The sequence below is a fragment of the Elgaria multicarinata genome, chromosome 4, assembly GCF_023053635.1.
Source record: "Elgaria multicarinata webbii isolate HBS135686 ecotype San Diego chromosome 4, rElgMul1.1.pri, whole genome shotgun sequence".
NCBI lineage: Eukaryota > Metazoa > Chordata > Lepidosauria > Squamata > Anguidae > Elgaria > Elgaria multicarinata.
This window is the reverse complement of record NC_086174.1, coordinates 8,664,702-9,818,134: the sequence shown is the minus strand read 5'-3', so window position 1 is coordinate 9,818,134 and position 1,153,433 is coordinate 8,664,702. Positions and strand designations below refer to the sequence as shown.

General features: G+C 44.9%; 1 protein-coding gene and 3 long non-coding RNA genes across 4 annotated transcripts in view; 2 read left to right on the top strand and 2 right to left on the bottom strand.

The window, feature by feature from the left end:
* Positions 1–3,965, top strand: part of LOC134398274 (uncharacterized) — a 12,047-nt gene extending 8,082 nt beyond the window's left edge. Inside the window, exons 3-4 of the long non-coding RNA XR_010025408.1 lie at positions 1,817–1,946; positions 3,605–3,965. This is a non-coding gene — a long non-coding RNA (uncharacterized LOC134398274). The remainder of the gene's footprint in view (positions 1–1,816; positions 1,947–3,604) is intronic.
* A 524,426-nt stretch (positions 3,966–528,391) lies between these two features.
* Positions 528,392–530,634, bottom strand: LOC134398126 (gallinacin-9-like). The gene is made up of 2 exons (XM_063125371.1): positions 530,499–530,634; positions 528,392–528,525 (listed from the first exon to the last, which is right to left on the bottom strand). Exons 1-2 carry the CDS (start codon positions 530,554–530,556, stop codon positions 528,392–528,394), a joined length of 192 nt encoding a protein of 63 aa, XP_062981441.1. The 5' UTR covers positions 530,557–530,634.
* Positions 530,635–540,544: 9,910 nt separating this feature from the next.
* On the top strand, positions 540,545–544,720 carry LOC134397283 (uncharacterized). Its single transcript, XR_010025355.1, has 2 exons — positions 540,545–540,975; positions 544,567–544,720. It is a non-coding gene; the product is annotated as an uncharacterized LOC134397283 (long non-coding RNA).
* Positions 541,001–544,686, bottom strand: LOC134397282 (uncharacterized). The gene is made up of 3 exons (XR_010025354.1): positions 544,597–544,686; positions 542,734–542,866; positions 541,001–541,437 (listed from the first exon to the last, which is right to left on the bottom strand). It is a non-coding gene; the product is annotated as an uncharacterized LOC134397282 (long non-coding RNA).
* Positions 544,721–1,153,433: the final 608,713 nt, after the last annotated feature.

The window sequence follows — 1,153,433 nt, the reverse complement described above, 5'->3', positions numbered from 1 at the left end:
TTTTCCTGATGTCCAGCTGGAATCTGGCTTCCTTTAACTTGAGCCTGTTATTTCATGTCCTGCACTCTGGGAGAAGCGATCCTGGCCCTCCTTTGTATGACAACCTTTTAAGTATTTGAAGAGTGCTATCATTTCTCCCCTCAATCTTCTCTTCTCCAGGCTAAACATGCCCAGTTCTTTGAGTCTCTCTTCATAGGGCTTTGTTTCCTTGGTTCTATATAGTTGTTGCTTGTTTATATGTATGAATCATATATCATCTTTCAAATGAATGACCCTCAAGACAGTTTACAGCAGACAATGGAACCAATGACCTAGTGAGGTTGTTGGCCTCTCCCACACTAGAGGCCTTCAAGAGGCAGCTGGACAAGCATCTGTCAGGGATGCTTTAGGGTGGGTTCCTGCATTGAGCAGGGGGTTGGACTCGATGGCCTTGTAGGCCCCTCCAACTCTACTATTCTATGATTCTATGATAACAACAGACACCCACACCAAATCCACACAACCCTGTAGCCCTTTGTCTCCTGGTCAATGGATAGCAATGTGTGCTGGCCTTCTGCTCTCCAATTATGTGGCATCTAACAGTTAGAGCTGAGTGTTGTTGTTTTTTCTGGTGTTGAGATGGGGAATCAAGCTCCATGGAGCTGCTATTTCTTTTGCCTATGGAGCATCTGCTTTGCATGCAGAAGGTTCGATCCCCAGCTTCTCCAAGTAGAATCCTGCCTGAAACCTTGGGGGAGAGATGCCACCACTCTGCATTGACACTACTGGGCTAGATAGACCAATGGTCTTACAGCTTCCTGTGTTCTAGAAGTCAGTGGGTATGACCTCCCAGGGGTGGGAAGAGGGTAGATCTCCAGATGTTTGGGACATCAACTTCCAGAAGACTCTACCAGCAAGGCCAATTGTCAGGAATGCTGTGGGGAAAGTCCAAACCATCTGGAGATCCTGACCATCCTGACCATCCTGACACAGAGGAGGGCCAGGATCTCTTCTCGATCCTCCCAGAGTGCAGGGCACGGAATAACAGGCTCAAGTTAAAGGAAGCCAGATTCCAGCTGGACATCAGGAAAAACTTCCTGACTGTTAGAGCAGTACGACAATGGAATCAGTTACCTAGGGAGGTTGTGGGCTCTCCCACCCTAGAGGCCTTCAAGAGGCAGCTGGACAAGCATCTGTCAGGGATGCTTTAGGGTGGATTCCTGCATTGAGCAGGGGGTTGGACTCAATGGCCTTTTAGGTCCCTTCCAACTCTGCTATTCTATGATTCTATGATCATCAGATGGGGCGGAGAGAACGCGTTTGCATACCGTCGCTTTGCCTCCTGATTCTTTCCCACAATAGAGATGAACAGCATCCACTTTCTTCACATGGGGCTGAAAGAGGAAACAAGCAACGACCACGTGCACCTTTCAGTAGGCGTTTTTACCATACTGCTTCTCCTGCACACAGCAGGAAATGGTGACAAGTTTCATTGCAACCCCCAAAATAGGATTTTCTGGAACTTTTTTGTGATGGAAAAATGAGCAGAAGGAGTGGGAGATGTGCAGAAGGTGAACAGAGCCATCAAAAGGATCTGTGAAGATCTGTGAGTGGCCAGTAACGAGCATGCTATAAAATACTAGTCTGATAACACTCCTTTTCTCTGCCCACCCCTGCCTTGGCTGGTGGCAGAGGCCGAGGCCGAGGCCAGGGTGTGCTTCCTTCAGATGATATGGGATGAGCCAGATGGTGGGTAAGTGACAATTGAAGCATTGAGATGTGAATTTAGCCAGGAGGAAAACCTCAAACATTCTTATTCTGTCTTTTGCTTATGCAGGACTTACCACTGACATCCGGAGGGCCAGGACTTGTATAGAGGCAAGTGGGAAATGCAGGCTTGCAAAGTGTTCTCACGATCCATGGCAGCGCATTGGAAAATGCGGAGATAAAAGGTCTTGCTGTATAAAGTAAGTTTGAACATGCCATCGGCAAAAGATGTGGTACAATATGTTGGAAATCATTTCAGCCGAGAACGAGAGCCTTGTACTAGAGGTAAAACTTCCAATGGTTTCCAACGTATTGTACCACATTTGGGGGCTCTCAGCTTGTTCAGACTTTTCTTCATGTAGAAGTTTATATGGAGCAAAAGCTTCACCTTCAGAACTAGAACTGTTATACCGTTTTCGGGGGTTATGTTCTACGCCTGTTGAGAAGTTCCTGAAGGTCCTGGATGGCTGTTTGACGTCACCATATGCAGAAAATGTGTCTTGGCAAGGAGAAAAAGTTTGCTTCTATACTGTCTGATGCCCCTTGTAAAACTCCACCTATTGGTCACTGGAGAGAAGGTGGGATCTTACAAGGTCATGTGGGCCCTGCTGGGTCAATCCTCAGAGGGGCCACGTCCATTCCTGTGCATGTCAGGGGGCTAAAACCACATCCCATGGGTCTTCCACATGGAGGTGAGTTCCTAGAGGGGTCACATGACCCCACTGGGCCAACCTGGGGTACAGTTGGAAATATCACGATAGTTAAAGCTGCAGGAGCCCTGCCCTCTTTACCAGATACAAAAGAGGGCAGGGCTCCTGCAGCTTTAACTGTTGTGATGAAGAGGGGATTTCACCAGGAGCTGCATATGTACAAATGACACCTGCTGAAATTCCCTTTTCTGGGCTTCTGTTAAAGATACAGGAGCCCTGTCCGTTTTTTCATAGGGTCACTCTAGGTTCCAGGTAGGCCAGAATTGATCCACAGGGTTGAGCTTCAATGCCCCCAAACAACAGACTGCAGCACTAGCGTTGTCAAGTGCAGCGTCTGCTTTGCAGAGATGGTGAATGCAAGGAACTATTGTTAAGTCATCTGTCTAGGTGGCTGCAAGATTCATGGGCTGATGGGCCCAAGGGCTTATTACTGCCACTTCCAGAAGGCCATTGGAATTCTAGAAATCCCAGATTGGAACAGTGTCTGATGTGTCCCTGGCATTCTTCTATATTCACTACTTATGGAGAAAACTTGGGTTCTGATTTAACACAGTGGCTTGTATACAGGGATTCATAAAGGTAGTTCAGTTTCTATGGTGGGCTTTCCTGCCTCCTGTTACAAACGTTTGTGCCCCCCACCCTTGAGGGTCGGGGAAATCTTCAAAATGGCCTGTAATGTATTCAGGCTGGCATCTGATGCTGGTTTGGGAATCACAGACTGAAGTTCTCCTTTGGAGGGGTGGAACTGACTTCCATTTCTGCAGAGGGCTCTCTAGATGCAAGACAATGTTAGGTTTTTCATTGTTGCATTGTCAACTGCTGAGTATCTCACCATATCCAAGCACTTTTATAAGAATAAAAAGACCCCCATGGAAGGGATGATGAGGAAATGCCTGTTTGCAGTCACATTTCCATGACAAGAGAGCTTATGTGTTAGTATAATGGGAAGCCATTCAAATATACTGTATGTTGCCCTGGTAATATCAGTGTGAGGGCCACAAACCAACAAACTTCTGCCTGTGACCTCTTTGGCTTCTCCTAATATACTCCCACCCCATCCTCTGCTTTCCTGCAGTAAGCTAGAAGTGACAGCTAGATGATTCCATTGTCACAGGAATAAAATTGGCCAGACTCTCTTGTCTTTGCAGGAAACCAGCTACGTAGTCGTCTTATCGGTCTTCTGAATGGAATCTTGGGTATGGATCAAGATGCTGGAAGTTTCTCTATTGTCTGCTTAAACACCAGGCTGCTTCAACAAACTTTGGGCCTCTTAGCAAATATTAGCAGTGCTTGAAAATGTGGAAAGAAACCTTTGAGTTGTTTTTTTTCTCCAAATCTTGTTCTATCCTCTGAATAAAATAACACTGCTGTGCAACTTGTGTGTGGCTGTGTGATGTTTACGTGTGGATGTAGGCTGATGGAGAGAGCTGGGGGGATTCCACACGTCGTACTGAGGGCGCTTCCATGCACCCCCAGTGTGCCCCCAAAGTGATCGTGTAGCTTGCTTGGGAAGAGACGAGGAAGAGGCGTCCTTGCCACCGCCCCGGCGGTGGCAAGGACGCCTCTTCCTCGTCTCTTCGAACAGGCAAGCTACACGATTCATAAATCTTAACTTGGTGTTTTAAATTCGTAATTTTGCATTGCTGCTGTTTTTATCTGGTTGAGCTTTTATATTGTATTTTATATTATGGTTTTATACTGTTGTTTTATACTTTGAAAGGTTTTAATTTTTGTGAACCGCCCAGAGAGCTCTGGCTCTTGGGCGGTATAGAAATGTAATAAATAAATAAATAATAAATAAATAAATAAGCAAAACTATCAACCGTTTATTCCATTCTGATATTTTTAAAAGGACCTTAATCGAGTTAATAGTGTAGCGTGATGTATTATAATCATAACTATAGGTTTTGTGAGCACAATATATTGTGGAAAATGCAGTATATAAACATAGTATATTTGATGATGAAGATAATGATGATAATAATAATAATAATAATAATAATAATAATAATAATGTGATTCTTTAAATTTGAACCAAAGAAGATTTGTCCAGCCTGTAACACTTCTCTTCTTCTCTGCGGTAAGCTTTACAGGCCCTTGAAGGTCAAGTCTAAGTCTAGATTCCGCCAGGTATGCCAGCATTTCTGTTTAAAATCATGTATAAGAACATTAGAACATCCCTGCTGGGTCAGACCAAGATTCCATCTAGTCCAGCACTCTGTTCACACAGTAGCCAACCAGACACCCACAGAAAACCCACAAGCAGGACATAGGTACAACAGCACCCTAAAACCCATGCTCCCCAGCAACTGTTGTACATAGGCTTGCTGCTTGTAAATTTAGGCTGACTTTCAAAAGATGTGGAACAGTATATAAATATTGTAAATAAATAAATAAAGATAGCATGACTACTGAATGCAACGTGGGGTTTAATGATGAAGCGTGTAAACCATCCAGAGAGCTTCGGCTATGGGGTGATATATGATTGAAATAAAAATAAATAACTCACAGAAGGGAAAACCGTGTCTGCTTACTGTCTCTTCTGCACCCATGCGTTTGTCCTTCATTACTTCCTTTTTTCGAAAGAGGAAGTAAACTAGGGTGACCATATGAAACGGAGGACAGGGCTCCTATATCTTTAACAGTTGCATTGAAAAGGGAATTTCATCAGGTGTCATTTGTATATATGGGGAACCTGGTGAAATTTCCTCTTCATCACAACAGTTAAAGTTGCAGATGCCCTGCCTGCTTTTAAATCTTGTCACTCTAGTATAGCTCCTGCACCTTTAACTGCTGTGATGAAGAGGAAATTTACCAGGTTCTTCATATACACAAATGACAGCTGCTGAAATTCCCTTTTCTATACAACGGTTAAAGATACAGGAGCCCGGTCCTCCTTTTCATAGGGTCACCCTAAGTAAACAACTTGCATATGGCCCATTCAGTGGGCCGTTGTGATGCCGCCCGTTCTCCTGCACACAGCAGGAGGTAGCAGCAAGTTCCATCTTTAAAACTAAGGCAGGATCTACACTGCAGGGTCTTGCTATTTTATTGTTTTACTCTGTACAGCACCATGTACACTGATGGTGCTATATAAATAAATAAATAAATAATAATAATAATAATAATAATAATAATACTGCTTTAAAGCGCTTTATAACAGTTTTGACAACTGTTGGAGCCTAGGACACACTGCATATACAGTTTTCAAAATGTTTTCAAAGTGCTTTAAAGTGCTTTAAAGGCAGTAGTGTAGATCCCCCCTAACTCTTACTTGCTAGGGTTTTTTTTTTTTTGTCATGCAAAGAAGGCTAGAAGGGGCGGGAGGCGGATGATGTCACGAGAGGGACCTGCAACAATCCGTGAGTGCCCAGTATCAATAAAACACTCGTTTGAAGGAGCTCAAAGTGACCACATGATGCCCAATGCTACAGAAGATATGGCAGCAATGTAACTCGCAACTCTCATGCTTTTTAGTGCATTCATGTATATACAATATAAGGATATTAACTCTTCTCTTAATGGGAACTTCTTAATTTTCTGCTTCACCACATTATATGAGCAAAATGAAGTGAGATATTGAATAGTGCAACCCTATGAAAAGGAGGACAGGGCTCCTGTATCTTTAACAGTTGTATTGAAAAGGGAATTTCAGCAGGTGTCATTTGTATATATGGAGAACCTGATGAAATTCCCTCTTCATCACAGCAGGTAAAGCTGCAGGTGCTCTGCCCTCTTTTAAATCTGGTTACTCTAGTATAGCTGCTGCAGCTTTAACTGTTGTGATGAAGAGGGAATTTCATCAGGTTCTCCACATATACAAATGACACCTGCTGAAATTCCCTTTTCTATACAACTATTAAAGATACAGGAGCCCTGTCCTCACCCTAATATTGAAAGAGACCTGAAAACCTATGCAGAAGGTATCTCTGATGCTGATAGCCTTCCAACCTGTCACACTCACAATCAACAGCATCCCCCCTAATTTACTAATTCCCTGTCCCCCATTTTGTTGCCTCCATACCTACCGACTGGCTTTCATTGCTTCCGCCTGTCCAGACTGCTCAGGGCCACGGTGGACGTACATTTGGTCTTCTGCAAGAGTGTGGACATCCAATTAGCCATTTGTTGCATCTGCCAGCATTTTCCCCATCCCATTCTCTGCCTTCAGAAGACCTACTGAGTGTCGGATCAATCATTGTATACCCCACTCTTTCTGTACTGTACAAGGTGGGGGTCATATCCAGGTTTAGTTGCGTGCAACTAGGGATGAGCGAATGTGTGAATTGTGGGTTCTCTTCTTTTCTCTTTCCCCCCCTTCTTAAAATGTGCTTTATCCCAAATATTGAGGAAAAATTTGCATGAACACACATACCTGTTTTTTGAGTGAGCATTTCTCCTTAATAAGTGCATTTCTGTAAACTTTTTTGCTTACTATACACATTTTTGCAAGCCATTTCCTCAATATAATGTTTATATTATTTGTCCGCATATGCACTTTCTATGCACATTTCCCGTAATATACACATTTTTTGTCAGCATTAAAAAAACAAGTTGGAAAAGTCCATTGCCAAATTTGGGGACATCTGAACTTTGAAGGATAACTGTGTTTCAGTTCTTGTATTAGTTTGAAAGTGCATTTCTGTACAAATTTGTGCGAGCTATTTCCTTAATATAATGTGTTTATAATATTATTTTTCCATATATGTACTTTCTATGCCAATTTCTCCTAATATATACATTGTTGTAAACATCAAATAAATGGAGAAGTCCAAAGCTAAATTTGGGGACATGTGGACTTTCTTTCAGTTTATGTATTGGTTTGAAAGTGCAAACTTGGGTAAGTTTGCATTAAAATATGAACCAAATTTTTTCCCCTCCATCCCCCCCGCACAACATTGGCTAGTGGAGGCAGACTTCTCTGCCCCCTCTTACCCATGGCAGCCCCTCCAGGTGCCCTGCCCTCTTTTAAATCTGGTCACTCTAGTATAGCTCCTGCAGCTTTAACTGTTGTGATGAAGAGGGAATTTCACCAGGTTCTCCGTATATACAAAGGACATCTGCTGAAATTCCCTTTTCTATGCAACTGTTAAAGATACAGGAGCCCAGTCCTCCTTTTCATATGGCCACCCTAGTGACACAGGGTGACTCTTTCAGGGGCATCCATGTATGCAGTGTAACATCTACTTTGGCCTTTGGATCATGGCCATGATGAGAATTGAATGGGGACCTCTCAGACAACACTTAGGACACTTTAGCCATTGCACTACATCTCACTTTTAATGAAAGCAAATTGCCCATGGGTTGTATCTAGACTTAAAGACCATTGAAATCATCGAGATTTAAGTTACTTCTGATGAAGTTAAGTCCCCACTGATTTCAATGGGCCTATTCATCTATTCTCAACCCCACCCCATCCACTCCACTTCCTATATGGATTTGACTTACCTAGCAGCACAACAGTACATTCGCGGACCACATCTTCCAATTACTTTTAGAGGTCTTCTACAACTCATTTGACATCTGGCTTTACTTTTTTCACATTGTTTTGGATAGCTTATGTCATACAATCCTGCACAGAAAGAAAGAGGTTACCTGAATTAGTGCTTCAGAAATTCTTCTCATCCAAATTTATATACAGATAGTGGTGTTTTGAATAACCTGGTCTTGTTTCTGAAGTGGAACCAGTGATTTGTGTGTGTGTGTGTGTGTGTGTTTGCCTTTTGATTCTATTTGCAAAGCTTGTACAAATCATGTGTATCCACAGTGTGCCACCCCTTTTGGTTCCGTCACTTCATTTGTGTCCTCCCTACACTCCACTATATTAACTATTTAGTCATTGCTAAAAATCCTGCAAAAATGTAATCTTGGTGTGTTTGTACATATAACTGCACCAAGACAATTTGGATGTATTGTATTGTATTATTGCATTTATATCCTGCCTTTTTTCCTGGAAGGAACCCAAGGCAGCATACATAATCCTCCTCCTCTCCATTTTATCCTCACAACAACAACCCTGTGAGGTAGGCTGGGCTGAGAGTCTGTGACTGACCCAAAGTCACCCAGTGGGTTTCCATGGCTGAGTGGGGACTAGAACCCGGATCTCCCAACTCCCAGTCCGACACTTTAGCCACTACACCACACTGGATGTGGTGTTTTACCAATAAACACATTAATAGCATGGTGTGGACACGGAGATATAAAAGAGCCACTCTTGCTTCCTTCAACTTCCTCCTGAAAAACATATTTTTGCTCTTATGTCACTCAAGCTGTAACCAGGCCTAAGACATGCAATGCAAGTGAAAAATTGCATGCCGCTTTTCTGGTTACTCCTTCCTCCACTTCCAACCGTTTGTCTGTTGTTTCTCCACTACAAGTTTTAGATTGGGATGCATGATCCTTTCCTTTCTGTTCACACTTCATACAACTATGGCCCGTTTGTGAATATGAATGTGAGCACGAGTGCATTCCCTCACCGAAAAAGTTCACAATTGGCTGAATTTGCAATTGTATTCAATTTTTCTTTCTTTTTGCTTTTTATGACATGCACATTTCCCTCAAAATACATATTTTCATCCTTTAGCCAATGGGAGAAAAGTGTATGCAGTAATGCACACTTTCCCCATTTGAACGAGCCAAAAATCAGGTTATAGATTTATAATCATAAACTTTATTCAGTAATTCCTACATCTGTCTTGGAATATTGTGGTTTATTTATAACAGAAGAAAATGCATCATAAAAAAATTCATCAAGTTAAATGGCCTTGGAAAATAAAATAAAATAAAATAAATCACTTGGCACTGGAAAGCCATTAGTGCAGTCACTAGGCTAGCCTGCCTGGAAAAAAGAAATCCATAAGTAGGAAAAAGACAACCCATTCTCCAGTTGTCTCCCACCACACCTCAGATGGTGTTCAAAGATCACCATGTTATTCAGGGACCCAGGCTTATGCCTACAATTCCCAGCATGACTTGGGAAATTTAATTCATTTAAAAGTTAAATCACAGGCCTGGCACCAACTTACTAATTTGATTATCTCGCAGACGTATATTTTAGGAGGGGGCGGTGAGCAATGCTAGGTATATCAGCTAGTCTTTCTTTAAAAGTGTTCATTTTACATAGTTTTTTGAAAACATTTGAGGGGGGAATAAAGGCTGAGTAACAATATATAAATACCTTTTCTTAAATTCTAAAATAAAATATTTCATATTTCAAAACTGCTAAGTTTTTCTATTTTTTTTCAGAAGCAACAGCAGTCTTTGGTGGGAGGCTGGGAAAAAAACTAGATTTCCCCCCTGAATTATCCATTCCCACCCCCACCTCCACCGCACAACAGGCCTTCACATCTCTAGTCTAGGAAGATTTAAGATACAATGTTGAGGAACAACATATTCAGTTTCCAAATGAGAAGAAATTTGCTAGCAACCTCTTTTTGTCCAGTCCAGTTCAGCCATCATACACCACCTAATCTTAAAAATGTTCTATTCCACTGTCCATCATGCTTACCTGAATCAACCAGAGGTGACAAGAAAAGAACTATAAAAAGAATGGACATGATCTTCATGGTAGAAGTTGTATTTTGGAACAACTGAAAGAGAGGAGGTAAAAAAAAGTCATCAGCTCTTATTTATTACTGGTGGGAAAATTCAGTGGAAGAATGTTACCTAGGGAGGTTGTTCACTCTCCCACACTAGAGGCAGCTGGATAGCCATCTGTCAGGGATGCTTTAGGGTGGATTCTTGCATTGAGCGAGGGGTTGGACTCGATTGCCTTGTAGGCCCCTTCCAACTCTGCTATTCTATGATTCTATGATTCTATGAATGTGTGTGTTGGGGGAGGGAATGATTAGACCTGTCACAAGTATTAAGTATTTCAAATACTTAAAAGGTTGTCACACAGAGGAGGGCCAGGATCTCTTATTGATCCTCCCAGAGTGCAGGACACGGAATAACAGGCTCAAGTTAAAGGAAGCCAGATTCCAGCTGGACATCAGGAAAAACTTCCTGACTGTTAGGGCAGTACGACAATGGAATCAGTAGCCTAGGGAGGTTGTGGGCTCTCCCACACTAGAATCTTTCAAGAGGCAGCTGGACAACCATCTGTCAGGGATGCTTTAGGGTACGGTGACCAATCGTCCGGATTTGGCCGGACATGACAGGAAATTGGGGGGGGGGACACCGTCCGGCCGGAAATGACCTCCCCCCCCCTTTTGCCCGGGAAAAAAGGCTCCCCCAGTTTCTATCGGGGCCTCTCCTTGGTTGTCGTCACCATGGCGACCAAGGAGAGGCCCCAACAGAAGCCGGGGGAGCCTTAACACGCGGCGCTGGGGCCTTCTATCGATTGGAGCGTCCCCTCCATAGAGACGCCGGCGTCTCCATGGAGGAGACACTCCAATCGATAGAAGGCCCCAGTGCCGCGTGTTTCCCAAACGCGGAAACACCCGGCTTTAAGACCCGCCCACCTGGAGAGACCCGAGGTGGGCGGGTCTTAAAGCCGGGTGTTTCCGCGTTTGGGAAACACGCGGCGCTGGGGCCTTCTATCGATTGGAGCTCCAATCGATAGAAGGCCCCAGCGCCGCGTGTTTCCCAAACGCGGAAACACGCGGCTTTAAGACCCGCCCCCCTGTTCCATCCGGGTCTCTCCGATGACGTCGACGTCATCGGAGAGACCCGGATGGAACAGGGGGGCGGGTCTTAAAACCGCGTGTTTCCGCGTTTGGGAAACACGCGGCGCTGGGGCCTTCTATCGATTGGAGCGTCCCCTCCATAGAGACGCCGGCGTCTCCATGGAGGGGACACTCCAATCGATAGAAGGCCCCCAGCGCCACGTTTTTCCCAAACGCGGAAACACGCGGCTTTAAGACCCGCCCACCTCGGGTCTCTCCGATGACGTCATCGGAGAGACCTGAGGTGGGCGGGTCTTAAAGCCGGGTGTATCCGCGTTTGGGAAACACGCGGCGCTGGGGCCTTCAGTCGATTGAAGCGTCTCCTCCATGGAGACGCCGGGGAAGGGCAGGTGAGTGGGTGTCTGGGAGAGCATTTTAAAAGGAGAGGAAGGGCAGCTGGGTGTGGGTCTGTGGGAGAACATTGCACTAATCTAATTATTTTTTTAAAGGAGAGGAAGGGCAGGTGGGTGTGGGTCTGTGGGAGAGCATTGCACTAATCTAATTAATTTTTTAAAGGAGAGGAAGGGCAGGTGGGTGTGGGTCTGTGGGAGAGCATTGCACTAATCTAATTAATTTTTTAAAGGAGAGGAAGGGCAGGTGGGTGTGGGTCTGGGGGAGAGCATTGCACTAAACTAATTAATTTTTAAAGGAGAGGAAGGGCAGGTGGGTGTGGGTCTGTGGGAGAACATTGCACTAAACTAATTAATTTTTTAAAGGAGGGAAAGGGCAGATGGGTGTGGGTCTGTGGGAGAACATTGCACTAATCTAATTATTTTTTTAAAGGAGAGGAAGGGCAGGTGGGTGTGGGTCTGTGGGAGAGCACTGCACTAATCTAATTATTTTTTTAAAGGAGAGGAAGGGCAGGTGGGTGTGGGTGTGCGTCTGTGGGAGAGCATTGCACTAATCTAATTATTTTTTTAAAGGAGAGGAAGGGCAGGTGGGTGTGGGTCTGTGGGAGAACATTGCACTAAACTAATTAATTTTTTAAAGGAGGGGAAGGGCAGGTGGGTGTGGGTCTGTGGGAGAGCATTGCACTAATCTAATTAATTTTTTAAAGGAGAGGAAGGGCAGGTGGGTGTGGGTCTGTGGGAGAACATTGCACTAATCTAATTATTTTTTTAAAGGAGAGGAAGGGCAGGTGGGTGTGGGTCTGTGGGAGAGCATTGCACTAATCTAATTAATTTTTTAAAGGAGAGGAAGGGCAGGTGGGTGTGGGTCTGGGTCTGTGGGAGAGCATTGCACTAATCTAATTATTTTTTAAAGGAGAGGAAGGGCAGGTGGGTGTGGGTCTGTGGGAGAACATTGCACTAAACTAATTAATTTTTTAAAGGAGGGAAAGGGCAGGTGGGTGTGGGTCTGTGGGAGAACATTGCACTAATCTAATTAATTTTTAAAAGGAGGGGAAGGGCAGGTGGGTGTGGGTCTGTGGGAGAGCACTGCACTAATCTAATTATTTTTTTAAAGGAGAGGAAGGGCAGGTGGGTGTGGGTGTGGGTCTGTGGGAGAGCATTGCACTAATCTAATTAATTTTTTAAAGGAGAGGAAGGGCAGGTGGGTGTGGGTCTGTGGGAGAACATTGCACTAATCTAATTAATTTTTTAAAGGAGGGGAAGGGCAGGTGGGTGTGGGTCTGTGGGAGAGCATTGCACTAATCTAATTAATTTTATAAAAGGAGGGGAAGGGCAGGTGGGTGTGGGTCTGGGGGAGAGCATTGCACTAATCTAATTAATTTTTTTAAGGAGGGGAAGGGCAGGTGGGTGTGGGTCTGTGGGAGAGCATTGCACTAATCTAATTAATTTTTAAAAGGAGGGGAAGGGCAGGTGGGTGGGTGTCTGGGAGAGCATTGCACTAATCTAATTAATTTTTAAAAGGAGAGGAATGGCAGGTGGGTGGGTGTCTGTGGGAGAGCATTGAACTAATTAATGCACATGATAATAATAATGCATATAAAAATGTAATAAATAAATAAATGTGACCGAGGCCACACCCCCTTGGGGGCCGGACATGTTGAGTTGGCTCCGCCTTGGGGGTGGGCATGTTGGGGTGGCCACGCCTCCTGAGGGCGGCCATTTTGTCCTCCTTTTTGGTTTCCAAAATATGGTCACCCTACTTTAGGGTGGATTCCTGCATTGAGCAGGGGGTTGGACTCGATGGCCTTGTAGGCCCCTTCCAACTTCCTGCTATTCTATGATTCTATGATTCTAAGTAAAAGGCTACGGCAGCCTCTTTTGGCCACACCTGGGGCTCATCTACACCAAGCAGGACATTCCATTATGAAATTGGTATGAAAGCGGTATATAAAAGGCAGGAGCCACACCAGTGCTTTATAGCAGTATTGAAGTGCACTGACCACTGTTGGGCCCCATTGACACATACTATATACCACTTCCATACTGCTATATCCTACTTGGTGTGGTTCCTGCTTTTTATATACCACTTTCATAGTGGAATATCCTGCTTGGTGTAGATGAGCCCCTGCTTGAGCTGTAGTAGTTCCTTTCTGGTTCCACCCATAGTTTACATACTTGACTCAAATCCTATTCACATCTACTTAGAAACATGTCACACTGAGTTCAATGGGATTTCATCTCAGTCTTTAGATCCCAGCCTAAAAACTCTTGAGCTGCTAAGGAGGGATTGTTGTGCCTCTTCCTGTCTAACTTCATTTCCAATCCCTGTCTTTGCCTTAATTCTACAGACAGTGCAGCCTTCTTTGTGGGGCTCATCAGACGAGTGTTTTAGAAAACGCTCGTTACTGGACACTCATGGATTTTTGTGGCTCCAATTCACAACACCATCCATCTCCCATGCATCTCCTGCTTTCTTTCCATGACAAAAAAAAAGTCACCAGTAAGTCCAATTTATTTTTAAAAGCAGAACTTGCCACGATCTCTTGCTGTGTGCAGGAGAAGCAGCACGATAAAAACGCCCACTGAACGACCACGTGGTTGTTCTTTACTTTCTCTTCTCAGCTGAGAAAGAGGAATTATTGTATGACAGAAGCAGGTGCAGAGAAGAGATGATAGGGAACCGTGATTTCCCTCCCGTCTGATGAAGAAATCAAATTCTGCAGTTCAGACTGCAGATGGACAGATTTCCTCTTTCTGAATACTCCTCACATGTAAAAGGGTCTTTTTATGCAGTTGCAGTACTGCATCATGGTCACAGCCATGCTAAACTTTACCACAACATCATACCACAAAGTCTAAACCACGAATCCCACAATGGAAAATGGGGTGAAAAATTGCACTCTTTGCAAAATCTGCTAATACCTTATACTTCTTCTGGGACACAGCACATACTACAACTTCTCCTTCACGTAAGATGACAAAATGTTGTACAAATGGAGAAATGTTATTAACATGTAAACACCATGTGAATCTATGGGGTTGGGGGCAGACACACAATCCTATCAAACAATGCCTCATCAACATTTAAACTCTTATAAATGTGTCTTGTCTTTGTGAGTGGAGAAGGAAGCATAGAATAAAGACACAGAACTGAGAGCTTGGGATAAACTAGGGCCTCTTTATTTAAACATTAATGGAAATTCACTGCATGTGAAAGTGAGGGAATCAATCAGCCCTTACCTGACGCAACTTGCATGGCTTTATGATTGAGCCACTCTCCAAAGCTAGGAGTCGGGTACACCTGGCCCCTTTCTTTTCTTTCTTTTTCAGTTTAAATATTTTATTGTTTCAAAACACAAACAAACAAATAAGCAAACGCCTCAAGAACAACAATAACAACAACATACAAAATTAAAATGGACTTGCGGTTATCTCCACAGCAAAGATATGTAACAATATTTTCTCTTACTCTATAATTAAAAAAAAAAGTTCCCCTCTTTCTATTATCTTAAAGTTTTCTTCTTATTTGTTGAATCCACCGATAAACAAATCATTTTTTCTAGTTCCCGCAAAAAGACTATAAGAGGTTTCCATTCGATTATAAACCTAGATGTTGACTTTTCTCTAATTATTGACATAAGTTTTGCCATTTCCGCCAACTGTTCACCAAAACCTGGCCCCTTTCTTATGTGACACTTTGGCCATAGCTAGACCTAAAGTTTATCCCTGGATCATCCAGGGGTCAAACCTGTTCATCTAGGTGACACACAGGGGATCCAGTGCTCAGGCAGGGGCGAACCCTGGATGATCCCAGGATAAACCTTAGGTTCAGCTATGGCCTTTGAAAGTGTTAGGAGACTGCCCCGCGTCACCCCTGCACGGTGCCTCACAACTCAGAGTAGGTGAGGCAGGAGGGATCTCCAAAGGCACACCATATTTTATTTATTTATTATATCCTGACACGGGAGCCACTCAGCCCCTTTGGAGCAGGCCCTCCAGATATGCCAATCACCCAAAGGTGCCAGTGTGCTCACCATCCCTATTCTAATATAGCAAATTCCCACACATCCCGCCACCGGAAGGTGCCAAGCTGAGGGCGGACAGGAAGATTTTGTGCAAATTGTGATTTCTGCAAATATTTACACCTGTAAGTTTATGCAACTCATGACTAACAAATGATGATGATGATGATGATCTGGCAAAGTTCCTGAGAATATGCCAGATGACAGAGGCCTGTTGCAGGGATCCATTGGGACCAAGAAGGGCTGGTTTTCCCCACAACAGACTACCCAAGTTATAATGGTAGTAATCAAAGCAGCTGATTCACTATTAACCTTGGCCAGTATAGTCACCCTGTAATACTCACAGTCCTCTAAGATGCCAGATCAAAGATACTCCAGCTATTGATAAAAACAATGTTTCTTGCTTCTGCAGACAGACAATGTCATGACCATTTCTAATTCACTTATATACTTTACTACTGCAACGTGTTTTCTTGCCACTGGTTCCATTTTAACTGTTTCATTTCTTCCTGAGCATGGCCAGCCTTGACATGCTTAATGAATTTTATAACTTACCTCCTGGAAGCTTCGTAGCATGGCCCTGATTATTATTAGTTCCTAATCAAGGACTATTCATATTTCTGGAACAAGGGTGTTACCATATGTTCAGACATAAAGATCCATATCTGCCTTCCTTGAGGCGGGAGAGGCCCTGTTGAGGATGTCTTTATCTGCCAAGGCCTGCTTGATGGGCAGATGCAATGGATGCTGTTGGCTCTGACTTTGGTGGGGCTGTGGATCTGTTCTGGGTTTTAGTAAGAACCATCCAGAACTCTAAAGGAGCTATCCAGGGTGCTGAACCAAACCAGGAAAGGAATCATGGCTCCACCAAAATTGGAGCCGCCAGCCTCCACTAGGCACAGTCTTTCTCTTGTATTGCTCCAAAACTGTGAAATGAACTGTAAGAACTGTGATTGATCTTCACTCTCTTAGGTGTTAGGGTGTAAGACACATCTTTTTAATTTAGCTTTTGAAATTATGTAATTGTTTTAAGACTTTACTATATCTGTTTTAATGCTCTTATTTTTTTTAAAAAAAATTATTGTTAAAGTGTGTATTGTTTTAAATGGTTTAGGTCTGCCTTGATGGCTTTTAATGAATGAGGAATAATGCAGGAATCCACCCTAAAGCATCCCTGCATTGAGCAGGAGGTTGGATTCGATTGAGGGGAGACATGATACCACTCTTCAAAGACTTCAAAGGTTGTCACACAGAGGAGGGCCAGGATCTCTTCTTGATCCTCCCAGAGTGCAGGATACGGAATAACAGGCTCAAGTTAAAGGAAGCCAGATTCCAGCTGGACATCAGAAAAAACTTCCTGACTGTTAGAGCAGTACGACAATAGAATCAGTTGCCTGGTGGGGTTGTGGGCTCTCCCACACTAGAGGCCTTTAAGAGGCAGCTGGACAACCAGCATCTGTCAGGGATGCTTTAGGGTGGATTCCTGCATTGAGCAGGGGGTTGGACTTAATGGCCTTGTAGGCCCCTTCCAACTCTGCTATTCTATGATTCTATGATTCTATGATATGCAAAGGTGACTGTGGGGTTGTGGAAAACTGATGATGAACAACTTAGGGCCACCTACTTCTCTTTTTTTGTTTAGAGCAGCCCTTCCTCAATCTGGTCCCCTCCAAAGTTGTTGGGCTACAACTCCCATCATTCTTCAATCGCAGTGCTTTGGGCATATTCTCCATTCTGTCCTCATGGTTTATCTACTTTGGGAGAATGAGAATTTCACTTGCACTTTCTGCCTCCTTAGGGAGGACGTGGGGTTAAGGCTTGTGAGCCTTAACTCCCAAACTCCCTGCTTTTTGGTGCTTGGTTGAAAACTGTAGATCTTTGTTTTGTAAACCGTAGGTTTTTTGTTTAATGCATTTCATGGCTTTGTGTAATGGATGACCAGATATTATACAGTTGACAACCAAGCCAGCGTCAGCCACGATGTTTCACGAAGTTGACATCCAATATAAAATCAAAGTGAGTGTTATGTGTTAAACTCACTTTTCAAATTAATAAAATAACCAAAATGCTTTTATCTCCCTCATTTTAAAGATAAAGATATGAAACTTGATGCCATGGTAGCTCTTAAGTAGGGATTTAGCCATGCCAAGTTTGAAGCAGATACATCCATGGCCGTAGCTAGACCTAAGGTTTATCCCAGGATCATCCTGGGTTTGTCCCTACTTGAGCGCTGGATGCCCTGTGTGGCACTTAAATGAACAGGTTTGACCCCAGGACAATCTTGGGATAAACCTAGGTCTAGCTATAGCCCATGTCTTCATTTTTAGGATTTTTTAAAAATTCAAACACAAATCTCCTCTTTGGGGTCTAGGACCTTGAGCAGTACAAGTTAAAAAAACTGAAATTAAAGATAAAGAGATGAAACTTGGCAGCATGGTAGCTCTTAAGTAGGGTTTGAGGCATGCCACGTTGGAAGCATATCAGTTCATGCCTTGCTTTTTAGGATTTTTTAAAAAGTCAAGCTTAAATAAAATCCTGAAAATGAAGGCATGACATGATCTGTTTCCAACTTGGCATGGCACAGGCACATTTCCATCCCTAGATATTTACTCAAAGTAAGACCCATTGAATTTCCTTGGTTCTTGAAAAGCAACGTACTTGTTTTTAGATTTGCCAGTCTCAGCACTCTACAGTATGTGTGCTATGAATGCCTGCTCTGTCCCTATAGTTTCTTGCAAGACCCAGCTAGGTGAGGCCAATAAATTAAACCCGGGGTGGAGGGTGGGATTCCATCAAGTTCATCTGAGAGCAGGTGCTGTAGATCATGGACCTGCCAGGAGTGGTGAGGCCAGGTTTCTTGCAGACCCAGCCTGGCAACTTTATGGTCTGTTAGTCCCTCCATTCGGTAGCCCGTAGGAGTACCTGCCTCATAAAGCAAATGGCCACATGAGAACTGTTATTATGGTCTGCTACTTTGCTTGTCTTTAGTAGTCTTTGGTCCAGACCTCTTCAGAAGGCGTAATAGTGTTATGTGGTTGGGCTCAGTCTAAATTATCTCCAGGGATCCCTTACTCAGTTGCAAAAGGATTGAGGATTCCCCCCCAACTCTGTTACCCTTGAAGTTGTAAATAGGTGAATTGCTGTGAATTTCAGCTGCTTTCAGCTTCAGTGTCCTGGAGCAGATGCTGGTAGCCCCCCACCTCCTAGAAGCCTTTTTGTCTTCAATGGACCGACACTCGCCTCCATTGCTCTTTTACATTAACCCTTCTTCACTCTGCAGGGGTGAGTGGAACTTGGTTCTCTGAATCTGACAAAGGGGTTGCAGCAGGGCATTGATCATTAGGGGTGTGCACGGACCCCCCACTCCGCTTCACTTTCAGATCCACCATTTTTGGATCGGGCCGCTCCGCCCCGCCCCCACTCCGCCTGTGCCCACTCCGCTCTGAGCTCCGGATCCGGATCGGAGCTCCGTTCCCCCCCATAGGGGGGGTTACCGGGCCCTGCTGCCATCGCCGCCCATGCAGCGACGGCGGCAGAGCCCGGTAAGGGACCAAGGGAGAGGGGGACCTTACCTGCCTCTGTCCGTGGTCCATCGCCGTCTTCAATTGAGCCCACGGTTCCACCAGGAAGTCTGGGCCGCAAGCGGCCCAGACTTCCTGCTGGAACCATGGGCTCAATTGAAGACGCTGACGGACCGCGGATGGAGGCAGGTAAGGGAGAGGAGGGCAGGGGGGGTTTACCGGGCCCTGCCGCCATCGCCGCCCATGCGGCGACGGTGGCAGAGCCCAGTAAGGGACCAAGGTTACTTGCCTCCGTCCATGGTCCGTCGCCGGCCCAGACTTCCTGGTGGAACCGCGGGGTCAATTGAAGACGCTGACGGACCGCGGATGGAGGCAGGTAAGGGAGAGGAGGGCAGGGGGGGTTTACCAGGCCCTGCCGCCATCGCCGCCCATGCGGCGACGGTGGCAGAGCCCGGTAAGGGACCAAGGTTACTTGCCTCCGTCCATGGTCCGTCGCCGGCCCAGACTTCCTGGTGGAACCGCGGGGTCAATTGAAGATGCTGACGGACCGCGGACGGAGGCAGGTAAGGGAGAGGAGGGCGGGGGGGTTACCGGGCCCTGCCGCTGTCGCTGCATGGGCGACAGCGACAGCGGCAGGGCCCGATAAACCCCACTTACCTTTCCGGCGGAGCTCCGGATCGAGGCGAAGGATCTGCCTTCACCTCGATCCTCTCCGCCATGCTCCGCCGGCCCCCCAATCCTCTTCGCCTCCGCCTTAAGGGCAGGCGAAGCCCCCCGCTCCGCTCCTGCTTCTCCAGTCCGATTAGAAGTGGAGCACATCCCTATTGATCATTATCCGGTGGTGAGGGCTTTGGAGTGGTTTCTGTGCTGGCCCCTTCACACGGATTTGCTACCTGCTATTCCTCTTCATCCTTGGAAGAATCCGAGGAAGGCATGGCAGTATCAAATAGATTAAATTATCATAAAAACACACACACAAAAATCCAAGAATGAGTTAAATATATATAAAAACCCAAAGATCAGATAGCGTGTAAGATCAAGTTTCACATATCTTCCAAAGCTAAAGATTTATAAAAAAAGGAAAACAAGAATATATGTTAATTTCTATATCACGATTATTTCCTCGGTATTCAATAAAAAGTTTCCATTCCTCCGAAAATTTGGGGATCTGTTGTCAGCCATCTCTCAATTTGATTACTTCACTGATTTTCAATAATTGTGCAATTTGCCAAACTTTAATAAACCATTCTTTAGATGGAATTGGTTTTCTATTTTTCCAGGACTTGGCTATAATCATCTTTGCTGCTAACAAATTTGATATCATCAGTTGATGTATTTTTGGAGCTTAGATTGAAAAAGCTCTAACAACATTGTTTTAGGGTTAAATGATAAAGTATATCCCGTTATGTTAAGAACTTCCCTCTTAACTTGTTTCCAAAAATCTTGGACTTTTGGACAGATCTACTACATATGTATATAACCAGCCAAGCGCATCCCATATTTCCGACATATACAATTACCTTTTCTACATATTTTATTTAATCTATGATAGGTACCAGCAGTAAATCAATTTCGAATAATTTTCTTTTAGGTAATGAAAGCAAAGTCAAGAAAGCAGGTCATAAGAGTCCCTTCCAACTTTACAGTTCCATAAATCTAATCCTTCACAATCTACAAATGAAGGTTTTGTTCATTATTCATCTATTTTAAAACCCTTCTGTAGAGAGGAAAGTGAGTGTTGTGTTATCTAATCAAGGGAAACACAACTGAGTAACTGAGTTGGAGGATCATATAATTGTTCAGAATCACGAGTGAAAACAGCTCCCCTAGGTACACCATGGCCTTAAACCTAGATGTGGGTGTTAACAGCTGTTAAGTTAGAGAAGCACATCCAGAGACTATATAGAAAGATCAATAGTGTAGTGAGGAGGAGACATAACTGCCTTAGGATAAAAGGATGCTCAGGAATATAAGCACGGAAAGAAAACTTGAGCATGACATTTTCTTCCAGGATTTTGGTAAGTAGCTGCAGGCAACACTTACATTATAATGATCTCAGATTGTATTTATGTCTCCTGAAATCAATGGTACTAATAATTTCATTGCAAAGTTCAGTTCTGCTGAGTTCAGGAAGACTTAGGGCCTTGCTAGACCTAGCTGATAATCCAGTGGGGAGTCGGGGCGAGGCCGCGCTGCAACTAGCGCGCGCCGTCACCCCTAGGTAGATGTAAACGCACGACGGGTTAAGGGAAAGCCCCGTCGCGTGCGCCAGTTTTTTTCAGCTTTAAGGGCCATGTGCGCAGGAACACACCAATGAAAAAGGTAAGGGTTCCCCGCTTCCCCTGATTTCTCCCACGATGTCTGATGCCCCCCTGCCTGCTCGCTCACCCGACCTCCCCCCGTCCGCCATGCCCATCCCCATTCTTCTCCCCCTTCCGCCATGCCTGTCCCCGTATGCCATGCCTGTCCCCATCCCCGTTCTTCTTCCCCCATCCGCCATGTCTGTCCCCGCTCGCCCATCCTCCCCCCGTCCGCCATGCCCTGTCCCCGTTCTTCTTCCCCCCGTCCGCCATGCCGTCCCTATCCACCATGCCTGTCCCCCGTCCCCGTTCTTCTTCCCCCTCCGTCTGCCATGCCTGTCCTCGCTGGCCCGTCCTCCCCCCGTCCACCATGCCCTGTCCCTGTCCGCCATGCTTGTCCCCCGTCCCCACTCGCCATGCCTGTCCCCCATCCCCGCTTGCCATGTCCTGTCCCCGTCCGCCATGCCTGTCCCCGTTCTTCTTCCCCCCTATCTCTCCTGCTGGGTCCGCTCTTTCCCCCGGCCCCCATCTCCCCCCCCCCGTGATTCCCCCCAGCCTGATGGGCACAGCACTCCTATGGAATGCTGTGCCCAGTGCATGGCTTCTCCTGGCTACTTGCGAGTAAGCGAGCAGCCGGGAAAAGTCACGGACCCTGTTAGACCTTCTACAGCCCTGGCCTCAGCCCAGGGCTGCGGAAAAGCCGGGCCATAACCGCATCCAGTTATCCCGGGTCAAGGGAGGACTTAGCCCGGCCTGACCCCGGGATCCCCTGTGTGTCATCTGGATGCAAAGCAGGGAGACCGGGCCTCACACTGCGCTAACTCCTCGTCTAGCAACGGCCTTATAGGCTGCAGTCTAGGGACACTTACAGTACCTGGAGAGAATCTCGTTGAATTTAGTAGGTGTTCTTAGATAAACCGCTGTCTCTAAACTTCAACTGATGTCTGCAAGACAGTGGGCGTTACTAGACGAGGCTCTAGCGCGCGTTACCTTCCGCAGTCATGTCGAGGCTTCCAGATGACGTTCACGAGGATCCGCCATTATCCTGCGGTGAAGCCTCTTTCTCCCGACTTTAAAAAAGTGAGTTCTAGTGCGCCTTTTCCTGCCGTCCCGCGGTAATTCGGAGTACGTGTGGGAGGATGTGAGGTCACTGCGGTCCGCACTGGGCAGGAAAAGGCGTGCTAAGGGGGAGTGGTCAGCGGCTTCGGTCAAGCTGCGTCCGCCATTTGCACGCAGTCCGCCAGCTGGGGCAGCGCGCCGGAGCAGCTTTTTTTTTTTACTCCCCCAGTAACAGTTTGCGCAGGAACGGAGGAACGGAAAAGTGGCTAGTGTGCTGCTGGGGTGTGTGGGGGATGGGTGGGGGATGTGCGTCTGTTCTAGTGGGTTTTTTTTTATTCCCCCAGTGACAGTTTGCGCAGGACCGGAGGACCGGAAAAGTGGCTGGTGACTCCTTGCGGTGGGCAGCTACCGTGGCCGCATAATGGCAGTGCTGTACGCTGCCTGTTAGTGTGGGTACCAGGCTGGCAGAGGGCAGAGCTGTTTGTGGGCTGCTGCCATGGCTACGGCCAGATGTGGGTTGGCTCCTTGGGATGGGGCAGAGGGCACAGAGGCGGTCATCGCCGCTGACACCTCAGAGGCATGATGGGAGATGTAGGCACAGAGTGCCCATGCAGACGATTGACCTCGGGTCATATGACACCCACCACGACCCCCATCAGGAAGTGAGCACATCAATGTTGACCCTCAACAGCACCAGCAGCACTTCAGCTGGCACTGCCACTGCCGCCGCTGCCGCCGCCGCCGCCACCGCCGGGGCCGGCGGCGGCATCGCTGATGGCTGCGCAAGTTTGCGGTCTTTCGGACGTGCGCAAACCGTGCAGCGAGCGGAAAAAAAAGCCGCGGCAATCGGGCCGGTGTGGCTGCGCAACCGTGCTCGCGGCGGCAGCAGCACAACCGGTGCAAACTTCCGCCACAAATCGAAGGCAGGTGTGGAGCATGAGGCGTCACGGCTGAATGGGAAAATCCGCTTTCACCGCTCCTCAACGACGGAACACCTGGTAGGTCTAGCAAAGCCCAGTGATAATACTAATGATCTGAATTACAGGGTTCTGGTTTGCATTCCTGCAACAATGCATGTTCTTCCCTAAGTATTCCCCCTCCCCAGAAGATTATTACAGTAACCCATCAAGAGCTTTCTTTTGACTACTTTTTGACTTTCTAAGCACATCAAACTATCCCTCAGAGGAGTGTAAAGAATTCTCAGATTTAAATTCTCCTTCACCCCAAAGATTTCCTCCTTGCTCTTTAAGTATGTAATAATACAAGGATCTTTATTCTCTGCCAATTCTATTCTTTTCATTTTTACAAGTCCTTTGGACTCTTAAATCTACAGTGAAGTTATTACACACCAAACCTCCTTCGGACGTTTCTATTCCTGACCTCAGAATTACTTTGCTCAATTCCAGAGGAAACTTCACTGCCCCCCTAATAACTTGGTCCTAATCTTTCCACCTAACTTTCACCTGTTGGTTTTACACCTTACAGGCTTCAGCTCAGCGTCTATTCCGACACCTCAATTTAGTCTCGGTCAGAGATAGTATTACCTTAAACCATTCCCAGGGTTTCCCCTCTGGTGTTTGGCCCACATCCAGACAACACACTGGGGTGGAACTACCTCCTTCTTTGACTACCTTATTTTCTGTTCTTACTAAGCCACCGGAGTCCATTCATGGATCCCTGTGGTAATTCTCCCCCTCCTCTCATAAATAAATAATCTTTCTCTCTCTGACTGGCAAAACACTTCTTTCAGGGGGGCATTCTATTTCATCACTTTCACTTCCCCTTTGCCCCCCTGCCAATTATAGCCAAGCAGCATTCATAGTCTCAATCAATCAATCAATCAATTTTGGTGTTAATCCCATGGGAACTTCCTGCGAAGGATCATTATCGGGTGGTCTTTTTAAGAGGTACTGAACATAGGTGCAGGTTGTGCTTTTTATACTGTATTTTGTATTTGTGCTTTTAACCTGTTGGTTGTTTTATTATGGTTTTAATTTTTGTGAACCGCCCAGAGAGCTTCAGCTATTGGGCGGTATAAAAATGTAATAAATAAATAAATAAAAATAAATTCCTGCAATACCTTGCAACAGTACTCAAATCCCCCACTAAAGAAGAATTGGAGATACACATCCAGAAAGATTGACTTCACTCAGACTCAGGGCCTTGCTAGACCTTCCTGTAAATCCGGGCATGTGGAGGGGCCAGCCCGCACTAGAAGTAGCGTGGGCTGTCGCTCCTGTCTACACGTAACACGCAATAGGATAAAGGGAAGCCCCGTTGCGTCGGCCATTTTTTTTCACTTTAAAGGGGCCATGTGCGCAGGAGCGCACCAATGATAAAGGTAGCCTTTTTTTTTTTAAAAAAAAGGTTCCCCATTCCTCCTGCTCCCGATTACCCCCGCCATGTCCGATGCCCCCCGCCATGTCTGATGCCCTCCTGCCTGTGATCTCCGATGCCCACCATTGCCCCTGGGCCACCTGGAGCGTGCGGTCTACTCTCGCTGTCTTGACTTTCTTTCTAGTAACTCTGCTTTGGATCCATTTCAATCAGGATTCCGTCCTCTGCATTCCACCGAAACAGCCCTTACTAAGATCACCAATGATCTCCTTACTGCCAAGTCTAAAGGCCATTATTCCGTTCTTATTCTCCTTGATCTAACTGCAGCCTTTGACACGGTTGATCATGATCTTCTCTTAGATTCCCTTCATGACCTTGGATTTTGTGGCTCTGTCTATAACTGGTTTGCCTCCTATCTAGTGGGTCGCTCTTTCAGCGTGTTGACTAATGGCAGCTCGTCTTCCTCCTTTCCCCTTTCAGTAGGGGTTCTGCAAGGCTCGGTGCTTGGCCCGTTGTTGTTTTCCTTATACATGTTGCCCTTGGGCAAGCTTATTCAATCTCATGGCCTCCAATATCATCTGTACGCCGATGATACACAACTATATCTGTCATCTCCGGAACTTTCTCCTGATGTTCACGATCGTATCTCGGCATGTCTTTCAGATATCTCAGCTTGGCTGCTTCATCGTCACTTGAAACTTAACATGGCAAAGACTGAATTGCTTGTTTTTCCTCCTAAACCTTCTCCTCATCTCTCATTCTCTCTTACTGTCAATGATGTTACGCTTACTCCGGTCAAGGAAGCTCGTAGCCTTGGCTTTATATTCGACTCCTCGCTCTCCTTTATTCCTCATATTGAGGCAGTAGCTAAATCTTGACGATTTTTCCTGTATAATATTGCCAGGATTCGATCATTTTTGTCTGTCTCTTCTGCCAAGACGCTTGTTCATGCACCGGTTATTTCACGGTTGGACTACTGCAACCTTCTTCTCTCTGGCCTTCCTTCTTCTCACATCAGTCCGTTGGTTTCTGTTCACCACTCTGCCGCAAAGATCATCTTCTTGGCTCACCGCTCCAACCATGTTACTCTGCTTCTGAAATCTCTTCATTGGCTTCCAATTCACTTCAGAATCCAATATAAACTTCTCCTGTTAACCTTCAAAGCTTTTCACGGTCTAGCTCCTTCCTATCTCTCCTCTCTCATCTCACACTATTGCCCCGCTCGTGCTCTTCGCTCCTCTGATGCCATGTTTCTCGCCTGCCCAAGGGCCTCTACTTCCCTTGCTCGGCTTCGTCCATTTTCGTCTGCTGCCCCTTACGCCTGGAACGCTCTTCCAGAACATTTGAGAACTACAAGTTCAACCGCAGCTTTTAAAGCTCAACTAAAAACTTTTCTTTTTCCTAAAGCTTTTAACACTTGATGTTGTGCAGACTTCTACTGTTACTTTCTACTGTTAGTTTTACCCTACCCTGTGCCTCCTTACCCTACCCTGTACCTGTTTGCATTCTCTTCCCCTCCTTATTGTTTTACTATGATTTTATTAGATTGTAAGCCTATGCGGCAGGGTCTTGCTATTTACTGTTTTACTCTGTACAGCACCATGTACATTGATGGTGCTATATAAATAAATAATAATAATAATAAAAATACAATGTCCCCTGGACCGCGACTCCCCCCAATCTCCCCTGGCCTCCATTTCCTATCCCCCTGATCTCCCCTGGCCTCTGTTTCCTGCCCCTGATCTCCCTATGGCCTCTGTTTCCTGCCCCAATGTCCCATAGGACGTGATTCCTGCCCCCATGTCCCCATTGTAGCCCTGATGGCCGCAGCGCTCCTATGGAGCGCTGCGGCCCGTCCGCCGCTTTCCCCGGCTACTTGGGAGTAAATGGCCCATCCACCAGTTTTCCCAGCTACTTGGGAGTAAATGCGGTAGCTGAGAAAAGCGGCAGACCTGGCTACACACCTGTGGTCTAGGGCTCAGCCCAAGACCGCAGGAAAAACTGGGCCTGAAGTGGTGCCGGTTACCCCGGGCCCAGGGAGGGTTCACCCCTGCCTGAGCCCGGGATACCCTGTGTGTCATCTGGATGCACAGGGGTGAGCCCGGGGCTCGCACCAGGCTAAAGCCTCGTCTAGCAAGGCCCTCACAATCACAATGAAACTGTTATAACTTTAAAACATTTATTAAAACAATTTAAGAAAGCTAAAGTCAAACAGACACATAAACCTCCATTCAGCAAAGTAAATTAAAAGAACATACTCACAAGTCTGGCAGATTTGGAGAACAAGACAAGCATAGACAAACACAGACAATCACACCCCCAATGACAACATGGCAATATTGCTCATACTGACTCTGTGAAGAAGCTCCTCTCCACAGAGAGACCAAACCTTGCCTGAGGGAAAGGGAAGACATCTTCGTCTTGTGTATCCAAACTTAAATAACTTCTCAAAGACAAAGATCTCCCTCCTGAAACGTATTAATTTATTCTGAAATGGCTAAATGTATTGGTCCACATCATTAATTTAGATCATCCTTTCCCAAGAATGTTCTATCTTTCCTGAGGTCAAAGATGGACATTACTTCTGCTTTTCATGTGGTCAACTTGTCTACTATACTTCTCTGTTCTTATGTACATGGGGATTTTTCCAACCACAACCTTATGTGTTCTTAACCCTAGACCCTTCACCTAGTTCCCTTAAAAGGAATACATACGGTTGGTATAAGTCACAAGTTCATATGACTAATGTCTTTTGAGCAATATCAAATCATATCTCCAAATCATTTTCTCATCAGGCCTTATCCAAACTAAGGCCACAGCTAGACCTAGGCCATAGCTAGACCTAAGGTTTATCCCAGGATTGTCCTGGGGTCAAACCTGTTCATCTAAGTGCCACACAGGGCATCCAGCGTTCAGGCAGGGATGAACCCGGGATGATCCTGGGATAAACCTTAGGTCTAGCTACAACCCTAAGGTTTATCCTGGGATCATCCAGGGTTCACCCCTGCCTGAGCACTGGATCCCTTGTGTGTCACCTAGATGAACAGGTTTAACCCCTGGATGATCCAGGGATAAACCTTAGATCTAGCTATGGCCTAAATCATCTAACCCCCTGATACAGTGCTCTATGTGTGTTCGCCTACTTGCCCATTTAATATTAAAGCACTACCCTAGTACTTGTACACCCCTTCAAACCCATTCCATGTCCCCCAAAGCTTCCTCCTCTATGCTACACCAAATTTTTTTTATAACGCCAATCTTACACATAGAATCATAGAATAGTAGAGTTTGAATTGGCCTAAAAGACCATCGACTCAAACCCCCTGCTCAATGCAGGAATCCCCTAAAGCATCCCTGAAAGATTTAGTAAAATTTCAAATTAAGAAAGAATCTTACACTATTGAGGCAAAACATCAGAGAAATATTGAAGTTGATGGTGGGGAAAGAATTTTGATTATACTACAACATTGGGGGTACCTTTCTACCCACCCTTACTTGGGTGTGTACACACTGTAAACACTAATATAAGTAACTTAGAAATGCATAAAGATTTGCATGTTCAGATCTGGTATGTCACAGGAGGCAACATGTTTCCAGTGATGTCAATTGATACACATAAACCTGCAAATGCCCCAAAAGGGCCAGTGTGTGTGTGTGTAGAGTGATCCTGTCTGAAAAGTCTCTTGTCCCGGAGGATTTCCATGATGAACAGTGATGCAGCTAGGGCTGAACCTTGGGTCTGAAGCCCCGAAGTGACCAATCAGGCAATTGCAGGTGATGGGGGTAGAATCCTTTCTTTCTTTTCAGCATTTTATCGTCATGGGATGACCGGCCTGGCACGTGCATCATGGAGGGATGTCAGAGAGATCTGCAATGGAACCGAATGAGTTTGGATTTTTTTTTATGAATCCAACCTGCAGATTCCACAGTGCACTGACCTTTTCTCCTGTTGGGTGGATTCCACAAACTTGCAGACCAGTTTTTTCTAACCTTTGGGAATTTTGCACAAATTTCACCATAGAAAAATACAGAAAAAACCCCGGCAGGAAATGTGCATTTCCCCCATAGACCAAACATGAAAATGTAAATTTGGGTGGAATTTCTGCATTTGGGGTGAATTTGCTTTTATTCTCAGTGGACTTCTGTGGCATTACCCACATTTCTATTCCCTTAGGTATGTCTGGTGAGTATGTCTAGAGAGTGCGGAATGTTGGACTGAGTGGCTGTGGCTGGTGATGCTGTGGAAAGGGGGAGGAGTCTATATATGGGGGAGCTGAGTGGTCTGAGGGGTTCAATTGGTGGTTGGGTTTGGAGGGGAGATGTGTTTAGCTGTGTGATTTCTTGTCAGGAGTTGTGTGAGGAGTGAGTGAAGATAAGATCATAGGGACTAAAGATTGTTATTATTAGATTGGTTACTAACAGTATTCTTAAGAATAGGTAGGATTTGAACAGAATTTGAAGGAACTAAGAACTGTAAACAACAATAAACATTTTCTTTATTTTGCTACCATAAAACCACATGCCAGTTTGGCTGTGTCTCCTGCTCTAATGGTTCATAAATAAACACTTTATAGCTTCAGCCTGCTATTTTCACAGAAAAGCCGTTTTCCAAAACTCTTTATCTTTCCCCTCTGCTATAAGGGAAAGGTTATATTTTTTCTTTTTACCCCTTCCTCAGGTATTTAAGTGGTGGTGCTTAGCCTGAGGGAGGTGTGCGCGTCAAAGCCTTGTGTGTGAGGTGGTAGCATCACAACTTCTCTTAAGGTTTTTATGAGGCTGCTTTATGAAAATTCTTTTAGAATTTTCAAAACCCTATCAGATTGCTGCCTATTAGATGGAAGCCTCAGATGTCAGAGGCTTTCAAGATTCCTATGTCCCTGCTGCATTGCCAACAGGGCGGGAGGAGTGATGGGGGCAATTTTCACCTTTCCTCCTCCTTTTCATTCCCCCCCAGATTCTGGGCCCATCTAGTGGAAGTACAATGGTGGAGCGCAGAATTGGGCCTGGACAGACCACAGGATACAATGGTTTCTGGCTTCTCCTCACTTCTCCCATCCCCGTCCACTGGCACACCATCTGTTTCTTCTTCTGGTCCTCATCCAAGGTTGTGACACTGACCTTTTGAGAAGGAACACTTCAGAGCTTTCTGTGGTGGCTGAATGGGAATTATCACCACCAAGGTCATAATTCTGTTTACAACCTTGGAGGTGACATATCTTATGGCCCCTCAGACAATGTCTTGGGCCTATAGGATTGCACCCATAGTACGCGACTGATTTTATGTTCATATTTGGTTTTAATGCTATCCTCTGGATTGTATTAATTATTAAGTGGTATATTATTGCTGTTTTATTAATTTATGTAGGCCACTTTCAAGGGGTTCATCCTAAAGGTGGCCTATAAGCACTCTTAACAACAAATAAATACATAAATACTGAGTCAAGTCTATTGTTACCACCTCTCTTTTAGTTGCTCTGATAAAACTTTCTGCCATGAAGATCACGTCCCCTCTTTTTCTGGTTCTTCTCCTGTCATTTCTAGTCAACCCAGGTAAGCTACATTCAATTAATACAGGCTCTTATTGATTCATTTCAGATTTAATGATGATGGTCTTATAATTTTTTTTTATGACAGTTATCAATAAAGATCTATGTTTGTTTGATTGATTCTATAGTTTATCCTATTGTGGAGGTGGTAAGGAAGGGTGGTTACATGGGAGGTTAATGGTATCAAATTTAAATTAATCAGTAGGTTTGGTTATTTCACAAGAATTGTTCAAACATTGCAAATGTTTTTGGGGGGGGGGCACCAGAAGGAAATCTGTCCCTCTTGAGGTTCAGCAGGTTTTCCCAAAGCCCCTGCACATCCTCTGGATTTTTCATGGCTTTCCCCTTGTAAACAGGATAAACTCTGCCAGCTGTGGCTGCAATTGGTGTATCTTGCAGAAATTATGGCCACAATTAGCATATTTTATGGCATTGGCAGCAAAAAGTGCTGAGTTTTACATAAATTGCATCAGCTAAGCACTTTATGGCTGCAAATAACGTATTTTTATTTATTATTTATTTATTATTGCATTTATATCCCGCCTTTTTTCCTCCAAGGAACCGCATACATAATCTTCCTCTCCATTTTATCATCACAACAACAACCCTGTGAGGTAGGCTGGGCTGAGAGTCTGTGACTGGCTCAAGGTCACCCAGTGGGTTTCCATGGCTGAGTGGGGAATAGAACCCGGATCTCCTGACTCCCAGTCCAACACTTTATGCACTACGCCACACTGGCATATAGCTAAGCACTTTACAGCCCTAGTGGCATAAAATGAGCTAATTACAGCCATAATTGGCATAGCATGTCTTGCTTAAAGAAAGAAAAAGTCTGCAAAAAATATGGTAGGGAGAGCCAGACCAATTACTTCCCCAACAGAAAGAACAGCAGGTTAATTTGAAGTGCCAAAATCCAGGGAGAATTTTGTAGTGACACCTATTTCTTATGAACTCTTTCTTTCTGTAGGATCCACACACCAAGAAATTAGTTTTCGAGAACAGTGTCAGTGGGCTGAGGGCAAATGCCAGGCATACCAGTGTTTAAAGGGTTGGAAAGCAATTGGAAGATGTTCTACAGCTGTGCTTTGTTGTGCAAATAAGTAAGTTCAAAACATAGAAAAGAGTAATGATCAATGTGCTTTTGTAAGAGAGAGAGAGGGGGTTCATCTACACCAGCCTTCCTCAACCTGGGGCGCTCCAGATGTGTTGGACTGCATCTCCCAGAATGCCCCAGCTGGCTGGGGCATTCTGGGAGTTGTAGTCCAACACATCTGGAGCGCCCCAGGTTGAAGAAGGCTGATCTACACCAAGCAGAATATTCCACTATGAAAGCAGAATGAAAGCGGTACATAAAAGGCAGGAGCCACACCACTGCTTTATAGCGGTATTGAAGGGCACTGCAGGATCTACGCTACTGCTTTAAAGCGGTATTGAAGTGCACTGACAACTGTTGGAGCCCATTGACACATCTACACCAAGCAGGATATAACACTACGAAAGTGGTATGAAAGCGGTATATGGTATGTGTCAATGCCCCTCAACAGTTGTCAGTGCACTTCAATACTGCCACAAAACAGTGGTGTGGCAACTGCCTTTTATTTATTTATTTTATTTATTTATTTATTAATTACATTTTTATACCGCCCAATAGCCGAAGCTCTCTGGGTGGTTCACAAAAATTAAAACCACAGTAAAACACCCAACAGGTTAAAACACAATTACGAAATACAGTATAAAAAGCGCAACCAGGATAAAACCACACAGCAAAGTTGATATAAGATTAAAATACAGAGTTTTATATACCACTTTCATAGTGGAATATCCTCCTTGGTGTAAATGTGCCCAGAGAGAGAGTGAGAGAGAGAGACAGTGAGAGATGATGCATGATGATGATGCACAATGGCCAGAGTGTGTGGACTGTGAGTTGGGAAATGCACATCCAAATCTCACCATAGCCATGACTTGAAGGCCCAACTAGATGTTACTAGGGATGGATAAACCTGTCAGTTTTTGGTTTCTCTCCTTTTTCCATTCTTAACATCCATTTATCTAGAACTTTGAGAATTTCTCTAGCCTTAAATTCAGTTCCCCCCATGGTAACTATGCATAAATATGCATAAACATTCCTGTTCATATTTCTCCTAATACATATTTTTTTGTATATGCATTTTTGCCTAATGTACCCATTTTTGTAAGCAATTTTTCAAATATGGCGAATTCACTCCGGGTTTCAGTCAAAACCAGTTAGAACTCTAAAGGAGTGATGCAAGGTGCTTTAAAGTTCAGACTGGTTCTAACTGAAACCTGGAGTGGATTCAGCTCCCACTCATTGACATCAGAGCCACCAGCCTCCACTGAACTGAACCAAATTTATCATGCTTCCCAAACTGAAACAACTCAGATATGTACCAGCAGATCCTGATATAACTTCTGCTCACTCCTTTGTGAAAGTACATAGATGTTAGGGCTGTGCTCCTGTCCGTTCTGGATCCTCGAATCCGGAGCAGATTGGGCCAATCTGGACCCCCTAAATTTGGATCCAAATTAGGTCAGGGGAGGTCTGGATCAGTTAGAATCAGTTTGGACTGATCTGGAACTCTGGATGCCATTTTGGGTCAAACCCCATTGACTTGCATTGGAAAAGAAACACACACACACACACACACACACACACACACACACATATATATATATATATATATATATATATATATATATATATATATAGATACATACATGTAACTGGGCACTGTGATAGCTTGTAAATAGATCCTTATTTGTGCCAATTTTAAAGTAAATTGAATCATCCCCTGATTTTTGGGGATTTTAAAAATATTTCCCCCCATTTACAGAAATGCATTTATCTCCGTCATTTTTCAACACACACACATGTAATTGGGCACCATGATAGCTTCCACATAGGACCTTAGGCATGGCCACTTTGAAGGAAATGGGATCATCCCCTAATTTTTAGCTAATTTTTTTTTAAAGATTTCAGTCTATGAGGGAAAATTTGGACCTCCTGATCCGGATTGGGTGGGAAGAGGTCTTGATCGATCCAGAGCGGTTCGGACCTGATCTGGAAGGTCCAGATTGGGATCCAGAGTGGATCGGCACAGACCTAATAGATGTTGCACATGCACATTTGTCTGCTAGATGTGAAAAAAGGACGTAGCTATAAGCTATTTCATTTCCCTGGGAAGGTTTTCAGCCAGAAATGCTCCACAAACTAGAATGCTTTTATTCACCTCTGCAGCATTACTCATATCAATCATTTTGGTTTCTATGTTCTCTCTTCAGAAGATCCTGGTTTGTCCCCTCTTACAGAAAAAATAGCATTGATAAGAAGATTCACTAGAGAATGATTATGTTGCTGTGGCCACTTCTGCAGCACCATCATGACCACCAAATATGAATTGGAGAACAGATATATGAACCCAAACACTTCAGCAGTTCAACTCCTTGTTTCTTGATTACATACAGTTTTTTTCTTATCTTGAATTGCATCCATGCTGCTGAATCCCATGCATGTTTATTCATCAGTAAGTCCCAAAGTGAACAAGGTTACTCTCAAGCAAGCAGGTATAAAATTGCAGCCTTCAGCCATACCATTTCATGCCACTTCATTCATATCTTGTGCAATCAAACTGCTTATAGAGATCTAGTGTGGAGCTTTTAAAACTTTAGCATTCTACAAATACCAATTTAGCTTGTTCTCTTGCTAAGTTCCTGTATATTGCGACAATAAACTGTAGATACCATGCTGAGTAAGCTGTGTTCATTGCTCTATATTCTGTTAATTAGCACATGGTAATTTTTCCTCTTTGTGAAAGTGTTGTATGTGTTTCTTTTCTGTCTGTCAAAACTGGTAGTGACTGTGAATTTTTTGACTCAGTGACTGTGGGCTCATCTAGACCAAGATGGATATTCCACTATGAAAGTGGTATGGAAATGTTATATAAAAGGCAGGAGCCACACTACTGCTTTATAGTGGTAGTGAAGTGCAGTGACAACTGTTGGTGCCCATGACACATCTACATCAAGCAGGATATAACACTAAGAAAGTGGTATGAAAGCAGTATATAAAAAGAAGGAGCCACACTACTGGTTTATAGCAGTATTGGAGTGCACCGACAACTGTTGGGAGCCATTGACACATACCATATACTGCTTTCATACAGCAGTCATTGTGCTATAGCCTGCTTGGTATAGATGTGTCAATGGGCCCCAACAGTTGTCAGTGCACCTCAGTATCACTATAAAGCAGTACCGCTTTCATAGTGGAATATCCTGCTTGGTGTAGATGAGCCCATAAGAACCATAGCGTCATGTGACCCAATAAGTTATCACAACCCTTCTTTAATGTTTTAAACCATTAGTGTAGCTCCCACCAAGGTGTAGCTCTAGCCCTGGTCATTACTGGGTCACTACTGAAAGCAGGGATTTGAGTACATTTTAGTAATGATTGGTGCTCTTCCCATTTTCCTGTTTGGAATGGGCTTGAATGATTTGGAAAATAGGGCTCCTCTCTCCATGGATGTTGCGGTTAGCTCCTTCCAGATTTGTGACTTGGAAATTTGGGTATGGAACAAGAGTACTAAAAGAAGCTGTTAAAGTACAGCATAACATCCAACAATGTATGAGCAGAAGTATCATTAAATGCAGAATTTATCTTCCTGAGACTCTCAATTTTCATTTTTAAAAAATAAGTTTCTAATCCTTATGGCTGTTAATAAATGATGAAACGGTGTTTGTCGAATGTTTAGAAGCCAGAGAGAGCACTAGAAAAACCAGGATGCATCACACTCATTTTGCAAAGTAAGAAAACTTATGCAAGTTCACTCAGTTTGCAGAATTTTACACTTTCCAGGATGTTATTTTTATTGGCATGGAATCTAAACTACTCAGGTGCAGGATTTTATGCCATTTTAGTAGGGTACAGACTGCTCTGTACCTTTAGGGAGGTATTTGCTAAATCCTTAATGATTGGAAGCCAATGTTCCCTGGCTAGATGTAATTAGCCTTGAAGGTAAGTGATCCAGTACACATGGATCTCCCCAAGACCTTTGTCTCAACAAGTGGAATTCTTTGAAGTTCTAAGGATTAACAGAAACAGAGGAGGTCAACAGTAGCAACCTGATGATATGGAGGTGGTGGAATCTCCCCTTTTTTCTGGTGAACAAAATTGAGAGAGGCCAGGAGGTTTCAGTCCTCCTAGCCTGAACTGGAAGCCCAGTAGCATGAGAAACATGTTACAAGGTAGCTTCTGTGAGCAGTACTGACTCCATTTTGAAGTGACCCCAAACCCCACCTACAGACTGAGAGCATTCACAGAAGGCCTGGGTCAAGTAACCATTTCCTGATAGACTTCTTCAAATGCATTCCCCAGAGACAAAGGTAGGGGTAAAACTAAGCAGAATATGAATGCTGGATGGCAAGAGTTTTACCTGGTCATACACATGCTAATGTAGCCCTGTTGCTGAACTCCAGGCTGCATCAAGTACAGCCATCATCCCAAATCACCCTCTTTTGTTCCCATAGCAAGTAGATCTTTAGATAAGATCATACAAAAAAACCCTCAAGTTTGGGGGAAGAGGTAGGCTAGCTCTCTCTCTCTCTCTAGAACCAGAAACACAGGGCATACTACAGATGCCAGCTTGTGAGAGCAAGCCGCCATGAGTGAGTGCTTTGCCTGGCTGTATTCTTTTCCTCTTCACCTAAGACCAAGAGTTGCAACTCTCCCCAGTTCTGGTGTACAAGAAAGGGCTGCAGCCCAAGGAAAGGTATACTGCCTTTAAAGATTCCCTCTACTCTTTCCCCTGCTGTCTCTCTGTGTGTATGCTCTTAAGTCTCAAAAAGTCTATTTTTCAGTCTTGAAACTGCTTCTAAGCCTCTACTTGCTCAGCTAATTTCCCCCAAACTAGCTTGTGCCTTTGTATTTGTTTCAACCTCAATAAATGTGCCATTGTGGCGTTATCCCCTTCAGTGCTGTAAGTTTCTTGAGTAAGAATCACCTTACTTAGCCACAGACGCTCTGTTGCCAATGTCAAAAGATTCCTTATAAGCAGGTGTAAGTCTCATTGGAACATGTGCAAGTTTGTACATGGGTCTAATGAGAGCACATCACGTAAAGAACACCAAGGCTATATTTCAAATAGTGCATGAGGAGGTTTATTTTCTTCAGTCTGGATGGGGTATACTATACAGATCTTGTACACAGTGCCCAGATCTTATAAGATCTTGTGTAATTTCCTGGAGCCAATTGGAATCAGTGTCAGAATGGAGCAAAGCACAGTCTAAGCAGTGAGATCTGGAGCATCTGTGGGCAATGCACTCTTGAGAACTACAAGTGTAGAGCTTTTGCTGGCCCAGGAGGAAAGAGCCTACAGGGTCTGACATCCAACTGGCAGCCATAGGGAGGGACAAGTTCTATAATGATCAAGAGATTGAGACCTCAGGAATAGTGTCAGCCCATCCTGCTGGCATGGTTTACATTAGGCATGTGCTCCGCTCCTATTAGAAGCACAGAAGCAGGAGCGAATTGGCCTGCTCCGCCTTGCCCAGAGGCGGAGTAGAAGCGGACCGCGGACCCCTAGAAGCAAGGCGAAGAGAAGCGACCATTTTCGGAGCGCTTCTCTTTCCGCGGAGCGCTCCGATCGCCATCTTGAAACATTTTGCCCATAGATAACATCCACGACAATGCAAAGGTATTTATCACCTCTGCCTACAGATCCATTTGCTCGGAACTGAAAATAGCATCGAGGGTGTGACCTGCTGATTGTGTGGGTCCAGAGACCAATGTGATAGGCCCATGTTTGTCATGGGTGCCATTAACTCGTGAGCTGCACCTGATAAACTGGCTCCCGAATGGGTTGTTGAAGTCGTCCAGGACCAAAAGCCTGGGCGATTCCAATACCAGCTCCGAGACCAGTTCCATGAGCTTGGCCAGGGAGTCTGATAGGCAGCAGTGTGGTTAATTTTCAGGTTAATGTACTGTATTACAGGTTAATAGACCGTAGTGTACTTCCTCTATCTTGCACCCCATTTCTCCTTAAGGAGTAATGAACCAAGCATCTTTGCCATCCCATGCATTGCATCAGAATAATTAATGCACAGGGCTTACGTGTCAGTATATTACAGAACCCAATAAGTAGATGGCGATTCAGCCTTCTGGAAGACACAGAATCTTCACAGCACTCCACCTCAGTCTGCTTCTCTTGCTGTCTAACTTGAGATCTAGGTGAAGCTTAAAACAATGGGCTGGTTTCTCATTGCTGTCTTTTCAGGGATGATCTTGCTTTCTTCAGGTAAGGGTGTACATCAATATTGTAAACGTTTAGACATAAATGATAGAAACATAGAATGAAAATGTGGAGAAGGATTGGAGGTCATTCAGGACTGGGTTGAATAAATTTTAGTGTATGGGACGGATCCTGCCTCTAAAGTTGCTTAAAGGAGGGTTGTTTGTAAGCTTCAAAAACATTGCTTTAAAACCCACCTCCATTTCAGCTCAGCAGTAGAATCACAGAGTTGGAAAGAGTTAATCTTGGCATATGAAAAGGAGGACAGAGCTCCTGTATCTTTAACAGTTGCATAGAAAAGGGAATTTCAGCCCTGTCCTCCTTTTCATATGGTCACCCTAGTTAATAACCTAGTTCAAACTCCTGCTCAATGGAGGATGTAGCTACAGCATGTCAACATTCCCCACCCCACATTCCTTTTGAAGACTGGGATGTCATTGATAGGGAATTCATCTCTTAAAGACATATTCCATCCTTAAGCATTCCAACACAGAAGTGATCAGACGCTGTGGTCAATCGTGTGGATTCAATTTTCTACAGAATGGAAATCACAAGACATTCCTTGGATAACTGACCACACATGATGCATCTCCTAGATGGGTTTCAGGAAGCCTGGTGGGGATGATGCTTACTCTCATGGTGAATATGTGCAGCCAATGTATACACCAAGATTATCTCCACTCAGAAAATGTGTGGTCTCTTATCTTGTTAAGGAAAAAAAAATCAAGCAGAGGTATAAGCCCGACGAACCCTTTCCATGCAAGATTTATATTCTTCGTCAACAGTAAATGAGGGGGGGAAATATACATCATGATTGACATGCCTTCAAACATGTAGGGCAGTATATAAAACTGCCCTTGAGGTAGCAGAAATGACTGCATGTTCAACAGGAAGCTAGCTCTTTGTCATGCCATCTGAGAAACTAAGCCCAAGTTCTTCTGGAATGGGAGAAGTCAGTGGAGCTCACAGAAGGGAACATTGCCAACCTGTGTGTAGGAGTGTCCTGGGTGCCTGATTGAGTCCGGAAGTCCAATGGATTCCCTCGCGTCCACCCCACCCCCTGAACCCAGCTCACAGACCATTTACAACATTAATCTTGCATGAATGGGACCTTTATGGCCACCATTTACAAAACTTGGGAAATATGAATGGAGGCTCTGGAAATTGGCTCCCTACCCTTTCTTCAACCACTGATCATTTTGTGCTTTCCTGGCATTCCTATGCAGTGTTTCCTCATTCTCAAAGGCTGAAATAAATCTCCTATGGCTCAATTACTGGCAGTAACAGCTTGAAGCTAAAATGTGCTGTTATTTGGGGGGTATTTCTGGCCACACCCCTTTTGCCTCCAACCCCAGAGCTTTGGCTATGGGGCGGTATATAAATGTAATAAATAAATAAATGAATAAATCTCCCACTGGCAGGAAAAACAATTAAAACTATGTGCAATTTTATAGGGGTGCGCTCTCCACCCCAGAATTATCGGGTAACCGTGAACTAGGGATGTGATCCGCTTCTCCTCAGACCGGAGAAGCAGAAGCGGATTAGAGGGCTTCGCCTCCCCTTAAGGTGGAGGTGAAGAGGATCGGGGAAGCAGCGAAGCGTTGCAGAGCGGATCGAGGTGAAGGCGGATCCTTCGCCTCGATCTGGAGCTCCGCAAAAAAGGTAAGGGGGGGTTATTTGGCCCTGCCACTGTTGCTGCTGCCCATGCGGTGATGGCGGCAGAGCCAGGTAAGGGGGAGGGGGGTCTTACCTGCATTCGTCCACGGTCCCGCGGCTGCTTCAACTGAGCCTGAGGACTCAAACAGGAAGACTAGGCCGCAACCTGGGTCCGCAGACAGACGCAGGTAAGGGAGAGGAGGGACGGGGGTTTACCTGGCTCTGCAGCTGCCGCCGCCCGTGCGGCGATGGCGGCAGAGCCAGGTAAGGGGGCAAGGGGGAGGGGGGTCTTACCTGCATCCGTCTGCGGTCCCACGGGTGCTTCAACTGAGCCCGGGCTCAGTTGAAGCAGCCACGGGTCCGCGGACAGACGCAGGTAAGGGGGAGGAGGGAGGGGGTGGCGGCGGCGGCAGAGCTAGGTAAGGGGGAGGGTTCACTACCTTCACTATAGCCCGCGGCTCAACCAGGAAGTGTAGGCCGTAATCAGGGCCTACAGTTCCTGGTTTTGCCGCGGGCTCTAGTGAAGCTGGGATGGGCCGGGATGGACACAGGTAAGGGGGAGGAGGGAGCAGAGTGGACCCTAGGCAGATCGAGTCAGGGCGGAGCGGGCACGAAGAGGATCAGGGGGTCCGTGCATATCCCTACTGAGAACATCCACAGAGCATTCGATCTCCTGAGTGGAGATTCACAACTTCTAAACCCATCAGCTAATAACAGAGTGGAGACATGCCCAATCAGACCTTCTAACTCTTCCGAAATTATCCTACCATTTTGTGTGTGTGTGTGTGTGTGTGTGGTGTGTCTAATTGAAAACCTCCCAATCAGGAACATGGGGGTGATAGGGTGGGGTAGTTTTGATAATTGATATTGACATCTGTGGCTAACCAATTAGGAATTACCACAGCGTTCTCCTTCCCTGTTCTGTTCTCCTCCAATCACAGTGTTTGGGGGAGGGAATTTATTTATTTATTTATTGCATTTCTATACCGCCCAATAGCCGGAGCTCTCTGGCTGGTTCACAAAAATTAAAAACATTAAAGTATAAAACAACAGTATAAAACCATAATATAAAATACAATATAAAAGCTCAACCAGATAAAAACAGCAGCAATGCAAAATTACAAATTTAAAACACCAAGTTAAAATTTATTTATAGACTGTTAAAATGCTGGGAGAATAAAAAGGTCTTCACCTGGCATCTAAAGGCATATAATGTAGGTGCCAAGCGAACCTCCTTAGGGAGCTCATTCCACAGCTGGGGTGCCACAGCAGAGAAGGCCCTCCTCCTGGTAGCCACCTGCCTCACTTCCTTTGGCAGGGGCTCGGAGAGAAGGATCCCTGAGGATGACCTTAGGGTCCGGGCAGGTACATATGGGAGGAGGTGTTCCTTCAGACAGCTTGGTGCCAAGCCGTTTAGGGCTTTAAATGTCAATACAAGCAGTTTGAATCGGGCCCGGACCTGGACTGGCAGCCAATGAAGCTGGAAAAGGACTGGCGTGATGTGGTCTCGTCAGCTAGTACCTGTTAGTAACTGTGCTGCCCTGTTTTGTACCAGTTGAAGTTTCCGGACCTTTTTCAAAGGCAGCCCCACGTATAACGCATTGCAGTAATCCAAGCGAGAGGTTATCAGAGCATGGATCACAGTAGCTAGGCTATCTCTGTCCAGATAAGGGCGCAGCTGGTATGTCAGCCTAAGCTTATAAAAGGTGCTCTTTGCCACTGAGTTCACCAATAAATAAAAAAATGCCAATTAGTGAGATTAGGGGGCATTTATTTGCAAAGTGAGATTTAGAGAAGGATCTGCTTGGACTCATAGAAGTCAGCCACAGTGTGAAAGTGCTGCTAGGCTGAGTGAGTAAGCTTCTACACCTGAGTCAGGAAGGATGCTTTTCAGTCAGACTATTACTCCTATTGGCTGGCTGGGCTCCCAGTGCAGGAGTGGGGGTCCTCGTTCTCCTCCTCCTCCTCCTCCTCCTCCTCCTCCACCAAGCCACATTTAGAGCTGTTGTTGCCTTAACTCGACTCACTCCAATGCCCAACTGACAGTGGGGGAGGGGTGCCTTCTTGTCCTTGTCCTGCAAGCCTCCTGTCCTCTCTGAGGATGGGCAAGCTGTGTGCGGCTGTTGTGGCATTTTATTAATATACTTACTTAATTATGGCCATGGCTAGACCAGGCCTATATCCCGGGATCGTCCTGCGATCATCCCTGTGCATCCAAATGACACAAGGGGATCCCAGGAGCAGGCAGGGATGACTCGTCCATTTGCCTGGGATAATCCTTAGGTCTAGCAAAAGCCTATAATTGCACTAAGCATTTCCTGTTGCTTCGTTTCCTCTCCCTCACCATACAGGTCAAGGTACAAGAAGTGTCTGGGAAGTTCAGACTTTAAAAAATCCCTATAAATCACTGCATGCAGGGATCTGCTCCACAGTTTTTGTGATCCGCCCAGAGCGTTTCGGCTATTGGGCGGTATAAAAATGTAATAAGTAAATAAAAATAAATAAATAAATTGGCAGGCCTAAATCCCTCCTTAAACGCTGTCACAGTGCCAATTTTCATGCGTTTATCTTTAAAAGTGAGGGAGCTGCGAGCATTTCTGTTAATTCCCATTGATGAGAATGTAATTTGACGGTTCAGACCGAGGGACTTGCTCTGGAAATCAAGGTGGAAAAACACCTCTACAGTGCTCCAGCTTGAATTTTGAGGTGGAGAAGACATTCTTTGCACACCCTTACAATTTTAGTCAAATTTAGTCCTCAAAGGTTTTGATAAAAAGCCATGTTTTATCTTGGGGCTGAAATGAAGCCAGTGTTTCTGGCAGTCGGGCCTCCAAGGGACGGCATTTCACATACACAATGGTATTTATTCTCAGTTTTTTTTTAACATATACTAAGTAATAACGCGCAAGTACAAACATTGAAATATCTCCATATATTATGAATTAGCAGTAGAAATTTTGAAACACTGAGACTAAATATAGTTGCATATGTATATTGAGTTGTGGTTGTGGTTGATATGCCAACGAAACACATTTCTAGAAAGGGATAGCCTTGCCACTGTAGGCCATGTATTAGTAACCTCAGATTGAGATTACAGCAATGCACTTTATATGGGACTACGTTTGTGTTTGGTCTGGAAGCTGCAGCTGATGCAGAACGCAGAGGCCAGGATGCATACATAGTAAACCAGCTTGAAGCAACTGTGCTTAGTGTGCATAATCTACAGCAGTGCATGCACTGGTAACTTCCCAACTAGACTACTGCAATGCACTCTATGTGGGGCTGCCCTTGAGGATGACTCAGAAGTTACCGCTAGTGCAAAACACAACAGCTAGACTGTTGAATGGAACATCACAAAGAGACCATATAACACCAATCTTAAAGGAATTGTACTGGCTGCCTATATGCTTCCGGTCAGAATTCAAGGCATTGGCAATGGCATTTAAAGCCCTAAATAGCTTGGGACCGTGATACTTTTATTTTATTTATTTATTTATTTATTACACTTATATACCGCCCCCATAGCCAGAGCTCTCTGGGCGGTTCACAGAAATTCTAAAATTGAGATAAAAACAAGTATACAAAATTTTTAATTTTAAAACACAGAACATTAAAAACCGTTAAAAAAATAAACATGTGGGTGATTAAGATGTGCTGCCATATGCCTGGGCAAAGAGGAAATTCTTAACCTGGCGCTGGAAAGATAGCAGCATTGGTGCCAGGCGAGCCACGTCAGGGAGATCATTCCAAAGTCTGGGGGCCACCACCGAAAAGGCCCTATCCCTCATTACCACACTCCGAGCCTCTCTTGGAGTAGGCACCCGGAGGAGGACCTTAGATGTTGAACGTAGTGACTGGGTATATTCACATTGGGAGAGGCGTTCCATCAGGTATTGTGGTCCCAAGCCGTGTATCTTTATAAAGATACTTGAAGGAGCGCTTCTACCTATTTATGCCTGCCTGACATTTGAGATCTGCTGGAGGAGTCCTCCTCTGCGTCCCACCAATGCGAGACTTACATTATGGTGGAACAAAAATTAACTTGGGAGGAACTCTCAACAAGGTAAATAAAACAAACAAAAAAGGACCATGAAACATAAATGGTCAAACTGTATTCTTTATATACATAATGCTGGATATTCATGCAGTTACTTCCAGATGCTCTTATGAGGCATATAAATGGTACACCCTATGGTTTACCCAATTCAATATATTGCATATAAAATACACAATACAGAAAACAGCATTGATTCTGGTTAATTCTATATAAATGGGCATGTTATTCACCCAATTGTTACAGAAAAAAAACAGGTAAGTCACTGGAGATAATACTCAATAGATAACATAAGACGAGCACTTCGGAATGTGTTAGTCATTTCAATGCACAAGAACAAACAATGCCAAAAAGCACACAACTGCGTACAAAGTAAATTGTTTTTAAAAGTTATTTATAAGACAAATACATCAACTAGAATTTGTTAAACACTCACCGCCGTGTACGAAGTGTATTCTAAAATACACTTGGAAACTCGATGCTTTCTGAAGATAATTATGTTACCCTGTATGTTGTTCAATTTAAGTCTTGTTTAGTGGTTTTACAAAAAATGAAACTGTTTTTCTGATGAAGTCTAGTTTGACGAAACAGGATCAACACCGGATGCCTGTTAGACTTATGAAAAACAACTTGATTATTTATCTGTTTCATAAAGAGTTCACCTACTAAATTTGTGTAAAATTCAGACTTGTGATATAACCAGTTAGTTGACTTATTTGTCTTATAAATAAGTTTTATTTATATGCCTGATAAGAGCATCTAGTAGTAACTGCATGAATATCCAGCATTACTTATATTTAGCATCATGTATATATAAACGATTAAAACAGTTTGACAAATTATGTTTCATGATCCTTGTTTGTTTGTTGTATATACATTATGGTGGGACATGGGAGAGGGCCTTCTCTGTTGTGGCACCCTGGTTGTGGAATGTCCTCCCCTTGGAGGCCTGACTGGCACAGACACCAGCTTTGTTTCAGCACCAAGATAAAAGGTGGCTTTTTATCAAAGCCTTCAAGGGCTAACTTTGCCTAAAGTTAGTTTGATTGTTTTCATTGCTTTTTAAATATTCTACTGGTTTTAGCTTGATTAATGGTTTAGCTGTGTACATTGTTTACTGTTTTATACTGTTGAATTGATGTTATCTGAATGCCACCTAGATTTCAATGATGTGGGTGGGATATAAATGTTTCAATAAATAAATAAATAAATAAATGAATAAATGAGCTTTTAAATAAATAAATGAGCTTTTAAAGCTCAACTAAAAACTTTTCTTTTTCCTAAAGCTTTTAAAACTTGATGTTGTGCAGACTTTATACTGTTAGTTTTACCCTACCCTGTGCCTGCTTACCCTACCCTGTGCCTGTTTGCATTCTCTTCCCCTCCTTATTGTTTTACTATGATTTTATTAGATTGTAAGCCTATGAGCATGAGTCTTGCTATTTACTGTTTTACTCTGTACAGCACCATGTACATTGATGGTGCTATATAAATAAATAAATAATAATAATAATAATAATAATAATAATAATAATAATAATAATGAATGAGCTAGTGTGGCTAAAGTGTTGGACTTGGAGTCGGGACATCCAGGTTCTAGTTTCCACTCAGCCATGGAAACGCACAGGGTGACTTTGGGCCAGTCACAGACTCTCAGCCCAACCCACCTCACAGGGTTGTTGTTGTAAGGATAAAGTGGAGAAGAGGAGGATTATGTAGGGTGACCATATTTTGGAAACCAAAAAGGAGGACAACATGGTCACCACCAAGGGGGCGTGTCCAGTACCAAGGGGGCGTGCCCACCTGAACATAGCCTTGGTCATGTCTGATTTTACAGCACACATTTAAGACAAATCTGTTCTACATAACATCTTAATGTTAAAATCACTGAAATAAAGAACAAGTGAGAGATTCAATGTATCTGAAATTAACTTCACTCACTCCTACTTTTGTAGGTTTTGCTGTACTTTGAAGCTTTTGCTATGCTTTGTGTGATACAGTCTCCCCTTCCCTCAAATATTTATTTATTTATTACACTTATATACCGCCCCCATAGCCAGAGCTCTCTGGGCGGTTCACAGAAATTCTAAAATTGAGATAAAAACAAGTATACAAAATTTTAAATTTTAAAACACAGAACATTAAAAACTGTTAAAAAAATAAACATGTGGGTGATTAAGATGTGCTGCCATATGCCTGGGCAAAGAGGAAATTCTTAACCTGGCGCTGGAAAGATAGCAGCGTTGGTGCCAGGCGAGCCACGTCAGAAAGATCATTCCAAAGTCTGGGGGCCACCACCGAAAAAGCCCTGTCCCTCATTGCCACACTCCCAGCCTTTCTCGGAGCCTTTCTCGGAGTAGGCACCCGGAGGAGTGAGAAAGAATTAATAATAATATAATAAATCAAAACAAGGGAAGTATCACAGTGGATGAAGTGGATGAGATTAAGTCCCATTAAGTATTGAAAGGCCTAACTCTTTTTTTGCTTTCACAGGAATCCCAACAAACTTAAAAAGTCCAGTCACCAGGAAGCACTGTTCTGCATTGGGTGGTGAATGCCAGATTACAGAGTGTCATGAAGGATATCAGTTCATTGCAATGTGTCGAGTGAACGGTTTCAAGTGCTGTGGAATGTAAGTCAAAAAGATGGTGATAAGGAGAACAATAGTGTGGCCCAAATTCGAATTCTATGTATAGAATCACAGAATAGTAGTGTAGGAAAGAGCCTATAAGGCCATTGAGTCCAGGAATCCTTCTCAGTCTAGGAATCCATATCTGAAAGACGGCTGTCCAGCTGCATATTGGAGGCCTCTAGTGTGGGAGAGCCCACGGCCTCCCTAGGTCATTGGGTCCATTGTCGTACTGCTCTAACAGTCAGGAAGTTTTTCCTGATGTCCAGCCGGAATCTGGCTTCCTGTCACTTGAGCCCATTATTCCACGTCCTGCGCTCTGGGAGGACCGAGAAGAGATCATGGCCCTACTCTGTGTGACAACCTTTCAAGTACTTGAAGAGTGCTATCACATCTCTGTTCAGCCTTCTTTTCTCAAGGCAAAACATGCCCAGTTCTTTGAAGAGGAGCAAATGTCAGTATAAAAATTGCAATTTTGGAGAGGGGTGATTCAGTGACAGGATGGGCAAAATGTGTCAAAATAGCATGGGAGTCCACTGATGTCATCCAGTCTTCTGAGGGTCCAGCGGTGGGCCATTTCCACCACCACCCATCAAGGTTTAGTTCTGCACCCGTACAGTAGGTGCACAGAAGCATACTTGATTAAGCCTAATGTGTTTCTGATTAAGGTCTTCAAAGATACTATGCAACTTAAGTATGGAACAAAACATTGTGCAAATAACAGTGGTAAGTTTATCTGTAGCATATGTAGTATTTATTTATTTATTCAGTCCCTACTCAGCCATGAAAGCTCACTTGGTGACTTTGGGCCAGTCATAGACTCTCAGCCCAACCTACCTCATGGTCTTGTGAGGATAAAAAATGGAGAGGAGGAGAATCATATAAGCTACCTTGGTTCTTTGTAGGTTGAAAAAGTGGCATACAAATGCAATAATACATTCAACAATGCTTGTGCACTTCCCAGTTGATTGTGCTCCCTGCAATTTCTGAACTTGTGTCTCTTTACTTTCAGGAGGTCTCCAAAATACTTGGGAATATCTACAACGATTTGAGTTGCATATAAGCATCCGAAGAAGATGTTGATTCATGCTATCTGGAGAGGATGTACATGGAAAGCATACCTTTGGGCAGAGTGGGTTACATAATATAGGAATGACAACTAGCATTGCTGATTATGTTAGATTCATTTCATTAAAGGCAAGCAATACATGTTATTGGTGTTTATTGCTTTATGTAATCACATACACACACACATCTTACGCCTTCGTTTAAGAGGGAAGTCTTTAAGCAAGGACTTAACCATCATATTGGAATCTAGGAAGCTTCAAAATGCTTAACTTTTGCTCTGTCATACCTAGTTTTATATAGAGAGAATGTCCCAAATCTGGCAGATATCTAGACTTCTATATCAGTGTCTAGCTATCCGTAAGTCTACACAAGTGAACACCAGTCATCACATTCAGGTGGCTATCAGTATTCACTACATCTATGGTTATTTGGATAACCTGTCAGTTTAGCGTGCACTGCCAATGTTCATATGAATGCTGACATCCACTGTAGTATGTTAAAGGGGTGAAAGGGACTATGTGCAATTGATCATAAAGGAAAAGGCCATAAAGGCTCACTATACTGGCTTAACTAACGTCAATGATTACTTGCATTGTATTGATGAAACAAAATTTGTTTTGGAGCCGAGAAGATATAGAAAAAATGTTTCAAGTCAAATGTGGTTTGTAACCCAGAATTGCTAGTGTACAAGGCCGTGCTAAGAATGATCTAAAAAGGAAATAGATGGGAAGTGACGATGGGCATTGTCTTATGAAGAAACACACAGACAGGAGTAGATTTTTTCTCTCTGTAGGATACAAACTAAGACATCTGGGGAATATTCTTTCGACACGAGTGCAACCCTCTTTTAATTATTTAATTTTTATTTAAAGTGATACAAAAATAAGGAATGATACAGACCATCCCCTAACAATTAATATCAAACAAACAATTTTGTGAGTATGTATAATATACAAAAAGGAAAAAAAAATAGAAGTTGATAGATACAACTTCTAGGGGAAGGAAGCTTAATCAAGTAGAGAGAGAAAATATATATATAAAGGAAGAAAGGAGACAAAAAAGAAAAAGAGAAAAACAAACAAAGAAAGAGAACCCCAAATCTTAAATGTGCTGTATTCCTTCATTTGTTGTTACAATGTCCATATATTCAGAGCTGAAGCAGACATACAATGCTGTACATTTGGATGTAATGCGTATTGAACGAATCTCCCCCCTATGTCATCGAATGATGTTGATTCTGATTTCCCTTGAATTTGAAGCAAGTCATAAGTTATTTTTTCTGATATTGCCACAGACCATATATTTCGATACCCTGCAGAGAAATTCAAATTGTCCATTTTTTTCCACTGCTGTGTGATTGTTTGACAAGCAGCTGTCAATAGGAATACTATTAAGTCTTTACATTTCAGTCCAATATTAAGTCCTTTATATATTGATAATAAAAATAATTCTGTGGACGTCATATATCTTGACTTCAGCAAAGCTTTTGACAAAGTGTCCCATGGTATTCTGATTAACAAACTAGCTAAAAGTGGGTTAGATGGAACAACTATTAGGTGGATTCACAGTTGGCTACAGAATCGGACTCAAAGAGTACTTATCAAAGGAACCTTCTCAAACTGGGGAGAGGCAACGAGTGGGGTACTGCAGGGCTCAGTCCTGGGCACAGTGCTCTTCAACATTTTTATTAATGATTTGGACAAGGAGGTGCAGGGAACGCATATCAAATTTGCAGATGACACAAAATTGGGTGGGATAGCTAATACCCTGGAAGACAGAAACAAACTTCAAAGTGATCTTGATAGGCTGGAGTGCTGGGCTGAAAACAACAGAATGAAATTTAATAGGATAAATGCCAAGTTCTACATTTAGGAAACAGAAACCAAAAGCACAGTTACAAGATGGGGGATACTTGGCTCAGCAATACTACAAATGAGAAGGATCTTGGAATTGTTGTAGATCGCAAGCTGAATATGAGCCAACAGTGCGATATGGCTGCAAGAAAGGCCAATGCTATTTTGGGCTGCATTAATAGAAGTATAGCTTCCAAATCACATGAGGTACTGGTTCCTCTCTATTCGGCCCTGGTTAGGCCTCATCTAGAGTATTGCATCCAGTTCTGGGCTCCACAATTCAAGAAGGACGCAGACAAGCTGGAGTGTGTTCAGAGGAGTTTATTGGATGAGTTTCAGTTATTGAGGCCCAAGGATGTGGACAAGGTGCTTGGCCAAGTCCGGTCGACCACCTGTGTGCTTGAGCCTTGCCCCTCATGGCTCATTACATCAAATAAGGAGGGGATCGCCGGCTGGGTCCAGGAGGTTGTAAATGCCTCCTTGAGAGAGGGAGTGGTGCCGGCCTCTTTAAAAGAGGTGGTAATTAGACCACTCCTGAAGAAGCCTAACCTGGACCCGGAGGATGTTAACAACTACAGGCCGGTGGCTAATATCCCTTTCCTGGGCAAGGTGCTTGAGCGGGTGGTTGCAGGACAACTCCAGGCACTCTTGAATGAAACGGATTATCTAGATCCATTTCAATCGGGTTTCAGGCCTGTTTTTGGAACGGAAACTGCCTTGGTCGCCCTGTGGGATGACCTCTGTCGGGAGAGAGACAGGGGGAGTGTGACCCTATTGGTTCTCCTGGACCTCTCAGCAGCCTTCGATACCATCGACCATGGTATCCTTCTGGATAGGTTGTCTGAGCTGGGAGTTGGAGGTACTGCGCTGCAGTGGTTCCGCTCCTACTTGGATGGCCGATTCCAGAAGGTGGTGCTGGGGGATTATTGCTCTGTGCCATGGCTCCTAAGCCATGGGGTTCCGCAGGGCTCTATCTTATCCCTTATGCTGTTTAACATATACATGAAGCCGCTGGGGGAGGTTATCCGGAGATGTGGACTGAGGTGTCATCGATATGTGGATGATACCCAGCTCTACCTTTCCTTTCCATCAAATCCAGGTGAGGCAGTGACTGTTCTGAACCAGTGCCTGGGCACGGTAATGGACTGGATGAGGGCTAACAAACTGAGACTCAATCCAGACAAGACGGAGATACTGTTAGCGGGTGGTTCTTCTGTCCGGCGAGGTGATGTTTGCCCTGTCCTGGACGGGGTTGCACTCTCCCTAAAGGATTGGGTCCGTAGTTTGGGGGTGCTCTTGGATCCAGAACTGTCACTTGAGGCACAGGTGAACTCAGTGGCAAAGAGCACCTTTTATCAGCTTGGGTTGATATACCAACTACGCCCTTATCTGGACAGAGATAGCCTAGCTACAGTTATCCATGCTCCGATAACCTCTCGTTTGGATTACTGCAATGCGTTATACGTGGGGCTGCCTTTGAAAACGGTCCGGAAGCTTCAGCTGGTACAAAACAGGGTAGCCCGTTTACTAACGGGGACTGGCCGGCGAGATCATATTACACCAGTCTTTTACAAATTCATTGGCTGCCAGTCCAGGTATGGGCCCGATTCAAAGTGCTGGTATTGACATTTAAAGCCCTAAACGGTTTGGGGCCAGGTTATTTGAAGGAACGCCTCCTCCCATATGTAGCTGCCTGGACCTTAAGATCATCTTCAGTGGCCCTTCTCCATGAGGCAGGTGGCTACTAGAAGGAGGGCTTTCTCAGCTGTGGCACCCCGGTTGTGGAATGAGCTCCCCAGAGAGGTCCGCCTGGCGCCTACACTGTACTCCTTTTGTCGCCAGCTGAAGACCTTTTTATTTTCCCAGTATTTTAACACTTAATTTTAACTTAAATTTAAATTTTACTGTTTTAACACTGTATTTTAATTTTATATCAATTTTGCTGCGTGGTTTTAATCTGGTTGTGCTTTTTATATTGTATTGTGTATTTGTGCTTTTAACCTGTTGATTGTCTTACTATGATTTTAATTTTTGTGAACCGCCCAGAGAGCTTCAGCTATTGGGCGGTATAGAAATGTAATAAATAAATAAATAAATAAATAAATAAATACCAGGATGATCAGGGGTCTGGAAACAAAGCCCTATGAAGAGAGACTGAAAGAACTGGGCATGTTTAGCCTGGAGAAGAGAAGATTGAGGGGAGACTTGAGAGCACTCTTCAAATATTTAAAAGGTTGTCACACAGAGGAGGGCCAGGATCTCTTCTCGATCCTCCCAGAGTGCAGGACACGGAATAATGGGCTCAAGTTAAAGGAAGCCAGATTCCAGCTAAACATCAGGAAAAACTTCCTGACTGTTAGAGCAGTACGACAATGGAATCAGTTACCTAGGGAGGTTGTGGGCTCTCCCCCACTAGAGGCCTTCAAGAAGCAGCTGGACAACCATCTGTCAGGGATGCTTTAGGGTGGATTCCTGCATTGAGCAGGGGGTTGGACTCGATGGCCTTGTAGGCCCCTTCCAACTCTGCTATTCTATGATTCTATGATTCTATGATCATATACAATTGAAAGGCAGCTATGGAAGCGAGAAGCAAGCTGAAGCTGAAGAGGCCTCAAAGTCTCCGCCAGATATCTCAACTCTTCAGTAGACTGCAGCCTTTCACCATAACAACAACTCCTTCTGGGAGTAATGTCCAGTCAGTGAGTGATCCAGAACAGAGAGTGAATGCTGTGTTCACCTCGCTTCCCCTGGGCCTGAGACCAAATGAGGACACCCATTCCTAGAGCTTCAGGGGAGGAAGCATTCACAGCCAATGCCCCTCCATTCATCCAGTTCAAGGGAACATCTCCATCCTCCTCCTTCGTCTCTTCCATGTGGCACAACGAAAGGTGCTTGGACTTGCCATTTGGAGAGCCTGCAGTGGGAGACAGAGTGAAGAGGTCAAGGGACTCTTGGAAGGGCTACCTCACATTAAACTCTAAGCCCTCACCCTTATTCAAAGGGGGGTTTAGCCCCGCATCTGTCAGAAGCCCCACCCCATCCACGGACGTCCCAGATCGAGGCATCACCTGATGGGGGTCATGTGACTCCTCTATCAATTTGTCCATTAAGCCCCTGCCATATACGTGGGACAGTGGAACCAGGGGTTAGGGATGTTCGTCGCCGAGAAATCCGGCCCTTTTCAGCTTGTTGGATTTCTGCGGCACGCCTTTTGCGACCCGAGTCGTGCGGGCTTACAGATTTTTGGGGTTTTTTGACTTAATTTGTGTAAATAGGGATTTGCATACATTTTGCCTGTAAATTATGCAGATTTGTATAATTTGCATCCAAATTTGGGCAACATTCCCCCTCCCCAGAATTCCACCAGTTGGCCTGACTCATTGTATATTGAGTGTGGGCAGTTGGAAGAAGACACAATGGAGTCCGTGGGGCTGAGCCGACAAAAGCTTGTGAAGTTCCACCCCCAACATGGATTCCCTGACGTCCCTAACTGGGGTTCAGGCTTAGGGGTCGACATAGCAGCCAGGGGACAAAACACTGTCAGGCACACACATGCATTACACAGTCCAGAAGCAGAGCCACAGAGGAGTCCAAGGGTCACTGGAACAGAGCATCTATCACAGGGCAAAGTCTGGGAGGCAAGGTAGCAGACGTGGGGTCATTTCCAACCCCATCCCAAGAATTCCCAATTTCAAAAGTCCTGGGCTGGACGGAGGGTTTACTTGATGCGATCGTATGACCCCTCTATGAACTCCTCATGCTATGGTGGCTGAACAGGATGCAGTGGCAGGATGAGTTTGTAGACAGGTCCCATGATCCCTTCCTCCAGGGTAGGTCTTCTGGGCATGAGGTGGGAAATGGCCCCTACTGGGTCGCTTCCATTCCCCCACATGTACAGCAGGGGTCTCCACCCGCATCCTATTGGTCCATGGAATTATGATGACTTCATCTTGGAGTCATATGATCCCCATCCAGTGATCCAGTGATTTTTTCAAGCACGTTTTTTTATAAAAAATATGCATGCTGTCGAACGTATTTTTAGGGTCCATCACTTGCGTTGTAAACTCAGAAATGAACAGATTTTGACCACAGCTAGCATTAGAGGTCATGTTTGGTCTAAGAAAGTGCAAACTGTGTAAATCCTGATCAAGACTAACTTAAAGTATTTGATCAAAGTGCTGGTTTTGACCTATAAAGCCTTGCACGGCTTGGGACCACAATACCTGACAGAACGCCTCTCCCAATGTGAATATACCCGGTCACTACATTCAACATCTAAGATCCTCCTCCGGGTGCCTACTCCGAGAGAGGCTTGGAGTGTGGCAACGAGGGACAGGGCCTTTTCGGTGGTGTCCCCCAGACTATCTTTCTGGTGCAAGGTTAAGACTTTCCTCTTTGCCCAGGCATATAGCAGCACATCTTAATTACCCACACGTTTAGTTTTTAACAGCTTTTAATGCTTTATGTGTGTATGTTCTGTGTTTTAGAATTTTAAATTTTGTATACTCATTTTTTCTTAATTTTTTAGAATTTCTGTAAACCGCCCAGACAGCCCTGGCTATGGGGGCGGTATATAAGTGTAATAAATAAATAAATAAATAAATAAATAAATAAATAAATAAATAAATTGGATTTCTTATACATCCCTGCTTTCAATGCAGTGAATCATGAATATATTTACAAGTTAATGTTCTGTATTACAGGTTAATGTACTGTAGTGTACTTCTTTTTCTTGCACACCACGTCTTCTGAAGGAATAATGAAACTAGCATCTTCGCCATGATACATTGCAACATGATAATGAATGCACAAAGCTTACGTGTCAATCTACTGCCATGCTATATAAATTCAGCCTTTTGGAAGGCACAGCTCCTTCACATCATCCAGCCTGAGTCTTTTTCTCTTGCTTTCTAACTTGAGATCTCAGTCGAATTTCTACAATGCAGATGGGCTGGCTTTTCATTGCTGTTCTTTCAGGGATGGTCTTGCTTTGTTCAGGTAAGGGTATACGTCAAAACTGCAAATGTTCAGACATAAATGATCGCACTATAGAATGAAAATGTGGGGAAGGGTAGGAGGCCATTTAGAACTGAGATGGACAACAGTATGTAAAGCAACATTCATGTAAAATATTGATCAAGGAGTGGATTCACAGGAGAACGTCCCACCGAATGGTCGATGCAGTGTGCAAACATAAATAAATATAATAATAATACTGTAGGTTTAATTCTATTTTAACTTTTGTAATTTATATTTATAAATTAAAAATATAAATTACAAAAGCTTGATTGATAACTGGCAAATAGAGGGAGAAAACATGGAGGCAGTGACAGACTTTGTATTTCTGGGCGCAAAGATTACTGCAGACGCTGACTGCAGCCAGGAAATCAGAAGACGTTTACTTCTTGGGAGGAGAGCAATGACAAATCTTGATAAAATAGTTAAGAGCAGAGACACCACACTGACAACAAAGGTCCGCACAGTTAAAGCAATGGTATTCCCCGTAGTAACCTATGGCTGCGAGAGCTGGACCATAAGGAAAGCTGAGCGAAGGAAGATAAGATGCTTTTGAACTGTGGTGTTGGAGGAAAATCCTGAGAGTGCCTTGGACTGCAAGAAGATCAAACCAGTCCATACTCCAGGAAATAAAGCCAGACTGCTCACTTGAGGGAATGGTATTAAAGGCAAAACTGAAGTACTTTGGCCACATAATGAGAAGACAGGATACCCTGGAGAAGAGGCTGATGCTAGGGAAAGTGGAAGGCAAAAGGAAGAGGGGCCGACCAAGGGCAAGATGGATGGATGATATTCTGGAGGTGACAGACTTGACCTTGGGAGAGCTAGGGGTGGCAATGGCCGACAGAAAGCTCTGGCATGGGCTGGTCCATGAAGTCACAAAGAGTCGGAAACGACTGAATGAATAAACAACAACAACAACAATTTATATTTATATGTTTTATTTGTACATGTTTTAATCTTGAGTTCCAGTACTGGGGAAAAGGTGGGAAATATTATTATTATTATTATTATTATTATTATTCATCCCGTTTAATGGCACACCTGAAAAGATGCCATGTTGTTGTTGTTCTTCAAACATAGTTTTACACACCTCCATTTCAGCTCAGCTATAGAAGTGCAGAGCTCTGTACAGCACCATGTACACTGATGGTGCTATATAAATAAATAATAATAATAATAATAGTTGAACGTCTTACTCACGGGAGAACGGGCACCACAAGATGCAGTTACAGCATGTCAACATGTCAACAATTCCTGCATTGAGCAGGGGGTTGGACTCAGTGGCCTTTTAGGCCCCTTCCAACTCTACTATTCTATGATTCTATGATCCCACCTTCCTCTTGTGGACTGTAATGGCTTTGATGTGGTATTCTTCATTTAGAGATATTTTTTAAGCTTAGGAATTCCAAGACAGAAGTGCTCAGATTCTGTTGTCAATCATGTTGGTTCTAATCTCGACAGAGAGGAAGTCCCAGGACATTCCCTCACCTAATTAACCAGACATGATGTGTCCCCCAGAGGACCTAATGGGATGATGCTTACTCCCATGGTGAATATGTAAGACCAATGTATACATCAAGATCATCTTCACTCAGAAAGTTTCTGGTCTGTTACTGTGGTATGGAAAAAGCAAGAGAAGACACAACCTTTCTCTTTCCACACAATATTAAAGTTCCTTGTCAATGGTAAAAACAAATCAAAAGTATGCATAATGGTTGATATGTCTTCAGATATGTATGGCAGTACCCAACCCTTTCCTGGTGGTGACAGGAATAACTGCAAGTGCAATAGGATGCTAGCTCTTCATCATGTCATCTAGAAAACTATCCCTAGCCCTTTGGGAAAGGGGTAAGTAAACTAGCTGTTGTGGAATGGGACCAGTCAGTAGGGATGTATGAATTGTGGAAAATCCATGTTTTGTGGATTGTCAGGCACCTCTCATTCCCAAATGTGCACATGTGTGTATTTGCGCAAATACAAATTCTAAAAAAAATGCACGTGTGCTAATGTGCAAATCCCCCCAATGTGTAAATTCTCCCAAAATACACAATTTCATACTTTAGCTTATGGGGGAAATTGACATTTTTGGCTGTTTTTTTTGGGGGGGTTACTTTTCAGTGATGATATTTGCACAAAATTCATGAAGGTTAGAAAAAGGTTTGGCACATTGTCAGAAAACATCCAACAGAAGGAAAGCTAGTCCAATACGGAATATGCAGGTCAGATTAAGAACAATCTGAGCTCATTTGGTCCCTTTGCAGATTTCTCTGTCAGCCCTAATAGGCAGTGGAGCTCATAGAAGCCAAGTATGCTGACTTGTCCCATTCCAGAAACACTGGTTTGAGCTAGCTTCTGGATTCGGCTAAGAAGTTCTAGCTTCTTTTTGCACTGGCACTTATTCCCACTGGTTCTTTCTGTAGGGCTGTTTACATTTGCTCCAGAAGCTAGAGTAGCAGGAATATGCACATCTTACATCAGACTGAAGCAACTAGACTGACTGCCGATTAGGTCCTGAGCCATGTCCAAGATTTTTTGCAAGTATGTAAATGCCACACAGAAAGGGAATCTCCATATCTTTGCCATAGACATAGATCATCAAAACAAGGAATGCATCACAGATGAAGACAGTTAAGTCTCATGAATTGTTTCATTGTCTAAATTGTTTTGCTTGCACAGGAAACTCAAGGGTCACTAAAGTTTACAACAATGCAGAGTGTCAAGCCAAGAATGCTACATGCAGATTTTATTCATGTCTCCAAAAGAATGTGCACATTGGATCATGTAGAGGGTTCCAATTGAACTGCTGTGCAAAGTAAGTTGAAAAGAAAGGTGATATAAGAAGAAGAATATTGATTCTTGGGTTCTCTGCTCCAATTTTTGGGGAGGCTCCCTTGCTCCACCCCATCAGATTACCCGTTGGAGAACTGTTCCATTTTCGGAGACCACTCTATTATACCACTCTATTCAAGATGAAACTTGGCATTATGAGAGCTCTTAAGAAGGGCTTTAGCCATGCCAAGTTTGAAACAGATCTGTTCATGCCTTGAGATTTAGGACTTCTTTAAAAAAAGTTTGAGGTTTCAAAATTATTATTTTTAAAAAAACCCTCAGAAGGACCACCACCACCAGTAGTAGCGGCAGAATCAGTAGCATCAAAAAGGATGTGCCTAATTTTGGGTGTGTGTGGGGTAACTAGAAGAAACACCTCTTTCTCTCCCAACACGGCCAGAGCCAGCAGCAGCAGCACCCATTGCATGCCTCATGATGGAATAATAAACTTTTATTAATCAAGAAAAAATGTGAGCTGCTTGTGCACAAGTTTTGAAAAAATGTGTGCTGCAACACACAAACTAAACAGGCTGTAAAAAACACAACACAGAACTCACAAGGGATTATTATTATTATTATTATTATTATTATTATTATTATTACATTTCAATATATATATTTAGTGGTTGGTAGTAGACTAAACACTCTCCCTCTCTCTCTCTCTCTCTAATGGGGGAGCATGGGGTGGTATTACAAGAAGCAAATAAAAGCAGACAGACTTACAGAGAGAAAAGCAACCCAGCCAAAAAAAGGAAAGAAAAGGAAGCAGAAGCACTTTCTCCCAAGTTCCTTTTCCACACTTTATATCTTCAAATAGTGACAGCAATGCTATTTTTGGTGTTTGTTCTATTTTCATTCCCACTATTTCTTCAATTTCTGAGAACACCATCTTCCATAATCTTTGTACATATTTGCATTGCCACCACATATGTAAATACGTTCCTTTTTCCCCACAACCTCTCCAACAATTTGCTGAATGTTGATCACTTATCTTATTCAATCTAACCGGGGTTAGGTACCACCTCCATAGAATTTTAAAATAATTCTCCTTTATTCTTACTGATAAACTTCTCAACACTCTTTGTTTCCATAGTCCCTCCCAGCTCTGTCGCCCTATTTGTATCTTCAAATCTGATTCCCAAACCATTTTCTCTGTATTCTCTCTAAACTCCTTCTCTAACAATATTTTATATATTTCACTCATTAATCCTTTTGAAACTATACTACCTCCTTTCCCTTCCTCCTTACTTACTACTAATTCTTCAAACCTCGTCATCTTTCTGCACATTCTATTATCTTTAATCCACTTTTTATTCCATTGCTCTAATTGACCATATTCTAGCCAAGATAGCTTCTTCTCCTTTAACAAGTTTTCCATATCCTCTCTTGTTTTAATATCTCTTACCCAATCCTTTAATCTTATTTTATTTTTCTCTTTTAATATTTTACATAATCTACCCTTTAGATCCTCTGGGAAATTCTTTAACATTATTATCGGTGCTAAGGGAGAGTTGCTCGGAAGCAGCTTCCCTTTAAATTTACTCCAAATTTCCCATTGAGTCCTCAGGAGTGGATTATCTATACTTCCAACCCACTTTCTTCCTCCGTCTTTAAAAAAACATTCTCCAAATTCATCTCTACCTTATTTATGGTTTTTTCTTCCATCCAATATAAATCTCCTACTCCCATAATTGCTTCTACAACATGTCTTAATCTATTTGCTACGTAGTATAATTTTATGTTTGGGAGACCCATTCCCCCCTTTTTTTGGCTTAGGTACCAATTATTTTTATTCACTCTTGCTCTCTTTTCTCCATTACAATATTTATTAATAATATTTTGCCAACTTTTTATCTCGGTTTCTGATATTTTTATAGGTAACATTCTAAATACAAAATTAATTTTAGCTAATATCTTCATTTTTATTAAGGATATTCTTCCGAACCAAGATAAATTTAATCTTTTATATTTCTCCAATTTCTCTAATACCTCTTTCTTTAACCTCGTTAAATTTTCCTTTTCAAGATTCTCTAAATTTTTTGTAATTTTAATTCCCAAATATTTAATCTCATTCTTAACTTTCAATTCCATTCCCTTAAATTCCCAATCCTTTTCTTCCTTCTTGGTATAGTTAAACAACATCATCTCTGATTTAGACCAATTTATTTTTAACCCTGTAATTTCCTCAAATTCCCTCAACTGATATTTAATTCTTTCTAATTTTCTTAATGGATTCTTAATGGTCAATAAAGTGTCATCCGCAAACATGTTTAACTTTATTTCCCTTACCTCTCCAATTCCTTCTAACTCTTCATCCTCCCTTAGTGCCTTCGCCAAAACTTCCATAACCATTACAAACAGGACCGGCGAGAGCGGACATCCTTGTCTTGTTCCTCTGGCTAGTCGTATCTTTTCAGTAAGTCCGTCATTTACCACCACTACCGCCGTATTTTGGGAATATAGCTGTTCTATTACATTTTTAAATTTATTTCCAAATCCCAATTTATCTATAATACTCTTTAGTGCCTGCCAGCTCACACAATCAAAAGCTTTAAAAATATCTAATGCCATAATACCTGCCTTAATATTTGCTTTTTTTATTACATTTATTACATTTAAAACTCTACCCACTAAATTATGCATATGCCTTCCTACCACAAACCCACATTGATCTGCTCCTATATATTCTGCCAAAAATTTATTTAGCCGTTTGGCCATAATAGATGTAAAAATTTTAGCATCCTGATTTATTAAAGAAATAGGTCTATAAGAATCGGGATTAGTCAAATCTTTATCTGGTTTTGGGATCAGAATTATCACTGAATGTTCCCATGATTCAGGTATCTTCTCTCCTGATAATATCCTATTATAAAGTTCCATTAATTTTGGAACTAAACAGTCTTTGAAGACCTTATAATATTCTGGACCCAAACCATCTGCTCCCGGTGATTTACCAACTTTTAACTTATCAATAACCTCTTCAACTTCTCTTTGAGTTATTACTGACTCCATTAACTCCTTATATTCTAATTTTATTCCCTTCTTTATAAACCTTCCAATATACTCCTCCACCTTTTCTTGTTGAATTTCTTTACCCTTATACAATTCCTGATAAAATTCCTGAAAAATTTTTATTTTAGCTTTCATTGCATGACAATAATTCCCTCGGCTATCTTTCAACGTTTCTATCCCATTCCTCCCTTTTTCTTTTTGTGTGAGCTTGGCAAGCAACCTCGAGTTCTTATCACTGTTTTCAAAATATTCCCTTTTCATATACATTAAATTCTTTTGAATCTCTTCTATATTTAAATTTTCTAATTGTTTCTTCTTAGCTTGTATTTCCACTAATTTATATTTATCTTTAACTCGCCAATATCTTTCCTCCAAGTTTTTAATTTCTATCTCTAACTTTTCCTGTTCTGCACGTTGTTGTCTTTTTAAACTACATGTTTCTCTAATACAGATTCCTCTTGCTACAGCCTTCATGGTGTCCCAAATGACTGACCCAGCTGTTCCTCCTTTTTCATTAATTTCCCATGACTCCGACAGTTCCTTCCGAATTTTATCTACTATTTTATTATATTTCAATATCTTTGTATTCAGCTTCCATCTATATGCCTCTTTATAATCTTTCTTAACTGTAAATTCTAGACTTAACAAGGCATGATCAGTTACTTTTATTACCCCCATTTCCATTTTACAAATCCTCGTTGCAAAATCTTTTGAAACAAATATATAATCTATCCTGGAGTATGTATGATGAACTGGGGAAAAGTATGAAAATCCAGGCCTATTCCCGTTAAGTAAACGCCACGAATCTAAATAATCATTTTCTTTTACTAATTTATTCAATATAGTCATATTGTTCCTCTTTTCAGCATTAGTGGGATTTGACCTGTCCCGTTTATTATCCATAACCATATTAAAATCCCCAGCTAATATAGCATACCCCTCCTTAAATTCTTCAATTTCTTTAAACAACTTTATAAAAAACTCTCTTTGCCTCTCATTTGGGGCATAAACATTAATCAAAGTATAGACCTTTCCCTCAATTTTACCTTTTAACATAAGATATCTGCCCTTATCATCCTTTTTTACTTCTTCTAATATAAACCCACTTTTTTTTGAAATCAAAGTGGCCACTCCATTTTTTTTCGATGTCCCTAATGACTTTTCATAATAGGCTAACCACTTTAATTTTATCATATTCGAATTCTCGGAGCCTTGGTGTGTCTCTTGGACCATTATAATATCTGATCCCTCTTTATTAAGCATTTGTTCTATTCTCTTCCTTTTCACGACTGCCCCCAAACCTTTAACATTGAGTGTTGATACCTTTATCTTTTTATCCATAATCACCCTTTTGAAATCTCTTCCGATCCCTAGTGCTCAGCAATTCAAACTTGCTTACATAAAAAAACAAACTCCATACATAAAACCCCCACCCTCCTACCCCAATCCCTCCTCTCCTACCTTCCCCCCCTCCCCACTCTAATCCCCCCCCATATCCCCGTGAGTCTAGTACTCCAGCCATCTACTTTAAAGGGGGGGGGAGGCAGTGCTGCGCCTGGCCGGCAGGTTTCTATATTAGCATTTCTATTTGCAATTATCTCCAAACATAATTAACAATTCTCTTACTCTCCAGATGTCCCAGCCTCATTCCCTCCCCCACCCACTCCAGCCCCATTTGCTTCCCCATCCAGACCCAGCCTCTTCAGCAATTCTTTACCTTGATCCAATGAGGTTACTCTGTGTTCCCTCCTCCCATATGTAAATCTTAAGAAAACCGGGTAACCCCATGCATATGGAATTTTGTTCTGCATTAACATTCCAGTTATTGGTTTAATACTCCGTCTCCAATTTAATGTATGTTGAGAAAGATCATTATAAATTTGCACTGCTTTGCCTTTATATTGTAACTGGGTCAAAGATCTCAATTCTTTCATGATTTGCTCTTTTTTATAATAGTTACCAAATTTCACCAAAATATCTCTAGTCCCTTTGTAGTTTTGCCCCCCCACGCGGTGGACTCGGTCCAGATCCGATCCATCTATTGGCATGTCAGGCATCAGCTCTTTGAACCAGTTCAGAATGATTTCTCTAAGATCTTCTCCTTGTATCTGCTTCAGCTGCTTTATTCGAATCGAAGATCTACGAGATTGGTCTTCCAAGGCAGTCAGACGTAATTCCCATTCCTTAAATTGAATATTTGTTGATTTTTCAAAAGCCTCTTGCTTCTTCTGGTCCAATTCCGCTTTTGCCTCTATCTCTTTGATCTTATCCGAGTTTTCTGCGGTCTTATCCGAAAGAACACGCATTTGTTGTCTAAATTCATTCATTTGCTGATCCATTTTTTTAAAAATGATGATATTATTCTCTACAATAACTGCCTTAATTTCTGCTAGGGAGGGAAAGTTGCTGTCCATTGCTTTTCCCCCTTCAGCCATATTCTTTTCTTTATTTGGTACTGTATCCAAAGAAACTGGGTCTATAACTTCGTCTTCCTGGTCTGTTCCAGGGGCTGTATCTTCCAGGTGGGAGAGGTGGATTAAATTATGATTTGAAGGTTTCTTTTTTTGTATATTCAACTTTTCCCACTTCTTAATCTTTTTTTTAATGTTGGACATAGGACCCCTCTGAGTAGGGCATAAATCTTAGAGCCCCCACTTCCTTAGCAACTTTTACTGGCTTCTCTTCTATGTGCCAAACACACCACCTTCTTCCCGAGGGGGAGGAAATATATTCAGTTCACAACAGCATTCACTAGAGGGGATCAGATCCAATCATTCACAGTTTCTCAAAATCCCACATCTCCCTCACAGAATGCTGTTTCTTCCCCTTCACCCCCCCCTTCTCGGCACACCGCAAACAGCTTCCACTTTCCACTTTACAAAGATTACAGCAAACAACTTCAAAGCCAGTATTTCAATCTTTCCAACTTAAGATAAAGGATGAGAAGTGAGGATCGCTGTAAATCAGATCAACGTCTAACAAGCATAAGTTCTTTCTTTTCAAACTGCGACATCAATCATGTTACTTTCGGTTTTGCCTCTGCAGTTTATAAAGACATTCCGTCAAGCTCACCTCCTCCCATTGGCTCTTCTCAACACTTTCCAGCTCCGATAGCTTTTATAATCATTTCCTGTCGTTTGCTCAAAGATTTATGCCCATTAAAAAATAGATAATTGCTTTTTCCGGCAAAGCCGCTCAGAGCCTCAGAAGAAACCTGCCACCGCCATGGCTGCCAAGCTCCGCCCCCTCTTGTCCTTCTTTCTGAACACGCCATGACGAACCAGCCAAGGAATGAGTTCCAGGACAAGAAGAAATGGGTTATATGATTTGCAATCCCTCCCACTAAGCAACATGATTGGATAGGGGACACGGAGGAGACTGTGGCTATTGGTTAGCCGCAGATGTCAATCTCAAAACTTCCCCTCCCTCACCCCTCAGTGCCTTCCTAATATGGAAGAGTTCAGTTAGTTGTCCATCAACATGAAACGAGCCCTCACATCACCTAAAAAAAACCTTTGGACACCTACAGATCCATTCGGGGCACTGACCAATCTTCTAAACACATCGTGGGTTTCCAACGGTTTTAAAACTGCCCCCTAACTGCACCGTGACTTCAGAGGTCTGTTGGAGGTCTATCAGACCCCTGAATTTTCAGTGCAGAGTGCACACTCCTAGTACAGATGCCCATACAAAAACTACAGTTCGGAAAAGGGGAGGGGTCCAGTCACAGGAGGGGCAAAATGTGCCAAAATGTTGTGGGTGTCCTTCTTGCAGGGGGCAGCAGTGGCAGTGATTTCTTAAAACTTTAGTGGGGTGCAATTGTGTAGCTCCTCTCAGCAGTGCTTTGTCAGGGATGACATGTCTCCCCTCAATAATTCTTCATGGTCTGAACTTGACCATAGAGTCATATTTTTGAGAAGGAGCTTAGAGGTCATCTAGTGCAACTTACTTCCCAATTCGCTGCTCTTTCCTGCTCCACCACCAGATGCAGGCACATAATCCCAGCGTAATGGTAGGGCCGGCCCTGAAAGTGACATTGACCTTATTCCCCCCCCCCCCCAATATTCATGACAGCATAAATTGAAGAAATAAACATCCTCACCATTAGTTAGTAATTACTATCAGTGCCAATAGAATAGAAAATAAAAGATGACCCAGTAAAATATTCCAAAATAGAAAAGTGGAAGAAGAAAAAGTTCACTTTTCAATTTGAAGTAAGTGTTCATGGGGCCTTCTAAAATCGATCTTTTCCAGTTCACCTGTGTACTAGGCTTCCAGTCTGGTCTAGCGATCTGTGAGCTTTCCTGGCTTGCTGGCATGCATTTCACTTTCTGTATTTTCTGTATCTCCAGAGATTCAGAAGGACGTTGTAAAGCTATAAATGGCAGATGCACCGAATCTGCCTGTACCACACTTGACAATAACCATGAACAGTGTGCACCAGGACTGAACTGCTGCCAACGGTGAGCTCGAAACATGACTAATTAAAATCCGTAATGAAAAGTCTCATGAAGATTCATTCAGAACTTAAGTAGGGGCTTATAAATATTAAGCTGTCAATACACACAAGACTTTCATAGGAAGGGAATGGGAAGGGAAGGGAATGAGTTCAGCTGTAAATTATACCTTCCATAACCCATATGGTGGAAATTATGCTGACTTTGTCCCAGGCATTTATTATTTGATTGTGTATTTACTTGTGTATTTATTTCAATGTAAATTGTGGAAGCAACTGAGGCAGGTTACAAAAAAAAAACAGGACACAAAAGCTGTAAAAGTTTACACCTGTAATGCCGAGTGAATTTAAGGAGAGAAATTCTGCAAAGGGGGCGATGGGTACTGGGCAATCGCTGACAGATCTGGGGAAGCGCTGGGGGCTCTCATGGCAAGCAGGGTTAGTAGCTTGCTGAGCAGGGTCTGGGACGCCGGGTGCAGGGGAATCCAATAGATTCAGGCCTTAGCTAGACCAGGCTATATCATAGAATCATAGAATCATAGAATAGCAGAGTTGGAAGGGGCCTACAAGGCCATCGAGTCCAACCCCCTGCTCAATGCAGGAATCCTCCCTAAAGCATCCCTGACAGATGGTTGTCCAGCTGCCTCTTGAAGGCCTCTAGTGTGGGAGAGCCCACAACCTCCCTAGGTAACTGGTTCCATTGTCGCACTGCTCTAACAGTCAGGAAGTTTTTCCTGATGTCCAGCTGGAATCTGGCTTCCTGTAACTTGAGTCCATTATTCCGTGTCCTGCACTCTGGGAAGATCGAGAAGAGATCGTGGCCCTCCTCTGTGTGACAACCTTTTAAGTATTTGAAGAGTGCTTTCATGGCTCCCCTCAATCTTCTCTTCTCCAGGCTAAACATGCCCAGTTCTTTCAGTCTCTCTTCATAGGGCTTTGTTTCCAGACCCCTGATCATCCTGGTTGCCCTCCTCTGAACACGCTCCAGCTTGTCTGCATCCTTCTTGAATTGTGGAGCCCAGAACTGGACGCAATACTCTAGATGAGGCCTAACCTCACGTGATTTGGAACCTATACTTCTATTAACGCAGCCCCAAATAGCATTTGCCTTTCTTGCAGCCATATTGCACTGTTGGCTCATATTCAGCTTGCGATCTACAACAATTCCAAGGCCCTTCTCATTCATAGTATTGCTGAGCCAAGTATCCCCCTGGGATCATCCCTGTATATCCACATGATGCACAGGGGATCCCGGGATCAGGGAGGGCTCATCCCTCCCTTGCCCCGGGATATAGCCCTCCCCTTTGGGCCCACTTTTTCCATGGTCTCAGGCCATTTCTGTGGCTTGACCCCGCTCCGTGCAGGGCGTAGCACTCCTCAGGAGCATTGCACCCATCAGGGTTAGGGTGGGGGGAGCAGGGAAACCGAATTAAATAAAAAAAAACCCTTACCTTCAGCTCACGAGCATTCGTGCACTGCCGGTCCTTTAAGAAAATAAAAAATGGCGGCCGCGACACCTCTCTTCCTGAGGTCGTTGCACCTTAGGTGTAAGTGGAGGAGGGATCTCTTGTTGATTACAATACGAGATCTTCACTCCTCTATCCCGGCCTTTCAGGTAGGTCTAGCTAAGGCCTCAGTCAGCCACATGTGATGCCCCTCGCAATGGTCATAGTAATTCAGAAAATATTACAAAACCCAACAATCAATAGACAAATTGTTCAGATATTGACATTGATAGTGCCATAGCATTGTAATACATCATGTAGGCACATACATGTAGCATTAGTACTCACTAATTAATACCTCTAACATATACAGATATAATGTTCACCTCATATCATGTCATATACCTCATTAATCCTAAAAGAATGTAAAACTTTCAAATAGCCTGGTAGATCATGCAGGAAGAACATCAGCACCAGGAAAGGTCAAACAAATGGTCAGGACCATTCAGGCCTGGTGCTGGTTGAAGACTGCCCCCCCTTCTGTCTCTTTGCAGCATGCTGGCTGCCCTAATAAGGAATGAAATAAAGAATTTGTGCCAAGAGCTGTTCCACATCTGCAAGCATATATCTCCTGATATTTCTATATTTCATTAGTATACGCTTGTTGAATGAATGTTTGAATGGGGAAAGGCTGCTGTTGGCAAGGCCTGAGTGATCTGGTGGAGCTGAGTGTTTGTCTGCCCTGCCACCCTTGCAGGTACTAAAGGCTCCTGGGTAGGATGACCATATTTTTGAAACCAAAAAGGAGGACAACATGGTCGCCCCCAAGGGGGCGTGTCCAGTACCAAAGCTTTTCACGGTCTAGCTCCTTCCTATCTCTCCTCTCTCATCTCACACTATTGCCCCGCTCGTGCTCTTCGCTCCTCTGATGCCATGTTTCTCGCCTGCCCAAGGGCCTCTACTTCCCTTGCTCGGCTTCGTCCATTTTCGTCTGCTGCCCCTTACGCCTGGAACGCTCTTCCAGAACATTTGAGAACTACAAGTTCAACCACAGCTTTTAAAGCTCAACTAAAAACTTTTCTTTTTCCTAAAGCTTTTAAAACTTGATGTTGTGCAGACTTCTACTGTTACTTTCTACTGTTAGTTTTTCCCTACCCTGTGCCTGCTTACCCTTCCCTGTACCTGTTGGCATTCTCTTCCCCTCCTTATTGTTTTACTATGATTTTATTAGATTGTAAGCCTATGCGGCAGAGTCTTGCTATTTACTGTTTTACTCTGTACAGCACCATGTACATTGATGGTGCTATATAAATAAATAATAATAATAATAATAATAAGGGGGCGTGCCCACCCGAACATAGCCTTGGTCACATGTCTGATTTTACAGCACACATTTAAGACAAATCTGTTCTACATAACATCTTAATGTTAAAATCACTGAAATAAAGAACAAGTGAGAGATTCAATGTATCTGAAATTAACTTCACTCACTCCTACTTTTGTAGGTTTTGCTGTACTTTGAAGCTTTTGCTATACTCTCTGTGTTACATTCTCCCTTTCCCTCAAATATCTTTTCTGACTGTATCTTCACTCATTGGAAGCTGCTGTTGTTGTTAACAGGGTTTGCTACTGGCCCCAGATCTGTTTCAAATTTGGTATGGCTAAAGCTCTACCTAAAAGCTATCATGGTGCCAACTTTCAGCTCTTTAACTTTAAAAATGACAATTTTAAAAATAATAATTTTAAAACCTCAATTTTTAAAAAATTCCTAAAAAATCAATGGGTGAACGGATCTGTTTCAAATTTGGTGTGGCTAAAGCTCTACCTAAATCCTATCATGGTACAAAGTTTCATCTCTTTAACTTTAAAAATGACAATTTTAAAAATAATAATTTTAAAACCTCAATTTTTAAAAAAATTCCTAAAAAATCAATGGATGAACGGATCTATTTCAAATTTGGTGTGGCTAAAGCTCTACCTAAATCCTTTCATGGTGCAAAGTTTCATCTCTTTATCTTTAAAAATGATGATTTTAAAATTAATAATTTTAAAACCTCAATTTTTAAAAAAATCCCTAAAAAATCAATGGATGAACAGATCTGTTTCAAATTTGGTATGACTAAAGCCCTTCCTAAGAGCTACCACTGTGCCAAGTTTCATGTCTTGATCTTAAAAAATGACAGAGTTATAAGCATTTTTGTTAATTCCCATTAGAGCTGCTCTTCGAAAAAAAAATCCGGATTTCCCCTCCCCCTCCTGGATTTGCCGTAGGAAACCTGGACAAATCCGGGCAAATCCGGTCATATGGTCACCCTACTCCTGGGTGCTGGGCTGCTGGGGAAAGGCTGCTGTTGGCAAGGCCTGATTGATCTGGTGGAGCTGAGTGTTTGTCTGCCCCGCCCCCTTGCAGGTACTAAAGGCTCCTGGGTGTTGGAGGCGCGAGCCTACGATGCGAGCCGAAGGGCGAGAGCCAAAGGGCTCTCGGCCTGAGGCTCTCCGCCGTGGGCGTGAAGCCGATCAAGCGGAACTGTTACTTTGGAGGAAGAACCCCAGCCTGGGACCGGTCTTTGGCACTTTCTGGTTCAGGACATGATCTTCTACAGTGTTTGGTTATTATTCAGCGCTGTGTCTGCTTTTATATATCCTACTTGTTTGATTTTTTCTGTGCCTGCCTTCTTGTTCTTGTTTTGTGACCACTTGCTACTGGTCGTGGCTGGGATTGCTCTGGTTAATGCTGTTCTTCTCTTGTTTTATTTCTCTGGCTTCTTGCTATTTCTCTCTCATTTTCTTCTCTCAATTCTTTTCTCCTCATATCCGTTCCTTATGGCTCGTTCCCATTTCGTTTCTCCTAACTTAGTTCCTATTCGGTGTCTCCCCTCTTCTCAGTTGCCTTTTTCGTGTTCCTTATGGAACTGTCGATCTGTTGCTTCTAAGGCCCCTGTCATTCACGACTTGTTTATCTCTAGGTCTCTCCACCTCCTTGCTCTTACTGAAACCTGGCTTCCTGCCCATGATACTGCCATCTCTGCTGCCCTCTCTCTTGGAGGACTCTCTTTCTCTCACACTAGTCGCCCAGAGGGTCGTGGTGGTGGTGTGGGTCTTTTATTATCTAGTTTGTGCCAGTTTCAGCCTCTTTCCATTCCACCATCACATTGTTTTTCCTCCTTTGAGATACATGTGGTGAGGCTTTTCGCTCCATTGCGGCTGCGGATTGCAGTTCTGTACCACCCCCCAGGCTCACCCTCAAAATTTATCTCTGATTTTGATTCCTGGCTGTCCTTTTTCCTCTCTGATAACTGTCCTACTCTTATCTTGGGTGATTTCAATATTCATGTGGATGACCCTCAAGACGCTGCAGCTCTACGATTTCACTCAGTATCTTCCTCTTATGATCTTAAGCTTTGGTCTGGTGCACCCACACATTCCCTTGGACACTGTTTGGATCTTGTTCTCACTCGGAATTGCTCTGTCTTGGACTTTTCTACTGCTGACTTTCCTTTGTCAGATCATCATCTAGTTTCTTTCATGATTACTCATAATCCTCCTCGTTCATATCCTGTTTCTCGCTCTTGTCGTGATTTGCAATCTATCAATTATGAGGCTTTTTCTCAGTCTCTATCCTCCTCTCTTCCTTCTGTCTTTTCTGCTGTCTCCTTGGACTCAGCTGTCTCCTTCTTTAATTCCTCCTTATCCTCAACTCTTGATAATCTTGCTCCATCTACAACTCGGATAGTTCGTCCTTCTCAACCCCAACCGTGCCTCACCTCTTTCATCCGCTACCTTCGTTCTTGTTCCTGGGCAGCTGAACGCCTTTGGCGTAGGACCAGGGACTGGGCAGACTTTGTCCATTACAAATTTGTTCTCTCCTCTTTCTCTTCTGCTATTTCCTTGGCTAAACAGCAGTATTACTCACTGCTGATCCAGTCAAATGCTACGCATCCTCAGCGGCTCTTTGCGTCCTTCAATTGCGTGTTGGAGGATGAAGCAGTAAATAACACACAGACACAGAGCTTGGATACAACTTGGACCTCTTTATTTATAATTAACCAGAGAAATCAACCCTCCCCGGATCTTCATGTGACTGTGCGGGAATTAATCATAACTCAGGCCATACTGCCTGTCCATATGGGCAAGCCACACTCCAAGCGAGCAGCCGGTTCACCCGGCTCCTTGCTTATCAGTCACTTATGTAAGTGTGGGGATACCGCCCTGTTCCACCCCCGCTCGCTGCCATAACGACAGCGAGTAGATGAAACAGGAGGGTCTTCAAAGGCATACCATAGCCTGACACGTAAGCCGCGGAGCCCCGCAGAGCAGGCCGTCTGGATATGCCAATCACCCAAACAGGTGCCAGTGTGCTTACCATCCTAGCTAAACTATGCAATTCCCGCACATCCCCGACAATGAAGTGAACCAATTTATTTATTTATTTATTTATTACATTTCTATACTGCCCAATAGACGAAGCTCTCTGGGCGGTTCACAAAAATTTAAATCATAGTAAGACAACCAACAGGTTAAAAGCACAAATACACAATACAATATAAAAAGCACAACCAGAATAAAAACCACGCAGCAAAATTGATATAAAATTAAAATACAGAGTTAAAACAGTAAAATTTAAATTTAAGTTAAAATTAAGTGTTAAAATACTGGGAGAATAAAAAGGTCTTCAGCTGGCGATGAAAGGCGTACAGTGTAGGCACCAGGCGGACCTCTCTGGGGGTCTCAGCTTAGGTTCACTTCCCCCACTCCGGGAAATAGTCCCGCAAACCCACATGAAGATCCTGCAGGAAATCTCATTTCCAACATCGGAGATATGCACTCCATCGGCCCTGTATAACTCGTGCCTGTCAACCATTATAGCAGGATGAGGGATGACCCATCCCTGCATGTCTTGCAAATATATCCTTATTTCCCTGCTAACTTTTTTGACTGCCCTATTTAAGCCCTGGGCGGCGTTTCCTTCGCGCCACTGGCGTCTCGGTAACATGTTGGACCACACAATACTTGTATCAGGCCAACGTCTCCATATTACCTCAAAGTCTGCTTGGGCCTGTAAAATCAGGGCCTTCCCTTTTAGAAGCCCAAGATAGTTGCCCCCCAGGTGTATAACCAGAACCTGCGGCGGGCAAAAAACAACCTTATCAAAAAACAGTAAACGAAGAAGGCCTCCCCATCTGAGCCCACGCCACCCAATCCATTGGACCGTGGCTCCAGGGTGTAATGCCAGTTGTGGGCCAACAGCTGCTTCAGAAGCTCTGCGACAAGCCCAGAACACCATGCCGTGCCCACAAATCACCACTCTTATGGGGTCTGGCCTCCTCCATGGATCTGTTAAAACAACAACCAACTGTTAACATCTGGTTATCTGAACTGTCTACCTATGCACGTACGTTCTAAATGCCTTGGATCGCCATCTGCCAATGGCTTTAACCTTGTCCTCGCCCATGCCGGCATGTGCGGCTGTGGAAGCTCTCCTTTATTCCTCATATTGAGGCAGTAGCTAAATCCTGTCGTTTTTTCCTGTATAGTATTGCCTGGATTCGATCATTTTTGTCTGTCTCTTCTGCCAAGACTCTTGTTCATGCATTGGTTATTTCTCGGTTGGACTACTGCAACCTTCTTCTCACTGGCCTTCCTTCTTCTCACATCAGTTCGTTGGTTTCTGTTCACCACTCTGCTGCTAAGATCATCTTCTTGGCTCGCCGCTCTGACCATCTTACTCCACTTCTGAAATCTCTTCATTGGCTTCCAGTTCACCTCAGAATCCAATATAAACTTCTCCTGTTAACCTACAACGCTTTTCATGGTCTAGCTCCTTCCTATCTTTCCTCTCTCATCTCACACTATTGCTCCGCTCATGCTCTTTGCTCTTCTGATGCCATGTTTCTTACCCGCCCAAGGGTCTCTACTTTCCTTGCTCGGCTTCGTCCATTTTCTTCTGCTGACCCTTACACCTGGAACGCTCTTCCAGAACATTTGCGAACTACAAGTTCAATCAAAGCTTTTAAAGCTCAGCTAAATCATTTTCTTTTTTCTAAAGCTTTTAAAACTTGATTTTGATCTGACTTTTATACTGTTAGTTTTACTCTACCCTGTGCCTGTATGGTGCATTCTCTTCCCCTTCTTATTGTTTTATTATGATTTTATTAGAATGTAAGCCTATGCGGCTGGGTTTTGCTATTTTATTGTTTTACTCTGTACAGCACCATGTACACTGATGGTGCTATATAAATAATAATAATAATAATAATAATAATAATAATAATAATAATAACTGACTCGAAGGTGATGTGAAGTGATGGGAATTATATCTACGAGGGTCAGTTCAGATGTATGAATCATCATTTGACATTACAGTCATCAATTGATGAGCCTCCATTTGTTAGCCTAGCATTTGTTAGGAACAAGCTGTCTCTACCAGTCTAGTAACTATATACATTTCGGTTTCATGGATTGCTGGCATGCATGTTACTTCCTGTATTTTTCATTTCTCCAGAGATTACAGGAAAGTGTGTAACTCCCAAGGGAACAAATGCTTCATACGGAAATGTCCTCGAAATTATTTAAAAGTCGGAGCATGTGACGAGAAGCTGGTATGCTGCAAAAAGTGAGCCCCAAATCTGACCAGTTCATATGCATAACACATGAGCATGCATACATATCTTAAGCAAATGTACAACAATTGCATATAGCAAGAGTTGGTATAGTAAGGAAATGATAGGGAAATGAACCTAAGAACCTAAGAAATGCCATATTGGATCAGACCGAGGGTCTATCTAGTCCAGCATTCTGTTCGCACAGTGGCCGACCAGCTGTTGGCCAGGGACCAACAAAGCGAGAGACACTGCATCAACACTGTCAACATTTAAGTTCCCCTGCAACTGGTGCATTTAGGCTAACTGCCTCAGATACTGGAAGTAGTACATAGCCATCAGGTCTAGTAGCCATTGACAGCCTTCTTCCCCAGGAATGTATCCAAACCCCTTTTAAAGTCATCCTAATTGATGGCTGTCACTACATCTTATGATAGCGAATTCCATATTTTAAAGATGTGATGTGTAAAGAAGTACTCCCTTTTACTTGTCCTGAATCTCCCACCAATCAGCTTCATGGGATGACCCTGGATTCTAGTATTATGGGACAAGGAGAAGGAGTTCAGGTGAAAATGGTAAATTCCATAGGTTAGTATGCTAGAGAGTATACATTAGGTTGGGGGATTCCTCATTTTCACAAATCTATGACCAAAAACTAAGGTGGTTGTAAAGTGTCATTTCTCTAATTTGTGACCATAGATCTATGGAAAAGAGAGAGTGCCCATCTTACCTTTAAATCAAAGCTCTAAGGGAGGGAGGATACATTGCAAAGATAAGTCTCAGTGGTGGCTATGGGTTTGGGGAGAGAAGGGAGGGAGGGAGGGAGGGAGGGAGGGAGGGAGGGTGGTGAGCAGAAAGTCCAAAGGACACCACGTCCATCTTACGTTGCAACCACATGGGATCCTCCCAGAAACCCGCTAAGGCTGACCCACTTCCAAAGCACCCCGTTCCCCGAAGCACCCCAATTCAAACTGGGGCAGTTTTGGAGGCTCCGACGTGGCCTCCGAGGCGAGTTGGGGGAGCTGCGCACAGACCAAATTTCTACACTGCCATTGTGGAAGCAATTTAATTTCTTGGCTTGCTGGTGGGATTTCACTGCCTGTGTTTTCTGTTTCTCTAGAGATGGACTAGGGTATTGTAAATTAAAAAAGGGGGTATGCAGAAAGACCTGTTCCACACCTTATGCCCATGATACCATTGGACTGTGCATGACTGGACGCCCATGCTGCAAAGAGTGAGTCGCAAAGCCTGACGAGTTCGCATGCATGGTGGAAAAAATATCAAGCAGATGCTGAGCTATCTTAAGTAGGGGACTATAGATGATACGTGGTGAATAGCAACGAAGAGTGCACAGAGCAAACCTAGATAAAGGAACGTAATGTTAGGGGAAGGGAATGAGAGCTGTACACTGTATGTTCCTTAAGGTAGTATGGTTCAGTGCTGCCAGACAGTTACCACTCATTGTCGTTACATGGGATGCTTTTACAACGACAGCCCTCCAGACAGTTGCCACCGCCAATGCTGGAGCTATCAACCTGCTAAATGTATTTTCAAGATTGTCCATAAGCTCTTAATGACTCATCACCTAGTAAGGAAACAATAGCGAAACTGGTAGTGATGGACAATCCGACCCCATGTGAGTTCGTTATTCCATCAGAAAGTAAAATTTTCATCCATGCAATCTTGGAGGAGAGATCTCCTTTCATTTGAGGTTTCCTTTTATGGATGAGTGTTCGCGCATGTGCAAATTGTGACTAAGGAACTGTAGTTTGGAATCTCAAATTTAACATTTTACACGCACACACAAACAAACACATACACACACTGACAACCATATGTTTACATTGTAGCTAGAACTGTTTTCTTTTCTTCCTTTTTATTTTTCTACTTTTTATTTTTAAATATTGTTCAAAATTTCCACAGACAAAAAATATTTAAAAGTACCTGGATGAGATTTCTACTTAGAGATATGTGAATTTTGGACATATGCCATGCCCAAACTGTGTTTTAGAGGCTATAATTTGGCATCACTGAACACACACACACACACACACACACATTTTATATGAATGTATTGTAATTTATATATTTAAAGTTACATAGCTACAATTTTTCTTCTCTTTTTCCTTTTCAATTTAGTTTTGTTTTGTATCGTTGAACAATAGCAATGAAAAAATTAACTGGATTTGGGAAAGGGATCAAGGTTTAAAAGTATCCCAGATTAAGAACTGTGTGGGAGAGTGGCTACTAGGGCCTCATAAACCTCTTTTTACAAGGAAAGTGCCAGAAAAATCTCTGTTTTTTTTTTAAAAAAACCCCCACACACCATCCTTTTTAAATTTGTTGAGGAAAAAATGCCTTTGAAAAATAAATTCTTTCCTTATGCTGGAGGAGGACAAAAAGCATACAAAAGTGTCTTGCCTTTCACTGTACAATCATCTCTCTGGCAGCCTGTAGCCACCTCAGCTTCCCACACTTCAATGGAAGCCCAGGGGAAAGACATCATGAGGTAATTTCTCCCTCAGGAGGCTTTTCACGACAGGAAATATAGGCAGCCTGAGAGGCTGCAGAGCAACGAAGAGATGTGAAATAGAAAGGAAACACATTGAAATGCAGCAGACGGACACATAGTTTCAAAATCCCAACAAATATAAATCCCCGTTAAAACGGCAAACAACAAAGACAAGTTCTTTTCATGGGAGAAGAAATTTTCAGATTTTGTACCACCACTACCTCCACCTCATCCCAGGGGTGAGACACAACACTGTCCCCCTCACACTGCATTGTGGGTGGATGCAGAATGCGGGTGGCATGCCAACACAGTTAGTAGTAACAGCCCCGCAAGAACAAAAACCCTTAGAAAAAAATATATTTACAGAGCTGTGGTACAAAACCTGCCAAGGGTGAGTCCCAAACTTTGGGAGAAGTTTTCCTCATGCTAGATTAATATGACAAAAGAGTCCTCCCAGAGCCTGTGCCTACAAACAGGATGAAGAATGTTGAAAGGCCATTTATGCTCAGCTCTGGTTTTTACTGCCTGCTCGGTTAGAGGAGCCCTTCTCACAGCTCTTCCAGGAGCTTCTCTTTCCACTAGCCAGAGAGTTTTCTCTTCTTCACTTGCTCAGCATGAGCCAGGCTCACACATTTCCATTCTCATGTTTCCCATTTCAGCTAGGAAAACATAGGAAATCAGTTGGCTAGCAACTCTTTCCTGAGATCCATCTTCGAACGCAACAGCAGCAGAAGAAGCAAGAGCAACAACAATGAAGTCCATAGTGGTGTCACTGGAGACTCAACCATCAAAGACAATGGTGTGAAATAAATACAGGAAACACAAACCCAGTTAGCAATCCCTTGCCTTATAGTTATTGTTTCCTCTTTTATTTTATTTTATTTATTTATTTATTTATTTATTTATATGAGTTATTTGATTTGCACCACACCTTTCCATCATCACCTGGCCAGCATCCTATCATGGATCTGAAGGCACAGTTATTGAAGGGAATCGAGAAATTTGACTTCTTTCTCTTGTCTGGGACATGCATTTATTCAGTCAATGTGAGGGCAATTGAAGTCACCCATTATTAATATTACACTTCCTCCTTTGGAGACCTCCCTGATTTATTTTTTTATTTGAAGATGACCCTGAGCATCGGGATCTTGGGGACGATGGCATGTTTCAAGTACTAAAGAAGTTTTGTAGCCCCGTATTGTCACCCACATTGCTTCTGAGGAACAGTCTGCCTTTATAGTGCTCTATTGGTCCATGGAATTATGCTGACTTCATCTAGGAGTCATATGATCCCCATCCAATGATCCCTCCTTCCGGGGCAGGACTCTGGAAGTGGGACTTCCAGGGATGGGACGGGACTTCCAGCAGGGGCAGAGTTAACCACATCTCCCATTAAAATAAGGTGCAAGGCTTCCAGTTTGATGTGACATAGCCTTTTTCACTCCTCTGGCACATGTTTTGCCAAGGACTTGTATGGGGTTAAGACCACTCTCTGACCCATTGCAGGCTCAATGAGCCACAGAGGTGGTGTCCTGATGCGGCACCTTATGGGCACTGTAGACCTGCACCAGTACCCGAGACCCAGCGGAGGGTGGCACCACTGGCATGCAGACTCCCATCTTGCCCTGAGAGGAGAAGAATCAGAATCAGCTTCTCCAAGACAAAGAATTGTTTGTCTGTTTTTTGTTTTTGATTGCACAATTTTATTGATTTCATTGCTTTAAAAGCATCATGTAGACTGCTTTGTGAGGTCAGTCTATAAAGCAATGTATAAAAACCTTTAATAAATCAATATGCAGTTTCTCATTGTGTGAATGGATTCATGGCTTTTTTGGCCCTCTGATTGAGAGTTTCTGGAGTTTCTGGTGCCAAGATGGGCAAGGGTCAAACTTACATGTGATGGGACGGACTGATTCAAGTGTCTTGTCCACATCATCAGACTGCAACAACTGGAACTGATCCCAGGAAGCATGACCAGATTTTATTCATTTACAATATTTATATACCGCTCCCCACTGAAAATTTTGGAGCTGTGTACAAGATAAAATAAAATAAAAACAGAATAAAACGCTTTAAATATTATTATTATTATTATTATTTATTTATATAGCACCATCAATGTACATGGTGCTGTACAGATTACACAGTAAATAGCAAGACCCTGCCGCATAGGCTTACATTCTAATAAAATCATAGTAAAGCAATAAGGAGGGGAAGAGAATGCAAACAGGCACAGGGAAGTGTAAACAGGCACCGGGTGGGGTGAAGCTAACAGTATAGAGTCAGAACAAACTCAATATTTAAAAGCTATAGGGAAAAGAAAAGTTTTTAGCTGAGTTTTAAAAGCTGTGATTGAGTTAGTAGTTCTCAAGTGTTCTGGAAGAGCATTCCAGGCGTAAGGGGCAGCAGAAGAAAAAGGACGAAGCCGAGTAAGGGAAGTGGAGGTCCTTGGGCAGGCGAGAAGCATGGCATCAGAGGAGCGGAGAGCACGAGCGGGGCAATAGTGTGAGATGAGAGAGGAGAGATAGGCAGGAGCTAGACTGTGAAAAGCTTTGAAGGTCAACAGGAGAAGTTTATATTGGATTCTGGAGTGAATTGGAAGCCAATGAAGAGATTTCAGAAGTGGAGTGACATGGTCAGAGCGGCGGGCCAAGAAGATGATCTTAGCGGCAGAGTGGTGGACAGAGACCAGCGGACTGATGTGAGATGAAGGAAGGCCAGAGAGAAGAAGGTTGCAATAGTCCAACCAAGAGATAACCAGTGCATGAACGAGAAGCTTGGCAGAGGAGACAGACAAAAATGGTCGAATCCTGGCAATATTATACAGGAAGAAACGACAGGATTTAGCTACTGCCTCGATATGAGGAATAAAGGAGAGCGAGGAATCAAATATAAAGCCAAGACTACGAGCTTCCTTGACCGGAGTAAGCGTGACATCGTTGACAGTAAGAGAGAATGAGAGGTGAGGAGAAGGTTTAGGAGGAAAAACAAGCAGTTCAGTTTTTGCCATATTAAGTTTCAAACGACAATGAAGCAGCCAGGCTGAGATATCTGAAAGACATGCCGAGATACGATCGTGAACATCAGGAGAAAGTTCCGGAGATGAGAGATATAATTGTGTATCATCGGCATACAGGTGATATTGGAGGCCATGAGATTGAATAAGCTTACCCAAGGGCAGCATGTATAAAGAAAACAACAACGGGCCAAGCACTGAGCCTTGCAGAAGCCCTACTGAAAGGGGAAAAGAGGAGGACGAGCTGCCATTAGCCGACACGCTGAAAGAGCGACCCTCTAGATAGGAGGCGAACCAGTTATAGACAGAGCCACAGAGTCCAAGGTCATGGAGGGAATCTAAGAGAAGATTGTGATCAACCGTGTCAAAGGCTGTAGTTAGATCAAGGAGAATAAGAACTGAATAATGGCCTTTAGACTTGGCAGTAAGAAGATCATTGGTGATCTTGGTAAGGGCTGTTTCAGTGGAATGCAAAGGACGGAATCCAGATTGAAAGGGATCCAGAGCAGAGTTATTAGAGAGAAAGTCAAGACAACGAGAGTAGACCACATGTTCCAGGATCTTTGAGACAAGGAGCAACAGAGAGACAGTTCGGTAGTTAGACAGAGATAGTCGATCAAGAGTGGGTTTTTTGAGAATGGGAGAGACTGTAGCATGTTTAAAAGCAGAAGGAAATGAACCAGAGGACAGAGAAGAATTAATGATGTGAAGCAAGGACAGGAGGATAGCGGGGATGAGATTAATAAAGACGCGAGAGGGAATCGGATCACGGGAACAAGTGGAAGGCTTCGACAAGCGCAGTATTTTAGACAGTTCATCAGCTGAGACCGAAGGGAACGCCGAGAGAGTTGCAGGAGGAACTGACAGGTGAGGAACAGGAGCTGGAAGCGGAGCAGAGCTGGCCAGATCGGAGCGAATAGTTTGGATTTTAGCATTGAAGAAAGAGGCAAAGTCATTGGCAGACAGAGAGGCGGGGAGAGATGGTGGATTAGGCTTCAGAAGAGAATTGAAGGACGCGAAGAGCCGCTGAGGGTGCCTAGCATTTGACTGGATCAACGTTGAGTAGTGCTGCTGTTTGGCCAGTGAAATTGCAGAAGAGAAAGAGGAGAGTACAAATTTGTAATGGACAAAGTCCGCCCAGTCCTTGGTCTTACGCCACAGGCATTCAGCTGCCCGGGAACAAGAGCGAAGGTAGCGGAGGAAAGAGGTGAGCCACGGCTGGGGTTGAGAGGGGCGAACTATCCGAGTAGATTTTAAAAGATGAAAAATGTACAGTAAACTGTGGCTAGTCATTAAAGGAAGGAACACTGGACACCTCCCCAGGCTCTGCAATAATTGTGGCATCAAGTTCTGAGAAAATACAAGCAACTTTCTCATCGAAGAGCCTTGTGAATTTATTACAGCAGATGACCGAGGGTTCATTTTTGCACATGTTGTCATTCCCTATCTAATGACAGCAATATAGAGTTTAATATTACAATTACTCCTCTTTTTTTAACATTAAAAAATCCATATTTTCATTCGCATTGCCCCAAATGTACTCATCAACTATTCACAGCTTTGCAATGTATGCATTTGTTTCCCATTGATTAAATCATGTTTGTCTGCATTGTTTCAGAAATACAATTTTTTCAAGCACGTTTTTTTTAAAAAATATATGCATGCTGTCGAATGTATTTTTAGGGTCCATCACTTGCATTGTAAGCTCAGAAATGAACAGATTTTGACTACAGCTAGCATTAGAGGTCATGTTCGGTCTAAGAAGGTGCAAACTGTATAAATACTGATCAAAGACTAACTTAAAGTCTTTGATCAAGGTGCTGGTTTTGACCTATAAAGCCTTACACGGCTTGGGACCACAATACCTGATGGAACACCTCTCCCGACGTGAATATACCCGGTCACTATGTTCAACATCTAAGGTCCTCCTCCGGGTGCCTACTCTGAGAGAGGCTTTGACTGCGGCAACGAGGGACAGGGCCTTTTCGGTGGTGGCCCCCAGACTATGGAACGATCCCCCTGACGAGGCACGCCTGGCGCCAACGCTGCTATCTTTCTGGCGCCAGGTTAAGACTTTCCTCTTTGCCCAGGCATATAGCAGCACATCTTCATTACCCACATGTTTAGTTTTTAACAGCTTTTAATGCTTTATGTGTGTATGTTCTGTGTTTCAGAATTTTAAATTTTGTATACTCATTTTTATCTTAATTTTTTAGAATTTCTGTAAACCGCCCAGAGAGCCCTGGCTATGGGGGCGGTATATAAGTGTAATAAATAAATAAATAAACAAATGAATAAAATGGATTTCTTATACATCCCTGCTTTCAATGCAGTGAATCATGAATATATTTACAAGTTAATGTTCTGTATTACAGGTTAATGTACTGTAGTGTACTTCTTTTTCTTGCACACCACGTCTTCTGAAGGAATAATGAACCTAGCATCTTTGCCATCATACATTGCAACATGATAATGAATGCACAAAGCTTACGTGTCAATCTACTGCCATGCTATATAAATTCAGCCTTTTGGAAGGCACAGCTCGTTCACATCATCCAGCCTCAGTCTTTTTCTCTTGCTTTCTAACTTGAGATCTCAGTCGAATTTCTACAATGCAGATGGGCTGGCTTTTCATTGCTGTTCTTTCAGGGATGGTCTTGCTTTGTTCAGGTAAGGGTATATGTCAAAACTGCAAATGTTCAGACATAAATGATCGCACTATAGAATGAAAATGTGGGGAAGGGTTGGAGGCCATTTAGAACTGAGATGGACAACAGTATGTAAAGCAACATTCATGTAAAATATTGATCAAGGAGTGGATTTACAGGAGAACGTCCCACCGAATGGTCGATGCAGTGTGCAAACATAAATAAATATAATAATATATAATATTTATATGTTTTACTTGTAGATGTTTTAATCTTGAGTTCTAGTACTGGGAAAAACATGGGAAATATTATTATTATTATTATTATTATTATTATTATTATTATTGTTCATCCCGTTTAATGGCACACCTGAAAAGATGCCATGTTGTTGTTGTTCTTCAAACATAGTTTTACACACCTCCATTTCAGCTCAGCTATAGAAGTGCAGAGCTGGAAGGAGTTGATCATCTAGTTGAACGTCTTACTCATGGGAGAATGGACACCACAAGATGCAGTTACAGCATGTCAGCATGTCAACAGTTCCTGCATTGAGCAGGGGGTTGGACTCAATGGCCTTTTAGGCCCCTTCCAACTCTACTATTCTATGATTCTATGATTCTATGATCCCACCTTCCTCTTGTGGACTGTAATGGCTTTGATGTGGTATTCTTCATTTAGAGATATTTTTTAAGCTTAGGAATTCCAAGACAGAAGTGCTCAGATTCTGTTGTCAATCATGTTGGTTCTAATCTCGACAGAGAGGAAGTCCCAAGACATTCCCTCACCTAATTAACCAGACATGATGTGTCCCCCAGAGGACCTAATGGGATGATGCTTACTCCCATGGTGAATATGTAAGACCAATGTATACATCAAGATCATCTCCACTCAGAAAGTTTCTGGTCTGTTACTGTGGTATGGAAAAAGCAAGAGAAGACACAGCCCTTCTCTTTCCACACAATATTAAAGTTCCTTGTCGATGGTAAAAACAAATCAAAAGTATGCATAATGGTTGATATGTCTTCAGATATGTATGGCAGTACCCAACCCTTTCCTGGTGGTGACAGGAATAACTGCAAGTGCAATAGGATGCTAGCTCTTCATCATGTCATCTAGAAAACTATCCCGAGCCCTTTGGGAAAGGGGTAAGTAAACTAGCTGTTGTGGAATGGGACCAGTCAGTAGGGATGTATGAACTGTGGAAAATCCATGTTTTGTGGATTGTCAGGCACCTCTCATTCCCAAATGTGCACATGTGTGTATTTGCGCAAATACAAATTCTAAAAAAAATGCACGTGTGCTAATGTGCAAATCCCCCCAATGTGTAAATTCTCCCAAAATACACAATTTCACACTTTAGCTTATGGGGGAAATTGACATTTTTGGCTGTTTTTTTTTGGGGGGGGGTTACTTTTCAATGATGATGTTTGCACAAAATTCATGAAGGTTAGAAAAAGGTTTGGCACATTGTCAGAAAACATCCAACAGAAGGAAAGCTAGTCCAATACGGAATTTGCAGGTCAGATTAAGAACAATCTGAGCTCATTTGGTCCCTTTGCAGATTTCTCTGTCAGCCCTAATAGGCAGTGGAGCTCATAGAAGCCAAGTATGCTGACTTGTCCCATTCCAGAAACACTGGTTTGAGCTAGCTTCTGGATTGGGCTAAGAAGTTCTAGCTTCTTTTTGCACTGGCACTTATTCCCACTGGTTCTTTCTGTAGGGCTGCTTACGTTTGCTCCAGAAGCTAGAGTAGCAGGAATATGCACATCTTACATCAGACTGAAGCAACTGGACTGACTGCCGATTAGGTCCTGAGCCATGTCCAAGATTTTTTGCAAGTATGTAAATGCCACACAGAAAGGGAATCTCCATATCTTTGCCATAGACATAGATCATCAAAACAAGGAATGCATCACAGATGAAGACAGTTAAGTCTCACGAATTGTTTCATTGTCTAAATTGTTTTGCTTCCACAGGAAACTCAAGGGTCACTAAAGTTTACACCAATGCAGAGTGTCAAGCCAAGAATGCTACATGCAGATTTTATTCATGTCTCCAAAAGAATGTGCACATTGGACCATGTAGAGGGTTCCAATTGAATTGCTGTGCAAAGTAAGTTGAAAAGAAAGGTGATATAAGAAGAAGACTATTGATTCTTGGGTTCTCTGCTCCAATTTTTGGGGAGGCTCCCTTGCTCCACCCTATCAGATTACCTGTTGGAGAACTGCTCCATTTTCGGAGAACCACTCTATTATACCCTATGGAAATTAACCAAAATTCTTACTGCAACATCATTTTAAAAGATAAAGAGATGAAATTTGGCATTGTGAGAGCTCTTAAGAAGGGCTTTAGCCATGCGAAGTTTGGAATAACTTGGCATGGCTAAAGATGGAATAATAAACCTTTATTAATCAAGAAAAAATGTGTGCTGCTTGTGCACAAGTTTTGAAAAAATGTGTGCTGCAACACACACAAACTAAACAGGCTGTAATAAACACAACACAGAACTCACAAGGGATTATTATTATTATTATTGTATTTCAATATATATTTTTAGTGGGGGGTAGTAGACTAAACACACACACACAAACACACACACACACAATATAACTGCAGGCACTGGGGGATGAAATATAAGATAAAGGATTGGAATGGAAAGATAAAGAGATTTATTGTATTTTTTTATACAGTTTTTGGTGGTGGGCGAGTAGACTGGGTAACAGTAACACCCACCCATACCAACAAAGCAGGAGTGAGGGGTGGGGTACTTTGAAGCAACTTGGATTTCAACAAGAACAAACACTGACAGAGGGCTCATCTACACCAAGCAGATATTCCACTAGGAAAGTGGTATGAAAGTGGCATATAAAAGGCAGGAGCCACACTACTGCTTTATAGCCTGAATAGCTCAGCACCCAAGCAACCTAGGCTCTGTCTACACCAAACAGTTATCCCAGGGTTGGCTCAAGATTGTCTCCATGCATCCAGGGGCTCATCTACACCAAACAGGATATTCCACTATGAAAGTAGTATGAAAGCAGTATATAAGAGGCAGGAGCCACACCACTGCTTTAGAAGTGCATTGACAACTGTTGGGGCCCATGGACACAGACCAGATACCGCTTTCATACCACTTTCATAGTGTTATATCCTGCTTGGTGTAGACGTGTCCCGGGCCCCAACAGTTGTCAGTGCACTTCAATACCGCTATAAAGCAGTAGTGTAGATCCTGCAGGGCATTCAATACCACTATAAAGCAGTTGTGTGGCTCCTGCCTTTTATATACCACTTTCATACTGCTTTCATAGTGGAATATCCTGCTTGGTGTAGACAGACTGGGATTAAAACAAAAGGTTGGAAAGATAAAGGGTTTTGTCTTAATTTATTTTAAAATTTCTCAGTGGGGGTAATAGGGTAGAACAAGAACACTCACACTCACACTCTAATGCGGAGCATGGGGTGGTATTACAAGAAGCAAATAAAAGCAGACAGACTTACAGAGAGAAAAGCAACCCAGTCAAAAAAAAAGGAAAGAAAAGGAAGCAGAAGCACTTTCTCCCAAGGCAGGACCTAGAAATCCAGACACAGAGCAAGCACAGCTAAAGAAACTGACCTCTCTCTCTCTTTCTTTTTCCCCCTCTCTCTTGTCCTTCTTTCTGAACACGCCATGATGAACCAGCCAAGGAATGAGTTCCAGGACAAGAAGAAATGTGTTATATGATTTGCAATCCCTCCCACTAAGCAACATGATTGGATAGGGGACACGGGGGAGACTGTGGCTATTGGTTAGCCGCAGATGTCAATCTCAAAACTTCCCCTCCCTCACCCCTCAGTGCCTTCCTAATATGGAAGAGTTCAGTTAGTTGTCCATCAACATGAAATGAGCCCTCACATCACCTAAAAAAAACCTTTGGACACCTACAGATCCATTCGGGGCACTGACCAATCTTCTAAACACATCGTGGGTTTCCAACGGTTTTAAAACTGCCCCCTAACTGCACCGTGACTTCAGAGGTCTGTTGGAGGTCTATCAGACCCCTGAATTTTCAGTGCAGAGTGCACACTCCTAGTACAGATGCCCATACAAAAACTACAGTTCGGAAAAGGGGAGGGGTCCAGTCACAGGAGGGGCAAAATGTGCCAAAATGTTGTGGGTGTCCTTCTTGCAGGGGGCAGCAGTGGCAGTGATTTCTTAAAACTTTAGTGGGGTGCAATTGTGTAGCCCCTCTCAGCAGTGTTTTGTCAGGGATGACATGTCTCCCCTCAATAATTCTTCATGGTCTGAACTTGACCATAGAGTCATATTTTTGAGAAGGAGCTTAGAGGTCATCTAGTGCAACCTACTTCCCAATTCGCTGCTCTTTCCTGCTCCACCATCAGATGCAGGTGCATAATCCCAGCGTAATGGTAGGGCCGGCCCTGAAAGGGACATTGACCTTATTCCCCCCCCCCCCCAATATTCATGACAGCATAAATTGAAGAAATAAACATCCTCACCATTAGTTAGTAATTACTATTAGTGCCAATAGAATAGAAAATAAAAGATGACCCAGTAAAATATTCCAAAATAGAAAAATGGAAGAAGAAAAAGAAGTTCACTTGCCATCTTGGCCCTGTGGGGAAGAAGAAGGACCGAGGGGACAGGAGCAGGCAGAAGTAACATCGGGGCCTGCTCCTGCTGGACTCTTCCCCCCCACCCCACAGGGCAAACTGCCGTCTTGGCCCTGTGGGGAAGAAGAAAGACCGAGGGGACAGGAGCAGGCAGAAGTAACATCGGGGCCTGCTCCTGCTGGACTCTCTCTCTCTCTCTCTTTCTCTCTCCTCCCTCCCTCCCTCCCTCCCTCCTTGACTCCTTTTCCTTGTGTGTCATGTCTTTATTAGATTGTAAGCCTGAGGGCAGGGACTGTCTTTTTTGCTAAGTGTAAGCCGCTCCGAGAGCCTTTTTTGGCTGAGGAGCAGGGTATAAGTATGATAAATAAATATAAATAAATAAATAAGTTAGTGTTCATGGGGCCTTCTAAAATCTAGCTTTTCCAGTTCACCTGTGTACTAGGCTTCCAGTCTGGTCTAGCGATCTGTGAGCTTTCCTGGCTTGCTGGCATGCATTTCACTTTCTGTATTTTCTGTATCTCCAGAGATTCTGAAGGACGTTGTAAAGCTATAGATGGCAGATGCACCGAATCTGCCTGTACCACACTTGATAATAACAAAGGACAGTGTGCACCAGGACTGAACTGCTGCCAACGGTGAGCTCGAAACGTGACTAATTAAAATCCGTAATGAAAAGTCTCATGAAGATTCATTCAGAACTTAAGTAGGGGCTTATAAATATTAAGTTGTCAATACACACAAGACTTTCATAGGAAGGGAACGAGAAGGGAAGGGACTGAATTGAGCTGTAAATTATACCTTCCATAACCCATATGCTGGAAATTATACTGACTTTGTTCCAGGCATTTATTATTTGATTGTGTATTTACTTGTGTATTTATTTCAATGTAACAATTGTGGAAGCAACTGAGGCAGGTTACAAAAAAAACAGGACACAAAAGCTGTAAAAGTTTACACCTGTAATGCCGAGTGAATTTAAGGAGAGAAATTCTGCAAAGGGGTGGATGGGTACTGGGCAATCGCTGACAGATCTGGGGAAGCGCTGCGGGCTCTCATGGCAAGCAGGGTTAGTAGCTTGCTGAGCAGGGTCTGGGACGCCGGGTGCAGGGGAATCCAATAGATTCAGGCCTTAGCTAGACCAGGCTATATCATAGAATCATAGAATCATAGAATAGCAGAGTTGGAAGGCGCCTACAAGGCCATCGAGTCCAACCCTCTGCTTAATGCAGGAATCCACCCTAAAGCATCCCTGACAGATGGTTGTCCAGCTGCCTCTTGAAGGCCTCTAGTGTGGGAGAGCCCACAACATCCCTAGGTAACTGGTTCCATTGTCGTACTGCTCTAACAGTCAGGAAGTTTTTCCTGATGTCCAGCTGGAATCTGGCTTCCTGTAACTTGAGCCTGTTATTCCGTGTCCTGCACTCTGGGAGGATCGAGAAGAGATCCTGTCCCTCCTCTGTGTGACAACCTTTTAAGTATTTGAAGAGTGCTCTCATGTCTCCCCTCAATCTTCTCTTCTCCAGGCTAAACCTGCCCAGTTCTTTCAGTCTCTCTTCATAGGACTTTGTTTCCAGACCCCTGATCATCCTGGTTGCCCTCCTCTGAACACGCTCCAGCTTGTCTGCGTCCTTCTTGAATTGTGGAGCCCAGAACTGGACGCAATACTCTAGATGAGGCCTAACCTCACGTGATTTGGAAGCTATACTTCTATTAATGCAGCCCAAAATAGCATTTGCCTTTCTTGCAGCCATATTGCACTGTTGGCTCATATTCAGCTTGCGATCTACAACAATTCCAAGATCCTTCTCGTTCGTAGTATTGCTGAGCCAAGTATCCCCCACCTTGAACCCCGGGATCATCCCTGTATAGCCACATGACGCACAGGGGATCCCGGGATCAGGGAGGGCTATCCCTCCCTTGCCCCGGGATATAGCCCTCCCCTTTGGGCCCACTTTTTCCATGGTCTCAGGCCATTTCTGTGGCTTGACACCGCTCCGTGCAGGGCGTAGCACTCCTCAGGAGCACTGCGCCCATCAGGGTTAGGGTGGGTGGAGCGGGGAAACCAAATTAAATTAAAAAAAAAACCCTTATCTTCAGCGCACGAGCATTCGTGCACTGCTGTTCCTTTAAGAAAATAAAAAATGGCGGCCACGACGCCTCTCTTCTTGAGGTCGTCATGCCTTAGGTGTAAGTGGAGGAGGGATCTCCCATTAATTACAATACAAGATCTTCACTCCTCTGTCCCGGACTTTCAGGTAGGTCTAGCTAAGGCCTCAGTCAGCCACATGTGATGCCCCTCGCAATGGTTATAGTAATTCAGAAAATATTACAAAACCCAACAATCAATAGACAAATTGTTCAGATTTTGACATTGATAGTGCCATAGCATTTTAATACATCATGTAGGCACATACATGTAGTATTAGTACTCACTAATTAATTAGGGTGACCATGTGAAAAGGAGAACAGGGCTCCTGTATCTTTAAACAGTTGTATTGAAAATGGAATTTCAGCAGGTGTCATTTGTATATATGGAGAACCTGGTGAAATTTCCTCTTCATCACAACAGTTAAAGCTGCAGGTGCCCTGCCCTCTTTTAAATCTGGTCACTCTAGTATAGCTCTTGCAGCTTTAACTGTGGTGATAAAGACGGAATTTCACCATGTTCTCCATATATACAAATAACACCTGCTGAAATTCCCTTGTCTATGCAACTGTTAAAGATACAGGAACCCTGTCCTCCTTTTCATATGGTCACCGTAAATTAATACCTTTAACATATACAGATATAATGTTCAACTCGTATCATGTCATATACCTCATTAATCCTAAAAGAATGTAAAACTTTCAAATAGCCTGATAGATCATGCAGGAAGAACATCAGCACCAGGAAAGGTCAAACAAATGGTCAGGACCATTCAGGCCTGGTACTGGTTGATGACTGCCCACCCTTCTTTCTCTTTGCAGCATGTTGGCTGCCCTAATAAGGAATGAAATAAAGAATTTGTGCCAAGAGCTGTTCCACATCTGCAAGCATATATCTCCTGATATTTCTATATTTCATTAGTGTACGCTTGTTGAATGAATGTTTGAACTGACTCGAAAGTGATGTGAAGTGATGGGAATTATATCTACAAGGGTCAGTTCAGATGTATGAATCATCATTTGACATTACAGTCATCAATTGATGAGCCTCCATTTGTTAGCCTAGCAGAGGAATTTGGAAAGGAACAAGCTGTCTCTACCAGTCTAGTAACTATATACACTTCGGTTTCATGGATTGCTGGCATGCATGTTACTTCCTGTATTTTTCATTTCTCCAGAGATTACAAGAAAGTGTGTAACTCCCAAGGGAACAAATGCTTCGTACGGAAATGTCCTCGAAATTATTTAAAAGTCGGAGCATGTGACGAGAAGCTGGTATGCTGCAAAAAGTGAGCCCCAAATTTGACCAGTTCATATGCATAACACATGCGCATGCATACATATCTTAAGCAAATGTACAACAATTGCATATAGCAAGAGTTGGTATAGTAAGGAAATGATAGGGAAATGAACCTAAGAACCTAAGAAATGCCATATTGGATCAGACCGAGGGTCCATCTAGTCCAGCATTCTGTTCGCACAGTGGCCGACCAGCTGTTGACCAGGGACCAACAAAGCGAGAGACACTGCATCAACACCGTCAACATTTAAGTTCCCCTGCAACTGGTGCATTTAGGCTAACTGCCTCAGATACTGGAGGTAGTACATAGCCATCAGGTCTAGTAGCCATTGACAGCCTTCTTCCCCAGGAATGTATCCAAACCCCTTTTAAAGTCATCCTAATTGATGGCTGTCACTACATCTTATGATAGCGAATTCCATATTTTAAAGATGTGATGTGTAAAGAAGTACTCCCTTTTACTTGTCCTGAATCTCCCACCAATCAGCTTCATGGGATGACCCTGGATTCTAGTATTATGGGACAAGGAGAAGGAGTTCAGGTGAAAATGGTAAATTCCATAGGTTAGTATGCTGGAAATTATACATTAGGTTGGGGGATTCCTCATTTTCACAAATTTATGACCACAAACTAAGGTGGTTGTAAAGTGTCGTTTCTCTAATTTGTGACCATAGATCTATGGAAAAGAGAGAGTGCCCATCTTACCTTTAAATCAAAGCTCTAAGGGAGGGAGGATACATAGCAAAGATAAGTCCCGCTGGTGGCTATGGGTTTGGGGAGGGAGGAAGGGAGGGTGGTGAGCAGAAAGTCCAAAGGACACCACGTCCATCTTACATTGCAACCACATGGGATCCAGCCAGAAACCTGCAAAGGCCGACCCACTTCCATAGCACCCCGATCCCCGAAGCACCCCAATTCAAACTGGGGCAGTTTTGGAATCTCCGACGTGGCCTCCGAGGCAAGTTGGGGGAACTGTGCACAGACCAAATTTCTACACTGCCATTGTGGAAGCAATTTAATTTCTTGGCTTGCTGGTGGGATTTCACTGCCTGTGTTTTCTGTTTCTCTAGAGATGGACTAGGGTATTGTAAATTAAAAAAGGGGGTATGCAGAAAGACCTGTTCCTCACCTTATGGCTATGATACCATTGGACTGTGCATGACTGGACGCCCATGCTGCAAAGAGTGAGTCGCAAAGCCTGACGAGTTCGTATGCATGGTGGAAAAAATGTCAAGGAGATGCTGAGCTATCTTAAGTAGGGGACTATAGATGATACGTGGTGAATAGCAACAAAGAGTGCACAGAGCAAACCTAGATAAAGGAACGTAATGTTAGGGGAAGAGAATGAGAGCTGTACACTATATGTTCCTTAAGGTAGTATGGTTCAGTGCTGCCAGACAGTTACCACTCATTACCTTTACATGGGATGCTTTTACGACGACGGCCCTCCAGACAGTTGCCACCGCCAATGCTGGAGCTATCAACCTGCCAAATGTATTTTCAAGATTGTCCATAAGCTCTTAATGACTCATCACCTAGTAAGGAAACAATAGTGAAACTGGTAGTGATGGACAATCTGACCCCACGTGAGTTTGTTATTCCATCAGAAAGTAAAATTTTCATCCATGCAATGTTGGAGGAGAGATCTCCTTTCATTTGAGGTTTCCTTTTATGGATGAGTGTTCGCATGTGCAAACTGTGACTAAGGAACTGTAGTTTGGAATCTCAAATCTAACATTTCACACACACACAAACACACACACACACTGACAACAATATGTTTACATTGTAGCTAGAACTGTTTTCTTTTCCTCCTTTTTATTTTTCTACTTTTTATTTTTAAATATTGTTGAAAATTTCCACAACAAAAAATATTTAAAAGTACCTGGATGAGATTTCTTCTTTGAGATATGTGAATTTTGGACATATGCCATGTCCAAACTGTGTCTTAGAAGCTGTAATTTGGCATGACTGAACACACACACACACACACACACACACACACACACACACACACACACACATTTTATATGAATGTATTGTAATTTATATATTTAAAGTTACATAGCTACAATTTTTCTTTTCCTCTTTTTCCTTTTCAATTTAGTTTTGTTTTGTATCGTTGAACAACTGCAATGAAAAAATTAACTGGATTTGGGAAAGGGATTAAGGTTTAAAAGTATCCCAGATTAAGAACTGTGTGGGAGAGTGGCTATTAGGGCCTCATAAACCTCTTTTTACAAGGAAAGTGCCAGAAAAATCTGTTTTTTTTAAAAAAAAACACACACCATCCTTTTTAAATTTGTTGTGGAAAAAATGCTTTTGAAAAGAAATTCTAGAGTGAAGAATTGTTTGAAGAAATTCTCAGGGCATGGGCTTGGGTTTCTTGTGCTTTTCTTATGCTGGAGGAGGACAAAAAACATACAAAAGTGTCTTGCCTTTCATTGTACAATCATCTCTCTGGCAGCCTGTAGCCACCTCAGCTTCCCACACTTCAATTTTTAAATTTGTTGAGGAAAAAATGCTTTTGAAAAATAAATTCTTTCCTTATGCTGGAGGAGGACAAAAAGCATACAAAAGTGTCTTGCCTTTCACTGTACAATCATCTCTTTGGCAGCCTGTAGCCACCTCAGCTTCCCACACTTCAATGGAAGCACAGGGGAAAGACATCATGAGGTAATTTCTTCCTCAGGGGGCTTTTCATGACAGGAAATGTAGGCAGCCTGAGAGGACACATAGTTTCAAAATCCCAACAAATATAAATCTCCGTTAAAATGGCAAAGAACAAATACAAGTTCTTTTCATGGGAGAAGAAATTTTCAGATTTTGTACCACCACTACCTCCACCTCATCCCAGGGGTGAGACACAACACTGTCCCCCTCACACTGCATTGTGGGTGGATGCAGAATGCGGGTGGCATGACAACACAGTTAGTAGTAACAGCCCCGCAAAAACAAAAACCCTTAGAAAAAATATATTTACAGAGCTATGCTACATCCCCTGCCAAGGGTGAGTCCCAAACTTTTGGAGACGTTTCCCTCACACTAGATTAATATGGCAAAGGAGTCCTCCCAGATCCTGTGCCTACAAACAGCATGAAGAATTTCAAAAGGCCATTTATGCTCAGCTCTGGTTTTCACTGCCTGCTCGGTTAGAGGAGCCCTTCTCACAGCTCTTCCAGGAGCTTCTCTTTCCACTAGCTGGAGAGTTTTCTCTTCCTCACCTGCTCAGCATGAGCCAGGCTCACACATTTCCATTCTCATGTTTCCCATTTCAGCTAGGAAAACATAGGAAATCAGTTGGCTAACAACTTTCTCCTGAGATCCATCTTCGAAAGCAGCAGCAGCAGAAGAAGCAAGAGCAACAACAATGAAGTCCATAGTGGTGTCACTGGAGACTCCACCATCAAAGATAATGGTGTGAAATAAATACAAGAAACACAAACCCAATTAGCAATCCCTTGCCTTATAGTTATTGTTTCCTCTTTTTTTTATTTATTTATTTATATGAGTTATTTGATTTGCACCACACCTTTCCATCATCACCTGGCCAGCATCCTATCATGGATCTGAAGGCACAGTTATTGAAGGGAATCGAGAAATTTGACTTCTTTCTCCTGTCTGGAACATGCATTTATTCAGTCGATGTGAGGGCAATTGAACTCACCCATTATTAATATTACACTTCCTCCTTTGGAGACCTCCCTGATTTATTTTTTTATTTGAAGATGACCCTGAGCATCGGGATCTGGAGGACGATGGCATGTTTCAAGTACTAAAGAAGTTTTGTAGCCCCGTATTGTCACCCACATTGCTTCTGAGGAATAGTCTGCCTTTATAGTGTTTCTAGTCTCCTCGGTACCATGTCCTCTCTGAGGTAGAGAAAAACACCTCCTCTGATATGCTCTTCCCTGTCCTTCCTATAGTGTTTATATCCCAAGATGACCGTACTCACTGGTTCTCTCCATCCCACCAGGTTTTCATAATGCCTGTTATAATTGCTATCAGGCCCAGCATGTTCTATCATGTTCTCCAGTGCTAATTTGTGTTCAGCATCTTTCCCCCTCTTCCACTACATTGTGAATGAACCTACTTCCCATAGTTCACCCCACCCCACAGAGAGGTTATTATTATTATTTATTACATTTGTATACTGCCCCATAGCCAAAGCTCTCTGGGTGGTTCACATAAGATAAAAACACTTAAAAACAATATACAAAGATTAAAAACCACAAAAACAAGCAAAATACACATACATTTTAAACCACTATAACAACTTTAAAAACAACGAGCCAAAAAACAGACCCATGGTCATTACATATTGCTAAATGCTTGGGAGAAGAGAAAAGTCTTGACCTAGCGTGGAAAAGATGACAATGTCGGCACCAGGCGGGCCTCGTCAGGGAGATTGTTCCACAGTTGGGGGACCACCACAGAGAAGGCTCTCTCTCTGTTGTCACCCTCCAAGCTTCCCTCGGAGTAGGCACCCAGAGGAAGACCTTAGATGTTGAACGTAGTGTTCAGGTAGGTTCATGTCGGGAGAGGTGTTCCATCAGTTATTGTGGTCCCAAGCCGTATAAGGCTTTGTAGGTTAAAACCAGCACCTTGAATTGAGCTCGGAAACATACAGGCAGCCCAAACCCTTACAAAAGGGTTGCTAAGGAATGAAGCTACTATCTATGCGGATGGTGGTGGTTGCTGGTTGGTTACTCGTAACGAGGAATTGTAGCTTCAATGGCGTAATACATTCAGTTGCATAGACTTAGGGATGGTGCAAGTGCCTGACTGGGTCCGGGAGTCCAGATCCCACTCAATTATTATTATTATTATTTATTTATATAGCACCATCAATGAGCCACTTCTCTCACACGGCAAACTGTGCAAGCCCCCAGCCCTTACCGGACCTGTTCGCAAGGGTCTGGCAGCTGCCCACCCTTTCAGAGAGTTGGGGTTTGTGTAAAAATCGCAAGCTGTGTTATTCCGTCAATTAATTGTTCCACAAGAGGTAGATGTAAAGCAGCCATTTATGTAACATTACGGTATTGTTGTGTGAATGGCTGCTTTATGGCCAACATTTCATTTACAGAAAAACATGACTCGCTGTTTTTATGCAAATGACAACTCGTGGACGGGATGGATGGTGGCAGGAGCCCACGGACAGGCCTGGTGGTGGTGAGCGGAAGCAGATATTCAGAAATCACTCACTTTCCCCTTTCACACCAATTGTGCCTGCCATTAGAGCAGGGGGTGGTGGGGGTGGGGAATGCCTCTCCCGACGTGAATATACCCGGTCACTACGTTCAACATCTAAGGTCCTCCTCCGGGTGCCTACTCCGAGAGAGGCTCGGAGTGTGGCAACGAGGGATAGGGCCTTTTCGGTGGTAGCCCCCAGACTGTGGAATGATCTCCCTGATGAGGCTCGTCTGGCACCAACGCTGCTATCTTTCCGGCGCCAGGTTAAGACTTTCCTCTTTGCCCAGGCATATGGCGGCACATCCTAATTACCCACATGTTTAGTTTTTAATCGGTTTTTAATGTTTTATGTGTGTATGTTCTGTGTTTTAGAGTTTTAAATCTTGTATACTTGTTTTTACCTCAATTTTTAGAATTTCTGTAAACCGCCCAGAGAGCCCTGGCTATGGGAGCGGTATATAAGTGTAATAAATAAATAAATAAATAAAATAAAGGGCAGGCGGCTGCCAAGGTCTCACAGAGGAGGAGGTGAGCCCTGTTGGATCCTGGATTGGATTCAGTTTTACTTTTACCACTGTTTTTTCAAGTACCTGGAGACCTGAAGAAAAGGAGAAGCCAGCAGAAAATATATTCTCTAAATGCCAAGGTCTCAGCTGGACAATTATTGAATTATTGGATGGAAGTGTTTTGCAATTAATCAATTAGTGATTTCATCATTGTACAGATCTACCCTATATAAGTGGCTGTGTTTTGTATGTTTTTATTACCCCATCTTGATGCTTCTTCTTCTGTATGCTGCTGTATATTGATCATCTGTGAGTATATGTACATGCTGCTATAACTAAATTATTCAAGTGCCAGTAAAAGATTTGTTTTAACCTACAAAGAATCCTTTGCCTCTTTGAGTCTTTGCTGCGTCCTATACTGAGAGCCGCTGCTAATTCTGCTTAGCTCTGGATCAGAGTGTGATTTTCCAACAAACCCAGCCTAGCTCATGGGGGTGGGCCTGGGCAATGGCAGGGTGAACATCTGTGGGGCAACAGCTGGGCCATTTCACCCCTCCCTATGACACCCACAAATAAATAAACTGCACAGCCACCACCCTTTCAAGCACTTTGCCAAAAAATGAAGGTTTTAATGAGTTGTTAGTATAAGCCTACAGGTTGAGGAGGGCTTTGTCAGGGGTGAAGATATGCTTTCAAGGCAGTGGGCATCACTCCATCATGGATTCACCTGGCTGACTTTCCCCATGCTGCTGGGTTGCTTAAATAAAGCAGAGGCTCATCTACACAAAGTAGGTATTCCACTATGAAAGGGGTATGAAAGTAGTATATAAAAGGCAGGAGCCACACTACTGCTTTATAGTGGTATTGAAGTGCACTGACCACTGTTGGGACCCATTGAGACATACTATATACTGCTTTCATACCACTTTCATAGTGTTATATCCTGCTTGGTGTAGACATGTCATGTGCCCCAGTGCACTTCATTACCACTATAAAGCAGTGGTAGATCCTGCAGAGCACTTCAGTACCACTATAAAGCAGTAGTGTGGCTCCTGCCTTTTATATACCGCATTCATACCACTTTCATAGTGGAATATCCTGCTTGGTGTAGATGAGCCCTTAGGATGGGCAACAGTGTTGTGGCCCAAATAACTACATGTGACTTTTCCACGTCCTTTAGCTTCAAAATCTGGAACTGGTCCCATTTTATTTTATTTATTTATTTATTTATTTATTTATTACATTTTTATACCGCCCAATAGCCGAAGCTCTCTGGGCGGTTCACAAAAATTAAAACCATAATAAAACAACCAACAGGTTAAAAACACAAATTTCAAAATACAGTATAAAAAGCACAACCAGGATAAAACCATGCAGCAAAATTGATATAAGATTAAAATACAGAGTTAGAACAGTAAAATTTAAAATTAAGTTAAAATTAAGTGTTAAAATACTGAGAGAATAATAAGAGCAGACGGTGCATTGGACAACTCTCCAGATGCAATGGTAATTACCTCAGTTGGCATGAAGCCAAGTGGTATTATCCTTGATGTGCATTGCAAAATCATTCTGCCAGGCCCCTGAAGGTTCAAAGACAGGGTTTGCCAGGGTCAGAACTACACTAAGCAGGATATAACACTTTGAAAACGTTTTGAAGACTGTATGGGGAGCATGTCCTGGGCCTCAACAGTTGTCACTACTGTTATAAACCATTTTAAAGCAGTAGTGTAGATCCTGCCCAGGTTAGATGGCAACAAACTCTGGACCACTGATGCAAAGTACATCCCCTCCATCCAGGGAAACATGCCAATTCCATCTGCTCTCATCTAAAATTAACAATATAACCACATAAATATTGCCACTTCTCTCATGGTCATCATAGCCCATTGTTGCAGAATCAGGAACTCTTCTTAGCTTATTATACAGTATAAGTCTTCACAAAATAAGGCAGCAGGGCCTGGAGCAATATTGGTAAGTTGCAAGACCAGTACAAAAGAGAGGGGGAAACCACCACTGAACCGATGAAAAAAAATGAGAGCCAAGCTCTGATAGTATGGAATAATGAAGGATTTATTTCCAAAATGTGTAGAGCAGATCAAAGAAATAATTGAAGGTTAAAGAAAAAGATCGTTTCATACCACCAGAGCTTGGCTCTCATTTTTTTCATCGATAAGTTACAAGATCACCATGAATGCTTGTGGGTGATTCTGGTAAATACCTGAAGGACCAGGAGGGAGGCTCACTGAATGTGGTAAGTACACTGAGGACTAGGCTAAATTAGGGTGACCCTATGAAAAGGAGGACAGGGCTCCTGTATCTTTAACAGTTGCATAGAAAAGGGAATTTCTGCAGGTGGCATTTGTATATATGGAGAACCTGGTGAAATTCCCTCTTCATCACAACAATTAAAGGTGCAGGAGCTATATTAGAGTAACCAGATTTAAAAGAGGGCAGGGCACCTGCAGCTTTAACTGTTGTGATGAAGAGGGAATTTCACCAGGTTCCCCATATATACAAACGACACCTGCTGAAATTTCCTTTTCAATACAGCTGTTAAAGATACAGGAGCCCTGTCCTCCTTTTTATATTATTCTTATTCTTATTCTTATTATTATTATTATTATTATTATTATTATTATTATTATTTTTATTATTATATTTATTTATTTATTTATATAGCACCATCAATGTACATGGTGCTGTACAGATTACACAGTAAATAGCAAGACCCTGCCGCATAGGCTTACAATCTAATAAAGTTGTAGTAAACAATAAGGAGGGAAAGAGAATGCAAACAGGCACAGGGAAGTGTAAACAGGCATCGGGTAGGGTGAGGCTAACAGTATGGGTGGTATGGTAAGTACCTGCAGAATTAAAGCAATTGCCTACATTGTGGAGTAAGTGGCTGGTGAGGAATCATAGGATCAGGATAGAAGCAGATTGCTGGTGCTAAACATCAAAAAGGTGGCAGAGCAGTTTTTAAACTGAACACTATGGGAAAGCAGATAGGAGCTGGGTAGTATGCTGTTTGAATTGAATCATCCTTTGGGGATGACAATTAAAATGATTCTGATTGCCCAAATATAGAATGGGAGGGAAGAGACCATAAGCATATGGTGAAACATAATGGCCAATCCAAAAGGCCTTAATGTCATAGCAGAAGATGCACTTCTGGGGAGGAACAGCATATCTAGGTGTTTCTATGCAAATATTAGAAGCCCCTAAACCAAAATGGGAACGTTGGAGTACCTGGTTTTAAAGGAGAACCTAGATATAATGGGCATTATAAAAATCTGGTGGAATGGAGAGAACCAGTGAATATAGTCATCTCTGGATATAAATGGTTCAAGACGGACAGGGAAGGGGATATTGAAGGAGGTGTTGTTCTGTACCTCAGAGAGGACATGGTACCGAGCAGACTAGAAACACTATAAAGGCAGACTGTTCCTCAGAAGCAATGTGGGTGACAATACGGGGCTACAAAACTTCTTTAGTACTTGAAACATGCCATCGTCCTCCAGATCCAGATCTTCAAATGGAAAATGAAATCAGTGAGGTCTCCAAAGATGGAAGTGTAATAATAATAACAATAATAATAGTAATAATAATGGGTGACTTCAATTCTCTCACATTGACTGAATAAATGCATGTTCCAGACAAGAGAAAGAAGTCAAATTTCTTGATTCAAGGAATGACTGTGCCTGTTATTCATGGAATTGAGGGGATTTGACCTGGATTCCTGGAGGGGATTTGACCTGGATTTAATCCTAAATGGTTTCTTCAGGACCCAGTATAAGATGTAAATATTGAACCAGCTGGAAACAGTGAACACAGTTCTAACAGATTTAATATATATTTGAATGGAAGCAGATGGAAATGACACCTTCCTCTGGATGGAGGGGATGCACTTTTCAATGGTGGTCAGAAGAGTCGGGGGTCTTTAGAGGTGATGTCTTCAAATCTACTGACTGGAGGGACCAAGAGATCAACCTCTCTGGGGCTGAAGGGGATGCTGGTCTACCACCTAGCCTCCAAGAATAACTGTGCCTTAAGATCCATGATAGGAGGCTGGTCCTATCATGGAAAAGTGTGTTACAAATCAAACAAATAAATAAGACAAAAGTGGAAAAAATAACTATAAGGTAAGCGATTGTGTTTCCTGTATTTATTTCACACCGTTATCTTTGATGGTTGAGTCTCCAGTGACACCACTATGGACTTCATTGTTGTTGCTCTTGCTTCTTCTGCTGCTGTTGCGTTCGAAGATGGATCTCAGGAGAGAGTTGCTAGCCAACTGATTTCCTATGTTTTCCTAGCTGAAATGGGAAACATGAGGATGGAAATGTGTGAGCCTGGCTCATGCTGAGCAGGTGAGGAAGAGAAAACTCTCCAGCTAGTGGAAAGAGAAGCTCCTGGAAGAGCTGTGAGAAGGGCTCCTCTAACCGAGCAGGCAGTGAAAACCAGAGCTGAGCATAAATGGCCTTTTGAAATTCTTCATGCTGTTTGTAGGCACAGGATCTGGGAGGACTCCTTTGCCATATTAATCTAGTGTGAGGGAAACGTTTCCAAAAGTTTGGGACTCACCCTTGGCAGGGGATGTAGCATAGCTCTGTAAATATATTTTTTCTAAGGGTTTTTGTTTTTGCGGGGCTGTTACTACTAATTGTTGGCATGCCACCCGCATTCTGCATCCACCCACAATGCAGTGTGAGGGGGACAGTGTTGTGTCTCACCCCTGGGAAGAGGTGGAGGTAGTGGTGGTCCGAAATCTGTTTTCCAAATGGCTGAAAATGGCTTCTCCCATCAAAAGAGCTTGTCTTTGTTCTTTGCCATTTTAATGGGGATTTATATTTCTCATGTTTTTGAAATTAAGATTTATATTTGTCATGTCTTTGAAATTACTTGTCCAAGTCTGCTGCATTTGAATGTGTTTTCTTTCTATTTCACATCTCTTTGTTGCTCTGCAGCCTCTCAGGCTGCCTACATTTCCTGTCGTGAAAAGCCTCCTGAGAGAGAAATTACCTCATGATGTCTTCCCCTGGGCTTCCATTGAAGTGTGGGAAGCTGAGGTGGCTACAGGCTTGGAGAGAGATGATTGTACAATGAAAGGCAAGCCCACGCCCTGAGAATTTCTCCAAACAATTCTTCACTCTAGAATTTCTTTCCAAAAGCATTGTTTTCCACAACAAATTGAAAAGGGGTGGTTGAAAACAACAACAACACGTTGGAGATTTTTCTGGGACTTTCCTTGTCAAAAGAAGTTTATGAGACCCTGGCATCCACTCTCCCACACTGCTCTTAATCTGGGATACTTTTAAACCTTAAACCCTTTATCCCTTTCCCAAACCCAGTTAATTTTTTCACTGATATTTTTCAATGATACAAAACAAAACTAAATTGAAAAGGAAAAAGAGGAAAAGAAAAATTGTGGCTATGTAACTTTAAATATATAAATTTAAATACATTCATATAAAGTGTGTGTGTGTGTGTGTGTGCGCATTGAGTCATTCCAAACTACAGCTTCTAAGACACAGTTTGGTATTGTACATGTCAAAAGCTCTAAGGGTTTTTGTTTTTCGGGGCCTGTTACAACTAACGGTGTTGACATGCCACCCGCATTCTGCATCCACCACAATGCAGTGTAAGACACAGTTTGGTATTGTACATGTCCCAAATTAACATATCTCAAAGGAGAAATCTCATCCAAGGATTTTTAAATATTTTTTGTCTGTGGAAATTTCCAACAATATAAAAAAATAAGCTAAAAAGGAGGAAAAGAAAACAGTTCTAGCTGCACAAATGTAAACATTTCAATACGTGTGTATATAATGTTAAATTTGAGATTCCAAACTACAGTTCCTAAGTCACAGTTTGCACATGCACGAACACTCATCCATAAAAGGAAACCTCAAATGAAAAGAGATCTCTCCTCCAAGATTGAATGGATGAAAATTTTACTCTGATGGAATAACGAACTCACATGGGGTCAGATTGTCCATCACTACCAGTTTCGCTATTGTTTCCTTACTAGGTGATGAGTCGTTAAGAGCTTATGGACAGTCTTGAAAATACATTTGGCAGGTTGATAGCTCCAGCATTGGCGGTGGCAACTGTCTGGAGGGCCGTCGTTGTAAAAGCATCCCATGTAATGGCAATGAGTGGTAACTGGCTGGCAGCACTGAACCATACTACCTTAAGGAACGTAGAGTGTACAGCTCTCATTCCCTTCCCCTAACATTACGTTCCTTTATCTAGGCTTGCTCTGTGCACTCTTTGTCGCTATTGGCAACATATAATCTATAGTCCCCTACTTAAGATATCTCAGCGTCTCCTTGACATTTTTTCCACCATGCATACGAACTCGTCAAGCTTTGTGACTCACTTTTTGCAGCATGGGCGTCCAGTCATGCACAGTCCAATGGTATCATAGCCATAAAGTGAGGAACAGGTCTTTCTGCATACCCCTTTTTTTAATTTACAATACGCTTGTCCATCTCTAGGGAAACAGAAAACACAGGAAGTGAAATCCCACCAGGAAGCCAAGAAATTTATTTATTTATTTATTAAGTACATTTTTATACCACTCATTAGCCAAAGCTCTAGCAGTATAGAAATTTGGTCTGTGCACAGCCCCCCAACTCGCCTTGGAGGCCACATCGGAGCCTCCAAAACTGCCCCAACTTGAGTTGGGATGTTTTGGGGCCCAGGGTGTTTTGGAAGTATATCAGCCTTTGCGCGTTCATGCACAGGGAATTTGCAGTTGTGGTGCAAGGCCTACCAGGAGTCCATTGGCTAATTAAAACAGATCACTTGTTAAGATCAGCAGGGGTTGCCATTGGAAGATACTCTCACTTACAGAGCCCTGCTCATCAGACACTGGAGGGGGGAGGAGTTTTCTTGTGTGTTACTGCCAAACTTTTGAACACACTCCCTCTGGAATCAGACTCAGGGTGCATCTACACAGAGTCGTCGGGGCGCCCTGAAGGTGCTTCAGGGCGCCCCGAAACTCCTAGTGTAGATACCTGTCCAGAAGAGGCGGAGGTGGCGACGGCGAAAAGTTCCCAGGGCTCGGCGGCTTCGCTGGTGAGTCCTTGCCACCATCGCCCAACTCCCTGCCAGCCTCCTGTTGCCGGTGAAAGAGCTACCCGGGTTGGAGAGCTCGGCAGAAGAGCCCGCCTTCTTCCATGACAACTATGGGGCTGTCTCAGTTTGTCACTGGCCCAATGGATGAAGCCTTGATTTTGTTTTTACTCCAAGTTAGAATCACAGAATCATAGAATCATAGAATAGTAGAGTTGGAAGGGGCCTATAAGGCCATCGAGTCCAACCCCCTGCTTAGTGAAGGAATCCACCCTAAAGCATACCTGACAGAGGGTTGTCCAACTGCCTCTTGAATGCTTCTGGTTTGGGAGAGCCCACAACCTCCCTAGGTAACTGGTTCCATTGTCTTATTGATTGTTTTATTGCATTTCTATACCACCCAATAGCCGAAGCTCTCTGGGCAGTGTACAACTGCTCTAACAGTTAGGAAGGTTTTCCTGCTGTCTAGCCGGAATCTGGCTTCCTGTCACTTGAGACCATTATTCTGTTTCTTGTACTCTGGGATGATCGAGAAGAGATCCTGGCCCTCCTCTGTGTGACAACCTTTCAAGTTTTTGAAGAGTGCTATCATGTCTCCCCTCAATCTTCTCTTTTCCAGGCTAAACATGCCCACTTGTTTCAGTCTCTCTTCATAGGGCTTTGTTTCCAGACCCCTGATGTGAGATGGGTAGTCTGAAGATATGTGTGTATGTGTGTTTCCATAGGGTGACCATATGAAAAGGAGGACAGGGCTCCTGTATCTTTAACAGTTGTATTGAAAAGGGAATTTCAGCATCTGTCATTTGTATATATGGGGAGTCTGGGGAAATTTCCTCTTCATCACAACAGTTAAAGCTGCAAGTGCCTCACCCTCTTTTAAATCTGGTCACTCTAGTATAGCTCCTGCAGCTTTAACTGTTGTGATGAAGAGGAAATTACACCAGGTGCAACATGCATGCAAATGACACCTGCTGAAATTCCCTTTTCTATGGAACTGTTAAAGATAAAGGAGCCCTGTCCTCCTTTTCATATGGTCACCCTAGTTTCCAAGTAACCCAATTGACATGGCCAGACCATTTCTTGGTGAGATTTGAACTCACAGAATTACTCCCCTCTTGCAAGGGTGAAGGACCCATTCAGATATTCTGCCTGGGGGACTGATGGAATCCAACGGATTCCTGAATGCTCTTGGAGTTTTCCAGTGGAGAGAGCTGGTGATCCAACTGAGGCCCTAACCTCACTGTGGAGCAATGAGATGTGGAAGGCCATTGACTTGATTTCACCTCTCCAGCCCTTTACAGCCCACTCTGCTCCTCGGTATACTAGGGAGCTGCCGTCAATGAAGCAGGCTGGACATTGGCTAGAGCACAAATGGCATAAGACTTGAAGTGAAGATGACAGAGCACATTCTAGAGTGGATAAGCATGTTTATAGCATAGCAGTGCAGGCAGCAAAGAAGGCTTATTTTGCTGCCTCCATTGCGTCCTTGAGTAGCTGATCCATGGAACTCTTCCAGGTGGTCTGGAGGCTGTTAACACCTTCCCCAGCAATGGGGCCCTGGCCCTGTCAAGAAGCCACTGCGACCCTTTTGCATCGCACTTTGATGACAAAATCGCTTGTCTCTGCAGTGAACTTGACACTGTTGTTAGTGCAGCTCCAGTTGAAATGTCTGATGCCACCATCTGCCTGATTTTGTGGGATGAGTTGCAGTTATTGTGGCCTGAAGACATGGACAAGGTGCTTGCAGCAATGCAACCAACCACTTGCCGTTTCGATCTCTGTCCCTCCTGGCTAATAAAACCAAGCCCAGGGGCCTTTCCACACGTCGTACTGAGGCCGCTTCTATGCGACCCCAGTGCGACCCCAAACCGATCGTGTAGCTTGCCTTTGGAAGAGCCGAGGAAGAGGCATCCTTGTCGCCACCGCCACCCACCGACCTCCTCGCCGGCCGGTGAGGAGAGCTCGGCGGAAGAAGGCGGGGTGGAGAGCGGGTGGAGAGCATGGTAATGGACTGGATGAGGGCTAACAAACTGAGACTCAATCCAGACAAGACGGAGGTACTGTTAGCGGGTGGTTCATCTGTCCGGCAAGGTGATGTTTGCCCTGTCCTTGACAGGGTTGCACTCTCCCTAAAGGATCGGGTCCATAGTTTGGGGGTACTTTTGGATCCAGAACTGTCACTTGAGGCACAGGTGAACTCAACGGCAAAGAGCACCTTTTATCAGCTTAGTCTGATATACCAACTATGCCCTTATCTGGACAGAGATAGCCTAGCTACAGTTATCCATGCATTGAGAACCGTTTGTTTGGATTACTGCAATGCGTTATACGTGGGGCTGCCTTTGAAAACAGCCCAGAAACTTCAGCTGGTACAAAACAGGGTAGCCCGTTTACTAACAGGGACTGGCTGGCGAGACCACATCACGCCAGTCCTTTTACAGCTTCAGTGGCTGCCAGTCCAGGTCCGGGCCCCATTCAAAGTGCTGGTAGTAACATACAAAGCCCTAAATGGCTTGGGGCCAGGTTATTTGAAGGAACACTTCCTCCCATATCTAACTGCCTGGACATTAAGATCATCCACAGAGGTCCTTCTCCGTGAGCCCCTGCCAAAGGAAGTGAGGCAGGTGGCTACTAGGAGGAGGACTTTCTCTGTTGTGGCACCCTGGCCATGGAACGAGCTCCCCAGAGAGGTCCGCCTGGTGCCTACACTGTATTCTTTTCGTCGCCAGCTGAAGACCTTTTTATTTTCTCAGTATTTTAACACCTAATTTAACTTAAATTTAAATGTTGCTGTTTTAATTCTGTATTTTAATCCTGTATCAATTTCTGCTGTGTGGCTGTCCTGGTTGTGCTTTTGATATTGTATTTTGTATTTGTGTTTTTAGACTGTTGGTTGTTTTATTATGCTTGTTATGGTTTTAATTTTTGTGAACCGCCCAGAGAGCTTCAGCTATTGGGCGGTATAAAAATGTAACAAACAAACAAACAAACAAACAAATAAATAATTTTCCTATTATTTGATTAGTAAAGCACATTCAGGCTTTGTTCGGATGTGACTTTAAACCATGATGGGTTAATGAGCTACTCACAGTAGCTTATATTGAAAATTAGCTACTGTTATCTTCCATACAATCAGACAAGTAAGGTACTGCAATATATATATATATATATTATTGGTCTCATTCCCTGGCCTCCTACCCTACTGTAGTACTCCGGCCCAACCAGAGGAGTCGTTTCACCTCTGAAGCACTGGAGATTTTCAGGATCAGGACTAAACTTCATACCCAGCTTCCCCCAGTCAGGTGACACCTGATCCACCATCAAAACCCTGCCCTGAAACTTGCCAAGGAGGGAAAAATCCCAAGTGTCTCCAACAGGGGAATAGCTAGAAAACCTTGGAGGTTTGCAGGATCAGGAACAAACTTCCCAGACAACTTTCCCTAGTCAGGAGGCGCCCAATCCACCATCAAGCCCGTGCACATTCATTTCAGAGGATTGAGAATCCCAAGTGCTTCAAAAAGGGGAGATGCCTAGAAAACCTTAAGCGTTTGTAGCATCAGAACCAAACTCCACACTCTGCTATCGTGGGTTAATTAACCCATCATAGGTTATCATATTGTCTGAACCCAGGCCACAGCTAGAACTAAGATTTATCCTGGGATCATCCAGGGTTCACCCCTGCCTGAACATTGGATCCTCTGTGTGTCACCTAGATGAACAGGTTTGACCCCTGGATGATCCAGAGATAAACCTTAGGTCTAGCTATGGCCCCAGTCTCTGTATATAGACTTACATAATTGTGTTTGTATAAATCATTTAATTTATCTGTCAGTTTTATTCCAAGCTTGGTTTATCATTCAGCAATTATCATAGACTCATAGAATAGGTAGAGCTGGAAGGGGCCTAGAAGTTAATGCAGGAATCCACATTAAAGCATACCTGACAGATGGCTGTCCAGCTGCATCTTAGATGGCTCTAGTGTGGGAGAACCCAATTTCCTCCATAGGGAATTGGTTCCATTGTCGCACTGCTGTAACAGTCAAGACCTTTCTTTTCCTGATGTCCAGCTGGAATCTGGCTTCCTGTAACTTGAGCCCATTATCCTGCACTCTCTTACCTGATTCCTTTTTAATTATGTTATATTTATTACATAATTTCTGTTCTCCCTTTATTTATTTTATAACCCACTAACAGTTCAAATCCTTGCATTAACTGTTCAATTCCATGTAACGATTGCATAGGTTTTGTGATTGTTAAGGCTATATCTTATGCACGGAGTTCTGTTTTTTTCTGTATAATTTCCTATTTTTGTTCTTCAATTTTTTTATATATTTTCTCTAAAGTTTCTAAAGTGAACAGAAAAAGCAATGCAGATAATGACCATCCCTGCCTAGTCCCTTAGTTAATTCAAATACTGGTGATAACATCCCATCTGTATGGACACTTGTTTTAGCAGTCAAATATTTTATTTATTTATTTATTTATTTATTTATTAATTACATTTTTATACTGCCCAATAGCTGAAGCCTGTACCCATTTATTGGGTACAATTTTATTAGAACTTCAAATAAAAATGCCCCTTCCATGTTTTCCAGCTTTTCCAGCTTTTAAAATTATCAATAAAGGTTCTTCTTTTAGTCCAGATGCAAACTGTATTCTCTGTAGGATTGTCCTCATATTATCCCTCGTTATTATTTTTCATTTTACGATGTCTTTATTTTTTTCTGTTTTCTTAAAATTTTTGGAACCTGTGTTAGTTGTTTCTACAGCGGTGTTACAGAAATGCGATAAATAAATGAATAAGTAAATAAGGAAGTAAATGGAATAACGGGCTCAAGTTAAATTAACCCAGATTCCAGCTGGACATCAGGAAAAACTTCCTGACTGTTAGAGCAGTACGACAATGGAATCAGTTACCTAGGGAGGTTGTGGGTTCTCCTACACTAGAGGAATTTAAGAGGCGGCTGGACAACCATCTGTCAGGGATGTTTTAGGGTGGATTCCTGCATTGAGCAGGGGGTTGGACTCAATGGCCTTGTAGTAGGGATGTGCTCCGCTTCTAATCAGACCGGAGAAGCAGGAGCGGAGCGGGGGGCTTCGCCTGCCCTTAAGGCGGAGGCGAAGAGGATTGGGGGGCCGGCGGAGCGTGGCGAAGAGGATCGAGGTGAAGGCGGATCCTTTGCCTCGATCCGGAGCTCCGCCGGAAAGGTAAGTGGGGTTTACCGGGCCCTGCCACTGTCGCTGTCGCCCATGCGGCGACAGCGGCAGGGCCCGGTAACCCCCTTGCCCTCCTCTCCCTTACCTGCCTCCGTCCGCGGTCCGTCAGCGGCCCAGACTTTCTGGTTGAAGCGCGGGCTCAATTGAAGACGGCGACGGACCACGGACAGAGGCAGGTAAGGCCCCCCTCTCCCTTGGTCCCTTACCGGGCTCTGCTGCCGTCGCCCGGTAAACCCCCCGCCCTCCTCTCCCGGCCTTACCTGGCGCCACTCCCCTCCACTGCGGAGCTCCGATTCGGAGCCGGAGCTCTGCAGCGAAGAGGAGCGGAGTATAGGCGGCGCGGAGTGGGCCGATCCGAAATTTTCAGATCGGCCCACGGGGCGGAGCGGGGCGTCCGTGCACACCCCTACCTTGTAGGCCCCTTCCAACTCTGCTATTCTATGATTTTATGATTTTATGATTCTATGATTCTATGACCCAACTTAACAGGAATAACTCAGCATAATTTCCATCATACTGACCTATAGAATTTGCCATTTTCACCTGAACTCATTTCATTTCCCTATCATTTCCTTCCTGTACTAATTCTTGCTATAAGCAATTGTTGTGCGTATACTTAAAATATGTATGCTTGTACATGATACTTTTCGTTATACATATGAACTGGTCAGGTTTGGGACTCACTTTCTGCAGCAAACTTGTCCACCTTCGCACTCACCAACTTTTATATAATTTGGACGACATTTTTTAAAGAAGCATCTGTTCTTTTGAGATTCACACACTTTTCCGCGATCTCTGGAGAAATGAAAAATACAGCAAGTGAAATGCATGCCAGCAATCTAAGAAACTGAAGACTGTTTATTTACTAAACCTGTAGAGACAGCTTGCTCTTCTCCAAATTCCTCAGCTAGGCTAACAAATGCACACTTTTCACTTGATGACTATAATGCCAAATGATGATTTATACATCTGAACTGACCCTTGCAGATATAATTCCCTTCAGTTCACATCACAACCAAGTCAGTTCACACAGTCATCTAGCAAGTGTACACTAGTGAAGTACAGAAAAATCAAGAGATATACAAGCAGATGTGTAACAACAGTTGGCACAAATTTTGTTTTTCATTCTTTACCAGGGCAGCCAGGGGAAGGGGGAGCATTCAGCAACTGGTACCAGCCGTGATGGGTTCTAACCATTTGCTTGACCTTTCCTGGGGCGGATGTCATTCCTGCTTGATCTACTAGGCAATTTGAAGGTTTTAAACTCTGTTAGGATTAAGGGCCGGATCTACACTACTGCTTTAAAATGCTTTAAAGTGCTTTATAACAGATCTACACTACTGCTTTAAAGTGCTTTAAAGTGCTTTATAACAGTTTTGACAACTTTATATGGAGTGTGTCCTGGGCCCCAACAGTTGTCAAATAAAGTGCTTTAAAGCATTTTAAAGCAGTAGTGTAGATCCTGCCTAACTAATATACCCAGCATTGCTGAGGCCCCCTGAGATATGTTTGCGAGGTAATCATCTTAAAGGAGTAGACTGGTGCTTGGCCTGTTAGTTAACTTTTAATCGAATTACATTTGTTTCTTTTTTTCACCTCTCCCACCCTCACAACAACCCTGCAAGGTAGATTGATGTTAGGACTGTGAGGTAACTTTAAAACAAGTTAAATTAGTTTCCTCTCTCTCTCTCTCTCTCTCTCTCTCTCTCTCTCTCTCTCTCTCCTTTATCACACCAGGGTTATACTGTGCAATCACTGTGAATTGCATGCAAAGGACTCAGAAGTTTTCCACCTTATAATCTGCTTTTATTGTGAAGTACTCCCATGCACCCTGCTTCAAAGGGAAAAGAAGTGCAATATTTAGGCACTACTTTTCGAGGGTATCATCCGAGCAGCTACTGGGGCACAGGAACAGGATTTTAAGGAAATGCTTACATCTGCATAAGCTTTAAAGTTAAAGACATCAAAATTGGCACAGTAATAGATGTTAAGGAGAGCTTTAAGCATACCAAATTTGAATTGAATTGGGTCATCCGTTGATTTTTTAATGATTTTTTTACATTTCCCCCCTTAAACTCACTTCCTGGTATGCAAAGGATCGCTGCCGCCTGGTAGCAAAAACAACAACGGCGAAAGCTTAGCGCTACGGGGATAATCTGAGGGAAGCAGGTACGTGGGATGAATCTCTCTCTCTCTCTCTCTCTCTCTCTGTGGACGTCATATATCTTGACTTCAGCAAAGCTTTTGACAAAGTACCACATGACATTCTGATTAACAAACTAGCTAAAAGTGGGCTAGATGGAACAACTATTAGGTGGATTCACAGTTGGCTACAGAATCGGACTCAAAGAGGACTTATCAATGGAACCTTCTCAAACTGGGGAGAGGCAACGAGTGGGGTGCCGCAGGGCTCAGTCCTGGGCCCAGTGCTCTTCAACATTTTTACTAATGATTTGGATGAGGAAGTGCAGGGAACGCTGATCAAATTTGCAGATGACACAAAATTGGGTGGGATAGCTAATACCCTGGAAGACAGAAACAAACTTCAAAGTGATCTTGATAGGCTGGAGTGCTGGGCTGAAAACAACAGAATGAAATTTAATAGGGATAAATGCCAAGTTCTACATTTAGGGAATAGAAACCAAATGCACAGTTACAAGATGGGGGACACTTGGCTCAGCAATACTACAAACGAGAAAGATCTTGGAATTGTTGTAGATCGCAAGCTGAATATGAGCCAACAGTGCGATATGGCTGCAAGAAAAGCAAATGCTATTTTGGGCTGCATTAATAGAAGTATAGCTTCCAAATCACATGAGGTACTGGTTCCTGTCTATTTGGCCCTGGTTAGGCCTCATCTTGAGTATTGTGTCCAGTTCTGGGCTCCACAATTCAAGAAGGATGCAGACAAGCTGGAGCGTGTTCAGAAGAGGGCAACCAGGATGATCAGAGGTCTAGAAACAAAGCCCTATGAAGAGAGACTGAAAGAACTGGGCATGTTTAGCCTGGAGAAGAGAAGATTGAAGGGAGACATGATAGCACTAAATACTTAAAAGGTTGTCACACAGAGGAGGGCCAGCATCTCTTCTCGATCCTCCCAGAATGCAGGACACGGAATAACGGGCTCAAGTTAAAGGAAGCCAGATTCCGGCTGGACATCAGGAAAAACTTCCTGACTGTTAGAGCAGTGCGACAGTGGAATCAGTTACCTAGGGAGGTTGTGGGCTCTCCCACACTAGAGGCATTCAAGAGGCAGCTGGACAACCATCTGTCAGGGATGCTTTAGGGTGGATTCCTACATTGAGCAGGGGGTTGGACTCGATGGCCTTGTAGGCCCCTTCCAACTCTGCTATTCTATGATTCTATGATTCTCTCTCTCTCTCTCTCTCTCTCTCTCTCTCTCTCTCTCTCTCTCTCTCTTTCTCTCTCTCCCAGTGCATGGCCAGGTCTGCCTTGAAGCTGCCACCATGATTTTTCTTGTCCCCACAGAAAATGAAAACTACAATATTTCTAACACATCTGAAAGTGGGTAAACATTTCCGGACATGCATCACACAAACATACTTTCTGCTTTATAAGTAGAGATGAAGTGCATGCCATGATATGAGGTTTACATTACATCTGTATATGCTAGGTGTGCTAATTAATGAGTGCTAATACTACGTGTATGTGCCTACATGATACAGGCACTATGAATGTCAAAATCCAAACATTTTGTCTATTAATTCTTGGGTTTTTTAATTTTTTGGGAAGTACTGTGACCGTCACGAGGGGTGTCATGTGTGGCTGACTGGGCCTGGCAGACTGCACCCAGCATCTTAAACCCTGCTCAGCAACTGCTAGGGTTGCCATATTCTGAATCCACAAAACCGGGACAATTTTTTGGGGTGTGTGTGAAGGATTTTTTTTAAAAAACTGAGCAATATATAAAGGTCTAGGGAAAGCCCAATTTTTCAATTAAAACATCAACAACTGTAAAACCAGACATCTTAAATTCACTGCAATTTACTTCCAAGTAACAGATTTGAGGCTTGCAACTCAAATCCAAGGAGGTGGATTTTTGAAGGGCAATTTTGGGGGAGTGACTTTCCTTTCCTTTCTCCCCTCTCTCCTTTTCTCTCCTTCACCCCCTTGTCCTCCACTCGCTCCCTCCCTCCTGTCCCCCACAAAACTCTTTTTCTTCCCCCACAAATAATCCAGCAGCTCCGCCTCGCGCTTACCCTAAAGGTCTGACCACAACCAGGAAAGATCACCAAACTCCTTTGCATTGCATAGGACTCAGGTAGCCTGTGGAGAGCATGTGCGCCTTTCCTCACTGTTCTTCTTCTTCTACGCAGCTATAAGGTGAGTCTTGGTGAGTGACTCAGGCCAGATCTACACGTTGTTGCGAAGGCGCCTTTTTTAAAGACGTACCTAAAAGAAGCGCCTCTTTTTTTACTGTGTGTACTGTGAGCTAGGCAGCGCCGCCTGCAGAGGAATCTCTACCCCATTCAAAGGCGCTGCTCGGGCCGCTTCCCCCTCACGTGTTCTTCCATTCGAATAATCCCCCTCCCATCCGGCGGCTCTTCTGGCGCGTCCCGGTGGCGGCGGCTCCTCCTGCAAAACACTTTTCTCCCTCGGTGTGTTTGTATTTGCATTTATGTGCGCGTGGCGGACGAGTTCAGCTCCTGCCTCTCGCTCTCCCCCATGGTGTCATCTCCCCGGGACTCTCTTCGGTGTGTGCTCGCACACGCGCACGCAAATGCAAATACAAACACACCGAGGGAGAAAAGTGTTTTGCAGGAGGAGCCGCCGCCGCCGGGACGCGCCAGAAGAGCCGCTGGGTGGGAGGGGGGATTATTCGAATGGAAGAACACGCGAGGGGGAAGCGGCCCGAGCAGCGCCTTTGAATGGGGTAGAGATTCTTCCGCAGGCGGCGCTGCCTAGCTCACAGTACACACAGTAAAGAAAGAGGCGCTTCTTTTAGGTACATCTTTAAAAAAGGCGCCTTTGCAACGACGTGTAGATCTGGCCTCAGTTGATGCATCTTTTTCTCTGCTGCTGCCGCTCCACTGAGCACCATTTTGGAGGTAAGAATTTCTCCGGCCAGCTGGACCAGGAATCCAGGATTCTTGCCCTTTTCAGAATCTCCTGGAAATCAGGACATTCCTGGTTTTCCAGGACGTACGGCCACCCTAGCAACTGCTGACCCCGCTTGCCGTGAGAGCCCCCAGCTCTTCCTGGACCTGTCGGCAATTGCTTATTATCTGTCCATCCTTATGCATAAAAATAGTGAGTTGTGTTTTTCCATACATGAACTTTTACACAAGTTGCAGCAGTAAAGTAGCCTTTTACTCAACATTACAGGCGTAAACCTTGGCAACCTTTGTGTTCTGAATTTTTTGTAACCTTCCTCGCTTGTTTCCGTAGTGGTGACATAGAAATGCAGTAAACACACGAACAAATAATAAATAACTCAAACCAGTGGGACGAAGTCAGCATATTTCCCCTCATATAAAGTTATGGAAGCTATAGTTTACAGCTGAACTCATTCCCTTCCCTTCCTTGCTATGAACGTCTTGTGCCTATGACAACTTAATATTTATAGGCACCTGCTTAAAATTTGAATGCATCTCCATGAAATTTTTCATTATGGATGTTAATTAGTCAAGTTTTGAGACTCACCTTTGGCAGCATGTCAGTTTCTCTGAACACTTTCCATGGTTATTATCAAGATTGGTACAGGCAGATTCGGTGCATTTTCCTCTTTTAGTTTGACAACGTGATTCTGGATTTCTGGAGAAACAGAAAATACAGAAAGTGAAATGCATCCCAGCGAGCCAGGAAAGCTCACAGGTCCCTAGACCAGACCGGAAGCCCAGTACACAGGCGAACTGGAAAAGATAGATTTTGAAAGGCCCCATGAACGCTAACTTACTTCAAATTAAAAAGTGAACTTCTTTTTCTTCTTCCAGATTTCTATTTTGGAGTATGTCGGTTGATCATCTTTTATTTTCTATACTATTGACACTGATAGTAATTACTAATTAATGGTGAGGATGATTTTTTCCCTTCAATTTATGCTGTCATGAATATTAGGGGGGAAATGGGGTCAATGTCCCTTTCAGGGCCGGCCCTACCATTTCGCTGGGATTATGTGCCTGCATCTGGTGGTGGAGCAGGAAAGAGCAGCGAATTGTGCTACTCTTCCTGCTGCACTCTGCCTGAAGGGCCCACCTGTACTTCTTACTGTGGGCTGCTGTGGGCTTGAGTCACATCTCACCCAACTACTTGCCCACCCACCCACGCTACCCTATTGAACAGCCAGTCCCTTGCTTGCTCATGGAGCCAGGGATCCGCTTCCTCCAGCCTACCTGGTCACTCCTGCCTTGTGTCACAGCCATCCACGGGGCTCCTGTAAGTTATCCTGAGAGGCTGGCCCTGGGCAACCTTTTGTGGGAGTTTGCAGAAGCTCTTGTGATAGTTGGGACAAAGGGCTGGAGCAGTGGCCATGAAGGCAGGAAAATGTGACCAAGCTGGCCAAGCAAATGAGGGAGTCATCCACCAATCCTTTCATCCTCGCTACTTCCTCAGATCTGATATCAAAGATGACAGTGGGGATTGCACCAGGAGAGACCTCTATAGACTGGGACTTGCAGGCCAAGTCCTGCCCCATGGAGGAACCAAGGGAGGCTATGCCACCTGGACATAGAGGTTAGGCAAAAGTGACCTATGGGATTCTTTTCTCTCTATTGGAATGTGTCATCCCTCCTCATAGAATTATAGAATAGTAGAGTTGGAAGGGGCCTATAAGGCCATCGAGTCCAACCCCGTGCTGAATGCAGGAATCCACCCTAAAGGATACCTGTTAGATGGTTGTCCAGCTGCCTCTTGAAGGCCTCTAGTGTGGGAGAGCCCACAATCTCCCTAGGTAACTGGTTCCATTGCCGCACTGCTCTAACAGTCAGGAAGTTTTTCCTGATGTCCAGCCTGGCTTCCTGTAACTACAGCCCATTATTTCATGTCCTGCACTCTGGGATGATCGAGCTGCCCTTGGAAAGATGCTCTATTATGAAGATTAGGGAGTAGTTAACACAGGGTGACCTCTAAGCTCCTTCTCAAAAATATGACTTTACGATCAAGTTTAGAAGATGAAGAATTATTTAAGAGGCATTGAGGAAAGGCATGTATTCCATGGCAAAGCACTGCTGAGAGGAGCTGTGCAGTTGCAACACAACAATGTTTTCCATGCTCACTGCCACCCCCTGCAAGAAGGGAAGGAAAGGAACCTCTCGTGCAAGCACTGAGTCATTACTGACTCTTGGAGGGACGCCAGCTTTCGCTGACGTTTTCTTGGCAGGCCTTATAGTGGGGTGGTTTGCTGTTGCCTTCCCTGGCCGTTATTACCTTTCCCCCAGCTAGCTGCGTACTCATTTTACCGACCTCGGGAGGATGGGAGGCTGAGTTGACCCGAGCCGGCTGCCTGAAACCAGCTTCTGCTGGGATCAAACTCAGGCCGTGGGGAGAGTTTCGGGGGCAGAAACTGCTGCTTTACCGCTCTGCGCCACACGAGGCTCTCTGCAAGAAGGACTCCCATAACATCTCTGCACAGTTTGCCCCTCCCATCACTGAACCGCTCCCCTGTTTTTGTATGGGCATCTGCATGTTTTCAAAGACACTGCAGTTGAAGTCAGATTTGGGCCACACAGTATTGTTCTTCTTATATCACCTTCTTTTGGGGACTTACATTGCACAGCACTTCCACCCCCTTGGGTAACATTCGCCAAGGTACACATGCTTCTGGAAACATCCAATAAATCTGCATGTAGCATTCATGGCTATACACTGCTCATTGGTGTAGGCTCCTTGGGTTCTTGGGACTCCTGTGCAAGCAGAAAGAGTTCAACATTGAATTCAACACTTCATATGTTTTTAGCAATATTTTATCCTTCACAATATGCTCCTTGTTATGATGATCTATGTGGAGGGCAAAGATTCAGAGCTTCCCCCTGTGTGTTGCATTTATATACCAGCAAAGAAAGAAAAGAAACCCTTGAACATGGCTCAGTAGCTAATAAGCCACCAATCTAGTTACTTCACTTTGTAGCAAGAAGTGCAGATCCTGGCCTGCAGCTTCAAGAGAAAACATAAAGAAGGTGCATTGCACTAATCTAATGCCAACTTTAAAATCTCTTCACTGGCTGCCAATTAGTTTCCGGGCAAAGTATAAAGTGTTAGTTAGTAGCTTCAAAGCCCTACATGGTGTGGGTCCAGATTACCTGTGGGATCGCTTTCTCCTGTACAATCCACCCTGCACATTCAGGTCCTCTGGGAAGAATTTACTCCAGTCAACAGAAACAAGGCTGACAACTATTACCCAGAGGACCTTTTCTTCTGCTGCTCCCAGATTGTGGAATGGCCTGCCGGGAGAGATTCATCAACTTAACAGTCTTCCGGAATTTAAGAAAGCCATAAAGACTGATCTCTTCTGGCAGGCCTACCCAGTTGGATTTTAAGATGCCTTTTAATAACGTATTAGTTTTATATGTTTTAATCAATTACATGTATTTAATGGTGTTTGTATTTGTGTTGTGCCCCATCTTGATCCAGAGGGAGAGGCGGGGAACAAATAAATATATGATGATGATGATGATGATGATGATGGTCACCAGCTACCCATGTCCAGAAATGTGCTTTGTTGGTATACCAACCAAAGCTGGTAATAGATGGTCTTCACCAAAGAAGGCACTTGGATTTCTAACAATTATGAGTCTAGGGGTATCCCCAAACCATCTACATGTTCTTTGTGGGGGACTGCAGCCTCATCTAGAAAATAAAGTAGTGATGTGTGAGATTTCCATTGTGGGGAGTGATAACTTTTTTTTCTGGGTCGGCCCTGTGAATTTTGTTCCTTTCCCCACTGCTGGTGTTAACTTTATCTTTAAGCAGTCAATCCAGTACTCAGATACTGAGTTTTCTTTCATGGTGGCAATTTGCCCAAATTACCATTTGCACAAATTTCCATTCGCACAAATGCTTGAACCCAGAAAAAATGTGTGAATTATTTCTGGAGTTGGAAAAACTGCTCAATGGCATGGCAATGTTGTGGAATCCCATTGGGGGAATAAACAGAATGGAACACCCAGGAATGCACATCTCTAAAAACAACGAAACACCCCAATTCCTGCAGTTGGGAATTGGCCATTCAGAAAGTCTCTATCTTGTCATAATCCAGTATCCGTTCGGTGGTGCTCATTCAATCCATTACTACAACTAGGCATGTTCAGAACGTGCATGGCTCCTGCTGATTCTGATGATATACACAAATAGAGCTAAACCCTCACTCCAGATCTCCTAATGACCAGCCCCAGTGGCTTCATATAGAATAGAATGATTGGATTACTCAAAAGACTATATCAAAGCTTCATACGAATGATAAAGTTGGTACCTGTAGCATTGGGATCAAGTTGGTACCTGTAGCATCCTTTAGCAAAGCTGCCTGCATACTGAGTCACACTCATCCAATGCTACTTTCTGGAACAATAATTGCAAGAAGGAGTATAACTACTGTGCAATTGTGCCCTTATTTTCAAGATGGTTCAGAAAAATATCATGTTCTGTAGTTTCAAAATCCACTGTGATCAAGCCAGATCAACAGAGGTTCACTCCCTCTGGCATCTTGGCATCTTCCCATAGAAGGGCATGCATCAGGGCAACCAAAGCCAATTCTCTCCCCAAACTGGGCCTGAATCCAGAGTGAAACGGGTCCAGATAATCTGTATCTTCCAAGAATGTCTGCAACTGCACAGCCATAGCCCTCTCAAGCACCTTGCCAAAAAGTGGGTGTTAGTGGCCACACAGTAGTTTGTATAAGCCTACAGATTCAGAAAGCCTTTGTCAGGAGTGGACAACCACCATCTCCTTCAAGGTAGTGCAAACTACTCCATCATGGATTCACCAGGCTAATCTCTCCCACTCCAGCCTTGGCTTATATAAACCAGAATGGACAAGGGTGTTAGAGGCCAAACAGCTACATGGGTCTTTTCCACAGCCTCCAGCCACAAAAAGTGGAAGTAGCATTCCAGCATTCCCATTTTCTGCTTTTCCATTCTCAAAGCTTGAAATGCATCCTTTATGGCTTAGGTACTGGCAGTAAGATCTTTAAGCTAAAATAAGCAGGTATTTGGGGGTATTTCTGGGCCCACCACTTTTGCCTTCAACCCCGTCTTCCACAGGTATGCAGCCCAATGGAAAGATGTGGCATAAAAGAAAATATACACAGTAGGGATGTGCTCCGCTCCGATTAGGAGCGTAGAAGCAGTAGCGGATTGGCCTGCTCCGCCTTACCCAGAGGCGGAGTAGGAGCGGACCGCGGACCCCCTAGAAGCAAGGCGAAGAGAAGCGGCCATTTTTCGGAGCTCCGAGTTCAGGCGGAGCGCTCCGGTCGCCATCTTGAAAACATTTCGCCATAGGATTGCATTGCGGCAAATAATCGCGCATAACTACGTTGTTTTTGAAGCTATCATTCTGAAAATTCTTGTGCACAGAGAGTCGTGGATGGGGGTCATTTTGAGACCACTCTCACCTCTCTGCATCGTACGGGTCACGGGCTATATTTTTGTGAAAATCGGGTCAACCGCGCGGCTCAAACTGCGTTTTCGGCTTTTCGCCCATAGGATTGCATTGAGGGAAAGAATCGGGGATAACTGGGGGGGGGGTTTAAGCTATCATTCTGAAAATTCTTGTGCACAGAGAGTCGTGGATGGGGGTCATTTTGAGACCACTCTCAACTTTCTGCATCGTACGGGTCGCGGGCTATATTCTTGTGAAAATCGGGTCAACCGCGCGGCTCAAACTGCATTTTCGGCTTTTCGCCCATAGGATTGCATTGAGGGAAAGAATCGGGGATAACTGGGGGGGGGTTAAGCTATCATTCTGAAAATTCTTGTGCACAGAGAGTCGTGGATGGGGGTCATTTTGAGACCACTCTCAACTTTCTGCATCGTACGGGTCGCGGGCTATATTTTTGTGAAAATCGGGTCAACCGCGCGGCTCAAACTGCGTTTTCGGCTTTTCGCCCATAGGATTGCATTGAGGGAAAGAATTGGGGATAACTGGGGGGGGTTTAAGCTATCATTCTGAAAATTCTTGTGCACAGAGAGTCGTGGATGGGGGTCATTTTGAGACCACTCTCAACTTTCTGCATCGTACGGGTCGCGGGCTAGAAGTTTTTAAAAAATCGGCGGGAAAAATACCTTTTTCAAAGGGCTGAGGGGCAGAGTCAGCTCCCGGTCATGATGATCCCAAAGTTGGAGGAGGGCATAGGCAAAACAGGTAACTTGGGATTCTGGGAAACTTCTCTTTCTTCATCTGAACGGGCTTTTCCCCGTGTTTTTTAACACACCTCGCAGGGATGTTGTGTGTGGGGTGCCCGATTTTCAAAAATTCGCCAAAAATCAGGGGATGATGGGATTGCTTTGAAACTTGGCATGCGTGTGTATATCCCCATGAGGTGTCATGGTGCCAAACATGAGGTTTCTAACTTGAACAGAAAAAAAGTTGTATAATTTTTTAGCTTTCAATGCAAGCCTATGGGGGGGGGGGAAACGGAGCTCCGGATCCGGATCCGGAGCTCCGGGCGGAGCGGAGCGGAAGTGGGCGGAGCGGGGGCGGGGCGGAGCGGCCCGATCCGAAAAATGGCGGATCTGCAAGTGAAGCGGAGCGGGGGGTCCGTGCACACCCCTAATACACAGCACCCTCGGCTGCCTTGCAGTGATTAGGTAAACTGAAAAATGCAACAAGGAACACAAATCTGTTGTGGAAAGAAAAGGCTTGCCCCTTCTTTTAATGTTTCCCACAGCACAGTAATAGACCATATGCTTTCTGAATGCAGATGATCTTGATGTATACATTGGCTTCACATATTCAACACTGGGAGTACACATCATCCCAACAGGCTTCCTAAAGCTATCAGAACAAGTCCTGTCAGACTAATTTGATCTCATTTTTGGATCGGGTAACCTCCCTTGTAGACTGTGGGAATGCTGTGGATGTCATATATCTTGACTTCAGCAAAGCTTGTGACAAAGTACCACATGACATTCTGATTAACAAACTAGCTAAAAGTGGGCTAGATGGAACAACTATTAGGTGGATTCACAGTTGGCTACAGAATCGGACTCAAAGAGGACTTATCAATGGAACCTTCTAAAACTGGGGAGAGGCAACGAGTGGGGTACCGCAGGGATCAGTCCTGGGCCCAGTGCTCTTCAACATTTTTATTAATGATTTGGACGAGGAGGTGCAGGCAACGCTTATCAAATTTGCAGATGACACCAAATTGGGAGGGATAGCTAATACCCTGGAAGACAGAAACAAACTTCAAAGTGATCTTGATAGGCTGGAGTGCTGGGCTGAAAACAACAGAATGAAATTTCATAGGGATAAATGCCAAGTTCTACATCTAGGAAATAGAAACCAAATGCACAGTTACAAGATGGGGGATACTTGGCTCAGCAATACTACAAACAAGAAGGATTTTGGAATTGTTGTAGATCGCAAGCTGAATATGAGCCAACAGTGCGATATGGCTGCAAGAAAAGCAAATGCTATTTTGGGCTGCATTAATACAAGTATAGCTTCCAAATCACGCGAGGTACTGGTTCCTCTCTATTCGGCCCTGGTTAGGCCTCATCTAGAGTATTGCATCCAGTTCTGGGCTCCACAATTCAAGAAGGATGCAGACAAGCTGGAGCGTGTTCAGAGGAGGGCAACCAGGATGATCAGGGGTCTGGAAACAAAGCCCTATGAAGAGAGACTGAAAGAACTGGGCATGTTTAGCCTGGAGAAGAGAAGATGGAGGGGAGACATGATAGCACTCTTCAAATACTTAAAAGGTTGTCACTCAGAGGAGGGCCAGGATCTCTTCTTGATCTTCCCAGAGTGCAGGACATGGAATAACAGGCTCAAATTAAAGGAAGCCACATTCCAGCTGGACATCAGGAAAACCTTCATGACTTTTAGAACAGTATGACAATGGAATCAGTTGCCTGGTGAGGTTGTGGGCTATCCCACACTCGAGGCCTTCAAGAGGCAGCTGGACAACCATCTGTCAGGGATGCTTTAGGGTGGATTCCTGCATTGAGCAGGGGGTTGGACTCGATGGCCTTGTAGGCCCCTTCCAACTCTGCTATTCTATGATTCTATCTGGGAGAAATATCATGTATGGTAAATTATCCAAGGGAATGTCCTGTAACACGCCCTCTATAGAAATGAAACCAATATAGGGCATACGGCAATAAAATTGCTCTCAACATTGAAGCCAGAGTCTGATCACATCTGGATTGAAATGTATAGGAATGAAATATATATTTAAATGAATAATTTGACATCAAAGCCACTCCAGTCCACATGAGGAAAGTGGGGAGGGGATTGTGAACCTGGTGACCTGCTGTGATTGCAATCCTCCATTAAGCAGGAGGCTGAACTAGATAATGGACTCTTTCTAGCTCTGTGATTCTACAGCTGAGCTGAGGTGTGCTTTTTAAATTATGTTTGAAGATCAACAACAATCATACTTTGGCATCTTTTCAGGTGTGCCATTAGAATGGATTAAAATGTTTGCACTCTGTGCAGACCATTGGGATGGATGTTCTCCTGTGAATCCACTACTTGATCAATATTTTGCCTGGATGTTGCTTAACATGCTGTTGTTCATCAGTTCTAAATGGCCTCTTACCCTTCCCCAGTGCTATCAATTATGTCTGAAGTTTTGCAATTTTGAAGTATACGCTTACCTGAAAAAAGCAAGACTATCCCTGAAAGGACAGCAATGAAAAGCCAACCCATCTGCATTGTTGAAAGTTGTCCAGAATCTTGAGTTGGACAGCAAGAGAAAAAGACTGACTCAGTGAGCTCTGAAGGTTCTGTGCCTCCAGAAGACTGAATGGCCACTTATTTATAGGGCTCTGCAATATACTGACACGTAAGCCTCTGTGCATGATTGATTCTCATGTATCGGTCCATTACACTTTGAGAAGACACAGTGTGCAAAAGAGAGGATATTCACTACGGTATATGAACCTGTAATAGAGGCCAGCACTGAGCTTCATACTGATATGTGTCAGTAGGCCTTATGAGCGTTGGCAAACCTTCACTCAGATCTCTAACCCATCCTCCAGGGAGAGAGCATATCTGAAGATTGAGGGGAGACATGATAGCAGTCTTCAAATACTTAATAGGTTGTCACACAGAGGAGGGCCAGGATCTCTTCTCGATCCTCCCAGAGTGCAGGACATGGAATAACGGGCTCAAGTTAAAGGAAGCCAGATTCCGGCTGGACATCAGGAAAAACTTCCTGACTGTTAGAGCAGTGCGACAATGGAATCAGCTACCTAGGGAGGTTGTGGGCTCTCCCACACTAGAGGCATTCAAGAGGCAGCTGGACAACCATCTGTCAGGGATGCTTTAGGGTGGATTCCTGCATTGAGCAGGGGGTTGGACTCGATGGCCTTGTAGGCCCCTTCCAACTCTGCTATTCTATGATTCTATGATTCTAAGTCCATGGGTCTTCATGTTTTAATCCTATGCAGCAGGGAGTCACCCACAACAATGATTCTTCTCTTCTTGTTGTTGTAGCTAGACACAACACTGTCTTCTTGCACCCACATTCTGGAGGATGAAAAACAGGAGCCAGCTAGCCTACACAGTAGATGCTGCCCCCACCCTAAATACCAAACCCCTAAGAAAGCAAGGAAGAAGTTGGGCTACAACCACGGCCAATAGTGACTCCTACCTATGAGAAAGTGTTATAGAACCATGTACACTGATGGTGCTATATAAATAAATAAATAATAATAATAATAGAATTTATCCTCAGCTTGAAATATTTCTCCCAATTCCTATGCCCACAAATAGAGTGGAGAATTTTGAGAGACCATTTCCCCAGAGTGCTAATATTTCTTGCTTGCCTGGGAGTATGAACATAGGTAAATTGAAACCACTCAGCAAAGGAGATCGTTACCTTGTCGTGGTGCTGGAGTTTGAGCACCTCAAGGATGCCATGAGCTAAATTGTGAAGGGACACCCAAGACGGGAAGGTCATGGCAGAGAGGTCTGACTAAATACGATGGTAATGGCAACCCACCCTAGTATTCTTGCCATGAAAACAAAATGGATCAGTACAAGCGACAGAACGGCCGACAGAAAGCTCTGGCGTGGGCTGGTCCATGAAGTCACGAAGAGTCGGAAGCGACTGAACGAATAAACAACAACAAATTGAAACCAATAAATCCTTAGATGGTGTCACCTATGTTACAAGCCCCCAAGCATCAAGCTGATGATAGCCCATTAACCATTTATTTATTTATTTATTTATTTAAGCATTTTTATGCCGCCATTCAGCCAAAAAAGGCTCTCATGGCAGCTTACAAAAGTATTTCTTGACAGTCCCTGCCCACAGGCTTACAATCTAAAAGACATGACACAAAAGGAAAGGGGATTGGGAGGGAGGAGGAGGAGGGGGGAAAGGCAAGCAAATTCAGGCACTACAATCTTAGTTGCAAAGTTCAGCAGTTAAAGTTGGCAGTTGGCAGCAGGAGGGAAGGGGCTCTCAGCTGGAGCTGGACCCAGGCATGATGGAGAGGTGCCTGGCTGCTGCTTCCTCCCTCATTGGTGGCCTCTGCAGAGACAGTTGGTAGCAGGAGGGAGGGGGCTCTCAGCTGGAGCTGGACCCAGGCATGATGGAGAGGTGTCTGGCTGCTGCTTCCTCCCTCATTGGTGGCTTCTGCAGAGACAGTTGGTAGCAGGAGGGAGGGGGCTCTCAGCTGGACCCAGGCACGATGGAGAGGTGCCTGGCTGCTGCTTCCTCCCTCACTGGTGGCCACTGCATTGTGGCCTTCGGCATACTTGACATCTCCAACCCTACTGGAAGTTGGAAGGGGAACCATAGTTTATTGGTAAACCACCTGCTTTAAAGGCAGAACTTCCATATTCGATTTACAGTTGTTCAGTCATGTCCAGTGAGAGGAGACATTGCTGGACTAGAAGAGTGAATAGTTTTGCCTGGTTTGATCCTTTACATTGATGGTGCTATGTAAATAAATAATAATAAATAATAATAATAGTTTTGATCCTTTGTGGTCAATTGTTCTCATCTCTTCGCATTCCTTACCCATGCAGACCTTATACTAGGATGACTGCAAATCATATTAATGGAGGAACTGCAAAGAGTGCTAGACAAAGAGATGAACAGCAAGAAATAAACCTGTGCCAGAGGCTGCAATGTATGGCATAGCATCCTAAATGGCCTCAAAGACTTGACATGGACTCTTTCTACACCTTAGGATCATCCCAGGCAAATGGAGGGATCGTCCCTGCCTACTCCTGGGATCCCCTGTGAGCATGTCTACACCAATAAGTGTAGAGGGCTGGAGAAAGGGTGAATGAGGCAGGTTAGTGTAACTCACATAAGGGAACTCCACCAATATGTGTCCTTCCAGTAAAAAGTGCTATTCCATTGTTGAGGAGGTGAACAATGGAATCAACAGGTCCTACTGCTTGCGTAAAGGAACTGGTGGGGTGGGAAGGAATTGGCAAAGGCATGAGCACCCTGTTGGATACTGAGCAGCAGATCCCAGGTTCAACCCCCAGCTTCTGTAGGTGGGGCTGGGGAAGAACCCTTCCTGAAACCCTGGAGAGCCTCTGACAGTCAGTGTGAACAATTCTGGGCTAAATGGACCAAATCAGTATACAGCAGCTTCCTATGTTCCTTACAGAACTTCTCATTTTATGGAAGTATTTAATGATCTTCTCTTTGCATGGTTGACTTTATGTGCCCAAAGAACAACAAAGGAACTTAAAAGGGGAAAGAGAGACATGCATGTCATTCCTTCGGCAACTTTCTTCTGAGTTTCCTAGGCAGTCTCCCATCCCAACATAGACCTGGCACAACCCTCCTTGGTCAGGAAGTTGTTACATCATCTCCTTGAGAAAAGACCATGTCCCACGCAGAATGTGTCCCTTGTTGTCACAGGAATTATTCAGCTGAAATCAAAAGAGAAGTAAGCGAATCTTATCTTAAGGGAAGGATTGGCAAACAGGCTTGGCTTCTTCACTTAGGAAAGGTTCATATGACAACTTTCTTTTGAGATGCTCTTCAGGCTTCTCCAGCAGTCTCCCAGCCAGATCTTGACCTGGCCCAGATCTAGCTGGTTGAAGGAAGTTTGCTGCTTCTGCCCTGTTAAATAAAAACACTTCTATTTTCATGGAAGTAAATCAATTAATCAATCTTTATTTACAGTCAACAGACCCTTAATGCAGCATGTGAAGTACCCATAAAGAATGCATGAAAAAGATCTTCCCAGATATTAGCCAGGATATGACATTCCAAAATTCCAGTGCTATCGCTTAAAGCTCCTGCCAGAAAGATTTGCAATTTTTAGTGAAAGATGCCAATATCAGCAGCTGCCATGACTCACTTTTGCTGCTGTTGTTGATGCTCCTTGTAATTTTTCTTTAACTGATAAATGAGCAGGGTAGTTGGAGCTTATTCTCCTCTTGATAGGAGCAATATACAGAGTGAGGGCTCATCTACACCAAGCAGGATATTCCACTATGAAAGCGGTATATAAAAGGCAGGAGGCACAGTCCTGCTTTATAGCGGTATTGAAGTACACTGCAGGATCTACACTACTGCTTTATAGGCCACAGCTAGACCTAAGGTTTATCCTGGGATCATCCAGGGTTCGCCCCTGCCTGAGCACTGGATCCCCTGTGTGTCACCTAGATGAACAGGTTTGACCCCTGGATGATCCAGGGATAAACCTTAGGTCTAGCTGTGGCCATAGTGGTACTGAAGTGCACTGACAACTGTTGGAGCCCATTACACATGCCGTATATCACTTTCATACCATTTTCATAATGCTATATCCTGCTTGGTGTAGGCCTTAGCTAGACCTAAGGTTTATCCCAGGCAAATGGAGGGGTCATCCATTTGTGTCATTTAGATGAACATTTAGATTTTTTGTGAACCGCCCAGTGTGCTTTGGTTATTGGGTGATATTAAAATGTAATAAATAAATAAATAAATAAATAAATGCACAGGGATGACCCCAGGACAATCCCAGGATATAGGCCTGGTCTAGCCATGGCCATAGATGTGTGATGGGCCCCAACAGTTGTCAATGCACTTCACTACCACTTTAAAGCAGTAGTGTAGATCCTGCAGTGCACTTCAGTAGTGCTATAAAGCAGTAGTGTGTCTCCTGCCTTTTATATACCGTTTTCATACCCATTTTCACAGTGGAATTTCCTGCTTGGTGTAGATGAGCCCTGAGTTTTCCTCCTGAGATTAGCACACTCCCGATCAAACCACTCATTAGTGTGAACACTTTGGGTTTTTTGTGGTGCTGGCACTGTTTTAGAAGGAGGATACACCTTCTAAAACGTCATGAATCACCTCCTCATAAGCTGCCATACCTTTCGATGGGGAAATGTCTACAGTAACCTGGTTAATGGTGTTTATAAAGCTAGAGGAAAAAGCAAGCCAGTTAAAGGGCTTTGCAGTTTCATTAGATCTTTTTATTAGGGGTGTGCACGGACCCCCCGCTCGGCTTCACTTCCAGATCTGTGATTTGCGGATTGGGCCGCTCCGCCCCGCCCCTGCTCCGCCTGTGTCCGCTCCGCTCCGTTGCGGAGCAACGGATCCGGATCGGAGTTCCGTTCCCCCCCCATAGGCTTGCATTAAGCTAAAAAAGTATACAACTTTTTTTCTGTTAAAGTTAGAAACCTCAAGTTTGGCACCATGACACCTCATGGATGTATACACATGCACACCAAGACTCAAGGCAGTCCCATCATCCCCTGATTTTTGGGTAATGTATGAAAATCGGGCACCCCATTCACACCCCTTTCGATAGCTCCGTCAATTTGCACGTTAAAAACCTCAAACTCGCCACCATGATAGCTTACCCAGGGATACACACGCATGTCCAGACTCAAGGCAGTCCCATCATCCCCTGATTTTTGGGGAATGTATGAAAATCGGGCACCCCATTCACACCCCTTTCGATAGCTCTGTCAATTTGCAAGTTAAAAACCCCAAACTCACCACCATGATAGCTTATCCAGGGATACACACGCACGCCCAGACTCAAGGCAGTCCCATCATCCCCTGATTTTTGGAGAATGTATGAAAATCGGGCACCCCATTCACACCCCTTTCGATAGCTCCGTCAATTTGCATGTTAAAAACCTCAAACTCGCCACCATGATAGCTTATCCAGGGATACACAGGCACGCCCAGACTCAAGGCAGTCCCATCATCCCCTGATTTTTGGGGAATTTATGAAAATCAGGCACCCCATTCACACCCCTTTCGATAGCTCCGTCAATTTGCACTTTAGAAACCTCAAACTCGGCACCATGATAGCTTATCCAGGGATACACATGCACGCCAAGGTACAAGCCGACGGCGACGGCGGCAGAGCCCGGTAAGGGACCAAGGGGGAGGGGGGCCTTACCTGCATCCGTCCGCGGTCCGTCGGCTTCTTCAATTGAGCCCGCGGTTCAACCAGGAAGCCTGGGCCGCAGCGGCCCAGACTTCCTGGTTGAACCGCGGGCTCAATTGAAGAAGCCGACGGACTGCGGACGGATGCAGGTAAGGGAGAGGAGGGCGGGGGGGGGGTGTTACCGGGCCCTGCCGCTGTCGCCGCATGGGCAACAGCGACAGCAGGAGGGGCCGGTAAACCCCACTTACCTTTCCGGCGGAGCTCCGGATCGTGGCGAAGGATCCGCCTTCACCTCGATCCTCTTCGCCATGCTCCGCCGGCACCCCAACCCTCTTCGCCTCCGCCTTAAGGGCAGACGAAGCCCCCTGCTCCGCTTCTAATTCGCCGGTCCGATTGGAAGTGGAGCACATCCCTACTTTTTATCTTTTTGGAGCTTGCAGTTGGCCTCTGGGAAACATCAGTTGTTATTATGTGTGCATTATAAATAATCAGATTTCAGTATTGTGATGTCCCTGGCATTAATAAGCTTTCTGAACTTAGAATCATATTGGAGAGCAGCTCTGGTTTACACATGGATGCATTTGCACAAACTTTCCATTGAAGGAATGGTTGCTCAGTAGGCGCTGCTAGCTCAACAGTGCGGGATCTTTTTGATAACCGGATTTTCAGAGGAAAGGATTCACTCTTGTGACTGAGATTGGATGCTTTTCTCTCCTCTTCTGACCTTATTTGCTGAAAATTCTGGTTTTCTTCAAACAAACCATTTGCTTGCTCAATAGCAAATGACGGACAGTACTGTATGTATGAAAACATGTATATTTTGCACACATGCATGTGTGTATGAGTGTGTGTGTGTGTGTGTGTGTGTGTGAAAATGGCCTTTCTGTGCATGCTTCATAGATTAGGGTTCTGGGAAAAATCAGTTGCATTAAGTGTGCTTTAAAAATAATCTAGTGTGGGAGAGGCCGCAACCTTCCTAGGTAATTGCTTCCATTGTCGTACTGCTCTAACAGTCAGGAAGTTTTTGCTGATGTCTAGCCGGAATCTGGCTTCCTGTAACTTGAGCCCATTGTTCCGTGTCCTGCACTCTGGGATGATCGAGAAGATATCCTGGCCCTCCTCTGTATGACCTATTACAGACGGATCATTCACAGGCAGGCTTACGTGTCAGTATATTCCTGAGCTATATAAGTAGTTGGCCATTCAGCCTTTTTGAAGACACGTAACCTTCTGCCTCCATCTTCTCTGGTTGTCCAACTTGAGATCCAGGGCAAACTTCAATGCAGATGGGCTGGGTTTTCATTGCTGTCCTTTCAGGGATGGTCTTGCTTTCTTCAGGTAAGGTCATACATCAAAATTGAAAATGTTATTTGTTTTATCTATTTAAAACATTGAGACATATTGCCACAGTGGTTTTTATTATGTGTTTATTGTTGTACACCTTGCGATGGCTCTTATCCTGAAAAGTTGGTAAGAAATATTTAAAATAAATAAATAAAATAAATGATAGAATAAACATATAGAGAAAGGGTTAGACGTTGTTCAGAACAATGATGCCTGATCTGTAGTCTATGGGATGGACTACCACATGCGTACAAACACAATGCAAGATTTTCTAAAAATACATAAAAATAAATGCTACTTTAGAAACCCTCTTTTGCGTTTGCTGAAGTGCAGTATCCTTCGGAGACAGCATTTTGGCCTGACAGACACTTCCTAGAAGGGTCTTTTGTTCATGCCATGATGATCCATAACATTATTCCATCCTTAAATGCTGTCTTTGAAGACCACTACATTGCTACAAGCAGAAAGGAGCTTTTTAAAAGATGTTGCTACTTTAGAAAACCTCTTTTCTTATTTGCTGAAGTGTGGGAGTCTTCAGAGACAGAGTTTTAGCCTGGCAGGTACTTCCTGGAGTGGGTTTGTGTTCGTGTCAGATTTTGAGCTTTTTCTCCCCCTTTTACATAAGAACCAGTGCATATTTCCAAATAAATTTTTCCAAATGTATGCACCAATTGTGCACATCTTTGAAATGCATGCACTCTTCTTTCACTGATTAAAGTGCATTAAGGAAGAAGTTTCAAATATACACTGTCAGAGAAATTACACAGACTGGTGTCTTTTTGGTCTGTATTCAGAAACTGAACATTTAGGAGAACCCAGACGATTCTAAACTGGTGACAGTTAAAAAGAGATATTTAGGGATAGGTATTATCTTAAATCATCATGCTCATTGCGCAGGCCTGAGTAAATCACAACAAAGGCCTTAGCTAGACCTAAGGTTTATCCTGGGATCGTCCCAGGGTCATCCCTGTTTATGTAAATGACACACAGGATATCCCGGGAGCAAGCAGGGACGACCCCGGGATAAACCTTAGGTCTAGCTAAAGCCTAAGGCTCATAATCTAAAGGTAAACTGCCATGTAAGCACGTTGCCTGTAGGGAACTATCTAATCCACTAGATGGAGACTGCGTACAACAAAGGAACATTGGTTCAGTGATTTCAAATAGGGCTGTGCATAAAGAAATGAATTTAATTTGTTTAAAGGTTAACTCACAGGCCAAGCAAGGGCCTGCTACTTTAAGATGATTGCCTATAGCACGGCGAGTGGTGCCTTGTAAATAACAACCATCTGGGCAACCATCTGTCAGGGATGCTTTAGGGTGGATTCCTGCATTGAGCAGGGGGTTGGACTCGATGGCCTTGTAGGCCCCTTCCAACTCTGCTGTTCTATGATTCTATGATTCTAACTTACGGATCCACGGGAGTTGGGGCAGTCAGTGATTTACGAGGCACCACTTGCCGTGCTATAGGGAGCGACAACTTTATACGTTTCCTGAATTTGGGATCAACTGAGTCAGCCCACATATATTTTCTTTTTCCAAAAACGTACCTGAACTGGAGTTTTTAACGAGCTATATGCCATCGGGACACTGAGGAAGATCACAAGTCGAAACGCGTTTGGCCTTGACTCAGAGATATTGTGGAGCAGGTTTATTATTGTATCATTGTTGTCTGTATGCTTATTATTTGTGTGTGTATGCCTCTAAAGCAGCCTTTCTCAACCTGGGGCGCTCCAGATGTGTTGGACTACAACTCCCAGAATGCCCCAGCCAGCTGGCTGGGGCATTCTGGGAGATGCAGTCCAACACATCTGGAGTGCCCCAGGTTGAGAACCACTGCTCTAAAGAGTGTTCCACATTTTATTCTTTTATATATGAAGGCCCAAAGGGGAGGGCTATATCCTGGAGCAAGGCGCGGATGATCCCTCCCTGATCTGGACACACAGGGATGATCCCGGGGTTTGCCCTGGGATATAGCCTGGTCTACCTAAGGCTTCAGTCAAACACACAAATTACACAGACCATAGGTGTTCTGGAAAGATGTATATTTTGTGTGTGTGTGTGTGTGTGTGTGTGTGTGTGTGTGTGAATGAAATAATGGCCTTTCTGTCCATGCTTCGTAGATTAAAAAAATAATCTAGTATGGGAGAGCTCACAACCCTCAATCATCCCTGAACTCTGGGATGATCGAGAAGATATCCTGGCCCTCCTCTGTATGACCTATTGCAGAAGGATCATTCACAGGCAGGCTTACGTGTCAGTATATTCCTGAGCTATATAAATAGTTGGCCATTCAGCCTTTTGGAAGACATGTAACCTTCTGCCTCCATCTTCTTCTCGGGTTGTCCAGCTTGAGATCCCGGGCAACCTTCAACAATGCAGATGGGCTGGGGTTTCATTGCTGTCCTTTCAGGGATGGTCTTGCTTTCTTCAGGTAAGGTCATACATCAAAATTGAAAAATGTTATTTATTTTATCTATTTAAAACATTGAGACATATTGGCATAGTGTTTTTTATTGTGTGTTTATCGTTGTTTGCCTTGCTACGGCTCTTATCCTGAAAAGTGGGCAAGAAATACTTAAAATTGATAAATAAAATAAATGATAGAATAAACATATAGAGAAAGGGTTAGACGTTATTCAGAACAATGATGTCTGATGGGATGATGGGTCTATGGGATGGACCACTACATGTGTACAAGTACAATGCAAGATTTTCTGAAAATACATTAAAAATAAATGCTAATTATTATTATTATTATTATTATTATTATTATTATTATTATTATTATTATTTATATAGCACCATCAATGTACATGGTGCTGTACAGAGTAGAACAGTAAATAGCAAGACCCTGCCACATAGGCTTACATTCTAATAAAATCATAATAAAACAATAAGGAAGGGAAGAGAATGCAAACAGGCACAGGGTAGGGTAAACAGGCACTAGGTAGGGTAAAACTAACAGTATAAAGTCAGAACAAAATCAAGTTTTAAAAGCTTTAGGAAAAAGAAAAGTTTTTAGCTGAGCTTTAAAAGCTGCGGTTGAACTTGTAGTTCTCAAATGTTCTGGAAGAGCGTTCCAGGCATAAGGGGCAGCAGAAGAAAATGGACGAAGCCGAGCAAGGGAAGTAGAGACTCTTGGGCAGGTAAGAAACATGGCATCAGAGGAGCGAAGAGCACGAGTGGGGCAATTGTGTGAGATGAGAGAGGAGAGATAGGAAGGAGCTAGACAGTGAAAAGCTTTGTAGGTCAACAGGAGAAGTTTATATTGGATTCTGAAGTGAATTGGAAGCCAATGAAGAGATTTCAGAAGTGGAGTTACATGGTCAGAGCGGCGAGCCAAGAAGATGATCTTAGCAGCAGAGTGGTGAACAGAAACCAACGGACTGATGTGAGAGGAAGGAAGGCCAGTGAGAAGAAGGTTGCAGTAGTCCAACCGAGAAATAACCAGCGCATGAACAAGAGTCTTGGCAGAAGAGACAGACAAAAATGATCGAATCCTGGCAATATTATACAGGAAAAAACGACAGGATTTAGCTACTGCCTCAATATGAGGAATAAAGGAGAGCGATGAATCAAATATAAAGCTACTTTAGAAACCCTCTTTTGTGTTTGCTGAAGTGCAGTATCCTTCGGAGACAGCATTTTGGCCTGACAGACACTTTCTAGAGGGGTCTTGTGTTCATGCCATGATGATCCATAACATCATTCCATCCTTAAATGCTGTCTTTGAAGACCACTACATTGCTACAAGCACAAAGGAGCTTTTTAAAAGATGTTGCTACTTTAGAAAACCTCTTTTCTTATTTGCTGAAGTGTGGGAGTCTTCAGAGACAGAGTTTTAGCCTGGCAGGTACTTCCTGGAGTGGGTTTGTGTTCGTGTCAGATTTTGAGCTTTTTCTCCCCTTTTTACATAAGAACCAGTGCATATTTCCGAATATATTTCCCCAAATGTATGCACCAATTGTGCACATCTTTGAATTATTATTATTATTATTATTATTATTATTATTATTATTATTTATTTATTTATTTATATAGCACCATCAATGTACATGGTGCTGTACAGAGTAAAACAGTAAATAGCAAGACCCTGCCGCATAGGCTTACATTCTAATAAAATCATAATAAAACAATAAGGAGGGGAAGAGAATGCAAACAGGCACAGGGTAGGGTAAACACAGGCACTGGGTAGGGTAAAACTAACAGTATAAAGTCAGAACAAAATCAAGTTTTAAAAGCTTTAAATGCATGCACTCTTCTCTCACTGATTAAAGTGTATTTAGGAAGAAGTTTCAAATATACACTGTCAGAGAAATTACACAGGCCGATGTCTTTTTGGTCTGTATTCAGAAACTGAACATTCAGGAGGAGAACCAAGACGATTCTAAACTGGTGACAGATAAAATGAGCTATTTAGGGGTAGGTATCAGCTTACATCATCATGCTCATTGTGCAGGCCTGAGTAAATCACAACAAAGGCCTTAGCTATCCCGGGATCGTCCCGGGGTCATCCCTGTTCATGTAAATGACACACAGGGGATCTCGGGAGCAGCCAGGGATGACCCCGGGATAAACCTTAAGTCTAGCTAAGGCCTAATGCTCATATTCTAAAGGTAAACTGCCACATAAGCATGTTGCCTGTAGGGAACAATCTAATCCATTAGATGGAGACTGTGTACTAGGGGTGTGCACGGACCCCCCACTCCGCTTCACTTTAAGATCCGCCATTTTCGGATCGGCCTGCTCCGCCCTGCCCCCACTCCGCCTGTGCCCACTCCGCTCCGCTCGGAGCTCCGGATCCGGATCGGAGCTCCGGTCCCCCCCATAGGGGGGGTTACTGGGCCCTGCCACCATCGCCGCCCATGCGGCGACGGCGGCAGAGCCCGGTAAGGAGGAGGGGGGCCTTACCTGCCTCCGTCTGTGGTCCGTCGCTGTCTTCAATTGAGCCCGTGGTTCCACCAGGAAGTGCGGCCCAGACTTCCTGCTGGAACCACGGGCTCAATTGGAGACGCTGACGGACCGCGGACGGAGGCAGGTAAGGGAGAGGAGGGCGGGGGGAGTTACCGGGCCCTGCCGCCGTCGCCGCCCATGCGGCGATGGCAGCAGAGCCCGGTAAGGGACCAAGGGGGAGGGGGGCCTTACCTGCCTCCGTCCGCGGTCCGTCACCGTCTTCAATTGAGCCTGTGGTTCCACCAGGAAGTCTGGGCCGTGTGGCCCAGACTTCCTGCTGGAACCACGGGCTCAATTGGAGACGCTGACGGACCGCGGACGGAGGCAGGTAAGGGAGAGGAGGGCGGGGGGCGTTACCGGGCCCTGCTGCTGTCGCCGCATGGGCGACAGCGACAGCGGCAGGGCCCGGTAAACCCCACTTACCTTTCCGGCGGAGCTCCGGATCGAGGCGAAGGATCCGCCTTCACCTCGATCCTCTTCACCACGCTCCGCCGGCCCCCCAATCCTCTTCGCCTCCACCTTAAGGGCAGGCGAAGCCCCCCGCTCCGCTACTGCTTCTCCGGTCCGATTAGAAGCGGAGCACATCCCTACTGTGTACAACAAAGGAACATTGGTTCAGTGATTTCAACAGGTAACAAAGAAGTTAAGGAGCTAAACCACAAAACAAATTAAATTTGTTTTTTTCTCTCTCTCACCCCTGAGACATGGGAGTGTTGGGGGTGCCACCATGATTTTACTTGTCCCCGCATAAAACAAAAACTACAACTCCCAGCATGCCTTTCACCATGTTGAAGACTTACCCAACGGGAGTCCTGCCACTGAGGATCATGGGATGTAAAGTCTGGCTGAGCCATTTCATGCTGCACTGCGCAATTGGTGACAGACTTATAGTTAACTCGGCCGTTACTGTTGTCAACAGCCCCAGAGCTGCGCCCTCCTAGAATTATAGAATCAGAGTTGGAAGGGACCTACAAGGCCGTAGAGTCCAACCCCCTGCTCAATGCAGGAATCCACACTAAAGCATCCCTGACAGATGGTTGTCCAGCTGCCTCTTGAAGGCCTCTAGTGTGGGAGAGCCCACAACTTCCCTAGGTAACTGATTCCATTGTCATACTGCTCTAACAGTCAGGAAGTTTTTCCTGATGTCCAGCTGGAATCTTGCTTCCTTTCACTTGAGCCCGTTATTCTGTGTCCTGCACTCTGGGATGATGGAGAAGAGATCCTGGCCCTCCTCTGTGTGACAACCTTGCAAGTATTTGAAGAGTACTATCATGTCTCCCCTCCATCTTCTCTTCTCCAGGCTGAACATGCCTAGTTGTTTCAGTCTCATTTCATAGGGCTTTGTTTCCAGACCCCTGATCATCCTGGTTGCCCTCCTCTGAACACGCTCCAGCTTGTCTGCGTCCTTCTTGAATTGTGGAGCCCAGAACTGGACGCAATACTCTAGATGAGGCCTAACCAGGGCCGAATAGAGAGGAACCAGTACCTCATGTGATTTGGATGCTGTACTTCTATTAATGCAGCCCAAAATAGCATTTGCCTTTCTTGCAGCCATATTACACTGTTGGCTCATGTTCAGCTTGTGATCTACAACAATTCCAAGATCCTTCTCGTTTGTAGTATTGCTGAGCCAAGTATCCCCCATCTTGTAACTGTGCCTTTGGTTTCTATTTCCTAGATGTAGAACTTGGCATTTATCCCTATTAAATTTCATTCTGTTGTTTTCAGCCCAGCACTCCAGCCTATCAAGATCACTTTGAAGTTTGTTTCTGTCTTCCAGGGTATTAGCTATCCCTCCCAATTTTGTGTCATCTGTAAATTTGATAACTGTTCCCTGCACCTCCTCGTCCAAATCATTAATAAAAATGTTGAAGAGCACTGGGCCCAGGACTGAGCCCTGCGGTACCCCACTCGTTGCCTCTCCCCAGTTTGAGAAGGTTCCATTGATAAGTACTCTTTGATAAGTCCTCCCCTACTGCACCTGATCGTGCCTAGCAACATGTGATCAAGGATGGAGCGCCACTTCCAGATGATGGCTGCCAAAGCTCAATAAGCCTTTCCTTGCACCTAAGGCATGCTGGGAGTTGTTGGTGTATGCATAGGTCATAAAATCATAGAATAGTAGAGTTGGAAGGGGCCTACAAGTCCATTGAGTTCAACCCCCCGCTCAATGCAGGAATCCATCCTAAAGCACCCCTAACGGATGGCTGTCTAGCTGCCTCTTGAAGGGTGGTCCACAACCTCCCTAGGTAACTGGTTCAATTGTCATACTGCTCTAACTGTCAGGAAGTTCTTCCTGATGTCCAGCCGGAATCTGGCTTCCTGCAACTTGAGCCCATTATTCCGTGTCCTGCACTCTGAGATGATCGAGAAGAGATCCTGGCCCTCCTCTGTTCTCCGAATAACATGTTAATCTTTGAACACCATCTGAGGTGTGGTAGGAGACAACTGGAGAGTAGGCCTTCTTACTTGTGGCAGCCTACTTCTGGATGTCTTTTTCCCAGGCAGGCTTGCCTAGTGACTATTAATGGCTTTTAAGTGCCAAGTGACTTTTTAAAATTATTATTTTCCAAGGCTTTCTAACTCGATGTGATTTTTTATGCTGCGTTTCCCCTCCTCCTGTTATAACGAAACCACAACATTCCAAGACAGATGCAGGAATTACTGAATAAAGTTTAGGATTTTTTATGTAAAAGCCTGACTATACCCTTGAAACGAAGCCATTGAAATGGAATATTTATCAGGCTTTGGCAGCCATCAGCTGGAAATGGCTCACCATCGTGGGCCTGAAGGAAGAGTGCTTGTAGAGAGAAAAGAAACTAATTTAATTTGTTTTAAAGTTACTTTACAGGCCTAGGACCAGCATACCTTGCAGGGTTGTCATGAGGGTAAGAGAGAGAGAGAAAAGAAATGAATTTAATTTGCTTAAAGGTTAACTCACAGGCTAAGCAATAACCTGCTACTTTAAGATGATTGCCTCGCAGACATGTATCTTGGGGGCCTGAGCAACGCCGGGTAGAAACTAGAAATTTGGCACAATGATAGGTCTGGCTGTACAATGTACCAGAAAAATCTAAAAACATGAAATTTTGGATTTAAAATATTTTTAAAGAATTTAATAAAATCTGAGGTTTATGCCTACAACTCCCAGCATGCCTTGGGTGGAACTCCTAAGAGTTTTGCCTTGCCACCAAACGATGACTCATGGTCATGACCAGTACAAATTGCTATCATAGAATCATAGAATAGCAGAGTTGGAAGGAGCCTACAAGGCCATCTAGTCCAACCCCCTGCTCAATGCAGGAATCCACCCTAAAGCATCCCTGACAGATGGTTGTCCATCTGCCTCTTGAATGCCTCTAGTGTGGGAGAGCCCTTAAATAATGATTAAATTATGATTCCTTAAATAAAATTTCTTCAGCAGAAGATATTGAAAATTGCTTTATCCTCTATGTGGCTCCATAGCAGTGGCATAATGGTAGCAGCACCATAACGTGGTGGGTCGACCATTTAACTAAAATAATAAAAATTAAGAAGTGCCATGGTGGGTCTTCAGACCACAGGTATGTCAGATAAAAGGCTGAAGTTACCAGTGGCCTTGACTTTCCTGGCTTTCTACCAAAACCTGTTAAAAGTAGATATTATACAGTAAATTATGCCAATAAAGTATTCTGTCTGCTTTCCTTTTTTTCATAATAATAACTTCAGAGCACATGCATACAACATTCATCTCTCCCTGATCCTGGTATCCCTTGTGCGTCATGTGGACGCACAGGGACGATCCAGGGGATCACCCCGGGATTTCGCCCCATCTATCTAAGGCCTGAGTCTGCCCTTGCTAGCCCTTCTCAAGACTGTGGCACGTGACCCCAAATGTTGTCTCGGGCTGGCATATAAATCCACCACACAGGAGCAAGGTCTTGTAAATCAATCTGAGCTATTTGGATGATCTATGGTTGGTCGCCCAGGGAGGAGATGCAGTTAGATTACAATTACAACATTTTATTAATGCATCTCTTCGTAGCTTGGGGGTTCTCCTAGAACCATCTTTGTCACTTGAGGCTCAGGTGGCCTCGGTGGCACGGAGTGCTTTCTACCAACTTCGGTTGGTGGCCCAGCTACGCCCCTATCTGGACAGGGATAACCTAGCTTCAGTTGTCCATACTCTGGTAACTTCCAAATTAGATTACTGCAATGCCCTCTAGATGGGGCTGCCTTTGAAGACGGTCCGGAAGCTGCAGCTTGTGCAAAATGCGGCGGCCAGATTGATAGCTGGAACAGGGAGGTTTGAGCATGTAACACCGATTCTGGCCCGCTTGCATTGGCTGCCTATATGTTTCCGAGCCCAATTCAAGGTGCTGGTCTTAACCTATAAAGCCCTACATGGCTTGGGACCACAATACCTGATGGAACGCCTCTCCCGACATGAACCTACCCGTACACTGCGCTCAACATCTAAGGTCCTCCTCCGAGTGCCTACTCCGAGGGAAGCTCGGAGGATGGCAACAAGGGAGAGGGCCTTTTCAGTGGTGGCCCCCCGACTGTGGAATGATCTCCCCGATGAGGCTCGCCTGGCGCCAACATTATTATCTTTTCGGCGCCAGGTCAAGACTTTTCTCTTCTCCCAGGCATTTTTAACAGCATTTTAACAGCATTTAACAACGTTAAGTTTGTTTTTAATGGACCCCACAATTGTTGTTTTTAAATGGATACTGTTGTTTTTATACTGTTTTTATGTGTGTGTGTGTGTGTGTGTGTGTGGTTTTAAATTGTATACTTTTAATGTTTACTATTTTTAAATGTTGTAAACCGCCCAGAGAGCTTCGGCTGTGGGGCAGTATATAAATGTAAATAAATAAATAAATAAATAAATAAATCTCTCAGGGAGGGGAGTTTTCCATAATGTTTAAAAGAAGCGGTAGTATGGTCGCTTCTAAAAAAGCCCTCCCTGGACCCCCTGGATCTTAATAACTATAGACCAATATCAAATCTTCCATATTTGGATGAGGTGATTGAGAGGGCAGTTGCCCACCAACTCCAAGCAGTGTTGGATGACACAGATTTTCTACACCCATTTCAAACTGGCTTCAGAGAAGGGTATGCAGTTGAGACTGCTATGGTCACCTTAGTGGATGATCTAAGCCTGAGTATTGATAGAGGGAGTGTGTCCCTGGTTGTACTTTTGGACTTCTCAGCGGCTTTCGATTCCATCGACCATGGTATCCTTCTGGATTGCTTGAGGGGATTGGGAATTGGGGGCACTGTCCTTTGGTGGTTCTGGTCCTACATCTCAGGCAGGTTCCAGATGGTGATGCTTGGGGATAGCTGCTCCTCAAAGAAGGAGCAGCTGTGTGGTATACTACAAGGTGCCACCCTATACCCAGTGTTATTTAATATTTATATATTAAATATTTATATAAGCTATAAAGACTGATCTTTTCCGGCAGGCCTATCCAGTGGAATTTTAGGGTGCTTTTACTATGCTTTTAGGATGTTTTTAGGATGTTTTAACAATGTATACTATGTTTTTAATCAGTATTTTATCTATTTTATACTTACAGTTGATCCCCACCTCGATCCAGACAGTAAGGCGGGTAAGAAATAAAATTATGATTTTGATAATCCATGATGATGGATTATCAAAGCAAGGGGGGAAATCACAGTGAATAAAACACAGATGAATGTAGTTGAGTCTCATTTGGGTGTTTCATTGTCCCACATTTTTTGCTTGCGCAGGAGTCTCAGGAAGCCCAGTACGCCCAATGACCTTTGAGAGGTCCAGATGGTGATGCTTGGGGATAGCTGCTCCTCAAAGAAGGAGCAGCTGTGTTTTATACCACAAGGTGCCACCCTATACCCAGTGCTATTTAATATTTACATGAAACTGCTGGGAGAGATCATCTGGAGGCATAGGGGAGGGTGCTATCAGTATGCTGTTGACACCCAAATATATTTCTCTATGCCTTCAACAAGAGCATTAGCTAAGGATAGTGTGTCTTCCCTGAGTGAATGCTTGGAGGCAGTAATGGGCTGGATGAGGAAAAACAAACGGAAGCTGAATCCAGACAAGATGGAGGTGCTCATGGTCAAAGGCCACAACCTGGGTTTGGAGGTGTGTCAACCAGTTCTGGATGGGGTTACACTCCCTCTGAAAACTGTGTTTGCAGATTGGGGGTGTTTCTGGATCAGTCGCTCCAAATTACATTCCAGATAGATGCGATGGCCGGGAGAGCCTACTATCAGCTTCGGCTGATATGCCAACTGTGCCCCTTCCTAGAGTTAGAAGACCTAAAGATGGTAGTGCACACGCTGGAAATTTCAAGGCTCGACTTCTGCAATGTACTTTATATAGTCTGGAAACTTCAATTAGTTCAAAATGTGGCAGCCAGGTTGGTCATTGGCACACCTATGGGTGATCACATTACACCAGTCTTAAAATCTCTTCACTGGCTGCCAATTAGTTTCCGATCGAAGTATAAAGTCTTGGTTATCACCTTTAAACCCTACATGGTTTGGGTCCAGGCTACCTGCTGGATTACATTCTCCTGTATAACCCACCCTGCACATTCAGGTCCTCTGGGAAGAATTTCCTTCAGCCAGCCAGAATTAGGCTGACAGGTATTACCCAGAGGACTTTCTCTTCTGCCGCTCCCAGACTGTGGAATGGCCTGCCGGAGGAGATTTGTCAACTTGACAGTCTTTTAGCATTTAAGAAAGCTATAAAGACTGATCTTTTCCGGCAGGCCTATCCAGTGGAATTTTAGGGTGCTTTTACTATGCTTTTAGGATGTTTTTAGGATGTTTTAACAATGTATACTATGTTTTTAATCAGTATTTTATCTATTTTATACTTACAGTTGATCCCCACCTCGATCCAGACAGAAAGGCGGGTAAGAAATAAAATTATGATTTTGATAATCCATGATGATGGATTATCAAAGCAAGGGGGGAAATCACAGTGAATAAAACACAGATGAATGTAGTTGAGTCTCATTTGGGTGTTTCATTGTCCCACATTTTTTGCTTGCACAGGAGTCTCAGGAAGCCCAGTACGCCCAATGACCTTTGAGAGGTCCAGATGGTGATGCTTGGGGATAGCTGCTCCTCAAAGAAGGAGCAGCTGTGTGGTATACCACAAGGTGCCACCCTATACCCAGTGCTATTTAATATTTACATGAAACTGCTGGGAGAGATCATCTGGAGGCATAGGGGAGGGTGCTATCAGTATGCTGTTGACACCCAAATATATTTCTCTATGCCTTCAACAAGAGCATTAGCTAAGGATAGTGTGTCTTCCCTGAGTGAATGCTTGGAGGCAGTAATGGGCTGGATGAGGAAAAACAAACGGAAGCTGAATCCAGACAAGATGGAGGTGCTCATGGTCAAAGGCCACAACCTGGGTTTGGAGGTGTGTCAACCAGTTCTGGATGGGGTTACACTCCCTCTGAAAACTGTGTTTGCAGATTGGGGGTGTTTCTGGATCAGTCGCTCCAAATTACATTCCAGATAGATGCGATGGCCGGGAGAGCCTACTATCAGCTTCGGCTGATATGCCAGCTGTGCCCCTTCCTAGAGTTAGAAGACCTAAAGATGGTAGTGCACACGCTGGAAATTTCAAGGCTCGACTTCTGCAATGTACTTTATATAGTCTGGAAACTTCAATTAGTTCAAAATGTGGCAGCCAGGTTGGTCATTGGCACACCTATGGGTGATCACATTACACCAGTCTTAAAATCTCTTCACTGGCTGCCAATTAGTTTCCGATCGAAGTATAAAGTCTTGGTTATCACCTTTAAACCCTACATGGTTTGGGTCCAGGCTACCTGCTGGATTACATTCACCTGTATAACCCACCCTGCACATTCAGGTCCTCTGGGAAGAATTTCCTTCAGCCAGCCAGAATTAGGCTGACAGGTATTACCCAGAGGACTTTCTCTTCTGCCGCTCCCAGACTGTGGAATGGCCTGCTGGAGGACATTTGTCAACTTGACAGTCTTTTAGCATTTAAGAAAGCTATAAAGACTGATCTTTTCCGGCAGGCCTATCCAGTGGAATTTTAGGGTGCTTTTACTATGCTTTTAAGATGTTTTTAGGATGTTTTAACAATGTATACTATGTTTTTAATCAGTATTTTATCTATTTTATACTTACAGTTGATCCCCACCTCGATCCAGACAGAAAGGCGGGTAAGAAATAAAATTAAGATTTTGATAATCCATGATGATGGATTATCAAAGCAAGGGGGGAAATCACAGTGAATAAAACACAGATGAATGTAGTTGAGTCTCATTTGGGTGTTTCATTGTCCCACATTTTTTGCTTGCACAGGAGTCTCAGGAAGCCCAGTACGCCCAATGACCTTTGAGAGGTCCAGATGGTGATGCTTGGGGATAGCTGCTCCTCAAAGAAGGAGCAGCTGTGTTTTATACCACAAGGTGCCACCCTATACCCAGTGCTATTTAATATTTACATGAAACTGCTGGGAGAGATCATCTGGAGGCATAGGGGAGGGTGTTATCAGTATGCTGTTGACACCCAAATATATTTCTCTATGCCTTCAACAAGAGCATTAGCTAAGGATAGTGTGTCTTCCCTGAGTGAATGCTTGGAGGCAGTAATGGGCTGGATGAGGAAAAACAAACGGAAGCTGAATCCAGACAAGATGGAGGTGCTCATGGTCAAAGGCCACAACCTGGGTTTGGAGGTGTGTCAACCAGTTCTGGATGGGGTTACACTCCCTCTGAAAACTGTGTTTGCAGATTGGGGGTGTTTCTGGATCAGTCGCTCCAAATTACATTCCAGATAGATGCGATGGCCGGGAGAGCCTACTATCAGCTTCGGCTGATATGCCAGCTGTGCCCCTTCCTAGAGTTAGAAGACCTAAAGATGGTAGTGCACACGCTGGAAATTTCAAGGCTCGACTTCTGCAATGTACTTTATATAGTCTGGAAACTTCAATTAATTCAAAATGTGGCAGCCAGGTTGGTCATTGGCACACCTATGGGTGATCACATTACACCAGTCTTAAAATCTCTTCACTGGCTGCCAATTAGTTTCCGATCAAAGTATAAAGTGTTGGTTATCACCTTTAAACCCTACATGGTTTGGGTCCAGGCTACCTGCTGGATTACATTCTCCTGTATAACCCACCCTGCACATTCAGGTCCTCTGGGAAGAATTTCCTTCAGCCAGCCAGAATTAGGCTGACAGGTATTACCCAGAGGACTTTCTCTTCTGCCGCTCCCAGACTGTGGAATGGCCTGCCGGAGGAGATTCGTCAACTTGACAGTCTTTTAGCATTTAAGAAAGCTATAAAGACTGATCTTTCCCCGCAGGCCTATCCAGTGGAATTTTAGGGTGCTTTTACTATGCTTTTAGGATGTTTTTAGGATGTTTTAACAATGTATACTATGTTTTTAATCAGTATTTTATCTATTTTATACTTACAGTTGTTCCCCACCTCGATCCAGACAGAAAGGCGGGTAAGGAATGAAATTATGATTTTGATAATCCATGATGATGGATTATCAAAGCAAGGGGGGAAATCACAGTGAATAAAACACAGATGAATGTAGTTGAGTCTCATTTGGGTGTTTCATTGTCCCACATTTTTTGCTTGCACAGGAGTCTCAGGAAGCCCAATACGCCCAATGACCTTTGAGAGGTCCAGATGGTGATGCTTGGGGATAGCTGCTCCTCAAAGAAGGAGCAGCTGTGTGGTATACCACAAGGTGCCACCCTATACCCAGTGCTATTTAATATTTACATGAAACTGCTGGGAGAGATCATCTGGAGGCATGGGGGAGGGTGCTATCAGTATGCTGTTGACACCCAAATATATTTCTCTATGCCTTCAACAAGAGCATTAGCTAAGGATAGTGTGTCTTCCCTGAGTGAATGCTTGGAGGCAGTAATGGGCTGGATGAGGAAAAACAAATGGAAGCTGAATCCAGACAAGATGGAGGTGCTCATGGTCAAAGGCCACAACCTGGGTTTGGAGGTGTGTCAACCAGTTCTGGATGGGGTTACACTCCCTCTGAAAACTGTGTTTGCAGATTGGGGGTGTTTCTGGATCAGTCGCTCCAAATTACATTCCAGATAGATGCGATGGCTGGGAGTGCCTACTATCAGCTTCGGCTGATATGCCAGCTGTGCCCCTTCCTAGAGTTAGAAGACCTAAAGATGGTAGTGCACACGCTGGAAATTTCAAGGCTCGACTTCTGCAATGTACTTTATATAGTCTGGAAACTTCAATTAGTTCAAAATGTGGCAGCCAGGTTGGTCATTGGCACACCTATGGGTGACCACATTACACCAGTCTTAAAATCTCTTCACTGGCTGCCAATTAGTTTCTGGACAAAGTATAAAGTGTATAAATTTATACACTTATACACAAAGTATAAATTTTAGGGTGCTTTTACTATGCTTTTAGGATGTTTTTAGGATGTTTTAACAATGTATACTATGTTTTTAATCAGTATTTTATCTATTTTATACTTACAGTTGTTCCCCACCTCGATCCAGACAGAAAGGCGGGTAAGAAATAAAATTATGATTTTGATAATCCATGATGATGGATTATCAAAGCAAGGGGGGAAATCACAGTGAATAAAACACAGATGAATGTAGTTGAGTCTCATTTGGGTGTTTCATTGTCCCACATTTTTTGCTTGCACAGGAGTCTCAGGAAGCCCAGTACGCCCAATGACCTTTGAGAGGTGCCGCTCATTGCGTGGAGCTTGTAAACCTTTGGGATGTGTAGTGGGAAAACACATTGGACGATGTCGAGCATACAATTTTCAGTGCTGTGCAATGTAAGTCCCCAAAGAGAGTGAAATATAGAGAGAAGAACTGTGGCCGAAATTCACATTCTATTTAGAGGTGCAGTACCTTTGAAGGCAAGCAGATGCCATCCGTGAAAGGGGTTTTTCCCCTGATGGGAGGGATGAAATGTGCCCCCCCAAATTATTCGAGTCCTTTTTGCATGGGGAAGCATACAAAAAGGACCTTTTCTCTAAAAATTAACGGGATGCCAATATAGAACTCATCTCAGCAATCTTCTGCAAGGGTTGACATCTCCCCTCAATGCCCCTTAAATAATTCTACATGTTCAAAACTTGGTCATTGAGTCATAGAGTTGAAAAGGTCAATTTAGAGATCATCTGGTGCAAGATTCCAAGGGCAGTTGAAGGAGGGACGACACCTCCTGGTAGGTGAGGGTGAAGAAGATGCCTGTAGATCAGGATGCTGAACTTGGGCCCATGGAAGTTCTGCATCTGGGTTGGAGCTTTTACATCATGAGATCCCCGCTGGAGCAAACCCTGCAGTCATCTCTGACCAATAAAGGTGGGGTGGAGGTGGTGGCAGGGAATTCGGTCACCACAAGGAGGAGTGACTTTATTCCTTCATATGCCTCCTGCTGCCCCCAATCAGAGGGGCTGTAGCTCCATGGCAGAGCACATAATTTTCATGCAGTGGTATTTATTTATTTATTTATTTGGGGTATTTTTATCCCGCACCTCAGCCAAAAGGCTCTCGGAGTGGCTTACAATGTATCAATAAAGAAGACAGTCCCTACCCTCAGGCTTACATTCTAAAAAAAGACGTGACACACAAGGAAAAGTGGATGGGGAGGGAAGAGGGAGAAAATAAAAAGAAATTAAGGAGACTGTTTAGGCTGGTGGGAAGGCCCTGCTCTGTCCTCTCATCTCCCAATGGAGGGGCAAACCAACAGCTCCTTCTTCCCCACAAGGTGAAGATGTTAGCCCTGGGGTGGGGGCAACTGAAGCAGGCCCCGATGGTGCCTGCCTGCTCCAGTCTCCCTCGCATCTTCTTCCCCACAGGGTGAAGATGTCAGTTAGCCCTGTGTGTGTGGGGGGGTGTCCAATTGAAGCAGGCCCGATGGTGCCTGCCTGCTCCAATCTCCCTCGCATCTTCTTCCCCACAGGGTGAAGATGGCAGTTAGCCCTGTGGGGGTGTGTGTGTCCAACTGAAGCAGGCCCGATGGTGCCTGCCTGCTCCAGTCTCCCTCGCATCTTCTTCCCCACAGGGTGAAGATGGCAGTTAGCCCTGTGGGGGTGTGTGTGTCCAACTGAAGCAGGCCCGATGGTGCCTGCCTGCTCCAGTCTCCCTCGCATCTTCTTCCCCACAGGGTGAAGATGGCAGTTAGCCCTGTGGGGGTGTGTGTGTCCAACTGAAGCAGGCCCGATGGTGCCTGCCTGCTCCAGTCTCCCTCGCATCTTCTTCCCCACAGGGTGAAGATGTCAGTTAGCCCTGGGGGGGGGGGGGTTCCAACTGAAGCAGGCTCCGATGGTGCCTGCCTGCTCCAGTCTCCCTCGCATCTTCTTCCCCACAGGGTGAAGATGTCAGTTAGCCCTGTGGGGCAGGGGGTCCAACTGAAGCAGGCCCCGATGGTGCCTGCCTGCTCCAGTCTCCCTCGCATCTTCTTCCCCACAGGGTGAAGATGTCAGTTAGCCCTGGGGGGGGGGGGGTTCCAACTGAAGCAGGCTCCGATGGTGCCTGCCTGCTCCAGTCTCCCTCGCATCTTCTTCCCCACAGGGTGAAGATGTCAGTTAGCCCTGTGGGGCAGGGGGTCCAACTGAAGCAGGCCCCGATGGTGCCTGCCTGCTCCAGTCTCCCTCGCATCTTCTTCCCCACAGGGTGAAGATGTCAGTTAGCCCTGTGGGGGGGGGGGTTTTCCAACTGAAGCAGGCCCCGATGGTGCCTGCCTGCTCCAGTCTCCCTCGCATCTTCTTCCCCACAGGGTGAAGATGTCAGTTAGCCCTGTGGGGCAGGGGGTCCAACTGAAGCAGGCCCCGATGGTGCCTGCCTGCTCCAGTCTCCCTCGCATCTTCTTCCCCACAGGGTGAAGATGTCAGTTAGCCCTGTGGGGCAGGGGGTCCAACTGAAGCAGGCCCCGATGGTGCCTGCCTGCTCCAGTCTCCCTCGCATCTTCTTCCCCACAGGGTGAAGATGTCAGTTAGCCCTGTGGGGCAGGGGGTCCAACTGAAGCAGGCCCCGATGGTGCCTGCCTGCTCCAGTCTCCCTCGCATCTTCTTCCCCACAGGGTGAAGATGTCAGTTAGCCCTGCGGGGGGGGGGGGGTGTCCAACTGAAGCAGGCCCCGATGGTGCCTGCCTGCTCCAGTCTCCCTCGCATCTTCTTCCCCACAGGGTGAAGATGTCAGTTAGCCCTGCGGGGGGGGGGGTGTCCAACTGAAGCAGGCCCCGATGGTGCCTGCCTGCTCCAGTCTCCCTCGCATCTTCTTCCCCACAGGGTGAAGATGTCAGTTAGCCCTGTGGGGCAGGGGGTCCAACTGAAGCAGGCCCCGATGGTGCCTGCCTGCTCCAGTCTCCCTCGCATCTTCTTCCCCACAGGGTGAAGATGTCAGTTAGCCCTGTGGGGGGGGGGGGGTTCCAACTGAAGCAGGCCCCGATGGTGCCTGCCTGCTCCAGTCTCCCTCGCATCTTCTTCCCCACAGGGTGAAGATGTCAGTTAGCCCTGCGGGGGGGGGGGTTTCCAACTGAAGCAGGCCCCGATGGTGCCTGCCTGCTCCAGTCTCCCTCGCATCTTCTTCCCCACAGGGTGAAGATGTCAGTTAGCCCTGTGGGGGGGGGGGGTTCCAACTGAAGCAGGCCCCGATGGTGCCTGCCTGCTCCAGTCTCCCTCGCATCTTCTTCCCCACAGGGTGAAGATGTCAGTTAGCCCTGCGGGGGGGGGGGGGTGTCCAACTGAAGCAGGCCCCGATGGTGCCTGCCTGCTCCAGTCTCCCTCGCATCTTCTTCCCCACAGGGTGAAGATGTCAGTTAGCCCTGTGGGGCAGGGGGTCCAACTGAAGCAGGCCCCGATGGTGCCTGCCTGCTCCAGTCTCCCTCGCATCTTCTTCCCCACAGGGTGAAGATGTCAGTTAGCCCTGTGGGGGGGGGGGGGTTCCAACTGAAGCAGGCCCCGATGGTGCCTGCCTGCTCCAGTCTCCCTCGCATCTTCTTCCCCACAGGGTGAAGATGTCAGTTAGCCCTGCGGGGGGGGGGGTTTCCAACTGAAGCAGGCCCCGATGGTGCCTGCCTGCTCCAGTCTCCCTCGCATCTTCTTCCCCACAGGGTGAAGATGTCAGTTAGCCCTGCGGGGGGGGGGGGGGGTTTCCAACTGAAGCAGGCCCCGATGGTGCCTGCCTGCTCCAGTCTCCCTCGCATCTTCTTCCCCACAGGGTGAAGATGTCAGTTAGCCCTGTGGGGGTGTGTGTGTCCAACTGAAGCAGGCCCGATGGTGCCTGCCTGCTCCAGTCTCCCTCGCATCTTCTTCCCCACAGGGTGAAGATGTCAGTTAGCCCTGTGGGGCAGGGGGTCCAACTGAAGCAGGCCCCGATGGTGCCTGCCTGCTCCAGTCTCCCTCGCATCTTCTTCCCCACAGGGTGAAGATGTCAGTTAGCCCTGCGGGGGGGGGGGGTGTCCAACTGAAGCAGGCCCCGATGGTGCCTGCCTGCTCCAGTCTCCCTCGCATCTTCTTCCCCACAGGGTGAAGATGTCAGTTAGCCCTGTGGGGCAGGGGGTCCAACTGAAGCAGGCCCCGATGGTGCCTGCCTGCTCCAGTCTCCCTCGCATCTTCTTCCCCACAGGGTGAAGATGTCAGTTAGCCCTGCGGGGGGGGGGTGTCCAACTGAAGCAGGCCCCGATGGTGCCTGCCTGCTCCAGTCTCCCTCGCATCTTCTTCCCCACAGGGTGAAGATGTCAGTTAGCCCTGCGGGGGGGGGGGGTGTCCAACTGAAGCAGGCCCCGATGGTGCCTGCCTGCTCCAGTCTCCCTCGCATCTTCTTCCCCACAGGGTGAAGATGTCAGTTAGCCCTGTGGGGCAGGGGGTCCAACTGAAGCAGGCCCCGATGGTGCCTGCCTGCTCCAGTCTCCCTCGCATCTTCTTCCCCACAGGGTGAAGATGTCAGTTAGCCCTGCGGGGGGGGGGGGTGTCCAACTGAAGCAGGCCCCGATGGTGCCTGCCTGCTCCAGTCTCCCTCGCATCTTCTTCCCCACAGGGTGAAGATGGCAGTTAGCCCTGTGGGGGTGTGTGTGTCCAACTGAAGCAGGCCCGATGGTGCCTGCCTGCTCCAGTCTCCCTCGCATCTTCTTCCCCACAGGGTGAAGATGTCAGTTAGCCCTGTGGGGGGGGGGGGTTTCCAACTGAAGCAGGCCCCGATGGTGCCTGCCTGCTCCAGTCTCCCTCGCATCTTCTTCCCCACAGGGTGAAGATGTCAGTTAGCCCTGCGGGGGGGGGGGGGGGTTTCCAACTGAAGCAGGCCCCGATGGTGCCTGCCTGCTCCAGTCTCCCTCACATCTTCTTCCCCACAGGGTGAAGATGTCAGTTAGCCCTGCGGGGGGGGGGGGGTTTCCAACTGAAGCAGGCCCCGATGGTGCCTGCCTGCTCCAGTCTCCCTCGCATCTTCTTCCCCACAGGGTGAAGATGTCAGTTAGCCCTGTGGGGGTGGGGGTGTCCAACTGAAGCAGGCCCCGATGGTGCCTGCCTGCTCCAGTCTCCCTCGCATCTTCTTCCCCACAGGGTGAAGATGTCAGTTAGCCCTGCGGGGGGGGGTGGGTGTCCAACTGAAGCAGGCCCCGATGGTGCCTGCCTGCTCCAGTCTCCCTCGCATCTTCTTCCCCACAGGGTGAAGATGTCAGTTAGCCCTGCGGGGGGGGGGGGTGTCCAACTGAAGCAGGCCCCGATGGTGCCTGCCTGCTCCAGTCTCCCTCGCATCTTCTTCCCCACAGGGTGAAGATGTCAGTTAGCCCTGTGGGGCAGGGGGTCCAACTGAAGCAGGCCCCGATGGTGCCTGCCTGCTCCAGTCTCCCTCGCATCTTCTTCCCCACAGGGTGAAGATGTCAGTTAGCCCTGCGGGGGGGGGGGGGTGTCCAACTGAAGCAGGCCCCGATGGTGCCTGCCTGCTCCAGTCTCCCTCGCATCTTCTTCCCTAAGATAAGTGGTAGACAAAGAGATGAGCAGAAAGAGATAATCCTGTGCCAGAGGCTGTAATAATAATAATAATAATAATAATAATAATAATAATAATGTATTTATTTCTTACCTGCCTCTCCGTTTGGATTGAATGAATGGTATAGCATCCAAAATGGCCTCAAAAACTTGAAACGGCTTAGGGTGCAGTTCAGGGAGGAGTTACTACAGCTGTGCATTAGAAGGTGACACACAATGTCCTACGATTGCTCTATGCTAGCGGTGGGAGAAGGAAGCTCCTACAGCTTTGAGATTCTTACATAGGCGATGAGTGAGAAATTGGTTCCATTCCCAGTTCAGTACAAAGTTGCCAAATGTACACTTGCCAAACCTACGCACAAATGGGGATGCAGTTAGATCTCAAAATTTATACATTTCTGATGCAGTTTATCAATAAAAATGTGTATATTTTGAAGGGGGGTATATTTTGAAGGGGGTATATTTTGAAGGGGGTATATTTTGAAAATACATATGGATTTTCATATGGATTAAACAAAAGTGACCCAATATGGAGACAAGGTGGAAAAAACTTAAAACAGGACAAATCAGAAATCAAGCTTGACATATTTGCCCTCTTCTACAATACAGTGTTCAGAGGAGAGCAACCAGGATTGTCAGGGGTCTGGAAACAAAGCCCTATGAAGAGAGACTGAAAGAACTGGGCATTTTTAGCCTGGAGAAGAGGAGATTGAGGGGAGACATGATAGCACTCTTCAAATACTTAAAAGGTTGTCACCCAGAGGAGGGCCAGGATCTCTTCTCGATCCTCCCAGAGTGCAGGACACGGAACAATGGGCTCAAGTTACAGGAAGCCAGATTCCAGCTGGACATCAGGAAAACTACCTGACTGTTAGAGCAGTATGACAATGGAACCAGTTACCAAGGGAGGTTGTGGGCTCTCCAACCCAAAAGTATTCAAGAGGCAGCTGGACAACCATCTCTCAGGTATTCTTTAGGGTGGATTTCTGCATCAAGCGGGGCGATGGACTCGATGGCCTTGTGGGCCCCTTCCAACTCTACTATTCTATGATTTCCCAGCTTCTCCAGGCTGAGATTTACACCGAACAGGATATAACGCTATGAAACCTGTTTAAAAATGGTATATGGAATGTGTCCTGGGACCCAACAGTTGTCAGTTCACTTCAATGCTGTTATATAGCAGTAGAATAGATTGTGCCCGGAAGCCTGAGGACCTCCTCAGCATCAGCTAGACTCACACATTTCAGTCCTCATGTTTTCCATTTCAGATCTAGGAAGCCTTAGAACTAACAACTGTCACCTGACATCCTTGTTTGAACACAGCAGCAGCGACAGCATAGCACCAATGAAATCCATAGTTGCGTCTTCGAAGAATCAACCACCAACGATAATGGTGTGCAATAAATACAGGAAGCACAAGCACATTTGGCATTTTTTTGTCTTCTTGCAGTGTTGTTTCCACTTTTTTCTTATTTGTTTGTTTGTTTCTTTATTTATGTGCCCTCTGCCTATCTACCATCGCCTGGTCACCATCCTATCAAGTCTTAACCTTTTTGTTAAGAGTTTACCAAACTTTGCAAATTTCTTCCCATTTTAGATGTAAAGGTTTCTAAAAATGTGAATGTAGGAGAATGTGAAACTGAATGAAACTCACTTCCTCTGTGGAAGTCAGGAGTTGGAGGATATGATACATTACGTTTTACACTGTAAACTTTATAAAAGCTCTAGAGATAAATATCTAAAGAGATACTTAGTAGCAGTAGCCAACCTTAATGATATGGATGAAATTATATTTCTACTTACAAACACATCAAAAACCATTTTATTGAATATAGCGAGGTTTACAGCTAAAGTAGAACCACAATAGGGGACAGTGACCCAGCTCAGGATGGGCTGCTATAACTTTTATCCTGATGTATTAATGGAACTGTAATTAATATATCTTATTGTGACTAAACTACAATAATATTCTGTTATATATTGTACTGTAAGATGTCCTTTGTTGATGCTGTGGTGTATGATATAGGCTAAAACCTATTTTGGTTGCATAATAAAGATGTATGTATGTACGAAACTCACTCTGTTCTATTTGTTTTAGCCCTGGACTGTAACTATTTATTTATTCATTTATTAAAACATTTGTATCCCACCCTATATCACAAGGATCTCAGGGGGGTGGTACAGATAAAATCATACAAACAATGTAAAACAATAAATATACACAGCTAAAAACAAATTAAAACATCAACAAGCTAAAAAAAAGGAATTTAAAAACAGTAAAACCAATTAAAGCTATTAAAACTATGTACAAGCTTGATGAATTTAGCCATCAAAGGTTTCATTAAAAAGCCATTTCTTAACTTGGGGCTAAAATGAAGCCAGTGCCAGTCAGGCCTCCAAGGGGAGGGCATTCCACAGTTGGGGTGCCACCACAGAGAAGGCTCTCTCCCTATCGCTGGCTTCTGAGCCTCCATTACTCTGCAGCCTCCCAAGCTGTTTGCATTTGCTGATCTGAAAAGTATCAAGGTAGGAGTTACCTCTTGACATCTCTCCCTGAGCTGTAATTGAAGCCTTTGAAACTGGGGAGAGTGGGAGACCATTGTAGAGATAAGTAAGTAATGAAAGGTAGGGCACTTATGCAACACCTTGGTCACCTCATATCTAAGGAAAGATACATTTTCTTCTCCTTTGGGTATATATATATATATATATATATATATATATATATATATGTATATATGTATTTGTATATACACATACATATATATTATATTTCCTTTTGTATGAAAATGGAAACAACTGTGGAAGAATTTTCAGCGCAGTACTCATTTAAGTAGAAAGCAACATGATTGACCTCAGAAACCAGGGCTGGTCCTCCCCTGCAACAGGGAGCAAAGTGGGTCAAGTCGCAAATTGTGCCTCTAACTGCCCACCCCTAGCTCCAAAAGGCTTTCGATAAAGTCCTTCACCAAAGATTCCTGAATAAACTTAGTTCTCATGGAATAAGAGGAGAGGTCCTCTTATGAATCAGTAACTGGTTAGAGAACAGAAAGCAGAGAGTAGGAATAAATGGTCAATTCTCCCGATGGAGGGAAGTAAATAGTGGGGTCCCACAGAGATCGGTCTTGGGACCAATTCTTTTCAACTTGTTCATTAATGATATGGAATTAGGAGTGAGCAGTGAAGTGGCCACATTTGCTGACGACACCAAATTATTTAAGGTTATTAAAACACAAAGGGATTGTGAAGACCTCCAACGGGATCTCTCCATGCTGGGAGAGTGGGCATCCAAATGGTGGATGCAGTTCAATGTAAGCAACTCTAAGGTGATGCACGTTGGGACAACCCCCCCCCCAAAAAAACACACACACACACAAAAACTTCAAGTATAACCTGATGGGATCTGAGCTGGCATTGACTGAACAAGAACAGATCTTGGGATTGTGGTGGACAGCTGCTGTAAAGAAGGCAAACTCCATGTTAGGCATTATAAAAAAAAGGAGTTGAGAATAAATCTGCCAGTATCATACAAATCTATACAAATCTATGGTGCCACCACACTTAGAATACTGTGTACAAATCTGGTACCACACCTAAAAAAGGACATTATAGAGCTGGAAAAAGTGCAGAAAAGGCAACTAAAATGATTAATGGTCCAGAGCATCTCTCCTATGAGGGAAGGTTACATCAGCTGGGATTGTTTAGCTTGGGAAAAAGGAGGCGAAGGGGAGACATGATAGAAGTGTACAAAATTATGCATGGTGTGGAAACATTTTTCTTCCTCTCTCGAAATAGTAGAACCCAGGGTCATCCCATGAAGTTGATTGGTGGGAGATTCATGATGGCTGTGTGTTACCTCCAGTATCTGAGGCAGTAAGCCTGTGTGCACCAGCTGCTGGGGAACATGGGTGGGAGGGTGCTGTTGCACCATGTCCTGCTTTGTTGGTCCCTGATCGACAGCTGGTTGGCCCCTGTGTGAACAGAGGGCTGGACAAGATGGACCTTCGGTCTGATCCAGCATCAGGGCTCTTCTTGTGTGGGGAAAGTTCTCCCCATGTGGATGTAAACGTAGGCACCACAGTGAACTTTAAACCTCTACTTGAAACGTAACTAATAAATAAATAAATAAATAAATGATGTGATGCTAAGAAACGTATGCCAGCCTGACCTCGGATACAATTCTTAATCCAGAGCATAGATAAGGGAGAGTCATCTTTGCTTTGAATTGGGTTTCAGGTTATACAAGCAACTTCACGAATTGGGTTTCGGGTTTATTTATTTATTTATTTATTACATTTTTATACCGCCCAATAGCTGAAGCTCTCTGGGTGGTTCACAAAAATTAAAACCATAATAAAACAACCAACAGGTTAAAAGCACAAATACAAAATACAGTATAAAAAGCACAACCAGGATAAAACCACGCAGCAAAATTGATATAAGATTAAAATACAGAGTTAGAACAGTAACATTTAAATTTAAGTTAAAATTAAGTGTTAAAATACTGAGAGAATAAGAAGGTCTTCAGCTGGCGATGAAAGGAGTACAGTATAGGCACCAGGCGGACCGCTCTGGGGAGCTCATTCCACAACCAGGGTGCCACAGTGGAGAAGGCCCTCCTCCTGGTAGCCACCTGCCTCACTTCCTTTGGCAGGGGCTCACGGAGAAGGGCTCCTGTAGATGATCTTATTTATTTTATTTATTTATTTATTTATTACATTTTTATACCGCCCAATAGCCGAAGCTCTCTGGGCGGTTCACAAAAATTAAAACCACAGTAAAACAGGTCCGTGCAGGTACATATGGGTTATACAAGCAGCTGAGGAGCGAGGGAGAGGGTTATGTTGGAACACATTGCTCTGTCTCCCAAAACGTGGCTAGTGGGAATTGTATAATCCAATGAAGACTACCTGTATATTTAGGTGAATAAAGTACCATGGTAGAGTAAGCCAAGTTGGAGGTGAAGTTTGCAACTAGGAGGCAAGCACCCTCCTAAGGCAAGTAAGAATTTTTATTGGGTTATACAACCAATGGAGAGGCAAGAGAAAAGGTCTCTTTGGCATGCCTTATACCTGCCACTGGGCAGGCATGATCTGGGGAGTTCCATTTCCTGAGACTTGGTTGGCTGGAATTCTATAATCTAAATAGTAGTTAAGTAAGGATTTTTGTTTTCAAAGGGTGTGTGTGTGTAACTCTGCAATCTTTGCAACATTTTGAAAGTAAAACTGTAGCCCCGGGGAGTGAGAGACTATCTGATTACGCTTCCTGATTCCTCCTTATAAGGTCCAAGCTGTCCCAGCCTGATCAAGTGGATAGCTTAGGGGTTATTTAAATCTCTTTTTGACAGTAGGTGGACAAGTGCAGGAGGGGGAAGAACAGGACACACCATGTTTCGAAAGAAAGCAAAAACAAACAAACAAATAAAAGCCAGGGCATATCGTCCTGCTGCGGGCACTTGAGTAGGTTCTGAAGTATTCTGAGTGGGAGGCTGTATGCCTGGATGTGCCAAGTCAAGGAGCAGCCTCATAGGAGGGGGTGCTGGTGAAGATTGGATCGAACCTCCGCAGAAGACCTCCAGGGAGAGATCCACTTTTTGGTTGGGCCTTTCCAAGCTTTGTGAGAAATATAAATGTGACAAAGAAGAGCCGGGAGGCTGTCTTCGAATTAAATTGGGGTGTCTGCCTGCCATGGAATAAAATTGAACCAAATTTGAAATTAAAGAAGACGTAGTCACCAGGCAATTGCAAATTATACAGCAACTCAAAGCTCATCCCGGGGATTGTCCCAGGATCATTCCTGTGCATCCAAATGACACACAGGGGATCCTGAGAACAGGGAGGGATGATCCCTCTGTTTCCCTGGGATATCAGCATACACATTTTTTTCCGTGTTTTTCCCTGTGGTCCTGGGACGATCCCGCGAGAACCACGGGTTGTGTGGCCACCCATCCCAGCTTCTTCCCTCTTCCCCATGAGTAGCGGAGGTCATCAGATCAAAGGAGCTGAGCTGGTGGGAGTTCAGGGTAATCAGAGGTTGTGGGGAGCGGGGTCAGTTTATTTTTTTTAAAAACACAACCCTACTTTTTCGCTGGAGCGCAGGTGTGCTCCCTCTCCTGTCTTTTTTTTTTTTAAAAAAAATAGCAGGCAAGATGTTCTTCTTCCTCCCAGGACATTGTGCGCTGTGTGTGAACCCAGGGGGAGGATCTTGCGATCAGCATGTTGCAAGATTCTCCCCCCTCCCTCCCCGGTCTAGACATGCCCAAGGCAGCACTTCATTTGTGCTGTTCTGAAAAATAAACATCTGAGAGAAGGTTTTGAGCTGCAGCAGCCCCTTGACTGGGCTTGCAGTGTTGTTAACGAAAGGAGGACAAAAGTTGTACTCTTATATGCTGCCCAGAAATCCCGGGATTTTACTGAGCCACACTCCATAAGCCAAGGAGAAAGAGAAATGAGGCCAAGTTGGTCATTGACAACTTCTGGTGAATATGGCCACAGCTAGACCTAAGGTTTATCCCGGGATCATCCAGGGTTCGCCCCTGCCTGAGCACTGGATCCCCTGGATCCCCTGTGTGTCACCTAAGTTATTAATTGTTATTATTTAATTATTTATTGCATTTCTATACCGCCCAATAGCTGAAGCTCTCTGGGCAGTTCACAAAAATTGATGCTAAATACTTTACCTAAAATGATATTTAAATACCACAATATATTCCTCTAATTTTTCCAAGTTGACTGTAAACTAATAAGTATAGATGTTGTTTGTTGTTTATTCATTCAGTCACTTCCGACTCTTCGTGACTTCATGGACCAGCCCACGGCAGAGCTTTCTGTCGGCCGTCGCCACTCCTAGCTCCCCCAAGGTCAAGTCTGTCACCTCCAAAATATCATCCATCCATCTTGCCCTTGGTCGGCCCCTCTTTCTTTTGCCTTCCACTTTCCCTAGCATCAGCCTCTTCTCCAGGGTATCCTGTCTTCTCATTATGTGGCCAAAGTACTTCAGTTTTGCCTTTAATACCATTAATACCATAAGTATAGATAGGAACTTGGAAATCAGTAGAGTCCTTAATGTAATTAAAGCTGTAGTCTAATGTTCCCACATTTTATGTTCAGTACTTATTACTCTAAGCCTGATGCTCAACTCTTGAAAGATTTGCTCATAAAGAATGAAGATCCTGTTTAACATCTGCATGTTTGTGAATTGTTAAGATGAACAGGTTTGAACCCTGGATGATCCAGGGATGAACCTCAGGTCTAGCTATGGCCAAAGTCTCTCTGCCGGGAGCTGTTAATGCATTGAAATCCCTGAAGCAATCACCCTCTTCTCTGCCCTGTTCCTCCACTGTTGCTGGATGCTGCAAAGCTTGAAGGAGCAGATGAAAACAAGGTTTGAACGAGGAGGAACATTTAGTGCTGTGCTTCACTCTGTTTGGCTGGGCAGTCATTTACAACAAGACCCTCTCCCTTCCTCTCCCTCAGTTTGCACACAAACCTTCAGTTCGAATTGGCTCTTCTTTGGGAAATATGAATCTATGCTTAGCATGTTGCCAAGAGGGGGCTAAAGAACATGCCGACCTGTTCTTGCATTCCTTGAGTGGGCCATCCATGTACTGTTGGTAGGTGGGGTGTGTGTATTTATCTACGGGACATAAAATTTGAGCTGAAATGTTTCTACGGCGTTAGGCAGCTGATCAGGCTAGTCACAAACGACTGGGTTGTCCGGTGAGGTAGACACCATTCATTCTTTCAAAAGCTGGACTCCCCTGTGCAGTTGATTCCATTTTTTATGACTTTTTTTCTCGAGTAATTCTAGGTCCCAGTTTTCCAGTTTTCAGAGGCTTTGCCATAGGAAAAACAACAATCCTGTGTATATAGTTTTGGATGAATTTGGGAGGATAGGTTGGGCTTCTGTGTGTAAGCTTCTACGTTGTGTTGGGTGTGTGTTGCACCAAGGGTTCCTGTTGTGTTCCAAAGGCTGCTTTTCTATGTGGCTCAGAGAATATCATGTGACATATGATGATGATAATGATGATGATGGCTGTGCGGATTCTCCTCTCCCACTTATAATCTTAAACTGTCTTGAATCTCTGTGCAATGGGAGTTGTTGCTGGAACAGGAGAATGTAGGTACCAAGAAGTACTTTTGTGTAGCTATGAGATCCCCTCCCCACATACACACCTTTATTTGTTTTCTGCTTCAGCATTACTTTTCTCTAGTATGGGTTGCTAACTTTAGGGGCTTCACATGCACTACAATGAGGTGCTGAGGTTCTCGATCCTCCCAGAGTGCAGGACACGGAATAATGGGCTCAAGTTAAAGGAAGCCAGATTCCAGCTGGACATCAGGAAAAACTTCCTGACTGTTAGAGCAGTACGACAATGGAACCAGTTACCTAGGGAGGTTGTGGGCCACCCTTCAAGAGGCAGCTAGACAGTTCTGGGCTCCACAATTCAAGAAGGACGCAGACAAGCTGGAGCATGTTCAGAGGAGGGCAACCAGGATGATCAGGGGTCTGGAAACTAGGTATGTGCTCCGCTCCGATTAGGAGCGTAGAAGCAGTAGCGGATTGGCCTGCTCCGCCTTACCCAGAGGCGGAGTAGGAGCGGACCGCGGACCCCCTAGAAGCAAGGCGAAGAGAAGCGCCCAATTTTCGGAGCTCCGAGTTCAGGCGGAGCGCTCCGGTCGCCATCTTGAAAACATTTCGCCATAGGATTGCATTGCGGCAAATAATCGAGCATAACTATGTTGTTTTTGAAGCTATCATTCTGAAAATTCTTGTGCACAGAGAGTCGTGGATGGGGGTCATTTTGAGACCACTCTCACCTCTCTGCGTTGTCTGGGTCGCGGGCTATATTTTTGTGAAAATCGGGTCAACCGCGCGGCTCAAACTGCGTTTTCGGCTTTTCGCCCATAGGATTGCATTGAGGGAAAGAATCGGGGATAACTGGGGGGGGGGGGTTAAGCTATCATTCTGAAAATTCTTGTGCACAGAGAGTCGTGGATGGGGGTCATTTTGAGACCACTCTCAACTTTCTGCATCGTACGGGTCGCGGGCTAGAAGTTTTTAAAAAATCGGCGGGAAAAATACCTTTTTCAAAGGGCTGAGGGGCAGAGTCAGCTCCCGGTCATGATGATCCCAAAGTTGGAGGAGGGCATAGGCAAAACAGGTAACTTGGGATTCTGGGAAACTTCTCTTTCTTCATCTGAACGGGCTTTTCCCCGTGTTTTTTAAAACAGTAGCCCCACCAAATGCACAAACACAACCTGAAATCATATACTAAGCCAAGAATAAGAGATAGAAACACAGCACTGCTCCCCACCCTAACCTTGGTGAACAACTGAATCGATGTGGTGCAAGGGGATGAGCTCCCCTAGGGCATCTCATCGTGGACGTGCCCCCACTCTCTCCTGCACTGGAAGGCCATTAGAGCCTTCCAAAGAGAGTAAAACGGTGGAGCAATGCCTATCATGAGTTGAAGTGAATGGTCACTTTTCAGTGGTAGAGCAATGCCTGTTATGAGTTGAAGTGAGCGTTTTACTTCTTCTCAGAGCTGTTGGTGGCTGTCAGTGTCTTGAACTGGCAGCTACTTCCCCCTCCCCCGGGCACGTCCCCCTATTGCTGGTAAAAGACAGATATAGCCTTTTAAAAAAAATTCTTCTTGCTGTTTATTGAGCAACACTGCTTCTTTTAATTCCACCCCTCCTTTGTTTATTGATTGATTTATTCCATTTTATATGCATTACTGGCTTATCCTTGGCTCACTTCCTTATGCCCCCAGAAATGCCAGCTGCATGCCTGCCTGCGTTCCCTCCCTCCTCCCCTGCCCACCTCGCAGGGATGTTGTGTGTGGGGTGCCCGATTTTCAAAAATTCGCCAAAAATCAGGGGATGATGGGATTGCTTTGAAACTTGGCATGCGTGTGTATATCCCCATGAGGTGTCATGGTGCCAAACATGAGGTTTCTAACTTGAACAGAAAAAAAGTTGTATAATTTTTTAGCTTTCAATGCAAGCCTATGGGGGGGGGGAAAACGGAGCTCCGGATCCGGATCCGGAGCTCCGGGCGGAGCGGAGCGGAAGTGGGCGGAGCGGGGGTGGGGCGGAGCGGCCCGATCCGGAAAATGGCGGAACTGCAAGTGAAGCGGAGCGGGGGGTCCGTGCACACCCCTACTGGAAACAAAGCCCTATGAAGAGAGACTGAAAGAACTGGGCATGTTTAGCCTGGAGAAGAGAAGATGGAGGGGAGACATGATAGCACTCTTCAAATACTTAAAAGGTTGTCACACAGAGGAGGGCCAGGATCTCTTCTCGATCTTCCCAGAGTGCAGGACACGGAATAATGGGCTCAAGTTAAAGGAAGCCAGATTCCAGCTGGACATCAGGAAAAACTTCCTGACTGTTAGAGCAGTATGACAATGGAATCAGTTGCCTGGTCAGGTTGTGGCCTCTCCCACACTAGAGGCCTTCAAGAGGCAGCTGGACACCCATCTGTCAGGGATGCTTTAGGGTGGATTCCTGCGTTGAGCAGGGGGTTGGACTCGATGGCCTTGTAGGCCCCTTCCAACTCAGTTATTCTATGATTCTATGATTCATGGCAACATTCTGTTCATTTCAGAATGGCCAGCAGGAACTACTCTGAAGATTGTAGTAGAGCTCTGACTATTCTGATTGAAATCCAGAGTGGATTCACTGCCCCACTGACATAGGTGCCACCAACCCCTACTGGAAACAGTCAGTTTGAAACTGAAGAAAAGCACGAGAAGGAAATTTAGCAGAAGATTTCCACTGAGGGAAGCTGCATAGATTTCTCTGCCTAAAGCGTCTTTGCATTTCTTTCTTACTCTGGATCATCTGGTAATCAAATGTTGTAGAACTGAAGTTAAATTTAGGAGGAAAATTTAAAATGATTTGCTTTGCTCAGTTTTAAAGTGAAATTTTGAATTACAAAATTTTGATCCAACTCTACATGTGGGCAACAAAGGGGGATTTATGACTAATCCTGAGACAGATGGAAATAATTGTACCTTTATATAGAAAATTAAATGCTTAGTTTCATTAAACTTCAATGATATTAATGGAATAGATAAGACAAGAATGGAATACTTTTGTTCCATTGATGGAAACCAATGGATCTTAAAATTTGGAGCAATTTCCATTTTTTTTCTTATCGTTTCCCCTGAAATTCACATTTTAAAAGCAACAAAACTGAGAACCTACAAAACTGAAAAAAATCTTGTTTTCTGCCAAATGTGGAAGGTTTATGGAAATCTCATGTAGTGCAGTTTAAAATATTTTGATAAAGCTTCATTATCTAGGATAAGAGCACTAATGTTTTCTTATTTTAAACGTTAATTGGAAAAAAGAAGTTAATAATTCATATGACATTGGGGGCCTTGCTAGACCAGGCGTTAGCGTGGTGTGAGGCCCGGTTTCCCTCCTGTGCATCCATATGACGCACAGGGGAATCCGGGGTCAGGCCACGCTTAAACCTGCCTTAAGCCGGCATATTCGCTTATGGCCCGGCTTTTCCGCAGGGTCCGTGGCTTTTTGCGGCTTCTCGCTTACCCGTGAGTAGCCGGGAAAAGCCACGGACTGGGCACAGCGCTCATATGAGCGCTGTGCCCATTGGGCCAGGGGGGGATCCCGGGGGGGAGAGATGGGTGGGGGGAAGGCCGGACCCGCCAGGAGAGAGGGGGGAGAAGGCCGGGCATCGGGGATGGGGGCGAGGGAAGAATAGCGGCCATCGGGGGTGAGGGATGGAAAGCCGGGGACAGGACATCGGGGCTGGCACGGGGGGGGGGGGAAGCCGGGGACTGGACATCAGGGCTGGCGCAGGGTGTGTGTGTATGAACCCAGGGACAGGACATCGGGGATGGTGCGGGGGGGAAGCTGGGGACAGGACATTGGGGATGGGGTGAGGACAGGCGAGCGAGGGGGGAGGGGGTCATCGGGCATTGGGGGGGAATCAGGGGCGGGGTTTTTTTTATTGTTTTTTTAAAAAGCACCTACCTTCTCCGGCAGCTCCCTGGCACACATGGTCCCTTTAAGCAAAAAAAAAAAAAAAGGCCGATGCTACGGGGCTTCCCATTGCCCCGTCGCGCATCTGGAAGCCGGCGACGACGTGCGCTAATTCTAGCGTGCCGTCGCCCCTCCTCCCTGCCGGCTTATCCGGCACATCTAGCAAGGCCCTGGGGCTCATATATTTGCAATCTGATAACCTAACATTTTGTCATTATTTTAGATTCCTCTTCTGATTCACTTAGATCTGAGGCCCAAGCCCATTTGGAAATATGAAGCCTCTGCATTTTCTCTCAGCCATCCTGTTCTTTCTGTTGCTGCTGGATTCCTCAAGTAAGTTATATATACAATTTGTGTACCCAGAGGACCTTTTCTTCTGCCACCCCCAGACTGAAGAATGGCCTGCTGGAAGAGAAGATGGAAGGGAGACATGATAGCACTCTTCAAATACTTCAAAGGTTGTCACACAGAGGAGGGCCAGGATCTCTTCTCGATCCTCCCAGAGTGCAGGACACGGAATAACGGGCTCAAGTTAAAGGAAGCCAGATTCCAGCTGGACATCAGGAAAAACTTCCTGACTGTTAGAGCAGTACAACAATGGAATCAGTTCCCTAGGGAGGTTGGGGGCTCTCCCACACTAGAGTCATTCAAGAGGCAGCTGGACAACCATCTGTCAGGGATGCTTTAGGGTGGATTCCTGCATTGAGCAGGGGGTTGGACTTGATGACCTTGTAGGCCCCTTCCAACTCTGCTATTTTATGATTCTATTACCTCAACACTCTCTCTGAGTTTAAGACAGCCATAAAGACTTGTCTCTTCCGGCAGGCTTACCCAGATGAATTTTAAACCTAAGCATTTTAATACGTTGTGATTGTTATTTTAATATTGTATTGATTTTATATGCTCTTTTGACTAGTTGTTGTATTATATTGTATTTAGTGTTGTTTCCCGCCTTGATCCAGAGGGAGAGGCGGATAATAATAATAATAATAATAATAATAATAATAATAATAATAATATATTCTGAAATTTACTCACAGTTGCTTTCTTTTAAAGTGCGTAATAGAAAACACAGTAAAAAAAAGCAGTTCACATTATTAAAATCTACTTGTCCATATCTTTCCCACCATGGGGAGACAAGAGAACCTGTTTCCTTAAAGGAGACTTGACCATCACACAGCCAAGAAAGATGTAGAAGTTCCTCTCTGGACATGAAGCAAAAACAGCAGAAAGTTCATTTCAATTCAGGTGGCGTGTGTTATACTTGCTTATAGGCTTCTTTAGATAAAGGGTAATAATGTGTACTTACCAGCACTTTTCTTCCTGCTTCTCTTGCACAATTGTAATGAGCTGAATTACATGGGAGGATGTGGGAGGATGTGGTATGTAAGTAAAACTTCCCCTTTTCTCAGTGCTTATAGTATTGAATGGGACAACACTCTGTAGTGGGTGTTTTGTAGCACAACTCTAGCTGCACACATTAAAAAAATCCTGAGATTCTTCTGAAAAATCAGGATATCCAAGGTTTTTTTTTTTTTTTTTTTTTAAAAAAAGAATGGAATAACTAGGGGAAGGAGCAGTAGACATGCAAGAGGTTCATGATGTAATCAAAATGACACACAATCTTCTGTGATTGGCCAGTCACGAGCATGCTATAAATTTCTCACTGAAGCCCTATATCTCCAGTTCCAGTTCCCCTGTTGTGCCATTAACTTCTTTTCCTTTTGACAGGAGTCATTGGAATGATTTTAAACCAGAAAGAATGTCACCGAGCCGGAGGGTTTTGCATGGATTGGAAGTGCAGTTTCCCTTTTCCTAAAACCGTTGGGAATTGCGTTCAGTGGAGCCGTTGCTGCAAAACGTGATTGCTCAAGGCAGAAGTTTAAAAATGCAACACTTAATACAAATTGGCATTTCTATGTCTGTCTGTAGAAAAGCCATATAAAAGATGCTGCATTGTTTATTTATTTATTTATTTATTTATGACAATATTTCTACCTCTCCTTTCAGCCCTGAAAACAGCTCTTGCTGCTCATGTCTAGAGCCTGGGTCATGGGTTTGTGGGGTGGTTGTGACATCCCTGGACAGGTCAGTGATAATTGAAATGTCCAGTTCTGGAAAGTTTGGTCCATGTTTTGCTAGTCTCGTTAAGAGGGCAAGCGTACCCACACTCCACCCCACCCCTGAGTTAAGAAAGCGGGCGTGGAAAGATGCCAGCCCAAGGGCATGGGTGAGAACCCCCCCTGGAACTTGGAGGCCATGGGGAACACATGATGGAGGGAGAGATCAAGCCTGAGATCCAAGGTGCACAGGCAGCAAAAAGACTTATGGTTGGGGAATAGAGAAAAGGTCCTTTTCTCTCTTTCTCTCCTGATGGTTGAGTGAAGCTGAATAGCAGGAGATTCAGGACAGCTGAAAGGAAGTTTTTGTTGGCTACAGCATATGAAACAGGGGTCTGGAAACAAAGCCCTATGAAGAGAGACTGAAAGAACTGGGCATGTTTAGCCTGGAGCAGAGAAGATTGAGGGGAGACATGAGAGCACTCTTCAAATACTTAAAAGGTTGTCACACAGAGGAGGGCCAGGATCTCTTCTCAATCCTCCCAGAGTGCAGGACATGGAATAATGGGTTCAAGTTAAAGGAAGCCAGATTCCAGCTGGACATCAGGAAAAACTTCCTGACTATTAGAGCAGTATGACAATGGAATCAGTTGCCTGGTGAAGTTGTGGGCTCTCCCACACTAGAGGCCTTCAAGAGGCAGCTGGACAACCATCTGTCAGGGATGCTTTAGGGTGGATTCCTGCATTGAGCAGGGGGTTGGACTCGATGGCCTTGTAGGCCCCTTCCAACTCTGCTATTCTATGATTCTATGATTCTATGAATGGAATGTTAGGTCTTGGGTCTCTTTCAGTATGGTGGTCACTCCTTCCTCCTCCTCCTCCTCCTCCTCCTCCTCCTCCTCCTCCTCCTCCTCCTCCTCCTCCTCCTCCTTGTCTTCTTCTGAACTTCTAGATGGCTGAGTGCAGTGGCCATAACATTTGCCTGTCTAGGAATGTTGTAGGAATCTATGATGGATTGAAATGACCTGGAATCTATGAGTCTGGCTCATGCATTTTGCAGCAGACCTGCTTTATAAAAGTCGCGTGGCTTCCACAGACTTGCCGACTATTTATATATTTATAACTTTGAGGAATTTTACTGAATGATATTCATAAAAAAATTCAAAGGTTGCTGGAAAATAAGGCGATACTATTTAAAACCACCACCACAATTAACCACAACATTTTATACACCTCTGATGTCTCTTCAGTCTCTACTGTGTACCAGATTATCAACACATGGGGTGGGGGGGAATTGCATTTCTTTACTGTCGCTTTCCCCTCATTACTTCCTCATTCTCAGGGGAGAGGAAAAAGGAAGAAAACAACATGCTCGTGGCCCATTTGAAAAACCATCACATGGTGGAAAGTCGTGTTTGCTTACAGTCACGTCTTCACCCTCGCATTTGTCCCTGATTACTTCTTGTTCTACTCAGAGTGGAAAGAGGAAGTAAACAAAGATGACATGGTCCATTCAGGGAGCATTTTAATCATGTTGCTTTTCCTGCACAAAGCTGGTGGTTGTGGCACATTCTGGTTGTTGTTTTTAAAAGTCAGATTAAAAGGGCCCTATTTTCTGATGGAAAAATGAGCAGAAGGAGTGGGAGGTGGACAACATCATCTAAAGGATGACCACACATCTGTAATTGGGCAGTAGCGAATGGGCGATCAAACACCCGTCTTGATTTTCTGCTGAACTATGAAAAATGGGCAAAATGTTATGCTCCAGCAATTTTTTTTGTAAATTTTGACAGACTTTCTTGGGTCTTTTTTTGGAAGTGGGAAAAACAACAACAGTTACTCCCATATCTGTTGACGTGTATGTGATGGAATGGCAGAAGCCCGATAATCCATGAGACAGGCAGAACAGATTAAGTGAAAGCTGTACAGCCCTTCTTTTGTTCAATAACATCTGGTACTACAAAGAACTCTGAGCTTCCCATGCTACGTTTCCTCCTCATGGTGACATCATGCAACAGCTTTGACGGCCAGAGTAAGGAAAGAAAATGTCTTTTGCCTATGGGGTAAAGTAAGTGAAAAAAACAGAATCCACAGAGCTAGTGAATTCCAGAGGACTCTGGGGGATTTTCCTGCTGTTATGACTGGTCCTCTTATCTCAAACCTGGGCCCTTTCTACACCTAAGGATCATCCCAGGAAAATGGAGGGTTCATCCCTGCCTGCTCCTGGGATCCCCTGTGTGGCATTTGGATGCACAGGGATGCATCCAAATGGCTCAATGGTAATGAGCGCTGGTTTTTAAATTTCTGATGATTCTCCTACACTGAACCATCCAACACAACATGCAAAGGCCAGATTCTTAAGAGACATGTACAATCTCCCTTTTCAGGAGGTCTGTGCTCCACTCCGATTCGGATCACAAATCCGGAGCGGAGGGAACTGATCTGCCAAAGGCGGATCCAAATTGGGTCGGGAGAGCTGTGGATCGAGGCGAAGCGGTTTGCCTCCATCCGGAGCTCCTAACGCAGGTAAGTGGGGGGGGGAGGGGCCTCACCTGGGGCTGCCGCAGTCCGTGCAGTGACAGCAACAGAGCCAGGTAAGGGGGCAAAGGGAAGGGGGCTTACCTGTGTTCGTCATGGTCAAGGGTGATAACACTCAACCACAAAAATTCACTTAGAAATGTAAAATAGATGCAATATATTAGAGATATAAGTGATATATACAACACATATACAGTTTTAAATCAATCTACAGAACAACTTCTCCTAGCTGGTACATATTCTTAAATCCCTTTAAACAAATCCAACAGTGCAAAACCTCCACAATAACAATTAATAAAGAAAAACAGAAACAGAAAAAATGTCCAATGTCACCAGCACTGAAGTTCACAGTAGCATTTTACGTTTTTACAAAACTGCCTAAGAGCAAAATTTTTAAATAAATAGTTCAGGAGTGTATCACTCTACACATGCACAAAGACAGGCATCTAGATGACATTCATAAGATGTCTATCAAACATTCATAATGAAGCATCTAATAAATAGGGCATCTATTAAACATCCATGATAAGGCATCTAATAAATTCATAATAAGGCGTCTAATAAAACAGTTGTCCAGTACACATCCTGTTTCGAAATATCTTTGTCAGTTGGACGCAACTTGTTCATAAGGGGAGCCGTGGCTGTACATTTAGGGTGGAACCCTCCAACATTGTCACCATATCATTTTCACGTTTCAGACCGCCAGATAATGCTCTCAACTATGACAATGTGTTTTTCTAGGGTGGGGAAATTGTGGTACTTTTTCTCCACCTTGAATAAAACCGCCCTTCCATCCCCATGTACTGCCATCCTCATGCTGTGTCAGAATGTCCCTTCTTGGGGGTCATGTGCATTGAAGAGGGGTCTTGCTGATGAAAGAGGAGGGGATTTCTCCAGTCTGTAGAACTGCTCAACCGGGAAGGAGGAGTGAGTGAGAGAGCGAGCATGAAGACCCCAAGCAGAAGGGAGCATCATCGCTAAAATGCTAGACAACAAAACGAGAGTGGGGGAAGGTGCCCATGCCCATCACAATGTTCATCAACCATAAGAACCAATGAACTGGAGGGGGAAGGAGAAGGGGACAGGGAGGGTGGGCACAATAGTGGAAGAGCAAACAAGTGAAAAGAGTTTTTGCTGATACAATGGTGATACCAGGAAGGCATGTGAAAGGGGCCAGTGCTTGATGAGCTAATGAAATGGAGGTGGAAACCGCGGATCATACCTGGGGGAAAAAAGTAAGTGTGATGGACTCTGAAGTGGAAACTTCTAGTGGGCTAAGGAGACACTAGGTGAGGCCCTCCTGCCCAGTCCCTCTGCCCTTAAAGAGCATCACAGATCTGGCAGGTTGAGGTAATGGCCATAGCTAGACCTAAGGTTTATCCCAGGATCATCCCGGGTTTGTCCCTGCCCTGTGTGGCACGTAGATGAACAGGTTTGACCCCAGGACAATCCTGGGATAAACCTTAGTTCTAGCTTCGGCCAGTGACATTCCTTCCTTCTCTCTCTGTCTTTCTGTCTTCTTTTTTTTTTTTTAATAATTTTTTTATTGCTTTTCCACATAATTAAACATACACCATTACAATAAAGAAACAACAACAACCACAACATACTACATACATGTTGAATAAATGTTGAATAGATATATATTGATTAGATATTAACTATAACATAACATATCATAACATAATCATAATCATTCTTAACATATAAGTGCACCCACCACCCCGGGATCTATTCCTGCTTCCAAAACCTCATACTGTCTTCTGCTGGTGGTTTATCCCAGGATCATCCCGGGTTTGTCCCTGCCCTGTGTGGCACGTAGATGAACAGGTTTGACCCCAGGACAATCCTGGGATAAACCTTAGGTCTAGCTTCGGCCAGTGACATTCCTTTCTTCTCTCTCTGTTTTTCTGTCTTCAATGCAGCAGATTCTTTCCACCCCACTGACAAATGTTGGTAGTGCGTGGCAGAATTCATCTCAACACATGTTAAAAAAAAAGAAACTTTTTTTTTAAAAAAAAATGTAATTTAAAAGAAATGACATTCCACACGTACAATTCAAGAGGAACAGGAAACCATCAATGGTTGAAATGAGTAGGTTTTAACATGTTGTTACAAAAAGAGTACTCACAGGAAGTTGGCACTCCGCTTCTCAAATTCATTTAGGGCTTGTTCAGACGACACCCGAAGCCATAGCTAGGCCGCTAACCCTTTTGCAGCAAGTTTAAACTGTGGTTATGAAGCCTCCATTGTTAGAAATGGTTCACACAACACACTAAGCTGAAAATGCTTAGCTGAAAATGCTTAGCATGTCATCTGAACAGGGCCTTTAATTGAGAGAGCCCCCCCCCCTTTTTACTATTTAAACTGCTTGTTCCCCCTCAAACACTGACCAAACATCCTCACAGTTTCAGGCTATGTGAAAGGTATATGCTTTACCTGTAAATTTGAGAGAGATTGGGAAAGTGTTCCAATTTTATAAAGGTTAGAATTAGGGGTGTGCATGGACCTCCCGCTCTGCCCCGCGGGCCAATCCAAAAATTTCGGATCGGCCCGCTCCGCTCCGCGCCGCTCCGCCCATAGTCCGCTCCTCTTCGCAGCGGAGCTCCAGCTCCGAATCGGAGCTCAGCAGTGGAGGGGAGTGGTGCCAGGTAAGGCCCCCCTCCCTCCTCTCCCTTACCTGCAGAGACCAAGGGGGAGGGGGGCCTTACCTGCGTCCGTCCGCGGTCCCTCGGCTTCTTCAATTGAGCCCGTGGCTCAACCAGGAAGTCTGGGCTGTGCAGCCTAGACTTCCTGGTTGAGCCACGGGCTCAATTGAAGAAGCCGAGGGACCGCGTACGGACGCAGGTAAGGGAGAGGAGGGAGGGGGGTTTACCGGGCCCTGCCATTGTCACCGCATGGGCGACAGCGACAGCAGCAGGGCCCGGTAAACCCCACTTACCTTTCTCTCCCACACTAGAGGCATTCAAGAGGCAGCTGGACAACCATCTGTCAAGTATGCTTTAGGGTGGATTCCTGCATTGTGCAGTGGGTTGGACTCAATGGCCTTATAGGCCCCTTCCAACTCTACTATTCTATGATTCTATGCTCCATTTGCCTGATCTGCACAAATCAGGGATTTCAATGTTTTGTGGGGTGGGTGGGGAGGAGGCATAGATGGAGAATATGGCTTGCCTCTCCTGAAGTTTAATTTAGCATAGAGCACTCACCACCCTGCTTAGGTTCATTCCAGAGTAGTTCCCAGTGTGACTAGGCACATGAGCGTAATCCAGATAAGCCTCTGAACCGTAACGACCACCATCACAGCCCTCTTCTGAGGTGCAGAATGTACTGAGCTGAAAGACCTGCTTCCTCCTCCGCTGAAAGCACAAACTCTTCTCAAGTCATCATTTGAGTCAAGAACTTCTGCCTACAACCATGTAACATTTGGCTACAGGTCCTATAAAACAGGCAAAGCCTTCAGATAGCATTCTTGCTTGGGATCCATTCCTTGAAAAGTTCCTTGTCAAGCTCTAGTCCGTCACGCTTACCTGTAAAGCTATAAGCCATGAAGACCGTTTATCTTTCTGTTGCTGTTATTTTATGGATGCTCTTGCCAGTTCCAGGTACAATGTATTTGTAAATGAAAGGGAACAATGAAGGGGTGGTACTGCAGAAATATTTAGCTAATATCCGTTATGGGGTAATGGATGGGAAATGCTTCTTTGGGCCATAATAGGCAAAGCAATTTAGAGGTTAAGTATAAAAGAAAGTTGGAACACTCTTTCTTAAGACCATGTTTGGAAGGGTCACCAAGGGCCCCCCATGATTGCTTCAGAGGCTGCATTTGGCTGGTGTAGGGTGACCATATGAAAAGGAGGACAGGGCTCCTGTATCTTTAACAGGAATGTAGAAAAGGGAATTGCAGCAGGTGTCAATTGAAGTGAGTGAAATTCCCTCTTCATCACAACAGTTAAAGCTATACTAGCTATAGTAGAGTGGCCAGATACAAAAGACGGCAGGGCTTCTGCAGCTTTAACTGTTGTGATGAAGAGAGAATTTCACCCTCTTTAATTGACACCTGCTGAAATTCCCTTTTCTATATTCCTGTTAAAGACACAGGAGCCCTGTCCTCCTTTTCATATGGTCACCATAGGCTGGTGGGTTATCAGCTTGTCATCTATGCAGTCAGAAAACGGGAGCCCGGGAAGAAGAAGTAACAAAGGAGAACTATAGGCAATATAGAAACAGCTAAAACATATAAAGCTGCATTGGTTCCCCCCCCCCCCCAATTAATACTTTTATTTATTTTCCACAAAAAACAGACACATAAGGAAGGTACAAAAAAGAAACCAAAAAGAAACACTACAAACTATACAAACTACTACACCACACATACATCTAGTAAAATAAACACAGTACATAAGGCTATATTTCATTTAAAGTGATCGTTGTTTGAAGAAGTATTATGTACTAATGTTGAACATCTTATTGGTAAAGCATATAAACTGTTATTACAGCTGGAGGGGGAGAAAGAACAAATGAAGGGTCAGATGGGAAAACAATGTGGGGCATAAGATTCCAATTGAATTATGGAAAAATATGTGGACAAAAGGTTTAAAGTACACATTAAGTACCAGACTAAAGGAATTTTTTTATAAGATGATGTATAGATGGTATATGTCTCCATCAAAGTTAGCGAAATGTATAGTGGTTGTTCAGGGGACTGTTGGAAATGCGAAGAACAAGAAGGAAACTTTTATCATATGTGGTGGTCTTGCAAAAGCATACTGGGTTAAAATACATGTATTAATGCAGTTTTTTAAAAAGATAAACATAGAAATGAAACCAAAATTGTTTTTGCTTGGAATTGGGGATGATCAATTTAAAGAAAAAAGATTGTTGTTTCAACATATGATGACAGCGGCAAGACTACTATATGTGCAATATTGGAAAAAACCACAAGTACCAACAATGGAAGAATGACTCCTCAAGGTGATGGAATTGGCGGAGATGGCGAAATTAACAGTGCTAGTACATGAAAGAACAATAGCCTCATATGTATTGGACTGGAAACATTTTATTGAGTATATACAAGAACAGCAAAAGGATGATTTATTTGTTTGTGGGGTTTATATATCACCTGTACCTTTGCCTTTGATATATATACATTAGCTTGTTGTTATGAAATTCGTACCAGGCAATATAGAAACAACGGATGTTTGCCATCTGACATGAAGATAAAGCTGCATTGTTAACTGAATGTCAAACGTGGTTGACCAACTTGGAACAACTGGCAGAAATCAATGTACATTGATTAATGTACATCAATGTACATTGATGGTGCTATATAAATAAATAAATAATAATAATAATAATAATAATAATAATAATAATAAATCCAATGGAAAATGTTAAAATCTCAGTTTATGTGATCCTGCTTTTGTCAGTCAACGTAGGGTCTTTTTCTGTCAACAGGTTTCGCTGACTACGTGACAAATCCCGAGCAATGTAGAAGTGCTCGAGGATTCTGTAGAGCACATCTATGCAAAGAAAACTTCCACACCCTTGGAGACTGTTCTGCTGGAAACCCTTGCTGTAAGAGGTAATAAAGCTGAGCATGCCACAAAAGCAGGTATTTTAAAGTTTCAAACGACATTCTGGCCCAGGGGACTTGAGAGTTCCTCAGTAAGGTGATTAGTAATGGTGGCAAATTCCTCAAAAGACAGCTGGCCTAGCGCTATTGGCTTTCCTTGGAAAGCTGAATTCTGCAATGTGCGTAAAATTTTGCATAGCATAATTGTGCATAATTCCTCTTTTCTTTCTTTCTTTTTTTCTTTTCTTTTTTGCATTATTTATTTATTTATTTATTTGCTGCATTTTTATACCGCCCAATAGCCGAAGCTCTCTGCGAGGTTCCCCCAAATTAAAACCGTTCAAAGTATAAAGCAAACCGTATAAACGCATGATATAAAATACAATATAAAAGAACAACCAGGATAAAGCCATCAGCAGTGCAGAAATACAGAATTAAAATACAAATTTAAAACAGCCAAGTTAAAATTAAATTTATAGACTGCTAAAATGCTGAGAGAATAAAAAGGTCTTCACCTGGCGTCTGAAAGAATATAGTGTAGGTGCTAGGTGAACCTCCTTAGGGAGCGCATTCCACAGTTGGGGTGCCACAGCAGAGAAGGCCCCCCTCCTGGTAGCCACCTGCCTTATCACCTGCCTCACTTTACATGGTTTTGGTATTCATAAGGATACCAATGGACTGGTATCAATGGACGGAAGGCCCACCTTCAAACACTGGCCATACTATTGAGCTAATTCTTCTGTTTTTATGTGAAGGGGAAAAAATTAACCAGCTATTTTCCAACTTACAGCTCTCACGGTTAGTAGGAATGCTCCCAAAGTTTGGAACTAGGAAGTTCAGTGTACAAACGTGGTTCATTTGGAACTAGACAATTATGATCTCTGAGGGTAGAAATTGTAAGAGGCTGGGGCAGAAGAGGCCACCAGGCCTTATGATATTCCTGATAACATTGGGAGTATGACAAGTTGTAGCACTTAGAATAAGCCTGAGTTAAATTTTATTAATTTGGGTTAATCTGAAACAATCTCTTAGCCACATTAAGGTTGGCCTAGACAAACTCACTGATCGCTAGGGATGGTGAATCTGTCCATTTCACTTTTGCATGCATTCATTTTTAATAACAAATCAATCAATCTCCAGTTCTTTCTTTCCTTAATGCAAGTTTTAAATTTATTTTCATTTATTTATCACATTTTTATACCGCCCAATAGCCGAAGCTCTCTGGGCAGTTTGCAAAAATTCTTATCAAACATGAACGGAAACTAAATTCTCACACCTCTGCACCAGCCAAATTCAATAGGTACAGCTAGGGAGAGGAACAGTATGGAGAAGACCATGTCGTAATGGTGTAGTGACTAAAGGGTTGGAATGGGAGTCGGGAGATCTGGGTTCTAGTCCCCCACTGGGCCATGGAAATGCACTGGGTGACTTTGGGCCAGTCACAGACTCTCAGCCCAACTCACATCACAGGGTTGTTGTTGTGAGAATAAAATGGAGAGGAGGAGGATTATGTATGGTGCCTTAGGTTCCTTGGAGAAAAAAAGGTGGGATATAAATTTATTTATTTATTAAATTTATATACCGCCCCATAGCTGAAGCTCTCTGGGCGGTCCACAAAAGTCAAAACAGTGAACATTAAAAAGTATACAAATTTAAAACCATCAAAAACATAAAAACAACAGTATAAAAACAACGGTATCCATTTAAAAAAAATAGTTCTGGTGTCCGGTAAAAAACAAACCTAGCATTGTTAAATGCTGTTAAATGCCTGGGAGAAGAGAAAGGTCTTGCCCTGGTGCTGAAAAGATAACTATGTTGGTGCCAGGCGAGCCTCATCGGGGAGATCATTCCATAATTGGGGGGCCACCACTGAAAAGGCCCTCTCCCTTGTTGCTGTCCTCCGAGCTTCCCTTGGAGTAGGCACCCAGAGGAGGACCTTAGATGTTGAGTGCAGTGTACGGGTAGGTTCATGTCAAGAGAGGCGTTCTGTCAGGTATTGTGGTCCCAGGCTGTGTATAAATGTAACAATAAATAAATAAATAAATAAATGCTAGTTGTTAAAGGTGAGGAGCTTAAGGGTTCCTGGTCAACATCAGGTTGGCCACTGTGCAAAGAGAATGCTGGACTGGATGCACTGTTTGTCTGATCCAGCACGGCTCTCTTTTTTTTCAGTCCTAAATTTTTATCAGTACTGATTATGCTTAATCAGTTCCCAGTATGTTGCAACATTTACCAATAGGGTAATTTATGGCCTACTCTTGGAGTGCGGGATGATGACAAATGTTCTTTATGTAGGGAAATCATGTATCTCTGAACAGTTTTCTTTTTTTCCAGCAAATTCTGGCGCTTATAGAAAATGAGAACTTGTAAGAAGTCACCCCTTTCTTTGCCAATAATCCTTTTCTCAAGCATGATCTCACACGCTTGACTTCTGAAATACCTTGGCATGCCAGAGGAGTGAGGCTGCAGAATCTTTTCGTATTCCTGTGAGAAATGAATATATTATGAATAAACACATCGTGGGGTTCTGTAAGTTGTTGTTGTGTGTATGTAAAAAGTGGTAATTAAGTCAATTATCCACGTAGAAAATTATTTTCCTCTTCAAAAGTTGAAGATCTGTGAGTAATTGGGGGTACAATGAAGAGTCCTAAACACCCCAGTATTCTCCAAACAGTCATGGTGACAGGGGAATGCTGGCCGTTGTAGGGCTTTTTGCTGTCTAAGGGCCTTGCTAGACCTGCCGGATAATCCGGCCGGGAGTCGGGGCGACGGCGCGCTGCAACTAGCACGCACCGTTGCCCTTTTCCACACGTAACACGCGACGGGGCAAGGGAAAGCCCCGTCGCGTCCACCATTTTCTTTCAACCTTAAAGGCCCATGTGCGCAGGAGCACACCACCGGAAAAGGTAAGTTTAAAAATAAATAAATATAGGGTCCCCTGCTCCCCCTGCCCCTGATTTCCCCCCCACAATACCTGATGCCCCCCCTGCCCGCTCACTCACCCATCCTCCCCCCTTCCCCAATGCCCTGACCTCTGTCCTTCTTTCCCCCCATCCCCTGTCCGCCATGCCCGATGCCCTGTCCCCCATCCTTCTTTCCCCCTATCCCCACTTGCCAGGCCTGTGCCCGCTGTTCTCCCCCTGCCCCCCGCCACCGCTTGCCAGGCCCGTGCCCGTTCTTCTCCCCCCTCTCTCCTGCCAGGTGGGTCTTTCCCTGGCCCCCATCTCCCCCCCCATGATTCCCTCCCCCCCGGCCCGATGGGCACAGTAGTCCTATGGAGCGCTGTGCCCAGTCCGTGGCTTCTACCGGCTACTCGCGGGAGACAAACTGAGACAAAATTCTAACCCATCTGCACCAACCAAATTCAAAAGGTACAGCTATTTCCCAGACAGAGAAGACAATGGGTTCATCTACACCTAAGGGTGTAGCAGGAGGGAAGGTGAAGATTGTGGGCTTACCTGTTTCCATGATCCTCCCCCAGCATCAATATGCCCGTGCAACTTCCTGGAAGGGAAGAGGGACATCATTCATTCATTTCATTTATTGCATTTTTATACCGCCCAATAGCCGAAGCTCTCTTTTTAACAAAAATTAAAATTTAACAAAAATTAAAAACTACAACAATATTTAACAATATACAAATCAACAATATCACAATAATATTCAAAATATACTAAATACACATGTACAGCAAAACAAACCAGGTAAGGAAAAAAAAAGCCTTCAGCTCCAGCCTTGCTTTAAAGTCTCCAGGTTGGGGGGGGGAGGGGAGCAGGTGGAATAGGTACTACATACAATATATATATATATATATATATATATATATATATATATATATTTAAGAAGAGCCACATGCCAAACTTCGTGCCCACCTCCCCGCCATCCCAAAGAAGGTGAAAAAGCTGCCCACCCTGTACACAGAGTCACCCATGTAGCTCCGTGCCCATTTGAGGACCCAGGAGGCCATGCCACACCAGCTGCGATCCTTGCCATTGTCCTGGGACCGTGGAAAAACCAGGACATCTCCAGTTTCAGTTATCTCAGGGAAAGTCTCTGGTCATCCCAGTTGACCCCGGGATCCCCTGTGCTAGGGTGACCAACTGTCAGGATTTCCCCGGATTTGTCCTGTTTTTTGTTCTTTCCATGGTGTATGGGGGGATTTTCTATAATTTTCAATAATGTCCTGGAATGACACACCTTCCCCTTTAAGGCTGCCATTAGCATGGCAGGAGGGAATGACATGCTTTCTTGAGGCACGTCATTCCCCCACCCCAAGCTCCAATTGAGGTCTTAAAGGGGAAAGTGGGTCATTCGTGGACATTATAGAAAAGGCCCCAATTGGAGTGGATGGTGGTGGTGCAGAATGAAATCCTTTCCCCTCCTCCACTCCAATCGGGTTCTTTAAGGTGGCGGTGGAATAACGTACTTTTTGCAGGACTCAGAAAGCTGCTTCCCCACACACACTAGGTGTCCTCTTTTTTGGTTTCCCAAATATGGTCACCCTACCCTGTGCATCATTTGGGCCATGGCTAGACCAGGCCTATATCTCGGGATTGTCCTGGGATCATCCCCGTGTATCCAAATGATACACAGGGGATCCCGGGAGAAGGCAGGGATGACCCCTCCATTTGCCTGGGATAATCCTTAGGTCTAGCTAAGGACATAGACACACAGGGATGAGCTAGAGATGACCCCGGGGTATATTAATGGTGTAGACATGCCCAATGTTGTACCTCTTTGCCATAGAGATTTTAAAGAAAAGAAGCCTGTCAGTCTGAAGAGTTGACAACCATCATGTAGTACCACAAGCAAAGTTGAATGCACAGATAATAAACTGAGTTTGACAAGCTAAGCACTATAAGCCCTGAATCAGTTTTTTTAAAGTTCTCATATATAGAGAGCTGAATGCAAGTGGCTTCTCTACATTTCTCACCCAATTTGTGCTAGAGAAATTGGGTGGGGGAAACCAAATTTCGCCAAATTTCTACAGGAGTAGGAGAAATTCTCCAACAATTCCTCACAAGCAGGCATCACCTTTGGCCTGGGTTGTAGAACAGCCTGTTCCTTTTTTGCCTAAGGCTTTTGTTTGTTTGTTTTTGTTTTGTTTATTTTGTGGCAAGTGGCAAGAGCATCACCTGTGTTGTCAGCCTGGCCCCCATTTTGCACCCTCGACAATGCCCCATAAACCTAGCACCGCTCCAGAGCATTGAGGGGAGGGAACTCAGCTGCCACCACCACACACAGACAAAATGTTGAAGAAAATGTGGAGAAAAGTCTGAAAAGTGTCCTTTTTATTTCTAGGGGGTTGAGCAGAAACGATAGACTGGGACATTCAAAAAGTGACTTCTTCTTTTTTTTGCCAAGGAACAGAGTTTGTTTGGCATTCAACAGTAGAGCCTGTTAATTAAATATTTCAGTATATCTTCAAAATCTTATTATGAAGGAAAAGGACAAATCAACCACTCTTTTAATGGCTGGTGAAGTGCTCATGGATGATGATGTACTAACTTGTAGGTACTCATCAACTCAGTTCATTTTAGTTGGCTTGGCTCTGGACCATAATGGGAAATTAGAAACAAATATATATATATATATATATATATATATATATATATATATATTTGTTGTTTATTCGCTCAGTCGCTTCCGACTCTTTGTGACTTCATGGACCAGCCCACGCCAGAGCTTTCTGTCGGCCGTCGCCACCCCTAGCTCCCCCAAGGTCAAGTCTGTCACCTCCAGAATATCATCCATCCATCTTGCCCTTGGTCGGCCCCTCTTCCTTTTGCCTTCCACTTTCCCTAGCATCAGCCTCTTCTCCAGGGTATCCTGTCTTCTCATATATATATAGATAGCATCAGAAACCTTAAAATCAATATAGCCATATTTCCAACTCAGCGAACCCTAAATATATTCTTAGGTTAATGCACTGTACAGTACTTTGTGTGTCTTGCATACCATGTCTTCTTGAGAAGGCATGCACCAAGAGTTTATGCCATCACACTCCTTCCATCGGAAACATTAGTACACAGGGATCCATGTCAACTGGAGTTCAACTCTGTAAATAAGTAGGCATTCAGCCTTTCAGATGATACAGAACCTGGTTAGCATTTTGTCTTGATCTTGTTGGTCAACTGGTATAATCCCACCAAGCTTTAATCATGCAGAGTGGCCTCCTTTGCCTTGCTGTGACTTCATGGGTGCTCTTGACTTCTCCAGGTAAGGCATATATCAAAATGCAAAAGATTCAGACATAATTTCTAGAATTTTAGAATTAGGTCAGTAAAACAAAGCTTGTAGGCAGAGTTTGAGGACGTCGAAAATCAGGACGGCCAATTCATAGTCCACAGGTGGAACAGTGGCATATTTATCTGGCTCATCAAAGCTCTACATAATATTAATTGAGGAGTAAATAGGAACATATGAATCTGCCTTTTACTAAGCATTATACTAGCCTGGTATTGTCAACACTGACTGGCAGCTGCTGTCAGTCTGACCTGGAGATGCTGGGTATTGAACATGGAACCTTCTGCATGCAAGACAGGTGCTCCACCACTGAGCTATGGCAGTGGTAGTAATAAAAGTTTCTAATGCCACTGAGGTCGATCATTACTTAGTTAATTATATCATAGAATAGCAGAGTTGGAAGGAGCCTACAAGGCCATCGAGTCTTGTGACTCTACTAGTGGTCATGTCTCGGACAAATACAAATATGGTGCAATTTCCACCCAAAAAAGTTTCTCTGCTTTTGAATATTTACAGTATTTATTTGGCTATTTATTTAAACACATTCTGTGTATGAACAGGCAGATTTTGGCATTTTAGTGGCAAGGAAACACAGATCTCAACTGCTGAAATGGCTGGGGGGGGGGAGGTTAAATCTCCCCCTAATCCTTATTGAGCCAGATTGGGATCACTGAGGCTGGCTGAGGCTAAAGCCTCTTCCCTTATTTATTTATTTATTTATTTATTTATTTATTTATTTATTTATTTATTTATTACATTTTTATACTGCCCAATAGCCGAAGCTCTCTGGGCAGTTCCCTTCTCCATCAACCCTGATTAGATTGCTGTCCCGATGGTGCTAATAATGGTGCTGGATTGCCGGCACAGTAGTCTTTCCCTTAGAGGCCAACTGATCACCTGGGCTGCAGGGAAAAGTGGATCCGTCTCACTGAGACACAGCCGGGCACACAGGGAGTGGTGGGTGGCTGCATGCAGCCTGTGAGCTGTAGCTTACCCCTGTTTTAAAGTATGAGAAAGAAAGAAAGAAAGAAAGAAAGAAAGAAAGAAAGAAAGAAAGAAAGAAAGAAAGAAGATATCCTCAATGTAATATAACCCAACCTATCCTCAATCTATCCTCAATGTAATATTCATCCAAGGCCATTTCTACACCTGCCTTTTCCCCCGGGATCATCCAGGGGTCATCCCTGTGCATGCAAATGACACACAGGGGATCCCGGGAGCATGCAGGGATGATCCCTCCATTTTCCTGGGATAATCCTTAGGTGTAGAAAGGGCCCAAGCCTGCCATTCATAGGTTCTTTGCATGCAGCCCTTTACTGACAGCCTGCTCTGACTGTGAACTTGGTCTATGGATGTTTCAGCTATACTTTTGGCAGGTATGAGATAGGAGGGAATGCTCAGTCCCCCTTCTTTTCCTGATGCATCCATAAGCTGACCAACACAGATAAGCTTCACAAGAGTTAACCCGGGCCCGATTCAAAGTGCTGGTATTAACATTTAAAGCCCTAAACGGTTTGGGGCCAGGTTATCTGAAGGAACGCCTCCTCCCATATGTACCTGCCCGGACCCTAAGGTCATCCTCAGGGGTTCTTCTCCATGAGCCCCTGCCAAAGGAAGTGAGGCAGGTGGCTACCAGGAGGAGGGCCTTCTCTGCTGTGGCACCCCGGCTGTGGAATGAGCTCCCTAAGGAGGTTCGCTTGGCACCTACATTATATGCCTTTAGATGCCAGGTGAAGACCTTTTTATTCTCCCAGCATTTTAACAGTCTATAAATAAATTTTAACTTGGTGTTTTAAATTTGTAATTTTGCATTGCTGCTGTTTTTATCTGGTTGAGCTTTTATATTGTATTTTATATTATGGTTTTATACTGTTGTTTTATACTTTGAATGTTTTTAATTTTTGTGAACCGCCCAGAGAGCTCCGGCTATTGGGCGGTATAGAAATGTAATAAATAAATAAATAAATAAATAAATAAATAAACATTTGGTCAGAATGGAACAATTGAGTTAATTAAAATCTTCTGTGTTTGGGGTTAGAATGTTATATAATTTCTTATTCCACTGACGAAGACCCTTGGGGCCAAAACATGTATGGGACAGGTGGATACTCAATATTTGTGGACTACTTAGTTTTTTATTCTAATTACATGTTATTTATTTATATTTATATTTATTGATTACATTTATATACTGCCCCATAGCCAAAGCTCTCTGGGTGGTTTACAAAAGTTAAAAACAGTGAACATTAAAAAGTATACAAAATTTAAAACCATTAAAAACATAAAAATAACCGTATAAAAAACCCAATATCCATTTAAAAACAACAGTTCTGGGGTCCATTAAAAAACAAACAAACTTAGTGTTGTTAAATGCTGTTAAATGCCTGGGAGAAGAGAAAAGTCTTGACATGGCACCGAAAAGAAAACAACGTTGGTGCCATAACACATGTTATGTGTTAAAGTATTAATTTTTAAAATTATCTAGTGTCTATTATCACTTTGTATGGATTAGTTATTTCACTTCAGTATGCATAGCTCCATTTGAACTTTGTGCTATACTAATTTTGGTAAACCCATTTTGTTTTCTGTATTGACTTTGGTTTAAGATACCACCCTTTATAATATTGATATAATCCAACCACACCATTGAAATTCTCAGAAATTGACCCCATGCAATCTAAGTATTTGGTCCATTTTCCTTTTGCCCCAAGATGTGTGTGTGTGTTAAATGACATACCCTTTTAGAAAACAGGCTTTCCAATCTGGAAGAAGAGGTTTTTAAAAATAGTGTCAGGCTAGTGTTAGACGAGGATTTAGCCCAGTGCGAGGCCCGGGCTCCCTGCTGTGCATGCAGATGACGCACAGGGGATCCCAGGGTCAGGCCGGGCTAAATCCTCCCTTGACCTGAGATAACTGGATCCACTTGGGCCCGGTTTTTCCGCAGCCCCGGGATGAGCCCGGGGCTGCGTAAGGTCTAGCTACTTCCGTGGCTTTTCCTGGCCGAGTGCTGTGCCCATTGGGCCAGGGAGTTAAAATCACTGGGGGGGGGGAGATGGGGGCCACGGGGGGAAAAGAGCGGACCCAGCAGGAGAGATGGGGGGAAGAGCGGAGTCAGGGTGGGGAGATCACAGACGGGAGGCACGGAGGGGGCATCGGACATGGCGGGCGGGTGATCAGGCGGGCATGGCGAGCAGGCTGGCGAGCAGGCAGGGGGGGCATCAGACATGGTGGACGGGGGGGAGAAGAACCGGGCCAGGGCAAAGAGATCGGGGACGGGTGAGTAAGCGGGGGCCAGGGCAAGGAGATTGGGGACAGCTGAGCGAGTGGGGGCGGACATGGTGAGAGGGGGAGGACAGGCGAGCGAGCGGGGGGTGGACATGGCGAGCAGGAGGAGGATGGGCGAGCGAGCAGGCAGGGGGGGCATCAGACATTGTGGGGGGGAAATCGGGGGCAGGGGTAGTGGGGAACCCTTTATTTTTTTAAAAAAAGCCTTACCTTTCCATTGGAGCGCTCCTGTGCACATGGCCCCTTTAATTAAAAAAAAAAAAAATTGGCTGACGTGACGGGGCTTTCTAGCTACAGCGCGGCCTCACCCCGACTCCCCACCGGATTATCAGGTAGGTCTAGAAAGGCCCTTAGATGCACAAGAATGAAGGGATGGATTTAGTTTAATAAACAATTTTCTATTTCTAGGTTATGAATGTACCCTGCGTATATTTACTGAAAGGGAGTGCCTAACTCAAGAAATATGGGCATCCTGTTCTGACGAGGAATGCGAAATAAACCACCAAGGATATTCAATAATAGGGCTCTGTGAAAGAGGAGGAAATTGCTGTGCAAAGTGGTACAAGATCTCTCTATTCTTTGAATGAAACTTTTCATGTTATTATTGTGATTTATTTTTATTGTTTAAAACATTTCCCGGCCACCTTTCAGAGCAGAAGCCCCCACAAAGCGGTTTACAACAATAAAATACATTAAAAAAGGTTAAAATATTAAATGCAGTGAAAATATTATTGCAATAAAATAGCAATTAAAAGTCCTCGGGGGTCACATATATTTAAATACAATAAACAAAGGTAGGGTGACCCTATGAAAAGGAGGTCATGGCTCCTGTAACTTTAACAGTTGCATAGAAAAGGGAATTTCAGGAGGTGTCATTTGTATATATGGAGAACCTGATGAAATTCCCTCTTCATCACAGCAGTTAAAGCTGCAGGAGCTATACTAGAGTGACCAGATTTAAAAGAGGGCAGGGCACCTGCAGCTTTAACTATTGTGTTGAAGAGGGAATTTCACCAGGTTCTCCATATATACAAATGACACCTGCAGAAATTTACTTTTCAATACAACTGTTAAAGATACAGGAGCCCTGTCCTCCTTTTCATGTGGTCACCCTAAACAAAGGGCTTTCCCGTGCTCTCTAAGCTCTAAAATGCTGGGAAATTATGGTTGTCGAGGGCCATTCCCTTAAAAGGTGTGTTATTTAGGCAACACACATATGGTATGGTATCTTACCTTGTGGTTAGTTCCAGCTTCATGACTACCTTGGAGCTGGATGGGAGTCAAGGGCAGAGTGCTAGACCTAAGTCCCAGATTTCTCTGTTTTACCATGCAACTGAAGCTACCATTCCACATTACAAGTACACAACTGGCAACCAATAGCAACTACATAGAATGACAGAGTTGGAAGAGACTTTGGAAGACTCTCCTGGGAGAATAAGGAGACCAATTCATTCAGTTTCTCCGGGACGAGGAGACATTTTCCAGCAACTTCTCAGTAGGATTCTCCATCAGCTTTCATTTTTCCTAAGATGGTCTGGTTTGTTGGTTTGTTTCTGCTGCAAGTGCCAACATGAAACAGTGTTGGCAACCTGGCCACCATTTTGCATTCTCCACAATGTCCCAGACTTAACATTGTTCTAAGGCATTGCGGGGGGAATTGACAACCACCACAACAAATAAGGGTTATAAGCGAACACTTATATTTTTTTTTCAAAATTAGGGATGGGCGAACTCACCCCTGCTGCTCAACACCTCGGGTGGCTTTAAAGAGTCTCATTTACACAAATTACAGGCATGAAAGGTCTGTTTAGCCAAGAAAACATGGCTTAGCCAGACAAGCATAGTGGTTACCAGTCTCCAGTCTAGGGGGTGGATGGATCAGGTGACAAAACGTGGCGCTTCAAGCCCCCACTGGATGCCCATGACACCCCTATTTGAAGAGTCTAAGGCCTTTGCTAGACCAGGCTATATCCTGGGCTGATACCCGGGATCTCCCCTGTGTGTCCAGATGATGCACAGGGGATCCTTGGCTCAGGGAGGCCTCAACTCTCCCTGGCCCTGGGATATAGCCTACCCTTTGGGCCTGGTATTTTCCATGGTCTCGGGCTGAGCCCAAGACCGCGGAGTGTGTGGCCTGTTTTCGTGGCTTGACCCTGGCTATGCCCGATTACTCACACGTAGCCGGGAGCTGCGCCCATCGGGGGAAGTGTGGGGGGAGCGGGGAAAATGAGATTTTTTTTTAAAAAAAACAACTTACCAGTATTCATGCTCATCCAGCCCTTTAAGAACAACAACAACAACAACAACAAAATGGCAGGCACGACGGCTGTCTTAGTGAACTTGTCACACTAGCGTGACAGCCCGCGATAGTTGCATTGTGGGCTCTCCCCTCCTCCGTCATGATTTTAAGGTAGGTCTAGCAAAGGCCTACTTTTCTAGGAAAGACCATGTGAGAAAAAGAAAAAAAAGACCTCAGTTATTTAGTAAGTCTACTGAACTATTAAAGCTCACCCTCCTTTTAATATAGAAGAAGCTATTTGTTGCACAAATATAATCATTCCATGAATATATGCGTGTCTTTGGATCAGACTACAATCTTAACTGGAATGTAATGAAACCAGCATATAGTGATAAGAGGCACATTATATGTTTGTTTATTTATTTATTTATTTTTATTTATTTACAATATTTATATACTGCTCCTCATTCAAAATTTTGGAATGGTGTACAAGATATTCCTGCTTCATGATGAGTAATGATTAATGGTGCTATTCTCCATGAATTCATGAAAACACTTCTAAAAAGTAATGGAATGATTATCGATAGATCCTGTTCTAAAGAATTAGCTAAATTAATTACACATTATGTAGGAAATATGTTCCTTGTTTTGATCAAGACAAAAATATATTTTTAAAAATTGTTATCCTTTTTTTGCAGAACGTAACATTGAGATTGGAGCAACAGTTATTCCTTTATTTCAGCAACAATTATACCCACAAGTACAGCATTAATCTGCAGTCTCTTCTTCTTCTTCTTCTTCTTCTTCTTCTTCTTCTTCTTCTTCTTCTTCTTCTTCTTCTTCTTCTTTTCTTTGCTTCCAGAAAATGTTGCAAGACAGCCATAAAAAGCAAGATGATTAAAATGCATCTTTGAATAAATAAAATGTATTTCTGGCTTTCAAAAGATACCAGAATTGGCACTGATTTCACTCTTTTGCTTTCATGGGTTGACAGGACACCTTCAGAACATATTCTATCTCCACACAACTGAATGGTTGCTTTTGCCAATGTCATAATGGGTGATTTCATAATCATGGGGTAATGCCTGTGTTAAAACACACACACACACACACATCAGATATTCCACAAATTATCACGCATGGGTGTGTTGCTTAAAACGGAATATACATCCTCAGAACCCCCTAGACCCTTGGGCAACATTTCATAGAGATTGTTTCTAAGCACACCCAGGGACAAAACCTTATTATCTTTGAGCACCTTACACTGCTTGTTGGAGAACAAAACGCTGTATCCTGCATTGTCTAAACAAGACACGCTCGACAAGTTATGCTCTAAAGTTGGCACACAAAGTACTTTGTTTACAATCTCACCCAAGTACGGAACGAAAACAGGTCCTTCTCCAGGCACAGCTGACACCTTGCCATCAGCCAAAGTATTATTATTATTATTATTATTATTTATTTATATAGCACCATCAATGTACATGGTGCTGTACAGAGTAAAACAGTAAATAGCAAGGCCCTGCCGCATATAGGCACAGTCATGGCTGGTAGAATGTAAACTTGTAAACAGCCCCCATGTGTTCACAATATGCTGACTGGAACCACTGTCCATCAGCCATTTGCTCTTTGGGTCATTCTCAGCAGCCTTGACCACGGAGACCTTAGGTCTTGCAGTTTTTTTCTTGCTTGTTTCAGCTTTCCTCTCCGTCTGGTTTGGGCAATTTCTCCGCAGATGCCCGGTGGAACCACAACGAAAACAGCATCTTATTGTGAACACTTTGTCCTAGTCTTCGCAAGCTGCCTGTTTGGTGGGAGTATCTCTCGGTTTGGCAGTCTGCCTCTCAAACCTTTTTTGCTCTTCTTTCAGCAGCTGTCCAGTAAGATAGCGTAGCGTCAGCTCATTCTCATGAATAGCTTCCAACCTCATGACAAGGCTATTCCATGAATCATCCAGTGAGCTGAGAACAACATATACTTTATGGGACTCAGTAAAGGTCATGCCATGCTCCTCCAGGTCTGCAAACAGTTGCCTCATCATGTTGAGGTGTTCAGACACTCTGGAACCCGGCTGCAGTTGCACCCTGTACAGCCTCCGCGTTAGCATGACCTTGCAAGCTGCTGTGTCTCTCACATAAATCTCTCTGAAAGTCTTCCAGCATTCTTTTGCTGACACCAGCCCTCTAACATGAACAAGCTGATTGTCTTCCAAACACAAAATAATGCTAGCCAGAGCTTTCCCTGTGCTTCTCTGTTCCTCTTCATCTGGCTGGGCTGGAGGATTACTGACAACCTTCCATAAATCCTCCCTCTGATACTGCTCCATCTTAACACTCCATGCCAGATAGTTGCTCTCATTCAAGCAGCTCAGGGGCAAGCCACCCATTGCCATATTAGTTGCCATCTCAAATTTATTTATTTATTTATTTATTTATTACACTTATATACCGCTCCCATAGCCAGGGCTCTCTGGGCGGTTTACAGAAATTCTAAAATTGAGGTAAAAACAAGTATACAAAATTTAAAACTCTAAAACACAGAACATACACACATAAAGCATTAAAAACCGATTAAAAACTAAACATGTGGGTAATTAGGATGTGCCGCCATATGCCTGGGCAAAGAGGAAAGTCTTAACCTGGCGCCAGAAAGATAGTAGCGTTGGTGCCAGGCGAGCCTCATCCGGGAGATCATTCCACAGTCTGGGGGCCACCACCGAAAAGGCCCTGTCCCTCGTTGCCACACTCCGAGCCTCTCTCGGAGTAGGCACCCGGAGGAGGACCTTAGATGTTGAATGTAGTGACCGGGTATATTCACGTCGGGAGAGGCGTTCCGTCAGGTATTGTGGTCCCAAGCCGTGTAAGCCTTTATAGGTCAAAACCAGCACCTTCAATTGGGCTCGGAAACATACAGGCAGCCAGTGCAAGCGGACCAGAGCAGGTGTTATATGGTCAAACCTTCTGGTTCCCGAAATCAATCTGGCCGCTGCATTTTGCACGAGCTGCAGCTTCCGAACTGTCTTCAAAGGCAGCCCTATGTAGAGCGCATTGCAGTAATCTAACTTGGAGGTTACCAGAGCATGGACAACTGAAGCCAGGTTATCCCTGTCTAGATAGGGGCGTAGCTGGGCCACCAACCGGAGTTTGTAGAAGGCACTCCGTGCCACCGAGGTCACCTGAGCCTCAAGTGACAATGATGGGTCTAAAAGAACCCCCAAGCTACGAACCTGCTCCTTCAGGGTGAGTGCATTCCCATCCAGAACAGGTAGAACACCCCCCATCCTGTCAGCAGAATCACCTTCTAACAGCATCTCAGTCTTGTCTGGATTGAGTCTCAGTTTATTAGCCCTCATCCAGTCCATTGTCGCAGCCAGGCACCCATTCTACACATCCACAGCCTCTCCTGCACACAGATGTCTTGCTTGCCTTTTCTTAGCCCCTCCTTGGCATGCAGCAACGACACTCACCAGACTGCAGATTGAGAAGCCACTTCTTCACTTCCAGGATTCCAACAACACTCTGCCGCAACACAGGAACACCTCTGGGCTAGCTGGGCCCATAACCTGTTAGGAGTCTAATGTATTGCACTCCCTCAGAGCATGAACAGACTGGAAGCACACATCAGCAGAGACAGAGGTCACTGGCAGCAGGCGGATGTTCACAAAGCGAAGGAATACTCAGACACAGGCCATTGCTAGACGAGGGTTTAGCCCAAGCTGAAACCCGGGCTCACCCCTGTGCATCCAGATGATGCACAGGGGATACTGGGATCAGCCCGAGCTAAACCCTCCATTGGCCCAGGATAACCGGCACCGGTTGTGGCCTGGTATTTTCCCAGGCTGAGCCCAGGGCTGTGGAAGGTCTAGACGGTTCTGTGGCTTTTCCCGGCTATGCGGCTTACTCACGAGTAGCCAGGAGAAGCCTAGCACTGTGCTCATCAGGCTGCGGGGGAAATTGGGTGGGAGGGAGATAGGGGCCGGGGGGGGGAAAGAGAGGACCCGGCGGGAGAGATTGGGGGAAGAGCGGAGCCAGGGGACTTCAGGGGGAATCGTGGCCCAGGGGTGATGGGGGGGGGAATCAGACGTGGTGGGGGTGGGTGGGGGATCGGACATGGCGTGCATGCATGCAAGGGATCGGACATGGTGTGCAGGCAGGCGGGCGGGGGGGATCGGACATGGAGGGCTGGCCAGAGATCGAGGGGGGAAATCAGGGGCAGGGAGAGCGGGGAACCCCCCCTTTTTTTAAAGAGAGCTACCTTTATCGTTGGTGTGCTCCCGAGCAACGCTGGGCATATCTATCTTTCTTTCTTTCTTTCTTTCTTTCTTTCTTTCTTTCTTTCTTTCTTTCTTTCTTTCTTTCTTTCTTCAATAAGGCTTTCTCTCATTGGTCCACACTCCACAAAGCCAGGAAACTGAAAGCAAAGTCTAATGCCTAATCTGGTGTGTCCCATGATCAGTCATGATGGTGTGCAATGTCACAAATTGTGCTTGCTTACAACTTACCCCACTCTTTTCAGCATGCGAGGGAGGCTGCCAACCTCTGACCGGGCCTTCTGAAAGCTTGTCTGGGTCCACATTCATGCTTAGGAAGCCCAACTGGGTCTCAAGGGTGGATGCGCTGGGGGGGGGGCACAAGACACCCAGATTCACTAGGGGCATTCACTGTAGGGATGTGATTATTGCATCACTACTAGGCACCAGTTTCTGGACAGGGCCTGAGACGGAGGCCTGGAACACTTGCAAAGGCCCAACCCCATCAGGGACTACAGAAGAATACTATGGGGAGACGGTAGCCACAATTCCGAGAGATCCAGTAGAACTCATAAGGCCATGCTTCCCATATACTTCCTAGTCTAGGTTAGGTTATCCACCAAGATGATCCAAGATTCTAAATTCAATATCCCAGGAAAAAATCTGACTGGAATGGAACCAGATAACCAGTTTCATCCAGATACATCTAAGGTAGGGTGACCATATGAAAAGGAGGACAGGGCTCCTGTATCTTTAGCAGTTGTATTGAAAAGGAAATTTCAGCAGGTGTCATTTGTATATATGGGGAACCTGTTGAAATTTCCTCTTCATCACAACAGTTAAAGCTGCAGGTGCCCTGCCCTCTTTTAAATCTGGTCACTCTAGTATAGCTCCTGCACCTTTAACTGTTGTGATGAAGAGGGAATTTCACCAGGTTCTCCATATATACAAGTGACACCTGCTGAAATTCCCTTTTCTATGCAACTGTTAAAGATACAGGAGTCCTGTCCTTCTTTTCATAGGGTCACCCTATCTAAGGGCTCATTAAAACAAAAAAATATACCCACTTTTTCCCACCAATTCCCAAGAACTAGCCTTGTCAACTCCCAGAAGCACACATTACTCCTTACCATTCCTTGCATTAAATTAGGAGTGGTGTCAGGAACTGCAGCAGCAGTGACTGGAGGAAAGAAGAAACTGGTGAAAAGTGATGGGTGTAAATGGACTTTTTCTTCCCTTCTCTGTTCTCTTTTTCTTCCCTTCTCTGATGTGCTGTGTAGAAGCACAAAATAACACAAGGAACTATGGCAGGTAGATAGTTCTCCAGAGAGTACCCTTAGTACTTGATTGCTTCCAAGCAGCCCATAAATCAGGGAACTGATCAGGCTCCATGTCATCTACCCATATCACCTCCATGTTCAAGAGGACATCAAGGATTCTGACCAGGCTAACTGCCATGTAAATTCGGAAACTCTTTAATGGTTTGAGAAATCTGTACATTTTGGAATTTGGAATGCATTGCACGGAACATTCAATGGGGTGCATGTGTACAATTTGAAAAAAAGGCATGCAAAAGTGCACATCTTTTATAATAAACAAACAATAATCTATACCATTTCCCCCCTTTGGAACTGGTGCAAAACGAACTTTTAGGTAGGACAAAAGAAGAGGGTGGAACTGGACTTAATATATCCACCACTCCCTACAGGAAACCAGGATATCCATTAGCTAATGGTGCAGGCTAATGAATATCAAGAAATTTCAACAAGATGGAGGCTTTGTTAGGCTTTCAAAAGTGGGGTCTCATTAGTAGGGATGTGCTCTGCTTCTCCTCGAACCAGAGAAGCAGGAGCGGAGTGGGGGGCTTCGCCTGCTCTTAAGGCGGAGGCGAAGAGGATTGGGCGGCCGGCGGAGCGTGGCGAAGAGGATCGAGGTGAAGGCGGATCCTTCGCCTCGATCCGGAGCTCCGCCGGAAAGGTAAGTGGGGTTTACCGGGCCCTGCCGCTGTCGCTGTCACCCATGCGGCGACAGCGGCAGGGCCCTGTAAACCCCCCTTCCCTCCCTTACCTGCATCCGTCCGTGGTCCCTTGGCTTCTTCAATTGAGCCCGCGGTTCAACCAGGAAGTCTAGGCTGCACTTGCGGCCCAGACTTCCTGGTTGAACCGCGGGCTCAATTGAAGAAGCCGAGCGACCGCAGACGGAGGCAGGTAAGGCCCCCCTCCCCCTTGGTCCCTTACTGGGCTCTGCTGCCCCGGTAACCTCCCCGCCCTCCTCTCCTGGCCTTATCTGGCGCCACTCCCCTCCACTGCGGAGCTCCGCGGCAAAGAGGAGCGGAGTATGGCCCTACTCATTAGTAATATTGCAATATAATTTTTAAAAAACCAAACAAGCAAGCAAGCAAATAAACAAACAGCCTCTACATGGAGGACAGAATGGTCCAAAGCACCACATTCCTATCATTGTAAAGAACCCACAATACTAACTTGGATGTAGTCTTCAGTTCAGTTCTTTTTATTTGTTTTTGATGCACCCTTCGTTTCAGTCCATTTACAAACAGTGTAATAAAAGATTAAATCAAAAACATTAGAATATCTTCAGTTTTATGTACCATACCTTATTTCTTCTTTCTGGTAGGCCATGACTTTTTGAAGCCTGCTGAGACTAGAGTTTTCGCCGTGATACACATTGCATGAAGAATGTAACAGTGTGAGCATAGCAAAGCTACCTATAAATAGTTGAGCCTTCAGGTTTTTGACACAAGGAATTGGCAGGACTTTTCTTGTCTCCCTCTCTTGCAGTCTGCTGTGAGGTCTGTCGCCAGCTTCAGCCATGCAGTCTGCTTGTCTTGCCATGGTTGGTCTTTCATTGATGCTCTTGGCCTCTCCAGGTAAGCCAGCTTTCAAAATGAAAATGTTCAGACATAAGAATTACATCACTAAAAATGGCTTTGTGGTCACATTCAGGATGCAAAACAATCTTTTTTTTTTAAAGTCTCCTTCTGGTCATATAAAATACTGAAATCCTCCTCCTCCTCCTCCTCCTCCTCCTCCTCCGCCGCCTCCTCCTCCTCTTCCTTAACTCAAAAGTTTATAATTACAAGGTATGCTATATGGATTTGTACCACGTGATGTATGGAGGCAGATTCAAAGGATTTGAAAGGCAGAGTAAATGAGAGCAGAGTGTATAGCCCAGTTCATCTGCAGAAGAGAAATGAAATGGAAGCAGAGCGATCATCCCAGTGCCATGAGCAACCTTGGTGTCCTTAGGCAGTTCATTCCCTTTCAGTGGCAGCCATCATCATCATCATCATCATCAACATCTTCCTCATTCCTTTTCTCACTCGTGGCATTTTTTCTAGATGGACATGATAGGCTTTGCCAAGCCATGCTGTCTTTTAATCATTCAGGAATTTCCTGACTATTGAGCATGTTTTTAAGTATGACTGCTTTCTGGAGGCTGGTGTGGATATATTTTGCTCCGCACATGCACAAAAATGTCATTTCCCCCACCCGATGCAGACTGCGCATGCTTCAAAGCTTTCAATCAATTCCAAACTTAATAGTGAATGTCTAAAACACCAATCCAGGCCCACATCATTGTGAATGGATGGGTTTTGGCCCACAAGACAACCAATTATGAAATTCAGTTGTATCACTGGTAAACATTTATGCTCCTGTGGCCACATGACCATGGAAACACTGGCGCATATGTGGAATAGAAGCTGACTTGTGCTGCAGGACTCCTCCCCCCACTTTCTTCCCCCCTGCACTTCCGAAATGCCCTATACCCCTGCACCCTAACCCAGAAACCCCATGTCCTGTAGAAATGTGGTGCAGAGGACAATAGTATTGAGTACTGTGCCATTTTTTTAATGTAGGGAAGGTTGTCCATTCCAGCCCTAAAAAATATAAATAATGATGTAGCGAAAAGAATGTCATGGAAGTTTAGAATTTTCTTGTTTGTCATATGAATTTCTCCAGTATGTATTGCCCCGGTATATTACATCAGAATACAGGAATGTCTTAGTTAAAGCAACTTTCTCTGTATAGGATATGCCTGCATGCATGAAGTTATAGACACTCCGGAGCAATGCAAATCGGCTGGGGGTGAATGCTATCGTGGAGATGTGTGCAATTCTATCCTACCCTCCTTTGGAGTTTGTGGTCCAGGAATCCTATGCTGTCGTCCGTAAGGTTTCTTAATTTTTCAAATCCATGAAATCCAAATGGAACCTGTGTTCAGTTTTCCATTCTTCTCTCTCTCTCTCTCTCTCTCTCTCTGTGTGTGTGTGTGTGTGTGTGTGAGAGAGAGAGAGAGAGAGCACATTCCTCAACCTGCAGTGGGAAGGATTTTGGTGCCCTATCTTTCTGATATTTATCTTCCAATTAAAAATATTTATCTTCCAATTTATCTTTTCATGAATCACCTGCTTCTGATGAACAGGGCAACTGATTATTTGATTATTATTTTTTTTTAAAAAAAGTGCATTATTTTTAATTTTAAAAAGTGGCAGAAAAATCTCAGCAAAGACATCTCACTTTTCCTCTCACATGGAAAAGAATGTACCCTGCTGTAATATGAGCAAGCACCATTTAATTACAGGGGTGTATGTGCTTCTTTACACTGTTTTATTCATATGCAATTTTATCTCAATTGAATTGAATTGAATTGAATACTCTATGGAGAAAGCAATCTTATGGCTCCTAGACAGCATGGGGGTGGAGGTGGGAATGGGAATAGGATTTTTCAGATTCTTGGATCCAAGGTCAGAGACAGCCTTCTGACCTTAGATCCAGGAGTCCGAGCTACCCAGCTTCAACCTTGTTCCTGCTTCTGCCCCCTTATAACTGTGCTGCCTGCCTCTCTAAGGTCACAAACTTGACCTCAGAGAAGAGGGAGAGGGCTAGTTCTGTGGGTTGGGAGTGAAAGGGATTGGGGAGGCGGGCATATGAAGAAGGTTCTGGCCTCCCCAGCTTCCTCCCTCCCTCCTCTGCAGAGCCCCAGCTAGACAAGTGAAATGCCTGTCTAGCTAAAATGCAGAGTGGGAGGTGTGCAGTGGTCAAGAACACCTCAATTCTCCTCTGGGGCTATATCTTCATGGTGCTGACTTGGTACCACATTCCCCTCAAATCCCACACTTTTGCTCCCCTGGGTTTGTGTCCATTTATCCCCCACAATAAGGAGCGAGTGAGGGTTTAAATGGATCATGGGAAGGGGGAAGCTGCCACCGCTGCTGCCCCTCCCTGGCTTTTTCCAGGGAGCCAGGGGAAGGAATCATAGAATAGTAGTGTTGGAAGGGGCCTATGAGGCCATCGAGTGCAACCTCCTGCTCAATGCAGGAATCCACCTCAAGGCATCCTGGACAGATGGCTGTCCAGCTGCATTTTGGATGCCACTAGTGTGGGAGAGCCCACGACTTCCCTAGGTCATTGCTTCCATTGTTGTACTGTGAACTAGGGATGTGCTCCGCTTCTCCTCGAACTGGAGAAGCAGGAGCGGAGTGGGGGGCTTTGCCTGCCCTTAAGGCGGAGGCGAAGAGGATTGGGGGGCCAGCGGAGTGTGGCGAAGAGGATTGAGGTGAAGGCAGATCCTTCGCCTCGATCCGGAGCTCCGCCGGAAAGGTAAGTGGGGTTTGCCGGGCCCTGCCGCTGTCGCTGTCGCCCATGCGGCGACAGCAGCAGGGCCCGGTAAACCCCCCTCCTCTCCCTTACCTGTGTCTGTCCGCGGTCGCTCGGCTTCTTCAATTGAGCCTGCGGTTCAACCAGGAAGTCTAGGCTGCACTTGCGGCCCAGACTTCCTGCTGGAACCACGGGCTCAATTGAAGACGGCGACGGACCCACGGACGGAGGCAGGTAAGGCCCCCCCTCCCCGTTGGTCCCTTACCGGACTCTGCCGCTGTCGCCGCACGGGTGGCGACGGCGGCAGAGCCCAGTAACCCCCCTGCCCTCCTCTCCCGGCCTTACCTGGCGCCACTCCCCTCCACTGCGGAGCTCCGATTCGGAGCCGGAGCTCCGGGGCGAAGAGGAGCGGAGTATGGGCGGAGCGGCGCGGAGTGGGCCGATCCGAAATTTTTGGATCGGCCCGCGGGGCGGAGTGGGGGGTCCGTGCACAACCCTACTGTGAACCATTGCCACCTTCCCTGCAGAATTCTGAGTAAAGGTGTGGGGAGAGGTTGAAGCATCCTGGCCATCTTTCGGCTGGTGGGAGGAAGGAAGCCAGGCAAACTCGGGTCACTAGTGCTGCACCATTGAATGTTCCACCACTGCCCAGCTCTTGCTCCAAGCTTGATTTGGTAATGGCGGGAGAAGGAGAGGGTCTCCCAGTGTGTCCACACGCTCTGTGCTGCCTCGTCAGCCATTAAGCAACTGCAGGAACCAAGGGTCAGCCCAGGTGGCATACGCACTGCTCCCCCTAGCATTTGCTGGCAGGGAGACTCTTCTCCCCATGGAGGCAATGCAGGAGTATTCTGTCCTGGGCAGATGGCAACCAATCAGGGCTGTGCGCTGTCCTCACCGCATTCCAGACAAAACATTCAGGGATGATCTTCAACTTTTTTTGTTTCAAAACTTTGGGGGAAAGCCTCAGGATCCCTGTGCAGTGGCTTCTGCATCATATAGAGCTTTATCACACCAGCGTTATGCTATGCAATCACTGCGAACTGCATGCAAAGGACTCAGAAGTTTTCCACGTTATAATCTGCTTTGATTGTGAAGGACTCCCAGGCATCCTGCCTTAATTGTGCCATAAAGCAAAAAGATTTGCCGTATTTAGCCCCTACATTTTGAGCGTATCTTCCGAGCCGCCGCTGGGGTGCAGGAGCAGGGTTTTAAAGAAATGCTTACATCTGCGTAAGCTTTAAAGATAAAGACACCAAAATTGGCACAGTAATAGATATTAGGGAGAACTTTAAGCATACCAAATTTGAATTGAATCGGGTAATCTGTTGATTTTTAATAATTTTTTACATTTCCCCTCTTAAACTCACTTCCTGGTATGCAAAGGATCGCTGTCGCCCAGAAGCAAAAACCACCACCACTGCGAAAGCTTAGTTCTATGGGGATAATCCGAGGGAAGCAGGTACATAGGATGAAGCTAAATATCAACCCCATGCCCCCGCGCACTCACTCGGGGGCTTTAATCATATATAGACATCCTCCCTCCCCCCATGGAATGTGTATTAGCCTTCAAATTCAGGAGCTGATGGGCATCCTGATAGGATTGCGCTCTAAGATTTCTTTAATCAAGTGACAGCTCAAAATTAAATACCATCACATATTTACACTTCCCTGAGTAAGGAGCACTGAAGACATGGTGTTTTTTGTTGTATATTTTCTTTCTGTACAAATATGCAAGAAAAGCTTAAGTAGCAGTCTAGAAATCCTCTTGGAAGAGAGCAGAGCCACAACTGCCCCACACAATGTCATCAATAGGTCCTTATCCCAACTCACATCTGTGCCTCTCCCTTTCTCTCCACCTCTCTGCTTGGTTACTCTCAACTTCTCCAACCCCACAAGGCTGGTTATTGGTGTGTGTGTGTGTATGTGGGAAATATTCAGTTCACATATCAAGGTAAATTTACGGAATTCGTTCTCCCTGCAATTGAACATGAACTGGAACAAAGTTAAATGTCAAAATCCATGCTTTCCCAATGCTTATGATGTAGCTCATACACACACACACACACACACTATATCCAGAGAGGTCCGCTTGGCGCCTACACTGTACTCCTTTCATCGCCAGCTGAAGACCTTTTTATTCTCTCAGTATTTTAACACTTAATTTTAACTTGAATTTAAATTTTACTGTTCTAACCCTGTATTTTAACCTTATATCAATTTTTGCTGCATGGTTTTATCCTGGTTGTGCTTTTTATACTGTATTTTGTATTTGTGTTTTTAAACTGTTGGTTGTTTTATTTTTATTTTTTTATTTTTTTATTTAAAATATTTATATCCCACCCTATATCACTAAGATCTGGGGGCGGCGTACAGATAAAAACAGACAGCATAAAACAATAAATATACACAGTTAAAAACAAATTAAACCATGATCCAAGTTAAAACAATATATAATTTAGAAACAATAGATGCAGTTAAAACAGTTAAAACAATGTGCCAGTGAGTTTAACCATCAAAGGCTTTGTTAAAAAGCCATGTTTTTACTTGGCGTCAAAATGAAATCAATGTTGGTGTCAGTTGGGCCTCCAAGGGGAGGGCATTCCACAGCCGGGGTGCCACCACAGAGAAAGCCCTCTCCCTTGTCCCATCATAACATATATGTTGCATTGGTGGGATGCGGAGAAGGGCTCCTCCAACAGATCTAAGGTCTCGGGCAGGCATATATAAGGAGAGGCGCTCTCTCACGTGTCGAGGTCCCAAGCCGTTTAGGGCTTTAAACATCATTGGGCGGTATAAAAATGTAATAAATAAATAAATAAAACACACAAAAATGGGTATTTGGGGGAAATACATATCATTCAAATAGAAGAATAGCTTCTAGAAATGTGTGCATTTGAAGAAGTATGCCGAAATATATAGAAAAAGTATACAGTATGGAAAACCTTTACAAATTTTCATGTGGATGAAAAAACCAGGAATTCTCAATCAAATGCAGAAATGGAGTGGAATGTAGCAGAAAAATGAGAACTTGAATCAAATCACACTTGACAAATTCACTAATCCCTACACAAGGACCATCTCATCCAAAACATTACATTTGCTGTGCATCACCTGTCATTACCTTCCACTGATGGATTTTTACAGAAAATGTTGTACAAGTACTGGATGTATTGTATCTTTTTCCTGCTTATTATGTGCTATGTGTTAATATAAACCCTCAGCTCACGAAATGAACCTGTTATCCTTCCGCAGGTATAAAGTAGAAGAGCCAGAACAACACGTCATCAATATAAGACCATGAAACGTTGCCAGAATATGCGTGTGGATGAGATGCAACTCAATGGCATTCTTTTCCATTTTCTATGATAGAGAGATAATTTGGCACTCCACAATTGTTCCCTACCTGTAAACCAACTGAAAAGGTACAAAATAAACAAATCAAGCAATCATATGAACTATTTTATTGTGTAAACACAGCAACTACGTGGTGTAATAACCACAATTAACAATAACCACCAATACATCAGGTAAAAAAAAGCAAAATATATGGACAACCAAGTAATCAAGAATGCATTCATTATATGTATCATGCTCTAATAAACATATGTAACATAAGGAAAGGAAAGGAACCTCTCATGCAAGCACTGAGTCATTACTGACTCTTGGAGGGACACCAGCTTTCGCTGACGTTTTCTTGGCAGGCCTTATAGCAGGGTGTTTTGCCGTTGCCTTCCCCGGCCGTTATTACCTTTCCCCCAGCTAGCTGGGTACTCATTTTACCGACCTCGGGAGGATGGAAGGCTGAGTCGACCCGAGCCGGCTGCCTGAAACCAGCTTCCGCTGGGATCAAACTCAGGCCGTGGGGAGAGTTTCAGCTGCAGAAACTGCTGCTTTACCGCTCTGCGCCACATGAGGCTCTGCGCCACTGTATTGATCTGATCTGCCACCTCATCGCAAGCAGAGCAGACCCACCTTCTACAATGCTGGCTGCTCTGGTTCTGCACCGATCAGCCAGCAGCTGGGGATCTTTGGAGTGAAAATTGCGCAAGATCTTGGCTACTGTAAACCGCCCAGAGAGCCCTGGCTATGGGAGCGGTGTATAAGTGCAATAAATAAGTAAATAAATAAATACTGGCTGGGAAGTCTGGCCGGAACTCTCGCGAGACTTCTCAGAAGAAGATGGCCACCGCTGGACTGGGAAAAAGACAAGGCCAGGGTGGCACTGGTGTGGGCCCAGTAGCTCCAGTACGTTGGGGCCTAGCTCCGGTTCCTCCAGCCCTCGTGGTTTCCCTGGAGGTTTCCGGAGTTTGCTGGTGCATATGGTCAGGCTAGACCAAGGCTATTTCTGTGCCAAAACCAGGCCTGAAACCTGACTGAAATGGATCCAGATAATCGGTCTCTTTCAAGAGTGTCTGGGTCTGGCTTGCAACCACCTGCTCAAGAACCTTGCCCAGGAATTGAACATTTGCCACTAGCCTGTAGTTATTAAGATTTTCTGGGTCCAGGGAAGACTTCTTCAGGAGTAGTCTCACTACTGCCTCTTTCAGATAGTCCAGGACCACTCCCCCTCACAGAGAAGCATTAATCACTTCCTTGGCCTAGCTGGCTGTTCCATCCCTGTTAGCTTTTATTAGCCAAGATGGGTAAGGATCCAATACAGAGGTGGTTGCACGAACTTGTCCAAGCACCTTGTCAACATCCTCGAGCTGTACCAACTGAAACTCATCCAAGAAAACTGGACAAGGCTGTGCTCTGGATACCTCATTAGATTCACCTTCTATAACATTGGAGTCTAAGTCCTGGTGGATGCCAAAGATTTTATACTGGAAGTGCAAAACAAATTTATAAAAGCGGGCCTCAGATGGTTCTACTATGTCCTTGGGGCTGGCATGTAATAGCCCCCGGACAACTTTGAAAAATTCCACTGGGCGGCAGATTGAGGATTTGATAGTGGCAGCAAAAATTGCTGCCCTCACTGCCCCTGAATATGCCTTTGTATAGGCACTTACCAGTGTTTGGTTGCATCCACTAGGAGTTCGTCTTCATGAGCCCTCAAGCTGTCTCCTATTTTGTTTCATCGCACTCAGTTCTGGGGTATACCATGGAGCCTAATAATAATAATAAATTTATTTATTTATTACCCACCTCTCCCTCTGGATCGAGGTGGGGAACAACACTAAATAAAATATAATACATAAAATTGGTTAAAAGAGCATATAAAACCAATACAATGTTAAAATAACAATCACAACATCTTTAAATACTTAGGTTTATGAGCTCTACTCAGGAAAGGGCACTCAGGAGCATTCCATAGATCAACCAGGGTTTTGACAGGAGCACTAACCCTATCATCTGGAAAATTACTCAGAGCCCTTTGGAAACCATCTGGATCCATTACTTTCTGGGGGGCGGAGCATCTTAAAAGGTCCACCACCCTTGCAGGGGGAAAAACCTGCTGTAGGTCTCAACCTCTGCAAGGAGTGTTCTGACCATGACAAAGGGACTGATGTAAGGTCCGCCACTTTCAGATCACAGTGTCCATGTCCAGTTGTGAAAACCAAGTCAAGGGTATGCCCTTCTACATGCATTGGACAATGGCATATTGAGACAGTCCCATGGTTGTCACAGAGACCATGAAATCCTGAGCTGCCCCAAATAAGGTGCCCTTAGCATGAATGTTGACATCCCCCAGAACCAACAGTCTGGGGGATCTCAGCAGTGCAGCTGAGACCACCTCCGTCAGCTCACCTAGGGAGTCTGTTGAGCAGTGGGGTGGGCAGTAAACCAACAGAATCCTTAATCTGTCCCACTGAGCCAACACAAGGTGCAAACACTCCATACCAATAGTCAAATGGACAGCTCTCCCAGGACAACTCAGCCAGCAGGCTTATGTATCCCTTTCCAGGGAGGGGGACAGGTGGATGATGTCAGCAGCAGCTGAATACTTGGGGGCCTTGTACTACAGGGCATGGCAGTCTGAAAGCAGAAGTCCAACAGGGGGAGGGCAGTGGTGGTAATAGTGTAGCAGCAGCATGCAGGCAGAACCAACAGGCGCTCTCCCTCTTCCCTGGGTGGTAGTGGTGTTCCCCTCCTCCTGCAGGCACTGTCTCTTAAAAGAGAGAGAGAGAGGGAGATAGAAATACCCAGCCTTCTCCATCCATCTCCAACAGCTTTTCTTGTCAACCTCCAGAAGTACACCCTGTCCCTTATCTAGGGTGACCATATGAAAAGGAGGACAGGGCTCCTGTATCGTTAAAAGGGAATTTCAGCAGGTGTCCCTTGTATGCTTGTTGCACCTGGTGAAATTTCTTCTTCATCACAACAGTTAAAGCTGTAGGAGCTATACTGCAGCTATACTGTGACCAGATTTAAAAGAGGACAGGGCACCTGCAGCTTTAACTGTTGTGATGAAGAGGAAATTTCCCCAGGTTCTCCATATATACAAATGACACCTGCTGAAATTCCCTTTTCAATACAACTCTTAAAGATACAGGAGGCCTGTCCTCCTTTTAATGTGGTCACCCTACCTTATCAATCCTTTCCTTGCAGGACCAGCAGTGGTGGTGAATGCTGAAAAGAAGGAGAAGAGGGCCTTTTTCCTTCCCTTCTTTGTTACCCTGATGCGCTGGGTCACAGCACAAAAGAGCATGAGTGGTGAATGGAAGTATATAGTACACCAGAGAGGGATTCAAAAATCCTTACACTTTCCAGCTTGATTGCTTCAAACTACCTCATTAACCGGAGAGGTGACCATGCCCTAGTTAGTGGCTGGGTGTACCTAGGAGCAATCATCTCAACAACCCAGGTGTCCTCCATGTTCTAGAGACCAAGAAGGATTTCAACATGCCTGCCAGCTGTGGTCAACAGGGAACTCCTTGGAGGCTATCAGGAAACTGGGGCTATGAGAGGAATTTGCTCTGTCAGATCATTTTTGCAGGTTTCTCCAGTCTACACCATCCAGAAATAGGTGTCAACCTGGATGTGATTTTGGTTCAGAAATCTGTGCATTTAGAATCTTTTTTTACTTGGAGAACAAAATTGTCCAAAGTAATTCATCCCTATGGCTGCTGAAGAACCCACCGTACTAACTTGAATGTTCTCTTCAGTTCACTTCATTTTATTTGTTTTCCGAGTACTTTTCAGGTTTGTTTTTTTAAAGCTATGGACTATAAGAGCTTAAATTAGGAAACATAATGCAAATGGTTTAATAAATATCTTAAATCAATAAATAAAACATGTTCACAGTAAACTCTGAATATCTTCAGTTTCATGTACCATATCTCAGTTCTTTCACCATATCTTCTTGAATCATAATAAACCTGGAGCTTCTGTGATGGAACACATTGCATCAGAAACTTTAATGTACCCATGGAAATATATCAAAACTAGCTACTTATAAATAGATGGGAATCCAGCTTTTTGGATGACAGAGGAAATTGTTAGCACTTTGCTTCAGTCTCCTTCTCTTGCTGTCTGGCTTGAGGTCTTCACCCAACTTAAACTATGCAGACTGCTGGCCTTGCCATGGTTGTTCTTTCATTGATGCTCTTGAATTTTCCAGGTAAGTTATCTATCAAAATCATAGAATCATAGAATCATAGAATAGCAGAGTTGGAAGGGGCCTACAAGGCCATTGAGTCCAACCCACTGCTCAATGCAGGAATCCACCCTAAAGCATCCCTGGCACTCCTCTGTGTGACAACCTTTCAAGTATTTGAAGAGTGCTATCATGTCTCCCCTCAATCTTCTCTTTTCCAGACTAAACATGCCCAGTTCTTTCAGGCCACAGCTAGACCTAAGGTTTATCCTGGGATCATTTTTGTCTGTCTCTTCTGCCAAGACTCTTGTTCATGCATTGGTTATTTCTCGGTTGGGTACTGCAACCTTCTTCTCACTGGCCTTCCTTCTTCTCACATCAGTCTGTTGGTTTCTGTTCACCACTCTGCTGCTAAGATCATCTTCTTGGCTCGCCACTCTGACCATGTAACTCCACTTCTGAAATCTCTTCATTGGCTTCCAATTCACTTCAGAATCCAATATAAACTTCTCCTGTTGACCTACAAAGCTTTTCACTGTCTAGCTCCTTCCTCTCTCTCCTCTCTCATCTCACACTATTGCCCCGCTCGTACTCTTCACTCCTCTGATGCCATGTTTCTCGCCTGCCCAAGGGTCTCTACTTCCCTTGCTCGGCTTCGTCCATTTTCTTCTGCTGCCCCTTATGCCTGGAACGCTCTTCCAGAACATTTGAGAACTACAAGTTCAACCGCAGCTTTTAAAGCTCACCTAAAAACTTTTCTTTTTCCTAAAGCTTTTAAAACTTGATTTTGTTCTGACTTTATACTGTTAGTTTTACCCTACCCAGTGCCTGCTTACCCTACCCTGTGCCTGTTTGCATTCTCTTCCCCTCCTTATTGTTTTATTATGATTTTATTAGAATGTAAGCCTATGTGGCAGGGTCTTGCTATTTACTGTTTTACTCTGTACAGCACCATGTACATTGATGGTGCTATATAAATAATAATAATAATAATAATAATAATAATAATAATAATAATAATAATAATAATCCAGGGTTCATCTCTGCCTGAGCACTGAATACCCTGTGTGTCACCTAGATGAACATATTTGACCCCTGGATGATCCAGGGATAAACCTTAGGTCTAGCTATGGCCTCTGTCTCTTTTCATAGGGCTTCATGAGACTTTAGTGAAAGAGCTATAGAATTATATCCCTGAAAAAGGGGGTTGTGGTCATGCATATTAAGGATGGTCATGAACTAAATTGATCAAGAGGCTGGAGTATCTCCCCCAATGAATGAAGGTTACAACAGCTAGAATTACTTATCTTGGGGGGAAATGGAGGTTGACGGGGGACATGATAGATGTGTTCAGAATCATGCATGGCGTGGAGAATGTGGATAGGGAGACATTTTTCTCCCTCTCTTATATTATTAGAATATGGGGTCATCTCATGCAGTTGATTGGTAAGAGATTCAGGTCAGATAAAAAGGAAGGACTTCTTCACACAGCAATTAGTGAAACTATGGAACCCCCTTTTAAAGCCATCCAAATCGGTGGCCATCACTACATCCTGGAGGAGAAGTCTCCCAATGGCTAGTAGTCCTAATTGATATGTGCTTCTTTAAGTATCTGAGGCAGTAAGCCTATATATATAGCATTTGCTGGGGAACATGGGCTGGAGGATGCTGTTGCAGCTGCTAGTTCCTGGACAACAGCTGTTTGGCCACTGTATGAACAGAGTGCTGGAACAGATGAATCCTTTGTCTGATCCACCATGGCTCTTCTTATAGAATCATAGAATCATAGAATAGCAGAGTTGGAAGGGGCCTACAAGGCCATCGAGTCCAACCCCCTGCTCAATGTTCATAACGAATCCCATTCAACCTCAATTTTTTTTAAAAAAATCTCCTTTTGGTTTTCAAAATATGAATCAAGGATAGGTAAAAAATTCATAGAATAGCAGAGTTGGAAGGGGCCTATAAGGCCATCGAGTCCAGTTCTGGGCTCCACAATTCAAGAAGGACGCAGACAAGCTGGCCTGTGTTCAGAGGAGGACAACCAGGATGATCAGAGATCTAGAAACAAAGCCCTATGAAGAGAGACTGAAAGAGCTGGGCATGTTTAGCCTGGAGAAGAGAAGATTGAGGGGAGACATGATAGCCGTCTTCAAATACTTAAAAGGTTGTCACACAGAGGAGGGCCAGGATATCTTCTCGATCCTCCCAGAGTGCAGGACACGGAATAACCGGCTCAAGTTAAAGGAAGCCAGATTCCGGCTGGACATCAGGAAAAACTTCCTGACTGTTAGAGCAGTGCGACGGTGGAATCAGCTACCTAGGGAGGTTGTGGGCTCTCCCACACTATAGGCCTTCAAGAGGCAGCTGGACAACCATCTGTCAGGGATGCTTTAGGGTGGATTCCTGCATTGAGCAGGGGGTTGGACTCGATGGCCTTGTAGGTCCCTTCCAACTCTGCTATTCTATGATTCTATGATTCTATGAGTCCTTATAGAGAATAACAGTATCAGCAACGTTTGTAGTTCTCTTGTTTGGTGTATGAATTCACACCCCATGAACTAAGGGTTCTGTGTTGTTGTTTTTGCAACAAACTCACAGAGCTCCGACTCCAGAAATTATTAAACAATTGTGTCTCTCTAGGACTAGATAGTGATCGGACTATAAGAATCGATTCTGCGGATCTGTGTAAAAAAATCCAGGGATTTTGTACTACTAATCGTGAATGCAACACAGTCTATCCTATACAAGGAACATGCGGTGCAGGAACCTTATGTTGCTTGCCGTAAGTCTCCCCCACACCAGATCAATACTATATAAATGGATGATGTATTTAATTTTAATATGTATTTAATATGATGTATTTAATTTTAATATGTCCATATCCTGTGTTATATTTTGGGGGCATGCTCCCTGACATGACTCCTGGACCAGGGATGGGAATGATATATCTCTATCTCTATCTCTCTATCTATCTATCTAATGTAAAGTAATTAATTTTTTACTGGGTTGCTAATTTCTTAGTATTTATATCCCACATGTCATCTAGAGTGTTCAAGGAGTCACGTCTCCTTCCCTCTGACTCCGTTTTTAATTTCCTTTTAATACAAATGAGGAAAAAGAAAACATCACATATCATTTCGTCAAAGGAATACCATGATTAATCATATTGATTCATTTTTATTATTATTATTATTTATTTATATAGCACCATCAGTGTACATGGTGCTGTACAGAGTAAAACAGTAAATAGCAAGACCCTGCCGCATAGGCTTACATATAAAATGCCATATTTTCAATACAAGAACAAACAAAACTTAAGAGTGGCAGGCAACACCTTAGAAGAAGTATTCCCCTTCTAATGCCTCACATAGGGCTTGTCCAGAAGACACCCTAAACCCTGCTGGTTAAGGCTACTGGTTAAGCAGCAGGGTTGAAGGTGTCTTGTGCGATGCGTTTTGCTAAACCCTGTTCACTCGCTAACCACAGTCAGTCCATCTGCTCTAACCGTGGCATAAAGTGTCGTGTGCTGCAGCGCTGCTTCTGGCTAGTGCTAACCCCAGAGAAGCATAGTTTCACTAATCACAGAGCCTGAAGTGTCGTCTGAACAGGCCCATTGAAAGTAATGGGATGTGCTGCAATATGAGCAAACAAGGCATAAGTACACAGGAGGTGTATGAATGGATTTCTCCACTGAGATTTCTGTCATCAGGTAGCAATCAAAATTAAACACCAGCTCATATTCCCCTCTACCCCAAGCAGTTGCAAGCACTGGAGACATGGCTTTTGAATAAAGAAAGAAAAAAAAGAAAGAAAACATATTTTACTCCCCCCCCTTTTATCTTTTCCTTTCTTTTCTTATAAATATACAAACAGAGCATAAGCAGAGCTATAGGGACACTCTTACAAGGAAACAGTCACCCCACAAAATCCTCATAGATCAAACCTATATGCCCCATGATGCATCTTCAGCAAACTCAAGCCTCTCTCTTCAAGAGCAATACGAACGAGAAATATGCAGGAAGTGTGGTTTTGTCAGGCTATACGTTACGCATATGCAAGTTATTTCAAAGACATTTAATTGATTACTTTATTGAGCTCACTTTAAGCAGGGGACAGGCAAATATAAAATGCCAGCTCATCTTTTGCACTATCCCAAACAGATGGAAGCACTGGAGACATGGAATTTTTTAGATTATTTTCTTTTCCCCTACTTAATCTTGTGTTTAGCCTCATGTTGCGCAGAGCGGTAAAACAGTAGTTTCTGCAGCTGAAACTCTCCCCACAACCTTAGTTTGATCCCAGCAGAAGCTGGTTTCAGGCAGCTGGCTTGGGTCGACTCAGCCTTCCATCCTCCCGAGGTTGGTAAAATGAGTACCCAGTTAACTGGGGGAAAGGTAATAATGGCTGGGGAAGGCAACGGCAAACCACCCCGCTATAAGGCCTGCCAAGAAAACGTCAGCAAAAGCTGGCATCCCTCCAAGAGTCAGTAATGACTCAGTGCTTGCACGAGAGGTTGCACGAGATTTTATTAGAACGTAAGCCTATGCAGCAGGGTCTTGCTATTTATTGTTTTACTCTGTACAGCACCATGTACATCAATGGTGCTATATAAATAATAATAACAATAATAATTATAATAATAATGATGATTCAGTGCTTGCACGAGTGGTTCCTTTCCTTTCTTTCCAATCTTGTGTTTGGTTGTTGTTTTTACAAATATACAAGCAGAGCATGTGTCGAGAAAAGGGACACCCTTCAAAGGCAAGAGCCCTCGCCCCATAACATTCTCATAGATTGAACCTTTGCCCCACGATGCATCTTCATCAAACATCTCTCTCTCTCCCTGGTTGTTTGGCCATATCGGGGTAATTGCTTACCCAAAAATATAGCAGAGTGCGAAATAGCAGCAGCGTAGAGTCTGGAAATGGTTTCAGCTTGAATTTAGGAACAAAAAGAAGCACTCACGGTCTTTGGTCAGTAAGAAGCTTTACTGACACTAAATAAATTACTTACAGAATAAATGGTCATATATACAGTCCTTTCACAGTACAGCAACAACGTAGCAGTATAACATCAGCAGTAAGATAATGTCAGCAGTAAGTTCCAGCAGTAAGTTCCAGCAGTAAGTTGCAGCAGTAAGTAGCCATACAACATGGACTTCTTAAATACACTTTTCTCCTTGGCCCAATTAACCAATAGTCTCTTCATCTTGTACATCTCGTACCGCACGTAGGCCAGGGAAGAATCTGCTTCATACTGGACTTCTCCTGGCAGAGACAATCTGGCCAAGGACATCTTTTTAACTCTTTAGAGTCCTTTTCCTTCTGTGGTTAAAAACCTAACCACAACACCCTTTCATTTTTAACTACAGAAAAAATACAATTTACATTTCATTACATTTCACCTGTAAGAAATCAACTTTACATGTTTACAACAATCCCAACATTGTGTACATTTCTCTGTGTGTTACATTTCCCAGAGACTTATTTATATGTAAGTTTTTCTTTTCTTCTTCTTCCAAGCACTGTTGAAAAACTTTGTGCTTTGGGGCGTTGAACTACTTTGCAATCTTCCAACTTGCAAACTTTCAGCAATTTTAAAACTTTCTGCTTCTGGCTTTTTAGGTAATTTCCTTTGGAAACTTTTCTACCTCTACACCAAGGTAACACCTAAATTTCTCCAGAGACTTCAGTTTCAACCCTTCCTGCAGCTTTGGGCTGAGTTTTCTTGAATGTGGTCTTGGGAACTCCCTGCCACCAGTAGACGAACCACTAGCTCCACAATCATGTACTCTTTTGCTTGCCCCTTTGCATACAGACACGTGTGTTTGAAAACACCCCCTTTCAGTTTTCGCTGCCTGAAAACACTTTTCTTTTTCTTGTTCAGACAATTTCAACACATCACTGTAACATTCAGGTTCAGACTTCACACAACATACACTGAATTCATCTGAATACTTTAAAGGTGGAATTCCTTTGTTTTTTCTTTGTGAACGACGAGGTACACTGGAAATTTCTTCCTCCCTTTCATTTCCCTCCTCCCTTCCACTTTTGGGAGTGGAAACACTCTTCTCAGAGATGTGAGGGCTTTGAGAAGTTAACCCCTGAGTTACTGTTTTCTCCTGGTTGTTCACAGTTTCTAACAGAACTTGGGAACCTTGAATCCTGTCCCAACCTGCCTCCTGAAAAGTAGCAGACCTAGAAACAACCACCTTCCCATGACTTAGGGAAAAACGCCAAGATTTGGATTGCATGCCAGAATAACCCACAAAACGTAATTTCACAGACTTGGTTTCACCTTTAGATCTTTTGGACTTTGGGATATGCACGTATGCCCAAGACCCCCATGTTCTCAAGTGAGACAAATCTGGCTTTGAACCAAAAAGTAAACAGTAAGGCGAACTGCCTGTAACCCTGCTCCAGGTTCTATTACACAAATAGTTTGCGGTTAAAAATGCTTCTCCCCACAAATCTTGCTCAGCGTTTGCATCAGCCATTAGAGAATCTTTCTTCATTTGAAGTACTCCAATTCTTCTCTCAATTGACCCATTTTGAAAAGGAGTTTGGGGATCTATTAACCTGTGTGTGATTCCTGTTTTCCTAAACCACTCACAGAACCTTCCAGAAACAAACTCACCCCCACGGTCCGACTGCACAGAAATAATGGGCTTGTTAAAGAACTTTTCCGCCCAAGTTTTCCAATCCCTAAAAGTTTCAAAAGCTTCTGATTTTCGCTTTAGTAAATAACACCAACTAAAGCGTGTGTAATCATCCAGAATTACAAGCACGTAACTGGATCCCCCTTGTGTAGGCGTGAATGGCCCTACCAAGTCAATAAACACCAGTTCAAAAGGCTTTTGTGACACCCTGTCACTTTTCCTGCAGATGTTCTGCACCCGGGATTTGGTCTGATGACAGATTGAACAATCCAAGAAATTTTTACAGTTTCGCAAGCTTAACCCTGTACACACTTGAGGCATGTGACTTAACACTTTAAAACTTGCATGACCTAAACGCCTGTGCAACTCATGAACACAATTTTTATGGTCTGGCACGTTACCAGTTTGTGCCACCCTTTCTTTACCTGCACCCATGTAAAACAGTCCATTTTTAACATGTCCCAGTGCCACATTTTGTCCATCCTTAATCACTTGGCACTCATCCTTCTGAAACGTAACAACGTATCCTTCAGACGTTAGAGTACTAACAGAAAGGAGACAAAAATCTAAATCTGGAACATACAGAACCTGTTCACACTCCTTTTGCAGACATGGAACGTAGCAACAGCCAATTCCTTCCACCCTCGACGTTCGTCCATCTGCAAGCGTGATTGACTTCACCTTGCTTGGTTCCAACTTCCGAAACGCCTCTGGATTATTAGAAATTGTTCTGGACGACGCAGAATCAATCAGCCAAACCTCTTGGGCCTCGTTACACCTCACTGTGGCTGAAACAAATGCATTCGAGCATTCCTTCTCCTCTCCAGCCTGTGTAACTCCCTTCTTCCTCTTTTTACAGAAGCGTTTGGTATGACCCGGCTGTTTGCAAAAATAACACTTTCTTACTGCAACTGCGGTTCTCTCCACACTGTTGCCTTGGAAACACTTATCTCTCTGCATTCTTTCTCCGCTGCCAAGGGCTGACTGCTTAACCCTTTCCTGGCGGTTTTCCTCCTTCCTGGAAAGACGCCGTTTCTCTTCTTGGAGCAAACGACCCGTCAAATAATGAAGAGTGAGTTCATCAGTCTTCATACTTTCCAGACTGGTTGTCAGAATGTCCCAGCTTTGAGGCAACGACCCCAAAATCAGGTAGCACTTATGCTCTTCCGTAAAAACGATTCCGACCTCCTGCAACTGGACAAATAGAGATCTCACCTGTTGGAGATGATTTGTCAAACTTCCAGCCTCCTCCAACTTTAACCGATACAGCTCTCTGGTGAGGCTCAGCCGTGTGCTTGCCGACGCACGCACATAAATCTGTCTCAGCGCATTCCAGCTGTCTCTTGCCGTCTCATCTCTGTTGATATGGACAATTTGCGAGTCCTCCATACTCAAGACAATGTTTGCTTTGGCCCTTTCATTCTGCTCTTCCCACACTTGTGCTTCTTGAGCAGTCTGACCAACCGGCCTCGGGACACTCACGACGTTCCAACATCTGTCCCGCTTCAAAAACATTTCCATCTTGAATGACCACGTTAAGTAATTTCTCTCATTCAGCCGTTCCACCGGAATACTGGATGCCATCTGAACCTGGGCCATCCTCACCGGCTGGGCTGGAGCGCGACTCACACTGGATACAGACCCGTCTGAGCTCGATGAACTGCCTGAGCTCGACTCCGTCTTTCCCTCCAGCGTTCCTTTGCTCTCAAGCTTTCCAGCAACCAAAAATTATGCCTTCCAGACTTTCTCTGGGCGCATAACCTATCGGGGTAATTGCTTACCCAAAAATATAGCAGAGTGCGAAATAGCAGCAGCGTAGAGTCTGGAAATGGTTTCAGCTTGAATTTAGGAACAAAAAGAAGCACTCACGGTCTTTGGTCAGTAAGAAGCTTTACTGACACTAAATAAATTACTTACAGAATAAATGGTCATATATACAGTCCTTTCACAGTACAGCAACAACGTAGCAGTATAACATCAGCAGTAAGATAATGTCAGCAGTAAGTTCCAGCAGTAAGTTCCAGCAGTAAGTTGCAGCAGTAAGTAGCCATACAACATGGACTTCTTAAATACACTTTTCTCCTTGGCCCAATTAACCAATAGTCTCTTCATCTTGTACATCTCGTACCGCACGTAGGCCAGGGAAGAATCTGCTTCATACTGGACTTCTCCTGGCAGAGACAATCTGGCCAAGGACATCTTTTTAACTCTTTAGAGTCCTTTTCCTTCTGTGGTTAAAAACCTAACCACAACACCAACTGCTTGAGCTTATTTCCTTCCAAATATTCAAGAGAGATTTCCACAGGATTATTTATTTATTTATTTATTTATTTATTTATTTATTTATTTATTTATTTCATTTGTATCCCACCCTCTGTTATTAGGATCTCAGGGTGCTGTGCATCTCTCATTCACTCACATTCATGGAACATTAGCTTCACAAAGCAACAACCAGCCACCTCACTTTCTGGGCATTTCTAGGCTTGGACCCATGGAGAAGGTTCCTCTGGTCCCTCGGCTTAATTGCCATGCTAAAGGTGATCTTTGAGGGAAAATTTAATCCTTAAATGCCTATCGGTGTGCCTGGACTGAGGTGTCTTATTTATTTATTTTTCATTTTACACCCAGCATTTCTTTTTAATACCAGTTTATTCTCACCCTAACCCCAAATTAGGAGTTATGTCTTCTGTACTGATACCTAAAAAGTCAGGGTTACAAAACCAAATGTATTACATTTTGACAGAAATCCTGGCAAGTAAAGTATGGGAATTGGAGAGACCCTTCCTCCGGTTCAGCGACAATGATCATCTCAGCATCTAGACTGATCCATTCTTATTTCACCTGAAGAAAATGTTACCATGAGATGGAGATCCTTCTTCAGTGACTGAGCAGCCTTAAAACAAACTTATTGCCTGAATAAACACACTACATGTTACTGAAAAATGTGTCTGGGTTATTATATGGTGAACTTTCCCAGTTGAATGTGTAATGTCCTCGAAAAGTAACAAATGCATCCAAGTTATCTCAGACACGTTCTCCTTTCATACCATTCCTCAATCTAGATTTCCGAGCTTTTGCAATTCTGCAATATTGAAGTGCCCCCTATCAACTCCCACTCTATAAATCCAAATGGAAGCCACGACTGACACATGAACAGACAACCGTGGTGACATTGGAGCACAGTGAAAAGTCACGGTGAAAGAAGACTTTGAATATGTCCAGCTTCTCAGGGAATGGTATGACATGGCTACAAATTAGCAGGTGTGCCATTTAAGCAAAAGAGTGCCACCGCCCAGCCATGAGGGAATATATACAGTGTACAGATAAGCCCCAGATCCTTTCCCAGATATCACACTTGCTATCCAGATCATTCATGTTTTGCTCAATTTTTATCCCCACACAAAATGCATTTCAGGAAGTCCGTTAGGAATTGAATTGCTTGATCGAGTCTTACATGATTACTCTCAACTCCATTCCTGTACCTTTCTCTCATGCTTGCTGAAGCTGGAGATGAAGGCCTTAGCTAGACCAGGATATTTCCCAGTGCGAACCCTGGGTTCATCCCTGTGCAGCTTTTCACGGTCTAGCTCCTGTCTATCTCTCCTCTCTCATCTCACACTATTGCCCCGCTCGTGCTCTCCGCTCCTCTGATGCCATGCTTCTTGCCTGCCCAAGGACCTCCACTTCCCTTACTCGGCTTCGTCCTTTTTCTTCTGCTGCCCCTTACGCCTGGAACGCTCTTCCAGAACACTTGAGAACTACCAACTCAATCACAGCTTTTAAAACTCAGCTAAAAACTTTTCTTTTCCCTATAGCTTTTAAATGTTGAGTTTGTTCTGACTCTATACTGTTAGCCTCACCCTACCCAGTGCCTGTTTACACTTCCCTGTGCCTGTTTGCATTCTCTTTCCCTCCTTATTGTTACTACAACTTTATTAGATTGTAAGCCTATGCGGCAGGGTCTTGCTATTTACTGTGTAATCTGTACAGCACCATGTATATTGATGGTGCTATATAAATAAATAAATAAATAAATAAATAATAATAATAATAACAGGGGATCTCGGGATCAGGGAGGGATCATCCCTCCCTTGCCCCGGGATAGAGCCCTCCACTTTGGGACTGGTTTTTCCATGGTGTCAGGCTGAGCCAGAGACCACGGAATGTGTGGCCCGTTTCCAAGGGTTGACCTGACTCTGCATGATTACTTGCACAGATCTGGGAACTGCGCCCATCGGGGTTAGGGTGGGGGAGCAAGAAATGAAATTATTTTCTAAAAAAAGCACCTACGTTTAGCGTTCATGTGCTCCTCTCCCTTTAAAATTTAAAAAATGGTGGGCGCAACACCTCTCTTCCTGAGGTCGTCGCCCCTTACGTGTAAACAGAGGTGAGATCTCGTGTTAATCCCAATGCGAGATCTTCCCTCCTCTGCCTTGGAACAAAAGGTAGGTCTAGGTAAGGCCGAAGACACCTGGCTTAGTGGTTGTATCTCAAAGTGGAGTCAGTACCGTTCACTCAGAAGACAGCTATTTTGTAACAAGAGGTACTGGCTGTTTGAATAGGTGCCTCCTCAAGGGCTGTCAGGAAATGGGGACACGTGAGAAATCAACTCTGTTAGACCATTTTTGGAGGTTTCTCCAATCCACACCATTCAGAAATGGCTGTAGATCCAGATGTATTTCCTGTTCAGAAATTTGTACTTTTCAGGTCTTGGAATACATTCCACAGAACAATCCATGGGTCATTCTGTTTCCTTTGAAAAATGCCTGCAAAAATATGCAGATCTTTAAAACACACTAAGAAAAAATCATACAGTTGTTTCCCATTTTTTAAAAAAACCTTCTATGGGGAACTGGCACCAAATGGTGTGTTGAGGGTTTTAATGGAATTGTTTTATATGTTACTGTAAAGCACCTCGATGCCAGAAATGGTGAGGCGGCGCTATAAAAATGCTTTAAATAAATAAATAAAATAAACAAAAGAAGAGCTCTGTGGAACAGGACTAGGCAGATCCACCAATGCCTAGCAGAAACCATCCACGTCCATTAGCCAAGGATGCAGGCCAACTGAATCTAGAAATTTCACCAACCTAGAGGTTTGTGAGGATTTAAAACATTGTGTCTCTTTACTAAAGTCTCTCTCTCTCTCTCTCTCTCTCTCACTCTGGGCATTACTAGACGAGGCTGTAGCGCGCGTTACCTTCCGCAGTCGTGTCGAGGCTTCCAGATGACGTTCACCACGATCCGTCGTTATCCTGCGGTGAAGCCTCTTTCTCCCGACTTTAAAAAAGTGAGTTCTAGTGCGTCTTTTCCTGCCAGCCCGCGCTAATTCAGAGTACGTGTGGGAGGATGTGAGGTCACTGCGGTCCGCACTGGGCAGGAAAAGGCATGCTAAGGGGAGTGGCCAGCGGCTTCGGTCAAGCTGCCTCCGCCATTTGCGCCCAGTCCGCCAGCTGGGGCAGCGCAGCGGAGCGGCTTTTTTTTTTATTCCCCCAGTGACAGTTTGCGCAGGAACGGAGGACCGGAAAAGTGGCTGGTGTGCTGCTGGGGGTGTGTTGGGGATGGGTGGGGGATGTGCACCTGGTTTTCCTATTTCAACCTTTGCGTGGGTCACTTTTCGGAAAGGCGGGCATCCCACAGTCATGGGAAGTTGGTGAGTCCTTGTGGTGGGCAGCCACCGCGGCCGCATAATGGCGGCGCTGTACAGTGCGCCGAAGATGTAAAGGCTAGCGGGGACTGAGGGGGACGGTCCAGGCATGAAGGGCTGTGTGCCTGTTGGTGTGGGTACGTGGCTGGAAGAGGGCACAGCTGTTTCTGGGCTGCTGCCATGCCTACGGCCAGATGCGGGTTGGCTCCGTGGGATGGGGGAGAAGGCACAGAGGCGGTCATCGCCGCTGACACTTCAGAGGCATGATGGGAGATGTAGGCACAGAGTGCCCATGCAGACGACTGACCTCGGGTCATATGACACCCGCCACGACCCCCATTAGGAAGTGACCGCATCGATGTTGACCCTCAGCACCAGCGCTCGCTGGCCGCGCCCCCTGTGAGCCATCCACCAATGGCAACTGGCTCCCCTCCGTCCCCTCCCCACTTCAGCTGGCACTGGCACTGCCAGTGCCACTGCCGCCGCCGCCGCTGCCGCCGCTGCCGCCGCTGCTGCCATTACTGCGGCGGCAGCGCTGATGGCTGAGCAAGCGATTGGCGCTGTTTGCGGTCCTCCGGACTTGCGCAAACTGTGTGGCGAGCGAAAAAAAGCCGCTGAAATCAGAACGGTGTGGCTGCGCAACCGTGCTCGTGCCGGCATCAGCACAACCGGCGCAAACTTCTTCCACAAATCGAAGGACAGTGTGGATGATGAGGCGTCACGGCTGAACAGCAAAATCCGCTTTCACCGCTCCTCAACGACGGAACACCCGGTAGGCCTAGCAAAGCCCTCTCTCTCTCTCTCTCTCTCTCTCTCTCTCTCTCTCTCTCTCTCTCTCTCTCTCTCCCCCTCCGTTCCCCTCTCTCTCCCTCTCCCTCTCTCCCTCTCTCTCTCTCTCTCACACACACACACTCAGGAGAAAACAGTCCAAAGCAATTTGGTGAAGATCCCATTGAACTCACTTTTATGTAGACTTCAGTTCAAGTCACTTTATTAGTTGTAGATGTTCTTTTCAGTTCAGTTCATTTGTTTCAGGCATGAACTGCAGCAACAGCCGAAATTTGGAAGCAAAATACGAACAGTTTAATAAATATCTTCAATCAATAAAAAATATGCTTCAAATACTATGAACTCTGAATATCTTTGGTGTTGTGTATCATACCTTACATCTCCTTCCTGGTACACCATGTCTTGTTGAAGCATGATGAACCAAGATTTTCTGCCATAACACACATTGCATCAGGAACTTTTATACACATGAGCAAGTATATCAAAACTACATATAAATAGATGGGAATTCAACTTTTTGGATGACTCAAGAAATTGGTATCACTTTGAAGAAAAGTCTCCCTCTCTTGCTGTCTGACATGAGAGGTCTTTATCCGTCTTCAACCATGCAGACTTCTGGCCTTGCCTTTGTTGTTCTTTCATTAATGCTCTTGGCTTCTCCAGGTAAGCCAGCTTTCAAAATTAAAGCATCCAGACATAAGAGAAAGAGCTACAGATTTATAACTCCCGAAAGGAGAATCACCATCTAGTAGCCTACGTGTCACATGCAGCCTTCGAAGCAACTTTTAAAATATCTCCTTCTGGTCCTGCAGTGCCATTTTAATTTGAATCATTTTAGCTGAAAAATACCATGGATAGAAGTTGAAGATTGGACAGGAATTGCTAATGGCTCAATTACCAGGTCAAAGAAAAATGGTGAGAGGGGACAAAACTGTGTTGCACCTTGTTTAAAAGTCAACATGCCAGTGGAATGTTGATTTATGGATACTGTGATTAGTGGTATTAAGTATGTAATACTTAATACCACTAACCACAGCACCACATGGTGCTGTACATTACTATGTACAACACTAGGTACATTGATGGTGCTATATAAATTATTATAATTATTATTATTATTATTATTATTATTATTATTATTATTATTATTATTATTAATAATAATAATAATATAGTGTTGTTGTTTATTCGTTCAGTCACTTCCGACTCTTCGTGACTTCATGGACCAGCCCACGCCAGAGATTTCTGTCAGCCATCACCACCCCTAGCTCCCCCAAGGTCAAGTCTGTCACCTCCAGAATATCATCCCTCCATCTTGCCCTTGGTCGGCCCCTCTTCCTTTTGCCTTCCACTTTCCCTAGCATCAGCCTCTTCTGCAGGGTATCCTGTCTTCTCATTATGTGGCCAAAGTACTTCAGTTTTGCCTTTAATACCATTCCCTCAAGTGAGCGGTCTGGCTTTATTTCCTGGAGTATGGGCTGGTTTGATCTTCTTGCAGTCTGAGGCCCTCTCAGAATTTTCCTCCAACACCACAGTTCAAAAGCATCTATCTTCCTTCGCTCAGCTTTCCTTATGGTCCATCTCTCGCAGCCATAGGTTACTACGGGGAATACCATTGCTTTAACTATGTGGACCTTTGTTGTCAGTGTGGTGTCTCTGCTCTTAACTATTTTATCAAGATTTGTCATGACAAGTAATAGTGGTGCAATTAATAAATTGTGTCTCAGAGTCAAACATTTCCATTTCTTTCTTCCCCCCCCCCAATTAATACTTTTTTTCATTTTCCACAAAAAAAACCAGACACATAAGGGAAGGTACAAAACAAACAAACAAGCAAACAAGCAAACAAACAAAAAACGCTACAAACTATACAAACTCCTTTCCATTTCAAGGAGCAAATAATCTTGTTAAAGACTATGGCAGGTTCGGAAAACAGAAGCATTGCTGGCATCCAGCAAATCTAGGCATTATTCATAACGCTTTTGGGTTTTGTATGTGACGTTGTCTGTCCTTAATAAATCCAGTTTGGTCAAAACGAGCAGTATCAAGGAAGCTACTAGAGAAAAGACTGCTTCCTTCAGAAAATTAAAGTCTTGACTAGGGATGGATCGATTCATCCACATCCGGATCCATCGGACGCTCACTAAGCTGCAGCCACGTCCACCCCAGCTCATGGTGCCATGCAAGTGTCTTTGCAGCTCAGTGAGTACCTTGTAAAGATATGAGCCCAGACACCCTTGTGGATGCACAATGGAGGCTCCAGAAATTAAATATTTGTTAACTTGCATAAATGGCAGTCATAAAGGTCAGCCCTTGTGTGGCAGGCTACCAGGAAAGCCAGGCACGAGACTGACTGGTAATCCATTGGACTTCCCGCTCCCCCCCACGAATCCAGAGCTGCATCCCACGGGACTTACCTTTGCTATTTGTCCCTTCCTCCTTCATTAGTCTCAAGATTTAGAAGTAAGATTGGGGCTCTATAGTTTTCATAGATCTATGGTCACAAACTATAGTGGCCTTAAAGGACCATTTCTGTACTTTGCAGCTGCGGAACTATGAAAACCATAGAACCCCCATCTTACTTTTGAATTGCGGCTTTAATGGAGGTGACAAATGGCAAAGATAAGTCCTGCAGGTGGTGGCTCTGGGTTCAGGGTAGAGCAGGGGGAGGGAGTGCAAGTGAAGAGTCCAATGGATTCCTGGGAGGCTTTGTGCCTGGCTTTCATGAGTGCCTGCCATGTGACTGTTCAGAAGGCACAGAAGCCCTCTAGGGCTGACATGGTTCAATGGGGGGGGATTCTCTCTTCAGATTCAGTTCCGAAGTAAGGTGCCCCAGCCCCAAAACACCCTGAGTCAAATTGAGGCCATTTTGGAGACTCCGAAATGGCCTCCAAGGGAAGTCCAGAGGGCTACGCACAGCCCTACTGAAAAGGCCCTACGGGACGGATAAACTCATGATGTCTTTCCATGGGAGAAGTTGGGGAACCCAAGGAAGCTGCAGGTCAACAGAGAGATGGCTGTACAATGAAAGACAGGACACTAACACACACTCCCCAGCCATCTCATAAGTAAGGTAAGCACAAGAACCCTGAACTAATCCCATGAGAATTTGGTCTCCTTTGAATTTCTTTTTGAAAGCAATTTCTTTTCTATTAAATTAAATGAGAATGGTTGAAATTTTCATGGGACAATTTTACAGCACACCACTAAGGGCCTTGCTAGACCTACCTTAAAATCCTGCCGTGTGGAGGGGCCAGCCCGCGCTAGAAGTAGAGCGGGCTGTTGCTCCTATCCACACAATGCGATGGGGTAAAGGAAAGCTCCGTTGTGTGAGCCGTTTTATTTGGAATCTTAAAGGGAACATGTGTGCAGGAGCGCACCAATGTTAAAGGTAGGGGTTTTTTTTTTTAAAAAAGGGTTCCCCGCTCCCCCTGCCCCCAATTCCCCCCTGGCTGTGATAACCCTGCCTGCCCACCCATGATGTCCGATTCCCCCATCCCCCTGGCCCCGTTTCACCCCCATCTCCCCACCCCGCCCTGATGGCTGCAGTGTTCCTGTGGAGTGCTACGTGCCATCTGCTGCTTTTTCTGGCTACTCACGAGTAAATGCAGTAGCCAAGAAAAACGGCGGAACAGGCTACATGCCTGCAGTCTTGGGCGAGACCACGGGAAGTACCAGGCCACAACCGTGCTGGTTTTCCTGGGCAAAGGGAGGGTTGACCCTGGGCTGACCCCAGAATCCCCTGTGCATCATCTGGATCCCAGGCTAAACCCTCATCTAGCAAAGCACTATGTGCAACTGCGTTAACAGCAGTTTGTTCTTGTGCTCCATTTCTCTATGCAGGAGAGGAAAATCACTAAGGGCTCAACTACAGAAGCCAGTAGAAGAGTGCAATGATAATGGAAAAAGTTAACAAACTTTCTTTCCAGTGTACTCTGGAAGAATAGAGAAATTATGACAGAATCAATGCTACTAAATGCACAAGAATGAATGGATGGATTCAATTGAATTGAATAACCCACTTTTTATTTCCAGGGAAAGGTCAGCTAAAATATATAACTGATGAAGAGCAGTGTCAAGCATTTCGATATGCAGCTTTTCATAGAATCATAGAATAGCAGAGTTGGAAGGGGCCTACAAGGCCATCAAGTCCAACCCCCTGCTCAATGCAGGAATCCACCCTAAAGCATCCCTGACAGAGGGTTATCCAGCTGCCTCTTGAATGCCTCTAGTGTGGGAGAGCCCACAACCTCCCTAGGTAACTGGTTCCATTGTCGCACTGCTCTAACAGTCAGGAAGTTTTTCCTGATGTCCAGCTGGAATCTGGCTTCCTTTAACTTGAGCCCGTTATTCCGTGTCCTGCACTCTGGGAGGATGGAGAAGAGATCCTGGCCCTCCTCTGTGTGACAACCTTTTAAGTATTTGAATAGTGCTATCATGTCTCCCCTCAATCTTCTCTTCTCCAGGCTAAACGTGCCCAGTTGCTTCAGTCTCTCTTCATAGGGCTTTGTTTCCAGACCCCTGATCATCCTGGTTGCCCTCCTCTAAAGATTGTTTTGGGGTTCTGTTTTGTTTTTTAAAAATTGAGTGATTAGCTGCTTCATGATCAAATGTATATTCTCTTTTATTTGCACTATTTGTAATTGTGGGAGGGCAACATCTTAGAAGAGTTATCCCCCTTTTACTCTCACGTGGCAAAGTATGGTACTTTCTAATAGTTCAAAACAGGAGGCCATTACATTAGTAATATGAACATAAACTGTGCAACTAGATGAATGAATTAGCTGAACATTCAATTCTTTATTGTCACAACACTCACAATATAAGTATGACCATAGAATGTATAGAATTTTTAATATATGAAAAATCAAAGCTGCTTTTTTGCTGTAAATATAATGCACAGGTGATATATAATTATAAAGCAATATGTTTACTGAGAAACTGCACAAAGTGAGACATATTATTATAAAGCACATATTTGCTATTAAAATACTATATGGAGTGAAATGACTACTCTGGATTGTATTCACGTTTCATTACTTCATCAGTCACTCTGTACCAGGAAACTTTAGTTCATGTGCGGTGCTTCATATCTTACTCGCTTTCCTCTTCCTGAGCATTGTAGATAAAGCTACAAGCACAAAAGTGATAATTAATGAACAGCTACTCAGTCCTTCAAAACTTACTGAAAGGTTGCTTAACTCTTTTAATTAGGTATTCTGAAACACGGCACCTTCCTACATTAGGACTTTTAAATTTATTAGAGCCAAACTTCAGTAATGTTCTGCAGGATCTCACCTACAGGCAAAATTAAAAGGTGAGACAATTATAAAATTAACCTTTCTTTTTAATGCATTATATATCAAATAGGAAAAAGGAAAGGAACCTCTCGTGCAAGCATTGAGTCATTACTGACTCTTGGAGGGACGCCAGCTTTCGCTGATGTTTTCTTGGCAGGCCTCATAGCGGGGTGGTTTGCCGTTGCCTTCCCCGGCCGTTATTACCTTTCCCCCAGCTAACTGGGTACTCATTTTACCGACCTCGGGAGGATGGAAGGCTGAGTTGACCCGAGCTAGCTGCCTGAAACCAGCTTCTGCTGGGATTGAACTCAGGCCGTGGGGAGAGTTTCAGCTGCAGAAACTGCTGCTTTACCACTCTGCACCACACAAGGCTTATATGTAACATAAACAGAGTCTATATTTAACAATTGGTAGAATTCAACATGGCCCTTGTATGGGCAGTTCAGGGCCGCTACTGCCAATGCACATAATTTTTGTGAACTGCCCAGAGAGCTCCGGCTGTTGGGCGGTATAGAAATGTAATTAATAAATAATAATAAATAAACATGGGTGTCCTGGGTTGCAGTGTTGCATGTTCAGCACCTACCACTGGAAGCTGCAATATAGCACATGTGTTAGATAAAAACTCCAGATCGAATTTTCATTTCTTTTCTTCTTCAGAATAACAAAGTAATTAACTTTACTTTCTTTATCTGTTTTGGATGGCAGTGTAGCTTGATCCTCCCAATTATCGTGCTCTATTTTACAATAAAACATAAAAGAAATACAGTAATACTAGGGCTGTGCACTCCCTACCTGAACCGCTTTGAAACTGGATCTAGAGCAAGATCCGGAGGTCCAGATTGATATGTGGCCCCTATTTTGCCACCCTTACCCACTTACTTGTCTCCACAGTGGACGGCGGAGGCAGGTAAGTGGGGAAGGGGGGACAAAATGGGGGCTGAATAAGCCCCCTCCCCTTTTACCTGGCTCTGCCATCCGCCACCGCATGGACTGCGGCAGCAGTGGAGCCAGGTAAACACCCCTCCCCCACCCCCACTTATCTGGCTCTGTCATGGTCTGGGTGGCAGCTTCAACTGCAGTCAAGGCTTCAGGCGGAAACAGGCCATGGCTGTCCAACTCCCACTGCCACTGTCCTCCTTTCATCGCCTCCTGGCCTTGAACTGCTGCCACTGTACTGATCTGATCTGCCACCTCATTGCAAGCAGAGCAGACCCACCTTCTACAATGCTGACTGCTCTGGTTCTGTGCCGATCAGCCAGCAGCTGGGGATCTTTGGCGTGAAAATTGCGCAAGATCTTGGCTACTGTAAACCGCCCAGAGAGCCCTGGCTATGGGAGCGATATAAAAGTGCAATAAATAAATAAATAAATAAATACTGGCTGGGAAGTCTCGCCAGAACTCTCGCGAGACTTCTCAGAAGAAGATGGCCACCGCCGGACTGGGAAAAAGACAAGGCCAGGGTGGCACTGGTGTGGGCCAGTAGCTCCAGTACATTGGGGCCTAGCTCCGGTTCCTCCAGCCCTCGTGGTTTCTCTGGAGGTTTCTGGAGTTTGCCGGTGCATATGGTCAGGCTAGACCAAGGCTATTTCTGTGCCAAAACCAGGCCTGAAACCTGACTGAAATGGATCCAGATAATCGGTCTCTTCCAAGAGTGTCTGGAGCTGGCTTGCAACCACCTGCTCAAGAACCTTGCCCAGGAATTGAACATTTGCCACTAGCCTGTAGTTATTAAGATTTTCTGGGTCCAGGGAAGACTTCTTCAGGAGTAGTCTCACTACTGCCTCTTTCAGATAGTCCAGGACCACTCCCCCTCACAGAGAAGCATTAATCACTTCCTTGGCCTAGCTGGCTGTTCCATCCCTGCTAGCTTTTATTAGCCAAGATAGGTAAGGATCCAATACAGAGGTGGTTGCACGAACTTGTCCAAGCACCTTGTCAACGCCCTCGAGCTGTACCAACTGAAACTCATCCAAGAAAACTGGACAAGGCTGCGCTCTGGATACCTCACTAGACTCACCTTCTATAACATTGGAGTCTAAGGGCTTTGCTAGACCTGCTGGCTTCTGCCTGCAGGGAGGCGGGGCCAAGGCATGCTAACGTTAGCGCGCCTCGCCCAGGGTTCCAGACGTCGGACGCTGCAGGGACGTTGGCTCCCTGCAGCGGCCGCCAGTTTTTTTTTTCTGTTTAAAGGGGCCGGGTGCGGCCCGAAGACGGCGGACAAGGTAGGTGGGTTTTTTTATTGGGGGGGGGGAAGGATGGCAGGGTGGGTGGCAAGGGGGGAGGGCGGGTGAAATCATGCCGCGCGCTGCTGCCGCCCGAGCAAGCAGGCGAGTGGCGCTTGCCCGGGCAATGCCTGCTTGCTCGGGTGGCGGCAGCGCACGGCACGATCTTACCCGCCCTCCCCCCTTGCCACCCACCCTGCCATCCTTCCCCCTCCCCTCTCTTCCCCACCCCCTGGGCCAATGGGCACAGCGCTCGTATGAGCGCTGTGCCAGGTCCGCGGCTTTTCGCGGCTACTCGCGAGAAAGCGAGTAGCCGCAAAAAGCCGCGGAAGTCACTAGACTTCCCCCAGCCCCGGCCTGAGGCCAGAGCTGGGGAAAAGGCACGCCATAAGCGAATTCGCTTATGGCGCGTTAGACCAGGCCTCAGCGCGGCCTGCCGCCGGATTCCCCTGTGCATCATGTGGACACACAGCAGGGAAACCGGCCCACAAAGCGCGCTAAGGCCTCGTCTAGTAACGCCCTAAGTCCTGGTGGATGCCAAACATTTTATACTGGAAGTGCATAGCAAATTTATTACAGCAGGCCTCAGATGGTTCTACTATGTCCTTGGGGTTGGCATGTAATAGCCCCCGGACAACTTTGAAAAATTCCACTGGGCGGCAGATTGAGGATTTGATAGTGGTAGCAAAGTATTGTTTTTTTGCTGCCCTCACTACCCCTGAATATGCCTTTGTATAGACACTTACCAGTGTTTGGTTGCATCCACTAGGAGTTCGTCTTCATGTGCCCTCAAGCTATCTCCTATTTTGTTTCATCGCACTTAGTTCTGGGGTATACCATGGAGCCTAATAATAATAATAATAATAAATTTATTTATTACCCGCCTCTCCCTCTGGATCGAGGTGGGGAACAACACTAAATAAAATATAATACATAAAATTAGTTAAAAGAGCATATAAAACCAATACACTATTAAAGTAACAATCACAACATCTTTACATTCTTAGGTTTATGAGCTCTACTCAGGAGAGGGCACTCAGGAGCATTCCATAGATTAACCAGGGTTTTGACAGGAGCACTAACCCTATCATCTGGAAAATTACCCAGAGCCCTTTGGAAACCATCTGGATCCATTACTTTCTGGGGGGCGGAGCATCTTAAAAGGTCCACCACCCTTGCAGAGGGGAAAACCTGCTGTAGGTCTCAACCTCTGCAAGGAGTGTTCTGACCGTGACAAAGGGACTGATGTAAGGTCCGCCACTTTCAGATCACAGTGTCCATGTCCAGTTGTGAAAACCAAGTCAAGAGTATGCCCTTCTACATGCATTGGGCAATGGCACATTGAGACAGTCCCATGGTTGTCACAGAGACCATGAAATCCTGAGCTGCCCCAAATAAGGTGCCCTCAGCATGAATGTTGACACCCCCCAGAACCAACATTCTGGGGGATCTCAGCAGTGCAGCCGAGACCACCTCCGTCAGCTCACCTAGAGAGTCTGTTGAGCAGTGGGGTGGGTGGTAAACCAACAGAATCCTTAATCTGTCCCACTGACCCAACACAAGGTGCAAACACTCCATACCAATAGTCAAATGGACAGCTCTCCCAGGACAACTCGTATCCCTTTCCAGGGAGGGGACAGGTGGATGATGCAGCTGAGTACTTGGAGGCTTTGTCCTACAGGGCGTGGCAGTCTGAAAGCAGAAGTCCAACAGGGGAGGGCAGTGGTGGTAATAGTGTAGCAGCAGCAGGCAGGAAACCAACAGGCCGCTCTCCCTCTTCCGTGGGTGGCAGTGGTGTTCCCCTCCTCCTGCAGGCACTGTCTCTTTAAAGAGAGAGAGAGAGAGAGAGAGAGAGAGAGAGAGAGAGAGAGAGAGAGAGAGAGAAATACCCAGCATTCTCCATCCATCTCCAACAGCTTTTCTTGTCAACCCCCAGAAGTACACCCTGTCCCTTATCAATCCTTTCCTTGCAGGACCAGCAGTGGTTGTGAATGCTGAAAAGAAGGAGAAGGGGGGCTTCATTTTATTTGTTTTCTGAGTATTTTTCAGGTTTGTTTTTTTTAAAGCTATGGACTATAAGAGCTTAAATTAGGAAACATAATGCAAATGGTTTAAAAATATCTTAAATCAATAAATAAAACATGTTCACAGTAAACTCTGAATATCTTCAGTTTTATGTACCGTATCTAACTTCTTTCACCATATCTTCTTGAATCATAATGAACCTGGAGCTTCTGTGATGGAACACTTTGCATCAGAAACCTTAATGTACCCATGGAAGTATATCAAAACTAGCTACTTATAAATAGATGGGAATCCAGCTTTTTGGATGACAGAGGAAATTGTTAGCACTTTGCTTCAGTCTCCTTCTCTTGCTGTCTGGCTTGAGGTCTTCACCCAACTTAAACTATGCAGACTGCTGGCCTTGCCATGGTTGTTCTTTCATTGATGCTCTTGACTTTGCCAGGTAAGTTATCTATCAAAATCATAGAATCATAGAATAGCAGATTTGGAAGGGGCCTACAAGGCCATTGAGTCCAACCCCCTGCTCAATGCAGGAATCCACCCTAAAGCATCCCTGACAGATGGTTGTCCAACTGCCTCTTGAATGCCTCTAGTGTGGGAGAGCCCACAACCTCACCAGGCAACTAATTCCATTGTCGTACTGCTCTAGCAGTCAGGAAGTTTTTCCTGATGTCCAGCTGGAATCTGGCTTCCTTTAACTTGAGCCCGTTATTCCATGTCCTGCACTCTGAGAGGATCGAGAAGAGATCCTGGCCCTCCTCTGTGTGACAACCTTTCAAGTATTCATTGGCGTGCGGACAACAGGTTCAAAGGGTTCAGTTGAACACCCTAATCCACTGCCATGTTGCAGTAGCAGGGCTCGTGCTAGCTGTAGGAAAGAGCGACAAATTCATCTGCTCCCCACCCTGCTCCTCCTCTGGAAGGCTTTTTTTACCAGTGCAGCTGCTGCCCTCCCCCAGCTCGCTCGCTTGTTCACTCACTCAGCCGCTCCCTGCTCCCAGCTGCTCTGCCTGACCTCTCACGACAGTTGCTGAACAAGGTGGGAGCAGCAGCCATGCTGGGGCCAGGAAGCAGCATATGGTGGAGCCGAGGAGGGGACTGTTTCTGTAAGTAAGATTGCCCTCTCCCCTTCGGAGCTGCTGCCCTCCTCTTGTCATCAGCCCTGCAGGTACTGTACTGTCTGGGAGAAAGAGAGAGAGAAGCTGTCTGTTTACGTGCCTTCTCTCCTCATCGCTGCCCCACCGCCCACCCCAGTCTGGACTCCAGCAAGAGAAAAGAAAGGGGGAAGGGGGGAGAACCGCAATGCCCCCCAGGCCCTCCTGGCTAAGGAGGGTTCATTCAGCAGCACCTTTTTCAGAATGCTTGCTAAAACAATTCCTATCTGCCCTTGCTTATTTTAGGGTGTCCAACCCCCTTTTTTCAAGCCGTTCTTTTGGTAAACATGGTATGTGTGTATCTTGTGTCACTTTAAAACAGAGCTGCAGCACAATCCTATGTATGTCTACTCAGAAGTAAGCCCCACTGAGATCAATCAAACTTACTCTGAGCTAAATGTGCATAGGATGCAGCCTGAAAACGAAGAGAGGATGAAAAAAAGACAGGAGAAAAAGGATGGTAGAAACAGAATAGCAAGGTAACTGTGGGATATTTAACCATATTTCAAGACAATAAGTACAGTAAAATTAGTGCTCCTCTACTTCAGTCCCAATCAAATAATTACAACAGTGCAGTACAGATTATTTGTTAATTAAAAAAAATACAGTTTACTTCAGTTTTCGTTTATTTCGTTTGTTTGATGAATGAAAAAAAGTCCTTTATTACTGTATGTTCAATCAATGTTTACCTTAAAAAAAATATCCCTGGCCGAACCACCTAATGAAATGTGCTGCACACGCCTATGCAAGTATTTGAAGAGTGCTCTCATGTCTCCCCTCAATCTTCTCTTTTCCAGGCTAAACATGCTCAGTTCTTTCAGTCTCTCTTCATAGGGCTCCATGAGACTTTAGTGAAAGAGCTATAGAGTTATATCCCTGAAAAAAGGGGTTGTGATCATGCATATTAAGGATGGTCATGAACTAAAGTGATCAAGAGGCTGGAGTATCTCCCCAATGAATGAAGGTTACAACAGCTAGAATTACTTATCTTGGGGGAAAATGGAGGCTGACGGAGAATCATGTATGGTGTGGAGAATGTGGATTGGGAGACATTTTCCTCCCTCTCTTATATTATTAGAATATGGGGTCATCTCATGCAGTTGATTGGTGAGAGATTCAGGACAGATAAAAGGAAGGACTTCTTCACACAGCAATTAGTGAAACTATGGAACCCCCTTTTATTATTATTATTTTTATTTATTTATATAGCACCATCAATGTACATGGTGCTGTACATTAAAGCCATCCAAATTGGTGGCCATCACTACATCCTGCAGGAGAAGTCTCCCAATGGCTACTAGTCCTAATTGATATGTGCTACTTTAAGTATCTGAGGCAGTAAGCCTATATATATATATAGCATTTGCTGGGGAACATGGGCTGGAGGATGCTGTTGCAGCTGCTAGTTCCTGGACAACAGCTGTTTGGCCACTGTATGAACAGAGTGCTGGAACAGATGAATCCTTTGTCTGATCCACCATGGCTCTTCTTATGTTCATAACGAATTGTGTCTCTCTAGGACTAAACAGTGTTCCGGTTAGAAAAATTGATTCTGAAGATCTGTGTATAAAAATCAAGGGATTTTGTACTGCTAATCGTATATTTTGTACTGCATACTATCCTATACAAGGAACATGCGGTGCAGGAATCTTATGTTGTTCGCGGTAAGTCCCCCTGCACCACATCAATACTATATAAATGGATGATGTATTTAATTTTAATATGTCCAAGTCCTGTGTTATATTTTGAGGGCATGCTCCCTGACATGACTCCTGGACCAGGGATGGGAATGATATATCTCTATCTCTATCTCTCTATCTCTCTATCTCTCTATCTAATGCAATGTAATATAATGTAATTAATTTTTTACTGGCTTGCTAATTTCTTAGTATTTATATCCCACATGTCATCTAGAGTATTCAAAGAGTCACGTCTCCTTCCCTCTGGCTCCGTTTTTAATTTCCTTTTAATACAAATGAGGAAAAAGGAAACACCACATATCATTTCGTCAAAGGAATACCATGATTAATCATATTGATTCATTTTTAATGAGTCATTTATGCATATAAAATGCCATATTTTCAATACAAGAACGAACAAAACTTAAGAGTGGCAGGCAACGCCTTAGAAGAAGTATTCCCCTTCTAATGCCTCACATAGGGCCTGTCCAGAAGACACCCTAAACCCTGCTGGTTAAGGCTATTGGTTAAGCAGCAGGGTTTAAGGTGTCTTGTGTGATGCGTTTTGCTAAACCCTGTTCACTCGCTAACCACAGTCAGGCCATCTGCTCTAACCGTGGCATCAAGTGTCGTGTGCTGCAGCGCTGCTTCTGGCTAGTGCTAACCCCAGAGAAGCACAGTTTCACTAATCACAGAGCCTGAAGTGTCGTCTGAACAGGCCCATTGAAAGTAATGGGATGTGCTGCAATATGAGCAATCGAGGCTTAAGTATACAGGAGGTGTATGAATGGATTTCTCCACTGAGATTTCTGTCATCAGGTGGCAATCAAAATGAAACCACCAGCTCATATTCCTCTCTACCCCAAGCAGTTGCAAGCACTGGAGACATGGCTTTTGAATAAAGAAAGAAAACATTTTACTCCCCCCCCCTCTTTTCTTTTCTTTTCTTATAAATATACAAACAGAGCATAAGCAGAGCTATAGGGACACTCTTACAAGGAAACAGGCGGGCTTCTTCCGCCGAGCTCTCCAACCCGGGTGGCTCTTTCGCTGGCAGCAGGAGGCCAGCGGGGAGGTGGACGACGGCAGCGGCGGCAAGGACACACCAGCGAAGCCGCTGAGCCCTGGAACTTTTCACCCCGTCCCCGCAAGGGGCAATGCGGGGACTCCTCCTCCTCCTCCTCCTCCTCCTCTATTTACACTAGGAGTTTCGGGGTGCCCTGGAGGCGCACGCAAGTGCCTTCAGGGCGCCCCGATGACTCTGTGTAGATCTGCTGCTGGTTTCAGGCAGCTGGCTTGGGTTGACTCAGCCTTCCATCCTCCCGAGGTTGGTAAAATGAGTACCCAGTTAGCTGGGGGAAAGGTAATAATGGGTGGGGAAGGCAACGGCAAACCACCCCGCTATAAGGCCTGCCAAGAAAATGTCAGCAAAAGCTGGCATCCCTCCAAGATTCCTCGCTCTCCTTTATTCCTCATATTGAGACAGTAGCTAAATCCTGTCGTTTCTTCCTGTACAATATTGCCAGGATTCGCTCATTTTTGTCTGTCTCCTCTGCCAAGACTCTTGTTCATGCATTGGTTATTTCTCGGTTGGACTACTGCAACCTTTTTCTCACTGGCCTTCCTTCCTCCCACATCAGTCCATTGGTCTCTGTTCACCACTCTGCTGCTAAGATCATCTTCTTGGCTCGCCGCTCTGACCATGTTACTCCACTTCTGAAATCTCTTCATTGGCTTCCAATTCACTTCAGAATCCAATATAAACTTCTCCTGTTGACCTACAAAGCTTTTCACTGTCTAGCTCCTTCCTATCTCTCCTCTCTCATCTCACACTATTGCCCCGCTCCTGCTCTTCTCTCCTCTGATGTCATGTTTCTCGCCTGCCCAAGGGTCTCTACTTCCCTTGCTCGGCTTCGTCCATTTTCTTCGGCTGCCCCTTACACCTGGAACGCTCTTCCAGAACATTTGAGAACTACAAGTTCAATCGCAGCTTTCAAAGCTCAGCTAAAAACTTTTCTTTTTCCTAAAGCTTTTACAACTTGATTTTGTTCTGACTTTTAAACTGCCTGTTTGGTGCATTCTCTTCCCCTTCTTATTGTTTTATTATGATTTTATTAGAATGTAAGCCTATGCAGCTATTTATTGTTTTACTCTGTACAGCACCATGTACATCAATGGTGCTATATAAATAATAATAACAATAATAATTATAATAATAATGATGATTCAGTGCTTGCATGAGTGGTTCCTTTCCTTTCTTTCCAATCTTGTGTTTGGCTGTTGTTTTTACAAATATACAAGCAGAGCATGTGTCGAGAAAAGGGGCACCCTTCAAAGGCAAGAACCCTCGCCCCATAACATCCTCATAGATTGAACCTTTGCCCCACGATGCATCTTCATCAAACATCTCTCTCTCTCCCTGGTTGTTTGGCCATAACCTCTCCAACTGCTTGAGCTTATTTCCTTCAAAATATTCAAGAGAGATTTCCACAGGATTATTTATTTATTTATTTAAAACATTTGTATCCCACCCTCTGTCATTAGGATCTCAGGGTGCTGTGCATCTCTCATTCACTCACATTCATGGAACATTAGCTTATTATTATTATTATTATTATTATTATTATTATTATTATTTATTTATTTATTTATTTATATAGCACCATCAATGTACATGGTGCTGTACAGAGTAAAAAGCTTCACAAAGTTAAAAGCTTCACAAAGTTAAAAGCTTCACAAAGGAACAACCAGCCATCTCACTTTCTCGGCATTTCTAGGAGTGGACCCATGGCAATTGGAGTGGCCCGTCCTCCGGTTCAGTGACAATCATCATCTCAGCATCTAGACTGATCCATTCTTATTTCACCTGAAGAAAATGTTACCATGAGAGGGAGATCCTTCTTCAGTGACTGAGCGGCCTTAAAACGAACTTATTGCCTGAATAAACACACTACATGTTACTGAAATATGTGTCCGGGTTATTATATGGTGAACTTACCCAGTTGAATGTGCAATGTCCTCGAAAAGTAACAAATGCATCCAAGTTATCTCAGACACGTTCTCCTTTCATACCATTCCTCAATCTAGATTTCCGAGCTTTTGCAATTCTGCAATATTGAAGTGCCCCCTATCAACTCCCACTCTATAAATCCAAATGGAAGCCACGACTGACACATGAACAGACAACCGTGGTGACATCGGAGCACAGTGAAAAGTCACGGTGAAAGAAGACTTTGAATATGTCCAGCTTCTCAGGGAATGGTATGACATGGCTACAAATTGGCAGGTGTGCCATTTAAGCAAAGGAGTGCCACCGCCCAGCCATGAGGGAATATATACAGTGTACAGATAAGCCCCAGATCCTTTCCCAGATATCACACTTGCTATCCAGATCATTCATGTTTTGCTCAATTTTTATCCCCACACAAAACGCATTTCAGGAAGTCCATTAGGAATTGAATTGCTTGATCGAGTCTTACATGATTACTCTCAACTCCATTCCTGTACCTTCCTCCCATGCTTGCTGAAGCTGGAGATGAAGGCCTTAGCTAGACCAGGCTATATCCCAGTGCGAACCCCGGGATCATCCCTGTGCGTCCATAAGATGCACAGGGGATCCCAGTATCAGGGAGGGATCATACCTCCCTTGCCCAGGGATAGAGCCCTCCACTTTGGGCCCGGTTTTTCCATGGTCTCAGGCTGAGCCTCATCAGGGAGATCATTTCACAGTCTGGGGGCCACCACCGAAAAGGCCCTATCCCTTGCTGCCACACTCCAAGCCTCTCTCGGAGTAGGACCATAGATGTTGAACGTAGTGACCGGGTATATTCACGTTGGGAGAGGCGTTCCATCAGATATTGTGGTCCCAAGCCGTGTAAGGCTTTATAGGTCAAAACCAGCACCTTGAATTGGGCTCGGAAACATACAGGCAGCCAGTGCAAGCGGACCAGAGCAGGTGTTATATGGTCAAACCTTCTGGTTCCCGAAATCAATCTGGCTGCTGCATTTTGCATGACGAACCGTCTTCAAAGGCAGCCCTACGTAGAGTGCATTGCAGTAATCTAACTTGGAGGCTACCAGAGCATGGACAACTGAAGCCAGGTTATCCCTGTCTAGATAGGGGCGTAGCTGGGCCACCAACCGGAGTTTGTAGAAGGCACTCCATGCCACTGAGGTCACCTGAGCCTCAAGTGACAATGATGGGTCTAAAAGAACCCTGAAGCCTTTGTATAGTCACTTACCAGTGTTTGGTTGCATCCACTAGGAGTTCGTCTTCATGTGCCCTCAAGCTGTCTCCTATTTTGTTTCATCGCACTTAGTTCTGGGGTATACCATGGAGCCTAATAATAATAATACATTTATTTATTTATTTATTACCCGCCTCTCCGTCTGGATCGAGGTGGGGAACAACACTAAATAAAATATAATACATAAAATTAGTTAAAAGAGCATATAAAACCAATACAATATTAAAATAACAATCACAACATCTTCACATTCTTAGGTTTATGAGCTCTACTCAGGAAAGGGCACTCAGGAGCATTCCATAGATCAACCAGGGTTTTGACAGGAGCACTAACCCTATCATCTGGAAAATTACCCAGAGCCCTTTGGAAACCATCTGGATCCATTACTTTCTGGGGGGCGGAGCATCTTAAAAGGTCCACCACCCTTGCAGAGGGAAAAACCTGCTGTAGGTCTCAACCTCTGCAAGCAGTGTTCTGACCGTGACAAAGGGACTGATGTAATGTCCCCCACTTTCAGATCACAATCTCCATGTCCAGTTGTGAAAACCAAGTCAAGAGTATGCCCTTCTACATGCATTGGGCAATGGCATATTGAGACAGTCCCATGGTTGTCACGGAGACCATGAAATCCTGAGCTGCCCCAAATAAGGTGCCCTTAGCATGAATGTTGACATCCCCCAGAACCAACAGTCTGGGGGATCTCAGCTGTGCAGCCGAGACCACCTCTGTCAGCTCACCTAGGGAGTCTGTTGAGCAGTGGGGTGGGCGGTAAACCAACAGAATCCTTAATCTGTCCCACTGACCCAACACAAGGTGCAAACACTCCATACCAATAGTCAAACGGACAGGGAGCCTGCAGAGGGAGATGGAATTCCTATAGACCACAGGAAACTCCCCCCCCCCGGCCCTCAGGTCTAAGAGCTTCGGCTATTGGGTGGTATAAAAATGTAATAAATAAATAAATAAATAAATACCCTGATATTGAACCAAGTATCCTGGTGGGCATAGCTGGGAGAGACTCCTCCCTGCTCACCCAACCAGGTCTTGCTAATACATGTCAGATCGGCTGCCTCATCCACAATTAAGTCGTGGATGAGGGAGGTCATATTATGCACTGATCTGGCGCTTAAAAGCAGCATCTGAACGCCTTGGGGATGGCTGATAGGGCAACCAACAAACCTGTGGGTGTGGGGAGGACCGGAACACAGCACAGCCATTAACTGTCTGGGCCACGTTCCCTTACCTGGTAAGTCGTCCTCACAACACCATATCTCCCTCTACCCATCACTATGCTGAATGCCCCCCCTCAGATCCCCCCACTTTGCTCTGTATCCCCCCCTCCTAAGCACATAGCTTAAGACCGTCAAGAAAGAAAGAAAGAAAGAAAGAAAGAAAGAAAGAAAGAAAGAAGAGCAGCAGCAACAGCTTTTCTTGTCAACCTCCAGAAGTACACTCTGTTCCTTATCTAGGGTGACCATATGAAAAGGAGGACAGGGCTCCTGTATCGTTAAAAGGGAATTTCAGCAGGTGTCCCTTGTATGCATGTTGCACCTGGTGAAATTTCTTCTTCATCACAACAGTTAAAGCTGCAGGTGCTATACTGCAGCTATACTGTGACCAGATTTAAAAGAGGGCAGGGCACCTGCAGCTTTAACTGTTGTGATGAAGAGGGAATTTCCCCAGGTTCTCCATATATACAAATGACACCTGCTGAAATTCCCTTTTCAATACAACTGTTAAAGATACAGGAGCCCTGTCCTCCTTTTCATGTGGTCACCCTACCTTTTCAATCCTTTCCTTGCAGGTCCAGCAGTGGTGGTGAATGCTGAAAAGAAGGAGAAGAGGGCCTTTTTCCTTCCCTTCTTTGTTACCCTGATGCGCTGGGTCACAGCACAAAAGAGCATGAGTGGTGACTGAAAGTATATAGTACACCAGAGAGGGATTCAAAAATCCTTACACCTTCCAACTTGATTGCTTCAAACTACCTCATTAACCGGAGAGGTGACCATGCCCTAGTTAGTGGCTGGGGGTACCTAGGAGCAATCATGTCAACAACCCAGGTGTCCTCCATGTCCTAGAGACCAAGAAGGATTTCAACAGGCCTGCCAGCTGTGGTCAACAGGGAACTTCTTAGGGGCTATCAGGAAACTGGGGATATGAGAGGAATTTGCTCTGTCAGATCATTTTTGCAGGTTTCTCCAGTCTACACCATCCAGTAATAGGTGTCAACCTGGATGTGATTTTGGTTCAGAAATCTGTGCATTTAAAATCTTTTTTAAAAAAAACACAACTACTTGGAGAACAAAATTGTCCAAAGTAATTCATCCCTATGGCTGCTGAAGAACCCACCAAACTAACTTGAATGTTCTCTTCAGTTCACTTCATTTTATTTGTTTTCTGAGTACTTTTCAGGTTTTTTTTTAAATCTATGGACTATAAGAACTTAAATTAGGAAACATAATGCAAAAGGTTTAATAAATATCTTAAATCAATAAATAAAACATGTTCACAGTAAACTCTGAATATCTTCAGTTTTATGTACCGTATCTCAGTTCTTTCACCATATCTTCTTGAATCATAATGAACCTGGAGCTTCTGTGATGGAACACATTGCATCAGAAACCTTAATGTACCCATGGAAATATATCAAAACTAGCTACTTATAAATAGATGGGAATCCAGCTTTTTGGATGACAGAGGAAATTGTTAGCACTTTGCTTCAGTCTCCTTCTCTTGCTGTCTGGCTTGAGGTCTTCACCCAACTTAAACTATGCAGACTGCTGGCCTTGCCATGGTTGTTCTTTCACTGATGCTCTTGAATTTTCCAGGTAAGTTACCTATCAAAATCTTAGAATCATAGAATAGCAGAGTTGGAAGGGGCCTACAAGGCCATCAAGTCCAATGCCCTGCTCAATGCAGGAATCCACCCTAAAGCATCCCTGACAGAGGGTTGTCCAGCTGCCTCTTGAAGGCCTCTAGTGTGAGAGAGCCCACAACCTCACCAGGCAACTGATTCCATTGTCATACTGCTCTAACAGTCAGGAAGTTTTTCCTGATGTCCAGCTGGAATCTGGCTTCCTTTAACTTGAGCCCATTATTCCATGTCCTGCACTCTGGGAGGATCGAGAAGAGATCCTGGCCCTCCTCTGTGTGACAACCTTTCAAGTATTTGAAGAGTGCTATCATGTCTCCCCTCAATCTTCTCTTTTCCAGACTAAACATGCCCAGTTCTTTCATCTGTCTCTCTTCATAGGGCTTCATGAGACTTTAGTGAAAGAGCTATAGAATTATATCCCTGAAAAAGGGGGTTGTGGTCATGCATATTAAGGATGGTCATGAACTAAATTGATCAAGAGGCTGGAGTATCTCCCCCAATGAATGAAGGTTACAACAGCTAGAATTACTTATCTTGGGGGAAAATGGATGCTGACGGGGGACATGATAGATGTGTACAGAATCATGTATGGTGTGGAGAATGTGGATAGGGAGACATTTTCCTCCCTCTCTTATATTATTAGAATGTGGGGTCATCTCATGCAGTAGATTGGTGAGAGTTTCAGGTCAGATAAAAGGAAGGACTTCTTCACACAGCAATTAGTGAAACTATGGAACCCCATTTTAAAGCCATCCAAACTGGTGGCCATCACTACATCCTGCAGGAGAAGTCTCCCAGTGGCTACTAGTTGATATGTGCTACTTTAAGTATCTGAGGCAGTAAGCCTATATATATAGCATTTGCTGGGGAACATGGGCTGGAGGATGCTGTTGCAGCTGCTAGTTCCTGGACAACAGCTGTTTGGCCACTGTATGAACAGAGTGCTGGAACAGATGAATCCTTTGTCTGATCCACCATGGCTCTTCTTATAGAATCATAGAATCATAAAATAGCAGAGTTGGAAGGGGCCTACAAGGCCATCGAGTCCAACCCCCTGCTCAATGTTCATAACGAATCCCATTCAACCTCCTTTTTTTTTTTAAAAAAAAAAAATCTCCTTTTGGTTTTCAAAATATGAATCAAGGATAGGTAAAAAATTAATAGAATAGCAGAGTTGGAAGGGGCCTATAAGGCCATCGAGTCCTTATAGAGAATAATAGTATCAGCAAAGTTTGTAGTTCTCTTGTTTGGTGTATGAATTCGTACCCCATGAACTATGGGTTCTGTGTTGTTTTTGTTGCAACAAACTCACACAGCTCTGACTCCAGAAATTATTCAACAATTGTGTCTCTCTAGGACTAGACAGTGCTCGGACTATAAGAATCGATTCTGCGGATCTGTGTAAAAAAATCCAGGGATTTTGTACTACTAATCGTGAATGCAACACAGTCTATCCTATACAAGGAACATGCGGTGCAGGAACCTTATGTTGCTTGCCGTAAGTCCCCCCCACACCAGATCAATACTATATAAATGGATGATGTATTTAATTTTAATATGTATTTAATATGATGTATTTAATTTTAATATGTCCATGTCCTGTGTTATATTTTGAGGGCATGCTCCCTGACATGACTCCTGGACCAGGGATGGGAATGATATATCTATATCTATATCTATCTATCTATCTATCTATCTATGTAATGTAATGTAATGTAATTAATTTTTTACTGGGTTGCTAATTTCTTAGTATTTATATCCCACATGTCATCTAGAGTGTTCAAGGAGTCATGTCTCCTTCCCTCTGACTCCGTTTTTAATTTCCTTTTAATACAAATGAGGAAAAAGGAAACACCACATATCATTTCGTCAAAGGAATACCATGATTAATCATATTGATTCATTTTTAATGAGTCATTTATGCATATAAAATGCCATATTTTCAATACAAGAACAAACAAAACTTAAGAGTGGCAGGCAACGCCTTAGAAGAAGTATTCCCCTTCTAATGCCTCACATTGGGCCTGTCCAGAAGACACCCTAAACCCTGCTGGTTAAGGCTATTGGTTAAGCAGCAGGGTTGAAGGTGTCTTGTGCGATGCGTTTTGCTAAACCCTGTTCACTCGCTAACCACAGTCAGTCCATCTGCTCTAACCGTGGCATAAAGTGTCATGTGCTGCAGCGCTGCTTCTGGCTAGTGCTAACCCCAGAGAAGCACAGTTTCACTAATCACAGAGCCTGACTTGAGAGACTCAAGTCTCTCTCTTCAAGAGCAATACGAACGAGAAATATGCAGGAGGTGTGGTTTTGTCAGGCTATACGTTACGCATATGCAAGTTATTTCAAAGACATTTAATTGATTACTTTATTGAGCTCACTTTAAGCAGGGGACAGGCAAATATAAAATGCCAGCTCATCTTTTGCACTATCCCAAACAGATGGAAGCACTGGAGACATGGAATTTTTAAGATTATTTTGTTTCCCCCTACTTAATCTTGTGTTTAGCCTCGTGTGGTGCAGAGTGGTAAAGCAGCAGTTTCTGCAGCTGAAACTCTCCCCACAACCTGAATTTGATCCCAGCTGGCTTGGGTCGACTCAGCCTTCCATCCTCCCGAGGTTGGTAAAATGAGTACCCAGTTAGCTGGGGGAAAGGTAATAATGGCTGGGGAAGGCAACAGCAAACCACCCTGCTATAAGGTCTGCCAAGAAAACGTCAGCAAAAGCTGGCGTCCCTCCAAGGGTTAGTAATGACTCAGTGCTTGCACGAGAGGTTCCTTTCCTTTTCTTCCAATCTTGTGTTTGGCTGTTGTTTTTACAAATATACAAGCAGAGCATGTGTCGAGAAAAGGGACACCCTTCAAAGGCAAGAGCCCTCGCCCCATAACATCCTCATAGATTGAACCTTTGCCCCACGATGCCTCTTCATCAAACATCTCTCTCTCTCTCCCTGGTTGTTTGGCCATAACCTCTCCAACTGCTTGAGCTTATTTCCTTCAAAATATTCAAGAGAGATTTCCACAGGATTATTTATTTATTTATTTACTTACTTATTTATTTATTTAAAACATTTGTATCCCACCCTCTGTTATTAGGATCTCAGGGTGCTGTGCATCTCTCATTCACTCACATTCATGGAACATTAGCTTCACAAAGGAACAACCAGCCATCTCACTTTCTGGGCATTTCTAGGCTTGGACCCATGGAGAAGGTTCCTCTGGTCCCTCGGCTTAATTGCCATGCTAAAGGTGATTTTTGAGGGAAAATTTAATCCTTAAATGCCAATCGGTGTGCCTGGACTGAGGTGTCTTATTTATTTATTTTCCATTTTACACCCAGCATTTCTTTTTAATACCAGTTTATTCTCACCCTAACCCCAAATTAGGAGTTATGTCTTCTGTACTGATACCTAAAAAGTCAGGGTTACAAAACCAAATGTATTGCATTTTGACAGAAATCCTGGCAAGTAAAGCATGGGAATTGGAGAGACCTTTCATCCGGTTCAGCGACAATGATCATCTCAGCATCTAGACTGATCCATTCTTATTTCACCTGAAGAAAATGTTACCATGAGAGAGAGATCCTTCTTCAGTGACTGAGCAGCCTTAAAATAAACTTATTGCCTGAATAAACACACTACATGTTACTGAAATATGTGTCCGGGTTATTATATGGTGAACTTTCCCAGTTGAATGTGTAATGTCCTCGAAAAGTAACAAATGCATCCAAGTTATCTCAGACACGTTCTCCTTTCATACCATTCCTCAATCTAGATTTCCGAGTTTTTGCAATTCTGCAATATTGAAGTGTCCCCTATCAACTCCCACTCTATAAATCCAAATGGAAGCCACCACTGATACCTGAACAAACAACCGTGTTGACATCATAGCACAGAGAAAAGTCACGGTGAAAGAAGACTTTGAATATGTCCAGCTTCTCAGGGAATGGTATGACATGGCTACAAATTGGCAGGTGTGCCATTTAAGCGAAGGAGTGCCACCGCCCAGCCATGAGGGAATATATACAGTGTACAGATAATCCCCAGATCCTTTCCCAGATATCACACTTGCTATCCAGATCATTCATGTTTTGCTCAATTTTTATCTCCACACAAAACGCATTTCAGGAAGTCCATTAGGAATTGAATTGCTTGATCGAGTCTTACATGATTACTCTCAACTCCATTCCTGTACCTTCCTCCCATGCTTGCTGAAGCTGGAGATGAAGGCCTTAGCTAGACCAGGGTACATCCCAGCGCGAACCCCGGGATCATCCCTGTGCATCCACATGATGGAACAGGGAGGGATCATCCCTCCCTTGCCCTGGGATAGAGCCCTCTACTTTGGGCCTGGTTTTTCCATGATCTCAGGCTGAGCCAGAGACCACGAAACATGTGGCCCGTTTCCAAGGGTTGACCTGGCTCTGCATGATTACTCGCACAGATCTGGGAACTGCGCCCATCGGGGTTAGGGTGGGGGAGCAAGGAAGTGAAATTATTTTTAAAAGAAGCACCTACCTTTAGCGTTCATGTGCTCCTCTCCCTTTAAAATTTAAAAAATGGTGGGCGCAACACCTCTCTTCCTGAGGTCGTTGCACCTTACGTGTAAACAGGGGCGAGATCTCGTGTTAATCCCAATGCGAGATCTTCCCTACTCTGCCCTGGAAAAAAAGGTAGGTCTAGGTAAGGCCGAAGACACCTGGCTTAGTGGTTGTATCTCAAAGTGGTACTGTTCACTCAGAAGACAGTTATTTTGTAACAAGAGGTACTGGCTGTTTGAATAGGTGCCTCCTCAAGGGCTGTCAGGAAATGGGGACATGTGAGAAATCAACTCTGTTAGACCATTTTTGGAGGTTTCTCCAATCCACACCATTCAGAAATGGCTGTAGATCCAGATGTATTTCCTGTTCAGAAATTTGTACTTTTCAGGTCTTGGAATACATTCCACAGAACAATCCATGGGTCATTCTGTTACCTTTGAAAAATGCCTGCGAAAATGTGCAGATCTTTAAAACACAGTAAGAAAAAATCATACAGTTGTTTCCCATTTTTTAAAAAAAACTTCTATGGGGAACTGGCACCAAATGGTGTGTTGAGGGTTTTAATGGAATTGTTTTATATGTTACTGTAAAGCACCTCGATGCCAGAAATGGTGAGGCGGCGCTATAAAAATGCTTTAAATAAATAAATAAAATAAACAAAAGAAGAGCTCTGTGGAACAGGACTAGGCAGATCCACCAATGCCTAGCAGAAACCATCCACGTCCATTAGCCAAGGATGCAGGCCAACTGAATCTAGAAATTTCACCAACCTAGAGGTTTTTGAGGATTTAAAACATTGTGTCTCTTTACTAAAGTTTCTCTCTCTCTCTCTCTCTCTCTCTCTCTCTCTCTCTCTCTCTCTCTCTCTCTCTCTCACACACACACACACACACACACACACACACACACACAGAGGAGAAAACAGTCCAAAAGCAATTTGGTAAAGATCCCATTGAACTCACTTTTATGTAGTCTTCAGTTCAAGTCACTTTATTAGTTGTAGATGTTCTTTTTAGTTCAGTTCATTTGTTTCAGGTATGAACTGCAACAACTGCTGAAATTTGGAAGCAAAATACAAACAGTTTAATAAATATCTTCAATCAATAAAAAATATGCTTCAAATACCGTGAACTCTGAATATCTTTGGTGTTGTGTATCAGACCTTAGATCTCCTTCCTGGTACACCATGTCTTGTTGAAGCATGATGAACCAAGATTTTCTGTCATAACACACATTGCATCAGGAACTTTTATACACATGAGCAAGTATATCAAAACTACATATAAATAGATGGGAATTCAACTTTTTGGATGACTCAAGAAATTGGTATCACTTTGAAGAAAAGTCTTCCTCTCTTGCTGTCTGATATGAGAGGTCTTTATCCGTCTTCAACCATGCAGACTTCTGGCCTTGCCTTTGTTGTTCTTTCATTAATGCTCTTGGCTTCTCCAGGTAAGCCAGCTTTCAAAATTAAAACATCCAGACATAAGAGAAAGAGCTACAGATTTATAACTCCTGAAAGGAGAATCACCATCTAGTAGCCTACGTGTCACATTCTGCCTTCGAAGCAACTTTTAAAATATCTCCTTCTGGTCCTGCAGTGCCATTTTAATTTGAATCGTTTTAGCTGAAAAATGCCATTGATAGAAGTTGTAGATTGGACAGGAATTGCTAATGGCTCAATTACCAGGTCAAAGAAAAATGGTGAGAGGGGACAAAACTGTGTTGCACCTTGTTTTAAAGTCAACATGCCAGTGGAATGTTGATTTATGGATACTGTGATTAATGGTATTAAGTATATAATACTTAATACCACTAACCACAGCACCACATGGTACTGTACATTACTATGTACAACACTAGGTACATTGATGGTGCTATATAAATTATTATTATTATTATTATTATTATTATTATTATTATTAATATAATAGTGGTTGTTGTTTATTCGTTCAGTTGCTTCCGACTCTTCGTGACTTCATGGACCAGCCCACGCCAGAGCTTTCTGTCGGCTGTCGCCACCCCCAGCTCCCCCAAGGTCAAGTCTGTCACCTCCAGAATATCATCCCTCCATCTTGCCCTTGGTCGGCCCCTCTTCCTTTTGCCTTCCACTTTCCCTAGCATCAGCCTCTTCTCCAGGGTATCCTGTCTTCTCATTATGTGGCCAAAGTACTTCAGTTTTGCCTTTAATACCATTCCCTCAAGTGAGCAGTCTGGCTTTATTTCCTGGAGTATGGACTGGTTTGATCTTCTTGCAGTCCGAGGCACTCTCAGAATTTCCCTCCAACACCACAGTTCAAAAGCATCTATCTTCCTTCGCCCAGCCTTCCTTATGGTCCACCTCTCGCAGCCATAGGTTGCTTTAACTATGTGGACCTTGTGGTGTCTCTGCTCTTAACTATTTTATCAAGATTTTTCATGACAAATAACGGTGCAATTAATAAATTGTGTCTCAGAGTCAAACGTTTCCATTTCTTCCTTTCCCTCACAATTAATACTTTTATTTATTTTCAACAAAAAACCCAGACACATAAGGAAAGGTACAAAACAAACAAACAAACAAACAAAAAACACTACAAACTATACAAACTCCTTTCCATTTCAAGGAGCAAATAGTCTTATTAAAGACTATGGCAGGTTTGGAAAACAGAAGCATTGCTGGCGTCCAGCAAATCTAGGCATTATTCATAACCCTTCTGTCTTACAGTGGGAAGTAGGCCAAAAAACAAAGTTAGATTATGAGCAAAAAATCCCTATTGAGCTTCCAAAAAGGACGACTGGCAAGCCCACACTGTCTACAGGGAGGGGAGGGAGCTGCACAGAAAATGGGGGACTGAGAGGGGCAAGAAGGGCTATAAAGCCTCTCAGTCCCCTCCCCATCCTGGTGGCACCATACAGAGGCCGCCCAATGGTGAGCCTCCATGTCCCGTCCTTGCCACCCCACCCACATTTGGCTTCCAATGCCCAGGCAAGCAAGGCATGGATTTGAAGCATAAGTAGTCATTGGTTCTTTATTTGGTATCCACAGTAATGTGCTTAATGGAGGTTCAACATACAACTGTTCTAGTTTGATTAACGCCTTATCAAATCCAGGTTGACAAATAACCAAGTCAGTTCTGGAGCACCGTAGTTGGCTATCAGACCTTAATAAAACCAGTCTGGTCAGAATGGATATCATTTGATACTACATTATTTAATCTGGAAGCTAATATTCTAGCCATGATTTTGTAGTCTGTACACAATAACAAGACTGACCTGTAATATTCTTCCCCTCTTTTGGTATGAGCACAATTTTGGCTTGACCCCAATTCCTTGATGCAATCCCTTCCATTTAAACAATAATTAGAAGATATTTCAATATTGGGATTAACAAATTTACTTATTTATTTATTATTTATATTGCCCAACAGCCTAAGCTCTCTGGGCAGTTTACAACTAAAACCATAAAATCCAGATTAAAACTTTAAAATCACATAAAACCAAAATAAATTACAGTCCAGGGAAGGCTTGCTTAAAAAGATATGTTTTTAGGAGGAGTTTAAAGGTTATTACATTTCCCGCCTCCCGAACTGCACGAGGGAGGGTTTTCCAGAGGTTGGGTGCCACTTCCAGAGGTTGGGTGCCACTATAGAGAAGGCCCGCCATCAAGGTTCTTCATGGCAACATTCTCTTCATCTCGGAATGATGAGCAGGGCCTCCTCTGATGATCGTAAATGTCGCCTAGGTATCCTGGTCCCAAGTTGTTTAGGGCTTTGTAAGATAACTTCATTGGCTGCCAGTCCAGGTCCGGGCCCAATTCAAAGTGCTGGTATTGACATTTAAAGCCCTAAACGGTTTGGGGCCAGGTTATCTGAAGGAACGCCTCCTCCCTTATGTACCTACCCGGACCTTAAGATCATCTACAGGGGGCCTTCTCCGTGAGCCCCTGCCAAAGGAAGTGAGGCAGGTGGCTACTAGGAGGAGGGCTTTCTCCGCTGTGGCACCCCGGTTGTGGAACGAGCTCCCCAGAGAGGTCCGCCTGGCGCCTACACTGTACTGCTTTCGTCGCCAGCTGAAGACCTTTTTATTCACTCAGTATTTTAACACTTAATTTTAACTTAAATTTAAATTTTACTGTTTTAACTCTGTATTTTAATCTTATATCAACTTTGCTGTGTGGTTTTATCCTGGTTGCGCTTTTTATATTGTATTTCGTAATTGTGTTTTAACCTGTTGGGTGTTTTACTGTGGTTTTAATTTTTGTGAACCGCCCAGAGAGCTTCGGCTATTGGGCGGTATAAAAATGTAATAAATAAATAAATAAATAAATAAATAAATAAATAATAGCATAACCTTGTACGTGGCTCAGTAGCTAACAGTCAGTCAGTACAGTTCTTCCACCGTACAGTCCTAGCTCTGCCCACTGGTTTTACGTGGGCAGAGCTAGGTGTTCTGGTGAGCACCCTAGCTGCTGCATTCTGCACAAGCTGCAGATCCCGACCCACATACATGGGTAGCCCCACATAGAGCACATTAAAGTAGTCTAATCATGAGGTTACCAGTGCATGAATGACGATGGCTAGGCTATCCCTGTCCAGGAATGGACATAGCTGGCATACCAACCGAAGTTGATAATGGGTGCTCTGGGCCACTGAGACCACCGGGTCTCCAGAGACAAAGATGGATCCAGGAGCACCCCAAACTAAGGACCTGCTCCTTTAGAGGGAGTGCAACACCATCCAGAACAGACAAACACCCCAATTCCCAGACTTGGGAACCACCAACCCACAAGGCCTCTGTCTTATTGGTATTCAGCTTCAGTTTGTTGGCCTTCATCCAAGCCATAACTGTATCCAAGCACTGGTTCAGAACGTGCATGGACTCTCCCGATTCAGATGTTATAGAGAAATAGAGCTGGGTGTCATCAGCGTACTGGTGACACTTTGCCCCAAATCTTCTGATGACTACTCCCAATGGCTTCATATAGATGTTGAATAGCATTGGGGACAGGATGGTACCCTGTGGCACACCACAGTTCAGCTGCCATGCAGCTGAAGTACAGTCACCCCAATGGTATTCTGTGGAGGTGACCCTACAAGTAGGAGTTGAACTACTGTAGAACAGTGCCTCCAACTCCCAACTCACGAAGGCAGTCCAGGAGAATACCATGGTCAATGATTCAAAAAGCTACTGAGAGATCGAGAAGAAGTAACTGGGTCACACTCCTGCTGTCTCGAAGAAGGTCATCCATCAGGGTGACCAAGGCCGATTCTGTCCCAAAACCAGGCCTGAATCTAGACTGGAATAGATCCAGATATTCAGTTTCATCCAAGAGCTCCTGCAGTTGAGACAAATGGGCAAACTTTTGATAGAATTCAGCCCGTAGGTCGTCATACCTGGTAGCCTTTTCAAATTTGAAAATGTAATTCTGAATCTCTTCCATATTACATAAAATTTGATGGTTTTGAAAGGTGTTTTTTTTGGGGGGGGGTATCTGGCATGAATTTGGAAATGTAGTCATATTGTCTTGATGGGGATCTTAAGTTTAATGTAAAAACTCATAACACCTTTTTAAAACAATTCTTGTTTAACCACATTTAAGTTTTGACACTGGACTGCTTTCTCTCTCTCTCTTACTGGTGGAATTATGTTGTCTAATTGCTTTTTGCTAGTTCTTTGGCAAATACTGTTGCTTTGTAGGCTCGCTGTACATAATACTCATCAAGTAAATCTCCTCTTTTGCATACCACTAATAATGGTTGTGCCCAGTGGAGGCTGATGGTTGCAAGGTCAGTGAGATGGTACAAAGCACCTTTGAGAACTCATTTAGGGTTCTAACTGGTTGTGACTTGTACCTGGAGCAGATTCACCACCTCACCAGCCTCCACTAGTTATTCAACCTCCTGATTCAATGGCTACTTCCACAACCTCTTATAAAGGTGTCACTACTTCGAAGGTGTCACTATAGATTTTTACTTACTTATTTATTTATTTATTTATTTATTTATTTATTTATTTCACTTATATACCGCCCCCATAGCCAGAGCTCTCTGGGCGGTTAACAGAAATTATAAAATTGAGATAAAAACAAGTATACAAAATTTAAAATTTTAAAACACAGAACATACATAAAGCAATAAAAACCGTTAAAAAATAAACATGTGGGTAATTAGGATGTGCCGCCATATGCCTGGGCAAAGAGGAAAGTCTTAACCTGGCGCCGGAAAGATAGCAGAGTTGGCTCCAGGCGAGCCTCTGAGGGAGATCATTCCACAGTCTGGGGGCCACCACCGAAAAGGCCCTGTCCCTCGTTGCCACACTCCGAGCCTCTCTCGGAGTAGGCACCCAGAGGAGGACCTTAGATGTTGAACTTAGTGACTGGGTATATTCACGTCAGGAGAGGCGTTCCATCAGGTATTGTGGTCCCAAGCCGTGTAAGTCTTTATAGGTCAAAATCAACACCTTGAATTGGGCTCGGAAACATACAGGCAGCCAGTACAAGTGGACCAGAGCAGGTGTGATATGGTTGAACCTTCTGGTCCCCGAAATCAATCTGGCTGCTGCATTTTGCACGAGCTGCAGCTTCCGAACCATCTTCAAAGGCAGCCCTACGTAGAGTGCATTGCAATAATCTAACTTGGAGGTTACCAGAGCATGGACAACTGAAGCCAGGTTATCCCTGTCCAGATAGGGGAGTAGCTGGGCCACCAACCGGAGTTTGTAATAGGCACTCTGTGCCAGTGAGGTCACCTGAGCCTCAAGTGACAATGATGGATCTAAAAGAACCCCCAAGCTATGACCCTGTTCCTTCAGGGTGAGTGCAATCCCATCCAGAACCGATAGAACACCCCCCCATCCTCGTATAGCCCACTGGTATTTTTCCCTGACTGCATGTAGCCCAGATATTTTTTCCCTGGTGGAGAATTGTGTAGCATTGTAACAGTGCTGCCCTTTAATACATGTTGTAATATGAGTTTGAAATCTCCATACCATGAGGAAAAGGACATTGCAACCTTGTTCATGTGCCTATTTAAATGCTCACTGCAGTGACTACTATTCAGTTCATTCTATTTGTTACACCCATGAATGGTAACTGCTAAAAAATTAGGAATGGTTATAGACAGTAAACTTAAAACATAACTTATTTCCAAGCCAATGAGCCCCACGTATATTCCTAGGTTAATATAGCATGCTTTAGTTCCTCTTCTTGGAACACCACGGCATCTTAAGAAGTACCAAGAGTTTCTGCCAGCGCACAAATTGCATCAGGACAATTAATGCACGCAAGTAAGTATATCAAAGAGCCTTATATATAGATGAGCATACAGCTTTTTAGGTGACACAGAACCTTCATTGTCCCCTTGTTGACTCAGTATCCTTGTCTTGCTGTCTTCCATGAGATTCCAGACCAGCTTCAAGATGCAAATCTTCTGCCTTTTCATTACAGCCCTTTCATGGATGCTCTTGGTATCTTCAGGTAAGACGTTCATCAAAATGGAAAAAAATACAATCTGACATATGTAGTAGAAATAGAACAGGGATGAGCAGCTTGTGCCCTACAAGTGCACGTGGCCTTCAGACTAATTTCACGTGGCCCTCAGCCTCATTTCAAAAGCCCTCTATATATGATCATTTCAGAAGCCTGGCAAGAAGAATGTGTCCCTACCTTGGCAACTCATAGGGCGAAAAGAAAAAGGAAGAAGGAAAAGTGTGGTAGAAAGAGAAAAATGGGCTTTGGCCCTGTCTTCTGCTGGCTTTGGCCTGACCCACCAGCTGAATGTCCCCCGACAGATTATTCACAAGGCAATGCAGCTTTCAATGGGGAAAATATTGCCCAACCCTGGAATAGAGAATAGTGGTGCTGAAAGGAGCTTGGCATTCATCTAGAAATGGGAAAGCCAACTTGTGGCCTACAGGTCAGATTTGGCTTCAAAAACGTTTGTTTTTGTTTTGTTACAGCCCTCCCAAAGTATTAATCAAGGTATGGTTAACAAAGAAAAAGTTATGAGGTTCATAATTACCTTGTTTGGCATGTGGATTTGCTCAGGTTGTAATATTCATGTACCTTATGAATCATATGTTTTCTCCACCACCACCTTTGGAAGTTGTTCTCTGGCTAACAATGTGGAATAACATTCCAAATATTTATTTATTTATTTATTTATTTTATTTTATTTTATTTTATTTTATTTTATTTATTAAACTTATATACCGCTCCTATAGCCAGGGCTCTCTGGGCGGTTTATGAGTATTTGGCTAAAGAACATACAAAGGTAAAAAGGGCACCACCAGGAGAGACTAGTTGGTCATGACTCAGATGTAACTGTTAATGCAGTTCCCTTAGTAGAGGTGTCCAGAGCACCAACTCATTCAGTTTTATTGAACGGGCTCAAGTTAAAGGAAGCCAGATTCCAGCTGGACATCAGGAAAAACTTCCTGACTGTTAGAGCAGTACGACAATGGAACCAGTTACCTAGGGAGGTTGTGGGCTCTCCCACACTAGAGGCCTTCAAGAGGCAGCTGGACAACCCTCTGTCATGGATGATTTAGGGTGGATCCCTGCATTGAGCAGGGGGTTGGACTCGATGGCCTTGTAGGCCGCTTCCAACTCTGCTATTCTATGATTCTATGAATGAGTTTCATTTGTTGATGACCGAAAATTCAAACAAGGTGCTAGTTAGACCAGCTATGCCTGTAGTTTTGTGAATGTGGACCTCTTTAAAGCTGCAATTTATGGAAAAGCTGAACCACCATTCTGTGCAAAAGGGTGGCTCAGCAGAACAGCAGGGACTGCCTCCCTTCCATGACTCGGTGCATGTTGAGTCAGGCAAACAAGGGCGGTCCATGGACTCCAGTCTGGGGAGCTAAGCAGGTGGGAACCCACTAAACATGAGGTCCCAACTGGATGCTTATGGTATTCCTAGCTATTGGGCAGTATAGAAATGTAATAAATAATAGGGGTGTGCATGGACTCCCCGCTCCGCTTCACTTCCAGATCTGCCATTTTCGGATTGGGCCGCTTAGCCCCGCCCCCACTCCACCCATTTCCGCTCCGCTCCGCTCGGAGCTCCGGATCCGGATCAGAGCTCCGTTTCCCCCCCCCATAGGGTTGCATTGAAAGCTAAAAAAGTAAACAACCTTTTTTCTGTGAAAGTTAGAAACCTCACGTTTGGCACCATGACACCTCATGGGCGTATACACACGCATGCCAAGTTTCAAGGCAATCCCATCATCCCCTGATTTTTGGGGAATTTATGAAAATCAGGCACCCCATTCAGACCCCTTGGGATAGCTCTGTCAATTTGCATGTTAGAAACCTCAAACTTGGCACCATGATAGCTTATCCACGTGTCCACATGCATGCCAAACTTTAAGGAAATCCCATCATTCCCTGATTTTTGGTGAATTTTTGAAAATCGGGCACCCCATTCACACCCCTTGGGATAGCTCCGTCAATTTGCATGTTAGAAACCTCAAACTCGGCACCATGACAGCTTATCCATGTGTCCACATGGACGCCCAGACTCAAAGCAGTCCCATCATCCCCTGATTTTGGGGGAATTTATGAAAATCCAACACCCATTCACACCCCTTTCCATAGCTCCGTCAATTTGCACGTTAAAAAAACCCCTCAAACTCCCCACCATGAAAGCTTATCCAGGGATACATACGCACGCCGAGACTCAAGGCAGTCCCATCATCCCCTGTTTTTTGGCGGGGCTTAAACCTGCAAAATTTGGAACTTCCAAATCTCCAAGTGAGCGCAGGAAGGACTTCTCCCCTGAATCAAAGCCACACACACACAACATCCCTGCGAGGTGGGCAGGGGAGGAGGGAGGGAAGGCAGGCAGGCATGCAGCAGACATTTCTGGGGGCATAAGGAAGTGAGCCAAGGATAAGCCAGTAATGCATATAAAATGGAATAAATAAATAAATAAACAAAGGAGGGGTGGAATTAAAAGCAGCAGTGTTGCTGAATAAACAACAAGAAGAACTTTTTTAAAAAGGCTATATCTGTCTTTTACCAGTAATAGGGGGACGTGCCCGGGGGAGGGGGAAGTAGCTGCCAGTTCAGCTCATGAAAGCCATTGCTTCACCAACAGCTCTGAGGAGTAAACGCTCACTTCAACTCATGATAGGCATTGCTCCACCACTAAGAGAAGTAGAATGCTCACTTCGACTCATGATAGGCATTGCTCCACCGGGTTACTCTCTTTGGAAGGCTCTGATGGCCTTCCAAGTACAGGAGAGAGTGAGGGCACGTCCACAATGAGATGCCCTAGGGGAGCTCATCCCCTTGCACCACTTCTTTTCAGTTGTTCCCCAAAGTTAGGGTGGGTAGCAGTGCTCTCTTATTATTGGCTTAGTATATGATTTCAGGTTGTGTTTGTGCATTTGGTGGGGCTACTGTGTTAAAAAACACTGGGAAAAGTCCGTTCAGATTAAGAAAGAGAAGTTTCCCAGAATCCCAAGTTACCCGTTTTGCCTATCCCCTCCTCCAACTTTGGGATCATGTGATCATGACCGGGAGCTGACTCTGCCCCTCAGCCCTTTGAAAAAGGTATTTTTCCCGCCGATTTTTAAAAAAATTCTAGCGCGCGACCCACACCACGCAGAGAGGTGAGAGTAGTCTCAAAATGACCCCCATCCACGACTCTCTGTGCACAAGAATTTTCGGAATGATAGCTTAAAAAACAACCCAGTTATCCCCAATTCTTTTCCGCAATGCAATCCTATGGGCGAAAACCGCCGTTTGACCTGCGCTGTCCGTTTGTTTACCCGATTTTTAAAAAATTCTAGCACGCGACCCGCACGACGCAGAGAGGTGAGAGTAGTCTCAAAATGACCCCCATCCACGACTCTCTGAGCACAAGAATTTTCAGAACGATAGCTTCAAAAACAACCCAGTAGTTATCCGCGATTGTTTTCCGCAATGCAATCCTATGGGCGAAATGTTTAAAGATGGCGACCAGAGTGGTCCGCCTGAAAGAGAAGCTCTGAAAAATGGTCGCTTCTCTTCGCCTTGCTTCTAGGGGTCCGCGGTCCGCTTCTACTCTGCCTCTGGGCAAGGCAGAGCAGGCCAATTCGCTACTGCTTCTACGCTTCTAATCGGAGCGGAGCACACGCCTAATAAATAAATAAATAAATAGATGAAACATTTCTCTTTGGATACTACTGCCATGTCCAATGTATTCCAGAGCACACGTGCACTCTAACTGGAAAGCACATTGCTAGATAGAGGTAGCTTAAGAATAGACCATGCCTATTTGTGCCAAAGTAAATTGGAGTAACAAAATACATTTCAAATCCACAAAACACTCTCTGGATAATGCCGGCCTTCAGATACAAACTTTACCCATCGTTGATCTACACGAGAGGACTAATCCACATCAAAAGTGAAGGAGACTCATATGTGCACTAGCTCAAACAGTGAATCATGAACCCATAGGACCATGAAATGGATCCTGTTGGAGCTCTGAAAACACGAGGTCAGCATTAGTTAGAGCTGGATCTACTGGTAGGTCACGGGGTGATTTATATCTGGATCTGAGGGGAGACATGACAGCACTCTTCAAATACTTGAAAGGTTGTCACACAGAGGAGGGCCAGGATCTCTTCTCGATCCTCCCAGAATGCAGGACACGGAATAACGGGCTGAAGTGACAGGAAGCCGGATTCTGGCTGGACAGCAGGAAAAACTTCCTGACTGTTAGAGCAGTACAACAATGGAACCAGTTACCTAGGGAGGTTGTGGGCTCTCCCACACTCGAGGCCTTCAAGAGGCAGCTGGACAACCCTCTGTCGGGGATGCTTTAGGGTGGATTCCTGCATTGAGCAGGGGGTTGGACTCGATGGCTTATAGGCCCCTTCCAACTCTACTATTCTATGACTCTGAGGAAATCTACATGTCGATTCGAAGGCGCACTCCAGACGCAGGCAAGCGCCCAGAAGCTCCACGTGCAAACCCTGGCTTTGAGAGGTGGGAAAAGACGCCTTTTCTATTCTCCTCAGTTCTCAAAGGGGAGATTCCCAGCTGCTGTTGATCAGCTCGGGATTCTAATACTGTGCGCGCTTACACGTGAGTAAATCCTGTTGAACCCAGTTGGGCTTCTGAGTAGACATGTATATAGGATTGCCTTGCTCGTCCGGGAAACTCCTCGCATTCACCTGCAACACAGCTGCTCTGCTGTTACCGTGGAGAGACCAGGGCGTGGGAGGGGAGGCGGCAGCTGGTTGAACAGTGTGTGTGTGTGTGTGAGAGAGAGAGAGACAGAGAGGGAGGGAGGGAGGGAATGGCAGCACGAGCAAGGCAATCCTATATACATGTCTACTCAGAAGCCCAATTGGGTTCAACAGGATTTACTCGCGTGCAAGCGCGCTCAGTATTAGAATCCCGAGCTGATCCACAGCAGCTGGGAATCTCCCCGTTGAGAACTGAGAATAGAAAAGCTATTCTCAGGGTCTACACATGGAGCTTCGGGGCGCTTGCTGGCGTCTGGAGTGCGCCTTCGAATCGACGTGTAGATTTCCTCTCTATGATATGCAGTAGAATGGTGAGGATTTCTGATTCCTGATTGTTTAACAATAACAAGAAGATAACTTGCTGTGGTCAAATTATACTATTGAAAGGAAGAAAGCTTGAAGTAACCAGGAGTGGATTTTCCTATGGAACGGCTGAGAACTCTGTTCAAATCCAGTTGTCAAACTAAGTTGTGTGCTCAGAATTCTTTAATTCTAAGTCTATTTATGTCTTTTGCATCAGGGTGCAACAGGGTCTGTCTGGTGGAACGCTGGGTTTGAAAAACAAACAAACAAACAAACAAACAAACAAACAAACAAACTATGTCTGTCAAGCCCAAAGGCTTCCTACCATTGCAGGACATGCTTCCAGAAAAGTCTTTGCACATCTGCACAAGGAAGATAATAATATTACTGAATAACCTTATGCAGTGCCCTCTAGGTGTTTTGGGCTATAACTCCCAGCATTCCTGATCATTGACCATGCTGGCTGGGGCTGCTGGGATTTGATGTCTAAATCATCCAAAGGGCACATCTAAGAGCTGGTGTAGTGAAGTGGCTAGAGTGTTTGACTGAGAGTTGGGAGATCCGGGTTCTAGTCCCCACTAGGCCATGGAAGCTGACTGGGTGACTTTGGGCCAGTCACAGATTTTCAGCCCAGCCTACCTCTCAAGGTTGTTGTTGATAAGATAAAATGGACAGGAGGAGGATTATGTATGCTGCCTTGGGTTCCTTGGATGAAAGAGAGAGATATAAATAAATAAATTGGGGAATGTTGTTTTAGAGGGCTGTAATACGAATGATAGTAAAATCCAACTTCCTCTTTCCAGAAGAAGAGTGCAGTGAGGATCATCCAGATGTATGCCTACAGCGTAAGGGCTTTTGTAGCAGGAAACCATGCAAAGGGAAATTCACGAAAATCGGATCATGTGGCAGCAACCTCTACTGTTGCAGAAAATCGTAAGATTTCTCTCTTTTCTAGATAGATGGTATACCAAATGAAACATGTATTAGACTGTTCTAACTTCCTTTTGGGGGGTGTTATAATTGGAGAAGGTTATGCCAAAAGTGACTCCTCTACTGGGAATCAGAAGGGTTTTGATTATTAATATCAGGATTTTCATAGCTATTTACATTTTTAGAACCTACCACCACAACAGCTTACAACTTGAATAGCACTTCTATGCATCTTTCAGCAGAACTAGACTGCACAGTCTCCAACGGGACTTAATCCCTTCTAAATGTGTTTAAGGTCTGCAGCGTGAGGGATGTCATGTTTAATTAATTCATCATTTGGCTCAATCATATAATAATAATAATAATAATAATAATAATAATAATAATAATAATAATAATAATAATAATTTCTAACCTGCCTCTCCATCCTGATCGAGGCGGGGAACAACAAGAAGTATAAAATTTATTTATTTTATTTATTTATTTATTACATTTTTATACTGCCCAATAGCCGAAGCTCACTGGGCGGTTCACAAAAATTAAAACCATCATAAAACAACCAGCAAGTTAAAAACACAAATACAAAATACAATATAAAAAGCACAACCAGGATAAAACCACGCAGCAAAATTGATATAAGGTTAAAATACAGAGTTAAAACAGTATAATTTAAATTTAAGTTAAAATTAAGTAGGGGTGTGCACGGACCCCCCACTCCGCTTCACTTTAAGATCCGCCATTTTCGGATCGGCCCGCTCTGCCCCGCCCCCACTCCGCCTGTGCCCACTCCGCTCTGCTCGGAGCTCCGGATCCGGATCGGAGCTTCGGTCCCCTCCCATAGGGGGGGTTACTGGGCCCTGCCGCCATCGCCGCCCATGCGGTGACGGCGGCAGAGCCCGGTAAGGAGGAGGGGGGGCCTTACCTGCCTCTGTCCGTGGTCCGTCGCCGTCTTCAATTGAGCCCGTGGTTCCAGGAACCACGGGCTCAATTGGAGACACTGACGGACCGCGGACGGAGGCAGGTAAGGGAGAGGAGGGCGGGGGGGGTTACCAGGCCCTGCCGCCATCGCCGCCCATGTGGCGACGGTGGCAGAGCCCGGTAAGGGACCAAGGGGGAGGGGGGCCTTACCTGCCTCCGTCCGCGGTCCGTCACCATCTTCAATTGAGCCCGTGGTTCCACCAGGAAGTCTGGGCCGTGCGGCCCAGACTTCCTGCTGGAACCACGGGCTCAATTGGAGACACTGACGGACCGCAGACGGAGGCAGGTAAGGGAGAGGAGGGCGGGGGGCGTTACCGGGCCCTGCTGCCATCGCCGCATGGGCGACAGCGACAGCGGCAGGGCCCGGTAAACCCCACTTACCTTTCTGGCGGAGCTCCGGATCGAGGCGAAAGATCCGCCTTCACCTCGATCCTCTTCGCCACACACCGCCGGCCCCCCAATCCTCTTCACCTCCGCCTTAAGGGCAGGCGAAGCCCCCCGCTCCGCTACTGCTTCTCCGGTCCGATTAGAAGCGGAGCACATCCCTAAAATTAAGTGTTAAAATACTGAGTGAATAAAAAGGTTTTCAGCTGGCGACGAAAGGAGTATAGTGTAGGCGCCAGGCAGACCTCTCTGGGGAGCTCATTCCACAACCAGGGTGCCACAGCGGAGAAAGCCCTCCTCCTAGTAGCCACCTGCCTCACTTCCTTTGGCAGGGGCTCACGGAGAAGGGCCCCTGTAGATGATCTTAAGGTCCGGGTAGGTACATATGGGAGGAGGCGTTCCTTCAAATAACCTGGCCCCAAACCGTTTAGGGCTTTAAATGTCAATACCAGCACTTTGAGTCACATAAAATATTAATGAAAACACAATATACATTGTTAAAACTTCCTAAAAGCATCCTAAAAGCATCCTAAAATTCCACTGGATAGGCCTGCCGGAAAAGATCAGTCTTTATAGCTTTCTTAAATGCTAAAAGACTGTTAAGTTGACGAATTTATTTATTTATTTATTTATTTATTACATTTCTATACCGCCCAATAGGCGGAGCTCTCTGGGCGGTTCACAATCATCTTCTCCGGCAGGCCATTCCACAGTCCGGGAGCAACAGAAGAGAAGGTCCTCTGGGTCCTGTCAGCCTAGTTTTGGCTGGCTGAAGGAAGTTCCTCCCAGAGGACCTGAGTGTGCAGGGTGGATTGTATGGGAGAAGGCGATCCCACAGGTAGCCTGGACCCAAACCATGTAGGGATTTAAAGGTGATAACGAGAAACTAATTGGCAGCCAGTGAAGAGATTTTAAAAAATAAACAACACAACAAGTTTGATTGATCAATTAATAGAAAGCAATGGAGAAATCCAGGATTTTAACATACAGTGGGCCCGTTCAAACAACGCTGAGGCATTGCGGTTAGCTTAACTATGCTTCTCTGTGCTTAGCACTAACCACAAGCCATACACTTGCTTACGACAGTGATAGTCTTGTCTGGTTTTTCTGTTTCCTTAACCTCATGCTAACCACAAAGCAGTTAGAGGTGTGCCTGGGTGATCTGAATGCACCGTCCCATATCCCATCAGCCCTTGTGCTAAGATAGACAACTGTTGCACAATTCAGGTTATTTAGGTTGCTCTATACTTCTAGCTCTATGATTTTGGACCCTTAACTGCAGGTGCGTGTGAGATGACACCTTAAGACAAAGTTAGTGCTGCAGAACAGGGTTAGTGAAGCCTACTACACTGTGGTTAGTAAAGGCACCTGGTTAAGGAAAACCCATGTCAGACAACACTGTAAGCCCTGCTGCTTAACCAAAACTCCTTAACCAGCATGGTTAATGATGTCATCTGAACGGGGCCAATGTGGAATGGACAGCATACTATTCAACCAGAACAAATGGTTAGAATAAAAGGGGGGGAAAGGACCTCTTTATGATCAGGGCTTTACATCATGAGTAATTTTTTAAATCTGCTTTCAAGATATTCTTAATTTCAACATAATTGCATGCTAAGAAATGGAACCCATGGTGCCTGCACATAACCCAGCGCTGAATTAGGTGGAAATGTAAAGCCTGATGTGTTTTATATGTGGGAATTTTGAGTGTAAATCCAAACCTGCCCCAACTCCATCTGTCACCTGCAATGTGCATTGCATTTCTCTCAGTCTCAGTCCAATGCCCCAAATCCCATAATGGAGCTTCGGCAATTGGGCGGTATAAAAATGCAATAAATAAATAAATAAATAAATAAAATAATAAAATATTGCAAGATGTGACATGCATGTTATGTGGAGTCATATCTATCTATCTATCTATCTATCTATCTATCTATCTATCTATCTATCTATCTACCCCTACAACAGTACCGACACACTACCACAGAAAAGGCAGAATAACTGACTGAAATGATGTATATAGCTAGGGTGACCATATGAAAAGGAGGACAGGGCTCCTGTATCTTTAACAGTAGTATTGAAAAGGAAATTTCAGCAGGTGTCATTTGTATATATGGGGGACCTGGTGAAATTTCCTCTGCATCACAATAGTTAAAGCTGCAGGAGCCCTGCCCTCTTTTAAATCTGGTCACTCTAGTATAGCTCCTGCACTTTAACTGTTGTGATGAAGAGGGAATTTCACAGGTTCTCCATATATACAACTGATACCTGCTGAAATTCCCTTTTCTATGCAACTATTAAAGATACAGGAGCTCTGTCCTTCTTTTCATATGGTCACCCTATAGCAGAGCTGATACAGACATGAGAATTTAAGTTTCCCAGAGCAAAAGACACCCAGGCATTAATGCTTTCATTAGCAAAGAAAGGCAAAACACTGATGCTTCAACCAACAAACACCAACAAAACTTGTGATCAGACTTGTGCAAAGTGGGTCTTCTCCACCTCAAAATTCGATCCGGAGCTTCGTAGAGGTGATTCTCTGCCTCGATTTTGGAGTCCCTCCGCCTCTCTCTGACTTGTTGAATTACCCTCGAAGAACCGTTCAGTATTCGGGTAACTGGTATGAACAGAAATTCTTACATACAGCTCCCTCATTTTTAAAATTAAAGAGATAAAACTTGGCAAAGTGATAGCTCTAAATAAGGGCTTTAGTCCCACCAAGATTGAATCGATTTGGTTCATGCTTTGATTTTTAAAGGAATTTTTAAATGAAAATTAACAAAAATGCTTACATTGCATAATTTTTAAAGATAAAGAGATGAAACAAGGGAAGGTGATAGCTCTTAAGGAGGGCTTTAGCCATGCCAAGTTTGAATCAGATCCATTCATGCCTTGGTTTGTTAGGATTTTGTCTTTTCAAAAAATCCCCCACTCTAGCCTTCTCCAACCTGGTACCCTCCAGATCTATTGGATGGAAACACTGCCCCCGCACCCAACCACTGAAATAAAGAGCCTGCTTGTGCCTTACTCAGGTGTAGAAGCTTTCTCACTCAACAGCCAGCCCAGCAGCACTTTCACACTGGAAATGTGGATGATTGGCTTCTATGAGTCCGAGCAGAAATGTACTCTCTCTGTCCCTTCCCCCACCCCACAGCCAGAATCAGCAGCTAGTTAGTGTTTCCAATTTCCCTGAATACTGCGATTGGAAGAGAACATGGTCAGGGACAGCACTGTGGCTATTCCTAATTGGTTAGCCACAGAAGTCAATATCAAAGCTACCCCTCACCCTCTCAGCGTCTTCCAGATATGGAGATATTCACTTTAGACACTCACACACACACACAGCAGGCTACTTCCATAGACTTTAGAAGCTCCGCTTGGGCACGTCTCCACTCTGATATTAATCGATGGGTTTGAATGCCGTCAGTCTCTGCTCTGGAAGATCGAATGCTCTGCGGATGTTTGGGGTTACCAGATAATTCCGGGGTGGACTGCACACCCCTACATGTGATGGAATTTCCTCAACAGAGGGCCAAAAGTGCCCAGTGGAGGAGACCCTGTCAACTTCCCTGATAAAGAAAACACACAAGAAGAGACCAAGGGCCTTTGTAGACCTACCTGATCATCCGGTGGGGAGTCGGGGCGAGGCCGTGCTACAGCTAGCACGGGCCGTTGCCCTTTTCTACACATAACACGCGATGGGGAAAGGGAAAGCCCCGTCACGTCCTCCATTTTTTTTAATTAAAGGGCCATGCACGCAGTAGCACACCAATGGAAAGGTAAGGGTTTTTTTTTTTAAAAAAATATAGGGTTCTCCGCTCCCCCTGCCCCTGATTTCCCCCCCAATGTCTGATGCCCCCCCTGCCCACTCGCTCCCCCGTCCTCCCCCCGCTCACCATGTCCGCCCCCGCTCACTAGCCCGTCCCCAATCTCTTTGCCCTGGCCCTGTTCTTCTCCCTCCCCCATCCGCCATGTCTGATGCCCCCTGCCCACTCGCCAGCCCACTCACCATGCCCACCCAATCACCCGCCTGCCATGTCCGATGCCCCCTCCGTGCCCCCCTGTCTGTGATCTCCCCAACCTGGCTCCGCTCTTCCCCCCTACCATCTCTCCTGCCGGGTCTGCTCTTTACCCCGGCTCCCATCTCCCCCCCGTGAGCCCCCCCGGCCCGATGGGCACAGCGCTCCTATGGCACGCTGTGCCCAGTGCGCGGCTTCTCCCAGCTACTCGCGAGTAAGCGAGCAGCCGGGAAAAGCCACGGAAGTAGCTAGACCTTCTGCAGCCTCTGGCACAGCCCGGGGGTGCGGAAAAGCCGGGCCATAAGTGGATCCAGTTATCCCTGGTCAAGGGAGGATTTAGCCCGGCCTGACCCCGGGATCCCCTGTGCATCATCTGCATGCACAGCAGGGAGCCCAGGCATCACACCAGGCTAAGTCCTCATCTAGCAACAGCCCAAGTAATTATCCAGGAAGTAAAGTCTGTTGTTTTAAAGTTTCTTAGGGATTTGTGAAATCACACAATAATAATAATAATAATAATAATAATAATAATAATAATAATAATAATAATAATATTTCTGACCCGCCTCTCCATCCTGATCGAGGCAGGGAACAACAGTAAGTATAAAATACATAAAACACTGATTAGAAACAGTATACATTGTTAAAATTTCCTAAAAATCATCCTAATATCATCCTAAAAGCATCCTAAAAGCCCACTATGCTCAGCAATCATCTGCCTGGCTTCTGACATCACTGCCCTTCCCCCCACATTAATGTCCCCCCCACATTAATTGTTTACTCTTTTGTCAAATGATCTTTAGGGCCACCATTAGCATGTGGGGACGACGACATGTGATTTCTCAAGGCTCGGGAAATTGGGCATTCCCCCTTCCAAGCCAATGGCAGGTGCCATTAATGCAAAAGGGGAAAAGGTGCCGTTTCTGGATCCTCCAGAATGGCGGCCACCATGAATGCTGGGGAGGGCATGGTGCCAGAAGCCAGGGTGGGCAGTTGCTGAGCACTTATGGGGGTGGGTGTGTGGGTTCATGGGCACTGGTGTGCAGATCCACACTCATGTCCAATTGGGTCTATGAGAACTGAACATTGGGGAGGGGAACACCCACTGCCCTCACAGCCTCAATCAGGTGTGAGCAACAACCCTCCTCTCAATTGTCAATAACATTCTGTGTTCTAGAAACCCACAGGTCCTTCTCTTGCTGTTTTGGAAGAAAAGGGATTAAAATTATTTTTGTCTTTTAATTTAGAAGGCTGCATAGTTAGGGAATGCCCTGAGTATGGAGTAGCTATGGCTGGATAGCACTATAGTAATTTCAAACATTTGACCCAAAGGCAGTAGCTGGCAGCAAAAAATAAGGCAAAATACACCCTTCCTTCATGTTTTCAGGTTCCCAGGAAAGGCTTCCATGGGCCCTTTTTGCCTACATCTGAGATTGTAATTTCCATAGAACGCAATTTAGCATGATCTAGCTATCATCATTTCAATGGGTGCCAGTGCTTCAGTTAACCAGGGAATAGTTGCCCAGGCATTACCAAACAAATCCACTGGAATGTAGTGATGGCTAACAATGCAGTGATGGCCACCAATTTGAATGGCCACAATAGGGGGTTGGATAAATTCCTGCAGGAGAAGGCTATCAATGGCTACTAGTCCTGATGGCAAAGTGCTAAATCCAGTATTGGAGGCAGTAAGCTTATATACAGCAGTTGCTGTGGAACATGGGTGGGAGGGTGCTGTTGCACTTGTGGTTTCCCAGTCAACAGCTGGTTGGCCATAGTGTGAATAGTGTGCTTGACTAGATAGACACTTGGGCCATTGCTAGACCAGGCGTTAGCGCGGTGTGAGGCCCGGTTTCCCTCCTGTGCATCCAGATGACGCACAGGGGAATCCGGGGTCAGGCCACGCTAAAACCACCCTTAACCCGGCATAAGCGGAATCATCTAGCAGGGTCCGTGGCTTTTTCTGGCTGCTCGCTTACTCACGAGTAGCTTGGAGAAGCCACGGACTGGGCACTGCACTCATATGAGTACTGTGCCCATCGGGCCAGGGGGGGATCCCGGGGGGGGGAGATAGGGGGCGCAGGGGAAGGCCGGACCCAGCAGGAGAGGGGGGGGAGAAGGACAGGCATAGGTCCAGGCAAGCGGTGGATGGGGCGGGTGGGGGAAGAGCGGGCATTGGGCATCGGCCCTGGCAAGCGGTGGACGGGGGCGGGCGGGGGAAGAGCGGGTATTGGGCATCGGCCCTGTCAAGCGGCGGATGGGGGCGGGCGGGGGAAGAGCGGGCATAGGGAATGGCAAGCGGACGGGGGCTGGGGGTAGAGCGGGTATTGGGCATGGTGGATGGGGGCTGGGGGGCGAGGGAAGAAGGACGGGCCTGGCAAGCGGGGGGGAGGAGATTGGGGACGGGGACAGGCCTGGCAGACGGGGGGAGGACGAGCAAGCGGGTGGGGGGGAATCAGGGGCAGGGGGAGCGGGGAGGGGCTTTATTTTTTTTTAAAAAAACACTTACCTTCTCCGGCAGCTCTCCAGCACACATGGCCCCTTTAACTGAAAAAAAATGGCCGACGCGACGGGGCTTTCCCTTGCCCCGTCACGTGTTGCGTGTAGAAAAGTGCTAGCTGCAGTGCGCCGTTGCCACGGCTCCCAGATGCATTATAAGGTAGGTCTAGCAAGGCCCTTGGTCTGACCCAGCATGACCTTTCTCAGGTTATTTTAACAAAAACAAATAAAGTGAACTGAACTAAAGCATATGTCAAAAACAAAAAGAAATGATCTGATAAAGCACGGTCTTATGTTCAAATGTTTTTAAATCCCAGAAGTGACGGTGAATTGGACGGTGGTATCAAACCAGAGAAACCCCCTCCCAGGCCCACTGAGGAAGAAGGCACTGAGGAAGAAGGAGAAGATGGGTAATTATGCAGGCATTAAATTTGTCATTTCAATGTTTCTTAGCTCTCAACTATCATTAACATTCTGGAAGTTCTAGAATCTGAGAGGCCCTTCTCTTGCATTTTTGGAAGAAAGGTATTAAGATTATTTTTCTTTAAATTTAGAACCCTCTATAGTTAGGGAGCCCCCTGAGAATGTAGTAGCTGTTTCTTGATCGAAGTATCGTATGGTCAAACGTTTGACCCAAGTGTGGTGGCTGGTAGCAAAAGATTCGGCATACATAGGCTCCCTTACTTCATGTTTCCAGAAGCGGTATGACTTCAAGCTTTCCCATGGCTCCTCGTTGCTGACAGCAGTCATGGTAATTGTCCCAGGATGCACATGAAGCATGATCTACCTAGCATCATTCCAAAGTGTCCTGGACAATAGTGCCCTGATTGGTCGCCATGGCCAGACAGGGGGAGGGGGAAGGAGTGGGCGGACCAGTGTGATGAATGGCCACCAGACCACCTCCATGCCTCCATGGACCTTCTTTAAATTTAGAAGCCTCTATAGTTAGGGAGCCCCCTGAGAATGGAGTTAATATTGCTAGACCGAAGTATCATAAGGTCAAACGTTTGACCCAAGTGTGGTGGCTGGTAGCAAAAGATTCGGCATAAATAGACTCCCTTGCTTCCTGTTTCCAGAAGCTTCAAACTTTCCCTTGGCTCCTTGTTGCTGACAGCTGTCGTTGTAATTGTCCCAGGATGCACATGATCAAGCTAGCATTATTCCAAAGTGCACTTTGAAACAAACAAACAAACAAACAAAAAAAACAAGATGGCGGGCAATTGAGGCAAAATTGGAGAACACCAATGCGTCCTCCCTCCCTTTGAAATTATAATGCTTTTGTCCTCCCCCATTGTGGGGGCATAATTTCCCCAGAAAGCCACTCAGATCAATGCTGTCTCATGATTTAGCATGGAATCTTTTGGGTGGAAGAAGCTAAGAAGCTGCCAGCATCTGAGGACAGCAGAGGAGCACTGTTGAGACAAACTCCTCTTCACCTCCCAAATTCACCCCAACCTCAAGAATAAGTTGCCATCTCCCATCACAGCCCTACTTTTGTGGACTGCAAATGAATTTATTTTACAGCACTCATTAAGTATTGTTTCAATCAGTTCTAATATACATATGAACTAGAAGGATTTATAAAAAAGGTAATGGCAAGCTCTTTTATTCAAGATGTATGTAAGACATCTTGAATATGTCTTATATACATATACCTATCATTTTTTGATAGGGTAACCTCCCTTGTGGACTGTGGGAATGCTGTGGACGTCATATATCTTGACTTCAGCAAAGCTTTTGACAAAGTGCCCCATGATATTCTGATTAACAAACTAGCTAAAAGTGGGCTAGATGGAACAACTATTAGGTGGATTCACAGTTGGCTATATTATTATTATTATTATTATTATTATTATTATTATTTATTTATATAGCACCATCAATGTACATGGTGCTGTACAGAGTAAAACAGTAAATAGCAAGACTCTGCCGCATAGGCTTACAATCTAATAAAATCATAGTAAAACAATAAGGAGGGGAAGAGAATGCCAACAGGTACAGGGAAGGGTAAGCAGGCACAGGGTAGGGAAAAAACTAACAGTAGAAAGTTACAGTAGAAGTCTGCACAACATAAAATCGGACTCAAAGAGTACTTATCAATGGAACCTTCTCAAACTGGGGAGAGGCAACGAGTGGGGTGCCGCAGGGCTCAGTCCTGGGCCCAGTGCTCTTCAACATTTTTATTAATTATTTGGACGAGGAGGTGCAATTTGCTGATCAAATTTGCAGATGACACAAAATTGGGTGGGAGAGCTAATACCCTGGAAGACAGAAACAAACTTCAAAGTGATCTTGATAGGCTGGAGCGCTGGGCTGAAAACAACAGAATGAAATTTCATAGGGATAAATGCCAAGTTCTACATTTAGGAAATAGAAACCAAATGCACAGTTACAAGATGGGGGATACTTGGCTCAGCAATACTACAAACGAGAAGGATCTTGGAATTGTTGTAGATCGCAAGCTGAATATGAGCCAACAGTGCAATATGGCTGCAAGAAAGGCCAATGCTATTTTGGGCTGCATTAATAGAAGTATAGCTTCCAAATTGTGTGAGGTACTGGTTCCTCTCTATTAGGCCCTGGTTAGGCCTCGTTCTGGCATGGGCTGGTCCATGAAGTCACGAAGAGTCGGAAACGACTGAACGAATAAACAACAACAGGCCTAATCTAGAGTATTGCGTCCAGTTCTGGGCTCCACAATTCAAGAAGGATGCAGACAAGCTGGAGCGTGTTCAGAGGAGGGCAACCAGGATGACCAGGGCTCTGGAAACAAAGCCCTATGAAGAGAGACTGAAAGAACTGGGCATGTTTAGCCTGGAGAAGATAAGATTGAAGGGAGACATGATGTTGTTGTTGTTTATTCGTTCAGTCGTTTTCGACTCTTCGTGACTTCATGGACCAGCCCACACCAGAGCACTAGAGGTGCCAGGCTGCATTTCCAGTTGTCCAGAAGAGAAGATTGAGGGGAGAGATGATAGCACTCTTCAAATACTTAAAAGGTTGTCAAACAGAGGAGGGCCAGGATCTCTTCTCAATCCTCCCAGAGTGCAGGACACGGAATAACGGGCTCAAGTTAAAGGAAGCCAGATTTCAGCTGGACATCAGAAAAAACTTCCTGACTGTTAGAGCAGTACGACAATGGAATCAGTTACCTAGGGAGGTTGTGGGCTCTCCCACATTAGAGGCCTTCAAGAGGCAGCTGGACAACCATCTGTCGGGGATGCTTTAGGGGGGATTCCTGCATTGAGCAGGGGGTTGGACTCGATGGCCTTGTAGGCCCCTTCCAACTCTGCTATTCTATGATTCTATGACATCACTTCTTCACATTCACAAATGCTTTACGTGCTTTTCTTTGGGCAAATTCATCATCAACTACAGAAAAATTAAGGAACTTTGCCCAGGGGGCATCTGAGTAGCCCCCCCCCCAAAACGTAGGCTCATGCCAGCTGGCCCACTGGCCCCCTCTGTGCCCAGCCCTGCATTGACGATCTGCTTTAAAAATGTCAGCTACTTACCATAACTTTTTCCTGTCAGCAAGGCATAGAATTTTTGTAAACCACCCAGAGAGCTTTGGCTATGAGGCGGTACATAAATTTAATAAATAAATAAATAAATAAATGCATATTTGTTGTTTGCCGCCTTGCCCCGGCGTTGCGCGGATGTGTGTCCTTGCCAATAGCGCCCCCTGATTGGTCGCCATGGCCAGACAGGAGGAGGGGGAAGGAGTGGGCGGACCAGTGTGATGAATGGCCACCAGACACCTCCATGCCTCCATGGACCTTGCAGAGCTTCTCAATACAAAGTGAGAAATAAAATTTAAGAAGTGCAGAATGCACCGGGAAAGTGGGGAGGTGGTGATTCATCTCTGCACCTCTCCAGAATTGCATAATTACAAACAAAGATTTTTTTTAAACAACAACAACAAACCAAAAACACTTGTTAAAAAAATATGGTATGGAGCCAACTTCCCCCTCCATGACTCCTTTGTTTTTGGACACTTAGAGGAGGAAGAGGAGGAGGTAGAGGTAGAGAAGGAGGAGGGAAACAACTGTGAGTGTGTGCAGCATTGGGGCCCACTAGGGTCAGCAGTGGCCCTGTGAGCCTCCAAAACCCGCATTTGCACTCCTTTCTGTGGGTGTTACCCTGGAGAAGCACAATTGCGGGATGTCAGATAACGAGGCGCCAGTGCGGCTTTCATAGATATGGCCTTGGTCTGATCCAGCAGGGCTCTTCTTACGTTCTTATGTTTTAAATCCCAACAGTGACAGTGAATTGGATGATGGTACCGAACCAGAGAAACCCCCTCCCAGGCTCACTGGGGAAGAAGGCATGATAGAAGATGGGTAATTATGCAGACACTAAAGTTTGTCATTTTAATGTTTCTTAGCTCTCAACTACCATAAACATTCTGGAAATCCTAGAATCTGAGAGGCCCTTCTCTTGCATTTTTGGAAGAAAGGTATTAAGATTATTTTTCTTTAAATTTAGAAACCTCTATAGTTAGGGAGCCCCCTGAGAATGTAGTAGCTATTTCTAGACTGAAGTAACATAAGGTCAAATATTTGACGCAAGTCTGGTGGCTGGTAGCAAAAGATTAGGTGTAAATTAGGGGTGTGATCCGCTCCGATTAGGAGCGTAGAAGCAGTAGCGGATTGGCCTGCTCCGCCTTACCCAGAGGCGGAGTAGGAGTGGACCGCGGACCCCCTAGAAGCAAGGCGAAGAGAAGCGCCCATTTTTCGGAGCTCCTAGTTCAGGCGGAGCGCTCCGGTTGCCATCTTGAAAACATTTCACCATAGGATTGCATTGCGGCAAATAATCGCGCATAACTACGTTCTTTTTGAAGCTATCGTTCTAGAAATTCTTGTGCTCAGAGAGTCGTGGATGGGGGTCATTTTGACCCCTCACCTCTCTGCGTTGTCTGGGTCGCGTGCTATATTTTTTTGAAAATCGGGTCAACCGCGCGGCTCAAACGGCGTTTTCGGCTTTTCGCCCATAGGATTGCATTGAGGGAAAGACTCGGGCATAACTGGGTTGGTTTTTAAGCTATCATTCTGAAAATTCTTGTGCACAGAGAGTCGTGGATGGGGGTCATTTTGAGACCACTCTCACCTCTCTGCGTTGTCTGGGTCGCGTGCTATATTTTTGTGAAAATCGGGTCAACCGCGCGGCTCAAACGGCGTTTTCGGCTTTTCGCCCATAGGATTGCATTGAGGGAAAGACTCGGGCATAACTGGGTTGGTTTTTAAGCTATCGTTCTGAAAATTCTTGTGCACAGAGAGTCGTGGATGCGGGTCATTTTGAGACTACTCTCAAATTTCTGCGTTGTCCGGGTCGCGCGCTAGAAGTTTTAAAAAAATCGGCGGGAAAAATACCTTTTTCAAAGGGCTGAGGGGCAGAGTCAGCTCCCGGTCATGATGATCCCAAAGTTAGAGGAGGGCATAGGCAAAACAGGTAACTTGGGATTCTGGGAAACTTCTCTTTCTTCATCTGAACGGGCTTTTCCCCGTGTTTTTTAACACAGTAGCCCCACCAAATGCACAAACACAACCTGAAATCATATACTAAGCCAAGAATAAGAGATAGAAACACAGCACTGCTCCCCACCCTAACTTTGGGGAACAACTGAAAAGATGTGGTGCAGGGGGATGAGCTCCTCTAGGGCATCTCATTGTGGACGTGCCCCCACTCTCTCCTGCACTGGAAGGCCATTAGAGCCTTCCAAAGAGAGTAAAACGGTGGAGCAATGCCTATCATGAGTTGAAGTGAATGCTGACTTTTTAGTGGTGGAGCGATGCCTGTTATGAGTTGAAGTGAGCGTTTACTTCTTAATCTCAGAACTGTTGGTGGCTGTCTTGAGTTGAACTGGCAGCTGCTTCCCCCTCCCCCGGGCACGTCCCCCTATTGCTGGTAAAAGATAGATATAGCCTTTTTTTAAAAAATCTTCTTGCTGTTTATTCAGCAACACTGCTGCTTTTAATTCCACCCCTCCTTTGTTTATTTATTGATTTATTCCATTTTATATGCATTACTGGCTTATCCTTGGCTCACTTCCTTATGCCCCCAGAAATGCCAGCTGCATGCCTGCCTGCCTTCCCTCCCTCCTCCCCTGCCCACCTCGCAGGGATGTTGTGTGTGGGGTGCCCGATTTTCAAAAATTCACCAAAAATCAGGGGATGATGGGATTGCTTTGAAACTTGGCGTGCGTGTGTATATCCCCATGAGGTGTCATGGTGCCAAACATGAGGTTTCTAACTTGAACAGAAAAAAAGTTGTATAATTTTTTAGCTTTCAATGCAAGCCTATGGGGGGGGGAAACGGAGCTCCGGATCTGGATCCGGAGCTCCGGGCGGAGCGGAGCGGAAGTGGGTGGAGCGGGGGAGGGGCGGAGTGGCCCGATCCGGAAAATGGCGGATCTGCAAGTGAAGCGGAGCGGGGGGTCCGTGCACACCCCTAGTGTAAATAGACTCCCTTGCTTCATGTTTTCAGAAGCTGTGTGACTTTAAACTTTCCCATGGCTCCTCGTGCTGACAGCTGTCATTGTAATTGTCCCAGGATGCACATGATCTAGCTAGCATCATTCCAAAGTGCACTTTGAAACAAACAAACAAACAAACAAACACAAGATGGCTGGCAGTTGAGACAGGATAGGTGAACACCAATGCGTCCTCCCTCCCCTTGAAATTATAATGCTTACATCCTCCCCCATTGTGGGGGCATAATTTCTAGGGGTGTGCACGGACCCCCCATTCCGCTTCACTTGCAGATCCGCCATTTTCAGATCAGGCCGCTTCGCCTCGCCACCGCTCCGCCCATTTCCGCTCCGCTCCGCTTGGAGCTCCGGATCCGGATCGGAGCTCCGTTTTTTCCCCCCATAGGGTTGCATTGAAAACTAAAAAAGTAACCAAATTTTTTTTTGTTCAATTTAGAAACCTCACATTTGGCACCATGACACCTCATGGACATATACACACGCACGCCAAGTTTCAAGGCAATCCCATCATCCCCTGATTTTTGGGGAATTTATGAAAATCGGGCACCCCATTCAGACCCCTTGGGATAGCTCCGTCAATTTGCACGTTAGAAACCTCAAACTCAGCACCATGATAGCTTATCCACGTGTCCACATGCACGCCAAGTTTCAAGGAAATCCCATCATCCCCTGATTTTTGGCGAATTTTTGAAAATCGGGCACCCCATTCAGACCCCTTCGGATAGCTCCGTCAATTTGCATGTTAGAAACCTCAAACTCGGCATCATGACAGTTTATCCATGTGTCCACGTGGACGCCCAGACTCAAAGCAGTCCCATCATCCCCTGATTTTTGGGGAATTTATGAAAATCCAACACCCATTCACACCCCTTTCCATAGCTCCGTCAATTTGCACGTTAAAAACCCCCCTCAAACTCACCACCATGAAAGCTTATCCAGGGATACATACGCACGCCGAGACTCAAGGCAGTCCCATCATCCCCTGTTTTTTGGCGGGGCTTAAACCTGCAAAATTTGGAACTTCCAAAACTCCAAGTGAGCTCAGGAAGGACTTCTCCCCTGAGTCAAAGCCAGACACACACAACATCCCTGCGAGGTGGGCAGGGGGAGAGGGAGGGAAGGCAGGCAGGCATGCAGCAGACATTTCTGGGGGCATAAGGAAGTGAGCCAAGGATAAGCCAGTAATGCATATAAAATGGAATAAATAAATAAATAAACAAAGGAGGGGTGGAATTAAAAGCAGCAGTATTGCTGAATAAACAACAAGAAGAACTTTTTAAAAAAAGGCTATATCTGTCTTTTACCAGTAATAGGGGGACGTGCCCGGGGGAGGGGGAAGCAGCTGCCAGTTCAGCTCATGAAAGCCATTGCTTCACCAACAGCTCTGAGGAGTAAACGCTCACTTCAACTCATGATAGGCATTGCTCCACCACTAAGAGAAGTAGAACGCTCACTTCGACTCATGATAGACATTGCTCCACCGTTTTACTCTCTTTGGAAGGCTCTGATGGCCTTCCAAGTACAGGAGAGAGTGAGGGCACATCCACAATGAGATGCCCTAGGGGAGCTCATCCCCTTGCACCACATCTTTTCAGTTGTTCCCCAAAGTTAGGGTGGGTAGCAGTGCTGTGTTTCTATCTCTTATTCTTGGCTTAGTATATGATTTCAGGTTGTGTTTGTGCATTTGGTGGGGCTACTGTTTTAAAAAACACTGGGAAAAGTCCGTTCAGACTAAGAAAGAGAAGTTCCCAGAATCCCAAGTTACCTGTTTTGCCTATCCCCTCCTCCAACTTTGGGATCATGTGATCATGACCGGGAGCTGACTCTGCCCCTCAGCCCTTTGAAAAAGGTATTTTTCCCGCCGATTTTTTAAAAAATTCTAGCGCGTGACCCGAACCACGCAGAGAGGTGAGAGTAGTCTCAAAATGACCCCCATCCACGACTCTCTGAGCACAAGAATTTTCAGAACGATAGCTTAAAAAACAACCCAGTTATCCCCAATTCTTTTTCTCAATGCAGTCCTATGGGCGAAAACCGCCGTTTGACCCGAGCTGTCCGTTTGTTGATCCGATTTTTAAAAAATTCTAGCACGTGACCCGTACGACGCAGAGAGGTGAGAGTAGTCTCAAATTGACCCCCATCCATGACTGTCTGTGCACAAGAATTTTCAGAACGATAGCTTCAAAAACAATCCAGTAGTTATCCGCGATTCTTTTCCGCAATGCAATCCTATGGGCGAAATGTTTCAAGATGGCGACCGGAGCGGTCCGCCTGAAAGAGGAGCTCCGAAAAATGGGCGCTTCTCTTTGCCTTGCTTCTAGGGGTCCGCGGTCCACTTCTACTCCGCCTCTGGCCAAGGCGGAGGAGGCCAATTCGCTACTGCTTCTACGCTTCTAATCGGAGCGGAGCACATGCCTAACTAGGGGTGTGCACGGACCCCCCGCTCCGCTTCACTTACAGATCCGCAATTTTCGGATCAGCCCGCTCCGCCTCGCCCCCGTTCCACCTATGTCCGTTCCGCTCTGCTCGGAGCTCTGGATCCGGATCGGAGCTCCGGATCCGGATCGGAGCTCCGTTTCCCCCCCCCAGGCTTGCATTGAAAGCTAAAAAATTATACAACTTTTTTTCTGTTCAAGTTAGAATCCTCAAGTTTGGCACCATGACACCTCATGGACGTATACACACACACACCAAATTTCAAGGGAATCCCATCATCCCCTGATTTCTGGCGCGGCTCTAACCTCTAACGTACCACCCATATTCACACCCCTTTCGATAGCTCCATCAATTTGCATGTTAAAAACCTCAAACTCAGCACCATGATAGCTTATTCATGTGTCCACATGGATGCCAAGTTTCAAGGGAATCCCATCATCCCCTGATTTTTGGGGAATTTTTGAAAATCGGGCACCCCATTCACACCCCTTGGGATAGCTCCGTCAATTTGCACGTTAGAAACCTCAAACTCAGCACCATGAAAGTTTATCCATGTGTCTACATGGATACCTGGACTCAAGGGAATCCCATCATCCCCTGATTTTTGGCGCGGCTTAACTCACCCCAAATTGTCCCATTCCATAACTACGTCAATTTGCACGTTAGAAACCTCAAACTCAGCACCATGATAGCTTATCCATGTGTCCACATGGACGCCAAGTTTCAAGGGAATCCCATCATCCCCTGATTTTTGGGGAATTTTTGAAAATCAGACACTCCAGTATGTCAGGGATTTAAAGTTGCAATGCAGACAGCTCAATGAGGCCAGTTGAAAGGAAATCCCAACATGCCATGAGATAACCCTAAATCTTCTTCCACACTTGAAAAATTGATTATTGAACTTGATAAAGTCTAAGTGAGCTGTAGAACCTCCCATGAAAAGCTTTGGGGATGCTTCCTCAGCTATGTTATCTTTGCTGAACAAGGGTCTTTCCTTCGGCGGTGAGTTACAAGCGCTGTTGGGGTTTTTACTGTTGCTGTGCTCTTGGGTTCTGCCTTCCTCTGCTCTAACTGGGGTCCCAACAGGCAAGAGGCCTGTGCTTGCTTTGACCCCTCTGACATAGTCTACTCTGCGCTCCTGCAAAGGAGGACTTGGGTCCGGAGCTACGCAGTAGCAAGGCTCTTTGTCTCCCCAAGGTTTAATTTGGGCTACGTTTACCCCTTCATTAGATAAAGCGGTCACCTGCTTTTCCCCGTTCCTTTCTGACATGCAGAGATGTAACCCTTCTGTAGCATACGTTGAAGACAAACCTGCCTCTCTAACTCCTGGGATCCCTTCCTGCAAAGACGCGTTGCACCTCTCACCAAGGAGATCTGTTGCACACACACCTCCCGGGCTTTTGAACAAGGCAAACTCTATGCTCCCCTCATCTTTACAAATACAAATTCAATCACAGCTTTTAAAGCTCAGCTAAAAACTTTTCTTTTCCCTATAGCTTTTAAAAATTGATTTTGTTCTGCCTTTATACTGTTAGTTTCACCCTTCCCTGTGCCTGTGTACCCTACCCTTTGCCTGTTTGCATTCTCTTCCCCTCCTTATTGTTTACTATGATTTTATTAGATTGTAAGCCTATGCGGCAGGGTCTTGCTATTTACTGTTTACTCTGTACAGCACCATGTACATTAATGGCGCTATATAAATAAATAGTAATAATAATAATAATAATAATTATGAAGGACTTCTCCCCTGAGTCAAAGCAAGACACATACACCATCCCTGCAAGGCGAGAAGGGGAGAAGGGAGGTGCTCAGGGTGCATCTGGTTGTTTTAGATGCGAGGAGGGTTTGGGTCTTTGAAATCTAGGATTGGTGCCCTGCACTGCATGGCCTTGGGCAAGCCCTCCTGCCTCGGCCTGAGCTACATCACAGGGCTGTTGTGAGGCTAATGCACTCTGCTCCCCAGATGAAGAGTGTTGTCGACCGAATCAGCTCCCTGTGAGTAGCCACGCACAGTCCTTTTCTCTGCTTCTCCTGAGTTCTGCGTGTGTGTGTTTGTGTGTGTGTGTGAAAGAGAGAATGCTAGTGAGTGAGGGAGAGAGAGAGAGCGAGGGGGGTCGAGCAACTCCTGACGGAGGTCTGTGTTCTCTGTGTGTGTGTGTGCACGCGTGTGTCTGTGAGAGAGAATGCTAGTGAGTGAGGGAGAGAGAGAGAGCGAGGGAGGGAAGGAAGGAGGAGAGCGACCCAGTGAGGGAGAGAAGCTGTGTGTGTGCGTGCGCGCGTGGTGTGCGTTGGAAGAGGGGTAGTCTTATACGGCCGATGCTTTATACTGTTAGTTTTACCCTACCCTGTGCCTGTTTGCATTCTCTTCCCCTCCTTATTGTTTTATTATGATTTTACTACCTCCTCGGGGGGGGGGGGGAGAAACAAACAAACAAACAAACAAACACACACTCCAAAATTTAAAAATAAAGTTTATATTAAATCAAAGTAAGGGAAAAACACAGAGCAAACTAAGCAAAAAGTCAGAAAGAATCAAACAAACACACACAAACGCCAAGCTAAATCCTATCTCCAAATCCTATCTCCAAAACACAGCAGCACCTAACTACCTCCTCTCCCAACGAACGCAAAACCCACAAGAAGCTGAGAGCTCTCTGACTGTGAGGGTGACTCTGGCTTAGTCCCCGCCTCAAACGCTGGGATTGGAGGATGATGCTTCATGAGGTGATCAATTCTCATCAGGATTGGGAGTTGAATGTGCCTGTCATCGCTTCAAATAAACCCCGCTGCGCCGCAGCCGGGTTTACCCTACCGTTTGTATTGTAAATGTACCCGATTTTTTTAAAAAAACATAGCACGCGAACCAAAGGACACAGAAAGTTGAGAGTAGTCTCAAAATGACCCCCATCCACGACTCTCTGAGCACAAGAATTTTCAGAATGATAGCTTCAAAAACAACACAGTTATCCGCGATTCTTTTCCACAATGCAATCCTATGGGCGAAATGTTTTCAAGATGGCAATCGGAGCGATCCGCCTGAAAGAGGAGCTCCGAAAAATGGGCGCTTCTCTTCGCCTTGCTTCTAAGGGTCCACGGTCCGCTTCTACTCCGCCTCTGGGCAAGACGAAGCAGGCCAATCCGCTCCTGCTTCTGCGCTTCTAATCGGAGCGGAGCACATGCCTAGTGTAAATAGACTCCCTTGCTTCATGTTTTCAGAAGCTGTGTGACTTTAAACTTTCCCATGGCTCCTCATGCTGACAGCTGTCATTGCAATTGTCCCAGGATGCACATGATCTAGCTAGAATCCCTCCAAAGTGCACTTTGAAACAAACAAACAAACGCAAGATGGCTGGCAATTGAGACAGGATAGGTGAACACCAATGCGTCCACCCTCCTCTTGAAATTATAATGCTTACATCCTCCCCCATTGTGGGGGCATAATTTCCCCCAGAAAGCCAATCAGATCAAAGCTGTCCCATGATTTAACATGAGGTCCTTTGGGTGGAAGAAGCTAAGAAGCTGCCAGCATCTGAGGGGAACAGAGGAGCTCTGGTGAGACAAACTCCTCTTCCCTTCCCAAATTCACCCCAACCTCCAGAATGAGTTGCCATCTCCCTCCACATCCCCACTTTTGTGGACTGCAAATGAATTTACTTTACAAAAAGGTTCTCCAAATTGTTTAAATTTAAAGTGAAAGCAACCAAATGCACCAATAAAACTATGCCAAAAAGAGAAGTGAATAAGGCATGCAAGTAGCAGCAGATGCAAAATAAATACAGCACCAGAAATTTCACCAATCTGGAACTCCAAAATATTTGTTATCGATAATTTGAGATATATATTAAAATATATGAATGTGTGCTGATTACAAGATTCCACTTGGAGCTCAATTTTGTGCTTCAGAAAATACTATGATTCATCTCAAACCAATCTTCAAGGCCTGAATCTGAATCTTTAAGCAGAAATCCAAATTTTCATGCATCCCATTGATTATCAATCATGATGGAGGAGGAGGGGGGTGGAGAAGATGAGCCCATGGTTCAAGTAAGCTTCTTCAAGTAATACTGAATGGTTTTACCAGTGCCTCTGAACTGCATCTCCCTTTGGACTATTTTCTGCTTTTGTTCTGGCTGATACAGCTGCCCTGAGTGGAGCCAGAGTGTACCTCTGCATGTTTGCAAGGCATTCTGGAGAACACTCACACTTGGGGGTGTGCAAATTAGAGCTGGGCTCCACTTCGGTTCGGTTCATAGAAGCGATAGTGGAGCGGCCTGATTTGCCTCTGCCACAGGCGGAGACGGATCGGGTCGGGGGAGCTGCGGATCGAGACGAAGCAGATTGAGACAAAGTGGATCCTTCGCCTCGATTCGGAGATCTGAAAAAAGGTAAGTGTGGGGGGGAGGGGGGCTTACCTGGTGCTGCCGCACTACGTGCAGTTTTGGTGACAGAGCCAGGTAAGGGGGCAGGGGGGGAGGGGGGCTTACCTGACTCCGTCGCGGTCTGGCGGTGACTTCAACTGAGGCCCAGGCCTCAAATCGCAGCCTGCTCTTCCATTTTGAGGCCTCGGCCTCAGCTGAAGCTGCCGCTGGACTGCGATGGAGGTAAGTAAGTTGTGGTGGGGAGGGGGGCCTTACATGGCTGCACCGCTCGCTGCTGCTGTGGTCCGTGCAGCGGCAGATGGTGGAGCCAGGTAAGGGGGGAGGGGGACTTATTCTCCCCTCATTTTGTCCCCCCTTCCCCACTTACCTGCTATCTGCTGTGGAGGCTAGTAAGTGGGGAAGGGGGGCAAAATGGTGGGTGAATTACGATCCGACCCTTCGGATCGAGCTCCGGGATTCAATCCGGACCAGGTCGGGGAAGGGTCAGATCAGCGCGAACTGGTTTAGGGGGCTGGTGCACGGCCCTAGTGCAAATCCTCCAAACCTGGGTTCATCCACCTTCTCCACAGTCCACTTTGATGGTTGATCTGACTGATGTCCAATTTATTTATTTATTTATTTATTTATTACATTTCTATACCGCCCAATAGCCGGAGCACTCTGGGCGGTTCACAAAAATTAAAACCATTCAAAGTATAAAACAACAGTATAAAACCATAATATAAAATACAATATAAAAGCTCAACCAGATAAAAACAGCAGCAATGCAAAATTACAAATTTAAAACCATGTTATTTAAAATTTATAGATTGTTAAAATGTTGGGAGAATAAAAAGGTCTTCACCTGGCGTCTAAAGGCATATAATGTAGGTGCCAAGCGAACCTCCTTAGGGAGCTCATTCCACAGCCGGGGTGCCACAGCAGAGAAGGCCCTCCTCCTGGTAGCACAAATTTAGATTGTGACCTTTTTTGTTTTATTCTTTGTGCATGGAAATTCGAGCAAATTCAAGCTATATGATGCAGCCACCATCGTGAAGCCGTTCGGGGCAAGGCATAGAGGCACATTTGCTGTCTGCTGCCTTGCTCTAGTGTTGTGCAGATGCGTGTCCTGGCCAATAGCGCTCCCTGATTGGTTACCATGGCTAGACAGGAGGAGGGGGAAGGAGTGGGCGGACCAGTGAGCTGAATGGCCACCGGACCACCTCCATGTCTCCATGGGCCTTGCAGAGCTTCTCCATACAAAGTAACAAATAAAATTTAAAAAAATTCCAGGGAGCACCAGGAAAGTGGGGGGGGAGGTGGCGATTCATCTCCGCACATCTCTGGAATTGTGCAATTTCACAATTTCAAACAAATGTTTGTTTAAACAACAACAACAACCACCCCAAAACACATGTTAAAAATATGGCAAGGAGCCAACTTCCCCCTCCATGACTTCTTCATTTTCAGAGACTGGCAGGAGGAGGAGGAGGTTGCAGGAATGGAGGGTGCTAGGGTCAGCAGTGACCCTGTGAGCTTCCAAAACCCGCATTTGCACTTCTTTCTGTGGGTATTACCCTGGAGAAGCGCAATTGCGGAATGTCAGATATCAAGGCACCAGTGCGGCTTTCATAGATATGGCCTTGGTATGATCCAGCAGGGCTCTTCTTACGTTCTTATGTTTTTAAATTCCAACAGTGCCGGTGGATTGAACGATGTTGCTGAAAAAGCCATAACCCCTCCCAAAATCCCTGGGGGAGAAGGCATGACAGAAGGAGGAGGGTAATTATCCAGACATTAAAATTTGTCATTTTAATGTTTCTTAGCTCTCAACTAGCATTAACATTTTGGAAATCCTAGAATCTGAGAGGCCCTTCTCTTGCATTTTTGGAAGAAAGGTATTAAGATTATTTTTCTTTAAATTTAGAAGCCTCTATAGTTAGGGAGCCCCCTGAGAATGTAGTAGCTGTTTCTTGATTGAAGTATCATAAGGTCAAACGTATGACCCAGGTGTGGTGGCTGGTAGCAAAAGATTCGGCATAAATAGGCTCCCTTACTTCATGTTTCCAGAAGCGGTATGACTTCAAGCTTTCCCTTGGCTCCTCGTTGCTGACAGCTGTGATGGTAATTGTCCCAGGATGCACATGCAGCATGATCTAGCTAGCATCATTCCAAAGTGTCCTGGACAATAGCGCCCTGATTGGTCGCCATGGCCAGACAGGTGGAGGGGGAAGGAGCGGGTGGACCAGTGAGATGAATGGCCACCAGACCACCTCCATGCCTCCATGGACCTTGCAGAGCTTCTCAATACAAAGTGAGAAATAAAATTTAAGAAGTGCAGAATGCACCGGGAAAGTGGGGAGGTGGTGATTCATCTCTGCACCTCTCTAGAATTGCACAATTACAAACAAAGGTGTTTTTTTAAACAACAACAACAAATCAAAAACACTTGTTAAAAAAATATGGTACGGAGCCAACTTCCCCCTCCATGACTCCTTTGTTTTTGGACACTGGGAGGTGGAGGAGGAGGAGGAGGAGGAGGAGGAGGTAGAGGTAGAGGTAGAGAAGAAGGAGGGAAACAACTGTGAGTGTGTGCAGCAATGGGGCCCGCTAGGGTCAGCAGTGGCCCTGTGAGCCTCCAAAACCTGCATTTGCACTCCTTTCTGTGGCTATTACCCTGGAGAAGCACAATTGCGGGATGTCAGATGATGAGGCGCCAGTGCGGCTTTCATAGATATGGCCTTGGTCTGATCCAGCAGGGCTCTTCTTACGTTCTTATGTTTTAAATCCCAACAGTGACGGTGGATTGGACGATGGTGCTGGAAAAGACATAACCCCTCCCAAAATCCCTGGGGGAGAAGGCATGACAGAAGGAGGAGGGTAATTATCCAGACATTAAAATTTGTCATTTTAATGTTTCTTAGCTCTCAACTAGCATTAACATTCTGGAAATCCTAGAATCTGAGAGGCCTTTCTCTTGCATTTTTGGAAGAAAGGTATTAAGATTATTTTTCTTTAAATTTAGAACCCTCTATAGTTAGGGAGCCCCCTGAGAATGTAGTAGCTGTTTCTTGATTGAAGTATCATAAGGTCAAACATACGACCCAGGTGTGGTGGCTGGGGGCAAAAGATTCGGCATACATAGGCTCCCTTACTTCATGTTTCCAGAAGCGGTATGACTTCAAGCTTTCCCATGGCTCCTCGTTGCTGACAGCTGTCATGGTAATTGTCCCAGGATGCACATGCAGCATGATCTACCTAGCATCATTCCAAAGTGTCCTGGACAATAGCGCCCTGATTGGTCGCCATGGCCAGACAGGTGGAGGGGGAAGGAGCGGGTGGACCAGTGAGATGAATGGCCACCAGACCACCTCCATGCCTCCATGGACCTTGCAGAGCTTCTCAATACAAAGTGAGAAATAAAATTTAAGAAGTGCAGAATGCACCGGGAAAGTGGGGAGGTGGTGATTCATCTCTGCACCTCTCTAGAATTGCACAATTACAAACAAAGGTGTTTTTTTAAACAACAACAACAAACCAAAAACACTTGTTAAAAAAATATGGTACGGAGCCAACTTCCCCCTCCATGACTCCTTTGTTTTTGGACACTGGGAGGTGGAGGAGGAGGAGGAGGAGGAGGAGGTAGAGGTAGAGGTAGAGAAGAAGGAGGGAAACAACTGTGAGTGTGTGCAGCAATGGGGCCCGCTAGGGTCAGCAGTGGCCCTGTGAGCCTCCAAAACCTGAATTTGCACTCCTTTCTGTGGCTATTACCCTGGAGAAGCACAATTGCGGGATGTCAGATGATGAGGCGCCAGTGCGGCTTTCATAGATATGGCCTTGGTCTGATCCAGCAGGGCTCTTCTTACGTTCTTATGTTTTAAATCCCAACAGTGACGGTGGATTGGACGATGGTGCTGGAAAAGACATAACCCCTCCCAAAATCCCTGGGGGAGAAGGCATGACAGAAGGAGGAGGGTAATTATCCAGACATTAAAATTTGTCATTTTAATGTTTCTTAGCTCTCAACTAGCATTAACATTCTGGAAATCCTAGAATCTGAGAGGCCTTTCTCTTGCATTTTTGGAAGAAAGGTATTAAGATTATTTTTCTTTAAATTTAGAAGCCTCTATAGTTAGGGAGCCCCCTGAGAATGTAGTAGCTGTTTCTTGATTGAAGTATCATAAGGTCAAACATACGACCCAGGTGTGGTGGCTGGGGGCAAAAGATTCGGCATACATAGGCTCCCTTACTTCATGTTTCCAGAAGCGGTATGACTTCAAGCTTTCCCATGGCTCCTCGTTGCTGACAGCTGTCATGGTAATTGTCCCAGGATGCACATGCAGCATGATCTACCTAGCATCATTCCAAAGTGTCCTGGACAATAGCGCCCTGATTGGTCGCCATGGCCAGACAGGGGGAGGGGGAAGGAGCGGGTGGACCAGTGAGATGAATGGCCACCAGACCACCTCCATGCCTCCATGGACCTTGCAGAGCTTCTCAATACAAAGTGAGAAATAAAATTTAAGAAGTGCAGAATGCACCGGGAAAGTGGGAAGGTGGTGATTCATCTCTGCACCTCTCTAGAATTGCACAATTACAAACAAAGGTGTTTTTTTAAACAACAACAACAAACCAAAAACACTTGTTAAAAAAATATGGTACGGAGCCAACTTCCCCCTCCATGACTCCTTTGTTTTTGGACACTGGGAGGTGGAGGAGGAGGAGGAGGAGGAGGAGGAGGAGGAGGTAGAGGTAGAGGTAGAGAAGAAGGAGGGAAACAACTGTGAGTGTGTGCAGCAATGGGGCCCGCTAGGGTCAGCAGTGGCCCTGTGAGCCTCCAAAACCTGAATTTGCACTCCTTTCTGTGGCTATTACCCTGGAGAAGCACAATTGCGGGATGTCAGATGATGAGGCGCCAGTGCGGCTTTCATAGATATGGCCTTGGTCTGATCCAGCAGGGCTCTTCTTACGTTCTTATGTTTTAAATCCCAACAGTGACGGTGGATTGGACGATGGTGCTGGAAAAGACATAACCCCTCCCAAAATCCCTGGGGGAGAAGGCATGACAGAAGGAGGAGGGTAATTATCCAGACATTAAAATTTGTCATTTTAATGTTTCTTAGCTCTCAACTAGCATTAACATTCTGGAAATCCTAGAATCTGAGAGGCCTTTCTCTTGCATTTTTGGAAGAAAGGTATTAAGATTACTTTTCTTTAAATTTAGAACCCTCTATAGTTAGGGAGCCCCCTGAGAATGTAGTAGCTGTTTCTTGATTGAAGTATCATAAGGTCAAACATACGACCCAGGTGTGGTGGCTGGGGGCAAAAGATTCGGCATACATAGGCTCCCTTACTTCATGTTTCCAGAAGCGGTATGACTTCAAGCTTTCCCATGGCTCCTCGTTGCTGACAGCTGTCATGGTAATTGTCCCAGGATGCACATGCAGCATGATCTACCTAGCATCATTGCAAAGTGTCCTGGACAATAGCGCCCTGATTGGTCGCCATGGCCAGACAGGGGGAGGGAGAAGGAGCGGGTGGACCAGTGAGATGAGTGGCCACCAGACCACCTCCATGCCTCCATGGACCTTGCAGAGCTTCTCAATACAAAGTGTGAAATAAAATTTAAGAAGTGCAGAATGCACCGGGAAAGTGGGGAGGTGGTGATTCATCTCTGCACCTCTCCAGAATTGCATAATTACAAACAAAGTTTTTTTTAAACAACAACAACAAACCAAAAACACTTGTTAAAAAAATATGGTACGGAGCCAACTTCCCCCTCCATGACTCCTTTGTTTTTGGACACTGGGAGGAGGTAGAGGTAGAGGTAGAGGTAGAGGTAGAGAAGAAGGAGGGAAACAACTGTGAGTGTGTGCAGCAATGGGGCCCGCTAGGGTCAGCAGTGGCCCTGTGAACCTCCAAAACCCGCATTTGCACTCCTTTCTGTGGCTATTACCCTGGAGAAGCACAATTGCGGGATGTCAGATGATGAGGCGCCAGTGCGGCTTTCATAGATATGGCCTTGGTCTGATCCAGCAGGGCTCTTCTTACGTTCTTATGTTTTAAATCCCAACAGTGACGGTGGATTGGACGATGGTGCTGGAAAAGACATAACCCCTCCCAAAATCCCTGGGGGAGAAGGCATGACGGAAGGAGGAGGGTAATTACCCAGACATTAAAATTTGTCATTTTAATGTTTCTTAGCTCTCAACTAGCATTAACATTCTGGAAATGCTAGAATCTGAGAGGCCCTTCTCTTGCATTTTTATGAAGAAAGGTATTAAGATTATTTTTCTTTAAATTTAGAACCCTCTATAGTTAGGGAGCCCCCTGAGAATGTAGTAGCTGTTTCTTGATTGAAGCATCATAAGGTCAAACGTATGACCCAAGTGTGGTGGCTGGGAGCAAAAGATTCGGCATACATAGGCTCCCTTACTTCATGTTTCCAGAAGTGGTATGACTTCAAGCTTTCCCATGGCTCCTCGTTGCTGACAGCTGTCATGGTAATTGTCCCAGGATGCACATGCAGCATGATCTAGCTAGCATCATTCCAAAGTGTCCTGGACAATAGTGCCCTGATTGGTCGCCACGGCCAGATAGGGGGAGGGGGAAGGAGCGGGTGGACCAGTGAGATGAATGGCCACCAGACCACCTCCATGCCTCCATGGACCTTGCAGAGCTTCTCAATACCAAGTAAGAAATAAAATGTAAGAAGTGCAGAATGCACCAGGAAAGTGGGGAGGTGGTGATTCATCTCTGCACCTCTCCAGAATTGCACAATTACAAACAAAGGTTTTTTTTAAAACAACAACAACAAAACAAAAACACTTGTTAAAAAAATATAGTAAGGAGCCAACTTCCCCCTCCATGACTCCTTTGTTTTTGGACACTGGGAGGAGGAGGAGGAGGAGGAGGTAGAGGTAGAGGTAGAGAAGGAGGAAGGAAACAACTGTGAGTGTGTGCAGAAATGGGGCCCGCTAGGGTCAGCAGTGGCCCTGTGAACCTCCAGAACCCACATTTGCACTTCTTTCTGTGGGTATTACCCTGGAGAAGCACAATTGCGGGATGTCAGATGATGAGGCGCCAGTGTGGCTTTCATAGATATGGCCTTGGTCTGATCCAGCAGGGCTCTTCTTACGTTCTTATGTTTTAAATCCCAACAGTGACGGTGGATTGGACGATGGTGCTGGAAAAGACATAACCCCTCCCAAAATCCCTGGGGGAGAAGGCATGGCAGAAGGAGGAGGGTAATTATCCAGACATTAAAATTTGTCATTTTAATGTTTCTTAGCTCTCAACTAGCATTAACATTCTGGAAATCCTAGAATCTGAGAGGCCTTTCTCTTGCATTTTTGGAAGAAAGGTATTAAGATTATTTTTCTTTAAATTTAGAACCCTCTATAGTTAGGGAGCCCCCTGAGAATGTAGTAGCTGTTTCTTGATTGAAGCATCATAAGGTCAAACGTATGACCCAAGTGTGGTGGCTGGGAGCAAAAGATTCGGCATACATAGGCTCCCTTACTTCATGTTTCCAGAAGCGGTATGACTTCAAGCTTTCCCATGGCTCCTCCTTGCTGACAGCTGTCATGGTAATTGTCCTAGGATGCACATGCAGCATGATCTACCTAGCATCATTCCAAAGTGTCCTGGACAATAGCGCCCTGATTGGTCGCCATGTCCAGACAGGGGGAGGGGGAAGGAGCGGGTGGACCAGTGAGATGAATGGCCACCAGACCACCTCCATGCCTCCATGGACCTTGCAGAGCTTCTCAATACAAAGTGAGAAATAAAATTTAAGAAGTGCAGAATGCACCGGGAAAGTGGGGAGGTGGTGATTCATCTCTGCACCTCTCTAGAATTGCACAATTACAAACAAAGGTGTTTTTTTAAACAACAACAACAAACCAAAAACACTTGTTAAAAAAATATGGTACGGAGCCAACTTCCCCCTCCATGACTCCTTTGTTTTGGACACTGGGAGGAGAAGGAGGAGGAGGAGGAGGAGGTAGAGGTAGAGAAGGAGGAGGGAAACAACTGTGAGTGTGTGCAGCAATGAGGCCCACTAGGGTCAGCAGTGGCCCTGTGAGCTTCCAAAACCCACATTTGCACTCCTTTCTGTGGGTGTTACCCTGGAGAAGCACAATTGCGGGATGCCAGATAATGAGGCGCCAGTGTGGCTTTCATAGATATGGCCTTGGTCTGATCCAGCAGGGCTCTTCTTATGTTCTTATGTTTTAAATCCCAACAGTGACAGTGAATTGGATGATGGTACCGAACCAGAGAAACCCCCTCCCAGGCTCACTGGGGAAGAAGGCATGACAGAAGGAGGAGGGTAATTATGCAGACACTAAAGTTTGTCATTTTAATGTTTCTTAGCTCTCAACTACCATAAACATTCTGGAAATCCTAGAATCTGAGAGGCCCTTCTCTTGCATTTTTGGAAGAAAGGTATTAAGATTATTTTTCTTTAAATTTAGAAGCCTCTATAGTAGGGAGCCCCCTGAGAATGTAGTATCTGTTTCTTGATTGAAGTATCATAAGGTCAAACATATGACCCAGGTGTGGTGGCTGGTAGCAAAAGATTCGGCATAAATAGACTCCCTTACTTCATGTTTCCAGAAGTGGTGTGACTTCAAACTTTCCCATGGCTCCTCATGCTGACAGCTGTCATGGCAATTGTCCCAGAATGCACATGCAGCATGATCTAGCTAGTAGGTCTGTGATCTGCTTCTCTTCAGGTTGGAGAAGCAATAGCGAGGCGGCCTGATTCGCCTCTGGAAAAGGCGGAGGCGAAGAGAGTCAGGGGGGCTGCGGATCGAGGCGAAGAGGATCACCTCAATCCGGAGCACCGGAAGCAGTTATGTGGGGGGGAGGGGGGCTTATCTGGCACATCCGCCACCACCGCAGTCCTGTGGCGACGGCGATGGAGCCAGGTAAGGGAGCAGGGAGGTGGGATGCTTAGCTGTGTCCATCGCGGTCCATAATGGGCTTCAATTGAGGCTCCGGTTGAAGCCGGAAGTGAAGGCCAAGGCCTCTTCCGCTTGAAGCCGGGGCCTCAATTGAAGCCCACGATGGACACAGGTAAGGGGGCATGGGGGTTGGCCTACCTGCTGCTGCCGGCGGCGGACCCAGGTAAGGGGCAGGGAGGAGGGAGGCTTACCTGCGTCCATTGCGGTCCATTGCAGGATTCAATTTAGGCCCCAGTTGAAGCTGGAACTGAAGGCCGAGGCCTCTTCTGGCTTTAAGCCAGGGCCTCAATTTAAGCCCGCGATGGACCACGATGGACGCAGGTAAGGGGGTGGGCGGTTGGCCTACCTGGCGGCAGTGGCAGAGCCAGGTAACGGGGTAAGGAGGAGGGAGGCTTACCTGTGTCCGTTGCGGTCTGTCGCAGTATTCAATTGAGGCCCCGGTTAAAGCCAGAAGTGAAGGCCGAGGCCTCTTCCGGCTTCAAGCCAGGGCCTCAATTGAAGCCTACAATGACAGACACAGGTAACGGGGTGGGGGGTTGGTTTAACTGCCGCTGCTGCCGTTCATGCGGTGACAGCAGCGAAGCCAGAGCTCGCTCCACGGAGTGGAGCAGGAGATGGGCGGATTGGCCCGAAGAGGATCGGGCCATGAAGCAGATTGTGGGTGTGGGTGTTTCCGTGCACAGCCCTACTAGCTAGCATCATTCCAAAGTGCACTTTGAATCATTCAATCAAACAAACAAACACAAGATGGCTGGCAATTGAGGCAGTATTGGAGAACACCAATGCATCCTCCCTCCTCTTGAAATTATAATGCTTTTGTCCTCCCCCATTGTAGGGGCATAATTTCCCCAGAAAGCCACTCAGATCAATGCTGTCTCATGATTCAGCATGAAATCTTTTGGGAGGAAGAAGCTAAGAAGCTGCCAGCATCTGAGGACAGCAGAGGAGCACTGTTTAGACAAACTCCTCTTCACGTGGTGATACACAGATTTCATAGAATTTCATAGAATAGTAGAATTGCAAGGAGCCTATGAGGCCATTGAGTCCAACCCCCTGCTGAATTGAGGAATACACACTAAAGCATACCTGAGAGATGGTTGTCTAGCTGCATCCAGTGTGGCAGAGCCCATGACCTCCCTAGGCCATTGGTTCCATTGTTGTCCTGCTCTAACAGTCAGGAAATATTTCCTGATGTCCAGCCAGAATCTGGCTTCCTGTAACTTGAGCCCATTATTCCATGTCCTGCACTCTGGGATGATTGAGAAGAGATCCTGGCCCTCTTCTGTGTGACAACCTTTCATGTATTTGAATAGTGCTATCATGTCTCTCCTCAATCGTCTGAAGTGGAAAGAAATTGAAAATCCACTCCAGTCCAAGGTCATACACAGGAGTGTGAGTAGAATAGTAGGGGAAGGCAGGGGCGAGGTCAAAAGCAGTCCAGAGGTCAATTCATAGAAGTTACTTGTGCCAAACTTTGAAGCCAGTCAGGAGGGTGGTCCAAGTGGGTTACTGAAGATCCAGGAATCTGTAAGGTCCAGAAAAGCAAGGCAAAATGCTGTGGTTGAATATCCATTGTCTGTAGGAGAGAGTTATCTCTTGCTTAGCTGATTTATAGCTGGCCAATAACAGGCACAGCTGGCTGATTAGGTCAGTGTGCTGCTCTTTAGGGAGGCCTCTTCTTGCCTCCCTGCTGCTCGAATGCGCCGTTCTGAAGGATGAATGTTCTCTGGCTCTGCCTCCTGCATTTGAGTTAGTTCAGGAATAGCACTAGAGGTGCCAGGCTGCATTTCCAGTGGTCCCAGGGGAATGCTGTTGGCCGAAGCTTCCAGCTCCCCACCTGGCTCTGCCTGGGGCCTGCTGTGCTGGCTCCCCCTCCTCTTCCTCATCAGATGAACCTTCCTCTAGTTAAGACATTGCAATACACTAATTCATGTGAAATCCATCTTCTTGGCCTGAATCTGAATCTTTAAGCAGAAATCCAAATTGTCATGCCTGTCATTGATTATCACTCATAAATGAATGGCAACATGTAGTTAATCTGAAACAGGAGAGAAAACTTCCCTGCATGCTGTGGAGAATGTGGATAGGGATACATTTTTCTCCCTTTTTTATGATACTAGAACAAGGGGACATCCCATGAAGCTGATTGGTGGGAGATTCAGGACAAATAAAAGGAAGGACTTCTTCACACAGCGCATAGTTAAATTATGGAATTCACTACCACAAGACGTAGTGATGGCCTCCAATTTGGATGGTTTTAAAAGGGGGGGGTTTGGATCAATTCCTGGAGGAGAAGGCTATCAATGGATACTAGTTCTGACGGTTATGTGCTACCTCCACTACCAGAAGCCTGCATACACCAGTTGCTGGGGAACATGGGAGAAAGGGTGCTGTTGCACCCTGTCCTGCTTGTGGGTCCCTGGTCAACAGCTGCTAGCCCATTGTGTGAACAGAGTTCTGGACTAGATGGACCATTGGTCTGATCCAGCATAGCTCTTCTTATGTTCTTATGTTTTTAAAACCCAACAGTGACGGTGGGTTGAATGGTGGTACTGGGAAAGAGACGATCCCTGGGGTTGCAGACATGACAGAAGAAGGAGGGAAATTATCCAGACATTAAAGTTTGTCATTTTAATGTTTCTTAGCTCTCAACTAGCATTAGCATTCTGAGAGGCCTAGGATATGAGAGGCCCTTATCTTGCATTTTTGGAAGAAAGGTATTGAGATTATTTTTCTTTAAATTTAGACGCCTCTATAGTTAGGGAGCCCCCTGAGAATGGAGTTGCTATTGCTAGACTGAAGTATCATAAGGTCAAAGGTTTGACCCAACTGTGGTGGCTGGTAGCAAAAGATTAGGCGTAAATAGACTCCCCTCCTTCATGTTTCCAGAAGTGGCGTGACTTTAAAATTTATTTATTTATTTATTTATTTATTTATTTATTCAATTAATATACCACCCCATCGCCGAAGCTCTCTGGGCAGTTTACAAAAGTTAAAAACAGTGAACATTTTAAAAAGTATACAAAATTTTAAACCATCAAAAATATAAAAGCAACAGCATAAAGCAGTATCCAGATCGACAACTGTCAGCCAAGTGCCACAATATCTGGGTGCCTTTTCCCTGGCAGCAAGGTCCTTCATTGGGCCCCAATACGTGCAAATTGTAATCCCCCCGTCTTCGATGTTGGGAGCCTCCATTTTCCTGCTAGGCAGAATTCGTTAATTTTTTGAGTAACATTGAGATCGTAACTCCCAGATTCAACCAGTGCAAGTGAAACAGTTTTCCCCGCAAGCCATTTGAGGAGACAACAGATGAATCCTTAATCTGATGCCTCTATGAAAAGACATTCATACTTTACACTCCCTCACTCCTTCTCTCACACATATACACACAAATGCACGCACACTTCTTGCTCAATGACACACACGTCACACAGGCAGTTCCTCTGCAAATTCTTTGGAATGCAACGATTTAGATCTCATCACTGGAAGCATCTGAAAGTCAATGGAAGGTCGCAAGGATTCTGACTTATGTGCTGTTTAAACCTCTTTATTGGCATTTCAGTAATGCCAAAGAAGCTCAAGTTTCAAAAGGTTGGGTTAGTTAAGTCAAGTTTCAACCCATTTTTGTACCCAATTTTGCCACAAAATTTCCCTTGGCTCCCCATTGCTGACTCTGAGGTACACTTTGAGTGGAGCCAGAGTGTACCGCTGCATGTCTGCAAAGCATTCTGGAGAATGCCCATACTTGGGGATGTACAAATCCTCCTAACCTGGGTTCATCCACCTTCTCCAAAGTCCACTTTGAAGGTTGATCTGACTGATGTCCAACTCAGATTGTGAGCTTTGTTTTTTTTATTCCTTATGCAAGGAAATTCGAGCAAATTCAAGCTTATTTTCCAAAGGCATGCATCAACTCTGCACTTTTTTAAAAACACACACACACACACACACTCCTTTCCAATTGATTATATCATGTTTGTGCATGTAATGTGGAGCCATTCAAGTATTACTACAACATACTCTCCAAACTGCAGAATGATAAAGTACCACTACCAAAAAGAAAGATGAACTGCCTAAGAGGGGGGGAAAAGTTAATTTTAGTGGACCTGATACAGATGCCAAAACTAATGTTTCTCATAACAATGAAGAAGAGAGGATGGATTCTTTCTTTAAGAAAGAAGGGCAAAAGATCAATGCTTCAGTTAAAAAGAATTGTCATTGGCTACTTGCTCAGGCGTTACCAAACTAATCCAATGGAAATGTAGTGAGGGCCGCCAACTTCATGGGGGTTTAAAAGGGGGTTGTATAAATTCCTGGATGAGGAGGCTGTCAATGGCTACTAGTCCAGACGGCTATGTGCTACCCGCAGTATCAGAGGCAGTAAGCCTATATATACCAGTTGTTGGGGAACATGGGTGGGAGGGTGCTGGACTCGATGGGGCTTGTCTTGATGAGGAGTTTGCCCCGGGGTGGATCCACAGTGGCAGCAGGTCATTGATATGATGCAGCCACCATCGCAAAGATGTTCGGGGCAATTACTTTTTCTTGTTGGCAAGGAAAAAAGGTACATTTGCTGTCTGCCACCTTGCTCTGGTGTTGTGCGGATGCATGTCCTGGCCAATAGCGCCCCCTGATTGGTCACCATGGCCAGACAGAAGGAGGGGGAAGAAGTTGGCCAGGGAGGGTTATCTCCCCCCTCCCCCCCCCCACACAATGAAGGGCAAAACACTGATGGTTCAGTTGACCTACTGTTGAAATTTATTCTTGCAAACAGGGATGGGGGATCGACCAATGATTCGGGAAACGGAGATGGCGCTGACAACCAACCCGGGGAAGAAAGCATGGCAGAAGGACACAGGTAATTATCCAGAGAGTACATTTTGTTGTTTCAGTGTTACTTAACTCTCAACTACCATTGACATTTTGGAGATCGTAGAAATGGCAATGGCATTCTCTTGCTGTTTTGGAAGAATGGGATTAAAATTATTTTTCGTTAACTTTAGAAGCCCCAATAGTTAGGGACTCCCCTGAATATGTCATAGCTATGGCTGGGTTCAACTATCATAAGGTCAAACACTTGTGCTTTGCTAGGGTGACCATATGAAACGGAGGACAGGGCTCCTGTATCTTTAACAGTTGTATTGAAAAGGGAATTTCAGCAGGGGGGATTCTACACATCGTACTGAGGCCGCTTCTATGCGACCCCAGTGCGACCCCAAAGCGTTCGTGTATCTTGCCTTTCGAAGAGACGAGGAAGAGGCGTCCTTGCCGCCGCCGCCGCCACCCACCTACCTCCTCGCCGGCCGGGACGGAGAGCTCGGCGGAAGAAGGCGGGTGGAGAGTGGAAGAAGCTCTCCACCCTGCCTTCTTCCGCCGAGCTCTCCTCGACGGTCGGCAAGGAGGTAGGTGGGTGGCGGCGGAGGAGGCAAGGACGCCTCTTCCTCATCTCTTCGAAAGGCAAGATACACGATCGCTTTGGGGTCACACTGGGGTCGCATAGAAGCAGCCTCAGTACGACGTGTAGAATCCCCCCAGGTGTCATTTGTATATATGGGGAACCTGGGGAAATTTCCTCTTCATCACAACAGTTAAAGCTGCAGGTGCCCTGTCCTCTTTTAAATCTGGTCACTCTAGTATAGCTCCTGCAGCTTTAACTGTGTGTCATGTGGATATTGCCTGGTCTAGACATGCCCTGAATCCTAATCTCAATTGGTAATCCAAATCTTCATGCCTCTCATTGGCTAGAATTGAGTCACTCTAATCTTTTTCTCATGCTTGTTAGTATTGCATTAAGATACAAGCACAAACAGGTCTTGGGCCATAGCTAGACCTAAGGTTTATCCTGGGATCAACCTGGATAAACCTGAGCACTGGATCCCCTGTGTATCACCTAGATGAATAGGTTTGACCCCTGGATGATCCAGGGATAAACCTTAGGTCAAGCTATGGCCATAGACAAAGACTCCCAAACTACATATCACGCGTTACCGGTCAGCAGCAAAATATGGGTAACCTCAAACAAATGAAAAAAGGAACAAATGAATATGAAGAATGCATGATATCACAAAAAACAAACAAAAAACTGTGTTCTTTTTATACTACTTCTGTGATACATTGCGTGACTGGTCACCATATTTGATATAGAGATTACTTTTACCTCACTCAAAGAGTAGTTAATTTTACACACTGAGCTCCATCAGACAGCAGGGGGTGATCACGCTTGCCTACCTTTGCTTCTCTGCCTCTGCTTTCATTGCTCGGTACTTCCTCTTTCTCTCAGGGAGATGAAAGAAGAAGTTAAAAAGTGCATGTGGCCCATTCAGGGGTTACCTTAATCACACCTCTTCTCCTGCACGCAGCAGAGATAGTGGCAACTTTAGTCTTTAAAAATATTCTGGACTTAACGTGGGCTCTTTTTGTCACGTGAAGAAGGCTGGAAGGGGTGGGAGGCAGATGACACCATGAGAGAGACCCGCAAAAATCTGTGAGTGCCCAGTAACAAGAGTGTAATAAAATGCTTGTCTGATGACACCTATTGACTGGGTTCAGATAACACAATAACCAACGGTGGTTTAAATAGTTGAGGGTTGGTTATTCAAACCATCATGGGTTTTAATGTTGTGCGGCTGGTTTTTGCTTTGTTTTTAACCAATGGTTGGGTATTTGGCCAAAATAAGCCATGCAAAGAACCAATGCTGTGCAGAGTTGGCTATTTGAACCACTGCTGGTTATCGTGTTGTGTGGCGGACTCTGTAGGTTATTTCATCACCTGCTGTTGGTTATTTTTGTCAGCCACTGAACTGCAAGGAAAGAGCAGTCAAAGTGGTGGCTGTCACTCTAGTCAAGCCAGCAGGATAGATTTTCAGCAACAATGGCTGATGGGATACTAATGGGAGGACAGGGTGGGGAGGGTGGACAGTGAGTCATCTCAGCATGGACTAATAGTCAACTCAGCGCTGATCCTAACACACACCAGAGTTGATTATTATCACGTTGTGTGGGGAGTACCCCCTAGTCAAGGTCATCATTATCTCACCATTGACTGTTGCGTTGTCAAATGCAGCCATTTTGTTATTACCTAAATTCAAGCAACTTTTTTCTCTTTTAGACCACCGCCCAAAGATGTAGGAGTTTCCATAGATCAGTCAATATCCTCATCCGTGGACAAACCACCACTTCGGTGGACTCCTTGTTTTCCAAGAAATAAACAAGTTCGATGAACACAGGATTTTACTTCCTGTCTTCTAGAATCTGATTTGACCTGGGACATACGATTGTCTTAACACAATAAACTGCTGAGTTTCATATAGAAACAAGTTATTTACCCATACAAGTGGTTAGAATGAAAGAAAGTTCTTTTTGTTATAATGATAAATTCACACTCACCATTCATACTTAATAAAGAAATAGAAAAGAAATAGAAAAAGAAAGAGTTAGAATTACAACAATTCTGCCAGTGGAGGCCATGTCTTTCACCAAAAAGCAGTTCTTTTACAGTTGAGATAGAATGCAGGCACATTGCCCATCAAGCAGAATTTTCCTTCTGTACCTGTAACTTCTATACCAACCCTTTAACTGATACCATACTTAGATCCATTATGCTATAAGCCTACTGATTGTTATTATAAAGTGATTCATTTAAGCCTCTAACTCTACATCTAAGTGCCTCTTTCTGAAAATGTCATTACTGTCATTTTGAATAATTCCAAATAATTTTAAACAGTCTCTAACTTCTCCTTAAGCATCCTGCCTCTGTATTTTGTGGTATCTAAAAACAAAAACAAATAAAGGTACATTAACCACAACCTATTCGCTTAAGATTCTCTCTTATGTGGACATGCCCAGTGCACACATTCCTGTTCTTGGAGGGTCATCAGAACGCTCCAAAGATTAACCAGTGGAGAAGCTATGCCTGTCATGAGTTGAAGTGTCAGGTAGCCAGTCAAATTGGAATAGTTCCCTCCCCCCGGACACGTCCACTTTCCTCTTACTGGTAAAAAACCTTTTTTTAAAAAATTCCTTTTTTAAAAAAATTCTTCTTGTTGTTGTTTATTCAGCAACACTGCTGCTTTTAATTCCACTCCTCATTTATTTATTTATTACATTTATTTATTTATTACATTTTATACACCCCATAGCCCAAGCTCTCCTGGCTTTTCCTCTTCAGTGAAGTCAGGCAGGCTTTCATTGTGGTTCAACTCCTTATTGTTTTTGTTGTTATTATTATTGCTATTAATATTAATTAGTACTGCTATTATTAACGTTATTATTTTGTTGTTGTTTAATAATGGCTGTTGTTTAATAATGGCTGTGATCACAATGCAGTCAATCAACTCTGAAGCAAGGATCACAAAGCTTTACTCTTATCCTCCTAGCCTCCTAGTTATGGGATGCAAAAGAAAAGGCATCTCTTTGTGCTGCTCCCGCCTCACAGGGATGGTTTGCATTACTGGCTTTGAAACAATCCTTGGCTCACTTAGTTGTGCCCCCAGAAATGTCTGCTCCATGCCTGCCTTCCTGCCTCTGCCTGGGTGCTGTTGTTTTGGGGTATCTGCTGGGACTGACGTCCCCATAGATCTATGGCATATCTCTGCCTGCCTCTCTGCCCACCTGGTGCCTGGGAGCTGTACTACATGATAGGCTTTGTGGTTCAACCCCACAAACCTCTGGCATGCTTGCTCCCAGTGCTGCCTGTCTTCCTCTGTGTCCACCTCGCAGGGATGGTTTGTGTGTGTTGGTAAAATGAGCTAGCTGGGGGAAAGGTAACTGTGACTGGGGAAGGCAATGGCAAACCACCCCGCTACGAAGTCTGCCAAGAAAATGTCAGCGAAAGCAGGCATCCCTCTAGGAGTCAGCAATGACTCAAGTGCTTGCACGAGAGGTTCCTTTCCTTTCCTTTTTCCTATGGCCCAAGCTCAAGCTCCTTATCCACATATCTTTGTACCTCTGCTCCCTCTGTGGAAAGTCCAATTACAACCAGATTCTTGTGATCTTCCCTCCTCCCATTTCGTCTTGCTGTTTCCCTCACTCTTCCTTCATTCCCCCCTCTCTCTGTCCTCTACCCTGCTCTTTCTTATGCTCCTCCCACACAGCTGTATTCTTACACACTCTGTAAGATCTGGCATGCTCTGCTGCCAGTCATCATGACCTGGTGACATCTTGTCTTCATGAGAGTGGCCATGACTGGGCAGCCTGGCCTCTCTTTGGACAGTGTCACAGAGTCTGGTTTTAGGGCAGCTATTTTGGCAGGGTGAATGAGAGCGTGTCCATTTCTCCAAACTCCTTCAAAGCATATGAAGGAAAACTCCAATCACCTGAAGTCCATCTCCTGTCTTTTTTAAGGCTAAATGCAAAGGAGATTAGAATTAGGAAAGATACAGAAGAAAATACATTGGCTAATTTCAAGATTCCTATCTAACTCCCCCCCCCCCCCGCCCTTACCCCTTGCCTTCCCACTTCAACTGGCAATTTGTATTTATTACCAAAATATTTTTGTCAGAGGACTGTAAGTACATTTATGTGGTACAATTAACCTCCTGACAAAAGTATTAACCTCCTGATTCCCAGTATATCACTTCCTTCTTCCAGTGGGATGTCTCCTAACATTCCATGAGGCAATTCGATCACGCCTGGATGGAGGGAGTCCAATTGCGGGTGAGGGTGGAGTGACAAGGCATGGAGGTTCGCCATTGGCAACCTCCGGGTGGAGCCACCAGAGCTGGGAAGGGACCGAGAGAATATTATTTATTTATTTATTTATTTATGAGAGAATATAAGCACCCACACCCCTCCAAGCTACCTCTTTCCTATGCGGCTCCCTCCCTCCCTCCCTTGTTGGTAGCGTGGGCTCACTGGTCATCTTTTTAGAGGCCAAGTAGGAATTTTTTGCTCATAATGTAACATGGTTATGAGTTTTTTTCACCTACTTCACACTGTAAGAAAGGCAGGGTGTATTAATCAGGTTAATTTAGTTAATTCAATTTGGTCACATTCGATGGGTAGGCGGGTAGGTGCAGGCATCTGGAGTGAGTTTGATATTGGTGAGCATTCACAGGCACTGTTGTGTTGATGGATAATGCCTGAGGCCCACAACTGGGAGCCTTGCAGCACCAGCTGGCGGGATAAGGGTTACCTTTGAGGCCAACCCTCACTCAGAGCCTTGCGGCCTAGGGAGGGGGTGACACTGGAAGGCCTCCCTACCCCAAGAGGGGGAAGCCTGTGAGGTGGCAAATCATCAGGCGCCACTTGGCAGCCAGTGAATGGCTTGCCCAATCCTAACTATGGCCTGTGAAGTGGCCAAGAGATGATGCCTGCTTAGACCTTCACCCCTTTTGCAGATCTTTAAATAAATGTGGCCCATATTTAATCCCATTTCTGTGTCTCATCTCATCATTTCTCACCCTTCGCTCCACAAAGGATACAAAAAGTTCTAAGAGTCCATGCTAACTGAGAAACATGGACCAAAGTTGTCACAAATGGTAAGTTGGAGGAGCAATTGCATCAAAGCTGCAGCAGTAACTGCTGGAAGCCACCCTCTGGAAGCCACCCTCTGTCTTCTCATTTTAACATATTCATTCACTTCTGAGGAGCAAAGGTCTCCATCTGAGATAATCATCAGCAAAAAGAAACTGTGCCCTCTCACCTTGTGCAGAACAAGATGCAGGGAGCAGGGAGAGTAGAATTGATTTTCACAGAGGCCAGCAAAATAGCAGGAGCTGGTGACATTCCTTGTTTGTCCCAGTTTGTCCAGAATGTGCATGAAACTCTCTGGGTTATGACATCTGTGTATTGGTCAAACACACTTTTTTGTTTTCACAGCCCTGAAAGCAAAGACCATAGTATTAAATATACTGAGATTAATGACTACTGCCTTGTTCTGGCACATGCACACTGCTGCTGAAGGAAACTAGAAACTTGAGTTAGGTATTTGGCATCAGGTCCTGCAGAGTCTCTAGGTTCCATGCTAATATACTGTATTTCTTCAATTCTAAGACACACTTCCCCCCCCCATATAAACATCTTTAAAAACGGGGTGCGTCTTAGAATCGCAGGCGTGTCTTAGTTTTTTGTTTTTTTTTCTGTTGGTGGTACTGAAATTAGTGTGCATCTTACAATCGATGGTGTCTTACAATCGAAGAAATACGGTAACTTCTACTTGTGTGAGTCCTATGGTGCTTAATTAGAATAAACTTGTCAAAAAAGAAGAGAAAAAGCCTTGAACAAACATAGGAAGTACCATGCTGGATCAGGGTCCATAGAGTCCAGCACTCTGTTCACCCAATGGCCAACCAGGGAACAACAAAACAGGACATGGTGCAACAGCACCTTCCCACCCATGTTCCCCAGCAACTGCCTTGGATACTGAAGATAGCACACAACCATCAGGGATAGTAGCCATTGATAGCCTTCACCTCCAGGAATTTATCCAACCCCCTTTTAAAGCCATCCAAATTGGTGGCCATCACTACATCTTGTGGTAGTGAGTTCCATAATTTAACTATATGCTGTGTGAAGAAATACTTCCTTTCATTTATCCTGAATCTCCCGCCAATCAGCTTCATGAGATGACCCCAGGTTCTAGTAGATCTTTAGTAAACATCAAGTTACAGAAACACACCACAATTAGTCCTATGTCCAACAACAAAATGGATCTCTTCAGACTCAAGTGTTTTTATATCTCCAGATGCTGAGTATTTCAGAAGTCCCTCATAGATTTTCTTAACTTTAATTCATAGGGCAATCCCCAATTTGAAATTCAACATTGTTTATTTATTTATTACATCTATAACCTGCCTTTTTTCCTCCTCCTCTCCATTTTATCCTCATAACAACAACCCTGTGAGGTGGGTTGGGCGGAGAGTCTGTAACTGGCCCAAAGTCACCCAGTGGGTTTCCATGGCCGAGTGGGGACTAGAACCCAGATGGACATTTGATTAATTCCTTTTTTCATCTCAACGTGAATAGTTTTCCTTTTTATAAGCCCAGATAAGAATTATATATCTCTTTATTTATTTATTTATTTATTTATTTAATTTATTGCATTTTTATACCGCCCAATAGCTGAAGCTCCCTGGGCGGTTCGCAAACATGAAAACCAATCAAAGTATAAAACAAACAGTATAAAAACATGATATAAAATACAATATAAAAGCACAACCAGGATAAAATCAGCAGCAGTGGAAAAATACAAATTTAAGGCACATATTTAAAACAGCAAATTCAAAATTAAATTTATAGACCGTTAAAATGCTGAGACAATAAAAAGGTCTTCACCTGGCATCTAAAAGAGTACATTGTATGTGCCAGGCGAACCTTGTTAGGGAGCTCATTCCACAGCCAGGGTGCCACAGCAGAGAAGGCCCTCCTCCTGGTAGCCACCTGCCCTACTTCCTTTGGCAGGGGCTCATGGAGAAGGGCCCCTGAGGATGACCTTAGGGTCCAGGCAGATACATATGGGAGGAGGCATTCCTTCAGATAGCTTGGCTTTAATTGTTAATACATTTCACTTTAAATGTTAATACTTATCACTGTTTGATATACTCAGCTGCCATATGCAGCAAGAAGCTGCATTTGAAAGGGACAAGATTTGAAAGGTTTATTTCCTAGGCGAAGAATGAGTCCTAGAGACTTGCAGTGGTTTTAAAGAAATGTTCAATGAAGTCTCCGATCTCAAAGCCTGGGAATCTATGAAGGTTGGACATAACCTTCTGAGGTGGAAATGTTGGGAACATCAGCAATGGATTCAAACAAGTCAAAATTTGCATGAATCCAACTTGCAGATTCCATATCGGACCACTTTTTCTCAAGTCATGCAGGTTCTGTAGATGCATGGACCATTTTTTAAAACAACAACAACAACAACAACTTTTGAGGAGATTTCTGCAAATTCACATTTGTGGCAAACCAAGAAGTGATCAAACAGGAGATTTGCACAACGTCCTGATACGTGCAAATTTTCTCCTTAGACTGAAACAGGGCTGATTTAGTCTACTGAGGACATATGCACACATTCGGAAGATCGCACAAATTGAATTAGGAATTAAAAATGAAATGGAGGCAAGCATTTTTTATTTTTATTTTTATTGTGAATATCAACAGAACAAAAAAATCATGAAAACAAAAAGAAAATACATTACATGTACAGGAATGTCCTCATTTTCATCAGATATACCATTATTATTATAATTTTTAAAAAGGGAGGGGGAAATTTATGCATAGGTTTCAAGAAAAGCAGACCAAATAGCCATATACATACATATCCAGGCACAAGTTATGCCTGTGTAACACATGTTCACACGTTGAGAGCATTGTTAAGTCCTTAGTCCATTACATTATTGGACATGAACATTTATTCTTCCAATGTGATAATATAAGTCTTTTACCTGTCCTAAGGGCTCTGAAAATCCATTCACACTGACCATGTGTTAACTTCTAAGAAACCAGTAGGTAGTTTAGGAGGACATACACATTCTTCCCTATTAAAGATGGTTTCAATTCAAAGTTTATCCTTATTATAACTGAAGCATGCATGTGTTTGACAACTTGCAAATATTTTCAGCAGACATGTGCTCCTATTCCCACTTGTGTATGGAGCTTGGAATGGGGCAGACCCACATGTTTTGTGATCAAAACTGGAATGATCACACACCCCTACTCAGTATAGGAGAGTTGAATTCCTCACCTTTGAAACAGTTTTTCTTCAGCTCCAGCTGCTAAGATTACAGGCTGATCAATACCTGCCTCTTTTGTCAGCAAAATGGAACCTCCAGTCTCAGAAGTGTGTGTGTGTGTGTGTGTTTGTACACATGTGTAGCTGCTTCCCAGGGAAATATTGTAGGAACAAGCTCCATTGGCATAATGCACAGGTGTATTCAGAAAAAAAATGTAAACTCAATAGATAACATTAATTGGCAGGTAATATTGATCTTATGGTGACACTAAAACACCACTAACTCAGTAACTGCTTTAAATATCCAGTCTCCATCCAACCAAATAGATGCACACATATCAGCAAAGTAGTTTCTAATAAACATGTGTTTATTTCACGGGAGGACATTCCTTATTATAGGTCATTCAAGATTTGAATTTCTGGAATCCAAGAAAAGTGTTACATGCTTGTATTTCATAAAGTCGTCGCACTGTACATCAATGAGATTAGAAAATCCAGATATCCTAGTCCCTGCAAAAGCAATCAAGATGTTAAGACTTACATTTACTACAAAATATAATGTCATCTTAGAGGATAAATTCTTGCCAACAAGTACTGCTGATTCCCACCTTTAAATATTTATTTTTAGGGATGTGCTCTGCTTCTCCTCGAACCGGAGAAGCAGGAGCGGAGCGGGGGACTTCGCCTACCCTTAAGGCGGAGGCGAAGAGGATTGGGGGGCCGGCAGAGCGTGGCGAAGAGGATCGAGGTGAAGGCAGATCCTTCGCCTCGATCCGGAGCCCCGCCAGAAAGATAAGTGGGGTTTACCGGGCCCTGCCGCTGTCGCTGTCGCCCATGCGGCGACAGCAGCAGGGCCTGGTTAACCCCCCTCCTCTCCCTTACCTGCATCTGTCCGCGGTCCCTTGGCTTCTTCAATTGAGCCCGTGGCTCAACCAGGAAGTCTAGGCCGTGGCTCAACCAGGAAGTCTAGGGGTGTGTTTGGCTGGTGGGGGGAAAAGAAGAACAGGGACTGCTGGGGCTTCCCTCTGCAGTCTCTCCCCTCACCTGCTGGGCGTCAGCTGACTGAGTGCTCCACCTCTCCCTAACAGGTACATCTGAAGCCTGCCAGAGGCTGGGAAGGTGGGGTGTGTTTGGCTGGTGGGGGGAAAAGAAGAACAGGGACTGCTGGGGCTTCCCTCTGCAGTCTCTCCCCTCACCTGCTGGGCGTCAGCTGACTGAGTGCTCCACCTCTCCCTAACAGGTACATCTGAAGCCTGCCAGAGGCTGGGAAGGTGGGGTGTGTTTGGCTGGTGGGGGGAAAAGAAGAACAGGGACTGCTGGGGCTTCCCTCTGCAGTCTCTCCCCTCACCTGCTGGGCGTCAGCTGACTGAGTGCTCCACCTCTCCCTAACAGGTACATCTGAAGCCTGCCAGAGGCTGCGCCTCGGCGCGCGCCTCGGCGACGCGCAGAGTGCGGCGCCGAGTGCGCACTTGGCGCCGCACTTTGCGGCGCACATAGGAGATACCATACTACTGTACCTGCAAGATCTCCAACCAGCCAACCAGCAGCAAATTGTAAAATACATTTTAATTACTTTTTAATATGTGCCTGGGGAGCTCTGGGGGATACGGGGATGCCCACATAACTGTGGTCACGGGTAGGGGGAGGTATGGTGCTAGGGGAGGAACAGGCCAGATGAGGAGAAGAGGGGATAGATTCCTTACAGCTATTCCCTCTTCTGGTTCCTACCCCAACCGGATAGTTCCTGGTGGCCATATCAGCTTGCTCTCGGGTCTGGTGGTGCTGCTGCTGAACGCCAGGTCAGTCCAGAATAAAATCTCCCTCATCCATGATTTGATTGTGGATGAGGGGGCTGACCTGGTATGCATCACTGAGACCTGGGTGGGTGAACTGGGTGGGGTTGCTCTCACCCAGCTCTGCCCTCCTGGGTACTCGGTGCAGCACCAGCACAGACTCGAGGGCCGGGGAGGGGGGGTTGCCGTGGTCTATAGGAATACAATCTCCCTCTCTAGGCTTCCTGTTCAGTCGAGTGCTGGTCTGGAGTGTTTGTACTGTGTGTTGGGTACTCGAGACAGATTAGGGATTCTGCTGGTGTACCGTCCACCCCGCTGCCCAACAGTCTCCCTGCCTGAGCTGACGGAGGTTGTCTCGGACCTGGTGTTGAGGACCCCCAGGATGGTGGTTCTGGGGGATCTCAACTTCCATGCCGAGGCTGCTGTATCCGGAGCGGCTCAGGACTTCATGGCTGCCATGACAACCATGGGGCTGTCTCAACATGTCATCGGCCCAACACATGCAAAGGGACACACACTTGATCTGGTTTTCTCGACTGGACAGGAGGATGGTGATCTGGAAGTGGGGGAACTAACATCTACCCCCTTGTCATGGTCGGATCACTTCCTACTGAGGTTTAGACTCTCGGCGGCCTTTCCCCTCTGCAAGGGTGGGGGGCCTATTAAAATGGTCCGCCCCCGGAGGCTAATGGACTCCGATGGATTCCAGAGGGCTCTGGGGGATTTTCCTGCTGATATGGCCGGTGCTCCTGTCGAAGCCCAGGTCGCTCTGTGGAATGCAGAGATGACTCGGGCGGTTGACACGATCGCGCCCAAGCGTCCTCTCCCTCTGAGCAGAGCCCGGTCAGCTCCTTGGTATACATCTGAGCTGAGGGCGATGAAGCAAGAGGGGAGACGGCTAGAACGCAGGTGGAGGAAAACTCGTGCTGGGTCTGATCGAACACGGGCTAGAGCTCACTATCGAGCCTACTCTGTGGCGGTGAGGGTGGCAAAGAGGCAGTTCTTTTCCACCAGCATTGCGTCTTCTCGGTGTCGTCCGGCGGAGCTTTTCCGAGTGGTTCGTGGCCTGTTACACTCTGGGCCAGGGCGTGAGATAGTTGAACCCTCGGTAGCACGCTGTGACGAGTTTGCACGGCACTTTGAAGATAAAGTCGCTCAGATTCGTCATGAATTGGACACCACACTTAATGCAGCACCACTAGTAGAGGCGTTCAGAGCGCCGTCCGGCTCAGTTTTATTGGATGAGTTTCAGTTATTGAGGCCCGAGGATGTGGACAAGGTGCTTGGCCAAGTCCGGTCGACCACCTGTGTGCTTGACCCTTGCCCCTCGTGGTTCATTACATCAAATAAGGAGGGGATCGCCGGCTGGGTCCAGGAGGTTGTAAATGCCTCCTTGAGAGAGGGAGTGGTGCCGGCCTCTTTAAAAGAGGCGGTAATTAGACCACTCCTGAAGAAGCCTAATCTGGACCCGGAAGATGTTAACAACTACAGGCCGGTGGCTAATATCCCTTTCCTGGGCAAGGTGCTTGAGCGGGTGGTTGCAGGACAACTCCAGGCACTCTTGAATGAAACGGATTATCTAGATCCATTTCAATCGGGTTTCAGGCCTGGTTTTGGAACAGAAACTGCCTTGGTCGCCCTGTGGGATGACCTCTGTCGGGAGAGAGACAGGGGGAGTGCGACCCTGTTGGTTCTCCTGGACCTCTCAGCGGCCTTCGATACCATCGACCATGGTATCCTTCTGGATAGGTTGTCTGAGCTGGGAGTTGGAGGTACTGCGTTGCAGTGGTTCCGCTCCTACTTGGATGGCCGATTCCAGAAGGTGGTGCTGGGGGATTATTGCTCTGTGCCGTGGCTCCTAAGCCATGGGGTTCCGCAGGGCTCTATTTTATCCCCTATGCTGTTTAACATATACATGAAGCCGCTGGGGGAGGTTATCCGGAGATGTGGACTGAGGTGTCATCAATATGCGGATGACACCCAGCTCTACCTTTCCTTTTCATCAAACCCAGGTGAGGCAGTGACTGTTCTGAACCAGTGCCTGGGCACGGTAATGGACTGGATGAGGGCTAACAAACTGAGACTCAATCCAGACAAGACGGAGGTACTGTTAGCGGGTGGTTCATTTGTCCGGCGAGGTGATGTTTGCCCTGTCCTGGACGGGGTTGCACTCTCCCTAAAGGATCGGGTCCGTAGTTTGGGGGTGCTCTTCGATCCAGAACTGTCACTTGAGGCACAGGTGAACTCAGTGGCAAAGAGCACCTTTTATCAGCTTAGGCTGATATACCAACTGCGCCCTTATCTGGACAGTGATAGCCTAGCTACAGTTATCCATGCTCTGATAACCTCTCGTTTGGATTACTGCAATGCGTTATACGTGGGGCTGCCTTTGAAAACGGTCCGGAAGCTTCAGCTGGTACAAAACAGGGCAGCCCGTTTACTAACAGGGACTGGCTGGCGAGATCACATTACGCCAGTCCTTTTACAACTTCATTGGCTGCCAGTCCAGGTCCGGGCCCGATTCAAAGTGCTGGTATTGACATTTAAAGCCCTAAACGGTTTGGGGCCAGGTTATTTGAAGGAACGCCTCCTCCCATATGTACCTACCCGGACCTTAAGATCATCTACAGGGGCCCTTCTCCGTGAGCCCCTGCCAAAGGAAGTGAGGCAGGTGGCTACTAGGAGGAGGGCTTTCTCCGCTGTGGCACCCCGGTTGTGGAATGAGCTCCCCAGAGAGGTCCGCCTGGCGCCTACACTGTACTCCTTTCGTCGCCAGCTGAAGACCTTTTTATTCACTCAGTATTTTAACACTTAATTTTAACTTAAATTTAAATTATACTGTTTTAACTCTGTATTTTAACCTTATATCAATTTTGCTGCATGGTTTTATCCTGGTTGTGCTTTTTATATTGTATTTTGTATTTGTATTTTTAACTTGTTGGTTGTTTTATGATGATTTTAATTTTTGTGAACCGCCCAGAGAGCTTCGGCTATTGGGCGGTATAAAAATGTAATAAATAAATAAAATAAAATAAATAAGCCGAGGGACCGCGGACGGACGCAGGTAAGGCCCCCTCCCCCTTGGTCTCTGCAGGTAAGGGAGAGGAGGGAGGGGGGCCTTACCTGGCACCACTCCCCTCTGCTGCGGAGCTCCGATTCGGAGCTGGAGCTCCGCGGCGAAGAGGAGTGGAGTATGGGTGGTGCGGAGCAGAGCTGGCCGGTCCGAAAATTTTGGATCGGCCTGCGGGGCAGATCGGGGGGTCCGTGCACACCCCTATTTATTTTATAGTGCTTCTATGCCAGCTGGTTTGTAGTCCATTAGGCCCAATCTACATGGGGAATTTACTGTGCATTGCCCACGGGTGTGGCTCGTGATATTACCCCCAATCTGTATAAATCCCAGGTTTTCTTGCTGTAACCACCCCCACCCGAATTTTCACAAAACCTGTTTATGATGCATTTTCCAGTTACTGAAACATCCTTGTGTTTTGGGACTCAGGGTGTCCTAAACTTACAGTAATACTCTGGGGAAAGTAGGAGTGGTTTCAGCACTGCAAATAGGAATAGAAAGTTGCATCAGGAATGGAAGAAGCTAACCCTTCCTTTTTTACTTCACCCTTCATTGACCATCAGATTTGTTTTTGTTTGTTTCTTAAGGTGTATCTGTGCATCCTCGCACCTTCTGGTAAGCTTAATGAATGCTACACATTCTCTCCTTTATCCCTTTCAGCTGGCGCAGATAAACACATCAGCTCAGAAGTAAATCACATTCTCTTCAATGAGGTTTACTCCAGAGAAAGTCAGCATGTTGCTTTTAGAATGCACTTAAAAAAAAAAACAGGTCAGGGGGAGGCAACTTATTGATGCCCCCAAGTTGATGAGAAGTTATTAACGCATTTGAGCAATGCTGCTTCCCCTCTCCCTGGCTTCCTGATTCTCTCCTTTGTCCTTTTTATTTATTTGCCTTAGCTAACCATTTCCCCTTAGAAGTAAAGCACATTCCCCACAACAAACTCTATTCCTGAGAAATGGATGGCTAAAAATAAGTTGGCACCAAACTTTATGAATGTGAAGAAGAAGAAGAAGAAGGAGGAGGAGGAGGAGGAGGAGGAGGAGGAGGAGGAGGAAAACTTGTTGCGAGACTCCACCCACATATGCATGAAATAATGTTGTTTCCCCTGACATTTGCCCAGTGACATGTGTGCTCCATTCCTGGTAATAATAGGTGACCATATGAAAAGGAGGACAGGGTTCCTGTATCTTTAACAGTTGTATTGGAAAGGGATTTTCAGCAGGTATTTGTATGCCTGCAGCACCTGGTGAAATCCCCTCTTCATCTCAACAGTTAAAGCTGCGGGTACCCTGACCTGTTTTAAATCTGGTCACTCTAGTATAGCTCTTGCAGCTTTAACTGTTGCGATGAAGAAGGAATTTCACCAGGTTCTCCATATATACAAATGACACCTGCTGAAATTCCCTTTTCTATGCAACTGTTAAAGATACAGGAGCCCTGTCCTCCTTTTCATATGGGCACCCTAGGTAATAATGAACTTCAGCAAATTTACCAAAAGAGGCATGTGTATTTTTGCAGAGTCCCCCATTAGGTCCACACTGTCTTTTGGCTGGTGGCTGCTACCATATTCATGAGCTGGACAAATCAGGACAAGGGAGAAGCTTCTCCTCGATCCCTAAGTCAGATGACTGGTTTCCATAACATGGCAGTTCTTCATCAGAGGGCACAATAAACATGGGGGCTGAGTCTTCAGCTGAGGGTGCTGGGCTGCCGATTCCATGTCAGGAGTAGATGGGCAGATGAGGGAGCATTCCCATCAGAACAATGTAGCTCTGCACATGCTATATGGGATCAAACTACAATTGGGTGTAGTCAAACTATACCATACTTCAATGATGTCATGTGTAGCTGATGGCTTTACTTTTCCTTTCCTTTTTTTAAAAAAACTTTTTTAAAACTAAACTTCTCCCCACAATAGTTTTCTTCCTGAAATTTCCCCCATGTAGGGGTTAAACATAGGGTGACCACATAAAAAGGAGGACAGGGCTCCTGTATCTTTAACAGTTGCATAGAGAAGGGGATTTCAGCAGGTGTCATTTGTATATATGGAGAACCTGGTGAAATTCCCTCTTCATCACAGCAGTTAAAGCTGCAGGAGCTATTCTAGAGTGTCCAGATTCAAAAGAGGGCAGGGCACCTGCAGCTTTAACTGTTGTGATGAAGAGGGAATTTCACCAGGTTCTCCGTATATCCATCCTTCCGAGGTCGGTAAAATGAGTACCCATCTAGCTGGGGGAATGGTAACTGCGACTGGGGAAGGCAATGGCAAACCACCCCGCTACAAAAGTCTGCCAAGAAAACGTCAGCGAAAGCAGGCGTCCCTCTAGGAGTCAGCAATGACTCAAGTGCTGGCACAATAGGTTCCTTTCCTTCCTTCTCGATATATACAAATGACTCTTGCAGAAATTCCCTTTTCAATACAACTTTTAAAGATACAGGAGCCTTGTCCTCCTTTTCATATGGTCACCCTAAAGTTAAACAAAGAGAAAAGAAAGCCTCTATTATCACCAATTGATATAGGTTTATCATTTTTAATCTCCATGGGAGAGGGTGGATTTCAGGAAACAAATGGTAAGGCAGGATAAATCTTCTCCTCCTGGTGCATGGTGGTCTGGATCCAAATTGGGGCAACAAACACTTATTCTAGAGTAAAAAACCAAACCAAACCAATGGAGCTTCAGCTACACATGTTGTCATAGCAACTATGCAGTCACTATAGTTTGACCCTGAAAACAGCTTAAGCGTGTGTGTTTGGTGGTGGGGGAACTCTGCAATGCTCAGCGGCACTCAGCATGAGTTAACAGTACATGGCCACTACCAGTTCATAATGACTGCATATTGAAAATAATACTTATGGTGGGGAAAAATCCTACCGCATACAGCAGGGAGAGTGTCTGGTACATTGTCCGTTATTTATCTTATTTTTAGGACAGAACCGCAATGCACAAAAACCATGAGCTGCAAAACATCCAAACAAACTTTTTATCCTGCTAAAGAAAGAACATATTGAAAGTCAACACAGAATAAAAAGAGACCTGGAAGTTCCTCCTTTTTCATTTAGGACTTGCCAACTGCCCAATAGTCTTCTGCACCAGTGCCCAGACACACCAGGTTGGCTCCTCTGGTTGTCTTCCCCATGGAGGGAGGATTACGGATTATCCCCTTCTGTGCTAATGGCAGCTGGCCTGAGCATGGAGGGGGAGATTGCACACTCACTGGAGGCTCCGGAAAGCATGTTTCCTAGGGTGACCATATTTTGGAAACCAAAAAGGAGGACAACATGGTCGTCACGTTAAAATTATTTTAAAAAAATAATTTTAAACCTCAAACTTTTTTTAAAATTCCTAAAACTCAATGAATGGACAGATCTGTTTCAAACTTGGCATAGCTAAAGTCATTGTTAAGAGCAATCATGGTGCCAAGTTTCATCTCTTTATCTTTAAAAATAACTTTTAATTTTTTTTAAATCCTCAAATTTTAAAAAATTCCTAAAAATCAATAAATGAACAGATCTGTTTCAAATTTTGTATGGCTAAAGCTCTAACTAAAAGCTATCATGGTGCCAACTTTCATCTCTTTATCTTTAAAAATGTCAATTTAAAAAATAATAATTTTAAAACCTCAACTTTTAAAAAATTCCTAAAAAAATCAACGGATGAACAGATCTGTTTCAAATTTGGTATGACTAAAGCCCTTCCTAAGAGCTACCATTGTGCCTTGTTTCATGTCTTTATCTTAAAAAATGACAGAGTTATAAGCATTTTTGTTAATTCCCATTAGAGCTCCCCTACCCCTCCCGGATTTGTCATCAAAAACCCGGACAAATCCGGGCAAATCCAATCATATGGTCACCCTAATGTTCCCCCCCCTACACCGATGGGGGCCTTAAAGGCCCCATTAATGGGTCGATAAGTCCCCCATCAGCACAGGGGGGAAGCATGCTTTCTAAAGCCTCCAGAAAGTGCACAATCCCTCCCTATGTTAATGGAAGCCACAATTAACACAGTGGAGGAAGGGCTGAAGTCAGGCTGGGCAGCTGCCAAGCACTCATGAGCCTTGTGAGCACTTTGAATGTGAACTACCTTTAGAAGTACCTCCACATCTGGCCCTCACAGGCCCAAGCAGATGTAACTGGTGAGAGGATGGGTGCTTGGAAGCCCCAAGAGCACAGATCTGTCCTGGCTTCCAGGATCGTGCCCATTGCCCCTTTCCCTTGCTATGTTAATGGCAGCTGCCATTAATGCAGTTTTGGGGGGGACAAATACACAATTTCCCATCTCCACGTGAATGGTGACTGCAATTAGCATGGAGGGGTGAAATGCGCCATTTCCCTAGCTTTTGAGGAAATCACACACTTCTACCCAACCATGCAGATGGGGCCTTAAAGGCCCTATTAACACTTGTGTTAAAAGGACCTTTAAGGGCCTCCCCATTGGGAGGGAAATTGCATAACATTTCCCTTCTCTGTGCTAATGCCAGCTGCCATTAGCATGGAAAGGGAAAAAGCATGATTTCCCCAGCCTTTAAGAAACGCCCCCCCCCCCAAATGCGAGGAGGATCAGGCATTATCCCCCGCAGTGCTAATGGCAGGTGGCCTGAGCATGGATGGGGGGATTGCACACTTTTTTGAGGCTGCTTTGCATGAACAGATGCTACTGTACAGTGGTGCTCTAGAAGGGAGAATGGTGCTGTTTTGATTGTTGTTGTTTACATTTCTGTACCACCTGAATCTCTCTGGGTGGTTTATAACAATTAAATTATGAAAGACAATTTGCAATTTTTTAAAAACACACACAAACAAACACACAACAGACAGTATATACAGCGAGAACATACATTTAAAAACAACTTTGAGCATTCAGCCAAACTTTTAAAAACAAATTTAGGATAAATTAAACTCATCACATGTTGTCAAATGCCTGGAAGAAGAGAAAAATCTTGACCTGGCAGCTAAGCGGTGACACTGTTGGCATCAGGTGGGGGCCTGGTTGGGGAGTTCATTCCACAATTAGGAGGCCACCATTGAGACGGCTCTTATTGCCATCTTCTGAGCCTCCCTCCTTTCGCATACTCCACAGAGGCTTGCAACATATTTTGGGACAATGAAGAATAGGATCTTAACTTTCTAGGGCAGAGGGAAGAACTTCTATAGTGCACAGAGGAAATCACCACACAGGAATGGTTCATGGGGATAGTTTGATAACTTGAATATTTGAAAACTTTGGGAGTTGAGTGACAAGCATTTCCAACTTTGCAAGAACAATTGTAACAAATTTTGCATACCTTTTACAGCAGTGCAGAGTAGTAGGGGCACACAAACCATAGCTGTTATTATGAGGAGGACATGGGCCACTTTTGCAGTAGGTTCTTGGAATATCAAAACATGTAAAACAGAACCCTAAAATAAGAAAGGAAGGAAGTCAGTGTGGAGGACTGAAACGCCAAAACAAGAGTGAAATGAGAGCCAGCATTTTATGTTTGGCCTCCTAATTTCCTAGCAGTATTCTTTGTCTGGAAACAAAGCCCTATGAAGAGAGACTGAAAGAACTGGGCATGTTTAGCCTGGAGAAGAGAAGATGGAGGGGAGACATGATAGCACTCTTCCAATACTTAAAAGGTTGTCACACAGAGGAGGGCCAGGATCTCTTCTCGATCCTCCCAGAGTGCAGGACATGGAATAACAGGCTCAAGTTAAAGGAAGCCAGATTCCAGCTGGACATCAGGAAAAACTTCCTGACTGTTAGAGCAGTATGACAATGAAACCAGTTATCTAGGGAGATTGTGGGCTCTTCCACACTGGAGGCATACAAGAGGCAGCTGAACAGGTATGCTTTAGGGCGGATTCCTGCATTGAGCAGGGGGTTGGACTCAGTGGACTTATAGGCCCCTTCCAACTCTACTATTCTATGATTCTATGAAGCGTGGACCTGGCATAACATACTGCATCTGCCTAGTTTCCAATCTGACTTCATGCAGGACTCCTGGGCCTTAGAAAGCGGCAAGGAAGACAACATGGGTGTTGCAGCAGCTTTCTCCAGCATTGAGAGACGGGCTGATTTTGGACCACATGCGAATCAGCGGTTGTTTCCCATTCTGTTTCTATTACCTTCCCCCACCCCACCCCAGTTGATTAGCCTGTTGTCTGAACTCAGCCACTGTGTTGATACTGGTGATTTTCCATTGGAGAAAGCTGGTGATCCAACCTAGGGCCAATCTCACTGTGGAAGAATAAGATACAGCAGGCCATTGGCTTGATTGAACCTGAGTGCCCTCTCTGGTACTGTCAAGGTCAGTCTGCTCACTGGTAAACTAGGCAGCTCTGATCAATGAAACATACTGGACCCCAGTTAGAGTGCAAATGGCACAAGACTGGATCCAGAACTGTCACTTGAGGCACAGGTGAACTCAGTGGCAAAGAGCACCGTTTGTCAGCTTAGGTTGATATACCAACTACGCCCTTATCTGGACAGAGATAGCCTTGCTACAGTTATCCATGCTCTGATAACCTCTCGTTTGGATTACTGCAATGCGTCATACATGGGGCTGCCTTTGAAAACGGTCCGGAAGCTTCAGCTGGTACAAACCAGGGCAGCCGTTTACTAACAGGGACTGGCCGGCAAGATCACACTATGACAGTCCTTTTACAACTTCATTGGCTGCCAGTCCAGGTCCGGACCTGATTCAAAGTGCTGGTATTGACATTTAAAGCCCTAAACGGTTTGGGGCCAGGTTATTTGAAGGAACGCCTCCTCCCATATGTACCTGCTCAGACCTTAAGATCATCTACAGGGGCCCTTCTCCGTGAGCCCCTGCCAAAGGAAGTGAGGCAGGTGGCTACTAGAAAGAGGGCTTTCTCCGCTGTGGCACCCCGGTTCTGGAATGTGCTCTCCAGAGAGGTCCACCTGGCACCTACACTGTATTGCTTTCGTCACCAGCTGAAGACCTTTTTATTCTCTCAGTATTTTAACACTTAATTTTAACTTACATTTAAATTTTACTGTTTTAACTCTGTATTTTAATCTTATATCAATTTTGTTGTGTGGTTTTATCCTGGTTGTGCTTTTTATACTGCATTTTGTAATTGTGCTTTTAACACGTTGGTTATTTTATTATGGTTTTAACTTTTGTTAACCGCCCAGAGAGCTTCGGCTATTGGGTGGTATAAAAATGTAATAAATAAATAAATAAATAAATAAATAAATAAATAAGACTCGAAGTGAAGCTGACCAAGCACACTCTAGAGCACAAAATCATGTGTTACAAAGTAGCTTCTGTGAGCGGTACTGACTTCATTTTGAAGCAGCCAAAACCCCACCTTCAGCAGGAATGAGACTGAAAGCATTCACACAAGGATAGATCATGTAATCACTTTCTGATAGACTTTGTCAAATGCATTCCCCAGAGACAAATTAAGCAGAATATGAATGCTGGATGGCAAGAGTGATACCTGGTCATAGAATCATAGAATCATAGAATAGCAGAGTTGGAAGGGGCCTACAAGGCCATCGAGTCCAACCCCCTGCTCAATGCAGGAATCCACCCTAAAGCATCCCTGACAGATGCTTGTCCAGCTGCCTCTTGAATGCCTCTAGTGTGGGAGAGCCCACAACCTCCCTAGGTAACTGATTCCATTGTCGTACTGCACATTGTCGTACACACATTGTTGTCATGCACATGCTAATGCATCCCTGTTGCTGAACCCAGCCTGAACACGTCTTTAAAGCAATCATTATTGTGTAAAGTCATCTTTTGTAAAGAGTATGTTTTCAGCAAGTACAGCCATCAACCCCAATCACCCTCTTTTGTCATGTCTCTCTCCCATAGCAAGTAGCACCACTTCCAGTGTTTATGAGCAGTGATGTCACAGCTTTTCTTTAGATCTTATAAAACCCTCAGGGTTTAGAGAAGAGAGGCTGGCTTTCTCTCTCTTTCTTTTACCAGAAGCACAGGGCCATACTATCGAATCCTGCTTGCGAGAGCAAGCTGCGATTGGTGAGTTCTTTGCCTCCCCTATCCAAGGCTATAGCTAGACCTAAGGTTTATCCCTGGATCGTCCAGGGGTCAAACCTGTTCATCTAGGCGACACACAGGGGATCCAGTGCTCAGGCAGAGGTGAACGCTGGATGATCCCAGGATAAACCTTAGGTCTAGCTGTGGCCCAAGGCTCCATGTATTGTTTCCCTCTTTACCCGAGACCAGGAGTTGCAACGCTCACCAGTTCATGTCTACAGGAAAGGGATCCAGCCCAAGGAAAGGTATATTGCCTTTAAAGAATCCCTGTACTCTTTCCCCTGCCGTATGTGTATGCTCTTAAGTCTCAGAAAGTCTATTTTTCAGTCTTGAAACTACTTCTAAGCCTCTACTTGCTCAGCTAATTTCCCCAAACTATCTGTTTCAACCTCAATAAATGTGCCATTGTGGTGTTATCCTCTTCAATGGTGTAAATTTCTTGAGTAAGAATCGCCTTACTTAGCCACAGATGCTCTATTGCCAATTTCAAAATATTCCTTATAAGCGGGTGTAGGTCTTGTTAGAACGTGTGCAAGTTTGTACACGGGTCTAATGAGACCACATCACGTAACAGCAGTGCAAGCAGCAAAGAAGGCCTAATTTGCTGACTCTACTGAATCCTCAATAGCCATTCAGAGGGGGCTGTTAACACTCTGCCCTGGTCCCCTGAGGAACCCAGTGTGAAGTTTCTGCATTGCATTCTGAGGACAAAATCACTTGCCTCTGTAGCAAACTTGACACTGTTGTTAGCACAGTTCTAATCCGATGCCACCATCTGCCCGATTTTGTGGGATCAGCTCCAGTTGCTGAGGCCTGATGATGTGGGCAAGGTGCTTGCAGCAATGAGACCAGCCATGTGCCCTCTCAATCCCTGCCCCTCCTGGCTAATGAAAGCTAGTTGAGGGGCATTGACTGGGTGGGTCCAGGGTGAGGTGAATGCTTCTCTATGGGGATAGGTGGCCCTTGCTGTTCTTAAGGAGACAGGAGTGTGACTTTTTCTGAGGGTGCCCACTCTGGACCCAATGGCATTAAATAACTATCGCCCAATTGCAAATACCCCTTTTTTTGGTAGGGTGACCATATGAAAAGGAGGACAGGGTTCCTGTATCTTTAATAGTTGCATAGAAAAAAGAATTTCAGCAGTTGTTATTTGTATGCATGCAGCAACCGGTGAAATTCCCTCTTCATTACAACAGTTAATGCTGCAGGAGCCCTGCTCTCTTTTGTATCTGGTATGCATGCATACAAATGACACCTGCTGAAATTCTTTTTTCTATGCAACTGTTAAAGATACAGGAACCCTGTCCTCCTTTTCATATGGTCACCCTATCTTAGGGAAAGTATTGGAAAGGGTTGAGGTGGAACATCTGCAGGCATTCTTGAAGGACAATGATTATCTAGACCCAGTTGGATCTGGGTTTCAACCTGGTTGCAGAACTGAATCAGCTTTTGTTCTGGTGGATGACTTTTATCAAGAGATGGACAGGGTCAATGCAAGCCTATTGATTCTTCTCACTCTCTCATTGGCTTTGGACATCTTTGATGATGGTATCTTCCTAGATCAACTACATTTTTGGAGCCAATTTCAAAGAGTAACATTGGGGGTGTAAAAACTGATAGTATACTGTAAAAGTAAGGTCAAAATCAAGTTCTAAAAGCTTTAGAAAACAGAAAAGTTTTCAACTGAGCTTTAAAAACTGTAATTGAACTTGTGGTCCGCAAATGCTCTGGAAGAGAATTCCAAGTATAAGGGGCAGAGAGATAAAAATGGACAGAGCTGAGCAAGAGAAGTACAAACCCTTGGGTGGGTTAGAAACATAACATTTTATGAGTGAAGAGCATGAATGGGGCAATAATGTGAAATAAGAAAAGAAAGATAGGAAGGAGCTAGACTGTGAAAGCTTTGAAGGTCAACGGGAGAAGCTTATATTGGATTCTGAGGTGAATTGGAAGCCAATGAAGGGATTTCAGGAGTGGAGTGACATGATCAAAGCGATGAGCCAAGAAGATGATCTTAGCAGCAGAATGATGACAAGAGAACTAACGTAAGTGGAAGGAAGGCCAATCAGGAGAATGTTACAGTAGTCCAGCTGAGAAATGACCAAAGCGTGGACAAGAGTCTTGGCAGAAGAGACAGATAAAAATGATTGGATCCTGGCAAAATTATATAAGAAAAAATGAGTGGAGTTAGCTACTGCCTCAATATGAGTAGTAAAGGAGAGTGAGGAGTTGAATATAAAACCAAGACTACGAGCTTCCTCAACTAAATCTATATGAAATCTATATGACATCTATGTGAATCTCTGGAAATGGTAATTAGGGAATTTGGCTAGCATTAACACAGTGGGGGAATTGTTCACTTTCCGGAGGCTTCAGAAAGTGTGCTCCAGTCAAGGCCCTCTTAATGCAGAGGGCCTTTAAGGCCCCAATTGGAGCAGGGGTGGGTGGGAAAGGGAGTGGTCATTAGTGAAGTTGGAGCCAAGTGTCATCTATATGCCGATGACACACAGCTTTGTCTCCCTGTGACAACTGAATCAGGTGAGGCTGTGCAGGTCCTGGACCAGTGCCTAGACTCAGTAATGGGCTAGATGAGGGCCAATAAACTAAAACTGAATCCTGGCAAGATGGACGCTCTCTGTGTGAGAGTTTCTGGGTCTGGCTCATTGCCTGTTCCGGATGGGATTGCACTCCCTCTAAAAGATCAGTTAGGTAGTTTGGGGGTACTGCTAGATCCATTATTGTCACTGGAGGCCTAAATGGCTTTGGTAGCTCAGAACACATTTTACTAGCATCAGTTAGTTCATCAGCTGTGGCCTCTTCTGGAAATGGATAATTTGGTGACAGTGGTTCAGCACTAGTTAGGGATGTTGGGAGTGTCTGGTTGGGTCTGCAAAGGCAGTTGATGCTTCTGCATCTGGTCCAAATAGACCCAGGCCGTAGCTAGACCTAAGGTTTATCCCAGGATTATCCTGGGGTCAAAACTGTTCATCTAAGTGCCACACAGGGCATCCAGCGCTCTGGCAGTGATGAACCTGGGATGATCCTGGGATAAACCTTAGGTCTAGCTACGGCCCCAATCAGATGCACCCAGCATAAGGATGGACTCGTACCCAAGTGCACATGATCCCCGCAAGGACTCAGGCTTGGGTCTGCCCTGGCTTTCAGGATCACACCCTTTTTCTTTTCCCCTTGCTGTGTTAATGGCTTCCCCCTGCTCTGCTCCAATCAGGCCTTAAAAGCCCTATTAACACCAAGATAGCTTTTGCTGAGAAGAATTTTGAGGCAGATTGATCTGCAGGGGCAGTTCTCCGATACAACAAAGATGTATATATTAGGGGAAAGAACACACTAGTGGGTGTACTAGTGAAAATATACAAAGCCACGTGGCAATATGGAAAATTGCATCCAACGATGTGTACCGAAGGAAGAAGTGCATGTAAAAATGGTTGCATTTGGAGAAATGCGTGAACAAAAATGCACATAATTTTTCGTACAGACATTTCAACAAAACAGAAGAGAATGGACTAAAAGCTGGGAAAAATGAGAAGCAGAGTGAAACCAAAACTGACCAATTTGTCCTTAGCTAGTGTAAACCAGAGGGACAGGAATTTATGAACAGCTTTAGGGGAAGGTTGCTTTTTTTAAAAAAAACAACAACAACTCAACCCCCCACCCCCCTTCTGTTGTAGTTTGGCAAATTGGCTGTTTCCAATACCTCCATTTCTTGTCCAAGGGGCAGGGAGAAATAAAGCAACTTTGCTACCCAGGGGTTTGACCAACTGTCCCAGGAAAGCGTTGTCAATGTCTGCTCTGCCGTGCTTTGAACACAATCTACTTGTTTAGAGGAGCGCTCTCATTTACATTGTAACTTTAAGAAACATGTGCAGCCTTCCCTGCCTCCTAAAAACAAACCACAAACAAACAAATAGCAAACAAACAAAGCTGTACATCCAAAATATGTTGCCTTCCTCAATCCCAATTCGATAGATCAACCAGCTTCATCAAAACAACTATTAGTGGTAACAATAAATACATATCTTACCTGGGGGAGCTAAGAGTATCCATGAAAAAACAAGAAAGAGAAATCCAACCCCCTGCATGGTTATTTTGTTTGGAATTTCACAAATTTGGCAACTGGAATTCTTTTGAATTAATGTCCAAAATGTTTTAGAGCTCTATGAAATAGTTATCCACAACCTGCTGGTGAGTTGAGGAATCTAATGAAATATGTATCAAAAAATGCTTGCTGTTGTCCTTCTAGAGCAGGACTCCTGAACTTAGTCAATGACAGTGGTTTGTTTCATTGGCTTATTTGTGTGTGTGTGTGTGTGTGTATGTGTGTGTGTGTGTGTGTGTGTGTGTGTGTGTGTGTGTGTGTGTTTTGTAGTTTGGGCAGGAAGAGGGCTGTGGGAATTGCCTTTTGAGGACTTCAAATGGAATTTGGTACAAAGCAGAAATTTGTGATGGTGAGACAGATAAAGGATTCTGATTTTTCACTTGGATAACTTTCATCATGGAACATCCAGATCCTTGGAAAGAGGCAAGGGATAACTACTGTAGAACAACATGAACAACTTTGCCACCCACAGTACCTTTAAAAATGCAAAAAGGATATGATGTACAGCACATAAACAAGTTGATGCAGAGATACGCCCCACTGAATTCAGTGGAGCTAATCCCCTGGTATGTGTGCTTAGAATTGCAGCCGTAAGTACCCAACCCCCACCATTTCCAGATTTGAAAGCCAACCGAGATAACAGTGGGATTAATATTGAGCTGATAAACAAGTTCAAAATAATCAAATGTTGGCTATGTAAATAATCACAGCCTGACAATAAAAGTCATAGAATAGTAGAGTGACAAGGGAGGCTCCGGAAATTATGTAATTTATTTTATTTTATTTTATTATTTATTTATTTATTACATTTTTATACCGCCCAATAGCCAAAGCTCTCTGGGCGGTTCACAAAAATTAACCCATTTTACAGGCTGGGAGAAAGGGTCTTATCATATAGAGGGGAAGGATTTGAATTCTGACTTCCCAATGTTCTAGTCCAACACCATGAACTGCACTGCATTTGCATGATATTTTAACATTGATTTACACGCCATTTGCACTAGTTCATTGACTTATAAAGACAGGGTGCCATAAGTTATTGAACATACAAATAAAATAGAATCTCGAGTCAGTGAATTTATATTGGGGTAAGCCTCTTATAATAACTAACAAAGTATTTTTGCAGAGTGATTTTATTCAGGGCATAGCAATGAATTCCTCTGCTATGTAAACGGCAGCCGTAAAGGGCCCATTTATGCAAGAGTAAAGGCTTGAACAGAAACCCACCATGTGACTTATAATGATGTTGTTAATGTAACATACACTTAGGCAGTTGCACCAATACTCCATATATTCCTGGAATTTACTCACCAATAAGTGTGTACTGGATTTCAGTCCAAGTGCCTGGGTCCAGCTCCAGCTGAGAGCCCCCTCCCTCCTGCTACCAACTGACACTGCAGAGGCCACCAGTGAGGGAGGAAGCAGCAGCCAGGCACCTCTCCACCGTGCCTGGGTCCAGCTCCAGCTGAGAGCCCCCTCCCTCCTGCTACCAGCTGACACTGCAGAGGCCTCCAATGAGGGAGGAAGCAGCAGCCAGGCACCTCTCCATCGTGCCTGGGTCCAGCTCCAGCTGAGAGCCCCCTCCCTCCTGCTGTCAACTGTCTCTGGAGAGGCCACCAGTGAGGGAAGATGCAGCAGCCAGGCACCTCTCCACTGTGCCTGGGTCCAGCTCCAGCTGAGAGCCCCCTCCCTCCTGCTACCAACTGACACTGCAGAGGCCACCAGTGAGGGAGGAAGCAGCAGCCAGGCACCTCTCCACCGTGCCTGGGTCCAGCTCCAGCTGAGAGCCCCCTCCCTCCTGCTACCAACTGACACTGCAGAGGCCACCAGTGAGAGAGGAAGCAGCAGCCAGGCACCTCTCCACCGTGCCTGGGTCCAGCTCCAGCTGAGAGCCCCCCTCCCTCCTGCTACCAACTGTAACTGCTGAACTTTGCAACTAAGATTGTAGTGCCTGAATTTCCTTTCCTTTCCCCCTCCTCCTCCTCCCTCCCAATCCCCTTTCCTTTTGTGTCATGTCTTTTAGATTGTAAGCCTGTGGGCAGGGACTGTCAAGAAATACTTTTGTAAGCCGCCGTGAGAGCCTGTTTTGGCTGAATGGCAGCATAAAAATCCTTAAATAAATAAATAAATAAATAAATAAATAAATAAGTGTAACCTGTCCTAGTCAGATGCAACTTGCCCGCAGTTATCCATAAACTGGTAATATGTAGCTTAGGGCTGCTTCAGAGTGGTTAGGGAGACATTTTTCTCCCTCTCTCAAAATACTAGAACCCAATGGGGTCATTCCATGAATCTGATTGGTGGGAGATTTGGGACAAATAAAAGGAAGTACTTCTTCACACAGAGCATAGTTAAATTACGGAACTCATTACCACAAGATGTAGTGATGGCCACCCATTTGGATGGCGTCAAAAGGGGGTTGGATAAATTCCTGGAGGCAAAAGCTATCAATGGCTCCTAGCCCTGATGGTTATGTGCTATCTCCAGTATTGGAGGCAGTAAGCCTTTGTACACCAGTGGCTATGGAACATGTGTGGGAGGGTGCTGTTGCACCAAGTCCTGCTTTTTTGGTTCCTGGATGATGGCTAGTTGGCCACTGTGTGAACAATTGCTGGACTAGATGGACCCTTGGTCTGATCCAGCATCAGGGCTCTTCTTATGTTCAGAGGAGTGTTTGAAAACCACAGAAGCACGAGTATTAAATGGAACCAGACATATGGAACATATATCCCTGTTCATTAATAAATTTGACTCGTGAAATAATCATGGGAATTTGAAACTGAAAATAGTCAATGGCAGTACAGAGTAGAATAGTACTAGTGCCAAGGTTCACGGACTTAATTGCTGTATAGCGTGAAGGTGCTCTTCTGTGTTTGCTTTTACTAGTGGAGTGATTGTAATCAAGAGAATTAAGAGCAGGTCAGCTGTTTCGCTCTCCCTCACACTCACTCATTTTGCAACCCTGAAAATTGACTTACAACTTGGAGAATTTTCCATAAAAACTTGCAGAGGATAATTTTGAAAATACCTGAAACAAGTGCAAAGTTAACAAGATGTAAGTGATGGCCACCAATTACCGCAAGATGTAGTGATGGCCACCAATGTGGATGTCTTTAAAAGGGGGTTGGATAAATTCCTGGAGGCAAAGGCTATCGGTGGCTACTAGTCCTGATGGTTACGTGCTACCTCCAGTATTCGAGGCAGTAAGCCTGTGTGCACCAGTTCCTGGGGAACATGGGTGGGAGGGTGCTGTTGCACCATGTCCTGCTTTGTTGTTCCCTGATCAACAGCTGGTTGGCCACTGGGTGAACACAGGGCTGGACTAGATGGACCCTTGGTCTCATCCAACATGGCACTTCTTATGTTCATGCCTAGGGTGACCACATGAAAAGGAGGACAGGGCTCCTGTATCTTTAACAGTTGCATAGAAAAGGGAATTTCAGCAGGTGTCATTTGTATATATGGAGAACCTGGTGAAATCCCCTCTTTATCACCACAGTTAAAGCTGCAGGAGCTATAGTAGAGTGACCAGATTTAAAAGAGGGCAGGGCACCTGCAGCTTTAACTGGTGTGATGAAGAGGAAATTTCCCCAGGTTCTCCATATATACAAATGACACCTGCTGAAATTCCCTTTTCAATACAACTGTTAAAGATACAGGAGCCCTGTCCTCCTTTTCATAGGGTCACCCTAAAAGAACAAACTGTTTCAAAGGTGAAAAATTCTTCTCTTCTGTACTGAGTAAACATGTGCGGTCATTTCGGTTTTGCTCACAAGACATGTGAGTCTGCCCCATTCAAAGCTCCAAACACAAGCGGGAATTGGAGCACATGTCTGCTGAAAATATTTGCAAGTTGTCAAACACATGCATGTCTCAGTTTAATTTTTAATTGATAAAAGGGGGTTGTAAGTGTGTTTCACTGTCTACAAAGCTGTTTACAAAGCTCCATGTGCTCAGGAACTCTAGCTTTTCTGGTTCCCAACCAGTGTACTCTGCTGCTTTCTAATACGCATGTATAGAACATATAAAATCCATTCTGTCTACATTTTATGGGTTGGCACGTGCCTTTCCTTCTGTTGTCTGCTCATTAACTGAATTGGATTCCCCCCCCCAATTTCATAAATTGGGGCCAATTTGCATTGGCACAAATTTGCATTCATGCAAATTCACACTTGCAAAAATGTGCAAATCCCCCAAATCCCCTCCCAATGTACACGTCCTCCCAAAATGTGTAGTTTCATGCTTTAGCCTTTTGGGGAAAGGCACACTTTCAAACTGTGTGTATTTTTAATGTATTTTTCTATGACTAAATTTGCATAAAATCTGAGGAAGGTGATGTTGTTGTTGTTAAGTGGTTTGCAAAACTATACAACTTATAAAAAGACAGTCTGCTGCAGAATTGCCAGGTCAGACTCATAGAAATTCAAACTCATCTCCTTCCATCACAGATTTCTCAAATTTCTCAAACATCTGTAAATAGCAGCTACGTGCATGGAGACATTGGGCTCATCTACACCAAGCAGGATATTCCACTATGAAAGCAGTATGAAAGTGGTATATAAAAGGCAGGAGCCACACTTCTACTTTATAGTGATATTGAAGTGCTCTGCAGGATCTACACTTTAGCTCCAGCTGTTAAGATTGTAAGCCTATCAACACCTGCCTCTTTTGTCAGCAAAATGGAACCTCCGTTCAGAAGCAGTGTCTCTCTCTATGTGTGAGTGTCTGTTTCTCTCTAATTCACCAATGATGTTTGATGGAATTACAGTCTTCTCTCTCTGTCTCTCTCTCTCTGTCTCTGTCTCTTTCTGTGTGTGTGTGTGTGTGTGTGTTTGTACACATGTGTAGCTGCTTCCCAGAGAAGTACTTGTTTACTTTGTAGGAACGAGACCCATTGGCAACATGTACAGGTGATTTCAGAAAAAAATGTAAACACAATAGATAATATTAATTGGCAGGTAATATTAACCTTATGGTGACACTGTGGCCTTAGCTAGACCTAAGGTTTATCCTGGGATCGTCCCTGGGTCATCCCTGTTATGGTGACGCTATGGCCTTAGCTAGACCTAAAGTTTATCCCAGGATCATCCCGGGGTCATCCCTGTTCATGTAAATGACACACAGGATATCCCGGGAGCAGGCAGGGACGACCTTGGGACGATCCCGGGATAAACCTTAGGTCTAGCTAAGGCCTATCACATCACTAACTCAGTAACTGGACTTTAATATCCATCCAACCAAATAGATGCACACATATCATCAATGCAGTTTTTAATACTCATGTGTTTATTTCGCGGGAGGGCAGCCCTTATTATAGGACATTCAAGATCTGAATTTCTGCTGATGAGACTCCTTTGGAATCCAAGCAAAGTGTTACACACGTCTGTTTCATAAAGTGGTTGCACTGTACATCAATGAGATTAGAAAATCCAGATATCCTAGTGCCTGCAAAAGCAATCAAGATGTTTAGACTTACATTTGCTACAAAATATAATGTCATCTTAGAGAATAAATTCTTGCCAACAAGAATACTGCTGATTCCCACCTTTAAATATTTATTTTATAGTGCTTCTATGCCAGCTGGTTTGTAGTCCATTAGGCCCAATCTACATGGGGAATTTACTGTGGTGCTACTATGCATTGCCCACGGGTGTGACACGTGATATTACCCCCAATCTGTATATATCCCAGGTTTTCATGCTGTAAAAAACCTGCATTTTCAAAAAACCTGTTTATGATGCATTTTCCAGTTACTGAAACACCCATTTGTTTGTTTATATGTGCATCTTCGCTCCTTCCAGTAGGTTTAATGAATGCTACACATTCTCTCCTTTATCCCTTTCAGCTCAGAAGTAAATCACATTTTCTTCAATGAGGTTTACTCCAGAGAAAGTCAGCATGTTGCTTTTAGGATGCACTTTTAAAACAGAACAGGTGGGGGTGGGTGGGAGGCAACTTTTTGATGCCCCCAAGATGATGAGAAGTTATTAACACATTTGAGCAATGCAGCTTCCCTTCCACCTGACTTCCCGATTCTCTCCTTGGTGCTTTTTATTTATTTGCCATTTCCCCTTAGAAGTAAAGCACATTCTCCACAACAAGCCTTACTCCTGAGAAACAGATGGCTAAAAATAAATAAATAAAACCAACTTCCAATATTTGGCACCAAACCGTGAAATCACCATAGTTTGACTCGATGGCCTTGTAGGTCCCTTCCAACTCTGCTATTCTATGATTCTATGATTCTATGACCCTGAAAATAGCTTAAGTGTGTGTGTGTGTGTGTGTGTGTGTGTGTGGAACTCCAGCGATGCTCAGAGGCCCTCAGCATGAGCCAACAGTACTTGGGCCTTGCCAGTTTAGAATTACTGTAAACTGGAAACAATAAAAGAGCACCTTTTATCAGCTTAGGCTGATATACCAACTGCGCCCTTATCTGGACAGTGATAGCCTAGCTACAGTTATCCAGGCTCTGATAACCTCTCGTTTGGATTACTGCAATGTGTTATACGTGGGGCTGCCTTTGAAAACGGTCCAGAAGCTTCAGCTGGTACAAAACAGGGCAGCCCGTTTATTAACAGGGACTGGCTGGCGAGATCACATTACGCCAGTCCTTTTACAACTTCATTGGCTGCCAGTCCAGGTCCGGGCCCGATTCAAAGTGCTGGTATTGACATTTAAAGCCCTAAACAGTTTGGGGCCAGGTTATTTGAAGGAACGCCTCCTCCCATATGTACCTACCCGGACCTTAAGTTCATCTACAGGGGCCCTTCTCCGTGAGCCCCTGCCAAAGGAAGTGAGGCAGGTGGCTACTAGGAGGAGGGCTTTCTCCGCTGTGGCACCCCGGTTGTGGAATGAGCTCCCCAGAGAGGTCCGCCTGGCTCCTACACTGTACTCCTTTCGTCGCCAGCTGAAGACCTTTTTATTCACTCAGTATTTTAACACTTAATTTTAACTCAAATTTAAATTATACTGTTTTAACTCTGTATTTTAACCTTATATCAATTGTGCTGCGTGGTTTTATCCTGGTTGTGCTTTTTATATTGTATTTTGTATTTGTATTTTTAACTTGTTGGTTGTTTTATGATGGTTTTAATTTTTGTGAACCGCCCAGAGAGCTTCGGCTATTGGGAGGTATAAAAATGTAATAAATAAATAAATAAATAAATACCTTGGGGAATTTTCTCTAATATACACAGCACGGAGAGCGATAGCCGAAGCTCTCTGGGCATTTAGAATTGCTAAATTTTCTAACATTTAGAATTACTAAATTTTAAATACTGTTTAGAATTACTGTAAATTGGAAATAATACTCACCTTGGGGAATTTTCTCTAATATACACAGCACGGAGAGCCATAGGAGCATTGTCCATTTTTTACTAAAGGAGGAGGACAGGTCCATATGGAGCAATGACCTTGAGCTAATAGACATGCATATTGGTTCCTTATATTGCTAAAGAAAGAACGTAATGATAGTCAACACAGAATAAAAAGAGAGCATAAAGTTCTTGCCCACTGCTTAACTGCCTTCCACTGATTACGGCTGCACCACTACCCAGACCCAACAGGTTCCTTTACTTCTTTCTTTTTTTGCAGTGCTCCAGCACCTTTCAAAGCTGTAGGGCAGGCAACAATTTTAGCAACTGCAGACCTCCCCTCCAACATGGTGGTATTTTTTACATTTCCTCCCTCTTGTAGAGATAGTTATTTATTTACTGTACATTTTAAACTGCCCATGGACTGAAGTTCTTGGGGCTGTGTACATGATATTAGAAACAAGGTACAGCAAGCAGGGGAGTGTGGGCAGCAAGGAAGCCCTGCTGAGAAATGGGTAACAGATTTGTGCATCAGCAACCGCGCAACACCTTGGCATCCTTGGCCACCTCTCAACCATAAAGCAAGCTCAAAAAACACCACCAGAATTACATCAAAAGATATTCCGAAGTGTCCTGAGGATGAAGTCAATAAACAAATGCCTCTTTAATGCGGGAAGAAAACTTTTGAGAAACTAAAGGGCAGAATTCAGGACAGTCCTATTAAAAATGTAACGCGATACAATAAAAGTTATGTTCAACTCTCAAAATGAAAGACAACAAATGAACATCTTAATAACAACTGAAACCATGTTCTCATCTTTGGGATTAGTCTCGCATAGAATCATAGAATCATAGAATAGTAGAGTTGGAAGGGGCCTATAAGGCCATCGAGTCCAACCCCCTGCTCAATGCAGGAAAAAGCATCTGCATCCCCTTACGTAAATGGCATAAATAGCACTATTCACTAGGGAAGTTTCGATTGCACAAAATCCATTTTGTCTGTGTTTTGTGGATTTTGTTCTGTCGTCCGCCCATTGACACAATTGGATTTTTTTTTTTTTAGTTTCTGAATTTCCACAAATGTGAATTTGAGCAAATTCTTGCAAAATGCGCACATTCTTGCAGAATGTGCTGTTTCACACTTTAGCCTATGGGCGGGGAAGTGCACATTTTTGGTCATTTTTAAAAAAGAAAATTGTGCTTGTTTTTCTACTATGAAAATTGCACAAAATTTCCGAAGCTAAGAAAAATGGTCCCGAAGTCCATGGAATCTGCCCAACAAGGAGAAAGCCAATTGCTGTGAAATTTGCTGGTCAGATTCATAAAAAATCCAAACTTATTGAATTCCATTGCAGATTTCTCTGGCATCCCTCCCATTCACATGTTTACTGGAGAAGGGATGAATCCATCTGACACTTTTGCTTTCTCCAACATTCATTTCTTTCTTTCTTTCTTTCTTACTTTTTAAAATCTCAATCCATGCTGAGTATGAAGAAATTTGTAATTTTTCATAAATTCTTATTAAAAACAATAACAACAAACAAAACAAACCGAAACCCAAAAAAACCCACACATTTTCAGCCACCTCACTGGCAAAATTCAATTAGTACAGCTATTCCCAGCATGGAGAGTACAATGTTGTACCTGCCATATAGTTATTAGATATGAGAACACATTTAGAAAGAAAAGAAGAAGAAAAAGAGAGGTTGCATTCCTAATTCAGCATTAACATGGGATTCAAAACCAGGAATTCAGACTTAGAAATTTAAGTATTAAATACTTGTAGGGAAATTGATAACTTGAGGAATACGATCTTCCACCAGTACCTCCCAGTTTACCCAAAGTATAGTAGGTGAAGGACTTTTGGAGAACTATACCAGAATGATTGGTTCCATGCGTGCTCTCTCTCTCACACACACTCACACATGCATAAAAGTCTGAGCCTGAATAGAAGACTGTTAGTAAGGATGTCTGTGAAGGCAGCAGATGCCCCCACATCTGGCCCCCACAGGCCCAAGCAGATGCAACTGGTGAGAGGATGGGTGCTTGCAAGTCCCAAGAGCACAGATCTGCCCTGGCTTCTGGGATGATGCCCATTGCCCCTTTCCCCTGCTGTGTTAATGGCAGCTGCCATTAATGCAGTTTTGGCAGGGGACAGATACACAATTTCCCTTCTCTAGGTGAATGGTGACTGCAATTAGCATGGAGGGGTGAAATGCGCCATTTCCCTAGCTTTTGGGGAAATCACACGCTTCTACCCCACCATGCAGAAGGGGGCTTAAAGGCCCTATTAATACTTGTATTAATAGGACCGTTAAGCCCCCCCCCAATGGGAGGGAAATTGCATAATATTTCCCTTCTCTGTGCTAATGCCAGCTGCCATTAGCATGGAAAGGGAAAAAGCATGATTTCCCCAGCCTTTAAGAACCCCCCCCCCCCAATGTGAGGAGGATCAGGCATTATCCCCCGCAGTGCTAATGGCAGGTGGCACGAGCATGGAGGGGGGGATTGCACACTTTTTGGAGGCTCCGGAAAGCATGTTTCCCCCCTACACCGATGGGGGCCTTAAAGGCCCCATTAATGGGTCGATAAGTCCCCCATCAGCACAGGGGGGGAAGCATGCTTTCTAGAGCCTCCAGAAAGTGCACAATCCCTCCCTATGTTAATAGAGGCCACCATTAACATGGTGGAGGAAAGGGCCAAAGCAAGGCTGGGTGGCTACCAAGCACTCATGAGCCTTGTGAGCACTCAGCAGGGGCTCCCAGGGCCTAGTTCATGGGGGTGGGCTGAGGCAACAGCATGAACACTCATTGGGTTGGGCACTTTCCAAATTCACCAATCCCTGTTAGTTTTGGTGTCTTCCACATTCGTCTTCCTTTCTTTCTCTATTTGAAAAAAAAATCTCATGCTCTTTCCATTGTGAATATGGGGAAAAAATGCATCTTTTGGTAAATTCTTATCCAAACAAATGGAAACAAAAGTCTCACCTCTCTTTCTAATGTTCACCTAAAAGTTTAAACAGAAATTAGAGAAATTGTGCCTGGTTTTTAGACCTTGCTCCTATATACCTTTGGCCGAAGGTAAGAAAAAGCCAATGTGACTGAAGCCTATGAATGTCTCCACTCTTTTGGTAATCATGAATAGTGCTGAGTCCAATGTTCTTCACATGCACTGGATGAAGTCTATGAACATACTGTTTGTATGCAGATAGACGACTTCAGATATTCCGGCACACGCGGAGGTGTGCGGGAAGGAAGACTAGTGGCCGTGCCTGGCACAGCCCAGCTGCCAGACGAATGACTTGCAAAGGCTTTCCCTCAACGTAATATGCTGCAGGTGTTTCTGCTTTGAATGTGAACCACCATGAGAAGTGACGACCCACTTTGCATGAACAGGCGCTACTGTACAGTGGTGCTCTAGGAGGGAGAATGATGCTGTTTTGGTTGCTGTTGTTTATATTTCCATGCCACCCGAATCTCTCTGGGTGGGTTATAACAATTAAATTATGAAAAACAATATGCATTTTTAAAACACACACACACACACAAAAAACACACAACAGACAGTATACACAGAGACAACATACATTTAAAAACAACTATGAGCATTCAGCCAACCTCTTAGAAACAAATCTAGGATAAATTTAAACTCATCACAGGGGGTTGGACTTGATGGCCTTATAGGTCCCTTCCAACTCTACTATTCTATGATTCTATGACATGCTGTCAAATGCCTGGAAAAAAGAGAAAAATCTTGACCTGGCAGCTAAAAGATAACACTGTTGGCATCAGGTGGGCCTTGTTGGGGAGTTCATTCCACAGTTAGGGGGCCACAATTGAGAAGGCCCTTATTGTCATCTTCTGAGCCTCCTGTTTCTTTTCACACACTCCGCAGAGGCTTGCAACATATTTCGGGACAACGAAGAATAGGGTCTTAATTTTCCATGGCAGGGAGAAGAACTTCTACAGTGCTCAGAGGAAATCACCACACAGGAATGCTACATGGGCATAGTTTGATATCTTGAATATTTGAAATCTTTGGGAGTTGGGTGACAAGCATTTCCAACTTTGCAGTAGAATTTTAGGATATTTTTGGTATGTTTTTAGGATGCTTTTAGTATGTTTTTAAACAGTGTATACCATGTTTTTAATCAGTATTTAATGTATTTTATGCTTGTTGTTCCCCGACTCGATCCAATCGGAGAGGCGGGTAAGAATTTTTTTTAAAAAAATTATTATTATTATTATTATTATTATTATTAGAACAATTGTGGCAAATTTTTGCGTACCTTTTACAGCAACTCAGAGTAGTTTCGCCACACTTTCCATAGTTGGTATTAAAAATAGGACATGTTCCAGTTTGGCAATAGGCTCCTGGAACAGCTAAACATGTCAACATATTGAGATCAAATGTAACACAGATCCCTAAAATAAGAAAGGAAGGAAGTCAGTATGGAGGACTGAAACACCAAAACAAGAATGAAATGAGAGCCAAGATATCAGCATTTTATGGTTGGCCTCCTAACTTCTTAGCAGTGTTCTGGGAAGTGTGGCCCAGGCATAATATACTGGATCTGCGTAGCTGCCAATCTGACTTTGTGCAGGGCTTCTAGGCCTTAGAAAGCCACGAGGAAGACAACACGGGTGTTGCAGCAGCTTTGTCCAGCATTGAGAGACTGGGGCCATGGCTAGACCAGTCCTATATCCCGGGATTGTCCTGGGATCATCCCTGTGCATCTAAATGTCACATAGGGGATCCCGGGAGCAGGTAGGAACAACCTCTCCATTTTCCTGGGATAATCCTTAGGTCTAGCTAAGGCCTGTGTTGATACTGGTGATTTTCCATTGGAGAAAGCTGGTGATCCAGCCCAGGGCCTATGTCACTGCAGAAGAATGAGGGCCTTGCTAGATGACGGGGTAGCCCGGTATGAACCCCAGGCCAGCCCCTGTGTGTCCAGATGATGCACGAGGGGTCCTGGGCCCAGGCAGGGCTGAAACCTCCTTCGGCCTGGGCTAACCGGAACCTCTTTTGGCCCAGTATATCCACAGCCTCAGGCTGAGCCCAGGACTGCGGGCGTCTAGCTTGTTCCGCCGCTTTCCCTGGCTACCGTGCTTACTTGCGAGTAGCCAGGACAAGTGGTGGAGTCTGGATGAGATGGGGGGGGGAAGATTGGAGGCAGGGGGGAAGGGGGCTGGCAGGGATGGGGGGAAACGAAACTGGCAGGAGAGGGGGGACTCATGGCCAGGGAGGGGGGAGCAGGGAGGAGGGTTTTTTTTTAAAAGGGCCTTACCTAAGCACAGGAGCGTTCCTGCATCTGGCCCCTTTAAAAAATAAAAAAAATGGCAGACGCGACGGGGCTTTGCTTTCCCTCGTTGCGTCCACATCTAGCAAGGTGCGACAGCTCCTCCCACCCAGATTAGGTGAGACCCGTGTGGGGTAGAGCGGTAAAGCAGCAGTTTCTGCAGCTGAAGCTCTCCCCATGGCCTGAGTTCGATCCCAGCAGAAGCTGGTTTCAGGCAGCCGGCTCAGGTTGACTCAGTCTTCCATCCTCCTGAAGTCGGTAAAATGAGTACCCAGTTAGCTGGGGGAAAGGTAATAACGGCCGGGGAAGGCAACGGCAAACCACCCCGCTATAAGGCCTGCCAAGAAAACGTCAGGGAAAGCTGGCGTCCCTCCAAGAGTCAGTAATGACTCAGTGCTTGCATGAGAGGTTCCTTTCCCTTTCCTTCCTAGCAAAGCCCTAAGATGCAGAGGACCATTGGCTTGATTTGCCCTGAGTGCCCTTTCTGGCACTGTCAAGGTCAGTCTACTCCCTTGTAAACCAAGCAGCCCTTGTCAATGAAACAGACTGGACGCCGGTTAGAGTGCAGATGGCACAAGAATTGAAGTGAAGATGACCAAGTTCATGCTGGAGCACACAATGACGCCTATTGTGTGGCAGTGCAGGCAGCAAAGAAGGCCTACTTTACTGACTCTACTGCATCCTCAATAGCCATCTGGATGAGTTCTTTTGGATGGTCCGGGGGCTGTTAAATGGGGCCTTGGTCCCCTCAGGAACCCAGTGTGAAGTTTCTGCATGGCACTCTGAGAACAAAATCGGCCACCTCTACAGCAAATTTGACACTGTTGTTAGCACAGTTCCAATCTGATGCCACCATCTGCCCGATTTTGCAGGGTCAGCTCCAGTTGCTGAGGCCTGATGATGTGGGCAAGGTGCTTGCATCAATGTGACCAGCCATGTGCTCTCTCAATCCTTGCCCCTCCTGGCTAATAAAAGCTAGCCAAGGGGTGTGTGTGCGTGCGTGCGTGTGTGTGTGTGTGTGTGTGTGTGTGTGTGTGACTGGGTGGGACCAGGGTGAGATGAATGCTTTTCTGTGGGAATAGGTGGCCCCTGCTGTTCTTAAGGAGGCAGTAGTGTGACCTTTCCTGAGGATGCCCATTCTGGACCCAGTGGTATTAGACAAATATCACTCAATAAGCCTGGGTGCACTAGTTGCTGGAGAACATGGGTGGGAGGGTGCTGTTGCACCATGTCCTTCTTTGTTGCTTCCTGGACGACGGCAACGGAAGCTGATTCAGTTATGCAACCAGGTTGAAACCCAGGACGAAATGGGTCTAGTAGCCACTCTGTGTGAACAGAGTGCTGGACTAGATGGACCCTCGGTCTGATCCAGCAGGGCAAATCTTATGTGCTTATGTTCTTAATTGTTTCTCCTTCTTTCTTTCTCTCTCTTCCCCACGCCCCCGTACTCCTTTGCAATCATTGGGGTAATCCCAATTCTATTGGTACCACCCTCGTGTGAGCAGATGGATATGTTTTGGCAACATAATGAATAGCATTGGAGAATAAATTTGCTTAATATATGGGATGAAGAAATCCCTGCTTTTAACACAGCAGATGATCAAGTTATCAGACTTTGTGATTTGCATTGTTCCCGCCTTTCATTCAGAACTAGTACTCCTTCTTTTTGTCTCTGGCTGATGTGCCTTTCCTTCTGCCCTCCAGGGTCCCATAGAAAGGAATGAAAAGAGAGAGGTCTTCAGTGTCCTGCCATCTCCCACTCAAATAAGGACTGCAACATTGTGCAAAATCTCTGCCCATGTCAAGGGAAGATTTTTGTGGCCTACAAAGAAATGACAACAGATTGATCAAGAGAGGGAGGAGAGAGTAGGGTGACCATATGAAAAGGAGGACAGGGCTCCTGTATCTTTAACAGTTGCATGGAAAAGGGAATTTTAACAGGTGTCATTTGTATATATGGAGAACCTGGTGAAATTCCATCTTCATCACAACAGTTAAAGGTACAGGAGCTATACTAGAGTGACCAGATTTAAAAGAGGGCAGGGCACCTGCAGCTTCAACTGTGGTGATGAAGAGGAAATTTCAGCAGGTGTCATTTGTATATATGAGGAATCTGGGGAAATTTCCTCTTCATCACAGCAGTTAAAGTTGCTGTACTAGAGTGACCAGATTTAAAAGAGGGCAGGGCACTTGCAACTTTAACTGCTGTGATGAAGAGGAAATTTCCCCAGATTCCTCATATATACAAATGACACCTGCTGAAATTTCCTTTTCAATACAACAGTTAAAGATACAGGAGCCCTGTCCTCCTTTTCGTATGGTCACCCTAGGGGAGAGATGGTGACATCCAAATGAGTAACAGCCCAGTAGCTGGAGGAAGGGAGCCTTCAGCTACCTGTTAATCTGCTCACCTTAAGGACCTAACAGGATTTTGAGGCAGATTGACCAGCAGGGGCAGTTCTCTGATACAACAAAGACCTGTATATTAGGGAAAAGTACACAGTAGTGGGCGTACTAGTGAAAACATACAAAGCCACATGTCATTAGGGGAAATTGTGTCCATGAGTGTGTACCAAAGGAAGAAGTGCATGGGAAAATGGTTGCATTGGGAGAAATGTGCTCACAAAAATGCACATTATTTTTTGTGCAGACATTTTAATGAAACAGAAGCAAATGGACTAAAAGCAGGGAGGGGGAAAAAAAAAAGAGAACCAGAGGCCATTTCTACGCCTGCCTTTTCCAACAGGATCATTCCGGGATCGTTCCTGTGCATGCAAATGACACACAGGGGATCCCAGGAGCAGGCAGGGACCATCCCTCCATTTGCCTGGGATAATCCTTAGGTGTAGAAAGGACCAGAGTGAAGCCAAAATCGACACAGGGACAGGAATTTATGAACAGCTTCAAAGGAAGGTTGCTTTTTAAAAACCTTCTGTTGTAGTTTGGCAAATTGGCTGTTTCCAATTCCTCCATTTCTTGTCCATAGGGCAGGGAGAAATAAAGCAACTTTGCTACCCAGGGATTTGACCAACTGTTCCAGGAAAGCGTTGTCAACGTCTGCTCTGCCATGCTCTGAAGACAGTCTAGTTGTTTAGAGGGGCTCTCTCATTTACATTGTAACTTTAAGAAACATGTGCAGCCTTTCCTGACTCTTAAAAAAACAAAAAACAAAAAAACAAAAAATGGTACATCCAAAATATGTTGCCTTCCTCAATCCCAATTGGATAGATCAACCAACTTCATCAAAACAACTAAAAGTTGTAACTATAAATACGCATCTTACCTGGGGGAGCTAAGAGTATCCATGAAAAAACAGGAAAGAGAAATCCAACTCCCTGCATGGTTATTTTGTTTGGAATTTCACAAGTTTGGCAAGCAGAATTCTTATGATGTTGTTTAAATGCCAGGGTCCAAAATGTTTTAGAGCTCTATGAAATAGTTATCCGTGATCTGATGGTCAGTTGAGGAATCTGATGAAATGTGAATCAGAAATGCTTGCTGTTGCCCTTCTAGAACAGGACTCCTGAACTTAGTAAACCACAGTGGTTTGTTTGATTGGCTTATTTGTGTGTGTGTGTGTGTGTGTGTGTGTGTGTGTGTGTGTGTTTTGTAGTTTGGGCAGGAAGAGGGCTGTGGGAATTGCCTTTTGAGTACTTCAAATGGAATTTGGTACACAGCAGACGGTGATGATGATAAAGGATTCTGATTTTTCATCTTTCATCATGGAACATCCAGATCCTTGGAAAGAGGCAAGGGGCAGCTACTGTAGAACACCATGAACATCTTTGCCGCCCGCAGTATGTTCAAAAATACAAAACGGATATGATGTACAGCACATAAACAAGTTGATGCAGAGATACACCCCACTGAATTGAGTGGTTTTAATCCTCTGGTATGTGTGCTTAGAATTGCAGCCATAAGTACACCATTCCCAGATTTGAAAGACAAGATAAAAATGGGATAAATATTGAGCTGATAAACAAGTTTGAAATGCTGGCAATGTACGTAATCACATTTTGACAATAAAAATCATAGAATAGTAGAGTTGGAAGGGGCCTATAAGGCCACGGAGTCTACCCCCCTGCTCAAACAGGGATTAGGGCTGTGCACTGACCCTCAATCTGTTTCAGGGCCTGATTCGGACCTTATGAACCAGGCCTGATCTGCCTCAGACCGATCCACACACCCCGACCCACCTCAGACCTGGATCCAAAGCGAGATTCGGACCTCCGAATCATTTGGATAATTCCCCCATTGCCTTCCATTCAGAGGAATAAATGCCTATCACTTTTTTATTTTTCAAGATAGAAATGTGAAACTTAGGCCTTAGCTAGACCTAAGGTTTATCACAGGATCTTCTCGGGGTCGTCCCTGCCTGATCCCGGGATCCCCTGTTTGTCATTTACATGAGCAGGGATGACCCCGGGATGATCCCGGGATAAACCTTAGGTCTAGCTAAGGCCTATGTGTCCTTACAGATGTTATTGACCTACTCATATGTGTAAAAGTTTCATACATTTATGTTCAGCAGATTACTCACAATTTTTTTTAAAAAAGTGATTTTTTCCCAACCATAGGTTTTCATTAAAACAAATATAAATGCCTATATCTTTTTAGTTTTTAAGATAGAAACATGAAACGTGGTGTCCTTACAGATGTTGTCGACCTACTCATATGTGTAAAGTTTCGTACAGTTATGATCAGTTGATTGCTCGCAATTGTTTTTGAAATATGTGATTTTTTTTTCTTTAGATTTACATTGGGACAAATATAAAGGCCTATAACTTTTTTATTTTTTAAGATTAAAACATGAAAGTTGTTGAAGTAAAAGATGTTATTTCCCTACTCATACAGTATGTGTAAAGTTTCATACTTTTATGTTCAGCGGATTGCTCTCAATTTTTTTTTAAAAAATGTGATTTTTCGAGGAAACAAAGCAGCCACTTGCAAAGAGCAGTTTCAGAAGGTGTCTTATCTAATCAAGAATCAGCACACACATCCAGTCCCTCCCATTCAGATAAGAAACAGGGAAATGCTGCATGCAATACACATTACCTGGCTGAGAGCAATATGGGGAGAGGAATTATTGAAGGGAAAAATCTTATAAAAATTCCTAAAAATCAGGGGATAAACCAATGTGGTTCAAACTTGGCATGCCTAAATCCCTACTTAAGTTCCATTACAGTGCCAAATTTCATGTCTTTACCATTAAAAATGAGGGAGATTAATGCATTTTTGTAAATTCCCATGTGTGGTCCTTGAAAAAAATGTCCGAATTTCTGAATTGATCCGAATCGATTCAAACTGATCTGATCCACCTTGGATCAATTTGGACCTCCCCAATCCACCTCAGATCTGTTTCAGAGCAGTCCAAATCCCCTCGATCCGCTTCAGATTCAGGATTTGGATCCAGAGCGCTGCACAGCACTAACAGGAATCCACATTAAAGCATACCTGACAGATGGTTGTCCAGTTGCCTCTTGAATGACTCTAGTGTGGAAGAGCCCACAACCTCCCTAGGTCATTTGTTCCATTGCCGTACTGCTTTAACAGTGGACTCTGTAGCTCAGAGTACTTCGAGTCAGCTTCAGCCAATCTTCCAGCTACGTTCGTTCCTGGACAGGGACAACCTAGCCACAGTAGTCCATGTGCTTGTATCTTCCCAATTAGACCACTGCAATGCACTCTACATGGGACTGGAAGAGCCTTATTTGCTGCCCTCAGCTCCTCCTCTTCCTCCTTGCTCGTGCCAGCTTCCGCTGCTGCATGTGAGAAGAATCAGGCCATGCACAATTTTAAGATATCGCGGGGGCTCTGAGTAATTAGTACCTTTATGGCCATGATGGCCATAGAGGTACTGATCACTCAGAGCCCCCGCGATATCTTAAAATTGTGCATTGCCTGGTTCTTCTCACATGTGGTGGCGGAAGCCAGCAAGAGTGAAGAGGTGGCGGCAATGGCAGCAGCAGCAGGTAAGTGGGGAGAGTGGGGAAGGGGAGGCTTTTCTGGGTCCTGGCTGCCCAGCCGGCACCTAGAAAAGGCCAAGTCACCTTGGAGGGCCCAAATCTCACCTTGGTTTCAGCACCGTGGTGAGGTGGGCAACACCTGAATCACCCCAAGGTGAATCAGGGCTGCTTCCGGGGCTCCGAATTAGCCTCCGAGGCAAATCCGGTGGTCCCTGCACAGACCTACTATCGACTCAGCAAAGAAGATGCACACATTTCAGCAATCTAGTTTATTTCAAGATTCGACACAGGGCTGCCTATTATGGATGATACAAGATATGAATTGCTGCTGCTGAGGTTTCTTTGGAGTCCAAGTGAATTGCTTCATGCTCACATGGATAGAGTGTAGATTAAGATGAACTTGATCTCCGTACTTTCTCGTTTCTGAAAACAGAGAGGGGGTTGACTAGTCAGAATGTCTTATTCAATAAAACGTTTTTGCTTATTAGTTTGAGAAAAGAAATACTTCCACTTCATCATGCTGCTGATCACAACCTATAACATGTCTTTTACCTTCTACTGGACCTTTGCCTTTCCTGGCTTATAAAAGCAGCTGGGATGGGTACAGGCTGAGTGCCCAGAAAAAAATGGACTTGGAATTGTTGTAGATCGCAATCTGAATATGAGCCAACAGTAGGGTGACCATATTTGGGAAACCAAAAAAGAGGACACCTAGTGTGTGTGTGGGGAAGCAGCTTTCTGAGTCCTGCAGAAAGTACATTATTCCCCTGCCACCTTAAAGAACCCGATTGAAGTGGAGGAGGGGAAAGGATTTCATTCTGCACCACCACCATCCACTCCAATTGGGGCCTTTTCTATAATGTCCACGAATGACCCACTTTCCCCTTTAAGACCTCAATTGGAGCTCGGGGTGGGGGAATGATGTGCCTCAAGAAAGCATGTCATTCCCTCCTGCCATGCTAATGGCAGCCTTAAAGGGGAAGGTGTGTCATTCCAGGACATTATTGAAAATTATAGAAAATCCCCCCTGACACCATGGAAAGAACAAAAACCAGGACAAATCCGGGGAAATCCTGACAGTTGGTCACCCTAGCCAACAGTGCGATATGGCTGCAAGAAAGGAAAATGCTATTTTGGGCTGCATTAATAGAAGTATAGCTTCCAAATCACGTGAGGTACTGGTTCCTCTCTATTCGGCCCTGGTTAGGCCTCATCTAGAGTATTGCATCCAGTTCTGGGCTCCACAATTCAAGAAGGATGCAGACAAGCTGGAGCGTGTTCAGAGGAGGGCAACCAGGATGATCAGGGGTCTGGAAACAAAGCCCTATGAAGAGAGACTGAAAGAACTGGGCATGTTTAGCCTGGAGAAGAGAAGATTGAGGGGAGACATGAGTGCACTCTTTAAATACTTAAAAGGTTGTCACACAGAGGAGGGCCAGGATCTCTTCTCGATCCTCCCAGAGTGCAGGACACAGAATAACGGGCTCAAGTTAAAGGAAGCCAGATTCCAGCTGGACATCAGGAAAAACTTCCTGACTGTTAGAGGAGTACAACAATGGAATCAGTTACCTAGGGAGGTTGTGGGCTTTCCCACACTTGAGGCCTTCAAGAGGCAGCTGGACAAGCATCTGTCAGGGATGCTTTAGTGTGGATTCCTGCATTGAGCAGGGTTTTTGACTCGATGGCCTTGTAGGCCCCTTCCAACTCTGCTATTCTATGATTCTATGATTCTAATATAAGGACGAATTTGTGGAATGCTATTTTTTGTCACCATAGATTACCATAGGAGACTATCATTTTGCTAGAGGAAATTCTGCAGATACTTTCTTCTAACAAGTAGTGACCTGTATATTATACTTATGTAATAGGCCAGTTTTATAAGATTTTAAATAATACTACATAGGCATAGTGGCACCCTGTTATGTTGAAAAGTTCTTAATACTAACGTATATGCATTAGGGGTGTGTGCTCTGCTCCGAAAATCTGAAGGTCTGGTGCTGAGTGGAGGTTGTTTGGAGCTCTGAAGGTATCTGAAGGTATCCAAAGGGGTTTTTTAGGCTTTTTGAGGGGTCATTTTATGTTGATGGACTAATTGAACACTTTTCCATATTAGGAAGTTGCTGAGGGGTGAGGGAGGGGTACCTTTGAAATTGACATCTGTGGCTTATCACTAGCCACAGTGTCCTCTCTGTCCCCCCTCCAATCACAGTGCTTACAGGGAGGGATTGAAAATGATATAATCCTGGAACTCATGCCTTTGCTAGCTCATGGAGCAATAGGAAGAATGGAGGAGAGAAAGAGAGAATCAGTGTATGAGATAGCTCCTGCTTGCTTTGCTGCTCCCAGCCTCCCTCTGTTTCTTTCTGGTTTTCTTTGGTTCTTGTATTATTATTATTATTATTATTATTATTATTATTATTATTATTATTATTATTATTTATATAGCACCATCAATGTACATGGTGCTGTACAGAGTAAAACATTAAATAGCAAGACCCTGCCGCATAGGCTTACATTCTAATAAAATCGTAATGAAACAATAAGGAGGGGAAGAGAATGCACCAAACAGGCACAGGGTAGGGTAAAACTAGCATGAATGTATGAACTAGATGTATGAACTAGGGGCCTTGCTAGACCTACCTGATAATCCGGTGGGGAGTCGGGGTGAGGCCACACTACAGCTAGCACGGGCCGTCGCCCTTTTTTACACATAACACGCTATGGGGAAAGGGAAAGCCCCATCGTGTCCTCCATTTTATTAAATTAAAGGGCCATGTGTGCAGGAGCGCACGAACAGAAAGGTAAGGTTTTTTTTTAAAAAAAATTAAGGGTTCCCTGCTCCCCCTGCCCCTGATTTCCCCCCACAACATCTGATCCCCCCTGCCCGCTCGCTCGCCCATCCTCCCCCCGTTCGCCATGTCCGCCCCCACTCGCTTGCCCGTCCCCGATCTCCTTGCCCTGGCTCCGTTCTTCTTCCCCCCATCCACCATTTCTGATGCCCCCCTGCCCGCTCGCCAGCCCACTCGCCATGCCCACCTGATCACCTGCCTGCCATGTCCAATCCCCCCTCCGCGCCCCCCTCGTCCGTGATCTCCCCACCCTGGCTCCGCTTTTCCCCCCATCTCTCCTGCCGGGTCCGCTTTTTCCCCTGGCCCCCATCTCCCCCCCCTGTGATTTCCCCCCCCGGCCCGATGGGCACAGCGCTCCTATGGAGTGCTGTGCCCAGTGTGCAGCTTCTCCAGGCTACTCGCGAGTAAGCGGGCAGCCGGGAAAAGCCACGGAAGTAGCTAGACCTTCCGCAGCCCCGGGTTCAGCCGGGGCTGCGGAAAAACTGGGCCATAAGCGGATCGGGTTATCCCGGGTCAAGGGAGGATTTAACCCGGCCTGACCCCAGGATCCCCTGTGCGTCGTCTGCACGCACAGAAGGGAGCCCGGGCCTCACACCAGGCTAAACCCTCGTCTAGAAATGGCCTAGTTCTTCCTTTTTTCCCTACTCCAAGTTCCACTTCCACTTAGTGTGCTAAAGAGTGTTCTATCCTATTACTACCATATTAGATAGATCCCTTATCTTTCAAATCCTTCTTTAAATCCCAAGCCATGGCTAGGCCTTAGAATAAAGGACAGGCCAAAACTTGTCAGACTTTTTGAAAATAAACATTTTGCATCCTGAGAATGTGTTTCTCTTTTTTGTGACCTGCCTTGGATATGTACTGCCTTCTGTTTTGGGCTTTTAAAGAATAGCAAGAAATATTTGAACCTACAAGAATCATAATTACGAATTTTGCCTACTTTTTACAGCAAACAGCAGTTTTGCTGCATTCCCAAATTAGCTTATGATTTGGAGGGCAAGAGTTTCTTCGTAGACAACGACCTTTCTTAGTTGCACTACAGTGATATTTTCTATACACTTCTTGAACTGACATATCACAGAGTCCTAAAGAAAGAAAGAAAGAAAGAAAGAAAGAAAGAAAGAAAGAAAGAAAGAAAGTTAGTTAACATTTAAGGTTAAAAATGAAGAATCACACGAGAGCTGGGATGTCTACATTCCTGATTTCTAGCAGTCAGTTCCTAAGCACAATGTCCAGTGTCAAATACAATGATTTTGCTGACTGTCCAATTTGAATCTTGCAGTAATCCTGTGCTTGGAAAACTGCATCAGCTACGTTGTCCACCAAACAAAGGCACACAGTAGAGCACACATGGGTTACACAACTTTTTAAATTTTAAAGAAATTTAAAGAAATGTATAACTTACACACACACACACACACACACACACACACACACACACACACACACATCTGAATGTCTATACACTGTAATCTTGCATATATGAGTACAGGTGTATGAGAATTTCATTCCAGTTCTCAAAACACTCAAAAATGCCCCAACGAACACAGACACAAATGGGAGCTCATGTTTTCCAAAAATGTTCTCTCATTCCTCAACTATCATGCCTAGGGTGACCACATGGAAAGGAGGACAGGGCTCCTGTATCTATAATAGCTGCATAGAAAAGGGGATGTCAGCAGTTGTCGTTTGTATGCATGCATCACCTGATGAAATCCCCTCTTTATCACAACAGTTAAAGCAGCAGGAACCCTGCCTGCAGGAGTTCTTCTCTATTTTGTATCTCCTGCAGCTTTAACTGTTGTAATGAAGTGGGAATTTCACCAGGTGCTTCAGGCATACAAGCGACACCTGCTGAAATTCCCCTTTCTGTACAATTGTTAAAGATACAGGAGCCCAGTCCTCCTTCCTATGTGGTCTTCCTAAACATTCATGTCCCATTTTCCTGTTTGAAAATAATAATAATAATAATAATAATAATAATAATAATAATAATAATAATAATAAATCTTGCAACCAAGGATGGGAGGGAGTTGAACCAAGCTTTGAAATGATTGGAAAATTCCTGAAAGTCTGGGCGAAATCACCATGCCTCTGCTGCAGCCAGTCGCCACTCTCAGAACTGAGTGAGCTACTGCTGAAATTGCACACTTCCCTTTTACTCCCTAATGGTGTTTCATGAAACTGCCTTGATTGGTCTTTGAAAGGCAGTATCTATATATATAAAACGCTTAGGTATGTTTCCATAAAGGCTTCAGCTGATACAGGTTGCTAAGCAAGCATGAAATTGCAAGGCAAAAGATCCCAACCATAAAACTTCCAAGTTAATGGTGGCCGCCATTCATGCAACTGGGGAATTGTGCAATTTCCAGAGCCTTGGGAAATCATGCATAAGCCGCCTGTGTGAATGGGGTCTTTAAAGCATCCACATTTTTACCACTGAGTCAGTGAGGAACCAATGACGAATCTCCAGGGTCTTGCTATTTACTGTTTTACTCTGTACAGCACCATGTACATTGATGGTGCTATATAAATAAATAAATAAATAATAATAATAATAATAATAATAATAATAATAAATTTTGTACAAAAATAAGGACATTAGGGAAAATAAGATTCCAAAAAGAACATATTAGGGGAAATAGTCCCCCCCCCCACCAATTAAGAAAAACTGCACAAGAGAATCCATACATTAGGAGAAATGCATACTTCAATCTTAATGTCCAAAGAACTCTTTAAACGGAATGCATATCATTGTGGAAAGATTGAGAAAAAAAACTGAAATGGAGAACTTTGCCCCATAAAATGTGTACAATTTAATGTTCTCAACTGAAAATTGCGGGCAGAACTTTGCCACTGCCACTCCAACAAATCAATAGATCATCCTGTTTCTTTGAGAATAATAACAATCCTAAGATATATGCATTCCTTACCTTGAGAAGTCAGATGTAGCCATGAGAGAACAGAAAATAGAAGCCAAAAGACCTTCATGGTTAGTTTGCTATTTTAACCAGTGTGGCAAATTGGCTAGCTGTGATGGATTCTAATCCCAGGATCCACATATTTATAGTGATGTATGAAACATTACTCATGGACTGCTGGTTATTAACTGAACTGATCAAGCAAGAATCAGAAATGCTTCCTACTTCATTTATTGAGCAGAACTCTTTGGCCAAATTGGTGGTAGTATTTTGTATAATTAGGAAAAAAAGTGCTCTGTGGTAAATTGCCTTTGGAGTACAGTTCAGCCTTCAGGCAAGGTTTTCAATGGTACACAATATACATTAATAATAAGCTCAATGTGATGAACATACTGTCGGAGCAAAGTTTCTCTCCGGCTGGAGAGAACACAGCTAGAAGATTTTTATGTGCAGAGGTAATGCCACAGACCACAGCAGACAGTAGTTCTTCAATAACGTTTTACTGAGGCATAAGACTTAGGTTACTCAAAGATATTTACAGCATAGCACAGCATTTCATACTCACAGTACCATGGACATCAATTTACACAGGAGAGAGGGGAAAGAATCATTTTTACACAGGACTTATATACAATACATTATCTTTCTAGACATTTAGCCCCTAATTGTCAATCAGACCACTCCTGCCAAGGCTCTGGCAATTAACCTTGACATTTCAGTAGGCTGATGAAACATCCTGTAAATCTTGCATCAAGGAGGGTGAGTCTAAAACTGTGGACAATGAAAATCCAATCCCGGACACATACAGAGTACTACTAGTTAGGGAAGTGCACTCTGCTTGTCTTTTTGGAGCAGAGACAGAAGGTTTCAACAACCTTAGAATACCCGCAGAGCAGAGATGAGCCCAGTGAAAGCTTTGTTCTGTTTCGGATAACCACTATGTTATAGCCTATAGGAATTAACAAAAATGCTTACAGCTCTATCATTTTTAAAAATAAAGAGATGAATCTTGGCAGCATAATAGCGCTTAAGTAGAGTTTTAGCCACACCAAGTTTGAAGCAGATCTGTTCTTGCCTTGACTTTTAGGGATTTTTTAAAATTCCAAACACAAACCTCTTTAAAATATACTAGTTTAAAAACAAAACAAAAAATGAAGTTAAAGATAAAGGGTTGAAACTTGTCAGCACGATAGGTCTTAAAGAAGGCTTTAGCCATGCCATTCCCTTTAGCACCAAGGGAAGCAGCAGCAGCAGGTAAGACTAAGGTGTGCGTTGGTGTGGGTGTGCATGCTGGCAGTGTATGTATTCATGTCTGAATGGGGTGCATGGGGTATTTGAATGGATGTGTGCATGCATGTGTTTTTGGAATGGGTGATCTGAGTGTGTGTGTGGGGTGTGCACACGTGCTGGCAGTGTGTGTATTCATTTCTGTTAGATTATTATTATTATTATTATTATTATTTATTTATTTATTTATTTATATAGCACCATCAATGTACATGGTGCTGTACAGAGTAATGTTCTTCGCCCCAGGGACGAGATCCAATCAGCCCCTGAGCACAACTCCACACTTCAGCGACAGAGGGTTCAGAAGCACTTTATTGATTAGTAATCAAGGTCTGGTCTCTTGAAGGCGAGCAGTCAGACAAAGAAACAAGGAATTCAGTACAGCATTTGAAGCCTGCAAAGGGCAGTGCCCAGTAGCAGCATGAACCAATCAGAACATAACACTGGAGCATAGCTAATCTTTGTTAAACAATCCCTTTGCTCTACTGTAAGCTAACTTTTGCACTGGAGCCGAGACTATTGTTTTTGTAAGATAAGACAGATACAAGGAGACACCCAAGGAGACACCCTCGCGTACGTGATGCCTTGGTTGCTGCTTAATGGCTGTTTTCATAGTTTCCTTTTGAAAATGGAGTCACCTATGCTAACATGTCTGCATGGGGTGTTTGAGTGAATGTATGTGTGCATGCATGTGTTTTTGGAGTGGGTGATCTCTGTGTGTGTGTGTGTGCTGACAGTGTGTGTATTGATGTCTGAATGGGGTGCATGGGATGTTTGACTATTTATTTATTTATTTATTTATTTAAGGATTTTTATGCCGCCATTCAGCCAAAAAAGGCTCTCATGGCGGCTTACAAAAGTATTTCTTGACATGAATGAATGAATGCATGTGCATGTTTGCAGTGTGTGGTGGGGAGGGCTGTAGCTTTCTGTGTGTGAGTTGGGTGGGATGATTTGGAGGTGATATTCCTATTAAATAATGCACTTTGACCTATAGACCTTCCTCTCCAATTTGTTTGCTATAATTGGCATGTTGTATAATTTGTAACAATGGCTGATAATTGTTCATCCTTCTTTAAAATCTTTTTTTTTTAAATTACAGGGTAGCCATTATTATTATAATTATCATCATCGTCATCATCATCATCATCATTATCATCTATCTCTCTTTTCTTGCTCATAGTGGTTTTTCTAGATGAACATGATGGGCTTTGCCAAGTCATGCTGTCTTTTACTGATTCAGAAATTTCCTGACTATTGAATGTGTTTCAAGTATCACTGCTTTCTGGATGTTGGTGCGCATGTAGGTTTTCTCTAAAAAAATAACAATAAAATGAAGTGATGCTGGTGACTAATGGGATAATTGTAACTTTTTCCTGTTGCCATAGTTCTTTAACTTCCATAGCCAGTGGTGTATATTTTCCTCTCTTTTCCTCTTCCTTTTCTGCAACATTTTTGTCATTAGGTATTGCTATGTCAATGAGGTATGTGTGTTTTCCTTGGTTGTTTTTGACTGTTATGTCTGGTTGAACCTGAAACAACCTAAGAGGTGCTAGCCTTTAGTTCATTTTGTTCCATTGCTAATGTTTGCAGGGTAATAGTATTTTATATTCTTTCTGAATGCTTGTTTGCTTGTTTGTTATGCTAGATTTTTCTGTACTTGTCAACTACTTCATTTGTTCAATGGTAACTGTATGCTGGATGTGTGAGTAAGGATATGAGAAAGGTGATGGGGAAAGAGTGTTAAATGTTAGGAAAGGTTAGACTATGGTCATCCATAGGACTTGCAATGAGAAAAGATATTTGAGGGAAGGGGAGACTGTCTCACACAGAGTACAGCAAAAGCTACAAAAGTAGAAATGAGTGAAGTTAATTTCAGATATGCTGAATGTCTCACTTGTTCTTTATTCCAGTGATTTTAGCATTAAAATGTTATGTAGAACAGGTTTGTTTTACTTGTGTGCTGTGAAATCAGAACTGTGACCAAGGCCATGTTTGGGTGGGCACGCCCTCTTGGGGGCTGGCCATGTTTGGGTGGGCACGCCCCTTTGGGGGCTGGCCATGTTTGGGTGGGCACGCCCCCTTGGGGGCTGGCCATGTTGGTGGGCACACCCTTTTGGGGGCTGGCCATGTTGTCCTCCTTTTTGGTTTCCAAAATATGGTCACCCTACTTCAGCATCCATCCTATGACTGCCTTGTCTGGGGCAACTCATGGTTTCATGGCTGCCTTGGCAACCATGGGGCTTTCCTCCCAGCATGCCATTGGTCCAACACATGCATCTGGATGAATTCTTAATTGGGTTTCCTTAGCTGGAGGATAGCGATTTGAAAGTGGATGTTTCCCCATCTATTCCCTTGTCATTCTCAAATAAATTCCTCTTTAGGTTTTGATTGTCGGTAACTTCAGCAAAGTTGGGACCTCAGCAAGGTTGGGGGAGATATTGTAAGGCTTTGCCTCTGAAGGTTAATTGATTCTGATTAATTATTGAGGGCTCTGGGAGATTTTCTGACTGGTCTAGTTCTTGCTTATGTTGATGGCCTAGTTTGCTCCGGAGTGGAATGACAACCTGCGTGATTGACACAATCACTCCCAAGAAGGAGACCCCATGCAGCTGGGAAGACCCCATGCAGCTGGGGCCAATGATGCAAGCTGGAAGACAGCTGGAGAAAAGCTCAGGATGTATCTGATAGAACATGAGTGATGGTGGTGATGGAATTGAAGGAATGCTTCTCCTCCATCATTATGTCTTCTCAGTGTCATCCAGTACAGATTTTCCAAGTGGTGCAGGGCTTTATGAAATCTGGCCTGGGCTTATCCACACTCATCCATCTGAGGTCACTCTTTTACGGTATGATGATGTGTACTCCATTTATTCTCAAGTGAATAGTGGCCCTTACGCCTATAATAATATTCTCCAATTAAATGTTGAAAGCACAAGCAAGGGATATTTATATCAGGAAATAACCCTGAGGGATGTACCTCAGCCAATGGCATGGCTACTGTGTAACATCCTCAGGAGCTAATAGCATCATAGAGACGCAAAAAGTTGAAAGATAGAGATATTATTGTGGTAGCTCTATCATGCTGCTAATGGACTGTAGAAAACCACTTTCCACACACCAAAGATAATGCACACATTTCAGCAATGCAGTTTATTTCAAGGGTCAACACAGGATAACCCTTGGAGGACACCAGTTATAAATTCCTGCTGCTAAGATTCCTTCGGAGTCCAAGTGAATTGCTTCATGCCCACCTGTATGAAGTGAGTGTAGATTAAGATGGACGTGAACTCTGTGGCTCCCTGTTTCTAAAAAGAGAAGAAGAGTGGCATAGTCAAAATGTCTTATTCAATAAATGTACTGATTATTAGAAGGAAAAAATATATTCTGCCTTATCATGCTGCTGATCCCACCTTTAAGATTTCTTTTATCTACAGAAAAGCATGTAATTTTGCATGTTTCCCCATGGCTGGTGGATGCTGGGAGCTGTAGGACTTTTTCTGTCTAAGCATGTGTGGGTTTGCACTCCTAGGGCTCATCTACACCAGCAGGATATTCCATTATGGAAGTGGTATGAAAGCAGTATATAAAAGGCAGGAGCCACACTACTGCTTTATAGCAGTATTGAAATGCACTGCAGGATCTACACTACTGCTTTATAGTGGTACAGAAGTGCATTGACAACTGTTGGGGCCCATGACACATCTACAACAAGCAGGATACAACACTGTGAAAGCAGTATGGAAGCGGTATATGGTATGTGACAATGGGCCCCAACAGTTGTCAGTGCACTTCAGTACCATTATAAAGCAGTATCATAGAATCATAGAACAGCAGAGTTGGAAGGGGCTTACAAGGCCATCGAGTCCAACACCCCGCTCAATGCAGGAATCCACCCTAAAGTATCCCTGACAGATGGTTGTCCAGCTGCCTCTTGAATGCCTCTAGTGTGGGAGAGCCCACAATCTCCCTAGGTAACTGATTCCATTGTCGTACTGCTCTAACAGACAGGAAGTTTTTCCTGATGTCGAGCTGGAATCTGGCTTCCTTTAACAGTAGTGTGGCTCCTGCCTTTTATATACTGATTTCATACCGCTTTCATACAGGAATATCCTGCTTCGTGTAGATGAGCCCTTAGCCACGTTTAGATGCAATTTAAATGTTGGCCCACAGGAGCTAAAAAGGGTAAGAAAACTGAGGCCAAAAGGAAAGTTCAGAGATTATATCAAGGGACTTTGCATAGGCTGTAGGAAAGTATATGAAGACTATTTACAAAAGTGCCAATCATTTCCTGCCATGTGTTTCTTTGGAGTATTCTCTGATCCACCTTCTTCAAAGTGGGAGTAGGGTGCTTGAGTAAACGTGACATTCATTAGATTCACATTTTAAATTTGCTCTTCCTGAACCTTATGCTTGGATCAGAAAACAATGATATGGCAATATCTACTCTTTTTCAAATTTTGCAATAAGGTTTGCAAATAATAACTTAAAAATGTGCACAAATTTCCATATTTAGAAATGTTATTTATTTAAAGCATTCCTTGGCTGCCTTTTGAGGCAAAAGCTCTCCCAAACTGGCTAAGAGCAATAAATTGAGCACCAACCCTATATATCAATATCAAGATACTCTCTATATCTATCTATCTATCTATCTATGCAGTTTTGTGCCCATGTTTCCCACACCCGGTCATGTGCACCTGCGCGCACACACACACACGTGGGAAACGTGGGAACAAAAATGCATATAAAGGAGAATTCAAACAAAACCATGGTATATTAAGGATAAGTGCTTTAAAAATGCATGGATTTAGAAAAATGAACATAACTACACATTAAAGTACATATGAATTTTTGTGTGGACTTCAAAAATAATAATTTGCAAGCTGATGCAGAAATGGGATGGAACTAACATAATGTTGGAAAAATGAGCAGAATTGAACTTGACAGATGTGTCCATCCAGATGTGAGAGTGATATTTGGGGGAGAGAAAAGGGGCAGCAGTTACTTATTGGTTGCTATTTTTGCTTTTGCGTTTTAAGTGAAAGACCAAGAGGTCCTTCCTAAAGCTTTCCAAGCATTCAGCTTTAACACATGAGGGGTGGATGTGGTTTTTTTCCCCCAAGGTGAAAGCAAAGCTGGTCTCCCATCTGTGGTCTGTGCTTGCTTCTTAATCATCCTACCAGGGGTGAGGAAAACATGTATGCAGTACTCAGGACCAACCAGCACGAGGCACCAACATTGTCAATCTAAAACCTTTGGGAATTGGAAAAGAGAGTGGCAAACCTTTCCAGTACTTACATCCAGGTTTTCCAATTATACAGCATGGACCATTGTCACAAGATCCATGTCTGATCCTCCAAGGAGGACATCCATAAGAAGGAGGAGGACCAGGATCTGCACAAGCACCTAGAGCCATTTCACATATCTCTGTGGAATGCACTAAACTAAAAAGAGAGAGCAAAAAGGTGACATAGTACAATCCGCCCAACACACTCAGGTCCTCTGGGAAGAATCTACTTCAGTCAGTCAAAGTTAGGCTGACTAGTATTACCCAGAGGACCTTCTCTTCTGCTGCTCCCAGACTGTGGAATGGCCTGCCAGAGGAGACTGGTCAACTTGACAGTCTAGTAGCATTCAAGAAAGCTATCAAGACTGATCTCTTCCGGCAGGCCTATCCAGTGGAATTTTAGGGTGTTTTTAGGATGTTTTAACAATGTATAAAATGTTTTAATTCAGTTTTATGTATTTTATATTTGCTGTTGTTCTCCTCCTCGATCAAAATGGAGCAGTGGGTAAGAAATAAATTATTATCATCATCATCATCATCATCATCATCATTATTATTATTATTCCCTTTTTTTATATACATGGATAGAACATCCAAATATTGGAATGGATTGGAATTGTAAACTAGCAGTCTTAGGTGATGTGTGGGCTTGTTTCATGTTGATGGACAACTAACTGAATACTTCCATATTTGGAAGATGCTGTCACTGAGGGTGAGGGAGGGGTAGTTTTGAGATTGACACCTGTGGCTAACATATAGCCACAGTCTCCTCCTTGTCTCTCCTCCAATCATGTTGCTTAGGGGAAGGGATTGCAAATGATAAAACCCTTTTTTCCCTACCTTGGAACTCATTCCTCATGGAGCTTTTGGAAGGATCGAGGAGCGCTTGAGGACAGAGAAGGAAGTTCAGAAATAATGACACAGACACCACAGCTTGGGATAACTAGGGTCTTTTTATTTCATTGGGCAACTCACCTCTCCCTGAATATGCATTTCTTCAGGCAACTAGCCTGCATTATGGCTGAGCCACTTGTCCAGGTCAGGAGTCAGATAAAACCTGGCTCCTTTCTTGAGCTACACTTGCATGATTGGGGGAACCATCCCATGTCACCTCTGCCCGGAGCTGCACAACTCTGAGTAGGTGAGACAGAGAGGTCCCCAAAGGCAAGACATATATCCTGAGTTGTGAGCCACACAGCCCTCAAGGATCAGGCCTCAGAACTTGCCAATCACCATAAGATTTCAACGAGTGGTCACCAAACCTCCTCTGATGTCCTAAGATTCCCACTCAACCCTGTCCGTTCCAAACTGCCTATTTCCCCACTCTTGACTATATTAAATAAATACCACTATGGAGTAGACAATAAAACCTGTACACCAGAGCTGATCCGTGTCAGGTAAAATTCCTACTCAGCCCCCCTCCAAAGGGAGCGACCGGCAAATCCCATACTAGATATAGGGAGGGAGGGTGGAAGCCGGAAAGCGAAAGAGGCTGGGGAGCATGAGGAGCATGCTTTTATAGGCTTGCCCCCATCCCAAGCTTAATGCTGTACATGTGCCCAATGCCCATGCAGCATTATCTCTTCCTCCTCCCTGTCTGCAAATGCCTCTTCCCACCTGAGCCATGCCAACAGGGTGGGAATAGAACTTTTCTCTCTCTCTCTCTCTCTCTCTCTCTCTCTCTCTCTCTCTCTCTCTCTCTCTCTCTCTCTCTGTGTGTGTGTGTGTGTGTGTGTGTGTGAGAGAGAGAGAGAGAGAGATCAGTTTGTTAACTGTGCTTGCTCTGTTCATTTCTAGCTGCTGAGATATATCTCCTGCTTCCTTTTTTATTTCCTTCTTGTAGTACCACCCCACACTCAACTGTTATGGTGTGTGTGTGTGTGTGTGTGTGTGTTTGTTTGTGAGACCATGGAAAAACCAGGCCTAAAGTGTAGGGTGAGATCTTGGGGCAAGGGAAGGATCATCCCTCCCTGATCCCGGGTTCCCCTGTGTGTCATGTGGATGCACAGGGACAATCCTGGGGATCGGCCTGGAATTTCACCCCATCTAGCTAAGGCCACAGTCTTAATTTTACTACAAGGGAAAAACTCTCTGCAACACACAATGCAACAGTGCTTGGACAGAGTTGGATTTTTTTTTGTGGTGGTGGCAGCTTTGAAAGAATAGTAAGAAATAAGTATTAACCAACAAGAGCCATAATGGGGAATTTTGCCCACCTTCTACAGCAAATCGCAGTTCGGCCGCATCGATGAGTTTGATCAGAAAAGCGAGGACAAGAGGATCCTGCTAGACAATAACCTTGACGCTCCCGACATCGTCTATCATCACGCAGATATTCATACGAAGAATCACAGAGTCCTGAAGAATGGAAGGGAAGAGTCAACACTGAAGGTTAAAAAAGAAGAATCCCATAGCAGCTGGTATGTGCGTACGATCGAAGATCAGCAAAGACTCTTCATTGTGCGTATTATGCAGCAGTGAGGATGGCAAATAAATAAATAAATCTTACTACAGTATGTCTCATTAATCTCATCCTCAAAATGCCGCCCAGCAGAATTATTCTGGATGATGAAGAGCCTGTTGGGATCATACAAGGCCATCAAGTCCAACCCCCTGCTCAATGCAGGAATCCACCCTAAAGCATCCCTGACAGAGGGTTGTCCAGCTGCCTCTTGAAGGCCTCTAGTGTGGGAGAGCCCACAACCTCCCTAGGTAACTGATTCCATTGTTGTACATTGTCAAAGGTTTTCCTGATGTCCAGCCGGAATCTGGCTTCCTTTAACTTGAGCCCGTTATTCCGTGTCCTGCACTCTGGGAGGATCGAGAAGAGATCCTGGCGCTCCTCTGTGTGACAACCTTTTAAGTATTTGAAGAGTGCTATCATGTCTCCCCTCAATCTTCTCTTCTCCAGGCTAAACATGCCCAGTTCTTTCAGTCTCTCTTCATAGGGCTTTGTTTCCAGACCCCTGATCATCCTGGTTGCCCTCCTGGGAGGAGGCAGGGTCTCTAGGAAACAAAGGCAGGGTCTACACTACTGTTTTAAAACAGTTCATAACAGTAGTGACAACTGTTGGGGCCCTGGACACACTCCATATGCAGTTTTCAAACCATTTTCAAAGTGTTAGATCCTGCTTGGTGTAGATCTGCCCCAGAATTGGAACCCTCGGTAACCTGCTGTGATAAATTTGCTAGGCGCTTCAAGGAGAAAGTTGCTCATACTCACTCAGTACTTGATGCCACAGTTATCACAGAGCCTGGGGAGGTGTACTGTGCCCTGTCTAATCATGTTTTTGGGATCAGTTCCAGTTGTTGCAGCCTGATGATGTGGACAAGACTCTTGAATTAGTCCGTCCCACTACATGTAAGCTTGACCCTTGCCCATCCTGGCTAATTCGATCTAGCAGAGGTGGATTGATTGGGTGGGTCCAGGGGGTGGTAAATTCCTCCCTCTGTCAGGGAGTGGTGCCTGCTGCCTTGAAAGAGGCTGTAGTGCACCCTCTCCTGAAGAGGCCCTCCCTGGATCCAGAGGTATGTGCGAACTACCGCCCCATCGCTAATATCCCCTTTTTGGGCAAGGTGCTTGAGCGTGTGGAGGCCAGGCAACTTCAGACATTCTTGGAAGAAACGGATTATCTGGACCCATTTCAGTCTGTTTTCAGGCCAGGGCATGGCACTGAAACAGCCTTTGTGGCTCTGACTGACGACCTACTCTAGGTGAAAGACAAGGGGAGTGCTACCCTGTTGATCTTCCTGGATCTCTCAGCGGCTTTTGATACCATTGATCATGGTATCTTACTGGATCGGCTCAGCGAGATGGGAGCAGGAGGCACTGCGTTACAGTGGTTCTGCTCCTACTTGCAGGACTGATCCCAGAGAGTGGAATTGGGGGATTCCTGTTCCACCCCATGGTAATTAAGCTGTGGGGTGCCACAAGGTTCTGTTCTATCCCCCATGCTGTTCAACATCTATATGAAGCCGTTGGATGAGGTCATTAGGGGTTTTGGGGTTGGGTGCCATCAGTCTGCTGATGATACTCAGCTCTACTTCTCCTTGTTGTCGGAGTCAGTTGGGGCTGTGAAGGTGCCTGGAGGCTGTAGTGGGCTGGATGAGGGCCAATAAACTGAAGCTGAATCCTGATAAGATAGAAGCTCTATGGATTGGTGGTTCCTGAGTCCGGGAATTGGGTGTGACCTGTTCTGGATGAGGTTGCTCTCCCTCTGAAGGAGCACGTACATAGCTTGGGAGTACCCCTAGACCCATCCTTGTCACTGGAGGCCCAGGTGGGCTCTGTGGCATGGAGTACTTGGGGTCAGCTTTGGCTGATCCGCCAGCTACGGCCTTTCCTGGACAGGGACAACCTCGCCACAGTAGTGCATGCACTGGTAACTTCCCGATTAGACTACTGCAATGTACTCTACATGGGGCTGCCCTTGAAGACGACGTGAAAGTTGCAGCTAGTGCAAAATGCAGCAGCTAGACTGCTGGCGGGTACATCTTACAGAGACCACATAACACCGGTCTCAAAGGAACTGCACTGGCTGCCTATAGGCTTCCGGTCAGAATTCCAGGTGTTGGTAATTACATTTAAAGCCCTAAACGGCTTGGGACCTCGATACTTGAGAGAGCGCCTCTCCTTATATATGCCTTCCCAAGACCTGAGATCTGTTGGAGGAGCTCTTCTCCACATCCCACCAATGCAATGTGTATGCTATGATGGGACAAGGGAGAGGGCTTTCTCTGTGGTGGCACCCAGACTGTGGAATGCCCTCCCCTTGGAGGCCCAACTGACACCAACACTGATTTCATTTCGATGCCAAGTAAATACATGGCTTCTTAACAAAGCCTTTGATGGTTAAACTCACTAAGACGGCACATTGTTTTAACTGTTTTAAACTGCTTTTATTGCTTTTAAATTAATTATTATTATTATTATTATTATTATTATTATTATTATTATTATTTATTTTTATAGCACCAACAATGTACTTTGTAAATGTAAATAAATAAATAAATGTCTGCATTCCTTATTTCTAGTAATTGTTTTCTGAACACCATGGCCAATGCAAAATAAAATGCCTTGCTGACTGGCCAATTTGAATCTTCCGGAGTTCCTGTGCTTTCTCCAGCATAAAGACACTGTGGCCATAGCTAGACCTAACGTTTGTCCCTGGATCATCCAGGGGTCAAACCTGTTCATCTAGGTGACACACAGGGGATCCAGTGCTCAGGCAGGGGTGAACCCTGGATGATCCCAGAATAAATCTTAGGTCTAGCTGTGGCCTGTGTTGGAAAACTGCACCAGTGACATTGTCTGCCAAACACACACACACAAGGACCCTGCAGAGCACAGGTGGGTTACACATCTTTTCAACTTTTAAATAAGCATGAACAAATGCATAATGTACACCGATATTTATTTTTTAATTTATTTGTTATTTATTGTATTTTTATACTGCCCAATAGCCGAAGCTCTCTGGGTGGTTCACAAAAACTAAAACCATTCAAAGTATAAAACAAACAGTATAAAAACATGATATAAAATACATGTTAAAAAGTGATTAAAACGTCTTTTAAACATCCTTAAGACATTCTAAAATTTCACTGAATAGGCCTGCCGGAATATATCTGAAGCTGTAAACAACATAGTCTTCTAAGTCACTTAAAAAAGCCACATCAAGACAACTGCAAATGGGAACTCATGTTTTCCAAAAATGTTCTGTTATTAATGTTAGAAAATCGTACAGCTTTAGCTGAATGCTGTATACATTTATAAATATTGTGTTCTATAGGTTACACAGTATGAAAAATGACTCTGTAATATGTCATATGAACATTTAAGAAGAACAATTTAAAAAAACCCAGCATTGTTTCAATTGTTGTTGTTTATTCGTTCAGTCGCTTCCAACTCTTCGTGACTTCATGGACCAGCCCACGCCAGAGCTTTCTGTCGGCTGTTGCCACCCCTAGCTCCCCCAAGGTCAATTCTGTCACCTCCAGAATATCATCCATTACTTCTGTCTAAATGGGCATATAGTTGTTATAGTGGTTTTAAATTTATGTGCATTTTGCATGTTTTTGTGGTTTTTGAATTTTGTATATTGTTTTTATGTGTTTTTATCTTATGTGAACCGCCCAGAGAGCTTCGGCTATGGGGCGGTATACAAATGCAATAAAATAAATAAATAAAATATAGTTAACCCAATTGCTACAGAAAGAAAAGTGGTTACACCACCTAAAATAATATTCATTGATTTACAAATGATATTCAGTAAATAACAGTTATTATTATTATTATTATTATTATTATTATTATTATTATTATTATTATTTATTACATTTCTATACTGCCCCATAACCGAAGCTCTCTGGGCAGTTTACAAAAGTTAAAAACAGTGAACATCAAAAAGAAATATACCAAATTTAAAACCATAAAAAGCATAAAATACAAACAAAAACAGACAATATCCGTTTAATAACAATGGAACGTGTTATTCGTTTCACTCCTTCTTCAGTCAAACCATACGAGGGAAGTTATTGTGCAATGTTATTGCTTTTCTTATTGTTTTCCTGACTACGCTCTATATCACTCTCATGCCATGTTGATCTTGGAAGGAAGAAAAAAAAAAGGAAAGGAACCTCTTGTGCCAGCAATTGAGTCATTGTGGACTCCTAGAGGGATGCCTGCTTTCGCTGACGTTTTCTTGGCAGACTTTTGTAGCGGGGTGGTTTGCCTTTGCCTTCCCCAGTCGCAGTTACCTTTCCTCCAGCTAGCTGGGTACTCATTTTACCGACCTCAGAAGGATGGAAGGCTGAGTCGACCTGAGCTGGCTGCCTGAGAACCAGTTTCCGCTGGGATCGAACTCAGGCTGTGGGGAGAGTTTCAGCTGCAGTAACTGCTGCTTACCACTCTGCGCCACACAAGAGAAACTAAGCTAAGCCTCAAAAGAAGCTCACACAGTGCTGGAGGAGGGCAGTGGCAGGGCAAGAGTCTGGAAAATTGGACATGGGAAAGTCCTTCTATCCCTAGGCAAAATTGGAAGAATCAAACAGCAATCAAATGTCAAATTTCTGCAAACTTCTCCAAATCTGTGCAGATTTCCTTCATAGATGAAAGCAGGTCTGACTCCATCTATGCGACAAATTTGCTTAAAATAAAACTGGGAAAGTTTTGCAAGTCAAATGCGAGCATAGGTTTGGCAATTTGCAAACAGTTTTGGAGGACATGAGCTCACGCTGACATTTGGTCTTGGAACAGAGAATGCTCACAGGTTTTGCAAGCAAAAACGAAATTCTCATTTGTCCCTCTCTACACCTCGCTCAATTTGTCAACCCGGTTCATCAGACATAGGAACAAGCATCCTTAACATGCATATCTTACCTGGAGAAGGCAGATGAGTCCATGAAAGAACAGAAAAGAGAAGCCAAAAAATCTTCATAGTTATGTTGCTGGGAATTTAACCAGTATGAAAAGTTGGGTCCTTCTCACTGTTTTCAACCCCAGGGACCAAATATTTATAGGGCTGACTGAAATAATTTCTCATGGACTGCTAGTTATTAGCTGAACTGACCATGCAAGAGCCAGAAAACGTTGCTAACTTCCTTATTGTACAGAAGTCCTAAACCAAATTCCTGGCACTGATTTGGGATGTTTTATTGTATAACTAAAGTAGGGAGAAGTCTGTTGCCTTTGCCTTGGTGGGCTATTCAGCCTTTAGATACTATTTTGCATAGTACACAAAATAAATTAGAAATCAGCAGACTGTGATAACGGTAGAGCATAGAACATTCTTATCTTTCCAGCATGAGGTCAAGACTTTTCTCTTCTCCTAGGTAGTTAGCAACATGTGCTGAGTTTGTTTGTTTTTAACTGACACAAGAATGGTTGTTTTAAAAGGATATTGTTGTTTTTATGCTTTTGATGGTTTTAAATGGAGCTATACTAGAGTGACCAGCTTTAAAAGAGGGCAGGGCACCTGCAGCTTTAATGGTTGCGATGAAGAGGGAATTTCACCAGGTTCTCCACATATACAAATAACATCTGCTGAAATTCCCTTTTCAATACAACTGTAAAAGATACAGGAGCCCTGTCCTCCTTTTCATATGGTCACCCTAGATAAATACTGAAGAACCTCATGGGCAGGATTGTTGCAATGATATCAGCAAAATATTTCTGTTTGGGAGTAACAATGGAAAAACAATATTGAAACTGAGACTTGCTGTTCTGGTTGGGTCCATGAGATTGGATCCAGTTAGTGAAAAAATACTGTGAGAGATGGACCAAGTGCCTGACTTGGTATAAAGCATTGTCTTATGTTTAAACATCCATTATTTTTGTATATAAAAAAATCCTATTTGTACTGCTGCACTCCATTAAAATCCTTAAAGTTCGATTTCTCCCCTCTTTTCCATGCATTTAAAGCATTGTGCCCTTTCCTTTCAAAACCGCCCAGTTTTGTGAACGGCCCAGAGAGCTCCGGCTATTGGGCGGTATAGAAATGTAATAAATAAATAAATAAATAAACAATGTGCCCACACCATTTCCCATCTGTTCCAACCAGGCAGCTGTTCTTTCCCCCATCTCCTTTATGGAGTGAGCTTCTGGATCGTTGTAAATCATTATACACTCTTTTCAGTACATCGAGTCTTCTTCTGCGTGAAGGACAAGCCGTTACGAACATTCATCCAACTGTAAATAGATCTCAATTGATCAGTACAATCATCCATCCAGTCCTCCATTTTATTCTATGGAATGGTCAGCCAGATGGCAAGCAGAGCGCAACGTGATCAGCAGTGAGGAGGAGAGCCTTCGCCCATTCCCTTTTGGAGGAAATCACAGTTCCTTTGGGCATAAGTTGGTGTAATCAAGAAATTTGGCCACCTCATAGTTTCCTCATGCCGTAGCCCTGGCCTGTGTCTGGGAAAACTTCCAAAGGCCGACAATAAAAAACCAACTAAGGAGCTGACAGAGAAAAGAACAGTGTCTGGGTAATCTGCCAACTTTATAGCAACAACCAAGAAATTAGGTCTAAGCAGATACACGCAAAGTTTACAGGCAGAATTCAGTCTCTTTGAAAACAGCCAGAAGCAGGCAGGCAGAAACACACAAAGAATAGTCCGGATCACAGAGCTAATAGTCAAGGCTTACAGCAGGCAGGGTGGTCTAGAACAAGTCCATGGTCAAACAAGATTAGCAGGCAACGTGGTAAGGAACAGGTCCGTGGTCAAACAGGATTCTAGGCAACAAGGCTGAGAAGTCACAGGCAACAAACACCAGAGCTTTCACCAGGGTAATCAGTTAACCTCTGACAAACTCTCCCCAGATCCCTGAGGCATATGTATTAGGGATGTGCTCTGCTCCGATTAGAATTGGAGAATCAGAAGCGAATTGGCCTGCTCCGCCTTGCCCAGAGGTGGAGTAGAAGCGGACCGGGGACCCTTAGAAGCATGGTGAAGAGAAGCGGCCATAGGAGAAGCACTTCTCTTTTCGTGGAGTGCTCCGCCCGCCATTTTGGATAATTTCACCCGTAGGATTGCATTGTGGAAAAGAATAGGGGATAACTGTGTTGTTTTTAAAGCTATCTTTCTGAAAGTTCTTGTGCTTAGAGAGTCTTGGCTGGGGGTCATTTTGAGCCTACTCTCAGCACTCTGCATGGTGTGGTTCGCTTGCTATATATTTTTTTAAAATCGGGTAAAAAAAGCGGGAGAGGGTAAGCAGCGGGGTTTTTTTTAGCGATGACAGGAAGATTGAACTCCCAATCCTGATGTGAATTGATGACCTCATGAAGCATCCTCCAATCCCAGGGTTGGAGGGAGAGCCACCCTGAGACCTTTCTCCTTTCTGTCTCTTTGTGGGTTGGCGTTCGTGGAGAGAGGAGTTAGTTATAGGTGCTGCTGCTGTGTTTGGGGTTGGAGGAGATTAGACTAGGATTTAGCTTGGGTTGTGTGTGTGTTTGTTTGCTTGTTTCTGACTGTTTGCTTAGCTTGCTCTGTGTTTTTCCCTTACTTTGATTTTATATAAATGTTATTTTTAATTTTTGGAGTGTTTGTTTGGTTGTTCCCCCCCCTTCCCCCTCTTAAAGCCTGACTGTGTTTCATCTTCCTTCTTTCTTCTATATTAAAAAATATACCAAAAAAATACCAAAAAATATATTCTCTCTCTCTCTTTTTCTCTCTTTCTCTCTCTCTCTCTGTGTTACTTGGACTGTTTGTGTGACTGTGTGTTATTGTGTGAGTATGCTGTGTGCACTGCTTGTGAAGTGCAAAAAAGCCAATACAGTTTGAGCATTTCAAATCCTGTTTGGGCAAAGCATACACACTTGTCCCATTTCCCTAAATACATATTATTATTATTATTATTAGTAGTAGTAGTATATATATTATCATCATGAGAAGAGGGAGCAGGCGCACGTCTGTGGCTGGGCGTGCTGAAAGCAGTGGTGGTCAAGGGAAGGCTCAGGCTGGCACCAGTAAGCAGGCTGCCTCTCCTGCTGTGAAAATCAAATGGGCAACTCCTTGGCTGGCTGCTCAGCAACAGAAGCAGGACAAGCAGCAGGCAGAGCCACTCTCTTCTCCAACTTGCGCCCGGTGTTCTCTTTTTGAGGGTGGGAATGGGAAAAGTGCCCCTTTGCAAGAGACAGGCGGCAGCAGTGCCATTAGAGGAGGAGGAGGAGTATCCCCAACTCCTTCATTATTGTTTGAGGCCACGAGCCTGCTGATGGACCTGTCTCCAGAACTCATAGATGAGGTCCTCAGCACAGTAGAGGGGCAGGAGAAGGAGGAGACGGTCCTCCAGGATGTGGGTGCTGAGGAGGAGCAGCAGCAGGCCGAGGCTCTCTCCCCAGTCTCATCCCACCCCTCTTCCGCTGTAACCCCCGTTTCTGTGATGACACCAGAGAGCTCAGGTGGGCAATTGGTGTTACCACAGAAGCGAAAGACCAGCATAGTGTGGGACTACTGTGAGGTGGGAGTGGATCCCCGCTTTGCTGTCTGTCGCCACTGCAAACTCAGCCTAAGCAGGGGTTCAGCTACAGGGCATTATGGAACCAGCAGCATGAAGATGCATCTTCACAGGCAGCACCAGTCGATCTTGCTTGGGAAAGAGGCGGGCACTTCCAAGGCGACTGGTTCCAGGGTAAAGCCGAAGGCTACTGCTACTGCTGCTGCTGCTGCTGCTGGCACTGCCACTCTCAGCTCTCCATCTCCCATCTCCACAAGGGTTAGGCAGGCAACCCTGCCGGAAATGGGGTGGGGGAAGTATGGACCCACAAGATGGTGTTTTCCAACGCCCACCCAGATCACCACGTCAATCGGTGAGATGGTGGCGTTGGACGACTAGCCATTCAGCCTCGTCGACAACACAGGCTTCAAGAGGCTGATGGCGCTTGTGGTGCCATACTATAAGCTGCCGTGTCGCACCACCCTGAGCAGGCGGGTGGTGCCTTCCCTGTACCGTTCCTGCAGGGAGTTAGTGCTGGGTCGTCTGTGCCAGGCAGAGGCACGGATGGTGCACTTCACCTCCGACATTTGGTCCAGTGAGGGTGGAGTGCATGCTTACCTGTCCCTGACGGCTCACTGGTGGGCAGCCGTGGGGCAGGAAGCATCCAGCACTAGAGGGACTGGCAAGGAGGGCTACTGCTGGGCCCTCCTCCATATGCAAGTGATGGACCAGTCCCACATGGCAGGGGAGATTATGGAGGCCATGAACCGCATGGTGGATGGGTGGCTAGCTGGGCACAAGCTCACCCGCGGTTACATGGTCATGGACGGGGGAGCCAACATGGTGAAGGCGGTATGCGATGGCGGATTTGAGGGCGTCTGCTGCATCGCGCATATCTTGAACCTGGTGGTGAGGGATGGCCTTGGGATGGGCAGCACCAAGGCCAACCTCGGTCCCCTGTCCGGGATCCGTAACCTCCTGGAGAGCTGCAGAAAGGTGGCAGGGCATTTCCACCACAGCGTCAAGGGCAGTCGATTGCTACGGGAGAAGCAGGAGGAGTTGAATCTCCCGCAGCACAGGCTAGTGCAAGATGTGGTGACACGCTGGAACTCCACCTACCTGATGCTGGAGCGTATGGTGGAGCAACAGCGTGCCATCCACGACTTGTTCAGGGTCAGGGACATGGGCGTCCACCCAGCCCTGGGCAAGCAGCTGTGGGACGCCATGTCCCAGCTGGTGGCGGTCCTCAAGCCGTTCCTTGAGGCCACCGAGACCCTGAGCACTAGCTCTGCCCTCCTCAGCCAGGTGATCCCTGTATGCAGGCATCTCCAGAAACAGATGGGCGAGTTTCTGGAGTACAAGGATCCCGTCACCGGCAGGCGCTTCTAGCCCGAGGTACGCGAAGCGGTAACTAGGTTGAGGGATGGCCTGACGTGGAGGCTGGAGCCCATCCAAACAGACAGGGTCTACATGTTGGCAGCCATATGCGACCCTCGTGTGAAGGATGGGCTTTGTGGGCCAAATAGCAGGCAGCACTGGGTGGAAATGCTGGTGGGTGAAGTGTGGGTGGCACGGGCCAAGAGGGTGGGGCAGAGTGAGGCAGAGGAGCAGGCCACCACTCCCCGCAGCAGCAGCAGCAGCACCAGCAGCAGCCTCACCTGCATCCCTCCCAGCAGCAGCACAGGCCAGGGGTATTGGGCAGAGGCTCTGCACACCGTGGTTGGGCAGAGACCCTCCCCAGCCACCGGCCAGGATGACGCTGCAACCACCGTGCAGCGTTACCTGGCAGAGCCCATGGAGGACTGCTCCATGGACCTCCTGGCCTACTGGTCATCCCGCTTTCAGATTTGGCCGGACCTGGCGCGGGTGGCCATGGATCGACTCAGCTGCCCACCCACCAGTGTTCCAAGCGAGAGGGTGTTCTCTATGGCGGGCGACATAGTGACCCCTCACTGCTCTCGCTTGATGGAGCCGGACTTGGTGGAGCAGCTGGTCTTTCTGAAGGGCAATCTCCCCCTGCTGGGATACCCCACCCTCAAGCCCTCGTGGGAGTGACAGTCTGGCTCTCCTCCCTTTAATTCCACCCCAACTTCGGTTGGCAGGCAGACTACAGTTCAGGCAGACAGGCTTTTTCTTTTTAAAAGTTGTTGTTGTTGTTGTTATTATTATTATTATTATTATTATTATTATTATTATTATTATTATCCTTAGCATTTCATTATTTAGTGGCTGCATTTCAGTTCACAAAATCAACTCTGAATCATTCGATTCGTCTCTCAGTAAGGTCATGCCTTTTTCGTCTTACATACAGGCAGGCAGGCAGGCTGTAGTACTTATTCAATTCACTCAGTCAAATTCAGGCTATCTCTTCCTTACTACCGCAGTAGACGTAGCAAGCACTGCCAGGCTGAATCTTCCCCTAAAGGAAAATACTTCATGCCTGGTGGGCATCATGAGCCTCTGCAAAAGCTGTAGGCAGAGTTTGTCACCTTGTGTGTGTGTGTGACTGTATGAGGGCAAAGCACCACACTCGATTTCATTTCATTTCTGTGGCATCTGGTACAGCTTAGTAAACTCATCCAGATAGTTTTCCACCCAGTTCCAAAAGACTCCATGATTGACTACACACTCGTCTGTGTTTGGGTGAGGTGTAAGCAGGGGGCAAGGCAATGCCTGGTACCACCACCACTAGCCTGGCTGCCTCTCTTGCTGTGAAAATGAAACGGGCTAGTCCTCGCCTCACTCACCACAATGAGTTAGTGTTGGCTTTGAGAAGCTACCTCACACTGCAACTCATGGAAGTCATTGACTTCAGCACAGCCACTACTTTGGAGGCGGTGGTCCTCCAGGATGTGGGTGATGAGGAGCAGCAGCTGACCAAGGCCCTCTCTGCAGTCTCATCCAACCCCTCTTCCTCTGTAACGTTCATGGCTGTGAGAAGCAACCTGACACTTCAATTCATTTAATTCCCCTATGTGCGGGAGGTAAACTCCAGCAGTGCACCGGTCGCCCTTTGGAGCGCTCTCTTAAGAGAAGATGCAGTGCAGGTGAACCAGTGTCATGATTCTGAGAAGTAACCTTCCGCTATGTGCAGGAGGTAAATTCCAGCAGTCCACGGGTTGCCCTTTGGAGCGCTCTCTTGATATAAGATGAAGTGCACATGATCCAGTTTCATGATTTGCAGAAGCAACCTTCCACTATATGCAGGAGGTAAACTCCAGCAGTCCACGGGACGCCCTTTGGAGCGCTCTCTTGATATAAGATGAAGTGCACATGATCCAGTTTCATGATTTGCAGAAGCCACCTTCCTCTATGTGCAGGAGGTAAACTCCAGCAGTGCACCGGTCGCCCTTTCACCTCCCTTGACAGAAGATGAAGTGCATGTGAACCAGTTTCATGGGTTTGAGAAGCAGCCTGTCACTTCAATTCATGCAACCCATTGCCTTCACCTGTGCTTTGGCAGTGGGCTGCGTCACCTGTATCCCTCCCAGCAGGAGCGCAGGCCAGGGGTATTTTGGGCACAGGCTCTGTCTGCACGCCATGGTTGGGCAGAGACCCATCCCAGCCACTGGGAACAGGAGAAAAACTCCAGCAGTCCACTGGTTGCCCTTTGGAAGGTTCTGGCTGAGGATTGGTTTTTCCATGTCATCGAACACTTCCACTTTGCACATTACTGCCCTTACAGGTGGATCATCCAGTGGCAACGTTAATGCTCCAAGCCTGCATCATCTTCCACACTCAAAGTAACTGCTTCAATAAGTACTGGCTCCTTTGTGCCCACCGGCCCATGCCCACCTCTCTGCCTGCCTGCCCACCTGCCTGCCCGCCCGCCCACCTGCCCATGCTTGCCTGCCTGGGAGCCGTCCTTGTGAGGTAGCTGGATCTGCTGGGACTGACTCCCCCAGAGATCTATGGCATACTTGTGCAAGGTACTAGCTCCTTTGTGCCCACCGGCCCATGCCTGCCTGCCTGCCTGCCTGCTTGCCTGCCTGCCTGCCTGCCAGCCCGCCTGCCTGCCTGCTTGCCCATGCCTGCCTGCCTGGGAGCCGTCCTTGTGAGGTAGCTGGATCTGCTGGGACTGACTCCCCCAGAGATCTATGGCATACTTGTGCAAGGTACTAGCTCCTTTGTGCCCACCGGCCCATGCCTGTCCGCCTGCCAGCCTGCCTGCCTGCCTGCCCATGCCCGCCTGCTTGGGAGCCGTTGTTGTGAGGTAGCTGGATCTGCTGGGACTGACTCCCCCAGAGATCTATGGCATACTTGTGCAAGGTACTAGCTCCTTTGTGCCCACCGGCCCATGCCTGCCCACCAGCCTGCCTGCCTGCCCACCTCTCTGCCTGCCTGCCTGCCTGCCCATGCCCGCCTGCCTGGGAGCCGTCCTTGTGAGGTAGCTGGATCTGCTGGGACTGACTCCCCCAGAGATCTATGGCATACTTGTGCAAGGTACTAGCTCTTTTGTGCCCACCGGCCCATGCCTGTCCGCCTGCCTGCCTGCCTGCCTGCCTGCCCATGCCCGCCTGCTTGGAGCCGTCCTTGTGAGGTAGCTGGATCTGCTGGGACTGACTCCCCCAGAGATCTATGGCATACTTGTGCAAGGTATTAGCTCCTTTGTGCCCACCGGCCCATGCCTGCCCGCCAGCCTGCCTGCCTGCCTGCCCATGCCCGCTTGCCTGGGAGCCTTCCTTGTGAGGTAGCTGGATCTGCTGGGACTGACTCCCCCAGAGATCTATGCTTTACTTGTGCAAGGTACTAGCTCCTTTGTGCCCACTGGCCCATGCCTGCCCGCCTCTCTGCCTGCCTGCCCGCCTCTCTGCCTGCCTGCCTGCCTTCCTGCATGCCTTCCCCCCAGGGTGCTGCTGTGGTGGGGCATCTGCCGGGACTGACTCCCCCATACTAGATCTATGGCATATCTCTGCCTGGCTCTCTACCCGCCTGTCCTCCTCCTTTGTGACCGCCTCGCAGGGACGGTTTGCAATACATGACTTACTGCTGGCTTTGCCTCACTTCCTTGTGCCCCCAGAAATGTCTGCTGCCTGCCTGCCTGCCTTCCCCCCAGGGTGCTGCTGTGGTGGGGCATCTGCCGGGACTGACTCCCCCATACTAGATCTATGGCGTATCTCTGCCTGGCTCTCTGCCCGCCTGTCGTCCTCCTCTGTGACTGCCTCGCAGGGATGGTTTGCAATGCTTGACTTACTGCTGGCTTAGAAAGAAACAAGCCATCCTTTGCTCATTCCTTGCTCCAGCCTCGCAGGGTTGGTTTGCAATGCGTTACTGCTGGCTTAGAAAGAAACAAGCCATCCTTGCTGTACTTCCTTGTGCCCCCAGAAATGTCTACTGCCTGCCTGCCTGCCTTCCCTCCCTCCTCCCCTGCCCGCCTCGCAGGGATGGTTTGTGTGTGTCTTGCTTTGACTCAGAGGATAAGTCCTTCCTGCGCTCACTTAGACTTTTTGAAGTCCCAAATAAAATTTTCAAGTGTGGAAGAAGATTCATATTTAGGTTTATCTACTCCCCAATTCATGGCATGTTGGGATTTCCTTTGAAATGGTCCCATGAGCTGTCTGCAGCTTTAAATCCCTGAGATACTGGGGTGTCCGATTTTCAAAAATTCCCCAAAAATCAGGGGAGGTTTGGATTGGCTTGAGTCTTGGCATGTGTGTGTATACGTCCATGAGGTGTCATGGTGCCAAACTTGAGGTTTCTAACATGAAAATTGACGGAGATATAGAAAGGGGTGTTTGAATTGGGGTTAGGGGTGCTGCATTGGAGGTTAACCCCCCCAAATCAGGGGATGATGGAATCTGCTTGAAACTTGCCATGAATGCGGATTGGCTTGAGTCTTGGCATGCGTGTGTATACTTCCATGAGGTGTCATGGTGCCAAATTTGAGGTTTCTAACTTTAACAGAAAAAAAGTTGTAGGGTTTTTTGGATTTCAATGCAAGCCTATGGGGGGGAAAAGCGGAGCTCTGAACCGGATCCGGAGCTTCACAGCGAAGTGGAGCGGACTATAGGCAGAGCGGAGCGGACCCGATCCAGAAGTTGCGGATCTGGAAGAGAAGAGGATCGGGGGGTCCGTGCACACCCCTAATATATATACAAGTCACTGCTGCCCCCAGGTGCTCCTTGATTGCTTGGCGTTTCAGATAAAGCCTCTGAGAGTGGCGTCTGGCTTCCTTTTCTGCTCTCTGCTGGCTGAAAGACGGAACGGGTACGTTTGGTTCTTCCCCCTCTTGGTTATCTAGATTGGCAGGATTCCCTGCTGACTTACATGCTGATACACTTGTGCTCAGCTCTTCCTCCTCTTGGCTCCCTAGGTTGGCAGGACCCTCTGCTGGCACAGGTTCCACCACCCTTGAGCTGGACTCTTCAGCAATGGTCTGGGTTCCTCCATGTCCTTATCCCCTGACTCCATACCTACACAGGGTACGGCAGCATGACACAGCCATCCTCATCAGCTTCCATCTGCTTCTTTGTGCAAGGACTTCACAGGAATCCTAGGGTGACCATATGAAAAGGACAGGGCTCCTGTATCTTTAACAGTTGCATAGAAAAGGGAATTTCAGCAGGTGTCATTTATATATATGGGGAGCCTGGTGAAATTCCCCCTTCATCACTACATGTCATGGGCCCCAACAGTTGTCAGTGTACTTAAATACCACTATAAAGCAGTAGTGTGGCTCTTGCCTCTTATATACCACTTTCATACCACTTTCATAGTGGAATATCCTGCTTGGTGTAGATGAGCTCTCTGAGGAGAAGCACCGGGAACTCCCTTTTGGAGTGGCTGGCATGGATCCTCACAGCAGCAGCCTGCCTATGCCTTACTCAAAAAGAGGCACAGGGTGGACAGAAGTAGCTGCTCTGGAAATCATCAGGCAGCTGCAGCACAGCCATCCTGGCAACAAGGAACACAGGATCTGCTTCCCTTCCCCATCCACCACCTGAAGCAGGGGATTCACCATGTGAGGGCTATCCCTGCCTTAATATTTCCACAGTCAAATGCTATTTGACAGTGTGCCTTTTTAGTGAAGGAAACATTTCCTCATCTGTCCAACCGTGGCAGCTGGTGCAGAAGACGGCAGGACAGTTAATGGCAGGAAGAATTAAGGGTAGGCAAAGCCAGCGAGGCAAACTCTAATCCCCCAACACCACCTTCTGGACCTGGCTGAACAGAAAGGACCAGAAACACGGCAATCCAGTGCCCCCAAGGCCCAGACCCACCATACAATGGATGGCATGGTCAATGGTGCCGAAAACTGCTGAGAGATCCAAGAGAACAAATAAGGTCACACACACCCCTTCACTTCCTTCCATAGGTCACCCACCAATGTGACCATGCCGCCTCAGTTCCACATTCTGGCTGAAAGCCTAATAGAAATAGGTCCAGAGAAGACTGAGTTATTTCTTCATGAACTTGCATGCATTTGTGATGCATATAGATTTTTTTTTTGTATTTTTGCAGATACTGATAGCAAAATGTGGTTCATTATATTCAAAAAGATGAGTAGCAAATGCTACTCACCTATTTCTGCCCAACTGCTGAACGCCCTGTGCTGAATGCAAGCCAAGAGAATAATTTCTATGCTCTACCATTATCACAGTCTGCCCATTTCTAATTCCTGTTGTATACAATGCAAAATTTTATGCAAAGGTTGAATGCCCCCAAAGGGAAATTTAACAGACATCTTCCTACCAAATCAGTGCCAGGAATTTGGTTTAGGACTTCTGTACAATAGGGAAGTTAGCAACATTTTCTCATTCTTGCTTGGTTAGTTCAGCTAATAACTAGCAGTCCATGAGAAATTATTTCAGACAGCCCTATAAATATTTGGTCCCTGGGATTGAAAACAGTGAGAAGGACCCAACTTTTCGCACTAGTTAAATTCCCAGCAATGTAACTATGAAGGTTTTTTGGCTTCTCTTTTCTGTTCTTTCATGGACTCATCTGCCTTCTCCAGGTAAGATATGCATGTTAAGGATGCTTGTTCCTACATCTGATGAACCGGGTTGACAAATTGAACGAGGTGCAGAGAGGGACAAATGAGAATTTCATTTTTGCTTGCAAAACCTGTGAGCATGCTCAGTTCCAAGACCGAATGTGAGTGTGAGCTCATGTCCTCCAAAACTGTTTGCAAATTGCCAAACCCATGCTCGCATAGAACGCATGCTCCTAGTTTTATTTTAAGCAAATTTGACCCAGAGATTGAGGCCTTAGCTAGACCTAAGGTTTATCCCAGGATCCCAGGATTTGCTTATGGTTATTCCATTCATTGGGGCTTGTAGGGTGGTTTTCTCTGAAAATCAATCTTCTATCCTGGGGATGGAGGATGTGGATAGTGAGAAGATTGGCAAGGAGGTTAGGGCTGGCCGAGTCCTGGGTCCATTTGCATACACCCCATTGCCATCTCTTAGGGTGTCCCCATTGGGAATAGTCCCTAAGAAGGCCCAGGGTGAGTTTCGACTCATCCATAATTTGTCATATCCAAAGGGGCGTTCTGTTAATGACTCCATCCCTGCTGAATTGTGTGCAATTCCTTTGATAGTGCAATTCGAATGGTTTGAAGCTGTGGAAGGAACACTCTAATGGGGAAGCTGCAACAGCCGTTATGGGACAGGCAGCAATTCGTGCCATAGGAAGATGGTGATCGGGGCATTTAGATCATACGCGTGCAAATGAGTCAATGGAAGGTTTCTTGAAGTTGATAGTTTCGTTTTTCCAGCAGGTTTGGGAGGAGACCGGAGCCCCTTAACATTGTCATCTGCAGCCACAGCATGGTGTTCTGGGCTGCAGCAGAGTAATGCGATCAACTGTGGGCACACAGTTGGGTCTCGGTCCTGAAGCCATGGTCCAGTGGCTTGGACGGCATGGCCTGAGATGGGGTGGTCTCTTTCAGTTGTTGTTTTATGCTGGAAATGTTGAGCACCCACCGCAGGTGTTGGTGATTCACCTAGCTGGTAATGATTTAGGGCTTCTAAAGGGGAAGGCCCTGATTGTTCAAGCTAGGCTAGATTTTGAACACATTTGGAGATGTTAGACAGATACTTTGATAGTATAGTCAAACATGTTGCCTTGGCGCCATTGGCACGAGGGACGCTATGCCCAAGCTTTAAATAGGGCAGTTAAGAAAGTAAACAGAGAAATTAGGTTGAGCTTGATAGGAAGGCAGGGCTGGGTGATTCTATACCCAGCCATTATTCCATGCAGACAAGAGCTTTATAGGGCAGACGGGGTACATCTCTCCGATGCAGGGAATGACATTTTCCTGAAGGATCTGCATGTGGGATTGCGGAAGTTCATCCTGAGGTGGTGGGGGAAGAGCACCTGAGCGGAGGCTCGGTGCCCTTCATTGGCCAAGGATGTGCGGGAATTGGCTATGTTAGATAGGGATGGTGAGCACTCTGGCACCTTTTGGGGTGACGGGCATAGCCAGAGGACCTGCTCCTAGGGCGCTGTGCAGCCCCTGTGTCAGGATATGGTATGCCTTTGGAGACCCACCTGCTTCATCTACTTGCTGTCTTTAGGGCAGTGAGCGGGGGTGGAATAGGACGGTCTCCCCACACTTTCAAAGTGTCACAGAGGGAAGGAGCCAGCTTTCTCGACCCCTTTCTCGACCAACAGGCCTGAGATTAGGACTTTGATTCCCGCACTTTCACATGCAGATCCAGGGAGGGATGATGCTACCAAATTATTAATAAAGAGGCCCTAGTTTAACCCCAATGCTCTGTGTCTTATTTCACGCTTCCTCCTCCACTCGCAACAAACATCACAATAATATCCCTATCGTTCGACATTTTGCATCCTGACCATTTGTTCTGAATGTTTCGGATTTCAACAAAATCCTTCTTCAGGAGCTGACGCTAGACAAAGGCTGCTGTAAAACAACATGTTTTTGTATATTAGCAAATCTTAGGCTTTCCTTTCTCCAAGGTATTCTGTGAACAAACTGTGCTGTGCCAAAGAGTTTTTTTCTCATGATGACTCACTTTACAGCAGCCTGTGTCCTGCGTCAGCTCCTGAAGAAGGATTTTGCTAAAATCCAAAACATTGAGCCTTTGACACAAAAAGAACTATTAAAGGTTGTATACTTTCCAATAGCACCAGAGCCTGTCTCTTGTCTTCTCACCTGTCCAGTGGTGCTTTCCCCCCTCTACCTCACAACAACTCCATTGGATGTTTGCCAATTCGCCACCCTCCCCCCATTCACAGCACTGCATGTGAATCTCCACTGCGAGCCCGGTCCTCCTGGTTCCGGACCCTCCATCGTTGTGCTCAATGGAAGTGCTGGGAATTGTGCATGACTCTCCTTGCATGAATTGTGGCTGTAAAGGCACAACAATAGAAGCTCTGTAGCATGGTGCATGACTGTCAGGCACTCGACAGCTGTAGGACATTCAAAGAGTGAGCCTACAATACACCACAGTCCAGTGAGCTGAATCTAGGTGGGTGGACATGGGGGATTCCGCCATATTCCCAGACCCAATTGGGCACCCACAACATCTCTGCTTGCCACCAAGTTCCACATGCCTGTGACTAGGGTGACCATGTGAAAAGGAGGACAGGCCTCCTGTATCTTTAACAGTTGTATTGAAAAGGGAATTTCACAAGGTGTCATTTGTATATATGGGGAACCTGGTGAAATTCCCTCTTCATCACAACAGTTAAAGCTGCAGGAGCCCTGCCCTCTTTTGAATCTGCTAACTCTAGTATAGCTAGTGAAACTTCAACTGCTGTGTTGAAGAGGGAATTTCAACAGGTGCTGCCTGCATACTAGTGGCACCTACTGAAATTCCCTTTTCTATGTAACTGTTAAAGATACAGGACCTCTGACCTGCTTCTCATATGGTCACCCTAGGATTCCTGTGAAGTCCTTGCACAAAGAAGCAGATGCAAGCTGATGAGGATGGCTGTGTCAGGCCAGGGCTATGCCATGTGGAAACTGTGAGGTGGGCAAGTTTCCTTATTACACCAAATTGTGCCCAAAGGAACTGTGAAGTGCTCCAAAAGTTGGGTGACCATATGAAAAGGAGGACAGGGCTCCTGTATATTTAATAGTTGTATTGAAAAGGGAATTTCAGCAGTTGTCATTTGTATATATGGGGTAGGAAAGGAAAGGAAAGGAAAGGAAAGGAAAGGAAAGAAACCTCTCGAGGGACGCCTGCTTTCGCTGACGTTTTCTTGGCAGACTTTATAGAGGGGTGGTTTGCCATTGCCTTCCCCAGTCGCAGTTACCTTTCCCTCAGCTAGCTGGGTACTCATTTTACCGACCTCAGAAGGATGGAAGGCTGAGTCGACCTGAGCCAGAAACTGGTGAAATTTCCTCTTCATCACAACAGTTAAAGCTGCAGGTGCCCTGCCCTCTTTTAAATCTGGTCACTTTAGTATAGTTCCTGCACCTTTAAATGTTGTGATAAAGAGAGAATTTCAGCAGATTCTCAATATATACAAATGACACTGCTGAAATTCCCTTTTCTATGTAACTGTTAGAGATACAGGAGTCCTGTCCTCCTTTTCATATGGTGACCGTACCAAAATGGAATGGGTGAAGGCTCTCCTCTTCACTGCTGATCACGTTGCACTCTGCTTGCCATCTGGCTGACCATTCCATAGAATAAAATGTTTCTTTGTAGAATTCCCTAATACCCTTTTTTTGAGGTGGGGGGTAGGGTGATTGAGCGAAGAAATGAACATGAAATTCATTAGTTTCATATTTTGATTTTGCCCTTCCTGAGTCTATACATGGATCAGAAAACAAGGGTGTGTTGATACATACACTTTTCCAAATTGTGTGGAACCGTTTGCAAATACTAATTAAAAAGTGTGCAGAAAAGTCCATATTTATTCATTTAAAACATTCCTTGGCTGCCATTTCAAACTGACTTACAGCAATCACCTGAGGATATACCCAATGAAATGTGAGCAGAACAATGCCTATAAAAGAGAGTACAGACAAAACTGCAGTATGTTAAGTAAAAGTGCTTTCGATCAACATGTAGATTTAGAAAAGTGAACATAAATGCACACTAAAATGCAGCTTGAGTGATATTTGGGGGTGAGAAAAGGGGTAGTAGCCACTTCTTGGTTGCTGTTTTTCACCCTTTGAGATTTGTGAAAGATCAAGAGGTCCCTCCTAAGCTTTTCTCAGCATTCAACTTCAACACATAAGCGGTGCATGTGGATTCTTCTTCTTTTTCCAAGGTGAGAGCAAAGCTGGACTTCCATCTGCAGTGCCATCTGCTTCTTAATTATCCTAGCAGGGGTGAAGAAACCACATATGCAATACTCAGGACCATTCAGCATGAGGCACCAACATTGCCAATTTCAAAATTTTGGGAATTGGAAAAGATACTGGCAATCCCTTCCAGTACTTACATTCAGCAGGTTTCAAAACACAGCAGGCAGCATAGTCGTTGCATCGTCCAGTTCTAACCCTCCCGGGAGGACATTCAGGATAAGGATTAGGAGAACTGCCTACGCAAAGACCTTTAACTGATTCACACTCCTTTGCATCATACACTAAACTGAAAAGAGAGAGAAAAAGAGAGGTGACACACCATGCCTTATCCCGAGGATGGCCCCGGGATCATCCCTGTGCATCCACATCATGCAAAGGGGATCCCAGGGGCACGGAGGGAAGATCCCTCCATTTCCCCGGAATAACTGGGATGGCTTTTAGCTCAATTTTTCTCACGGTCTCAGGATTATCCCAAGACTGCAGGAGGTGTGGGTGGCCATCCCAGTTACATCCCAGAACCTCGTGAGTAAATGTGAGGAGCTAGGAACTGGGCATGGGGCACAGAGCTCTTCAGGCACTCCATGCCCACTGGGGGTAGGGAGGGGAGCGGGAGGGGAGCTTTTTGATGCTTTATTTTTCACTAGAGCACTCCAGCTCTTCTTGTTTGTAAAAGAGAAATGGCTGCCGCGCCGGGTGCGATGGCTGGGATGTCACGTGGCCCATGTGGATTGAGGAGGAGGATCTTGTGATCAGCAAATTGTGAGATTCCCCCCTCCCCCCTCCTGATGTAGACCTGCCCATTGTTGCATAATCCCCCTTTTATATACATGGAGAAGGCCAATGACTAATTCACATGTACAGTCATGTGATATGTTATGAAACAGAAAGGAAGGTTGGTTATTTGGTTGATAGATGGTCACAACAGAATAATAGCACAACTCATAGAATCGTAGAATAGAAGAGTTGGAAGGGGCCTATAAGGCCATTGAGTCCAACCCCTTACCTCTTACTTAAAGCATCCCTGGCAGACGGTTTTCCAGTTGCCTCTTGAATGCCTCTAGGGTAGGGGAGCCCATGACCTCCCTAGGGAATTTGTTCCATTGTTGTACTGCTCTAACAGTCAGGAAGTTTTTCCTGATGTCCAGCCAGAATCTGGCTTCCTGTAGCCCATTAATCCATGTCCTGCACTCTTGGGTGACCAGGAAGAGATCCTGGCCCTCCTCTGTGAGACAACCTTTCAAGTATTTGAAGAGTGCTATCCCGTCCGCCCTCAGTCGTCTTCTTCTCCAGGCTGAACATGCCCAGTTCTTTTAGTCTCTCCTCATAGGGCTTTGTTTCCAGAACCCTAAACATCCTTCTTGACTTGTGGTACCCAGAACTAGACACAATACTCAAGTTGTGGCCTAACCACAATCTTGGCTAACTAGCAGTCTTCCATGGAGCCCATGAACTACAACAGGGTGAGCAATTTCATGGGCTCTAGGAAAAACATCATTTGGGTGCTCGACTGAGCTGAACTGAGAGCTGAATTAACGTTAGGACAATTTCAGAAAGTTCATGTTTCCCAATGTATGGCAGGTTAATGATGAACTTAGATATGGGCCCGATAGTCAATGGAACATGAAATGCTCTTAAGACACTATGTTCAATCAAAGGAGATGTTTTTTTGTTCTCCATGTTAACAGAGGCCTTAGCTAGACCTAAAGTTTATCCCGGGATCATCCCGGGGTCGTCCCTGCCTGCTCCAGAATCCCCTGTGTGTCATTTTGATGCACAGGGATGACCCCAGGATGATCCCAGGATAAACCTTAGATCTAGCTAAGGCCTGAGATGTGTGTTGGAGGACTAAGCTGCACAAGTTGTCAACGTCGTGTACACATATGCCACAGTTGTAGGCTTGTACACAGGATCTACCTTCCATGGATGGAAGGGCTCCACTAACAGGAGGAGCCTTGCCCAATTTTCATAAATTGTTCCTCCTCCCCACACCTGAGCTCTTTCCATTCTCTATAGCATTTCCCTGGAGTTGGAGGGGCTGTTTTAGAGAGGAGATGGAGAACTCTCAACTTCCACCATCCCAGCTGAAGTTGACTAAATCTCAGTCCAACCCTTGGTCCCAAAGAAAGAATTTCCTGAACAGAGCACAGATATTCTGCACTTGCCCACATTACACTGAGATGTGGGGCCAATATTCAAGAAGACAAGAATTAAGGTAGGATCTTAATTGTCTTACAAGTGAAAATAAGATAGGGTCTCAATTGTCCTTCAAGGGAAAGGCTCTCTGCAGCACGCAATGCAACAGTGCTTGGACTTGCTTTGAAGTGTTTTGGAGGTCGTGGTGGCAGCTTCAAAAGAATAGCAAGGAATAAGTATAAACCAACAAGAACTATAATGGGGAATTTTGCCTACCCTTTACAGCATATAGCACTTTGGCCACATCGATGTGTTGGGACAGAGGAGAGAGGACATGTGGATCCTGGTACACAAACACCTTGATACCTTTGACATACACTGTGATCAAGATAATCTGAAATTGACATTTGACAGAGTCCTAGAGAAAGGAAGGAACTGAGTCAACATTTAAGGTTAAATAAGAATAACCTGAGAGCTGACATTGTCTGCTAAACACACACAGGGACCCTGCAGAGCACAGTTCTATGTTACACATCTTTTTCAGTTTTTAATAAACATATACAAATGGATAATTTATGTGAATGTATATACACCAAATCTAAATGTATATACACCATATTCTTCTACACATGAGCAGGAATGTTATTTATGTATTTATTTATTGCATTTTTATACCACCCAATAGCTGAAGCTCCCTGGCCGGTTCACAAAAGTTAAATAAGCCTCCAAGTTAAAAAAAAGATAAATAAGCCTACAAAGTTACTAGCCTACAGGTTTTTTTTTACTAGCTGCATTTCCATGCTGGCTGTTATGGGGAGGAAGCCTCGTCTTCCACAGCCAGGATAAAAATGCAGGCTACAACTCCCTTAGCAGTTATGAGCATTTTGTTTTGGGTTCAATTCACAACCCCTGCACTTGAACTGCAAGACATGGAGCTAGGGTGACCGTATGGAAAGGAGGACAGGGCTCATGTGTCTTTAACAGTTGCATAGAATTTCAACAGTGGTCGTTGGTATGCATGCAGCGCCTGGTGAAATTCCCTCTTCATCACAACAGTTAAAGCTGCAGGAGCTATACTAGAGTGACCAGATACAGAAGAGGGCAGGGCTCCTGCAGCTTTAACTGTTGTGATGGAGGGAATTTCACCAGTTGCTGCCTGCATACAAATGAGACCTGCTGAAATTCCCTTTTCTATGCAGCTGTTAAAGATACAGGAGCCCTGTCCTCCTTTCCATGTGGTCACCCTAGCCTCATGTCTTGCTGGTCAAGAGCAGGTCTCCATACCAATGGAACTATGGAAAAATATGTGGGCAAAAGGTTTAAAATATACATTAAGTACTAGACTTAAGGAGAATTTTTACACGATGATGTATAGATGGTATATGTCTCCTTCAAAGTTAGCGAAAATGTACAGGAGTTGTACGGGAGACTGTTGGAAATGTGAAGAACAAGAAGGAACTTTTTACCACATGAGGTGGTCATGTAAAAAAGCAAAAACTCTTTGAACTGAATTTTTTTTATTAATGCATTATTTTTTTTAAAAAAAGATAAATATAAAAATGAAACAAGAAGTAATTTTGCTGGGACTTATGGATTATCAACTTAAAGAAAAAGGACTATTATTTCAACATATGACAACAGTGGCTAGACTATTATATGCACAACACTGGAAAAAAAACCCAAGTACCAACAACGGAGGAATGACTCCTGAAGGAGCTGGAATTGGCAGAGATGGCGAAACTTACGGCGTTAGTAAGAGAAAAATCAACAACCACATTTGCAATGGACTGGAAACCTTTGCTAGAGTATATACAAGAGTGGCAAAAGAATGAGCTATTTGTATGTGGGTTTTATCTATAATCTGTGGGTTTTTATGTAATACTGGGCTGGCTAAAAGGTAAAAACTGATTGCCCACGTCTGACATGAAGTTTGCTTCAAATGGAATATGGCTTTATGTATATGTGTTTTTATTAGATGTGTTGTATGTGAAGTTATGTGTTTTTTGTATTGTTCTCCCCTTTCCATTTTTCCCTATGAGCTTTGCTTTTTGTAGAAAATAATAAAATTAAAATTAATTTTTTAAAAAAGGAGCAGGTGTCTTCGCAGTGGATGTTGTAGGCACCTGACCGTGTCCAGGTTTCCAATTGTCTCCTTCATGTCTGCCCCCACAGAACCAGTTGGACACATTCGCAGACCCGCACTCTGAGCACCTACGTGGCCGGATGAGGGCCTGACAGCCATACACCCTCATTTGTAGCTTCCATTGTGTCTAACAATGGAGGCAGCAGAAATTATGTATATTCCCCATTGCATAAAGGACAGCAGTAAAGACTCCATGTATACAAGAGTAAAGGCACAAACGTTCCGGATGGGGGTGGACGGGCTTGCAGTGACATCTGATTCTCACTGTGCCTTAAAAGAAGCTGACATGGTGCAGGGGGAGGGCAGTGGCAGGGCAAGAATCTGGAAAATAGGACATGGGAAAGTCCTTCTATCCCTAGGCAAAATTGCAAGAATTAATAAAATGTTAAATTTCTGCAAATTTGTGCAGATTTCCATCATAGATTAAAGCAGGGCTGATTCAATCTCTGGGTCAAATTTGCTTAAAATAAAACTAGGAAAGTTGTGCAAGTCAAATGCGAGCATAGGTTTGGCAATTTGCAAACAGTTTTGGAGGACATGAGCTCACACTAACATTCGGTCTTGGAACAGAGTATGCTCACAGGTTTTGCAAGCAAAAATGAAATTCTCATTTGTCCCTCTCTACACCTCATTCAATTTGTCAACCCGGTTCATCAGATGTAGGAACAAGCATCCTTAACATGCATATCTTACCTGGAGAAGGCAGATGTGTCCATGAAAGAACAGAAAAGAGAAGCCAAAAAACCTTCATAGTTACGTTGCTGGGAATTTATGAAAAGTTGGGTCCTTCTCACTGTTTTCAACCCCAGGGACCAAATATTTATAGGGCTGTCTGAAATAATTTCTCATGGACTGCTAGTTATTAACTGAACTGACCATGCAAGAGCCAGAAAACGTTGCTAACTTCCTTATTGTACAGAAGTCCTAAACCAAATTCCTGGCACTGATTTGGGATGTTTTATTGTATAAATTAGGAAGATGTCTGTTGAATTTGCCTTTGGGGGCTATTCAACCTTTAGACAACATAAATTAGGAATGGGCAGACTGTGATAATGGTAGCGCATCGAAATTATTCTCTTGGCTTTCATTCAACAGGGTATTCAGGATTTGGGCAGAAATAGGTGAGTAGCATTTGCTACTCATCTATTTGAATATGACAAAGCACATTTTGCTATCAGTATCTGCAAAAATACAAAAAAAAAATCTATATGCATCACAAATGCATGCATGTTCTTGAAGAAATAACCCAATTGGGCTTAGAATCTTGGTTAAATTGAAATGTAATGGTCAACACATACTTACTCACACGCACAACTGCCCCAAATTTTAAAAGTAGTCCAGATAACAATGGGATAAATACTGAAGGGCCTCATGTACATGATTGTTGCAATGGTATCAGCAAAATATTTCTGTTTGGGAGTAACAATGGAAAATGTAATATTGAAACTGAGGCCTTAGCTAGTCCTAAGGTGTATCCCAGGATTGTCCCGGGGTCATCCCTGTTCATCTAAATGACACACAGGGGAACCTGGGAGCAGGCAGGGACAACCCCGGGACGATCCCAGGATAAATCTTAGGTCTAGTTAAGGCCTGAGACAGAGTGGGAAGGGCCACTGCTGGACTCTGTATGCTCCACCACCACTTCCTCCAAGATTTATCTTGGTTACTTTGTGGCACTGTCCAGCTGGGCTCATCGACATGACAGTGGTGAAGTGCACAAGAAAACTCATGCTGGATCAAACCAAATTTGTCTAGCATTCCATTTCCACAGCAGCCAATCAGATGCTGAGGGGAAGCACACTGCCTTTTATACTGGAGATAATATATCTCATGCCGGCCAGTGAAGAAACCTCCTTGGAGGAAGGGCTGGAGGACCAGGAAGCAACTGCCATCTGTAATGCCAAAGCTCTGCCACTAGTCCCAGAGTAGCCTAGGCCCTCAGGAAATTTTAACCTGAAGGGCTCACCTGTGGACTTCCCCCATGTCTTCAGGAGAGATGCCACCTGAAATGACAGGAACTCCAAAGGTGTGCTAGACTGAACCAGGGACCTCCTTGTGAGGAAAGGTCTACTGGCACATAGGAGGCTTGCTTGCAAGGAGGACCTTTTCAGTTCTAGTCACTAACAGCTCACAGCTGAATCTTGAGTGTGATTCTGAACAGCCTCTGTCTAAGGGCCTTGCTAGACCTACCTGATAATCCGTGTGGGAGGAGGGGCCAGGCTGCACTAGAAGTAGCACGGCCTGTAGGCCCCGTCCACATGTAAGATGCGACGGGGCCGAGGGAAGCTCCGTTGCGTCCTCCATTTTTCCCCCTTAAAGGGCCATGTGCGCAGGAGCGCACCAACGGAACAGTAAGTGTTTTTGTTTTAAAAAATAAAGGGTTCCCTGCTCCCCCTGATCCTGATTTCCCCCCACAATGCCTGATGCCCACCCTGCCCGCTCGCTCGCCCTCCCCCTGCTTGCCATGCCCTTCCCCATCCGCTATACCCATCCCCGCTCACCATGCCCATCCCCTGTCCATGCTCTCAATGCCCGTCCCCCGTCCCTGCTCGCCATGCCCATCCCCCATCCGCCATGCCCATCTCCCGTCCCTGTTTGCCATGCCCGTCCCCCATCCCCGCTCGCCATGCCCATCCCCTGTCCGCCATGCCCTGGCCCCGTTCTTCTTCCCCCCTTCTGCCATGTCTGATACCTCCCCTGCCCACTCGCCATGCCCACCCGATCGCCTGCCTGCCATGTCCGATGCCCCATCTGCGCCCCCCCATCCGTGATCTCCCCACCCTGGCTATGCTCTCCCCCCCATCTCTCCTGCCGGGTCCGCTCTTTCCCCCGGCCCCCAATCTCCCCCCATGATTCCCCCCCCATCCCAATGGGAAAGCACTCCTATGGAATGCTGTGCCCAGTGTGTGGCTTCTCCCGGCTACTCACGAGTAAGCAAGCAGCTGGGAAAAGCCACAGAAGTCGCTAGACCTTCTGCAGCCCCGGCCTCAGCCCGGGGCTGTGGAAAAGCCGGGCCATGAGCCCATCCACTTATCCCAGGTCAAGGGAGGACTTAGCCCGGCCTGAACCCCTGGATCCCCTGTGCATCATCTGCATGCACAGCAGGGAGCCCGGGCCTCACACCGGGCTAACTCCTTGTCTAGCAACGGCCTCAGAAACAGCAATGTAAAGCAGAGAGTAGAAATGTTGTGAGTGTCCACTAGGGTTCTGGAGTCCAGTGGACCCCACATGTCTGTCACTCAGGACCCCACTTGCCAAGCGATGACCAGTGGCTCCCTGATAGAGCAGATGCTTTGAATGCAGAAGGTCCCAGATCAATCCCCAATTTCTCTAGGTGGGGCTGGAAAAATCTCTAACTGAAACCCTGTAGAGTCACTGCCTATAAGTGTTGACAATACTGGGCAAGATGGACCAAGGGTCTGACTCAGTATGAGGCAGCTTCCTCTGGACCCAGGCCGTAGCTAGACCTAAGGTTTATCCCAAGATCATCCCGAGTTTGTCCCTGCCTGAGTGCTGGATGCCCTGTGTGGCACTTAGATGAACAGGTTGGACCCCAGGACAATCCTGGGATAAACCTTAGGTCTAGCCACGGCCCCAGTCGCAGAGTGCCCAGAAGCAGCCCGCTCTCCCTGCTGCACAAACTGGCTGTCAAGCCCTTGCAATCCCCTTCCTTGCATGGAGCATCTTTGCCGGTCCCAGGCACTCCATCCTCCCCATCTAGATTTGCTAATGAAAGACCCAGGAAAGTGTGCGTGCATGGAGGGTAAGTTGTGAGCAAGCCCAATTTGTGACGTCGTACAACATCATGACTAGGGATTTACTGGTGCATACAGCATCTGCCCTGTGAGGCCTTGCCCCCCCTGCTTCCGTGGTCCACTCTGATGAGCCGGGCAGCGCAAGCCCCTGCTGAGTGCTCAGGAGGCTCACAAACTCACAATTTTTGCCTCTCTGCACTAATGGTGGCAACTGCCTGCCATTAGCATGGTGGGTGGAAAATGTGCACTTTCCAGAGGCTCTGGAAATCATGTGTTTCTTCCTGCACTAATTGGTGGCTTAAAGTCCCTATTAATGCTTTGGAAAGTGCGGATTTTCCCTGGCCATGCTAACGTATGCATTTCCCCCCGCCATGCTAAACGTTACTGCCATTAGTGGGGCCAGGGGAATTGAGCATATTCCAGAGGCTTGCATTAACAGGGACATTAAGGCCTTGATTGGAGCAGTTGGGGGCAGGAAATCACATGTTCTGGAGCTTCTGGAAAGTGTGCATATCCGAGAGCTTCGGCTATTGGGCGGTATAAAAATGTAATAAATAAATAAATAAATAAATATCCCCTACGAGGAATGGTTCCATCAACTGAGATTGTTTAGCTTGGAAAAAAGGAGGCTAATGGGAGACATAATCAAGGTGTACAAAATCATGCATGGTATGGAGAATGTGGATAGGAAGACATTTTTCTCCCTTTCTCAAAATACTAGAACCCAGGGTCATCCCATGAAGCTGATTCATGGGAGATCCAGGACAAATAAAAGGAAGGACTTCTTCACACAGAGCATAGTTAAATTATGGAACTCACTACCACAAGATGTAGTGATGGCCACCAATCCGGATGGCTTCAAAAGGGGGTTGGATAAATTCCTGGAGGCAAAAGCTATCAATGGCTACTAGCCCTGATGGTTGTGTGCCATCAGTATTCGAGGCAATAAGCCTGTGTGCACCAGTTTTTGGGGAACATGGGTGGGAGCCTGTGTGCACCAGTTACTGGGGAACATGGGTGGGAGGGTGCTGTTGCACCATGTCCTGCTTGTTCATCCCTGGCCAATGGCTTGTTGGCCACTGTGTGAACAGAGTGCTGGACTAGATGGACCCTTGGTCTGATCCAGCATCTTCTTATTTTCTTATGTGCAATTACCTGGCTAATGTTGGCTGACATTGGCAAGCCCAGGGGAGTTGTGCTCTTTCTGGAGGTGCCGGAAAATGCATTTTTCTAGAGTGACCCTATGGAAAGGAGGACAGGGCTCCTGTATCTTTAACAGTTGTATTGAAAAGGGAAATTCAGCAGGCAGCAACTGGTGAAATTCCCTCTTCATCACAAAAGTTAAAGCTGCAGGAGCCCTGCCTTATTTTGAATCTGCTAACCCTAGTATAGCTAATGTAACTTCAATTGCTGTGATGAAGAGGTAATTTCAACAGGTGCTGCCTGCATAGTAGTGGCACCTACTGAAATTCCCTTTTCTATACAACTGTAAAAGATGCAGGAGCCCTGTCCTCCTTCCCATAGGGTCACCCTAATTTTTTCCATGGTGCACCCATACCTGTGCGCTTGTGCATCTGGTTGGGTCCATGGGATTGGGTCTAGTTAGTGAAAACAATACTGTGAGAGATGGACCAAGAGCCTGACTTGGTATAAAGCATTGTCATATATTTAAACATCCATCATTTTTATATTAAAAAATCCTATTTGTACTGCTGCACTCCATTAAAATCCTTAAAGTTCGATTTCTCCTCTTTTTTCCATGCATTTGGTGCACTGTGCCCTTTCCTTTCACAACAATGTGCTCACACTATATCCCATCTGTTCCAACCAGGCAGCTGTTCTTTCCCCCAACTCTTTTGTGGAGTGAGCTTCTGAATCTTTGTAAATCATTATACACTCTTCTCAGTACATTGAGTCTTCTTCTGCATGAAGGACAAGCTGTTACAAACATTCATCCAACTGTAAAAAGATCTCAATTGATCAGTACAATCATCCATCCAGTCCTCCATTTTATTCTATGGAATGGTCAGCCAGATGGCAAGCAGAGTGCAACGTGATCAGCAGTGAGGAGGAGAGCCTTTGCCCATTCCCTTTTGGTAGGGTGACCATATGAAAAGGAGGACAGGGCTCCTGTATCTTCAACAGTTGCATAGAAAAGGGAATTTCAGCAGGTGCCATTTGTATATATGGAGAATCTGCTGAAATTCTCTCTTTATCACAACATTTAAAGGTGCAGGAACTATACTAAAGTGACCAGATTTAAAAGAGGGCAGGGCACCTGCAGCTTTAACTGTTGTGATGAAGAGGAAATTTCACCAGTTTCCGGCTCAGGTCGACTCAGCCTTCCATCCTTCCGAGGTCGGTAAAATGAGTACCCATCTAGCTGGGGGAAAGGTAACTGCGACTGGGGAAGGCAATGGCAAACCACCCCTCTACAAAGTCTGTCAAGAAAACGTCAGCAAAAGCAGTCATCCCTCTAGGAGTCAGCAATGACTGAAGTGCTTGCATGAGAGGTTCCTTTCCTTTCCTTTCCTACCCCATATATACAAATGACAACTGCTGAAATTCCCTTTGCAATACAACTGTTAAATATACAGGAGCCCTGTCCTCCTTTTCATATGGTCACCCAACTTTTGGAGCACTTCACAGCTCCTTTGGGCACAATTTGGTGTAATAAGGAAACTTGCCCACCTCACAGTTTCCACATGGCATAGCCCTGGCCTGACACAGCCATCCTCATCAGCTTGCATCTGCTTCTTTGTGCAAGGACTTCACAGGAATCCTAGAGTGACCATATGAAAAGCAAGACAGGGGTCCTGTATCTTTAACAGTTTCATAGAAAAGGGAATTTCAGTAGGTGCCACTAGTATGCAGGCAGCACCTTTTGAAATTCCCTCTTCAACACAGCAGTTGAAGTTTCACTAGCTATACTAGAGTTAGCAGATTCAAAAGAGGGCAGGGCTCCTGCAGCTTTAACTGTTGTGATGAAGATGGAATTTCACCAGGTTCCCCATATATACAAATGACACCTTGTGAAATTCCCTTTTCAATACAACTGTTAAAGATACAGGAGGCCTGTCCTCCTTTTCACATGGTCACCCTAGCCACAGGCATGTGGAACTTGGTGGCAAGCAGAGATGTTGTGGGTGCCCAATTGGGTCTGGGAATCTGGCGGAATCCCCCATGTCCACCCACCTGGACTCAGCTCACTGGACTGTGGTGTATTGTGGGCTCACTCTTTGAATGTCCTACAGCTGTCGAGCGCCTGACAGTCATGCACCATGCTACAGAGCCTCTATTGTTGTGCCTTTACAGCCACCATTCATGCAAGGAGAGTCATGCGCAATTCCCAGCACTTCCATTGAGCACAACGATGGAGGGTCCGGAACCAGGAGGACCGGGCTCGCAGTGGAGATTCACATGCAGTGCTGTGAATGGGGGGAGGGTGGCGATTTGGCAAGCATCCAATGGAGTTGTTGTGAGGTAGAGGGGGGAAAGTACCACTGGACAGGTGAGAAGACAAGAGACAGGCTCTGGTGCTATTGGAAAGTATACAACCTTTAATAGTTCTTTTTGTGTCAAAGGCTCAATGTTTTGGATTTTAGCAAAATCCTTCTTCAGGAGCTGACGCTAGACACAGGCTGCTGTAAAGTGAGTCATCATGAGAAAAATCTCTTTGGCACAACGCAGTTCGTTCACAGAATACCTTGGAGAAAGGAAAGCCTAAGATTTGCTAATATACAAAAACATGTTGTTTTACCGCAGACTTTGTCTAGTGTCAGCTCCTGAAGAAGGATTTTGTTAAAATCCGAAACATTCAGAACAAATGGTCAGGATGCAAAATGTCAAACGATAGGGATATTATTGTGATGTTTGTTGCGAGTGGAGGAGGAAGCGTGAAATAAGACACAGACACAGAGCAATTGGGTTAAACTAGGGCCTCTTTATTAATAATTTGGTAGCATCATCCCTCCCTGGATCTGCATGTGAAAGTGCAGGAATCAAAGTCCTAATCTCAGGCCTGTTGGTCGAGAAAGGGGTCGAGAAAGCTGGCTCCTTTCCTCTGTGACACTTTGAAAGTGTGGGGAGACCGTCCTATTCCACCCCCGCTCACTGCCCTAAAGACAGCAAGTAGATGAAGCAGGTGGGTCTCCAAAGGCATACCATATCCTGACACAGGGGCTGCACAGCGCCCTAGGAGCAGGTCCTCCGGCTATGCCCATCACCCCAAAAGGTGCCAGAGTGCTCACCATCCCTATCTAACATAGCCAATTCCCGCACATCCTTGGCCAATGAATGCACCGAGCCTCCGCTCAGGTGCTCTTCCCCCACCACCTCAGGATGAACTTCCGCAATCCCACATGCAGATCCTGCAGGAAAATGTCATTCCCTGTATCGGAGAGATGTATCCCGTCTGCCCTATAAAGCTCTTGTCTGCATGGAATAATGGCTGGGTATAGAATCATCCAGCCCTGCCTTCCTATCAAGCTCAACCTAATTTTTCTGTTTACTTTCCTAACTGCCCTATTTAAAGCTCGGGCATCGCGTCCCTCGTGCCAATGGCGCCGAGGCAACATGTTTGACTATACTATCAAAGTATCTGTCCGACACCTCCAAATGTGTTCAAAATCTAGCCTAGCTTGAACAATCAGGGCCTTCCCCTTTAGAAGCCCTAAATCATTACCCGCTAGGTGAATCACCAACACCTGTGGTGGGTGCTCAACATTTCCAGCATAAAACAACAACTGAAAGAGACCACCCCATCTCAGGCCATGCCGTCCAAGCCACTGGACCGTGGCTTCAGGACCGAGACCCAACTGTGTGCCCACAGTTGATCGCGTTGCTCTGTTGCAGCCCAGAACACCATGCTGTGGCCACAGATGACAATATTAAGGGGCTCCGGTCTCCTCCCATAACCTGCTGGAAAAACGAAACTATCAACTTCAAGAAACCTTCCATTGACTCATTTGCGCGCGTATGATCTAAATGCCCCGATCGCCACCTTCCTATGGCACGAATTGCTGCCTGTCCCATACCGGCCGTTGCAGCTTCCCCATTAGAGTGTTCCTTCCGCAGCTTCAAACCATTCGAATTGCACTGTCAAAGGAATTGCACACAATTCAGCAGGGATGGAGTCATTAACAGAACTCCCCTTTGGATATGACAAATTATGGATGAGTCAAAACTCACCCTGGGCCTTCTTAGGGAGTATTCCCAATGGGAACACCCTAAGAGATGGCAATGGGGTGTATGCAAATGGACCCAGGACTCGGCCAGCCCTAACCTCCTTGCCAATCTTCTCACTATCCACATCCTCCATCCCCAGGATAGAAGATTGATTTTTTAGAGAAAACCGCCCTACAAGCCCCAATGAATGGAATCCTAAAACCATAAGCAAATCCTTTGAACAGCAACTGGGCCTCCTCATAAGGGTCATAGTCCCGTAGCCACAATACCAAGGTGTCAACCTTGATCGGGCTGTGGCCCTTTTGATGAAGGGCCAGGATTACTGGGTCTGTGGCCACGGAAAGGCTCTTTGGATACTTTGATCCCTTTAAGCCTGGGACATCTGGAGAATGGGTGTGGGCCACAACAATAGGAGTATTTGTGATGGTACTTGCACAAAGTCTGAGTGCATACTCCGTGGGAGCTGAACTCCCAGCAGAATAGTTGAACCGCCTGCCTGGCAGGGCCCCGTGACTGCACGGAGGCTGCCGGCTTGGTCAAAATATGACCACTATCTGCCCGTTGGCCAATAATTGGCCTGGCAGGGGTCATAAACTGAAGCCACAACTCTGGTTCCTTCATATCCCGTTTGATCTCTGGGGTGAAAGCTGCTTTGAGGTGAAAAGCCTCATCGTACACCAGCCATGCTGGCCCCAGGTATTCAGAGTAGCACCTGTAAATAATGTCCAGGTACTTAGTCAGTACCATGGCCTTATCTGGATGTTTCTGCTGGACCACACCCATAAATATAATGAATCCCACAAACCAATTTCCCCATGTCCTTTCAACCTTCCTTTTCTTGATATGCTCTGCCTTCCTTTCTCTATCCCTGTCCTTATCTTTCTGCTCCTCTTCCCTAAATAATAATGATAATACATCCAAGTAAGCCCCTTTCCAAATCTTCTCCTTCATGGCAGGATGCAAATGATACCCTAAAGGGGTAGAGACTGCCCCGTACAGCACCATGGATCCTTTGGCTGATGCGTATGGATCCACAGTAACTTCCACAGATTCAGTTACGACCTCAGTTTGCGTAGCTTGAGTTACCATAGAAGTCGTTCCAGAAGCTTTGTGTTGCACTTCTATTGGAGCTCTAGAGGTTTGACCCAGTGTGTTATCCCCTGTGCTAGCGGAATCAGAGGGTGTCTGCCATACCAAAGTACATGCAGCCACCGCTGAGTCCTGTGCGTTCTCTGCATCCCTCGAATCCCTAAACTCAAACATGGCGTGAAAAAGGCCATGTGTGTCCCATCGCCTAACGCATTCCCCAAAGGCCGAAGGACGGCCATAGAGGTGAAACTGGTGTTGGGTGCGCATTGTACTCACTTGAAGTAATGTTAGGAGCCCCAGCCAGGCTGGGTAGTGCTGCCACCCCTGGAGTAGAAGTGAGTCCCACATTAGAGGTTCTTATGTCCACTATAGTTTCACCTTCCTCAACCTCTCTAACTGCAACATGAGAACTTTCCTGGGAAGCCCCAGGTACCTGCTCAGGGGAAAAGACATGTGGTCTGTTACTAATCCTTTTAGCTTGCGCCCTTGTCTCATGACGCTTGGCTTTGCTGGCAACTAACTGCTGCCTCAGCTCTGCATTATCCTGCTCTAGTGCTGCGATACGCTTAAGAACGTGATTAATATCAACTTCTTCCTCATCAGAAGAGGAAGGGGAAAATTGAATGGCTGGGTGCTTCGTGGGAGGGAGAGATGCCTTTCCCTTCCCTTTCTTGACCCCCATTCCCTGCTTGGGAGGCATGTCGCAGTAGATGTAAATAGACAATACCAATGGGCTGAAAATAACACCGGGCAAATGAAAATTAATCCCCCAGGACTATATAAATATTAGTCAGCAAACTTGAACAATTAAACCTGTTGCTAGCAGCCCACTAGGCCCGAGCCCTCAATGATATAACCCCTGCTACTGAGCTAAATGATTTAATAATACCACCCTGCCTTTCTATAGCCCAGGCCTGAAATAGGACCAAAGGCAGACCTAAAATGGCTGCCGCCCCAAACTTCCAAAGCCCAGGCCCCGTAAGTAAGCACAAAAACACACAAAATGGCCACCGCCCCAACTTCCAAAGCCCAGGCCCTGTAAGTAAGCACAAAAGCAGACAAAATGGCTGCCGCCCCAACTTCCAAAGCCCAGGCCCCATAAGCAAGCACAAAGACAAACAAAATGGCCATCACTAAATTCAGCTGATGCCCAGGCCCTCGATAAGCAGGTGCTAGACCCAAGGGGAAATACCGTTGCCCAGTAAACTATGGAATGAGTCACCAGCCTGTTTTTGTGTCACGCCATTAGTGGACTATAGATCACTTTCCGCACAGCAAAAGAAGATGCACATATTTCAGCAACACAGTTTATTTCAAGGGTCCACACAGGGCTGCCTCTTATGGATGATAGAAGATATGAATTCCTGCTGCTAAGATGCCTTTGGAGTCCAAGAGATTTGCCTTGTGCTCACATGGATTAAATGAGTATAGATTATACATGAACACCACATTTGCTTGTTTCTGAAATGAAATAAAATAAAATAAGAGTTAAATACTCAGAATGTCTTATTCAATAAAATTGCACTGACTGAGGAAATATATATATATTCCACCTCATCATGTTGCTGATTTCAAACTTTAACATTTCGTTTATCTACAGAAAGGGATGCAATTCTATGCATGTTTCCCTATGGCTTGTGGGTGCTGGGAGCTGTAGGACTTTTTTCTGTGTAAGAATGCAAGTGTTTGCACCCTTAGTTGCTTTTATAAGCAATTTAGAGATTGGGTCACATAAGCTTAAAAGGGCAAGGAAACTGAAGCCAGAAGAAAGGTTCAGAGGTTGTATCAAGGGACTTTACATAAACTGTAGAAAAGTATATGAAGGCTATTTACAAAAATGTCGGGCATTTTTTGTAATGTGCTTCTTTGGAGAATTCCCTAATACCCTTTCTGTGAGGTGGGGGTAGAGCGATTGAGCGAAGAGATGAGATTCACATTTTGAGTTTGCCTTTCCTGAGTCTATTCTTGGATCAGAAAACAAGGGTGTGTTAATACATACACTTTTCCAAATTGTGTGGAACCGTTTGCAAATATTAATTTAAAAAATGTGCACAAAAGTTCACATTTATTCATTTAAAACATTTCTTGGCTGCCATTTGAAACTGACTTACAGCAATAACCTGAGGATGTACCCAATGAAATGTGAGCAGAACAATGCATATAAAAGAGAGTACAGACAAAAGTGCAGGATGTTAAGTAAAAGTGCTTTTGAACAATATGTAGATTTAGAAAAGTGAACATATGCATCTTGAGTGATATTTGGGGGTAAGAAAAAGGGTAGTAGCCATTTCTCGGTTGCTATTTTTCACCCTTTGAGATTTGTGAAAGATCAAGAGGTCCCTCCTAAGCTTTTCTCAGCATTCAACTTCAACACATAAGCGGTGCATGTGGATTCTTCTTCTTCTTCTTCTTCTTCTTCTTCTTCTTCTTCTTCTTCTTCTTCTTCTTCTTCGGTGAGAGCAAAGCTGACTCCCATCTGCAGCCCCACTGCTTCTTAATTATACTAACAGAAGTGAAGAAACCACATATGCAATACTCAGGACCGTTCAGCATGAGGCACCGATATTGCCAATTCCAATCCTTTGGGAATTGGAAAAGATACTGGCAATCCTTTCCAGTACTTACATTTAGCAGGTTTCAATACACAGCAGGCAGCAAAATCATCGCATGTTCCAGATCTAATCCTCCAGGGAGGACATTCAGGATAAGGGGGACGAGGGTATCTTACACAAAGACCTTTAACTGATTCACATATCTTTGTATTATACACTAAACTGAAAAGAGAGACAAAAAGAAAGGTGACATTGGACATGTCTAAACCATGTCTTATCCTGGGATTGCCCCGGGGTCATCTCTGTGCATCCAAATGACACACAGGGGATCCCAGGGGCAGGGATTGAAGATACTTCCATTTCCCCGGAATTATTGGGACGGCTTTTAGCCCAATTTTTCTCGTGGTCCTGGGATCATTCCAAGACTGCAGGAGGTGCGGCCGTCCATCCCAGTTTCATCCCAGCTCCTCGTGAGTAAATGCGAGTAGCTCAGAACCGGGCATGGGGGCATGGAGCTCTTCAGGCACTCCATGTCCATTGGGGGTGGGGAGGGGAGCAGTAGTGGGGCTTTTTTATGCTTTATTTTTCACTGCAGTGCTCCAACTATTCTTGTTTGTAAAAGAGAAATGGCTGCCGCGACAGGTGACATGCCTGGGATATCACGTGGCTCATGTGGATTGAGGAGGAGGATCTTACAATCAGCAAATTGTGAGATCCCTCCTCCCCTCCCCTGGTGTAGATATGCCCATTGTTGCATAATCCCCTTTTATATATATGGAGAAGGCCAATGACTAATTCACATGTATATTCATGTCATATGTTATGAAACAGAAAGGAAGGTTGGTTACTTGGTTGATTGAAGGTCACAACAGAATAATAGCACAACTCAAACAATCATAGAATAGAAGAGTTGGAAGGGGCCTATAAGGCTATTGAGTCCAACTCCTTGCTCAATGCAGGAATCCACCCTAAAACATCCCTGACAGATGGTTGCCCAGCTGCCTCTTGAATGTCTCTAGGGTGGGGGAGCCCACAACTAGGGGTGTACATGGACCCCCCGCTCCACCCCGCGCCGCTCCGAAAATTTTGGATCGGCCCGCTCCGCGCCCATACTCCGCTCATACTCCACTCATACTCTGCCCATACCCCGCTCCTCTTCGCCGCGGAGCTCCGGCTCCGAATCGGAGCTCCCCAGTGGAGGGGAGTAGCGCCAGGTAAGGCCGGGAGAGGAGGGCGGGGGGGGTTACCGGGTCCTGTTGCCGTCGCTGCCTGGTAAGGGACTAAGGGGGAGGGGGGCCTCACCTGCATCCGTCCGCGGTCCGTCGGCTTCTTCAATTGAGCCCGCGGTTCAACAAGCGGCCCAGACTTCCTGGTTGAACTGTGGGCTCAATTGAAGAAGCCGACGGACCGCGGATGGGTGCAGGTAAGGGAGAGGAGGGCGGGGGTGGGTTACCGGGCCCTGCCGCCATCGCCGCCCGTGCGGCGACGGCAGACGAGCCCGGTAAGGGACCAAGGGGGAGGGGGGCCTTACCTGTGTCCGTCCGCGGTCTGTCGGCTTCTTCGATTGAGCCCGCGGTTCAACCAGGAAGTCTGCTGCCTAGACTTCCTGGTTGAACCGCGGGCTCAATTGAAGAAGCCGACGGACCACGGACGGACGCAGGTAAAGGAGAGGAGGAGGGAGTTTACCGGGCCCTGCCGCTGTCACCGCATGGGCGACAGCGACAACAGTAGGGCCCGGTAAACCCCACTTACCTTTCCGGCGGAGCTCCGGATCGGGGCGAAGGATCTGCCTTCACCTCAATCCTCTTCGCCATGCTCCGCTGGCCCCCCAATCCTCTCCACCTCCGCCTTAAGGGCTGGCGAAGCCCCCCACTCCGCTTCTAATTTGCCGGTCCGATTAGAAGCGGAGCACATCCCTACCCACAACCTCCCTAGGGAATTGGTCCCATTGTCATGCTGCTCTAATAGTCAGGAAGTTTTTCCTGATGTCCAGCCAGAATCTGGCTTCCTGTAGCCCATTAGTCCATGTCCTGCACTCTGGAATGACCAAGGACAGATCCTGGCCCTCCTCTGTGTGACAACCTTTCAAGTATTTGAAGAGTGCTATTATGTCTCCCCTCAGTTTTCTCCTTCTCCTGGCTAAACATGCGCAGTTCTTTCAGTCTCTCCTCATAGGGCTTTGTTTCCAGAGCCCTAAACATCCTCATTGCCCTCCTCTGAACCCCCTCCACCCTGTTTGCATCCTTCTTGAGGTGTGGTAGCCAGAACTGGACACAATACTCAAGTTGTGGCTTAATCATTGCTGGATTTCAGCGTTTCTAAGCTTTGCTAACTAGCAGTCTTCCATGGAGCCCATGAACTACAACAGGGTGAGCAATTTCATGGGCTCTGGGAACAACAACATTTGGGTGCTCGACTGAGCTGAAGTAATGTTTGGACAATTTCAGAAAGTTCATGTTTCCCAATTTATGGCAGGTTAATGATGAACTTAGATATGGGCCCGATAGTCAGTGGAACATGAAATGCTCTTAAGACACTATGTTCAATCAAAGGAGATGTTTTGTGTTCTCCATGTTAACAGAGGCCTTAGCTAGACCTAAAGTTTATCCAGGGATCATCCTGGGGTCGTCTCTGCCTGCTCCAGAATCCCCTGTATGTCATTTAGACGCACAGGGATGACCCCGGGATGATCCCGGGATAAACCTTAGATCTAGCTAAGGCTTGAGATGTGTGTAGGAGGACTAAGCTGCACAAGCTGTCAACGTCGTGTACACATATGCCACAGTTGTAGGCTTGTACACAGGATCTACCTTCCATGGATGGAAGGGCTCCACTAACAGGAGGAGCCTTGCCCAATTTTCATAAATTGTTCCTGCTCCCCACACCTGAGCTCTTTCCATTCTCTATAGCATTTCCCTGGAGTTGGAGGGGCTGTTTTAGAGAGGAGAGGGAAAACTCTCAACTTCCACCATCCCAGCTGAAGTTGACTTAGGCCATTGCTAGACCTACCTGATAATCCAGTGGTGAGGAGGGGCCAGCCCACGCTAGAAGTAGCGCAGGCTGTCACTCCAATCCACACGTCAGATGCGACGGGCTGCAGGGAAGCCCTGTTGCATCTGCCATTTTGTTTGTAGTGTTAAAGGGCCGCGTGCGCAGAAGCACATCAGTGGCAAAGGTAAGTCTTTTTTAAAAAACATCGTTCTCCCTGCTCCCTGTGGCTCCAATCTCCCTGCCCCCCTGGCTCCGATCTCCCTGCCCTGCCCTGATGGCTGCAGCACTCCTGCGGCCGATTTTCTGCCGCTTTCCCCAGCTACTCGTGAGTAATTGCGATAGCCAGGAAAAGTGGCGGCCCGGTCTACATGCTCGTGTTCTCAGGCTCAGCTGGTTCTGATTTCCCTGCCCTGCCCTGATGGCCGCAGCGCTCCTGTGGAGCACTGCGCCCCATATGCTGCTTTTCTCAGCTACTCGTGAGTAATTGCGGTAGCTGGGAAAAGCGGCGGACCAGTCTACATGCTCACGGTCTCAGGCTCAGCTCAAGACTGCAGGAAATACCGGGCTACAACTGTAGCCAAATACTCCGGGGAAAGGGATACCCCTGCCTGACCCCAGGATCCCCTGTGTGTCATCTGTACACACAGGGTGAGCCCAGTGTTCACCCCAAGTTAAACCCTGGTCTAATGATGGCCTAAATCTCAGTCCAACCCTTGGTCCCAAAGAAAGAATTTCCTGAACAGAGCACAGATATTCTGCACTTGCCCACATTACACTGAGATGTGGGGCCAATATTCAAGAAGACAAGAATTAAGGTAGGATCTTAATTGTCTTACAAGTGAAAATAAGATAGGGTCTCAATTGTCCTTCAAGGGAAAGGCTCTCTGCAGCACGCAATGCAACAGTGCTTGGACTTGCTTTGAAGTGTTTTGGAGGTCGTGGTGGCAGCTTCAAAAGAATAGCAAGGAATAAGTATAAACCAACAAGAACTATAATGGGGAATTTTGCCTACCTTATACAGCATATTGCACTTTGGCCACATCGATGTTTTGGGACAGAGTAGGGAGGACATGTGGATCCTGGTAGACAAGAACCTTGATACTTTTGACATACACTGTGATCAAGATAATCTGAAACGGACATTTGACAGAGTCCTAGAGAAAGGAAGGAACTGAGTCAACATTTAAGGTTAAATAAGAATAACTTGAAAGCTGGGTTGTCTCCATTCCTTATTTCTAGCATTGGTTCCTGAGCACCATGGCCAATGCCAAATACTACGGCCTTGCAGACTGGTGAGTTTGACCCTTCCAGTGGTCCTGTGCCCTCCCCTGTGTTGTAAAGCTGTGCCAGTGACATTGTCTGCTAAACACACACAGGGACCCTGCAGAGCACAGGTCGGGGTTACACATCTTTTCAATGTTTAAATGAACATATACAAATGGATAATTTATGTGAATGTATATACACCATATCTAAATGTATATACACCATATTCTTCTATACATGAGCAGGAATGTTATTGATTGATTGATTGATTGATTTTTATACCGCCCAATAACCGAAGCTCCCTGGGAGGTTCACAAAAGTTAAATAAGCCTACAAGTTTAAAAAATAAATAAGCCTACAAAGTTACTAGCCTACGGGGTGTTTTTTTATTAGCTGCATTTCCATGCTGGCTGTTATGGGGAGGAAGCCTCGTCTTCCACAGCCAGGATAAAAATACAGGCTACTCAGGGCTGGCGCTTCCATAGAGGCCAGTTAGGCAGCCGCCTAGAGTGCCAAGGTAAGGGGGTGCTGAACGGCACACCCGGAAGTCGCCCTCCCACTCCCAGAGCCACTCTGGCCGAGTGAGGGCAGCTTCCGGGTGCACCGTTCCGAAGCCGTCCGCCCCCCCGTGTCCTGGGTTGGCTTCAGCTGTGACCGCCCTCCCCCAGCTTCCTGGCTTGGGTTTGGCTGGGCGCTCCCTGCCAAAGCCAAGCTGGGACGCTGGGGGGGCGGGGCGGCGGCAAACGGATGGAAGCGGAGTGGCCTGCCCACCTCACCTCAGCGTCCCGCCAAGCCAGGAGGACTTAGGGCAAGGGACAGGTAACCTGTCTCTGCCTACCTGGGGTGGGGTGGGATACAGTGGGGGTGGGTGGGGGTGAAAGCAGCTCACCTTGCCAAGGGTGCAAAAAAGCCTGGCACGGGCCCTGAGGCTACTACTCCCTTAGCAGTTATGAGCATTTTGTTTCAGTTCACAAGTCACTTAAAAATGCCCCACCAAACACGGCCACAAATGGGAGCTCATGATCTCCAAAAAAATGTCCTTACATTTCTGAACTTTCATTTGCATTGGTGAAATGTGCATCTTTTCAAAAATGTCCCAGTTTCTTATTTATTTATTTATTTATTTATTTATTTATTTATTTATTTATTTATTTATTACATTTCTATGCCACCTAATAGCCAAAGCTCTCTGGGTGGTTCACAAAAATTAAAAACCATGAAAAGCATAAAAACTAGGGGTGTGCACGGACCCCCCGCTCCGCTTCACTTCCAGATCCGCGATTTTTGGAGCGGGCCGCTTCGCCCCGCCCCCGCTCCGCCCACTTCTGCTCCGCTTCGCTCGGAGCTCCAGATCCGGATCGGAGCTCCGTTTTTCCCCCCCATAGAGTTGCATTGAAAGCTAAAAAATTATACAACTTTTTTTCTGTTCAAGTTAGAAACCTCATGTTTGGCACCATGACACCTCATGGGGGTATACAAACGCACACCAAGTTTCAAGGGAATCCCATCATCCCCTGATTTTTGGGGAATTTTTGAAAATCGGGCACCCCATTCACACCCCTTGGGATAGCTCCGTCAATTTGCATGTTAGAAACCTCAAACTTGGCACCATGAAAGCTTATCCATGTGTCCACATGGACGCCAAGTTTCAAGGCAATCCCATCATCCCCTGATTTTTGGGGAATTTTTGAAAATCGGGCACCCCATTCACACCCCTTGGGATAGCTCCGTCAATTTGCATGTTAGAAACCTCAAACTTGGCACCATGAAAGCTTATCCATGTGTCCACATGGACGCCAAGTTTCAAGGCAATCCCATCATCCCCTGATTTTTGGGGAATTTTTGAAAATCGGGCACCCCATTCACACCCCTTTCCATAGCTCCGTCAATTTGCATGTTAGAAACCTCAAACTTGCCACCATGAAAGCTTATCCAGGGATACATACGCACACTGAGACTCAAGGCAGTCACATCATCCCCTGATTTTGGGGGAATTTATGAAAATCCAACACCCCTTTCCATAGCTCCGTCAATTTTGCACGTTAAAAAAAAACCTCAAACTCACCACCATGACAGCTTATCCAGGGATACATACGCTGCACGCCGAGACTCAAGGCAGTCCCATCATCCCCTGTTTTTTGGCGGGGCTTAAACCTGCAAAATTTGGAACTTCCAAAACTCCAAGTGAGCGCAGGAAGAACTTCTCCCCTGAGTCAAAGCCACACACACACAACATCCCTGCAAGGTGGGCAGGGGAGGAGGGAGGGAAGGCAGGCAGGCATGCAGCTGGCATTTCTGGGGGCATAAGGAAGTGAGCCAAGGATAAGCCAGTAATGCATATAAAATGGAATAAATAAACAAATAAATAAACGAAGGAGGGGTGGAATTAAAAGCAGCAGTGTTGCTCAATAAACAGCAAGAAGAACTTTTTTAAAAAGGCTATATCTGTCTTTTACCAGCAATAGGGGAACGTGCCCGGGGGAGAGGGAAGCAGCTGCCAGTTCAGCTCAAGAAAGCCATTGCTTCACCAACAGCTCTAAGAAGTAAACGCTCACTTCAACTCATAATAGGCATCGCTCCACCACTAAGAAGTAAATGCTCACTTCGACTCATTATAGGCATTGCTCCACCGGGTTACTCTCTTTGGAAGGCTCTGATGGCCTTCCAGTACAGGAGAGAGTGGGGGCACGTCCACAATGAGATGCCCTAGGGGAGCTCATCCCCTTGCACCACATCTTTTCAGCTGTTCCCCAAAGTTAGGGTGGGTAGCAGTGCTGTGTTTCTATCTCTTATTCTTGGCTTAGTATATGATTTCACAGGTTGTGTTTGTGCATTTGGTGGGGCTACTGTGTTAAAAAACACTGGGAAAAGTCCGTTCAGATGAAGAAAGAGAAGTTTCCCAGAATCCCAAGTTACCCGTTTTGCCTATGCCCTCCTCTAACTTTGGGATCATGTGATCATGACCGGGAGCTGACTCTGCCCCTCAGCCCTTTGAAAAAGGTATTTTTCCCACCGTTTTTTAAAAAAATTCTAGCGCGCGACCTGCACCACGCAGAGAGGTGAGAGTAGTCTCAAAATGACCCCCATCCACGACTCTCTGTGCACAAGAATTTTCAGAATGATAGCTTCAAAATCAACCCAGTTATCCCCGATTGTTTTCCTCAATGCAATCCTATGGGCGAAAACCGCCGTTTGACCCGCGCTGTCCGTTTGTTGACCCGATTTTTAAAAAATTCTAGCACGCGACCCGCACGACGCAGAGAGGTGAGAGTAGTCTCAAAATGACCCCCATCCACGACTCTCTGTGCACAAGAATTTTCAGAACGATAGCTTCAAAAACAACCCAGTTATCCGCGATTATTTCCCACAATGCAATCCTATGGGCGAAATGTTTTCAAGATGGCGATCGGAGCACTCCGCCTGAAAAAGGAGCTCCGAAAAATGGTTGCTTCTCTTCGCCTTGCTTCTAGGGGTCCGCGGTCTGCTTCTACTCCGCCTCTGGGTAAGGCGGAGCAGGCCAATTCGCTACTGCTTCTACGCTCCTAATCGGAGCCGAGCACATGCCTAATAAAAACAACCAACAATTTGAAAACACAAATACAAAAATACAAATACAAAATTCCCACACTGAGAACATTCATATGGTATCTATCCGGTTTAAATTCCTTGATGGATCTTCAAATGTTGCCCCTGACTGAAACATTTCTCACAGGGAGAACAAAGGGGGGGGGGGGAAATTTTGCAACCAGGAATGGGAGTGAGTTTAATCATGCTATGAATAATAATAATAATAATAATAATAATAATAATAATAATAATAATAATAATTTTATTTCTTACCCGCCTCTCACTTGGATCGAGGCAGGGAATAAAAATGAATACAAAACACATTAAAATCTGGTTAAAAACATACCATACATGATTAAAACATCCTAAAAATGTTCTAAAATTTCACTGGATAGGTCTGCCAGAATAGATCAGTCTTTATTGTTTTTTAAAATTTTAAAAGACTGTCAAGTTAACGAATCTCCTCTGGCAGGCCAATCCGCAATCTGGGAGCAGCAGAAGAGAATGGCCTTGCTGAAGTACAGAGAATCGAAGTACAGAGAATTCTGATGAGCTCCATCACCCAGGTTCTCTGAAACCTTATGTATTATGTCAAGTGGGGATGAATAATGATGAATTTCAATGTGGGCTTTGTACTAGGGGTGTGCACAGACCCCCCGCTCCGCTTCACTTGCAGATCCGCCATTTTCCGGATCGGGCCGCTCCGCCCCGCCCCCGCTCCGCCCACTTCCGCTCCGCTCCGCCCGGAGCTCCGGATCCGGATCTGGAGCTCCGTTTCCCCCCCCCCATAGGCTTGCATTGAAAGCTAAAAAATTATACAACTTTTTTTCTGTTCAAGTTAGAAACCTCATGTTTGGCACCATGACACCTCATGGGGATATACACACGCATGCCAAGTTTCAAAGCAATCCCATCATCCCCTGATTTTTGGCGAATTTTTGAAAATCGGGCACCCCACACACAACATCCCTGCGAGGTGGGCAGGGGAGGAGGGAGGGAAGGCAGGCAGGCATGCAGCTGGCATTTCTGGGGGCATAAGGAAGTGAGCCAAGGATAAGCCAGTAATGCATAGAAAATGGAATAAATCAATCAATAAACAAAGGAGGGGTGGAATTAAAAGCAGCAGTGTTGCTCAATAAACAACAAGAAGAACTTTTTTTAAAAGGCTATATCTGTCTTTTACCAGCAATAGGGGGACGTGCCCGGGGGAGGGGGAAGTAGCTGCCAGTTCAAGACACTGACAGCCACAGCTCTGAGAAGAAGTAAAACGCTCACTTCGACTCATAACAGGCATTGCTCCACCACTGAAAAGTGACCATTCACTTCAACTCATGATAGGCATTGCTCCACCGTTTTACTCTCTTTGGAAGGCTCTAATGGCCTTCCAGTGCAGGAGAGAGTGGGGGCACGTCCACGATGAGATGCCCTAGGGGAGCTCATCCCCTTGCACCACATCTATTCAGTTGTTCACCAAGGTTAGGGTGGGGAGCAGTGCTGTGTTTCTATCTCTTATTCTTGGCTTAGTATATGATTTCAGGTTGTGTTTGTGCATTTGGTGGGGCTACTGTGTTAAAAAACACTGGGAAAAGCCCGTTCAGATTAAGAAAGAGAAGTTTCCCAGAATCCCAAGTTACCTGTTTTGCCTATGCCCTCCTCCAACTTTGGGATCATCATGACCGGGAGCTGACTCTGCCCCTCAGCCCTTTGAAAAAGGTATTTTTCCCGCCGATTTTTTAAAAACGTCTAGCCCGCGACCCGTATGATGCAGAAAGTTGAGAGTGGTCTCAAAATGACCCCCATCCACGACTCTCTGTGCACAAGAATTTTCAGAACGATAGCTTAAACCCCCCCCAGTTATCCCCGATTCTTTCCCTCAATGCAATCCTATGGGCGAAAAGCCGAAAATGCCGTTTGAGCCGCGCGGTTGACCCGATTTTCACAAAAATATAGCCCGCGACCCGTACGATGCAGAAAGTTGAGAGTGGTCTCAAAATGACCCCCATCCACGACTCTCTGTGCACAAGAATTTCCAGAATGATAGCTTAAACCCCCCCCCAGTTATCCCCGATTCTTTCCCTCAATGCAATCCTATGGGCGAAAAGCCAAAAACGCAGTTTGAGCCGCGCGGTTGACCCGATTTTCACAAAAATATAGCCCGCGACCCAGACAACGCAGAAAGTTGAGAGTGGTCTCAAAATGACCCCCATCCACGACTCTCTGTGCACAAGAATTTCCAGAATGATAGCTTCAAAAACAACGTAGTTATGCGCGATTATTTGCCGCAATGCAATCCTATGGCGAAATGTTTTCAAGATGGCGACCGGAGCGCTCCGCCTGAACTCGGAGCTCCGAAAAATGGGCGCTTCTCTTCGCCTTGCTTCTAGGGGGTCCGCGGTCCGCTCCTACTCCGCCTCTGGGTAAGGCGGAGCAGGCCAATCCGCTACTGCTTCTACGCTCCTAATCGGAGCGGAGCACATCCCTACTTTGTACTCAGCAAAAAGCCTCCTTTATATAGAAGGTCCACAAGTTTCACTTGGCATTTTTAACTTGTGAAAGTTGGGAGACAGAATGAGAGATTTCTGGCCAGACATGCTCTATTAGGGTGACCATATGGAAAGGAGGACAGGACTCCTGTATCTTAGAATCATGGAATCATAGAACAGCAGAGTTGGAAGGGGCCTACAAGGCCATCGAGTCCAACCCCCTGCTCAATGCAGGAATCCACCCTAAAGCATCCCTGACAGATGCTTGTCGAGCTGCCTCTTGAAGGCCTCTAGTGTGGGAGAGCCCACAACCTCCCTAGGTAACTGATTCCATTGTCGCACTGCTCTAACAGTCAGGAAGTTTTTCCTGCTGTCCAGCTGGAATCTGGCTTCCTTTAACTTGATCCCGTTATTCCGTGTCCTGCACTCTGGGAGGATCGAGAAGAGATCCTCTTTGTGACAACCTTTTAAGTATTTGAAGAGTGCTATCATGTCTCCCCTCCATCTTCTCTTCTTCAGGCTAAACATGCCCAGTTCTTTCAGTCTCTCTTCATAGGGCTTTGTTTTCAGACCCCTGATCATCCTTGTTGCCTTCCCCTGAACACACTCCAGCTTGTCTGCGTCCTTCTTGAATTGTGGAGCCCAGAACTGGACGCAATACTCTAGATGAGGCCTAACCAGGGCCGAATAGAGAGGAACCAGTACCTCATGTGATTTGGAAGCTATACTTCTATTAATGCAGCCCAAAATAGCATTGGCCTTTCTTGCAGCCATATCGCACTGTTGGCTCATATTCAGCTTGTGATCTACAACAATTCCAAGATCCTTCTCATTTGTAGTGTTGCTGAGCCAAGTATCCCCCATCTTGTAACTGTGCATTTGGTTTCTATTTCCTAAATGTAGAACTTGGCATTTATCCCTATTAAATTTCATCCTACTGTTTTCAGCCCAGCACTCCAGCCTACCAAGATCAGTTTGAAGTTTGTTTCTGTCTCCCAGGTATTAGCTATCCCACCCAATTTTGTGTCATCTGCAAATTTGATAAGCGTTCCCTGCACCTCCTTGTCCAAATCATTAATAAAAATGTTGAAGAGCACTGGGCCCAGGACTGAGCCCTGCGGTACCCCACTCGTTGCCTCTCCCCAGTTTGAGAAGGTTCCATTGATAAGTACTCTTTGAGTCCGATTCTGTAGCCAACTGCGAATCCACCTAATAGTTTTCCATCTAGCCCACTTTTAGCTAGTTTGTTAATCAGAATGTCATGTGGTACTTTGTCAAAACCTTTGCTGAAGTCAAGATATATGACGTCTACAGTGTTCCCATGGTCCACAAGGGAGGTTACCTTATCAAAAAATGAGATCAAATTTGTTTGACAGGATTTGTTCTTGACAAATCCATGTTGGCTTCTAGTTATCACCGCATTTGATTTCAAGGTGTTTACAGATTGACTTCTTTATAATCTGCTCCAGAATTTTCCCAGGGATGGATGTCAGACTGACTGGTCTGTAGTTCCCAGGTTCCTCCTTTTTGCCCTTTTTGAAGATAGGGACAACGTTAGCCCTCCTCCAGTCGTCTGGCACCAAACCCGTCTTCCATGATTTTGCAAAGATAATCGACAAAGGTTCTGAGAGTTCTTCCGCTAGCTCCTTCATTACTTTAGGATGAAGTTCATCGGGCCCTGGAGATTTGAACTCATTCAAGGAAATTAGGTGTTCTTTTACTCAAACTGTAATCCTGCCCCCTCAACTTCTGCTTCAATTTTCCAGGGGGGTCATAGACCCGCTTTTTGGAGAAGACTGAGGCAAATTAGGAATTTAGCACTTCAGCCTTTTCTTTGTCATCTGTTATCAATTTGCCATCCTCATTAAGCAGTTGAACCACCATTTCTTTCCTCTGTCTTTTACTACTCACATATCTTTAACAGTTGCACAGAATTTCAGCAGGGCTCATTGGTATGCATGCAGCACCTGGTGAAATCCCCTCTTCATCACAACAGTTAAAGCTGTAGGAGCTATACTAGAGTGACCAGATACAGAAGAGGGCAGGGCTCCTGCAGCTTTAACTGTTGTGATGAAGAGGGAATTTCACCAGGTGCTTCCAGCATCTAAATGAGACCTGCTGAAATTCCATTTTCTGTGCAACTGTTAAAGATACAGGAGCCCTCTCCTCCTTTCCATATGGTCACCCTAACTCTGTCTTGCAGGTCAAGAGCAGGTCTTGACCTGCAAGAAGGAACTTTTTACTACATGAGGTGGTCATGTAAAAAAGCAAAAACTTTTTGGACTGAAATTCTTTTCTAATGCAATTTTTTTTTTTTTTTTTAAAAAAAGATAAATATAAAAATGAAACAAGAAGTATTTTTGCTGGGACTTATTGATGATCAACTTAAAGAAAAATGTTTGTTATTTCAACATATGACAACAGTGGCTAGACTATTATATGCACAAGACTGGAAAAAACCCCCAAGTACCAACAACGGAGGAATGGCTCTTCAAGGTGCTGGAATTGGCAGAGATGGTGAAACTTACGGCGTTAGTAAGAGAAAAATCAACAACCACATTTGCAATGGACTGGAAACCTTTGATAGAGTATATACAAGAGTTGCAAAAGAATGAGCTATTTGTATGTGGGTTTTATCTATAATCTGTGGTTTTTTATGTAATACTGGGCTGGCTAAAAGGTAATAACTGATTGCCCACGTCTAACATGAAGTTCGCTTCAAATGGAATATGGCGTTGTGTATATGTGTTTTTATTAGATGTGTTGTATGTGATGTTATGTGTGGGTTTTTTTTGTTCTCCCCTTTCCATTTTTCCCTATGAGTTTTGCTTTTTGTAGAAAATAATAAAATTATAATTAATAATAATAAAAAAGGAGAAGGTCTCTTCACAGTGGATGTTGTAGGCACCTGACCAGGTCCAGGATTCCAACTGTCTCCTTCATGTCTGCCCCCCAGAACCAGTTGGACACATTCGCAGGCCCACACTTTGAGCGCCTGTGTGGCCGGATGAGGGCCTGGCAGACATACACCCTCATTTGTAGCCTCCATTGTGTCTAACAATGGAGGCAGCAGAAATTATATTCCCCATTGCATAAAGGACAGCAGTAAAGGCTCCATGTACACAAAAGTAAAGGCACAAACATTCCGGATGTGGGTGGACAGGCTTGCAGTGACATCTGATTCTCACTGTGCCTCAAAAGAAGCTCACATGGTGCTGGAGCAAGAGTCTGGAAAATAGGACATGGGAAAGTCCTTCTATCCCCAGGCAAAATTGCAAGAATCAATCAAATGTCAAATTTCTGCAAATTTCCCCAAATTTGTGCAGATTTCCATCATAGATGAAAGCAGGGCTGACTTAGGCCTTAGCTAGACCTAAGGTTTATCCCGGGATCATCCCGGGGTCATCTCTTCCTGCTCCCGGGATCCCGTGTGTGTGTCGTACAAGCCTTTGCTAGACCTACGTGCAAATCCGTGTGGGAGGACGGGTGACCTTGCATTGTATCTAATGCGAGATCCCGCCCTCGTCTTGATGTCAGGTGAGGCGACTCTAGTAGAGGCTGTCGCGCCCACCATTTTGTTTTGGCGTTTCAAGGGGCTGCAGCGCAGGAGTGCTGCGGCGACAAAAAGTAAGGCTTTTTTAAAATATCCGATCCCCCTGGCCCCTATTTCTCCCCCCCCCGATCTCCCCATCCTGGCTCTGTTCTCTCACCCCTGATCTCTCCCCCTTCCAAAATGGGCCCAGCATTCCTGTGGAGCACTGCGCCCCGTCTGTGGCTTCTCTCGGCTACTCGCCAGTAATTACGGTAGCTGGGAAAAGCGGCAGTACGGGCTACATGCTCGCGGTCTCGGGCTCAACCTGAGTCCATGAGAAATACCGGCCAAAAGTGGTGCCCGTTATCCCGGGCCAAGGGAGGTTACCCCTGCCTGAGCCTGGGATCCCCTGTGCATCATTTGGATGCACAGGGGCGAGCCCGGGGTTCACCCCGGGCCAAACCGTGGTCTAGCAAAGGCCTTAGATGCACAGGAATAATCCCAGGATGATCCTGGGATAAACCTTAGGTCTAGCTAAGGCCTCAATCTCTGGGTCAAATTTGCTTAAAATAAAACTAGGAGCATGCGTTCTATGCGAGCATGGGTTTGGCAATTTGCAAACAGTTTTGGAGGACATGAGCTCACACTCACATTCGGTCTTGGAACTGAGCATGCTCACAGGTTTTGCAAGCAAAAACGAAATTCTCATTTGTCCCTCTCTGCACCTCGTTCAATTTGTCAACCCAGTTCATCAGATGTAGGAACAAGCATCCTTAACATGCATATCTTACCTGGAGAAGGCAGATGAGTCCATGAAAGAACAGAAAAGAGAAGCCAAAAAACCTTCATAGTTACGTTGCTGGGAATTTAACTAGTGCGAAAAGTTGGGTCCTTCTCACTGTTTTCAATCCCAGAGACCAAATATTTATAGGGCTGTCTGAAATAATTTCTCATGGATTGCTAGTTATTAGCTGAACTAACCAAGCAAGAACGAGGAAATGTTGCTAACTTCCTTATTGTACAGAAGTCCTAAACCTAAACTGATTTGGTAGGAAGATGTCTGTTAAATTTGCCTTTGGGGGCATTCAACCTTTACATAAAATTTTACATTGTATACAACAGGAATTAGAAATGGGCAGACTGTGATAATGGTAGAGCATAGAAATTATTCTCTTGGCTTGCATTCAGCACAGGGCATTCAGCAGTTGGGCAGAAATAGGTGAGTAGCATTTGCTACTCATCTTTTTGAATATAATGAACCACATTTTGCTATCAGTATCTGCAAAAATACAAAAAAAATCTATATGCACCACAAATGCATGCAAGTTCATGAAGAAATAACTCAGTCTTCTCTGGACCAATTTCTATTAGGCTTTCAGCCAGAATGTGGAACTGAGGCGGCATGGTCACATTGGTGGGTGACCTATGGAAAGAAGTGAAGGGGTGTGTGTGACCTTATTTGCTCTCTTGGATCTCTCAGCAGTTTTCGGTACCATTGACCATGCCATCCATTGTATGGTGGGTCTGGGCCTTGGGGGCACTGGATTGCCGTGTTTCTGGTCCTTTCTGTTCAGCCAGGTCCAGAAGGTGGTGTTGGGGAATTAGTGTTTGCCTCGCTGGCTTTGCCTACCCTTAATTCTTCCTGCCATTAACTGTCCTGCCGTCTTCTGCACCAGCTGCCACGGTTGGACAGATGAGGAAATGTTTCCTTCACTAAAAAGGCACACTGTCAAATAGCATTTGACTGTGGAAATATTAAGGCAGGGATAGCCCTCACATGGTGAATCCCCTGCTTCAGGTGGTGGATGGGGAAGGGAAGCAGATCCTGTGTTCCTTGTTGCCAGGATGGCTGTGCTGCAGCTGCCTGATGATTTCCAGAGCAGCTACTTCTGTCCACCCTGTGCCTCTTTTTGAGTAAGGCATAGGCAGGCTGCTGCTGTGAGGATCCATGCCAGCCCCTCCAAAAGAGAGTTCCCGGTGCTTCTCCTCAGAGAGCTCATCTACACCAAGCAGGATATTCCACTATGAAAGTGGTATGAAAGTGGTATTTAAGAGGCAAGAGCCACACTACTGCTTTATAGTGGTATTGAAGTACATTGACAACTGTTGGGGCCCAGGACACGTACCATATTCCGCTTTCATACGCTTTTGATAACGAATTTGCTGACTGCAGCAAGATTGATTGTAGCTAGGAACTGGAAGATTCAAGGGGATTATTGTATTGAAGAATGGTATAAAGAAGTATGGGATATAGCTATTAATGATAAATTGACTTGTAATATTAAATGGAGAAAAGGCATAACTAAAATAAATGAGTTTGAAGGAATCTGGAAACAGTTCCTAATATTTGTGTTTACTAAGGGAAGTGGGAAACCACCAGCAGAAGAAAGTATGAAATTTTGGAATCAGGATTGAGATCCCGAGGTGGGGGGTGCACTTATATGTTAAGTTTGATTATGTTATATAGATATGATATTGATGTTATTCAACATTTATGTAGTATGTTGTTGTTTTTTAATTGTAATGGTGTATGTTTAAGTATTGTAGAAAATAAAACAAATAAAAAAAGAAGAAAAAGATAGGGGCAAACATTTCTAAGACTTACCATGGGATCAAAGCAGCAGGGTGTGCCACGGTTGCATTGCCCATTTCTCACGAAATTTCGAGGACACACGAAGCCAAGTGCACATTGACCCCTAACTTTATGACAGTCGTAGTCATTTTCTATTTGACTAAAGAAACAACAAAAGGAAATATTTGCAGTTTTTTTTTAAAAAAGTAGAAGGTTTCAACATTTCCTATATATGACCTGTTCACTTTGCTCACTGCCCGGACACAAGGGATGAGAGCACTCAGGTTGCCACTTTTGATTTTGGTTGAGCTCAGATGCCTTTCAGAGCTGTATGGCAGGCAACAATGTTAGGCTGCAACAGAGCTCCCCATCAAACAGTCTACGAAACTGTAAAAAACAAAAAAAAAGGCCCTTTAGAGGGAGAGAGGGGGGAGGATCTCCACAATTTGCTCTGCGAGATCAGATCTCTGATGGACCTTCAGGTTTTTGGAACTGTTTTAAAGCTGTAGTGTAAATCCTCCCAAATTGTATATCTGTAGATTGCCCGACACCAATTTGGACAGGCCAAGGGCCAGCAACTTTGAGGGATCCATCCAGAATGTTGTAGGAATGGATTTTCTACAATGAAGGGGGAGGGGGTTTGAACAAGGTGACACCTCCCCCGGCCACTTATGGTTCTATAATTTCTATGGCTGCTAGAATGATTTTGGAGAATGTTGCCTACCTTTTACAGCAAACTCCCATCTGAGTTACAGTTTGTCGGCCTGATATTATAAAGGGGACAGTAGAGCCCAGGTACACAAACACCAGCATACGCAAGTATACAAGTGGAGTAAGCAGCATCTGGTGCCGGAAAACTGCGCCCTAAAGAAAGAAATGAAGGAAGTCACTTTTTATGGCAATAAAAAATAAACAACAACAACCAAATTAAAAAAATGCCATTTCTGAATTTTTTAAAGTTATTTTTTGTCTTCTAATTTTGTACCAGACTTCTCTGGTGCACACAACACACACTGGTACAGGTGACCCATGCTGAATTCACCCCATTGCCAGTTTAAACTTCTGCAGACCTCTTGTGGCTTAAAAAGCTACATAGCAGACAACGATCTTAAGAGCTACAGACTCCTCCAGCATAGCGTCATTGGTTTGGAAGGTTGTCACTGATACAGTATGTATTCATTGAAACATTTGTATCCCGCCCTATATCACTGGCCTCTACTTCCCTTGCTCGGCTTCGTCCATTTTCTTCTGCTGCCCCTTATGCCTGGAACGCTCTTCCAGAACATTTGAGAACTACAAGTTCAATCGCAGCTTTTAAAGCTCAACTAAAAACTTTTCTTTTTCCTAAAGCTTTTAAAACTTGATGTTGTGCGGACTTTATACTGTTAGTTTTACCCTACCCTGTGCCTGCTTACCCTACCCTGTGCCTGTTTGCATTCTCTTCCCCTCCTTATTGTTTTACTATGATTTTATTAGATTGTAAGCCTATGCGGCAGGGTTTTGCTATTTACTGTTTTACTCTGTACAGCACCATGTACATTGATGGTGCTATATAAATAAATAAATAATAATAATAATAATAATAATAATAATAATAATAATAATAATAATTACTGGGATCTCAGGGAGGCATACAGATAAAATCAGAACAATGTAAACATGAATAATATTCACAGCTAAAACTAGTATTAAATTGTTAACAAATTAAAACCAGTAGAAAAAAAATGTAAAGCAATAAAGACAATTAAAACTATGTGTGACCATGGAGAATTTAGCCCTCAAAGGTTTCGATAACGAGCCATGTTTTAACTTGGCGCCAAAATGAAGCCAATGTTGGCACCAATCAGGCTTCCAAGGGAAGGGTATTCCACACACATATTTGTAAGCCAACCGCCCACATACTACAAAACTTTGACTTAATTAATAAGTATGAATACACACACACACACACACGGCACATATATTATACCCAAGTAACTATACCATAAGATTTCCTGTATTATTTCAATAAGCCAACAACAAGGTGGTGAATTAGATGTGGTTCCAATCTTATTTAGTAGGGGTGTGCACGGACCCCCCGCTCCGCTTCACTTGCAGATCCGCCATTTTCCGGAGCGGGTCGCTCCGCTCCGCCCCCGCTCCGCCCACTTCCGCTCCGCTCCGCTCGGAGCTCCGGATCCGGATCCGGAGCTCCGTTTTTGCCCCCCCATAGGCTTGCATTGAAAGCTAAAAAAGTAAACAACTTTTTTTCCGTTGAAGTTAGAAACCTCACGTTTGGCACCATGACACCTCATGGGCGTATACACACACACGCCAAGTTTCAAGGCAATCCCATCATCCCCTGATTTTTGGCGAATTTTTGAAAATCGGGCACCCCATTCACACCCCTTGGGATAGCTCCGTCAATTTGCATGTTAGAAACCTCAAACTCGGCACCAGGGCAGCTTATCCATGTGTCCACATGCACGCCAAGTTGCAAGCAAATCCCATCATCCCCTGATTTTTGGCGCGGCTCTACCCTCTAACGCACCACCCATAACCCTAATTCACACCCCTTTAGATAGCTCCGTCAATTTGCACGTTAGAAACCTCAAACTCAGCACCATGATAGCTTATCCACGTGTCCACATGCACGCCAAGTTTCAAGGCAATCCCATCATCCCCTGATTTTTGGCGAATTTATGAAAATCGGGCACCCCATTCACACCCCTTGGGATAGCTCCGTCAATTTGCATGTTAGAAACCTCAAACTCGGCACCATGAGAGCTTATCCATGTGTCCACATGCACGCCAAGTTGCAAGCAAATCCCATCATCCCCTGATTTTTGGCATGGCTTAACTCACCCCAAATTGTCCCATTCTACAACTACGTCAATTTGCATGTTTGAAACCCCAAAGTCGGCACCATGATAGCTTATCCACGTGTCCATATGGACGCCAAGTTTCAAGGCAATCCCATCATCCCCTGATTTTTGGGGAATTTATGAAAATCGGGCACCCCATTCACACCCCTTGGGATAGCTCCGTCAATTTGCATGTTAGAAACCTCAAACTCGGCACCATGAGAGCTTATCCATGTGTCCACATGCACGCTAAGTTGCAAGCAAATCCCATCATCCCCTGATTTTTGGCGCGGCTTAAACTTTTTAACTCACCCCAAATCAAGTCCCATTCTACAACTACGTCAATTTGCACGTTAGAAACCTATCCTTTGGTCCCATGACAGCTTACCCATGTGTCCCCATGGACACCAAGTTTCAAGGCAATCCCATCATCCCCTGATGTTAGGGAAACTTTTGAAATTTGAACACTCCAGTATGTCAGGGATTTAAAGTTGCAATTGCAGACAGCTCAATGGGGCCAGTTCCAAGGCAATCCCAACATGCCACGAGATAACCCTAAATCGTCTTGCACATTTGAAAAAGGGATTATTGAATTTGATAAAGTCTAAGTGAGCGCAGGAAGGACTTCTCCCCTTAGTCAAAGCAAGACACATACACCATCGCTGCAAGGCGGGAAGGGGAGAAGGGAGGGAAAGCAGGCAGGCAGCATGCATTGTAGTGCCGCAAGGATGGCTTGAGCACTAACGCATAGCAAACCAACCCATAAGTGGGCGCAAAGTGAGGCAAAGATGGCTGGTTCTTTCTTTCTAAGCCAGCAGTTACGCCTTGAGGGGCACAGAGGAGGACGATTGGAGCAAACCAGGCACCAGGCGGGCAGAGAGGCAGGCAGAGTAGGCGAGGAGTCAGTCCTGGCAGATGCCCCACCACAGCAGCACCCCGGGGGAGGCGGGCAGGCGGGCAGGCAGGCAGGCAGGCTGCGGGCATTTCTGGGGGCACAAGGAAGTGATGGCTGGTTTCTAAGCCAGCATTGCAGTTAGTCACGCATTGCAAACGCAAACCATCCCAGCGAGTCGGTCACCGAGGAGGACAGGCTAGCAGAGGGGCAGGCAGAGTGACATGTCATAGATCTAGTATTGGGGAGGAGTCAGTCCCGGCAGATGCCCCAACACAGTAGCACCCTGGGTGGGCATTGGAAAACGCCATCTTGTGGGTCAATACTTCCCCCACCCCATGTCCTGCAGGGTTGCCTGCCTAACCCTTGTGGGGATGGGAGATGGAGAGCTTAGAGTGGCAGTGCCAGCAGCAGCCTTCGGCTTTCCCCTGGAACCAGTCGCCTTGCCCGCCTCTTTCCCCAGCAAGATCGCCTGGTGCTGCCTATGAAGATGCATCTTCATGCTGCTGGTTCCATAATGCCCTGTCGATGAACCCCTGCTTAGGCTGAGTTTGCAGTGGCGACAGACAGCAAAGCGGGGATCCGCTCCCAACTCAAAGTGGTCCCACACGATGCTTGTCTTTCGTTTCCGTGGTGACACCACCAATTGCCCGCCTGAGCTCTCTGGTGTTGCCACAGAAACAGGGGTGTGGGATGAGACTGGGGAGAGAGCCTCGGCCTGCTGCTGCTCCTCCTCAGCCCCCACATCCTGGAGGCCCACCGCCTCCTCCTCCTCCCCCCCCTCCACTGTGCTGAGGACCTCGTCTAGGTCCATCAGCGGGCTCGTGGGCTGAAAGGAGAATGAAGGAGTTGGGGATACTCCTCCTCCTCTAATGGCACTGCTGCCACGTGCCTCTTGCAAACGGGCACTTTTCCCATTCCCACCCTCAAAAAGAGAACGCCGGGCACAAGTTGCAGAAGAGAGTGGCTCTGCCTGCTGCTTGTCCTGCTTCTGTTTTGGAGCAGTCAGCCAAGGAGTTGCCCGTTTGAGTTTCACAGGAGGAGAGGAAGCCTGCTTACTGCTGGCAGACTGAGCCTTGCTGCTTTCAGCACGCCTGCTTCCTCTTTTCATGATGACTAACAAAATATTAATACTACTAATACTATGTATAAGGTACTACTAAGAATATGTATAAGAAGAATATAATATGTTTAAATGTAGGGAAATGGGACAAGAACAATAAAATATACTACTACTAATATGTATGAGAATATAATATATATATATATATATATATATATATATATTACTAAGAATATCTACAAGAATATAATAATATGTTTAAGAATATTACTAATAAATGTAGGGAAATGGGACAAGAAATGGGACAACCACTACTATAACAAGAACAAAATATGAATACTACTACTAATATGTATGAGAATGTATACTAATAGACTACTAAGACTATGTCAAAGAATATAATATAATATGTTTAAGAATAGGGAAATGGTGTGCGTATGCTTTCCCCAAAATGCTCAATCTGTGGCTGCCTGTTGAACTTGACAAAAGCAGCCCACTCTGTCCAATTTACACAGAGAAGAAAAAGAGAATCCAATTTTTTTGGTATATTTGGTATATAGAAGATAGAAGGAAACACAATCAGGATTTAAGAGAGGGGAGGGGGAAAAAGAACCAACCACTACTATAAGAAGAACAAAATATGAATACTAATATAATATGTATGAGAATATATACTAATGGACTATGTGAAAGAATATAATAAAATATGTTTAAGAATATAAATGTAGGGAAATGGGACAAAAAGTGTGTGTATGCTTTCAAAAGAAAGCTTTCACAAAAGCAGAACAGTCAGGCTTTAATACAGGGAAGGGGGGGCAACCAACCCAACCACACACTCCAAAATTCAAAAATAAAGTTTATATTAAATCAAAGTAAGGGGAAAACACAGGGCAAACTAAGCTACAAGTCAGAAAGAAGCAAACAAACACACACACGCGCCAAACTAAACCTATCCTAATCTATCTCCAAAGTCCAAAGCAGGAGCACTAACTAACTAAGTGTTCCCTCCACGAACGCCAACCCACAAAGAGACACAAAACAGAAAGTTCTCAGGGTGGGTCTGCCTTAGTCCCCCCTCCAACGCTGGGATTGGAGGAGGATGCTTTCTGAGGAGATCAATTCTCATCAGGATTGGGAGTTGAATGTGCCTGTCATCGCTTCCAAAAAAATAAAAAAATAAATAAAAAAAACCCAAACCCCGATTTTTAAAAAAATATTGCACGTGAACCACAGCACGCAGAAAGTTGAGAGTGGTCTCAAAATGACCCCCATCCACGACTCTCTGTGCACAAGAATTTTCAGAACGATAGCTTAAACCCCCCCCCAGTTATCCCCGATTCTTTCCCTCAATGCAATCCTATGGGCGAAAAGCCGAAACGCAGTTTGAGCCGCGCGGTTGACCCGATTTTTAAAAAAATATTGCACGTGAACCACAGCACGCAGAAAGTTGAGAGTGGTCTCAAAATGACCCCCATCCACGACTCTCTGTGCACAAGAATTTTCAGAATGATAGCTTAAACCCCCCCCCCAGTTATCCCCGATTCTTTCCCTCAATGCAATCCTATGGGCGAAAAGCCGAAACGCAGTTTGAGCCGCGCGGTTGACCCGATTTTTTAAAAAATATTGCACGTGAACCACAGCACGCAGAGAGGTGAGAGTGGTCTCAAAATGACCCCCATCCACGACTCTCTGTGCACAAGAATTTCCAGAATGATAGCTTCAAAAACAACGTAGTTATGCGCGATTATTTGCCACAATGCAATCCTATGGCGAAATGTTTTCAAGATGGCGACCGGAGCGCTCCGACTGAACTCGGAGCTCCGAAAAATGGTCGCTTCTCTTCGCCTTGCTTCTAGGGGGTCCGCGGTCCGCTCCTACTCCGCCTCTGGGTAAGGCGGAGCAGGCCAATCCGCTACTGCTTCTACGCTCCTAATCGGAGCGGAGCACATCCCTATTATTTAGTATTTTGCACCCATGAAAGTTGGAGGTAGGTTGAGAACATGCTGAACTTGCCGTGTTCCAGGTTTCGAAGGTGATGGGAGATCCCATCACCCTGGATTCAGAAGTAGAAATGAACAGCTTTAAAAAATGACATGGCAGAACAGATTTAAAAATAAAATTAAAGGGTTCCCGTAGCCATATGGCATCACTCAGCATTGGGATCAAGTCTCCTGAAGGAAATCCCCCATACATCCCCAAAGTTCAGAGAACATCAGGGTAGTCCTCCCAGTCTTGGTAGGCAGTATCCAATACAAGCAGCTCTACAAAAAAATCAAATTCATTGGGCCCATTCAGAAGACACCTTAAACCATGACCTTAACCATGGTGAATAAGGCTCTTTGCTTTATTCACCATGGTAAAGCTGTGATTTAAGGTGTCTTCAGAACACAGCCCAGCTTTCTGCCTTAACCACCGTGGTTAAAGGTGTGGTTTAAGGTGTCTTCTGAACAGGGTGTGTTCAGTTAGGTGATGCATTTCTTTGAAAAAGGTTTACATTATTGTTGTCATTGTTGTTGTTATTATTGTTGTGAGTAGTTTCAGCAATGGGGTATATTATTTTTGGATGAAGGTACTAAAATGTTAAGGGGAACCCAACGAGCAAAGTTCCACTGTTTGAGTTTATTTATTTATTTATTTATTTGAGCCGGAGTTGAGCCGGTGCTGGCACTGACTGGGGAATATGACAAACTTTGGCCTTCCCAAAATCCCATTGGTGTCAATGTAGACTTAGGGCCTTCCTAGATGGGGCTTTAGCCTGGTGCAAGTTCCGGGGGCACCCCTGTGCATCCAGATGACGCACAGGGTATCCCGGGCTCAGGCAGGGGTGAACCCTCCCTGGGCCCGGGGTAACCGGCACCGCTTCAGGCCCGGTTTTTCCTGTGGTCTTGGGCTGAGTCCTAGACCACAGGTGTGTAGCCAGGTCCGCCGCTTTTCCCAGCTACAGGATTTACTCCCGAGTAGCTGGAAAAAGTGGTGGACGGGCTGCAGTGCTCCACAGGATCGCTGCGGCCATCAGGGCTATGGTGGGGACATGAGGGGGGCAGGAAATGGAGGCTGGGGAGATCGGGGGAATCGAGGCCTAGGGGACATCGGGGAATTGCGAGCGGGGGACATCGGGTGGGGGATCGGACATTGCAGGTGGGGGCGGATGGGGGAAGGAGAATTGGGCCGGGGGGGGCGGGGGATCGGACATCGCGGGCGAGGGGGCAGACGGGGGGGAAGGAGAACGGGGCCAGGGAGGAGATAGCGGATGGGGGGGAAGGAGAATTAAAAACAAACCCCTACTTAACTTTCATGGCTCCTGCCCTGCTGCTGCTGCTTTAAAAGAAAAAAATGGTAGCCACAACGGCTCTCCTCCAGAGCTCGTCACGGCTCGCGTGTGAATAAGGGTGAGATCTCGCGTTATTCATAACGCGAGCTCTCCCCTCCTCTTTCCCGGATTTTCCACCAAGTCTAGCAAGGCTCTTAATTTCCCTTTACTTAACCCCCTGCCCACTCCACACCCACACGCTCTCCACTGTGTGTGTAATTTTGGAAGCAAAATGCAGGGGGAACAGAGTTACTCCTCCTTTCCCAGAGTGTGATGTCCCCAATCTTACTCCACTTACAGAGGAGTAAATAAGATATGCCTGGCTCTTAAGTACTCTGAGATTGAGAATTGCCCAATCTGAATGACAGAGATATACATTGTTGGACAATGACTTATCCACATGCACAAGGGGTGAACTAGAAGTGGGCATTTCACCTGATTTTTTCCCTTTTCTTTTTGGGAGTATGTAGGGGCAAATTGTTTCAGAGGGTAAGTAGTAGATTAAAAGAAAACTCTGTATGATATAGCATGACAAAGTCACTGCTTCCTGTTTCATATTAGCTTGCTAAGTACTATCTAGACAGTTACCTGATTAATTGGCTGGTGGAAGTTTTCCAGCTTTGCTTACACTCAATGCACTCCACACCTTAACAAGAACCATTTTGACATGTGGAAATTTGTAAATTTTAACCTGGAAATCACAGCAAGCGATTCTTCACCTGCTCCATTCTCCAACTGAACAGATCAACCCAGTTTGCTTTATCTTACCTGGATGAGCCAACAGAGACCATGAAAGGACAGAAAAAATAAGCAAAAAGTCCTCCATGGTAATTTCACTGGAAACTGGAGAGGCAGGCTTGACAGGGATGACAATTTTGCATCCCAGGACCAAAATATTTATATAACTCAGCCAAGTATTCACAAACAGATTGATGGTCATCAGCACAACTTGGCCAAATGTGAGTCAGAAACGTTTGCCATCTTCCTTATTGAGCAGAACTCTTCAACCAAATTATCAGCACATATAGGAAAGGAAGAAACGGATGGGCACACCATGATGACCATAAAGGTTCTGAATGATTAATCACTTGCAAAACTGGAATCACATGACATTCAAACATGAAAGAGAAAGAGAAGAGTAGCATTTGCTATTGAATACCATGATTATCTCCAAAAATATGAAATGTATGTGACATGCAGCACAATTGAGAATATAAGAGCATAAGAAGTCCCATGCTGGATCATCTAGTCCAACACTCTGTTCACTTAAGGACTGTGCAAGGTCCCCCTGATCTGCTTCGAATCCCGATTCAGACCTTCCGAATTGGGCACAATCTGGTTCGGGTCAATTCGGACCTCCCTCGAACATCTTTGAATCCAAATCCGAAGTGAGATTCTGAATTCTGAATTTTTTCCTATAGATTTGCATTGGAACGAAAAACGGCTATCACTTTTATTTTTATTTTTCAACATACACACATGTAGTTGAGCTTCTGTTATAGTGCTTTTGAGTAACCTCCATGCAGTTTGAAAGGACTGAACCCTCTTGATTCCTCCTTTCAACTTCCACCAGTTCTTTCATTGTCCCCCACAGCACTTCTGTGGAAGAGTGTGCCCCATTTAGGTGTTCTAGTCTACTCAACACTATGCCCTCTTTGACATACAATTGCATCCTTTTCTTCTTTGTAAGTGTCTTTAAGATTGTTGTTGAACGTCCATGTTTGGCTACCAAGTGCTATCAACATCCACACATTAACCATGGATGTAGTCAGAGGAAAAGTCTACTGCTGGATCTACACCAAGCATGACATAACACTATGAAAGTGGTATGAAAGCAGCATATGGAGACAGGGTTTACACTACTGCTTTAAAGCGGTATTGAAGTGCACTGACAACTGTTGGGGACCATTGACACATACCATATACCACTTTCACAGTGTTATATCCTGCTTGGTGTAGATGTGACATGGGCCCCAACAGTTGTCCGTACACTTCAATACCTCTATAATACCCTGTTTAGTGCTAAATGAGATACCACCTGGGAATCTCACATAAACTAGCTTATGTTCCCTGGAGGAAATGTGGAATGCAAATGTAATAAATGAATGTAGGGAGCCCACTAAAAGAAAATAAATAACCCAAATTACACCATAGAACACTATCAAAGTTCTTACTGTTTGTTTGTTCTCTTACTGTTCCTGTTTAAGTGGTTAGCACATGGTTCCCATTGTTTTCAGAGCTACTTCAATGTGATATTTCAGAGCCATTAAAACCATTCATTTGTCCTTTCATTAGATTATGCATCAAGATTCATGTCCTCATTGTACCCTGCTCGCAGTACATGGAGGGTTCAGCTTCTTGAGAACTGGGCAGCAAAGAACATAAAACAAAAGATAAACAGAGCCCAGCTGGATCTGTCCTTTGAGCTCAGCATTTGATTTCAAAAGTTCCTCTGTCGCTCAGCCAACAATAACTAACATTCAGAACCATACAGCCTCTGAACTTGGAAGTCCGATTAGTAATCCATTTCCACTCATTTGTAGGGATGAGTGAGAATTTCATTTTAATTCATCTTTAACATCGATTAACATTTTTTTTTAAAAAAAATGTTTCACATTCAGAACAGAATTACATTGTGGGAGGAATTGAAGGTATCCATCCAGCCCTAGAGCTTTGAATGCTTAGCTCTAAAAAGTCTGGGTTTGAGTCTCTTTGTATTCAGCTGTTTCTTACAGTGCCTACTTAGGGTTTCCACCTCTTCCACCCCGCCCTTGAAATGTCTCTCAATTTTAACAGGAATATGGCAGGTAAGTACTAGGGATGTGCTCCGCTTCTCTTCAGTTCAGAGAAGCAGAAGCAGGGACGCCTAATTCGCCTCCAGAAAAGGCAGAGATGAAGAGAATCAGGGGGGCTGCGGATCGAGGCGAAGAGGATGGCCTCAATCTGGAGCTTTGCCTGCAGGTAAGTGGGGGGGAGGGGAACTCATCTTGTGCTGCCGGCACCGCCATCCATGTGGTGGTGGCGGGTAGCGGCACCAGGTAAGGGAGCAGGGAGGAGGGACACTTACCTGCCTCCATCGGGGGCTTCAATTGAGGCCCTGGTTGAAGGCAGAAGTGAAGGCTGAGGCCTCTTCCGGCTTCAACCGGGGCCTCAATTGAAGCCCGTGACAGATGCAGGTAAGGGGGTGGGGGCGGGGGGCTGGCCTACCTGGCGCTGCTGGCACCGCCATCCTTGTGGCAGCAGCGGTGGCGGCGCCAGGTAAGGGAGCAGGGAGGAGGGATGCTTACCTGCCTCTGTCGCGTGCTTCAATTGAGGCCCCGGCTGAAGGCGGAAGTGAAGGCCGAGGCCTCTTCCGGCTTCAACCGGGGCCTCAACTGAAGCCTGTGACGGATGCAGGTAAGGGGGCGGCGGCGGGGGGCTGGCCTACCTGGCGCTGCCAGCACAGCCATCCATGCGGCGGCGGCAGTGCCAGGTAATGGAGCAGGGAGGAGGGGCGCTTACCTGCCTCCGTTGCGGACTTCAATTGAGGCCCCAGTTGAAGGCGGAAGTGAAGGCCAAGGCCTCTTCCAGCTTCAACCAGGGCCTCAATTGAAGCCCATGATGGATGCAGGTAAGGGGCTTATTTTGCGCCACTGCCGCTGCTGCCGTCCATGTAGCAACAGTGGCGAAGCGGGATCTCGCTCCGCAGAGTAGAGCGGGAGGCGGGCGGAGCGGCATGAAGGGGATCGGGCCACGAAGTGGATTGGGGGGTCCATGCACACCCCTAGTAAGTACAACACGGTCCTCTCCAGGCTGGGAATAGCCATGCCTATTGGATTTGGCTGGTGCAGATGAGAATTTTGTTTCTGTTCACTGATAAGAATTTTCCAAAATCCACAATTTTCTTCATATTTGGGAGAGAAAGAACTTGAGATTTAAAAACACTGAATGTGGATGAAACTGACAGATTCATCCATCCTGATTTCTTTCCAACATGGCCCAGTAATTTATTGTATCTCCACCTTGAGAACTTCTCTGAGGGTTCTACACCTTCTGCAACATTGCCATTCACCTCTAGAGGAAGATGCACTTAAGGATCAAATTGTAAGTTACTTTAATTATATATTTACAAGCTGAAAAGCTGGAGCCATGTCATGGGGAAATTGACAATGCTCAGGTCAGTCAGTCATTAGAGTGGAGAGCATTAGAGTGGAGAGAGGAAATTGAATATTTTCCTCCACAGCTTTAATGGCAGCTTTCCAGAGCATTAGAGTGGAGAGAGGAAATTGAATATTTTCCTCCACAGCTTTAATGGCAGCCACCACTGTATGGGGGAAAGGGCGTGGGTCAGGGCTGACCCATGCACAACCACTCTCAAAGAATCGAGAGCAGCTGGGTGTGGGCCTGTCCTAGCTCCAGGCAAATCCACCTGGGCCCATGAGGACCAGATGCAGGGGTGTCTGCTGCCCTCACATGTCCAGATGGATTTTTGATGTTAACTAAAGTAGGTGCTTCAGAGAGTTGGAGAGGTGATTGCACAATGAAAGAAAGAACTCCCCCCCCCCATTCACACACCTTGGCTGCCTCTTAAATAAGAGAAGCACAAGGACTCTGCATCCCAGGCAAAAGAATTCCACTGTACTTTTCTTCTCCTTTTAATTTTTGAAAACCGATGTCTTTTCCGTAAAATTGAATTAAAATGGTAAAGCAAAAACAAAACAAAACCCCCAAACAAATAAAATTTCATCAGTGTCAAAACACACACCTGGCATTTGAAAATAAAAGTCGCTAGGGCATTAAGAGACGACATAAGGTGCAGAGGAAGCTGCTTTAAACCAGATGAGATGTACTGCCAATTTAACCCCACATTGGCCATTGCTAGACGAGGCGTTAGCGCGGTGTGAAGCCCGGTTTCCCTCCTGTGCATCCAGATGATGCACAGGGGATTCCAGGGTCAGGCCGCGTTAAAACCTCCCTTAACCTGGCATAAGCGGATTTGCTTATGGCCTGAGGCCGGGGCTGTGGAACGTGTGGTAGGATCCGTGGCTTTTTGTGGCTGCTCACTTATTCGCGAGTAGCTGGGAGAAGCCACGGACTGGGCACAGTGCCCATACGAGCGCTGTGCCCATTGGGCCGGGGAGGATCCGGGGGGGAGATAGGGGCTGCGGGGGAAGGCCGGACCCGGCAGGAGAGGGCGGGAGAAGGACGGGCATCAGCCCTGGCAAGCGGCGGATGGGGGTGGGTGGGGAAGAGCGGGCATCGGGCATCGGCCCTGGCAAGCGGTGGATGGGGGTGGGCAGGGAAGAGCAGGCATAGGGAATGGCAAGCGGATGGGGGCTGGGGGAAGAGTAGGCATCGGCCCTGGCAAGCGGCAGACAGGGGCAGGTGGGGGAAGAGCGGGCATAGGGAATGGCAAGCGGACGGGGCTGGGGGTAGAGCGGGCATCGGGAATGGTGGATGGGGGCTGGGGGGCGAGAGAAGAAGGATGGGCCTGGCAAGCGGGGGGGGAGAAGATCGGGGACGGGGACAGGCCTGGCAGATGGGGGAGGACGAGCGAGTGGGCAGGGGGGGAACCAGGGGCAGGGGAGGAGGGGGGGCTTTATTTTTTTTAAAAAAAACACTTACCTTCTCCGGTGGCTCTCCAGCGCACATGGCCCCTTTAACTGAAAAAAAATGGCTGACGCGATGGGGCTTCCCCTTGCCCCGTCGTGTGTTGCTTGTAGAAGACGGTGATGGCGTGCGCTAGCTGTAGTGCGCCGTCGCCCCGACTCCCAGACACATTATAAGGGAGGTCTAGCAAGGCCCAGAGTCTCCTCTGATTTACAGCAGTTGCCTAAAATCCCCTCTAGAGGAGGTAATTTGAATCTCCTTCTGTAAGGGAAGGGTAGGGGTTAACTGGGATCTGGGACTGGAGTTGTTTTAATTGCATTTTATGGTTTCATAGGAAGATAAGGATGCCAGGCCAGCTGTCTGGGGGAGAAGAGACCGGAGCCAGACCGGCCGTATCTGTCACTGGCCTTGAGTGATTAAGCATCCCTGTCGAAAGGTGGGAAGACATTCAAGAATCAAAGCCGGAGGGAGGGGGGGGAAAGGAGTGAAAAGAAAGTATAAAAAGCCCCCTGTGAAAGCAACAGGGCGGTTGTCGGCTGGAGGCAGAACGTGGGTGACGTAAGAATTATTAGAGTTAGTTTTATATTTCCTGTACTGGGTTCTTATATTATGCATGCTTTTTATTGAAATTTTACCTTGCTTGTCCCATGTAATCCTACCCTTATCCTAAATAAAAAGGTCTTAAACCTCACGTTGTGAGCTGTGAGTGTCTACGACTAGGGATCCCTGCTAAATCCAGTAAAAGCCAGCTGAGTGCTGGGGCATTCTTCTTTACATGGTGGGCAGCGCTGGGATTCGACACAGATCCGGAAGGGCAAGGCGCTGGTAGGAGAAAAGGGGATAGAGATGAGGCATAGGTATGAACCCAGTGACGGGCAATATCGAGTTAGCAGCCAATAATGTCACAGAACCAGGGAGCAGCTGCTCCAGGTGTGGAGTTGTTGGAGGCAAGTCCTCGAGAAGGGGTCGAAGGGAACCCCATTGCAGCCACAACTGAATGGGTGGTGGAAGGGATGCCAGGCTTGGAAGAGAGAGCCAGGAGGAGGCACATCGCACAGCTCTGGACACCCGGCGAAGGGCAGGGAGAGGTGTGGAGTGACGTCCGGCCAAGGATCCCATACCCCCAGGGCTGGGGGTGGAAACAGCCCTGGTGTTGAAGTGGAGGGAGAAGGCAGAGAGGTGAAGATTCACCGAATGTATACTGAGTGCCTGGAGTTGGTGATACACCATTTGCGGTTGGCTAAGCTGAAAGAAGAGAGGGAGGAAGGCCGCGAGCAACCACCGGCAGGGCCGTCGGGGCCCCGTTTTGACAGGCGGGCTTTTCCAAAGTTCCAGGAGGGAGATGATGTGGGGGCTTTTTTGGCGGTCTTTGAAGACCCTTGCGATGAATTGGGGGTTCCACCCGCCCAAAAGATGTACTTGCTGAGGCCACAAGTTTCCAGGACTTTGAGGGAGTTGATGGCTACGCTCCCCTGGGAGCTGCGGCTAGATTATGAATACTTTAAGAAGGTGGTGAAGGCGCAATATGCTCTCTCTGCGACATTGTCGCCAGAAGTTTATTCAACTGACTAGAAACCCAGGAGATACATTCGCAGCATTCACCACCCGCATGCTGACGGCAATGGAAGCCTGGCTGGAGGCGGAGGGAGCCCATGACATTAAAACCATCAAGGACTTGATGGCCAGAGAACAACTTTATCAGCAATTCCCGGAAAAGTACGATGCCTGGGTGGGAGAGAAAAATCCCAAAACTCCGATGGCTGCCGCAGAAATGGCTGACTGGCTGCACGCTTTCGAGCGGAAGGGCTTCGGAGGGAGCTGAGTTATGGAAAAGGGGCCTGAGAGACGACCAGGAGGAGCGACGGTCGAGAAGAAGGCAGCCTGGCTCGGGAAGGATCGGAAGGAGAAGGGGAGTGCCCACCTGGGAGTGGTGGCGGCCACCGCCTTACCTGCGAGTGGGGGGTGGTTCTACTGTAAAGAAGCTGGCCACCTGAAGAGGGATTGCCCAAAGCTGGCGGCCAAGCAGTCGGGGGCAAGCGGCACTCCGGCACCTCGAGCGTTGGTGCGGGCGGTGGCTGCTCCACCACCGCCAACATCACCAATGTCGAATTGGAGCGATGACAGTGAGGGAGAAACCGCTGATCTAGAGTGGGAGTACATGAGCACTGGACTGACGGGAGCGCCGAAGGAGACAGCAGATCCGGGGAAGCAGCAGCCAACTACGGGCGTTGCAATGCGCTTGGTGACTCCTGCGCAGCTCCAGTGGAGTCGGAAGAAATTCTGTGAGTGTGTTATAGTCAATGGGAGGAAGGTGCGGGCTCAAAGGAACTCGGGAGCTGACTTAAGTAGCGTCTTTATGGGCCTTCTTAAGCCGGGACAGAAACTGCAGAGTCGAACTGTGACAGTCACTCCTTATGGAGCGCCTCCCTTTGAAGCCCCGCTGGCCCGTGTAAACATTGAATACTGGGGGTGGAAGGGAGAGTTGACCATCCTTACGCACACAGAAGGTCCAGCTTTTTTGTTGGGGAATGATTTGTGTTTTAAAGCCACCCAACTACAAGTAGTTACTCGGGGGGAAGCCGCAAGGCGGAGGGGGAGGCCAAAGGAGGAAAAGGAAGAAACCCCGCACAGAGGACAAAGTGAGGCCAGAGGGGAAGAAAGAAGCCCCGTGCGGGAAGGACTGGACACCCCTGAGTTCCGCTAAGAATTACAGCAGGATCCCACACTGCAAGGGTGCTGGGATGCAGTGGGGGGGGGGGCGGCCGAAGGAAGGGGGAAACCAGGTGTGGCTGTTTTCGTATGGGAAAGGGGCTTACTGTATCGAATTTTTGTGCCCAAAGGCGAAGGAGGGGTGGAAAGGAAGCAGCTAGTGGTTCCCCAATCTTTTCGTGTGAAGGTGCTGGAAGCAGCTCATGAGTTGGTGTGTGGGGGGCATTTAGGTATTCGGCGGACCTTGGGGCACTTAAGCCGAGACTTTTACTGGCCGGGGGTGGCAAGTGAGGTGCAGGAGTTTTGCACCACCTGTGAAACCTGCCAGCGGGTAGGATTTCCCAGGGACCACCCTAAAGCCCCTCTCCGCCCATCCCCCATCACCGAAACCCCGTTTGAAAAAATGGGGGCGGATATATTAGGGCCTTTTAGCCCGGCGACACGCTCAGGGAAGAAGTACATCTTAACCCTGGTGGATTATGCTACCCGGTTCGCAGAAGCCGTGCCCCTGTCAACAATTTCAGCCCCCCCAATTGGCTAGGGCCATGATGACAATTTTCACGCGCTTGGGGGTGCCCTGAGTCTCAGTACATGATTTGGGAGGGGGATTTATGTCCCAGCTTCTGAAAGAATTGTGGAAGTTGGCTGGAGTTCAGCAGTGCACCTCCGCAGCATACCATCATGAAGGAAATGGCTTAGTAGAATGGTTTAACCAAACCCTGGGGAAAATGCTGAAGGCGTATGCGGTTCGGCATGCTACGGAGTGGGATCAAGCATTACCCTATCTCTTGTTCACAGCACGTGATGCGAAGAGCGATAGTTTAGGGTTCTCGGCGAATGAGTTGGTGTTTTGGCAGGAGATCAGGGGCCCTCTGAAGCTTCTGAGGGAAGGGTGGGAAGGACGGACCACCCCCACCCCTGTTTCGGTAGTGGCGTATATGCAGGATTTGCAAAACCTGCTGAGAGAGGTGGGGGAAGCTGCCCAAGAGAACTTAGCCCAAGCCCAACAAGTTCAAAAGGGGTGGTACGACCGAAAGGCAAGGCAGCACGTGTTCCAGGACAGGGACAAAGTGTTAGTATTGAAACCTCTGAAGCTTGAAAAGCTAGCCGTGAGGTGGGAAGGCCGTCTAGTGGTGGAAAAGAAATTGAACGAAGTTAACTATTTGTTGAAAGATCTGAAAGCCCAACGTCGCTCTAAAGTTTACCATGTGAATATGATGAAACCATTTCACGAGAGGGCTGTCCGGGTGTGTCAGGTTGGGGGGGAGGCCCCCCTGGAAGTGGAATCTGGGATTGATGTGTTAGCAGGCTACCGGGGAAGAGAGGGGCTGTCTGAGATTCAGATGCCCAAAGAGCTGTCCACCAGGTAGCAGGAGCAACTTAAACGATGCCTGGGGGAGTTTGAAAGTTTATTTTCAGGACTGCCAGGGCGGACTACGCTGACCTGGCATTCCATTTCCACCGGGAACCACCCACCCATCCAGTCTCCTCCCCATAGGCTGAATGGCAAGCAGTTAGAAGTGGTGAACAAGGAGATTGAAGAAATGTTGGGTATGGGAGTTATAAAAAAGAGCCAGAGACCCTGGTCCTCCCCAGTTGTACTCGTGGCCAAGAAAGATAACAGTATTAGATTCTGAGTAGATTACAGGAGGCTGAACAGTATCTCCACGGTGGCCTCCTACCCCATGCCTCGCACAGATGATTTGATAGAAACTCTGGGGAGGGCTAAATTCATCTCCACTCTAGATTTAACCAAGGGATATTGGCAGGTGCCACTAGATGCTGCTGCTGCCTTGAAGTCAGCGTTCTCCACCCCTAGGGGGCACTACCAGTTCATGGTCCTTCCGTTTGGCTTGTCGAATGCGCCCGGAAGCTTCCAGAAATTTATGAATAGGGTTTTAGAAGGTCTGGGGGCCTTTTCCTGCATTTACCTGTATGACATAGCAGTTTTTAGTGACAATTGGGAGCAGCACTTGGAACATCTAGCCCAGGTCTTAGAACGGCTGCGGGAGGCTGGGCTAACCGTAAAGGCCTCCAAGTGTCAGTTTGGGAGGGGGGAAGTGACGTATTTAGGGCATCAGGTGGGGCAAGGTGCTCTGAAGCCCTTGGAGGCCAAGGTAGAAGCGATTCAGCAGTGGCCTACCCCCCAAACCAAGAAACAAGTACAGTCCTTTTTGGGCCTAGAAGGCTACTACCGGCGGTTTGTCCCCAACTTCGGTAACTTGGTCGCCCCCTTGATGGATTTGTGTCGGAAGAGGCAGCCGGTGAAGGTGCGGTGGATGGAAGCTTGCCAACAGGCCTTTGATAAGTTGAAGCAGAAATTGAAACTGTTCTCCGGGCACCAGACTTTGACAAGCTGTTTATAGTGCAAACGGATGCTTCGGAGGCGGGGCTGGGCACAGTTCTGCTTCAAGAGGGAGAAGGGGGGCAGCTGCAGCCTGTAGTGTTTATCAGTAAAAAGCTACTGCCACGGGAAAAAGCCCTAGCTACTATTGAAAAAGAATATTTGGCCATCGTGTGGGCAATTGGGAAATTACGCCCATACTTATTGGGATGGCCGTTTCAGATACAAACCAATCACTCTCCGCTGTGTTGGTTGTCCTGGGTGAAAAACACTAATCAGAAGTTATTGAGATGGAGCTTGGCGCTGCAAGATTACGAGTTTACCATCACCCATATTAAGGGCAAGGATAATGTAGTGGCTGATGGGTTGTCTCGAAGTTTTGGGAGGGAATAGAAAACAAATGAGTGGTATGAGAAACCCCTGCCCGAGCGTGGGCACAAAAAAGAAAAAAGTAAAAGGGGTCAATGTGTGAACCAAGGATTAAAAGAGAGTTGGGGAAGATGGAATTTTCTAGAAATTCCATCTTAAGGGGGGAGGTGTAAGGGAAGGGTAGGGGTTAACTGGGATCTGGGACTGGAGTTGTTTTAATTGCATTTTATGCTTTCATAGGAAGATAAGGATGCCAGGCCAGCTGTCTGGGGGAAAAGAGACCGGAGCCAGACCGGCCATATCTGTCACTGGCCTTGAGTGATTAAGCATCCCGGTCGAAAGGTGGGAAGACATTCAAGAATCAAAGCCGGAGGAAGAGGGGGGGGAAAGGAGTGAAAAGAAAGTATAAAAAGCCCCCTGTGAAAGCAACAGGGCAGTTGTCAGCTGGAGGCAGAACGTGGGTGACGTAAGAATTATTAGAGTTAGTTTTATATTGCCTGTACTGGGTTCTTATATTATGCATGCTTTTTATTGAAATTTTACCTTGCTTGTCCCATGTAATCCTACCTTTATCCTAAATGAAAAGGTCTTAAACCTCACATTGTGAGCTGTGAGTTTCTATGCCTGGGGATCCGTGCTAAATCCAGTAAAAGCCAGCTGTGCTGGGGCGTTCTCCTTTACACCTTCTACCTCTTCCTTTTAATGTCAGAGGTACAACTTGGGACCTTTTGCATGCATAGCATATGGTCTGCCACTCAGTGATCGGCCTTCTTTAAGATCATAGGAAAACCATTGAGGGATGATATCAAGGGTCCATCTAGTCCAGTGAGTCTCCTTTTGCTTTGGGAGTAATCTGGTAAACCAGGAAAAATGCCAAGTCCAGCACCACCCACAGGCATTATGATTTGGGAGAAGGGACTGGCTAGAGCAAGGGAAACCCACACCCTGGTTCACCATTAACATCACTGTCTTATCTGGATTGAGTTTCAGTTGATCCACCCTCATCTAACCCCTCTCTGCCTCAAGGTGCAATCTTCCATCACCTCACCTGGCTTGTTGAAACACAACAACAGTGCTTTGCCACCAATTCCCAGGAAAAGTAATCATGAAGGTCATATGGCTTCTCTTTTCCGTTCTTTCACTGATTTTCCTGGCTGCTCCAGGTAAGTTATTAAACATAAGAGTTAGCAGTGAATTGGAGTAGATGAGGACTGGAAGAACATATCAGAAGAACTCTGCTAGATCAGACCACAGGTCCACAGGTCCTTCTCCCATCCCCCATCTCGTCACCATGCCCCCTTCTCTTTCCCCCGTCCCCGATCTCGTTGCTCTGTCCCCCTTCTCCTTCACCCGTCCCCGATCTCATCACCCTGTCCCGTTCTCTTTCCCCCATCCCCAATCTCATTGCCCTGTCCCCCTTCTCCTTCCCCCATCCCTGATCTCATCACCATGTCCGCTTCTCTTTCCCCCATCCCCGATCTCATCGCCCTGTCCCCCTTCTCCTTCCCCCATCCCCGATCTCGTCACCATGTCCCCTTCTCTTTCCCCCGTCCCTGATCTCATTGCTCTGTCCCCCTTCTCCTTCCCCCATCCCCAATCTCATCACCCTGTCCCCCTTCTCCTTCCCCCGTTCCCGATCTCATCGCCCTGTCCCCCTTCTCCTTCCCCCCATCCCCAATCTCATTGCCCTGTCCCCCTTCTCCTTCCCCTATCCCCGATCTCGTTGCTCTGTCCCCCTTCTCCTTCCCCCATCCCCGATCTCATCACCTTGTCCGCCTTCTCCTTCTCCATCCCCGATCTCATTGCCCCATCCCCTTCTCCTCCCCCCATCCCCGATCTCGTTGCTCTGTCCCCCTTCTCCTTCCCCCATCCCCGATCTCATCACCATGTCCCCTTCTCTTTCCCCCGTCCCCGATCTCATTGCTCTGTCCCCCTTCTCCTTCCCCCATCCCCAATCTCATCACCCTGTCCCCCTTCTCCTTCCCCCGTTCCCGATCTCATCGCCCTGTCCCCCTTCTCCTTCCCCCCATCCCCAATCTCATTGCCCTGTCCCCCTTCTCCTTCCCCTATCCCCGATCTCGTTGCTCTGTCCCCCTTCTCCTTCCCCCATCCCCGATCTCATCACCTTGTCCGCCTTCTCCTTCTCCATCCCCGATCTCATTGCCCCATCCCCTTCTCCTTCCCCCCATCCCCGATCTCGTTGCTGTGTCCCCCTTCTCCTTCCCCCATCCCCGATCTCGTCACCCTACCCCCTTCTCCTTCCCCATCCCCAATCTTGTAACCCTACTCCCTTCTCCTTCCCCATCCCCAATCTCGTCACCCTACCCCCTTCGCCTTCCCCCATCCCCGATCTCGTCACCCTACCCCCTTCTCCTTCCCCCCATCCCCGATCTCATCGCCCTGTCCCCCTTCTCCTTCCCCCGTCCCTGATCTCATCATCCTATCCCACTTCTCCTTCACCCATCCCCAATCTTGTCGCTCTGTCCCCCTTCTCCTTCCCCAGTCCCCGATCTCATCACCCTGTCCCCTTCTCCTTCCCCCCATCCCTGATCTTATCGCCCTGCCCCCTTCTCCTTCCCACGTCACCAATCTCATCGCTCTGTCTCCCTTCTCCTTCCCCCCTTCCCCGATCTCATCACCTTGTCCCCTTCTCCTTCCCCCATCCCCAATCTCATCGCCCTGTCCTTCTTCTCCTTCCCCATCCCGATCTCATCACCCTGTCCCCCTTCTCCTTCTCCCCATCCCCAATCTCGTTGCTCTGTCCCCCTTCTCCTTTCCCCATCCCCGATCTCATCATCCTGTCCCCCTTCTCCTTCCCTCCGTCCCCGATCTCATCACCCTGACCCCCTTCTCCTTCCTCCCCATCCCCGATCTCATCGCCCTGTCCCCCTTCTTCTTCCCCCATCTCTCCCGCCGGGTTTGCTCTTCCCTCCCTGGCCCCCATCTCCCTCCTATGATTTCCCACCCCATCTTGATGGGCACAGCGCTCCTATGGAGTGCTGTGGCCCATCCGCTGCTTTTCCTGGCTACTTGCGCATAAGTAACGGTAGCCGGGAAAAGCAGTGGACCAGTCCACACGCCCGTGGTCCCGGCCTCAGCCCGACCAGAGGCCGGGACTGTAGGAAGAACTGTGCTACAAGCGGTTCTGGTTAGCACAGTGCCAGGGCGGCTCGAGTCCTAGCTGAGGCTGGGATCCCCTGTGCGTCATCTGGCCTCGCACCACAATAACCCATGGTCCAGCAATGGCCTATAATGCTGAGTTGGCTTTTTTACATTCTATTTGCAACTGTATTGGTGACACTTTGCTATCTTTGCTATCTGCCATGCATGTCCTTTGAGCCTAATTTGCAATTCAATTGGTAATGCTCACCTGCAGGGACAATTAATTTATATACAAGGAATATTTCTGATAGCTACAGTTACCATGACAATGAGTCCCATTCTTCTATTTGGAATGAATGTCTTCTTTAGTTTTAGTTCTGGTCAGTAGCATAATCAGGCTTTAACTAGCTTCAGCAGTGCATAAGGATCCTAACAGTTTAGCAGTTTGTCTCTACTAGCAGCCTGAATAGTAACATACTGAAGTATCACAAGTAGTGCAGGTATTTTAGCTTTAAGTCAATTGGATTTAAATATACATTATCATTCTACCTCAGTATATAGCAATTTTTCCCCAAAAACTATTAATTACCAATTCCCTAAATATGTTTTCTGTTTATACCTTCAATTCTAGAAAATAGCTCTTTGTCAGTCCTAAACCACCTTATCAGGTGGGACAGGAGGACATACGTAAAAGCCACTAGCTTGAGAAACAACCTGAATCCAGTAGGCTTTTTATATCCTTTTTAAAAAAGCAACAGAATAGTGGTAAGTTGAAACAAAGATCAAAAAGGAATAAAGTTTTTTAAATTATATTAAAAAAAACCCTGTAGCCCCAACATAAACATGAATGTAGCTAACATTATACTCTCTTGACTTGCAGGCCAAAACTATCCAAAAACAATTTTCTGTACTTCATACATATGTTAATTTTAGTATACCACTGAGGAAGACCATATTGGGTCGAAACGCGTTTGGTTTGGTTTTATTGTTTATTGTTTTTAATTGATGGTTTTATGTAATACTATATAGTTCAGATGTTCTTGAAGTATACTGGACAGCTTTGGTACATAATATATTAAAGACACCTTAAGCAATTACCTGTGTATGACCATTGATAGTGGAACTATTAGCCGTCTTTCCAGTTCACCGCTTTTAATCACAAGAGGTTAGGGTTAGTTTCTTTTGCTTCTAAATGAGAGATATTAACCACTGATCTCTCTTTTGATGGTGCTTGGACCACAAACATTCACTTCCTTTCATTCTACAGGGATTCATACTGTCAGGGTTACGAACTACTTCCAGTGTGTAAATAAAAATGGTCACTGTCTACGTGGAAAGTGCGCCGCTCACCTTCAGAAAATTGGAAACTGCACGAGACGGAAAGTTTGCTGTAAAAGGTGAGGCAAAGGCAGGAGCTATACTACTGCTTTATAATGGGCTGGGCTACAAGATGGTGACAAGGAACCTTTGAACACAATTTGTTTTAGAGCTCCATCAGACGTGTTTTATTGCACGCTCATTACTGGGCACTCACAGATTTCTGTGGGTCCCTCTCACAATGTTGTCTGCTTCCTGTGCGCCTCCCGCTCCTTCTAGCCTTCTTTGCGCCAGAAAAAAAACACCCCAGTAAGTCCAACTTCTTTTGAAGACAGAAGTTGTTGATATCTCCTGCTGTGTGCAGGAGAAGCAGCGGGATCAAAACGGCCCACTGAATGAGCCATTTGCACATTGTTTACTTGCTTTTTCAAAAGAGGAAGTAATGTGGGACAAACACATGGCTGGAGAAGTGATGGTAAGAAAATGTGATTTTCCCTTGTGTGATGATGCTCATAGTTTGATTAATTTTTAGTTAATTAACTTTACCCTAGCATTTTTGGGAGGTTTACAGCTACAGTACATGAGCAAATGGGAGATATCCACCCAGGACTTGGGCCCTTTCCACAACTAAGGATTATCCCAGGAAAATGGAGGGATCGTCCCTGCCTGCTCCCGCGATCCCCTGTGTGGCATTCGGATGCACAGGAACGATTCCTGGGTGATCCCGGGATATAGGGCTGTTGTAGACATGCCCTTGGAGAGGATGAACAAAGCAGTAAGCAAACACTTCATTATTCCAGTTGTCTTTAATGTTTATACCTTTTGCCTGGAGTATATAAGTGGAACTCAATACTAGAGGTATGGTGCTTACCAGAAAGGATTACAAGACCTTTGGAATTGTTCCCTCTGCTGGTGATCCCCTTCTGCATAAATTTTAAAAACAAGCAAAGATTACCCAGTTTTTCACAAATAAATGGGATGTTGATGGAGCTGAGGAGGTGGTTTTAAACTCCCCTAGCCCCATTTTGGATTGGACTGCTTCATAATGGTTTTAAATGCACCAACAACTATTGGGGCCCATGACACATTCCAGATACCCTTTTCAAACTCCTTTTATAGTGTTATATCCTGCTTGGTGTAGACTTGGCCTCAATCACTTTCCCAGGTCACAGTGGTTCAAGGTGGCCAACTAGTTTTGTGTTCAGGGTAGCCAAGTAGCCAGTGTTTTATTAGTTAGACCAGGAAAAAACCCCCAGCTTCATTCAGATAAGCAGAGTTATTTTCAATGCAAGACTATTGCACCCACTGTTGTCAGTATTTCTAAAATAAAAAAGTTGGCAACCTTCAGGTGGAAGAAACATACCAGGTGGGAACTGTATGCTATATTTGGAACAACATTGGATCAACAGCATTGTGGGATGGAAGAATTTGTTCTCTCTTGCTCAGTACGTGGGCCTGATAATCTCATTTATTTTATCTCCTCCCTCCCCCTCTCTTTTGCAGGCGTATTTTTTAAAACAAAACATGACATGAATTCCTGTCAGCCATCACTTTATCGAATATGAAAATGAAGCAAATCAGGTGGAATCTAAACCAAAGTTGCCAAAAGGAACTCATGTCTCACAGCAATCCTAAAAAGAGGCTCAGTATCCTCACTTAAGATAAATTACATTGCTGAAATATGCATGTCTCAATTATATTTATCTATTGTTTTATTCACTGGGAATGGTTTGATAAAGCCCAGATCTTGAAGTGACTTGTCATAGAATCATAGAATAGTAGAGTTGGAACAGGCCTACAAGGCCATCGAGTCCAACCCCCTGCTCAACGCAGGAATCCACCCTAAAGCGTACCTGACAAATGGTTGTTCATCTGCCTCTTGAAAGCCTCTAGGGTGGGAGAGCCCACAACCTCCCTAAGTAACTGGTTCCATTGTTGTACTGCTCTAACAGTCAGGAAGTTTTTCCTGCTGTCCAGCTTCCTGTCACTTGAGCTGTCCATCTAGCTTCCTGTCACTTGAGCCCGTTATTCCATGTCCTGCACTCTGGGAGGATCAAGAAGAGATCCTGGCTCTCCTCTGTGTGACAACCTTTTAAGTATTTGTGCCTCAGAGTCACAAAACACTGACATTTCCAGGTGGAGATAAAGGACTGGGTTTAGCAAAATAGGTAGGTTCTGGAGTTGAGGGCTGTTGGAGTAGAGACGGTGTTGAAAGACACATGATTGGATGAAATCATATAAGGGGGCTGGATCATCTCCCCTATGAGGGGAAGTTGTAACTAGGGCAGTTGCACAGCCCCACCCCAACTTGGCTTGGCGGCCTCTTTGGAAAAACCTGTTCAACTCAGGGTGCTTCACATTCAACCCCCCGCCCCAAAGTGAGTCGGCCTTCCAGGTTCCTGAGTACCATCTGAAAAGCCAACACCCAGGAAAGCCAGGAGCAATCCCAACCAGGGGTCCATTAAATCTAAACTCCCTCCTCACTGCCCCTGCTGCACCACCCCACCCCCTTGCCACCCCCACATCCCAAACAGCCAAACCGCTGTAGTTTACAATCAAAGATATACTAAAAGTAAAGAGCCCTAAAATAACTTTAAATTGTGGTCTGGCTCTCCGGAGGAGGAGATTTTATTTATTTATTTATTTATTTATTTATTTATTACATTTATTTGCTGCCCCATAGCCAAAGCTCTCTGGGCAGCTTAAACAAGTTAAAAACAATGAACATTAAAAACAAATATAAAACAAATACAAAAATAAAACTAATATAAAAATAAAAACAAATATAAAAACAAAGCATAAAAACATGTGTTTTCAGGCAGTGGTGTAGGTGGCAGGGAGGGAGGGGAGGGATAGGGAATTGAGTCCAGTGTTCCAATGGATTCATCTGTACTCATGGCTGGCCTTTCGCCAGCTTTCCTGGGCAGATGGGTGGCTATGGGGAGGCGGCCCTGCACTGCCCTGAATCAGGCCAAGGCACCCTGAGTCTTTCGTGCTGATGTGTTTCAGCCTTGGGGTGCCTCAGGCCAACCTGGTGCCACTCCAGATTCAGGCCAAGGTGGGACTTGGCCAGATGCATTGCACAGCCCTAGTTACAAGAGCTGGGATTGTTTAGGCTGGAAAACCGGAGGGTAAGGGGTGACAGAGAATATGGATAGGGAAACAATTTTTCCCCTCTTCCATAATAAATGGCTTGGGACCTCGATATTGAGGGAACACCTCTCACTATGGCCAAGGCTAGACCAGGCCTATATGCCGGGATCATACCTGTACATTCATATGACACACAGGAGATCCCGGGAGCAGGCAGGGACGACCCCTCCATTTGCCTGGGATAATCCTTAGGTCTAGCTAAGGCTATCTCCCTGCTCAAGACCTGAGATCTGTCAGAGGAGCCCTTCTCCATGCCCCACAAATGCGAGATATATGCTATGGTGAGACATGGCAGAGGACTTTCTCTGTTGTGGCACCCTGGCTGTGGAACGCCCTCCCCCTGGAGGATGAGTGGCATGACACTGGCTCCTTTTTGGTGCCAGGTTAAGACATGGCTTTTTAACAAAGCCTTTGATGGCTAAATCCACCTGTTTTGTGGGTCCCTGATGGACAGTTGGTTGGTTACTATGTGAACAGAGTGTTGGACTAGATGACCCAGCATGGGACTTCTTATGCTCTTATATTCTCAATTGTGCTGCATGTCACATACATTTCATATTTTTGGAGATAATCATGGCATTCAATAGCAAATGCTACTCAGCTCTTTCTCTTTCATGTTTGAATGTCCTGTGATTCCAATTTTCCAAGTGATTAATCATTCAGAACCCTTTATGGTCATCATGGTGTGCCCATCCGTTTCTTCCTTTCCTATATGTGCTGATAATTTGGTTGAAGAGTTCTGCTCAATAAGGAAGATGGCAAACTTTTCTGACCCACATTTGATCAAGTTCTGCTAATGACCATCAATCTGTTTATGAATACTTGGCTGAGCTATATAAATATTTTGGTCCTGGGATGCAAAATTGTCATACCTATCAAGCCTGCCTCTCCAGTTTCCAGTGAAATTACCATGAAGGACTTTTTGCTTATTTTTTCTGTCCTTTCGTGGTCTCTGTTGGCTCATCCAGGTAAGATAAAGCAAAATGGATTGATCTGTTCAGTTGGAGAAGGGAGAAGATGAAGAATCGCTTGCTGTGATTTCCAGGTTAAAATTTACAAATTTCCATGTGTCAAAATGGTTCTTATTAAGGTGTACAGTGCGTTGAGTGTAAGCAAAGCTGGAAAACTTCCTCCAGCCAATTAATCAGGTAAGTGCCTAGATAGTATTTAGCTAGCTAATGTGAAATGGGAAGCAGTGACTGTCATGTTATATCATACAGAGTTTTCTTTTAATCTACTACTCTACCCTCTGAAACAATTTGCCCCTACATACTCCCAAAAAGAAAAGGGGGGAAAATCAGGTGAAATGCTCACTTCTAGTTCACCCCTTGTGCATGTGGATAAGGCGTTGTCCAACAATGTATATCTCTGTCATTCAGATTGGGCAATTCTCAATCTCAGAGTAATTAAGAGCCAGGCATATCTTATTTACTCCTCTGTAAGTGGAGTAAGATTGGGGACATCACACTCTGGGAAAGGAGGAGTAACTCGGCTCCCCCTGAGTTTTGCTTCCAAAATTACACACACAGTGGAGAGTGTGTGGGTGTGGAGTGGGCAGGGGGTTAAGTAAAGGGAAATTATTATTATTATTATTATTATTATTATTATTATTATTATTATTATTATTTATTTATATAGCACCATCAGTGTACATGGTGCTGTACAGAGTAAAACAGTAAATAGCAAGACCCTGCCACATAGGCTTACAATCTAATAAAATCATAGTAAAACAATAAGGAGGGGAAGAGAATGCAAACAGATACAGGGTAGGGTAAGCAGGCACAGGGTAGGGTAAAACTAACAGTAGAAAGTAACAGTAGAAGTCTGCACAACATCAAGTTTTAAAAGCTTTAGGAAAAAGAAAAGTTTTTAGTTGAGCTTTAAAAGCTGCGGTTGAACTTGTAGTTCTCAAATGTTCTGGAAGAGCGTTCCAGGCGTAAGGGGCAGCAGAAGAAAATGGACGGAGCCGAGGAAGGGAAGTAGAGGCCCTTGGGCAGGCGAGAAACATGGCATCAGAGGAGCGAAGAGCACGAGCGGGGTCTACGTTGACACCAATGGAATTTTGGGAAGGCCAACGTTTGCCATATTCCCCAGTCAGTGCCAACACTGACTCAACTCAAACAGTTGGACTTTGCTCGTTGGGTTCCCCTTAACATTTCAGTATCTTCATCAAAAATAATATACCCTGTTGCTGAAACTACTCCCAACAACAACAACAACAACAACAACAATGTAAACCTTTTCCAAAGAAATGCATCACTTAACAAAATGGCCCTGTTCAGAAGATGCCTTAAACCATGCTTTTAACCACAGTGGTTAAGCCAGAAATTTGGGCTGTGTTCGGAAGACACCTTAACCACAGCTTTACCATGGTGAATAAAGCAAAGAGCCTTATTCACCATGGTTAAGGTCATGGTTTAAGGTGTCTACTGAATGGGCCCAACGAATTTGATTTTTTGTAGAACTGCTTGTGTTGGATACTGCCTGACAAGACTGAGAGGACTACCCTGGTGTTCTCTGAATTTTCGGGATGTATGGGGGATTTCCTTCAGGAGACTTGAGCCCAATGCTGAGTGATGCCGTATGACTTTGGGAAGCCTTTAATTATATTTTTAAATCTGTTCTGCCAAGTCATTTTTTTTAAAGCTGTCCATTTCTACTTCTGCATTCACGGTGATGGGATCTGCCATCACCTTTGAAACCTGGAGCACGGCAAGTTCAGCATGTTCTCATCCTACCTCCAACTTTCTTGGGTGCGAAATGCTAAATAAGATTGGAAAAAGAGGAGACTAGCTCTGGTGCTATGAAATGTCAAAAGGGGTTTCTTTATTTTTCTTGATTATATAATGAGTAGGTTACTAAAGTAAAAACTTACTGTAAAGGTCCATATATTGTATTCGACTATGAGTGTTGTTTCCTTTTATTTAATTTTAAGTTGGATGGACTTCTTTACAATATAATATGACTTCATATAGATTTTACTTGAATGTCTTATAGCTCCCGATGAAGGATCTCCAGATCCAAAACGCTGAGTGTTTGTACAAATTTGGTTAAAAGTTTTTTATACATTTTTTTTACATTTCAGATAAGAAAACAAAACAAAACAAAAACTTCTTTTGACATTTCATAGCACCAGAGCTAGTCTCCTCTTTTTCTCATAGCCTTTTCGTGGTGCTTTTCCCGTCTTTTTCCACAACGAAATAAGATCGGAACCACATCTAATTCACCACCTTGTTGTTTCCTTATTGATGCAATACATGAAAACTTATGGTATAGTTACTTTGGGTGTACTATATGTGCCGTGTGTGTGTTTATTCATATTTATTAATTCAGTCAAAGTTTTGTAGTATGTGCGTGGTGGGCCCTAACCAGTGCCTGGGCATGGTAAAGGACTGGAGATGGAGGTACTGTTAGTGGGTGGTTCATCTGTCCGGTGAGGTGATGTTTGCCCTGTCCTGGGTGGGGTTGCACTCTCCCTAAAGGATCAGGTCCATAGTTTGGGGGTGCTCTTGGATCCAGAACTGTCACTTGAGGAACAGGTGAACTCAGTGGCAAAAAGCACCTTTTATCAGCTTAGGCTGATATACCAACTACACCCTTATCTGGACAGAGATAGCCTAGCTTCAGTTATCCATGGTCTGATAACCTCTTGTTTGGATTACTGCAATGCGTTATATGTGGGGCTGCCTTTGAAAACGGTCCGGAAACTTCAGCTGGTACAAAACAGGCCAGCCCATTTACTAACAGGGACTGGCCGGCGAGACTACATTATGCCAGTCCTTTTAAAAATTCATTGGCTGCCAGTCCAGTCCGGGCCCGATTCAAAGTGCTGGTATTGACATTCAAAGCCCTAAATGGTTTGGGGCCAGGTTATTTGAAGGAACGCCTCCTCCCATATGTACCTGCCTCGACCTTAAGATCATCTATTGGGGCCCTCCTCTGTGAGCCCCTGCTGAAGGAAGTGAGGCAGGCGGCTACTAGGAGGAGGGCTTTCTCCGCTGTGGCACCCCGGCTGTGGAATGAGCTCCCCAGAGAGGTCCGCCTGGCGCCTACACAGTATTCTTTTCATCGCCAGCTGAAGACCTTTTTATTTTCTAAGTATTTTAATGCTTAATTTTAACTTAAATTTAAATTTTTCTGTTCTAACTCTGTGTTTTAATCTTATATCAATTTTTGTTGTGTGGTTTTATCCTGGTTGTGCTTTTTATACTGTATTTTGTATTTGTGTTCTTAACCTGTCGGTTGTTTTATTATGGTTTTAGTTTTTGTGAACCGCCCAGAGCGCTTCGGCTATTGGGCGGTATAAAAGTGTAATAAATATATAAATAAATAAATGTGTGTGGAATACCTTTCTGTTGGAGTCCTGACTGGTGCCAACTTTGGCTTTATTCTGGTGCCAAGTTAAAATGTGGCTCTTTAGCAAAGCCTTTGAGGGCTAAATTCTCCATGGTCACACAAAGTTTTAATTGGTTTTAATTGTCTTTGGCCTTAGCTAGACCTATGGGTCTAGCAGGACAGAGGGGTGAAGATCTCGCAATGTTTTTATAATGAGATTTCTCTCTCTGTTCACTTGTGGCATGTGACGACCTCAGAAGGAGAGGCATCAGCCATGCCACTTTCTGTTTTTTTTTTTTCTTAAAGAAGAAGATGGGCATGAGCGCTCATGCACAAAAGGTAAGGATTCTTTTTTTAAAAATGCCCCGCTTCTCCAATCCCACCCCCAATGGGCGCAGTGGTCCTGAGGAGCTCTGCGCCCCATGCATAGGTCCTTGCTCCTCACGAGTAACCACGAGAAACTGGGACAACCCGCCATGCCTGACCACACGTTCCAAGGTCTCAGGATCATCCCGAGACTGGAAAAAACAGGCCTAAAGTGGAGGATGAGATCCTGTATCATCCCTCCCTGATCCCAAGATTCCCTGTCAGTCACGTGGATGCACAGGGATGATCCCGGGGATTGCCCCAGGATTTCGCCCCATCCAGCTATGGCCTTTATTGCTTTAATTTTTTTCCCTACTGGTTTTAACTTGTTAACAATTTAATACACTTTTAAGCTATGAATATTATTTATGTTTACATTGTTCTGATTTTATCTGTATGCCTCCCTGAGATCCCAGTGATATAGGGCGGGATACAAATGTTTAAATAAATAAATACATACTGTATCAGTGACAACCTTCCAAACCTATGACGCTATGCTGGAGGAGTCTGTAGCTCTTAAGATTGTTGTCTGCTGTGTAGCTTTTTAAGCCACAGGGGGTCTGCAGAAGTTTAAACTGGCAATGGGGTGAATTCAGCATGGGTCACCTGTACCAGTGTGTGTCGTGTGCACCAGAGAAGTCTGGTACGAAATTAGAAGACAAAAAATAACTTTAAAAAATTCAGAAATGTCATTTTTTAAATTTGTTTGTTGTTGTTTATTTTTTATTGCCATAAAAAGTGACTTCCTTCATTTCTTTCTTTAGGGCTCAGTTTTCCGGCACAAGATGCTGCTTATGCCACTTGTGTAGTTGCATATGGAGGTGTTTGTGTACCTGGACTCTACTGTCCCCTTTATAATATCAGGCCGACAAACTGTAACCCAAATGGGAGTTGCTGTAAAAGGTAGGTAACATTCCCCAAATCAATTCTTGCAGAAATAGAAATTATGGAATCTTAAGTGGCCGGGGGAGGGGTCACCTTGTTCAAACCCCCTCCCCTTTCATTGCAGAAAATCCACTCCTACAACATTCTGGATGGATCCCTCAAAGTTGCTGGCCCTTGGCCTATCTGAATTGCTGTCAGCAATCTACAATTGTACCATTTGAGAGGATCTACACAGTAGAGCTTTAACACAGTTTATAATAGGGGTGTGTGCTCTGGTCCGAAAACCTGAAGGTCCGTCAGATGTCTGATCTTGCAGAGTGGATTGTGGACAGTTTTAAAACCGTTGGATGCCCTCAAAGCTGAGTGCACATCCATTGTAGTCGGACCGTAGAAGCAGGAGCGGAACGGGGGGCTTCGCCTGCCCTTAAGGCGGAGGCGAAGAGGATTGGGGGGCCGGCGGAGCGTGGCGAAGAGGATCAAGGTGAAGGCGGATCCTTCGCCTCGATCCAGAGCTCCGCCGGAAAGGTAAGTGGGGTTTACCGGGCCCTGCCGCTGTCCCCCCGCCCTCCTCTCCCTTACCTGCCTCCATCCGCGGTCCGTCAGCGTCTTCAATTGAGCCCGTGGTTCCAGCAGGAAGTCTGGGTGGCCCAGACTTCCTGCTGGAACCACGGGCTCAATTGAAGACGGCGACGGACTGCGGACGGAGGCAGGTAAGGTCCCCCTCTCCCTTGGTCCCTTACCGGGCTCTGCCGCCGTCGCCGCATGGGCGGTGACGGTGGCAGGGCCCGGTATCCCCCCCCCGCCCTCCTCTCCCTTACCTGCCTCCATCCGCGGTCTGTCAGCATCTTCAATTGAGCCTGTGGTTCCAGCAGGAAGTCTGGGCCGCTTGTGGCCCAGATTTCCTGGTGGAACCGCGGGCTCAATTGAAGACGGCGACGGACCACGGACGGAGGCAGGTAAGGTCCCCCTCTCCCTTGGTCCCTTACCGGGCTCTGCCGCCGTCGCCGCATGAGCGGCGATGGCGGCAGGGCCCGGTAACTCCCCTATGGGGGGGGGAACGGAGCTCCAATCCGGATCCGGAGCTCTGAGCGGAGCGGAGTGGGCACAGGCAGAGTGGGGGCAGGGCGGAGCGGCCCGATCCGAAAATGGCGGATCTGAAAGTGAAGCGGAGTGGGGGGGTCCGTGCACACCCCTACATTGTAGGTCCGAACAACCAGGATAAAACCACGCAGCACAATTGATATAAGGTTAAAATACAGAGTTAAAACAGTATAAGTTTGTCTCTTCTTCTTCTTCTTCTTCTTCTTCTTCTTCTTCTTCTTCTTCTTCTTCTTCTTCTTCTTCTTCTTCTTCTTCTTCTTCTTCTTCTTCTGTGTGTATCTAAAATCCAAGTTTCTTCCCAAAACCCTCACATTTCACCTCACACCCTCAGTGTCTGCTGTTACTCTGTGTGTGTGTGTGTGTGTGTGTGTGTGTGTGTGTGTGTTTGTAAAGTCTACTACCCCTAGCACTAAAAACCTGTAAACAAACAAACAAACAAAAAACCCCAAAACATAATCCTATGTATTGTTTTCTACAGTCTGGCAGTGTTTGTTAGGGGTGTGCACGGACCCCCCACTCCGCCCCGCGGGCCGATCCAAAAATTTCGGATTGGCCCACTCTGCTCCGCGCCGCTCCGCCTATACTCCGCTCCTCTTCGCCGCGGAGCTCCGGCTCCGAATCGGAGCTCCGCAGTGGAGGGGAGTGGTGCCAGGTAAGGCTGGGAGAGGAGGGCGGGGGGTTTACCGGGCCCTGCCGCAATCGCCGCCCGTGCGGCGACGGAGGCAGAGCCCAGTAAGGGACCAAGGGGGAGGGGGGCCTTACCTGCCTCCGTCCGTAGTCCATCGCCCAGACTTCCTGGTTGAACCGCGGGCTCAATTGAAGACGCCGATGGACCGCCGACGGAGGCAGGTAAGGGAGAGGAGGGGGGGTTACCAGGCCCTGCCGCTGTCGCCGCATGGGCAACAGCGACAGCGGCAGGGCCCAGTAAACCCCACTTACCTTTCCGGCAGAGCTCCGGATCGAGGCGAAGGATCCACCTTCACCTCGATCCTCTTCGCCATGCTCCGCCGGCCCCCCAATCCTCTTTGCCTCTGCCTTAAGGGCAGGCGAAGCTCCCCGCTCCACTCTGCTTCTCCGGTCCGATTAGAAGCGGAGCACATCCCTAGTGTTTGTCTTCTAGTTTCTGTGTGTGTGTGTGTGTGTGTTTCTTTCTGTGCTGTATGTGTGTTTGTGTTCTAGTATGAAACTGCCCAAGGTGCTAGACCCCGAAGAGGAGGTTTCACAACCTGACTTTGAATTTTAAGAAATTCCTAAAAATCAAGGCATGCGTGGATCTCATTCCAACATTGCAATTATTTTAAGTCCACATTAAGTGCTACCATGGTGTCAAGTTTCATTATTTTATCCTTAAAAATGAGGGAGATGTGAGCATTTTGGTTAATTTCCATAGACTATAATGGGCTGCTTATTCCAAAATTAAGAAATTCCTAAAAATGAAGGCATGAATGGATCTGATTCCAACTTTGAATGGCCAAATCCTTACTTAAGAGCTACCATGGTGCCAAGTTTCATCTCTTCATCTTTAAAAATGAAGGAGCTGTAAGCATTTTGGTTAATTTCCTTTGACTATAATAGAGTGGTTATTCGAAAAAGGAGTGGTTCTCTGATGGGTCATCCAGTGGTGCAAAGCAAGGGAGCTGCCCTGAAAAGCAGAGCTGATCAACAGAGTTCCATTCTGAATTTTGGAGCTGAGCAGACCCACTCTGCACACACCTAGTTTATAATGATTTTGACACTTGAAAGACTTTAATATCAGAGACTTATAGGGCCTTAGCTGGACCTAAGGTTTATCCTGGGATTGTTCCGGGGTTGTCCCTGCTTGCTTCCGGGATCCCTGGTGTGTTATTTACATGAACAGGGATGACCCCAGGACGATCCCAGGATAAACCTTAGGTCAAGCTAAAGCCTAAGATTTCTATGCTATCCTGGATGTAGCCAACAGGGCAGTAGGATCAGCGGAGGTAATCTTTGCTTCCCTCTTATCTGATCTTTGAAGTTTTTTCTTTACTAGATTTATTTTAGACATCTAGCACAAGTGCTTCCAGGGGTGGGGGAGGGGGCTGTAGGAGGCTCAGGATAAAGCATATCCTGGCCTCTCTGGCCTCATCCCCTTTCCAGCCACCTGAACACCCCCCTTTCCCCTCTCTGAGGTCAATTTTCTAAAAGCCAGCACAGTTCCCTCTGCACTGGCTGTGAGTGGTCAGGGGAGTGGGGGAGATCTCTTAATCTCCCTTCTGAGGTTGGAGTACTTTCCCGAACTTTGGATTGGAGAAACTGAACCAGGCTATGGACTCCAGTCCATCATACGCCTGTTCAAAAATCAGGGGGGAAAGAGAGTAAACATATCGATTTTCAGCGCTTTCAGCATTTGATGAAATAATTATCATCAGATTGTTAAATTTGGTACAGGAAGCCCTCATCCTGAATGCCAAGTTTGAAATTATTAGCTCAACAAGTGTCATTTTTAGAAGCAATAACATATTGAGGCTGTGGAATATTGCAAGCAATGAAGTAATATTGCGGCGTAGAAATTGTGAATTTAGTTTTCGGAAGGTAACAAGAAACTTCCTTTCCAATTGGTTATAGTTGGGGGGGGGGAGAGAGAGAGAGAGAGAGAGAGAGAGAGAGAGAGAGAGAGAGAGAGAGAGAGAGAGAGAGGAGTGCATGTTTTTAGAAGCTAAAGGCCAAAGGCACAGTAAAAGTCCTAAAAGGCAGGCAGGCAGGCAGGCACCACAGTCCCTAAAGTAGAAACCTGAGATCTAGAAAGTTTTGGGGGTGGTTTAATGGCCACCAAATGACACACAGGGACTCGCGGGAGGAAGGAGGGATGAGAATGGGCTTCCCCAGGGATAAATAATCCCTGGGAAAAGCCGATTCATCCCGCAGTCTTGGGATCATCCCAAAACCACGGGACATGTGGCTGTCCGTCTTCCCTCCTCCACATGAGTAGCGGGGATCAGTAGAGGGAAGAAACCAGTCTGGAAGGAATCGGGGTTGGGGTGAATGGGGTTGGGGCTTTTTGAAAAAGCAACTACTTACGTTTTAGTTGGAGCGCACGTGTGCTCATCTCCTTTAAAAGAAAGTAAAATGGTGGGCGTGACAGCCTCCTTCCTCCCGGGATATCACACCCACATGTGGACTAAGGGGAGGATCACGCAAACAGAATATCGCGAGTTCCTCCATCTAAAAGGCCTTTGGTTTTTTAAAAAAAACAGTTTTGTAGACTGTTTGATGATGAAATCCGTTGCAGCCAAACATTGTTGCCTGCCATACAGCTCTGAAAAGTGGCCAAGCTCAGCTAAAAGCAAAAGTGGCAACCTGAGTGCTCTCATCCCTTGTGTCAGGGCAGTGAGCAAAGTGAACAGGTCATATATAGGAAATGTTGAAACCTGTTTTATTTTTATTTATTTTGAAACTGCAAATATTTTCCTTTGTTCTTTCTTTAGTCAAATAGAAAATGAGAGCGACTGTCTTAAAGGTAGGGGTGCATGTGCACCTTACATCGCGTGTCCTTCTAATTTCGTTAGAAATGGGTTTTGCGAACGTGATCGACCCTGCTGCTTTAATCCCAAGGTAAGTCTTAGAAATGTTTGCCCCTATCTTTTTCAAGATCTCAAACTATATCCACATACTGTTGCCTTGTGCTGGGTGCCCTCTAGCAATGAAGCAGATTCCCCACCCCTTGCATCAAATGAAGGAGTTATTCTGAATTGTCTCAGAGACTCTGTGCCATAAACATGCACAGACCATATCCTGTACTTCTCTCTTGGCTAGCTAGTCTGCCTATCAGAGGGAAAGTGTTTTGGTCTTTTTCAATGAATGGCACACTCACCCCAATCTTATAATGCAGAACAGGCTAGGGGAAATTGCCAGCTCAAATCCATACCTATTGCCCTGCTCATGCTCTTCGCTCCTCTGATGCCATGTTTCTCACCTGCCCAAGGCTCTCTACTTCCCTTCCTTGGCTTCGTCCATTTTCTTCTGCTGCCCCTTATGCCTGGAACGCTCTTCCAGAACATTTGAGAACTACAAGTTCAACCGCAGCTTTTAAAGCTCAGCTAAAAACTTTTCTTTTTCCTAAAGCTTTTAAAACTTGACTTTGTTCTGACTTTTATATTGTTAGTTTTACTCTACCCTGTGCCTGTTTGGTGCATTCTCTTCCCCTCATTGTTTTATTATGATTTTATTAGAATGTAAGCCTATGCGGCAGGGTCTTGCTGTTTATTGTTTTACTCTGTACAGCACCATGTACATTGATGGTGCTATATAAATAATAATAATAATAATAATAATAATAATAATAATAATAATACCTAAGTCTGTACACGTGGGATCCAGCTCTGTGAAGTTTACATAGGAACAAGTAGGGAAGTACAGATGCCTTGCAATCCGTTACGCTGTGTTTCATGTTGTTGTTGTTCCGTTGTCTGTTCATTGATGGAATTGAATGACAATTTAACTTGTTTGCAAATCTGCCTACACTTGCACTGATGCACCTTTGTCCAGTTCCTGCCTCCCCAGTTGAAAAACGGTCCATGAGTCATTGGAAACCACCCAACTGAGATTTGTATACCATGGTTTTAACTGTAAACTGCCCAGAGAGCCTTGGCTGCTAGGCAGTATAAATATGCAATAAGTTAAGAATAAAAATAAACTAAATTACAATTAGTTGATTATCTAGTTCTGAACATCTCATTTCCTTCTTCCTCCCCCCCCCCCCCCCGGCAGCTCTATGAAAATGTGGGCTACATGCAAAGCTGAAAGGACTATTACTTCAGGAAATGTAAGCATGAAGCAATTCACCTCATCTCCAAAGGAATCTCACCAGGAGGAATTGATATCGGAAATCACACATAAGACTATGGGCCTTGGAGCCAATCCTTGCAATAAAGGCATGATGATTTGAAATGTGTGTCCTTATGTCTATCTGGGCGAGAAGTGGTAATCTAAAGTCCTGTGACTGAGTTGCTTCATGACATGGCAGACTCACCACCACTTGCTCATCCTTCTAGGTTCTTTGTGGACCAGAGTTGTGAAAATTATAGAAAGGCTGGAGTTCACCTTTGCCTCAAATGACTGTTCTGGATCCAAGAGCACCTCCAAACTATGAAGCCGATCCTTTAGGGGGAGTGCAACCCCATCCAGAACAGGGTGAACATCACCTAGCCATACAGGTGAACCACCCACTAACAGTACCTATGTCTTTTCTGGATTGAGTCTCAGTTTATTGGCCCTCATCCAGTCTCAGGCACTGATTCAGAACAGCCACTGCCTCACCTGGGTTTGATGAAAAGGAGAGGTAGAACTGGGTGTCATCCACATATTGATGGCACCTCAACCCACATCTCTGGATAACCTCTCCCAGCGGTTCCATGTAAACGTTAAACAGCATAGGGGATAAAATAGAGCCCTGTGGAACCCCATGGCCTAACGCCATGGCATAGAGCAATAATCCCCAAGCAATAATCCCCCACTGTGCAATAATCCCCCACTGTGTGCAGTTGCAGAAAACGGAGCATAGGAAATAATGAGATGAGACATCGATTTGGAACTAAAATGGGGCCACATTTTATTGAAAAATCTGCAAAGGAGAGAAGACCTGTGCAGACATTTTTCCTAGAATGGCATGAAGCTGTGACCTGAATCAGGTGAGACATTCACAGCCTCTTAAGTGGTCCCTGTAAGATTGCCATGTCCCAGGCTTGCTCGCTTTTGGGGGTATGGAGGCCTTCCAGGACCACACACCCCGGGCTGCAAAACTCCATTTGGGTAAGGAGGATTGGCCTCAAAAGTAACCCTTATCACACCAGCTGGGGCTGCAGAACTCCTAGCTGGGAGCCTCAGGCATTACCCATCACTGCAACGGTGCCTCTGAATGCTTACCAACCCTAATTCCACTTGAGATACCCGCACATACCTGCCACAGGAGGAAACAAGCCTTTTGCTGAGTCGGTTCCCTCTCCCACCGATTCAGGATCACATCCCACAAACCCCTCTGCAGATCCAATTTTTTTTTATCATTACTGAGGTCTGACAGATGTACTCTGTTCTGCCTTTATAGCTCCCTCTGCATTCGCATGATTGCAGGATGTTGGATGCTCCAATCCCCATCTTTAGTTAATTCCATGTAGATGTCACCATCCTCCAATTAAGTCTGGGAATTAAGCAGGACCAGTCAATCCAAATTCCCGGGCATTGGTGCTGGATTGTGTGCAAATCAGCCAGTTCTTGTAGGATGAAAGTTTTTTTCTTTGAGCAGCCCTAAATCATTTCCTCCCAGATGTAACAGTAACTCTACAAGAAGAACAGGGAATGGCGTCTTGGTGGAGGTGTTGCTCTGTACATCAAAGAGAGCATAGAGTCAAGTGGGCTAGAACACAGCTAGACCTAAGGTTTATCCTTGGATCATCAAGGGTTCGCCCCCTGAGCACTGGATCCCCTGTGTGTCACCTAGATGAACAGGTTTGACCCCTGGACGATCCAGGATAAACCTTAGGTCTAGCTATGGCCGTTGTCTTCAATAAATGTGTTGATGACAATAGCGGATTCCAAAATGAATTTAATGCTAGGAACATGCTATCATCCCCCAAATCAGAATGTTCATGGTGACTTTGGAATGGGAAACAAATTTAGGGATTCCTCCAAATGAAGAAATGTTGTGATAATGGGTGACTGGATAAATGTGTATTGACTGGATCAATGCATATTTCAGGCACAACAAAGAGGTTACATTTCTGGATGCCCTAAATGCCCTTCCACTGTGTCCTGGCACTGGCCACGGGGAGGTAGTTGTGGGCAGGGGGAGGAGAGATGTGCTCACTCCTCATTGGTGCCACGTGTCCTGAGCAGCAGCTTCGCAACCAGCCACTTTTTAACTTATTTACATGGGTTGTGTGCCCAGACTGGGAAGCCCACCAGGTACCAGCAAATACACCAAATGAAGAGATAACACTTAATTTGTATTTCTCACACAGTTCAAAATGTAAAGAAACAGAACAGTCTTTCTGTGCTTACGCCGAAGTCAAAGCCAGTCCATAAATCAATCCAGTTGTCATAAAGGGTCCGGGAGAGAGGGTCACGAAAGTCCACAAAGCCAGTCCGAGTTCCAAAGGGCAGGAGAGAGTCACAGAGTCCAAGAAGTCCGTAGTCCAACCGGTATAGCAGAAACACGACAAGGCCAAGGTTTCAAGGTCCAGAGCTTTCTCAGGCAAACCAGATTAAGTTTGACAAGATCCTGGCCTGCACACTGTTACTTAAATACCCAAGCCCAGAATCACAGCTGTTCCCTGTTTATCTGGCGTTTAGTAGCAATACGCTTGGATCTGCGTAACGCCTCCTTCTCCGCCCTTTGTTGTTTGAACGATGGCACCGGTAAGATGTTTGTTTGCTCTTCCTCTAAGGCTGAGCTGGAGGGAGCCTCTGCTGGCTGCTGCCCAGCCATGCTGGTACTGGGTCCAGCCTGCGGCTCTTCATCCCCAGACTCCTCATCGTCAGATACCTCACAGTTCCTAACACCACGGTGCCACTTATATAAGGCAGCAGTGCCCAGCCCTCAAGGCTTTTCAAAGTGTGGCACCCTCCCTTCCTGTATGCAGTGTGGGTTTCACCTGGTCACCCTTTTGGGGGACAAGTAGGAATTTTTGGCACATAGTCTGATTGGCCTGGGCTATGTGTCTTTTAACCTACTTCACACTGTAAGTGGGGAGAGGGTGTCTTAGGAATTATAATATTCTGATTTTGGTTAATTTGGTCACATTTGGCTTTGGCTGGTAGGGTGGGCACGCTTAGAGGAAAGGTATGATGATCATTCTGTGGCACTGTTGTTTGGTGACGGGTGATACTTGAGGCCTTCCACTGAGGGTTATGCAGCCCCAGTGGGGGGGATAAGGCCACCTGTTGGGCTAACTCTCATCATGCCATCTGGTGTCATGTGACCCAGGAGGATGAGGGGCATAGGTCTGCCTACCCTCCCCAAAAGGGGTATGGCCTGGGTGTGGTGATCAACTGATGTCACTAGAACAGACATAGAATGCATCACCTGATATAATGCCTAGCTAGTGGCTGGCGTAGAGTAGGGGCCACCAGTTTCTTTAGTAAATGTGGCCCAAATTTTATACCATATACAGTTGTCTCATCATGTTATTTTCCCTTTTGCCTGCAAATGACTGTGCTCTAGAACAGTTGTTCATGGAACCAACCAGACAGGAAGTATCCCTGGATTAAATCCTAAATGGTACCCCCCGGGGCCTACTACAAAATGAAAATATTGTTGAATCAGTTAGAAACAGTGCCTGCAGTGTTATCACAGTTTAAGTGGGAAATTGTCCATGAAGAACAATACAATCACATTCGAATTCAAATGAGGAAACTTCTCTAAAGTGAAGGGAATGGTTAAAAGGAAGTTGAAAAGGGGCGTTAAGAGGGTTAAACCCTTCAAAATGTGTGTTGGTTACTCAAAACCACAATAAGAGAAGCTCAGCTAAAACAGGTTAGGAAAGGTAGCTTTGGAAAAGAAAACTATCTTCAAAAAATGGAAGGTTTGTCCGAGTGTTGAAATCCAAAGGGAACAGAAGTTTGCACAAAGGTGATACAAGCAGACAACAAGAGAAGCAAAAAAAGTGTTTCGAAGAGCATATTGCATATCTCCCCTATGAGGGAAGGTTACATCAACTGGGATTGTTTAGATTGGAAAAAAGGAGGCTAAGGGGAGACATGGCAGAGGTATGCAAAATTATGCATGGTGTGGAGAATGTGGACAGGGAGACATTTTTCTCCCTCTCTCAAAATACTACAACCCGGGGTCATCCCATGAAACTGATTGGTGGGAGGTCCAGGACAAATAAAAGGGAGTACTTCTTTACACAGTGCATAGTTAAATTATGGAACTCACTACTATAAGATGTAGTGATGGCTACCAATTTGGATGGCTTTAAAAGGGGGTTGTGATCTACAACATTTCCAAGATCCTTCTTGTTTGTAGTAGGCATGTGCTCCGCTCCGATTAGAAGCGTAGAATTGGAGCGAATTGGCCTGCTCTGCCTTGCCCAGAGGCAGAGTAGAAGCAGACCACGGACCCCTAGAAGCAAGGCGAAGAGAAGCGCCCATTTTCGGAGCGATCCTCTTTCCGCGGTCTGATCCGATCGCCATCTTGAAACATTTCACCCATAGGATTGCATTGTGGAAAAGAAAGGGGGATAACTGTGTTGTTTTTGAAGCTATCTTTCTGAAAATTCTTGTGCTTAGAGAGTTGTGGATGGGGGTCATTTTGAGCCTACTCTCAGCTCTCTGCGTGGTGCGGTTCGTGTGCTAGAATTTTTTAAAAATCCGGCGGGAAAAATACCTTTTCCGAAGGGCTGAGGGGCAGAGTCAACTCCCAGTCATGATCACATGATCCCAAAGTTGGAGGAGGGGATAGGCAAAATGGGTAACTTGGGATTCTGGGAACTTCCCTTTCTTAGTCTGAACGGACTTTTCTCAGTGTTTTTTAAAACAGTAGCCCCACCAAATGCACAAACACAACCTGAAATCATACTAACAGATAGGAAACACACAGCAGTGCTACCCACCCTAACTTTGGGGAACAACTGAACAGATGTGGTGCAAGGGGATGAGCTCCCCTAGGGCATGCCATGTGGACGTGCCCTCACTCTCTCCTGTACTTGGAGGGCCATCAGAGCCCTCCAAAGAGAGTAACCCGGTGGAGCAATGCCTGTCATGAGTTGAAGTGAGAGCTTTACTCCTTAGAGCTCTCGTGGTGGAGCAATGGCTTTCATGAGTTGAACTGACAGCGTTGCTTCTTAAAAGACTGGTCACTAGGACCAGTCAAATTGGCAGCTGCTTCCCCCTCCCCTGGGCACGTCCCCCTATTGCTGGTAAAAGACAGATATAGCCTTTTTAAAAACGTTCTTCTTGTTGTTTATTCAGCAACACTGCTGCTTTTAATTCCACCCCTCCTTCATTTATTTATTTATTTATTTATTTATTTATTCCATTTTATATGCATTACTGGCTTATCCTTGGCTCACTTCCTTATGCCCCCAGAAATGTCTGCTGCCTGCCTGCCTTCCCTCCCTCCTCCCCTGCCCGCCTCACAGGGATGGTTTGTCTCTAGCTTTGACTCAGGGGAGAAGTCCTTCCTGTGCTCACTTGGAGTTTTGGAAGTTCCAAATCCATTTTTCAAGTGTAGAAGAAGATTCATATTAGATTGATGATCTCTACTCCCCAATTCATGGCATGTTGGGATTTCCTTTGAAATGGCCCCATTGAGATGTCTGCAGGTTTAAGCCCTGCCAAAAAACAGGGGATGATGGGATTGCCTTGTACCTTGGCATGATTGTGGGTCTAGATGGCATCTGTGAGTGTGCTCACTTACCTTTTTTTTTATCTGTCCAAATGTCAGAGAACAGTCCATGTCTGCAAATGGGGTGTTGGATTTTCATAAATTCCCCAAAGATCAGGGGATGATGGGACTGCCTTGAGTCTGGGCATGCGTGTGTATCCCTGGATAAGCTGTCATGGTGGCGAGTTTGAGGTTTCTAACGTGCAAATTGACGGAGCTATCGAAAGGGGTGTGAATGGGGTGTTGGATTTTCATAAATTCCCCCAAAATCAGGGGATGATGGGACTGCCTTGAGTCTGGGCATGCTTGTGTATCCCTGGATAAGCTGTCATGGTGGCGAGTTTGAGGTTTCTAACATGCAAATTGACGGAGCTATCGAAAGGGGTGTGAATGGGGTGTTGGATTTTCATAAATTCCCCCAAAATTAGGGGATGATGGGACTGCCTTGAGTCTGGGCATGCATGTGTATCCCTGGATAAGCTGTCATGGTGGCGAGTTTGAGGTTTCTAACGTGCAAATTGATGGAGCTATCGAAAGGGGTGTGAATGGGGTGCCCAATTTTCATAAATTCCCCAAAAATCAGGGGATGATGGGATTGCCTTGAGTCTTGGCGTGCTTGTGTATACCTCCATGAGGTGTCATGGTGCCAAACTTGAGGTTTCTAACTTTCACAGAAAAAAAATTGTATTCTTTTTTATCTTAATGCAAGCCTATGGGGGAACTGAGCTCCGATCCGGATCCGGAGCTCCGCAGCGGAGCTCAGCGGACATGGGCAGAGCAGGGGCGGAGCGAAGCCGCCCGATCCACAAATCGTGGATCTGGAAGAGAAGCGGAGCGGGGGGTCCGTGCACACCCCTAGTTTGTAGTATTGCTGAGCCAAGTATCCCCCATCTCATAACTGTGCATTTTCTTCCTTTCTGGGAACATGAATCTATGTGGTAAATGGTGGATATCACTTTAAGAACGGCGGTTACAGCTGGAAGTTCTATGCCATGGCTCATTATTTAATCAACTGTAGCAAACGCTGCCATTTGCCAGCTGAGAAACAGAAAGCAATGTGATTAAGCAAAGTGCATTTCACTGGACTTGGTATATGTGTAGGCTCTTATTTTTTGACCTGCTGGAATGTTAAATAAATATATTGTTGTAAAATAGTAGCATTCAGCTAATTAGCTCTTTATATACTATGTAGATACGATACCAGAGTATGGTCTCAGCTTGAAAAACCAAATAATGTGAGATTATATGAGCAATTCACTGCTAGTTGGTGGTAAGTCTTCTGAATAAATAAATAATTCCCGGTGTTCTTATCTTGGGAGCTAGGCGAAAGAAATAAAAGAGATATGTTACTGTGGAATGGTTTTAACCAGAAAAATTTGTTTACTTTGGAACTGTTATTTTTTACAGATTATTAAAACCAACCTTTTGAAAAAGAGTCTTTGAAACAAGGTATAGCATGAACCTTGTTAACAACTATTGTGACTATTTTGGTCTTATTATACTATGATATTTGGTGAAACTATGACCAATTTGGTGTATATGTACAGGTCATGTTAATATGTGAATTGGGCTACTGACTGTTATATTGTTCTTATTTAAAATGGGGTCTTATTTCAATGCAATGACTGTTTGAGTTTGGTTTGAATGATTGTTAACTATAATTGAATGCTACACAGCAATGTAATTGAATGTACATTGTTGTAGTGAGTGAATTGTGATTGACTTGGATTACTATTGTATTGAATGTAGTTAGTTAAGTACAATATAGTTGCATACAATAGGAATAACGGTTTATTTCACTGGTTTGACTTTGGTTCTATGGTGGTCACCTTTGGGGCTCCATGTTGTTCATATTTTCACCACCACTGCCTTTCTTACCATAGCTATACTAGAGTGACCAGATTTAAAAGAGGGCAGGGCACCTGCAGCTTGCACTGTTGTGATGAAGAGGAAATTTCACCAGGTTCTCCATATATATAAATGACACCTGCTGAAATTCCCTTTTCTATGCAACTGTTAAAGATACAGGAGCCCTGTCCTCCTTTTCATATGGCCACCCTAGCCAACGTAACACCAATTTTTAAAAGGGATCCAGGGCGGATCTGGAAAATTACAGGCTGGTTAGTTTGACGTTTGTTCCAGGTAAATTGGTTGAAAGCATTATTAAAGACAAAATTAGTAAGCATATAGAAGGGCATGTGCTGCCGAAGAAGAATCAATACAACTTCTGCAAAGACAAGTCTTGTCTCACTAATCTTCTAGAATTATTTGAGTGTAATCATGTAGACTTGCCCTTCTAAAAGGCTTTTGATAAAGTCCCACACCAAAGGCTCCTGAAAAAAACTTAGCTGTAATGGAATAACAGGAGAGGTCCTCTTATGGATCAGTAATTCGTTAAAGAACAGAAAGCAGAGAGTAGGAATAAATGGTCAATTTTAGGGCTGTGCACGGACCCCCCAATCCATGCCAGATCCCAATCCGCTCCTTTCAGGTTGGGTCCACTCCGCGTCGATCCGCCTCCGCTCCACTGTGGAGCTTTGCTTCCCCTCCATTGGCTTGCATTGCAAAGGTGAAACGCCTATAACTTCTTTAGTTTTCAAGTTAGAAACATCAAAATGGGCACCCTGATAGCTTCTAAATAGACCCTTATTCATGCCAATTTTGAAGGCAATCAGATCATGCCCTGATTTTTGGAAAATATGTAAAATATTTTTCCATTTACAGAAATGCAGTTATCTCCGTTATTTTTTAAGATACACACATGAAACTGGGCAGCATGATAGCTTCCACATAGGACCTTAGTCATGGCCACTTTGAAGGAAATAGGATCATGCCCTGATTTTTTGGGAATTTTTATTTATGGAGGAAATGGGAAAAGTGTGATGTGGTGCTTTGCCCTCACTTTTTGTATGCTTCTGCTTTGTAAGCAAAGCAAACACAATCACACAGTCACAAACGCACACACAAAGAGGTAGGATAGATTTTTTTTGTTTAGTTTTTTATAAAGAAGAAGGAAGATAAGAACACACTCACCGAACACAGGGTTTAACTAAGGAAAAGACGGTGGAAGGGGGGGAACACTCCAAAGGAAGAATTATAAGCTTATATAAATCAAAGAAAGACAAAAGAGAGCACAGGAATGCTAAGGAAAGAGTAAGAAACAAACACACACACCCAAAAAAATCCTAAATCTCCAACTAACTCCTCCAAAGACAGCTCAAGAAAAACCCACTCCTCACTGACCAAAGTCCTACCCAAAGAGAAAAAGAAGAGTGTCTCTAGCTTAGTTCCACCATCCAACATTAGGATTGGATGATGATTTACATGGGGTGAACACTCGGCATTATTGGGAGATGAAGCTGTCCATGAACACCGAAAAAGGGTTATTTCCCCCTCCTGCTTACCCATTAAAAAAAAAAATTGCAACCCAACCACTGAATGGTTATTTCTGAAAATCAACACACATGACCCCGAATCATCAGTCTCTAGGCATAGTAAGTTTCAGGGATCTAGCTTTGAAAACAAAGAAGTTATAGGTATTTTTTCACCTAATACAATCCTATGCAAAAAAAGTCCAAAATGGCGATCGGAGCTCCAGATCGAGGTGAAGCACTCCACAACTGAGTGAACCGCTTAACCTCGATCTGCTGCCTCCCCGACCCAATTCGGATCCGCCATTGACAGAGGCAGATTGGGTCGCTCCACTCCAGATTTGCTGATCTGAATTGGAGCTGAGCATAGCCCTAGTAAATTCTCCCAATGGAGGGACGGGGGTCCCACAATGATCAGTATTGGGACCAATCCTTTTCAACTTGCTCATAAATGATCAGGAAATAGGAGTGAGCAGTGAAGTGGCCAAGTTTGTGTATGACACCAAATTATTTAAGGTTGTTAAAACACAAAGGGATTGTGAAGAGCTCCAAAGGGATCTCTCCAAGTTGGGAGAGTGGGTGTCCAAATGGCAGATGTGGTTCAACGTAAGCAAGTGTAAGGTGATGCTCATTGGGGCAAAAAAACCCAACTTCAAGTATAACTGGTGACCGAACAAGAAAGAGGTCTTGGGATTGTGGTGGACAGCTCAATGAAAATGTCCACCCAGGGTGCGGCAGCTGTAAAAAAAAAGTGAAGCTCCATGTTAGGCATTATGAGAAAAGGAATCGAGAATAAAATGACAGGTATCATACTGACCTTATACATATCTATAGTGTGAACACAGAATACTGTGTACAGTTCTGGTCACAACACCTATTTTAGATCTGAAAAAGAAGTGCAGAAAAGGGCAACTAAAATGATCAAAGGGCTGGATCATCTCCCCTATGAGGGAAAGTTGTAACTAGGGCAGTTGCACAGCCCTGCCCCAACTCAGCTTGGAGGCCTCTTTGGAGGCACCTATTCAACTCGGGATGCTTCAAATTCACTCCCCCCAAAAGTGAGTTGGCCTTCCAGATTCCCGAGTGCTGACTGCAAAGCCAAAACCCAGGAAAGCCAGGAGGAATTCCGACCAGGAGTCCATTGAATCCCAGCTCCCAGCTCCCTCCTCACTGCACCTGCAGCCCCACACCACCCCCTTGCCACCCCCACATTCCAAACCACCATAATTTGTAGTCAAAGAAAAGAGCCCTATGATAACTTTCAATTGTGGTCTGGCTCTCAAGAGGAAGATATTCATTCATTCATTCATTCATTACATTTATATACCGCCCCACAGCCAAAGGTCTCTGGGCAGTTTACACAAGTTAAAAACAATGAACAATAAAAATAAATATACAAAAAATTAAAAACATAAAAACATGTGTTTTCAGGCAGTGGTGTGGGTAGCTGGGAGGGTGGGGAGGGATGGGTAATTGAGTCCAGTGTTCCAATGGAGTCATCTGTACTCATGGCTGGCCTTTCGCCAGCTTTCCCGTGCAGATGGGTGGTTATGGTGAGGCGGCCCTGCACCGCCCCGAATCAGGCGAAGACACTCTGAGTCTTTCGTGCTGATGTGCTTCAGCCTTGGGGTGCCTCAGGCCAACCTGGTGCCACTCCAGATTCAGGCCAAGGTGGGATTTGGCCAGATGCATTGCACAGCCTTAGTTACAACAGCTGGGATTGTTTAGGCTGAAAAACTGGAGGGTAAGGGGTGACAGAGAATATGGATAGGGAGACAATGTTCCTCCTCTTCCATAATAAATTGCATGGGACCTCAATATTGAGGGAACACCTCTCACTATGGCCATGGCTAGACCAGGCCTATATCCCGGGATCATACCTGTACATCCATATGACACACAGGGGATCCCGGGAGCAGGCAGGGACGACCCCTCCATTTGCCTGGGATAATCCTTAGGTCTAGCTAAGGCTATCTCCCTGCTCAAGACCTGAGATCTGTCAGAGGAGCCCTTCTCCATGCCCCACAAACGCGAGATATATGCTATGGTGAGACATGGCAGAGGACTTTCTCTGTTGTGGCACCCTGGCTGTGGAATGCCCTCCCCCTGGAGGATGACTGGCATGGCACTGGCTTCTTTTTGGTGCCAGGTTAAGACATGGCTTTTTAACAAAGCCTTTGATGGCTAAATCCACCTGCTTTGTGGGTCCCTGATGGACAGTTGGTTGATTACTATGTGAACAAGTGTTGGACTAGATGACCCAGCATGGGACTTCTTATGCTCTTATATTCTCAGTTGTGCAGCATGTCACATACATTTTAAATTTTTGGAGATTCAATAGCAAATGCTACTCATCTCTTTCTCTTCCATGTTTGAATGTCCTGTGATTCCAGTTTTGCAAGTGATTAATCATTCAGAACCCTTTACGGTCATTATGGTGTGCACAGCCATTTCTTCCTTTCCTATATGTGCTGATAATTTGGTTGAGGAGTTCTGCTCAATAAGGAAGATGGCAAACTTTTCTGACTCACATTTGGCCAAGTTCTGCTGATGACCATCGATCTGTTTGTGAATACTTGGCTGAGCTATATAAATATTTTGGTCGTGGGATGCAAAATTGTCATCCCTGTCAAGCCTGCCTCTCCAGTTTCCAGTGAAATTACCATGAAGGACTTTTTGCTTATTTTTTCTGTCCTTTCATGGTCTCTGTTGGCTCATCCAGGTAAGATAAAACAAACTGGGTTGATCTGTTCAGTTGGAGAGGGGAGTAGGTGAAGAATCTCTTGCTGTGATTTCCAGGTTAAAATTTACAAATTTCCGCATGTCAAAATGGTTCTTATTAAGGTGTACAGTGCGTTGAGTGTAAGCAAAGCTGGAAAACTTCCACCAGCCAATTAATCAGGTAAGTGCCTAGATAGTACTTAGCAAGCTAATGTGAAACAGGAAGCAGTGACTGTCATGCTATATCATACAGAGTTTTCTTTTAATCTACTACTCTACCCTCTGAAACAATTTGCCCCTACATACTCCCAAAAAGAAAAGGGGAAAAAAATCAGGTGAAATGCCCACTTCTAGTTCACCCCTTGTTCATGTGGATAAGTCGTTGTCCAACAATGTATATCTCTGTCATTCAGACTGGGCAATTCTCAATCTCAGAGTAATTAAGAGCCAGGCATATCTTATTTACTAGGGATGTGCTCCGCTCCGATTAGGAGCGTAGAAGCAGTAGCGGATTGGCCTGCTCCGCCTTACCCAGAGGCGGAGTAGGAGCGGACCGCGGACCCCCTAGAAGCAAGGCGAAGAGAAGCGCCCATTTTTCGGAGCTCCGAGTTCAGGCGGAGCGCTCCGGTCGCCATCTTGAAAACATTTCGCCATAGGATTGCATTGCGGCAAATAATCGCGCATAACTACGTTGTTTTTGAAGCTATCATTCTGGAAATTCTTGTGCACAGAGAGTCGTGGATGGGGGTCATTTTGAGACCACTCTCAACTTTCTGCGTTGTCTGGGTCGCGGGCTATATTTTTGTGAAAATCGGGTCAACCGCGCGGCTCAAACTGCGTTTTCGGCTTTTCGCCCATAGGATTGCATTGAGGGAAAGAATCGGGGATAACTGGGGGGGGGTTTAAGCTATCGTTCTGGAAATTCTGGTGCACAGAGAGTCGTGGATGGGGGTCATTTTGAGACCACTCTCAACTTTCTGCATCGTACGGGTCACAGGCTATATTTTTGTGAAAATCGGGTCAACCGCGCGGCTCAAACTGCGTTTTCGGCTTTTCGCCCATAGGATTGCATTGAGGGAAAGAATCGGGGATAACTGGGGGGGGGTTTAAGCTATCGTTCTGGAAATTCTGGTGCACAGAGAGTCGTGGATGGGGGTCATTTTGAGACCACTCTCAACTTTCTGCATCGTACGGGTCGCGGGCTAGACGTTTTTAAAAAATCGGCGGGAAAAATACCTTTTTCAAAGGGCTGAGGGGCAGAGTCAGCTCCCGGTCATGATGATCCCAAAGTTGGAGGAGGGCATAGGCAAAACAGGTAACTTGGGATTCTGGGAAACTTCTCTTTCTTCATCTGAACGGACTTTTCCCCGTGTTTTTTAACACAGTAGCCCCACCAAATGCACAAACACAACCTGAAATCATATACTAAGCCAAGAATAAGAGATAGAAACACAGCACTGCTCCCCACCCTAACCTTGGGGAACAACTGAATCGATGTGGTGCAAGGGGATGAGCTCCCCTAGGGCATCTCATCGTGGACGTGCCCCCACTCTCTCCTGCACTGGAAGGCCATTAGAGCCTTCCAAAGAGAGTAAAACGGTGGAGCAATGCCTATCATGAGTTGAAGTGAATGGTCACTTTTCAGTGGTGGAGCAATGCCTGTTCTGAGTCGAAGTGAGCGTTTTACTTCTTCTCAGAGCTGTGGCTGTCAGTGTCTTGAACTGGCAGCTACTTCCCCCTCCCCCGGGCACGTCCCCCTATTGCTGGTAAAAGACAGATATAGCCTTTTAAAAAAAGTTCTTCTTGTTGTTTATTGAGCAACACTGCTGCTTTTAATTCCACCCCTCCTTTGTTTATTGATTGATTTATTCCATTTTATATGCATTACTGGCTTATCCTTGGCTCACTTCCTTATGCCCCCAGAAATGCCAGCTGCATGCCTGCCTGCCTTCCCTCCCTCCTCCCCTGCCCACCTCGCAGGGATGTTGTGTGTGGGGTGCCCGATTTTCAAAAATTCGCCAAAAATCAGGGGATGATGGGATTGCTTTGAAACTTGGCGTGCATGTGTATATCCCCATGAGGTGTCATGGTGCCAAACATGAGGTTTCTAACTTGAACAGAAAAAAAGTTGTATAATTTTTTAGCTTTCAATGCAAGCCTATGGGGGGGGAGGAAACGGAGCTCCGGATCCGGAGCTCCGGGCGGAGCGGAGCGGAAGTGGGCGGAGCGGTGGTGGGGCGGAGCGGCCCGATCCGGAAAATGGCAGATCTGCAAGTGAAGCGGAGCGGGGGGTCTGTGCACACCCCTATTATTTACTCCTCTGTAAGTGGAGTAAGATTGGGGACATCACACTCTGGGAAAGGAGGAGTAACTCTGCTCCCCCTGCATTTTGCTTCCAAAATTACACACACAGTGGAGAGTGTGTGGGTGTGGAGTGGGCAGGGGGTTAAGTAAAGGGAAATTAAGTCTACGTTGACACCAATGGAATTTTGGGAAGGCCAACGTTTGCCATATTCCCCAGTCAGTGCCAACACTGACTCAACTCAAACAGTTGGACTTTGCTTGTTGGGTTCCCCTTAACATTGCAGTATCTTCATCAAAAATAATATACCCCGTTGCTGAAACTGCTCCCAACAACAACAACAACAATGTAAACCTTTTCCAAAGAAATGCATCACCTAACACAATGGCCCTGTTCAGAAGATGCCTTAAACCATGCTTTTAACCACAGTGGTTAAGCCAGAAACTTGGGCTGTGTTCGGAAGACACCTTAACCACAGCTTTACCATGGTGAATAAAGCAAAGAGCCTTATTCACCATGGTTAAGGTCATGGTTTAAGGTGTCTACTGAATGGGCCCAACGAATTTGATTTTTTGTAGAACTGCTTGTGTTGGATACTGCCTGACAAGACTGAGAGGACTACCCTGGTGTTCTCTGAATTTTCGGGATGTATGGGGGATTTCCTTCAGGAGACTTGAGCCCAATGCTGAGTGATGCCGTATGACTTTGGGAACTCTTTAATTATATTTTTAAATCTGTTCTGCCAAGTCATTTTTTTTAAAGCTGTCCATTTCTACTTCTGCATTCAGGGTGATGGGATCTGCCATCACCTTTGAAACCTGGAGCACGGCAAGTTCAGCATGTTCTCATCCTACCTCCAACTTTCGTGGGTGCAAAATGCTAAATAAGATTGGAAAAAGAGGAGACTAGCTCTGGTTCTATGAAATGTCAAAAGAGGTTTCTTTATTTTTCTTGATTATATAATGAGTAGGTTACTCCAGTAAAAACTTACTGTAAATGTCCATATATTGTATTCGACTATGAGTGTTGTTTCCTTTTATTTAATTTTAAGTTGTATGAATTTATTTACAATGTAATATGACTTTGTACAACTGGTTGTTGTTTTTTAACCAAATTCTCACGCCTGCATTGGATTGTGCTCTTTGTTTTGTTCACAATCCAATTTTGTTCTGGCCGGCGAGATCACATTACGCCAGTCCTTTTACAACTTCATTGGTTGCCAGTCCAGGTCCGGGCCCGATTCAAAGTGCTGGTATTAACATTTAAAGCCCTAAACGGTTTGGGGCCGGGTTATTTGTAGGAACGCCTCCTCCCATATGTACCTGCCCGGACCTTAAGATCATCTACAGGGGCCCTTCTCCGTGAGCCCCTGCCAAAGGAAGTGAGGCAGGTGGCTACTAGGAGGAGGGCTTTCTCCGCTGTGGCACCCCGGTTGTGGAATGAGCTCCCCAGAGCGGTCCGCCTGGCGCCTATACTGTACTCCTTTCATCGCCAGCTGAAGACCTTTTTATTCTCTCAGTATTTTAACACTTAATTTTAACTTAAATTTAAATTTTACTGTTCTAACTCTTTTTGCTGCTTGGTTTTATCCTGGTTGTGCTTTTATACTGTTTTTTGTATTTGTGTTTTTAACCTGTTGGTTGTTATATTATGGTTTTAATTTTTGTGAACTGCCCAGAGAGCTTCGGCTATTGGGCGGTATAAAAATGTAATAAATAAATAAATAAATAAATAAATGTGTGTGGAATACCTTTCCATTGGAGTCCTGACTGGTGCCAACATTGGCGTTATTCTGGTGCCAAGTTAAAATGTGGCTCTTTATCAAAGCCTTTGAGGGCTAAATTCTCCATGGTCATACAAAGTTTTAATTGGTTTTAATTGTCTTTGGCCTTAGCTAGACCTATGGGTCTAGCGGGACGGAGGGGTGAAGATCTTGTGATATTTTTATCATGAGATCCCCCCTCTGTTCACATGTGGCATGTGACAACTTCAGAAGGAGAGGCTTTAGGCACACCATTTTGTGTTTTTGTCTTAAAGAAGAAGATGTGCACGAGCGCTTGTACACAAAAGGTAAGGGTTGTTTCTTTTCAAAAAAATACCCACTAACCCCACCCCACCCCCAATGGACGTAGTGCTTCTGAGGAGCTCTGTGCCCTGTGTGTTTGTCCTGGCTCCTCACGAGTAACTGTGAGAAACAGGGACAACCCACCATGCCCGCCCACACGTTCTGTGCTCTTGGGATCATCTGGAGACCACAGAAAAAGCAGGCCTAAAGTGTAGGTGAGATCCCAGGCTAAGGGAGGGATCATTCCTCCCTGATCCCGGGATCCTCTGTGCGTCATGTGGATGCACAGGAACAATCTTGGGTATCGCCCTGGGATTTCGTCCCATCTAGTTATGGCCTTTATTGCTTTAATTTTTTTCTAATGATTTTAATTTGTTAACAATTTAATAGTCTTTTTAGCTGTGGATATTATTTGTGTTTACATTGTTCTGATTTTATCTGTATGCCTCCCTGAGATCCAAGTGATATAGGGTGGGATACAAACGTTTCAATAAATAAATACTGTATCAGGGACAACCTTCCGAACCAATGACACTATGCTGGAGAAGTCTGTAGTTCAAGATTGTTGTCTGCTGTGTAGCCTGCAGAAGTTTAAACTGACAAGGAGGTGAATTCAGCATGTTTCACATGTACCAATGTGTGTCGTATGCACCAGAGAAGTTTGGCAGAAAGTTAGCAGTCAAAAAATATATTTAAAAAATTCAGAAATGGTTTTTTTTAAAAAAATTGTTTGTTGTTGTTGTTGTTGTTTTTTATAGCCAAAAAACGTGACTTCCTTCATTTCTTTCCTTAGGGCTTGGTTTTCCGGCACTAGATGCTGCTCACGCCGCTTGTGTAGTTACGTATGGCGGTTTTTGTGTACCTGGGATCATCTGTCCCCCTTATAATATCAGGCCAACAAGCTGTAACCCAAATGGGAGTTGCTGTAAAAGGTAGGCAACGTTCTCCAAAATCATTCTAGCAGAAATAGAAATTATGGAATCTTAAGAGGCCAAGGGAAGGGGTCACCTTGTCCAACCCTCCTGTCATTGCAGGGAATCTAGTCCTACAGCAATCCGGATGGATCCCTCAAAGTTGCTGGCCCTTGGCCTATCTGAATTGGTGTCAGCAATCTACAGATATACAATTTGGGAGGATCTACACAGTACAGCTTTAACACAGTTTATAATAGGGGTGTTCACTCTGGTCCAAAAACCTGAAGGTCCTTTGGAGGTCCAATTTTGCGGAGCGGATTGTGGAAAGTTTTAAAACCGTCGGGTGCACCTGCATTGTAGAGCCAAACCACCTCGTAGGTAAACAACCAGTTTTTAGGCTCTCTGAGGCTTGCATTTAATTGAGATGATGTCGCTGGGAGTCAATGGAACACTTCTCCATATAGGGAAATCACTCAGGTTTTGAGACTGACATCTGTGCCTAAGCTTTAGCCACTGTCCTCCCTGTTCCCCCCCTCCAATCACAGTGCTTAGGGGGAGGGATTCCAAATGATATAACCCATTTGTCCTTGCCTTGGAATTCCTTCCTTTGCTAGCTCTGTTCTGGAGCATAAGGAAGGAAGGAAGGGAGGAAGAGAGAGTGTGAGACACAGCTTCTGCTTGCTGTTTGTTTGCAATCTCTCTGTCTCTGGTTTTCTTTGGTTCTTGCATGTGTGCTAGTTCATTATTCTTGTTGTCTATTTTTCCTTGCTCATTATTCCCACCCCAGACTCCCCTTTTCTGTGTTATAGTGCCAGTGTGTGTGTGTGTTCTTGTTCTATCCTATTACCCCTGCTAAAAATATAATTTTGTTTTAAATTTGTCTCAGTGTAGTACTAGTTTGCTTCTTCTTCTTCTTCTTCTTCTTCTTCTTCTTCTTCTTCTTCTTCTTCTTCTTCTTCTTCTCCTCCTCCTCCTCCTCCTCCTCCTCCTCCTCCTCCTCCTCCTCCTCCGTGTGTATCTAAAATCCAAGTTTCTTCCAAGCACCTTACCCACCCCACCCACTCACCCCCTTTGTTGTTATTGTGTGTGTATATGTATGTGTGTTACTGTTACTCCAACTAATATATATATATATATATATATATATATATATATATATATATATATATTCCCTATCTGTCCATTCAAATCCTTTTTAAATCCCTCACATTTCACCTCACACCCTCAGTGCCTGCTGTTACTCTCTCTGTCTCTCTCTGTCTCTGTCTCTCTCTCTCTCTCTCTCTCTCTCTCTGAATTTAAAGTCTACTACCCCCCACTAAAAATATGTAAAAAAAATACCAAAACATAATAATCCTCTGTATTGTTTTCTACAGTCTGTCAGTGCTTGTCTTCTAGTTTGTGTGTGTGTTTCTTTTTGTGCTGTATGTGTGTTTGTGCTCTAGTATGAAACTGCTCAAGATGCTAGATCCCAAAGGGGACGTTTCACAACCTGAGTTTGAACTTCAAAAATTCCTAAAAATCAAGGCATGAGCAGATCTGTTTCCAACATGCCAATGCTAAAGCCCTCTTTAAGTGCTATCACGGTGCCAAGTTTCATCACTTTGTATTTAAAAATAAGGGAGATGTGAGAATTTTGGTTAATTTCTATAGGCTATAATGGGCTTCTTATTCCAATTTTAAGAAATTCCTAAAAATCAAGGCATGAATGGATCTGATTCCAACTTTGAATGGCTAAATCCCTACTTAAGAGCTAGCATGGTGCCATGTTTCATCTTTTCAACCTTAAAAATGAAGGAGCGGTAAACATTTTGGTTAATTTCCATTGTCTATAATAGAGTGGTTAACCGAAAATAGAGTGGTTCTCTGATGGGAAATCCAATGGTGCAAAGCAAGGGAGCTGCCCTGAAAAGCAGAGCAGATCAACAGAGCTGCATTCTGAATTATGGAGCAGAGCAGACCCACTATGCACACCCCTGGTTTATAATGGTTTTGACACTTCATAATCAGTTTTGGAACCATTTTCAAAGTGTTATATGCTGCTTGGTGTAGGTCTGACCTTTGTGTTAAATCTTTACAATTCCATCATAGTACTGCTATCTCCTTTTTGACTGTTTAAAACTCGTGTGACACACAATGACATTTGTTGTGTATTTTGGGTAACGTGGAATAAAAATTAGGAAATAACACTATGAAAACAATACATAGAACGGGTAATGTGCCCCAAACATTCTCAGTGTGCTTCAATACTGCTATAAAGCAGTAATGTTGGTCTAGCCCCTCTGACAATGTGGAAAGAATAAAAAGCAATGTTGTGTTGTTTTTTTAAATGTATATTAAGAAATTGAATCCTTTTTTGTAAAAAAAAAGACCTGTTGATTTAAGACCAGAGTTAAGGCTGTATCATGTTGGGTCTTGTTCCACAATGCCAGGAATCTGGAAGCTAAGGCTGACACCTTAACATACATATCCCATGATCACTAATGTGTTTGCTTATGTCTGACCCTACATGCACCCACACTTTGCCTAGTCTTTCAGTTTCCATCATGCCTTCCCTGAGAAGCCTGTTTACAGGTGCAATGCTATGGACTGTGCCCTCGCTACTTGGAAGACCTGAATATCAGAAGCATCTGAGATTTCTATACTATCCTGGGATGAAGCCAGCAGGGCAGTAGGATCAGTGGAGGCCATCTTTGCTTCCCTCTCCTCTGATCTTTGATGTTTTCTCCTTCATTAGATGGTTTTTTAAAGACATCTAGCATGAGTATTTCCAGGGGTGGGGGGAGGAGACTGTAGAAGGCTCAGGATAAAGCATATCCTGGCCTCTCTGGCCTCCTCGCCTTTCCAACCACCTGAACACCCCACTTTTCCCTTTCTGGCAGCCAGCACAGTTCTCTCTGCACTGGCAGTGAGTGGTCAGGGGAGTGAGGAGAGATCTCTTAGTCCCCCTTCTGAGGTTTGAGAGTACTTTCTTCAACTTTGGATTGGGGAAGCTGAACCAGTCTGTGGTCTCCAAGATGCCTGTGCAAGAACCATAGGATTGCTCTCTAAAGTACATTGGTAATTTTCAATCAACTGTCACAGCAATCCAACATAGGCCTGTCCAAAAAAACAGGGGGGAAGAGAGTAAATGTATTGACTTTCAGCGCTTTCAGCATTTCCTGAGATAATTATCATCAGATTGTTACATTTGGTACAGGAAGCCCTCATCCTGAATGCCAAGTTTGAAATTATTAGCTCAACAAGTGTCATTTTTAGAAGCAATAACATATTGAGGCTGTGGAATATTGATCAATAAAATACTGAGACTGTGGAATATTGCAAGCAATGAGCTATTGACTGAGGTGCAGAAATTGTGAGTTTAGTTTTCAGAAGGTAACAGGAAACTTCCTTTCCAATTGGTTACAGTGGGGGGGGGGGAAGGGAGGGAGGGAGAGGGAGAGAGAGAGAGAGAGAGAGAGAGAGAGAGAGAGAAGAGGACATTTTTTAGACGTGAAAGGCCAAAGGCACAGTCAAAGTCCTAAAAGGAAGGAAGGAAGGAAGGAAGGAAGGAAGGAAGGAAGGAAGGAAGGAAGAAAGAAAGAAAGAAAGAAAGAAAGAAAGAAAGAAAGAAAGAAAGAAAGAAAGAAAGCCAACCGCCACACTCCCTAAAGTAGAAACCTGAGCTCTAGAAAGTTTGGAGGGTGGTTTAATGGCCACCAAATGACACACAGGGACTCACGGGAGGAAGGCGGGATGAGAACAGGCTTCCCCAGGGATAAATAATCCTGAAAAGCCTGTTCTTCCTGCAGTCTCAGGATCGTCCCAAGGCCATGGGATATGTTGCCGCCCGTCTCCCTTCCTAGCGGGGATCAGTAGAGGGACGGAACTGGGCTGGGAGGAATCGGGGGTGGGGTGAGTGGGGTCAGGGCTTTTTTTTAAATTAAAAAAAACTACTTATGTTTTAGTTGGAGCGCACGTGCACTCATCTACTTTAAAAGAAATTAAAATGGTGGGTGTGACACCCTCTTTCCTCCCGGGATCATCCCAAGACCGCGGGACATATGGCTGCCCTTCTTGGCTTCTTCCCTCCTCCACATGAGTAGCAGTGATCAGTAGAGGGAAGGAACTGGGCCTGGAGGAATCGGGGGTGGGGTCGAGTGGGGTCGGGGCTTTTTTTTTTAAAAAGGAGACCCGCTCATCTCCTTTAAAAGAAAGTAAAATGGCAGGTGTGATACCCTCTTTCTTACTGGGATGTCACACCTACATGTGGACTAAGGGGAGGTGAACAGAACATTGCGTGATCCTCCCCCCTCCCTCTACACTGGTATGGTGTAGAAAGGGCCTTTTTGTTTGTTTTTTTAACAGTTTTGAAGACTGTTTGATGATGAAATCCGTTGCAGCCAAACATTGTTGCCTGCCATACAGCTCTGAAAAGTGGCCGAGCTCAACTAAAAGCAAAAGTGGCAACCTGAGTGCTCTCATCCCTTGTGTCAGGGTAGCGAGCAAAGTGAACAAGTCATATAGAGGAAATGTTGAAACCTGTTTTGTTTTCATTTATTTTTAAACTGCAAATATTTTCCTTTGTTCTTTCTTTAGCCAAATAGAAAGTGAGCGCGACTGTCATAAAGTTGGGGGTCAATGTGCACCTGATATCGTGTGTCCTCCTAATTTAGTTGCAAATGGGCTATGCGAGCGTGAACGACCATGCTGCTTACGGTGATCGAAGGTAAATCTTAGAAATGTTTGCCCTTATGTTTTTCAAGATCTCAAACTATGTCCACATACTGTCGCCTTGTGCTGGGTGCCCTCTAGCATTGAAGCAGATTCCCCACCCCTTGCATCAAATGAAGGAGCCTATGCGGCAGGGTCTTGCTATTTACTGTTTTACTCTGTACAGCACCATGTACATTGATGGTGCTATATAAATAAATAATAATAATAATAATAATAATAATTGTCTCAGAGACTCTATGGCATAAACATGCACAGACCATATCCTGTACTTCTCTCTTGGCTAGCTAGTCTGCCTATCAGAGGGAAAGTGTTTTGGTCTTTTTCAATGAACAGCACACTCACCCCAATCTTATAATGCAGAACAGGCTGGTGGAAATTGCCAGCTCAAATCCATACCCATCGCTACAATGGCATACCTAAGTCTGTACATGTGGGATCCAGGTCTGTGACGTTTACATAGGGACAAGTAGGGAAGTACAGATGCCTTGAAATACGTCCTGCTGTGTTTCATGTTGTTTTTGTTCCGTTGTGTTTTCACTGATGGAATTGGATATATATATATATATATATATATATATATATATATATATTTAAGGACAATTTAACTAGGGTGACCATATTTGGGAAACCAAAAAAGAGGACACCTAGTGTGTGTGTGGGGAAGCAGCTTTCTGAGTCCTGCAGAAAGTACATTATTCCCCCGCCACCTTAAAGAACCCGATTGGAGTGGAGGAGGGGAAAGGATTTCATTCTGCACCACCACCATCCACTCCAATTGGGGCCTTTTCTATAAAGTCCACGAATGACCCACTTTCCCCTTTAAGACCTCAATTGGAGCTCTGGGTGGGGGAATGATGTGCCTCAAGAAAGCATGTCATTCACTCATGCCATGCTAATGGCAGCCTTAAAGGGGAAGGTGTGTCATTCCAGGACATTATTGAAAATTATAGAAAATCCCCCCTGACACCATGGAAAGAACAAAAACCAGGAGAAATCCTGACAGTTGGTCACCCTAATTTAACTTGTTTGCAAACACTTGCACTGATGCACCTTTGTCCAGTTCCTGCCTCCCCAGTGAAAAACAGTCCACAAGTCATTCGAATCCACCCAACTGAGAAAAAGCCATTTACTGCAGGATCAGCAAGTCAGATTATTATTATTATTATTATTATTATTATTATTATTATTATTATTATTTCTTTATATAGCACCATCAGCGTACATGGTGCTGTACAGAGTAAAACAGTAAAATAGCAAAACCCTGCCTCATAGGCTTACATTCTAATAGAATCATAATAAAACAATGAGAAGGGGAAGAGAATGCACCAAACAGGCACAGGGTAGAGTAAAACTAACAGTATAAAAGTAAGATCAAAATCAAGTTCTAAAAGCTTTGGATCCATTTTTGGTTTTGTCTGGCATCCCTATAGAGAAGGAGGAAGATGAGTTATCAGGTTGCCTTTAACTCTCCTGGGCCCTTTCTTCATGGTGCCAAGTTAGGACTGCCCTGCCATCTTTTTTCTTCTTCTCTATACTCTAGTATAGTTCCTGCAGCTTTAATTGTTGTGATGAAGAGGGACTTTCACCAGGTGCTGCAGGCATAGAAAGGAAACCTGCTGAAATTCCCTTTTCCATGTAATTGTTGAAGATACAGGAGCCCTGTCCTACTTTTCACATCGTCACCCTAGGAAAACCCTTTTCCTAGGAAAACCCTAGGAAAACCCTCCTAGGCATTTCAGGAGGCAGAAATGTAACATTCTTCAAACGCCTCCTGAAAACATATCGTTTTGCACAAGCTTTCCCTGGAGTGTAGCTTATTCTGGTTTTATATGATATTTTTAATTTTTTAAAGTTTGATATCTTGATGTTTGTATAGCATGGTTTAATTGTAAACTGCCCAGAGAGCCTTGGCTGCTATGCAGTATAAATTTGTAGTAAGTAAATAATAAAAAGAAACTAAATTACAATTAGTTGAATATCAAGTTCTGAACATCTTATTTGTTTTATTTTTCCAGCTCTATGAAAATGTGGGGTACATGCAAAGCTGAACGTACTATTACTTCAGCAAATGTAAGCATGAAGCAATTCACCTCATCTCCAAAGGAATCTCATCAGCAGGAATTTATATCTGAAATCACACATAAGAATATGGACCTTGGAGCCAATCTTTTCAATAAAGGCATGTTGATTTGAAATGTGTGTCCTTCTGTCTATTTGAGCAGGGAGCGGTAATCTAAAGTGCAGTTACTGAGTTGCTTCTTGACATGGCAGACTCACCACCACTTGCTCATCCTTCTAGGTTCTTTGTGGACCAGAGTTGTGAAAATTATAGAAAGGCTGGAGGTGGCCTTAATCAAGAAAGCTGCAAAGTTTTAGAACAGGGGTCTCTTGTCACTAACTTGTGGAAGGGACAATAGTTTCAAATGTAAGACAGTGAGAATTTCATTGAAACGCTCAGTAGAGTTCAATCCCTCATCCAAAGCCAATGATTGGAGGCCCTGGAAAAATGTGCCCTAGGATTAGAAGGTGGACATGTCAGTCACTCACCCATACTCATTCCCCTCCTCTGCTCAGCATTTTAGACAAACAAAACAAGAAGAAGTGGTTTGCAGGAGAGAGAAAAACTCTGCATGTCCCACCACTTTGAATAATGAATTGGTACTAAAGCCTCATTCAGCAATGGCTTCAGTTCTGGTAGCTTTGAAGGGATGCCTGTGTTGCTCCAGGAAGCACCAGAAATGGACCAAAGTAGTTCAATTCTGCTCAGGGTTTGAGCTCATCTGAATCTGAGTGCTGGGCTGAAAACTGATTAAAAACATAAAACCAATACATTATTAAAATCTCAAAATCCTTTAAGACTGGAGGACACCCCTCAATAAAATGGAGGATTCCCCTCAATAAAGTAGGATGCATGGCCACATGGCAGAGGTCATGGTTTTGCCAAAATTCTAATTTTCTATGCCCAGCATGTAACCTTACCCAGACTGAAATACTCTGCTATGTTAATATTTATTTATTTATTCCATTTTTATACCACCCAATAGCGGAAGCTCTCTTGGTGGTTCACAAAAAATTAAACCATTCAAAGTATAAAACTACAGTATAAAAGTGTGATATAAAATACAATATCAAAGCACAACCACGATAAAATCAGCAGCAGTGCAGAAATACAAATTTAAAATACAAATTTATAACAGCAAAGTTAAAATTAATTTATAGTCTGTTAAAATACTGAGAGAATGAAAAGTCTTCACCTGGCATCTGGAAGAATATAGTGTAGATGCCTGGCGAATCTCCTTAGGGAGCTCATTCCACAGCTGAGGTGCCACAGCAGAGAAGGCCCTCCTCCTGGTAGTCACCTGCCTTACTTCCTTTGGCAGGGGCTCACTGATAATGACCCCTGAGGATGATCTAAGTGTCCAGGCAGGTACATATGGGAGAAGGCATTGCTGCAGATGGCCTGGCCCCAAGCCATTTAGGGTTTTAAATGTTAATACTAGCACTTTGAATTGGGCCTGGCCTTTACTGGCAGCCAGTGACGTTGGAAAAGGACTGGTGTGATGTGATCTTGTTGGCCAGTCCCTGTTAATAAATGTGCTGCCCTGTTTTGTACCAGTTGAAGTTTCTGGACCATTTTCAAAGGCAGCCCCACCCTAACCCCAGTAATCCAAATGAGAGGTTATGAGCGCATGGATGACTATAGCTAGGCTATCTAGATGCAGTTGGTATATCAGCCTAAGCTGATAAAGGGTGCTCTTTGCCACTGTGTTCACCTGTGCCTCAAGTGACAGTTCTGGATCCAAGAGCACGCCCAAACTATGAACCTGATCTTTTAGGAGGTGTGCAACCCCCTCCAGGACAAGGTGAATATCACCTAGCTGGACAGGTGAGCCAATCACTAACAGTACCTCCATCATTGGCGGCCATTGTGAGTGCACAGGCAGGTGGCTGCTGCATTCCTTTTACAACCCAGACTCCTAAGGTTGCTCTTGAGTAGTCAACCTTATTCCACATAAAAGGAAACAACCCACATAAATGGGCTGCATTCATTTGTGGTGCCTCCTCCCACTTGCTGTGCATGGTTTCAAAATCATAACAAGATACAGCAGTGTGACTCTGAACATGCTCAAAGGCACCCCGTCCTGATATTGCATTTTTTCCCATTATCTGGGGAAGTGCATGTACAGCCCATTGGGAAGTAGAGCGAGTGCATGGGATGTTGGAGCGGATGCTGATTGGCTGTGAGATTCATGTGTGTGACAGCAGTTAGAAGCAGTTGAGAGTTGTGTGTGGAGAGTTGACACAGAGAGAGTGAGTTTTGGTTTTGATGCTGAAAGGGTTTAGAATAGTAGAATCAAGTCTTTGTTTTGTTTTGGGGAAAAGGGAGAATAGGAGGAGATAGACTTGACTAGTGGGTAGAGTAGGCAAAGAAACACGAGATATACTGTGTTGTAACAAACAAGTATTGCAACAAATGAAACCACAAGATTGATGAACCTACTTATTGTTAACAGTTATTTTGTTTCATAAACTGGATTGGATTCTTAAAGTACTTGAAGTAAGGTACTGAAATATATGGTGGTAACGGTGAAGTAAAAGGGTGAATAGAGTGGAGCACAGAGTGCCAGGCTGGTGGCTGTGGGGCCAAGAAGAGTCAGCAGCATGCTGACTGGGTCCATGGTTGGGGTCCTTTAATGGAGAAAGGTAAAAAAAAAAGAGAGTTGTGTCAGTCCTCCTTTTTTGCTTCCAAAATATGGTCACCCTAGGAATGTCTCCACTCCAAAAATCTTGGGTCTCCTGACCAAATGTTGTCAAATGTGAAAATGGGGTTCTCTGGCTGGTTGATTTGGCAATTTGGCAACCCACCCTCCACTGGGTTTACTTCTGGATCACTTTACTTCTTTTGTGACTCCAAAGGACCCAGCTCAGGTGCACTTGTCAGGGCTAGAGATGCCAACTCTGTCCCTGTGATGCGCCTACTTCTGCTTAGGCCCCCACAGCAGCACAGATCAGGACCCTTGACCGAACTTTCTCCCTTCCGCTGCCACCATATGATTACCTGTACCCTTTCCCAGGTACTCCAATGTCCACACCAGATTTAAATGAACATTATTTAACAAGTTGATTATGCAGGTTCAAAGCTTATTGGTTTCTCTCAGTGACAAGCGTATGGTTTCATAGGTTACTTCACTTTAATGTTTCACAATATATAACTTCAAGTACTCCTACCTACTCTACCCATTTCTAAACTACACTGTTCTCATTCCCACACTCTAATCCACCAAAACAACAAACACGCAGACTTTTCCTATCTCTATCCCAAAGCATTCCATTCCTTCTCTACTCAGAAGCAGCCTATATATTCTCCACAGTCCTCTGACTCCTCCCCTTCTCACAGCCAATCCAGACGCTCTACACAAACATCCAATCAGCACTCATGCTCCTCTCTATGGTTCATACTTACCAATCTGCAACAATCATACAGTGAGTACTTACTTAAAACTCTGCAAATCTCAATAAATTTTTATACTCTGTACTTAAAAACTTAGGCATAAGCAGTAAAACATCACAGCCACTGCTGGAATATTGCTGGCTTCTGTGTGGCACCACTGAAGATCAACGGCCAGACCATAAGAAGAATCTGCTATGAATGTACCCCAGCTGCAAATGAAAACTCTGTATTGTTGAGGAGGGGAAGCTGCATAGCTTATAGCTTAGCCAAAAACATCCCTACGATCAAAGTCTAGGGCCTCCAGGCTAGATTTCCTCAGAGGGAGAAGAGGGGCACTTAAGTCCCAGGGGAATCCTTCCCAACTTACATCAAATGGTGTCTTTCCTAGCAATGAGTGAAAATTGCAAGGAATGGATTTGGGTCTTTTGAATGCAAAGTATATGCTCTACCACTAAGAAAAGCACTTTTCTTCTCAGCTCCCGTCACAACTTGGAAACATTCCCCTTGTATGCGACATGGCTGGTATCTGACACTGAACCAATGAAAATCACACACACTCATTTATTGATTATGACATGATCATTAACTGCCTTATAAATGGATACATTCGACCCATTCCATGAGCCATATTGGTTCTTGAGTCAGTCATGAGATCGATATCTTTTACCTACTGTTTACTGTTCTTTTCCTCATGTTCCTTCCTTGGCCAGGTAAGAGGCTGATTAAGGGGAGGAATTAGGGTGACCATACTTTGAAAACCAAGAAAAGAGGACACCCCAACATAAGGCATATGTGTTCTACATAATACCTTAATTAACTTCACTCACTCCTACTTTTGTAGCTTTTGCTGTACTTTGAAGCTTTTGCTATACTCTGTGTGATGCAGTCTCCCCTTCCCTCAAATATCTTTTTCGACTTCAAATCCTTCACTAAATTACCATAGTCTCACCATTGCTAACATTTAACATTCTTTCCCCATCACCGTTCTCATATCCATACGAGTATGGATACTTCTACCACTGAACAAATGAAGCAGTTCACAAATACAGAAAAATCTAGTGCAACAAACAAGCAACCTAGTATTCAGAAAAAGCATAAAATACTATTATTCTGCAAAAGTAAACAGAAGTAAGACCTCAGAAGTAAGCATAGGGTTGCAGAGCACTTCTTCCCAGGTTGCAGTTTTATACAGGAAAATGGTTTAAGGGGGAAAGTGTAAACAAGTTCATCCAACTTATAATTAAATAAAATTAATTTTAAGCAGTCAAACTACTCTGCGTTAAGATCTTCTTTTAGATAAATAAATGCAGGCGAGTCAGATATGGCATGTAATACATCGTTCAGAATTAGAAAGTTAAGTCCTGGCAGAATCATCGTTTCAACCTTATACAGATGCAACATTGGGTTTTTTTTTTTTACAATCAGGACAGATAAATAACATCTGTAACAAATATCTTAACACAGAACAGTTTGACTGCTGAAGGAGACAGAACGGACACGACTACAGTCTTGTAAAAAATATCTAAAAGGTTTCAAAGTTATAATTACTTCAAAAAGTAATTCATTTTGTTGTAGAGCTGTTGTTTTTTTATGTGGGGGTAGAGACAAAAAATGGTTTAGATAAGAAATGTTGTCCTAAAACGTAACAGACTATAACGAAGATGAGAGATAGAGTGTTAAAAGATAAATAAAAGAAGTTATTTATGATTATATAGCCGGGAACAGATTTAGGGAGAGGAGGAGAGTGCCATGTTAATAAAAATAACTACACTTGCTGTAATAATAAAAAATACAAACTCAGTAAGCTATGAGCTTTTCCTCTAATACAAACGGTTAAGTTGATTATATCATGAGTAGGTCAGTCCAGTAAAAACTTAGTGTGACGGTCCATATATTGTATTAGACTATAAGTGTTGTTTCCTTTTATTTAATTTTAAGTTGTATGAATTTGTTTACAATGTAATATGACTTTATGTATTTTACTTGAATGTCTTATAGCTCCAGATGAAGGATCTCCGGATCCGAAACGTTGAGCGTTTCTTTAAGTTTGGTTAAAAGTTTTTTATACATTTTTTACATTTCAGATAAGAAAAATAAAGAAACCTCTTTTGACATTTCATAGCACCAGAACTAGTCTCCTCTTTTTCTCATAGCCTTTTCGTGGTGCTTTTTCCCTCTTTTCCCTCAACTAAATAAGATTGGAACCATATCTAATTCACCACCTTGTTGTTTCTTTATTGATACAATACATGGAAGCTTATGGTATAGTTACTTTGGGGATACTATATGTGCCGTGTGTGTGTATTCATAGTTATTAATTCATTCAAAGTTTTGTAGCTTGTGCATGGTTGGCCCACACATATGTGTGTGGAATACCCTTCCCTTGGAGACTTGGGAAGGCTATTCCACAAACAAATACTGTATCAGGGACAACCTTCCGAACCAATGACGCTATGCTGGAGAAGTCTGTTGCAATTAAGATTGTTGTCTGCTGTGTAGCTTTTTAAGCCACAGGAGGTCTGCAGAAGTTTAAACTGGCAATGAGGTGAATTCAGCATGGGTCACATGTACCGATGTGTGTCGCGTGCACCAGAGTATTCTGGTAGAAAGTTAGCAGTCAAATAATAAATTTGAAAAATTCAGAAATGGCATTTTTTATGTTTGTTGTTGTTTATTATTTTTTATTGCCATAAAAAGTGACTTCCTTCATTCCCCCCCCCTTTTAGGGCTCTGTTTTCCGGCACAAGATGCTGCTTATGCCAATTGTGTCATTTCGTATGGTGGTGTTTGTGTACCTGGGCTCAACTGTCCCCTTTATAATATCAGGCCAACAAACTGTAACCCAAATGGGAGTTGCTGTAAAAGGTAGGCAACGTTCTCCAAAATTATTCTAGAAGACATAGAAATTATAGAATGTTAAGTGGCTGGGGGAGGGGTCACCTTGTCCAACACCTCCCTCCCTTCACTCCTACAGCTATCTGGATGGATCCCTCAAAGTTTCTGGCCCTTGGTCTATCTGAATTGGTGTCGGCAATCTACAGATGTACAATTTGGGAGCATCTACACTACAGCTTTAAAACAGTTTATAATAGGGGTGTGCACTCTGGTCCAAAAACCTGGAAGCCTTTCTGACTTCCAGCACAGTTCCCTCTGCACTAGCTGTGAATGTTCAGGGGAGAGGGGAGAGATCTCTTAGTCCCCCTTCTGAGGTTGGAGAGTACTTTCTCCAAGTTTGGATTGGGGAAACTGAACCAGTCTGTGGTTTCCAAGATGCCTGTGCAAGAACCATAGGATTGCTCTCTAAAGAACATTGGTAGTTTTCAACCAAATGTCACAGCAATCCATCATACGCCTGTTCAAAAATCAGGGGGGAAAGAGAGTAAACGTATCGATTTTCAGCGCTTTCAGCTTTTCCTGAGACAATTATCATCAGATTGTTACATTTGGTACAGGAAGACTTCATCATGAATGCCAAGTTTGAAATTATTAGCTCAAAAAGTGTCATTTTTATGAGCAATAATGTATTGAGGCTGTGGAATATTGATCAATAAAATACTGAGGCTGTGGAATATTGCAAGCAATGAAATATTATTGCAGCACAGAAATTGTGAATTTAGTTTTCAGAAGGTAACAAGAAACTTCCTTTCCAATTGGTTACAGATGGGGTAGAGGGACAACAGTCAACAGGAGAACCTGCCATGCCCACCCACACGTTCCATGGTCTTGGGATCATCCCGAGACTGCAGAAAAAGTGGGCCTAAAGGGGAGGGTGAGGTCCCAGTCCAAGGGAGGGATCAACCCTCCCTGATCCTGGGATACCTTGTGCGTCATATGGATACACAGGGACGATCTCGGGGATCACCCTGGGATTTTGCCCGGTCTAGCTATTGTCTTCATTGCTTTAATTTTTTTCTAATAGTTTTAATTTGTTAACAATTTAATTCTCTTATTAGCTGTGAATATTATTTATGTTTACATTGTTCTGATTTTATTTGAATGTCTCCCTGAGATCCCTGTGATATAGGGTGGGATACAAACGTTTCAATAAATAAATACTGTATAAGGGATAACCTTCCAAACCAATGACGCTTTGCTGGAGAAGTCTGCAGCTCTTAAGATTGTTGTCTGCTGTGTAGCTTTTTAAGCCACAGGAGGTCTGCAGAAGTTTAAACTGACAAGGAGGTGAATTCAGCATGTTTCACATGTACCAATGTGTGTCGTGTGCACCAGAGGAGTCTGGCAGAAAGTTAGCAGTCAAAAAACATATTTGAAAAATTCAGAAATTGTTTTTTTAAAATTTGTTTGTTGTTTATTTTTTATTGCCATAAAAAGTGACTTCCTTCATTTCTTTCTTTAGGGCTCAGTTTTCCGGCACAAGATGCTGCTCACGCCGCTTGTGTAGTTACATATGGCGGTTTTTGTGTACCTGGGCTCTACTGTCCCCTTTATAATATCAGGCCAACAACCTGTAACCCAAATGGGAGTTGCTGTAAAAGGTAGGCAACATTCCCCAAAATAATTCTTGCAGAAGTAGAAAGTAAAGAATCTTAAGAACCAAGGGAAGGGGTCACCTTGTCCAACCCCCCCCCCCTTCATTGCAGAAAATCCACTCCTATAACATTCTGGATGGATCCCTCAAAGTTGCTCGCCGTTGGCTTATCTGAATTGGTGACAGCAATCTACAGATGTACAATTTGAGAGGACCTACACAGTACAGCTTTAAAACAGTTTATAATAGGGGTGTGCGCTCTGGTCCAAAAACCTGAAGGTCTGTTGGAGATCCGATCTTGCAATGTGGATTGTGGACAGTTTTAAAACCATCGGATGCACCTGCATAGTAGATCCGAACCACCTTGTAGGTAAACAACCATTTTTTAGGCTCTCTGAGGTTTGCATTTTCTTGAAACAATGTCGCTGGGAGTCAATGGAACACTTTTCCATATAAGGAAATCCCTCAGGTTTTGAGATTGACATTGGTGTCTAACCATTACCCACAGTGTCCTCCCTGTCCCCCCTACAATCACAGTGCTTTAGCGGAGGGATTCCAAATGATATAACCCATTTGACTTTGACCTGGAATTCCTTCCTCTGCTAGCTCCGTCCTGGAGCAGTAGGAAGGAAGGAGGAAAGAGTCAGGGAGAGTGTGAGACACAGCTTCTGCTTGCTGTTTGTTTGCAATCTCTCTGTCTCTGGTTTTCTTTGCTTCTTGTGTGTGTGCAAGTTCATTCTTGTTGTCTATTCAAATCACCAAGTTCATTGCTCCTGATACCCACCCAGACTCCCCCTTTCTGTGTTATAGTGCCTGTGTGTGTGTGTGTGTGTGTGTTCTTGTTCTATCCTACTACCCCAGCTAAAAAATGTATTTTTGTTTTAAATCGGTCTCAGTCAGTGTACTACTAGTTTGTCTCTTCTTCTTCTTCTTCTTCTTCTTCTTCTTCTTCTTCTTCTTCTTCTTCTTCGTGTCTTTATCTTAAGTCTAAGTTTCTTCCAAGCACCTTACCCACCCCCTTTGTTGTTACTCTGTGTGTGTGTGTGCATGTTACTGTTACCCCCACTAAAATATATATATTAAAAAATTTAAAATATCTTTCTCTATCATTTCATTCCAATCCTTCTTTAAATCCCTCACATTTCACCTCACACCCTAAGTGCTTGCTGTCACTGTGTGTGTGTGTGTGTATGTGTGTTTAAAGTCTACTTCCCCCACTACTAAAAATCTGTAAAAAAATACCAAAACATAATCTTTTGTATTGTTTTCTACAGTCTGTCAGTGTTTGTCTTCTAGTTTGTGTGTGTTTCTTTCTGTGCTGTATGTGTGTTTGTATTCTAGTATGAAACTGCTTAAGGTACTAGACTCCAAAGAGGAGATTTCACAACCTGAGATTGAATTTTAAAAAATTCCTAATAATCAAGGCATGAACGGATCTGTTTCCAACATGGCAGTGCTAAAGCCCTCTTTAAATGCTATCATGGTGCCAAGTTTCATCACTTTATGTTTAAAAATGAAGGAGATGTGAGCATTTTGGTTAATTTCGATTGACTATAATGGGCTGTTTATTCCAACTTTAAGAAACTCCTAAAAATCAAGGCATGAATGTATCTGATTCCAACTTTGATTGGCTAAATCCCTGCTTGAGAGCTGCCATGGTGCCAAGTTTCATCTGTTCATCTTTAAAAATGAAGGAGCTGTAAGCATTTTGGTTAATTTCCCGTGTCTATAATAGAGTGGTTATCCGAAAATGGAGCAGTTCTCTAACGGGTAATCCAATGGTGCAAAGCAAGGAAGCTGCCCTGAAGAGTGGAGAAACTGATCAACAGAGTTCCATTCTGAATTTCAGAGTGGAGCAGACCCACTCTGCACTGGTTTTGACACTTCATAAACAGTTTTGAATCTATTTTCAAAGTGTTATTTCCTGCTTGGTATAGGTCTGGCCTTCGTGTCAAATCTTTACGATCCCATCATAGTACTGCTATCTCCTTCTTGAGTATTTAAAACTCATATGACACACAATGACATTTGTTGTGTATTTTGGGTAACGTGGAATAAAAATTAGGAAATAACATTATGAAAGTAATACATAGAATGAGTAATGTGGCCCAATCATTATCAGTGTGCTTCAATACCGCTATAAAGCAGTAGTGTAGATCTAGCCTCTCTGACAGTGTGGAAAGAATAAAGAGCAATGAAATGGGAGAATATATAAATATATTGAATCCCTTTAAAAAAACCTGTTGATTTAAGACCAGAGTTAAGACTGTATCATGTTGGGTTTTGTTCTCCAAAGCCAGGAATCTGGAAGCTAGGGCTGACACTGTAACATACATATCCCATGATCACCAATGCTGTTATGCAATGTCATGAAATGTGTTTGCTTATTTTTAATTTTTTTAAAATAATATTTTTATTAAATATTTTCATATATTCAACATATCACAAACATTATAGTATAATATAATATAACTCCCTCCCTCCCCTAAATGAATAATAGTAATAATAATAATAATAATAATAATAATAATAATAATAATGTGGAGTGAAGTGTATTGCCCTTATTACATTTTTAAATTCTTGATATTATTGTAACTTTACTATAAAATTTATTCTATATCAGAAATTTCATACCACTTATACAGTCCATATATCCCTAGCTGTGTTCGACATACTACATATGTCAACATCACAGAATTAGTTGTGTGTGAAAGCATATCCTGGCCTTTCTGGCCTCCTCCCTTTTCCAACCACCTGAACACCCCCACTTTTCCCTCTCTGTGGTCATTTTTCTGACTTCCAGCACAGTTCCCTCTGCACTAGCTGTGAATGTTCAGGGGAGAGGGGAGAGATCTCTTAGTCCCCCTTCTGAGGTTGGAGAGTACTTTCTCCAAGTTTGGATTGGGGAAACTGAACCAGTCTGTGGTTTCCAAGATGCCTGTGCAAGAACCATAGGATTGCTCTCTAAAGAACATTGGTAGTTTTCAACCAAATGTCACAGCAATCCATCATACGCCTGTTCAAAAATCAGAGGGGAAAGAGAGTAAACGTATCGATTTTCAGCGCTTTCAGCTTTTCCTGAGACAATTATCATCAGATTGTTAAATTTGGTACAGGAAGACTTCATCATGAATGCCAAGTTTGAAATTATTAGCTCAACAAGTGTCATTTTTAGAAGCAATAACATATTGAGGCTGTGGAATATTGATCAATAAAATACTGAGACTGTGGAATATTGCAAGCAATGAAATATTGACTGAGGTGCAGAAATTGTGAGTTTAGTTTTCAGAAGGTAACAAGAAACTTCCTTTCCAATTGGTTACAGTTGGGGGGGGGAGGGATGGACGGAGGGGGAGAGAGAGAGAGAGAAGAGGGCATGTTTTTATAAGCTAAAGGCCAAAGGCACAGTCAAAGTCCTGAAAGGAAGGAAGGATGGAAGGAAGGAAGGAAGCCAACCACCACACTCCCTAAAGTAGAAACCTGAGATCTAGAAAGTTTGGAGGGTGGTTTAATGGCCACCAAATGACACACAGGGACTCACGGGAGGAAGGCGGGATGAGAACAGGCTTCCCCAGGGATAAATAATCCTGAAAAGCCTGTTCTTCCTGCAGTCTCAGGATCGTCCCAAGGCCATGGGATATGTTGCCGCCCGTCTCCCTTCCTAGCGGGGATCAGTAGAGGGACGGGACTGGGCTGGGAGGAATCGGGGGTGGGGTGAGTGGGGTCAGGGCTTTTTTTTTTTAATTAAAAAAAACTACTTATGTTTTAGTTGGAGCGCACGTGCACTCATCTACTTTAAAAGAAATTAAAATGGCGGGTGTGACACCCTCTTTCCTCCCGGGATGTCATGCCCACATGTTGACTAAGGGAAGGATCACGCGAACAGAATATCGTGAGATCCTCCCCCCTTCCTCCCTCTATACTGGTATGGTGTAGAAAGGGCCTTTGTTTGTTTTTTAACAGTTTTGTAGACTGTTTGATGGGGAACTCTGTTGCAGTCAAACATTGTTGGCTGCCATACAGCTCTGAAAGGCGGCCGAGCTCAGCCAAAAGCAAAAGTGGCAACCTGAGTGCTCTCATCCCTTGTGTCAGGGTAGCGAGCAAAGTGAACAGGTCATATAGAGGATATATTGAAACCTGTTTTATTTTTATTTATTTTTAAACTGCAAATATTTTCCTTTGTTCTTTCTTTAGTCAAATAGAAAATGAGCACGACTGTCATAAAGTTGGGGGTCAATGTGCACCTCACATCGCGTGTCCTTCTAATTTCGTTAGAAATGGGGAGTGTGACCGTGATCGACCGTGCTGCTTTGATCCCACGGTAAGTCTTGGAAATGTTCGCCCCTATCTTTTTCAAGATTTCAAACTACATCCACATACTGTCGCCTTGTGCTGGGTGCCCTCTATCAATGAAGCAGATTCCCCACCCCTTGCATCAAATGAAGGCGTTATTCTTAATTGTTTCAAACCTTAGCTAGACCTACCTTCTATCCCATGATGGAAGAGGGAAGGTTTCACGTTGTGATTAACGTGAGATCCCTCTTCCGTTTACACGTGAGGCATGACGATATCAGGAAGAGAGGCACCGCACCCACCAATTTAATTTTTTAAAATTAAACAGTCATGCGCAAAGGTAAGGATTTAAAATTTTTTTTTAACTTCATTCCCCCACCCTCCGATGGGTGCAGCACTCCCGGCTGTGCACGAGTAATCACACAGAGATGGGTCAAACCGCGGCAATGGGCCACAGGTTCTGCAGTCTCGGGCTCAGCCCGGACCATGGAAAAAGTGGGCCCAAAGTAGTGGGTGAGATCCCGGGGCAAGGGAGGGATCATCCCTCCTTGATCCCAGGATCCCCTGCATGTCATGTGGATGCACAGGGATGTGAACCACCAGAGAGCTCCGGCTATTGGGCAGTATAGAAATGTAATAAATAAATAAATAAATAAATAAATAAATAAATAAATAAATAAATCCTGGGGATCGCCCTGGAATTTTGCCCGGTCTAGCTAAGGCCTCTGAGACTCTATGGCATAAGCATGCGCAGACCATATCCAGCACTTCTCTCTTGGCTAGTTAGTCTGACTACCAAAGGGAAAGTGTTTTTTTTCAATGAATGGCACACTCACCCCAATTTTATAATGCAGAACAGGCTGGGGGAAATTTATTTATTTATTTATTTATTTATTACATTTCTATACTGCCCAATAACCGAAGCTCTCTGGGCGGTTCACAAAAAAATTGCCAGCTTAAATCCATACCCATTGCTACAATGTCATACAATGTCTGTACGTGTGGGATCCAGCTCTGTGAAGTTTACATAGGGACAAGTAGGGAAGTACAGATGCCATTCAATACATTCTGCTGTGTTTCATGTTGTTTTTGTTCCATTGTCTGTTCACTGACGGAATTGGAGATATATATATATATTATATGGACAATTTAACTTTTTTGCAAATCTGCCTTTGTACACTCACACTGATGCTCATTTGTCCAGTTCCTGCCTCCCCAGTGAAAAATGGTCCACGAGTCGTTGGAATCCACACAACTGAGAAAAAGTCATTCATTGCAGGATCAGCAAGTCAGATTCACAGGACACTTATCTCATTTGTATCCATTTTTGTTTTTCTCTGGCATCCCTATGGAGAAGGAGGAAGAGGAGTTATCAGATTGCCTTTAACTCTCCTGGGCCCTGTCTTCACGGTGCCAAGTTAGAACCGCCTCTCCTCCAAACCCTGCCGTTTTACTCACCTGGAGTGGCATTGGGTAATTCCGACACCAAGGAGAGAGCACAGGCTTTTCAGTGGTCATCCAGGTACCAGAGCTGCCCTCTGTCCTCTTCCTGGTAGAAGGTGTCCAATCACCAGTCGCCTTCCATGCACAGCCCTAATTCTTATACCACCCAACAGCCAAAGCTCCTGTCCACCCAGGGGCTTCAAAGCAGGAGAGGCCACACGGCACTTAGGGAGATGTTTAAACCAACTTCTGTGGTCTCCACCCCTCCCTGCCCCAGGGACCGCCCCTTTTCTATCGTCTCCAAGCTTGGTTTACTCAGCACAGTAAGGCAGCCACTGTGGTTCACTCTGCACTGGTTCTGAGGGGGAGGGGGAGAGTAGTGTGGTTTCCTGGCTCCCAGGTCAGAGCTTGGAACTGGGAAACCAAAACATCCTATGTTCCCCCAGGAGCGGTCTGAGGACGTAGGATTGCTCCCATAGCTGTCCACCATTATCATGCTCTTTTCAGCTAATGGTGAAACATAATGTGTTTCAAACACGCAAAATAAGAATTAAATTAATACTTTAAAACCATTTTAGCTTCTCAAGCCCATCAGTGCTATAGGTTTGAAGCATCTGTGGTCAACAACTTGGGACCAGGATACCTAGCAAACCGCCTTCCCTTATATACACCCGCGTTAGGGGTGTGCTCCACTCCGTTATGGATCTGAAGTGGAGTGGGCCGATCCGGACTTCCGAAGCCTGGTTCCAGAGCAGATCGGGTGAGGTCTGGATCGGCCCGAAGCAGTTCGGAACGGTCCAAAGCTTTGGAGCCAGGTAAGTGGGGAGGGGAGCTTACCTGGTTCCTCCATCCGCTTCCACTGCAGTCTGTGAGGTGGCAGCGGCAGAGCCAGGTAAAGGGGGAGGGGGAAGGGGGCTTACCTGGATCCATTGTCCACTGTGGTCGATGCGGCGGTATCAACTGCGGCCCAGGCCTAAGGCTGGAAACAGGCCACGGCACAGACCTAACCCAGATGACATTTACTTTCGTCAGAGGATTGTCATCTTGAAGAGTGTCGTCTTGAAGAACTTTGACAATGGGCCTTCTCACTGGAAAACTAGGGTGACCCTATGAAAAGGTGGACAGGGCTCCTATATCTTTAACAGTTGTATGGAAAAGGGAATTTCACATGGTGAAATCCCCTCTTCATCACAACAGTTAAAGCTGCAGGAACCCTGCCCTCTTTTTTCTGGTTATTCAAATATAGCTCCTGCAGCTTTAATTGATGCGATGAAGACGGAGTTTCACCAGGTGCTGCATGCATACAAAGGACATCTGCTGAAATTCCCTTTTCCAATAACTGTTAAAGTTACAGGAGACCTGTCCTCGTTTTCATATGGTCACCCTAGGAAAACCTTTCCACATGCATTTCAGGAGGCAAAAAATGTAACATTATTTATTTATTTATTTATTTATTTATTTATTACATTTTTATACCACCCAATAGCCAAAGCTCTCTAGGCGGTTCACAAAAATTAAAACCATAATAAAACAACCAACAGGTTAAAAGCACAAATACAAAATACAGTATAAAAAGCAAAACCAGGTTAAAAACCACACAGCAAAATTGATATAAAATTAAAATACAGAGTTAAAACAGTAAAACATCCTTCAAATGCCTCCTGAAAACATATCTTTTTGGACAAGCTTTCCCTGAGTGTAGCTTATTCTGGTTTTATGTGATATTTTTAATTTTTTTAAAAAAGTTTGATATCTTGATGTTTTTCTATTATGATTTTAATTGTAAACTACCCAGATTGCCTTGGCTGCTAGGCAGTATAAATATGTAATAAGTAAAGAATAAAAATAAACTAAATTACAATTAGTTGAATATCTAGTTCTGAACGTCTCATTTCTTTCTTTCCCCCCCACAGCTCTATGAAAATGTGGGCTACATGCAAAGCTGAAAGTACTGTTACTTCAGCAAATGTAAGCATGAAGCAATTCACCTCATCTCCAAAGGAATCTCACCATGAGGAATTGATGTTGGAAATCACACATAAGACTATGGGCCTTGGAACCAATAAAAGCATGATGATTTGAAATGTGTGTCCTCCTGTCTATTTGGGCAAGAAGGGGTAATCTAAAGTCCTGTTATTGAATTGCTTCACGACATGGCAGACTCATCACCACATGCTCATCCTTCTAGGTTCTTTGTGGACCAGAGTTGTGAAAATTATTAGGGATGTGCTCCGCTCTGCTTAGAATCGGAGAATCAGAAGCGAATTGGCTTGCTCCGCCTTGCCCAGAGGCAGAGTAGAAGCGAACCGGGGAACCTTAGAAGCATGGCGAACAGAAGCGGCCATAGGAGAAGCACTTCTCTTTTCGCGGAGCGATCTGCCCGCCATTTTGGATAATTTTACCCATAGGATTGCATTGCAGAAAAGATTAGGGCATAACTGTGTTGTTTTTAAAGCTATCTTTCTGAAATTTCTTGTGCTTAGAGAGTTGTGGCTGGGGGTCATTTTGAGTCTACTCTCAGCACTCTGCATGGTACGGTTCATTTGCTATAATTTTTTTAAAATTGGGTAAAAAAAGTGGGAGAGGTACCTTTTTGAAGTGCTGAGAGGCAGATTCAACTCCCAGTCATGATCACCTGATGAAGCATCCTCCAATCCCAAAGTTGGAGGAGAGGATAGGCAAAACGGGATACTTAGTAACTTGGGATACTGGGAAACTTCTCTTTCTTAGTCTGAACAGACTTTTCCCAGTGTTTTTTTAAAACAGTACCCCCACCAAATGTATAAACACAACCTGAAATCATATACTAAGCAAATAAATAACAGATAGGAAACACAGCACTGCTACCCACCCTAACCTTGGTGAACAACTGAATAGATGTGGTGCAAGGTGATGAGGTCTCCTGGGGCATGTGGATGTGCCCAGTGCACATACACTGTGTCCTGCCCTTGGAGGGTCATCAGAGCCCTCCAAAGAGTAATCCAGTGGAGTGACTGAAGCTAATGCCTGTCATGAGTTGAAGTGACAGGTAGCTTCTTAAGACTGGTACTTACTTAGGGCCAGTCAAAAATTGGCATATCCCCCTCCCCCTGGGCACATCCACTTTCCTCTTTCTGGTAAAAGACAGACATAGCCTTTTAAAAAAAATTCTTCTTGTTGTTTATTCAGCAACACTGCTGCTTTTAATTCCACCCCTCTTTTATTTATTTATTTATTTATTCCATTTTATATTTACACCCCATAGCCCAAGCTTTCCTGGCTTTTCCTCTTCAGTGAAGTCAGGCAGGCTTTCATTGTGGTTCAACTCCTTATTGTTGTGGTTGTTGTTATTATTATTGCTATTAATATTAATTAGTTCTGCTATTATTAACTTTATTATTGTTGTTGTTGTTGAATAACAGCTGTGATCACAGTGCAGTCAATCAACTCTGAAGCAAGGGTCACAAAGCTTTACTCTTATCTTCCTAGCCTCCTAGTTATGGGATGCAAAAGAAAAGGCATCTCTCTGTGCTGCTCCCGCCTCACAGGGATGGTTTGCATTACTGGCTTTGAAACTATCCTTGGCTCACTTCCTTGTGCCCCCAGAAATGTCTGCTGCCTGCCTGCCTTCCCCCCGGGGTGCTACTGTGGTGGGGCATCTGCCGGGACTGACTCCCCCATACTAGATCTATGGCATATCTCTGCCTGGCTCTCTGCCCACCTGTCCTCCTCCTCTGTGACCGCCTCGCAGGGATGGTTTGCAATGTGTTACTGCTGGCTTAGAAAGAAACAAGCCATCCTTTGCTCACTCCTTGTGCCCGCCTTGCAGGGTCGGTTTGCAATGCGTTACTGCTGGCTTAGAAAGAAACAAGCTATCCTTTGTTCACTCCTTGCGCCTGCCTCGCAGGGTTGGTTTGCAGTGCATTACTGCTGGCTTAGAAAGAAACAAGCCATCCTTGCCGCACTTCCTTTTGCCCCCAGAAATGTCTGCTGCCTGCCTGCCTTCCCTCCCTCCTCCCCTGCCTTCCTCGCAGGGATGGTTTGTGTGTGTCTTGCTTTGACTCAGGGAATAAGTCCTTCCTGCGCTCACTTAGACATTTTGAAGTTCCAAATCAATTTTTCAAGTGTGGAAGAAGATTCATATTTAGGGTTATCTACTCCCCAATTCATGGCATGTTGGGATTTCCTTTGAAATGGCCCCATTGAGCTGTCTGCAGCTTTAAATTCCTGAGATACTGGGGTGTCCGATTTTCAAAAATTCCCCAAAAATCAGGGGAGGCTTGGATTGGCTTGAGTCTTGGCATGCATGTGTATATGTGCATGTGGTGTCATGGTGCTGAATTTGAGGTTTTTAACATGAAAATTGACGGAGATATAGAAAGGGGTGTGTGAATTGGGGTTAGGGGTGCTGCGTTGGAGGTTAAAGACCCCCCAAAATCGGGGGATGATGGAATCTGCTTGAAACTTGCCATGAATGCAGATGTGCCTGCTTCCAAGTTTTTATCTTTCAAAATGTTGGAGAACAGTCCATGTCTGAAAATGGGGTGTCTGATTTTCAAAAATTCCCCAAAAATCAGGGGAGGCTTGGATTGGCTCGAGTCTTGGCATGCCTGTGTATACGTGCATGAGGTGTCATGGTGCTGAATTTGAGGTTTCTAACTTTAACAGAAAAAAAGTTGTAGGCTTTTTTGGATTTCAATGCAAGCCTATGGGGAAAAAAAGCAGAGCTCCGATCTGGATCTGGAGCTTTGCAGCGAACCAGAGCGGACTATAGGCAGATCGGAGCAGAGCAGAGCGGACCAGATCCAGAAGTTGCAGATCTGGAAGAGAAGCGGATCGGGGGATCTGTGCACACCCCTAAAAATTATAGAAAAGCTGGAGTTGACCTGTGCCTGAAGTGACTGTTCTGGATCCAAGAGCATCTCCAAACCATGAACCCGATCCTTTAGAGGAAGTGCAACCGGATCCAGAACAGGGTGAACATCACCTAGCCATACAGGCGAACCACCCACTCAGTTTATAGATCCTCATCCAGTCTCAGGCACTGATTTGGAACAGCCACTGCCTCACCTGGGTTTGATGACACCTAAACCCACATCTCCAGATAACCTCTCTCAGCAGTTTCATGTAAATGTAAAACAGCATAGAGGGAAAACATATCCCTGTGGAACCCCATGGACATGCAGCCCTAGTGGGGGGGGGGGGATGAGGCTACCTGTTGGGCTAATTCCCATCACTCCATCTGATGTCATGTGACCCAGGTGTGTGTGAGTGGCATGGGTCTGTCTGCGCTCCTCAAAAGGGGTATGGCCTGGGTGTGGTGATCATCTGATGCCACTTGACAGACATAGAATACTTCACCCGATATAATGACTAGCTAGTGGCTGGCATAGAGTAGGTCCCGCCCAGTTTCCCTTTGCAGATCTTTAAAAAAATGTGGCCCGAATTTTATACCATATACAGTTGTCTCATCTTGTTGTTTCCCCTTTCACCTGCAAATGACTGTACCCTAGAACAGTTGATCATGGAACCAACCAGACAAGAAGCATCCCTGGATTAAATCCTAAATGGTACCTCCTGGGGCCTAGTACAAAATGTAAATATTGTTGAATCAGTTAGAAACAGTGACTGCAGTGTTATCAGAGTTTAAGTGGGAAATTGTCCATGAAGTACCATACAATCACATTTGAATTCAAATGAGGAAACTTCTCTAAAATGAGGGGAACGGTGAAAAGGAAGTTGAAAAGGGGAGTCTAGAGGGTTAAACCCTTCAAAATGTGTGGTGGTTACTCGAAATCACAATAAGAGAAGCTCAGCTAAAGTGTATACCACAGGTTAGGAAAAGTAGCTTTGGAAAAGAAAACTACCTTCAAAAAATGGAAGGCATGCCCGAGTGTTGAAATCCAAAGGAAGCACAAGTTTGCACAAAGGCAATGCAAGCAGACAACAAGAGAAGCAAAAAAAAAAAAAAAGTGTATATCTCTCCAGTGAGGGGAGGTTACATCAACTGGGATTGTTTAGCTTGGAAAAAAGGAGGCTAAGGGGAGACATAATAGAGGTGTATAAAATTATGCATGGTTTGGAGAATGTGGATAGGGAGACATTTCTCTCCTTCTCTCAAAATACTAGAATCCAATGGGGTCATCCCATGAAGCCTTGCACCCTTAACTGGCGCCGCCACCGCCGCATAGATGGCGGTGCCGGCAGCACCAGATGAATCCCCCTCCCCCCCCACTTACCTGCAGGCGAAGCTCCGGATTGAGGCGATCCTCTTCGCCTCGATCCGCAGCCCCCTGACTCTCTTCGCCTCCGCCTTTTCCAGAGGCGAATTAGGCCGCCTCGCTCCTGCTTCTCTGAACCGAAGAGAAGCGGAGCACATCCCTACTAACTGGCAGAGACTCACCAGGGAGGATGATTTGGGGAGGAGTGTCTCTTTCCTAGCACGGTGTGGAAATTGCAAGTAATGGATTTGGGTCTTTTGCATTCAAAGTATGTACTCTATCACTAAGCTAAGCACTTTTCTTATCAGCTGCCTTTACAACTTGGAAACATTCCCCTTGTATGCAACATGGCTGGTAGCTGACATTGGACCAATGAAAATTACACACGGTCATTTATTATGACACAATCATTAACTGCCTTATAAATTGGAACGTTCAACCCATTCCATGAGCCACATTGGGTCTTGAGCCAATCCTGAGATGAGGATCTTTTACCTACTGTTTGCTGTTCTTTTCCTCATGTTCCTTCCTTGGCCAGGTAAGAGGCTGATTAAGGGGAGGAAGTAGGGTGAACATATTTTGAAAACCAAAAAAGAGGACACCCCAACATAAGGCATACCTGTTCTACATAATATTTTAATTAACTTCACTCACTGCTACTTTTGTAGCTTTTGCTGTACTTTGAAGCTTTTGCTATACTCTTGTGTGATACAGTCTCCCCTTCCCTAAGGTGACCATATGAAAAGGAGGACAGGGTTCCTGTATTGAATGTTCCTGTAACAGTTGTATTGAATAGGGAATTTCAGCATGTGTCATTTGTACATATGGAGAACATGTTGAAATTCCCTCTTCATCACAATTAAAACTGCAGGTGCCCTGTCCTCTTTTACATCTGGTCACTCTAGTATAGCTCCTGCAGCTTTAACTGCTGTGATGAAGAGGGAATTTCACCAGGTTCTCCATATATACAAAGGACACCTGCTGAAATTCCCTTTTCTGTGCAACTGTTAAAGATACAGGAGCCCTGTCCTCCTTTTCATATGGTCACCCTAACTCCCCTCAAATATCTTTTCTGACTGCAAGTCCTTCACTGAATTACCATAGTCTCACCATTCCTAACATTTCACATTCTTTCCCCATCACCTTTCTCATATGCATACTCACTACTACCACTGAACAAATGAAGCAGTTGACAAATGCAGAAAAATCTAGTACAATAAACAAGCAACCTAGTATTCAGAAAAAATATATAAAATACTATTACTCTTCAAAAGTAAAAAGAAGTAAGACCTCAGAAGAAAGCATAGGCTTGCAGAGCACTTCTTCCAAGTTTGCTGTTTTAGACTTTTTTTAAAAAAAAGCTTCTGAGTGACCACACTATTAAAAGTCAGTAGCATATCTGTTGACTTAGAAGTAAGTCTGTTCAATGAGGTTTACTAAAAGGTAAGCATGCATGGGATTTTAGTATGACTTGGATATAAATGCAGTTGAATTCAATGGGATTTACTCTTGAGTAAGGGGACCAGCAGATCTCTATTTTATGAACTGGAGATGCACAGCTTCACATGTTTAAAGTATAGGAAAACAGATCCTTCACAATTGCAAACAGGTGGACTTTTGCACTATCAGGAAAAGGCTTGGGGGGGGGGGAATTAAAAAATCCCTAAAAAAAATAAAGGGATGAACTGATCTGATTCAAGCTTCGCATGCTGAAAACTCTACTTAAGTCCCAAGTTTCATCTCTTTAATTTTAAATATGAGGGAGCTGCAGGCAAGGAGGTGGGGTTGGAGCAGTAAAAAGTCCATTCATTCAAACATTCCACAGGGAGAGCTGGAGGAGGAGAACCGCCCCGCCCTCCCCTTTCATCAGCAAGACTCCATTCAAAGCACATTTCCCCAACAAAGGAAAAAGTGGGGGGATGGCACTTCATGGACACTTAAGGGTGCATTTATGGGCCTTGCTAGACCAGGCGTTAGCGCGGTGTGAGGCCCGGTTTCCCTCCTGTGCATCCAGAAGACGCACAGGGGAATCTGGGGTCAGGCCGCACTGAAGCCTGCCTTAAGCCGGCATAAGCGAATTCGCTTATGGCGCGGCTTTTCCGCAGCCCCGGCTTGAGGCCAGGGCTGCGGAACATCTAGCAGGGTCCGTGGCTTTTTGCAGCTACTTGCTTAGTAGCCGGGAAAAGCCACGGACTGGGCACAGCGCTCATACGAGCGCTGTGCCCATCGAGCTGGGGGGGGAGAGAGGGGCAGGGGGAAGGCTGGACCTGCCAGGAGAGGGGGGGAAGCCGGACATCGGGCTTGGCAAGGGCGGGGGGAAAGCTGAAGATCGGGGATGGCAAGGGGGGGAAGCCGAAGATCGGGGATGGCAAGGGGGGGAGAAGATCAGGGACGGGATCGGGCCTGGCGGATGGGGGGAGGATGAGCGAGCAGGCAGGGAGGGAATCAGGGGCAGGGAGAGCATTTTTTTTTTAAACACCTACCTTCTCTGGTGGGGCTCCGGTGCACATGGTGCCTTAAAAAAAATGGCTGACACTACGGGGTTCCTGTTGCCCCGTTGCGTCTAGCGCGCCGTTGCCCCTCCTTCCTGCCGGCTTATCCGGCAGGTCTAGCAAGGCCCAAAGTCACTTGAGTTAAATAATCCAAAAGAAATGAAACATGGAGGGTAAAAGGCAAGATGAGCGCAGGACAGTTATGACATCATGTAAGTACCGGGCTGCAAAACTGCATACTAGTCATAGCGAGTGTGCAATCAATCACTGGTGTGATGGAGCTCTTCAATTGAAAGTTGTTCCAAGACAGCCAAACTAAACCTTTCCTGATCCTCTGTCACTTTGATGAAATGATGTATTGTGGGGAATGAACAGTATATTTTGTCTAAACACATTTTAAGGGGAAAAAATGTTTGGCTCTTTGAAGGGCAGGATATTGACAAAAAATGGGAAGTGGCACATGCTTTGGTTCTAGATCTGTGAGTATAGAACAGTGTTCCCCAACCTGCTGCCCTTCCAATGTTTCAGATTACAAGGCCCAGCATTCCTGACCATGGCACATACCGTATTTCTTCGACTGTAAGACGCCATCGACTGTAAGACGCACACTAATTTCAGTACCACCTGTTGGGTTATTGTGCCAGAACTTTTCTCTCTCTGGAACTCTGTTTGTGCTCAGAAACAAACACACATCACACAGGTCTTACACAGCAGAGCTGGTTTATTTCCTTCAGGCTTCTGTGCAGTTCAATTCAGATCAGTTCAGATCAGCACACTGAGGCATGCACAGAGAGCAGTGATCAGTAAGCAGTGATCAGTATTCATTTTACACAAGTGAGAAACTATATACAGATCTACACAATTCTTATCTACATTACATACAGCTGTGATGAGGCTAACTTAGAATCTTGGCAAGGTTCCCAGAACAGCCTCTATCTCAAGGTAATTGCCCACAGATAATCTTTCTCTGTTTAACCCTGAGATAGCCATACACACACAATTTTAATGACTAAGCAAGTATTTCTTTTCATATACTTAACAGTCCTCCTCTTGCGCATGTTGTTTAAATTGTGTTACAATCTGAGACCCAGCTTTAAAAGCATCTCTTTGTGTTTTACCATTGAACGTTCCACCTGTCCTTCCTCATTTTGTTTTACTTTGAATACCCATTTACTGTTAATGGCTTTACGACCTTCAGGTAAAGGTACTAGCTCCCACGTTTCATTTTTTTCCATTGCTCTGATTTCCTCTGACATTGCTTCATGCCATCCCTGAGCTTCTGTAGGTTCCATTTCCTGAATTTCCTCAAATGAAGTAGGTTCATAGGCTATTAGTAAAGCTCTATGAGAAACCTGTTTGCTTTGGTATTCATCTGAATAACGAATTGGAGCTTTGCGTTCCCTTTCTGATCGTCTTGGCATAGTTACAGGCATAGTTTCCTCCTCTACAGTTTCTTCCCCCTCCCTCTCTTGCTGAGATTGTTCAGGAATTTCTTCTGTTTCTACAGCTTTCTGTTCTACAGGCAAACTTACATACTGTTTTGTTTCCTGCATTTGTTCATGAAAAACTACATCTCTGCTCACAATTACACTTTTGTGATATGGAGACCACAAACGATAGCCTTTTGTTTGTGTATCATATCCCAACAGTTTACATTCCAAACCTCTTTGAGCTAGCTTTCCTGGTCTGTTTTCTTTCTGAACATGAGCAAAACATTTACTTCCAAAAACCCTTATATGTGACACTCTAGGTTTTCTTTTGTAAAACATTTCATATGGAGTTTTTTCATGTACAGAGTGGTAAAGCCTGTTTAACAAATAATTTGAGGTGGACAAAGCTTCTGCCCAGAACAGATTAGACAATCCTGACTCTTTCAATAGAGCTCTTAACATGTTCTGCAAGGTTCTGTTTTTCCTTTCTGCAACTCCATTTTGAAATGGTGAATATGGAGCAGTAAGGTCATGTTGTATACTAGGGGTGTGCACGGACCCCCCGCTCCGCTTCACTTGCAGATCCGCCATTTTTCGGAGCGGGTCGCTCCGCCCCGCCCCCGCTCCGCCCACTTCCGCTCCGCTCCGCCCGGAGCTCCGGATCGGATCCGGAGCTCCGTTTTTGCCCCCCCATAGGCTTGCATTGAAAGCTAAAAAAGTAAACAACTTTTTTTCCGTTGAAGTTAGAAACCTCACGTTTGGCACCATGACACCTCATGGGCGTATACACACACACGCCAAGTTTCAAGGCAATCCCATCATCCCCTGATTTTTGGCGAATTTTTGAAAATCGGGCACCCCATTCACACCCCTTGGGATAGCTCCGTCAATTTGCATGTTACAAACCTCAAACTCGGCACCAGGGCAGCTTATCCATGTGTCCACATGCACGCCAAGTTGCAAGCAAATCCCATCATCCCCTGATTTTTGGCGCGGCTCTACCCTCTAACGCACCTCCCATAACCCTAATTCACACCCCTTTAGATAGCTCCGTCAATTTGCACGTTAGAAACCTCAAACTCAGCACCATGATAGCTTATCCACGTGTCCACATGCACGCCAAGTTTCAAGGCAATCCCATCATCCCCTGATTTTTGGGGAATTTATGAAAATCGGGCACCCCATTCACACCCCTTGGGATAGCTCCGTCAATTTGCATGTTAGAAACCTCAAACTCGGCACCAGGAGAGCTTATCCATGTGTCCACATGCACGCCAAGTTGCAAGCAAATCCCATCATCCCCTGATTTTTGGCATGGCTTAACTCACCCCAAATTGTCCCATTCTACAACTACGTCAATTTGCACGTTAGAAACCTCAAACTCAGCACCATGATAGCTTATCCACGTGTCCACATGCACGCCAAGTTTCAAGGCAATCCCATCATCCCCTGATTTTTGGGGAATTTATGAAAATCGGGCACCCCATTCACACCCCTTGGGATAGCTCCGTCAATTTGCATGTTAGAAACCTCAAACTCGGCACCAGGAGAGCTTATCCATGTGTCCACATGCACGCCAAGTTGCAAGCAAATCCCATCATCCCCTGATTTTTGGCGCGGCTTAAACTTTTTAACTCACCCCAAATCAAGTCCCATTCTACAACTACGTCAATTTGCACGTTAGAAACCTATCCTTTGGTCCCATGACAGCTTACCCATGTGTCCCCATGGACACCAAGTTTCAAGGCAATCCCATCATCCCCTGATGTTAGGGGAACTTTTGAAATTTGAACACTCCAGTATGTCAGGGATTTAAAGTTGCAATTGCAGACAGCTCAATGGGGCCAGTTCCAAGGCAATCCCAACATGCCACGAGATAACCCTAAATCTTCTGGCACATTTGAAAAAGGGATTATTGAATTTGATAAAGTCTAAGTGAGCGCAGGAAGGACTTCTCCCCTTAGTCAAAGCAAGACACATACACCATCGCTGCAAGGCGGGAAGGGGAGAATTATTATTATTATTATTATTTATTTATATAGCACCATCAATGGAAAGCAGGCAGGCAGCATGCATTGTAGTGCCGCAAGGATGGCTTGAGCACTAACGCATAGCAAACCAACCCATAAGTGGGCGCAAAGTGAGGCAAAGATGGCTGGTTGTTTCTTTCTAAGCCAGCAGTTACGCCTTGAGGGGCACAGAGGAGGACGATTGGGAGCAAACCAGGCACCAGGCGGGCAGAGAGGCAGGCAGAGTAGGCGAGGAGTCAGTCCTGGCAGATGCCCCACCACAGCAGCACCCCGGGGGAGGCGGGCAGGCAGGCAGGCAGGCTGCGGGCATTTCTGGGGGCACAAGGAAGTGATGGCTGGTTTCTAAGCCAGCATTGCAGTTAGTCACGCATTGCAAACGCAAACCATCCCAGCGAGTCGGTCACCGAGGAGGACAGGCTAGCAGAGGGGCAGGCAGAGTGACATGTCATAGATCTAGTATTGGGGAGGAGTCAGTCCCGGCAGATGCCCCAACACAGTAGCACCCTGGGTGGGCATTGGAAAACGCCATCTTGTGGGTCAATACTTCCCCCACCCCATGTCCTGCAGGGTTGCCTGCCTAACCCTTGTGGGGATGGGAGATGGAGAGCTTAGAGTGGCAGTGCCAGCAGCAGCCTTCGGCTTTCCCCTGGAACCAGTCGCCTTGCCCGCCTCTTTCCCCAGCAAGATCGCCTGGTGCTGCCTATGAAGATGCATCTTCATGCTGCTGGTTCCATAATGCCCTGTCGATGAACCCCTGCTTAGGCTGAGTTTGCAGTGGCGACAGACAGCAAAGCGGGGATCCGCTCCCAACTCAAAGTGGTCCCACACGATGCTTGTCTTTCGTTTCTGTGGTGACACCACCAATTGCCCGCCTGAGCTCTCTGGTGTTGCCACAGAAACAGGGGTGTGGGATGAGACTGGGGAGAGAGCCTCGGCCTGCTGCTGCTCCTCCTCAGCCCCCACATCCTGGAGGCCCACCGCCTCCTCCTCCTCCCCCCCCTCCACTGTGCTGAGGACCTCGTCTAGGTCCATCAGCGGGCTCGTGGGCTGAAAGGAGAATGAAGGAGTTGGGGATACTCCTCCTCCTCTAATGGCACTGCTGCCACGTGCCTCTTGCAAACGGGCACTTTTCCCATTCCCACCCTCAAAAAGAGAACGCCGGGCACAAGTTGCAGAAGAGAGTGGCTCTGCCTGCTGCTTGTCCTGCTTCTGTTTTGGAGCAGTCAGCCAAGGAGTTGCCCGTTTGAGTTTCACAGGAGGAGAGGAAGCCCTGCTGGCAGACTGAGCCTTGCTGCTTTCAGCACGCCTGCTTTCTCTTTTCATGATGACTAACAAAATATTAATACTACTAATACTATGTATAAGGTACTACTAAGAATATGTATAAGAAGAATATAATATGTTTAAATGTAGGGAAATGGGACAAGAACAATAAAATATACTACTACTAATATGTATGAGAATATACTACTAAGAATATCTACAAGAATATAATAATATGTTTTAGAATATTACTAATAAATGTAGGGAAATGGGACAAGAAATGGGACAACCACTACTATAAGAAGAACAAAATATGAATACTACTACTAATATGTATGAGAATGTATACTAATAGACTACTAAGACTATGTCAAAGAATATAATAATAATATGTTTAAGAATAGGGAAATGGTGTGCGTATGCTTTCCCCAAAATGCTCAATCTGTGGCTGCCTGTTGAACTTGACAAAAGCAGCCCACTCCGTCGAAGTTACACAGAGAAGAAAAAGAGAATCCAATTTTTTTGGTATATTTGGTATATAGAAGATAGAAGGAAACACAATCAGGATTTAAGAGAGGGGAGGGGGAAAAAGAACCAACCACTACTATAAGAAGAACAAAATATGAATACTAATATAATATGTATGAGAATATATACTAATGGACTATGTGAAAGAATATAATAAAATATGTTTAAGAATATAAATGTAGGGAAATGGGACAAAAAGTGTGTGTATGCTTTCAAAAGAAAGCTTTCACAAAAGCAGAACAGTCAGGCTTTAATACAGGGAAGGGGGGGGGCAACCAACCCAACCACACACTCCAAAATTCAAAAATAAAGTTTATATTAAATCAAAGTAAGGGGAAAACACAGGGCAAACTAAGCTACAAGTCAGAAAGAAGCAAACAAACACACACACGCGCCAAACTAAACCTATATTAAATTAATCTATCTCCAAAGCAGGAGCACTAGCTAAGTAAGTGTTCCCTCCACGAACGCCAACCCACAAAGAGACACAAAACAGAAAGTTCTCAGGGTGGGTCTGCCTTAGTCCCCCCTCCAACGCTGGGATTGGAGGAGGATGCTTTCTGAGGAGATGAATTCTCATCAGGATTGGGAGTTGAATGTGCCTGTCATCGCTTCCAAAAAAATAATAATAATAAAAAAAAAAAACCCAAACCCCGATTTTTAAAAAAATATTGCACGTGAACCACAGCACGCAGAAAGTTGAGAGTGGTCTCAAAATGACCCCCATCCACGACTCTCTGTGCACAAGAATTTTCAGAACGATAGCTTAAACCCCCCCCCAGTTATCCCCGATTCTTTCCCTCAATGCAATCCTATGGGCGAAAAGCCGAAACGGAGCCCCGCGGTTGACCCTATTTTTAAAAAACTTCTAGCCCGCGACCCGTACGATGCAGAAAGTTGAGAGTGGTCTCAAAATGACCCCCATCCACGACTCTCTGTGCACAAGAATTTTCAGAACGATAGCTTAAACCCCCCCCCAGTTATCCCCGATTCTTTCCCTCAATGCAATCCTATGGGCGAAAAGCCGAAACGCAGTTTGAGCCCCGCGGTTGACCCGATTTTTAAAAAAATATTGCACGTGAACCACAGCACGCAGAGAGGTGAGAGTGGTCTCAAAATGACCCCCATCCACGACTCTCTGTGCACAAGAATTTCCAGAACGATAGCTTCAAAAACAACGTAGTTATGCGCGATTATTTGCCGCAATGCAATCCTATGGCGAAATGTTTTCAAGATGGCGACCGGAGCGCTCCGACTGAACTCGGAGCTCCGAAAAATGGTCGCTTCTCTTCGCCTTGCTTCTAGGGGGTCCGCGGTCCGCTCCTACTCCGCCTCTGGGTAAGGCGGAGCAGGCCAATCCGCTACTGCTTCTACGCTCCTAATCGGAGCGGAGCACATCCCTATTGTATACCCTCATCACTGAGGAATTTTTTAAATTGGTTGCTAAGAAATTCACCTCCCCGGTCCGTTCTTAGATTAGCTATAGGTTCTTTAAATCTATTTTTACTCCACTTAACAAAGGCTTTAAACTTTCCAAAAGTTTCACTCTTCTGTTTTAACACATACACAAATCCAAATCTACTGTAATCATCAACAATAGACAAGAAAAATCTGTTTCCTCCTTGACTTGTCTCAAAAGGACCTGCAAGATCTGCATGTATTAATTCAAAAATTCTTTTTGTTGTTCTCTTACTATGTTTTGGAATGTTTGACTTATGACACTTGGTTTCACTGCATACATTACATTCTACATAGTTAGAACATGGTTTGATTTTCACCCCTTCACACAATTCTGGAATCTTAGAAATTGTTTTATAGTTAGCATGACCAAACCTTTTATGAGTTAAATGGATACACTCTTGGTGTGGTTTGCAATTGGCTATTGTTTTTGTTGTGACTTTGCTGGCTACAACTTCATTTTCTGTACAAGTATTAATCACATACAAAGATTCTTTCATTATTCCCTGCACACACACCTTGTTTCCCTGTTTTATAGTACAATTTTCTTCAGTAAAACAAACCTCATACCCCATTTCTGTTAACTGAAACACACTTAGAAGATTTGTTTCCAATTCTGGTACATATAAAACACTTTGTAGTTCAACTCCCAGACAATCAAAATATACATTACCCACACCACAAATCTGGATTTTTGTTCCATTTGCAAGGGTAACACACTTTTGCTCTGAAGTAGAAGTTTCCAAGGTTACAAATGAAAGTTTGTCTTTTGCCATACTTATTGAAGCCCCAGAGTCCAAAAACCAAGGATTCATTGTCTCTTTGACTCTTGCTAGAAGACACTTTTTTGTTTCAGCTTCATTCATGTTGTTTTCTTCTCTCCACTTTGCTGTCAACAGCTTTTTCTTCTTGTTGTTGCAATCCCGCCTTAAGTGTCCTGTGGAACCACAGTTAAAGCATTTCCTTGCCTTTAATGCAGCCACCACGTCAGAAGATTTATGGCTTTGTTGAAATTCAGCCACAGGAAGTTTAAGGCTCTGTTGTTTTGAAGCTTGTCTTCTTTCATAGGTTTCCAGTAGTTTTCCAGCTACATACTCGAGGGTTAAATTTTTCTCCTCTTGACTTTCCATCATGGTGACAACCGCATCGTACGATGAATCAAGACTTGACATAATCACATAGACTTGGTGTATAGTTGTAAACTCCATCCCTCGTGCCCTGAGTTGATTGAAGATTTCTCTCATGCTTTTCAAATGGTTTGACATAGACTCCCCTGGTTTCAGCTTCATTCCATACAGCTTCCGGGTTAGAATTACTTTACTGCCCGCTGTTTCTCTTTGATATACAGCTTGTAGCGCATTCCAGCACTCTTTTGATGTATTCAAAAACTGAATGAAGGAAATTTGAGAGTCTTCCACAGCTAATGCAATAACTGCCATTGCTTTTGCATCGTCCTTAAACCATTTAGCATTCTGTGGATCTGCTCTATCTGGTGGATCCTCTGTGACTACATACCACAGTTCAGCCTGAATCAGATACATTTGCATTTTGTAAGACCATAATGCATAGTTAGAGTCATTCAGCTTTTCCAACAATTGATGCAAACCAGACATATTAGCTCCTGCCATTTCCTCTGCTTTAGGAATTGGTATCTCACCGTCCTCCTGCTCAGAGTCCTCCTCAGAGTCAGCCGACTGACATTTTTCCTCACTTTGCAGCACTGGCTTTAGCTTGATGTCTTCCTTCATCAACAGTTTTCTGTTTTAGCAGACTCCTGGTTCTGGTTCTGATACTGCACTGTTCCCACCAAGTTCTGGTTCTTCTGCCTGGATTAGGCTGGCGTAGGCTTCCTGGACTGGACTGGGCCCATAACCTTTGTTGGGTTATTGTGCCAGAACTTTTCTCTCTCTGGAACTCTGTTTGTGCTCAGAAACAAACACACATCACACAGGTCTTACACAGCAGAGCTGGTTTATTTCCTTCAGGCTTCTGTGCAGTTCAATTCAGATCAGTTCAGATCAGCACACTGAGGCATGCACAGAGAGCAGTGATCAGTAAGCAGTGATCAGTATTCATTTTACACAAGTGAGAAACTATATACAGATCTACACAATTCTTATCTACATTACATACAGCTGTGATGAGGCTAACTTAGAATCTTGGCAAGGTTCCCAGAACAGCCTCTATCTCAAGGTAATTGCCCACAGATAATCTTTCTCTGTTTAACCCTGAGATAGCCATACACACACAATTTTAATGACTAAGCAAGTATTTCTTTTCATATACTTAACACCACCAACAGAAAAAACAACAACCAAAAACCCTAAGACACACCCGCAATTCTAAGACGCACACCATTTTTAGAGATGTTTATATGGGAAAAAAAGTGTGCCTTAGAATCGAAGAAATAGGGTACTGACTTGCGATGATGAGAGTTGTAGTTCAACATCTTTGGAGGGCACCAGGTTAGGGAAGGGCAGAGAAAGAGAGAGAGAGAGAAGAGGCAATGTTTTTAGAAGCTAAAGGCCAAAGGCACAGTCAAAGTCCTGAAAGAAAGAAAGAAAGAAAGAAAGAAAGAAAGAAAGGGAAGTAGATGGCCGTAAGTTGTTCGTCATCAGTTTCCCACAACCTCACAGTCACCTCTGCATATCATATTCTCCATCCTGTCCTCATAGTTTATCTGCTTTGGGAGAATGAGAATTCTACTTGTACTTCTGCCTCCTTAGGGAAGATGTGGCGGTAAGGCTGGCGAGCCTTAACTCCCAATTTCCCTGCTTTTTGGTGCTTGGTTGAAAGCTCTAGAGCCCATTGTTTTGTAAACCATAGGTTTTTTTGTTTAATGAATTCCATGGCTTTGTGTAGTGGATGGCCAGAAATTATACAGTTGTCAAATGACCCAGTGTCAGCCAGGATGTTACACCATGTTGACATCCAATATAAAATCATAGCTAGTGTTATGTCTTGAACCCACTTTTCAAATGAATAAATGATCCCCAGAAGTCATGCTCTGATGATACTCGTTTGAACTTTTTATCAGTGCCTCATGAAAAGTAAACATTTCATGTTCTGCAGATGTATTTAGAGATAACCTGGTATTAAAAATCTGTGATTAATTCTGGAAGCACACAAGATGATACAGGAAACTATTCTCTATTGGAATAAGTTTGTGTTTACTATGTTATTTATTATAGTTCATTTTATACAACAGGCTGGATTCCATTTGGATCTCAAAGTAGCAGATTGTGGTCAAGTTTCAAGCCTGCACAGGCTGCCTTTCCATCCATATATATTTACTCAGAAGTAAGACCCATTAAATAATCTGCCCTCTTTTAAATCTGGTCACTCTAGTATAGCTCCTGCAGCTTTAACTGCTGTGATGAAGAGGGAATTTCATCAGGTTCTCCATATATACAAATGGCACCTGCTGAAATTCTCTTTTCTATGCAATTGTTAAAGGTACAGGAGCCCTGTCCTCCTTTTCATATGGCCACCCTAATTTAGATATATTACCAAATGCTGCCCTACCATGCTGGAAATATTTCCCCATTTTGTGCTATGCCATATGTCCAGAATCAGAGTCCTCTTTCTTTACATAGGGAAAATTAGAATGGATTGTGTTCACTGATTGGACATGAATGGAACTACCGTATTGATGCTATTTTCTTTAATGGGGTGGCATGTTTCTTTTTTTGACAAACTCTCCCCAGGACCCAAGTACGTTTCAGCAAAGAAATGCCCTGGTTCATGCAGGACAGCCTGTAACTTCGATGAATATCCAGTTTATACAGAAACCTGCTATAATGGTTACTTGGACTATTGCTGTAAAATGCCAGGTAACATTCTTTCACACATGTTACTTATATGCTTGAACAGTGATGCTTTCATGATGATTTTGGCCATGGCTAGGCCAGGCCTATATCCCAGGATCGTCCTGGGATCATCCCTGTGCATCCAAATGACACAAAGGGGTCCCGGGAGCAGACAGGAAGGACCCCTCCATTTTCTTGGGATAATCCTTAGGTTTGGCAGAAGGAACAAATTTCAATCAGGGAGTGTATGAACAAGCAGGACACAAGTGCAACAGCACATTCCATCTCATGTTCTCCAGCAACTGGTGCACAGAGGCTTTCTGCTTCTGATACTGGAAGAATGATGTACAATGAAGCAGAACGAGACAATGACTGACTTGCTTTTTAAAGCCCTTGAATTTGTAGGGATGGACATTCTCATAGGTTTTTTTTCACCAAATAAATGGTCAATTGATGCTGAAAAGGCAGGCTTTTGTAACTTTAAGAAATGGGAGTAATTATATCGGGACTGAATTCTTCTGTGTGAGTTTTTGCTGTAGGTGGGAAATGCTTAGAGTTATTTGTGATTTATTTTGAACTGAGAAGCCACTTTAATTGTTTTTTTAAAAAATTATATGTTCCTAGTAATCATCCTATCCAAAATTCTGGACTGTGATGGTACATGCAAGAAAAAGTGTACTTCCGATGAATATCAGATTTTCAATATACCCTGCCATAATCCTGACTATGTCCATTGCTGTGATCAGGAAGGTAACATGGTTTTATATCTCATATATCTCAAAATAACAAAGTTTTCCAGGAGGTTGGGGGCAGGGATCATTTCTGCGTATGTAGTGCAGAACATTTTATATTTATAAAAAATAAAGATGTAAATAAACTGTAAAAGTGAATGAGAGATTGGATTGTGTGGAACAAATTGGCAGTGTGGGAATCCCCCACTCTTAAATTATCTTTCAACACATTCACCATAGACACTTTACCACCCTCAACCCGTAATAATAATAATAATAATAATAATAATAATAATAATAATAATAAATTATTTCTTACCCGCCTCTCCATCGAGGCCGGGAACAACAGTAAGTATAAAATACACAAAACACTGATTAAAAACATAGTATACATTGTTCAAACTTCCTTAAAAAAAAATCCTAAAAGCATCCTAAAATTTCACTGGATAGGCCTGGATTAACATGCAATATGCTTTTGACTCATTAGTCAACATGTACTGTATCCGTTTAAGGTTATTCTTTATCATTAATCAAATACAGCAAATAAAATACATAAATTTACCTGTTCAGTGTAATAATAATGTTGATTTTCTTAGACATATTTAAAAGACAATCCACACACACACCCAAAATTAAATTTAAGCCATAACCCAACCAAAGTGAAGCACTTTTATGGCTGCAATCCCATGCAGGCTTACATGAGAGTATGGCCTCATCTACACCAAGCAGGATATTGCACTATGAAAGTGATATGTAAAAGGTAGGAGCCACACTACTGCTTTATAGTGGTATTGAAGTGCACTGAGAACTGTTGGGGCCCATTGGCACATACCATATACTGCTTTCATGCCACTACATCCTGCTTGGTGTGGCTCCTGCCTTTTATATACTGCTTTCATACTGCTTTCATTGTGCAATATCCTGCTTGGTGTAGATGAAGCCTAAGGCTTTAGCTAGACCTAAAGTTTATACTGGGATCATGCCAGTTCATGTAAATCACACACAGGATATCCCAGGAGCAGGCAGGGATGACCCCGGTATGATCCCGGGATAAACCTTAGGTCTAGCTAAGGCCTAAGACTCATTGAACACAGTGGAACATGTGCCTGAGCAAAGATGCATACGGTTAGGTGATCTTATTGATTATAGTAGGAGAATGTAAATGAGATGGGGGAAAATTATGATAACTGCAGTGAACAATATCCTTGGAAAATGGAGTGCTGGACTAGATGGACCCTTGATCTGACCCAGCATGGCACTTCTTATGTTCTTAATAATACTCTAGTCCAGCACTCTGTTCACGCAATGGCCAACCAGGAACCCATAAGCTAGGGCAGATCTACACCAAGCAGGACATAACACTTCAAAAACAGTTTAAAAATGTATATTCAATGTGTCCTGGGCCCGAACATTTTTCAAAACTGTTATAAACAGTTATAAAGTAGTAGTAGTGTATTCTCCTTGATCTAACTGCAGCCTTTGACACGGTTGATCATGATCTTCTCTTAGATTCCCTTCATGACCTTGGATTTTGTGGCTCTGTCTATAACTGGTTTGCCTCCTATCTAGCGGGTCGCTCTTTCAGCGTGTTGACTAATGGCAGCTCGTCTTCCTCCTTTCCCCTTTCAGTAGGGGTTCTGCAAGGCTCGGTGCTTGGCCCGTTGTTGTTTTCCTTATACATGTTGCCCTTGGGCAAGCTTATTCAATCTCATGGCCTCCAATATCATCTGTACGCCGATGATACACAACTATATCTGTCATCTCCGGAACTTTCTCCTGATGTTCACGATCGTATCTCGGCATGTCTTTCAGATATCTCAGCTTGGCTGCTTCATCGTCGCTTGAAGCTTAACATGGCAAAGACTGAATTGCTTGTTTTTCCTCCTAAACCTTCTCCTCATCTCTCATTCTCTCTTACTGTCAATGATGTTACGCTTACTCCGGTCAAGGAAGCTCGTAGCCTTGGCTTTATCTTCAACTCCTCGCTCTCCTTTATTCCTCATATTGAGGCAGTAGCTAAATCTTGTCGATTTTTCCTGTATAATATTGCCAGGATTCGATCATTTTTGTCTGTCTCTTCTGCCAAGACGCTTGTTCATGCACTGGTTATTTCACGGTTGGACTACTGCAACCTTCTTCTCTCTGGCCTTCCTTCTTCTCACATCAGTCCGTTGGTTTCTGTTCACCACTCTGCCGCAAAGATCATCTTCTTAGCTCGCTGCTCCGACCATGTTACTCCGCTTCTGAAATCTCTTCATTGGCTTCCAATTCACTTCAGAATCCAATATAAACTTCTCCTGTTAACCTTCAAAGCTTTTCACGGTCTAGCTCCTTCCTATCTCTCCTCTCTCATCTCACACTATTGCCCCGCTCGTGCTCTTCGCTCCTCTGATGCCATGTTTCTCGCCTGCCCAAGGGCCTCTACTTCCCTTGCTCGGCTTCGTCCATTTTCGTCTGCTGCCCCTTACGCCTGGAACGCTCTTCCAGAACATTTGAGAACTACAAGTTCAACCACAGCTTTTAAAGCTCAACTAAAAACTTTTCTTTTTCCTAAAGCTTTTAAAACTTGATGTTGTGCAGACTTCTACTGTTACTTTCTACTGTTAGTTTTTCCCCACCCTGTGCCTGCTTACCCTACCCTGTACCTGTTTGCATTCTCTTCCCCTCCTTATTGTTTTACTATGATTTTATTAGATTGTAAGCCTATGCGGCAGGGTCTTGCTATTTACTGTTTTACTCTGTACAGCACCATGTACATTGATGGTGCTATATAAATAAATAAATAAATAATAATAATAATAATAATAATAATAATAATAACCTGCCCCAGACTCAAGTGAAACAGCACCCTCCAGCTACGTTCTCCAGCAACTGGCCTCTGATACTGGAAGATTCATGTACTATGAAGCAGAATGAGAGAATGAATGACTGGTATTTTAAAGCCCTTGAATTTGTAGGGATGAACATTCTCACAGATTGTCTTCACCAAAGAAATGGTCAATTGATGCTGAAAAGGCAGCAGTTTGTAACTTTAAGAAATGGGAGTAATGGTATTGAGACTGAATTCTTCTGTTTTGTTTTGCTTTGCTGTAGGTGGGAAATGCTTAGGGTGGTTTGTGATTCATTTTGAACTGAGAAGCCACTTTAATTTTTTTTTAAAAAAAAAATTATGTTCCTAGCAATCGTCAAATCTGAGCATCTGGACTGTGATGGTACATGCAAGGAAAAGTGTACTTCCGATGAATATCAGATTTTCAATATACCCTGCCATAATCCTGACTATGTCCACTGCTGTGATCAGGAAGGTAACATTGTTTTATATCTCATATATCTCAAAATAACAAAGTTTTCCAGGAAGTTGGGGGCAGGGATCATTTCTGAGTATGTAGTGCAGAACATTTTATATTTATAAAAATTAAAGATGTAAAGAAACTTTAAAAGTGAATGAGAGATTGGATTGTGTGGAACAAATTGGCAGTGTGAGAATCCCCCACTCTTAAATTATCTTTCAACACATTCACCATAGAAACTTTACCACCCTTAAACCATAACAATAATAATAATAATAATAATAATAATAAATTATTTCTTACCCACCTCTCCATTTTGATTGAGGTGGGGAACAACAGTAAGTATAAAATACATAAAACACTGATTAAAAACATAGTATACTTTGTTAAAACTTCCTTTAAAAAAATCCTAAAAGCATCCTCAAAGTGCACTGAGAACTGTTGGGGTCCATTGGCACATACCATATACTGCTTTCATGCCACTACATCCTGCTTGGTGTGGCTCCTGCCTTTTATATACTGCTTTCATTGTGCAATATCCTGCTTGGTGTAGATGAAGCCTAAGGCTTTAGCTAGACCTAAAGTTTATCCAGGGATCATCCCAGTTCATGTAAATCACACACAGGATATCCCGGGAGCAGGCAGGGATGACCCCGGTATGATCCCGGGATAAACCTTAGGTCTAGCTAAGGCCTAAGACTCATTGAACACAGTGGAACATGTGCCTGAGCAAAGATGCATAAGGTTAGGTGATCTTATTGATTATAGTGGGTGAATGTAAATGAGATGGGGGGAAATTATGATAACTGCAGTGAACAATATCCTTGGACTAGATGGACCCTTGATCTGACCCAGCATGGCACTTCTTATGTTCTTAATAACACTCTAGTCCAGCACTCTGTTCACGCAATGGCCAACCGGGAACCCATAAGCAAGGGCAGATCTACACCAAGCAGGACATAACACTTCAAAAACAGTTTTAAAATGTATATTCAATGTGTCCTGGGCCCGAACAGTTGTCAAAACTGTCATAAAGAGGGCCTTGTTAGATGAGGCGTTAGCGCACTTTGAGGCCCGGTTTCCCTGCTGTGCGTCCACATGACGCACAGGGGAATTCTGCCCCAGGCCGCACTAAAGCCTCCCTTAATGAGCCATAAGCGAAGTCGCTTATGGTGTGCCTTTTCCGCAGCCCCGGCCTGAGGCCAGGGCTGCGGAACGTCTAGCGACTTCCGTGGCTTTTTGTGGCTACTCGCTTACTTGCGAGTAGCCGGGAAAGCCACGGACTGGGCACAGCGCCCATTGGGCCGGGGGGGGACATGGGGGGGAAGGCTGGACCAGCAGGAGAGGGGGATGGTGCAGGGCGACACGGGACGACGGGGGAGGGCGGGCGCAGGGTGACAAGGGACGATGGGGGAGGGCTGTCACAGGGCGACACGGGACGACGAGGGATGGCGGGTGCAGGGTGACAAGGGACGATGGAGGAGGGCAGGCGCAGGGTGACACGGGACGATGGGCGAGGGTGGGTGCAGGGCAACACGGGACAATGGGGGAGGGCAGGCGCAGGGCGACACGGGACGATGAGGAAGGGCGGCCGCAGGGCGACACGGGATGACGGGGAGGGAGGGCGGGTGCAGGGTGGCACAGGAGACAGGGAGGGAGATGGCAGAGGGCGACACTGGGGACGGGATGGGGAGGGAGGGCGGGGAAAGAGGGGGCAGGGGGCTTAATTTTAAAAAGGGTAGGGGCCTTAATTTTTTAAAAAAGGCTCTTACCTTCTCCGGAGTCTTCGGGGCGCACGTGGCCCCTTTAACAAAACAAAAAAAATGGCTGATGCTGCAGGGCTTCCAGAGTCCCTGTGCGTCGGCCGTCTAAAGTTAGCGCACCATCGCCCCGCCTCCAGGCCGGCTCAGCTGGCCTGGTCTAGCAAGGCCAAGAGTTATAAAGTAGTAGTAGTGTAGAACCTGTCCCAGACTCAAGTGAAACAGCACCCTCCAGCTATGTTCTCCAGCGACTGGCCTCTGATACTGGAAGATTCATGTACTATGAAGCAGAATGAGAGAATGAATGACTGGTGTTTTAAAGCCCTTGAATTTGTAGGGATGAGCATTCTCACAGATTGTCTTCACCAAAGAAATGGTCAATTGATGCTGAAAAGGCAGCAGTTTGTAACTTTAAGAAATGGGAGTAATGGTATTGAGACTGAATTCTTCTGTTTTGTTTTGCTTTGCTGTAGGTGGGAAATGCTTAGGGTGGTTTGTGATTCATTTTGAATTGAGAAGCCACTTAAATTTTTTTTTTAAAAAAAATTATGTTCCTAGCAATCATCAAATCTGAGCATCTGGGCTGTCATGGTACATGCAAGAAAAAGTGTGCTTTCGATGAATATCAGATTTCCAATATATCCTGCATTAATCCTGACTATGTCCATTGCTGTGATCAGGAAGGTAACATGGTTTTATATCTCATATGTGCCAGAATAACCATGTTTTCCAGGAGGTTGGGGGCAGGGATCATTTCTGTGTATGTGGTGCAGAACATTTTATATTTATAAAAATTAAAGATGTAAATAAACTGTAAAAGTGAATGAGAGATTGGATTGCGTGGAACGAATTGGCAATGGGAGAATCCCCCACTCTTAAATTATCTTCCAATGCATTCACCATAGAAACATTCCCAGTTAAAAAGTCCCTTCCAGATCTTAAAAATTCTAGTTTTTGAAAAATTCCCTTTTCTTTGTGTTTTTTCTTTCTTTACTTTTTGGCTGTAGGGAACAAAGTTTAAACAATTCATTTTTGGAATCTTATTATACAAAGAGTATGTGGTTTGTTAGATGAGAATGTACTCATCCTGTCCTTTTTCTGATTTGCAGAGTTGGATCAATTATATTTGATTTCTTCGAGTCCACTTGATCTGGACCTCCGATAAGGGCTCCTTCTTCAGTGTGACCCTGATGCAATAGATGTGTGGAATAGTGATTTTGAGCGTCTGAAAAGTCTTTCTGAAATTAAACCTCCCCACCTTGAGTGCCATTTTCGGTTAAAAGGAATGGTATAAACCAAATCAATAAATACGATTCTCATTACTGCGTTTTGACTTTGTGCTCCTAATTAGGATGACCATATGGAAAGGAGGACAGGGCTTCCATATCTTTAACAGTTGTGTGAGAAATGGAATTTCAGCAGGTGTCATTTGTATACATGCATTTGAAGAGGACAAAGGAGGCACTTTGTACTGTTTTGTACCAGTTGAAGTTTCCGGACCATTTTCAAAGGCAGCCCCACGTATAACGCATTGCAGTAATCCAAACGAGAGGTTATCAGAGAATGGATAACTGTAGCTAAGCTATCTCTGTCCAGATAATAGCCCCGTCGAGAGCGTCTGGATTAAAATAAATGGGGCTAGGAATAAAAAGAATATGATAATCGGAGTCTACTACCGACCACCTAATCAAGGAGAAGATGAGGACGAAACCTTTGAGAAACAAATTGCCAGTGTTTCAAGGAAGTGTGATGTAGTAGTGATGGGGGACTTCAATTACCCTGATATCTGTTGGGAGACCATTACTGCCAAAAGCGGCCCTTCCAAGAAATTCCTGACATGTATGGGTGATAACTTTCTCCTACAGAAAGTGGAGGAAGGAACTAGAGGATCGGCAATCCTTGACTTGTTATTGACCAATAGGGATGACTTAGTGGATAAAGTGGCAGTTACGGGAACTCTGGGGGAAAGTGACCACGTCATACTTGAATTCTTGATTATGAAGGAGACAAAAGTCGAGCGTAGCCATACACATACTCTGGATTTTAGGAAAGCTGATTTTAATAAACTCAGAACTATAATAAGTAAGGTCCCGTGGCAAGGGAGCCTAAAGAGAAAAGGAGTGCAGGATGGTTGGGAGTATTTAAAAAATGAAATTTTAAAGGCACAGTTACAAACAATTCCAACAAGGAGAAAAGATAGAAGACAACAGGAAACCAATGTGGCTCCACAAAAAGCTTAGAGATGACCTGAAAACAAAAAGGGATACATATAGGAAGTGGAAGGAAGGCCAGGCTACAAAAGAAGAGTACAGACAAGTGGCGCAGAAGTGCCGAAATGGCGTCAGGGAAGCTAAAGCTGTGAATGAGCTGAGATTAGCGAGGGATGCTAAAAGCAATAAAAAGTAGGGATGTGCTCCGCTCCGATTAGGAGCGTAGAAGCAGTAGCGGATTGGCCTGCTCCGCCTTACCCAGAGGCGGAGTAGGAGCGGACCGCGGACCACCTAGAAGCAAGGTGAAGAGAAGCGGCCATTTTTCGGAGCTCCGAGTTCAGGCGGAGCGCTCCGGTCGCCATCTTGAAAACATTTCGCCATAGGATTGCATTGCGGCAAATAATCGCGCATAACTACGTTGTTTTTGAAGCTATCATTCTGAACATTCTTGTGCACAGAGAGTCATGGATGGGGGTCATTTTGAGACCACTCTCACCTCTCTGCGTTGTCTGGGTCGCGGGCTATATTTTTTTGAAAATCGGGTCAACCGCACGGCTCAAACTGCGTTTTCGGCTTTTTGCCCATAGGACTGCATTGAGGGAAAGAATCGGGGATAACTGGGGGGGGGTTAAGCTATCGTTCTGAAAATTCTTGTGCACAGAGAGTCGTGGATGGGGGTCATTTTGAGACCACTCTCACCTCTCTGCGTTGTCTGGGTCGCGGGCTATATTTTTGTGAAAATCGGGTCAACCGCGCGGCTCAAACTGCGTTTTCGGCTTTTCGCCCATAGGATTGCATTGAGGGAAAGAATCGGGGATAACTGGGGGGGGGGTTAAGCTATCATTCTGAAAATTCTTGTGCACAGAGAGTCGTGGATGGGGGTCATTTTGAGACCACTCTCAACTTTCTGCATCGTACGGGTCGCGGGCTAGAAGTTTTTAAAAAATCGGCGGGAAAAATACCTTTTTCAAAGGGCTGAGGGGCAGAGTCAGCTCCCGGTCATGATGATCCCAAAGTTGGAGGAGGGCATAGGCAAAACAGGTAACTTGGGATTCTGGGAAACTTCTCTTTCTTCATCTGAACGGGCTTTTCCCCGTGTTTTTTAAAACAGTAGCCCCACCAAATGCACAAACACAACCTGAAATCATATACTAAGCCAAGAATAAGAGATAGAAACACAGCACTGCTCCCCACCCTAACCTTGGTGAACAACTGAATCGATGTGGTGCAAGGGGATGAGCTCCCCTAGGGCATCTCATCGTGGACGTGCCCCCACTCTCTCCTGCACTGGAAGGCCATTAGAGCCTTCCAAAGAGAGTAAAACGGTGGAGCAATGCCTATCATGAGTTGAAGTGAATGGTCACTTTTCAGCGGTAGAGCAATGCCTGTTATGAGTTGAAGTGAGCGTTTTACTTCTTCTCAGAGCTGTTGGTGGCTGTCAGTGTCTTGAACTGGCAGCTACTTCCCCCTCCCCCGGGCACGTCCCCCTATTGCTGGTAAAAGACAGATATAGCCTTTTTAAAAAAATTCTTCTTGTTGTTTATTGAGCAACACTGCTTCTTTTAATTCCACCCCTCCTTTGTTTATTGATTGATTTATTCCATTTTATATGCATTACTGGCTTATCCTTGGCTCACTTCCTTATGCCCCCAGAAATGCCAGCTGCATGCCTGCCTGCCTTCCCTCCCTCCTCCCCTGCCCACCTCGCAGGGATGTTGTGTGTGGGGTGCCCGATTTTCAAAAATTCCCCAAAAATCAGGGGATGATGGGATTGCTTTGAAACTTAGCGTGCGTGTGTATATCCCCATGAGGTGTCATGGTGCCAAACATGAGGTTTCTAACTTGAACAGAAAAAAAGTTGTATAATTTTTTAGCTTTCAATGCAAGCCTATGGGGGGGGGAAACGGAGCTCCGGATCCGGATCCGGAGCTCCGGGCGGATCGGAGCGGAAGTGGGTGGAGCGGGGGCGGGGCGGAGCGGGGGCGGGGCGGAGCGGCCCGATCCGGAAAATGGCGGATCTGCAAGTGAAGCGGAGCGGGGGGGTCCGTGCACACCCCTAATAAAAAGGCTTTCTTCAGATATGTGAGTAGTAAAAGACAGAGGAAAGAAATGGTGGTTCAACTGCTTAATGAGGATGGCAAATTGATAACAGACGACAAAGAAAAGGCTGAAGTGCTCAATTCCTACTTTGCCTCGGTCTTCTCCCAAAAGTGTGTCTATGACCCCCATGGAAAAAATGAAGCAGAAGTTGAGGGGGCAGGATTGCAGTTTGGGATTGATAAACAAATAGTCAAAGAACACCTAATTTCCTCGAATGAGTTTAAATCTCCAGGGCCTGATGAACTGCATCCAAGAGTAATGAAGGAGCTAGCAGAAGAACTCTCAGAACCTTTGTCTATTATCTTTGCAAAATCATGGAAGACAGGTGAGGTGCCGGACGACTGGAGGAGGGCTAACGTTGTCCCTATCTTCAAAAAGGGCAAAAAGGAGGAACCTGGGAACTACAGACCAGTCAGTCTGACATCCACCCCTGGGAAAATTCTGGAGCAGATTATAAAAGAAGTCAATCTGTAAACACCTTGAAATCAATGCAGTGATTAGTAGAAGCCAACATGGATTTGCCAGGAACAAATCCTGTCAGACTAATTTGATCTCATTTTTTGATAGGATAACCTCCCTTGTGGACTGTGGGAATGCTGTGGATGTCATATATCTTGACTTCAGCAAAGCTTTTGACAAAGTGCCCCATGGCATTCTGATTAACAAACTAGCTAAAAGTGGGCTAGATGGAACAACTATTAGGTGGATCCACAGTTGGCTACAGAATCGGACTCAAAGAGTACTTATCAATGGAACCTTCTCAAACTGGGGAGAGGCAACGAGTGAGGTGCCGCAGGGCTCAGTCCTGTGCGCAGTGCTCTTCAACATTTTTATTAATGATTTGGACGAGGAGGTGCAGGGAACGCTGATCAAATTTGCAGATGACACAAAATTGGGTGGGATAGCTAATACCCTGGAAGACAGAAACAAACTTCAAACTGATCTTGATAGGCTGGAGTGCTGGACTGAAAACAACAGGATGAAATTTCATAGGGATAAATGCCAAGTCCTACATTTAGGGAATAGAAACCAAATGCACAGTTACAAGATGGGGGACACTTGGCTCAGCAATACTACAAACGAGAAAGATCTTGGAATTGTTGTAGATCACAAGCTGAATATGAGCCAACAGTGCGATATCGCTGCAAGAAAGGCAAATGCTATTTTGGGCTGCATTAATAGGAGTATAGCTTCCAAATCACGTGAGGTACTGGTTCCTCTCTATTCGGCCCTGGTTAGGCCTCATCTAGAGTATTGCGTCCAGTTCTGGGCTCCACAATTCAAGAAGGACGCAGACAAGCTGGAGCGTGTTCAGAAGAGGGCAACCAGGATGATCAGAGGTCTAGAAACAAAGCCCCATGAAGACAGACTGAAAGAACTGGGCATGTTTCGCCTGGAAAAGAGAAGATTGAGGGGAGACATGATAGCACTCTTCAAATACTTAAAAGGTTGTCACACAGAGGAGGGCCAGGATCTCTTCTCGATCCTCCCAGAGTGCAGGACATGGAATAACGGGCTCAAGTTAAAGGAAGCCAGATTCCGGCTGGACATCAGGAAAGACTTCCTAACTGTTAGAGCAGTGCGACGGTGGAATCAGTTACCTAGGGAGGTTGTGGGCTCTCCCGCACTAGAGGCATTCAAGAGGCAGCTGGACAACCATCTGTCAGGGATGCTTTAGGATGGATTCCTGCATTGAGCAGGGGGTTGGACTCGATGGCCTTGTAGGCCCCTTCCAACTCTGCTATTCTATGATTCTGTGATTCTTTGATAAGGGTGCAGCTGGTATATCAGCCTAAGCTGATAAAAGGACAGGGCAAACATCACCTCACCGGACAGATGAACCACCCGCTAACAGTACCTCTGTCTTGTCTGGATTGAGTTTCAGTTTATTAGCCCTCATCCAGTCCATTACCATGCCCAGGCACTGGTTCAGAACAGCCACTGCCTCTCCTGGGTTTGATGAAAAGGAAAGGTAGAGCTGGGTATCATTCCACATCTCTGGATAACCTCCCCCAGCGGCTTCATGTATGTGTTAAACAGCATAGGGGATAGGAGAGAGCCCTGTGGAACTCCATGGCTTAGGAGCCACGGCACAGAGCAATAATCCCCCAGCACCACCTTCTGGAATTGGCCATCCAAGTAGGAGCGGAACCACTGCAACGCAGTACCTCCAACTCCCAGCTCAGACAACCTATCCAGAAGGATGCCATGGTCCTCTGACTTGCTATTGTGGGACTTCTGGTGGCCACAGATCCAAGGTGAAGTCAATGGGTATGTGTCAACATGTGACACATGCTGCTGGGCCAAGGGACAGCTGGGTTAGCCACTGGAGCTCTTCATCCCTCTTGCAATACCTCCCTCCTGGGTCCTTGATGAGTGGTGTCCTTGGACTTTATTACAGACTTGCCACTCTCTGGTGGAAAGACCTCAATCTTGGTTGTAGTAGAACTCTTCAGCAAAATGGCACACTTCCTCTTTTGTACAGGTCTCCCCTCAGCTCAAGAGACAGCTCAGATGTTCATGGCACAGGTCTTTCACCTCTATGGCCTTCCCGAGAGCCTGATCTCAGATTGTGGAGCCCAGTTTACATCCTGTTTCTGGCAAGCCTTGTTTCATGCCTTGGACATTGGGGTCCATCTCTCATCAGCCCACCATCCTCAGTCTGATGGCCAGATGGAATGAACCAATGCAACTCTGGAGCAGTACCTGCGCTGCTATGTCAGTTTCCAGCAGGATGACTGGGTGGGTCTCCTGCCGCTAGTGAAGTTTGCCTACAAGAACTTGGTGCATGCCTCCACACGGCAGACTCCATTCTTTGCCAACTATGGCCATCACCCACAGTTTTTCCTGACAGTCTTGGCCCCATCCACAGTCCCAGTTGCAGAACAGGTGGCCCAAGAGTAACTGGCAATACAAGTAGTTCTGAAGGACCAGCTGGAACAGGCCAAGGAGGTCTACAAGAGGGAAGCAGATCACCACTACCAGGAGGGTCCTCTTTGAACGTGGGTGACTGGGTGTGGTTATCTACCAGGTTCTTGTGCTCTCAGAGGCCATTCAGGAAGTTGGATGCTCACCATGTGGGCCCCTTTGTCATCTCCCAGAAAATCAACCCCATGGCATTCAAGTTGCGACTTCCAGCATCGCTCCAGGTGCAGCCAGTTTTCTGCCTGTTGGTATTGGTCCTGGCATCCCCATCACACCCCTTATGTACTAGGCATGTGCTCCGCTCCGATTAGGAGCGTAGAAGCAGTAGCGAATTGGCCTGCTCCGCCTTACCCAGAGGCGGAGTAGAAGCGGACCGCGGACCCCTAGAAGCAAGGCGAAGAGAAGCGGCCATTTTCGGAGCACTTCTCTTTCCGCGGAGCGCTCCGATCGCCATCTTGAAAACATTTCGCCCATAGGATTGCATTGCGGGAAATAATCGCGGATAACTGGGTTGTTTTTGAAGCTATCGTTCTGGAAATTCTTGTGCTCAGAGAGTCGTGGATGGGGGTCATTTTGAGACTACTCTCACCTCTCTGCGTGGTACGGGTCGCGTGCTAGAATTTTTTAAAAATCGGGTAAACAAACGGACAGCGCGGGTCAAACAGCGGTTTTCGCCCATAGGATTGCATTGCGGAAAAGAATCGGGGTTAACTGGGTTGTTTTTTAAGCTATCGTTCTGGAAATTCTTGTGCTCAGAGAGTCGTGGATGGGGGTCATTTTGAGACTACTCTCAACTTTCTGCGTGGTGTGGGTCGCGCGCTAGAATTTTTTAAAAAATTGACGGGAAAAATACCTTTTTCTAAGGGCTGAGGGGCAGAGTCAGCTCCCGGTCATGATCACATGATCCCAAAGTTGGAGGAGGGGATAGGCAAAACGGGTAACTTGGGATTCTGGGAAACATCTCTTTCTTAATCTGAACGGACTTTTCCCCGTGTTTTTTAACACAGTAGCCCCACCAAATGCACAAACACAACCTGAAATCATATACTAAGCCAAGAATAAGAGATAGAAACACAGCACTGCTACCCACCCTAACTTTGGGGAACAACTGAAAAGATGTGGTGCAAGGGGATGAGCTCCCCTAGGGCATCTCATCGTGGACGTGCCCCCACTCTCTCCTGCACTGGAAGGCCATTAGAGCCTTCCAAAGAGAGTAAAACGGTGAAGCAATGCCTATCATGAGTCGAAGTGAGCGTTCTACTTCTCTTAGTGGTGGAGCAATGCCTATCATGAGTTGAAGTGAAAGTTCTACTTCTCAGAGCTGTTGGTAAAGCAATGGCTTTCATGAATCGAACTGGCAGCTGCTTCCCTCTCCCCCGGGCACGTCCCCATATTACTGGTAAAAGACAGATATAGCCTTTTTTTTAAAGTTCTTCTTGTTGTTTATTCAGCAACACTGCTGCTTTTAATTCCACCCCTCCTTTGTTTATTTATTTATTTATTCCATTTTATATGCATTACTGGCTTATCCTTGGCTCACTTCCTTATGCCCCCAGAAATGTCTGCTGCCTGCCTGCCTGCCTTCCCTCCCTCCTCCCCTGCCCACCTCGCAGGGATGTTGTGTGTGTGTGGCTTTGACTCAGGGGAGAAGTCCTTCCTGCGCTCACTTGGAGTTTTGGAAGTTCCAAATTTTGCAGGTTTAAGCTCCGCCAAAAAACAGGGGATGATGGGACTGCCTTGAGTCTCGGCGTGCGTATGTATCCCTGGATAAGCTTTCATGGTGGTGAGTTTGAGGTTTTTTTAACGTGCAAATTGACGGAGCTATGGAAAGGGGTGTTGGATTTTCATAAATTCCCCAAAAATCAGGGGATGATGGGACTGCTTTGAGTCTGGGTGTGCATGTGGACACATGGATAAGCTGTCCTGGTGCCGAGTTTGAGGTTTCTAACATGCAAATTGACGGAGCTATCCCAAGGGGTGTGAATGGGGTGCCCGATTTTCAAAAATTCGTCAAAAATCAGGGGATGATAGGATTTGCTTGAAACTTGGCGTGCGTGTGGACATGTGGATAAGCTTTCATGGTGCCGAGTTTGAGGTTTCTAACTTGAACAGAAAAAACGTTGTATAATTTTTTAGCTTTCAATGCAACCCTATGGGGGAAAAAACGGAGCTCCGATCTGGATCCGGAGCTCCGAGCGGAGCGGAGCGGAAGTGGGCAGAGCAGGGGCAGTGCGAAGCGGCCCGCTCCGAAAATGGTGGATCTGCAAGTGAAGCGGAGCGGGGGGTCCGTGCACACCCCTGTTATGTACTCGGTCTTGGCCCCCACAACCCATCATAGTTGATGGGGAGAAAGAGTACAAGGTTGCTCATGTCCTCAACTCTCATAGGTCCTGGGCCCATCTACAGTACCTGATAGATTGGAAGGGATATGGGCCTGAAAAACGCTCCTGGGAGGATGCCTCCCAAGTACATGCTCCACAGCTTGTTTGCCACTTCCATGCTCGGTACCCCACCAAGCCAGGTCCTCCACCTGGAGAAGTGGCCAAAGAGCTCTTAGAGGAGTCCTTAGGGGAGGAGGATGACTCAGGGCAGCCTGAGCTGTCTACTTCAAGAGGGCCTCTTCCTGCTCTGGATGGGGATGTGCCTGCCTCTCCTGCAACAACCCCCCTCCAGAAGTCCCCAAAACATGTGGCATAGGAGTGCCAGCTGACCCCACAAATGACCCTGACCCTGAATCAGACCCTGAGCCTCCCTTACTTCCGCAAGAATGTCAGCAGTCAAAACAGAAACTGCAGCAAGATACTGCCAGGTGGAATTTGCGGCTACAGCAGAAAGCTGAACAGGAAGGGCCAGGGAGAACTTAGAGCATCGGACATTTATGGATCACTTCTGTCCCCATCACCAACATGCACATCATGAGGGATGGGGGAGAGACCATCTTAGGGCCGGGGGTAGTGTTGTGTCTCTGCTTGGGATAGAGAAGAAAGCCTGAACAGCTGAGCCTGAGAGAGTTTGGGGAGGAGCTGTGATGTTTTACTGCACATAGCTATGTTGTTAAGTGTAATATACAAGTTTATTAAGGTTTGCAGAGTTTAAAGAAGGCACTCACTGTGTGTACCAGTGTGTAGCAGTGTAGCAGAATAAAGCCATAGAGGGCGGAGTGAGTGCTGGATGGAAGGAGAGTGCTGATTGGATGTTTGAGTGGAGTGTCTGATTGGCTGTGAGAGAAGGGGAGGAGTCAGAGGACTATGGGGTATATATGCTGCTGCTGACAGGTGTGAAGAAAGAGAGATTTGGAATAGAGATAGGAAGGGTCTCTGTGTTTTGGTGGATTAGAGTGTGGGAGAGAGAATAGTGTAGCCTAGAAGGGGTAGAGTAGGTAGGAGAACTTATAAAGTTACATTTGAAACGTTTAAGTGAGATTACCATCTGAAACCGTTATGCATTGTTCTTTGAAACCAATACGCTTATGAACTGAGAGAAACCATTAAGCTTTTGAACTTGCATTAATGTCTTGTTAGTAAATTACCTTCAAGTACCTCTGGGTAGGATCTACACTACTGCTTTAAAATGGTTTATAACAGTAGTGACAACTGTTGAGGCCCAGGACTACTAGGAGGAGGGTTTTCTCCGCTGTGGCACCCCGGTTGTGGAATGAGCTCCCCAGAGAGGTCCGCCTGGTGCCTACACTGTGCTCCTTTCGTTGCCAGCTGAAGACCTTTTTCTTCTCTCAGTATTTTAACACTTAATTTTAACTTAAATTTAAATCTAATTGTTTTAACTGTGTATTTTAATCTTATATCAATTTTGCTGTGTGGTTTTATCCTGGTTGTGCTTTTTATACTGTATTTTGAATGTTGTGCTTTTAACCTGTTGGTTGTTTTATTATGGTTTTAATTTTTGTGAACCGCCCAGAGAGCTTCTGTTATTGGGCGGTATAAAAATTAAATAAATAAATAAATAAACAGGACACACTCCCTACACAGTTTTCAAAAAGTTTTCAAAGTGTTATATCCTGCTTGGTGTAGATCTGCCTCTGGTGTGGTCATTAGAGTACCTGGGAAGGGTACAGGTCAATCTATAGAAGCAGCGGAAGGGGGAAGTTGGGACGAGGGTGCGGACCTGTATAGCTGTGGGGCCTAAGTAGAGAAAGATGTGCCATAGGGACGGCTTCAGCATCTCAAACTTTTGATGATGAGAGCACCTGAGCTGGGTCCTTTGGGTCAAGAAAGAATAAAGGAGCAGTATAAAGTGGGGGTTCTCACACGTGGTGGCAGTGGGTGTGATCCAGAGTAAACCCAGTGCAGAGGTGGTCGTCACAGGAGCTAGCTACAATGCAACACAGCTGGCCTCATTCAGGCATCAACAGCAAAATATAAAGGAAACCTTAGAGCTGGGGGTTTGTTGGCACAATTGTTGTTTCTGGTGCTCTATCCCAGTACTATTTCTGCCTGTTTCCTGACTACGCTTAGACTATACCTGACCCTGGAAAAACCTCAACTAATATTTGGTACATTCCAAAACCTATTATTGAGGGTGACCATATGAAAAGGAGGACAGGGCTCCTGTATCTTTAACAGTTGCATAGAAAAGGGAATTTCAGCAGCTGTCATTTGTATCTATGGAGAACCTGGTGAAATTCCCTCTTCATCACAACTGTTAAAGCTGCAGGAGCTATACTAGAGTGACCATTTTAAAAGAGGGCAGAGCACCTGCAGCTTTAACTGCTGTGATGAAGAGGAAATTTCCCCAGGTTCTCCATATATAGAAATGACAGCTGCTGAAATTCCCTTTTCAAGACAACTGTTAAAGATACAGGAGCCCTGTCCTCCTTTTCATATGGTCACCCTATATTATTCTTTACCTTGGCTTCCGATGGATACTTTTGGCAGACCGACCTTGGACTGTTTAATGACCATTCTAGCTGCTTCTTATCTTGCAACTACTCTGGTTTATGACAGTCTCCAGCACTGTGTGTTCCTCATTGCCAAGGCATGTCATGTCTCCATTCAGCTGTCACAGTGGGTAACTCTTGAGAGGACCTCCTCTTAGAAGGCTACTGAACCACTAATAAAAGCAATCAACATTTCCTGGATGCAGAGGCTCAACAGGTCACCATTCTGAGAGTGGTGCAAGAGACTGAGGGCCACAACCTCCTGTTCTCCTTGTCCCTCATGGAATACAGGATTTCCAGATAAATATTCCTTTTCAGCTTCTCATTACTTTGAAGATGTGTTATCTTCTCTTTATTGGGCTCTTCCTGATGCTTTCCCCTCATCCAGGTAAGGTTTTTGTTAGCTTCAGTCAGCCCAATTTCAAGAAATGTGTAAGGAAATTTAATGGGCTGGATGAGGGCCAATAAACTGAAGCTGAATCCTGGTAAGATGGAAGCTCTGTGGATTGGTGGTTCCCGACTCCTGGAATTGGGTAAGTGACCTCTTCTGGATGGGCTTGCACTCCCTCTGAAGATGTAAGTGCGTAGCTTGGGAGTACTCTTAGATCCATCCTTGTCACTGGAGGCCCAGGTTGACTCCGTGGCCTGGAGTACCTCGGGTCAGCTTCAGCTGATCCGCCAGTTACGGCCTTTCCTGGACAGGGACAACCTAGCCACAGTGGTGCATGCACTGGTAACTTCCCGATTAGACTACTGCAATGCACTCTACGTGGGACTGCCCTCAAAGACGACTCAGAAGTTGCAGGTAGTGAAAAATGCAGCAGCTAGACTGCTGGCGGGTACATCTTACAGAGACCACATAACACCGGTCTTAAAGGAATTGCACTAGCTGCCTATATGTTTCTGGTTGGAATTCAAGGTGTTGGTAATGACTTTTAAATAGGGGTGTGCACGGACCCCCCGCACTTTGTAAGGCCGCCTTGAGGCCCAGCATTGGGCAAAAGGCGGGATCCCGCCTTTTGCCCAATGCTGGGCCTCAAGGCGGCCTTACAAAGTTTAAATATACATGGGGGGGGAGGGAAACAAAACCATAAACAATTAAAAAATACACAACAAAATTATAAGACATTAACATAGATGGAGGGCTGGATTATTCTCCAAAGGCCTGCTGGAACAAAAAAGTTTTAGCCTGCTTCCGAAAGCCCATCAAGGAGGGAGCCAGCCTAGCTTCCCCGGGAAGAGAGTTCCAGAGCACCGGAGCAGCCACCGAGAAGGCCCTCTCCCATGTTCCCACCAAGCGTGCCTGTGAAGATGGCGGGACTGAAAGAAGGGCTTCTCCAGAAGATCTCAAAGCACGGGCAGGCTCATAAGGTAGAATGCGTTCTTTCAAATAACTTGGAACCGAACCATATAGAGCTTTATAGGTCATAACCAGCACTTTGAATTGTGCCCGGAAACAGACTGGAAGCCAGTGGAGCTGTTTTAACAGGGGAGTTGTCTGCTCCCTGTAACCAGCCCCGGTCAACAATCTGGCTGCAGCTCTTTGAACCAGCTGGAGTTTCCAAACACTCTTCAAAGGCAGCCCCACGTAGAGTGCGTTACAGTAATCTAATCTGGATGTAACTAAGGCATGTGTCACTGTGGCCAGGTCCGACATCTCTAGGAATGGACGCAGCTGGCACTAGCTTAAACTGTGCAAATGAACTCCTGGCCACTGCCGAAACCTGGGTATCCAGGCTCAAGGCTGAATCCAGAAGTACACCCAAGCTGCGGACCTGCGTCTTCAGGGGGAGTGTAACCCCATCCAGCACAAGCTGAATCCCTATTCCCTGATCTGCCTTTCGACTGACCAGGAGCACCTCTGTCTTATCTGGATTAAGCTTCAATTTGTTCGCCCTCATCCAATCCATTACTGCCAACAAACAGCGGTTTAACACAGAAACTGCTTCCTTGGAATTGGGTGGAAAGGAGTAGTAGAGTTGGGTGTCATCAGCGTACTGGTGGCACTGCACCCCACAACTCCGGATAACCTCTCCCAACGGTTTCATGTATATGTTAAATAGCATGGGGGACAAAACAGAGCCCTGAGGGACTCCACAGGCCAATGGCCAAGGAGTCGAACAGGAGTCCCCCAGTACCACGTTCTGGGTCCGTCCATCCAGGAAGGAATGGAGCCACTGTAAAACAGTGCCTCCAAGACCCATCCCAGCAAGGCGGCCAAGAAGGATACCATGGTCGATGGTATTGAACGCCACTGAGAGGTCCAGCAGAACCAGCAGGGACACACTCCCCCTGTCCAGTTCCCGGCGAAGATCATCCACCAAGATGACCAAAGCTGTTTCTGTCCCATAACCAGGCCTGAAGCCAGATTGAAATGGATCTAGATAATCCGTCTCATCCAGGAATCCCTGGAGTTGGGAGGCCACCACACGCTCCAATACCTTGCCCAAAAATGGGATGTTGGAGACTGGCCGGTAGTTATCCAATACAGTGGGGGCCAAGGAGGGCTTTTTCAGTGTGGGTCTTACCACTGCCTCCTTCAAACAGGCTGGGACCCTTCCTTGGCGAAGGGAGGCATTGACCACTACGCTTACCCACTCAGCCAGTCCCCCTCTGGCAGCTTTTATAAGCCAGGAAGGGCAAGGATCTAGTACACACGTGGTGGCTCTCACCAATCCAAGGATCCTGTCCACATCATCGGACTGTGCAAATTGAAAAGTATCCAATAATACTTGACAAGCAGGTGCCAAAGTTACATCCACTGGATCTGCATCAACAATAGCATCCAAGTCAGAGCGGATCCGAGCGATTTTGTCTGCAAAGTGCTGGGCAAATTGGTCACAACAGGCTGTTGAAGGGACTGAAATCACTTTTGGGGGGCCAGAGTGTAGAAGGCCCCTGACCACCCGAAACAGCTCTGCTGGACGGCTCTTTGCAGACGCAATAGTGGCAGAGAAAAAAAGTTTTTTCGCTGCCCGAATTGCCACAGAGTAGGCCTTCAAATAGGCTCTAGCCTGTGTTTGATCAGATACACTTCGAGTTTTCCACCAACGTCGCTCTAGCCTCTGTCTCACTCGTTTCATTGCTGCCAGTTCACTGGAAAACCAGGAGGCTGGTGTGGCTCCACGACGTGAGAGAGGGCGCTCAGGAGCAATTGTGTCCACTGCCCTGGCCATCTCTGTAGTCCAGAGATCAACCAGGGCATCAACAGAATCACCTGCCCAGGCAACAGGAAAATCCCCAATAGTCATCAGGAAACCATTCAATAACTTGAGCCCGTTATTCCGTGTCCTGCACTCTGGGAGGATCGAGAAGAGATCCTGGCCCTCCTCTGTGTGACAGCCTTTCAAGTCCTTGAAGAGTGCTATCATGTCTCCCCTCCATCTTCTCTTCTCCAGGCTAAACATGCCCAGTCCTTTCAGTCTCTCTTCATAGGGCTTTGTTTCCAGACCCCTGATCATCCTGGTTGCCCTCCTCTGAACACTGTTAATGTTGTGTTAACACAGTTAACATTGTTAAATGTTAAAACACATTGTTTGAACTGTTTTTATTATTTCAATGGTTTTAAATTATATACTGGTTTTAACTTGATTAGTGGTTTAATTTGTTTTTATCTGCATATTTATTGTTTTATATTGCATGATTTTATCTGTATGCCTCCTTGAGATCCTAGTGATATAGGGTGGGATACAAATGCTTTAAATTAATAAATTTCTTGAATTTCCCTTTTTCTTTCAATCTTCCCCCCCTACTCAGCTATGAAAAGGTCCATACAAATGTTAGGTTTAGGGGATGGCACTGATTTCACATTCTGGTCATACACATATTGACAAAGATGTAAATCCCACTGATTTCTACCAGGCTCTCCTGCTAGGTAAGTGTTCCTCAGACTGTAGCTCCAGCATGCTCAGAAAATCCAAACAGTCATCTCGCTAGTTTTTTCTCATGCTCATGGAGGTGAGGGCATGAAAAGCACAGAGGAGTGAGGTGTGCACAACGAACCCTTGGCCTCTTTGCTTTGCTTGCTAAGAATAGACGTAGGTCTAATCTACACTAAGAGGGTTATTGCACTATGGACACGGTATATAAAACACAGGAGCCACACTGCTGCTTTATAGCAGTATTGAAGTGCTCCGCAGGATCTACACTACTGATTTATAGTGATACTGAAGTGCACTGACAACTGTTGGGGCCCATAACACATCTACACCAAGTAGGACATAGCACTATGAAAGAGGTATGAAAGTGGTATATGGTCTGTGGCCTTAGCTGGACCACGCTTTATCATGGGGTGAACCTCGGGATTGTCCCTGTGTATCCACATGATGCACAGGGGATCCCAGGATCAGGGAGGGATCATCTCTCCCTTGCCTCGGGATAGAGACCTGCCCTTTGGGCCCACTTTTTCTGCAGTCTCGCGCTGAACCCGAGACTGCAGAACGTGTGGCCCGTTGCTGCGGTTTGACCCGGCTCCGTGCATTTCCTAGCACGGAGCCGTGAGCCGTGTACAGAATACTCAAGACTTCTCACAGTTAAGACACAGGGCCTTGCTAGACGAGGCCTTAGCGTGCCTTGAGATCCGGTTTCCCTGCTGTGCATCCACATGATGCACAGGGGAATCTGGCCCTAGGCCGCACTGAAGCCTCCTCTAACGCGCCATAAGCGAAGTCGCTTATGGCACGCCTTTTCTGCAGCTCTGGCCTGAGGCCGGGGCTGCAGAACGTCTAGAGACTTCCGTGGCTTTTTGTGGCTACTCGCTCGCGAGTAGCCGCAAAAAGCTGCGGACTGCGCACAGCGCTCAGCGCTGTGCCCATCAGCCGGGGTGGATCCCAAGGGGGGGGAGAGGGGCAGGGGGAAGGCTGGACCCACCAGGAGAGAGGGGGGAAGCCAGACATCGACGATGGCAAGGGAGGGGGCAAAGATGGGGGACGGGGCTGCTAAGGGAGAGGGGGCAAAGATCGGGGACGGGGCTGCTAAGGGAGCGGGGGCAAAGATTGGGGACGGGGCTGCTAAGGGAGTGGGGGCAAAGATTGGGGAGGGGGCTGCTAAGGGAGCAGGGGAGAAGATCAGGGAGGGGGCTGCTAAGGGAGCGGGGGCAAAGATCAGGGAGGGGGCTGTTAAGGGAGCGGGGGAGAAGATCGGGGAGGGGGCTGCTAAGGGAGCGGGGGCAAAGATCGGGATGGTGGATGCGGGGAGGACGTGTGAGCAGGCAGGGGCCTATGGGGAGGGATCAGCAGCGGGGGGGGGTAAATTTTTTAAAAAACCTTACCGTGTCCGAAGTCTTTGGGCCGCACGTGGCCCCTTTAAAACAAACAAACAAAAAATGGCCGACGCTGCAGGGCTTGTTGGGGTTAGGTTTTTACCCACAGAAGGAAAAGGACTCTAAAGAGTTAAAAAGATGTCCTTGGCCAGAATGTCTCTGCCAGGAGAAGTCCAGTATGAAGCAGATTCTTCCCTGGCCTACGTGTAGTACGAGAAGTACAAGTATATGACCATTTATTCTGTAAGTAATTTATTTAGTGTCAGTAAAGCTTCTTACTGACCAAAGACCGTGAGTGCTTCTTTTTTGTTCTTAACTCCAAGCTGAAACCATTTCCAGCTCTACGCTGCTGCTATTAGCACTCTGCTATATATTTTTGGGTAAGCAATTACCCCGATAGGCTATGCGCCCAGAGAAAGTCCGGAAGGCATAATTTTTGGTTGCTGGAAAGCTTGAGAGCAAAGGAACGCTGGAGGGAAAGACGGAGTCTAGCTCAGGCAGTTCATCGAGCTCAGACGGGTCTGTATCCAGTGTGAGTCGCGCTCCAGCCCAGCCGGTGAGGATGGCCCAGGTTCAGATGGCATCCAGTATTCCGGTGGAACGGCTGAATGAGAGAAATTACTTAACGTGGTCATTCAAGATGGAAATGTTTTTGAAGCGGGACAGATGTTGGAACGTCGTGAGTGTCCCGAGGCCGGTTGGTCAGACTGCTCAAGAAGCACAAGTGTGGGAAGAGCAGAATGAAAGGGCCAAAGCAAACATTGTCTTGAGTATGGAGGACTCGCAAATTGTCCATATCACCAGAGATGAGACGGCAAGAGACAGCTGGAATGCGCTGAGACAGATTTATGTGCGTGCGTCGGCAAGCACACGGCTGAGCCTCACCAGAGAGCTGTATCGGTTAAAGTTGGAGGAGGCTGGAAGTTTGGCAAATCATCTCCAACAGGTGAGATCTCTATTTGTCCAGTTGCAGGAGGTCGGAATCGTTTTTACGGAAGAGCATAAGTGCTACCTGATTTTGGGGTCGTTGCCTCAAAGCTGGGACATTCTGACAACCAGTCTGGAAAGTATGAAGACTGATGAACTCACTCTTCATTATTTGACGGGTCGTTTGCTTCAAGAAGAGAAACGGCGTCTTTCCAGGAAGGAGGAAAACTGCCAGGAAAGGGTTAAGCAGTCTACCCTTGGCAGCGGAGAAAGAATGCAGAAAGATAAGAGTTTCCAAGGCGACAGTGTGGAGAGAGCCGCAGTTGCAGTAAGAAAGTGTTATTTTTGTAAGCAGCCAGGCCATATCAAACACTTCTGTAAAAAGAAGAAGGGAGTTACACAGGCTCGAGAGGAGAAGGAATGCTCGAATGCATTTGTCTCAGCCACAGTGAGGTGTAACGAGGCCCAAGAGGTTTGGCTGATTGATTCTGCGTCGTCCAGAACAATTTCTAATAATCCAGAGGCGTTTCGGAAGTTGGAACCAAGCAAGGTGAAGTCAATCACGCTTGTAGATGGACGAACGTCGAGGGTGGAAGGAATTGGCTGTGGTTACGTTCCATGTCTGCAAAAGGAGTGTGAACAGGTTCTGTATGTTCCAGATTTAGATTTTTGTCTCCTTTCTGTCAGCGCTCTAACGTCTGAAGGATACGTTGTTACGTTTCAGAAGGATGAGTGCCAATTGATTAAGGATGGACAAAAAGTGGCACTGGGACATGTTAAAAATGGACTGTTCTACATGGGTGCAGGTAAAGAAAGGGTGGCACAAACTGGTAACGTGCCAGACCATAAAAATTGTGTTCATGAGTTGCACAGGCGTTTAGGTCATGCAAGTTTTAAAGTGTTAAGTCACATGCCTCAAGTGTGTACAGGGTTAAGCTTGCAAAACTGTAAAAATTTCTTGGATTGTTCAATCTGTCATCAGACCAAATCCCGGGTGCAGAACATCTGCAGGAAAAGTGACAGGGTGTCACAAAAGCCTTTTGAATTGGTGTTTATAGACTTGGTAGGGCCATTCACGCCTACACAAGGGGGATCCAGTTACGTGCTTGTAATTCTGGATGATTACACACGCTTTAGTTGGTGTTATTTACTGAAGCAAAAATCAGAAGCTTTTGAAACTTTTAGGGATTGGAAAACTTGGGCGGAAAAGTTCTTTAACAAGCCCATTATTTCTGTGCAGTCGGACCGTGGGGGTGAGTTTGTTTCTGGAAGGTTCTGTGAGTGGTTTAAGAAAACAGGAATCACAAACAGGTTAATAGATCCCCAAACTCCTTTTCAAAACGGGTCAGTTGAGAGAAGAATTGGAGTACTTCAAATGAAGAAAGATTCTCTCATGGCTGATGCAAACGCTGAGCAAGATTTGTGGGGAGAAGCATTTTTAACCGCAAACTATCTGTGTAATAGAACCTGGAGCAGGGTTACAGGCAGTTCGCCTTACTGTTTACTTTTTGGTTCAAAGCCAGATTTGTCTCACTTGAGAACATGGGGGTCTTGGGCATACGTGCATATCCCAAAGTCCAAAAGGTCTAAAGGTGAAGCCAAGTCTGTGAAATTACGTTTTGTGGGTTATTCAGGCATGCAATCCAAATCTTGGCGTTTTTCCCTAAGTCATGGGAAGGTGGTTGTTTCTAGGTCTGCTACTTTTCAGGAGGCAGGTTGGGACAGGATTCAAGGTTCCCAAGTTCTGTTAGAAACCGTGAACAACCAGGAGAAAACAGTAACTCAGGGGTTAACTTCTCAGAGCCCTCACATCTCTGAGAAGAGTGTTTCCACTCCCAAAACTGGAAGGGAGGAGGGAAATGAAAGGGAGGAAGAAATTTCCAGTGTACCTCGTCGTTCACAAAGAAAAAACAAAGGAATTCCACCTTTAAGGTTTTCAGATGAATTCAGTGTTTGTTATGTGAAGTCTGAACCTGAATGTTACAATGGTGTGTTGAAATTGTCTGAACAAGAGCGAGAAAAGTGTTTTCAGGCAGCGAAAACTGAAAGGGGGTGTTTTCAAACACACGTGTCTGTATGCAAAGGGGCAAGCAAAAGAGTACATGATTGTGGAGCTAGTGGTTCGTCTACTGGTGGCAGGGAGTTCCCAGGATCACATTCAAGAAAACTCAGCCCAAAGCTGCAGGAAGGGTTGAAACTGAAGTCTCTGGGGAAAGTTAGGTGTTACCTTGGTGTAGAGGTAGAAAAGTTTCCAAAGGAAATTACCTAAAAAGCCAGAAGCAGAAAGTTTTAAAAAATTGCTGAAAGTTTGCAAGTTGGAAGATTGCAAAGTAATTCAACGCCCCAAAGCACTAAGTTTTTCAACAGTGCTTGGAAGAAGAAGAAAAGAAAAACTTACATATAAATAAGTCTCTGGGAAATGTAAAACACACAGAGAAAGGTTACAATGTTGGGATTGTTGTAAACATGTAAAGTTGATTTCTTACAGGTAAAATGTAATGAAATGTAAATTGTATTTTTTTCTGTAGTTAAAAATGAAAGGGTGTTGGGGTTAGGTTTTTACCCACAGAAGGAAAAGGACTCTAAAGAGTTAAAAAGATGTCCTTGGCCAGAATGTCTCTGCCAGGAGAAGTCCAGTATGAAGCAGATTCTTCCCTGGCCTACGTGTAGTACGAGAAGTACAAGATGAAGAGACTATTGGTTAATTGGGCCAAGGAGAAAAGTGTATTTAAGAAGTCCATGTTGTATGGCTTCTTACTGCTGCTGCTGTAACTGATGACATTATCTTCACTACTACGTTGTGTTGCTGTACTGTTGGTGAAAGGACTGTATATATGACCATTTATTCTGTAAGTAATTTATTTAGTGTCAGTAAAGCTTCTTACTGACCAAAGACCGTGAGTGCTTCTTTTTTGTTCTTAACTCCAAGCTGAAACCATTTCCAGCTCTACGCTGCTGCTATTAGCACTCTGCTATATATTTTTGGGTAAGCAATTACCCCGATAGGGCTTCCATCGTCCCTGCTCGTCGTGTGTCTAGGAGGCTGGGCGGCACGCATTAAAGTTAGCGCACCGTCGCCCCGCTTCCCTGCCGGCTTATCCCGGCAGGTCTAGCAATGCCCACAGTTGCATAAATGAAAATGGGAAGATCTCTCTCTCTCTCTCTCTCTCTCTCTCTCTCTCTCTCTCTCTCACGCACACACACACTCCTCACTCCAAATACAGTTCTTTGTGAAGCTTGAATATAACAAACATTCTTCTGTATTAATGCTATCAATATCCAGGATTCTCTGCCACTCTGTGTTGCTTTCTAAATGTCATAGAATGTGATTGAAAGCAAGTCATTACACAGGCAAGAAATAGGCACATGTAACCCTTGGGTCAGTACCCAGGGCCTGGTTCTGTGTCTAGGGTTTGTTTGTTCTTCCCTTAAGGTTAGCTCTGGCTCAAGCCCCCAACCAGGAAACCTAAGACACCAATTTAGGGATGTTTGAGTAGCAAACCCACACACCTGAGGTATAAGTACTAGGGATGTGCTCCGCTTCTAATCGGACCGGCGAATTAGAAGCGGAGCGGGGGGCTTCGCCTGCCCTTAAGGCGGAGGCGAAGAGGATTGGGGGGCCGGTGGAGCGTGGCGAAGAGGATCGAGGTGAAGGCGGATCCTTCGCCTCGATCCGGAGCTCCGCCGGAAAGGTAAGTGGGGTTTACCAGGCCCTGCCGCTGTCGCTGTCGCCCATGCGGCGACAGCAGCAGGGCCTGGTAAACCCCCCTCCTCTCCCTTACCTGCCTCCATCTGCGGTCCGTCAGCGTCTTCAATTGAGCCCGTGGTTCCAGCAGGAAGTCTGGGCCGCTTGCGGCCCAGACTTCCTGGTGGAACCACGGGCTCAATTGAAGATGGTGACGGACCACGGATGGAGGCAGGTAAGGCCCCCTCCCCCTTACTGGGCTCTGCCGCCGTCGCCACATGGGTGGCGATGGCGGCAGGGCCCGGTAACCCCCCCTATGGGGGGGAATGGAGCTCCGATCCGGATCCGGAGCTCCAAGAGGAGCGGAGTGGGCATAGGCGGAGTGGGGGCGGGGCGGAGCGGCCCGATCTGAAAATCGCGGATCTGAAAGTGAAGCGGAGTGGGGGGTCCGTGCACACCCCTAATAAGTACTGGTATTTATTCAGATTGACAATGAGCAACAAAATTAGACCATAGATAACAACCACAACTACAACCTTTTGGTCAACACATCCCCCTCCCAAGGTCTAGGTAGGCCAATGGAAGCCCCTGTCCTTTGGCTGCACTCACAGTTAGACCCAGGACATGGCGAATGAATAGGGATCCTCCAGGTATGCAACTAGAGGGTGCTGCAAGAAGTTGGATGGTAGGTGGCAGCAACACGAGCTGGGGAACACTGCAATGAGGAGCTCCACCAACAGTTGGGAGCAACCAGAACTGGGGTGTGCTGTGATGAAGCTTCACCAGCAGGTGTGCTTCTGTGGTTCAGCAGTAACTAGGGGAAGGGTCCAGGTTTAAGGACAGGGGAGGTTGCGGTAGGAAAAATCCACATGTACCTAAGAACAAGAAATAACCCAGACAGGTTAACCAAAAAAGAACTGAAACCTGGCGGGGAAGAGGTGAAATGAGTGCAGGATATGGATGACGTCATATGAGTACCAGGCTGCAAAACTGCCGACCAGGCATAGGGAGTGTGCGATAAATCACAGGTGTGATGGAGCTCTAAGTGTTATTTCTTCCAGAGCAGGAACAGGAGAGCACAATGCTGCCTTCTGTCGCATGACGCTTTGCTGTATTTTCCTGTGCTTGGTCACTGTAGAGTATGTTGGACTGTAATCACCCACGTTAACTTTCTTTGTTCAGGATACACTGCAAGGATATGGACTGTGGCTGGCTGCAAGCAAGCAGGAGGCTCCTGCTCTTATAAATCTTGCATCAGTCCTATGGAAATGTCTGGAATGTGCAGTCTAAGTTACAATCTAGTTTGCTGCAATAGAGAGTTCCAGACACAGATTTGGTATGTATACACCCAACCGCTGACGTTTCTCTCTCTCCCTCAACCAGTCCCCACCAATGCTGCTGTTTCACCCCCCTCTCTCTCTGTGGCCATAGCTAGACAGGGCTTTATCCCAGGGTGAACCCTGGGATCGTCCATGAGTGTCCACATGACGCACAGGGGATCCCGGGATCAGGGAGGGATGATCCCTCCCTTGCCCCGGGAACTTGCTCTCCCCTTTGGCCCCAGTTTTTCCACAGTCCCGGGCTGAGCCTGAGACTGCGGAACATGTGGCCGGGTGCCGCGGGTTGACCTGTCTCTGTGTGATTCTTCGTGAGGAGCCGGGAGCCATGCATGGGGCGCAGCGCTCCTCAGGAAATGATAGCACTCAGAAATTTTTCCTGATGTCCAGCCGGAATCTGGCTTCCTTTAACTTGAGCCTGTTATTCCGTGTCCTGCACTCTGGGAGGATCGAGAAGAGATCCTGGCCCTCCTCTGTGTGACAACCTTTTAAGGATTTTAAGAGTGCTCTCATGTCTCCCCTCAATCTTCTCTTCTCCAGGCTCAACATGCCCAGTTCTTTCAGTCTCTCTTCATAGGGCTTTGTTTCCAGACCCCTGATCATCCTGGTTGCCCTCCTCTGAACACGCTCCAGCTTGTCTGCGTCCTTCTTGAATTGTGGAGCCCAGAACTGGACGCAATACTCTAGATGAGGCTTAACCAGGGCCGAATAGAGAGGAACCAGTACCTCACTTGATTTGGAAGCTATACTTCTATTACTGTAATCCAAAATAGCATTTGCCTTTCTTGCAGCCGTATCACACTGTTGGCTCATATTCAGCTTGTGATCTATAACAATTCCAAGATCCTTCTCGTTTTAGTATTGCTGAGCCAAGTATCCCCCATCTTGTAACTGTGCATTTGGTTTCTATTTCCTAGATGTAGAACTTGGCATTTATCCCTGCTAAATTTCATTCTGTTGTTTTCAGCCCAGCACTCCAGCCTATCAAGATCACTCTAAAGTTTGTTTTTGCCTTCCAAGGTATTAGCTATCCCACCCAATTTTGTGTCATCTGCAAATTTGATCAGCATTCCCTGCACCTCCTCATCCAAATCATTTATAAAAATGTTGAAGAGCACTGGGCCCAGGACTGAGCCCTGTGGTACCCCACTCGATGCCTCTCCCCAGTTTGAGAAGCTTCCATTGATAAGCACTCTTTGAGTCCGATTCTGTAGCCAACTGTGAATCCACCTAATAGTTGTTCCATCTAGCCCACCTTTTGCTAGTTGGTTAATCAGAATGTCATGTGGTACTTTGCCAAAAGCTTTGCTGAAGTCAAGATATATGACGTCCACAGCATTCCCACAGTCCACAAGGGAGGTTACCCTATCAAAAAATGAGGTCTTGTACAAGGATGGTGTGTTTTTGTCCCCATAACTGTCTACGTTCTAAAAATGAGGGCTCCATCATATCTACACATTTGCCCTCAAATGATCCGCCCTCGTTTCCATAGCATGTGAAAGCCTCATCACTTACAGCTTTGCACTTTTATGTTTCATACATCTTTACACCTCTCCTCTCCTGCACATGAGCGTATTGCTGTTGTTCCATTGAGATGCACTCTCTGATTTCCATTCTACCTCCCACTACAGTTCATTGTTTGTTGGTAATTGGACACCTCTTCCTGGAGAGGGTTGCAGGGTTGTGTAAATCCCATTGAATTAAACTGCATTGATGTCCAATTTATACTAAAATCCCATGCATGCTAAATTTTGAGTAAACCCCATTGAACGAGACACTTACCAAAATTGGGTTTACTCAATGGTAAGATTACATGGGATTTTAGTATGAATTGCACGTAAATGCAGTTGAAATCAGTGGGATTTACTCTTGAGTAAGGGAACCAGCAGATCTGTAGTTTATGAACTTGAAGATACACAGCTTCAAAGGAATTGAAGGTCGATCCGTTGCACTTGATAACTACCAGGAAAATGGGATTAAGGGGGAATTTTAAAAAATCATTAAAAATCAAGGGATGAACCAATATGACACAAACTTGGCATACTAAAAGCCCTCCTTAAGCACTATCACTGTGCCAATTTTGATCTCTTTATCTTTAAAACTTACACGGATATAAGCATTTGTTTAATTTCCATTTTTAAAAATCCTTAAAGTCAAGAGATGACCCAATCTGATTCAAACTTGGAAGAGGTAAAGCCCTCCTTAAAACCTATTATGGTACCAATTTTGATCTCTTTATCTTTAAAACTGAGGGAGCTACAGGCAAGGCAGGGGCATTTTCCACATTTCTTTTAAGGTGAAAATGTACCCCTGGTCATGCCTAGTAACGTAGAGTTAAATGGGACCTCTCTCTCCCTCCCCCTTCGATAGAACGCAATCACAGAAATACACAGGAGGGAGGACAGCATTTATTTCAAAGGGAGGGAAAATAATCCGGACTTTCTGTGCTCCAAAAAGGAATGAAACATGGAGGATAATAGCTGAAATGAATGTAGAATGTGGATGATGTCATGTGGGTACCGGACTGCAAAACTGCATATGAAGCAGGGGGAGTGTGCGATAAATCGCTGATGTGATGGAGCCCTGTGTTTCTTTATTGATATGCAGGATTCCTGCAGCAGTCCAGTCCACAGCCTCAAAAGGGATTAATGTAACCACACTGCTCCACCAGGGGGAGCAATGGTGTAATTTTCAGATAAATTTGAAAATTATCATTGTCCATCAAAGAGAAAGAATATCAAAATATGAGATCAAATCAGTCTGGCAGGATTTGTTCTTTTGGCTTTCTGTATAACTTTAAAAAATGGGTATGAGGACTGAGCAAAACCTAACAACTTCTAATTCTCATTGTTTATAATGAGATTTAAGTACTTAAATCTATCCCACTGAAATCAAAGACATAGCAAGTCAGTAGCCAGGTTTTGGAAACAGGAGTCACCCCAGATGTGGTATAATGAAATAATTATCTGGATATAAGTAATAAAATAAAATAAACTATTGCCAAGAAGATGTATTATTTGTCTTTAATGCACAGAGAAGTGAATCTAATATAATCAGTAATACATGTTTTCTGTTCTAGATTTTAGTTCCTGTTCCGCCCAAAGGTCTGCTTTCCGAGTGAACGTCCATGCATCCTCTCCAGAGATCGTGATTCAACACCTTCTTCCGAAGCATGCCTGATGCCCATGCTGCCCAGAGAACTTACGCTGGACCTGGACGAGGCCTACAGAAAGAAAAGAGACTCAGCTATAGAAATGGGAGCAGTTGCACACTCCACTGGAAAGCCAAAGTGTGCAAAATTAGTTGAAATAAACTTGAGAATTTCTCCAGCCTTAAGTTAGGTTCATTCCAAACTTTGAGGATTTTGTTTTAAACCTGCAAATTCATAAACATTTGCGTGCATATTTCTCCAATTACATGCGTGTTCGCATTTTTGTGTAATATGCACATTTTTGCACACAACTTTGGTAATGTAATTCATTTTAATGCAATTGTCTGAAATATATGCACATTTTGTACCCATTATTTTTTGACGAACTCCATTGCAAAAATGGGAGAAGTGTGAGTTTCAAAGGGTAACTGTTCACTTAGCACTTTGAAAGTGAGGAATTTGGTGAATTGGCATTAAAGGGCTTGGGGCTCATCTACACCAAGCAGGATATTCCACTGTGAAAGCCGTCTATAAAAGGCAGAAGCCACACTAATGCTTTATGGCGCTATTGAAGTGCACTGACAACTGTTGGGGCCCATTGACACATACTATACACCACTTTCATACTGCTATATGCTGCTTGGTGTGGCTCCTTCCTTTTATGTATACCTCTTTCATTGTGGAATATCCTGCTTGGTGTAGATGAGCCCTAAGTGAGCAGTTTTATCCCCCATGCCTAGCCAAGAGATAAAATATCTCTCCTAAAATCTCCTAAAAGGAGGGGCCAGACTGCCTTCCTAAATGATGCCCATGGGAGAATGTGTAGGATTGTCACCCTGAATAAGACATATTGTCAATCTGTGTTGAACATTGTATTCATAGCTTCACATCTTCACTTCAGCAACAGTTTAAGGTTGGCTTCCCTTTTTGTCCTCTTGACCCAGGTATACACCATGTTCAGAGGAGTGTAACATAATCTTTATCAAGGATGCATTGTGCTAGAAACTAGGGGTGTGCACGGACCCCCCTCTCCGCTTCACTTTCAGATCCGCCATTTTTGGATCGGGCCACTCCGCCCTGCCCCCACTCCGCCTGTGCCCACTCCGCTCCGCTCGGAGCTCCAGATCCGGATCGGAGCTCCGTTCCCCCCCATGGGGGGGTTACCGGGCCCTGCCGCCATCGCCGCCCATGCGGCGACGGCAGCAGAGCCCGGTAAGGGACCAAGGGAGAGGGGGACCTTACCTGCCTCCGTCTGCGGTCCGTCGCCGTCTTCAATTGAGCCCACGGTTCCACCAGGAAGTCTGGGCCAAGCGGCCCAGACTTCCTGGTGGAACCGCGGGCTCAATTGAGGACGCTGACGGACCGCAGATGGAGGCAGGTAAGGGAGAGGAGGGTGGGGGGGTTACCGGGCCCTGCCGCTGTCGCCGCATGGGCGACAGCGACAGCGGCAGGGCCCGATAAACCCCACTTACCTTTCCGGCGGAGCTCCGGATCGAGGCGAAGGATCCGCCTTCACCTCAATCCTCTCCGCCACGCCGGCCCCCCAATCCTCTTCGCCTCCGCCTTAAGGGCAGGCGAAGCCCCCCACTCCGCTCCTGCTTCTCCGGTCCGATTAGAAGCGGAGCACATCCCTACTAGAAACGTTCTGGCTTCCCCAACTGAAAATGTCATAGGGACATGCTCCTAGAAATGGATTTGGACAGACCCTTGGCATTAATGGGGGTTGAGCTGGGGGGGGGGAATGATCCAAAATTAGGAGGAGATGAGGTGAAGAGGCCACCTGTTGAGGTGTTTGGGAAGCCAACTATATATACATAACTGACTGTCAAAATCTTCAAAGGATACCTTTTTTATTGGTTCATGACCCACAGAATGTCACCATGTAACAGCTTGAAGGAGAGCCTTCTCAGTGCTGGCACCAACCCTCTGGAAAATCCTCCCCCATACCAGAAAGGCAGGAAATATAGTATGTTTCAAATGCCTCCTGAAAACATACTTGTTCATCCAAGCCTCCTCTGGCTTGTATTTAACTGCAATTCATCATTTGCATTGTTATTCAAGTTTTAAATTGCCTTTATTAGTGTGTTTTAAGTGTATTTGCATTGTAGTTGTAGATTTTAAATGGTTTATAATAGTGAATGTTAAATACTGTACGTATGATTTTAATATTAGTATGTGAACCTCTTGGAGATTTTAATATTAAGTGGAATATAAAAATTAATAATACATAAATAAGCATGAGGGATAATTCTTGTCCAATTGTATGTAGGCAATCATACCAAAAAATTCCTAGGCACATCGTAGTAATGTATGTTTGTGTGTGTTTGTGTATATTATTTTATTTACAATATTTGTATACTGCTCCATACCTAGCATATTCTGGAGGGGTCAACATAAGAGGGACAATAGTAAAGATGTAAAAAGGATTAAAACCCCATATTGAAACAATTAAAATCCTGCCAATAAACCCCAGGCTGGTCATTTAAGGAATGCTTCCTGGAACAGAATTGTTTTCAGGAGGCACCTGGAACAGTGCAATGTTGACCGCTGCCTGACCTCCAGTGACAGGGAATTCCAAAGAAGGGGAGCCATTATTATTATTATTATTATTATTATTATTATTATTATTATTTACCATCCTCTCTATTTTGATCGAGGCAGGGAACAATTGGATTAAGAACATAATATACATTGTTAAAACATCTAAAAACAGTCTAAAAACATCCTAAAATTCCACTGGATAGGCCTGCCAGAAGAGATCAGTCTTGATAGCTTTCTTAAATGCTAATAGTCTGTCAAGTTGATGAGTCTCCTCTGGCAGGCCATTCCATAGTCTGGGAGCAGCAGAAGAGAAGGTCCTCTAGATAATACCCATCAGCCTAACTTTGACTGACTGAAGTAGATTCTTCCCAGAGGATCTGAGTGTGCGGGGCAGATTGTATGGGAGAAGGCGATCCCGCAGGTAGCCTGGACCCAAACCATGTAGGGCTTTAAAGGTGATAACCAACACTTTATACTTCGCCCAGAAACTAATTGGCAGCCAGTGAATATGGCCTCTCCTAGGGCTCACCTAAAACTATGTCCCAATTAATTTGAATCACTGCATTTGTTCTGACACCAGTAGAGAGTCAGATATGGAGTCTTGGCTTACCATTTACAGCAGCTGAGTGCTCCATCCCGGCAGGTCCCCACATTTTCAGCAGGAGGCCTGCATGGCCCAACCTGGCATCCAAGCCCAGGGCCACGACATGCCAATGTATCTGCTGCTGCTTGGGCATTTCCTGCATGATACACACAGACACAAATTATCATCATCATCATCATCATCATCATCATCATCATCATCATCTTCCACCTCTGAGATTGGTGTGTGATAAAAAGTGAAGAGCAAATGTGTATCGGACTGCGCAAATTACAGGCATAGTTTATGCAGATTAAGCAAAGGACAGTTGCAATTTGTGCAAATTACACAATTTGCAGATGCAATTTGTGCAAATGCCTTTTTATCAAACCACCCATGAGAAAAGTTCTTGGATTCTGGGCTGGGGGCTTGGGACCGTATTGCTTGGCTCATGAATGCAAGCTAAGCCGGTCAAGCAGTGGGGATCCATGCATGTTGCAAACCACTTTGCTGAAGCTAAGCAGATATGGGTCTGGTCTGTGTTTGGAAGGGAGACCTCCAGGGAACCAAATGTATTCACCTTTCATTCCACAATGGAAAAAAGGGGGATGTAAATATAATAAATACAAATAGTTTTCAAAAGGTGGGATTTCTAGCAATGGACATTTCTATGTTTTAGTGGTGAACCTGACGTGGAAGCATTCTCACCATATTTAGGGCAGACGTAATATATTCTCCTCTAGACTGAGCTCAGTAAACAAAAAGAAGTCTCAGTAAAGAACAAAAAAGAACAACACCAAAGCTAATGTTCAGAACAAATACTTGATCAGGTAAACATGGAAGATTTTCAGAGGTGGGAGGTAACATGCAGCCTGCCCAAACCATGGGAAGAAGAGGAAAAGAGGAAGTGAAAATCACCACTCCTTCAGTGGCCATATGTGAGTTATTTGAGGAGAGAAGGTGAGGGGAAGCAAGATCCTGTCAGACACGAGAAACCCTCCCCCATCCACACACACTCCCACATCTCTTTCTAGGTATGCAAGTGACAGCAATTTGAATTTGGGAAGGAGGATCAGACAGACAGCAGGCATGTTTAGCCTGGAGAAGAGAAGACTGAGGCTATAGCTAGACCTAAGGTTTATCCCTAAATCGTCCAGGGGTCAAACCTGTTCATCTAGGTGACATACAGGGCATCCAATGCTCAGGCAGGGGTGAACCCGGGATGATCCTGGGATAAACCTTAGGTCTCGCTATGGCCTGAGAGGAAACATGACAGGACGCTTCAAGTTCTTGAAAGATTGTCACACAGAAGAGGGCCAGGATCTTTTCTCAATCAACCCAGAGTGCAGGACACGGATTAATGGGCTCAAGTTACAGGAAGCCAGATTCCGGCTGGACATCAGGAAGAACTTCCTGACTGTTAGAGCAGTACGACAATGGAACCAGTTACCTAGGGAGGTTGTGTGCTCTCCCACACTAGAGGCCTTCAAGATGCAGCTGGACAACTATTTGTCAGGGATGCTTTAAGGTGGATTCCTGCACTGAGCAGGGGGTTGGTCTCAATGGCCTAGAGGCCCCTTCCAACTCTACTTGTCTATGGTTCTATGGAATGTAGCTGGAGGTAGTGAAAGAAAATTCAGCTTAGCGGTTGTATGTGGTGGACTTCAGCAGTAGAACTCAACTATTCTATGATTCCATTGCTTTAGGGTGGATTCCTGCATTGAGCAGGGGGTTGGACTCGATGGCCTTATAGGCCCCTTCCAACTCTACTATTCTATGATCTTTAAGAATTTGATGCAAGATTAATGGTAGAGCTGACAGCTTAAAGAAGCAGCTTGCTTCCTGCTCTGCTCGTACACTGATAAAGAAAGAGATGCTACAAAGGTGTTCTCAGTCTCCAGTATTCTCTCATTATAAGAAAATAGATCCCTGTCCACAAGCCGTGCCCATGCTTGACATTTTGGTCACGCTGGGTGATTGGAGAGAGAATGCCACAGTCTTTTGGTTAACTATGGATGGAAACTCCCACCGATCGCTGAAATAAGAATTCACCGCAGAAAATTGTGAGGCGCAAATTAGTATCAGCTCTAGTTGTCTCCTAGGCCTCTTGGCTCATTTTAGTTATTGTCTTACCTGGAGCAGCCTGGTAGGAAAGCAAGAAGACGGCAACAATTAGGAAAAGGGCCCTCATGGCTGAAGATCTGTGCAGTCTTTACTGGAGAGTGGTGTCTAAAAGCCAGGACAACTAGGATGCAACGACGGAGAATGGGATATTTATGTAGTTGGTGAGGACCAAAAAAGTCAGAGGTGATTGTAATAACTGTTTATTGCATATAGCTGGTTAATTTCTGACCTAGCGTCCCCTGAAATCCAGGCCAATTGCCACAGATTTGTGAAGTATTCAAACCCATTACACAACTCTTCTTTTAGCTGCATGCAACATCCAAAGTCTCACAGTTATTTAACTTTTATGTTTCTTTTTCCTGCTGCTGGTGGGCTGTTCCCACAAAGGACTCGGGATTGGAGGGGAAAGGAGGTATATTAGGAATTGGTTTACTGGCTCTCTGACCAAGGTCCATTAACTCCGTCATACTCTGCCTAGCAGAACATGCAAGGCACAAAGGTCTTTCCTTTCCTTATGATTTGGTGTTCAAAGATATACTGCTTTGGTACATCAGGTTCTATTTAGTGGTAATGACTAACAGGCTCACATCTCAACATGAAGGTGTGTAATGGAAGCTATCTATGAGATCATCTACACCAAGCAGCCACACTACTGCTTTATAGTGGTACTGAAGTGCACTGACAACTGTTGGGGCCTGTGACACATCTACGCCAAGCAGGATATAACATTATGGCCTTTGCTAGACCAGGCTATATCCCGGGCTGATACCCGGGATCACCCCTGTGTGTCCAGATGATGCACAGGGGATCCCGGGCTCAGGGAGAGATCAACCCTCCCTGGCCCTGGGATATAGCCTACCCCTTTGGGCCCGGTATTTTCCACGGTCTTGGGCTGAGACCGCGGAGCGTGTGGCCTGTTTTCGTGGCTTGACCCCAGCTACACGTGATTACTCATGCGTACCTGGGAGTCACACACGGGGCACAGCGCTCCCCAGGAGCACTGCGCCCATCGAGGGCAAGGTGGGGGGGGAGTGGGGAAAACAATTTTTTTTAAAAAAACAAACAACTTACCTGGGCACACAAGTGTTCGTGTGCATCTGGCCCTTTAAGAACAAAAAAAAGCTTGTCGCGCCTGACGTATAGAGAAGCGCGACAGCCCGCGATAGTTGCATCGCGGGCTCTCCCCCCCTCTGTCGCGCTTTTTAAGGTAGGTCTAGCAAAGGCCTATGAAAGTGATATGAAAGTGGTATATGGCATGGGTCAGTGGTAGGGTGACCATACGAAAAGGAGGACAGGGCTCCTGTATCTTTAACAGTTATATTGCAAAGGGAATTTCAGCAGGTGTCATTTGTATATATGGAGAACCTGGTGAAATTCCCTCTTCATCACAACAGTTAAAGCTGCAGGTGCCCTGCCCTCTTTTCAATCGGGTCACAGTATAGCTGCAGTATAGCTCCTGCTAGTCAGTGGGCCCCAACAGTTATCAGTGCACTTCAGTACCGCTATAAAGCGGTAGTGTGGCTCCTGCCTTTTATATGCCGCTTTCATAGTGGAATATCTTGCTTGGTGTAGATGAGCCCTATTTTAAAAAATCCAAAGGAAGCCAGCCAGCAATAGATGGTGGACTCTGAGGTATTGTGTGTCCCCTGCTAAAGCAGCAGCATGAGGACTTGAATGGAGTTTCTGATATCATAAGATTCTCACGGAATATATCTGCTTGGTCAGCTATCTTGCATTGCCTTTATTAGACATATCTATGAGTTTATATGTATAAAGATGTGTCTATGCCTTAACAAGGGTATCAAAACAACAAACACAAAACCAATTGTTGGCCAGTGGTCTGTCCTTGTATAAGACAGCTGCCTATGTTCCTACGGACTAAGAAATTTGTTCCCCTCCAGGGTCATATGATCACCCACGAGGTGGGTTGAGGGCCATCACATCTGTTGCTGATGGGTTGTTCCTATAATAGACTTGGTATTGGAGGGAAAAGACTGGGTGTGTGTTGGTTTAAAAGAGAACATTTTATTCTGCACATTGTAACCCTTTAATTTTGTTGATACGTAGCTGGAACATTGTGAGGAAAGAAATCAGTAAAATCCTCTGTGTGTGTGCGTGTGATGAAACAAGACATTTCAGTTCAATCCCATATTTTAATGAAGGAGCGATGGCAAAGAGAAAATAAAGATTTTTAAACACAAATTTCAGTCAGTCCTAGGTATTACCCAATAATCTTCATCTAATTTTACAGCAAGATTCATGTAGAGGAGATATATATATATATATATATATATATATATATATATGAGATTTTTTATAAATCTTGGCCCTAACAAGATGCCTGAGCTTGTATACATAAATATTAAAAACAAAACCAACATAAATACATCACAATCTTAAAGCCAAAAAGAGGGGAATAAAAATATTCCCTCTCAAATTAAAAACAATTAAAAGTTATATGGAATTAAAAAAAAATATGTTTACTGCTCAACTGATAGAAACAGATGGAGACAGTCTAACTTTTAGTCTGCCTGTCTTGCGTTCCCATCAACCTAACTTCTTTTGCTAGCTGGATAGCAGTGACTCACAAGAAGACTATAATATAGAGGCAGGTTCATATGAGAGGAGGGGTGGGGGCTTTCTCATATGCTGGTTATAATCACTAGGGATTGAACCTGGAAAGAAATTGGGAACAAGAATAACACAGTCTATAAAACCTGCACCAGAATGCAATGGGAGCCACCATTTATGCAACTTTGGAAATACCCAGTTTCCAGATCCACCATTATTGTGCACAACGGAGGTTCTGGACAAGAGCAGGTAGTTGCCCGGTGATTACTGAGCTGCAACGGGCTCAAAAGGTGGTCCTCCGAATGTGCCATGGCCCAATGAGCTGGATCTGGGGTAGGTGGATGTGGAGGAATCCACCGGAATTCCAAACACATTCAGATCCCCTCAACATCCCTTTGGGTAATACCTTCATTAGGAATTTTGATTGGTCTAATTCTGAGTTAAACTTCAAAAGTTATATGATGATGAAGGTGCTAGAAACTTAACATTGTGACATTTGGTGTAGGTCTTAGATTTTCCAGAAGTGAGGACCCAAGAACTATTTTTTTAAAATATGCTCTAGACCCAAGAAACTACCAAAATATACTATTTGAAATAAAATGAGAAGCCACTTTTGGCAGCAGCTATTTCTCTCTTCTTAGCTGGTCTGGGGACCAGGAACACCAAAGCAACATCCTCTAGTCCCGTGGTCTCTTGTCTTATGCTGTATGGCATGTTGGTAGCGGGGAGGAGGAGAGGGAGAGTCAGTGACTAATTCTTCTTAGCTATTGTGGTTAAGAAATACCATCAGTATGCTGATGACACACAGCTCTATCTCCCTGTGACATTTGAATCAGGTGAGGCCGTGCAAGTCCTGAGCCTGTGCCTAAGACTCAGTAATAGGCTGGATGAGGGCCAATAAACTGAAACTGAATCCGGGCAAGATGGAAGCCCTGTGGGTGAGTAGTTCCTGAGTCCAGGAACCACTCATCTGTTCTGAATGGGGTTGCACTCCCTTTTAAGATGTCTTGATTGTTATTTTGATATTGTTTTGGTTTCACATGCTCTTTTAAGTAATTTATGTATTTGATTTATGTATTTTGAAGTGAGGCAGGTGGCTACCAGGAGGAGGGCCTTCTCTGCTGTGGCACCCCGGCTGTGGAATGAGCTCCCTAAGGAGGTTCGCTTGGCACCTACATTATATTATATGCTTTTAGATGCCAGGTGAAGACCTTTTTATTCTCCCAGCATTTTAACAGTCTATAAATGAATTTTAACTTGGTGTTTTAAATTTGTAATTTTGCATTGCTGCTGTTTTTATCAGGTTGAGCTTTTATATTGTATTTTATATTAATATAGTATTTTATATTATATATAATATACAATATTATTAATATTGTATATTATATTATGTTGTTTTATACTTTGAATGGTTTTAATTTTTGTGAATAATCCAGAGAGCTCCGGCTATTGGGCGGTAAAGAAATGTAATAAATAAATAAATAAATAAATAATACTAATGTTGTTCCCCACCTCAATCCAAAGGGAGAGGCAGGAAAGAAATTGGATGATGATGATGATGATGATGATGATGATGATGATGATATGAGAGGGGTGAGTCAGTGCCTTCTACCCTCACCTCCTCCATCATATCCCTGATGGCCCAGTTCTGCTACCATTCACTCAGGGCTTAAAATGGGCAGACATGATAGCACTCTTCAAATACTTAAAAGGTTGTCACACAGAGGAGGGCCACGATCTCCCCTCGATCATCCCAGAGTGCAGGACATGGAACAATGGGCTCAAGTTATATGAAGCCAGATTCCGGCTGGACATCAGGAAAAACTTCCTGACGATTAGAGCAGTACGACAGTGGAACCAGTTACCTAGGGAGGTTGTGGCCTCTCCCACACTAGAGGCCTTCAAGAGGCAGTTGGACAACCATCTGTCAGGGATGCTTTAGGATGGATTCCTGCATTGAGCAGGGGGTTGGACTTGATGGCATTGTAGGCCCCTTCCAACTCTACTATTCTCTGATTCTATAAGATTTAAAGTAGAGTTCTTCTAAAGTAGAGTGACTTGGAGGCCAATTTGGGGATTCTGAATCAGTCCTGATTTGACTTGGGGTGCCTCGGTTCCAGATCACCTGACTTCAGACACAGTTCCAAATCCAAGGCAGAGGTGGCTCCAATGGTTTTCCAGGCACCAGCAGGTGTCCAGGAAAGCCAGGCTTGAGGCCATTGGACTCCCTGCCTCCTAGCTGCTCCTGCCACTCCCTGCTGCTCTTGTTCTATTTGAACAACTGCCTCCCTGCTTGTCAACCCACAGGACTTATCTAAGACCTCCACATTCCAGTGAGCTGCCCAGCCTCCTCTCTGGGCTTCTACAGAGTTAGTTTTGTAAAAGGAGGACAGGGCTCCTGTATCTTTAACAGTTGGGTAGAAAGGGGTATTTCAGCACGTGTCATTTGTACGCATGCAGCACCTGTTGAAATTCTCTCTTCATCACCACAGTTAAAGTTGTAGGATCCCTGCCCCATTGACCAGCTACAAAAGAAGACAGGGCTCCTGTAGCTTTAACTGTTGTGATGAAGAGGGGATTTCACCAGGTGCTGCCTACATACAAATGACACCTGCTGAAATTCCCTTTTCTATGTAACTGTTAAAGATACAAGATCCCTGTCCTCCTTTTCATACGGTCACCCTATGTTTAAATCATCTCTCCCTCTCCCCCGCCTCCCCCGCAAAACAAAACAAAACACATTTAAGTGGCCTCTACTAGAAATCACTTTCTAGTTGCTCTGTGGCTGGGCCACACTTTGAAACAAGCCTGTGATTATCTATAGGGATGTTTAACGGAAACTTTTCAATCATTGCTTCCTATAAATTTCTTACCTAGTAAATTTGATGCAATCCTGAACAAGTTTCTCCATCCATAAATCTCTCTGTACCCCTGCCCCACCTAATGCGCTGGGCCATCACAGCTACCTTTTCTCATTCCACAGGTGTCTACAGCCATGTCCAGGATTGGCCCCAGGACGTGTTTGAGGCAGAGCAGGACATCAGGACAGTCGGACAAACTTCCTGACTGTTAGAGCACTACGACAATGGAACCCATTACCTAGGGAGGTGGTGGGCTCTCCCACACTAGAGGCATTCAAGAGGCAGCTGGACAACCACCTGTAAGGGATGCTTTAAGGTGGATTCCTGCAGTGCGCAGGGAGTTGGACTCGATGGCCTTGCAGGCCCCTTCCAATCTACTATTCTATGATTCTATGACTCACTTCAACACCGATCAAGGTGCATAATAGTACTCAAAGCCAGTCAAGTTGTATTGGCTCCTGCGGCAAAAAATTCTACAAGTACCTCTGCACTTTCCTGGCAGTGAAAATACAATAATAATTAACAATTTAAATCATGAACAATTTGTTGCTTTTTCATGACATTCCAAAGCAGCTGCCTCTGGCTCATATGTGTGTGTGTGTGTGTGTGTGTGTGTGTGTGAGTGAGTGTGGACACTGTAAAATGGGGTGTACGGACACGATAAAAGAGCAGAGTTGATTTCAGAAGAAAAATGTCAGGGAGATAGATTCAAGAGCGGTCAAAGGAGGGGGTGCATATGAGGGGCAAAAAGCCAGCTAATCCAGGGGAATCAGTTGAAAGAGATATAATCAAGGTCCCTGTACCTTTAATTCAGCAAGTATTAGCTGAATTAGCAAGTGCTATTTTTCTTCAGTTAGATGAAAAACAACTTCTTTCAAAATAACTAATAACATAATCAACTTTTCAACAAGTGTTATATTGACACAACTTGCAAGTGGATAAATATATGGGTACCTGGTCTGTGTTTCTTGAAACCTTTGTGTAACTCCCCCCCGCCTTTTTTAATGGTGCATATGATGGAAAATATGGTACTAACATGCTGGTACTAACATTCAAAGCCCTAAACGGGCTTTGTACCTGCCTGAACCTTAAGATCATCCACAGGGGTCCTTCTCTGCAAGCCCCTGCCAAAGGAAGTGAGGCAGGTGGCTACTAGGAGGAGGGCTTTCTCCTCTGTGGCACCCCGGCTGTGGAACAAGCTCCCCAGAGAGGTCCGCCTGGCGCCTACACTGTACTCTTTTCGTCGCCAGCTGAAGTCTTTTTTTATTTTCTGAGTATTTTAACTTAACTTAAATTTAAACTTTGCTGTTTTAATTCTGTATTTTAATCTATATCAATTTCTACTGTTTGGTTTTATCCTGGTTGTGCTTTTTATATTGTATTTTGTATTTGTGTTTTTAGACTGTTGATTGTTTTGTGTGCTTTTCATAGTTTTAATTTTTGTGAACTGCCCAGAGAGCTTTATTATTATTATTATTATTATTATTATTATTATTATTTATTTATTTATTTATATAGCACCATCAATGTACATGGTGCTGTACAGAGTAAAACAGTAAATAGCAAGGCCCTGCCGCATAGGCTTACAATCTAATAAAATCATAGTAAAACAATAAGGAGGGGAAGAGAAGGCAAACAGGCACAGGGTAGGGTAAGCAGGCACAGGGTAGGGTAAAACTAACAGTATAAAGTCTGCACAACATCAAGTTTTAAAAGCTTTAGGAAAAAGAAAAGTTTTTAGTTGAGCTTTAAAAGCTGCGATTGAACTTGTAGTTCTCAAATGTTCTGGAAGAGCGTTCCAGGTGTAAGGGGCAGCAGAAGAGCTTTGGCTATTGGGCAGTATAAAAATGTAATAAATAAATAAATAAGTGATGATAATTTTATATAGACAATGTACAGTTGTTCTTGTTCCATTTTCATTATCTATTTTTTGTTCTGTTTGTTGATTGTCACAATAAAGCGAGAAAAATAACTTTCCGTACAATGCCTTTCTATTCATAGGGATGGGTGAACTCTCCTGTGTCCTGTTCACGTTCTGCTTATCGGACTCCCACCAGTTCCCCAACCCTGACAGGCATGTAGGGTGAGCTGCCAGGTCTTCCACAGGTGCCTGGTGAGACAATTCTTGGCTCTTTTTCTCTCCATGAGCCATCACAGCTGGGAATATGTATGAAAATCAGGATTGCAGGCATAAAGGACCATCGATGCCTGCAATTTTCCTCAAATCATGCTATTTGCAGCTGGGATTTTGTACAAATTCAAATTTCTGTAAATATTCCGAGCCATGATTTTGCACAAATGCCAATTTGTGCAAATCCTGAATTGTGAAAATTGAGACTTTTGTAAAACAATGAGCTTGTCTGACTTGGCACGCTCCCAAGCATCTCATGTGTCTGCAAGCTGGTGTCCTGGGGGTCAAGCTGTTGAAAACTCGCTGATCTCCACCCCTAAACTGGATTCCACTGACATCCCTACCTATCCATGAAAGCTTAATATGCCACAGTAAATATATGAGTCTTTATGGTGCTACAAGGCATTGTGACTTTTGACCACAAAAGAGCAAGGAGCTCCCATTTTACAGTGGCTCCATTCCTTCCTGGAGGGGCGGACCCAGAAGGTGGTGCTGGGGGACTCCTGTTCGACTCCTTCTCCATTGGCCTGTGGAGTCCCTCAGGGCTCTGTTTTGTCCCCCGTGCTATTTAATAGATACATGAAACCATTGGAAGAGGTTATCTGGAGTTTTGGGGTGTGGTGCCACCAGTATGCTGATGACACCCGACTCTACTACTCCTTTCCACCTAATTCCAAGGAAGCTGTTTCAGTGCTAAACCGGTGTCTGTCGGCAGTAATGGACTGGATGAGGGCAAACAAATTGAAACTTAATCCTGACAAGACAGAGGTGCTCTTGGTCAGTCGAAAGGCAGATCAGGGAATTGGGATTGAGCTTGTGCTGGATGGAGTTACACTCCCCCTGAAGACAAAAGTTCACAGCTTGGGTGTACTCCTGGATTCAGCCTTGAACTTGGATGCCCAGGTTTCAGTGTTGGCCAGGGGTGCATTTGCACAGTTAAAGCTAGTGTGCCAGTTGCGCCCATTCCTAAAGATGTCGGACTTAGCTATGGTGACACATGCCTTAGTTACATCCTGTTTGGATTACTGTAAATGCTCTATATGGAGCTGCCTTTGAAGACTGTACAGAAACTTCAGCTGGTTCAAAGAGCTGCAGCCAGATTGTTGACCAGGGCTGGTTACAGGGAGCATACAACTCCCCTGTTAAAACAGCTTCACTGGCTTCCAATCTGTTTCCGAGCACAATTTAAAGTGCTGGTTATCACCTATAAAGCCCTATACAGCTCGAGTCCAGGTTATCTGAAAGACCGCATTCTCCCATATGAGCCTGCCCATACTCTGAGATCTTCTGGGGAGGCCTTTCTCTCAGTTCCACCAACATCCCAGGCATGCCGGATTGGTATGTGGAAGAGGGACTTCTTGGTGGCCTGCCCTAAGGCTCTGGAACTCCCTTCCCAGGGAGGCTAAGCTGGCTCCCTCTGTGCTACAGTTTTGGAGACAGGCAAAAACTTTTTTTTCCCAGCAGTCTTTTGAAACTACTCTGGACCTGTGTTAATGTATTGGCTAACCCCCCCCCCACCTTTTAATGTTACTGCTTTTTTTAAATTAACATGTTTTTAATTTTACTACAGGTTTAATTCTATTTTAGTTTTTGTAAATTTATATTTATATGTTTTAATTGTACATGTTTTAATCTTGTAAACTGCCTTGTGTCCCAATACTGGGGAAAAGGCAGGATATTAATATTTATGGCCTTAGCTAGACCTAAGGTTTATCCCGGGATCATCCTGGGGTCATTCCTGTTCATGTAAATGCTGCACAGGATATCTCAGGAGCAGGCAGGGACACTGCTGGGACAATCCCGGGCTAAACCTTAGGTCTAGCTAAGGCCATTATTATTATTATTATTATTATTATTATTATTATTATTATTATTATTCCCACATCTATTCACCATTCTCTAGCCTAGTGCAAACAAAGACCTCACACTCATCAGACTGCTATCTCCAGTTTTCAAGGCAGTAAGCCTGTGTGCACCACTTGCTGGGGAACATGGGTGGGAGGGTGCTTTATTGGTCCTTGGTCGACAGCTGGTTGGCCACTATGTGAGCAGAGTGCTGGACAAGATGGAACCTTCATCTGATCCAGTATCAGGGCTCTTCTCATGCTCTTATGTAATCTCGCGCAGAGCTAAGGAGCTCCAAACACACTCAAGCAAGCTGGGAAGCCCAGCAAGCCATACACTCATACATTAGCTGGCCTGAAATTCAGATATTGCTGCTCATTCAAACCTTTTTTTAACAAGGAAACACAAGGCAGGGGCCCTGTGCCAGCTTGTTGGTAGCAACAGATAAAGAAGGCCTCTGACACAACATTTGATATGTGATCAGCCAGAATTCCCCTTGTCAGGGCCTCATTGCCTCCCAGGGCCAGGGCTCAAATGCAATTGCCCAGCACCAATTGTCTGGACAGACCTCTGCAGAATCAGACACGCTGAAAAAGCCGGGTGACAGTGGTGGCATTACGCACTTTTGGACTCTGGACTTAATAAAAGTAATGAAAAGACTGGGGAAGGGAAGGTGCCAGTCAACCCTCTAGTTTAAAAGATTGGTGCCTTCATGCTACATTTCTGATTAGTCTGCTAAGGGAGTGAGTCCTAAGGTCTCCTAGTAACTGCAAGGCTACTGTGTTCAGAGTGGGAAAGCAGGCTGATATTAAGGCAGCTGGAGCAGCTTTAAAGATCTGGGGAACAGGATAAAGGATCCGTGGTCCATACCTAGGTGGGGCCTCTCCTAACACCACCCATGTTACCTACGACTTGCCTGCAAGCTCACAATTTAAAAAGAGAAGTTGGACACATAACGAAGAGGAAAATTGGTAGAGGAGGAATGTAGTTCAAAACATGAGAGGTAATCCAGATCAGAAATGGAGAGAGCTAGCCCATAGTTGGGTGATAAATTCACTACTTGATCCACAACATTAAGGTAATATGTACTCGCAATTCTGCTATTGGTGATATAATTTATTTTATTTTTTTATTCAGGCTATGCAGAATTAAAAAATGATCACAAACGAAAGGACGGATGACTCAGTGCAAATAATACATGACCTTCTGACATTGCAGCCTAATCCCGTATCTTGGTTAACCATTCCCAAATTGTTGTGAACTTCTTTCACGTCCACAACTGCATGCAGAAAGCTGTAGAGCTCTAACGCGTTATAAGAAGAAGTTATATCACCAGGCAAAAACATATATATATATGCATGTAACTATATGTGGGAAAGAGGAGCGTTCATTCTAGATTTTCTCCAGTGCTTAAATTCTTTTGCAGCTCAAATAAACAGCTCTTCGTTTGTGACTCTGAAGGTGGACATTGGTTTCAGAAGCAGATAGGCATTCCTTCAGAATCCCAGAGGTGTTGTGATGGACTCAGGGAGCATAGATGCTACAGAAAGAAAAGATCAATGTATCATAGATAGTTCCAATCACTTTTTTCTTGGTCACAAAAGATAGGTCCTAAAGTTCCATTAGGGTTGTCAGAGGAATCCCATTAGCTTCCCCCATCCCCACCTCAAATTTGGCTCCTTTCTCCTGAGCTGCCTTGAGTTGATCTGCATTGAGGCGTGCCAGTTTGCAAATTTTCCATTCTTTAAAAATTGCATAAATAGAAATTTGCGCAAATTGCAGCTGTAATTTGCACAAATTTCTATTTATGCATTTTAAAGAAGCTGTTAAGTTGAGGCTGGAGGGCTATCTGTCAGGGACAATGTGGCTGAAAGATTTTCGGAATTGAGGAGAGGTTGGACTAGACAATGTCCAGGGTCCCCTCCAAACACAACATTCTATAATTCTGTATTCTGATAAAGTGGTGGGGTTATTCAGACTAGAGCTAACTCAACCTTAGTGAATTCTCTGATCAAATTAAGGGGAAGTGATAACTGAGAGGAGACAAACATGGACTTCATCCAAGACATTGGGATTGGGTGGGACAGGATTAGATCCCTGAATATTGGGGTCTGTCTTGGCAGTGATTACTGAGGAAGGAGTACTGGGAATCATAGTGGGAAATGATCAAGCACCGTTGCTTTGATGTCCTGTAGTGCTGCAAGACAGCCAGTGTGGTGTAGTGGCTATAGAGTGATGGGAGATCTCAGTTCTAGTCCCCACTCAGCTATGGCCATTTCTATACCTGGATTCCTGCATTGAACAGTGGGTTGGACTTGATGGCCTTGTAGGCCCCTTCCAATTCTGCTATTCTATGATTCTATGATTCTACCAGCCCCAAAATGCGGGCTGCTCATGGCCAAGTCCCTGTGCATCCAAATGACGCACATGGACTCCCAGGGGCGGGTGGGGGACATGAGCAAGGGTTCCTCCAGGGATAAGTACTCCCTTGGAAAACCCAATTCCTTCGGGGGTCTCAGGATCATCTCAAGACCATGGGAGGTGTGTGGCTGCCTGTCCCAGCTTCCTTCCTCCTCCCTGTGAGTAGTGGGGGTCATCAGATATAAAAATTAGGGAAAAAATAGATATAAAGGAAGAGAGAGACCCTGAGCTCCATCACAGGGAATTAAACACACAATCCTATACATGTCCACTCAGAAGTAAGACACATTGAGTTCAATCAAACTTAATCTTGAGTAGGCAAAGTATGTATGGGACAGCTCTATTAATGGCCCATTTCAATACTGTTCCCCTAGATTTTGCTGCTAGAGGAAAAAAGCAGTGACTTTTGCCTTACGATTTACAGCAGAGCAATGTTTCCCATTGACACGTCCCTCCAGTATGTCGAGTTCTTCCAGGGCAGCTCCCGTACTTGCAGAAACCTCTGATTGACCTGCACTCCTGGGTATCAGGTGCTTCATAAGCATTTCCTGTCATAGTGAGAGAGAAAAAGAAAAGAGAGAGAGAGGGGGGGGCTCTTGAGTAGGAGTTGTGGGTTGAATAATGTCTCTCTGTGTTTGCTGGTGTAGGAGACATGATTGCATCCCTCTGCATGAAAAGACCCTCGCACTCTGCTGATGTGTACAACACACTTTAACTCTCGCTGCCCTGCTGATACTACCTTGTCTGTGATTATGGCTTGTTAATTGTCTTCAAATAAAGGAAGTGTCCATCTCGCCTCACTCGGACCTGAATGTGATTATTAAAATAATAAAATGTTGTTGGGTATTCCTCTTCAGGATCCCAGACAGTCATGCCTTCTTCTGGGATACTCTGCTGCATCTTCTGTCTCTCTTCCTGCCACTTGCCCATTTGTCAGCGATCTGTGGCTACCAGCCGTGCTCAGTCCCTATTGAGTTACCTTGGTTGTCTCCCTTTTCCTCCCATAATATACCTTGTGCTTCTGCAAACCATGGGGTTTTACCAATTCTGTTGATACCTGCCTCTTGTGTGAGGGTGGTGTCCCATTTGCTAGAGATTGATCGACAGTTCGAAAATGCTTTTGTTTGAGCATATAGGAGATGAATATTTTATTAATGGGTTAAGATCCTGCCAATTTCTGGAAGGGCCACTTCTGTGGGTTAGCATCTATACCATCAGCCAACACCACCTCCAATTCCATAAGAACACAAGACCAAGGGCCCATCTAGTCCAACACTCTCTTCACATAGTGGCCAACCAACTGTCGACTGAGATCCCTCAAGCAAGACACAACTGCAACAGCACCCTCTCACCCATATTCCCCAGAAACTGGTGTACACAGGCTTACTGCCTCTGATACTGGAGGTGGCACATAGCCATCAGGGCTAATAGCCCCTTATAGCCTTCCCCTCCAGGGATTTATCCAACCCCCTTTTAAAGCCATCCAAACTGGTGGCCATCACTACATTCTTCTGCCCCCTTCCTCTGGAGCATCACAAGCTCCTTGTGCTCAGGCATGGCACAGGACCTTCTGCTGCCTCTAGTGGGAGGATCCACTGCTGCCCATTCATACCCCCACCCCTGGGCCACTAATATCTTCATCCCCTCCCCCCCCCCCCAGTAGTTGTCTCTCCACGTCCCTGGTTGCTGTCATTCTCTTTCTCTTTTCCAAACTGCTGCTCCCAGTTTGTGGAACGGCCTGCTGGGAGACATTTATCAACTTAACTCTCTTCCTGAATTTAAGAAAGCCATAAAGACTGATCTCTTCTGGCAGGTCTACCCAGTTGAATTTTAAGATGCCTTTTTAATAGTGTGCTGCTTTTAATAATGTATTAGTTTAAAATGTTTTAATTAGTTATATGTTTTTTATGGTATTTGTATCTGTGTTGTACCTCGCCTCAATCCAGAGGGTAAATAATCCAGCAGGTAAATAATAATAATAATAATAATAATAATAATAATAATAATAATTAGTTCCCTTGGGGGTTTGGGTTCAGCACCACAGATAGCTCCTTTAGAGTTCTGACTGAAACCCAAAATGGAATCCACCACCTCCACTGCCTGATTTGTTGCTTTGTCTTCTTCCTCTTTCTCCTGCCCTGTGCTGAATTTTAGATCCTCAAGTCCCTTGGGGCATAGCTAAGTTGGCCCAGACTGCTTACTTCGTCATATCACCCCTAAATCTAATTTTAGTACTCCTGTTCCTCAGACTTTCCACTTACTTTCATCAAACTCTTACCTGGAATGATTTGGATGAAGATTAGGAGGGTGGCAAGGAGAAGAAAAAGGATCCTCATGGCTGATGCTTGATGCTGTCCTGTTTTTGCTCCACACCTAAGAAGACTGTTCAAAGCCTGGTGAGGTTCTCTAAGAAAAGAGTCTGTATATATAAGGTCTTCAGGAGATTACATCATAAGGATTTCCGGGAACACTCACTGACCATTAAGTTATTTATTTATATTTATTTATTTACACTTCTATACCGCTCCCATAGCCAGGGCTCTCTGGGTGGTTTACAGGGCGGTTACATTGGGAAAGAAAATTCACTGACCTTACATACCACAGAGTTTAGTAATACCCAAACATTGCAGTGTCCTCACTTTGGCCCTACGTATTAATGTTGGCTGTGAAGAGCCATCAAATCAGTGAGGGAACTTTTCCAAGCTATTCCCATAAGGGGTCTGCCATTGCAGGAAAAAGGTCAATGGGTTATTACAGCAGCCCAGACCATGAATGGGCTCACTGTGGCTACTCACTTTGATATTTGTTGCCAAATGGGTTCCAGCTTTGTAACAGCTGTCTGATGAGGAACTGGAGGCATTTTCCATATGTGACCCAGACTTGGGTGCTTCACTTTTCACATCAGTGATCTTCATTACTTTTCAAGCAAGAGCCACTGGGGCTCCAGGCATCTCTTCTCAAAGCCATTTGGGAGGTGATTTCCTGGCAGGAAGGTGGAACTTTCTTCTCCCTATCCCACCCCAAGTCAAGTGGTGACACGTCTTCACTTTGATACTCCCCCACTTCTCTTCCATGTCATTTCAAAATAAATGAAGCCAATGTGGTGTAATGGTTAGAGCGTTGGACTGGGACTTGGGAAATCTGCGTTCTAGTCCCCATGGACATTATTGTGAGGATAAAATGGCAAGGAGGAGAACCATTCAATCCACCTTGGATTCCTTGGAAGAGAAAAGAAAAGCCAGGATATAAATGTAATATAAATAAATAACTATATAAAAACAATTAATTAATACTTCTATATTCTGCCTTCTTTCAAGGAAGCCAAAGCTGCTTACATGGTTCTGCTCTTTTCCATTTTATCCTCACAACAACCCTGTGAGGTAGGTTTGGCTGAGAGTCAGTCTGTGAATGGCCCAAGGTCATCCAGTGAGCTTCATGGCTGAGGGAAATTAGAACCCAGGTCTCTCAAATCCATTCCAACACTCTAATTGCTACACCACACTGGCTCTCATCAGTGAAATCACAGGCATGTTCTGACACAGGCTTTGAGTTGGAATGGATCTTTTCCTCATCCCTGAGAGAGCTCTTGGCTCAGTGCTACAAAATTTCCCAATGCAAATTCACATGGTTCTTTCTTTCTTTCTTTCTTTCTTTCTTTCTTTCTTTCTTTCTTTCTTTCTTTCTTTTCTCTGTCTCTCTTGAACATTCTCAGTTTCCCCTCCATCTCCGGCACATGTTCAGGGCATCACTGCAGCTAGCCAATCACATTGCTCTTTGCCTCTTGGGGTTCTCTCCCCACCCCACGGCTCCTCTCCACCTTACAGCTCATGAGTGGCAAGTCTCCTGACTTATTTATTTATTTATTTATTTATTTATTACATTTTTATACCGCCCAATAGCCGAAGCTCTCTTCCCACCCCAAAGTCTTTTCCCATAGCCCATACCACAGCACCTGGCCCTCAGCTAAACAGCAAGGCAAAGCTAGAGAGTGCCATAACACAGGCTCTGAACAACAGACCTGGCCGTGGCTACTCCCTGCTCAGGCCAAGCACCACTGCTTGATATGACTGAGGCGAGGGACAAACACCGCCTTCCTCCAAACTATGTGGAGAAAGGGGTTTAAATGGAGAAGGATTTCAATAATAAAATAATGTGCTGTGAATTATATGTGCTGAGGTGAATTATTGTCAGAGTGGGTGCTAAATGCATAAACTTCAGATGTTAAATGCCAAACAGACACGTGGGATTTTCGTGGTAGTTAAAACAAAATAATTGAAATTTATTTTAAAAAGTTCACAAGCTTTGTTTCAAAATAAAACTTTTAAAAACCTTTTTGAAACCTTTCATCCAATCCTCCCACCCATTCACATATACACTTTCCTTTCTCTCACACCTTCACTCTTGAGCTTTCTTTATTGTCAGTATTGTTTAATATACATCAACTATGTGCACACCACACTCCAAAGATACCACTCTCTACACTGAACCTCAAATTCTCCAGAACTTAAGTACTCTAAACCCCAAGAGCGAACATACTGAGAGCCCTAAGAGTACCCAAAAGTCTCCCTCAATCCCCTCAGTCATTCCCTTATATATCACTCCTCCCCCTCCCAAGACATTCTAACTCCGCCCACTCAGGCCAACATTCTAAAAACCACAGACTTACACACTTCAGACGTACATTTGGGAACTGACTTGTGGGGTGTAACGCCACAGAGAAACCCTACAGAAAGTTAGCAGTTATGCACACACACACACACACACACACAGAGAGAGAGAGAGAGAGAGAGAGAGAGAGAGAGAGAGAGAGTTCTAGTGACTGGGAAGTGGGAACGACTTTATGACCCTTTAAGGCTGCAGTTGTGCACAGCAATAGATCCATGACAATATAGAGCCCATATATTCCATAAAAACGGTGGCTGTCATGGGGGATATGAGTGTGAGTGGATTGGACAGGTAAGTCCTGGCTGCTTGCACAGCTCAGTGGGCAGAGGAGGAGCTGTTTGCCATCATCTAGTATAGGTCTAAAGCACTCCAAAGCACTTTGTACCTGATCCAACCCATTTCAGGCTGTTTGAGCCTGATCTGGTCACGACATGGATTTATTTATTTATTTATTTATTTATTACATTTCTATACCGCCCAATAGCCGAAGCTCTCTGGGCAGTTCACAAAAATTAAAACCATAGTAAGACAACCAACAGGTTAAAAGCACAAATACACAATACAATATAAAAAGCACAACCAGAATAAAAACCACGCAGCAAAATTGATATAAAATTAAAATTCAGAGTTAAAACAGTAAAATTTAAATTTAAGTTAAAATTAAGTGTTAAAATACTGGGAGAATAAAAAGGGTGCTTCCATTTGGACCCAGAACCGAAGTGGTGCACAGCCCTAGTTTAATGCATGGCCATATTTCATGAACTCACATTTGATAGTCATATAATAAGAACACTTGGTAATTTTATAGCATTTTTTAAATGTTCAAAGTGTTGTCTCCTGTTTCTTTAAGGGGCAAACTAGCAGGCCCAACAGGTGAAGCTTGTCTGAGTGGGATGCTGGGAGGCATGCTGGGAGTTGTAGGCACAAGCCTACCTCCCTGAATAACGTGTCAATGTTTGAACACATCTGAGGTGTGGTGGGAGAGTGTGGCTTTTTAGTTGTAGCACTCTTCTTAAGGATTACTTTTCCCCAGGCAGGCTTGCTTAGAGGCTTTTAAGTGTCAAGCGATTTTTTTTTTAAAAAATACATATTTTCCAAGGCCTTTCAACTTGATGAATTTTTTTATGCTGTGAGTTTTCCGTACAACATTCCAAGACTTACTGAATAAAGTTCATGATTTTTATCTAAAGACCTGACTTTACTACTGAAACAGAAGAGTGAATGGAGGAATGACTGACAGCTGAGGCTAGAATGGAATGGAGGGCGGTGTTGGTGGCAGTTGGAGAAAGTCAGTTAGAAAGAGAAAAAAGTTAGTTAGCGAGAGATTAGGAAAGTGGGGTCTGAGTTAGGGCTGAGAGATAGGGTTTCATCCTACGTACCCGTTTCCCTTGAATTATCCCCATAGCGTAAAGCTGTCATTGTTGTTGTTGTTGTTGTTGTTAGCTAAATCACACCCGAGGCAGCAGCGCTCCTAAGATCCTTTGCAAACAAGGAAAGGGTTTAAGCGGGAGAAATGTAAAAAATCATTAAAAATCCATGGATGAACCAATCCAATTCAAATTTGGTATGCTTAAAGCCCTCCTTAATATCTATTACTGTGCCAAGTTTGATGACTTTATCTTTAAAACTTAAGCATTTCTTTATTTGTACATTTCAAATCATCCTCCTGCGCCCCCAGTGGCCGCTCAGAGAACAACAAAAGATTCACTCCTAAAGCGGTAGTAAAATTGCTCAGTTCTTTTGGCTAAGAAGCACAATTAAAGCAGGATGTGTGGGAGTACTTCACAGTCAAAGCAGATTATAAGCTGGAAAACTTCAGAGTCCTTTGCACGCAATTCACAGTGGGTGCTCAGTATAACCCTGGTGTGATGAAGCTAATAGTGACATGCCAGTACTAACCTCCCAGCATGCCTTTGGCAGCCCTCTGGTGCCCATGTGCTCAGCCAGCTCTTCTCACCCATGAAGTGCTCCATCATGAGCCTGTACTGAAGGGCCAGGACTGGGCCAGGTACTTGCCCCCTTTCATCAAGCTTGTTTCTGGGCATGTGCAGAGTGCTTCCCTTTCCTCCCTCCCACTTAAAGAAGGCTGTGTGTGTGCTTCCCTCAGTTTCTGAGTAAACAGTGATATCAGGGTGGGGTACCTTTGAGCATGTCGAGAATTTGGCCTCTCAAAGACATGCTGTTGTATCTAGTTATGACTTTTAAACCCACACATGGCAGGTGGGAGAAGTCACAGCAAATAGATGCAGCGCCTTTATGTGGGTTGTTTCCTTTTATGTGGAATTGGGTTGACTGACTTTAGAACCACACTGGCCTCTAAAGGCCAGTAAGTCTGGCCTCCCACCCAAGAAATGTTGGGAGTTCCTCCCAAGGCATTCTAGTGATTTCCACTGTTACAGGAAATCAAAGCTACTAACCAGTAACACCACCCAGAAAGCCCTCCCAGAGGGAGGTTCCACATATGGGGATGTAAGAATTACACGCAAGCACGCACGCACGAAGAAGAGATACAAATCAGTACATGGTGTGATGTTTAGGGAAAGTTCCTACAGAGGTAAGAACAAAGACAAGCTCAGTGACGCAAATCACCAGGCATTTGCGTCACCAATAGGGTTCAAGTGCTTACTTAACTCATAAACTGCCTTTGCACATGCGTGTTTACTATCTCAATAAATGTTTGATTGCACTAACAAAACACATATCAACATTACTAACCACATGGTAAATCACATGGACCAATTAATGTAAGCTGATGGTTTTGATAATAATAATAATAATAATAATAATAATAATAATAATAATAATAATAATAATTTATTTATATAGCACCATCAATGTACATGGTGCTGTACAGAGTAAAACAGTAAATAGCAAGGCCCTGCCGCATAGGCTTACAATCTAATAAAATCATAGTAAAACAATAAGGAGGGGAAGAGAATGCCAACAGGCACAGGGTAGGGTAAGCAGGCACAGGGTAGGGTAAAACTAACAGTGTAAAGTCCACAAAACATCAAGTTTTAAAAGCTTTAGGAAAAAGAAAAGTTTTTAGTTGAGCTTTAAAAGCTGCGATTGAACTTGTAGTTCTCAAATGTTCTGGAAGAGCGTTCCAGGCGTAAGGGGCAGCAGAAGATAACATAAATGTATAAAAACAACCCCTCCATGTTTGAGGGGCGTGACATTGTTTTCTGTGTAAGCGGCAGTGTTCACCCTTAACTGAAGTTCAGTAAAATAAGAAAAAACCAAGAAGCCTCCGTCGTCTTTCTACCAAGTGTATACAAATCTGAACACTATGTTGCACTCGGTCCAAGCATATTTGAGTAACTCTGGGAGTTGTAGGCATAAGCCTAGGATTTTATTAAAGTCTTTAAAAATACTTTAAACCCCCAAATTCATGTTTTTAGATTTTTTCTGATCCATGTACATGTATGTATTTATTTATTTATTACATTTTTATACCGCCCAACAGCCGAAGCTCTCTGGGTGGTTCACAAAAATTAAAACCATAATAAAACAACTGTTACTTTCTACTGTTAGTTTTACCCTACCCTGTGCCTGCTTACCCTACCCTGTACCTGTTTGCATTCTCTTCCCCTCCTTATTGTTTTACTATGATTTTATTAGATTGTAAGCCTATGCGGCAGGGTCTTGCTATTTACTGCTTTACTCTGTACAGCACCATGTACACTGATGGTGCTATATAAATAAATAATAATAATAATAATAATAATAATAATAATAACAGTTTTAAAACACAAACACAAAATACAGTATTAAAAGCACAACCATGATAAAACCATGCAGCAAAAATTGATATAAGATTAAAATACAGAGTTAGAACAGTAAAATTTAAATTTAAGTTAAAATTAAGTTAAATTTTTAACTTAAGTTAAAATTAAGTTATTGTTGTTAAAATTAAGTTAAAATACTGAGAGAATAAAAAGGTCTTCAGCTGGCAATGAAAGGAGTACAGTGTAGGCACCAGGCGGACCTCTCTGGGGAGCTCATTCCACAGCCGGGGTGCCACAGCGGAGAAAACCCTCCTCCTAGTAGCCACCTGCCTCACTTCCTTTGGCAGGGGCTCACAGAGAAGGGCCCCTATAGATGATCTTAAGGTCTGGGCAGGTACATATGGGAGGAGGCGTTCCTTCAAATAACCTGGCCCCAAACCGGCCAGGTTATTTGAAGGAAAATAACCTGACCAGGGCTTTGAATGTCAATACCAGTACTTTGAATCAGACCTGGACCTTGACTGGCAGCCAATGAAGTTGCAAAAGTACTGGTATAATGTGGTCTCGCCGGCCAGTCCCTGTTAGTAAATGGGCTGCCCTGTTTTGTACCATCTGAAGTTTCCGGACCGTTTTCAAAGGCAGCCCCATGTAAAACGCATTGCAGTAATCCAAACGAGAGGTTATCAGAGCATGGATAACTGTAGCTAGGCTATCTCTGTCCAAATAAGGGAGCAGTTGGTATATCTATCTGATAAAAGGTGCTCTTTGCCACTGAGTTGAGCTGTGCCTCAAGTTACAGTTCTGGATCCAAGAGCACCCCCAAACTACGGACCCAATCCTTTAGGGAGAGTGCAACCCCGTCCAGGACAGGGCAAACATCACCTCGCCGGACAGATGAACCACCCGCTAACAGTACCTCCGCCTTGTCTGGATTGAGTCTCAGTTTGTTAGCCCTCATCCAGTCCATTACCGTGCCCAGGCACTAGTTCAGAACAGCCACTGCCTCACCTGGGTTTGATGAAAAGGAAAGGTAGAGCTGGGTATCATCCGCATATTGGTGACACCTCAGTCCACATCTCCGGATAACCTCCCCCAGCGGCTTCATGTATATGTTAAACAGCATAGGGGATAAGATAGAGCCCTGTGGAACCCCATGGCTTAGGATCCACGGCACAGAGCAATAATCCCCCAGCACCACCTTCTGGAATCGGCCATCCAAGTAGGAGCGGAACCACTGCAACGCAGTACCTCCAACTCCCAGCTCAGACAACCTATCCAGAAGGATACCATGAAGACCAGTCTGGGTGAACAGTATTAACACAGTACCATATGTGGAAGTGGGTAAACATTTCAGGACATATGTGACATACACATACTTTCCTCTTTATAGGTAGAGATGGGTGATTGCATCGACTGTGCCTAGATTCACTTATTTTAAGTAACAGCCGTGGGGAAGGGGGAGCTTGTAATCAGAACTGGGACCATGACAAGTGGATTGAACCTTCCCCCTGAAGTTTCTATTCGATGATGGGAACTTACCTCTCCCATAATACTAGAACCCAACGGGGTCATTGCATGAAGCTGATTGGTGGGAGATTCAGAACAGATAAAAGGAAGGACTTCTTCACACAGCACATAGTTAAACTATGGCATTCACTACTACAAGTTGCAGTGGTGGACACCAACCTGGATGGCTTTAAAAGGGGGTTGGACAAATTCCTGGAGGAGAAGGCTATTTAGGGGGTACTAGTCATGATGGCTGTATGTTAACTTCAGTATGTGAGGCAGTCTACCTACATACACCAGTTGCTGGGAAACATGAGTGAGAGGGTTGCACTGTGTCCTGGTCAACAGCTGGTCAGCCACTGTGTGAACAGAGTGCTTGACTAGGGGGGGAGTCTACATCAGCCATTTACTGCAGGACTGTATCACAGTCATGACTTATGGGCCACATTACATTCACCTGCTCTCGCGGTGATCCCAGCTTCACTTCTCCATTTTCTTGGAATATCCCTGACTGCTTGTGTTGTATTTTTTCCAGCTCTCTCATGTCCATTCCGAAGAACATGTGTGAACCCCTTTGCAAGATTGTTGCTATTTGCTGCAAGTTCCAGGCTCAGCGAGCAGCCAATCAGCTGTGAGGGGCGTGTGCATGGGTGTGCGGGAGTGAATCTGTCTGGCATTTTCACCATGTATTTTGGATGGATATTGGCGTGTTTTACCACCAACTGCGCTTATTGTTGTTTTTAATACAAACATGGGCTCATCTACACCTATGAGCCTTCTGGGAGGGAGTGGGGAGGATCCCAGGCTTTCTTGCTTCCAGGATCATCTCCCAGTGTCCAAACGGCAGTGCGACATCCCATGAGGAAAGAGGGATGTCCGGTGGTGCGGTGTGTGGTTTCCTTTTCTTTTTTGAAGGAGACTTTTATGTAGCAGCATGGATGCAATTGTGGGCCAAAAAGTCACTGAATAAAAAAATAAAACCTGAGAACCATCGCTGCAATACCCAAAACAACTACCCCCCACCCCCTGATGGGCACGGAGACCCCTTGCAGAGCTCCATGCCCGGTGGCAGAGCCCCGCTACTTGTGGGGAAGAATGGATGACCGTGGGAGTGGGCGCCACACCACCTGCAGTCCTCGGGGGTGAACTGGGGCTGTGGAAAAACTGGGAAATCCACAGTCCCAGTTATCCTGGGGTAAATCTCTACTTGACCCCGGGATCCCTTGTGCATCAGTTGGACACACAGGGATGACCTATAGATGACCATGGGATATATGCATGGTGCAGACATGCCCTACAGCTCTGCACAGGAGTGTGTATTGACAGAATTCATATCCCCCCCATGGGTTGCTGTGCATCTGCGTTTCTATGCAACCCTCGTGAGTTATTTTTTTTAAAAAAAAACCATCTCCCTAACCTTGACCACTTCTACCGATATACATATATATTTATATTGTATTTTATATTAAGGTTTTATACTGTTGTTTTATACTTCGTATGTTTTTAATTTTTGTGAACCGCCCAGAGCGCTCCGGCTATTGGGCGGCATAGAAATGCAATAAATAAATAAATAAATAAATACATGCACAAGAGCCATAACAGGGCACATCTGCTCCCACAACAGCACTCCTGTAATTGTGGTAAACATCAGTCGCGTGCACCCCGTAAGTTCCGATTGTGGAAGCGGTGAACGTTCAAAAGCAGCCCTCTTCCATTGCGAAAGAGCTGCAGGTGTAGATTAGGCCTGGATCGACTCTTGGTCTGATGCAGCATGGCTCTTCTTATGTTCTTACCTCCTGTCGTGAATATGGTTGTGCTTAGGGGGCAGAGTAGGTCAGGACTGCAGCCAGGGAAAGGGCTCATCCCGTCCCTCAACATGCAGCTTAGTTCTGACCCCCCCTTCTTGTGGCTACTATTAGACAGGGAATGTGTGATTTAGCTCGGGGCCACGTCTCTTCGCCTAATCAGCTCCTCTCTCCTCATTGGCTTGTCTCTTCTCCTCACCCCACACAATTTGGTTAAAACCAAAACCAAAAAAAATGTTGGCCTTACCGTAAGCTAATGCGGTCGAAAAAATTAATGCTGGGGGACGATTTGCAAAGAAGAGGTTTCTCTGCATGTGAACTTTAGTTCATTTGCTTCAGGAAGGTTTTGCAAAATCAGCCAAGCAGGCGATTGCACAGCTAAAAGGCTTTGGCGCATACACCTCCACCCTGAGTCACTTCATTCCTGCACACCCACCCCAGTCACCAGCTTGTCCTCCCCCGTCTGAAGGGTCAAGGTAGACCGTAAATACGATCACAGGTGGTTATTATGAGTTTCCTGGCAGGGAAGGCTGGCACATGCCATATATGAGTCACATTCAACTTCAGGATGACCTGGTCTCGGCTCATAAAGTATCACGGATTGAGAAACTGAGGGTGGTCCTATTCCAAATGCTACCATTTCCATTTCCCCCCTCATTTCTGCCACCGTGGGCTGCATCTGTAACTTTCCCTCCTGGCTTCTCTGTAGAAGTGGAGGCCTTCCACTTTTTGTGTTCTGTGACCTGCCATGCCCTCACCATGGCAGGCATTTTATGAATGGGTAAACCCTGCCCCCTAGCAGTCATTTGTGGGATCACCCACAGCAGTCTCTCAAAGTTTCAAAGGTTTTCACTAGGGCTGTGCAGCCACCTCCCAATCTGCCTTGGAGGCCAGTTCGGAGCCCCCGAAGCAGCCTCGGTTGAGCTCAGGGGTGCTTCAGGGGTTGTCTGACCAGCCGAGGCACCAAAGCCAAGGCAAAATTCTGGCCCACCAAGGTGACTGGGACTTTTCTGGATGCTGGCTGCACAGCCAGGCCACACAGCCAGCACGCAGAAAAGTCTCCCCTTCCCCACTTACCTGGTACCTCTGCTGTCCATCGCCACCACACACAAGGACGGCAGTAGGTGGGATGGCGGAGGCACCAGGTAAGCCCCCTCCCTCTTCCCCACTTACCTGCTGCCGCCGCCTACCACTGCCGCCATCCTTGTGTCCAGTAGCTTCCACTGCACTGGAAGCTGCATGGCCTACTTCCCGGCTTATGCATCAGCAGCAGTGGAAGCTGCTGGACACAAGGATAATGGCAGCGGATGGCAGAGGAAGGTAACCCCCCCTTCCCCCTGCCTTCGCCGTCTGCCACCGCTGCCGCTGCCCTTGCGTCCAGCGGCTTCCACTGCTGCTGATGCATAAGACCGGAAGTAGGCCATGCGGCCTACTTCCCTTCTTATGCGTCGGTGGCAGTGGAAGCACCAGAACCAAGATGGCAGTAGTGACAGAGGCAGCAGGTAAGGAGACTGGGTGTGTGGGGTGTGGTGGGGGCTGGCTCCGAAGTGCTGAGGCGGCCTGAAGCTTCGGAGTCAATTGGCTTCGGGCCACCTCAGACTTCAACCAAACTGCCCAGGATCCAGTTCAGAAGGGTCCAAATCACCCCATTCTGCTTCGGATTCGGGGTTCAGATCCGAGGCGGTGCACAGCCCTAGTGTCCACTTCTTCCACAAAATTTGGGGGGGGAGGGGCTGGCCTAGTGTACATTGATGAACCTGTTTCTTGTGGATCATAGTTGTTAAGAACTTTTCCCTGTTTTGCATTTATTTTCTCAATAGATGAACCAAAAATAAGTTATTCATTGAGAAAGCTTTAGTAAAACACAAGATAAATTTATGAATCCGCTGTGGCACCCCGGTTGTGGAACGAGCTCCCCAGAGAGGTCCGCCTGGTGCCTACACTGTACTCCTTTCGTCGCCAGCTGAAGACCTTTTTATTCACTCAGTATTTTAACACTTAATTTTAACTTAAATTTAAATTTTACTGTTTTAACTCTGTATTTTAATCTTATATCAATTTTGCTGCATGGTTTTATCCTGGTTGTGCTTTTTATACTGTATTTTGTATTTGTGCTTTTAACCTGTTGGTTGTTTTATGATGGTTTTAATTTTTGTGAACCACCCAGAGAGCTTCGGCTATTGGGCGGTATAAAAATGTAATAAATAAATAAAAAAATAAAAATAAAATTAATCCCTTTCTAAATTCAATCACATGTTCATGCTTGTGTGCTCACTCACTCACACACTAGGAATGCCATGAGAGTCCATAGGGGTGAGTCCACAGCCTGTTTCCACTTTGAGGCCTGGCCCTCTGTTGAAGCCACTGCCGGACCGCGATGGAGGCAGGTAATTATTATAATAAAATAATAATTTTATTACCCGCCTCTCCCTCTGGATCAGTTTTCAAGAGGAAATTTAATCATTAAATGTCTATCAGTGTGCCTGGTCTAAGGTGCATTATTTATTTATTTATTTATTCATTTTTAATTTATTATATTTTTTAATCCATCCCAAAAATGTTTATTATTATTTTTTTATTAATACCAGGTTATTTTTCACTCTGTTGGGTGTCATCCACATTGATAAATAAAATGTCAGGGTTACAAAACCAAATGTATTCTGTTTCTGCAGTATGTCCTGGCCAGTTAAGAGTGGGAACTGGAGAGAAACTTCCTCCAGTTCAGCAATAATGGACATCCTAGCATCTAGATTGATCTATTCTGATTTCACCAGAAGAAAAAGTTACCATGAGATGGAGATCCTACTTCAGTGACTGAGAGGCCTTGAAACAAACTTATAGTCTGAGTAAACACATGATATGTTTCTGAAATATGTGTGCTGGGTGAACTTTCACTGGGTGAATCTGTTATTTCCTCAAAAAGTAAGAAATTCACTGAAGTTATCGCAGACAAGTTTTCCTTTCATATAAAACCACATTCCGGGTTTAAAACTTTTGCAATTATGCAATACTGAAGTGCATCAACACGGCTTTTCCATGGAACGTTTACATGCTGTCTGTCACCAAACATGGAAGTGATGAAGAGAGGAGTTGCACCACTGAGGAGTCCTCTTCCTCCTCCTCACAGAGCCAGGCCTAAGGCAATGATGAGTGAATCAGCACTGGATCACCCTTGCTTGAACACCTAGACTCAGTGCAGGCACAAAAATTACATCAATCCCATCCTTCAATCAATCCCAAACCAATGTGGGACCCCTGTGTTCAATGGAGTGGCTCGCCTTTATTGGCAGACCAGGTGCCTGAAAAAAGGGTCTAATAGATTCCCACACTTTTACATGCAGATCCAGGGAGGGGTGAAGTTCACTTATTTAAATGAAGAGGTCCTAATTTATCCCAAGCCCTGGTGTCTGTGTCTGTATTCCATGCTTCCTTCTCCACTTGCAAAAGACAAGCAGGCAGAATCTCCTGATCTTCCATTAGGGTGACCATATGAAAAGGAAGACAGGGCTCCTGTATCTTTAGCAGTTGTATTGAAAAGGGAATTTCAGCAGGTGTCATTTGTATATGTCATGCCTGTTGGATCCTGGAATGGATCAGTTTTACTTTATTCCTTAGCTTTAGGATGCCCATTGGCAGAAGACATGAAGAAACATGAAGAAATATTTCTAAATGTCAAGGCCACCATCTGGTCAATGCAATTATTGAATTATTGGTGGCATGGGATGATTATTCAATTAGTCAATTAGTGGCTGGGATGACTGTCCAGTTTTTGTCCTATATATATGGCTCTGTATTGTGTATGATTTTCCATTTTCCATTATCATTACTGCTGTTATCAGATGTGTTCGTTGTGAGTATACATGTGTGCTGTAACTAATTTATTCAGCCAACTTCTATGCCAGTAAAAGAAGCTCCGTTTTATCTTAACAAAGTGTTTGAGCTTATTTGAGTCTTTGCTGCGATTCTACTGAGAGAAGCTTCTAACAGAACTCTGCTTATTCTTGAGTAGAGTTAACTTCCAACAATGCCTCCCTCAGATTCATCTGAGGAGGAAGAGGAAGGAGAGGTGGCGGATCCAAGTGTGGGTCCTAGCACAGAAATAGCCCCAGAGCCCTCACTGCCAGATAATGACCAATGCCCTGCCACAGCCCCTCTGTTGGATTCAGAGGACCAAGCCCCATTGACCCCTGCAGAGCGAAGGAGGCTTAATGTAAAAGAGCAACGGAGAAGAGTGTTGGCCCATTTAAGGGGGAAAGCCTGTCAGGAAACTGGGAATTAATTAACAGCAGCTGCTCCAGGACGCTGGAGATAAAGCTGCTGGAATCCCACAGGCCTGCACTGAAGTGCAACATTACATCGACCTGCTGGTGTTCTTTTACCTGCTCCTGGACCTTGAACCTTGCCCCATCTGGACACTGTGACTTCTTTGGATTTTGGACCCTGGACTGGACAATGACTCTTCTTTGCCTTAGTGATTCAGCTTTGAAGACCTGGTAAATCCCCAAGCCCTACTTTACCTCATCTCTTTCCTCCCGTCTCTCCTGGCCTTGACGGGTTTATTGCCGCTTATCAGCAGGAGATTTGTGTGTTGTAGGAGGATGCAGTAAATAATACACAGACACAGAGCTTGGGTTAAACTTGGGCCTCTTTATTTAAACATAACTGCATCCCTCTCAGGATCTTCATGTGCCAGTGCGGGAATTAACTCTAACTCAGGCAGCTATTGCCTGTCTTGTATAGGGCAAGCCACACTCCAAGTGAGAAGCCATTAAATGCGGCTCCTTACTTATCTGTCACTTATTAAAGTGTGGGGAGAACGCCCTATTTCACCCCCGCACGCTGCCATAACGACAGCAAGTAGGTGAAGCAGGAGGGTCTCCAAAGGCACACCATATCCTGACACGTGAGCTGCGGAGCCATGCGGAGCAGGCCGTCTGGATATGCCAATCACCCAAATGGGTGCCAGTGTACTTACCATCCCTATCTAAACTTATACAATTCCCGCACATCCCTGCCAACAAATTAACCTATTTATTCACCCCCCTCCTCCTAATACCGACAGTATGAAGTAGGCAAAAACCCAGTGGGCAAAATACTAGAAGAGGGAAGGGGTCAGCGACCCGAAAGAGGCCGGACTGGAGGTGAGGGCTGCTTATATAGAGCAGCCCCCACCACAGCCCCACGTGACCGGGGTAGCCAATGGAGGAGCGTTTATTTCTGCTCCTCCCCAAACACAACTGCCGGCCTTCCCATCCAAGCATACGTTGGGCGTAGGCCGGGTTTACGGCCATTCCTGGGAAAGCAGCATAAGTCAGCCAGCAAAGCCTGACAGTATACATGGAGAACCTGGTGAAATTTCCTCTTCATCACAACAGTTAAAGCTGCAGGTGCCCTGCCCTCTTTTAAATCTGGTCACTGCAGCTTTAACAGTTGTAATGAAGAGGGAATTTCACCAGGTTCTCAATATAGACAAATGACACCTGCTGAAATTCACTTTTCTATACAACTGTTAAAGATACAGGAGCCCTGTCCGCCTTTTCATAGGGTCACCCTACTTCCATGCTCCTCCTCCAACATTGTGATTGGAGGCTTCAGAGGCAACTTCACCCCCATTAGGCCAAGGCTCAATTCCCCCCTCCCTACTCCTCCTCCCGCTCCCTACTCTAATAGGAAAAAAAAAATGTTACAAGCACAGACAGGCTGTTTGCGCTTGAAGAAAAAAAGCTCTGAACTGTTGAATCACACTGAGGTGCTTTGGAGGGCAATGAGGTGCCTTGGAGTGATTCAGAACTTTGGGGAGAAGGGTCAGATCTTTTTTGAGCCCCTCCCCCAATCTCCCCACCACACTTCAGATTCAGGATTCGGATCTGAAGTGATGCACAGCCCTATATAAAAACATAAAATATAACAATAACAGTACAATGAAATAACCATTGGTCAACTGTAAATTTACTGGCTTGGTCATCCCTCAGGCAAAGCCTGCATAACGAGGTAGATCTTGAGCAACTGAGGATGCTTGTCTATCGACAATTTGGGTCATGTTCCAGAGGGTGGGTACCGCAGCAGTAAATACTCTGTTACAGGTTCTCCTGGGGAGAAAGTCAGGAGCATTCATCACCAACAAGCTTGTATCCTTTTTGTTTTGGCTCATCCTCTATTCTACTCTCATACCAAGCTCACAGTTCTCTTTATGCACTCCTGTTGACCTGCTTAATTGTGTAATGTTTGCCTCGTACACCCGTAAAGAATGCAGTATCATCCCTGGTCGAGAACCCGTTGAGTCCCACAGAGGAATTCTATCTGTTCAGAAACACAACTGTGACCTCAAATTCATGTGAGTTGATCAAGAAGTGAGTCTTAGGTAGGGGTGCAGAATCTCAGGACCAAGAGCTAAATCTTCTTCTTTTTTTTCTTTTTTTTTTAGTTCTCTTGATGGCCATGCCCCCAATCTTCTGGCACCAACACCTATTCCTGACACTTAATTTATTTATTTTATTTATTACATTTTTATACCACCCAATAGCTGAAGCTCTCTGGGTGGTTCACAAAAATTAAAACCATAATAAAACAACCAACAGGTTAAACTGATTATTTGCAGGTTTCAAGGATTTTACATTGGGGATTCTTTCCCATTGTATGGCTAAGGACCTACCTGTTAATCCGGAGAGGAGAAGGAGCGAGGCCGCGCTGCAGCTAGCATGGGCCGTTGCCCTTTTCTACACATAAGATGCGACGGGGTAAGAGAAAGCCCTGTCGCGTCCTCCATTTTTAAAAAAAACTTAAAGGGGTCATGTGCACAGGAGTGCACCAACGAAAAGGTAAGTCTTTTTTTTTTTTAAAAAAAAAAGGGGTTCCCCCCTCCCCCTGCCCCCGATTTTCCCCACACACAATGTATGATGCCCCCGCTCGCCCCCTCGCTCACCCGTCCATCTGCTCACCCCCTCGCTCGCTCGCTCGCCTGTCTGTCCACTCGCCCCCCACTCGCCCCTTCACTCGCTTGCTCGTCCACCCCCCGCTTGCCATGTCCACACCCCTCCGCTTGCCATGTCCACCCCTCTGCTCACTCGCCCACTCACCATGTCCGATACTCCCTCTGCCCCCCCCGTGATCTCCCCCCCAGCCCGATGTAAGCGAGCAGCCAGGAAAAGCCACGGAACTAATTAGACGTTCCGCAGCCTCAAGTGGATCCAGTTATCCCGGGTCAAGGGAGGGGTTACCCCAGTCTGACCCCGGGATCCCCTGTGCATTGTCTGCACGCAAAGCAGGGAGCCCGGGCCTTGCACCGGGCTAAACCCTCATCTAGGAAGGCTCTTAGTTACTGGCAGTTAGAGCTTTAGGCTCAATTCTGCTTGTGTATTTGGCCCCACCGCTTGACCTCCAGACCTTTCCACACCATACATACTTGTCACAAAGATGCTTTCCACATGCTTCACTGCTGATCAGCTGGGAACAGACATAAACAGTTCAAAATTAAAATGCCTCTCCTACTGCTTAGTTATGGGCAGTGATAACTTTAGGCTAAATTATGTGTGTATAGTTGCTTCCATTCCTTTGGCCTTTAGCCACATCAAAGGAATGTAGCCCCCAAGAGCTTCCTCCAAACTTGAACACACCCCTCAACTTGAAAACAGCCCCACTCTTAGTCTAACTTGTTGAGAAATGGCTACTAAAGTCTTTCTTGGGGAAAAATGTCTTATGAGCAATATTGGTTCAGGTTTACTTGTCATTATTTATTTATTTATTTATTTATTACATTTGTATACTGCCCCATAGACGAAGCTCTCTGGGCAGTTTACATAGTATAAAACACACTTAAAAACAATATACAACAATTTAAAATCACAAAAAACATAAAATTTTAAACTACAAAAACATACAAAAACAAACCCAGGCTAATTACACATTGCTAAATGCCCGGGAGAAGAGAAAAGTCTTGACATGGCACCAAAAACATAACAACGTTGGCACCATCCGGGCCTAGTCAGGGAGGTTATTCCACAATTGGGGGGCCACCAAAGAAATGCCCTCTCTTTTGTTGCTGTCCTCTCAGCTTCCGTCGGAGTAGGCACCTGGAGGAGGACCTTGGGTGTTGAGCACAGTGTATGGATAGGTTCATGTTTTGAGAGGTGTTCCATCAGGTATGGTGCTCCTAAGCTGCGTAATTCATCTGGGTTCTGCACCTTCTGCCAAATCTTCCAAACGATAAATTTTGAAAGATGGTTTTAGATACGTGAGGTCCATTGCAATGCAGTTTCATTGAACATGATCTGATCTAGGTCTGATCTGTTCTTAGATGGGAATCCTATGTACATAACTTTGAGCAACCAGGAGAAAAGCTAGGAAATGAACAGGAATAATAATAATAATAAAAATATAAAATAAAGAGAACTAATGTTGTTTGCCTGATTGCATGCTGTAGACATTGTTCTCAGAATAATCCACCTAGCACAATTTTGCTTCCATTGAAATGCTTTGTTACTTTCTTCTCATTTTATTGCTGTGGAAGTCTCATGACTTTTCCACATCATACATTCTTGCTGTAGAAATGTTTTCCTCACCCTTGACTACTCACCAAATGGGAAGAGACAGAAACAGTTGAAAGTTAAAATGCTCCTCCTGCTGTTTAGTTATTGGCAGGAATACTTTGAGGCCACAGCTAGACCTAAGGTTTATCCTGGGATCATCCAGGGTTCACCCCTGCCTGAGCACTGGATCCCCTGTGTGTCACCTAGATGAACAGGTTTGACCCCTGGATGATCCAGGGATAAACCTTAGGTCTAGCTATGGCGTTAGGCTACATCATGTGCGGAAATTTGGACCCATCCCATTGACCTTCACCCTGCTTACCAAAGGAATGAAGCCTCCGTGAGCTTCTCCAAAGTTGAATACACCCATCAAGCTTGCTTATTTATTTACAATATTTATATACCACTCCCCATTGAAAATTTCAGAGCAGTGTACCAGATAAAATAAAATAAAAACAGAATACAACACTTTAAAATATATTTTAAAAGCAACAAAATGTACAGTGAACCATGGCTGGTCATTAAGGAAAGACTTCATGGAATGATGATGTTTTCAGGAGGCACCGAATGAAATACAAAGTTGGTGCCTGCCTGACCTCCAGAGGCAGGGAATTCCATAGGAGGGGGGCTACCATGCTGAAGGCTCTTCTCCTGGTGGACTCAGGTGCGGTCTATGTGGAACCACCAGGAGCAGACCCTCGGATGACCTCAGTGACAGGGCAGGTGGATAGGGGAGAAGGTGCTCTCTCAGGTATCCTGGTCTCAAGTTGTTTTGGGCTTTGTACAAAAGTAGAAGAACCTTAAACCTTACCCAGGAGCAAATAGGCAGCAAGTGCAGTTCCCTCAGCAGAGGAGTTACATACTGGAAAGGGGCAGCTCCAGACAACAGCCGAGCTGCAGCATTCTGCACTTGTTCCAGCTTCCAGAGCAGCTTTAAGGGCAGCACCACATAGAGCGCATTGCAGTAATCCAATCTTGAGGTTACCAATGCCTGTTCCACCATGGCCAAGCTATCCCTGTCCAGGAGAGGCCATAGTTGGCAAACCAGCCGAAGCTGGTAAAAGTCACTCTGAGCTGCCGTGGCCACTTGAGCCTCCAGTGACAGAAACAGATCTAAGAGTACCCCCAAACTACGAACCTGATCTTTCAGAGGGAGTGCAACCCCATCCAGAACAGACAATGAGCCTATCTCCCAGACTTGGGAACCACTCACCCACAAGGCTTCCGTCTTGCCAGGGTTCAGTCTCAGTTTATTGGCCCTCATCCAGCCCATTACTGAGTCCAGGCACTGGTCCAGGACCTGCACAGCCTCACCTGATTCAGTTGCCACAGGGAGATAGAGCTGCGTGTCATCAGCGTATTGATGACATTTAGCTCCAAATCCCCTAATGTCCTCTCCCAATGGCTTCATATAGATGTTAAATAATATTGGGAACAAGGTGGTGACCTGCGGCACCCCGTAGCTCTATTGCCAGGGGGGCGAGAAGTGGTCACCCAATGCTACTCTCTGAAAATGACCCCATAGGTAGGACCAGAACCACGGTAGCACAGTGCCACCGATACCATCCAACGGAGCTGATCCAGGAGGACACCATGGTCGATGGTATCAAAAGCTGATGAGAGGTTGAGTAGGTTTAACAAGGTTGCATTCTTCCTGTTCCTCTCTTGATAAAGGTCATCCATCAGGGTGACCAGGGCCGATTCAGTCCCATAACCAGATCACAATCCAGACTGGAATGGGTCTAGATAATCAGTATCCTCCAAGAGTGCCTGCAGTTGCTCTGCCCCAACCTTCTCAAGTATCTTCTCTAAAAAAAAGGCTCTTTTTCTGTTAATTGCCTTTTCTCCCTGAGGCCTTAACCAATCTTCCTGAAATTTTCAAGGCATGTGAAACAGACATTTAAAACAACCCAACCCATTGATTTCTATTTAATCTTATGGCACACATTTTATCTTCTGGTCTTTTAAACTGAGGTGTTGTGGGCTTTTTTTGCTTTTTTGATTGAGTATTCATAAGAGGTCTGAAAGGGAGTTATAATATTATATGTACATATGACAAGTGCAAGATCAATTCCACAATGTTGATAATGATTATGATGAAACTAAAATTAAACAGTAAGTGATTTTTCCAGATAGGTGCCTTTAAGAGCAAAACATTTGTCTTGTGATAAAGCCTCACCTTCTCCAGTGATACATCTGGCTGAACAGAGATTAAAGAAAGGAAGGGTGTGTCGAGGGACTATATGAAGAAATTCTTCTTCAGCCCTTGTATTCAATCTCCTGTGAGTTTTGGACAAGTCAAGCCAAATGTGCCTTTGAAGAGTCAACTATATCTCCTACAGCAGAGACTGGGACCATTCGAAGTCAGGTAACTCCAGAAAATGTATCCAAAGTTTAATGAAGTACAAATCCATTGGAAAACATTTAATTTTGCTATCCTCTTCTGAGAAATATTTCCTTTTCAGCATTTGAAAATATAACAGACCTTCTATCTCAATATTTTAGGATTTTCCTAATGGAATATATATCTGAATTTTTAGGAAATAAACCATACAGACTTCTGTTTAGTGGTATTGACAATCCTTTTTTTGTTTTTAAAATCAATACTTAAAAAACCCGTTTCAGTTTTGCCCAAAGAGGGAAGCTCACTTTTATCTATCACTCTTACAGAACCTGATTAAAGAAACCCTCCTTGAAAGGAATTTAATATTTCTGCTAACTAATAAAATGAAATAGTTGGAACTCTTGATAGGTTGTACTGTTTACTGTATTTGTTCATGTAATTTTTAATCATGTTATTTAAAATGCGGGTGATATACATGTGATTCCATCAGACAAAAACTTTGAGTTTCACATGTCAAGGATAGATCAAATCCAAAATCCATACACACTCTTTAATCAAAGGGTGGATAATTATAACCATTGTGTACAATTTGAAATGTGTGCACCAAAATGGGCACCCTTTGAGCGAATGAGCCATGAATTTTTTTTCATGTGGTTTCAAGAGTTTTGAAGGGTAAGTCAATGTGAGAGCTAGTGTGGTTTAGAGGCTAAAATATTGAAATGGAAGTCTGAAGATCCGGTATCTAGTCCTCACTTGGCCATGGAAACCCAGTGCGTGATTTTGGGCTAGTCACAGACTCTCAGCTCAACCTAATTCACAGGGTTGTTATTATGAGGATGTAAATCCAATTATAAATAAGTTAACTATTGAATGCCTATTGGTTAATGTCTATGCCATCACATGCATACCTCCACATCCTCATTGCACCTGTGCACAGGAGATCTGTCCCATGAGTTTAAAACTTTACCAGCAAGAATGAAAGACTGATTTAGAGCACAACGCTACACATGCTTAAAAGATGTGAGCAATGCTCTCTCAAACCTGTCTTTCAAAGTAACTTTGGGGGCTCATTAAATCCCATCTCAAAGGAAAGGCAAACTTTATGAACCCCCTCATTCTTCTGGGGCTTGGATAATAAGTATTTCATACAACCTTGGGAGACAAGTCATAGCCATAAAAAGACCTCCTTTCCCCAGGAAAATCAAGTCAAGTACTAATACAAATAAATTTATTTCTTACCCGCCTCTCCATTTGAATCGAGGTGGGGAACAACAGTAAATATAAAATACTGATTAAAAACATCGTACACATCCTAAAAACATCCTAGAAACACTCTAAAAGCATACTAAAATTCCACTAGATAGGCCGCTGGAAGTACCGTTCTTCTGTACATTTTTCTACTTCACACCCAAGATGTCTGAGGCTAAAGTTGTGCTAGTGGGCTTTGGGCATTGGATTGAAGACATCTTGAAGTGCATGTTTGCTGAGCCTAAGCTGACCTACTTGTGATAAATTCCTAGATGGGAATCCAATGCCCGTGACCTTGAGCTCCAAGGAGGATGTTTGGCTTATGAATGCCATGCGCCATTTCAGGAAAGCATTTAAAAGAACTTACGATATTTACACCATGTCCGTACAAGGGGCCAGTGGATATTGACAGGAGTGGGAAGCCCCGTAACTTCATTGGGTGTTCACCAGGCCATGAAGAGCTTTGCCCAATGCAACCAGCAGGAGAGGGCACTAGTGGCTTGGCAGGTGGTTGGTTGACTGAGCAAGCTACTGCAGCTGAAACACCTTGATCAAAAGGGCTGTTCTTGTGTGTTAAACCCATTTTGGGGAGAAGGTCCAGCACGTTAGAAAACTGGTTTGAAATTGTGGCTGGTTCTGACAGAAACCCACTATGTATTTATAGACCCACCAAATTCAGAGCTACCAGCTTCCACTGGCTTGTCCAACTCTGTCTAGGTGGGATTGCAGCTGGCACATGAGCCTTAGCTAGTACAAGATGCATTATGTTGCTTGGGCCGCTGGTGAGAGAACTAAATCAATGAGTACCTCCAGAATCCTTTCTCTTCTAACCCAACTGTAACACCTTTGAGAACAGATTTAACACCAGGCATCTGGAGAAACAAACCATCAACTAATGTTTTTGTGATAGAGCGTCACTGCATTTACAAAGCACAGTGCATCTCACATTACAAGAGTGAGATAAAGGACACACCTTCTATGTCACTCTTGATATCTTTTCTCCTAGGAGTTTCCAGCCATGAAGGCCTGTTACCTTTTCCTTCTTGCTGTTGCTCTGCTGCTCCATCCTGATCCAGGTAAGTTGTGCTGTAGGCACAACAATCCATAGAAATGGTGTGTCCTTGGCAAATTCTTACACAGGGCTTTCCTTCCGCTTCCTTTTCTTTTATCTTTATTCATAGTCAACTTATTAGAAAACCTCAGTCTGGTCTTTCATACAGTTTCAGAGGGTGTGGACTGAGCATCATTCCTGTTTGTGGAAGTGAAGGGTGAGAAATAACAAGACGAGACACAAGAGTGGGATTAAATATGGGCCACATTTATTAAAAGGTCTGCAAAAGGGGGGGAAGGCGTAAGCGGGCATCATCTTTTAGCCACTTATGAGGCATTGTTGGGATCGGGTGAGGCAATCACTGCCCATCAAGTGGCGCTTGTTCATTTGCCACCAAGCGGGCTTTCCCCACCTGGAGAAGGGAGGCCTTCCGGTGTCAAACCCCCTCAGGCCACAGGGCTATGAGTGGTTTGCGGAGGGTTGGCCTCAAAGGTAACCCTTATCCTGCCAGCTGGTACCTCAGGGCTCCCAGTGGTTGGCCCTCAGGGATTACCTACCACCACAACGGTGCCTGTGAATGCTCACCAATTTATACCTCTCACCAGATGCTCACTTCTATCCGCCTACCCAAACAACTGTGACCAAATTGAAGAACCAATTCGACCTAATTTTAACAACCTACTTGTCTTACAATGTGAACTAGGTGAAAAAACTCATAACCAAGTTAGATTATGAGCAAAAAATTCCTCCTTGTCTCTGAAAAGATGACCAGCAAACCCACACTGTCTACAGGGAAGGGAGGGAGGGAGCCGTGGAGCAAAAGAGCCAGCTGGGAGGGAGGGGTAAGTCTGCTTTTATACTCGTTAATCCCATCCCAATGCGAGTGGTGCCAAATGGAGCTAGCCTATGGCTAACCTCCACATATCGTCATACCACCCTCACCCGCAATTTGCCTTCCCATGCCCAGGCTTGGCCAGGTGTGGGTTGGCAGATTTCTACAAACCATAAGGGTTTTGATCAATGTACTGGTCTATGAGGACAGAGAGGCAATAGGCATGAATCAATTGAGTATAGACAGAACATAAATACAGGTAGCCAAATATACTTAATGAATTTAAAATTATAAATTACTTATAGGCATTAAATATTAATTAAATAATGCAACACATAATTAATTTTAACATCAAAATAAGTGTCAGTTAATCCAAAGTCTTTCTACTCATGGCTAGAGGGATGCAGGCATGAACAGTTTTGCTTTGTTTTGCTTTAGAACAATATTGTCTCAATATTTTGTCTGATATCTCTGGGTATGGTAAACCAATCCATTTTCATCAAAAGGGCAAAGGAAACGTATACTGAAAATTAATTTACATGGCAAAGATTTTTGTCTACATTTATCAAGTGTGGAGGCTTTTCTGTATTGTCCAAAGTTGTTATGTCTGCCAAATATCACAGAGTTTGACCAAAAAAAATCCATATTTGACAGGCTATTTCAAAAGTGGTAAATTCTCAATTTCTCCCAATGGCAGAAACAATCTGTCTTCTGACAATTATAACTTTATAATCCTAAACCAAACACCCTAACATTTTGAAGGATTCTGCTACACCAGGGTGCAGAACTTACCCAATTCTGAAAACACAGGAGAAAGCATGTTCCTAGGGATATGTGATCCGGCGGAATTCCATTTAATTTAAGACTGATTCAGTTTTGGAATATTTCCATTCCAATCATCAATGGCTGACATTCCTGGATTCCCCCCTCCCCCATTTCTTAAAAGTGTCTGTATCCTTTGAAGCAGAAATCAAATGTACTTGCATGAAATAAGTGAAAATGTGCATTTAATGAAATGTGTGCATTCCTGCACATTCTTCCTGATATGTTCTTTGGTTGTCCGCATTTGCCCACCAGCACAAAGACAAAATTGCTGGTGACTGTTGTGGGTGAAGAGTTGCTTCAAAATGGCAACTTCCCTTTGCATACTCTCCAGATCACCTTGACCATTATTTTAATGCCAGTGTCCCAGAATTCACTACAAACTTGTTTGCATTATCTTTACTACAGTTGCTACATCTTACTTTTTCATATTTTCAAACCTAAAATTGTTAACGTCTTATATTAATTTAAGAGAGAAGTTTAGCAGTTTTTCCAATAGTCTGCCTTGCAAGTGAAATAAAGCAAAGCAGCCATTTCCTAACATCCAGGACACTGTGCCCTTACAATGGGCTTTTCCATGGAAAGCAGAGCACTTTGATGGGATTATTTCTTTTACAGATTTTCACATCCCTAGCCCTAAGCAGTGTGTCACTAATTCCCTGCTGGCCAGAGGAGGCTTACAGTGTTTTCCTGCTGAGAATGTATTATTGACATAGTTCTGCTTCGCTTTTTGTATGTACGTGTGTGAACAGGATTTGCTAAAAGACTTTTTGAAGGACCATGTTCTGGGTTTGCTAGTGGTACTTGCACAACCACATGCGAAAATGGGTTATTCATCGGTGCGGACTGCAATGGAGGGCTTAAATGCTGCCTAAGGTAACTACTATTACTATAGGGCTGCTCTTTGCAGAAAATAACTATTAGACATTCCGCCTATAGTTAGTGAGCGGGGTTTGGCAAGATGCTTCACACAAGACACTTTGAACCCTGCTGCTTAACCAAAACCCTTAACCAGCAGGGATTAAGGTGTCTTCTGAACAGGCCCAGTGTGTTTGCAGTGTAGTCGGTGGTAGGACAGGTAATGTCGGCTCCCATGATAGTTGGGAATAACGGTGATGGTCACTTGAAAAAAGCAGATGGTGTTAAGTCAATGGTGTTAAGTTGGACAATAGCAACTGGGTTCCCTTAATCAAGGCATCTTGTAACCCCTTAATAATACATAGCCAAGAACTGGAAGAAGAGACAGGGTGAGCTGCACTCCAGGCACTGAGCCATGCTGTGGAAGTCTGGTGAGCCCCAAAAGACATGGATTTCCTGGTGATGGTCATCTCGCCAATGAACGAGGCTAGAATGTTTGCATACAGGGAGAAGCAAAAGATATCTCAAAGAGTACAAGTTAGCTGATCAATCGGAGAACAGGTGACTTCCTGCACCAATCCCACACATGTATTCTACACCTTTTTCTCAAGATTTATTGAATGGAAATGAGATCCATGCTGGGGGTTTTCAATGAACACAGCTTGGAGAAAGAGCTGAGGAAAGCAGGGGGGATATGGGGACATACAATTCCCTCTGTGTTTTCTGTGGAGAAGAGCCTCCCACAATGCTTGGATTTAGCAACCATGTGGACATCTTCTCTTTTTTCTCTGGCTTCCTCCATCAAACCAGTTTTACAACCTTTCGGAATTCCTATAAGCCAACTCTGACTTATCTGGAGGGCATTTCCTCATTCAATTTTGAACCTATTTTACTATTCCTTCGACTCAGTGTTGATCCCTGAAATTTTGGCAACCTGCATGAAATTTCCTTTTGAGCAGAATGTTCAGCACCAAAATGGCTCACAAATGTTTTTGCAGTGAACATCCCGTCTACTTCCTTCTCTCCTTGCTTTCTGTAGATGTCCTTGCACCAAGAGGCATTTGCCATCCTTTAGATCCTGTAATCCTGAACTGAATTTTTAAATCTTTTCTTTTGCACCAACCACTTCATACTAGGGGAAAAATTAACTCCAAAATGTCCAAAGGGCTATCTGCAGAATTAGAAAACAGTACTTTTCCTTAAAATTATTAGAAAAAATGGATGTAACAAAGCAATGCTGCTCAATGTCAATTAATAAGGGGGAATTGAGAATGTAAGGAAGATGACAAGGAAGAAGATGTAGATAACAAGACAGCAAAGATAGGAATGCAAAGTTCTTGAACCAGAACTGAATGGTTGCATTGTTTCACTGTATTTCTCAATATTAATTGTGAATTTCCAAATCTTTCAGAGGTCGAGAAGTTTGAAAAGCAGCCATCATCTCCTGCTTTGAAACCTGCCTAACCAAATATGTATGGTCTTTAGCACCGATGCATTACTACAAAATACTCCTTGATTGCAATGTTGCAGATCTCCTCAGATAATAAAAGCTGTGTCGTTTGCAAATGTTCAATTGCCTCTGACCGTCTGTGTTTGGAAGCCTTCAAGGCAGGTTCTGATATTGTTTTTCATTGCACGGTGTTCCTCCAATATTAAAAACCAACAGAGCTCCTAATCAATGATAGTTTAGCACAATCAGAGTGTTCAAATACATGTGTACAGATATTTGCATCTCAGCCTCAGTTCTGTCCCCAATCCTTTGAGGCTGTAAGAACATCAGAAAAGCCATGCTGGATCAGACTTCCAAGCAGGACATGAGTGCAACAGCACCTTCCTGCCCATCTTCTCCATCAAGTGGTGTACAGAGGCGTAAGATCCCTGACACTGGCATTAGAATATGGCCATCATGAGTCATAGGTGTATAAATAGGGGCATAATATCCCTGGATTACATTTCAAGGTTTCAATAAATCATTCTCTTTGGGGGGGGGGGGAAGCCTTAGCTCAGTGCCAGAGCAGTGAGAGTACTTGTTTTGGAGGCAGACATTTTTCTTTGTCTTTCCCCCCGGAGTTTTGGATAAGGCTTGAAATTCAATCTGGAGCTCCATAGAGGTGATTCTCTGCCTCAGTTTTGGAGCTCCTCCCCCCCTCTCCTTCTCTCCACCTTGTCAAGTTACTCTTGAAGAACTGTTCAGTATTCAGATAACTGGTATTAACAGAAATGCTTACAGCTCCCTCATGTATAAAGAATAAAGATATAAAAACATGCGCAATGATAGCGCTTCAGGAGGGCTTTGGCAACACCAAGTTTAAATCAGATCCATTCATTCCTTGATTTTTAAGATTTTTTAAAAAATTCTCCAATCCAACCTTCCCCAACCTGGTGCCCTCCGATTTGATGGACGCCCACCCCTGCACCCAGCCACTGAAATAAAGAGTCTGCCTGTGCCTGAATTAGGGGTGGAAGCTTTCTCGCTCACCAGCAGCACAGCAGCAGTTTCACACTGTGGAAATATGGAAGTTTGAGTGTGAGCATAGAAATGCTCCCTCTATCCCTCCATCCCAACAGCCAGAATCAGCATCAAGTTAGTGTTTACCACTTCCCTGAACACTGCAATTGGAGGAGAAGATGGTCAGGGACATTGCTATGGCTATTCCTAATTGGTTAGCCACAGAAGACAATATCAAAGCTACCCCTCACCCTACTCAGTGTCTTCCAAATATGGATAGGTTCACTTTACACACACTAACATACATAGCAGGATAATTCCAGAGACTTCAGAAGCTTTGATTGGGCACAGCACTGCTCTGATATTAATCTTTGGGTTTGGAAGCGACCAATCCCTTTGCTAGAAGATCAATAGCTCAGTGGATGTTCATGGTTACCAGATCATTCCAGGGCAGAGTGCACACCACTTTTATCTAACAGCTTGTGCTAATGATATAAGGTTGGAGAGCTTGGAAAAATAGGGTAACGAAGAAGAGCAGTGTGGTGTAGTTTTCACCATGTATTCATATTTTCCACCTCTAAGGAAAGACAAAGTTTCACTACCATTCTAAACCATAACTTACATCGAACCCCTCCATTCCCACCCCTTCAGTCGTCAAAGGGACATATATATATATATATATATATATATATATATATATATATATATGGGAGTGGGAGCCCAGACAGAAAGGGTGAGGTCCATCTACATTGGGGGACTGCTTGAGGGCTTCTCCCCATACACAGATGCCACAGCTAGACCTAAGGTTTATCCTGGGATCATCCAAGGTTCGCCCCTGCCTGAGCACTGGATCCCCTGTGTGTCACCTAGATGAACAGGTTTGACCCCTGGACGATCCAGGGATAAGCTTTAGGTCTAGCTATAGCCATAGACACACATGTCCCAGAAACTCACTGCTTAGTTGCTGCTGCTTTTCCTCCACCTAGCAGTTATTCCTCTCCTCCTACCCATCAACATTTTGAGTGCCACATTATGGATCAGATGATTCTGGAGATGATGATTCTGGAGCAGATTATAAAGAAGGCAATCTGTAAACACCTTGAAATCAATGCAGTGATCACTAGAAGCCAACATGGATTTGTCAGGAACAAGTCCTGTCAGACTAATTTGATCTCATTTTTTGATCGGGTAACCTCCCTTGTGGACTGTGGGAATGCTGTGGATGTCATATATCTTGACTTCAGCAAAGCTTTTGACAAAGTGCCCCATGATATTCTGATTAACAAACTAGCTAAAAGTGGGCTAGATGGAACAACTATTAGGTGGATTCACAGTTGGCTACAGAATCGGACTCAAAGAGTCCTTATCAATGGAACCTTCTCAAACTGGGGAGAGGCAGCGAGTGGGGTACCGCAGGGCTCAGTGCTGGGCCCAGTGCTCTTCAACATTTTTATTAATGATTTGGATGAAGAGGTGCAGGGAATGCTGATCAAATTTGCAGATGACACCAAATTGGGTGGGATAGCTAATACCCTGGAAGACAGAAACAAACTTCAAAGTGATCTTGATAGGCTGGAGTGCTGGGCTGAAAACAACAGAATGAAATTTAATAGGGATAAATGCCAAGTTCTACATTTAGGAAATAGAAACCAAAGGCACAGTTACAACATTGGGGATACTTCGCACAGCAATACTACAAACGAGAAGAATCTTGGAATTGTTGAATATGAGCCAACAGTGCGATATGGCTGCAAGAAAGGCCAATGCTATTTTGGGCTGCATTAATAGAAGTATAGCTTCCAAATCACGTCAGGTACTGCTTCCTCTCTATTCGGCTCTCGTTAGGCCTCATCTAGCATACTGCATCCAGTTCTGGACTCCACAATTCAAGAAGGATGCAGACAAGCTGGAGGATGTTCAGAAGAGGGCTGACTGTTAGAGCAGTACGACAATGGAACCAGATACCTAGGGAGGTTGTGGGGTCCCCCAGACTAGAGGCATTCAAGAGGCAGCTGGACAACCCTCTGTCAGGGAGGCTTTAGGGTGGATTCCTGCATTGAGCAGGGGGTTGGACTCGATGGCCTTGTAGGCCCCTTCCAAATCTGCTATTCTATGATTCTATGGAGGGCACAAGGTTGGCCAAGGCTGGAGTAGGAAATGAACAGGAATAATAATAATAAAAAAATATGAAGTAAAGAGAACTAATGTTGTTCGCGTTATTGCATTTTAATGCAATAGAGCAAGGTTCATAGGTTTTGCATGCTTTAGACATTGTTCTCAAAATAATCCACCCAGCACAATATTGCTTCCATTCAAATTCTTTCTTTCTTCTCATTTTATTGCAGTAAAAGTCTCATGACTTTTCCACATCATGCATTCTTGCTGTAGAAATGTTTCCCTCACCCTTGACTACTCACCAAGTGGGAACAGACAGAAACAGTTGAAAGGTAAAGTTTCTCCTGCTGTTTAGTTATCGGCAGGAATACTTTTAGGATACATTACGTGTGTATATTTGAACCCATCCCATTGGCCTTCATCCTACTCACCAAAGGAATGCAGCCTTCATGATCTTCTCCAAAACTGAATACACCCATCGAATTGAAAGAGTTTCCTCAATACTGGACTATGGTCTTGGGAAATAGTTTCTAAAAAGTTACTAAAAACTTCCTTGAGAGAACATGTCCTCTGAGTGACTTTAGCTCAACTCTGGTAGTCATTCTTCTGGGTTCTGCACCTTACCCAAAGTCTTACATTTGTCCAATTTCTGAGAGGTGATTGTAGATAGTAGGGATGGCCATTGCAGAGGAATTCATCCCTCTTTACACTAGTCCTACTTTCCTTGGGCACTGAACACTCATGCCACAATTCCTCTGAGAGGAGGGGAGACCTGGAGGCCAACATTGTCTCTCTGGCTCCACATGGCCACCATGGGCGTTGATGAAGAAAGAGACAACAGTGGCAGCAGCAGCAATAGTGAGACAAAGGCCAGTGAAAGGCTTTTCCTAGTGGGACATTTCTCTTCCTGACATGCCTTTAATGTTTCATGGGGAAGCAGAAGGCTTGAATGTTGGGATGCCTTAGGAGTTGCCACCATATGGTTTCTTTTTGGCATGTTTTCCTTTTCTCAGAACTTGTTCAAATTCCTGAAACAATTTTGTGCATATATCTGGTGTAATTTTTCAAATTTGCAGCCCTTCATTACATCCGTATTTGGGTTCAAAAGGGCTATTTTGTGTTTTGGAGCTGAGATTCCACCTCTGTCTTACACTTCGATTCTTCAGCAAGCTTGGAAGATGGTGACAAGGGAGAGGGCCTTTTCGGTGGTGGAATGATCTCCCAGCTGTGGAATGATCTCCCCGATGAGGCTTGCCTGGCACCAACACTGTTATCTTTTAGGTGCCAGGTCAAGACTTTCCTCTTCTCCCAGGCATTTAACACCATTTAACAACGCTAAGTTTGTTTTTTAACGGACCCCCAGAACTGTTGTTTTTAAATGGATACTGTTGTTTTTATGTTTTCAATTTTTTAATACTTTTAATGTTTACTGTTTTTAACTTTTTTAAACCATCCAGAGAGCTTTGGCTATGTAGTGGTATATAAGTGTAACAAATAAATAAATCAATATTTTGCTCTTTGTCTCAGCAGTTTGTCTTCTGAGAAAATGAATATTTTGTGAATTGTCTTGTCAACCACTGCAGACATTTTATGAATTGTGTTCACACAGTGGGAAACCAGCTGTTGATAAGGAATCCACAAGCAGGACATGTGTGCAATAACACACTTCCAGCCATGTTCTCCAACAAGCGGTGAACACACACTGTACATAGGCTTACCTCATCTGCTACTAAAGGTAGCACATAGCCATTAGGGCTAGAAGCCATTGGTAGCGTTTTCCTCCTTGGACTGGGGGAAGGAGGGGAAGGGTATGGGGTAGGCTGCATGGGCTTAGATTGGAAGGGGGAAGCAGTCCAGCCACAACAGCCTCCATTCCCATTTTTACCACCTACACAAGTGTAGGGGTTAATTTCAAGCAGCTCCAAACACTATCAACAAAGGACATTGATTCCCTGTTGACTAGGGTGACCATATTTTGGAAACCAAAAAGGAGGGCAATATGGCCGCCCTCAAGGAGGCGTGGCCACCCCAAAATGCCTAACCCAAGGCAAGGGCAATATGACATATCCGGCTCCCAAGGGGGCGTGGCCTTGGTCACATGTCTAATCTAGGGTGACCATATTTGGGAAACCAAAAAAGAGGACACCTAGTGTGTGTGTGTGGGGGGGAAGCTGCTTTCTGAGTCCTGCAGAAAGTATGTTATTCCCCTGCCACCTTAAAGAACCCGATTGGAGTGGAGGAGGGGAAAGGATTTCATTCTGCACCACCACCATCCACTCCAATTGGGGCCTTTTCTATAATGTCCACGAATGACCCACTTTCCCCTTTAAGACCTCAATTGGAGCTCGGGGTGGGGGAATGATGTGCCTCAAGAAAGCATGTCATTCCCTCCTGCCATGCTAATGGCAGCCTTAAAGAGGAAGGTGTATCATTCCAGGACATTATTGAAAATGATAGAAAATCCCCCCTGACACCATGGAAAGAACAAAAACCAGGACAAATCCGGGGAAATCCTAACAGTTGGTCACCCTACTGTTGACGTTAATAGGCTCTCAGTGTTTGAGGTTTCCAATTAGCTCAGTATATCTTTTCAGCTACAAAGTACCAAACTGTTTTTGTAACCTCTCAGTAACTACAATGACTACTACCCTGCAATACTATAAGCTGCTTCCAGCTTCTGCTGATCTCAGAAGGTTGAAGAGCTGGCGCAAATTGGGAAAGGGAAAAGAACAGTTTGGTGTAGTTTCCTCTCTCTATTTCATATTTTCCACCCTCAAGGAAAGACAGACCTGCCAATCATCCCATTAGAAGCCATAATTTACATCGAATCCCTTTGTTTAAAGCAGTTATTCCTCTCCTTCTCCCCCATTAACATTCTGGGTGCCACATTATGAGACTCCCATAGATATTCATTGCAAAAATAGAATCATTTTTAAATAAGAGAATTGAATTAAAAAAAGGAATTCCACCAACTACAAATAGAAAGGGAACAGAAAAACATACATGTGACATGACAAGTGAAAAATTTATAAGTTCTTCAAAGTTAATGGGCACAAGTGGTTGACAAGAAATTTTATTTCCCCCCCTTTTTTGTGTTCACTGCCTTTTTCCCCTCAGTCTTTAACCAATCTTCTTGAAATTGTAAAGCTATGTGAATAGACATTTCTTTCTGGCACTTGCAAATTTCCCAAAGATTGGTGAAACTCTTTCAATTTTATTAGGTTTAGAACAATTCAACCCATTCATTTCTATTTAATCTTATGGCACACGTTCGTCCTTCTGGTCTTTTAAACCAAGGTGGGTTTGTGTGTGTGTGTGTTTTGTTTTTTTTGCTTTTGTGATTGAGTATTCATATGAGGTCTGAAAGTGAGTTATAATATACGTATCATATACATATAAGATCAATTTCACAACATTGATGATGATGATGATGAAACGAAAATAAAACAGTAAGTGATTTTTCCAGTTAGGTGCCTTTCAGAGCAAAACATTTGTCTTGTGACAAGGCCTCTCCTTCTCATGTGATACATCTTGCATAACAGAGATTAAAGGATGGAAAGGCTGTCCAGGAACTATAAAAAGAGATTCTTCTACAGAACTTGTATTCCGTGTCCTGTGAGTTTTGGACAAGTCAAGCCAAAAGTGCCTTTAAGAATCAGCTATATCTCCTACAGCAGAGACTGGGACCATTCGAAGTCAGGTAACTCCAGAAAATGTATCCAAAGTTTAATGAAGTTAAAATCTATCGGGAAACATTTAATTTTGCTATCCTCTTCTGAGAAATATTTCCTTTTCAGCAATTGAAAATATAACAAACTTTCTATCTCAATTGTTTAGGGTTTTCCTAATGAGACGTATCTGCATTTTTAGGAAAGAAACCATACAGACTTCTGTTTAGTGGTACTGACAATCCTATGGGATGTTTTTTAAATCAATGCTTAAAAAGAAGTTTTCACTTTTGCCCAAAGAGGGAAGCTCACTTTTATCTATCACTCTTACAGAACCTGATTAAGGAAACCCTCCTGGACGGGGATTTCATATTTATGCTAACTAATAAAATGAAATAGTTGGAACTCTTGAATGGTTCTACAGTTAAATGTATTCATTTATGTAATTTTTAATCATGTAATTTAAAGGGCAGGTGTTAAAGACAATAGTGTGAGTTTGACATGTCAAGGATAGATCAAATCCAAAATCCATGCACACCCTTTAATGAATGGGTGGATAAGAATAAACATTCTATACAATGTCTGCCATTTCAAAATATCATATTTAAATCAAACTTTATGGACTCCCCAGTCCCATACCAACTAGACCAAGTTCACAGAGCCACCAGTGTCTGCCACTGAACATGGCATCACATGAGCTACTCTGACCTTTGCTAGACGTACCTGAAAGTCTGTTCGGGAGGAGGGGTGAGCCCGCGGTACAAGTAGCACAGGCTGTCACTCTAATCCACATGTCAGATGCGATGAGCGAAAGGAAAGCCCCGTCGCATCTGCCATTTTAAAATTTTCTTAAAGGGGAGGTTGTGCACGAGTGCAGGAGCTAAAGGTAAGTTGGGTTTTTTAATATAAAGGAAAATACATTTCCCTACTCCTCCCACCCTAGCCCTGATGGCTACAGCACTCCTGGGGAGTGCTGCACCCCATCCGCTGCTTTTCCCGCCTACTCGAGAGTAATTGTGGTAGCTGTGAAAAGCAGCGGAATGATTTACACACTCACAGTCTCAGGCTCAGCCTGAGGCCGTGGGAAATACCGGGCCAAAAGTGGTGCCCATTCCCCCGGAGAATGGGAGGGTTACCCCTACCTGAGCCCAGGATCCCCTGTGTGTCATCTGGACGCACAGGGGTGACCCCGGGTATCAGCCCGCGCTAACCCTTGGTCTAGCAAAGGCCTTCATGGCCCGGTGTGCACCAGACAAAGCCCCTTGTCTCTCCACTCCCATCTGGTCCCTCTGTTGAGCACAACAATGTGTGTCCTGGAAAGTGTGTGTATTTTCAATGATCCCATTTTTCAACAGTAAAGGTGTGAATGCTTCATTCATGCCTTTAATATTTTGTAAATGTGCCCTTTATGTCCAGAGATTCCATTGTGTGCAACAATGCATGTTCTGTAAATTTCGTATCTTCAAAGTCTCCATTTCACCACATTAAAGATGTGAATGCTCCTTTGAAGGCTTCAGCAAATTTGAACGTCTGTAACAACACAAAATGGCAGGTCCCGCCAAGGGTCCGATGGGTGCTTACAAGGGGTGGGAAGCCCTGCAGCTATGTTGGGTGCTCACCAGGCCACAAAGAATCTTGCCTGGTGTCATTAGCAGGAGCAGGAATTGATTGACTGAGTATTCCTGCTGAAACACTTCCATTGAAGGAGCAATTCTCATGTGCTAAACCCATTTTAGGGATAAGGTTCAACACTTTAGAAAGCTGCTTTGGAATTGTCGCTGGTTCTGACGGAAACCCACTATGTATTTATAGACCCACGAAATTCGGAGCTACCAGCCTCCATTGGCTTGGCCAGCTCCATCTGGAAGGGATTGCAGCTGGCACATGAGCCTTAGCTAGTACAAGATGCATTCTGTAGCTTGGGCTGCTGGTGAGAGAACTAAATCAATGAGTACCCCCGGAATCCTTTCTCTTCTAAGACAACTGTAGACCCTATGAGAACAGATTGAACATCATGCATCTGGAGAAACAAACCATTAACTAATGGTGTTTTGGGGATTAAGCTTAATCGCATTTACAAAGCACAGCGCACCACAGATTACAAGAGTGAGATAAAGGACACACCTTCTATGTCACTCTTGATATCTTTTCTCCTAGGAGTTTCCAGCCATGAAGGCCTGTTACCTTTTCCTTCTTGCTGCTGCTCTGCTGCTCCATCCTGATCCAGGTAAGTTGTTTTGTAAGTACAACAATCCATAGAAATGGTGTGTCCTTGGCAAATTCTTACACAGGGCTTTCCTTCTGCTTCCTTTCCCTTTCGCTTCATTCATAGTCAACTTATTAGAAAACCTCAGTCTGGCCTTTCACACAGTTTCAGAGGGTGTGGACTGAGGATCATCCCTGTTTCTGGAAAGAAACTGAGAAAACCGGTTGGCAGATTTCTACAAACCACAAAGGTTGTGATCAGTCTGCTGGGCTTTGAGGACAGAGAGGTGTTAGGCATGAATCAAACCAGTATAGAGAGAACATAAATACAGGTAGCCAAATATACTGGTTAATGAATTTAAAATTATACATTAATTTACATGTATTAAATATGAATAAAATAATGCAACACATTAATTTAAACATCAAAGTAAGTATTCAGTTAATCCAAAGCCTTTCTCCTTATAGCTAGAGGGATGCAGGCAGGAATAATACTTTGGAACAATACTGTCTCCATATTTGTCTGATATCTCTGGGTATGTTAAGCCAATCCAATTTCTCTAAATGGCAGAAACAATCTGTCTTCTGACAACTATAACTTTATAATCTCAAATGAAATACCCTAAAATTTTAAAGGATTCTGCTACACCAGGGTGCAGAAAATCCCAGGGATATGCGATCCGGAGGTATCCATTTAATTTAAGCATGATACAATTTTGGATTATTTCCATGCCAATCATCAATGGCAGACTTTCCTGGATTTCCCCCCTCCCCCATTTCTTAAAAGTGTCTGTATCCTTTGAAACAGAAATCAAATGTATCTGCATGAAATGAGTAAAAATGTGCAATTAATTGAATGTGTGTGTTTCTGCACATTCTTCCTGTTATGTTCTTTGATTGTCCACATTTGCCCACAAGCACAAGGATGAAATTGCTGGTGATTGAAATCCATGTGATCCATGTAAGGCTTTAAAAGGGCAACTTCTCTTTGGATACCTCCAGATCACCTTGACCATTATTTTTACTCCAATGACCCAGAATTCCCTACAAACCTATTTACCTTATCTTTACTACAATTACTACTTCTTACTTATTCATATTTTCAAACCTATAATTTTTAACTTCATAGAATCATAGAATAGTATAGTAGGAAGGGGCTTATAAAACCATCGAGTCCAACCCCATGCTCAGTGCTGGAATCCACCCTAAAGCACCCTAAAACTTCTTATATTAATTTAAGGGAGATGTTTAGCAGTTTTCCAATAGTGTATCTCCCGTACAATCCGCCCCGCACACTCAGGTCCTCTGGGAAGAATCCACTTCAGCTAGCAAAAACTAGATTAACAACTGTTATCCAGAGTAGCTTTTCTTCCGCTGCTGCCAGACTGTGGAATGGCCTGCTGGAAGAGATTCGTCAACTTGACAATCTTTTAGAATTTAAAAAAGCAATAAAGACTGATCTATTCCGGCAGGTCTATCCAGTGAACATTTAGAATGTTTTCAGGATGTTTTCAGGATGTTTTAAAGATGTTTTAATCATGTAGGGTATGTTTTAATCCGTTTTAATGTGTATTTTATATCATGTTTTCTACTGTTTGTTTTATACTTTGAATTGTTTTATTTTTTGTGAACCACCCAGGGAGCTTCGGCTATTGGGCAGTATAAAAATGCAATAAATCATCATCATCGTCATCATCATCATCATCATCATCATCATCATCATTATCTTTCATGTGTATTAAAGAAAAGCAGCCATTTCCTAACATCCAGGACACAGTACCCTTGCAATGGGCTTTTCAGTTTGAAGCAGAGCACTTTGATGAAATTATTATTATTTTTAAAGATTTTCACATCCCTAGCCCTAAGGAGTGTGTCACTAATCCCAAGCTGGCCAGCCTCTTGGATGAGGAAGCTTACAGTCTTTTGCTGCTGAGAACGTATGATTTACATGGTTCTGCTTTGCTTTTTGTATGTACATGTGTGAACAGGATTTGCTAAAGTTGACCGTACCAAAAAATGTTCTGCCTATGGTGGTACATGCAGAGAAAAATGTGGAGAAAGGGTACTCGGCTCTGCCTACTGCAGTCCAGGGCTTCGTTGCTGCATAAGGTAACTACGATTACTATGGGGCTGTTCTTTGCAGAAAGTAACTATAATTACTGGGGGCCTGTTCAGACGGCACTTCAGGCTCTGAAGTTACTGAAACTGTGGTTCTCTGGGATTAGCACTAACCACCAGCTGTGCTGTTGTACATAACACTTTATGCCATGGTCAGAGACACTTACCCTGCTGCAACAGTCCGACTATGGTTAATTAGTGAGCAGGGTTTGGCAAAACACATCACGCAAGACACTTTGAACCCTGATTAACCAAAACCCTTAACCAGCAGGGATTAAGGTGTCTTCTGAACAGGCCCAGTGTGTTTGCAGCCTAGTCAGTGGTAGGACATGTAATGTCGGCTTCCATGATAGTTGGAAATAATGGAGAAGGTTACTTGAAAAAAAGCAGATGGTGTTAAGTCATGTTGCCTAATAACACTGGAGCTCATATATGCAAGGTCAGATCTTGCCTTGCCCATTTAATCAAACCTGGACAAATTCTGAAGCCTCGGGATAGGCGGACACCAGTTTAATATGTTTGCATCTGACTGCATTGAACTGATACCCTCAAGAATTATTATATCCCCACTCTGGGTATTAGTCTGGAAATTGAATACCTTTTTAGAGAAGACTTAGGCCATAGCTAGACCTAAAGTTTATCCCTGGATCATGCAGGGGTCAAACCTGTTCATCTCGGTGACACACAGGGGATCCAGTGCTCAGGCAGGGGCGAACCCGGGATGATCCCAGGATAAACCTTAGGTCTAGCTGTGGCCATAGTTCTGAAGATCAGTAGGGATAGCAGTCCTTTGATAATTTTTGGAATTTTTTAGGGTGAGGGCAGAGACATTTCCCCCCAGGCTTCCCTTTTTGACAACTTGGGTCAATAGCAACTCGGCCCCCTGATCAAGGCATCTTTTAAGTCCTTAATAATACATAGCGAGGAGTTGGAAGAAAAGACAGGGCCAGCTGCACTACAGGCACTGAGCCATGCTGTGGAAGTCAGGTGAGCCCCAAAAGAGATGGATTTCCTGATGATGGACATCCCTGTAATGAATGGGGCCAGAAGGGGGTGGGAGGCAAAAGATATCCCAAAGAGGGGGAAATAGCTGATCAATGGGAGCAAAGCTGACTTCCTGCACCCATCCCACACATGTCTTCTACAACTGTTACTCCAGATCTACTGAATGGAAATGAGATCCATGCTGTCGGTTTGCAATGAACAAAGCTTGGGACAAGAGCTGAGGAAAGCAGGGGGGGATATAGGGGCATACAATTCCCTCTGTGTTTTCTGTGGAGAAGAGCCTCTTGCAATGCCTGGATTTGTCTACCATGTAGACATCTTCTCTGTTTTCCCAGGCTTCCTCCACCAAAGCAGACTTACAACCTTCTGGAACTCCTATAATACAATTCTGATATATCAGGAGGGAATTTTCTAATTCAATTTTGCCTTTTCTTTACTATTCCTGTGACTTGGGGCTTTGCTAGACCTGCCAGGTTATCCCAGCAGGGAGGCGGGGCCAAGGCGCGCTAACGTTAGCGCGTCTCGCCCAGGTTTCCACACGCCGGACGCGCAGGGACGACGCAAGCCCTGCAGCGTCCGGCATTTTTTTTTTTTAGTTTAAAGGGGCCGCGTGCGGCCCAAAGACTCCGGTAAGGTAAGGGTTTTTTTTTAAACGGGGGGGGGGCAGGAAGGATGGCAGGGGGGGTGGCAAGGGGGAAGGGCGGGTGACAGAGAGAGCCTGGGCGGCGGCGCTTGCCTGGGCAATGCCGCCCCATGCCAGCCCTTGCCCGGGCACGCGCCATTCGCCTGCTCCCTCGGGCGGCGGCGCGCGGCACTCTCTCTATCACCCCCTCCCCCCTTGCCATCCTTCCTGCCCCTCTCTTCCCCCCCCAGGCCGATGGGCAGAGCACTCGTATGAGTGCTGTGCCAGATCCGTGGCTTTTCACGGCTACTTGCGAGTAAGCGAGTGGCCACAAAAAGCCACGGAAGTAGCTAGACTTCCCCCAGCCCCGGCCTGAGGCCGGAGCTGGAGAAAAGGCGCGCCATAAGCGATTTTGTTTATGGCGCGTTAGACGAGGCCTCAGTGCGGCCTGTCGCCGGATTCCCCTGTGCATCATCTGGACGCACAGCAGGGAAACTGGATCTGAAGGCGCGCTAAGGCCTCGTCTAGGAAGGCCCTTAGTGTTCATCCCGGAAATTTTTACAACTTGCATGAATTTTCCTTTTGAGCAGAACGTTCAGTACCAAAATTGCTTGCAAATGTTTTTGCTGTGGACATCTTGTCTACTTCCTTCTCTCCTTGCCTTCTGAAGATGGCACCAAGAGGCATTTGCCACCCGTTAGTTCCAGTAATCCTTAACTGAATTTTTAAACCTTTTGTTTTACACCAACCAACTCATACAAATGGAAAAATTAACTCCAAAATGTCAAAAGGGGTATCTACAGAATTAGAATATAGTGGTTTTTTTCCCCTTAAAAGTCTAAGAAAAAAAAATGGATGTAACAGAGCAATGGCAGTCCATGTCAATTAATAAGGGGGAATTGAGAGTGAAGGGAAGATAACGATGAAGAAGATGTAGATAACAGCAAAGATAGGGATGGAAAGTTCTGGATCAAGAACTGAATGGTAATATTGTTTCACTGTACTTCTCATTATTAACTGTGAATTTCTGAACCTTTCAGACATCCAGAAGATTGAAAAAGAGCCATCATCTCCTGTTTCAATATTGGCCTTACCAAATATGTATGATGGTCTTTTGCCCGATGCATCACCACAAAATATGCCTTGATTGCAATGTTGCAGATCTCCTCAGATAATAAAAGCTATGTGGTTTGGAAATGTTCAATTGCCTGTGCTGCTCTGTGTTTTTGGAAGCCTTCAAGGCAGGTTCTGATCTTGTTTTTCATAGCACGGTGTATCTCCAATATTAAAAAGCAACAGAGCTCCTAATCAATGATAGTTTAGCACAATCAGAGTGTTCAAATACATGTGTACAGATATTTGCATCTCAGCCTCAGTTCTGTCCCCAATCCTTTGAGGCCGTAAGAACATCAGAAAAGTCATGCTGGATCAGACTTCCAAGCAGGACATGAGTGCAACAGCACCTTCCTGCCCATCTTCTCCATCAAGTAGTTTACAGAGTCGTAAGATCCCTGACACTGGCAATAGAATATGGCCATCATGAGTCATAGGTGTATAAATAGGGGCATAATATCCCTGGATTACATTTCAAGGTTTCAATAAATCATTCTCTTTGGGGGGGAAAGCCTTAGCTCAGTGCCAGAGCAGTGAGAGTACTTGTTTTGGAGGCAGACATTTTTCTTTGTCTTTCCCCCTGGAGTTTTGGATAAGGCTTGAAATTCAATCTGGAGCTCCATAGAGGTGATTCTCTGCCTCAGTTTTGGAGCCCCTCCCCCCTTTCTCCTTTTCTTCACCTTGTCACGTTACTCTTGAAGATCGGTTCAGTATTCATATAACTGGTATTAACAGAAATGCTTACAGCTCCCTCATGTGTAAAGATAAAGATATAAAAACTTGCACAATGATAGCGCTTCAGGAGGGCTTTGGCAACACCAAGTCTAAATCAGATCCATTCATTCCTTGATTTTTAAGATTTTTTTTAAAAAAATCCAATCCAACCTTCCCCAACCTGGTGCCCTCCTATTCGATGGACCCCCACCCCTGCAACCAGCCACTGAAATAAAGAGTCTGCCTGTGCCTGAATTAGGGGTAGAAGCTTTATTATTATTATTATTATTATTATTTATTTATATAGCACCATCAATGTACATGGTGCTGTACAGAGTAAAACAGTAAATAGCAAGACCCTGCCGCATAGGCTTACAATCTAATAAAATCATAGTAAAACAATAAGGAGGGGAAGAGAATGCAAACAGGTACAGGGTAGGGTAAGCAGGCACTGGGTAGGGAAAAACTAACAGTAGTCGCTCACCAGCAGCACAGCAGCAGTTTCACACTATGGAAATGTGGAAGTTTGAGTCTGAGCATAGAAATGCTCCCTCTATCCCTCCATCCCAACAGCCAGAATCAGCATCAAGTTAGTGTTTCCCACTTCCCTAAACACTGCAATTGGAGGAGAACATGGTCAGGGACAATGCTGTGGCAATTCCTAATTGGGTAGCCACAGAAGTCAATATCAAAGCTACCCCTCTCCCAACTCAGTGTCTTCCAAATACGGATAGGTTCACTTTACACACACTAACATACATAGCAGGATAATTCCAGAGACTTCAGAAGCTTTGATTGGGCACAGCACTGCTCTGATATTAATCGATGGGATTGGAAGCGACCAATCCCTTTGCTGGAAGATCGATAGCTCCGTGGATGTTCATGGTTACAAGATCATTCCAGGGCAGAGTGCACACTACTTTTATCTAGCAGCTTGTGCTAATGATATAAGGTTGGAGAGCTTGGAAAAATAGGGTAACGAAGAAGAGCAGTGTGGTGTAGTTTTCACCATGTATTTCATATTCTCCACCTCTAAGGAAAGACAAAGTTTTACTCATATTCTAAACCATAACTTACTTTGAAGACCTCTGTTCCAAGCCCTTCAGTCCTCAAAGGGACACATATATATATATATGGGTGGGTGGGAGCCCAGACGTGTAAACATAAAGGGTGAGGTCCAGTTACATCTTGGGGACTGCTTGAGGGCTTCTCCAATACACATAGACACACAGGTCCCAGAAACTCAATGCTTAGGTGCTGCTGCTTTTCCTCCACCTAGCAGTTATTCCTCTCCCCCTCCCCATCAACATTTTGAGTGCCACATTATGAGCCTCTCATAGACTTTCAAAATAACAATACAATTATTTTTAGATAACAAAATTGAATTAAAAAAAATGAATTCCTCCAACTACGATGAAAAAGGAATAAGAAAACATCAATCTGAAAAGTGAATAGTTTATAGTTTCTTCACAATTAATGGGCACAAATGGTTGCCAACAAATGTTTAAAGGAATTATTATTATTATTATTATTATTATTATTATTATTATTATTTATTTATATAGCACCATCGATGTACATGGTGCTGTACAGATAACACAGTAAATAGCAAGACCCTGCCGCATAGGCTTACAATCTAATAAAGTTGTAGTAAACAATAAGGAGGGAAAGAGAATGCAAACAGGCACAGGGAAGTGTAAACAGGCACCAGGAAGGGTGAAGCTAACAGTATAGAGTCAGAACAAACTCAAAGTTTAAAAGCTATAGGGAAAAGAAAAGTTTTTAGCTGTGTTTTAAAAGCTGTGATTGAGTTGGTAGTTCTCAAGTGTTCTGGAAGAGCATTCCAGGCATGAGGGGCAGCAGAGGAAAATGGACGAAGCCGAGCAAGGGAAGTAGAGACCCTTGGGCGGGCAAGAAGCATGGCATCAGAGGAGCGAAGAGCACGAGCGGGGCAATAGTGTGAGATGAGAGAGGAGAGATAGGCAGGAGCTTTGTTTCTTTTTCTTTGTTGTGATAACTGCTTTTCTTCCTTAGTCTTTAACCAATCTTCATGAAAATGTCAAGCTATGGGAAATAGACATTTCTTTCTGGCACTTGCAAATTTCATGAAGATTGGTGAACCTGTTTCAAGTTTATTAAGGTTAGAAAAATCCAACCCACTGATTTCCGTTTAATCTTATAGCACACATTTTTGCTTCAGATCCTTTAAACTGACATTGAAATGTGATAGAAGACATAGAAGTCAATCATCCACATTTTTACATTGTGAAAGTTTTGCTGGGCTAGCTAGCGTTGTGAGTGAAAAAGCTTCTACACTAGAGCCAGGCACAGACAGGTTCTTTATTTCAGTTAAACTATTACTCCCTTTGTCTAGCTGGGCTTCCATTGCAGGAGGGTGTTGTTAGATCAATGTTCTTTTCACCCAAGGACGAGATCCAAACAGCCCTTAAGCACGACTCCACCATTCCAACGACAGAGGGTTCAAAAGCGCTTTATTGATTAGTAATCAAGGCCTGGTCTCTTCAAAGGGAGCAATCAGACAAAAGACATAGGGAATATGGTACAGTATTAAAGCTTTCAAGGGGCAGGGCCCAGTAGCAGCATTAACCAATCAGAACATAACACTGAGGCATAGCTAATTATGCTAAACAGTCCTGTAAACAATACCTTTGGCCTGACAGTAAGTTACAGAGAGTTAACTTCAACACAGACAGCTGGAGCCAGGACTCTTGTTTATATTAGTAATCAAGGATGCAAGGACGCACACAAGGAGACATTCTCATACAGGGCATTATGACATTTTGCTTGGTGTGCAATGGAGATTTTACAGTTTCCTGTTAAAAATGGAGGTGGTTCTGCTAACAATTTCCCCCCTTTTAAAGCAATTCAAAACTTAAGCTTGCTAGCTTCTTTTAGATCATCTGTGGCTAAGGCTTCACAATACAAATACATTTGCTGGTGGATTACAGACTTTGCAAGACTTTTCACAAAAGACAAAATACAGGGAAGGCAAAAAGCAAGGATAAACAAAAATCATTACAATGGAACAAAATACAATGCAAGAAATCCCTCTTTTAACTACTCCATATTGGATAACTAACTAGTGAGCCATCTAAATAGATCATCAGTGGGTGGTTCAACTGCTTAATGAGGAAGGCAAATTGATAACAGACAACAAAGCTGCAGGGGCTTTTCTTTTGATGCATTTACAAATGAAGCCAGTAAAAACAATTCACTGAGCATTTATATTCCTTGGCTGATCATGGTTCTCAAAAAAGTCTTTCAGTCATTGAAGAGTCTGATCAATGTCCATCTTGTGAGGTCTTTAAACACCTGGTCTTTAAACATGGCGGTCATGATGATTCTTGGCACATCAGGGGTAACAAATCCCATCTTTCTGGGTTCTTGAAAACTCTGAGTTATTGTGCTAATTCCAAGTCTTCTTTTTCATAAGGTGGATTCAAATACTGAGAAATGGGCTAGCTCCAATTATGGCAGCTCGCTTGTAGACAAATTAGCCAATTCTTTTGGCAACATCAGGGCTTCTAACAGATCAACTGTTAATTCTCCATGGGTCACTGCTCCATGGGCAGTCACAAATCTTCTTTCTTTCCAAATCTGTCCATGTGATATTTTGAATCAGTAAATATAGTCCTTTGCCTGAAACAAGCATCAGGGCTTCTGTGCATACTACGAGTTCAGCTGCTTGTTGTACAATTGTAGCTGGATCCATCAGTAAACAACTCGAGGTCATCATATAGGTCTGGGCGAAGTTTGGTGCCAAGTTGCAAGACTTCAAGGCATTCATGCTCTGGAACTTCTTTTCTTTGTAGTTCAGGTATCAATGTGGCAGGATTCAATGAGGCAAGCCTTGGGTCCACGAGGAGGTTGATCTCATATCTGGACTGGCAGGCAGGGTTCAGGTGTTAGCTTCTGCCACTGTACTCCACTGGTCTGTGCCACGTTTTTGGCACAGCACACTTGAGGCTGGTAGGGCAAACACAGTGATGCAAGCTGGAGTTTTTAATTGCTTTAATCATTTCACAAGTCCATTTTTAAAAAAGCAATAGCTGTATTCTTCTTCTGGCTTCTAATTTCAAAGGATACTGATGCAAGAACACAGGGGTGCTTTTAGGCTTCAATTGTAGTTGCATTTAGGGCTCAGGCTCAGGGCTCAAAGCATTTCAAAAGTTCTATTAGGCCAAAGTTAGAATATCTCTGCCCAAAAAAAAGAACCACTGGGCAATTTTCAGAACACAACGTTCAAAACACACACAAAAATATAGCAATTCAGTATTTCCAATCTTCATCAGCAGAGGATGCAAGATTGTCCATTCACTAACTTTTTCAAGGCAGGGCTTCTTCTAACGACAATCTCTGGAAAGGTGCAGGTAACGATGGAGCTGGAAAAGAGAAAACTGCAGGGCAATTACATATTCTTGGAATAAAACATTTCCCAATTCCTATTTAATTCTTTCTTGTTCCCCCACTAAAAACTGAGAGGAAAAGCCAAACATTAGCTCAAAATGAAACAATTTAAGACCTTTTTCTGATTTTAACAATGCAATTGGAAATACATCCACCCATTTCAAGGAAATTTCTAATTTGCTAGGGTCTCTTTTCAGGGTCCTATTAACTCTATCTGCCTTCCAGACTGGAATCTTCATGAGATGCCAGCCTACTTTTAGGACAAAAGTGCCATGTTCTACACTACCTAAGAAGTAAAATAGCTTTCTAGATCTGATTCTATGGTTTCAGGCCTGAACAAAACAGTAGGTGTTCAGAAAAAAACCTGAACAAAAACAAGTAGGTGTTCAAAAAAACTTTTACATTTCAACAAAGTCAATCTGGATTCTTAAAAAAAGATAACAGAATGGACAATGTGAATGGACAATCTTGCATCCTCTGCTGATGAAGATTGGAAATACTGAATTTATTCAGTAAATCCATTCAATAAATCCATTCAATAAATTCCATTCAATAAATCTGGAAGTTTATTGAATGGAGGTTGTCACACAGAGGAGGGCCAGGATCTCTTCTCGATCTTCCCAGAGTGCAGGACACGGAATAACAGGCTCAAGTTAAAGGGGAAAAAAGCCAAAGGCGAGGGTAGAACCAAGCAATCTTCAAAAACAAATAATTGCAAAAGTTTATTTACAGTGCCAAGGTAACATTGATAATGATGACGATGAAACTAAAATAAAACATTAAGTGATTTTTCCAGTTAGGTGCCTTTGAGAGCAAACATTTGTCTTTTGACAAGGCCCCTTCTTCTCCAGTGATACATCCGGCAGAACAGAGATTAAAGGATGGAAAGGCTGTCCAGGGACTATAAAAATAGATTATTCTAAAGAACTTGAATTCTGTCTCCTGTGGGTTTTGGACAAGTCAAGCCAAAAGTGCCTTTGAGAATCAGCTATATCTCCTACAGCAGAGACTGGGACCATTCAAAGTCAGGTAACTAAACAAAACGTTTCCAAAGTTTAATGAAGTTAAAATCTATTGGAAAACATTTAATTTTGCTATCCTCTCAGCAATTGACAATATAACAAACTTTCTATCTCAACTGTTTAGGGTTTTCCTAATGGGATGTATCTGCATTTTTAGGAAAGAAACCATACAGACTTCTGTTTAGTGGTACTGACAATCCTATGGTATTTTTTTTAAATCAATGCTAAAAAGAAGTTTTCACTTTTGCCCAAAGAGGGAAGCTCACTTTTATCTATCACTCTTACAGAACCTGATTAAGGAAACCCTCCTTGATGGGAATTTCATATTTCTGCTAACTAATAAAATGAAATAGTTGGAACTCTTGACAGGTTCTACAGTTAAATGTATTCGTTCATGTAATTTTCAATCATGTAATTAAAGGGCAGGTGATATACCCGTGTTGCCAAAAGAAATAATGTGAGTTTGACATGTCAAGGATAGATCAAATCCAAAATTCATGCACACCCTTTAATGAATGGGTGGATAAGAATAAACATTCTATACAATATGAAATGTGTGCACCAAAATGGGCACCCTTTGAGGGAATGAGCCATGAAAATGAGCTATTTCATGTGCTTTCAAGACTTTTGAAGCGTAAGTTAGTGTGAGAGCTAGTGTGGTTTAGAGGCTAAAGTATTGGACTGGAAGTGGAGAGATCCGGTATCTAGTCCCCACTTGGCCATGGAAACCCAGTGGATGACTTTGGGCAGTGACAGACTCTCAGCCCAACCTACCTCACAGGGTTGTTTTTATGCGGATCGAACGGAGAGGAGAAGGAGGAAAGGTGGGATGTAAATCCAGTAATAAATAAGTTAACTATTGAAGGCCTATTGGCTGATATCTATACCATCACAGACATACCTCTGCATCCTCATTCTCATTGCACCTCTGAAATATAGATCTGTCCCATTAGTTTAAATCTATACCATCAAGAAAGAAAGACTGATTTACAGCACAACGCTACACATACATAAAAGATGTGAGCAATGCTCTCTCAAACCTATCTTTTAAAGTAACTTTAGGGGCTCATTAAATCCCATCTCAAAGGAGAGGCAAACTTTATGACCCCCCATTCTTCTGGAGCTTGGATTGGATTGTGGCTTTTCCTAGCTGATAAATATTTCATACAACCCTAAGAGAGATGTCATAGCCATGAAAATACCTTCTATTCCCAGGAAAATCAAGTCCAAAGTACAGTTCTTCCATACATTTGTCTACTTCTCACCCAAGATGTCTCAGGCTGAAATTGTGCAAGTGGGCTTCAGGTGTTGGATTGAAGACATCTTGACATTTGCAGAACCTAAGCTGAAGTACTTGTGATAAATTCCTAGATGGGAATGCTATGACCATGACCTTGATCTCAAAGGAGGATCTTTGCCTTATAAATGCCATGAGCCATTTACAGATAGCATTTAAAAGAACTTCCAATGTTTGCACCATGTCTTCCATTTCAAAATATCGTATTTAAAGGTCCCCAGTCCCATACCAACTTGACCAACTTCACAGAGCCACCAGTGTCTGCCACTGAATGTGGCATCACATGAGCTACTCTGACCTTTGCTAGACCTACCTGAAAGTCCGTTCGGGAGGAGGGGTGAGCCCGCAGTACAAATAGCACGGGCTGTTACTCTAATCCACATGTCAGATGCGATGGGCGAAAGGAAAGCCCCGTCGCGTCAGCCATTTTTAAATTTTCTTAAAGGGGAGGTTGTGCACGAGTGCAGGAGCGAAATGTAAGTTGGGTTTTTTTATATAAAAGAAAATACATTTCCCTACTCCTCCCACCCTAGCCCTGATGGCTACAGCGCTCCTGGGGAGTGCTGCACCCCATCTGTTGCTTTTCCCGGCTACTCAAGTGTAATTGTGGTAGCCGGGAAAAGCAGCGGAATGGTTTACACGCTCACAGTCTCAGGCTCAGCCCGAGGCTGTGGGAAATACCGGGCCAAAAGTGGTGCCCATTCCCCCGGGGAACAGGAGAGTTACCCCTACCTGAGCCCCTGGATCCGTGTGTGTCATCTGGACGCACAGGGGCGACCCCGGGTATCAGCCCGGGCTAACCCTTGGTCTAGCAAAGGCCTTCATGGCCCGGTGTGCACCGGACAAAGCCCCTTGTCTCTCCACTCCCATCTGGTCCCTCTGTTGAGCACAACAATGTGTGTCCCGGAAAGTGTGTATATTTTCAATGATCCCATTTTTCAACAGTAAAGGTGTGAATGCTCCATTCATGCTTTTAATATTTTGTAAATGTGGCTTTTAAGTCCAGAGATTCCATTGTGTGCAACAATGCATGTTCTGTAAATTTCGTATCTTCAAAGATGTAGAAAATGTCAGCCGTAATGTCTCCATTTCACCACATTAAAGATGTGAATGCTCCTTTAGAGGCTTCAGCAAATTTGAACATCTGTAACAGCACAAAATGGCAGGTCCTGCCAAGGGTCCGATGGGTGCTTACAGGGGGTGGGAAGCCCTGCAGCTTTGTTGGGTGCTCACCAGGCCACAAAGAATCTTGCCTGGTGTCATCAGCAGGAGTAGGAATTGATTGACTGAGTATTCCTGCTGAAACACTTCCATTGAAGGAGCAATTCTCATGTGCTAAACCCATTTTAGGGATAAGGTTCAACACTTTAGAAAGCTGCTTTGGAATTGTGGCTGGTTCTGACGGAAACCCACTATATATTTATAGACCCACCAAATTCAGAGCTACCAGCCTCCATTGGCTTGGCCAGCTCCATCTGGAAGGGATTGCAGCTGGCACATGAGCCTTAGCTAGTACAAGATGCATTCTGTAGCTTGGGCTGCTGGTGAGAGAACTAAATCAATGAGTACCCCAGGAATCCTTTCTCTTCTAAGACAACTATAGACCCTATGAGAACAGATTGAACATCATGCATCTGGAGAAACAAACCATTAACTAATGGTGTTTTGGGGATTAAGCTTAATCGCATTTACAAAGCACAGCGCACCACAGATTACAAGAGTGAGATAAAGGACACACCTTCTATGTCACTCTTGATATCTTTTCTCCTAGGAGTTTCCAGCCATGAAGGCCTGTTACCTTTTCCTTCTTGCTGCTGCTCTGCTGCTCCATCCTGATCCAGGTAAGTTGTGCTGTAGGTACAACAATCCATAGAAATGGTGTGTCCTTGGCAAATTCTTACACAGGGCTTTTCTTCCTCTTCCTTTCCCTTTCGCTTCATTCATAGTCAACTTATTGAAAAACCTCAGTCTGGCCTTTCACACAGTTTCAGAGGGTGAGGACTGAGGATCATACCTGTTTCTGGGAAGAAACTGAGAAAACCGGTTGGCAGATTTCTACAAACCACAAAGGTTGTGATCAGTCTGCTGGGCTTTGAGGACAGAGAGGTGTTAGGCATGAATCAAACCAGTATAGAGAGAACATAAATACAGGTAGCCAAATATACTGGTTAATGAATTTAAAATTATACATTAATTTACATGTATTAAATATGAATAAAATAATGCAACACATCATTAATTTTAACATCAAAGTAACTGTTCAGTTAATCCAAAGCCTTTCTCCTTATTGCTAGAGGGATGCAGGCAGGAATAATACTTTGGAACAATACTGTCTCTATATTTGTCTGATATCTCTGGGTATGTTAAGCCAATCCAATTTCATCAAAAGGGCGCAGGGACCCTATACTGAAAATTAATTTACAGGACAAAGATTTTTGTCTACATTCATGATATGTGGAGGCTTTTCAGCTTTCCACAAAGTTGTCTCATCTTCAAAATAGCAAGGAGTTTGGATAAAAAAAATCCATGCTTGACAGGCTATTGCAAAACTGGCAAATGCTCAATTTCTCTCAATAGCAGAAACAATCTGTCTTCAGACAAGTATAACTTTATAATCTTAAACAAAATACCCTAAAATTTTAAAGGATTCTGCTACACCAGGGTGCAGAACTTCCCAGGGATATGCGATCCAGAGGTAGCCATTTAATTTAAGCATGATACAATTTTGGATTATTTCCATGCCAATCATCAATGGCAGACTTTCCTGGATTTCCCTCCTCCCCCATTTCTTAAAAGGGTCTGTATCCTTTGAAACAGAAATCAAATGTACTTTCATGAAATGAGTGAAAATGTGCATTTAATGAAATGTGTGCATTCCTGCACATTCTTCCTGATATGTTCTTTGGTTGTCCGCATTTGCCCACCAGCACAAAGACAAAATTGTTGGTGACTGTTGTGGGTGAAGAGATGCTTCAAAAGGGCAACTTCGCTTTGCATATTCTCCAGATCACCTTGACCATTATTTTTATGCCAATGACCCAGAATTCACTATAAACTTGTTTGCATTATCTTTACTACAGTTGCTACATCTTACTTTTTCATATTTTCAAACCTAAAATTGTTAACGTCTTATATTAATTTAAGAGAGAAGTTTAGCAGTTTTTCCAATAGTCTGCCTTGCAAGTGAAATAAAGCAAAGCAGCCATTTCCTAACATCCAGGACACTGTACCCTTACAATGGGCTTTTCCGTGGAAAGCAGAGCACTTTGATGGGATTATTTCTTTTACAGATTTTCACATCCCTAGCCCGAAGCAATGTGTCACTAATTCCCTGCTGGCCAGGTTCTGGCCAGAGGAGGCTTACAGTGTTTTCCTGCTGAGAATGTATTATTGACATAGTTCTGCTTCGCTTTTTGTATGTACGTGTGTGAACAGGATTTGCTGAACAGTTTTTTGAAGGACCATGTTCTGGGTTTGCTAGAGCTACTTGCTCCAAAACATGCGAAAATGGGGCAATCATCAGTGCAATGTGCGATGGAGGGCTTGAATGCTGCCTAAGGTAACTACTATCACTATAGGGCTGCTCTTTGCAGAAAATAACTATTAGACATTCCGCCTATAGTTAGCGAGCGGGGTTTGGCAAGATGCTTCACACAAGACACTTTGAACCCTGCTGCTTAACCAAAACCCTTAACCAGCAGGGATTAAGGTGTCTTCTGAACAGGCCCAGTGTGTTTGCAGCGTAGTCGGTGGTAGGACAGGTAATGTCGGCTTCCATGATAGTTGCGAGTAACGGTGATGGTTACTTGAAAAAAAAACAGATGGTGTTAAGTGATGTTGCCTAATAACACTGGAGCTCATATATGCAAGATCAGATCTAGCCTTGCCCATCTAATCAAATCTGGACAAATTCAGAAGCTTCAAGATGGGCAGACACCAGTTTAATATGTATGCATCTGTCTGCATTGAAATGATATCCTCAAGAATGATTATATCCCCACTCTGGGTATGAGTCTGGAAATTTCATAGCTGTTTATGAAAGTCACAGTTCTGAAGGTCAGTTGGGATAGCACTCCTTGGATAAGTTTTGGACACTATTTGGGTGGGGCCCACAGCCGTTTTTTTCAAGGCTTCCATTGTTGACAATTGGGGGACAATAGCAACTGCGTTCCCCTAATCAAGGCATCTTGTAACCCCTTAATAATACATAGCCAAGAACTGGATGAAGAGATAGGGTGAGCTGCCCTCCAGGCACTGAGCCACGCTGTGGAAGTCTGGTGAGCCCCAAAAGAGATGGATTTCCTGGTGATGGTCATCTCGCCAATGAACGGGGCTAGAACTATTCCTTTGACGCAGTGTTGATCCCTGAAATTTTTGCAACCTGCATGAAATTTCCTTTTGAGCAGAATGTTCAGCACCAAAATGGCTCACAAATGTTTTTGCGGTGAACATCCCGTCTACTTCCTTCTCTCCTTGCTTTCTGTAGATGTCCTGGCACCAAGAGGCATTTGCCATCCTTTAGACCCTGTAATCCTGAACTGAATTTTTAAATCTTTTCTTTTGCACCAACCACCTCATACTAGGGGAAAAATTAACTCCAAAATATCCAAAGGGCTATCTGCAGAATTAGAAAACAGTACTTTTCCTTAAAATTATAAGAAAAAATGGATGTAACAAAGCAATGCTGCTCAATGTCAATTAATAAGGGGGAATTGAGAATGTAAGGAAGATGACAAGGAAGAAGATGTAAATAAAAAGACAGCAAAGATAGGAATGGAAAGTTCTTGAACCAGAACTGAATGGTTGCATTGTTTCATTGTATTTCTCAATATTAATTGTGAATTTCCAAATCTTTCAGAGGTCGAGAAGTTTGAAAAGTAGCCACAATCTCCTGCTTTGAAATCTGCCTAACCGAATATGTATGGTCTTTAGCACCGATGCATTACTACAAAATACTCCTTGATTGGAATGCCGCAGAACTCCTCAGATAATAAAAGCTGTGTCGTTTGAAAATGTTCAATTGCCTCTGACCGTCTGTGTTTGAAAGCCTTCAAGGAAGGTTCTGATATTGTTTTTCATAGCACGGTGTTCGTCCAATATTAAAAACCCATGGAGCTCCTAATCAATGATAGTTTAGCACAATCAGAGTGTTCAAATACATGTGTACAGATATTTGCATCTCAGCCTCAGTTCTGTCCCCAATCCTTTGAGGCTGTAAGAACATCAGAAAAGCCATGCTGGATCAGACTTCCAAGCAGGACATGAGTGCAACAGCACCTTCCTGCCTGTCTTCTCCATCAAGTGGTGTACAGAGGTGTAAGATCCCTGACACTGGCAATAGCATATGGCCATCATGAGTCAAAGGTGTATAAATAGGGGCATAATATCCCTGGATTACTTTTCAAGGTTTCAATAAATCATTCTCTTTGGGGGGAAAGCCTTAGCTCAGTGCCAGGGCAGTGAGAGTACTTGTTTTGGAGGCAGACTTTTTTCTTTGTCTTTCCCCCTGGAGTTCTGGATAAGGCTTGAAATTCAATCTGGAGCTCCATAGAGGTGATTCTCTGCCTCAGTTTTGGAGCCCCTCCCCCCTCTCTCCTTCTCTCCACCTTGTCAAGTTCCTCTTGAAGAACTGTTCAGTATTCAGATAACTGGTATTAACAGAAATGCTTACAGCTCCCTCATGTGTAAAGATAAAGATATAAAACCTTGCACAATGATAGCGCTTCAGGAGGGCTTTGGCAACACCAAGTTTAAATCAGATCCATTCATTCCTTGATTTTTAAGATTTTTTTAAAAATTCTCCAATCCAACCTTCCCCAACCTGGTGCCCTCCGATTTGATGGACGCCCACCCCTGCACCCAGCCACTGAAATAGTCTGCCTGTGCCTGAATTAGGGGTGGAAGCTTTCTCGCTCACCAGCAGCACAGCAGCAGTTTCACACTGTGGAAATATGGAAGTTTGAGTGTGAGCATAGAAATGCTCCCTCTATCCCTCCATCCCAACAGCCAGAATCAGCATCAAGTTAGTGTTTCCCACTTCCCTGAACACTGCAATTGGAGGAGAAGATGGTCAGGGACATTGCTATGGCTATTCCTAATTGGTTAGCCACAGAAGACAATATCAAAGCTACCCCTCACCCTACTCAGTGTCTTCCAAATATGGATAGGTTCACTTTACACACACTAACATACATAGCAGGATAATTCCACAGACTTCAGAAGCTTTGATTGGGCACAGAACTGCTCTGATATTAATCTTTGGGTTTGGAAGCGACCAATCCCTTTGCTAGAAGATCAATAGCTCAGTGGATGTTCATGGTTACCAGATCATTCCAGGGCAGAGTGCACACCACTTTTATCTAACAGCTTGTGCTAATGATATAAGGTTGGAGAACTTGGAAAAATAGGGTAACGAAGAAGAGCAGCGTGGTGTAGTTTTCACCATGTATTCATATTTTCCACCTCTAAGGAAAGACAAAGTTTCACTCCCATTCTAAACCATAACTTACATCGAAGCCCTCCGTTCCCAGCCCTTCAGTCCTCAAAGGGACTTATATATATATATATGGGAGTGGGAGCCCAGACGTGTAAACAGAAATGGTGAGGTCCATCTGCATTGGGGGACTGCTTGAGGGCTTCTCCCCATACACAGAGGCCACAGCTAGACCTAAGGTTTATCCTGGGATCATCCAAGGTTTGCCCCTGCCTGAGCACTTGATCCCCTGTGTGTCACCTAGATGAACAAGTTTGACCCCTGGACGATCCAGGGATAAGCTTTAGGTCTAGCTATAGCCATAGACACACAGGTCCCAGAAACTCAATGCTTAGGTGCTGCTGCTTTTCCTCCACCTAGCAGTTATTCCTCTCCTCCTACCCATAAACATTTTGAGTGCCACATTATGGATCAGATGATTCTGGAGATGATGATTCTGGAGCAGATTATAAAGAAGGCAATCTGTAAACACCTTGAAATCAATGCAGTGATCACTAGAAGCCAACATGGATTTGTCAGGAGCAAGTCCTGTCAGACTAATTTGATCTCATTTTTTGATCGGGTAACCTCCCTTGTGGACTGTGGGAATGCTGTGGATGTCATATATCTTGACTTCAGCAAAGCTTTTGACAAAGTGCCCCATGATATTCTGATTAACAAACTAGCTAAAAGTGGGCTAGATGGAACAACTATTAGGTGGATTCACAGTTGGCTACAGAATCGGACTCAAAGAGTCCTTATCAATGGAACCTTCTCAAACTGGGGAGAGGCAGCGAGTGGGGTACCACAGGGCTCAGTCCTGGGCCCAGTGCTCTTCAACATTTTTATTAATGATTTGGATGAAGAGGTGCAGGGAATGCTGATCAAATTTGCAGATGACACAAAATTGAGTGGGATAGCTAATAGAGGTGTGCACGGACCCCCCGCTCCGCTTCACTTGCAGATCCGGCATTTTCCAGATCGGGCCGCTCCGCCCCACCCCCGCTCCGCCCACTTCCGCTCCGCGCCGCTCGGAGCTCCGGATCCGGATCCGGACCTCCGTTTCCCCCCCCATAGGCTTGCATTGAAAGCTAAAAAATTATACAACTTTTTTTCTGTGAAAGTTAGAAACCTCACGTTTGGCACCATGACACCTCATGGGAGTATACACATGCACGCCAAGTTTCAAAGCAATCCCATCATCCCCTAATTTTGGGGGAATTTTTGAAAATCGGGCACCCCATTCACACCCCTTTCCATAGCTCCGTCAATTTGCACGTTAGAAACCTCAAACTCGCCACCATGAAAGCTTATCCAGGGATACATACGAACGCCCAGACTCAAGGCAGTCCCATCATCCCCTGATTTTTGGGGAATTTATGAAAATCCAACACCCCTTTCCATAGCTCCGTCAATTTTGCACGTTAAAAAAAAACCTCAAACTCACCACCATGAAAGCTTATCCAGGGATACATACACACGCCGAGACTCAAGGCAGTCCCATCATCCCCTGTTTTTTGGTGGGGCTTTAACTTCCAAAACTCCAAGTGAGCGCAGGAAGGACTTCTCCCCTGAGTCAGAGCCACACACACACAACATCCCTGCGAGGTGGGCAGGGGAGGAGGGAGGGAAGGCAGGCAGGCATGCAGCTGGCATTTCTGGGGGCATAAGGAAGTGAGCCAAGAATAAGCCAGTAATGCATATAAAATGGAATAAATCAATAAATAAACAAAGGAGCGGTGGAATTAAAAGCAGCAGTGTTGCTCAATAAACAGCAAGAAGATTTTTTTTAAAAAGGCTATATCTGTCTTTTACCAGCAATAGGGGGACGTGCCCGGAGGAGGGGGAAGCAGCTGCCAGTTCAACTCAAGACAGCCACCAACAGCTCTGAGATTAAGAAGTAAACGCTCACTTCAACTCATAACAGGCATCGCTCCACCACTAAAAAGTGAACATTCACTTCAACTCATGATAGGCATTGCTCCACCGTTTTACTCTCTTTGGAAGGCTCTAATGGCCTTCCAGTGCAGGAGAGAGTGGGGGCACGTCCACAATGAGATGCCCTAGGGGAGCTCATCCCCTTGCACCACATCTGTTCAGTTGTTCCCCAAAGTTAGGGTGGGGAGCAGTGCTGTGTTTCTATCTCTTATTCTTGGCTTAGTATATGATTTCAGGTTGTGTTTGTGCATTTGGTGGGGCTACTGTGTTAAAAAACACGGGGAAAAGCCCGTTCAGATGAAGAAAGAGAAGTTTCCCAGAATCCCAAGTTACCCGTTTTGCCTATGCCCTCCTCCAACTTTGGGATCATCATGACCGGGAGCTGACTCTGCCCCTCAGCCCTTTGAAAAAGGTATTTTTCCCGCCGATTTTTAAAAAACTTCTAGCGCGCGACCCATACGACACAGAAAGTTGAGAGTAGTCTCAAAATGACCCCCATCCACGACTCTCTGTGCACAAGAATTTTCAGAACGATAGCTTAACCCCCCCCAGTTATCCCCGATTCTTTCCCTCAATGCAATCCTATGGGCGAAAAGCCGAAAACGCCGTTTGAGCCGCGCGGTTGACCCGATTTTCAAAAAAATATAGCACGCGACCCACACAACGCAGAGAGGTGAGAGTGGTCTCAAAATGACCCCCATCCACGACTCTCTGAGCACAAGAATTACCAGAACGATAGCTTCAAAAACAACCTAGTTATGCGCGATTATTTGCCGCAATGCAATCCTATGGGCGAAATGTTTTCAAGATGGCGACCGGAGCGCTCCGCCTGAACTCGGAGCTCCGAAAAATGGTCGCTTCTCTTCGCCTTGCTTCTAGGGGTCCGCGGTCCGCTCCTACTCCGCCTCTGGGTAAGGCGGAGCAGGCCAATCCGCTACTGCTTCTACGCTCCTAATCGGAGCGGATCACACCCCTAATAGCTAATACCCTGGAAGACAGAAACAAACTTCAAAGTGATCTTGATAGGCTGGAGTGCTGGGCTGAAAACAACAGAATGAAATTTAATAGGGATAAATGCCAAGTTCTACATTTAGGAAATAGAAACCAAAGGCACAGTTACAACATGGGGGATACTTCGCACAGCAATACTACAAACGAGAAGAATCTTGGAGTTGTTGAATATGAGCCAACAGTGCGATATGGCTGCAAGAAAGGCCAATGCTATTTTGGGCTGCATTAATAGAAGTATAGCTTCCAAATCACGTGAGGTACTGGTTCCTCTCTATTCGGCTCTGGTTAGGCCTCGTCTAGCGTACTGCATCCAGTTCTGGACTCCACAATTCAAGAAGGATGCAGACAAGCTGGAGCATGTTCAGAGGAGGGCTGACTGTTAGAGCAGTACGACAATGGAACCAGTTACCTAGGGAGGTTGTGGGCTCCCCCAGACTAGAGGCATTCAAGAGACCTTTGCACTGTGTAGATCCGCCCCTTGACAACCAGCTGTCAGGGATGCTTTAGGGTGGATTCCTGCATTGAGCAGGGGGTTGGACTCGATGGCCTTGTAGGCCCCTTCCAACTCTGCTATTCTATGATTCTATGGAGGGCACAAGGTTGGCCAAGGCTGGAGTAGGAAATGAACAGGAATAATAATAATAAAAAAATATGAAGTAAAGAGAACTAATGTTGTTCGCGTTATTGCATTTTAATTTATTGTTCCATAGAGCAAGGTTCATAGGTTTTGCATGCTTTAGACATTGTTCTCAAAATAATCCACCCAGCACAATATTGCTTCCATTCAAATTCTTTCTTTCTTCTCATTTTATTGCAGTGAAAGTCTCATGACTTTTCCACATCATGCATTCTTGCTGTAGAAATGTTTTCCTCACCCTTGACTACTCACCAAGTGGGAACAGACAGAAACAGTTTAAAGTTAAAAAGTTTCTCCTGCTGTTTAGTTATCGGCAGGAATACTTTTAGGATACATTACGTGTGTATATTTGAACCCATCCCATTGGCCTTCATCCTACTCACCAAAGGAATGCAGCCTTCATGATCTTCTCCAAAATTGAATACACCCATCGAATTGAAAGAGATTCCTCAATACTGGACTATGGTCTTGGGAAATAGTTTCTAAAAAGTTACTAAAAACTTCCTTGAGAGAACATGTCCTCTGAGTGACTTTAGCTCAACTCTGGTAGTCATTCTTCTGGGTTCTGCACCTTACCCAAAGTCTTACATTTGTCCAATTTCTGAGAGGTGATTGTAGATAGTAGGGATGGCCATTGCAGAGGAATTCATCCCCCTTTACACTAGTCCTACTTTCCTTGGGCACTGAACACTCATGCCACAATTCCTCTGAGAGGAGGGGAGACCTGGAGGCCAACATTGTCTCTCTGGCTCCACATGGCCACCATGGGCGTTGATGAAGAAAGAGACAACAGTGGCAGCAGCAGCAATAGTGAGACAAAGGCCAGTGAAAGGCTTTTCCTAGTGGGACATTTCTCTTCCTGACATGCCTTTAATGTTTCATGGGGAAGCAGAAGGCTTGAATGTTGGGATGCCTTAGGAGTTGCCACCATATGGTTTCTTTTTGGCATGTTTTCCTTTTCTCAGAACTTGTTCAAATTCCTGAAACAATTTTGTGCATGTATCTGGTGTAATTTTTCAAATTTGCAGCCCTTCATTACATCCGTATTTGGGTTCAAAAGGGCTATTTTGTGTTTTGGAGCTGAGATTCCACCTCTGTCTTACACTTCGATTCTTCAGCAAGCTTGGAAGATGGTGACAAGGGAGAGGGCCTTTTCAGTGGTGGAATGATCTCCCCGATGTGGAATGATCTCCCAGCTGTGGAATGATCTCCCCGATGAGGCTTGCCTGGCACCAACACTGTTATCTTTTAGGTGCCAGGTCAAGACTTTCCTCTTCTCCCAGGCATTTAACACCATTTAACAACGCTAAGTTTGTTTTTTAACGGACCCCCAGAACTGTTGTTTTTAAATGGATACTGTTGTTTTTATGTTTTCAATTTTTTAATACTTTTAATGTTTACTGTTTTTAACTTTTTTAAACCATCCAGAGAGCTTTGGCTATGTAGTGGTATATAAGTGTAACAAATAAATAAATCAATATTTTGCTCTTTGTCTCAGCAGTTTGTCTTCTGAGAAAATGAATATTTTGTGAATTGTCATGTCAACCACTGCAGCCATTTTATGAATTGTGTTCACACAGTGGGAAACCAGCTGTTGATAAGGAATCCACAAGCAGGACATGTGTGCAATAACACACTTCCAGCCATGTTCTCCAACAAGCGGTGAACACACACTGTACATAGGCTTACCTCATCTGCTACTAAAGGTAGCACCTAGCCATTAGGGCTAGAAGCCATTGGTAGCGTTTTCCTCCTTGGACTGGGGGAAGGAGGGGAAGGGTATGGGGTAGGCTGCATGGGCTTAGATTGGAAGGGGGAAGCAGTCCAGCCACAACAGCCTCCATTCCCATTTTTACCACCTACACAAGTGTAGGGGTTAATTTCAAGCAGCTCCAAACACTATCAACAAAGGACATTGATTCCCTGTTGACTAGGGTGACCATATTTTGGAAACCAAAAAGGAGGGCAATATGGCCGCCCTCAAGGAGGCGTGGCCACCCCAAAATGCCTAACCCAAGGCAAGGACAATATGACATATCTGGCTCCCAAGGGGGCGTGGCCTTGGTCACATGTCTAATCTAGGGTGACCATATTTGGGAAACCAAAAAAGAGGACACCTAGGGTGTGTGTGTGGGGGGGAAGCAGCTTTCTGAGTCCTGCAGAAAGTATGTTATTCCCCTGCCACCTTAAAGAACCCGATTGGAGTGGAGGAGGGGAAAGGATTTCATTCTGCACCACCACCATCCACTCCAATTGGGGCCTTTTCTATAATGTCCACGAATGACCCACTTTCCCCTTTAAGACCTCAATTGGAGCTCGGGGTGGGGGAATGATGTGCCTCAAGGAAGCATGTCATTCCCTCCTGCCATGCTAATGGCAGCCTTAAAGAGGAAGGTGTATCATTCCAGGACATTATTGAAAATGATAGAAAATCCCCCCTGACACCATGGAAAGAACAAAAACCAGGACAAATCCGGGGAAATCCTGACAGTTGGTCACCCTACTGTTGACGTTAATAGGCTCTCAGTGTTTGAGGTTTCCAATTAGCTCAGTATATCTTTTCAGCTACAAAGTACCAAACTGTTTTTGTAACCTCTCAGTAACTACAATGAGTACTACCCTGCAATACTATAAGCTGCTTCCAGCTTCTGCTGATCTCAGAAGGTTGAAGAGCTGGCACAAATTGGGAAAGGGAAAAGAACAGTTGGGTGTAGTTTCCTCTCTCTATTTCATATTTTCCACCCTCAAGGAAAGACAGACCTGCCAATCATCCCATTAGAAGCCATAATTTACATCGAATCCCTTTGTTTAAAGCAGTTGAACCCCCCCCAAAAGGCCTTATTAACAATATGATTCAGGGGAAATGGAGGAGCAGGGGAAGAAGGGGAACGGGTGGGAACACAGGTCAGTGAACAGAAGGAGTGAGGTCCAGTCACATTGGGGGAAATAGCTTCTCTGCATGTATGCACACAAAAGCACACACACGAAGGTCTGAGAAACTCACCACTTAGCCATAGCTAGACCTAAGGTTTATCCCTGGATCGTCCAGGGGTCAAACCTGTTCATTTGGGTGACACACAGGGGATCCAGTGCTCAGGCAGGGGCGAACCCTGGCTGATCCCAGGATAAACCTTAGGTCTAGCTGTGGCCCTAGTTGCTGCTGTTTTCCCTCACATAGCAGTTATTCCTCTCCTGCTCCTCCATTAACATTCTGGGTGCCACATTATGAGACTCCCATAGATATTCATTACAAAAATAGAATCATTTTTAAATAAGAGAATTGAATTAAAAAAGGAATTCCACCAACTACAAATAGAAAGGGAATAGAAAAACATTCATGTGACATGACAAGTGAAAAGTTTATAAGTTCTTCAAAGTTAATGGGCACAAATGGTTGACAAGAAATTTTATTTTTTTTCCCCGTTTTTTGTGTTCAATGCCTTTTCTCCCTCAGTCTTTAACCAATCTTCTTGAAATTGTAAAGCTATGTGAATAGACATTTCTTTCTGGCACTTGCAAATTTCCCAAAGATTGGTGAAACTCTTTCAATTTTATTAGGTTTAGAACAATCCAACCCATTCATTTCTATTTAATCTTATGGCACACGTTCGTCCTTCTGGTCTTTTAAACCAAGGTGGGTTTGTGTGTGTGTGTGTTTCTTTTTTTGCTTTTGTGATTGAGTATTCATATGAGGTCTGAAAGTGAGTTATAATATACATATCATATACATATAAGATCAATTTCACAACATTGATAATGATGATGATGAAAGTAAAATAAATCAAAAAGTGATTTTTCCAGATAGGTGCCTTTGAGAGCAAAACATTTGTCTTGTGACAAGGCCTCTCCTTCTCATGTGATACATCTGGCAGAACAGAGATTAAAGGAAGGAACGACTGTCCAGGGACTATAAAAAGAGATTCTTCTACGGAACTTGTATTCCGTGTCCTGTGTGTTTTGGACAAGTCAAGCCAAAAGTGCCTTTAAGAATCAGCTATATCTCCTACACCATTCGAAGTCAGGTAACTAAACAAAATGTATCCAAAGTTTAATGAAGTTAAAATCTATTGGAAAACATTTAATTTTGCTATCCTCTTCTGAGAAATATTTCCTTTTCAGCAATTGAATATATAACAAACTTTCTATCTCAATTGTTTAGGGTTTTCCTAATGGGATGTATCTGCATTTTTAGGAAAGAAACCATACAGACTTCTGTTTAGTGGTACTGACAATCCTATGGTATTTTTTAAAAAATCAATGCTAAAAAAGAAGTTTTCACTTTTGCCCAAAGAGGGAAGCTCACTTTTATCTATCACTCTTACAGAACCTGATTAAGGAAACCCTCCTTGACGGGGATTTCATATTTCTGCTAACTAATAAAATGAAATAGTTGGAACTCTTGACAGGTTCTACAGTTAAATGTATTCGTTCATGTAATTTTTAATAATGTAATTTAAAGGGCAGGTGATATACCTGTGTTGCCAAAAGACAATAATGTGAGTTCGACATGTCAAGGATAGATCAAATCCAAAATCCATGCACACCCTTTAATGAATGGGTGGATAAGAATAAACATTCTATACAATGTCTTCCATTTCAAAATATCATATTTAAATCAAACTTTATGGACTCCCCAGTCCCATACCAATTAGACTGAGTTCACAGAGCCACCAGTGTCTGCCACTGAATGTGGCATCACATGAGCTACTCTGACCTTTGCTAGACCTACCTGAAAGTCCGTTCGGGAGGAGGGGTGAGCCCGCGGTACAAGTAGCACAGGCTGTTACTCTAATCCACATGTCAGATGCGCTGGGCGAAAGGAAAGGAATTGTGGTAGCCAGGAAAAGCAGCGGAATGGTTAACACGCTCACAGTCTCAGGCTCAGCCTGAGGCCGTGGGAAATACCAGGCCAAAAGTGGTGCCCATTCCCCCGGGGAACGGGAGGGTTACCCCTACCTGAGCCCAGGAACCCCTGTGCATCATCTGGACGCACAGGGGCGACCCCGTGTATCAGCCTGGGCTAACCCTTGGTATAGCAAAGGCCTTCATGGCCCGGTGTGCACCAGACAAAGCCCATTGTCTCTCTACTCCCATCTGGACCCTCTGTTGAGCAGAACAATGTGTGTCCCAGAAAGTATGTGTATTTTCAATGATCCCATTTTTCAACAGTAAAGGTGTGAATGTTCCATTCATGGCTTTAATATTTTGTAAATGTGGCCTTTATGTCCAGAGATTCCATTGTGTGCAACAATGAATGTTCTGTAAATTTCGCATCTTCAAAGATGTAGAAAATGTCAGCCGTAAAGTCTCCATTTCATCACATTAAAGATGTGAATGCTCCTTTGAAGGCTTCAGCAAATTTGAACGTCTGTAACAGCACAAAATGGCAGGTCCTGCCAAGGGTCCGATGGGTGCTTACAAGGGGTGGGAAGCCCTGCAGCTATGTTGGGTGCTCACCAGGCCACAAAGAGTCTTGCCTGGTGTCATCAGCAGGAGTAGGAATTGATTGACTGAGTATTCCTGCTGAAACACTTCCATTGAAGGAGCAATTCTCATGTGCTAAACCCATTTTAGGGATAAAGTTCAACACTTTAGAAAGCTGCTTTGGAATTGTGGCTGGTTCTAACGGAAACCCACTATATATTTATAGACCCACCAAATTCAGAGCTACCAGCCTCCATTGGCTTGGCCAGCTCCATCTGGAAGGGATTGCAGCTGGCACATGAGCCTTAGCTACTAGTACAAGATGCATTCTGTAGCTTGGGCTGCTGGTGAGAGAACTAAATCAATGAGTACCCCCGGAATCCTTTCTCTTCTAAGACAACTGTAAACCCTATGAGAACAGATTGAACATCATGCATCTGGAGAAACAAACCATTAACTAATGGTGTTTTTGGGATTAAGCTTAATTGCATTTACAAAGCACAGCGCACCACAGATTACAAAAGTGAGATAAAAGACACACCTTCTATGTCAGTCTTGATATCTTTTCTCCTAGCAGTTTCCAGCCATGAAGGCCTGTTACCTTTTCCTTCTTGCTGCTGCTCTGCTGCTCCATCCTGATCTAGGTAAGTTGTGCTGTAGGTACAACAATCCATAGAAATGGTGTGTCCTTGGCAAGTTCTTACACAGGGCTTTCCTTCTGCTTCCTTTCCCTTTCGCTTCATTCATAGTCAACTTATTGAAAAACCTCAGTCTGGCCTTTCACACAGTTTCAGAGGGTGAGGACTGAGGATCATCCCTGTTTCTGGAAAGAAACTGAGAAAACCGGTTGGCAGATTTCTACAAACCACAAAGGTTGTGATCAGTCTGCTGGGCTTTGAGGACAGAGAGGTGTTAGGCATGAATCAAACCAGTATAGAGAGAACATAAATACAGATAGCCAAATATACTGGTTAATGAATTTAAAATTATACATTAATTTACAGGTATTAAATATGAATAAAATAATGCAACACATCGTTAATATAAACATCAAAGTAAGTGTTCAGTTAATCCAAAAACTTTCTCCTTATAGCTAGAGGGATGCAGGCAGGAATAATACTTTGGAATAATACTGTCTCTATATTTGTCTGATATCTCTGGGTATGTTAAGCCAATCCATTTTCATCAAAAGGGAGCAGGGACCTTATACTGAAAATTAATTTACAGGTCAAAGTTTTTTGTCTACATTCATGAATTGTGGAGGCTTTTCAGCTTTCCACAAAGTTGTCTCATCTTCAAAATAGCAAGGAGTTCGGACAAAAAAAATTATCTATGTTTGACAGGCTATTGCAAAACTGGCAAACTCTCAATTTCTCTCAATGGCAGAAACAATCTGTCTTCTGACAACTATAACTTTATAAACTTAAATGAAATACCCTAAAATTTTAAAGGATTCTGCTACACCAGGGTGCAGAAAATCCCAGGGATATGCGATCCGGGGTATCCATTTAATTTAAGCATGATACAATTTTGGATTATTTCCATGCCAATCATCAATGGCAGACTTTCCTGGATTTCCCCCCTCCCCCATTTCTTAAAAGTGTCTGTATTCTTTGAATTAGAAATCAAATGTATCTGCATGAAATGAGTAAAAATGTGCATTTAATTGAATGTGTGCATTTCTGCACATTCTTCCTGTTCTGTTCTTTGATTGTCCACATTTGACCACCAGCACAAAGATGAAATTGCTGGTGATTGAAATCCATGTGATTGAAATCCATGTAAGGCTTTAGAAGGGCAACTTCTCTTTGGATATCCTCCAGATCACCTTGACCATTATTTTTACGCCAATGACCCAGAAGTCACTACAAACCTATTTACATTATCTTTACTACAATTACTACTTCTTACTTATTCATATTTTCAAACCTATAATTTTTAACTTCATAGAATCATAGAATAGTATAGTAGGAAGGGGCTTATAAAACCATCGAGTCCAACCCCATGCTCAGTGCTGGAATCCACCCTAAAGCACCCTAAAACTTCTTATATTAATTTAAGAGAGATGTTTAGCAGTTTTCCAATAGTGTATCTCCCATACAATCCGCCCCGCACACTCAGGTCCTCTGGGAAGAATCCACTTCAGCTAGCAAAAACTAGATTAACAACTGTTATCCAGAGTAGCTTTTCTTCCGCTGCTGCCAGACTGTGGAATGGCCTGCTGGAAGAGATTCGTCAACTTGACAATCTTTTAGAATTTAAAAAAGCAATAAAGACTGATCAATTCCGGCAGGTCTATCCAGTGAACATTTAGAATGTTTTCAGGATGTTTTCAGGATGTTTTAAAGATGTTTTAATCATGTAGGGTATGTTTTAATCAATTTCAATGTGTATTTTATATCATGTTTTTCTACTGTTTGTTTTATACTTTGAATTGTTTTATTTTTTGTGAACCACCCAGGGACCTTCGGCTATTGGGCAGTATAAAAATGCAATAAATCATCAACATCATCATCATCATCATCATCATCATCATCATCATTATCTTTCATGTGTATTAAAGAAAAGCAGCCATTTCCTAACATCCAGGACACAGTACCCTTGCAATGGGCTTTTCAGTTTAAAGCAGAGCACTTTGATGAAATTATTATTATTTTTAAAGATTTTCACATCCCTAGCCCTAAGGAGTGTGTCACTAATCCCAAGCTGGCCAGCCTCTTGGATGAGGAAGCTTACAGTCTTTTGCTGCTGAGAACGTATGATTTACATGGTTCTGCTTTGCTTTTTGTATGTACATGTGTGAACAGGATTTGCTAAAGTTGACCGCACCAAAAAATGTTCTGCCTATGGTGGTACATGCAGAGAAAAATGTGGAGAAAGGGTACTCGGCTCTGCCTACTGCAGCCCAGGGCTTCGTTGCTGCATAAGGTAACTACGATTACTATGGGGCTGTTCTTTGCAGAAAGTAACTATAATTACTGGGGGCCTGTTCAGACGGCACTTCAGGCTCTGAAGTTACTGAAACTGTGGTTCTCTGGGATTAGCACTAACCACCAGCTGTGCTGTTGTACGTAACACTTTATGCCATGGTCAGAGCCACTTACCCTGCTGCAGACAGTCCGACTATGGTTAATTAGTGAGCAGGGTTTGGCAAAACACATCACGCAAGACACTTTGAACCCTGATTAACCAAAACCCTTAACCAGCAGGGATTAAGGTGTCTTCTGAACAGGCCCAGTGTGTTTGCAGCCTAGTCGGTGGTAGGACAGGTAATGTCGGCTTCCATGATAGTTGGGAATAACGGTGATGGTTACTTGAAAAAAAGCAGATGGTGTTAAGTCATGTTGCCTAATAACACTGGAGCTCATATATGCAAGGTCAGATCTAGCCTTGCCCATTTAATCAAACCTGGACAAATTCTGAAGCCTCGGGATAGGCGGACACCAGTTTAATATGTTTGCATCTGACTGCATTGAACTGATACCCTCAAGAATTATTATATCCCCACTCTGGGTATTAGTCTGGAAATTGAATACCTTTTTAGAGAAGACTTAGGCAATAGCTAGACCTAAAGTTTATCCCTGGATCATGCAGGGGTCAAACCTGTTCATCTCGGTGACACACAGGGGATCCAGTGCTCAGGCAGGGGCGAACCCGGGATGATCCCAGGATAAACCTTAGGTCTAGCTCTGGCCATAGTTCTGAAGATCAGTAGGGATAGCAGTCCTTTGATAATTTTTGGAATTTTTTTGGGTGAGGGCAGAGACATTTCCCCCCAGGCTTCCCTTTTTGACAACTTGGGTCAATAGCAACTCGGCCCCCTGATCAAGGCATCTTTTAAGTCCTTAATAATACATAGTGAGGAGTTGGAAGAAGAGACAGGGCCAGCTGCACTACAGGCACTGAGCCATGCTGTGGAAGTCAGGTGAGCCCCAAAAGAGATGGATTTCCTGATGATGGACATCTCTGTAAAGAATAGGGCCAGAAGGGGGTGGGAGGCAGAAGATATAGCAAAGAGGGGAAAATACCTGATCAATGGGAGCACAGCTGACTTCCTGCACCCATCCCACACATGTCTTCTAAATCTGTTACTCCAGATCTATTTAATGGAAATGAGATCCATGCTGTCAGTTTGCAATGAACAAAGCTTGGGACAAGAGCTGAGGAAAGCAGGGGGGGAAATAGGGGCATACAATTCCCTCTGTGTTTTCTGTGGAGAAGAGCCTCTTGCAATGCCTGGATTTGTCTAGCATGTGGACATCTTCTCTGTTTTCCCCGGCTTCCTCCACCAAAGCAGACTTACAACCTTCTGGAACTCCTATAATACAATTTTGATATATCAGGAGGGAATTTTCTAATTCCATTTTGCCCTTTCTTTACAATTCCTGTGACTTAGTGTTCATCCTGGAAATTTTTGCAACTTGCATGAATTTTCCTTTTGAGCAGAACGTTCAGTACCAAAATTGCTTGCAAATGTTTTTGCTGTGGACATCTTGTCTACTTCCTTCTCTCCTTGCCTTCTGAAGATGTCCTGGCACCAAGAGGCATTTGCCATCCGTTAGTTCCAGTAATTCTTAACTGAATTTTTAAACCTTTTGTTTTACACCAACCAACTCATACAAATGGAAAAATTAACTCCCAAATGTCAAAAGGGGTATCTACAGAATTAGAATATAGTGGGTTTTTCCCCTTAAAGGTCTAAGAAAAAAAATGGATGTAACAGAGCAATGGCAGTCCATGTCAATTAAGAAGGGGGAATTGAGAGTGAAAGGAAGATGACAATGAAGAAGATGTAGATAACAGCAAAGATAGGGATGGAAAGTTCTGGATCAAGAACTGAATGGTAATATCGTTTCACTGTACTTCTCATTATTAATTGTGAATTTCTGAACTTTTCAGACATCCAGAAGATTGAAAAAGAGCCATCATCTCCTGTTTCAATATTGGCCTTATCAAATATGTATGATGGTCTTTTGCCCGATGCATCACCACAAAATATTCCTTGATTGCAATGCTGCAGATCTCCTCAGATAATAAAAGCTATGTGGTTTGGAAATGTTCAATTGCCTGTGATGCTCTGTGTTTGGAAGCCTTCAAGGCAGGTTCTGATATTGTTTTTTATAGTACGGTGTATCTCCAATATTAAAAACCAACAGAGCTCCTAATCAATGATAGTTTAGCACAATCAGAGTGTTCAAGTACATGTGTACAGATATTTGCATCTCAGCCTCAGTTCTGTCCCAATCCTTTGAGGCAGTAAGAACATCAGAAAAGCCATGCTGGATCAGACTTCCAAGCAGGACATGAGTGCAACAGCACCTTCCTGCCCATCTTCTCCATCAAGTGGTGTACAGAGGCGTAAGATCCCTGACACTGGCATTAGAATATGGCCATCATGAGTCATAGGTGTATAAATAGGGGCATAATATCCCTGGATTACATTTCAAGGTTTCAATAAATCATTCTCTTTGGGGGGGAAAGCCTTAGCTCAGTGCCAGAGCAGTGAGAGTACTTGCTTTAGAGGCAGACATTATTCTTTGTCTTTCCCCCTGGAGTTTTGGATAAGGCTTGAAATTCAATCTGGAGCTCCATAGAGGTGATTCTCTGCCTCAGTTTTGGAGCCCCTCCCCCCTCTCTCCTTCTCTTCACCTTGTCAAGTTCCTCTTGAAGAACTGTTCAGTATTCAGATAACTGGTATTAACAGAAATACTTACAGCTCCCTCATGTATAAAGAATAAAGATATAAAAACATGCACAATGATAGCGCTTCAGGAGGGCTTTGGCAACACCAAGTTTAAATCAGATCCATTCATTCCTTGATTATTAAGATTTTTTTAAAAAATCTCCAATCCAGCCTCCCCTAAACCTGGTGCCCTCCTATTCGATGGACGCCCACCCCTGCACCCAGCCACTGAAATAAGGAGTCTGCCTGTGCCTGAATTAGGGGTAGAAGCTTTCTCGCTCACCAGCAGCACAGCAGCAGTTTCACAATGTGGAAATGTGGAAGTTTGAGTCTGAGCACAGACATACTCCCTCTCTCCCTCCATCCCAACAGCCAGAATCAGCATCAAGTTAGTGTTTCCCACTTCCCTGAACACTGCAATTGGAGGAGAACATGGTCAGGGACAATGCTGTGGCAATTCCTAATTGATTAGCCACAGAAGTCAATATCAAAGCTACCCGTCACCCTACTCAGTGTCTTCCAAATATGGATAGGTTCACTTTCCACACACTAACATACATAGCAGGATAATTCCAGAGACTTCAGAAGCTTTGATTGGGCACAGCACTGCTCTGTTATTAATCGATGGGTTTGGAAGCGACCAATCCCTTTGCTGGAAGGTCGATAGCTCCGTGGATGTTCATGGTTACCAGATCATTCCAGGGCAGAGTGCACACCACTTTTATCTAACAGCTTGTGCTAATGATATAAGGTTGGAGAGCTTGGAAAAATAGGAACCGAAGAAGAGCAGTGTGGTGTAGTTTTCACCATGTATTTCATATTCTCCACCTCTAAGGAAAGACAAAGTTGTACTCATATTCTAAACCATAACTTACTTTGAAGCCCTCTGTTCCGAGCCCTTCAGTCCTCAAAGGGACACACACACACACACACACACACACACACACACACACACACACACATATATATATATATATATATATATATATATATATATATATGGGTGGGTGGGAGCCCAGACATGTAAACAGAAAGGGTGAAGTCCATCTACAATGGGGGACTGCTTGAGGGCTTCTCCCCATACACATAGGGCTTTGCTAGACCTACCAGGTGTTCTGTCGTTGAGGAGCGGTGAAAGCAGATTTTCCCATTCAGCCGTGATGCCTCATGCTCCACACCTGCCTTCGATTTGTGGCGGAAGTTTGCGCTGGTTGTGCTGCTGCCGCCGCGAGCACGGTTGCGCAGCCACACCGGCCTGATTGCCGCGGCTTTTTTTTCGCTCTCTGCACGGTTTGCACACGTCCGAAAGACCGCAAACTTGCGCAGCTGTCAGCGATGCCGCCGCCGGCCCCAGCGGTGGCAGCGGCGGCGGCGGCGGCAGTGAAGTGCTGCTGGTGCTGTTGAGGGTCATAGAATCATAGAATAGCAGAGTTGGAAGGGGCCTACAAGGCCATCGAGTCCAACTCCCTGCTCAATGCAGGAATCCACCCTAAAGCATCCCTGACAGATGGTTGTCCAGCTGCCTCTTGAATGCCTCTAGTGTGGGAGAGCCCACAACCTCCCTAGGTAGCTGATTCCACCGTCGCACTGCTCTAACAGTCAGGAAGTTTTTCCTGATGTCCAGCCGGAATCTGGCTTCCTTTAACTTGAGCCCGTTATTCCGTGTCCTGCACTCTGGGAGGATCGAGAAGAGATCCTGGCCCTCCTCTGTGTGACAACCTTTTAAGTATTTGAAGAGTGCTATCATGTCTCCCCTCAATCTTCTCTTCTCCAGGCTAAACATGCCCAGTTCTTTCAGTCTCTCTTCATAGGGCTTTGTTTCTAGACCTCTGATCATCCTGGTTGCCCTCTTCTGAATACGGTCCAGCTTGTCTGCGTCCTTCTTGAACTGTGGAGCCCAGAACTGGATGCAACATTGATGCGCTCAACATTGATGCGCTCACTTCCTGATGGGGGTCGTGGCGGGTGTAATATGACCCGAGGTCAATCGTCTGCATGGGCACTCTGTGCCTACATCTCTCATCATGCCTCTGAGGTGTCGGCGGCGATGACCGCCTCTGTGCCCTCTGCCCCATCCCAAGGAGCCAACCCACATCTGGCCGTAGCCATGGCAGCAGCCCACAAACAGCTCTGCTCTCTGCCAGCCTGGTACCCACACTAACAGGCAGCGTACAGCACCGCCATTATGCGGCCACGGTAGCTGCCCACCGCAAGGAGTCACCAGCCACTTTTCCGTTCCTCCGTTCCTGCGCAAACTGTCACTGGGGGAATAAAAAAAAAACCCACTAGCAGGCGCACATCCCCCACCCATCCCCCATACACCCCAGAAGCACACTATCCACTTTTCCGTTCCTCCGTTCCTGCGCAAACTGTCAGTGGGGGAGTAAAAAAAAAAAGCTGCTCTGCTGCGCTGCCCCAGCTGGCGGACTGCGCGCAAATGGCGGACGCGGTTTGACCGAAGCCGCTGACCACTCCCCCTTAGCATGCCTTTTCCTGCCCAGTGCGGACCGCAGTGACCTCACATCCTCCCACACGTACTCTGAATTATTTATTTATTTATTTATTTATTACATTTTTATACCGCCCAATAGCCGAAGCTCTCTGGGCGGTTCACAAAAATTAAAACCACAGTAAAACACCCAACAGTTTAAAACACAATTACGAAATACAGTATAAAAAGCGCAACCAGGATAAAACCACACAGCAAAGTTGATATAGAATTAAAATACAGAGTTAAAACAGTAAAATTTAAATTTAAGTTAAAATTAAGTGTTAAAATACTGAGTGAATAAAAAGGTCTTCAGCTGGCGACGAAAGCAGTACAGTGTAGGCGCCAAGCGGACCTCTCTGGGGAGCTCGTTCCACAACCGGGGTGCCACAGCGGAGAAAGCCCTCCTCCTAGTAGCCACCTGCCTCACTTCCTTTGGCAGGGGCTCATGGAGAAGGCCCCCTGTAGATGATCTTAAGGTCCGGGTAGGTACATATGGGAGGAGGCGTTCCTTCAGATAACCTGGCCCCAAACCGTTTAGGGCTTTAAATGTTAATACCAGCACTTTGAATTGGGCCCGGACCTGGACTGGCAGCCAGTGAAGTTGTAAAAGGACTGGCGTAATGTGATCTCGCCGGCCAGTCCCTGTTAATAACCTTGCTGCCCTGTTTTGCACCAGTTGAAGTTTCCGGACCGTTTTCAAAGGCAGCCCCACGTATAACGCATTGCAGTAATCCAAACGAGAGGTTATCAGAGCATGGATAACTGTAGCTAAGCTATCTCTGTCCAGATAAGGGCGCAGCTGGTATATCAGCCTGAGCTGATAAAAGGTGCTCTTTGCCACTGAGTTCACCTGTGCCTCAAGTGACAGTTCTGGATCCAAGAGCACCCCCAAACTACGGACCCGATCCTTTAGGGGGAGTGCAACCCCGTCCAGGACAGGGCAAACATCACCTCGCCGGACAGAAGAACCACCCGCTAACAGTACCTCCGTCTTGTCTGGATTGAGTCTCAGTTTATTAGCCCTCATCCAGTCCATTACCGTGCCCAGACACTGGTTCAGAACAGCCAGAATTACCGCGGGACGGCAGGAAAAGGCGCACTAGAACTCACTTTTTTAAAGTCGGGAGAAAGAGGCTTCACCGCAGGATAACGGCGGATCCTCGTGAACGTCATCTGGAAGCCTCGACGTGACTGCGGAAGGTAACGTGCGCTAGAGCCTCGTCTAGTAACGCCCATAAACACACAGGTCCCAGAAACTCAGTAGTTAGTTGCTGCTGCTTTTCCTCCACCTAGCAGTTATTCCTCTCCCCCTCCCCATCAACATTTTGAGTGCCACATTATGAGCCTCTCATAGACTTTCAAAATACCAATACAATTATTTTTAGATAACAAAATTTAATTTTAAAAAATGAATTCCTCCAACTACGATGAAAAAGGAATAGGAAAACATCAATCTGAAAAGTGAATAGTTTATAGTTTCTTCACAATTAATGGACACAAATGGTTGCCAACAAGTGTTTACAGGAACAATTTTGAGTGTCTTTGTTTCTTTTTCTTTGTTGTGATAACTGTCTTTCTTCCTTATTCTTTAACCAATCTTCATGAAAATGTCAAGCTATGGGAAATAGACATTTCTTTCTGGCACTTGCAAATTTCAAGAAGATTGGTAAACTTATTTCAAGTTTATTAAGTTTATCCAACCCACTGATTTCCGTTTAGTCTTATAGGACACATTTTTGCTTCGGATCCTTTAAAATGACATTTAAATGTGATAGAAGATATAGAAGTCAATCATCCACATTTCTACAGAGTGAAAGTGTTGCTGGGCTAGCTAGCATTGTGAGTGAAAAAGCTTCTACACCAGAGTCAGGCACAGGCAGGTTCTTTATTTCAGTTAAACTACTACTCCGTTTGTCTATCTGGGCTTCCATTGCAGGAGGGGGTGGCTCCATTCAATAAATCTGGAGGTTTATTGAATGGAGGTTGTCACACAGAGGAGGGCCAGGATCTCTTCTCGATCCTTCCAGAGTGCAGGACGTGGAATAACAGGCTCAAGTTAAAGGAAGCCAGATTCCAGCTGGACATCAGAAAAAACTTACTGACTCTTAGGGCAGTACGACAATGGAACCAGTTACCTAGGGAGGTGGTGGGCTCTCCCACACTAGAGGCCTTCAAGAGGCAGCTGGACAAGCATCTGTCAGGGATGCTTTAGGGTGGATTCCTGCATTGAGCAGGGGGTTGGACTCAATGGCCTTGTAGGCCCCTTCCAAATCTGCTGTTCTATGATTCTATGGAGGGCACCAGGTAGGCCAAGGCTGGAGTAGGAAATGAACAGGAATAATAATAATAATAAAAAATATGAAGTAACGAGAACTAATGTTGTTCGCATGATTGCATTTTAATTTATTGTTCCATAGAGCAAGGTTCATAGGTTTTGCATGCTTTAGACATTGTTCTCAAAATAATCCACCCAGCACAATATTGCTTCCATTCAAATCCTTTCTTTCTTTTCATTTTATTGCAGTGAAAGTCTCATGACTTTTCCACATCATGCATTCTTGCTGTAGAAATGTTTTCCTCACCCTTGACTACTCACCAAGTGGGAACAGACAGAAACAGTTGAAAGTTAAAAAGTTTCTCCTGCTGTTTAGTTATCGGCAGGAATACTTTTAGGCTACATTACGTGTGTATATTTGAACCCATCCCATTGGCCTTCATTCTACTCACAAAAGGAATGCAGCCTTCATGATCTTCTCCAAAATTGAATACACCCATCGAATTGAAAGAGTTTCCTCAATACTGGACTATGGTCTTGGGAAATAGTTTCTAAAAAGTTACTAAAAACTTCCTTGAGAGAACATGTCCTCTGAGTGACTTTAGCTCAACTCCGGTAGTCATTCTTCTGGGTTCTGCACCTTACCCAAAGTCTTACATTTGTCCAATTTCTGAGAGGTGATTGTAGATAGTAGGGATGGCCATTGCAGAGGAATTCATCCCTCTTTAGGCTAGTCCTACTTTCCTTGGGCACTGAACACTCATGCCACAATTCCTCTGAGAGGAGGGGAGACCTGGAGGCCAACATTGTCTCTCTGGCTCCACATGGCCACCATGGGCGTTGATGAAGAAAGAGACAACAGTGGCGGCAGCAGCAATAGTGAGACAAAGGCCAGTGAAAGGCTTTTCCTAGTGGGACATTTCTCTTCCTGACATGCCTTTAATGTTTCAGGGGGAAGCAGAAGGCTTGAACCCCCAAAAGACCTTATTAACAATATGATTCAGGGGAAATGAGGGAGCAGGGGAAGAAGGGGAACAGGTGGGAACACAGGTCAGTGAACAGAAGGAGTGAGGCCCAGTCACATTGGGGGAAATAGCTTCTCTGCATGTATGCACACATACAAACACACAAAAACACACACGAAGGTCTGAGAAACTCACCACTTAGCTGCTGCTGTTTTTCCTCCACATAGCAGTTATTCCTCTCCTGCTCCCCCATTAACATTCTGGGTGCCACATTATGAGACTCCCTTAGATATTCATTACAAAAATAGAATCATTTTTAAATAAGAAAATTGAATTAAAAAAAGGAATTCCACTAACTACAAATAGTATTCATATGAGGTCTGAAAGTGAGTTATAATATACATATCATATACATATAAATATAAGATCAATTTCACAACATTGATAATGATGATGATGAAACTAAAATAAAACAGTAAGTGATTTTTCCAGTTAGGTGCCTTTGAGAGCAAAACATTTGTCTTGTGACAAGGCCTCTCCTTTTCCAGTGATACATCTTGCATAACAGAGATTAAAGGAAGGAACGGCTGTCCAGGAACTATAAAAAGAGATTCTTCTACGGATCTTGTATTCCGTGTCCTGTGAGTTTTGGACAAGTCAAGCCAAAAGTGCCTTTAAGAATCAGCTATATCTCCTACAGCAGAGACTGGGACCATTCGAAGTCAGGTAACTAAACAAAATGTATCCAAAGTTTAATGAAGTTAAAATCTGTTGGGAAACATTTAATTTTGCTATCCTCTTCTGAGAAATATTTCCTTTTCAGCAATTGAAAATATAACAAATTTTCTATCTCAATTGTTTAGGGTTTTCCTAATGGGACATATCTGCATTTTTAGGAAATAAACCACACAGACTTCTGTTTAGTGGTACTGACAATCCTATGGTATTTTTTTTAAATCAATGCTTAAAAATAATGTTTTACTTTTGCCCAAGTAGGGAAGCTCACTTTTATCTATCACTCTTACAGAACCTGATTAAGGAAACCCTCCTTGATGGGGATTTCATATTTCTGCTAACTAATAAAATGAAATAGTTGGAACTCTTGACAGGTTCTACAGTTAAATGTATTTGTTCATGTAATTTTTAATCATGTAATTTAAAGGGCAGGTGATATACCTGTGTTGCCAAAAGACAATAATGTGAGTTTGACATGTCAAGGATAGATCAAATCCAAAATCCATGCACACCCTTTAATGAATGGGTGGATAAGAATAAACATTCTATACAATATGACATGTGTGCACCAAAACAGGCACCCTTTGAGGGAATGAGCCATGGGAAAAAATGTTTCATGTGCTTTTGGGCTAGAGCTAGACCTAAGGTTTATCCCTAGATTGTCCAGGGGTCAAACCTGTTCAACTAGGTGACACACAGGGGATCCACTGCTCAGGCAGGGGCGAACCCTGGATGATCCCAGGATAAACCTTAGGTCTAGCTGTGGCCTTAGTGTGAGAGCTAGTATGGTTTAGAGGCTAAAGTATTGGACTGGAAGTCGAGAGATACTGTATCTAGTCCCCACTTGGGGGGGGTGACTTTGGGCAGTGACAGACTCTCAGCCCAAACTACCTCCCAGGCCCCCTGCAGCTTTGTTGGGTGCTCACCAGGCCACAAAGAATCTTGCCTGGTGTCATCAGCAGGAGTAGGAATTGATTGACTGAGTATTCCTGCTGAAACACTTCTATTGAAGGAGCAATTCTCATGAGCTAAAACCATTTTAGGGATAAGGTTCAACACTTTAGAAAGCTGCTTTGGAATTGTGGCTGGTTCTGATGGAAACCCACTATGTATTTATAGACCCACCAAATTCGGAGCTACCAGCCTCCATTGGCTTGGCCAGCTCCATCTGGAAGGGATTGCAGCTGGCACATGAGCCTTAGCTAGTACAAGATGCATTCTGTAGCTTGGGCTGCTGGTGAGAGAACTAAATCAATGAGTACCCCTGGAATCCTTTCTTTTCTAAAACAACAGTACCCCCTATGAGAACAGATTGAACATCATGCATCTGGAGAAAAAAACTATTAACTAATGGTGTTTTGGGGATTAAGCTTAATCACATTTACAGAGCACAGCACACCACCGTTTACAAAAGTGAGATAAAAGACACACCTTCTATGTCACTCTTGATATCTTTTCTCCTAGGAGTTTCCAGCCATGAAGGCCTGTTACCTTTTCCTTCTTGCTGCTGCTCTGCTGCTCCATTCTGATCCAGGTAAGTTGTGCTGTAGGGACAACAATCCATAGAAATGGTGTGTCCTTGGTAAATTCTTACACAGGGCTTTTGTCCCTCTTCCTTTCCCTTTCGCTTCATTCATAGTCAGTTTATTAGAAAACCTCAGTCTGGCCTTTCACACAGTTTCAGAGGGTGAGGACTGAGGATCATCCCTTTTTCTGGAAAGAAACTGAGAAAACCGGTTGGCAGATTTCTACAAACCACAAAAGTTGTGATCAGTCTCCTGGGCTTTGAGGACAGAGAGGTGTTAGGCATGAATCAAACCAGTATAGAGAGAACATAAATACAGGTAGCCAAATATACTTGTTAATGATTTTGAAATTATACATTAAGTTACAGGTATTAAATATGAATAAAATAATACAACACATCATTAAATTTAACATCAAAGTAAGTGTTCAGTTAATCCAAAGCCTTTCTCCTTACAGCTAGAGGGATGCAGGCAGGAATAATACTTTGGAACAATACTGTCTCCATATTTGTCTGATATCTCTGGGTATGTTAAGCTAATCCATTTTCATCAAAAGGGAGCAGGGACCCTATACTGCCTACATTCATGAATTGTGGAGGCTTTTCAGCTTTCCACAAAGTTGTCTCATTTTCAAAATAGCAAGCAGTTTGGCATTTAATTGAATGTGTGGATTTCTGCACATTCTTCCTGTTATGTTCTTTGATTGTCCACATTTGACCACCAGCACAAAGATGAAATTGCTGGTGATTGAAATCCATGTGATTGAAATCCATGTAAGGCTTTAGAAGGGCAACTTCTCTTTGGATATCCTCCTGATCACCTTGACCATTATTTTTACGCCAATGACCCAGAATTCACTACAAACCTATTAACATTATCTTTACTACAATTACTACTTCTTAATTATTCATATTTTCAAACCAATAATTTTTAACTTCATAGAATCATAGAATAGTATAGTAGGAAGGGGCTTATAAAACCATCGAGTCCAACCCCATGCTTAGTGCTGGAATCCACCCTAAATCCATCCTAACCCTAACCCTAAAGCACACTTGGGTCCTCTGGGAAGAATCCACTTAAGCTAGCAAAAACTAGATTAACAACTGTTATCCAGAGTACCTTTTCTTCCGCTGCTCCCAGACTGTGGAATGGCCTGCTGGAAGAGATTCGTCAACTTGACAGTCTTTTAGAATTCAAAAAAGCAATAAAGACTGATCTATTCCGGGAGGTCTCTCCAGTGAACATTTAGAATGTTTTCAGGATGTTTTCAGGATGTTTTAAAGATGTTTTAATCATGAATGGTATGTTTTAATCAATTTCAATGTGTATTTTATATCATGTTTTTCTACTGTTTGTTTTATACTTTGAATTGTTTTATTTTTTGTGAACCGCCCAGGGACCTTCGGCTATTGGGCAGTATAAAAATGCAATAAATCATCAACATCATCATCATCATCATCATCATCATCATCATCATTATCTTTCATGTGTATTAAAGAAAAGCAGCCATTTCCTAACATCCAGGACACAGTACCCTTGCAATGGGTTTTTCAGTTTGAAGCAGAGCACTTTGATGAAATTATTATTATTTTTAAAGATTTTCACATCCCTAGCCCTAAGGAGTGTGTCACTAATCCCAAACTGGCCAGCCTCTTGGATGAGGAAGCTTACAGTCTTTTGCTGCTGAGAACGTATGATTTACATGGTTCTGCTTTGCTTTTTGTATGTACATGTGTGAACAGGATTTGCTAAAGTTGACCGCACGAAAAAATGTTCTGCCTATGGTGGTACATGCAAGGAAGAATGTGAAGAAAGGGTACTCGGCTCTGCGTACTGCAGTCCAGGGCTTCGTTGCTGCATAAGGTAACTACGATTACTATGGGGCTGTTCTTTTCAGAAAGTAACTATAATTACTGGGGGCCTGTTCAGACGGCACTTCAGGCTCTGAAGTTACTGAAACTGTGGTCCTCTGGGATTAGCACTAACCACCAGCTGTGCTGTTGTACATAACACTTTATGCCATGGTTAGAGCCACTTACCCTGCTGCAGACAGTCCGACTATGGTTAATTAGTGAGCAGGGTTTGGCAAAACACATCACGCAAGACACTTTGAACCCTGATTAACCAAAACCCTTAACCAGCAGGGATTAAGGTGTCTGTGTTCAGAAAACAGAAAACACTTCTTTTCTGTGAAGAAGAGCCTCTTGCAATGCCTGGATTTGTCTACCATGTGGACATCTTCTCTGTTTTCCCAGGCTACCTCCACCAAAGCAGACTTACAACCTTCTGGAACTCCTATAATACAATTCTGATATATCAGAAGGAAATTTTCTAATTTAATTTTGCCCTTTCTTTACTATTCCTGTGACTTAGTGTTCATCCTGGAAATTTTTGCAACTTTCATGAATTTTCCTTTTGAGCAGAACGTTCAGTACCAAAATTGCTTGCAAATGTTTTTGCTGTGGACATCTTGTCTACTTCCTTCTCTCCTTGCCTTCTGAAGATGTCCTGGCACCAAGAGGCATTTGCCATCCGTTAGTTCCAGTAATCCTTAACTGAATTTTTAAACCTTTTGTTTTACACCAACCAACTCATACAAATGGAAAAATTAACTCCAAAATGTCAAAAGGGGTATCTACAGAATTAGAATATAGTGTTTTTTCCCCTTAAAAGTCTAAGAAAAAAATGGATGTAACAGAGCAATGGCAGTCCATGTCAATTAATAAGGGGGAATTGAGAGTGAAAGGAAGATGACAATGAAGAAGATGTAGATAACAGCAAAGATAGGGATGGAAAGTTCTGGATCAAGAACTGAATAGTAATATTGTTTCACTGTACTTCTCATTATTAATTGTGAATTTCTGAACCTTTCAGACATCCAGAAGATTGAAAAAGAGCCATCATCTCCTGTTTCAATATTGGCCTTACCAAATATGTATGATGGTCTTTTGCCCGATGCATCATCACAAAATATTCCTTGATTGCAATGTTGCAGATCTCCTCAGATAATAAAAGCTATGTGGTTTGGAAATGTTCAATTGCCTGTGATGCTCTGTGTTTGGAAGCCTTCAAGGCAGGTTCTGATATTGTTTTTCATAACATGGTGTATCTCCAATATTAAAAACCCACTGAGCTCCTAATCAATGATAGTCCAGCCCAATCAGAGTGTTCAAATACGTATGTACAGATATTTGTATCTCAGCCTCAGCTCTGCCCCCAATCCTGTGAGGCCATATGAACATCAGAAAAGCCATGCTGGATCAGACCAAAGTCCCATGTAGTCCAACATACTGTTCATACTCTGGCAAACCCATGGGAACCTGATAAGTAGGACATTCGTGCAACAGCACATTCCAGTCCAGCTTCCCCATCAAGTGGCATAAGATCCCTGACACTGGAAGTAGCATATGGCCATCAGGAGTAGTGGGGGTATAAATAGGGGCATAATATCTCTGGACTACATTTCAAGGTTGCAATAAATCTTTAGGGTGAAGGTATAACTCCGTGTCCGCTCATTTGTAAAGATAAAGACATAAAACCTTGCACAGTGATATCTCTTCAGGAGGGCTTTGGCCTCAACAAGTTTAAAACAGTTATACGAATTCATTGATTTTTAGGATTATTTAAAATAAATTCCCCACTCCAGCCTTCTCCAACCTGGGGCCTTCCAGATCTATTGGTCAGACCCCCTCTCCTGCACCCAGCCACTCTCTAAGCACCCAAAATTTCAGAAAGATAAGATTACACAGAAATCAATGGGTTGGATTTTTGTAACCTTAATAAACTTGAAATAGTTTCACCAAACTTTGTGAAATTTGCAAGTGCCAGAAAGAAATGTCTATTTCTCATAGCTCGACATTTTCAAGGAGATTGGTTAAACATATAGAGAGAAAGGCAGTTAACACAACAAAGAAAAAGAAACACAGACACTCAAAATTGTTCCTGTAAACTTTAGTTGGCAAAGATATGGGCCCATTAATTGTGAAGAAGCTATAAACTATTCACTTTTCAGATTGATGTTTTCCTATTCCGTTCTCATTGCAGTTGGTGGAATTCCTTTTTTAAATTCAATTTTGTTACCTAAAAATATTTTTATTGGTATTCTGAAAGTCTATGGGAGTCTCAGTATGTGGCACTCAAAATGTTGATGGAGAAGAATAACTGCTAGGTGGAGGAAAAGCAGCAGCAACTAAGCAGTGAGTTTGGGGGATTCTACACGTCGTACTGAGGGCGCTTGCATGCGCCCCCAGTGCACTCCGAAAACAATCGTGTAGCTTGCCTGGAAAAAGAGACGAGGAAGAGGCGAAAGCGGAGGCGGCTGGGGAATCCGGCTGCGTCCTCGCCGCCCCCACCGCCCCCGCCGCCCACCTCCCCGCCGGCCTCCTGCTGCCGGCGAAAGAGCTGCTGGGTCGGGGAGCTTCTTTCGCTCTCCGCCCCACCTTCTTCCACTGAGCTCTCCGACCCGGCCGGCGAGGAGGTGGGCGGCGGCGGCGGGGGCAGCGAGGACGCGGCTGGATTCGCCAGCGACCACCTCCTCCGCCTCTTCCTTGTCTCTTTTTCCAGGCAAGCTACACAATCATTTTCGGGGTGCACTGGGGGCGCATGCAAGCGCCCTCAGTATGACGTGTAGAATCCCCCTACCTGGGACCTGTGTGTCTATGTGTATTGGAGAAGCCCTCAAGCAGTCCCCCTGATGTAACTGGACCTCACCCTTTGTGTCTAAAGGTCTGTGCTCCCACCCATTCCCCTTCTTCCTCTGCTCCCCCCTTTCCGCTGAATCATATTTTTTTTTTAATAAGGTCCCTTTTGGGGCTCAAGGCATTGATGTCAATCATGGCTTAGCATGGGAGTCAAACTTGGGGCCTTGCTAGCCCAGGGGTTAGCCCAGTTTGGGGCCCGTGCTCGTCCCTGTGCGTCCAGATGATGCACAGGGGATCCTGGCTTCAGCCAGGCCTCAAGCCACCCTGGCACCACGCTAATGGGAACCACTTGTAGAGCGGTTCTTCCTGCGGTCCGGGCCTCAGGTCGGGCTGAGGCCGGGACTGCGGGCGTGTAGCCAGGTCTGCCGCTTTTCCCGGCTACCAGATTTACTCCCAAGTAGCCGGGAAAAGCGGCGGATGGGCTACAGCGCTCCACAGGAGCCCTGGGGCCATCAGGGCTAAGGTGGGGACATGTGGGGGGGCACGAAATGGAGGCCAGGGAGATCAGGGGGAATCGTGGCCCAGGGGACATTGGGGGGAATTGTGGGCAGGGGGACCTTGGGCGGGGGATCGGACATCACGGGCGGGGGCTGGGCGGGGGAAGGAAAATGGGGCTGGGGAGCCGGGTGGGGGATTGGACATCGCGGGCAGGGGGCAGGTAGGGGAAGGAGAATGGGGCTGGGGGACTGGGCGGGGGATTGGACATTGCAGGCAGGGGGCCGGGGGGATTGGACATTGTGGGTGGGAGGGGGGAGGAGAACAGGGCCAGGAGGGCTGGGTGGGGGATTGGACATCGTGGGGGGGCAGGCAGGGGATCAGACATCATGGGTGGGGGGTGGGGATGGGGGGAAGGAGAATTTAAAAAAACACCAACCCCTACTTACCATTCCTGCCTCCTGCCGCTTTAAAAATAAGAAAAATGGCGGCCGCGGCGGCTCTCCTCCAGAGCTCGTCGCATCTCGCCTCTGAATAAGGTCGAGATCTCACGTTATTCATAACAAGAGGTCTCCCGTCCTCTGCCCTGGATTCTCACTTAGGTCTAGCAAGGCCCTTGGTCTTTCCTTAGGGGTGGAAAATATGGAATGCATGGTGAAAACTATACCACACTGCTCTTCTTGCTTTCCCTATTTTCCCAAGCTCTCCAAACTTATATCATTAGCACAAGATGCTAGCAGCAAAAGGTGTGCACTCTGCCCCAGAATGATCTGGTAACCGTGAACATCTGCGGAGCATTCGATCTTCCAGAGCAGAGATTGGCCGCTTCCAACCCTATCGATTAACATCAGAGCAGAGATGTGCCCAATCAGACCTTCTAAAGTCTCTGGAATTATTCTGCTGTGTACATGTGTGTGTGTGTGTGTGTAAAGTGAATATCTCTATATTTGGAAGACAATGAGTGGGGTGAGGGGTAGCTTTGATATTGACTTCTGTGGCTAACCAATTAGGAATAGCCATAGCAATGTCCCTGACCATGTTCTCCTCCAATTGCAGTGTTCAGGGATGTGGGAAACACTAACTGGCTGCTGAGTCTTGCCCATGGGGCGGAGGGAGAGAGGGAGAAAGTGAAAGTGAAAGTGCTGCTGGGCTGCTGGTGAGTGAGAAAGCTTCTACCCCTAAGTCAGACACAGGCAGACTCTTTATTTCAGTGGCTGGGTGCAGGAGAGATCTGGAAGGCACCAAGTTGGAGAAGGCTGGAGTGGAGAATTTATTTTAAATAATCCTAAAAAACAATGAATTCATATATCTGTTTTAAACTTGTTGTGGCCAAAGCCCTCCTGAAGAGCTATCACTGTGCAAGGTTTTATGTCGTTATCTTTACAAATCAGCGGACACTGAGTTATACCTTCACCCTAAAGATTTATTGCAACCTTGAAATGTAGTCCAGAGATATTATGCCCCTATTTATACCCCCACTACTCCTGATGGCCATATGCTACTTCCAGTGTCAGGGATCTTATGCGTCTGTACACCGCTTGATGGGGAAGCTGGGCTGGAATGTGCTGTTGCACTAATGTCCTACTTGTCAGGTTCCCATGGGTTTGCCAGAGTATGAACAGTATGTTGGACTACATGGGACTTTGGTCTGAACCAGCATGGCTTTTCTGATGTTCTTATGGCCTCACAGGATTGGGGGCAGAGCTGAGGCTGAGATACAAATATCTGTACATACGTATTTGAACACTCTAATTGGGCTGGACTATCATTGATTAGGAGCTCTGTGGGTTTTTTATATTGGAGATACACCGTGTTATGAAAAACAATATCAGAACCTGCCTTGAAGGCTTCCAAACAAAGAGCATCACAGGCAATTGAACATTTCCAAACCACATAGCTTTTATTATCTGAGGAGATCTGCAGCATTACAATCAAGGAATATTTTGTGGTGATGCATCGGGCAAAAGACCATCATACATATTTGGTAAGGCCAATATTGAAACAGGAGATGATGGCTCTTTTTCAATCTTCTGGATGTCTGAAAAGTTCAGAAATTCACAATTAATAATGAGAAGTACAGTGAAACGATATTACTATTCAGTTCTTGATCCAGAACTTTCCATCCCTATCTTTGCTGTTATCTACATCTTCTTCATTGTCATCTTCCTTTCACTCTCAATTCCCCCTTATTAATTAACATGGACTGCCATTGCTCTGTTACATCCATTTTTTTTCTTAGACTTTTAAGGGGAAAAACCCACTATATTCTAATTCTGTAGATACCCCTTTTGACATTTGGGAGTTAATTTTTCCATTTGTATGAGTTGGTTGGTGTAAAACAAAAGGTTTAAAAATTCAGTTAAGGATTACTGGAACTAACGGATGGCAAACGCCTCTTGGTACCAGGACATCTTCAGAAGGCAAGGAGAGAAGGAAGTAGACAAGATGTCCACAGCAAAAACATTTGCAAGCAATTTTGGTACTGAACGTTCTGCTCAAAAGGAAAATTCATGCAAGTTGCAAAAATTTCCGGGATGAACACTAAGTCACAGGAATAGTAAAGAAAGGGCAAAATGGAATTAGAAAATTCCCTCCTGATATATCAGAATTGTATTATAGGAGTTCCAGAAGGTTGTAAGTCTGCTTTGGTGGAGGAAGCCTGGGAAAACAGAGAAGATGTCCACATGGTAGCCAAATCCAGGCATTGCAAGAGGCTCTTCTCCACAGAAAACACAGAGGGAATTGTATGCCCCTATATCCCCCCTGATTTCCTCAGCTCTTGTCCCAAGCTGAGTTCATTGCAAACCGACAGCATGGATCTCATTTCCATTCAGTAGATCTGGAGTAACAGGTTTAGAAGACATGTGTGGGATGGGTGCAGGAGTCAGCTGTGCTTCTCCTCTTTGAGATAACTTTTGCTTCCCCCATATATACATATTCTAGGCCCATTCGTTGGAGAGATGACCATCACCAGGAAATCCATCTCTTTTGGGGCTCACCAGACTTCCACAGCATGGCTCAGTGCCTGTAGCGCAGCTCACCCTGCCTCTTCTTCAAGTTCTTGGCTATCCATTGCTAAGAGGTTACAAGACTCCTTGATCAGGGGGCCCAGTTGCTATTGTCCCCAGCTGTCAACAAGGGAAGGCTAGAAAACAAATACCTGTGGCCCCCACCCAAATATTGTCCAAAACTTATCAAAGGAGTGCTATCCCAACTGATCTTCAGAATTGTGACTTTGATAAACAGCTATGAAATTTCCAGATCGATACCCAGAGTGGGGATATAATCATTCTTGAGGATATCACTTCAATACTGTCAGATGTATACATATTAAACTGGCTTCTCCCCATCCTGAGGCTTCAGAATTTGTCCAGATTTGATTAGATGGGCAAGGCTAGATCTGACCTTGCATATATGCGCTCCAGTGTTATTAGGCAACATGACTCAACACTATCTGCTTCTTTCAAGTAACCATCTCCGTTATCCTCCCCCTGCTTTTCTCAGCTCTACCCCCAAGCTGTGTTCATTGCAAACCCCAGCATGGATCTCATTTCCACTCAATAGATCTGGAGTAACAGCTGTAGAAGACATGTGTGGGATGGGTGCAGGAAGTCAGCTTTGCTCCCATTGATCAGCTATTTCCCCCTCTTTGGGATATCTTTTGCCTCCCACCCCCTTCTGGCCCCATTCATTACAGGGATGTCCATCATCAGGAAATCCTTCTCTTTTGGGGCTCACCTGACTTCCACAGCATGGCTCAGTGCTTGTAGTGCAGCTGGCCCTGTCTCTTCTTCCAACTCCTCGCTATGTATTATTAAGGACTTAAAAGATGCCTTGATCAGGGGGCCGAGTTGCTACTGACCCAAGTTGTCAAAAAGGGAAGCCTGGGGGGAAATGTCTCTGCCCTCACCCAAAAAAATTCCAAAAATTATCAAAGGACTGCTATCCCTACTGATCTTCAGAACTATGGCCACAGCTAGACCTAAGGTTTATCCTGGGATCATCCCGGGTTCGCCCCTGCCTGAGCACTGGATCCCCTGTGTGTCACCGAGATGAACAGGTTTGAGCCCTGGATGATCCAGGGATAAACTTTAGGTCTAGCTATGGCCTAAGTCTTCCCTAAAAAGCTATGAAATTTCCAGACTAATACCCAGAGTGGGGATATAATAATTCTTGAGGATATCAGTTCAATGCAGTCAGATGCAAACATATTAAACTGGTGTCCGCCTATCCCGAGGCTTCAGAATTTGTCCAGGTTTGATTAGATGGGCAAGGCTAGATCTGACCTTGCATATATGAGCTCCAGTGTTATTAGGCAACATGACTTAACACCATCTGCTTTTTTTCAAGTAACCTTCTCCATTATTTCCAACTATCATGGAAGCCGACATTACATGTCCTACCACTGACTAGGCTGCAAACACACTGGGCCTGTTCAGAAGACACCTTAATCCCTGCTGGTTAAGGGTTTTGGTTAATCAGGGTTCAAAGTGTCTTGCGTGATGTGTTTTGCCAAACCCTGCTCACTAATTAACCATAGTCGGACTGTCTGCAGCAGGGTAAGTGGCTCTGACCATGGCATAAAGTGTTATGTACAACAGCACAGCTGGTGGTTAGTGCTAATCCCAGAGAACCACAGTTTCAGTAACTTCAGAGCCTGAAGTGCCGTCTGAACAGGCCCCCAGTACTTTCTGAAAAGAACAGCCCCATAGTAATCGTAGTTACCTTATGCAGCAACGACGCCCTGGACTGCAGTACGCAGAGCCGAGTACCCTTTCTTCACATACTTTCCTGCATGTACCGCCATAGGCAGAGCATTTTTTGGTGAAGTCAACTTTAGCAAATCCTGTTCACACATGTACATACAAAAAGCAAAGCAGAAGGATGTAAATCATACGTTCTCAGCAGCAAAAGACTGTAAGCTTCCTCATCCAAGAGGCTGGCCAGCTTGGGATTAGTGACACACTCCTTAGGGCTAGGGATGTGAAAATCTTTAAAAATAATAATAATTTCATCAAAGTGCTCTGCTTCAAACTGAAAAACCCATTGCAAGGGTACTGTGTCCTGGATGTTAGGAAATGGCTGCTTTTCTTTAATACACATGAAAGATAATGATGATGATGGTGGTGATTATGATGATGATGTTGATGATTTATTGCATTTTTATACTGACCAATAGCCGAAGCTCCCTGGGTGGTTCACAAAAACTAAAACAATTCAAAGTATAAAACAAACAGTAGAAAAACATGATATAAAATACACATTAAAATGGATTAAAACATACCATACATGATTAAAACATCTTTAAAACATCCTGAAAACATCCTGAAAACATTCTAAATGTTCACTGGATAGACCTGCTGGACTAGATCAGTCTTTAGTGCTTTTTTAAATTCTAAAAGACTGTCAAGTTGACGAATCTCTTCCAGCAGGCCATTCCACAGTCTGGGAGCAGCGGAAGAAAAGCTACTCTGGATAACAGTTGTTAATCTAGTTTTTGCTAGCTGAAGTGGATTCTTCCCAGAGGACCTGAGTGTGCGGGGCGGATTGTATGGGAGATACACTATTGGAAAACTGCTAAACATCTCTCTTAAAATAATATAAGAAGTTTTAGGGTGCTTTAGGGTGGATTCTAGCACTGAGCATGGGGTTGGACTCGATGGTTTGATAAGCTCCTTCCTACTATACTATTCTATGATTCTATGAAGTTAAAAATTATTGGTTTGAAAACATGAATAAGTAAGAAGTAGTAATTGTAGTAAAGATAATGTAAATAGGTTTGTAGTGAATTCTGGGTCATTGGATAAAAATAATGGTCAAGGTGATCTGGAGGATATCCAAAGAGAAGTTGCCCTTTTAAAGCCTTACATGGATCACATGGATTTCAGTCACCAGCAATTTCATCCTTGTGCTTTTGGGCAAATGTGGACAATCAAAGAACATAACAGGAAGAATGTGCAGAAATGCACACATTCAATTAAATGCACATTTTTACTCATTTCATGCAGATATATTTGATTTCTAATTCAAAGAATACAGACACTTTTAAGAAATGGGGGAGGGGGGAAATCCAGGAAAGTCTGCCATTGATGATTGGCATGGAAATAATCCAAAATTGAATCATGCTAAATTAAATGGATACCTCCGGATCGCATATCCCTGGGAAGTTCTGCACCCTGGTGTCGCAGAATCCTTTAAAATTTTAGGGTATTTCGTTTAAGATTATAAAGTTATAGTTGTCAGAAGACAGATTGTTTCTGCCATTGAGAGAAATTGAGCGTTTGCCAGTTTTGCAATAGCTTGTCAAACATACATTTTTTTTGTCCAAACTCCTTGCTATTTTGAAGATGAGACAACTTTGTGGAAAGCTGAAAAGCCTCCACAATTCATGAACGTAGACAAAAAACTTTGACCTGTAAATTAATTTTCAGTATAGGGTCCCTGCTCCCTTTTGATGAAAATGGATTGGCTTAACATACCCAGAGATATCAGACAAATATGGAGACAGTATTATTCCAAAGTATTATTCCTGCCTGCATCCCTCTAGCTATAAGGAGAAAGTTTTTGGATTAACTGAACAGTTACTTTGATGTTTAAGTTAACGATGTGTTGCATTATTTTATTCATATTTTATACCTGTAAATTAATGTATAATTTTAAATTCATTAACAAGTATATTTGGCTACCTGTATTTATGTTCTCTCTATACTGGTTTGATTCATGCCTAACACCTCTCTGTCCCCAAAGCCCAGCAGACTGATCACAACCTTTGTCGTTTGTAGAAATCTGCCAACCGGTTTTCTCAGTTTCTTTCCAGAAACAGGGATGACCCTCAGTCCTCACCCTCTGAAACTGTGTGAAAGGCCAGACTGAGGTTTTCTAGTAAGTTGAGTATGAATGAAGCGAAAGGGAAAGGAAGCGGAAGGAAAGCCCTGTGTAAGAATTTGCCAAGGACACACCATTTCTATGGATTGTTGTCCCTACAGCACAACTTACCTGGATCAGGATGGAGCAGCAGAGCAGTAGCAAGAAGGAAAAGGTAACAGGCCTTCATGGCTGTAAACTCCTAGGAGAAAAGATATCAAGAGTGACTTCGAATGGTCCCAGTCTCTGCTGTAGGAGATATAGCTGATTCTTAAAGGCACTTTTGGCTTGACTTGTCCAAAACTCACAGGACACGGAATACAAGTTCTGTAGAAGAATCTCTTTTTATAGTCCCTGGACAGCCATTCCTTCCTTTAATCTCTGTTATGCAAGATGTATCACTGGAGAAGGAGAGGCCTTGTCACAAGACAAATGTTTTGCTCCCCAAAGCACCTAACTGGAAAAATCACGTACTGTTTTATTTTAGTTTCATCATCATCATCATCATCATTGTTGTGAAATTGATCTTATATGTATATGATATGTATGTTATAACTCACTTTCAGACTTATCAACCATTTGTGCCCATTAACTTTGAAGAAACTTTTCACTTGTCATGTCACATGAATGTTTTTCTATTCCCTTTCTATTTCCATTTTTAATTCAATTTTCTTATTTAAAAATGATTCTATTTTTGTAATGAATATCTATGGGAGTCTCATAATGTGGCACCCAGAATGTTAAGGGGGGGGGGGGCATGAGAGGAATAACTGCTATGTGGAGGAAAAACAGCAGCAGCTAAGTGGTGAGTTTCTCAGACCTTTGTGTCTCTCTGTGTGTGTGTGTGTGTGTGTTTGTGTGTGTGCATACATGCAGAGAAGCTATTTCCCCCAATGTGACTTGGCCTCACTCCGTCTGTTCACTGACCTGTGTTCCCACCCGTTCCCCTTCTTCCCTTGCTCCCCCATTTCCCCTGAATCATATTGTTAATAAAGCCTTTTGGGGGGTTCAACTGCTTTAAACAAAGGGATTCAATGTAAATCATGGCTTCTAATGGGATGATTGGCATGTCTGTCTTTCCTTGAGGGTGGAAAATATGAAATAGAGAGAGGAAACTACACCCAACTGTTCTTGTCCCTTTCCCCATTTGTGCCAGCTCTTCAACCTTATGAGATCAGCAGAAGCTGGAGCAGCTTATAGTATTGCAGGGTAGTACTCATTGTAGTTACTGAGAGGTTACAAAAACAGTTTGGTACTTTGTAGCTGAAAAGATATACTGAGCTAATTGGAAACCTCAAACACTGATAGCCTATTAACGTCAACAGGGAATCAATGTCCTTTGTTGATAGTGTTTGGAGCTGCTTGAAATTAACCCCTACACTTGTGTAGGTGGTAAAAATGGGAATGGAGGCTGTTGTGGCTGGACTGCTTCCCCCTTCCAATCTAAGCCCAAGCTGCCTACCCCTTACCCTTACCCTCCTTCCCCCGGTCCAAGGAGGAAAAGGCTACCAATGGCTTCTAGCCCTAATGGCTATGTGCTACCTTTAGTAGCAGATGAGGTAAGCCTATGTACAGTGAGTGTTCACCGTTTGTTGGAGAACATGGCTGGAAGTGTGTTATTGCACACATGTTCAGCTTGTGGATTCCTTGTCAACAGCTGGTTTCCCACTGTGTGAACACAATTCATAAAATGGCTGCAGTGGTTGACATGACAATTCACAAAATATTCATTTTCTCAGAAGACAAACTGCTGAGACAAAGAGCAAAATATTGATTTATTTATTTGTTACACTTATATACCACCACATAGCCAAAGCTCTCTGGGTGGTTTTAAAAAGTTAAAAACAGTAAACATTAAAAGTATAAAAAAAATTAAAAACATAAAAACAACAGTATCCGTTTAAAAACAACAATTCTGGGGGTCCGTTAAAAAACAAACGTTAAATGGTGTTAAATGCCTGGGAGAAGAGGAAAGTCTTGACCTGGCACCTAAAAGATAACAGTGTTGGTGCCAGGCAAGCCTCATCGGGGAGATCATTCCACAGCTGGGGGGCCACCACCGAAAAGGCCCTCTCCCTTGTCACCATCTTCCGAGCTTGCTGAAGAATCAAAGTGTAAGACAGAGGTGGAATCTCAGCTCCAAAACACAAAATAGCCCTTTTGAACCCAAATACGGATGTGATGAAGGGCTGCAAATTTGCAAAATTACACCCGATACATGCACAAAATTGTTTCAGGAATTTGAACAAGTTCCGAGAAAAGGAAACTATATGGTGGCGACTCCTAAGGCATCCCGACATTCAAGCCTTCTGCTTCCCCCTGAAACATTAAAGGCATGTCAGGAAGAGAAATGTCCCACTAGGAAAAGCCTTTCACTGGCCTTTGTCTCACTATTGCTGCTGCTGCCACTGTTGTCTCTTTCTTCATCAACGCCCATGGTGGCCATGTGGAGCCAGAGAGACAATGTTGGCCTCCAGGTCTCCCCTCCTCTCAGAGGAATTGTGGCATGAGTGTTCAGTGCCCAAGGAAAGTAGGACTAGCCTAAAGAGGGATGAATTCCTCTGCAATGGCCATCCCTACTATCTACAATCACCTCTCAGAAATTTGACAAATGTAAGACTTTGGGTAAGGTGCAGAACCCAGAAGAATGACTACCAGAGTTGAGCTAAAGTCACTCAGAGGACATGTTATCTCAAGGAAGTTTTTAGTAACTTTTTAGAAACTATTTCCCAAGACCATAGTCCAGTATTGAGGAAACTCTTTCAATTCGATGGGTGTATTCAATTTTGGAGAAGATCATGAAGGCTGCATTCCTTTGGTGAGTAGGATGAAGGCCAATGGGATGGGTTCAAATATACACACGTAATGTAGCCTAAAAGTATTCCTGCCGATAACTAAACAGCAGGAGAAACTTTTTACCTTTCAACTGTTTCTGTCTGTTCCCAGTTGGTGAGTAGTCAAGGGTGAGGGAAACATTTCTACAGCAAGAATGCATGATGTGGAAAAGTCATGAGACTTTCACTGCAATAAAATGAGAAGAAAGAAAGGATTTGAATGGAAACAATATTGTGCTGGGTGGATTATTTTGAGAACAATGTCTAAAGCATGCAAAACCTATGAACCTTGCTCTATGGAACAATAGATTAAAATGCAATCATGCGAACAACATTAGTTCTCTTTACTTCATATTTTATTATTATTATTATTCCTGTTCATTTCCTACTCCAGCCTTGGCCAACCTGGTGCCCTCCATAGAATCATAGAATAGCAGAGTTGGAAGGGGCCTACAAGGCCATCGAGTCCAACCCCCTGCTCAATGCAGGAATCCACCCTAAAGCATCCATGACAGATGGTTGTCCAGCTGCCTCTTGAAGGCCTCTAGTGTGGGAGAGCCCACAACCTCACCAGGCAACTGGTTCCATTGTTGCTCTAACAGTTAGCAAATTTTTCCTGATGTCCAGCTGGAATCTGGCTTCCTTTAACTTGAGCCCGTTATTCCATGTCCTGCACTCTGGGAGGATCGAGAAGAGATCCTGGACCTCCTCTGTGTGACAACCTTTTAAGTATTTGATGAGTGCTATCATGTCTCCTCTCAAACTTCTTTTCTCCAGGCTAAATATGCCCAGTTCTTTCAGTCTCTCTTCATAGGGCTTTGTTTCCAGACCCCTGATCATCCTGGTTGCCCTCCTCTGAACACACTCCAGCTTGTCTGTGTCCTTCTTGAATTGTGGAGCCCAGAACTGGACGCAATACTCTAGATGAGGCCTAACAATATTCTAGTTGAGGCAGAAGAGGCTTACAATGTTTTTCTGCAGAGAACGTATTATTGACACAGTCCTGTTTGGCTTTTTTGGTACATTTTTGAACAGGATTTGCTGAAATACTTATTAAAGAATCAAGTTCTGGCTATCCTACTCGTACTTGTGCAAAAACATGCATAGGTGGGGCTTTCATCAGTGGGGAGTGCAGTCCAGGGTTTCTATACCGCCAAAGGTAACTACTATTACTCTAGGGCTGTTCTTTGCCAAAAATAACTACAATTACTGTGGGCCTGTTCAGACAGCACTTCAGACGGCTCTTCAGAGATTCAGGCTAATCTCTGGGATTAGCACTAACCACCAGCTGTGCTGTCGTACATAATACTTTATGCCATGGTTAGAGCCACTTACCCTGCTGCAGACAGTCCAACAATGGTTAATTAGTGAGCAGGGTTTGGCAAAACACATCACGCAAGACACTTTGAACCCTGATTAACCAAAACCCTTAACCAGCAGGGATTAAGGTGTCTTCTGAACAGGCCCAGTGTGTTTGCAGCCTAGTCAGTGGTAGGACATGTAATATCGGCTTCCATGATAGTTGGAAATAATGGAGAAGGTTACTTGAAAAAAAGCAGATGGTGTTAAGTCATGTTGCCTAATAACACTGGAGCTCATATATGCAAGGTCAGATTTTGCCTTGCCCATTTAATCAAACCTGGACAAATTCTGAAGCCTCGGGATAGGCAGACACCAGTTTAATATGTATGCATCTGTCTGCATTGAAATGATATCCCTAAGAATAATTATATCCGCACTCTAAGTATTAGTCTGGAAATATCATAATTCTTTATGAAAGTCACAATTCTGAAGATCAGTAGGGATAGCACTCCTTTGATAAGTTTTGGACAATATTTGGGTGGGGGCCACAGGTATTTGTTTTCTAGCCTTCCCTTCTTGACAATTTGGGAGAAAAGCTACTTGGCCCCCTGATCACAGCATCTTGTAACCCTTTCATAATGCATAGACAAGAACTTGAAGAAGAGGCAGGGTGAGTTGCACTCCAGGCACTGAGCCATGCTGTGGAAGTCTGGTGCGCCCCAAAGAGATGGATTTCCTGGTGACGGTCATCTCTCTAATGAATGGGTCTAGAATAGGGGTGTGCACGGACCGCAATCCACTTTGTGGCCCAATCCGGAAAATCCGGATCGGGCCCGATCCTCTTCACACCACTCTGCCCCTCTCCCGCTCCACTCCCCGGAGTGAGATCCTGCTTCGCTGCCGTCGCTACATGGATGGCGGCAGTGGCGGCGGCACAAGATAAGCCACCCCCCGCCCCCTTACCTGCATCCATCATGGGCTTCAATTGATGCCCCAGTTGAAGCCAGAAGAGGCCTCAGCCTTCACTTCCGCTTCCACCGGGGCCTCAATTGAAGCCCGCGATGGATGCAGGTAAGCATCCCTCCTTCCTGCTCCCTTACCTGGCGCCAGCGGCACCACTGCCACATGGATGGTGGCACCAGTGGCACCAGGTAGGCCAGCCCCCTTCCCCTGCCCCCTTACCTGCATCCATCACGGGCTTCAATTGAGGCCCCGGTAGAAGCCGGAAGAGGCCTCGGCCTTCACTTCCGACTTCAACCGGGGCCTCAATTGAAGCCCACGATGGATGCAGGTAAACATCCCTCCTCCGTGCTCCCTTACCTTTACCTGGTGCCACCACCGCCGAATGTATGGTGGCGCCGGCAGCAATAGATGAGTCCCCCCCCCCCACTTAACTGCAGGCGAAGCTCCGGATTGAGGCAATCCTCTTTGCCTCGATCCCACAGTCCCCCTGACTCTCTTCGCCTCTGCCTTTTCCGAAGGCGAATTAGGCCGCCTTGCTTCTGCTTCTCTGAACCGAAGAGAAGCGGAACACATCCCTAGTCTAGAATATATGTATAAGGGAAGAAGCAAAAGATATCTCAAAGAGGGGAAGCACAGCTGACTTAATGCACCAATCCCACACACGTCTTCTACACTTGTTACTCCAGATCTATTGAATGGAAATGAGATCCATGCTGCGGGTTTACAATGAACACAGATTGGGGCAAGAGCTGAGGAAAGCAGGGGGACCATATGTTTCCCTCTATTTTATGTGGAGAAGAGCTTCCTGCAAAGCTTGGATTTAGCTACCATGTGGACATCTTCTCTGTTTTTCCCTGGCTTCCTCCACCAAACCAGTCTTACAACTTTCTGGAACTCTTATAAGCCAACTCTGACCTATCAAGAGATGTAGATAACAAGACAGCAAAGATAGGGATGGAAAGTTCTAGAACAAGAACTGAAAGGTTATATTGTTTCACTGCATTTCAAAATATTAATTGTGAATTTCCCAAAGGAAACAAGATTAAGAAGTTTGAAAAACAGCCATCATCTCCCGCTTCAAAATCCACCTTACCTAATATGTGTGATGGTCTTTTGCCCAACGAATCACCAGAAAATATTCCTTAATTGGAATGCTGCAGATGTCCTCAGATAATAAAAGCTATGTGGTTTACAAATGTTTGCCTCTGCCCCTCTGTGTTTGAAAACTTTCAAAGTAGGTTCAGATTTGCCCAGATTTGTCTGGGTTTTATTGTTTCATTGTATTTCTCAATATTAATTGTGAATTTCTGAACCTTTCAGATTTCTAAGAGTTTGAAAAGGAACCATCATCTCCTGCTTCAAAATCGGCCTTATCAAATATGTATGATGGTCTTTTGCCTGATGCATCACCACAAAATATTCCTTGATGGCAATGCTGCAGATCTCCTCAGATAATAAAAGCTACGTGGTTTGCAAATGTTTAATTGCCTCTGCTCCTCTGTGTTTGAAAGCCTTCAAGGCAGGTACTGATATTGTTTTTCATAGCATGGTGTTTCTCCAATATTAAAAACCCATGGAGTTCCTAATCAATGATAGTTCAGCACAATAAGAGTGTCCCAATACATGTGTACAGATACTTGCATCTCAGCCTCAGTTCTGCCCTCCTGTTAAGCCATTAGAACATCAGAAAAGCCATGCTGGATCAGACCAAAGGCCCTTCTAGTCCAACATACTGTTCATACTGTGGCTATCCACGGGAAACGTCCAAGCAGGACATAAGTGCAACAGCACCTTCCTGCCCATCTTCCCCATCAAGTGTACAGAGGCATAAGATCCCTGACACTGGAAGTAGCACATAGCCATCAGGAGTAGTAGGGGTATAAATAGGAGTATAAGATCCCTGGACTACATTTCAAGGTCGCAATAAATCGAGCGGGGGGAGGCATAACTTAGGCCATAGCTAGACCTAAGGTTTATCCCTGAATCATCCAGGGGTCAAACCTGTTCAACTAGGGGCCTTACTAGATGAGGCCTTAGCGCGCCTTCTCACCCTGTTTCCCTGCTGTGCGTCCAGATGACGCACAGGGGAATCCAGAGGCAAGCCGTGGCGCACTTTTTTGCCAGCTCCGGCCTCAGGCCGGAGCTGGGGAACGTCTAGCGACTTCCGCGGCTTTTCGCGGCTCCTCGCTTACTCGCGAGGAGCCATGAAAAGCTGCGGCCCTGCCTGGCACAGCACTCATAGGAGTGCTGTGCCCATCGGCGGGGGGGGGGGGAAGAGAGGGGAGGGCAAAGGATGGCAGGGTGGGTGGCACGGGGCAAGCGCTGCTCGCCTGCTTGCGAGCGGCGGCGGCGGCGGCGCGCGCCGCTCCCTCTGTCACCCGCCACCCCCCTTGCCACCCCCCCTGCCATCCTTCCCCCTCCCCTCTCTTCCCCCCCCCCCGGTAAAAAAAAACCAGAAGAAAAACCAGTCCGGCGGCTTCGGGGCACACGCGGCCCCTTTAAAAAAACAAAAACAAAAGCCGACGCTGCAGGGCTCCCGTCGTCCCTGCGCGTCGTGCATCTGGAAGCCTAGGCGGAGTGCGCTAACGTCAGCGCGCTGCTGCCCCACCTCCCTGCCGGCTTATCCCAGCAGGTCTAGCAAAGCCCTAGGTGACACACAGGGGATCCAGTGCACAGGTAGGGGCGAACCCTGGATGATCCCAGGATAAACCTTAGGTCTAGCTGTGGCCTCAGTGTCAGAGTAGTGAGAGTACTTGTTTTGCAGACATTTTTCTTTGTCTTTTCCCCTGGAGTGTTGGACAAGGCTTTTCTTTCTCTTCATGAAGGTCTTGGAGCTGAGGCAGTGTGGCTCCTAAGAAGAGAGTATTTCCCCCATGTTTTCTATAAACAATGAACCCTGTTGTGAAGTCACCTTTGCCTCTTTTGCCTTGACTGGAGGGCTGAGCCTAAAGGTGGACTGCAGGAAAAATCACACCACACATCAAGCATTAACTGTGGCCAGGGGTAGTTGCATTGAAAAGGGAATTTCAGCAGGTGTCATTTGTATTAATTTATTTTATTTATTTATTTATTACATTTATATACCGCCCCACAGACGAAGCTCTCTGGGTGGTTTACAACAATTAAAAATGATAAACATTAAAAGTATACAAAATTTAAAAACCATCAAAAAACAGCTCTAGTAATTCTTTTGGGTTCTGCACCTTCCCCAAAGTCTTCCACATGTCAAATTTCTGCGAGGTGATTATAGATATTAGGGGTGGCAATTGCATGGAAATTCATCCCTATTTAGGCTAGCCCTCCTATTCCTGGGCGGTGTCCTCCTTCACCAGGACAGTGAATACTCATGCCACAATTCCTCTGAGATGAGGATAGTCTTGGAGGCCAACATCAGTGATTTCTACACTATTCTGATAGTCCGGGCTGATCAAGATTGAGTCCCTGTGTACGCAAATTATAAACCCAATTCTTCCAGTGGTCTTGGGATCATCTTTGGTTGAAAGCATTATTAAAGCCAAAATAACTTATAGAACTTATAGAAGAGCAGGTCCTGCTAAAGAAGAATCAACATGGCTTCCGCAAAGGCAACTCCTGTCTCACTAATCTACTAGAATTCTTTGAAGGTGTCAACAAACATGTAGACTGTGGTGATTGTTTACTTGGACTTCCAAAAGGCTTTTGATAAAGACCCTAACCAAAGACAGCTGAATAAACTTAGCAGACATGGAATAAGAGGAGAGGACCTCTTATGGATCAGTAACTGGTTAAAGAACAGAAAACAGAGAGTAGGAATAAATGGTCAATTCTCCCGATGAAGGGAAGCAAATAGTGGGGTCTGATAGGGAACGGTTATGGGACCAATTCTTTTCAACTTGTTCATAAATGATCTGGAATTAGGAGTGAGCAGTGAGGTGGCCAAGTTTGCTCATTTCCACAAGATGTAGTGATGGCCATCAATTTGGATGGCTTTAAAGGGGGTTGAATAAATTCCTGGAGGCAAAGGCTATCAATTGCTACTAGCCCTGATGGTTGTGTGCTATGTCCAGTATTCGAGGCAATAAGCCTGTGTGCACCAGTTGCTGGGGAACATGGGTTGAAGGGTCCTGTTGCACCACATCCTGCTTGTTCATCTCTGTTTGCCACTGTGTGAACAGAATGCTGGACTAGATGGACCCTTGGGATGATCCAGCATGGCACTTATGTTCTATGTTCATACTTCTTAGTTACGGGCAGTCATATCTTTAGGCTAAATGAGTGTGTGTATTTGCTCCCATCCCTTTGGCCTTTGGCCACACCAAAAGAATGCAGCCCCCAAGAGCTTCCTCCAAACTTGAATGCACCCCTCAAATTGAAAAGAGCCCTGTTCTATGTGTAAGTTTTTGAGAAATGGCTACTAAAATCTTTCTTGGGGGGAAATGTCTTTTGATCAATATTGGCTCAGCTCTACTTGTCGTTCACCTGGGTTCTGCACCTTCCGCCAAATCTTGCAAATGATAAACCTCTGAGAGATTAGAGTAGTTATGTAAAGTCAACTGCAGAGCAGTTTTGCTGAATGTGATCTGATCTAAATCTGATCTGTTCTTAGATGGGAATACTATGTACATGACATTGCGCTTCCAGGAGGAAAATTAGGAAATGATCAGAAATAACAATAATAAAGATATAAAATAAAGAGAACTAATGTTGTTTGCCTGATTGCTTGTTAATTTACCTTCTCTTATTGTTCCCATAGAGCAAGGCTCATAGGTTATGCATGCTGTAAACAGGGGAAATAACTTCTCTGCATATACGCACACACACACACACACACACACACACACACAAACACAGGTTCCAGAAACTGACGACTTGGCTGCTGCTGTGGCTTTTCCTCCACAAGGCATTTATTCCCCCCTCCCCCATCAACATTCTGAGTGCCACATTATGAGACTCCCATAGACATTCATTGCACAAATAGAATCATTTTTAAATAAGAAAATTCAATTAAAAAAGGAATTCCCCCAACTACATTAAAAAGAGAATAGGAAACCTTAATGTGAAACAGGAATAGTTTATAATTTCTTCAAAGTTTACGGACACAAATGGTTGCCAAGAAATTTTATTTTCCTTTTTTTACGTTAACTGCCTTTTCTCCCTCAAACAATCTCCTTGAAATTGTAAAGCTATGTGAAATAGACATTTCTTTCAGGCACTTGCAAATTTCACAAAGATTGGTGAAACTCTTTCAAGGTTATTAATGTTATAACAACTCAACCCTTTTATTTCCATTTAATCATACGCAAATGTTTTTTCTTCTGGTCTTGGGAACCAAGGTGGGTTTTTTTGGTGATTGTTTTTTGCTTTTGCGATTGAATATTCATAAGAGGTCTGAAAGGGAGTTATAACATACATATCATATATACATATAAGATCAATTTCACAACATTGATAATGATGATGATGAAACTAAAATTAAACAGTAAGCGATTTTTCCAGTTAGGTGCCTTTAAGAGCAAAACATTTGTCTTGTGACAAGGCCTCACCTTCTCCAGGGATACATCTGGCTGAACAGAGATTAAAGAAAGGAAGGGGTGTGTCCGTGGACTATATAAAGAGATTCTTCTTCAGCCCTTGTATTCAATCTCCTGCGAGTTTTAGACAAGTCAACTCAAACGTGCCTTTGAAGAATCAACTCTCTCTCCTACAGCAGAGACTGGGACCATTCAAAGTCAGGTAACTCCACAGAATGTATCCAAAGTTTTTTTGTTGTTTATTTGTTCAGTCGCTTCCAACTCTTTGTGACTTTATGGACCAGCCCATGCCAGAGCTTTCTGTCGGCTGTCGCCACCCCCAGCTCCTCCAAGGTCAAGTCTGTCACCTCCAGAATATCATCCATCCATCTTGCCCTGGTTGGCCCCTCTTTCTTTTGCCTTCCACTTTCCCTAGCATCAGTCTCTTCTCCAGGGTATCCTGTCTTCTCATTATGTGGCCAAAGTACTTCAGTTTTGCCTTTAATACCATTCCCTCAAGTCAGCAGTCTAGCTTTATTTCCTGGGGTATGGACTGGTTTGATCTTCTTGCAGTCCAAGGCACTCTCAGAATTTTCCTCCAACACCACAGTTCAAAAGCATCTATCTTCCTTCGCTCAGCTTTCCTTATGGTCCAGCTCTCGCAGCCATAGGTTACTACGGGGAAAACCATTGCTGTAACTATGCGGACCTTTGTTGTCAGTGTGGTGTCTCTGCTCTTAACTATTTTATCAAGATTTGTCATTGCTCTCCTCCCAAGAAGTAAAAGTCTTCTTATTTCCTGGCTGCAGTCAGCGTCTGCAGTAATCTTTGTGCCCAGAAATACAAAGTCACTGCCTCCATGTTTTCTCCCTCTATTTGCCAGTTATCAATCAAGCTGATTGCCATAATCATGGTTTTTTTTTTTTTAGGTTTAACTGCAACCCAGCTTTTTCACTTTCTTCTTTCACCTTTGTCATAAGGCTCCTCAGCTCCTCCTCGCTTTCAGCCATCAAAGTGGTGTCATCTGCATATCTGAGATTGTTAATGTTTCTTCCTGCGATTTTAACTCCAGCCTTGGATTCATCAAGCCCAGCACGTCGCATGATGTGTTCTGCATACAAGTTGAATAGGTAAGGTGAGAGTATGCAACCCTGCCGTACTCCTTTCCCAATCTTAAACCAGTCGGTTGTTCCGTGGTCTGTTCTTACCGTTGCTACTTGTTCGTAATACAGATTCCTCAGGAGGCAGACAAGATGACTTGGTATCCCCATACCACCAAGAACTTGCCACAGTTTGTTATGATCCACACAGTCAAAGGCTTTAGAATAGTCAGTAAAACAGAAATAGATGTTTTTCTGTAACTTCCTGGCTTTCTCCATTATCCAGCGGATATTGGCAATTTGGTCTCTAGTTCCTCTGCCTTTTCTAAACCCAGCTTGTACATCTGGCAATTCTCTCTCCATGAATTGCTGGAGTCTACCTTTCAGGATCTTGAGCATTACCTTGCTGGCATGTGAAATAAGTGCCACTGTCCGATAGTTTGAACATTCTTTAGTGTTTCCCTTTTTTGGTATGGGGATATAAGTTGATTTTTTCCAGTCTGATGGCCATTCTTGTGTTTTCCAAATTTGCTGGCATATGGCATGCATCACCTTGACAGCATCATCTTGCAATATTTTAAACAGTTCAGCTGGGATACCGTCGTCTCCTGCTGCCTTGTTATTAGCAATGCTTCTTAAGGCCCATTCAACCTCACTCTTCAGGATGTCTGGCTCTAACTCACTGACCACACCGTCTGAGCTATCCCTGATATTATTATCCTTCCTATACAGATCTTCCGTATATTCTTGCCACTCTTCTGTTTTTCTTGGTCTCTTCTGTTTCTGTTAGGTCCTTGCCATCTTTGTTTAGATCATACCCATTTTGTGAGCGAAGGCGGATGCATAAAATAAGACACAGACACCAGAGCTTGGGTAAACTAGGGCCTCTTTATTAATAAGCATTTAGTCCCATCCCTCCTAGGATCTGCTTGTGAAAGTGCGGGAATAATCCTATCACTCAGGCCTGTTGCCTGCCATAGGGCGAGCCACTCTCCAAAACAAGAAGCCGGTACGCCAGCATCTTGCTTTGTGACACTCTGAAAGTGTGGGGAGACCACCCCACTACACCCCCGCTCACTGCCATAAGGGACAGCGAGTGGATGCGAGTGAATGGTCTCCAAAGGCACACCATATCCTGACACTTGAGCCGCATAGCCCCCGAGGAGCAGGTCCTCTGGATATGCCGATCACCGCCAAGGGTGCCAGAGGGCTCACCGTCCCAGTCAATAACATTGACTGGACAAGCATCTGTCGGGGATGCTTTAGGGTGGATTCCTGCATTGAGCAGGGGGTTGGACTCGATGGCCTTGTAGGCCCCATCCAACTCTGCTATTCTATGATTCTATGATTCTATGATTCTATGATTCTCTCTGTCTCTCTCTCTCTCTTGTATATCCGTCTCCCTCCATCTCACTCCCTCTGTGTGTGTGTGTGTGTGTGTGTGTGTGTGTGTGTTGGCAGGCTGCCTGTGTTACTGAAGCAGGCTGTGTACACAAGCACACACAATTGTGAGGGCAAAGCAGCACACAATAACATAAGATAAGACTCCATTATAATGTCTTTTATAACTACCGGTATTAAATCGTAATATGATGATGGTGGAAATAATAATAATAATAATAATAATAATAATAATAATAGAAAGACCCTGCAGGAAGTGCCTCCCAGTGAGGTGGGAATTGTCTATCTTGGCTCATAGTGGCGGAGTCTCCCGGCACATCTTGAGCCAAGATGGCAGCGGGTTACTGGGAAACACTTTGGCTGAAAGAAAGGCTTTCAATGTAGGACCTCCCTTACTGAGGCCATATCCCAGAGCAATCCCCGGGATCACCCCTGTGCATCCACATGACGCACAGAGTATCCCGGGATTAGGGAGGGATGATCCCTCCCTTGCCCTAGGATCTTGCCCTCCCCTTTAGGCCTGGTTTTTCTGCGGTCTTGGGCTGAGCCTGAGACTGCAGAACTTGTGGCCAGGTGCTGCTGTTTGTAAACCCTGTCTTTGTAGACAGCCTCCATCCACCACCCCTCAGCCTTGTCACCACTTCCGCACATCTGGCAGGAAATGCCTGCATCTGCCCTGAGTAAGATGGACTGGTGCTGCCTTGTTAGATGCAGGTGCAGGCTTCTCGTCCTGAAGTGCCCTGGCATTTTACCCCTGTTCAGACATGCCTTGCAATGGTGAGAGATAGGAAAGTGGGGATCCGCTCCCACCTCAAAGTGGTCCAACACCATAATGGTCTGTCGCTTCTGGGGTGACACAGTTGGCCTGCCTACACTGTCAGGTGTCACCACAGGAGCAGGAGTAAGAGTGGAAGAGGCGTTGGATAGTGGAGCGAGAGGGTCTGCCTGCTGCTGCTCCTCACCCACATCCTGGAGGATCTCCTCTGCTTGACCCTCAACCATGCTGAGGACCTCCAGTATGTCTGGCATAAGGACCCTCAGCAGGCTCCCCTCAACCACTAGAGAAAGAGATGGCGATCGCCCTCCTCCTAATTCCAGGGCACTGATGATGATGCTTCAACCTTCCTCTGCCAACGGGTCACTTTGCCCAGTCTCAAAAAGTCACCTGCGCGTACAGTAGTGGCAGAATCAGGCACCTCTGTCTGCTGCTGCTGCCCCAGGCAAGAATGGCGCCTGCTAAGTTCCACTGTGGGCAAGACAGGCTGCCATCCTGCCTACTAGTAGTGGTGGTCCCACCACTCCCATCTCGCGCCCTGCCACGCACAGCCTGAATCCGTTTGCTGCCACTGCATTTCATTTTCAGTATAAAAGACTTTATAAGACAGTCTTATCTTACGTTCTTATGTGCTGCTTTGCTCTCACAATTGTGTGTGCTTGTGTACACAGGGCTACTTCAGTTACACAGGCATCCCACCAACACAAACACACACACAGAGGGAAAGGAAAATGAAACATGGTGGCTGCAGACACATTCAGGCTGTGTGCGGAAGGGGTGAGATGAAAGTGGTGAGACCAGCACTACTTCTGACTGCATCACTGTGTGGCTGCCTCGCTGCACTGTGCAGTGGCCTTGCCCAGTTGTCCAATATTACATTTGTGCTTTGCTTCCTTATTTTATTTATTTATTTATTTATTTATTACATTTTTATACCGCCCAATAGCCGAAGCTCTCTGGGCGGTTCACAAAAATTAAAACCATCATAAAAACAACCAACAAGTTAAAAATACAAATACAAAATACAATATAAAAAGCACAACCAGGGTAAAACCATGCAGCACAATTGATATAAGGTTAAAATACAGAGTTAAAACAGTATAATTTAAATTTGAGTTAAAATTAAGTGTTAAAATACTGAGTGAATAAAAAGGTCTTCAGCTGGCGACGAAAGGAGTACAGTGTAGGAGCCAGGCGGACCTCTCTGGGGACCTCATTCCACAACCGGTGTGCCACAGCGGAGAAAGCCCTCCTCCTAGTAGCCACCTGCCTCACTTCCTTTGGCAGGGGCTCACGGAGAAGGGCCCCTGTAGATGATCTTAAGGTCCGGGTAGGTACATATGGGAGGAGGCGTTCCTTCAAATAACCTGGCCCCAAACCGTTTAGGGCTTTAAATGTCAATACCAGCACTTTGAATCGGGCCCGGACCTGGACTGGCAGCCAATGAAGTTGTAAAAGGACTGGCGTAATGTGATCTCGCCAGCCAGTCCCTGTTAGTAAACAGGCTGCCCTGTTTTGTACCAGCTGAAGCTTCTGGACCGTTTTCAAAGGCAGCCCCACGTATAACACATTGCAGCAATCCAAACGAGAGGATCCACCTCAGATCCAGATCAGAGCATGGGTAACTGTAGCTAGGCTATCACTGTCCAGATAAGGGCGCAGTTGGTATATCAGCCTAAGCTGATAAAAGGTGCTCTTTGTCACTGAGTTCACCTGTGCCTCAAGTGACAGTTCTGGACAGTTCCTTAGTTAGAGCCATGTTAGAGACTTGTCTACTAGTCCCTAACTTACATTAGTTCATTGCTAATTGTAATTGGAGTCTGAAAGGCAACACCTTCAGGCTCTGCTAGCCCAGCTTTTACAATACAAGAGAACTCTGAAGGGGAGATTTGCATTTTAATGGATAGTGTCTGATCTTCTCTTGAATACACAGACCTTCTCTCTTTGCTAAGGGAGACTGCTTGAATTGTTCCTTTAAAAATCCAATTTTTAAAAATTAATTGTGACGAAACCTGTGAACACATCATTCTCAAAATTTCCACAGATAACAACCATAAATCACCATCTATAACCTCAACAAGATTCATGTTGATATCTTGGGGGAAAAAAGGTATAGCACTTTGGATTACCTGAAAAAATCCAATGTTTTAAAATTAATTGCAACAAAACCAGTAAACAGACCACTCTCAAAACACCCACAAATCACAACCATGACTACATATGTAAGCACATAAAATTTCATGCTGCTGTCTTGAACAATGAAAAAAAATATAGGCATTTATTTCTCCCAATGCAACACTATGGAGAAATGCATCCGAATCGAGATACGGAGGTCTGAATCTCACCTCAGACCCAGATCCGAGGCGGATCGGAGGAGGTAATAATCAGTCTGAGCTGGACCAGTCTGGATTAGACTTCCAAGCAGGTTGGGGGATCCATGCCCTAGTGTGAATGTTCCATTCTTGATTTTAATATTGTGTAAATGGAGCCTTTATGTCCAGAGCCTCCATTGTGTGCAACAATGTGTCTTCTGGAAATTCTGTATCTCCAAATTTGAAGAAAATGGCAGCCGTCAAGGCTCAATTTCACATTAAAGTTGCGAATGCTCCTTTGAAGGCTTAAGCAAATTTGAACATCTGTAATTGCACAAAAAGGCAGGTCCAGACAAGGGTCCAGTGGGTGCATACAGGGGTTGGGAAGCCCCACAACTTCATTGGGTGCTCACCAGGTTGTGAATGATCTTGCCTGGTGCCATCAGCAGGAGTAGGCACAAGGGGCTTGGGTACTGATTGACTAGTGGCCTTGCTAGACGAGGCCTTAGCGCACCTTCCAACCCGGTTTCCCTGCTGTGCGTCCAGATGACTCACAGGGGAATCCGGAGGCAGGCCGCGCTGAGGCCTACTCCAACGCGCCATAAGCGAATTCGCCTCAGGCCGGAGCTGGGGAACGTGACGAAGTAGCCGCGAAAAGCCTTGGACCTGCCTGGCACAGCGCTCATACGAGCGCTGTGCCCATCGGCCCGGGGAGGGGAAGAGAGGGGAGGGCGAAGGATGGCAGGGTGGGTGGCAAGGGGGGAGGGCGGGTGCGATCGCACCGCGTGCCGCCCGAGCAAACAGGCGAGCGGCGCTTGCCCGGGCAATGCCGCCCCATGCCAGGCATTGCCCGGGCAAGCGCCACTCGCCTGCTTGCTCGGGCGGCACGTGGCGCAATCGCACCCGCCCTCCCCCCTTGCCACCCACCCTGCCATCCTTCCCTCCCCGGTAAAAAAACCCACCTACCTTGCTCGCCTTCTTCAGGCCGCACCCGGCCCCTTTAACAACAACAACAACAAAAATGGCGGACGCCGCAGGGACTCGACATCCCTGCGCGTCATGTGTGTGGAAGCCTGGGGGAGGCACGCTAACATTAGCGCCTCGGCCCCGCCTCCCTGCCGGTGTAAGCCGGCAGGTCTAGCAAAGCCCTAAGTACTCCTCTTGAAACACTTCCTTCGAAGGAGCAATTCTCATGTGCTAAACCCATTTTAGGGATAAGGTTCATCACTTTAGAAACCTGCTTTGGAATTGCAGCTGGTTCTGACTGAAACCCACTATGTATTTATAGACTCACCAAATTCAGAGCTACCAGCCTCCACTGGCTTGGCCAGATCCATCTAGGAGGGATTGCAGCTGGCACATGAGCCTTAGCTAGTGCAAGATGCATTCTGTCGCTTGTACCGATGGTGAGAGAACTAAATCAATGAGTACCCCGGAATCCTTTCTCTTCTAAGACAACTCTGAACCCTTTGAGAACAGATTGAATATTAGGCACCTGGAGAAATGAACCATGAACTAATGATGTTGTTGGGATTAAGTTTCATTGTATTTAAAAGCAAGGCACACCTCAGATTACAAGAGTGAGATAAAGGACATTTAGGAAATAGAAACCAAATGTACAGTTACAAGATGGGGGATACTTGGCTCAGTAATACTACAAATGAGAAGGATCTTGGAATTGTTGTAGATCACAAGCTGAAAATGAGCCAACAGTGCAATATGGCTGCAAGAAAGGCAAATGCTATTTTGGGCTGCATTAATAGAAGTATAGCTTCCAAATCACATGAGGTACTGGTTCCTCTCTATTCGGCCCTAGTTAGGCCTCATCTAGAGTATTGTGTCCAGTTCTAGGCTCCACAATTCAAGAAGGACGCAGACAAGCTGGAGCGTGTTCAGAGGAGGGCAACGAGGATGATCAGGGCTCTGGAAACAAAGCCCTATGAAGAGAGACTGAAAGAACTGGGCATGTTTAGCCTGGAGAAGAGAAGATTGAGGGGAGACATGATAACACTCTTCAAATACTTAAACAGTTGTTACACAGAGGAGGGCCAGGATCTCTTCTCGATCCTCCCAGAGTGCAGGACATGCAATAACAGGCTCAAGTTAAAGGAAGCCAGATTCCAGCTGGACATCAGGAAAAATTTGCTGACTGTTAGAGCAGTACGACAATGGAATTAGTTACCTAGGGAGGTTGTGGGCTCTCCAACACTAGAGGCCTTCAAGAGGCAGCTGGACAAGCATTTGTCAGGGATGCTTTAGGGTGGATTCCTGCATTGAGCAGGGGGTTGGACTCGATGGCCTTGTAGGCCCCTTCCAACTCTGCTTTCTATGACACACCTTCTATGTCACTCTTGATAACTCTTCTTCTAGGAGTTTCCAGCCATGAAGATCTGTTACCTTTTCCTTCTTGCTGTTGCTCTGCTGCTCCATCCTGATCCAGGTAAGTTGAGATCAAGGCACAATAATCCATAGAAATGGTGTGTCCTTGACAAATTCTTACCGAGGGTTTTCCTTCCTCTTCCTTTTCTTTTCACTTCATTCACAGTCAACTTCAACAACTTCTTCTTCTTCTTCTTCTTCTTCTTCTTCTTCTTCTTCTTCTTTTTCTTCTTCTTCTTCTTCTTCTTCTTCTTCTTCTTCTTCTTCTTCTTCTTATTATTATTATTATTATTATTATTATTATTATTTTGTATCCTGCCTTTTGCCCAATGCTGGGCCTTAGTTTATTAGCAAACTTCAGTCTGGCCTTTCATACAGTTTCAGAGTGGGTGCATTGAGGATCATCCCTGTTTGTAGGAAGAAACTGAGAAAACCTGTTGTCAGATTTCTACAAACCATAAATGTTGTGATTAGCATGCTCGTCTATGAGCATAGAGAGGAGGTAGGCATGAATCAATCCAGTATAGACAGAACATAAATACACATAGCCAAATATACTTGTTAATGAATTTAAAATTATACTTTAATCTACAGGTATTAAATATGAATAAAATAATGCAACACATCATTAATTTTAACATCAAAGTAAGTGTTCAGTTAATCCAAAGCCTTTCTCCTCCTGGCTAAAGGGATGCAGGCAGGAACAGTTTTGCTTTGCTTTGCTTTGGAACAATTCTGTCTCCATATTTTGCCTGATATCTCTGATTATGATAAGCCAATCCATTTCCATCAAAAGGGCACAGGGACCCTATACAGAAAATTAATTTACATGACAAAGATTTTTGTCTACATTCATGAACTGTGGCAGCTTTTCAGTATTCCACAATGTTGTCACATCTGCAAAATATCAAGGAGTTTGGACAAAAATTCCATATTTGACAGGCTATTGCAAAAGTTGTAAACTCTCAATTTCTCTCAATGGCAGAAACAATCTGTCATCTGACAACTATAACTTTATAATCTTAAACCAAACACCCTAAAATTTTGAAGGATTCTGCTACACCAGGGAGCAGAACTTACCCAATTCTGAAAACACGGAATCATGGGAATTCCATTAAATTTAAACCAGTTTCAATTTTGCATTACTTCCATTCCAATCATCAATGGCAGACTTTTCTGGATACCCCTCCCCATTTTTTCAAAGAGCCTATATTCATTGAAGCAGAAGTCAAATGTACCTGCATGAAGTGAGCGAAAATAGGCAAATAATTAAATGTGTGCATTCCTGCACATTCTTCCTGATATGTTCTTTGGTCTTCCGCATTTGCCCACCAGCACAAAGACAAAATTGCTGGTGATCAAAGTCTATATGATGGGCCAAGAGGTTTTTCAATAGTCTGCCTTGCAAGTGAAATAAAGCAAAGCAGCCATTTCCTAACATCCAGGACACTGTACCCTTACAATGGGCTTTTCCATGGAATGCAGAGCACTTTGATGGGATTATTTCTTTTACAGATTTTCACATCCCTAGCCCTAAGCAGAGTGTCACTAATCCAAAGCTGGCCAGGCTCTGGACGGAGGAGGTAGCTGGACAACCATCTGTCAGGGATGCTTTAGGATGGATTCTTGCATTGAGCAGGGGGTTGGACTTGATGGCCTTGTAGGCCCCTTCCAACTCTGCTATTCTATGATTCTATGAGGCTTATAGTGTTTTCATGCTGAGAACGTAATATTGACACTGTTCTGCTTGGCTTTTTGTATGTACGTGTGTGAACAGGATTTGCTGGAAGCCTTATTGATGGACTATGTTCTCAGATTGCTAGTGCTACTTGCACAGAAACATGCGAAGGTGGGGCCTTCATCAGTGCGGAGTGCAGTGAAGGGCTTCTATGCTGCGTAAGGTAAGTACTATGACTGCCGCTATTCTTTGCAGAAAGTAACTATTATTACTGTGGGCCTGTTCAGACAGCACTTCAGCTCTGTTTTTACTGAAACTGCGATTCTTTGGAATTAGCACTAACAACAAGCCGTGCTGTCGCACAAGGCACTTTATGCCATGGTTAGAGCCACTTACCCTGCTGCAATCAGTCTGACTATGGTTAATTAGTGAGCAGGGTTTTGCAAAATGCATCACACAAGAAACTTTAAACCCTGCTGCTTAACCAAAACCCTTAACCAGCAGGGATTAAGGTGTCTTCTGAAGAGACCCAGGCCTTAGCTAGATGTAAAGTTTATCCCTGGATCATCCTGGGGTTATCCCTGTTCATGTAAATGACATACAGGATATCTCGGGAGCAGGCAGGGTCGACCCTGGGAAAATCCCACGATAAACCTTAGGTCTAGCTAAGGCCTCAGTGTGTTTGCAGCCTACTCTGTGGTAAGACAGGTAATGTCGGCTTCCATGATAGTTGGGGATAATGGAGAAGGTTACACGAAAAAAGCAGATGGTGTTACGTCATGTTGCCTAATAACACTGGAGCTCATATATGCAAAGTCAGTTCCAGGGTTGCCCATCTAATCAAATCTGGACGAATTCAGAAGCCTCAGGATGGGGAGAAACCAGTTTAATATGTATACATCTGACAGCATTGAAGTGATATCCCCAAGAATGATTATATCCCCACTCTGGGTATTGGTCTGGAAATTTCATAGCTGTTTATGAAAGTCACAATTCTGAAGATCAGTTGGGATAGCACTCCTTTGATAAGTTTTGGACAATATTTGGTTGGGTCCACAAGTGTTTGTTTTCTAGCCTTCCCTGGTTGACAGCTGGGGACAATAGCAACTGGGCCCTCTGATCAAGGAGTCTTGTAACCTCTTAGCAATGTATAGCCAAGAACTTGAAGAAGAGGCAGGGTGAGCTGCACTCCAGGCACTGAGCCATGCTGTGGAAGTCTGGTGAGCCCTAATAGCGATGGATTTCCTGGTGATGGTCATCTCTCCAACGAATGGGCCTAGAATATGTATATATGGGGGAAGCAAAAGATATGTCAAAGAGGAGAAGCACAGCTGACTCCTGCACCCATCCCACACATGTCTTCTAAATCTGTTACTCCAGATCTACTGAATGGAAATGAGATCCATGCTGTCGGTTTGCAATGAACAAAGCTTGGGACAAGAGCTGAGGAAAGCAGGGGGGATATAGGGGCATAAAATACCCTCTGTGTTTTCTGTGGAGAAGAGCCTCTTGCAATGCCTGGATTTGGCTACCATGTGGACATCTTCTCTGTTTTCCCAGGCTTCCTCCACCAAACCAGTCTAACAACCTTCTGGAACGCCTATAACCCAACTCTGCCCTATGTTACTATTCCAGTGACTTCGGCCTTAGCTAGACCTAAGGTTTATCCCAGGATCATCCCTGCCTGCTCCCGGGATATCCTGTTTGTCATTTACATGAACAGGGATGACCCCGGGACAATCCCAGGATAAACCATAGGTCTAGCTAAGGCCTGTGTTGATCCCTGAAATTTTTGCAGCCTGCATGAATTTTTAAATCGTTCATTTTGCACCAACCAACTTTTACAAAGGCAAAAAAAATAACTCCAAAATGTCCAAAGGGTCATCTACAGAATTAGAATACAGTACTTTTCCTTCAAATTGTAAGAAAAACCTGGATGTAACAGAGCAATACTGCACTATGTCAATTAATAAGGGGGAATTGAGAGTGTAAGGAAGATGACAAGGAAGAGGATGTAGATAACAAGACAGCAAAGATAGGGATGGAAAGTTCTAGAACAAGAACTGAATGGTTATATTGTTTCACTGCATTTCAAAATATTAATTGTGAATTTCCCAAAGGTTCCAAAGTTAAGAAGTTTGAAAAACAGCCATCATCTCCCGCTTCAAAATCCACCTTACCTAATATGTGTGATGGTCTTTTGCCCAACGCATCACAAGAAAATATTCCTTGATTGGAATGCTGCAGATGTCCTCAGATAATAAAAGCTACGTGGTTTGCAAATGTTTGCCTCTGCCCCTCTGTGTTTGAAAACTTTCAAAGTAGGTTCTGATATTGTTTTTCATAGCATGCTGTATCTCCAATATTAAAAACCCACAGTCAACCCATAATCAATGATAATTCAGCGTAATCAGAGTGTTCAAGTACATGTGTACAGATATTTGCATCTCAGCCTCAGTTCTGCCCCCAATCCTGTGAGGCCATTAGTACATCAGAAAAGCCATGCTGGATCAGACCAAAGGCCCATCCAGTCCAACATGCTGTTCATACTGAGGCTATCCACAGGAATCTTCCAAGCAGGACTTAATTGCAACAGCACCTTCCTGCCCATCTTCCCCATCAAGTGTACAGAGGCATAAGATCCCTGACACTGGAAGTAGCACATAGCCATCAGGAGTAGAAGGGGTATAAATAGGGTTATAATATCCCTGGACTACATATCAAGGTTGCAATTAATCGAGCAGGTGGAGGCATAACTTAGGCCATATGTCATGCCCTGCATGGAAATGGAGTCGGGAGATGAGGGGGAGCTGGCAGAGGCTGGACCCAGTGCAGAGGGGCCTGGCTCAGGTAATGAGAATAGACTGGCAGAGGCTGTGGCAGAGCCTCAGGGAGAGGAGCCAAGGCCAGCAGGAACCTCTGCCAGCTCTGAGGGCCTGATGCCGGCAAAGACTCTGGAGGAGCCGCAGGGATCTGAGGAAGAGACGGAAAAGCTCGGTTTCAGCCAGTTACGGGCGGAGAAGGCCACCAGACGCCGGTCTAGCCGTCTCCAACAGAAACGCCAGGCAATCAGAGATCAGCTGCGAAACTCTGACTCAGCACTCTGACTGAGGATAAAAGAGCAGCCGGGAGCCCTGCCAAATTGTCAGAGATTATCTGAGTTCTTCGGCGGAAGCTTTGGCTCTTAGATCTCTTGACCACGCACCTTGCTCCAGATACCGAGTTCCTGAACCCAGCCTTGACTCCCGGACCCCGTGACCACGTCTGACTACTTCTGGACTCCTGTTGCGACCTTGGACTGCTTTTGACTACGTTTTGCCCGTGCCTGCTCCCGTGACTCCTGAACTGTATCTTTGGACCTTGTTGACCATCGGCTGTGCTTGACCTTGGACTGAACTACTGTGCCTCCGCTTTGCCACGCTCCCTGGACCCCGGACTGGACATTGACCTCTCTGTAAGCCTGAATCTTGCTCCACTCCGTCTCTCTTTTGCCTTGACTTTTCAAGTTTGTAACTGCAATAAACTCACTGTTGTTAAGATACCAGCTGTGCTCATTTGTCTTTGTCAAGCCATTTGGCGGCTTTCCCGGACAGAATAATCTCTGACCTGGCTGACAAAGATAAGGGCAATGGAGGAATTATTGCTTAAGAACCAACAACTGGAGACTCTTGTTATGCAGTTACAGACAGCCGTCGCTGTATTGCAAGCGCAACCGGCTCAACCCCCGCCCCCCCCTCGGAGGAGTAAGTGTTTGGCTGCCCTACCTGAAAAATTCTCTGGCAAGCTGCAGGAGCTGGAAGGCTTCCTAGCTCAATGCAGGCTGCACTTCCAACTCAGGCCAGAGGATTTCCCTACAGACACTCAGAAAGTGGCGTTTGTCATCAGCCTCCTGTCTGGACCAGCACAGCGATGGGCCACTCCGTATCTGCTCCAAGACCACCCTTTCCTGAACCAGCTGGACAATTTTTTAAAAGAGATGCTGGCCACATGGGGAGACCCAGTTAAGGTGGAAACAGCAGAAAGGCTCATCCATCACCTGCACCAGGGAAAGGGCTCAGTGAGGGAGTACACCACTGAGTTCCGCCTCCTCGCTCAGGACCTCACCTGGAACGATAGTGCCCTCCAAGCCCAGTATCGATATGGGCTCTCAGACGCTATCCTTGATGAATTGGCCCGAGCTGCTCCACCTGAGTCTTTGGCTCTGCTCATGGAGCAGGCTGCACGGATTGATGGCAGGCTGACTGCCTGCAGGCTAGCCCGCCTACAGAACCCACCCAGGTCGGAAGGGTGGGCTTTGAGGGGACCTGCAGCTGCTCCAGAGACGTCTGTAACCTCGACCACGATTCCTGTACAGAGCCCACCAGAGGAACCGATGCAGCTGGGAGGAGCACGTCCATGTCTGTCAGCAGCAGAAAAAGAGCGGAGGAGGGCAGGGGGCCTTTGCCTCTACTGTTGGCAGAGGGGCCATTTTGCCCGTGGGTGTCCCCTCAAGCAGCGAGGGGGCCCCTTGCCGGGAAACGGACCCTCCCAGGCTTAGTTGGGGTGGAAAGCCTGGGAGAACCTGCGTTAGCCAGTACCCCACCCCAGTCAGAACCCCGAAGGGATCCGCTGTTGGTCACAGCTACCCTTAGGGGACGGGAGGGCCCGGTGATGTCAGTAGGGGCCATGATTGACTCTGGGGCGTCCAACAGCTTTATGGACCTGGGGTTTGCCACCCAGCACCAGGTCCCACTGCAGCAATTGGAGGAACCCCGGCCGGTGGAGACCATTGATGGACGGCTCCTAAAGTCAGGCCCCGTGACCCAACAGACGGAGGTGCTGACTATGGAGATTCAGGGCCATGTAGAACAGGTCCAGTTTTTCGTGGCCGCCGTCCCACACTTCCCGCTGGTTCTTGGGATGCCCTAGCTGACCCAGCATGACCCCTGTATTTCATGGGCTCGGAGGGAAGTGCTGTTTGCCTCACCCTACTGCCAGGAGCACTGCTGGCCCGAACGGATCCCTGCCGCCCCAGAAACACCCCCCCAAGAACCTGCTGGCAGGCTACCCACGAAATATCAGGAATTTGCGGGAGTCTTCAACAAAAAGGAGGCTGAGCGACTGCCTCCACACCGAACGTATGACTGTGCCATAGACTTAGTCCCAGGAGCCCCTATACCGGCGGGGCGCCTATATTCTTTGTCGGAACCGGAACTGGCCGCCCTAAGAGACTTTTTGGAGTCTAACCTGAGGAAGGGCTTCATCCGTCCATCCACGTCACCTGCAGGGCCCCCGGTCCTCTTTGTAAAGAAGAAGAACACTAGTGAACTCAGGCTCTGCAATGATTACAGAGCCTTAAACAGAATTACCATCCGCAACCGGTACCCGCTACCCTTGATCCTGGAGCTATTGGAACGTCTTCGCCATGCTCGGGTTTTTACAAAGCTGGATTTAAGGGGAGCATATAACTTGGTGCGCATCCGACCCGGGGATGAGTGGAAGACTGCCTTTATGACCTGATACGGCCAGTACAAGTATACGGTCATGCCGTTCGGCTTGTGCAATGCTCCAGAAGTTTTTCAACACTTTGTGAACGATGTGTTCCGGGACTACTTGGATCGGTTTGTGATAATTTACCTGGACGATTTTTTGATCTATTCCCCGAACCAGACCATCCACGACGTCCATGTGAGGGCAGTGCTTCGGAGACTCCAAGAGCACCACCTCTATGCAAAATTAGAAAAATGCGAATTCGATTTGAAGGAGGTGGAATTTTGGGGGTACCGGATCTCAGAAAAAGGGGTAGAGATGGACCAAGCAAAGGTGGAGGCGGTGCTGTCATGGCAGCCCCCGAGGAACAGGAAGGAGGTTCAGCGCTTCTTAGGATTCACAAATTTTTATCGGAGATTCATTCCCGACTCTGCAACCCTTGCTGAGCCTATCACGCAGTTGCTCTGTGGAAAGGCCCTGTTCCAGTGGACGATGAGCACCCAGCAGGCCTTTGAAAAACTAAAGACTAAGTTTACCTCGTCTCCGATTTTACAGCATCCCGATCCTAGGACCCCTTTCATAGTGGAGACGGACGCCTCGGACGTCGCTATCGGAGCAGTGCTGCTGCAGCCAAACAAGGAGGCATCTCGGTTGTCGCCTTGTGCCTTTTACTCCAGACAGCTCACGGCCCCAGAACGCAACTACACCATCTGGGAGAAGGAGCTGCTGGCCATTAAGGCAGCCTTTGAGGCATGGCGGCATTTGCTGGAGGGAGCGGCGCACCCGGTGGAGGTGAGAACGGACCATCGTAATCTGGAATACTTGCAGACCGCATGAAAATTGACGCAGCGCCAGAAGCGATGGTCCCTGTTCTTCGTCCGGTTTAACTTTAAACTGAAGTACATCCCACGCTCCCAGAATCGACAGGCGGATGCATTATCTCAGAAGCCGGAATATGCGACACAGCCTGGGGAAGAGAAGCGGTCAACAATTCTGCGTCCGGAACATTTTGCGGCTGCCCCAGTAGGGTCCCCGTTGATCGAGCAAATTCGGGACCTCCAGGTGCGGGACTCTTTGGTGGCAGCACACGCCAGGGACGAGCCGCCGACTCCGTTTGCCATGCGGGACCGCCTTCTATATCACTGTGGCCGTCTCTATGTACCAGGAGGGCCTTGTCGGGACTCGGTGCTCCGCCTGTGCCACGATTCAAAGCCGGCCGGGCACTTTGGGTTGTGCAAGACTCTGCATTTGTTGACTAGAGAATTTTGGTGGCCTCGGGTCCGGGCGGATGTGGCCCGTTATGTCCAAAGTTGCCCAGTCTGTCACCGAGCAAAGGACTTGCGGGGGAGGCCGACGGGGCTACTGCACCCCTTGGCGACTCCTTCAGGACCGTGGCGAGTGATCTCCATGGACTTCATAACGGACCTTCCTTTGTCTGCAGGCCATACCACCATCTTCGTGGTGGTGGACTTATTTTCAAAAATGGCCCATTTTGTACCATGTGTAGGGATGCCCACGGCAAAGGAAACGGCGAGGCTCTTCGTAAGTCAGGTTTTCCGATACCATGGCCTCCTAGAGGGAATAGTCTCAGATTGTGGAGTACAGTTCACGGCTCGATTTTGGAAAAGTCTCCTCCAGCTGTTAGACATCAAGGCCCACATGTCGTCAGCATACCATCCCCAGACAGACGGGCAGACTGAACGAACCAATGGCACGCTGGAGCAGTACCTGCGATGTTACACAAATTATCAGCAGGATGACTGGGCGGAGTTGCTCCCCTTGGCGGAGTTTGCATATAACAACTAGGTCCACGCCTCCACCCAGCAGACCCCTTTTTTCATGACGGGGGGGTTTCATCCTCGATGGTTCCCAGCAGTCGTTCCTTCTTCGGCGGTTCCTGCAGCAGACCAGTGGTTGCGGGAATTGCAGGCAGCTCGGGCATTGCTTCAAGAGCAGTTGGAGGTGGCCAAAGAAGCATATAAGGCCGGGGCGGATCGGAAGCGACAGGAGGGACCTCCCTTAAAGGTCGGGGACCGAGTCTGGCTGTCGACCCGAAATCTGCCTCTGCAACGCCCGTACCGGAAGCTGGACGCTCGGTTTATAGGGCCATACCAAATAACCGCAGAGGTCAACCCAGTGGCATTCAGATTACAGCTGCCTCGGACATTACGGATACACCCAGTCTTCCACCGCTCGTTGTTAGTCCCAGCAACAGGGGTGCGACCGGATTCGGGGACAGGGCCTCCTCCTGCTCCAGTACTCGTAGATGGGGAAGAGGAATTTGAGGTGGCACAGGTGTTGGACTCTCGAAGGTACCATGGTTGACTCCAATATCTGATTTACTGGGTGGGCTATGGTCCTGAGGAGCGATCATGGGAACCAGCTTCAGAGGTCCACGCTCCCATCTCGGTTTGCGATTTCCACCGCCATTATCCCCGGAAGCCGGGCCCTTGGGGTTCGGGGGAAGGGGATAATGGAGGGGGGAGTAGTGTCATGCCCTGCATGGAAATGGAGTCGGGAGATGAGGGGGAGCTAGTAGAGGCTGGACCCAGTACAGAGGGGCCTGGCTCAGGTAATGAGAATAGACTGGCAGAGGCTGTGGCAGAGCCTCAGGGAGAGGAGCCAAGGCCAGCAGGAACCTCTGCCAGCTCTGAGGGCCTGATGCCGGCAAAGACTCTGGAGGAGCCGCAGGGATCTGAGGAAGAGACGGAAAAGCTCGGTTTCAGCCAGTTACGGGCGGAGAAGGCCACCAGACGCCGGTCTAGCCGTCTCCAACAGAAACGCCAGGCAATCAGAGATCAGCTGCAAAACTCTGACTCAGCACTCTGACTGAGGATAAAAGAGCAGCCGGGAGCCCTGCCAAATTGTCAGAGATTATCTGAGTTCTTCGGTGGAAGCTTTGGCTCTTAGATCTCTTGACCACGCACCTTGCTCCAGATACCGAGTTCCTGAACCCAGCCTTGACTCCCGGACCCCGTGACCACGTCTGACTACTTCTGGACTCCTGTTGCGACCTTGGACTGCTTTTGACTACGTTTTGCCCGTGCCTGCTCCCGTGACTCCTGGACTGTATCTTTGGACCTTGTTGACCATCGGCTGTGCTTGACCTTGGACTGAACTACTGTGCCTCCGCTTTGCCATGCTCCCTGGACCCCGGACTGGACATTGACCTCTCTGTAAGCCTGAATCTTGCTCCACTCCGTCTCTCTTTTGCCTTGACTTTTCAAGTTTGTAACTGCAATAAACTCACTGTTTCTAAGATACCAGCTGTGCTCATTTGTCTTTGTCAAGCCATTTGGCGGCTTTCCCGGACACCATAGCTAGACCTAAGGTTTATCCCTGGATCATCCAGGGGTCAAACCTGTTCATCTAGGTGACACACAGGGGATCCAGTGCTCAGGCAGGGGCGAACCCTGGATGATCCCAGGATAAACCTTAGGTCTAGCTGTGGCCTCAGTGTCAGAGTAGTGAGAGTACTTGTTTTGCAGACATTTTTCTTTCTCTTTCCCCCTGGAGTCTTGGATAAGGCTTGTCTTTCTCTCCATGAAGGTCTTGGAGCTGAGGCAGCGACAAATGTGGCTCCTAAGAAGAGAGTATTTCTCCCATGTTTTCTATAAATAATGAACCCTGTTGTGAAGTCACCTTTGCCTCTTTTGCCTTGACTGGAGGGCTGAGCCTAAGGGTGGACTGCAGGAAAAATCACACCACACATCAAGTATTAACCGTGGCCAGGGGTAGTTGCAGTGAAAAGGGAATTTCAGCAGGTGTCATTTGTATTATTTTATTTTATTTTATTTTATTTATTTATTTATTACATTTATATACCACCCTACAGCTGAAGCTCTCTGGGTGGTTTACAGCAATTAAAAATGATAAACATTAAAAGTATACAAAATTTAAAAACCATCAAAACTTATAAAACAGTATAAAAACAACATTAAATCTGGTGCATCTGGTGAAATTCCCTCTTAATCACAACTATTAATACTGCAGGAGCCCTGCCCTTTTGACCACATACAGGCATAACAAAGATCAGAAGTATAATGCCTCTCCTACTGCTTAGTTACTGGCACTAATAACCTAATAACCTTCAAAGCTTTTCATGGTCTAGCTCCTTCCTATCTCTCCTCTCTCATCTCACACTATTGCCCCGCTCGTGCTCTTCGCTCCTCTGATGCCATGTTTCTTGCCTGACCAAGGGCCTCTACTTCCCTTGCTTGGCTTCGTCCATTTTCTTCTGCTGCCCCTTACGCCTGGAACGCTCTTCCAGAACATTTGAGAACTACAAGTTCAATCGCAGCTTTTAAAGCTCAACTAAAAACTTTTCTTTTTCCTAAAGCTTTTAAAACTTGATGTTGTGCGGACTTTACACTGTTAGTTTTACCCTACCCTGTGCCTGCATACCCTACCCTGTGCCTGTTGGCATTCTCTTCCCCTCCTAATTGTTTTACTATGATTTTATTAAATAGTAAGCCTATGCGGCAGGGCCTTGCTATTTACTGTTTTACTCTGTACAGCACCATGTACATTGATGGTGCTATATAAATAAATAATAATAATAATAATAATAATAATAATAATAATAATACCTTTAGGCTAAATTATGCCTGTATATTTGGCCCCACCCCCTTTGCCTACAGCCACGCCCACCAATGGAAGGCACCCTCCAGGAGCTTCCCCAAAATTCAGCCCTCAAATTGACAGAGGTGCCCTGTGCTTTGTCTAAGGTGTTGAGAAACAGCTACCAAAATCTTTCTTGAAGGACAATGTCTTCCAAGCAATTCTGGCTCAGCTCCACTTGTCAGTCTTCTGAGTTCTGCACCTTCTGCCAAATCTTCCAAATGATAAATCTCTGATAGACGAGTTTAGATACCTGAGGTCCATCGCAGTGCAGTTTTGCTGATCATAATCTGATGTAGGTCTGATCTATTCTTAGATGTTCTCATGCACATAACTTTGAATGTCCATTTGGAAAACTATGAAATGAACACAAATAATAATAATAATAATAATAATAATAATAATAATAATAATAATGTTTGCATGCTTGCATTTTAAACTACCTTAATAATACGGTAAACTAATGATAATGATCCCATCTTAAATTGTCCCATGGAGCAAACTTCATAATTTTGCATGCGGTAGCCATTGCACTTAGAAAAATCCACCCAACACCATTTCATTCCATTGATTATTATTATTATTATTATTATTATTATTATTATTATTATTTATTTATATAGCACCATCAACGTACATGGTGCTGTACAGAGTAAAACAGTAAATAGCAAGACCCTGCCGCATAGGCTTACAATCTAATAAAATCATAGTAAAACAATAAGGAGGGGAAGAGAATGCAAACAGGTACAGGGTAGGGTAAGCAGGCACAGGGTAGGGAAAAACTAACAGTAGAAAGTAACAGTAGAAGTCTGCACAACATCAGACTTCAACATTGAAATACTTTGTTCCTTGCTCCTCTTTTTATGGTAGGGTAACCCTCATGACCTTTCCACAATATACATTCTTGCTGTAGAAATGTTTTCCTCACACTTGACTGCTCACAATTTGGGAACAGTCAGAAACAGATAAAAAATTACTCCCCTACTGCTCAGTTATTGGCAGTAATACTTCTTGACTAAATGATGTGTGTATATTTGGACCCATCTCTTTGGATTTCAACCTACTCACCAAAGGAATGCAGCCTCAATGAGCTTGTTCAAAACTGAATTCCCCCTTGTGTTGAAAGAGGTTGCCCAAAAGTGGACTAAAGTGTTGGGAAATGACTCCTAAAAATTTTCTTGAGAAAAATTGGGATCAGCTCTAGTAGTCATTCTTTTGGGTTCTGCACCTTCCCCAAAGTCTTCCATATGTCAAATTTCTGCAAGGTGATTGTAGATATTAGGGATGGCAATTGCATGGAAATTCATCACTCTTTAGGCTAGCCCTCCTATTCCTGGGCAGTGTCCTCCTTTACCAGGACAGTGAATACTCATGCCACAATTCCTCTGAGATGAGGATAGTCTTGGAGGCCAACATCGGTGATTTCTACTAGGGGTGTGCACGGACCCCCCGCTCCGCTTCACTTGCAGATCCGCCATTTTTCGGAGCGGGCCGCTCCGCCCCGCCCCCGCTCCACCCACTTCCGCTCCGCTCCGCTCGGAGCTCCGGATCCGGATCAGAGCTCCATTTCCCCCCCCATAGGGTTGCATTGAAAGCTAAAAAAGTATACAACTTTTTTTTGGTTCAAGTTAGAAACCTCATGTTTGGCACCATGACACCTCATGGGCGTATACACATGCATGCCAAGTTTCAAGGCAATCCCATCATCCCCTGATTTTTGGGGAATTTTTGAAAATCGGGCACCCCATTCAGACCCCTTGGGATAGCTCCGTCAATTTGCATGTTAGAAACCTCAAACTCAGCACCAGGGCAGCTTATCCATGTGTCCACATGGACGCCCAGACTCAAGGCAGTCCCATCATCCCCTGATTTTTGGCGCGGCTTAACTCACCCCAAATTGTCCCATTCTAAAACTATGTCAATTTGCATGTTAGAAACCTCAAAGTCGGCACCATGATAGCTTATCCACGTGTCCACATGGACGCGAAGTTTCAAGGCAATCCCATCATCCCCTGATTTTTGGGGAATTTTTGAAAATCGGGCACCCCATTCAGACCCCTTGGGATAGCTCCGTCAATTTGCATATTAGAAACCTCAAACTCGGCACCAGGACAGCTTATCCATGTGTCCACAGGGACGCCCACACTCAAGGCAATCCCATCATCCCCTGATTTTTGGCGCGGCTTAAACTTTTTAACTCACCCCAAATCAAGTCCTATTCTACAACTACGTCAATTTGCATGTTAGAAACATATCCTTTGGTCCCATGACAGCTTACCCATGTGTCCCCATGGACACCAAGTTTCAAGGCAATCCCATCATCCCCTGATGTAAGGGGAATTTTTGAAAATCGGGCACTCCAGTATGTCAGGGATTTAAAGTTGCAATTGCAGACAGCTCAATGGGGCCAGTTCCAAGGAAATCCCAACATGCCACGAGATAATCCTAAATCTTCTTGCACATTTGAAAAAGGGATTATTGAACTTGATAAAGTCTAAGTGAGCGCAGGAAGCCCATCTCCCAGGCACCAGGCGGGCAGAGAGGCAGGCAGAGCAGGCGAGGAGTCAGTCCTGGCAGATGCCCCACCACAGCAGCACCCCGGGGGAGGCGGGCAGGCTGCGGGCATTTCTGGGGGCACAAGGAAGTGATGGCTGGTTTCTAAGCCAGCATTGCAGTTAGTCACGCATTGCAAATGCAAACCATCCCAGCGAGTCGGTCACCGAGGAGGACAGGCTAGCAGAGGGGCAGGCAGAGTGACATGTCATAGATCTAGTATTGGGGAGGAGTCAGTCCCGGCAGATGCCCCACCACAGTAGCACCCTGGGTGGGCATTGGAAAACACCATCTTGTGGGTCAATACTTCCCCCACCACATGTCCTGCAGGGTTGCCTGCCTAACCCTTGTGGGGATGGGAGATGGAGAGCTTAGAGTGGCAGTGCCAGCAGCAGCCTTCGGCTTTCCCCTGGAACCAGTCGCCTTGCCCGCCTCTTTCCCCAGCAAGATCGCCTGGTGCTGCCTCTGAAGATGCATCTTCATGCTGCTGGTTCCATAATGCCCTGTCGATGAACCCCTGCTTAGGCTGAGTTTGCAGTGGCGACAGACAGCAAAGCGGGGATCCGCTCCCAACTCAAAGTGGTCCCACACGATGCTTGTCTTTCGTTTCCGTGGTGACACCACCAATTGCCCGCCTGAGCTCTCTGGTGTTGCCACAGAAACAGGGGTGTGGGATGAGACTGGGGAGAGAGCCTTGGCCTGCTGCTGCTGCTCCTCCTCCTCAGCCCCCACATCCTGGAGGCCCACCGCCTCCTCCTCCTCCCCCTCCACCTCGTCTAGGTCCATCAGCGGGCTCGTGGGCTGAAAGGATAATGAAGGTGTTGGGGATACTCCTCCTCCTCTAATGCCACCTGCCTCTTGTAAAGGGGCACTTTTCCCATTCCCACCCTCAAAAAGAGAACGCCGGGCACAAGTTGCAGAAGAGAGTGGCTCTGCCTGCTGCTTGTCCTGCTTCTGTTTTGGAGCAGTCAGCCAAGGAGTTGCCCGTTTGATTTTCACAGGAGGAGAGGCAGCCTGCTTACTGGTGCCAGCCTGAGCCTTGCTGCTTTCAGCACGCCTGCTCCCTCTTTTCATGATGACTAATAAAATATTAATACTACTAATACTATGTATAAGGTACTACTAAGAATATGTATAAGAAGAATATAATATGTTTAAATGTAGGGAAATGGGACAAGAAGTGTGTATGCTGTATAAGAAGAATAAAATATTATACTACTAATAATATGTATGAGAATATACTAATATATATACTACTAAGAATATCTAAAAGAATATAATAATATGTTTAAGAATATTACTAATAAATGTAGGGAAATGGGACAAGAAGTGTGTGTATGCTTTCCCCAAAATGCTCAATCTGTGGCTGCCTGTTGCACTTCACAAAAGCAGCACACTCAGTCCAAGTTACACAGAGAAGAAAAAGAGAATAATTTTTTTTTGGTATTTTTTGGTATATAGAAGATAGAAGGAAACACAATCAGGATTTAAGAGAGGGGAGGGGGGAAAAGAACCAACCAAACCCTACTACTAATATGTATAAGAAGAATAAAATATTAATACTACTAATAATATGTATGAGAATACTACTAAGACTATGTAAAAGAATATAATAAAATATGTTTAAGAATATTACTAATAAATGTAGGGAAATGGGACAAGAAGTGTGTGTATGCTTTCAAAAGAAAGCTTTCACAAAAGCAGAACAGTCGGGGGGGGCAACCAACCCAACCCACCAAACACACACTCCAAAATTTAAAAATAAAGTTTATATTAAATCAAAGTAAGGGAAAAACACAGGGCAAACTAAGCTATAAGTCAGAAAGAAGCAAACAAACACACACACACGCGCCAAACTAAATCTATCCTAATCTATCTCCAAAGTCCAAAGCAGGAGCACTAACTAACTAAGTGTTCCCTCCACGAACGCCAACCCACAAAGAGACACAAAACAGAAAGTTCTCAGGGTGGGTCTGCCTTAGTCCCCCCTCCAACGCTGGGATTGGAGGATGATGCTTTCTGAGGAGATCAATTCTCATCAGGATTGGGAGTTGAATGTGCCTGTCATCACTTCAAAAAAACAAAAACAAAAAAACCCCAAACCCCGATTTTTAACAAAATATTGCACGTGAACCACAGCACGCAGAAAGTTGAGAGTAGTCTCAAAATGACCCCCATCCACGACTCTCTGTGCACAAGAATTTTCAGAACGATAGCTTAAACACCCCCCCCAGTTATCCCCGATTCTTTTCCGCAATGCAATCCTATGGGCGAAAAGCCGAAAACGCCGTTTGAGCCGTGCGGTTGACCCGATTTTCAAAAAAATATAGCACGCGACCCGCACGACACAGAGAGGTGAGAGTGGTCTCAAAATGACCCCCATCCACGACTCTCTGAGCACAAGAATTTCCAGAACGATAGCTTCAAAAAGAACGTAGTTATCCGCGATTATTTGCCGCAATGCAATCCTATGGCGAAATGTTTTCAAGATGGCGACCGGAGCGCTCTGCCTGAACTAGGAGCTCCGAAAAATGGCCGCTTCTCTTCGCCTTGCTTCTAGGGGTCCGCGGTCCGCTCCTACTCTGTCTCTGGGTAAGGCGGAGCAAGCCAATCTGCTACTGCTTCTACGCTCCTAATCGGAGCGGATCACACCCCTAATTTCTACACTATTCTATAATATTCTATAATCAAGATTGAGTCACTGTGTACGCAAATGATAAACCCAATTCTTCCAGTGGTCTGGGGATCGTCTTTGGTTAAAAGCATTATTAAAGCCAAAATTAGTGAACTTATAGAAGGGCAGGTCCTGCTAAAGAAGAATCAACATGGCTTCTGCAAAGGTAACTCCTGTCTCACTAATCTACTAGAATTCTTTGAAGGTGTCAACAAACATGTAGACTGTGGTGATTGTTTACCTGGACTTCCAAAAGGCTTTTGATAAAGACCCTAACCAAAGACAGCTGAATAAACTTAGCAGACATGGAATAAGAGGAGAGGACCTCTTATGGATCAGTAACTGGTTAAAGAACAGAAAACAGAGAGTAGGAATAAATGGTCAATTCTCCCGATGAAGGGAAGCAAATAGTGGGGTCTGATAGGGAACGGTTATGGGACCAATTCTTTTCAACTTGTTCATAAATGATCTGGAATTAGGAGTGAGCAGTGAGGTGGCCAAGTTTGCTGCCAACACCAAATTATTGAAGGTTCTTTAATACAAAGCGGTGAAGAGCTCCAAAGGGTTCTCTCCAATCTGGGAGATTGGGCGTCCAAATAGCAAATGCGGTTCAATGTAAGCAAGTGTAAGGTGACTTCAATTATAAATTAATGAGATCTGAGCTGGCGGTGACCTAACAAGAAAGAGTTCTTGGGATTGTGGTTGACAGCTAAATGAAAATGTCCACCTAATTTGCAACTGCTGTAAAGAAGGCAAACTCCATGTTAGGCGTTATAAGAAAAGGAATTGAGAATATAATGGCCAGTATCATACTGCCCTTATACATGTCTATGGTGCGAACATACTTAGAATACTGTGTACAGTTCTGGTCACCACACCTCAAAAAGGATATTATAGAGCGGGAAACTAAAATGATTAAGTGTTTGGAGCATCTCCCCTATGAGGGAAGGTTATATCAACTGGGATTGTTTAGCTTGTAGAAGAGGAGGCTGAGGGGGGATGTGATAGAGGTGTACAAAATTATGTATGGTATTGAGAATATGGATAGGGAGACATTTTTTTCTCTCTCTCAAAATACTAGAACCTGGGGACATCCCATGAAGCAGATTGCTGGGAGATCCAAGACAAATTAAAGGAGGTACTTCTTCACACAGCACATAGGGCCTTCCTAGACGAGGCCTTAGCGCGCATTCTGTCCCGGCTTCCCTGCTGTGTGTCCAGATGACGCACAGGGGAATCCGCAGACAGGCCGCGCTGAGGCCTGGTCTTACGCGCCATAAGCGAAGTCGCTTATGGCGCGCCTTTTCCCCAGCTCCGGCCACAGGGGCTGGGGAAAGTGTGGAGAGTTCCGCAGCTTTTTGCGGCTCCTCGCTTACGAGGAACCGCGAAAAGCCACGGACTGGGCACAGCGCGGACTGGGCACATCGGCGGGGGGGGGCTGAAGGATCACAGGGTGGGTGGCAGGGTGGGTGGCACGGGGGTAGGGCGGGTGCGATCGCGCTGCGCGCCACCCGGGCAATGCCGCCCCATGCCAGGCATTGCCCAGGCTCGGGCGGCGTGCGGCGCTATCACACCCGGCCTCCCCCCGTGCCACCCACCCTGCCACCCACCCTGTGATCCTTCGCCCCCCCCCCGTAAAAAAAACAAAAAAAACCACTTACCTTGTCCGCCGTCTTTGGGCCGCACCCGGCCCCTTTAAAATAAAAAAAAAAAATGGCGGACGCCGGCAGGGACGCGACGTCGCTACGTGTCCGCCATCTGGTAGCCTGGGGGAGGCGCGCCAACGTCAGCGTGCCTCGGCCCCGCCTCCCTGCCGGCATAAGCTGGCAGGTCTAGCAAGGGCCATAGTTAAATTATGGAACTCATTTCCACAAGATGTAGTGATGGCCATCAATTTGGATGGCTTTAAAGGGGGTTGAATAAATTCCTGGAGGCAAAGGCTATCAATTGCTACTAGCCCTGATGGTTGTGTGCTATGTCCAGTATTCGAGGCAATAAGCCTGTGTGCACCAGTTGCTGGGGAACATGGGTTGAAGGGTCCTGTTGCACCACATCCTGCTTGTTCATCTCTGTTTGCCCTGTGTGAACAGAATGCTGGACTAGATGGACCCTTGGTGTGATCCAGCATGGCACTTATGTTCTTATGTTCATACTTCTTAGTTACGGGCAGTCATATCTTTAGGCTAAATGAGTGTGTGTATTTGCTCCCATCCCTTTGGCCTTTGGCCACACCAAAAGAATGCAGCCCCCAAGAGCTTCCTCCAAACTTGAATGCACCCCTCAAATTGAAAAGAGCCCTGTTCTAAGTGTAAGTTTTTGAGAAATGGCTACTAAAATCTTTCTTGGGGGAAATGTCTTTTGATCAATATTGGCTCAGCTCTACTTGTCGTTCACCTGGGTTCTGCACCTTCCGCCAAATCTTGCAAATGATAAACCTCTGAGAGATTAGAGTAGTTATGTAAAGTCAACTGCAGAGCAGTTTTGCTGAATGTGATCTGATCTAGGTCTGATCTGTTCTTAGATGGGAATCTATGTACATGACATTGCGCTTCCAGGAGGAAAATTAGGAAATGAACAGAAATAACAATAATAAAGATATAAAATAAAGAGAACTAATGTTGTTTGCCTGATTGCTTGTTAATTTACCTTCTCTTATTGTTCCCATAGAGCAAGGCTCATAGGTTATTAGGGATGTGCTCCGCTCCGATTAGGAGCGTAGAAGCAGTAGCGGATTGGCCTGCTCCGCCTTACCCAGAGGCGGAGTAGGAGCGGACCGTGGACCCCCTAGAAGCAAGGCGAAGAGAAGCGACCATTTTTCGGAGCTCCGAGTTCAGGCGGAGCGCTCCGGTCGCCATCTTGAAAACATTTCGCCATAGGATTGCATTGCGGCAAATAATCGCGCATAACTACGATGTTTTTGAAGCTATCGCTCTGGAAATTCTTGTGCTCAGAGAGTCGTGGATGGGGGTCATTTTGAGACCACTCTCACCTCTCTGCGTTGTCCGTGTCGCGTGCTATATTTTTTTGAAAATCGGGTCAACCGCGCGGCTCAAACTGCGTTTCGGCTTTTCGCCCATAGGATTGCATTGAGGGAAAGAATCGGGGATAACTGGGGGGGGGGTTTAAGCTATCATTCTGAAAATTCTTGTGCACAGAGAGTCGTGGATGGGGGTCATTTTGAGACTACTCTCAACTTTCTGCGTGCTGTGGTTCACGTGCAATATTTTGTTAAAAATCGGGGTTTGGGGGTTTTTTTATTTTATTTTTTATTTTTTTGGAAGCGATGACAGGCACATTCAACTCCCAATCCTGATGAGAATTGATCTCCTCAGAAAGCATCCTCCTCCAATCCCAGCGTTGGAGGGGGGACTAAGGCAGACCCACCCTGAGAACTTTCTGTTTTGTGTCTCTTTGTGGGTTGGCGTTCGTGGAGGGAACACTTAGTTAGTTAGTGCTCCTGCTTTGGACTTTGGAGATAGATTAGGATAGGTTTAGTTTGGCGCGTGTGTGTGTTTGTTTGCTTCTTTCTGACTTGTAGCTTAGTTTGCCCTGTGTTTTCCCCTTACTTTGATTTAATATAAACTTTATTTTTGAATTTTGGAGTGTGTGGTTGGGTTGGTTGCCCCCCCTTCCCTGTATTAAAGCCTGACTGTTCTGCTTTTGTGAAAGCTTTCTTTTGAAAGCATACACACACTTTTTGTCCCATTTCCCTACATTTATATTCTTAAACATATTTTATTATATTCTTTCACATAGTCTATTAGTATATATTCTCATACATATTATATTAGTAGTATTCATATTTTGTTCTTCTTATAGTAGTGGTTGGTTCTTTTCCCCCCTCCCCTCTCTTAAATCCTGATTGTGTTTCCTTCTATCTTCTATATACCAAATATACCAAAAAAAAATTGATTCTCTTTTTCTTCTCTGTGTAACTTGGACGGAGTGGGCTGCTTTTGTCAAGTTCAACAGGCAGCCACAGATTGAGCATTTTGGGGAAAGCATACGCACACCATTTCCCTATTCTTAAACATATTATATTATATTCTTTTACATAGTCTTAGTAGTCTATTAGTATACATTCTCATACATATTAGTAGTATTCATATTTTGTTCTTCTTATAGTAGTGGTTGGTTCTTTTCCCCCCTCCCCTCTCTTAAATCCTGATTGTGTTTCCTTCTATCTTCTATATACCAAAATATACCAAAAAAATTTGATTCTCTTTTTCTTCTCTGTGTAACTTGGACAGAGTGGGCTGCTTTTGTGCAGCCACAGATTGAGCATTTTGGGGAAAGCATACGCACACCATTTCCCTATTCTTAAACATATTATTATTATATTCTTTTACATAGTCTTAGTAGTCTATTAGTATATATTCTCATACATATTATTAGTAGTATTCATATTTTGTTCTTCTTATAGTAGTGGTTGTCCCATTTCTTGTCCCATTTCCCTACATTTATTAGTAATATTCTTAAACATATTATTATATTCTTTTAGATATTCTTAGTAGTATATATATATATTAGTATATTCTCATACATATTAGTAGTAGTATATTTTATTCTTCTTGTCCCATTTCCTTACATTTAAACATATTATATTCTTCTTATACATATTCTTAGTAGTACCTTATACATAGTATTAGTAGTATTAATATTTTATTAGTCATCATGAAAAGAGGAAGGAGGCGTGCTGAAAGCAGCAAGGCTCAGGCTGCCAGCAGGCTTCCTCTCCTCCTGTGAAAATCAAACGGGCAACTCCTTGGCTGACTGCTCCAAAACGGAAGCAGGACAAGCAGCAGGCAGAGCCACTCTCTTCTGCAACTTGTGCCCGGCGTTCTCTTTTTGAGGGTGGGAATGGGAAAAGTGCCCGTTTGCAAGAGGCACGTGGCAGCAGTGCCATTAGAGGAGGAGGAGTATCCCCAACTCCTTCATTCTCCTTTCAGCCCATGAGCCCGCTGATGGACCTAGACGAGGTCCTCAGCACAGTGGAGGGGGGGGAGGAGGAGGAGGCGGTGGGCCTCCAGGATGTGGGGGCTGAGGAGGAGCAGCAGCAGGCCGAGGCTCTCTCCCCAGTCTCATCCCACACCCCTGTTTCTGTGGCAACACCAGAGAGCTCAGGCGGGCAATTGGTGGTGTCACCACGGAAACGAAAGACAAGCATCGTGTGGGACCACTTTGAGTTGGGAGCGGATCCCCGCTTTGCTGTCTGTCGCCACTGCAAACTCAGCCTAAGCAGGGGTTCATCGACAGGGCATTATGGAACCAGCAGCATGAAGATGCATCTTCATAGGCAGCACCAGGCGATCTTGCTGGGGAAAGAGGCGGGCAAGGCGACTGGTTCCAGGGGAAAGCCGAAGGCTGCTGCTGGCACTGCCACTCTAAGCTCTCCATCTCCCATCCCCACAAGGGTTAGGCAGGCAACCCTGCAGGACATGGGGTGGGGGAAGTATTGACCCACAAGATGGCGTTTTCCAATACCCACCCAGGGTGCTACTGTGTTGGGGCATCTGCCGGGACTGACTCCTCCCCAATACTAGATCTATAACATGTCACTCTGCCTGCCCCTCTGCTAGCCTGTCCTCCTCGGTGACCGACTCGCTGGGATGGTTTGCGTTTGCAATGCGTGACTAACTGCAATGCTGGCTTAGAAACCAGCCATCACTTCCTTGTGCCCCCAGAAATGCCCGCAGCCTGCCTGCCTGCCTGCTCGCCTGCCCGCCTCCCCCGGGGTGCTGCTGTGGTGGGGCATCTGCCAGGACTGACTCCTCGCCTACTCTGCCTGCCTCTCTGCCCGCCTGGTGCCTGGTTTGCTCCCAATCGTCCTCCTCTGTGCCCCTCAAGGCGTAACTGCTGGCTTAGAAAGAAATAACCAGCCATCTTTGCCTCACTTTGCGCCCACTTATGGGTTGGTTTGCTATGCGTTCGTGCTCAAGCCATCCTTGCAGCACTACAATGCATGCTGCCTGCCTGCTTTCCCTCCCTTCTCCCCTTCCCGCCTTGCAGCGATGGTGTATGTGTCTTGCTTTGACTAAGGGGAGAAGTCCTTCCTGCGCTCACTTAGACTTTATCAAATTCAATAATCCCTTTTTCAAATGTGCCAGAAGATTTAGGGTTATCTCGTGGCATGTTGGGATTGCCTTGGAACTGGCCCCATTGAGCTGTCTGCAATTGCAACTTTAAATCCCTGACATACTGGAGTGTTCAAATTTCAAAAGTTCCCCTAACATCAGGGGATGATGGGATTGCCTTGAAACTTGGTGTCCATGGGGACACATGGGTAAGCTGTCATGGGACCAAAGGATAGGTTTCTAACGTGCAAATTGACGTAGTTGTAGAATGGGACTTGATTTGGGGTGAGTTAAAAAGTTTAAGCCGCGCCAAAAATCAGGGGATGATGGGATTTGCTTGCAACTTGGCGTGCATGTGGACACATGGATAAGCTATCATGGTGCCGAGTTTGAGGTTTCTAACATGCAAATTGACGGAGCTATCCCAAGGGGTGTGAATTGTTAAGTATATGAAAAGAAATACTTGCTTAGTCATTAAAATTGTGTGTGTATGGCTATCTCAGGGTTAAACAGAGAAAGTCTATCTGTGGGCAATTACCTTGAGATAGAGGCTGTTCTGGGAACCTTGCCAAGATTCTAAGTTAGCCTCATCACAGCTGTATGTAATGTAGATAAGAATTGTGTAAGATATGTATATAGTTTCTCACTTGTGTAAAATGGAACTGATCACTGCTTACTGATCACTGCTCTATGATCACTGCTCTCTGTGTATGCCTCAGTGTGCTGATCTGAACTGATCTGAATTGAATTGCACAGAAGCCTGAAGGAAATAAACCAGCTCTGCTGTGTAAGACCTGTGTGATGTGTGTTTGTTTCTGAGCACAAACAGAGTTCCAGAAGGAGAAAAGTTCTGGCACAATAACCCAACAAAGGTTATGGGCCCAGTCCAGTCCAGGAAGCCTACGCCAGCCTAACCCAGGCAGAAGAACCAGAACTTGGTGGGAACGGTGCAGTATCAGAACCAGGAGTCTGCTAAAACAGAAGACTGTTGATGGAGGAAGACATCAAGCTAAAGCCAGTGCTGCAAAGTGAGGAATAATCTCAGTCGGCTGACTCTGAGGAGGACTCTGAGCAGAAGGACGGTGAGATACCAATTCCTAAAGCAGAGGAAATGGCAGGAGCTAATATGTCTGGTTTGCATCAATTGTTGGAAAAGCTGAATGACTCTAACTATGCATTATGGTCTTACAAAATGCAAATGTATCTGATTCAGGCTGAACTGTGGTATGTAGTCACAGAGGATCCACCAGATAGAGCAGATCCACAGAATGCTAAATGGTTTAAGGACGATGCAAAAGCAATGGCAGTTATTGCATTAGCTGTGGAAGACTCTCAAATTTCCTTCATTCAGTTTTTGAATACATCAAAAGAGTGCTGGAATGCGCTACAAGCTGTATATCAAAGAGAAACAGCGGGCAGTAAAGTAATTCTAACCCGGAAGCTGTATGGAATGAAGCTGAAACCAGGGGAGTCTATGTCAAACCATTTGAAAAGCATGAGAGAAATCTTCAATCAACTCAGGGCACGAGGGATGGAGTTTACAACTATACACCAAGTCTATGTGATTTTGTCAAGTCTTGATTCATCGTATGACGCGGTTGTCACCATGATGGAAAGTCAAGAGGAGAAAAATTTAACCCTCGAGTATGTAGCTGGAAAACTACTGGAAACCTATGAAAGAAGACAAGCTTCAAAACAACAGAGCCTTAAACTTCCTGTGGCTGAATTTCAACAAAGCCATAAATCTTCTGACGTGGTGGCTGCATTAAAGGCAAGGAAATGCTTTAACTGTGGTTCCACAGGACACTTAAGGCGGGATTGCAACAACAAGAAGAAAAAGCTGTTGACAGCAAAGTGGAGAGAAGAAAACAACATGAATGAAGCTGAATCAACAAAGAAGTGTCTTCTAGCAAGAGTCAAAGAGACAATGAATCCTTGGTTTTTGGACTCTGGGGCTTCAATAAGTATGGCAAAAGACAAACTTTTATTTGTAACCTTGGAAACTTCTACTTCAGAGCAAAAGTGTGTTACCCTTGCAAATGGAACAAAAATCCAGATATGTGGTGTGGGTAATGTATATTTTGATTGTCTGGGAGTTGAACTACAAAGTGTTTTATATGTACCAGAATTAGAAACAAACCTTCTAAGTGTGTTTCAGTTAACAGAAATGGGGTATGAGGTTTGTTTTACTGAAGAAAATTGTACTATAAAACAGGGAAACAAGGTGTGTGTGCAGGGAATAATGAAAGAATCTTTGTATGTGATTAATACTTGTACAAAAAATGAAGTTGTAGCCAGCAAAGTCACAACAAAAACAATAGCCAATTGCAAACCACACCAAGAGTGTATCCATTTAACTCATAAAAGGTTTGGTCATGCTAACTATAAAACAATTTCTAAGATTCCAGAATTGTGTGAAGGGGTGAAAATCAAACCATGTTCTAACTATGTAGAATGTAATGTATGCAGTGAAACCAAGTGTCATAAGTCAAACATTCCAAAACATAGTGAGAGAACAACAAAAAGAATTTTTGAATTAATTCATGCAGATCTTGCAGGTCCTTTTGAGACAAGTCAAGGAGGAAACAGATTTTTCTTGTCTATTGTTGATGATTACAGTAGATTTGGATTTGTGTATGTGTTAAAACAGAAGAGTGAAACTTTTGGAAAGTTCAAAGCCTTTGTTAAGTGGAGTAAAAATAGATTTAAAGAACCTATAGCTAATCTAAGAACGGACCGGGGAGGTGAATTTCTCAGCAACCAATTTAAAAAATTCCTCAGTGATGAGGGTATACAACATGACCTTACTGCTCCATATTCACCATTTCAAAATGGAGTTGCAGAAAGGAAAAACAGAACCTTGCAGAACATGTTAAGAGCTCTATTGAAAGAGTCAGGATTGTCTAATCTGTTCTGGGCAGAAGCTTTGTCCACCTCAAATTATTTGTTAAACAGGCTTTACCACTCTGTACATGAAAAAACTCCATATGAAATGTTTTACAAAAGAAAACCTAGAGTGTCACATATAAGGGTTTTTGGAAGTAAATGTTTTGCTCATATTCAGAAAGAAAACAGACCAGGAAAACTAGCTCAAAGAGGTTTGGAATGTAAACTGTTGGGATATGATACACAAACAAAAGGCTATCGTTTGTGGTCTCCATATCACAAAAGTGTAATTGTAAGCAGAGATGTAGCTTTTCATGAACAAATGCAGGAAACAAAACAGTATGTAAGTTTGCCTGTAGAACAGAAAGCTGTAGAAACAGAAGAAATTCCTGAACAATCTCAGCAAGAGAGGGAGGGGGAAGAAACTGTAGAGGAGGAAACTATGCCTGTAACTATGCCAAGACGATCAGAAAGGGAACGCAAAGCTCCAATTCGTTACTCAGATGAATACCAAAGCAAACAGGTTTCTCATAGAGCTTTACTAATAGCCTATGAACCTACTTCATTTGAGGAAATTCAGGAAATGGAACCTACAGAAGCTCAGGGCTGGCATGAAGCAATGTCAGAGGAAATCAGAGCAATGGAAAAAAATGAAACGTGGGAGCTAGTACCTTTACCTGAAGGTCGTAAAGCCATTACCTGTAAATGGGTATTCAAAGTAAAACAAAATGAGAAAGGACAGGTGGAACGTTACAGAGCAAGATTGGTAGCAAGAGGATTTGCTCAAAAATATCTAATAGATTTTGAAGAAGTTTATGCACCTACAACAAAATACTCAAGTGTAAAACTTTTGTTAAAAATTGCAGCAGAAAAACAATTGAATGTATTTCATTTTGACATCAAAACAGCTTTCTTATATGGAGATTTAACAGAGGAAATTTACATGACTCAACCAAAAGGTTTTGTTAAAAATCCAGGGTTAGTTTGTAAATTGAAAAAATCCATATATGGTTTGAGGCAAGCAGCAAGGTGTTGGAATAAGAAACTGGACAATGTATTGATCAAAATGGGTTTTAAACAAAGCAAAGCTGATCATTGTTTGTACACAAAACAGGATGGTTCAAATGTAGTGTATTTGCTGATTTATGTAGATGATTTGTTACTGGTTTTTAATGAAGAAGAACAGAAAAACACATTTGTAAACCAGCTGCAAAGACATTTTGAGTTAAAAGACCTTGGTTCAGTGAAAAGTTATTTGGGAATGCAAATTTCAAAAGATTCTAACACAGGGTCATTTCTGATTGAACAAAGTGGCAAAATTAAAAAATTGCTGGAAGAACACAGCATGGAGAATTGTAAAATTGTTGCCACTCCTATGGTCACTGATTTTCAAAATCAGACAGACAGTACTGAAATGGAAGACATACAGAAATATCAGAGTGTGATTGGAAGTTTACTTTATCTAGCAAACCTAAGTAGACCAGATATTACATTTGCTGTAAATCTTTTAAGCAGAAAAATGACAAAACCTTCTGTAACTGATTGGACAGCTGTAAAACGTGTATTGAGATATTTAAAAGGTACAATCAATTACAAATTGGAAATATCTACACACAAAGATGGAAATTTTTGTGTTTATGCAGATGCTGACTGGGCTAACGCAATTGATAGAAAGTCTACCAGTGGAGCAGCATTCTTTTACAATCAATCCTTGATTGATTGGTATACAAGAAAACAAAATTGTGTAGCAACCTCTAGTGCAGAAGCAGAATATATCAGTTTATCTCTGGCTTGTAATGAGATTGAGTGGTATAAACAATTATTTGCTGATCTAAGGTTGGAAATTGAGACACCAGTAACCATATTTGAGGATAATCAGGCATGTATTAGTATGGCTACATCTGAAAAGTGTAAACCAAGAACTAAACATGTGGATGTTCGTTATTCTCATGTGAAAGATATAATTCAGAAGGGCTGGATTAAGCTTGAATATTGTCCATCTGAAATGATGTTGGCTGATTTATTCACAAAACCAGTATCAATGGTAAAACACAAAGAGATGCTTTTAAAGCTGGGTCTCAGATTGTAACACAATTTAAACAACATGCGCAAGAGGAGGACTGTTAAGTATATGAAAAGAAATACTTGCTTAGTCATTAAAATTGTGTGTGTATGGCTATCTCAGGGTTAAACAGAGAAAGTCTATCTGTGGGCAATTACCTTGAGATAGAGGCTGTTCTGGGAACCTTGCCAAGATTCTAAGTTAGCCTCATCACAGCTGTATGTAATGTAGATAAGAATTGTGTAAGATATGTATATAGTTTCTCACTTGTGTAAAATGGAACTGATCACTGCTTACTGATCACTGCTCTATGATCACTGCTCTCTGTGTATGCCTCAGTGTGCTGATCTGAACTGATCTGAATTGAATTGCACAGAAGCCTGAAGGAAATAAACCAGCTCTGCTGTGTAAGACCTGTGTGATGTGTGTTTGTTTCTGAGCACAAACAGAGTTCCAGAAGGAGAAAAGTTCTGGCACAATAACCCAACATGAATGGGGTGCTCGATTTTCATAAATTCCCCAAAAATCAGGGGATGATGGGATTGCCTTGAAACTTGGCGTCCATGTGGACACGTGGATAAGCTATCATGGTGCTGACTTTGGGGTTTCAAACATGCAAATTGACGTAGTTGTAGAATGGGACAATTTGGGGTGAGTTAAGCCATGCCAAAAATCAGGGGATGATGGGATTTGCTTGCAACTTGGCGTGCATGTGGACACATGGATAAGCTCTCATGGTGCCGAGTTTGAGGTTTCTAACATGCAAATTGACGGAGCTATCCCAAGGGGTGTGAATGGGGTGCCCGATTTTCAAAAATTCGCCAAAAATCAGGGGATGATGGGATTGCCTTGAAACTTGGCGTGCATGTGGACACGTGGATAAGCTATCATGGTGCTGAGTTTGAGGTTTCTAACGTGCAAATTGACGGAGCTATCTAAAGGGGTGTGAATTAGGGTTATGGGTGGTGCGTTAGAGGGTAGAGCCGTGCCAAAAATCAGGGGATGATGGGATTTGCTTGCAACTTGGCGTGCATGTGGACACATGGATAAGCTGCCCTGGTGCCGAGTTTGAGGTTTCTAACATGCAAATTGACGGAGCTATCCCAAGGGGTGTGAATGGGGTGCCCGATTTTCAAAAATTCGCCAAAAATCAGGGGATGATGGGATTGCCTTGAAACTTGGCGTGTGTGTGTATACGCCCATGAGGTGTCATGGTGCCAAACGTGAGGTTTCTAACTTCAACGGAAAAAAAGTTGTTTACTTTTTTAGCTTTCAATGCAACCCTATGGGGGGGCAAAAACGGAGCTCCGGATCCGGATCCGGAGCTCCGAGCGGAGCGGAGCGGAAGTGGGCGGAGCGGGGGCGGAGCGGAGCGACCCGCTCCGGAAAATGGCGGATCTGCAAGTGAAGCGGAGCGGGGGGTCCGTGCACACCCCTATAGGTTATGCATGCTGTAAACCGGGGAAATAACTTCTCTGCATACACGCACACACACACACACACACACACACACACACACACACACACACACACACACACACACAAACACAGGTTCCAGAAACTGAAGACTTGGCTGCTGCTGTGGCTTTTCCTCCACAAGGCATTTATTCCCCCCTCCCCCATCAACATTCTGAGTGCCACATTATGAGACTCCCATAGACATTCATTGCACAGATAGAATCATTTTTAAATAAGAAAATTCAATTAAAAAAGGAATTCCCCCAACTACATTAAAAAGAGAATAGGAAACCTTAATGTGAAACAGGAATAGTTTATAATTTCTTCAAAGTTTACGGATACAAATGGTTGCCAAGAAATTTTATTTTCCTTTTTTTGCGTTAACTGCCTTTTCTCCCTCAAACAATCTCCTTGAAATTGTAAAGCTATGTGAAATAGACATTTCTTTCAGGCACTTGCAAATTTCACAAAGATTGGTGAAACTCTTTCAAGTAGGGGTGTGCACGGACCCCCCGCTCCGCTTCACTTGCAGATCCGCCATTTTCCGGATCGGGCCGCTCCGCCCCGCCCCCGCTCCGCCCACTTCCGCTCCGCTCCGTCCAGAGCTCCGGATCCGGATCCGGAGCTCCGTTTCCCCCCCCATAGGCTTGCATTGAAAGCTAAAAAATTATACAACTTTTTTTCTGTTCAAGTTAGAAACCTCATGTTTGGCACCATGACACCTCATGGGGATATACACACGCACGCCAAGTTTCAAAGCAATCCCATCATCCCCTGATTTTTGGCGAATTTTTGAAAATCGGGCACCCCACACACAACATCCCTGCGAGGTGGGCAGGGGAGGAGGGAGGGAAGGCAGGCAGGCATGCAGCTGGCATTTCTGGGGGCATAAAGAAGTGAGCCAAGGATAAGCCAGTAATGCATATAAAATGGAATCAATCAATCAATAAACAAAGGAGGGGTGGAATTAAAAGCAGCAGTGTTGCTCAATAAACAGCAAGAATATTTTTTAAAAAAAGGCTATATCTGTCTTTTACCAGCAATAGGGGGACGTGCCCGGGGGAGGGGGAAGTAGCTGCCAGTTCAAGACACTGACAGCCACCAACAGCTCTGAGAAGAAGTAAAACGCTCACTTCGACTCAGAACAGGCATTGCTCCACCACTGAAAAGTGACCATTCACTTCAACTCATGATAGGCATTGCTCCACCGTTTTACTCTCTTTGGAAGGCTCTAATGGCCTTCCAGTGCAGGAGAGAGTGGGGGCACGTCCACGATGAGATGCCCTAGGGGAGCTCATCCCCTTGCACCACATCGATTCAGTTGTTCACCAAGGTTAGGGTGGGGAGCAGTGCTGTGTTTCTATCTTTTATTCTTGGCTTAGTATATGATTTCAGGTTGTGTTTGTGCATTTGGTGGGGCTACTGTGTTAAAAAACACGGGGAAAAGCCCATTCAGATGAAGAAAGAGAAGTTTCCCAGAATCCCAAGTTACCTGTTTTGCCTATGCCCTCCTCCAACTTTGAGATCATCATGACCGGGAGCTGACTCTGCCCCTCAGCCCTTTGAAAAAGGTATTTTTCCCGCCGATTTTTTAAAAACTTCTAGCCCGCGACCCGTACGATGCAGAAAGTTGAGAGTGGTCTCAAAATGACCCCCATCCACGACTCTCTGTGCACAAGAATTTTCAGAATGATAGCTTAAACCCCCCCCCAGTTATCCCCGATTCTTTCCCTCAATGCAATCCTATGGGCGAAAAGCCGAAAACGCAGTTTGAGCCGCGCGGTTGACCCGATTTTCACAAAAACATAGCACGCGACCCAGACAACGCAGAGAGGTGAGAGTGGTCTCAAAATGACCCCCATCCACGACTCTCTGTGCACAAGAATTTTCAGAATGATAGCTTCAAAAACAACGTAGTTATGCGCGATTATTTGCCGCAATGCAATCCTATGGCGAAATGTTTTCAAGATGGCGACCGGAGTGCTCCGCCTGATCTCGGAGCTCCGAAAAATGGGCGCTTCTCTTCGCCTTGCTTCTAGGGGGTCCGCGGTCCGCTCCTACTCCGCCTCTGGGTAAGGCGGAGCAGGCCAATCCGCTACTGCTTCTACGCTCCTAATCGGAGCGGAGCACATCCCTACTTTCAAGGTTATTAATGTTATAACAACTCAACCCTTTTATTTCCATTTAATCATATGGCAAATGTTTTTTCTTCTGGTCTTGGGAACCAAGTTGGTTTTTTGGTTATTGTTTTTTGCTTTTGTGATTGAATATTCATAAGAGGTCTGAAAGGGAGTTATAATATACATATAATATAAATGTAAGATCAATTCCACAATGCTGATAATGATTATGATGAATCATTATGATTAAAATTAAACAGTAAGTGATTTTTCCAGTTAGGTGCCTTTAAGAGCAAAACATTTGTCTTGTGACAAGGCCTCACCTTCTCCAGGGATACATCTGGCTGAACAGAGATTAAAGAAAGGAAGGGGTGTGTCCGTGGACTATATAAAGAGATTCTTCTTCAGCCCTTGTATTCAATCTCCTGCGAGTTTTAGACAAGTCAACTCAAACGTGCCTTTGAAGAATCAACCATCTCTCCTACAGCAGAGACTGGGACCATTCAAAGTCAGGTAACTCCACAGAATGTATCCAAAGTTTTTTTGTTGTTTATTTGTTCAGTCGCTTCCGACTCTTTGTGACTTTATGGACCAGCCCACGCTAGAGCTTTCTGTCGGCTGTCGCCACCCCCAGCTCCCCCAAGGTCAAGTCTGTCACCTCCAGAATATCATCCATCCATCTTGCCCTTGGTCAGCCCCTCTTGCTTTTGCCTTCCACTTTCCCTAGCATCAGCCTTTTCTCCAGGGTATCCTGTCTTCTCATTATGTGGCCAAAGTACTTCAGTTTTGCCTTTAATACCATTCCCTCGAGTGAGCAGTCTGGCTTTATTTCCTGGAGTATGGACTGGTTTGATCTTCTTGCAGTCCATGGCACTCTCAGAATTTTCCTCCAACACCACAGTTCAAAAGCATCTATCTTCCTTCGCTCAGCTTTCCTTATGGTCCAGCTCTCGCAGCCATAGGTTACTACGGGGAAAACCATTGCTTTAACTATGCGGACCTTTGTTGTCAGTGTGGTGTCTCTGCTCTTAACTATTTTATCAAGATTTGTCATTGTTCTCCTCCCAAGAAGTAAATGTCTTCTGATTTCCTGGCTGCAGTCAGCGTCTGCAGTAATCTTTGCACCCAGAAATACAAAGTCTGTCACTGCCTCCACGTTTTCTCCCTCTATTTGGCAGTTATCAATCAAGCTGATTGCCATAATCATGGTTTTTTTGAGGTTTAACTGCAACCCAGCTTTTGCACTTTCTTCTTTTACCTTTGTCATAAGGCTCCTCAGCTCCTCCTCGCTTTCAGCCATCAAAGTGGTGTCATCTGCATATCTGAGATTGTTAACGTTTCTTCCTGCAATTTTAACTCCAGCCTTGGATTCGTTAAACCTAGCATGTCACATGATGTGTTCTGCATACAAGTTAAATAGGTAAGGTGAGAGTATGCAACCCTGCCGTACTCCTTTCCCAATCTTAAACCAGTCGGTTGTTCCGTGGTCTGTTCTTACCGTTGCTACTTGTTCGTAATACAGATTCCTCAGGAGGCAGACAAGATGACTTGGTATCCCCATACCACCAAGAACTTGCCACAGTTTGTTATGATCCACACAGTCAAAGGCTTTAGAATAGTCAGTAAAACAGAAATAGATGTTTTTCTGGAACTCCCTGGCTTTCTCTATTATCCAGCGGATATTGGGAATTTGGTCTCTAGTTCCTCTGCCTTTTCTAAACCCAGCTTATACATCTGGCAATTCTCACTCCATGAATTGGTGGAGTCTACCTTGCAGGATTTTGAGCATTACCTTGCTGGCATATGAAATAAGTGCCACTGTCCGATAGTTTGAACATTCTTTAGTGTTTCCCTTTTTTGGTATGGGGATATAAGTTGATTTTTTCCAGTCTGATGGCCATTCTTGTGTTTTCCAAATTTGCTGGCATATGGCATGCATCACCTTGACAGCATCATCTTGCAGTATTTTAAACAGTTCAGCTTGGATACCGTCATCTCCTGCTGCCTTGTTATTAGCAATGCTTCTTAAGGCCCATTCAATCTCACTCTTCAGGATGTCTGGCTCTATTTCACTGACCACACCGTCTGAGCTATCCCTGATATTATTATCCTTCCTATACAGATCTTCCGTATATTCTTGCCACTCTTCTGTTTTTCTTGATCTCTTCTGTTTCTGTTAGGTCCTTGCCATCTTTGTTTTTGATCATACCCATTTTGTGAGCGAAGGCGGACGCATAAAATAAGACACAGACACCAGAGCTTGGGTAAACTAGGGCCTCTTTATTAATAAGCATGGAGTCCCATCCCTCCTAGGATCTGCTCGTGAAAGTGTGGGAATAATCCTATCACTCAGGCCTGTTGCCTGCCATAGGGCGAGCCACTCTCAAAAGCAAGAAGCCGGTATGCCGGCATCTTGCTTTGTGACACTCTGAAAGTGTGGGGAGACCACCCCACTACACCCCCGCTCACTGCCAGAAGGGACAGCGAGTGGATGTAGACAGAATGGTCTTCAAAAGCACACCATATCCTGACACATGAGCCGCATATCCCCCGAGGAGCAGGTCCTCTGGATATCCTGATCACCGCCAAGGGTGCCAGAGGGCTCACCGTCCCAGTCAATAAGAGTACATTCCCGCACATTCCCTGCCACCAATTAACCTATTTAAGAAACCCAAACCATCCTAACGCCCCCAGTATGAAGTAGGCAAAAACCACTGTTGGGAAAATTCCTACTTAGCTCTCCTTCCAAAAGGAGCAACTGGCTAATCCCATACTAGGAACTTGCTGAAACCAAAAGAGGCCGAGTCTTGGCCGGGAGCCGCCTTTTATAGATGCAGCCCCACCCCTGCTCCACGAGGCTCACATGGCTGAGCCTCGTGAGCGTCTTCCTTCCGCCCCGCCCGGCTCACAACGGTTGCTTCCCGCCCAAACCGTTAGTTGGGCAGGGCAGCGTATTTCTGCCTGGAAAAAACACGATACTTGGAGAATTTAGATATTTCTTTATTTCTGTAATGTGTGTAAATATTCAGCCGTATATGTTCAGCTGTTTTGTTAAAATTAATTTTTTAAAAAATAAATAAAAGGGAGGGGGGAGAAGGAGTTTGCATGGGGTGACTAACAGCTTGATCACCCAGTCGTGCTGATTAGTGATCACACCACCACTTTATCCCCCCAATCCTGCTCAAGTTTCCAACAGCTACCAATCACAATGGTGGAGGATGGCTTAAAGAAGGAGAGATCAGAAGAGAACTTTCTCATTCTCTCTCTGTGGAGTTGGTGAGACAGACTGTGGGGTTGGAGCTCTGTGGTGGGTGTCACGAGGAATTTTGGTGGAGTTTTGCTTTGGTCTTCCTTTCCCAGTTCTCTCTCTCTCTTGCATTTCTTTTCTTCCTCTCTACAGATTATATTAAATTAAACTTTATTTTGTTCTTGATGTTGAGTGTGTGTGTGTGAGTGTGTTTCTTTTCTTCCCCCCTCCCCCTTGTACCAGCCAGGTGTCCTTTCCTCCCTTTGTTAAACCCTCTCTTTCTTCATCTAGGGAGGTTGTGGGCTCTCCCACACTAGAGGCCTTCAAGAGGCAGCTGGACAAGCATCTGTCAGGGATGCTTTAGGGTGGATTCCTGCATTGAGCAGGGGGTTGGACTCGATGGCCTTGTAGGCCCCTTCCAACTCTGCTATTCTATGATTCTATGATTCTCTCTCTCTCTCTCTCTTGTGTATCCATCTCTCTCCATCTCACTTCCTCTGTGTGTGTATGTGTGTGTGTGTGTGTTGGCAGGCTGCCTGTGTTACTGAAGCACGCTGTGTACACAAGCACACACAATTGTGAGGGCAAAGCAGCACACAATAACATAAGATAAGACTCCATTATAAAGTATTTTATAACTACTGCTATTAAATCGTAATATGATGATGGTGGAAATAATAATAATAATAATAATAATAATAATAATAATAATAATAATAATAATAAGACCCTGCAGGAAGTGCCTCCCAGTGAGGCGGGGATTGTCTTATTAGATTGTAAGCCTATGCGGCAGGGTCTTGCTATTTACTGTTTTACTCTGTACAGCACCATGTACATTGATGGTGCTATATAAATAAATAATAATAATAATAATCTATCTTGGCTCATAGTGGCGGAGTCTCCCGGCACATCTTGAGCCAAGATGGCAGTGGGTTACTGGGAAACACTTTGGCTGAAAGAAAGGCTTTCAATGTAGGACCTCCCTTACTGAAGCCATATCCCGGAGCAATCCCCGGGATCATCCCTGAGCATCCACATGACGCATGGGGTATCCCGGAATTGGGGAGGGATGATCCCTCCCTTGCCCTAGGATCTTGCCCTCCCCTTTAGGCCTGGTTTTTCTGCGGTCTTGGGCTGATCCTGAGATTGCGGAACTTGTGGCCAGGTGCTGCTGTTTGTAAACCCTGTCTTTGTAGACAGCCTCCATCCACCACCCCTCAGCCTTGTCACCACTTCCGCACATCTGGCAGGAAATGCCTGCATCTGCCCTGAGTAAGATGGACTGGTGCTGCCTTGTTAGATGCAGGTGCAGGCTTCTCGTCCTGAAGTGCCCTGGCATTTTACCCCTGTTCAGACATGCCTTGCAATGGTGAGAGATAGCAAAGCGGGGATCCGCTCCCACCTCAAAGTGGTCCAACATCATAATGGTCTGTCGCTTCTGGGGTGACACAGTTGGCCTGCCTACACTCTCAGGTGTCAACACAGGAGCAGGAGTAAGAGTGTAAGAGGGGTTGGATAGTGGAGCGAGAGGGTCTGCCTGCTGCTGCTCCTCACCCACATCCTGGAGGATCTCCTCCGCCTGACCCTCAACCATGCTGAGGACCTCCAGTATCTGGCATAAGGACCGTCAGCAGGCTCCCCTCAACCACTAGAGAAAGAGATGGTGATAGCCCTCCTCCTACTTCTAGGGCACTGATGATGATGCTTCCACCTTCCTCTGCCAACTGGTCACTTTGCCCGGTCTCAAAAAGTCACCTGCGCGTACAGTAGTGGCAGAATCAGGCACCTCTGTCTGCTGCTGCTGCCACAGGCAAGAATGGCGCCTGCTAAGTTCCACTGTGGGCAAGACAGGCTGCCATCCTGCCTACTAGTAGTGGTGGTCCCACCACTCCCATCTCGCGCCCTGCCACGCACAGCCTGAATCCGTTTGCTGCCACCGCATTTCATTTTCAGTATAAAAGACTTTATAAGACAGTCTTATCTTACGTTCTTATGTGCTGCTTTGCTCTCACAATTGTGTGTGCTTGTGTACACAGGGCTACTTCAGTTACACAGGCATCCCACCAACACAAACATACAAACAGAGGGAAAGGAAAATGAAACATGGCGGCTGCAGACGCATTCAGGCTGTGTGTGGGAGGGGGTGAGATGAAAGTGGTGAGACCAGCACTACTTCTGACTGCATCACTGTGTGGCTGCCTTGCTGCACTGTGCAGTGGCCTTGCCCAGTTGTCCAATATTACATTTGTGCTTTGCCTCCTTAGTTAGAGCCATGTTAGAGACTGGTCTACTAGTCCCTAACTTACATTTGTTCATTGCTAATTGTAATTGGAGTCTGAAAGGGAACACCCTCAGGCTCTGCTAGCCCAGCTTTTACAATACAAAAGAACACTGAAGAGGAGATTTGCATTTTAATGGATAGTGTCTGATCTTCTCTTGAATACACAGACCTTCCTTCATTGCTAAGGGAGACTGCTTGAATTGTTACTTTAAAAATCCAATTTTAAAAAATGCAACAATGTGTCTTCTGAAAATTCCGTATCTCCAAATTTGAAAAAAATGGCAGCCGTCAAGGCTCAATTTCACATTAAAGTTGTGAATGCTCCTTTGAAGGCTTAAGGAAATTTGAACATCTGTAATTGCACAAAAAGGCAGGTCCAGACAAGGGTCCAGTGGGTGCATACAGGGGTTGGGAAGCCCCACAACTTCATTGGGTGCTCACCAGGTTGTGAATAATCTTGCCTGGTGCCATCAGCAGGAGTAGGCACAAGGGGCTTGGGAATTGATTGACTAAGTACTCCTCTTGAAACACTTCCTTCGAAGGAGCAATTCTCATGTGCTAAACCCATTTTAGGGATAAGGTTCATCACTTTAGAAACCTGCTTTGGAATTGCAGCTGGTTCTGACTGAAACCCACTATGTATTTATAGACTCACCAGATTCAGAGCTGCCAGCCTCCACTGGCTTGGCCAGCTCCATCTAGGAGGGTTTGCAGCTGGCACATGAGCCTTAGCTAGTGCAAGATGCATTCTGTCGCTTGTACCGATGGTGAGAGAACTAAATCAATGAGTACCCCGGAATCCTTTCTCTTCTAAGACAACTCTGAACCCTTTGAGAACAGATTGAATATTGGGCATCTGGAGAAATGAACCATGAACTAATGATGTTGGGATTAAGTTTAATTGCATTTAAAAGCAAGGCACACCTCAGATTACAAGAGTGAGATAAAGGACATTTAGTAAATAGAAACCAATGGGGGATACTTGGCTCAGCAATTCTACAAACGAGAAGGATCTTGGAATTGTTGTAGATCACAAGCTGAATATGAGCCAACAGTGCGATATGGCTGCAAGAAAGGCCAGTGCTATTTTGGACTGCATTAATAGAAGTATAGCTTCCAAATCACATGAGGTACTGGTTCCTCTCTATTCGGCCCTAGTTAGGCTTCATCTAGAGTTTTGTGTCCAGTTCTGGGCTCCACAATTCAAGAAGGACGCAGACAAGCTGGAGCGTGTTCAGAGGAGGGCAACGAGGATGATCAGGGCTCTGGAAACAGCCCTACGAAGAGAGACTGAAAGAACTGGGCATGTTTAGCCTGGAGAAGAGAAGATTGAGGGGAGACATGATAACACTCTTCAAATACTTAAACAGTTGTTACACAGAGGAGGGCCAGGATCTCTACTCGATCTTCCCAGAGTGCAGGACACAGAATAACAGACTCAAAGGAAGCCAGATTTCAGCTGGACATCAGGAAAAATTTGCTGACTGTTAGAGCAGTACGACAATGGAATCATTTACCCTGGGAGGTTGTGGGCTCTCCCACACCAGAGGCCTTCAAGAGGCAGCTGGACAACCATCTCTCAGGGGTGTTTTAGGGTGGATTCCTGCATTGAGCGGGGGGTTGGACTCGATGGCCTTGTAGGCCCCTTCCAACTCTGCTATTCTATGATTCTATGACACACCTTCTATGTCACTCTTGATGCCTCTTCTTCTAGGAGTTTCCAGTCATGAAGATCTGTTACCTTTTCCTTCTTGCTGTTGCTCTGCTGCTCCATCCTGATCCAGGTAAGTTGAGCTCAAGGCACAAGAATCCATAGAAATGGTGTGTCCTTGACAAATTCTTACAGAGGGTTTTCGTTTCTCTTCCTTTTCTTTTCACTTCATTCACAGTCAACAACTTCTTCTACTTCTTGTTCTTGTTCTTGTTCTTGTTCTTGTTCTTGTTCTTGTTCTTGTTCTTGTTCTTGTTCTTCTTCTTCTTCTTCTTCTTCTTCTTCTTCTTCTTCTTCTTCTTCTTATTATTATTATTATTATTATTATTATTATTTTGTATCCCACCTTTTGCCCAATGCTGGGCCTTAGTTTTTTTTAGCAAACTTCAGTCTGGCCTTTCATACAGTTTCAGAGTGGGTGCATTGAGGATCATCCCTGTTTGTAGGAAGAAACTGAGAAAACCTGTTGTCAGATTTCTACAAACCATAAATGTTGTGATCAGTGTGCTGGTCTATGAGTATAGAGAGGAGGTAGGCATGAATCCATCCAGTATAGACAGAACATAAATACAGGTAGCCAAATATACTTGCTAATGAATTTATACATTAATCTAAAGGTATTAAATATGAATAAAATAATGCAACACATCATTAATTTTAACATCAAAGTAAGTGTTCAGTTAATCCAAAGCCTTTCTCCTCCTGGCTAAAGGGATGCAGGCAGGAACAGTTTTGCTTTGCTTTGCTTTGGAACAATTCTGTCTCCATATTTTGCCTGATATCTCTGATTATGATAAGCCAATCCATTTCCATCAAAAGGGCACAGGGACCCTATACAGAAAATTAATTTACATGACAAAGATTTTTGTCTACATTCATGAACTGTGGCAGCTTTTCAGTATTCCACAATGTTGTCACATCTGCAAAATATCAAGGAGTTTGGACAAAAATTCCATATTTGACAGGCTATTGCAAAAGTTGTAAACTCTCAATTTCTCTCAATGGCAGAAACAATCTGTCATCTGACAACTATAACTTTATAATCTTAAACCAAACACCCTAAAATTTTGAAAGATTCTGCTACACCAGGGAGCAGAACTTACCCAATTCTGAAAACACGGGATTAGGGGAATTCCATTAAATTTAAACCAGATTCAATTTTGCATTACTTCCATTCCAATCATCAATGGCAGACTTTTCTGTATACCCCTCCCCATTTCTTCAGTGCCTATATTCATTGAAGCAGAAGTCAAATGTACCTGCATGAAGTGAGCGAAAATCTGCTAATAATTAAATGTGTGCATTCCTGCACATTCTTCCTGATATGTTCTTTGGTTTTCCGCATTTGCCCACCAGCACAAAGACAAAACTGCTGGTGATCGAAGTCTATATGGTGGGCCAAGAGGTTTTTCAATAGTCTGCCTTGCAAGTGAAATAAAGCAAAGCAGCCATTTCCTAACATCCAGGACACTGTACCATTACAATGGGCTTTTCCATGGAAAGCAGAGCACTTTGATGGGATTATTTCTTTTACAGATTTTCACATCCCTAGCCCTAAGCAGTGTGTCACTAATCCAAAGCTGGCCAGGCTCTGGACGGAGGAGGCAGCTGGACAACCATCTGTCAGGGATGCTTTAGGGTGGATTCTTGCATTGAGCAGGGGGTTGGGCTCAATGGCCTTGTAGCCCCCTTCCAACTCTGCTATTCTATGATTCTATGAGGCTTATAGTGTTTTCCTGCTGAGAACGTATTATTGACACATATAGAATCACAGAATCATAGAATAGCAGAGTTGGAAGGGGCCTACAAGGCCATCGAGTCCAACCCCCTGCTCAATGCAGGAATCCACCCTAAAGCATCCCTGACAGATGGTTGTCCAGCTGCCTCTTGAATGCCTCTAGTGTGGGAGAGCCCACAACCTCCCTAGGTAGCTGATTCCACTGTCGCACTGCTCTAACAGTCAGGAAGTTTTTCCTGATGTCCAGCCAGAATCTGGCTTCCTTTAACTTGAGCCTGTTATTCCGTGTCCTGCACTCTGGGAAGATCGAGAAGAGACACAGTTCTGCTTGGCTTTTTGTATGTACGTGTGTGAACAGGATTTGCTGGAATAGGATTACCTATTGAAGGACCATGTTCTGATATTCCCGGTACTTGCACAGAAACATGCGAAGATGGGGTCTTCATCAGTTCGCATTGCAATGAAGGGCTTCTATGCTGCATAAAGTAAGTACTATGACTGCCTCTATTCTTTGCAGAAAGTAGATATTATTACTGTGGGCCTGTTCAGACAGCACTTCAGGCTCTGTAGTTACTGAAACTGTGATTCTTTGGAATTAGCACTAACCACAAGCCGTGCTGTCGCACAGAGCACTTCATGCCATGGTTAGAGCCACTTACCCTGCTGCAGACAGTCCGACTATGGTTAATTAGTAGGGGTGTGATCCGCTCCGATTAGGAGCGTAGAAGCAGTAGCGGATTGGCCTGCTCCGCCTTACCCAGAGGCGGAGTAGGAGCAGACCGCGGACCCCTAGAAGCAAGGCGAAGAGAAGCGACCATTTTTTGGAGCTCCGAGTTCAGGCGGAGCGCTCCGATCGCCATCTTGAAAACATTTCGCCATAGGATTGCATTGCGGCAAATAATCGTGCATTACTACGTTGTTTTTGAAGCTATCGTTCTGGAAATTCTTGTGCTCAGAGAGTCATGGATGGGGGTCATTTTGAGACCACTCTCACCTCTCTGTACCTTTCACTTAAAATCATTCAGTTCCCCAATTGAGGGTGAGGGAGGTTACACTCCAGCAGTCCACGGGTCGCCCTTTGGAAAGCTCAGGGATCAGATGCACTATTCGTGATCCAGTCTGGTGATTTTTGGAGAAGCAAGCTGTCACTTCAACTCATGGACTTCCCCAATTGCGGCTGGTACTCCAACAATCCACCGAACTTCCATAGCACAGCCACTTACTGCATAGGGACAGTTTAAGTTTCCTGAGAAGTGAGCTCTCACTTCGACTCATGACAGCCATTGACTTCCCCAATTGAGGGAGGTACTCCAGTAGTCCACCGATCTCCCATAGCACAGCCACTTAGTGCGTACGGACAGTTTAAGTTTCCTGAGAAGTGAGCTCTCACTTCGACTCATGACAGCCATTGACTTCACCACAGCCACTACTGCGGATGCTGTGGTCCTCCAGGATGTGGGTGAGGATTAGTAGCAGAAGCTGGTCCAGCTTCTCTCCCCGGTCTCGTCCCACCCCTCTTCCGCTGTAACGCCCTCTTTGAGAAGCAAGCTGTCACTGAAACTCATGAAAGCCATAGACTTCCGAAGCAACCTTTCACTTCAACTCATTGACTTCCCCTTTGAGAAAAAGCTAAGCTCCAGTAATGCACCGTTTGTCCGTGGGACAGCTCTCTTATGAGAAGCTGCACTGCATATGCAGCAGTGCCATGGCTTTGAGAAGCCGAGACCCATCCCAGCCACCGGGAACCGGAGGAAAACTCCAGCAGTCCACGGGTCGCCCTTTGGATAGCTCGGGGATCAAATGGAGTCCTTGATCTGTGTGCTGATTTTGAGAAGCAACCTTTCACTGAAACTCATTCACTTCCCCTATGTGTGGGAGGTACTCCAGCAGTCCACCGATCGCCCGTAGCACAGCCACTAGCAAAGCCACTACAGTGGATGCTCTCTTCTCTCTCTCTCCTCAGTCTCATCCTCTTCCTCTTCCCCTTCTGCTGTAACCCGTCTTTGAGAAGCAAGCTTTCACTTAAACTCATCATTCACTTCCCCAACTGAGGGAGGTAAAGGCCAGCAGTCCAAGGGTCGCCCTTTGGAGGGCTCAGGGATCAGATGCACTATTCGTGATCCAGTCTGTTGATTTTTGGAGAAGCAAGCTGTCACTTCAACTCATGGACTTCCCCAATTGCGGCTGGTACTTCAACAGTCCACCGAACATCCATAGCACAGCCACTTAGTGCATAGGAACAGTTTAAGTTTCCTGAGAAGTGAGCTCTCACCGACTCATGACAGCCATTGACTTCACCACAGCCACTTCGTGTTGGATGCTGTGTTCCTCCAGGATGTGGGTGAGGAGCCCCTACGGTGGAGGCACAGCTGGCCGTGCCTCTCTCCCCAACCACTGACTGCATAGGGACAGTTTCAGTTTCCTCCTGAGAAGTGAGCTTTCACTTCGACTCATGACAGCCATTGACTTCACCACAGCCACTTCTTGGTGGATGCTTTGTTCCACCAGGATGTGGGTGAGGAGGATTAGTTGCAGCAGCTGGTCGAGCGTCTCTCCCCAGTCTCGCAATTAAAGTTATCTGAGAAGTGAGCTTTCACTTCGACTCATGACAGCCATTGACTTCACCACAGCCACTTCTCGGTGGATGCTTTGTTCCACCAGGATGTGGGTGAGGAGGATTAGTTGCAGCAGCTGGTCGAGCGTCTCTCCCCAGTCTCGCAATTAAAGTTATCTGAGAAGTGAGCTTTCACTTCGACTCATGACAGCCATTGACTTCACCACAGCCACTTCTCGTTTTGTAGTGCACCAAGTTGAGCACAGCCACTCCGGTGGATGCTCTGGTCCTCCAGGATGTGGGTGAGGAGGATTAGTTGCAACAGCTGGTCGAGCGTCTCTCCCCAGTCTCGCAATTAAAGTTATTTGAGAAGTGAGCTCTCGCTTCGACTCCAAGTTCAGACACTTGAGCACAGCCCCTACGGTCGAGGCGCAGCTGGCCGTGCCTCTCTCCCCAACCACTGTCTGCATAGGGACAGTTTACGTTTCCTCCTGAGAAGTGAGCTTTCACTTCAACTCATGAGAGCCGTTGACTTCACCACTTGAGCACAGCCATTACGGTCGAGGCGCAGCTGGCCGTGCCTCTCTCCCCAACCACTGTCTGCATAGGGACAGTTTACGTTTCCTCCTGAGAAGTGAGCTTTCACTTCAACTCATGAGAGCCGTTGACTTCACCACTTGAGCACAGCCCCTACGGTCGAGGCGCAGCTGGCCGTGCCTCTCTCCCCAACCACTGTCTGCATAGGGACAGTTTACGTTTCCTCCTGAGAAGTGAGCTTTCACTTCGACTCATGAGAGCCGTTGACTTTACCAGCCACTTTGTGTGGGATGCTGTGGTCCTCCAGGATGTGGGGATTAGTAGCAGTCGCTGGTCGAGCTTCTCTCCCCAGTCTCATATGGAGCAATTAAAGGTATCTGAGAAGTGAGCTCTCACTTCAACTTCAAGTTCAGACACTTGAGCACAGCCCCTACAGTGGAGGCACAGCTGGCCGTGCCTCTCTCCCCAACCACTGATTGCATAGGGACAGTTTAAGTTTCTTCCTGAGAAGTGAGCACTCACTTCAACTCATGACAGCCATTGACTTCACCACAGCCACTTTGTGTGGGATGCTGTGGTCCTCCAGGATGTGGGTGAGGATTAGTAGCAGAAGCTGGTCCAGCTTCTCTCCCCGGTCTCGTCCCATCCCTCTTCCGCTGTAACCCTGTCTTTGAGAAGCAAGCTGTCACTTCAACTCATGGACTTCCCCTATGTGCGGGTGGTACTCCAGGCGTCCACCGATCGCCCATAGCACAGCCACTTAGTGTGTACGGACAGTTTAATTTTTCTGAGAAGTGAGCACTCACTTCAACTCATGACAGCCATTGACTTCACCACAGCCACTTTGTGTGGGATGCTGTGGTCCTCCAGGATGTGGGTGAGGATTAGTAGCAGAAGCTGGTCCAGCTTCTCTCCCCGGTCTCGTCCCACCCCTCTTCCGCTGTAACCCTGTCTTTGAGAAGCAAGCTGTCACTTCAACTCATGGACTTCCCCTCAGAGAAAAAGCTAAGCTCCAGCAGTCGACCGATCTCCCGTAGCACAGCCACTACGTTTCCTGAGAAGTGAGCTCTCACTTCAACTCGTCTTGTAGTGCGCCCGCCGAGTTGAGCACAGCCACTACAGTGGAGGCGCCTGCCCGCCTGCCTGGGAGCCGTCCTTGTGAGGTAGCTGGATCTGCTGGGACTGACTCCCCCGCAGATCTATGGCTTACTTGTGCAAGGTACCAGCTTTTCTGGGCCCGCCAACCCATGCCTGCCTGCCTGCCTGCCCGCCTCCCCCGGGGTGCTGCTGTGGTGGGGCATCTGCCAGGACTGACTCCTCGCCTGCTCTGCCCGCCTGGTGCCTGGGAGATGGGCTTTGCGGTTCGTGCCCAGCACCCTCCGGCACGCTTGCTCCCAGTCGTCCTCCTCTGTGCCCCTCAAGGCGTAACTTCTGGCTTAGAAAGAAACAACCAGCCATCTTTGCCTCACTTGCTCCTTGCGCCCGCTTACGGGTTGGTTTGCTATGCGTTAGTGCTCAAGCCATCCTTGCGGCACTACAATGCATGCTGCCTGCCTGCCTGCCTGCATGCTTTCCCTCCCTTCTCCCCTTCCCGCCTTGCAGGGATGGTGGATGTGTCTTGCTTTGACTCAGGGGAGAAGTCCTTCCTGCGCTCACTTAGACTTTATCAAGTTCAATAATCCCTTTTTCAAATGTGCCAGAAGATTTAGGGTTATCTCGTGGCATTTTGGGATTGCCTTGGAACTGGCCCCATTGAGCTGTCTGCAATTGCAACTTTAAATCCCTGACATACTGGAGTGTCCGAATTTCAAAAGTTCCCCTAACATCAGGGGATGATGGGATTGCCTTGAAACTTGGTGTCCATGGGGACACATGGGTAAGCTGTCATGGGACCAAAGGATAGGTTTCTAACGTGCAAATTGACGTAGTTGTAGAATGGGACTTGATTTGGGGTGAGTTAAAAAGTTTAAGCCGCGCCAAAAATCAGGGGATGATGGGATTTGCTTGCAACTTGGCGTGCATGTGGACACATGGATAAGCTATCATGGTGGTGAGTTTGAGGTTTCTAACATGCAAATTGACGGAGCTATCCCAAGGGGTGTGAATGGGGTGCCCGATTTTCAAAAATTCGCCAAAAATCAGGGGATGATGGGATTACCTTGAAACTTGGCGTCCATGTGGACAAGTGGATAAGCTATCCTGGTGCCAACTTTGAGGTTTCTAACATGCAAATTGACGTAGTTGTAGAATGGGACAATTTGGGGTGAGTTAAGCCATGCCAAAAATCAGGGGATGATGGGATTTGCTTGCAACTTGGCGTGCATGTGGACACATGGATAAGCTATCATGGTGGTGAGTTTGAGGTTTCTAACATGCAAATTGACGGAGCTATCCCAAGGGGTGTGAATGGGGTGCCCGATTTTCAAAAATTCGCCAAAAATCAGGGGATGATGGGATTGCCTTGAAACTTGGCGTCCATGTGGACACGTGAATAAGCTATCATGGTGCTGAGTTTGAGTTTTCTAACTTGCAAATTGACGGAGCTATCGAAAGGGGTGTGAATTAGGGTTATGGGTGGTGCGTTAGAGGGTAGAGCCGCGCCAAAAATCAGGGGATGATGGGACTGCCTTGAGTCTGGGCGTGCATGTGGACACATGGATAAGCTGCCCTGGTGCCGAGTTTGAGGTTTCTAACATGCAAATTGACGGAGCTATCCCAAGGGGTGTGAATGGGGTGCCCGATTTTCAAAAATTCCCCAAAAATCAGGGGATGATGGGATTGCCTTGAAACTTGGCGTGTATGTTTATACGCCCATGAGGTGTCATGGTGCCAAACGTGAGGTTTCTAACTTCAACGGAAAAAAAGTTGTATAATTTTTTAGCTTTCAATGCAACCCTATGGGGGGGAAAAAACGGAGCTCCGGATCCGGATCCGGAGCTCAGAGCGGAGCGGAGCGGAAGTGGGCGGAGCGGGGGCGGAGCGGAGCGACCCGCTATGGAAAATGGCGGATCTGCAAGTGAAGCGGAGCGGGGGGTCCGTGCACACCCCTATTAATTAGTGAGCAGGGTTTGGCAAAACGCATCACACAAGACACTTTGAACCCTGATTAACCAAAACCCTTAACCAGCAGGGATTAAGTTGTCTTCTGAAGAGACCCAGGCCTTAGCGAGACCTAAAGTTTATCCCTGGATCATCCTGGGGTCATCCCTGTTCATGTAAATTACACACAGGATATCCCAGGAACAGGCAGGGTCGACCCTGGGACAATCCCACGATAAACCTTAGGTCTAGCTAAGGCCTCAGTGTGTTTGCAGCCTACTCTGTGGTAAGACAGGTAATGTCGGCTTCCATGATAGTTGGGGATAATGGAGAAGGTTACACGAAAAAAGCAGATGGTGTTACGTCATGTTGCCTAATAACACTGGAGCTCATATATGCAAGGACAGTTCTAGCGTTGCCTGTCTAACCAAATCTGGACAAATTCAGAAGCCTCAGGATGGGGAGAAACCATTTTAATATGGTTTCTGACAGCATTGAAGTGATATCCCCAAGAATTATTATATCCCCACTCTGGGTATCGATCTGAAAATTTCATAGCTGTTTATGAAAGTCACAATTCTGAAGATCAGTTGGGATAGCACTCCTTGGATAAGTTTTGGACAATATTTGGGTGGGGCCCACAGGTATTTGTTTTCTAGCCTTCCCTTGTTGACAGCTGGGGACAATAGCAACTGGGCCCCCTGATCAAGGAGTCTTGTAACCTCTTAGCAATGTATAGCCAAGAACTTGAAGAAGAGGCAGGGTGAGCTGCGCTACAGGCACTGAGCCATGCTGTGGAAGTCTGGTGAGCCCTAATAGCGATGGATTTCCTGGTGATGGTCATCTCTCCAACGAATGGGCCTAGAATATGTATATATGGGGGAAGCAAAAGATACGTCAAAGAGGAGAAGCACAGCTGACTCCTGCACCCATCCCACACATGTCTTCTAAATCTGTTACTCCAGATCTATTGAATTGAAATGAGATCCATGCTGTCGGTTTGCAATGAACACAGCTTGGGACAAGAGCTGAGGAAATCAGGGGGGGAAATAGGGGCATAAAATACCCTCTGTGTTTTCTGTGGAGAAGAGCCTCTTGCAATGCCTGGATTTGGCTACCATGTGGACATCTTCTCTGTTTTCCCTGGATTCCTCCACCAAACCAGTCTAACAACCTTCTGGAACGCCTATAACCCAACTCTGCCCTATGTTACTATTCCAGTGACTTCAGCCTTAGCTAGACCTAAGGTTTATCCCAGGAACATCTCTGCCTGCTCCCAGGATATCCTGTTTGTCATTTACATGAACAGGGATGACCCCGGGACAATCCCAGGATAAACCATAGGTCTAGCTAAGGCCTGTGTTGATCCCTGAAATTTTTGCAGCCTGCATGAATTTTTAAACCTTTTATTTTGCACCAACCAACTTTTACAAAGGGAAAAAAAATAACTCCAAAATGTCCAAAGGGTTATCTACAGAATTAGAATACAGTACTTTTCCTTCAAATTGTAAGAAAAACCTGGATGTAACAGAGCAATACTGCACTATGTCAATTAATAAGGGGGAATTGAGAGTGTAAGGAAGGTGACAAGGAAGAGGATGTAGATAACAAGACAGCAAAGATAGGGATGGAAAGTTCTAGAACAAGAACTGAATGGTTATATTGTTTCACTGCATTTCAAAATATTAATTGTGAATTTCCCAAAGGAAAGAAGATTAAGAAGTTTGAAAAACAGCCATCATCTCCCGCTTCAAAATCCACCTTACCTAATATGTGTGATGGTCTTTTGCCCAACGAATCACCAGAAAATATTCCTTAATTGGAATGCTGCAGATGTCCTCAGATAATAAAAGCTATGTGGTTTACAAATGTTTGCCTCTGCCCCTCTGTGTTTGAAAACTTTCAAAGTAGGTTCAGATTTGCCCAGATTTGTCTGGGTTTTTGATGGCAAATCTGGGAGGGGGAGGGGAAATCCGGATCTTTTTTCCAAAGGGCACCTCTAATGGGAATTAACAAAAATGCTTATAACTCCATCAATTTTTAAGATCAAGACATGAAACTTGGCACAATGGTAGCTCTTAGGAAGGGCTTTAATCATACCAAATGTGAAACAGATCTGTTCATCCATTGATTTTTTAGAATTTTTTTAAAAATTGAGGTTTTAAAATTATTAATTTTTAAATCATCATTTTTAAAGATAAAGAGGTGAAACTTTGCACCATGAAAGGATTTAGGTAGAGCTTTAGCCACATCAAAGTTGAAACAGATCTGTTCATCCATTGATTTTTTAGGAATTTTTTAAAAATTGAGGTTTTAAAATTATTATTTTTTAAATCATCATTTTTAAAGTTAAAGAGATGAAACTTTGTACCATGATAGGATTTAGATAGAGCTTTAGCCACACCAATTTTGAAACAGGTCTGTTCATCCATTGATTTTTTAGGAATTTTTTTAAAAATGAGGTTTTAAAATTATTATTTTTAAAACAGTCATTTTTAAAGATAAAGAGATGAAGGTTGGCACCATGATAGCTTTTAGGTAGAGCTTTAGCCATACCAAATTTGAAACAGATCTGGGGCCAGTAGCAAACCCTGTTAACAACAACAGCAGCTTGCAGTGAGTGAAGATACAGTCAGAAAAGATATTTGAGGGAAGGGGAGAATGTAACACACAGAGTATAGCAAAAGCTCCAAAGTACAGCAAAACCTACAAAAGTAGGATTGAGTGAAGATAATTTCAGATACATTGAATCTCTCACTTGTTCTTTATTTCAGTGATTTTAACATTAAGGTGTTATGTAAAACAGATTTGTCTTAAATGTGTGCTGTAAAATCAGACATGTGACCAAGGCTATGTTTGGGTGGGCACGCCCCCTTGGTACTGGACACGCCCCCTTGGGGGAGACCATGTTGTCCTCCTTTTTGGTTTCCAAAATATGGTCACCCTATCATAGCATGGTGTATCTCCAATATTAAAAACCCACAGAGTTCCTAATCAATAATAGTTCAGCGCAATCAGAGTGTTCAAGTACATGTGTACAGATATTTGCATCTCAGCCTCAGTTCTGCCCCCAATCCTGTGAGGCCATAAGAAAATCAGAAAAGCCATGCTGGATCAGACCAAAGGCCCATCCAGTCCAACATGCTGTTTATACTGTGGCTATCCACAGGAATCTTCCGAGCAGGACTTAAGTGCAACAGCACCTTCCTGCCCATCTTCCCCATCAAGTGTACAGAGGCATAAGATCCCTGACACTGGAAGTAGCACATGGCCATCAGGAGTAGTAGGGGTATAAATAGGGGTATAATATCCCTGGACTACATTTCAAGGTTGCAATAAATTGAGCAGGTGGAGGCATAACTTATCAGTGTCAGAGTAGTGAGAGTACTTGTTTTGCAGACATTTTTCTTTGTCTTTCCCCCTGGAGTCTTGCACCACAGCTAGACCTAAGGTTTATCCTGGGATCATCCAGCGTTCGCCCCTGCCTGAGAACTGGATCCCCTGTGTGTCACCTAGATGAACAGGTTTGACCCCTGGACAATCCAGGGATAAACCTTAGGTCTAGCTATGGCCTTGGATAAGGCTTGTCTTTCTCTTCATGAAGGTCTTGTAGCTGAGGCAGTGACAAATGTGGCTCCTAAGAAGAGAGTATTTCCCCCATGTTTTCTATAAATAAAGAACCCTGGGGCAGATCCACATACAGTCTTCGGGGCGCCTGGAGTGCGGCTGCAGTGCGCCCCGAAATCGATGCTGTAGAAAGTCTGTCCAGGAAAGCTGCCAATAGACCAGCTAATTAGAGAGATATACAAACGTGGGCAGCGTGCCCAGACAAACTCCAAGAATTCGGCCACAAACTCAGCAAACAAACGGTGGAGTTTGTCTTTATCTGTGCTAGGAAATAACACAGTTAACTCTTTAATGTCAGAGTACAAGACGTTTTAAACATAAGCAAAGTCCAGTTCCGTTCCAAAAGTCAAGGGCTTACGAGAGATAGAGAGAGTCCAAGAAACAGTCCAGAGGTCCAGGGATAGGAGCAGGTCACGAATTCCAAGCCGGTCCAAAGTTCAATCAGGATACAAGGTCACCACGATCCGAAGCAGGAATCAAGAGCTTTCGGCAGGATGCTCAGTTAATCTCTGGCAAGTTCTTGTTGCTTCCCAGCTCTCTAAATACCCCTCCCTGGCAGCTATAGGTGTTCCCTATTGCGTTGGCGTCTAGTATAAATACGCAGAGACCTGCGCCGGGCCTCCTTTTCCGCCCTATGCTGCCTAAACAACTGTGCAGGTAAGTTTGTTGCTTCTCTCTCTGTGTCTTCTGAATTGGCCAAGCTCCCTGCTGGTTTAATCACCGGCACACTGGTACTTGGCTCTGCTTCCACTTCATTCTCTGAGTTGGCCCCACTCCCAGCTGGCACCAGTTCAGCAGCCGTGACACTAGCCTCTGCCTGTAAAGGTTCTGTTTCCTCCTCCTCTGAGTCCATCCCCAGCAACTCCTCAGAGGGCCTAACAAAGTCCCTTAACCGTTCCAAGAAGAGGCAGAGGAGGAGGAGGAGGAGGAGGCCCCGCATCGCCCCTCGAGGGGACGGGGTGAAAAGTTGCCAGGCCTGGCGGCTTTGCCGAGGAATCGGCTATGTCCTTGGTGCCACCCACCTGCCCGCCGGCCTCCTGTTGCCAGCGAAAGAGCCACCTGGGCCCACCTGGGTCGGAGAGCTCGGCGGAAGAAGCCACCGCCGGCTTCTTCCGCCGAGCTCTATGACCCAGGTGGCTCTTTCACCGGAAACAGGAGGCCAGCGGGCAGGTGGGCAGCGCCAAGGACACAGCCGATTCCCTGGCGAAGTCGACGGGCCCGGCAACTCTTCACCCCATCCCCACAAGGGGCGATACGGGGCCTCCTCCTCCTCCTCCTCCTCCTCCTCCTCCTCCTCCTCCTCCTCTTCTTGGAACGGTTAAGGAACTTTCTACAGCATCGATTTCAGGGCGCACTGTAGCCGCACTCCAGGCGCCCCAAAGACTGTATGTGGATCTGCCCCTGTTCTGAAGTCACCTTTGCCTCTTTTGCCTTGACTGGATGGCTGAGCCTAAAGGTGGACTGCAGGAAAAATCACACCACACATCAAGCATTAACCGTGGCCAGGGGTAGTTGCATTGAAAAGGGAATTTCAGCAGGTGTCATTTGTATTATTTTATTTATTTATTTATTTATTTATTTATTTATTACATTTATATACCGCCCCACAGCCGAAGCTCTCTGGGCAGTTTACAACAATTAAAAATGGTAAACATGAAAAGTATACAAAATTTAAGTATACAAAAAGTATACAAAACCATCAAAACATAAAAAACAGTATAAAAACAACAGTAAATCTGGTGCATCTGGTGAAATTCCCTCTTCATCACAACTATTAATGCTGCAGGAGCCCTGCCCTTTTGACCACATACAGGCATAACAAAGATCAGAAGTATAATGCCTCTCCTACTGCTTAGTTACTGGCACTAATACCTTTAGGCTAAATTATGCCTTTATATTTGGTCCCACCTCCTTTGCCTACAGCCACGCCCACCAATGGAAGGCAGCCTCCAGGAGCTTCCCCAAAATTCACACCTCAAGTTGACAGTGGTGCCCTGTTCTTTGTCTAAGGTGTTGAGAAATGGCTACCAAAATCTTTCTTGAATGACAATGTCTTCCAAGGAACTTTGGCTCAGCTCTATGTGTCACTCTTCTGCATTCTTATTCTCATTCTTATTCTTATTCTTCTTATTATTATTCTGAACCTTCCACCAAATCTTTGAAATGATAAATCTCTGAGAGATGATTTTAGATACCTGAGGTCCATCACAGTGTAGTTTTGCTGAACATAATCTGATGTTCTTAGATGTTCTCATGCACATAACTTTGAATGTCCAGTTGGAAAACTAGGAAATGAACACTAATGATGATGATGATGATGATGATGATGATGATGATGATGATGTTTGCATGCTTACATTTTAAACTACCTTAATAATAAGGTAAACTAGTGATAATGATCCCATCTCAAATTGTCCCATGGAGCAAGGTTCATAGGTTTTGCATGCGGTAGCCATTGCACTTAGAAAAATCCACCCAACACCATTTCACTTCCATTGAAATACTTGTTCCTTTCTCCTCTTTTTATTGCAGGGTAACCCTCATGACCTTTCCACAACATACATTCTTGCTGTAGAAATATTTTCCTCACACTTGAATGCTCACAATTTGGGAACAGTCAGAAACAGATAAAAAATGTCTCCCCTACTGCTCAGTTATCTGCAGTAATACTTTTCAACTAAATTATGTGTGTATATTTGGACCCGTCTGTTTGGACTTCACCCTGCTCACCAAAGGAATAAGGTGTTGGGAATAAAAACTTTCTTGAGAGAAGTCTTACAAGTGATTTGAGCTCAGCTGTAATAGTCATTCTTCTGGGTTCTGTACCTTCTCCAAAGTCTTCCATATGTCAAATTTCTGAGAAGTGACTGTAGATATTAGGGATGGCTGTTGCAGGGAAATTCATCCCTCTTTAGACTATCCTTCCTTTTCCTGGGCAGTGTCCTACTGAACAGGACAGTGAATACTCATGCCTCAATTCCTCTGAGATGAGGAAAGTCCTGGAGGCCTTCTCCAAAATTGAATACACCCATCGAATTGAAAGAGTTTCCTCAATACTGGACTATGGTCTTGGGAAATAGTTTCCAAAAAGTTACTAAAAATGTTCTTGAGAGAACATGTCCTCTGAGTGACTTTTGCTCAACTCTGGTAGTCATTCTTCTGGGTTCTGCACCTTACCGAAAGTCTTACATTTGTCAAATTTCTGAGAGGTGATTGTAGATAGTAGGGATGGCCATTGCAGGGGAATTCATCCCTCTTTAGGCTAGTCCTACTTTCCCTGGGCACTGAACACTCATGCCACAATTCCGCTGAGATGAGGGGAGACCTAGAAGCCAACATGGTCTCTCTGGCTCCACCTGGCCACCAGGGGCATTGATGAAGAAAGGGACAGCAGCAGCAGCAGCAGCAGCAATAACAACAACATGTCGAAAACCAGTGAAAGGCTTTTCCTTAGGTGACGTTTCTCTTCCTGACCTGCCTCTAAACTTTCGGGGGGAGGCTTTGATTGTCAGGATGCCTTAGGGGTCACGACCATCGGGTTTCCTTTCAGCATGTTTTCCTTAAATTGAAACATGTGCAAATTACTGCCACAATTTTGCACATTTGTCAGCTGTAATTTGCTGAATTTGCAGCCCTCCATCACATCTTTATTTGGGTAAAAAAGGGTAGTTTTGTATTTTGGAGCTGAAACTCCACCTCTGTCTTGTACTTCGATTCTTGGGCATTCCCAGCCATGTTCCCCCACAAGTGGTGTACATATGCTGTACATAGGCTTAACACCTCTGTTACTAGAGGTAGCACATAGCTTAGTAGCCATTGGTAGCCTTCTCCTCCTGGCTCTGGGTGGGAGGGGAAAGGTATGGGGTAAGCTGAGTGGGCTTAGATTGGAATGGGGCAGCAGTCCAGCCATCGCAGCCTCCATTCCCATTTATACTGTACAGCACCATGTACATTGATGGTGCTATATAAATAAATAATAATAATAATAATATACCTGCCTACACAAGTGTAGGGGTTAATTTCAGGCAGCTCCAGTCACTGTCAACAAATGGCATTGGCTCACTGTTGAAGTTAACAGGGTATCAGTGTTTGAGAATACATTTGTAGTGGCTTCTGATTAGCTAGGGATACATTTTCAGCTTCAATGTACCAAACTATTGTTGCAGTTTCTTAGCAACTACAATGGGTACTGCCCTGCAATAAGCTGCTAACAGGGGTGTGCAAAGTAGGTCTTCTCTGCTCAAAATTTGATCTGGAGCACCACAGAGTTGATTGTCTGCCTCGATTTGGGAGCTGATCACCTCTTGCCATCTCATCGAACTACCCTTGAAGAATAATTCAGTATTCGGGTAACTGGTATTATCAGAAATGCTTACAGCTCCCTCAGTTGTAAAGTTAAAGACATAAAACTTGGCACAGTGATAGCTCTTCAGCAGAGCTTTGGCCATGCCGAGTTTAAAGCAGATCCAGTCATTCCTTGATTTGGCCATGCCAAACTTAAAGCAGATCCAGCCTTCCCCAACCTGATGCCCTCCAGATCTATTGGACAGACCCCCCTCCCCTACAGCCAACCACTGAAATAAAAAGACTGCCTGTGCCTGACTCAGGGGTAGAAGCTTTCTCACTCACCAGCAGCCCAACAGCACTTTCACACTGTGGAAATGTGGATTATGCTCCCTCTCTCCCTCCACACCCACAGCCAGAACCAGCAGCCAGTTAGTGTTTCCCACATCCCTGAACACTGTGATTGGAGGAGAACATGGTCAGGGACAGAGCTGTGGCAATTCCTAATTGGTTAGCCACAGAAGTCAATATCAAAGCTACCCCTCACCCCACTCAGCATCATCCAAATATGGAAATATTCCCTTTACACACACACACACACACACACACACACACGGATAATTCCAGAGACTTTAGATGCTCTGATTGGGCACATCTCTGCTTTGATATTTATCAATGGGTTTAGAAGCGGCCAATCTCTGCTCTGGAAGATCAAATGCTCTGCGGGTGTTCATGGTTACCAGATCATTCTGGGGCAGAGTGCACACCCCTTGCTGCTAGTAGCTTGTGCTAATGTTATAAAGATGGAGACCTGGAAAAAACAGGGAAAGGAAGAAGACCAGTTTAGTGTAGTTTTCACAGTCTATTTTATATTTTACACGCTTAAGGAAAGACAACGTTTCATGCCCATCCTAAACCATAACTTACATCAAAGCCCTTTGTTCCCTGCACTTGAGCTGCAAAAGGGAACTTATTAAAAAAATATGATTCAGAGGAAAGGGGGGGAGCAGAGGATATAGGGGAATGGGTGGGAGCACAGTCCTTTAAACAGAAAGGGGAAGGTCCAGTTACATAGGCTGACCATATGAAAATGAGGACAGGGCTCCTGTATCTTTAAAGTTGTATTGAAAAGGGAATTTCAGGAGGTGTCATTTGTATATAAGGGGAACCTGGTAAAATTTCCTCTTCATCACAACAGTTAAAGCTGCAGGTGCCCTTCCCTCTTTTAAATCTGGTCACTCTAGTATAGTTCCTGCAGCTTTAACTGTTGTGATGAAGAGGGAATTTCAACCTGTTCTCCATATATACAAATGACCCCTGTTGAAATTCCCTTTTCTATGCAACTGTTAAAGATACAGGAGCCCTGTCCTCCTTTTCATATGGTCACCCTAAGTTACACCAGGAACTGCTTGAGGGCTTCTTCCCATACACATAGGCCTTTGCTAGACCTACATTAAAATCCTTTTTTTTTTCCAATTTTAATGGGGCGATGCGCATGAATGCTCATGCGCTCTGGTAAGGTTTTTTTTTTAAAAAATAATAATTTGATTTCTCTGCTCCCCCCACCCTGCCCCCCAATGGGTGCAGCGCTCCTGGGGAGTGCTGTGTCCCAAGCGCGGCTTCTCCGAGCTATGCATGAGTAATTGCGCAGAGCTGGGAAAAACCAAGGAATGGGCTACACACTCATGGTCTTGGGCTCAGCCCGAGACAGCGGGGAAAATCGGGCTTAAAGGGGTAGGCTATATCCCAGGGCTAGGGAGAGTTGATCCCTCCCTGAAGCTGGCATCCCCTGTGTGTCATCTGGACGCACAGGGGCAATCCTGGGTATCAGCCTGGGAGATAGCCTGGTCTAGCAAAGGCCATAGACGTACAGGTCGCAGAAACTCACTGCTTAGTTGTTGCTGCTTTTGCTCCACCTAGCAGTTATTCCTCTCTCCCTCCCCATCAACGTTTTGAGTGCCACATTATGAGACTCCCATAGACTTTAATAATACCAATAAAATTATTTTGAAATAACAAAATTGAATTAAAAAAAGGAATTCCACCAACTACAATGAAAAGGAAATAGGAAAACATCAATCTGGAAAGTGAATAGTTTATAGTTTCTTCACAATTAATGGGCTCAAATGGTTGCCAACAAACGTTTACAGGAACATTTTGAGTGTCTGGATTTCTTTTTCTTTTTTTGTGTTAACTGCCTTTTCTCCTTTAGTCTTTAACCAATTTTCTTGTTATTATCAAGCTATGTGAAATATACACCCCTTTCTGGCACTTGCAAATTTCCGGAAGATTGGTGAAACTACTTCAACTTTATTAAGGTTAGAACAATCCAAGCCATTGATTTCTGTTAAATCTTATTGCACACATTGTTGCTTCTGATCCTTTAAGCCAACAAGATTTTTGTTTGTGATTGAGTATTCATACGAGGTTCGAAATAGAATAGTGCTGGATTAATTCCACAATATTGATGATGACAATGATGAAACTAAAATAAAGCAGTCTGTGGATTTGCCAGTTATGTACCTTTAAGAGCAAAACATTTGTCTTGTCACATGGCCTCGCCTTCTCCAGTGATACATGTGGCTGAACAGAGATTAAAGGAAGGAAAAGCTACCCAAGGACTATATATCAAGAGATTCTTCTTCAGCACTTTTATTCAATCTCCTGCGAATTTTGGACAAGTGAAACCAAAGTGGCCTTTGAAGAATCAACTACTGTATATCTCCTAGAGCAGATACCAGGACATTCGAAGTCAGGTAACTCCACAACGTGTATCCAAAGTTTAGTCACTGAAATGTTCATTTAAACCAATACTATGAAGTGCAAATCTATGGGAAGATATTTGATTTCTTCTGAGAAATATTTCCTTTTCAGTAACCTTCTATCTCAACCATTGTTTGGGGTTTTCCTAATGGGATATATCTGCTATTTTAGGAAATAATTAATGCTGATTTCTAGTTGGTATGGTATTAATTTCATGATTTTTTAAAGAAAAAAAAAACAATACTTAAAAAGGGCCTTTCAATTTGGCCCAAAGACAGAAGCTCACTTTTACCTATCACTCTTGCAATACCTGATTAAAGAAACCCTCCATGAAGTGGATTTAATGTTTCTGCTAACTAATAAAATGAAACAGTTGGAACTCCTGAAAGGTTTTACTGTTTACTGTTTTTGTTCACATAGTGCAGTAGGGTGTTGTTGTTGTTGTTATTTTAAAAAATGATATACATGTGTGATGTATACATATGCATTTGCGGTGATGATATGCACGTGTTGCCAACAAAATAATACTTAAATTTTGACATGTTAAGGATAGATCGAAACAAAAATCCATAAACACTCTTTAATCAATTGGTGGATAAGTATAACCATTGTGTACAATTTGAAATGTGTGCACCAAAATGGGCACCCTTTGAGGGCATGTCTATATCAGCCTGCTTTCCTGGGGTTGTCCCTGGGTCATCCCTGTGCAACCAAATGATGCACAGGGGATCCTGGGGCCAGGCAGGTATGACTCTTACATATTATGGGATACCTACTGTTAGGGTGACCATATTTTGGAAACCAAGAAGGAGGACAAAATGGCCACCCTCAGGAGGTGTGGCCACCCCAACATGCCCACCCCAAGGTGGAGCCAACTCAACATGTCCGGCCCCCAAGGGGGTGTGGCCTTGGTCACATTGGTCACCCTATGCAATGCTCTCCCACACCCACCTGCCCTTCCCCTCCTTTTAAAAATTAATTAGATTAGTGCAATGCTCTCCCACAGACCCACACCCACCTGCCCTTCCCCTCCTTTTAAAAATTAATTAGATTAGTGCAATGCTCTCCCACAGACCCACACCCACCTGCCCTTCCTCTCCTTTTAAAGTGCAATGCTCTCCCACAGACACCCACCCACCTGCCCTTCCCCTCCTTTTAAAAATTAATTAGTGCAATGCTCTCCCACACCCACCTGTCCTTCCTCTCCTTTTAAAAAATAATTAGATTAGTGCAATGCTCTCCCACAGACACCCACCCACCTGCCCTTCCCCTCTTTTTAAAAATTAATTAGATTAGTGCAATGCTCTCCCACACCCATCTGTCTTCCTCTCCTTTTAAAAATTAATTAGATTAGTGCAATGCTCTCCCACAGACACCCACCCACTTGCCCTTCCTCTCCTTTTAAAGTGCAATGCTCTCCCACAGACACCCACCCACCTGCCTTTCCCCTCCTTTTAAAAATTAATTAGTGCAATGCTCTCCCACACCCACCTGTCCTTCCTCTCCTTTTAAAAAATAATTAGATTAGTGCAATGCTCTCCCACAGACACCCACCCACCTGCCCTTCCCCTCCTTTTAAAAATTAATTAGTGCAATGCTCTCCCACACCCACCTGTCCTTCCTCTCCTTTTAAAAAATAATTAGATTAGTGCAATGCTCTCCCACAGACACCCACCCACCTGCCCTTCCCCTCTTTTTAAAAATTAATTAGATTAGTGCAATGCTCTCCCACACCCATCTGTCTTCCTCTCCTTTTAAAAATTAATTAGATTAGTGCAATGCTCTCCCACAGACCCACACCCACCTGCCCTTCCTCTCCTTTTAAAAATTAATTAGGCTGCTTTTAGGGATAGAAGAACCCTTACTAAAGCAGGGAGCACCTGCAGCGTGTTGCCTCCTTCCTTGCCCTCCCTGGAAATGCCCAGGTTAATTGACGACCAAGGAGACGCCCCAATAGCCGCGTGTTTCCAAAACGCTGAAACACCCGGCTTAAGACCCGCCCACCTGCTCTATACAGATCCCTCCTATGACGTACACGTCATAGGAGGGACCCGGATGGAGCAGGTGGGCGGGTCTTAAGCTGAATGTTTCCGCGTTTGGGAACACGCGGCTCTCGCGGTTATTGGGCATCTCCTTGGTCGGGTTGTGCCGCAGCCTCAGGATGTGCCGCGGCCTCGGGATGTGCGCGGCCTCGGGCCCAGTGTTTCAGTGGCCTACTCCGGATCCTCCGGATCCTGCAGTTTCCCCAGAGGTTTCCGGAATTATCCGGTGCCGATGGTCACCCTACCTACTGTCATGACACAGGCCTCATAACACCAGGCCTTGTCACACACAAACCCTCCTCAAGCCAAGCGCCACCACTTGAACAACCTGAGGGTAGGGTAAAACACAACTTTTATATATATATATGGTGTTTACGATAGTAACTGTAGAGCAGGTGATAAAGCTATGCAGACACGTGGTTTGAGGTAACAAAACAAAATAAAATGTTTATTTTTATTTAACAGATCTTAGTTACTTCAAATTCAAGTTAACCTGCTTAATCTACTAGTTTTAATAAAAACAGTAATCTTAAATTTCTTAAAATCTTACCTACTTTCACTCTCCACACCACTGACAAACTTAACTGACACTCCCAACTCCTAACCAACCACCAACAAGCTCTAGACACCCTCGTTTATACTCCTCCCCCTTTCGCAGCATCATCAGCCACACCCAGTCAGTCCAACATGGGGCCTGAATCAGAAGGTCTGGATTGGACTCCCAAGCAGATCGGTGGGTCAATGCAAAGTTCTATTGTGAATGTTCCATTCTTGCCTTTAATATTGTGTAAATGGAGCCTTTATGTCCAGAGCCTCCATTGTGTGCAACAATGGGTCTTCTGAAAATTCGGTATCTTCACATTTGTAGAAAATGGCAGCCGTCAAGGCTCCATTTCACCACATTAAAGGTGTGAATGCTCCTTTGAAGGCTTAAGCAAATTTGAACATATGTAATTGCACAAAACGGCAGCTCCTGACAAGGGTCTGGTAGGTGCTTACAGTGGATGGGAACCCTTGTGGCTTTGTTGGGTGCCCACCAGGCCAAGAAGAATCTTGCCTGGTGCCATCAGCAGGAGTAGGCACAAGTGGCTTGGGAATTGATTGACTTTGGCCATAGCTAGACCTAAGGTTTATCCCTGGATTGTCCAGGGGTCAAACCTGTTCATCTAGGTGACACACATGGGATCCAGTGGTCAGGCAGGGGTGAACCTTGGATGATCCCAGGATAAACCTTAGTTCTAGCTGTGGCCTGAGTACTCCTGCTGAAACACTTTCTTCTAAGGAGCAATTCTCATGTGCTAAACCCATTTTAGGTATAAGGTGCATCAGTTTAGAAAGCTGCTTTGGAATTGTGGTTGGTTCTAATAGAAACACAACTATAACCCCTTCTGAGAACAGATTGAGCATTTACAAAGCATGGCACATCTCAGATTGCAAGAATGAGATAAAGGACAAACCATCTATGGCCCTTTCTACACCTAAGGATTATCCCAGGAAAATGGAGGGATCATCCCTGCCTGCTCCCGGGATCCTCTGTGTGCCATTTGGATGCAAACGGATGATCCCGGGACGATCCTGGGATAAATGGCTGGTGCAGACATGCCATATGTCACTCTTGATATCTCTTCTCTTAGGAGTTTCCAGCTATGAAGACCTGTTACTTTTTCGTTCTTGCTGTTGCTCTGCTGCTCCATCCTGATCCAGGTAAGTTGAGCTCTAGGCCCAAGAATTCATAGAAATGGTGTGTCCTTGGCAAATTCTTACACAGGGCTTCCCTTCCTCTTCCTTTCAATTTTGCTTCATTCATAGTTAAATTATTAGAAAACCTCTGTCTGGCCTTTCATACAGTTTCAGAGGGTTTGGACTCAGGAACATCCCTGACTGTAGGGGGGCGGGGAACGCCTGAGAAAACCTGTTCGCAGATTTCTACAAACCATAAAGGTTGTGAAGAGTGTTCTGGTCTATGAATGTAGAGAGATGGTAGGCATGAATCAATCCAATATAGACAGAACATAAATACAGGTAGCCAAATATATTTTTAATTGATTGGAAATTATAAATTAATTTACAGGTATTAAATATTAATAAAATAATACAACACATCATTAATGTTAACATCAAAATAAGTTTTCGTTTAATCCAAAGTCTTTCTACTCATGGCTAGAGGGATGCAGGCAGGAACAGTTTTGTTTTGTTTTGGAACAATACTGTCTTCATATTTTGCCTGATATCTCAAGGTACGTTGAGCCAAGCCATTCTTGGTAGTCAACAAAGTTGTCATGTCTGCCAAATATCAAGGAGTATGGACAAAAGTTCCATATCTGACAGACAATTGTGATAGTGGTAAACTCTCAATTTCTCTCGATGGCAGAAAGAATCATAGAATCATAGAATAGTAGAGTTGGAAGGGGCCTAAAAGGTCATTGAATCCAACCCCCTGCTCAATGCAGGAATCCACCCTAAAGCATCCCAGGCAGATGGTTGTCCAGCTGCCTCTTGAAGGCCTCTAGTGTGGGAGAGCCCACAACCTCCCTAGGTAACTGATTCCATTGTCGTACTGCTCTAACAGTCAGGAAGTTTTTCCTGATGTCCAGCCGGAATCTGACTTCCTGTAACTTGAGCCCGTTATTCCGTATCCTGCACTCTGGGATGATCGAGAAGAGATCCTGGCTCTCCTCTGTGTGACAACCTTTTAAGTATTTGAAGAGAGCTATCAGGTCTCCCCTCAATCTTCTCTTCTCCAGGCTAAACATGCCCAGTTCTTTCAATCTCTCTTCATAGGGCTTTGTTTCCAGACCCTTGATCATCCTGGTTGCCCTCCTCTGAACACGCTCCAGCTTGTCTGTGTCCTTCTTGAAGTGTGGTGCCCAGAACTGGATGCTGATCTGTCTTCTGATAACTATAACTTTATAATCTTAAACCAAACACCCTAACATTTTAAAGGATTGTGCTACACCAGGATACTGAACTTACCCAGTTCTAAAAATGGAGGATAAAGCATGTTCCTAGTGTTATGTGGTCTGGGGAATTCCATTTAATTTAAGCCTGGTTCAGTGTTGGATTATTTCCATTGCAATCATCAATGGCTGACTTTGCTGGATTCCCCCCTCCCCCATTTCTTATAAGTGTATCTATTCCTTGATGCAGAAATCAATTATATATTCTTTGGTTGTCCGCATTTGCCCACCAGCACAAAGACGAAATTGCTGGTGATTGAAGTCTGTGTGGTGGGCCAAGAGGTAAGGCTTTAAAAAGGTAATTTCTCTTTGGATACCCTCCAGAACACCTTGACCATTATTTTTATACCAATGACCCAGAATTCATTATGAACTTGTTTGTATTATCTTTACTACAGTTATTACTTTTTATTTATTTACGTTTTTCAATCTATAATTTCTATCATCTGCCATTTGCATTTCATAAGAAGACATCTTATATTAATTCAAGAGAGTTGGTTGGCAGTTTTTCAGTAGTCTTCCCTGCAAGTGCAATGAAGCAAAACAGCCATTTCATAAAATCCAGGACACTGTACCATTACAATGTGATGTGAATCAGAATGGGCTTTCCAGTGGAAAGCAGAGAACTTTGATGAGATTATTTTTTTTACTGATTTTAACATCCCTTTCCCTAAGCATTGTGTCATTAATCCCACACTGGCCAGGCTCTGGGCGCAGCAGAAATGGTACCTTCCTTTCAATGTTTATTTATTTATTCATTTATTGCATTTGTATACCGCCCCATAGCCGAAGCTTTCTGTTGATACAAGAGAAGGTAATATTGACTTCATTCTGCTTGGCTTTTTGTATGTATGTGAACAGGATTTTCTAGATTTGACTCAGTCAATGATCCAGAAGCATGTCATCAAAATGGCGGTACTTGCAGAGCAATGGGATGTGATGAGGGGGCTTTCATCATTGGGTACTGTAATCCAGGGACATTTTGCTGCATGAGGTAACTGCAGTTTTGATGGAGCAGTCATCATATTCTAGATCATGTTGTACATGCCTATTTCTTTTGTCCCACAACTGGATGTAGTCTAAAAAATGTCACTCCATTTTCAAGTACTCATAGATGAGTACAGGATGACTGATTACTGCTACTATTGCTATTGGCCTTTTCAGGCTCTGTGGTTAGGGAAACTATGGTTCTCTGGCATTAGTACTAACCACAAGCCGTGCTGTCACACATAACATGTTAAGCCAAGGTTAGAACAGCTAACCCTGCTGCAGATGGTCTGACTACGGTTAGTTAGGTTAACCTTATTTTGGATATCCAAACACAGGACATCATGGCCAACCCTCATAGAGGAGTGCCCTTCCCAACATGCCCAGCCCCCAAAGAGGTGTGCCAATCCTGTTATAACTGCCCCCAAGGGGGTGCGGCTGTAGTCACTTGTCTGATTTATTGATCTATAAAGCAGAATCTAAAAGACAATGAAGTAAGATATCATTGAGCATTTCTGAATCCTACAACTAACCCATTGCAATTATGAAATGAAGTCAGAATTTGGAAAAAGTGACATCACTCTTCCCATGTTTATTTTACAAAAAAGTCTCTCACCAAAAAAAAATAGGGTTACATCAGCATCAAAGAACTCAGATGCTGAAATTTCAGTAGGCATTATGAAACATTTCTAATTTCCAATATTTCCATTGTAGCCATAAAGGCTAAAATCCTGTTTTAAAAGAAAAGCTCAGATTCTCAGTTGGCTGAACTCTGGGTCCAGCAGTATCTCATTCTGCACTTCTGGCTATTAACAGAAACAGGTCAGATCACCAGTCCAATTGCTAGTTCCCACCAGAGCAGACACACTGAAGCAATGGAATTTACCATTGGTTTGGACTTACCATATTCCCATTGATTGACTGTGTCTATTCCAGTTGGGAGTAGCAATTGGATTTAGGCCATTATCTTCATTTCAAAACAAAACAAAAAATAACAGAATAAGGATGTTTCTCTAATGTACGAGAGTTTGCTACATCCCATACACTAATGAACCAAAAGCACATTGGTGGCATCTTCCTTTCCCTTCTAGTATTTCCATATAACATCTGCTGCCAGCACACAACATCTCTTAATTTCCCATATAACTACTGGTCCCAGGCAAAGAGAGTCTGGACATACTCTAATTTTAAATGTTAAAGTTCAGTTGCATTGAACACAAAAGTATCCTTCATCAAGTGCATTACTATGTTCAACACATCGAAATAAAACCACTTTCGAAGCAGTTAGCTAAACTTATGTCAAAATTCACAGGTAAGTCCCTTTTTAGTGCTATCTCAAATAGGGCTGTGCACCCCTTACCTGAACTGCTTCGGAACCCGATCCAGACCTTCCGGATGAGGCCCGAACCGGTTCGGGTTGATCCAAACCTCTCCCCAATCTGCTCCGGAACCAGATCCTGAGAGAGATATGTCGTTCCAGATCTATATTCACCCCCCATTTTGCCTCCTTCCACACTTATTGCCTCCATGGCAGATGGCAGAGGCAGGTAAGTGGGGAAGGGGGGACAAAATGGGGGCCGAATAAGCTCCCTCCCCCTTACCTGGCTCTGCTGCCCACCACTGCATGGACCGTGGTGGCAGCAGGCGACACAGCCAGGTAAGCCCTCTTCCCCCACCCCCCACTTACCTGGTTCCATCTTCTATCATGGTCTGGGCAGCAGCTTCAACTAAGGCCTAAGCCTCCCAGACCACAATGGAGCCAGGTAAGCCCCCCTCCCCCTTAACTGGCTCCACCGCCATCACCGCATGGACTGTGGCAGCATCGCCACCAGGTAAGCCCCCTCCCCCAACTTACCTGGTTCCGTCGCAGTCTGGATGGTGGCTTCAACTGCAGCTGAAGCTTCAGGCGGAAACAGGCCATGGCCTGTTTCCGCCTGAAGCCTGGGCCTCAGTTGAAGCCGCTGCCCAGACCACGATGGAGCAAGGTAAGCCCCCCTCCCCCCTGCCCCTTACCTGGCTCTGCCGCCATCACTGCACAGACTGTGGCAGTGGTGGTTCCAGGTAAGCCCACCTCCCCCCCACTTACTTGGGTCTGGAGCTTCGGAATGGTCTGAATCGCTTTGGACCGTTCTGGTCCACTACGCGCTGATCCCCCAATCCACTCTGGAACTGGGCTTCAGAGGTCTGGATCAGCCTGCTCCACTTTAGATCCGGGGATCCATAACTGAGCAGTGCAGAGTCCTCATCTCAAATATAAATGCTTCTGCATTGACAAATAGAAATGTTGAGGCTGGGTGGGCAGGCAAGGATCTTGTCAGCCAGTATTAGTATTTAAAGCTCAAGCAGGGATTAAGGTGTCTTCTGAACAGGCCCAGTGTATTTGCAGCCAAGTTGGTGGTAGGGCAGGTAATGTAGGCTTTCATGATAGTTGGGAATAACGGAGAAGGTCACGTGAAAAAAGCAGATGGTGTTAAGTCATGTTGCCTAATAACACTGCAGCTCATATATGGAAGATCAGATCTAGCCTTGCTTATCTAATCAAATCTGGACAAATTCAGAAGCTGCAGGATGGGCAGAAACCAGTTTAGTTATATATGCATCTGACAGCATTGAAGGAATACCATCAGGAATGATCATGTCCCCACTCCGGGTGTTAGTCTGGAAATTTCATAGCTGTTTAGGAAAGATACAATTGTGAAGATCAGTAGGGATAGCACTCCTTTGTTAATTTGTGGGCCATATTTAGGTGAGGGCCAGGGCCATTTTTTCCAGCCTTCCCTTCAAGGCATCTTGTAACCCCTTAATAACACCTAACCAAGAATTGGAAGAAGAGACAGGGTGAGCTGCACCCCAGGCACTGAGCCACGTTGTGGAAGTCTGGTGAGCCCCAAAAGAGCTGGATATCCTGTTGACGGCCATTGCCCCAAAGAATGGTGACAGAATGGGTGTGGTAGTGGGAGGCAAATTTGTCCTAAAGAAGGGAGGATAGCTGATCAATGAGAGCACACCTGACTTGCTGTACCAATCCTACACATGTCTTCTACACCTGTTACTCCAGATCTATTGAATAAAAATGAAATCCATGCTGGGGGTTTGCAATGAACACAGCTTGGGGCAAGAGATGAGGAAAGCAGGGGGGATATAGGGGCATACAATTCCCTCTGTGTTTTCTGTGGAGAAGAGCCTCCTGCAGTGCTTGGTTTTGGGTACCGTGTGGACATCTTCTTTGTTTTCCCTGGCTTATTCCACCAAACTAGTCTTACAACCTTCTGGATCTCCTGTGACCCAACTCCCACCTATCAGGAGGGAATTTCCTTGTTCAATTTAGCCCTATATTACTATTCCTGTGACTCAGTGTTGTTCCCTGAATATTCCTTAAACCCATAGCAAAAATGTGGATGTAACAGAGCAATGCCATGCCATATCAATTAATAAGGGGGAATTGAGAGTGCAAGGAAGATGTCAAGGATGAAGATATAGATAACAAGACAGCAAAGATAGGGATGGAAAGTTTTGGAACAAGAACTGAACGATTATAATGTTTCATTATATTTCTCAATATTAACGGAGAATTTCCAACTCTCTCAGGAAACAAATTGGATAGGAGGACATTTCACCATTGCTTGAAAAAGAGCCATCATCATCTGCTTCAAAATCAGCTTTACCAAATATGTGTGATGGTCTTTTTGCCCAATGTAGAACCACAAAATATTCTGTGATTTGAATGCTTTAGATTTCTTAAGTTAATAAAAGAAATGTGGTTTGCAAATGTTTAATTTTCTGTGTCCCTCTGTGTTTGAAAGCCTTCAAGGAAAGTTCTGGTATTGATTGTCATAGCACAATATATCTCCAATATTAAATACCTGCAGAGCTCCTAATCAAAGATAGTTCCCCCCAGAAGTCCACAACTATGACATTCTTTTCACTGAATTTGTCTAATCTCCTTTTGAAGCCATCCAAATTAGTAGCCATCATTTCATCTTGTGGAAGTGAATTCAATTACACTGTTCCATAATACTATCTCATGCCAAAGTAGATATAGGGATCTAGAGATATTCAGCATCAATAATGATGGAAAGTGAGTTGGGGACTCAAACACCCAAGCAGACTGCTGACCAGAGGAGGCTATTAATGAGACAGAACAAGAAGTAAAAGTGTGGACATGTGAAGGAAGTAATTGAAGGAGGGAGTAAAACAAACAAACAAACACCCAAAACAGTGAACATAGGACCATAAGATCACATAAGCAGAAGAAAAAACATGATGGATCCGACCAAGGGCCCATTATGTCCAGAATTTTGTTTACACAATGGCAACTACTTGTCAACACGAAAACCTGAAGCAGGACATGAGTGCATTAGAATTCTCCAATCCCCAAATGGATTTCCCAGTGACCGAAGCCAGGCCTATATCCCGGGATTGTCCCAGGATCATCCCTGTGCATCCAAATGACACACAGGGGATCCCGAGAGCAGGCAGGGATGACCCCTACATTTGCCTGGGATAATCCTTAGGTCTAGCTAAGGCCCGACTTCCCTAGATGTGACGTCCCATAGAGGAGTTGTATAAAGTATGCAGAAAATATTGGGGATGAATCACACCATTATGTGGTCTGGAAGATTTCTATCCCTGGGAGGAAACGGACAACATGATCTTATTTATTTATTTATTTATTACATTTTTATACAGCCCAATCTTTCCAGAACTGCTTACAAATATGAAGGTAGAGGAAGTAGATGCAAAATGGGTTTTGCATGACTGAAAATTTCATTCCAGGTCTTATAGTTCCAACTAAGAAGATTCATAAGTTCTGCATCCTGTGACCATTGTTCCCAGAATAATGTACTAAATACCATTTCACTTCAATTGAAAAACTTCATTATTTTCTTCTCGGAATGCACTCAGTGGCATTTTTCTTATTTTTATCAGATTCATTTTGTCCCCAAACTTTCCACTTGTATTTAAGCATTTTTAGTTTGACATTGTGGCGCCTTAACAGTTGTTGGGTTCTTGAAATCTGTGAAACCGATTGCAGAATAGTCTTTACTTTTTGCCCCTCTATCTTTTAGAGGGTATTAATGGATGGATGAAAATCTGAGTTGGATTTGCATTCATATTGAGTTTGAATCATTCTGATAGTAGCCGATGCATTCACTCAGTTTGACTCAATTTGACCTGTTTCCCAAAACAGGTGGATCTCTTGTTGTTTTAAAAAATAATAAAGCAGGAGAACATCCAGAAAGAAGTAGAAATGAGTCCTCAGAATGCATTTTTTTAAAAATTTCAAATACTGACACATTTCAGCCTGTATTCTTTCAAAGGCCTTCCCCAGGGGACTGTTAGAAGATTGCCTCCTATGATAATCAACTCACTTCTTTTTTAGGATCTATTGCTTTGCAAAACCATGTCATTCAATTTCCTAGGCATTTTCTATGTGTCTTCCTCTCAATCTGAAGTGTGGAAAGATCTTCACATCTGTGATGTTGGGCCCTCAATGCAGATATGCAGAGCTACTTGGGAGATGCTTCCTCTTGGTGCTCTTCTATGTGGTTCTGTTATACAGAGGCAACCATTCTGTTTAATATAGGCCTTAGCTAGACCTAGGCAAATGGAGCGGTCATCACTGCCTGCTCCCGGGATTTCCTCTGTGTCATTTAGGCCTTAGGCTGTTGCTAGACCAGGCGTTAGCCTGGTATGAGGCCCGGTCTCCCTCCTGTGCATCCAGATGACGCACAGGGGATTCCGGGGTCAGGCCGGGCTAAAGCCTCCCTTAACCCGGCTTAAACAGATTCGCTTATGGCCCGGTTTTTCTACAGCCCCGGCCTCAGGCTGGGGGCCTCAGGCTGTGGAAGGTCTAGCAGGTCTATTCTTAGGAATACTTTTGAATGTCTAGGATTTGTGTGTGTGTGTGTGTTCACTGCCTTTTCTCCCTCAGTTTTTAACCAATCTTCTTGAAATTTTCAACCCATGTGAAATAAACATCTCTTTCTTGGAATTGCAAATTTAATCTTATGGTATACTTTTTTGCTTCTGGTTCTTTAAACTGAAACATAAGAGGTCTGAAAGGAAGTTATAGCATGCATATAATATATGCATAAGATAAGGGCAAGATCAATTTCACAATATTGATGACGATCACAACGAAGGTAAAAAAAAAAAAAAAAGTAAGTGATTTTTCCAGTCAGGTACATTTAAGAGCAAAATGTTTGTGTTTTCACATGGCCCCGCCTTCTCCAGATATGCATCTGGCTGAATAGAGATTAAAGGATGGAAAGGCTACCCAGGGAGTATATTATGAGATTCTTTTTCAGCAGAGTTTTGGACCAGTCAAGCCAGAAGTGCCTTTGAAGAATCAACTACACTCCTACAACTATATCTCCTACAACAGAGACTGGGACCATTAGAAGTCAGGTAACTCCACAAATTGTATCCAACGTTTAATTACTGAAATTGTTTATGTGAATCAATACCACGAAGTACAAATCTATTGGAAGAGATTTGATTTTGCTATCCTCTTCTGAGAAATATTTCCTTTCCAGCAATTGAAAATATAACAAACGTTTTATCTCAATCATTATTTTGGTTTTCCTAATGGGATACATCTGCAGCTTTAGGAAATAAATCATGCAGAATTCTATTTAGTGGTATTGACAATCCTATGGTATTAATTTCATTTTTTAAAAAAATATTAATAATCAATTCTTAAAAAGGAGTTTTCACTTTTGCCCAAAGAGTGTAGTTCATTTTACCCATCACTCCTACAAAACCTGATTAAAGAAATGGATTTAATATTTCTGCTCACTAATAAAATGAAATAGTTGGAACTCTTGATAGGTTTTACTGTATTTGTTCATGTATTGCAGTAGAATGTTTTTTGTTTTAAATCATATTATTTATGTTATTATTATTATTATTATTTATTTATTTATTTATTTATTTATATAGCACCATCAATGTACATGGTGCTGTACAGAGTAAAACAGTAAATAGCAAAGCCCTGCCGCATAGGCTTACAATCTAATAAAATCATAGTAAAACAATAAGGAGGGGAAGAGAATGCCAACAGGCACAGGGTAGGGTAAGCAGGCACAGGGTACATGCAATGCCAACAGTCAAATAATTTGATTTTAACATGTCAATGACAGATCAGATCCAAAATACATAAACACTCTTTAATCAATATGAGGGTCATTAAAAAAAATACAGAGCTACCAGTCTCCACGGGCTTGGCCAGTTCTATCTGCAGCTGGCACATGAGCCTTAGCTGGTGCAAGGTGCATTCTGCCACGTGGACCACTGGTGGCTGAACTAAACCAATGAGTAACCCAGAATCCTTTGTCTTCTAAGACAACTGTAACCCCTTTGAAAACAGATTGAACTCCAGGCATCTAGAGAAACGAACCGTCAGCCAACGTTGTTGTTGCAATTGAGCTTCATTGCATTTACAAAGCAAAGCACATCTGAGATTACAAGAGTGAGATAAAGGACATAACTTCTATGTCACTCGTGATTTCTATTCTCTTAGGAGTTTCCAGCTATGAAGACCTGTTCCCTTTTCCTTCTTGTACTTGTTCTACTGCTCCATCCTGATCCAGGTAAGTTGAGCTCTTGGCACAAGAATCCATAGAAATGTTGTTTCCTTTGCAAATTCTTACACAGGGCTCTCCTTTCTTTTCCCCTCCCTCTCCATTTCAGTTCAATCGCAGATAACTTATTAGAAAACTTCCATCTGGCCTTTCATACAGTTTCAGAGGGTATGGACTGAGGAGCATCACCACTTCTAGAAAGAAACTGAGAAATTTCTACAAACCATTAATGTGATGAGTGTTCTGTTCTATGAGTGTAGAGAAACTGTAGGCATGAAGCAACACAGTATAAAAAGAACCTAAATACAGGTAGTATTAAATATTAAATATTAAATATTAATAAAATAATATAGCACATCATTAATTTTAACATCAAAATGAATGTTCAGTTAATCCAAATTCTTTCTACTCATGACTAGAAGGATGCAGGCAGGAACAGTTTACTGTCTCCATATTTTGCCTGATATTTCAGGTATGATAAGCCAAGAATTTATTATTTATTATTATTATATATGTTTGCAACATTTACATAGTGCTCAATTACCTAAGGACATGTGCAGATGCAGAGCAGAAGCAGAGAAGAGCAGCTGGCCCAGCTGAACTAGAAGCTAGAAAACAAAGCCAGCTCCCAGAGAGTGAGTGATCAGGGCGGGCAAACAGGAGTTTGACAGGAGGAGTTTGGCAGGGGAAGTCAAGGGGGAGGTCTCTCTCACACAAAAACACACAACAAAAATTCTTCTCATACAACATACTCATATAGTTGTGCACCTTCAGAAAGGACAGGACAAAGCACTGGCAATTCCAACACAATCAAACAGGAAAAAACAAAACACAACATGGATGGAAAGGATTCTCCAGAGGTAAAGTGTGTGCAATGTTTGTGTTCCTGCCTGAGATCAACATGGCATGGGCCTGCAACAAGTGCAAGCTGGTGACACTATTGGAAGAAAAAGTGAGAGGACTTGAGGGGTGAGTGTCCACTGTTCAAGGAATAAGAGAAGGCGAAGAGTTCTTAAACGGAATGATGGAACTGCAACAGCAACAAGAAGCAGAAGACATTGAAGAGCAACAGCAAGCTGAAGCAGAAGTGGAGTATGGTGAGGTGAGGAAAGCCAATGAAGAGGAAACTCCCTGGAAAAGAGTGACAGAATGAAATTTAATAGGGATAAATGCCAAGTTCTACATCTAGGAAATAGAAACCAAATGCACAGTTACAAGATGGGGGGATACTTGGCTCAGCAATACTACAAACAAGAAGGATCTTGAAATTGTTGTAGATCACAAGCTGAATATGAGCCAACAGTGTGATGTGGCTGCAAAAATAGAAAAAAAGAAAAATAAAAAGAAAAAAGAACATTGTGTTTTGGGATGCATTAATAGAAATATAGCTTTCAAATCGTGTGAGGTACTGGTTCCTCTCTATTCGGCTCTGGTTAGGCCTCATCTTGAGTATTGCGTCCAGTTCTGGGCACCACACTTCAAGAAGGATGCAGACAAGCTGGAGCTTGTTCAGAGGAGAGCAACCAGAATGATCAGGGGTCTGGAAACAAAGCCCTATGAAGAGAGACTGAAAGAACTGGGCATGTTTAGCCTGGAGAAGAGAAGATTGAGGGGAGACATGATAGCACTCTTCAAATACTTAAAAGGTTGTCACACAGAGGAGGGTCAGGATCTCCCTCATCATCACAACAGTTGAAGGTGCAGGAGCTATACTAGATGTAAAAGAGGGCAGGGCACCTGCAGCTTTAACTGGTGTTATGAAGAGGGAATTTCATCAGGTTCTCCATATATACAAATGACACCTGCTGAAATTCCCTTTTCAATAGAACTGTTAACGATACAGGAGCCCTGTCTTCCTTTTCATATGGTCATCCCATTTTAGCTTTTTAGCATTGATTGTGTTAATGTTCAGCAGACCTCTTCCTCCTCCTTTCCTGCTTATTGTTATTCTTTTAATACAAGCGTCGGGATGGATCATGGGGTGTTTTGTGAGTTCTGTGCGATTGAGTCTGTTTATTTCTTTGAGTTCAGTGTGGGCCCAATGTATGATTCCTAATGAGTATTTGAGGATGGGTATTGCGTACGTGTTGATGGCTTTGAAATGATTTTAGGATTTGTGATAGACAAGTTTTATATTGCATTCTTAATTGAGTTTTTACTGTGGAGTGATTGATTTTTGTGTTTTGTTGTAATCCTAAGTATTTGTATGTTTCATTTTCTTCCATGTTAAGTAGTATTTCATTATTTAATGTTTCTTCTTCTTCTTCTTCTTCTTCTTCTTCTTCTTCTTCTTCTTCTTCTTCTTCTTTTTCTTCTTTTTCTTCTATTATTATTATTATTATTATTATTATTATTATTATTATTATTATAGGAGCTGCTGTTACTTCAAGTACAGCAAGATGTCTTCGTTTTACTGGTATTTGCAGTTACATGAAGTGTCCTCCTGGCCGTTCACATCAAGGACACTGTGACACACTATTTCATTTTTGCTGCATAAGGTGAGAATGACAATATTCTTCCCTTCCCATAGTAACACCAAGAATGTACAGTGCTGGCATGTGAAAAAATAATAATAATGAGACCCTTGTAAATGGGACAAGGCATTGTTGCCTGTGGTGTGGGTGCTATTTTTTCTTGCCCTGCTCTTGTAATTAGTAGGGCTGTGCTTTGCTTCTCTTTGGGTCGGAGAAGCAGAAGCAGATCGGGGTGCTTTGCCTCCCCTTAAGGCTGAGGCGAAGAGGATCTGAGGTGTGTGTGTAGCAGAGCGTCATGGAGCGGATCAAGATGAAAGCAGATTCTTTGCCTCGATCCGGAGCTCTGAAAAAAAGGAAAAGGGGCCTTACCTAGTGCTGCCATCGCCCATGTGGTGATGGCGGCAGAGCCAGGTAAGGGGGCAGGGGGGTCTTATCTGGTCCGTTGCGGCCTGTCGCCAGCTTCACTTGAGCTCACTGCTCAACCCGGAAGTGTAGGCTTCGCTTGGGGCCTACAGTTCCAGGCTGAGCCATGGGCTCTAGTGAAGCTGACAATGGGCCGCGATGGACCAGGTAAGTGGTGTGTGTGAGGTTTTTTTTTTACCTGGCCCTGCCACTGCTGTCACCCATGTGGAGACGGCGGCAGAGCCAGGTAAGGGGCAGGAGGGAGGGGGGGTCTTACCTGGTCCGTTGTGTCCCGTCGCCGGCTTCACTTGAGCTCGCGGCTCAACCCACAAGTGTAGGCCCCAAGCAGGGCCTACAGTTCCAGCTTGAGCCACAGGCTCAAGTGAAGCTGGCGATGGGCTGTGATGGACCAGGTAATTGGTGTGCACAAGTGGGAGTTACCTGGCCCCGCCACCGCTGCTGCAGTTGATGTGGCGATGGTGGTGCAGCCAGATAAGTCTTTGGGTGGTGGTGGGGAACGGAGCTCCGATTCGGATCCAGAGCTCTGTAACAAAGCAGACTGGGCCTCAGGCGGATCGTGCCAGGGCGAAGAGGATCAGGGCGGTCTGTGCACAGCCCTAGTAATTAGTCAAAGCGGTCTTGCAGTCCTTTAAAACACTATCCAACATAGTGATGGGCCAAAACTACTCTCCAATGTTGGGCAAAACATTTCACCCCCTGCAAAAGAGGCAGCTGTATTGCTGCCACTTCCACGTGGTTGGGGTGAATTGCTTTGCATTATTGTAGGGGGGGATTGTGGTTACAGGTGGTAATAAACCTAGGGGTGTGCTCCTCTCCATTATGGATCCCCAGTTCCAAAGTGAAGCGGGCTGATCCGGACTTCTGAAGCCCGGTTCTGGAGCAGATCGAGGGAGGTCTGGATTTGCCTGAAGTGGTTTGGAACAGTCTGAAGTGGTTTGGACTGTTCCAAAGCTTTGGAGCCAGATAAGTCGGGAGGGGAGCTTACCTGGCTCCCCTTTCTGCCACCACCGCAGTCTGTGCAGTGACAGTGGCAGAGTCAGGTAACTGGGGAGGGGGGGCTTACCTGTGTCTGCTGCCTTAGGCCTGGGCCACAGTTGAAGCTGCCACATGGACCATGGTAGGTCCATGCCAGGTAAATGGGGGAAGGGGAGGGGGCTTACCTGGCTCCATCATCCGCCACTGGCTTAGCCATGTAAAAGGGGGAGGGGGCTTATTTGCCCCCCATTTTGTCCCCTCTTCCCCATTTACCTGTCTCTGAGATCCACCGCGGAGGCAAGTAAGTGGGGAGCGGGGGGGGGGGCAAAATGGGGGCCGAATATGAATCCAGACCACTGGATCTCACTCTGGATCCAGTTTCGGATCGGATCTGGGGAGGTCCAGATCAACCCGAACCTGTTCAGGTAGGGGTTGCACAGCCCTAAATAAAACATTGAAAGTGGTGTGGGTGTACTTTTAATTAAAATCCTTGTCCTCTGTTCCCAAAAGTCTTCTTTGTGGTATCTTCCTGGAATACCTGTAAAAAGATCTCATTCATCCTGGAACTTTGCCTGTCTCTTTAAAGAACTTGGATTTTCTCATCTGTGGTGGGGAGGGGGAGAGCTGTTGAGTGCTCACATCCTTTTTTTCTTTTTTCTTTTTTTTCTTTTTGTCCGTAGGTGTGGTTTGCACAAAGTTGCAGCTGGGAATATTTACAGAAATAGAATTTCATGCAAATTCAATGACATAAATTTGCATGCATGAATGACCACTTATGCCAACAATTTTGCACAAATAACACTATTTACAGCAATGAATTTGTGGAAATCACAATGTCTGTAAATATCCCAGGCATAAATTGGGATTTGCACATTTTTTAAAACAAACAAACAAATAAGGCTGCCAGCTCAGGGATCCATGAGCTGGCATCCGTGAGACCAAGCTGGCAAAAACTCACTGAACTCCACACACAAAATGGATTCCTCCAAAATTCCTATTGCAAAGTTTCTTCCTCATTTGGAAGCACTGGAGATCCACAGAAGTATTAGTCTCTGATCTAGAACAGATCCTTTTGAAAGAAAAAGGATGACCAGCAGTCATGTAGGGGGAGAGGGCATATGATCAAATGGGGGGGTGGGGCTGAGCATGGGAGAAGGAGAATTCCACTTGCACTTTCCTCCATCCATGGTTTCTGGGTGGTTGATGAAATGCCAGCCATTTTCAATGCCATTGACATAACACGACATTTCCAGAAACTCTGACTTGCTATTTTCATGCCAAATGACGGCTTGTTCAGGGGTTAGGTGGCTGACAGGTGCTCACAGACTACATGACACATGATGAATGGGTCTGGTAAGTGTATGCCAGGGTGGCCAATGGGGTCCGGGAAGCCAAGGAGAAGGAGTCCACCAGGCTTCAACCCCCCCCCCATCTCAGACTCCCACAACATCCCTTAAGGAGGATGTGGTTTAAAGGGCATTTTTCAGTGCATGGTTGAAAACTGGATAGTTTTAAATCATTTTTTGTTTTGTTTTTGTAAACCACAGCTGTTGTTTATATAATATATGATAATAGAATATGTATTTATTATTTTATTTATTGATTAAATCATTTGTATCCCACCCTAGTATCACTGGGATCTTAGGGCAGTTTACAGATAACAATACAGGAAGTCTGGTTGCATCATTGTTTTTCTTCTGCTTGTTAATATTAATTAAGTATCTCAAAAATTCCAGTTATGCCAGTGCATGATGGGAGGACATCTGATTTCCGCTGTCCCTTTTCTTGAAGCATCATGATCTCCTGCTTCGAGGCCAGCCATAAAATAAAATAAAGATAAGTCAATCACGGCTTATTTCACCTGCAGAAGGACCACAAAAGAATCACTTAACAGAATGCCTTCAAGCTCTTCTCCTAATTAAAACAATGCAATTGTGGAAAAGCTTTGTGTGTTCCTCTGTTTTTAAACTGGTGTGAGGAAGTTGTGTTTCTTGTGTCTATTACACATTTTAGATTGAAAATAATTTGCCTTTTGGCAGTTCAATTATATGCATGTCTATCTGTAAATACGGATTGCCTTTCTCCAAACGTAGGAGTCACATGTCATATCTTGATTAGGGATGTCAGAAAAACCCATACAGAGGTGGTCAAGCTTGCTGATCAGCATTGAATTGGGCCAACTCTTTGATTTCAGGGGAGCGGTACATGTGTGAAGCAATTTGTTCAAATTACAGCTACAATTTTTGCAAATTACACAAATTTTGGCTGCAGTTTGTGCAGATTTTGGGAACAACCCACTGGCTCAGCTTGTAAACACAAGCAAAGTCAGGGGTGCTAAAGGAATCCATCATGTCCCAAAAGGGCTGGATTTCCCAATGATATACATCTCTAATCTTGATTAGTTTGGCAAAGCTATATCAAGTTACTGAATAAGTCATATTGTACTAGGTACTGATTTCCCTGTATTCAGCACCAGTTAGGACTCATCTTGAATATTGTGTCCATTTCAGGACACCACACTCTGACAAGGATGCTTGCAAGCTGGAGGGGGTTCAGAGGAGGGCAACGGGAATGAACAGGGGTCTGAGGAGAGACTGAAAGACCTGGGCATGTTTAGCCTGGAGAAGAGGAGACTGAAGGGAGGCATGATAGCTCTCTTCAAGTCCTTGAAAGGTTTCACACAGAGGAGAGCCAGGATCTCTTCTCAGTCATCTCAGAGTGCAGGACACGGAATAACAGGCTCAAGTTACAGGAAGCCAGATTCCAGCTGGACATCAGGAAAAACTTCCTGACCGTTAGAGCAGTACGACAATGCAACCAATGACCTAGGGAGGTTGTGGGCTCTCCCACACTAAAGGCCTACAAGAGACAGCTGGACAGCCATCTGTCAGGGATGCTTTAAGGTGGATTCCTGCATTCAACAGGGGGTTGAACTAAATAGGTTTACAGGCACCTTCCAACTCTACTATTCTATGATTCTGTAATATTCTAGAATGAGAAAGACTACAATCTTCATTAAGAAGAAGAGATACTCAGTATCAGCAATGATGGAAAGTGAGATAGGGTTCTGCAATTTGCAGAACTAGGGTGACCATATGAAAAGGAGGACAGAGCTCCTGTATCTTTAAAGTTGCGTAGAAAAGGGAATTTCAGGAGCTGTTATTTGTATGCATGCAGCACCCGGTGAAATCCCCTCTTCCTCACAACAGTTAAAGCTGCAGGAGCCCTGCCCTCTTTTGTATCTGGTTGAGAGGGCAGGGCTGTTTAGCTTTTGCGATGAAGAGGAAATTTCACCAGATGCTATGTGCATACAAATGACACCTGCTGAAAATCCCTTTTCTCCACAACTGTTAAAGATACAGGAGCCCTGTCCTCCTTTTCATAGGGTCACCCTAGCAGAACTGAATGGAAAAGAGAAATCAGCCAATCTAGAGTGGGAAGCAAATAAGAATGAGTCGTTCTCCCAGAAGGAACAGATAAAAGGAAAAGTTCTGCCCACTGAAGGCTGGCTTTTTATAATGACAGGAGATATAGAACTAATTAAAACTTTTTCATCTGAGTTTAACCACCTTTTAACCATTTTGGTGGGAATGTATGTAAAGGCAGGCCCAAGACCTAAAGGTGAGGATTTGGGGAGAGTTGAATAATAAAGTCCCTGCACCAAAAAACACAGAAACACTGGGTAGTAGTATGGATTTAAAGAGAACTATTAAGAAGAAGAGAGGAAGAAATGTGAAGAAGTCTAAAAATATACAGTATATATAAAAACCAGAAATTCAACGTTAACAGTAAAATGGATTTTGATAAATTGTTTAAGCTATTGGATATTAGCCCAAAACAGAAATCAGAATTATTAATGATCAAAAGAGAAGCTTGGTGTTTTGGAGATCAGACTCCAACTCTGCCTTGTACATAGTAGGGGTGTGCACGGACCCCCCGCTCCGCTTCACTTCCACATCTGCGATTTTTGGATTGGGCCGCTTCGCCCCGCCCCCGCTCCGCTCATTTCTGCTCCGCTCCGCTCGGAGCTCCGGATCCGGATCGGAGCTCCGTTTCCCCCCCCCATAGGGTTGCATTGAAAGCTAAAAAAGTAAACAACTTTTTTTCTGTTCAAGTTAGAAACATCATGTTTGGCACCATGACACCTCATGGACGTATACACACGCATACACAAGGACGTATACACAAGGCAATCCCATCATCCCCTGATTTTTGGGGAATTTATGAAAATCGGGCACCCCATTCAGACCCCTTGGGATAGCTCCGTCAATTTGCATGTTAGAAACCTCAAACTCAGCACCATGACAGCTTATCCATGTGTCCACATGGACACCCAGACTCAAGGCAGTCCCATCATCCCCTGATTTTTGGCTTGGCTCTAACCTCTAACGCACCACCCAGAACCCTAATTCACACCCCTTTCGATAGCTCTGTCAATTTGCACGTTAGAAAACTCAAACTCAGCACCATGATAGCTTATCCACGTGTCCACATGGATGCCAAGTTTCAAGGCAATCCCATCATCCCCTGATTTTTGGGGAATTTTTGAAAATCGGGCACCCCATTCAGACCCCTTGGGATAGCTCCGCCAATTTGCATGTTAGAAACCTCAAACTCGGCACCAGGACAGCTTATCCATGTGTCCACATGGATGCCCAGACTCAAGGCAGTCCCATCATCCCCTGATTTTTGGCGCGGCTCTAACCTCTAACGCACCACCCATAACCCTAATTCACACCCCTTTCGATAGCTCCGTCAATTTGCACGTTAGAAACCTCAAACTCGGCACCATGATAGCTTATCCATGTGTCCATGTATAAGAATATAATAATATGTTTAAGAATATTACTAAATGTAGGGAAATGGGACAAGAAGTGTGTGTATGCTTTCCCCAAAATGCTCAATCTGTGGCTGTTGCACTTCACAAAAGCAGTGCACACAATCAGGCTTTAAGAGAGGGGAGGGGGGAAACGAACCAACCAAATAAACACACACTCCAAAATTTAAAAATAAAGTTTATATTAAATCAAAGTAAGGGAAAAACACAGAGCAAACTAAGCAAAAAGTCAGAAAGAAGCAAACACACGTGCCAAGCTAAAATCCTAATCTATCTCCAAAGTACACAGCAGCAGCTAGCTAAGTAGACCCTCTCCCAACGAACGCCAAACCCACAAGACGCTGAGAGCTCAAAGATCTCAGGATGACTCTGCCTTAGTCCCCCCCCTCAAACGCTGGGATTGGAGGATGCTTCATGAGGAGATCAATTCTCATCAGGATTGGGAGTTGAATGTGCCTGTCATCGCTTCAAATAAACCCCGCCGCGCCACAGCCAGTTTACCCTATCGTTTGTGTTGTAAATGTACCCAATTTTTTAAAAAAATATTGCACGTGAACCACAGGATGCAGAAAGTTGAGAGTAGTCTCCCCCATCCATGACTCTCTGAGCACAAGAATTTTCAGAACAATAGCTTAAAAAACAACCCAATTATCCCCGATTCTTTTCCGCAATGCAATCCTATGGGCGAAAACCGCCGTTTGACCCGCGCTGTCCCTGTTTGTAATGTTTGTTTACCCGATTTTTAAAAACATTCTAGCGCGCGACCTGCATGACGCAAAGAGGTGAGAGTAGTCTCAAAATGACCCCCATCCACGACTGTCTAAGCACAAGAATTTTCAGAACAATAGCTTAAAAAACAACCCAGTTATCCCCGATTGTTTTCCGCAATGCAATCCTATGGGCGAAATGTTTCAAGATGGCAACCGGAGCAGTCCGCCTGAAAGAGGAGCTCCGAAAAATGGGCGCTTCTCTTCGCCTTGCTTCTAGGGGTCCGCGGTCCGCTTCTACTCCGCCTCTGGGCAAGGCGGAGCAGGCCAATTCGCTACTGCTTCTACGCTTCTAATCGGAGTGGAGCACATGCCTAGTACATAGATTGTTGGGGAAGTTATTTTTCTTTTAGTTTCACTAGTTCGCTTCCACAAGAATGAGTCTTTTTTGATTGGCCCTCACACCACAGCAGGCACTTTATGAGTGGGTAACCCCTCCCCCTTTGCAGCCTTTTGTGAGAGCAGCCACAACATTTTTTCAGACTTCTAAATGTGCCCACATATCCAAAACATTTGGAAATGAAAAGGGTGTTGATTAGGGTGACCCTATGAAAAGGAGGACAGGGCTCCTGTATCTTTAACAGTTGCATAGAAAAGGGAATTTCAGCAGGTGTCATTTATATATATGGAGAACCAGGTGAAATTTCCTCTTCATCACAACAGTCAAAGCTGCAGGTGCCCTGCCCTATTTTAAATCTGGTCACTCTAGTATAGCTCCTGCAGCTTTAACTGTTGTGATGAAGAGGGAAGGTGTCATGCAAAAAAAATTTAATAAACAGTCTGCAAAAGCAATTCAGACACATGGGTGACCATATGAAAAGGAGGACAGGTCTCCTGTATCTTTAATGGTTGAGTACGAAAAGTAATTTCAGCAGGTGTCATTTGTATGCATGCACCACTGGGTGAAATTCACTTATGCCCAATGAGTGTTCAAGCCAAGCTGCTTTCCATTGACTATTTCCATTTGAACTTCCTTTGGAAGAGCTAGAGGGGATATACACTGCGCACTGAAGGCGCTTGCGTGCGCCTGCAATGTGCCCCCAAAGTGACTGTGTAGATCCTGCCCTAAGAGGCGGAGGAAGAGGCGGAGGAGGCGGCGGCTGGGGAATCCATCCGTGTCCTTGCCGCCGCCGCCCACCTCCCCGCCAGCCTCCTTCTGCTGGCGAAAGAGCCACTTGGCGGAAGAAGGCAGGGCGGAGAGTGGAAGACGCTCTCCGACCCGGGTGGCTCTTTCGCTGGCACCAGGAGGCCGGCGGGGAGGTGGGCAGTGGCGGCGGCAAGGATGCAGATGGATTCCCCAGCCGCCGCCTCCTCTGCCTCTTCCTCCGCCTCTAAGGGCAGGATCTACACAGTCGCTTTGGGGGTGCACTGCAGGCGCATGCAAGCGCCTTCAGTACGCAGTGTAGATCCCCTCCTAGTGTATTATGTTATCCCTTTTCTCAGTGTCTGTGTGTGTGTGCATGAGAGAGAGAGAGAGAGAGAGAGAGAGAGAGAGAGAGAGAGAGAGAGAGAGCATTTTCAACGTGTATAGGATTGTTTCCTAAGTTGTTGTTGTTGTTGTTGTTGTTATTATTATTATTATTATTATTATTATTATTATTTATTTAATTATATAGCACCAACAATGTACTTGGTGCTGTACAAAATATACAAATAAAACAGTGATACCCTGCCTAGAGGCTAATGTGTTACAACACATTAGGAAAAAGGTTTATTACTGTGCCCTCTCAGGGCATGTCTAGATGGGGCAATAACCCAGGGATCATCCTGGGATCGTCCCACATGATGCACAGAGGATCCCAGGAGCCCGGCATCACATTTTCGTGCCGGCTCCTTGCGAGTAACCCCAGGAGCTCATTCCCATTGGGGGTGGGGTGGGTTGGGGTCTTTAAAAAACAACAACAACCCTATCTTCGAGTGCTCTTGCGCTGTTTTGATTTAAAAAATGGCGGGCGTGACGTCCTCTTCCTCCTGGGATGTTGCACTTCGTGTGTAGACACAGGGCGATGCTCCCAGAAGTAGTTAAGTCCAGGATCAACCCTGCTCCAGCCCTCTAAACCCATAGGTGTAGACATGCCCTCAGACCTTATCCTACCTCACAGGGTTGTTGGGAGTACAAAGGGGGCACATGAGCTTCTCTCCCTCCTTCTCCACTTCCTGCTGCTCCTCTTTCTCACCTTCAAAGAACTTAAAACCAGATGCCTGGTTTTACAGGATGTGGCTTTGTTGAGTAATAAAACCTTGACCGTAACCTCCCTTACAGGGTTCTTGTGAAGATATAAGTGGTGCACATAGATATACAAGCACAAGAAAGCTTTACCGCTGCCATCCTATGCTGATTTACTTCGGTAGAACTCCAATTCTTGTGTCTATACACTTGTGTGCTCCCTTTATATTTGCAATAACTCTGTAAGGGAGGCTACAGTGAAGACTTTTACAACATCCTACCCCGCAGGGTTGTTGGGAGGACAAAGGGGGCACATCAGCTTCTCTTCGTCGTCCCACACCTCATCCTCTTACTGTTTCTCCTGAGCAACCCAATCCTTTCTTCTTCCGTGATATGCATAATCTTAAATTTTGTATTCAGCTGCATCTGAGTAGGCCAGCTCAGGTAAATGCTTTGCAATGAATTTATAAAAGCACGGCTATATGGATGCTTTCAGAACCTGTTCCTATGTTCCAAAGGCTGGTTTCCGGTGTGGCTTTGAGAATATCACATCTTAGTTTAATTATTAGCCTGATCATTCTTATTACGCCTTCATGGGTTCTCTGCTCCCACCCAGCATCTTAAAGTCACTTGCTGGAACAGGAGAAAGTGGGTCCAAAGAGTTCTTTAGTGTGCTTTTTATTCATGAGTCTCCTTTGTTACATATTGAGTTTCATATGGTTCACTAGGGATTAGTGTTGGCAGAAGCCTTCAAGTGTGTGTTCTAAAAGAACAATGCCAGAAGCAATGCTTTAAGCATGGAGCACCAAAAAATTAAAATTGTTTATTCTTAGAACCAAAGTGAAACATTAATAGATAGAACAGGGGAGGAGAGATAAATTACCCTATTTCTTCGATTGTAAGACGCCATCGACTGTAAGACGCACACTAATTTCAGTACCACCAACAGAAAAACAACAACCCGTAAGACACACCCGCAATTCTAAGACGCACCCCATTTTTAGAGATGTTTATATGGGGGAAAAAGTGTGTCTTAGAATTGAAGAAATATGGTAGTGGTATCAAGACTTCTTAGAGACTTCTTTGTAATTGTGATGAGAAAAAAAATCCATGTTATTAATTAAAAATGGCAGGTTAATATGTACAGTTATGTCCAGTTCTGCTGAATATAACTGGTGAAGGTACAGGAGGGCCTTCTCCTCTGTGGCACCCCAGTTGTGGAATGAGCTCCCCAGAGAGGTCCGCCTGGGGCCTACATTGTACTCTTTTTGTCGCCAACTGAAGACCTTTTTATTCTCTCAGTATTTTAACACTTAATTTTAACTTAAATTTAAATTTTACTGTTCTAACTCTGTATTTTAATCTTATATCAATTTTGCTGCATGGTTTTATCCTGGTTGTGCTTTTTATACTGTATTTTGTATTTGTGCTTTTAACCTGTTGGTTGTTTTATTATGGTTTTAATTTTTCGTGAACCGCCCACAAAGCTTTGGCTATTGGACAGTATAAAAAATGTAATAAATAAATAAATAAATAAATAAATAAAATAATACAGCACACTGGAGCTCAGAGTGTTTACTTAAGGTCAAGAAATGGGCCTGGTCCCAAACAATATTATGTATTTATTATTAAGAGTTTGCCTAATACTGAGTCAGTCCAATGGTCCACTCAGCCCTTCCTTGTCCACACTAAAAGACAACAGCTCTCCAGGGCCTCAGCCATATTCCTTTCTCCATTCCACCCAGAGGTTCTGAGGATAGAACCTGGAATCCTCTGCATGTAAAGTATGGGCTCCACCCACTGAGCTGGACTCTCACTCTTGGCCCCTGGTTTGCAATGCCTAAAATGGTCCTTCATGGACCACAACATAATTATGACTTTTAGTTTCAGCTCATCAAGTCCAGAAATCCCTACCACCAATGGCACATGGCTCATATTTCAGCTCAAGTATACCAATGTCCCTGTATCAGGTGGATGCACAAGCGAACCAGCACTAGTGAATATTCAAGTTCAAGGTCTCTTTCCACTAATGACTGCATGGTACAAGGGAGTATGTTGCACCACACAGAGCAGGTTGGCAGGTTTGGCACCAATGGGACCTTTGGATTCACCTGGTTGGGGATTGGGGCTGGTTTGGCATTTCTCCTGATCTGTGGGTTCTCGGAGCCCAATGAAGTTGAGAGCTCCCAGCAGGAGTCCCTATGGCAGTGTGCCCAATGGAGGTGGTCTGTCGTTGGTACTTTTTCAGCGCATGTTTCACCAGCCTCCCATGAGCCCCATGTTCTTATGGCTGTGGCTGCTAGGGCAGCCACTCCTTTAGCTGTGGTATCACATTCAACTCAGAAAGTCTTGGAATCTGAGATTTCACCCTCCTGTGCTGATCCTAGGCCTCAGCCAAGGGTTCTGCAGTATCGTATGAGCAATATCTATCCATTTGGTTATCACTTGCTGCCTTCCTCCAAAGGCAGGATAAGACAGGAATACATGACTCTATTACCCATACTTGTAGGGTGGATGAACACAATGGTAAGGATGAGGATTGGGAACAGGAGAAGAGTTATGAGGAAGACAGTCAAAGTGACATAGGTGAATTGACTTGCTGGCTATGTAATTTGAGGGTATAGCCCAGCAAAAGCATCTGGAAAAGCACACAGGGCTAACCAAGATCAGGTGCTATTCAGAAAATCTTGGGCCTGCCTTTTTGAGATGATGGGGCCTAAATTCTAGGGATGTGCTCTGCTTCTCCTCGAACCAGAGAAGCAGGAGTGGATCGGGGGGCTTCGCCTCCGCTTAAGGTGGAGGCAAAAAGGATCGGGGGAGCCGCGGAGCATCGTGGAGCGGATCGAGGTGAAGGAGGATCCTTCACCTCGATCTGGAGCTCCGCAAAAAAGGTAAGGGGGATTTACTTGGTGCTGCCGCTGCCGCCCTTTTTTTGCAAAAGCCTCGGCCTTTTGGCTAAGATCAAGTGTACAGTGTAGATGCCAGGCAAACCTCTTTAGAGAGCTCATTCCACAGCCGGGGTGCCACAGCAGAGAAGGCCCTCCTCCTGGTAGCCACCTGCCTCACTTCCTTTGGCAGGGGCTCATGGAGAAGGGCCCCTGAGAATGATGTTAGGGTCTGGGCAGGTACATATGAGAGAAGGCGTTCCTTCAGATAGCCTGGCCCCAAGCCCTTTAGGGCTTCAAAATTCAAATGTTAATACCAGTATTTTGAATCAGGCCTAGACCTGGATTGGCAGCAAGTGAAGTTGGAAAAGGACTGGCGTGACGTGGTCTCATTGCACAGACCCTGTTAAAAAATGTGGTGCCCTGTTTTGTACCAGTTGAAGTTTCCAGACCATTTTCAAAGACAACCCCACGTATAATGCATTTCAGTAATCCAAAAGAGAGGTTATGAGAGCATGGATAACTGTAGCTAGGCTATCTCATGAGTGCAATAACACACTCCCTGCCACGTTCCCCAACAAGTGGTGTACATACGTTGTACATAGACTTACCACCTCTGCTACTTGAGGTAACACATAGCTATCAGGACTAGTAGCCATTGGTAGCCTTCTCCTCCTTCCACTGGGGGGGGGGAGGGGAATGGTACAAAGTAGGGGTGCATTGGAAGGGGGCAGCAGCCCTGCCCCCGTCACCTCTATTCCCATTTCTACCTGCCTAGACAAGTGTAGAGGTTAATTTCAGGCAGCTCCAGTAACTATCAACAAATGACTCTTCAAATACTTGAAAGGTTGTCACACAGACAAGGGCCAAGATCTCTTCTCAATCATCCCAGAGTGCAGGACATGGAGTAACGGGCTGAGGTTACAGGCAGCCAGATTCCAGCTGGACATCAGGAAAAACTTCCTGACTGTTATGAGAATGGAACCAGTTACCTAGGAAAGCTGTGGGCTCTCCCACACTAGAGGCCTTCAAGAGGCAGCTGGACAACCATCTGTCAAGTATGCTTTGGGGTGGATACCTGAATTGAACAGGGGGTTGGACTTGATGGCCTTATAGGCCCCTTCCAACACTCCTACTCTATGATTCCATGACATTCCGTCACTGTTGATGTTAATAGGGTATCAGTGTTTGCAGATACATTTGGAGTGGCTTCTATAGATGGAGATACATTTTCAGCTACAATGTAACAATGGCTGCCAAAGGCCAGTGATTCTGGCCTCCCACCCAAGGCATGCTGGGAGTTCCACCCAAGGCATCCTGGTGTAGTATTTATGGTTTCATATATCTGTAGGTGTAAGCCTTGGTTTTTTTTGTTAAACTCCTTAAAAATATTTTAACCCCCCCAAATTCTGTGTTTTTATATTTTTGTGGCACAATGTATGACCAGACTTATCAGCATGCCAAATTTCAAGTTTCTAACTCATCTGGAAGTAGGTAAACATTTCCAGACATACACCGCACACTCATACTTTCCACTTTATAGGTAGAGATGACGATGATGAAACTAAAATAAAACAGTAAGTGATTTTTCCAGTTAGGTGCCTTCAAGAGCAAAACATTTGTCTTGTGACAAGGCCTCACCTTCTCCAGTGATACATCTGGCTGAACAGAGATTAAAGGAAGGAAAGGGCTACCCAGTGACTATATAAAGAGATTCTTCTTCAGCACTTTTATTCAATCTCCTTTGAGTTTTGGACAAGTCAAGCCAAACGCGTCTTTGAAAAATCAACTACATCTCCTTCAGCAGAGACTGGGACCATTAGAAGTCAGGTAACTCCACAATGTGTATCCAAAGTTTAATAACTGAAATGTTCATGGGAATCAATACCATGAAGTAATTTTGCTATCCTGTTCTAAGAAAAAAAAACCTTTACAGCAATTTAAATCATGAACAAACCTTTGATCTCAATCATTGTTTGGGACATATCTGCATTTTTAGGAAATAAATCCTACAGACATCTCTTTAGTGATATGACAGTCCTACGGTATTAATTTCTTTTGGCTTTTGTTTTGTTTCTTAAAAATAAATATTTTAAAATCGAGTTTTCCCTTTTGCCCAACGAGGGAAGCTCACTTTTATCCAACAATCTTACAAAACCTGATTTTAGAAACGTTCCTTCAAGGGGTTTTAATATTTCTGCTCACCAATATAATGAAATAGTTGCAAGTCTTAGTAGTTTTTACTGTTTACAGTATTTGTTCATGTATTGCAGGGAATTTTTAAAAAAAATCATGTTATTTAAATGGGGGGATGATATACATGTTATTATTATTATTACTATTATTTCTTACCTATCTCTCCATTTTGATCAAGGTGGGGAACAACAGTAAGTATAAAATACATAAAATACTGATTAAAAACATAGTATACATTGTTAAAACATCCTAAAAAAAATCCTAAAAGTATCCTATAATTCCACTGGATAGGCCTGCTGGAAGATGCCAACAGTCAAATGCTTATTTATTTATTTATTTATTTATTACATTTTTATACTGCCCAATAGCCAAAGCTCTCTGGGCAGTTCGCAAAAAATAAAACCATAATAAAACAACCAACAGGTTAAAAGCACAAATACAAAATACAGTATAAAAAGCACAACCGGGATAAAAACCACGCAGCAAAATTGATATAAGATTAAAATACAGAGTTAGAACAGTAAAATTTAAATTTAAGTTAAAATTAAGTATTAAAATACTGAGAGAATAAAAAGGTCTTCAGTTGGCGATGAAAGGAGTACAGTGTAGGCGCCAAGCGGACCTTTCTGGGGAGCTCATTCCACAACCGGGGTGCCACAGCGGAGAAAGCCCTCTTCCTAGTAGCCACCTGCCACATTTCCTTTGGCAGGGGCTTATGGAGAAGAGCCCCTGTAGATGATCTTAAGGTCCGGGCAGGTACATATGGGAGGAGGCGTTCCTTCAAATAACCTGGCCCCAAACCATTTAGAGCTTTAAATGTCAATACCAGCACTTTGAAGCGGGCCCTGACCTGGACTGGCAGCCAATGAAGTTGTAAAAGGACTGGCGTAATGTGATCTTATGTCTCAGATTACAAGAGTGAGATAAAAGACACACCTCCTATGTCACTTTTGATATCTCTTCTCCTAGGAGTTTCCAGCTATGAAGATCTGTTACCTTTTCCTTCTTGCTGTTGCTCTGCTGCTCTATCCTGATCCAGGTAAGTTGAGCTCTAGGCACAAGAATTCATAGAAATGGTGTGTCCTTGGCAAATTCTTACACAGGGCTTTCCTTCCTCTTCATTTTCTTCTTGCTTTATTCATAGTCAACTTATTAGTAAACTTCAGTCTGGTGTTTCATACAGTTTCAGAGGGTGTGGACTGAGAACCCTATTTCTAGAAAGAAATTGAGAAAACCTGTTGTCAGATTTCTACACACCATAAAGGTTGTGATCAGTGTGCTGGTCTATGAGTATAGAGAGGAGGTAGGCATGAATCAATACAGTACAGACAGAACATAAATACAGGTAGCCAAAAATACTGGTTAATTCATATAAAATTATACATTAATTTACAGGTATTAAATATTAACAAAATAATAAAACACGTCATTAATTTTAACATCAAAGTAAGTGTTCGGTTAATCTAAAGTCTTTCTTCTCATGGCTAGAAGGATGCGTTCAGATTATTTCCATTCCAATCATCAATGGCCGATTTTCCTTGAGTCCACCTCACCCCCATTTCTTGTAATTTGATGCGGTAATCAAATGGACATGCATGAAATGAGTGAAAATGTGCATTGAATTAAATGGGTGCATTCCTGCACATTCTTCCTGAAGTTCTTTGGTTGTCCACATTTGCCCACCAGCACAAAGATGAAAATGCTGGTGACTGAAGTCCACATGGTGGGCCAAGAGGTAAGTCTTTAAAAGGGCAATTTCTCTTTGGATACTCTCCAAATAATCTTGACTAATATTTTTATGCCACAGATCCAGAAGTCATTCATTTATTTATTTAAAACATTTGTATCCCACCCTATATCATTAAGATCTCAGGGCGGTATACAAATAAAAACATACAGTATAATACAATAAATATGCACAGTGAAAAACAAATTAAATCATGAACCAAGTTAAAACAATATATAATTTAAAAGCAGTAAAAGCAGCTGAAACAGTTAAAACAATGTGCCATCTTAGTGGATTTAACCATCAAAGGCTTTGTTAAAAAGCCATGTTTTTACTTGGCGGTGAAATAAAATCAGTGTTGGCACCAGTCGGGCCTCCAAGGGGAGGGCATTCCACAGTCTGGGTGCCATAACAGAGAAAGTCCTCTCTCTTGTCCCATTATAGCGTATATGTTGCATTGGTGGGATGTGGAGAAGGGCTCCTCCAACAGATCTCAAGTTTTGGGCAGGCATATATAAGTAGAGGCACTCCCTCAAGTATCGAGGTCCCAAGCCGTTTAGGGCTTTAAACATCATTACCAACACCTTGAATTCCAACTGGAAGCATATAGGTACCCAGTGCAGTTCCTTTAAGACCGGTGTTATGTGGTCTCTGTAAGATGCCAGTAGTCTAGCTGCTGCATTTTGCACTAGCTGCAACTTCCGTGTCATCTTCAAGGGCAGCCCCATGTAGAGTGCATTGCAGTAATCTAATCAGGAACTTACCACTGCATGCACTACTGTGGCTAGGTTGTCCCTGTCCAGGAAAGGGTTGCAGCTGGAAGATCAGCTGGAGCTCACCCCAAGTACTCCGTGCCACGGAATCCACCTGGGCCTCCATGACAATGATGGATCTAGGAGTACTCCCAACCTGCTCCTTCAGAGGGAGTGCCACCTCATCCAATTCCCGGACTCGGGAACCACCAACCCACAGAGCTTCCATCTTATCAGGATTCAGCTTCAGTTTATTGGCCCTCATCCAGCCCACTACAGCCTCCAGGCACTGGTCCAGCACCTTCACAGCCCCAGCTGACTCCGATGACAAGGAGAAGTAGAGCTGAGTATCATCAGCAGACTGACGGCACCCAACCCCCAAAACCCCTAATGACCTCATCCAACGGCTTCACATAGATGTTGAACAGCATGGAGGACAGAATAGAACCCTGCGGCATCCCACAGCTTAATTGCCATGGGGTGGAACAGGAATCCCCCAATACCACTCTGGGATAAGTCCTGCAAGTAGGAGCGAAACCACTGTAACACAGTGCCTCCTACGCCCATCTCACAGAGCCGATCCAGTAAGATACCATGAACTGTATCTTTAATACAGTTACTACTTTTTACTTATTTACTTATTTACATTTTCCAATCTATAGTTTTTAACATTTGGCATATGCATTTTATAAGAAGTCATCTTATATTAATTTAAGAGAGCTCATTAGCAGTTTTTCAATAGTCGTCCCAGCAAATGCAATAAAGCCAAACAGCCATTTCCTAAAATCCAGGACACTGTACTTTTACAATGGGCTTTCCAGTGGAAAGAATGGGTTTTCCATTAGAAAGCAGAGGACTTTGATATGCTTAATTTTTTCAGATTTTCATGTCCAGGTCCGGGCCTGATTCAAAGTGCTGGTATTAACATTTAAAGCCCTAAACGGCTTGGGGCCAGGCTATCTGAAGCAAAACCTCCTCCCATATGTACCTGCCCAGACATATGTACCTGCCTCCTCAGGGGTCCTTCTCCGCGAGCCCCTGCCAAAGGAGGTGAGGCAGGTGGCTACCAGGAGGAGGGCCTTCTCTGCTGTGGCACCCCGGCTGTGGAATGAGCTCCCTAAGGAGGTTCGCCTGGCACCTACATTATACTCTTTTAGATGCCAGGTGAACAGCTTTTTATTCTCTCAGCATTTTAGCAGTCGATAAACTTAATTTTATCTTTGCTGTTTTGAATTTGTAGTTTGAACTTGTATTTCTGCACTGCTGCTGCTTTTATCTTGGTTGGTTTTTTATATTGTATTTTATATCAGGCTTTAATACTGTTTGCTTTGTGAACTGCCCATAGAGCTTTGGCTATTGGGCAGTATAAAAATGCAATAAATAAATAAATAAATAAATAGTGGAACATTCTTTTTAATGTCAGTACAAGAGAAGGTATTGCTTACTCAGTTCTGGTTGGCTTTTTGCACGCACGTGTGTGAACAGGAGCTGCTGTCACCAAAAAATGTAAACAACTTGGCGGTTCTTGCCAAAGAATATGCAGAGTGGAAGATCTCCTCCCTGCAAGTTGCCCTCCAAAGAAAAGTTGCTGCCAAAGGTAATTACTACTATTACTATGGGCCTGTTCAGATGACCAGTCAGGCTCTGTAGTTAGAAATACTGTGCTATTTCACACAATACTTTAAGCCACAGGTAAAGCAGCTAACCCTGCTGCAGATGGACCAACTGTGGTTAGTGAGTGAGCAGGGTTTAGGAAACGCATCACACAAGACAATTTAAACCCTGCTGCTTAACGAAAACCCCTTAACCAGCAGGGATTAAAGTGTCTTCTGAACAGGTCCAGTGTGTTTGCAGCCTAGTCGGTTGAAGGACAGGTAATGTAGGCTTCTATGATAGTTGAGAATAACGGAGAGGGTTCATTTTAAAAAGCAGATGGTGTTACATCATGTTGCTGAAATATGCAGCTCAAATATGAAAAGTTAGATCTAGCCTTGCCTATCTAATCAAATCTAGACAAGTTCAGAAGCTGCAGGATGGGCAGAGACCATTTATGTACGCATATGACAGCATTGAAGTGCTATCCTCAAGAATGATTATATCTCCACTCTTGGTATTAGCCTGGACATTTCATAGCTGTTTATGAAAGCCACACTTCTCAAGATCAGTAAGGATAGCACAACTTTGATAATTTTTGGACAATATTTAGGTGGAGGTCAGCAATTTTTTCAGCCTCCCCTTGTCAACTACAACAGAACAGTAGCAACTTGGCCCCCTGATCAAGGCATCTTGTAACCCCTTCATAATACATAGCCAAGAACTGGAAGAAGAGGCAGGTTGAGCTGCACTCCAGGCACTGAGCCATGCTGTGGAAGTCCGGTGAGCTCCCAAAGACCCAAATTCCCTGTTGACAGACATCTCTCTAAAGAATGGGGCCAGAATGTGAGGGTGGTGGCAAAAGATATCCCAAAGAGGGGAAAATAACTGATCAATGGGAGCACAGATGACTGCCTGTACCAATCCCAGACGTGTCTTCTACACCGGTTACTCCAGATCTATTAAATAAAAATGAAATCCATGCTGGGAGTTTGCAATGAACACAGCTTGGGGCAAGAGCTGAGGAAAGCAGGTTGGGTATGGGGGCATACAATTCCCTATGAGTTTTTTGTGGAGAAGAACCTCCTGCAGTGCTTGGTTTTGGGTACCGTGTGGACATCTTCTTTGTTTTCCCTGGCTTCCTCCACCAAACCAGTCTTACAACATTCTGGATCTCCTATAACCTAACTGCCACCTATCAATTCCTGTGACTGTGGCCATGGCTAGACTAGGCCTATATCCTCCCGGGATCATACCTGTGCATCCAAATAACACACAGGGGATCCTGGGAGCAGGCAGGGATGACCTCTCCATTTGCCTGGGATACTCCTTAGGTCTAGCTAAGGCCTCAGTAGCCACAGCTAGACCTAAGGTTTATCCTGGGATCATCCAAGGTTCGCCCCTGCCTGAGCGCTGGATCCCCTGTGTGTCATGTAGATGAACAGGTTTGACCCCTGGATGATCCAGGGATAAACCTTAGGTCTAGCTATGGCCAGTGTTGTTCCCTGAAATTTTTGCAAACTACATTAATTTTCCTTTTGAGCAGAACATTCAGCACCAAAACTGCTTTCAAACATATTTGCTGTGAACCTCCTCTCTACTTCCTTCTCTCCTTGCCTTATGTGGATGCCCTGCCACCATGAGGCAATGGCCATTCTTGAGGTCTTGTAATCCTTAACTGAATTTTTAACCCTTTTTGTTTGCACCAGCTGATTCATACAAAGCAAATGTCCAAAAGGTTATCTACAGAATTGGAATACAGTTCTTTTCCTAAAAATTGAAACAAAAAATTAGTTGTAACAGAGCAATGCCACTCCATGTCAGTTAATAAGAGAAATTTGGGGCTGCATGGAAGATTACAAGGAAGAAATTGTATCTAACAAGATAGCAAAAGATAAGGATGGAAAGTTTTGGAACAAGTACTTAATGGTTGTATTGTCTCATTGCTTTTCTCAATATTAGCTGAGAATTTCCAAACCTCTCAGGCAACCATCTATCTGATGTGAGGACATCTCACCACTGCTTGAAAATAACCATCATCCTGGCCTCCCCAAATATGCATGTTGATCTTCTTGCCAGCTGCAGAACCACAAAACGTTCTTTGATTTTGAATGCTGTAGATCTCCCCTGCTATTAAAAGCAATTTGGTTAGCAAATGTTCAATTGCCTGTGCCCCTCTGTGTTTGAAAGCCTTCAAGGAAGGTTCGGATATTGTTTTTCAAAGCACGATTTTATGTGCAATATCTCCAATATTAAAAATCCATAGAGGATCTGATCAATGATAGTTCAGGACAATCAGAGTGTTCAATAAATGTGTGCAGATACTTGTATCTCAGCTTCAGTTCTGCCCCCAATCCTTTGAGATCATAAGAAAAACCATGCTGGATCATACCAAAGGCCCACCTAGTCCAACATTGTGTTCCAACATTGTGTTCACACAGGAAACTCACAAGCAGGATAAAAACTCACATACCTCCTGTCCATCTTCCCCATCAAGTAGTGTACAGAAGCATACTACGTCTGATGCTGGAAGTAGCATATGGCCATCAGGAGTAGTAGGGATATCAATAAGGGTTTAATATCCCTGGACTACATTTCAAGGTTGCAATGAATCTGGGGGGAAAGGCATAGATGAGTGTCAGAGCATCAAGAGTACTTGCAGACATTTTTCTTTGACTTTCCCCCTGTTGTCTTGGATGGGGTCTGTCTTCCTCTTCGTAAAGGTCTTTGAGCTGAGGCAATAAGCCATGTGGCTCCTAAGAAAAGAGCATTTCCTCCTCTTTTGTAGAAATTGCGGGTGAAGGAGGGAGAAATAACGAGTCAAGAAAACTGTATATGGTATAAAATTCAGGCCAGGGGATCTGCAAAGGGAAAGTGGTGGGCCCTAATCTATGCCAGCCACTAACTAGGCATTATATCAGGTGAAGCATTCTATGTCTGGAGCATGGTGTCAGACGATCACCACACCCAGGCCATGCTCCTTTTGAGGAGGGTAGACCAAACCATGCCACTCACCCCCCAGGCCACAGAACTCCGGATGGAGTGACGAGAGCAGGTCCAACAGATAATGGTTATCCTCTCACTGGGGCCACATAACCATGTACATTGATGGTGCTATATAAATAAAAAATAATAATAATAATAGCAGAAGGCCTCAGGCATCACCTGTCACCAAACAACAGTGCCACAGAATGATCACCATCCCTTTCCTCTAACATGTCCACCTCTTCTTCCACTGGAGGATGATAAGCCTATTCTTAGTCATTCACCACCACCCATAGGCGTGCACAGCACATTTCATTAGGTGGTTCGGCCAGGGATACTTTTTTTAAGGTAAACATTGATTGAATATACAGTAATAAAGGACATTTTTTCATTCATCGAACAAACGAAATAAATGAAAATTGAAGTAAATTGGATTTTTTTTAATTAACAAGTAATCTGTACTTTAAAAATACACATTTTAAAACAGAGACTCTGAATAATATTTTTTTGCTGTAGTGATAACCAGGCATATATAAAGATACAGTCAATTTTCACCATCTTTAAATTTAATCAGATAATGACCTAATCCAAACTTACTAAAACAGATTCAAGTTTCTTGATCAGGCTTGTTGTGGTTCAAAGATCAAGTGTATTTTAACTTAACTGGTGCAGATTTCAACACCAAGCAAGTCCACATTTGGCATATGGAGAGCACCTTGATAATAGATATACAGCTTGCATTTTTAAATACTTGAAAAATTCAAAATATAAACAACACATTGAATCCAACACTTGTCTTAGGGCAGGCAAGAATAGTCACAGGGTCTGTGATAGGGCAGGCAGAACAGTTGGGGAATCTGCAAGAGTAGTCAAAATAGTTTGAGGAGTCTGCAGTAGTACAGGCTAGAATAGCTGAGGGCTCTGTGTCAGGGCACACCAGAACAGCAGAGGAGAACATGACTTTTGCCAGATACTGCATGTCTAGTTTAATGGAGAGATCACATCCTTTGAAAAAATGATAATTGATTAAAGAAAATTGGCCAAAAAGAATGACAGATGCCCTGCTATTCTGAAATCAAGAGAAAGTAAATGGTTCAAAAAGTACTAAAATTAGAATCATAGAATAGTAAGAGTTGCAAGGGGCCTCTAAGGTCGTCAAGTCCAACCCCTTGTTCAATGCAGGAATCCATCTTATAGCATACCTGACAGATGGTTGTCCAGCTGCCTCTTGAAGCTCTCTAGTGTGGGAGAGCCCATGACCTCCCTAAGTAACTGGTTCCATTGTTGTACTGCTTTAATAGTCAGGAAGTTTTTCTTGATGTCCAGCTGAAATTTGGTTTCCTGTAACTTGAGCCTGTTATTCCGTGTCCTGCACTCTGGGAGGATCGAAAAGAGATCCTGGCCCCCCTCTGTGTGACAACTTTTCAAGTCCTTGAAGAGTGTTATCATATCTCCCTTCAGCCTTCTCTTCTCGAGCCTAAACAGTTCTTTCAGTCTCTCCTCATAGAGTTTTGTTTCCAGACCCCTGATCATCCTCATTGCTGTACAGTTAAATCAATAGGATTCTTGAAGTAAGAAAATGATTTCTCTAACTAAATCATATTCTAAAATATGTTCATTTTTGAACATCTCTGCCAAACACCCCTCAAGAAGTTACTAAGAACTTTTACAGAATAAGTCAACATTTTAGAAATGCAAACTTAGCCTTCAGTCTTTGCACAGTCTGAAGAAGAAAAAAACAAAAACAGAACAACCCCAAAATGTATTTTGAAATTGTTTAAAAGCAACTACAGTGATTTCTTACAAGTTAAGTTCCTACAGAATTATTTATAGTCTATTGGTCTGGTGGTTTCATGTTCAATATTTGTCTCTAAACCATGTACAAAAAAGCTGTATTTTGAAAGAGTCACCACATATTGAACAAGTTTTACAAGGAAGAGATCTCATGTTATTCTTTTAACAATTTTGGCCTTGCTGGCTTGTGTCACATTATACTCTTGTGTGTGTGGGGCGGGGGGAACTAAACGAAAAACAAACCACCCTGGCCAAACCCTTAATAAAATTTGATTCCTAAGCAAAGCCAGAAATATTATATAGCCATTTGTTTCCTAATTGGGTTGGTGCTTTTGGAAAATCGGAAGCAGTGTATCACAAGCTTGAATAATGCCCTCTTCCATTTTCTGCATAGCAGTTAAGCGTATTATAACATTGCTTTTGTTTCTTTTTTAAAAAATGCAATTATATACACTTTTAATAAAAACTTTGGCCCATTGTGCTGTTTGAGCTTCCCAACTCCTTGAAGTGCCTTTCACAGACATTCCCTGGCCTACACAATTAACACAACCACAGCAGCTGCTGCAGCAGTTACTCCTATTTTAGTGGTGGTAGTGGTTATTAAAAACAGTATCATGCTGAAAAGTTACCAAAATACTTGTCAAATTAAAAACAAAGATAAAACATAGCTTTTTATCTCTCCCAAATTTGTCAGAATTGGGAACTTAATTACCACATATTAAGGCTACCAAAACATATTAAAGAAAGCCACCGGCAACCTTTTGAAAAAATATATAACAGACATATTTTTCTACCAAAGCATGATCCTTTAACAGAAGAATAGGCAAAGATTTTATTCTCTGGAAAATATTTAAGCTGAGCTCACAGAAGACAAGACATTTAACATTTTTTAAAAAGAGAGAGATACAGATGGTGGGAACCTCCTTACGTGCGCTCATCCCCAGGACAGCAATACGGCACAAGCACAATCCAAAGCCCTACACAAAGCCTCCCTTGGAGGAGAGCTTCGTTTGTTCTAGGGGGCTTGTGCAGGAGAAGCAATCTGGGTTTGGCATTATTAGAGGTTGCTGAGGGGGAGGCGGGCGAAAACCAAGCAGCTGAGGATGGGGAATGGACGCGGCGGCCTTGTACCTTCCCTGGCAGTGCTGCTGGCCTCCCGCTGCTACTCCCTGCATCTCATAAGGTGCTGCTGCTGCTTCTCATCCTCCCTCCTCGCGCTGCCCACGGCTCTGGCCCTCGCGCCGCCCGATACTTGTTCTCCCGCCACCGCACCTCGTGCTTCCGCCCCACAAGCAGCCTTGCTGTGCAGCTCAGCCAGCAGCCGGGGTCTTCGGCGCACTCTTGAATCACGCGAGATCTCGGCTGCTGGCTGGGAAATCTCGCAGGAACTCTTGCAAGACTTCCTGCTTCCTGTGAAAGTTGGCTGGGCAGCCAGGACACAAGGCTGCAGAGCAGCTGCGGGGCTGGGCTGCCCTTAGAGGAGCTCGGGCCAGAACAGTGGCGCCTCGCTTGTCCTTTCTCCCTCAAGTGGCTCACTGTGCAGGCAGGGCAAACATGGCGGCAGCAGCCAATTAGGGGGTTCAGTTGAACCCCTTGAACCTGTTGTCTGCACGCCAATGCCACCACCCCACCTACACTGACTCACTTCTCACAGGCCCCTTTTCAGATCAGACAGGAATAGGTCATTGCCCCAAATGGTCAAATAGACACCTTCCTGTCTAAAAAGCTCCCCCTGGTCTGTGGTATCTAGAGCCTATTTACCATCTTGCTGTCCCAAATCAGGGCCCACATATTCCTGCCATCCATCCAGACCCTTCTGGGGATCAGGCGGGACCACAAACTCACTATTCGACTCCATCCATCCATCCATCCATCCAGACCATTCTGGGAATCAGGCAGGGCCACCATATTGCCTTTCTCAGTGATGCACCAACCAGATCATTCTCTCTTTGTAGGGGGGGGCATGTCCTGTTCCATTGCATGCTGCATCTGTCCAGCCCCTGGACACTGGCACACTGACTGGGTCCAAACCATAATCCTGAAGCCTGACTAGGCAGCCTCCAACCTGCCTGGAAAACCATGTCACACTCAGGTGAACACCTGCAGTGGTTTACACAAATTCCACAAATTCCAGTGGTCTAAAGAAAGAAGATAAGTGTGAGAACCAGAACTTGAAACATGACTGCATTCCCAATGCTTCAGAAGTGGGCAGACACATGAACAGAATGACTCAGGCCTTTGCTAGACAGGGCAAAATCCCTGGTTGATACCTGGGATTGTCCCTGTGCATCCACATAATGCACAGGGGATCCTGGGATCAGGGTGGGATGATCCCTCCCTTGCCCTAGGATCTCACCCTCCCCTTGGGCCCCAGTTTTTCCACGGTCCCAGGCTGAGCTCGTGACCGTGGAACGTGTGGACGGGTGCTGCAGGTTGACCTGGCTCTGCACGATTCCTCCAGGAGCTGCACCCATTGGGGGTAGGGTGGGGGGAGAGGGTGGGGGGAGAGGCCTCAGACTCCATCTGCCCTCAGCACATATTTCAAGGAATGCGATCTCAGGGGGCTGCCATAGAAGTGACCCAAAAGTGGGAGAATGCATGACAAATTAAGAGTAACCAGGACAAGTTCATAGAAGTGAGTTTGTCACAGCTCAGAACAGTTAGGTCATTAAAGAGGCCACATCACTGTGGCAGAATAGAGGTCTACACTCTGCTTCCCTCCTTGCTGGTAGTGAAGGGGGTACTACAGTGCTGGTTACACAGGCAAGAGCATGTAAGATCATTGGTTAATGATGTCATGCTGGCTGTGTTGAAGTCATGTGTTGTGTCAAGAAGGAAGCACACACAAGAAGGGTCAATGAAAGAGAGAAGAGGACGAGGAAGAGAAGAAGAAAGAAAGGATGTAAGCGAATGAAAATGAAGGTTAGAAGAAGGTATACCTATCAAGAAGTGCAAGATCTATGGAGAAAGGATAGACACTGCTCTTGCTTCATAAATATTCAGTGACCAGAGCAAGGCTAGAAGTGAGTAGGGATGTCAGAGAAATGCATTTGGGAGGTGCAGTTTGATGAGTTTTCCTAGGCTCACCCAACCCCTGACAACTTTTTGGTTTTCAAGTGCGGTGCTCATCTTGATCTGAAGCAAGTTGGGCCAGGTTGTGAATTATCTGTGAATTTTGCACATTTTGTATAAGTGAGGGGAAAGGTTCTGCAATTTGCAGAAATTTATCAGCAATTTGCACAAACAACACCCAGATTTGCACAAATTGTACACATTAAGGTTGAATTGTAGAACCCCCTCCCCCATGCATGGATGTGTTCCTCGAGTTCAGGAAACAGCCCGCAGCTCAGTTCACAAGTGCAAAGTAAGTCATACACACCATGGAACGTCATCAAACCATAATCCAATTCGGTTTCCCAGTGACCAACTTCCCTAGATGTGAGGTCCCCATAGAGGAGTTGTATAAAGTATGCAGAAAATATTGGGGATGAATCACACCATTTTGTGGTCTGGAAGATTTCTATCTAGGGGAGAAAATGGACATCATGATCTTTCCAGAATTGCTTACAGATATGAAGGTAGAGGAAGTAGATGCAAGATGGGTTTTGCATGACTGAAAATTTCATTCCAGGTCTCATTGTTCCATAAAACAAGATTCATACGTTTTGCATCCTGTGACCATTGTCCCCAGAATAATGCACTAAACACTATTTCACTTCAATTGAAAAACTTTATTATTTCCTTCTCTTATCTTTGAAGTGAAAATATGCACTCAGTGACATTTTTCTTGCTTTTTTCAGATTTATTTTGTCTCCAAAATTTCCACTTGTATTTACGCTTTTTATTTTTTTAAAAAATGACCTTGTGGTGCCTTGAAATGTGTTGGGTTCCAGAATCTGTGAAATCTGTTGCCTAATCAACTTTACTTTTTGCTCCTCTATCTTTTAGAGGGTATTAATGGATGTATGAAAATCTGACTTGGATTTGCTTTCATGTTAAGTTTGAATCATTCTGATAGTAGCCGATGAATTCACTCAGTTTGACTCTTGGTAAAGAGGTGGATCTAGTGTGTGTGTTTAAAAAAAGAAAGACAAAGGAGGAGGACGAGAGCATCCAAGTCCATTCAGAAAAGAAGGAGAAATGAGTCATAGAATCATAGAATAGCAGAGTTGGACGGGGCCTACAAGGCCATCGAGTCCAACCCCTGCTCAATGCAGGAATCCACCCTAAAGCATCCCTGACAGAGGGTTGTCCAGCTGCCTCTTGAAGGCCTCTAGTGTGGGAGAGCCCACAACCTCCCTAGGTAACTGATTCCATTGTTGTACTGCTCTAACAGTCAGGAAGTTTTTCCTGATGTCCAGCTGGAATCTGGCTTCCTTTAAATTGAGCCCGTTATTCTGTGTCCTGCACTCTAGGAGGATCGAGAAGAGATCCTGGCCCTCCTCTGTGTAACAACCTTTTAAGTATTTGAAGAGTGCTATCATGTCTCCCCTCAATCTTCTCTTATCCAGGCTAAACATGCCCAGTTCTTTCAGTCTCTCTTCATAGGGCTTTGTTTCCAGACCCCTGATCATCCTGGTTGCCCTCCTCTGAACACGCTCCAGCTTGTCTGCGTCCTTCTTGAATTGTGGAGCCTAGAACTGGACGCAATACTCTAGATGAGGCCTAACCAGGGCCGAATAGAGAGCAACCAGTACCTCACGTGATTTGGAAGCTATACTTCTATTAATGCTTTTCTCTTTTCCCAGGCATTTAGCAATACGTAAATAATTACTCTATATAAATTATTATTATTAATAATAATAATAATAATAATAATAATAATAATAATAAATCCATATATTATTAAGTCCTTATAATATTAAGTCCTTATAAGATGGAGGACCAGGTTCAAGTAGTTACCTCCCTGTCATCTAGGGAACCTTGGGGATGGGGTTGGTCGGGGCCATGAGTCCTGATTGCCCGTAATTAATCAATTCTGCCTGCCATTTTGCTGGGCTGGATAATGAAGTCAGCTATTCCTGTCACACATCCATATTTCCAGATACCTGGATTTGGCCCTTGCGATTAGACTGTACCAATATCCTATGCTTGCTGTGCTTTGGGATCTGGGAGAACTGAGTATTAGAAGCAATGCAAACCAAGGCCATTAGGCACACTGGCATATTACCTGGGAGCAGATGGGGAATTCATCTTTTCTCCAGAGCTGAGAGAAGAATTTCAGGCCTTATGGCCCATCCTAGTCGAATACCAGCTGGACTTCTGGGGGTTACTACACCATGGGGGGGGGGGTTATTCACATGAAACTTAGGGGGTGAATTGACTGCCCTTTGCTGCTGTGGGGAAAGGTTTGCAGGCAGCATGGAAAACGTTCATGTCTGAAGGTTGCTGGAAGAGTAGGCATGTTTGTCTGAGGTACCAGGTAGGGCCTTTCAATTGTTTCTGATGCTCAGTTAATCACAGAGCAATCCTGCACCTGGCCAGAAGGGTTGAGGTGCCATGATCACGTCAGTGGCAGCCTTCAGTGAGGGGATATGCCCTTGAGCACTCTGAGATTCTACTTCGCCTTCCAGGGCAATGGACTTGGGTATCTGTTTACCACAGAAAGGGGCTTCTCCTTAATGGGTACTATTTATACAGTAGCCAAGAAGACCCTTCAGACATTAGGCTTATGGAACCTGGCTAGAGGTCCCATGGTAATGCTCACTGCAGTCCTGAGTGAGGGTATATGCCCATTTGTAGTTTTGACACTCCTTCACCTACCGGGAGAGAACATGGCTTGATATTTTATCTCAGGAAGCGGCTGCCCCTTATCAGGTACCATTTTGATGGTAGCTGAAAAGCCCCTTCAGACATTGGGCCTATGGAATTATTCAAATTTGGACACCCAATCAGTTTTGGCCTGGTAGGTGCCATGATCTGGCCCATAGAGAGATGGCAATCTTGGGCATGCATAAGCATATATTCTGAAAAGAATATGGGTTCAGTTACTGTAGGTTCAATGTTGAGAATGGTGTTCCTTTGACAAATTGGTGGAGGACACCAAAGCTCATGGGGAGGTTCTAATTTGCTGACATGGCAACTGGGCTATCAACGGAGCAATAAGAGCAACTGTTGACATGCAGTTTGGGCTTGGTCAGTTGGCCTCCATCCATTAGGGTGGCAGCTGAGACATGATGTAGTGGCATTTCCTTCATAAACAGTCCATTCTGGTTGGTTTTGCCCTTCCGCAGGTGTGGTGCCCACCTGGGGTTGGGGAAAACGGGTTTGATGGAGGGCAATTCCCAACTTTACTGGCTAGACCTAGAGGATATCTGGATGGCCAGATATTTGTACTGTGTGAGTAAACTCGCTCCCTCAGCCACAGGTCTGAGGATGGGGAAGCCCTCAGTTTAAATAGGGCAATGACAAAAGTCAATTGGTAAATTCATCCGTCTCTGAGTATTGGCAGGGATTTGTGATCCGCCATTCAAATATTTTGCTATCCTGAAGGGAAATATTATAAGGCAGTTGGGTTCACTTGTCCAATTCTGGTAACTATATTTCCCTGCAAGATGTGCTTGTGGGCCTGGGGCATTTTCATCCACGACAGGAGAGGGTAGGGCACTGAAGCTTGGCACCCTCCAATGGTGGGTTGTGCAGAAATTTAAGGAAATCAGAAAAGGTTTAAGGTGTCATTGACACCTTAAAGCAATTGGCAAGTTCTGAGGCCTGATCCTCGAGGGCTGTGTGTCTCACGACTCAGGATATACGTCTTGCCTTTGAGGACCTTCCTTTTCTAACTGCAATTGACCAGTTTTGGGAAGCTGGCTCTGAAAAAGAGAGAAGTTGATGGCCTTAAGTCATTTGTCATCAGCACCCTTTCTTCCCCACCCCGCAAATGCCAGTCCCTTCCCAAGCCATCTCAGGTGAGTGAGAAGTGGCCTTGTGACTATATGTAAGAATGAGCTGGACCTAGTATGAGCAAAAACATGTCTGTTCCACCAGGAAATCAATCTCCAAGCCAAGGAACCCCTTGTAATGCTTCATTTATCTGGGACATCTCTGCTGATTAGGTCCATCTTTTGTGCTGCATGGTCTGGAGGACAATCTGATCTAGGTCCATTCTGTTCCTAGATGAGGATGTTTTGTACAAAATATTCTTTTGTAAGAACGTAAGAAAAGCTCTTATGTTCAGACCAATGGTCTGAAGAGACCAAGGGTCCAACTAGCTGTCAACTGGGGACCCACAAACACAGCATGGTGCAACTGCACCCTCCCAGCTGTCTTCCCTAGCAACTGGTGATCAGAAGCACAACCCCATTGAGTTGCACCAATCCAGCCAACTGGGTCTTAGTAGCAGAGCTTCCTGGATCAGCTCATGCTTTCAATGGGCAAGAGGTGATTCATGCCAGAAACGACTCTCTCCGTGCCCCCCGGTTGGTAGTGTGGCTCCTAAGGAGCCTGTCTGCTACTGGTTACTGTTGCACTCTTTCCCCCAGTTTTCTCTGTTGGAGTATACAATCTCTGCCAGCTGAGAGTCGGTATGGCACAGTCTGGATCCTGCCTGCCCAGAGGCAGAAGGGATACATGCCAGAGATACGCAGTACTTCCCGCGTACCTCAGCTGGATGTATAGTCTGGTATAATAATTGTGTAGTTTGACAGAGGCGAGATAGCCCACCCTGTAGAATCTTAGAATCATAGAATCATAGACTAGCAGAGTTGGAAGGGGCCTATAAGGCCATCGAGTCCAACCCCTTGCTCAATGCAGGAATCCATCCTGACTTCCGGTTAGCTCCCAATGTTAATTTATAGGGGTGTGCACAGACCCCTCGATCCTCTTCGGGGCTGATCCGCAAATTGTGGATCAGGCCCGCTCTGCCCCGCCTCGATCCGCCTGGGGGCCACTCCGGCTCCGAATCGGCGCTTCGCAGTGGCGGGGAGTGGCGTCAGGTAAGCCCCCTCCCTCTTCCCCCTTACCTGTGTCCGTCACGGCCCATCCCAGCTTCACTAGAGCCCGTGGCTCAACCAGGAACTGTAGGCCCCGATTGCGGCAGGGCCAAGTAAACCCCACTTACCTTTTTGGCAGAGCTCCGAATCGAGGCGAAGGATCCGCGTTTACCTCGATCCGCTCCGCAACGCTCCGCGGTCCCCCAATCCTCTTCGCCTCCACCTTAAGGGTAGGCGAAGCCCCCCTGCTCCGCTCCTGCTTCTCTGGTTCAAGTAGAAGTGGAGCACATCCCTATTAGTTTAGGTGTTTAGGTGCCTTTTGTCTGATGATAGTGAGAACATTTCACACCTTTGTACCACGTTCAGGGAATTTAGGGTGTCTGGCGTGTATCTAGTTTGGGATCATTCACAAAGCCAATCTAAAATCTACTCATGACAGTAGCTATTAGGACATCTAGCCATTGATAGACTTCTTTACCAGGAATAGTTTCATTTTGGCATGCTTTCCTTAACTCAGAATTTGTGCAGATTACTGCCACATTTTTGTGGGGATGTCACCTGTAATCTGCTAAATTTGCAGGCCCCCAGCACCATCTTTAATTGGGTTCAAAAGGGCTGTTTTGTATTTTGGAGCTGAGACTCCACCTCTGTCTTGTACTTAGATACTTGGGCAAGTTACTTTTGTCTCAACAGCTTGTCTCCTGGGAAATGAATATTTTGTGAACTGCCATGTTGACCAGAGCAGGCATTTTATGAATACTGTTTACACAGTGGCCAAGAGCTGTTGACCAGGAATCCACAAGCAGGACATGAGTGCAATAGCTGTTGGCCTGGGAGTTGAGAAATCTGGGTTCTAGTCCCCACTGGGCCATGGAAACCCACTGGGTGACTTTGGGCCAATCACAGACTCTCTTCCCAACCTACCTCACAGGGTTGTTGTTGTGAGGATAATATGGCAAGGAGGAGGGTAATGTATGCTGCCTTGGGTTCCTTGGAGGAAAAAAGGTGGAATATCAATGTAATAAATATATAAATAAATAAATCGCACACTCCTAGTCATGTTCCTCAGCAAGTCGTGTACATATGCTGTACATAGACTTACCACCTCTGTTACTAGAGGTAACGCATAGCTATCAGGACTGGTAGCCATTGGTAACCTTCTCCTCCTTCCATTGGGGGGGGAATGGAAGGGTACAAAGTAGGGGCACATTGGATGGGGCAGGAGCCCTTCCACTGTTGGTTCCATTCCAATTTTTTCCTGCCTAGACAAGCATAGAGGTTAATTTCAGGTAGCTCCAGGCACTATCAACAAATGACATTCCCTCACTGTTGATGTTAATAAGGTATCAGTGTTGGCAGATATATTTGGAGTGGCTTCTAATTAGATGGGGATACAGTTTCAGCTACAATGTAACGAACTATTGATGGTACATTTGAACTACCTTGATACTTTCATCTCTTATCATTACAGTGAAAATCTCATGACCTTCTCTCAGTATTCAAGTTTCCAGTAGAGGTGGTTTCATAAGAACAGAAGAAGATCTCTGCTGGTTCTGAGCCAGGGTCCAACCACCAAAGTATGATTGAAGCATCTTAGCAACTACATTGAGTAATGCCCTGCAGTACTGTAAGCTGCTAGAAGCTTCTGCTGATGACATAATCTTGGAGTTAGGTACCTTCAAGCGCAAAACATTTGTCTTGTCACATGGCCGCGCCTTCTCCAGTGATTCGTCTGGCTGAATAGAGATTAAAGGAAGGAAGGGCTACCCAGGGACTATATAAAGAGATTCTTCTTCCCACACATTTATTCAATCTCTTGTGAGTTTTGGACAAATCAAGCCAAAGGTGCCGTTGAGGAATCAACTATATCTCCTTCAGCAGAGACTGGGACCGTTAGAAGTCAGGTAACTCCACAATGTGTATCCACAGTTTAATGACTGAAGTGTTCATGGGAATGAATGCCATGAGGTATAAATCTATTGGAATATATTTGATTTTACTGTTTTCTTCTTTTCAGCAATTTTATAAATAACCAACCTTTTAGCTCAATCATGGTTGATTAAGTGGTATTGACATGGGGGCTGAAAGAGGTTGCCAAGCCCTGTTGCTTTATTGGAGGCTCAAAGGCCTCCCTCAAAGGAGCTATTCTCATGTGTGAAGCCCATATTGGGGAGAAGGTTCAGCACTTTAGAAAGCTGCTTTGGAAATGTGGCTGGTTCTGACTGATAAATTGGTAGACCCGCCAAATCCAGAGCTACCAGCCTCCACTGGTTTGGCCAACACTGTCTGGGAGTGAGTTCAGCTGGCACATGAGCCTTAGTTGGTGAAAGATGCATTTTCCACCAGCTAAGGCTCACGTGCCAGCTGAACTCACTCCCAGACAGTGGCAGAACTAAATCAATGAGTACCCTCAGAATCCTTTCTCTTCGGTTCATTAAGAGCGGATCTACACAGAGTCGTCGGGGCGCCCTGAAAGTGCTTGCGTGCACCTCCACAGCGCCCCGAAACTCCTAGTGCTTGTGTGCGCCTTCAGGGCGCCCTGACAACTCTGTGTAGATTCCCTCTTAGAACAGGTGGGACTGCAAGCATGTGGAGAAAGGACCCATCAACCAATGATATTGTTGTGATTGAGTTTCATTGCCCTAGCAAACCAAGGAACATCTCAGATTGCAAGAATGAGATAAAGGGCACAACTTCTATGTCACTTTTCATATCTCTTCTCCTAGGAGTTTCCAGCCATGAAGGCCTGTTACCTTTTCCTTCTGCTCCTTGCTCCACTGCTGCTTCATGATGCAGGTGAGTTTTTCTCTCCCTTTTGGTTAATTAGTAATTCACTTGTTTGTAAACTTTCACTCTGGCCTTTCATACAGTTTCAGAGAGTGTGGACTGAGGATCCTCACTGTGTCTAGAAAGAAACTGAGAAAACCTGTTGGCATATTTCTACAAACCATAAAGGTTGTGATCAGTGTGCTGATTTTGGGATTTAGAGAAATGGTAGGCATGAATCAGTCCAGCAGAGATTGAACCTAAAAAGAGGTAGCCAAATATATGTGTCAATAAATTTAAAATTATAAATTAATTTATAAGTATTAAATTTTAATAAAAATTACACAGCACAGCCTTAATTTTAACATCAAAGTAAGTGTTCCATAAATCCAAAATCTTTCTACCCATGGCTAGAAGGATGCAGGCAGGAACAGTTTTCTTTTCTTTTGTTGTGTTTTGTTTTGTTTAGGGACAATTGCGGCCTTAGCTAGACCTAAGGTGGGGACATCCCTGCCTGCTCCCGGGATCCCCTGTGTGTCATTTAGATGCACAGGGACAACTCTGGGACAATCCTGGGATATAGGCCTGGTCTAGCCATGGCCACTATCTCTATGTTTTGCTCATGTCTCTGGGTATGATAAGCCAATCCATTTTCATCAAAAGGGCTCAGAGACTGTATGATGATGATGATGATGATGATGATGATTAAAAAACCATCACAATTTTTGTCTTCATTCATAAACTGTGGAGCATTTTCAGTGTTCCACAAAGTTGTCATATCCGTCAAATATCAAGGATTTAGGTTGTTCTTTAGTTGTCCACATTTGCCCTCCAGTACAAAGATGAAGTTGCTGGTGATTGAAGTCCATGTGGTGGGCCAAGAGGTAAGGCTTTAAAGAAGCCAATTCTCTTTGGATACTCTCCAGATCATCTTGACCATTACTTTTATGCCAGTGACCCAGAATTCATTATGCACTTGTCTGTACTATCTTTAATACAGTTACTAATTCTTCCTTATTTACATTTTCTAATCTACAATTCTTTAACATATGGTATTTTCATTTCATGATAAGACATCTTATATTATTTGAAGAGAGCTGCTTAGCAGTTTCTTCATAGTCTTCTCAGGAAGTGCAATAAAGCAAATCAGCCATTTCTTAAAATCCAAGGCCAGATCTACACTTAGCAGGATATAGCACTATGAAAGCACTACGAAAGCAGTATATAAGGGGCAGGAGCCACACTACTGCTTTATAGCGGTACTGAAGTGCACTGACAACTGTTGGGGCCCTTTGACACATACCAGATACCACTTTCATAGTGCGATATTCTGCTTGGTGTAGATACGGCCTAAGAAAATATACCCTGACAGTCTGATGTGAATCAGAATGATCTTTCAGATGGAAAGAAGAGAACTTGGATGAGACTGATATTACAGTGTTTCACATCCTTCCCCCCTATGCAATGTGTCACAAATCCCACACTGGCCAGGCTCTGAGTGGAGGTGAAATGGTACCTGCCTTTTCATGTTGATGGAAGATGACATATTATTGACTCAGTTCTGCATGTATTTTTGTATGTACAACTGTATACAGGAGTTTCCGGTACAACCATTATCACAACTAAAGCACAATGTGATTTTGAAGGTGGTACTTGCCATCCTTATCCATGCCCAAGGAGGCGATACAATTCTGGGACGTGTGGTCGAAACATTATTTGCTGCACAAGGTAACTGCAGTTTTGATACAGAAGGTGAAAGTGGAACAGTCGCTGCATTATAGATCATGTTGTAAATGCCTATTTCTATGGCCATAGCTAGACCTAAGGTTTATCTCTGGATCAACTAGGTGTCAAACCTGTTCATCTAGGTGACACACAGGGGATCCAGTGCTCAGGCAGGGGAGAACCCTGGATGATCCCAGGATAAACCTTAGGTCTAGCTGTGGCCTTTATCTCACAACTGGATGTAGTCCAACAAATGTCACTGCATTTTTAAGTACTCACAGATGAGTGCAGGATGAGCAATCCCATTACTCTATTCCTGTTACTATTACTATGGACTTGAACTATTACTATGGGTTCTGTGGTTAGTGAAACAGTGGCTCTCTGAGATAAACACTAACCACAAGCTGTTCTTTTGCACACAGAGTTAGAGCTGGCAGATGGACCAACTGTGGTTAGTGAGTGAGCAGGATTTAGCCAAAGGCATTGCATGAGACCCCTTACACCTTGCTGCTTAACCAAAACCCTTAACCAGCAGGGATTAAGGTGTCTTCTGAACATTCCCATTGTGTTAGTCAGCTAGTTGGTGGAAGGGCAGGTAATGTAGGCTTCCATGATAGTTGGCAATCACAAAAATGGTTACTTTAAAAAAGCAGATGGTGTTAAGTCGTGTGGCTGAATAAAAATGCAGCTCATATATGCAAGATCAGATCTAGCCTTGCCCATCTAATCAAATCAGGACAAATTCAGATGCCTCAGGATGGGCAGACAGCAATTTAGTTATGTATGCTTACAACACTATTGAAGTGATATCCCAAGAATTAGCAGTAAGCTTGGAAATTTCTGAAGGGATAGCACTCCTTTGATAAATTGTGGGCCATATTTTGGTGGGGGCTAGCCATTTTTCTCAGCCTCCCCTTTTTGACAGCTGGGGACAATAGCAATTGGGGCCCCTGATGAAGGTATCTTGTAACTCCTTAAAAACAAATAGCCAAGAACTGGGGGTGGGGGGAGACAGGGCCAACTGCCCTCCATGCACTGAGCCCTGCTGTGGAAGTCCAGTGAGCCCCCAAAGAGCTGGGTTCCATGGTGATGGACATCTCTCTAAAGAATGGGGCCAGAATGTGTGTGGAGAGACAAAAGATATCCCAAAGAGGGGAAGATAGCCGATCCATGGCAGCACAGATGAAATCCTGCACCAATCCCACACATTTCTTATACACCTGTTACTCCAGATCTATTGAATAAAAATGAAATCCATGCTGGGAGTTTGCAGTGAACACTGCTTGGGGCAAGAGCTGAGGAAAGCAGGGTGGGTATGGGGGCATACAATTCCCTATGAGTTTTCTGTGGAGAAGAGCCTCCTGCAATGCTTGGATTTGGCTACCATGTAGACATCTCCTTTGTTTTCCCTGGCTTCCTCCACTAAACCAGTTTTACAACCTCCTGGATCTCCTATAACCCAACTCCCACCTAACAGGAGGGTACTTATTCAATTTTGCCCTTTATCACTATTCTTGTGACTCAGTGTTGCACCCTGAAATTTTTGCAAGCTGCATTAATTTTCCTTTTGTGCAGAATATTGAGCACCAAAATTTCTTGCAAATGTTTTTGCTGTAAAATCCTCTCTACTTCTTTCTCTCCTTGCCTAGTGTAGATGTACTTATACCATGAGACATTTGCAATACCTTGGTTCCTTTAATCCTTAAATGAATTTTTAACACTTTTGTTTTGCACCAACCAACTCATACAAAGGAAACAACTAATTCCATAATGTCCAAAAAGCTATCTACAGAATTAGAATACAGTTATTTTCCTTAAAATTGTAAAAAATGTTTGAATGTAACAGAGTAATACCACTCCATGTCAATTAATAAGGGGAAATGGGAGTGTGAAGAAGATGACAAAGAAGATGTATATTGTTTCATTGTATTTCTCATTATTAATTGAGTATTTCCATTCTCCTCAGTCACCGACCTGATCATAGCATTTCTTGAAAAAAGATGCATCTTCAGCTTCAAAATCGGGCTTACCAGATATGTATGATCATCTTTTGCCCGACGCATCACCACAAAATATTCCTTGATTTGACTGCTGCATGTCTACTCAGATAATAAAAGCAATGTGGTTTGCAAACATTTAATTGCCTGTGCCTCTCTCTGTTTGAAATCCTTCAAGAGAGGTTCTGATATTGTTTTTCATAACACAGTGTATCAATGATAGTTCAGCACAATCAGTGTTCAAATACATATTTATTTATTTATTACATTTTTATACTGCCCAATAGCTGAAGCTCTCTGGGTGGTTCACAACATATATTTGTATCTCAGCTTCAGTTCTGCCTCCTATCCTGTGAGACCGTAAGAACATCAGAAGAGCCATGCTGGGTCAGATGAATGACCCATCTAGTCCAACATTCTGTTCATATAGTGGCCAACCCACAAGCAGGACATGAGTGCAACAGCACCCTCCTGCCCATCATCCCCATCATGTGGTGAACAAAGGCATGCTACCTCTGCCACTTGAAGTAGCATATGGCCATCAGGAATAGTAGAGGTATAAATAGGGTCATAATATCCCTGGGCTACATTTCAAGGTTGCAATAAATCTGGGGGGAAAGGCATAGATGAGTTTCAGAGCAATGGGAGTTGTGGTGCATAGGTCAAGAAATAATGAGACAGACAACAACAGCTGGGTATAACAAGGCCACATTTATTTAATGATCTGCAAAGAGGTGGAAATCCTATCAGGCATCCAGTATGGCCTGCTTGCAGGCCCTTCAGGTCGGGCGAGCCATTCATAGCCCATGAGCAGGTGCTGGACCATTCACCATCCCACAGGCCTGCCCCTTGTGGGGTAGGGAGACCTTCCTTTGTCATGCCCTAACTCAGGCTGCCCAGCTCAGAGTGGGTGAGTAGGGTTGGCCCCAAAGGTAAGCCTTATCTCCCAGGTAGGCTGCAGGGCTCAAAGCTGGGAGCCTCAGATCTTACCAGTCACCTGAACAGCGCCTGTGAATGCTCACCAATTCACAATCCCTCTGGATGCCAGTACCTAGCGCCAAATAAAATGTGACCAAATTGAATCAAATTAACCTATTTATTACTCCCAAACTGTCTTACAGTGTAGAGTAGGCAAAGAAACTTATGCACAAATCAGTACATGAGTAAAAAATTCCTACTCGGCCCTAAATGGCAACCAGCAAGCCCACACTGTTTACAGGGAGGGAGGGAGCCGCGCAGCAAAGAGCAAGCTGAGAGGGTTGAGTCTTTCTTTTAAGATGTCTTAGTCCCCTTCCAGTCTCGTGGCCCTGAGGTGCCCAGCCAATGGCAAGCAAGCATGTCTCATCCTCTCCCATGCCCACAAAGGCCTCCCAACGCCCAGGCTATGCCAGACCTGGCAGAATGGCACTACTTGCTTTGCATGCAGACTTTTTTTTTATTTGTTCTCCTCTTGGATGGGGCCTGCCTTTCTCTTTGTGAATGCCTTGGAGCTGAAGCAGTGGCAAATGTGGCTCCTAAGAAGGAGTATTTTCTCATGCTTTGTAGAAATTAAGAACGCTGTTGTGAAGTCACCGGAGTCTCTTGTGCATAGACTGAAGTGCTGAACCTAAAGGTGGGCTGCACACATTAACCATGGTCAGGGGTATGGGAGGCATATGGAAAGGAGGACAGGTCTCTTGTATCTTTAATAGTTGCATTGAAAAAGGAATTTCAGCAGGTGTCATTTGTATTCATGCAGCATCTGGTAAATTCCTTCATCATCACAACAGTTAATGCTGCAGTGGCCCTGCCCTTTTGACCAGATACAGACATGAAAAAATCAACAGTAAAACGCCTCTCCTACTGCTTAGTAATTGGCGCTAATACCTTTAGGCTAAATTATGCCTACATATTTTGTGCCCCCTTTGCCTACAGCCACGCCCACCAATAGAATGCAGCCTAAAGGAGCTTCTCTGAAATTCACCCCTTGAGTTGGAAGAGGTGCCCCGTTCTTTGTCTATGGTGTTGAGAAATGGCTACCAAAATCTTTCTTGAAGGACAATGTCTTCCAAGTAATTTTGACTCAGCTCTACTTGTCAGTCTTCTGGGTTCTGCACCTTCTGCCAAATCTTCCAAATGATAATCTCTGATTTTAGATACTTGAGATCCACCACAATGCAGTTTTGCTGAACATAATGTGATCAAGGTCTCATCTGTTCTTAGATGGGAATCCTATGCACATAACTTTGAGCGTCCAGGAGGAAAACTAGGCAAAGAACAGAAATAATAATAAAAATAAGGGAACTGATGTTGTTTGCATGCTTGCATTTTATACTACGTTAATAATATTTATTTTATTATTTATTTAGAGTATTTTTATCCCGCACCTCAGCCAAAAGGCTCTCAGAGCGGCTTACAATGTATCAATAAAGAAGATAGTCCCTACACTCAGGCTTACATTCTAAAAAAAGACGTGACACACAAGGAAAAGTGGATGGGGAGGGAAGAGGGAGAAAATAAAAAGAAATTAAGGAGACTGTTTAGGCTGGTGGGAAGGCCCTGCTCCATCCTCTCATCTCCCAATGGAGGGGCAAACCAACAGCTCCTTCTTCCCCAAAAGGTGAAGATGTTAGCCCTGTGTGTGTGGGTTTTTCCAACTGAAGCAGGCCCTGATGGTGCCTGCCTGCTCCAGTCTCCCTTGCATCTTCTTCCCCACAGGGTGAAGTTGTCAGTTAGCCCTGTGGGGGGGGGGGTTTCCAACTGAAGCAGGCCCCGATGGTGCCTGCCTGCTCCAGTCTCCCTCGCATCTTCTTCCCCACAGGGTGAAGATGTCAGTTAGCCCTGGGGGGGGGGGGTCCAACTGAAGCAGGCCCCGATGGTGCCTGCCTGCTCCAGTCTCCCTCGCAATAAGGTAAACTAATGATAATGATCCCATCTCAAATTGTCCCATGGAGCAAGGTTCATAGGTTTTGCATGATGCAGCCATTGCACTTAGAATAACCCACCCAGCTTCCATTGAAATATATTTTTATTGCAGTGAAAGCCTCATGACTTTTCCACACCATACGTTCTTGCTGTAGAAATGTTTTCCTCACCCTTGAGTGCTCACCAGCTGGCAACACCTGGAACACTCTTCCAGAACATTTGCGAACTACAAGTTCAATCACAGCTTTTAAAGCTCAGCTAAAAACTTTTCTTTTTTCTAAAGCTTTTAAAACTTGATTTTGATCTGACTTTTATACTGTTAGTTTTACTCTACCCTGTGCCTGTTTGGTGCATTCTCTTCCCCTTCTTATTGTTTTATTATGATTTTATTAGAATGTAAGCCTATGTGGCAGGGTTTTGCTATTTTATTGTTTTACTCTGTACAGCACCATGTACATTGATGGTGCTAAATAAATAAATAAATAAATAATAATAGAAACACTTAAAGTTAAAATGCCTCTCCTGCTGCATAGTTAGTGAGAGCTTTAAACTAAATCATGCCTCTAGTCTAAGCCTCAGCCCTTTTGTCTTCTGTCCTACTATCTTTGCCTTCAGCCCTGCCCAGAAATGGAATGTAGCCAGCAAGAGCTTCTCCCAAATTGAATCCCCCCTTCAGGCTGAAAGAGATTCCCCACCCTTGGTCTATGGTCTTTGGAAATGGCTACTAAGGGCATGTCTACACCAGCCCTATATCCTGGGATCATCTCGGGATCATTCCTGTGCATCCAAATGCCACACAGGGGATCCCGGGAACAGGCAGGGATGATCCCTCCATTTCCCAGGGATAAACTTTAGGTGTAAAAAGGGCCTAAGTCATTTTCTGAGAAAACTGAGCAATTTTGGCTCAGTTCTAGTTGTCATCCTTCCAGGTTCTGCCCCTTCCCCCAAGTCTTCCAAATATTGTGGTTGTAGCTCTGTGTTGTCTCTAATGCCAATGCTGAAAATAAGGCTAATTCCTTGAAAGTCCTGTCTTGGTGTTGTGCCAAGCTCCAAGCATTAGCTTGAAGGCATGCTAAGGAAAAATCTGGCCTCCACTTTCTGTCCTCATAATTAGGAGAAAGATCTCCTAGTCCAGGATCTCCGTGTCATCCTGGGATGTGTAGTGCATTGGGCCTTTGTACTCAGGACATTGTGTGAAATACATGGCACTTCAGTTTTGCTGAACATCAACTGATCTAGGTCTGATCTGCTTCTAAATGGTAGTCCTGTTTACATAACATTGAGCAACCAGGAAGCAAATTAGAACATAAACACAAAATCCATGTCTTTTTTAAGAGTGCGTGAACTCCCCCAAGCTTGCCTTGATTGCTGCTTGCAAGACTCCCTCAACCTGCCCAACCCTGTCTGGCCCACAGAACAACCATTTTCCCTGCAATTCCACATAGATCATGCTAGTTGTGGCTGTTCAAGTTCAAGTTCTTATTGTTGTTGTGATTACTATTAATAATATTAGTACTGCTATTATTATTGTTGTTGTTGTTTAATAATGGCTGTGATCACAGTGCAGTCAATCAACTCTGAAGCAAGGAAGACAAAGGTTTACTCTTATCCTCCCAGCCCCCTATTAGTTATGGGATGCAAAAGGCATCTCTCTGTGCTGTTCCTGCCTCACAGGGCTGGTTTGCATTGCTGGCTTTGAATGGCCTGGGAATTGGAAACAATCCTTGGCTCACTTACTTACATTTATATACCACCCCATAGCCAAAACACTCTGGGCAGTTTACTCCTTTTTAAGAAAGCTGTGCTCCTTAAATAATTCTCAGAAAGCTTCTTGAAATTCTTTTGCTTTCTATTTTTGTGTATGTTCCAGATCTGCTCTTACAGCATATCTTATTATCGTGCAAATAGTTGTGATGTGTCAATATGCCAGGTCTATTCCAGTAGACTCCCTCCATCCAAGCTCTATGGCAATTCCATTTCAGGTTCTTTTAAAAACCCATACATTTTTATTTTTAAAATTGCTTAATCAATGTTTTACTGTTATGGTTAACGACCAGTTTGGATTGCACATTTTTGTGCACATTTTTTGAAATTGTATACAATGTTGTACATAGTCACTCATTGACTAAAGGGTATTTTTGTACATTTGCACAATATATGCAATTTTTGTTCTGCAGTTTTAAATGTATGCATCTCATTGGAGAAATCTCTTCACAAAGCACATCGCAAGTCCAGAAATGTAGGGATTTCTGAAGGCATGCTGTGTCTGATCCACTTCTGTAACTGGGTATGGTGACCATAAGAAAAGGAAGACAGGGCTCCTGTATCTTTGATGGTGGTATTGAAAAGAGAATTTCAGCAAGTGCCATTTGTCTGTATGCAGCAGCTTGTGAAATTGCTTCTTCATCACCACAGTTAAAGCTGCAGGAGCCCTGCCTAGCATGACCAGATACAAAAGAGGGCAGCACTCACCAGCCAAAATTCCCTTTTTAATGCAACTGTTAAAGAACATAAGAACATAAGAAGTGCCCTGATACTGGATCAGACCAAGTGTCCATCTAGTCCAGCACTCTGTTCACACAGTGGCCAACCAGCCATCGGCCAGGGATGAACAAGCAGGACATGTGTTCCTCTGTTTTAAAACTGGTGTAAGGAAGTTGTGTTTCTTGTGTCTATTACACATTTTTGATTGAAAATAATTTGCCTGTATGATGTATAGCATTGCCTCTCTGCAAATGCAGTAGTCACATATCATACCTTGCTTAGGGATGTCAAAGGAATCCATCCATGGGTGCTAAGGTTTGCTGATCAGCATTGAATTAGGCCACCTCTTGGATTTCGGGTGTGTGTGTTATGTGTAAAGCAATTTATGTGTAAAGCAACAGTTAAAGCTGCAGAAGCCCTGTCCTCCTTTTCATAGGGTCACCCTAATTATATGTCTCATCACTGCTCTCCTGCCTCCCAGACTGCCTGCACTTCCTGATCTGAAGATACCCTATGGGAGGAATAAATGGATGATGTCTTCCTTTGGGTGGGAAGTTCAGGAAGCCAAGGAGGCCACAGGATGACAGAGAGATGACAGTGCAATGAAAGGCAGGATATGCCATGCCTCCCCCAGAGCCCTCATCATCAGAGGACGAAGGGGAACAGCAATCTCCAACAGATCCTGGGCAGGGGACTAGTGGCCAAGGTGAATGGGAGCCCTGACTCTCAGAGAGCATGCAAGACCTGGCAGAAGCCCCTTTAATGGACTCAGAGAATGATGAAGGGGGTCATGAGGCTCCTCCAACCCCAGTTGAATGCAGGTTACTGAGAGTGAGGAATCAACCTTAGCAGGCTGCCAGAGCATGGAAGCTACAGGGTTAATGGCCAGCATCTGGTGTCAGGTTAAGACTTGAAAGGCTCAGAGCAGCACAGCGAAGACGCTGGAAACAGCACACCCACGTTAGTGTCTGGTGTATCCAGCTTCCCAGGCATCTGGGCTCCCTGCTAAATCACAACCTTGTGACCCTAAACTCTGCCTGCATCCAGGAACCTTGATCAGTGACTCTGGACAGCATCACTCGGCAGGCATTCAAGCTGAGGAAGTTTGTTGCAGTTTATCTGACTCGGCCTCCACACTTACTAACAACGGCCACAACGCTCCACTTGTAGCTGACAAATGTGGACAGGATACTCATATGCACTCCTCAGTTGTCTCGTAAGTAAAGTAAGTAGAAGAACCCTGAACTGGTTTGCTTGCCTATGAATTCATTTATGTAAGCAAAATCTTTTATATCAAATTGAATGAGAATGGTCAAAAATTTTGTGGGAAATTTTTTTGGCACACCACTACTACATACAACAGGGAAAAACAAGGTACCTTGTGTCAGTTTTGATTTCTTTTGCCTTTGCATAAAAATTCCCAGCAAAACATCTGTCTTTGCTTTGTCATAGCTATGAAGAACTTTTACCTGTTCCTGCTGGTCCTTGCTTTGGTGCTCCTTCCAGATAAAGGTAATTTTTACATGGGTGTTTTCGAAAGAAACTGGGAGATCTGGTTGGGATATAGCTAATGGTAGTACGGTTCATTTGCTGGTTTCATTAACCTCCAAAGAGACTGAGAGCTCATCTACACCAAGCAGGATATTTCACCATGAAAGTGGTATATAAAAAGAAGGAGACACAGGATATAGTGGTATGAAAGAGGTATATGGTATGTGTCAATGGGCCCCAACAGTTGCCAGTGCACTTTAACACCACTATAAAGCAGTAGTGTGGCTCCTGCCTTTTATTAGGGTGACCCTATGAAAAGGAGGACAGGGCTCCTGTATCTTTAACAGTTGCATAGAAAAAGGAATTTCGGCAGAGTATCCTTTGTATATATGGAGAACCTGGTGAAATTCCCTCTTCATCACAACAGTTAAAGCTGCAGGAGTTATACTAGAGTGACCAGTTTTAAAAGAGGGCAGGGCCCCTGCAACTTTAACTGTTGTGATGAAGAGGATATTCCACCAGGTGCTGCATATATACAAATGACACCTGCTGAAATTCCCTTTTCAATACAACTGTTAAAGATACAGGAGCCCGGTCCTCCTTTTCATATGTTCACTCTACTTTTATATGCCACTTTCATAGTGCAATAACCTGCTTGGTGTAGATTAGGCCTGAGTTGGTTCACATTGTTTTCTTCCATTCACTTCATCCGCCCAAGAATCCTGTGGTGTAGAATAGGCTGAGAGATAGTGATTGGGCTTCATAGCTGAATGGGGATTTGAATCTGCTTCTCCTCAATCTTCTATGCTAAACAGAACACCACTCTGATCCTCTTTGTATTGCAATAGCTAAAATGTTAAAACTTAAGGACAAATTCTGTAGTACCTCTTTTATGTAGTTTGTGGACTGGCTATTAGATGTGCTGTGGATAAACCTCCTGCCTAAAATGGAGGGAGGGAGAGAGAGAGAGAACACAAAGTTTCAAACAGCCTCAAGTTCTGTCTATCCTGAATATGAAGAAACATGTGAATTTGGTAAATTCATATCACAACTGAACTGAAATCCTCACCCATCCCTTGGGGTAGTGGAGGGGAGACTCTCTTTTGCCTCTAAGCAACTAGAAGTCAGAGACCTGTGTCAATGAACTACAACTCATCCATTGATCTACAAGTATATCACAATTTGACTTCATCTCTCCCTGAAGTGTGCAAAGAACTTCACATCTGTGACATTGGGCCCTCCTCGCAGACATGCAGAATTACTTGGGAGCTCTCCACTCCTGCTGCTCTCCCATGTGGTTCTGGTATGCTTGAGCTGGAGGCAACCATTCTGTTTAATATATACATCCTACAAAGTGATTCTAGAAAAGAGGGGTAGGCTGCAGAAATGGTATGATGATGATCATCATCATCATCGACTTACACATGTAGAGGTTGAACATGAGGGAGGAAGGAAGCATCTCCAGAGTCCATCAGATAAAGCTCCTACTTTAGAATCAGCTGTTGCTCCTTATTCTTAGCTGTCCTAATCTATTTATGTGTAGAAGATTTTTCCAAGGTATAATCTTTCTCAAAGTGGCTTACAGCAACATCAGATGGGTTTTGGTTCATAAAATACGGTGGTATTTTCAGAAAATCGACTTAGAAAGACAACTGATAAAAAGCAGAAACAGTCACACAAATATGTTAAAAATAAAAAAATAACTATAGCAAGTCACTACCCTACTGAAAATATCAGGGGATTTTTGCGCCTCTCCACAAATGTGGCATAGATCACCTTGTATTTTCAGAAGGGGGTGTGGAATGGTCTGGGTGATTTTCAAGAGACCATCACTTTGTTACTTGATGTGCTTTATTTTATTTATTTATTGCATTTATATACCGCCCCATATGAATCATATGAAGCTGCCTCACGATCATATGAAGCTGCCTCATGCTATAGCAGACTGTTAGTCTATCGTTAGTACCCAGTACAAAGACTTTCGGCAGTGTGGCAACCTCCAGTGTGTTGGACTGCAATTCCCATTGCTTCCAGCCTTTTGGATGGAGATGAAGATGTTGGGATTATTTCATATTGCTGCCTCTGGTTAGAAAGTCAGGTAGCAGAGGAAAAACAAAACCGGCAAAACAGAATGTGCATTTACCATTCCCACATGCACTCAAAAGCTGTGTTTGGATGCCCTGATAGTCAACAATGGGTTAATAATCTACTACCAGTTGTTTATTTTGAAGATAGCCAATGGTTTCCCACCACGCGATCAGATAAATAAGCAACTGTGAGTGGATTATTAACTAACTGTGTGTTGACTCACTTGTCTCCTTCCCCCAAACCCTTCTCAGTCATCCCGCTTATGCCCTGTCTTCCCTTGCTGCTGGAAATACATCTCACCAGCCTTAAGTAGAGTGGCAGCAGGAACTTTGACTGCGCTTGCCAAGTAAATCTATGGCCACCCAAAATAACCCACAGTGCCTGCCAGATGAAACTATAACCAAGGCAGGATCTACACTACTGCTTTATAATGGTTTATAATGGTTTTGACAACTCTTTGGGCCGAGGACATATTCCATATACTGTTTTCAAAGTGTTATGTCCTGCTTGGTATAGACCTGGCCCAACAGTGGTTTAAGTAGCCCACTCTTCAAATCGTTGATTTTCAGAGTGAGTTAATTTGGCCAAATAATTCACTGTGGATTTAAAATACACCTGCCACATGACACAATAACCCCAATGGGTTAAATAAACCGTCATGGATTATTTAACCCATCATGGGTTATTGTGCTGCCTGAACCCAGCCAAAGGCTGTCTTAATTAAAAAGGCAACCACACATTTCCTTGGTGAAGAAAGAACAGCTTTACTCAGAAATATTCTTGCACATTCAAATGCAGGTTCAGCATACGGTTTCAAAAGGATTTTATTCAGTCAGTTTTGTTTTCCATCATACAGGCAACAGTGAGCGAGCAAGCTGCTCCTTCCTGGAATGGAGGGAGATCAGAAAGAGAGAGAGACAGAGAGGGGAAGAAAGGGGAAATGCAGAAAGCCACAACGTAAGGTACGAGATTTCAAAGGCCACATCTATACCTAAGGTTTATCCTGGGATCATCCAGGGTTCACCCCTGCCTGAGCACTGGATCCCCTGTGTGTCACCTAGATGAACAAGTTTGACCCCTGGACGATCCAGGGATAAACCTTAGGTCTAGCTACAGCCTAAGGTTGGCTATGCCCCAAATTCTCATGCATGAACTAACAGCAACCCTGCAATATTCTCAGGGTTGGGAAGATGGGAATTTTAGTCTGACAAACTGGAAGGCACCAAGTTTGGGAGGCTGATGAAGCTCAACTGAGAAAAGCTCTCCATGTTCTTACTTAGGCCATAGCTAGACTTAAGGTTTATCCCTGGATCATCCAGGAGTCAAACCTGTTCATCTAGGTGACACATAGGGGATCCAGAGCTCAGGCAGGGGTGAACCCTGGATGATTCCAGGATAAACCTTAGGTCTAGCTATGGCCTTAGTCCAACAGAAATGCCCTTGCCAGCCCTGCAATGTGAATTAACCATCTTGACAATTGAATTTGGACTAGAAATGCCGGGATATTCTGTGGTATTGGCTATTAATTTCTCTATTCTTCTCTGTCTCTGTCTCTGTCTCTCTCTCTCCATTATTGTTTTGGCAACAGGAATAACATCTGCGAAAAGATGTCATGATACAGGAGGGTTTTGCAACTTGCTGATCTGTCCTTTTCACACTACAAATCTTGGAGTTAGAGGTTGTAAAATGTGGAAAGTTTGCTGCACGAGGTGAGAGTGAGGCGTTCCCTCCCTTAACAATGTACAGCACTTGCATGTCAAAAGCAATGGATCACTTGAAAATGAAAGAAGGCATTTCACCTGTGGAGTGGAAGCTAATTTTTCTTGTCCTGCTCTTGTGACTAGTGAAAGAGGTTTTGCAGCCTTTTAAAACACTGCCTAAAGCTTAACACCTGTTTGACCACAAATAAACTGAGAGATCAGTATTTACATATTCATTGTGGGAATGTGGGGTGGGAGAAATAACAAGGCAGACACAAGACTGGGAGTTAAACAGGGCCACATTTATTAATAGATCTGCAGGAAGGGAAATCCTAAGAGGGCAGCTTCTCTAATCCAGCCTCATTCCGTTGTTTTGTTGGGCGAGACATTAATGGCCTGAGAGTGGCACCTCAATGTTCACCATCTCCCAGGCTTCCCCCTTTTGGGGTGGGGAGGCCTTGCTGTTGGGGAGCCTCAGGCATTACCCATTACCACAACAGTGCCTCTGAATGCTCACTGACCCTAACCCACTCAAGATGCCCGTGCATACTTGCCACAGGTAGCGACAAGCCTCTTGTTTAGTTGTTCTCCCCACACCTGCACAGGATCACATCCCAAAGGCCCTTCTGCAGATTTAGCCAATACAAGTCTTTACTGAGGTCCAACAACTGTACCTTGTCTTTCCTATCATGCTCCCTCCATGCTTCTACTATTGCTGGGTGCTCCAACCCCAAGTTTAATTAGTTCATTACAATTTCCATCTCTCTATTAAATTTCCCTTGCACACCCTAAATGGGTGCATGCCCTTCTTATGGCTCATGCTGGGAATCTGGCAAGACCATATACTCAAACTCATTGTTACATGTCTCTGTGAATCAGGCATGATTTCATTGCAATTCTGGGCCACAACCCAAGTGGGTACTAGGGGTGTGCATGGACCCCCCGCTCCGCTTCACTTCCAGATCCGTGATTTTCGGATCGGGCTGCTTCGCCCCGCCCCCGCTTCGCCCATTTCCTCTCCGCTCCGCTCGGAGCTCCAGATCCGGATCGGAGCTCCGTTCCCCCCCCCCATAAGGTTGCATTGAAAGCTAAAAAAGTAAACAACTTTTTTTTGTTCAAGTTAGAAACCTCACGTTTGGCACCATGACACCTCATGGACGTATACACATGCATGCCAAGTTTCAAGGCAATCCCATCATCCCTTGATTTTTGGGGAATTTATGAAAATCGGGCACCCCATTCAGACCCCTTGGGATAGCTCCGTCAATTTGCATGTTAGAAACCTCAAACTCGCCACCATGACAGCTTATCCATGCGTCCACATGGATGCCCAGACTCAAGGCAGTCCCATCATCCCCTGATTTTTGGTGGGGCTCTAACCTCTAACGCTTCCAATTCACTTCAGAATCCAATATAAACTTCTCCTGTTAACCTTCAAAGCTTTTCACGGTCTAGCTCCTTCCTCTCTCATCTCACACTATTGCCCCGCTCGTGCTCTTCGCTCCTCTGATGCCATGTTTCTCACCTGCCCAAGGGCCTCTACTTCCCTTGCTCGGCTTCGTCCATTTTAGTCTGCTGTCCCTTACGCCTGGAACGCTCTTCCAGAACATTTGAGAACTACAAGTTAAACTGCAGCTTTTAAAGCTCAACTAAAAACTTTTCTTTTTCCTAAAGCTTTTAACACTTGATGTTGTGCAGACTTCTACTGTTACTTTCTACTGTTAGTTTTACCCTACCCTGTGCCTGCTTACCCTACCCTGTACCTGTTTGCATTCTCTTCCCCTCCTTATTGTTTTACTACGATTTTATTAGATTGTAAGCCTATGCGGCAGGGTCTTGCTATTTACTGTTTTACTCTGTACAGCACCATGTACATTGATGGTGCTATATAAATAATAATAATTATAATAATAATAATAATAATAATAATAATAACGCACCACCCATAACCCTAAGTCACACCCCTTTCAATAGCTCCGTCAATTTGCATGTTAGAAACCTCAAGCTCGGCACCATGATAGCTTATCCACGTGTCCACATGGATGCCAAGTTTCAAGGCAATCCCATCATCCCCTGATTTTTGGGGAATTTTTGAAAATCGGGCACCCCATTCACACCCCTTTCCATAGCTCCGTCAATTTGCACGTTAGAAACCTCAAACTCACCACCATGAAAGCTTATCCAGGGATACATACGCACACTGAGACTCAAGGCAGTCCCATCATCCCCTGATTTTTGGGGAATTTATGAAAATCCAACACCTATTCACACCCCTTTCCAATAGCTCCGTCAATTTGCACGTTAAAAAAACCCCTCAAACTCACCACCATGACAGCTTATCCAGGGATACATACGCCGCACACTGAGACTCAAGGCAGTCTGATCATCCCCTGTTTTTTGGCGGGGCTTAAACCCGCAGACCTCTCAATGGAGCCATTTCAAAGGAAATCCCAACATGCCATGAATTGGGGAGTAGAGATCAACCTATATGAATCTTCTTCCACACTTGAAAAATGGATTTGGAACTTCCAAAACTCCAAGTGAGCTCAGGAAGGACTTCTCCCCTGAGTCAAAGCCAGACACACACAACATCCCTGCAAGGCGGGCAGGGGAGGAGGGAGGGGAGGCAGGCAGGCAGGCAGCAGACATTTCTGGGGGCATAAGGAAGTGAGCCAAGGATAAGCCAGTAATGCATATAAAATGGAATAAATAAATAAATAAACGAAGGAGGGGTGGAATTAAAAGCAGCAGTGTTGCTGAATAAACAGCAAGAAGAACTTTTTTTAAAAGGCTATATCTGTCTTTTACCAGCAATAGGGGGACGTGCCCAGGGGAGGGGGAAGCAGCAGCTGCCAATTTGACTGGTCAACCAGTCTTTTAAGAAGCAAGGCTGTCACTTCAACTCATGATAGACATCGCTCCACCACTAAGAGAAGTAGACTGCTCACTACAACTCATGATAGGCATTGCTCCACCGGGTTACTCTCTTTGGAAGGCTCTGATGGCCTTCCAAGTACAGGAAAGAGTGGGGGCACGTCCACAATGAGATGCCCTAGGGGAGCTCATCCCCTTGCACCACATCTTTTCAGTTGTTCCCCAAAGTTAGAGTGGGCAGCAGTGCTGTGTTTCTATCTCTTATTATTGGCTTAGTATATGATTTCACAAGTTGTGTTTGTGCATTTGGTGGGGCTACTGTTTTAAAAAACACTGGGAAAAGTCCGTTCAGACTAAGAAAGAGAAGTTTCTCAGAATCCCAAGTTACCCGTTTTGCCTATCCCCTCCTCCAACTTTGGGATCATGTGATCATGACCGGGAGTTGACTCTGCCCCTCAGCAATCAAAAAGGTAATCTTTTTCCCGCCTTTACCCTACTTTTTTAAAAATTCTAGCGCATGACCCGCACCACACAGAGAGGTGAGAGTAGTCTCAAAATGACCCCCTCCATGACTGTCTAAGCACAAGAATTTTCAGAACGATAGCTTAAAAATCAACCCAGTTATCCCCGATTCTTTTCCGCAATGCAATCCTATGGGCGAAAATTGCCGTTTGACCCGCGCTGTCCCTGTTTGTTGACCCGATTTTTTAAAAAATATAGCATGCAACCTGCACGACGCAGAGAGGTGAGAGTAGTCTCAAAATGACCCCCATCCACGACTGTCTAAGCACAAGAATTTTCAGAACGATAGCTTCAAAAACAACCCAGTTATCTATGGGCGAAATGTTTCAAGATGGTGATCGGAGCGCTCCGCGGAAAGAGAAGCGCTCCGAAAATGGGCGCTTCTCTTCACCTTGCTTCTAGGGGTCCGTGGTCCGCTTCTACTCCACCTCTGGGCAAGGCGGAGCAGGGCAATTCGCTCCTGCTTCTTTGCTTTTAATAGGAGCGGAGCACATGCCTAGTGGGTACCTGCCAACTATGCAGCTCACTCTGGGAATCTGGCATGAGCAAGTACTTGCCTCCTTAGGAATACACACACCAGTCGTCCATACCATCATTCCTGCACTGGCTAAGAATCCAGCAGGATCACTTCGCTGTTCAGGGCCGGCACCCAAGTGGGTCCATACCATCTTCCCAGGTCTCTCTGGGTATCAAGCCAGACCACATACTCACCATCCCCCTCTGGTGAAGCCACAGGGAGGCTGCCTATGTTATGCCTCATCTCCCACCTGCAATAGCCTCCCCATGCCCAGGCCACACCAGGCATGCAAATAAGGCACTGGCCTGGTTCAGATGACACTTTGGATTTTGTGGTTAACATAACCACGGCCAGCTGTGGTTACGCTAACCACATACAAAATGGGAGCAGATGACATTTTTAACCCTTTTGTGGTTACGTTTGCCTTAACTACAAAAGGGTTAAGTGCAGGACCTGAGTCCCCCATGGGCAAAAATAATAGAGTCCAAAGTATAGAGTGGTCGAAATTGCCACGGTTGCTCTGTACTTCAGGCTCCATGCCCATGGGGGTGTGCTGGGAGGAGGGTGTGCAGTTTTATTAGAAATGCCCATGGAGGGGTGGCTGGGCTGGGGGGAGGGCGTGGATTTGTTTTTTAAAAATAGTGCTCACTTCAGCGGAGGAGTGCTCCTGCACTGCGTCCGGCCCCCAAAATACATTCAAAATAGCGGCCACAACATGCTCCACCCTCCAGGCATGTCCTGCACTGTGTGCGTGTAGAATGAGGGGGTGGATCCAACGCCCACCCCCTCATTCTACACGCACATGGTGCACAATGTGCCTAAAGGGCAGAGCACATTGCGGCCGCCAGTTTGAATGCATTTTTAGGCCGGATGCAGCGCAGGAGCACTTCTCCGCTGGAGTGAGTACTTTTTTTTAAAAAAAATACCCGTGCTGTCCCACCTGCCCAGCCACCCCGCCATGGGCATTAATATTAAAACTGCTTGCCCTCACCCCAGCACACCCCCATGGGCATGGAGCCCAAAGTATAGAGCAGCCATGGCAATTTCAGCCGCACTTTACTTTGGGCTCTATGATTTCAGCTCCTTAACCATGGGCCCCATTCAGACAACACTTTTAGCCATGGTTAGTGCAGCTAACCACATTGCGGAATGTGGTTAGTGAGCCTAACCACAATGTGGTTAACAGAACCACAGACATGTGTCAGACAACACCATAAACCATGGTTAAGGATTCCGTTAACAACATTGTGGTTAAGCAGTATGGTTTAGCGTGTCGTCTGAACGGGGCCATAGACATATTGATCCAATTAGGCGACATGCTAAACCACGTTCGTTAAGCATTTCATGCTAAACATTTTGGCTAAGTGTGTCATGTGAACCATTTCTAATCATGGTGGCTACATAACTGTGGTTTAAACATGCTCAGTAACCATTTGCTAAAAAAAGTTAGCAGCCTAGTCATGGCTTAGCATGTTGTCTGAACAGGCCCATTATCTTCCTCCAGCGAAGATGGTAGAGGAATAAGAACTGCCCCTTGTATTTATTTATATATTTATTTATTTATTACATTTTTATACCGCCCAATAGCCAAAGCTCTCTTGTATTATGTAATTAAAGCAGAAAACAATTTGCAAATGGGTAATGGGTGTCTGTGTTAAAACTTCAAAGATACAGTTATGACCATTCACACTCTAGGGGATAAGGCACCTAGTGATTTCAGCAGCAACATGGCCCCACATCTCTGGGAGAAAGGAGATGGGAGATTTGGGCCTGCTCAAACCTAAGGGTTCAAAGAAATGCAGTGACATAACTTCAATGAACCAGACACTGCTCATAGGCACTGGAAACAGTGCTGCTTGCTATGAGGGGGTGGGTATTGGATAGAATGAGGGGGTGGGCATTGGATCCACCCCCTCATTCTACACGCACACAGTTCAGGATGTGCCTGGAGGGCGGAGCATGTTGCGGCCGCCATTTTGAATGCATTTTTGGGGCCGGACGCGCTCCTCCGCTGAAGTGAGCACTTTTTAAAAAAGCAAACAAACAAACCCTGTGGGAGAAAGACTGAGCTGGCCTTATTTTAGCAAAAGACTTCTTTACATGCTAACAATTGATGTAAAAATGGGTGTTCAAACTGGAGTTCAACAATAGGAACACACTGCAGGGAGTTGACCAGGTATCTTACCAGATATCACTCTTGCCTTGAAGCACATTCATATTTCACTCCATTTTTACTCTCACCTTTACCTTCGGGACTACATTTTAGGAGGTCCATTAGAAATTGGATTGCTTCAACTGGTCTTATGTGATTGGTCTCTCAACCCCATTCCTGTGCTTTCCCCTCATTTTTTCTGAAACTGGGGGTGAAGACATCTGGCTTCTTCACTGTGTCTCAAAATGGAGTCAGTACTGTTCACTCAAAAGAGTGCTACTTCATAACAAATGAGAGCAAGAGCCCTGCACCACACACGTAAGAGTTTCTCCCACATCCAAATGATGCACAGTGGATCCCGGGGACCAACCAAGGATGACCTCGGGGAAACCCCAGGAAAATGGAAAATGGGGATTTCCTGGTTTTTCTGTGGTCCCAGGACCATCGCAGAATAGCAGGAGATGTACAAGTGCAAGCCCCTGCTTCATCCCGCCTCCTCACGAGTAAATGTGAAGAGGTGGGAAGTGCGCATGAGGCTTTTCAGGAGCTCGATGCCCATCAGGGTGGGGGTGGGGGTCAGTTTTTTGTTTCTTTTAACTTACATTTTTGTTGGGAGTGCAATTGTGCTCTTCTCCATCATCATCATCATCATCATCATCATCATCATCATCATCATCATCAAAAATGGTGGATGCGACATCCCTCCTTCCTCCCGGGAAGTCACACATGAATATGGATCTAGGGGGAGGATCTCACGAGCAGAATATTGTGAGATCCTCCCCCCCTCTCTCTCCCGGAAGGCCGGAAGGTGTAGAAATGGCCTGAGATAAGGATAACTTGAACCAGAGACAGACAATAGTCCTGATGAGAACTGAAAGTGGTCTGATAAGGAAACCATTGCCTTGGGTATCTGCACTTGTGTGGCAGAGTAATCTCAGGTCATGATGTCCTACATGCTTTAGAGGTGTCCACTAAGATTTAACAGGAGATTTCAACATGTATGTAGTTTATTTCTGAATCTTCATTTTCCGAGACAGCATGCCACTGAATATCATTTCCTGGGAGGAACACCAGAGAAGTGCTATTTCATTTTTGCCCTGCTTATGGTCTTCCTGTACATATCTAGTTTGCCACTAAGAGAAAAAAAAAGATGATGTACTATATCAGGGGTGTCACATCTGTGCATCATATTCTCCCTCTTGTCCACATCATTAATGTGGTTTGGGAAAATAAGGATTTCACTTGACTTTCTTCTTCCTTAGGGAGGATGTGTTGTGAAGGCTAATGAGCTTTCGTTCACACTTCCCTGTTTTTCGGCACTTGGCTGAACACTAGATCACTTTGATTTTTTTTCTGTTTTGTTTTCTTCTAAACCATAGCTTTGTTTGTTTATTGAAGAAATTATTGTAGGGCACAGACGGGGTGGCTGCATTGTTGTTCTTCATCTGTTTAAGAATAGTAGCTAAGAATCTCAAAATTCTCTGCTCTGCCCCTTAGGAATAGGTGAACATCTGATATTTCCTGCAGCTTTGGTTGAAGCATCTTGATCTCCTACTTCAAGGTGAGCCATTAAAAAAAAAAATCCATCATGGCTTTGTTCACCAGCAGAAGGACCAGAAAGAATGTCTTCTCTGAATGCCGTAGGGCTCTTCTCTTAATAAAAACAAAGCAGTTGTAAAAATTATCTGTGTTCCTCTGTGTTTCAAGATGATGGGAGATGGTTGTACCTATTGCATCTGTAACTCAATTTAGAATGTAATTGTGTAGCCTTTTGCGTGTTGGAGGAGGAAGCAGTAAATAAGACACAGACACAGATGTTGGGTTCAACTTGGCCCTCTTTAATTATAATTTGGTAGTAGCATCCCTCCTTGGATCTTCATGTGACAGTGTGGGAATTATTTCCTGGCTCAGGCCTATTGGACTGTTATTATGGGCAAGCCACATTTCAAGACAGAAGTATCCTATCTTATCTGTCACTTTGTAAGTGTGGGGATACCGCCCTATTCCACCCCCGCTCCTGCCATAATGATGAAATAGGAGGGTCTCCAAAGGCACACCATATCCTGACATGTGAGTGGCAGAGCCCCGCAGAGCAGGCCGTCTGGATATGCCAATCACCCAAAACGGGTGCCAGTGTGCTTACCGTCCCTATCTAAACTATCCAATTCCCGCACATCCCTGCCAATGAAGAGGACCAAGCCTCAGCTTAGGTCCACTTCCCCCACCCCGGGAGGCAGTCCCGCAAACCCACATGAAGATCATGTAGGAAAATGTCGTTCCCCACATTGAAGAGATGCACTCCATCTGCCCTGTATAACTCATGTCTGTTCACCAATATGTCAGGATGAGGGATAACCCATCCCGGTCTGCCCTGTAAAAACAATCACAGCTCCCTGTTAACTTTCTTGACTGCCCTATTTAATCCTCTGGAGTCGTGCCCCTCACACCATTGGTGCCAAGGTAGCATGTTGGACTATACAATCCTTGTATTTGGCCATCATTCCCAGATGTATTTGAAATCATCCTGGGCCTGTAATATAAGGGCTTTCCCTTTGAGGAGGCCTAAATCATTGCCCCCCAAATGTATAACCAACACCTGTGGTGGGCAGACAACAACACCATCGTGAAACAACAACTGGAACATCTTAGCCCTCGCTGGCCAACCCATTGGACGGATGCTTCTGGGCAAAGTCCCAATTGCGCACCAGCAGCAGATCCCAATGCCCTGCTGCATGCCCAGAACACCATGCTGTGGCCGCATATCAATATTCTTATGGGCTCTGGTCTCTTCCATAAATCTGTCAAAGAAATGACAACTATTAACTAGAAATGATGGGCTAACTACCTCCTAACATAGGTCTTAAAAGCCCGAGACCGCCACCTGCCAATTGTCCAGATCCGGTAATCATTTAGGCCAGAACCAGCTGCAGTAGAAGCGGCCCCTATCCTGAAAGAATGCATCCCAAACTGGGCATAGCCTAAACCAATCCGGGATAGCGCTTTCTTGGCTACTGCCCAAAACTGGTATTTGGTAAGTGGTTTGCTGTCTTTATGGCAAAATAAGAAACTGGGTGAGTCACCCCTAAGAAGAATAAAAGCTGACATAGCTGCTACAGGACACAATTCCTCCTTAGCTGCAGGAGCCAGATCGACCCACACACCTTGCCCTTTCTGATCCATCTTAGAACAGCGCAAATGGATATGTACCCTATTTTCTTCTAAACGGAGATCATTCCATTGGAAAGCTCTGCCAGAAACATCATCTTTGGAGAATGTCAGGATTTCACTAATCCAGAAAGCTCCAAAGAATGCTGTTAAAGCTGCTGCGTGGTATAAGCACTGTTCATGTTTGGAGAAACACAATTTGGGCCACTGGGCATTAAGTCCCAGGTGAATCTCAGGGGTTATAGGCCTACGTTTGTCGGGGGCAGGTGGGTTAGCCCTCGCCCAACCTTCTAACATTCTGCGCACCCGGAAATACGCTGTAACATCCTCAAGTCCCTTAATTTTAACTTCAAAGGATAAACCAGCAAGTTTTCCCCTCAAAGTCCTGATGGACAATCTGGTGCGGTGCAGAGTGACGCAGAACTCTAATATATGGTCCAGTGGTATAGGCCACATCTGTGGTAAGCCAAAATTGGCTCTGAAAGCTCTGAACTCCCTACTTGACCTTTCGTACAAGGCACGATTTCTGGGGGCCACAGACATCCTCATGGCTTCGACCGCCTCGGATCTCCAAGATACCAAAGCTCCTTGGGCATAGGATCTGGATGCCACCTGGCCATTGGCACTAACTCCCAGAATCTGGACATCTGGTTACGCGACAAAGCATCAGCGACTCCATTATCCAGACCCGGTACATGGCGCGTGTAAAAAGTTGCATTATATTGTAAACAACACGACGTCATTGCTCTAACCAACCTCATGACCCTACAATTCTTAGATGTGAGTGAGTTTACCACGTGAACTGTAGCCATGTTGTCACATCAGAAATGTACTGTGGCATAGGAAAGAAACCTGGCCCAAAGCCAAACTGCCACCACAATCGGAAAAAGCTCCAGAAAGGTGAGATCACGGCAGATATTGAATCCTTTCCAATGAAGCGGCCACTGCTGGGCGCACCATCGGCCTTTGAATATGACACCGAAGCCAAAGGCTCCTGAAGCATCGGACCTAACTTGTAGAATCATAGAATCATAGAATAGCAGAGTTGGAAGGGGCCTACAAGGCCATCAAGTCCAACCCTTTGCTCAATGCAGGAACTGTGAATTAGAAATAACTGTGCTTCTAATAAAATTTCCTGTTGCCAGAAAGATACCCCATTATAACCTTGGAGAAAAGTGAGCCATACTTCAAGGTCAGAACGTATGTCAGCTGTAACTCTAATTCGATGTCAGGGCCTCACAGCTCCTTTCATTGCTTCACAAAGTCACCTTAGAAAAGCACATCCTGGGGCCACCACTCTACACGTAAAGTTGAGATGGCCCACTAGCTGCTGAAGCTGCAGTAGTGTCACCTTCTTGGCCGCAACCGCAACCTTTATCAACTCTCGCATAGAGTCAAGCTTCTCCTTAGGCAGACTACAAGATTGTTGGATGGAATCAATATGGATTCCAAGGAAGGATAAGGCTGTGGCTGGCCCTTCAGTTTTCTCTTGAGCTAAAGGCACTCCTAACTCGGATGCCAATGCTTCGAACTCTGCCATAAATTCCTGACATTGGTTGGACTGAGCCAATCCAGCAAACAGAAAGTTGTCCAAATAATGTATTGAATTATTTGAACCCATTCTCTGCCGCCACGCCCACTCAAGAAAAGAGCTAAACTTTTCAAATGTGGAACAGGATACAGCACTTCCGAAAGGCAGGGCCCTATCTACATAAAACATGCCATTAAAATAAAATCCCAATAACTGAAAGTCATCTGGATGAACTGGCAAAAAACGGAAAGCAGATTTAATATCGCATTTCCCCATTAATGCCCCCTTGCTGCACCGCCACACCAAGCGTATGGTACTGTCGAAAGAGGTGTAATGCACGGTACACAACTCATCCGGAATGGCATCATTATCAGTGTCTCCTATTGGATGAGACAGATGGTGAATCAAACGAAATTCACCTGGGTACTATACCAAGGGGGGAAACCCTCAGTAAAGGCAAAGGGGTTTGTGGGAATGGCCCCAGCACTCAGCCAGCCCACACTTCTTTGTCTATTTTCTCTAGGACCACATCCTCCATACCGATAATGGAAGATTGTTTCCTAGCGAAAAAGGGCAATCTAACACCCTGACAAGGAATTCTAAAACCTAAAGTAAAACCATTAATTAAAAACTGGGCATGATCCCCTTGGGGGTAGTCACGAAGCCATTTAGCCAGAACTTCCACTCGGACCAGGCTGGGTCCCTTTGAATGAAGGTCCGCTACTGTTGGCTTTCTTTCCTTGGAAAGAGTCCTTGTTTCCTTTGGCTCCCCTGAGGCATGGGCACGCCAAATAGGAATGAGCTGCCCCGCACAAAGAGCATTCATGCCGATATTTGCATTGCGATCTTGCACACACTCCTTTTGAACTAAACTCCCAACAAAACAGGCGGGGTTGAACCGCCTGTCCAGCAGAGCTCTGACTGAGCACAGAGCTCGCCTGTCAGGAAAGAATGCCCGCTGTCTGCTCGCTCTCCTGTAATTGACCTAGCAGGTGTCATAAATTGAAGCCACAATTCTGGCTCCTTAACATCCCATTTCAACTCTGGTGCATAAACTGCCTTAAGGCGGAAAGCCTCATCGTAGGCTAAGCAGGCTGGGCCTAAGTATTCCGTGTAACAGTGAAAAATGATGACTAGATACCTCACTAAGACAGTGGCCTTATCAGGGTGCTTCTGAAGCGCAACTCCCATAAAAATAATATAACCCACCAGCCAGTTGGCCCAGGTTCTCTCGACTTCCTTTTTCTTATTAGCTTCTTTCTCTCTGTCTTTGTCCTTTTCTTTATCAGATTTTTCTTCTTCCCGAAACAATAAAGAAAATATGTTAACATAATCTACTTTCCAATTTTTTTCCCTGGTATCAGGGAGCAGGTGGTATCCCACAGGGGTAGAGATGGCCCCATAAGGCACTGGAGAACCCTTGGCTGAAGCGTACGGGTCTGAGACAACTGTAGTTGTCAGATTTGTTTCAGTCTGGGTCAACTGGGCAGATACTGTTGCCGTGGTGGAAGACCTGAGTGACATTCCTGCCTCAACTTGCATACCCTGACTAGCAGAAGGCGCCTCAGCAACCACAGGTTTATCAGCTTCCATCCAGACTTGAGTGCATGCATCAGCAACTGACTTATGTGTAACCCTTGGCTCTTCCCCTTCTTCGTGTTCAATGGGGTGAGAAAATGGCCACATTTGTCCCAGGGCCCAAGGGGGTACTCCCCAGGGTCCAAATGATGGCCATGGGTGTGAGATGGGTGAGAACACTCACTGTGCGGAGTACTGGAAGCGACAGGTGCCATTGTTGTTGTAGGGACAGAACCCATCAAAGCTGATCCATCGTACGTATCCACAACAAATGCAGGCCACGCTCTTTCATCCACATGATCCTCCGATGTGGCTGGAATCTGTCTGGGAGGAGAAGACTGTGGTCTAACTATTGTATTGCTAGGCCTGGGTTTGCTAACCTTGGATTTTCTTACCTGCAATTGCTGCCTTAAATTAGCATTGTCCTGCTCCAATGCAGCAATGCGCCGAAGCACCTGACGCATGTCAGGTTCCTCCTTATCTGAAGAGGACAGGGGTTGAGGAGGTGGCCGCTTAGCCAGGGTGGGCATGTCTTTGCCCTTCCCTTTCTTGTCCCTGATCCCCTTTTTGGGTGGCATATCCAAACAGCAGTGGGAGCAAAAGCTTGACTGCAAGGCCCACAGGGCTTGTTACAATCAATTCCAAAGCAATATACTACTATCGTGTGCCAAGAAGTTAACTGCAATCTAATTATGGGGTGACGAAAGATCAATGATGGGTGTCTACCCACTCCTAATAAGTGCAGGCCTGAATGAAATAGGATAATGATGGTCAGGGAAGAACACAGCCCCACAAGGCCCAGGGAAAACTAGGGTGGGCAGCTGCCAAAGCCTCACTGAGGAGACCTGAAAGCCTCACAAGACCTTGGGTGGGGTACCCCCTACAGCTGCCCTGCTGCCCCAGATTCCATCGTTGCCCCAATCGGGTGAAGAACCCCCTCTCCCTGGGTTCCTTTCCCAGGCAAGGCCCAAAGGGCGCCAAACCAGGCCCAAATATGGGCAACGCAGACGCTGCTCCACCACCAAGATTGCCGCCAAAATCACTGCTGCTGGATTGCAGCTGCCCACGAGGCCACCGCCTTGCCGCTGAATCAGCCACTGCTCCAACGCTGCCTCCGCCGCTGCAGAAATCGCCGCCGCCGTGGAAATTACCGCCGTCGCCGCCCTTGTCTCCCACTTGCCTCTGACTGCTACACGTGCAGCAGTCAGTGACCAGAAAGAGGCCAATGCTTGGTGAGGGCTGCTTATAGAGAGCAGCCCCACCCCAGAGCTCCATGTGACCACGTTGCTGGGGAAGGGAGCGTTTATTTAGCTCCTCCCCAAACACAACGGCCGGCTTCACGCCCAAACTTGCAGTTGGGCATTGGCCGTTTATGTCAATATCAAAGCTACCCCTCACCCCACTCATTGTCTTCCAAATATGGAGGTATTCACTTTAGACAGACACGCAAACACACAGCAGGATAATTTTTGGAGACTTTAAAAGCTCCGATTGGGCACATCTCCACTCTGGTATTAATCAATGTGTTTAGAAGCAGCTCTGGAAGTTAGAATGCTCCACGGTTGTTCACGGTTACCAGATAATTCCGGGCCGGAGTGCACAACCCTAATAATGAATGTGTGGAAAGTGAGTTGCAATTCCACTTGTAGCTTACAGTGGAAATGCAATAATTGATTTGAACTAGGAGCTGTGTGTCCAGAAGCACCTTAAGCTTTTTCAGTTCATAGATGGGAATCCTATGTAAAATCTCTTGAGCTTCTAGGTGGAAATGTGGAGCATTGATGCATAGAATATTGAATTGAATAAATTGGCTTGCTGCATTTTGTTGTTTATTTGTTCAGTCACTTCCGACTCTTCGTGACTTCATGGACCAGCCCACGCCAGAGCTTTCTGTCGGCCGTCACCACTCCTAGCTCCCCCAAGGTCAAGTCTGTCACCTCCAGAATATCATCCATCCATCTTGCCCTTGGTCCTCCACTCTTCCTTTTGCCTTCCACTTTCCCTAGCATCATCCTCTTCTCCAGGGTATCCTGTCTTCTCATTATGTGGCCAAAGTACTTCAGTTTTGCCTTTAATACCATTCCCTCAAGTGAGCAGTCTGGCTTTATTTCCTGGAGTATGGACTGGTTTGATCTTCTTGCAGTCCAAGGCACTCTCAGAATTTTCCTCCAACACCACAGTTCAAAAGCATCTATCTTCCTTCGCTCAGCTTTCCTTATGGTCCAGCTCTCACAGCCATAGGTTACTACGGGGAATACCGTTGCTTTAACTATGGGGACCTTTGTTGTCAGTGTGGTGTCTCTACTCTTAACTATTTTATCAAGATTTGTCATTGCTCTCCTCCCAAGAAGCAAACATCTTCTGATTTCCTGGCTGCAGTCAGCGTCTGCAGTAATCTTTGCGCCCAGAAATACAAAGTCTGTCACTGCCTCCACATTTTCTCCCTCTATTTGCCAGTTATCAATCAAGCTGGTCGCCATAATATTGGTGGGTTTTTTTGAGGTTTAACTGCAACCCAGCTTTTTCACTTTCTTCTTTCACCTTCGTCATAAGGCTCCTCAGCTCCTCCTCGCTTTCAGCCATCAAAGTGGTGTCATCAGCATATCTGAGATTGTTAATGTTTCTTCCTGCAATTTTAACTCCAGCCTTGGATTCGTCAAGCCCAGCACGTCGCATGATGTGTTCTGCATACAAGTTGAATAGGTAAGGTGAGAGTATACAACCCTGCCGTACTCCTTGAATCCCTGAAGAACTCTATGTTCATGGGTATTGCACATTGTACCCATTGTTTTCAGGATAAGATGCCCATCATACCTTGACTTCTATTGAAATCATATTCTGTTGATTACTATCTTCCATCGTAGATTCTGTGCAGAGAACATCAAGACCTTTCCACATGAAATCCTGCTGCATTGAAGACGGTTTTCTTCCCCTTGACTGCAGCAGTAGTTAATGGCAATTGTAACAATATTGAAAATACTGTTTCACTCTTGCACCCATTCCAGCGAGGGGAGACCTTGCAGGGGCATCATTGCTTATGCAGACTTCAGTTTCCCAGAAGGGAGCCACTGAAGATATGTGGAATTCCGTGTGTGTGTGTGTGTATTCACACTGACTGACAGCATCACAATTCCAAGCAAAAGCCTGATTCCTCTCAACTGCACCGGAACCTCCTTCTCCCAGACAAAAGCCAACCTCTCCTTTGGTCTTAGATTGATTTCCTCTGAGCCCTTCAGGATGTGTAGAACAGAGATTATGGATTCAATTGGGTAACTTGCCCAAAAGACTGCATTGGGGGGAATCCTCAGACTCTTTGTACACTGGATGGAAAGGGACCCCTGGAGTTAATTTAGACTGACTCCAAACACATCACAATATCTCCCTTTCTGAAGAGTTCTGGATGCCATACCACAAAAAACAAATGTCTCATAATAGCAGTTTCTCCTGCTAGTCACAAATGCACAGGGTTAAGAGAAACATGGAAGAATCTTTTAGCAAAAAACTATACAGGATAGTTCCAACGAAAACCAATAGAAATTCCTAGAGAAAAGACAGAGTCCTCGGTCCATAAACAAATCCAAAGATCTGCTCCATGGGGTGTTCATCTGTTCCTTTGCATTATGCAGTTGTATCATCCCTGATTCCAGTTCAAGGAGTTGTGAGGTTACTAGTTTAAGCAAAGCAAATGCCTCTGTTTCTAGACTCTCAGAGTGAAGCTGCAGGCCTTGCTCCCATTTGCCAGGATCTGCAGAGAAAGCTTCTGTCTCAGTAGCAATTTCCATTGTTCTCCACAAGGTCTTTGGGCACAGATCCATGATTTTGATGGGGATGCCCACATCATTCTTCCCATCAAGAAACTGATCCTCTGCTAGCATCTCCTCAATCTCTCCAGTGGAATTCTGGGATTCTATTCCCAAAAGATGACTCCATGAAGGCTCTTTTTTTTCTTCCTCGTGTAACCCCTGAATTGCATCCTGGCCAGCTCGATTTGTGCACTGCTCCAAAGCATAGATCCAAGGCTTTTACTAAAGCTAGATTACTCTGCTTTTGATCTGGTGGCAAATTCTGTCAGAGGTATAGAACTGATCCACTCAGATTGGCTGCCAAGAAGCCCCCTCTCTGTTCATTGCCACAGCCATTTATCCTGGAAGTCCTTTGCATTCCACTGAAACAGCCCTTACCAAGATCACCAATGATCTTCTTACTGCCAAGTCTAAAGGCCATTATTCCATTCTTATTCTCCTTGATCTAACTGCAGCCTTTGACACGGTTGATCACGATCTTCTCTTAGATTCCCTCCATGACCTTGGACTCTGTGGCTCTGTCTATAACTGGTTTGCCTTCTATCTAGAGGGTCGCTCTTTCAGCGTGTCGGCTAACGGCAGCTTGTCCTCCTCTTTTCCCCTTTCAGTAGGGGGTTCCGCAAGGCTCAGTGCTTGGCCCGTTGTTGTTTTCTTTATACATGTTGCCCTTGGGTAAGCTTATTCAATCTCATGGCCTCCAATATCACCTGTATGCCGATGATACACAATTATATCTCTCATCTCCGGAACTTTCTCCTGATGTTCACGATCGTATCTCGGCATGTCTTTCAGATATCTCAGCCTGGCTGCTTCATCGTCGTTTGAAACTTAATATGGCAAAAACTGAACTGCTTGTTTTCCTCCTAAACCTTCTCCTCACCTCTCATTCTCTCTTACTGTCAACGATGTCACGCTTACTCCGGTCAAGGAAGCTCGTAGTCTTGGCTTTATATTTGATTCCTCGCTCTCCTTTATTCCTCATATTGAGGCAGTAGCTAAATCCTGTCGTTTCTTCCTGTATAATATTGCCAGGATTCGACCATTTTTGTCTGTCTCTTCTGCCAAGACTCTTGTTCACGCACTGCTTATCTCTCAGTTGGACTACTGCAACCTTCTTCTCACTGGCCTTCCTTCGTCTCACATCAGTCCGCTGGTCTCTGTCCACCACTCTGCCGCCAAGATCATCTTCTTGGCCCGCCGCTCTGACCATGTCACTCCACTTCTGAAATCTCTTCATTGGCTTCCAATTCACTCCAGAATCCAATATAAACTTCTCCTGTTGACCTTCAAAGCTTTTCACGGTCTAGCTCCTGCCTATCTCTCCTCTCTCATCTCACACTATTGCCCCGCTCGTGCTCTCCGCTCCTCTGATGCCATGCTTCTCGCCTGCCCAAGGGCCTCTACTTCCCTTACTCGGCTTCGTCCTTTTTCTTCTGCTGCCCCTTACGCCTGGAACGCTCTTCCAGAACACTTGAGAACTACAAACTCAATCACAGCTTTTAAAACTCAGCTAAAAACTTTTCTTTTCCCTATAGCTTTTAAATGTTGAGTTTGTTCTGACCCTATACTGTCAGCTTCACCCTACCCGGTGCCTGTTTACACTTCCCTGTGCCTATTTGCATTCTCTTTCCCTCCTTATTGTTTACTAAAACTTTATTAGATTGTAAGCCTATGCGGCAGGGTCTTGCTATTTACTGTGTAATCTGTACAGCACCATGTACATTGATGGTGCTATATAAATAAATAAATAATAATAATAATAATAATAATAATAATAATAATATCATCATAAAGAGCGGGCTTCTGAACTATGGATATTGAAGGGACCTGCTCCCTTCTCTCCAGTCCTTTATGAGGTTTATACGGGGTGGAAGAGTCCAAAACAGGGAGGTCTTCACAGTTGCTGGCTCCTGGTCCACCAAACCACGCACTCCCATGACGGCTTGCCCATCTTGCTCCACCGCCTGCAGCTTTCCTATAGAACAGAGGGCAATTAGTCAGTCATTACCTTCATCATTGTCTCTGCCATTTTTCATCAGAAAGACCAGTAAAGCTACAAATAATGAGGCTGAAAACTGAGTTGATGCCCAGATTGTCCTGTGTGTTACATACACCACACTCTTTCCAATTCCTAGCTGTTCATCACCATCTTTCCATCATTTCACCCTATTGGCAGCCGCTATGCATGGAGTTGTGATCAAATCTTTATGTATCAAGATGTTCCCGGTGCAAGGAATGCCTTACATTTCTCGGTATTTGACCAACTTCTTTTCTTGGAACACATTTGTCATGCAAGATAAACCCCAGAAGCTCAATCTGTTGCCATCCCCAAAGTGGTATATAAAACAACACCATCTTCTTAATCCTTCTTTGTTGCTGTTGCTTGGCCTTGTCATAGCTATGAAGACCTCTTACCTTCTCCTTTTTGTCCTTTTCTTTATGCTCCTTCCAGATTCAGGTGAGTTCGGATAGCCTTGTAGGCCTCTTCCAACTCTGCTGTTCTATGATTCTATTTGTTCTGTTCCTCTCCAAAAATGTTGAATTTTAAGGTGTGGTTATGCTTCTCATCTTTCAGTTTTGCTCCTACTCTCTTGCAAGGATAAATGTGGCTGCTTTAAGGCCACAGCTAGACCTAAGGTTTATCCTGGGATCATCCAGGGTTCATCCCTGCCTGAGCACTGGATCCCCTGTGTGTCACCTAGATGAACAGGTTTGACCCCTGGACGATCCAGGGATAAACTTTACATCTAGCTATGGCCTAAGTTAGAAACTGGCAACAATGATTCACATGAGGTTTATAATGGGCGAAGGAAGATAGATGCTTTTGAACTGTGGTGTTGGAGGAAAATCCTGAGAGTGCCTTGGACTGCAAGAAGGTCAAACCAGTCCATACTCCAGGAAAGAAAGCCAGACTGCTCACTTGAGGGAATGGTATTAAAGGCAAAACTGAAGTACTTTGGCCACATAATGAGAAGATAGGATACCCTGGAGAAGATGCTGATGCTAGGGAAAGTGGAAGGCAAAAGGAACAGGGGCCGACCAAGGGCAAGATGGATGGATGATATTCTGGAGGTGACAGACTTGACCTTGGGGGAGCTAGGGGTGGCAACGGCTGACAGAAAGCACTGGCATGGGCTGGTCCATGAAGTCACGAAGAGTCGGAAGCGACTGAACGAATAATAATTTTAAAAAACACCAGATGATAAAATACCATATAATAGTTTAAAAGTTTAAAACTACAATATAAAAATGACAAACAGAAGCTAGCACTAGTGCAAAAGAAGAGGAGGAGGAGGAGGAGGAGGAGGAGGAGGAGGAGGAGGAGGAAGAAGAAGAAGAAGAAGAAGAAGAAGAAGAAGAAGAAGAAGAAGAAGAAGAAGAAGAAGAAGAAGAAGAGAGAAATCTTACCTGGTTTGTTTTGCTGTACACTTGTACTTAGTATATTTTTGAATATTTTTGTGATGTTGTTGTAGTTTTATTATGAGGCATTTCATGTTAGTTCCCCATTATTTTCAGGCTTTACTGAAGTGATTGGTGAGAAAAAGTGCCTTTCTTTGAGGGGGTTTTGTGAACTGTTCCAGTTTTGTGAATCGTATGGTTATTACTCAGTTGGAGACTGTCGTCCAGATGTGCCTTGCTGTGTAAGGTGAGAAAGATGATCCAAAATAAAATAAAGTGACAATGCAAAGAAATGCATGTCCACGCAGAAGGAATCCTCATTGGTTTCAATTAGGGATGTGCTCTGCTCCGATTAGAATCGGAGAATCAGAAGCGAATTGGCCTGCTCTGCCTTGTCCAGAGGCGGAGTAGAAGCGGACCGTGGACCCTTAGAAGCATGGCAAAGAGAAGTGGCCATAGGAGAAGCGCTTCTCTTTTCGTGGAGCGATCCGCCCACCATTTTGGATAATTTCGCCCATAGGATTGCATTGTAGAAAAGGATAGGGCATAACTGTGTTGCTTTCAAAGCTACCTTTCTGAAACTTCGTGTGCTTAGAGAGTCGTGGGTGGGGGTCATTTTGAGCCTACTCTCAGCACTCTGTGTGGTGTGGTTCGCTTGCTATTTTTTTAAAAAAAAACGGGTAAAAAAAGCGGGAGAGGTACCTTTTTGAAGTGCTGAGAGGCAGATTCATGATCACATGATCCCAAAGTTGGAGGAGGGGATAGGCAAAACGGGATACTAGTAACTTGGGATACTGGGAAACTTCTCTTTCTTAGTCTGAATGGACTTTTCCCAGTGTTTTTTAAAACAGTAGCCCTACCAAATGCACAAACACAACCTGAAATCATATACTAAGTAAATAAATAACAGATAGGAAACACAGCACTGCTACCCACCCTAACCTTGGTGAACAACTGAATAGATATGGTGAAGGGGATGAGGTCTCCTAGGGCATGTGGACATGCCCAGTGCACACACACTGTGTCCTGCTCTTGGATGGTCATCAGAGCCCTCCAAAGAATAACCAGTGGAGACTAATGCCTATCATGAGTTGAAGTGACAGGTAGCTTCTTAAGACTGGTACTTACTTAGGGCCAGTCAAAAATTGGGATATACCCCTCCCCCGGGGCACGTCCACTTTCCTCTTACTGGTAAAAGACAGACATAGCCTTTTTAAAAAAAATTCTTCTTGTTTATTCAGCAACACTGCTGCTTTTAATTCCACCCTTCCTTTGTTTGTTTGTTTATTTATTTATTCCATTTTATATTTACACCCCATAGCCCAAGCTCTCCTGGCTTTTCCTCTTCAGTGAAGTCAGGCAGGCTTTCATTGTGGTTCAACTCCTTATTGTTGTTGTTGCTGTTATTATTATTGCTATTAATATTAATTAGTACTGCTATTATTAATGTTACTATTGTTGTTGTTGTTGTTGTTGTTGTTGTTGTTTAATAATGGCTGTGATCACAATGCAGTCAATCAACTCTGAAGCAAGGATCACAAAGTTTTACTCTTATCCTCCTAGCCTCCTAGTTATGGGATGCAAAAGAAAAGGCATCTCTCTGTGCTGCTCCCACCTTACAGGGATGGTTTGCATTACTGGCTTTGAAACTATCCTTGCTCACTTCCTTGTGCCCCCAGAAATGTCTGCTGCCTGCCTGCCTTCCCCCTGGGGTGCTGCTGTGGTGGGGCATCTGCCGGGACTGACTCCCCCATACTAGATCTATGGCATATCTCTGCCTGGCTCTCTGCCCGCCTGTCCGCCTCCTCTGTGACCACCTCGCAGGGTTGGTTACTGCTGGCTTAGAAAGAAACAAGCCATCCTTTGCTCACTCCTTGCACCTGCCTTGCAGGGTTGGTTTGCAATGTGTTACTGGTGGCTTAGAAAGAAACAAGCCATCCTTTGCTGACTCCTTGCACCCGCCTCACAGGGTTGGTTTACAATGCGTTACTGCTGGCTTAGAAAGAAACAAGCCATCCTTGCCACACTTCCTTGTGCCCCCAGAAATGTCTGCTGCCTGCCTGCCTTCCCTTCCTCCTCCCCTGCCCACCTCGCAGGGATGGTTTGTGTGTGTCTTGCTTTGACTCAGGGGATAAGTCCTTTCTGTGCTCACTTAGACTTTTTAAAGTTTCAAATAAATTTTTCAAGTGTGGAAGAAGATTCATATAGGTTTATCTACTCCCCAATTCATTGCATTTTGGGATTTCCTTTGAAATGGCCCCAATGAGCTGTCTGCAGCTTTAAATCCCTGAGATACTAGGGTGTCCAATTTTCAAAAATTCCCCCCAAATCAGGGGAGGCTTGGATTGGCTTGAGTCTTGGCATGCATGTGTATACGTGCATGAGATGTCATGGTGCCGAATTTGAGGTTTCTAACTTTAACAGAAAAAAAGTTGCAGGGTTTTTTGGATTTCAATGCAAGCCTATGGGGGGGAAAAGCGGAGCTCCGATCCGGATCTGGAGCTTTGCAGCGAAGTGGAGCGGACTATAGGTGGATCTGAGTGGAGCAGAGCAGACCAGATCCAGAAGTTGAGGATCTGGAAGAGAAGCGGATCGGGGGGTCCGTGCACACCCCTAGTTTCAATGGGACTGATTTCTCGATAATTGAGCATAGGATTGTACCCTGAATAGGGGTGTGTGCAACTTCCGGATCGGGTCCACTCCACTCCGATCCACCTATAGTCTGCTCCGGTTCACTGCGAAGCTCCGGATCCGGATCGGAGCTCCGCTTTTGATTGACTGCACTGTGATCACAGCCATTATTAAACAACAACAAAATAATAATGTTAATAATGGCAGTACTAATTAATATTAATAGCAATAATAATAAAAACAACAACAACAGTAAGGAGTTGAACCACAGTAAAAGCCTGTCTGACTTCACTGAAGAGGAAAAGCCAGGAGAGCTTGGGCTATGGGGTGTTTTATAAAATGGAATAAATAAATAAATAAACAAAGGAGGGGTGGAATTAAAAGCAGCAGTGTTGCTGAACAAGAAGAATTTTTTATAAAAGGCTATGTCTGTCTTTTACCAGTAAGAGGAAAGTGGACGTGCCGAAGGGGATATGCCAATTTGACTGGCCCGAAGTAAGTACCAGTCTTTAAGAAGTTACCTGTCACTTCAACTCATGACAGGCATTAGTCTCCACTGGTTACTCTTTGGAGGGCTCTGATGACCATCCAAGGACAGGACAGTGTGTGTGTACTGGGCACATCCACATGCCCTAGGGGACCTCATCTCCTTGCACCACATCTTTTCAGTTGTTCACCAAGGTTAGGGTGGGTAGCAGTGCTGTGTTTCCTATCTGTTATTTATTTGCTTAGTATATGATTTCAGGTTGTGTTTGTGCATTTGGTGGGGCTACTGTTTTAAAAAAAACACTGGGAAAAGTCCATTCAGACTAAGAAAGAGAAGTTTCCCAGATTCCCATGAATCTGCCTCTCAGCACTTTAAAAAGGTACCTCTCCTGCTTTTTTACCCGATTTTTAAAAAAATTATAGCAAGCGAACTGCACCACACAGAGTGCTGAAAGTAGGCTCAAAATGACCCCCACCCCTGACTCTCTAAGCACACAAAGTTTCAGAAAGATAGCTTTAAAAGCAACACAGTTATATCCTATTCTTTTCCGCAATGCAATCCTATGGGCGAAAAAATCCAAAATGGCGGGTGGATCGCTCCACGAAAAGAGGAGCGCTCCTCTTATGATCGCTTCTCTTCACCATGCTCCTCCAGGCCCCCGACTCGCTTCTCCTCCGCCTCTGGGCAAGGCAGATCAGGCCAATTCGCTGTTGCTTCTCTGGTCCAAGGAGAAGTGGATCACACCTTTAATCCTGAATGTACATTTATTTCCCTTACAAGCAAAAGGTTTGACTGGAAAATGAAAGCAATGTTTTAATTGCTTATTTCTTCCATTTTGCTACTGCACCTAGTGCAGAAGGCTGTACATTCTTTTACAGCACTACAAATTGATAAAACCTCAGACATGTCTCTGGTCACTGATTAGTATGGGTGAAAATCCATTCTGTTCTCCTAGTGTTATTATTGCGGCTGCAACGGAAAGCAGCAGTAACGGAGACAGGAGTGGCACTTGCATTGTATTTGGGGCAAGATGCTACCCATTGTTGGAAAAGATGGGTGAGCTTTAAAAGAAAGAAAAAAAATCCCTCAGATTAGTTGAGAGTTTCCCAGTCCAATCCAAGGAAATATTACCAGGCCTTTCCATCTTTTTTCAGTGCTCCCCACCCGTAGGCTTTTCTGGAGCAAACCCACCCCATGATATTATAGATGGGTTATGCCCTAACTCCTTGGAAGATGCTGAAAGCTCAGGACACAAGAGGAATCCAGGAAGCCAACTCTTGAATTTCAGCTCTGCAGTGATTTATTGTGAGAGCAGCGCTTATTGTGTCGGGTTGGAGAAGGGAGGAGAATAAATTAGACACACAGGAATAACTGAGTAATAATTGGCCACAACTTAATTTTCTCACTTGAATAGGCTTGGCGGCAGCATAGGGCATGGATCCTGAAATCAGCCAGTCCACCTGCTGACCGGTTCCCCTTCCTAGATCACATGCCAGGAGCACTGGTGGTGGATGGCAGGACCAGGGACACACCATGGTGTTGACTGCTAAAGTGAACCCCTTTCCACCTCCTTGGATGTGGCCAGCTTAAAGCCTCCATGCTGGTCTGGTCTTGGTGCATGTCCCCAAGAGATCCCTTATGGGAATCCTCACCATGGGGGAATAGGAAAGCCAATCCTGCTCCCCTCACCAGCAGATCCAGCACAATGCCTGGGCTGGATCCAAGTTGTGACAAATGTTATAAAATGAACCAACCACACAGAACATACTGATAGTCCAGACCAACTCATCTACAATGAAGTTAATCCTGCAATGGGGGAAGGCAAAAACCTTGCACAGTCTTTGCCAATTGCTGCGAAGGTAAAATTCCTTTCCCGGCCCCATTAACTGGCGACTACTTCTGCCACTGCAAGACATCTTACTACCAGGAGTGGGTGGGTGGGGAAGCCAGCAACTGCTATCCTGGAGCCACATGGGAGGACTACCTGAGATTCAACTGGAGGCAGAACAGAGGAGAGGTCTCACTCTGCCAGGTCTGCCTCTTTGGCCACACCCATCATCGCACCGATTGGTTTAGCAGTCCCCACCTGGGAAGGAGATGCTGCTGCTGGGCCTGTGCTTCTGCAGTGACTGTACCACCACACCACTCTCCACCAGCCTTTCTCTCTTCACTGCCGGCCAGCATGCCTCACAATTCATTGCTCCCAGTTAAGCAGGGAAATCAGCTTCTGGTTCTACTCCATGGAACACCATTAGAACAACTAGCACTAAAATAAAGACAATGGTCAGCCCTTGCCCCATGGGCCCTGTGGGCCCAGCAGAAAGGCTCTCCTTTTTCTCAGCAGGACTCCATAGAACTTTAATGGCATCACTAATCAGAAAGGAGGAATAACCGGATGTGCATCTGCCCAAAGAAGAGTGGTGGGTGGATCTGCCTATCATAGAGCTTCATCCCACGTACCTGTTTCCCTCGAATTATCCCCTACAGCGCTAAGCTGTTGGCATTGTTGTTGATGTTGCTAGCTAAATCACACCCCAGGTGGCAGCGCTCCTAAGATCCTTTGCAGATCAGTAAATGTGTTTAAGGGGAGAAATGTAAAAAATCATTACAAAATCAATGGATGACCAAATCTGATTCAAATTTGGTATGTTTAAAGCTCTCCTTAATATCTATTACTGTGCCAATTTTGATGTCTTTATCTTTAAAGCTTACGCAGGTGTAAGCATTTGTTAATTTTACTTTAAACATATCAAATCCTGCTCCTGCGCCCCAGTGGCCACTTGGAAAACAACAAATTATATGCTCAAAAACTAGTAGCAAAATAGGGCAGGTCTTTTGCCTTTATAGCACAATTAAAGCAGGATGCATGGGAGTACTTCACAATAAAAGCAGATTATGAGCTGGAAAACTTCGGGGTCCTTTGCACACAATTCACAGAGATTGCACAGTATAACGCTGGTGTGATAGAGCTCATAGACTTGCTGAGATCGTCAGTTTTGGAGCTCCTCTTCATTCTGCGTTTCATCAAATACATTTCCTCCTTGGAGTCCATTGTAAGCTCAGTAACATACATCCTTCTGAACGCAACTTGTGTTCAGGGCAATGACTGAGTCCAGGAGATGTGAACTGGATACATTTGAAGGGGGAGGGAAAATCACCCAAAAAACCCTCTCAAATGAGCAAATTTCCCACATATGAGGGGGACTTAGAGATCTGAGGAGACACAGGCAGGATCTACACTACTGCTTTTAAACGGTTTATAACAGTAGTGATAACTGTTGAAGCCCAGGACGCACTCCATATACAGTTTTCAAACTGTTTTCAAAGTGTCATATCCTGCTGGATGTAGATCTGGCCACAGAAGAAGTGCCGTGAAACAAAAAGGCTGTAATGATTGAATTATTCTCTTGTTTTCTCAATATTGCTTTATTATCTCTAAACCTCTCAGATGATGATGGGAAGACATGGCAGTTCTGCTCTGTTCCTGCTGAAGGAGTCCTCTTCTAATGCTGGGACCTGCAACGTGTGAATTATGGCCTTTTGAAGAACAGAAGGACTGAAGGAACTGTGCTTTGAATATATTAAAGCTGTTAATAAAAACACAATGTAGATGGGTAATTTACTAGTTGAGGGGGGAGGGAGGTTGCAGTATTGCTAATAAGGTAATTTTTCACCAAAGCCCATAGGTACCAAAAGCCCTACTCAAAAGATAGTGATATGGGGCACACAGCACACAAGGAGGGCATTGCATATCCACATCCTCACACGGTCATGAAAAAATTATTTATTTATTTATTACATTTTTATAATGTCCAATAGCCAAAGCCCTCTGAGTGGTTCACAAAAATTAAAACCATGAAAAGCATAATAAAACAACCAACAGTCTAAAAACACAAATATAAAATACAATATAAAAAGCACACCCAGGATAAAACCACACAGCAGAAATCGATATAGATTAAAATATGGTATTAAAACTGTGAAGTTTAAATTTTAGTGAAATTAGGCGTGAAGTGTGAAGTGGCAATGACACTCAAAGAATAACTCTCAACGTTTTATGTTCATGTATATTGAATTTTACTTCTGAAGAAGACCTTGCATGGTTGAAACGCTTTTGGTCTTTGACTGTTTTTATCGATGTATTGATGCTATACCATACAGTTTAAATATACTTGAACTATATAGATCAGCAATTTTATTTAGTACATTAAAGGTATTTTAAGCTTTTTATTTACCTCTATCTTAGATGTGATTATTGACAGCGACACGGACACCCATATATCCACCCCTTTCTTCTAGCTTATTGTCTTAACCACAAGGGGTCTGGATAAGTTTTTCTTGCTTATTCACAAGACTTTGCTGCCACATCAGTTTACGTCAGTACTATCAGATTTTTTAAAATTAAACAGAATACCCGGGTGCTACACAGGTAGCATTTCTGGTGTTACCGTCACAACATTTCAGGTGAGAGTAAAATTGCAAGGTTCCACATGAGCGTCCTTTTCTGGCTTTGCTGAGACAGCAGCACTGTTGCCTTCACCCAGATCTGAAATGGTGGAAATTAGGGGTGTGCACGGACCCCCCCACTCCGCTTCATTTTAAGATCCGCCATTTTCGGATCGGCCCGCTCCGCCCCGCCCCCACTCCGCCTGTGCCCACTCGGCTCCGCTCGGAGCTCCGGATCCGGATCGGAGCTCCGGTCCCCCCCCATAGGGGGGGTTACCGGGCCCTGCCGCCATCGCCGCCCATGCGGAGACGGCGGCAGAGCCCGGTAAGGAGGAGGGGGGGCCCTTCCCTGCCTCCGTCTGCGGTCTGTCGCCATCTTCAATTGAGCCCGCGGTTCCACCAGGAAGTCTGGGCCGTGCGGCCCAGACTTCCTGCTGAAACCACGGGCTCAATTGGAGACGCTGACGGACCGTGGACGGAGGCAGGTAAGGGAGAGGAGGGCGGGGGGGTTACCGGGCCCTGCCGCCATCGCAGCCCATGCGGTGACGGCGGCAGAGCCCGGTAAGGGACCAAGGGGGAGGGGGCCTTACCTGCCCCCGTCCGCAGTTCGTCGCCGTCTTCAATTGAGCCCGTGGTTCCACCAGGAAGTCTGGGCCGCAAGTGCGGCCCAGACTTCCTGCTGGAACCACAGGCTCAATTGGAGACGCTGACGGACCGCGGACGGAGACAGGTAAGGGAGAGGAGGGCGGGGGGCGTTACCGGGCCCTGCTGCTGTCGCCGCATGGGCGACAGCGACAGCGGCAGGGCCCAGTAAACCCCACTTACCTTTCCGGCAGAGCTCCGGATCGAGGCAAAGGATCCGCCTTCACCTCGATCCTCTTCGCCACGCTCCACCGGCCCCCCAATCCTCTTCGCCTCCGCCTTAAGGGCAGGCGAAGCCCCCCGCTCTGCTCCTGCTTCTCCGGTCCGATTAGAAGCGGAGCACATCCCTAGTGGAAATGGTTTCAGATGAACACCTCAACTATACCTAGAAGGTGATTGCTTTGTCTTCTGCTTCAAACAATGAAACTTATTCAAATACACTTACTGAAGTGCATTCTTGGTTTTGTTTTCTGCCATAGAAGTCACGTACATGTTTCCATTGCTTAATCACTGATCTCTCAAGAACAAACTGCTCCTCCGTGTGCTTAATATGAGGAAAGGAATGATGTGTGTCTGCATAAATATGTGGAAACACTGCAGAGTGAGCTAACTTGGCATTGATTGGAAGCTCAATGCAGTCCTGTGCGGGGATGGCAATGGATGGTTTCCTGCATGGGTTGCAAAAGAGGTCAGACCAGGGTCGCCAAATCCAGGGTTCTAAGAGCTCTTGCCTGCAAAGGGACCACTGTGTACTTTCAGGGGGGGAAAAGAAAATATTCTTGCTCCCCTCTCTTATCTTGCTCAGTGCTGTCCTCAGCTTGATCTTTGGGAATGGTTCTGCTTCTTTGGTTATTTGGCTCACCATCACTATTAAACAGGGAACATCAGGCACAGTCTCACGACTAGCAGTACCTGTATAGGAGAGTATCCATTACTGCATGAGAGACCTAAGAAAGAGACTGCAAAGTGGAGCTCACCCTCTGTTTTAACTCTGAACTAGGGCTGTACACTCCTACCCAAACTGCTTCGGATCCCGATCTGAAACTTCTGGATTGGGCCCGAACAGGTTTGGGTCGATCTGGACCCCCCCACCCCGATCCACTCCGGAACTGGATATGGAGTGAGATACGGAGGTCTGTATGGATATTCGGCACCCATTTTGTGCCCCCTTCCCCTCTTACTTGCCTCTGCGGTGGACAGCGGAGGTAAGTAAGTGGGGAAGGGGAAAAAATGGGGGCTGAATAAGCCCCCTCCCCCTTACCTGGGTCTGCCATCTGCCGCTGCACAGACCATGGCAGCAGCGGATGGAGGAGCCAGGTAAGCCCCCTCCCTCACTTACCTGGCTCTGTTCATGGCCTGTTTCTGGCTTTAGGCCTGGGCCACAATTGAAGCCACCACCCAGACCGCAGTGGTCACAGTTAAGCCCCCCACCCCCGTACCAGGCTCTGCTGTCTACACCACACAGACTGCAGCGGTAGCAAAGCCAGGTAAGCCCCCTCCCCCTTCCCCTTCCCTGACTCTGCCATTGGTCATCCGCCATGGCCTGTTTCCGGCGTTAGGCCTGGGTGGCAGTTGAAGCTGCCTCACAGACTGTGGCGGACGATGGAGCCAGGTAAGCCCCCCTCCCCCTTACCTGGCTCTGCCACTGTCGCTGCACAGACTGCAGCGGTGGTGGACAGGGGAGCCAGGTAAGCTCCCCTCCCGACTTACCTGGCTACAAAGCTTCAGAATGGTGTGAATCACTTCAGACCATTTCAGACCACTTCAAGCCGATCCAGACCTCCCTTGATCTCCTCCAGAACCAGGCTTCGGAGGTCCGGATCGGCCTGCTCCGCTTCAGATCTGGGGATCTGTAACAGAGCTGAGCACACCCCTACTCTGGACATTAATGAAGCAAATCTCTGCATATGTAGTTTAGATGGTGATGTTCATTATTATTATTATTATTATTTATTTATATAGCACCATCAATATACATGGTGCTGTACAGAGTAAAACAGTAAATAGCAAGACCCTGCCGCATAGGCTTACATTCTAATAAAAACTTAACAAAACAATAATGAGGGGAAGAGAATGCACCAAACAGGCACAGGGTAGGGTAAAACTAGCAGTATAAAGTCAGAACAAAATCAAGTTTTAAAAGCTTTAGGAAAAAGAAAAGTTTTTAGCTGAGCTTTAAAAGCTGCGATTGAACTTATAGTTCTCAAATGTTCTGGAAGAGCGTTCCAGGCGTAAGGGGCAGCCGAAGAAAATGGACGAAGCCGAGCAAGGGAAGTAGAGACCCTTGGGCAGGTGAGAAACATGGCATCAGAGGAGCGAAGAGCATGAGCTGGGGAATAGTGTGAGAGTCATGTTTCCATGCCCATCGGACTGTCATGTGGTTAAATCTATGTGTGATTTCTAAGTTGTTATATTTATTAGATAAGTGAGTTAGCTTGATATGCAGTATCGCACTATGATATAAAGAAGCAAGTCACTACAGTCCACAAGACTGTTCAGTATATGTTACATGGCAATAGGAAGGAAGACATATGTAAATTATTTCTGCTAGAGGAAAGGTTGAGCAATACCTGTAATGTCAGCAACTGATCAAGCAGCAAAACTAACAAAGCTAGCAAAAGTAATGATCTATCTTAACATAGATAGACATTCAAAAAGTATGGGGAAATAATAGCAGGAGCACTGTAGGGTTTCCAGAAGAAAAATTACTAGGGATTTTCACTCGGTGGTGAATTGGGAGAGAGAGAGAGAGACTTACCTGCCACAAATTCATCTCCACCAGTGCATGCGGCAACATTAATTTTATGAAGGTCATTGGCAAATCAATCTTTGGAACTCTAAGCAACATGCTCTATTGGAAGTTGATAATGCATGATGGGTCTGGCCATCAGTATGTGCCATTGTTCAATCTCCGGAACGAATACTGTGTATCTGTGCAAAGCAGAGGCAGGTGACTGTCGTCCCAAGACTTGTGATGTGGCACTCTCCAGTACTCTGGTCTCATGCACGTTGTCTTGACGTGGCATTCAGAGGTTGAATGGTTGTGATCCTGGCTAACCATTTCATGAGCACCAAGCTTGAAGGAGTCAATGCTGCAGTGACTCAAACTGAGTTGTCCCCGGATTTGTTGTTTCCCACAAATAACAAGGAGATCAAGAATTACCTGATCTCTCCAAGAGACTCCTCTTCCATTGGTTACCACATAATTTATTTTCATCTATAGCAACTCAAAAGAAATTAGTGATAAAACCTATAGATTAAAATATGAATTAGGAAGGGGCAAGCTTTTTTTCTTCTCTTTGCTCCAATGAGGTTGTGCAGAAAGTTTCTTATAGCAATTCAAAAACACACATATAAAACACCATGGGCCACCATGAACAAACAAGGCAAAAATGGCTGAGGGGAGCCTTGACTACCCTACACAGCCCAAGCTTAATGGAACAGATATACCCCAACACTACAATTTTTTTTCGCTATCTCTGCTTCTGAATCTTTGGTCCACTCCTCAGAACAGGCAATAACAGTGCAAGCTGAGTGCACATACGTGTGTGAACTCCACATATGAATCTAAAGGAGGACAAAAATTGTTATCACAGTAGTTGAGGAAATTCTGTTATGAAACACCACAGAAAACATTATAGAAACTAGGACTGTGATCCGCTTCTCTTCGGTTCAGAGAAACAATAGTGAAATGGGGGGCTTCGCCTCCATTTTAGGTGGAGGAGAAGCGAGTCAGGGGGCTGGCGAAGCATCGTGAAGAGAAGCGGCCACAAGCAAATCAATCCTCTTTTCGCAAAGCGCTCTGCCCGCCAATTTGGATATTTCCCCCCATAGGATTGCATTGAGGAAAAGATTAGCATATAACTTTTTTGTTTTGAAACCCACATCCCTGAAACTTATTGTGCTAAGAGAGTGGTGGTTGGGGGTCATTTGTGGAGATGTTCAGACTTTGTTGTCCTGCAGTTTGCTTGCTATTAATTCGTTTAGAATCGCTTAAAGTGGCAGTGGGGTAAGGTTTTTTTTAAGCAATGAGAGGCAGATTCAACTCCTAAATGAGATCAACTGATGAAGCATCATCCAATCCCAATGTTAGAGGGAGGAATAAGCAAAACGTGATACTTAGTAACTTGGGATACTGGGTAACTTTTCTTTCTTTCTTTCTTTCTTTCTTTCTTTCTTTCTTTCTTTCTTTCTCTGAAAGGACTTTTTCCAGTGTTTTTGAAGCAGTAGCCCCACCAAATGCATAAACACAGCCTTAAATCATATACTAAGTAAATAAATAAGAGATAGGAAGCACAGCACTGCTACCCACCCTAACCTTGGTGAACAACTGAATAGATGTGGTGCAAGGGGATGATGTCCATAGTAGGGGTGTGCACAGACCACCCCCGATCTGCTGCTCTTCTAGATTTGCAACTTCCAGATCGGGTGCACTCTGCCTATGGTCCGCTCCACTTCGCTGCAAAGCTCTGGATTAGGATCAGAGCTCCGCTTTCCCCCCATAGGCTTGCATTGAAATCCAAAAAAGCCTACAACTTTTTTTCTGTTAACGTTAGAAACCTCAAACTCAGCACCATGATAGCTTATCCATGTATACATACGCATTCCAAGCCTCAAGCAAATCCAAGCCTCCCCTGATTTTTGGGGAATTTTTGAAAATTGGACACCCCATTAACAGACATGGGATTTTCTCTGAGATTTGGACAGATAAAAAACATTGAAGCAGGAAACCTCACAGATGACATCAAGATCCACATTCATGGCAAGTTTCAAGCAAATCCCATCTTCCCCTGATTTTTGGAAGGGGTTTAACCTTTAAAGCATCACCCCTAACCCCAATTTACACCCCTTTCAATATCTCTGTCAACTTTCACATTAGAAATGTCAAATTAGGCACCATGACACCTGATTCATGCATACAAATGCATGCCAAGCCTCAAGCAAATCCAAACCTCCCCTGATTTTGGGGGGATTTTTGAAAACCGGACACCCCATTTCCAGACATGGAATTTACTCTGACATTTTGAAAGATAAAAAACTTTGAAGTGGGCACCCTCTCAGATGCCATCTAGATCCACATTCATGGCAAGTTTCAAGCAAATCCCATCATCCCCTGATTTTTGGTGGGGGTTTAACCTTTTAACTCACCCCAATTCAAGTCCCATGCTAGAACTCCATCAATTTTCATGTTAGAAATGTCAAATTAGGCATCATGACACCTGATGCATGTATACATATGCATGCCAAGACTCAAGCAAATCCAGGCCTCCCCTGATTTGGGGGGGATTTTTGAAAATCGGACACCCCAGTATCTCAGGGAAGCTACAGACAGCTCAATGGGCTTTATTCATGGCCATTTGAAAGGAAATCCCAACATGCCATGAATTGGGGAGTAGATAAACCTAAATATGAATCTTCTAACACACTTGAACAAATTATTTGGAACTTCAAAAACTCTAAGTGAGCGCAGGAAGGGCTTCCCCCCTGAGTCAAAGCAAGACACACACAAACCATCCCTGCGAGGCGGGCACAGAGGAGGACAGGCAGCACTGGGACCAAGCATGCCAGAGGCCTGTGCAGTTGAACCACAAAGCCCATCATGTAGTACAGCTCCCAGGCACCAGGCGGGCAGAGAGGCAGGCAGAGATGTACAACTATGCCAAAGATCTACGGGGAAGTCAGTCCTAGCAGATACCACAAAATAACAGCACCCAGGCGGAGGTTGGAAGGCAGGCATGGAGCAGACATTTCTGGGTGCACAAAGAAGTGAGCCAAGGATTGTTTCAAAGCCAGTAATGCAAACCATCCCTGTGAGGCAGGAGCAGCACAGAGAGATGACTTTTCTTTTGCATCCCATAACTAGGAGGCTAGAAGGATAAGAGTAAGGCTTTGTGATCCTTGCTTCAGAGTTGGTTGACTGCATTGTGATCACAGCCATTATTAAACAACAACAAAATAATAATAATGTTAATAATAGCAGTACTAATTAATATTAATAGCAATAATAATAACAACAACAATAAGGAGTTGAACCACAATGAAAGGCTGCCTGACTTCACTGAAGAGGAAAAGCCAGGACAGCTTGGGCTATGGGGTGTATAAAAATGTAATAAATAAATAAATAAATAAAGGAGGGTTGGAATTAAAAGCAGCAGTGTTGCTGAATAAACAACAACAAGATTTTTTAAAAAAAGGCTATGTCTGTCTTTTACCAGTAAGAGGAAAGTGGACGTGCCCAGGGGGAGGGGTAATTATGCCAATTTGCCTGGCCCTAAGTAAGTACCAGTCTTTAAGAACTACCTGACACTTCAAGTCATGACAGGCACAGCTTCTACTGTTAAGTATATGAAAAGTAATACTTGCTTAGTCATTAAAATTGTGTATGTATGGCTATCTCAGGGTTAAACAGAGAAAGACTATCTGTGTGCAATTACCTTGAGATAGAAGCTGTACTGGGAACCTTGCCAGGATTCTAAGATATCATGGTGTTAATGATATGAATATACCAAAGATCCTTGAGGCTGGGTTAGCCTAATCACAGCTGTATGTAATGTAGATAAGAACTGTGTAGATGTGTATATAGCTTCTCACTTTTGTAAAATGGAACTGAACTGAACAGGACCGCACAGAAGCCTGAAGTGAATAAACTAGCTCTGCTAAGTAAGACTTGCATGGTGTGCATTTGTTTCTGAGCACGGACAGAATCCCAGAGAGAAAAGTTCTGGCAAACCCAACATCTACACTGTATAATCTTTGGAGGGTTCGGATGACTTTCCAAGGACAGGACAGTGTGTGTGCACTGGGCTCGTCCACATGCCCTAGGGGACCTCATCCCCTTGCACCACATCTATTCAGTTGTTCACCAAGGTTAGGGTGGGTAGCAGTGCTGTGTTTCCTATCTGTTATTTATTCGCTTAGTATATAATTTCAGGTTGTTTTTGTGTATTTGTTGGGGCTACTGTTTTAAAAAACACTGGGAAAAGTCCGTTCAGAGACTAAGAAAGAGAAGTTTCCCAGTATCCCAAGTTACTAAGTATCCCGTTTTGCTTATCTCCCCCCTCCAACTTTGGGATTGGAGGATGCTTCATCAGGTGATCATGACTGGGATTTGAATCTGCCTCGCAACATTTCAAAAAGGTACCTCTCCCGCTTTTTTTACCCTATTTTTTAAAAAAATTATAGCAAGCAAACCGCAGCATGCAGCGACTGTGTCAATGGCCCTTTGCACCTCGCCATTCCATAGTGAGACAAGGGCTTCGACAGAATTGGCTAGTGAAGAGTCCCCTGAAGCTTTCAGGAATTGGCTGGATTCCATAAGACTCCAGATGCAGACATTCTTAATAAGTCCCCCACCTCTGCAGGGAGGAACTGGAACCGTAAAACCAAACTTCACTAGGAAGTGGTCTGACTGCGACAACGGGCTAATTTCCATTCCCCTCATAGCCAGATGCGTGTCCTTCCCACACACACCCTCTGAGGCAAAGACCAAGTTAAGGGTATGCCTTGCCCTATGTGTCAGGCCAGTGACAAACTGAGACAGCCCCATGGTTGTCATGGAGGAATGAAGTCCTGAGCTCATTTGCTTGTAGCCATCTGGATCCCCCATAACTTTGATGTATGAAAACAACAGGATGAAATTTAATAGGGATAAATGCCAAGTTCTACATTTAGGAAATAGAAACCAAAGGCACAGTTACAAGATGGTGGATACTTGGCTCAGCAATACTACAAATGAGAAGGATCTTGGAATTGTTATAGATCGCAAGCTGAATATGAGCCAACATTGCGATGTGGGTGCAAGAAAGGCCAATGCTATTTTGGGCTGCATTAATAGAAGTATAGATTCAAAATCATGTGAGGTACTTGTTCCTCTCTATTCGGCCCTGGTTAGGCCTCATCTGGAGTATTGCGTCCAGTTCTGGGCTCCACAATTCAAGAAGGATGCAGACAAGCTGGAGCGTGTTCAGAGGAGGGCAACCAGGATGATCAGGGGTCTGGAAACAAAGCCCTATGAAGAGAGACTGAAAGAACTGGGCATGTTTAGCCTGGAGAAGAGAAGATTGAGGGGAGACATGAGAGCACTCTTCAAATACTTAAAAGGTTGTCACACAGAGGAGGGCCAGGATCTCTTCTCGATCCTCCCAGAGCGCAGGACACAGAATAACAGGCTCAAGTTAAAGGCAGCCAGATTCCAGCTGGACATCAAGAAAACATTCCTCACTGTTACAGCAGTATGATAATGGAATCAGTTACCTAGGGAGATTGTGGGCTCTCCCCCACTAGAGGCCTTCAAGAGGCAGCTGGACAACCCTCTGTCAGGGATGCTTTAGGGTGGATTCCTGCATTGAGCAGGGGGTTGGACTCAATGGCCTTGTAGGCCCCTTCCGTTATTCTATGATTCTATGAAATGTGATTGAATTTTATGTATCAAGATGTTCCCGTTGCAAAGAATTTGACTGACCTTGACTTGGAACACGTTTGTCATGCAAGATAAACCTGAATAGCTCAATCTGTTGCCATCCCCAAAGTGGTATATAAGATACAAAAATACGCCATCTTTATCCCTCTTTGTCTTTGTTGCTTGGCCGGGTGATAGCTATGAAGACCTCTTACCTTCTCCTTCTTGTGCTTTTCTTGGTGCTCTTTCCTGATTCAGGTGAGTTATTTGTTGACCCCTAGACAGAAGTTCCTTTCCAAAAAAAAAGAATGTTAAGGTCTCCTTATGCTGGCTCCTCTCTCATCTTTCAGTTTTGCTCCTTCTCTCTTGCAAATGTAACTATGGCTGCTTTAATTCAGATACTGGCAACACTGGTTCACACAAAAGGAATGATTGCCAAATTATTGCATTATTTCCTTCAAAGGCCATCCTTCTTTGCAGCTGTTACCAGTTGGGAAGAAGATGAATTGAGATCTACTTGTAGATCACCGGGTGATTTTCATTAGATTGTCAAGGATAGGGATCTGCGAAGGGGGATATGCCAACTCCCCTGCACCCTATTTGGGCGCTGCCCTGCAGATGCTGCTCTCCCACCACTTCCCCCAAACTGGTGGGAGTTCCAGCTAAGCCACCAAACAGTTCCTGGGCAACTGGTAAGAGCTCATGGGTTCCTGTCTCAAGTCGCTTTATGGAAATGTTTCCTTCTCCCGCAAAGGCCCCTTGTGGAAAAAGGAAACACTTCAGCCAAACCACAAACATTCAATTTACTGCAGTACCAGAGATGGGATAAGAAAGGGCAGTGGCAGGTACAGGCCATTTGTTTTATGTATGTCTCCGATGCTCACATAAAACGACTGGAGCCTGTCCCTCTCCAACCTTCTCCTCCTCCCTTGCCTGCTATTAGGGCTGTGCACGGACCCTCCGATCTGCCTCGGACCCCAATTCAGACCTTCTGAACCAGGCCCAATCTGCCTTGGACCTGAATCTGAAGCAAGATTCAAACCTCCAAATCATTCGGATGATTTTCCTCATAGCTTTGCATTGGGAGAAATAAACGCCTGTACTTTTTTTAAAAAAAATTAAGATAGAAACATGAAACTTGGTGACCTTACCGATATCATCGACCTACTCATACGTGTAAATTTTCATACATATATGTTCAGCGGATTTCTTGCAAGGACTTTTTAAAAATGTGATTTTTCTGCATAGCCTTTCATTGGGAGAAATAATAAATGCCTATAACTTTTTATTTTTTTAAGATAGAAATATGAACGCTGTTGAGGTAACAGATGTCATCTACCTACTCATATGTGTAAATTTTCATACATATATCTTCAGCAGATTTCTTGCAAGGAATTTTTTAAAATGTGATTTTTCGAGGAAACAAGCTGTGGCTCACAAAGAGCAATTTCAGAAGTTATTTGTTCAGTCATTTCCAACTCTTCGTGACTTCATGGACCAGCCCATGCCAGAGCTTTCTGTTGGCCGTTGCCACCCCCAGCTCCCCCAAGGTCAAATCTGTCACCTCCAGAATATCATCCATCCATTTTGCCCTTGGTCGGCCCCTCTTCCTTTTGCCTTCCACTTTCCCTAGCATCAGCCACTTCTCCAGGGTCCATTTAGTTTTCATGGCAAGAATACTGGGGTGGGTTGCCATTACCTTCCCCAGGGATCGTATTTAGTCTGACCTCTCTTATTTAATCAAGAATCAGCTCACACTGTGCCTTCCCCAATGTCTGTGTCTTTTGAAGTGCAAATCTACCCTACTTGAGTCTTTTGAAGTTAACTCATCTATTCCTTCCCATTCAGATAAGAAGCAGGGACAGGCTGCCTGCAATACACATACATTACTTGGCTAGGAGCAATATGGCAAGAGGAATTATTGAGCAGAAAATCTTTACACAATTCTTAAAAATCAGGGGATGAACAGATGTGCTTCAAACTTGGCATGCCTAAAGCCCTATCATGTTGCCAAGTTACATGTCTTTACCTTTAAAAATGACAGCGTATTTTTTAAAAAAATATTTTTAAAACCCCAATTTTTAAAAAAATATATCCTAAAAATCAGGGATAGAACCAATGTGCTTCAAACTTGGCACGCCTAAAGCCCTACTTAGAATCTATCATGGTGCTAAGTTTCCTCTTTTTTTTCCTCTTTTTTTAAATGACAGAGATTAATGCATTTTTGTAAATAGGGAGAGTAATGATTGAGGGGAAAATCTTTTCCCAAGAGTGCAGTGACTAACTTAAGTCCCTTTGGTTTCAGTGGGTAGTATTCAACATGGGTCTTGGTGGCTGTCCCCAGTGTGTCCTTGCTGGCAGAGGAGTGCAACAAGTGGAAATTCTCATTGTACTTCCATAAGCCTGCATTTTAACTCATTGCTTCCTCATGGCCACTAGCAGGGGGAGTCACATGCACTGCACCACAAGCGAGGACACCCATGTGTGACTCAATGCCCTTGACCAATGGCACAGGACCCACATTGGATACAACCCAGCAGAAGTACTCTACGTATGTCCAAAGCTGCATTTCTCTACACTGTCACCTGGGAATAAGTCACATTGAACTCTGAGTAGACAACAAATGTGTAACAAGTGTGCACTTTATGCCTGGACAATCCACTCTAAAATGTTCATTAACAATTCAAATTCTAAAGAAAAAATAGGTAAGACTATTGGATTAATGACGTCCATTCTCACCAGGTTTTTAAAATTACTATTTATAGAAAACATAGCACTTGCTAAGACCTAACAAAAGGAATGATAAGTAAAATAATCATTAAAGCAGCTCTGTGTACCAACAACTTTGCTGGAAGTAATGGAAGTAGAAATCTTTGTTTATTATGAGGCATTTCAAGGTATTTTCCCATTTGTGGTCCATTCTTTTCAGGCTGTACTATAAGTAAAGAAGACTGTCGTCGAAAACACAATGGTGTTTGTGAATCGGGAGGAAGCTGTAATTGGCATGAAGGTTGGCACGGTGTTGATTGGTGTAGTCCAGGTGTGCCTTGCTGCAAAAGGTAAGAAAGGTGATCCAAAATAGAACTAAAATAAAGTGACAGTGCAAAGCAATGCATGTCTATGCAGAAGTAAGCCTCATTGGTTTCAATGGGACTGATTCCCAGGTAAGTGAGCATAAGATTGTATCCTGAATGTACATTTATTTCCTTGACAAAAAAAAATTGTCTGGAAAATGAAGCAGTGTTTCAGTTGCTAATTTCTTCTGTTTTGCTACTGCATCTAGTGTGAAAGGCTGTATTGCAGTTAAAACCTTACACGTTTCTCTGGTCACTGATTAGTATGGGAGAAAAAACATTCTGTTCTCCTTGTGTTATTATTGATCTTGCAATGGAAACCAGCAGTAACAGAGACAGGAGTGGCACTTGCATTGCATTTGGGGCAAGATGCTACCCGTTGTTGGAAAAGATGTTTGAGCTTTAAAAGAAAAGGAAAATCCCTCAGATTATCTGAGGGTTTCCCAGTCCAATCCAAAAAAATATTACCAGCCCTTTCCATCTTTGTTCAGTGTTCCTCACCCTTAGGCTTTTCTGGAGCAAACCCACCCCATGATATGATGGATGGGTTATGCTCCTTGGAAGATGCTGAAAGGTCAGAACACAAGAGGAATCCAGGAAGCCAACTGTGGCATCACCTACCTCCGTGACACCTATTATCCAACCTCTATTTCGTTGCCACCACCCTATTCTTTATTTTCTAAAAGAATGAGGGAATAATATACTTTTATTTTATTTATTTTATTAATTACATTTCTATACCGCCCAATAGCCGGAGCTCTCTGGGCGGTTCCCAAAAATTAACTTTTGTGTGAGAGAGTGCAAGTGTATTGTCTACCTGAGGTAACACCAATGACAGAGTGGACGTGGATTTTTTACAAACTAAGAACAAAGTTTATTCATTTAGAAATAGATTTTAAATGACACTTCAAGAATTATTCTACTACATCTCACTTACTCCTACCCTCACTAACTAACTCAACCCTGATTCCACAAAAACCTGACTGACTCCTCACTCTCCTTAACTAACTCCCAAACTGTCAAACTGTTCTCTCACTGCTCCTTTCTCTCTCAATCTCTCCATCCCAATCAACCATCCAATCAGATGACACCATTCACACTGCTCTCCATTCTAACTCCCCACTCCCACTTACTTACCATTTCCTGAAAATAAAAGAATTGGGCCGTTGCTAGATGAGGTCTTAGCGCAGTGTGAGGCCCGGTCTCCCTCCTGTGCATCCAGATGACGCACAGGGGATTCCGGGGTCATGCTGGGCTAAGACCTCCCTTAACCCGGCATAAGCAGATTCGCTTATGGCCTGGTTTTTCTGCAGCCCCGGCCTGAGGCTGGGGCTGTGGAAAGTCTAACAGGGTCCGTGGCTTTTCCCGCTGCTCACTTATTCAGGAGTAGACGTGAGAAGCCACGGACTGGGCACAGTTCTCATAAAAGTGCTGTGCCCATCGGGCCGGGGGGGGGGAATCACGTGTGGGGGGGAGATAGGGGCTGGGGGAAAGGCTGGACCCGGCAGGAGAGGGGGGGAGAAGGACAGGCACGGGCATGGGCATGGCGGATGGGGGGTGGGGGGTGGGGAAAGAAGGATGGGCATGGGCATGGGCATGGCAGACGGGTGATGGGGCGGGGGAAGACGGACAGGCATGGGCATGGGCATGGCGGGGGAAAGAAGGACGGGGACAAGGCATTGGGCCTGGCGGGGGAAAGAAGGACGGGGGACAAGGCATTGGGGATGGGGGGAGGATGGGCGAGCAAACAGGCAGGGGGGCATCAGGCATTGAGGGGGGAATCAGGGGCAGGGGGAGTGGGGACCCTATATTTATTTTTAAAAAGCACTTACCTTGTCCGGCGGTGCACTCCTGCGCACATGGCCCTTTAAGAACTGAAGAAAATGGAGGATGCGACGGGGCTTCCCCTTGCCCCGTCGCGTCTTACGTGTGGAAAAGGTGACGCCGCACACTAGTTGCAGTGCACCATCGCCCCGACTCCCAGCCGGATTATCAGGTAGGTCTAGCAAGGCCCTTGGTCACAGCAAAACCCAACCTGATCCAAACACTTAAACATACACATAGAAACAATAACATAATTCATCATTTCATCACACCAAGGCCTTAGCTAGACCTAAGGTTTATCCCAGGATCATCACGGGGTCATCCGTGTTCATGTAAATGACACACAGGATATCCTGGGAGCAGGCAGGGATGACCCCGGTATGATCCTAGGATAAACTTTAGGTCTAGCTAAGGCCCAGCTCTTGGATTTCACCTCTGCAGTGATTTACTCTGATTCTAGGCCATGGAACACCATTAGAATAACTAGGACTAGAATAAAGACAAAGGACAACCCCTGCCCCACGGGTCCCATGGGCCCGGCAGAAAGTCTCCCCTTCTTTTCCCCAGCATGGCTCCATACAACTTCAATGGCATCACTAATTACAAAGGAGGGATAACCAGACGTGCAACTCCCCAAAGAAGAGTGGTGGGTGGATCTGTCAATCTTGGACTTGCTGAGAACATCAGTTGTTGGGGGTTAAGTTCGTTATGTCCCATTTCAGAAGCATTTTTTTTCATACTATAAACATTGACATTAACGTTTACTTTACTATTTTCATTTTTATGCACAGTTTTGAATTATCACATTTTTGGAATCATGCACCCATCAACTAAAGGATATTTGTACATAGTTTGGAATGCATTTTTCTGTGCACATTACTAAAATTACTGCATTTCATCAAATACTCCCCCCTCCCCCCGGGAGTACATTGTAAGCTCAGAAATGTACATCCTTCAGAACTCAACTTGCATTCAGGGCAATTTTCAAGTCCAGAAGGCACAAAATGGATACATTTGGAGACAGGGAGGAATTTAAAAAACACCTGAAACAAGCAAATTTCCCACCTACGTGGAGGACGTAGAGATCTGAAGAGACACAAAAGAAGGGCCGTGAAACAAAAAGCTGTAATGATTGAATTATTGTCTTGTTTTCTCAATACGGCTTTATTATCTCTAAACCTCTCAGTTGATGATGGGAAGACATGGCAGTTCTGGTCTGTTCCTGCTGAAGGAGTCCTGTTCTAATGCTGGATCCTGCAACATGTGAATTATGGCCTTTTGAAGAACAGAAGGACTGAAGGAAATTTGCTTTGAATAGATTAAAGTTCTTAATAAAAACATGATGCAGATGGGTAATTTTCTAGATGAGTGTTCCATTGTGTTTGTTCATGGGGCGAGGGACTTGCATTATTACCAAAAAGGTAATTTATAACCAAAGTCCGAGGGCACCCAAAGCCCTACTCGAGAGATAGGCATATGGAACACATGGGGCACAAGGTGGTATTGCATATCCACATCCACACATGGTCATACAAATGAGGTCACCTGATCTAGCAGACCTCAGTTCATGACTACATCATAACTGCAATGTTTTCAGGATATCCGAGTACATCCAGTCTTCCAAGTTAAATGTGGATGCATGTGGCATGAAGCAGGGGAATGCGCATGTGAAAGAACCCTTCATAACGCCAACCCCCTTTATGCAGAATAGGAAGAAATACTTGAGTTTAAAGATGGTTCTGGAATGGCATTTTAGAATTCAGCTTTCAAATTTGTGGTTCCAAACTTGGGGGAAAGAGGAAAAATTTACTTCCAGTATAAAACAATTGAAACCGAAACAGTATTTTTTTAGATTAAAAAATCACTTCTGAAAATGTAATAGACTAGCCACAAACAAATATCTAGAACTCCTTCTTTATGCTCAGTTGAAGATGTAGATATGGGGGAGGGCAAATATATCTGCAAAGTTCTTAATAAATGGGAATCAGTAAATTGTGGGGTGAGCAGGCCAGCAGGGAAGGGAGAATGGCTGATGAAGAGCAGCTGCAGAGCCACAGCAGTTGAGCCAATCAATGCAACGATGGGGTGGGGCCAAAGGGGCGGACCCAGCAGAGCGAGATCTCACCCTTGTTCTCCCTCCAGTTCAGCCTGAGTCTCCCAAATGCAGGCCTCCCTTGCGGCTCCAGGATTGCAGGTGCTGATTGCCCATCGAACCGCTCCCCGTAGTACAATGTCTTGCAGTGGCAGACATAGTCACCAATTAAAGGGGCTGGGAAGGGATTTTAACTGCACCCCAACTGGCAAAGACTGTGCAGGGTTTTTGCCTTCCTTATTGCAAAATTTATTTATTTCATTTATTTATTTATTTATTTATTTATAGCATTGCTATACTGCCCAATAGCCGGAGCTCTCTGGGCGGTTCACAAAAATTAAAAACATTCAAAGTATAAAACAACAGTATAAAACCATAATATAAAATATAGTATAAAAGCTCAACCAGATAAAAACAGCAGCAGTGCAAAATTACAAATGTAAAACACTCAAGTTAAAATTTATTTATAGACCGTTAAAATGCTGGGAGAATAAAAAGGTCTTCACCTGGCTTCTAAAAGCATATAATGTAAGTGCCAAGTGAACCTCCTTAGGGAGCTCATTCCACAGCCGGGGTGCCACAGCAGAGAAGGCCCTCCTCCTGGTAGCCACCTGCCTCACTTCCTTTGGGAGGGGCTCGTGTAGAAGGACCCCTGAGGATGACCTTAAGGTCTGGGCAGGTACATATGGGAGGAGGCGTTCCTTCAGACAGCATGGCCCCAAGCCATTTAGGGCTTTAAATGTTAATACCAGCACTTTGAATCGGGCCCGGACCTGGACTGGCAGCCAATGAAGCTGGAAAAGGACTGGCGTGATGTGGTCTCGTCGGCCACTCCCTGTTAGTAACCGTGCTGCCCTGTTTTGTACCAGTTGACGTTTCTGGACCATTTTCAAAGGCAGCCCCACGTATAACGCATTGCAGTAATCCAAACGAGAGGTTATCAGAGCATGGATAACTGTAGCTAGGCTATCTCTGTCCAGATAAGGGTGCAGTTGGTACATCAGTAGGCATGTGCTCCGCTCTGATTAGAATCGGAGAATCAGAAGCGAATTAGCCTGCTCCGCCTTGTCCAGAGGCGGAGTAGAAGCGGACCACGGACTCGTAAAAGCACGGCAAAGAGAAGCGCCCATAGGCGTAGCGATTCTCTTTTCGCGGCACAATCCGATCGCCATTTTGAAAAATTTCGCCCATAGGATTGCATTGTGGAAAAGAATAGGGGATAACTGTGTAGTTTTTTAAGCTATCTTTCTGAAACGTCTTGTGCTTAGAGAGTCATGGCTGGGGGTCATTTTGAGCCTACTCTCAGCTTTCTGCGTGCTGCGGTTCGCTTGCTATATTTTTTTGAAAAATCGGGTAAAAACAGTGGGAAAAGGTACCTTTTCGAAGTGCTGAGGGGCAGAGTCAACTCCCGGTCATGTTCACATGATCCCAAAGTTGGAGGAGGGGATAGGCAAAACGGGTAACTTGGGATCCTGGGAAACTTCTGTTTCTACTCTGGACTTTTCCCAGTGTTTTTTAAAACAGTAGCCCCACCAAATGCACAAACACATCCTGAAATCATATACTAAGCAAAGAAATAACAGATAGGAAACACAGCACTGCTACCCACCATAACCATGGGGAACAACTGAATAGATGTGGTGCAAGGGGATGAGCTCCCTAGGGCATGTGGACGTGCCCAATGCACACACTCTCCCACCCTGGAGGGTCATCAGAGCCCTCCAAAGTGTAACCAGTGGAGAGAGAGTGAAGCTAATGCCTGTCATGAGTTAAAGTGGCAGGTCGCTTCTCAAAGACTGGTCCCTAGACAGGGACAGTCAAATTGGCATGATTCCCCCTCCCCCTGGGCACGTCCACTCCCCTCTTACTGGTAAAAGACAGATATTGCCTTTTTTAAAATCTTGTTGTTTATTCAGCAACACTACTGCTTTTAATTCCACCCCTCCTTTGTTTATTTATTTATTCCATTTTATATTATTTACACCCCATAGCCCAAGCTCTCCTGGCTTTTTCTCTTCAGTGAAGTCAGGCATGCTGGTTCAACTCCTTATTGTTTGTTTGTTGTTGTTGTTGTTGTTGCTATTAATATTAATTATTAATATTCAGGCGGAGCGCTCCGGTCGCCATCTTGAAAACATTTCGCCATAGGATTGCATTGCGGCAAATAATCGTGCATAACTACGTTGTTTTTGAAGCTATCATTCTGAAAATTCTTGTGCACAGAGAGTCGTGGATGGGGGTCATTTTGAGACCACTCTCACCTCTCTGCATCGTACGGGTCACGGGCTATATTTTTGTGAAAATCGGGTCAACCGCACGGCTCAAACTGCGTTTTCGGCTTTTCGCCCATAGGATTGCATTGAGGGAAAGAATCGGGGATAACTGGGGGAGGTTTAAGCTATCATTCTGAAAATTCTTGTGCACAGAGAGTCGTGGATGGGGGTCATTTTGAGACCACTCTCAACTTTCTGCATCGTACGGGTCACGGGCTAGAATTTTTTAAAAAATCGGCGGGAAAAATACCTTTTTCAAAGGGCTGAGGGGCAGAGTCAGCTCCCGGTCATGATGATCCCAAAGTTGGAGGAGGGCATAGGCAAAACAGGTAACTTGGGATTCTGGGAAACTTCTCTTTCTTCATCTGAACGGGCTTTTCCCCGTGTTTTTTAACACACCTCGCAGGGATGTTGTGTGTGGGGTGCCCGATTTTCAAAAATTCGCCAAAAATCAGGGGATGATGGGATTGCTTTGAAACTTGGCATGCGTGTGTATATCCCCATGAGGTGTCATGGTGCCAAACATGAGGTTTCTAACTTGAACAGAAAAAAAGTTGTATAATTTTTTAGCTTTCAATGCAAGCCTATGGGGGGGGGAAACGGAGCTCCGGATCCGGATCCGGAGCTCCGGGCGGAGCGGAGCGGAAGTGGGCGGAGCGGGGGCGGGGCGGAGCAGCCCGATCCGAAAAATGGCGGATCTGCAAGTGAAGCGGAGCGGGGGGTCCGTGCACACCCCTAGTTTGCAATGCATTACTGGCTTTGAAACTTCCTTGGCTCACTTCCTTGTGCCCCCAGAAATGTTGGCTGCCTGCCTGCCTTCCCTCCCTCCTCCCCTGCCTGCCTCACAGGGATGGTTTGTGTGTGTCTTGCTTTGGCTCAGGGGAGAAGTCCTTCCTGCGCTCACTTAGACTTTTGGAAGTTCCAAATCAATTTTTCAAGTGTGGAAGAAGATTCATATTTAGTGTTATCTACTCCCCAATTCATGGCATGTTTGGATTTCCTTTGAAATGGCCCCATTGAGCTGTCTGCAGCTTTAAATCCCTGAGATACTGGGGTGTCCGATTTTCATAAATTCCCCAAAAATCAGGGGATGATAGGATTGCCTTGAGTCTCGGCATGCATGTGTATCCCTGGATAATCTATCATGGTGCCGAGTTTGAGGTTTCTAACGTGAACATTGACGGAGCTATCGAAAGGGGTGTGAATTGGGGTTATGGGTGGTGTGTTACAGGTTAGAGCCCCACCAAAAATCAGGGGATGATGGGATTTGCTTGAGTCTTGCTTTTTATGTGGATCTAGATGGCATCTGTGGGGGTGACCACTTCAATTTTTTTATCTGTCAAAATGTCGGAGAACAGTCCATGTCTGCAAATGGGGTGTCTGATTTTCATAAATTCCCCCAAAAATCAGGGGATGATGGAATTGCCTTGAGTCTCGGCATGCATGTGTATCCCTGGATAATCTATCATGGTGCCGAGTTTGAGGTTTCTAACGTGAACATTGACGGAGCTATCGAAAGGGGTGTGAATTGGGGTTATGGGTGGTGCGTTACAGGTTAGAGCCCCACCAAAAATCAGGGGATGATGGGATTTGCTTGAGTCTTGCCTTTTATGTGGATCTAGATGGCATCTGTGGGGGTGACCACTTCAATTTTTTTATCTGTCAAAATGTCGGAGAACAGTCCATGTCTGCAAATGGGGTGTCTGATTTTCATAAATTCCCCCAAAAATCAGGGGATGATGGAATTGCCTTGAGTCTCAGCATGCATGTGTATCCCTTGATAATCTATCATGGTGCCAAGTTTGAGGTTTCTAACGTAAAAATTGACGGTGCTATCGAAAGGGGTGTGAATTGGAGTTATGGGTGGTGCATTAGAGGTTAGAGCCCTGCCAAAAATCAGGGGATGATGGGATTTGCTTGAAACTTGCCATTAATGTGGATCTAGATGGCATGCCCACTTCCAATTTTTTTATCTGACAAAATGTCGGAGAAAAATCCATGTCTGAAAATGGGGTGTCCGATTTTCATAAATTCCCCCCAAATCAGGGGAGGCTTGGATTGGCTTGAGTCTTGGCATGCATGTGTATACCTCCATGAGGTGTCATGGTGCCAAACTTGAGGTTTATAACATTATCAGAAAAAAAGTTGTATACTTCTTTGGCTTTCAATGCAAGCCTATGGGGGGGGGGTTTGTAACGGAGCTCCAATCAGGATCCAGAGCTTCGCAGCGGAGCGGAGCGGACTATAGGCGGAGCAGGGGTAGAGCGAAGCGGCCAAAACTGCAAATTGTGGATCTGGAAGAGAAGCGGATCGGGGGGTCCGTGCACACCCCTAGTGGACTTTACTATGTTTTCATTTATTTATGTGCTTGATTTGTGCCTCACCTTTCTATTAAGGAAAACGGTATTCCAGGCCATCCCACCATCATGCTTTCTTTCTTACTAGAATAACTCTAGTTTATTATTAATTTCAGACTTTGAAGTTCTGGGAAGGAAACTGAAGAACTTTGGGGCCCAGGTAGTTTTCTCATCCATCCTCCCGGTTCTTGGAAGAGGATTAGAAAGGGAAAGAAAAATACTCCGGATGAACGACTGGCTTAGAAGGTGGTGCCGTCGTGAGAGTTTTGGATTCTGGGACCATGGGCTACGCTACTTGGAACATGGTCTGCTGGCAAGGGATGGGTTGCACCTCACAAGGGCTAGAAAGAATGAGTTCGGCCACAGCATGAAGAACTTCATCAGGAGGGCTTTAAACATAATCTTATGAGGGTGGGAGATGTAAATTTTGAGGCAACAATGGATGAAGGACAATGCACCACAGTACAGAGAACAGCTCCAACAGTGTCCCAAAATAGTGTCTGCAACAATGTAGGAACAAAGCCAGACTATAAAACACATGGTCTTCGATGTCTATATACTAATGCCCAGAGCATGGGAAACAAACAGAATGAACTTGAACTCTTATTACATGAAGGCAAATACGACTTGATAGGTATAACTGAAACTTGGTGGGATGACTCCCATGACTGGAATATAGCAATTGAAGGATATAAATTGTTCAAAAAGAACAGAAGAAATAGAAAGGGAGATGGAGTTGCACTATATGTTAAAAATACCTATCCCTGCACAGAAATACAGGCGGATGAGATTGGGAGCCCCGTCGAGAGTGTCTGGAATAAAATAAATGGGGCTAGGAATAAAAAGAATATGATAATCGGAGTCTACTACCGACCACCCAATCAAGGAGAAGACGAGGACGAAACTTTTGAGAAACAAATTGCCAGTGTTTCAAGGAAGTGTGATGTAGTAGTGATGGGGGACTTCAATTACCCTGATATCTGTTGGGAGACCATTACTGCCAAAAGCGGCCCTTCCAAGAAATTCCTGACATGTATGGGTGATAACTTTCTCCTACAGAAAATGGTGGAAGGAACTAGAGGATCGGCAATCCTTGACTTGATATTGACCAATAGGGATGACTTAGTGGATAAAGTGGCAGTTACGGGAACTCTGGGGGAAAGTGACCATGTCATACTTGAATTCTTGATTATGAAGGAGACAAAAGTCAAGCGTAGCCATACACGTACTCTGGATTTTAGGAAAGCTGATTTTAATAAACTCAGAACTATAATAAGTAAGGTCCCGTGGAAAGGGAGCCTAACGAGAAAAGGAGTGCAGGATGGGTGGGAGTATTTAAAAAAGGAAATTTTAAAGGCACAGTTATAAACAATTCCAACAAGGAGAAAAGATAGAAGACAACAGAGGAAACCAATGTGGCTCCACAAAAAGTTTAGAGATGACCTGAAAACAAAAAGGGATACATATAGGAAGTGGAAGGAAGGCCAGGCTACAAAAGAAGAGTACAGACAAGTGGCGCAGAAGTGCCAAAATGGCGTCAGGAAGGCTAAAGCTCAGAATGAGCTGAGATTAGCGAGGGATGCTAAAAGCAATAAAAAAGCTTTCTTCAGATACGTGAGTAGTAAAAGACAGAGGAAAGAAATGGTGGTTCAACTGCTTAATGAGGATGGCAAATTGATAGCAGACGACAAAGAAAAGGCTGAAGTGCTCAATTCCTACTTTGCCTCTGTCTTCTCCCAAAAGCGGGTCTATGACCCCCCTAGAAAAAGTGAAGCAGAAGTTGAGGGGCAGGATTGCAGTTTGAGATTGATAAACAAATGGTCAAAGAACACCTAATTTCCTTGAATGAGTTTAAATCTCCAGGGCCCGATGAACTGCATCCTAGAGTAATGAAGGAGCTAGCAGAAGAACTCTCAGAACCTTTGTCTATTATCTTTGCAAAATCATGGAAGACGGGTGAGGTGCCGGACAACTGGAGGAGGGTTAACGTTGTCCCTATCTTCAAAAAGGGCAAAAAGGAGGAACCTGGGAACTACAGACCAGTCAGTCTGACATCCATCCCTGGGAAAATTCTGGAGCAGATTATAAAGGTCAATCTGTAAACACCTTGAAATCAATGCAGTGATCACTAGAAGCCAACATGGATTTGTCAAGAACAAGTCCTGTCAGAGAAATTTGATCTCATTTTTTGATAAGGTAACCTCCCTTGTGGACCGTGGGAATGCTGTGGACGTCATATATCTTGACTTCAGCAAAGCTTTTGACAAAGTACCACATGACATTCTGATTAACAAACTAGCTAAAAGTGGGCTAGATGGAACAACTATTAGGTGGATTCACAGTTGGCTACAGAATCGGACTCAAAGAGTACTTATCAATGGAACCTTCTCAAACTGGGGAGAGGCAACGAGTGGAGTGCCGGAGGGCTCAGTCCTGGGCCCAGTGCTCTTCAACATTTTTATTAATGATTTGGACGAGGAGGTGCAGGGAATGCTGATCAAATTTGCAGATGACACCAAATTGGGTGGGATAGCTAATACCCTGGAAGACAGAAACAAACTTCAAAGTGATCTTGATAGGCTGGAGTGGTGGGCTGAAAACAACAGAATGAAATTTAATAGGGATAAATGCCAAGTTCTACATTTAGGGAATAGAAACCAAATGTTGTGCAGACTTCTACTGTTACTTTCTACTGTTAGTTTTACCCTACCCTGTGCCTGCTTACCCTACCCTGTACCTGTTTGCATTCTCTTCCCCTCATTGTTTTACTATGATTTTATTAGATTGTAAGCCTATGCGGCAGGGTCTTGCTATTTACTGTTTTACTCTGTACAGCACCATGTACACTGATGGTGCTATATAAATAAATAAATAAATAATAATAATAATAATAATAATAATAATAATAATAAATGCACAGTTACAAGATGGGGGACACTTGGCTCAGTAATACTACAAACGAGAAAGATCTTGGAATTGTTGTAGATCACAAGCTGAATATGAGCCAACAGTGCGAAATGGCTGCAAGAAAGGCAAATGCTATTTTGGGCTGCATTAATAGAAGTATAGCTTCCAAATCACATGAGGTACTGTTTCCTCTCTATTCGGCCCTGGTTAGGCCTCATCTAGAGTATTGTGTCCAGTTCTGGGCTCCACAATTGAAGAAGGACGCAGACAAGCTGGAGCGTGTTCAGAAGAGGGCAACCAGGATGATTAGAGGTCTAGAAACAAAGCGCTATGAAGAGAGACTGAAAGAACTGGGCATGTTTAGCCTGGAGAAGAGAAGATTGAGGGGAGACATGATAGCACTCTTCAAATACTTAAAAGGTTGTCACACAGAGGAGGGCCAGGATCTCTTCTCAATCCTCCCAGAGTGCAGGACACGGAATAACGGGCTCAAGTTAAAGGAAGCCAGATTCTGGCTGGACATCAGGAAAAACTTCCTGACTGTTAGAGTAGTGCGACGGTGGAATCAGTTACCTAGGGAGGTTGTAGGCTCTCCTACACTAGAGGCCTTCAAGAGGCAGCTGGACAACCATCTGTCTGGGATGCTTTAGGGTGGATTCCTGCATTGAGCAGGGGGTTGGACTCGATGGCCTTGTAGGCCCCTTCCAACTCTGCTATTCTAGGATTCTATGATTCTATGATTTTGGTATTTGTAATCAGCACTGGAAAGATTTTTAGCTGCTGGTTCATCGTTTCAACAAAGTAAGCATTGCTCTTTCTCCTTTTCATAATTAGGACAAGAAACTCCCCATGAGGAAACATCTATAATACAGATATTGTGAGAGAGGCAGCAGACTTAAACATTCTACCTGAGCTGTTGTTATTAATGAAGAAGAGTGAAAAATATGTTGAGCTGGTCTCCTCCCTTGCAAGACAAATCTGGTGTATCCGTTTTTGACTTTTGCGTTTCTTCATACAGGTCAATAGTCAACTGATTGAAGGATTTCCATTCTTTAGCAATCACCAGTGTTGCTGCTACCATGATAAAAAAACAAACAAATAACAAAACACCAGATCATTCAACATCACACTTTGGTTTAGTCTCTCACCATGTTGTTGTTGTTGTTGTTGTTGTTGTTGTTGTTGTTGTTGTTGTTAAGTTAATAACACCCAATGGATTTATGGAATAATGTCACTGCATGGCATTCAACAGCTGAAAACAGATGGGCCAGAGAGGCTTCATTTCTTCTCAAGAGGGAAAGGATTATGGGACTGGTAAACGCCACTTTGAGATCAGCTTTTCTGTACCCAGGGAACATCTGAGAAAATGTCCCTTCCTTGAGAGGGTACCACATTTAAAGCTGGCCTAGAAATAATTTCAGAACAAGGAAAGAAAGGAAGGAAGGAAGGAAGGAAGGAAGGAAGGAAGGAAGGAAGGAAGGTCGGTCAGGCTCATAAGATTTTGCTTCCTCATCACTTTACGTCGGTACTATTACATATACAGTATTTTTCATCAAAAAGAATAGGGGTGTGATCCGCTTCGCTTAGAATCAGAGAAGCAACAGCGAATTGGGGTGATCCACCTCTGCCTGTTGTGGAGGAGAAGCAAATCAGGGGACTGGAGAAGCATGGCGCAGGGAGGCGAACATAAGCGGAGAGCTCCTCTTTTCGCGGAGCGCTCCACCCGCCATTTTGGATTTTTCGCCCATAGGATTGCATTGCAGAACAGATTAGTGGATAACTTTTTTGTTTTTCAAACTATCTATTTGAAACTTGGTGTGCTTAGAGGGTTGTGGGTGGGGGTCATTTTGAGCCTATTCTCAGCACTCTGTGTGCTGCGGTTTGCTTGCTATAATTTTTTTAAAATAGGGTAAAAAAAGCGGGAGAGGTACCTTTTGGAAGTACTGACAGGCAGATTCAATTCCCTGTCATGATCACCTGATGAAGCATCCTCCAATCCCAAAGTTGGAGGGGGGGATAAGCAAAACGGGATACTTAGTAACTTGGGATACTGGGAAACGTCAATTTCTTAGTCTCTGAATGGACTTTTCCCATTTTTTTTTACACAGTAGGGCTACACAAATGCACAAACACAACCTGAAATCATATACTATGCAAATAAATAACAGATAAGAAACACAGCACTGCTACCCACCCTAACCTTGGTGAACAACTGAATAGATGTGCTGCAAGGGGATGAGGTCCCCTAAGGCATGTGGACGTGCCCAGTGCACACACTGTCCTGCCCTTGGAGGTTCATCAGAACACTCCAAAGATTAACCAGTGGAGACTGGAGAAACTAATGCCTGTCATGAGTTGAAGTGTCAGGTAATAGCTTCTTAAAGACATTTTTGTGAACCGCCCAGAGAGCTTCGGCTATTGGGCGGTATAAAAATGTAATAAATAAATAAATAAATAAATAAAGACTGGTACTTACTTAGGGCCAGTCAAATTGGCATATCTCCCTCCCTCTGGGCACGTCCACTTTCCTCTTACTGGTAAAAGACAGACATAGCCTTTTTTTAAAAAAGTTCTTGTTGCTGTTTATTCAGCAACACTGCTGCTTTTAATTCCACCCCTCCTTTGTTTATTTATTTATTTATTACATTTTATATTTATACACCCCATAGCCCAAGCTCTCCTGGCTTTTCCTCTTCAGTGAAGTCAAGCAGGCTTTCATTGTGGTTCAACTCCTTGTTGTTGTTGTTGTTGTTGTTGTTGTTGTTGTTGTTGCTATTAATATTGATTAGTACTGTTATTATTAACGTTATTATTTTGTTGTTGTTTAATAATGGCTGTGATCACAATGCAGTCAATCAACTCTGAAGCAAGGATCACAAAGCTTTACTTTTATCCTCTTAGCCTCCTAGTTATGGGATGCAAAAGAAAAGTCATCTCTCTGTGCTGCTCCTGCCTCACAGGGATGGTTTGCATTACTGGCTTTGAAACAATCGTTGGCTCACATCCTTGTGCCCCCAGAAATGTCTGCTCCATGCCTGCCTTTCTGCCTCCACCTGGGTACTGTTGTGGTGGGGTATCTGCTGGGACTGACCCCCCCATAGTTCTATGGCCTCTCTGCCTGCCTCTCTGCCCACCTGGTGCCTGGGAGCTGTACTACATGATGGGCTTTGTGGTTCAACCGCACGAGCCTCTGGCATGCTTGCTCCCAGTGCTGCCTGTCCTCCTGTTCTGTGCCCGCCTCACAGGGATGGTTTGTGTGTTTCTGTATTCACTTAGACTTTTTGAAGTTCCAAATAATTTTTTCAAGTGTGGAAGACGATTCATATTTAGGTTTATCTACTCCCCAATTCATGGCATGTTTGAATTTCCTTTGAAATGGCCATGAATAAAGCCCATCGAGCTGTCTGCAGCTTCCCTGAGATACTGGGGTGTACAATTTTCAAAAATCCCCCCAAAATCAGGGGAGGCTTGGATTTGCTTGAGGCTTGGCATGCATTTATTTATTTTATTTATGTATTTCACTTATATACCACTCCAATAGCTGGGGCTCTCTGGGCGGTTTACAAAAATTCTAAAATTAAGATAAAAACAAGTATATAAATTTAAAATTCTAAAACACAGAACACACAGACATAAAGCATTAAAAACCATTAAAAACTAAACATGTGGGTGATTAAGATGTGCCGCCATATGCCTGGGCAAAGAGGAAAGTCTTAACCTGGCGCCGGAAAGATAGCAGCGTTGGTGCCAGGTGAGCCTCATCCGGGAGATCATTCCATAGTGTGGGGGCTACCACCGAAAAGGGCTTGTCCCTTGTTGCCACACTCCGAGCCTCTCTCGGAGTAGGCACCCGGAGGAGGACCTTAGATGTTGAACGTAGTGACCGGGTATATTCACGTCGGCAGAGGCGTTCCGTCAGGTATTGTGGTCCCAAGCCATGTAAGGCTTTATAAGTCAAAACCAGCACCTTGAATTGGGCTCGGAAACAATCAGGCAGCCAGTGCAAGCAGACCAGAACAGGTGTTATATGGTCGAAACTTCTGGTTCCCGAAATCAATCTGGCCGCTGCATTTTGCATGAGCTGCAGCTTCCGAACCGTCTTCAAAGGCAGTCCTACATAGAGCGCATTGCAGTAATCTAACTTGGAGGTTACCAGAGCATGGACAACTGCTGGGCCACCAACTGGAGTTTGTAGAAGGCACTCTGTGCCACTGAGATCACCTGAGCCTCAAGTGACAATGATGGATCTAAAAGAACCCCCAAGCTACAAACCTGCTCCTTCAGGGTGAGTGCAATCCCATTCAGAACCGGTAGAACACCCCCCCCCATCCTTTCAGCGGAATCACCTACTAACAGCATCTCAGTCTTGTCTGGATTGAGTCTCAGTTTATTAGCCCTCATCCAGTCCATTGTCGCAGCCAGGCACTGGTTCAAAACATCCACAGCCTCTCCTGCTGAAGATGAAAAGGAGAAATAGAGCTGCGTGTTGTCAGCGTACTGATGACAGCACACTCCAAAGCTCTGAATGACCACACCCAGCAGCTTCATGTAAATGTTAAACAACATGGGGGACAAAACCGACCCCGGCGGGGCCCCATACCTGAGAGTTCACAGGGCCGAGTAATGTTCCCCAAGCACCATCTTCTGTATCCGACCTGCCAAATAAGAGCGGAACCACTGCAGAGCAGTACCGCCCACTCCCAGCTCAGCGAGTTGTCCCAGAAGGATACCATGGTCAATGGTATCGAAAGCCGCTGAGAGGTCGAGGAGAATCAACAGAGTCACACTCCCTCTCCTGTCTTTCTCCCGACATAGGTCATCATATTGGGCGACTAAGGCTGTTTCCATGCCAAAACCAGGCCTGAAGCCTGACTGAAATGGATCCAGATAATCAGTCTCATCCAAGTGTGTCTGGAGCTGGCCCACAACCACCCGCTCAAGGACCTTGCCCAGGAATGGAACATTTGCTACCAGCCTGTAATTACTAAAATTTTCTGGGTCCAAGGAAGATTTCTTCAGGAGTGGTCTCACTACTGCCTCTTTCAGACGGTCTGGGACCACTCCCTCTCGTAGAGAGGCATTAATCACCTCCTTGGCCCAGCCGGCTGTTCCATCCCTACTAGCTTTTATTAGCCAAGAGGGGCAAGGATCCAGTACAGAGGTGGTCACGCGGACCTGTCCAAGCACCTTGTCCACATCCTCAAGCTGTACCAACTGAAACTCATCCAAGATTAAAGGACAAGCCTGCGCTCTGGACACCTCACTAGATGCAACTGCTATAACACTGGAGTCTAAGACATGACGGATGTCAGAGATTTTGTCCTGGAAGTGCCTGGCAAATTCATTACAGCAGTCCTCAGAGAGTTCTACTATGTCCTTGGGGCCAGCATCTAATAGCCCCCGAACAACATGGGATCGTCCCTTGCATCCAAATGACGGACAGGGGATCCTGGGATCAGGGAGGGATGATCCCTCCCTTGCTCCGGGATCTTGCCCTCCCCTTTAGGCCTGGTTTTCACGTGATCTGGTGTTGAGCCCGAGACTGTGAAATGTGTGGCTGGGCACCGCGGTTTGTCCAAGCTCCTCCTGATTCATCACAAGGAGCCAGAACCCACGCCTGGGGCACAGCGCTCCTCAGGAGCTCTGCGCCAATCGGGGTGGGGTGAGGGGAGTGGGGAAAGTAATTATTTTTTTAAAAAAACACTCACCATTTGAACATGAGTGTTCGTGCACTGCTGGCCCTTTGACCGAAAAAGAATTCATGGTTGGCACGATGCCTATCTGTCTGAGGTCATTGCGCGCCACGTGTGAAGTGAGGGGGAGATCTCCCGATGAAAAAATCATGAGATCTTCACCCCTCCATCCCACTAGGCCACTAGGTCTAGCTAAGGCCTCTGATTCTGAAAATTTTGGGCATTCCTCAGAACAGGCAATGACAGGGCAAGCTGAGTGTACATATGCATGTAAACACCACAAGTGAATGTAATGGGGAACAAAAATGGTTATAACAGTAGTTGTGGAAATTATGTTATAAAAACACCACAGAAAACACTACAGAAATAGAACAGGGACAGCACTGTGTGCCATAGGCAATACAATAACGGGGTGAAAAACCTATGGTTTAGACTGGTTCCATATCTCATCAGAATCTCCTTTTTTTCATTCCATGATAGGCCAACCAATAGGCGTATGGTAGTGATGAATACTTCATGTCAACCTGTTCAAGGAACAACATTCACTTGCCAACTTTTGCTACACCCTGCTGTGCTCTGCTTTATAGACCTCCTAAAGTCTAAATAGCTTCATGCCTGATCATCTGCAGAATGGTATAAAAGGCAAAGAAAATGATAGTCCCTCTACCACACGTGGGAGTCTCTTTCCTTAGATACAGAGTTCCCAGCTGGACACCTGCATTCCTGCCTTTTCTTTGACTTCCCAATGGCGATTTGTTACATTCTCCTTTTTGCCCTAGCCATGGTTCTCCTTCCTGATCCAGGTAAGTCATTAGTTCACTTCCTGACATCTCATGGGCAGGTCTGTCCATCCCCCTCTTGTTGGATTTGTAAAAGATCAAGCACATTCCACTCCATTTCTGCAGGAGCTTGAAATTCCTTTTTTTAAATGTAGATGAAAAGTCGTAGCTTTTTGTGTACATTTTCTTTAATGTACGTATTTTTCGGTGTGTGGGTGTTTCTGTGTTTTTCCCAAGTATCTACAGTTGTAAAATGAAAAACAAGGTCAAGCCAGTGTCAACCCATCTAGAGGGACTGTTACATATTTTTAATGACACTTTGCCAGGTGTCATGAAAATGAAATGCTGGTTGTGATGTTCTACTGCATTAGGCTGTGATATTAAGTTTGACATAAAGTTTTATTAATTAATAAGAAGGATTGAAAAGTTGAAAGAAGGTGCTCATTGAGGATTTGTAGCAGACCAGTAAGTATAAGGCAATAGAGGGGGAGTGAGTGTCGGATGGAAGGAGAGTGCTGATTGGATGTTTGTGTGGAGTGGCTGGATTGGCATGAGAGGATGGGAGGAGTTGGAAGACTGTGTGAGTATATATGCTGCTGCTGCCAGGACAGAAGGTATGACGATTAGAGATGAGATGAGGAGGATGCGGGATGGAGTGATGAGTTTTGGATTGGAGTTTGGAGCACAGTTTGGTACAGCATGAGAGCCAAGAGAGAGGAGGGGTCTGTGTGCTGTGTTGTTTTGAGTGGATTAGTGTGGGGAGTAAGCAGGAGAACCAGAAGTTATATTGTGAAACGTACAAGAGAAAGAACTGACTGAAACCAATATGTGTTGTGCTTTATAACCTTTATGCTGGAGAACTGAGGAAAAGGTTAAGCTTTTGTACCTGCTCAAACTACTTGCTAATAAATTATACTTCATTACAACTGGTGTGGTCCTTGGAGTAGCTGGAAAGGGTACAGGTTGATGGTGGCAGTGGAAGGGAGAATTTGGGGGTAAGGGTGCTGAGCTGTAGTGCTGTGGGACCTAAGAAGAGAAAGGCGTGTCACAGGTAGGACTATGCACCCCCCTAAACCACTTCGTATCCCAATACAGACCTTCTGGATCGGGCCCAAACTGGTTCGAGTCGATCCAGACCTCCACCGATTCACTCCGGAACCGGATCCAGAGCGAGATCCGGAGGTCCACATTGATATTTGGACCTCATTTTGCACTCCCTTCCCCACTTACTTGCCTCCGTGGCGGAAAGCGGAGGCAGGTAAGTGAGGAAGGGGGACAAAATTGGGGGACAAATAATCCCTCCTCCCCCCTTACCTGGCTGCACTCTCCGTAGGCAGTAAGCCCCTCCCCCCACACTTACCTGGCTCTGTCACAGTCCAGGCGGAGGCTTCAACTGAGGCCCAGGCCTCCAGCCGGAAGCAGGCCACGGCCTGCTGCTGCCTTGAGGCCAGGGCCAGAGTTGAAGCCACGGCCCAGACTGCGATGGAGCCATGTAAGCCCTCCCACTTACCTGGCTCCACTGCCATCACCGCATGGACTCTGGCAGCTGACAGGGGAGCCAGGTAAGCTCCCCTTCCTCACTTACCTGGGTCCGGAGCTTCGGAATGGTCTAAATCACTTTGGACCATTCTGAACAGCTCCAAACCGATCCAGACCTCCCCTGATCCACTCCGGAACTGGGCGTCGGAGGTCCGGATCAGCCCACTCTGCTTCGGATCCAGGGATCCAAAACAGAGAGGAGCACACCCCTAGTCACAGGTATGGTTGCAGCATTCCAAACTGCTTGACACCTGCATCTTTGCTGAGTTCTTTGGTTCAGGAAAAAAATTAAGGTGCGTCATAAGGTGGGGGTCGTCACACTGGTTTATGGTGAAATATTTGGTATTCTTTCCCCAGTTCTGCTTGAAGATTACACTGTTAACAGCGAAGCTGAATGTCTTAGTTTATCAGGATTTTGCAAACGCGGTTACTGTTATCGTCGTTATACGAAAGCTGGAATGTGTCAGCCAGGATTTTCTTGTTGCGTAAGGTGAGGATGATGACCGCAATCAGTCGCATGAATGTGCATTTGTTTCCATTTCAAAAGGAGAGGGTGAGTAGAAAATGGTACCAAGTGTTGTTTTTTTAAAAAACAACAACAACAACAACAACAACAACAACAGCTTTTTCAAAAGACCAGAAGGTAAGTCTATCTCGTGTTGCTGCAAATTCTGCCAAGCCAGGAAACTGGAAGCTATGGCTGATCCATTATCTGACATGGCTCATGATCCGTCATGATGTAGTGCAAGGTCACAAATTGTGCTTGCTTACAACGTATCCTTATTATTTAATTATACATTTAAGTTTGTTCCTCAACTTTCTATAAAATAAGTGGCATTCACAGCCTTCCCAGTAGGTTTGTCATGAGCACCTGACTGGATCTAGACTGCATCCAGCTCTAGTAGACCCAATTGGGTGCCCTTGTTGTGGAACATGGACCTGCTGCTGAATGCTTATGACCCCCCCATCCATGAGAAAGCCTATTGCATGACCAAAGTGGTTCCCCCCATTTCCCATTAATTGCCCTTTCAACTACACAGCACATAGTTAAATTATGGAACTCACTACCACAAGATGTAATGGTGGCCACCGATTTGGATGGCTTTAAAAGGGGGTTGGATAAATTTCTGGAGCCGAAGGCTATCCATGGCTCCTGGCTATGATGGCTGTGTGCTTTCTCCAGTATTTGAGGCAGTAAGCCTGTGTGCAGCAGTTGCTGGGGAACATGGGTGGGAGGGTGCTGTTGCGCCGTGTCCTGCCTGTTCATCCTTGGCCGATGGCTGGTTGGCCACTGCTTGAACAGAGTGCTGGACTAGATGGACCCTTGGTCTGACCCAGCATCAGGGCACTTCTTATGTTCTTCAATCTTTAACGAAACATCCTGAAATTTTCATGCTATGCAAAATTAGCTTTTCTTTCTGTCATGTGCCATTTTCAGGAAAATTGGTGCCACCATTTCAATTACAGTGAGGTTAAAAACACCAACCCAATTTCTATTTAATAGGGGTGTGCACGGACCCCCCGCTCCGCTTCACTTGCAGATCCGCCATTTTTCGGATCGGGCCGCTCCGCCCCGCCCCCGCTCCACCCACTTCCGCTCCGCTCCGCCCGGAGCTCCGTTTCCCCCCCCATAGGCTTGCATTGAAAGCTAAAAAATTATACAACTTTTTTTCTGTTCAAGTTAGAAACCTCATGTTTGGCACCATGACACCTCATGGGGATATACACACGCACGCCAAGTTTCAAAGCAATCCCATCATCCCCTGATTTTTGGCGAATTTTTCAAAATCGGGCACCCCACACACAACATCCCTGCGAGGTGTGTTAAAAAACACGGGGAAAAGCCCGTTCAGATGAAGAAAGAGAAGTTTCCCAGAATCCCAAGTTACCTGTTTTGCCTATGCCCTCCTCCAACTTTGGGATCATCATGACCGGGAGCTGACTCTGCCCCTCAGCCCTTTGAAAAAGGTATTTTTCCCGACGATTTTTTAAAAACTTCTAGCCCGCGACCCGTACGATGCAGAAAGTTGAGAGTGGTCTCAAAATGACCCCCATCCACGACTCTCTGTGCACAAGAATTTTCAGAATGATAGCTTAACCCCCCCCCAGTTATCCCCGATTCTTTCCCTCAATGCAATCCTATGGGCGAAAAGCTGAAAACGCAGTTTGAGCCGCGCGGTTGACCCGATTTTCACAAAAATATAGCCCGCGACCCGTACGATGCAGAAAGTTGAGAGTGGTCTCAAAATGACCCCCATCCACGACTCTCTGTGCACAAGAATTTTCAGAATGATAGCTTAAACCCCCCCCAGTTATCCCCGATTCTTTCCCTCAATGCAATCCTATGGGCGAAAAGCCGAAAACGCAGTTTGAGCCGCGCGGTTGACCCGATTTTCACAAAAATATAGCCCGCGACCCGTACGATGCAGAAAGTTGAGAGTGGTCTCAAAATGACCCCCATCCACGACTCTCTGTGCACAAGAATTTTCAGAATGATAGCTTAAACCCCCCCCCAGTTATCCCCGATTCTTTCCCTCAATGCAATCCTATGGGTGAAAAGCCGAAAACGCAGTTTGAGCCGCGCGGTTGACCCGATTTTCACAAAAATATAGCCCGCGACCCGTACGATGCAGAAAGTTGAGAGTGGTCTCAAAATGACCCCCATCCATGACTCTCTGTGCACAAGAATTTTCAGAATGATAGCTTCAAAAACAACGTAGTTATGCGCGATTATTTGCCGCAATGCAATCCTATGGCGAAATGTTTTCAAGATGGCGACCGGAGCGCTCCGCCTGAACTCGGAGCTCCGAAAAATGGCCGCTTCTCTTCGCCTTGCTTCTAGGGGGTCCGCGGTCCGCTCCTACTCCGCCTCTGGGTAAGGCGGAGCAGGCCAATCCGCTACTGCTTCTACGCTCCTAATCGGAGCGGAGCACATCCCTACTATTTAACCTTAAAATATCTTAATTTTACTGGCCACCTAATCTATAGGTAACTTCCAATTAAACTTACCAAACTTTTTGATCACAGATCAGTCTGGGATGAACATTCACACTGTAGTTCTCAGGGCCACTCCAAGACATTAAGCTTCCTGAAGTGGACAAAAGCCAGCAGGATTGGCAGTTGAATCATTCTTCCACACTGGCTATGAGACAGCATCTTCCACTGCACCTGAAGCTAATGGGCCAGCTTTGAGGCAAAAGAGCGTGCTGCTGCATGGCACACAGTTCTCTCCCCAAGCACCTTCATGCTACCCCCTGTGACTGCCACCTGAGGCAATTGCCTCACCTTGACTAATGGCAGAGCTAGCCCTAGCTTTATTTTGACTACTATTATTATTATTATTATTATTATTATTATTATTATTATTTATATAGCACCATCAATGTACATGGTGCTGTACAGAGTAAAACAGTAAATAGCAAGACCCTGCCGCATAGGCTTACATTCTAATAATAGTACTGTTACTCCTTCTCCTCCTCTTCCTAATACTACTAGTTCTAGCAGTACAACTTGAAGCAGCAGCAATAATAATAATCATAGTACTTTCTTTGTGGCAATGTTCAAAAAGGTACTGTAAGAAAGTCCATTTGGATTAACTTGGGTATTCTCATGAACCCCTAAACCCCAAGGAACATACACACAATCTCAGCTTCCCTGGCCCACCACATGGTATTGCTCCACATCTGCTTTATTCTGGGTCTATTTAATGTAAATGCGTGTTCTGAAAATGAACGGAGATCAAATAAAGAGTTGAAGATCCCAAAAGAAATGGGAAGCCCTCCAGCAGTTCCTCCATGGTGTTATGGTGGTTAGTCTTATTATTTATTTGTTTGATTGATTTGCGCCGGACAAATGGCATTAAAGGCCTTCCCACCATCATGCTTCCTTTCTTACTAGAATAACTCTAGTTTATTTTGGAAATTTCTATCATCATCTTAGTTTTAACAAAGTAAGCCTTGCTCTTTTTTCTTTCCAAAGTTAGAACAAAGGGATCGCCATGAAGAAACATCTATAACAGAGACTTCAGACTTCAACGTCCTTCCAGACTTCAGTGTCCTTCCAGAAAGCAAAGTTCTTCCTGTGCTATTCTTATAAATGAAGAAAATAAAACTTTAACAAACTGTGAAAAAGTATATTGAGTTGGTCTCTTCCCTTGGAAGGCAAGCTTGGTGCAGTAGTTTTTCACTTTGGGTTTCTTGATACAGTCCAGTCGTCAACTGATTAAAGGATTCCCATTGTTTAACAATCAGCAGTGTTGCTGCTTCCATGATAAAAACACACCCACCTGATCTTTCAAAGTCATATTTTGGTTCAGTCCCTCTACATTGTGTTGTTGTTGTTGTTATTGTTGTTGTTTATTTGTTAATAACCCCTAAAGGTTTTATAGAGTCATGCCACTGCATCACATTCGTCAGCTGAAAACTGGGGTGGGTGAGTGCAGAGAGGATTCATTCCTCTTCTCCCACTTAGATATTAACTCAAGAGAGAAGAATTCTGGGACTGGTAAATGTTACTTTGAGATCATCTCTTTGGAGGCCAGGGGACACCTTTTGAGAAAATGTCAGAAAAGTCACTCTTAAAGGTAAACTACAAATAATTTTAGAAAGAAGGAAAGGAAGAAAGAAAGAGTTTGCCCACAAGACTTTGCTGCCCCATCAGTTTATGTCCATACGTAATACATAAGGGTAAGGCTATCAATGGTTGCAAATGTTGATGGGTACTTTTTGATCAATATTTGACCATTCACCTAATTCTCTTAAAAGGAATACAGATATTTATAACAAATGTCGCACAGTTATGACTAATACAGCAAATCAGACATTCTCTAACCTAAATAACAAGCTTCGACCCCTTAAAGCATCTAAAAACTCTGTATATTGGTTTCCTACATGCCCCCATTGCTCCCCTATCTAGGCTCTAAAACAACAACAACATTATCCTTTTATGCCCCCAATGCTTTTTCACCTATGCTATCCTAACAAGCCCTTATAACCCCATCCTAACACATATTCAATCAAACTGCAAGCCAAGAAAAAAACATTCACCGCTGGGATTATCACAGAATGAGAGAATAGTAGAGTTGGAAAGGGCCTTTATGGCCATCGAGTCCAACCCCCTTCTTAATGCAGGAATCCACCTTAAAGCATCCCTGACAGATGGCTGCCTGCAACTGTTAGATCAATGTTCTTTTCACCCAAGGACGAGATCCAAACAGCCCTTAAGCACGACTCCACCATTCCAGCGACAGAGGGTTCAAAAGCGCTTTATTGATTAGTAATCAAGGCCTGGTCTCTTCAAAGGGAGCAATCAGACAAAAGACATAGGGAATACGGTACAGTATTTGAGCTTGCAAGGGGCAGGGCCCAGTAGCAGCATTAACCAATCAGAACATAACACTGAGGCATAGCTAATTATGCTAAACAGTCCTGTAAACAATACCTTTGGCCTTATAGTAAGTTATAGAAGTTAACTTCGACACAGCAGCACTTGGAGACAGCTGGAGCCAGGATTCTTGTTTATATTAGATAAGAAAGAGACATGAAGATGTTGGTGCTGTTTGATAAAATTCTTCTCCAGGCACAGAGAGATTAGCAAAGTATACAACGGAATCAGGTAGATTTCAGAGAAATCTAGAGATACAGCCAGGAACACATACGAGATACAGCCAGGAACACATACGACAGGAACAAGTATTTCTTCAGCAGCAGTTTACTGAGGCATAGAATTTAGAGATCTTATTTACAGTTATATATAAACATACTCACAGAACGTCACTTCATCACACAGGAGAGGTACAGATATGCTCACATAGGAGACATTTATACACAGCATTATCTGCCTCTTTCAATTTACAACGTAATTGACTATCAATCACTCTTGACAGGTCGTTAACCAATTAACCAATTATCACTTTGACCTTTAAGAGCAACTGATGCAATTCCAGGCAATAGTTGCTTCAAGCTGGGCTAAACAGAAAATACGGATATTTAAAAATAAATACCCGGACAGAAGACACCCTTGAAGACGCCCTGGTATGTGACATTTCTCCTGGTGTGCAATGGATACTATACAGTTTCCTATTAAAAATGGAGGTGGTTATGCTAACACAACCTCCCTAGGTCATTGGTTCCAATGTCATACTGCTCTAACAGTCAGGAAGTTTTTCCTGATGTCCAACCACAATCTGGTTTCCTGTATCTTGAGCCCATTATCCCGTGTTCTGCATTCTAGGATGTTTGAAAAGAGATCCTGTCCCTCCTCATCTCGGGTGTCTAGACTGGATCACCCAAGTTTCTCAGTCCTCAGCAAGGTTATCCCAAAGTCATTGCAGCTACCAACCGCAGAACACTGGGATCCTCTAGTCCCATTTAAAAGGGACCCCCAGTGTGTTAAAGGAGGAAAAGTGTACCCATGCAGGGCTTAGATGAGCAGCTGCTGTGAGTGGACTTTCAGAGTCTCTGAGTTGCAATGCCTAGGGATGTTCACCACTGAGAAATCTGTTCCTTTTTTTGACTTGATAGAGTTGCAAGGTATGTATAATTCAATTTGCGTTTGCGAGCCACGGTGCTGACTTCCCCCCCAAATTCCAGGGATGTTTTTGTGCCTCTCCCTTGCAGGTTGTGCTGATTTCTGAGCACTTTGCACAAATTACAGCTTAATTTGCACCAATTTGGCCAATTTTGTGCAAATTCGGCTGATGTGGCACATCATCATTCAGTGACGTGTGTGTCTGTTATCTCCAGATGTCTCTAACATCAAGGCCCGAGTCAGACACAGCTAAGTGGATTGAATTCTCTTAGCTCTGTCTGTGTGGGAAATTTTACACACACCCCAGTCTTATGGATTTGGGAGCACTGTTCTAGTTGGCCTGTGATTGGCTACTAATAATCTTCCTGGAGTTCTTAGGAGCTGGAGCACAAAAAGAAGGACTGGAGCTGCTCATTGTCTTTGTCTTTCATTTTGTTTCTGGCTCAGGACTCTGAGCATCATTTTTTGGGGAGTCCTGTTCTTTGTGAAGACCAGTGCTTGGATTTGCACAGACATAAGTATCTTTTGTTATTTATTCTTTTGGTCTGTTTCCCAAGGTTACTCTGCCTTCTTACTCTTTTTTTTACTTTCCCCTATTAATATTAATATTAATATTAATAACAAAACAACCAAAAACCCCAACATTCCTTAAAGGATTGCTGTGCTTCCTCCCAAGTAAGCCTTACTGCGAAATCCAGAGTCTTCTACTTGTTTCATCGCTACTGAGGCTTGAGTTTCGGGAATATGGTGTTCTGGACTGTGCACTGCTCCCTAAGCAGCAAGAGGTTCCTGCAAGTTCTGAGAAGAGAAGAACAGAAGAAGAATCCTGCTGGAACAGACCAAGGGTCCATCTGGTCCAACATTCCTTTCCCACAAAGCCCAGCCAGCTGCCCATGGGAAACCCACAACTAAGACATCAGCATCCTTTTGCTCATGTTCCCCAGTAATGGTTGCAGATCAGCTTACTGCTTCTGCTACTGGAGGAACCACACAACCATCAGGACAAGTAGCCATGGATAGCCTTCTCCTCCAGCAATTTATCCAACCCCCTTTTAAAGCCATCCAACTTGGTGCCCATCACCACATCTTGTGGTGGTGAATTCCGTAGTTTAACAGTGCACCATGGGAAGAAGTCCTTCCTTTTATCTAGCCTGACTCTCCCACTAATCAAGGAAGGACCCGAAGTGTTGGTATTATAGGAAGGAAGAAAAATGTCTCCCTATCTACTTTCACCACATCATGCATAATTTTGTCCACCTCTATGGTGTCTCCCCTTCTGTTTTTTGGGCAATTTCTTAGTTTAACTGTGATATGTGTGAAGTTCCCCCCTTTTTTTCTATCCTGAATGTCCCACCACTCAACTTCATGGGATAACCTCAGATTCTAGTATTGTGGGAGGAAAAAATTATACCATGCATAATTTTGTACACCTCTGTGAAGTTTCCTTTTACTTGTCTTTTTTCCCAATCTGAAGAACTCCCGCTGTTGTAACCTTCCTTCACAGGGGAGATGCTTCAGCCTCTTGATTGTTTGACTTGCTCCTTTCTGCACTTTGTCCAATTCCACAATATCTCTTCATAGATGTGGTGTCCAGAACTGTACACTGCATTCTAAGTGTGATCACACCATGGATTTGTGTAAATGTAGTGTAATATCAGCAGTTTTATTCTCAGTTCCTTTTTAAAATGTATCTAACATTGAATTTGCATTCTTTACAGCAGATTCACATTAGCTTGACTTTTTCATCGAGGTGTCCACCACAACATTAAGATCTCTTTCTTGGGCTTTAGCTAGACCTACTGGTCTAGTGGGATGGAGGGGTGAAGATCTCACGATTTTTATCACGAGATCTCCCCCTCTGTTCACACGTGGTCCACAACGACCTCAGAGGAAGAGGCGTCGCACACCCTTTTAAAAGAGAGAGAGAGAGAGAGAGAGCAATCTCTGCATATGGAGAAAGGAGGGAGATATTGGTAGTAAGACAATCATGTTCACATGCTCACTCGGTGGCAAAGTGGGAACCCATATTAAAGAGAGAGAGGGAGAGGGAGAGGGAGAGGGAGGGAGGGAGAGACTTACCTGCCACAAACTCTTCCTTAACAATGTGTTTTGCAACATTTATTCTATGAAGGCTATCGGCAAATCGATCTTTGGATCTCCCAGCAACATGCTTCATTGGAAGTTGATAACCCATGATGGGTTTGTGCATCCAGATGCATCATTGTGCAATCATCTCAAGAATACTGTGTACCTGTGTATAGCAGAGGCAGGTGACTGAGTCATCCCAAAACTTTGCATTGGGATGTGGCACTCTCCAGTACTCTAGTCTCATGCACAATGACTTGACGTGGCATTCAGATGTTGAATGGTTGTGATCATGGCTAACCCCTTCATGAGCACCAAGCTTGAAGGAGTCTATACTGCAGTGACTCAAACTGAGGGATCATCTACACCAAGCAGGATATTCCACTATGAAAGAAGGATGAAAATGGTAAATAAAATGCAGGAACCACACTACTTCTTTATAGTGGTATTGAAGTGCACTGCAGGATCTACACTACTGTTCTATAGTGGCACTGAAGTGCACTGACAACTGTTGGGGTCCAGGACACATCTACACAAAGTAGGATCTAACACTATGAAAGTGGTATGAAAGCGGTATATGGTATGTGTCAATGGGCCCCAACTGTTGTCAGTGCACATCAATACCTCTATAAAGCAATAGTGTGGCTCCTGCCTTTTATATACCCCTTTCATACTGTTTTCATAGTGGAATATCCTGCTTGGTGTAGATGAGCCCTGAGTTGTCCCTGGATTTGTTGCTTCTCACAAATAACAAGGATGTCAAGAATTACTTGATATCTCCAAGAGAATCCTCTGCCATTTGTTACCACATAATTTATTTTCTTCTATGGTAACTCGAAATATATTCTCAGAGTAAAAACTCATGTATTGAAATTCAAATCAGTACTACCAACCCTATTACTCACCTTCTGCATGCTAGGAGCCATGTCTTGCTCTAAGCATTCATGCCATTGTGCAGAAACTAAATGTTCCTGTAGAGAGTCATAGAATCATAGAACCATAGAATAGCAGAGTTGGAAGGAGCCTACGAGGCCATCGAGTCCAACCCCTGCTCAATGCAGAAATCCACCCAAAAGCATCCCTGACAGATGGTTGTCCAGCTGCCTCTTGAAGGCCTCTAGTGTGGGAGAGCCCACAACTTCCACAGATCATTTCAATTGTGGCAATATACTATATGGGCATCCATACTATGATTCCTCACAAGGAGCCAGAACCCATGCCTGGGGCACAGTGATCCTCAGGAGCTCTGCGCCAATCGGGGTGGGGTGAGGCGAGCAGGGAAAGTAGTTATTTTTTAAAAAAATACCCACCTTTTGCACATGAGCGTTCGTGCACTGCTGGCCCTTTGACCGAAAAATAATTCATGGTTGGCACGACGCCTATCTGTCTGAGGTCATTGTGCGCCACGTGTGAAGTGAGGGGGAGAACTCACGATGAAAAAATAATGAGATCTTCACCCTGCATCCCACTAGGCCACTAGGTCTAGCTAAGGCCTCTGATTCTGAAAGTTTTGGGTATTCCTCTGAACAAGCAATGACAGGGCAAGCTGAGTGTACATATGCATGTAAACGCCACAAGTGAATGTAAAGGAGGACAAAAATGGTTATAACAGTAGTTGTGGAAATTATGTTATAAAAACACCACAGAAAACACTACAGAAGTAGAACAGGGACAGCACTGTGTGCCATAGGCAATACAATAACAGGGGGGAAACCCATGAGTTAGACTGGTTCCATATCTCCTCAGAATCACCAGTTTTTCATTCCATGATAGGCCAACCAATAGGCGTATGGTAGTGATGAATACTTCATGTCAAGCTGTTCCAGGAACAAGGAACAATGTTCACTTGCCAACTTTTGCTACAACCTGCTGTGCTCTGCATTATAGACCTCCTAAAGTCTAAATAGCTTCATGCCTGATCATCTGCAGAATGGTATAAAAGGCAAAGAAAACGATAGTCCCTCTACCATACGTGGCGGTCTCTTTCCTTAGATACAGAGTTCCCAGCTGGACACCTGCATTCCTGCCTTTTCTTTGACTTCCCAATGGCGATTTGTTACATTCTCCTTTTTGCCCTAGCCATGGTTCTCCTTCCTGATCCAGGTAAGTCATTAGTTCACTTCCTGATATCTCATGGGCAGGTCTGTCCATCCCCCTCTTGTTGGATTTGTGAAAGATCAAGCACATTCCACTCCATTTCTGCAGGAGCTTGAAATTCCTTTTTTAAAAATCTGTATAAAAAGTTGTACCTTTTTGTGCACATTTTCTTTCATGTATGTATTTTTCAGTGGGTGGGTGTTTCTGTGTTTTTCCCAAGTATTTATAGTTGTAAAATGAAAAACAAGATCAAGCTAGTGTCAACCCATCTAGAGGGACTGTTACATACTTTTAATTACACTTTGCCAGGTGTTATGAAACACCTGGTCGTGATGTTCTACTGCATTAGGCTGTGATATTAAGTTTGACATAAAGATTTATTAATTAACTAGCTGTATCCGGCCACGCATTGCTGTGGCTCAGTGTGGTTAAATGGAAAAGATAGAAAAGAAAAAGCGGATGTTTCTAATATGTTTAATTTCACAATTCTTGTGGATATACAATATTTTTTGTTGTTCCATTGTCTGTGTAGTTATAGAGATTGTCTGGTTTGCTGACTCTAGAACATGCAACATATAATTGTCCATGTGAGAAGCAATCTGTGTCTAGATCTAAACCACACAATTCTAAAGTTTGGCCCTGAGCTTTGTTGATGGTGATTGCAAACGCCAATCAAATTGGGAATTGCAATCTCTTAAATTGTAATGGCATATCCGTTGGAATCATTGGAATGCGAAGAATGAGGACATCTTCACCTTTGAAAGGTCCTGTCAAGATTGTTGCTTCTACAACGTTGCTCAGTAATTTTTTTACTGCAAGCCACGTGCCGTTGCAAAGCTTTAGCTGGTTGATATTTCGCAACACGATAATTAGCACGCCGATTTTCAATTGCAGTACGTGCGGTGGCATCCCTGGTAGATCGAGCGAATTCAAAAATTCTGTTGGATAATTAACCGCTTCATCTGCTTCCACAACAGTGTCGACGGACTTGTATGTGACTGCCTCGCTTTGAATGTTAGACTGAATAATATTGTTAAGTTCGTAGATGTTTTTGTTCTTGGCCGCAAGAATAGCTCGTTCACTCGTGATTCTTATAATTGGTTTGAATATTGGGAAATACTTTTTCAACCAATTCTTCTTTCGACGTCACTAAATTGCAGAAGTTATGAGGCAATGAAATTCGTCCTGAAGTCAGATCAACCGGCACCTTTCCGTTCCCAATTTCCAGCGATTGACATGAGAATATCTCAGCTGATCGATCGTTTTGCAGCTGGACACACATATTTGTAGTTAATTTTAACTAGGGGTGTGCACTGACCCCCCGCTCCGCTTCACTTGCAGATCCGCCATTTTCCGGATCAGGCCGCTCCGCCCCGCTCCCGCTCCGCCCACTTCCGCTCCGCTCCGCTCGGAGCTCCGGATCCGGATCCGGAGCTCCGTTTCCCCCCCATAGGCTTGCATTGAAAGCTAAAAAATTATACAACTTTTTTTCTGTTAAAGTTAGAAACCTCATGTTTGGCACCATGACACCTCATGGGGATATACACACGCACGCCAAGTTTCAAAGCAATCCCATCATCCCCTGATTTTTGGGGAATTTTTGAAAATCGGGCACCCCTTAGCTCCGTCAATTTTGCACGTTAAAAAAAAACCTCAAACTCATGACAGTTTATCCAAGGCAGTCCCATCATCCCCTGTTTTTTGGCGGGGCTTAAACCTGCAAAATTTGGAACTTCCAAAACTCCAAGTGAGCGCAGGAAGGACTTCTCCCCTGAGTCAAAGCCACACACACACAACATCCCTGCGAGTTGGGCAGGGGAGGAGGGAGGGAAGGCAGGCAGGCATGCAGCTGGCATTTCTGTGGGCATAAGGAAGTGAGCCAAGGATAAGCCAGTAATGCATATAAAATGGAATAAATCAATAAATAAACAAAGGAGGGGTGGAATTAAAAGCAGCAGTGTTGCTCAATAAACAGCAAGAAGAATTTTTTTTTAAAAAAAGGCTATATCTGTCTTTTACCAGCAATAGGGGGATGTGCCCGGGGGAGGGGGAAGTAGCTGCAGTTCAACTCAAGACATCCACCAACAGCTCTGAGATTAAGAAGTAAACGCTCACTTCAACTCATAACAGGCATTGCTCCACCACTGAGAAGTAAACGCTCACTTCAACTCATAACAGGCATTGCTCCACCGTTTTACTCTCTTTGGAAGGCTCTAATGGCCTTCCAGTGCAGGAGAGAGTGGGGGCACGTCCACGATGAGATGCCCTAGGGGAGCTCATCCCCTTGCACCACATCTATTCAGTTGTTCACCAAGGTTAGGGTGGGTAGCAGTGCTGTGTTTCTATCTCTTATTCTTGGCTTAGTATACGATTTCAGGTTGTGTTTGTGCATTTGGTAGGGCTACTGTTTTAAAAAACACTGGGAAAAACCTGTTCAGATGAAGAAAGAGAAGTTTCCCAGAATCCCAAGTTACCCGTTTTGCCTATCCCCTCCTCTAACTTTGGGATCATGTGATCATGACCGGGAGCTGACTCTGCCCCTCAGCCCTTTGAAAAAGGTATTTTTCCCGCCGATTTTTAAAAAACTTCTAGCACGCGACCCGGACAAAGCAGAAAGCTGAGAGTCGTCTCAAAATGACCCCCATCCACGACTCTCTGTGCACAAGAATTTCCAGAACGATAGCTTCAAAAAGAACCTAGTTATCCACGATTATTTCCCGCAATGCAATCCTATGGGCGAAATGTTTCAAGATGGCGACCGGAGCGCTCTGCCTGAAAGAGGAGCTCCGAAAAATGGTCGCTTCTCTTCGCCTTGCTTCTAGGGGTCCGCGGTCCACTCCTATTCCGCCTCTGGGTAAGGCGGAGCAGGCCAATCCGCTACTGCTTCTACGCTCCTAATCGGAGCGGATCACACCCCTAATTTTAACGTCTTGACGTGTCACCATAAAGTAGAGTATTTCAGGCAAGCATTTATTTCATCTGCTGGTTTTGATCTAGGAATTACAGGTAATGTTTGCCTGAAATCTCCTGCAAGCAATATTATTGCATTCCCAAATGGTCTGATGTTTCCTCGCAAATCTTGCAATGATCGATCAAGTGCCTTGAGGGATTTTTTGTGTGCCATTGGGCATTCATCCCAAACAATAAGTTTACATTTTTGCAATATTTTTCCCATGCCGGATGCTTTGAAAATGTTGCACGTGGGAGTTTCAATGAATTGCATATTCAATGGCAATTTCAAAGCAGAATGAGCAGTTCTTCCACCATGTAGCAATGTCGCAGCTATTCTGGACGACGCAAGAGCTAAGGCTATGTCATTTTGGGATCGAATTGTTGCCAGAATCAATCTAATTAGGAACGTTTTACCAGTTCCTCCTGGCGCATCTAAGAAGAAGATTTTTCCAACCCCGTTATTTACAGTTTGCATTATTTGATCGTAAATGTGATTTTGCTCAAGCGTTAGCTTAGGAATATTTGATTGCACATACGACAAAAGATCACCCGTGTTGTAATTTTGTTCACGATGCAATTCTACACCGAACAAAGCAGGAGCAGATCGATTCGGTGATGGCATTCTCAAGAAATAGGGTATATAAAAGCCCAGAGGCCTCCTCCAAGCCACTTATACAAATTGGAGAGAAGGCAGAGGCAGTGGATTGGCCTAATGGTTGGTGATGTCACAATGACTTCTCCCCTATTTGCATAAGTGGCTTGGAGGAGGCCTCCAGGCTTTTATATACCCTATTTCTTCAATTCTAAGAAACACTTTTGTCCCCATATATAATATAGTTACATAAAAACAAGTGCGTATTCGAATGCAATCTTGTGTTAAAATTTCAAAGCAATCGGTGAAGAACTTTCGGAGATTTTAGATTAGGAACAAACGAACATTTACATTTTTATTTATATATATAATAGAATAAGAAGGATTGAAAAGTTGAATGAAGGTACTCATTGTGTATTTGTAGCAGACCAGTAAGTTTAAGGCAATAGAAGGGGAGTGAGTGCCGGATGGAAGGAGAGTGCTCATTGGATGTTTGTGTGGCGTGCCTGGATTGGCATGAGAGGATGGGAGGAGTTGGAAGACTGTGTGAGTATATATGCTGCTGCTGCCAGGGCAGAAGGTAGGACGTTTAGAGATGAGATGAGGAGGATGCGGGATGGAGTGATGAGTTTTGGATTGGAGTTTGGAGAAGAGTTTGGTACAGCTTGAGAGACAAGAGAGAGGAGGGGTCTGTGTGCTGTGTTGTTTTGAGCGGATTAGTGTAGGGAGTAAGCAGGAGAACCAGAAGTTATGTTGTGAAACATACAAGAGAAAGAACTGACTGAAACCAATATGCATTGTTCTTTATAACCATTATGCTGGAGAACTGAGGAAACAGTTAAGCTTTTGTACCTGCTCAAACTACTTGCTAATAAATTACACTTCATTACAACTGGTGTGGTCCTTGGAGTATGGGGAAAGGGTATAGGTCGATGGCGGCAGCGGAAGGGAGTATTTGGGGGTAAGAGTGCTGAGCTGTATAGCTGTGGGGCCTAAGAAGAGAAAGGCGTGTCACAGGTAGGACTATGCACCCCCCCAAGCCATTTCGTATCCCAATCCAGACCTTCTGGATCGGGCCCGAACTGGTTCGAGTCGATCCAGACCTCCACCGATCCCCTCCGGAACCGGATCCGGAGCAAGATCCAGAGGTCCATATTGATATTCGAACCTCATTTTGCACCCCCCTCCCCCACTTACTTGCCTTCCGGCGGATGGTGGAGGCAGGTAAATGGGGAAGGGGGACAAAATGGGGGGACAAATAAGCCCTCCTCCCCCCTTACCTGGCTCTGCTGTTCGTCGCCACATGGACGGTGTGTCTATGTGCTCCAAACCATGTCTATGTGCTCCAAAGCATGTATAATATCTTCAAACATACACAAAATAGTCATCTTGATGGTGCAGCCAGTAAGCCCCCCTCCCTCCATTTACCTGGCTCCGTCGCAGTCCAGGCGGAGGCTTCATCTGAGGCCCAGGCCTCCAGCTGGAAGCAGGCCATGGCCTGCTTCTGCCTTGAGGCCTGGGCCAGAGTTGAAGCCACCGCCCGGACTGCAATGGAGCCATGTAAGCCCTCCCCCTTCCCTCTTACCTGGCTCCACTGCCATCGCCGCATGGACTGTGGCAGCTGACAGGGGAGCCAGGTAAGCTCCCCTTCCTCACTTACCTGGGTCCGGAGCTTCGGAATGGTCCAAATCACTTTGGACCATTCTGAACAGCACCAAACCGATACGGACCTCTCCTGATCCAATGCGGAACCGGGCTTCGGAGGTCCGGATCAGCCCGTTCTGCTTTGGATCCAGGGATCCGAAACAGAGAGGAGCACACCCCTATTCACAGGTATGGTTGCAGCAATCCAAACCTCTTCACACCTGCATTTGTGCTGGGTCCTTTGGTTCAGGAAGAGAATGAAGGAGCGGCATAAGGTGGGGGTCATCACACTGGTTTATGGTGAAATATTTTGAATTCTTTCCCCAGTTCTGCTTAGAGATTATCCTGTCAAAAGCGAAGCTGAGTGTCTTAGTAAATCAGGTTTTTGCGCACCCGTGAGTGGCTGTAGTGATTTTTACTACGTTGGACGGTGTCGGCCAGGATCTGCTTGCTGCTTAAGGTGAGGATGATGACTGCAATTAGTCGCATGAATGTGCTTTTGTTTCCATGTCAAAAGGAGAGGGTGAGTAGAAAATGGTACAAAGCGTTGTGACTTTCTTGTGCATGCTGGTTTTGTCTGCTCTTGCACTGAGAGAGGCTTTTTGCAGCCCTTTAAAGAAATAAGAATTTATTTTAAAAAAAACCAAACAGCCTTTTTAAAAGACCAAAAGGTAAGTCTATCTCATGTTGCTGCAAATTCTGCCAAGCCAGGAAAGTGGAAGCTATGGCTGATCCATTATCTGACATGGCCCATGATCCGTCATGATGTAGTGCAATGCCACAAATTGTGCTGGCTTACAGCGTATCCTTATTATTTAGTTATGCATTTAAGTTTGTTCCTCAACTTTCTATAAAGTAAGTGGCATTCGCAGCCTTCCCAGTAGGTTTGTCATGAGCACCTGACTGGATCTATACCGCATACAGCTCTAGTGGACCCAATTCGGTGCCCTTGTTGTGGAGCATGGACTTGCTGCTGAATGCTTGTGATGCCCCACCACCCATGAAAAAACCTATTGCATGACCAAAGTGGTTCCCCCCATTTCCCATTAACTGCCCTTTCTCCTAATATTTATTTACTTATTTATTTATATAGCACCATCAGCGTACATGGTGCTGTACAGAGTAAAACAATAAAATAGCAAAACCCTGCCGCATAGGCTTACATTCTAATAAAATCATAATAAAACAATAAGAAGGGGAAGAGAATGCACCAACCAGGCACAGGGTAGAGTAAAACTAACAGTATAAAAGTAAGATCAAAATCAAGTTTTAAAATCTTTAGAAAAAAGAAACGTTTTTAGCTGAGCTTTAAAAACTGTGATTGAACTTGTAATTCGCAAATGTTAAATTATGGAACTCACTACCACAAGATCATAGAATCATAGAATCATAGAATAGCAGAGTTGGAAGGGGCCTACAAGGCCATTGAGTCCAACCCCCTGCTCAATGCAGGAATCCACCCTAAAGCATCCCTGACAGATGTTTGTCCAGCTGCCTCTTGAATGCCTCTAGTGTGGGAGAGCCCACAACCTCCCTAGTGTTAGACAAATATCTGGTTCTTTCTTCCTAAGGGCGGATCCCATAGAAATGCACAGATCAAGTTTGGAGGATGCAATAGATTTATTTTAGGCTTTCAGGCTGCAGCTCTGGGTGCGAAAAGCTTAAATGCCATTCGGACCCTGAATACAAGAAATTACAATTATTTATACAGTTACATTACATATGCCTCTTTCCTGTCATTGTTCTAAAAATGTATACGTGGTACAGTTAGCATTACATATGCCTCTTTCCTGCCATTGTTCTAAAAATGTGTACATTGTGCTGGTTCTGACTAAATGTCAGCAGGCATCCGGGTTTGGTTCAAACCGATTCCTTAACTGCTGATTCTGAAAACAACTTACATAGCACAGGGGGTTTAGGTGAAACAGAGTTCACTCCCAAGTCACACAGCAAGATTTTTCTAAAATGGAGTTACGTTTGCTAACATTTCTCCCTCCTCTAAAGCGTTTTATAGATCATAAATCACAGTTTATCATTGATTCCTTCATCTATTTGTTCATACATTACAAGCATTTGTTTTTGCATCAAGCTTTTTTTTTTTTATGTGGCGAATAAGAGCCATTAAACAGGGAAAGCAACAGGATAATACTAGACAAACAAACAATACGGCTAACATAATCATTATCAATCCCTTGAGCTAACTTAAATCAGGTAACTAGCTGGGGTAAGCCAGTTAAACCAATCACTTTGGTCCCTCTTGTATTTTGGCCATTCATGTGCTGGAGATTCTCAAGTTCATTCTCAATAGTTTTATTTAAATCTTGAAAGGTGACTCGACACCCTTTACCAACTATCTTACAATATCCTCCTTGTTTGGCCGAAATATAATCTAATACAAAACGCTGCTGTGCAACTTCTTGACTAAGGTCTTCTATTTCAGATTGCATTGCTCTAATCATTCTTGCAGTAGCATTTATAGTTTTCTCTAAGCGGCAGGTCAATCCTAATATACTTTTGCGGTTTTCCTGTGCAATGATGCCAGGATATGCTCCTAATGTTAGGATTCCAGAGAATAATCCACCTGCTACTCTTGAAGGTTCTGTTTTAGACATTTGTTCTCCTACAATCACCATGTCATTACAATTCTTTCCTATGGGTCCTACTAGCTGTCCTAAGCCCCCTGTCTCTCTCCGAGTTCTGGTTCAGCAAGTTTTACCACTTGCACTGGCATGGTCAGATACCCAACGCCCACACATTGGTAGCTTCCAGGGTGATAGTTAGTGGCCCATCCTTTATAAAAGGACCATAAATTGGGGTCTCTGGCTTGCCATCCAGAGCAAATACTTCCTCCCTTTCCTGAATATTTCGCCTGAAACATTGGGTATTCAGGGTATATATCAGAAAAGGTTGTTTGATTAGGGGAGTTAATAGGCATGGAAGTATTTTTTCTGTCCCCACAACCAAAATTTATCAGAACAATAGGAATAATTCTTTAATCGTTCATAAAATGGCTTCCACTTTCCCCAATCTTTGGTCTTGTTATTCCAACTTCCCGAATGTGAACAACAAAAACACATTCCTTTGGTGTACTTATTGGTTTTAAACCTTCAGTGTGGGTTTGCTCTTAATTCACTGCTACTTACTTTAGTAAAAAGAGTACCTGCTCCTTTATTCCCTAGCATGGCTTGCAGAGCTCCTACAACCACGTCAGGATCAGTAATTAAACTAGGGCCACAGCTAGACCTAAGGTTTATCCTGGGATCATCCAGGGTTCGCCCCGCCTGAGCACTGGATCCCCTGTGTGTCACCTAGATGAACAGGTTTGACCTCTGGATGATCCAGGGATAAACCTTAGGTCTAGCTATGGCCTATGTATCATGGGAAAGTCTCTTACAGTAAGGGGATGTTCATAAAACAAAATTGCATCTTGTCCATGTTGGTTAAACATATATTCAGCATGTGTTTTGAACCAGTTTCCTTGTCCCATCTGGATTAGGATTAAGCATTCAAGAAGGACCAAGGCCATGCTTCTGAATCTTTTAAAAGGAGACATGGCCTATCGTGGAAATGGCACACTTTGATGGGTGCCGGTCGTGGTGTACACAAATGGGAGTATCTAACTGAGACTCTTTACTTTTAGAGTGGTTACACACTTATTTTTAATTTAGGGCCGAGGCCGATAATTCTCTGGATGCTGCCTATACCACAAAGGCCAGTAGACTTTGGGCTCTACAGTCCCTAACCTCTGAAAGATGTAGGGGTTTTTCTGAGGCCCTTTTCCTTGTGTCCACACAACAATGTTGTTCTGTTCTCTCTGGGGCAGTGGGTTTACAAAATTTCGAATGACTGGTTCAGCTACTGTATGATAGTGCACACTTGGAGGCCCACCCATCTACTGATTTTTCACAATTTTAACTTTGGTGCCTCCAAGAGGTATACAAGTATACTTAACACGCTTGTCTTGATCCTTGTTGGATTCTTGTCCTATGCTCTGAGCTGCTTCCTGTGAGTTCAGAGAGGGAGCGTTGTTGTCCTCAAGGTTGCCCGTGTCCCTCGAGCATGTGAGGCTCGAAGGAGGCAGGGGTGGCCTGTAGGTTTTAATTCTAGAGCAATGAGTCCATTTATTTAGTCCAATTAACTTAACTGCTGAATGGCTCACAAGTCCTACTGAATAAGGTCCTTCCCACCGTACGCCGTCAGAATCTGGGTTCCACCTTTTCAACAATACTTCATCTCCCGTCTGGAAGCGATGGATCGGGGCATCAAGTGGCAATCGCTGGAAGGGCGCGGTGTACTTGTGGAGCTGTGTTAAAACAAACTGAAGGGCAGTTACATGATCAAATAACATCTGGTCTCCCATTTCCCACTTAACTTCTTCCCTTATCCCAGTCAGCACATGCGGTGGAAACCCAAACATCAATTCAAAAGGTGATATCTTTAAACCCTTGCGAGGCATTCTCCTAAGCTTTGTTAAGACTAGGGGCAAGGCATCTACCCAATTTTGAGAGGTTCCTAGCTGGATTTTCTTAAGTTTCTTTCAAGGACCTATTCATTCTTTCCACTTGTCCTGAGGCCTGTGGCCTCCAAGGAGTGTGGAGCTTCCAATCTATCCCTAGCTCTTTAGCTACCCCCTGCACTATTTTAGAAGTAAAATGGCTTCCTTGATCTGATTCTATGACTTCAGGTGAGGAAAAGCGACTTACAATTTCTGACATTAACTTTTGAACTACAGTTTTAGCTTGGTTATTCCGACAAGGAAAGGCCTCTATCCAACCCGTGAGCTGATCAACAAAAACTAACAAATACTTAAACCCTTTGGCAGGAGGCATTTCGGCGAAGTCTACTTGTAGACGCTGAAATGGGTAGTGTGCCCACAGTCTTCCTCCCATCGCTGGAGGGGTTCGTCTGGGAATGTTGGTCTTCTGACAGATGGTGCAGGTTGCGGCTATTCTTTGGGCTTCTTGGTGCATCCCTTTTCCAATGGTTGTTCTTTGCAGGTGCTCCGCTATGCTGCTGGCTCCAGGATGTCCCAGGTTCTGATGAAGATCTTGTAAGATTTTTCTCATGATCAATCGAGGCAGCACTGCAAGTCCTTTGGGGGTTATCTACCAACCACTCTCATTCTTCTGGGCTTTGGCTTCTCGAGCTATAGTCTCTCTATGTACTCGTTCACGGGTGGTGGCGGCTTGGTGGGATGGATTAGGAAAATTCCTGCTTCTCCTTGCAGGGCAGCCTGTTTAGCAGCTGGGTCTGCTTTCTGGTTTCCTTTTCTCAATTCTTCTCCAGGTGCACGTCCATGGGCTTGCACATGCATCACAGCCACTTCAAGGGGAAGCATCAAGGCTTGTAATAGGTCATTGATGAGAACTCAGTGCACGACAGGCTGTCCATTGGCAGTGATGAAACCTCTTTCTTTCCATAAGGCACCATGTACATATAATACAGAGAAAGCATAACGAGAGTCTGTATGTACATTTAGGCGTTTACCTGTTCCAAACTCGAGGGCTCACGTTAAAGCAATCAATTCAGCGGCTTGTGCAGAGAAATATGGAGGTAATCTCTCCTGCCATATGGTTTCTTCACTGGTTACCACAGCTGCTCCTGTGTGTCTTTTCCCTTCAGTTACAAAACTAGAGCCATCAACAAAATAAGTCACATCAGGGTGCTCAAGGGGAATATCATTTAAATCAGGTCCAGGTTTGGATTCTAGACTTAAAGTCTCTAAACAGTCATGCTCGGGGCCCTCCTCTGAGGTTCCTTCAGGTAACAATGTTGCAGGATTTAAAGAGGTAATGGCCTTAAAAGTCAATTGTTCAGTTAACAATAATCCAATTTCATACCTTGATTGCCGTGCAGGGTTGAGATACTTATCTCCTCCTCCTGATCCTAGGATCTGGGGCACTCCATGTGGCACAAGAACTTCCATCTCTCCTCCCATGGTCAGCTTGTCCGCTTCCTGGACGAGGAGGGCGGTGGCAGCGACAGCTCTCAAGCATGCAGGCCAACCTTTAGTTACAGGATCTAAGACTTTAGAATAATGGCCTACCGGTCTCCATGAAGGTCCCAGCTTCTGGCACAGCAATCCTGAGGCCACTCCTTTCTTTTCGTGCACGTACAGGCGATATGGCTTCCGGTAATCGGGTAAGGCTAATGCGGGTGGCACCTATAATGCTGATTTAAGGTCTTAAAAACACTTTATTCATCTCTCCTCCCATTTTCACCCCAGATGTCCTGAATGTTTCAAGTGAGTGTTTCCAACTTTGGTCAGTAGAGGGCGCGTAACATTCACTTGTTGAATCTTTTTCCTGTCACTCCTGTAATGGCACTGACTCGGGTTCTTCTTCCCAGAGCATTAGCTAAAGGAAGTAAGAAAAATGCTGCGCCGGTATCCAGCAGGGCTTCAAAGGTCTTATCCCCCACTTTAATCTTAACCACTGGGTCGGTGCTGGCTAAATCACTTTAAAGAATGGGGGAGCCCGACCCAGATCCCCTTCATTGGGATTCATAAAGAACTGGTGTTGGTCCAGACCCTCCTCTGGGACTTTCACATTCCAATTTCGCCTTTAAAATAGGGCATTCTTGTTTCCAGTGTCCCTGTTCAAAACACACATCAACTCTTATCAAGGGGCTGCCTTCTTCCCTTCCCTCTTGAACCTCCTCCTGATTTCTAACTTTCTTTTTGTCTTTCTCTTCTAAGGCTAGGGCAATAAATTTTGCCTGTTGCCTCACCTGTTCTTCTCATCTATCTCATCCCTTCGATCATATACTGCTTGAGCAATCTCTAAAAGTTCTCCAATTCCTTTCCCATACACTCCATCTATCTTCTGCAGATATATATATATATATATATATATATATATATATATATATATGGCAGTGTTGTATCTAAACTGATTCACTATTACCCTTTGGTTGGCATCATCCAAGGGACCCATGCCAAGGGACCCATGGATTCCTGCATTGAGCAGGGGGTTGGACTAGATGGCCTTGTAGGCCCCTTCCAACTCTGGTATTCTATGATTCTATTATTCTATGCCAGAATACATTTTAAAAGTATTTGTCAGCAGTTCCCAAAAAAAGCGGAAGGGCTCTCAGTTTTTCTCCTGTTTGATTTTAAAAACTTTAGACAGGTTCACTGGTTTACAAAACTATCTTAAACCTGCCACAATACAATTGTAATAGGCGGTGCTCTCTCTGCCTGGCCGGTTCCCCTGCTGTGATCTGCCTGAGGCATGAGCTGAATCAGCGGCATCCGCTGAGCCCCCGCCAACTTCTATAAATTCGAACAGACTTGCCAACTTCTCTGGGTCTTCACTAAATGAGGGGTTCTGATTTTTCCAATTGTGCATATTGGACATGAAGAAGAGAAGAGAAAGTAAGCAAATATGTTTGCAAGCGGAGCGGCATTACTCATGACGGGGCAAACGCTCCCTCCTCTTGATCAGAGTCAGAGGAAGGGGGGCTTTAACTTCTTTTGTCTTAATCCTATTGACTGCAGGCGATGCCTTGCTGGGAGCGTGAACCTTATTCTTGGGGGTAGGTTTCAAAGGGGGATGATCAAAGGGATCATCTTCGCCTCCTTGGGAAGGGGTGTGTGCAAAGGTTTCACTCTCGGGTAAAACATGGGACTTTAACTCCTTAAACCGTTTCTGTATTAACATAATATTACAACTTTGCTTTTTATATTTTTAAAAGCCAAGAGGGGGAAGGCTGTGTTGTCATCAAAAGACCCCCCTGGTCTCTATCCAGTGCCAAAAATTGGCCATTCATAATCACAAAACTTACTCAATTCATCTTTAGACGTTTTAACTAGGGATGTGCTCCGCTTCTAATCGGACTGGAGAAGCAGGAGCGGAGCGGGGGGCTTCGCCTGCCCTTAAGGCGGAGGCGAAGAGGATTGGGGGGCCGGCGGAGCATGACCATTTGTTTATCAATCTCAAACTGCAATCCTGCCCCCTCAACTTCTGCTTCCCTTTTTCCAGGGGGGTCATAGACCCGCTTTTGGGAGAAGACCGAGGCAAAGTAGGAATTGAGCACTTCAGCCTTTTCTTTGTCATCTGTTATCAATTTGACATCCTCATTAAGTAGTTGAACCACCATTTCTTTCCTCTGCCTTTTACTACTCACGTATCTGAAGAAAGCCTTTTTATTGCTTTTAGCATCCCTCGCTAATCTCAGCTCATTCACAGCTTTAGCCTTCCTGATGCCATTTCGGCACTTCTGCGCCACTTGTCTGTACTCTTCTTTTGTAGCCTGGCCTTCCTTCCACTTCCTACATGTATCCCTTTTTGTTTTCAGGTCATCTCTAAGCTTTTTGTGGAGCCACATTGGTTTCCTCTGTTGTCTTCTATCTTTTCTCCTTGTTGGAATAGATGTAGTGGTGGCCACTAATTTGGATCTGCTGCTGAATGCTTGTTACCCCGCCCCCCCCCCATGAAAAAGCCTATTGGATGACCAAAGTGTTTCCTCCCATTTCCCATTAATTGCCCTTTCACCTACACAGCGCATAGTTAAATTATGGAACTCACTACCACAAGATGTAGTGGTGGGTACCATTTGGATGGCTTTCAAAGGGGGTTGGATAAATTCCTGGAGGAGAAGGCTATCCATGGCTGCTAGCCATGATGGCTGTGTGATTTCTCCAGTATTGGAGGCAGTAAGCCTGTGTGCAGCAGTTACTGGGGAACATGGGTGGGAGGGTGCTGTTGCGCCATGTCCTGCTTGTTCATCCCTGGCCGATGGCTGGTTGGCCACTGCTTGAACAGAGTGCTGGACTAGATGGACCCTTGGTCTGACCCAGCATGGCACTTTTTATGTTCTTCAATCTTTAACGAAACATCTTGAAATTTTCATGCTATGCAAAATTAGCTTTTCTTTCTGTCATATGCAATTTTCAGGAAAATTGGTGCAACCAATTCAATTATATTAAGGTTAAAAACACCAACCCAATTTCTATTTAACCTTATAATATCTTAATTTTACTGGTCACCTAATCTATAGGTAACTTCCAATTAAACTTACCAAACTGTTTGATCAGTGATCAGTCTGGGATGAACATTCACATTGGAGTTCTCAGGGCCACTCCCAAGACATTAAGCTTCCTGAAGTGGACAAAAGCCAGCAGGATTGGCAGTTGAATCATTCTTCCACACTAGCTATGAGACAGCATCTTCCACTGCACCTGAAGCTAGTAGGACAGCTTAGAGGCAAAAGAGCGTGTTGCTGCATGGCACACAGTTCTCTCCACAAGCACCTTCATGCCACCCCCTGTGACTGCCACCTGAGGCAACTGCCTCACCTTGACTAATGGCAGAGCTAGCACTAGCTTTATTTTGACTACTACTAGTACTGTTACTCCTTCTCCTCCTCTTCCTAATACTACTAGTACTAGCGGTACAACTTGAAGCAGCAGCAATAATAATCATAGTACTTTCTTTGTGGCAATGTTCAAAAAGGTACAGCTGGATGTACTGTAAGAAAGTCCATTCAGATTAACTTGGATATTCTCATGAACCCCTAAACCCCAAGGAACATACACACAATCTCCGCTTCCCTTGCCCACTGCATGGTATTGCTCCACATCTGCTTTATTCTGGGTCTATTTAAAGTAAATGTGTGTTCTGAAAATGAACGGAGCTCAAATAAAGAGTTGAAGATCCCAAAAGAAATGGGAAGCCCTCCAGCAGTTCCTGCATGGTGTATGATGGTTGGTCTTATTATTTATTGGTTTTTTTTATTTGCGCCGGACAAATGGCATTAAAGGCCTTTCCACCTTCATGCTTTCTTTCTTACTAGAATAACTCTAGTTTATTTTGGCAATTTCTATCATCATCTTAGTTTTAACAAAGTAAGCCTTGCTATTTTTTCTTTCCAAAGTTAGAACAAAGGGATTGCCATGAGGATACTGTTGGAAAATCTCACTCTGAACCTGAGTTAAGCAAAGTAGCAGCAGCTCTCAGTTTAGGACTCAGCAAAGACTCAAAAGAGGCAAAGGATTTTTGTAGTTAAAATGAAATCCTTTACTGGCATTTCAAAAAATTTAGCACACACAAATACTCACAGACGATCAATATACAGCATCATACATCAAGATGGAGGGAAGTAAGAAACATACAGAACACAGCTACTTATATAGGATAGCCCTGTACAATGGTGCAATCACTAATTGATTAATTGCAAAAAATGCTTCCAGACAATAATTCAATAATTCAATAAGTGTCCGCTGAGACCTTGACATTTAAGAGAATCCTTCTTCTGCTGACTCCCCACTTTCTTCAGGTCCCGAGGTACTTGTAAAAATAGTGGAAAAAGCAAAAGCAGATGCAATCCAGGATCCAACACCCCTTTTTTTGATTTTTACTAGGGGTGTGCATGGACCCCCTGCTCCGCTCCGTGGGCCGATCTGAAAATTTTGGATCGGCCTGCTCCGCTCCGCGCCACTCCGCCCATACTCCACTCCTCTTCGCCGTGGAGCTTCAGCTCTGAATCGGAGCTCCGCAGTGGAGGGGAGTGGCGCCAGGTAAGTCCGGGAGATGAGGGCGGGAGGTTTACCGGGCCCTGCTGCCATTGCCGACTATGCGGCGATGGCAGCAGAGCCTGGTAAGGGACCAAGGGGGAGGGGGGCCTTACCTGCCTCCGTCCGCAGTTTGTCGGCATCTTCAATTGAGCCCGCGGTTAAAACAGGAAGTCTGGGCTGCAAGCGGCCCAGACTTCCTGGTTGAACCGCAGACTCAATTGAAGATGCCGACGGACCGCAGATGGAGGCAGGTAAGGGAGAGGAGGGGGGGTTACCGGGCCCTGCCGCTGTCACTGCATGGGCGACAACGACAGCGGCAGGGCCTGGTAAACCCCACTTACCTTTCCAGCGGAACTCCGAATCGAGGCGAAGGATCCGCCTTCACCTCGATTCTCTTTGTCACGCTCCGCCGGTCCCCCAATCCTCTTTGCCTTCGCCTTAAGGGCAGGCGAAGCCCCCCGCTCCGCTTCTAATTCACCATTCCGATTAGAAGCAGAGCACATCCCTAATTTTTACACATCAGTTTTTACAATACAAGATTTGTACAGATAATTACATTTCCCCTGCTTTAAACCTAGTGTTTCACAAATCTCCCTGTGTTTTGTAGCTCCTAAAGGTTTTGTGAACATGTCAGCAATCTTTTCTTTTGACTCACAATAACACAGCTTCAGAGTTCCACTACTTATGTGTTCTTTCACATTTTGGTACTTGATTGCAATGTGCTTTGATTTTGACTTAAACATGTCTGCATTGGCCAATGCAATACATGCCTGGGAGTCACAGAACACTGTGATTGGTGTTTCAATTTGGACTTTTAAATCCTTTATTAATTGCAGAAGCCAAGTGATTTCTCCACACAACTCTGACAGTGCCCCATACTCTGCCTCGCAGGAAGATATGGAGACGTAAGCCTGCTTTCTGGACTTCCAGGAGATTGGTGCGTTGCCAAACATTAGCACAAACCCTGAAGTTGACTTCCGGTCTTCTATGCAGCCGGCCCAGACTGAATCCACGTAGCTCAAAAGCTTTTTATCTGGCTCTGCGGATAATTTTAAACAGTAATTTAAGGTGCCTTTTAGGTACTTTAACACTCTCTTGGTTGTCTGCCAAGCAGGCACTGTTGCCTTGGCAACGAACCTGCTTAAAATAGCCACCGCTGCAGACAGATCTGGTCTTGAACAGGAAACCAAATACAATAACGTACCCAACAAAGAGTGATACAGGCTTGGATCACTGAAACTTTCTCCTTACAGGTTTTTCCAGATGTCCAATTCCATGGTGCTTTTGACCCCTTTGCAATCCTGCATTCCACAAGCCTCTAGCAGGTTTTGAATTTTTTTCTTCTGGCTGAGCAAAAAACTTCCATCTTCTTTTAATTTATTTTATTTATTTATTTATTTATTTATTTATTTATTACACTTATATACCACTCCCATAGCCAGGGCTCTCTTGACGGTTTACAGAAATTCTAAAATTGAGATAAAAACAAGTATACAAAATTTAAAACTCTAAAACACAGAACATACACACATAAAGCATTAAAAACCGATTTAAAACTAAACATGTGAGTAATTTAACTTCCACTCCTAAGTAATTCTTCACAGGACCTAAGGATTTCAAATTGTACCTATTTCCAAGTTGGTTTGCAACTTTCTGGACCTCTGCATCGCTAGTACAGGCAATTAAAACATCATCAACAAAAATTATAACGGCTTTACAATTCTTACCACTTCCTTTTGTGTACAGACGCGGGTCTGCCAGGCTCCTTTCAAATCCCATCTCACTTACCAAAGTGGTGTTTAGGACAGAATTCCAACACCTGGCACTCTGTTTGATACCATAAATTGCTTTCTTCAAGAACCAAACTTTGTGGTCTTCTGATTCATAACCTTCAGGTTTTCTCGTGTAGATTGACTCACTTATTGGAGCGTTCAGATAAGCATTTTGGAAATCGTATTGCTTAATTTTAGGGGTGTGCATGGAACCCCCGACCCTCTTTGCAGCCAATACGCAAATTGCGGATCAGGCCCGCTCCACCCCATGTCGATCCGCCTGGGAGCAACTCCGCTCCGAGCTCCGCAGTGGTGGGGAGTGGCATCAGGTAAGGCCCACTCCCTCCTCCCCCTTACCTGTGTCCATCGCATCCCATCCCAGCTTCATTAGAGCCCACGGCTCAACCAGGAACTGTAGGCCCCGATTGAGGCCTACACTTCCTGGTTGAGCTGCAGGCTCTAGTGAAGTTGGATGGGCCACGACGGACTGAGGTAAGAGCCCCCACCCTCTTGGTCCCTTACCTGGCTCTGCCACCGTCGCCGCACGGACGGCAGCAGGGCCAGGTAAACCCCCCTCCCTCCTTTCCCTTACCTGCATCTGTCCGCGGTCCCGTGGCTGCTTCAACTGAGCCCGACGACTCAACCAGGAAGACTAGGCTGCAGTCTTCCTGTTTTAGTCCTCGGGCTCAGTTGAAGCAGCCGGGGAACAGCGGATGGATACAGGTAAGGGAGAGGAGGGAGGGGGGTTACCTGGCCCTGCTGCCATCGCCGCATGGGCAGCAGCGACAGTGGCAGGGCTAAGTATACACCACTTAACTGTTTGGTGGAGCTCCGGATCGAGGTGAAGGACCCGCCTTCACCTCGATCTGCTCTGCAACGCTCCGCAGGGGCCCCAATCCTCTTCGCCTCCGCCTTAATGGTAGGCAAAGCCCCCTGCTCCGCTCCTGCTTCTCTGGTTCGAGGAGAAGCGGAGCACATCCCTACTTAATTTTTAACTTTTCTTTTGCAGCAATATTCAAGAATAGCCTTAAGGTCTCTGCCTTCACAGTGGGAGCAAAAGTCAAATCATAATCCACATTCTTAACTTGATTAAAACACCTTGCTACAAGTCGGGCTTTGAACTTTTCTTCCCCTGTCCCTAACTGCTTACGATTAAAAACCAATGACAAGTTACAGTATTTTGTCATGGAGGCAAAGCTGTTTCTTGAAAAATGTCATTGTCCTTTAAGCTTTTCATTTCACTTTCCATTGCAGCTTGCCACTTCTTTCTTTCTAAAGAACCTAATCTTTGAACATCAGCATAAGAACTTGGCTCAAAGTTTACATTAAAGATTTCAGAGGCAAACCGCTTTGGCGGGACTCCTTTGTTTTCTCTCTGAGAACGGCGGAAGATAAATGCCTCCTCCTCCTTCTGCTCTGTCTGCGTTTCTAGCTCTGTTAACTCCTGCAGTGCTGAAACAGACACTGGCCCGCTGCTAAGTTCAATTAGAACTTCTGGGTTACTATGAATTTAATTCTAATTTTTCTCTTCAAACTGAGCTGACTTAGAAACAAGAATTTTCCCATTCTGTAACAAAAATCTCCAGATTCCGTTCTGGTAACCCACAAACTGCAATCTGATCCCCTTTGGGCCTCCTTGCCTTCTTTGGGATAAGGGAACATTAACAATAGCATAGCTTCCCCAAGTCCTCAAATGCTTGAGGTTTAGATTTTTCCCATACATTAAGGAGAAAGGAGAATTGTTAATAGCACTCGACCACATTCTGTTGCACAGATAATTAGCTGTGGCAAACACTTCTCCCCACAGCTCCAGCTCAGCTTTGGCATCTTGCATCAGACACTCCATTTTTTATTTCAATGTCCCGATTTGCTGCTCAACGGAGCCATTCTGCCAGGTACTTTTTGGTTCTATCAACTTATGCATTATGCCTGTCTTTGTGCAATTATTGTTTTTATTATTTATTTATATAGCACCATCAATGTACATGGTGCTGTACAGAGTAAAACAGTAAATAGAAAGACCCTGCCGCATAGGCTTACATTCTAATAAAATCATAATAAAACAATAAGGAGGGGAAGAGAATGCTCCAAACAGGCACAGGGTAGGGTAAAACTAACAGTATAAAGTCAGAACAATAACGCTTGAATTCCAGGGATTGGAATTCTCCTCCACGATCCGTTCTAAATTTTTGGACCTATTTTTGGAAAAATCTTTCAATCCAATTAACCCAATTCTTCACAGTTAATAAACAATCCGACTTCTTCTGCAACATATAAACTCACGAATATTGGGTTTTATCATCCAGAAGAATCAAAGCATACTTCACCTTCCTAATGCTTTCAGGAAACGGTCCTGACAAGTCCATGTGGATCAATCCGAGAACGTCCTTGTCTCTCCACTCTCTGACACGTGGGATATTTGCTACACGGGATTTAGAAAATTTACATAAAGAACAATCCAAATACTTTTTACAGTTCTGAATTCTCACTCCTTCTGAGATATTCAGGGTCTTAGTTAAGGATTTAAGATTTGCATGCCCAAGCCTTCTTTGGAAAAGATGAATACAGTTCTCATGGGGAGGTAAATTTTCATTAGTCATACAACCTGCTGGATTTGTTGTGGTTTCCTCCTCATCCATATTGCCATCAAGTAAAAACAAACCATTTTTCAAATGTCCCATTCCTCTTAAGCTTCCCTGTTTATGTATGAGACATTTTTCCTTTTCAAAATCCTTTTTCCATCAGGTTAGATACTCCTAGAAGGGAATAACTCATACTTGGCACGAATAATACTTTTTCAAACCATTCCTTCAAAAAAGGTAAGTAGCATCATCCTTCTCCTCTCACTTGGACTAACCTCCCATTGGCCAGTGCAACAGACTTCTGCGCAGACGCTCTGGAATCCTTGAAAAAGTCTCGTCGGTTGCAAATCACAGTGCTGCACGCTGAGTCAATTAACCACCGTTTGCTGTTTCAGTCCTCACTCGAATCCTCTTTGCCAACTCTTGCCGAGACTAACTGAGCACTTTTATTTTAAGGTTTGGCTTTCCAGCGTGTCTCTTCAGCTGGCTCTGTTTGCAATTTTACTCCGCAATCCCTTTTAATGTGACCAATTCGGTGGCATTGAAAACAACGAAGCGGTTTCTGCAGCTTGGCTATCTTTGAAGCTAAATATGCTAATTCAGTTTCCTCCTTCACAGGCTTATACACTTGAATGGCAAGCTTTCCAATGTCGTCACTAGCACACCCCATGAGGGAGGCAAACTGGACAAGACAACATAGACTTTGTTCTCTTCTGTGAGAGGTAAGCCAAAATAAGCCAAAGTAAGCCAAAATAAGAATTTTAAGGACTTGATTGCCAAGTCTTCCAATGTCGTCACTAGAACATCCCATGAGGGAGGCAAACTGGACAAGACAACATAGACTTTGTTCTTTTCTGTGAGAGGTAAGCCAAAATAAGCCAAAGTAAGCCAAAATAAGAATACAAAACATTCTTGTAAATGTTTTGAAAAATCACTGCCCTCTTTAAGATGAGTGCCGTACATTCTTCTTGGTAAGTTTATTCGGGCTCCCTCAGTATCTCTGACGTAAACCTGTCTAAGTTTAGTCCAGATAACATTCACAGCGTCTTCTCTGTTAATATAAGACAGCTGGTCAGTCCTCATGCACAAAACTATTTGTGCTTTTGCCTTTTCTGCAAGACGAGCATTCAGATCTTCCAGCATTTCATTAATTACTACGTCCAATAAATCAACATTTCTTAGACTCATTTCGATTTTAAATGACCACGAAAGGTAATTACAGTCTGTGAGTAGTTTCATAGGGACATTGTTCCCAAAATTAGGCTGTGCCATATTTACAGGTTGTTGGGTGGTTTTTTTCCAACCTCTTCGTTGTTTGATTTCTTCCCGGGTCTGTCTGCCTAACCGCAGATTCCTCAGAGCCCTTTTAAATCAAAAACTTCTGCCAGAATTTCTCCGTGTGACACTCCAAGACAAATGACTATCCGAAATAGCCTTCTATTGTCTTCCCAACGACTTCAACAAGCCGCTCCAGGGTTTAGTCATTCACGATTCTATCCTCTGGTCCTACTGCTCCTTGCTGAGAGTAACTCTGACTTTAGTTATGGATCAGACTGGGATTACTGGGCCCATAACCTGTTGGAAAATCACACTCTCAACCTGAGTTAAGCAGAAGTAGCAGCAGCTCTCAGTTTAGGACGCTGCAAAGACTCAAAAGAGGCAAAGGATATATGTGGTTAAAATAAAATCCTTTACTGGCATTTCAAATAATTAAGCACACACAAATACTCACAGACGATCAATATACAGCATCATACAACAAGATGGAGGGAAGTAAGAACCATACAGAACACAGCTGCTTATATAGGATAGCCCTGTACAATGATGCAATCACTAATTGATTAATTGCAAAAAATGCTTCCAGATAATAATTCAATAAGTGTCCAGCTGAGACCTTGACATTTAAGAGAATCCTTGTTCTGCTGTCTCCTCACTTTCTTCAGGTCTCTAGGAACTTGTAAAAACAGTAGGAAAATAAACCAGATCCAATCCAGGATCCTACAGAAACATCTATAACAGAGACTTCAGACTTCAACGTCCTTTCAGAGTTCAGTGTCCTTCCAGAAAGCAAAGTTCTTCCTGTGCTGTTCTTATTAATGAAGAAAATAAAACTTTAACAAGCTGTGAAAAAATATATTGAGTTGGTCTCTTCCCTTGGAAGGCAATGTTGGCGCACTAGTTTTTCACTTTGGGATTCTTGATACAGTCCAGTCTTCAACTGATTAAAGGATTCCCATTGTTTAACAATCAGCAGTGTTGCTGCTTCCATGATAAAAACACACACACACCTGATCTTCCAAAGTCATATTTTGGTTCAGTCCCTCTACATTGTGTTGTTGTTGTTGTTGTTGTTTATTTGTTAATAACCCCTGAAGGATTTATAGAGTCATGCCACTGCATCACATTCGTCAGCTGAAAACTGGGGTGGGTGGGTGCAGAGAAGATTCATTCTTCTTCTCCCACTAAGATAATAATTCAAGAGAGAAGAATTCTGGGACTGGTAAATGTCACTTTGAGATCATCCCTTTGGAGGCCAGGGGACACCTTTTGAGAAAATGTCAGAAATGTCAATCTTAAAGGAGACCTACAAATAATTTTAGAAAGAAGGAAAGGTAGAAAGAAAGAGTTTGCCCACAAGACTTTGCTGCCACATCAGTTTATGTCCGCACGTAATACATAAGGGTAAGGCTATCAATGGTTGCAAATGTTGAAGGGTACTTTTCGTTCAATATTTGACCATTCACCTAATTCCCTTAAAAGGAGTACATACATTTATAACAAACTTCACACAGTTATGACTAATACAGCAAAACATATTTTCTCTAACCTAAATAACAAGCTTCGACCCCTTAAAGCCTCTAAAAACTTTGTATATTCCTACTTTCCCCCATTGCTCCCTATCTAGGCTGTAAAACAATAACATTATCCTTCTATGTCCCCAAAACTTTTTCACCTATGCTATCCTACCAAACCCTTATAACCCCATCCTAACACATATTCAATAAAATTGCAAGCCAAAACAACAACAACAACCATTCACTGCTGGGATTATCACAGAATCAGATAATAGTAGAGTTGGAAGGGGCCTCTAAGGCCATGAAGTCCAACCCCCTTCTAAATGCAGGAATCTGCCTTAAAGCATCCCTGACAGATGGCTGCCTGCAACCTCCCTAGGTCATTAGTTCCAATGCCATACTGCTCTAACAGTCAGGAACCCCAGAACACTGGGATCCTCTAGTCCCATTTAAAAGGGACCCCCAGTCTGTTAAAGGAGGAAAAGTGTACCCATGCAGGGCTTAGATGAGCAGCTGCTGTGAGTGGACTTTCAGAGTCTCTGAGTTGCAATGCCTAGGGATGTTCACCACTGAGAAATCTGTTCCTTTTTTGACTTGATGGAGTTGCAAGGCATGTATAATTCAATTTGCATTTGCGCGCCACACTGCTGACTTTCCCTCCAAATTCCAGGGATGTTCCTCTCCCTTGCAGGTTCTTCTGATTTCTGAGCACTTTGCACAAATTACAGCTTAATTTGCACCAATTTGGCCAATTTGGTGCAAATTCGGCTGAAGTGGCACATCATCATACAATGACGTGTGTGTCTGTTATCTCCAGATGTCTCTAACATCAAGGCCAGAGTCAGACACAGCTAAGTGGATTGAACTCTCTTAGCTCCGTCTGTGTGGGAAATTTTACCCACCCCCCAGTCTTAGGGATTTGGGAGCACTGTTCTAGTTGGCCTGTGATTGGCTACTAATAATCTTCCTGGAGTTCTTAGGAGCTGGAGCACAAAAAGAAGGACGGTAGCTGCTCATTGTCTATGTCTTTCATTTTGTTTCTGGCTCAGGACTCTGAGCATCATTTCTGGGGGAGTCCTGTTCTTTGTGAAGACCAGTGCTTGGATTTGCACAGACATAAGTATCTTTTGTTATTATTATTTTTGGTCTGTTTCCCAAGGTTACTCTGCCTTCTTACTCTTTTTTTTTTACTTTCCCCTATTAAAATTAATATTAATAACAAAACAAGCAAAACCCCCAAAATTCCTTAAAGGATTGGTGTGCTTCCTCCCAAGTAAGCCTTACTGCGAAACCCAGAGTCTTCTACTTGGTTCATCGCTACTGAGGCTGGAGTTTGGGGGAATATGGTGTCCTGGACGGTTCACTGCTCCCTAAGCAGCAAGAGGGTCCTGCAAGTTCTGAGAAGAGAAGAACAGAAGAAGAGTCCTGCTCAAACAGACCAAGGGTCCATCTGGTCCAACATTCCTTTCCCACAATGCCCAGCCAGCTGCCCATGGGAATCCCACAACTAAGACATCAGCATCCTTTTGCTCATATTCCCCAGTAATGGTTGCAGATCAGCTTACTGCCTCTGCTACTGGAGTAACCACACAACCATCAGGACAAGTAGCCATGGATAGCCTTCTCCTCCAGGAATTTATCCAACCCCCTTTTAAAGCCATCCAACTTGGTGCCCATCACCACATCTTGTGGTGGTGAAATCCGTAGTTTAACAGTGCACCGTGGGAAGAAGTCCTTCCTTGTATCTATCCTGACTCTCCCACTAATCATGGAAGGACCCGAAGTGTTGGTATTATAGGAAGGAAGAAAAATGTCTCCCTATCTACTTTCACCACATCATGCATAATTTTGTCCACCTCTATGGTGTCACCCTTCTGTTTTTTGGGCAATTTCTTAGTTTAACTGTGAAATGTGTGAAGTTCCCCCCCCCCTTTTTTTCCTATCCTGAATGTCCCACCAATCAACTTCATGGGATAACCTCAGATTCTAATATTGTGGGAGGAAAAAATCCCACGCTCTCCATACCATGCATAATCTTGTACACCTCTGACATGTTTCCTCTTACTTATCTTTTTTCCCAATCTAAAAAACCGCAGCTGTTGTAACCTTCCCTCACAGGGGAGATGCTCCAGCCTCTTGATTGTTTCACTTGCTCCTTTCTGCACTTTGTCCAATTCCACAATATCTCTTCATAGATGTGGTGTCCAGAACTGTACACTGCATTCTAAGTGTGATCACACCATAGATTTGTGTAAATGTAGTGTAATATCAGCAGTTTTATTGTCAGTTCCTTTCCTAAATGTACCTAACATTGTATTTGCATTCTTTATTGCATTCTGCACATTGCAGCTGCACATTGGCTTGACTTTTTTATCGAGGTGTCCACCACAACCTTCAGATCTCTTTTTTGGGCTTTAGCTATACCTACTGGTCTAGTGGGATAGAGGGGTGAAGATCTCATGATTTTTATCATAAGATCTCCCCCTCTGTTCACACGTGGTCCACAATGACCTCAGAGGAAGAGGCGTTGCACACCCCTTAAAAAAAAAAAAGAGAGAGAGAGAGACCAATCTCTGAATATGGAGAAAGAAGGATGTTACTGGTCGTAAGACAATCATGTTCACATGCTCACCAGATTATCATATGGTTAATTGTATGCGTGATTTCGAAGCTATTATCCCATTTACTATATAAGTGAGATAGCTTGAAAGGCAACATTGGATTCTGATATAAAGAAGAAAGGCACTACAATCCACATGGCTGTTCAGTATATGTTAGATGGCAGTAGGAAGGAAGTCATCTTACATTCTTTCTGCAAGAGGAAAGCTTGAGCAATACCTGCAAAGTCAGCAATGGATCAAGCGTGATATTTGGAGCAGAACTAACAAAATCAATCTTAACAGGGATAGACATTTGACAGAGGGGAAAAATAATAGCAGGAGAAGCATGGACTGTAATGTAGTGTAGTGTTTCCACAGGGAAAATTGCTAGGTTGGGGAAATTTGCTCTTGGTGGAAAAATGGGGAACCCATATTAAAGAGAGAGAGAGAGAGAGAGGGAGAGAGAGAGAGAGAGAGAGAGAGAGAGAGAGAGAGAGAGAGAGAGAGACTTACCTGCCACAAACTCTTCCCTAACAATGTGTTTTGCAACATTTATTCTATGAAGGCTATCGGCAAATCGATCTTTGGATCTCCCAGCAACATGCTTCATTGGAAGTTGATAACCCATGATGGGTTTGTGCATCCAGATGCAGGTGACTGTGTCATCCCAAAACTTTCCATTGGGATGTGGCACTCTCCAGAACTCTGGTCTCATGCACGTTGACTTGACGTGGCATTCAGATGTTGAATGGTTGTGATCATGGCTAACCACTTCATGAGCACCAAACACGAAGGAGTTTATACTGCAGTGACTCAAACTAAGGTACCATCTACACCAAGCAGGATGGTATATAAAAGGCAGGAGCCACACTACTGCTTTATAGTGGTATTGAAGTGCACTGACAACTGTTGGGGCCCAGGACACATCTACACCAAGCAGGATCTAACACTATGAAAGTGGTGTGAAAGCAGTATATGGTATATGTCAAGGGCCCCCGACTGTTGTCAGTGCTCTTCAATACCGCGATAAAGCAGAAGTGTGGCTTCTGCCTTTTATATACCCCTTTCATAGTGGAATATCCTGTTTGGTGTAGTTGAGGCCCGAGTTGTCCCAGGATTTGTTGCTTCTCACCAATAACAAGGAGATCAAGAATTACTTGATATCTCCAAAGAATCCTCTGCCATTTGTTACCACATAATTCATTTTCTTCCATGGTAACTCAAAATATATTCTCAGAGGTAAAAACTCATATATTGAAATTCAGATCAGTACTACCAACCCTATCACTCACCATCTGCATGCTAGGAGCCATGTCTTCCTCTAAGCAATTGTGCCATTATGCAGTAACTAAATGTTCCTGTAGAGACTCATAGAATCATAGAATCATAGAACAGCAGAGTTGGAAGGGGCCTACAAGGCCATTGAGACCAACCCCCTGCTCAATACAGGAATCCACCCTAAAGCATCCCTGAAAGATGGTTGTCCAGCTGCCCCTTGAAGGCCTCTAGTGTGGGAGAACACACAACCTCCACAGATCATTTCAGTTGTGGTAATATACTACATGGGCATCCATACTAAAAACCTTATAAATAGGTGCATGGGAAAGTCCAAGGAACAACATGTTAACAAATGCTTCCATCAGCTCCCCTCTGAAAATCACATTGTACAGAAAAAACAACCAGATATTCCACTCCCCCTTCATGGGCTATGTCTCTGGTTCTGTGCACAGAAACACCAGGATATCAAGGAGGAGGAAATGGTTTTTTTGGATGAGAAGTTAATAAAAAAACAATTTTGACTCAACCCAAGCCATAGCATATCATGTGCTCATATCCCCTTATTTATTATTATTATTATTATTATTATTATTATTATTATTATTATTATTATTTATTTATTTATATAGCACCGCTAGATAATGGTGAAATTGACATAATTACCTCAGGAATTATGAAGTCGCGAGTTTTTCTTCTTCTTCTTCTTCTTCTTCTTCTTCTTCTTCTTCTTCTTCTTCTTCTTCTTCTTCTTCTTCTCTTTGCTCCAAAGAGGTTGTGGAAAAAGTTCATTACAGCATTTCTTTAAAAAAAGAAAAACATAAAATACCATGGACCACCACTGAAGAAACCAGGTTAAAATGGCAGTCTTCACCATCCTGCAGAGCCCAACACAGAACAGATATCCCCCATCTCTACAAAACTATTGGCTATCTCTGGCCATAGCTAAATGGGACAAAATCCCATTGTGATCCCCGGGATCGTCTCTTGCATCCAAATGATGCACAGGGATCCTGGGATCAGGGAGGGATCATCCCTCCCTTGCTCCGGGATCTCGCCGTCCCTTTTAGGCCTGGTTTTTACGTGATCTTGGGTTGAGCCCGAGACTGTGGAATGTGTGGCCATGCAGCGCGGTTTGTCCCAGCTCCTCATGATTCCTCCCAAGGAGACAGAACCCACGCCTGGGGCATAGCACTCCTCAGGATCTCTGTGCCATTCATGGTGGGGTAAGGGGAGCGGGGAAAGTAATTTTTTTTAAAAAAATAAATACTCACCTTATACACATGAGCGTTCATGCACTGCTGGCTCTTTAACTAAAAAAAAAATAATTTTGGGCACGACGCCTATCTGTCTGAGGTCATCGTGTGCCACGTGTGAACTGAGGGGGAGAACTCACGATGGGAAAAAAATCATGAGATCTTCACCCCTGCATCCCACTAGGCCACTAGGTCTAGCTAAGGCCTCTGATTTTGAAAGTTTTGGGCATTCCTCAGAAAAGGCAATGACAGGGCAAGCTGAGTGCACATATGCATGTAAACGCTAGGGGTGTGCACGGACCCACCGCTCCGCTTCTCTTCCAGATCCGTGATTTGCAGATTGTGCTGCTTTGCTCCACCCCCGCTCCGCCCATGTCCGGTCCACTCAACTGCGGAGCTCCGGATCCAGATCGGAGCTCCGTTTCCCCCCCCCCCATAGGCTTGCATTAAGCTAAAAAAGTATACAACTTTTTTTCTGTGAAAGTTAGAAACCTCAAGTTTGGCACCATGACACCTCATGGAGGTATACACACACACGTCAAGACTCAAGGCAATCCCATCATCCCCTGATTTTTGGGGAATTTATGAAAATTGGGCACCCCATTCACACCCCTTTCAATAGCTCCGTCAATTTGCACGTTAGGGATACAAATGCTTGCCCAGAGTCAAGGCAGTCCCATCATCCTCTGATTTTGGGGGAATTTATGAAAATTGGGCACCCCATTCACACCCCTTTCGATAGCTCCATTAATGTGCACATTAAAAACCTCAAACTCACCACCATGATAGCTTATCCAGGGATACACACGCACGCCCAGACTCAAGGCAGTCCCATCATCCCCTGATCTTTGAGGAATTTATGAAAATCGGGCACCCCATTTGCAGATGTGGACTGTTCTCTGACATTTGGACAGATAAAAAAAAGGGAAATGGGCACACTCACAGATGCCATCTAGACCCACAATCATGCCAAGGTAAAGGCAATCCCATCATTCCCTGATTTTTGGCGGGGCTTAAACCTGCAGACAGCTCAATGGGGCCATTTCAAAGGAAATCCCAACATGCCATGAATTGGGGAGTAGAGATAAACCGATGAATCTTCTTCCACACTTGAAAAATGGATTTGGAACTTCCAAAAGTCTAACTGAGTGCAGGAAGGACTTCTCCCCTGAGTCAAAGCCAGATACACACAACATCCCTGTGAGGCGGGCAGGGGAGGAGGGAGGGAAGGCAGGCAGGCAGCAGACATTTCAGGGGGCATAAGGAAGTGAGCCAAGGATAAGCCAGTAATGCATATAAAATGGAATAAATAAATAAATAAATAAACAAACAAACAAAGGAGGGGTGGAATTAAAAGCAGCAGTGTTGCTGAATAAACAACAAGAAGAACTTTCTAAAAAAAGGCTATATCTGTCTTTTAACAGTAAGAGGGGGACGTGCACAGGGGAGGGGGAAGCATCTGCCAATTTGACTGGTTCTAGTAGTGACAAGTCTTTTAAGAAGCAACACTCTCAGTTCAATTCATGAAAGGCATTGCTCCACCACGAGGGCTCTGAAACCCAATCTTAAGAAGTAAAGCTCTCACTTCAACTCATGATAGGCATTGCTCCACCGGGTTACTCTCTTTGGAGGGCTCTGATGGCCCTCCAAGTACAGGAGAGAGTGGGGGCACATCCACATGGCATGCCCTAGGGGAGCTCATCCCCTTACACCACATCTTTTCAGTTGTTCCCCAAAGTTAGGGTGGGTAGCAGTGCTCTCTTATTATTGGATTAGTATATGATTTCAGGTAGGGGTGTGCACGGACCCCCCGCTCCGCTTCACTTGCAGATCCGCCATTTTCCGGATCGGGCCGCTCCGCCCCGCCCCCGCTCCGCCCACTTCCGCTCCGCTCCGCTCGGACCTCCGGATCCGGATCCGGAGCTCCGTTTCACCCCCCCATAGGCTTGCATTGAAAGCTAAAAAATTATACAACTTTTTTTCTGTTCAAGTTAGAAGGTCTGTTCAAGGTCTGTCCATCCCCCTCTTGTTGGATTTGTGAAAGATCAAGCACATTCCACTCCATTTCTGCAGGAGCTTGAAATTCCTTTTTTAAAAATCGATATGAAAAGTTGTACCTTTTTGTGCACATTTTCTTTAATGTATGTATTTTTCGGTGTGTGGGTGTTTCTGTGTTTTTCCCAAGTATCTACAGTTGTAAAATGAAAAAAAATATCAAGCCTGTGTCAACCCATCTACTTATTTATTTATTATTTATTTAGAATATTTATATACCGATCCCCATTGAAATTTTTTGGAGCGGACTGTTACATACTTTTAATGACACTTTGCGAGGCGACATGAAAATGAAATGCTGGTTGTGATGTTCTACTGCATTAGGCCGTGATATTAAGTTTGACATAAAGATTTATTAATAAGAATAATTATAAAATTTAAAGAAGGTACGCATTGTGTATTTATCAAAGACAAGTAAGTACAAGGCAACAGATCCAGAGCGAGATCCAGAGGTCCAGATTGATATTCGGACCACATTTTGCACCCCCTTCCCCACTTACTTGCCTCCGTGGCAGACGGTGGAGGCAGGTAAGTGAGGAAGGGGGACAAAATGGGGACAAATAAGCCCTCCTCCCCCCATTACCTGGCTGCGCTGTCCATTGCCACATGGAATGCAGTTGCGGACGGTGGAGCTAGTAAGCCCCCCTCCCCCCCACTTACCTGGCTCCGTCGAATCCAGGCGGAGGCTTCAACTGAGGCCCAAGGCTCCAGCCGGAAGCAGGCCACGGCCTGCTTCTGCCTTGTTGCCTGGGCCAGAGTTGAAGCCGCCGCCCGGACTGCAATGGAGCCATGTAAGCCCTCCCCCCTCCCCCTTACCTGGCTCCACTGCCATCGCCGCATGGACTGTGGCAGCTGACAGGTGAGCCAGGTAAGCTCCCTTTCCTCACTTACCTGGGTCCGGAGCTTCGGAATGGTCCAAATCACTTTGGACCATTCTGAACAGCTCCAAACTGATCCGGACCTCCCCTGACCCACTCTGGAACTGGGCTTCAGAGGTCCAGACCAGCCCATTCTGCTTCAGATCCAGGGATCCAAAACAGGGAGGAGCACACCCCTATTCACAGGTATGGTTGCAGCATTCCAAACCGCTTGACACCTGCATCTGTGCTTGGTCAGTTGGTTCAGGAAAGGTTGCAGCATTCCAAACCGCTTGACACCTGCATCTGTGCTGGGTCAGTTGGTTCAGGAAAAGAATAAAGGAGCGGCATAAAGTGGGGGTCCTCACACTGGTTTATGGTGAAATATTTGGTATTCTTTCCCCAGTTCTGCTTGAAGGGTATTCTGTCAACAGCGAAGCTGAGTGTCTTAGTTTATCAGGTGTTTGCAGACCCCATGTCTGTCTTCTTGTTCATTCGCCATATGGAATGTGTCGGCCAGGAATTGTTTGCTGGCCAAGGTGAGGATGATGACCGCAATCAGTCACATGAATGTGCATTTGTTTCCAGGTCAAAAGGAGAGGGTGAGTAGAAAATGGTACAAAGTGTTGTGACTTTCCTGTGCATGCTGGTTTTTTCTGCACTTGCACTGAGAGAGACTTTTTGCAGCCCTTAAAAGAAATAAGAATTTGTTTTTTTAAACAACAACAACAGCCTTTTTAAAAGACCAGAAGATAAGTCTATCTCGTGTTGCTGCAAATTCTGCCAAGCCAGGAAAGTGGAAGCTATGGCTGATCCATTATCTGACATGGCCCATGATCCGTCATGATGTAGTGCAATGCCACAAATTGTGCTGGCTTACAGCGTATCCTTATTATTTAGTTATGCATTTAATTTTGTTCCTCAACTTTCTATAAAATAAGTGGCATTCGCAGCCTTCCCAGTAGGTTTGTCATGAGCACCTGACTGGATCTAGACTGCATCCAGCTCTAGTGGACCCAATTTGGTGCCCTTGTTGTGGAGCATGGACCTGCTGGTGAATGCTTGTGTCCCCCCACGTCCATGAAAAAGCCTATTGCATGACCAAAGTAGTTCCACCCATTTCCCATTAACTGCCCTTTCTCCTAATATTTATTTATTTATTTATATAGCACCATCAGTGTACATGGTGCTGTACAGAGTAAAATAATAAAATAGCAAAACCCTGCCGCATAGGCTTATATTCTAATATAATTGTAATAAAACAATAAGAAGGTGAAGAGAATGCACCGAACAGGCACAGGGTAGAGTAAAACTAAGTCCATAACTAGACCTAAGGTTTATCCCTGGATCATCCAGGGGTCAAACCTGTTCATCTAGGTGACACACTGGGGATCCAGTGCTCAGGCAGGGGTGAACCCTGGATGATCCCAGGATAAACCTTAGGTCTAGCTGTGGCCTAACAGAATAAAAGTAAGATCAAAATCAAGTTTTAAAAGCTTTAGAAAAAAGAAACATTTTTAGCTGAGCTTTAAAAACTGCGATTGAACTTATGGAACTCACTACCACAAGAGGTAGTGGTGGCCACCGATTTGGATGGCTTAAAAAGGGGGTGGGATAAATTCCTGGAGCCGAAGGCTATCCATGGCTAGTAGCCATGATGGCTGTGTGCTTTCTCCAGTATTTGAGGCAGGAAGCCTGTGTGCAGTAGTTTCTGGGGAACATGGGTGCGAGGGTGCTGCTGCGCCATGTCCTGCTTGTTCATCCCTGGCCGATGGCTGCTTGGTCACTGTCTGAACAGAGTGCTGGACTAGATGGACCCTTGGTCTGACCCAGCATCAGGGCACTTCTTATGTTCCTCAGTCTTTAACGAAACATCCTGAAATTTTCATGCTATGCAAAATTAGCTTTTCTTTCTGTCATGTGCAATTTTCAGGAAAATTGGTGCCACCATTTCAATTACAGTAAGGTTAAAAACACCAACCCAATTTCTATTTAACCTTATAATATCTTAATTTGACTGGTCACCTAATCTATTGTTAACTTCCAATTAAACTTACCAAACTTTTTGATCACAGATCAGTCTGGGATGAACATTCACACTGTAGTTCTCAGGGCCACTCCAAGACATTAAGCTTCCTGAAGTGGACAAAAGCCAGCAGGATTGGCAGTTGAATCATTCTTCCACATTAGCTATGAGACAGCATCTTCCACTGCACCTGACGCTAGTAGGCCAGCTTAGAGGCAAAAGAGTGTGTTGCTGCATGGCACACAGTTCTCTCCACAAGCACCTTCATGCCACCCCCTGTGACTGCCACCTGAGGAAACTGCCTCACCTTGACTAATGGCAGAGCTAGCGCTAGCTTTATTTTGACTACTACTAGTACTGTTACTCCTTCTCCTCCTCTTCCTAATACTACTAGTACTAGCGGTACAACTTGAAGCAGAAGCAATAATAATCATAGTACTTTCTTTGAGGCAATGTTCAAAAAGGTACAGCTGGATGTACTGTAAGAAAGTCCATTCAGATTAACTTGGGTATTCTCATGAACCCCTAAACCCCAAGGAACATACACGCAATCTCCGCTTCCCTTGCCCACCGCATGGTATTGCTCCACATCTGCTTTATTCTGGGTCTATTTAAAGTAAATGTGTGTTCTGAAAATGAACGGAGCTCAAATAAAGAGTTGAAGATCCCAAAAGAAATGGGAAGCCCTCCAGCAGTTCCTCCATGGTGTATGGTGGTTGGTCTTATTATTTATTTGTTTGATTGATTTGCGCTGGAGAAATGGCATTAAAGGCCTTCCCACCATCATGCTTTCTTTCTTACTAGAATAACTCTAGTTTATTTTGGAAATTTCTATCATCATCTTAGCTTTAACAAAGTAAGCCTTGCTCTTTTCTCTTTCCAAAGATAGGACAAAGGGATCGCCATGAGGAAACATCTATAACAGAGACTTCAGACTTCAGCGTCCTTCCGGAGTTCAGTGTCCTTCCAGAAAGCAAAGTTCTTCCTGCGCTGTTCTTATTAATGAAGAAAATAAAACTTTAACAAACTGTGAAAAAACATATTGAGTTGGTCTCTTCCCTTGGAAGGCAAGTTTGGCGCACTAGTTTTTCACTTTGGGTTTCTTGATACAGTCCAGTCTTCAACTGATTAAAGGATTCCCATTGTTTAACAATCAGCAGTGTTGCTGCTACCATGATAAAAATATACACACCTGATCTTTCAAAGTCATATTTGGGTTCAGTCCCTTTACATTATGTTGTTGTTGTTGTTGTTGTTGTTGTTTATTTGTTAATAACCCCTGAAGGATTTATAGAGTCATGCCACTGCATCACATTCATCAACTGAAAACTGGGGTGGGTGGGTGCAGAGAGGACTCATTCCTCTTCTCCCATAAGATATTAATTCAAGAGAGAAGAATTCTGGGACTGGTAAATGTCACTTTGAGATCATCTCTTTGGAGGCCAAGGGACACCTTTTGAGAAAATGTCATAAATGTCATTCTTAAAGGTGACCTGCAAATAATTTTAGAAAGAAGGAAAGGAAGAAAGAAAGAGTTTGCCTACAAGACTTTGCTGCCACATCAGTTTATGTCCGTATGTATTACATAAGGGTAAGGCTATGAATTGTTGCATATATTGATGGGTACTTTTTGATCAATATTTGACCATTCACCTAATTCTCTTTAAAGGAATACAGACATTTATAACAAATGTTGCACAGTTATGACTAATACAGCAAATCAGACATTCTCTAACCTAAATAACAAGCTTCGACCCCTTAAAGCATCTAAAAACTCTGTATATTGGTTTCCTACATGCCCCCATTGCTCCCCTATCTAGGCTCTAAAACAACAACAACATTATCCTTCTATGCCCCCAGTGCTTTTTCACCTATGCTATCCTAATAAGCCCTTATAACCCCATCCTAACACATATTCAATCAAACTGCAAGCCAAGAAAAAAACATTCACCGCTGGGATTATCACAGAATGAGAGAATAGTAGAGTTGGAAGGGGCCTCTAAGGCCATCAAGTCCAACCCTCTTCTCAATGCAGGAATCTGCCTTGAAGCATCCCTGACAGATGGCTGCCTGCAACCTCCCTAGGTCAATGGTTCCAATGCCATAGTGCTCTAACAGCCAGGAAGTTTTTTCTGATGTCCAACCACAATCTGGTTTCCTGTCACTTGAGCCCATTATTCCATGTTCTGCATTCTTTGATGTTTGAAAAGAAATCCTGTCCCTCCTCATCTCGCGTGTCTAGACTGGATCACCCAAGTTTCTCAGTCCTCAGCAAGGTTATCCCAAAGTCATTGCAGCTACCAACCCCAGAACACTGGGATTCTTTAGTCCCATTTAAAAGGGACCCCCAGTGGGTTAAACGAGGAAAAGTGTACCCATGCAGGGCTTAGATGAGCAGCTGCTGTGAGTGGACTTTCAGAGTCTCTGAGTTGCAATGCCTAGGGATGTTCACCACTGAGAAATCTCTTCCTTTTTTTGACTTGATGGAGTTGCAAGGCATGTATAATTCAATTTGCATTTGCGAGCCACGCTGCTGACTTTACCCCCAAATTCCAGGGATGTTTTTGTGCCTCTCCCTTGAAGGTTGTGCTGATTTCTAAGCACTTTGCACAAATTACAGCTTAATTTGCACCAATTTGGCCAATTTGATGAAAATACGGCTGAAGTGGCACATCATCATACAGTGACGTGTGTGTCTGTTATCTCCAGATGTCTCTAACATCAAGGCCAGAGTCAGACGCAGCTAAGTGGATTGAATTCTCTTAGCTCCGTCTGTGTTTGAAATTTTACCCAACCCCCAGTCTTAGGGATTAGGGAGCACTGTTCTAGTTGGCCTGTGATTGGCTACTAATAATCTTCCTGGAGTTCTTAGGAGCTGGAGCACAAAAAGAAGGACTGTAGATGCTCATTGTCTTTGTCTTTCATTTTGTTTCTGGCTCAGGACTCTGAGCATCATTTCTGGGGGAGTCCTGTTCTTTGTGAAGACCAGTGCGTGAATTTGCACTGACATACATTTCTTTTGTTATTTTTGGTCTGTTTCCCAAGGTTACTCTGCCTTCTTACTCTTTTTTCTTTTCTTTCCCCTATTAATATTAATATTAATATTAATATTAATAACAAAACAACCAAAAAACCCAACATTACTTAAATGTTTGGTGTTCTTCCTCCCAAGTAAGCCTTACTGTGAAATCCAGACTCTTCTATTTGGTTCATCGCTACTGAGGTTTGAGTTTGGGGGAATATGGTGTCCTGGACGGTTCACTGCTCCCTAAGCAGCAAGAGGGTCCTGCAAGTTCTGAGAATAGAAGAACAGAAGAAGGGTCCTGCTGGAACAGACCAAGGGTCCATCTGGTCCAGCATTCCTTTCCCACAAAGCCCAGCCAGCTGCCCATAGGAATCCCACAACTAAGACGTCAGCATCCTTTTGCTCATGTTCCCCAGTAATGGTTGCAGATCAGCTTACTGCCTCTGCTACTGGAGGAACCACACAACCATCAGGGCAAGTAGCCATGGACAGCCTTCTCCTCCAGGAATTTATCCAACCCCCTTTTAAAGCCATCCAACTTGGTCCCCATCACCACATCTTGTGGTGGTGAATTGCGTAGTTTAACAGTAGGGGTGTGATCCGCTCCGATTAGGAGCGTAGAAGCAGTAGCGGATTGGCCTGCTCCGCCTTACCCAGAGGCGGAGTAGGAGCGGACCGCGGACCCCTAGAAGTAAGGTGAAGAGAAGCGGACATTTTTCGGAGCTCCTAGTTCAGGTGGAGTGCTCCGGTCGCCATCTTGAAAACATTTCGCCATAGGATTGCATTGCGGCAAATAATCGCGGATAACTACGTTCTTTTTGAAGCTATCGTTCTGGAAATTCTTGTGCTCCGAGAGTCGTGGATGGGGGTCATTTTGAGACCACTCTCACCTCTCTGCGTTGTGCGGGTCGCTTGCTATATTTTTTTGAAAATCGGGTCAACCGCGCGGCTCAAACGGCGTTTTCGGCTTTTCGCCCATAGGATTGCATTGAGGGAAAGAATCGGGGATAACTGGGGGGGGTTTAAGCTATCGTTCTGAAAATTCTTGTGCACAGAGAGTCGTGGATGGGGGTCATTTTGAGACTACTCTCAACTTTCTGCGTCCTGTGGTTCTTGTGCAATATGTTTTTAAAAATCGGGGTTTGGGGTTTTTTTTTTTTTTTTTGGAAGCGATGACAGGCACATTCAACTCCCAATCCTGATGAGAATTGATCTCCTCAGAAAGCATCATCCTCCAATCCCAGCGTTGGAGGGGGGACTAAGGCAGACCCACCCTGAGAACTTTCTGTTTTGTGTCTCTTTGTGGGTTGGCGTTCGTCGAGGGAACACTTAGTTAGTTAGTGCTCCTGCTTTGGACTTTGGAGATAGATTAGGATAGATTTAGTTTGGCGCGTGTGTGTGTGTTTGTTTGCTTCTTTCTGACTTATAGCTTAGTTTGCCCTGTGTTTTTCCCTTACTTTGATTTAATATAAACTTTATTTTTAAATTTTGGAGTGTGTGTTTGGTGGGTTGGGTTGGTTGCCCCCCCTGACTGTTCTGCTTTTGTGAAAGCTTTGTTTTGAAAGCATACACACACTTCTTGTCCCATTTCCCTGCATTTATTAGTAATATTCTTAAACATATTTTATTATATTCTTTTACATAGTCTTAGTAGTATATTAGTATCTCATACATATTATTAGTAGTATTCATATTTTATTCTTCTTATACATATTAGTAGTAGTGTTTGGTTGGTTCTTTTCCCCCCTCCCCTCTCTTAAATGTTGATTGTGTTTCCTTCTATCTTCTATATACCAAAAAATACCAAAAAATACCAAAAAAAAAAAATCTTCTCTTTTTCTTCTCTGTGTAACTTGGACTGAGTGGGCTGCTTTTGTGAAGTGCAACAGGCAGCCACAGATTGAGCATTTTGGGGAAAGCATACACACACTTCTTGTCCCATTTCCCTACATTTATTAGTAATATTCTTAAACATATTATTAGATATTCTTAGTAGTATATATATTAGTATATTCTTAGTAGTATAATATTTTATTCTTTTTATACAGCATACACACTTCTTGTCCCATTTCCCTACATTTAAACATATATTCTTCTTATACATATTATTAGTAGTACCTTATACATATTATTAGTAGGGGTGTGATCCGCTCCGATTAGGAGCGTAGAAGCAGTAGCGGATTGGCCTGCTCCGCCTTACCCAGAGGCGGAGTAGGAGCGGACCGTGGACCCCCTAGAAGCAAGGCGAAGAGAAGCGACCATTTTTCGGAGCTCCGAGTTCAGGCGGAGCGCTCCGGTCGCCATCTTGAAAACATTTCGCCATAGGATTGCATTGCAGCAAATAATCGCGCATAACTACGATGTTTTTGAAGCTATCGCTCTGGAAATTCTTGTGCTCAGAGAGTCGTGGATGGGGGTCATTTTGAGACCACTCTCACCTCTCTGCGTTGTCCGTGTCGCGTGCTATATTTTTTTGAAAATCGGGTCAACCGCGCGGCTCAAACTGCGTTTCGGCTTTTCGCCCATAGGATTGCATTGAGTGAAAGAATCGGGGATAACTGGGGGGGGGTTTAAGCTATTGTTCTGAAAATTCTTGTGCACAGAGAGTCGTGGATGGGGGTCATTTTGAGACCACTCTCAACTTTCTGCGTGCTGTGGTTCACGTGCAATATTTTGTTAAAAACCGGGGTTTGGGGTTTTTTTTATTTATTTATTTATTTTTTTGGAAGCGATGACAGGCACATTCAACTCCCAATCCTGATGAGAATTGATCTCCTCAGAAAGCATCCTCCTCCAATCCCAGCGTTGGAGGGGGGACTAAGGCAGACCCACCCTGAGAACTTTCTGTTTTGTGTCTCTTTGTGGGTTGGCGTTCGTGGAGGGAACACTTACTTAGCTAGTGCTCCTGCTTTGGAGATAGATTAATATAGGTTTAGTTTGGCGCGTGTGTGTGTTTGTTTGCCTCTTTCTGACTTGTAGCTTAGTTTGCCCTGTGTTTTCCCCTTACTTTGATTTAATATAAACTTTATTTTTGAATTTTGGAGTGTGTGGTTGGGTTGGTTGGGTTGGTTGCCCCCCCCCCTTCCCTGTATTAAAGCCTGACTGTTCTGCTTTTGTGAAAGCTTTCTTTTGAAAGCATACACACACTTTTTGTCCCATTTCCCTACATTTATATTCTTAAACATATTTTATTATATTCTTTCACATAGTCCATTAGTATATATTCTCATAGATATTATATTAGTAGTATTCATATTTTGTTCTTCTTATAGTAGTGGTTGGTTCTTTTCCCCCCTCCCCTCTCTTAAATCCTGATTGTGTTTCCTTCTATCTTCTATATACCAAATATACCAAAAAAAATTGATTCTCTTTTTCTTCTCTGTGTAACTTGGACGGAGTGGGCTGCTTTTGTCAAGTTCAACAGGCAGCCACAGATTGAGCATTTTGGGGAAAGCATACGCACACCATTTCCCTATTCTTAAACATATTATATTATATTCTTTTACATAGTCTTAGTAGTCTATTAGTATACATTCTCATACATATTAGTAGTATTCATATTTTGTTCTTCTTATAGTAGTGGTTGGTTCTTTTCCCCCCTCCCCTCTCTTAAATCCTGATTGTGTTTCCTTCTATCTTCTATATACCAAATATACCAAAAAAAATTGATTCTCTTTTTCTTCTCTGTGTAACTTCGACGGAGTGGGCTGCTTTTGTCAAGTTCAACAGATTGAGCATTTTGGGGAAAGCATACGCACACCATTTCCCTATTCTTAAACATATTATTATTATATTCTTTTACATAGTCTTAGTAGTCTATTAGTATACATTCTCATACATATTAGTAGTAGTATTCATATTTTGTTCTTGTTATAGTAGTGGTTGTCCCATTTCTTGTCCCATTTCCCTACATTTATTAGTAATATTCTAAAACATATTATTATATTCTTGTAGATATTCTTAGTAGTATATATATATATATATATATATATATATATATTAGTATATTCTCATACATATTAGTAGTAGTATATTTTATTGTTCTTGTCCCATTTCCCTACATTTAAACATATTATATTCTTCTTATACATATTCTTAGTAGTACCTTATACATAGTATTAGTAGTATTAATATTTTGTTAGTCATCATGAAAAGAGGAAGCAGGCGTGCTGAAAGCAGCAAGGCTCAGGATGCCAGCAGTAAGCAGGCTTCCTCTCCTCCTGTGAAACTCAAACGGGCAACTCCTTGGCTGACTGCTCCAAAACAGAAGCAGGACAAGCAGCAGGCAGAGCCACTCTCTTCTGCAACTTGTGCCCGGCGTTCTCTTTTTGAGGGTGGGAATGGGAAAAGTGCCCGTTTGCAAGAGGCACGTGGCAGCAGTGCCATTAGAGGAGGAGGAGTATCCCCAACTCCTTCATTCTCCTTTCAGCCCACGAGCCCGATGATGGACCTAGACGAGGTCCTCAGCACAGTGGAGGGGGGGAGGAGGAGGAGGCGGTGGGCCTCCAGGATGTGGGGGCTGAGGAGGAGCAGCAGCAGGCCGAGGCTCTCTCCCCAGTCTCATCCCACACCCCTGTTTCTGTGGCAACACCAGAGAGCTCAGGCGGGCAATTGGTGGTGTCACCACGGAAACGAAAGACAAGCATCGTGTGGGACCACTTTGAGTTGGGAGCGGATCCCCGCTTTGCTGTCTGTCGCCACTGCAAACTCAGCCTAAGCAGGGGTTCATCGACAGGGCATTATGGAACCAGCAGCATGAAGATGCATCTTAAGAGGCAGCACCAGTCGGTCTTGCTGGGGAAAGAGGCGGGCAAGGCGACTGGTTCCAGGGGAAAGCCGAAGGCGGCGGCTGCTGCTGCTGCTGCTGCTGCTGCTGCTGCTGGCACTTCCAGTCTCAGCTCTCCATCTCCCATCCCCACAAGGGTTAGGCAGGCAACCCTGCCGGAAATGGGGTGGGGGAAGTATGGAACCACAAGATGGCGTTTTCCAACGCCCTCCCAGATCACCACGTCAATCGGTGAGATGGTGGCGTTGGACGACCAGCCATTCAGCCTCGTCGACAACGCAGGCTTCAAGAGGCTGATGGCGCTTGTGGTGCCATACTATAAGCTGCCGTGTCGCACCACCCAGAGCAGGCGGGTGGTGCCTTCCCTGTACCGTTCCTGCAGGGAGTTAGTGCTGGGTCGTCTGTGCCAGGCAGAGGCACGGATGGTGCACTTCACCTCGGACATTTGGTCCAGCGAGGGCGGAGTGCACGCTTACCTGTCCCTGACGGCACACTGGTGGGTAGCCGTGGGGCAGGAAGGATCCAGCACTACAGGGACTGGCAAGGAGGGCTACTGCTGGGCCCTCCTCCACACGCAAGTGATGGACCAGTCCCACACGGCAGCGGAGATTACGGAGGCCATGAACCGCATGGTGGATGGGTGGCTAGCTGGGCAGAAGGTCACCCGCGGTTACATGGTCACGGACGGGGGAGCCAACATGGTGAAGGCGGTGCGCGACGGCGGATTCGAGGGCGTCCGCTGCATCGCGCACGTCTTGAACCTGGTGGTGAGGGAAGGCCTTGGGATGGGCAGCAGCAAGCCCAACACGAGGCTCTGCACGCCGTGTTTGGGCAGAGACCCTCCCCAGCCACCAGCCAGGATGATGCTGCAACCACCGTGCAGCGTTACCTGTCAGAGCCCATCGAGGACTCCTCCATGGACCCCCTGGCCTACTGGTCATCCCGTTTTCAGATTTGGCCGGACCTGTCGCGGGTGGCCATGGATCGACTCAGCTGCCCACCCACCAGTGTTCCAAGCGAGAGGGTGTTCTCTATGGCGGGCGACATAGTGACCCCTCACCGCTCTCGCTTGGAGCCGGACTTGGTGGAGCAGCTCGTCTTTCTGAAGGGCAATCTCCCCCTGCTGGGATACCCCACCCTCAAGCCCTCGTGGGAGTGACAGGCAGGCTCCCTTTAATTCCACCCCTCCTTGGGTTGGCAGGCACACTACAGTTCAGGCAGGCTGGTTTTTTCTTTTTATTATTATTTTTATTATATTTTTCTTATTCTTATTCTTATTCTTATTCTTATTCTTATTATTTAGTGGCTGTGTTACAGTTCACAACATCAACTCTGAATCATTACATTCGTCTCTGTAGGCACTAGGCAGAGTTTGTCACCGTGCGTGTGTGTGACTGACTGTGAGGGCAAAGCACCGCACTTGAGTTCATTTCATTTCTGTGGCGTCTGGTACAGCTTAGTCAACTCATCCGGATAGTTTTCCACCCAGTTCCAAAAGACTCCATGATTGACTGCACGTGTTTAGGTGAGGTGCAAGCAGGGGGCAAGGCAATGCCTGGCACCACCACCACTAGCCAGGCTGCCTCTCTCCAGCAGTCCACGGGTCGCCCTTTGGAGTGCCCTGGGAGTGGAAGACGTACTCCCTGATCCAGAAGTATGGTTTTTTGAGAAGCAAGCTGTCACTTGAACTCATGAGCCTCTGTGCAAAAGCTGTCCTTGTGTGTGTGGTTGTGAGTGTTACTGCAGCTGCCTGTCTCGCTGCGAAAATGAAACAGGCAAGTCCTCGCCTTTGAGAAGCAACCTTTCACTTGAACTCATGGAAGTCATTGACTTCAGCACAGCCACTACATAAAGGCTGTGGTCCTCTGGATGACTCGATCAGTGTGCTGATTTTGAGAAGCAACCTTTCACTGAAACTCATTCACTTCCCCAATTGAGGGTGAGGGAGGTTAAACTCCAGCAGTCCACGGGTCGCCCTTTAGATAGCTCGGGGATCAAATGGAGTCCTTGATCTGTGTGCTGATTTTGAGAAGCAACCTTTCACTGAAACTCATTCACTTCCCCAATTAAGGGTGAGGGAGGTTAAACTCCAGCAGTCCACGGGTCGCCCTTTAGATAGCTCGGGGATCAAATGGAGTCCTTGATCTGTGTGCTGATTTTGAGAAGCAACCTTTCACTGAAACTCATTCACTTCCCCTATGTGCGGGAGGTACTCCAGCAGTCCACCGATCGCCCGTAGCACAGCCACTAGCAAAGCCACTACAGTGGATGCTCTCTTCTCTCTCTCTCCTCAGTCTCATCCTCTTCCTCTTCCCCTTCTGCTGTAACCCGTCTTTGAGAAGCAAGCTTTCACTTAAACTCATCATTCACTTCCCCAACTGAGGGAGGTAAAGTCCAGCAGTCCACGGGTCGCCCTTTGGAGTGCCCTGGGAGTGGAAGACGTACTCCCTGATCCAGAAGTATGGTTTTGAGAAGTAAGCTGTCACTTGAACTCATGAGCCTCTGTGCAAAAGCTGTCCTTGTGTGTGTGGTTGTGAGTGTTACTGCAGCTGCCTGTCTCGCTGCGAAAATGAAACAGGCAAGTCCTCGCCTTTGAGAAGCAACCTTTCACTTAAACTCATGGAAGTCATTGACTTCAGCACAGCCACTACGTACAGGCTGTGGTCCTCTGGGTGACCCGATCAGTGTGCTGATTTTGAGAAGCAACCTTTCACTGAAACTCATTCACTTCCCCAATTGCGGCTGGTACTCCAACAGTCCACCGAACGCCCATAGCACAGCCACTTCGTGCATAGGGACAGTTTAAGTTTCCTGAGAAGTGAGCTCTCACTTCGACTCATGACAGCCATTGACTTCCCCAATTGAGGGAGGTACTCCAGTAGTCCACCGAACTCCCATAGCACAACCACTTAGTGCATAGGGACAGTTTAAGTTTCCTGAGAAGTGAGCTCTCACTTCGACTCATGACAGCCATTGACTTCACCACAGCCACTTCGTGTGGGATGCTGTGTTCCTCCAGGATGTGGGTGAGGAGCCCCTACGGTGGAGGCACAGCTGGCTGTGCCTCTCTCCCCAACCACTAACTGCATAGGGACAGTTTAAGTTTCCTCCTGAGAAGTGAGCTTTCACTTCGACTCATGACAGCCATTGACTTCACCACAGCCACTTCTTGGTGGATGCTTTGTTCCACCAGGATGTGGGTGAGGAGGATTAGTTGCAGCAGCTGGTCCAGCTTCTCTCCCCGGTCTCGTCCCACCCCTCTTCGGCTGAAACCCTGTCTTTGAGAAGCAAGCTGTCACTTCAACTCATGGACTTCCCCTATGTGTGGGAGGTACTCCAGCAGTCGACCGATCGCCCATACCACAGCCACTTAGTGTGTACGGACAGTTTAATTTTCCTGAGAAGTGAGCACTCACTTCAACTCATGACAGCCATTGACTTCACCACAGCCACTACTGCGGATGCTGTGGTCCTCCAGGATGTGGGGATAAGTAGCAGTCGCTGGTCGAGCTTCTCTCCCCAGTCTCATATGGAGCAATTTTGAGCTCTCACTTCAACTTCAAGTTCAGACACTTGAGCACAGCCCCTACGGTGGAGGCACAGCTGGCCGTGCCTCTCTCCCCAACCACTGACTGCACAGGGACAGTTTAAGTTTCCTCCTGAGAAGTGAGCACTCACTTCAACTCATGACAGCCATTGACTTCACCACAGCCACTACTGCGGATGCTGTGGTCCTCCAGGATGTGGGGATGAGTAGCAGTCGCTGGTCGAGCTTCTCTCCCCAGTCTCATATGGAGCAATTTTGAGCTCTCACTTCAACTTCAAGTTCAGACACTTGAGCACAGCCTCTACGGTGGAGGCACAGCTGGCCGTGCCTCTCTCCCCAACCACTGACTGCACAGGGACAGTTTAAGTTTCCTCCTGAGAAGTGAGCACTCACTTCAACTCATGACAGCCATTGACTTCACCACAGCCACTTCTTGGTGGATGCTTTGTTCCACCAGGATGTGGGTGAGGAGCCCCTACGGTGGAGGCACAGCTGGCCGTGCCTCTCTCCCCAACCACTGACTGCACAGGGACAGTTTAAGTTTCCTCCTGAGAAGTGAGCACTCACTTCAACTCATGACAGCCATTGACTTCACCACAGCCACTTCTTGGTGGATGCTTTGTTCCACCAGGATGTGGGTGAGGAGCCCCTACGGTGGAGGCACAGCTGGCCGTGCCTCTCTCCCCAACCACTGACTGCACAGGGACAGTTTAAGTTTCCTCCTGAGAAGTGAGCACTCACTTCAACTCATGACAGCCATTGACTTCACCACAGCCACTACTGTGGATGCTGTGGTCCTCCAGGATGTGGGTGAGGATTAGTTGCAGAAGCTGGTCCAGCTCCTCTCCCTGGTCTCGTCCCACCCCTCTTCCGCTGTAATGCCCTCTTTGAGAAGCAAGCTGTCACTGAAACTCATGAAAGCCATAGACTTCCGAAGCAACCTTTCACTTCAACTCATTGACTTCCCCTTTGAGAAAAAGCTAAGCTCCAGTAATGCACCATTTTTCCGTGGGACAGCTCTCTTACGAGAAGCTGCACTGCATATGCAGCAGTGCCATGGCTTTGAGAAGCCGAGACCCATCCCAGCCACCGGGAACCGGAGGAAAACTCCAGCAGTCCACGGGTCGCCCTTTAGATAGCTCGGGGATCAAATGGAGTCCTTGATCTGTGTGCTGATTTTGAGAAGCAACCTTTCACTGAAACTCATTCACTTCCCCTATGTGCGGGAGGTACTCCAGCAGTCCACCGATCGCCCGTACCACAGCCACTAGCAAAGCCACTACAGTGGATGCTCTCTTCTCTCTCTCTCCTCAGTCTCATCCTCTTCCTCTTCCCCTTCTGCTGTAACCCGTCTTTGAGAAGCAAGCTGTCACTTCAACTGACTGCATAGGGACAGTTTAAGTTTCCTCCTGAGAAGTGAGCACTCACTTCAACTCATGGACTTCCCCAATTGCGGCTGGTACTCCAACAGTCCACCGAACGCCCATAGCACAGCCACTTAGTGCATAGGGACAGTTTAAGTTTCCTCCTGAGAAGTGAGCACTCACTTCAACTCATGGACTTCCCCAATTGCGGCTGGTACTCCAGGTGTCCACCGAACGCCCATAGCACAGCCACTTAGTGCATAGGGACAGTTTAAGTTTAATGAGAAGTGAGCTCTCACTTCGACTCATGACAGCCATTGACTTCCCCAATTGAGGGAGCTACTCCAGTAGTCCACCGAACTCCCATAGCACAGCCACTTAGTGCATAGGGACAGTTTAAGTTTAATGAGAAGTGAGCTCTCACTTCGACTCATGACAGCCATTGACTTCCCCAATTGAGGGAGCTACTCCAGTAGTCCACCGAACTCCCATAGCACAGCCACTTAGTGCATAGGGACAGTTTAAGTTTCCTCCTGAGAAGTGAGCACTCACTTCGACTCATGACAGCCATTGACTTCACCACAGCCACTTCTTGGTGGATGCTTTGTTCCACCAGGATGTGGGTGAGGAGGATTAGTTGCAGCAGCTGGTCGAGCGTCTCTCCCCAGTCTCGCAATTCAAGTTATCTGAGAAGTGAGCTCTCGCTTCGACTCCAAGTTCAGACACTTGAGCACAGCCCCTACGGTCGAGGCGCAGCTGGCCGTGCCTCTCTCCCCAACTACTGACTGCATAGGGACAGTTTAAGTTTCCTCCTGAGAAGTGAGCACTCACTTCGACTCATGACAGCCATTGACTTCACCACAGCCACTTTGTGTGGGATGCTGTGGTCCTCCAGGATGTGGGTGAGGATTAGTCGCAGAAGCTGGTTCAGCTCCTCTCCCTGGTCTCGTCCCACCCCTCTTCCGCTGTAACGCCCTCTTTGAGAAGCAAGCTGTCACTGAAACTCATGAAAGCCATAGACTTCCGAAGCAACCTTTCACTTCAACTCATTGACTTCCCCTTTGAGAAAAGCTAAGCTCCAGTAATGCACCGTTTGTCCGTGGGACAGCTCTCTAATGAGAAGCTGCACTGCATATGCAGCAGTGCCATGGCTTTGAGAAGCCGAAACCCATCCCAGCCACCGGGAACCGGAGGAAAACTCCAGCAGTCCACGGGTCACCCTTTAGATAGCTCGGGGATCAAATGGAGTCCTTGATCTGTGTGCTGACTTTGAGAAGCAACCTTTCACTGAAACTCATTCACTTCCCCAATTGCGGCTGGTACTCCAACAGTCCACTGAACTCCCATAGCACAGCCACTTAGTGCATAGGGACAGTTTAAGTTTCCTCCTGAGAAGCAAGCTGTCACTTCAACTCATGGACTTCCCCTATGTGCGGGTGGTACTCCAGCAGTCGACCGATCGCCCATACCACAGCCACTTAGTGTGTACGGACAGTTTAATTTTCCTGAGAAGTGAGCACTCACTTCAACTCATGACAGCCATTGACTTCACCACAGCCACTTTGTGTGGGATGCTGTGGTCCTCCAGGATGTGGGGATTAGTAGCAGTCACTGGTCGAGCTTCTCTCCCCGGTCTCGTCCCACCCCTCTTCCGCTGTAACCCTGTCTTTGAGAAGCAAGCTGTCACTTCAACTCATGGACTTCCCCTCAGAGAAAAAGCTAAGCTCCAGCAGTCCACCGATCTCCCGTAGCACAGCCACTACGTTTCCTGAGAAGTGAGCTCTCACTTCAACTCGTCTTGTAGTGCGCCCGCCGAGTTGAGCACAGCCACTACAGTGGAGGCGCCTGCCTGCCTGCCTGGGAGCCGTCCTTGTGAGGTAGCTGGATCTGCTGGGACTGACTCCCCCGCAGATCTATGGCTTACTTGTGCAAGGTACCAGCTTTTCTGGGCCCGCCAACCCATGCCTGCCTGCCTGTCTGCCCGCCTCCCCCGGGGTGCTGCTGTGGTGGGGCATCTGCCAGGACTGACTCCTCGCCTGCTCTGCCCGCCTGGTGCCTGGGAGATGGGCTTTGCGGTTCGTGCCCAGCACCCTCCGGCACGCTTGCTCCCAGTCGTCCTCCTCTGTGCCCCTCAAGGCGTAACTGCTGGCTTAGAAAGAAACAACCAGCCATCTTTGCCTCACTTTGCGCCCACTTATGGGTTGGTTTGCTATGCGTTAGTGCTCAAGCCATCCTTGCGGCACTACAATGCATGCTGCCTGCCTGCTTTCCCTCCCTTCTCCCCTTCCCGCCTTGCAGCGATGGTGTATGTGTCTTGCTTTGACTCAGGGGAGAAGTCCTTCCTGCGCTCACTTAGACTTTATCAAGTTCAATAATCCCTTTTTCAAATGTGCCAGAAGATTTAGGGTTATCTCGTGGCATGTTGGGATTGCCTTGGAACTGGCCCCATTGAGCTGTCTGCAATTGCAACTTTAAATCCCTGACATACTGGAGTGTTCAAATTTCAAAAGTTCCCCTAACATCAGGGGATGATGGGATTGCCTTGAAACTTGGTGTCCATGGGGACACATGGGTAAGCTGTCATGGGACCAAAGGATAGGTTTCTAACGTGCAAATTGACGTAGTTGTAGAATGGGACTTGATTTGGGGTGAGTTAAAAAGTTTAAGCCGCGCCAAAAATCAGGGGATGATGGGATTTGCTTGCAACTTGGCGTGCATGTGGACACATGGATAAGCTGCCCTGGTGCCGAGTTTGAGGTTTCTAACATGCAAATTGACGTAGTTGTAGAATGGGACAATTTGGGGTGAGTTAAGCCATGCCAAAAATCAGGGGATGATGGGATTTGCTTGCAACTTGGCGTGCATGTGGACACATGGATAAGCTCTCATGGTGCCGAGTTTGAGGTTTCTAACATGCAAATTGACAGAGCTATCCCAAGGGGTGTGAATGGGGTGCCCGATTTTCAAAAATTCGCCAAAAATCAGGGGATGATGGGATTGCCTTGAAACTTGGCGTGCATGTGGACACGTGGATAAGCTATCATGGTGCTGAGTTTGAGGTTTCTAACGTGCAAATTGACGGAGCTATCTAAAGGGGTGTGAATTAGGGTTATGTTTGGTGCGTTAGAGGGTAGAGCCGCGCCAAAAATCAGGGGATGATGGGATTGCCTTGCAACTTGGCGTGCATGTGGACACATGGATAAGCTCTCATGGTGCCGAGTTTGAGGTTTCTAACATGCAAATTGACGGAGCTATCCCAAGGGGTGTGAATGGGGTGCCCGATTTTCATAAATTCCCCAAAAATCAGGGGATGATGGGATTGCCTTGAAACTTGGCGTCCATGTGGACACGTGGATAAGCTATCATGGTGCCGACTTTGGGGTTTCAAACATGCAAATTGACGTAGTTGTAGAATGGGACAATTTGGGGTGAGTTAAGCCATGCCAAAAATCAGGGGATGATGGGATTTGCTTGCAACTTGGCGTGCATGTGGACACATGGATAAGCTCTCATGGTGCCGAGTTTGAGGTTTCCAACATGCAAATTGACGGAGCTATCCCAAGGGGTGTGAATGTGGTGCCCAATTTTCAAAAATTCGCCAAAAATCAGGGGATGATGGGATTGCCTTGAAACTTGGCGTGGATGTGGACACGTGGATAAGCTATCACGGTGCTGAGTTTGAGGTTTGTAACGTGCAAATTGACGGAGCTATCTAAAGGGGTGTGAATTAGGGTTATGGGTGGTGCGTTAGAGGGTAGAGCCGCGCCAAAAATCAGGGGATGATGGGATTTGCTTGCAACTTGGCGTGCATGTGGACACATGGATAAGCTGCCCTGGTGCCGAGTTTGAGGTTTCTAACATGCAAATTGACGGAGCTATCCCAAGGGGTGTTAATGGGGTGCCCGATTTTCAAAAATTCGCCAAAAATCAGGGGATGATGGGATTGCCTTGAAACTTGGCGTGCGTGTGTATACGCCCATGAGGTGTCATGGTGCCAAACGTGAGGTTTCTAACTTCAACGGAAAAAAAGTTGTTTACTTTTTTAGCTTTCAATGCAACCCTATGGGGGGCAAAAACGGAGCTCCGGATCCGGATCCGGAGCTCCGAGCGGAGCGGAGCGGAAGTGGGCGGAGCGGGGGTGGAGCGGAGTGACCCGCTCCGGAAAGTGGCGGATCTGCAAGTTAAGCGGAGCGGGGGGTCCGTGCACACCCCTAATTATTAGTAGTATTAATATTTTATTAGTCATCATGAAAAGAGGGAGCAGGCGTGCTGAAAGCAGCAAGGCTCAGGCTGGCAGCAGTAAGCAGGCTGCCTCTCCTCCTGTGAAAATCAAACGGGCAACTCCTTGGCTGACTGCTCCAAAACAGAAGCAGGACAAGCAGCAGGCAGAGCCACTCTCTTCTGCAACTTGTGCCCGGCGTTCTCTTTTTGAGGGTGGGAATGGGAAAAGTGCCCCTTTACAAGAGGCAGGTGGCATTAGAGGAGGAGGAGTATCCCCAACACCTTCATTATCCTTTCAGCCCACGAGCCCGCTGATGGACCTAGACAAGGGGGAGGGGGAGGAGGAGGAGGAGGTGGGCATCCAGGATGTGGGGGCTGAGGAGGAGCAGCAGCAGCAGCAGGCCAAGGCTCTCTCCCCAGTCTCATCCCACACCCCTGTTTCTGTGGCAACACCAGAGAGCTCAGGCGGGCAATTGGTGGTGTCACCACGGAAACGAAAGACAAGCATCGTGTGGGACCACTTTGAGTTGGGAGCGGATCCCCGCTTTGCTGTCTGTCGCCACTGCAAACTCAGCCTAAGCAGGGGTTCATCGACAGGGCATTATGGAACCAGCAGCATGAAGATGCATCTTAAGAGGCAGCACCAGTCGGTCTTGCTGGGGAAAGAGGCGGGCAAGGCGACTGGTTCCAGGGGAAAGCCGAAGGCTGCTGCTGCTGCTGCTGCTGCTGCTGGCACTTCCACTCTCAGCTCTCCATCTCCCATCCCCACAAGGGTTAGGCAGGCAACCCTGCCGGAAATGGGGTGGGGGAAGTATGGAACCACAAGATGGCGTTTTCCAACGCCCTCCCAGATCACCACGTCAATCGGTGAGATGGTGGCGTTGGACGACCAGCCATTCAGCCTCGTCGACAACGCAGGCTTCAAGAGGCTGATGGCGCTTGTGGTGCCATACTATAAGCTGCCGTGTCGCACCACCCAGAGCAGGCGGGTGGTGCCTTCCCTGTACCGTTCCTGCAGGGAGTTAGTGCTGGGTCATCTGTGCCAGGCAGAGGCACGGATGGTGCACTTCACCTCAGACATTTGGTCCAGCGAGGGCGGAGTGCACGCTTACCTGTCCCTGACGGCACACTGGTGGGTAGCCGTAGGGCAGGAAGGATCCAGCACTACAGGGACTGGCAAGGAGGGCTACTGCTGGGCCCTCCTCCACACGCAAGTGATGGACCAGTCCCACACGGCAGCGGAGATTACGGAGGCCATGAACCGCATGGTGGATGGGTGGCTAGCTGGGCAGAAGGTCACCCTTGGTTACATGGTCACGGACGGGGGAGCCAACATGGTGAAGGCGGTGTGCGACGGCGGATTCGAGGGCGTCCGCTGCATCGCGCATGTCTTGAACCTGGTGGTGAGGGATGGCCTTGGGATGGGCAGCAGCAAGCCCAACCTCGGTCCCCTGTCCGGGATCCGTAACCTCCTGGAGAGCTGCAGAAAGGTGGCAGGCCATTTCCACCACAGCGTCAAGGGCAGTCGCTTGCTGCGGGAGAAGCAGGAGGAGTTGAATCTCCCGCAGCACAGGCTAGTGCAGGATGTGGTGACACGCTGGAACTCCACCTACCTGATGCTGGAGCGGATGGTGGAGCAACAGCGTGCCATCCACGACTTGTTCAGGGTCAGGGACATGGGCGTCCACCACATGGGCAAGCAGCAGTGGGACGCCATGTCCCAGCTGGTGGCGGTCCTCAAGCCGTTCCTGAACGCCACCGAGACCCTGAGCAAAAGCTCTGCCCTCCTCAGCCAGGTGATCCCTGTATGCAGGCATCTCCAGAAACAGATGGGCGACTTTCTGGAGTACAGGGATCCCGTCACCGGCAGGCGCTTCGAGCCCGAGGTCCGCGAAGCGGTGACTAGGCTGAGGGACGGCGTGACGCGGAGGCTGGAGCCCATCCAAACCGACAGGGTCCACATGTTGGCAGCCATGTGCGACCCTCGTGTGAAGGATGGGCTTTGTGGGCCAAATAGCAGGCAGCACTGGGTGGAAACGCTGGTGGGCGAAGTGCGGGCGGCATGGGCCAAGAGGGTGGGGCAGAGTGAGGCAGAGGAGCAGGCCACCCCTCCCCGCAGCAGCAGCAGCAGCACCAGCAGCAGCCTCACCTGCATCCCTCCCAGCAGCAGCACAGGCGATGGGTATTGGGAAGAGGCTCTGCACGCCGTGGTTGGGCAGAGACCCTCCCCAGCCACCGGCCAGGATGACGCTGCAACCACCGTGCAGCGTTACCTGTCAGAGCCCATGGAGGACTGCTCCATGGACCCCCTGGCCTACTGGTCATCCCACTTTCAGATTTGGCCGGACCTGGCGCAGGTGGCCATGGATCGAATCAGCTGCCCACCCACCAGTGTTCCAAGCGAGAGGGTGTTCTCTATGGCGGGCGACATAGTGACCCCTCACCGCTCTCGCTTGGAGCCGGACTTGGTGGAGCAGCTGGTCTTTCTGAAGGGCAATCTCCCCCTGCTGGGATACCCCACCCTCAAGCCCTCGTGGGAGTGACAGGCAGGCTCCCTTTAATTCCACCCCTCCTTGGGTTGGCAGGCACACTACAGTTCAGGCAGGCTGGTTTTTTCTTTTTATTATTATTTTTATTATATTTTTCTTCTTCTTCTTCTTCTTCTTCTTCTTCTTCTTCTTCTTCTTCTTCTTCTTCTTCTTATTATTATTATTATTATTATTATTATTATTATTTAGTGTCTGTGTTACAGTTCACAACATCAACTCTGAATCATTACATTCGTCTCTGTAGGCACTAGGCAGAGTTTGTCACTGTGCGTGTGTGTGACTGACTGTGAGGGCAAAGCACCGCACTTGAGTTCATTTCATTTCTGTGGCGTCCGGTACAGCTTAGTCAACTCATCCGGATAGTTTTCCACCCAGTTCCAAAAGACTCCATGATTGACTGCACGTGTTTAGGTGAGGTGCAAGCAGGGGGCAAGGCAATGCCTGGCACCACCACCACTAGCCAGGCTGCCTCTCTCCAGCAGTCCACGGGTCGCCCTTTGGAGTGCCCTGGGAGTGGAAGACGTACTCCCTGATCCAGAAGTATGGTTTTGAGAAGCAAGCTGTCACTTGAACTCATGAGCCTCTGTGCAAAAGCTGTCATTGTGTGTGTGGTTGTGAGTGTTACTGCAGCTGCCTGTCTCGCTGCGAAAATGAAACAGGCAAGTCCTCGCCTTTGAGAAGCAACCTTTCACTTGAACTCATGGAAGTCATTGACTTCAGCACAGCCACTACGTAGAGGCTGTGGTCCTCCAGGATCTGGGTGACTCGATCAGTGTGCTGATTTTGAGAAGCAACCTTTCACTGAAACTCATTGAGGGTGAGGGAGGTTAAACTCCAGCAGTCCATGGGTCGCCCTTTGGAAAGCTCAGGGATCAAGTGGACTACTCGACCAGTCTGCTGATTTTGAGAGGCAACTTTTCACTTCAACTCATGGACTTCCACAATTGAGGGAGGTACTCCAGCAGTCCACCGATCTCCCGTAGCACAGCCACTTAGTGCGTACGGACAGTTTAAGTTTCCTGAGAAGTGAGCTCTCACTTCAACTCATGACAGCCATTGACTTCACCACAGCCACTACTGTGGATGCTGTGGTCCTCCAGGATGTGGGTGAGGATTAGTCGCAGAAGCTGGTTCAGCTCCTCTCCCTGGTCTCGTCCCACCCCTCTTCCGCTGTAATGCCCTCTTTGAGAAGCAAGCTGTCACTGAAACTCATGAAAGCCATAGACTTCCGAAGCAACCTTTCACTTCAACTCATTGACTTCCCCTTTGAGAAAAAGCTAAGCTCCAGTAATGCACCGTTTGTCCGTGGGACAGCTCTCTTATGAGAAGCTGCACTGCATATGCAGCAGTGCCATGGCTTTGAGAAGCCGAGACCCATCCCAGCCACTGGGAAACGGAGGAAAACTCCAGCAGTCCACGGGTCGCCCTTTAGATAGCTCGGGGATCAAATGGAGTCCTTGATCTGTGTGCTGATTTTGAGAAGCAACCTTTCACTGAAACTCATTCACTTCCCCTATGTGCGGGAGGTACTCCAGCAGTCCACCGATCGCCCGTAGCACAGCCACTAGCAAAGCAACTACAGTGGATGCTCTCCTCTCTCCCTCTCCTCAGTCTCATCCAACCCCTCTTCCTCTTCCCCTTCTGCTGTAACCCCTCTTTGAGAAGCAAGCTTTCACTTAAACTCATCATTCATTTCCCCAATTGAGGGAGGTAAAGTCCAGCAGTCCACGGGTCGCCCTTTGGAGGGCTCAGCAGCAATGTTAATCCTCCAAGCATGCACACAAATCTTCCATACTCAAAGTAACTGCTTCAATAACTAGTAGCTCCTTTTTGCCCACCTGCCTGCCTGCCCCCAGAGATCTATGGCATACCTGTGCAAGGTACCAGCTCCTTTGTGCCCACCGGCCCAAGCCTGCCTGCCTGCTCGCCTGCCTGCCTGCCTTCCTGCCCTTGCCCGCCTGCCCGGGAGCCGTCCTTGTGAGGTAGCTGGATCTGCTGGGACTCACTCCCCCAGAGATCTATGGCATACCTGTGCAAGGTACCAGCTCCTTTGGGCCTGCCTGCCTGCCTGCCTGCCTGCCTGCCTGCCTGCCTGCCCATGCCCGCCTGCCCGGGAGCCGTCCTTGTGAGGTAGCTGGATCTGCTGGGACTCACTCCCCCAGAGATCTATGGCATACCTGTGCAAGGTACCAGCTCCTTTGGGCCCACCGGCCCTAGCCTGCCTCCCTGCCTGCCTGCCTGCCTGCCTGCCCATGCCCGCCTGCCCGTCACTCCCCAATTGAGGGAGGTTAACTCCAGCAGTCCACGGGTCGCCCTTTGGAGAGCTCAGGGATCAGATGCACTATTCGTGATCCAGTCTGGTGATTTTTTGAGAAGCAAGCTGTCACTTCAACTCATGGATTTCCCCAATTGCGGCTGGTACTCCAGCAGTCCACCGAACTCCCATAGCACAGCCACTTAGTGCATAGGGACAGTTTAAGTTTCCTGAGAAGTGAGCTCTCACTTCGACTCATGACAGCCATTGACTTCACCACAGCCACTTCGTGTTGGATGCTGTGTTCCTCCAGGATGTGGGTGAGGAGGATTAGTTGCAGCAGCTGGTCGAGCTTCTCTCCCCAGTCTCATATGGAGCAATTAAAGGTATCTGAGAAGTGAGCTCTCACTTCAACTTCAAGTTCAGACACTTGAGCACAGCCCCTACGGTGGAGGCACAGCTGGCCGTGCCTCTCTCCCCAACCACTGACTGCATAGGGACAGTTTAAGTTTCCTCCTGAGAAGTGAGCTTTCACTTCGACTCATGACAGCCATTGACTTCACCACAGCCACTTCTCGTTTTGTAGTGCGCCGAGTTGAGCACATCCACTCCGGTGGATGCTCTGGTCCTCCAGGATGTGGGTGAGAGGAGGATTAGTCACAGCAGCTGGTCGAGCTTCTCTCCCCAGTCTCATATGGAGCAAAGTTTTCTGAGAAGTGAGCTCTCACTTCAACTCATGAGAGTCATTGACTTCACCACAGCCACTCCTGTGGATGCTCTGGTTTGCCAGGATGTGTAGCAGCAGCTGGTCGAGCTCCTCTCCCCTATGTGCGCGAGCCAAGCTCCAGCAGTCGGCCGATCTCCCATAGCACAGCCACTTAGTGCATAGGGACAGTTTAAGTTTCCTGAGAAGTGAGCTCTCACTTCGACTCATGACAGCCATTGACTTCACCACAGCCACTTTGTGTGGGATGCTGTGGTCCTCCAGGATGTGGGTGAGGATTAGTAGCAGAAGCTGGTCCAGCTTCTCTCCCCGGTCTCGTCCCACCCCTCTTCCGCTGTAACCCTGTCTTTGAGAAGCAAGCTGTCACTTCAACTCATGGACTTCCCCTCAGAGAAAAAGCTAAGCTCCAGCAGTCGAACGATCGCCCGTACCACAGCCACTTGGTGCGTACGGACAGTTTACGTTTCCTGAGAAGTGAGCTCTCACTTCAACTCGTCTTGTAGTGCGCCCGCCGAGTTGAGCACAGCCACTACAGTGGAGGCGCCTGCCCGCCTGCCTGGGAGCTGTCCTTGTGAGGTAGCTGGATCTGCTGGGACTGACTCCCCCGCAGATCTATAGCTTACTTGTGCAAGGTACCAGCTTTTCTGGGCCCGCCAACCCATGCCTGCCTGCCTGTCTGCCCGCCTCCCCCGGGGTGCTGCTGTGGTGGGGCATCTGCCAGGACTGACTCCTCGCCTACTCTGCCTGCCTCTCTGCCCGCCTGGTGCCTGGTTTGCTCCCAATCGTCCTCCTCTGTGCCCCTCAAGGCGTAACTGCTGGCTTAGAAAGAAACAACCAGCCATCTTTGCCTCACTTGCTCCTTGCGCCCACTTACGGGTTGGTTTGCTATTCGTTAGTGCTCAAGCCATCCTTGCGGCACTACAATGCATGCTGCCTGCCTGCCTGCCTGCCTGCCTTCCCTCCCTTCTCCCCTTCCCGCCTTGCAGCGATGGTGTATGTGTCTTGCTTTGACTCAGGGGAGAAGTCCTTCCTGCACTCACTTAGACTTTATCAAGTTCAATAATCCCTTTTTCAAATGTGCCAGAAGATTTAGGGTTATCTCGTGGCATGTTGGGATTTCCTTGGAACTGGCCCCATTGAGCTGTCTGCATTGCAACTTTAAATCCCTGACATACTGGAGTGCCCGATTTTCAAAAGTTCCCCTAACATCAGGGGATGATGGGATTGCCTTGAAACTTGGTGTCCATGGGGACACATGGGTAACCTGTCATGGGACCAAAGGATAGGTTTCTGACGTGCAAATTGACGTAGTTGTAGAATGGGACTTGATTTGGGGTGAGTTAAAAAGTTTAAGCCGCGCCAAAAATCAGGGGATGATGGGATTGCCTTGAGTCTGGGCGTGCATGTGGACACTTGGGCAAGCTATCATGGTGCTGAGTTCGAGGTTTCTAACATGCAAATTGACGGAGCTATCCCAAGGGGTGTGAATGGGGTGCCCAATTTTCATAAATTCCCCAAAAATCAGGGGATGATGGGATTGCCTTGAAACTTGGCGTCCATGTGGACACGTGGATAAGCTATCATGGTGCCAAGTTTGAGGTTTCTAACATGCAAATTGACGTAGTTGTAGAATGGGACAATTTGGGGTGAGTTAAGCCGCGCCAAAAATCAGGGGATGATGGGATTGCCTTGAGTCTGGGCATCCATGTGGACACTTGGATAAGCTTTCATGGTGCTGAGTTTGAGGTTTCTAACATGCAAATTGACGGAGCTATCCCAAGGGGTGTGAATGAGGTGCCCGATTTTCAAAAAATCCCCAAAAATCAGGGGATGATGGGATTTGCTTGAAACTTGGCATCCATGTGGACATGTGGATAAGCTATCATGGTGCCGAGTTTGAGGTTTCTAACGTTCAAATTGACGGAGCTATCGAAAGGGGTGTGAATTAGGGTTATGGGTGGTGCGTTAGAGGTTAGAGCCGCGCCAAAAATCAGGGGATGATGGGATTGCCTTTAGTCTGGGCGTCCATGTGGACACATGGATAAGCTTTCATGGTGCCGAGTTTGAGGTTTCTAACCTGCAAATTGATGGAGCTATCCCAAGGGGTCTGAATGGGGTGCCCGATTTTCAAAAATTCCCCAAAAATCAGGGGATGATGGGATTGCTTTGAAACTTGGCGTGCGTGTGTATACCCCCATGAGGTGTCATGGTGCCAAACGTGAGGTTTCTAACTTGAACAGAAAAAAAGTTGTATACTTTTTTAGCTTTCAATGCAACCCTATGGGGGGCAAAAACGGAGCTCCGGATCCGGATCCGGAGCTCAGAGCGGAGCGGAGCAGAAGTGGGCGGAGCGGGAGCGGAGCGGAGCGGCCCGATCCGGAAAATGGTGGATCTGCAAGTGAAGCGGAGCGGGGGGTCCGTGCACACCCCTATTTAACAGTGCACCGTGGGAAGAAGTCCTTCCTTTTATCTATCCTGACTCTCCCACTAATCATGGAAGGACCCAAAGTGTTGGTATTATAGGAAGAAAGAAAAATGTCTCCCTATCTACTTTCACCACATCATGCATAATTTTGTCCACCTCTATGGTGTCACCCCTTCTGTTTTTTGGGCAATTTCTTAGTTTAACTGTGCAATGTGTGAAGTTCCCCCCCCTTTTTTTCTATCCTGAATGTCCCACCAATCAACTTCATGGGATAACCTCAGATTCTAGTATTGTGGGAGGAAAAAATCCCACGCTCCCTATATGATGCATAATTTTGTACACCTCTGTCATGTTTCCTCTTACTTGTCTTTTTTCCCAATCTAAAGAACCCCAGCTGTTGTAACCTTTCCTCACAGGGGAGATGCTCCAGCCTCTTGATTGTTTCACTTGCTCCTTTCTGCACTTTGTCCAATTCCACAATATCTCTTCATAGATGTGGTGTCCAGTACTGTACACTGCATTCTAAGTGTGCTCACACCATGGATTTGTGTAAATGTAGTGTAATATCAGCAGTTTTATTTTCAGTTCCTTTTCAAAATGTATCTAACATTGAATTTGCATTCTGTACAGCAGCTTCACATTGGCTTGACTTTTTCATCGAGGTGTCCAATACAACCTTAAGATCTCTTTCTTGGGCTATAGTTAGACCTACTGGTCTAGTGGGATGGAGGGGTGAAGATCTCACAATTTTTATCACGAGATCTCCCCCTCTCTTCACACGTGGCACACAACGACCTCAGAGGAAGAGGCGTCACACACCCACCCTTTTCTTCCTTTTTTTAAAAAAAGTGACCAATCTCTGCATATGGAGAAAGGATGGTGATATTGTTAGTAGGACAATCATGTTCACATGCTCAACGGATTATCACATGGTTAATTGTATGCGTGATTTCCAAGCTTTTATCCCATTTATTAGATAAATGAGATAGCTTGATAGGCCACATTGGATTCTGATATAAAGAAGAAAGGCACTACAATCCACATGACTGTTGAGTATATGTTAGATGGCAGTAGGAAGGAAGTCATCTTACATTCTTTCTGCAAGGGGAAAGCTTGAGCAATACCTGCAAAGTCTGCAATGGATCAAGCATGATCAGGACTTAGCCATACCTTCCTTTTATCCTACAATGGAGGAGGGAAGATCCCACAATGTGTCGGGAGATCTCTCCTCTGTCTACATGTGAAATGCGATAACCTCAGCCGGAGAGGCGTCGTGTCCACCATTCTTTTAAAGAGAGGAAGGAGTGCACGAACGCCCGCGCGCTAAAGGTAAGCGGATTAAAAAAAAACAATTTAAATTCTCGCTCTCCCCACCCTACCATAAATGGATGCAGCGCTCCTGAAGAGCACATGCACCCCATGCACGGCTAACGGCTCTGCGAGGGGAATCGTGTGGAGCTGAGTCAACCCGCTGCAATGGGCCACACGTTCCGCAGTCTCGGCCTCAGCCCAGGGCTTTGGAAAAACTGGGGCCAAAGCATAGGGTGAGATCCCAGGGCAAGGGAGGGATCATTCCTCCCTGATCCTGGGATCCCCTGTGGATCATGTGGATGCACAGGGATGATCCCAGGGTTCACCCCAGGATAAAGCCCCATCTAGCTAAGGCCTCAGTGCTCTGCCAATGAGCTCCAGGGCTTCTCCGAACAGCAGTGTGCAATAAGCAGCCCAATGAGGCATGGGCATTCCCAGTGTCCATCGAAGGGTGACTCGTGCTGATAGGGGATCGAAAAGAGTTACTTTGACCCTGAACTAGGAGCTCTTCAGAATGCAACATTTTATTGCAGGTCTCCATTTTACATATGGTTTAACAGTTTCACGTTTCTTTAAAAACAAACCCTTCGCAGATATGCTGAAATGCTATTCAGAAAACCTCCATCCAAAAGATAATCAAAAGCTTCAGAGTGTCGATAGAGACCATCTTTGATGGGGCAGCCACTATGAAACAGGTCAAGGTCCATCTAATCCAGAATTCTAGTTTTAGGAGCAGGCAGCCTCCTTGGCATACCAATGAAAAGAAAAGAAAGCCCATTCACTGGTGTCTTCCCTGCATGCAGAGATAATAAAAATATTTATTTGGCAATGTCATAGCACCACACAGGATAGTAACAGTCACCATCGTCACTATGCACTGCTGTCCAGATGAACATGTGTTGGATGTTTCTTGGGAAGAGTTCATTCATGCATTTGTACATGCTGAGAACTCCTTTTAACAAATAGCACACAGACATTCTTCCAGGGGTGCATGACAGTGTTACACAGTGGCAGCAATGGGCGTGGCTAGACCACATAGCCCCCTTTGCACATTCATTCTACCTGTGGAAGGGGAGGCCCACTACTCTCAAGAAAATTGCAGTCAAAGGGCTGGATCAGACGTCATTTTATAGCAACAGGAATCCTCCTCGACCATCACAGTGCCCTCTTCTAATAGGAAGTCTCAGACCACCGAGCAATAACAACTTCCATGCTGAGGTTCCTGTATCCAGGGCAACTCAGGACTTCATGGCTGCCATGACAACCATGGGGCAGTCTCAACATGTCATTGGTCCAACACATAAAAGAATTGCTGTTTGCTATTTATTTATTTATTGATTGATTTAAAACAAATCAAGTATAAAACAACAGTGTAAAACCATAATATAAAATACAATATAAATGCACAAAGCAAGATAAAAACAGCAGCAAAGCAAAAGTACAAATTTAAAATAAAAATTTAAAGCAGCAAGTTAAAATTCATTCATAGGATGTTAAAATACTGGGAGAATAAAATATGTCTTCACCTGGCATCTAAAAGAATATAACGTAGGTGCCAAGTGAACCTCCTTAGGGAGCTCATTCCACAGCCGGGGTGCCACAGCAGAGAAGGCCCTCCTCCTGGTAGCCACCTGCCTCATGGAGAAGGACCTCTGAGGATGACCTCAGAGGTACATACGGGAGGAGGCGTTCCTTCAGGTATCCTGGCCCCAAGCCGTTTAGGGCTTTAAATATTAATACCAGCAATTTGAATCAGGTCCGGACCTGAACTGGCAGCCAATGAAGCTGGAAAAGGACTGGCATGATGTGATCTCAATCCTCCTAAACCTTCTCCTCACCTCTCATTCTCTCTTACTGTCAACGATGTCACGCTTACTCCGGTCAAGGAAGCTCGTAGTCTTGGCTTTATATTTGATTCCTCGCTCTCCTTTATTCCTCATATCGAGGCAGTAGCTAAATCCTGTCGTTTCTTCCTGTATAATATTGCCAGGATTCAACCATTTTTGTCTGTCTCTTCTGCCAAGACTCTCGTTCACGCACTGGTTATCTCTCGGTTGGACTACTGCAACCTTCTTCTCTCTGGCCTTCCTTCGTCTCACATCAGTCCGCTGGTCTCTGTCCACCACTCTGCCGCTAAGATCATCTTCTTGGCCCGCCGCTCTGACCATGTCACTCCACTTCTGAAATCTCTTCATTGGCTTCCAATTCACTCCAGAACCCAATATAAACTTCTCCTGCTGACCTTCAAAGCTTTTCACGGTCTAGCTCCTGCCTATCTCTCCTCTCTCATCTCACACTATTGCCCCGCTCGTGCTCTCCGCTCCTCTGATGTCATGCTTCTCGCCTGCCCAAGGACCTCCACTTCCCTTACTCGGCTTCGTCCTTTTTCTTCTGCTGCCCCTTACGCCTGGAACGCTCTTCCAGAACACTTGAGAACTACCAACTCAATCACAGCTTTTAAAACTCAGCTAAAAACTTTTCTTTTCCCTATAGCTTTTAAATATTGAGTTTGTTCTGACTCTATACTGTTAGCCTCACCCTATCCGGTGCCTGTTTACACTTCCCTGTGCCTGTTTGAATTCTCTTTCCCTCCTTATTGTTTACTACAACTTTATTAGATTGTAAGCCTATGCGGCAGGGTCTTGCTATTTACTGTGTAATCTGTACAGCACCATGTACATTGATGGTGCTATATAAATAATAATAATAATAATAATAATAATAATAATAATAATAATAATAATAATAATGTTAGTAACTGTGCTGCCCTGTTTTGTACCAGTTGAAGTTTCCGGACCGTTTTCAAAGGCAGCCCCACATATAACACATTGCAGTAATCCAAACGAAAGGTTATCAGTAGGGGTGTGATCCGCTCCGATTAGGAGCGTAGAAGCAGTAGCGGATTGGCCTGCTCCGCCTTACCTAGAGGCGGAGTAGAAGCGGACCGCGGACCCCTAGAAGCAAGGCGAAGAGAAGCGGCCATTTTCGGAGCGCTTCTCTTTCCGCGGAGCGCTCCGATCGCCATCTTGAAAACATTTCGCCATAGGATTGCATTGCGGCAAATAATCGCGGATAACTACGTTCTTTTTGAAGCTATCGTTCTGGAAATTCTTGTGCTCAGAGAGTCGTGGATGGGGGTCATTTTGAGACTACTCTCACCTCTCTGCGTCGTGCGGGTCACGTGCTATATTTTTTTGAAAATCGGGTCAACCGCGCGGCTCAAATGGCATTTTCGGCTTTTCGCCCATAGGATTGCATTGTGGGAAAGACTCGGGCATAACTGAGTTGCTTTTTAAGCTATCGTTCTGAAAATTCTTGTGCACAGAGAGTCGTGGATGGGGGTCATTTTGAGACTACTCTCACCTCTCTGCGTCGTGCGGGTCGCGCGCTAGAATTTTTTAAAAAATCGGCGGGAAAAATACCTTTTTCAAAGGGCTGAGAGGCAGAGTCAGCTCCCGGTCATGATCACATGATCCCAAAGTTAGAGGAGGGCATAGGCAAAACGGGTAACTTGGGATTCTGGGAAACTTCTCTTTCTTCATCTGAACGGACTTTTCCCAGTGCTTTTTCACACAGTAGCCCCACCAAATGCACAAACACAACCTGAAATCATATACTAAGCCAAGAATAAGAGATAGAAACACAGCACTGCTACCCACCCTAACTTTGGGGAACAACTGAAAAGATGTGGTGCAAGGGGATGAGCTCCCCTAGGGCATCTCATCGTGGACGTGCCCCCACTCTCTCCTACACTGGAAGGCCATTAGAGCCTTCTAAAGAGAGTAAAACTGTGGAGCAACGCCTATCATGAGTCGAAGTGAGCGTTTACTTCTTAGTGGTGGAGCGATGCCTGTTATGAGTTGAAGTGAGCGTTTACTTCTCAATCTCAGAGCTGTTGGTGAAGCAATGGCTGTCTTGAGTTGAACTGGCAGCTACTTCCCCCTCCCCCGGGCACGTCCCCCTATTGCTGGTAAAAGACAGATATAGCCTTTTTAAAAAAATTCTTCTTGCTGTTTATTGAGCAACACTGCTGCTTTTAATTCCACCCCTCCTTTGTTTATTTATTGATTTATTCCATTTTATATGCATTACTGGCTTATCCTTGGCTCACTTCCTTATGCCCCCAGAAATGCCAGCTGCATGCCTGCCTGCCTTCCCTCCCTCCTCCCCTGCCCACCTCGCAGGGATGTTGTGTGTGTGTGGCTTTGACTCAGGGGAGAAGTCCTTCCTGCGCTCACTTGGAGTTTTGGAAGTTCCAAATTTTGCAGGTTTAAGCCCTGCCAATAAACAGGGGATGATGGGACTGCCTTGAGTCTCGGCGTGCGTATGTATCCCTGGATAAGCTTTCATGGTGGCGTGTTTTGAGGTTTCTAACGTGCAAATTGACGGATCTATGGAAAGGGGTGTGAATGGGGTGCCCGATTTTCAAAAATTCCTCAAAAATCAGGGGATGATGGGATTGCTTTGAAACTTGGTGTGCGTGTGTATACTCCCATGAGGTGTCATGGTGCCAAACGTGAGGTTTCTAACTTGAACAGAAAAAAAGTTGTATAATTTTTTAGCTTTCAATGCAAGCCTATGGGGGGGAAAACGGAGCTCCGATCCGGATCCGGAGCTCCGAGCCGAGCCGAGCGGAAGTGGGCGGAGCGGGGGCAGGGTGGAGTGGCCCAATCCGAAAAATGGTGGATCTGCAAGTGAAGCGAAGCAGGGGGTCCGTGCACACCCCTAGTTATCAGAGCATGGATCACTGTAGCTAGGCTATCTCTGTCCAGATAAGGGTGTAGTTGGTATATCAACATAAGCTTATAAAAGGTGCTCTTTGCCACTGAATTCATCTGTGCCTCAAGTGACAGTTCTGGATCCATGAGCACCCCCAAACTATGGACCTGATCTCTTAGGGAGAGTGCAACCCCGTCCAGGACAGGGCAAACATCACCTAGCCAGACAGGTGAACCACCCGCTAAAAGTACCTCTGTCTTGTCTGTATTGAATCTCAGTTTATTTGCCCTCATCCAGTCCATTACCATGGTCAGGCACTGATTCAGAACAGCCACTGCCTTACCTGGGTTTGATGAAAAGGAGAAGTAGAGCTGGGTGTCATCTGTATATTGATGGCACCTCAACCCACAACTCCGGATAACCTCTCCCAGCAGATTCATGTAGATGTTAAACAGCATAGGGGATAAAATAGAGCCCTGTGGAACCCCATGGCCTAAATGCCACAGCACAGAGCAATAATCTGTTGGGATATGATGGTCTAATATTTACAGCCTTATTTTAGTTATTGCCAGACTGGGCTTCTGGCCAATAAACTTATAACAGAGTTTTGCAGCGGTTTCCAGCAAAGTCAGCACAGACACAGATTAAGACTGAGACTTTCAGTAGGTTTAAAGAAACCTTTACTGGCATATAAAAATATAATTTAGTTATGGCAATCACAAATACAAATACTTACATACGGTCAGTCAATACAGCTCTGATACATAGATGGAGTGAGTGAGTGAGTTAGTTCTGATTATTTCTGATACATGTACATGGGAATACAATCCTTTTTATAGGCTAACTGTACAGTGATGCAACTGCTTGAAATCCCTTAATTGAAACAATCAAGTCACCAATTATTCAATCATGACATCAATGTCCAGGTGCAACGTTGACCTTTAAGTTTTCTGCTGAGTCTTCTGATTCCTCCAGCTCCTCAGCAATTAGTAAATCCCTGGAAACATAACCAGGATCCATTCCAGCATTCAACATAATCCTCCAGTAACACCTTCTGGAATCGGCCATCCAAGTAGGAGTGGAAACATTGCAACACAGTGCCTCCAACTCCCAGCCCAGACAACCTATCCAGAACAATACCATGGTCAATAGTATCGAAAGACACTGAGAGGTCCAAGAAAACCAACAGGGTCACACTCCCCCTGTCCCTATCCTGGCAAAGGTCATCCCACAGGGCAACCAAGGCAGTTTCCGCTCCAAAACCAGGCCTGAAGCCCGATTGAAATGGATCTAGATAATCCATTTCATTCAAGAGTGCCTGGAGTTGTCCTGCAACCACACACTCAAGCACAAACCATGTAGAAAAGCTCTGCTGGGCGACACTGAGAAGATGCAATGCTGGTGGAAAAGAACTGTCTCTTTGCCACCCTCACCACCACAGACTAGGCTCAATAGTGAGCTCTAACCCATGTTCGATCAGACTCAGCACAAGTTTTCTTCCACCTGCGTTCTAGCCATCTCTCCTCTTGCTTCATTGCCCTCTGCTCAGGTGTATACTAAGCAGCTGGCTGGGCTCTGCTCAGAGGGAGAAAGTGCTTGGGCGCAATCGTGTCAACCGCCTGAGTCATCTCTGAATTCCACAGAGCAACCTGGGCTTTGACAGGAGCACCAGCCATACCAGCGGGAAAACCCCCAGAGCCTTCTGGAATCCATTGGAGTCCATTAGCCTCAAGGGGCGGACCATTTTAATAGGGCCCCAACCCATGCAGAGGGGAAAAAACTGCTAAAAATCTAAAGCTCAATAGAAAGTGATCTGAACATGACAAGGGGGTCGATGTGGCCTTGGTTTTCTCGAATGGGCAGGAGGATGGTGATCTGAAGATGGGGACATTAACATAGAATCATAGAATCATAGAATAGCAGAGTTGGAAGGGGTTAGGTTTGAGAAGGGGGTTGGACTCGATGGCCTTAGAGGCCCCTTCCAACTCTGTTATTCTCTGATTCTGTGATAATCCCAGCAGTGAATGTTTTTTTCTTGGCTTGCAATTTTATTGAATATATGTTAGGATGGGGTTGTAAGGGCTTGTTAGGATAGCATAGGAGAAAAACCTTTGGGGGCATAGAAAGATAATGTTGTTGTTTTAGAGCCTAGATAGGGGAGCAATGGGGGCATGTACGATAGTCTGTACTTGACTGTAAAAAGAAACGACGATGAGACGTCCTCGGCGCTGCCGGCGCTACCCAGCTGCTTGCTCCCCACCCGGGAAGGAATAGCTCGGCGGAAGAAGGCGGAGGAGAGAGCGGAAGAAGCTCTCTCCCCCGCCTCCTTCGAAAAAAGCTCTCCGAGCCAGCCGGGAAGCAGGAAGCTGGGTAGCGGCGGCGCCGTCTCATCATCGTTTCTTTTTACAAGCAAGTACAGACTATCGTCCTCAGAGTGCACTAGGGTCGAATAGATGCGCTCTGGGGACGACATGCGGATCCGCCCCAATATACAGAGTTTTTAGATGCTTTAAGGGGTTGAAGCTTGTTATTTAGGTTAGAGAAAGTCTGATTTGCTGTATTAGTCATAATTGTCCAACATTTGTTATAAATCTATGTATTCCTTTTTTTAGGTTAATTAGGTGAATGGTTAAATATTGATCAAAAAGTACCCATCAACATTTGCAACCATTGATAGCCTTACCCTTATGTATTACGTATGGACATAAACTGATGGGGCAGCAAAGTCTTGTGGGCAAACTCTTTCTTTCTTCCTTTCCTTCTTTCTAAAATTATTTGTAGGTCTCCTTTAAGAGTGACTTTTCTGACATTTTCTCAAAAGGTGTCCCCTGGCCTCCAAAGAGATGATCTCAAAGTGACATTTACCAGTCCCAGAATTCTTCTCTCTTAAATTAATATCTAAGTGGGAGAAGAAGAATGAATCCTCTCTGCACCCACCCACCCGTTTTCAGCTGACGAATGTGATGCAGTGGCATGACTCTATAAATCCTTTAGGGGTTATTAACAAATAAACAACAACAACAACAACATAATGTAGAGGGACTGAACCAAAATATGACTTTGAAAGATCAGGTGGGTGTGTTTTTATCATGGTAGCAGCAACTCTGCTGATTGCTAAACAATGGGAATCCTTTAATCAGTTGAAGACTGGACTGTATCAAGAAACCCAAAGTGAAAAACTAGTTCGCCAAGCTTGCCTTCCAAGGGAAGAGACCAACTCAATATACTTTTTCACAGTTTGTTAAAGTTTTATTTTCTTCATTAATAAGAACAGCACAGGAAGAACTTTGCTTTCTGGAAGGACGCTGAACTCTGGAAGGACGTTGAAGTCTGAAGTCTCTGTTATAGATGTTTCTGTAGGATCCTGAATTGGATCTGGTTTTTCTTTTTCCACTGTTTTTACAAGTTCCTAGAGACCTGAAGAAAGTGAGGAAACAGCAGAACAAGGATTCTCTTAAATGTCAAGGTCACAGCTGGACACTTATTGAATTATTGTCTGGAAGCATTTTTTGCAATTAATCAATTAGTGATTGCTTCATTGTACAGGGCTATCCTATATAAGTAGCTGTGTTCTGTATGTTTCTTACTTCCCTCCATCTTGATGTATGATGCTGTATATTGATCGTCTGTGAGTATTTGTGTGTGCTAAATTATTTGAAATGCCAGTAAAGGATTTTATTTTAACTACAAAAATCCTTTGCTGCTTTTAAGTCTTTGCTGCGTCCTAAACTGAGAGCCGCTGCTACTTCTGCTTAACTCAGGAGCAGAGTGTGATTTTCCAACAGATTAGGGCCCCAGTAATCCCAGTCTGAGCCATAACTAATGTCAGAGTTCCTCTCAGAAAGGACGAGTAGGACCAGAGGACTAAACCGTGATTTGACTAAACCCTGGAGTGTCTTGTTGAAGTTGTTGGGAAAGAAAATAGAAGGCTAATCCGGATAGTCATTGTCTTGGAAAGTCGCACGGAGGAAGTCTGACAGGAGTTGTTGATTTAAAAGGGCTCTGAGGAATCTGCGGATAGCCAGTCAGACCCTGAGAGAAATCAAACAACTAAGGGGTTGAAAAACAACCAGTAAATATGGCAGTAAATTCTGGGAACAATGTCCCTATGGAACTACTCACAGACAGTAATTACCTTTCGTGGTCATTTAAAATCAAAATGAGGCTAAGAAATGTTGATTTATGGGATGTAGTAATTAATGAAATGCCGGAAGATCTGTATGCTGCAGAGTTCCGGGAGTGGGCTCATCGTGCCGAAAGGGCAAAAGCACAAATAGTTTTGTGCATGAGGACCGACCAGCTGTCTTATATTAACAGAGAAGACGCTGTGAATGTTATCTGGACTAAACTTAGACAGGTTTACGTCAGAGATACTTAGGGAGCCCAAATAAACTTAACAAGAAGAATGTACCGCACTCATCTTAAAGAGGGCAGCGATGTTTCAAAACATTTACAAGAATGTTTTGTGTTCTTATTTTGGCTTTCTTTGGCTTATTTTGTCTTACCATGGCTGGCTTACCTCTCACAGAAGAGAACAAAGTCTATGTTGTCTTGTCCAGTTTGCCTCCCTCGTGGGGTGTGCTAGTGAGATTGACAAACTTGGAAAACAATTCCTTTAACTTTAACATTTTCGACAGCGGCGGGCTGTTGGAAGAGCAGCAAAAGAGGCGGGTGAGAAAAGAAGCTGTAAGCTCAGGCAGCAGTAGCCCAGACGCGTTTGTAAAATGGTCTGGGAGTGAAGGGGTTAAGCCTGTGAAGGAGGAAGCTGAATTAGCATATGTAGTAGGGATGTGCTCCGCTCTGCTTAGAATCAGAGAATCAGAAGCGAATTGGCCTGATCCGCTTTGCCCAGAGGCGGAGTAGAAGTGAACCGAGGTCCTGGAGAAGCATGGTGAAGTGATGACCTCATGAAGCATCCTCCAATCCCAGCGTTGGAGGGGGGACTAAGGCAGAGCCACCCTGAGAGCTTTCTGCTTTGTGTCTCTTTGTGGGTTGGCGTTCATGGAGAGAGGACTTAGTTATAGGTGCTGCTGCTGTGTTTGGAGTTGGAGGAGATTAGATTAGGATTTAGCTTCTCTTCTAGATCAGCAACTTCCCGATCAGGTTCGCTCCGCCTATCATCCGCTCTGGTTCACTGCGAAGCTCTAAAAAAGCCTACGACTTTTTTTCTGTTAAGGTTAGGAACCTCAAATTTGGCAGCATGACACCTCATGCACGTATACACATGCATGCCACGAATCAAGTCAATCCAAGCCTCCCCTGATTTTTGCAGACGTGGACTGTTCTACGACATTTTGACAGACTAAAAATTTGGAAGCAGGCACATCCGCATTCATGGCAAGTTTCAAGCAAATTCCATCAACCCCTGATTTTTTGGGGGGGCTTTAACCTCTAATGCAGCACCCCTAACCCCAATTCACACATCCCTTTCTATATCTCCGTCAATTTTCATGTTAGAAACCTCAAGTTAGGCACCATGACACCTCATGCACATATACACATGCATGCCAAGATTCAAGCCAATCCAAGCCTCCCCTGATTTTTTGGGAATTTTTGAAAATAGGACACTCCAGTAACTCAGGGATTTAAAGCTGCAGACAGTTCAATGGGGGCATTTCAAAGGAAATCCCAACATGCCATGAACTGGGGAGTAGATAACCCTAAATATGAATCTTCTTCCACACTTGAAAAATTTATTTGGAACTTCAAAAAGTCTAAGTGAACACACAAACCATCCCTGCAAGGCAGGCAGGGGAGGAGGACAGGCGGGCAGAGAGCCAGGCAGAGATATGCCATAGATCTAGTATGGGGGAGTCAGTCTCAACAGATGCCCCACCACAGCAGCACCCTGGGGGGAAGGCAGGCAGCAGGCAGGCAGCAGGCATTTCTGGGGGCATAAGGAAGTGAGGCAAGGATGGTTTGTTTCAAAGCCAGCAGTAAGTCATGCATTGCAAACCATCCCTCCAAGGCAGTCACAGAGGAGGAGGACAGGTGAGCAGAGAGCCAGGCAGAGATACGCCATAGATCTAGTATGGGGGAGTCAGTCCCGGCAGATGCCCCACCACGGACCTGCCCGTTTGATTTTCACATCAGGGGAGGCAGCCTGCTTACTGGTGCCAGCCTGAGCCCTCCCTTGACCACCACTGCTTTCAGCACGCCTAGCCACAGACGTGCACCTACTCCCTCTTCTCATGATGATAATAATATAATACTAATACTACTAATAATATGTATTTAAGGAAATGGGACAAGTGTGTATGCTTTGCCCAAACAGGATTTGAAATGCTCAAACTGTATTGGCTTTTTTGCACTTCACAAGCAGTGCACACAGCACACTAACACAATAACACACAGCCACACACACAGTCCAAGTAACACATACTCACAGAGAGAGAGAGAGAGAGAGAGAGAGAGAGAAGAAAAAAATTTTTATTTTTTTTTTGGTCTTTTTTTATATATAGAAGAAAGAAGGAAGATGAAACACAGTCAGGCTTTAAGAGGGGGAAGGGGGGAACCAACCAACCAACCAAACACTCCAAAAATTAAAAATAAAGTTTATATTAAATCAATGTAAGGGAAAAACACAGAGCAAACTAAGCAAACAGTCAGAAACTAGCAAACACACACACACACACAACCCAAGCTAAATCCTTATGTAATCTCCTCCAACTCTAAACACAGCAGCAGCACCTATAACTAGTTACTCTCTCCACGAATGCCAACCCACAAAGAGACACAAAGCAGAAAGCTCTCAGGGTGGCTCTGCCTTAGTCCCCCCTCCAACGCTGGGATTGGAGGATGCTTCATGAGGTTATCACTTTTCATCAGGATTGGGAGTTGAATCTGCCTCTCAGCACTTCAAAAAGGTACCTCTCCCGCTTTTTTTATTCTATTATTCAAAAAATTATAGCAAGTGAACTGCACCACACAGAGTGCTGAGAGTAGGCTCAAAATGTCCCCCAGCCATGACTCTTTAAGCACACGCAATTTCAGAAAGATAGCTTTAAAAACAACACAGTTACCCCTAATCCTTTCCGCAATGCAATCCTAAGGGCGAAATTATCCAAAATAGCGGGCGGATCGCTCTGTGAAAACAGAAGCGCTTCTCCTATGGCCGCTTCTCTTCACCATGCTTCTCCAGGACCCCAGTTCACTTCTACTCCGCCTCTGGGCAAAGCGGATCAGGCCAATTCGCTTCTGATTCTCCGATTCTAAGCGGAGCGGAGCACATTCCTAGTTTTAATTGCCTGTACTAGCGATGCAGAGGACCAGAAAGTTGCAAACCAGTTTGGAAATAGGTACAATTTGAAATCCTTAGGTCCTGTGAAGAATTACCTAAGAATGGAAGTTAAATTAGAAGAAGATGGAAGTTTTTTGCTCAGCCAGAAGCAAAAAATCCTAAACTAGCTAGAGGCTTGTAGAATGCAGGATTGCAAAGGGGTCAAAAGCACCATGGAATTAGATATCTGGAAAAACCTGTAAGGAGAAAGTTTCAGTGATCCAAGCCTGTATCACTCTGTGGTGGGTATGTTATTGTATTTGGTTTCCTGGTCAAGGTCAAATCTGTCTGCAGTGGTGGCTATTTTATGCAGGTTCGTTGCCAAGCCAATAGTGCCTGCTTTGCAGAGAACCAAGAAAGTGTTAAAGTACCTAAAAGGCACCTTAAATTACTGTTTAAAGTTATCTGCAGAGCCAGATAAAAAGCTTTTGAGCTACGTGGATTCAGACTGGGCCTGCTGCATAGAAGACTGAAGTCAACTTCAGGGTTTGTGCTAATGTTTGGCAACGCACCAATCTCCTGGAAGTCCAGAAAGCAGGCTTATGTCTCCATATCATCCTGCGAGGCAGAGTATGGAGCACTGTCAGAGTTGTGTGAAGAAATCACTTGGCTTCTGCAATTAATAAAGGATTTCAAAGTCCAAATTGAAACACCAATCACAGTGTTCTGTGACTCCCAGGCATGTAATGCATTGGCCAATACAGACATGTTTAAGTCAAAATCAAGGCACATTGCAATCAAGTACCAAAATGTGAAAGAACACATAAGTAGTGGAATTCTGAAGCTGTGTTATTGTGAGTCAAAAGAAAAGATTGCTGACATGTTCACAAAACGTTTAGGAGCTACAAAACACAGGAAGATTTGTGAAACACTAGGTTTCAGTCAGGCACCTATATCAGGCAGGAGGACATATAAAATTATCTGTACAAATGTTGTATTGTAAAAACTGATGTGTAAAAATCAAAAGAAGGGGTGTTGGATCCTGGATTGGATCTGGTTTTTCTTTTCCCACTGTTTTTACAAGTACCTAGAGACCTGAAGAAAGTGAAGAGTCAGCAGAACAAGAACTCTCTTAAATGTCAAGGTCTCAGCTGGACACTTACTGATTAATTGAATTATTGTCTGGAAGCATTTTTTGCAATCAATCAAGTATTTGTGTTTGCTAAATTTTTTGAAATGCCAGTAAAGGATTTTATTTTAACTACAAAAATCCTTTGCCTCTTTTGAGTCTTTGCTGAGTCCTAAACTGAGGGCCTCTGCTACTTCTGCTTAACTCAGCTTCAGAGTGTGATTTTCCAACAGTTTCCTCATGGCAATCCCTTTGTTCTAACTTTGGAAAGAGAAAAGAGCAAGGCTTACTTTGTCAAAACTAAGATGATGATAGAAATTACCAAAATAAACTAGAGTTATTCTAGTAAGAAAGAAAGCATGAAGGTGGGAAGGCCTTTAATACCATTTGTCCAGCGCAAATAAAACAAACAAATAAATAATAAGACCAACCACCATACACCATGCAGGAACTGATGGAGGGCTTCCCATTTCTTTTGGGATCTTCAACTCTTTATTTGAGCTCCGTTCATTTTCAGAACACACATTTACTAGGGGTGTGCACGGACCCCCCGCATACTATAGGCGTACTATCCACGCCCCCTATCCGTGATCTCTCCACCATGGCTCTGCTCTTCCCCCGTCTCTCCTGCTGGGTCCACTATTTCCCCCCCTGGTCCCCATCTCTCCCCCCATTTGTGATATCACCTCCCCTGGCCCAATGGGCACCACGCTCCTATGGAGTGCTGTGCCCAGTGCACAGCTTCTCCTAGCTACTAGCAAGTAAGTGAGCAGTCGGGAAAAGCCATGGAAGTAGCTAGACTTTCCACAGCCCCGGGCTCAACCTGGGGTTGCAGGAAAGCCAGGCCACAAGCTGATCTAGTTATCCCAGGTCAAGGCAGGATTTAGCCCGGCCTGACCCCGGGATCCCCTCTGCGTCATCTGCACGCACAGCAGGGAGCCTTGGACTTGCACCGGGCTAAGTCCTTGTCTAGAAATGGCCTGTGTGAGTATATATGCTGCTGCTGTCAGGACAGAAAGTATGACATTTAGAGATGAGATGAGGAGGATGCGTGATGGAGTGATGAGTTTTAGATTGGAGTTTGGAGCAGAGTTTGGTACAGCTTGAGAGACAAGAGACAGGAGGGGTCTGTGTGCTGTGTAGTTTTGAGTGGATTAGTGTGGGGAGTAAGCAGTAGGGGTGTGCACGGACCCCCCGCTCCGCTTCACTTGCAGATCCGCCATTTTTTGGATCGGGCTGCTCCGCCCCGCCCCTGCTCCGCCCACTTCCGCTCCGCTCCGCCCGGAGCTCCGGATCCGGATCCGGAGCTCCGTTTCCCCCCCCCATAGGCTTGCATTGAAAGCTAAAAAATTATACAACTTTTTTTCTGTTCAAGTTAGAAACCTCATGTTTGGCACCATGACACCTCATGGGGATATACACACGCATGCCAAGTTTCAAAGCAATCCCATCATCCCCTGATTTTTGGCGAATTTTTGAAAATCGGGCACCCCACACACAACATCCCTGCGAGGTGGGCAGGGGAGGAGGGAGGGAAGGCAGGCAGGCATGCAGCTGGCATTTCTGGGGGCATAAGGAAGTGAGCCAAGGATAAGCCAGTAATGCATATAAAATGGAATAAATCAATCAATAAACAAAGGAGGGGTGGAATTAAAAGCAGCAGTGTTGCTCAATAAACAGCAAGAAGAATTTTTTTAAAAAGGCTATATCTGTCTTTTACCAGTAATAGGGGGACGTGCCCGGGGGAGGGGGAAGTAGCTGCCAGTTCAAGACAGCCACCAACAGCTCTGAGAAGAAGTAAAACGCTCACTTCAACTCATAACAGGCATTGCTCCACCACTGAAAAGGGACCATTCACTTCAACTCATGATAGGCATTGCTCCACCGTTTTACTCTCTTTGGAAGGCTCTAATGGCCTTCCAGTGCAGGAGAGAGTGGGGGCACGTCCACGATGAGATGCCTTAGGGGAGCTCATCCCCTTGCACCACATCGATTCAGTTGTTCACCAAGGTTAGGGTGGGGAGCAGTGCTGTGTTTCTATCTCTTATTCTTGGCTTAGTATATGATTTCAGGTTGTGTTTGTGCATTTGGTGGGGCTACTGTGTTAAAAAACACGGGGAAAAGCCCGTTCAGATGAAGAAAGAGAAGTTTCCCAGAATCCCAAGTTACCTGTTTTGCCTATGCCCTCCTCCAACTTTGGGATCATCATGACCGGGAGCTGACTCTGCCCCTCAGCCCTTTGAAAAAGGTATTTTTCCCGCCGATTTTTTAAAAACTTCTAGCGCGCGACCCGTACGATGCAGAAAGTTGAGAGTGGTCTCAAAATGACCCCCATCCACGACTCTCTGTGCACAAGAATTTTCAGAACGATAGCTTAAACCCCCCCCAGTTATCCCCGATTCTTTCCCTCAATGCAATCCTATGGGCGAAAAGCCGAAAACGCCGTTTGAGCCGCGCGGTTGACCCGATTTTCACAAAAATATAGCACGCGACCCAGACAACGCAGAGAGGTGAGAGTGGTCTCAAAATGACCCCCATCCACGACTCTCTGAGCACAAGAATTTCTAGAACGATAGCTTCAAAAACAACCTAGTTATGCGTGATTATTTGCCGCAATGCAAACCTATGGCGAAATGTTTTCAAGATGGCGACCAGAGCGCTCCGCCTGAACTAGGAGCTCCGAAAAATGGCCGCTTCTCTTCGCCTTGCTTCTAGGGGGTCCGCGGTCCGCTCCTACTCCGCCTCTGGGTAAGGCGGAGCAGGCCAATCCGCTACTGCTTCTACGCTCCTAATCGGAGCGGATCACACCCCTAACATTTACTTTAAATAGACCCAGAATAAAGTAGATGTGGAGCAATACCATGTGGTGGGCAAGGAAACCTGAGATTGTGTGTATGTTCCTTGGGGTTTAGGGGTTCATGAGAATACCCAAGTTAATCTGAATGGACTTTCTTACAATACACCCAGCTGTACCTTTTTGAACATTGCCTCAAAGAAAGTACTATGATTATTATTGCTTCTGCTTCAAGTTGTACCGCTAGTACTAGTAGTATTAGGAAGAGGAGGAGAAGGAGTAACAGTACTAGTAGTAGTCAAAATAAAGCTAGCGCTAGCTCTGCCGTTAGTCAAGGTGAGGCAGTTGCCTCAGGTGGCAGTCCCAGGGGGTGGCATGGAGGTGCTTGTGGAAAGAACTGTGTGCCATGCAGCAGCACACTCTTTTGCCTCTAAGCTGGCTTACTAGCATCAGGTGCAGTGGAAGATGCTGTCTCATAGCTAGTGTGGAAGAATGATTCAACTGCCAATCCTGCTGGCTTTTGTCCACTTCAGGAAGCTTAATGTCTTGGAGTGGCCCTGAGAACTGCAGTGTGAATGTTCATCCCAGACTGATCTGTGATCAAACAGTTTGGTAAGTTTAATTGGAAGTTACCCATAGATTAGACGACCAGTAAAATTAAGATATTATAAGGTTAAATAGAAATTGGGTTGGTGTTTTTAACTTTACTGTAATTGAAATGGTGGCACCAATTTTCCTGAAAATTGCACATGACAGAAAGAAAAGCTAATTTTGCATAGCATGAAAATTTCAGGATGTTTCGTTAAAGATTGAAGAACATAAAAAGTGCCATGCTGGGTCAGACCAAGGGTCCATCTAGTCCAGCACTCTGTTCAAGCAGTGGCCAACCAGCCATCGGCCAGGGATGAACAAGCAGGACATGGCGCAACAGCACCCTCCCGCCCATGTTCCCCAGCAACTGCTGCACACAGGCTTACTGCCTCAAATACTGGAGAAAGCACACAGCCATCATGGCTAGCAGCCATGGATAGCCTTTGGCTCCAGAAATTTATCCAACCCTCTTTTAAAGCCATCCAAATTGGTGGCCACCACTATATCTTGTGGTAGTGAGTTCCATAATTTAACTATGCGCTGTGTAGGTGAAAGGGCAATTAATTGGAAATGGGAGGAACCACTTTGGTCATACAATAGGCTTTTTCATGGGGGGGTCACAAGCATTCAGCAGCAGGTCCATGTTCCACAACAAGGGCACCCAATTGGGTCTACTAGAGCTGGATGCGGTATAGATCCAGTCAGGTGCTCATGACAAACCTACTGGGAAGGCTGCGAATGCCACTTACTTTACAGAAAGTTGTGGAACAAACTTCAATGCATAACTAAGTAATAAGGGTACGTTGTAAGCAAGCACAATTTGTGACCTTGCACTACATCATGACGGATCATGGGCCATGTCAGATAATGGATCAACCATAGCTTCCAGTTTCCTGGCTTGGCAGAATTTGCAGCAACACGAGATAGACTTACCTTCTGGTCTTTTAAAAAGGCTGTTGTTGTTGTTTTAAAAAATGAATTATTATTTCTTTAAAGGGCTGCAAAAAGCCTCTCTCAGTGCAAGAGCAGACAAAACCAGCATGCAGAAGAAAGTCACAACGCTTTGTACCATTTTCTACTCACCCTCTCCTTTTGACATGGAAACAAGCACATTCATGCGACTGATTGCAGTCATCATCCTCACCTTATGCAGCAAGCAAATCCTCGCCGACACCATCCAACTTTTTCATAAATACGAAAACAGCCAAAGGGTGTGCAAGAACCTGATAAACTACGACACTCAGCTTTGCTTTTGACAGGATAATCTTTAAGCAGAACTGGAGAAAGAATACCAAATATTTTACCATAAACCAGTGTGACGACCCCCACCTTATGCCGCACCTTTATTCTCTTCCTGAACCAAAGGACCCAGCACAGATGTAGGTGTCAAGCGGTTTGGAATGCTGCAACCATACCTGTGACTAGGGGTGTGCTCCTCTCTGCTTTGGATCCCTGGATCTGAAGCAGAGCGGGCTGATCTGGACCTCCGAAGCCTGGTTCTGGAGTGGATCAGGGGATGTCCGGATCAGTTTGGCGCTGTTCAGAATGGTCCAAAGTGATTTAGACCATTCCGAAGCTCCGGACCCAGGTAAGTGAGGAAGGGGAGCTTACCTGGCTCCCCTGTCAGCTGCCACAGTCCATGCAGCAATGGCAGTGGAGCCAGGTAAGAGGGAAGGGGGAGGGCTTACATGGCTTCATCGCAGTCCGGGCGGTGGCTTCAACTCTGGCCCAGGCCTCAAGGCAGAAGTAGGCCGCGGCCTGCTTCCGGCTGGAGGCCTGGGCCTCAGTTGAAGCCTCCGCCTGGACTGCGACGGAGCCAGGTAAATGGAGGGAGGGGGGCTTACTGGCTGCACCATCAAGATGACTATTTTGTGTATGTTTGAAGATATTATACATGCTTTGGAGCACATAGACATGGTTTGGAGCACATAGACACACCGTCCACGTGGCGACGGGCAGTGGAGCCAGGTAAGGGGGGAGGAGGGCTTATTTGTCCCCCCATTTTCTTCCCCTTCCCCACTTAGCTGCCTCCACCATCTGCTGGGAGGCAATTAAGTAGGGTAGGGGGGTGCAAAATGAGGTCCGAATATCAGTCTGGACCTCTGGATATCGCTCCGGATCTGGTTCCGGAGTGGATCGGTGGAGGTCTGGATCGACTCGAACCAGTTTGGGCCTGACCCCGAAGGTCTGGAGTGGGATACAAAGTGGTTTTGGGGGGGTGCATAGTCCTACCTGTGACACGCCTTTCTCTTCTTAGGCCCCATAGCTCAGCACCCTCACCCCCAAATGCTCCCTTCCGCTGCCACCATCGACCTCTACCCTTCCCAGGTACTCCAAGGACCACACCAGTAGTAATGAAGTGTAATTTATTAGAAAGTAGTTTGAGCAGGTACAAAAGTTTCCTCAGTTCTCCAGCATAATGGTTAAAAAGCACAACGCATATTGGTTTCAGTCAGTTCTTTCTCGTGTATGTTTCACAATATAACTTCTGGTTCTCCTGCTTACTCCCCACACTAATCCACTCAAAACTACACAGCACACAGACCCCTCCTCTCTCTTGTCTCTCAAGCTGTACCAAACTCTGCTCCAAACTCCAATCTAAAACTCCTCACTCCATCACGCATCCTCCTCATCTCATCTCTAAACGTCATACCTTCTGCCCTGGCAGCAGCAGCATATATACTCACACAGGCCATTTCTAGACAAGGACTTAGCCCGGTGCAAGTCCTAGGCTCCCTGCTGTGCATGCAGATGACGCAGAGGGGATCCCGGGGTCAGGCCGGGCTAAATCCTGCCTTGACCTGGGATAACTAGATCAGCTTGTGGCCCGGCTTTCCTGCAACCCCAGGTTGAGCCCGGGGCTGTGGAAAGTCTAGCTACTTCCATGGCTTTTCCTGACTGCTCACTTACTTGCTAGTAGCTAGGAGAAGCTGTGCACTGGGTACAGCACTCCATAGGAGCGTGGTGCCCATTGGGCCAGGGGAGGTGATATCACAAATGGGGGGAGAGATGGGGACCGGGGGAGAAAATAGTGGACCCAGCAGGAGAGACGGGGGAAGAGCAGAGCCATGGTGGAGAGATCACGGATAGGGGGCGTGGATAGTACGCCTATAGTATGCTCCCCTTCGCTGTGAAGCTCCGGATCTGGATCAGAGTTCCACTTCCCCCTCATAGACTTGCATTGAAATCCAAAAAAGCCTACAACTTTTTTTCTGATAATGTCAGAAACCTTAAACTTGGCACCATGATAGTTTATCCATATATACACATGTGTGCCAAGCTTAAAGCAAATCCAAGCATCCCCTGATTTTCAGGGAATTTTTGAAAATCGGACACCCCATTTCCAGACATGGGATTTACTCTGATATTTTGACAGATAAAAACTTTGAAGCAGGCATCCTCACAGATGCCATCTAGATCCACATTCATGGCAAGTTTCATGCAAATCCCATCATCTCCTGATTCTTGGCAGGGGTTTAACCTTTTAACTCACCCCAATTCAAGTCCCATGCTAGAACTCCATCAATTTTGATGTTAGAAATGTAAAATTAAGCACCATGACACCTGATGCATGTACACACCTGCATGCAAAGCCTCATGCAAATCCAAGCCTCCCCTGATTTTGGTGTGTTTTTTTTGAAAATCGGTCACCCCAGTATCTCAGGGATTTTTAAAGCTGCAGACAGCTCAATGGGCTTTCTTTCTTTATGGCCATTTCAAAGGACATCCCAACATGCCATGAATTAGGGAGTAGATAAAACTAAATATAAATCTTCTTCCACACTTGAAAAAACTATTTGGAAATTCAAAAAGTCTAAGTGAGCGCAGGAAGGACTTACCCCCTGAGTCAAAGCAAGACACACACAAACAATCCCTGCAAGGCGGGCACAGAACAGGAGGACAGGCAGCACTGGGAGCAAGCATGCCGGAGGCTTGTGCGGTTGAACCACAAAGCCCATCATGTAGTACAGCTCCCAGGCACCAGGCGGGCAGAGAGGCAGACAGAGATGCCATAGATCTATGGGGAAGTCAGTCACGGCAGATGCCCCACCACACCACCACCCAGGCGGAGGAGGAAAGGCAAGAATGCAGCCGGCATTTCTGGGGGCACAAGGAAGTGAGCCAAGGATTGTTTCAAAGCCAGTAATGCAAACCATCCCTGTGAGGCGGGAACAGCACAGAGAGATGCCTTTTCTTTTGCATCCCTTAACTAGGAGGCTAGGAGGATAAGAGTAAAGCTTTGTGATCCTAGCTTCAGAGCTGATAGACTGCATTGTGATCACAGCCATTATTAAACAACAAAAATAATAATGTTAATAATAGCAGTACTAATTAATATTAATAGCAACAACAACAACAACAACAACAACAACAACAACAACAACAACAAGGAGTTGAACCACAATGAAAGCCTGCCTGACTTCACTGAAGAGGAAAAGCCAGGAGAGCTTGGGCTATGGGGTGTATAATATGAAATGTAATAAATAAATAAATAAATAAATAAATAAATAAATAAACAAACAAAGGAGGGATGGAATTAAAAGCAGCAGTGTTGCTGAATAACTAACAAGATATTTTTTTAAAGGCTATGTCTGTCTTTTACCAGTAAGAGGAAAGTGGATGTGCCCAGGGGGAGGGGGAATTATGCTAATTTGCCTGGTCCTAAGTAAGTACCAGTCTTTAAGAACTACCTGACGCTTCAACTCAAGAATGGCATAACTCTACACTGTTTAATATTTGGAGGGTTCAGATGACCTTCCAACTGGACAGGACAGTGTGTGTGCACTGGGCACATCCACATTCCCTGGGGACCTCATCGCCTTGCACCACATCTGTTCAGTTGTTCACCAAGTTTAGGGTGGGTAGCAGTGCTGTGTTTCTTATCTGTTTTTTATTTGCTTAGTATATGATTTCAGGTTGTGTTTGTGCATTTGGTAGGGCTACCGTTTTAAAAAGACATTGGGAAGAGTCCGTTCAGAGACTAAGAAAGACAAGTTTCCCAGTATCCCAAGTTATACGTTTTGCTTATCCCCCCCTCCAACTTTGGGATTGGAGGATGCTTCATCAGGTGATCATGATTGGGAGTTGAATCTGCCTCTCCGCTTATGATCGATTCTCTTCGACATGCTTCTCCAGCCCCCCAATCTGATTCTCCTCTGCCTGTATCGGAGGTGGATCAACCCGGTTTGCTATTGCTTCTCCGATTCTAAGTGAAGCGGATCACCCCTAGTTATCAGACATTGTGGGTGGGAAATCGGGGGCAGGGGGAGTGGGGAACCCTTTATTTATTTATTTTAAAAGCCTTACTTTTACATTGGTTCCCTCCTGTGCACATCGCCCCTTTAAGATTAAAAAATGGCTGATGCGATGGGGCTTTGCCTTTAGCTAGGGGTGACAGCCCATGCTAGCTGCAGCGCGGCCTCGCCCCGACTCCCCACCAGATTATCAGGAAGGTCTAGCAAGGCCCACAGTATTCCAATTCCTCCCATCCTCTCCTGCCCATCCAGGCACACCACACAAACATCCAATCAGCTCTCTCCTTCCATCCGGCACTCACTCCCCCCCTATGGCCTTATACTTACTGTTCTGCTGCAAATACAAAATGAGTACCTTCTTTAAACTTTTCAATCATTCTTATTAATTAATAAATCTTAATGTCAAACTGAATATCACAGCCTAATGCAGTGGAACATCACAACCAGCATTTCATTTTCATGACACCTGGCAAAGTTGTTTTGTTCCAGTGCAGGGCTGGGAACCACACATGCCCTTTGGAACGTTTGCAGTGTTCTTACCAAGTTATACCTCTATGATGTCTGTCATTTTAATACTGTTTACACAGTGGCCAACCAGCGGCCTGTGTGAAGCCCAAAGTCAGGACCTGAATGCTATAGCTCTTCCTGTTCATGTGTCCAGCAACTGGCATGAAAAGGCAAATGACCTCTAATACTGGAGGTGCATTGAGCAGGGGGTTGGACTCAATGGCCTTGTAGTTCCCTTCCAACTCTGCTATTCTATGATTCTATGATTCTATATAGCCATCAATGTTTGCAAACATTGATAGTCTTGACTAGGGGTGTGCACGGACCCCCCGCTCCGCTTCACTTCCAGATCCGTGATTTTCGGAGCGTGCCGCTTCGCCCCACCCCGCTCCACCCATTTCCGCTCCACTCCGCTCGGACCTCCAGATCCGGATCGGAGCTCCGTTTTCCCCTCCCCATAGGGTTGCATTGAAAGTTAAAAAATTTAACAACTTTTTTTCTGTTCAAGGTAGAAACCTCATGTTTGGCACCATGACACCTCATGGATGTATACAAACGCATGCCAAGTTTCAAGGCAATCCCATCATCCACTGATTTTTGGGGATTTTTGAAAATCGGGCACCCCATTCAGACCCCTTGGGATATCTCTGTCAATTTGCATGTTAGAAACCTCAAACTCACCACCATTACAGCTTATCCATGTGTCCACATGGACGCCCAGACTCTAGGCAATCCCATCATCCCCTGATTTTTGGCGTGGCTCTAACCTCTAACGCACCACCCATAACCCCCCTTTTGATAGCTCCGTCAATTTGCATGCTAGAAACCTCAAATTTGGCACCATGATAGCCTATCCATGTGTCCACATGGACACCAAGTTTCAAGGCAATCCCGTCATCCCCTGATTTTTGGGGAATTTTTGAAAATCGGGCACCCCATTCAGACCCCTTGGGATAGCTCCGTCAAATTGCATGTTAGAAACCTCAAACTTGGCACCATGACAGCTTATCCATGTGTCCACATGGATGCCCAGACTCAAGGCAATCCCATCATCCCCTGATTTTTGGCACCCCAAATCATGTCCCATTCTACAACTACGTCAATTTGCATGTCAGAAACCTGTCCTTTGGTCCCATGACAGCTTACCCATGTGTCCACATGGATGCCAAGTTTCAAGGCAATCCCATCATCCCCTGATGTTAGGGGAAGTTTTGAAAATCGGGCACTCCAGTATGTCAGGGATTTAAAGTTGCAGTGCAGACAGCTCAATGGGGCCAGTTCAAAGGAAATCCCAACATGCCATGAGATAACCCTAAATCTTCTTCCACACTTGAAAAATGGATTATTGAACTTGATAAAGTCTAAGTGAGCGCAGTAAGGATTTCTCCCCTGAGTAAAAGCAAGACACATACACCATCCCTGCAAGGCGGGAAGGGGAGAAGGGAGGGAAGGCGAGAAGGGAGGGAAGGTAGGCAGGCAGGCAGGCAGGCAGGCAGCACTAACGCATAGCAAACCAACCCGTAAGCGGGCGCAAGGAGCAAGTGAGGCAAAGATGGCTGGTTGTTTCTTTCTAAGCCAGCAGTTATGCATTGAGGGGAACAGAGGAGGACGAGTGGGAGCAAGCGTGCCGGAGGGTGCTGGGCACGAACCACAAATCCCATCTCCCAGGCACCAGGCAGGCAGAGAGGCAGGCAGAGCAGGCGAGGAGTCAGTCCTGGTAGATGCCCCACCACAGCAGCACCCCGGGGGAGGCGGGCAGATAGACAGGCAGGCAGGCAGGCAGGCATGGGTTGGCGGGCCCAGAAAAGCTGGTACCTTGCACAAGTAAGCCATAGATCTGTGGGGGAGTCAGTCCCAGCAGATCCAGCTACCTCACAAGGACAGCTCCCAGGCAGGCGGGCAGGCTGCGGGCATTTCTGGGGGCACAAGGAAGTGAGGCCAGGATGGCTGGTTTCTAAGCCAGCACTGCAGTTAGTCACGCATTGCAAATGCAAACCATCCCAGCAAGTCAGTCACCGAGGAGGACAGGCTAGCAGAGGGGCAGGCAGAGTGACATGTCATAGATCTAGTATTGGGGAGGAGTCAGTCCCGGCAGATGCCCCACCACAGTAGCACCCTGGTGGGCGTTGGAAAATGCCATCTTGTGGGTCCATACTTCCCCCACCCTATTTCCGGCAGGGTTGCCTGCCTAACCCTTGTGGGGATGGGAGATGGAGAGCTTAGAGTGGCAGTGCCAGCAGCAGCCTTCGGCTTTCCCCTGGAACCAGTCGCCTTGCCCGCCTCTTTCCCCATCAAGACCGACTGGTGCTGCCTCTGAAGATGCATCTTCATGCTGCTGGTTCCATAATGCCCTGTCGATGAACCCCTGCTTAGGCTGAGTTTGCAGTGGCGACAGACAGCAAAGTGGGGATCCGCTCCCACCTCAAAGTGGTCCCACACTATGCTTGCCTTTCGCTTCTGTGGTGACACCACCAGTTGCCCGCCTGAGCTCTCTGGTGTTGCCACAGAAACAGGGGTGGCAGCGGAAGAGGGGTGGGATGAGACTGGGGAGAGAGCCTCGGCCTGCTGCTGCTCCTCCTCAGCCCCCACATCCTGGAGGACCACCGCCTCCTCCCCCTCCCCCTCCACTGTGCTGAGGACCTCGTCTAGGTCCATCAGCGGGCTCGTGGGCTCAAAGGATAATGAAGGAGTTGGGGATACTCGTCCTCCTCCTCCTCCTCTAATGCCACCTGCCTCTTGCAAAGGGTCACTTTTCCCATTCCCACCCTCAAAAAGAGAACGCTGGGCACAAGTTGCAGAAGAGAGTGGCTCTGCCTGCTGCTTGTCCTGCTTCTGTTGCCGAGCAGCCAGTCAAGGAGTTGCCCGTTTGATTTTAACAGCAGGAGAGGCAGCCTGCTTACTGGTGCCACCCTGACCCTTGCTGCTTTCAGCACGCCTGCTCCCTCTTCTCATGATGACTAATATCTACTACTACTAATATGTATAAGAAGAATAAAATATTAATACTACTAATAATATGTATAAGAATATACTAATATACTACTAAGAATATGTATAAGAATATAATAATATGTTTAAGAATATTACTAAATGTAGGGAAATGGGACAAGAAGTGTGTGTATGCTTTCCCCAAAATACTCAATCCGTGGCTGTTGCACTTCACAAAAGCAGTGCACACACAGCACACTCACAGTCCAAGTTACACAGAGAAGAAAAAGAGAATAATATTTTTTTGGTATTTTTTTGTATATAGATGGAAGGAAACACAATCAGGCTTTAAGAGAGGGGGGGAACGAACCAACCAAACACTACTACTAATATGTATAAGAAGAATAAAATATTAATACTACTAATAATATGTATGAGAATATACTAATATATATACTACTAAGAATATGTAAAAGAATATAATAATATGTTTAAGAATATTACTAATAAATGTAGGGAAATGGGACAAGAAGTGTGTGTATGCTTTAAAAAAAAAGCTTTCACAAAAGCAGAAGGAAGATCAAACACAATCAGGCTTTATGAGAGGGGAGGGGGGGGACAACCAACCAACCAAACAAACACACACTCCAAAATTTAAAAATAAAGTTTATATTAAATCAAAGTAAGGGAATAACACAGGGCAAACTAAGCAAAAAGTCAGAAAGAAGCAAACACACACGCCAAGCTAAAATCCTAATCTATCTCCAAAGTACACAGCAGCAGCTAGCTAAGTAGACCCTCTCCCAACGAACACCAAAACCCACAAGACGCTGAGAGCTCTGACTGTGAGGGTTACTCTGGCTTAGTTCCCCCCCCCCTAGAACGCTGGGATTGGAGGATGCTTCATGAGGTGATCAATTCTCATCAGGATTGGGAGTTGAATGTGCCTGTCATCGCTTCAAATCCCGCCGCGCCACCGCCGTTTGACCCGCGCTGTCCGTTTGTTTACCCGATTTTTAAAAAATTCTAGCACGCAACCCGCACGACGCAGAGAGGTGAGAGTAGTCTCAAAATGACCTCCATCCACGACTCTCTGAGCACAAGAATTTTCAGAACGATAGCTTCAAAAACAACCCAGTTATCCGTGATTATTTTCTGCAATGCAATCCTATGGGCGAAATGTTTCAAGATGGCGAACGGAGCGGTCCGCCTGAAAGAGGAGCTCCGAAAAATGGGCGCTTCTCTTCGCCTTGCTTCTAGGGGTCCGCGGTCCGCTTCTACTCCGCCTCTGGGCAAGGCGGAGCAGGCCAATTCGCTACTACTTCTACGCTTCTAATTGGAGCGGAGCACATGCCTAGTCTTGACCTTATGTATTTGGCCATAGTTAGATGGGGCTTTATCCCAGTGCGAACCCCAGGATCATCCCTGTGTGTCCACATGATGCAAAGGGGATCTCGGGATCACGGAGGGATCATCCCTCCCTTGCCCTGGGATTTAGCCCTCCCATTTGGCCGCTGTTTTTCTGCAGTTCTGAGCTGAGCCTGAGACCATGGAACATTTAACCAGGTGCCGTGGGTTGATTCTTCACGCAGAGCCAGGAGCCACGCACAGGGATTGCAGCGCCCTTTGGGGGTAGAGGGAGGGAGGAAAATAATTTAAATTAAAAACACCTTACCTTTTGTGCATGAGAGTTCATGCACTGCTGGCCCTTTAAGAAAATTAAAAAATGGCGGGTGCGACACCTCTCCTTCTGAGGTCGTTGCACGCGGCGTGTAAACAGAGGAAGGATCTTGCATTAACACAATGCGAGATGATGATGATGATGATGATGATGATGAAGATGATGATTTATTGCTTTTTTATACCGCCTAACAGCCAAAGCTCCCTGGGTGGTTCACAAAAACTAAAAACCTCCTCCAATGCAGGATAACAGGTAGGTCTAGCTAAGGCCCAAGTCTAAGGGCCTTCCTAGACCTAGTCGAAAATGCAGGGGAGAGGAGGGGAGAACTCGCATTATGAATAACGCAAGATCTCGCCCTTATTCACACGTGAGCCATGACGAGCTCTGGAGGAGAGCTGTTGTGGCTGCCATTTTTTACTTTTAAAATGGCAGCAGCAACGCAGGAGACAGGAACAGTAAGTGATGGTGGGTTGTTGTTGTTTTTTAAAAAAATCTCCTTTCCCCCATACCAATCTCCCCCCTTGCCCCGTTCTTGTTCCCTCACCGGCAATGTCTGATCCCCCACCCCCTGGCCACAAAGTCCAATCCCCTGCTGGTCCAACCACCTGTAATGTTCAATCCCCCGGCCCACCACCCACAATATCTGATCCCCTGCCTGCCCCCGCCCACAATGTCCAATCCCCCACCCGCAACGTCTGATCCCCACCCCCTGCCCGTAATGTCCGATCCCTGCCACCCCGCCCGCATTGTTTGATCCCTCCGCCCCTACCTGCAATTCCCAATCCCCTGCCCGCCCACCGCCCGCAATTCCCCCCATGTCCTAACCATAGCCCTGATGCCCACAGCACTCCTGTGGAGCACTGCAGCCCATCGACCACATTTCCCGGCTATTCAGGAGTAAATCTGGTAGCTGGGGAAAGCGGCGGACCTGGCTACACACCTGTGGTCTAGGGCTCAGCCCAAGACCGCAGGAATAACTGGGCCTGAAGCGGTGCCGGTTACCCTGGGCCCAGGGAGGTTTCACCCCTGCCTGAGCCCGGGATACCCTGTGCGTCATCTGGAGCCCCATCTAGCAAGGCACCAACTGTCCCCATTAAACCTATCCTAATCAGTGGTCACCACTGCCTCAAGTGGTGGGCAAGTCTAAAGTTTAACTCTGTGCTGTGGGAAAAATGTCTTGTTACCTGTCCTGAACCTCCCACCTATAATCTTCATGAACATGACCCCATGGGGACCTGGGGTTATGAGAGAGGAAGAACAAGGTTCCCCTATCTATGTGCTCCAAACCATGTATAATACCTTCAAACATAACACAAAATAGTCATCTTGATGGTAATGCCTTGTTTCACTATGTCGTAATCCAAGACTGCCTATCAATCTAATTCACTTATCTTATAAATAAGACAACAGCTTTGAAATCATGCATAGAATTATCCATGTGATAATCCGGTGAGCATGTAAATATGACTGACTTAGTACGAATATCACCCTTCATGATTGGCTTCATTCTTCTCCTTCAGTGTCTAATCATTGCTATCCTAATAGTGAACAAGATAATCAAAGCAGTAGAGCTATTCACAAAGATCAAGCTGAGAACGGCAGGCTACAGCTAGACCTAGGATTTATCTTGGGATCATCCAGGGTTCGCCCCTGCCTGAGCACTGGATCCCCTGTGTGTCACCTAGATGAACAGGTTTGACCTTTGGGTGATCCAGGGATAAACCTTAGGTCTAGCTGTGGCTGCAGTGAGCGAGATAGGAAATGGTGAGCAAGAATATTCCTTTCTTTTTTAAAAAAGTATGTAATAGTCCCCCTAGATGGGTTGACACTGCATCGATCTTGTTTTTCATTTTACAACTGTAAATACTTGGGTAAAACACTGAAACACCCACACACTGAAAAATACATACATTAAAGAAAATGTTCACAGAAAGGTACAACTTTTCATATAGATTTTTAAAAGAGGAATTTCAAGCTCCTGCAGAAATGGAGTGGAATGTGCTTGATCTTTCACAAATCCAACAAGAGGGGGATGGACAGACCTGCCCATGAGATGTCAGGAAGTGAACTAATGACTTACCTGGATCAGGAAGGAGAACCATGGCTAGGGCAAAAAGGAGAATGTAACAAATCGCCATTGGGAAGTCAAAGAAAAGGCAGGAATGCAGGTGTCCAGCTGGGAACTCTGTATCTAAGGAAAGAGACCGCCACGTATGGTAGAGGGACTATCGTTTTCTTTGCCTTTTATACCATTCTGCAGATGATCAGGCATGAAGCTATTTAGACTTTAGGAGGTCTATAATGCAGAGCACAGCAGGTTGTAGCAAAAGTTGGAAAGTGAACGTTGTTCCTTGTTCCTGGAACAGCTTGACATGAAGTATTCATCACTACCATACGCCTATTGGTTGGCCTATCATGGAATGAAAAACTGGTGATTCTGAGGAGATATGGAACCAGTCTAACCCATGGGTTCCCCCCACCCTTCGTTATTGTATTGCCTATGGCACACAGTGCTGTCCCTGTTCTACTTCTGTAGTGTTTTCTGTGGTGGTTCTATAACGTAATTTCCACAACTACTGTTATATCCATTTTTGTCCCCCTTTACATTCACTTGTGGTGTTTACATGCATATGTACACTCAGCTTGCCCTGTCATTGCCTGTTCTGAGGAATGCCCAAAACTTTCAAAATCAGAGGCCTTAGCTAGACCTAGTGGCCTAGTGGGATGCAGGGGTGAAGATCTCATGATTTTTTCATCGTGAGTTCTCCCCCTCTCTTCACACGTGGCGCGCGATTACCTCAGACAGATAGGCGTCGTGCCCACCATGAATTCTTTTTTGGTCAAAGGGCCAGCAGTGCACGAACACTCATGTGCAAAGGTGAGTGTTTTTTTAAAATAATTACTTTCCCCGCTCGCCTCACCCCACCCCGATTGGCGCAGAGCTCCTGAGGAGCGCAGTGCCCCAGGCATGGGTTCTGGCTCCTTGTGAGGAATCATGAGGAGCTGGGACAAGCCGCGGTGCCCGGCCACACATTCCACAGCCTCGGGCTCAACCCAAGATCACGTGAAAACCAGGCCTAAAAGAGAGGGTGAGATCCCAGAGCAAGGGAGGGATCATCCCTCCCTGATCCCAGGGAGGGATGCAAGGGATGATCCCGGCGATCACCCTGGGATTTTGTCCCATCTAGCTATGGCCAGAGATAGCCAATAGTTTTGGAGAGTTGGGGGATATCTGTTCTGTGTTGGGCTCTGCAGGGTGGTGAAGACTGCCATTTTTACCTGCTTTCTGCAGTGGTGGTCCATGGTATTTTATGTTTTTCTTTTTTTAAAAAAAAATGTTGTAATGAACTTTTTGCACAACCTCATTGGAGCAAAGAGAAGAAGAAGAAGAAGAAGAAGAAGAAGAAGAAGAAGAAGAAGAAGAAGAAGAAGTTGCCACTTCATAATTCCTGATGAAATTATGTCAATTTCCCAATTATCTAGCATTCAAACAGAATCCAGGAAGCAGGGTTTAAGTTAATACGGGGATATGAGCGCATGATATGCTATGGCTTGGGTTGAGTCAAAATTATTTTTTTATTAATTTCTCAGCTAAAAAAAAATTTCCTCCTCCTTGATATTTTGGTGTTTCTGTGCACACAACCAGAGACATAGCCTATGAAGGGGGAGTGGAATATCTGGTTGTTTTTTCTGTACAATGTGATTTTCAGAGGGTGGACAACCATCTGTCTTGGATGTTTTAGGGTGGATTCCTGCATTGAGCAGGGGGTTGGACTCGATGGCCTTTTAGGCCCCTTCCAACTCTGCTATTCTATGATTCTATGATTGTATGACTCTCTACAGGAACATTTATTTTCTGCACAATGGCATGATTGCTTAGAGCAAGACATAGCTCCTAGCATGCAGATGGTGAGTGATTGGGTTGGTAGTACTGATCTGAATGTCAATATATGAGTTTTTACCTCTGAGAATATATTTCGAGTTACCATAGAAGAAAATAAATTATGTGGTAACCAATGGCAGAGGATTCTCTTGGAGATATTAAGTAATTCTTGATCTCCTTGTTATTTGTGGGAAGCAACAAATCCAGGTACAACTTGGGGCTCATCTACACCAAGCAGGATATTCCACTATGAAAGCAGTATGAAAGGGGTATATAAAAGGCAGGAGCCACACTATTGCTTTATAGTAGGGATGTGCTCCGCTTCTAATCGGACCGGAGAAGCAGTAGCGGAGCGGGGGGCGTCGCCAGACATGTTTAAGTCAAAATCAAAGCACATTGCAATCAAGTACCAAAATGTGAAAGAACACATAAGTAGTGGAATTCTGAAGCTGTGTTATTGTGAGTCAAAAGAAAAGATTGCTGACATGTTCACAAAACCTTTAGGAGCTACAAAACACAGGGAGATTTGTGAAACACTAGGTTTAAGCAGGGGAAATGTAATTATCTGTACAAATGTTGTATTGTAAAAACTGATGTGTAAAAATTAGGGATGTGCTCCGCTTCTAATCGGAACGGTGAATTAGAAGCGGAGCGGGGGGCTTTGCCTGCCCTTAAGGCAGAGGCGAAGAGGATTGGGGGGCCGGCGGAGCGTGGCGAAGAAGATCGAGGTGAAGGCGGTCCTTCGCCTCGATCCGGAGCTCCGCTGGAAAGGTAAGTGGGGTTTACCGGGCCCTGCCGCTGTCGCTGTCACCCATGCGGCGACAGCAGCAGGGCCCGGTAACGCGCCCCACCCTCCTCTCCCTTACCTGCCTCCGTCCGCGGTCCGTCAGCGTCTCCAATTGAGCCCATGGTTCCAGCAGGAAGTCTGGGCCACACGGCCCAGACTTCCTGGTGGAACCGAGGGCTCAATTGAAGACGGCGACGGACCGCGGATGGAGGCAGGTAAGGCCCCCTCCCCGTTGGTCCCTGACTGGGCTCTGCCGCCATCGCCGCATGGGCGGCGATGGTGGCAGGGCCCGGTAACCCCCCCTATGGGGGGGGACCGTAGCTCCGATCCGGATCCGGAGCTCCGAGCGGAGCGGAGTGGGCACAGGCGGAGTGGGGGCGGGGCGGAGCGGGCCGATCCGAAAATGGCGGATCTTAAAGTGAAGCGGAGTGGGGGGTCCGTGCACACCCCTACTTTATAGTGGTATTGAAGTGCACTGCAGGATCTACACTACTGTTTTATAGTGGCACTGAAGTGCACTGACAACTGTTGGGGCCCAGGACACCTCTACACAAAGTTGGATCTAACACTATGAAAGTGGTATGAAAGCGGTATATGGTAGGCATGTACTCCGCTCCGATTAGGAGCGTAGAAGCAGTAGAGAATTGGCCTGCTCCGCCTTACCCAGAGGCGGAGTAGAAGCGGACCGCGGACCCCTAGACACAAGGCGAAGAGAAGCGGCCGTTTTTGGAGCGCTTCTCTTTCCACTAGGGGTGTGCACGGACCCCCCGCTCCGCTTCACTTGCAGATCCGCCATTTTCCAGATCGGGCCGCTCCACCCCGCCCCCGCTCCGCCCACTTCCGCTCCGCTCCGCCCGGAGCTCCGGATCCGGATCCGGAGCTCCGTTTCCCCCCCCCCATAGGCTTGCATTGAAAGCTAAAAAATTATACAACTTTTTTTCTGTTCAAGTTAGAAACCTCATGTTTGGCACCATGACACCTCATGGGGATATACACACGCATGCCAAGTTTCAAAGCAATCCCATCATCCCCTGATTTTTGGCAAATTTTTGAAAATCGGGCACCCCACACACAACATCCCTGCGAGGTGGGCAGGGGAGGAGGGAGGGAAGGCAGGCAGGCATGCAGCTGGCATTTCTGGGGGCATAAGGAAGTGAGCCAAGGATAAGCCAGTAATGCATATAAAATGGAATAAATCAATCAATAAACAAAGGAGGGGTGGAATTAAAAGCAGCAGTGTTGCTCAATAAACAGCAAGAAGAATTTTTTTTAAAAGGCTATATCTGTTTTTTACCAGCAATAGGGGGACGTGCCCGGGGGAGGGGGAAGTAGCTGCCAGTTCAAGACACTGACAGCCACCAACAGCTCCGAGAAGAAGTAAAACGCTCACTTCGACTCAGAACAGGCATTGCTCCACCACTGAAAAGTGACCATTCACTTCAACTCATGATAGGCATTGCTCCACCGTTTTACTCTCTTTGGAAGGCTCTATGGCCTTCCAGTGCAGGAGAGAGTGGGGGCACGTCCACGATGAGATGCCCTAGGGGAGCTCATCCCCTTGCACCACATCGATTCAGTTGTTCACCAAGGTTAGGGTGGGGAGCAGTGCTGTGTTTCTATCTCTTATTCTTGGCTTAGTATATGATTTCAGGTTGTGTTTGTGCATTTGGTGGGGCTACTGTGTTAAAAAACACGGGGAAAAGCCCGTTCAGATGAAGAAAGAGAAGTTTCCCAGAATCCCAAGTTACCTGTTTTGCCTATGCCCTCCTCCAACTTTGGGATCATCATGACCGGGAGCTGACTCTGCCCCTCAGCCCTTTGAAAAAGGTATTTTTCCCGCCGATTTTTAAAAAACTTTTAGCGCGCGACCCGGACAACGCAGAAAGCTGAGAGTAGTCTCAAAATGACCCGCATCCACGACTCTCTGTGCACAAGAATTTTCAGAATGATAGCTTAAACCCCCCCCCAGTTATCCCCAATTCTTTCCCTCAATGCAATCCTATGGGCGAAAAGCCGAAAACGCAGTTTGAGCCGTGCGGTTGACCCGATTTTCACAAAAACATTGCACGTGAACCACAGCACGCAGAAAGTTGAGAGTAGTCTCAAAATGACCCCCATCCACGACTCTCTGTGCACAAGAATTTTCAGAACGATAGCTTAAACCCCCCCCCAGTTATCCCCGATTCTTTCCCTCAATGCAATCCTATGGGCGAAAAGCCGAAACGCAGTTTGAGCCGCGCGGTTGACCCGATTTTCAAAAAAATATAGCACGCGACACGGACAACGCAGAGAGGTGAGAGTCGTCTCAAAATGACCCCCATCCACGACTCTCTGAGCACAAGAATTTCCAGAGCGATAGCTTCAAAAACAACGTAGTTATGCGCGATTATTTGCCGCAATGCAATCCTATGGCGAAATGTTTTCAAGATGGCGACCGGAGCGCTCCGCCTGAACTCGGAGCTCCGAAAACTGGTCGCTTCTCTTCGCTTTGCTTCTAGGGGGTCCACGGTCCGCTCCTACTCCGCCTCTGGGTAAGGCGGAGCAGGCCAATCCGCTACTGCTTCTACGCTCCTAATCGGAGCGGAGCACATCCCTACTTTCCACGGAGCGCTCCGATCGCCATCTTTAAAACATTTCGCCCATAGGATTGCATTTCGGGAAATAATCGCAGATAACTGGGTTGTTTTTGAAGCTATCGTTCTGAAAATTCTTGTGCTCAGAGAGTCGTGGATGGGGGTCATTTTGAGACTACTCTCACCTCTCTGCGTCATGCAGGTCGCGTGCTAGAATTTTTTAAAAATCGGGTAAACAAACAGACAGCGCGGGTCAAACGGCGGCGGCGCGGCAGGGTTTGAAGCGATGACAGGCACATTCAACTCCCAATCCTGATGAGAATTGATCACCTCATGAAGCATCCTCCAATCCCAGCGTTCGAGGGGGGGACTAAGGCAGAGCCACCCTGAGAACTTTCTGCTTTGTGTCTCTTTCTGGGTTGGCTTTCATGGAGAGAGGACTTAGTTATAGGTGCTGCTGCTGTGTTTGGAGATAGATTAGGATTTCAGCTTGGCACGTGTGTTTGTTTGCTTCTTTCTGACTTTTAGCTTAGTTTGCCCTGTGTTTTTCCCTTACTTTGATTTAATATAAACTTTATTTTTAAATTTTGGAGTGTGTGTTTGTTTGTTTGTTTGGTTGTCCCCTCCCCCCTTCCCTCTCTTAAAGCCTGACTGTGTTTCATCTTCCTTCTGCTTTTGTGAAAGCTTTTTTTTGAAAGCATACACACACTTCTTGTCCCATTTCCCTACATTTATTAGTAATATTCTTAAACATATTCTTATATTCTTATACATATTCTAAGTAGTATATATATTAGTATATTCTCACACATATTATTAGTAGTATTAATATTTTATTCTTCTTATACATATTAGTAGTAGTGTTTGGTTGGTTCTTTTCCCCCCTCCCCTATCTTAAATCCTGATTGTGTTTCCTTCTATCTATATACAAAAAAATACCAAAAAAATATTATTCTCTTTTTCTTCTCTGTGTAACTTGGACTGTGAGTGTGCTGTGTGTGCACTGCTTTTGTGAAGTGCAACAGCCACAGATTGAGCATTTTGGGAAAAGCATACACACACTTCTTGTCCCATTTCCCTACATTTAAACATATTATTATATTCATATACGTAGTAGTATATAGTATATTCTTATACATATTATTATTAGTATTAATATTTTATTCTTCTTATACATATTAGTAGTAGTAGATATTAGTCACCATGAGAAGAGGGAGCAGGCGTGCTGAAAGCAGCAAGGCTCAGGCTGGCACCAGTAAGCAGGCTGCCTCCCCTGCTGTTAAAATCAAACGGGCAACTCCTTGGTTGGCTGCTCAGCAACAGAAGCAGGACAAGCAGCAGGCAGAGCCACTCTCTTCTGCAACTTGTGCCCGGCATTCTCTTTTTGAGGGTGGGAATGGGAAAAGTGCCCCTTTACAAGAGGCAGGTGGCATTAGAGGAGGAGGAGGAGGAGGAGTATCCCCAACTCTTCATTTTCTTTTGAGCCCACGAGCCCGCTGATGGACCTAGACGAGGTCCTCAGCACAGTGGAGGGGGAGGAGGAGGAGGCGGTGGTCCTCCAGGATGTGGGGGCTGAGGAGGAGCAGCAGCAGGCCGAGGCTCTCTCCCCAGTCTCATCCCACCCCTCTTCCGCTGCCACCCCTGTTTCTGTGGCAACACCAGAGAGCTCAGGTGGGCAATTGGTGGTGTCACCACAGAAGCGAAAGGCAAGCATCGTGTGGGACCACTTTGAGGTGGGAGCGGATCCCCACTTTGCTGTCTGTCGCCACTGCAAACTCAGCTTAAGCAGGGGTTCATCTACAGGGCATTATGGAACAAGCAGCATGAAGATGCATCTTCAGAGGCAGCACCAGTCGGTCTTGATGGGGAAAGAGGCGGGCAAGGCGACTGGTTCCAGGGGAAAGCCGAAGGCTGCGGCTGGCACTGCCACTCTAAGCTGTCCATCTCCCATCCCCGCAAGGGTTAGGCAGGCAACCCTGCCGGAAATAGGGTGGGGGAAGTATGGACCCACAAGATGGCATTTTCCAACGCCCACCCAGATCACCACGTGCATCGGTGAGATGGTGGCGTTGGACGACCAGCCATTCAGCCTCGTCGACAACGCAGGCTTCAAGAGGCTGATGGCGCTTGTGGTGCCATACTATAAGCTGCCGTGTCGCACCACCCTTAGCAGGCGAGTGGTGCCTTCCCTGTACCGTTCCTGCAGGGAGTTAGTGCTGGGTCGTCTGTGCCAGGCAGAGGCACGGATGGTGCACTTCACCTCCGACATTTGGTCCAGTGAGGGCGGAGTGCACACTTACCTGTCCCTGACGGCACACTGGTGGACAGCCGTGGGGCAGGAAGCATCCAGCACTAGAGGGACTGGTAAAGAGGGCTACTGCTGGGCCCTCCTCCACACGCAAGTGATGGACCAGTCCCACACAGCAGCAGAGATTACGGACGCCATGAACCACATGGTGGATGGGTGGCTAGCTGGGCAGAAGGTCACCCATGGTTACATGGTCACGGACGGGGGAGCCAACATGGTGAAGGCGGTGCGCGACGGCGGATTTGAGGGCGTCCACTGCATCGCGCACGTGTTGAACCTGGTGGTGAGGGATGGCCTTGGGATGGGCACCAAGGCCAACCTCGGTACCCTGTCTGGGATCCGTAACCTCATGGAGAGCTGCAGAAAGGTGGCAGGGCATTTCCACCACAGCGTCATGGGCAGTCGCTTGCTGCGAGAGAAGCAGGAGGAGTTGAATCTCCCGCAGCACAGGCTAATGCAAGATGTGGTGACACGCTGGAACTCCACCTACCTGATGCTGGAGCGGATGGTGGAGCAACAGCGTGCCATCCACGACTTGTTCAGGGTCAGGGACATGGGAGTCCACCCAGCCCTGGGCAAGCAGCAGTGGGACGCCATGTCCCAGCTGGTGGCGGTCCTCAAGCCATTCCTGAAGGCCAAAGAGACCCTGAGCACTAGCTCTGCCCTCCTCAGCCAGGTGATCCCTGTATGCAGGCATCTCCAGAAACAGATGGGCGACTTTCTGGAGTACAGGGATCCCGTTACCGGCAGGCGCTTCGAGCCCGAGGTACGCGAAGCGGTGACTAGGCTGTGGGACGGCCTGACGCGGAGGCTGGAGCCCATCCAAACAGACAGGGTCCACATGTTGGCAGCCATGTGCGACCCTCGTGTGAAGGATGGGCTTTGTGGGCCAAATAGCAGGCAGCACTGGGTGGAAACGCTGGTGGGCGAAGTGCGGGCGGCACGGGCCAAGAGGGTGGGGCAGAGTGAGGCAGAGGAGCAGGCCACCCCTCCCCGCAGCACCAGCAGCACCAGCAGCAGCCTCACCTGCATCCCTCCCAGCAGCAGCACAGGCGAGGGGTATTGGGCAGAGGCTCTGCACGCCGTGGTTGGGCAGAGACCCTCCCCAGCCACCGGCCAGGATGACGCTGCAACCGTCATGCAGCATTACCTGGCAGAGCCCATGGAGGACTGCTCCATGGACCTCCTGGCCTACTGGTCATCCCGCTTTCAGATTTGGCCGGACCTGTCGCGGGTGGCCATGGATCGACTCAGCTGCCCACCCACCAGTGTTCCAAGCGAGAGGGTGTTCTCTAAGGCGGGCGACATAGTGACCCCTCAACGCTCCCTCTTGATGGAGCCGGACTTGATGGAGCAGCTGGTCTTTCTGAAGGGCAATCTGCCCCTGCTGGGATACCCCACCCTCAAGCCCTCGTGGGAGTGACAGGCAGGCTCCCCTACCTTTAATTCCACCCCTCCTTTGGTTGGCAGGCAGACTACAGTTCAGGCAGGCAGGTTTTTTCTTCTTCTTCTTCTTCTTCTTCTTCTTCTTCTACTTCTTCTTATTATTATTTAGTGGCTGTGTTACAGTTCACAACATCAACTCTGAATCATTCGATTCGTCTCTCTCAGTAAGGTCATGCCTTCTTCGTCTTACATACAGGCAGGCAGGCTGTAGTCCTTCTGCAATTCAGTTCACCACAGTAGACGACGTAGCAGGCACTGCCAGGCTGAATCTTTCCCAGAATACTTCCTGCCTGGTGGGGATCATGAGCCTCTACAAAAGCTGTAGGCAGAGTTTGTCACCGTGCGTGTGTGTGTGTGTGACTGACTGTGAGGGCAAAGCACCGCACTTGAGTTCATTTCATTTCTGTGGCGTCCGGTACAGCTTAATAAACTCATCTGGATAGTTTTCCACCCATTTCCAAAAGACTCCATGATTGACTGCATGTGTTTGGGTGAGGTGCAAGCAGGGGGCAAGGCAATGCCTGGCACCACCACCACTAGCCAGGCTGCCTCTCTCCAGCAGTCCACGGGTCGCCCTTTGGAGTGCCCTTGGAGTGGAAGACGTACTCCCTGATCCAGAAGTATGGTTTTGAGAAGCAAGCTGTCACTTCAACTCATGAGCCTCTGTGCAAAAGCTGTCATTGTGTGTGTGGTTGTGAGTATTACTGCAGCTGCCTGTCTCGCTGCGAAAATAAAACAGGAGAGTCCTCGCCTTTGAGAAGCAACCTTTAACTTCAACTCATGGAAGTCATTGACTTCAGCACAGCCACTACATAGAGGCTGTGGTCCTCCAGGATGTGGGTGACTCGATCAGTGTGCTGATTTTGAGAAGCAACCTTTCACTTAAACTCATTCACTTCCCCAATTGAATGTGAGGGAGGTTAAACTCCAGCAGTCCACGGGTCACCCTTTGGATAGCTCGGGGATCAAATGGAGTCCTTGATCTGTGTGCTGATTTTGAGAAGCAACCTTTCACTTCAACTCATGGACTTCCCCTATGTGCGGGAGGTACTCCAGCAGTCCACCGATCTCCCGTAGCACAGCCACTAGCAAAGCCACTACAGTGGATGCTCTCTTCTCTCTCTCTCTCCTCAGTCTCATCCAACCCCTCTTCCTCTTCCCCTTCTGCTGTAACCCCTCTTTGAGAAGCAAGCTTTCACTTAAACTCATTCACTTCCCCAATTGAGGGAGGTAAACTCCAGCAGTCCACGGGTCACCCTTTGGAGGGCTCAGCAGCAACGTTAATCCTCCAAGCATGCACACAAATCTTCCATACTCAAAGTAACTGCTTCAGTAACTAGTAGCTCCTTTTTGCCCACCTGCCTGCCTGCCTGCCCATGCCCGCCTGCTATGGAGCCGTCCTTGTGAGGTAGCTGGATCTGCTGGGACTCACTCCCCCAGAGATCTATGGCATACTTGTGCAAGGTACCAGCTCCTTTGTGCCCACCGGCCCAAGCCTGCCTGTCTGCCTGCCCGCCTGCCCGCCTGCCTGCCCGCCTGCCCATGCCCGCCTGCCCTGGAGCCGTCCTTGTGAGGTAGCTGGATCTGCTGGGACTCACTCCCCCAGAGATCTATGGCATACCTGTGCAAGGTACCAGCTCCTTTGTGCCCACCGGCCCAAGCCTGCCTGCCTGCTCACCTGCCTGCCTGCCCATGCACGCCTGCCCGGGAGCCGTCCTTGTGAGGTAGCTGGATCTGCTGGGACTCACTCCCCCAGAGATCTATGGCATACCTGTGCAAGGTACCAGCTCCTTTGTGACTCTTTATTTGATCTCCATTCATTTTCAGAACACACATTTACTTTAAATAGACCCAGAATAAAGCAGATGTGGAGCAATACCATGCGGTGGGCAAGGGAAGCTGAGATTGTGTGTATGTTCCTTGGGGTTTAGCGGTTCATGAGAATATCCAAGTTAATCTGAATGGACTTTCTTACAGTACACCCAGCTGTACCTACCCTGTGCCTGTTTACCCTACCCTGTGCCTGTTTGCATTCTCTCCCCCTCCTTATTGCTTTACTGACTTTATTAAATAGTAAGCCTATGCGGCAGGATCTTGCTATTTACTGTTTTACTTTGCACAGCACCATGTACATTGATGGTGCTATATAAATAAGTTGAAGATCCCAAAAGAAATGGGAAGCCCTCCAGCAGTTCCTGCATGGTGTATGGTGGTTTGTCTTGTTATTTATTTGTTTGTTTAATTTGCGCCGGACAAATGGCATTAAAGGCCTTTCCACCTTCATGCTTTCTTTCTTATTTTGGCAGTTTCTATCATCATCTTAGTTTTAACAAAGTAAGCCTTGCTCTTTTTTCTTTCCAAAGTTAGAACAAAGGGATCGCCATGAGGATACTGTTGGAACCTGAGTTAAGCAGAAGTAGCAGCAGCTCTCAGTTTAGGACTCAGCAAAGACTCAAAAGAGGCAAAGGATTTTTGTAGTTAAAATGAAATCCTTTACTGGCATTTCAAAAACTTTAGCACACACAAATACTCACAGACGATCAATATACAGCATCATACATCAAGATGGAGGGAAGTAAGAAACATACAGAACACAGCTATTTATATAGGATAGCCCTGTACAATGATGCAATCACTAATTGATTAATTGCAAAAAATGCTTCCAGACAATAATTCAATAATTCAATAAGTGTCCGCTGAGACCTTGACATTTAAGAGAATCCTTCTTCTGCTGACTCCTCACTTTCTTCAGGTCCCTAGGTACTTGTAAAAATAGTGGGGGGGGGGGGGAAGCAGATGCAATCCAGGATCCAACACCCCTTTTTTTTATTTTTACTAGGGGTGTGCACGGACCCCCTGCTCCGCTCCGTGGGCCGATCTGAAAATTTTGGATCGGCCTGCTCCGCTCCGTGCCACTCCGCCCATACTCCACTCCTCTTCGCCGCGGAGCTTCAGCTCCGAATCGGAACTCCGCAGTGGAGGGGAGAGGCGCCAGGTAAGTCCGGGAGATGAGGGCGGAGGTTTACCGGGCCCTGCTGCCTTTGCCGACCATGCAGCGATGGCGGCAGAGCCCGGTAAGGGACCAAGGGGGCCTTACCTGCCTCCGTCCGCGGTTTGTTGGCGTCTTCAATTGAGCCCGCGGTTCAAACAGGAAGTCTGGGCTGCAAGCGGCCCAGACTTCCTGGTTGAACCGCAGACTCAATTGAAGACACCGACGGACCGCAGATGGAGGCAGGTAAGGGAGAGGAGGGCGGGGGGGTTACCTGGCCCTGCCGCTGTCGCCGCATGGGCGACAGCTACAGCGGCAGGGCCTGGTAAACCACACTTACGTTTCCAGCGGAGCTCCGAATCGAGGCGAAGGATCCGCCTTCACCTCGATCCTCTTCGCCATGCTCTGCCGGGCCCCCATTCCTCTTCGCCTCTGCCTTAAGGGCAGGCAAAGCCCCCCGCTCCGCTTCTAATTCACCGTTCCGATTAGAAGCAGAGCACATCCCTAATTTTTACACATCAGTTTTTACAATACAACATTTGTACAGATAATTACATTTCCCTTGCTTTAAACCTAGTGTTTCACAAATCTCCCTGTGTTTTGTAGCTCCTAAAGGTTTTGTGAACATGTCAGCAATCTTTTCTTTTGACTCACAATAACACAGCTTCAGAATTCCACTACTTATGTGTTCTTTCACATTTTGGTGCTTGATTGCAATGTCCCTTGATTTTGACTTAAACATGTCTGCATTAGCCAATGCAATACATGCCTGGGAGTCACAGAACACTGTGATTGGTGTTTCAATTTGGACTCTGAAATCCTTTATTAATTGCAGAAGCCAAGTGGTTTCTCCACACAACTCTGACAGTGCCCCATACTCTGCCTCGCAGGAAGATATGGAGACGTAAGCCTGCTTTCTGGACTTCCAGGAGATTGGTGCGTTGCCAAACATTAGCACAAACCCTGAAGTTGACTTCCGGTCTTCTATGCAGCCGGCCCAGACTGAATCCACGTAGCTCAAAAGCTTTTTATCTGGCTCTGCAGATAACTTTAAACAGTAATTTAAGGTGCCTTTTAGGTACTTTAACACTCTCTTGGTTGTCTGCCAAGCAGGCACTGTTGCCTTGGCAACGAACCTGCTTAAAATAGCCACCGCTGCAGACAGATCTGGTCTTGAACAGGAAACCAAATACAATAACGTACCCACCACAGAGTGATACAGGCTTGGATCACTGAAACTTTCTCCTTGCAGGTTTTTCCGGATGTCCAATTCCATGGTGCTTTTGACCCCTTTGCAATCCTGCATTCCACAAGCCTCTAGCAGGTTTAGAATTTTTTTCTTCTGGCTGAGCAAAAAACTTCCATCTTCTTTTATTTTATTTTATTTTATTTTATTTATTTATTTATTACACTTATATACCGCTCCCATAGCCAGGGCTCTCTTGACGGTTTACAGAAATTCTAAAATTGAGATAAAAACAAGTATACAAAATTTAAAACTCTAAAACACAGAACATACACACATAAAGCATTAAAAACCGATTTAAAACTAAACATGTGAGTAATTTAACTTCCACTCCTAGGTAATTCTTCACAGGACCTAAGGATTTCAAATTGTACCTATTTCCAAGTTGGTTTGCAACTTTCTGGACCTCTGCATCGCTAGTACAGGCAATTAAAACATCATCAACAAAAATTATAATGGCTTTACAATTCTTACCACTTCCTTTTGTGTACAGACGCGGGTCTGCCAGGCTCCTTTCAAATCCCATCTCACTTACCAAAGTGGTGTTTAGGACAGAATTCCAACACCTGGCACTCTGTTTGATACCATAAATGGCTTTCTTCAAGAACCAAACTTTGTGGTCTTCTGATTCATAACCTTCAGGTTTTCTCGTGTAGATTGACTCACTTATTGGAGCGTTCAGATAAGCATTTTGGAAATCGTATTGCTTAATTTTAGGGGTGTGCATGGAACCCCCGACCCGCTTTGCGGCCAATACGCAAATTAAGGATCAGGCCCACTCCAACCCATGTCGATCCGCCTGGGAGCAACTCCGCTCCGAGCTCCGCAGTGGTGGGGAGTGGCGTCAGGTAAGGCCCACTCCCTCCTCCCCCTTACCTGTGTCCGTCGCATCCCATCCCAGCTTCATTAGAGCCCACGGCTCAACCAGGAACTGTAGGCCCCGATTGAGGCCTACACTTCCTGGTTGAGCTGCAGGCTCTAGTGAAGTTGGATGGGCCACGACGGACTGAGGTAAGAGCCCCCACCCTCTTGGTCCCTTACCTGGCTCTGCCACCGTCGCCGCACGGATGGCGGCAGGGCCAGGTAAACCCCCCTCCCTCCTTTCCCTTACCTGCATCTGTCCGCGGTCCCGTGGCTGCTTCAACTGAGCCCGACGACTCAACCAGGAAGACTAGGCTGCAGTCTTCCTGTTTTAGTCCTCGGGCTCAGTTGAAGCAGCCGGGGAACAGCGGATGGATGCAGGTAAGGGAGAGGAGGGAGGGGGGTTACCTGGCCCTGCTGCCATCGCCGCATGGGCAGCAGCGACAGTGGCAGGGCTAAGTATACACCACTTAACTGTTTGGTGGAGCTCCGGATCGAGGTGAAGGACCCGCCTTCACCTCGATCTGCTCTGCAACGCTCCGCAGGGGCCCCAATCCTCTTTGCCTCCGCCTTAATGGTAGGCAAAGCCCCCTGCTCCGCTCCTGCTTCTCTGGTTCGAGGAGAAGCGGAGAACATCCCTACTTAATTTTTAACTTTTCTTTTGCAGCAATATTCAAGAATAGCCTTAAGGTCTCTGCCTTCACAGTGGGAGCAAAAGTCAAATCATAATCCACATTCTTAACTTGATTAAAACACCTTGCTACAAGTCGGGCTTTGAACTTTTCTTCCCCTGTCCCTAACTGCTTACGCTTAAAAACCAATGACAAGTTACAGTATTTTGTCATGGAGGCAAAGCTGTTTCTTGAAAAATGTCATTGTCCTTTAAGCTTTTCATTTCACTTTCCATTGCAGCTTGCCACTTCTTTCTTTCTAAAGAACCTAATCTTTGAACATCAGCATAAGAACTTGGCTCAAAGTTTACATTAAAGATTTCAGAGGCAAACTGCTTTGGCGGGACTCCTTTGTTTTCTCTCTGAGAACGGCGGAAGATAAATGCCTCCTCCTCCTTCTGCTCTGTCTGCGTTTCTAGCTCTGTTAACTCCTGCGGTGCTGAAACAGACACTGGCCCGCTGCTAAGTTCAATTAGAACTTCTGGGTTACTATGAATTTAATTCTAATTTTTCTCTTCAAACTGAGCTGACTTAGAAACAAGAATTTTCCCATTCTGTAACAAAAATCTCCAGATTCCGTTCTGGTAACCCACAAACTGCAATCTGATCCCCTTTGGGCCTCCTTGCCTTCTTTGGGATAAGGGAACATTAACAATAGCATAGCTTCCCCAAGTCCTCAAATGCTTGAGGTTTAGATTTTTCCCATACATTAAGGAGAAAGGAGAATTGTTAATAGCACTCGACCACATTCTGTTGCACAGATAATTAGCTGTGGCGAACACTTCTCCCCACAGCTCCAGCTCAGCTTTGGCATCTTGCATCAGACACTCCATTTTTTATTTCAATGTCCCGATTTGCTGCTCAACGGAGCCATTCTGCCAGGTACTTTTTGGTTCTATCAACTTATGCATTATGCCTGTCTTTGTGCAATTATTGTTATTATTATTTATTTATATAGCACCATCAATGTACATGGTGCTGTACAGAGTAAAACAGTAAATAGAAAGACCCTGCCGCATAGGCTTACATTCTAATAAAATCATAATAAAACAATAAGGAGGGGAAGAGAATGCTCCAAACAGGCACAGGGTAGGGTAAAACTAACAGTATAAAGTCAGAACAATAACGCTTGAATTCCAGGGATTGGAATTCTCCTCCACGATCCGTTCTAAATTTTTGGACCTATTTTTGGAAAAATCTTTCAATCCAATTAACCCAATTCTTCACAGTTAATAAACAATCCGACTTCTTCTGCAACATATAAACTCACAAATATTGGGTTTTATCATCCAGAAGAATCAAAGCATACTTCGCCTTCCTAATGCTTTCAGGAAACGGTCCTGACAAGTCCATGTGGATCAATCCGAGAACGTCCTTGTCTCTCCACTCTCTGACACGTGGGATATTTGCTACACGGGATTTAGAAAATTTACATAAAGAACAATCCAAATACTTTTTACAGTTCTGAATTCTCAGTCCTTCTGAGATATTCAGGGTCTTAGTTAAGGATTTAAGATTTGCATGCCCAAGCCTTCTTTGGAAAAGATGAATACAGTTCTCATGGGGAGGTAAATTTTCATTAGTCATACAACCTGCTGGATTTGTTGTGGTTTCCTCCTCATCCATATTGCCATCAAGTAAAAACAAACCATTTTTCAAATGTCCCATTCCTCTTAAGCTTCCCTGTTTATGTATGAGACATTTTTCCTTTTCAAAATCCTTTTTCCATCAGGTTAGATACTCCTAGAAGGGAATAACTCATACTTGGCACGAATAATACTTTTTCAAACAATTCCTTCAAAAAAGGTAAGTAGCATCATCCTTCTCCTCTCACTTGGACTAACCTCCCATTGGCCAGTGCAACAGACTTCTGCGCAGACGCTCTGGAATCCTTGAAAAAGTCTCGTCGGTTGCAAATCACAGTGCTGCACGCTGAGTCAATTAACCACCGTTTGCTGTTTCAGTCCTCACTCGAATCCTCTTTGCCAACTCTTGCCGAGACTAACTGAGCACTTTTATTTTAAGGTTTGGCTTTCCAGCGTGTCTCTTCAGCTGGCTCTGTTTGCAATTTTACTCCGCAATCCCTTTTAATGTGACCAATTCGGTGGCATTGAAAACAACAAAGCGGTTTCTGCAGCTTGGCTATCTTTGAAGCTAAATATGCTAATTCAGTTTCCTCCTTCACAGGCTTATACTCTTGAATGGCAAGCTTTCCAATGTCGTCACTAGCACACCCCATGAGGGAGGCAAACTGGACAAGACAACATAGACTTTGGTCTCTTCTGTGAGAGGTAAGCCAAAATAAGCCAAAGTAAGCCAAAATAAGAATTTTAAGGACTTGATTGCCAAGTCTTCCAATGTCGTCACTAGAACATCCCATGAGGGAGGCAAACTGGACAAGACAACATAGACTTTGTTCTTTTCTGTGAGAGGTAAGCCAAAATAAGCCAAAGTAAGCCAAAATAAGAATACAAAACATTCTTGTAAATGTTTTGAAAAATCACTGCCCTCTTTAAGATGAGTGCAGTACATTCTTCTTGGTAAGTTTATTCGGGCTCCCTCAGTATCTCTGACGTAAACCTGTCTAAGTTTAGTCCAGATAACATTCACAGCGTCTTCTCTGTTAATATAAGACAGCTGGTCAGTCCTCATGCACAAAACTATTTGTGCTTTTGCCTTTTCTGCAAGACGAGCATTCAGATCTTCCAGCATTTCATTAATTACTACGTCCAATAAATCAACATTTCTTAGACTCATTTCGATTTTAAATGACCACGAAAGGTAATTACAGTCTGTGAGTAGTTTCATAGGGACATTGTTCCCAAAATTAGGCTGTGCCATATTTACAGGTTGTTGGGTGGTTTTTTTCCAACCTCTTCGTTGTTTGATTTCTTCCCGGGTCTGTCTGCCTAACCGCAGATTCCTCAGAGCCCTTTTAAATCAAAAACTTCTGCCAGAATTTCTCCGTGTGACACTCCAAGACAAATGACTATCCGAAATAGCCTTCTATTGTCTTCCCAACGACTTCAACAAGCCGCTCCAGCGTTTAGTCATTCACGATTCTATCCTCTGGTCCTACTGCTCCTTGCTGAGAGTAACTCTGACTTTAGTTATGGATCAGACTGGGATTACTGGGCCCATAACCTGTTGGAAAATCACACTCTCAACCTGAGTTAAGCAGAAGTAGCAGCAGCTCTCAGTTTAGGACGCTGCAAAGACTCAAAAGAGGCAAAGGATATATGTGGTTAAAATAAAATCCTTTACTGGCATTTCAAATAATTAAGCACACACAAATACTCACAGACGATCCATATACAGCATCATACAACAAGATGGAGGGAAGTAAGAAACATACAGAACACAGCTGCTTATATAGGATAGCCCTGTACAATGATGCAATCACTAATTGATTAATTGCAAAAAATGCTTCCAGATAATAATTCAATAAGTGTCCAGCTGAGACCTTGACATTTAAGAGAATCCTTGTTCTGCTGTCTCCTCACTTTCTTCAGGTCTCAAGGAACTTGTAAAAACAGGAGGAAAATAAACCAGATCCAATCCAGGATCCTACAGAAACATCTATAACAGAGACTTCAGACTTCAACGTCCTTTCAGAGTTCAGTGTCCTTCCAGAAAGCAAAGTTCTTCCTGTGCTGTTCTTATTAATGAAGAAAATAAAACTTTAACAAACTGTGAAAAAATATATTGAGTTGGTCTCTTCCCTTGGAAGGCAATGTTGGCGCACTAGTTTTTCACTTTGGGATTCTTGATACAGTCCAGTCTTCAACTGATTAAAGGATTCCCATTGTTTAACAATCAGCAGTGTTGCTGCTTCCATGATAAAAACACACACACACCTGATCTTCCAAAGTCATATTTTGGTTCAGTCCCTCTACATTGTGTTGTTGTTGTTGTTGTTGTTTATTTGTTAATAACCCCTGAAGGATTTATAGAGTCATGCCACTGCATCACATTCGTCAGCTGAAAACTGGGGTGGGTGGGTGCAGAGAGGATTCATTCTTCTTCTCCCACTAAGATAATAATTCAAGAGAGAAGAATTCTGGGACTGGTAAATGTCACTTTGAGATCATCCCTTTGGAGGCCAGGGGACACCTTTTGAGAAAATGTCAGAAATGTCAATCTTAAAGGAGACCTACAAATAATTTTAGAAAGAAGGAAAGGTAGAAAGAAAGAGTTTGCCCACAAGACTTTGCTGCCACATCAGTTTATGTCCGCACGTAATACATAAGGGTAAGGCTATCAATGGTTGCAAATGTTGAAGGGTACTTTTCGTTCAATATTTGACCATTCACCTAATTCTCTTAAAAGGAGTACATACATTTATAACAAACTTCACACAGTTATGACTAATACAGCAAAACATATTTTCTCTAACCTAAATAACAAGCTTCGACCCTTTAAAGCCTCTAAAAACTTTGTATATTCCTACTTTCCCCCATTGCTCCCTATCTAGGCTGTAAAACAATAACATTATCCTTCTATGTCCCCAAAACTTTTTCACCTATGCTATCCTACCAAACCCTTATAACCCCATCCTAACACATATTCAATAAAATTGCAAGCCAAAACAACAACAACAACCATTCACTGCTGGGATTATCACAGAATCAGATAATAGTAGAGTTGGAAGAGGCCTCTAAGGCCATCAAGTCCAACCCCCTTCTCAATGCAGGAATCTGCCTTAAAGCATCCCTGACAGATGGCTGCCTGCAACCTCCCTAGGTCATTAGTTCCAATGCCATACTGCTCTAACAGTCAGGAACCCCAGAACACTGGGATCCTCTAGTCCCATTTAAAAGGGACCCCCAGTCTGTTAAAGGAGGAAAAGTGTACCCATGCAGGGCTTAGATGAGCAGCTGCTGTGAGTGGACTTTCAGAGTCTCTGACTTGCAATGCCTAGGGATGTTCACCACTGAGAAATCTCTTCCTTTTTTGACTTGATGGAGTTGCAAGGCATGTATAATTCAATTTGCATTTGTGCGCCACACTGCTGACTTTCCCTCCAAATTCCAGGGATGTTTTTGTGCCTCTCCCTTGCAGGTTCTTCTGATTTCTGAGCACTTTGCACAAATTACAGCTTAATTTGCACCAATTTGGCCAATTTGGTGCAAATTCGGCTGAAGTGGCACATCATCATACAATGACGTGTGTGTCTGTTATCTCCAGATGTCTCTAACATCAAGGCCAGAGTCAGACACAGCTAAGTGGATTGAACTCTCTTAGCTCCGTCTGTGTGGGAAATTTTACCCATCCCCCAGTCTTAGGGATTTGGGAGCACTGTTCTAGTTGGCCTGTGATTGGCTACTAATAATCTTCCTGGAGTTCTTAGGAGCTGGAGCACAAAAAGAAGGACGGTAGCTGCTCATTGTCTATGTCTTTCATTTTGTTTCTGGCTCAGGACTCTGAGCATCATTTCTGGGGGAGTCCTGTTCTTTGTGAAGACCAGTGCTTGGATTTGCACAGACATAACTATCTTTTGTTATTATTATTTTTGGTCTGTTTCCCAAGGTTACTCTGCCTTCTTACTCTTTTTTTTTTACTTTCCCCTATTAAAATTAATATTAATAACAAAACAAGCAAACCCCCCAACATTCCTTAAAGGATTGGTGTGCTTCCTCCCAAGTAAGCCTTACTGCGAAACCCAGAGTCTTCTACTTGGTTCATCGCTACTGAGGCTGGAGTTTGGGGGAATATGGTGTCCTGGACGGTTCACTGCTCCCTAAGCAGCAAGAGGGTCCTGCAAGTTCTGAGAAGAGAAGAACAGAAGAAGAGTCCTGCTGGAACAGACCAAGGGTCCATCTGGTCCAACATTCCTTTCCCACAATGCCCAGCCAGCTGCCCATGGGAATCCCACAACTAAGACATCAGCATCCTTTTGCTCATATTCCCCAGTAATGGTTGCAGATCAGCTTACTGCCTCTGCTACTGGAGGAACCACACAACCATCAGGACAAGTACCGATGGATAGCCTTCTCCTCCAGGAATTTATCCAACCCCCTTTTAAAGCCATCCAACTTGGTGCTCATCACCACATCTTGTGGTGGTGAAATCCGTAGTTTAACAGTGCACCGTGGGAAGAAGTCCTTCCTTGTATCTATCCTGACTCTCCCACTAATCATGGAAGGACCCGAAGTGTTGGTATTATAGGAAGGAAGAAAAATGTCTCCCTATATACTTTCACCACATCATGCATAATTTTGTCCACCTCTATGGTGTCACCCTTCTGTTTTTTGGGCAATTTCTTAGTTTAACTGTGAAATGTGTGAAGTTCCCCCCCCTTTTTTTCCTATCCTGAATGTCCCACCAATCAACTTCATGGGATAACCTCAGATTCTAATATTGTGGGAGGAAAAAATCCCACGCTCTCCATACCATGCATAATCTTGTACACCTCTGACATGTTTCCTCTTACTTATCTTTTTTCCCAATCTAAAAACCCCCAGCTGTTGTAACCTTCCCTCACAGGGGAGATGCTCCAGCCTCTTGATTGTTTCACTTGCTCCTTTCTGCACTTTGTCCAATTCCACAATATCTCTTCATAGATGTGGTGTCCAGAACTGTACACTGCATTCTAAGTGTGATCACACCATAGATTTGTGTAAATGTAGTGTAATATCAGCAGTTTTATTGTCAGTTCCTTTCCTAAATGTACCTAACATTGTATTTGCATTCTTTATTGCATTCTGCACATTGCAGCTGCACATTGGCTTGACTTTTTTATCGAGGTGTCCACCACAACCTTCAGATCTCTTTTTTGGGCTTTAGCTATACCTACTGGTCTAGTGGGATAGAGGGGTGAAGATCTCATGATTTTTATCATAAGATCTCCCCCTCTGTTCACACGTGGTCCACAATGACCTCAGAGGAAGAGGCGTTGCACACCCCTTAAAAAAAAAGAGAGAGAGAGAGACCAATCTCTGAATATGGAGAAAGAAGGATGTTATTGGTCGTAAGACAATCATGTTCACATGCTCACCAGATTATCATATGGTTAATTGTATGCGTGATTTTGAAGCTATTATCCCATTTACTATATAAGTGAGATAGCTTGAAAGGCAACATTGGATTCTGATATAAAGAAGAAAGGCACTACAATCCACATGGCTGTTCAGTATATGTTAGATGGCAGTAGGAAGGAAGTCATCTTACATTCTTTCTGCAAGAGGAAAGGTTGAGCAATACCTGCAAAGTCAGCAGAACTAACAAAATAAATCTTAACAGGGATAGACATTTGACAGAGGGGAAAAATAATAGCAGGAGAAGTATGGACTGTAATGTAGTGTAGTGTTTCCACGGGGAAAATTGCTAGGTTGGGGAAATTTGCTCTTGGTGGCAAAATGGGGAACCCATATTAAAGAGAGAGAGAGAGAGAGAGAGGGAGAGAGAGAGAGAGAGAGAGAGAGAGAGAGAGAGACTTACCTGCCACAAACTCTTCCCTAACAATGTGTTTTGCAACATTTATTCTATGAAGGCTATCAGCAAATCGATCTTTGGATCTCCCAGCAACATGCTTCATTGGAAGTTGATAACCCATAATGGGTTTGTACATCCAGATGCACCATTGTGCAATCATCTCAAGAATACTGTGTACCTGTGTATAGCAGAGGCAGGTGACTGTGTCATCCCAAAACTTTGCATTGGGATGTGGCACTCTCCAGAACTCTGGTCTCATGCACGTTGACTTGACGTGGCATTCAGATGTTGAATGGTTGTGATCATGACTGTGTCATCCCAAAACTTTGCATTGGGATGTGGCACTCTGCAGAACTCTGGTCTCATGCACGTTGACTTGACGTGGCATTCAGATGTTGAATGGTTGTGATCATGGCTAACCACTTCATGAGCACCAAACACGAAGGAGTTTATACTGCAGTGACTCAAACTGAAGTACCATCTACACCAAGCAGGATATTCCACTATGAAAGCAGTATGAAAATGGTATATAAAAGGCAGGAGCCACACTACTGCTTTATAGTGGTATTGAAGTGCACTGACAACTGTTGGGGCCCAGGACACATCTACACCAAGCAGGATCTAACACTATGAAAGTGGTGTGAAAGCAGTATATGGTATATGTCAAGGGCCCCCGACTGTTGTCAGTGCTCTTCAATACCGCGATAAAGCAGAAGTGTGGCTTCTGCCTTTTATATACCCCTTTCATACCCCTTTCATAGTGGAATATCCTGTTTGGTGTAGTTGAGGCCCAAGTTGTCCCAGGATTTGTTGCTTCCCACCAATAACAAGAAGATCAAGAATTACTTGATATCTCCAAGAGAATCCTCTGCCATTCGTTACCACATAATTTATTTTCTTCCATGGTAACTCAAAATATATTCTCAGAGGTAAAAACTCATATATTGAAATTCAGATCAGTACTACCAACCCTATCACTCACCATCTGCATGCTAGGAGCCATGTCTTCCTCTAAGCAATTGTGCCATTATGCAGTAACTAAATGTTCCTGTAGAGACTCATAGAATCATAGAATCATAGAACAGCAGAGTTGGAAGGGGCCTACAAGGCCATTGAGACCAACCCCCTGCTCAATACAGGAATCCACCCTAAAGCATCCCTGACAGATGGTTGTCCAGCTGCCTCTTGAAGGCCTCTAGTGTGGGAGAACACACAAGCTCCACAGATCATTTCAGTTGTGGTAATATACTACATGGGCATCCATACTAAAAACCTTATAAATAGGTGGATAGGAAAGTCCAAGGAACAACATGTTAACAAATGCTTCCATCAGCTCCCCTCTGAAAATCACATTGTACAGAATAAACAACCAGATATTCCACTCCCCCTTCATGGGCTATGTCTCTGGTTCTGTGCACAGAAACCAGGATATCAAGGAGGAGGAAATGGTTTTTTTGGATGAGAAGTTAATAAAAAAATAATTTTGACTCAACCCAAGCCATAGCATATCATGTGCTCATATCCCCTTATTTACTTAAACACTTCTTCCTGGACCCTGTTTGAATGCTAGATAATGGGGAAATTGACATAATTACCTCAGGAATTATGAAGTCGCAAGTTTTTCTTCTTCTTCTTCTTCTTCTTCTTCTTCTTCTTCTTCTTCTTCTTCTTCTTCTTCTTCTTCTTCTTCTTCTTCTCTTTGCTCCAAAGAGGTTGTGGAAAAAGTTCATTACAGCATTTCTTTTAAAAAAGAATAACATAAAATACCATGGACCACCACTGAAGAAACCAGGTTAAAACGGCAGTCTTCACCATCCTGCAGAGCCCAACACAGAACAGATATCCCCCATCTCTCCAAAACTATTGGCTATCTCTGGCCATAGCTAAATGGGACAAAATCCCATTGTGATCCCCGGGATCGTCCAAATGATGCACAGGGGATCCTGGGATCAGGGAGGGATCATCCCTCCCTTGCTCCGGGATCTTGCCCTCCCTTTTAGGCCTGGTTTTTACGTGATCTTGGGTTGAGCCCGCGACTGTGGAATGTGTGGCCGGGCAGCGCGGTTTGTCCCAGCTCCTCATGATTCCTCACAAGGAGCCTGAACCCACGCCTGGGACACAGCGCTCCTCAGGATCTCTGTGCCATTCGTGGTGGGGTGAGGCGAGCGGGGAAAGTAATTATTTTTTTAAAAAATACTCACCTTATGCACATGAGCGTTCATGCACTGCTGGCCCTTTAACTGAAAAAAAATTAATTTCGGGCACGACGCCTATCTGTCTGAGGTCATCGCGTGCCACATGTGAACTGAGGGGGAGAACTCACGATCGAAAAAAAACTTGAGATCTTCACCCCTCCATCCCACTAGACCACTAGGTCTAGCTAAAGCCTCTGATTCTGAAAATTTTGGGCATTCCTCAGAACAGGCAATGACAGGGCAAGCTGAGTGCACATATGCATGTAAACGCTAGGGGTGTGCACGGACCCACCGCTCCGCTTCTCTTCCAGATCCATGATTTGCAGATTGTGCTGCTTCGCTCCACCCCCGCTCCGCCCATGTCCAGTCCGCTCAACTGCGGAGCTCTGGATCCGGATCGGAGCTCCGTTTCCCTCCCCCATAGGCTTGCATTGAGCTAAAAAAGTATACAACTTTTTTCTGTGAAAGTTAGAAACCTCAATTTTGGCACCATGACACCTCATGGAGGTATACACACACACGTCAAGACTCAAGGCAATCCCATCATCCCCTGATTTTTGGGGAATTTATGAAAATTGGGCACCCCATTCACACCCCTTTGAATAGCTTCGTCAATTTGCACGTTAGGGATACAAATGCTTGCCCAGATTCAAGGCAGTCCCATCATCCTCTGATTTTGGGGGAATTTATGAAAATCGGGCACCCCATTCACACCCCTTTCGATAGCTCCATCAATGTGCACGTTAGAAACCTCAAACTCGCCACCATGACAGCTTATCCAGGGATACACATGCTTGCCCAGACTCAAGGCAGTCCCATCATCCTCTGATTTTGGGGGAATTTATGAAAATCGGGCACCCCATTCACACCCCTTTCAATAGCTCCATCAATGTGCACGTTAGAAACCTCAAACTCACCACCATGACAGCTTATCCAGGGATACACATGCTTGCCCAGACACAAGGCAGTCCCATCATCCCCTGATTTTTGGGGAATTTATGAAAATCGGGCACCCCATTTGCAGATGTGGACTGTTCTCTGACATTTGGACAGATAAAAAAAGGGAAGTGGGCACACTCACAGATGCCATCTAGACCCACAATCATGCCAAGGTAAGGGCAATCCCATCATCCCCTGATTTTTGGCGGGGCTTAAACCTGCAGACAGCTCAATGGGGCCATTTCAAAGGAAATCCCAACATGCCATGAATTGGGGAGTAGAGATAAACCTATGAATCTTCTTCCACACTTGAAAAATGGATTTGGAACTTCCAAAAGTCTAACTGAGTGCAGGAAGGACTTCTCCCCTGAGTCAAAGCCAGACACACACAACATCCCTGTGAGGCGGGCAGGGGAGGAGGGAGGGAAGGCAGGCAGGCAGCAGACATTTCAGGGGGCATAAGGAAGTGAGCCAAGGATAAGCCAGTAATGCATATAAAATGGAATAAATAAATAAATAAACAAACAAACAAAGGAGGGGTGGAATTAAAAGCAGCAGTGTTGCTGAATAAACAACAAGAAGAACTTTCTAAAAAAAGGCTATATCTGTCTTTTAACAGTAAGAGGGGGCGTGCACAGGGGAGGGGGAAGCATCTGCCAATTTGACTGGTCCTAGTAGTGACAAGTCTTTTAAGAAGCAACACTCTCAGTTCAACTCATGAAAGGCATTGCTCCACCACGAGGGCTCTGAGACCCAATCTTAAGAAGTAAAGCTCTCACTTCAACTCATGATAGGCATTGCTCCACCGGGTTACTCTCTTTGGAGGGCTCTGTTGGCCCTCCAAGTACAGGAGAGAGTGGGGGCACATCCACATGGCATGCCCTAGCGAGCTCATCCCCTTACACCACATCTTTTCAGTTGTTCCCCAAAGTTAGGGTGGGTAGCAGTGCTCTCTTATTATTGGATTAGTATATGATTTCAGGTTGTGTTTGTGCATTTGGTGGGGCTACTGTTTTAAAAAACACTGGGAAAAGTCTGTTCAGACTAAGAAAGAGAAGTTCCCAGAATCCCAAGTTACCCGTTTTGCCTATCCCTTCCTCCAACTTTGGGATCATGTGACCATGACCAGGATTTGACTCTGCCCCTCAGCCCTTCGGAAAAGGTATTTTCCCCGCCGGTTTTTAAAAAAATTCTAGCAAGCGAACTGCACCACAAAGAGAGCTGAGAGTAGGCTCAAAATGACCCCCAGCCATGACTCCCTAAGCACAAGAATTTTCAGAAAGATAGCTTCAAAAACAACACAGTTATCCCCTTTTCTTTTCCGCAATGCAATCCTATGGGCGAAATGTTTCAAAGTGGCGATCGGATCGGTCCGCGGAAAAAGTATCGCTCCGAAAATGGGTGCTTCTCTTTGCATTGCTTTTAGGGGTCTGCGGTCCGCTTCTACTCCGCCTCTGGGCAAGGCGGAGCAGGCCAATTCGCTCCTGCTTCTACGCTTCTAATCGGAGTGGAGCACATCCCTAGTAAACGCCACAAGTGAATGTAAAAGAGGACAAAAATGGTTATAACAGTAGTTGTGGAAATTATGTTCTAAAAACACCACAGGAAACACTACAGAAGTCGAACAGGGACAGCAACGTGTGCCATAGGCAACATAATAACAGGGGGGGGGGGAACCAATGATTTAGACTTGTTCCATATCTCCTCAGAATCACCAGTTTTTCATTCCATGATAGGCCAACCAATAGGCGTATGGTAGTGATGAATACTTCAGGTCAAGCTGTTCCAGGAAGAGGAACTACGTTCACTTGCCAACTTTTGCTACAACCTGCTGTGCTCTGCATTATAGACCTCTTAAAGTCTAAATAGCTTCATGCCTGATCATCTGCAGAATGGTATAAAACGCAAAGAAAACGATAGTCCCTCTACCATACGTGGGAGTCTCTTTCCTTAGATACAGAGTTCCCAGTTGGACACCTGCATTCCTGCCTTTTCTTTGACTTACCAATGGCGATTTGTTACATTCTCCTTTTTGCCCTAGCCATGGTTCTCCTTCCTGATCCAGGTAAATCATTAGTTCACTTCCTGACATCTCATGGGCAGGTCTGTCCATCCCCCTCTTGTTGGATTTGTGAAAGATCAAGCACATTCCACTCCATTTCTGCAGGAGCTTGAAATTCCTCTTTTAAAAATCTATATGAAAAGTTGTACCTTTTTGTGCACATTTTCTTTAATGTATGTATTTTTCGGTGTGTGGGTGTTTCTGTGTTTTACCCAAGTATTTACAGTTGTAAAATGAAAAACAAGATCAAGCCTGTGTCAACCCATCTACTTATTTATTTATTATTTATTTAGAATATTTATATACCGATCCCCATTGAAATTTTTTGGAGCGGACTGTTACATAATTTTAATGACACTTTGCGAGGCGACATGAAAATGAAATGCTCGTTGTGATGTTCTACTGCATTAGGCCGTGATATTAAGTTTGACATAAAGATTTATTAATAAGAATAATTATAAAGTTTAAAGAAGGTACGCATTGTGTATTTATCAAAGACAAGTGAGTATAAGGCAACAGATCCAGAGTGAGATCCAGAGGTCCAGATTGATATTCGGACCTCATTTTGCACCCCCTTCCCCACTTACTTGCCTCCGTGGCGGATGGCGGTGGCAGGTAAGTGGGGAAGGGGGACAAAATTGGGGGACAAATTAGCCTTCCTCCCCCCTTACCTGGATGCGCTATCCATCGCCACATGGTCCACAGTGGCGGACGGTGGAGCCAGTAAGCCCCCTCCCCCCCACTTACCTGGCTCCGTCACAGTCCAGGCGGATGCTTCAACTGAGGCCCAGGCCTCCAGCTGGAAGCAGGCCACGGCCTGCTTCTGCCTGGAGGCCTGGGCCAGTGTTTAAGCCACCGCCCGGACTGTGATAGAGCCATGTTAGCCCTCCCCCCTCCCCCTTACCTGGCTCCACTGCTGTTGCCTCATGGACTGTGGCAGCTGACAGGGGAGCCAGGTAAGCTCCCCTTCCTCACTTACCTGGGTCCGGAGCTTCAGAATGGTCTAAATCACTTTGGACCATTCCGAACAGCTCCAAACTGATCCGGACCTCCCCTGATCCACTCCGGCACCGGGCTTCGGAGGTCCGGATCAGCCCGTTCTGCTTTAGATCCAGGGATCTGAAACAGAGAGGAGCACAACCTTAGTCACAGGTATGGTTGCAGCATTCCAAACTGCTTGACACGTACATCTGTGCTGGGTCCGTTGGTTCAGGAAAATAATAAAGTAGCGGTATAAGGTGGGGGTTGTCACACTGGTTTATGGTGAAATATTTGGTATTCTTTCCCCAGTTCTGCTTGAAGAAGATCCTGTCAACAGCGAAGCTGAATGTCTTAATTTATCAGGTTTTTGCGCACCCATTGGCTGTTTTCGTAGGTCTAAGAAAGTTGGCACATGTGGCCCAGGATTTCTTTGCTGCGTAAGGTGAGGATGATGACCGCAATCAGTCACATGAATGTGCATTTGTTTCCAGGTCAAAAGGAGAGGGTGAGTAGAAAATGGTACAAAGTGTAGTGACTTTCCTGTGCATGCTGTTTTTTTCTGCACTTGCACTGAGAGAGACTTTTTGCAGCCCTTTAAAGAAATAAGAATTCATTTTTTAAAACAACAACAGCCTTTTCAAAAGACCAGAAGGTAAGAATATCTCGTGTTGCTGCAAATTCTGCCAAGCCAGGAAAGTGGAAGCTATGGCTGATCCATTATCTGACATGGCCCATGATCCGTCATGATGTAGTGCAATGCCACAAATTGTGTTTGCTTACAGCGTATCCTTATTATTTAGTTATGCATTTAATTTTGTTCCTCAACTTTCTATAAAATAAGTGGCATTCGCAGCCTTCCCAGTAGGTTTGTCATGAGCACCTGACTGGATCTATACCGCATCCAGCTCTAGTGGACCCAATTGGGTCCCCTTATTTTGGAGCATGGACCTGCTGCAGAATGCTTGTGACCCCCCCCCCCCCATGAAAAAGCCTATTATATGACCAAAGTGGTTCCCCCCATTTCCCATTAACTGCCCTTTCTCCTAATATTTATTTATTTATTTATATAGCACCATCAGTGTACATGGTGCTGTACAGAGTAAAACAATAAAATAGCAAAACCCTGCCGCATAGGCTTATATTCTAATAGAATTGTAATAAAACAATAAGAAGGTGAAGAGAATGCACCAAACAGGCACAGGGTAGAGTAAAACTAAGTCCATAACTAGACCTAAGGTTTATCCCTGGATCATCCAAGGGTCAAACCTGTTCATCTAGGTGACACACTGGGGATCCTGTGCTCAGGCAGGGGTGAACCCCGGATGATCCCAGGATAAACCTTAGGTCTAGCTGTGGCCTAACAGAATAAAAGTAAGATCAAAATCAAGTTTTAAAAGCTTTAGAAAAAAGAAACATTTTTAGCTGAGCTTTAAAAACTGTGATTGAACTTATGGAACTCACTACCACAAGAGGTAGTGGTGGCCACTGATTTGGATGGCTTAAAAAGGAAGTGGGATAAATTCCTGGAGCCGAAGGCTATCCATGGCTACTAGCTATGATGGCTGTGTGCTTTCTCCAGTATTTGAGGCAGGAAGCCTGTGTGCAGCAGTTTCTGGGGAACATGGGTGTGAGGGTGCTCCTGTGCCATGTCCTGCTTGTTCATCCCTGGCCGATGGCTGCTTGGTCTCTGTTTGAACAGAGTGCTGGACTAGATGGACCCTTGGAATGACCTGGCATGGCACTTCTTATGTTCTTCAATCTTTAACGAAACATCTTGAAATTTTCATGCTATGCAAAATTAGCTTTTCTTTCTGTCATGTGCTATTTTCAGGAAAATTGGTGCCACCATTTCAATTATAGTAAGGTTAAAAACACCAACCCAATTTCTATTTAACCTTATAATATCTTAATTTGACTGTTCACCTGATCTATTGTTAACTTCCAATTAAACTTACCAAACTTTTTGATCACAGATCAGTATGGGATGAACATTCACACTGTAGTTCTCAGGGCCACTCCCAAGACATTAAGCTTCCTGAAGTGGACAAAAGCCAGCAGGATTGGCAGTTTTGTCATTCTTCAACACTAGCTATGAGACAGCATCTTCCACTGCACCTGACGCTAGTAAGCCAGCTTAGAGGCAAAAGAGCGTGCTGCTGCATGGCACATAGTTCTCTCCACAAGCACCTTCATGCCACCCCCTGGGACTGGCACCTGAGGCAACTGCCTCACCTTGACTAATGGCAGAGCTAGCGCTAGCTTTATTTTAACTACTACTAGTACTGTTACTCCTTCTCCTCCTCTTCCTAATACTACTAGTACTAGTGGTAGAACTTGAAGCAGCAGCAATAATAATCACAGTACTTTCTTTGTGGCAATGTTCAAAAAGTTACAGCTGGATGTACTGTAAGAAAGTCCATTCAGATTAACTTGGGTATTCTCATGAACCCCTAAACCCCAAGGAACATACACACAATCTCCGTATTGCTCCACATCTGCTTTATTCTGGGTCTATTTAAAGTAAATGTGTGTTCTGAAAATGAATGGAGCTCAAATAAAGAGTTGAACATCCCAAAAGAAATGGGAAGCCCTCCATCAGTTCCTGCATGGTGTATGGTGGTTGTCTTGTTATTTATTTGTTTGTTTGATTTGCGCCAGACAAAAGGCATTAAAGGCCTTCCCACCTTCATGCTTTCTTTCTTACTAGAATAACTCTAGTTTATTTTGGAAATTTCTATCATCATCTTAGCTTTAACAAAGTAAGCCTTGCTCTTTTCTCTTTCCAAAGATAGGACAAAGGGATCGCCATGAGGAAACATCTATAACAGAGACTTCAGACTTCAGCGTCCTTCCAGAAAGCAAAGTTCTTCCTGTGCTGTTCTTATTTATGAAGAAAATAAAACTTTAACAAACTGTGAAAAAATATATTGAGTTGTTCTCTTTCCTTGGAAGGCAAGTTTGGCGCACTAGTTTTTCACTTTGGGTTTCTTGATACAGTCCAGTCTTCAACTGATTAAAGGATTCCCATTGTTTAACAATCAGCAGTGTTGCTGCTACCATGATAAAAATATACACACCTGATCTTTCAAAGTCATATTTGGGTTCAGTCCCTTTACATTATGTTGTTGTTGTTGTTGTTGTTGTTTATTTGTTAATAACCCCTGAAGGATTTATAGAGTCATGCCACTGCATCACATTCGTCAGCTGAAAACTGGGGTGGGTGGGTGCAGAGAGGACTCATTCCTCTTCTCCCATAAGATATTAATTCAAGAGAGAAGAATTCTGGGACTGGTAAATGTCACTTTGAGATCATCTCTTTGGAGGCCAGGGGACACCTTTTGAGAAAATGTCAGAAAAGTCACTCTTAAAGGTGACCTACAAATAATTTTAGAAAGAAGGAAAGGAAGAAAGAAAGAGTTGGCGTACAAGACTTTGCTGCCACATCAGTTTATGTCCGTACATAATACAGAAGGGTAAGGATATCAATGGTTGCAAATGTTGATGGGTACTTTTTGATCAATATTTGACCATTCACCTAATTCTTTCAAAAGGAATACAGACATTTATAACAAATGTCGCACAGTTATGACTAACGCAGCAAATCAGACATTCTCTAACCTAAATAACAAGCTTCGACCCCTTAAAGCATCGAAAAACTCTGTATATTGGTTTCCTACTTGCCCCCATTGCTCCCCTATCTAGGCTCTAAAACAACAACAACATTATCCTTCTATGCCCCCAAAACTTTTTCACCTATGCTATCCTAACAAGCCCTTATAACCCCATCCTAACTCATATTCAATCAAATTGCAAGCCAAGAAAAAACATTCACCGCTGGGATTATCACAGAATGAGAGAATAGTGGAGTTGGAAGGGGCCTCTAAGGCCATCGAGTCCAACCCCCTTCTCAATGCAGGAATCTGCCTTAAAGCATCCCTGACAGATGGCTGCCTGTAACCTCCCTAGGTCAATGGTTCCAATGCCATAGTGCTCCAACAGCCAGGAAGTTTTTTCTGATGTCCAACCACAATCTGGTTTCCTGTAACTTGAGCCCATTATTCCATGTTCTGCATTCTTTGATGTTTGAAAAGAGACCCTGTCCCTCCTCATCTCGGGTGTCCAGACTTGATCACCCAAGTTTCTCAGTCCTCAGCAAGGTTATCCCAAAGTCATTGCAGCTACCAATCGCAGAGCACTGGGATCCTCTAGTCCCATTTAAAAGGGACCCCCAGTCTGTTTAAGGAGGAAAAGTGTACCCATGCAGGGCTTAGATGAGCAGCTGCTGTGAGTGGACTTTCAGAGTCTCTGAGTTGCAATGCCTAGGGATGTTCACCACTGAGAAATCTCTTCTTTTTTTGACTTGATGGAGTTGCAAGGCATGTATAATTCAATTTGCATTTGCGAGCCATGCTGCTGACTTCCCCCCCAAATTCCAATGATGTTTTTGTTCCTCTCCCTTGCAGGTTGTGCTGATTACTGAGCACTTTGCACAAATTACAGTTTAATTTGCACCAATTTGGCCAATTTGATGAAAATACGGCTGAAGTGGCACATCATCATACAGTGACGTGTGTGTCTGTTATCTCCAGATGTCTCTAACATCAAGGCCAGAGTCAGACACAGCTAAGTGGATTGAATTCTCTTAGCTCCGTCTGTGTTTGAAATTTTACCCACCCCCAGTCTTAGGGATTTGGGAGCACTGTTCTAGTTGGCCTGTGATTGGCTACTAATAATCTTCCTGGAGTTCTTAGGAGCTGGAGCACAAAAAGATGGACAGTAGCTGCTCATTGTCTTTGTCTTTCATTTTGTTTCTGGCTCAGGACTCTGAGCATCATTTTTTGGGGAGTCCTGCTCTTTGTGAAGACCAGTGCGTGGATTTGCATAGACATAAGTACCTTTTGTTATTTTTTTTGGTCTGTTTCCCAAGGTTACTCTGACTTCTTACTCTTTTTTCTTTTCTTTCCCCTATTAATATTAATATTAATATTAATAACAAAACAACCAAAAAACCCAACATTACTTAAATGTTTGGTGTGCTTCCTCCCAAGTAAGCCTTACTGCAAAATCCAGACTCTTCTATTTGGTTCATCGCTACTTTTTTTTTTTAATGTTTTATTTATTTATTTATTTATTTAATTTTTTTTCTAAAATACTTAAACATACACATTTACATTTTCACATAAAAAAACAACAACGTACTACATAATATTGAAATGTTGAATACATAATATCTTATCTTAATAACATAATCAAGATTAACATACAAGTGCACCCCCCACCTCGGGATCTCATTCCTGATTCCAGAATCTCATACTTCCTTCTGCTGGTGGTTTCCCACTTCCTTTAGAAAACACAAATATTAGGAACTGTTTCCAAATTCCTTCAAAATCATTTGATTTAGCTATACCTCTTCTCCATTTAATATTACTTGTCAATTTATCATTAATAGCTATATCCCATACTTCTTTATACCATTCTTCAATAGAATATTCCCCTTGAATCTTCCAGTTCCTAGCTACAATCAATCTTGCTGCAGTCAACAAATTCGTTATCAGTTCCTTAATTTCCTTTTTACATTTAAAATCTTCTTCAAATAGTGACAGCAATGCAACTTTTGGTGTTTGTTCTATCTTCATTTCCACAATTTCTTCAATCTCCAAAAACACCATCTTCCACAATTTCTGAACATAGTTACATTCCCACCACATATGCAAATACGTTCCTTTAACCCCACAACCTCTCCAACAATTTTCTGATTGCTGATTGTTTATCTTATTCAATCTAACCGGAGTTAGGTACCACCTCCATACAATTTTAAAATAAAGAAGTGTTTATTTGTGTAGAAAGAGAGATGGTGTGGATTGTAAACGGGACATTGACTCAGAGCTAAAAATAGACCCATGCCATACATTAGGAAAAAAAAAAAAAACCCGGGGAAGGCTACTTGGCAAAGAGTTCATCCTTCTAATCATAATTTGGCCCGTCTTGAGAAAGTGTCTGCAGAAAAAGACTCACAAAGTAGTGGAAGTGATAGCAACGGATTTGTCAAGATGGCTGAGGGATCTGGCACGGTGCCAATTTCAACTGCATTGGAAGAATTGAAGAAACTGATTCTGGATAGCACTGCCACTTTGAGCAAGAAGATGGATGTTAATGAAAAAAACGCAGCAGCACGGATGGGGTTGCTTGCAGATAAGATCACGCAAAATGACAGAGAGATAAAGAAGCTGGATGTGGAAGTAAAAGCACTTGTGAAAAAACAGGATGTCTTTGAAAAAAGTTGTGAGGTGAAATTTCAAGATCAAGATCTAAAGTTGATCCAACTTCAAGATCAGGATCGTCGTTGTAATGTACGCATTAAACAATTTGCTGAAGAACCAGCAGAGGATTTGAGAAAAATAGTTTTGAAGTGGTTCAATGATATGATGCCAGATTTGGATATAAAAGACTGTGATATCGAAAGGATCCATAGAGAGGGAGGAGCAAATTATAGAGGATCAACCAGAGACATTCTTGTGAGATTTGGCAGTTACTACAAAAAAGAGCAAGTGATGAAGAAATTGAGGTCTATGGTCATGATTAAATATAAAGGCAAAGCAGTGCAAGTATTCAACGATCTTTGTCAGCAAACACTCCAATAGAGGCGCAGCGTTAAGCAAATAACTGAAACGCTAACAAAAAATACAGTGAGATATTCTTGGGGTTACCCTGTTTTTTTAAAGTTTTCCTATGCTGGGGGCCAACACAGAGTAACCTCTTTGGAGCAGGGCAAGGAGCTGCTGAAGAGTTTGGGGTTATTTAAGGATGCAAGTCTTGGAGCTGGAGTTGGGAATGGAGCCAAAGCTGGGGCGTCTGGGATGGGGTAAAATGGGGAATGGTATTATGAGATAATAAAGTAGTTAAGTACAGAGATCTTGCCGTTAGGGCGGGGCCCCGCCTCCCCCCTCTCCCCTAAGTTAGATAATGGCCGGAGTAATAGACTCACGGGGATATGGGGAGGGGGAAAGTAGTGGGGGGGAAGAGGGGTTGGGGGGATTAATAGGGTGGGAGGGAGGGAGTTGAAGGGGGGTTCAGGGTTTATTTTTATTTTTGTTGTTGTATATGTTTATGAGTTGCAGAGCACACGGGATCGGAAGAAAAATCAAAAGGGTGATTATGAATAAGAATATTAAAGTATCAACGCTTAATGTTAAAGGTCTGGGGGCAGTCGTGAAAAGGAGAATAGAACAAATGTTAAATAAAGAAAGATCTGATATTATTATGATACAAGAAACACACCAAAAATTTGATGGCGTAAATGAAATTCAGACAAGGTGGTCTGTTTATTATGAAAAGTCATTAGGGACGTCAAAAAAAAATGGAGTAGCAATTTTGATTTAAAAAAAAAGTGGATTCATACTGAAAACTGTAAAAAAGGATGATAATGGTAGATATCTTATGATAAAGGGGCAAATAGAAAGTGAACAATATACATTAGTAAATGTTTATGCCCCTAATGAGAGACATAGAGAGTTTTTTATGGATTTATTTAATGAAATAGAGGAGTTTAGGGAAGGATATCTTATTTTAGCTGGGGATTTTAATATGGTAATGGATAATAGAGTGGATAGATCAAACCCCACAAATGTGGAAAAAAGAAATAATATTACTATATTGAATAAACTAGTAAAAGAAAAAGATTATGTAGATTGTTGGCGTTTACTGAATGGATCGAATTCGGGATTTTCTTACTACTCCTCAGTTCATCAGACATATTCTAGAATAGATTATATAATGGTTTCAAAAGAGTTTGCAAGTAAGGTATGTAAAATGGAAATGGGGGTAATAAAGGTAACAGACCATGCATTGTTAAGTTTAGAGTTTACAGTTAAAAAGAATTATAAGGAAGCGTTTAGGTGGAAACTAAACACAAAACTTTTGAAGTATAATAAGGTGGTAGAAAAAATGCAAAGAGAATTGACAGAGTTTTGGGAAATTAATGAGAAGGGAGGAACGTCAAGGGCAGTACTTTGGGATACCATGAAGGCAGTATCAAGAGGGATATGTATTAGAGAAATGTGTAATTTAAGGAGGCAACAAGTAGCAGAGCAGGAACAATTGGAGGAAGAGATTAAGAAAATGGAGAAAGATTATTGGCAATATAAAAATAAATATAAATTAATAGAAATACAAGCAAAGAAAAAACAATTAGAAAATTTAAATTTAGAGGAGGTTCAAAAAAGTTTAATATATATGAAAAGGGAGTATTTTGAAAACAGTAATAGGAATTCTAGATTGCTTGCCAGGCTCACACAAAAAGAAAAAGCCAGGAATGGGATAGGGATTTTGAAGGATAAACAAGGGAAGTATTGTCATACAATGAAGGATAAAGTAAAGATTTTTCAGGAGTTTTATCAAGAATTGTATAAGGGAAAGGATATTCAAAAACAAAAGTTGGAAGCTTATATAGAAAAGTATATAAAGAAGAGAATAAAAATAGAGCATAAAGAGTTAATGGAAAAGGTAATAACTCAAGGAGAAGTAGAAGAAGTAATTGAGAACTTGAAGCCGGGTAAATCACCGGGGGTAGATGGTTTAGGTCCAGAATATTATAAGGTTTTTAAAAGAATTTTAGTACCAAAATTATTAAATTTGTATAATTCCATATTGGAAGGGGATAGAACGCCAGAATCATGGGAACATTCATTAATAATTTTAATACCAAAACCAGATAAAGATTTGACTGTCCCTGATTCATATAGACCTATTTCATTAATAAACCAAGATGCTAAGATTTTTTCAACTATTTTAGCAAGGCGGTTGAATAAATTTATAGAGGAATACATAGGGGAGGACCAATGTGGATTTGTGGCAGGTAGACAGATGTCTAATTTAGTGGGAAGAGTATTAAATGTAATACAGGTGATAAATAAGTTTAGGGTTAAAGCGGGAATTCTGGCATTGGATATTTTTAAGGCTTTTGATTGTTTGAGCTGGCAAGCTTTAAAGATGGTTTTAAATAAAATGGGGTTTGGAAATAAATTTAAAGCGATAATAGAACAGTTATACTCTCAAAATACAGCCGTAGTGGTAGTGAATGATGGTGTGACAGATAAGATACGACTAGCCAGAGGGACAAGGCAAGGATGTCCGCTCTCACCAGTCCTATTTGTAATGGTAATGGAATTATTGGCGAATACAATACGAGAAGATGAGGAGATTGAAGGAATAGGTAGTATGAAAGAAATTAAATTGAATATGTTTGCAGACGACACGTTGTTGACGATAAAGAATCCAATAGAGAAGATGGGGAGAATTAAACAGCAGCTGAGAGAATTTGAGGATATTACGGGGTTAAAAATAAATTGGTCTAAATCAGAATTGATGTTGTTTAATTATACTAAAAAGGAAGAGAAGGATTGGGAAGAAAAGGGAAGAGAAATGAGAGTTAAGAATCAGATTAGATATTTGGGAATAAAAATTACGCAGAAGCTAGAGAGTTTAGAGAAAGAGAATTTAAATGTGTTAAAAAAAGAGATTTTAGCAAAATTGGAAAAATATAAAAGGTTAAATTTATCTTGGTTTGGAAGAATAGCATTATTAAAAATGAAGATTTTAGCAAAGATTAATTTTGTGTTCAGGATGCTACCAATAAAAATTTCAGAATTAGAGCTAAAAAGTTGGCAAAGGATTATAAATAATTATTGTAATGGTGATAAGAAAGCGAGGGTAAATAAAAGTAAATGGTATTTGAGCCAAAAAAAGGGAGGATTGGGTCTCCCGAATATTAAATTATATTATGTAGCTAATAGATTAAGATATATAGTGGAGGCAATTACAGGATTAGGGGAATTAGATTGGATGGAAGAAAAAATTACGAGTAATATAGAGACTAATTTGGAAAATGTATTCTTTATGGAAGGGGAAAAAAATGGGTGGAAAGTATAAATAACCCGCTCTTGAGGTTTCACTGGGAAATTTGGAGTAAATATAAAGGGGAGCTGCTTCCAAGCGGCTCTCCTTTGTCACCGGTAATAATGTTGAAGAATTTCCCGGAGGAATTAAAGAGTAGATTAAGTAAAGTTTTAATAGAAAAAAATAAAATGAAATTAAAGGATTGGTTAAGAGGAATGAGTACAAGAGAGGATATGGAAGAGGTTTTGAAGGATAAAAAATTAACTTGGTTAAATTATAGGCAATTAGAACAGTGGACTAAAAAGTGGGTAAGAGATAATGGAGATTGTAGAGAATTAACAAAGTTTGAGGAACTAATAGTTAAGAAAGATAATGAAAGGGAGAAAAGAACAGTGTTAAAAGGGTTGATGAGTGAAATATACAGAATATTGGTGGAGAAAGGGACGGTGGATAATTCGGGTAAAATGGTTTGGGAGACAGATTTGAAGGTACAAATAGGACAACAGGGTTGGGAGGGATTATGGAAACAAAGAGCGTTGAGAAATATGTCAGTAAGAATAAAAGAGAATTATTTTAAAATTGTATGGTTCATCGCTACTGAGGTTTGAGTTTGGGGGAATATGGTGTCCTGGACGGTTCACTGCTCCCTAAGCAGCAAGAGGGTCCTGCAAGTTCTGAGAAGAGAAGAACAGAAGAAGACTCCTGCTGGAACAGAACAAGGGTCCATCTGGTCCAGCATTCCTTTCCCACAAAGCCCAGCCAGCTGCCCATGGGAATCCCACAACTAAGACATCAGCATCCTTTTGCACATGTTTCCCAGTAATGGTTGCAGATCAGCTTACTGCCTCTGCTACTGGAGGAACCACACAACCATCAGGACAAGTAGCCATGGATAGCCTTCTCCTCCAGGAATTTATCCACCCCCCTTTTAAAGCCATCCAACTTGGTGCCCATCACCACATCTTGTGGTGGTGAAATCCGTAGTTTAACAGTGCACCGAGGGAAGAAGTCCTTCCTTGTATCTAGCCTGACTCTCCCACTAATCATGGAAGGACCCAAAGTGTTGGTATTATAGGAAGGAAGAAAAATGTCTCCCTATCAACTTTCACCACATCATGCATAATTTTGTCCACCTCTATGGTGTCACCCCTTCTGTTTTTTGGGCAATTTCTTAGTTTAACTGTGCAATGTGTGAAGTTCCCCCCCCCCTTTTTCTGTCCTGAATGTCCCACCAATCAACTTCATGGGATAACCTCAGATTCTAGTATTGTGGGAGGAAAAAATCCCACGCTCCCTATACGATGCATAATTTTGTACACCTCTGTCATGTTTCCTCTTACTTGTCTTTTTTCCCAATCTAAAGAACCCCAGCTGTTGTAACCTTCCCTCACAGGGGAGATGCTCCAGCCTCTTGATTGTTTCACTTGCTCCTTTCTGCACTTTGTCCAATTCCACAATATCTCTTCATAGATGTGGTGTCCAGTACTGTACACTGCATTCTAAGTGTGCTCACACCATGGATTTGTGTAAATGTAGTGTAATATCAGCAGTTTTATTTTCAGTTCCTTTTCAAAATGTATCTAACATTGAATTTGCATTCTTTACAGCAGCTTCACATTGGCTTGACTTTTTCATCGAGGTGTCCAATACAATCTTAAGATCTCTTTCTTGGGCTATAGCTAGACCTACTGGTCTAGTGGGATGGAGGGGTGAAGATCTCACGATTTTTAACAATAGATCTCCCCCTCTGTTCACACGTGGCACACAACGACCTCAGAGGAAGAGGCGTCGCACACCCACCCTTTTTTTCCTTTTTTTAAAAAAAGTGACCAATCTCTGCATATGGAGAAAGGATGGTGATATTGTTAGTAGGACAATCATGTTCACATGCTCAACGGATTATCACATGGTTAATTGTATGCGTGATTTCCAAGCTATTATCCCATTTATTATATAAGTGAGATAGCTTGAAAGGCAACATTGGATTCTGATATAAAAAAGAAAGGCACTACAATCCACATGACTGTTGAGTATATGTTAGATGGCAGTAGGAAGGAAGTCATCTTACATTCTTTCTGCAAGAGGAAAGCTTGAGCAATACATGCAAAGTCTGCAATTGATCAAGCATGATCAGGACTTAGCCATACCTTCCTTTTATCCTACAATGGAGGAGGGAAGATCCCACAATGTGTCGGGAGATCTCTCCTCTGTCTACATGTGAAATGCGATAACTTCAGCCGAAGAGGTGTCGTGTCCACCATTCTTTTAAAAAAAAGAGAGAGGAAGGAGTGCACGAACGCCCCCGCGCTAAAGGTAAGCGGATTAAAAAAAACAATTTAAATTCTCGCTCTCCCCACGCTACCCTCAATGGATGCAGCGCTCCTGAAGAGCACATGCACCCCATGCATGGCTAACGGCTCTGCGAGGGGAATCGTGTGGAGCTGAGTCAACCCGCTGCAATGGGCCACACGTTCCGCAGTCTCGGTCCCAGCCCAGGGCTTTGGAAAAACTGGGGCCAAAGCATAGGGTGAGATCCCAGGGCAAGGGAGGGATCATTCCTCCCTGATCCTGGGATCCCCTGTGGATCATGTGGATGCACAGGGATGATCCCAGGGTTCACCCCAGGATAAAGCCCCATCTAGCTAAGGCCTCAGTGCTCTGCCAATGAGCTCCAGGGCTTCTCCGAACAGCAGTGTGCAATAACCAGCCCAAAGAGGCATGGGCATTCCCAGTAGGGGTGTGATCCGCTCCGATTAGGAGCGTAGAAGCAGTAGCGGATTGGCCTGCTCCGCCTTACCCAGAGGCGGAGTAGGAGCGGACCGCGGACCCCCTAGAAGCAAGGCGAAGAGAAGCGCCCATTTTTCGGAGCTCCTAGTTCAGGCGGAGCGCTCCGGTCGCCATCTTGAAAACATTTCGCCATAGGATTGCATTGCGGCAAATAATCGCACATAACTAGGTTGTTTTTGAAGCTATCGTTCTAGAAATTCTTGTGCTCAGAGAGTCGTGGATGGGGGTCATTTTGAGACCACTCTCACCTCTCTGCGTTGTCTGGGTCGCGTGCTATATTTTTGTGAAAATCGGGTCAACCACGCGGCTCAAATGGCGTTTTCGGCTTTTCGCCCATAGGATTGCATTGAGGGAAAGAATCGGGAATAACTGGGGGGGGGGTTAAGCTATTGTTCTGAAAATTCTTGTGCACAGAGAGTCGTGGATGGGGGTCATTTTGAGACCACTCTCACCTCTCTGCGTTGTCTGGGTCGCGTGCTATATTTTTGTGAAAATCGGGTCAACCGCGCGGCTCAAACGGCGTTTTCGGCTTTTCGCCCATAGGATTGCATTGAGGGAAAGAATCGGGGATAACTGGGGGGGGTTAAGCTATCATTCTGAAAATTCTTGTGCACAGAGAGTCGTGGATGGGGGTCATTTTGAGACCACTCTCAACTTTCTGCGTCGTACGGGTCGCGCGCTAGAAGTTTTTAAAAAATCGGCAGGAAAAATACCTTTTTCAAAGGGCTGAGGGGCAGAGTCAGCTCCCGGTCATGATGATCCCAAAGTTGGAGGAGGGCATAGGCAAAACAGGTAACTTGGGATTCTGGGAAACTTCTCTTTCTTCATCTGAATGGGCTTTTCCCCGTGTTTTTTAACACAGTAGCCCCACCAAATGCACAAACACAACCTGAAATCATATACTAAGCCAAGAATAAGAGATAGAAACACAGCACTGCTCCCCACCCTAACCTTGGTGAACAACTGAATCGATGTGGTGCAAGGGGATGAGCTCCCCTAGGGCATCTCATCGTGGACGTGCCCCCACTCTCTCCTGCACTGGAAGGCCATTAGAGCCTTCCAAAGAGAGTAAAACGGTGGAGCAATGCCTATCATGAGTTGAAGTGAATGGTCACTTTTCAGTGGTAGAGCAATGCTTGTTATGAGTTGAAGTGAGCGTTTTACTTCTTCTCAGAGCTGTTGGTGGCTGTCTTGAACTGGCAGCTACTTCCCCCTCCCCTGGGCACGTCCCCCTATTACTGGTAAAAGACAGATATAGCCTTTTTAAAAAAATTCTTCTTGCTGTTTATTGAGCAACACTGCTGCTTTTAATTCCACCCCTCCTTTGTTTATTTATTGATTTATTCCATTTTATATGCATTACTGGCTTATCCTTGGCTCACTTCCTTATGCCCCCAGAAATGCCAGCTGCATGCCTGCCTGCCTTCCCTCCCTCCTCCCCTGCCCACCTCGCAGGGATGTTGTGTGTGGGGTGCCCGATTTTGAAAAATTCGCCAAAAATCAGGGGATGATGGGATTGCTTTGAAACTTGGCGTGCATGTGTATATCCCCATGAGGTGTCACGGTGCCAAACATGAGGTTTCTAACTTGAACAGAAAAAAAGTTGTATAATTTTTTAGCTTTCAATGCAAGCCTATGGGGGGGGAAACGGAGCTCCGGATCCGGATCCGGAGCTCCGAGCGGAGCGGAGCGGAAGTGGGCGGAGCGGGGGCGGGGCGGAGCGGCCCGATCCGGAAAATGGCGGATCTGCAAGTGAAGCGGAGCAGGGGGTCCGTGCACACCCCTAATTCCCAGTGTCCATAGAAGGGTGACTTGTGCTGATAGGGGATAGAAAAGAGTTACTTTGACCCTGAACTAGGAGCTCTTCAGAATGCAACATTTTATTGCAGGTCTCCATTTTACATATGGTTTAACAGTTTCACGTTTCTTTAAAAACAAACCCTTCGCAGATATGCTGAAATGCTATTCAGAAAACCTCCATCCAAAAGATAATCAAAAGCTTCAGAGTGTTGATAGAGACCATCTTTGATGGGGCAGCCACTATGAAACAGGTCAAGGTCCATCTAATCCAGAATTCTAGTTTTAGGAGTAGGCAGCTCCTTGGCATACCAATGAAAAGAAAAGAAAGCCTATTCACTGGTGTCTTCCCTGCATGCAGAGATAATAAAAATATTTATTTGGCAATGTCATAGCACCACACAGGATAGTAACAGTCACCATCGTCACTATGCACTGCTGTCCAGATGAACATGTGTTGGATGTTTCTTGGGAAGAGTTCACTCATGCATTTGTACATGCTGAGAACTCCTTTTAACAAATAGCACACAGACATTCTTCCAGGGGTGCATGACAGTGTTACACAGTGGCAGCAATGGGCGTGGCTAGGCCACATAGCCCCCTTTGCACATTCATTCTACCTGTGGAAGGGGAGGCCCACTACTCTCAAGAAAATTGCAGTCAAAGGGCTGGATCAGACGTCATTTTATAGCAACAGGAATCCTCCTCGACCATCACAGTGCCCTCTTCTAATAGGAAGTCACAGACCACCGAGCAATAACAACTTCCATGCTGAGGTTCCTGTATCCAGGGCAACTCAGGACTTCATGGCTGCCATGACAACCATGGGGCAGTCTCAACATGTCATTGGCCCAACACATAAAAGAATTGCTGTTTGCTATTTATTTATTTATTTATTTATTTATTGCATTTCTATATCACCCAATAGCCAAAGCTCTCTGGGCAGTTTACTTGATTTAAAACAAATCAAGTATAAAACAACAGTGTAAAACCATAATATAAAATACAATATAAATGCACAAAGCAAGATAAAAACAGCAGCAAAGCAAAAGTACAAATTTAAAATAAAAATTTAAAGCAGCAAGTTAAAATTCATTCATAGGATCTTAAAATACTGGGAGAATAAAAAATGTCTTCACCTGGCATCTAAAAGAATATAACGTAGGTGCCAAGTGAACCTCCTTAGGGAGCTTATTCCACAGCTGGGGTGCCACAGCAGAGAAGGTCCTCCTCCTGGTAGCCACCTGCCTCATGGAGAAGGACCCCTGAGGATGACCTTAGGGTCCGGGCAGGTACATACGGGAGGAGGCGTTCCTTCAGGTAGCCTGGCCCCAAGCCGTTTAGGGCTTTAAATATTAATACCAGCAATTTGAATCAGGTCCGGACCTGAACTGGCAGCCAATGAAGCTGGAAAAGGACTGGCATGATGTGATCTCATCCCTCCTAAACCTTCTCCTCACCTCTCATTCTCTCTTACTGTCAACGATGTCACGCTTACTCCGGTCAAGGAAGCTCGTAGTCTTGGCTTTATATTTGATTCCTCGCTCTCCTTTATTCCTCATATCGAGGCAGTAGCTAAATCCTGTCGTTTCTTCCTGTATAATATTGCCAGGATTCGACCATTTTTGTCTGTCTCTTCTGCCAAGACTCTCGTTCACACACTGGTTATCTCTCGGTTGGACTACTGCAACCTTCTTCTCTCTGGCCTTCCCTCGTCTCACATCAGTCCGCTGGTCTCTGTCCACCACTCTGCCGCTAAGATCATCTTCTTGGCCCGCCGCTCTGACCATGTCACTCCACTTCTGAAATCTCTTCATTGGCTTCCAATTCACTCCAGAACCCAATATAAACTTCTCCTGCTGACCTTCAAAGCTTTTCACGGTCTAGCTCCTGCCTATCTCTCCTCTCTCATCTCACACTATTGCCCCGCTCGTGCTTTCCGCTCCTCTGATGCCATGCTTCTCGCCTGCCCCAGGACCTCCACTTCCCTTACTCGGCTTCGTCCTTTTTCTTCTGCTGCCCCTTACGCCTGGAACGCTCTTCCAGAACACTTGAGAACTACCAACTCAATCACACCTTTTAAAACTCAGCTAAAAACTTTTCTTTTCCCTATAGCTTTTAAATATTGAGTTTGTTCTGACTCTATACTGTTAGCCTCACCCTACCCGGTGCCTGTTTACACTTCCCTGTGCCTGTTTGCATTCTCTTTCCCTCCTTATTGTTTACTACAACTTTTTTAGATTGTAAGCCTATGCGGCAGGGTCTTGCTATTTACTGTGTAATCTGTACAGCACCATGTACATTGATGGTGCTGTATAAATAAATAAATAAATAAATAAATAAATAAATAATAATAATAATAATAATAATAATAATAATAATAATAATAATAATAATGTTAGTGACTGTGCTGCCGTTTTGTACCAGTTGAAGTTTCCGGACCGTTTTCAAAGGCAGCCCCACATATAACACATTGCAGTAATCCAAACGAAAGGTTATCAGAGCATGGATTACTGTAGCTAGGCTATCTCTGTCCAGATAAGGGTGTAGTTGGTAGGGATGTGCTCCGCTCCGATTAGGAGCGTAGAAGCAGTAGCGGATTGGCCTGCTCCGCCTTACCCAGAGGCGGAGTAGGAGCGGACCGCGGACCCCCTAGAAGCAAGGCGAAGAGAAGCGACCATTTTTCGGAGCTCCGAGTTCAGGCGAAGCGCTCCGGTCGCCATCTTGAAAACATTTCGCCATAGGATTGCATTGCGGCAAATAATCGCGCATAACTACGTTGTTTTTGAAGCTATCATTCTGGAAATTCTTGTGCACAGAGAGTAGTGGATGGGGGTCATTTTGAGACCACTCTCAACTTTCTGCATTGTCTGGGTCGCGGGCTATATTTTTGTGAAAATCGGGTCAACCGCGCGGCTCAAACTGCGTTTTCGGCTTTTCGCCCGTAGGATTGCATTGAGGGAAAGAATCGGGGATAACTGGGGGGGGTTTAAGCTATCGTTCTGGAAATTCTAGTGCACAGAGAGTCGTGGATGGGGGTCATTTTGAGACCACTCTCAACTTTCTGCATCGTACGGGTCGCGGGCTATATTTTTGTGAAAATCGGGTCAACCGCGCGGCTCAAACTGCGTTTTCGGCTTTTCGCCCATAGGATTGCATTGAGGGAAAGAATCGGGGATAACTGGGGGGGGGGGGTTTAAGCTATCGTTCTGGAAATTCTTGTGCTCAGAGAGTCGTGGATGGGGGTCATTTTGAGACCACTCTCAACTTTCTGCATCGTACGGGTCGCGGGCTATATTTTTGTGAAAATCGGGTCAACCGCGCGGCTCAAACTGCGTTTTCGGCTTTTCGCCCATAGGATTGCATTGAGGGAAAGAATCGGGGATAACTGGGGGGGGGTTTAAGCTATCGTTCTGAAAATTCTTGTGCACAGAGAGTCGTGGATGGGGGTCATTTTGAGACCACTCTCAACTTTCTGCATCGTACGGGTCGCGGGCTAGACGTTTTTAAAAAATCGGCGGGAAAAATACCTTTTTCAAAGGGCTGAGGGGCAGAGTCAGCTCCCGGTCATGATGATCCCAAAGTTGGAGGAGGGCATAGGCAAAACAGGTAACTTGGGATTCTGGGAAACTTCTCTTTCTTCATCTGAACGGGCTTTTCCCCGTGTTTTTTAACACAGTAGCCCCACCAAATGCACAAACACAACCTGAAATCATATACTAAGCCAAGAATAAGAGATAGAAACACAGCACTGCTCCCCACCCTAACCTTGGGGAACAACAGAATCGATGTGGTGCAAGGGGATGAGCTCCCCTAGGGCATCTCATCGTGGACGTGCCCCCACTCTCTCCTGCACTGGAAGGCCATTAGAGCCTTCCAAAGAGAGTAAAACGGTGGAGCAATGCCTATCATGAGTTGAAGTGAATGGTCACTTTTCAGTGGTGGAGCAATGCCTGTTCTGAGTCGAAGTGAGCGTTTTACTTCTTCTCAGAGCTGTGGCTGTCAGTGTCTTGAACTGGCAGCTACTTCCCCCTCCCCCGGGCACGTCCCCCTATTGCTGGTAAAAGACAGATATAGCCTTTTAAAAAAAGTTCTTCTTGTTGTTTATTGAGCAACACTGCTGCTTTTAATTCCACCCCTCCTTTGTTTATTGATTGATTTATTCTATTTTATATGCATTACTGGCTTATCCTTGGCTCACTTCCTTATGCCCCCAGAAATGCCAGCTGCATGCCTGCCTGCCTTCCCTCCCTCCTCCCCTGCCCACCTCGCAGGGGTGTTGTGTGTGGGGTGCCCGATTTTCAAAAATTCGCCAAAAATCAGGGGATGATGGGATTGCTTTGAAACTTGGCGTGCGTGTGTATATCCCCATGAGGTGTCATGGTGCCAAACATGAGGTTTCTAACTTGAACAGAAAAAAAGTTGTATAATTTTTTATCTTTCAATGCAAGCCTATGGGGGGGGGGGGAAACGGAGCTCCGGATCCGGATCCGGAGCTCCGGGCGGAGCGGAGCGGAAGTGGGCGGAGCGGGGGCGGGGCGGAGCGGCCCGATCCGGAAAATGGCAGATCTGCAAGTGAAGCGGAGCGGGTGGTCTGTGCACACCCCTAGTAGTTGGTATATCAACATAAGCTTATAAAAGGTGCTCTTTGCCACTGAATTCATCTGTGCCTCAAGTGACAGTTCTGGATCCATGAGCACCCCCAAACTATGGACCCGATCTCTTAGGGAGAGTGCAACCCCGTCCAGGACAGGGCAAACATCACCTAGCCAGACAGGTGAACCACCCGCTAAAAGTACCTCTGTCTTGTCTGTATTGAATCTCAGTTTATTTGCCCTCATCCAGTCCATTACCATGGTCAGGCACTGATTCAGAACAGCCACTGCCTTACCTGGGTTTGATGAAAAGGAGAAGTAGAGCTGGGTGTCATCTGTATATTGATAGCACCTCAACCCACAACTCCGGATAACCTCTCCCAGCAGATTCATGTAGATGTTAAACAGCATAGGGGATAAAATAGAGCCCTGTGGAACCCCATGGCCTAAATGCCACAGCACAGAGCAATAATCCTCCAGTAACACCTTCTGGAATCGGCCATCCAAGTAGGAGCGGAACCATTGCAACACAGTGCCTCCAACTCCCAGCCCAGACAACCTATCCAGAACAATACCATGGTCAATAGTATCGAAAGACACTGAGAGGTCCAAGAAAACCAACAGGGTCACACTCCCCCTGTCCCTATCCTGGCAAAGGTCATCCCACAGGGCAACCAAGGCAGTTTGCACTCCAAAACCAGGCCTGAAGCCCGATTGAAATGGATCTAGATAATCCATTTCATTCAAGAGTGCCTGGAGTTGTCCTGCAACCACACACTCAAGCACGAACCATGCAGAAAAGCTCTGCTGGGCGACACTGAGAAGATGCAATGCTGGTGGAAAAGAACTGTCTCTTTGCCACCCTCACCACCACAGACTAGGCTCAATAGTGAGCTCTAACCCATGTTCGATCAGACTCAGCACAAGTTTTCTTCCACCTGCGTTCTAGCCATCTCTCATCTTGCTTCATTGCCCTCAGCTCAGGTGTATACTAAGCAGCTGGCTGGGCTCTGCTCAGAGGGAGAAAGTGCTTGGGTGCAATCATGTCAACCGCCTGAGTCATCTCTGAATTCCACAGAGCAACCTGGGCTTTGACAGGAGCACCAGCCATACCAGCGAGAAAACCCCCAGAGCCTTCTGGAATCCATTGGAGTCCATTAGCCTCAAGGGGCGGACCATTTTAATAGGGCCCCGACCCATGCAGAGGGGGAAAAACTGCTAAAAATCTAAACCTCAATAGAAAGTGATCTGAACATGACAAGGGGGTCGATGTGGCCTTGGTTTTCTCGAATGGGCAGGAGGATGGTGATCTGAAGATGGGGGCATTAACATAGAATCATAGAATCATAGAATAGCAGAGTTGGAAGGGATTAGGTTTGAGAAGGGGGTTGGACTCGATGGCCTTAGAGGCCCCTTCCAACTCTGTTATTCTCTGATTCTGTGATAATCCCAGCAGTGAATGTTTTTTTCTTGGCTTGAATTTTATTGAATATATGTTAGGATGGGGTTGTAAGGGCTTGTTAGGATAGCATAGGAGAAAAACCTTTGGGGGCATAGAAAGATAATGTTGTTGTTGTTTTAGAGCCTAGATAGGGGAGCAATGGGGGCATGTAGGAAACCAATATACAGAGTTTTTAGATGCTTTAAGGGGTCGAAGCTTGTTATTTAGGTTAGAGAAAGTCTGATTTGCTGTATTAATCATAATTGTCCGACATTTGTTATAAATCTATGTATTCCTTTTATTAGGTGAATATATGTATTCCTTTTTTTAGGTTAATTAGGTGAATGGTTAAATATTGATCAAAAAGTACCCATCAACATTTGCAACCATTGATAGCCTTACCCTTATGTATTACGTATGGACATAAACTGATGGGGCAGCAAAGTCTTGTGGGCAAACTCTTTCTTTCTTCCTTTCCTTCTTTCTAAAATTATTTGTAGGTCTCCTTTAAGAGTGACTTTTCTGACATTTTCTCAAAAGGTGTCCCCTGGCCTCCAAAGAGATGATCTCAAAGTGACATTTACCAGTCCCAGAATTCTTCTCTCTTGAATTAATATCTAAGTGGGAGAAGAATGAATCCTCTCTGCACCCACCCACCCGTTTTCAGCTGACGAATGTGATGCAGTGGCATGACTCTATAAATCCTTTAGGGGTTATTAACAAATAAACAACAACAACAACAACATAATGTAGAGGGACTGAACCAAAATATGACTTTGGAAGATAAGGTGTGTGTGTTTTTATCATGGAAGCAGCAACACTGCTGATTGTTAAACAATGGGAATCCTTTAATCAGTTGACAACTGGACTGTATCAAGAAACCGAAAGTGAAAAACTAGTGCGCCAAGCTTGCCTTCCAAGGGAAGAGACCAACTCAATATACTTTTTCACAGTTTGTTAAAGTTTTATTTTCTTCATTAATAAGAACAGCAAAGGAAGAACTTTGCTTTCTGGAAGGACGCTGAACTCTGGAAGGACGTTGAAGTCTGAAGTCTCTGTTATAGAGGTTTCTGTAGGATCCTGAATTGGATCTGGTTTTTCTTTTTCCACTGTTTTTACAAGTTCCTAGAGACCTGAAGAAAGTGAGAAAACAGCAGAACAAGGATTCTCTTAAATGTCAAGGTCACAGCTGGACACTTATTGAATTATTGAATTATTGTCTGGAAGCATTTTTTGCAATTAATCAATTAGTGATTGCTTCATTGTACAGGGCTATCCTATATAAGTAGCTGTGTTCTGTATGTTTCTTACTTCCCTCCATCTTGATGTATGATGCTGTATATTGATCGTCTGTGAATATTTGTGTGTGCTAAATTATTTGAAATGCCAGTAAAGGATTTTATTTTAACTACAAAAATCCTTTGCCGCTTTTGAGTCTTTGCTGAGTCCTAAACTGAGAGCTGCTGCTACTTCTGCTTAACTCAGGTGCAGAGTGTGATTTTCCAACAGATTATGGCCCCAGTAATCCCAGTCTGAGCCATAACTAATGTCAGAGTTACTCTCAGCAAGGACGAGTAGGACCAGAGGACTAAACAGTGATTTGACTAAACCCTGGAGTGTCTTGTTGAAGTCGTTGGGAAAGAATATAGAAGGCTAATCCGGATAGTCATTGTCTTGGAAAGTCGCACGGAGGAAGTCTGACAGGAGTTGTTGATTTAAAAGGGCTCTGAGGAATCTGCGGATAGCCAGTCAGACCCTGAGAGAAATCAAACAACTAAGGGGTTGAAAAACAACCAGTAAATATGGCAGTAAATTCTGGGAACAATGTCCCTATGGAACTACTCACAGACAGTAATTACCTTTCATGGTCATTTAAAATCGAAATGAGTCTAAGAAATGTTGATTTATGGGATGTAGTAATTAATGAAATGCCAGAAGATCTGTATGCTGCAGAGTTCCGGGAGTGGGCTCATCGTTCCGAAAGGGCAAAAGCACAAATAGTTTTGTGCATGAGGACCAACCAGCTGTCTTATATTAACAGAGAAGATGCTGTGAATGTTGTTGTTGTTATTATTATTATTTATTTATTTATATAGCACCATCAATGTACATGGTGCTGTACAGAGTAAAACAGAAAATCGCAAGACCCTGCCGCATAGGCTTACAATCTAATAAAATCATAGTAAAGCAATAAGGAGGGGAAGAGAATGCAAACAAGCACTGGGTAGGGTAAACAGGCACAGGGTAGGGTAAAACTATTATCTGGACTAAACTTAGACAGGTTTACGTCAGAGATACTTAGGGAGCCCAAATAAACTTAACAAGAAGAATGTACCGACTCATCTTAAAGAGGGCAGCGATGTTTCAAAACATTTACAGGAATGTTTTGTGTTCTTATTTTGTCTTTCTTTGGCTTATTTTGTCTTACCATGGCTGGCTTACCTCTCACAGAAGAGAACAAAGTCTATGTTGTCTTGTCCAGTTTGCCTCCCTCGTGGGGTGTGCTAGTGACATTGGAATACTTGGCAAGCAATTCCATCAATATTTTCGACGGCGGCCCACTGTTGGAAGAGCAGCAAAAGAGGCGGGTGAGAAAAGAAGCTGTAAGCTCAGGCAGCAGTAGCCCAGATGCGTTTGTAAAATGGTCTGGGAGTGAAGGGGTTAAGCCTGTGAAGGAGGAAGCTGAATTAGCATATGTAGTAGGGATGTGCTCCGCTCTACTTAGAATCGGAGAATCAGAAGCGAATTGGCCTGATCCGCTTTGCCCAGAGGCGGAGTAGAAGTGAACCGAGGTCCTGGAGAAGCATGGTGAAGTGATGACCTCATGAAGTATCCTCCAATCCCAGCGTTGGAGGGGGGACTAAGGCAGAGCCACCCTGAGAGCTTTCTGCTTTGTGTCTCTTTGTGGGTTGGCGTTCATGGAGGGAGGACTTAGTTATAGGTGCTGCTGCTGTGTTTGGAGTTGGAGGAGATTAGATTAGGATTTAGCTTCTCTTCCAGATCAGCAACTTCCCGATCAGGTTCGCTCCGACTATCATCCGCTCTGGTTCACTGCGAAGCTCCAAAAAAACCTACGACTTTTTTTCTGTTAAGGTGAGAAACCTCAAATTTGGCACCATGACACCTCATGCACGTATACACATGCATGCCACGAATCAAGCCAATCCAAGCCTCCCCTGATTTTTGCAGACGTGGACTGTTCTCCGACATTTTGACAGATTAAAAACTTGGAAGCAGGCACATCCACATTCATGGCAAGTTTCAAGCAAATTCCATCATCCCCTGATTTTTTTGGGGTTTTTTAACCTCTAATGCATCACCCCTAACCCCAATTCACACATCCCTTTCTATATCTCCATCAATTTTCATGTTAGAAACCTCAAGTTAGGCACCATGACACCTCATGCACATATACACATGCATGCCAAGATTCAAGCCAATCCAAGCCTCCCCTGATTTTTTGGGAATTTTTGAAAATAGGACACCCCAGTAACTCAGGGATTTAAAGCTGCAGACAGCTCAATGGGGGCATTTCAAAGGAAATCCCAACATGCCATGAATTGGGGAGTAGATAACCCTAAATATGAATCTTCTTCCACACTTGAAAAATTTATTTGGAACTTCAAAAAGTCTAAGTGAACACACAAACCATCCCTGCAAGGCAGGCAGGGGAGGAGGACAGGCGGGCGGAGAGCCAGGCAGAGATACGCCATAGATCTAGTATGGGGGAGTCAGTCTCAACAGATGCCCCACCACAGCAGCACCCTGGGGGGAAGGCAGGCAGCAGGCAGGCAGCAGGCATTTCTGGGGGCATAAGGAAGTGAGGCAAGGATGGTTTGTTTCAAAGCCAGCAGTAAGTCATGCATTGCAAACCATCCCTCCAAGGCGGTCACAGAGGAGGAGGACAGGTGAGCAGAGAGCCAGGCAGAGATACGCCATAGATCTAGTATGGGGGAGTCAGTCCCGGCAGATGCCCCACCACGGACCTGCCCATTTGATTTTCACATCAGGGGAGGCAGCCTGCTTACTGGTGCCAGTCTGAGCCTTCCCTTGACCACCACTGCTTTCAGCACGCCTAGCCACAGACGTGCACCTACTCCCTCTTCTCATGATGATAATAATATAATACTAATACTAATACTACTAATAATATGTATTTAAGGAAATGGGACAAGTGTGTATGCTTTGCCCAAACAGGATTTGAAATGCTCAAACTGTATTGGCTTTTTTGCACTTCACAAGCAGTGCACACAGCACACTCACACAATAACACACAGCCACACACACAGTCCAAGTAACACATACTCACAGAGAGAGAGAGAGAGAGAAAGAGAGAGAGAAAGAAGAAGAAAATTTTATTATATTTTTTTGGTCTTTTTTTATATATAGAAGAAAGAAGGAAGATGAAACACAGTCAGGCTTTAAGAGGGGGAAGGGGGGAACCAACCAACCAAACAAACACTCCAAAAATTAAAAATAAAGTTTATATTAAATCAATGTAAGGGAAAAACACAGAGCAAACTAAGCAAACAGTCAGAAACAAGCAAACACACAAACACACAACCCAAGCTAAATCCTTATGTAATCTCCTCCAACTCTAAACACAGCAGCAGCACCTATAACTAGTTACTCTCTCCACGAACGCCAACCCACAAAGAGACACAAAGCAGAAAGCTCTCAGGGTGGCTCTGCCTTAGTCCCCCCCTCCAATGCTGGGATTGGAGGATGCTTCATGAGGTCATCACTTTTCATCAGGATTGGGAGTTGAATCTGCCTCACAGCACTTCAAAAAGGTACCTCTCCCGCTTTTTTATCCTATTATTTAAAAAATTATAGCAAGTGAACTGCACCACACAGAGTGCTGAGAGTAGGCTCAAAATGTCCCCCAGCCACGACTCTCTAAGCACACAAAATTTCAGAAAGATAGCTTTAAAAACAACACAGTTATCCCCTAATCCTTTCCGCAATGCAATCCTAAGGGCGAAATTATCCAAAATAGCAGGCGGATCGCTCTGTGAAAACAGAAGCGCTTCTCCTATGGCCGCTTCTCTTCACCATGCTTCTCCAGGACCCCGGTTCACTTCTACTCCGCCTCTGGGCAAAGCGGATCAGGCCAATTCACTTCTGATTCTCCGATTCTAAGCGGAGCGGAGCACATTCCTAGTTTTAATTGCCTGTACTAGCGATGCAGAGGACCAGAAAGTTGCAAACCAGTTTGGAAATAGGTACACTTTGAAATCCTTAGGTCCTGTGAAGAATTACCTAAGAATGGAAGTTAAATTAGAAGAAGATGGAAGTTTTTTGCTCAGCCAGAAGCAAAAAATCCTAAACTAGCTAGAGGCTTGTGGAATGCAGGATTGCAAAGGGGTCAAAAGCACCATGGAATTGGATATCTGGAAAAACCTGTAAGGAGAAAGTTTCAGTGATCCAAGCCTGTATCACTCTGTGGTGGGTATGTTATTGTATTTGATTTCCTGGTCAAGGTCAAATCTGTCTGCAGTGGTGGCTATTTTATGCAGGTTCGTTGCCAAGCCAATAGTGCCTGCTTTGCAGAGAACCAAGAAAGTGTTAAAGTACCTAAAAGGCACCTTAAATTACTGTTTAAAGTTATCCACAGAGCCAGATAAAAAGCTTTTGAGCTACGTGGATTCAGACTGGGCCTGCTGCATAGAAGACTGAAGTCAACTTCAGGGTTTGTGCTAATGTTTGGCAACGCACCAATCTCCTGGAAGTCCAGAAAGCAGGCTTATGTCTCCATATCATCCTGCGAGGCAGAGTATGGAGCACTGTCAGAGTTGTGTGAAGAAATCACTTGGCTTCTGCAATTAATAAAGGATTTCAAAGTCCAAATTGAAACACCAATCACAGTGTTCTGTGACTCCCAGGCATGTAATGCATTGGCCAATACAGACATGTTTAAGTCAAAATCAAGGCACATTGCAATCAAGTACCAAAATGTGAAAGAACACATAAGTAGTGGAATTCTGAAGCTGTGTTATTGTGAGTCAAAAGAAAAGATTGCTGACATGTTCACAAAACGTTTAGGAGCTACAAAACACAGGAAGATTTGTGAAACACTAGGTTTCAGTCAGGCACCTATATCAGGCAGGAGGACATATAAAATTATCTGTACAAATGTTGTATTGTAAAAACTGATGTGTAAAAATCAAAAGAAGGGGTGTTGGATCCTGGATTGGATCTGGTTTTTCTTTTCCCACTGTTTTTACAAGTACCTAGAGACCTGAAGAAAGTGAAGAGTCAGCAGAACAAGGACTCTCTTAAATGTCAAGGTCTCAGCTGGACTCTTACTGAACTTTTAAATTATTGTCTGGAAGCATTTTTTGCAATTAATCAAGTATTTGTGTGTGCTAAATTTTTTGAAATGCCAGTAAAGGATTTTATTTTAACTACAAAAATCCTTTGCCTCTTTTGAGTCTTTGCTGAGTCCTAAACTGAGGGCCGCTGCTACTTCTGCTTAACCCAGCTTCAGAGTGTGATTTTCCAACAGTTTCCTCATGGCAATCCCTTTGTTCTAACTTTGGAAAGAGAAAAGAGCAAGGCTTACTTTGTTAAAACTAAGATGATGATAGAAATTATCAAAATAAACTAGAGTTATTCTAGTAAGAAAGAAAGCATGATGGTGTGAAGGCCTTTAATGCCATTTGTCCAGCGCAAATCAAACAAACAAATAAATAACAAGACCAACCACCATACACCATGCAGGAACTGATGGAGGGCTTCCCATTTCTTTTGGGATCTTCAACTCTTTATTTGAGCTCCGTTCATTTTCAGAACACACATTTACTTTAAATAGACCCAGAATAAAGCAGATGTGGAGCAATCCCATGCGGTGGGCAAGGGAAGCTGAGATTGTGTGTATGTTCCTTTGGGTTTAGGGGTTCATGAGAATACCCAAGTTAATCTGAATGGACTTTCTTACAGTACATCCAGCTGTACCTTTTTGAACATTGCCTCAAAGAAAGTACTATGATTATTATTGCTTCTGCTTCAAGTTGTACCGCTAGTACTAGTAGTATTAGGAAGAGGAGGAGAAGGAGTAACAGTACTAGTAGTAGTCAAAATAAAGCTAGCGCTAGCTCTGCCATTAGTCAAGGTGAGGCAGTTGCCTCAGGTGGCAGTCACAGGGGGTGGCATGAAGGTGCTTGTGGAGAGAACTGTGTGCCATGCAGCAACACGCTCTTTTGCCTCTAAGCTGGCTTACTAGCGTCAGGTGCAGTGGAAGATGCTGTCTCATAGCTAGTGTTGAAGAATGACAAAACTGCCAATCCTGCTGGCTTTTGTCCACTTCAGGAAGCTTAATGTCTTGGGAGTGGCCCTGAGAACTACAGTGTGAATGTTCATCCCAGATTGATCTGTGATCAAAAAGTTTGGTAAGTTTAATTGGAAGTTACCCATAGATTAGGCGACCAGTAAAATTAAGATATTATAAGGTTAAATAGAAATTGGGTTGGTGTTTTTAACTTTACTATAATTGAAATGGTGGCACCAATTTTCCTGAAAATTGCATATGACAGAAAGAAAAGCTAATTTTGCATAGCATGAAAATTTCAAGATGTTTCGTTAAAGATTGAAGAACATAAAAAGTGCCATGCTGGGTCAGACCAAGGGTCCATCTAGTCCAGCACTCTGTTCAAGCAGTGGCCAACCAGCCATCGGCCAGGGATGAACTAGCAGGACATGGCGCAACAGCACCCTCGCACCCATGTTCCCCAGCAACTGCTGCACACAGGCTTACTGCCTCAAATACTGGAGAAAGCACACAGCCATCATGGCTAGCAGCCATGGATAGCCTTTGGCTCCAGAAATTTATCCAACCCCCTTTTAAAGCCATCCAAATTGGTGGCCACCACTATATCTTGTGGTAGTGAGTTCCATAATTTAACTATGCGCTGTGTAGGTGAAAGGGCAATTAATTGGAAATGGGAGGAACCACTTTGGTCATACAATAGGCTTTTTCATGGGGGGGGGTCACAAGCATTCTGCAGCAGGTCCATGTTCCACAACAAGGGCACCCAATTGGGTCAACTAGAGCTGGATGCGGTATAGATCCAGTCAGGTGCTCATGACAAACCTACTGGGAAGGCTGCGAATGCCACTTACTTTACAGAAAGTTGTGGAACAAACTTCAATGCATAACTAAGTAATAAGGGTACGTTGTAAGCAAGCACAATTTGTGACCTTGCACTACATCATGACGGATCATGGGCCATGTCAGATAATGGATCAACCATAGCTTCCAGTTTCCTGGCTTGGCAGAATTTGCAGCAACACGAGATAGACTTACCTTCTGGTCTTTTAAAAAGGCTGTTTGGTTTATTTTAAATGAATTCTTATTTCTTTAAAGGGCTGCAAAAAGTCTCTCTCAGTGCAAGTGCAGAAAAAACCAGCATGCACAGGAAAGTCACTACACTTTGTACCATTTTCTACTCACCCTCTCCTTTTGACCTGGAAACAAATGCACATTTATGCGACTGATTGCAGTCATCATCCTCACCTTAAGCAGCAACTAGATCCTCGCCGACACCATCCAATGTAGGTATAAATACGAAAACAGCCATAACCGCGTGAGCAAAAACCTGATAAACTAAGACACTCAGCTTCGCTTTTGGCAGGATAATCTCTAAGCAGAACTGGAGAAAGAATACCAAATATTTCACGTAAACCAGTGTGACGACCCCCACCTTATGCCGCACCTTTATTCTCTTCCTGAACCAAAGGACCCAGCACAGATGTAGGTGTCAAGCGTTTTGGAATGCTGCAACCATACCTGTGACTAGGGGTGTGCTCCTCTCTGTTTTGGATCCCTGGATCTGAAGCAGAGCGGGCTGATCTGGACCTCCGAAGCCTGGTTCTGGAGTGGATCAGGGGAGGTCCGGATCAGTTTGGCGCTGTTCAGAATGGTCCAAAGTGATTTAGACCATTCCGAAGCTCCGGACCCAGGTAAGTGAGGAAGGGGAGCTTACCTGGCTCCCCTGTCAGCTGCCACAGTCCATGCAGCAATGGCAGTGGAGCCAGGTAAGAGGGAAGGGGGAGGGCTTACATGGCTTCATCGCAGTCCGGGCGGTGGCTTCAACTCTGGCCCAGGCCTCAAGGCAGAAGTAGGCCGCGGCCTGCTTCCAGCTGGAGGCCTGGGCCTCAGTTGAAGCCTCCGCCTGGACTGCGACGGAGCCAGGTAAATGGAGGGAGGGGTCTTTCTGGCTGCACCATCAAGGTGACTATTTTGTGTATGTTTGAAGATATTATACATGGTTTGGAGACATAGACATGGTTTGGAGCACATAGACACACCGTCCACGTGGCGACGGACAGCGGAGCCAGGTAAGGGGGGAGGAGGGCTTGTTTGTCCCCCCATTTTCTTCCCCTTCCCCACTTAGCTGCCTCCACCATCTGCTGGGAGGCAATTAAGTAGGGTAGGGGGGTGCAAAATGAGGTCCGAATATCAATCTGGACCTCTGGATATCGCTCCAGTTTGGGCCCGACCCAGAAGGTCTGGAGTGGGATACAAAGTGGTTTTGGGGGTGGTGCATAGTCCTACCTGTGACACGCCTTTCTCTTCTTAGGCCCCACAGCATTACAGCTTAGCACCCTCACCCCCAAATGCTCCCTTCCGCTGCCACCATCGACCTGTACCCTTCCCAGGTACTCCAAGGACCACACCAGTAGTAATGAAGTGTAATTTATTAGAAAGTAGTTTGAGCAGGTACAAAAGCTTAACAGTTTTCTCAGTTCTCCAGCATAATGGTTATAAAGCACAACGCATATTGGTTTCAGTCAGTTCTTTCTCTTGTACGTTTCACAATATAACTTCTGGTTCTCCTGCTTACTCCCTACACTAATCCACTCAAAACTACACAGCACACAGACCCCTCCTCTCTCTTGTTTCTCAAGCTGTACCAAACTCTTCTCCAAACTCCAATCCAAAACTCCTCACTCCATCACGCATCCTCCTCATCTCATCTCTAAACGTCATACCTTCTGCCCTGGCAGCAGCAGCATATATACTCACACAGGCCATTTCTAGACAAGGACTTAGCCCGGTGCAAGTCCTAGGCTCCCTGCTGTGCATGCAGATGACGCAGAGGGGATCCCGGGGTCAGGCCGGGCTAAATCCTGCCTTGACCTGGGATAACTAGATCTGCTTGTGGCCCGGCTTTCCTGCAACCCCAGGTTGAGCCCGGGGCTGTGGAAAGTCTAGCTACTTCCATGGCTTTTCCCAACTGCTCACTTACTTGCGAGTAGCTAGGAGAAGCTGTGCACTGGGCACAGCACTCCATAGGAGCGTGGTGCCCATCGGGCCAGGGGAGGTGATATCACAAATGGGGGGAGAGATGGGGACCGGGGGGGGGGAAATAGTGGACCCAGCAGGAGAGACGGGGAAGAGCAGAGCCATGGTGGAGAGATCACGGATAGGGGGCGTGGATAGTACGCCTATAGTATGCTCCCCTTCGCTGTGAAGCTCTGGATCTGGATCGGAGTTCCACTTCCCCCTCATAGACTTGCATTGAAATCCAAAAAAAGCCTACAACGGGGGGGCGGAGCTTGGCAGCCATGGCGGTGGCAGATTTCTTCTGAGGCTCTGAGCGGCGTTGCCGGAAAAAGCAATTATCTATTTTTTAATGGGCATAAATCTTTGAGCAAACGACAGGAAATGATTATAAAAGCTATCGGAGCTGGAAAGTGTTGAGAAGAGCCGATGGGATGAGGTGAGCTTGACGGAATGTCTTTATAAACTGCAGAGGCAAAACCGAAAGTAAAGTAACATGATTGATGTCGCAGTTTGAAAAGAAAGAACTTATGCTTGTTAGACGTTGATCTGATTTACAGCGATCCTCACTTCTCATCCTTTATCTTAAGTTGGAAAGATTGAAATACTGGCTTTGAAGTTGTTTGCTGTAATCTTTGTAAAGTGGAAAGTGGAAGCTGTTTGCGGTGTGCCGAGAAGGGGGGGGTGAAGGGGAAGAAACAGCATTCTGTGAGGGAGATGTGGGATTTTGAGAAACTGTGAATGATTGGATCTGATCCCCTCTAGTGAATGCTGTTGTGAACTGAATATATTTCCTCCCCCTCGGGAAGAAGGTGGTGTGTTTGGCACATAGAAGAGAAGCCAGTAAAAGTTGCTAAGGAAGTGGGGGCTCTAAGATTTATGCCCTACTCAGAAGGGTCCTATGTCCAACATTAAAAAAAAGATTAAGAAGTGGGAAAAGTTGAATAGACAAAAAAAGAAACCTTCAAATCATAATTTAACCCACCTCTCCCACCTGGAAGATACAGCCCCTGGAACAGACCAGGAAGACGAAGTTATAGACCCAGTTTCTTTGGATACAGTACCAAATAAAGAAAAGAATATGGCTGAAGGGGGAAAAGCAATGGACAGCAACTTTCCCTCCCTAGCAGAAATTAAGGCAGTTATTGTAGAGAATAATATCATCATTTTTAAAAAAATGGATCTGCAAATGAATGAATTTAGACAACAAATGCGTGTTCTTTCGGATAAGACCGCAGAAAACTCGGATAAGATCAAAGAGATAGAGGCAAAAGCGGAATTGGACCAGAAGAAGCAAGAGGCTTTTGAAAAATCAACAAATATTCAATTTAAGGAATGGGAATTACGTCTGATCGCCTTGGAAGACCAATCTCGTAGATCTTCAATTCGAATAAAGCAGCTGAAGCAGATACAAGGAGAAGATCTTAGAGAAATCATTCTGAACTGGTTCAAAGAGCTGACGCCTGACATACCAATAGATGGATCGGATCTGGACCGAGTCCACCGCGTGGGGGGGCAAAACTACAAAGGGACTAGAGATATTTTGGTGAAATTTGGTAACTATTATAAAAAAGAGCAAATCATGAAAGAATTGAGATCTTTGACCCAGTTACAATATAAAGGCAAAGCAGTGCAAATTTATAATGATCTTTCTCAACATACATTAAATTGGAGACGGAGTATTAAACCAATAACTGGAATGTTAATGCAGAACAAAATTCCATACGCATGGGGTTACCCGGTTTTCTTAAGATTTACATATGGGAGGAGGGAACACAGAGTAACCTCATTGGATCAAGGTAAAGAATTGCTGAAGAGGCTGGGTCTGGATGGGGAAGCAAATGGGGCTGGAGTGGGTGGGGGAGGGAATGAGGCTGGGACATCTGGAGAGTAAGAGAATTGTTAATTATGTTTGGAGATAATTGCAAATAGAAATGCTAATATAGAAACCTGCCGGCCAGGCGCAGCACTGCCTCCCCCCCCCCTTTAAAGTAGATGGCTGGAGTACTAGACTCACGGGGATATGGGGGGGGGGATTAGAGTGGGGGGGTGGGGAGGGGGGGAAGGTAGGAGAGGAGGGATTGGGGTAGGAGGGTGGGGGTTTTATGTATGGAGTTTGTTTTTTTATGTAAGCAAGTTTGAACTGCTGAGCACAAGGGATCGGAAGAGATTTCAAAAGGGTGATTATGGATAAAAAGATAAAGGTATCAACACTCAATGTTAAAGGTTTGGGGGCAGTCGTGAAAAGGAAGAGAATAGAACAAATGCTTAATAAAGAGGGATCAGATATTATAATGGTCCAAGAGACACACCAAGGCTCCGAGAATTCGAATATGATAAAATTAAAGTGGTTAGCCTATTATGAAAAGTCATTAGGGACATCGAAAAAAAATGGAGTGGCCACTTTGATTTCAAAAAAAAGTGGGTTTATATTAGAAGAAGTAAAAAAGGATGATAAGGGCAGATATCTTATGTTAAAAGGTAAAATTGAGGGAAAGGTCTATACTTTGATTAATGTTTATGCCCCAAATGAGAGGCATAGAGAGTTTTTTATAAAGTTGTTTAAAGAAATAGAAGAATTTAAGGAGGGGTATGCTATATTAGCTGGGGATTTTAATATGGTTATGGATAATAAACGGGACAGGTCAAATCCCACTAATGCTGAAAAGAGGAACAATATGACTATATTGAATAAATTAGTAAAAGAAAATGATTATTTAGATTCGTGGCGTTTACTTAACGGGAATAGGCCTGGATTTTCATACTTTTCCCCAGTTCATCATACATACTCCAGGATAGATTATATATTTGTTTCAAAAGATTTTGCAACGAGGATTTGTAAAATGGAAATGGGGGTAATAAAAGTAACTGATCATGCCTTGTTAAGTCTAGAATTTACAGTTAAGAAAGATTATAAAGAGGCATATAGATGGAAGCTGAATACAAAGATATTGAAATATAATAAAATAGTAGATAAAATTCGGAAGGAATTGTCGGAGTCATGGGAAATTAATGAAAAAGGAGGAACAGCTGGGTCAGTCATTTGGGACACCATGAAGGCTGTAGCAAGAGGAATCTGTATTAGAGAAACATGTAGTTTAAAAAGACAACAACGTGCAGAACAGGAAAAGTTAGAGATAGAAATTAAAAACTTGGAGGAAAGATATTGGCGAGTTAAAGATAAATATAAATTAGTGGAAATACAAGCTAAGAAGAAACAATTAGAAAATTTAAATATAGAAGAGATTCAAAAGAATTTAATGTATATGAAAAGGGAATATTTTGAAAACAGTGATAAGAACTCGAGGTTGCTTGCCAAGCTCACACAAAAAGAAAAAGGGAGGAATGGGATAGAAACGTTGAAAGATAGCCGAGGGAATTATTGTCATGCAATGAAAGCTAAAATAAAAATTTTTCAGGAATTCTATCAGGAATTGTATAAGGGTAAAGAAAGTCAACAAGAAAAGGTGGAGGAGTATATTGGAAGGTTTATAAAGAAGGGAATAAAATTAGAATATAAGGAGTTAATGGAGTCAGTAATAACTCAAAGAGAAGTTGAAGAGGTTATTGATAAGTTAAAAGTTGGTAAATCACCGGGAGCAGATGGTTTGGGTCCAGAATATTATAAGGTCTTCAAAGACTGTTTAGTTCCAAAATTAATGGAACTTTATAATAGGATATTATCAGGAGAGAAGATACCTGAATCATGGGAACATTCAGTGATAATTCTGATCCCAAAACCAGATAAAGATTTGACTAATCCCGATTCTTATAGACCTATTTCTTTAATAAATCAGGATGCTAAAATTTTTACATCTATTATGGCCAAACGGCTAAATAAATTTTTGGCAGAATATATAGGAGCAGATCAATGTGGGTTTGTGGTAGGAAGGCATATGCATAATTTAGTGGGTAGAGTTTTAAATGTAATAAATGTAATAAAAAAAGCAAATATTAAGGCAGGTATTATGGCATTAGATATTTTTAAAGCTTTTGATTGTGTGAGCTGGCAGGCACTAAAGAGTATTATAGATAAATTGGGATTTGGAAATAAATTTAAAAATGTAATAGAACAGCTATATTCCCAAAATACGGCGGTAGTGGTGGTAAATGACGGACTTACTGAAAAGATACGACTAGCCAGAGGAACAAGACAAGGATGTCCGCTCTCGCCGGTCCTGTTTGTAATGGTTATGGAAGTTTTGGCGAAGGCACTAAGGGAGGATGAAGAGTTAGAAGGAATTGGAGAGGTAAGGGAAATAAAGTTAAACATGTTTGCGGATGACACTTTATTGACCATTAAGAATCCATTAAGAAAGTTAGAAAGAATTAAATATCAGTTGAGGGAATTTGAGGAAATTACAGGGTTAAAAATAAATTGGTCTAAATCAGAGATGATGTTGTTTAACTATACCAAGAAGGAAGAAAAGGATTGGGAATTTAAGGGAATGGAATTGAAAGTTAAGAATGAGATTAAATATTTGGGAATTAAAATTACAAAAAATTTAGAGAATCTTGAAAAGGAAAATTTAACGAGGTTAAAGAAAGAGGTATTAGAGAAATTGGAGAAATATAAAAGATTAAATTTATCTTGGTTCGGAAGAATAGCCTTAATAAAAATGAAGATATTAGCTAAAATTAATTTTGTATTTAGAATGTTACCTATAAAAATATCAGAAACCGAGATAAAAAGTTGGCAAAATATTATTAATAAATATTGTAATGGAGAAAAGAGAGCAAGAGTGAATAAAAATAATTGGTACCTAAGCCAAAAAAAGGGGGGAATGGGTCTCCCAAACATAAAATTATACTACGTAGCAAATAGATTAAGACATGTTGTAGAAGCAATTATGGGAGTAGGAGATTTATATTGGATGGAAGAAAAAACCATAAATAAGGTAGAGATGAATTTGGAGAATGTTTTTTTTAAAGACGGAGGAAGAAAGTGGGTTGGAAGTATAGATAATCCACTCCTGAGGACTCAATGGGAAATTTGGAGTAAATTTAAAGGGAAGCTGCTTCCGAGCAACTCTCCCCTAGCACCGATAATAATGTTAAAGAATTTCCCAGAGGATCTAAAGGGTAGATTATGTAAAATATTAAAAGAGAAAAATAAAATAAGATTAAAGGATTGGGTAAGAGATATTAAAACAAGAGAGGATATGGAAAATTTGTTAAAGGAGAAGAAGCTATCTTGGCTAGAATATGGTCAATTAGAGCAATGGAATAAAAAGTGGATTAAAGATAATAGAATGTGCAGAAAGATGACGAGGTTTGAAGAATTAGTAGTAAGTAAGGAGGAAGGGAAAGGAGGGAGTATAGTTTCAAAAGGATTAATGAGTGAAATATATAAAATATTGTTAGAGAAGGAGTTTAGAGAGAATACAGAGAAAATGGTTTGGGAATCAGATTTGAAGATACAAATAGGGCGACAGAGCTGGGAGGGACTATGGAAACAAAGAGTGTTGAGAAGTTTATCAGTAAGAATAAAGGAGAATTATTTTAAAATCCTATGGAGGTGGTACCTAACCCCGGTTAGATTGAATAAGATAAGTGATCAACATTCAGCAAATTGTTGGAGAGGTTGTGGGGAAAAAGGAACGTATTTACATATGTGGTGGCAATGCAAATATGTACAAAGATTATGGAAGATGGTGTTCTCAGAAATTGAAGAAATAGTGGGAATGAAAATAGAACAAACACCAAAAATAGCATTGCTGTCACTATTTGAAGATATAAAGTGTGGAAAAGGAACTATAGAGCTGATATTGAATTTGTTGGTTGCAGCACGACTGATGGTAGCTAGGAACTGGAAGGTCCAAGGGGAATATACTATTGAGGAATGGTACAAAGAAGTCTGGGACATAGCCATTAATGATAAACTGACATGTAATATTAAGTGGAGAAAAGGCGTAACTAAAATAAATGAGTTCGAAGGAATTTGGAAACAGTTCCTAGTGTTTGTGTTTACTAAGGGAAGTGGGAAACCACCAGCAGAAGAAACGATTAGATTTTGGACTCAAGAATGATCCCGAGGTGGGGGGTGCACTTTTATGTTAAGAACGAAGATGTTGTAGTATGATAAGGTATATGTAATAGTTTTTGATATTTGTACTCAACAATCATTCAATATGTATGCAGCAGATATTTGATGTTTTTCTTTTTCTTATTGTGTTTTGTTTCAGTTATATTTTGGTAATGTTTATCTATGTTTATATAGTGTTGAAAATGAATAAAAAATTAATAATAATAAAAAAAATGTAATCTATGTAGAGTATAACTAAGGACACAGTCCTATACCCACTTACTTATTTGGGATAAGTTCCTTGGAACTCAATGTGGCTTACTTCTGAGCAGATATGTATAGGACTGCACTATAAGCAATTTTCTTAGTACAATCCTTGAAAGTACAGTGATATTTTCTTTCTAGCATCTGTAGAATTACTAATTTTTTGTTGTCATTTAATAAAACACACTATAAATGCTTTCTATACCTCTGAAACTAAGACTTGGAATACAGAAACCGAAGGTACAATTCAATGTAGTGATTCATAGTTTCTCTAATAGAAAGATTCAGCAGTTTTCAATCAAGACCTTTATTCCTTCTCTGAATAAATGATGCCTGAAATTTTTATTCTTGTTCTAATGGAATTTCAATGGCCTTCACTGCAAATCTACTGGAATCTTTCGCATATTAAGTGGAAAAAATTAAATGATGTTAACCACATTTTAATGTGAAAAAAAAAAAAAAACCAAAAAAGCCTACAACTTTTTTTCTGATAATGTCAGAAACCTTAAACTTGGCACCATGGTAGCTTATCCATATATACACATGTGTGCCAAGCTTAAAGCAAATCCCATCATCTCCTGATTCTTGACAGGGGTTTAACCTTTTAACTCACCCCAATTCAAGTCCCATGCTAGAACTCCATCAATTTTGATGTTAGAAATGTAAAATTAAGCACCATGACACCTGATGCATGTACACACCTGCATGCAAAGCCTCATGCAAATCCAAGCCTCCCCTGATTTTGGTGTGGTTTTTTTTTGAAAATCGGTCACCCCAGTATCTCAGGGATTTTTAAAGCTGCAGACAGCTCAATGGGCTTTCTTTCTTTATGGCCATTTCAAAGGACATCCCAACATGCCATGAATTAGGGAGTAGATAAAACTAAATATAAATCTTCTTCCACACTTGAAAAAACGATTTGGAAATTCAAAAAGTCTAAGTGAGCGCAGGAAGGACTTACCCCCTGAGTCAAAGCAACACACACACAAACAATCCCTGCAAGGCGGGCACAGAACAGGAGGACCGGCAGCACTGGGAGCAAGCATGCCGGAGGCTTGTGCGGTTGAACCACAAAGCCCATCATGTAGTACAGCTCCCAGGCACCAGGCGGGCAGAGAGGCAGGCAGAGATGCCATATATCTATGGGGAAGTCAGTCACGGCAGATGCCCCACCACACCACCACCCAGGCGGAGGAGGAAAGGCAAGAATGCAGCCGGCATTTCTGGTGGCACAAGGAAGTGGCCCAAGGATTTTTTCAAAGACAGTAATGCAAACCATCCCTGTGAGGCGGGAACAGCACAGAGAGATGCCTTTTCTTTTGCATCCCATAACTAGGAGGCTAGGAGGATAAGAGTAAAGCTTTGTGATCCTTGTTTCAGAGCTGATAGACTGCATTGTGATCACAGCCATTATTAAACAACAAAAAATAATAACTTTAATAATAGCAGTACTAATTAATATTAATAGCAACAACAACAACAACAACAACAACAACAAGGAGTTGAACCACAATGAAAGCCTGCCTGACTTCACTGAAGAGGAAAAGCCAGGAGAGCTTGGGCTATGGGGTGTATAATATAAAATGTAATAAATAAATAAATAAATAAACAAAGGAGGGATGGAATTAAAAGCAGCAGTGTTGCTGAAAAACCAACAAGATTTTTTTTTAAAGGCTATGTCTGTCTTTTACCAGTAAGAAGAAAGTGGATGTGCCCAGGGGGAGGGTGAATTATGCCAATTTGCCTGGTCCTAAGTAAGTACCAGTCTTTAAGAACTACCTGACACTTCAACTCAAGACAGGCATAACTCTACACTGTTTAATATTTGGAGGGTTCAGATGACCTTCCAACTGGACAGGACAGTGTGTGTGCACTGGGCACATCCACATTCCCTGGGGACCTCATCCCCTTGCACCACATCTATTCAGTTGTTCACCAAGGTTAGGGTGGGTAGCAGTGCTGTGTTTCTTATCTGTTATTTATTTGCTTAGTATATGATTTCAGGTTGTGTTTGTGCATTTGGTAGGGCTACCGTTTTAAAAAGACTTTGGGAAGAGTCCTTTCAGAGACTAAGAAAGACAAGTTTCCCAGTATCCCAAGTTATACCGTTTTGCTTATCCCCCCCTCCAACTTTGGGATTGGAGGATGCTTCATCAGGTGATCATGACTGGGAGTTGAATCTGCCTCTCCACTTATGATCGCTTCTCTTCGACATGCTTCTCCAGCCCCCTAATCTGATTCTCCTCTGCCTGTAGGGGAGGCGGATCAACCCAGTTTGCTGTTGCTTCTCCGATTCTAAGTGAAGCGGATCACCCCTAGTTATCAGACATTTTGGGTGGGAAATCGGGGGCAGGGGGAGCGGAGAACCCTTTATTTATTTATTTATTTATTTATTTTAAAAGCCTTACTTTTCCATTGGTTCCCTCCTGTGCACATCGCCCCTTTAAGTTTAAAAAATGGCTGACGCGATGGGGCTTTGCCTTACCCCATCGTGTGTTACCTTTAGCTAGGGGTGACGGCCCATGCTAGCTGCAGCGCGGCTTCGCCCCGACTCCCCACCGGATTATCAGGAAGGTCTAGCAAGGCCCACAGTATTCCAATTCCTCCCATCCTCTCATGCCCATCCAGGCACGCCACACAAACATCCAATCTGCTCTCTCCTTCCATCTGGCACTCACTTCCCCTCTATGGCCTTATACTTACTGTTCTGCTGCAAATACACATTGAGTACCTTCTTTAAACTTTTCAATCATTCTTATTAATTGATAAATCTTAATGTCAAACTTAATATCACAGCCTAATGCAGTGGAACATCACAACCAGCATCTCATTTTCATGACACCTGGCAAAGTTGTTTTGTTCCAGTGCAGGGCTGGGAACCACACATGCGCTTTGGAACGTTTGCAGTGTTCTTACCAAGTTATACCTCTATGATGTCTGTCATTTTTATACTGTTTACACAGTGGCCAACCAGCGGCCTGTGTGAAGCCCAAAGTCAGGACCTGAATGCAACAGCTCTTCCTGTTCATGTGTCCAGCAACTGGCATGAAAAGGCAAATGACCTCTAATACTGGAGGTGCATTGAGCAGGGGGTTGGACTCAATGGCCTTGTAGGTCCCTTCCAACTCTGCTATTCTATGATTCTATGATTCTATATAGCCATCAATGTTTGCAAACATTGATAGTCTTGACCTTATGTATTTGGCCATAGTTAGATGGAGCTTTATCCCAGGGCGAACCCCAGGATCATCGCTGTGTGTCCACATGATGCAAAGGGGATCCTGGGATCACGGAGGGATCATCCCTACCTCTCCCTGGGATATAGCCCTCCTATTTGGCCGCTGTTTTTCTGCAGTTCTGAGCTGAGCCTGAGACCATGGAACATTTAACTGGGTGCTGTGGGTTGATTCTTCAGGTGGAGCCAGGAGCCACGCACAGGGATTGCAGCGCCCTTTGGGGGAAGAGGGGAGTGGGGAAAGTAATTTAAATTAAAAACACCTTACCTTTTGTGCACGAGAGTTCATGCACTGCTGGCCCTTTAAGAAAATTAAAAAATGGCGGGTGTGACACCTCTCCTTCTGAGGTCGTCGCACGCGACGTGTAAACAGAGGAGGGATCTTGAGTTAAACACAATGCGAGATGATGATGATGATGATGATGATGATTTATTGCATTTTTATACCGCCCAACAGGCAAAGCTCCCTGGGTGGATCACAAAAACTAAAACCCTCCTCCAATGCAGGATAACAGGTAGGTCTAGCTAAGGCCCAAGCCTAAGGGACTTCCTAGACCTAGTTGAAAATGCAGGGGAGAGGAGGGGAGAACTCGCATTATGAATAACGCGAGATCTCGCCCTTATTCACACGTGAGCCGTGACAAGCTCTGGAGGAGAGTTGTTGCGGCTGCCATTTTTAACTTTTAAAGCGGTGGCAGCAACGCAGGAGACAGGAACAGTAAGTGGTGGTGGGTTGTTGTAGTTGTTTTAAAAAATTTCCTTCCCCCCCATCCGCAATCTCCCCCCTGGCCCTGTTCTTCTTCCCCCACCGGCAAAGTCTGATCCCCACCCCCTGGCCACAAAGTCCGATTCCTCGCCAGCCCACCCACCTGCAATGTCCAGTCTCCTGGCCCCCCCACCCACAATGTCCGATCCCCCGCCCGAAATGTCCGATCCCCCACCACCTGCCCATTATGTCCGATCCCTGCCCCTCTGCCCACAGTGTCCGATCCTCCAACCCCATCACCAGCAATGTCTGATCCCCCCGCCCTCGCCTGCAATTCCCAATCCTCTGCCCACCCCCATGCCCGCGATTCCCCCCATGTCCTCACCATAGCCCTGATGCCTACAGCACTCCTGTGGAGCAATGCAGCCCATCGACCACTTTTCCTGGCTATTCAAGAGCAAAGCCAGTAGCTGGGAAAAGCAGCGGACCTGCCTACACACCTGTGGTCTAGGGCTTAGCCCAAGACCAGAGGAAAAACTGGGCCTGCAACGGTGCCGGTTACCCCGGGCCCAGGGAGGTTTCACCCCTGCCTGAGCCCGGGATACCGTGTCCGTCATCTGGACGCACAGGGGTGAGGCCGGGGCTTGCACCGGGCTAAAGCCCCATCTAGCAAGGCCCTAACTGTCCCCATTAAACCCATCCAAATAAGTGGTCACCTGCTGCCTTAAGTGGTAGTCAAGTCTAAAGTTTAACTCTGTGCTGTGTGAAAAATAATGTCTTGTTATCTGTCCTGAACCTCCTACTTATCAGCTTCATGAACATGACCCCATGGGGACCTGGGGTTATGAGAGAGGAAGAACAAGGTTCCCCTGTCTATGTGCTCCAAACCATGTATAATACCTTCAAACATACACAAAATAGTCATCTTGATGGTAATGCCTTGTTTCTCTATTTCGTAATCCAAGACTGCCTATCAATCCAATTCACTTATCTTATAAATAAGACAATAGCTTTGAAATCATGCATAGAATTAACCATGTGGTAATCTGGTGAGCAAGTAAATGTGACTGACTTACTACGAATATCGCCCTCCTATCACCTATGCAGAGATTGGCTTCATTCTTCTCCTTCAGTGTCTAATAATTGCTATCCTAATAGTGAACAAGGTAATCAAAGCAGTAGAGCTATTCACAAAGATCAAGCTGAGACAGTGAGCGAGATAGGAAATCGTGAGCAAGAATATTTCTTTCTTTTTTAAAAAGTATGTAACAGTCCCCCTAGATGGGTTGACACTGCATCGATCTTGTTTTTCATTTTACAACTGTAAATACTTGGGAAAAACACAGAAACACCCACCCACTGAAAAATACATACATTAAAGAAAATGTGCACAAAAAGGTACAACTATTTATACAGATTTTTAAAAAAGAAATTTCAAGCTCCTGCAGAAATGGAGTGGAATGTGCTTGATCTTTTACAAATCCAACAAGAGGGGGATGGACAGACCTGCCCATGAGATGTCAGGAAGTGAACTAATGACTTACCTGGATCAGGAAGGAGAACCATGGCTAGGGCAAAAAGGAGAATGTAACAAATCGCCATTGGTAAGTCAAAGAAAAGGCAGGAATGCAGGTGTCCAGCTGGGAACTCTGTATGTAAGGAAAGAGACTGCCACGTGTGGTAGAGGGACTATCATTTTCTTTGCTTTTTATACCATTCTGCAGATGATCAGGCATGAAGCTATTTAGACTTTAAGAGGTCTATAATGCAGAGCACAGCAGGTTGTAGCAAAAGTTGGCAAGTGAACATTGTTCCTTGTTCCTGGAACAGCTTGACATGAAGTATTCATCACTACCATACGCGTATTGGTTGGCCTATCATGGAATGAAAAACTGGTGATTCTGAGGAAATATGGAACCAGTCTAAACCATAGATTTTCCCCCCATTCCCCCCCCATTTCCATAGGTTTTAACCATTTTTGTCCTCCTTCACATTCACTTGTGGCGTTTACATGCATATGTACACTCAGCTTGCACTGTCACTGCCTGTTCTGAGGAATGCCCAATTTTTTTAGAAATAGAGGCCTTAGCTAGACCTAGTGGTCTAGTGGGATGGAGGGGTGAAGACCTCATGATTTTTTCATGGTGAGATCTCCCCCTCAGTTCACACGTGGCGCGCAATGACCTCAGACAGATACGTCATGCCCATCATTATTATTATTTTCGGTTAAAGGGCCAGCAGTGCACAAATGCTGATGTGCAAAAGGTGGGTAATTTTTTTTAAAAAAATTACTTTCCCCGCTCCCCTCACCCCACCCCGATTGGCGCAGAGCTCCTGAGGAGCGCTGTGCCCCAGGCGTGGGTTCTGGCTCCTTGTGAGGAATCATGAGGAGCTGGGACAAACCGCGCTGCCCGGCCACATACTCCACAGTCTCGGGCTCAACCCAAGATCACATGAAAACCAGGCCTAAAAGGGAGGGTGAGATCCCGGAGCAAGGGAGGGATCATCCTTCCCTGATCCCAGAATCCCCTGTGCGTCATTTGGATGCAAGGGACCATCACGGGGTTCAACCAGGGATTTTGTCCTATCTAGCTATGGCCAGAGATAGCCAATAGTTTTGGAGAGTTGGGGGATATCTTTTCTGTGTTGGGCTCTGCAGGGTGGTATAATGAACTTTTTGCACAACCTCATTGGAGCAAAGAGAAGAAGAAGAAGAAAAATTTGTCACTTCATAATTCCTGAGTTAGTTATGTCATTTTCCCCATTATCTAGCATTCAGACAGGGTCCAGGAAGCAGGGTTTAAGTTAATAAGGGTATATGAGCACATGATATGCTATGGCTTGGGTTGAGTCAAAATTGTTTTTTTATTAATTTCTCATCCAAAAAAACATTTTCTCCTCCTTGATATCCTGGTGTTTCTGTGCACACAACCAGAGACATAGCCCATGAAGGGGGAGTGGAACATCTGTTTGTTTTTTCTGTACAATGTGATTTTCAGACGGGAGCTGATGGTAGCATTTGTTACCATGTTGTTCCTTGGACTTTCCTATCCACCTATTTTTAAGGTTTTTAGTAGGCATGTGCTCCGCTCCGATTAGGATCGTAGAAGCAGTAGCGATTTGGCCTGGTCCGCCGTACCCAGAGGCGGAGTAGAAGCGGACCGCGGACCCCTAGAAGCAAGGCGAAGAGAAGCGCCCATTTTCGGAGCGCTCCGGTTTCCGCGTTCCGCTTCTATCGCCATCTTGAAACATTTCACCCATTGGATTGCATTGCGGGAAATAATCGCGGATAACTGGGTTGTTTTTGAAGCGATCGTTCTGGAAATTCTTGTGCACAGAGAGTCGTGGATGGGGGTCATTTTGAGACTACTCTCACCTCTCTGCGTCATGCGGGTCGCGTGCTATATTTTTTAAAAAATCTGGTCAAATGGCGGTTTTCGGCTTTTCGCCCATAGGATTGCATTGCGGTAAAGAATCAGGGATAACTGGGTTGGTTTTTAAGCTATCGTTCTGAAAATTCTTGTGCTCAAAGAGTCGTGGATGGGGGTCATTTTGAGACTACTCTCACCTCTCTGTGTGGTGCGGGTCGCGCGCTAGAATTTTAAAAAAAATCGGCGGGAAAAATACCTTTTTCAAAGGGCTGAGGGGCAGAGTCAGCTCCCGGTCATGATCCCAAAGTTGGAGGAGGGGATAGGCAAAACGGGTAACTTGGGATTCTGGGAAACTTCTCTTTCTTAATCTGAATGGACTTTTCCCAGTGTTTTTTAAAACAGTAACCCCACCAAATGCACAAACACAACCTGAAATCATATACTAAGCCTATAATAAGAGATAGAAACACAGCACTGCTACCCACCCTAACTTTGGGGAACAACTGAAAAGATGTGGTGCAAGGGGATGAGCTCCCCTAAGGCATCTCATTGTGGACGTGCCCCCACTCTCTCCTGTACTTGGAGGGCCATTAGAGCCTTCCAAAGAGAGTAACCCGGTGGAGCAATGCCTATCATGAGTCGAAGTGAGCGTTCTACTTCTCTTAGTGGTGGAGCAATGCCTATTATGAGTTGAAGTGAAAGTTCTACTTCTCAGCTCGTGGTGAAGCAATGGCTTTCATGTGTCGAACTGGCAGCTGCTTCCCTCTCCCCCGGGCACGTCCCCCTATTACTGGTAAAAGACAGATATAGCCTTTTCTTAAAAGTTCTTCTTGTTGTTTATTCATCAACACTGCTGCTTTTAATTCCACCCCTCCTTTGTTTATTTATTGATTTATTCCATTTTATATGCATTACTGGCTTATCCTTGGCTCACTTCCTTATGCCCCCAGAAATGTCTGCTGCATGCCTGCCTGCCTTCCCTCCCTCCTCCCCTGCCCACCTCGCAGGGATGTTGTCTGTGTGTGGCTTTGACTCAGGGGAGAAGTCCTTCCTGCGCTCACTTGGAGATTTGGAAGTTCCAAATTTTGCAGGTTTAAGCCCCGCCAAAAAACAGGGAATGATGGGACTGCCTTGAGTCTCGGCGTGCGTATGTATCCCTGGATAAGCTTTCATGGTGGTGAGTTTGAGGTTTTTTTTTAACGTGCAAATTGACGGAGCTATGGAAAGGGGTGTGAATAGGTGTTGGATTTTCATAAATTCCCCAAAAATCAGGGGATGATGGGACTGCTTTGAGTCTGGGTGTCCATGTGGACACATGGATAAGCTGTCCTGGTGCCGAGTTTGAGGTTTCTAACATGCAAATAACGGAGCTATGGAAAGGGGTGTGAATGGGGTGCCCGATTTTCAAAAATTCGCCAAAAATCAGGGGATGATGGGATTTCCTTGAAACTTGGCGTTCATGTGGACACATGGATAAGCTATCATGGTGCCAAGTTTGAGGTTTCTAACGTGCAAATTGACGGAGCTATCCCAAGGGGTGTGAATGGGGTGCCCGATTTTCAAAAATTCCCCAAAAATCAGGGGATGATGGGATTGCCTTGAAACTTGGCGTGCGTGTGTATACATCGATGAGGTGTCATGGTGCCAAATGTGAGGTTTCTAACTTGAACAGAAAAAAAGTTGTATAATTTTTTAACTTTCCATGCAACCCTATGGGGGAAAAAACGGAGCTCCGATCCGGATCCGGAGCTCCAAGCGGAGCGGAGCGGAAGTGGGCGGAGTGGGGCGGGGCAAAGCGGCCCAGTCTGAAAATGGCAGATCTGTAAGTGAAGCGGAGCGGGGGGGGTCCGTGCACACCCCTAGTTTTTAGTATGGATGCCCATGTAGTATATTGCCCCAATTGAAATGATTTGTGGAGGTTGTGGGCTCTCCCACACTGGAGGCATTCAAGAGGCAGCTGGACAACCATCTGTCAGGGATGCTTTTGGGTGGATTCCTGCATTGAGCAGGGGGTTGGACTCGATGTTCTTGTAGGCCCCTTCCAACTCTGCTATTCTATGGTTCTATGTTTCTATGACTCTCTACAGGAACATTTAGTTTCTGCACAATGGCATGATTGCTTAGAGCAAGACATAGCTCCTAGCATGCAGATGGTGAGTGATAGGGTTGGTAGTACTCATCTGAATTTCAATATATGAGTTTTTACCTCTGAGAATATATTTCGAGTTACCATAGAAGAAAATAAATTATGTGGTAACCAATAGCAGAGCATTCTCTTGGAGATATCAAGTAATTCTTGATCTCTTTGTTACTTGTGGGAAGCAACAAATCCAGGTACAACTCGGGGCTCATCTACACCAAACAGGATATTCCACTATGAAAGTGGTATGAAAGGGGTATATAAAAGGCAGGAGCCACACTACTGCTTTATCGCGGTATTGAAGTGCACTGACAACCATCGGGGGCCATTGACACATACCATATACCGCTTTCATACCACTTTCACAGTGTTAGATCCCGCTTCATGTAGATGTGTCCTGGGTCCCAACAGTTGTCAGTGCACTTCAGTGCCACTATAAAACAGTAATGTAGATCCTGTAGTGCACTTCAATACCACTGTAAAACAGTAGTGTGGCTCCTGCCTTTTATATACCATTTTCATACTGCTTTCATAGTGGAATATCCTGCTTGGTGTAGATGATCCCTCAGTTTTAGTCACTGCAGTATAGACTCCTTCAAGCTTGGTGCTCATGAAGGGGTTAGCCATGATCACAACCATTCAACATCTGAATGCCACGTCAAGTCATTGTGCATGAGACTAGAGTACTGGAGAGTGCCACATCCCAATGCAAAGTTTTGGGATGACACAGTCAACTGCCTCTGCAATACACAGGTACACAATATTCTTGAGATGATTGCACAGTGGTGCATCTAGATGCACAAACCCATTATGGGTTATCAACTTCCAATGAAGCATGTTGCTGGGAGATCCAAAGATCGATTTGCTGATAGCCTTCATAGAATAAATGTTGCAAAACACATTGTTAGGGAAGAGTTTGTGGCAGATAAGTCTCTACCTCTCCCTCTCTCCTTCTCTCCCTCCCTCTCTCTCCCTCTCTCCCTCTAACTTTCTCTCTCTCTCTCTTTAATAAGGGTTCCCATTTTGCCACCGAGAAAAAATTTCCCCAACCTTAAAATTTTCCCTTTGGAAACACTACACTACATTACAGTCCACACTTCTCCTGCTATTATTTTCTCAAACATGTCAAATGTCTATCCCTGTTAAGATTGATTTTGTTAGTTTTGCTCTAAATATCATGCTTGATCAATTGCAGACTTTGCAGGTATTGCTCAACCTTTCCTCTTGCAGAAAGAATGTAAGATGATTTCCTTCCTACTGCCATCTAACATATACTGAACAGTTACGTGGATTGTAGTGCCTTTCTTCTTTATATCAGAATCCAATGTTGCCTATCAAGCTATCTCACTTATCTAATAAATGGAATAATAGCTTGGAAATCACGCATACAATTAACCATGTGATAATCCGGTGAGCATGTGAACATGATTGTCTTACGACCAATATCACCCTCATTTCTCCATATGCAGAGATTGGTTTTTGTTTTGCTTTTTAAAGGGTGTGCGATGCCTCTTCCTCTAAGGTCGTTGTCTGCCACGTGTGAACAGAGGGGGAGATCTCGTGATAAAAATCATGAGATCTTCACCCCTCCATCTCATTAGACCAGTAGGTCTAGCTAAAGCCCAAGAAGGAGATCTTAAGGTTGTATTGGACACCTCGATGAAAAAGTAAAGCCAATGTGAAGCTGCTGCAAAGAATGCAAATTCAATGTTAGGAACATTTAGGAAAGGAACTGATAATAAAACTGCCAATATTACACTACATTTATACAAATCTATGGTGTGATCACACTTAGAATGTAGTGTACAGTTCTGGATACCACATCTATAAAGCGATATTGTGGAATTAGACAAAGTGCAGAAAGGAGCAAGTGAAACAATCAAGGGGCTGGAGCATCTCACCTGTGAGGGAAGGTTACAACAGCTGGCGTTCTTCAGATTGGGAAAGAAGACAAGTAAGAGGAAACATGACAGAGGTGTACAAAATTATGCATGGAATAGGGAGCATGGGATTTTTTCCTCCCACAATACTAGAATCTGAGGTTATCCCATGAAGTTGATTGGTGGGACATTCAGGATAGAAAAAGGGGGGGAACTTCACACATTTCACAGTGAAACTAAGAAATTGCCCAAAAAACAGAAGGGGTGACACCATAGAGGTGGACAAAATTCTGCATGATGTGGTGAAAGTTGATAGGGAGACATTTTTCTTCCTTCCTATAATACCAACACTTCGGGTCCTTCCATGATTAGTGGGAGAGTCAGGCTAGATAAAAGGAAGGACTTCTTCCCATGGTGCACTGTTAAACTACGGAATTCACCACCACAAGATGTGGTGATGGGCACCAAGTTGGATGGCTTTAAAAGGGGGTTGGATAAATTGCTGGAGGAGAAGGCTATCCATGGCTACTTGTCCTGATGGTTGTGTGGTTCCTCCAGTAGCAGAGGCAGTAAGCTGATCTGCAACCATTACTGGGGAACATGAGCAAAAGGATGCTGATGTCTTAGTTGTGGGATTCCCATGGGCAGCTGGCTGGGCTTTGTGGGAAAGGAATGTTGGACCAGATGGACCCTTGGTCTGTTCCAGCAGGACTCTTCTTCTGTTCTTCTCTTCTCAAAACTTGCAAGAACCTCTTGCTGCTTAGGGAGCAGTGCACAGTCCAGAACACCATATTCCCCAAACTCCAGCCTCAGTAGCGATGAACCAAGTAGAAGACTCTGGGTTTCACAATAAGGCTTACTTGGGAAGAAGCACACCAATCCTTTAAAGAATGCTGCGGGTTTGGGTTGTTTTGTTATTAATATTAATATTAATAGGGGAAAGTAAAAAAAAAAAAAGAGTAAGAAGGCAGAGTAACCTTGGGAAACAGACCAAAAAATAACAAAAGGTACTTATGTCTGTGCAAATCCAAGCACTGGTCTTCACATAGAACAGGACTCCCCCAAAAATGATGCTCAGAGTCCTGAGCCAGAAACAAAATGAAAGACAATGACAATGAGCAGGTCCAATGACTTTGGGATAACCTTGCTGAGGACTGAGAAACTTGGGTGATCCAGTCTAGACACTCGAGATGAGGAGAGACAGAATCTCTTTTCAAATATCCCAGAATGCAGAATACGGAATAATTCTGTATTCCCAGAATACGGAATCCCCTGACTGTTAGAGCACTATGACATTGGAACCAATGTCCTAGGGAGGTTACAGGCAGCCACCTGTCAGGGATGCTTTAAGGCGGATTCCTACATTGAGAAGGGGGTTAAACTTGATGGCCTTAGAGGCCCCTTGTAACTCTACTATTCTCTGATTCTGTGATAATCCCAGCAGTGAATGTTTTTTTTCTTGGCTTTCAATTTGATTGAATATGTGTTAGGATGGGGTTATAAGGGCTTGTTAGGATAGCATAGGTGAAAAAGTTTTGGGGGCATAGAAGGATAATGTTGTTGTTGTTTTAGAGCCTAGATAGGGGAGCAATGGGAGCAAGTAGGAAACCAAAATACAGATTTTTTAGATGCTTTAAGGGGTCGAAGCTTGTTATTTAGGTTAGAGAAAGTATGATTTGCTGTATTAGTCATGACTGTGTGACGTTTGTTATAAATGTATGTATTCCTTTTAAGAGAATTAGGTGAATGGTCAAATATTGATCAAAAAGTACCCATCAACATTTGCCACCATTGATAGCCTTACCCTTATGTATTACGTACGAACATAAACTGATGTGGCAGCAAAGTCTTGTGGGCAAACTCTTCCTTTCTTCCTTTCCTTCTTTCTAAAAGTATTTGTAGGTCACCTTTAAGATTGACTTTTCTGACATTTTCTCAAAAGGTGTCCCCTGGCCTCCAAAGGGATGATTTCAAAGTTACATTTACCAGTCCCAGAATTCTTCTCTCTTGAATTAATATCTAAGTGGGAGAAGAAGAATGAATCCTTTCTACACCCATCCACCCCAGTTTTCAGCTGACGAATGTGATGCAGTGGCATGACTCTATAAATCCTTTAGGGGTTATTAACAAATAAACAACAACAACAACAACAACAACACAATGTAGAGGGACTGAACCCAAATATGACTTTGGAAGATAAGGTGTGTGTGTTTTTATCATGGAAGCAGCAACACTGCTGATTGTTAAACAATGGGAATCCTTTAATCAGCTGATGACTGGACTGTATCAAGAAACCCAAAGTGAAAAACTAGTGCGCCAACATTGCCTTCCAAGGGAAGAGACCAACTCAATATATTTTTTCACAGCTTGTTAAAGTTTTATTTTCTTCATTAATAAGAACAGCGCAGGAAGAACTTTGCTTTCTGGAAGGACACTGAAGTCTGAAGTCTCTGTTATAGAGGTTTCTGTAGAATCCTGGATTGGATCTGTTTTTTTTCTTTTTCCACTGTTTTTACAAATACCTAGAGACCTGAAGAAAGTGAGGAATCAGCAGAACAAGGATTCTCTTAAATGTCAAGGTCTCAGCTGGACACGTATTGAATTATTATTTGGAAGCATTTTTTGCAATTAATCAATTAGTGATTGCATCATTGTACAGGGCTATCCTTTATAAGCAGCTGTGTTCTGTATGTTTCTTACTTCCCTCTATCTTGTTGTATGATGCTGTATATTGATCGTCTGTGAGTATTTGTGTGTGCTTAATTATTTGAAATGCAGTAAAGGATTTTATTTTAACCACAAAAATCCTTTGCCTCTTTTGAGTCTTTGCAGCGTCCTAAACTGAGAGCTGCTGCTACTTCTGCTTAATTCAGGTTGAGCGTGTGATTTTCCAACAGGTTATGGGCCCAGAAATCCCAGTCTGATCCATAACTAAAGTTAGAGTTACTCTCAGCAAGGAGCAGTAGGACCAGAGGATAGAACCGTGAATGACTAAACCTTGGAGCGGCTAGTTGAAGTCGTTGGGAAGACAATAGAAGGCTTTTTCGGATAGTCATTTGTCTTGGAGTGTCACACGGAGGAATTCTGGCAGAAGTTTTTGATTTAAAAGGGCTCTGAGGAATCTGCAGTTAGGCAGATTCCTCAGAAAGAAATCAAACAATGAAGACGTTGAAAACACACACACCAACAACCGGTAAATATGGCACAGCCTAATTTTGGGAACAATGTCCCTATGAAACTACTCACAGACTAATTACCTTTCGTGGTCATTTAAAATCAAAAAGAGTCTAAGCAATGTTGATTTATTGGACATAGTAATTAATGAAATGCCGGAAGATCTGAATGCTGCAGAGTTCTGGGAGTGGGCTAGTCGTGCCGAAAAGGCAAAAGCACAAATAGTTTTGTGCATGAGGACCAACCAGCTATCTTATATTAATAGAGAAGATGCTGTGAATGTTATCTGGACTAAACTTAGACAGGTTTACATCAGAGATACTGAGGGAGCCCGAATAAACTTAACGAGAAGAATGCACTGCACTCATCTTAAAGAGGGCAGCGATTTTTCAAAACATTTACAAGAATTATGAGACTGTTTTGAAAATTTAGCCACGGCTGGCTTACCTCTCACAGAAGAGAACAAAGTCTATGTTGTCTTGTCCAGTTTGCCTACCTCCTGGGATGTTCTAGTGACGACATTGGAAGACTTGGCAATCAAGTCCTTAAACTTTGTTTTTATCGGCGGCGGACTGTTGGAAGAGCAGCAAAAGAGGTGGGTGAGAAAAGAAGCTGTAAGCTCAGGCAGCAGCAGCCCAGACACGTTTGTAAAATGGTCTTGGAGTGAAGGGGTTAAGCCTGTGAAGGAGGAAGTTGAATTAGCATATTTAGCTTCATAGAAAGCCAAGCCGCAGAAACCGCTTCGTTGTTTTCGATGCGTCTGAATTGGTCACATTAAAAAGGATTGCAGAGTAAAATTGCAAACAGAGCCAGCTGAAGAAACACGCTGGAAAGCCAAACCTCAAAATAAAAGTGCTCAGTTAGTCTCGGCAAGAGTTGGCAAAGAGGATTCAAGTGAGGACTGAAATAGCAAATGGTGGTTAATTGGCTCAGCGTGCAGCACTGTGATTTGCAACTGACGAGACTTTTTCAAGGATTCCAGAGCATCTGCACAGAAGTCTGTTGCACTGGCCGATTGGAGATTAGTCCAAGTGAGCGGAGAAGGAAGATGCTACTTACCTTTTTTGAAGGAATGGTTTGAAAAAGTATTATTCGTGCCAAGTATGAGTTATTCCCTTCTAGGAGTATGTAACCTGATGGAAAAAGGATTTTAAAAAGGAAAAATGTCTCATACATAAGCAGGGAAGCTTAAGAGGAATGGGACATTTGAAAAACGGTTTGTTTTTCCTTGATGACAATATGGATGAGGAGGAAACCACAACAAATCCAGCAGGTTGTATGACTAATGAAAATTTACCTCCCCATGAGAACTGTATTCATCTTTTCCATAGAAGGCTTGGGCATGCAAATTTTATATCCTTAACTAACTAAGACCCTGAATAGGAAGGAGTGAGAATTCAGAACTGTAAAAAGTATTTGGATAGTCCTGTATGTAAATTTTCTAAATCCCGTGTAGCAAATATCCCACGTGTCAGAGAGTGGAGAGACAAGGACATTCTCGGATTGATCCACATGGACTTGTCAGGACCGTTTCCTGAAAGCATTGGGAAGGCGAAGAATGCTTTGATTCTTCTGGACAATAAAACCCGATATTCATGGGTTTATATTAGGGGTGTGCACAGACCCCCCCGCTCCGCTTCACTTGCAGATCCGCCATTTTCCGGATCGGGCCGCTCCGCCCCGCCCCCGCTCCGCCCACTTCCGCTCCGCTCCGCCCGGAGCTCCGGATCCGGATCCGGAGCTCCGTTTCCCCCCCCATAGGCTTGCATTGAAAGCTAAAAAATTATACAACTTTTTTTCTGTTCAAGTTAGAAACCTCATGTTTGGCACCATGACACCTCATGGGGATATACACACGCATGCCAAGTTTCAAAGCAATCCCATCATCCCCTGATTTTTGGCGAATTTTTGAAAATCGGGTACCCCACACACACCATCCCTGCGAGGTGGGCAGGGGAGGAGGGAGGGAAGGCAGGCAGGCATGCAGCTGGCATTTCTGGGGGCATAAGGAAGTGAGCCAAGGATAAGCCAGTAATGCATATAAAATGGAATAAATCAATCAATAAACAAAGGAGGGGTGGAATTAAAAGCAGCAGTGTTGCTCAATAAACAACAAGAAGAACTTTTTTTAAAAGGCTATATCTGTCTTTTACCAGCAATAGTGGGACGTGCCCGGGGGAGGGGGAAGTAGCTGCCAGTTCAAGACACTGACAGCCACAGCTCTGAGAAGAAGTAAAACGCTCACTTCGACTCAGAACAGGCATTGCTCCACCACTGAAAAGTGACCATTCACTTCAACTCATGATAGGCATTGCTCCACCGTTTTACTCTCTTTGGAAGGCTCTAATGGCCTTCCAGTGCAGGAGAGAGTGGGGGCACGTCCACGATGAGATGCCCTAGGGGAGCTCATCCCCTTGCACCACATCTTTTCAGTTGTTCACCAAGGTTAGGGTGGGGAGCAGTGCTGTGTTTCTATCTCTTATTCTTGGCTTAGTATATGATTTCAGGTTGTGTTTGTGCATTTGGTGGGGCTACTGTGTTAAAAAACACGGGGAAAAGCCCGTTCAGATGAAGAAAGAGAAGTTTCCCAGAATCCCAAGTTACCTGTTTTGCCTATGCCCTCCTCCAACTTTGGGATCATCATGACCGGGAGCTGACTCTGCCCCTCAGCCCTTTGAAAAAGGTATTTTTCCCGCCGATATTTTAAAAACGTCTAGCCCGCGACCCGTACGATGCAGAAAGTTGAGAGTGGTCTCAAAATGACCCCCATCCACGACTCTCTGTGCACAAGAATTTCCAGAACGATAGCTTCAAAAACAACGTAGTTATGCGCGATTATTTGCCGCAATGCAATCCTATGGCGAAATGTTTTCAAGATGGCGACCGGAGCGCTCCGCCTGAACTCGGAGCTCCGAAAAATGGTCGCTTCTCTTCGCCTTGCTTCTAGGGGGTCCGCGGTCCGCTCCTACTCCGCCTCTGGGTAAGGCGGAGCAGGCCAATCCGCTACTGCTTCTACGCTCCTAATCGGAGCGGAGCACATCCCTAGTTTATATGTTGCAGAAGAAGTCGGATTGTTTATTAACTGTGAAGAATTGCGTTAATTGGATTCAAAGATTTTTCCAAAAACAGGTCCAAAAATTTAGAACGGATCGTGGAGGAAAATTCCAATCCCTGGAATTCAAGCATTATTGCACAAAGACAGGCATAACGCACAAGTTGATAGACTCAAAAAGTACCTGGCAGAATGGCTCCATTGAGCAGCGAATCGGGACATTGAAATATAAAATGGAGTGTCTGATGCAAGATGCCAAAGCTGAGCTGGAGCTGTGGGGAGAAGTGTTCACCACAGCTAATTATCTGTGCAACAGAACGTGGTCGAGTGCTATTAATAATTCTCCTTAATGTATGGGAAAAATCCAAACCTAAAGCATTTGCGGCCTAGTCTTCCTGCTTGAATCCTCGGGCTCAGTTGAAGCAGCCACGGGACCGCGGACGGATGCAGGTAAAGGATAGGAGGGAGGGGGTTTACCTGGCACTGCCACCGCCCATGCAGCAATGGCGGGAGAGCCAAGTAATGGACCAAGGGTGATGGGGGTCTTACCTGCGTCCGTCCGTGGTCCCGTGGCTGCTTCAATTGAGCCCGAGGACTCAAACAGGAAGACTAGGCCGCAACTGCAGCCTAGTCTTCCTGGTTAAGTCCTCGGGCTCAGTTGAAGCAGCCGCGGGACTGCAGACAGATGCAGGTAAGAGAGAGGAGGGAGGGGGTTTACCTGGCACTGCCGCCGCCCATGTGGCGATGGTGGCAGAGCCAGGTAAGGGACAAAGGGTGCGGGGGGTCTTACCTCAGTCCGTCGCGGCCCATCCAACTTCACTAGAGCCCGCAGCTCAACCAGGAAGTGTAAGCCTCAATCGGGGCCTACAGTTCCTGGTTGAGCCGTGGGCTCTAATGAAGCTGGGATGGGACGCGACGGAAACAGGTAAGGGGGATGAGGGAGTGGGCCTTACCTGACGCCACTCCCCACCACTGCAGAGCTTGGAGCGGAGTGGCCCCCAGGCGGATCGAGGCGGGGCAGAGTGGGCCTCATCCGCAATTTGCAGATTGGCTGCGAAGAGGATCAGGGGGGATCCGTGCACACCCCTAAAATTAAGCAATACGATTTCCAAAATGCTTATCTGAACGCTCCAATAAGTGAGTCAATCTACATGAGAAAACCTGAAGGTTATGAATCAGAAGACCACAAAGTTTGGTTCTTGAAGAAAGCAATTTATTGTTAAGTATATGAAAAGAAATACTTGCTTAGTCATTAAAATTGTGTGTGTATGGCTATCTCAGGGTTAAACAGAGAAAGTATATCTGTGGGCAATTACCTTGAGATAGAGGCTGTTCTGGGAACCTTGCCAAGATTCTAAGTTAGCCTCATCACAGCTGTATGTAATGTAGATAAGAATTGTGTAGATCTGTATATAGTTTCTCACTTGTGTAAAATGGAACTGATCACTGCTTACTGATCACTGCTCTCTGTGCATGCCTCAGTGTGCTGATCTGAACTGATCTGAATTGGACTGCACAGAAGCCTGAAGGAAATAAACCAGCTCTGCTGTGTAAGACCTGCGTGATGTGTGTTTGTTTCTGAGCACAAACAGAGTTCCAGAAGGAGAAAAGTTCTGGCACAATAACCCAACAAAGGTTATGGGCCCAGTCAAGTCCAGTCTAGCCTAGACCAGCCTACGCCAGCCTAATCCAGGCAGAAGAACCAGAACTTGGTGGGAACGGTGCAGTATCAGAACCAGAACCAGGAGTCTGCTAAAACAGAAAACTGTTGATGAAGGAAGACATCAAGCTAAAGCCAGTGCTGCAAAGTGAGGAAAAATCTCAGTCGGCTGACTCTGAGGAGGACTCTGAGCAGGAGGACGGTGAGATACAAATTCCTAAAGCAGAGGGAATGGCAGGAGCTAATATGTCTGGTTTGCATCAATTGTTGGAAAAGCTGAATGACTCTAACTATGTATTATGGTCTTACAAAATGCAAATGTATCTGATTCAGGCTGAACTGTGGTATGTAGTCACAGAGGATCCACCAGATAGAGCAGATCCACAGAATGCTAAATGGTTTAAGGACGATGCAAAAGCAATGGCAGTTATTGCATTAGCTGTGGAAGACTCTCAAATTTCCTTCATTCAGTTTTTGAATACATCAAAAGAGTGCTGGAATGCGCTACAAGCTGTATATCAAAGAGAAACAGCGGGCAGTAGAGTAATTCTAACCCGGAAACTGTATGGAATGAAGCTGAAACCAGGGGAGTCTATGTCAAACCATTTGAAAAGCATGAGAGAAATCTTCAATCAACTCAGGGCACGAGGGATGGAGTTTACAACTATACACCAAGTCTATGTGATTTTGTCAAGTCTTGATTCATCGTACGACGCGGTTGTCACCATGATGGAAAGTCAAGAGGAGAAAAATTTAACCCTTGAGTATGTAGCTGGAAAACTACTGGAAACCTATGAAAGAAGACAAGCTTCAAAACAACAGAGCCTTAAACTTCCTGTGGCTGAATTTCAACAAAGCCATAAATCTTCTGATGTGGTGGCTGCATTAAAGGCAAGGAAATGCTTTAATTGTGGTTCCACAGAACACTTAAGGCGGGATTGCAACAACAAGAAGAAAAAGCAGTCGACAGCAAAGTGGAGAGAAGAAAACAACATGAATGAAGCTGAATCAACAAAGAAGTGTCTTCTAGCAAGAGTCAAAGAAACAATGAATCCTTGGTTTTTGGACTCTGGGGCTTCAATAAGTATGGCAAAAGACAAACTTTCATTTGTAACCTTGGAAACTTCTACTTCAAAGCAAAAGTGTGTTACCCTTGCAAATGGAACAAAAATCCAGATTTGTGGTGTGGGTAATGTATATTTTGATTGTCTGGGAGTTGAACTACAAAGTGTTTTATATGTACCAGAATTAGAAACAAACCTTCTAAGTGTGTTTCAGTTAACAGAAATGGGGTATGAGGTTTGTTTTACTGAAGAAAATTGTCCTATAAAACAGGGAAACAAGGTGTGTGTGCAGGGAATAATGAAAGAATCTTTGTATGTGATTAATACTTGTACAAAAAATGAAGTTGTAGCCAGCAAAGTCACAACAAAAACAATAGCCAATTGCAAACCACACCAAGAGTGCATCCATTTAACTCATAAAAGGTTTGGTCATGCTAACTATAAAATAATTTCTAAGATTCCAGAATTGTGTGAAGGGGTGAAAATCAAACCATGTTCTAACTATGTAGAATGTAATGTATGCAGTGAAACCAAGTGTCATAAGTCAAACATTCCAAAACATAGTGAGAGAACAACAAAAAAAATTTTTGAATTAATTCATGCAGATCTTGCAGGTCCTTTTGAGACAAGTCAAGGAGGAAACAGATTTTTCTTGTCTATTGTTGATGATTACAGTAGATTTGGATTTGTGTATGTGTTAAAACAGAAGAGTGAAACTTTTGGAAAGTTTAAAGCCTTTGTTAAGTGGAGTAAAAATAGATTTAAAGAACCTATAGCTAATCTAAGAACGGACCGGGGAGGTGAATTTCTCAGCAACCAATTTAAAAAATTCCTCAGTGATGAGGGTATACAACATGACCTTACTGCTCCATATTCACCATTTCAAAATGGAGTTGCAGAAAGGAAAAACAGAACCTTGCAGAACATGTTAAGAGCTCTATTGAAAGAGTCAGGATTGTCTAATCTGTTTTGGGCAGAAGCTTTGTCCACCTCAAATTATTTGTTAAACAGGCTTTACCACTCTGTACATGAAAAAACCCCATATGAAATGTTTTACAAAAGAAAACCTAGAGTGTCACATATAAGGGTTTTTGGAAGTAAATGTTTTGCTCATATTCAGAAAGAAAACAGACCAGGAAAGCTAGCTCAAAGAGGTTTGGAATGTAAACTGTTGGGATATGATACACAAACAAAAGGCTATCGTTTGTGGTCTCCATATCACAAAAGTGTAATTGTGAGCAGAGATGTAGTTTTTCATGAACAAATGCAGGAAACAAAACAGTATGTAAGTTTGCCTGTAGAACAGAAAGCTGTAGAAACAGAAGAAATTCCTGAACAATCTCAGCAAGAGAGGGAGGGGGAAGAAACTATAAAGGAGGAAACTATGCCTGTAACTATGCCAAAGCGACCAGAAAGGGAACGCAAAGCTCCAATTCGTTATTCAGATGAATACCAAAGCAAACAGGTTTCTCATAGAGCTTTACTAATAGCCTATGAACCTACTTCATTTGAGGAAATTCAGGAAATGGAACCTACAGAAGCTCAGGGCTGGCATGAAGCAATGTCAGAGGAAATCAGAGCAATGGAAAAAAATGAAACGTGGGAGCTAGTACCTTTACCTGAAGGTCGTAAAGCCATTACCTGTAAATGGGTATTCAAAGTAAAACAAAATGAGAAAGGACAGGTGGAACGTTACAGAGCAAGATTGGTAGCAAGAGGATTTGCTCAAAAATATCTAATAGATTTTGAAGAAGTTTATGCACCTACAACAAAATACTCAAGTGTAAAACTTTTGTTAAAAATTGCAGCAGAAAAACAATTGAATGTATTTCATTTTGACATCAAAACAGCTTTCTTATATGGAGATTTAACTGAGGAAATTTACATGACTCAACCAAAAGGTTTTGTTAAAAATCCAGGGTTAGTTTGTAAATTGAAAAAATCCATATATGGTTTGAGGCAAGCAGCAAGGTGTTGGAATAAGAAACTGGACAATGTATTGATCAAAATGGGTTTTAAACAAAGCAAAGCTGATCATTGTTTGTACACAAAACAGGATGGTTCAAATGTAGTGTATTTGCTGATTTATGTAGATGATTTGTTACTGGTTTTTAATGAAGAAGAACAGAAAAACACATTTGTAAACCAGCTGCAAAGACATTTTGAGTTAAAAGACCTTGGTTCAGTGAAAAGTTATTTGGGAATGCAAATTTCAAAAGATTCTAACACAGGGTCATTTCTGATTGAACAAAGTGGCAAAATTAAAAAATTGCTGGAAGAACACAGCATGGAGAATTGTAAAATTGTTGCCACTCCTATGGTCACTGATTTTCAAAATCAGACAGACAGTACTGAAATGGAAGACATACAGAAATATCAGAGTGTGATTGGAAGTTTACTTTATCTAGCAAACCTAAGTAGACCAGATATTACATTTGCTGTAAATCTTTTAAGCAGAAAAATGACAAAACCTTCTGTAACTGATTGGACAGCTGTAAAACGTGTATTGAGATATCTAAAAGGTACAATCAATTACAAATTGGAAATATCTACACACAAAGATGGAAATTTCTGTGTTTATGCAGATGCTGACTGGGCTAACGCAATTGATAGAAAGTCTACCAGTGGAGCAGCATTCTTTTACAATCAATCCTTGATTGATTGGTATACAAGAAAACAAAATTGTGTAGCAACCTCTAGTGCAGAAGCAGAATATATCAGCTTATCTCTGGCTTGTAATGAGATTGAGTGGTATAAACAATTATTTGCTGATCTAAGGTTGGAAATTGAGACACCAGTAACCATATTTGAGGATAATCAGGCATGTATTAGTATGGCTACATCTGAAAAGTGTAAACCAAGAACTAAACATGTGGATGTTCGTTATTCTCATGTGAAAGATATAATTCAGAAGGGCTGGATTAAGCTTGAATATTGTCCATCTGAAATGATGTTGGCTGATTTATTCACAAAACCAGTATCAATGGTAAAACACAAAGAGATGCTTTTAAAGCTGGGTCTCAGATTGTAACACAATTTAAACAACATGCGCAAGAGGAGGACTGTTAAGTATATGAAAAGAAATACTTGCTTAGTCATTAAAATTGTGTGTGTATGGCTATCTCAGGGTTAAACAGAGAAAGTATATCTGTGGGCAATTACCTTGAGATAGAGGCTGTTCTGGGAACCTTGCCAAGATTCTAAGTTAGCCTCATCACAGCTGTATGTAATGTAGATAAGAATTGTGTAGATCTGTATATAGTTTCTCACTTGTGTAAAATGGAACTGATCACTGCTTACTGATCACTGCTCTCTGTGCATGCCTCAGTGTGCTGATCTGAACTGATCTGAATTGGACTGCACAGAAGCCTGAAGGAAATAAACCAGCTCTGCTGTGTAAGACCTGCGTGATGTGTGTTTGTTTCTGAGCACAAACAGAGTTCCAGAAGGAGAAAAGTTCTGGCACAATAACCCAACATTTATGGCCTCAAACAGAGTGCCAGGTGTTGGAATTCTGTTCTAAACACCACTTTGGTAAGTGAGATGGGATTTGAAAGGAGCCTGGCAGACCCGTGTCTGTACACAAAAGGAAGTGGTAAGAATTGTAAAGCCATTATAATTTTTGTAGATGATGTTTTAATTGCCTGTACTAGCGATGCAGAGTTCCAGAAAGTTGCAAACCAGCTTGGAAATAAGTACAATTTGAAATCCTTAGGTCCTGTGAAGAATTACCAAGGAGTGGAATTTAAATAACCCACATGTTTAGTTTTTAATCGGTTTTTAATGCTTTATGTGTGTTTGTTCTGTGTTTTAGAGTTTTAAATTTTGTATACTTGTTTTTACCTCAATTTTAGAATTTCTGTAAAACGCCAAGAGAGGCCTGGCTATGGGAGGGGAATATAAGTGTAATAAATAAATAAATAAATAAATAAATAAATAAATAAATAAATAAAATAAGAAGAAGATGGAAGTTTTTTGCTCAGCCAGAAGCAAAAAATCCTAAACCTGCTAGAGGCTTGTGGAATGCAGGATTGCAAAGGGGGTCAAAAGCACCATGGAATTAAATATCCGGAAAAACCTGCAAGGAGAAAGTTTCAGTGATCCAAGCCTGTATCACTCTGTGGTGGGTATGCTATTGTATTTGGTTTCCTGGTCAAGGCCAGATCTGTCTGCAGCAGTGGCTATTTTAAGCAGGTTCGTTGCCAAGCCAACAGTGCCTGCTTGGCAGACAACCAAGAGAGTGTTAAAGTACCTAAAAGGCACCTTAAATTACTGTTTAAAGTTATCCACAGAGCCAGATAAAAAGCTTTTGAGCTACGTGGATTCAGACTGGGCCTGCTGCATAGAAGACTGAAGCCAACTTCAGGGTTTGTGCTAATGTTTGGCAACACACCAATCTCCTGGAAGTCCAGAAAGCAGGCTTATGTCTCCATATCTTCCTGAGAAGCAAAGTATGGAGCACTGTCAGAGTTGTGTGAAGAAATCACTTGGCTTCTGCAATTAATAAAGGATTTCAAAGTCCAAATTGAAACACCAATCACAGTGTTCTGTGACTCCCAGGCATGTATTGCATTGGCCAATACAGACATGTTTAAGTCAAAATCAAAGCACATTGCAATCAAGCACCAAAATGTGAAAGAACACATAAGTAGTGGAATTCTGAAGCTGTGTTATTGTGAGTCAAAAGAAAAGATTGCTGACATGTTCACAAAACCTTTAGGAACTGCAAAACACATGGAGATTTGTGAAACACTAGGTTTCAGGCAGGAGGACATGTAAAATTATCTGTAGAAATGTTGTATTGTAAAAACTGATGTGTAAAAATCAAAAGAAGGGGTGTTGGATCCTGGATAGGATCTGGTTTTTCTTTTCCCACTGTTTTTACAAGTACCTAGAGTCCAGAAGAAAGCGAAGAGTCAGCAGAACAAGGACTCTCTTAAATGTCAAGGTCTCAGCTGGACACTTATTGAATTATTGAATTATTGTCTGGAAGCATTTTATTCAATTTATCAATTAGTGATTGCATCATTGTACAGGACTATCCTATATAAGTAGCTGTGTTCTGTATGTTTCTTACTTCCCTCCATCTTGATGTATGATGCTGTATATTGATCGTTTGTGAGTATTTGTGTGTGCTAAATTTTTTGAAATGCCAGTAAAGGATTTTATTTTAACTACAAAAATCCTTTACCTCTTTTGAGTCTTTGCTGAGTCCTAAACTGAGAGCCGCTGCTACTTCTGCTTAACTCAGCTTCAGAGTGTGATTTTCCAACAGTTTCCTCATGGCAATCCCTTTGTTCTAACTTTAGAAAGAGAAAAGAGCAAGGCTTACTTCGTTAAAACTAAGATGATGATAGAAATTACAAAAATAAACTAGAGTTATTCTAGTAAGAAAGAAAGAAAGATGGTGGGAAGGCCTTTAATGCCATTTGTCCGGTGCAAATCAAACAAACAAATAAATAACAAGACCAACCACCATACACCATGCAGGAACTGCTGGAGGGCTTCCCATTTCTTTTGGGATCTTCAACTCTTTATTTGAGCTCCGTTCATTTTCAGAACACACATTTACTTTAAATAGACCTAGAATAAAGCAGATGTGGAGCAATACCATGCGGTGGGCAAGGAAACCTGAGATTGTGTGTATGTTCCTTTGGGTTTAGGGGTTCATGAGAATACCCAAGTTAATCTGAATGGACTTTCCTACAGTACATCCAGCTGTACCCTTTTGAACATTGCCACAAAGAAAGTACTATGATTATTATTGCTGCTGCTTCAAGTTGTACCGCTAGTACTAGTAGTATTACGAAGAGGAGGAGGAGGAGTAACAGTACTAATAGTAGTCAAAATAAAGCTAGTGCTAGCTCTGCCATTAGTCAAGGTGAAGCAGTTGCCTCAGGTGGCAGTCACAGGGGGTGGCATGGAGGTGCTTGTGGAAAGAACTGTGTGCCATGCAGCAGCACGCTCTTTTGCCTCTAAGCTGGCCTACTAGCGTCAGGTGCAGTGGAAGATGCTGTCTCATAGCTAGTGTTGAAGAATGATTCAACTGCCAATCCTGCTGGCTTTTGTCCACTTCAGGAAGCTTAATGTCTTGGGAGTGGCCCTGAGAACTACAGTGTGAATGTTCATCCCAGATTGATCTGTGATCAAAAAGTTTGGTAACTTTAATTGGAAGTTACCCATAGATTAGGCAACCAGTAAAATTAAGATATTATAAGGTTAAATAGAAATTTGGTTGGTGTTTTTAACCTTACTATAATTGAATTGGTTGCACCAATTTTCCTGAAAATTGCATATGACAGAAAGAAAAGCTAATTTTGCATAGCATGAAAATTTCAGGATGTTTCGTTAAAGATTGAAGAACATAAAAAGTGCCATGCTGGGTCAGACCAAGGGTCCATCTAGTCCAGCACTCTGTTCAAGCAGTGGCCAACCAGCCATCGGCAAGGGATGAACAAGCAGGACATGGCGCAACAGCAGCCTTGCACCCATGTTCCCCAGCAACTGCTGCACACAGGCTTACTGCCTCAAATACTGGAGAAAGCACACAGCCATCATGGCTAGCAGCCATGGATAGCCTTTGGCTCCAGGAATTTATCCAACCCCCTTTGAAAGCCAATCAAATGGTACCCACCACTACATCTTGTGGTAGTGAGTTCCATAATTTAACTATGTGCTGTGTAGGTGAAAGGGCAATTAATGGGAAATGGCAGGAAACACTTTGGTCATGCAACAGGCTTTTTCATTGGGGGGGGGGTCACAAGCATTCAGCAGCAGGTCCATTTTCCACAACAAGGGGACCCAATTGGGTCAACTAGAGCTGGATGTGGTATAGATCCAGTCAGGTGCTCATGACAAACCTACTGGGAAGGCTGCAAATGCCACTTATTTATAGAAAGTTGTGGAACAAACTTCAATGCATAACTAAGTAATAAGGGTACGTTGTAAGCAAGCACAATTTGTGACATTGTACTACATCATGACGGATCATGGGCCATGTCAGATAATGGATCAGCCATATCTTCCAGTTTCCTGGCTTGGCAGAATTTGCAGCAACACGAGATAGACTTACCTTCTGGTCTTTTAAAAAGGCTGTTTGGTTTATTTTAAATGAATTCTTATTTCTTTAAAGGGCTGCAAAAAGCCTCTCTCAGTACAAGAGCAGACAAAACCAGCATGCAGAAGGAAGTCACAACACTTTGTACCATTTTCTGCTCACCCTCTCCTTTTGACATGGAAACAAAAGCACATTCATGCGACTGATTGCAGTCATCATCCTCACCTTACGCAGCAAGCAGATCCTGGCCGACACCGTCCAACTTTGCGATAAATACGAAAACAGCCAATCATGCGTTCGCAAAAACCTGATAAACGAAGACATTCAGCTTCGCTGTTGACAGGATCATCTTTAAGCAGAACTGAGGAAAGAATACCAAATATTTCACCATAAACCAGTGTGACGAACCACACTTTATGCAACTCCTTTATTCTCTTCCTGAACCAAAGGACACAGCACTGATGCAGGTGTCAAGCAGTTTGGAATGCTGCAACAGTACCTGTGACTAGGGGTGTGCTCCTCTCTGTTTCGGATCCCTGGATCCAAAGCAGAGTGGGCTGATCCGGACCTCCGAAGCCCGGTTCCGGAGTGGATCGGTGGAGGTCTGGATCGACTCGAACAAGTTTGGGCTGGACCCAGAAGGTCTGGAGTGGGATACAAAGTGGTTTGAAGGGGGTGCATAGTCCTACCTGTGACACGCCTTTCTCTTCTTCGGCCCCACAGCTCAGCACCCTCACCCCCCAAATACTCCCTTCCGCTGCCACCATCAACCTGTACCCTCCCCAGGTACTCCAAGGACCACACCAGTTGTAATGAAGTGTAATTTATTAGCAAGTAGTTTGAGAAGGTATAAAACCTTAACCGTTTCCTCAGTTCTCCAGCATAATTGTTATAAAGCACAACGCATATTGGTTTCAGTCAGTTCTTTCTCATGTACGTTTCTCAATATAACTTCTGGTTCTCCTGCTTACTCACCATACTAATCCACTCAAAACAACACAGCACACAGACCCCCCCTCTCTCTTGTCTCTCAAGATGTACCAAACTCTTCTCCAAACTCCAATCCAAAACTCTTCACTCCATCCCACATCCTCCTCATCTCATCTCTAATCGTCATAACTTCTGCCCTGGCAGCAGCAGCATATATACTCACACAGGCCATTGCTAGACGAGGACTTAGACCGGTGCGAGGCCTGGGCTCCCTGCTTTGCATGCAGATGATGCACAGGGGATCCTGGGGTCAGGCTGGAGTAAATCCTGCCGTGACTTGGGATAACCGGATGTGCTTGTGGCCCGGCTTTTCCACAGCACCAGGCTGAGCCCAGGGCTGCGGAAAGTCTAGCTACTTCCATGGCTTTTCCTGGCTGCTCGCTTATTTGCGAGTAGCTGGGAGAAGCTGCACTGGGCAGAGCACTCCATAGGAGCGCTGTGCCCATCGAGCCAGGGTTCGGTAAAATCACTGGGGGGGGGAGAGATGGGGACCAGGGGGGAAAGAGTGGAACCAGCAGGAGAGATGGGGACCAGGGAGGAAAGAGTGGACCCGGCAGGAGAGATGGGGAGGAAGAGTGGACCCAGGGTGGGGAGATCATGGACAGGGGGCGCGGAGGGGGCATTGGACATGGTGGGTGGGTGATCAGGTGGGCATGGTGAGTGGGCAAGGGGGGGCATCAGACATAGCGGACAGGTGGACATGGCGAGCGGGGGGAGGACGGGAGAGCGAGCGCGCCAGTAGGTTATCAGTAGGGGTGTGCAGGGACCCCACGATCCGCTTCTCTTCCAGATTTGCAACTTCTGGATCGGGTCCGCTCCACTCCACCTATAGTATGCTCCGCTTTGCTGCGAAGCTCTGGATCCACTCCGCTTCAAAGACTTGCATTGAACTGCAAAAAAACTTACAACTTTTTTTCTGTTAATGTTGGAAACCTCAAACTTGGCACCATGATAGGTTATTCATGTATACACATACATGCCAAGCCTCAAGCAAATTCAAGCATCCCCTGATGTTTGGGGAATTTTTGAAAATCGGACACCCCGTTTACAGACATGGGATTTACTCTGACGTTTTGACAGATAAAAACTTTGAAGCAGGCATCCTCACAGATGCCATCTAGATGCACATTCATGGCAAGTTTCAGGCAAATCCCATTATCCTCTCATTTTTGGCAGGGGTTTAACCTTTTAACTCACCCGAATTCAAGTCCCATTCTAGAACTCCATCAATTTTCACTTTAGAAATGTCGAATTAGGCACCATGTAACCTGATCCATGTATACACATGCATGCCAAGCCTCAAGCAAATCCAAGCCTTCCCTGATTTTGGAGGGATTTTTGAAAATCAGACACCCAAGTATCTCAGGGATTTTTAAAGCTGCATACCGCTCAATGGGCTTTCTTTCTTTATGGCCATTTCAAGGGACATCCCAACATGCCCTGAATTGGGGAGTAGATAAACCTAAATATGAATCTTCTTCCACACTTCAAAAAAATTATTTGGAACTTCAAAATGTCTAAGTGAGTGCAGGAAGGACTGATCCTCTGAGTCAAAGCAAGACACACAACAACCATTCATGCAAGGCGGGCACAGAGGAGGACAGGCAGCACTGGGAGCAAGCATGCCAGAGGCTTGTGGGGTTGAATGACAAAGCCCATCATGTAGTACAGCTCCCAGGCACCAGGTGGGCAGAGAAGCAGACAGAGATGTACGACTATGCCAAAGATCTATGGGGAAATCACTCCCAGATGATACCCCAAAACAACAGCACCCAGGCGGATGAGGGAAGGCAGGCATGGAGCAGACATTTCTGGGGGCACAACGAAGTGAGCCAAGGATTGTTTCAAAGCCAGTAATGCAAACCACCCCTTTGAGGCGGCAGCAGCAAAGAGATATGCCTTTTCTTTTGCATCCCATAACTAGGAGGCTAGGAGGATAAGAGTAAAACCTTGTGATCCTTGCTTCAGAGTGGATTGATTGCATTGTAATCGCAGCCATTATTAAACAACAACAAAATAATAACATTAATAGTAGCAGTACTAATTAATATTAATAGCAATAATAACAACAACAACAACAAGGAGTTGAACCACAATGAAAGCCTGCCTGACTTCACTGAAGAGGAAAAGCCAGGAGAGCTTGGGTTATGGGTGTATAAATATGTAATAAATAAATAAATACCAATAGAGGGGTGAAATTAAAAGCAGCCGTGTTGCTGAATAACCAACAAGATGATTTTTTTAAAAAAAGGCTATGTCTGTCTTTTACCAGTAAGACGAAAATGGACGTGCCCATGGGGAGGGGGAATTATGCCAATTTGCCGGGCCTTAAGTAAGTACCAGTCTTTAAGAACTACCTGACACTTAAACTCATGACAGGCATAACTTTACACTAGGCATGTGCTCCGCTCCGATTAGAAGCGTAGAAGCAGTAGCGAATTGGCCTTCTCCGCCTTGCCCAGAGGCGGAGTAGAAGCGGACCGCGGACCCCTAGAAACAAGGTGAAGAGAAGCGCCCATTTTTCGGAGCTCCTCTTTCAGGCGGACCGCTCCGGTCGCCATCTTGAAACATTTCGCCCATAGGATTGCATTGCGGAAAACAATCGCGGATAACTACTGGGTTGTTTTTGAAGCTATCGTTCTGAAAATTCTTGTGCTCAGAGAGTCGTGGATGGGGGTCATTTTGAGACTACTCTCACCTCTCTGCGTGGTGTGGGTCGCGCGCTAGAATTTTTTAAAAAATCTTGGGATTCTGGGAAACTTCTCTTTCTTAATCTGAATGGACTTTTCCCAGTGTTTTTTAAAACAGTAGCCCCACCAAATGCACAAACACAACCTGAAATCATATACTAAGCCAATAATAAGAGAGCACTGCTACCCACCCTAACTTTGGGGAACAACTGAAAAGATGTGGTGCAAGGATATGAGCTCCCCTAGAGCATCTCATTGTGGATGTCCCCCCACTCTCTCCTGTACTTGGAAGGCCATCAGAGCCTTCCAAAGAGAGTAACCCGGTGGAGCAATTCCTATCATGAGTCGAAGTGAGCGTTCTACTTCTCTTAGTGGTGGAGCAATGCCTATCATGAGTTGAGTGAGCATTTACTCCTCAGAGCTGTTGGTGAAGCAATGGCTTTCATGAGCTGAACTGGCAGCTGCTTCCCCCTCCCCTGGGCACGTCCCCCTATTACTGGTAAAAGACAGATATAGCCTTTTTAAAAAAGTTCTTCTTGTTGTTTATTCAGCAACACTGCTGCTTTTAATTCTACCCCTCCTTTGTTTATTTATTTATTTATTCCATTTTATATGCATTACTGGCTTATCCTTGGCTCACTTCCTTATGCCCCCAGAAATGTCTGCTGCCTGCCTGTCTGCCTTCCCTCCCTCCTCCCCTGCCCACCTCGCAGGGATGTTGTGTGTGTGTGGCTTTGATTCAGGGGAGAAGTCCTTCCTGCGCTCACTTGGAGTTTTGGAAATTCCAAATTTTGCAGGTTTAAGCCTCGCCAAAAAACAGGGGATGATGGGACTGCCTTGAGTCTCGGCGTGCGTATGTATCCCTGGATAAGCTTTCATGGTGGTGAGTTTGAGGGGTTTTTTTAACGTGCAAATTGACGGAGCTATGGAAAGGGGTGTGAATGGGTGTTGGATTTTCATAAATTCCCCAAAAATCAGGGGATGATGGGACTGCTTTGAGTCTGGGCATCCATCTGGACCCATGGATAAGCTGTCATGGTGCCAAGTTTGAGGTTTCTAACATGCAAATTGACGGAGCTATCCCAAGGGGTCTGAATGGGGTGCCCGATTTTCATAAATTCCCCAAAAATCAGGGGATGATGGGATTGCCTTGAAACTTGGCGTGCGTGTGTATACTTCCATGAGGTGTCATGGTGCCAAACTTGAGGTTTCTAACTTGAACCAAAAAAAGTTGTTTACTTTTTTAGCTGTCAATGCAACCCTATGGGGGGAAAAACGGAGCTCCGATCTGGATCCGGAGCTCCGAGCAGAGCGGAAATGGGTGGAGCGGGGGCGGGGTGAAGCGGCCCAATCTGAAAATGGCATATCTGGAAGTGAAGCAGAGCGGGGGGTCTGTGCACACCCCTACTCTACACTGTTTAATATTTGGAGGGTTCAGATGACCTTCCAACTGGACAGGACAGTGTCTGTACACTGGGCACATCCACATGCCCTGGGGTACCTCATCCTCTTGCACCACATCTATTCAGTTGTTCACCAAGGTTAGGCTGGGTAGCAGTGCTGTGTTTCCTATCTGTTATTTATTTGCTTAGTTTATGATTTCAGGTTGTGTTTATTATTATTATTATTATTATTATTATTATTATTATTATTATTATTAATATAGCACCATCAATGTACGTGGTGCTGTGCAGAGTAAAACAGTAAATAGCAAGACCCTGCCGCATAGGCTTACATTCTAATAAAGTTATAGTAAAGCAATAAGGGGGGAGAGAATGCAAACAGGCACTGGGTAGGGTAAACAGGCACAGGGTAGGGAAAAACTAACAGTATAACTAACAGTCTATAGTCCGAGTAACATCAAGTTTTAAAAGCTTTAGGGAAAAGAAAAGTTTTTAGCTGAGCTTTAAAAGCTGAGATTGAACTTGTAGATCTCAGATGTTCTGGAAGAGCATTCCAGGCGTAAGGGGCAGCAGAAGAGAATGGACGAAGCCGAGCAAGGGAAGTAGAGACCCTTGGGCAGGCAAGAAACATGGAACCAGAGGAGCGAAGAGCACGAGCGGGGCAATAGTGTGAGAGGAGAGAGGAGAGATAGGGCGGAGCTAGACCGTGAAAAGCTTTGAAGGTCAACAAGAGAAGTTTATATTGGATTCTGAAGTGAATTGGAAGCCAATGGAGAGATTTCAGAAGTGGAGTAACATGGTCAGAGCGGCAAGCCAAGAAGATGATCTTAGCGGCAGCGTGGTGGACAGAAACCAACGGACTGATGTGAGAAGAAGGAAGGCCAAAGAGAAGAAGGTTGCAGTAGTCCAACCGAGAAATAACCAGTGCATGAACAAGCGTTTGGTAGGGCTACTGTTTTAAAAAAAACACTGGGAAAAGTCCATTCAGAGACTAAGAAAGAAAAGTTTCCTAGTATCCCAAGTTATACCGTTTTGCTTATCCCCCCTCCAACTTTGGGATTGGAGGATGCTTCATCAGGTGATCATGACTGGGAGTTGAATCTGCCTCTCAGCACTTCAAAAAGGTATCTCCCACTTTTTTTACCCTACTTTTTAAAAAATTATATCAAGCAAACCACAGCATGCAGAGTGCTGAAAATAAGCTCAAAATGACCCCCACCCATGACTCTAAGCACACCGAGTTCCAAATACATAGCTTGAAAAACAAAACAAAAAATCCACTAATCTTTTCCTCAATGCAATCCTATGGGTGAAAAAATCCAAATGGCGGTCAGAAAGCGCCGCAAAAAGAGGAGCGCTCAGCTTATGGTGGCTTCTCTTCGCCATGCTTCTCCAGCCCCCCCAATCTGCTTCTCCTCCGCCTGTAGGGGAGGCCGATCACCCCGGTTTGCTGTTGCTTCTCTGATTCTAAGTGAAGCGGATCACACCCTGAGTTATCAGACATTGTGGGTGGGAAATCGGGGGCAGGGGGAGTGGGGAACCCTTTATTTATTTTTTTAAAAAAGCCTTACTTTTCCATTGGTTCCCTCCTGGGCACATGGCCCCTATAAGATTAAAAAATGGCCGACACGATGGGGCTTTCCCTTACCCCATCGCGTGTTATGTCTATCTAGGGGCGACGGTCCATGCTAGCTGCAGCGCGGCCTCGCCGCGACTCCCCACCGGATTATCAGGAAGGTCTAGCAAGGTCTTCCAATTCCTCCCATCCTCTCATGCCAATCCAGGCACCCCACACAAACATCCAATCAGCATTCTCCTTTCATCCTGCACTCATTCCTCCTCTATGGCCTTATACTTACTGTTGAACGGCGAATACACATTGAGTACCTTCTTTAAACTTTTCAATCATTCTTATTAATTGATAAATCTTAATGTCAAACTGAATATCACAGCCTAATGCAGTGGAACATCACAACCAGTATTTCATTTTCATGACACCCGGCAAAGTTGTTTTGTTCCAATGCAGGGCTGGGAACCACACATGCCCTTTGGAATGTTTGCAGTGTTCTTACCAAGTTATACCTCTATGATGTCTGTCATTTTAATACTGTTTACACAGTGGCCAACCAGCGGCCTGTGTGAAGCCCAAAGTCAGAACCTGAATGCAATAGCTCTTCCTGTTCATGTGTCCAGCAACTGGCATGAAAAGGCAAATGACCTCTAATACTGGAGGTGCATTGAGCAGGGGGTTGGACTCAATGGCCTTGTAGGTCCCTTCCAACTCTGCTATTCTATGATTCTATGATTCTATATAGCCATCAATGTTTGCAAACATTGATAGTCTTGACCTTATGTATTTGGCCATAGTTAGATGGAGCTTTATCCCAGGGCGAACCCCAGGATCATCGCTGTGTGTCCACATGATGCAAAGGGGATCCTGGGATCACGGAGGGATCATCCCTCCCTCCCCCTGGGATATAGCCCTCCCATTTGGCCGCTGTTTTTCTGCAGGTCTGAGCTGAGCCTGAGACCATGGAACATTTAACCGGGTGCTGTGGGTTGATTCTTCAGGTGGAGCCAGGAGCCACGCACAGGGATTGCAGCGCCCTTTGGGGGAAGAGGGGAGTGGGGAAAGTAATTTAAATTAAAAACACCTTACCTTTTGTGCACGAGAGTTCATGCACTGCTGGCCCTTTAAGAAAATTAAAAAATGGCGGGTGCGACACCTCTCCTTCTGAGGTCGTCGCACGCGACGTGTAAACAGAGGAGGGATCTTGCGTTAAACACAATGCGAGATGATGATGATGATGATGATGATGATTTATTGCTTTTTTATACCGCCCAACAGGCAAAGCTCCCTGGGCGGATCACAAAAACTAAAACCTTCCTCCAATGCAGGATAACAGGTAGGTCTAGCTAAGTCCCAAGTCTAAGGGCCTTGCTTGACCTAGTCGAAAATGCAGGGGAGAGGAGGGGAGAACTCGTGTTATGAATAACGTGAGATCTCACCCTTATTTACACGTGAGCCATGACGAGCTCTGGAGGAGAGTTGTTGCGGCTGCCATTTTTAACTTTTAAAGCGGTGGCAGCAACGCAGAAGACAGGATCAGTAAGTGGTGGTGGGTTGTTGTAGTTGTTTTAAAAAATTTCCTTCCCCCCCATCCGCAATCTCCCCCCTGGCCCTGTTCTTCTTCCCCCACCGGCAAAGTCTGATCCCCACCCCCTGACCACAAAGTCCGATTCCTCGCCAGCCCACCCACCTGCAATGTCCAGTCTCCTGGCCCCCCCACCCACAATGTCCGATCCCCCGCCCGAAATGTCCGATCCCCCACCACCTGCCCGTTATGTCCGATCCCTGCCCCTCTGCCCACAGTGTCCGATCCTCCAACCCCACCACCAGCAATGTCTGATCCCCCCGCCCTCGCCTGCAATTCCCAATCCTCTGCCCACCCCCATGCCCGCGATTCCCCCCATGTCCTCACCATAGCCCTGATGCCTACAGCACTCCTGTGGAGCAATGCAGCCCATCGACCACTTTTCCTGGCTATTCAAGAGCAAAGCCAGTAGCTGGGAAAAGCAGCGGACCTGCCTACACACCTGTGGTCTAGGGCTTAGCCCAAGACCAGAGGAAAAACTGGGCCTGAAACGGTGCCGGTTACCCCGGGCCCAGGGAGGTTTCACCCCTGCCTGAGCCCGGGATACCGTGTCCGTCATCTGGACGCACAGGGGTGAGGCCGGGGCTTGCACCGGGCTAAAGCCCCATCTAGCAAGGCCCTAACTGTCCCCATTAAACCCATCCAAATAAGTGGTCACCTGCTGCCTTAAGTGGTAGTCAAGTCTAAAGTTTAACTCTGTGCTGTGTGAAAAATAATGTCTTGTTATCTGTCCTGAACCTCCTACTTATCAGCTTCATGAACATGACCCCATGGGGACCTGGGGTTATGAGAGAGGAAGAACAAGGTTCCCCTGTCTATGTGCTCCAAACCATGTATAATACCTTCAAACATACACAAAATAGTCATCTTGATGGTAATGCCTTGTTTCTCTATTTCGTAATCCAAGACTGCCTATCAATCTAATTCACTTATCTTATAAATAAGACAATAGCTTTGAAATCATGCATAGAATTAACCATGTGGTAATCTGGTGAGCAAGTAAATGTGACTGACTTACTACGAATATCGCCCTCCTATCACCTATGCAGAGATTGGCTTCATTCTTCTCCTTCAGTGTCTAATAATTGCTATCCTAATAGTGAACAAGGTAATCAAAGCAGTAGAGCTATTCACAAAGATCAAGCTGAGACAGTGAGCGAGATAGGAAATCGTGAGCAAGAATATTTCTTTCTTTTTTAAAAAGTATGTAACAGTCCCCCTAGATGGGTTGACACTGCATCGATCTTGTTTTTCATTTTACAACTGTAAATACTTGGGAAAAACACAGAAACACCCACCCACTGAAAAATACATACATTAAAGAAAATGTGCACAAAAAGGTACAACTATTTATACAGATTTTTAAAAAAGAAATTTCAAGCTCCTGCAGAAATGGAGTGGAATGTGCTTGATCTTTTACAAATCCAACAAGAGGGGGATGGACAGACCTGCCCATGAGATGTCAGGAAGTGAACTAATGACTTACCTGGATCAGGAAGGAGAACCATGGCTAGGGCAAAAAGGAGAATGTAACAAATCGCCATTGGTAAGTCAAAGAAAAGGCAGGAATGCAGGTGTCCAGCTGGGAACTCTGTATGTAAGGAAAGAGACTGCCACGTGTGGTAGAGGGACTATCATTTTCTTTGCTTTTTATACCATTCTGCAGATGATCAGGCATGAAGCTATTTAGACTTTAGGAGGTCTATAATGCAGAGCACAGCAGGTTGTAGCAAAAGTTGGCAAGTGAACATTGTTCCTTGTTCCTGGAACAGCTTGACATGAAGTAATCATCACTACCATACGCCTATTGGTTGGCCTATCATGGAATGAAAAACTGGTGATTCTGAGGAGATATGGAACCAGTCTAAACCATAGGTTTTCCCCCCATTCCCCCCCCATTTCCATAGGTTTTAACCATTTTTGTCCTCCTTCACATTCACTTGTGGCGTTTACATGCATATGTACACTCAGCTTGCACTGTCACTGCCTGTTCTGAGGAATGCCCAATTTTTTTAGAAATAGAGGCCTTAGCTAGACCTAGTGGTCTAGTGGGATGGAGGGGTGAAGACCTCATGATTTTTTCATGGTGAGATCTCCCCCTCAGTTCACACGTGGCGCGCAATGACCTCAGACAGATACGTCATGCCCATCATTATTATTATTTTCGGTTAAAGGGCCAGCAGTGCACAAATGCTGATGTGCAAAAGGTGGGTAATTTTTTTAAAAAAAAATACTTTCCCCGCTCCCCTCACCCCACCCCGATTGGCGCAGAGCTCCTGAGGAGCGCTGTGCCCCAGGCGTGGGTTCTGGCTCCTTGTGAGGAATCATGAGGAGCTGGGACAAACCGCGCTGCCCGGCCACATACTCCACAGTCTCGGGCTCAACCCAAGATCACATGAAAACCAGGCCTAAAAGGGAGGGTGAGATCCCGGAGCAAGGGAGGGATCATCCTTCCCTGATCCCAGAATCCCCTGTGCATCATTTGGATGCAAGGGACCATCACGGGGTTCAACCAGGGATTTTGTCCTATCTAGCTATGGCCAGAGATAGCCAATAGTTTTGGAGAGTTGGGGGATATCTTTTCTGTGTTGGGCTCTGCAGGGTGGTATAATGAACTTTTTGCACAACCTCATTGGAGCAAAGAGAAGAAGAAGAAGAAAAATTTGTCACTTCATAATTCCTGAGTTAGTTATGTCATTTTCCCCATTATCTAGCATTCAGACAGGGTCCAGGAAGCAGGGTTTAAGTTAATAAGGGCATATGAGCACATGATATGCTATGGCTTGGGTTGAGTCAAAATTGTTTTTTTATTAATTTCTCATCCAAAAAAACATTTTCTCCTCCTTGATATCCTGGTGTTTCTGTGCACACAACCAGAGACATAGCCCATGAAGGGGGAGTGGAACATCTGTTTGTTTTTTCTGTACAATGTGATTTTCAGACGGGAGCTGATGGTAGCATTTGTTACCATGTTGTTCCTTGGACTTTCCTATCCACCTATTTTTAAGGTTTTTAGTAGGCATGTGCTCCGCTCCGATTAGGATCGTAGAAGCAGTAGCGATTTGGCCTGGTCCGCCGTACCCAGAGGCGGAGTAGAAGCGGACCGCGGACCCCTAGAAGCAAGGCGAAGAGAAGCGCCCATTTTCGGAGCGCTCCGGTTTCCGCGTTCCGCTTCTATCGCCATCTTGAAACATTTCACCCATTGGATTGCATTGCGGGAAATAATCGCGGATAACTGGGTTGTTTTTGAAGCTATCGTTCTGGAAATTCTTGTGCACAGAGAGTCGTGGATGGGGGTCATTTTGAGACTACTCTCACCTCTCTGCGTCATGCGGGTCGCGTGCTATATTTTTTAAAAAATCTGGTCAACAAACAGGGACAGCGCGGGTCAAATGGCGGTTTTCGGCTTTTCGCCCATAGGATTGCATTGCGGTAAAGAATCAGGGATAACTGGGTTGGTTTTTAAGCTATCGTTCTGAAAATTCTTGTGCTCAAAGAGTCGTGGATGGGGGTCATTTTGAGACTACTCTCACCTCTCTGTGTGGTGTGGGTCGCGCGCTAGAATTTTAAAAAAAATCGGCGGGAAAAATACCTTTTTCAAAGGGCTGAGGGGCAGAGTCAGCTCCCGGTCATGATCCCAAAGTTGGAGAAGGGGATAGGCAAAACGGGTAACTTGGGATTCTGGGAAACTTCTCTTTCTTAATCTGAATGGACTTTTCCCAGTGTTTTTTAAAACAGTAACCCCACCAAATGCACAAACACAACCTGAAATCATATACTAAGCCTATAATAAGAGATAGAAACACAGCACTGCTACCCACCCTAACTTTGGGGAACAACTGAAAAGATGTGGTGCAAGGGGATGAGCTCCCCTAAGGCATCTCATTGTGGACGTGCCCCCACTCTCTCCTGTACTTGGAGGGCCATTAGAGCCTTCCAAAGAGAGTAACCCGGTGGAGCAATGCCTATCATGAGTCGAAGTGAGCGTTCTACTTCTCTTAGTGGTGGAGCAATGCCTATTATGAGTTGAAGTGAAAGTTCTACTTCTCAGCTCGTGGTGAAGCAATGGCTTTCATGTGTCGAACTGGCAGCTGCTTCCCTCTCCCCCGGGCACGTCCCCCTATTACTGGTAAAAGACAGATATAGCCTTTTCTTAAAAGTTCTTCTTGTTGTTTATTCATCAACACTGCTGCTTTTAATTCCACCCCTCCTTTGTTTATTTATTTATTTATTCCATTTTATATGCATTACTGGCTTATCCTTGGCTCACTTCCTTATGCCCCCAGAAATGTCTGCTGCATGCCTGCCTGCCTTCCCTCCCTCCTCCCCTGCCCACCTCGCAGGGATGTTGTCTGTGTGTGGCTTTGACTCAGGGGAGAAGTCCTTCCTGCGCTCACTTGGAGATTTGGAAGTTCCAAATTTTGCAGGTTTAAGCCCCGCCAAAAAACAGGGAATGATGGGACTGCCTTGAGTCTCGGCGTGCGTATGTATCCCTGGATAAGCTTTCATGGTGGTGAGTTTGAGGTTTTTTTTTAACGTGCAAATTGACGGAGATATGGAAAGGGGTGTGAATAGGTGTTGGATTTTCATAAATTCCCCAAAAATCAGGGGATGATGGGACTGCTTTGAGTCTGGGTGTCCATGTGGACACATGGATAAGCTGTCCTGGTGCCGAGTTTGAGGTTTCTAACATGCAAATAACGGAGCTATGGAAAGGGGTGTGAATGGGGTGCCCGATTTTCAAAAATTCGCCAAAAATCAGGGGATGATGGGATTTCCTTGAAACTTGGCGTGCATGTGGACACATGGATAAGCTATCATGGTGCCAAGTTTGAGGTTTCTAACGTGCAAATTGACGGAGCTATCCCAAGGGGTGTGAATGGGGTGCCCGATTTTCAAAAATTCCCCAAAAATCAGGGGATGATGGGATTGCCTTGAAACTTGGCGTGCGTGTGTATACATCGATGAGGTGTCATGGTGCCAAATGTGAGGTTTCTAACTTGAACAGAAAAAAAGTTGTATAATTTTTTAACTTTCAATGCAACCCTATGGGGGAAAAAATGGAGCTCCGATCCGGATCCGGAGCTCCAAGCGGAGCGGAGCGGAAGTGGGCGGAGTGGGGCGGGGCGAAGCGGCCCAGTCTGAAAATGGCAGATCTGTAAGTGAAGCGGAGCGGGGGGTCCGTGCACACCCCTAGTTTTTAGTATGGATGCCCATCATTGCCCCAATTGAAATGATTTGTGGAGGTTGTGGGCTCTCCCACACTGGAGGCATTCAAGAGGCAGCTGGACAACCATCTTTCAGGGATGCTTTTGGGTGGATTCCTGCATTGAGCAGGGGGTTGGACTCGATGGCCTTGTAGGCCCCTTCCAACTCTGCTATTCTATGGTTCTATGATTCTATGACTCTCTACAGGAACATTTAGTTTCTGCACAATGGCATGATTGCTTAGAGCAAGACATAGCTCCTAGCATGCAGATGGTGAGTGATAGGGTTGGTAGTACTCATCTGAATTTCAATATATGAGTTTTTACCTCTGAGAATATATTTCGAGTTACCATAGAAGAAAATAAATTATGTGGTAACCAATAGCAGAGCATTCTCTTGGAGATATCAAGTAATTCTTGATCTCTTTGTTACTTGTGGGAAGCAACAAATCCAGGTACAACTCGGGCCTCATCTACACCAAACAGGATATTCCACTATGAAAGTGGTATGAAAGGGGTATATAAAAGGCAGGAGCCACACTACTGCTTCATCGCGGTATTGAAGTGCACTGACAACCATCGGGGGCCATTGACACATACCATATACCGCTTTCATACCACTTTCACAGTTTTAGATCCCGCTTCATGTAGATGTGTCCTGGGTCCCAACAGTTGTCAGTGCACTTCAGTGCCACTATAAAACAGTAATGTAGATCCTGTAATGCACTTCAATACCACTGTAAAACAGTAGTGTGGCTCCTGCCTTTTATATACCATTTTCATACTGCTTTCATAGTGGAATATCCTGCTTGGTGTAGATGATCCCTAAGTTTGAGTCACTGCAGTATAGACTCCTTCAAGCTTGGTGCTCATGAAGGGGTTAGCCATGATCACTAGGGATGTGCTCCGCTCCGATTAGGAGCGTAGAAGCAGTAGCGGATTGGCCTGCTCCGCCTTACCCAGAGGCGGAGTAGGAGCGGACCGCGGACCCCCTAGAAGCAAGGCGAAGAGAAGCGACCATTTTTCGGAGCTCCGAGTTCAGGCGGAGCGCTCCGGTCGCCATCTTGAAAACATTTCGCCATAGGATTGCATTGCGGCAAATAATCGCGCATAACTACGTTGTTTTTGAAGCTATCGTTCTGGAAATTCTTGTGCACAGAGAGTCGTGGATGGGGGTCATTTTGAGACCACTCTCACCTCTCTGCGTGCTGTGGTTCACGTGCAATATTTTTTTAAAAATCGGGTCAACCGCGGGGCTCAAACTGCGTTTCGGCTTTTCGCCCATAGGATTGCATTGAGGGAAAGAATCGGGGATAACTGGGGGGGGGTTTAAGCTATCGTTCTGAAAATTCTTGTGCACAGAGAGTCGTGGATGGGGGTCATTTTGAGACCACTCTCAACTTTCTGCATCGTACGGGTCGCGGGCTAGAAGTTTTTTAAAAATAGGGTCAACCGCGGGGCTCCGTTTCGGCTTTTCGCCCATAGGATTGCATTGAGGGAAAGAATCGGGGATAACTGGGGGGGGGTTTAAGCTATCGTTCTGAAAATTCTTGTGCACAGAGAGTCGTGGATGGGGGTCATTTTGAGACCACTCTCAACTTTCTGCATCGTACGGGTCGCGGGCTAGAAGTTTTTTAAAAATAGGGTCAACCGCGGGGCTCCGTTTCGGCTTTTCGCCCATAGGATTGCATTGAGGGAAAGAATCGGGGATAACTGGGGGGGGGGTTTAAGCTATCGTTCTGAAAATTCTTGTGCACAGAGAGTCGTGGATGGGGGTCATTTTGAGACCACTCTCAACTTTCTGCATCGTACGGGTCGCGGGCTAGAAGTTTTTTAAAAATCGGCGGGAAAAATACCTTTTTCAAAGGGCTGAGGGGCAGAGTCAGCTCCCGGTCATGATGATCCCAAAGTTGGAGGAGGGCATAGGCAAAACAGGTAACTTGGGATTCTGGGAAACTTCTCTTTCTTCATCTGAACGGGCTTTTCCCCGTGTTTTTTAACACAGTAGCCCCACCAAATGCACAAACACAACCTGAAATCATATACTAAGCCAAGAATAAGAGATAGAAAACACAGCACTGCTCCCCACCCTAACCTTGGTGAACAACTGAATCGATGTGGTGCAAGGGGATGAGCTCCCCTAGGGCATCTCATCGTGGACGTGCCCCCACTCTCTCCTGCACTGGAAGGCCATAGAGCCTTCCAAAGAGAGTAAAACGGTGGAGCAATGCCTATCATGAGTTGAAGTGAATGGTCACTTTTCAGTGGTGGAGCAATGCCTGTTATGAGTTGAAGTGAGCGTTTTACTTCTTCTCAGAGCTGTTGGTGGCTGTCTTGAACTGGCAGCTACTTCCCCCTCCCCCGGGCACGTCCCCCTATTGCTGGTAAAAGACAGATATAGCCTTTTTTTTTAATTCTTCTTGCTGTTTATTGAGCAACACTGCTGCTTTTAATTCCACCCCTCCTTTGTTTATTGATTGATTTATTCCATTTTCTATGCATTACTGGCTTATCCTTGGCTCCCTTCCTTATGCCCCCAGAAATGCCAGCTGCATGCCTGCCTGCCTTCCCTCCCTCCTCCCCTGCCCACCTCGCAGGGATGTTGTGTGTGGGGTGCCCGATTTTCAAAAATTCGCCAAAAATCAGGGGATGATGGGATTGCCTTGAAACTTGGCGTGTGTGTGTATACGCCCATGAGGTGTCATGGTGCCAAACGTGAGGTTTCTAACTTCAACGGAAAAAAAGTTGTTTACTTTTTTAGCTTTCAATGCAACCCTATGGGGGGGCAAAAACGGAGCTCCGGATCCGGATCCGGAGCTCCGAGCGGAGCGGAGCGGAAGTGGGCGGAGCGGGGGCGGGGCGGAGCGACCCGCTCCGAAAAATGGCGGATCTGCAAGTGAAGCGGAGCGGGGGGTCCGTGCACACCCCTAATGATCACAACCATTCAACATCTGAATGCCACGTCAAGTCATTGTGCATGAGACTAGAGTACTGGAGAGTGCCACATCCCAATGCTAAGTTTTGGGATGACACAGTCAACTGCCTCTGCAATACACAGGTACACAGTATTCTTGAGATGATTGCACTATGGTGCATCTAGATGCACAAACCCATTATGGGTTATCAACTTCCAATGAAGCATGTTGCTGGGAGATCCAAAGATCGATTTGCTGATAGCCTTCAAAGAATAAATGTTGCAAAACACATTGTTAGGGAAGAGTTTGTGGCAGGTAAGTCTCTACCTCTCCCTCTCTCCCTCTCTCCCTCTCTCTCTCTCTCTCTCTCTCTCTCTCTCTCTCTCTCTCTCTCTCTCTCTCTCTCTCTCTCTCTCTCTTTAATATGGGTTCCCCATTTTGCCACCAAGAGAAAATTTCCCCAACCTTAAAATTTTCCCTTTGGAAACACTACACTACATTACAGTCCACACTTCTCCTGCTATTATTTTCTCAAACTTGTCAAATGTCTATCCCTGTTAAGATTGATTTTCTTAGTTTTGCTCCAAATATCATGCTTGATCAATTGCTGACTTTGCATGTATTGCTCAACCATTCCTCTTGCAGAAAGAATGTAAGATGACTTCCTTCCTACTGCCATCTAACATATACTGAACAGTTACGTGGATTGTAGTGCCTTTCTTCTTTATATCAGAATCCAATGTTGCCTATCAAGCTATCTCACTTATCTAATAAATGGAATAATAGCTTGGAAATCACGCATACAATTAACCATGTGATAATCCGGTGAGCATGTGAACATGATTGTCTTACGACCAATATCACCCTCATTTCTCCATATGCAGAGATTGGTTTTTGTTTTGCTTTTTAAAGGGTGTGCGATGCCTCTTCCTCTAAGGTCGTTGTCTGCCACGTGTGAACAGAGGGGGAGATCTCGTGATAAAAATCATGAGATCTTCACCCCTCCATCTCATTAGACCAGTAGGTCTAGCTAAAGCCCAAGAAGGAGATCTTAAGGTTGTATTGGACACCTCGATGAAAAAGTCAAGCCAATGTGAAGCTGCTGCAAAGAATGCAAATTCAATGTTAGGAACATTTAGGAAAGGAACTGATAATAAAACTGCCAATATTACACTACATTTATACAAATCTATGGTGTGATCACACTTAGAATGTAGTGTACAGTTCTGGATACCACATCTATAAAGCGATATTGTGGAATTAGACAAAGTGCAGAAAGGAGCAAGTGAAACAATCAAGGGGCTGGAGCATCTCACCTGTGAGGGAAGGTTACAACAGCTGGCGTTCTTCAGATTGTGAAAGAAGACAAGTAAGAGGAAACATGACAGAGGTGTACAAAATTATGCATGGAATAGGGAGCATGGGATTTTTTCCTCCCACAATACTAGAATCTGAGGTTATCCCATGAAGTTGATTGGTGGGACATTCAGGATAGAAAAAGGGGGGGAACTTCACACATTTCACAGTGAAACTAAGAAATTGCCCAAAAAACAGAAGGGGTGACACCATAGAGGTGGACAAAATTATGCATGATGTGGTGAAAGTTGATAGGGAGACATTTTTCTTCCTTCCTATAATACCAACACTTCGGGTCCTTCCATGATTAGTGGGAGAGTCAGGCTAGATAAAAGGAAGGACTTCTTCCCATGGTGCACTGTTAAACTACGGAATTCACCACCACAAGATGTGGTGATGGGCACCAAGTTGGATGGCTTTAAAAGGGGCTTGGATAAATTCCTGGAGGAGAAGGCTATCCATGGCTACTTGTCCTGATGGTTGTGTGGTTCCTCCAGTAGCAGAGGCAGTAAGCTGATCTGCAACCATTACTGGGGAACATGAGCAAAAGGATGCTGATGTCTTAGTTGTGGGATTCCCATGGGCAGCTGGCTGGGCTTTGTGGGAAAGGAATGTTGGACCAGATGGACCCTTGGTCTGTTCCAGCAGGACTCTTCTTCTGTTCTTCTCTTCTCAAAACTTGCAGGAACCTCTTGCTGCTTAGGGAGCAGTGCACAGTCCAGAACACCATATTCCCCAAACTCCAGCCTCAGTAGCGATGAACCGAGTAGAAGACTCTGGGTTTCGCAATAAGGCTTACTTGGGAAGAAGCACACCAATCCTTTAAAGAATGCTGCGGGTTTGGGTTGTTTTGTTATTAATATTAATATTAATAGGGGAAAGTAAAAAAAAAAAAAGAGTAAGAAGGCAGAGTAACCTTGGGAAACAGACCAAAAAATAACAAAAGGTACTTATGTCTGTGCAAATCCAAGCACTGGTCTTCACATAGAACAGGACTCCCCCAAAAATGATGCTCAGAGTCCTGAGCCAGAAACAAAATGAAAGACAATGACAATGAGCAGGTCCAATGACTTTGGGATAACCTTGCTGAGGACTGAGAAACTTGGGTGATCCAGTCTAGACACTCGAGATGAGGAGAGACAGAATCTCTTTTCAAATATCCCAGAATGCAGAATACGGAATAATTCTGTATTCCCAGAATACGGAATCCCCTGACTGTTAGAGCACTATGACATTGGAACCAATGTCCTAGGGAGGTTACAGGCAGCCACCTGTCAGGGATGCTTTAAGGCGGATTCCTACATTGAGAAGGGGGTTAAACTTGATGGCCTTAGAGGCCCCTTGTAACTCTACTATTCTCTGATTCTGTGATAATCCCAGCAGTGAATGTTTTTTTTCTTGGCTTGCAATTTGATTGAATATGTGTTAGGATGGGGTTATAAGGGCTTGTTAGGATAGCATAGGTGAAAAAGTTTTGGGGGCATAGAAGGATAATGTTGTTGTTGTTTTAGAGCCTAGATAGGGGAGCAATGGGAGCAAGTAGGAAACCAAAATACAGAGTTTTTAGATGCTTTAAGGGGTCGAAGCTTGTTATTTAGGTTAGAGAAAGTATGATTTGCTGTATTAGTCATGACTGTGTGACGTTTGTTATAAATGTATGTATTCCTTTTAAGAGAATTAGGTGAATGGTCAAATATTGATCAAAAAGTACCCATCAACATTTGCCACCATTGATAGCCTTACCCTTATGTATTACGTACGAACATAAACTGATGTGGCAGCAAAGTCTTGTGGGCAAACTCTTCCTTTCTTCCTTTCCTTCTTTCTAAAATTATTTGTAGGTCACCTTTAAGATTGACTTTTCTGACATTTTCTCAAAAGGTGTCCCCTGGCCTCCAAAGGGATGATTTCAAAGTTACATTTACCAGTCCCAGAATTCTTCTCTCTTGAATTAATATCTAAGTGGGAGAAGAAGAATGAATCCTTTCTACACCCATCCACCCCAGTTTTCAGCTGACGAATGTGATGCAGTGGCATGACTCTATAAATCCTTTAGGGGTTATTAACAAATAAACAACAACAACAACAACAACAACACAATGTAGAGGGACTGAACCCAAATATGACTTTGGAAGATAAGGTGTGTGTGTTTTTATCATGGAAGCAGCAACACTGCTGATTGTTAAACAATGGGAATCCTTTAATCAGCTGAAGACTGGACTGTATCAAGAAACCCAAAGTGAAAAACTAGTGCGCCAACATTGCCTTCCAAGGGAAGAGACCAACTCAATATATTTTTTCACAGCTTGTTAAAGTTTTATTTTCTTCATTAATAAGAACAGCGCAGGAAGAACTTTGCTTTCTGGAAGGACACTGAAGTCTGAAGTCTCTGTTATAGAGGTTTCTGTAGAATCCTGGATTGGATCTGTTTTTTTCTTTTTCCACTGTTTTTACAAATACCTAGAGACCTGAAGAAAGTGAGGAATCAGCAGAACAAGGATTCTCTTAAATGTCAAGGTCTCAGCTGGACACGTATTGAATTATTATTTGGAAGCATTTTTTGCAATTAATCAATTAGTGATTGCATCATTGTACAGGGCTATCCTTTATAAGCAGCTGTGTTCTGTATGTTTCTTACTTCCCTCTATCTTGTTGTATGATGCTGTATATTGATCGTCTGTGAGTATTTGTGTGTGCTTAATTATTTGAAATGCAGTAAAGGATTTTATTTTAACCACAAAAATCCTTTGCCTCTTTTGAGTCTTTGCAGCGTCCTAAACTGAGAGCTGCTGCTACTTCTGCTTAATTCAGGTTGAGCGTGTGATTTTCCAACAGGTTATGGGCCCAGAAATCCCAGTCTGATCCATAACTAAAGTTAGAGTTACTCTCAGCAAGGAGCAGTAGGACCAGAGGATAGAACCGTGAATGACTAAACCTTGGAGCGGCTAGTTGAAGTCGTTGGGAAGACAATAGAAGGCTTTTTCGGATAGTCATTTGTCTTGGAGTGTCACACGGAGGAATTCTGGCAGAAGTTTTTGATTTAAAAGGGCTCTGAGGAATCTGCAGTTAGGCAGATTCCTCAGAAAGAAATCAAACAATGAAGACGTTGAAAACACACACACCAACAACCGGTAAATATGGCACAGCCTAATTTTGGGAACAATGTCCCTATGAAACTACTCACAGACTAATTACCTTTCGTGGTCATTTAAAATCAAAAAGAGTCTAAGCAATGTTGATTTATTGGACATAGTAATTAATGAAATGCCGGAAGATCTGAATGCTGCAGAGTTCTGGGAGTGGGCTAGTCGTGCCGAAAAGGCAAAAGCACAAATAGTTTTGTGCATGAGGACCAACCAGCTATCTTATATTAATAGAGAAGATGCTGTGAATGTTATCTGGACTAAACTTAGACAGGTTTACATCAGAGATACTGAGGGAGCCCGAATAAACTTAACGAGAAGAATGCACTGCACTCATCTTAAAGAGGGCAGCGATTTTTCAAAACATTTACAAGAATTATGAGACTGTTTTGAAAATTTAGCCACGGCTGGCTTACCTCTCACAGAAGAGAACAAAGTCTATGTTGTCTTGTCCAGTTTGCCTACCTCCTGGGATGTTCTAGTGACGACATTGGAAGACTTGGCAATCAAGTCCTTAAACTTTGTTTTTATCGGCGGCGGACTGTTGGAAGAGCAGCAAAAGAGGTGGGTGAGAAAAGAAGCTGTAAGCTCAGGCAGCAGCAGCCCAGACACGTTTGTAAAATGGTCTTGGAGTGAAGGGGTTAAGCCTGTGAAGGAGGAAGTTGAATTAGCATATTTAGCTTCATAGAAAGCCAAGCCGCAGAAACCGCTTCGTTGTTTTCGATGCGTCTGAATTGGTCACATTAAAAAGGATTGCAGAGTAAAATTGCAAACAGAGCCAGCTGAAGAAACACGCTGGAAAGCCAAACCTCAAAATAAAAGTGCTCAGTTAGTCTCGGCAAGAGTTGGCAAAGAGGATTCAAGTGAGGACTGAAATAGCAAATGGTGGTTAATTGACTCAGCGTGCAGCACTGTGATTTGCAACTGACGAGACTTTTTCAAGGATTCCAGAGCATCTGCACAGAAGTCTGTTGCACTGGCCGATTGGAGATTAGTCCAAGTGAGCGGAGAAGGAAGATGCTACTTACCTTTTTTGAAGGAATGGTTTGAAAAAGTATTATTCGTGCCAAGTATGAGTTATTCCCTTCTAGGAGTATGTAACCTGATGGAAAAAGGATTTTAAAAAGGAAAAATGTCTCATACATAAGCAGGGAAGCTTAAGAGGAATGGGACATTTGAAAAACGGTTTGTTTTTCCTTGATGACAATATGGATGAGGAGGAAACCACAACAAATCCAGCAGGTTGTATGACTAATGAAAATTTACCTCCCCATGAGAACTGTATTCATCTTTTCCATAGAAGGCTTGGGCATGCAAATTTTATATCCTTAACTAACTAAGACCCTGAATAGGAAGGAGTGAGAATTCAGAACTGTAAAAAGTATTTGGATAGTCCTGTATGTAAATTTTCTAAATCCCGTGTAGCAAATATCCCACGTGTCAGAGAGTGGAGAGACAAGGACATTCTCGGATTGATCCACATGGACTTGTCAGGACCGTTTCCTGAAAGCATTGGGAAGGCGAAGAATGCTTTGATTCTTCTGGACAATAAAACCCGATATTCATGGGTTTATATTAGGGGTGTGCACAGACCCCCCGCTCCGCTTCACTTGCAGATCCGCCATTTTCCGGATCGGGCCGCTCCGCCCCGCCCCCACTCCGCCCACTTCCGCTCCGCTCCGCCTGGAGCTCCGGATCCGGATCCGGAGCTCCGTTTCCCCCCCCATAGGCTTGCATTGAAAGCTAAAAAATTATACAACTTTTTTTCTGTTCAAGTTAGAAACCTCATGTTTGGCACCATGACACCTCATGGGGATATACACACGCATGCCAAGTTTCAAAGCAATCCCATCATCCCCTGATTTTTGGCGAATTTTTGAAAATCGGGCACCCCACACACACCATCCCTGCGAGGTGGGCAGGGGAGGAGGGAGGGAAGGCAGGCAGGCATGCAGCAGACATTTCTGGGGGCATAAGGAAGTGAGCCAAGGATAAGCCAGTAATGCATATAAAATGGAATAAATCAATCAATAAACAAAGGAGGGGTGGAATTAAAAGCAGCAGTGTTGCTCAATAAACAACAAGAAGAACTTTTTTTAAAAGGCTATATCTGTCTTTTACCAGCAATAGTGGGACGTGCCCGGGGGAGGGGGAAGTAGCTGCCAGTTCAAGACACTGACAGCCACAGCTCTGAGAAGAAGTAAAACGCTCACTTCGACTCAGAACAGGCATTGCTCCACCACTGAAAAGTGACCATTCACTTCAACTCATGATAGGCATTGCTCCACCGTTTTACTCTCTTTGGAAGGCTCTAATGGCCTTCCAGGGCAGGAGAGAGTGGGGGCACGTCCACGATGAGATGCCCTAGGGGAGCTCATCCCCTTGCACCACATCGATTCAGTTGTTCACCAAGGTTAGGGTGGGGAGCAGTGCTGTGTTTCTATCTCTTATTCTTGGCTTAGTATATGATTTCAGGTTGTGTTTGTGCATTTGGTGGGGCTACTGTGTTAAAAAACACGGGGAAAAGCCCGTTCAGATGAAGAAAGAGAAGTTTCCCAGAATCCCAAGTTACCTGTTTTGCCTATGCCCTCCTCCAACTTTGGGATCATCATGACCGGGAGCTGACTCTGCCCCTCAGCCCTTTGAAAAAGGTATTTTTCCCGCCGATTTTTTAAAAACGTCTAGCCCGCGACCCGTACGATGCAGAAAGTTGAGAGTGGTCTCAAAATGACCCCCATCCGCGACTCTCTGTGCACAAGAATTTTCAGAACGATAGCTTAAACCCCCCCCCAGTTATCCCCGATTCTTTCCCTCAATGCAATCCTATGGGCGAAAAGCCGAAAACGCAGTTTGAGCCGCGCGGTTGACCCGATTTTCACAAAAATATAGCCCGCGACCCGTACGATGCAGAAAGTTGAGAGTGGTCTCAAAATGACCCCCATCCACGACTCTCTGTGCACAAGAATTTCCAGAACGATAGCTTAAACCCCCCCCAGTTATCCCCGATTCTTTCCCTCAATGCAATCCTATGGGCGAAAAGCCGAAAACGCAGTTTGAGCCGCGCGGTTGACCCGATTTTCACAAAAATATAGCCCGCGACCCAGACAACGCAGAAAGTTGAGAGTGGTCTCAAAATTACCCCCATCCACGACTCTCTGTGCACAAGAATTTCCAGAACGATAGCTTCAAAAACAACGTAGTTATGCGCGATTATTTGCCGCAATGCAATCCTATGGCGAAATGTTTTCAAGATGGCGACCGGAGCGCTCCGCCTGAACTCGGAGCTCCGAGAAATGGTCGCTTCTCTTCGCCTTGCTTCTAGGGGGTCCGCGGTCCGCTCCTACTCCGCCTCTGGGTAAGGCGGAGCAGGCCAATCCGCTACTGCTTCTACGCTCCAAATCGGAGCGGAGCACATCCCTAGTTTATATGTTGCAGAAGAAGTCGGATTGTTTATTAACTGTGAAGAATTGCGTTAATTGGATTGAAAGATTTTTCCAAAAACAGGTCCAAAAATTTAGAACGGATCGTGGAGGAAAATTCCAATCCCTGGAATTCAAGCATTATTGCACAAAGACAGGCATAACGCACAAGTTGATAGACTCAAAAAGTACCTGGCAGAATGGCTCCATTGAGCAGCGAATCGGGACATTGAAATATAAAATGGAGTGTCTGATGCAAGATGCCAAAGCTGAGCTGGAGCTGTGGGGAGAAGTGTTCACCACAGCTAATTATCTGTGCAACAGAACGTGGTCGAGTGCTATTAATAATTCTCCTTAATGTATGGGAAAAATCCAAACCTAAAGCATTTGCGGCCTAGTCTTCCTGCTTGAATCCTCGGGCTCAGTTGAAGCAGCCACGGGACCGCGGACGGATGCAGGTAAAGGATAGGAGGGAGGGGGTTTACCTGGCACTGCCACCGCCCATGCAGCAATGGCGGGAGAGCCAAGTAATGGACCAAGGGTGATGGGGGTCTTACCTGCGTCCGTCCGTGGTCCCGTGGCTGCTTCAATTGAGCCCGAGGACTCAAACAGGAAGACTAGGCCGCAACTGCAGCCTAGTCTTCCTGGTTAAGTCCTCGGGCTCAGTTGAAGCAGCCGCGGGACTGCAGACAGATGCAGGTAAGAGAGAGGAGGGAGGGGGTTTACCTGGCACTGCCGCCGCCCATGTGGCGATGGCGGCAGAGCCAGGTAAGGGACAAAGGGTGCGGGGGGTCTTACCTCAGTCCGTCGCGGCCCATCCAACTTCACTAGAGCCCGCAGCTCAACCAGGAAGTGTAAGCCTCAATCGGGGCCTACAGTTCCTGGTTGAGCCGTGGGCTCTAATGAAGCTGGGATGGGACGCGACGGAAACAGGTAAGGGGGATGAGGGAGTGGGCCTTACCTGACGCCACTCCCCACCACTGCAGAGCTTGGAGCGGAGTGGCCCCCAGGCGGATCGAGGCGGGGCAGAGTGGGCCTCATCCGCAATTTGCAGATTGGCTGCGAAGAGGATCAGGGGGGATCCGTGCACACCCCTAAAATTAAGCAATACGATTTCCAAAATGCTTATCTGAACGCTCCAATAAGTGAGTCAATCTACATGAGAAAACCTGAAGGTTATGAATCAGAAGACCACAAAGTTTGGTTCTTGAAGAAAGCAATTTATGGCCTCAAACAGAGTGCCAGGTGTTGGAATTCTGTTCTAAACACCACTTTGGTAAGTGAGATGGGATTTGAAAGGAGCCTGGCAGACCCGTGTCTGTACACAAAAGGAAGTGGTAAGAATTGTAAAGCCATTATAATTTTTGTAGATGATGTTTTAATTGCCTGTACTAGCGATGCAGAGTTCCAGAAAGTTGCAAACCAGCTTGGAAATAAGTACAATTTGAAATCCTTAGGTCCTGTGAAGAATTACCAAGGAGTGGAATTTAAATAACCCACATGTTTAGTTTTTAATCGGTTTTTAATGCTTTATGTGTGTTTGTTCTGTGTTTTAGAGTTTTAAATTTTGTATACTTGTTTTTACCTCAATTTTAGAATTTCTGTAAAACGCCAAGAGAGGCCTGGCTATGGGAGGGGAATATAAGTGTAATAAATAAATAAATAAATAAATAAATAAATAAAATAAGAAGAAGATGGAAGTTTTTTGCTCAGCCAGAAGCAAAAAATCCTAAACCTGCTAGAGGCTTGTGGAATGCAGGATTGCAAAGGGGGTCAAAAGCACCATGGAATTAAATATCCGGAAAAACCTGCAAGGAGAAAGTTTCAGTGATCCAAGCCTGTATCACTCTGTGGTGGGTATGCTATTGTATTTGGTTTCCTGGTCAAGGCCAGATCTGTCTGCAGCAGTGGCTATTTTAAGCAGGTTCGTTGCCAAGCCAACAGTGCCTGCTTGGCAGACAACCAAGAGAGTGTTAAAGTACCTAAAAGGCACCTTAAATTACTGTTTAAAGTTATCCACAGAGCCAGATAAAAAGCTTTTGAGCTACGTGGATTCAGACTGGGCCTGCTGCATAGAAGACTGAAGCCAACTTCAGGGTTTGTGCTAATGTTTGGCAACACACCAATCTCCTGGAAGTCCAGAAAGCAGGCTTATGTCTCCATATCTTCCTGAGAAGCAAAGTATGGAGCACTGTCAGAGTTGTGTGAAGAAATCACTTGGCTTCTGCAATTAATAAAGGATTTCAAAGTCCAAATTGAAACACCAATCACAGTGTTCTGTGACTCCCAGGCATGTATTGCATTGGCCAATACAGACATGTTTAAGTCAAAATCAAAGCACATTGCAATCAAGCACCAAAATGTGAAAGAACACATAAGTAGTGGAATTCTGAAGCTGTGTTATTGTGAGTCAAAAGAAAAGATTGCTGACATGTTCACAAAACCTTTAGGAACTGCAAAACACATGGAGATTTGTGAAACACTAGGTTTCAGGCAGGAGGACATGTAAAATTATCTGTACAAATGTTGTATTGTAAAAACTGATGTGTAAAAATCAAAAGAAGGGGTGTTGGATCCTGGATAGGATCTGGTTTTTCTTTTCCCACTGTTTTTACAAGTACCTAGAGTCCAGAAGAAAGCGAAGAGTCAGCAGAACAAGGACTCTCTTAAATGTCAAGGTCTCAGCTGGACACTTATTGAATTATTGAATTATTGTCTGGAAGCATTTTATTCAATTTATCAATTAGTGATTGCATCATTGTACAGGACTATCCTATATAAGTAGCTGTGTTCTGTATGTTTCTTACTTCCCTCCATCTTGATGTATGATGCTGTATATTGATCGTTTGTGAGTATTTGTGTGTGCTAAATTTTTTGAAATGCCAGTAAAGGATTTTATTTTAACTACAAAAATCCTTTACCTCTTTTGAGTCTTTGCTGAGTCCTAAACTGAGAGCCGCTGCTACTTCTGCTTAACTCAGCTTCAGAGTGTGATTTTCCAACAGTTTCCTCATGGCAATCCCTTTGTTCTAACTTTACAAAGAGAAAAGAGCAAGGCTTACTTCGTTAAAACTAAGATGATGATAGAAATTACAAAAATAAACTAGAGTTATTCTAGTAAGAAAGAAAGAAAGATGGTGGGAAGGCCTTTAATGCCATTTGTCCGGTGCAAATCAAACAAACAAATAAATAACAAGACCAACCACCATACACCATGCAGGAACTGCTGGAGGGCTTCCCATTTCTTTTGGGATCTTCAACTCTTTATTTGAGCTCCGTTCATTTTCAGAACACACATTTACTTTAAATAGACCTAGAATAAAGCAGATGTGGAGCAATACCATGCGGTGGGCAAGGAAACCTGAGATTGTGTGTATGTTCCTTTGGGTTTAGGGGTTCATGAGAATACCCAAGTTAATCTGAATGGACTTTCCTACAGTACATCCAGCTGTACCCTTTTGAACATTGCCACAAAGAAAGTACTATGATTATTATTGCTGCTGCTTCAAGTTGTACCGCTAGTACTAATAGTATTACGAAGAGGAGGAGGAGGAGTAACAGTACTAATAGTAGTCAAAATAAAGCTAGTGCTAGCTCTGCCATTAGTCAAGGTGAAGCAGTTGCCTCAGGTGGCAGTCACAGGGGGTGGCATGGAGGTGCTTGTGGAAAGAACTGTGTGCCATGCAGCAGCACGCTCTTTTGCCTCTAAGCTGGCCTACTAGCGTCAGGTGCAGTGGAAGATGCTGTCTCATAGCTAGTGTTGAAGAATGATTCAACTGCCAATCCTGCTGGCTTTTGTCCACTTCAGGAAGCTTAATGTCTTGGGAGTGGCCCTGAGAACTACAGTGTGAATGTTCATCCCAGATTGATATGTGATCAAAAAGTTTGGTAACTTTAATTGGAAGTTACCCATAGATTAGGCAACCAGTAAAATTAAGATATTATAAGGTTAAATAGAAATTTGGTTGGTGTTTTTAACCTTACTATAATTGAATTGGTTGCACCAATTTTCCTGAAAATTGCATATGACAGAAAGAAAAGCTAATTTTGCATAGCATGAAAATTTCAGGATGTTTCGTTAAAGATTGAAGAACATAAAAAGTGCCATGCTGGGTCAGACCAAGGGTCCATCTAGTCCAGCACTCTGTTCAAGCAGTGGCCAACCAGCCATCGGCAAGGGATGAACAAGCAGGACATGGCGCAACAGCAGCCTTGCACCCATGTTCCCCAGCAACTGCTGCACACAGGCTTACTGCCTCAAATACTGGAGAAAGCACACAGCCATCATGGCTAGCAGCCATGGATAGCCTTTGGCTCCAGGAATTTATCCAACCCCCTTTGAAAGCCAATCAAATGGTACCCACCACTACATCTTGTGGTAGTGAGTTCCATAATTTAACTATGTGCTGTGTAGGTGAAAGGGCAATTAATGGGAAATGGCAGGAAACACTTTGGTCATGCAACAGGCTTTTTCATTGGGGGGGGGGGGTCACAAGCATTCAGCAGCAGGTCCATTTTCCACAACAAGGGGACCCAATTGGGTCAACTAGAGCTGGATGTGGTATAGATCCAGTCAGGTGCTCATGACAAACCTACTGGGAAGGCTGCAAATGCCACTTATTTATAGAAAGTTGTGGAACAAACTTCAATGCATAACTAAGTAATAAGGGTACGTTGTAAGCAAGCACAATTTGTGACATTGTACTACATCATGACGGATCATGGGCCATGTCAGATAATGGATCAGCCATATCTTCCAGTTTCCTGGCTTGGCAGAATTTGCAGCAACACGAGATAGACTTACCTTCTGGTCTTTTAAAAAGGCTGTTTGGTTTATTTTAAATGAATTCTTATTTCTTTAAAGGGCTGCAAAAAGCCTCTCTCAGTACAAGAGCAGACAAAACCAGCATGCAGAAGGAAGTCACAACACTTTGTACCATTTTCTGCTCACCCTCTCCTTTTGACATGGAAACAAAAGCACATTCATGCGACTGATTGCAGTCATCATCCTCACCTTACGCAGCAAGCAGATCCTGGCCGACACCGTCCAACTTTGCGATAAATACGAAAACAGCCAATCATGCGTTCGCAAAAACCTGATAAACGAAGACATTCAGCTTCGCTGTTGACAGGATCATCTTTAAGCAGAACTGAGGAAAGAATACCAAATATTTCACCATAAACCAGTGTGACGAACCACACTTTATGCAACTCCTTTATTCTCTTCCTGAACCAAAGGACACAGCACTGATGCAGGTGTCAAGCAGTTTGGAATGCTGCAACAGTACCTGTGACTAGGGGTGTGCTCCTCTCTGTTTCGGATCCCTGGATCCAAAGCAGAGTGGGCTGATCCGGACCTCCGAAGCCCGGTTCCGGAGTGGATCGGTGGAGGTCTGGATCGACTCGAACAAGTTTGGGCTGGACCCAGAAGGTCTGGAGTGGGATACAAAGTGGTTTGAAGGGGGTGCATAGTCCTACCTGTGACACGCCTTTCTCTTCTTCGGCCCCACAGCTCAGCACCCTCACCCCCCAAATACTCCCTTCCGCTGCCACCATCAACCTGTACCCTCCCCAGGTACTCCAAGGACCACACCAGTTGTAATGAAGTGTAATTTATTAGCAAGTAGTTTGAGAAGGTATAAAACCTTAACCGTTTCCTCAGTTCTCCAGCATAATTGTTATAAAGCACAACGCATATTGGTTTCAGTCAGTTCTTTCTCATGTACGTTTCTCAATATAACTTCTGGTTCTCCTGCTTACTCACCATACTAATCCACTCAAAACAACACAGCACACAGACCCCCCCTCTCTCTTGTCTCTCAAGATGTACCAAACTCTTCTCCAAACTCCAATCCAAAACTCTTCACTCCATCCCACATCCTCCTCATCTCATCTCTAATCGTCATAACTTCTGCCCTGGCAGCAGCAGCATATATACTCACACAGGCCATTGCTAGACGAGGACTTAGACCGGTGCGAGGCCTGGGCTCCCTGCTTTGCATGCAGATGATGCACAGGGGATCCTGGGGTCAGGCTGGAGTAAATCCTGCCGTGACTTGGGATAACCGGATGTGCTTGTGGCCCGGCTTTTCCACAGCACCAGGCTGAGCCCAGGGCTGCGGAAAGTCTAGCTACTTCCATGGCTTTTCCTGGCTGCTCGCTTATTTGCGAGTAGCTGGGAGAAGCTGCACTGGGCAGAGCACTCCATAGGAGCGCTGTGCCCATCGAGCCAGGGTTCGGTAAAATCACTGGGGGGGGGGGGGAGAGATGGGGACCAGGGGGAAAAGAGTGGAACCAGCAGGAGAGATGGGGACCAGGGAGGAAAGAGTGGACCCGGCAGGAGAGATGGGGAGGAAGAGTGGACCCAGGGTGGGGAGATCATGGACAGGGGGCGCGGAGGGGGCATTGGACATGGTGGGTGGGTGATCAGGTGGGCATGGTGAGTGGGCAAGGGGGGGCATCAGACATAGCGGACAGGTGGACATGGCGAGCGGGGGGAGGACGGGAGAGCGAGCGCGCCAGTAGGTTATCAGTAGGGGTGTGCAGGGACCCCACGATCCGCTTCTCTTCCAGATTTGCAACTTCTGGATCGGGTCCGCTCCACTCCACCTATAGTATGCTCCGCTTTGCTGCGAAGCTCTGGATCCACTCCGCTTCAAAGACTTGCATTGAACTGCAAAAAAACTTACAACTTTTTTTCTGTTAATGTTGGAAACCTCAAACTTGGCACCATGATAGGTTATTCATGTATACACATACATGCCAAGCCTCAAGCAAATTCAAGCATCCCCTGATGTTTGGGGAATTTTTGAAAATCGGACACCCCGTTTACAGACATGGGATTTACTCTGACGTTTTGACAGATAAAAACTTTGAAGCAGGCATCCTCACAGATGCCATCTAGATGCACATTCATGGCAAGTTTCAGGCAAATCCCATTATCCTCTCATTTTTGGCAGGGGTTTAACCTTTTAACTCACCCGAATTCAAGTCCCATTCTAGAACTCCATCAATTTTCACTTTAGAAATGTCGAATTAGGCACCATGTAACCTGATCCATGTATACACATGCATGCCAAGCCTCAAGCAAATCCAAGCCTTCCCTGATTTTGGAGGGATTTTTGAAAATCAGACACCCAAGTATCTCAGGGATTTTTAAAGCTGCATACCGCTCAATGGGCTTTCTTTCTTTATGGCCATTTCAAGGGACATCCCAACATGCCCTGAATTGGGGAGTAGATAAACCTAAATATGAATCTTCTTCCACACTTCAAAAAAATTATTTGGAACTTCAAAATGTCTAAGTGAGTGCAGGAAGGACTGATCCTCTGAGTCAAAGCAAGACACACAACAACCATTCATGCAAGGCGGGCACAGAGGAGGACAGGCAGCACTGGGAGCAAGCATGCCAGAGGCTTGTGGGGTTGAATGACAAAGCCCATCATGTAGTACAGCTCCCAGGCACCAGGTGGGCAGAGAAGCAGACAGAGATGTACGACTATGCCAAAGATCTATGGGGAAATCACTCCCAGATGATACCCCAAAACAACAGCACCCAGGCGGATGAGGGAAGGCAGGCATGGAGCAGACATTTCTGGGGGCACAACGAAGTGAGCCAAGGATTGTTTCAAAGCCAGTAATGCAAACCACCCCTTTGAGGCGGCAGCAGCAAAGAGATATGCCTTTTCTTTTGCATCCCATAACTAGGAGGCTAGGAGGATAAGAGTAAAACCTTGTGATCCTTGCTTCAGAGTGGATTGATTGCATTGTAATCGCAGCCATTATTAAACAACAACAAAATAATAACATTAATAGTAGCAGTACTAATTAATATTAATAGCAATAATAACAACAACAACAACAAGGAGTTGAACCACAATGAAAGCCTGCCTGACTTCACTGAAGAGGAAAAGCCAGGAGAGCTTGGGTTATGGGTGTATAAATATGTAATAAATAAATAAATACCAATAGAGGGGTGAAATTAAAAGCAGCCGTGTTGCTGAATAACCAACAAGATGATTTTTTTAAAAAAAGGCTATGTCTGTCTTTTACCAGTAAGACGAAAATGGACGTGCCCATGGGGAGGGGGAATTATGCCAATTTGCCGGGCCTTAAGTAAGTACCAGTCTTTAAGAACTACCTGACACTTAAACTCATGACAGGCATAACTTTACACTAGGCATGTGCTCCGCTCCGATTAGAAGCGTAGAAGCAGTAGCGAATTGGCCTTCTCCGCCTTGCCCAGAGGCGGAGTAGAAGCGGACCGCGGACCCCTAGAAACAAGGTGAAGAGAAGCGCCCATTTTTCGGAGCTCCTCTTTCAGGCGGACCGCTCCGGTCGCCATCTTGAAACATTTCGCCCATAGGATTGCATTGCGGAAAACAATCGCGGATAACTACTGGGTTGTTTTTGAAGCTATCGTTCTGAAAATTCTTGTGCTCAGAGAGTCGTGGATGGGGGTCATTTTGAGACTACTCTCACCTCTCTGCGTGGTGTGGGTCGCGCGCTAGAATTTTTTAAAAAATCTTGGGATTCTGGGAAACTTCTCTTTCTTAATCTGAATGGACTTTTCCCAGTGTTTTTTAAAACAGTAGCCCCACCAAATGCACAAACACAACCTGAAATCATATACTAAGCCAATAATAAGAGAGCACTGCTACCCACCCTAACTTTGGGGAACAACTGAAAAGATGTGGTGCAAGGATATGAGCTCCCCTAGAGCATCTCATTGTGGATGTCCCCCCACTCTCTCCTGTACTTGGAAGGCCATCAGAGCCTTCCAAAGAGAGTAACCCGGTGGAGCAATGCCTATCATGAGTCGAAGTGAGCGTTCTACTTCTCTTAGTGGTGGAGCAATGCCTATCATGAGTTGAGTGAGCGTTTACTCCTCAGAGCTGTTGGTGAAGCAATGGCTTTCATGAGCTGAACTGGCAGCTGCTTCCCCCTCCCCCGGGCACGTCCCCCTATTACTGGTAAAAGACAGATATAGCCTTTTTAAAAAAGTTCTTCTTGTTGTTTATTCAGCAACACTGCTGCTTTTAATTCTACCCCTCCTTTGTTTATTTATTTATTTATTCCATTTTATATGCATTACTGGCTTATCCTTGGCTCACTTCCTTATGCCCCCAGAAATGTCTGCTGCCTGCCTGTCTGCCTTCCCTCCCTCCTCCCCTGCCCACCTCGCAGGGATGTTGTGTGTGTGTGGCTTTGATTCAGGGGAGAAGTCCTTCCTGCGCTCACTTGGAGTTTTGGAAATTCCAAATTTTGCAGGTTTAAGCCTCGCCAAAAAACAGGGGATGATGGGACTGCCTTGAGTCTCGGCGTGCGTATGTATCCCTGGATAAGCTTTCATGGTGGTGAGTTTGAGGGGTTTTTTTAACGTGCAAATTGACGGAGCTATGGAAAGGGGTGTGAATGGGTGTTGGATTTTCATAAATTCCCCAAAAATCAGGGGATGATGGGACTGCTTTGAGTCTGGGCATCCATCTGGACCCATGGATAAGCTGTCATGGTGCCAAGTTTGAGGTTTCTAACATGCAAATTGACGGAGCTATCCCAAGGGGTCTGAATGGGATGCCCGATTTTCATAAATTCCCCAAAAATCAGGGGATGATGGGATTGCCTTGAAACTTGGCGTGCGTGTGTATACTTCCATGAGGTGTCATGGTGCCAAACTTGAGGTTTCTAACTTGAACCAAAAAAAAGTTGTTTACTTTTTTAGCTGTCAATGCAACCCTATGGGGGGAAAAACGGAGCTCCGATCTGGATCCGGAGCTCCGAGCAGAGCGGAAATGGGTGGAGCGGGGGCGGGGTGAAGCGGCCCAATCTGAAAATGGCATATCTGGAAGTGAAGCAGAGCGGGGGGTCTGTGCACACCCCTACTCTACACTGTTTAATATTTGGAGGGTTCAGATGACCTTCCAACTGGACAGGACAGTGTCTGTACACTGGGCACATCCACATGCCCTGGGGTACCTCATCCTCTTGCACCACATCTATTCAGTTGTTCACCAAGATTAGGCTGGGTAGCAGTGCTGTGTTTCCTATCTGTTATTTATTTGCTTAGTATATGATTTCAGGTTGTGATTATTATTATTATTATTATTATTATTATTATTATTATTATTATTGTTATTAATATAGCACCATCAATGTACGTGGTGCTGTACAGAGTAAAACAGTAAATAGCAAGACCCTGCCGCATAGGCTTACATTCTAATAAAGTCATAGTAAAGCAATAAGGGGGGAGTGGATGCAAACAGGCACTGGGTAGGGTAAACAGGCACAGGGTAGGGAAAAACTAACAGTATAACTAACAGTCTATAGTCCGAGTAACATCATGTTTTAAAAGCTTTAGGGAAAAGAAAAGTTTTTAGTTGAGCTTTAAAAGCTGAGATTGAACTTGTAGATCTCAGATGTTCTGGTTTAGCATTCCAGGCGTAAGGGGCAGCAGAAGAGAATGGATGAAGCCGAGCAAGGGAAGTAGAGACCCTTGGGCAGGCAAGAAACATGGAACCAGAGGAGCGAAGAGCACGAGCGGGGCAATAGTGTGAGAGGAGAGAGGAGAGATAGGGCGGAGCTAGACCGTGAAAAGCTTTGAAGGTCAACAAGAGAAGTTTATATTGGATTCTGAAGTGAATTGGAAGCCAATGGAGAGATTTCAGAAGTGGAGTAACATGGTCAGAGCGGCAAGCCAAGAAGATGATCTTAGCGGCAGCGTGGTGGACAGAAACCAACGGACTGATGTGAGAAGAAGGAAGGCCAAAGAGAAGAAGGTTGCAGTAGTCCAACCGAGAAATAACCAGTGCATGAACAAGCGTTTGGTAGGGCTACTGTTTTAAAAAAAACACTGGGAAAAGTCCATTCAGAGACTAAGAAAGAAAAGTTTCCTAGTATCCCAAGTTATACCGTTTTGCTTATCCCCCCTCCAACTTTGGGATTGGAGGATGCTTCATCAGGTGATCATGACCGGGAGTTGAATCTGCCTCTCAGCACTTCAAAAAGGTATCTCCCACTTTTTTTACCCTACTTTTTAAAAAATTATATCAAGCAAACCACAGCATGCAGAGTGCTGAAAATAAGCTCAAAATGACCCCCACCCATGACTCTAAGCACACCGAGTTCCAAATACATAGCTTGAAAAACAAAACAAAAAATCCACTAATCTTTTCCTCAATGCAATCCTATGGGTGAAAAAATCCAAATGGCGGTCAGAAAGCGCCGCAAAAAGAGGAGCGCTCAGCTTATGGTGGCTTCTCTTCGCCATGCTTCTCCAGCCCCCCCAATCTGCTTCTCCTCCGCCTGTACGGGAGGCGGATCACACCGGTTTGCTGTTGCTTCTCTGATTCTAAGTGAAGCGGATCACACCCTGAGTTATCAGACATTGTGGGTGGGAAATCGGGGGCAGGGGGAGTGGGGAACCCTTTATTTATTTTTTTAAAAAAACCTTACTTTTCCATTGGTTCCCTCCTGGGCACATGGCCCCTATAAGATTAAAAAATGGCCGACACGATGGGGCTTTCCCTTACCCCATCGCGTGTTATGTCTATCTAGGGGCGACGGTCCATGCTAGCTGCAGCGCGGCCTCGCCGCGACTCCCCACCGGATTATCAGGAAGGTCTAGCAAGGTCTTCCAATTCCTCCCATCCTCTCATGCCAATCCAGGCACCCCACACAAACATCCAATCAGCATTCTCCTTTCATCCTGCACTCATTCCTCCTCTATGGCCTTATACTTACTGTTGAACGGCGAATACACATTGAGTACCTTCTTTAAACTTTTCAATCATTCTTATTAATTGATAAATCTTAATGTCAAACTGAATATCACAGCCTAATGCAGTGGAACATCACAACCAGTATTTCATTTTCATGACACCCGGCAAAGTTGTTTTGTTCCAATGCAGGGCTGGGAACCACACATGCCCTTTGGAATGTTTGCAGTGTTCTTACCAAGTTATACCTCTATGATGTCTGTCATTTTAATACTGTTTACACAGTGGCCAACCAGCGGCCTGTGTGAAGCCCAAAGTCAGGACCTGAATGCAATAGCTCTTCCTGTTCATGTGTCCAGCAACTGGCATGAAAAGGCAAATGACCTCTAATACTGGAGGTGCATTGAGCAGGGGGTTGGACTCAATGGCCTTGTAGGTCCCTTCCAACTCTGCTATTCTATGATTCTATGATTCTATATAGCCATCAATGTTTGCAAACATTGATAGTCTTGACCTTATGTATTTGGCCATAGTTAGATGGAGCTTTATCCCAGGGCGAACCCCAGGATCATCGCTGTGTGTCCACATGATGCAAAGGGGATCCTGGGATCACGGAGGGATCATCCCTCCCTCCCCCTGGGATATAGCCCTCCCATTTGGCCGCTGTTTTTCTGCAGTTCTGAGCTGAGCCTGAGACCATGGAACATTTAACCGGGTGCTGTGGGTTGATTCTTCAGGTGGAGCCAGGAGCCACGCACAGGGATTGCAGCGCCCTTTGGGGGAAGAGGGGAGTGGGGAAAGTAATTTAAATTAAAAACACCTTACCTTTTGTGCACGAGAGTTCATGCACTGCTGGCCCTTTAAGAAAATTAAAAAATGGCGGGTGCGACACCTCTCCTTCTGAGGTCGTCGCACGCGACGTGTAAACAGAGGAGGGATCTTGCGTTAAACACAATGCGAGATGATGATGATGATGATGATGATGATGATTTATTGCTTTTTTATACCGCCCAACAGGCAAAGCTCCCTGGGCGGATCACAAAAACTAAAACCTTCCTCCAATGCAGGATAACAGGTAGGTCTAGCTAAGTCCCAAGTCTAAGGGCCTTGCTTGACCTAGTCGAAAATGCAGGGGAGAGGAGGGGAGAACTCGTGTTATGAATAACGTGAGATCTCACCCTTATTTACACGTGAGCCATGACGAGCTCTGGGGGAGAGTTGTTGCGGCTGCCATTTTTAACTTTTAAAGCGGTGGCAGCAACGCAGGAGACAGGATCAGTAAGTGGTGGTGGGTTGTTGTAGTTGTTTTAAAAAATTTCCTTCCCCCCCATCCGCAATCTCCCCGCTGGCCCTGTTCTTCTTCCCCCACCGGCAATGTCTGATCCCCACCCCCTGACCACAAAGTCCGATTCCTCGCCAGCCCACCCACCTGCAATGTCCAGTCTCCTGGCCCCCCCACCCACAATGTCCGATCCCCCGCCCGAAATGTCCGATCCCCCACCACCTGCCTGTTATGTCCGATCCCTGCCCCTCTGCCCACAGTGTCCGATCCTCCAACCCCACCACCAGCAATGTCTGATCCCCCCGCCCTCGCCTGCAATTCCCAATCCTCTGCCCACCCACCGCCCGCGATTCCCCCCATGTCCTCACCATAGCCCTGATGCCTACAGCACTCCTGTGGAGCAATGCAGCCCATCGACCACTTTTCCTGGCTATTCAAGAGCAAAGCCGGTAGCTGGGAAAAGCGGCGGACCTGCCTACACACCTGTGGTCTAGGGCTTAGCCCAAGACCAGAGGAAAAACTGGGCCTGCAACGGTGCCGGTTACCCCGGGCCCAGGGAGGTTTCACCCCTGCCTGAGCCCGGGATACCGTGTCCGTCATCTGGACGCACAGGGGTGAGGCCGGGGCTTGCACCGGGCTAAAGCCCCATCTAGCAAGGCCCTAACTGTCCCCATTAAACCCATCCAAATAAGTGGTCACCTGCTGCCTTAAGTGGTGGGCAAGTCTAAAGTTTAACTCTGTGCTGTGTGAAAAATAATGTCTTGTTATCTGTCCTGAACCTCCTACTTATCAGCTTCATGAACATGACCCCATGGGGACCTGGGGTTATGAGAGAGGAAGAACAAGGTTCCCCTGTCTATGTGCTCCAAACCATGTATAATACCTTCAAACATACACAAAATAGTCATCTTGATGGTAATGCCTTGTTTCTCTATTTCGTAATCCAAGACTGCCTATCAATCTAATTCACTTATCTTATAAATAAGACAATAGCTTTGAAATCATGCATAGAATTAACCATGTGGTAATCTGGTGAGCAAGTAAATGTGACTGACTTACTACGAATATCGCCCTCCTATCACCTATGCAGAGATTGGCTTCATTCTTCTCCTTCAGTGTCTAATAATTGCTATCCTAATAGTGAACAAGGTAATCAAAGCAGTAGAGCTATTCACAAAGATCAAGCTGAGACAGTGAGCGAGATAGGAAATCGTGAGCAAGAATATTTCTTTCTTTTTTAAAAAGTATGTAACAGTCCCCCTAGATGGGTTGACACTGCATCGATCTTGTTTTTCATTTTACAACTGTAAATACTTGGGAAAAACACAGAAACACCCACCCACTGAAAAATACATACATTAAAGAAAATGTGCACAAAAAGGTACAACTATTTATACAGATTTTTAAAAAAGAAATTTCAAGCTCCTGCAGAAATGGAGTGGAATGTGCTTGATCTTTTACAAATCCAACAAGAGGGGGATGGACAGACCTGCCCATGAGATGTCAGGAAGTGAACTAATGACTTACCTGGATCAGGAAGGAGAACCATGGCTAGGGCAAAAAGGAGAATGTAACAAATCGCCATTGGGAAGTCAAAGAAAAGGCAGGAATGCAGGTGTCCAGCTGGGAACTCTGTATGTAAGGAAAGAGACTGCCACGTGTGGTAGAGGGACTATCATTTTCTTTGCTTTTTATACCATTCTGCAGATGATCAGGCATGAAGCTATTTAGACTTTAAGAGGTCTATAATGCAGAGCACAGCAGGTTGTAGCAAAACTTGGCAAGTGAACATTGTTCCTTGTTCCTGGAACAGCTTGACATGAAGTATTCATCACTACCATACGCGTATTGGTTGGCCTATCATGGAATGAAAAACTGGTGATTCTGAGGAGATATGGAACCAGTCTAAACCATAGGTTTTCCCCCCATTCCCCCCCCATTTCCATAGGTTTTAACCATTTTTGTCCTCCTTCACATTCACTTGTGGCGTTTACATGCATATGTACACTCAGCTTGCACTGTCACTGCCTGTTCTGAGGAATGCCCAATTTTTTTAGAAATAGAGGCCTTAGCTAGACCTAGTGGTCTAGTGGGATGGAGGGGTGAAGACCTCATGATTTTTTCATGGTGAGATCTCCCCCTCAGTTCACACGTGGCGCGCAATGACCTCAGACAGATACGTCATGCCCATCATTATTATTATTTTCGGTTAAAGGGCCAGCAGTGCACAAATGCTGATGTGCAAAAGGTGGGTATTTTTTTTAAAAAAAATTACTTTCCCCGCTCCCCTCACCCCACCCCGATTGGCGCAGAGCTCCTGAGGAGCGCTGTGCCCCAGGCGTGGGTTCTGGCTCCTTGTGAGGAATCATGAGGAGCTGGGACAAACCGCGCTGCCCGGCCACATACTCCACAGTCTCGGGCTCAACCCAAGATCACATGAAAACCAGGCCTAAAAGGGAGGGTGAGATCCCGGAGCAAGGGAGGGATCATCCTTCCCTGATCCCAGAATCCCCTGTGCGTCATTTGGATGCAAGGGACCATCACGGGGTTCAACCAGGGATTTTGTCCCATCTAGCTATGGCCAGAGATAGCCAATAGTTTTGGAGAGTTGGGGGATATCTTTTCTGTGTTGGGCTCTGCAGGGTGGTATAATGAACTTTTTGCACAACCTCATTGGAGCAAAGAGAAGAAGAAGAAGAAAAATTTGTCACTTCATAATTCCTGAGTTAGTTATGTCATTTTCCCCATTATCTAGCATTCAGACAGGGTCCAGGAAGCAGGGTTTAAGTTAATAAGGGTATATGAGCACATGATATGCTATGGCTTGGGTTGAGTCAAAATTGTTTTTTTATTAATTTCTCATCCAAAAAAACATTTTCTCCTCCTTGATATCCTGGTGTTTCTGTGCACACAACCAGAGACATAGCCCATGAAGGGGGAGTGGAACATCTGTTTGTTTTTTCTGTACAATGTGATTTTCAGACGGGAGCTGATGGTAGCATTTGTTACCATGTTGTTCCTTGGACTTTCCTATCCACCTATTTTTAAGGTTTTTAGTAGGCATGTGCTCCGCTCCGATTAGGATCGTAGAAGCAGTAGCGATTTGGCCTGCTCCGCCGTACCCAGAGGCGGAGTAGAAGCGGACCGCGGACCCCTAGAAGCAAGGCGAAGAGAAGCGCCCATTTTCGGAGCGCTCCGGTTTCCGCGTTCCGCTTCTCTCGCCATCTTGAAACATTTCACCCATTGGATTGCATTGCGGGAAATAATCGCGGATAACTGGGTTGTTTTTGAAGCTATCGTTCTGGAAATTCTTGTGCACAGAGAGTCGTGGATGGGGGTCATTTTGAGACTACTCTCACCTCTCTGCGTCATGCGGGTCGCGTGCTATATTTTTTAAAAAATCTGGTCAACAAACAGGGACAGCGCGGGTCAAATGGCGGTTTTCGGCTTTTCGCCCATAGGATTGCATTGCGGTAAAGAATCAGGGATAACTGGGTTGGTTTTTAAGCTATCGTTCTGAAAATTCTTGTGCTCAAAGAGTCGTGGATGGGGGTCATTTTGAGACTACTCTCACCTCTCTGTGTGGTGCGGGTCGCGCGCTAGAATTTTAAAAAAAATCGGCGGGAAAAATACCTTTTTCAAAGGGCTGAGGGGCAGAGTCAGCTCCCGGTCATGATCCCAAAGTTGGAGGAGGGGATAGGCAAAACGGGTAACTTGGGATTCTGGAAAACTTCTCTTTCTTAATCTGAATGGACTTTTCCCAGTGTTTTTTAAAACAGTAACCCCACCAAATGCACAAACACAACCTGAAATCATATACTAAGCCTATAATAAGAGATAGAAACACAGCACTGCTACCCACCCTAACTTTGGGGAACAACTGAAAAGATGTGGTGCAAGGGGATGAGCTCCCCTAAGGCATCTCATTGTGGACGTGCCCCCACTCTCTCCTGTACTTGGAGGGCCATTAGAGCCTTCCAAAGAGAGTAACCCGGTGGAGCAATGCCTATCATGAGTCGAAGTGAGCGTTCTACTTCTCTTAGTGGTGGAGCAATGCCTATTATGAGTTGAAGTGAAAGTTCTACTTCTCAGCTCGTGGTGAAGCAATGGCTTTCATGTGTCGAACTGGCAGCTGCTTCCCTCTCCCCCGGGCACGTCCCCCTATTACTGGTAAAAGACAGATATAGCCTTTTCTTAAAAGTTCTTCTTGTTGTTTATTCATCAACACTGCTGCTTTTAATTCCACCCCTCCTTTGTTTGTTTATTTATTTATTCCATTTTATATGCATTACTGGCTTATCCTTGGCTCACTTCCTTATGCCCCCAGAAATGTCTGCTGCATGCCTGCCTGCCTTCCCTCCCTCCTCCCCTGCCCACCTCGCAGGGATGTTGTCTGTGTGTGGCTTTGACTCAGGGGAGAAGTCCTTCCTGCGCTCACTTGGAGATTTGGAAGTTCCAAATTTTGCAGGTTTAAGCCCCGCCAAAAAACAGGGAATGATGGGACTGCCTTGAGTCTCGGCGTGCGTATGTATCCCTGGATAAGCTTTCATGGTGGTGAGTTTGAGGTTTTTTTTTAACGTGCAAATTGACGGAGCTATGGAAAGGGGTGTGAATAGGTGTTGGATTTTCATAAATTCCCCAAAAATCAGGGGATGATGGGACTGCTTTGAGTCTGGGTGTCCATGTGGACACATGGATAAGCTGTCCTGGTGCCGAGTTTGAGGTTTCTAACATGCAAATAACGGAGCTATGGAAAGGGGTGTGAATGGGGTGCCCGATTTTCAAAAATTTGCCAAAAATCAGGGGATGATGGGATTTCCTTGAAACTTGGCGTGCATGTGGACACATGGATAAGCTATCATGGTGCCAAGTTTGAGGTTTCTAACGTGCAAATTGACGGAGCTATCCCAAGGGGTGTGAATGGGGTGCCCGATTTTCAAAAATTCCCCAAAAATCAGGGGATGATGGGATTGCCTTGAAACTTGGCGTGCGTGTGTATACATCGATGAGGTGTCATGGTGCCAAATGTGAGGTTTCTAACTTGAACAGAAAAAAAGTTGTATAATTTTTTAACTTTCAATGCAACCCTATGGGGGAAAAAATGGAGCTCCGATCCGGATCCGGAGCTCCAAGCGGAGCGGAGCGGAAGTGGGCGGAGTGGGGCGGGGCGAAGCGGCCCAGTCTGAAAATGGCAGATCTGTAAGTGAAGCAGAGCGGGGGGTCCGTGCACACCCCTAGTTTTTAGTATGGATGCCCATGTAGTATATTGCCCCAATTGAAATGATTTGTGGAGGTTGTGGGCTCTCCCACACTGGAGGCATTCAAGAGGCAGCTGGACAACCATCTTTCAGGGATGCTTTTGGGTGGATTCCTGCATTGAGCAGGGGGTTGGACTCGATGGCCTTGTAGGCCCCTTCCAACTCTGCTATTCTATGGTTCTATGATTCTATGACTCTCTACAGGAACATTTAGTTTCTGCACAATGGCATGATTGCTTAGAGCAAGACATAGCTCCTAGCATGCAGATGGTGAGTGATAGGGTTGGTAGTACTCATCTGAATTTCAATATATGAGTTTTTACCTCTGAGAATATATTTCGAGTTACCATAGAAGAAAATAAATTATGTGGTAACCAATAGCAGAGCATTCTCTTGGAGATATCAAGTAATTCTTGATCTCTTTGTTACTTGTGGGAAGCAACAAATCCAGGTACAACTCGGGCCTCATCTACACCAAACAGGATATTCCACTATGAAAGTGGTATGAAAGGGGTATATAAAAGGCAGGAGCCACACTACTGCTTCATCGCGGTATTGAAGTGCACTGACAACCATCGGGGGCCATTGACACATACCATATACCGCTTTCATACCACTTTCACAGTTTTAGATCCCGCTTCATGTAGATGTGTCCTGGGTCCCAACAGTTGTCAGTGCACTTCAGTGCCACTATAAAACAGTAATGTAGATCCTGTAATGCACTTCAATACCACTGTAAAACAGTAGTGTGGCTCCTGCCTTTTATATACCATTTTCATACTGCTTTCATAGTGGAATATCCTGCTTGGTGTAGATGATCCCTCAGTTTGAGTCACTGCAGTATAGACTCCTTCAAGCTTGGTGCTCATGAAGGGGTTAGCCATGATCACAACCATTCATCATCTGAATGCCACGTCAAGTCATTGTGCATGAGACTAGAGTACTGGAGAGTGCCACATCCCAATGCAAAGTTTTGGGATGACACAGTCAACTGCCTCTGCAATACACAGGTACACAGTATTCTTGAGATGATTGCACTATGGTGCATCTAGATGCACAAACCCATTATGGGTTATCAACTTCCAATGAAGCATGTTGCTGGGAGATCCAAAGATCGATTTGCTGATAGCCTTCAAAGAATAAATGTTGCAAAACACATTGTTAGGGAAGAGTTTGTGGCAGATAAGTCTCTACCTCTCCCTCTCTCCCTCCCTCTCTCTCCCTCTCTCCCTCTAACTCTCTCTCTCTCTCTCTCTTTAATAAGGGTTCCCATTTTGCCACCGAGAAAAAATTTCCCCAACCTTAAAATTTTCCCTTTGGAAACACTACACTACATTACAGTCCACACTTCTCCTGCTATTATTTTCTCAAACATGTCAAATGTCTATCCCTGTTAAGATTGATTTTGTTAGTTTTGCTCTAAATATCATGCTTGATCAATTGCAGACTTTGCAGGTATTGCTCAACCTTTCCTCTTGCAGAAAGAATGTAAGATGACTTCCTTCCTACTGCCATCTAACATATACTGAACAGTTACGTGGATTGTAGTGCCTTTCTTCTTTATATCAGAATCCAATGTTGCCTATCAAGCTATCTCACTTATCTAATAAATGGAATAATAGCTTGGAAATCACGCATACAATTAACCATGTGATAATCCGGTGAGCATGTGAACATGATTGTCTTACGACCAATATCACCCTCATTTCTCCATATGCAGAGATTGGTTTTTGTTTTGCTTTTTAAAGGGTGTGCGATGCCTCTTCCTCTAAGGTCGTTGTCTGCCACGTGTGAACAGAGGGGGAGATCTCGTGATAAAAATCATGAGATCTTCACCCCTCCATCTCATTAGACCAGTAGGTCTAGCTAAAGCCCAAGAAGGAGATCTTAAGGTTGTATTGGACACCTCGATGAAAAAGTCAAGCCAATGTGAAGCTGCTGCAAAGAATGCAAATTCAATGTTAGGAACATTTAGGAAAGGAACTGATAATAAAACTGCCAATATTACACTACATTTATACAAATCTATGGTGTGATCACACTTAGAATGTAGTGTACAGTTCTGGATACCACATCTATAAAGCGATATTGTGGAATTAGACAAAGTGCAGAAAGGAGCAAGTGAAACAATCAAGGGGCTGGAGCATCTCACCTGTGAGGGAAGGTTACAACAGCTGGCGTTCTTCAGATTGGGAAAGAAGACAAGTAAGAGGAAACATGACAGAGGTGTACAAAATTATGCGTGGAATAGGGAGCATGGGATTTTTTCCTCCCACAATACTAGAATCTGAGGTTATCCCATGACTTTGGTTATCCCAGGTCCAATGACTTTGGGATAACCTTGCTGAGGACTGAGAAACTTGGGTGATCCAGTCTAGACACTCGAGATGAGGAGAGACAGAATCTCTTTTCAAATATCCCAGAATGCAGAATACGGAATAATTCTGTATTCCCAGAATACGGAATCCCCTGACTGTTAGAGCACTATGACATTGGAACCAATGTCCTAGGGAGGTTACAGGCAGCCACCTGTCAGGGATGCTTTAAGGCGGATTCCTACATTGAGAAGGGGGTTAAACTTGATGGCCTTAGAGGCCCCTTGTAACTCTACTATTCTCTGATTCTGTGATAATCCCAGCAGTGAATGTTTTTTTTCTTGGCTTGCAATTTGATTGAATATGTGTTAGGATGGGGTTATAAGGGCTTGTTAGGATAGCATAGGTGAAAAAGTTTTGGGGGCATAGAAGGATAATGTTGTTGTTGTTTTAGAGCCTAGATAGGGGAGCAATGGGAGCAAGTAGGAAACCAAAATACAGAGTTTTTAGATGCTTTAAGGGGTCGAAGCTTGTTATTTAGGTTAGAGAAAGTATGATTTGCTGTATTAGTCATGACTGTGTGACGTTTGTTATAAATGTATGTATTCCTTTTAAGAGAATTAGGTGAATGGTCAAATATTGATCAAAAAGTACCCATCAACATTTGCCACCATTGATAGCCTTACCCTTATGTATTACGTACGAACATAAACTGATGTGGCAGCAAAGTCTTGTGGGCAAACTCTTCCTTTCTTCCTTTCCTTCTTTCTAAAATTATTTGTAGGTCACCTTTAAGATTGACTTTTCTGACATTTTCTCAAAAGGTGTCCCCTGGCCTACAAAGGGATGATCTCAAAGTGACATTTACCAGTCCCAGAATTCTTCTCTCTTGAATTAATATCTAAGTGGGAGAAGAAGAATGAATCCTTTCTACACCCATCCACCCCAGTTTTCAGCTGACGAATGTGATGCAGTGGCATGACTCTATAAATCTTTTAGGGGTTATTAACAAATAAACAACAACAACAACAACAACAACAACACAATGTAGAGGGACTGAACCCAAATATGACTTTGGAAGATAAGGTGTGTGTGTTTTTATCATGGAAGCAGCAACACTGCTGATTGTTAAACAATGGGAATCCTTTAATCAGCTGAAGACTGGACTGTATCAAGAAACCCAAAGTGAAAAACTAGTGCGCCAACATTGCCTTCCAAGGGAAGAGACCAACTCAATATATTTTTTCACAGCTTGTTAAAGTTTTATTTTCTTCATTAATAAGAACAGCGCAGGAAGAACTTTGCTTTCTGGAAGGACACTGAACTCCGGAAGGACGTTGAAGTCTGAAGTCTCTGTTATAGAGGTTTCTGTAGAATCCTGGATTGGATCTGTTTTTTTCTTTTTCCACTGTTTTTACAAATACCTAGAGACCTGAAGAAAGTGAGGAATCAGCAGAACAAGGATTCTCTTAAATGTCAAGGTCTCAGCTGGACACGTATTGAATTATTATTTGGAAGCATTTTTTGCAATCATTGTATCATTGCATCATTGCATCATTGTACAGGGCTATCCTTTATAAGCTGCTGTGTTCTGTATGTTTCTTACTTCCCTCTATCTTGTTGTATGATGCTGTATATTGATCGTCTGTGAGTATTTGTGTGTGCTTAATTATTTGAAATGCAGTAAAGGATTTTATTTTAACCACAAAAATCCTTTGCCTCTTTTGAGTCTTTGCAGCGTCCTAAACTGAGAGCTGCTGCTACTTCTGCTTAATTCAGGTTGAGCGTGTGATTTTCCAACAGGTTATGGGCCCAGAAATCCCAGTCTGATCCATAACTAAAGTTAGAGTTACTCTCAGCAAGGAGCAGTAGGACCAGAGGATAGAACCGTGAATGACTAAACCTTGGAGCGGCTAGTTGAAGTCGTTGGGAAGACAATAGAAGGCTTTTTTGTATAGTCATTTGTCTTGGAGTGTCACACGGAGGAATTCTGGAAGAAGTTTTTGATTTAAAAGGGCTCTGAGGAATCTGCAGTTAGGCAGATTCCTCAGAAAGAAATCAAACAATGAAGACGTTGAAAACACACACACCAACAACCGGTAAATATGGCACAGCCTAATTTTGGGAACAATGTCCCTATGAAACTACTCACAGACTGTAATTACCTTTCGTGGTCATTTAAAATCAAAATGAGTCTAAGCAATGTTGATTTATTGGACATAGTAATTAATGAAATGCCAGAAGATCTGAATGCTGCAGAGTTCTGGGAGTGGGCTAGTCGTGCCGAAAAGGCAAAAGCACAAATAGTTTTGTGCATGAGGACCAACCAGCTATCTTATATTAATAGAGAAGATGCTGTGAATGTTATCTGGACTAAACTTAGACAGGTTTACATCAGAGATACTGAGGGAGCCCGAATAAACTTAACAAAAAGAATGCACTGCACTCATCTTAAAGAGGGCAGCGATTTTTCAAAACATTTACAAGAATTATGAGACTGTTTTGAAAATTTAGTCACGGCTGGCTTACCTCTCACAGAAGAGAACAAAGTCTATGTTGTCTTGTCCAGTTTGCCTACCTCCTGGGATGTTCTAGTGACGACATTGGAAGACTTGGCAATCAAGTCCTTAAACTTTATTTTTATCGGCGGCGGACTGTTGGAAGAGCAGCAAAAGAGGTGGGTGAGAAAAGAAGCTGTAAGCTCAGGCAGCAGCAGCCCAGACACGTTTGTAAAATGGTCTTGGAGTGAAGGGGTTAAGCCTGTGAAGGAGGAAGTTGAATTAGCATATTTAGCTTCATAGAAAGCCAAGCCGCAGAAACCGCTTCGTTGTTTTTGATGCGTCTGAATTGGTCACATTAAAAAGGATTGCAGAGTAAAATTGCAAACAGAGCCAGCTGAAGAAACACGCTGGAAAGCCAAACCTCAAAATAAAAGTGCTCAGTTAGTCTCGGCAAGAGTTGGCAAAGAGGATTCAAGTGAGGACTGAAATAGCAAATGGTGGTTAATTGACTCAGCGTGCAGCACTGTGATTTGCAACTGACGAGACTTTTTCAAGGATTCCAGAGCATCTGCACAGAAGTCTGTTGCACTGGCCAATTGGAGATTAGTCCAAGTGAGCGGAGAAGGAAGATGCTACTTACCTTTTTTGAAGGAATGGTTTGAAAAAGTATTATTCGTGCCAAGTATGAGTTATTCCCTTCTAGGAGTATGTAACCTGATGGAAAAAGGATTTTAAAAAGGAAAAATGTCTCATACATAAGCAGGGAAGCTTAAGAGGAATGGGACATTTGAAAAATGGTTTGTTTTTCCTTGATGACAATATGGATGAGGAGGAAACCACAACAAATCCAGCAGGTTGTATGACTAATGAAAATTTACCTCCCCATGAGAACTGTATTCATCTTTTCCATAGAAGGCTTGGGCATGCAAATTTTATATCCTTAACTAACTAAGACCCTGAATAGGAAGGAGTGAGAATTCAGAACTGTAAAAAGTATTTGGATTGTCCTGTATGTAAATTTTCTAAATCCCGTGTAGCAAATATCCCACGTGTCAGAGAGTGGAGAGACAAGGACATTCTCGGATTGATCCACATGGACTTGTCAGGACCGTTTCCTGAAAGCATTGGGAAGGCGAAGAATGCTTTGATTCTTCTGGACAATAAAACCCGATATTCATGGGTTTATATGTTGCAGAAGAAGTCGGATTGTTTATTAACTGTGAAGAATTGCGTTAATTGGATTGAAAGATTTTTCCAAAAACAGGTCCAAAAATTTAGAACGGATCGTGGAGGAGAATTCCAATCCCTGGAATTCAAGCATTATTGCACAAAGACAGGCATAACGCACAAGTTGATAGACCCAAAAAGTACCTGGCAGAATGGCTCCATTGAGCAGCGAATCGGGACATTGAAATATAAAATGGAGTGTCTGATGCAAGATGCCAAAGCTGAGCTGGAGCTGTGGGGAGAAGTGTTCACCACAGCTAATTATCTGTGCAACAGAACGTGGTTGAGTGCTATTAATAATTCTCCTTAATGTATGGGAAAAATCCAAACCTAAAGCATTTGCGGCCTAGTCTTCCTGCTTGAATCCTCGGGCTCAGTTGAAGCAGCCACGGGACCGCGGACGGATGCAGGTAAAGGATAGGAGGGAGGGGGTTTACCTGGCACTGCCACCGCCCATGCAGCGATGGCGGGAGAGCCAAGTAATGGACCAAGGGTGATGGGGGTCTTACCTGCGTCCGTCCGTGGTCCCGTGGCTGCTTCAATTGAGCCCGAGGACTCAAACAGGAAGACTAGGCCGCAACTGCAGCCTAGTCTTCCTGGTTAAGTCCTCGGGCTCAGTTGAAGCAGCCGCGGGACTGCAGACAGATGCAGGTAAGAGAGAGGAGGGAGGGGGTTTACCTGGCACTGCCGCCGCCCATGTGGCGATGGCGGCAGAGCCAGGTAAGGGACAAAGGGTGCGGGGGGTCTTACCTCAGTCCGTCGCGGCCCATCCAACTTCACTAGAGCCCGCAGCTCAACCAGGAAGTGTAAGCCTCAATCGGGGCCTACAGTTCCTGGTTGAGCCGTGGGCTCTAATGAAGCTGGGATGGGACGCGACGGAAACAGGTAAGGGGGAGGAGGGAGTGGGCCTTACCTGATGCCACTCCCCGCCACTGCAGAGCTTGGAGCGGAGTGGCCCCCAGGCGGATCGAGGCGGGGCAGAGTGGGCCTCATCCGCAATTTGCAGATTGGCTGCGAAGAGGATCAGGGGGGATCCGTGCACACCCCTAAAATTAAGCAATACGATTTCCAAAATGCTTACCTGAACGCTCCAATAAGTGAGTCAATCTACATGAGAAAACCTGAAGGTTATGAATCAGAAGACCACAAAGTTTGGTTCTTGAAGAAAGCAATTTATGGCCTCAAACAGAGTGCCAGGTGTTGGAATTCTGTTCTAAACACCACTTTGGTAAGTGAGATGGGATTTGAAAGGAGCCTGGCAGACCCGTGTCTGTACACAAAAGGAAGTGGTAAGAATTGTAAAGCCATTATAATTTTTGTAGATGATGTTTTAATTGCCTGTACTAGCGATGCAGAGTTCCAGAAAGTTGCAAACCAGCTTGGAAATAAGTACAATTTGAAATCCTTAGGTCCTGTGAAGAATTACCAAGGAGTGGAATTTAAATAACCCACATGTTTAGTTTTTAATCGGTTTTTAATGCTTTATGTGTGTTTGTTCTGTGTTTTAGAGTTTTAAATTTTGTATACTTGTTTTTACCTCAATTTTAGAATTTCTGTAAAACGCCAAGAGAGGCCTGGCTATGGGAGGGGAATATAAGTGTAATAAATAAATAAATAAATAAATAAATAAATAAATAAATAAATAAATAAATAAAATAAGAAGAAGATGGAAGTTTTTTGCTCAGCCAGAAGCAAAAAATCCTAAACCTGCTAGAGGCTTGTGGAATGCAGGATTGCAAAGGGGTCAAAAGCACCATGGAATTGGATATCCGGAAAAACCTGCAAGGAGAAAGTTTCAGTGATCCAAGCCTGTATCACTCTGTGGTGGGTATGCAGCGGTGGCTATTTTAAGCAGGTTCGTTGCCAAGCCAACAGTGCCTGCTTGGCAGACAACCAAGAGAGTGTTAAAGTACCTAAAAGGCACCTTAAATTACTGTTTAAAGTTATCTGCAGAGCCAGATAAAAAGCTTTTGAGCTACGTGGATTCAGACTGGGCCTGCTGCATAGAAGACTGAAGCCAACTTCAGGGTTTGTGCTAATGTTTGGCAATGCACCGATCTCCTGGAAGTCCAGAAAGCAGGCTTATGTCTCCATATCTTCCTGAGAAGCAAAGTATGGAGCACTGTCAGAGTTGTGTGAAGAAATCACTTGGCTTCTGCAATTAATAAAGGATTTCAAAGTCCAAATTGAAACACCAATCACAGTGTTCTGTGACTCCCAGGCATGTATTGCATTGGCCAATACAGACATGTTTAAGTCAAAATCAAAGCACATTGCAATCAAGTACCAAAATGTGAAAGAACACATAAGTAGTGGAATTCTGAAGCTGTGTTATTGTGAGTCAAAAGAAAAGATTGCTGACATGTTCACAAAACCTTTAGGAACTGCAAAACACATGGAGATTTGTGAAACACTAGGTTTCAGGCAGGAGGACATGTAAAATTATCTGTACAAATGTTGTATTGTAAAAACTGATGTGTAAAAATCAAAAGAAGGGGTGTTGGATCCTGGATAGGATCTGGTTTTTCTTTTCCCACTGTTTTTACAAGTACCTAGAGTCCAGAAGAAAGTGAAGAGTCAGCAGAACAAGGACTCTCTTAAATGTCAAGGTCTCAGCTGGACACTTATTGAATTATTGAATTATTGTCTGGAAGCATTTTATTCAATTTATCAATTAGTGATTGCATCATTGTACAGGACTATCCTATATAAGTAGCTGTGTTCTGTATGTTTCTTACTTCCCTCCATCTTGATGTATGATGCTGTATATTGATCGTTTGTGAGTATTTGTGTGTGCTAAATTTTTTGAAATGCCAGTAAAGGATTTTATTTTAACTACAAAAATCCTTTACCTCTTTTGAGTCTTTGCTGAGTCCTAAACTGAGAGCCGCTGCTACTTCTGCTTAACTCAGCTTCAGAGTGTGATTTTCCAACAGTTTCCTCATGGCAATCCCTTTGTTCTAACTTTAGAAAGAGAAAAGAGCAAGGCTTACTTCGTTAAAACTAAGATGATGATAGAAATTACAAAAATAAACTAGAGTTATTCTAGTAAGAAAGAAAGAAAGATGGTGGGAAGGCCTTTAATGCCATTTGTCCGGTGCAAATCAAACAAACAAATAAATAACAAGACCAACCACCATACACCATGCAGGAACTGCTGGAGGGCTTCCCATTTCTTTTGGGATCTTCAACTCTTTATTTGAGCTCCGTTCATTTTCAGAACACACATTTACTTTAAATAGACCCAGAATAAAGCAGATGTGGAGCAATACCATGCGGTGGGCAAGGGAAGTGGAGATTGTGTGTATGTTCCTTGGGGTTTAGGGGTTCATGAGAATACCCAAGTTAATCTGAATGGACTTTCCTACAGTACATCCAGCTGTACCCTTTTGAACATTGCCACAAAGAAAGTACTATGATTATTATTGCTGCTGCTTCAAGTTGTACCGCTAGTACTAGTAGTATTACGAAGAGGAGAAGGAGGAGTAAGAGTACTAATAGTAGTCAAAATAAAGCTAGTGCTAGCTCTGCCATTAGTCAAGGTGAGGCAGTTGCCTCAGGTGGCAGTCACAGGGGGTGGCATGGAGGTGCTTGTGGAAAGAACTGTGTGCCATGCAGCAGCACGCTCTTTTGCCTCTAAGCTGGCCTACTAGCGTCAGGTGCAGTGGAAGATGCTGTCTCATAGCTAGTGTTGAAGAATGATTCAACTGCCAATCCTGCTGGCTTTTGTCCACTTCAGGAAGCTTAATGTCTTGGGAGTGGCCCTGAGAACTACAGTGTGAATGTTCATCCCAGATTGATCTATGATCAAAAAGTTTGGTAACTTTAATTGGAAGTTACCCATAGATTAGGCAACCAGTAAAATTAAGATATTATAAGGTTAAATAGAAATTTGGTTGGTGTTTTTAACCTTACTATAATTGAATTGGTTGCACCAATTTTCCTGAAAATTGCATATGACAGAAAGAAAAGCTAATTTTGCATAGCATGAAAATTTCAGGATGTTTCGTTAAAGATTGAAGAACATAAAAAGTGCCATGCTGGGTCAGACCAAGGGTCCATCTAGTCCAGCACTCTGTTCAAGCAGTGGCCAACCAGCCATCGGCCAGGGATGAACAAGCAGGACATGGCGCAACAGCAGCCTTGCACCCATGTTCCCCAGCAACTGCTGCACACAGGCTTACTGCCTCAAATACTGGAGAAAGCACACAGCCATCATGGCTAGCAGCCATGGATAGCCTTTGGCTCCAGGAATTTATCCAACCCCCTTTGAAAGCCAATCAAATGGTACCCACCACTACATCTTGTGGTAGTGAGTTCCATAATTTAACTATGTGCTGTGTAGGTGAAAGGGCAATAATGGGAAATGGGAGGAAACACTTTGGTCATGCAACAGGCTTTTTCATGGGGGGGGTCACAAGCATTCAGCAGCAGGTCCATGTTCCACAACAAGGGCACCCAATTGAGTCAACTAGAGCTGGATGTGGTATAGATCCAGTCAGGTGCTCATGACAAACCTACTGGGAAGGCTGCAAATGCCACTTATTTATAGAAAGTTGTGGAACAAACTTCAATGCATAACTAAGTAATAAGGGTACGTTGTAAGCAAGCACAATTTGTGACATTGTACTACATCATGACGGATCATGGGCCATGTCAGATAATGGATCAGCCATATCTTCCAGTTTCCTGGCTTGGCAGAATTTGCAGCAACACGAGATAGACTTACCTTCTGGTCTTTTAAAAAGGCTGTTTGGTTTATTTTAAATGAATTCTTATTTCTTTAAAGGGCTGCAAAAAGCCTCTCTCAGTACAAGAGCAGACAAAACCAGCATGCAGAAGGAAGTCACAACACTTTGTACCATTTTCTGCTCACCCTCTCCTTTTGACATGGAAACAAAAGCACATTCATGCGACTGATTGCAGTCATCATCCTCACCTTACGCAGCAAGCAGATCCTGGCCGACACCGTCCATAGTAGTCATAAATACGAAAACAGCCAATCATGTGTGCGCAAAAACCTGATAAACGAAGACATTCAGCTTCGCTGTTGACAGGATCATCTTTAAGCAGAACTGAGGAAAGAATACCAAATATTTCACCATAAACCAGTGTGACGAACCCCACTTTATGCAACTCCTTTATTCTCTTCCTGAACAAAAGGACACAGCACTGATGCAGGTGTCAAGCAGTTTAGAATGCTGCAACCATACCTGTGACTAGGGGTGTGCTCCTCTCTGTTTCGGATCCCTGGATCCAAAGCAGAGTGGGCTGATCCGGACCTCCGAAGCCCGGTTCCGGAGTGGATCGGTGGAGGTCTGGATCGACTCAAACAAGTTTGAGCCCGACCCAGAAGGTCTGGAGTGGGATACAAAGTGGTTTGAAGGGGGTGCATAGTCCTACCTGTGACACGCCTTTCTCTTCTTCGGCCCCACAGCTCAGCACCCTCACCCCCCAAATGTTCCCTTCCGCTGCCACCATCAACCTGTACCCTCCCCAGGTACTCCAAGGACCACACCAGTTGTAATGAAGTGTAATTTATTAGCAAGTAGTTTGAGAAGGTATAAAACCTTAACCGTTTCCTCAGTTCTCCAGCATAATAGTTATAAAACACAACACATATTGGTTTCAGTCAGTTCTTTCTCATGTACGTTTCACAATATAACTTCTGGTTCTCCTGCTTACTCACCATACTAATCCACTCAAAACAACACAGCACACAGACCCCCCCTCTCTCTTGTCTCTCAAGACGTACCAAACTCTTCTCCAAACTCCAATCCAAAACTCTTCACTCCATCTCGCATCCTCCTCATCTCATCTCTAATCGTCATACCTTCTGCCCTGGCAGCAGCAGCATATATACTCACACAGGCCATTGCTAGACGAGGACTTAGACCGGTGCGAGGCCTGGGCTCCCTGCTTTGCATGCAGATGATGCACAGGGGATCCTGGGGTCAGGCTGGAGTAAATCCTGCCTTGACTTGGGATAAGCGGATGCGCTTGTGGCCCGGCTTTTCCACAGCACCAGGCTGAGCCCAGGGCTGCGGAAAGTCTCGCTACTTCCATGGCTTTTCCTGGCTGCTCGCTTATTTGCGAGTAGCTGGGAGAAGCTGCACTGGGCAGAGCACTCCATAGGAGCACTATACCCATCGAGCCAGGGTTTGGTAAAATCACTGGGGGGGGGAGAGATGGGGACCAGGGGGGAAAGAGTGGAACCAGCAGGAGAAATGGGGACCGGGGAGGAAAGAGTGGACCCAGCAGGAGAGATGGGGAGGAAGAGTGGACCCAGGGTGGGGAGATCATAGACAGGGGGCGCGGAGGGGGCATTGGACATGGTGGGTGGGTGATCAGGTGGGCATGGTGAGTGGGCAAGGGGGGGCATCAGACATAGCGGACGGGTGGACATGGCGAGCGGGGGGAGGACGGGAGAGCGAGCGCGCCAGTAGGTTATCAGTAGGGGTGTGCACAGGGTGTGTTAATGTTGGAAACCTCAAACTTGGCACCATGATAGGTTATTCATGTATACACATACATGCCAAGCCTCAAGCAAATTCAAGCATCCCCTGATGTTTGGGGAATTTTTGAAAATCGGACACCTCGTTTACAGACATGGGATTTACTCCGACGTTTTGACAGATAAAAACTTTGAAGCAGGCATCCTCACAGATGCCATCTAGATGCACATTCATGGCAAGTTTCAGGCAAATCCCATTATCCTCTCATTTTTGGCAGGGGTTTAACCTTTTAACTCACCCGAATTCAAGTCCCATTCTAGAACTCCATCAATTTTCACTTTAGAAATGTCAAATTAGGCACCATGTAACCTGATCCATGTATACACATGCATGCCAAGCCTCAAGCAAATCCAAGCCTCCCCTGATTTTGGAGGGATTTTTGAAAATCAGACACCCAAGTATCTCAGGGATTTTTAAAGCTGCATACCGCTCAATGGGCTTTCTTTCTTTATGGCCATTTCAAGGGACATCCCAACATGCCCTGAATTGGGGAGTAGATAAACCTAAATATGAATCTTCTTCCACACTTCAAAAAAATTATTTGGAACTTCAAAATGTCTATGTGAGTGCAGGAAGGACTGATCCTCTGAGTCAAAGCAAGACACACAACAACCATTCCTGCAAGGCGGGCACAGAGGAGGACAGGCAGCACTGGGAGCAAGCATGCCAGAGGCTTGTGGGGTTGAATGACAAAGCCCATCATGTAGTACAGCTCCCAGGCACCAGGTGGGCAGAGAAGCAGACAGAGATGTACGACTATGCCAAAGATCTATGGGGAAATCACTCCCAGATGATACCCCAAAACAACAGCACCCAGGCGGATGAGGGAAGGCAGGCATGGAGCAGACATTTCTGGGGGCACAACGAAGTGAGCCAAGGATTGTTTCAAAGCCAGTAATGCAAACCACCCCTTTGAGGCGGCAGCAGCACAGAGATATGCCTTTTCTTTTGCATCCCATAACTAGGAGGCTAGGAGGATAAGAGTAAAACCTTGTGATCCTTGTTTCAGAGTTGATTGATTGCATTGTGATCGCAGCCATTATTAAACAACAACAAAATAATAACATTAATAATAGCAGTACTAATTGGGTTATGGGGTTTATAAATATGTAATAAATAAATAAATACCAATGGAGGGGTGAAATTAAAAGCAGCCGTGTTGCTGAATAACTAACAAGATGATTTTTTTAAAAAAGGCTATGTCTGTCTTTTACCAGTAAGACGAAAATGGACGTTCCCATGGGGAGGGGGAATTATGCCAATTTGCCGGGCCGTAAGTAAGTACCAGTCTTTAAGAACTACCTGACACTTAAACTCATGACAGGCATAATTCTACACCAGGCATGTGCTCCGCTCCGATTAGAAGCGTAGAAGCAGTAGCGAATTGGCCTGCTCCGCCTTGCCCAGAGGCGGAGTAGAAGCGGACCGCGGACCCCTAGAAGCAAGGTGAAGAGAAGCGCCCATTTTTCGGAGCTCCTCTTTCAGGCGGACCGCTCCGGTCGCCATCTTGAAACATTTTGCCCATAGGATTGCATTGCGGAAAAAAATCGCGGATAACTACTGGGTTGTTTTTGAAGCTATCGTTCTGAAAATTCTTGTGCTCAGAGAGTCGTGGATGGGGGTCATTTTGAGACTACTCTCACCTCTCTGCGTGGTGTGGGTCGCGCGCTAGAATTTTTTAAAAATCGGCGGGAAAAATACCTTTTTCAAAGGGCTGAGGGGCAGAGTCAGCTCCCGGTCATGATCACATGATCCCAAAGTTAGAGGAGGGCATAGGCAAAACGGGTAACTTGGGATTCTGGGAAACTTCTCTTTCTTAATCTGAACGGACTTTTCCCAGTGTTTTTTAAAACAGTAGCCCCACCAAATGCACAAACACAACCTGAAATCATATACTAAGCCAATAATAAGAGAGCACTGCTACCCGCCCTAACTTTGGGGAACAACTGAAAAGATGTGGTGCAAGGATATGAGCTCCCCTAGAGCATCTCATTGTGGATGTCCCCCCACTCTCTCCTGTACTTGGAAGGCCATCAGAGCCTTCCAAAGAGAGTAACCCGGTGGAGCAATGCCTATCATGAGTCGAAGTGAGCGTTCTACTTCTCTTAGTGGTGGAGCAATGCCTATCATGAGTTGAGTGAGCGTTTACTCCTCAGAGCTGTCGGTGAAGCAATGGCTTTCATGAGCTGAACTGGCAGCTGCTTCCCCCTCCCCCTGGCACGTCCCCCTATTACTGGTAAAAGACAGATATAGCCTTTTTAAAAAAGTTCTTCTTGTTGTTTATTCAGCAACACTGCTGCTTTTAATTCCACCCCTCCTTTGTTTATTCATTGATTTATTCCATTTTATATGCATTACTGGCTTATCCTTGGCTCACTTCCTTATGCCCGCAGAAATGTCTGCTGCCTGCCTGCCTGCCTTCCTTCCCTCCTCCCCTGCCCACCTCGCAGGGACGTTGTGTGTGTGTGGCTTTGATTCAGGGGAGAAGTCCTTCCTGCGCTCACTTGGAGTTTTGGAAATTCCAAATTTTGCAGGTTTAAGCCTCGCCAAAAAACAGGGGATGATGGGACTGCCTTGAGTCTCGGTATGCGTATGTATCCCTGGATAAGCTTTCATGGTGGTGAGTTTGAGGGGTTTTTTTTAACGTGCAAATTGACGGAGCTATGGAAAGGGGTGTGAATGGGTGTTGGATTTTCATAAATTCCCCAAAAATCAGGGGATGATGGGACTGCTTTGAGTCTGGGCATCCATCTGGACCCATGGATAAGCTGTCATGGTGCCGAGTTTGAGGTTTCTAACATGCAAATTGACGGAGCTATCCCAAGGGGTCTGAATGGGGTGCCCGATTTTCATAAATTCCCCAAAAATCAGGGGATGATGGGATTGCCTTGAAACTTGGCGTGCGTGTGTATACTTCCATGAGGTGTCATGGTGCCAAACTTGAGGTTTCTAGCTTGAACAGAAAAAAAGATGTTTACTTTTTTAGCTGTCAATGCAACCCTATGGGGAGGGGAAAACGGAGCTCCGATCCGGATCCGGAGCTCCGAGCGGAGCGGAGCGGAAATGGGTGGAGCGGGGGTGGGGTGAAGCGGCCCAGTCTGAAAATGGCATATCTGGAAGTGAAGCGGAGCGGGGCGTCCATGCACACCCCTACTCTACACTGTTTAATATTTGGAGGGTTCAGATGACCTTCCAACTGGACAGGACAGTGTCTGTACACTGGGCACATCCACATGCCCTGGGGTACCTCATCCTCTTGCACCACATCTATTCAGTTGTTCACCAAGGTTAGGCTGGGTAGCAGTGCTGTGTTTCCTATCTGTTATTTATTTGCTTAGTATATGATTTCAGGTTGTGATTATTATTATTATTATTATTATTATTATTATTATTATTATTTATATAGCACCATCAATGTACGTGGTGCTGTACAGAGTAAAACAGTAAATAGCAAGACCCTGACGCATAGGCTTACATTCTAATAAAGTCATAGTAAAGCAATAAGGGGGGAGAGAATGCAAACAGGCACTGGGTAGGGTAAACAGGCACAGGGTAGGGAAAAACTAACAGTATAACTAACAGTCTATAGTCCGGGTAACATCAAGTTTTAAAAGCTTTAGGGAAAAGAAAAGTTTTTAGCTGAGCTTTAAAAGCTGAGATTGAACTTGTAGATCTCAGATGTTCTGGAAGAGCATTCCAGGCGTAAGGGGCAGCAGAAGAGAATGGACGAAGCCGAGCAAGGGAAGTAGAGACCCTTGGGCAGGCAAGAAACATGGAACCAGAGGAGCGAAGAGCACGAGCGGGGCAATAGTGTGAGAGGAGAGAGGAGAGATAGGGCGGAGCTAGACCGTGAAAAGCTTTGAAGGTCAACAAGACAAGTTTATATTGGATTCTGAAGTGAATTGGAAGCCAATGGAGAGATCCAATCAGCATTCTCCTTTCATCCTGCACTCACTCCTCCTCTATGGCCTTATACTTACTGTTGAACGGCGAATACACATTGAGTACCTTCTTTAAACTTTTCAATCATTCTTATTAATTAATAAATCTTAATGTCAAACTTAATATCACAGCCTAATGCAGTGGAACATCACAACCAGCATTTCATTTTCATGACACCTGGCAAAGTTGTTTTGTTCCAGTGCACGGCTGGGAACCACACATGCCCTTTGGAATGTTTGCAGTGTTCTTACCAAGTTATACCTCTATGATGTCTGTCATTTTAATACTGTTTACACAGTGGCCAACCAGCGGCCTGTGTGAAGCCCAAAGTCAGGACCTGAATGCAATAGCTCTTCCTGTTCATGTGTCCAGCAACTGGCATGAAAAGGCAAATGACCTCTAATACTGGAGGTGCATTGAGCAGGGGGTTGGACTCAATGGCCTTGTAGTTCCCTTCCAACTCTGCTATTCTATGATTCTATGATTCTATAAAGCCATCAACGTTTGCAAACATTGATAGTCTTGACCTTATGTATTTGGCCATAGTTAGATGGAGCTTTATCCCAGGGCGAACCCCAGGATCACGGAGCTGTGTGTCCACATGATGCAAAGGGGATCCTGGGATCACGGAGGGATCATCCCTCCCTCCCCCTGGGATATAGCCCTCCCATTTGGCCGCTGTTTTTCTGCAGTTCTGAGCTGAGCCTGAGACCGTGGAACATTTAACCGGGTGCTGTGGGTTGATTCTTCACGTGGAGCCAGGAGCCACGCACAGGGATTGCAGCGCCCTTTGGGGGAAGAGGGGAGTGGGGAAAGTAATTTAAATTAAAAACACCTTACCTTTTGTGCACGAGAGTTCATGCACTGCTGGCCCTTTAAGAAAATTAAAAAATGGCGGGTGCGACACCTCTCCTTCTGAGGTCGTCGCACGCGACGTGTAAACAGAGGAGGGATCTTGCGTTAAACACAATGCGAGATGATGATGATGATGATGATGATGATGAAGATGATGATTTATTGCATTTTTATACCGCCCAACAGGCAAAGCTCCCTGGGCGGATCACAAAAACTAAAACCCTCCTCCAATGCAGGATAACAGGTAGGTCTAGCTAAGGCCCAAGCCTAAGGGACTTCCTAGACCTAGTTGAAAATGCAGGGGAGAGGAGGGAAGATCTCGCCCTTATTCACACGTGAGCCGTGACGAGCTCTGGAGGAGAGCTGTTGTGGCTGCCATTTTTTACTTTTAAAATAGCGGCTGCAACGCAGGAGACAGGAACGGTAAGTGATGGTGGGTCGTTGTTGTTTTTTTAAAAAAATCTCCTTCCCCCCATACGCAATCTCCCCCCTTGCCCCGTTCTTCTTCCCCCACCGGCAATGTCTGATCCCCCACCCCCTGGCCACAAAGTCCGATCCCCTGCCGTCCCAACCACCTGTAGTGTTCAATCCCCCGGCCCACCACCCACAATATCCGATCCCCTGCCTGCCCCCCGCCCACAATGTCCAATCCCCCACCTGCAACATCTGATCCCCCACCACCTGCCCGTAATATCCGATCCCTGCCACCCCACCCTCATTGTTTGATCCCTCCGCCCCTACCTGCAATTCCCAATACCCTGCCCGCCCACTGCCCGCGATTCCCCCCATGTCCTAACCATAGCCCTGATGCCCACAGCGCTCCTGTGGAGCACTGCAGCCCATCGACCACATTTCCTGGCTATTCAGGAGTAAATCCTGTAGCTGGGAAAAGCGGCGGACCTGGCTACACACCTGTGGTCTAGGGATCAGCCCAAGACCACAGGAAAAACCGGGCCTGAAGCAGTGCCAGTTACCCCAGGCCCAGGGAGGTTTCACCCCTGCCTGAGCCCAGGATACCCTGTGCCTCATCTGGAGCCCCATCTAGCAAGGCCCCAATTGTCCCCTTTAAACTCATCCAAATCAGTGGTCACCACTGCCTAAAGTGGTGGGCTAGTCTATAGTTTAACTCTGTGCTGTGTGAAAAATAATGTCTTGTTACCTGTCCTGAACCTCCCACCTATAATCTTCATGAACATGACCCCATGGGGACCTGGGGTTATGAGAGAGGAAGAACAATGTTCCCCTGTCTATGTGCTCCAAACCATGTATAATACCTTCAAACATACACAAAATAGTCATCTTGATGGTAATGCCTTGTTTCACTATGTCGTAATCCAAGACTGCCTATCAATCCAATTCACTTATCTTATAAATAAGACAATAGCTTTGAAATCATGCATAGAATTATCCATGTGATAATCCGGTGAGCATGTAAATATGACTGAGTTAGTACAAATATCACCCTTCTATCGCCTATGCAGAGATTGGCTTCATTCTTCTTCTTCAGTGTCTAATAATTGCTATCCTAATAGTGAACAAGGTAATCAAAGCAGTAGAGCTATTCACAAAGATCAAGCTGAGAATGGCAGGCCACAGCTAGACCTAGGGTTTATTTTGGGATCATCCAGGGTTCGCCCCTGCCTGAGCACTGGATCCCCTGTGTGTCACCTAGATGAACAGGTTTGACCTTTGGGTGATCCAGGGATAAACCTTAGGTCTAGCTGTGGCCGCAGTGGGTGAGATAGGAAATGGTGAGCAAGAATATTTCTTTCTTTTTTAAAAAAGTATGTAATAGTCCCCCTAGATGGGTTGACACTGCATCGATCTTGTTTTTCATTTTACAACTGTAAATACTTGGGTAAAACACAGAAACACCCACACACTGAAAAATACATACATTAAAGAAAATGTGCACAAAAAGGTACAACTATTTATACAGATTTTTAAAAAAGAAATTTCAAGCGCCTGCAGAAATGGAGTGGAATGTGCTTGATCTTTCACAAATCCAAAAAGAGGGGGATGGACAGACCTGCCCATGAGATGTCAGGAAGTGAACTAATGACTTACCTGGATTAGGAAGGAGACCCATGGCTAGGGCAAAAAGGAGAATGTAACAAATCGCCATTGGTAAGTCAAAGAAAAGGCAGGAATGCAGGTGTCCAGCTGGGAACTCTGTATCTAAGGAAAGAGACTCCCACGTGTGGTAGAGGGACTATCATTTTCTTTGCCTTTTATACCATTCTGCAGATGATCAGGCATGAAGCTATTTAGACTTTAGGAGGTCTATAATGCAGAGCACAGCAGGTTGTAGCAAAAGTTGGCAAGTGAACATTGTTCCTTGTTTCTGGAACAGCTTGACATGAAGTATTCATCACTACCATACGCCTATTGGTTGGCCTATCATGGAATGAAAAACTGGTGATTCTGAGGAGATATGGACCAGTCTAACCCATGGGTTCCCCCCCCCCCTCGTTATTGTATTGCCTATGGCACACAGTGCTGTCCCTGTTCTACTTCTGTAGGGTTTTCTGTGGTGGTTCTATAACGTAATTTCCACAACTACTGTTATAACCATTTTTGTCCCCCTTTACATTCACTTGTGACGTTTACATGCATATGTGCTCAGCTTGCCCTGTCATTGCGTGTTCTGAGTAATGCCCAAAACTTTTAGAATCAGAGGCCTTAGCTAGACCTAGTGGCCTAGTGGGATGCAGGGGTGAAGATCTCATGATTTTTTCATTGTGAGATCTCCCCCTCACTTCACACATGGCGCGCGATGACCTCAGACAGATAGGCGTCGTGCCAACCATGAATTCTTTTTCGGTCAAAGGGCCAGCAGTGCACGAACACTCATGTGCAAAAGGTGAGGTTTTTTTAAAAAATAATTGCTTTCCCCGATCGCCTCAACCCACACTGATTGGCGCAGCGCTCCTGAGGAGTGCTGTGCCCCAGGTGTGGGTTCTGGCTCCTTGTGAGGAATCATGAGGAGCTGGGACAAACCGCGGTGCCCAGCCACACATAACACAGCCTCGGGCTCAACCGAAGATCACGTGAAAACCAGGCCTAAAAGAGAGGGTGAGATCCCAGAGCAAGGGAGGGATCATCCCTCCCTGATCCCAGGATCCCCTGTGCGTCATTTGGATGCAAGGGATGATCCCGGGGATCACCCTGGGATTTTGTCCCATCTAGCTATGGCCAGAGATAGCCAATAGTTTTGGAGAGTTGGGGGATATCTTTTCTGTGTTGGGCTCTGCAGGGTGGTGAAGACTGCCATTTTTACCTGGTTTCTGCAGTGGTGGTCCATGGTATTTTATGTTATTCTTTTTTTAAAAAAAAATGTTATAATGAACTTTTTGCACAACCTCATTGGAGCAAAGAGAAGAAGAAGAAGAAGAAGAAGAAGAAGAAGAAGAAGAAGAAGAAGAAGAAGAAGAAGAAGAAGAAGAAGTTGCCACTTCATAATTCCTGATGAAATTATGTCAATTTCCCAATTATCTAGCATTCAAACAGAGTCCAGGAAGCAGGGTTTGTTAATACGGGGATATGAGCACATGATATGCTATGGCTTGGGTTGAGTGAAAATTATTTTTTTATTAATTTCTCATCCAAAAAAAACATTTCCTCCTCCTTGATATCCTGGTGTTTCTGTGCACACAACCAGAGACATAGCCCATGAAAGTGGAGTGGAATATCTGGTTGTTTTTTCTGTACAATGTGATTTTCAGAGGGTGGACAACCATCTGTCTTGGATGCTTTAGGGTGGATTCCTGAATTGAGCAGGGGTTGGACTCGATGGCCTTGTAGGCCCCTTCCAACTCTGCTATTCTATGATTCTATGATTCTATGACTCTCTACAGGAACATTTAGTTACTGCACAATGGCATGATTGCTTAGAGCAAGACATAGCTCCTAGCATGCAGATGGTGAGTGATAGGGTTAGTAGTACTGATCTGAATTTCAATATATGAGTTTTTACCTCTGAGAATATATTTCGAGTCACCATAGAAGAAAATAAATTATGTGGTAACCAATGGCAGAAGATTCTCTTGGAGATATCAAGTAGTTCTTGATCTCCTTGTTATTGGTGGGAAGCAACAAATCCTAGGACAACTCGGGCCTCAACTACACCAAACAGGATATTCCACTATGAAAGGGGTATGAAAGATGGTACCTCAGTTTGAGTCACTGCAGTATAAACTCCTTCGTGTTTGGTGCTCATGAAGTGGTTAGCCATGATCACAACCATTCAACATCTGAATGCCATGTCAAGTCAACGTGCATGAGACCAGAGTTCTGGAGAGTGCCACATCCCAATGCAAAGTTTTGGGATGACACAGTCACCTGCCTCTGCTATACACAGGTACACAGTATTCTTGAGATGATTGCACAATGGTGCATCTGGATGCACAAACCCATCATGGGTTATCAACTTCCAATGAAGCATGTTGCTGGGAGATCCAAAGATCGATTTGCCGATAGCCTTCATAGAATAAATGTTGCAAAACACATTGTTAGGGAAGAGTTTGTGGCAGGTAAGTCTCTCTCTCTCTCTTCCTCTCTTCCTCTCTCTCTCTCTCTCTCTCTTTAATATGGGTTCCCCATTTTGCCACCAAGAGCAAATTTCCCCAACCTAGCAATTTTCCCTGTGGAAACACTACACTACGTTACAGTCCATACTTCTCCTGCTATTATTTTCCCCCTCTGTCAAATGTCTATCCCTGTTAATTCTTGATCTCCTTGTTATTTGTGGGAAGCAACAAATCCAGGTACAACTTGAGGCTCATCTACACCAAATAGGATATTCCACTATGAAAGTGATATGAAAGAGGTATATAAAAGGCAGGAGCCACACTACTGCTTTATCGCGGTATTGAAGTGCACTGACAACCATCGGGGGCCATTGACACATACCATATACCACTTTCATACCACTTTCATAGTGTTAGATACTGCTTGGTGTAGATGTGTCCTGGGCCCCAACAGTTGTCAGTGCACTTCAGTGCCACTATAAAACAGTAGTGTGGCTCCTGCCTTTTATATACCATTTTCATACTGCTTTCATAGTGGAATATCCTGCTTGGTGTAGATGATCCCTCAGTTTGAGTCACTGCAGTATAGAGACTCGATAGCCTTCATAGAATAAATGTTGCAAAACACATTTTTAGGGAAGAGTTTGTGGCAGGTAAGTCTCTCCCTCCCTCTCCCTCTCCCTCTCCCTCTCCCTCTCCCTCTCCCTCTTCCTCTCCCTCTCCCTCTCTCTCTCTCTCTTTAATATGGGTTCCCATTTTGCCACCGAGAGAAAATTTCCCCAACTTAGTAATTTTCCCTGTGGAAACTCCTATGCTACATGACAGTCCACAATTGTCCTGCTATTATTTTCTCACTCTTGTCAAATGTCTATCCCTGTTAAGATTAATTTTGTTAGTTTTACTCTAAATATCATGCTTGATCCATTGCTGACTTTGCAGGTATTGCTCAAGCTTTACTCTTGCAGAAAGAATGTAAGATGACTTCCTTCCTACTGTCATCTAACACATACTGAACAGTCATGTGGATTGTAGTGCCTTTCTTCTTTATATCAGAATCCAATGTTGCCTATCAAGCTATCTCATTTATCTAATAAATGGGATAATAGCTTGGAAAACACGCATACAATTAACCATGTAATAATCCGTTGACCATGTGAACATGATTGTCTTACGACCAATATCACCCTCATTTTTCCATATGAAGAGATTGGTTTTTGTTTTGCTTTTTAAAGGGTGTGCGATGCCTCTTCCTCTGAGGTCGTTGTGTGCCATGTGTGAAGAGAGGGGGAGATCTAGTGTTAAAAATCATGAGATCTTCACCCCTCCATCCCACTAGACCAGTAGGTCTAGCTAAAGCCCAAGAAAGAGATCTTAAGGTTGTATTGGATACCTCGATGAAAAAGTAAAGCCAATGTGAAGCTGCTGTAAAGAATGCAAATTCAAAGCTAGGTACATTTAGGAAAGGAACGGAGAATAAAACTGCTGATATTACACTACATTTACACAAATCTATGGTGTGATCACACTTAGAATGCAGTGTACAGTTCAGGACACCACATCTATGAAGAGATATTGTGGAATTGGACAAAGTGCAGAAAGGAGCAAGTGAAACAATCAAGAGGCTGGAGCATCTCCCCTGTGAGGGAAGGTTACAACAGCTGGGATTCTTCAGATTGTGAAAGAAGACAAGTAAGAGGAAACATGACAGAGGTGTACAATATTATGCATGGTATGGGGAGAGTTGGATTTGTTTCCTCCCACAATATAGAATCTGAGGTTATCCCATTAAGTTGATTGGTGGGAGATTCAGGATAGAAAAAAAGAGGGGGAAACTTCACACGTTGCACAGTTAAACTTAGAAATTGCCCAAAAAACAGAAGGGGAGACACCATAGAAGTGGACAAAATTATTAGGGGTGTGATCCGCTCCGATTAGGAGCGTAGAAGCAGTAGCGGATTGGCCTGCTCCGCCTTACCCAGAGGCGGAGTAGGAGCGGACCGCGGACCCCCTAGAAGCAAGGCGAAGAGAAGCGCCCATTTTTCGGAGCTCCTAGTTCAGGCGGAGCGCTCCGGTCGCCATCTTGAAAACATTTTGCCATAGGATTGTATTGCGGCAAATAATCGTGCATAACTAGGTTGTTTTTGAAGCTATCGTTCTAGAAATTCTTGTGCTCAGAGAGTCATGGATGGGGGTCATTTTGAGACCACTCTCATCTCTCTGCGTTGTCTGGGTCGCGTGCTATATTTTTGTGAAAATCGGGTCAGCCGCGCGGCTCAAACTGCGTTTTCGGCTTTTCGCCCATAGGATTGCATTGAGGGAAAGAATCGGGGATAACTGGGGGGGTTTAAGCTATCGTTCTGAAAATTCTTGTGCACAGAGAGTCGTGGATGGGGGTCATTTTGAGACTACTCTCAACTTTCTGCGTCGTACGGGTCGCGCGCTAGAAGTTTTTAAAAAATCGGCGGGAAAAATACCTTTTTCAAAGGGCTGAGGGGCAGAGTCAGCTCCCGGTCATGATGATCCCAAAGTTGGAGGAGGGCATAGGCAAAACAGGTAACTTGGGATTCTGGGAAACTTCTCTTTCTTCATCTGAACGGGCTTTTCCCCGTGTTTTTTAACACAGTAGCCCCACCAAATGCACAAACACAACCTGAAATCATATACTAAGCCAAGAATAAGAGATAGAAACACAGCACTGCTCCCCACCCTAACCTTGGTGAACAACTGAATAGATGTGGTGCAAGGGGATGAGCTCCCCTAGGGCATCTCATCGTGGACGTGCCCCCACTCTCTCCTGCACTGGAAGGCCATTAGAGCCTTCCAAAGAGAGTAAAACGGTGGAGCAATGCCTATCATGAGTTGAAGTGAATGGTCACTTTTCAGTGGTGGAGCAATGCCTGTTATGAGTTGAAGTGAGCGTTTTACTTCTTCTCAGAGCTGTTGGTGGCTGTCTTGAACTGGCAGCTACTTCCCCCTCCCCCGGGCACGTCCCCCTATTGCTGGTAAAAGACAGATATAGCCTTTTAAAAAAAATTCTTCTTGCTGTTTATTGAGCAACACTGCTGCTTTTAATTCCACCCCTCCTTTGTTTATTGATTGATTTATTCCATTTTATATGCATTACTGGCTTATCCTTGGCTCACTTCCTTATGCCCCCAGAAATGCCAGCTGCATGCCTGCCTGCCTTCCCTCCCTCCTCCCCTGCCCACCTCGCAGGGATGTTGTGTGTGGGGTGCCCGATTTTCAAAAATTCGCCAAAAATCAGGGGATGATGGGATTGCTTTGAAACTTGGCGTGCGTGTGTATATCCCCATGAGGTGTCATGGTTCCAAATAGTTGTGTACCTTCAGAGAGGACACAACAAAGCAAAAGCAATTCTACTATAATCAAAAAGGGGAAAAACAAAAGCAGAAATCGACATTATGGATGGAAAGGAGTCCCTAGAGGTAGTGACCTGCAAAGGGTGTGCAATGTTCGTGTTTCTGCCTGAGCTCAACATGGCGTATACCTGCAACAAGTGCAAGCTGGTGGCACTTTTGGAAGAAAAAGTGAGGGGACTTGAGCAGCGAGTGTCCACCCTCCAAGGAATAAGAGAAGTCGAGGAGTTCTTAGACCGAACGGTGGAACTGCAACAGCAACAAGAAGCACATGAGATTGAAGAACAACAGCCAGCTGAAGCAGAAGTGGAGTATGCTGAGGGGAGGAAAGCCAATGAAGAGGAAACTCCCTGGAAAAGAGTGACAGTTAGAAGAGGAATTAGAGGGCGTTCTGCACCGGTGGAGCCATTGCAGTTAAGCAACCGCTTTCAGCTTCTGGAGAATGAGACTGAAGGACAGTTTGCAGAGGAAGAAGTACAGGAGGCTCCATGCAACAGTGACCAAGAGACAGAAGGTAGGTCAACCAAGAAGAAGCGAAGAGTAGTCATTGTAGGAGACTCCCTGCTGCGTGGGATTGAAACCCAAGTATGTCGTGAAGACCCATGGACTCGCCAGGTGTGCTGTCTCCCTGGAGCACAGATTAGAGATGTGACTGAAGGGTTACCGAAGCTCATAAAGCCCACGGACACATACCCCTTTCTTCTCATCCATGTGGGAACAAATGATGTCGCCAAGCAGAGCTACAAAGAAATCATTTCAGACTTTGAAGTTCTGGGAAGGAAACTGAAGAACTTTGGGGCCCAGGTAGTTTTCTCATCCATCCTCCCGGTTCTTGGAAGAGGATTAGAAAGGGAAAGAAAAATACTCCGGATGAACGACTGGCTTCGAAAGTGGTGCCGTCGTGAGAGTTTTGGATTCTGGGACCACGGGCTACGCTACTTGGAACATGGACTGCTGGCAAGGGATGGATTGCACCTCACAAGGGCTGGAAAGAATGAGTTTGGCCACAGCATGAAGAACTTCATCAGGAGGGCTTTAAACTGAATCTTGTGGGGGTGGGAGACGTAAATTTTGAGGCAACAATGGATGAAGGCCAATGCACCACAGTACAGAGAACAGCTCCAACAGAGTCCCAAAATAGTGTCTGCAACAAGGTAGGAACAAAGCCAGACTATAAAACACATGGTCTTCGATGTCTATATACTAATGCCCAGAGCATGGGAAACAAACAGAATGAACTTGAACTCTTATTACATGAAGGCAAATACGACTTGATAGGTATAACTGAAACTTGGTGGGATGACTCCCATGACTGGAATATAGCAAATGAAGGATATAACTTGTTCAAAAAGAACAGAAGAAATAGAAAGGGAGGTGGAGTTGCACTATATGTTAAAAATACCTATCCCTGCACAGAAATACAGGCGGATGAGATTGGGAGCCCCGTCGAGAGCGTCTGGATTAAAATAAATGGGGCTAGGAATAAAAGGAATATGATAATCGGAGTCTACTACCGACCACCCAATCAAGGAGAAGACGAGGACGAAACTTTTGAGAAACAAATTGCCAGTGTTTCAAGGAAGTGTGATGTAGTAGTGATGGGGGACTTCAATTACCCTGATATCTGTTGGGAGACCATTACTGCCAAAAGCGGCCCTTCCAAGAAATTCCTGACATGTATGGGTGATAACTTTCTCCTACAGAAAGTGGTGGAAGGAACTAGAGGGTCAGCAATCCTTGACTTGTTATTGACCAATAGGGATGACTTAGTGGATAAAGTGGCAGTTACGGGAACTCTGGGGGAAAGTGACCACGTCATACTTGAATTCTTGATTATGAAGGAGACAAAAGTCGAGCGTAGCCATACACGTACTCTGGATTTTAGGAAAGCTGATTTTAATAAACTCAGAACTATAATAAGTAAGGTCCCGTGGCAAGGGAGCCTAAAAAGAAAAGGAGTGCAGGATGGGTGGGAGTATCTAAAAAATGAAATTTTAAAGGCACAGTTACAAACAATTCCAACAAGGAGAAAAGATAGAAGACAACAGAGGAAACCAATGTGGCTCCACAAAAAGCTTATTGATGAACTGAAAACAAAAAGGGATACATATAGGAAGTGGAAGGAAGGCCAGGCTACAAAAGAAGAGTACAGACAAGTGGCGCAGAAGTGCCGAAATGGCGTCAGGAAGGCTAAAGCTGTGAATGAGCTGAGATTAGCGAGGGATGCTAAAAGCAATAAAAAGGCTTTCTTCAGATACGTGAGTAGTAAAAGACAGAGGAAAGAAATGGTGGTTCAACTGCTTAATGAGGATGGCAAATTGATAACAGACGACAAACAAAAGGCTGAAGTGCTCAATTCCTACTTTGCCTCGGTCTTCTCCCAAAAGCGGATCTATGACCCCCCTGGAAAAAGTGAAGCAGAAGTTGAGGGGGCAGGATTGCAGTTTGAGATTGATAAACAAATGGTCAAAGAACACCTAATTTCCTTGAATGAGTTCAAATCCCCAGGGCCCGATGAACTGCATCCAAGAGTAATGAAGGAGCTAGCGGAAGAACTCTCAGAACCTTTGTCTATTATCTTTGCAAAATCATGGAAGACGGGTGAGGTGCCGGACGACTGGAGGAGGGCTAACGTTGTCCCTATCTTCAAAAAGGGCAAAAAGGAGGAACCTGGGAACTACAGACCAGTCAGCCTGACATCCATCCCTGGGAAAATTCTGGAGCAGATTATAAAGAAGTCAATCTGTAAACACCTTGAAATCAATGCAGTGATTACTAGAAGCCAACATGGATTTGTCAGGAACAAATCCTGTCAGACTAATTTGATCTCATTTTTTGATAGGATAACCTCCCTTGTGGACTGTGGGAATGCTGTGGATGTCATATATCTTGACTTCAGCAAAGCTTTTGACAAAGTACCCCATGACATTCTGATTAACAAACTAGCTAAAAGTGGGCTAGATGGAACAACTATTAGGTGGATCCACAGTTGGCTACAGAATCGGACTCAAAGAGTACTTATCAATGGAACCTTCTCAAACTGGGGAGAGGCAACGAGTGGGGTGCCGCAGGGCTCAGTCCTGGGCCCAGTGCTCTTCAACATTTTTATTAATGATTTGGACGAGGAGGTGCAGGGAACGCTGATCAAATTTGCAGATGACACCAAATTGGGTGGGATAGCTAATACCCTGGAAGACAGAAACAAACTTCAAAGTGATCTTGATAGGCTGGAGTGCTGGGCTGAAAACAACAGAATGAAATTTAATAGGGATAAATGCCAAGTTCTACATTTAGGGAATAGAAACCAAATGCACAGTTACAAGATGGGGGACACTTGGCTCAGCAATACTACAAATGAGAAAGATCTTGGAATTGTTGTAGATCACAAGCTGAATATGAGCCAACAGTGCGATATGGCTGCAAGAAAGGCAAATGCTATTTTGGGCTGCATTAATAGAAGTATAGCTTCCAAATCACGTGAGGTACTGGTTCCTCTCTATTCGGCCCTGGTTAGGCCTCATCTAGAGTATTGCGTCCAGTTCTGGGCTCCACAATTCAAGAAGGACGCAGACAAGCTGGAGCGTGTTCAGAAGAGGGCAACGAGGATGATCAGAGGTCTAGAAACAAAGCCCTATGAAGAGAGACTGAAAGAACTGGGCATGTTTAGCCTGGAGAAGAGAAGATTGAGGGGAGACATGATAGCACTCTTCAAATACTTAAAAGGTTGTCACACAGAGGAGGGCCAGGATCTCTTCTCGATTCTCCCAGAGTGCAGGACACGGAATAACGGGCTCAAGTTAAAGGAAGCCAGATTCCGGCTGGACATCAGGAAAAACTTCCTGACTGTTAGAGCAGTGCGACAGTGGAATCAGCTACCTAGGGAGGTTGTGGGCTCTCCCACACTAGAGGCATTCAAGAGGCAGCTGGACAACCATCTGTCAGGGATGCTTTAGGGTGGATTCCTGCATTGAGCAGGGGGTTGGACTCGATGGCCTTGTAGGCCCCTTCCAACTCTGCTATTCTATGATTCTATGATTCTATGAGGTTTCTAACTTGAACAGAAAAAAAGTTGTATAATTTTTTAGCTTTCAATGCAAGCCTATGGGGGGGGGGAAACGGAGCTCCGGATCCGGATCCGGAGCTCCGAGCGGAGCGGAGCGGAAGTGGGTGGAGCGGGGGCTGGGTGGAGCGGCCCGATCCGGAAAATGGCGGATCTGCAAGTGAAGCGGAGCGGGGTTCCGTGCACACCCCTAAAAATTATGCATGATGTGGTGAAAGTAGATTGGGAGACATTTTTCTTCCTTCCTATAATACCAACACTTCGGGTCCTTCCTTGATTAGTGGGAGAGTCAGGCTAGATAAAAGGAAGGACTTCTTCCCATGGTGCACTGTTAAACTACGGAATTCACCACCACAAGATGTGGTGATGGGCACCAAGTTGGATGGCTTTAAAAGGGGGGTTGGATAAATTCCTGGAGGAGAAGGCTATCCATGGCTACTTGTCCTGATGGTTGTGTGGTTCCTCCAGTAGCAGAGGCAGTAAGCTGATCTGCAACCATTACTGGGGAACATGAGCAAAAGGATGCTGATGTCTTAGTTTTGGGATTCCCATGGGCAGCTGGCTGGGCATTGTGGGAAAGGAATGTTGGACCAGATGGACCCTTGTTCTGTTCCAGCAGGACTCTTCTTCTGTTCTTCTCTTCTCAGAACTTGCAGGACCCTCTTGCTGCTTAGGGAGCAGTGAACCGTCCAGGACACCATATTCCCCAAACTCCAGCCTCAGTAGCGATGAACCAAGTAGAAGACTCTGGATTTCGCAGTAAGGCTTACTTGGGAGGAAGCACACCAATCCGTTAAGGAATATTGGGTTTTTTGGTTGTTTTGTTATTAATATTAATATTAATATTAATAGGGGAAAGTAAAAAAAAGAGTAAGAAGTCAGAGTAACCTTGGGAAACAGAACAAAAAATAATAATAACAAAAGGTACTTATGTCTCTGCAAATCCAAGCACTGGTCTTCACAAAGAACAGGACTCCTCAAAAAATGATGCTCAGAGTCCTGAGCCAGAAACAAAATGAAAAATAAAGACAATGAGCAGCTACCGTCCTTCTTTTTGTGCTCCAGCTCCTAAGAACTCCAAGAAGATTATTAGTAGCCAATCACAGGACAACTAGAACAGTGCTCCCAAATCCCTAAGACTGGGGGGTGGGTAAAATTTCCCACACAGACGGAGCTAAGAGAATTCAATCCACTTAGCTGTGTCTGACTCTGGCCTTGATGTTAGAGACATCTGGAGATAACAGACACACACGTCACTGTATGATGATGTGCCACTTCAGCCGTACTTTCATCAAATTGGCCAAATTGGTGCAAAATAAGCTGTAATTTGTGCAAAGTGCTTAGAAATCAGCACAACCTGCAAGGGAGAGGCACAAAAACATCCCTGGAATTTGGGGGGGAAGTCAGCAGCGTGGCTCGCAAATGCAAATTGAATTATACATGCCTTGCAACTCCATCAAGTCAAAAAAAGGAAGAGATTTCTCAGTGGTGAACATCCCTAGGCATTGCAACTCAGAGACTCTGAAAGTCCACTCACAGCAGCTGCTCATCTAAGCCCTGCATGGGTACACTTTTCCTCCTTTAACCCACTGGGGGTCCCTTTTAAATGGGACTAGATGATCCCAGTGTTCTGGGGTTGGTAGCTGCAATGACTTTGGGATAACCTTGCTGAGGACTGAGAAACTTGGATGATCCAGTCTAGACACCCGAGATGAGGAGGGACAGGATCTCTTTTCAAACTTCCCAGAATGCAGAACATGGAATAATGGGCTCAAGTTACAGGAAACCAGATTCCGGTTAAACATCAGAAAAAACTTCCTGACTGTTAGAGCAGTATGACATTGGAACAAATGACCTAGGGGGGTGGCAGGCAGCCATCTGTCAGGGATGCTTTAAGGCAGATTCCTGCATTAAGAAGGGGGTTGGACTCGATGGCCTTAGAGGCCCTTTCCAACTCCACCACTCTCTCATTCTGTGATAATCCCAGCGGTGAATGTTTTTTTCTTGGCTTGCAGTTTGATTGAATATGTGTTAGGATGGGGTTATAAGGGCTTATTAGGATAGCATAGGTGAAAAAGCATTGGGGGCATAGAAGGATAATGTTGTTGTTGTTTTAGAGCCTAGATAGGGGAGCAATGGGAGCATGTAGGAAACCAATATACAGGGTTTTTAGATGCTTTAAGGGGTCGAAGCTTGTTATTTAGGTTAGAGAATGTCTGATTTGCTGTATTAGTCATAACTGTGCGACATTTGTTATAAATGTCTGTATTCCTTTTCAGAGAATTAGGTGAATGGTCAAATATTGATCAAAAAGTACTCATTTACATTTGCAACCATTGATAGCCTTACCCTTATGCACAGACATAAACTGATGTGGAAGCAAAGTCTTGTGGGCAAACTCTTTCTTTCTTCCTTTCCTTCTTTCTAAAATTATTTGCAGGTCACCTTTTAAGAGCGACATTTCTGACATTTTCTCAAAAGGTGTCCCTTGGCCTCCAAAGAGATGATCTCAAAGTGACATTTACCAGTCCCAGAATTCTTCTCTCTTGAATTAATATCTTATGGGAGAAGAGGAATGAGTCCTCTCTGCACCCACCCACCCCAGTTTTCAGCTGACGAATGTGATGCAGTGGCATGACTCTATAAATCCTTCAGGGGTTATTAACAAATAAACAACAACAACAACAACAACAACAACAACAACAACAACAACAACAACAACATAATGTAGAGGGACTGAACCAAAATATAACTTTGGAAGATAAGGTTGGTGTGTTTTTATCATGGAAGCATGCTGATTGTTAAACAATGGGAATCCTTTAATCAGTTGAAGACTGGACTGTATCAAGAAACCCAAAGTGAAAAACTAGTGCGCCAAGCTTGCCTTCCAAGGGAAGAGACCAACTCAATATACTTTTTCACAGTTTGTTAAAGTTTTATTTTCTTCATTAATAAGAACAGCACAGGAAGAACTTTGCTTTCTGGAAGGACGCTGAAGTCTGAAGTCTCTGTTATAGATTTTCCTCATGTTGAAACTCTGGAAAGAAAAAAAAGCAAGGCTTCCTTGGTTAAAACTAAGATGATGATAGAAATTTCCAAAATAAACTAGAGTTATTCTAGTACGAAAGAATGCATGATGGTGGGAAGGCCTTTAATGCCTTTTGTCCGGCGCAAATCAAATAAACAAATAAATAATAAGACCAACCACCATACACCATGGAGGAACTGCTGGTGGGCTTCCCATTTCTTTTGGGATCTTCAACTCTTTATTTGATCTCCGTTCATTTTCAGAACACGCATTTACTTTAAATAGACCCAGAATAAAGCAGATGTGGAGCAATACCATGTGGTGGGCCAGGGAAGTGGAGATTGTGTGTATGTTCCTTGGGGTTTAGGGGTTCATGAGAATACCCAAGTTAATCTGAATGGACTTTCTTACAGTACACCCAGCTGTACCTTTTTGAACATTGCCACAAAGAAAGTACTGTGATTATTATTGCTGCTGCTTCAAGTTGTACTGCTAGTACTAGTAGTATTAGGAAGAGGAGGAGAAGGAGTAACAGTACTAATAGTAGTCAAAATAAAGCTAGCTCTAGCTCTGCCATTAGTCAAGGTGAGGCAGTTTCCTCAGGTGGCAGTCACAGGGGGTGGCATGAAGGTGCTTGTGGAGAGAACTGTGTGCCATGCAGCAGCACGCTCTTTTGCCTCTAAGCTGGCCTACTAGCTTCAGTTGCAGTGGAAGATGCTGTCTCATAGCTAGTGTTGAAGAATGATTGAACTGCCAATCCTACTGGCTTTTGTCCACTTCAGGAAGCTTAATGTCTTGGAGTAGCCCTGAGAACTACAGTGTGAATGTTCATCCCATACTGATCTGTGATCAAACAGTTTGGTAAGTTTAATTGGAAGTTATCTATAGATTAGGTGACCAGTAAAATTAAGATATTATAAGGTTAAATAGAAAATGGGTTGGTGTTTTTAACCTTACTGTAATTGAAATGGTGGCACCAATTTTCCTGAAAATGGCACATGACAGAAAGAAAAGCTAATTTTGCATAGCATGAAAATTTCAGGATGTTTCGTTAAAGATTGAAGAACATAAGAAGTGCCATGCTGGGTCAGACCAAGGGTCCATCTAGTCCAGCACGCTGTTCAAGCAGTGACCAAGCAGCCATCGGCCAGGGATGAACAAGCAGGACATGGCGCAGCAGCACCCTCGCACCCATGTTCCCCAGCAACTGGTGCACACAGGCTTACTGCCTCAAATACTGGAGAAAGCACACAGCCATCATGGCTAGTAGCCATGAATAGCCTTCAGCTTCAGGAATTTATCCAACCCCCTTTTGAAAGCCATCCAAATCGGTGGCCACCACTACATCTTGTGGTAGTGAGTTCCATAATTTAACATTTGCGAACTAAAAGTTCAATCGCAGTTTTTAAAGCTCAGCTAAAAACGTTTCTTTTTCCTAAAGCTTTTAAAACTTGATTTTGATCTTACTTTTATACTGTTAGTTTTACTCTACCCTGTGCCTGTTTGTTGCTTTCTCTTCCCCTTCTTATTGTTTTATTACGATTCTATTAGAATGTACGCCTATGCGGCAGGGTTTTGCTATTTTATTGTTTTACTCTGTACAGCACCATGTACAATGATGGTGCTATATAAATAAATAAGTAAATAAATATTAGGTGAAAGGGCAATTAATGGGAAATGGGGGGAACCACTTTGGTCATGCAATAGGCTTTCTCATGGGGGGGGGTGTCACAAGCATTCTGCAGCAGGTCCATGCTCCAAAACAAGGGGACCCAATTGGGTCAACTAGAGCTGGATGCAGTATAGATCCAGTCAGGTGCTCATGACAAACCTACTGGGAAGGCTGCGAATGCAACTTACTTTATAGAAAGTTGAGGAACAACCTTAAATGCATAACTAAATAATAAGGGTACGTTGTAAGCAAGCACAATTGTGACCTTGCACTACATCATGACGGATCATGGGCCATGTCAGATAATGGATCAGCCATAGCTTCCAGTTTCCTGGCTTGGCAGAATTTGCAACAACAGGAGGTAGACTTACCTTCTGGTCTTTTAAAAAGGCTTTTGTTGGTTTTTTAAAAAATGAATTCTTATTTCTTTAAAGGGCTGCAAAAAGCCTCTCTCAGTGCAAGAGCAGACAAAACCAGCATGCACAAGAAAGTCACAATGCTTTGTACCATTTTCTACTCACCCTCTCCTTTTGACATGGAAACAAATGCACTGATTGCAGTCATCATTCTCGCCTTACGCAGCAAGCAAATCCTGGCTCACACTCTCCAAATTTAAAATAATTCTGCGAACAGCCATGGGGTACACAACGACCTGATGCACGAATGCATTTAACTTCGCTGTTGAGAGTATAATCAACTAGAACTGGAGAAAGAATACCAAATATTTCACCATAAACCAGTGTGACGACCCTCACCTTATGCCGCTCCTTTATTCTCTTCCTGAACCAAAGGACCCAGCACAAATGCAGGTGTGAAGAGGTTTGGATTGCTGCAACCGTACCTGTGACTAGGGGTGTGCTCCACTCTGTTTCGGATCCCTGGAGAAGGCTGATCCGAACCTCCGAAGCCCAGTTCCGGAGTGGATCAAGGGAGATCCGGATCGGTTTGGAGCTGTTCAGAATGGTCCAAAGTGATTTAGACCATTCCGAAGCTCCGGACCCAGGTAAGTGAGGAAGGGGAGCTTACCTGGCTCCCCTGTCAGCTGCCACAGTCCATGCGGCGATGGCAGTGGAGCCAGGTAAACGGGAGGGCTTACATGGCTCCATCACAGTCTGGGCCGTGGCTTCAACTCTGGCCCAGGCCTCAAGGCAGAAGCAGGCCGTGGCCTGCTTCCGAATGGAGGCCTTGGCCTCAGTTGAAGCCTCTGCCTGGACTGTGATGGAGCCAGGTAAATGGGGGGAGGGGGGCTTACTGGCTCCACTGGCTCCACCGCTTCGTTGCGAAGCTCCGGATCCGGATCGGAGCTCTGCTTTCCCCCCATAGACTTGCATTGAAATCCAACAAAGCCTACAACTTTTTTGTTAATGTTAGAAACATCAAACTTGGCACCATGATAGCTTATCCACGTATACACACGCATGCGAAGCCTCAAGCAAATACAAGCATCCCCTGATTTTCGGGGAATTTTTGAAAATCGGACACCCCATTTTCAGACATGGAATTTACACTGACATTTTGACAGATAAAAATTTGGAAGGAGGCACCCTCACAGATGCCATCTAGATCCACATTCATGGCAAGTTTCAAGCAAATCCCATTATCCCCATTTTTTTTCCAGGGATTTAACCTTTTAACTCACCCCAATTCAAGTCCCATGCTAGAACTCTGTCAATTTTCATGTAAGAAATGTCAAATTAGGCACCATGACACCAGATGCATGTATACACATGCATGCCAAGCCTCAAGTAAATCCAAGCCTCCCCTGATTTTGGGGGGATTTTTGAAAATTGAACACCCCAGTATCTCAGGGATTTTTAAAGCTGCAGACAGCTCAATGGGCTTTCTTTCTTTATTGCCATTTCAAAGGGAATTCCAACATGCCATGAATTGGGGAGTAGGTAAACCTAAATATGAATCTTCTTCCACACTTGAAAAATTTATTTGGAACTTCAAAAAGTCTAAGTGAGCGCAGGAAGGACTTATCCCCTGAGTCAAAGCAAGACACACACAAACAATCCCTGCGAGGCGGGCACAGAGCAGGAGGATAGGCAGCACTGGGAGCAAGCATGCTGAGGCTTGTGGACATGAACCACAAAGCTCATCATGTAGTACAGCTCCCAGGCAAAAGGCGAGCAGAGAGGCAGGCAGGGATATGCCATAGATCTATGGGGAAGTCAGTCCCGGCAAATGCCCCACCACAGCAGCACCCAGGTGGAGGAGGGAAGGCAGGCATGGAGCAGACATTTATGGGGGCACAACGAAGTGAGGCAAGGATTGTTTCAAAGCCAGTAATGCAAGCCATCCCTGCGAGGCGGGCACAGACGAGGAGGACAGGCAGCACTGGGAGCAAGCATGCCGGAGGCTTGTGGGCACGAACCACAAAGCCCATCATGTAGTACAGCTCCCAGGCACCAGGCGGGCAGAGAGGAAGGCAGAGATGTACGACTACTATGCCAAAGATCTATGGGGAAGTCAGTCCCAGCAGATGCCCCACCACAACAGCACCCAGGCGGAGGAGGAAAGGCAGGCATGCAGCAGACATTTCTGGGGGCACAATGAAGTGAGCCAAGAATTGTTTCAAAGCCAGTAATGCAAACCATTCCTGTTAGGCGGGAGCAGCACAGAAAGATGCCTTTTCTTTTGCATCCCATAACTAGGAGGCTAGGAGGATAACAGTAAAGCTTTGGGATCCTCGCTTCAGAGTTGATTGACTGCATTGTGATCACAGCCATTATTAAACAACAACAAAATAATAACATTAATAATAGCAGTACTAATTAATATTAATAGCAATATCAACAACCACCACCACAACCACAACAACAAGGAGTTGAACCACAATGAAAGCCTGCCTGACTTCACTGAAGAGGAAAAGCCAGGAGAGCTTGGGCTATGGGGTGTATAAATATATAATATAATAAATAAATAAATAAACAAAGGAGGGGTGGAATTAAAAGCAACAGTGTTGCTGAATAAACAACAAGAAGAATTTTTATAAAAAAGGTTATGTATGTATTTTACCAGTAGAGGAAAGTGGACGTGCCCAGGGGTAGGGGGAATTATGCCAATTTGACTGGCCCTAAAGACTGGTAGTCTTTAAGAACTACCTGACACTTCTACTCATGACAGGCATAACTCTACACTGTTTAATCTTTGGAGGATTTGGATAACCTTCCAACTGGACAGGACAGTGTGTGTGCACTGGGCATGTCCACATTCCCTAGGGGACCTCATCCCCTTGCACCACATCTATTCAGTTGTTCACCAAGGTTAGGGTGGGTAGCAGTACTGTGTTTCCTATCTGTTATTTATTTGCTTAGTATACGATTTCAGGTTGTGTTTGTGCATTTGCTGGGGCTACTGTTTTTTAAAAAAATATGGGAAAAATCCATTCAGAGACTAAGAAAGACAAGTTTCCCAGTATCCCAAGTTATACCGTTTTGCTTATCCCCCCCGCTCCAACTTTGGGATTGGAGGATGCTTCATCAAGTGATCATAACTGGTAGTTGAAACTGCCTCTCAGCACTTCAAAAAGGTACCTCTCCCACTTTTTTTACCCTATTTTTTAAAAAATTATAGCAAGCAAACCTCAGCACGCAGAGTGCTGAAAATAAGCTCAAAATGACCCCCACCCAAGACTCTCTAAGCACACTGAGTTTCAAATAGATAGCTTGAAAAAAAAATCAACTAAACTTTTCCGCTATGCAATCCTATGGGCGAAAAAAACCAAAATGGTGGGCGGAGCACTCCACAAAAAGAGGAGCGCTCCGCTTATGGTTACTTCTCTTCGCCATGCTTCTCCAGGTCCCCAATCCACTTCTCCTCCACCTATAGGGGAGGCGGATCACCCCGGTTTGCTGTTGTTTCTCTGATTCTAAGTGAAGTGGATCACAGCCCTAGTTATCAGACATTGTGGGTGGGAAATTAGGGGCAGGGGGAGCAGGGTATCCTTTATTTATTTTTTAAAAAAGCCTTACGTTGCGGATCTATCTTTCCAATGTCCATGGCCCCTGTAAGATAAAAAAAGGCTGATGAGATTTGGCTTTCCCTTACCCCGTCGTGTGTTACGTCTATCTAGGGGCGATGGCCCACGCTAGCTGCAGCGCGGCCTCGCCCCGACTCTCCACCGGATTATCAGGTAGATCTAGCAAGGCCCACAGTCTTTCAATTCCTCCCATCATCTCATGCCAATCCAGGCATACCAGACAAACATCCAATTAGCACTCTCCTTCCATCCAGCGCTCACTCCCCGCTCTATGGCCGTATACTTACTGTTCTGCTACAAATACTCAATGAGTACCTTCTTTAAACTTTTCAATCATTCTTATTAATTAATAAATCTTTATGTCAAACTTAATACCACAGCCTAATGCAGTAGAACATCACAACCAGCATTTCATTTTCATGACACCCGGCAAAGTGGTTTTGTTCCAATGCAGGGCTGGGAACCACACATGCCCTTTGGAACGTTTGCAGTGTTCTTACCAAGTTATACCATTATGATGTCTATCATTTTCATACTGTTTACACAGTGGCCAACCATGAGATGTCAGGAAGTGAACTAATGACTTACCTGGATCAGGAAGGAGAACCATGGCTAGGGCTAAAAGGAGAATGTAACAAATCGTCATTGGTAAGTCAAAGAAAAGGCAGGAATGCAGGTGTCCAGCTGGGAACTCTGTATCTAAGGAAAGAGACTCCCACGTGTGGTAGAGGGACTATCATTTTCATTGCCTTTTATACCATTCTGCAGATGATCAGGCATGAAGCTATTTAGACTTTAGGAGGTCTATAATGCAGAGCACAGCAGGTTGTAGCAAAAGTTGGCAAGTGAACATTGTTCCTTGTTTCTGGAACAGCTTGACATGAAGTATTCATCACTACCATACGCCTATTGGTTGGCCTATCATGGAATGAAAAACTGGTGATTCTGAGGAGATATGGACCAGTCTAACCCATGGGTTCCCCCCCCCTCGTTATTGTATTGCCTATGGCACACAGTGCTGTCCCTGTTCTACTTCTGTAGGGTTTTCTGTGGTGGTTCTATAACGTAATTTCCACAACTACTGTTATAACCATTTTTGTCCCCCTTTACATTCACTTGTGACGTTTACATGCATATGTGCTCAGCTTGCCCTGTCATTGCGTGTTCTGAGTAATGCCCAAAACTTTTAGAATCAGAGGCCTTAGCTAGACCTAGTGGCCTAGTGGGATGCAGGGGTGAAGATCTCATGATTTTTTCATTGTGAGATCTCCCCCTCACTTCACACATGGCGCGCGATGACCTCAGACAGATAGGCGTCGTGCCAACCATGAATTCTTTTTCGGTCAAAGGGCCAGCAGTGCACGAACACTCATGTGCAAAAGGTGAGGTTTTTTTTAAAAATAATTGCTTTCCCCGATTGCCTCAACCCACACTGATTGGCGCAGCGCTCCTGAGGAGTGCTGTGCCCCAGGTGTGGGTTCTGGCTCCTTGTGAGGAATCATGAGGAGCTGGGACAAACCGCGGTGCCCAGCCACACATAACACAGCCTCGGGCTCAACCGAAGATCACGTGAAAACCAGGCCTAAAAGAGAGGGTGAGATCCCAGAGCAAGGGAGGGATCATCCCTCCCTGATCCCAGGATCCCCTGTGCGTCATTTGGATGCAAGGGATGATCCCGGGGATCACCCTGGGATTTTTTCCCATCTAGCTATGGCCAGAGATAGCCAATAGTTTTGGAGAGTTGGGGGATATCTTTTCTGTGTTGGGCTCTGCAGGGTGGTGAAGACTGCCATTTTTACCTGGTTTCTGCAGTGGTGGTCCATGGTATTTTATGTTATTCTTTTTTTAAAAAAAAATGTTATAATGAACTTTTTGCACAACCTCATTGGAGCAAAGAGAAGAAGAAGAAGAAGAAGAAGAAGAAGAAGAAGAAGAAGAAGAAGAAGAAGAAGAAGAAGAAGAAGTTGCCACTTCATAATTCCTGATGAAATTATGTCAATTTCCCAATTATCTAGCATTCAAACAGAGTCCAGGAAGCAGGGTTTGTTAATACGGGGATATGAGCACATGATATGCTATGGCTTGGGTTGAGTGAAAATTATTTTTTTATTAATTTCTCATCCAAAAAAAACATTTCCTCCTCCTTGATATCCTGGTGTTTCTGTGCACACAACCAGAGACATAGCCCATGAAAGTGGAGTGGAATATCTGGTTGTTTTTTCTGTACAATGTGATTTTCAGAGGGTGGACAACCATCTGTCTTGGATGCTTTAGGGTGGATTCCTGAATTGAGCAGGGGTTGGACTCGATGGCCTTGTAGGCCCCTTCCAACTCTGCTATTCTATGATTCTATGATTCTATGACTCTCTACAGGAACATTTAGTTACTGCACAATGGCATGATTGCTTAGAGCAAGACATAGCTCCTAGCATGCAGATGGTGAGTGATAGGGTTAGTAGTACTGATCTGAATTTCAATATATGAGTTTTTACCTCTGAGAATATATTTCGAGTCACCATAGAAGAAAATAAATTATGTGGTAACCAATGGCAGAAGATTCTCTTGGAGATATCAAGTAGTTCTTGATCTCCTTGTTATTGGTGGGAAGCAACAAATCCTAGGACAACTCGGGCCTCAACTACACCAAACAGGATATTCCACTATGAAAGGGGTATGAAAGATGGTACCTCAGTTTGAGTCACTGCAGTATAAACTCCTTCGTGTTTGGTGCTCATGAAGTGGTTAGCCATGATCACAACCATTCAACATCTGAATGCCATGTCAAGTCAACGTGCATGAGACCAGAGTTCTGGAGAGTGCCACATCCCAATGCAAAGTTTTGGGATGACACAGTCACCTGCCTCTGCTATACACAGGTACACAGTATTCTTGAGATGATTGCACAATGGTGCATCTGGATGCACAAACCCATCATGGGTTATCAACTTCCAATGAAGCATGTTGCTGGGAGATCCAAAGATCGATTTGCCGATAGCCTTCATAGAATAAATGTTGCAAAACACATTGTTAGGGAAGAGTTTGTGGCAGGTAAGTCTCTCTCTCTCTCTTCCTCTCTTCCTCTCTCTCTCTCTCTCTCTCTTTAATATGGGTTCCCCATTTTGCCACCAAGAGCAAATTTCCCCAACCTAGCAATTTTCCCTGTGGAAACACTACACTACGTTACAGTCCATACTTCTCCTGCTATTATTTTCCCCCTCTGTCAAATGTCTATCCCTGTTAATTCTTGATCTCCTTGTTATTTGTGGGAAGCAACAAATCCAGGTACAACTTGAGGCTCATCTACACCAAATAGGATATTCCACTATGAAAGTGATATGAAAGAGGTATATAAAAGGCAGGAGCCACACTACTGCTTTATCGCGGTATTGAAGTGCACTGACAACCATCGGGGGCCATTGACACATACCATATACCACTTTCATACCACTTTCATAGTGTTAGATACTGCTTGGTGTAGATGTGTCCTGGGCCCCAACAGTTGTCAGTGCACTTCAGTGCCACTATAAAACAGTAGTGTGGCTCCTGCCTTTTATATACCATTTTCATACTGCTTTCATAGTGGAATATCCTGCTTGGTGTAGATGATCCCTCAGTTTGAGTCACTGCAGTATAGAGACTCGATAGCCTTCATAGAATAAATGTTGCAAAACACATTTTTAGGGAAGAGTTTGTGGCAGGTAAGTCTCTCCCTCCCTCTCCCTCTCCCTCTCCCTCTCCCTCTCCCTCTCCCTCTTCCTCTCCCTCTCCCTCTCTCTCTCTCTCTTTAATATGGGTTCCCATTTTGCCACCGAGAGAAAATTTCCCCAACTTAGTAATTTTCCCTGTGGAAACTCCTATGCTACATGACAGTCCACAATTGTCCTGCTATTATTTTCTCACTCTTGTCAAATGTCTATCCCTGTTAAGATTAATTTTGTTAGTTTTACTCTAAATATCATGCTTGATCCATTGCTGACTTTGCAGGTATTGCTCAAGCTTTACTCTTGCAGAAAGAATGTAAGATGACTTCCTTCCTACTGTCATCTAACACATACTGAACAGTCATGTGGATTGTAGTGCCTTTCTTCTTTATATCAGAATCCAATGTTGCCTATCAAGCTATCTCATTTATCTAATAAATGGGATAATAGCTTGGAAAACACGCATACAATTAACCATGTAATAATCCGTTGACCATGTGAACATGATTGTCTTACGACCAATATCACCCTCATTTTTCCATATGAAGAGATTGGTTTTTGTTTTGCTTTTTAAAGGGTGTGCGATGCCTCTTCCTCTGAGGTCGTTGTGTGCCATGTGTGAAGAGAGGGGGAGATCTAGTGTTAAAAATCATGAGATCTTCACCCCTCCATCCCACTAGACCAGTAGGTCTAGCTAAAGCCCAAGAAAGAGATCTTAAGGTTGTATTGGATACCTCGATGAAAAAGTAAAGCCAATGTGAAGCTGCTGTAAAGAATGCAAATTCAAAGCTAGGTACATTTAGGAAAGGAACGGAGAATAAAACTGCTGATATTACACTACATTTACACAAATCTATGGTGTGATCACACTTAGAATGCAGTGTACAGTTCAGGACACCACATCTATGAAGAGATATTGTGGAATTGGACAAAGTGCAGAAAGGAGCAAGTGAAACAATCAAGAGGCTGGAGCATCTCCCCTGTGAGGGAAGGTTACAACAGCTGGGATTCTTCAGATTGTGAAAGAAGACAAGTAAGAGGAAACATGACAGAGGTGTACAATATTATGCATGGTATGGGGAGAGTTGGATTTGTTTCCTCCCACAATATAGAATCTGAGGTTATCCCATTAAGTTGATTGGTGGGAGATTCAGGATAGAAAAAAAGAGGGGGAAACTTCACACGTTGCACAGTTAAACTTAGAAATTGCCCAAAAAACAGAAGGGGAGACACCATAGAAGTGGACAAAATTATTAGGGGTGTGATCCGCTCCGATTAGGAGCGTAGAAGCAGTAGCGGATTGGCCTGCTCCGCCTTACCCAGAGGCGGAGTAGGAGCGGACCGCGGACCCCCTAGAAGCAAGGCGAAGAGAAGCGCCCATTTTTCGGAGCTCCTAGTTCAGGCGGAGCGCTCCGGTCGCCATCTTGAAAACATTTTGCCATAGGATTGTATTGCGGCAAATAATCGTGCATAACTAGGTTGTTTTTGAAGCTATCGTTCTAGAAATTCTTGTGCTCAGAGAGTCGTGGATGGGGGTCATTTTGAGACCACTCTCATCTCTCTGCGTTGTCTGGGTCGCGTGCTATATTTTTGTGAAAATCGGGTCAGCCGCGCGGCTCAAACTGCGTTTTCGGCTTTTCGCCCATAGGATTGCATTGAGGGAAAGAATCGGGGATAACTGGGGGGGTTTAAGCTATCGTTCTGAAAATTCTTGTGCACAGAGAGTCGTGGATGGGGGTCATTTTGAGACTACTCTCAACTTTCTGCGTCGTACGGGTCGCGCGCTAGAAGTTTTTAAAAAATCGGCGGGAAAAATACCTTTTTCAAAGGGCTGAGGGGCAGAGTCAGCTCCCGGTCATGATGATCCCAAAGTTGGAGGAGGGCATAGGCAAAACAGGTAACTTGGGATTCTGGGAAACTTCTCTTTCTTCATCTGAACGGGCTTTTCCCCGTGTTTTTTAACACAGTAGCCCCACCAAATGCACAAACACAACCTGAAATCATATACTAAGCCAAGAATAAGAGATAGAAACACAGCACTGCTCCCCACCCTAACCTTGGTGAACAACTGAATAGATGTGGTGCAAGGGGATGAGCTCCCCTAGGGCATCTCATCGTGGACGTGCCCCCACTCTCTCCTGCACTGGAAGGCCATTAGAGCCTTCCAAAGAGAGTAAAACGGTGGAGCAATGCCTATCATGAGTTGAAGTGAATGGTCACTTTTCAGTGGTGGAGCAATGCCTGTTATGAGTTGAAGTGAGCGTTTTACTTCTTCTCAGAGCTGTTGGTGGCTGTCTTGAACTGGCAGCTACTTCCCCCTCCCCCGGGCACGTCCCCCTATTGCTGGTAAAAGACAGATATAGCCTTTTAAAAAAAATTCTTCTTGCTGTTTATTGAGCAACACTGCTGCTTTTAATTCCACCCCTCCTTTGTTTATTGATTGATTTATTCCATTTTATATGCATTACTGGCTTATCCTTGGCTCACTTCCTTATGCCCCCAGAAATGCCAGCTGCATGCCTGCCTGCCTTCCCTCCCTCCTCCCCTGCCCACCTCGCAGGGATGTTGTGTGTGGGGTGCCCGATTTTCAAAAATTCGCCAAAAATCAGGGGATGATGGGATTGCTTTGAAACTTGGCGTGCGTGTGTATATCCCCATGAGGTGTCATGGTTCCAAACATGAGGTTTCTAACTTGAACAGAAAAAAAGTTGTATAATTTTTTAGCTTTCAATGCAAGCCTATGGGGGGGGGGGGAAACGGAGCTCCGGATCCGGATCCGGAGCTCCGAGCGGAGCGGAGCGGAAGTGGGTGGAGCGGGGGCTGGGTGGAGCGGCCCGATCCGGAAAATGGCGGATCTGCAAGTGAAGCGGAGCGGGGTTCCGTGCACACCCCTAAAAATTATGCATGATGTGGTGAAAGTAGATTGGGAGACATTTTTCTTCCTTCCTATAATACCAACACTTCGGGTCCTTCCTTGATTAGTGGGAGAGTCAGGCTAGATAAAAGGAAGGACTTCTTCCCATGGTGCACTGTTAAACTACGGAATTCACCACCACAAGATGTGGTGATGGGCACCAAGTTGGATGGCTTTAAAAGGGGGGTTGGATAAATTCCTGGAGGAGAAGGCTATCCATGGCTACTTGTCCTGATGGTTGTGTGGTTCCTCCAGTAGCAGAGGCAGTAAGCTGATCTGCAACCATTACTGGGGAACATGAGCAAAAGGATGCTGATGTCTTAGTTTTGGGATTCCCATGGGCAGCTGGCTGGGCATTGTGGGAAAGGAATGTTGGACCAGATGGACCCTTGTTCTGTTCCAGCAGGACTCTTCTTCTGTTCTTCTCTTCTCAGAACTTGCAGGACCCTCTTGCTGCTTAGGGAGCAGTGAACCGTCCAGGACACCATATTCCCCAAACTCCAGCCTCAGTAGCGATGAACCAAGTAGAAGACTCTGGATTTCGCAGTAAGGCTTACTTGGGAGGAAGCACACCAATCCGTTAAGGAATATTGGGTTTTTTGGTTGTTTTGTTATTAATATTAATATTAATATTAATAGGGGAAAGTAAAAAAAAGAGTAAGAAGTCAGAGTAACCTTGGGAAACAGAACAAAAAATAATAATAACAAAAGGTACTTATGTCTCTGCAAATCCAAGCACTGGTCTTCACAAAGAACAGGACTCCTCAAAAAATGATGCTCAGAGTCCTGAGCCAGAAACAAAATGAAAAATAAAGACAATGAGCAGCTACCGTCCTTCTTTTTGTGCTCCAGCTCCTAAGAACTCCAAGAAGATTATTAGTAGCCAATCACAGGACAACTAGAACAGTGCTCCCAAATCCCTAAGACTGGGGGGTGGGTAAAATTTCCCACACAGACGGAGCTAAGAGAATTCAATCCACTTAGCTGTGTCTGACTCTGGCCTTGATGTTAGAGACATCTGGAGATAACAGACACACACGTCACTGTATGATGATGTGCCACTTCAGCCGTACTTTCATCAAATTGGCCAAATTGGTGCAAAATAAGCTGTAATTTGTGCAAAGTGCTTAGAAATCAGCACAACCTGCAAGGGAGAGGCACAAAAACATCCCTGGAATTTGGGGGGGAAGTCAGCAGCGTGGCTCGCAAATGCAAATTGAATTATACATGCCTTGCAACTCCATCAAGTCAAAAAAAGGAAGAGATTTCTCAGTGGTGAACATCCCTAGGCATTGCAACTCAGAGACTCTGAAAGTCCACTCACAGCAGCTGCTCATCTAAGCCCTGCATGGGTACACTTTTCCTCCTTTAACCCACTGGGGGTCCCTTTTAAATGGGACTAGATGATCCCAGTGTTCTGGGGTTGGTAGCTGCAATGACTTTGGGATAACCTTGCTGAGGACTGAGAAACTTGGATGATCCAGTCTAGACACCCGAGATGAGGAGGGACAGGATCTCTTTTCAAACTTCCCAGAATGCAGAACATGGAATAATGGGCTCAAGTTACAGGAAACCAGATTCCGGTTAAACATCAGAAAAAACTTCCTGACTGTTAGAGCAGTATGACATTGGAACAAATGACCTAGGGGGGTGGCAGGCAGCCATCTGTCAGGGATGCTTTAAGGCAGATTCCTGCATTAAGAAGGGGGTTGGACTCGATGGCCTTAGAGGCCCTTTCCAACTCCACCACTCTCTCATTCTGTGATAATCCCAGCGGTGAATGTTTTTTTCTTGGCTTGCAGTTTGATTGAATATGTGTTAGGATGGGGTTATAAGGGCTTATTAGGATAGCATAGGTGAAAAAGCATTGGGGGCATAGAAGGATAATGTTGTTGTTGTTTTAGAGCCTAGATAGGGGAGCAATGGGAGCATGTAGGAAACCAATATACAGGGTTTTTAGATGCTTTAAGGGGTCGAAGCTTGTTATTTAGGTTAGAGAATGTCTGATTTGCTGTATTAGTCATAACTGTGCGACATTTGTTATAAATGTCTGTATTCCTTTTCAGAGAATTAGGTGAATGGTCAAATATTGATCAAAAAGTACTCATTTACATTTGCAACCATTGATAGCCTTACCCTTATGCACAGACATAAACTGATGTGGAAGCAAAGTCTTGTGGGCAAACTCTTTCTTTCTTCCTTTCCTTCTTTCTAAAATTATTTGCAGGTCACCTTTTAAGAGCGACATTTCTGACATTTTCTCAAAAGGTGTCCCTTGGCCTCCAAAGAGATGATCTCAAAGTGACATTTACCAGTCCCAGAATTCTTCTCTCTTGAATTAATATCTTATGGGAGAAGAGGAATGAGTCCTCTCTGCACCCACCCACCCCAGTTTTCAGCTGACGAATGTGATGCAGTGGCATGACTCTATAAATCCTTCAGGGGTTATTAACAAATAAACAACAACAACAACAACAACAACAACAACAACAACAACAACAACATAATGTAGAGGGACTGAACCAAAATATAACTTTGGAAGATAAGGTTGGTGTGTTTTTATCATGGAAGCATGCTGATTGTTAAACAATGGGAATCCTTTAATCAGTTGAAGACTGGACTGTATCAAGAAACCCAAAGTGAAAAACTAGTGCGCCAAGCTTGCCTTCCAAGGGAAGAGACCAACTCAATATACTTTTTCACAGTTTGTTAAAGTTTTATTTTCTTCATTAATAAGAACAGCACAGGAAGAACTTTGCTTTCTGGAAGGACGCTGAAGTCTGAAGTCTCTGTTATAGATGTTTCCTCATGTTGAAACTCTGGAAAGAAAAAAAAGCAAGGCTTCCTTGGTTAAAACTAAGATGATGATAGAAATTTCCAAAATAAACTAGAGTTATTCTAGTACGAAAGAATGCATGATGGTGGGAAGGCCTTTAATGCCTTTTGTCCGGCGCAAATCAAATAAACAAATAAATAATAAGACCAACCACCATACACCATGGAGGAACTGCTGGTGGGCTTCCCATTTCTTTTGGGATCTTCAACTCTTTATTTGATCTCCGTTCATTTTCAGAACACGCATTTACTTTAAATAGACCCAGAATAAAGCAGATGTGGAGCAATACCATGTGGTGGGCCAGGGAAGTGGAGATTGTGTGTATGTTCCTTGGGGTTTAGGGGTTCATGAGAATACCCAAGTTAATCTGAATGGACTTTCTTACAGTACACCCAGCTGTACCTTTTTGAACATTGCCACAAAGAAAGTACTGTGATTATTATTGCTGCTGCTTCAAGTTGTACTGCTAGTACTAGTAGTATTAGGAAGAGGAGGAGAAGGAGTAACAGTACTAATAGTAGTCAAAATAAAGCTAGCTCTAGCTCTGCCATTAGTCAAGGTGAGGCAGTTTCCTCAGGTGGCAGTCACAGGGGGTGGCATGAAGGTGCTTGTGGAGAGAACTGTGTGCCATGCAGCAGCACGCTCTTTTGCCTCTAAGCTGGCCTACTAGCTTCAGTTGCAGTGGAAGATGCTGTCTCATAGCTAGTGTTGAAGAATGATTGAACTGCCAATCCTACTGGCTTTTGTCCACTTCAGGAAGCTTAATGTCTTGGAGTAGCCCTGAGAACTACAGTGTGAATGTTCATCCCATACTGATCTGTGATCAAACAGTTTGGTAAGTTTAATTGGAAGTTATCTATAGATTAGGTGACCAGTAAAATTAAGATATTATAAGGTTAAATAGAAAATGGGTTGGTGTTTTTAACCTTACTGTAATTGAAATGGTGGCACCAATTTTCCTGAAAATGGCACATGACAGAAAGAAAAGCTAATTTTGCATAGCATGAAAATTTCAGGATGTTTCGTTAAAGATTGAAGAACATAAGAAGTGCCATGCTGGGTCAGACCAAGGGTCCATCTAGTCCAGCACGCTGTTCAAGCAGTGACCAAGCAGCCATCGGCCAGGGATGAACAAGCAGGACATGGCGCAGCAGCACCCTCGCACCCATGTTCCCCAGCAACTGGTGCACACAGGCTTACTGCCTCAAATACTGGAGAAAGCACACAGCCATCATGGCTAGTAGCCATGAATAGCCTTCAGCTTCAGGAATTTATCCAACCCCCTTTTGAAAGCCATCCAAATCGGTGGCCACCACTACATCTTGTGGTAGTGAGTTCCATAATTTAACATTTGCGAACTAAAAGTTCAATCGCAGTTTTTAAAGCTCAGCTAAAAACGTTTCTTTTTCCTAAAGCTTTTAAAACTTGATTTTGATCTTACTTTTATACTTTTAGTTTTACTCTACCCTGTGCCTGTTTGTTGCTTTCTCTTCCCCTTCTTATTGTTTTATTACGATTCTATTAGAATGTACGCCTATGCGGCAGGGTTTTGCTATTTTATTGTTTTACTCTGTACAGCACCATGTACAATGATGGTGCTATATAAATAAATAAGTAAATAAATATTAGGTGAAAGGGCAATTAATGGGAAATGGGGGGAACCACTTTGGTCATGCAATAGGCTTTCTCATGGGGGGGGGTGTCACAAGCATTCTGCAGCAGGTCCATGCTCCAAAACAAGGGGACCCAATTGGGTCAACTAGAGCTGGATGCAGTATAGATCCAGTCAGGTGCTCATGACAAACCTACTGGGAAGGCTGCGAATGCAACTTACTTTATAGAAAGTTGAGGAACAACCTTAAATGCATAACTAAATAATAAGGGTACGTTGTAAGCAAGCACAATTGTGACCTTGCACTACATCATGACGGATCATGGGCCATGTCAGATAATGGATCAGCCATAGCTTCCAGTTTCCTGGCTTGGCAGAATTTGCAACAACAGGAGGTAGACTTACCTTCTGGTCTTTTAAAAAGGCTTTTGTTGGTTTTTTAAAAAATGAATTCTTATTTCTTTAAAGGGCTGCAAAAAGCCTCTCTCAGTGCAAGAGCAGACAAAACCAGCATGCACAAGAAAGTCACAATGCTTTGTACCATTTTCTACTCACCCTCTCCTTTTGACATGGAAACAAATGCACTGATTGCAGTCATCATTCTCGCCTTACGCAGCAAGCAAATCCTGGCTCACACTCTCCAAATTTAAAATAATTCTGCGAACAGCCATGGGGTACACAACGACCTGATGCACGAATGCATTTAACTTCGCTGTTGAGAGTATAATCAACTAGAACTGGAGAAAGAATACCAAATATTTCACCATAAACCAGTGTGACGACCCTCACCTTATGCCGCTCCTTTATTCTCTTCCTGAACCAAAGGACCCAGCACAAATGCAGGTGTGAAGAGGTTTGGATTGCTGCAACCGTACCTGTGACTAGGGGTGTGCTCCACTCTGTTTCGGATCCCTGGAGAAGGCTGATCCGAACCTCCGAAGCCCAGTTCCGGAGTGGATCAAGGGAGATCCGGATCGGTTTGGAGCTGTTCAGAATGGTCCAAAGTGATTTAGACCATTCCGAAGCTCCGGACCCAGGTAAGTGAGGAAGGGGAGCTTACCTGGCTCCCCTGTCAGCTGCCACAGTCCATGCGGCGATGGCAGTGGAGCCAGGTAAACGGGAGGGCTTACATGGCTCCATCACAGTCTGGGCCGTGGCTTCAACTCTGGCCCAGGCCTCAAGGCAGAAGCAGGCCGTGGCCTGCTTCCGAATGGAGGCCTTGGCCTCAGTTGAAGCCTCTGCCTGGACTGTGATGGAGCCAGGTAAATGGGGGGAGGGGGGCTTACTGGCTCCACTGGCTCCACCGCTTCGTTGCGAAGCTCCGGATCCGGATCGGAGCTCTGCTTTCCCCCCATAGACTTGCATTGAAATCCAACAAAGCCTACAACTTTTTTGTTAATGTTAGAAACATCAAACTTGGCACCATGATAGCTTATCCACGTATACACACGCATGCGAAGCCTCAAGCAAATACAAGCATCCCCTGATTTTCGGGGAATTTTTGAAAATCGGACACCCCATTTTCAGACATGGAATTTACACTGACATTTTGACAGATAAAAATTTGGAAGGAGGCACCCTCACAGATGCCATCTAGATCCACATTCATGGCAAGTTTCAAGCAAATCCCATTATCCCCATTTTTTTTCCAGGGATTTAACCTTTTAACTCACCCCAATTCAAGTCCCATGCTAGAACTCTGTCAATTTTCATGTAAGAAATGTCAAATTAGGCACCATGACACCAGATGCATGTATACACATGCATGCCAAGCCTCAAGTAAATCCAAGCCTCCCCTGATTTTGGGGGGATTTTTGAAAATTGAACACCCCAGTATCTCAGGGATTTTTAAAGCTGCAGACAGCTCAATGGGCTTTCTTTCTTTATTGCCATTTCAAAGGGCTGGGAACCACACATGCCCTTTGGAACGTTTGCAGTGTTCTTACCAAGTTATACCATTATGATGTCTATCATTTTCATACTGTTTACACAGTGGCCAACCATGAGATGTCAGGAAGTGAACTAATGACTTACCTGGATCAGGAAGGAGAACCATGGCTAGGGCTAAAAGGAGAATGTAACAAATCGTCATTGGTAAGTCAAAGAAAAGGCAGGAATGCAGGTGTCCAGCTGGGAACTCTGTATCTAAGGAAAGAGACTCCCACGTGTGGTAGAGGGACTATCATTTTCATTGCCTTTTATACCATTCTGCAGATGATCAGGCATGAAGCTATTTAGACTTTAGGAGGTCTATAATGCAGAGCACAGCAGGTTGTAGTAAAAGTTGGCAAGTGAATGTTGTTCCTTGTTCCTGGAACAGCTTGACATGAAGTATTCATCACTAACATATGCCTATTGGTTGGCCTATCATGGAATGAAAAACTGGTGATTCTGACGAGATATGGAACCAGTCTAACCCATGGGTTTCCCCCCTGTTATTGTATTGCCTATGGCACACAGTGCTGTCCCTGTTCTATTTTTATAGTGTTTTCTGTGGTGTTTTTATAACATAATTTCCTTTAGGAGTGTGCACAGACCCCCCGATCTTCTTCTCTTCCAGATCCACAACTTCCAGATTGGGTCCACTCCACTCCGATCCACCTATAGTCTAGGGGTGTGCACGGACCCCCCGCTCCGCTTCACTTGCAGATCCGCCATTTTCCGGAGCGGGTCGCTCCGCTCCGCCCCCGCTCCGCCCACTTCCGCTCCGCTCCGCTCGGAGCTCCGGATCCGGATCCGGAGCTCCGTTTTTTCCCCCCCCATAGGGTTGCATTGAAAGATAAAAAAGTAAACAACTTTTTTTCCGTTGAAGTTAGAAACCTCACGTTTGGCACCATGACACCTCATGGGCGTATACACACACATGCCAAGTTTCAAAGCAATCCCATCATCCCCTGATTTTTGGCGAATTTTTGAAAATCGGGCACCCCATTCACACCCCTTGGGATAGCTCCGTCAATTTGCATGTTAGAAACCTCAAACTCGGCACCAGGGCAGCTTATCCATGTGTCCACATGCACGCCAAGTTGCAAGCAAATCCCATCATCCCCTGATTTTTGGCGCGGCTCTACCCTCTAACGCACCACCCATAACCCTAATTCACACCCCTTTAGATAGCTCCGTCAATTTGCACGTTAGAAATCTCAAACTCAGCACCATGATAGCTTATCCACGTGTCCACATGCACGCCATGTTTCAAGGCAATCCCATCATCCCCTGATTTTTGGCGAATTTTTGAAAATCGGGCACCCCATTCACACCCCTTGGGATAGCTCCGTCAATTTGCATGTTAGAAACCTCAAACTCGGCACCATGAGAGCTTATCCATGTGTCCACATGCACGCCAAGTTGCAAGCAAATCCCATCATCCCCTGATTTTTGGCATGGCTTAACTCACCCCAAATTGTCCCATTCTACAACTACGTCAATTTGCATGTTTGAAACCCCAAAGTCGGCACCATGATAGCTTATCCACGTGTCCACATGGACGCCAAGTTGCAAGGCAATCCCATCATCCCCTGATTTTTGGGGAATTTATGAAAATCGGGCACCCCATTCACACCCCTTGGGATAGCTCCGTCAATTTGCATGTTAGAAACTTCAAACTCGGCACCATGATAGCTTATCCATGTGTCCACATGCATGCCAAGTTGCAAGCAAATCCCATCATCCCCTGATTTTTGGCGCGGCTTAAACTTTTTAACTCACCCCAAATCAAGTCCCATTCTACAACTACGTCAATTTGCACGTCAGAAACCTATCCTTTGGTCCCATGACAGCTTACCCATGTGTCCCCATGGACACCAAGTTTCAAGGCAATCCCATCATCCCCTGATGTTAGGGGAACTTTTGAAATTTGAACACTCCAGTATGTCAGGGATTTAAAGTTGCAATTGCAGACAGCTCAATGGGGCCAGTTCCAAGGCAATCCCAACATGCCACGAGATAACCCTAAATCTTCTTGCACATTTGAAAAAGGGATTATTGAATTTGATAAAGTCTAAGTGAGCGCAGGAAGGACTTCTCCCCTTAGTCAAAGCAAGACACATACACCATCGCTGCAAGGCGGGAAGGGGAGAAGGGAGGGAAAGCAGGCAGGCAGCATGCATTGTAGTGCCGCAAGGATGGCTTGAGCACTAACGCATAGCAAACCAACCCATAAGTGGGCGCAAAGTGAGGCAAAGATGGCTGGTTGTTTCTTTCTAAGCCAGCAGTTACGCCTTGAGGGGCACAGAGGAGGACGATTGGGAGCAAACCAGGCACCAGGCGGGCAGAGAGGCAGGCAGAGTAGGCGAGGAGTCAGTCCTGGCAGATGCCCCACCACAGCAGCACCCCGGGGGAGGCGGGCAGGCGGGCAGGCAGGCAGGCAGGCTGCGGGCATTTCTGGGGGCACAAGGAAGTGATGGCTGGTTTCTAAGCCAGCATTGCAGTTAGTCACGCATTGCAAACGCAAACCATCCCAGCGAGTCGGTCACCGAGGAGGACAGGCTAGCAGAGGGGCAGGCAGAGTGACATGTCATAGATCTAGTATTGGGGAGGAGTCAGTCCCGGCAGATGCCCCAACACAGTAGCACCCTGGGTGGGCATTGGAAAATGCCATCTTGTGGGTCAATACTTCCCCCACCCCATGTCCTGCAGGGTTGCCTGCCTAACCCTTGTGGGGATGGGAGATGGAGAGCTTAGAGTGGCAGTGCCAGCAGCAGCCTTCGGCTTTCCCCTGGAACCAGTCGCCTTGCCCGCCTCTTTCCCCAGCAAGATCGCCTGGTGCTGCCTATGAAGATGCATCTTCATGCTGCTGGTTCCATAATGCCCTGTCGATGAACCCCTGCTTAGGCTGAGTTTGCAGTGGCGACAGACAGCAAAGCGGGGATCCGCTCCCAACTCAAAGTGGTCCCACACGATGCTTGTCTTTCGTTTCCGTGGTGACACCACCAATTGCCCACCTGAGCTCTCTGGTGTTGCCACAGAAACAGGGGTGTGGGATGAGACTGGGGAGAGAGCCTCGGCCTGCTGCTGCTCCTCCTCAGCCCCCACATCCTGGAGGCCCACCGCCTCCTCCTCCTCCCCTCCCTCCACTGTGCTGAGGACCTCGTCTAGGTCCATCAGCGGGCTCGTGGGCTGAAAGGAGAATGAAGGAGTTGGGGATACTCCTCCTCCTCTAATGGCACTGCTGCCACGTGCCTCTTGCAAACGGGCACTTTTCCCATTCCCACCCTCAAAAAGAGAACGCCGGGCACAAGTTGCAGAAGAGAGTGGCTCTGCCTGCTGCTTGTCCTGCTTCTGTTTTGGAGCAGTCAGCCAAGGAGTTGCCCGTTTGAGTTTCACAGGAGGAGAGGCAGCCTGCTGGCAGCCTGAGCCTTGCTGCTTTCAACACGCCTCCTTCCTCTTTTCATGATGACTAATAAAATATTAATACTACTAATACTATGTATAAGGTACTACTAAGAATATGTATAAGAAGAATATAATATGTTTAAATGTAGGGAAATGGGACAAGAAGAATAAAATATACTACTACTAATATGTATGAGAATATACTAATATATATATATACTACTAAGAATATCTAAAAGAATATAATAATATGTTTAAGAATATTACTAATAAATGTAGGGAAATGGGACAAGAAATGGGACAACCACTACTATAAGAAGAACAAAATATGAATACTACTAATAATATGTATGAGAATATATACTAATAGACTACTAAGACTATGTAAAAGAATATAATAATAATATGTTTAAGAATAGGGAAATGGTGTGCGTATGCTTTCCCCAAAATGCTCAATCTGTGGCTGCCTGTTGAACTTGACAAAAGCAGCCCACTCCGTCGAAGTTACACAGAGAAGAAAAAGAGAATCAAATTTTTTTGGTATATTTGGTATATAGAAGATAGAAGGAAACACAATCAGGATTTAAGAGAGGGGAGGGGGGAAAAGAACCAACCACTACTATAAGAAGAACAAAATATGAATACTACTAATATAATATGTATGAGAATATATACTAATAGACTATGTGAAAGAATATAATAAAATATGTTTAAGAATATAAATGTAGGGAAATGGGACAAAAAGTGTGTGTATGCTTTCAAAAGAAAGCTTTCACAAAAGCAGAACAGTCAGGCTTTAATACAGGGAAGGGGGGGGCAACCAACCCAACCACACACTCCAAAATTCAAAAATAAAGTTTATATTAAATCAAAGTAAGGGGAAAACACAGGGCAAACTAAGCTAAAAGTCAGAAAGAAGCAAACAAACACACACACGCGCCAAACTAAACCTATCCTAATCTATCTCCAAAGTCCAAAGCAGGAGCACTAACTAACTAAGTGTTCCCTCCACGAACGCCAACCCACAAAGAGACACAAAACAGAAAGTTCTCAGGGTGGGTCTGCCTTAGTCCCCCCTCCAACGCTGGGATTGGAGGAGGATGCTTTCTGAGGAGATCAATTCTCATCAGGATTGGGAGTTGAATGTGCCTGTCATCGCTTCCAAAAAAACAAAAAAATAAATAAAAAAAACCCCAAACCCCGATTTTTAACAAAATATTGCACGTGAACCACAGCACGCAGAAAGTTGAGAGTAGTCTCAAAATGACCCCCATCCACGACTCTCTGTGCACAAGAATTTTCAGAATGATAGCTTAAACCCCCCCCCAGTTATCCCCGATTCTTTCCCTCAATGCAATCCTATGGGCGAAAAGCCGAAACGCAGTTTGAGCCGCGCGGTTGACCCGATTTTCAAAAACATATAGCATGCGACACGGACAACGCAGAGAGGTGAGAGTGGTCTCAAAATGACCCCCATCCACGACTCTCTGAGCACAAGAATTTCCAGAGCGATAGCTTCAAAAACATCGTAGTTATGCGCGATTATTTGCCGCAATGCAATCCTATGGCGAAATGTTTTCAAGATGGCGACCGGAGCGCTCCGCCTGAACTCGGAGCTCCGAAAAATGGTCGCTTCTCTTCGCCTTGCTTCTAGGGGGTCCACGGTCCGCTCCTACTCCGCCTCTGGGTAAGGCGGAGCAGGCCAATCCGCTACTGCTTCTACGCTCCTAATCGGAGCGGAGCACATCCCTACTATAGTCTGCTCCGGTTTGCTGCGAAGCTCTGGATCCGGATCGGAGCTCCACTTTTTCCTCCCAAAGGTTTGCATTGAAATCCAAAAAAGCCTACAACTTTTTTCTGTTAAGGTTACAAACCTCAAATTTGGCACCATGACACCTCATGAACGTATACATATGCATGCCAAGACTCAAGCCAATCCAAGCCACCCCTGATTTTGGGGAAATTTTTGAAAACCGGACATCCCATTTTCAGACATGGACTGTTCTCCGACATTTTGACATCTGCATTCATGGCAAGTTTCAAGCAAATTCCATCATCCCCTGATTTTGGGGGGGCTTTAACCTCTAACACAGTACCCCTAACCCCAATTCACACACCCCTTTCTATATCTCTGTCAATTTTCACGTTAGAAACCTCAAGTTTGGCACAATGACATCTCATGCACATATACACATGCATGCCAAGACTCGAGCCAATCCAAGCCTCCCCTGATTTTGGGGGAATTTTTGAAAACTGGACACCCCAATATCTCAGGGATTTAAAACTGCAGACAGCTCAATGGGGTCATTTCAAAGGAAATCCCAACATGCCACAAATTGGGAGTAGATAACACTAAATATGAATCTTCTCCCACACTTGAAAAATTGATTTGGAACTTCAAAAAATCTAAGTGAGCGCAGGAAGGACTTGTCCCCTGAGATAAAGCAAGACATACACAAACCATCCCTGCAAAGTGGGCAGGGGAGGAGGACAGGCGGGCAGAGAGCCAGGCAGAGATATGCCATAGATCTAGTATGGGGGAATCAGTCCCGGCAGATGCCCCACCACAGCAGCACCCCAGTGGGGCAGATGAAGGCAGGCAGGCAGGCAGGCAGCAGGCATTTCTGGGGGCATAAGGAAATGAGGCAAGGATGGTTTGTTTCAAAGCCAGCAGTAAGTCATGCATTGCAAACCATCCCTCCAAGGCGGTCACAGAAGAGGAGGACAGGCGGGCAGAGTGCCAGGCAGAGATACGCCATAGATCTAGTATGGGGGAGTGAGTCCTGGCAGATGCCCCACCATGGACTTGCCCATTTGATTTTCACAGCAGGAGAGGCAGCCTGCTTACTGGTGCCAGCCTGAGCCTTCTCTTGACCACCACTGCTTTCAGCACGCCTAGCCACAGACGTGCACCTGCTCCCTCTTCTCATGATGATAATAATATATTAATTACATATATATATATATATATATATATATATATATATATATATATTTTGGGAAATGGGACAAGTGTGTATGCTTTGCCCAAACTGGATTTGAAATGCTGAAACTGTATTGGCTTTTTTTGCACTTCACAAGCAGTGCACACAGCACACTCACACAATAACACACAGTCACACACATAGTCCAAGTAACACACACACAAACACACACACACACACACACACACACACAGAGAGAGAGAGAGAGAGAGAGAGAGAAGAAATAGAGAATATTTTTTTTTGTATTTTTTTGTATTTTTTTTTATATAGAAGAAAGAAGCAAGATGAAACACAGTCAGGCTTTAAGAGGGGGAAGGGAAGGGGGGAACCAACCAGCCAAACACTCCAAAAATTAAAAATAAAGTTTATATAAAATCAAAGTAAGGGAAAACCCAGAGCAAACTAAGCAAATAGTCAGAAACAAGCAAACACACAACCCAAGCTAAATCCTAATCTCATCTCCTCCAACTCCAAACACAGCAGAAGCACCTATAACTAACTCTTCTCTCCACGAACGCCAACCCACAAAGAGACACAAAGCAGAAAGCTCTCAGGGTGGCTCTGCCTTAGTCCCCCCCTCCAATGCTGGGATTGGAGGATGCTTCATGAGGTCATCACTTCTCATCAGGATTGGGAGTTGAATCTGCCTCTCAGCACTTCAAAAAGGTACCTCTCCCACTTTTTTTACCCTATTTTTTTAAAAATTATAGCAAGTGAACTGCACCATGCTGTGTACTGCGAGTAGGCTCAAAATGACCCCCAGCCACAACTCTCTAAGCACGCAAAATTTCAGAAAGATAGCTTTAAAAACAATACAGTTATCCCCTATTCTTTTCTGCAATGCAATCCTATGGGCGAAATTATCCAAAATGGCGGGCGGATCGCTCCGTGAAAAGAGAAGCGCTTCTCCTATGGCCGCTTCTCTTCGCCATGCTTCTTGAGGAGCGCTGTGCCCCAGGCGTGGGTTCTGGCTCCTTGTGAGGAATCATGAGGAGCTGCGACAAACCACGGTGCCCGGCCACACATTCCACAGTCTCGGGCTCAACCCATGATCATGTAAAAACAAGGCCTAAAGGGGAGGACGAGATCCCAGAGCAAAGGAGGGATCCCAGAGCAAAGGAGGCACAGTTAAACTAAGAAATTGCCCAACAAACAGAGGGGGAGACACCAAAGAGGTGGACAAAATTATGCATGATGTGATGAAAGTAGATAGGGAGACATTTTTCTTCCTTCCTGTAATACCAACACTTCGGGTCCTCCCATGATTAGTGGGAGAGTCAGGATAGATAAAAGGAAGGACTTCTTCCCACGGTGCACTGTTAAACTGGATTTCACCACCACAAGACGTGGTGATGGGCGCCAAGTTGGATGGCTTTAAAAGGGGCTTGGATAAATTCCTGGAGGAGAAGGCTATCCATGGCTACTTGTCCTGAAGGTTGTGTGTACCTCCTGTAGCAGAGGCAGTAAGCTGATCTGCAACCATTACTGGGGAACATGAGCAAAAGGATGCTGATGTCTTAGTTGTGGGATTCCCATGGGCAGCTGGCTGGGCATTGTGGGAAAGGAATGTTGGAGCAGATGGACCCTTGGTCTGTTCCAGCAGGACTCTTCTTCTGTTCTTCTCTTCTCAGAACTTGCAGGACCCTCTTGCTGCTTAGGGAGCAGTGAACCGTCCAGAACACCATATTCCCCAAACTCAAGCCTCAGTAGCGATGAACCAAATAGAAGACTCTGGATTTCGCAGTAAGGCTTACTTGGGAGGAAGCACACCAATCCTTTAAGGAATGTTGGGGTTTTGGGATGTTTTGTTATTAATATTAATATTAATAGGGGAAAGAAAAGAAAAAAGAGTAAGAAGTCAGAGTAACCTTGGGAAACAGACCAAAAATAACAAAAGAAACGTATGTCTATGCAAATCCACGCACTGGTCTTCACAAAGAACAGGACTCCCCCAAAAATGATGCTCAGAGTCCTGAGCCAGAAACAAAATGAAAGACAAAGACAATGAGCAGCTACAGTCCTTCTTTTTGTGCTCCAGCTCCTAAGAACTCCAGGAAGATTATTAGTAGCCAATCACAGGCCAACTAGAACAGTGCTCCCAAATCCCTAAGACTGGGGGGTGGGTAAAATTTCAAACACAGACGGAGCTAAGAGAATTCAATCCACTTAGCTGTGTCTGACTCTGGCCTTGATGTTAGAGACATCTGGAGAAAACAGACACACACGTCATTGTATGATGATGTGCCACTTCAACCGAATTTGCACCAAATTGGCCAAATTGGTGCAAATTAAGCTGTAATTTGTGCAAAGTTCTCAGAAATCAGCACAACCTGCAAGGGAGAGGCACAAAAACATCCCTGGAATTTGGGGGAAAGTCAGCAGCGTGGCTCGCAAATGCAAATTGAATTATACAAGCCTTGCAACTCCATCAAGTCAAAAAAAGGAACAGATTTCTCAGTGGTGAACATCCCTAGGCATTGCAACTCAGAGACTCTGAAAGTCCACTCACAGCAGCTGCTCATCTAAGCCCTGCATGGGTACAATTTTCCTCCTTTAACACACTGGGGGTCCCTTTTAAATGGGACTAGAGGATCCCAGTGTTCTGGGGTTGGTAGCTGCAATGACTTTGGGATAACCTTGCTGAGGACTGAGAAACTTGGATGATCCAGTCTAGACACCCGAGATGAGGAGGGACAGGATCTCTTTTCAAACTTCCCAGAATGCAGAACATGGAATAATGGGCTCAAGTTACAGGAAACCAGATTCCGGTTAAACATCAGAAAAAACTTCCTGACTGTTAGAGCAGTATGACATTGGAACAAATGACCTAGGGGGGTGGCAGGCAGCCATCTGTCAGGGATGCTTTAAGGCAGATTCCTGCATTAAGAAGGGGGTTGGACTCGATGGCCTTAGAGGCCCCTTCCAACTCTACTATTCTCTCATTCTGTGATAATCCCAGCGGTGATTTTTGTTTTTTTCTTGGCTTGCAGTTTGATTGAATATGTGTTAGGATGGGGTTATAAGGGCTTGTTAGGATAGCATAGGTGAAAAAGTTTTGGGGGCATAGAAGGATAATGTTGTTGTTGTTTTAGAGCCTAGATAGGGGAGCAATGGGAGCAAGTAGGAAACCAATATACAGAGTTTTTCGATGCTTTAAGGGGTCGAAGCTTGTTATTTAGGTTAGAGAATGTCTGATTTGCTGCATTAGTCATAACTGTGCGACATTTGTTATAAATGTCTGTATTCCTTTTCAGAGAATTAGGTGAATGGTCAAATATTGATCAAAAAGTACCCATCAACATTTGCAACCATTGATATCCTTACCCTTATTTATTACATATGGACATAAACTGATGTGGCAGCAAAGTCTTGTACGCCAACTCTTTCTTTCTTCCTTTTCTTCTTTCTAAAATTATTTGTAGGTCACCTTTAAGAGTGACATTTCTGACATTTTCTCAAAAGGTGTCCCTTGGCCTCCAAAGAGATGATCTCAAAGTGACATTTACCAGTCCCAGAATTCTTCTCTCTTGAATTAATATCTTATGGGAGAAGAGGAATGAATCCTATCTTCCCCCCCGCACCCCAGTTTTCAGCTGACGAATGTGATGCAGTGGCATGACTCTATAAATTCTTCAGGGGTTATTAACAAATAAACAGCAACAACAACAACAACACAATGTAGAGGGACTAAACCCAAATATGACTTTGAAAGATCAGGTGTGTGTGTTTTTATCATGGAAGCAGCAACACTGCTGATTGTTAAACAATGGGAATCCTTTAATCAGTTGACAACTGGACTGTATCAAGAAACCCAAAGTGAAAAACTAGTGCGCCACGTTTGCCTTCTAAGGGAAGAGACCAACTCAATATACTTTTTCACAGTTTGTTAAAGTTTTATTTTCTTCATTAATAAGAACAGCAAAGGAAGAACTTTGCTTTCTGGAAGGACACTGAACTCTGGAAGGACGCTGAAGTCTGAAGTCTCTGTTATAGATGTTTCCTCATGTTCAATCTCTGAAAAGAAAAAAGAGCAAGGCTTACTTTGTTAAAATCATATAATCATAGAATAGCAGAGTTGGAAGGGGCCTACAAGGCCATCGAGTCCAACCCCCTGCTCAATGCAGGAATCCACCCTAAAGCACCCCTGACAGATGGTTGTCCATCTGTTAGGGATGATGGATAGAAATGATGATAGAAATTACCAAAATAAACTAGAGTTATTCTAGTAGGAAATAATGCATGATGGTGGGAAGGCCTTTAATGCCATTTGTCCGGTGCAAATCAATCAAACAAATAAATAATAAGACCAACCACCATACACCATGCAGGAACTGCTGGAGGGCTTCCCATTTCTTTTGGGATCTTCAACTCTTTATTTGAGCTCCGTTCATTTTCAGAACACACATTTACTTTAAATAGACCCAGAATAAAGCAGATGTGGAGCAATACCATGCGGTGGGCCAGGGAAGCTGAGATTGTGCGTAAGTTCCTTGGGGTTTAGGGGTTCATGAGAATACCCAAGTTAATCTGAATGGACTTTCTTACAGTACACCCAGCTGTACCTTTTTGAACATTGCCACAAAGAAAGTACTATGATTTTTATTGCATCTGCTTCAAGTTGTACAGCTAGTACTAGTAGTATTAGGAAGAGGAGGAGAAGGAGTAACAGTACTAATAGTAGTCAAAATAAAGCTAGCGCTAGCTCTGCCATTAGTCAAGGTGAGGCAGTTGCCTCAGGTGGCAGTCACAGGGGGTGGCATGAAGGTGCTTGGGGAGAGAACTGTGTGCCATGCAGCAACACACTCTTTTGCCTCTAAGCTGGCCTACTAGCTTCAGGTGCAGTGGAAGATGCTGTCTCATAGCCAGTGTTGAAGAATGATTCAACTGCCAATCCTGCTGGCTTTTGTCCACTTCAGGAAGCTTAATGTCTTGGGAGTGGCCCTGAGAACTACAGTGTGAATGTTCATCCCATACTGATCTGTGATCAAAAAGTTTGGTAAGTTTAATTGGAAGTTACCTATAGATTAGGTGACCAGTAAAATTAAGATATTATAAGGTTAAATAGAATTTGGGTTGGTGTTTTTAAACTTACTATAATTGAAATGGTGGCACCAATTTTCCTGAAAATTGCACATGACAGAAAGAAAAGCTAATTTTGCATAGCATGAAAATTTCAGGATGTTTCGTTAAAGATTGAAGAACATAAGAAGTGCCATGCTGGGTCAGACCAAGGGTCCATCTAGTCCAGCACTCTGTTCAAGCAGTGGCCAACCAGCCATCAGCCAGGGATGAACAAGCAGGACATGGCGCAACAGCACCCTCCCACCCATGTTCCCCAGCGACTGCTGCACACAGGCTTACTGCCTCAAATACTGGAGAAAGCACACAGCCATCATGACTAGTAGCCATGGATAGCCTTCAGCTTCAGGAATTTATCCAACCCCCTTTTAAAGCCTTCCAAATCGGTGGCCACCACTACATCTTGTGGTAGTGAGTTCCATAATTTAACATTTGCGAACTACAAGTTCAATCGCAGTTTTTAAAGCTCAGCTAAAAACGTTTCTTTTTTCTAAAGCTTTTAAAACTTGATTTTGAACTTACTTTTATACTGTTAGTTTTACTCTACCCTGTGCCTGTTTGGTGCATTCTCTTCCCCTTCTTATTGTTTTATTACGATTCTATTAGAATGTAAGCCTATGAGGCAGGGTTTTGGTATTTTATTGTTTTACTCTGTACAGCACCATGTACGCAGATGGTGCTATATAAATAAATAAGTAAATAAATATTAGGCGAAAGGGCAGTTAATGGAAAATGGGGGGAACCACTTTGGTCAAGCAATAGGCTTTCTCATGGGGGGGGGTCACAAGCATTCAACAGCAGGTCCATGTTCTACAACAAGGGCACCGAATTGGGTCAACTAGAGATGGATGCGGTATAGATCCAGTCAGGTGCTCATGACAAACCTACTGGGAAGGCTGCGAATGCCACTTATTTAATAGAAAGTTGAGGAACAAAATTAAATGCATAACTAAATAATAAGGGTACGTTGTAAGCAAGCACAATTGTGACCTTGCACTACATCATGATGGATCATGGGCCATGTCAGATAATGGATCAGCCATAGCTTCCAGTTTCCTGGCTTGGCAGAATTTGCAGCAACACGAGATAGACTTACCTTCTGGTCTTTTGAAATGGCTGTTGTTGTTGTTTTAAAAAATGAATTCTTATTTCTTTAAAGGGCTGCAAAAAGCCTCTCTGAGTGCAAGAGCAGACAAATTCAGCATGCACAAGAAAGTCACAACACTTTGTACCATTTTCTACTCAATCTCCTTTTGACATGGAAACAAATGCACTGATTGCAGTCATCATCCTCACCTTAGGCAGCAAGCAAGTCCTGGCCGACACAATCCAACTTTAGAATAATTACGCCAACAGGCATGGGGTACGCAACGACCTGATGCACGAATGCATTTAGCTTCACTGTTGATATCATAGTCAACTAGAACTGGAGAAAAAATACCAAATATTTCACCATAAACCAGTGTGACGACCCCCACCTTATGCCGCTCCTTTATTCTTTTCCTGAACCAAAGGACCCAGCACAGATGCAGGTGTCAAGAGGTTTGGAATGCTGCAACCATACCTGTGACTAGGGGTGTGCTCCACTCTGTTTTGGATCCCTGGATCCGAAGCAGAGCAGGCTGATCCGGACCTCTGAAGCCCGGTTCCAGAGTGGATCAGTGGTGATCCAGATCGGTTTGGAGCTGTTCAGAATGGTCCAAAGTGATTTAGACCATTCCGAAGCTCCGGACCCAGGTAAGTGAGGAAGGGGAGCTTACCTGGCTCCCCTGTCAGCTGCCACAGTCCATGAGGCGATGGCAGTGGAGCCAGGAAAGTGGGAAGGGACAGGGCCTACATGGATCCATTGCAGTCCGGGCGGCGGCTTCAACACTGGCCCAGGCCTCAACGCAGAAGCAGGCCATGGCCTGCTTCCAGCTGGAGGCCTGGGACTCAGTTGAAGCCTCCGCCTGGACTGTGACAGAGCCAGGTAAGTAGGGGGGAGGGGCTTACTGGCTCCATCGTCCGCCACCGCGGTCCATGTGGCAACAGACAGCGCAGCCAGGTAGGGGGTGAAGAGGGCTCATTTGTCCCCCCTTTTTGTCCCCCTTCCCCACTTACCTGCCTCCGCTTTCTGCCATGGAGGCAAGTAAGTGGGAAGGGGGTGCAAAATGAGGTCCAAATATTAATTTGGACCTCTGGATCTCACTCCAGATCCAGTTCTGGAGTTAGTCGGTGGAGCTCTGGATCGACTCAAAGCAGTTCGGGCCCGAACCAGATGGTCTGGTTTGGGATATGAAGTGGTTTGGGGGGGTGCATAGTCCTACCTGTGACACACCTTTCTCTTCTTAGGCCCCACAGCTATACAGCTCAGCACCCTTACACACAAATTCTCCCTTCCGCTGCTACCATCGACCTGTACCCTTCCCAGCTACTCCAAGGACCACACCAGTTGTAATGAAGTGTAATTTATTAGCAAGTAGTTTGAGCAGGTACAAAAGCTTAACAGTTTCCTCAGTTCTCCAGCATAATGGTTATAAAGCACAATGCATACTGGTTTCAGTCAGTTCTTTCTCTTGTACATTTCACAATATAACTTCTGGTTCTTCTGCTTACTCCCCACACTAATCTACTCAAAACAACACAGCACACAGACCCCTCCTCTGTCTTGTCTCTCTTCTCCAAACTCCAATCCAAAACTCATCACTCCATCCCATATCATCCTCATCTCATATCTAATCATCATACCTTCTGTCCTGTCAGCAGCAGCATATATAGTCACACAGGCCATTGCTAGACGAGGACTTAGCCCGGTGCGAGGCCTGGGCTCCCTGCTTTGCATGCAGATGACACACAGGGGACCCCGGGGTCAGGCCGGGCTAAATCCTGCCTTGACCTGGGATAACAGGATCCGCTTGTGGCCCAGCTTTACTTCAGCCCCAGGCTGAGCCCGGGGCTGTGGAAAGTCTAGCTACTTCCATGGCTTTTCCCGGCTGCTCGCTTAGTTGCAGGTAGTTGGGAGAAGCTCTGCACTGGGCACAGTACTCCATAGGAACGCTGTGTCCATCGGGCGGGGGGGGGGGGAGTAAAATAATGGAGGGGGAGATGGGGACCAGGAGGGAAAGAGTGGACCCGGCAGGAGAGATGGGGAGGAAGAGCGGACCCAGGGTGGGGAGATCACGGACAGGCATGCGTGGAGGGGGCATCGGACATGGCGGGAGGGTGATCGGGTGGGCATGGTGAGCAGGCAGGGAGGGCATCAGACACGGCGGACAGGGAGAAAGAAAAACAGGGCCAGGGCAAGGAGATTGAGGACGGGTGAGCGAGCGGGGGGCGGACATGGTGAGCAGGGGGAGGACGGGCGAGTGAGCGGGCACGGGGGTTATCATTAGGGGTGTGCACAGACCCCCCGATCCGCTTCTCTTCCAGATTTGCAACTTCTGGATCGGGTACGCTCTGCTCCGCCTATAGTCCGCCTCGCTTTGCTGCGAAGCTCGGGATCCGGATCGGAGCTCCGCTTCCCCCCCCCTAGACTTGCATTGAAATCCAAAAAAGCCTACAACTTTTTCCTGTTAATGTTAGAAACCTCAAACTTGGCACCATGATAGCTTATCCATGTATACACATGCATGCGAAGCCTCAAGCAAATCCAAGCATCCCCTGATTTTCGGGGAATTTTTGAAAATCGGAAACCCCATTTTCAGAAAAGGGATTTACACTGACATTTTGACAGATAAAAGCTTTGAAGCAGTCACCCTCACAGATGCCATCTAGATCCACATTCATGGCAAGTTTCTAGCAACTCCCATTATCCCCTGATTTTTGGCAGGGATTTAACCTTTTAACTCACCCCAATTCAAGTCCCATGTGAAAACTCCGTCAATTTTCATGTAAGAAATGTCAAATTAGGCACCATGACACCTGATGCATGTATACACATGCATGCCAAGCCTCAAGCAAATCTAAGCCTCCCCTGATTTTGGGGGGATTTTTGAAAATCAGACACCCCAGTATCTCAGGGATTTTTAAAGCTGCAGACAGCTCAATGGGCTTTCTTTCTTTATGGCCTTTTCAAAGGGAATTCCAACATGCCATGAATTGGGGAGTAGGTAAACCTAAATATGAATCTTCTTCCACACTTGAAAAAATTATTTGGAACTTCAAAAAGTCTAAGTAAGCGCAGGAAGGACTTATCCCCTGAGTCAAAGCAAGACACACACAAACCATTCCTGCGAGGCGGGCACCACAAAGCCCATCATGTAGTGCAGCTCTCAGTCACCAGGTGGACAGAGAGGCAAGCAGAGATATGCCATAGATCTATGTGGGAGTAAGTCCCAGCAAATGCCCCACCACAGCAGCACCCCAGGGGGAAGGAAGGCAGACAGGCAGGCAGGCAGCAGACATTTCTGGGGGCACAATGAAGTGAGCCAAGAATTGTTTCAAAGCCACTAATGCAAACCATTCCTGTTAAGCGGGAGCAGCAAAGAGAGATGCCTTTTCTTTTGCATTCCATAACTAGGAGGCTATGAGGATAAGAGTAAAGCTTTGTGATCCTTGCTTCAGAGTTGATTGACTGCATTGTGATCACAGCCATTATTAAGCAACAACAAAATAATAACATGAATAATAGCAGTACTAATTAATATTAATAGCAATATCAGCCACCACCACCACCACCACAAGAAGGAGTTGAACCACAATGAAAGCCTGCCTGACTTCACTGAAGAGGAAAAGCCAGGAGAGCTTAGGCTATTGGGTGTATAAATATAAAATGTAATAAATAAATAAATAAATAAACAAAAGAGAGGTGGAATTACAAGCAGCAGTGTTGCTGAATAAACAACAAGATTTTTTTTTAAAAAAAGGTTTATATGTATTTTACCAGTAGAGGAAAGTGGACTTGCCCAAGGGGAGGGGGAATTATGACAATTTGACTGGCCCTAAGTAAGTACCAGTCTTTAAGAACCACCTGACAATTCTACTCATGATAGGCATAACTCTACACTGTTTAATCTTTGGGGGGTTCGGATGACCTTTCAACTGGACAGGATAGTGTGTGTGCACTGGGCATGTCCACATTCCCTAGTGGACCTCATCCCCTTACACCACATCTATTCAGTTGTTCACCAAGGTTAGGGTGGGTAGCAGTACTGTGTTTCTATCTGTTATTTATTTGCTTAGTATACGATTTCAGGTTGTGTTTGTGCATTTGGTGGGGCTACTGTTTTAAAAAAAACACTGGGAAAAGTGCATTCAGAGACTAAGAAAGAAAAGTTTACCAGTATCCCAGGTTATACCGTTTTGCTTATCCCCCCCTCCAACTTTGGGATTGGAGGATGCTTCATCAGGCGATCATAACTGGGAGTTGAATCTGCCTCTCAGCACTTCAAAAAGGTACCTCTCCCGCTTTTTTACCCTATTTTTAAAAAAATTATAGCAAGCAAACCGCAGCGCGCAGAGTGCTGGAAATAAGCTCAAAATGACCCCCACTCAAGACTCTCTAAGCACACCGAGGTTCAAATAGATAGCTTGAAAAAAAATCAACTAAACTTTTCCACAATGTAATCCTATGGGCGAAAAAAACCAAAATGGTGGGCGGAGCGCTCCGCAAAAAGAGGAGCGCTCCGCTTATGGTTGCTTCTCTTCGCCATCCTTCTCCAGCCCCCCAATCCACTTCTCCTCCACCTGTAGGGGAGGCGGATCACCCCGGTTTGCTGTTGTTTCTCCGATTCTAAGTGAAGTGGATCACACCCCTAGTTATCAGACATTGTGGGTGGGAAATCAGGGGCAGGGGGAGCAGGGTATCCTTTATTTATTTATTTAAAAAGCCTTACGTTGCGGATCTATCTTTCCAATGTCCATGGCCCCTGTAAGATAAAAAAAATGGCCGATGAGATTTGGCTTTCCCTTACCCCGTCGGTGTTACGTCTATCTAGGGGCGATGGCCCACGCTAGCTGCAGCGCGGCCTCGCCCCGACTCTCCACCGGATTATCAGGTAGATCTAGCAAGGCCCACAGTCTTCCAATTCCTCCCATCATCTCATGCCAATCCAGGCATACCAGACAAACATCCAATCAGCACTCTCCTTCCATCCAGCGCTCACTCCCCCCTCTATGGCTGTATACTTACTGTTCTGCTACAAATACTCAATGAGTACCTTCTTTAAACTTTTCAATCATTCTTATTAATTAATAAATCTTTATGTCAAACTTAATATCACAGCCTAATGCAGTAGAACATCACAACCAGCATTTCATTTTCATGACACCCGGCAAAGTGGTTTTGTTCCAATGCAGGGCTGGGAACCACACATGCCCTTTGGAACGTTTGCAGTGTTCTTACCAAGTTATACCTCTATGATGTCTATCATTTTCATACTGTTTACACAGTGGCCAACCATGAGAGGTCAGAAAGTGAACTAATGACTTACCTGGATCAGGAAGGAGAACCATGGCTAGGGCAAAAAGGAGAATGTAACAAATCGCCATTGGTAAGTCAAAGAAAAGGCAGGAATGCAGGTGTCCAGCTGGGAACTCTGTATCTAAGGAAAGAGACTCCCACGTGTGGTAGAGGGACTATCATTTTCTTTGCCTTTTATACCATTCTGCAGATGATCAGGCATGAAGCTATTCAGACTTTAGGAGGTCTATAATGCAGAGCATAGAAGGTTGTAGCAAAAGTTGGCAAGAGAACATTGTTCCTTGTTTCTGGAACAGCTTGACGTGAAGTATTCATCACTACCATACGCCTATTGGTTGGCCTATCATGGAATGAAAAACTGGTGATTCTGAGGAGATATGGAACCAGTCTAACCCATGGGTTCCCCCCCCCCCCGTTATTGTATTGCCTATGGCACACAGTTCTGTCTCTGTTCTATTTTTGTAGTGTTTTCTGTGATGTTTTTATAACATAATTTCCTTTAGGGGTGTGCATGGACCCCCCGATCTGCTTCTCTTCCAGATCCGCAACTTCCAGATTGGGTCCACTCCACTCCGATCCATCTATAGTCCACTCCGGTTCACTGTGAAGCTCCGGATCTGGATCGGAGCTCCGCTTTTTCCTCCCATAGGCTTGCATTGAAATCCAAAAAAGCCTACAACTTTTTTTCTGTTAAGTTTAGACACCTCAAATTTGGCACCATGACACCTCATGCATGTATACACATGCATGCCAAGACTCAAGCCAATCCAATCCTCCCCTGATTTTTGGGGAATTTTTGAAAACCGGACATCCCATTTTCAGACATGGACTGTTCTCCGACATTTTGACAGATAAAAACTTGGAAGCAGGCACATCTGCATTCATGGCAAGTTTCAAGCAAATTCCATCATCCCCTGATTTTGGGGTGGCTTTAACCTCTAACACAGCACCCCTAACCCCAATTCACACCCCTTTCTATATCTCCGTCAATCTTCATGTTAGAAACCTCAAGTTTGGCACCATGACACCTCATGCACGTATACACATGCATGCCAAGATTCAAGCCAATCCAAGCCTTCCCTGATTTTTGGGGAATTTTTGAAAACCAGACACCCCAATATGTCAGGGCTTTAAAGCTGCAGACAGCTCAATGGGGCCATTTCATAGGAAATCCCAACATGCTATGAATTGGGGAGTAGATAACCCTAAATATGAATCTTTTTCCACATTTGAAAAATTGATTTGGAACTTCAAAAAGTCTAAGTGAGCGCAGGAAGGACTTGTCCCTTGAGATAAAGCAAGACACACACAAACCATCCCTGTGAGGTGGGCAGGGGAGGAGGACAGGCAGGCAGAGAGGCAGGCGGAGATATGCCATAGATCTAGTTGGGGGAATCAGTTCCAGCATATGCCCCACCACAGCAGCAACCCAGTGGGGGGTGAAGGCAGGCAGGCAGGCAGGCAGGGAGCAGGCATTTCTGGGGGCATAAGGAAGTGAGGCAAGGATGGTTTGTTTCAAAGCCAGCAGTAAGTCATGCATTGCAAACTATCCCTGCGAGGCGGTCACAGAGGAGGACAGGCGGGCAGAGAGCCAGGCAGAGATACGCCATAGATCTAGTATGGGGGAGTCAATCCAGGCAGATGCCCCACCATGGACTTGCCCATTTGATTTTCACAGCAGGAGAGGTGGCCTGCTTACTGGTGCCAGCCTGAGCCTTCCCTTGACCACCACTGCTTTCAGCACGCCTAGCCACAGACGTGCGCCGGCTCCCTCTTCTCATGTTTATAATAATATACTACTACAACTACTACTACTACTACTACTACTACTACTAATAATAATAATAATAATAATAATAATAATAATAATAATAATAAATATTTGGGGAAATGGGACAAGTGTGTATGCTTTTCCAAAACTGGATTTGAAATGCTCAAACTGTATTGGCTTTTTTGCACTTCACAAGCAGTGCACACAGCACACTCACACAATAACACACAGTCACACACACAGTCCTAGTAACACACACACACACACACACACACAGAGAGAGAGAGAGAGAGAGAGAGAGAGAGAGAGAGAGACTAACTAACTCCTCTCTCCACGAACGCCAACCCACAAAGAGACACAAAGCAGAAAGCTCTCAGGGTGGCTCTGCCTTAGTCCCCCCCTCCAATGCTGGGATTGGAGGATGCTTCATGAGGTCATCACTTCTCATCAGGATTGGGAGTTGAATCTGCCTCTCAGCACTTCAAAAAGGTACCTCTCCCACTTTTTTTACCCTATTTTAAAAAAAATTATAGCAAGTGAACTGCACCATGCAGTGTACTGCGAGTAGGCTCAAAATGACCCCCAGCCACGACTCTCTAAGCACACGAAATTTCAGAAAGATAGCTTTAAAAACAATACAGTTATCCCCTATTCTTTTCCGCAATGCAATCCTAAGGGCGAAATTATCCAAAATGGCGGGCGGATCGCTCCGTGAAAAGAGAAGCGCTTCTCCTATGGCCGCTTCTCTTCGCCATGCTTCTCCAGGACCCCAGTTCGCTTCTATTCCGCCTCTGGGCAAGGCGATCAGGCCAATTCGCTTCTGATTCTCCGATTCTAAGCGGAGCGGAGCACATCTCTAATTTCCACAACTACTGTTATAACAGTTTTTGTCCTCTTTACATTCACTTGTGGAGTTCACATGCATATGTACACTCAGCTTGCACTGTCATTGCCTGTTCTGAGGAAAGGCCAACATTTTCAGAATCAGAGGCCTTAGCTAGACCTAGTGGTCTAGTGGTATGGAGGGGAGAAGATCTCATGATTTTTTCATTGTGAGATCTCCCCCTCAGTTCACACGTGGCGCGCGATGACCTCAGACAGATAGGCGTCGTGCGCACCATTATTATTTTTTCATTTTAAGGGACAGCAGTGCACAAACGCTCATGTGCAAAAGGTGAGTATTTTTGATTTAAAAAAAATACTTTCCTCACTCGCCTCACCCCACCCCGATTGGCGCAGAATTCCTGAGGAGCGCTGTGCCCCAGGCGTGGGTTCTGGCTCCCTTTGAGGAATCATGAAGAGCTGGGACAAACCACGGTGCCTGGCCACACATTCCACAGTCTCGGGCTCAACCCATGATCATGTAAAAACCAGGCCAAAAGGGGAGGACGAGATCCCAGAGCAACGGAGGGATCATCCCTCCCTGACCCCAGGATCCCCTGTGCATCATTTGGATGCAAGGGATGATCCCGGGGATCACCCTGAGATTTTGTCCCATCTAGCGATGGCTAGAGATAGCCAATAGTTTTGGAGAGTTGGGGGATATCTGTTCTGTGTTGGGCTCTGCAGGGTGGTGAAGACTGCCATTTTTACCTGGTTTCTTCGGTGGTGGTCCATGGTATTTTATGTTTTTCTTTTTTAAAAAAAAATGCTATAATGAACTTTTTGCACAACCTTATTGGAGCAAAGAGAATAAGAAGAAGAAAAACTTGCCACTTCATAATTCCTGAGGTAATTATGTCAATTTCCCCATTATCTAGCATTCAAACAGGATCCAGGAAGCAGGGTTTAAGTCAATAAGGGTTATGACCACATGATATGCTATGGCTTGAGTTGAGTCAAAATTATTATTTTTATTAATTTGTCATCCAAAACAACATTTCCTCCTCCTTGATATCCTGGTGTTTCAGTGCACACAACCAGAGACATAGCCCATGAAGGGAGAGTGGAATATCTTGTTGTTTATTCTGCACAATGTGATTTTTGGAGGGTTGCTGATGGAAGCATTTGTTACCATGTTGTTCCTTGGACTTTCCCATGGGCCAGGAGAGGGTTGGGTTTGCATTGGAGGAGTTGTGTGGGTGTTTGTTGTTACCCTCCCTCCCAAGCAGCTGCAAGCGACCTGTGCTCTTTCCCCAGGTATTTAAAACGAGGCTACTAGAGACACCTTGGCCAGGAGAGGATTGGGTTTGCATTGGAGGACTCCTGTGGGTGTTTGCTGTTGCCTTCCCTCCCAAGCAGCTGCAAGCGACCTGTGCTCTTTCCCCAGGTACTAAAGTCTTCAGCATCCTGTAGGCGTGAGCCGAAGGGCGAGAGCAAAAGGGGTCTCGGCCTGAGGCTCTTCGCCATGGGCAAGAAGCCATTACCTAGAGGTCTATGGACAGTTGAAGTAACAATCCACAATACTCAGACACCTGGAGATTCAGTGTTTTTTGGATGTTGCTAGAGAAGCTCCCCCACATACCAAACCTCTCAGGGTATACAGAGGAAACTTTTCCATCCACCTATTTTTAAGGTTTTTAGTGTAGATGCCATGTAGTATATTGCCACAATTGAAATGATCTGTGGAGGTTGTGGGCTCTCCCACCCTAGAGGCCTTCAAGAGGCAGCTGGACAACAATCTATCAGGGATGCTTTAAGGTGGATTCCTGCATTGAGCAGGGGATTGACTTGATGGCCTTTTAGGCCCCTTCCAACTCTACTAGTCTATGATTCTATGATTCTATGACCTCTACAGGAACATTTAGTTACTGCACAATGGCATGATTGCTTAGAGAAAGACGTGGCTCCTAGCATGCAGATGGTGTGTGACGGGGTGATAGTACTTATTTGAATTTCAATATATGAGTTTTTACTTCTGAGAATATATTTCGAGTTACCATAGATTAAAATAAATTATGTGGTAACTAACGGCAGAGGATTCTCTTGGAGATATCAAGTAATTCTTGATCTCCTTGTTACTTGTGGGAAGCAACAAATCCAGGGACAACACGGGGCTCATCTACACCAAGCAGATATTCCACTATGAAAGTTGTATGAAAGGAGCCACACTACTGCTTGATAGCGGTATTGAAGTGCACCCCTAAACCCAATTCACACAGCCCTTTCTATATCTCTGTCAATTTTCACGTTAGAAACCGCAAGTTTGGCACAATGACACCTCATGCACATATACACATGCATGCCAAGACTCAAGCCAATCCAAGCCTCCCCTGATTTTTGGGGGAATTTTTGAAAACCGGATACCCCATTTTCAGACATGGACTGCTTGATAGCGGTATTGAAGTGCACTGACAACAGTTGGGGGCATTGACACATACCATATACTGCTTTCATACCACTTTCATAGTGTTAGATCCTGCTTGGTGTAGATGTGTCCTGGACCCCAAAAGTTGTCAGTGCACTTCAGTGCCACTATAAAACAGTAGTGTAGATCATGCAGTGCACTTCAATACCACTATAAAGCAGTAGTGTGGCTCCTGCCTTTTATATACCATTTTCATATTGCTTTCATAGTGAATATCCTGCTTGGTGTAGATGACCCCTCAGTTCGAGTCACTGCAGTATAGACTCCTTCAAGCTTGGTGCTCATGAAGTGGTTAGCCATGATCACAACCATTCAACATCTGAATGCCACGTCAAGTCAACATGCATGAGACCAGAGTACTGGAGAGTGCCACATCCCAATGCAAAATTTTTGGGATGACTAAGGCCGTAGCTAAACCTAAGGTTTATCACAGGATCATGCTGGGTTTGTCCCTGCCTGAGTGCTTGATGCCCTGCGTGGCACTTAGATGAACAGGTTTGACCCCAGGACAATCCTGGCATAAACCTTAGGTCTAGCTATAGCCACAGTCACCTGCCTCTGCTATACACAGGTAAACAGTATTCTTGAGATGATTGCACGATGGTGCATATGGATTCACAAACCCATCATCGGTTATCAACTTCCAATGGAGCATGTTGCTGGGAGATCCAAAGATTGATTTGCCGATAACCTTCATAGAATAAATGTTCAAAACACATTGTTAGGGAAGAGTTTGTGGCTGGTAAGTCTCTCTCTCTCTCTCTCTCTCTCTCTCTCTCTCTCTCTCTCTCTCTCTCTCTCTCTTTAATATGGGTTCCCATTTTGCCACCAAGAGAAAATTTCCCCAACCTAGTAATTTTCCCTGTGGAAACACTACACTACATTAGAATCATAGAATCATAGAATCATAGAATAGCAGAGTTGGAAGGGGCCTACAAGGCCATCGAGTCCAACCCCCTGCTCAATGCAAGAATCCACCCAGCATCCCTGACAGACGGTTGTCCAGCTGCCTATTGAATGCCTCTAGTGTGGGAGAGTCCACAACCTCCCTAGGTAACTGATTCCATTGTTGTATTGCTCTAACAGTCAGGAATTTTTTCTGATGTCCAGCTGGAATCTGGCTTCCTTTAACTTGAGACCATTATTCTGTGTCCTGCACTCTGGGAGGATCAAGAAGAGATCCTGGCCCTCCTCTGTGTGACAACCTTTTAAGTATTTGAAGAGTGCTATCATATCATTACAGTTCACACTTCTCCTGCTATTATTTTCCCACACTTGTTGAATGTCTAAACTGTTAAGATTGATTTTGTTAGCTTTGCTCCAAATATCATGCTTGATCAATTGCTGACTTTATAGGTATTGCTCAACCTTTCTTCTTGCCGAAAGAATGTAAGATGACTTCCTTCCTACTGCCATCTAACATATACTGAAGAGTCATTTTTGTCATAGTGCCTTGCTTCTTTATATCAGAATCCAATGTTGCCTTTCAAGCTATCTCACTTATCTAATAAAAGGGATAATAGTAGGGGTGTGCGCGCTCCGCTTCTCTTCCAGATCTGCAATTTGCAGATCGGGCCACTCCGCCCTGCCCCCGCTCCACCTATGTCGGCTCCGCTCCGCTGTGGAGCTCCGGATCCGGATCAGAGCTGTTTCCCCCCCCCCATAGGCTTGCATTAAACTAAAAAAGTATACAAGTTAGAAACCTCAAGTTTGGCAACATGACACCTCATGGATGTATACACACGCATGCCAAGACTCTAGGCAATCCCATCATCCCCTGATTTTTGGGGAATTTATGAAAATTGGGCACCCCATTCACACCCTTTTTGATAGCTCCATCAATTTGCATGTTAAAAACCTCAAACTCACCACCATGATAGCTAACATGCATGCCAAGACTCAAGGCAGTCCCATCATTCCCTGATTTTGGGGGAATTTATGAGAATCGGGCACCCCATTCACACCCCTTTCGATAGCTCCGTCAATTTGCATGTTAAAAACCTCAAACTCACCACCATGATAGCTAATCCAGGGATACATATGCATGCCAAGACTCAAGGCAGTCCTATCATCCCCTGATTTTGGGGGAATTTATGAAAATCGGGCACCCCTTTCACACCCCTTTCGATAGCTCCGTCAATTTGCATGTTAAAAACCTCAAACTCGCCACCATGATAGCTCATCCAGGGATATACACACATGCGAAGACTCAAGGCAGTCCCATCATCCCCTGATTTTTGGGGAATTTATCAAAATCGGGCACCCCATTTGCAGACATGGACTGTTCTCTGACATTTGGACAGATTAAAAAAAGGGAAGTGGGCACACTCACAGATGCCATCTAGACCCACAACCATGCCAAGGTACAAGGCAATCCCATCATCCCCTGATTTTTGGCAGAGCTTAAACCTGCAGACAGCTCAATGGGGCTGTTTCAAAGGAAATCCCAAGATGCCATGAATTGGGGAGTAGAGAGATCAACCTAAATATGAATCTTCTTCCACACTTGAAAAATGAATTTGGAACTTCCAAAAGTCTAATTGAGCACAGGAAGGACTTCTCCCCTGAGTCAAAGCCACACACACACAACATCCCTGCTAGGCGGGCAGGGGAGGAGGGAGGGAAGGCAGGCAAACAGCAGACATTTCTGAGGGCATAAGGAAGTGAGCCAAGATAAGCCAGTAATGCATATAAAATGGAATAAATAAATAAATAAATAAATGAAGGAGGGGTGGAATTAAAAGCAGCAGTGTTGCTGAATAAACAACAAGAAGAACTTTTTTTTAAAAGGCTATATCTGTCTTTTACCAGTAATGGGGGGGCGGCGGTGGACGTGCCCAAAGCGGGAAGCATCAGCCATTTGACTGGTCCTGTCTAGGTACCAGTCTTTTGTTAAGAAGCAAACACTCACTTCAACTCATGATAGGCATTGTTCCACTTAGTCACTCTTTTGGAGGGCTCTGATGGCCCTCCAAGTACAGGAAAGTGAGGGCATGTCCATATGCCCTAGGGGAGTTCATCCCCTTGCACCACATGTATTCAGTTGTTCCCCAAAGTTTGGGTGGGTAGCGCTGCTGTGTGTTTTCCTATCTGTTAGTATGATTTCAGGTTGTGTTTGTGCATTTGGTGGAGCTACTGTTTTAAAAAAACACTGGGAAAACTCCGTTCAGAGTAGAAAGAGAAGTTTCTCAGAATACCAAGTTACCCGTTTTGCCTATCCCCTCCTCCAACTTTGGGATCATGTGATCATGACCGGGAGTTGACTCTGCCCCTCAGCAATCGAAAAAAGGTAATCTTTTTCCCGCCTTTACCCTACTTTTTAAAAAAATCTAGCACACGAATCGCACCATGCAGAGAGCTGAGAGTAGGCTCAAAATGACCCCCAGCCATGACTCTCTAAGCACAAGAAGTTTCAGAAAGATAGCTTCAAAAACAACACAGTTATCCCCTTTTCCTTTCTGCAATGCAATCCTATGGGCGAAATGTTTCAAAAGGATCACTCCGAAAATAGGCGCTTCTCTTTGCCTTGCTTCTAGGAGTCCACGGTCCACTTCTACTCCGCCTCTGGGCAAGGCGGAGCAGGCCAATTCACTTCTGATTCTCCGGTTCTAATCGGAGCAGAGCACATGCCTAGATAATAGTTTGGAAATCACACATACAATTAACCATGTGATAATCTGGTGAGCATGTGAACATGATTGTCTTACTACCAATATCATCCTCCTTTCTCCATATGCAGAGATTGGCTTCACTCTTCTTCAGAGTCGAAATAATGAGGGAGTTCCACTTCATAAACTCTTTCTTGGTGCTCTCCTGCTGTAATGCATAATATCTCTAGTTTCTCTCCAATATGGTGCCTGCTAGTCAAGAAAGCATACATGAGGTTCCATTTTCAAAGGTGATGGTGAGCTAGAAAATCGAAGCACCAGAACCATTCACAGAAATCAAGCTGAGAACAGCACTGAGCAAGTTAGGAATGTTGAAGAAACATAATTCTTTTTCAGAAAGTATAGAACAGTCCCTCTGCAGGCTAGACCTCTGTGGACCCTGGATTGGATGACACTGGTTTGATCTCATTTTCAATCTGTGCAAGAAATCATCAGTTGCTATCCCTGCATTGCACTTCCAAATAGTCCTATGTTAGCTCGCTCTGCAGTGTTTCTACATAGGTATGGAGACACAGATCATTTCTTTCCACATAGTAAGCACACATATGAACAGTTTGTTGGTGAGACATCAGTGATCAAGCAAAGGAAACATGTCCGTGAACCCAGAATGAAATCCAGAATGTACTTCAGTAGGTGTATTAGAATAAGTTGCATTGTTTGAAGCACAAGACAACGCAACCAGGAAACCATTTTCACTATTTCAGATCTGGGAGCAAGCAGCAGTGCTACTGTCACAGCAAAACCAGAAAAGGATGCTGATGTGGAACCAGGTGTTTTTTGACTGTCACCTGAAATAACTTGATGATAACTCCAAAAGACCAGCAACCACCCAGCTAACGGCTTGGGAGGGAAGCTGGCCGTTGCGGGTGGGGAGGAGAGGAAAGACATGCCCCTTCGGCTCTACGTGAGCCACGCTGCACATGGCTCAGCATGTGAGACATGTGATTGCAGGGCGGGGCCAAGCTATAAAAGCGGCCGCCGCCCAGGCCTTGTCCTCTTTCATTGTGCTGACGCTGAAGAGGCAGCAGTCAGGGCGGGAGCTGCGGCGGTTTGGTGGCAGCTCCAGCAACGGAAGAGGGGCTAGTTTGGTTGGCTGCGGCAGCGGCGACGACAGTGGCAGAGTCTTTCCTGCTGCGAAGGCAGTGGGAAGTTTTCAGAGGCGGCGTCCCTGCTCGGTGGCGGTGATCGGCGGTGACGTTTCATTGGCGGCGGCGGAGAATCACTACACTTTGGTGCTTTGGTGCAGGGGATCAGGGGGGTCTTATTTTTTGTGAAAGGGGCTTACGTGGGCGGCAGGACATCGGCACGGCCATGCCTCCGGATGACACAGACTGAGTCCCCCCCTGTACTGGGCCTAAAGGGGGGTCCCCCCTTTTTTGTTTCACCCCCTTTTGCTGGTTTCAGCACAAGTACCCGCCCATCAGGGGATCGTGGCCTGGGCTAGTTGCGGCCTGCTAGGATAGGCCTCACTTTAGCATTCAACTTATTAGAAGGGCAGTGGCCATTTTAAGGGATCTATTTGGGCCTCCATCAAAGGGTACCCCTTAGCAAATTGGCGGTTGGAGGCTTGGCTTATAGACGGTTCCTTTAGGCCCTGTACAAATAGTTTCGCTTTCATAGTTGAGCGGCGGCCATTTTGGGTGACATAGAATCATTGAATCATAGAATAGCAGAGTTGGAAGGGGCCTACAAGGCCATCGAGCCCAACCCCCTGCTCAATGCAGGAATCCACCCTAAAGTATCCCCGACAGATGCTTGTCCAGCTGCCTCTTGAAGGTCTCTAGTGTGGGAGAGCCCACAACCTCCCTAGGGAACAGATTCCATTGTCGCACTGCTCTAACAGTCAGGAAGTTTTTCTTGATGTCCAGCCGGAATCTGGCTTCCTTTAACTTGAGCCCGTTATTCCGTGCCCTGCACTTTGGGAGGATCGAGAAGAGATCCTGGCCCTCCTCTGTGTGACAACCTTTGAAGTCTTTGAAGAGTTTTATACTTTGAATGGTTTTAATTTTTGTGAACCGCCCAGAGAGCTCTGGCTATTGGGCGGTATAGAAAAGTAATAAATAAATAAATAAATAAGAGTGCTCTCATGTCTCCCCTCAATCTTCTCTTCTCCAGGCTAAACATGCCCAGTTCTTTCAGTCTCTCTTCATAGGGCTTTGTTTCCAGACCCCTGATCATCCTGGCTGCCCTCCTCTGAACACGCTCCAGCTTATTTGCGTCCTTCTTGAATTGTGGAGCCCAGAACTGGACGCAATACTCTAGATGAGGCCTAACCAGGGCCGAATAAAGAGGAACCAGTACCTCAGGTGATTTGGAAGCTATACTTCTATTAATGCAGCCCAAAATAGCATTTGCCTTTCTTGCAGCCATATCGCACTGTTGGCTCATATTCAGCTTGCGATCTACAACAATTCCAAGATCCTTCTCGTTTGTAGTGTTGCTGAACCAAGTATCCCCCATTTTGGGCCTAGTCTGGGAGTGGGGTTATTGATATTCAGCCTGCTTGACAATTTTGTTCAGATTGTTTTATTTTAAAGAGTGGGTGGGCATAATTTGAATTCATTTACATAGCTACAAATACTGAGTACTTTATCATAGTTTTCTCTTCAACAATCAGTATTATTGGTTTGCGATGCCTCCCAAAAAAGTTATGGGAGGTAAGAAAGGCAAAGGGTGGGCACCCCACCACCCAGCTAAGCGGCCTGCAACTCAAGTTTCTTCTTCTTCTAATGAAGAAGGGATTAATATTAATCAAGTGCTCAAATGGATTGCAGCTTTGGAATGGGATAATGCTGACCTAAGACAACAATTGGCTGCCACCAAAAGCAAGGTCCATTTTACTAGATCGCATGGCAAGAGAGCGTCTAAGAGTGATCATGTCGTTCCTCTTGAGCAGGTATCTGAGCCACACAGGGAAAGATCTCGTGAGAGGGACATTCAAGAAGATCAACCCATCATAGAAACAAGAACCCCTGGAGTGGCATATACTACAACCACAGTGGCGGAGGCAACACCTAGTCCTGCAGGTGCACACAACACCTCTTATCCAAGTGAGTACAATTCAAATGCAACACCACTTACACCCCCTTGGGCTTCTTCTGGCCCTTGGCGGATGCCATGGACATTGGGTCACACCTGGCCCTTTTCACGCCCCATTGAGTTCGAGGAACACAGAGACGCTGAGCATACACAAGAGTCTGTTACGGCTGCCTGCACTTCAGTATGGCAGTCTAATTCTGGTTCCAATGACAAGGAGGTCGGCATTTCAGGGCAAAGCACTAAGACGCAGCCTGAAATGCAACATAAAGCTTCAGGCACCACTTCTGTAGCAACACAGGCTACACAGACTGAAGTCCCATCCAATCAGGTGGAAGTTCCATCAGATCCATATTCATCTGCCAAAGGTTCCATGACACCTTATGGGGCTATTTGCACACCTTTAGGGTATCATTTGCATCCTGCCACCAAGGAGAAAATCTGGAAAGGGGCTTATGTGGATGTGTTCTCGTTACTGTTCAGAGAAGAGGAACAGAGAGGATAGTTCTGAACCAGACCCAGGATGATCAGGGGTCTGGAAACAAAGCCCTATGAAGAGAGACTGAAAGAACTGGGCATGTTTAGCCTGGAGAAGAGAAGATTGAGGGGAGACATGATAGCACTCTTCAAATACTTAAAAGGTTGTCACACACAGGAGGGCCAGGATCTCTTCTCCATCCTCCCAGAGTCAGGACACGGAATAACGGGCTCAAGTTAAAGGAAGCCAGATTCCAGCTGGACATCAGGAAAAACTTCCTGACTGTTAGAGCAGTGCAACAATGGAACCAGTCACCTAGGGAGGTTGTGGGCTCTCCCACACTAGAGGCCTTCAAGAGGCAGCTGGACAAGCATCTGTCAGGGATGCTTTAGGGTGGATTCCTGCATTGAGCAGGGGGTTGGACTTGATGGCCTTGTAGGCCCCTTCCAACTCTGCTATTCTATGATTCTATGGTTCTATAAGGATCACGATAGAGAAAGGGAGGCAGAGAAGATTAAGAAAAAGAAGGTTGATCAGACCTGGGGAAATTGGCTAGCGGGTTTTATCATATTTATGGGTGTGGTACAACAGAAACACCCTGACAAGGCCATGGTTTTGACTAAGTATTTAGATATAATTTACAGGTGTTATTCTGAATACCTAGGCCCAGCATGGCTGGCTTACGATGAGACATTCTACCTCAAAGCAGCATTTACACCAGAGATTAAATGGGACGTCAAGGAACCAGAGTTATGGCTCCAGTTTATGACTCCTGCCAGGCCAATTGTGTGCCAGAGAGCCGACAGTGGACATATATTGTCTAAACCAGCAGCTTCTGCTCAGCAGCGGGGATCTGCCAGGCAGGTGGTTCAACGCCACCTACTTTGCTGGGAGTTCAGTTCCTGCAGAGTATGCTCTAGGACTTCATGAAAGTACTGTCATGAATGCTCCTACTGCTGTGGCCCACATCCATATTCGGGATGCCCCAAGCTTAAAGGAATTAAACGGTTCAAGGAGCCTTTTACAGGATGTAGACCCAACAACCCCAGCCTTTTGCCAAAAGGGCCCCAGCCTGATCAAGCTTGACATACTGGCTTCATGGTTATGCAATTACAAGCCTTCTGATGAGGCCCAGTTTTTGTTTACCAGTTTTACTTCAGGTTCAGGATCCCGTTTGAAGGATCCAGGGGCCAGTTTTCTCAAAAAATCAATCCTCTATCTGGGGGATAGAAGATGTGGTTAAGGAGAAAATTGGCAAGGAAGTAAGGGCTGGCTGGGTTTTAGGCCCATTCAAGCATCCCCCATTACCTTCACTTCTGGTGTCCCCATTGGGCATAGTACCCAAGAAGGCTCAGGGTGAGTTCAGACTCATCCATAACTTATCGCATCCTAAAGGGAACTCAGTCAATGATTTCATTCCCACAGAATTAAGTTCTGTTCATTACACCTCCTTCGACAGTGCTATTCGAATTGTTCAAAACTGTGGAAGGAAGGCATTTATGGGGAAGTGCGATATCAAATCCACCTTCCGTCTTTTGCCCATACATCCGGATGATTTCGATCTATTGGGGTTTTCCTTTGAGGATCGTTACTATGTGGTTCAGGCCCTGCCAATGGGAAGCTCTGTATCCTGCTCCCTTTTTGAGAAGTTTAGTATCTTTTTAGAGTGGGCGTGGTGCTGTAGAACCGGATCATGTAATTCTGTACATTATCTGGATGATTTTCTTTTTGTTGGAATAGCTGATTCAAATTCATGTCAGCAACTTATGGGAGAATTTGAGTCATTAACTGAGGAGTTAAGGGTGCCCCTGGCTCAGGAGAAAAGTGAAGGTCCTGTGACCTGTTTAACCTTTTTGGGCATACAAATTGACTCTGTCAATCAATGCTGCAGTCTACCGGGGGAGAAATTGAATACTTTGTCCGAGCTGATCAGAGTGGCCCACAAGGCCAGGAAGATAATGCTCAGACAGCTTCAGGAGTTAGTTGGTCATTTGAATTTTGCTTCCAGAGTGATTGCACCTGGGCGGGTGTTTCTGTGGCACCTTTGCGATGCAATGAAGGGGGCAAAATGACAGGACATGCTTTTAGAAGCACAGTTGCAAATCCATTCAGATGCTTCTGGTTCACATGGTTTTGGTGTGATATTATTATTATTATTATTATTATTATTATTATTATTATTTATTTATTTATTTATATAGCACCATCAGTGTACATGGTGCTGTACAGAGTAAAACAGTAAATAGCAAGACTCTGCCGCATAGGCTTACAATCTAATAAAATCATAGTAAAACAATAAGGAGGGGAAGAGAATGCAAACAGGCACAAGCAGGCACAGGGTAGGGTAAAACTAACAGTATAAAGTCTGCACAACATCAAGTTTTAAAAGCTTTAGGGATCGCTGGTGCGCACAACAGTGGCCTAGACATTGGAAAGAATCAGACATAATACGTGACTTGACATTTTTGGAACTTTTTCCTATCGTGGTTCCAAATCACGTGAGGTACTGGTTCCTCTCTATTCGGCCCTGGTTAGGCCTCATCTAGAGTATTGCGTCCAGTTCTGGGCTCCACAATTCAAGAAGGATGTAGACAAGCTGGAGCATGTTCAGAAGAGGGCAACCAGGATGATCAGGGGTCTACAAACAAAGTCCTATGAAAAGAGACTGAAAGAACTGGGCATGTTTAGCCTGGAGAAGAGAAGATTGAGGGGAGACATGATAGCACTCTTCAAATACTTAAAAGGTTGTCACACACAGGAGGGCCAGGATCTCTTCTCGATCCTCCCAGAGTGCAGGACACGGAATAATGGGCTCAAGTTAAAGGAAGCCAGATTCCAGCTGGACATCAGGAAAAACTTCCTGACTGTTAGAGCAGTGCGATAGTGGAATCAGTTACCTAGAGAGGTTGTGGGCTCTCACACACTAGAGGCATTCAAGAGGCAGCTGGACAACCATCTGTCAGGGATGCTGTAGGGTGGATTCCTGCATTGAGCAGGGGGTTGGACTCGATGGCCTTGTAGGCCCCTTCCAACTCTGCTATTCTACGATTCTATGATTCTATGGTTGCAATATGGCTTTGGGCTGATCTTCTTTCCAATGCATTGGTCCACTTTTGGTGCGACAACGTGGCCACAGTTCAGGCAGTAAATTCTTTACCATCCAAGAATTGTCGAGTTATGAGATTGGTCAGAGCCATGACCGCTCGTTGCTTGCAATATAATGCAATTTTCCATGCTCGTCATGTGCCGGGCCTGGATAATGGAATCGTTGACGCATTGTCGCATAACCAGTTGTCCAGGTTCTGGGAGTTGGCTTCTGCGGCCAAAGAGGTACCGGATCCCATGCCCATGGGGCTTTGGGATCTTGGAGACATGAAGCGGAAGAAGCCATGAGGAATGCTGTGGCCCCTGGCACCCGAGCCCTATATGAGAGAACAGGTAGAGAGTTCGGTGCATTCAGGACAGATCGGGGATTAGAGGAGCAATGGCCCATACCTATTGAACACATTTTAGAGTACTGTGTGATATTACATTGCAAAGGTATCTCTGTGGGGACTTTGGAAGGCAAGCTAGCAGGGCTTGCCTTCCTAGCCAAAGTACAGGGGATGGCAGATGTATCTTCAGATTTCAGGATATGCAAGATGTTGGAGGGTTGGTCTAGATCAATTCCCCTTGCTACTGACAAGCATAGGCCTATCACCTCGGAAATTCTGCTGGGTCTTAGGGAACAGTGGACGGGGCTTTGTTTTTCCTCGTATGAATGTGATTTGTTCCATGCCGCAACTCTTACAATATTTTTTGGTGCTTTTAGAATTAGTGAGGTATTGGCTTGCTCTAAAAGCGACAAGTCTTTGAGGGCTTTTCAGTGGGAGGATATGAGGCTAGACACAAGTAGTGTGCGCTTACATTTACGTCAGTCTAAAACTGACCAATGCGGCCAGGGCACATGGGCTACTTTGGCTTCAGCACCGCGAGAAGAAATATGCCCAGTATTTGCCTTAAAGGCATTTATCACCAAGCGGGGCTCTGCTCCTCGTTTCTTATTTTGCCGTCACAGTGGCTTGCCTCTCACAAAGTACCAATTTTCATCAGCCACAAAGAAGGCTCTTGCGGCCTTGGGACTTAGTGATATGAAATTCAGTACCCATTCATTTAGGATTGGAGCTGCTTCAACGGCAGCAACAGCAGGAATGGGGGAAGCGGCCATTAGAAATATAGGAAGATGGCGTTCAGGGGCATTTAGGACTTATGTTCATAAATGAGGCCCCACTTGTTCATGGTTAAAAGTTGATAGTTTGTTTTTCCAGCAGGTTATGGGAGGAGACCGGAGCCCATTAAGATTGTCATCTGCGGGCACAGCATGGTATTCTGGGCCTGCAATCAAGCAACGTGAACAACTGTTGGCACGCAGTTGGGTTTATGTCCTGAACCTACGGTGCAGTGGCTTTGACGGTGAGGCTTGAGATGGGGAGGTCTCTTCCATTTGTTGTTTTATGATGGGAACATTGAAAACCCACCTCAGGTGTTGGTGATACACCTGGGGAGGAATGATTTAGGGCTTCTAAAAGGGAAGGCCCTAATTATACAAGCTAAGTTAGATTTTGAGCATATTTGGAGATGTTGGCCAGGTACTTGGATAGTGTGGTCAAACATGTTGCCTCGGCGCCATTGGCACGAGGGCAGGGACGTCCGAGCTTAAAATTGGGCCTTCAAAAAAGTGAACAGAGAAGTCTGTTAGGAAGGCAGGGTTGGGTGATTCCTCACCCGGCCATCGTTCCTTGCAGGCAGGAGCTGTATAGGGCTGATGGGGTACATCTCTCCGATGCAGGGAACGACATTTTCCTGCAGCATCTGAATGCGGGATTGCGGAACATCCCGTGGTGGTGGGGGGGAAGAGAACTTAAGCAGAGGCTCGGTGCCCTTCATTGGCCAAGGATGTGCGGGAATTTGCCATTTTTTGTAGGGATGGTGAGCACTCTAGCACCTTTTTTGGGTGATTGGCATAACCAGAGGACCTGCTCCTAGGGGGCTGAGCGGCCCCCGTGTCAGGATATGGTATGCCTTTGGAGACCCTCTTGCTTCACCTACTTGCTGTCCTTATTGGCAGTAAGCGGGGGTAGAATAGGTCGGTCTCCCCACACTTTCAAAGTGTTGCATAAGGAAGAAACTGGCTTGCACGACTCCTTCCTTTTGAGGGTGGCTCGCCCTTATTAACAGGCAAGCAGCCTGAGTGTTAGGACATTGATTCCTGCACTTTCACATACAGATCCAGGGAGGGATGATGCTACCTATATAAAGAGGCCCTAGTTCAACCCACTCTCCTGTGTCCATGTCTTATTTCTTGCTTCCTACTCCACTCGCAAATGCTATCTGTGTAGCCCCTGTGTAGGTGATGTACTATTCTTTTTATTGAAAAATACTGTATATATAATAGTACTGATGTAAACTGATGAGGCAGCAAAATCTTATGAGCCTGACCTTCCTTCCTTCCTTCCTTCCTTTCCTTGTTCTAAAATTATTTCTAGGCCAGCTTTAAGAGTGGTACCTGTGGCGTTACACCCCACAAGTCAGTTGCCAAATGTATGTCTGCAGTTTGTAAGTCTGTGGTGAGTTTAGAATGTTGGCCTGAGTGGGCGGAGTTAGAATGTCTTGGGAGGGGAAGGAGTGATATATAAGGGAAGGACTGAGGGGATTGTGAGAGACTTTTTAGGTACTCTTAGGGCCTTGCTAGACCTACCACATAATCCATCTTGGAGGAGGGGCGACGGCACGCTACAGCTAGCGTGCGCCGTTGCCCTTTCCCATACGTAACACGTGACGGGGCAAAGGAAAGCCCATCGCATCTGGCATTTT

Excerpts from the sequence above, each read along its gene's own strand:
- LOC134398126 (XM_063125371.1), bottom strand. The coding sequence starts at position 530,556 with ATGAGGGCCCTTTTCCTAATTGTTGCCGTCTTCTTGCTTTCCTACCAG. Across the intron at positions 528,526-530,498 it reads TTCCTACCAGGCTGCTCCAG|GAAATGCCCAAGCAGCAGCA; the intron begins GTAAGACAATAA and ends TGTATCATGCAG.